At 45.7% G+C, this 1,120,184-nt stretch overlaps 7 protein-coding genes, 3 long non-coding RNA genes and 1 pseudogene across 29 annotated transcripts in view; 4 read left to right on the plus strand and 7 right to left on the minus strand.

Annotated features, from left to right (window-relative positions):
* The window catches only part of LOC122548888 (focal adhesion kinase 1), a 511,554-nt gene extending 334,297 nt beyond the window's left edge, over positions 1–177,257 (plus strand). For 6 of the 15 annotated variants that reach the window (XM_087986664.1, XM_087986658.1, XM_043687803.2 and 3 more), the window contains 20 exons: positions 13,109–13,126; positions 33,323–33,379; positions 37,667–37,687; positions 37,869–37,966; positions 43,489–43,573; positions 54,609–54,709; positions 58,992–59,107; positions 60,766–60,866; positions 65,067–65,156; positions 66,797–67,001; positions 111,654–111,765; positions 124,623–124,709; positions 125,271–125,411; positions 126,098–126,229; positions 140,972–141,034; positions 142,388–142,427; positions 143,792–143,898; positions 162,621–162,776; positions 170,659–170,739; positions 176,233–177,257. In XM_087986664.1, the coding sequence (XP_087842790.1) occupies positions 13,109–13,126; positions 33,323–33,379; positions 37,667–37,687; positions 37,869–37,966; positions 43,489–43,573; positions 54,609–54,709; positions 58,992–59,107; positions 60,766–60,866; positions 65,067–65,156; positions 66,797–67,001; positions 111,654–111,765; positions 124,623–124,709; positions 125,271–125,411; positions 126,098–126,229; positions 140,972–141,034; positions 142,388–142,427; positions 143,792–143,898; positions 162,621–162,776; positions 170,659–170,739; positions 176,233–176,448 (2,027 nt within the window). In that variant the 3' untranslated portion in view covers positions 176,449–177,257. Of the gene's footprint in view, positions 1–13,108; positions 13,127–33,322; positions 33,380–37,666; positions 37,688–37,868; positions 37,967–43,488; positions 43,574–54,608; positions 54,710–58,991; positions 59,108–60,765; positions 60,867–65,066; positions 65,157–66,796; positions 67,002–84,568; positions 84,806–111,653; positions 111,766–124,622; positions 124,710–125,270; positions 125,412–126,097; positions 126,230–140,971; positions 141,035–142,387; positions 142,428–143,791; positions 143,899–162,620; positions 162,777–170,658; positions 170,740–176,232 lie in introns of those variants that run through there. The other 9 variants (XM_087986656.1, XM_087986665.1, XM_087986660.1 and 6 more) reach the window with 8 other exon arrangements.
* On the minus strand, positions 112,646–130,563 carry LOC148150483 (uncharacterized). The gene is made up of 3 exons (XR_015757048.1): positions 130,458–130,563; positions 114,038–114,214; positions 112,646–112,668 (listed from the first exon to the last, which is right to left on the minus strand). It is a non-coding gene; the product is annotated as an uncharacterized LOC148150483 (long non-coding RNA).
* A 23,784-nt stretch (positions 177,258–201,041) lies between the features above and the next one.
* On the minus strand, positions 201,042–203,987 carry rplp1 (ribosomal protein lateral stalk subunit P1). The gene is made up of 4 exons (XM_087986668.1): positions 203,792–203,987; positions 202,759–202,833; positions 201,388–201,487; positions 201,042–201,164 (listed from the first exon to the last, which is right to left on the minus strand). Exons 1-4 carry the CDS (start codon positions 203,861–203,863, stop codon positions 201,085–201,087), a joined length of 327 nt encoding a protein of 108 aa, XP_087842794.1. The 5' UTR covers positions 203,864–203,987; the 3' UTR covers positions 201,042–201,084.
* A 6,561-nt stretch (positions 203,988–210,548) lies between these two features.
* On the minus strand, positions 210,549–225,850 carry LOC122548887 (prostate stem cell antigen-like). The gene is made up of 3 exons (XM_043687793.2): positions 225,766–225,850; positions 220,778–220,903; positions 210,549–212,073 (listed from the first exon to the last, which is right to left on the minus strand). Exons 1-3 carry the CDS (start codon positions 225,815–225,817, stop codon positions 211,865–211,867), a joined length of 387 nt encoding a protein of 128 aa, XP_043543728.2. The 5' UTR covers positions 225,818–225,850; the 3' UTR covers positions 210,549–211,864.
* Positions 225,851–246,012: 20,162 nt separating this feature from the next.
* Positions 246,013–330,885, plus strand: LOC122548886 (protein argonaute-2). Its single transcript, XM_043687792.2, has 19 exons — positions 246,013–246,257; positions 274,852–275,041; positions 278,041–278,161; positions 282,905–283,086; positions 286,704–286,840; positions 292,051–292,185; positions 296,567–296,654; positions 296,917–297,064; positions 298,659–298,778; positions 300,913–301,035; positions 302,473–302,606; positions 303,715–303,899; positions 308,143–308,302; positions 310,574–310,664; positions 311,970–312,164; positions 317,352–317,486; positions 318,292–318,393; positions 323,882–324,081; positions 326,961–330,885. Exons 1-19 carry the CDS (start codon positions 246,236–246,238, stop codon positions 327,067–327,069), a joined length of 2,577 nt encoding a protein of 858 aa, XP_043543727.2. The 5' UTR covers positions 246,013–246,235; the 3' UTR covers positions 327,070–330,885.
* LOC122549628 (U6atac minor spliceosomal RNA) lies at positions 277,795–277,868 on the minus strand (annotated as a pseudogene).
* Positions 330,886–342,030: 11,145 nt separating the features above from the next.
* LOC122548884 (chromatin accessibility complex protein 1) lies at positions 342,031–353,807 on the minus strand. The gene is made up of 3 exons (XM_043687789.2): positions 353,628–353,807; positions 352,276–352,399; positions 342,031–342,570 (listed from the first exon to the last, which is right to left on the minus strand). The coding sequence occupies exons 1-3, from the start codon at positions 353,805–353,807 to the stop codon at positions 342,419–342,421; spliced, it is 456 nt and encodes a 151-aa protein (XP_043543724.2). The 3' UTR covers positions 342,031–342,418.
* Positions 353,808–381,068: 27,261 nt separating this feature from the next.
* LOC122548883 (uncharacterized) lies at positions 381,069–391,628 on the plus strand. The gene is made up of 5 exons (XR_006311354.2): positions 381,069–381,222; positions 385,199–385,351; positions 387,038–387,174; positions 389,919–390,013; positions 390,791–391,628. It is a non-coding gene; the product is annotated as an uncharacterized LOC122548883 (long non-coding RNA).
* A 57,387-nt stretch (positions 391,629–449,015) lies between these two features.
* On the plus strand, positions 449,016–638,835 carry arhgap28 (Rho GTPase activating protein 28). 5 transcript variants are annotated; one of them, XM_087986671.1, is made up of 15 exons: positions 449,016–449,084; positions 570,638–570,834; positions 582,742–582,959; positions 598,836–598,926; positions 604,834–604,997; positions 607,007–607,172; positions 608,611–608,702; positions 611,380–611,457; positions 616,419–616,578; positions 617,820–617,902; positions 620,145–620,342; positions 622,237–622,470; positions 624,755–624,879; positions 630,969–631,033; positions 632,135–638,835. In XM_087986671.1, the coding sequence occupies exons 2-15, from the start codon at positions 570,657–570,659 to the stop codon at positions 632,224–632,226; spliced, it is 1,944 nt and encodes a 647-aa protein (XP_087842797.1). In that variant the 5' UTR covers positions 449,016–449,084; positions 570,638–570,656; the 3' UTR covers positions 632,227–638,835. The 5 variants fall into 5 exon arrangements, with proteins under 5 accessions (XP_087842797.1, XP_043543721.1, XP_087842796.1 ...); XM_043687786.2 differs by lacking the exon at positions 449,016–449,084 and adding an exon at positions 472,754–472,968; XM_087986670.1 differs by lacking the exon at positions 449,016–449,084 and adding an exon at positions 515,615–515,706.
* Positions 541,730–563,686, minus strand: LOC148150484 (uncharacterized). The gene is made up of 3 exons (XR_015757049.1): positions 563,410–563,686; positions 544,846–544,956; positions 541,730–543,076 (listed from the first exon to the last, which is right to left on the minus strand). It is a non-coding gene; the product is annotated as an uncharacterized LOC148150484 (long non-coding RNA).
* Positions 638,836–642,400: 3,565 nt separating the features above from the next.
* On the minus strand, positions 642,401–947,705 carry lama1 (laminin, alpha 1). 2 transcript variants are annotated; one of them, XM_087986673.1, is made up of 63 exons: positions 947,589–947,705; positions 889,316–889,486; positions 888,154–888,266; positions 843,272–843,514; positions 827,082–827,261; positions 826,685–826,774; positions 821,727–821,844; positions 819,381–819,559; positions 818,198–818,303; positions 816,816–816,976; positions 814,276–814,416; positions 811,109–811,282; positions 809,123–809,224; positions 805,715–805,926; positions 801,831–801,942; positions 798,164–798,274; positions 797,458–797,585; positions 795,907–795,993; positions 791,966–792,177; positions 784,879–784,985; positions 780,769–780,949; positions 779,020–779,156; positions 774,988–775,224; positions 773,511–773,654; positions 771,824–772,003; positions 769,591–769,776; positions 762,842–762,969; positions 759,944–760,064; positions 756,656–756,781; positions 753,770–753,891; positions 751,392–751,478; positions 750,792–750,985; positions 746,177–746,319; positions 733,872–733,970; positions 724,732–724,843; positions 720,322–720,484; positions 716,773–716,983; positions 714,783–714,899; positions 713,493–713,656; positions 711,130–711,268; positions 705,560–705,662; positions 703,256–703,372; positions 701,827–702,009; positions 701,408–701,562; positions 698,496–698,639; positions 692,581–692,714; positions 690,588–690,744; positions 690,357–690,481; positions 687,590–687,740; positions 685,670–685,814; positions 683,851–683,992; positions 682,503–682,617; positions 679,349–679,519; positions 675,228–675,379; positions 673,819–674,004; positions 671,835–672,024; positions 669,423–669,529; positions 666,590–666,779; positions 661,935–662,087; positions 659,083–659,236; positions 654,971–655,104; positions 646,346–646,568; positions 642,401–642,892 (listed from the first exon to the last, which is right to left on the minus strand). In XM_087986673.1, exons 1-63 carry the CDS (start codon positions 947,680–947,682, stop codon positions 642,732–642,734), a joined length of 9,324 nt encoding a protein of 3,107 aa, XP_087842799.1. In that variant the 5' UTR covers positions 947,683–947,705; the 3' UTR covers positions 642,401–642,731. The 2 variants fall into 2 exon arrangements, with proteins under 2 accessions (XP_087842799.1, XP_087842800.1); XM_087986674.1 differs by lacking the exons at positions 819,381–819,559; positions 827,082–827,261; positions 843,272–843,514; ... (1 more) ...; positions 889,316–889,486; positions 947,589–947,705.
* Between the last annotated feature and the right edge of the window lie 172,479 nt (positions 947,706–1,120,184).

Raw genomic sequence — 1,120,184 nt, forward strand, 5'->3', positions numbered from 1 at the left:
CCACAGAAATATGACTGACTCAATTGCCCTCTGAAATTATTAGGTACGTCACTCAATTCTGCCAACTAGGGATGGACAGTAAATGCAGTCAGTGACCTAAATCCAGAGAAATTACCCTTCTCTATCAAAGCAAATCTTAGCAGGACTGATACATTTAATGGTAAGGTCCTGAGGAGTGTTGCTGAACAAAGAGACCTTGGAGTACAGGTTCATAGCTCCTTGAAAGTGGAGTTGCAGGTAGTGAAGAAGGCATTTGGTATGCTTTCCTTTATTGGTCTGAGTATTGAGTACAGGACATTGGTTAGGCCACTGTTGGAATATTGCATGCAATTCTGGTCTAGTTTCTATCGGAAAGATGTTGTGAAATTTGAAAGGGTTCAGAAAAGATTTACAAGGGTGTTGCCAGGGTTGGAGGATGAGCTACATGGAGAGGTTGAATAAGCTGGGGCTATTTTCCCTGGAGCGTCGGAGGCTGAGTGGTTGATAAAATCATGAGGATATGGATAGGATAATTAGACAAAGTCTTTTCTTTGGGGTGGGAGAGTCCAGAGGTAGAGGGATAGGTTTAGGGTGATAGGGAAAGATATAAGAGACCTAAGGGGCAACTTTTTCCTGCAGAGGGTGGTACATGTATGGAATGAGCTGTCAGAGGAAGTGGGGGAGGCTGGTACAATTGCAACATTTAAAAGACATCTGGATGGGTATATGATTAGGAAGAATTTGGAGTGATATGGGCCAGGTGCTGGCAGGTGGGATTAGATTGGATTGGGATATCTGTTCGGCATGGACACGTTGGATCGGAGGGTCTGTTTCCGTGCTGTACATCTCCAGGAGTCTATGACTCTAAATTGTTATGTTCAAGGTAATTACTAGTCCCAGTGTTGTCCTGTGAATTGTGAAGTCATCTTAGATGAATACTTAGCAAACTGAAAGTTTGGACTTTTAGTTGTTTACTAATTTGCCAATTACTAACGAAGCATTCATGTTTTGGAAAATTTACAAGCTAAACTGTTTACACCAAGGTAACTGTGGTTATCTTACACTGTTCTATACCATCTTTTAGGAGAGAAAATATATCTGTTTCTGACCCAGTCAGGTATCTCCAAAGCTGCCTTAAAAGTTTTCTAACTCCGATTTCTAAACTAAAATCAATCCTTGATTTTTCTAAACCATCAACAAGGTAATCTTTTTAACGATTGCAATCTATCGTATTTAAGCCTTGAGGGATTTTGCAGTCGTTATACTCTTGACACATGTTGGATTAGGTCACTGTTCCAGAAAGTACTCTCTGACCTTTCTTTTTAAACCCTTCACAAAAGCAACTAGCACCAAAATGCCTCTAGTTGAAATCCAAACTCTCAAAATGATATATATTGCACACTTTTCATCACAACACATAATCGCAATCTCACACCACGGTGCCATTTTAATACCTAATTTGTATCCTCTGAGGCCTTAATATTCACCCACAAAAGTGGATACAATCCTCCAACTGAGGCCTAACTAGTGTTTTATGCAAGTTTAATGTAGCTTACTTGCTTGTGTCCATTACCTTGATCTATAAAGCCAAGGAGCACATGGAATCTCAGAATTATCACAGTATAGAAAGAGGCCATTCAACCCATTGTGTCTTCACCAGCGGGGCAAATGAGTGTTAGTCTCCTATTCTCTTGCTGTAAATCTGTAAGTTCTTCCATTTCAAATGATCATCTCCCTCCCTTTTGTATGCCTCATCTGAACCTGCCTCCACTACACTTTTTGAAAGGGCACTCCACACCCCACACCAAGATTTTTCTGCCAATTTCAAAGTGCTCTTATCTAAAATGGTGGTTGGTTTAACATTCTAATAATATTTCACTTACTTGGTGCTGTTTTGAGCATACTGATATGCTACCAATATGACATAGCAGCCTATCAATTGAACTGAAACTTGTCTGAATATTAATAGACTCACTTAACATTTGCCACAGGATGGCGCCACAGTGGTACACTTCCCAGTGGAGAACTGACATCTTGGTGAAACAAAGTAAAAGCACGTCCATTTTATTCGCCATGCAATCCACGGAAAGTCATCATCTAGTGTTCCCTTTGCTGCTGAATGTGCTGGGAGTTTACTCTTTTACCAGATCCTTCTTTTCAACAGCCAGTATTGCTACCACAGCCGCTGGGACATTCACCCACAATGCTACTCTTTTTGGTAATGCTTCTTTGTCACTGGTCTGTCTGTCTGTTAGATTAGATTCCCTGCAGTGTGGAAACAGGTCCTTCAACCCAACAAGTCCACACCAACCCTCCAAAGAGTAACCCCCTGACTAATGCACCTAACACTATCAGCAATTTAGCATGACCAATTCACCTGACTTGCACACCTTTGGACTGTGGGAGGAAACTGGAGCACCTGGAGGATACCCATGCAGATACGGGGAGAATGTGCAAATTCCACACAGTCACCTGAGGCTGGAATCGAACCTGAATCCCTGGCGCTGTGAGGCAGAAGTACTAACCACTGAGTCACCATGCCACCCTAAAAGCTTACTACTACCAACCTGATCAGACTTATGATGATATGATGAGGTTTGCTAACAGTGGTGATTTGTCTTCTGCCAGCCAAGTGAACCCTAAATGACCACTTAGTTCCCGAACAAAAACCTGTTTCTCCTTGCCAAAGTCCTTAAATCAACTTTCTTGACTGAGGCCTGGCAGCCTATTTTTATGTAATATGACTAATGTTTAAAGATTGTTTTGCGTTATTGACCCCATTTTATCAGCTGTCTCCAAAAGTATTTTGTTTATGTACTGCGCCATCAGCAGTCTTTTACTGAGTGGTGCATCTCCCCTTTCTATGAATAGCAGCAAGAGAGACAGGCCAGTGAAGATACAAATTTGTTTCCTGATTTGTAATAACCTTGGATCAATGTGACTGAATGGATTTTACAAATGCCTTCAATTATTCTCTATTAATAATTGGCCAATACTTCTAAGACTTTAAACCTCTGCAGAAGGATGGTTTGGCTGGTGAAGAGTGAATTACATGTAATCTAGCCCTGATATACATGAGCCCACTGCCACTCTTACACTGATCTTGGTGTGTGAGTGACCACTACAGGTGTGCTCGACATTTATTAACCAACTTGAATTAAGCTTTAAACTAGCTACACGTTTTCCTAAGGGCTTAGAAACTTGACAGCGCAATAGAGGCAGGAGCTACTGCCAACAAAGTGACTCAGTGCATTCATTGTGAATCATGTGAAGCAGGAATGCTTCCCTATCCCCAAGGTCCCTCAAATAACCCTGTGAGCTTTAGCCGCTACCAAACCCCTAGTCCCCACCTTCACCGTTGACAAAACGGAACTTCTTTACTCAAACCTGTACCAAGCTATCTATTGTCTGGAGCAGTCTTCAATGATCCCTGACTATGGCCTCCTACCACCAGCTTGTTTTCTGTCTGCTCTGGCCAGTTGACAGATGAGAAGCCAAATTTCACTATACAGGTAAGGCCATTCAGCTCAGCGCGACCACATACCTGACCTTGCTGAATTCTCAATTATTTCAAGTTTCCAACTGCCTCATAAGCATTGGGGCTGTGATTTTGATTCAGTCTCTGTTCCTTGAGAATGCGGATATTGAGAATAGGACCCAACTAGACATATATTGCCTCTGTTCCCAATGGTTAACCTATCTAGCATGCTCAATATCAAGGCTCATAAACAAACAATGGCCTGATTTTTACCACATGCACACAATTTTAGTTCAGCATAATTCTGTAGTTTGTGTACTGGGGTAGAAAATTGAATGATTATTTTAAATCTGTAGTCGCTTTGTAACACAACTTGAGTATTGTTGAAAAAGGTCACATATTTTCAAATGTTTTCATTCTGATCAGTTCAAGAAAAACAACTTTGACAAAATATACTTTTTCCAGCAATACTTTTAACTTTTCTTTTCAATGAGATTTTACAGTATGAAAAAGATCCTTCAGTCCATATGTCCATGCTGGTCCCAAAACAGCAATCTGTTCTAATCCTATTGCCCAGCACTTGTCCCATAGCTTTGGAAGGATGCTCTGGTATTTCAAGTGTTCATAAATTTTTTGAGAGTTCCTGCCTTTACCATCTTTTTTTAGACAGTGCATTCCAGATACCTCGATTCTCTGATTGAAAAATCTTTTCCTCAAATCCCACCTAAACCTCCTGCTCCTTAATATAAAGCTGTGGCACAAGGCTGTTGACTCCTGGTCCTTCAGAGTTCATATATCTCAGTCAGATCCACCCTTCAGCGTTCTCTAGTCTAAGGAAAACAGCCTCATCCTATCTAGTATCTCTTTGTAGCTGAATTGCTGTTCAGTAAATGGTTCTGCTTCCATTCAACAAGAGTACAGTTGGTGCTTTGCTATGCCATAAAAATGTGCAACAAGTTGGGGCTTTGACTAGCAGTCTGGCCTGACACTGTCACAAATGAATTAGTTTAAATTTTGAGTTGTTGAATCACAGCGTATTTAAAAAGATGGGGTCCAAAATACACTTCAGTTTTCCAACTATGGCAAAAGACATAAAGCAAAATATTGACATATTTGAGGAATTGATGAAATACTTGACATTACGTTGACAGGTCTTTAGTCCTGGGGACTGGCGTATATCTATCCTTCTAGCTGTAAGTATAGAGACCAAAATAGAAGCCATTTATTTTTAAACAGAAACTGGGAGTGGAGAACTTCAATAGACTCAAATGGTTATGATCAAAGTACTGAGAGGTTCTCTTTTGGTTTCAGATTCCAGCATCTGCAGTAATTTGCTTTTATCCAGTGTTTAACCCACTGCCACCTCTCTTCCAGGAATGCCTACCCTTCTCTCCAACAGGATTTTCATTTGTCTCTCCCCCTGTCCACCTTCACTGCTTTCCTTGTCTCTACCTTTGCTTCTGGAGCCATGACTCGCCTTCTCTCAGCCTAGTATAAATACCTCCCTATTTCTCCTCTTTTTTTAGCTTTGATAAAGGGTCAGTTAGACTCGAAACGTCAGCTCTTTTCTCTCCTTACAGATGCTACCAGACCTGCTGAAATTTTCCAGCATTTTCTCTTTTGATTACTGAGAGTTTTACTTGTATTCATTCATGGGTTGTGAGTTTCTGTGGCTGCGCCAGAATAGGAGCAAAAAATTGGTCATTAAGCCTGTTCTGTCATTCAGTGGGATCATATCTGGTCTGTGACCTGGCCCCAGATATTAAGCTGTGCCCTTCAGTACCTTTGTCAGAAATTAGTTCATACTAGAAAATTTTCAAAGTAAAGTTCCAATGTCCTGATTTCTGTGAATACATCGTTGTGTCTTTCTGTGGTGAAAGAGAGAGTGCGAAGTGAAGAAAGTCAGTATTGTATATTATTATAAAACCCACCAATGAGAGCACATCTGTAATAATTTATTTGGACGGACAAAGATTTTTTGTGCCCAACAGTAGTATTATATCGAAACATAGAAATTAGATGCAACAATAGGCCTTTCAGTCCTCTGAACCTGCTCTGCCAATCAATTTCAATGCCATATTCCTGTTTCTCCCCATGCCTTTAAACCCATTCTGGTTTTGTCCAATCCTATTAATGCTTTCCAAATGTTTTACTTCCACATATTTTATAATAGACTTCAGCAACTTCCCCACTACAATGTTAAGCTAACTGCTCTGTAAGTCACCGTTTTTGTTTTCCTCATTTGTCATCCTCCAGTCTGAAATTTTCCAGATTCTATCGAATTTTGAAAGATTACCACTCGTGTTACAATATTTCCAGGGCCATTTTCTTTACTACTGTGAGATGTAAGTTATCAGGCTCTGATGACTTGTCAATCTTTAACCCCATTAATTTCCAAAGCACCATTATTAATATTAATTTCCTTCAATTCTAGACCTGGTTCTCTAATGTTCTGGGAAGTCAATCATGCCTTTTTTTGTGCAGACAACCAAAATAGGAATTCAATTCTTTTGCTATATCTTTGTTCCCCATTATAATTGCTCCAGCTTCTGACTGCAAGGGACCTACTTTTTTTTTCTAGGTACTTTGTTCAAGTTTCTGTAATTTAACTGCTCTTAATCAAACTTTTTGATTTTATTTTTGCTGAATTTTGAAAGCTCCAAGTCATCAGGCTTGGTGCGTTATCTGTCTCCTCTTTGGATCTAGTATTATTCCTAATTTCTTTTGTAAGCCATGGTTGATCAAATTTTCCTTTATTATTTTTGTGCCAGACAGGAAAGAATAATTGTTGTAATTCAGGCACCAGATTCTTTAAATATGAAGCATTGCCTATTAGCTCCTTTAGTAAGGGCCCCAGTCTACCATTGCAAGTCATGTTGCATATCTTTAAAGTTCTCTTTATTTAGACTCAGCACTCTAGTTTCAAATTTGACTTCACTCTGCTTCTTAATGAAGAATGTGATCTTATGATCGCTGTTCCCAAAGGGATCCTGTTGAATAAGATTGTTAATTAATCTTTTCTCTTTGCACAAATCCAGTCTAGAATAGCCTGTGCTCTAGTTAGTTCCTCGATATATCAGTCTAAAAAGCCAATACATATGCACTGTTGGAAGTTCTCCACAATTTAGATTGCCAATCTTTATATAAATTAAGTTCAGCTATGGTTGCAGTTAATACCTATTGCTTGTATCTCTGATTTCTTATTTACTGTTTAGAACATCTAGTCTTATGCCCGTTGGTGTTTCTTTTCTCCAACCAAACAAATTCCAGATCATACTTTTCCTAGCTGATAATCTTCCTCACTATCGAATTAATTTTCTTCTGTTCTAACCATGTTAACCATTTCCTTTTCTTTTTGGTGTGTCCTTCCAGGGGAGAGGTGAGTGGCAGCAGGAGGTTTCCCTGCTCATTTTTGACCTAGTGCCATGACACTTCATTGACTCCAAACCCAATGTTGAAGTCTGAGAGCAGTTTATTCCTGTCCATATCCCATTGTGGCACCATCTTTGCTGGCTCTGTCTTGCCAGTGGGACATGACCTACCCTAGGGATGGTGATGATATTACCAGGAATGTTGTATGTAAGGTATGATTTATGAATATGATTGGGTCAGGCTGATGCTTGACTTATCTGTGAGATTACTCTCCCCGCTTTTGATATTAGCCCCCACATGTTAGTAAGGAGGACTTTGCAGGGCTGGATTTTCATTGTTATTTACGGAGCCTTAGTCCGTAATTTATCCAGTTTCACTTTTTTTTTCTTTTTCACAGTTGATACAACTGAATGGTTGGCTAGGCATTTTCAGAAAGCAGTTCAGAGTAAAGCACATGGTTTTAGAGTCACATGCAAGCCAGGTCCTTCCCTGAAGGAACAAGCACAGCGAATACTGGAGAAAAGCAGGTCTGTTAGCAACTGTGGAGAGAAAGAGTTAGAATTTCAAGTCTGGTATTGCTCTTCTTCCCTAAAGGATGAATGAACCAGATGGGTTTTTACAACAATTGACCAAGGTTTGAGACTTTCAATTCCATTTCTTTTATTTAATTCAAGTTCTACCATCTATCACGGTGTGATTTAAACCATGCCCGCCAGAACATTACTTGAGTCTTACTTGGCCAGTGACAATAGTGCTAAGCTATTACTTTCCCTGATTGTGTCAGCAAACTTAGAAATCCTTATCTAAGTCATCAATATAGATTGAAAATAATTGAGGCTCTAGCAGTGATTGTTACAGTACCCACTAGATGCAACCTACCTGCCCAAATTTGAGCGGCATGGTGGATCAATAGTTAGCACTGTTGCCTCACAGCATCAGGTTGTGGGTGTCGTTGCCTGAGCCAGGGCAGTATAGTGGCTCAGTGGTTAGCAGTGTTGCCTCAGTGCCAGGGACCCGGGTTTGATTCAGTATTTTACCTTCAAACAAAATTTATAGCAGCTAACTGAAAAATAATTGAGGGCAAAAAATGTATTGAAAGATGTGTGACTGAGGTGCCAGTAAGGGATTGATGAAGAAATAACCATTTTGTGTATAGTCATTCAGTTGGATGGCTATTAGTTAAAAGATAGCACTACTGAAGTGAGATATACATCACAATTTCCAGTTCATGAAAGAAAAACTGTATTTTCTTTTGTCTAGTGTCTTTGAAGACATTCTTACAGGCATTTAAAAGTTTTGGTAATTTTATATAAGGTTTGACATTTCTTTATTCATTGAACTTTCGGCTTTCAAATATTTTGTATTTCATCCTGATCTTCAAACTTTCCTTTTTTTTTGTCATCATTGAAGGAATGAATGATTGGCAGCCCAGAGTTATGAAAGCCAGACGCTTTCTCCCCTTCATCCTCTGCTCTCATCAGACAGCCAAGGGTACTGGATTAATGTTTGACTTCATGAAAAATCTAGAGCATTGCCTCGATGAATTTAATTACAGTTTAACACCTTAGCTTTGTGATTGAGATTGCATTCTTCTTTAAACATCACTTCTATTTGTAGTGTTTGTGCAAACTATCATTTGACGTATGCATCTTTATAACATGTTTGATCACTGGAGCTATTCATCCCATGAAATTGAATGCTGACCTTTGTATATAAAGGTGATTTACACAGCTTTTATTTTATTCTGACTGGATTACCCAAACCCTTTAAAACATTCATTTACTGATGTTTATCTAGTTTTCAAGAACTGAACTTTACTGTTACTGTTCACTGACAAATGTTAAGGAGACATCCTAAAATGGGAAAGAAAATATATGTCATCTTGTATTAGAAAATGCGAAGTAAATTATTTGGTCGGTATCATCAGATTGATGAGAATGTAGATTTTCAGAATGCAGGAATGTTAAATCACCTTTGCATAATATAAATTGGCTTGTTTTGTAACCACTTACGGTTCATGCGCTGATAAAGCAACTCTCGACAATGTGAAAGCACAAAATTCTGAAAACGCTCAGCCAGTCTGACAGCATCTGTGGAGTTAGCAACTGAGTTAACATCTTAGGTTGATGTCCGTGAGATGAAATGTTTATCTCCTCCCTTCTCACCACCTTCAGCCCTAAAAACCTTAACCACAAGAAAGAGCCATTTATTTAGACTCTTATAATTTGATATACTATTTTCCTCGATACAAGGGAGACCAAATCCTCTCTGCAGTCATTTTACCTGTCATTTTATTTCTCCATTCCACTGCAATTATGACCTGACTGTCCTCGGCCTCCAATGCTGTTCCAATTACTTAATCCTGAAGAATAGCACCTTAACATGACTACAGCAATTATGTCGATTAGAGAATCTGAGGTTCTAGTATGATTTTATAAGGTCAGCTCTCATTCTTCTAAACTCCAAGTATAGGTCTAACCTACTCAACTGCTCCTAAGACAATCCTTCCAGAGATGGGAGCATTCTAGTCAACCTGCTCTGGACTGCCTCCAATGCTAGCTTTTGTGTTAAAGATGGTACAAAAAATGAGGTGTTTCATGGAGCTTCACAGCAGCATTATATATCAAACTTGACACCACATCACATGAGGTGATATTGAATCAGATGATCAAATCCTTGATCAAAGAAGTAAAGTTTTAAAGAACATCTTTAAAAAAGAAAGTGTGAGAGAGAGGCAGAGAAGTGTAAAGCAACTATTCCAGAACTTGGGACTTCAGCATAGCCACTAGTGATGGAGTGAATTAGTATTGAGTGGCTAGATTAGAGTAGCACAGATATTGTGGGATTGTTGTGGAGCTGGAGAATGTTACAACAATAGGGAGGGGTCAAGCCGTGGAGGACTTTGAAAACACAGATAAGAATTTAAAATTAAGATGTTGCTTGACTGCAAGCCAGTGCAGGTCTCAAGCACATGGATAATAAAGGAATGGGAGTTCAGATACAGGCAGTGTTTTGAATGTCCTCCTATTCAAGGAAGATAGAATGTGGGAGACCAGCCAGCAATGTATTTGAATTGCCAGGTCTAGAGATAAATAAGGCTTGAATGAGGATTTCAGCAACAGATGAGCTGAGCAAACAGTAAAGCTTAGATTGTTGCAGTGGAAATGGGCGGTTTGTATGTTGGCATTTGAGGTTGGGATATCCATAACACCATAAATGATAATCTGTCACTCCATTTTCCTGCCTTTGTCTCATAACCCTTGATTCCCTTACTGTTCAAAAATCTGTCGCTGTCTCAGCCCTATCTCAGCTCTATCTCTCAGTCCCCTTGGGCCACCCCCTCATTCCTGATGAAGAGCTTATGTTCAACACGTTAACTGTCCTGCTTCTCGATGTTGCCTGACCAGCTATGCTTCTCTTCAACTCTCGTCTCCAGCATTTGCAGTTCTCACTTTCTCCTAGTTGATTATAACCTTACTGTGAAGCCTCTTCCAAGGATGCCTACCTTAAAGAGGTTCTTCTCCTTCTACAAGGATCTCAGTGAGTCTATCTCTCAGCCCCTTTGAGTCACCCCCTCATTCCTGATGAAAAGCTTATGCTTGAAATGTTGACTATCCTGCTGCTCAGATGCTGCCTGACCAGCTGTGCTTTTCCAGCACCATACTCTTCAACTCTGATAGTCAGCATCTGTAGTTCTCACTTTCTCCTGTCTCAGGAATATGTCTATCGTTAATATCCTTAATGATCCAGCCTCAATATCCCTCAGGGGCTGAATTCCACAGATTGACTACCTTCTGAGAGAAGAAATTCTCAAGCACTAACAAATCTTTCTGTGCTGCAGTTTTCTGCATTTTCTCTTGATTTAAATATTATGAAAATTTCCTCTATTCTTCCTGCCAAAGTACATAATCTCATATTTTTCCACATTATATTCCATCTGCTGAGTTTTTGCCCACTCACTTAGCCTGTGTATTCGCTGGCTCTCTTTAAAAAAAAATGTTTGCAACTCCAGTCATTCACCATCTACCCTCAAGTCCAGGGAAGACTGAAAGGTTAGATCCATTGCCCCTGCAATTTCTACCCTCACTTCCTTCAAAGTCTTTGGATGACTGTCATCTCATCCTGATTCCTTGTCAACTTTATGGACCAACAGTCTAATGCTTCTTACTTAATAATTTGGAACCTTTAGGTGACAGTTTCCTCCTCTATCACCATGGACTGAGCAGCATCGTACCCAGATGAAAGATTCATTTAATACCTCAGCCATGACTATGCCTCCTTCAGAAAATCCTGCTTTTGCTATCTGGTCCCGCTCCTCTTACAACCACACTTTTACTGTTTATATGCCCATTCAAGATTTTGCGTTTCCCTTTTATGTTAGTTCGAGTCTTTACTTGTAGTTCTTCTTTGTTTCTCTCGTTTGCTTTTCCAGCTTCCCCCCTTAATTCTTCGGTATTCTGCAATATTAATTAGTCTAGCATGTGCTGCCTTAACAAATGTTCTTTGGAAAGCTCCTGTTGTAGTCCAATGTGATACTAGATTGTCAGCAGACTGTCACCAGGAAGAAGGATGAGATCAGTGTAGTTTTTTTAGCTCCTTACAGTCCTCTGGACTCAACATTAAATTCACGACTTAATATCATAACCTTGTGCTCTTGAAAATATTATTTTGTTTGTGTTTTTTGTGTATTTTGATTATTTAGAAAGCAACTGTTAAGGATTCCATGTGCCCTATTTACGCCACCTCAAGACCCACTTCTTCCTTCTTATTCCATTACTATTTCCTTCTGACTTTCACTTTCCACTCCATCACAGACCTATGTTAGTTTCTGCTCCCTCCACCTCTCTCGTGACTGTTTGAAGCCTATCACATCTCTCATCTTTTATAGTAGTGATGAAGCGCATGAATCTGAAACATTAACCTGCTTGCTTGCCCACCAATGCTGACAGACCTGCTGAGTATATCCAGCATTTCCTGCTTTTAGTAAAATATTTTCTGCATTTGCAGTGTTTTTAGTCTAACTTACAATGTGCACTGACTTTGCTTATTTGCTAATGCAACATCTTGCATTTGTACTTCCTGCTTTTTAACTAGAAATTGTTCTGCTCTCACCTTTTTAATTTATTTTTCCTGAAGGAAGTTTGAAAATTTAATACTTAGCAATATAGCCCTGATTGGAAATATGAAATTAGAAATTTTGTTTAATGTCTCTTCCCATTTTAAATTGAAACTAAAATATCATTTTAAAAGAAAGATTTATTACCGTGTTGTCTACAACTGCACTGATGCTTTGCACTCTTTCAGCAATACTTAATCTTAGCATGCACAGTAGACGTTTTGCATTAATACTTGTACTGTACTTTTTTAAATAAAAGCATTTTGGGTACTCAGCTAATTTGATGACTGGTATACCCTTCCACTGAAAGCATTGGACATGATCAACATGAGTAAAGTTTTCTATCTCGAGCTTAAAAACTTTATGGACGTAACTTTGACAGCGCTTTGTAGAGTTTCTCTAATAATTGCAACCAACTAAACACTTGTTTTCCATTTGCCTTCTGTCCTGAGCTGTCTTCCAATGACTCCTCCAACACTGCATTTGTGGTGATTAGATCCTGTATAATCGAAGCCTATGGCAGAATGCAGTCCTATACCTGCTTGAGCCCAGAAAATGCTGCTTTATAGTGCATCATCTTATACCCTAAGGGATCTAGGTCGAATAACCCATGTTATTCAAAGTACTTGTGTCTGAATCCAGCCCAAACTAATTGGGTGGAAGTTTCCTGTTTCTCCTGACTTCTGGATTTCAGTTTTCACCTGATATACGTGAATCCTTAGCTCAAAAGAACATCAAAAGGGGTATGAAATGTTCTAACACAGTGAAATTCATCTTGCTTTAAACATATTGATAGGCAGGAGAGTGATTAATTCTGTATGTGGACAAGTTGTATTTAAAGAGGGAGTTAGTGATTTATGTTGGCAGATACTGCCAAGTGTGACAATCAGTTTATTTCCCAGTATTAATATCTTCAACAATTCATCACAAATATAAGGATGTGCAAATCTAACATTAATTTGGAGTTTTATATGATCTATAAAAATTTATTTTTAAATAAATCCTTAGTTTCCATCTGTTATGAATCATATATTCTTGCATTTTCTGATGCCTTTGTTCCTGAAGATTGTTTTTGTTTCCTGCCTCTAATAATAATGCAATTTTCCACCTTTTCTCCCCTCCTTGTTTTTCTTCTCTTTCTCTCTTGCTGCCTGGATTCACAGATGAAATTAGTGGGGACGGTAATTGTTATGCTTAAAATTACAAAGAATTTGAACTTGCTAACAACATTAATTCATGTTTTAGTAGTTTTTGCTTTTAGTTTATACACCAGGAAAATGTACAGACTGACTTTCACATACATATCTCACAGCAGACTATGTATGCAACAGAAGCATTTTTAAAATTACAGTTCAGTGTCTTTACTATTGAATTTTTCATTCTATGCATGTAATTAATGACTAGAAAATGTACTAACTGCTTTCTTCATATTGATTCTGCTACCCAAACAAAATTTATTATCTAACCGTATTCTTTAAATGTTCCTTACATTAAGTTATGTTATTTACTGTCTGATTTTCTTGCATCATATTTGGATCAGTGGGAAAATCTATGCCAATGTTCTAGCAATGTTACCATTTGATGTTGGTATGAGAGTGACCTAAGGCAGCCATTAATGCTCTTCCTCTTCTGTACAGTATCGAGTCTTGGCTCAATAGCATTCCTTAACGATATAGTTGACACAGGAAGTCATCAAATAGGAACTTGGGTGAACTGTTCCCCTCAATGCTCCTACCAATAACGACTGCGTGCTCTGCCAGTCATGTGGCATTGAACTTTAATCAAGACTTAATACTGGCTATTGTTTTTTTTTAACATTGGTAAATGAGATCTGATCCATTATGTGTAATGTAACTAACATGGGATGGGGTCATAATGCATGCCCCTGGTTTTATTTTCTTTTTAAATATTTACCAATTACTCAACTGAGAGGAAGAATGAAATCTCCCCCAATTTAGATTATTTACTGAGCTGTACTATTGTTTTTTTTTTCAGTTTATTTTCAGAGGTGTTCATTGACAATCTAGATGTGACTCGGTTAAGAGATTGTAATCTAAAAATAATTTATGGTGTTGTCGCTGTAAGTCTGATAACTCAAAGGCAATGAAGGCAACAAACTTTGCATTATTGTATTGAGTAATTCAAAGAAATTTGGGGACAAATTACTTTTGTCATATTTCGATTGTTTTCCAAGTACCACAAAGAAAACCAGTAAATAAGAGGTCCTTGCTGTCATAGTGAATTGCACTTGACCTTTTTACTTAAAATATTTTACTTTCAATCCAACTCAAACTGGTCAGATATGGATTCTTTTGATCTTTTGGCTATTAGTATCATATGCATTTTTTTTTCAAAATAATATATTTGAGCAGCAAGGATGAGTTTAAACAATAGAATAGAATCCCTACAGTGTGGAAACAGGCCATTTTAGCCTCACAAGTCCACACCGAATCTCCAAACAGTATCCAACCCAGACTCATGCCCCTACCTCAACATCTGGGAGACAGGATGCCTACTTGCGGATCATTTCAGAGAACATCTCTGGGACACCGCACCCACCAAACCCAACTCCCCCTCCCACTCCATCAAGGGCGTGCAGGGTCTGGGCCTCCTCTATCGCCAATACCGTTACCACCCGATGCCTGGAGGAATAAAGCCTCATATTCTGCATTGGGACCCTGTAACCACATGGGATAAATGTGGATTTCAGTAGCTTCCTCATTTCCCTTCAGCCCAAATTGTCCCAGTCCCAAGCCTCCAACTCAGCACCACCCTCTGCACCTTTGCCCTCATCTTCATCCACCTATTGCTTTCTCACCATCTTCTCTCTCCCCCCCCCCACAATTAATTTCTCAGCCCTAGCCCACAAGCCTCATTCCTGATGAAGGGCTTATACCCGAAACATGGATTTTCCTGCTCCTCTGATGCTGCCTGACCTGCTGTGCTTTCCAGCAACACACTCTCGACTCTGATCTCCAGCATCTGCAGTCCTCACTTTCTCCCACTCCCCTACAGTTCCTCTAACTAATGCACCTAGCCTGCACATCCCTGAAAACTATGGGCAATTTAGTGTGACCAATTCACCTAAGCTGTGCATCTTTAGACTGTGGGAGGAAACCAGAACATTTGGAGGAAACTCACTTGGACAATGGGAGAATGTGCAAACTCCACGCAGATAGTTGCCTGGTCCCTGGCGCTGTGAGGCAGCAATGCTAGCCACTGAGCCACCGTGCTGTCCTAATCTTGAGTCAGTTCCTCATTAACTGAAGGCAAGCTTATTTTGACATGCAGTTTGACAGTCTTATTAATATCAGTGATATTGCAGATTGTCACAGTAATGCAATGGGCAAATTTTATTCTTTTTTTCGATCAACTTTAGTTTTACTTCATATTCCTCTTTGCTTAACCTAACATATGAGGGTTGTTGCCAACTTAGATGCCTAAATAAAATTCATTCGACCATTTGAAAAAAAACCCAGTGGGAATTATGTGCCTTTTTTTCAACGCCATAATAGTTAGGTACAAGCTGAAAATGTGTTGCTGGAACAGCGCAGCAGGTCAGGCAGCATCCAGGGAACAGGAGAATCGACGTTTCGGGCATAAGCCCTTCTTCAGGCTTCCAGACCTAGTTAGGTACAAACCAATGCTGGCTATGAATCATAGAATCCCTACAGTGTGGAAGCAGACCAGTTGGCTCATTGAGTCCACACTGACCCTCCAAAGAGCATCCCACCCAGACCCATCACAACTACCACCGCATTCCAGCATTTCTTATGGCTAATCCACCTAGCCAGCACGACCCTGGATACTATGAGCAATTTAGCCTGAACAATTCATCTAACCTGAACACCTTTGGACTGCGTGACAATTTGTGTGTGTCAAAAGAGAAATGTGAGTACAGGCTTAGAATGTATTCCATTTATGGATTTGTTAGCGGACATTATTTCACCAAAATGAAAGAAAACGACTTTAATGTATTATTAGCAGTCATTGAATTGAAAAGTGGTTTTCAAACACTGAGGTGCACCAGAAAGCAGGATAGTGAGGTCCCCAGGAGTGACACCTAGCAAATAGTTAAAAGGGCCAGAATACATAATTAACCTTAATGATCCTAGCAAACCTGCATTGACATATTAGCTCCTCCACATTACTTCAGTCCACATTTAAATATTCTGACAATTCTCTTCATTGAGATTAAATTTGATAGATCCCCAAAAATGGGCTAGGAGACCATGATGCATAGTGAACCTGTTCCCATTGAATACAGGGCAAACAGGACACCAATCTTCAATGATTTCCATGTTGTTGATCTATTGATTGGCAAACCACATGAGCCAATATCATAGTGGCTGGCACACCTTAAAGCTAGACTGTTCCCCCTTAAAGGTGAAGTGTATTGTTGCAAGAGGAGATGATGGTAGTTGGGCAGGAAGGATAATCCAAGAACCATTGAAGAATAACACAATGTGGGAAAGAGCAGGCTCCAAGATTTCTAGAGATTCTGGTGGAGGTGCAACTAGGCAGATACTTGATTTCTGCAAAGGCCTAGAAGGCTGCCCAGACACCTGCTCAAGAGGCAGTCAGAGGAGATAGACGTAGAAGGTGTGAGTCAAACACAGACAATCTAGAAGTAATTCTAAAATCAATGACCTCACACAAATGGTCAGGATTAGTAAATGTATCTATGAATGTTATTTCCTACTGAGATCTCAACCTCAGACTCTATGCAATTCATCATTCAACCACCAACAATGCCTCTCAATTACACCTCATATCTAATATTCATCTATTTCACTACAACCGCAACACTCACATCTTACATACATCTTGGCTGAAAGTCAGCCAAGGTAACCACATTACCCAAATTTACTGAAACTCTTCGCTGTCTTTCTTGAGAAACAAAGTAGCACACAACAGGAGGCAGCAGAAGATCTAAGAAGAAAGTAATGCCTGCTTGTCCTAAACCCTATGGAGGAGATTGGCCATGCTTGGAATACCCTTTTTTAAATTGACATATGGGACATGGGTGTCACTGGCTGGCCAGCATTTATTACCTAGTTGCCCTTGTGACAGTGGTAGTGAGCTGCCCTCTTGAATTTTTTGAAGAAAATTAGGAATAGGTAGACCCACAATGCTATTAGGGAGTTCCAAGATTTTAATCCAGTGATACTGAAGGAATGCTGAATTTGAAAAGATAGGGGTTAATTAGAAGTAGTTAGCGTGGCTTTGTGCGTAGGATATTATGCCTCAAATTTGTTAGACTTCTTTGATGAAGTGATTAGAAAGGTTGACTAGGGCAGGGCGGTAGATGCAGTCTACATGGAATTCAGTAAGGCCTTTGATAAGGTTCCACATGGTAGGCTGATCTGGAATATTAGATCGCATGGAATCCAGGGGGAGCTGGCAAATTGGAAAGAGAATTGGCTTGAAGGTAGGAAGCAGAAGGTAATTGAAGGATGCTTTTCAAACTGGAAACCAATGACTAGTGGAGTGCCTCAGAGGTGGATGCTGGGCCATTTACTGTTTGTTATCTATATCAATGATTTGGATGAGAATGTAAAAGGCATGATTAGTAAATTTGCAGATGGCACTAAAATAGGCAGAATTGTGAACAGTGAGAAAGGTTATCAGAAATTACAGCAGGACCTTGATCAGCTGAGGAAGTGGGTCGAGAAATGTCAAATGGAATTTAATATAGATAAAGGTGAGGTTTTACCTTTTGGGAAGTTAAATCAAAGTAGGAGTTTCATGGTGAATTGTAGGGCCTTAACAAGTGTGGTGGAACAGAGCCACCTTGGTTCTCTGAAAGTTCAGTCACAAGTAATTAGGGCAGTGAAGGAGGCTTCATCAGTCAGGGCACTGAGTATAGAAGTTGGTATTTTTGCCATCATCTCCCAGACCATACAGAACCTCATCACCTCAGGAGATCTCTCACCCACAGCTTCCAACCTCATAGTCCGGGAACCCCGCACTGCCCGGTTCTACCTCCTTCCCAACATCCACAAGCCTGACCACCCTGGCCGATCCATTGTCTCAGCATGCTCCTGCCCCACTGATCTCATCTCTACCTACCTCGACACTGTCCTATTCCCCCTCGTCCATACGTTCGGGACACTACCCACGCCCTCCACCTCCTCCAAGACTTCCGTTTCCCTGGCCCCCAATGCCTCATCTTCACCATGGATATCCAATCACTCTACACCTCCATCCGCCATGACCAGGGCCTCCAAGCCCTCCGTTTTGTCCTCTCCAGACGTCCCCATCAGTACCCTTCCACCGACACTCTCATTCGTTTGGCCGAACTGGTCCTCACCCTTAACAATTTCTCCTTTGAATCCTCCCACTTCCTCCAGACCAAAGGGGTAGCCATGGGCACACGTATGGGCCCCAGCTATGCCTGTCTCTTTGTTGGCTACGTAGAACAGTTGATCTTCCGTAATTACACCGGCACCACTCCCCACCTCTTCCTCCGCTACATTGATGACTGCATTGGCGCCACCTCGTGCTCCCGTGAGGAGGTTGAGCAATTCATCAACTTCACCAACACATTCCACCCTGACCTTAAATTTACCTGGACCATCTCTGACACATCCCTTCCCTTCCTGGACCTCTCCATCTCCATTAGTGACGACCGACTTGACACTGACATTTTTTACAAACCCACCGACTCCCACAGCTACCTGGATTACACCTCTTCCCACCCTATCTCTTGCAAAAATACCATCCCATATTCCCAATTCCTCTGCCTCTGCCGTATCTGCTCCCAGGAGGACCAGTTCCACCATAGAACACACCAGATGGCCTCCTTCTTTAGAGACCGCAATTTCCCTTCCCACGTGGTTAAAGATGCCCCCCAACGCATCTCGTCCACATCCCGCACCTCTGCCCTCAGACCCCACCCCTCCAACCGTAACAAGGACAGAATGCCCCTGGTGCTCACCTTCCACCCTACAAATCTTCACATAAACCAAATCATCCGCCGACATTTCCGCCACCTCCAAAAAGACCCCACCACCAGGGATATATTTCCCTCCCCAACCCTTTCCGCCTTCCGCAAAGACCGTTCCCTCTGTGACTACCTGGTCAGGTCCACGCCTCCCTACGACCCACCCTCCCATCCTGGCACTTTCCCCTGCCACCGCAGGAACTGTAAAACCTGTGTCCACACCACCTCCCTCACCTCTATCCAAGGCCCTAAAGGAGCCTTCCCCATCCATCAACGTTTTACCTGCACATCCACTAATATCATTTATTGTATCCGTTGCTCCCGATGCGGTCTCCTCTACATTGCAGAGACTGGGCGCCTCCTAGCAGAGCACTTTAGGGAACATCTCCGGGACACCCGCACCAATCAACCACACCGCCCCGTGGCTCAACATTTCAACTCCCCCTCCCACTCTGCCGAGGACATGGAGGTCCTGGGCCTCCTTCACCGCCGTTCCCTCACCACCAGACGCCTGGAGGAAGAACGCCTCATCTTCCGCCTCGGAACACTTCAACCCCAGGGCATCAATGTGGACTTCAATAGCTTCCTCATTTCCCCTTCCCCCACCTCATCCCAGTTTCAAACTTCCAGCTCAGCACTGTCCCCTTGACTTGTCCGACCTGCCTAGTTCCTTTTCCACCTATCCACTCCACCCTCTCCTCCCTGACCTATCACCTTCATCTCCTCCCCCACTCACCCATTGTACTCTATGCTACTCTCTCCCCACCCCCACCCTCCCCTAGCTTATCTCTCCACGCTTCAGGCTCTCTCCCTTTATTCCTGATGAAGGGCTTTTGCCCGAAACGTCGATTTCGCTGCTCGTTGGATGCTGCCTGAATTGCTGTGCTCTTCCACCACCACTAATCCAGAATCTGGTTTCCAGCATCTGCAGTTATTGTTTTTACCAAGTTATGTTGAAGTTGTACACAATGTTGGTGAGGCCACACTTGAAGTATTATGTTCAGTTTTGGTCACCTTGCGATAGGAAGGATGTTATTAAACTGGAAGGAGTGCAGAAGAAATTCAAAAGGATGATGCGTGTAGGCTTGAGTGTAGGGAGAGGTTGCACAAGCCATGAATTTTTTCTTTAGAGGGTAGTGAACTGAGGGGGCACCTTATAGAAGTGTATAAGATCATGAAAAGCATGGATAGGGTGAATGCACTCGGTCAAGATTGGAATGGTGCTGGAAAAGCACAGCAGGTCAGGCAGCATCTGAGCACCAGGAAAATCTGCGTTTCAGGCAGCCTGATGAAGGGCTTTTGCCCGAAACGTCAATTTTCCTGCTCCTCGGATACTGTTGTGCTTTTCCAGCACCACTCTAATCTTGACTCTAATCTCCATCCTCTGCAGTACCTACTTCTGCCTGAATGCACTCAGTATTTTTCCCAGGGTTGGGGAATCCAGGACTAGCGGGCATCATTTTAAGGTTAGAGGGGAAAGACATTTAGTTCAGTGCAAAGGGCCTAACAGGGAAGGCAGATGAACACAGGGCATGGTTAGGAACATGAGACTGGGATCTCATAGCAATTACAAAAACATGGCTCAGGGATGGACAGGACTGGCAGCTTCATGTTCCAGGATACAAATGCAACAGGAAGGATAGAAAGGGAGGCAAGAAAGGAGGGGAAGTAGCGTTTTTGTTAAGGGATAGCATTACAGCTGTACTGAAGGAGGATATTCCTGGAAATACATCCAGGGAAGTTACTTGGGTGGAACTGAGAAATAAGAAAGGGATGATCACCTTATTGGGATTGTATTATTGACTACCTAATAGTCAATGAGAAATTGAGAAATAAATTTGTAAGGAGATCTCCGTTATCTATCAGAATAATAGGGTGGTTATGGTAGGGGATTTTAACTTTCCAAACACAGACTGGGACTGCCACAGTGTTAAGGGCTTAGATGGAGCGGAATTTGTTATGTGTGTACAAGAACATTTTCCGATTCAATATGTGGATGTACCGATGAGAGAAGGTGCGAAACTTGACCTACTCTTGGGAAATAAGGCAGGGCAGGTGACTGAGGTGTCAGTGGGGGAGCACTTTGGCACCAGCAATCATAGTTCTATTCGTTTTAAAATAGTGATGGAAAAGGATAGACCAGATCTAAAAGTTGAAGTTCTAAATTGGAGGGAGGCCAATTTTGACGGTATTAGGCAAGAAATTTCAAAAGCTGATTGGGGGCAGAAGTTTGCAGGTAAAGGGACGGCTGGAAAATTAGAAGCCTTCAGAAATGAGATAATGAGAGTCTAGAGAAAGTATATTCCTGTTAGGGTGAAAGGAAAGACTGGTAGGTATAGGGAATGCTGGATGACTAAAGAAATTGAGGGTTTGGTTAAGAAAAAGAAGGAAGCATATGTCAGGTACACACAGGATAGATAGAGTGAATCCTTAGAGTATAAAGGCAGTAGGAGTATACTTAAGAGAGAAATCAGGAGGGCAAAAAGAGGACATGAGATAGCTTTGGCAAATAGAGTTAAGGAGAATCCAAAAGGTTTTTACAAATATATTAAGAGCAAAAGTGTAACGAGGGAGAGAATAGGGCTCCTCAAATATCAGCGAGGTAAAAACCATGACTGCAGATGCTGGAAACCAGATTCTGGATTAGTGGTGCTGGAAGAGCCCAGCAGTTCAGGCAGCATCCAAGGAGCAGCGAAATCGACGTTTCAGGCAAAAGCCCTTCATCAGAAATAAAGGCAGAGAGCCTGAAGCGGGAGAGATAAGCTAGAGGAGGGTGGGGGTGGGGAGAAAGTGCATAGAGTACAATGGGTGAGTGGGGGAGGGGATGAAGGTGATAGGTCAGGGAGGAGAGGGTGGAGTGGATAGGTGGAAAAGGAGATAGGCAGATAGGACAAGTCCGGACAAGTCATGGGAACAGTGCTGAACTGGAAATTAGGAACAAGGGTGAGGTGGAGGAAGGGGAAATGAGGAAACTGTTGAAGTCCACATTGATGCCCTGGGGTTGAAGTGTTCCGTGGCGGAAGATGAGGCGTTCTTCCTCTAGGCGTCTGGTGGTGAGGGAGCGGCGGTGAAGGAGGCCCAGGACCTCCATGTCCTCGGCAGAGTGGGAGGGGGAGTTGAAATGTTGGGCCACGGGGCGGTGTGGTTGATTGGTGCGGGTGTCCCGGAGATGTTTCCTAAAGTGCTCTGCTAGGAGGCGCCCAGTCTCTGCAATGTAGAGGAGACCGCATCGGGAGCAACGGATACAATAAATGATATGAGTGTATGTGCAGATAAAACTTTGATAGATGTGGAAGGCTCCTTTAGGGCCTTGGATAGAGGTGAGGGAGGAGGTATGGGCGCAGGTTTTACGGTTCCTGCGGTGGCAGGGAGAGGTGCCAGGATGGGATGCTGGACAAATATCATCAAGGCGGCCTTTTTGTGGAGCTGCAGGAGATGGGGGAGATACTAAACAATATTTTGCATCAGTATTTATTGTGGAAAAGGACATGGAAGATATAGAATGTAGGTAAATAGATGGTGACGTCTTTAAAAATGTCCTTATTACAGAGGAGCAAGTGCTGTATGTCTTGAAACGCATGAAAGTAGATAAATCCCCAGGACCTGATCAGGTGTACCCTGGAACTCTGTGGGAGGCTAGGCCTTTTACTGAGATATTTGTATTATCGATAGTCCTATGTGAGATGCTGGAGGTTGTCTAACGTGGTGCCACTGTTTAAGAAAGGTGATAAGGACAAGCCAGGGAACTATAGACCAGTGAGCCTGACGTCAGTGGTGGGCAAGTTGTTGGAGGGAATCCTGAGGGACAGGATGTACATGTATTTGGAAAGGCAAGGACTGATTACATATAGTCAGCATGGCTTTGTGCATGGGAAATCATGTATTACGAACTTTTCATTGAGTTTTTTGAAGAAGTAACGAAGGAGGATTGAAGAAGACAGAGCGGTAGACATGATATATATGGACTTCAGTAAGGCATTCGACAAGGTTCCCTGTGGGAGACTGGTTAGCAAGGTTAGATCACATGGAAGAGAAAGTGAGGTCTGCAGATGCTGGACATCAAAGTTGAAACTTTATTGCTGGAACAGCACAGCAGGTCAGGCAGCATCCAGGGAACAGGAGATTCGACGTTTCGGGCACAGGCCCTTCTTCAGGAATCTTTCCTGAAGAAGGGCCTGTGCCCGAAACGTCGAATCTCCTGTTCCCTGGATGCTGCCTGACCTGCTGTGCTGTTCCAGCAATAAAGTTTCAACCTAGATCACATGGAATACATGGCCATTTGGATATTAAACTGGCTCAAAGGTAGAAGACAGAGGGTGGTAGTGGAGGGTTGTTTTTTAGACTGGAAGCCTGTCTCCAGTACAGTGTCTCAAGGATCGGTGCTGGGTCCACTACTTTTCATCATTTATATTAATGATTTGCATGTGTGCACAAGAGGTATAGTTAGTAAGTTTGCCGATGACTCTAAAATTGGAAGTGCAGTGTACAGCGAAGAAGATTACCTCAGATTACAATGAGATCATGATCAAATGGGCCAATGAGCTGAGAATTGGCAGTTGGAGTTTAGTTTCGATAAATGTGAGGTGCTTCATTTTGGAAAACCAAATCTTAACAGGACTTATACATTTAATGGTAAGGTCGTCGGGGGTGTTGCTGAAAAAAAAGAGACCTTGGAATGCAGGTTCATAGCTCCTTGAAAGTAGAGTTGCGGGTAGATAGGATAGTGAAGAAGGCATTTGGTATCCTTTATTTTCTTGGTCAGAGTATTGAGTACAGGAGTTGGGCGGTCATGTTGCAGCTGTACAGGACATTGGTTAGGCCACTGATGGAATGTTGCGTGCAATTCTCGTCTCCTTCCTATCAGAAGGATGTTGTGAAACTTGAAAGGGTTCAGAAAATATTTAAAAGAATGTTGCCAGGGTTGGAGGATTTGAGCTATAGGGAGAGGTTGAATAGGCTAGGACTGTTTTCCCCTGGAGCATCGGAGACTGAGGGGTGACCTTTTTGAGGTTTTCAAAATCATGAGGGGCATGAATAGGATAAATAGGCAAAGTCTTTTGCCTGGGGTGCGGGAGTCCTGAACTAGAGGGGGGAAAGATATAAAAGAGACTTAAGAGGCAACGTTTTGATGCAGAGGGTGGTACGTGTATGGAATGAGCTGCCAAAGGAAGTGGTGGAGGCTGATACAATTGCACCATTTAAAAGGAGACAGGCTTCCAGTCTAAAAAACAACCCTCCACTACAACCCTCTGTCTTCTACCTTTGAGCCAGTTTAATATCCAAATGGCTATGTATTCCATGTGATCTAGGTTGAAACTTTATGGGTATATGAATAGGAAAGATTTGGAGAGATATGGGTCAGGTGCTGGCAGATGGTACTGGATTGGATTGGAATATCTGGTCAGCACGGACGAGTTGGACCGAGGGGTCTGTTTCCATGCCGTACATCTCTAGGACTCTATATACTAGCTTCAGAATAGAGAATTATGAAGTAAAAACTTAGCTGATCCAAAGAAATCTGCCAAAGAAAAAAAACTTGCCCAATGTACTCCATCTAGAAAGACAAGGGCAGTAGATACACAGGAACACCTTGCAAATTATGCGCCTTTTGTTTTTTTCAACATGTAGTTGTTAGGTACAGAGCCAATGCATGGCAATTTTGTATCATACATGAACCAAAAGAGAAATGTGCAAAAAAGCTTGATCATATCATGTACGGATTTAGAATACATTACATTTACAGATTTGTTAACAGGACATTATTTCACCAAAATGAAAAACCACTTTCAGGAGCCTTGGTAAATTTCTGCAGTGTACCTTGTAGGTGGTATACTGTGTGTTGGTGTGGAGGGAGTGGATGGTTGTAGATGTCCCAATCAAGCAGGTAGCTTTGTCCTGGATGGTGTCAACCTTCTTAAGTGAATTGCAAATGGAGAGTATTTCATCACATTCTTGATTAGTTAATGCAGAATCCTAGAAGTTAGCAGAAACTTCGTTGGCACTTGCCACACTTCTCCCTGATAATTTTTATAACTTAATAGCACAATACACCTTTTGTAAAGAAAGGATATCATCTTTATGTTGTTGATCCCTATAAATAGTACAGTGAGAGTGTGATGTTATCCATTTTATGAATAGAAAGATGACATACCATCTAAATAAAAAGAGTGCTTTGGTGCAGAGGGATTTGGGTATCCTCATGTATTAATCACAGAAAACTAGTAAGTAGGTATAGCAGGTAATAAAGAAGGCAAAATGAATTTTGGCATTTATTGCTAAAGGTATAAAGTATGAGTGTTGTTGCAACTGTACAAGACTTTAGTAAGATTGCACCTGCAAACAGTTTTGGTCCCCTTACATAGGAAGGGATATAGTTATATTCAGACAGTTCAGAAGAGGTTCGCGAGGTTGATTTAATAAATGAGGAGTTTGTCTTATGAAGAGAGAATGAACACTTCAGAAGTGTTCTATTCTGTACTGTTTTGAAGATTGAGAGGAGTTTGGGGTGTATGAGACACTGAAGCAGATTGACAAACTAGCCATAGAGAGAATGTTGCCTAGAACCTAGAATGAAAGTCATAGTTTTAGGATAAGGGATAGCATACTTAAAACGGAGACAAGGAGAAATTAATTCTCTCAAAGAGTCTTGAATCTGTGGACTTCACTACCCCAAAGAATGATGGGTGCAGGGACATTGAGTAAATTTGAGGAGGAGATAGATGGCTTTTTAATTAGTAATGGGTTGAAGGCTTATGGAGAGTAGAGTAGAGTTGAGGTTGAGGTGAGATCAGCCCTGATCATATTAAATGGAGCAGGCTTGAGGGGTTGAGTTGTCTACTTTTACTCCTCGTTTTTATAAAAGGTCCATTCTGCTACTGAGCCTGTACTTGGGTGTTTAGATCGTGTTGGGCTCCTAAACGTTTCCAGTAATGTCACATTAGTGTTAGATGCTTATAGTCATAGCCTGCATAATTTTTGCAACAGTTAATTGCATGCCTATCAATGCTTTCACTTACATTGTGACTGGTGCCATTTACTCCAAAATTGTGTCTGTGATGTATGCAATAGTTTGAAGCTTTACATAGTCACCCAAACAACAGGTACAGACAATTCCAATTTCTTAAAGTCTTTGTTAACATAAGTGATAAAGTTCAAGAAATAAAGAATCAGTTTAGGTGATAATATATATGTAAATCTTTCTTTAGGAGTCATCCATTTGTTTTTTTTTAAATTGTGTTATTCTATGCTGTTCAAAAATAGTTTAATACCCATTCATATAGGATAATGTCATATCCCATTACCATATATCACCCAGGTACACAGGTTAGGTATGCAGGCATAGTGTCACAAAATGCCATGCACAATGGTCATCAATAACTCTTTCATTGTTATTTTAACTTATCATTTTGTTTAAGTATCAGTGAAATTGTTTCTGAGTGTAGTGTCTTGAATCTAATCATGTAAGAAAATAGAGTTAGCAAGCAGACTGAATATTATCATATTCTATTATTGTGATCTCACTACCTCCCAGATAATCCTCTAATATAAAAATACTAATTGACTCTGTTTGGTTATACAAAATTAAATCCAAAATAACCTGTTCCCTCATGCATTCCTCAACATATAACATATAACATATAATGGGCAGCGCAGTGGTTAGCACTGCTGCCTCACAGCACCAGAGACCCGGGTTCAATTCCTGCCTCAGGCGACTAACTGTGTGGAGTTTGCACATTCTCCCCATGCATGGGTTTCCTCCGGGTGCTCCAGTTTCCTCCCACAGTCCAAAAATGTACAGGTTAGGTGAATTGGCCATGCTAAATTGCCCGTAGTGTTAGGTGAAGGGGTAAACGTAGGGGAATGGGTCTGGGTGCGCTGCGCTTCGGTGGCTCTGTGTGGACTTGTTGGGCCGAAGGGCCTGTTTCCACACTGTAAGTAATCTAATCTAATCTAATCTAAAACAAAATAATGATAAAAATACTCAGTAGGTCTGTCAGAAACTGACGAAACAAATAACCTTGTGAATCCATCAGCTGTCGGCATCTGTATTTTCCACCCTTGGTTATTTCTGAGCTCCATAGATACTCATTTTCCTAATGAAAATTTTTTTATTGTCTTTTTATCATCTTTTATTATCTGGGTTATTCTCCCTCCTTGTCCATTTTATTGATTTTTTTTTCCAAACGTCAAGATTTTTGAAAATATGTTTGCTTCACAGCTTTGATCAACCAGCAACCACATCTCCGTACAAGCTAAAAGATCAAATCTATTTTTTCCATTAACTAATCAATTGTGGTATGAATATTTTGTGCACTAGATTTAACACCTTTAATTTTAACTTTCTGTAACTCTTTTCTGATGTGATCTTAGTCAATGATGCTTTGTTACTATTCTTCAGCTCTGGTCAACATCTGCTCAGTTTACTTTGATAAACAGGCTTAATTTTTCCCTTCAAACTTTGAAGATTTACCTTTGCCTGAAGCTTCCTTCTCCCTTTTTAGTTTGAAGTCTTTCTACTGCCACAGTTACTCCATTCACAGGGTAGCCTTCTCTTTCCCCAGTAATGGTGACGCCCAGTACCTAAGACTAAGCTGAAGTAAAACAAGACAGGCAAGACATGTGGCAAGTGATACTGTGTCAGGGCCAAAAACCTACCCTTGATATTGTGACATTTTCAAAACGTTCATCATAAACATCATGGGGATTGCAAATGGTCAGAATCGCATTTGGACAGTATGAATACATTAAAATGCTGCAAGTGTCAGGTCAGGGTAAGAATTGAAGAAATAAAGTATCAGTGAAGCAAGCGAAGAAAGCTGGCATGAGCGGGTAGCAGTAATGAGACAATAGCAGTGGCAAAATGTGTACACTGTGGTCAAAGGGAATTCAGATTGCAGAAGCATGGCAGATAGAGCATACAAGTAAGGAGCAAAAGTCAGTCACTTGGATCTTTGAGCCTGCTGTGTTATTCAATGCGATCTTGGCTGATCTGATTTTAACCTCAACCCTACACTTCTGCACACAAACTTCTGATAATCTTCCATCCCCTTGGTAATCAAGAAGCTATCTACTTCTGCCTTAAAAATATTTAAAGATGCTGCACTTGAGAAGAGATGTGGAGGAAGGGAGGAAGTGATGATGGCTCTGTAATTTTCTAGTTTTGAAGCTCATTTATTTTGTGCCCAATTGTGTTAACTTGGTATTATAAGTTGTTTTAAACCTGTTCCTTTTATTTGCACAGTAATGGATTAATTAAGTGTAAAAAGTACGGTTAATTGTTTGTTAAATATTTCTGTGTTTAATTGCTGGAAATTGGTCACTGCAGCTGGAAATTGGTCACTGCAGCTGGAATAAACTGCTGAGCAGGTGGAGTTTTGCATTCCTTTAAAAATATTTAACCAACTTCAGATGTATGTTTAACAGTGAACGTCTTCACATGTATCAATGGCGCTCATACACGAAGCTTGACCACACAAATTACTGACGCATACTTAGTAGTTGGCTGGTCTTTCTGTTCCAGCTTTCTGAATTTGTGCATTGTAAATTTTTGGCATTAAAATTGAGCATAAGAGTACCAGGACTTTGTTAGGGGCAGGAGTTTTCAGATGTAGGATTTCTATCCCACCATGCAGTGTGTCAGTGAGGAATGCATCCTCACAAATCACAGTAGCTCTTCTAACCATTTAACACTTCATGTAGTGTTGGTTGAGTGGAGGTTGGACTGTCTCAATCTGGTTGGCTAGGTGCTCTGTTATCCCAGCAGCACCAGCACCAGTGGCAGTTGCGATCAGGACTAGAGCTACAATTAATCCCAGAATCTGCAGTCGAGAACCAGGTATTTGTTTGTGGTTTCATGGAAGAAAACTAGAGAAAATGAGTGAACCAGTGGATAACTGCTGGAGGACAGCCTTTTGTCTGGGAACGGGGGCACTGAGCAGTGAGCATCTGGTGTGAAACAGAAGCCCTCAGGTGCACCTTCACCCCCATCTAAGACTCCGGCAATATGTACTGATCTTCCCAATTCCTTGAATTCCTCCGGCCAGCCTCCAAATTGAAACCCCACAGGTGCAGATACTTGAGAGCCTCAGCTGGGGCAAAGCCAAGCATTAGGTTGAAATTGCAGACAGGTGAGGATAGTTGGAAGAGAGTAGGAGGACCATCTAGGGAATTTTACTGCGCCTTAACCAGCATGCACACCTACTGGAGGACTACAATTCTGCCTCTGTCTGGATTGCTGTGAAGAGAAGGAAGATGATGACTGGAAAGCATTATAAAAATACACCAGAGTTATACATTCACTTAAGTTATTTCCCGCAGTTTCTGAGATTAAGACCATCCCCAGCTATTTTAATGGATTTATTCTCCCCCTACCCAGGCCTGTGATCTGTATTTATCCATCCCTTTGACCTACCCCTGAAATCACCTTGAGTCTTATCCACTATTTTCCTTTGGCTATCACAAAGCGTAGCTCATCTTAGTGACCTCATACAGTCATAGAGATGTACAGCATGGAAACAGACTCTTTGGTCCAACTTGTCCATGCCGACAAGATATCCTAACCTAATCTAGTCCCATTTGCTAGCACTTGCCCCATATCCCTATAATCCCTTCCTAGTCATACACCAATCCAGATGCCTTTTAAGTGCTGTTATTGTACGAGCTTCCACCACTTCCTTTGGCAGCTCATTCCATGCATGCACCATCCTCCGTGTGAAAATGTTGCCCCTTTGGTCCCTCCTATATCTTCCCCTCTCAACCTAAACCAATGCCATCTAGTTCTGGACTTACCTACCCCAGGGAAAATACTTTGTCGTTTTATCCTATCCATGTCCCTCATGACTTTATAAACCTCTATAAGGTCACCCCTCAGCCTCCGACGCTCCAGGGAAAATAGCCCCAGCCTATTCAGCCACCCCCTATAGCTCAAATCCTCCAACCCTGGCAACATCTTTTATAAATCTTCTCTGAGCCTTTTCAAGTTAAACAAAATCCTTCCGGTATTAAGGGGACCAGAATAGCACACAATATTCCAAAAGTGGCCTAACAAGTGTCCTGTACAGCTGCAACATGACCTCCCAACTCCTGCAATCATTACTCTGACCAATAAAGAAAAGCATACCAAACGCCGCCTTCACTATCCTATCTACCTGCGACTCTACTTTCAAGAAGCTCTGAACCTGCACTCCAGCGTCTTTGTTTAGCAACACTCCCCAGGACCTTACTATTAAGTATAGAAGTCCTGCTCTGATTTGCTTTTCCAAAATGCAGCACCTCGCATTTATCTAAATTAAACTCCCATCTGCCACTCCTCAGTGCATTGGTCCATCTGATCAAGATCCCATTGTCATCTGAGTAACCTTCTTTGCTGTCCACTACATCTCAATTTTGGTGTCATCTGCAAACTTACTAGCTACACCTCCTATGTTCAAATCCAAATCTTTTACATAAATAACAAAAAGTAGTGGACCTAGCACCGATCCTTGTGGCACTCCACTGGCCTCCAATCTGAAAAACAACCCTCCACCATCACCCTCTGTCTTCCACCTTCGAGCCAGTTCTATATCCAAATGGATGGTTCTCCCTGTACTCAATGAGATCTAACCTTGCTATCCAGTCTCCCATGAGGAGTCTTGTCGAATGCCTTACTGAAGTCCATATAGATAATGTCTACCGCTCTGCCCTCTTCAATCCTCTTTGTTACTTCTTCAAAAGACTCAATCAAGGTCATGAGACATGATTTCCCAATGCACAAAGCCATGCTGACTATGTGTAATCAGTCCTTGCCTTTCCAAATACATGTAAATCCTGTCCCTCAGGATTCCTTCCAATAACTTGCCTATCACTGATGTCAGGCTCACTGGTCTATAGTTCCCTATTTTTCCTTATCATCTTTCTTAAATAGTGGCACTACATTAGCTAAACTCCAGTCTTTTGGCCCCCATCTTTGACTATCGATGATACAGATATCTCAGCAAGGAGCCCAGCAGTTACTTCCCTAGCTTCCCACGGAGTTCTAGGATGCATCCAATCAGGTCTTGGCGACTTCTAAATGTTTCAAGACATCCAGCACCACTGCCTTTGAAATAGGGATATTGTCAAGGCATCAGCATCTATTTCCCCACATTCTATACCTTCCATGTCCTTCTCCACAGTAAACAATGATGCAAAGTACTTGTTTTGTGTTTCCACATATAGGCCACCTTGCTGATCTTTGAGGGGCCCTATTGGTTCCCTCGTTATCCTTTTGTCCTTAATGTATTTATAGAAACCCTTTGGATTCTTCTTAACTCTATTTGCTAAAGCCATCTCATGTCCCCTTTTTGCTCTCCTTATTTCCCTCTAAAGTATACTCCTACTGCCTTGTACTCTTTCCCTCTTTAGGCTGTGTACCCTCCCCACAAATGTTGTTACCCTACTTTCCTCGAAACACCAATTCTTAATTCCACTGGTCATTCAAATTACTATTTGGTAATCAACTGTAGTATTGTCATTAAAATGCTCAAATGAGTTGTCACCACTCAGTTTATACTTGCATCTCACAACATTCTTTAATTAATTCCCAGCTCCCTTCATTTTGTTTTCTGCTCACAGCTCTCAGGCTATGCTGGCCAAAATGACAAATCTCTGATTTCTCTGGATACAATTAAATGATTTCCACCACCAGCAATCTTTAGATTGCACATCTTGATTCCATTCAGCCTGCCTGGATGGTTTCATCAATGTGCCAAGACTTCAATTTTCCACTTTTCTTTTTATATGCTACCTTTTGGCAACACCATTGATTATCATCTGCAACATGTAGCGTATACTGCACCAGACGGAGTGCAGCTGTTCAGGAAGACCGCTCACCAGCACCTTTTGAGAGCAATTAGGGATGTGCAAATGCTGGCTTTGATAGTGATAAGAACACCTCAGTAATATAAAATGTTCAATTAAATTTTGTGAATGTTTAAAGCTATGCAATGCCGTCCTATTTGGCTGCATAACCAGTATTAAATTCTTGATCAGCAAGAACTTTGTTCAGTGCAGGATCTCTCATCCAAAACTACACATGGAAGCAATTAATTTCCTCCCTCTATATGGCAACGTAAATAGAATGCAATGGTGCACAATCTTGGTGTCTTCTTTTACCCTGCAATGAAGTTTAACCCTCCATCCTGGATGCCATCAATTATGTTTCTCCTTCTGACCTGACTTCATCCCTCCATTGCTCTCCTTGGCATGAACCCAAGTTCTGCCTTTAGAATATTGCCATGTGTTCAAAGCTCCATCACCCACATCCAATCTTGCATTACTATGCTGCCCCTTTCCTCTTGTTTGCTAGCCTCCATTTGATTTTTTTCTTGCTTATAAATTCATTTTTTGGCCAATCTTTTGCCCCATTCCTTATTATCATTGCCACTACTTTCAGATTTTGTTCCTGTACATTTTCTTTCACTCATTGGTGTCCCTTTTCTGTATACTTTTGACTGCAGAAGTAATACCTTTGGTTTTCTATCCTTCTCTTCGCCTTGAATTTCTGCCCCTCCTTTAAAAACTCCCTGAAAATCGATCTCTAACCTGCCATTTTACTCATTTTTTTGACTGAAGTGCTCTGGGATGTTTATTAATTCAAAACAGCTTTGTAAGTGAAAGTTGTTAATTCGCATCAAGTGACAAATTTTGTATTTCAGTTTTTTATGAAGTAAATTAATCTGGTTAAATGTTTCAAACATAATAGGTATTTAAAAAAAAAAGGAACTCTATAAAAATGTTTTGAAATTATATTACATTTAACTCATGTAAATGGTCCAAATGAAATACTCCTTTTTAACCGTAGTTACAAGGCCAATTGCCAGAAATTTCAATTTGTGGGAAGTCATCAGAACTGAATTCTGGGAAAAGACCACCTTTGTTTTCCCTTGTGTTGTACTGCTCAATAATAACCTTGGCCAGATAGAGCCTTGACATTTTATGTAAATCACAGGGGGCCAGCAGAAAGGGTTTTGCCAATTTTGAGCTTGCTGTGGCATACAGATCTTTTATGTTCAGTTTCCTTATTTAAACTTCAAGGCGTGTTTTAAACATAGGTCAGTTCTTTCCTATTTTATTTAGAGATTTGTTCATGTTTTTTCCATCTCATCGGGGTCATCCCCTACTTGCCGTTCTTCCTTTTTCCAAGAGGGAAGGCTGTACTTAAGATTGGATGATGTCATCTGATTCTCCAAGAATAGCTTTGCATTCTGGCTGTCCACAGACGTCACTTTCTGTAATAGCGATTGAGTGAAATCTAAGTAGTTTTTTTTTCAAAAGCGTGGGCTTCAGCCCTGTCTAAAAGGAAAGCAGTCATTTATCTTCTAATGCCTTCCTTATGCTGTGTGTCTAAGTTTAATTAGAAACGTTTTATGCCTTGAGCAAACTCTGTTAAAAATGCGTGGTTCTTCACTTGCAGAAACCGATGACTACGCAGAGATCATAGATGAAGAGGACACATATACCATGCCCTCCAGTAAGTACATTTGCAGTTCTGTAATGGCTATACGTGGCCCATATTTAAACATCTGTTGAATAATAAACGTTTACGTCAGCATCAGGTTTGTACGAGTGTGTGTGAGATCTGAGGCATTCAGAGTAAGTCGATGTCCAAGTTCTAGCTTGATCTAGAGCGAACAAAACAAAACTCTCTACAGTAGGCAACAAAAAACTTAGTTTCTGACATTGTTTAGAAATATTTATAATGCTGTTGCTTAGAACATGGTGTTCAATTTCATAGCCACATTAAAACCCATTTGTTGCTTGTACTGAGTAATTCTTGAAAGTTGTGTGCTTTGAATGAAGTTCTCACAGCAGTTTTGTTAATGCTTAATCCAGCGATGTTTGATAAATTGTTAGCAGTTGTTTCAAAGTCCAAAGTAAATTTAAAGTGCTTGCTATTTGATTCCTTTTTTTTCATATTTTTCTGAGGACACAATTGCTCAAAATATAAAGTATTGTTTTTAATAGCACGGTAGTATTGCAGTCATGCAGGATATTGATTGAGAGAACTGAGCGTGAACCAGTTTCTCCAGTGATTCATCCAAGTTTCACAGAGGTGGCTGGCCATTGATGAATGGATAATTGGAAGTTATTCATAACTAGACTAATTGAGTAGTTGAAGCATGACAGTTGATTTGACTGCAGCTGTTAACTGAATTTTGGTGTGTATTGTTTCCCACGATATATTGGTACTTGAGGTATTATATTAGTGTTGCATCTAATATTAAATTTGTCTGACAGTGAATAGGATATATATCATATTCTGCCAGAGTAAGATAAAAAGCAATACATTATATAGAGTTAAAATCCTATACTTATCTTTTCATGTTGTTAACAAAATTACTCACTGCTTTAATTATTAGTATTAATGAAATTTTGGAAACAGATCAATATCACCACTTATTCTGTTGGAATACTTAAGGTTTTAATGTCTACTGGGCAAAAGACAGTGGAAGGCCAGTCCCTAATATCAGTATATAACAACAATGTAGTTCCCCAGCATATTCATTCATGTAAAATGCCTCAAGGCATTTTTCAGGTAGCTATCAAACAAGTTTGAGGATGAAAAGGACTCAGTTTTAAGGAGTAGCTTAAAGGAAGAAAGAGAGGGCGAGAGATCTGTGGAGGAATCTGCAAAGCTTAGGTCCTCAGCAGCTGGAAGTATAGTCTCCAGTGGTGAACCAATTAAAGTTGAGCATGCTGAATCATCCAGAATTAGAAGAATACAGATATTTTAGAAGGCTGAAGGGCTGCAAAGAATTAGAGATTGGAAGTAGCAAGATCCTACAGAAATTTGAAAACTTTAGATTGCTGTATGTTCATTTCTGCCACAAGCAGTTTCTGTGATTGGTCATTAAAACAGAAAGACTAACCATTCATAATAAACCAGCCAGTGTTTTAATGATGAGGTGAGGTTAACGATTTGGCTAGGTTTGTTGGGCTTTCTCATACTGACTGATCTCCTTTGATCTTTTATTATTTTAAATTTTATTTCAGAATTTTAGCATGCATAATTTAGTTTTCTATAATTATTTAACCTGCTGTGAATCTACCGCATACTCAATTTTTTTTCAGTGAGTGAGTGCAGAAGGATGGTGGAGGCAGAAACCCTCATAAGAAGCATTTAGATGTATACTTGCAGTGCGATGGCCTACAGGGCTATGGGCTAAATGCTGGAAAGTGGCATTAGAATAGATAGATGGTTATTTTTGATCGGCGCAGACTTGATGGATTGAAGGGCCTCATTCTGTCTTACAGACCATGCTATGACTCATAGAAAATCAGTAAATGTGAGAATTTTGGGGTTTATCAAAGTCTCTAATACTGGGAAGATGGTTCCAGCATTTGTGAGCTGATCATGGGCATTGCTTCTGAGACAAAGATCTAAGAAATGAAAGTCACAGCCTGTCAGTTGAAGTTGAAAGTGCTATCATGATCTAATTCAAGATATAGAGGGATCCTGGAATTTGCATAAATTGGAAATGATCTGATATGTGGAAGAGTGTGAGCTTGAATAATGATGATCAGATGTGGGATTATGGGTGGAAGATATTGCTAAGTGTGGTTGAAACTGCAGTGCTCATAAAGTAGGGGAATTAGGAGTTTCACAAGGTAATGTAAAGGGTGAGGGCTGAAAGCTCAATGAAGGTGAGAAGTATGTAAAAAGTGGGACATATTAAAAAATGACTTACGTTTATCTAATACCTTTTGTGACATCAGGGTGTTCCACAGTGTTTTACTATCAGTGAAGCACTTGTAAAGTTTTTTCAAACTTTTTAAAAGGTTCTAGGAAACACAACTGTCAATTTGCCACAAAAAATCATTCTGCTAATGATAGCCACTTTGTGAAACCAGGAATACCCCATGCACTGCACAAAAGTAATAATTGTCTCTACCACCTCTCACATTCAATTTTGAGATGTTGGTGAACCATTGCTGATTATCAGAACTAAGATGTAATGAGAGGCATGCCATAGGCATTGGTTCTGGGATTTCAACCGCTTAAAATTTATATAAATGACTTAGATGAAGGGATGGAGGGTTTGGTTGCTAGCTTTATTGGTACAAAAATAGGTAGGGAGCTAAAGAGGATGTAAGAAGTTTACAAAAAGGTATAGATACGTTAAGTGAGTGGGCCAAGCTTTGGCAAACAAAATATAATGTAGAAAATGTGAAATTTTTAATTTGGCAGGAAGAATAAAAAACATGTACTGGTGAGAAATTGCTGACTCTGAGAGGAGGATTTGGGTGCCCTAGTGTATGAATTGCTAATTGCTAGGTACACCATGTAATATGTAGGTACAGCAAGTCATTTCTTCTATAAGACATGCCTTAAAATCACTTATTTTGCACTGTTAAAAGTGCCATTTTTGGGATGAGATGCTAAACTGCGAATCTATCTGCACATTCAGGTGGATGTGGAAGATGCAATAGCACAGTTTCAAAGAACAAAGGAGTTATTCCAAATGTTCTAACCAACATTTATCCTTCAATCAACAGAAAAACAGATGATGTCATCATTGTCACGCTGCTTTTTGTGGAAGGATGCTGTATGCAAATTGTCTGCTGCATTGGAGGTGTAGTGGACAGCGAAGAGGGTTACTTCAGATTACAACAGGATCAGGCTAATGGGCTGAGAAGTGACAGAGGAAGTTTAATTCAGATAAATGCGTGGTGCTGCATTTTGGGAAAGCAAATCTTAGCAGGACTTACACACTTGATGGTAACGTCCTAGGGAGTATTGCTGAACAAAGAGACTTTGGAGTACAGGTTCATAGCTCCTTGAAAGTAGAATCGCAGGTAAATAGGATAGTGAAGAAGGCACTTGTCTGCTTGCCTTTTATTGGTCAGAGTATTGAGTGCAGGAGTCGGGAGGTCATGTTGCGGCTGTACAGGACATTGGTTAGGCCACTGTTGGAATATTGCGTGCAATTCTGGTCTCCTTCCTATCGGAAAGATGCTGTGAAACTTGAAAGGGTTCAGAAAAGATCTACAAGGATGTTGCCAGGGTTGGAGGATTTGAGCTATAGAGAGAGGCTGAACAGGCTGGGGCTGTATTCCCTGGGCGTCGGAGGCTGAGGGATGACCTTAGAGGTTTACAAAATTATGAGGGGTAAATAGGCAAAGTCTTTTCCCTGGGGTGCGGGAGTCCAGAACTAGCAGGCATAGGTTTAGGGTGAGAGGGGAAAGATATAAAAGAGACCCAAGGGGCAACTTTTTCACGCAGAGGGTGGTACGTGTATGGAATGAGCTGCCAGAGGATGTGGTGGAGGCTGGTACAATTGCAACATTTAAGAGGCATTTGAATGAGTATATGAATAGGAAGGGTTTGGAGGGATATGGGCCAGGTGCTGGCAGGTGGGACTAGATTGGGTTTGGTTATCTGGTCGGTATGGATGGGTTGGACCGAAAGATCTGTTTCCATGCTGTACATCTCTATGGCTCTATTTGCTACATTGTAACAGTTCAGAAGCAATTAATTGACTGTAAAGCACCTTGAGACTTCTTGAGCTGTTAAAAATGATGTGTAAATTTGTCCTACACATTTATAAAAATAGAAACCTGCTGTTTTGTTTGAATTTTTCATATATGAATGGTTTTAAAGTTTTTGTCATTTTTCTGCATGGAAGAATTTAATCTATTATTGAGCATTCATTGCAGTACCGTACTACATAAATTGCATTATTTTATATTTATCAACAAAAACTGTAATGTACACTGCTTTTTGATTCTCTTCCCCCTACTCCCAACTGCAATGCAGAAAGCTATGGCATAGATGAAGGTAATGAAACTGTTTATTAATCGTTGCCTGATTATTCTGCTTGCTGCCTGTTGGATGAATATAATTTTTGCCAAGTTGTGTGTCACTTAAGTACATAACCTTCTATCATTTTTATAAAAAGACTGTGAAAATAATGTTACACTCAAATTGACTTAATAGCTAATTCCTTCACCTTTTACAGCCAGAGATTATGAGATACAGAGGGAGAGAATTGAATTGGGCCGTTGCATTGGAGAGGGCCAGTTCGGTGATGTGCATCAAGGAATTTATATGAGTCCTGTGAGTAATTTAGACATTAAATCTATATGACAAGCTTAAAAGATTTTTGGTTGAACAGAAAATCAGAACCGCCCAGTAGTTTCAGTGTAAGAATGGAATCACATTCGGCAACATCATGTTCAAAAGTTGTTTTGCCCCTCATTCCGTGGAAGAGGCCCTGAACTGCATGTGTAAAATTTTTCTCCTTGTAACCAATGCAAAGACCATCCAATTGCCAAAATATCCTTCATTCAGATAGTTTGAAACCAAACATAAAGGAAATTTGAAAAGGATACCTTTTAACACTCTAGCCCCACTCCTGATACTCCTTATACTTTCCTACTGCCAAAACCTTTATTGCTAAGTGCTATAACAATAAGTGTGGGAAACTTGAACTTTGAAGTATCCCCCACAAAGCATGATTTGTACTCTGGAGTTGTGGGGCAGATTTTCACATTGGGCCAATCTTTGACTCATTTCTGTTACAGGTCCTTAAGCCCTCTGGGTCTCACCTTCATATCCCTAAACCACCTCTCTGCCTCTTCATGCCGCCCAAATCATCTCCATACTCATCCTTGCAACTTAATAGCATTCATGCTCACAGCCATAGCCAATCACCCAGTATCCACTGTTATCAACGCACCAAGCTACCTAGACTACACCACTTCCCATCATCATCCCTCCCAACATGCGCGCGCGCACACACACACACACACACACACACACACACACACACACACACACACACCTGTACAATTTCTACCCTAAAACATCCCAGATGGCCTCCTATTTGCAGAATCACAATTTCCCCTTCCATGTGATCAACAATGCTCTTCAGCACATCTCCTCCACTTCCCATGCCTCTGTCCTTGAACCCCACCCCTCGAATCACATCAAGGATAGAACCCCGACCGTCTACCCCACTAATATTTGGATACAGTGCATTATCTTTCACCACTTGTACCACGTACGGTCAGACCCCATCACCAGAGGTATATTTCCCTCCCCACCCTTATCTGCATTTCACAGAGACCATTCCCTCCATGACTCCCTCTTAAGGCCCACACCCCCAACCAACCCACCCTCCACACCTGGCACCTTCCCTTGCCAGCTCAAGAGGTGTAAAACCTGCGTCCATATCTCCCCCACCTCTCCTCCGCCCAAGATCCCAAAGAATTTTTTCACATCCAGCAGAGACTTTACTGCGCATCCACCTCATCTATTGTGTCCGTTGCTCTCGATATGTTCTCCTCTACATCAGGTAGATACGTTCCCATGTGTCTGCTGCCCATGTCCTTCAAGATGGTAGTGGTCAACAATTTGCAAGGTGTTGTGGTGAAGGCAGTGAATGTCTGTGATTGTAGTGCCAGTTAAGCAGCTTGCTCTGTCCTGGATGATGTCAAGCTACCCGAGTGTTGTTAGAATTGCAGTCATCCTGGCAAGTTTAGAGTATTCCAACATGCTCCTGACTAGATGGTGGACAGGCTTTAGAGAGTCTGGACGTGAGTTATTTGCCAAGGTGTTCCTAGCCTCTGACCTGGTCTTGTCGCTGCTTTATTTATATGGCAAGCCCAGTTCAGTTTTCGGTTGGTGTCAAGTGGCCTATTAGTTATAAAACAAACCAATCATATCAAATCTAACTTATTTTTAGCCTTATAAAACTGAAAAGTAATGTGGATTTTCAGAAGCACAGCCAAAAGTCACAGTTGTCTCGGTCATAAAGCTTTTTTGAAAGGTTTACATTGAAGTCTACTGAAACTGCAAGAGTAGATGGCAATCTTGTTTTTATCAGCAACACCAAATGGCTTGTCAATCACTATAGTGTGTGGGGTTTTTTTTGTCCCTGATGGATAACTTTGGCCTATTATTTTCATGATTAATTAACATCAAATCATGAAACATAAACTCCCTTGTAGGTCATCTAAGTTCAGTTTATGCTTGTTCAATTTGTCATCCTCGTGCTGGGTTGAAACTTTTGGGACGGCCAAAATGTGATCAACCAAAAGTCTGCTGTAATTTCAGAAGGTCCTGACTAGGTCAGGTTAATGCCCTGTCTCCTGCCCCCTGTTGGCACAAATGGTATCTGCTGAAAATGGAGGCTGCAGTCCACATCTAGGTATTGCCTGCCATTTTAAAAAGCTTTCAGAGTTAGCCCAGATGCACAAAATTCTGCCCTTGTTATAGGCAATTATCTTGTCATGATGTCAGAACCCAGACAGTGCAGCATGTTTGTCTTCACCAAATCAATAACTTGAACCTTACAAGGTGTTTAATTTTTGAAAGAAACACGATCAGATATATAATTATATTACTCATTCTGTTGTAACAGTTGAAAGAGAAGACTCTGGTCCATTTCTATTTAATAAAGAGATAGCTGAGTCTAATTAGAATAAATAAAATTGTCTTTCCTTGTTCCCACATTATGTATTCAGAAGCTGTTGTGTCTCTTAGATTGTTTAAAAATGTATTTTCACGAAGAGGTTTGTTGTTTCCACTGGACAGAACATGTGAACCATTTAACTCGTCAGATGAATTCAAATTTACACTTTCAGAAAATTCCAAGTTGTGCTTCAGCTTAGAGTGTATGCTAGTGATATTAATAATAAATATACTGTTTGAAGCTGTCCCTCATGGATAATGCATTATGGTGTCTGTCATCTCCAACATGTCGTCTTTTTTTTAAAAAAGTTTCATATGTCTGTAAACTTATTTTTCAATGTTTTCTATTTTTTTGTTTGAGAAAAAGAGCCTTTGGTTACAGATTGCGTCAATACTTTTTAAAGTTACAATGCCTGGTTGAATGAAATGTCTGAAGAACATACATCTGTAATCTTCAGGAAACCTCTGTTGATTCTTAAAATGAATTTAAATTGAAAACATTAAGCATTTGATGTTATGGATAATTAATTTTCCTTCACATATAGCCACTTATTTTGTTTTTGGACTTTGCATGCCACGTACTTTTCACGTGAAAATCTAGGCAGACTGGTCTGGCATAGCTGCACTCTAGCCATGAATGAATGCCTCAGAAATCTGTCATCCAGAATTTTTCCACCCTGTCTACAGGAGAAGGTCTTGACTTGGATTCATACTCCCAGAAGAGTGCTAAGTAACAGGCACCCTCTTTCAGTCTCAGAATTACAGAGTTTTATTCTGAATGAAATGGATCTTATTGTGTATCCTGTTAGAGCCAAGGCATGCTCAGTGTTCATATAGCACAACTCTCTAAAGTATCTCAAAGCATTTCACATTCTGAGTGCTATTTGGAGATGCAGTGAATGTTGCTAAGTGGACAACAGTGCTACTTGTTTTCTGCACAGGAGAATTCTACGTGTATGCAATAAAGGGAATGACAAGTTGATCTGTTCTGGACCATGCTGATTAAGACAGGATACTGACCAGGGCATACACCTTTGGTGATCTCAAAATGTACCAAAATGCATCAGAACCAACTGCTTTACAAGTGCATCACTATAATTGGAAAACACAATAGCCAGTTGCTGAACAGCTTGGGTTCAATGCAAGAAATAAATGATCAGAGAAAAGCTTGATCAAAGAGATAGATGTTGGGGAGTTAGGTTGCCAAAAAGGAAAGAAAGGTGGGCAGTGGAAAGGTTGAGGAAAGGAATTCCACAATTTTGGGCCTTCACAGCTGAAGCCCACCCACCATATATGTTAAAAATCACACAACACCAGGTTATAGTCCAACAGGTTTAATTGGAAGCACACTAGCTTTCGGACAGTGTCTTCGGATTGAGTCCTCCACTATCACCTGATGAAAGAGCGACGCTCTGAAAGCTTGAGTGCTTCCAATTAAATCTGTTGGACTATAACCTGGTGTTGTGTGATTTTTAACTTTGTACACCCCAGTCCAACACCGTCATCTCCAAATCACCATCATCACATATGGAATAACTAAAATCAGGGATGCTCGAGACTGGAATCGGAGATATACTATGTGTTTGGAGTACCAAAAAGCAGAGGAGATCATTGCAAAGAGTGAGAGAGGCTTCACTATCGAGGAATTTTAAAATCAGTTGCTTCACTGGGAGCCAGTGTAAGAATGATAGTTGAACAGACATATTTTCAAGTTCATACATGGAATTTAAGAACCACAGGTGAGGCTAGCATTCATTGCCCATCACTTGAGAAGGTGATGATGAACTGCCTTCTTGAACTATTGTCGTTCTTGGATTTAGGAACATCCACAGTCTGTTAGGAAGGAGTTCCAGGATCTTGACTCAGTGACAGTGAAAGAATGGCAATTATAATCCTGGGTCAGAATGATGACTGGCTTGGAGGGGAACTTGCAGGTGGTGTCCTCATGCATCACCTCGCCCATCTAGGTGATTAGGATCGTAGCTTTAGAAGATGCTGCTAAAGGAGGCTTGGTGAGCTACTGCAGTGAGTTTTGAAAATGATAAGCACTGCTGCAACTGTGCAGTAGTACACCTTCCATTACTTTACTGATTATTGAGAGTAAACTGATGGAGCAGCAATTGACCATGTTAGATTTGGCTGCTTCTTTGTGTATAGATATGCCTGGGCAACTTTCTACATTGTTGGTAGATGCTGACGTTGTAGTCATGCTGCGGCATGGCAAATTCTGGAGCACAAGTCTTCGAGTACTCTTGCCAGAATATTACAGCATCAAGTGCTTCAACCATTTTTTGATATCACATGGAATTAGTCAAATTGGCTGAAGACTGGTATCTGGAATACCTGAGAAGGCTGAGTTGAATCATCTATTCAACAGTTCTGGTTGAAGATTTTGAAGATTCTTCAGTTTTGTCTTTTGCACTGATGTGCTGTGCTCTCCCATCATTGAGGATGAGAAATTTGATCGGATGTGGCTGGATTTCAGCACATAGATAAAATCCATTGGTTGTGAAATTGCTTAATTCTGTCTGTCATATTGTGCAAATAATGTTTGGCTGGTATTGAGCTATTTATTTACAACAGAGGAGCACACTTCCAGGAAAGTTTCATGCTTCAATGATCTGAGGTAGTATGTAATATGAATCCTTCATACCCTCAGGTCACACACAATGATAATGTGGTGAGATCATGACAGTGTCTCATAGGCATACTGACTGTGAGACATAACATAACAGACAGCTTCGACAATAAAATAAAGAACTGCAAATGCTAGAAATCTGAAACAAAACAAAGTGTTGGGAAATTCAGTAGGTCTGGCAGCATCTGTGGAGAGAAAAACAGAGTTAATGTTTTGAGTCCAGTGACCCAGTTAACTCTGTTCCTCTCTCCACGGATGCTGTCGACCTGAGTTTCTCCAGCACTTTGCCTTTGTTACAGCCAATAACCTATTGGCTTTATTATAAATCAAGAATTAAGACTATTTCTGTCCATGTTCACTGGGAATTTGTAATAGTTTTATTCAGAAATTGTTTGTTTGGATCAACATTTTTAATTTAAGTGGCTCAGTGTGGTTCTGTGCTTTGTGCAGATATTTATTCAGACTACTCCATTGGTTCTGAAAACATTTCTAATTACGTGTTATATCTTTCTCCTTGCTTATACAGGAAAACCCCTCAATGGCTGTTGCCATCAAAACATGCAAAAACTCCACTTCAGATAGTGTGCGAGAAAAGTTCCTACAGGAAGCCTGTAAGTGATGAAAATCCATATTAAGTTGATTTTGTCAAGGGATGTGGAAGTCGTATGCTGAGCTAGAATTAATTGCCCATCCCTAATTGCCCTTGAATTAAAAGGTTAGTTAAGGCATTTCAAAGGCCAGTTAAGGGTCTTTTACTTTGCAATTTAAATATAACACTTGACCTAACTGCTAAGAAAGTGGATTTAATTTAGATAGTTCGAGTTTGAGATAACACAGCAAACCTTCTATGGATGGGGTGGGGGACTGTCTTCTGTTCTGCAAATTTTATTGATTCTTTGAGTAATAGCTAAACTTAATATTTAATGGTACTTTAGCACATGTTGACTAATTTGATTCAGGATGCAACAGAATAATGTCTCAGTGTGATGAAAATCCATATTAATGACTGACTTAAAGGTAAAATCATAAGCTTGTGTTGTTCACAACTTCAAATCCATGAGGTCAACTTTTTAACAATTAATTATTAATAGGAAACGAAGAGAGACCATGGATAAGTATTTAATATCTTTACTCCGAGACGACACATTAGTAACCCAACAATAAAGAGAAAATCAATGCGCAAAAGGGAGGGAGGGACTTGAAGCAATCGTTATCATTGGAGAAAAAGTACAAGAAAAACTGAAGAGGTTGAACCTGATGGCCTGCATTCAAGCATTTTAAGAATGTAGTTGCCGAGATAGTGGAAGCAGTGTTGGTAATTGTCCAAATCCCAGGCTCTGGAATGGTTCCTGCAAATTGGAAAATCAGAAATATAACACCTTCATTCAAGAAAGGAGAGAGACGAGAGCAGGAAACGATAGCTGAATATCTGCTATTGAAAAGATTACTGGAATTCCTAGTCAAAATTATAGCAGAGCATTTTTAAAACAATTGTAGCACAATCAGATTGAGTCAATCTGGCATTGCTGAAGGGCATTCATGTACAACAAGTTTATTAAAGTTCTCTGAGGCTGCAATAATGTAGGATGCAGAAGCATCCAAAAGTTAGAGTGTAGTTGAATTCCCAAAGACATTCTGTGAGATATGCCACAAATAATGGCCTTGCCATTGGCATTCACATCCTAATGAAAATAAGATTTAAAATGTGTCACATAGGTACCACACAAGTTTGTGTGGTAGGGGTAATGTAGCAGCATGGATAGAGGAGTGGCACGATAAAAGGAAACAGGGTCGGGGTATATAGATCATTTCCAGGTTGGCAACTGTAACTAATGGAACGCTGCATGGATTTATAATATGTATCAATGGTTTGAATAGAAGGGCTGAGTGGTGAATAGAATAGACTGAAAGCTGGCATCCATCGGTTAGATGCTCAAGCAGGCCGAGATGGATCATTCATTCGGTGTTTCTGGTTAAATGTGGTTGCAAAAGCTTTGGCTTTGACGAGCTGCATTGTTGAGGATGAAGATGTTCATGGAGCCTACTCCTCCCACTTACTTACTTGTTCCCTGTTAGGACTTTGATGTGAGCCATTCATTAAGCTACCAATAATTGCCCAGAATCTAACTACATTGCTTTGTTACTGACAGAAAAAGTGAACTTCCCCATAAACTCAATAATAATTTGGAAGTTGTACGCTTGCACTAAGCTTTGCACTGCCTTTGCTGAATCCATATCCCACTGTGAGACACTCACACAAGTTGAGATCTTAATATATCAAAATATCTCAACCTGTTTTTCAGGGTTTGGAGATGCCTGTGTTGGACTGGGGTGTACAAAGTTAAAAATCACACAACACCAGGTTATAGTCCAACAGGTTTAATTGGAAGCACACTAGCTTTCGGAGCGACGCTCCTTCATCAGGTGACTGTCACCTGATGAAGGAGCGTCGCTCCGAAAGCTAGTGTGCTTCCAATTAAACCTGTTGGACTATAACCTGGTGTTGTGTGGTTTTTAACTTTGTTTTTCAGGGGGAAGTGTCAGGAAAGAGTTCTAAAATCTTTCTATTGAGTAGCAATTGTTTTATTAAAATTAAAATATAAAAGTGATGGGGCAATCATGCTATTTAATTATTTCAGATGTCTCACTAGATAATCTGCCCACTTACATACATTACTTTGATGTTGCCTTGTCTCCTCTGCTATCAATTTAAATTCATGGTCGTACAACTGAGCATCTTAAAAGTGGATATCACGGGAAATTAAATTTGCTGTCCAAACTAGGCTGCATTCATCTCCATTATTGATCAGGGACCTTTTTAAGTTGATTTTGTCAAGGGATGTGGAAGTCGTATGCTGAGCTAGAATTAATTGCCCATCCCTAATTGCCCTTGAACTAAAAGGTTAGCTAAGGCATTTCAAAGGCCAGTTAAGGGTCAACTGCAGTGCTGTGGGTTCAGAGTCACGTAGGACAGATCAGATAAGGATAGTAGATTTCCCTCCCTAATCTACTGTCGGTAGGCCTTCTAAGTTATGGAATATAACTGTAACCCATCCTTGGAACCTTTAAAGTTAATTTTTTTAATACATAATTTGCCAGAACAGCTTAAATCATGCCCTAGCTAAATTGTATGTAATTGTTCAAAGGGTTCAGTTGTTCATCAGTCGGCATAAAAGAGAGTGAGAGGAAGGACACTAACACAAGTGTATCTGAAGAAAAATAAGCACTTTGCTGCTTTAATAAGCATAAATTGTATAAACAACAACTCGTATGCACATTTTTCCTATGATAATGTAAATTGCAGTTTCACAGCATTGTTACAGTGTAGAAAGAGGCCACTTGGTCTATTGTGCCTGTACCAGTTCTATTACCCAGTGCCAATCTCTGCATACCATTTCTATGCAAATAATCATCCAAAGCCCTCTTAAATGCTCAATTGAATCTCCCTCTATTACATTTCCGAGCAGTGCATTCTATTGTCTAACTAATTGCTATGTGAAAAGGTCTTTTCTTGCCTCAGGGAGGAGAAAGTGAGGACTGCAGATGCTGGAGATCGGAGTCGAGAGTGTGGTGCTGGAAGATGTTTCGGGCATAAGACCTTCATCAGGAAAGAGGCTTGTGGTTCAGGGCTGAGAAATAAATGGAAGTGGGGTGGGCTTGAGGGCGGTGCCGAGTTGGAGACTTGGGACTGGGATAATGTGAGAGGGGAAAAGAGGAAACTGTTGAAATCCACATTTATCCCGTGTGGTTGCAGGGTCACAAGACAGAATATGAGGTGTTCCTCCTCCAGGCAGCAGGTGGCACTGCCCTCCTGACCTGTCCATTACTCCCTCCTCTGACCTATCACCATCTCCCTCACCTTCATTCACCTATTGCTTTCCCAGCTACCTCCCCCCCCGTCCCATTTACCTCTCAGCCCCGACCCACAAGCCTCTTTCCTGATGAAAGGCTTATGCCCGAAATGTCGATTCTCCTTCTCCTCAGATGCTGCCTGACCGGCTGTGCTTTTCCAGCACCACATTCTCGACTTTTTCTTGCATTACCCTTGCTCTGTTTGCCTATCACATTTGCCCTCTTCTTCTTTTTTTTTAATTTCCTGAACTGGAACAGCTTTTCCCTATCTACTTTAGTGAGCCCACTCATAAATTTGAAAACCTCCATTAAACCTCCTTTCAGCTGCCTTCTCTCCAAGGAGAACAGCTCTAACTTGTTCAATCTATCCTCATTTCTGAAGCGATTCTTGTAAATTGCTTCTGCACTCCCTTCAATGCATCCACATCTTTCCTATGATGTAGCGTCCACAGTTATGCACATTAGTCCAGCTGAGGTCTAACAAGTGCCTTGTACATGTTCAGCATCATCTAGCTGCTCTTGTATTCTGTGTTCATAAAGAGGACAACACTGTGTGCTTTATTAACTGCTCTATCCACATGCCCTGCCACCTTCAGTAATCTGTGCACATATACCCCCAGGTCCCTATGTTCCTGCACCCTCTTTGGAGTTATCCCCTTTATTTTACATTCTTCCACCTTTGAGCCTACCCTACCAACTTGTCAATGTCCTTTACAAAGCCTTTTTAATTAAAAGCAATTTGGTTGGATGTGTGTGAAAGGCGTTGTGAACAAGCTGTCATACAGCCTGCAAATAATCATGGAGGTAGTGAAAAGTGGAAAATGTTATTCAGAGCTTGATTATTCTGGCATCCAACATTTCCCCTGACCCCAGTTGTGCCCAAGACAATAATTCCCAACACTTCAACACCCAAAAGCTATTTTTTTCATCATTCTTTGATTAGATACAGGCATTGCTTGCAAAGCCAACATTTGTTGCCCACCTCTATTGGCCTGAGTAGTTAGCTAGGCTATTTTAGAGGGCAGGAGGAGCCAACCACATTCCTGTGAATCTAGAGTAACACAGAAGCCAGACCAGATATGGATGGCAATTTCCTTCCCTAAAACACATTTGTTGACCCGAATGAGTGTTTAACAAAAGTCAACAGTTGTTTCACAGAGACAATCACTGAGACTAGCTTTATATTGAAGATTCATTAACTGAATTTAAATTCCCCCAGCTACTTTATAATTTGAATTTGTCTCCCCAGAGCATTAGATTGAGCCTCTGGGTTATCAACTGCTGATATCACCACAATCTCCCCCTCTTAGATCTGGAATAGCCCTTTCTTGGGCCATTTTAGTCTGATCTCAAGGAGCATCTCCTGTTTCTCGACGACTCATCTCATATATCATACCGTGAGGTATATAAATTCAACCATATTCCTTATTGCATCTTATCTTTGTGCACGTCCTCAGCCTTACAAAGGTAATAGTTACTTTGGTATGTCATAGTAAATTTTAATAGGTTAAGTATTACATGATAAAAATCTCTTGTCACTGGAGAATATTATTAGAAAAGTGACAGATTTTTGTTTTATCTTCTATCTGGGACTCCCTGCCTGTATTGATCAATCATGTTTGTTATGGCATGTTACCTCATTCAGCTGAATATTGAAAAATTTGGATGCAATCTTTACAACTGTCACTGATTCTTCTAAGATTAAACGAACTGTTTGTCACATTAAAAGGTTTGAAATAACATTAGATTCAGCTATCCAACTCTATCTTACTTTTACCATGATGGAAGTTCAAACTTACACTGGTGAAAATAACTGAGAAAGTTGGATTGTTAAGTCAGCGATTGAGCATAGTGAAAGCATTATTCTAAAGCTGGGCACCAGCTCGTTGTAGAGCAAGCCTGCTCTTCAACAAGAGTGTTGAAAATTTTGTGGCTCTTTTTTAATTGAGATTGCTTTTGATGTCATTGAAGCAAAGCTATGGTAAGAGAAAAGTATCATGCAATCTTATAAGGCTTGCTTTTTCCTTCTCCTGGGTGATGGGGTATTTTTTTGATTTGGTGCAGCCCCACACTTCTGGTTTCTAAACAACATAGCCTTCAGCTATGTTGAAGTCTGTGAGATATAAAGATGGAAATATGTTGTGGCATGTCTAAAATTATAATGAAGAACACAGCCATTCACATACTGATGCCAAATATTCTTCTAAGCCTCAGAAGTCTACAATGAATTATATCTAACAATAATTTTTTCCATGTGGATCGTATGCAGAAATCATTTTGCATGGTTGAGATAAAGCTTTATTTTATATGGGTGTGTGTGCCAAGCCCTGCATTTATTGCCTGCCCTAATTGCTCTGAGAAGGCGCAAGTGGGCTGCCGCCTTGAATTGCTGTATAATGTTTTGATATAAGAGAGTGGCTTGCATGGCCACTTCAGGCCAGTTAAGAGTCAGTCACATTTTGATACTGGAGTTATAGATGAGTCAAACCAGATAAACGCAGGAGGTTTCCTTGCCTAACAGGCATGAATGAACCAGTTAGGTTTTTGCAACAATCCAGTAGCCTCAAGCTCATTTTAACTGGTGTCAATTAAATTATCAAAATTACCAAATTGCAGCAGTGTTTGAATTTGTTTTCTCTTAATTATTAAGATAGGTTACAGGATTACTAATCCAGTATATAATAAACTTTGGTGTCTTGTTGAAATTATGGTTTTCTTTCAGTACCTCTCCCATTCAGGTTCCTTACTTATCTAGAAGACTATCCTTTATAGGACCTCTTCCTGTTTTACTACCATGTTTATTCTTATCCAATTATAGCATTCTGATACGCAAATTAAAATGCTAAAGAAATTTCGTGGGTTTGGCAGCATCTGTGAAGTTAATGTTTGATGTCCAACATAACTCTTGTGTGGAACTGATGGGAGGTGGAACTATGACTGGTTATGCTGTTGGAAAAGGTGGGAGGAGGAAGTGGAAAGGAAGGGAAGATCCGGAAAAGGTTAGAGAGTAAGAGAGTTTGGTGATCACATAACAAAAAGTGAAGGGAGTGCTTAGATCCAGGGTAGTCATGATTTGGAGATCCTGGTGTTGGACTGGGTGTACAAAGTTAAAAATCACATGACACCAGATTATAGCCCAATAGGTTTATTTGGAAGCACTAGCTTTCGGACAGGTGCTCCTTCAGGTGGTTAACGAGTTTAAAATCGTAAGACACAGAATTTATAGCAAAAGTTTATAGCGTGATGTAGTTGAAATTATATATTGAAAATGACCTGGATTGTTTGTTAAGTCTCTCATCTTTTAGAATGAACATGTTGGTTTCAGTTCTTTCAAATGTAGATCGTATAACTTTTCTTTAAAAGTTACATTCTCAAGTGAACTTTATCTGGAGCTGACTTGACACCAATTATTAATGCATTTAGGATGCAAGCTGCCCTGTGTGAGACTGTGCCACAATGTTCAGATTGATTCTAATCTAAAAAATGGATTTACAGAATCTTATGTGGATTCATGCAGTTTTTGAGCCAAATAAAATATCATTCTGCAAGTACAAATTCACTGCACAAACGCATATGTGCGTGTGTATGTGGGGTGGGAAGTGTTAGAATCAATCTGAACATTGTGGTACAGACAGTCTTACACAGGGCAGCTCACACCTTAAATGCATTATTTTGGCTGACATGTCACCAATTGTTAAAGTTCATTTGAGAATGTAACTTTTAAAAAAGTTCTGCAATTTACATATGAAAGAAGATGAGAGACTTAACAAACAATCCAGTCTTTTTCAATATATAATTTCAGTTACACCACACTGTAAACTTTTGCTATAAATTCTGTGTCTTACGATCTTATACTCCACAACCACCTGATGAAGGAGCAATGCTCCGAAAACTAGTGCTTCCAAGTAAACCTGTTGGACTATAACCTGGTGAAGTGTGATTTTTAACCTAGATCAGGGTACATGTTAGTAACAGAATAAAAGATCGGCTCTACTGAAAGCAAAGTGAATTCCTAAATATGTTAAAAAAAAATTGATACCCAATTTAGTAGAGCTCATATTGTGTATATTGGAATCTACATATATTAATATACAGTTCTTTGCAGGAAAAAAGAATATGTGTTCTGCGAAGTAGTCTTCCAGTCCGTGTTTGTTTTTCCCACTACGGAGGAGTCCATTTGTAAGCAATGAATACAGTAGGCTTAAATTGAAAGTAGTAAAAGGTAAATTGCTTTGCCACCTGGAAAGAGAATTTGGGGGCTTGGGCAGTAAAGAGCTAACAGGCAAGCATTACACCACCAGAAATTGCCTAAAATGGTGTGATTGGAAGACCATTAGCTTTTGGGGGAAGGGGTTGTGATAGAGTGGATCAGGATGTCCCTTCTGAATGCTGACACTAGAGAGGAACAGGAAGATACTTCTGGTTAATTGTTTGTACATGGAGGCTGGTGGAACTGCAAAGTCAGGAAGAGTTGAATCCCGCCATTATCCTGGGACTTCACCTAACAATGGAGCAGAACTCCGAAAGTTTGTGATTTCAAATAAATCTGTTGGGCTATAACCTTGTTTTGTGTGACTTCTGACCTTGTCCAACACCGGCATCCCTACATCATTGTTCTGGGAGGATGGGGAAAGGGTGATGGCAGACATGCACAAAATGGGTTAGATCCAGCTGAGGTGGCAAGAGACCCTTAGTTGAGGAAAAAGGAAGCACTGTTATGAAAAGAACTTTCAGCAAAACAGATGTAATGATGAAACTGGGAGAAGAGAATGGGGTCCTTAAAGGAAGTAGGGTGTCAGGCGGTATAGTTGAGATAGTAAATAAAATTAATGAACAATTTTGCTGAGAAAAGTGGGGAGTATTTTGGCATAGTTCTGACTCTACCTTGTGGCTTTGATGAATTAGAATGTGAGCCATTGGCCAGACAAGATGCCACCTCTTATCTTAGCAACAGTAATGTCATTTCAAGATAATGAGCATTCTCCACATTTGCCATTTATCAGCCCAAAACTGGATGTTGTCCAGTCTTGGTATATGTGAGCATAGACTGCTTCACTGTGAGAAATTGCGACTGAAGTTCAGCACTGCCAAACTATCAGCAATGCACTCCAATTCTGACCCTGTAATGAATGGAGATCATTGATGGAATAGTTGAAGGTAGTTGGGTCTTAAAGTTGTTAACGTTCTCTTCGGCAGTGGGTATCATATTTCACCATATTAACTGACTTCTAAGTACTAATTAATTACTGCATTGTTACTGTGAGGCATTAAAGCTTGCTGGATATAAAAGATCCCATGATGCTATCTAAAGTGTGTGCTGTCACTGAGCCTTCCAGGGAGCATATTAGTTGTTGCATTAATCTATGTTAACTCATTTCATCTCAAAAATTTTGAACTATCGTAGGTGCTTGGTGATCTCCTAGGAATGTCTTTGGGGCGATGTAGTGGCTCAGTGGTTAGCACTGCTGCCTCGCAGCACCAAGGACCTGGGTTTGATTTAAGCCTCTGCTGACTGTGTGGAGTTTGCACTTTTTCCCAGTGTCTGCGTGAGTTTCCTCTGTGTGCTCCAGTTTCCTGCCACAGTGCAATGATATGCAGCTTAGGTGGATTGGCCATGCTAAATTGTCCATAGTGTCCAGGGATGTGTAGGTTGGATGGAATAGCCATTATATCAGAGTTACAGGGATAGTGTAGGACGGGAGTGAGTTAGGATGGGATGCTCTTCAGAGAGTTGGTGCGGACTTGTTGGGCCAAATGGTCTGGTGCCACAGATAGGGATTCTATATAAAAAAAACACTTGCATAGAAACATTCTATGTGATAGGATCCTGTATAATTGCAATTCATTTTTGTGCAGAGCGAGTGACGAAGGTATCACATCACCTCAGCGATAACTAGTACTCTTTATTCCTAAAGAAAACAAGTATTTTGTGCACTTTTTTTAAAAGTACCTTGCCCCAATCATTTGTTCTGTTTTTCTTCTTTTATTTTCTTTTTTTTTTTCTTTTTTTTTTGCCCCCACACTCCTGCCTAACTGCGGTAGTGCTTATTTTTCCCCAGCACCCATGCTGTGTGTGTGTAGGTGTGAGACACAGTGAAAGACACAAGGTGGACGAATCTTTATTTAAATTTCCACCACCAGGAAGAAAGGAAACACCCGAGTGGCCAGTGACAAGCAGTGCCCTTCACATTAAAGGGCAATGCTGAGTGATCAAACAGTGAAGGGCAGGGCAGGGGTTAAATCAAAATAGAGTTGGAGGGGGAACCCAATCATTTGTTAATTGTATTTCAATTGTGTTTAATTATTAGCAAGTGAGGGACATTAATTGTGGACAAAACAAAAGCAACTGCTTAAAAAACTGGCTGAATTAGGTGGTGCCTGCTTTTAGTGTTTACTCTAACTATATGTCAGACAGGGAGGGACCTCTAATGGTGCAGTGATAATGTCCCTACCCCTGGACAGAAAAGTCTGGGTTCAAGTTCAGGGTTCAAGATGTGTATTAAATCTCTGAACAGGTTGATTAGAAAAATAGGTTAATTACAAAATGTAAGACTGGGTAGAATATTGACTTCTGTACATTCTTCACTACTTGGCTTATTCCTAGACGGGGTACTCTAATTTCACATATTGTTTCCATTTGAAGATGACACACCTTCTGTTTGGCATTTGGATTTGTATTTAACCACTTCATGTCACTAGGTGATAGGTGTATTGCTGTCTTCAGTTGTGGGCAGAGTTACATTATCAGTTGCCACTTCACATGTTAAATCAGAATTTACACTTCTATCCTGGACACAAGGTTGTGGAGATGCCTTTAAATAATAGCGGGATTGTGTCATTTCACTGGAATTTTGTTTTGATTTTGTAATTCAGCTGTGAACAATTGTTTACAAAACAAACTGATTGTTTTGACCATCAGTGCATTCTTCCTAATTGGCCAGTGTTTTGGATTGAAAGGATTAAACAGCCACCAGATGGTTCAAATTAAGTTCATTGGCTTCAGGGTTGCATTACTATTTTGCATATGCATTTAATAATTATACTGATGCTTAGACATTTGACATGCCATTCATGTAGGGGTTCTCTTAACGTTTTTGGTGAAATTTTGTGTTTGCTGTTTAGGTACAGAACAACAATGTTGAGTGATTTGAATGGTGGTTTTTTTTCTACATTGTCTTCAAGGAATAATCAAATGTCTGCCAAACTTTTTCTGATGGCTCAACTGAACATGGAGTTGATGATGGCAAGAACTGCATCAGTGCAAAATAATATTCTGCCGTTATGTTGTATGGTATTTGATGTACAGGTTGATATAATTGATGGAGATGTTTAGACCAATTCGTGTTGGTTAATTTTTAGTTTTATTTCTTGAAATGAAATCAGAAATCTAGCAATCTCTTCGGGAGAATCTGCACATGTTGGTTTATTTTAATCTTTGAAGACAGAAATTTATAGGTTTTTGTTAGATCAAGCTCACAAAAGACATTGTGCAAAGGCAGATAATGGAATTAGTATGTAGATCAGCCTCAGTCTAATTGACTGACTGGTTCAAAGGACTTATACCCGAAACCCAATTCTCCTGCTCCTTGGATGCTGCCTGATCTGCTGTACTTTTCCAGCACCACACTCTAGACTCTGATCTCCAGCATCTGCGGCCTTCACTTTCTCCTGGTTCAAAGAACTGAATGGCTCCTGGATCTGATATTCCCACTGCAGTATTGATTTTCCTCCTTTATTCAGTTAATAAAACATGTCTTTGCCAAAAATAACAAATGCTTATTTCCTTTCTTAAAGTGACAATGCGGCAGTTTGACCATCCTCATATAGTGAAGCTGATTGGCGTAATTACAGAAAATCCAGTCTGGATAATTATGGAACTGTGTACCTTTGGAGAGGTATGATTGTATTCACTGACAGATTTGTTCAGGAACATGTATATATGATGAAAGAGTCTATCTGTTGTTAAAATATATATTAATTTAGAATGACATGGAATAGTTCAGGATTGGAAGCACATATTTGCAAAATAGATATGTATGACAAATTTAATGGAATTCCTGAAAATTAAGAGATTCATCTGAAGAATTAGGAGGAATATTTGGTGGATGATATATACGTAAATTATCAAACTCCATTTAAAAGGATGATAAGATTTAATTAGAGAGTTGTGAACCTCGGGAATTCACTCCCACAAGAAGCTGTTGGGGCCAGTTCATTAAATATATTCGAGAGGGAGCTGGACATGGCCCTTGTGGCCAAATGGATCAATTGATATGGCGAAAGACAGGAATGGGATACTGAGATTGCATGATCAGGCCTGAATGGTAGTGCAGGCTCGAAGGGCCAAATGGCCTACTCCACCTATTTTCTGTGTTTCTATAAAGATAGTTTATTGACTTTTTAAAAGTTGTATTAGAGTTAAAATATTTACCTATTCCGTAGAATATCCATATCCTAACAATCTTATGTGTACAAAAAGTGATTATCTTAAATTTATGCCCATTATTTAGTGAATAGTGTCTGGCAATTCAGTGTAATGTGTCAAGCGTGTGGGTGGAATAAGCTGGCCTGTTTTTGAGTGCTAGTTTGCTTCTCATTTTAATTGGGCCTGTAACAAAAGCAAAGGTGACCAAAGCATTGCAACAACTACTGAGACGTTGCCCTGTTGAACGTCAGAAAACATACTTGCAATCTGACAAGGACAAAACTGGTATCTCTGGCTGAACACATCTACCTTGAATTTCAGTGTGGTTTCAGAACAGGAAAATCCACAAATTACATCATCCTCCCATTATGGCAGATTCAAGAGAAATGCCACAAACTGAAGAGGCTACTGTATGTTACCTTCATTGTTCTCACCTAGACATTTGATCATTGGAACAGAGGCAAGACTCGTGAAGCTTCTGGAAAAAAATCTGTTGCTGCAGGATGTGATCTGCTCTTGAAATAATGGATCAGATCAGTTATGAGGAGGATTATAACAGAATGTTTTGTGATCCTCACTGGAGTCACTGAGAGTTCTTGCACTCTCATTCGCCACCATATTCATCTCCGTTGCTGCCATATATCTTCAGGTCATCTGCAGAGGGTATCCACCAGAATTGACAGAAATCTGTTCAACCTTGCTCACTTTAGATGCAAGACAAGGATATACCAAGTCCTCTCGCAAGAGTTACTCTACATGGCGGACACTCCGCTAGCACTCCACGCTGCAAAACATTTCAGCAAATGAAACACTATTGGGATTGCAAGGCAAATGTCATGGAACAGGATGTTGTCATACTACCATCTGTCAGCTTTGATGATATGAGGTTGTTGACAGCTTCATCTATCTCAGTTCCACAAATACTAGCAATCTGTTACTTGATACTGAAGTTGACATGTGCAAGGTATGAGTTGCAACTGTTACGACAAAGTTTGAGAGTGTAGAATAACAGTGGTCTGACTGAGAACACTACATTGTGAGTTTATACAGTTATAGAGATGTACAGCACGGAAACAGACCCTACAGTCCAACTGGTCCATGCCGACCAGATATCCTAACCTAATCTAGTCCCATTTGCCAGCACTTGGCCCATTTCCCTCTCAACCCTTCCTATTCATATACCCATCTAGATGCCTTTTACATGTTGTAATTGTACCAGCCTCCACCACTTCCTCTGGTAGCTCATTTCATACATGCACCACCCTCTGGGTGAAAATGTAGCCCCTTAGGTCCCTTCTAAATTTTTCCCCTCACCCTAAATATAAACTCCTCCACTCCAGGGAAAAGACTTTGCCTATTTACCCTATCCATGCCCCTCATAATTTTATAAACCTCCATAAAGTTATCCCTCAGCCTCTGATGCACCAGGGAAAACAGCTAGAGCCTATTCAACCTCTCCCTATAGCTCAAATCCTCCAACCCCAGCAACATCTTGGAGATCTTTTCTGAACCCTTTTCAGTTTCACAATTAAGTTTTTATCTTCAGTGCACGGATCTACAGTGGATGACCACTGCAGTTGTTGTGGGTATGTTTGCTGAGCTGGGAATTTGGTGTGCAGACATTTCGTCCCGTTTCTAGGTGACATCCTCCATGCTGTGGAGCCTCCTGTGAAGTGCTGCTGCACTGTGTCGGTTGGGATTTATTTGGTTCAGTTCCTGCTGCTTCCAGTTGTTCATTGCAGTGGTTGGTATATTGGGTCTAGATCAGTGTATTTATTGATGGAGTTTGTGAATGATTATGAAGGACTTTAGCCCGAACTTTCATTTGTCTTGCTCCTCGGATGCTGCCTGACCTGTTGTGAGGTCAGCGCCACACTTTTCAACTCTATGGATGAGTGCCAAACTCCCAAGATTTCTCTGGCTACCCTATGTTTAGCTTGTCCTATTATTGTTGTCTCAGTCAAATTTGTGGTCCTTGTTGTCTGGGTGTATCAATACTAAGGATAGCTGGTTGTGGCATTTAGTGCTAGTTGATGAATGGGGATCGCTAATTGTCTACCTGTTTGACCTGTATAGTGTTTTGTGCAGTCCCTGCATGGAATTTTGTACATCACATTTGTCCTCAACGTGATGGGTATTGGGTCTTTTGTTCTGGTGAGTTGTTGTCTGAGCATGTCTATTGGTGTTGTCGGAGGAGTCTGGCTGTCAGTTCTAAGACGTTTTTTATATAAGTTAGAGTAGTTAGTGTTTTGGATTATGGCATGTCCTCGTTAAGTTGTTTGTCTGCCAGGCATCTGCGGAGGAAATGCTGGACAAATGTGTAGATTCCATGCAGAGACTGCATAAAATACTATCTAAGACAAACAGGCAGACAACTAGCGATCCACGTTCATAAGCATCAACCAGCCACTAAATGCCACAACCGGCTATCCTTAGTATCTATACACACAGACGACAAGGACCACAAATTCATCTGGGACAACACAACAATAATAGGACAAGCCAAACCAAGGGCAGCCAGAGAATCTCTAGAAGCATGGCACTCGTCCATGGTCGCCATCAATAAACATATTGACCTAGAACCAACATACCAGCCACTGCAACTAACATCAGGAACCGGCAAACAGAAGCAGTGGGAATGAAACCAAATAAATTCTAACCGACACAGTACAGCAACACTTCACAGGAGACCCCACAGCACTGAAGATGTCATCTAGAAAGGGGATGAAACGCCAGCAAGCCAAATTCCCAGTTCGACAGACACACCCACAACTACGACAACTGGCACCCAAGCTAAAAGTCTTTGCGTCACTGTATACTCAAAAACCTTGCATGTAGTATGCTGCTAGGTGATGATCTCCAAGTGACTATACCTCCAATGCTAGGATTCCTGCAAGTGAGACGTGAAGATGGCTGACACCAGTGACTTCTGGGGGATGACTGGCAGGGCAGTGAAAGAGGCATGTATAATCTAAAAGCTTGGCTGACTGAGAAGAGGATCCCGACAAAAAATTGCCAGTGAAATGTGCACCTTTTCAACCCATTATCTTGCTTTGCAGCAAATGCAAGAGAGACTGCCATGCAGAATGGGCCTCCTGAGCTGCACCAGATGATGCTTAACACAGAGTTGAACACAAAGGTCAAGACTGTCCGGATTGGAAAGTGCAAACTATTGTTTTATAAAATAGGAGATTAACATAAACCCAAGATACTAATGATTCTCCAATGAATGGAAATTCTTTTCATGGTTTGCTTTATTAAATCTGAAAAAAATGAACATCTCTCAACCTCCTTTGTCCTTATGAAAAGACCACAGTTTTTCTTGACTCTCTTAAATAATGTCTCTTACCCCTAGCATCATCTGTGATGTTCACCCAGCTGCCACATGTTCCCAGAAGTAAGATGTCCCAAATTGGGCTCAATGTCTTAACTGCAATGTAACCAGTTTGTACAATTTAAAATTCGCTACTTTTCTTCAGACATTGTTTTAATAATTTGATTTGGTGAGTTGCTTACAGGTTATAAAGGAACTTAAACACCTGAAATCAAAAGCCATAATGAGAAGAGATGCTTATTTTTTTAAAACTTAATTTGAATTTAAGCCTGTAGAAAACAGATATGTGACTTGACAAAAACTTGGCAATATGGCGCATTTACAATATTTTCTTTGGTCTATTATTCTAAAAGAATAATACTTTTAGAATTGCTTTAACAAAAGAATGACTATTATAATTGAATGTTTTTGCACTTAGTTACGGTCGTTTTTACAAGTAAGAAAATACAACTTGGATTTGGCCTCCTTAATTCTGTATGCTTACCAGCTCAGCACAGCACTATCTTATCTGGAGAGTAAGAGATTTGTACATCGGTGAGTAAGTATGCAGTTTAGTCTGCTGGATGAGAGGAAAGGATGTTATAGAAATGTTGATTTGGATGTTGGCATTACTGACCATTCACTAACTAATGAAAATTGATGTATTGGTGATTGAACTGGAAACAAAGTACCATTAGACTCTAAGGTTTTACGGGGTAAGTGTAGTATTCTGTTGTATAGCATATTTCAAATTACAGGGATTGTTTTCTGCTTGAAGTACTGCATGTATTTTAAGTGCTTCTTTGCTAGCAGAGTTGAACAACATTAAATGTTGCACACAATTTAGCCTTCAGCAGCATTGATAGGTTTGGGTGAAGCCTTCTGCTCATACTACAGCCAGTGTATATATCCAAAAAAAAACTAGAGGAAGATCAAAATGGAAAGAAAATAAACAATATAATTTAACTTATTCTTATATATTCCTACACATACACAAAAACAAATTACCTTTTGGAAACAATGCTAAATAAGTGCCCCCTTCTGGATTTTAGATGAAAGACAGAAAAAAAATCCATGTCTGTTTCTTGGTGACATGTTGCCTCAAATAAGAATGCAACATAAAAATGTACAAAGAATTGTGAGCAAATTTGCAGGAAATTAAAGCCTTAAAGCACTTGCATTAGACATTGAAATGGAGATTAGACTCCGGGAATTACCATTGGAAGAAACTACCCTTCCAACAGATTTCAATCCATCTCAATTTATTTTAACGTCTCTATTGAGACTTCCCAGTTGCCTTGACTTGAAGATCTGAACAACAGTGTTTCTGATCTTTTGCTGTGGATTAGGATTATCTCTGATAATACTTAACTGTTTGCTATTTATTTTTAAACCACATTATTGTTGCACAGAATATAGCTTGTTGTGTTCAATGATTAGAAAGAGACTGTGTTTACCAAACTATAATATTATTCTAGTTTTGTTTCCAACATTAATTACAATAAATGTTAAAGACAAGTGTTTCCAAAAAGCACATTTGTAAGAATTCTTCTGATTATGAAAATTAAAGTAGTGAAATTCATTCACTGAGGCATATTAATAAAGACTATATAGCAAAAGTACACCACTTAGAGCAATTTATTGTTACTAATGCTGGAATTGGATGAATTGTAATCAATTCTTTGGATGGATCACACTACTTTTCTGGTGTATAATCTATTGTAAATAAAATTGTTAATGGATTATTTTGTAATATTCAATGATAAGTAACAAGAAGACATTTAGTGGCGCTGGTAGACACCCATAGCTGTCATAAATGAAAGCGGATAAACTTGACATCATAAAAATGGAAGGCGGAATCTGCCCATGGACTGTGGGATCAGTGGCTTCTGAGCAGTAGGAAAGAATTTAAAGCAAAAATCAAAAATACTTTGCTGAGATTAAGGCTTGTGTTAAATTGAGTGGCATTGCAGCAAATTATATCCAGTAAATTCTGGACGGTTTGGTTGATGAAACACTTTCAAATTTACATACATGAAGAAACTTGTGTATGAAAAGCAATTTAATGGAAAAAATATCATTATTCAGTGAAAATCATAATATGAATGGTCCTTCTATTTGAAAGACTTGAAAAGGATTTATCTGACCAAATCAGCACTTTGTCTTCAAAGGCTTAGTATTAGTATTTTAATCTGTACTTTTTATTCCTACAGGGATATTGCTGCCAGAAATGTCTTAGTGTCGTCATTAGACTGTGTGAAGTTAGGAGACTTTGGTTTATCGAGATACATGGAAGACAGCACTTACTACAAAGGTAGGGATCAGAGTTAATACAAAGCTATAAAATTTGGATAGGCAAACTCTGGAAAATAATGTTCTGATTGTCTGTGCTTGCAAGGAATCCAATATGTGATGTGTTTTGGTATCAGTTGAATTCTTGACATAGCAAATTGTAAAGCTATTGGATTTTATTGTTGGTGCCACAGAATCTGTTCCCATTTATTTGAAATGCCTGAACAATAATCTTACATAGAATACATTTCCCATCCATAGAAAATGAACATTCAACAATGAATATGTCCTGTTGATCGTTAATACAATAGTAATCCACAGCCTTTGCGTGTGATCCTCCTAAGTAATTATTGTCCACTGGAAATGTTAAAAGTAACATTTGAGTGAGTTGTGTTTATAACCATTGTGATGTTCTGCAATCTTTTACATCGATTCAGAAGCTACTCTAAGTAATTGACTGCATCTGCAGGTTGATGTGGCACATTTATGCCAGCTATACCCCTTTGGGGGTATCTGTCACATATGATAAGGATTTAAGGTGCACAAAAAGCTGTGGGCATGTTAATCCATCATTATGACCCTGACCAGTCACTTAAAGCTTTATGCAGGTCTGTTTGTCATATCTGTTTTAAGTGCGTTCAAATTCAGTTAATTGATCATTGGTACATAAGATTTGTCATCAGCAGTCAATTGAAATCTTTGATTATTCTGTTTCTTCTAACTGCACCATTTTTTCAATACTTTTTTCAGTTGTCTTGAATCCTCTTTGGTCATTTTTAAAATTCTTTTGTGAAATGTGAGCATACAGGCTATACCAGCAGTTATTGCACATTCCTATTTGCCCTTCAAAAAATGCTGGTGAGCTATCTTCTTGAATACAGCTGAGTGGCTTGCTGGGCTGTTATCAGAGGATGTTCAACAGTCAAATACAATGCTGTGGGTCTGATATCAGATCTTGGCCAGGCCAGATCAAATAGAATGACTAATCTCCTTTCAGGAAGGAAATCTGTGACCTTGCATACCAGGTATGCAACTGGGGTTGGACAGAGATAAAGGTGAAAAGTGTGTAAGGCTTTAATTGAACAGCTATTACTTTTAGAAATAGTCCACTGAAAACTTGTTATCTCTAAGAATCATATAAAATCTTTGATCTTGTTATGAAGGTTTGAGTTGTGTGCTATTTTCTTGATGTGTACTTCACCCGTGCATGCATGAATAAACTTATAACAAACCTGAGTCTCATCTGGTCTAAGAAGAAATAGAGTGGAATTGACTCCTGATACCATCCACCATGTTGAACAATCACTCCCTTCACTACTGATATACAGTAGCAGTTGTGTGCTATCTACAAAATGCACTGCAACAACTAATCAAGGCTTCTTCGACAGATTCCAGACATCTACAAGGACAAGGGCAGCAGCTGCATAGGAATGTCACAACGTGCAAGTTCCTTTCTAAATCTCACAGCAACATAACTTGGAACTTAATCGTTGTTCCTTGTGTGAAACAGCATCTAAGCCCTGCCACTCTCTTACAAGGGAGTATGTCCCTACACCCCAAGGACTCCAGTGTTTCAAGAAGCCCGGTCATCACCACTTTCTTGAGCAATTAGAATGAACAGTAAATGCTGGTCTAACCAGTGATAGTCACACCCATGAACTTATTTTTAAAAATTATACATTTATTTCAAATCAGGAGGGAAAAACGGGGACATGAGATAGCTTTGGCAAATAGAATTAAGGAGAATCCAAAGGGGTTTTACAAATATATTAAGGACAAAAGGGTAACTAGGGAGAGAATAGGGCCCCTCAAAGATCAGCAAGGCGGCCTTTGTGTGGAACCACAGAAAATGGGGGAGATACTAAATGAATATTTTGCATCAGTATTTACTGTGGAACAGGATATGGAAGATATAGACTGTAGGGAAATAGATGGTGACATCTTGCAAAATGTCCAGATTACAGAGGACGAAGTGCTGGATGTCTTGAAACGCATAAAGGTGGATAAATCCCCAGGACCTGATCAGGTGTACCTGAGAACTCTGTGGGAAGCCAGAGACGTGATTGCTGGGCCCCTTGCTGAGATATTTGTATCATCGATAGTCACAGGTGAGGTGCCAGAAGAGTGGAGGTTGGCAAACGTGGTGCCACTGTTTAAGAACGGTGGTAAGGACAAGCCAGGGAACTATAGACCAATGAGCCTGACCTCGGTGGTGGGCAAGTTGTTGGAGGTAATCCTGAGGGACAGGATATACATGTATTTGGAAAGGCAAGGACTGATTAGGGTTAGTCAGCATGGTTTTGTGCGTGGGAAATCATGTCTCACAAACTTGATTGAGTTTTTTGATGAAGTAACAAAGAGGATTGATGAGGGCAGAGCAGTAGATGTGATCTATATGGACTTCAGTAAGGCGTTCGACAAGGTTCCCCATGGGAAACTGATTAGCAAGGTTAGATCTCATGGAATACAGGGAGAACTAGCCATTTGGATACAGAACTGGCTCAAAGGTAGAGACAGAGTGGTGGTGGAGGGTTGTTTTTCAGACTGGAGGCCTGTGACCAGTGAAGTCTCACAAGGATCGGTGCTGGGTCCTCTACTTTTTGTCATTTACATAAATGATTTGGATGCGAACATAAGAGGTACAGTAAGTAAGTTTGCAGATGACACCAAAATTGGAGGGGTAGTGGACAGCAAAGAGGGTTACCTCCGAATACAACAGGATCTGGACCAGATGGGCCAATGGGCTGAGAAGTGGCAGATGGAGTTTAATTCAGATAAATGCGAGGTGCTGCATTTTGGGAAAGCAAATTTTAGCAGGACTTGTACACTAAATGGTAAGGTCCTAGGGAGTGTTGCTGAACAAAGAGACCTTGGAGTGCAGGTTCATAGCTCCTTGAAAGTGGAGTCGCAGGTAGATAGGATAGTGAAGAAGGCGTTCCTTTACTGGTCAGAGTACAGGAGTTGGGAGGTCATGTTGTGGCTGAACAGGACATTGGTTAGGCCACTGTCTGAATATTGCATGCAATTCTGGTCTCCTTCCTATCGGAAAGATGTTGTGAAACTTGATTGGGTTCAGAAAAGATTTACAAGGATGTTGCCAGGGTTGGATAATCTGAGCTACAGGGAGAAGCTGAACAGACTGGGGCTGTTTTCCCCGGAGCATTGGAGGCTGAGGGGTGACCTTATAGAGGTTTACAAAATTATGAGGGGCATGGAGATGATAAATAGGCAAAGTCTTTTCCCTGGGGTCAGGGAGTCCAGAACTAGAGGGCTTAGGTTTAGGGTGAGAGGGGAAAGGTATAAAAGAGACTTAAGGGGCAATTTTTTCACGCAGAGGGTGGTACGTGTATGGAATGAGCTGCTAGAGGATGTGATGAAGGCTGGTACAATTGCAACATTTAAGAGGCATTTGGATGGGTATATGAATAGGAAGGGTTTGGAGGGATATGGGCAGGGTGTTGGCAGGTGGCACTAGATTGGGTTGGGATATCTGGTCGGCATGGACGGATTGGGCCGAAGGGTCTGTTTCCATGCTGTACATCTCTATGAGGAGAAAGTGAGGTCTGCAGATGCTGGAGATCAAAGTTGAAACTTTATTGCTGGAACAGCACAGCAGGTCAGGCAGCATCCAGGGAACAGGAGATTCGACGTTTCGGGCACAGGCCCTTCTTCATTCCTGAAGAAGGGCCTGTGCCCGAAACGTCGAATCTCCTGTTCCCTGGATGCTGCCTGACCTGCTGTGCTGTTCCAGCAATAAAGTTTCAACGTACATCTCTATGACTCTAATCTAAATTTCCTAATTGCTTTTGTGCAATTGATTTTGAACTCTTGTCTCTGAATTGTTAGTCCAGACTTCTAGATTACTCACCCAGTTAGTAATAAAACTACTATGCTACTTGTACACCTATTCCAGTCAATAATCAATTGCATTCTCTGCTTCTCAGTTACACTTGTTCAGTGTAGATTTTATGTTTTGACTTGTGTGAGCAGAAACAGGCAGCGAACTTAACTTGGCAAAACTGATGTTGTGACCAACTCATTACAAATGCATTTTTACAATTGCACTCTGAGCAGAACCTCATTCCATTTATTGTGCACATGGATTGCACTACCTTGCTTTCTGAGGGCCAGATTCAAAATTGTGTAATTAATGAGCAGGATTGGATACAGAAACTACAGCATAAATGATACAGTTTATGAGCTTTCATCTTTATCTTGACAGCCTCGAAAGGGAAGTTGCCCATCAAATGGATGGCTCCTGAATCGATCAACTTCCGCCGGTTTACCTCAGCTAGTGACGTATGGATGTTTGGTAAGTTTGTTTTAACTCCATTCACGTAAATCATGCTGCTGTTTAAATGAAATACAGTTGCCTCCTTTGAACTCGCTCTTCTTTTGCACGCTCTATTCTAAGATGAAGCGCCAGCAAATCGCAGACTACGTCATCATTAATATTGAGTTGCTTTTTACACTTGTCTCTATGGTTTTGCACTTGATAATAAACTGAATTTAATCCCTTGCCCAGCAAACCTTCCTTAGCATGAATCCTCATTCTAGCCCAAGCCCTGAACTTAAGTGATTTCTTGATTTCACAGTTCATCCCTGTCAGAGCTCATCATCCATTAGATTGAGTACCTACTCACATTGATCCAATCCACATTAAGTAGCTGACCATTCAAAAACACTTTCTAGTTTCCATTCGTTTATTGTTCTAAGGCACTGACCTGTTCCCTTTTAAAATGGACACCTTTATCAAACTCTTCCTTTTCTGTTGAAGATCCACCTGGAAAATCCTCTGTCCTCGCAAACTGTTGTTCTATTAGAAACATTTAGAGGCTGTTCAACCATTTATTTAGTCTGTGGCTGATCAGCACTTCAATTTTGTCCATATTTCCCGCAATTGATATATAACCAAAGTTTAATCATATTAGCTTAAGAGTTTCAATTGACCAGCATCTTCTTTTGGTAGTTACGGATTTTTACAATCTTTCGAGTTTCAAAAAAGTCCCTGATTTCATTCCAGGCCAGTTGATTCCATCCTATATTGGATTAACTCATTCAAAACAGCTGCATGTGTTCATACAGCTCTCGTTGCTGTTTATCTGCCACCCTGTGCATGCTGAATTCCATTGGCCCCTGCTCCTCTGCTGCTCCCAATTTAAAATCACCACAAAATTCTAGAACTCTGACTCTGAGTCGCAGACATTGCAGCATTCCAGCTCACTCTCCTGAATAGTTAATCAGCAATAATTATAGAAATCACAACTGCTGTCACTATAAAACTGGCTTCTTTCCGATTCCCTACTGAGCTCCAGACGCCCAGACACTGCCCTGGCCTGACCCCAATTCCTTGATCTGATAAATACATACACCCTCCATCCTCAGCAAAACTCCATACCTATACCTGCCATGGTCCAACACCTCTTTATTACCCCATCTTCCCCAGCCAACCCAACAACTCCTGATTCTAAACCCAACCTATTCTGCCCTTTCACCACCAGCCACTTGTCACCCTACTTGCTCATTTACATTCTCTCTGCAGCTTCTCACAGAGGTTTGGGATGTTAAAACTTTGGTGTACAGAAGTTACTGCTTTAAAAAAATGGGTGCAGCGTATCCTCCATACTGACTCTGTGCTGCTCTTACATCTAATATACGCTATATTTCTCAGTCCAAATGGGAAATTCGGTCCTGATACGCAGAATTTCTAGGCAAGGCATGTTAAAAGGAGCAAAGTAGCAATCTGACTATGATTGCACCTCCTTGGAAGGTTAAGCCACTGTTATCTGTGGCTAAATAATTAGGTTCAATCCAATCTTGTCAGCTTTAGTTCAGCCACATAAGACATGGGCAGTTTGCCCAATTCTGTAGTCGACCTGATGTAATGAAAGCACTTTTTTAGTATTTAAATTAAAATATTTTCTACTCTTTATGTTTGTTCTAATGTTTTAGGTGTTTGTATGTGGGAAATTCTAATGTATGGAGTGAAACCATTTCAAGGAGTAAAAAATAATGATGTAATTGGTAGAATAGAAAATGGTGAGCGGTTGCCAATGCCTCCAAATTGCCCTCCAACACTCTACAGTCTCATGACGAAATGCTGGGCATATGATCCTAGCAGAAGACCACGTTTCAATGAACTGAAACAACAGCTCAGGTAGGAAGAAATTCTTGTTTTCTTTTGATTAAATTTTTAACAAAACAAAGTTATGATTTGACATCCTTTTGAAATTAAAACCAGTGATCGTGAAGAATCGTTATTGTAATAATGAGGGAGTGCTGCCCTCAGTTACCATTTTACGCCAAGGTCTCATCCACCACCTCAGATTGATGCAAAATCTCCTCTTAACATTTTTCAAAGAACAGCAGGGAGCTTCTCCTGGAGTCTTGTCCATCAATTATTCGCTCACCCAGCATCAATAAATACATATTATTTGGCTGTTGTCACATTCATTTTTTGTTAAAAACTACTGTGAGTAAATGAGCTTTTGCATCTACTTCGGTTACTACAGTGACTTTAAAATGCTCCATTAGTTGTTTAAATGCTTTGGGATGCCCTGAGATAATGAAAGGTATATTGTAAATGCGCATTCTGTATGTTGAAATTCATATAAAATTGCTACTCATTTATTATATGGAGTGAAACACTATGCAATTCAGGCACTAATGAAGCAGTGGGTATTAAAAGTCAGTGGGCCTGATCTTGTTACTGTTCTGTAAATGTTTTTAGCGGTTTCACATTTTGTGCCCTTCTGTAATGAGTGATGCTCTAAAAATTGTACATTGAAGAGGAGCAAGCACTGTGGGTGGCACAGTGGCACAGTGGTTAGCACTGCTGCCTCACAGCGCCAGAGACCCGGGTTCAATTCCCGCCTCAGGTGACTCTCTGTGTGGAGTTTGCACATTCTCCCCGTGTCTGCTCCAGTTTCCTCCCACAGCCCAAAAATGTGCAGGTTAGGTGAATTGGCCACGCTAAATTGCCCGTAGTGTTAGGTGAAGGGGTAAATGTAGGGGAATGGGTCTGGGTAGGTTGCGCTTCGGTGGGTCGGTGTGGACTTGTTGGGCCGAAGGGCCTGTTTCCACACTGTAAGTAATCTAAAAACAAAGTAATCTTAAAAAAAAGAGCAGACACCATGATCTAAATGCAAAAAAACAGAAATTGCTAGAGAAATTCAGCAGGTCTGGCAGCACCTGTGGAGAGAAAAACAAAGTTAACTTTTCAAGACCAGGGAGCCTTAAGACTCAAAATGTTAGCTGTGCTTTCTCTCCACAGATGTTGCCAAATATGCTGAGTTTCTCCAGTAATTTTAATTTTGTTTCAGATTTCCAGGATTCACTGTCCTTCATTTTATTTTGTGGTCTAAATTGAATAAGAGGAACAAAACACATTTCTGTTCAAATCAACTGTTTATATTGTGAATTCCTTTCATTAGAATGTCATTCTCTGTCTTAATATTTGTGTTTAACCAATGAGCTACAAGCTAAATAAGCTAATGGAGACTCAGGAAAAATTTAATGAAAAATTACTTTGTAATGTCGTGCTTCATACCATCAACTTGTAGAACCCGATAAGTTGAAACTTCAAACTTTTATTATTTGGCAAACATACAAATGTAAGTGGTGTAGATTTAAAAATATAACTACAGAGTACAGTCAATTCTGCTACATTGCGGTATTTTCGTTCTCCTTCAATTCCATGTTATAAGAAAATCGCATAATAGCGGCATTATTTAAACTAATGGGACTGGAATCGCATTATATTCAATACATGCTTTAAAACTTTGCACTTTAGAAGCAGTATCCCCAATTCATCAGTCATGTTTCAGTGAATTTGCATTAACGAACTGCACGGTATAGAAGAACGACCTGTATTCGTACTTTAAAGCAATAAACAGATAGCAATCAGTATTTTATTCTTGAAATGTTATCAGGACCTGAAAGTATTCAATTGCTTCTATATAATTAAAGACAAAAAGCACTTATTTACCAATTTTATTATTTAAATATTGTATTTATGGCGCTGTAAGGAGAGCTTGTCACAATTCCAGAAAGACGTTTAAGTTCTATCCTTGTATTGCTTTCATGTTACAGAATAATTAAGTGAGAAACCCATATCCCTAAATGAAATTAGTTTCAGTTGATTATCTTAACAGGTTCTACTCATCATGAAGTGATTATCAAATTAACTTGGGTCATAACTCTGCCTTTCCCCTTCATTTGTTCATTGAATAACATTTTAGTGTAATAATACAGTTACTCTATGTGGATCAGTGTTATTGATAGAATATATTTCCCCTTAAAAAGCATCATTTGAGCCGAAAGTACAATTTATTGTCATACAGCTGCTTTCAAATAAGCAAACAATTGGTAACAATATGTGGCTTGTGAATGGAGTTGGATTTTAATATTGATAAATGGGGGTAATTTGAAGCCAGAAACGAGAATGGAAGTTTAATGGAACAAGTACAAAAGGAAAAGTATCGAGACCATCTGTTGTTAAACCTTCCAATTTCCATCCAATTGAAATCAATGGAAGAACAAAGGGCAAACTCTCAAAGGCTGGTAATGTGGTCTGCCAGGTTTTTATCAGGGCTGCAAAGTTCAAAATTGTTCCCACCGATGATTCAAAGATAGTTTAGACAAGGGCAGTGATCTCTGATCTAATTTATCTTATCTATAAAAAAGGAATCACTGAAATGAGTGGAAAATAATCCAGATTTATTTTTAAAACATTCATAAGCTAATTAACTTGGTCTATGATCACAAAACAAGTTGATGCAAAGACTAGACAGCATTAACTGAGACTTGATCAAAATCTGAAGAGTGATGCATATGTGGAACAGGAATTTAGCAAAAGCGCGCAATGCTGTGTCAGTTAATCATTTTGAGAAGAAGATGGATAAACATCTGAAATGGATGACTCTATACATCTCCTCATTTAACCCTATTGTCACGGTTTTGTCCATTTACTTAATCTATCAACTTTTCTTCGCAACTCTGCTTTTATGTGTACTATTTACTGTGCCACTTCACTTACTGTCATGGCCAACATGAGTAGATGGCTCTCCATAAGTGATTTGAAGGAAGGAATCAATATAAAACATTGAAGTACAGGTTCCTTGGGAACACCAGTAGTCATGTTCTGACAACATCAGCATACTGTCTTCACTCTTGATTCCTAATGGCTTCTCTGCCCATGTCAATAGGTGCCTCCAATTCCATATGTTAACAGTCCCATAATGAATCTCTATGCTGACGTAAATACGTGCAATTAAAAATCTCTGCTGCACTCCACACCTCTACGTTTATAGCTTAAGTATAAATATCTTGAAGTTGTGAAGAGTCAAAAAGTTCTTATTTCAAAAAGCATTAACCATTTAGCTTACTTTGGTTGTTTGGCATTGACCATCACAGAAGAGGGTTGCTTCACATAAACAGAATTTCACACTGTGACAATTGCATTCTTTTAACAAATATTACCTATAATTCTGATTCAGCTTAGCTTCTATAAACCCTGCATCTTAGATTACTTACAGTGTGGAAACAGGCCCTTCGGCCCAACAAGTCCACACCGACCCGCCGAAGCACACACACCCAGACCCATTCCCTACATTTACCCTTGCACCTAACACTACTGGCAATTTAGCATGGCCAATTCACCTAACCTGCACATTTTTGGACTGTGGGAGGAAACTGGAGTACCCGGAGAAAACCTACGCAGACACGGGGAGAATGTGCAAACTCCACACAGACAGTCGCCTGAGGCGGGAATTGAACCCGGGTCTCTGGCGCTGTGAGGCAGCAGTGCTAACCACTGTGCCACCATGCTGCCCTATCTAACCTATAACATTCTGCTCTTCATGTTTGAATGGCCTTTTTTTTGCATGCTCTCAGAATATGCCAAAGCAATTTGATCGCTGACTCACTGGAAAATGTATTCTGTCATATTTATTGAAGTAAATCTTAACTGGCAATCTTCTGTAAAGGAAATTGAACTGAATCAAATCATAGTTTTAGTTATTACTCAGTTAAGATATTACTTTCAATGATTTAGGTTTGCTTGTATGTTGATTATTAATAAACTGCTGCTAGATTTAGTGGTAGATCAGAGAGCAGTATCTTTAAAATGATAGGGTTATTTAGTACTCTCCTGTTTAATTCTTCTTTTGTGCCTTCTGGTTTCCATAGAACCATAAAAAAGTTATAACACAAAGTGCCCTTTCAGCCCATCGCATGTGTGCTGACTACAAAAAAAGATCTAGCCATCCTGCTGCTATTCCACTCAGCTCCGATACTTTTTTCGTATCCTCGAAGGTTACAGCTGCAGATTCAAGTACCTTTTCTGGATGTTGAGGCTTGCTGCGAAAACCATGAAACCAAGTAACAAATTCCAGTCACCCACCACCCTCTGGATGAAAACCATTTTGCTCGTATGTCCCCTGTAACCCTCTTCCTAATCACCTTAAATCTTCATGTCACTAGCTACTCCCACAGCAGATCTTTTATCCATAAAGATCCTGTCAGATATATAAGTAAGCAAGATAAGGTATTGGGGTTCAAACAGAGTGGTCATTGTTCTCTACCTGACTGGAATATACCATGTGTTGTTTTGTGTCATTCTGTTGGTATTTAGAAGGATGTGCTCTCAAGGAATAAACTAACTAGGCATCGATCAGCTGTTGGACATTGTTAAGGCTCTGTCGTGACGATCATTAACCCCTATTGATAGATTATTATAGTTTTTATAAATGTCAAGCAGGTAACAATACATAATTTTCACCATGTGCATCCTCTGGGAAGGAAATGTTCATCCCCATAAGCACCAACTCTGGTCGTTGATGGAGAGTAGATATTTTGCACATAGACTTTGCTTTACCCTTTCCCTGAGGTGGAGTTGCCAGTGTGGATAAAGTCAGAAGTCCCATGACACCAGATTATAGTCCAACAGGTTTATTTGAAATCACCAAGCTTTTGGAGCACTGCTCCTTCATTAGGTGAATGTCGCCTGAAAAAGAAGTAGTGCACCAAAACCTTGTGATTTCACATAAACATATTGGACTATAACCTGGTGGTGTGTGACTTCTGACTCTGTCCCTGAGGGACTAACTGATCAAGCTAAAGTGGAGGTGGTGCATGCATCTTTCCCTTCAGTAGGTAATATGCTAAGCTGATCTCATCTTGTGGTGTGAACTTATCTTTTACATCATATTTATCCCTCTAAGTGATCTTTATAAAAGTGAATGACAAATGTTTCAATGTTTGAAATGAAGTTAACTTTGAACTGTTTTTAGACGTTTGAGCTCTCTGTTTATATTCCTGTCTGGGTAGAGTCAAAACATTGCACTTCCTTTAATCCCACTCTGGTCTGATTATTTGGTTATCCTGGGCCTTTCATTAGGTATACGAATTTCACTGCTGCACATATTTTTGATTTACTCCCTTGCCTGAAAACACACAACTTCCTGGTCAGGAGAGTGAATCCTGTGTCATGATTATCAGTATCAACTATAGATCGAATAAAAGCAAAGTACTGTGGATGCTGAAAACCTGAAACAAACATTGAAAATGCTGGAGAAACTCAGCAGGTCTGCTAGATGCTGCCAGAATCGAGTTGAGTTTCTGCAGCATTCTCTGTCCCTTTCAAGCATAGCTGATTGCTTTGTGCTACCTTGCAGCCTTAGTCTACTCTCTGATAAATAGTCAGGCATTTTGTTTAAAAAGCCCGCATCATTTCCTTATAGATCCTCAAATGGGATGATTGTGGAACTTTCACTCCTTTGTAAATAGCATATTCCAGCCAATGGTATGTTTGGGACCCCTTGAAGCTTGAAGTGCATGAGACTGTGATTGGGTTGAGAAAACTGAAAATTATGAGAATTGCTTTACACATTAAAGGAACAGTAAAGTATTTTATAAGTAAGAAAGTTTGTTAGAAGTGAGGTGAAACCCTTGAGAGGACTGAATGGTGATCAAAAAAAACTGCACAGATATTTCGAAGGAACTTTTGAATAGTTTTGAACTGATGTGAAATGATGGAGTTGCTGAATGCAGTGATGAGCATGAGTTATATTTTAGGTAAATTGTTCAACTAAAAGAGTAAGCTCTAGTGTGTGACCCCACAGGAACAAATTTCAGAATAATTAGAAACTGTATCTCAGGATCTTATTAAGAGTGCCAGTTGAATAGAAAGTGATACAACATATTTTGAAAGAGAAAATGAAGTAATATTATTCCTGGAGAAAGTGAGCACTGCAGATGCTGGGTTTCAGAGTCAAAAAGTGTGGCGCTGGAAAAAGTACAGCAGGTCAGGCAGCATCTGAGGAGCAGGAGAGTCAACATTTCAGGCATACACCCTTCTTCAGGAATGTCATAGAGACTATCACCAAGCCTTGCAAAATAATCAGGGATATAGCCAGCATTCCTGATGAAGAACCTATCCCCGAAGTGTCGACTGTCATGCTCCTCAGATGCTACCTGACTTGCTGTGCTTTTCCAATGTCACACTTTATTCCTGCTTGTGCAAATTCAACTTAGAAAATTTGTTTTAATGAAATTTGGCATTTAGGTAGCTTTAAACTAATTTGACAAGGGAGTACCAATAAAAAAAATAGTAGAGGTTATCACTAAGCCTTGCAAAATACTCAGGGATGTAGCCAGCATTATAAGGTGAAGCCACAGGGTGAAACCAAAAAAAAAATCCGTAACAGAGTTAATGTAAATGCATGGTGTAGAGTAATTAAGACTGGGGAGTTACAGATGCTGAGAGCATTGCCGATATGGAAAAAAAATCTGCAGAGAATTCAAGGACAGAGTCAATTTGGCGAGACCTATGGAATAAAAAGGGTGCATTACATATAGACCACCAACCAATGGAAAGGATATAGATGAACGAATCTGCAAAGAAATGCCAACACTATAGAGAAGTTATAATGAGGGTCTTCATTTAAGCACATATATATTAGGATACTGATACTGGAAAGGGCATTGAGGGGCAAGTGTTCCTGGATTGTATCGGGAGTGTTTCCGACAGCAGGATGTATCTAATCCACCAAGGGAGGATGTATTGTTGGTCCTTGGAAATGAAATGGTCCAAGTGGATCAAGTCTCAGTACAGGAATATTTAGGAGACAGTGATCATTGGATCATAGGTTCAGAATGGAGAATGCCATGCAACAATCCAGAGAAAGAGAACTCATCTGGCAGACAGCTGACGTTAATAGGGCAAGAACAGAGCTGAGCAAGATTGATTGGAACAAGAGTTTGGTGAGAAAAATGCTATCTCCACAATAGACTACCTTCGAAGAGCAGATCGTTTGGGTACAGTTAGGTTTATTCCTTCTAATGGAAAAGGTAAGACGAATAAATCCAGGGTTCCCTGGATGACAAAGAAGATAAAAGTTAACATTGAAAAGGAGAAGTGCTTATGAAGGCTATAAGGCAGAAAATGCAATTAAGAATCAACAGGAACGCCAAAGATTTAGAGGGGAGGTAAAAAGCAAAAAAAGAAAGCAAAGAGGAACAATGAGAAAAGACTAGTATCTAACTTAAAGGGCAGTCTCAAACTCTTCTATGGCCACAGAAACAATAAGAGAATGGTTAAAGGAAGAATAGGGCCGATCAGAGAGTATAAAGGGATTTACTCAAATGGCATGGCTGAGGTGTCAAATGAATACTTCGCCTCTGTCTTCATGAAAGAGGAGGATGTTGCCCAGGCCATAGTGACAGATGTGGAAACTCTAGAAAGGTTCAAATTTAATAAGGAAGATGTCTTGGATAGATTGTTCACACTTAAAGTTGACAGAAGAATTGGGACCAGATGAGATGCATCCAAGGATTTTGACATGATTTGATTTGATTGATTGTTATCACGTACCGAGATACAGTGAAAAGTGTTATTTTGCGTGTTCTACAGGCAGATCGCAGCAGAACAGAGTCCAGAATAGAGTGTTACAGCCATAGAGAAGGTACAGAGAGAGAAATCAGCATTAACACTTGAGGTCTGTTCAAAAGTCTGATAAAAGGGGGGAAGAAGCTGTTCTTGAATCTGTTTATACATGTATTCAAACTTCTATATCTTCTGCCCAGTGCAAGAGAATATAACCAGAGTGGGAGAGGCCTTTGGTTACGTTGGTTACTTTCCCAAGGCAGCGGGAAGTATAGATGAAGTCATTGAATGGAATACTGGTTTACATGATAAAGTGGTTTGTGTTTCTGCCTGTCTCTCGTTTATTGCAGTCTTGGGAAGACCAGTTGCCATACCATGCTTTGATGCATCCAAATAGGATGCTTTCTAAGGTGTATCTGTCAAAACTGGTAGGACATGCCGAATTTCCTTCGTGTCCTGAGGAAGTAAAGGCATCGTTGTGCTTTCTTGACCATCGCGTTGAAGTGGGTGGGCCAGAGCAGACAGTTGGTGATCATCACTCCCAGGAACTTGATGCTCTGGGCCATCTCCACCTCAGCACCATTGATGCAGACTCCTCCTGAAGTCAATGATCAGCTGCTTCATTTTGCTGACCTTGATGGAAAGATTGTTGTCTTTACTAAGCACTGCTGGGCTGAACAGAGTAGATGGGGATAAACTGTCCTGCTCCTAAAAGTAAACAAGAATGAGAGGGTGTAAATTTCAAGTGATGTACAAAAGAAGCAAAGTTGATGTGAGAAAAATACTTTTTCACTGAGTGAATGCTGCCTGGAAATATGGTGGAGGCAGATTCAATTGAGGCATTCAAGGGATAGAAATGGTGAGCAGAAATATGGGGAAAGGCAGGAGATTAATACAAGGTAATAGAACCAATGGAGGCATGATGGGTCAAATGGCCGCCTCCTGTGCGTAGCAATTGTGAACAATTTTATGAGTTTTGAATCTAAAGATTTTATGGAATCATAGAATCCTTCCTGCTCCTAAGAGTAAAAAAAAGAGGCCATTTGCCATCAAGTCTGCATCGACCCTCCGAAGAGGATCCCCACCCTATCTTTGTAACCCTGCATTTCCCATGTCTAGTCCACTCACCCTGGACTGTGGGAGAAAACTAGAGGAATCCCATGGATATGGGAAAATAAGACCAGAAGACGTAGGAGTGGAAGTAAGGCTATTCGGCCCATCGAGTCCACTCTGCCATTTAATCATGACTGATGGGCATTTCAACACCACTTACCCACACTCTCCCCATAGCCCTTAATTCCTTGCGAGATTAAGAATTTATCAATCTCTGCCTTGAAGATATATTACGTCCCAGCCTCCACTGTGCTCCATGGTGATGAATTCCACAGGCCCACCGCTCTCTGGCTGAAGGAATGTCTCCTTATTTCTGTTCTAAATTGACCCCCTCTAATTCTCAGACTGTGCCCATGGTTCCTAGTCTCCCTGTCTAATGGAAACGACTTCCCAGCATTCACCCTTTCTAAGCTATGCATTATCTATACAATCACTGGATCTTCAGCCATTCCAGGGATCATCCGTGTGAATCTCCACTGGACATGCTTCAGTGCCTGTATGTCCTTTCTGAGGTGTGGGGCCCAAAATTGGACACAGTATTCGAAATAGAGCCTAACTAGAGCTTTATAAAGTCTCAGCACATCGCTGCTTTTATATTCCAACCCTCTTTGAGATAAATGACATTACATTTGCTTTCTTAATCACAGACTCAACTTGCAAGTTAACCTTTAGAGAATCCTGGACTAACACTCCCACCTCCCTTTGTACTTCGGCTTTATGAATTTTCTCCTCATTTAGAAAATAGTCCATGCCTGTATTATTTTTTCCAAGACCTCACATTTGCTCACGTTGAATTTCATCAGCCATTTCCTGGACCACTCTCCTAAACTGTCTAAATCTTTCTGCAGCCTCCCCACCTCCTCAGTACTACCTGCCTATCCATCTAACTTTGTGTCATCGGCAAACTTCATCAGAATGCCCCCAGTCCCTTCATCCAGATCATTAATATATAAAGTTGCGGCCCCATCACTGAACACTGCGGGACACCACTAGTCACCGGCTGCCATTCCGAAAAAGAACCTTTTATCCCAACTCTTTGCCTTCTATCAGACAGCTAATCCTCAATACATGCCAATAGCTCATCTTGAACACCATGGGCCTTCATCTCACTTAGCAGCCTCCCATGAGGCACCTTTTCAGAGGCCTTTTGGAGTCTAGATGGATAACATCCACTGGATTTCCCTGGTCTAACCTACTTGCTCCCTCTTCAAAAATTCTAACAGGTTTGTCAGGCACGACCTCCCCTTACTAAATCCATGCTGACTTGTTCTAATCTGACACAGCACTTATAAAAATTTAGAAATCTCATCCTTAATGATGGATTTTGGAATTTTACCAACAACCAAGGTTAGGCTAATGGGCCTATAATTGTCCATCTTTTGTCTCAACCCTTTCTTGAACAAGCGGTAATTAATTTTCTAATTATCTGGGACTTTCCCTGACTCCAGTGACTTTTGAAAGATCACAAACAACACCTCCGCTATTTCCTCAGCCACCTCCCTCAGGACTCTCGGATGTAGCCCATCGGGACCAGGAGATTTATCAATTTTTAGACCTTTTAGTTTTTCTAGCACTTTCTCTTTTGTAATGGCTACCATACTCAACTCTGCCCCCAACTCTCCTTAATTGTTGGGATATTACTCATGTCATCCACTGCGAAGACTGACGCAAAATACTTGTTAAGTTCTTCAGCTATTTCCTTATCTCCCATCACTAGCCTTCCTGCATCAGTTTGGAGTGGCCCAATGTCTACCTTTACCTCTCATTTTTTTCTTATGTATTGAAAGTAACTTTGATTATCATTTCTAGTACTACTGGCAAGCCTGCCTTCATATTTGATCCACTCCTTTCTTATTTCTCTCTTTGTTATCCTCTGTTTATTTTTATAGGCTTCCTAATGTTCTGATTTCCCACTGCTGTTGGCCACTTTATCGGCTGTGTCTTTTTCTTTGATACGTTTCCTGAATACTAATGTCTCTTGAAATGAAATCCCTCTTTCCCACACCAATCTCTTAGCCACATATTTACTTTCCTAATTTTCTTATCCCTATGCTAATTAGCACATGGCTTGGGCAGTAATCCAGAGATTATGATCCCAAAGGATTGGCTCTTCAATTTTCTTCCTAGTGCTTGATATTCCCCAAACAGGTCCTACTTCCTAGCCTTGTCTATGTTGTTAGTGCCAATGTGGACCACAGCTGGATCTTCTCCCTCCTGCTCCAGTATCCTTTCAAGCCGGTCGGGGATATCCTGCACCCTGGCACGGGACAGGCAAGACACCATGCGAGACTCCTGATCCAGCTCGCAAAGGATACTATCTGTCTCCCTAATTATAGAATCTCCTATAACAACGGCTTGTTTTTTTGCTCCCCCCTCTTGAATGGCCTGCACCATGATGCCATGGTCAGCTGGCTTATCCTATCCATACCCCTTTTCCTCATCCATACAGGGAGCAAGAATCTCGTACCTGTTGGACAAGGTCAAGGGCTGAGTGTCTTCCACTCCTGAACCCAGAATCCCCCTACCTGCCTCACTTACAGTCACACCCTGTTGTCCCTGATCACTAACTGAATTTGAATTACTTAATCTATCAGGTGTGATTGCCTCCTGAAACAAAGCGTCCAGGTAACTATCCCCCTACCGGATGTGGCACAATGTTTGAAGCTCAGATACCAGATCATCAATTCTGACCCGGAGTTCTTCCAGCAATCGTTCACAATAGGATCAACCAGCTCCCACATCATAAAACTACAGCACATCACCTGTCCAGCCATCTCTACTTATTTAATTAATTTATACAAATTTGAGTTAAATAATTTCTAGTGCTTCTCTATAGTCTTATTCAACTAACCAGCTAACAGTAAACTTTTAATCAATCACACAATATACAAGAAATATCAATTGAAACGCCTTACCTTAGCAACACACGGAAGTTATTTTTTTTGGTTTGAGGAGGAGAGCGGGTGGGACACTATATGTGTAGCATCTCGGGATTCAGCTGCTGCCTAAATATATACCTGACAGCCTTCTGCTCCTCGCTGTGGCCTCTCCCTCTGCTGCTCCTTTAAAAACGGTTCTTGTGCTCTCCCTTCCTGACAGCCCTCGCTTCTCTCCACCCTCTCTCCTCACCACTCTGTAAAAATGGAGGCCAGGCTCCCGCGGTAAGTCCCTTTTTAAGTGGGAAAACTTACCCTTCCCAGCAGCATTCGCTTCTTTCTGCCCTATATCCTCACCGTTTGTAAAAACGTGCAAATTGCACACAGCCAGTCACCCAAGGATGGAATCAAACCCAGGTCCCTGGTGCTATGAGGCAGCAATACTAACCACTGAGCCACCATGATTTCACCCCTCAATTTGATTGGGCTCAGCGTTTATTGCCCTTCAACATCAGTTTAACCCAATTTCCATTTGCATTTTTTAAACTGTGGTTGAGGAGAAATCTGAATCAAAAATACATTGTGACTTGCTTTAGGAGCAAGTAGATACTTTGAATAGTTTGATTGGATTTGGGATTCAAAAGTTAGTTGTAAAGTATCACAAATCTCTGATTTCTATTAATTTGAAAAGCAAGTCGCACATGTTGAAAGACTGGGCAAATAATGAGGTGTAAGAAATGAAAGCCTGATGACTGTTGTTAATGAAGCACTGATTAGATGGGCTAATCGTAAGAGACGAGGTACCTCTCCATCTCCATCAGTGACGACCGACTTGACACTGACATTTTCCACAAACCCACCGACTCCCACAGCTACCTGGATTACACCTCTTCCCACCCTACCTCTTGCAAAAATGCCATCCCGTATTCCCAATTCCTCCGCCTCCGCCGTATCTGCTCCCAGGAGGAGCAGTTCCACCATAGAACACACCAGATGGCCTCCTTCTTTAGAGACCGCAATTTCCCTTCCCACGTGGTTAAAGATGCCCTCCAACGCATCTCGTCCACATCCCGCACCTTCGCCCTCAGACCCAACCGCAACAAGGACAGAACGCCCCTGGTGCTCACCTTCCACCCGACCAACCTTCGCATAAACCAAATCATCCGCCGACATTTCCGCCACCTCCAAACAGACCCCACCACCAGGGATATATTTCCCTCCCCACCCCTCTCCGCCTTCCGCAAAGACCATTCCCTCCGTGACTACCTGGTCAGGTCCACGCCCCCTACGACACACCCTTCCATCCTGGCACTTTCCCCTGCCACCGCAGGAACTGTAAAGCCTGTGTCCACACCGCCTCCCTCACCTCTATCCAAGGCCCTAAAGAAGCCTTCCACATCCATCAAAGTTTTACCTGCACATCCACTGATATCATTTATTGTATCCATTGCTCCCGATGCGGTCTCCTCTACATTGGGGAGACTGGGCGCCTCCTAGCAGAGCGCTTTAGGGAATATCTCCGAGACACCCGCACCAATCAACCAACTCGCCCCGTGGCTCAACATTTCAACTCCCCCTCCCACTCTGCCGAGGATATGGAGGTCCTGGGCCTCCTTCACCGCCGCTCCCTCACCACCAGACGCATGGAAGAAGAACGCCTCATCTTCCGCCTCGGAACACTTCAACCCCAGGGCATCAATGTGGACTTCAACAGTTTCCTCATTTCCCCTTCCCCCACCTCATCCTAGTTTCTAACCTCCAGCAACACGATCCCCTGACTTGTCCAGACTTGTCCGACCTGCCCAGCTCCTTTTCCACCTATCCACTCCACCCTCTCCTCCCTGACCTATCACCTTCATCTCCTTCCCCACTGACCTATTGTACTCTATGCTACTCTCTCCCCACCCCCACCCTCCTCTAGCTTATCTCTCCATGCTTCAGGCTCTCTGCCTTTATTCCTGATGAAGGGCTTTTGCCCGAAACGTCGATTTTGCCTGTCCTCGGATGCTGCCTGAATTGCTGTGCTCTTCCAGCACCACTGATCGGTAATTGTAAGAGATATCAAATCCTGCTTGGTAACCATCTGTTCAAAGCTAGTGAGCTGACCATAGAGAACTTTGAAACATCAAATGAATTACCATGCTGCTGGAAATTAAGATACAACCTTGATAGTAATGAGCTGTATGGTGAAAATACAGAGTAATAGTGTCACTGGTTTATTATCAGAGCATCTGTTTGAATGTACAGCAATGCGTCTGGACTTTTTCATCATACTATGTCTGATCAACTTCATACACACAAAGGAGGGGAGATGAGCAATGGTAAAAAGAAAAAAAATAGCGCCTTGAGCTGTTGCTTTGGCTATAAAAGGAAAATGCAGACACTCATGGCAACAGAAATGCATAAATTTTGAATTGATGCAAACTGCTTTTGAAAATGTTACGATCCTTGAATGAGAATGTGATACAAGAACGTAGTGTCTTTTATAGTGCTGGTTGCCTTTATTAGCTCTCTCAATGTTTTGTCAAAAGAAACCTCTTTATCCAAAGAGAAACCAAATACTGCAGATGCTGGAGATCTGTAATAAAAGCTGAAAGTAATGGATAAACTCAACAGGCCTGCAGCATCTGTGGAGAGAGTTAACCTTTCGAGGCCAATGTAACTTTTCTTCTGAAGTTTGAGTTCCAAAGTAAAACCATATTTTGGACTCAAAGTCAACTCTGTTTCCTTCTCCACAGATGTTGTCAGACCTGCTGACTTTGTTTTTACTTTAATCCAAAAAATGGCAAGAACGTGAGACTCGGTACCACAAACCATAGCTGAGGCAAACTGCATAGGTACATTTAAGGGAAAGCTTGATAATTGCATCAGGGAGAAAGGAATAATAGGTTATATTGAAATTAAGTGAAGATGGGTGGAAAGAGACTTGTGTAAAATTTAAATGCTGACATAGACCAGTTGGGTGAAATGGTCTTTAGTTGTTAGCTGTCAATTTAATATAACCCATTACACTTATTTTGGTTCAGGAGCTGGAAGATACATTATTCAAAGCATTAAGAAACAAAACAAGAAGCAATTATTCCGCTGAGAAGCAGACACTTCATCGTTTTTGTTTTAAATAATCTCCACTGTGTTAAATGCTATGCACAATTATGATGACAGCTGATGGAAATACTGGATATGCCAGATCCCAGCGTAATAACTGGCTTAATTGAAAATGTTTTATTTTTCTTTTTATTTACCATGAAAGTCAGTCACTTACATATTCGCAAGTGTACTTTTAACGAAAAGAAATTACACAGAAGAAACAGATTTTATTTAGTGAGACAAGAATTAGTGGAGCAATTTCTTTACAAGCATCAAAAAGAAAGATTCATCCCTTTTATCCCAACAATGCCCTTATCAGCACTTGAACCTCACTGAAGAGTCACACCCGTCTCTATACTAAAGCTTCTTGTTCAGCTAGCTTGGCTGTAATCTATTTTCTTCTGGTCGATTTCGATGCATTCACTATTTTCTTTAGGTCATCTCCCAGATACATAAAACAACCTTACTCAACTCTCAATTACTTAACGTGGTTTCCTTAGACTCATCTCTTCAATAGATTTGTAGGAAACCATTACCTCTGATATACCACAGCCTTCACCTTCTCACCGACTTCTAGGCATCTCAGGACTTGTTCTCCAACCTGGACTGCTGGTGGTTGCCCAACTCAAATCAACAAACATCCTAGCAATTGACTCCAAGTGGTCTATTGTTCATTTAGCTGAAAAGGCCTGTGGAAAAAAAAGGTCAGAACTAAAAAAAAATTAAAAGTCCATTTTCGCTCCATTTTATATTATGAACCTTCACAACAAAGTTTGAGCAATAGCTTTAGAATATAATAATCCAGTCACAGTCAAGAAGGGCAGTGACTAGATTCCTGGTATTTGGGTGAGGCAGAATTTGATCTGTATGTTTTGGTGGGTGGTAGCATTGAATTCTGCTAAGATATGACTGATGCAGAAGTCTTCTCTAGAAGTTGTGGAATCAGAGACTGCAGAGCACGTAAATGATGATGTGTCAAAACTGGAAATTCCCTGATTTAGTGAGGTAGATTCTGCTCTGCGTAGTACAGTCTGTTTGATCTTATGTACTAAAAGGGAATATGTGAAGCTTGATGACTTCTGATCTCCAAAAGTAGAAATTGCATTTTTTAATCACTGCAATTAAAAAGCTCACAAGGCAAAATTTGTTTCCATGATTTAGTAAGATGTTTCAACTTAAAATGCATGCTGTTGTGGTACTGCTCCGTTGCAAAAAACAGAAAAAAAGCTTGATGCAAGAAATTTCTGTTTTAAAAAAAACATAGTATATTGAGGATCAAGCAGTTATTGTTATTCATTAACTAAAGTCTTTCGAGAAAGTAGACTCAGTACAACTGAATTTAGATTGATTAATGTAACATTATTTGGGAAGCTTGTCCTTGTTGCTAATTCCAACTGTTTTTATAATATGAGTTTTTTTAATGAATCAAGTTCAAACAGAACTTCTTGCGTCATAGGGACAAAACTGAAATGTTAAAGAACATGCTTTGACACATGCTTTGACACTAGCAACCCAAAGAAAGGCAAGCGTTGTAGAGATCTGAATATCACCTTAGGACATGGAAAGGACTGCTCCCAATCTGTGCAATACATAATCACCTTTGAAAGGTGCAGCCATAATTATCTTATGATAAATGGTCTGGCTGGAAAACATTTGCTCATTGCACACTATATTTTTTCACTAAGAGAATAGAAGGCTGATGAATGGTTCATGGCAATAATGAGATGGTCATTCATACACTATGCCATCATAATTGTTCTACGATCGCTACCTTCCAGAAGAAAAAGAGGGATCATTAGAGGCAAGACACCTTGGAGCTATGCTGATACATATCCTTAATATATACTTCAGTATAGCATTGTGAAAGGTGAATCACATATCACTGGGTCAGCTTGTTCAATACTGAAGAACAGCTAAAAGTGGAATAACAGTAAATGACCATAAAAAATACATTATCTCCATTCTCACACAAAATATTTATACAGTGAGAATTAAGAATAATGTTGTAGCTCCATTACCAAAAATATGGTTTGAATTGAATGAATATGATGGTCATTTTAGAAGTTGAAGTAGCAAAAGGAATCAAGAGTGGGGAGAAAGAGGGTTCTGGTTGGATGATCAGCCTTGATCATATTGAATGGCGGAACAGGCTGAAAGGACCAATTAGCCTACTCCTGCCTGTATAAATTATGAATTTTGTTCTTATCCGCTACCCAGAATGTTACACATCAACCAACATTCTGAACTGTTGTTCTATCTTAAAGTAATTCTTGAAAGCCACTTTGATTCTCAGCAAAAATTGCAAAAAATTTACTAATAGGTTTTGCTAATTCAAAATAGATTATTCATCAGTAGCTCAAGCTGAGTGTTACCTACATATTAAATGAAGAGACTTGACATGAAGTTCATGTGGAATATAAACACTGGCACAGACCAATTGGGTTGAATGGCTTGTTTCTGTGATGTAGTCCATATGTAAATAGTGCAGTTTTGCAACTGTTTTCCACAGTAAAAGAAAAACAATAATTTTATTTGGATGAGCTGTTATTTAGGCATTGCTTGGAGTTAAGATTAGAGTCAGCACTTGGATATGTTTGGGGCTGTTAACTTGCATATCTTTAACAAATAATTTTCCACTAAAATGAGTCATTCTGCCAGCTGCCAGCACATCCTGTTTCATCATAATGGGTTTGGTGAGTAGTAATGCATGTGGCTGTCACTTAACTGCTTACCAGATTTTTTTCTTGCCATCAGCTTATATCATGCAGCAGTGCTGAAAAGCTTTAACTTCCTTGGAAGCATTTTTCAAGTGAGACATTTACTTCTCCAATGACAACATAAAGATTCCCAAAACAACTTCTCTGAAATCCTAAATTGGTTAATTTACTTTGCATTACTTTTCTCGACCTGTGGAATTTTGTTTAAAATGCTGATAATGCAGTGGAAGCGTAAAGTGAAGCAACTCTTCGATAAGCATGAAGCACAGTTCACAAACTCTAAGTAAGTAATTTATTGACATATCTAGATCAGACTATGTAGCATTGTTCAGTCATATTTGTGACCTAAAATGCTTTTAAAAATGTTTTCTTAAAAAACAAAATTGCTGCATTGATTTGAGAAACTTGCTAGCTGAATAGAAATGTTGCTGTTATGTATCTTAAAACTAGACATTAAGCTTAGTTCAGCAGGTAGGATATGTGGGTAAAGATTTGTGTTTTATTTTTTGGAATCAAGTAGGTTTTTTTTAGTATTTTTGCAAGATATTTGTGTCTTCCTGTTGAGAAAATACCACAGATTTGCATTTAGTGTCATCAAAAGTGTTGTGATTGTCAAGTTTGAGGAGTAAAGGTAATCTATTGAAGGGAAAAATCAGAGCTTAAAGATTGGATAATTCAATTTAACTTTTTGGCGAAGTGAAACTTTACAAATTTCAAAGCTGTGCTGATTTTACAGTACATTGCATTTTAGTATTTGTGCAAAAAGTGCAAATTGATCTAATTTGAAATAGCTGAATATTTAGATTTTGCCTTAAATTTTCCCTTAATTTTATCTTGATTAAAACCCCGGTATAGTTGTCCCCCCCCACACCGGTGGGGTATACATTTCCATGACCTACCGCAGATGCCGAAACCGCAGTTAGTAGTGAACCCATTCATTTAGATGGGAAATTTACCTCCCCGGTAGCCCCCTAGTTCCTGGTTCTGGAATGTTCAAATTAATATGTTCGAACCGCGAGTAACTGAAACCGCAGTAACTGGACCCATGGATACGGCGGTCTCCCTGTAATTCAACACCTAATCTCCTCATTTCCCTCAGCTGGTCTCTTGCAGACTCCATTACAAACTTCACAGCCCCATAACCTCATTTTTCCTTTCCCACCTTGCATCTCACTCACTTTCTGATGCTGAAAATTGAGCATTGTATTTTGTGGCTTAGAGGTAGTGCATTACAGGTAGTTCATCTATAACGCGATAGTTGCACTCTTGTGCAACCCTGCATTATAGAAAAATGGCATCTTAGAAACAGCGCTTAATGTGTTAGCAGTATAATCGCGTTACAGGCAACATGCATTAGAAACAGTATCTTCAATTTGTCAATCACGTTACAGTGAATTTGTGTTAATGACACGCAAATTGTAGCATAACAGCCTGTATTGTGAAGTCTGGCTACACTTGTGATGTCTCTTCCTTAAGATGAAGTATACTACTGTCAAGCAACGTTCTATTTATTATTCTACTTGATTAATAAAGCTTTCTCAGTGAGAGCTGGGGTCTCCAAATATAGTGAAGTTTCATGTTCAGACTCAAACTCCCCTTATTAAGAATTCAAGTATTTAAAGTTTCTGCCTGAAATATACTGCGGTCACTTTCAGAATAATTATCCTAAATTGCATTAGGGTGCTATTTAATTATCTTGTGAGATAAATTCAAGATGATTAATGCAATACAAACGCAGAGTCCTCTTAGCACGCTTACTGATCATTTTTGCAGCAATAATGTAAATGAGCAAGTAAGTTTCTGATCAAATATAGATAGAGTTTTAAATGTTTTGATAAGGCAGCTGATTGTTTTAGTTGAATTAACAAATTTTACAGCTTAATTTTGAAATGGCTCCCTTATTTAAATAAATTGTGACTTGATAAATCATCAATTGTCTCATTCAGGAATACATCTCAGTGTGTTCATATGTTGCTGATTTTGGCCATGGTAAGTTGCCAGTAGCAGCAATATCATTTGCAGAGCACTGTTGGAAGGAGACTCGTGCAAAGCAGATATCAGATATCTGACAGTATATTGTCTATTGCTGCCATACTTTAAGCTAAGATTTGATACTGAACATTTTATTGTGTGACGTGTAATTTGGGTGGATAGTTATTTGCAAGCACCATTTGACATCCCAATTGAAAAGAAAATTGATTGGATAAAGTCGGACATTTTTAATGCTGAATATGCAATCTAAACCCCAATGTCTGTTTTGTCCCATTAGATTTGGTGATCTTTATTCTGTGTCAAGGTTACCATGAAGTTGTTACAAGCATAGAAATTAGAAGCAGGAGTAGACAATTTGGCTCCTCATAGTTGATCTGGTTATGGACTTATTCACATTCCTGTCTACCCCCAATGCCGTTTGACTCCATTGTTAGTGAAGAATCTACCTCTGCTTTAAAATTATTCAGTGATTTCATGTCTACCATTCTTTGGAAGGCACTGTTCCAGTGGCACTCAACCATCTGAGAGAACCAAAAGTCCTCCTCATCTCTATCTTAAATTGGCAGCCCTTTAATAAATAGTGTGCCTTAATTCTTCACTCATCCCCAATGAGGACATCCTGCTAACTTATTTGAAATTTTTGAAATTTTTTTTAATGAAATTATATTTTAAATGAGTAAACATTGCAAATTGTAAGTGTTTTTAAGATTTTCTCAATATCTTTCATAACAAACAGAAACAAGAGTAGACCATGTAGGCTGTTGAGCCTGCTCCACTGTTCAGTATGATTATGGCTGATTTGCTGCCTTAATTCCATTTTACCAATCACTTTTGATTACCTGCGAGATTATTCAAGCCTTGAAATATTCAAAAATGGAAAATTCAAAAAATTCGCAATCCTGTCATCTCCTTCTTTACTGATAGGCCCTTTATCCTGAAGTTATGCTTTAAACTCCCCAATAAAAGAAACAACCTCCTATGTCTGCCATGTTGCGCCCCTTCAGAATTTTGAATCTTTCAGTTGGATCATATGTCACATAAACTCAAGATATTATAGACCCAATTTAGTCAGCCACTCATTATAAGACGATTTTCTCATCCTCAGCACCAATCTAGCAAACCCTAGTAAATTGTAGAACTCAAATACAAGTATATCTTTCTTTAAGTATGAATACCGTAACTGTGTACAGTATTCCAGATGTGGTTTCTCCAATGCCTTGTACAATGTAACAAAATTTTCTTGTTTCTGCAATCCATTCTCCTTGCAATCAGGGCCAACATGCCATTTCCTTTGCCAACAGCTTCCTGTATCTGCCTGCTAACTTTTTCTTGATGAATGCACCTAAGTCTCTCTGAACATTAACATTTCTGTGTTCTACAGCTGTTCTGGCAAGGAAGGTAGTGGTCTAGGGGTATTGTCGCAGGGCTAGTAATATAGAGATTCAGGTAATGTTCTAGGGACTGAGTTCAAATCATGTCAAGTCAGATGGTGGAATTTGAACTGAACTTTTAAAATAACCTGGAGTTAAGAGTCTAATGATGACTGTGAAATTATTGTTGGTTGTCAGGAAAAACCTATCTGATTCACTAATGTCCTGTAGGAAAGGAAATTGCCATTTTTCCTGGTCTGGACTACATATCACTTCAGACCACAGCAATGTGGTTGACTTTTAAATGTTAGGGATGAGCAATAAATGTTGGCTGAGCCAGTAATGCCTATATACTGTGAATTTTCAAAAAACCTTTAAAATATTCTCTTTATTTTCAATTCTTATTTCCAAAGTAAGTAACTTCTCACTTCTCCCCATCATACCTTGATGCCCACTTATTTAGGTTGTCTATATCTCTTGCTGGTCTTTTTGTTGTTCTTTGACAACTTACGTTACCAATTAGCTTTATATTGTTAACACACTTAGATATATTGCTATCTATTTCTTCAATTACATGATTAATATAATCTGTAATGAGTCGAGACCCTTGTGGCACTCCACTAGTTATAATCTGCCAACTTGAAATTGTCGCATTTAACTTGTACTCCCTGCTTCTTGTTCTTTAGCAGTTCTTTATCTATGCCCATACTTCATGAGCACTCATCTTGTGTATTAATGTTTTGTGTGGCATAATGAATGCCCTTTAGGAATCTAAATTAATTGGGTTTACAAGCTTCCCTTTACCTATCCTACAATTTATATCCTCAAAAAAAATTCTGTTTTATAAAACCATCTTCTCTCTCTAAGTCATACAATTTAGACAACTTCTCATGATAGTCCCTAAAGATTGAAAATGATTTTCCTCCATTCCATTGTTGTGGGTCTTGAGGTAACTAAATGGCCCAATACAGGATCCACAAACCCTGCTATAGATGGGACGGGTGTGTTTCCTGAAGGGGGTGGTATTGATGCTTGGAGTTATGCATGTTTCTTCAACTATTTGTGCTTGGCCTCCGCCTGGGCCTGTTGGAGATGCTCAAAATTGTTGGCACCTTCACAGATTCTTCTCCAATTTGAATGGTTATGGGCTTGAAATTGCCATGAGTCCCAGTGACGTCTTCATGATGTCTCAAAATGCTTTATAGACAATGAAATATTTTTGAAGTGTACAATTATACTGAGGAAAATATGGCAGCTGGTTTCCACAAGAGACAATGTTGTTGTGGTTCTGTTCGCCGAGCTGGAAGTTTTTGTTGCAAACGTTTCGTCCCCTGGCTAGGCGACATCATCAACAAGCACCCGAGCTACAAATCTTCGCACAGAGACAATGTGATAATGCTCAAGTAATTTTTATTGGGGATACAGATTGAGGGATAAATATTAGCAAAGTAAGTAGGGATAAGCTCTTTGCTTTTTGTAATAGCACCATACAATCTTTTATGTCTTGTTGCAAGGTTTTGGTTCAACCTGTCATCATAAAGACAGCACCTGTATCTATGCAGTACTATACAGAAATATCTGTCTGGATTTTTATGGGTCAAATAGATTAAATTTCTCTGGTAGTTGAATATCATAAAGGGGTGATGTTGGGATAGATGCCTTTATATTTTCAAAACTTTTGAGTTGTGTTAATGTAAATTGTCATGATTTGGAGATGCCAGTGTTGGACAGGAGTGTGCAAAGTTAAAAGTCACACAACACCAAGTTATAGTCCAACAGGTTTATTTGGAAGCAATAGCTTTCGGAGAAGCGCTTGGTGTTGTGTGATTTTTAACAATGTCTATTTTATCTTCTTTTATTTAGTGTAATGAACTTCCACTTTAGTTGAAACCAAATCTGTGGCACAGAATAGTTGTGTTTCAGTGAATGAAATGAAATTTTCTCATGAAATGAAAAAAAATCTGTCAAGTCAAATCTATTCCGGAATCTGACTTGGAATCCGATAATAACATCAGCTGGGATCATAACAACACAACACATACTTACTTTGAATCTACTATATGGTCTTATGGTCGTATTAACTGTGCGACTTCAACCAAATACACTTTCCCAGTTAATTATATTAGACTGAATCCCAGCAAGTAAGCATTTCGGTATACGTCAAAGTTGGAATTAAATTAAATAGATTGGATATAAAATACTGGTACATTTGTCTACTAATGTAAAATTGAAAAGAAACAGCATTGCCATTTGAAGGAGATCTCAGTTGCAGTTTCTTTTGTACCATTTTTGTTATGTAGTTTCCATGTGGGCAAAGTTAAATGATGCATATTAAAATAGTCCCTATTTTAAGTATACTTGTATCCTCAAGCAAATCTAATTTTTAAAATTCTAATTTAAATGTTAGAACTTAGCTGTCAATTAACAGCCACAATGTAATTTATCATATTTCTGTACAGAGGAATGATTCCCTTTATTAGTTTTATTTTATATTATATGAAATCATCTTATCCTTGTCTTAGAGTCATAGAGACGTACAGCATGGAAACAGACCCTTCGGTCCAACCCGTCCATGCCAACCAGATATCCCAACCCAATCTAGTCCCACCTGCCAGCACCCAGCCCATATCCCTCCAAACCCTTCCTATGTTTATACCCGTCCAAATGCTCTTAAATGTTGCAATTGTACCAGCTTCTATCACTTCCTCTGGCAGCTCGTTCTAAACATGTAGCACCCTCTGTGAAAAAGATGCCCCTTAGGTCTCTTTTATATCTTTCCCCTCTGACCCTAAACCTATGCCCTGTAGTTCTGGACTCTCTGACCCCAGGGAAAAGACTTTTCCTATTTACTCTATCCATGCCCCGCATAATTTTGTAAACCTCTATAAGGTTACCCCTCAGCCTCCGACGCTCCAGGGAAAACAGCCCCAGCCTGTTCAGGCACTCCCTGCAGCTCAAATCCTCCAACCCTGGCAACATTGTTGTAAATCTTTTCTGAACCCTTTCAAGTTTTACAACATCTTTCCGATAGGAAGGAGACCAGAATTGCATGCAATATTCCAACAGTGGCCTAACCAATGTTATGTACAACCGCAACATGATCTCCCAACTCGTGTACTCAATACTCTGACCAATAAAGGAAAGCATACCAAACGCCTTCTTCACTATCCTATCTACCTGCGACTCCACTTTCAAGGAGCTATGAATCTGCACTCCAAGGTGTCTCTGTTCAGCAAAACTCCCTAGGACCTTACCATTAAGTGTATAAGTCTTACTAAGATTTGCTTTCCCAAAATGCAGCACTCCGCATTTATCTGAATTAAACTCCATCTGCCACTTCTCAGCCCATCTGATCCAGATCCTGTTAGATTACTTACAGTGTGGAAACAGGCTCTTCGGCCCAACAAGTCCACACCGCCCCGCCGAAGCGCAACCCAACCATACCCCTACATTTACCCCTTACCTAACACTATGGGCAATTTAGCATGGCCAATTCACCTGACCTGCACATCTTTGGACTGTGGGAGGAAACCGGAGCACCCAGAGGAAACTCACGCAGACACGGGGAGAACATGCAAACTCCACACAGTCAGTCGCCTGAGGCGGGAATTGAACCCGGGTCTCTGGCGCTGTGAGGCATCAGTGCTGACCACTGTGCCACCGTGCCGCCCACAGTGCGGAACACTGTGCTACCTGTTGTAATCTGAGGTAACCCTCTTCGCTGTCCACTACACCTCCAATTTTGGTGTCATCTGCAAACTTATTAACTGTACCTCTTATGTAAATGACAAAAAGTAGAGGACCCAGCACCGATCCTTATGGCACTCCACTGCTCACAGGCCTCCAGTCTGAAAAACAACCCTCCAGCACCATCCTCTGTCTTCTACCTTTGAGCCAGTTCTGTATCCAAATGGCTAGTTCTCCCTGTATTCCATGAGATCTAACCTTGCTAATCAGTCTCCCACGGGGAACCTTGTCGAACGCCTTACTGAAGTCCATATAGATCACATCTACTGCTCTGCCCTCATCAATCTTCTTTGTTACTTCATCAAAAAACTTAGTCAAGTTTGTGAGACATGATTTCATACGCACAAAGCCATGTTGACTATCCCTAATCAGTCCTTGCCTTTCCAAATACATGTACATCCTATTCCTCAGGATTCCTTCCAACAACTTGTCCATCACTGAGGTCAGGCTCACCGGTCTATAGTTCCCTGGCTTGTCTTTACCGCCCTTCTTAAACAGTGGCACCACGTTTGCCAACCTCCAGTCTTCTGGCACCTCACCTGTGACTATCAATGATACAAATATCTCAGCAAGAGGCCCAGCAATCACTTCTCTGGCTTCCCACAGAGTTCTCTGGTACACCTGATCAGGTCATGGGGATTTATCCACCTTTATGCATTTCAAGACATCCAGCACTTCTCCTCTGTAATCTGGACATTTTGCAAAATGTCACCATCTATTTCCCTACAGTCTATATCTTCCATATCCTTTTCCACAATAAATACTGATGCAAAATATTCATTTAGTATCTCCCCCATTTTCTGTGGCTCCACACAAAGGCCGCCTCGCTGATCTTTGAGGGGCTCTATTCTCTCCCTAGTTACCCTTTTGTCCTTAATATATTTGTAAAATCCCTTTGGATTCTCCTTAATTCTATTTGCCAAAGCTATCTCATGTCCCCTTTTTGTCCTCCTGATTTCTCTCTTAAGTATACTCCTACTTCCTTTATACTCTTCTAAGGATTCACTCGATCTATCTTATCTATACCTTCATATGCTTCCTTGTTTTTTCTTAACCAAATCCTCAATTTCTTTAGTCATCCAGCATTCCCTATACCTACCAGCCTTCCCTTTCACCCTGACAAGAATATACTTTCCCTGGATTCTTGTTATCTCATTTCTGAAGGCTTCCCATTTCCCACCCGTCCCTTTACCTGCGAACATCTGCCTCCAATCAGCTTTCAAATGTTCTTGCCTAATACTGTCAAAATTGGCCTTTCTCCAATTTAGAACTTCAACTTTTAGATCTGGTCTATCCTTTTCCGTCACTGTTTTAAAATGAATAGAATTATGGTAGCTGCTCCCTCACTGACACCTCAGTCACCTGCCCTGCCTTATTACCCAAGAGTAGGTCAAATTTTGCACCTTCTCTAGTAGGTACATCCACATACTGAATCAGAAAACTGTCTTGTACACACTTCAGAAATTCCTCTCCATCTAAACCTTTAACACTATGGCAGTCCCAGTCGCTGTTTGGAAAGTTAAAATCCCCTACCATAACTACCCTATTATTCTTACAGATAGCTGAGATCTCCTTACAAGTTTGTTTCTCAATTTCCCTCTGACTATTTGGGGTCTTTAATACAATCCCAATAAGGTGATCATCCCTTTCTTATTTCTCAGTTCCACTCAAATAACTTTCCTGGATGTATTTCCAGGAATATCCTCCCTCAGCACAGCTGTAATGCTATCCCTTATCAAAAATGCCACTCCCCCTTCTCTCTTGCCTCCCTTTCTGTCCTTCCTGTAGCATTTGTATCCTGGAACGTTAAGCTGCCAGTCCTGCCCATCCCTGAGCCATGTTTCTGTAATTGCCAAGATATCCCAGTCCCTGAGTTCGTCTGCCTTCCCTGTTAGGCTCCTTGCATTGAAATAAATGCAGTTTAGTTTATTAGCCCTACCTTGTCCCTGCCTGCCCTGACTGTTTGACTCACTTCTGTTCTCAGCTGTACCCGTCTCAGATCGATCCCTTTCCTCACTATCACCCTGGGTCCCACCTCCTACCCCCCCCCCCCCCCCACCTTATTAGTTTAAATCTTCTTAAGCAGTTCTAGCAAATTTCCCTGCCAGTATATTAGTCCCCTTCCAATTTAGGTGCAATCCATCCTCCTTGTACAGGTCACTTCTACCCCAAAAGAGATTCCAATGATCAAAAAATGTGAATCCTTTTTAAATAATTTTTTAAATCAATTTATTTTGAATACATTTTCCTGTGTCTGTCTACATTTTTATGTATCATAAGTTGCCTTGGAAAATTATTACTCAGAGGATTACACAAAATCTACCCTGTTTTGTCATCACTCATCTTGGTCAGAATAACTAGTCTCTACTTATCTTGCATTGCTTCGTCTTTGCAAACTTTACCCCTCCTTTCCTCCTTTAGCTTTATTCTCCATGTTGACTCCTCTCACTGACTCAAATTGAATGCTACACAAAATCCTCCACTTCAAAGGTCAAAAATCGTCAATAAGCTTCTGTTCATTTGTTTATGACCTTCACCATGATGTGGCAGGACAGTAGAAAGCTTAGAAGAACAGCGGGATCTTGGGGTGTTCGTCCATAGATTCCTGAAGGCAGCAGGTTAATAGGTAATTAAGAAGACACTTGCCCTTGTCAGGTAGGTTAAAACAATGACTGCAGATGCTGGAAACCAGATTCTGGAGTAGAGTGGTGCTGGAAAAGCACAACAGTTCAGGCAGCATCCGAGGAGCAGAAAAATCGCCGTTTTGGGCAAAAGCCCTTCATCAGGATTACAGGGAGAGTGCCTGAAGGGTGGCGAGATAAATGAGAGGAGGGTGGGGGTGGAGAGAAAGTAGCATAGAGTATAATAGGTGATTGGGGGTGGGGATGAAGGTGATAGGTCAGGGACAAGGGTGAGGGAAGGTAACAAAGAGCACAATGGTTGGATGGGGGTGGGATGAAGGTGATAGGTCAGAGAGGAGGGTGGAATGGATAGGTGGAAAAGAAGATAGGCCGGTAGGACAGGTCATGGGGACGGTGCTGAGTTGGAAGTTTGGAACTGGGGTGAGGTGGGGGAAGGGAAAATGAGGAAACTGGTGAGTCCACATTGATGTCCTGGGTTTGAAGTGTTCCGAGGCAGAAGATGAGGCATTCAAGGAATTGTGAAGGGCGGAAGTAGCTGTGGAAGTGGCTATGATGGGGGGGCGGAAGTGATGTCATCAGTCACCATGGGGATGGTGGCTACACTAGCCGCATGGCTAATGGCGTCCGAGCGCTTGCCCTTGTCAGTCAAGGAATAGTTTGTAAGAACAGTGAGGTTATGTTAAAGGTTTACAGGACTTTGGATAGGCTACAGCTGAAGTTCTGTGTACAGTTCTTGTCACTGCACTATAGGAAGGATGGGGTTGAACTGAAGGGTTTTGCCTAGAATGAAGGATCTGAGATATGAAGAGAGACTGGGTAAGCTCAGGTTATTTTCTTTGGAGCAGAAATGGTTGAGGAGGAACCCAATAGAGGTGTACAGGTTTGTCAGGGAAATGGACTGGGTGGATAGAAAGCAGCAGTTCTGTTGAAAGTTCAATAATAAGGGATCATAATTTTAAGGTGAAGGGCACAAGGGGATTTGAGAAGTTTTTTTCATTTAGTGGGTGATTGGAATCTAGAATGCACTGTCTGGAAGGATAGTAGACACAAGAAATCTCAGTACTTGAGTGAGCACTGAAATGTCATAACGTTGAAGACTATGGGCCAGGGCTGGAAAATGGCATTAGTATGGATTAATGGGTATAGACTTGATAAGCAGAAGGGCCTATCTTCTGTAGTATATGACTCTGTGATCATTTACATTTGCCGGTGTTTAACACATATTAGAACAGTCCCACCATATACTATCTTGCTTTTGCAATCACATTCACCAAAAGTTAATTGATTAGCAACAAAAACAAACCTTACTAGTACTTAACTGAGTTTAGATCTTCAAGGGCACCCTTAAATCTAACTGAACAGTTTCAACACTACCACTGACACTTGGGAGCACCTCACACAAGGTGGTCTATTTAGTGCAGCCTCAGTAAATCCAAACCCTCTTTATCAACAGAACAGTCACACGAGACAATGGGAAACAAAAGCTTCAATAACGTCTCCTCAGTACCAAGATTACTTGCCCAACCTGCACCAGGTCTTTTCATTCTCAATACCCCAATATTCTGACAGCCCAATATTAGAAAACATATGTTTTACACTGCTCATTAGTAATTTCCATTTGAAGCCCCTGAAGTATATCTCTCACACTGATATAGGAGCAAATTACTGCAGATGCTGGAATCTGTACTGAAAACAACAAACTGAGATCACAGCATATCAGGCAGCATACTTTACAGAGAGAGAGAGAGAGCAAGCCAACGTTTAGATATCTAGGTGACTGTTCATTGGAGCTGAAGTGGTGTGGAGGGAACAGCATTTATGCAGTAGGTTAGGGGATGGTGGTGGTGTGGGGGTGGTGAGGTATAGAGTGCTGGTGGAAAAACATGTTGATTAAGTGATCAGAATGTGAGAATGGCAGAACAATGGTGTGTCCATCTGCCAGATTTGAAAGCACACACTGATGTGGTATGCTCAAAATTGCAGGTTTTTTTAATAGTTTCTGAATTGGTTTTGAAATGAATTTCTCAGTTCAACAATTTTACTTAATTATCATTATTTGATAGAAAATTGAACATAAGATTGTAAGGAACAAGAGTGAGTCGTTCAGCCCCTCTGCAGCTCCTGTATTCAATAGGAACATGGCTGATCTAACACTCCTCAAGTCCACTTTTCTGCCCTTTTCCCATGAGCGTGAACATTGTACAAATGTGTCTTTTCCCATTAATGCACTGGCAGTGACTCCCATCGATCTTAAGGTGAGAAATGTGTGTGGGAATGTTGTTTCATCCACAATTTGAGCTTAAACTTAAAGGCTGAAATAGTGCCATGGTGTACTGTCACTTCCTGTTTGCATTCCTGCAGTTTTTTGTTAAATGAGTTCAGATGCTCCATATTCTCCATCATCAAAGTAAATGTGAAACGACTCATTGTCCTGCAGTTTAGAAGCATCTTTCCCATTCTGATCAATTAAAGCTTGGGCTGTTATCACACAAATGAAAAACTGATCTCAACTTCAGGAGATAGAAGGCTTGGTGTCGTGATGCAATGATAACAACCTCCCTCTCAATGCTGGCAAAACATTGACTTCAGGAAGAAAGGAGGAGGACACACCCTCAACTACATCAACAGAGCTGTAGTGATAGGAATTGGTGGACCTCATTAACCACGTGTTCCTTGATTGGATTTGTTAACCTGGGCCAGTCAGGAAAGTCCTGGCTGACCAATATTAACTAGAGATTTAGAATCTCCTCGGGAATGACTCACCAGTGTACTGTGCACAAGTAAATGAAGGGTCACTTGTTGATGTGACACCAGCCTCCGACAGTTATTTCAGAGCTGAAGTGAAGAAGGTCGAGAGTGTCAAGTTCGTCTGAGTGATGATAGCTGACAACCTGCCCTGGACTTCCCATGTACATACGGCGGTAAAGAGGGCACAATAATGCCTCTTCTTCAGGTGGCTTAGGACATTCAGCATGTCATAAGGACCCTCACCAGCTTTTACAGATGCATCATCGAAAGCATACTATCCCAGTGTTTAGTGGCCTCGTACAGCAACTGCTCTGTCCACGAGCATAAGAAACTACAGAAGGTTGTGTACACAGTCCAGGCCATCACGGACACCAACCTCATCCATGGACTCCATTTATACTCCTTGCCACCACCATCAAACCCCCCCCCCCCCGGTAAGATTCTCCTACTCCCTCCTTTGTGAGGCAGAAGGTACAGAAACTTGAACACACACACCAGCAGGTTCAAGAATAGCTTCTTCCCTGCTATTATTAGAGCAATGAATGGAGTCTCTAACTTCAAATCATGTTGATCTTGCTTTGTACACCTCCTGTGCAATTGTAATCTGTATGCGTCAGTCTTTCTAAACACCCTATGATCTGTATGTTCTTGTTTGCTATGATCTGTCCATTTTTCACATGTACTTAGGTACATGTGATGACAATATATCAAATCAAACCAAACAGTAGCATGGTACAGAATTACAGGGAATTACAATATCTTGTAACACCTGTCTACACTGCAAATAGTTGAGGTGTTAATGTTCAGATATAAATTGGATATTTAGATAAGATGTTAAATCCAGGCTCTGTCTTTGCTGTCAAGTGTCCTGGAAAATCCCACAGTGTTATTTAAAGAGCAAGGTTTATGATAGCCTGACTGACATTCATCCCTCCAGCCCTCCAGTAGACAATGAGCTTAACTATTAATTGACCATAAAATATAGGAGCAGAAATTAGGCCATTCAGCCCATTGGGTCTGTTCCTCCATTCAATCATGGCAGATATGTTTTGCAATGCCATTCGCCCACTTTCTCCCTGTAACCCTTAATTCCCTTGATACATAAGAATCTATCTATCTCAGCCTTAAATGTATTCAGTGACCTGGCCTCCGCAGCCTTCTATGGCAATGAATTCCATAGATTCACCACTCTCTGGCTGAAGAAGTTTCTCCTTATCTTAATTCTAAAAATTCTTTCCTTTAGTCTAAGGCTGTGCCCTTGGGTCCTAGTCTCTCCAACCAATGGAGACAGCTTTCTTACACCTACTCTGTCCAGGTCATTCAGTATGCTGTGTGTTTCAATTAGATTCCCCCCTCATCCTTCTAACTCCATCAAGTTTAGATAATCGACAATAGACAATAGGTGCTGGAGTAGGCCATTCAGCCCTTCGAGCCTGCACCGCCATTCAATATAATCATGGCTGATCATTCCTAATCAGTATCCTGTTCCTGCCTTATCTCCATAACCCTTGATTCCACTATCTTTGAGAGCTCTATCCAACTCCTTCTTAAATGAATCCAGAGATTGGGCCTCCACTGCCCTCTGGGGCAGAGCATTCCACACAGCCACCACTCTCTGGGTGAAGAAGTTTCTCCTGAGCTCTGTCCTAAATGGTCTTCCCCGTATTTTTAAGCTGTGTCCTCTGGTTCGGCACTCACCCATCAGTGGAAATATGTTTCCTACTGCCAGAGTATCCAATCCTTTCATAATCTTATACGTCTCAATCAGATCCCCTCTCAATCTTCGAAACTCAAGGGTATACAAGCCCAGTCACTTCAGTCTTTCAGTGTAAGGTAATCCCGCCATTCCAGTAAGTGACCTCGTGAACCTACGCTGCACTCCCTCAATAGCCAGAATGTCTTTTCTCAAATTTGGAGACCAGAACTGCACACAGTACTCCAGGTGTGGTCTCACCAGGGCCCTGTACAGCTGCAGAAGCACCTCTTTGCTTCTATACTCAATTCCTCTTGTTATGAAGGCCAGCATGCTATTAACCTTCTTCACTACCTGCTGTACCTGCATGCTTGCCTTCATTGACTGGTGTACAAGAACACCCAGATCTCTCTGTACTGCCCCTTTACATAAATTGATTCCATTGAGGTAGTAGTCTGCCTTCCTGCTCTTGCTACCAAAGTGGATAACCATACATTTATCCACATTAAACTGCATCTGCCATCTCACCTAACTTGTCCAGGTCACCCTGTAATCTCCTAACATCCTCATCACTTTTCACCCTGCCACCCAGCTTTGTATCATCAGCAAATTTGCTAATGTTATTGCTGATACCATCTTCTATATCATTAACATATATTATAAAAAGCTGCGGTCCCAGCACGGATCCCTGCGGTACCCCACTGGTCACTGCCTGCCATTCCGAAATGGAGCCGTTTATCACTACCCTTTGTTTCCTATTAGCCAACCAGTTTTCAATCCAATCTAGTACTTTGCCCCCAATACCATGCACCCTAATTTTACTCACTAACCTCCTATGTGGGACTTTATCAAAAGCTTTCTGAAAGTCCAGGTACACTACATCTACTGGATTTCCCTCGTCCAACTTCATAGTTACATCCTCAAAAAATTTGTCTAATGTTGTAATAGTGACTAAACATCAAAATTACATCATCTGATTGTGATGTCCTGCGACCATGAAAGGTCTCATATAATTGATTTTCCTTTCTAGATGGCCAGTGATTTAAATAATGGACACGTTAATCCTCTTTCACCTGCTATTGTTTCAGGTTTAGGTAAAATTCAATATTTTATGGTACAATTCATAATATAACTTGTGTCCTTGTTAATTCAGACAACACATACACAACACATGTTTTTATAAAACTATTAATTAATAATGCTTCAGACCTTAATTTTTTTAAGTGGGCTCTGAGCATCAATAGAATAGCTAGCATGTATTACCCATCCCAAACTGCCTGGACTAGCTGGTGAACAGCCTTATTGGTTTGCTAAATCATTCCAGAGGGCTGTTGACTGACTGTGGTCACATATGGCCTGATTAAGTTTGTGCAACAGATTTCCTTTCCTCAAGGCCATTAGTTAACCAGATGAGTGTTTAAGAAAATCTAGCAATCTTCTGCTTGCCATTGCTTATCCTCCTTTAAATAAGTAAAATATGCTTTAACTAGTTAACGGAATTTAAATTCCCCCAGCTGCCATGGTGGGGTTTGAACTGTGTTACTGGATCATTAGTCCAAGTTTTGAGTTACTGTGTCTTCGCTGTGACTACTAGACCACCATGTCCAGTCTGCCACCAACTTTGCTTCACTCTCAAGGCAAGACTGAGAATGTGTAAGCAAGTGCCAATCAATGCTGGAAATTCTCTCATACACTAGCCGCTAAGTTAATTTTCATTTGTGTATTTGGACTGCTTGTCATTAGGGACGAACTGAGCATTGACCTTAAAGGCCAAGGCTATATTGAGCACAGTTTGGTCAAATCTCAAGATTGTATGTCAGGCCAAATAAATTGGCCAATTATTTTAAAGTGCAACCTCTACTTGGCTCATTGGAAAGAAGGAACTCAGTGAAACAAATGTGACTCTTTGTTTCATATTTATTCCTAATGCATGCAGAATAATTTGTTGTAAGTGAGGCCCCAGTGCTTTGCCTGGTAGTGAGCATGAGCCAAAGTATAAAACTGATGGATTGTGAAATTACCTGTAATTATTGGTTATGTAACCAGAGGTATTAACTTTTAGTTTCTGTGACACAGAACTGCATGACTTTCTCACAAATTATTTGTCATTCTTATTTAAGCATAAAAATGAGATTGCTATCAGCCATACAATAGCATGTTTATATACTTGTGAGTGAAATTAAAACTGCAAAGAGCTCTCTTAATGACTCCATAGATAAAACAAAGATGAAAGTAGGAAATTTGACAAAAAGTTAATCTTGGGGAATTGAGAGTGAACCTAGGGAAGGAAAATGGTGGAGAACACTGGCAGAAAAAGAGAAAGAACAGTGATATATTTAAAATGGTAATCATTTTAAATGGAAATGGTAGAGTTCCAGAGAAAAGTGTTCCTCTAAAAATGAAACAAGAACAAACCAGCCACTATTGACAAATAAACAAATAAAAACAGAAAGCGCTAGAGAAACCCAGCAGCTCAGGCGGCATGTATGGAGACAGAAACAGAGTTAACATTTCAAGTAAGATATAACCGTCCTTCAGAAAGAATCCATGAAAGTAGACAGGCGCAACAAGCAATTGACGAGGCAAATGTGTGTTTTCCTTCATTGCCAGAGGATTTGAATTTAGAAGTAGGGATGTCTTACTGCAGTTATACCAGGCGTTGCTGAGTCCACATCTGCAATATTGTATGCAGTTCTGCTCACCTTCTCTCAGAAGGTACATGCATTGAGGGAGTGTAGCATGGGTTCACTGCGCTGATGCTGGGGGTGACAGAACTTTCCTGTGAGGAGAGGTTGGTGAGACCATGCCTGTATTCGATCAAGTTTAGAAGGATGAGAGGGGGTCTGGTTGAAATGGATGAAGTTCTAATAGGTTGGGAGTTTAGAACCAGAGATCACTGTCTCAGAATATAGGGTAAACTGTTTAGGACTGAGGTGAGGAAACCTTTCTTCACATGAAGAGTAGTGAACCTGTGGAATTCTCTACTGCAGAAGACTGTAGAGACCAATGACTGAATGTATTCAAGAAAGAGATTGATAAATGTTTAGATATTAAAGGCATCAAATGATTTGGTGAGAAAGCATGAATATTGCATTGAGATCGAGGATTAGCCATGATCATATTAAATGGCAAAGTAGGCTTAAAGAACTGAATACGACGTTTCGGGCATAAGCCCTTCTTTAGGAGGCCTTCCTCTTATGCCCGAAACGTCGATTCTCCTGCTCCTCGGATGTTGCCTGGCCTGCTGTGTTTTTCCAGCACCACATTTTTCAACTCTGGTCTCCAGCATCTGCAGTCCTCACTTTCTCCTCCTTAAAGAACTGAATAGCCTACTCTTGCTATTAGTTTCAATGCATATAACACCAAAATTAGAGTGGTGGTGGAAGGGGGAGCGGGGGTGGTGATATTTCGACAACACAAAGGAAGAATGCAACAAAATAAAGGCAAATGGGCCTATTGGCAAATTAATTTCAGTGTTGTGAGATGGTGTGTTTTGTTGGAATGGAGGTCACATGATGCTTGAATAAGAAGGAATATAAATTGTGTAATAGAGCAAAAGGATCATAAGGTATGTTTCACAAATCACACATTTGTGATTTAAATTAATATGGCCATTAAAATATTAAACCAAGTACTAGGAATTCATTCCTAAATTGATTGAATTGAAAAATAGAGATATTGAACCTTGGTAATGCCATGCTTATAATACTTTTATGATTTTCATATTATACAAAGGCTCTAGAGGCAATGGAGAATGGCAAATTAGATTTATCAGAATGTTACCAGAACTGACTGACAAGGTTCACTAATCAGAAAAGACTAATAGAGGCTGTACAGCTTTCTTCAGGGAAAAAAAAAGACATTGAATAATTGATCTGATGGAGTTCTTTAAGATACTAAAAGTTTTCGAGAGGGTGTAAATGGAGAAAATGGTCGCACTGTTCTGATCCTCGTAAAGCTCCAATAAGTTTTTTTTTAAATTGCAGCCTTACCATTAATAGTTAAATGGCTGATATGACGCGATATAACATTTTATGATGTTTCCTGTATCAAACAGACTAAAGGCATGGTTGACTAAACATTAATTTTATGGATAACATATTTTAACTTGCAGAACAGAATTTCTAACACAAGCATAAGAAACCTTATCAGCTATATGTAATATTGTTCTTTAAATAGGCATTCCGACTTCTCAGAAACAGTGTAAAATGATTCTTAGCCCCCAAGGATTTATTTCTGGTCTTTACTTGTCCTGACCTGGAAACTTAACTCCAGAACACACTTTCCTGGTGCCAGTTCTCCTAGAAACTTCCTTTTCTTGCTAAAAATAGGCAAATGTTATTTCTATTATTTCTAGCAATGAATATCTAGTTGACATATTCTTTATAATAGATTGTAACATTTGCAAACTGCTGATGTCAGGCTATAAGGATTGTAATTACTTGATTTCCTCCAATTTTCCAATCTAAGGCACGATTGCAGAACTTTTAGAATTTTAAAAGGATGATCACCAGTACATTCACATCTATGTAGCCATCTTTTCCAAAAGTCTAGGGTGAAAGTCTTCAAGACCCACAGATTTCCCAACTTTCGGTCTTATTAGTTTCTCCAGTTCTATTATTTCGCTAATAATTATTTCAGTTCTACAAATTCAGTAGATCCTTGGATATTGATTATTTCAAGGACACTCTTTGCGTCTTCCTCTGTAAGCACAGACATAAAGTACTTATTAATCTCTGCCATTTCCCTATTTTCTACCATAAAGTCTCATGTCAGATTGTGGATTTCTGGTGGCTATGCAAGCAGCTGCTGTTGCTTTTGCTGCCAACTTGTTCCCTCGGAGTCCATCATGTCATCTCAGTAAGTCTGACTGCACAGACTGTGAATTGAACCATATAATGCCTGGGTTTGCAATGTTAGACCATCTCACTGTGTGTGGTGGGGGGGTAGGGGTGGAGGCGGACAATGCGTAAACACTTGAGACTTAATCGCAGCTGCTACAAACTTTAGATGAATGTGTTTCAACTGTCCTTGAAGGAGAGTCCTTTAAAAGCAAAATGGAAAGGATGATAATGTGGCTTAAAGCAAAGATAGATACATCATCCCAAATATACCCTTATTGTCAAGCCAAATGGCCCCATGCACCTGGGCACTCACTCCAGGACAAGCAGATCTTGAGCACCAGAAATTGTCCACTGTTTTATTGGGAGCACATTTGAGGCTACTGCAGCAAACGGGTGCAGGATTGAATTAGTTTTTAATCATTTTGACTTGATGAAGCAAGTGCAGAGCTAAATTATATTCTATTTAATTATGGTTAGTTGTAAAACTTTGATGAAGAATAGCCATATGGACCAAGTCAAAATTGAGATCATGGATTTAATGGCTATTTTTATGGCTCAAGCTAATGTAAACTGAGGCTAATAAATGTGAGTGAAAAGGCTTTTACTCAAAGACTTGAAAATGGTTTGGTTTGTAATTTAAGAAACGTAACAGACCCATGTATATTCATTTATACAGTTATTTTGAAATTAATTTGTTTCGGGCATCAATAACTTGTGGAGTCACACATGATGCTTTCCATTAAATGCTATTGATAGTAGGTTAAAGAGAAAGCTTAGATGTATAATTGGCACATTTGAAATGATACTAATTACTACGGATGACGCTACATAGTCCAAGCAGACACACAAATTAATCTGCTGGTGCCATGTAATAAAATTAGCAAGTTGATGCAAACAAACTGATACGAAGATTGGTGATTTTTCAAAGTGATTGGCAAAGAATGAACAAGAATACAGTTTGAATGAATATTACTTTTAAAGAAACTGACTAAAAACTAGGCATGGGCAGTTTAGACAGTCTGAGATTAATTGTTTCAATGAAATCGCTTCTCATTCTTCTAAATTCCAATTATTTTTCAAAACTAGAATATTCTGAGATTTGCACTGTTGACATTTTCACAGAGAATGGTGCGTATATGGAATGAGCTGCCAGATGGAAGTGGCAGAGGTGCGTATAATTACAATATTTAAAAGACATTTGGGCAGGAACACAAATAGGGAACACTTATAGGGACACAGGCTAAACACAAGCAAATTGGACTAGTTCAGTTTAGGAAACCTGGTCAGCATGAACAAGTTGGGCTGAAGGGCCTGTTTCCAAACTGTATGTATCCTTGACTCTATAGCTAATAATTGACTTGGGCCTTACAATTAAGATGAACCCAAAATCCTAAGGGGCAGTGCTGCCTGAAACGTGGTCCCCATATGCACGGTTCCCAGGATATGGCTCCACCTGCACACCCATCTCCCTGGCCTTGGTGGCACATGCTGTGGTTCTGAGTCATAGAGACGAGGAACATTCTCAGAAGTTATCCAGAATAAGATGTAATTGATTCTATGTGTTCATGTTGGCCTTATTGCCTTAGTGCTGGAAGAGGGGAATAGGATCAGCTAATGTTCCCGCTATTGGTTGTTGGCTCGTTACTAATGCTTGAAAAATGATTGTGCAACTGTGACATGCTCAAACTTGGTTATGATACCCTCATTGGAGAATAAGTTTCACAAAGAACTGGTGGGCGGTCGAATTATCTCAGAAAGTAACTGCTTTTGGGGGAAAAAAACTGCATTGATGGAAATGCTAACTTGCATTTAAATATCTTGACATTTTTCACATTAATGTATTAAAATAAATTGATTTGGAGATGCCGGTGTTGGACTGGGGTGTACAAAGTTAAAACTCACACAACAACAAAAGCTAGTGCTTCCAAATAAACCTGTTGGGCTATAACTTGGTGTTGTGTAATTTTTAACTTAAAATAAATTTGCATTGAATTTGATACTAAAATTAAATATTACTACAAACCAATTTAAATGTTTCACTTGTTGTATAATATTACAGGTACATATGTTGATGTATTGTGGAACTCTGGTAATCCTAAAGCCATTTCTTGTTCAAATGCTGTGTAACTCATTTGCTGCACACGCAATGTGTCGCCACAACATTAAAGAAAAACTTCACCATCACTCATTTTAATTCAGATCAAAGAATGGGCTGTAATGAAACATGGTTGAAAATTTTGAAATTGATATATGCATGTTTCAGCCTTTTTTGAATAGCAAAGTAAATCCCAATTCCTTGTGTGCAGATGCATGTTTTGGTAACTAATTTCCTGTGAGATAAATACAATGCTTCTTTGACATTTAGCATTTATTGTAATTGCATATTTCTTGGTAAGGTGATTGTCATTTTAGATTTCCAGTAAGCATTAGAGAATGTTATGTAAGTGTGTAGTTTTGGGTAAACTCCATTTGTAACCGGTTGTCTTGAGTTCTGTTTATCACTTGTAATTTGGATAGTTGAATAATCAGCCTATCAAATTAACATAAATGTGTCCTGAAAATTGAATCAGTAGACAGAATGAATGCTATGAATAGATGAGGCTAACTAAATCATGAAGGCTTTTGCAATCAATGACTTCGTTATCAAGGAAGAAAATCAGCCATTAAGGCAACAAGACAAGAGACAGCTCTCTAATGCGTGCTTAAGTCCTATGTGAACTGGACCCAGCCTTTGTGAGAAAAGACCTAAAATGCTTGAAATGAGCAGTCAACTTGGCATGTCCTGATTTATTGAATGAATGGGAGGTTATCAGGATATCACATGACTATGAGTTAATTAATCTCAAAAGCTTGAACATTTCCAATACTTATTTTCATCAAAAGAATCTGAGATTCCTTTGTACATGATGAATACACAAGGTGGTCCTTTCCGATGCTGAATTTTTGAGTTCCCTCTCCTCAGGCCAGCTAATATATTGATTATAAAATGCACTCTGACCTATTCAATATCAATGTGAACATATTTTAAAAGTTTTTATTTTAAAGTTGTATGGAATATCCATTTGAAGCTCTCAAAGTCTGGTCTAGCAGAATCATTGTTTTCGTGTAGTGTTGGCGAGGAGTTCTTTTTCTGTTATGAGTTATTTTAACTCTAAAGTAATAGGGATGTTGCACCAACGAAAGATTTTGCTCTAAATCTCATGCCACAGCTTAGATGAAGTTAGAAAATCTGTGTGGGCCGTTTTTGCAATTAACTGATTACTCTTATGTTGTAACACTTACAGCTTAAGATATGGTATTTTGTGTATAAAGACTTTGCATAATAAATTTTATCATAATATCAGCCCAAAATAATGCAGGTCATGTAAATCACTCGTTATTTATTACGGAGAAAATTATTACATAGAAACAAAGAAGATAGGAATAGAAGGAGGCCATTCAGCCTTTTGAGCCTGCTCCGCCATTCATCACAATCATGGCTGATCATCCAACTCAATAGCCTAATCCTGCTTTCTCCCCATAACCTTTGACCCCATTCATCCCAAGTGCTATATCTAGCCACCTCTTGAAACCATTCAATGTTTTGGTATCAACTACTTTGTGTGGTAATGAATTCAACAGACTTGCCACTCTTTGGGTGAAGTAATGTCTCCTCATCTCCATCCTAAATGGTCTACCCTGAATACTCAGACTGTGACCCCTGGTTCTGGACACACCCACCATCAGGGACATCCTCCCTGCATCCACCCTATCTAGTCCTGTTAGAATTTTATAAGTCTCTGAGATTCCCTCCCCCTCCCCCCCCCACTCTTTATCTGAACTCCAGCAAAAACAGCCATAACTCATACGTCAGTCCCACCATCCCCAGAATCAGTCTGGTAAACCTTCGCTGCACTCCCTTGAGAGCAAGAGCATCCTTCCTCAGAAATGGAGACCTAAACTGCCTCAACAAGGCCCGATATAACTGCAACAATGCATCCCTGCTCCTGTACTCAAAACCTCTCACAATGAAGGTGAACATACTATTGTCTTCTTTACCACCTGCTGCCCTTCAGTAACTGGTGCACAAGGACACCCAGGTTTCACTGCACACTCCCCTCTTCCAATTTACAGCCATTCAGGTAGTAATCTGACTTCCTATTTTTGTTTCCAAGTGAATAAGCTCACATTTATCCATACTATACTGCATTTGCCATTGATTTGCCCAATCCCCTTACTGTCCAGATCATGCTGAAGGATCTCTGCATCCTCATCATAATTCACACTCCCACCCAACTTGATATTATCTGCAAACTTCAGGATGTTACATTTTGTTCCCTCGTCCAAATTATTAATATATATTGTTAATAGCTGGGATCCCAGCACCGATCTCTGTGGCACCCACTAGTTGCTGCCTGCCAATTTGAAAAGGGCCCATTAATTCCTACTGTGTGTTTCCTCTCTGCTGAACAATTTTCTGTCCCATCTCAATATACTTGCCCCAGTCCCATATGCTTTAATCTTGCAAATTAATCTCTTATGTAGGACTTTGTCAAACACTTTCTGAAAGTCCAAATAAACTGCACCAACTGGCTCCCCCTTGACTACTCTACTAGTTATATCTTCATGGAATTAAAACAGATTTGTCAAGCATGATTTCCCCTTCATAAATCCACCCTGACTGTGTCTGATCCTGCCACCACTTTGTAAATACTCCACTCTAAAGTCCTTAATAATGGATTTGAGAATTTTCTACCAATATTAGACTGACTGTCTATAATTCGTTGGCTTCTCTCTACCTCCCTTTTTGTATATTGGAGTGACAATAGCTACTGTCAAATCTGCAGGGATTGCTCCAGAACCTGTAGAATCCTGGAAGATGATCACCAATGCATCCACTATTTCTAGAGCCACTTCCTTAAGTATTCTGGGATGTAGGTTATTAGGACCTGGGGATTTATCCACCTTCAATTCTATTAATATTCGTAGTACCATTTCTCTACAAATATTGATCTCTCTCAGTTCTTCCCTTTCACTAAATCTTACATTGTCCAACATTTCTCGTACCTGATTTATGTTCTTTTTCTGTGAAGGCTGTACCAAAGTATGTATTCATTTACTCATCCTTTTTTTTGTTCTGTTATACATTCTCCCATTTCTGTCCGTAGGAGACCTACATTTGTCTTCACCAATCTCTTTCGTTTCATGTACCTAAAGAAACTCTTAGTGTCAGTCTTTATGTTCCCTGCAAGCTTACATTTGTACTGTACTTTTCCCTCTTTAATCAATCGCTTGGTCCTTTTTTGCTGAATTCTAAGTTCTCATACCTATTATTTTTATTAGCCAATCTGTACATTACCTTGGATTGAATACTATCTCTAATTTCCTTTGTAAGCCATGGATTGGCCCTCTTACCAATTTTGCTTTTGTGCCAGACAGGAATGAACAGTTAGCGGAAGTGAGGACTGCAGATGCTGGAGATCAGAGTCAAGAGTGTGGTGCCGGAAAAGCACAGCAGGTCAAGCAGCATCCGAGGAGCAGGAAAATTGACGTTTCGGGCAAAGCCCTTCATCAGGAAAGTGTTCATTAGAAATGTAGGTCGCCTACAGACAAAAACTGGAGAATGTATAACAGGGGACAAAAAAATGACTGAGCAACTGAACACATACTTTGATTCTGTCTTCACAAAAAAGGACACAAATCAGATACCAGAAATGTTGGACAATGCAAGATTTAGTGAGAGGGAAGAACTGAGAGATCAATATTTGTAGAGAAATGGTGTTGAGAAAATTGATAGAATTGAATGTGGATAAATCCCCAGGTCCTGATAATCCTGATGAAGAGTTTTTGCCTGAAACTTCAATTTTCCTGCTTCTCGGATGCTGCCTGACATGCTGTGCTTTTCCAGCACAACGTTCTCGAAGAATAAACAGTCATTGCAGTTAAGGTTGTATTCTGAGTAAAAGAGTCAAAAGTTAAAAAGTTGCTATTCATACAAGTGCTTAAATGGATAAAAGACATCTCAACATATGCTAACGAAAGCAAACTACTGGAAATCTGAAATAAACATGCTTGGGGAATAGCGTCTGTGGAGAGAGAAACAAAGTTAACGTTTTGAGTCCAATATGATACTTGGTCAAACCTTTGTCACACCAGACTCAAAACGTTAATTCTGTTTCCATTACCCTCACAATATACAAAGACATTCCATTTCTCTTTCCAGTCGCTTCTTGTGTCTGCAGGACCAGGGGTTCCTGTGGATCGCTACCAAGTGGTCATTCGTGGTGTGTCTCACCTCTGGGAACAATCCTTTCTCGAACCTCACTGCTCAAACCCGAGCCATTAACTAACCACACAGAGGCGCCATGTTGGGCTTTACAACTCTGCCCCCTCATCGTTCCCTGCAGATTTTAACTGGTTGTTTTTGTACATGTTGTGAGGTCATAGTGTTAAACTCCCTCTTAGCTTTGGTTGGCTTTCTGCAGCATGGGGGTGACCGATCAGTGATCAATTCTGATGTGTGCTGATTTCTGTTGTCCCCAAGGTTTCCCAGTCATGGGATGCCAGACTGAATCTTACCTTGATTTCTAGTCTTTTCCAATAAATTTTTAATATTAACGTTAGTTAGTTATAGAGGAAAAGTTAGAAAGAACAGATCAGTTATAATATTGGTACCCTCCAGGATGTTGTTAGTGCAGTGTTCAATGATTAACTGTGAAGAGGAGATAGGTAGATTCTTTCTTTTTAAAAATGGTCATTGCCTAGCACTTCATGTGCAAATATTATTTGTTACAAATCAGTCCAAGTTTGGATATTGTCTAGGTCTTTTTACATATGGACACAAACTGCTTCATTGTCTAAGGACTCACAATTGGTGCTGAACATTGTGCAGTGTTCAGAGAGGTGGTATGGTCATTGATGAAGTAGTTAAAGATTATTGGTGTAGGACATTCCAAAGGTGTGAAATAATTACTCTGAAAAGGTTGATTAGAAAATAGCTACCCTGAGCAGCACTAGCATCAGTATCCTGGGATTGAGATGATTACCTTCCAACAATTAAAACCATTCAATGACTCCAATCAATTGAGGGATTTCCTCCTAATTCCCATCAACTTTTGTTAAAGATCCTTGTTGCCACATACTAAATGATGATCTGATGCCAGGGATGGTCACTCTTACCTCACTTTGTAAGTTGTCATGAAATTTGCTCAGTTATGCATTTGACACAAAGCTAAGCTGCAATGTGTCTTGTGAGGAAGATGCAAAATGTTTTCCAGAGGTTTTGAGTAGGGTTAGTGATTGTGCAGGAACATGACAAATGGAATATAATGTGGAAAAATGTGAGTTTATCCATAGTAGTAGGAAGAGCAGATTGCAAAGTATTTCTCAAGTGGCGAGAAATTGGAAAGCATAGACATTCAAAGTAACTTAAGTGTCTGCCAATAAGTAACTGAAGGTTAACATGCAGGTGCACCATGCTATTAGGAAAGTTAACAGAATGTTAGCCTTTACCATGAGAGTCTGAGCACAGGAGTAGTGAGGTTTTTCTTCAATTGTGAAGGAGCTTGGTTAGTCAACACCTGGAGTGCAGTGGTTCAGGCTTAGTCTCCCAATCACAGAAAAAATACTACCATAGTGGGAGTGCACTGAGGTTCACCAGACTTGTTTCTAAAATAGCAGGATTGAGGGATGATCTTCTTGAACCCTACAAAATATTTCAAGGGATAAACAAGTTGGATGCAGATAAGATGTTTCCCCTAGTAGGAGAGTCTATAATTGGTAGACACAAGTTAAAATAAGGGAGGTGCCATTTAGGACTGAGGTGAGAATTTTATTTTATTCAGACGGTGGTGAATCTTCGGAATTCTTTACCCCAGAGGGCTGTGGAAGTTCACCCCCGTGAGTAAGTTTGAAGTGGAGGTTGATGGATATTTGATTACCAGTGGCGTAAAGTGTTATGGCATTGTGTGGGTAAAAGAAATTGAAGTATTCGATCCGTATTAAATGGTGGAGCAGGCTGAGTGAGTTGACCTATTCCTGGTCCTTTATTCCCAGTTATTAGTCAGTTCACTTTGTTTTCTTGAAGATAAACTAAGCATTATTTTCTTTCTTTCAGTACAATATTGGAAGAAGAGAAAGTGCAACAGGAAGAAAGAGTAAGAATGGAGCAGAGAAGGCAAATCACAGTTTCCTGGGATTCAGGAGGATCAGATGAAGCCCCTCCAAAGGTATCGTGAATATCCAATACACCTAGTTTTCTGTACTATTTAAAACCATCTAATATTCATATCATGCTGATCTTTTGGTGTTTGTTCAATTCAATGCTTGGGATAGTGACAACTTGAATCGCTTTAGGTTATACTAAGATATTAAATAACTTGAATGTTTGCTACAAATGTAATTTTTTTAAAAACTGGTGATGTTCATCTAAGTACAGTAACACAATAGTTGGAATTATATTTTATTTAGCACTAGTGGGAGAATGCCTTAAAGTATTTATTTTCAGGCTTGACTGTCATTGGTAGGAAAATCCCAAATGACTTATCTCCAAAGTTTCATTTTATATTTAGGTAGTTTTGCTTTTATGAACTCAATAGCAGCAACAACCTGTATTTATAGAGCACCTCTAAACTATTAAAACCTCCCAAACAAAATGTGACATTGAGTCACAGAAGGGAAATATTACAACAAATAATAAAATGGTTGGTTCAGTGGATTAGTCTTAAGCAACTTCATTAAAACAGGACAGAAATAGAGATGTGCAGAGGCAATTGGGGGGCAAAAAAAACAATCCTAGAACTTGGGACTTAACAGCTGATGACATGCACCTATTAGTAAAGCTGAGAGCCCCTACTTTATATTGTCTTTCAATGTTCTTGTAATGAAAATGCATCATCTTACAATTCTCTGCATTGAACCTCATCTGCCACCTGTCTATCCACTCCTCCAACTCACCAATGTTCTTTGGGAGGTCTGCGCTGTCCTTCTCACAATTCTTTCAAGTTTTGTATCATCTGAAGACTTTCAAATAGTCCCTTGTTCATCAAGATCCATATCATTAATGTATATCAGGAAGAGCAAGGGTTCCAATATTGATCCCTGAAGAACTCCACTCCAAATTTTCCTCCAGCCTGAAAAATATCAATTGGCTATTACTGTCGGTTTCCTATCACTCAAACAATTTTTCAGCCCTCTTATAATGTGACTTAAACTTCCCCTCAAGTATGTTGTATGGGACTGTGTCTAAACCTTAATCCATGTATACTACATCAACAGCTTTCATTCAGCTTTCTAACTGCCTCTTCAAAAATAACTTTAGTAAATCTGCTTTGTGTCTTCAGTAAATTAGTTAAACATGATTTCCACTTTGGAAATCCATGCTGAAATGGTATGGATTGTTCCTGCAGTGTTTTATCAAGTATGTGCTAACTATTAATGAACTCAGTTCAAAGCAAATAAACTAGACTGTCTACTGCAATTTTGAGATACTTCTATAAAGACACAACTTAGTCTTTAAATTAATTTATATTGCCTGGCATTTCCAAAGTGATTATTTAAAATCACAAATCCAAACTGACCAGTGTGTGTGAAGATACAAAGAAGGTTTTTATTTGTCAAAGCTAATTTAACTGAAAGACCATAAGATGTAGAAGCAGAGTTAGGCCATTCAGCGCACCAAATCTGCTTTCCCATTTGATTATGGCTGATATGTTCCTCAACAGCCATTCTCTTTCCTTCCCCCAATAACTCTTCATCCCCTTAATAATCAAGAATCTACCTATTCTCTGTTTTAATACACTCGGTTACTTAATGTAGGTTCATACTATGATATACATTAATGATCTGGATCTTGATATACATGGGGCCATTTCAAACTTTTCAGAAAATACAAAACTTGAAAGAATTGTAAGTTGTGAGAAGGACAGTGTGGAACTCCCAAAGAACATTGGTGAGTTGGAGGAGTGGGTAGACAGGTGGCAGATGAGGTTCAATGCAGAGAAGTGTGAGGATGCACTTCGGTTGGAAGAACATTGACAGGAGGGGGTACAATTCCACATTGTTTTTCTGCAAGCTGTATATTTTGTATACAAATGGTCATACCTTTTATTATATTTGTGATTTATTTGTAGTGTATTTAGGAAATATTTGTTTTATTATTAAAAGGTAGCACATTAAATCCTTTCTCTTCTAGAAATGGTTGATGCTTGTGGTTGTAAATTTTATTTGTGGAACACAGCCTTTATTTAAATTGTACTATGAAATTGAGCTCCATTTTCCATGTTTGACATGCAGCATTGGCTTCAATTTTGGTTTGCATGTTTATTTGTCATTTGTTAGAGTCTCACATTTTTGTTAAACTGATTCATGCTGCTTTTCTGCTTTAATCTGCTTTGTGTCTGTCTGCAGCCAGCCCGTTGGCCATCTTTGCAACACAGTCTTAGCTTGGACAGTCTGTCTTTACCTGAGTTCTCCCAGCGCAACACCAAGTTTTGCTTATACCTAAAACAAACATCAAAAGCTCATGAGCATCCATTCACTACTGCTGCATCTGCTTCTGACAGGCTTCTTCCTATGTGGCCTCGGCGCAGGCCATCTCTATCCCCTTCAGCATATCGCCAGAGTGTTCGTCTGCTTCCCCTTTATTTTGACAGGCTGAATGCAAATCTGCAGCGACAACTGATGTATGGCGAATGGAGAAGAGCACATGAAGAAGCAATGGTTAGGATACACTGTGCAAAGGGGGGCACAAAAGCACAAGCAGTCATGCAGCTAAGAATAGACATTAATGAAATAAACAGTGTTGTTATAGTTGATGCATTTTAACTTTTACATCTAATGCACTCACTGGATAAGATTAATGCAATTTAACAATACCCCTTCCATTTCAATGAAACATTTAATTGTAAAGATGCGTTTTTTTCTTTCTCTTTTAAAGCCCAGATGTCACAAGAATATAACAAAACAGTTGTCCCTCATTTTTCGACAAAGAAACACTTTGCATTTTTAACGCATCCCCAAAATTTGTGAACTGAAATCAAAAGGCCATTACGTGGGTTTTTTTTTTTAAAATTTATTCACAGCTTGTGGGCATCGCTGGTCAGGCCAGTATTTATTGCTTATCCCTAATTGCCCAGAGGGCAATTAAGATTCAGCGATATTTCTGTGGATTTGGAATCCTACGTAGGCCAGATCAAGAAAGGGCAGCACTTCTTCCCTCAACGGCTTCAGTGAACCAGATTTTTTTTTGTTCCCTCAGAATTAACAATAGTTTCATGATTACCATTAGACATGATCCTTAATTCCAGATTTTTATTGAATTCAAATTCCATCATCTGTCCTGGTGGAATTTGAATCTGAGTCCCCAGACGGTTCATTGGATTTCTGGATTAACAAATCAGCAACAATGCCACTTGGCCAATTCTGAGGTGCACATTCATCTGATACCGCTTCATTCATTCAGCTTTCTTTTACTGTTTATGTTTTTGAGATTATGTGAATGAAAATTAGGAGCAAGAGGTGGCCAGACTGCCCCTCAATCCTGCTCCATCACTCAATAAGATTATGGCTAATCTGATCACCACTTCCTGCCTACCCCCATTAACCTTTCACCACTTTGCTTAGCAAGAAATATAATGACAGGATGTTCTCCCAAGTATTAAATATGTCATGAACACTTCTTTGGGAATGACTGGGTGATGCAGTGAGTTTGATACTGATTTTTCATTTCTGAGATTTGAGTGGAAATCCTGACGATTAACAGAATAGATAGGTTCTTGATTAGTAAGGGGATCAAGATTCTCTGTCTGAACACTAAGCACGCTGTGTTAAACAAATTTTGTAAATCTTTGGTGGCAGTAGCTGGCTAACTCCCCATTTATGTGAAATTGGCAAATCACAGAATAACTGATGTAGGATTTATTAATGATTCATACTGTTTTTAAACTAGAGATGAGGTGCACAATCTTGCAGCAGTAACAATAAGTAAAGTCACCATCGTCCCAGAGGACCATAAAGAGAGACAGCTGGTGGTATGTATCACCACACCTCAGCCATGGAATGAGGTTGAAAAGGTGGAATCTTCATGGTGACCTCAATCCATACAGGAAGTGAACCCATGCTGTTTGCATCACTCTGCATTGCAAACCTGCCATCCAGCCAACTGAATTAAACCAACACCCAATAACAATATATATCTTCCAACATCAGAACTGTTTGAGTGCCTTCACTATGTATATTGCAATGACTCAGTGTCCCTCCTTATGACCAATTAGAGATGGGTAATAAATTCTGGCCTTATCATATCCTGTGAATGAATTGAAACTGAAAATACCTCGCTCCACTATTAAATGTGATGTACATAAACTGGGAGAGCTCAAAATAAATCACACATATCCTACATTTTGGAGTACAAAATTCTCTCAGACTTTAATCGGTATGAAGTTGCTTTGGAGAAAATTCTTAAATCACTTCTCAACGCATCATTTTTGTCTGTTGCAATGATGCAGCAAAATATTAACCAATGACCTTTTTTTAATAAAATTTCTGAAAGCTTCCAGTTTGTTTGCTTAATATCCATATCAACTGTTGATTCTTCCTGGATGCAGTGAATGAACAGTGTGTTCAGTCTAACCCAGCATGTCTGTTAAAGCTCTCCTCCTCACAGAGTGTCTGTTCTAAGATTGGTAACTTTTGCTTTCTTTTAATTGCTTGTCCTTTTGTCCATCCATATATCTTTAAATCACTCCTTTCTGTTTTCCAATCAATAAAGCTGATGGCAATAATTTTTCAATTGAAATGGTATTTTCAAATGTGCAATTTGATTTTTTTTAACCACCTACTAACATAAAAAGTTATTTCTATGTCATGATGAATGGTGCTTGTGTGAATTATATATGGTAGGATGGAGATTCTCTATATGTGATTCACACTTGACAACAGCTTGTTGTAGCAGCAAGTGTTTTATGTGGTAGTTACAGAACTGAATGAAAGGCCATGAAGGTTTAAAGGAAAAGCTGAATGCCAAAAATCAACTTTTCTGTACTTCAGTTAGTACTTTTCCTCTTATACCTTTAACAACTTTTTTTTTTATTTTTAGTAATGGATTCAACCTATATGTGCCTTTATGTTTAAACAAGCATGACATTTATTTTTTTGCCTGCTAAAGTTTTCATGGAATCAAATGATCTTAGATGGGAAGATGATTGTAATGTTGGAGTTGATTTCAACATCTGTTCCGTAAGGGGAGAGAAGGGATGAAAATCAATCAAGGTTCTCCTACATCTGTTTGATAGTCACGATATAGAGGATAGTAAACATTTATGGATGTCACGTGAAGACAGGATAAGTTCAATAAAATGTATTTGATTCATCAAATGGCTTTCCATCATTCAGCATTTGGCCTCCAGCCAAAAAGATGATTTGTTAACATGAATGAGGTACTTACTATAGGGCTCTGTTTTAAAATTCCCACAGTGTAGAAGCAGGCCATTTAGCCCATTGAGTCCACATTGACTCTCCAAACAGCATGGTAAAAATAATGACTGCAGATGCTGGAAACCAGATTCTGAATTAGTAGTGCTGGAAGAGCACAGCAGTTCAGGCAGCATCCAAGGAGCAGTAAAATCGATGTATCGGGCAAAAGCCCTTCATCAGGAATAAAGGCAGAGATCCTGAAGGGTGGAGAGATAAGCTAGAGGAGGGTGGGGAGAAAGTAGCATAGAGTACAATAGGTGAGTGGGGGAGGGAATGAAGGTGATAGGTCAGGGAGGAGGGTGGAGTGGATAGGTGGAAAAGAAGATAGGCAGGTAGGACAAGTCATGGGGACAGTGCTGAGCTGGAAGTTTGGAACTCGGGTGAGGTGGGGGAAGGGAAATGAGGAAACTGTTAAAGTCCACATTGATGCCCTGGGGTTGAAGTGTTCCGAGGCGGAAGATGAGGCGTTCTTCCTCCAGGCGTGTGGTGGTGAGGGAGCGGCGGTGAAGGAGGCCCACGACCTCCATGTCGTCGGCAGAGTTGGGGGGGGGGGGGGGGAGTTGAACTGTTGGGCCACAGGGCGGTGTGGTTAATTGGTGCGGGTGTCCCGGAGATGTTCCCTAAAGTGCTCTGCTAGGAGGTGTCCAGTCTCCCCGATGTAGAGGAGACCGCATCGGGAGCAACGGATACAATAAATGATATTGGTGGATGTACAGGTAAAACTTTGATGGATGTGGAAGGTGCCTTTCGGGCCTTGGATGGAGGTGAGGGAGGAGGTGTGGGCGTAGGCTTTGCAATTCCTGCGGTGGCAGGGGAAGGTGCCAGGATGGGAGGGTGGGTTGTAGGGGGGCGTGGACCTGACCAGGTAGTCACGGAGGGAACGGTCTTTGCGGAAGGCGGAAAGGGGTGGGGAGGGAAATATATCCCTGGTGGTGGGGTCTTTTTGGAGGTGGCGGAAATGTTGGCGGATGATTTGGTTTATGCGAAGGTTGGTAAGGTGGAAGGTGAGCACCAGGGGCGTTCTGTCCTTGTTATGGTTGATGGGGTGGGGTCTGAGGGCGGAGGTGCGGGATGTGGACGAGATGCGTTGGAGGGCATCTTTAACCACGTGGGAAGGGAAATTGCGGTCTCTAAAGAAGGAGGAGGCCATCTGGTGTGCTCTGCGGTGGAACTGGTTCTCCTGGGAGCAGATACGGCGGAGGCGGAGGAATTGGGAATACGGGATGGCATTTTTGCAAGAGGTAGGGTGGGAAGAGGTGTAATCCAGGTAGCTGTGGGATTCGGTGGGTTTGTAAAAAATGTCAGTGTCAAGTCGGTGGTCATTAATGGAGATGGAGAGGTCCAGGAAGGGGAGGGAGGTGTCATAGATGGTCCAGGTAAATTTAAGATCAGGGTGGAATGTGTTGGTGAAGTTGATGAATTGCTCAACCTCTTCGCGGGAGCATGAGGTGGCGCCAATGCAGTCATCAATGTAGCGGAGGAAGAGGTGGGGAATGGTGCCGATGTAATTACGGAAGATCGACTGTTCTACGTAGCCAACAAAGAGACAGGCATCGCTAGGGCCCATACGTGTGCCCATGGCTACCCCTTTGGTCTGGAGGAAGTGGGAGGATTCGAAGGAGAAATTATTAAGGGTGAGGACAGTTTGGCCAAACGAATGAGTGTGTCGGTGAAGGGTACTGTTGGGGACGTTGGGAGAGGAAAAAATGGAGGCCTTGGAGGCCCTGGTCGTTGCGGATGGAGGTGTAGAGGGATTGGAAATCCATGGTGAAGATGAAGCATTGGGGGCCGGAGAAACAGAAGTCTTGGAGGAGGTGGAGGGCGTGGGTGGTGTCTCAAACGTATATGGGGAGCCCCTGGACTAGGGGGAATAGGACAGTGTCAAGGTAGGTAGAAATGAATTAGTGGGGCAGGAACATACTGAGACAATGGGTCGGCCAGGGTGGTCAGGCTTGTGGATCTTGGGAAGGACGTCGAACCGGGCCAAGCGGGGTTCCCGCTTGGGAAGGAGTTAGAACCGGGCAGTGCGGTATTAACCGCCTCAACCTGTCAACCCCCACTCCAACCTCTCACCCTCACAATGCGCAGCCCTCCAATCCCGATCTCACCGTCAAGCCAGCAGAAAAGGGGGGGTAGTAGTCTGTCGCACTGACCTCTACCCCTCCAACCGTAACAAGGACAGAATGCCCCTGGTGCTCACCTTCCACCTTACCAACTCAAGGACACCTCTTCCTACTGCTCCCTCGACCATGACCCCACCCCTCATCACCAAACCATCATCTCCCAGACCATACAGAACCTCAAGGAGATCTCATCGTCCGGGAACCCCGCGCTACCTAGTTTTACCTCCTTCCCAAGATCCACAAGCCTGACCACCCTGGCCGACCCATTGTCTCAGCATGCCTCTGCCCCACTGAACTCATTTCTACTTACCTCGACACTGTCCTATCCCCCCTAGTCCAGGAATTCCCCACATAAGTTTGAGACACCACCCACGCCCTCCACCTCCTCCAAGACTTCCGTTTCCCCGGCTCATCTTCACCATAGATATCCAATCCCTCTACACCTCCATCCACCATGACCAGGGCCTCCAAGCCCTCCGTTTTCTCCTCTCCCGACGTCCCCAACAGTACCCTTCCTCCGACACTCCCATTCGTTTGGCCGAACTGGTCCTCACCCTTAACAATTTCTCCTTTGACTCCTCCCACTTCCTCCAGACCATGGGCACACGTATGGGCCCCAGCTATGCCTGTGCCTTTGTTGGCTATGTAGAACAGTTGATCTTCCGTAATTACACTGGCACCACTCCCCACCTCTTCCTCCGCTACATTGATGACTACATTGGCGCCACCTCGTGCTCCCGCGAGGAGGTTGAGCAATTCATCAACTTCACCAACACATTCCACCCTGACCTTAAATTTACCTGGACCATCTCTGACACCTCCCTCCCCTTCCTGGACCTCTCCATCTCCATTAATGACAACCGACTTGACACTGACATTTTTTACAAACCCACCGACTCCCACAGCTACCTGGATTACATCTCTTCCCATCCTACCTCTTGCAAAAATGCCATCCCGTATTCCCAATTCCTCCGCCTCCGCCGTATCTGCTCCCAGGAGAACCAGTTCCACCGCAGAGCACACCAGATGGCCTCCTTCTTTAGAGACCGCAATTTCCCTTCCCACATGGTTAAAGATGCCCTCCAACGCATCTCGTCCACATCCCGCACCTCCGCCCTCAGACCCCACCCCATCAACCATAACAAGGACAGAGCGCCCCTGGTGCTCACCTTCCACCTTACCAACCTTCACATAAACCAAATCATCCGCCAACATTTCTGCCACCTCCAAAAAGACCCCACCACCAGGGATATATTTCCCTCCCCACTCCTTTCCACCTTCCGCAAGACCATTCCCTCCATGACTACCTGGTCAGGTCCACGCCCCCCTACAACCCACCCTCCCATCCTGGCACCTTCCCCTGCCACCGCAGGAATTGCAAATCCTGCGCCCACACCTCCTCCCTCACCTCCATCCAAGGCCCGAAAAGAGCCTTCCACATCCATCAAAGTTTTACCTGTACTTCCACCAATATCATTTATTGTATCCGTTGCTGCCGATGCAGTCTCCTCTACGTTGGGGAGACTGGACGCCTCCTAGCAGAGCACTTTAGGGAACATCTCCGGGACACCCGCACCAATTAACCACACCGCCCCGTGGCCCAACATTTCAATTCCCCCCCCCCCCCCACTCTGCCGAGGACATGGAGGTTCTGGGCCTCCTTCACCGCCGCTCCCTCACCACCACACGCCTGGAGGAAGAACGCCTCATCTTCCCCCTCGGAACACTTCAACCCCAGGGCATCAATGTGGACTCTAACAGTTTCCTCATTTCCCCTTCCCCCACCTCACCCGAGTTCCAAACTTCCAGTTCAGCACTGTCCTCATGACTTGTCCTACCTGCCTATCTTCTTTTCCACCTATCCACTCCACCCTCCTCCCTGGCCTATCACCTTCATTCCCTCCCCCACTCACCTGTTGTACTCTATGCTACTTTCTCCCCACCCCCACCCTCCTCTAGCTTATCTCACCACCCTTCAGGATCTCTGCCTTTATTCCTGATTAAGGGCTTTTGCCCGATACGGCGATTTTACTGCTCCTCGGATGCTGCCTGAACTGTTGTGCTCTTCCAGCACCACTAATCCAGAATCTCCAAACAGCATTCCAGCCAGACCCCATCCCCACACCCATCCCTGTAACCATGCATTCCCATAGCTAAACCACCCAGTCTGCACATCTATGGACACTATGGGCAATTTATCATGACCAATTCACCTAAATTACACATCTTTGGACTGTGTTTCACTTCAAAGCTAGAGCATAAAATAACTGCACCTCATTTACTAGCCATGTAATGTGCAGAAGAATTTCTAGCTCAGTGATTGTTTTATTTGTTTGTGGGAAGTAGATGTCACTGACTAGACCAGCATTTTTGCCATCTGAGTGGAATCAGCCAATCCCTGTGTATGAAGAGTTACATATAGGCCAGAGTAGATAAGAATGGTAGATTTCCATCCTTAATGATCCAAATGTATTTTTACATAAATTGATTAAAAATTGGATGGTCACCATTAGACTAGGTTTTCGTTCTAGATTTTTATTGAATTCAAGTTATCACCATCTAACTGGGATTCAAACCCATGTTGATAGGCTGAAGTTCTAGATTGTTTGTTCAGTGCAGTTGGTTGTAGTTTCTGTTTCCAGAAGCAACTTGACTTTTGTCTGAATCTTCGTTATGTAACCAATAACAATTAAGTTAAATTCATTATATTATACAAATCAGATCTGAAGACATCTGGTTAGCTTTTGTTGTGATTTGAATGTAGCCTGTAACCCACACTAACTTTCCATTGTTCTTTGCTCAAGCCATATCTATGAAAAGAACTGCCCATTATTTAACCCTTCACCTTGTTTTATAAGTCTGCAGACTTGATTGTGTTATATATTTTTAAGGTTTTATCTTGATTGTTATTTTGCTACTTTGCCTACAAGATCCATAAGTGTTCCTGGACCTTGTCATTGGAAATCCAGTTGAGTTTTCAGCATGCGCATATTTTGTTCGAAAGTGAAAGTTAGTTTGTGTGCTGACATGGATGGAGCAGAAAATTGTATAACAATTTTAATCCATTTCATGTAACAAATTTATTACTAGAGTAAAATCTTAAGTCCACACATACATTTTCTTTTACTTTGTACCATTCTAAGTCCTTGAAAATAGCTAATTAAATGTTATATATTGTTATTGGAGTTCTGTCATTGGAGATGTTGATGTAATTACTACTTAACTGGTAGACATAGACACTGAAATATTCAAAGAAGCAGAGAATGCGTTTTTGGAGAACTAAATTCCATCTACCTGCTGTGGCCCAATTATCCCCTTTATCTAAGCTCCTTAAGCTGGAGACTACCTTTACTGTTGATTCTATGGACCAAAAATATAACTTCAGTAGGACCATAAAATGAGTGGGAACTAATAGGATGTCCATTCCCCAACCTGCCTGATTCTCCTCTGAAATCACTCTGTTACCATGGAAGATACATTTGATAATTATCTTTTTAGCCTTGGATAATTAGCATTTTTGTTCATATATCATCATGACTTTGATTCACAGTGCTCAGTTCTCCTGTGATACACGATAAATTCACATGATAGAATGACATTTAACTTCAGGTTAACTGGCTGTTCAAGATTGTCTTATATCTGTTACTGTTTAATGTAAAACTAAACAAAGAAGAAACCAACTCCAGAAACTGCACTGAAACTTGAGCAATACATTTCATGTTTAGGATTGAGATGAGTGGAGCAAATCATCTAATGTTTATTGTTAGCTGTTATTAGTTTAATTGCTGTAATTTGGTATGGGATCATACTTCGAGCAACTTGGCTGGTGCAATTCACTACAATAATAACAGAGTTAAATACAATAAGAGCAGTAACTACGCTTCCAGAATTAGTTGTCCAATGCTTTGGAATGTGTTAAGGATTTATAAGATATTACAAATGTGAGTTTGTTCCTTCCCTCCCCCTTCCTCCTTGGGTTGTGTTGGCAGTTGTCAGATCACAGATTTGACAATACAATGACTAGTTAAGACTTTACTGTGTATGCACTTATTACTAATTTTTAAATGCGCACAGTTACTACTGTTGAAGTTTGGAAAGACCAGACCGTTGCCTTCTGTTTCGGCCAAATTCCCCATGACCCTCACAACTGAATCCATCTCCAACCTGCCCCCTGCTGCTGAAATGACTATTCATAGTCTGTGTTCTTACTTGATTATGAACTATGTTACTGACTTCCATGTCAACTGCTGTCTCCTTCACTTGCATATGTTACCTGCTGCTTTACTCCCCATTGGCATTCCTATTCAATGGTTTTCTCATCTCTACACCAAACTATTCAAAAGCTTTCCTAGCTCATTCTCATTCTCATTCTCCACCCTCTTTAAACCTCAGCTCAACCCAGTCTCTGCTGCCCATATCCCCACCCACACCAAGTTTTCAACACATCACTCCTGTCCTCCATAACACCTCCCTCTCGACCCTGCCTTCTTGTGCATCCTCCCTTTCTTTGTCCTCACCATTATCACCCTTGCATACACTGGCCTTGGCCCAATATCAAGCTGTCTGCCTCTACTTCTTTAAAACCCACATTTTTGGCCAACTGTTTGATCAACCCTCACCATCTCTAGTATGTGGCTTGCCATTTAAGTTTGTTTTCTGTGCCTCACTCAAGGGACTTGGGACAACTGATACATTAAAGGTGCAAGTTATTGTTGTCTTGTTAAATAAATATTCAAAAAATTGTGGTGAAGACTATTTAATGGCACTGCAACAATTAACACATGGCTAGGTGAGAATCCTTTCCTTTGAAAGAAATTTGACAGGTACATTTGGCATTACATATCATTAAAATATAGGCTTCTTTCAAGAAAATTTTTTAGACTATCTCAGTAGTCAATGATATTTTAGCACATTGAAAGAAACCATTCAAAACTTTGCATGATGACATTTTAAAACACATACATTCAAAATGTATGTTTGTTTTAATGAGATTACTTTAAACAGACAGTGATCTTTTCTTGTTATCCTCTGTACGCTTCTAAAGATAAACAAATTAAGGACAGCAAAGTTGAAATATGATCTTTTTTGACCATCATCATTGGTCTTTACTTGGAGCAAGTGAGAATTACTGCAATTAATGGGTAAATTTGCCTCCAGCTACATTGGATAATTGTGATGGATAGTGTCTGTTTTTCTACAATGGCCAATTCTCCACTTTAACTGCATCTGATGAAAATTTGACTTTGGCTAATCGTCAAATTTTCTTGTAAATTGTACAAAGATTACTTACAGAAATTAACCACAAACTTTGTAGGCTAAAATGGAATATTCCAGCCAACTGTCTGAAATGACCAATTTTCTTTCACACTTAGCACATTTTGTACCATCTTCAAATTATCTGATCTGTGCAAGTATTTGGGTCTTTGTGTTCACCTGCAATAGCAGATATAATTTACAGTGTATTTCTTTCCTTTGTTTGACTACAATAGCCCAGTAGACCAGGCTACCCAAGTCCAAGATCCAGTGATGGTTTCTTTCCCAGTCCACAACATATGGTGCAGCATAACCATTATCAGGTAAATAACAGATATCACATTCTCTTAAATGTAAAATACTTGGAGGGGAAAATACCATTGAATTTGTGACACATGGTAACATTATAACTTGAATCAGCTAAATATAAATGTAACAAAGATTAATTTCAGTGAGTGGTGATGACCTTGATACATTTATTCAGGGTTGTGACTGGATCAGTTGGAGAATCTTAACCTAGCCCATAGCAAAGCATGGAGTTTTAAACTTGCCTAAATGAAGCACTTAATACTTGAGAGAGACCATGGACAATTAGTCTGTTATTGCAGCAATAACCATTCTGTTATATCATCATAGTAACATGCATGTGCTTTCTACAGAATACTCATAAAGGAAACATCATCTTGTAGCACTAATTCTACTGTACTTCAAGCAGGTTGATTTGTACAGGAATTTTGTTACAAGCCACTAAGCATAATAACTAATATTGAATTCTGAAATCCATTGGTTTATTCCATGTTCAAAGTGCTGTCTTGACAATGAATTGAACTAATCTGTAGCTGTAGTTACTATAGATCATTTCAGTTAATTGTGTTTATTAACAGGTTTCTGGATATACTGGTTCACATGGAATTTCGCCCATGCCTGGAAGTATATATACTGCACAGGCAAGTGTATTAGATGCTCATGATTCCTGGAATCACCATAGACCTCAGGATATTCCAATTTGGCCACAAAACCTGGAGGTAATATAATTGTGCAGACAAGGCATTCGATTCATTGAAGCTTAATTGGAATAAAGCTGATAGCTTGTCCTTCAAGCAATGCCATAGATATTGACATTTGACGAAAAAAAAACACCATCAAATCATGGTGGTGTGTTTCGAAAAAATTATATGTCCATTGTAATTCAGAAGCTGGAAAAGACATCTCTTGAATTTGACAGAACCACATATTTTTAGATCCTTCTCAAGCAATCAAAACAAAATAAATCATGGTTATTTTTAATTGAATTGTAAAACAGTGATATAACCTCTGAATTTGGATTGTGTCATTACCTCGAGTGTTGTGTTTAATTACCCATTTAAGTTCAGTTGTGATATTACATATAATATGCAACTTTATTAAATAATTTTATTACAGCACGGGCCAAATTTCAATTTTATTTGGTTTATTGGTGTAATAGATTTTCAAGCTATCATGTCATTACAAAGTAAAGAAATGTTACTGATTTTTTTGTTGTAGGATCTGAAGTTACATTGGCTCCAGCTATATTATGTATTTGGGAAAGGGTGAAAACTGCTCACAAATGTAAGAGTTGCCAATGGTTGTACCAGTACTGTTGCAGTTCAGTCAATATCTTAAATAATTTTGTATTGCATGAGTATGAACTAATATAGCATGGCATGTAAGCATTTAATTAAACTTTCAGGATTCTGGCACTTTGGATATGCGTGGAATGGGACAAATGCTCCCAACAAATGTAATAGAAGAGCAGTTGTTAAGGCAGCAGCAGGAAATGGAGGAGGATCAACGATGGCTTGAACAAGAAGAGAAGTTCCTGGTAAGTTCCTTTTATATATTTTTTTTTAAGTCTCTAGCCTACTATACTGTGTATTGACAAATTTTGGAGATCACGGAGGGAAACTTTAAACATTAGCTTGAAGACGTATTGAATCTATATGAGTGCTGATTGTATAGCCTCTAGATGAATCAGTCATTTGTACTTCAAGTTGTTAGTGAAAAGGCTCCAGTGGAAAGAATTTATGAAAGAATAATATCCAGTGTTATTCTGAAGCATTACGTAAAAAATTGTGCAGTTTAGATACTAATGTTAACTTTGATATTTCTGACTTCCTGAAGTGTTTGTATTGGGTTATGTGATTTAATAATAAACGCTTTATTACCCTTGAAATGGGTTCCAATTGACCTAATATAGTTGTCTTAATATAGTGTCTTTAACACGGTGAGCATTATGATAGCCTTTGTGAAGAAATGGTTGTTGAGCAGTAGAAAAAAAGAAATGGAAGAGGTGATCAATAGCAGAAGGTATTGTTAAGGCAGTGAAAATTATGCCAGGACTGGTGGAGTGTAGTGTGCAAAGGAAAGTTGACAGGATGCCATTTATAGAGGATGAGTCCAAGTTTCGGAGAGTCGGAAGGATGACCGCCTTATAACAGGATCTTGGTATCAATACAGATGTCACAGTCATCAAAGACACTCATCTGTAGTTGTCCGAAGGCAGCAGATTGTTTGTGCTGTTGAATCTCTGCACCAGTGTTAGCCTTAGACGAGAGTAGCTTCCCAAGTAAGGAAAATCCTCTACTTTTGGGAGGATTTCTCCATTGATCTTAATGGAGGGATGGACTAAAACCTGACTTGGAATAGATTGGTAAAGGATTTGAATTCTTCTTGAGGTTGAGGCCAAGACCAACATCAACATCCTTGAAGCAACCAGCAGCGCCAGGATCTAGGTCATGATTATCCAAAACCAACTCTGTTGGGCCAGCCATGTGCTTAAGATGCTGAGTTCTGACTACCAAAGCCAATCTTTTTTGCCCAGCTCAAGGAAAGCACTTGAGTGAGAGGAGGCCAGAGGAAACTCTTCAGACTCCCTGAAGGATTCCCTCAAGAAATACAACATAGATATCAAAACATGAGAGACTGTCATTCAGAAGAAACTGACTTAGAGGAAACTCCTTTATGAAAGGACACAATTCTTTGAGAACACATGAAGGCAAGAGGAAGTACAGAAAAGGAACCAGAGAAAGGAATGTTGACAATCCCAAGGCCAAGGATCATTCCCACCTCCTGGTAACACCTGCCAAATGTGTGGTCTGAGATGTGGCTTTGGGATTGGTCTCATTAGCCACACTAATGACCAATGACACGGAATTTCAGAGATGGACAATCTTACCTATTGGTGAGTGATTACCAATGATGAGGGGACTGAAATATTGGGCTTGGGCATATGTTGATAGAAGAGGTTGGAAATATAGTTTGACACAAGGACATGGAGAAATTAAGAAAGAGTATTAAGGATTTTAATTTCAGATTTTTTTAAAGAAAGAATTTGACTGCAACCACTTGAGAGGTTATAAATTGAGAGTGTTTATACAGTGGTTCTTAGGAAGTCAGCAAGAATGAGTGTTAAGGAAAAGTCTGTTGGTAATGAAAATGTAGATATGCTTTTCTCTTACAATGGAAACTGAATCATTGAATTTATTTAAAACGGAATTAGTTAGATTTTTGATTACCAAGACAGTCGTAGGTTTTTGGGGACAGTCAAGAAAGTGAAGTTGAGACCACAATCAGATGAGCCATGATCCTGTTGAATTATGGAACAGACTGGATGGGTTGATTGGCCTACTCCTAAACCTAACCTTATGTTTCTTATGTGAGTTTTAGCAGCTGTGAATTGACACAAAGACAAAGCTAGGTAGTGTTATGGAAATTGGTAATAATTGTATTGATAATGGATAAAATGAGAGATTTGATGATCAGTTCCAGTTGAACAGGATACTAGACTTGAACCTGAGTTTCCTGAATTAGCAGCCTGGGAGAGGAATCAAGACAAGCAATAGTTCGGATTTTTTTACCTTTTGGAATCCAAATGAAAAGCTGTAACATATTATTCTAAAGAGCAGAGTTATCCTAGCCAGTGTCCCAGCCACAATTTATCTCTTTACCAATATCTGCCAACATTATAAATCACTTATCTAGTTATTATTTTATTACTGCTTCATGGTCTTTGCTGTGAGAGTATGCGCTGCCACGTTTCCTACATTACAACAGTGGCTACACTCAAAGTACATAATTGGCTGTAAACTTCTTTGGAAACCCATGATGTTGTGAAAGGTATTATGTAGATCAAATTTATAATTTTCTTAGTTGTGCCCAAGTCTGGGAACATTTTGTCTCACCCTGAGATTTGGAGGATCAGAGTTTAGTGAAACTGTAATATGCTGAGAAGAGTTACATAATGCAGAAATAAGGATGCTCTGTACTTTCAAAATGTCGGTGTCCAAGCTGCTTGCTTTTAATATTTTTGAAGATGTTTTTGTATATTGCATCTTGATCCAATCTTTGAGAAATTAAAACCTAAGTTTCTTGAGCCAATTCTGTTGAATTAATCACTTTCAAGTTCATTCATTACTTCATGGAATCTCTTTGCATCAAGACAGTGTAATGCTCTAACAATGAAGGAAAAGTTTTTTTTGTATGTTTTGTTCGAATATTATTTGAAAACATGAACATCAAGACTATCCTTTTGCCATTGGTGATCTATTCTCAACTTTACTATATTTCCCATGAACTGTGATAATCTTCCAGTTGAGCTTTGTATTTCTTTCATACCCAAAGACAGTTAAAAACTTTATTTTGGCAAATAAGAGCATAGTTAAGCATTCTGAAATTGGCAGGAGAGTTTGTGTCAAAACGATTCAGGCTACTGAAAAGGCACAACATTGTGCTAAATAAAGACTAATGTTCATTCCACCCTTAAGCTACAAATATGGTATGTTTTGTACCCATTTTACATAGTTATATAGACCATCCGGAACAGAGAGAGAGAGACAATTAGATTCAGTTTGTTCATGCTGGCTTTATGCTCTACTTGAACTTACTCCCAGTTAAACTGTCAGCACAGCTGATGTGCTGATTTAGTTGCTGATCAAATACATTTTTGATTGCTCACAATTACTTGTCATAGGATATACTTTGCTTCAGTGTTTTTGTGACTTTTCTGGTCAATTTATTTTCGACTATCTTATAAATACCTACATTTTTCCACATCTACCTCAAAACCCTTTTGATATCTGTCAGATTTCCCCTCAGCTTTCTGTTTTCTAAAGAAAATCGAATGACTTATAGCTGTTTCTGCATGGTTTCCCTGTCTGTCTCCATGTCCCTTGTTTTTCGCAGATGAATGTGGTAGAGAAAATGAACAAGAATTGAATTTGCAATACTGTACTGGAATTAAAAAAGTGGAACGATCATAAAATACTGAAGAAAATGGGAAACTGGCCACATCTCCAATAATAAGTATTGCTAGAAAAAAAACCATTCCATTGACTTGACATTGATCTTTTCATGAATACAGCACTCAAGGAAACCATTGATATTTACATTACAGCACTATAACATGGCAATCTGGACCCTCCCTCTACAGTGTGCATCAATATTTATTGAACTTGTGAACACAACAACTTGCACAGTTGAATTTAGTTTTAGCAATGCCACGGGACAGCAATAGCTTAGCGGTATTGTCACGAGTAATCCAGAGACCCAGGCAAAGTTATGGGGTAATCAGCAAGGGGTTTCCTTGCCTGTGCTTATCTTGATACAGTGAAACCTCATGAATCCAGAGTCAACGTTGAGGTCTTTCAGGATAAGTAACTGTTAAAATTTCAATTCATAAAATCTGGAATGACAAGCTAGTCTAGTGACCATAGCACTATAATTGACTGCTATCCTGCTGTATTGTAGCCTCTGACCTTCTTTCATAGCTACCTTATTTATATGGCTTGTCCACTTCAGTTTCTCATCAATGGTGACCCCCAGGATGTTGATAACGGTGGATTCAGTAATGGTAATGCTATTGAATGTCAGGGGATGACATTTACTTTATCTCTTATCGGAGATGGTCATTGCCCACAATTGTGTGGCGTGAATGTTATTTACCATTTTTCAACCCAACTTAGACATATTATCCATGTCTTTTTGTATTTGGACATGGACTGCAAATGGTACAGAACATTGTGCAACTATCACCAATTATCCCCACTACTGACCTTGTGGTGGAGGATAGATCATTGAAGAAGCAGCTGAAGGCGGTTGGACCTAAGACACTGAGGACTTCCTGCAGAGATATTCTTGAACTGAGAAAACTGATCTCCAACAACTATGTCCATCTTCCTATGTGCTAGGCATGGTTCCAACCAGCAGAGTGTTTTTCTGAGAGTTTTCCCGTTGACTCCAGTTTTACCGGGAACTTTGATGCTATACTACATCAAATATGGCCGTGATGTCAGGTGATGTCACTCACACCTCACTTCTGGAATTCAGCTCTTTTGTCCGTGTTTGAACCAAGGCTGTAATGTGGTCAGGAGCTGAGTAGTCCTGGGGGAACCCAAATGATGCATTAGTGAGCAGGTTATTCCATCACTTTACTGATAAGCAAGGATGGACTGATGGCATGATAATTGGCTGGTTTGACTTATCCTGCTTTTTATGACAAGGACATCTCTGAGCAATTTTCCACATTGTCAGGTAGATCCCAGCATTCTATCTGTATTAGAGCAGCTTGGCTAAGAGTGTGGCACATTCTAGACCATAAGTCTTCAATAGAATTGCTGGAATGTTGTCATGCCACACAACCTTTGTAGTATTCAAGGTGTTTAACCAATTTCTGATATCACGTGGAGCAATTTGAATTAACTGAAGCCTGGCATCTGTGATGCTGGGGCCGTCTAGAGGAAGCCAAGATGTATTATTCACTCAGCATTTCTGGTTGAAGATTGCTGCGAATGTTTCAGCCTTTTCTTTTGTACTGCTGTGCTGGGCAATCCCTCAAAATTCAGCTCTTTTGGAGCTGGGGATATTTATGGAGCTTCCATGACAGTTTTCAGTTGCTCAATCTGTTTGAAGTCTTTCCTATTTAGCACAATGGTAGTACCACACATGATGTACGGCACAGCCCATGAATGTATATTTAAAAAGCCTTTCAGAGCAGATGTACCACAATGCCACCCAGCATGACTTAGTAGCCAAGTTTGTTTTGCTTGAAGCAGAGATGTTTAAGGAGAAATTTTATTGAGGTGCTCAGAATAATGAACGTGGAGAATGTGAGGACTGCAGATGCTGGAGCTCAGAGTCAAGTATGTAGTGCTGGTGGAAAAGGATGCCTGATGAAGGGCTTATGCCCAAAATGTTGATTCTCCTGCTTCTCAGATGCTGCCTGACCTGCTGTGCTTTTCCAGCACTACACATCCCAGAATTATGAACATGTTTGATAAAGTTGAAAGAGTTAACTGTCTCCACTGGCAGGAAGATTAGCCCCCAGAGTTACTTTATTAGTATCTGGACTGTCTTGCCTGAAAAGGTGGTAACAGCATCTACAATCATTTCAAAAGGAAAAAGACTCCCATAACTAAAGAGCAAGAGAGTTGCACTGATTAGTTCATTGTTCAAAGATCCTCGAAAGTCACCTGGTCACCACTCCTGATGTGTGGTCCGACATTATCAGCACAGAGATCACTTTCAGTCAAGGGCAGCGTGACCTAAATTGAATGCATTCTTCAGAGTTTGTTTATCAGAGTACACTTCATTTGTTCATGTGTCAACGATATTAAATTAAATGGTTGATAACTTGATCTAAAGCTGATGGAATGTTTAGATTATCAGTTTTTTTTCTCAGCTCTGATGCTTTGTTTCTCAAAAAGCAAGTGTAGGTTTTCATAGTTTGGCATGGAAGAGATGAATTTCTCTGAAACCAACGATCAAAATAAATTATGATCCTCCCTCAAATGCCATTTTAAAAGATTTAATCAGCTATCTCAATTTTGCTATAATTTTAACCAAACTGACTGGCTACAGGAAACTTAAAAATTTCAAGTCATGCAAACTTGACTTTTGTAATCATGAAAATGGTAGCTTTAATGTGTTTTGAAGAGTTTATGGTTTCAATTAAATGAATAGTTAAGAGTAAAGTCACCAGTGGAATTGTTGACATTGCTTGTATATTTCTTCCCAGAAACCAGAATTGAGATTGGTTGTGTTTTACAATTCATACTATTGCAGAAGCAGATTCAATACCACATTTCCAGACTACTTGTTGCTGACCTCAGCTGCACTGTTAGGAGTTAAAAACAGTGGTGAACAGAGGTTCACCTCTGAAACACCTCTCTCGAACTGGATGATCGCACAGATCTGCTTTTCAAGCCACAAAAGGTCTCCTGAATACTTTTATTAACAGCAACAGCAGCTTATCTGTCTGCTCATAGAACACTAAGTAACCACAATATTGAACGAGAGGGAGAGAGTTTAGGGAGCACTGCAGAAAGCTTGGTGAAAGAAATGGGTCTTGAGAAAATGTATTTGAAAGATAACTTACAGAAGTTTGGAAAGGTTACTTCAATAGCTAGAGGCTCTTCACTAAGAATTGTTCGTATTGTTCTCTGAATGTGGGGTAATGTTGACAAAGCTGGTACTAATACCCAACTCTAGTGATCCTGAGAAGATGCTATTGGGCTTCTTCCTTGAATTGTTGCCCAGCATTCTTTAAATCTGTTAAATGTAGCTAAGTATCTTTCTCAACGGTTAAGGGTTAACCATATTCATGTGGAACTTGAGTCACATATAAGCTGAACCCAGGTGAGTACACCACATTTCCTCCTCAATGGATATTTGCCAACTAGTTTTAGTTTTTAAAATCTGACAACTTCAAGGCAATGTTGTGGAATTGGAACCAATTATGGAATGTTATTCAAGATGGAAAGGATATAAATACTGAAGCTAAACTGAGGTTGAACAGAGTACCAAAGTTGTCTTCAGTTTTAGTTGGTGGGGAAATCAGTGGTAACCGATTGCAGTTTGTGGGAGGAGCTGAAATTGATGGCTTCAGACCTTCAACCAAAAATCTCAAATGTAATGTATCAGAGCTTGGCTGCCAGTCAGTGTGGTGCCACAATTTAAGAAAGGCTGTAATGAAAAGCTAGGGAACTCTAGACCAGTGAGCCTTAGGTCAATAGTGGGCTAGTTGTTGGAGGGGATTCTGAGGGGCAGGATTTACATGCATTTGGAAAGGCAAAGACTGATTAGGGATAGTCAGAATGGCTTTGTACGTGGGAAATAGTGTCTCATAAACTTGATTGAGTTTTTTGAAGAAGTGACAAAGAAGATTGATGAAAGCAGAGCAGAAGAGGTTGTCTATATGGACTTCAGTAAGCATTCAACAAAGTTCTACGTAGAGTCATAGAGATGTACAGCATGGAAACAGACCCTTCAGTCCAACTCGTCCATGCTGACCAGATATCCCAACCCAATCTAGATTAGATTAGATTAGATTCCCTACAAAGTGGAAACAGGCCCTTCAGACCAGCAAGTCCACACCGACTCTCAGAAGAGTAGCCCACCCAGATCCATTCCCCTCCTCTATATTTACCCCAGCTAATGCACCTAACACAATGGGCAAATCACCTGACCTGCATATCTTTGGATTGTGGGAGGAAACGAGAGCATCCGGAGGAAACCACGCAGACACGTGGAGAACGTACAAACTCCACACAGACAGTCACCCAAGGCTGGAATCGAACCCGGGTCCCTGGCACTGTGAGGCAGCAGTGCTAACCACTGAGCCATCATGCCACCCAAACTTTTAGCGGAACGCTTGGTCAGTGCAGGGATTTAACCCACGACCTTGGCGATATTGGCATCACGCTCTAACCATCTGCGCTAACTGACATACCTAGTGCCACCTGCCAGCACCTGGCCCATATCCCTCCAAACCCTTGCTATTCATACCCATCCAGATGCCTTTTAAATATTGCAATTATACCAGCCTCCGCCACTTCCTCTGGCAGCTCATTCTATACACGTACCACCCTCTGAGTGAAAAGGTTGTCTATTAGGTCTCTTTTATATTTTTCCCTCTCATCCTAAACCTATGCCTTCCAGTTCTAGACTCCCCACCCTAGGGAAAATACTTTGTCTATTTATCCTATCAATGCCCCTTATGATTTTATAAGCATCTATCAGGTCACCCTTCAGCCTCCGATGCTCCAGGGAAAACAGCCCTAGCCTATTCAACCTCTCCTTATAGCACAAGTCCTCCAACCCTGGCAACATCCTTGTAAATCTTTTCTGAACCCTTTCAAGTTTCACAACATCCTTCCAATAGGAAGGACACCAGAATTGCATGCAATATTCCAACAGTGGCCTAACCAATGTCCTGTACAGCCGCAACATGACCTCCCAACTCCTGTACTCAATACTCTGACCAATAAAGGAAAGCATACCAAATGCCTTCTTCACTATCCTATCTACCTATGACTCCACTTTCAAGGAGCTATGAATCTGCACTTCAAGATCTCTTTGTTCAGCAATACTCCCAAGACCTTACCATTAAGTGTATAAGTCCTGCTAAGTTTTGCTTTCCCAAAATGCAGCACATCGCATTTATCTAAATTAAACTCCATCTGCCACTTCTCAGCCCATTGACCCATCTGTTCGTATTGTTCTCTGAATGTGGGGTAATGTTGACAAAGCTGGTACTAATACCCAACTCTAGTGATCCTGAGAAGATGCTATTGGGCTTCTTCCTTGAATTGTTGCCCAGCATTCTTTAAATCTGTTAAATGTAGCTAAGTATCTTTCTCAACGGTTAAGGGTTAACCATCTGATCAAGATCCTGTTGTAATCTGAGGTAACTTTCTTCGCTGTCCACTACACTTCCAATTTTGGTGTCATCAGCAAACATACTGACTATACCTCTTATGCTCACATCCAAATCATTTATATAAATGATGAAAAGTAGTTGACCCAGCACCAATCCTTGTGGCACTCCACTGGTCACAGGTCTCCAGTTTGAAAAACAGCCCTCCACCAGCACCCTCTGTTTTCTACCTTTGAGCCAGTTTTGTATCCAAATGGTGAGTTCTCCCTGTATTCCATGAGATCTAACCTTGCTCCCAGTCTCCCATGGGGAACCTTGTCGAATGCCTTACTGAAGTCCATATAGATCACATCTACCACTCTGCCCTCATCAATCCTCTTTGTTACTTCTTCAAATAACTCAATCAAGTTTGTGAAACATGATTTCCCGTGCATTAAGCCATGTTGACTATCCCTAATCAGTCCTTGCCTTTCCAAATATATGTACATCCTGTCCCTCAGGATTCCCTCCAATAACTTGCCCAACACCGACGTTAGGCTCACTGGTCTATAGTTCCCTGGCTTGTCCTTACCACCTTTCTTAAACTGCGGCACCACGTTAGCCAACCTCCAGTCTTCCGGCACCTCACCTGTGACTATCGGTGATACAAATATTTCAGCAAGAGGCCCAGCAATCACTTTCCTAGCTTACCACAGAGTTCTAGAGTACACCTGATCAGGTCCTGGGGAGTTATCCACTTTTATGCATTTCAAGATATCCTCCTCCTCTGTAATATGGACATTTATCAAGATGTCGCCATCTATTTCCCTACATTCTATATCTTCCATGTCCTTTTCCACAGTAAATACTGCTGCAAAATGCTCGTTTAGTATCTGACCCATCTCCTGCTCCACACAAAGGCTGCCTTGCTGATCTTTGAGGGACCCTCTTCTCTCCCTAGTTACCCTTTTGAACTTAATGCATTTGTAAAAACTCTTTGGATTCTCCTTAACTCTATTTGCCAAAGCTATCTCATGTCCCCTTTTTGCCCTCCTGATTTCTCTCTTAAGTATACTCCTACTGCCTTTATACTCTTCTAAGGATTCACCGTTCTACCCTGTCTATACCTGACATATGCTTCCTTCTTTTCCTTAACCAGCCCTCAATTTCTTTAGTCATCCTCTACCTACCAGCCTTTCCTTTCACTCTAACAGAAATATACTTTCTCTGGACTCTCGTTAACTCATTTCTGAAGGCGTCCCATTTTCCAGCTGTCCCTTGACCTGCGAAGATCTGCGCCCAATCAGCTTTTGAAAGTTCTTGCCTAATACCATCAAAATTGGCCTTTCTCCAATTTAGAACTTCAACATTTAGATCTGGTAGACTGGTGAATAAGGTTGGATCATATGGGATCCAGGAGGAGCTAGCCAATTGGATGCAAAATTGGCTTGAAAGTAGGAAACAGAGGGTGGTTGTAAAGGGTTGCTTTTCAGACTGGAGGCTTGTGACCAGCAGTGTGCCACAGGGATCAGTGCTGGGTCCAGATTACAGAAGGCATGGTTAGTAAGATTGCAAATGACACCAACATAGGTGATCTAGTGGACAGTGAAGAAGGTTACCTCAGACTACAATGGAACCTTGATCAGATGGGCTAATGGGCTAGGTGGGGCAGACAATTCAGATATCTGTTGGGTCCCTGAGGAGTGTTGCCAAACAGACCTAGGGGTGCAGGTGCATGTTCCTTGAAAGTGGAATTGCAAGATGGTGGAGAAGGTGTTTAGCATGCTTGCTTTCATTAGTCAGGACATTGAGTTGGGACACTATATTGTTGCTCTGTGGGACATTGGTGAATAGAATACTGCATACAATTCTGGTTACCCTTCTATAAGATTGATGTTAAACTTGAGAGGATGCAGAAAAGATTTACAAGGATGTTGCCACGACTGGAGGGTTTGAGTTTTAGGGATAGGCCGGGGACTTTTTCCCTGGAGCATTGGAGGCTAAAGGGTGACCTTATAGAGGTTCAAAAAAATCATGTGGAGCGTGGATAGGCAAGGTCTTTTTCTGAGGGTGGGGGAGTTCAACTGGAGGGCATAGGTTTAAGGTGAGAAGGGAAAGATTTAAAGACGACCTGATGGGTAACTTTTTCACACCAAAGGTGGTGCGTGTATGGAACGAGCTGCCAGACTAATTGGTAGAGATGGGTATAATTACAACATTTAAAAAGCACCTGGGTGGGTACATGAATAGGAAGGGTTTCGAGGAATATGGGCCAAATGCTGGCAAATGGGACTAGGTCCGATTGGAATGTCTGGTCAGTGCAGACAAGTTGGACCGAATGGTCTGTTCCCATACTGTATGAATCTATGACTCAGTTGGTCAGTCAGCCAATCCAACTGCATAAAGCAGTCGGACATGTAATGTAGAGAAAATAGTGTTATTGGCATACATGTGTAAAGTGAACTTATTCCTGTGAATCATATTCCCAAGCCCTGTTGAGTAGGAATAGAACCTAAGGACATCCTTAAGAAATTCTGAAAAGCGATAATGTGGGAAGGTAAAGGAAAGCATTTCTTGAGATATGCTGACTATATTTAGACTGGTTGGAATGGAACTATGGATAGTCAGCCCCAACAAATAGAGACATAGGAGGAAAATAGCACATTTTGTCAGTAATGCAGAGTGGACAAGAAGGAATAATGCCCTACTATCATTGTTACATCGAGCTCATAGTTTATGCTTGTAGTAAAGTCATATTGTGCTGAGAGGGATGAGAGCCAGACTGGAAAGATTTAAAGGGAGTTATGGGGAGGAGTCAGTGCAGCTGAGCAGTATTGATGCATTCAAGAGAAAGTGAGGCAGTGAATATTGAGGACAACACAATGGAGATCATTTTTGAGAAAGCACTTTTCAGGGAAACTAAATAGGTGAGGAAATTGGATATTGAGGAATTGATTGAAAAAAGGATCAAAGAGTCAATGTTGGGTCTTATAGGAGAATGGTAATAGGGGAGGAACAGCAAAGAGGTCATGATATTTCAGGACTACCTGCATCTAATATGTATAGCCATTAGTAAATCAAATATAAATGTGTTTCAGTTGAATAGGACATAATATATTGACTGAACAGACAAGGGGAAGATATTAAAAAAAATTTCTTCCACAAAAACTCAAATCTTTTCTGTAACTGCCAAACTAAAAATTACACACAGACCTTTTTGGAATTATGCCTGGAAAATATGTTGAGAAATATCTTCAAAATGATCGTCTTTCACAGCATCTGTAGATACTTATTAAAGCACTCCTTCCTTTTGTGGGATTTTCATCCTCTCATTACCTTAAACTAACTTCTCATATATAAAATTGTATTTCTTACCTGCATCACTGCTATTGCAAGTTTAGATGAAATGCCACTATAATAAACAAGTTCAAACTTGATTTTCTTACGACTGTAAATGCAATCCAGAAATGCCATATTGGCAAGGAAAGCTTGAAATATCAACGGAAGAATAATTATGCCCAACCTCTCCCTATTTGGAAATGCTACTGCTAGAAATTCAACTGTGCTGACAAGTTATTTTGGCAGAATAAGATGTTGTCTTAATCTGGAATTTATGATTATATCTGGATAGCAGTGCAATTTGGATTGGAGTCAAGTTTGTTGTTAATGTGTTAAAATAAACAGGTAAGTTTTTGCAGCAGAATTTACACTATCTACAAAAAATGTTGAAAATATCCAACAGGTGAGGCAGGATCTATGGAAAGAAAAAGAGTAATATTTTCGGTCAGTGACAAAAAAAGACTTGTACCATCAGAATTGAATATGGGTAGTGGTGTAATAGCAAGTGCAGGGTCAGTGAAAAGGTGAGAAAAAAGGAAGCGTCTATGGTGGTGTGGAAGGCTGGAGCAATTAACTGAAAGCTGTCCAGTATAGAGACAATCGAAACAGTTAAGAGCCTCATCTAACCTTCACTAGTATTTAGCCAGAGGATGGAGGAGGGATTAAGTGGCTTTGCCATGTGGGTTAGCTGCAAATGCTGGCAAACTGCAGGTGGTACACTCAGTTGTGGCACTCTTTAGCCCACAGAGTGACCCTGGCGCCAATGACTGTGTCTACACAGCAACACACTACCCACTGTTCCTGACCCCACATCACCAGGATCTGTCTGAGTTGCCCTGGTTGTGACGCACATGTCCATCACTGCTACCACTCCTTCCTCCAGATGAACTCTCAGCTCTGACTCATCGGGGTGGACAGCCATCCTTAGTAAGGAATGGCCTCTGTGTTTCCACTGATCAACTGACTGACAGAAGTTAGCAAGCACAAGCCCCTTCTTTCAGGCAGGTCTGCGAGATTCCCACCAATAAAACTATGTTATTATCACTGATTCACCTGGAAGTAATATTAAGGGTACTGACAGTGATAAGGGAGGAGACAAAAGGGCATATGTTCAAGTCCTGCTTTCATAGACAAGTAGGTGGGAAGGGGAGGCAGAGTTGGGGGTGTAAAGTAGCTTAATAGCATCTCCCCAGTAAAATATTTTCATTAAGTTTTTATAAGACAGATAGAGACAAAGGCTACAGAAATTTAACATCATTATGACTATTTTGTCTGCATTAAAACAACAGCAACCTCTTCCGCCTGATCTCCTGGACATGTGTGACAATTCACTTGAAATCCAGTGATTTGTGGCTGTACGAGTCACTCACTTATACTTTAAGCACTAAGTATCTTGTAAATGCAATTCAGAGCCATGACATCATTTCTTGGATCCCAATTAAAATTAGTTTGCAGTTGTGCCACATGTTGTCTATCCAGTGCTAGATAAAGGCACTGTCGAAGAAAATATTATAGTTTGTGGCATCTTGAAGTAGAGGAGTACTCCTATTTCTGTAAAGATAGTGAAACGCCATTTCACTTGGCAGCATCAACCTCAACATGGGATTCACTGAAAGAGGGTTAGATCAAGGTTGGCATCGCAGCTCACTAGTTAAATTCAAACGAGACCCAATTCCCACTTTAAATTGGGCAAAGATCTTTGAACGAACTTTCCACTAATGGCTCAGGTTGAGTTTCTTCCCTGATTTTTCTGCAGAGAGATCCCTGACACGGTTATGAGTTTAGGAGTGTGTCAACCAAGATATGTTGACTTAAAAAGTATGACAATCTGCAGAAAATCTCAATGGAGAGACGACTTATTCTGTTTAAAATCAATTTCAAGTACTAGTTTATGTCCCTCTTAAAACTGTATTCATGTTAGCATAGTTGGGTTAGAGAGGAAAAATAGTTGATCCAAATAAAGACATTGGTCACAAACCAAATATTTAAAGTATGTGTTTAAAGAAGAAGCAAATAATTAATACATCACAAACAAAAAATTCTCATGGGGATGAGGCTTGGGACAAATTGATTACAGACCATGTCAAAAATAAAAAAAAAAGTTTGCAAGTTTGGATTGAGAAACATCCCCATTTCTTTCACTGGTTTTAATCTTTGCTGTTCCCACATTATGAAGTGAAGAGCCATCAGCATGTCTTAAGTAAACAGGAGCAAATTGAATTTAACAAGTTATCGGTTTAATTTTAAATGGTCTTAGTATCGTGTCTGTAAGTTGTAATTGAACACTCTGTATTTCTGCAGCCAAGTACATATAAGCCTTCCTCTGACAGGAAACAGGAATTATTGCATGTTATTCCCATCCTGTGTGTGTAATTTCTGCTGCAAGGGGAAAATAGGCTTCTGTTTCGCTCCCAGACAAATATTATACTATGGAAGTTTTCAGGTCATGTGTTGGAAAATTGGTAAAGTAACCACTTTGAGTTTGAATTGTTTACACTTCTATTTTGCTGAATTGATTCCACTGCAATCTGTGCAGCAGAAAAAGAATAATGATATCTTAATGTTTTAATCTCTGCCTTTTAATTTCCTTTTCAGAAACCCGATCCAAGGTCAATGAGGAACAATGTTGATCGAGATGATGGTGGTCTCCTGGACCCAGTGAGTTTTTGCAGTACACTATTTCTGGTACAAGTAGATTTTCTTACTCTGGTCAAGAGAGCAAAAGATCTCCTTATAATTTTGATAGATGATTTCTACTGATATAATTTAAGAGCTATACTTGAGGTTGCTGTTTTGAATCAGTTTTGTGGAGAAACCCATTTCCCCCATTAAGCTGCTTCTAGCAGAGATCATACAGCATTGTGCACTAACATTTTATGCATAAATTACAAATTTGTGACTCTCTTCATCACAAATTTGCACCCATCAGGATAATTCACAAGAGAACCAATAAAGGGGGAAAAAAATAACATTTATATTTTATAAATGGTGAATGTCAATTTGTTAGCAATTGGATTCTGATTAGTAAAGGTATTGCCATGGAAATGCAGTTGTTAATGACAATTGATAATTTTTAGGCTTTACTTGAATTTGAAACTAGGCAAGTTGATTGATTGGTCAGGATTTGTCGTTTCCTCACAAATAATTCAGCAAATGGCTGTCATCCATTTTTTTTGAGTTGAAACAGGTGCAGTGCTTGTTTATGTTGTTCTTTCTGTCAACATAAAGCAGCTCCCTATGAGTTAGTATGTGGAGATTTCAGTACATCAGTGTCACACTGGGCGCCTGATGTTAATTCTGAATTGATTGTCTGTAGTTCTTCACAAACTTGCGATTATCCAGCAAATGTTGTTTAAGTGTAGAATCACATCTGATGTTGGATACTGTGTTGCGAGTTTTGCAAGCATGAGCTGGTTGGGTACTGCCGTTATCTTATTTATCGTGAACAGCTGAAAGGATAAGCTATTCAGTCCGACCTGCTAATCTTTGGGGCTACAGACTCGCGATGATACCAGCACTGAAATTTCATGTACTAGATTACTAATTTGTGTGACAAATAGAATTTTTTTTGGCTTGACAGCATTGTCTTGTTCATGGCAAACTTATATCACTACTGCACAGTCACAGTGTGAAACTGCTAGCTTCACCTGTACTTCACCTTAGTGATACTTTATCCTTCCAATTGCAACTTTCTCTGTCATCCACTACTTGTATCATCAGAGTGACAAAGGTGAAAAACAGTTGTCCACCTTCAGGATAGTATGTACTGAAAGTAAACCAGATAGAGAGGCAAAAAAGAAAATGACAAGAGTTTAGGTCCTGGGTTGCCTAGTGACCTGAAAGAATAACTTTTAATTTGTTTTTTTTCTCTAAGAGCTTCTATTAAAAACTGACATTAAAAATGTTATTCCATTAAGTAATGCATTTAATTGTCATCATGTCTCTACCAATCAAATATGTAAACTGTATTAAGGCAGTCTTTTATTTTTATACCTTCTCTTTTTTATTTAGACTGGGAATCAGCACATCTATCAGCCTGTAGGTAAACAAGGTAAGAATTGAAATACCTTAAGCTCAAAGTTATTTTTGGTCAATAAATGAGGATGAATTTTAGAATGAAACTTTAATGACCCAGTTTCAGATCTTACATTTGTGATTCTGCCAGAAAACTCATGGTGACGTCGCTATGGCATGCAGTTCAATTTCACTCTTCAGGTGCAACACCAACAGAGCAGACGTATCGATGATCTTAAATAGCAAATTTAAATGTAATTACCATATAAGCAACCTGATCTTTCATCACAAAAAGACATTCTAAATGGTATATCAGAGAGAAAGACTGAACTTGATCAAAAAAGTGTGGGGAAGCTGTCTGGTGTTGTAATTAACATAAAAAATAATAAGTGGTGAAATCATTTGTAGTGTCACAGTCAAGAGCAATAGGAAAACAATTCACTATCAACATATGGAATGAGTAACGATATCCAAAGGAAGCTTGGAAGTGTAGTAACAGAGAGGAAGACTTCAGGACGATCTAGGCTGATAGTGTGGTGAACAGATGAAATTCACTGCAGAGGAGTGTGAGATCATTCTTTCTGATAATTATAAGGAGAGACGATAAAATTTCAGTGGTATAATTTTTAAAAGGTTGCATTAAAGAGTTTGGAGGGGGTTAGACCCAACCTTCGTTAGCAAAGCAGTTAATGAAGCATCTGGAATCCTGAGTTTTGTAAATAGAATCATAGAGTAGAAGTTTTTCTTTAAATTAATTCCTGTGATGTGCATTGTTGGAAACGCCAGCATTTATTGCCCATTCCAAATTACCCTTGAGAAAGTGGTGGTGCGGTGCTTTTGAACTGTGGTCTCAATGGTGAAGGTATTACTGAACAATTAGTTGCAAGGTCTTGGACCAACTGAAATAAAGGAGAGAAAAATTGTCCCAAGTCAAGACAGGATGTAGCTTGCAGCAGAACCTGCCAACGTTGGTGTTCCCATACACTTCCTCCCTCGTCCTTCTAGGCAATAGAACCTATGGGTTTGGGAAATGAATTTGTGCAGATCATTTCGTAAATAAAGTTGCCACAATATGCTGGTGGAGGACAGTGTGAGTATTTAAGATGAGGTTGGGTCCCTATCTAGCAAGGTGTTTTGTTTGAAATGGCGTTAATGCTAATAAGACCAAATCCCTAAAATTTACCAGGTCTCCCACATGGCTATTGAGCAACCAAGCAGTGCATTCTGCAGATCAGACTCTCAAAATGCATTCTGTGAAGAAGTCTACTTCACATTCTTTAGAAGTATCTTTGATTATTGGTTATTATATATTTTGACAGATATGTATTATTTCTAAATTTCCAGCATTATAACAATCAATGAAGTAACAATTTTGTTTTTTTTTCTCTCCTCGTCCAACAGAGCATGCAGCGCCACCAAAGAAGCCTCCTCGACCTGGTGCCCCTAGCCATGGAGGAAGCATTGCCAGCCTAAACAGTCCAATTGACAATTACAATGAAGGAGTGAAGGTTAGTATTTTGATGTAAACTTGCAATACTAATCAATGAGGCATCATATTATTATATGCAGCTTTCAACTGAGACTGTAGTTTGAGTCAGAGCTGGTACTTTTATAAGATTTCAGCTGACGTCTTATAAAAACTTTGGGGATCAAAATGGATTTCTAACATGGCTGTTTGAAGTTTTTTTAATAAAAGAACATGTTCAAATGTACAGGAGGGTAATAAAAACCAGGAACAAGACAATTGATTTAGATAATTACTTCTCAATCCAACATATAATTTATTAAAAACCTGTTGTTTTAAGTCGTATGTAGGAGTCTCCAGTTTTACAAACATCTGACTTATGAATGCTCGCAATTCAGAACATGATCCCATACTGGGCTACAATTTTAAAGATCCAGCATATGAACATTTCCTGTACTTATGAATGGCTATTTTGTGTCCGATCTGTGTCCAAGTCAACTCGCAAAGAGACTCCAGAATGGAACTGGTTTGTAACGAGGGAACTGCCTCTACATATATAGTTTCTGAGTCCTTATGTCTCACTTGGTTTCTACAGAAATCACCAGAATAGAATCATCTAAAGACTAGATTGATCTAGAACCTTTTCTAACCACCAGGGCTTTCAAAGTGCTATATTGCCAATTAAAGATTAATTAATATATTTGTTATTGTAAATGAAATGCAGAGCAAATTTTCTTACAACAAGCTCCCACAAACTGCAATATAATCAGCAAACCAGTTTCTCGTGATGTTGATTTTTGAGGTTAGTATTGGCAAGGACACCTGGGTAATCTCCCAGCTTGGTTTCAAAATTTTGCCATGGTATCTTCTACATTCACCTGAGAGGGCAGGAAGGTCTTTGGTTTAGCCTCTCATTCTAAACTTCATCACCTCCAACTGTACTGCACTCCCTCAGTACTACATGAGAATGTCAACCTGGATTTCAATGCCCAGGTCCCAGTGTGGTCTTAGCCTGCAGAAATCTAGTAAGCAAAGTGTAGATTGATTTCAATGCTTAATTCAACAGAATGCTTACTGTGAGAAGTTGCAAAATAAAGTGGTGCTTTTAGTTTTTGTAAGCAACCCTCAGTAATGTGAAAATAAAGAGGTATTGTATCCATATGAAATCTGAACAGATCTTTACCAATACCTAATGGCGAAAAAGCTTGAGCTTTTTTCTTCTCCAGTATTATCTGACTAAATATAGTGGCATAAACTGTGAACACATCATCTTCTCTTCTGAAGATGCTGATTGCTTGCTGGTATGTCGTTCATGGGTACTAATTGACCTCTGATATTTTACCATTATTCATTTGTGAGCCTTGACATTTGTTAAGCTATTTTTACATCAGGGTACTTCAAGGCTGAGCCTCCTTTGAGATGAACTATTCACTGAATCATCAGGGAGATTTTTATTCTATTTTTAAATCATGTGGTTGATTTTATAGGATCTTAATTCTTTGGTGTTGCACCTTCAGGGTTGTGTTGTCTTGGTTTTCTGCATGTTTTGCAATTTTAATTTATTTAAATAAGGTTTTATGGAACTGCATCGTTCTCCTTCATAATGTTGAGATTTAAGGAGGTTTTTACTAGTGTCTTTTAATTCTTTCAGATATTGTACTGCTGACTAAAGGCAGTCAGGGAGTAAACTCAATAAGCTTGATTGATTGCTTTCCTGCCTGTCACCTACCTTCCACTCACCTCTGCTCTGAATGTATTCTAGTCGTAGTTGGTCATTGTATGGCTTACCTTCTTTTGCACTAGTTAAAGCCCCTTAAATGGGTAGTTCAAGCCTACTTAAAATCCTCATCCCACTAATTAAATAGTGTCAGGCGATACCTGCACCAAGCAGCCAGCCCTAAATGGAAGAGGGACGAGTACATGTTTAACAGCACCCTGGGGCCAATTTGAGGCACAAGCCACAATATATCCAACTTCCTAACCTGGTCACTGACTCCACTCTGCCTTGTCTATGCAGACCTACCCTGATTGAGACCCTTAGTTGAGTCAAACCTTTTCATAGTCCTTGCTGTACTGATAGTATTCTCTGCTCCCACTGCTGTGAGCCTCTGACTTCCTGTTGTTAAGGTGTTGAAGTTTCTTGAGAGCTGTTGAGACTACAGTCTAGATCTTCTCTCCCTCCACTCCCATCTTCCAGATCTTTATGATGAACTAATTAATAATGTAGAAATGGCAGATGAACAAATCTCATATCGAAGAGATTGTTGTGGAAGCAATATTGACTGCAACAATTGCTACAATATACCTGGCATCCACTGGCTATGTAAAGGGCAACTGGTTAATCTTCTGGTTAAAGTCTCCCCTCAACTCAGTTTAATCTGTGTGAGGTAGTGATGGGAATCATTGGCAGGTTGAGGAATAAAGTAACCCCATTAAATCCAGCTCAGTGTAACAGTCCTCCTTGTTTGAAACCATGAAGCTGTGCCCAGCAATCTAGAACAAAGAAAATTTACAGCCCAGGAACAGGCCCTTCGGCCCTCCAAGCCTGAGCCGATCCAAATGTACTGTCTAAACCTGCCAGTCAATTCCTAAGCATTTGTATCCCTCTGCTCCCCACCTACTCATGCATCTGTCCAGACGCATCTTAAATGATTCTACCGTGCCTGCCTGTACCACCTCTGCTGGCAACACGTTCCAAACGCCCACCACCCTCTGTGTGAAGTACTTGCCGCGTGTATCCCCCTTAAACTTTCCATCTCTCATCTTGGAAGCATGACCTCTCATTATTGATTCCTTCACCCTGGGAAAAAGCTTGTCTCTATCCACCCTGTCTATACCCTTCATGATTTTGTAAACCTCAATCAGGTCCCCCCTCAATCTCCTTTTTTCTAGTGAAAATAAACCTAACCTACTGAACCTCTCTTCATAGCTAGCATCTTCCATACCAGGTAACATTCTCGTAAACTTTCTCTGCACCCTCTCCAAAGCGTCCACATCCTTTTGGTAATGTGGCTCCTAGAACTACACAATATTCTAAATGTGGCCGAACCAATGTCGCGTACAATTTTAACATGACTTGCCAGCTCTTATTCTCAATACCCCGTCCAATGAAGGCAAGCATACCGTATGTCTCCTTGACCACTCTATCCACCTGTGCAGCAACCTTCAGGGTACAATGAACCTGTACTCCCAGATCTCTCTGCCCATCAGCTTTTCCCAAGCCTCTTCCATTCATTGTATAATTCGCTCAAGAATTAGACTTGCCTAAATGCATCTAAATTGCTTTAAAAATCTCAAGTTCTAGAAGAAAACAACAAATGTCATTGAAATGTTGAAAGACAAGGGATTTACATCCTTGAAGATTAACCATTTGCCGTTTACACATGACAGTGGATGCCAGGTATATTGTAGCACTTGTTGCTTTTCTAAAAGGCTACAATCTAGATTGACTTCTGGTGTAATGCAGAGTGTTAAATTGTTCAAGGTTCTGTCGTTTGGATAGATGTTATCCGATGGTCCTTATCTGGTAAGATAAAGATGCATGATATGTGAAGACGAGGCAGAACATCTCCCTGAATCCAAGTCAATATTACTTCCACAACAATCTCTTCGATATGTGATTTGTTCATCTGCCATTTCTGCATTATTAATTAATTCATCATAAAGATCTGGATGATGGAAGTGGAGGGAGAGAAGATCTAGACTGTAGTCTCAAGAGAAATCATTAGATCTTGCAATTTGATATCAGAATAAAGTGATGATTTTGATTTTTGAAAAGAGCAATAATAGATTCCCAATGGAAGTAGGCTGATTTTTTTCAAGAACAAAAAGATTTAAGATGACTTGTCACCTCAGGATATTACAGAATGCACCTTGAGTTGATAACACCTTTCAGAAAATAGAATTTTGTAAGTTGCAACTTGAGATAAGGAAGTTAATAGCGAGAGGTAATGATGAACCTGTCTGTTAAAAATAATAAAGTTTCAGTTATGGTGCTCAGCATGATGTCAGGCACCACAGTATGGAAAGAAATTAAACCTTTTGAGGAGACAAAGCAGTTAGACTAGGATGCTGGCCGGTAAAATGAAATACAGAATGAAGAAAGTCTTAAAAATATGGGGCTTTTGTTTTAATTAAAACGACATATGTTATAGGGCAGTATTGTAGATTTAAATAAAATTATGAAAGGATGAGATAAAATGGATAAAAACAGTTTGTTTTCAGTTTTTGAGGGATTTTCACTGAAGGACAGTAAAAATGATTTTAACTGATTAAACAGAGAGCAGGGTATAGAAGGTCAAGAGGCTGTGAGTTCACTTCCAGGATTTGTCATTGAGACAGAAACAAAATCAAAATTCACAGCTAGATTGGAAAGGTAGATCAAGGAAAAAGGGTCAAGATGATGTTAGAATGCAGGGTAAATATAATTAAGACTTTTTGCTTGAAGCCAACACAGACTGATTGATTGAACCAATGCACCAAGTTCGCTGTTGCAATTTTGAAAAAATTAGTGTACTTTGACATGGCAAGCTATGAAAATTGAAATTTTGCTTTCTGACCATTTCAAAACCAAAGTTACATGCTAAATCACAACCCCTTTTCACAAAATCCAAACAATAGAAACCTAAATCATTATGGTCAAATGTTCATTACACAGCTGTGCTGATCATTAAGAGCGATGACCAGGCATTTAGGTTCATGAAAAGTAGAATTAAAAGTATTCGTTTTTAAATCGTGTTCCTTTCTTCCACAAACTCCAAGAAACTGAATCACTGTTTAAAAGCCATCAGTGGTGCCTGAACCAAAGCTTTGGATGCTGACGTTTGTGTGCTAAATTTTGTGCAGCTGGATGGGAAACAAACTGCGATTTTCCTAACCAAATAAATAAAATTGCCTGGTTTCCATGAGGTATATACTGAGTGGAATGCACTTAAAGGCACCATAAGGGAGAAAACGGTAAATGTTTCTTGTTTTGAAAGTGTTGTCTGAAAGAGGCACTTGATTTAAATAACAAGTAACATTTTTTTAATTACAGGCTCTTGTTCCCTACAGAATGTCCCTTTCACCACATTAACTCTTCTGTTTATCCATATTTGCTCCTCAAATATTCCTCGTGAACAAAAGCAATTCCCAGTCCAGTATGAAGTCTTAAAGATCTTATGCTGTCAGACTTTCTTGCAGGTCACTGCTAAGTAAACTTATCCCAGCTGGGCTGGTAGTTGGGACTCATAATTGGCCTCTATCCCATTTGGCTTCAGTGGGTAAAGAAGCAAAGAAATTCAGCAGTGTTCAGATTCTTGGTGAGCAGTTTTCAGCTGAATCCTGGAATACGCTCAACAATGATGCCCTCCAAGATGAGTAGCCTGCCAATACTCACTGATCACTATTTTTGTCTGCCTACTGCCACATTCATGCTCAAACTGAGGACCAAGAATTATCACTCTTGATTTCAGCATCAGTGTACCTGCCCAAAACACCAGCAGCAGTCTTACTTCAATGTTTAAAGTTAAAAATCACAAAACACCAGATTATAGTCCAACAAGTTTAATTGGAAGCTCCAATTAAACCTGTTGGACTATAACCTGGTGTTGTGTGATTTTTAACTTTGTAGGCCCCAGTCCAACACTGACATCTCCAAATCAATGTTTAAGTGGTAGTAACTGGACAAGTTAGTGTATAAGTGATTAGACCATGCGCTATACTTGTTTTTTTGCTATGGCATTGGCTAACAAAAGCTGGGAATGGGCACAGTTGATTTGCCCACTTCTTTTTTATTGGAAGTTATGGAATTGCAGATCATGTTTCCATTGTAACATGCATGAAATTGGAAATAAGATCACTGACTCAAACCGTCCTCTATTCAACTCTTGTCTCCATGTATTAGTTCATTTTAATGTTTTCTGTTTTAAGTTTCAACATTGCTTTACCATTCATTATTATTTTATAAATGCTTGCCAATATGGGACTCCTTTCCAACATCAACACGAAGTTGAAGTGGGTAGTAAGCCACTTGGTTGCATCAATCATTTCAAATGACCCAAATTTTGTGGTCACCACTCATCTTGATAAAAGTAATTCACAGAGATCTAGTGATCGTTTTCTAACATTAGTTTGAATCTGCTACCAAATAAAGAGGATCTCTGATCATCCAGAAACAGTGATGTAATCAGTCAATTATATGAAGGAATTTCCACAGATAGCATGCTAGGAAGTAAAACTTATTTTCATTAATTTTTACAGGGGTGTGATAGAGTTGGACAAGCACATGAGCTGTTGAATTGTGATAATTATTTTAAAAGAAATTTTATTAAAATTGATGAGAATTACAAAAATTATAAAGTTAATTTGCATGGACCAAGAAGTTGTTCAGCAGTGTTTATGACTTAGTAGACTATTACAAACCCAGTTATACCTCATTAACAAAGGGTAATTATTTGTGATTTTACAGCATAAAAGAGGAACTTGTCGTCAGTAAAGTAATTTCTAAAAATTTGTGAGGACTTCAGTGCCACACACACTACAAGATCAGGAGATCACAGCCAGCAACCTTTGGATTCATTTTTAACTACATAATGTGGATGCCAGGTGTTACTGTCAGATTCGTGAGGTGATGATGGTGAAGGTGAAGAATTTCACTATCATCACAACAGTTAACTCTATTCATAGAATGCAGATCACAGCACTTGAAGATAAAAGGCTGACCCTGACATACAGGCAACTAGAATGTAATACATTCTGGCCTTTTCAAGACACCTAAGAATAAATTACAAAGAAAGTCATTCTGAAAATCCCTCGTGTTACCTTGCCCAAATTTTGAAATTCAGTCCAGAGAATTAGTAACTGGCATTACACAGATTTGTTTCCCTTTTGCTTCTATCTATTCCACACTAAACCCAGATTAATGTTTTTCAAAATCAGTGACAGGTTCATGAGCTGGTGCCAGGCAATTTGTTTTTTTGTTTATTCTAATTTGCATCCAATATGCTTGAGTCCAATGATAATGCAAAAATATTCAATGATGTATTTTCTATTTGATCCTTACAGTTGCCAAACAGGGTTTTGTTTAAACAAAAAAAAACTGCAGATGCTGGAAATCTAGAACAAAAACATAAATTGCTGGAAGAATTTGGCAGGAGAAATAGCCCAGTTCTGAGGAAGCCTCACTGGACCTGAAATGTTAACTCTGCTTTCTCTCCACAGACGCTGCAGAATTTCCTTATTTATTTTAGATTTTCATTCTTTGTTTGTAACTTCCAATAAAACCCTTTCCTTTATTGGTCAGTGCATTGAGTATAGGAGTTGGGATGTCATGTTACGACATTGGTGAGGCCCCTTTTTACAATACTATGTTCAATTCTTGTCTGCCTGCTATAGGAAGGATGTTGTTAAACTTGAAAGGGTTCAGAAAAGATTTACAAGAATGTTGCTGGGATTGGAGGGTTTGAGCTATTGGAGAGGCTGAATAAGCTGGGGCTTTTTCCCTGGAGTGTCAAACGCTGAGGAGTGACCTTGTAGAGGGTTTATAAAATCATGAGAGGCATGGTAGGATAAATAGCTGAAAATGTGTTGCTGGAAAAGCGCAGCAGGTCAGGCAGCGTCCAAGGAACAGGAGAATCGACATTTCGGGCATAAGCCCTTCCCGTCGATTCTCCTGTTCCTTGGATGCTGCCTGACCTGCTGCGCTTTTCCAGCAACACATTTTCAGCTCTGATCTCCAGCATCTGCAGTCCTCACTTTCTCCATGGTAGGATAAATAACCAAGGTCTTTTCCCCAGAGTGGGAGAGTCCAAAACTAGAGGGCATAGGTTTGAGGTGAGAGGGGAAAGATTTAAAAAGGATCTGAGGGGCATCTTCTTCATACAGAGGGTGGTATGTGTATGGAACAAGATGCCAGAGGAAGTGGTGGAGTTGGGTATATGAATAGGAAGAGTTTAGATGCATATAGGTCAAATGCTGACAAATTGGACTAGATCAGTTTAGGATATCTGGTTGTCGCAGATGAATTGGACTGAAAGGCTGTATGACTCTGTGGCTCAATCCCATTAACTTTATTATACTAATAATCCTTATGTAGCAGTTTTCATTTTTTAAAATTGATTAAAGCTTAAAATAGATAATTGCAGTAAGTACTTCACAATCAATCTATTAACAATTAAACAGTCACTAAGTTATGACAACTATCTTGTAAAATTGGTGACAGGCATGATTAATCTAATCAGAACAACAAATGAGAATAGGCCATTCAAGCCTACTCCACAATTCAGTTAGACGAGGCTGAATCTGTTTGTAACCTCAACTCTACATTCTTTCATACCCACAATGATCTTTCAACCTTTTGTAATAAAGAATCCTGTCTACCTCTGCCTTAAAAATATTTAAATACTCAACATCCATTGCACTTTGATGAAAGGAATTCCAAAGACACTCAACACTCAGAAAAGAAATGTTTCTTCCTTTCTGCTTTAAATGTGCAATGCCTTATTTCTAAACTATGATCCCTAGTTCTAGATTCCCCCATAAGAAGAAAGGGCAATCTAATGCTCCTTTATTTTGATGTTCTTTTTGTACCAGTGAAGCTAAAATGCATAATTGAAATTATTCAACTAATTGGTAAATCCTCTGTCTGTAAAATCACAAATCAAGAATTCATCTATCTACCTCAAAAAAAAGTAAAACAAACATCAACATCTGCGTGCAAAAATCATGTATCCACAATTTTTAACCTTTTCATTCACAGAGGTTCTGAGGAATGGAACCCTCTCGGATGCAACAGAATGACTGTAATTTGCCTGAATATAAGATTCTCTAAGCAGTCTCTTCATAAATCCAACTGGCCTTCGCTTCTGTATTGTACTTGTAAGAAGGCTAGCTGAATGGAGAAATGTTATGGCTTTTGTTTTTACCCATGCAATCTCTTAGGTTTTTCTTTTTATGATTTCTATTTTGATTTAACTTGTCTGACGGTGATGGTACATGAATATCTGTAACTTACAAATGAATAAGGTAAATGGGCAACTTAGAATTGTGTAGCAATCACTCAATTCAGAAGTCATTACACTGGTTAAATGTCCCATGTCTTCCAGTCCTATGTTCCTTGGAGTAGTATATTATATCCTATTTATATTTTGCACTTTTTATTTTGTTATGTCACAATTTGTTATAATTCAATAATGTACTGTTAGATATTTTCCAAAAAATTTGAAGTTTTTGACTTGGAGGTTAAATTTATTGTTATTACCATAGGTTTAAGTCAATCTTAAAAGTTTTTAAAAAATTCTTCCAAGAATAAAGTTGACTTATACATTGAATATCACACAAGCCAATGGTACAGGCGGTGGTGATTTTGGAATGTAAAAAAAAAAGTCTATTTTGTTCTCCATACTGTCTGCTCTACATAGACATGCCTTAAACTTCGTAGCATCACATTAGCAACATGACTGATCATTTAAGAAAGGTGGTAATGAAAAGCCAGGGAACTATAGACCAGTGAGCCTGACATCGGTGGTAAACAAGTTGTTGGAGGGAATCCTGAGGGACAGAATTTACTTGTATTTGGAAAGGCAAGGACTGATTAAGGATAGTTGACATGGTTTTATTTGTGGGAAATTATGTCTCACAAAATTGATTGTTACTTCTTCAAAAAAAAATCAAAGAAAATTGATGAGGCCAAAGTAGTGGACATGATCTATATGGACTTCAGGAAGACATTCGACAAGGTTCCTCATAGTTGTCTGGTCAGCAGGATTAGATCACAGGGAATACGGAGAGCTAGCCATTTGGATACAGAACTGGCATGGTGATAGAAGGTGGCTGCCTTTCAGACTGTGTGTCCAGTGGTGTGCCACAGGGATTAGTGCTGGATCCACAATTTTTTGTCATTTATATAAATGATTTGGATGTGAACAAAGGAGGTATAGTTAGTAAGTTTGCAGATGGCACCAAAACTGGGGGGGTGAAGTGGACAGTGAAGAAGGCCACCTCAGGTCTTGATCAGATGTGCAAATGGTCTGAGGAGTGGAGAATGGAGTTTCATTTAGATAAATCTGAGGTGCTGCATTTTGGAAAAGCACATCGGGGTAGGACTTATGCACTTAATAATAAGGTCCTGGGGAGTTGCTGAACAAGACACCTTGGAGCGCAGCTTCATATTTCCTTGGAAGTGAAGTCACCGGTCGATAGGATAGTGAAGAAGGCGTTTGGTATGCTTTCCTTTATTGGTCAGAGCATTAAGTATAGGAGTTGGGATGTCATGTTGCAGCTGTGCAAGACATTGGTTAGGCGATTTTTGGAATATTGCATGCACTTCTGGTCTCCTTCTGTCGGAAGGATGTTGTGAAACTTGAAAAGGTTCAGTAAAGGTTTGCTAGGATGTTGCCAGGGTTGGAGGGTTTGAGCTATAGGAAGAGGCTGAACAGGCTGGAGCTGTTTTCCCTGGAGTGTCAGAGGCTGAAGGGTGACCTTAGATATGTCTATAAAATCATGAGGGGCAAGGATAGGGTAAATAGACAAGGTCTTTTCCCTAAGGTGGGGGATTCCAGAACTAGAGGATATAGGTTTAGGGTGAGAGGGAAAAGATTTAAAAGGGACCAAAAGGGGCAACTTTATCACACAGAGGTTGCTGTTTGTATGGAATGAGCTGCTAGAGGAAGTGGTGGAGGTTGGTACATTTACAGCATTTAAAAGGCATCTGATTGGGTATATGAATAGGAAAGGTTTAGAAGGAAATGGGCCAAGTGCTGGCAAGTGGGATTAGATTAGTTTAGGATGTCTGGTCAGCATGGTCAATTGGACCAAAGAGTCTGTTTCCGTGCTGTACTTCTCTGTGACTCTATAACCTGCTTGATCTGAAACACTAACGTATAAAAGGACTCTAGCCTTAAAGATGTTTTATGAGCTGAAAACCTGAGGCCGATTCCGAATGTGAGTATAACCCTCAAGATATGTCTGTTAGCTGAAAAAGAAAGGTGGTGGGATTGGAGGGTCAACTGATAATTGTATTTAGGCCTGAATATATGTTTTGACATCCAAAAACAGGATTTGCCATACATGCCAAGTCAATATATACACCTTGACCTATGGTGGTGAAGCAAACACAATATTATCATTGAATTAAAATAGTAGGAAATTCAATAACTTAAATATAATTCATTATATCGGAGACTTGACAATTTAAACAACTTCATTTCCACAAAAGTAACAGCTCTTACCTAAATTTTTAGGTTGGCACATTTTTATACTCTGTATACTGTTAAGTTGGTATTGAAACATCATGATTCTGAGTCGCAGAGAGTCATCACGCTTCCATTTTTAAAAAGAATTATAAATACATAAGTAAATGCAATAATATAATCATACACTAGCAGCTTATAGAAAACTGTTTTGAACCTCATGTTGAGAAGCCATCTGTCTTTCCTATGTTACTTCAAGCAAAATTTCTCTATTACACATCTCTGATGGCAGATATGAAAAGGAAAGAACTTCTTGGTGTGAATTTAGACATGCCTTTGTGTCATAATAAACATGAGGAGAAAGTAAGGTCTGCAGATGCTGGAGATCAGAGCTGAAAATGTGTTGCTGGAAAAGCGCAGCAGGTCAGGCAGCATCCAAGGAACAGGAGAATCGACGTTTCGGGCATAAGCCCTTCTTCAGGAATGAGGAAAGTTTGTCCAGCAGGCTAAGATAAAAGGTAGGGAGGAGGGACTTGGGGGAGGGGCATCGGAAATGTGATAGGTGGAAAGAGGTCTTCCGTAAAGACCACTCCCTCCGTGACTCCCTCGTCAGATCCACACCCCCCACCAACCCAACCACCACTCCCGGCACCTTCCCCTGCAACCGCAGGAGGTGAAAAGACTTGCGCCCACACCTCCCCCCTCACCTCCCTCCAAGGCCCCAAAGGAAACTTCCATATCCGCCACAGATTCACCTGCACCTCCACACATATCATCTATTGCATCCTCTGCACCCGATGTGGCCTCCTCTATATTGGGGAGACAGGTCGCCTACTTGCGGAGCGTTTCAGAGAACACCTCTGGGGCACCCGGACCAACCAACCCAACCACCCTGTGGCTCAACACTTCAACTCCCCCTCCCACTCCACCAAGGATATGCAGGTCTTTGGACTCCTCCATCGCCAGACCACAACAACACGACGGTTGGAGGAAGAGCGCCTCATCTTCCGCCTAGGAACCCTCCAATCACAAGGGATGAACTCTGATTTCACCAGTTTCCTCATTTCCCCTCCCCCCACCTTGTCTCAGTCAAATCCATCGAATTCAGCACCGCCTTCCTAACCTGCAATCTTCTTCCTGACCTCTCCGCCCCCACCCCAGTCTGACCTATCACCCTCACCTTGACCTCTTTCCTCCTATCACATTTCCGACGCCCCTCCCCCAAGTCCCTCCTCCCTACCTTTTATCTTAGCCTGCTGGACAATCTTTCCTCATTCCTGAAGAAGGGCTTATGCTCGAAACGTCGATTCTCCTGTTCCCTGGATGCTGCCTGACCTGCTGCGCTTTTCCAGCAACACATTTTCAGCTGTCATAATAAACATGTTTGATTGTACAATTGCAAATCTGCATCTACAATTTCTCATTCTATTCTGTTTGAGTTTTTTTTATCATTTGGGTTGCATTGCTAATTGCTGCAATATTTTATTGCTTACATTGGGAAGTTAAATATTTCTGCAGTTTCTTGCTCATATGGTTCTTCCCTGTGCAGTAAAACTATTTAATTTTAATCAAATACCAGACTTTATTACTTGTTTGATATATTCCAGTGATTTGGTTTGCATGTTTTAAAAAGAATGCTTTTAGATTAGCAGAATTACTTTTTAAGGTGAAATATGAACACAGCTTTTAAATTGCACTCTAACACATTTTGATGATGCATGATATTCTTAGACTGCCATTGTTTTCACAGCTTTTAACATAGTTTTGTTAACTGCACATTGCATTTTTGGTTTGCTTGCTGCATTTTTAATAATTGTTTTCCTTTTTTTCTCCTTTTGGTAAATTTCTTTAACTTCCTTCACATTGTGTTCACCACTAGCCATGGAGGGTAAGCAAATAATATGTGTATTTCTTTCTTTTTAAATATTGTCTTGTATTTACCATTCAGTATTTGTTCCTTCAAGGTGACGTGAAAAGGGTTGTTTAATTGCAACATGTTTTGTTGAAAACAGTTAAATATTTAAATTGATTATTATAGCTTAAGTCCCCTTTCTTTCAGATTCTATACTTGACTAAATAAGGATTTAAAAAATAAGTGTTTCAGAAGAGGAAGAGAAAGTTGAGGCTATCATGCCAGCTTGGCCCTTTGAGAGGACCCTCTGCCCATTCCCCAGAGCCCTGTGACTTGTGTTATTTCAGCATAAATCCAATTCCTTTTAGAAAACTATTGTTAAATCTGCTACAGCCACCTTTTCCAGCAGTATATTCCAGATCATTGAAATGCATTATGAGAAATATCCACCTCATTCAGTTTATTGTGTACTTTGGAGTGCTCAATCCCTTTATTTAAAAATTGTTACATTGTGGCTTTGGCCTGTCTGAAAATCAATTTCCCACTTTGAAAATCAACCACATTAGAATTCAAGGTAGCAGAAATAAATTGTCAAATGGTAACCAATGTTAATATGGAAACTTCTATTTAGGATCGTGATCTTATGACTAAAGTTCTGAAATAAAATTTGAGAAATCAGTAGTGTGTACTGGACGCAATCAAGGCAGGAACATCAGTTCAGTACTGTTCATGTTCTGTGAATTGGTAGTTGTCTTGTTTTTATTGATTTTTGCATTTCTACCACAGCTATGTTCATTCCATCTGTGTTTTTTTTCTGGCCCAGTACTTAAGAGTGGATCAAGAAGCTTGCCTCCTTTTAACAATGGACCATTACAGTTGCCATGCAGATTAAATTGGTAGTGTAGGTTGAAGAGGTTTGTCTCAGTTATCATAGACTAAAAAATGGATTAATAATATGAAGACACAAAACAAATTGTTACTTTCATCATCAGCAAAGGCAAGCTTCACCTCAATGGCAGAACAATTCTATTGGACTACTTGCACCCATATTTCCCATTTCAAATAAAATTTTCTACTGATTATAATATTGCCTTTTGACTAAACTTTGCACGTGTCCCATTGTCAGATATTTTGAGAATAGATATGTTTATAACATGCTTTTACATCTTATAAATAGGAGTCTAAAACCTCCATAAAGTAAAACATACATTTTGCTTGGGAATACAGAACTTCAAAGCTGGTGTCTCATTTTTACAAGTATGTTTCTTGTCTCCTAGTCCTGATAAGTGCAAAACAAAAAGCTTGTTTCTTTTTAGCAATGTCTAACTTGTAGTTTTGGAATCCCCAGTGTTTTGCTTTGTTGCAACCTAACACTTTTTTTTGGTCTCTCTTTCATTACTGTTGTTTGGGATGGGTCAATATTTTCACTGAAGTGGAAAAGTCATTCGATTAATTTGAACTGCTTCAAGTGTGAAACAAATAAAGGTCAAGGGGCTCTTGTCTCCTTTACATTTATGTTCAAGCTTAGAACAGTGGACTGGAGAAAGGGAGAGCAACCTAAATGAAGTAAATTGACCAAAAAATAGATTTGAGATTTTCATCAAAATTGACTAGTAATTTCCTTACTTCATGCTATAGATGTATAAACGGACTTACTAGGTGCAATGAAGTTCTGACTGTAATATTTCTCTCAGTGAATACTGCATTGTTATCTTCATTTCCTTGTTGATCAGAAGTGAACTGAAAATTTTGGCAGCAGATTAGCAAGAGGTTACAACTAATGACATTGCCATCTCAAATGAATGTATGATGAAATTTAAATGTAAAGTTGGAATTGACTTCTCCTGGGTGCACTTTTTAAAAAAATTTTAAGAAGTTTGTACAGAGATCTATATTTCCAGTATATCAACATCGTTAAATCTGTGTGATCTTCGCACACCTCTTGTGAAATACAAGTATTACAAAAGGCATAATCATTTCTTAACTAGACCCCTTTTGCAAGCACTTACTTTTTCCTTATCATGGTGTTTGTGTGACTTCTTAATAGTCTGCACTGAAACAAATTTTAATATAAAAATAAGTCAGAATTCCAAACGAGCCATAAGGTTGTATGCCCAACAATAATTTGTAGGACACTACAAACGAGGTGATGTACAAATGTATCCTTTTTACAAGTGAAATAAATAAGGACATTGAGCTTTTAATGAAAGGTTAGAGATCAATTTGAGGCCCATTTTTGCAGAAAATATAAGTTCCCTTTTCTAGTCACCTTCTGATGTTATATTTAAATTATAGCTCTTTGTTGTGTGTCTTAACAACACATATTCAACTTTAATTTCTTGAATGTGGTCGTAATCACCCTTTTTACTAACGTTCAAATTTAAATTAAATCATTTAGGATGTTGACTACTTTTACTAATCTTCCTGTGGCCTTGTTTTAATGAATTGCTGGTAGAATCTGTTATTTGAATGAAATTCATATGTAGTGTACTGAAATGCAAGATGGGAATGAAAGCATGTGTTTGGTAAATGCTTTGCTAGAATTTCATTTGTCCACTGCCAAAGTTTGTGATGCTTGAATTGAACATTTGCAAAGTTACGTAATGGACAGTTCAATTTTTATTCGAAAAATTATATGTAGTTTTTTTTATCCATCATTTGAGATATAAAACCATTTGCTGCACAAAAACATTTGATTATTGATTTTTCTCATGGTGGAGAGAAATGTTTTTTGTTTATTCAGTTTAAGTGTAGCAATATTTTGTTCCCATTTAAACTTTCTTACTGTTTAATCTCTTCATTCACATGGTTGTTATTTTAATAGAAGTTCTAAATCTTTGTAGTCATATGTGATTCTACAAATGGCAGTTGTAAACTGAATCCAATTTATCCATCTACTGAGAGTGCTACATGTCTCCAATAAAGATATGTTGGTCTAGTATATATCACCAGAGGGAAAAAAAAGTTGTTGGTCAGTGAGAAACTGCACTGAGCAGTGAACTAACATATAGTGCTTTAAATTCTGCCCAAACCAGAGATGAAGATTGTGTCAAAGTTTTCATAGTGCTGTATGAAATAAGATTTAGTCAAAAATCACATGACACCAGGTTATATTCCAATAGGTTTATTTGAAATGGCAAGCTTTCGGAGCCCTACTCCTTCCTCAGGCAGTAGTGAGAGAGAATACATCTGACACAATTTATAAGTAAAAGATCAAAGGGTCATACAACTTATGTGAATATTTTGAACAAACCTAGCTGGCTATTAAATCTTTAATCGGTTAGAATGGAGATGCAGATTTCAGTTAATTAATATGGAAATTCCAGAATTTCTTTCAAGTCAGTGTCCCAAGATAACTTCGGGTTTTATCAGTATAAAGGTGACACCTCAGGTGAGACAATCTATTTTAGGTGTGAGTCTGTTTTTGGCTTAACCTGGAGTCACACTTGTTCAAACATATTCTCACACACTCACATGCACACTCTCACACATACATACTCATTCACACTCCCACGCACTCCCTCTCAAGCATGTACATACACACCCACTATATCTCTCTCTCGCTCCTTCTCTCTCTCTCTCACTCTCACTCACACACTCACACTCACACTCACACACACACACACACACACACACACACACACACACACAAATCTATGGGGTGAATTTGCATTTGCAGATACATTCTATTTTGTTCAAAAAGCATAAGATTTGTAGACAGTCATGGTGGTGTTATATAAATTCCTACTTTGGAAATAAAACCAGTCTGACTCCAGGTTGAAACGCAAGTAGACTCGAAACACGGCCTCACACCTAAACTTCTTGTCCAACCTGAGATGTCACCTTTATACTGATAAAATCTGAAGATATCATGGGGCAGTGACTTGAAAGAAATTCTGGGATTTCCATATTAATCAATTGAAAGCTGCATCCCCATTCTGAATGATTAAAGACTTAATAGCCAGCTAGGTTTGTTCAAATCATTTGCATAAGTTGTATGACCCTTTGATCTTTTACTTATAAATTCTGTGTCCGATGTATTCTCTCTCGCTAACTGTCTGAGGAATGAGTGAGGCTCCAAAAGCTGGAGGGTTCAAAGAAACCTTTGAAACCCTGTGTCATGTGACTTTTGACTTTGTCCACCACAGTCCAACACTTGGCACCTCCACATCATGAAATAAGATTGGACAGACCATTTTGTTGCATATTCAGCGCAATAATGCCCATACCTTTAGCACTCGTAGTTAGTAAATTTAGGACGGACTTAGCGCAGCAATAACAATAACTGCGTGGGAAATGCAACTTGACCTTTTAACTGTTTGGAGATTAGGATTGCAGTACAACATTGGTGCGGAGCAGGTGGAATTTTACTCTGCAACTGGCTCTGCTGCCTTTAATTCAAGGATGGTCATTCCAGGCCCTTGGTTCTCAACCTGTCAGAGTTCATCCATATCCATTCCTCACTTCTATGAGCAGAGAATTGGACAGTTAATGCTGTTTGTAAAATAAATCAAGTTTTTACATTGTTATTTGGATGGAAAACATGTCTGTGTTCTTCAATGTTTTAAATTCATGTAACAGAAAATGTATGTGATAATGCCATTAGTATGAGTTGAGGTTCTGTGTAATGAATATTTAACATTAGCAACTTTTTACAAGGCTAGGGTAGGATCATGAGACAAAGAGAGCATTAGTACTCAAGGATTAATGTTTCAAGTGAAATGTTTCCAAATTATTCTGTATGAGGTTCTGGTCAGATCACATTTGGAATATTATGAGCAGTTTTAGGCTCCATATCTAAGAGAGGATGTGCTAGCAGGTTTACAAGACGGATCCTGAGATGAAGGGCTTGTCATTTGAGGAGCAGTTGATGGCTCTGTTTGATGGTGTTTAAAAGTTCCGGAAGCAGGGGGAATCTCATTGAAACTTTGAGAATACAATGGGCCTGGAGAAACTGCTTCCAGTAGGAGGAGAGGCTAGTATCTCAGAGAGAAGGGATGACCCTTTACAACTGAGATGAGGAGGAATTTCTTCAGCCAGAAGTGGTGAATCTGCAGACCTCATTACTGCAGAAGGCTGTAGAGGCCAAGTTGTTGAGGGTATTTAAGATCAAGGGTTATGGGGAGAAGACAGAGGAATGGGATTAAGAAGCATACCAACCATGATCGAGTAGCTCTGGCCAAATTCTGCTCCTGTATCTTATGGTAAGTTGGCAGTGAGAAGTACCAAGTCCATTTCGTGAAGCTTGTTAACATTAATGCATTTTTTGAAATGAACAGATATTTTGGAAATAATAATGTTAATTACAACCTCATTGAGAAGAGTTATGATGTGGGCTAGATGAGCAATACTGGCATGTAATGTGAGGTAGGTAATGATGAATTAAATCCCATAATTAACCGACAGACTTGAAATTATTCCTGTGGTTCCCGATTTTTTTGAGGTCAGCTTTTATTGTTGTGTGATGTAAAGAGTGTAGCTCCGACAAGGGCTGAGTGACATGTCCTTAAAGTGTGAAAACATTCACACAAGAAACTAACTATTGTGACAGTGTTAAAAAATGAGATGCAGTTAACAGCAAAGAATTCTGTTTTTTGTTCTGTATATGCCATGACTCTATAACACTCTGTAGCTCCCCATGGAGCTTCAGACGTTTCTTTACCTAACAATCAGTGATGATGTGTTATCATTTGAAAAAGTAAAATATCATGTGATGCTTTAATCAGCTTGATTCTTGTAATCTAGATTCAACCACAGGAAATCAGTCCCCCACCCACAGCTAACCTGGACCGTTCCAATGACAAAGTGTATGAAAATGTAACTGGATTGGTGAAGGCCGTGATAGAAATGTCTAGTAAAATACAGCCAGCACCTCCAGAAGAATACATACCGATGGTAAAGGTGAGAAGCTCTTTAAAATTTGATACTCTGAATGATTTTACACTTGAGGCCAGTAATAATACTCTGGAAAAAGATTGTAGAAGCATAATTGATGGGCACACAGGATTAGACACAAAATGAGAAATTGCTGGAGAAACCCAGCAGGTCTAGCAGCATCTGTAGAGAGAAAAACAAAGTTAAAATTTCAACTCAACTCCAGTGACCCTCGTTCAGAAGTGATAGCATCTAGGAAAAGGTAGTTTATCTTGATGACAGGAGGTAGGGACAGAATAGGTGGAGCTCGGAGAGAAAGAGAGGGGAAACGTTGGGTAAAGGGATTGTTGATAGTATGCAAGGGAAGTAGAAAAGACAGATAGGTAGTAATGGGGACAATGAGAGGTGAAAATGGGTTGGTTGTGCTGAAACCATCTCGTGTCATGACAGCACTGGAGTACAGGGTTGGGTAAAAGTCATGGAAGGAGATGTTCAGGCTCTAAAATTATTGAGCTCGACATTGAAACCTGAAGATTTGCAAGGTCTCCAAGTGGAAGATGAGGTGTTATTCATCCAGCTTTCATTGAGCTTCGCGGAAGCACTGCAGCAAGCCCGAGATACAAATAGCAGCCAGGGAACATGGTGATGTGTTGAATTGGCAGGCACGTGGAAACTCCGGGTCATGATTATGAAGAGGATGTAAATGTTTTGCAAAGCAGTTACTCAGTCTGTGTTTCGTCTCCCCAGTGTAGAGATTATCTCCCCTTTGTGGGCAGTGAATACATTAGACTATATTGAGTGAGGTACTGGTAATTTGCTTCTAAAACTGGGGTCTTGAATAGTGAATATGGAGGAGGTAAACAGATAGGTGTTACACCTTCTGCAATTGTATGGGCAGATGCTAAGGTAGTGTGGGGAAGTGTTGGGATTGGAGGAGGAGTTGACCAGGATGTCCCAGGAACGCTGAAAAGGTGGGAGGAAATTGTGTGGTATCCCACTGGAGATGGCAGAAATGATCCTTTGGATGCAGAGGCAGGTGGAATAGAAGGTGACTCCATCTTTGTTATGGTTACCCTGGTTATTTTTGCCTCGGAGCCTCCAAGATAATCTTCCGGTCCAGGGTCCGCTCGGGATCACTTCTCAGCCTTTTGATTCGGAATATGTGTAGTTTCTGAGGACCAAAGGAAGAGATTCTGCTCGAGTGCTGCAGGTTCGACACAGCGGACGTGTGCTGGCGGGGGAGAAACCACGGGGATCGTGTTGCGAGTCATTGGAGCTGCTGGAGACCATCGCTGGATCGTGATTGGACGTTGGAGGATCGTTTGGTTGTGCTGACCTGCTCTTGGTGGATCTTTATGCTGGCTTCGGCCTAACGCCAACTCAGGTACCAGCCAACCTCAGAGCTATGGCCTCAGCAGCCGCTCGCAGCATAGGCCAGGGCATTCGCAACACAGTCAGGGTGACTGTGAAGAAGGTGGAGGAGCACACACCAGTCAATCGGACATTGTTCGTGAAGAAGATTTTGCTGGAGTGCTGCGGGTTGGAAGCAGCGGACGTGTACTGCCTGCAGGATTTCCCTGCGGCAGGCTATTTCGACGTGACCTTCAGGAGCGTGAAGAATTGCGAGCAGCTCCTGAAGGTTTTCAATGAGAAGGAAGGGGAACCTCTTCTCCATCTTGTCGGCGGTCTTGTGTGTGCTTCCTGCGCAAAGGAGTCGGGTTGTAACCATCCAGATGTACAACCCCCACGTCCCAGCACCAGATGTCCTGACCTTCCTGAGAAGATACGTCCAGGTCGAGGGAGAGAGTACGGATGTGGTCGATCCTTTCGGGATCTGGATCAGCAAATGACAGGTCAGGGTAACACTGAGGGTCGATGCCAGTGGGAACATCCTCCACCCACCCTCCAGCTTTGCCATCAGAGGAAGCAGAGGTTACCTGACATACGCAAGGCAGCCGAAAGTGTGCCGAACCTGCGGGAGGTCAGGCCACATGGCGGCAGATTGTAAGGTGACCGTCTGCCGAAACTGCAAGCAGGAAGGCCATCTGACCAAGGAATGTTAGGAGGCCAAGAACTGTAATCTGTGCGGAGAGGTGCCCAAGACGAGGAGCCGCCACCTATGCACAGATGGCCAGAGGTGGCAACACAAGCCGTGGGCCACCTAAGACCAGCAAGGTACCACAAAACAGCACGGGAACGGTGTCTGGAGGCACCCAGAAGGAAGGGCAGGTTGTAGCGGAGCAGACGGCAGACAGCGGGGAGGTGCAGCAGTCGATCCAAGCTCCTTCAAGACAGACGGAGGAAATGGAAGAGGAGGGAACAAAGAAGGCAGAGGATTGGATACTGTCAAAAGCAGGAAGAGAAAACCTTACAAGGCCCCCAAAGCCACCCAGCAAAGGAGGAAGCAACACCTACACGACGAGGATACAGGCAGCTCTTCCGACAGTGAGGACGGGCGCAAGGGGGGTCATCACCAGAGGAAGAGACAGAGCGCCGCAGGGAAAAAGGAGGGCAGCATCGCCCAAACAGGGAAAGACGATCCCTCTGAGGGGATGGGTAAAGGCCTCCCCCGACCCGGTGAGAACCAAGAGGTACCCACCAGCCCACAGCTACAGGTAACTGGGAGCAGCGGTCCTGTGACAGCCCCGCTGTCAGATGGAGAACTGGACTGTACGGACCCTGGGCCCGACCCGAAAAGACCAGAGCGGGGAAATGGCCCCAGCGTGGAACCGGACAGCTACCTCAGCCCTGGGAGGGTCCAGCAGTTTGCCGTCACCACGGGGATGCACACAGCTACCCCAGAGAGGCAAGACCAGTAGCAAATGGACACTTGTAACCTCGTAAACTGTTAAAATGGGAATAAGAATTGCCAGCATCAATGTGCGTAGCATCAAATCGGCTGCGCGATGTGTTTCTCCGATGGCCTTCCTGGCCCAACGTTAAAGCCGATGTCCTGTTTCTGCTGGAGTGTGGGATACCGCACCTCAGCAGCTACAGGAGATGATCGAGCTTGTGGGCCCATGGGCCGTCAGTTTGGTCGGGGGCAACGATAGCCGTGCCTCCGGCCTGGGTATCCTGTTGCGAGGAGGCAACATCACCATCTCTGAGGTTAAGGAGGTGGTGGGCGGGCGCCTTCTCGTCACCGACGTCATGTACAGGAATGCTCCCTTGAGACAGATTAATGTGTACACCCCAGTGGATAAGAGTGAATGGTTGGTCATCCTGCAGCAGCTTCCACTGTTGCTGGCTACGTCCAGGCCGGTCATTGATGCAGATGGACGATCCAGTGGGGGGGACAGTAAACTGGACACCACGTCCAGAGCCCTGATGGACACTGTAAAAGATGCCAAGCTGCACGACGTCTTCAGCACCCCTGCAGACGGAGCGCAGCGTAGATACACCGGTCACGGGCAGACGGGTCTATCCGCTCAAGGATAGATTACCTGTTTGTGTCCCGAACGCTCTCGGTCAGATCCACCGACGTCAAGCCGGTGTTCTTCTCTAACCACTGCCTCCTGCTAGCCGACTGTCACCTACAGGACGAGCAGCGGGCTGGTAAGGGAACGTGGAAGCTGAACACAAAGCTGTTGACCCCGGGAAAACCGTTGGAGAACCGTGAAGCCCCTCTTTGAGTCCCCAGCGGACTGGTGGGAAACAGTAAAAGAGAACATCAAGAGGTTCTTCATCCTCAAAGGTGTTCAGGAGGCGAGAGAGAGGCGGGGAAAACTGTCCCAGCTCCAGGCAAGTACGCAGAACCTGCTCCTGCTACAGACGATGGGGGTCCATGTCACAGAGGACCTCAAGGAGGTGAAGAGCCAGCAAGCCTCGCTCTTTGCCTCAGAGGCCTCCAAGATAATCTTCCGGTCCAGGGTCCCCTCGGTGGAGCAGGACGAGACGTGCTCACGTTTCTTCTTCCAGAAGGTGCACAAAGAGAGCTCCGTGCTCAGCAGCCTGAAGGAAGAAGATTGCTCGATAATGTCACCTCAGGCTGATGTCATGAGAATCAGTAAATCCTTCTATGCCAGTCTGTATGACGCGAAGCCGACCGACAGCGGGGCCACCCAGTCATTCCTGTCCTCTATCACGGAGGTCTTAGACGACAGAACACGCGAGAGGCTGGACCAGCTGCTATCTCTGGACGAGCTGACCAAGGCCCTCGAGTCCTTCGAAAAGAATAAAACTCCCAGAAGCGACGGCTTACCAGTCGAGCACTATTCCGCTCCTTGGGACTTGATTGGCCAGGACCTGCTGGAGGTATACGTCAGTATGCTTCGGGCAGGTACCATGAGTGAATCCATGAGGAAAGGCATCATCACCCTCATCTACAAGCGGAAGGGGGAGAGGGAGGAACTCAAAAATTGGAGACCAATCTCACTGTTGAATGCGGATTACAAAATTCTGTCAAAGGTAATCGCTAACCGGGTCAGGCCTGCTCTGGGATCGGTGATTCACCCTGACCAAACCTGTGCTGTACTGGGCAGGAAGATTGCTGAGAGTCTCGCACTCCTCAGGGATATGACCGCCTACGTGCAGGACAGAGGGTTGGACACCTGCCTGATCAGCCTGGACCAGGAGAAAGCCTTTGACAGGATATCACACAGGTAGATGAGAGATGTTCTTTCCAAAATGGGCTTTGGGGAGGGAATCTGCAATTGGATCAGACTGCTCTACACCAACATTGTCAGTGCAGTCTCAATCAATGGGGTGGGATTCAGATAGCTTCCCAGTCAGATCTGGAGTCAGGCAGGGCTGCCCTCTCTCTCTCTCCTGCCTTGTTTGTGTGCTGCATAGAGCCATTTGCCGAGTCCATCAGGAAGGATGCGAGCCTGAGAGGGGTGACTATTCCTGTCAGCGGGGGCCTGCAGGTTAAGGCCTCCCTATACATGGATGACGTTGCCGTTTTCTGCTCTGATCCGCTGTCCGTGCGCAGACTCATGTGCATTTGTGACCAGTTCGAGCGGGCCTCGGGGGCCAAGGCAAACCAAGGCAAGAGCAAGGCCATGCTCTTCGGGAACTGGGCCGACCAATCCTCGATCACCTTCACCGTCAGGACCGACCACCTGAAGGTGCTGGGTATTTGGTTTGGGGGGGCTGGGGCGTGCGCCAAGTCTTGGGAGGAGCGTATCAGCAAAGTGAGGCAGAAACTGGGCAGATGGAAGCTATGGTCGCTCTCCATTGCGGGAAAAAACCTGGTCGTCAGGTGTGAGGCACTGTCATTGCTATTATACGTGGCACAGGTCTGACCTATCCCCAGAACCTGTGCCGCTGCAGTCACCCGGGCCATCTTCCAGTTTATATGGAGGTCAAAGATGGACCGGGTCCAAAGGGACTCGCTGTACAAAGATCTGGGCAACGGGGGAAAAAATATACCCAATGCCACCCTCACCCTGATGGCCACCTTTGTGTGTGGCTGCATCAAGTTGTGCGTGGATCCCCGGTACGCAAACACCAAGTGTCACTACGTATTGAGGTTCTATTTGTCCCCGGTGTTGCGAAGGATGGGCCTGGCCTCGCTGCCGCGGAACGCTCCGAGTAGTTGGACCGTTCCGTATCACCTGTCCTTCGTGGAGAAATTTATGAAGAAAAACACCTTTGACCACAAGTCCATAAGGAAGTGGTCAGCACGTAGTGTCCTCGAGACCCTTTGGGAAAAGGAGAGGGCGGATCCTGTCGAGCGGTTCCCTGAGCAGACTGTCAAAACCATTTGGCAGAATGCCTCATCGCCAGAACTTTCCAACAAGCACCAAGACATGGCTTGGCTGGTGGTGAGAAGGGCTCTGCCTGTGAGATCCTTTATGCACACCCGGACTCTCAGCCGCACCGCACGCTGCCCTGGAAGCGGCTGCGGGGGAGACGAGACTGTCACACACCTCCTCCTTCTGAAATGTGCCTACGCAGAAGAAGTCTGGAGAGGAATGCAGTGGTGTTTGTCGAGGTTTGTCCCGAGCAGCGCCGTGACATGGGACACCGTGCTCTACGGCCTGTTCCCCGGGTCGCACACCAAGACGAACATCAACTGTGCCTGGAGGATCATCACCTCGGTGAAGGACGCTCTCTGGGCGGTCCGAAACCTGTTGATCTTCCAGCTGAAGGAGTTGACCCCGACTGAGTGTTGCAGACTGGCACATTTCAAGGTCCAGGACTACGTGTTGAGGGACGCGCTGAAGCTTGGGGCAGCTGCCGCCAAGGCGCGGTGGGGAAATACCACCGTGTAACGTCTGCCTGCCTAAAGAAGAACAGTGGGCCCGTGCAGTCATTTGGGCCCTGCTAACGCCTCAGCTAAAAATGTAATCGTATAGACCTGTAAATAGGAATGATAACTCTGTTTCGGTATGCAAAGAAATGGAATGTTTACATATGTATGGCATGTCCAACTGTACAGACCATCAAATTATTTTATGAACAAAGTATATTTTTGAAATAAAAAAAAATCTTTGTTATGGGAGGGAAGAGAAAGGCTGGGGATCAGTGTGGAGAGTAGGTTGATCATGGCTAAGGGCCCTGTCAACACAGTAGGACGGAGTCCTCAGTTGAGAAAAAGGTGAACATTTCTGAGGCCCACCTGTGGAAAATGCAATGGAGGCAGAATCTGGGAGGATGTAATAAAAGTCCTTACAGGAAGTGGGGTGTGAGGTGATATAGTTCAATATAGTAACTGTGGAAGTCAGTGATTTTGTAATGGATACCGATGTCCATCCTATTTCCAGGAATGGAAAACTAAGATGTCAAACGAGTTAGAGATGGACTTGGTGAGTTGAGAGCAGAGTGGAAATTGAAAAAGAAATTCATAAATTTTTCACCATGGTGCAGCTTCCTTCTCTCACTTGGAAATGGAAAAATATAATTAAGTTAAACATTACCTCTATTTCTCTCACCACAGATGCTGCCAAACTTGCTGTGTTTTTCCAGCAATTTATTTTTGTTGCAGATTGCCAACATCTGCAGCTCTTTGTTTTACACACAATTAAACGTTGCTGTTCCACCTCTGGAATTACATCAAAAACTATCCATTGAGTAATATTGAAATGGATTCATGCATTCCCAACTGAGCACAAAACTGCATTTAATTAGCACTAAATTGACCTATCTCTCTCAGCTAGACGTGGGAAATCTTTCAAAAGTATACATTTTAATAGCAAGAGGCAAAAATAGCCCAGCCACTCTGATGTGGAATGCTGTAAAATCATTATGAAAAGGGTTAGAATGTTAAAAGCAAAAAATGACAATTATAGATAATTACTGTGCAGTGTTATCCATCTCAATTGCCTGCGAAATGTGCTATTCTCAGACTTTTTCAATTACGCTACTTCTAACCTTATAGCTGTGAGAAGTTAAATCCTATACAGGAATTTCTGATTGATTTCATTTAGCAATAAGCCTAGTTTTTTTGGTCATGTCAAATCTATATTATAAGTATGACTGTAGGTTGAGACAGAACAACATGATTATATGCTCTTCACTTAAATGTGGAGTTTGTATTCTATTATGAAAGTACCATTGTGTACTACAGATTTTTAACTTCCCCAAATAAGGTGATGTTTTCCATAGTACTAAGATAATCTGTTAAAACATTGTCAAACCTTAATGCTGCCCTCAAATGTGATGAAAAACAGCCAACTAAGATCACTTCACTACCCTGACCAGAAAGGGCTTCAAAAGTGTTTCTTCTCAGATCACCATGGTAAAAAAAGACATTCAAAGCAAGATTAGTTAAATAAAATCCTTGAATATGTCACAAATCAATGGTGTTTATACAAACAATAAAAATTAATTGGATCCTGTTCTGCCAACACAGCTCAATTTCTTTAAATTTTAGCAATAGTAAATGAGAATCCCACTGTTCTTGTTCTGCACTAAATTGATCGGTTTATTGTCAGAAGTGCTTTGATTCTGATAAATGTGTTCTCAGGAGGTTGGTTTGGCATTAAGAACTTTATTGGCTACAGTGGATGAAACAATTCCTTCACTTCCAGCAAGCACCCATAGAGAGGTAAGCTAAGACTAAGTTTGGCCTTAGTTGATCAAACTCATTGCCATTTACCATACAGTATTTGCTAGTTAATGAGTAAATCTTTCTGTGTATGTATTTATAAATGCACCTAAACTCGCTTCTTGGCAGCGTGTTCATTATAAATTCCTATGCCCACATTTATCACAGAAGCTACCTGTGTAAACTTGTTAAACCATGCATTTTTGCACATTCCCGTATGTGATGAAAGTTTCTCCTCAAATTTACGCTTAGCTAGCTTCAGTGCTAACTCCCTGTGTGCAACATGATAGGTAATAATTCTAGTAAAATCCCAGCTTTATTTTTTAAAGTTATACAGCTATTATGTAAATTTTAAAAGCCAGGATATGCCTTTTTTTGTGTTTGAACACATTAGACAAATATAGCAGATGTTAAATATAGGGCAGCTATCTGCCATCTGATATTCCAAAGTTCTAAACTGCTGTTTTAAGCTAAACTGCGACTCCTGAACTTGAATAATGGAACTCCCACTAATGGTCGAGGAGAAAGTGAGGTCTGCAGATGCTGGAGATCAGAGCCGGAGATGTGTTGCTGGAAAAGCGCAGCAGGTCAGGCAGCATCCAGGGAACAGGAGAATCGACGTTTCGGGCATAAGCCCTTCTTCAGGAAGAGCTTATGCCCGAAACGTCGATTCTCCTGTTCCCTGGATGCTGCCTGACCTGCTGCGCTTTTCCAGCAACACATCTCCGGCTCCCATTAATGGTCATTAAGCTTATTACATTTTTTAAAACTTCTATCCACATTATACTTGTGTGAAAGAATAATTTCATCACCAATGTTTTTGTAATCTGCTTCAGTAGCCATTAAAGCATTCCAAGCTCTAATAAAAGGAAAAGAAAATCATCATCATAGAACCTCTACCATGTGGAAACAGGCCATATGGCCCAACAAGTCTACACTAATCCTCAGCTGATCACCCTGTTCAGTTTTGCCCATATCCGTTTATCTCTTTAGCCCTCAGACCTCGATCTAGTGCCTTCTTGAAAACATGCAATGGCCTCAATTGTTTTTTGTGGCAGAGAATTCCACAGGCTCAGTACACGCTAGGTGAAGAAATTTCTAAATTCAGTCCTAACTGAGCAGCCCACCCTTAAACTGGGATCCCTAGTTTTGAGCTCTCCCGATCATCAGGAACATCCTTCCTGTGTTTACCATGTCTAGTCTAGTTTGAATTTTCTGGATTTGAGATTCTACCCCCACCCCCGTTTCTTCTAAAGCCCAGTCCTAACTGTTCTGTTATCCCAAGAATCGGTCTGGTAAACTTTTGTTGCACTCCTTCCTCAGGCAGAGTTCAAAATTGCATACAATATTCCCAAGTGTAGTCTTTCTGAAGTCCTACAAAATTGCAGCAAGGCATCCCTGTTTCTTTACTCAAATATGCTCGCTATGACTGCCAACATCCATTTGCCTTCTTCACCAACTGCACGCTCACTTCCACTACTAATGTACAAGGACACCCAGGTCTTGTTGCATCTTCCCCCTTTCCCAATCTATCACCATTCAGATAATCTGTCTTCTGTTTTGCTGCCAAAGTGGTTAACCTCACACTTATGTACATTAAACTTCCTCTGCCATGCATTTGTCAACTCATTCATCTTCTCCACATCACACTGAATTATCTCTTCATCTTCCTCACAGTACATCCTCCCACCCAACTTTGTATTATCTGCAAATTTTTATATTACGTTTTGTTCCCTCATCATTTGATAAGATGCCAAAGAAAAGATAGGATTCACGAGGTCAGGGTCATTTATTAACTTCTCTAACCAACAGAAAACTAGAATTAGAGACTTTGATCCCAACAAGAGCCTTCAGTTTGTTATGGACCAGACCAGACCCCTGAAAATATATTAAGAAGGTAGCCTATACCCTAATGTTCTCTTACATCAAAAGTAAATGATGTCAAAGATGCTGCATTCCAAATGCATTTCAGTTGGTCAAACTATACTTGACGTTAAGCAAAACACAATTCATTCCAATACTATATTTCAAATACAACAAAAGAAAGAGGAACTTGGAATAATTTAACTCTATTGGAAAACTTAACAGAATAAAAGATTATTTTACTACTATAGTAACATCCCATAAGGTGGCAAAAAGGCAAATTAAAAAAAAAAGATAGAATTGCATGTGAGACAATCAGCAAGAAAGAGATACATGCAGCAGCTCCCAAAGAGAGTGTATAGCAGCTGGGAGAGATTCACTGTCTTCCAATCCTGCTGTGAGACCTCAATTAGCTTTCAGCAGTTGTTGCTAAAAACCCTGGATGTGTGAGAGCTTGACCACACCCATTCATGCTGCTTCTATTGTTCCAACTGTTTTTAAAAAAAACCCAAGGAGTCTCAAGTTGTTTATCTTCTCAAATTGCTCCATACCTGCCCCCAATCTCTCGAAAAGAAACCAGGACAAAGGACACTTCTTAAAGCTACAGCACCGTAAAAATTTGTCAAGCATGATATCCCTTTTGTGAATCCTGATACAATTGTAACCAATCCTTCCTATAGAGTCATAGAGATGTACAGCATGGAAACAGACCCTTCGGTTCAACCCATCCATGCCTACCAGATATCCCAACCCAACCTAGACCCACCTGCCAGCATCCTTATCCCTCCAAACCCTTCCTATTCATATACCCTATCTTACAGTGCTGATATCCTTCCTATAATGAATTGCCCAGATCATCATGCATTCTTTCTGCTGTGACCTAAGAAATGCAATATCACTTCCTCCTTTGTGTTGTCAGAAACCTGATGTATAAAACCCAGAGTTGTGTTTGTCTTTCTTTCATCTTTGTACTTCACTCACATCTTTAACAAGCCATGTATTTTACCTTTTACATCTTTGTTCCTCCAATCTACCAATAAGCTTACTAGTTAGGCTATACATGCATTCAATGTTTTTCTCCGACATGTAATGGTACAAAATTTTCTGCATTGAACTTTGCCTGCTAACCCGCTTGTGTCATCTCGTACTCCTTTTCCGCATACAACATATGCTGTAATTTAGTATCGCCACAATTGTGAAAGGGGCACTGTTGAAAAGATTACATCTCTCAATTCCTGTGTTTTTGTGAGTCAAATCTTGCAGAAATGGAGCATTTTACTGCATCTTTCAGCTCAAGTGTAATTTACACTTTCAGCTCACACTTCCAGTAACTTAAACAGCACAGCAAGAGCTCTAGGGTACCTGGGAACATAATGATCAACAGTGTTGTTCCCTTCACCAACTAAATATAAGTTTCAGAAAGAAATAGACGAACAACTAAGAAATAGGGAGAATTCGCCAAGTCAGGTACTGAGAAAATAGAGAGAGAACATTTGGCTTAAAAGGAACAGGAAGACAGCATGGATTTATTTTTAATTTGAATCTTTAAAAGGAAATTGCTTCATTCAAGAATGAAACTCAAGTATTTAGATTGATTCCTTTCTTGACTAAACATTTGTTCTCACCAGTTTAGGAGGATTGAATCAGCTCCCCACTTTGCAGCCTCCCAGGTTGGCCATAATTAGAATTTGTATTCTTTTTTAGCTGCAGGCTATATCTCTCTCTAATAAAACTATATTTATCCAATGTCTGCTATATCAAATCCGAGTTTTCTTGATTTGAAGAGCTATTTTATTGTTTTCTTACCCCAGAGAAATAGTAAGATGCAAGATCACATGTCTATGCACACTGGTTATAACGTTTACACAAGAAAATCCATTACAATAGGAATTGAAAGGAAATTACAGTTTAAAGTCCTTGAGGTGTAGGGTTTGAACTTCAGACTGTGGAGACTTGAACCATCAGCAATGGCAAATCAGCAGCAGTTCTCCTTTGAATTTTCAGCTTGTGGTGTTTCTTCTTTATCAGCTCTGTCACTGTGCACTTTTCCTTCTTGAGAGCATTTGCTCCACCTGGGTCCAGTTTATGGTCAAAATTCTATCTTTCTGCTCTGCCAAAACCAGTTATTGAAATTTAAGCTGATTGTGTATTACCATGTCTAAGTTCATTGTTTCCAAGCTTGATAATTGCAGTTAGTGTCTTTTTGTTAATCTCTAATGTGTGAAACTTCACATCGGTGTAAATCAAAACAGAAAATGTGTTTTTTTTTCCCTGACCCAGTGAATTAGGTTTAGTATCATAAAATGTTAATTTCAGTTCAGACAATTTTGTTTATTCCATGTTGTTTTCATGAAGCTTGGCTTATCTGTGTGAACAGGTGATTGTTATGGCCATTTTAAGTTGATGTTTTGTTCCTCTTTTATAAAACAATTCCTTCCGTGAAAGTCTCCATTATTAAAATCAGATGATGAATTTGAATATCAAAAGCACATATTTCATATCATTACGATAAGGTTCATTGGCATTGACTGAAAATTAAGTAGTTAGAAAGATACCATTGAGTGCAAGCCCTAACTTTCTGTACGACGTATAATCAATTAATATGCAAATCCTGCGATTTCTTTAAGAAACAAATTACGGTGATGGTGTTGAAGGGTGAGCTGGCATTTAAGGCAGAGATTGAAACAGTGATCATCAAAGAGCACGTTCTGTAGATGTTTAGCTCATTGAGACTTACTTTGCCTAAACTTGCTCCCTAACTTATGCATTAGTAAAAGCATGCACTGTGACCACATCAGTGATTTTCCAGCAAATCCTGGCACAGTGCTCTTTTAATTAAAATTAATTTCAAACCAAAAGCCCCAAACGATGTTTGGTGGTCTAATTCAGAGGATATATGGCACAGAAATATATCCGATCAGTGCATCTGCTCCTCTCAATCCTCCTCCTGTCTTTTCTCTACCATCACAACCTTCTCATTCATGAGTGTGACTAGTTTCCCCTCAAATGCATCTGTACTATTTACTTCAACCGCTCCCTTAAGTAGCAAGATCCACATTCTCACCACTGTTTGGGTGCAGATGTTTCTTCAGAATTCTGGGTTTTATGATGATGGTCTTACACCAATGTGCCTCTGGTAATTCTCTTCCCACAAGAGGAAACATTCTGTCCCTTTGTGTCCATTCCAAGAAAACTTTTCATAATCAAGAATTCAATGTTTTTTGACTTGTTTCTTGATAATTCCCTTTTCACAAATGAATTTTCTAATTTGCTTTGTCTGTTTCATATTTTAGTAGCATATCTGCATTAACCCTTATCATCTATACGTCCTCCTTAGCACATGCAATTGGAATAGTTTTATTAAGGAGAAAGTGAGGTCTGCAGATGCTGGAGATCAAAGTTGAAACTTTATTGCTGGAACAGCACAGCAGGTCAGGCAGCATCCAGGGAACAGGAGATTCGACGTTTCGGGCACAGGCCCTTCTTCAGGAATAGTTTTATTAATTCAACCAAATGCTGCTTAATTGTTTGAGATGTTGGTACCTGTTTTTATAATCATCATCATATATCAAATTAATCTTTTACACTTGTTTGACTATGGAAGCCTCTAAACTTATGTTTCCTCTATAGATTGAGATGGCACAGAAGTTACTAAACTCTGACCTAGCAGAATTAATTGGAAAAATGAAGCTGGCCCAACAATATGTGATGACAACTCTTCAGCAGGAATACAAGAAGCAGATGCTGACAGCTGCACATGCATTAGCCGTGGATGCCAAAAATTTGTTGGATGTTATTGACCAAGCCAGACTGAAAATGATAGGAGGTCAATCTCGGCCCCTCTAGCTGCCCGAAGCTTGCTCTGGGGGTTTTTGAAATGATTGTGTGATCAAGTCTACCACCAGCATGTGGAATCACAAAGAGCCAAAAAAAGACCTTATCTATCTACATATGTATAAAAAGCAGAAAAAGTACTGTCAAGTCGAGGATTCCGGGACACCTGAGGGCTGAGAATTCTTGCTGTACAGTACAGGAACTCCAGACTGGAACTCTAATCACTGAATAGAAATAGACCAATATTTAGCTGCAGTACGTCGACAGGATTTGAACAAAGATGTTATATTTTCAGACTGAAGTCATTTAAGGTAACAAAAATAAAATCTTTCTTCGTCACTCCACCTCAGTGTGGTGAATGGAGGTTCTCCTGTATTTTAGCAACACTCTGAAGTGTTAATTAAAAAACTAGCATGTAGAAAAGACCTGAGACTGTATCGTGCTTCAAGCAGAAATACATGCTAGTTGTGTAGAAAAAACCTGGAACAGATTGTGCTGCATTTGCAGATGCAGCAAACTTGAGTGCTGTGTATTAATATTTCTTCTGCTATTGTTTAACTTCATTTTTTAATTATTTAAAACAAAAGCCACGATCACAATTAAAAACAAACTAGTTACTAACCATCTTGTTTCTGGCTTGTCTAAGAGTTTGTGGGAACAGTGTAGTATGCAGGCGTGGTACTTTTTTTTCTATTTTCCATATGTATTACCTGTTCTCTGGAACTCCCTCCTTCATTTTGGGGTATAAATTATTCTCAGGAAGAATATAATGAACTGTACAGTTATTTGACCTATTAAAAAGGTGTTAATAAAAAGCAAAACCTTGTAATGTTTTGTACATATTACCTGACATACATCTGCACTTTGTCTCAGTTAAGCATCGGACTGGGCAACAACTCCAGAATTGTAAATGATTTATGAGCTGGTACCAAAAGTACCAGTCACAAGAGTATACAAATCCAATTAGTTTACAAATATTCTCATGCTGTACAGGAAAGGGAAGCTGGCCTGGGTAGCTCTGGTGCAAATTTGTGGTTCATAGCTAATGCTGTCTGGGAAATAAAGGTGGTTTTGCCAAATCCGTCCACATGTCCTAGAAATAAAGATATTTAAGTATCCTCAAATATCTTTTAATATACAAACATATTTGTCCATTTCATCTTGTGTTTCTCTGTATCTGGAGAGTAGGTGAGATCTCTCCGATTTTGTCCAACTCTGTTCTTCCATGGATTTGTCTTCTGGAGCTTGTATAATTGAACATGATGTCCTTCTAAGTGTCATTATAGTAATTCTATCTGAATCATGTTGCTGCTTTTAAGCAGTATATCTTTGGGAAGTAATTTCCTGAGCAGACTGGATGCTGTTAGAAAAACAGTGATGTAATTTTCCAGAATTTCAGAAGTATTTCAAAAATTATCAATAAACTTCAGGTGTTAGCAAATTATTGTCCTCATTTTCTTCTGTAGCTGTACTTTAGCTGAAGATGAGAAAGAGTAGGCTATTCTGTCATTCATTTAGATCATAACTGATCTGTACCACAATTCCAGTTTGCCTGTCTTTGCTCATATATCTTAATAACCTTAATTAATAAAATTGTATTAATCTCAGTCTTGAAATGTAAATTGATGCAGTATCTACAGCCTTTTGGAACTAAAAGGTTATAAATCTCCTTTGTGTGAGAGATGTATTTACTGATTTCATTCCTAAATGGTCTGATTCCAATTTTAAGAAATGCCCTTTGATTGGAAAATCCAAGTCAACAGGGAACAATTTCTCTGAAATACTCCATGAAATTCATGTTATTTTAAACACCTCCATTAGACCAGCCTTTAAAACTCAAATGAAACCATGAGTTATTAATTTAATTCTAGAACCTGTGTCTCAGTTCATCTATTTATCAATCCCTCTGAATCCCTCAATTAGATTCCAGTCTGTAACTCACTCCTGGTTACCTGTTATTCTAAACATAAACATCATTAGCACCTGATTAGATTCCAGACCATTCCCAAGTATATGTCCTTCTATATATGAACGCCCTGAACCCCTCAATTAGATTCCAATCTGTACCTCATTTCCAGACATACATTTATATATAGAACCATTGATTAGATTCCGGTCTGTAACTCACTCTTGAGTATCTGTTTTCAGAATATAAAACACCACAAACTAAAAACAAGTTTATGTCAAACACTGAGTGATCACACACATGCACACACTGGTACAGCCAGCAATGAGGAGGGTCAATAGTGAGCTGCTCTGTTTTGTGGTCTTGCAGTAGGGAGGTGTTTTGAAAAGCATTAAGATAGTCAAGTCCGAGGCAGGTGAGGAATTTATATGAAATCTTTGTATCCTCTTTAGTCCGTTACGGTCAAGACCAGACCATTCAAGCATTCTTAAGTAGGCAGCCCAGACCGTAACTTTACTATTTGTTTTAGTAAGTATACAGTGAAAATTGCCCAGAGTAAGCAAGCTAGGTTGACTACCAGGTTTTAAAACAGACAAAAATTACAGAATGAAACAAAGGACAGAATATAAAATGCTCACAGAACACAAGTCTATCCAAACTAGACTTAATTATGCTGTTCCAAAAAAATACATGCAACATCCCAGTAAACAGATCCCTTAAATGCAGAGCAAAACAAAATAAAGGCTTACAGGTTGAAGTTAGAAGGGCAGAAGGAGAGAGTCTAGCAGCCTGTTTCCACACAACCCACTGCTGAACTGCCTCAAATAAGACTTCAGCTTTTAGGACTGACCGCTCCCCTTTCATTATACAGGTTACTTCTAAAACATGAAAACTTTGGCCTAAAGTCTCATCTGTTTATGTATAAACAAAAAAGCCTCCCAATACCCTTTTCATTCTCTATACCAAACCAGTCATTTCGGAGCACGGAAGAAGAAACTATGGGCACAGTATCCTTGAGAAAAGGAACAGCTTTTAGCAAAAAGGAACAGCTTTATGACAAGACACAGGAGAAGTCCCAGAGTACTGGGGAACAGCCAACGTTGTTCAGGTAACAGCAAGGGAACCTACTGGCCAGTGAGCCCTGCAACCGTAGGAGAGAAACTATTAGAGAAGATTCCCAGGGTTTACTCTTATTTGGGAAAAGTATGGACTTACTAGTGGTAGATGGCTTTATGCAGGAAAGGTGGTGTCTCACAAACCTGACTGAATTTTTTTCAGGAAATCACAAAGTGATTGATGACAGCAGGACATTGATGTTTTCTGTGTGGAATTTAGCAAGGCCTTAGGCAAGATATCTAATGGCAGGCCTATTCCGAGTATTACTACAAGGGGGTCAGGGCATTCCTGTCAGTGAGAGGGGAAAGGACAAAATCAGGTGATAAGATGATTTTCCAACTTTTCCTTATCAAGTAACATAAAAACATGGAAGACCTACAGTACAGTAGGAGTCTTTAAATCACCTTGTGTCTCTGGCTTGTGAGGTAGTCATTTATAATATGACTTCATTTTCTAGAATAATAGCTACCAAATAAGCTGTTCTTATACAACATTTGCTTATATAGGACAGTTCAAGAGTGAATCAACTTTGATGTTATGCATATAAATCTGAATACTTTATTCTCACAGGTTTTTCTGAATCACCTCCACCATTCTTCATGTGACTATTTAGAGTCATAGAGATGTACAGCATGGAAACAGACCCTTCGATCCAACCTGTTCACGCCGACCAGATATCCAACCTAATCTAGTCCCACCTGCCAGCACCCGGCCCATATCCCTCCAAACCCTTCCTATTTTTATACCCATCCAAATGTCTCTTAAACGTTGCAATTGTACCAGCCTCCACCACTTCCTCTGGCAGCTCATTCCATACATGCACCACCCTCTGCGTGATAAAGTTGCCCCTTAGGTCCCTTTTATATTTTTCCCCTCTCACCCTAAACTTATGCCCTCTAGTTCTGGACTCCCTGACCCCAGGGAAAAGACTTTGTCTATTTACCCTATCCATGCCCCTCGTAATTTTGTAAACCTCTATAAGGTCACCCCTTAGCCTCCGATGCTCCAGGGTAAACAGCTCCAGCCTGTTCAGCCTCTCCCTATAGCTCAAATCCTCCAACCCTGGCAACATCCTTGTCAATCTTTTCTGAACCCTTTCAAGTTTCACAACATCTTTCTGATAGGAGACCAGAATTGCACACAATATTCCGACAGTGGCTAACCAATGTCCTGTACAGCCGCAACATGACTTCCCAACTCATGTACTCAATACTCTGACCAATAAAGGATGATGATCTTTTAGCAGGGGCAGGATTGTGGCAATTGGGATGGGGAAACTAGCTCTATTTTATTATTGAAACGTAGAAGTGCTGAGACCATACACAGACAAGCACATAAAACTCAGTAATGTAAACTTCTCTCACACACAGAAAAACATGTCAGTCAATGATTTACTCTGTCACAGGCACAAATACACAGGCGAACACACGTCACTCAGTGATGAATACTTACACAAGCACTAACAGAGAAAAACACATATACAAGCAAGCTGACACACTGAAATCCCTCCCAAAATCCCTGGATCAGACTGCAGCCTGTAACTGCCTCTCAAGTATAATAAATACAGAACCCTGAGCTATTGATTTGATACTAGACCGTACTCACTCCTGGTATCTCTTATTCTGTCATGGATGAAGGTGCCATGGTGAGGCAACGTATAAAACTTCACTGATTTTTTTTTATGTAGAGGTACATGTGACAATAAATTTCTATTCTATTCTATTCTGTTCTGATATATAGGTGAATCTGCACTATACTCTTTCAACACAGTGATCCAGGTGGGTCTGTCAAAAATTCTGTTCGTTGTGTATTTAGCTCCTTTTGAGATTATGATCAATACTCTGTTGGTCATCTTGATCACTTTTTCTATCTGTGCAGTAGGTTTTTTTTCTTCGTGATTTTTCTACCTAAACATCTAAATTACCTTTTTCCTACACACACTTTCTGTTCTGTCACCAGTAAGAAAATTTGTAATTTATCTTCTTAAATTTAAAGTGGATGCAAGTTCCCTTTCAAGCCACAAACCATCCCAACTTGAAACTATATTGCTACTTTATTGTGGCTGGCTATTATTACCCTTCTAATAGCACTTTCAGTGTATATACAATCCAAGGACTAGGGAAGTTCAAGAAGATAGCATATCACCACTTTCTCCAGGGTATTTTAGAGTTGGACAATAAATGCTGGCTTAGCCAGCAATACCCACATCAGATGAATGAATAATAAAAAAGGCACATTCAACTCCATCAGCCACAATTTCTGTCTACTCACATATTCTGTCTGTGAAAGAACTGTATGAAGTTCTGTCAATTTCCTAACAATGTAAGAAATATTTGCAGGAGTCTGTCAATTTTTAGGTCTAACCTGCCATTGAATTAGATCTTGCCTGATCCTCAACCTAGATCTGCACACCCTTTGATTCCCATAGGGTTCAAAGATCTGTTCATCTTTGCTTGAATCCCAACAACTGAGCATCCACATGTCTCTTATGTAGAGAATTCCAAAATATTTACAACTCTAAGGCTCCAAATATCAGCTCAAAATGGCCTTTCCCTTATACTGAGTCTATATTCCAAATTCTAGATGCACTAACCAGGAAGCAAATTCGTAATGTCTATTCTGTTAACCCCTCAGAATCTTACATCTCAACATGATCACCTCACCTAATTTCCTGCTGTAACTGCATGTTTACGTTCTTACAGAAAGATGCTCACATCTGTCTGAACAGCAACAATTAATGATTTCTCACCAATTACAAGATATACTGTTTCTATGTTAGTTGACCAAGCTTTTAACCATTTACAATAATGCCTTTTACATGAATTTGTGTCATATTTTGTTTGAATGGGCTATTGAGTCGAAGGTGTGAAATAATTTCAAGCTTTTGTTGGGCATGCGTTTCTGAATTTAACCTTGGAATCAAAGCCTGCACAAATTGGTGTGGGCTGATCCAATGCTAAATTGGAGTGGCTTACGTCCAGTTTACATCCAATAAGTGAATTCACTAATTTCTAAATCTGTCTCCTACGTCCCAGCCAGTTATAAACCCAGGTCACAATATTTACTTCCAACTGCATTAGGTGTTGATGGTAATTTCTTGGTCAAGAGATTTCAGATATCTTCTGGAGGTCCGTGTAGATAAAACAGCCCCATCCACCCAGTGTTCCGAAAAGAAAAAATGCATTTTTCAGACATGAGGTATTTCTCTCAAAACCATGCTGACTGTTTGTGAAACAGCTCATACTTGTCCAAGTGCTCAGTCATGCTGATTCTCATGAATTCCACGTCTCCACAACAGATGTCCCAGTTAATAGGCTTCTCCCCTTCTTCCTTTCTTAAATAACTAAATGACAGTTGCTATTTTCTATTCCAAAGGCACAATTCTTGAATCTAGAGAACTTCAGAAAATGGTGACTAATGCATCAGTGATTTCTTCAATTCCTTATTTTAATCCTTGACTGGAAAACATCAGTTCCTGGAAAATTGCTTATTTTTGTCGCGACAAGCTGCATCACCGTATCCAGAAAAGTGAACCAGAGGAGCCTATGTTCAGAATGGGATGACTTCAAAAATCAATGTGTGAAGAAATAGTCACAAAATGAGGCCATTTAGCCCATTGAGCTCAACCCACTGTTTAATAGAATTGTGGCTGATCAACATTTCAATGTCTTTACCTCATACAATGTCTCTGCACCATTAATAATCAGAAATCGTTTGGTCCCTACTTTTAAATATACTCAAAGACTGAACTTCCACATCCCTCTGGAATAAAGAATTTAAAAGAATCGCAGCCCTCATCTCAGTCCTAAATGGTATTCCCATTATTTTCAAGTTATGCCCTGGTATTTGACTCCCCAGCTAGAGGAATTGTCTTACCGGGGGTGTGTCTAACCTGTCCATTCCTTTTAAGTACTTTGTAGGTTTCAATGAGATCACTGCTTACTTTCAAAACTTTAGAGAATACAGTCCCAGTTTTCGAATCTCTCTTCAGAGGATGGTCCTGCCATCCTGGAAACAAGTCAGGTGTACTATTGTTAAACTCCCTCCTCGGCAATAATGTTTTCCTGAGGTAAGACAACCAAACCTGGATACTGTATTCCAGGTGCAGTCCAACCAAGTTTCTACATTTATTGAAAGAGAACATCTCTACTCCTGTCTCATTGTCAGGCTAATAAGGCAGTGTGTTATTACTGCAGTGTGGACTTTTTCTTTGCTGGTCGATGAATTTTAGTCAGAGGGACACGCAATCTTAACCCTCCCCATCACTATTTTTAACCTTTTGTTTCAGTGGGTGGTTAAAAAAATCTATGGGAGTTAGTTGAAGACTGTGTTATTGCAGACCTGAGTGGCAAATTCTTCACACAAAGGGTGGTTCTATTGTGGAATTAACTGCCAGAGGATGTAGTAGATGCAGGTACAGTTACAATGTTTAAGAGACACTTGGACAGGTACATAAATAGGAAAGATTTTTTTAGAGGGTATGGGCCAAATGCAGGCAAGTGAGACTAGTTTATTTTGGGAAAATTGGTTGGCATGGACGAGTTGGACAGAAGGGTCTGTTTCTGTACTCTATGACTATGGGGTGGCACGTTGGCTCAGTGGTTATCACTGCTGCCTCTCAGCACCTGGGTTCAATTCCCGCCTGTCTGGGTGGAGTTTGCACATTCTCCCCGTGTCTGCGTGGGTTTCTTCCGGGTGCTCCGGTTTCCTCCCACAATTCAAAGATGTGCAGGTCAGGTGAATTGGCCATGCTAAATTGCCCACAGTATTAGTCAGGGGTAAATATAGGGTAGGGGACTGGGTTTGGATGGGTTTCTCTTCGGAGGGGCGGTGTGGACTTGTTGGGCTGAAGGGCCTGTTTCCACACTATAGAGAATCTAATCTTAAAAAAAAACCTTATTAGAATATAGTATATGAATAATATCTAGTTTAGTGCTGCACCTCTGGGAGAGACAGGTCACTCTGGACCTATGGTTCCTAAAGCTTTGTAAAATGACATAATATTATCACCTCATGTCTGGGTCATTTGTAGATTGATACAAATTGGTGGCTCTAGTTAATCATTGATTGCAAAGTTACGATAAAGTGAAATGGAATGTTGCACCATTATGCACCTGCAGTGTGTTTCAAGTATTTCTACTTAATTGAAATTTATTGTGATTCTTATTTATAATGCAGGAACTTGTGTGCAAATGAACATTCAGATGGACACTTGGAGCATGCAAACTATCATCACCAAATAGGTCAGACAGTATCTATGGAGACAGATGCAAATGTTGGGGTCTGTAAACTTTGATCAGAATTGGGAAATCTAAGAGATGTAATTCGAAACCCCCAATATATTTTCTTTGTGTTACTTTTGTCCAGTTGTTTCAGGAGATATGTCTCAGTAGATGTGTGCTGTTCAGTTCAGAATGTCAATTTCTTTTTTCAGAAATAATTCAATAATAATTAAGCATAAAACCATATTTACTTAGAAAACAAAACTTAACAACATAGTTGTTCAGCATTCACATTTGCAATATGTTTTGCACTACATCAACATCATTTAAAATGGTTGATCAAATCTCTAAAGCTGTAATGCAACAGATAAACCTGGGACCAAAAATAATTGGTAGGATTGTTTTTCTTAAAAGAACAAAAATTCCAGGGAAGTCCTGAGTAACTTTGACATTGGCATACTGATAAACACACATTATGTACTGGAAGTAGGTTTGCTTGCTGAGCTGGAAAGTTCTCAGACCTTTCATCACCATACTAGGTAACATGAATGACCCTCAGGATGAAGCACTGGTGGTATGACCCTCTTTTTATTTATGTGTTTAGGTTTCCTTGGGTTGGCGGCATCATTTCCTGTGGAGATGTCAGTTTCTGTGGTGATGTCATTTCCTGTACTTTTTCTCAGGGGGTGGTAAATGGGACCCAAGTCAGTGTGTTTGTTGATAGAGTTCCAGTTGGAATGCCATGCTTCTACACAATGCCTCGCTAACACAACATGTAGTTGACTCTTGGATGACCTAGCAAGCGACTCATTTGCACTAAACTGCTAAAAGGTCTTATAGGAACAAAACCAGATAGATAGCCTAACATCGACCGAGGTACCAAGAAAGACAACAGCAAATTCATCCTGTAAGGGTGACAAGGGCGCAGAACCTATTTCAGGTGGGACACTTCAACATCCATCAACATAAATGACACAACAGCAGCATGACTGACCGTGTGGTCATGTACCAAAGAATGTAGCTGATGGACTGAGTCTGTAGCAAGCTCAGAGGGAACCAACAAAATAGAAAGACTTGAACTCAACTTCACCAGTTTGCCTGCTGCAGATGCCTCCATCCCTGACAGTGTCAGTAAGAGTGAGTACCGCACAATCCTTATGGAGAGAAAAGCTTGCCTTCACCATGCTACACAGGAGAGACTTTGAACAGATCTAGCAACTCAAGACAGGGCATCTATGTGGCGTTGTGGGCCATCAGCAGCATCAGAATTGTACTCCACTGTAATCAGCAAACTCATGGTCTGTCATATCTCTCACTTTACCACTACCATCAACGCTGATTCAATGAAGAGGCAGAAAATGGCAGGAGGGCATTCTTGGAGCAGCACCAAACATACCTAAAAGTGAGATGCCTTGTGAAACTACAATACAGGACCACTTGCTTGCCAAATAGCATAAGCAGAAAGTAATTAAGCTAAGCAATTCCACAAACAATGGATCCGATCTAAGCTCTTCAGTCCTGCCACATCCAGTTGTCAATGGTGGTGATCAATTAAACAACTAACTCCACAAATATCACTATCCTCAATGATGGAAGAGCCCAGTACATTAGTGCAAAAGCTGAGGCTGAAGCATCCGCAAAGGTCTCCAGCCAGAAGTGTTGAGTGGATGATCCATCTCACCATTCAGTGCTCCCCAATATCGCAGATACCAGTATTCAACCAATTCGGTTCACTCTATGTGATAACAAGAAACAACCACAGGCATTGAATGCTGTAAAGACTATAGGCCTTTGCAATATTTCAGCATTAATACTGAAGACTTGTGCTCCAGAACTAGCCAAACTGTTCCAATAAAGCTACAACACTGGCAGCTATCTAACAATGTGGGAAATTTAAAAGATATGTCCTACACAGAAAAAAAAGGACAAATCCAACCCACCAACTAAAGACCCATTGGCCTACTGTTAGTTACTAACTACTTATCAACTACTTATTGGCAACCTGTTTGTGTTGTATCAGGCCCACTCAGCTCCTGACTCCAGTACAGCTGTGGTTCAAACATGGACAAAAGAGCTGCAAGTCCAGAGCTGAGGTGAGAGTTTTAGACATCAAAGCTGCATTTGGATCTGGCATCATGGAGCCCAAGCAAAATTGGGGAAATGTCCCTTTTGATTGAAATCATTGCCTGTACGAAGTAAATAGTTGTGATTGTTGAAGATCAGTCATCTCAGCTCAAGGACACTTCTGTAAGAGTTCCTCAAAGGTCTGTCTTTGCCAAAACATCTTCAGCTGCTTGACCAATGAGCTTCCCTCCATCATAAGGTTAGAAGTGGCGATGTTCGCCAATGATAAAAAGTCTCATTCACAGCTCCTCAGATACTGAAGCAGTCCATATCCAAATGCAGCAAGACCTGGTCAATTTTCAGACTTGAACTGACAAGTGGCAAATGATATTTGTGTAACACAAGTGACAGACAATGACCATATCTAACAAGAGAGAATTTAACCATCAGCCCTTGACATTCAATGGAACCACTGAATCAGCCACTATCAACATCCTGGGGGTTACCATTGACAAGAATTTCAACTGGAGTGGGCATATAAACACAGTGGCTACAAGAGCAAATTAAAGGAATACTACAGTGAGAAACCCGCCCCACTGACTCCCCAAAGCCTGTCCACCATCTACAAGGCACAAGTCAGGAGTCTGATGAAACACTCTCCAGTTGCCTAGATGGGTGCAGCTCCAATGACACTCAAGAAGCTTGACACCATCCAAGCCAAAGTATTGGCATCATATTTGCAAATATTCACTCCCTCCAACACATGTATATTAGCAGCATTGTGTTCCTGTTTGCATTCCAATTATTTATTTATTGTGCCAAAGGTCACACAGCACCAGGTTATAGTCCAACAGGTTTATTTGGAAATAATAGCTTTCGGAGTGCTGCTCCTTCATCATCTCATGGAGTGGTGCTCCAAAAGCTAGTACTTCTAAATAAACCTGTTTGACTATAACCTGGCGTTGTGTGATTTTTAACTTTTTAGCTTAAAAATGTGTTGCTGGAAAAGCACAGCAGGTCAGGCAGCATCAAAGGAGAAGGGGAATCGACGTTTCGGGCATAAGCCTGAAGAAGGGCTTATGCCCGATAAGTCGATTCCCCTTCCCCTTTGATGCTGCCTGACCTGCTGCGCTTTTCTAGCAACATATTTTTAAGGTCTGATCCCCAGCATCTGCAGTCATCACTTTCTCCTAGTTGATTTTTAACTTTGTCCACCCCAGTCCAACAATGGCACCTCCACATCATTACTTATTATGGCACATGTTGAGTGGGGTCAAAATGGAGAACAGCCTTGTCTTCTTGTCCTTTGCCTTTCCAACAGCAAACTTAATGTGTTTAAACTAGAGTGTAGGCAATGGCTAGCCATTGCCCTGCAGTCTCCTACAAGGACTGAAACAGATATAGCTATTAATAAAGACTAGGCCTTTAGGACATTGACTGTTTCATGCAGTCAATGGTTTTCAAGGTGACTTTGGCATGTTGAATGAGTGGGCAAAAAACATGCTAGATGCAGTGTTATGTGGATAAGTGTGAAAGTTTGGCAGGAAAAAACAGAATGGCACAATATTATTTAAATGATAGATTGGGAAATGTTGATGTATAAGGGGACCCAGCTGTTCTTGTACACCAGTCACTGAAAACAAGCATTCAGTAAGCAGTAAGGAAGGCAAATGGTGTGCTGGCCTTCATTGTAAGGGGATCTGAGTAGAGGAGCAAGGATGTTTTATTACAGTGTTGGTGAGATCACGCCCTGTCCATTTTGTGAAGTTGTGGTCTCCTGCCTTAGAAACGATGTACTTGCTATAGAGGGAGTGCAGCAAAGGTTCACCAGACTGACCCCTGGGACAGGAAGTATGAGGAGAGCCTGAGTTAACTAGGCCTGGATTAATTGGAGTTCGGAAGAATGAGAGGGAGCATCATTAAAATGTATACCATTCTGTCAAGATCAGACAGACGGGATACAGCAGTGGTGTTTCTACCGACAGGGATGTCCAGAACAAGGTTTCACAGTTCACCGAGCTGGAAGTTTTGTTGCAAACGTTTCTCCCCTGTCTAGGTGACATCCTCAGTGCTTGGGAGCCTCCTGTGAAGCGCTTCTGTGGTGTTTCCTCCGGCATTTATAGTGGCCTGTCCCTACCGCTTCCGGTTGTCAGTTTCAGCTGTCCGCTGTAGTGGCCGGTATATTGGGTCCAGGTCTATGTGTTTGTTGATGGAGTTTGTGGATGAGTGCCATGCTTCTAGGAATTCCCTGACTGTTCTTTGTTTCGCTTGCCCTATAATGGTAATGTTGCTTGTCGTCTGCGTGTGTGGCTACTAGGTATAGCTGGTGTGTCGTTTCGTGGCTAGTTGATGTTCATGGATGCAGATCATTAGCTGTCTTCCTGTTTGTCCTATATAGTGTTTTGTGCAGTCCTTGCATGGGATTTTGTACACTACATTAGTTTTGCTCATGCTGGGTATCGGGTCCTTCGTTCTGGTGAGTTGTTGTCTGAGAGTGGCTGTTGGTTTGTGTGCTGTTATAAGTCCTAGTGGTCGCAGTAGTCTGGCTGTCATTCCAGAGATGTTCTTGATGTATGGTAGTGTGGCTAGTCCTTTGGGTTGCGGCATGTCCTCGTTCTGTTGTCTTTCCCTTAGGCATCTGTTCTTGAAATTGCGAGGATATCCGTTTTTGGCGAATACATTGTATAGGTGTTCCTCTTCCTCTTTTTGCAGTTCTGGTGTACTGCAGTGTGTTGTGGCCCTTTTGAATAGTGTCTTGATGCAACTTCGTTGTATGTACTGGGGTGGTTGCTTTCATAGTTCAGGACTTGGTCTGTGTGTGTGGCTTTCCTGTATACCTTTGTGGTGAATTCTCCGGTCGGTGTTCTCTGTACCATCACGTCTAGGAATGGGAGTTGGTTGTCCTTTTCTTCTTCTCTAGTGAATCGGATTCCTGTGAGTGTGGCGTTGATGATCCGGTGTGTTTTCTCTATTTCCGTGCTTTTAATGATTACAAAGGTGTCATCAACGTATCTGACCCAGAGTTTGGGTTGAATTTGTGGTAAGACTGTTTGTTCTAACCTTTGCATTACTGCTTCTGCTATGAGTCCCGAGATCAGTGAGCCCATGGGTGTTCCGTTGATTTGTTCGTATATCTGGTTGTTGAATGTGAAGTGTGTTGTGAGGCACAAGTCCAGTAGTTTAAGTATGCCGTCTTTGTTGATAGGTTCAATGTCCTGTTATCTGTTATGTCTGTTCAGCAGTTTGGCTATTGTTTCTCTGGCTAGGGCTTTGTCAATAGAGGTGAACAGTGCTGTTACGTCGAATGAGACCATGGTTTCTTCCTTGTCTATGTGTATATTTCTGATGATGTCCAAGAATTCCTGTGTTGATTGTATAGAGTGTCTGGATCCGCTGATCAGGTGTTTCAGTTTCTGCTGTAGTTCTTTAGCCAGTTTGTGTGATGGTGTCCCTGGTAGTGATACTTTGGGTCTGAATGGGATGTCTGGTTTATGCACTTTAGGTAGTCCATAGAATCTGGGGGTGTTGTTGCTTTCAGGTTTCATTCTTTGTACGTCACACCTGGTTATCTGTCCGTTTTTTTGTAGGTTCCTCAGTGTGTTGTTTATCCTATTGGTGAGCTGTGGGGTGGGGTCAAACTCCCGCTTCTAGTAGGTGTTGGTATCTGCAAGTAGTTGTTGTGCTTTTTGGATGTACTCTGCTTTGTCCAGGATGACCATCATTCTGCCTTTGTCTGCTGGTAGTATGATTATGTTCTTATCGTTTCTTAGTGATTTTAGTGCTTCCCTCTCCTTGGTGTTGAGGTTATGTGTTTGTCTTTTCCTTGTTATCAGGGGTACGATACTTTGTCTCACTGTTTGTTGTGTCTCTTCTGTCAGTCCATTGTTCCTGAGTGTGCATTCTAGTGCTGCTAGGAAGTCTGCTGTCTTGGCATCCCTGTGGTTGTAGTTGAGTCCCTTGGCCAGTATTGTTCTTTCCGTGTCTGTGAGCTGTCTGTGGGAGAGGTTTTTAACCCACCGGCCACTACAGCGGACAGCTGAAACTGACAACCGGAAGCGGCAGGGACAGGCCACTATAAATGCCGGAGGAAACACCACAGAAGCGCTTCACAGGAGGCTCCCAAGCACTGAGGATGTCACCTAGACAGGGGACGAAACGTTTGCAACAAAAACTTCCAGCTCGGCGAACAGAACCACAGCAACGAGCACCCGAGCTACAAATCTTCTCACTAACTTTGAAGGTTTCACAGTCTTTGGTTACAGGGAAGGCTATTTCAGACTGAGAAGAATGGTCTTCAACCCCAGCAAGTGATGAACTTATGGAAATCTCTGCCACAGAGATTATAAAATTTAAAAGATGTTTGGACAGGAAAATTAATAGAAAAGGTTTAAAGAAGTTACCACACAATACACTTTAGGAGTGGGACTTAATTATTAATTTAAGGGAGAGCAACTGAATACCGGAAAACATTGAGCGATAGCTGTACTGTTGTCAGCATGAGTCAAATGGAGGCAGTTGTAACGATGAAGTTAATGATGTGAAGTCTTAGCTTTGGGCAGTAACTAGCCAGTAAGCTGGCATTGGTTGAAAGAAAGAACTTGCATTTGTATAGTGCCTATCACAGCCTTAGGCAGCCCCAAAGCTCGGTTCAGCCAATTAATTTTGTACTTCTACAATTTTGAAGTGTAAACATTGGTATTCTGTTGATAATGGTTGGCAGCCAATTTGTATAAACAACATGCTGCAAAAAGCATGATGCAATTGACCAGATAATCTTGTTTTTAGAAGTTGCCATTGGGATAAATATCAGGCAGGAATTTAGGCCGAACTCCCCAGCTTCCTTTAATCACAATGATATTGTGGGATCTTTTATGTCCATCCAGGATGACTATTAATCTCATAACCAAATGAACTGAATTGTGTTTAAGTCAAAGGATAACGACATAACTTCAAAATCTTTTTAAAGGGGGTTGAAAGTTAACACCAGCAGCATAACTGTAGTAAACAATCTTAATTTTCAAGATTTGGAGATGCTGGTGTTGGACTGGGGTGTACAAAGTTAAAATTTACACAACACCAGGTTATAGTCCAACAGGTTTAATTGGAGGCACACTAGCTTTTGGAGCGACGCTCCTTCATCAGGTGGTAGTGAAGGGCTCAATCCTAATACAGAATTTATAGCAAAAATTTACAGTGTGATATATCTGAAATTATACATTGAAAAATTGATTGTCTGTTAAGCCTTTCATCTGTTAGAATACAGTGATAGTTTCACTTCTTTCATGTGTAAATCATGTGATGTATAATTTCAGTTATATCACACTGTAAATGTTTGCTATAAATTCTGTGTGTTAGGATTGAGCCCTCCGTTACCACCTGATGAAGGAGTGTCGCTTCCGAAAGCTAGTGTGCTTCCAATTAAATCTGTTGGACTATAACCTGGTGTTGTGTGATCTTTAACTTAACTTTCAAGAGTATTAGCACCATCTAGTGGAGGTTATTTGGGATATTAGGATTTGTTTTATGTGTTATGTATTTTCTATATACTTTACAATCTCCCTAAACAAAGCCTTCCTACATGATTGTACCTCCCTCCCTTTCACTTCTGACTTTCTCTTCCTTCCAGCATCTCACCTTCTTCCACTTCAGTTGAAAGCAATCATTCTGTAGACCCACAGAAATACAGCACTATCTCATTGAGCTGTCTTCACTACCATCCCCACGCCCCACCATCAACTGTCTCGGCTTCTACACCAAATGACCTATGATCCTCGGTGATTTCAGTCTCCATCTCATCACATTCTCTCTCCTGTATTCAATTGCCTGGTTATGTTTCTCCTTGTAAACTCCCTGAGCCACATTAACCACCACAGTCGATAAAATATGGGGCTGGAAAAAGCACAGCATGTCAAGCAGCATCAGAAGAGCAGGGAGAGTCATCCTGATGAAGGGTCTTGCCCGAAACGTTGACTCTCCCTACTCTTTCGATGCTACTCGACCTGCTGTGCTTTTTCCAACTCCACATTTTATCAGCTCTGACTTTCCAGCATCTGCAGTCCTCACTATCTCCATATTAACCACCTCATACTTGTTATCTCATGTGGTGTTGCTACTCCCAATCACAGAAGGATCCCGAAGTATTTCCTTGGATCACACTCCACGTACAGCCATCCATATCTGAATCTGACCTTTTTCTGAAACTGCCCAAAGTACCTTTCCCACTTCACCACAATTGTACCTTCAAAATCTCAACTATCTACCCTAATTGTCTCATTTCTGCCATGACTAATTTGCTTAACTACGCCTGCTCTTATGGTTTTAATGGTCCCAGTCCCCATTACTCTCCCTGATATACCTTTCATCTTTGGCCCTTTATGTCCAAGGAACAACAATTGGTTTACCCTTCCTCTGTCAAATGTAGCTGGTCATATGACAGGGCGTGCGATCATCTGCTCAAATTCCTGACAATGGAGGGAGTACACTGGATTGAAAATTCAACCACAGTTTCTTTTCTGATATGCAAGCCTTCTTCTTCCAACATTTTGATCTTCTCAGTGTCCATTTAGAATTACAATTAGCTGTATTGTCAAATGAAGAACTGGTGCAGACAGAGTCAACTGAGTGGCCTTCTCTGGACCCTAACACTTCTGGGATTCCTCTGCAAATACCTCAAAATAAATACGAGATGTTCATGGACTTCTTTGTCACTCAGATCAAGACTCAGATCAGATGCCTCTCCCACTCCGTCCCCACTAACAGACCGGATCAGACTTCCTCTAAATCTCTTCTTTCCCCCCACCTCATATCTTTCTCTAGTTTCTCTCCATCTCCTTTTCCAAGTTAATTTTCTCCATAACACACTTCCTGCTGTCGAGCCCCATTTCAACTAAACTGCTGGCTACAATTTTTTTCTGTTCTCTGTGTAAACTTATGTTCTACACAGTTCTCTTCACAAATGTTGCCCATTCCTCCTTCAATTATACCATATCATCCCTTCATAACAATACTAACAGCCCTTCATGTCCAATACTGCTGCATGTCCAGCTTCTCTTTCCTCTCTGTAAATCTTCAGTGTTTTGATGCATTCATACTATATATTGAAATAAAACAGAACATGCTGGGGAAACGCAGGAGATCTGGTCTCATCTGATAAACAGAACTAATGTTTTGAATCTGATATGAATTATAGAGTCATAGAGATGTACAGCACGGAAATGGACCCTTCGGGCCAACCTGTCCATGCCGACCAGATATCCCAACCCAATCTAGTCCCACCTGCCAGCACCCGGCCCATATCCCTCCAAACCCTTCTTAGTCGTATACCCATCCAGATGCCTTTTAAATGTTGCAATGTACCAGCCTCCACCACTTCCTCTGGCAGCTCATTCCATACACGTACCACCCTCTGCATGAAAATGTTGCCCCTTAGGTCTCTTTTATATCTTTCCCTTCTCACCCTAAACCTATGCCGTCTAGTTCTGGACTCCCCCACCCCAGGAAAAGACTTTGCCTATTTACCCTATCCATGCCCTTCATAATTTTGTAAACCTCCATAAGATCACCCCTCAGCCTCTGACGCTCCAGGGAAAACAACCCCAGCCTGTTCAGCCTCTCCCTGTAGCTCAAATCCTTCAATCCAGGCAACATCCTTGTAAATCTTTTCTGAACCCTTTCAAGTTTCACAACATCCTTCCAATAGGAAGGAGACCAGAATTGCATGCAATATTCCAACAGTGGCCTAACCAATGTCCTGTACAGCCGCAACATGACCTCCCAACTCATGTACGCATTACTCTGACCAATAAAAGAAAGCATACCAAACGCCTTTTTCACTATCCTATAGGCCTGGGACTCCGCTTTCAAGGAGCTATGAACCTGCACTCCAAGGTCTCTTTGTTCAGCAACACTCCCTAGGACCTTACATTAAGTGTATAAGTCTGCTAAGATTTGCTTTCCCAAAATGCAGCACCTCGCATTTATCTGAATTAAACTCCATCTGCCACTTCTCAGCCCATTAGCCCATCTGGTCAAGATCCCGTTGTAATCTGAGGTAACCTTCTTCGCTGTCCACTGCACTTCCAATTTTGATGTCATCTGCAAACTTACTAACTGTATGCTCACATCCAAATAATTTATATAAATGATGAAAAGTAGTGGACCCAGCACCAATCCTTGTGACACTCCACTGGTCACAGGCCTCCAGTCTGAAAAACAACCCTCCACCACAACCCTCTATCTTCTACCTTCGAGCCAGTTCTGTATCCAAATGGTTAGTTCTCCCTGTATTCCATGAGATCTAACCTTGCTCTCCAGTCTCCCATAGGGAATCTTGTTGAACACCTTACTAAAGTCCATATAGATCACATCTACCGCTCTGCCCTCATCAATCCTCTTTGTTACTTACTTTCCCATGCACAAAGCCACGTTGACTGTCCCTAATCAGTCCTTGCCTTTCCAAATACATATACATCCTGTCCCTCAGGATTCCCTCCAACAACTTGCCCACCACTGACATCAGGCTCACTGGTCTATAGTTCCCTAGCTTGTCCTTACTACCTTCCTTAAACAGTGGCACCACGTTAGCCAACCTACAGTCTTCCGGCACCTCACCTGTGACTATCGATAATACAAATATCTCAGTAAGAGGCCAAGCAATCATTTCTCTAGCTTCCCTCAGAGTTCTAGGGTATAGCTGATCAGGTCCTGGGGATTTATCCACCTTTACGTGTTTCAAGACATCCAGCACTTCCTCCTGTGTAATATGGACAGTTTTCAAGATGTTACCATCTATTTCCTGACATTTTGTATCTTGCATGTGCTTTTCCACTGTAAATACTGATGCAAAATATTCGTTTAGAATCTGCCCCATCTCCTGCAGCCCCACACAAAGGCAACCACGCTGATCTTTGAGGGGCCCCATTCTACAAAGAACATTACAGCGCAGTACAGGCCCTCGATGTTGCGCCGACCTGTCATATCAATCTGAAGCCCATCTGACCTACACTATTCCATGTACATCCATATGCTTGTCCAATGACGACTTAAATGTACTTAAAGTTGGCGAATCTACTACCATTGCAGGCAAAGCATTCCATACCCTTACTACTCTCTGAGTAAAGAAACTACCTCTGACATCTGTCCTATACCTATCACCCTGAAAATGTGTTGCTGGAAAAGCCCAGCAGGTCAGGCAGCATCCAAGGAACAGGAGAATCGACGTTTTGGGCATAAGCCCTTCTTCAGGATATAGGAAATCTGTCCTATATCTATCACCCCTCAATTTAAAGCTATGCCCCCTCGTGCTCACTGTCACCATTCTTGGAAAAAGGCTCTCCCTGTCCACCCTATCTAACCCTCTGATTATATTTCTCTATTAAGTCACCTCTCAACCTTCTTCTCTCTAACGAAAACAACCTCAAGTCCCTCAGCCTTTCCTCATAAGACCTTTCCTCCATACCAGGCAATATCCTAGTAAATCTCCTCTGCACCCTTTCCAAAGCTTCCACATCCTTCTTATAATGCGGTGACCAGAATTGTACACAATACTCCAAGTGTGACCGAGTTTTGTACAGCTGCAGCATAACCTCATGGTTCCAGAACTCGATCCCTCTGTTAATAAAAGCTAAAACACTGTGCCTTCTTAACAACCCTGTCAATTTTCAAGGATCTTGTGTACCTGGACACCGAGATCTCTCTGCTCATCTACACTATCAAGAATGGTAGGGTTCTCTCCTAGTTACTGGAAAAGCGCAGCTGGTCAGGCAGCATCCAATGAGCAGGAGAATCGACGTTTCGGGCATGAGCCCTTGTTCAGGAAGGGCTCATGCCCAAATCGTCGATTCTCCTGCTCATTGGATGCTGCCTGACCTGCTGCGCTTTTCCAGCAACACATTTTCAGCTCTGATCTCCAGCATCTGCAGTCCTCACTTTCTCCTCCTTCTCTCCCTAGTTACCCTTTTGTCCTTAATGTATTTATAAAAACCCTTTGGATTCTCCTTAAATCTATTTGCCAAAGCTATCTCATGTCCCCTTTTTGCCCTCCTGATTTCTCTCTAAGTATACATTCTTCAGAGCAGTATGCTGTTTTTGGTCTCGCATTTAATTCACTGCCAATTCTCTTTTATGAATACCTATGCTTGCCTTTATTAACCAAGCCATACATTTTAAGAGTAGAGAAATTATGAACCATATAAAACATAAGTTAGACCTCAATTAAAGTATTATGAGCACTGGTAAGGGGGCAGAGAGATTTACCAAGATGTTGCCTGGGCTGAAGAGAAATCATATTGGAGTAGACGAGACTGACAAGGGACATGACTGAGATGTGCAAAGTTATGAGGGCATAGTAAAGGTAGACAGAAAGCAACTTTTCTCCTTGGTGGAGAAATCAATGACAGTGAATATAGATTTGAGGTTAAGTGCAGGAGGTATGAGAGGAAAGAAGTTTTCACCCAGAGGAATCTGGAACTGTAGTTGTAATTGTAGTGGAGGCAGAAACCCTCACAACATCTAAGTATACTTACTGATGCAAGTACGTATCTAGAATCTGGCTTCCAGCATCTGCAGTCATTGTTTTTAACCAAGTATGTATCTATGTCTAACTGCTTGAAAAGGAGATTTGAATAGTTTCGCTGGCGCAAATGTAATGGGCCAAAGGGTCTTTTTGTATGCCATGGACCCCTATGTTTCTATCTTTGACATGGGAATGCACTGCCACTACTACTCCATTCGACCATATGGCTTCAAGATCAGTGGGGTATTCTCCATTGTCACAGTTAATTAATTTAGTTAATTTCCTAATAAACAGCTGCTTCTTAACAAATCCAATAAACTGTCAGAAAGTTGCTACAAACCTTAGACAGCTTATATTAAATAATAGTTTTAGATTACTTACGGTGTGGAAATAGGTCCTTGGGCCCAACAAGTCCACACTGACCCATTCCCCTACATTTATCCCTTCACCTAACACTGCGGGCAATTTAGCAGGGCAAATTCACCTAACCTGCACATTTTTGGACTGTGGGAGGAAACCCATGCAGACACGGGGAGAATGTGCAAACTCCACAGTCAGTCGCCTAATGCGGAAATTTAACCCAGGTCTTTGGTGCTGCGAGGCAGCAGTGCTCACCACTGTGTTTATCAGCACTGAACAGATGGTGGAAATCTTTGAAGAGAAAATGAGGTCTGCAGATGCTGGAGATCAGAGATGGAAATGTGTTGCTGGAGAAGCGCAGCAGGTCAGGCAGCATCTAGGGAACAGGAGAATCGACGTTTCGGGCATTAGCCCTTCTTCAGGAATGAGGAAAGTTTGTCCAGCAGGCTAAGATAAAAGATAGGGAGGAGGGACTTGGGGGAGGGGCGTCGGAAATGTGATAGGTGGAAAAAGGTCAAGGTGAGGGTGATAGGACAGATTGGGGTGGGGGCGGAGAGGTCGGGAAGAAGATTGCAGGTTAGGGAGGCGGTGCTGAATTTGATGGATTTGACTGAGACAGGCTGGGGGGAGGGGAAATGAGGAAACTGGTGAAATCCGAGTTCATCCCTTGTGGTTGGAGGGTTCCTAGCCGGAAGATGAGGCGTTCTTCCTCCAACCGTCGTTTCGCTGTGGTCTGACGATGGAGGAGTCCAAAGACCTGCATATCCTTGGTGGAGTGGGAGGGGGAATTGAAATGTTGAGCTGGTTGGGTTGGTTGGTCCGGGTGTCCCAGAGGTGTTCTCTGAAACGCTCCGCAAGTAGGCGGCCTGTCTCCCCAATATAGAGGAGGCCACATCGGGTACACCAACCCAACCTCCACTCCCGGCACCTTCCCCTGCAACCGCAGGAGGTGCAAGGCTTGCGCCCACACCTCCCCTCTCACCTCCCTCCAAGGCCCCAAAGGAAACTTCCATATCCGCCACAGATTCACCTGTACCTCCACACATATCATCTATTGCATCCTCTGTACCCGATGTGGCCTCAAATTCAGCACCGCCTCCCTAACCTGCAATCTTCTTCCCGACCTCTCCGCCCCCACCCCAATCTGTCCTATCACCCTCACCATGACCTTTTTCCACCTATCACATTTCCGACACCCCTCCCCCAAGTCCCTCCTCCCTATCTTTTAGCCTGCTGGACAAACTTTCCCCATTCCTGAAGAAGGGCTAATGCCCGAAACGTCGATTCTCCTCTTCCCTAGATGCTGCCTGACCTGCTACGCTTCTCCAGCAACACATTTCCATCACTGAACAGATGGTGTCAAGTTTCTTGAGTCTTGGCACAACACCTATCCAGGTGTAGTATAATCTATCGCACTCCTGATGTGTGGTTTGTAGATGGTGGATAACCTTGAAGAGTCGGGTGAGTTACCATGTTATTCTGAGAGGTAGAGGTTGCAGGTTTGGAAGGCACTAACTTTGTAGATGGTACACACCATTGCCACTATGCACCAACAGTGAAGGAAGTGACTGTTGAAGTTGGATGATGTGGTACCAATTAAGTAGCATTGTCCTGGATGGTGTTGAGCTTCTTCAGTATTATCTGAAACGCATTAATCAAGGTAAGTGGGCATTATTCCATTATATTCCAGACTTGTGCCTTGAAGATAGTGACAGACTGAAGTGTTAGTGATGCATTACCACAAAAATTATTAGTCCCTGACCTGCTGTTGCAGTTACAATATTTATATGGTTGTTCCAGAACAGTCAATAGTAACATCCAGGGTATTAGTAATAGGAATTCAGTGATGGCAATCTCACTGATGGCAAAAAGCGTATGCTTTCATCCGCTCTTGCTGGAGATAGTCATTACCTGACACTTGTCCCAAATGCTGCTTATGCTGAATAGTGCTAATTGAGCTCCAACCACCACAACCACTTGATTGGTGGCATGGTGGCTCAGTGGTCAGCACTGCTACCTCACAGCACCAGGGTCCCAGGTTCAATTCCAGCCTTGGGCGACTGCCTGTGTGGAGTTTGCAGATTCTCCCTGTATCTGTGTGGGTTTCCTCTGAGTGCTCCAGTTTCCTCCCACAGTCCAAACATATGCAGGCCAGGTGAATTGGTCATGCTAAATTGCCCATAGTGATTGGTGCATTAGTCAGAGGGAAATGGGACTGGGTGAGTTACTCTTGGGGTCAGTGTGGACTAGTTGGGCCAAAGGGCCTGTTTCTACATTGTAGGGAATCTAATCTAGTTGCAGGTATGACATCCAACCAGCAGAGAATTCTTTTCTGTCCCTCCCCATTCCAACTTCCATGTTTGTTTGCTCAGAGTTCTGGCTGCCATACTCGTTAAGTGTGACATTGATGTCAGATTCATAGTTCCTTGAAAGTGCTGTTGCAGGTAGGCAGGATAGCAAAGACAGCATTTGGTACATTTAACATCAAGTATAAGAGTTGGGATGTCAAGTTGCAGGATACTGGTTAGGCCACTTTTGGAATCTTGCGTTTAATTTTGGTCTCTCTTTGAAGGAAATATGTTGTTAAACTTGAAATGGTTCAGTAATGATTTATAAGGACGTTGCTGTGGTTGGAGGGTTTGAGCTATAGGAAGAGGCTGAAACCGTTTTCCCTGGAGCGTCAGAGGCTTGACCTTAGAGGTTTATAAAATCACGAGGGACATGGATAGGGCAAATAGCAATGGTTTTCCCCCCCCCCCCCTCCGGGGAGGGTTTCCAAGAAGGGACTTAAGGGGCAATGTTTTCACACACACTGGTGGGTACATGGAATGAGCTGCCAAAGCAAGTTGCAGAGGTTGCTACAATTTCAACATTTAAACCCTTCCTATTTATATCTCCATCCAGATGCCTTTTAAAAGGATAAGGGCCAAATGCTTGTAAAGGGACAGCACGAACTGAACGGTCTGTTTCCGTTCTGCACATCTCTGTGACAGTCACTTGCAGTCTACAAGTTTAATTCTTTCTCCAAGACTTTAATTAGATCAGCACTGTGGCCCTGGTCATCAGTGGAATTGATTGAGAAGGATAGATTTTTGATTGGTTTGGGAATCCAGGGTTACAACGATTTGGCAGTAATAATTATTTGGATGGTAATGCAATTTCAATGGATTGAATGGTCTACTCTGCTCCCATGTGTCACAGGTAAGTTAGGAGACCAGGAAGGTCATTTCTTAACAAGCCAGAGTGATTTCAGATCCCTTTATTTTCAATTCCAGATTTAGTAATGGAGTTCAAATTTCATCAGCTACGGCATCAAGTCCGCAGTAGAGAACATTAACCAGAGCATCCAGACTACCACACCACCTCCTCTATATCTGTGCAAATTACTTATCCTTTAGGCGTTCATGACAACTCAAAGCAAATGTGTATTTTTTTCTTTTTAATTCTAACAATGTTGCATGTTACATTTAATCAAAAAGACCAAAGCCCATGTCATCATCAGACTCTTCTGACTCTTCCTGTTTCTTCTCTTCCTTTTTCTCTTCAGCTGCAGGATAGAAAAATGACATCTTTTATTGACAAGAAACCCACATTCACAGAGCTACCACTACATTCTCAAATGTCAAAAGCTGGATACCTTTAAACGCACAGTAGTGAGGCAACTGAAAGTTAACAAAATCTCAGCCACACATTTCACAAACCCCAAACAATGAACAAATCTGGTTAATTTAAAGTAACGTGTCAACACTTTTTGAAAAAAAGCAACTCACCAGCAACAGGGGCAGCAGTGGAGACAGCTGCTGCAGCTGGGGCACTACCACCAGCACCAACACTGCAGATCAGGCTGTTGATATCAATATTAGCCAAAGCCTAAAAAAAATTTCATAAGTTAGTGAAGTTTTCCTGAAACATACGGTGTATAAATTTACTACAGACACTCATTTCAACATATCTGACAGTACTGAACAAAGACTGAATTCATTATTTTGCTTCTCACTCCAAACTAATCCCCGGCAGCACTCAGATTAACCCAAACTGTTCACAAACTGGATAGCACATTCAGCAACAAGCCAAACTCCTCTTTTCAATTCTCCCAGACTGCCTCTTTCACCATCCAGAACAGCTCATCTGCCAGTGCAGCCCTTAGATTTAATTATTCTTACACTCAACTTCTGTCCATAATATACAGGCTGCCAAAGTCTCTCGGCAATTCACAAACATGGAATGATGTTATATCTGTTCTAAGGACACCCAAATCTTGATGTACCTCACCTTTTCTCAATCTATTGCCATTCAGATGATCTATCTTCTTATTTTTACTAGTAGAGAGGATAACCTTACATTTATCCACATTAAACGTCATCCACCCCACTTTTGTCCAAATCACACAAGTATTTTGACATTGTCTCCATAGTCTACTTTCCCAAGTAGCTGTGATCCCTGGAGATATTACATTAGTTCCGTCATCTAAAATTATAGATTTGTGAATAATTGGGTTCGAAACACTAATTCCTACAGGACCCCACTAGTCACTACCTGCCTTTGGTAGGTTATTTATTCATAAGGCAAAAGTGAGGACTGCAGATGCTGGAAACCAGAGTTTAGATCTAAGGCTGGAAAAGCACAGCATGTCAGGCAGCATCCGAGGAGCAGGAAAATCAACGTTTCGGGCAAAAGCCCTTCATACTCCGATTTCCCCACATGTTAATCAATTCTCTGTCCATGTCAGTAGACTACCCAACCAGTACCTACTTTTAACCTACCCATAATATTATGTGCATTTTCAAAAAAAAAGGGCAATTCTTCATATAGGGCCTTGAGAGCTTTCAGAGTCTAAATAAACCACATCCATGCAGATAAAAGGTTGGAATCATAGAGTTAAACAAGTATAACGACAATCAACATCAAGACCAAACATAGATCGCCTGCATATGACATCAGTTTCTAAACTCAATAGTGAAAAAGGCTAGATAATTTCTAATACTCTGTTCAGATGATCACAGGAGCAGGTGAGACACTGCCCACTGCATTACAACAGCAACTTCTTCCCCCTCCCCCTATGGAAGGTTGTCCTGGGCAAATTACCCAACTAGGATGGTCAACAACAGTTAATGCAGACAAACTATGACTCTGGACATTACCTTGGCAAATAGACTAGGCCAGAAAGGCTCAACAGTTACTCCAGCTGTTTTGATCAGAGCATTGAGTTTGTCTTCCTAGGAAAGAAAACAAATGAATGTTATATATTCAGGAGAAAGAGTACTATCTTGGTCCAGTTTGAAGATTCAGAACAATAACTACACTTGCAATGTCATCACAGTAATCTCACAAATCAAAACAACAAGTGGCATAACTTTGAAGCAAGATGGCAAAGGAACACTCAACACATGGAGTGGGGCTGAAGTGAGACGGGTATGATAGGAATCAACTTCAAAAAGACATAGATAGGTTAATGCAAAGTGCACAGGTAACATCGACTGAAAACCATAACTACAAAACTGTTTCCAGAAGAAACTGCTCCCACTCATTAAAGCCTGAAGGACGACAGTACAGATTTAAAATAATGCAGCAAAGAGTAATAAAGCTACACACTGATGTTATGAACGAGTGGATAGGATGTGATATTCTACAGAATTGAACAATATTATGTTCAAACAGGGAACAGCAAACTGGAGGCAGATGTGGAGGAATGAGTCAGGTCAGTCTGTGCAGACACAGAGCGAGTGTAAAAGTAGGTGATGAATAATAGGAATTCAATACAAAAACATCAGGGACATGAGCACATGGTGCCGGGCTCAGCGAGGGGCGGTGAGAACAACCGGCAAGTGACAGAAATCACGGCCTGAGTGAACTACACAGAGAGAGAGAGAGAGAGAGGCGGAGGTTCCGGGGGCTGACGGTGGGAATTGGCTTCTCTCCGCCTGAGGGACCGCGGGGGGGGGCTGAGGGCACCCCCCAGCCCCAGCCCCAGCCCCAGGCCTCCCCCCCCCACCCCCCCTGCCCGGGCCCGGGGCCTCCGCACGTGCGGGGCTCTCCGGCCCAAAGCCCAGGGCCTGGGGGGGGAGCCGCTTCTCCAGCGGGGCCCCGGGGCCTGAACACGGCGGCGGTGTGGGCGGTGGGGGAGGGGAGGGGGGGGTGTCCCTGTGAGACGGCGCCGGGGGCACGGACACTCACGGTGACGGTGACCTCGTCGTCGTGCAGGATGAGCGCGCTGTAGATACAGGCGAGTTCCGAGGTGGAGGCCATGGCTGTCTGACAGAGACGGTGCTGGGTGTGGGGGTGGCGGGGGTCCAACAGTGCTAGTCGCCGGGAGGAACTCGGCCTTAGCTTCGATACGAAGAACCGAGCACTTCAGGACCGGGGCAGCGCGTGAAGAGGAAGTGCAGGCCCCGGGGCGGACCTTTATGTAGTCGGTGGGGTGGGGCCGAGGAAGATCAGACGTCATTTCCTGGTTACCGCACGGCATCTTCCGGGTCAGTAGCATGTTGACGTCCGGGTCAGCGACGCGGCGCGTACTGGGGCGGATCGGGGCTGGGCGACGGGGCGGGGCTGGGCGACGCGGCGCGGTAAGGCGGCGGGGCTGGGCGACGGGGCGGGGCTAGGCGACGGGGCGGGGTCAGGGACGGGGCGGGGTAAGAGGCGGGGCGGGGTAGTAGGCGGGTCGGGGCGTGGCAGGAGCCGGGGCTGGCGAGGGGGCGGGGCGAGGGGGCGGGGCGAGGGGGCGGGGTAAGGGACGGGGCTGGGCTGAGAGAGTGTGTGCTCTTGGGTTTGGGTGGGTGGGGTCGGGTGGAGAGTGTGGCGCCGCTCAGGCAGCAGCAGCAGCACCCGCGGAGCGGGAGAGTCGGTGTCTCGGGCAAAAGCCCTTCATCAGGAATGAGGGGGAGGCCCCAAGGAGGCTGGGAGGGAGAATGGGGAAGGTAGCTGAGAGTGTGATAGGTGGATGGTGGTGGGGGTAAAGGTGATAGGTCAGAGGGGAGATGGACAACTCATGAGGGTGGTGCTGAGCTGGAAGGTTGGGATTGGGGTGAGGTGGGAGAAGGGGAAATGAGGAAATCCCTGTGGTTGGAGGGTCCCTAGTTGGAAGGTGAGGTGTTCTTCCTCCAGGCGCCGGGTGTTTACGGTAAGGTGATAGAGGAGGCCCAGGGGTTAGAGTGTGGTGATGAAGTCACACTCTCATCTACCTTCTCCCCAGCCCCACCCCGTCCCATTTATTTCTCAGCCCCAACCCACAAGTCTCATTCCTGATGAAGGGCTCTTGCCCGAAACTTCAACTCTCCTGCCCCTTGGATGTTGCCTGACCTGCTGTGATTTTCCTGCACCACACTCTCGACTCTGATCTCCAGCAACTGCAGTCCTCACTTTCTCCTGGTGGAGGATTCAGACCTTAACAGGAGAAGCTGGGCTGGCCACAGGTAAACAAAGTCTGACAGGGCCCCTCTCTTCAACACTTAGAGACAAAGAGAAACTGCAGATACTGGAATCCAAAGTAGATAACAGGAGGCAGCATGAGGAGATGGAGAAGTCAATGTTTTGGGTGTAGTATAACCACAAAAATTATACTTAATGTCACTGGCCAGTCTGAAACTTTCTGTCCCTTGTTGTTTTCACTGCCCCATGAGGAGTGGAAGTACATTATTATAAGATACAATGGTCCAGTATATATCATAGATTCCCCACAGTGTGGAAGCAAGCCCTTCTGCCCAACAAGATCACGTGACCCTCCAAAGAGTATCCCACCCAAACACATTCCTCTTACTCTACATTTATCCCTAACTAACACATCCCTGAACACTATGGGCAATTTAGCATGGCCAATTCACCTAACCTGCACATCTTTGGACTATGGGAGGAAACCCACGCAGACACAAGGAGAATGTGCAAACTCCGCACACACAGTCGCCTGAGGGTGAAACCAAACCTGGGTCCCTGGTGCAGTGAGGCAGCAGTGCTAACCAATGTGCCACCATATTCCACTAACTGGATTTAATCATTCTTATAACCTTGGAACTCTGAGCAGCAGTAAAGATTTTCAAATAAAGTAACACCTTCCTGGATCATAGATTGATTAGCATAGAATGAACCATTCGCCTGTTGTGCATCTCCTGGCCCTCTGAAGGAGCAATTTTTCTCTCGCCATCTCTTCTGCCCTTTAGCAAATAACATGGATAGAGCCACAGGGTGTGTTCTGAGCCATATTGTCTCAGAATAACGGTAGTCTATTTAAGACTGAGAAAAGGAGCAAGTGAGGACTGCAGATGCTGGAGATCAGAGCCTAAAAATGGGTTGCTGGAAAAGCTTAGCAGGTCAGGCAGCATCAAAGGAGCAGGAGAATCGACATTTCGGGCATAAGCCCTTCTCTCTTGCTCCTTTGAGACAAGGAGCAACTTCTTTACACAGAGGTTGATGAATCTTTGGAATTCTACAGATGACGGTGGAAGCTCAATCGTTGAGAAGACAGAGATCCATGCATATATAATGAGAGTGTGGAAATATGGCATTCAGGCAAATGATCAGCTATGATTTAAATGAATGACAGAACAGGTTTGCCAAGCTAAATGGACTATAGGCAGACCATGGATTGCAAATGAATTCTGTTCTTGAGTCCATTTGCAAGTCAACTTGTGCGCAAGTCTGAACACAATGCAGGACAATACGAAATAATCATTCTTAAGTGCAGGGATATGTTCATATTTTGGATCTTTGAAATTATTTTTAATACACCCTTGTATGGGTCTGAATTTGTAAGTCACTCAAATTGAAGACCCCCCCCATACTCCTGCTCCTATGTTCCTAATAAAAGATACCAGTCAATACAACTTTTATTATTCTTATGGAAATGCATTATGTGCATAATTACTTCTGCGTAAGAAAGACCTTGAGTATTGCTGAAATGATTAATTTTTTTTATAAATAAATGACGCATTCTAATAAACAATGCTGCAGCTGTTCAGAGTCCACTAGACAACCAATTGACACCCTCCATACATAAAGTGTAAATGTTCTTTCGCTTCACATAAATATTTCTTGCAAATTATTCTGAGGAGAACCAGGTGAAACAACATGCATCTTTTTTTCAGCAGTACTCAAGTTCAGTAATACAAAACAAGGAAGAATTTCATCAGCAATATAACAACCAGTGTTGTTATAATGCAGCGTCAATATTACAGCCAAATGTCCCAAAAAGAAGAGGAAAAAGATAAAATTCGCAAGTAACGTCAAGATGGACAGCAAGATCTTCTTTAAATATTTAAAAAGGAAGAGAGATGCCAAAGTGAGCATGGTCCTCAAAGAATGAAGATGCAGAAATAATCATGGGAACCAGGAAATGGCAAATGAGTTATATATTCCTTTCTTGTCTAGTGCTTATTATTGACAGATGCAAGAATGAGAGATTTCAAAGTAAGGAACAATTCAGACTCTCTGTTAAAAAGCATGCTGATTACCTGATGGGCTTGCAGAGTGTCTCACTTGAACCTCCTGGAAGCTACATATTGTCATGCACAGGGACTGTCCTCTGCAGGAAATTCGAACACTCTAGGTATCACATTTTCCTTCATTCTACTGTGTGCAGGACAATAGTTCCCTGGTGCATTCTTGATGGCAATGCCTCAACTAATCAGAATTGACTTGCTAACCAGTCGACATCCTTGTGCAGTCTAAAATATTGTTCCCTTTAAAATTTGGTATGCTTGTCCTAATGAGTGCCGGCACCAGTAGTGTGTCTGTCTTCAGCCACATTCCAATTCTGTGATACCAAACAACAATTTTATTCCCTTCTCCCTCAGCTACTTGTGTAGCATTCTCTTAAATTCATCTGTCCCGTTCACTTCGTATACTCCCAGTGGCAGCAAGTTCCATTTTCTCACCAATCTTAATTATCTTATTGGATTTCTCCGTAGCATATTCCTGATGAAGGGCTTTTGCCCGAAACGTCGATTTTGAAGCTCCTTGGATGCTGCCTGAACTGCTGTGCTCTTCCAGCACCATTAATCCAGAATCTGGTTTCCAGCATCTGCAGCCATTGTTTTTACCTATGTTAATGGCTTCCAGTTATGCTCTTCCCCTGTCAGAGAATGTATTTTTCTGTATTCATTCTGAGCAAAACCTTTCATAATTTCATATACATCTGTAAGTCATCCTTCAGCCTTTTATCCTATGAAAGATGACACCCAGCTAGTGTAAGACAGATGACAAAGTAGGAGAGTTGACATCTTACTGTTTATTTGATACACTTACATTTCAGTGACTTAGTTGCTTCAGGATCATCTTGAAGGTTTTACCAGGCTTGAAACCTGTGATTTGTAGAGAGTCAAAAAATCATATTGGTGTATATTTGTCAATTAAGAAATGTGGCTTTCTTTCAACAAGATGTGATTACTTTCCTAGCTATACTAAAATGTATAACTTGTCTCCTCAGCACAATTACATTGTATTACTACAATTTCAGATCCTACAGTACTTTCCCACACCTCTCACAGATGTTTATTTTTCACATGTGAACCTCAACATACTTCATTGGAAGTCTATTTGACTGCATGAAGATGTACGTCAATAATAAGATGAGAAACTGCACTTTTGGCAGTGATTATTGAACTACAATGGGTTAATTCCTTCTGTTTCGATTACTTTTGAGATCATTTGGCATTTATTGGGAGTGCATGAGTGTAAACATTAACACAGAACAGTCCAGAAATGTGAATTTGAAACTTCCTGGTCTCTATAACTCATTTAAACACTGCCTTTGAAAAGTGAACCACTGGAAGGTCTAGGTTCATATATGTACTCTGGAGGGGCAGTTCTGTAATTCTAATATGTAAATGAAGCTTCATTCCCAATCCTTTTTAGCACAGGTATGAATTTAATGATTGAGAGATCCAGTAGCTATAGAGAGGTGTGATCAACTGGGATCACGCAAGTAGTGAAAAAAACAACTTGCATATATGTCATAACTTTTACAATTATTGAACTTCTTAAGGCACTGCACAGCCAATGAAGTACAGTCGGTTCTGCTGTAACGCATGTTTCTTCAACACGAATTGGCTTTACACAATTGAAGAATTTAGACTGTCATTTGTAGAATGTGAACTGTCCATACCTGTATTGGCTATAACATGATTAGTTTAAATGGTGTGGCGATTGCATGATTTTTCTATAATGCAATGTCACACGAGAACGGATCTATCGCGTTATATCAGAACCAACTGTACTTTTGAAATATAATCTCTATTGTAATGTAGGAATTGGATCAGCCAATCTGTGCACAGCAAACTCCAACAAGCACTAATGTGATAATAACAAGATGATCTGTTTTGGTATTCTGATAATGTTGGCCCAAATCACTCGTGATAACTCCTGTACTCACCTTCAAAATAATGTTATGGGACCCTTTACATCCACCCGACTAGGCAGGTGGGTGTTTTATATCCCAACAGTCCAACATTTTCCCACAATACTGCACTAGCATTTCAGCTTTAGTTTGTGTGCTCAAATACTGGAGTGGGACTTGAGCCTTGGTCCCTTTGACTCAAGAAGTATGGGTGCTAATGTGTTACAGCTAACACACACAAGTGGTAGATGGAGCAGTAATTGTAGGTAGAGGGACTTATGTGCCATAGTGATAATGTCTTTCCCTCTGATCCAAGAGTTCAAGTCTCACTTGCTCTACATGGATATCATAACATCTCAGTGTAGGTTGGCAGGAAAATATCTGGAACAGAGATGGGTTAAGTGTTTTTGCAGTGCAGTGGTAGTGTACCTACCTTGCGCCAGGAGGCCCAGGTTCTTGTCCCAGCTGCTGCAGAGGTGCATGATAACATGCCTGAACCGGTTGATTAAAAAATATCTGGAACAGAGATGGCATTCACCATGGTCTTCCTTCAAAAGGGAGGTTACTACTTCCCCATTCCAAACTTCCAATCTCACAAATCTAATTGTATTTTTAAATTAATTAATAAGAGGAAAAAACCCCAGCCTATTCAGCCTCTCTCTATGGCTCAAATCTTACAGTCCTGACAACATCCTCATAAATCTTTTCTGCGCCATACAGTCATCGAGATGTACAGCATGGAAACGGACCCTTCAGTCCAACCCGTCCATGCCGACCAGATATCCCAACCCAATCTAGTCCCACCTGCCAGCACCCGGATCATATCCCTCCAAACCCTTCTTATTCCCATACTCATCCAAATGCCTTTTAAATGTTGCAATTGTACCAGCCTCCACCACTTCCGCTGGCAGCTCTTTCCATACATGTGCGTGAAAAAGTTGCCCCTTAGGTCTCACCCTAAACCTATGCCCTGTAGTTTTGAACTCCCCCACCCCAGGGAAAAGGCTTTGTCTATTTATCCTATCCTTGCCCCTCAACAATATGGGTGTCCGGAATTGTATGCAGCAATTCTTGGTTAGTCCGAACAAAATGCAATACTTCACATTTATCTAAATTAAACTCTATCATTCCCCTAGTCCTTTTTCCTATTAAGGATATCGAACTAACAGACTTACATTTATCTGGGTCCTCTTGTCTCTTATTTGATTGATGGAAAGTGCATCAGACCACATAAATTATTTTGGAGGTTAATGAACTGTAATTGAAAAAGGGGCCCTCAGGTGGATATCATCTGGACTAGTTGTTCTATCTGTTATCAAGTTCTTAATTCTATTTAAAATTATGTGTGCATTTAATTTAATATTATTATTTTTACCATAAATCCTATTCAAATCCGATTGTCAATCATCATGTTCAGGAGTGATGACCACTGAAAGGTATTCATCTATTATTTTCACCACACCGAGTGAGTAGCCTTTGCGACCTATACATGAACCATCTTGTTGGTCAGATGTATTCACCTTAGGAAACGTTGTGTGTAGTTGATGTAGGGAATGTAGTTGATGTAGCCTCTTTCAAATGCTGCAGTAACAAAATCACTCAAAGTTCATATTATACATTTATTCATTACTGCCACAATAAAAAGCTTGTATTGATATATCACCTTCAACAAAATACATCATTCAAGGTGCTTCGCAAGAATGTTATCAAGCAAAATTTGAAACCAAGCCATTGTTATGAAGGGACTTTGGGGGAGATAATCAAAGCTACATAAGCAAACAAATGGAAAGGTAAGCAAGGGAATGACAGAGCTCAGGGTCTCGGCAGCCTAAAGTACAACTGTCAATCATGCATTGATTCAATTTGGGAAATTAGAGCAATTCAGAAATCTCAGAGAATTGTCACGTTAGACAAGATTACAGAGGTAGGGGTGGGCAAGACTTTTACATCAGCATAACCAATTCTATCTCACATCATTAGAAGCACAAATTATATATGGTAAAATTAGTTAAATAGATTCTTCACAAACATGAATCCAATTACAGTTCTAATAATTACATAAATGCATGACAGATATTTTTAACCTTACAATTGAATGCAATTGTGTGACTATAGTAACATGAGGACAACTAATTGTGCCAATGATTCATATAATCCCTATGAGGAAGCAAGCCATTTGGCCCATCGAGTCCACACTGACTCTCCAAAGAGCATCCACCCAGACCCAGACCCTACCCTGTCCCTGTAACCCATTATTTATCATGACCAATCCAACTAGCCTGCACATCCCTGGACACTATGGGCAAATTAGCATCGCCAATCCACTTAACTTGCACACCTTTGGATTGTGGGAGGAAACCCATGCAGACATGGTATGAATGTGCAAACCCCACACAGACAGTTGCCCAAAGGTGGAATCAAACCCAGGTCCTTGGTGCTGTGAGGCAGCAGTGCTGGCCACTGTGCTACCCTTTTTGTTATTGTTGTACAACTACTTTTAGCAATTTTATCTCTATGCTATGGAGGTCACATTAATGGAGGTCACATTAATCCTATGGAACAGTTTTGCTTTAATCTTATGGAATAGTTGCAAATGGAGTAAAATTGGCCATAATCATTGGTTACATTGTTCATGAAGTCGGTAAGTGTTCATTTGATACTTAAGTATCTTTAAGTTATTTTATTAATTTGGTTTGCCTATTTTTTGAGTGACAGGATAGTAAGCATGTGGTATCATTTGATTGCATTTTGATCAATATGGGATCACTATAGTAAATCATGGCATGAATGCAAAGTTAGAAACTTCAAAATGCATCAGCTAACTTTTGTTCGTGGATTTTTGTTCTAAGTAAAATTAGTAAGCTGGTTTGTAATTAGATCAGTGTAAGCAAAAGCTGCATTCTACATGTTAAAAGCCCAAACTAGTTTATCAGCTTGAGGATTAGCCAAATGAGACTTGCACAAGCTGTAAGCATCAATTTGTTTTCATGGAAAGTAACTGAACCATTCACATTGCATAGGTCCTTATCACAGCAGTTAGTCCCAGCACTGACGATTACGACACTGACGGTTCCAGTACACTTCGAATTTTCAATGCAGCCCTTTGTCAAAGTAGTTACTTCTTTTCCCACTAGAATGATGAGAGCAAAGATAATTTAAGCTCATTAATTTTCAAGCATCAGTTATATTAATATTTTAATCAGTATTGTGACTTTACTGAACACTCTTCTGTGATTCCAGGAAGGAGTTACAAAACACCAGCAGGAGACATGTGATTCTTACAAATTGTTATTGATCTTAGCCTTGTCATTTGGAGAATAATTAAGAGCCTGCTGGTTGTATAGCCACAGTGATAGATATGGCTGCTTTCTCACATTGGTAGCCAATGGAAATCATCATTAACAAGGGCACGAGTAGGTTATTTGGTTGACCTTCCTTCCATCTGCCAAGAAGATATTGATAGAGGCAAAACATCTTTTGATAGTTTGTGTCATAATGTAATTTAGGATTATAATCTCTTGATGTTCTTTGAATATTACATATCAGCGGATTAGATAGGGTGGACAATGAGAGTCTTTTTCCGAGGATGATGATGTCTGCTTGTACGAGGGGGCATAGCTGCATATTGAGGGGTGATAGATTTAAGACAGATGTCAGAGGCAGGTTCTTTATTCAGAGAGTAGTAAAGGCATGGAATGCCCTGCCTGCCATTGTAGTTTACTCAGCCACATTAGGGGCATTTAAACAGTCCTTAGACAAGCAAATGGATGATGATGGGATAGTGTTGGATGATGGGATTAGTTTACAGATCAGCGCAACATCGATGGCTGAAGGGCCTGTTCTGCTCTGAATTGTTCTACATTCTATGTTGTCCAAAGGGAATAGAAATTCATACACTGGAGCAAATCAGTTTGAGATTGGCTGTCCATTCTAAACAGTAACTGACATTCAGGGTTTTTGCAGCATATAGCACTATACAGCATAACAACAATATAGCCAATCTCTCACAAACAAATACTGAAGCAGGAGTAGGCCATTTGGTTCCTTGAGCCTGATGAAATCATGTCTGAACCGATTGCTCAAATTCATTTTTTGTCTGCCCAACTCTCTTGTGGATCAAATATATACTTAGCTTATCATAGCATCCCTATAAGCCATTTAGCCCAATATGTCTGAGGCAAGCCTCCCCCCCCCCCCCCCCCCACTCACGAAGAGACCCCACGCAGACCCAATCTCCCACCCAAGCATTTTTTCCATGCCTCACCCATTTAACCTGCACATGGGGCAATTTTGCATGGCCAGTCAAACTAACCTGCACACTCCTGGACACAATGAGCAATCATGGCTAATCCACCTAACCTACACATCTTTGGATTGGAGGAGAAAACCAAAGCATCCTGTGGAATCTTGCGCAGACACAGGGAAAACATGCAAACTCCACACAGACAGTCACCCCAGGTGGGATTGAACCTGGGTCTGTGAGACACCAGTGCCAACCATTGTGTCACAGTGCCACCCTTGAACTATCCTCGAACATATTCAATGACCCAGTTTCCATTAGTCTCTGGAGGAGAGAATTCCACACACCAAACACCCTATGGCAGATCAAAATTCTTCTTACCTAAATCCTAAATGAAGATTCTTTACTTTGGAACAGTGTCCCCCTGGTTCTAGACTGTTCACAAAGGGAAATGTTCTGTCAATATTCACCCTGCCAAAGCCCCTCAGGAACTTGCATGATTCAATCAGATGACTGCTCATTTTTCAAAATTGCAATGGGTATAGCCCCAACTTACTCATCACAAGTGAACCTTCTCTGAATTATTTCCTGTTGAATTATATTCTTAAGTAAGGAGATCAGAAGTGTACACGGTACTCCAGATGTGGTCTTGCTAACATTCTATAAAACTGTAGCATAGTTTCCTTACTTTCATTTTCAGTTACCCCGGCAAAAAAAGATCACCATTCAATTTGCCTTTTTAATCCTCTGCTGCACAATCTTTTATTCTTTATTTATTAGGACACCCAGATCCCTCTTAGCTAATCAGTTGTGCAGTCTCTCTGCATTCAAATATTATGCAGTTGTTTTGTATTGTTAACATGGACAAAATAACATTTTCCTATGTTATACGCATCTGCTAATTCTTTTTTGTTCAATCACTTAACCTATATAAATTCCTTTATGGACTAATTTTATGTCATCTTGACAACTTAGTTGCTTATGGAACTTTGTGACATCAGCAAATTCAGTCGCTATTCATCCAGTCCCTTCAAGTCCATTGATGTTGATTATAAGTAGTTGAGGCCCCAACACTGATTCCTCACTGGTACTCAGTTCGTAACAGCTTGCCAATCTAAAAATTACTGTACTTTTTCTCCTTCCTGTTAGCTAATTAATCTTCTCTCCATGTTAAAATGATACTCCCTACATCATAAGCTCTTAGTTTGTAAAGTAACTTTTGATGTTACATCAAATGCCTTTTGGAAATCCAAGAACACTACATCTAAAGGTTCCCTTTTATAGTTACTTCAAAAAAACCCCAATACATTACTGAAACATGATTTTGTTTTCACAAAACTCTGCCTGATTACACTATGACTTTCTAAGAATCTTGCTATTACCTCCTTAATAATGGAGATAATAATCTAGCATTTTCCCTAAGACAGATATGCTAACTTGCTTATAGTTTTCTGCTTGAACTATCCCTCCTGTCGTGAGATGTTACATTTGTGATTTCCCAGTCTGCTGGGACCTTTGCAGAATCTGATGAATTTTGGAGGATTACAATTATGAATCAACTACCTCTATAGGAATTTTTTAAAGAGACTACAATGAAGGCCATCAGGTCCAGGGAATGTTAACCTTTAGTTCTAATAGTTTTCTCAGTACATTTTTCCTGAGTGATTGAGATTGTTTTTAGTTCCTCCCTCCCATTTGCTTCTTAATTTCCAAGTATAGTTTGAATGATTTTTGTACCTTCCACAGTGACGACAGATACAAATACTTATTCAACATTCTTCCATTTCCTCATTTCCCATTGTTAACTAATCAGTCTCTCTCTTCAAGGTTAAAATAATCACACAACATCAGGTTATAGTCCAACAGGTTTAATTGAAAGCACTAGCTTTTGGAGCGACGCTCCTTCATCAGATGGTTGTGGCTCTTTCATCAGGTGTCACAACTACCTGATGAAGGAGCAGTGCTCTGAAAGCTATTGCTTCCAATTAAACCTGTTGGACTAAAACCTGGTGTTGTGTGATTTTTAACTTTGTACACCCCAGCCCAACACTGGCACCTTCACATCTTCTCTCTTCAAGGGTTTGCTTTTCCTTTTAAATACTAGAAACTCCCAGATTTTTGTTTGCATTTCTAGCCAGCATAATTCTTTCCTTGTTTTCCTGTAATTCTCTACTGATTTCTAAGCTCTTTCCAATCTTCTGACCTACCTCTAGTCTCCATGGTTTGCTTTTTATTTCAATTTCACACTATCCTTAACTTCCTTCGTGAGCCACAAGTACTGCATGCTTCTTCTAGAGTTTTTTTCAGTGGAATATATATTTGCTGGGCACAGTGAAATAAATGTCCTACCATTTTACCTTTTTATAATTCATTCATTCTAATTATCCCTAAGTGCCCAGAGGGTAGTTAAGAATCAATTACATTGCAGTGGCTGTTGGGTCACATGTAGGCCAGACCAGGTAAGGACAGCAGTTTCCTTCCCTGAAGGACATTAGTAAACCAAAGGTTTTTACAATGTCAGCATTAGTTTAGCTTTTATTTCATAATTTTAATTAATTCAAACATCACCATTATCATAGCTGAATTCAAATCCACATCCTCAAAACATTAGTCTGGAGTTCCAGATTAATAGTCCAGAGATATTAACAGTACACCCTTATTCTCTCAGTTCATTTTGGCTAACTCTGACCTCATACTCTTTATTTAAATTTGAAACACCACTTGCCCTCTCTCCCTCAAATATAATGCAAAATTCAATCACATTATGATCATTGCTACCTAGAGATTTCTTCACTTGCACGCATACAAGTCTAGAATAGCCTCCTGCCTAGTTGTCTCTAGAATGTGCTGCTCTAAGAACTGTTCTAAAATCCTAAAACTCATCTTTCAGGCTACTTTTGCTGATATAATTGTCTGAACTATGCTCAGAATAAAATCACCCATGATTATTGATGTAACTTCCTTACAAATCCCTGTTATTTCTTTTTGAGCTCTGTCTTACAATACACTGTTATGAGACCCGAGATCTAATGCATGATTCTCAACTAATGCATTGCTATTTCTCACCTCTATCCAAACTTCTGGCACATTCTTAAGCTTGTACACTCTGTTCCTTCTTGCCAATCTTTAATGAATATTAACTTGTTCTCTTGCATGGATCTAGCCCTTTAACTTACAGCATATTTCCTCATGTGACCTATTTCCCCAACTATTTACTTTAAAGTCCTCTTTGCTGCCCCAGTTACACACAGGTTCAGGTGAAGAACATCCACCAATACCATTCCCAACTCCGTTAGTACTCCTGCTAGTGCGTTATGAATCAAAAGTTGTTTCTCTCACTAATCCTTGAGCCATGTAATTAACTCTCTAATTACAGGTCATTCTGCTATAATGCAACAGTTCCTCTGCAACCCCACACTATGAAAAACCTCTATAGAGGTTATCGAAAGTGCACAAACCAGACATCCCACTCAGACCCATAGTATCACTACCAGGGACACCATCACACAAACTGGCTAAAGAACTACAGCAGAAACTGAAACACCTGATCAGCGGATCCAGCCACTCTATACAGTCAACACAGGAATTCTTGGACATCATCAGAAATATACACATAGACAAGAAGAAACTATGGTCTCATTCGATGTAACGGCACTGTTCACCTCTATCGACAAAACCCTCGCCAGAGAAACAATAGCCAACCTGCTGGACATACAGAACAGACAACAGGACATTGAACCTATCAACAAAGACTGCATACTCAAACTACTGGACTTGTGCCTCACAACACACTTCACATTCAACAACCAAATATATGAACAAATCAATGGCACACCCATGGGCTCACCCATCTCTGGACTCATAGCAAAGCGGTAATGCAAAGGTTAGAGCGAACAGTCTTACCGCAAATTCAACCCAAACTCTGGGTCAGATATGTAGATGATACCTTTGTAATCATTAAAAACACAGAAATAGAGAAAACACACCGGATCATCAACGCCACACTCACAGGAATCAGATTCACTAGAGAGGAAGAAAAGGACAACCAACTCCCATTCCTAGACGTGATGGTACAGAGAACACCGAACGGAGATTTCACCACCAAGGTATACAGGAAAGCCACACACACAGACCAAGTCCTAAACTACGAAAGCAACCACCCCAACACACACAAAAGAAGTTGCATCCAGACACTGTTCAAAAAGGCCACAACACACTGCAGTACACCAGAACTGCAAAAAGAGGAAGAAGAACACCTATACAATGTATTCGCCAAAAATGGATACCCGCGCAATTTCATCAACAGATGCCTAAGGGAAAGACAACGGAATGAGGACATACCGCAACCCAAAGGACTAGCCACACTACCATACATCAAAAACATTTCTGAACTGACAGCCAGACTACTGCGACCACTAGGACTCATAACAGCACACAAACCAACAGCCACTCTCAGACAACAACTCACCAGGATGAAGGACCCAATACCCAGCATGAGCAAAACCAATGTAGTGTACAAAATCCCATGCACAAAACACTACATAGGACAATCAGGAAGACCAACTAGCCACAAAACGACATGACTAGCTATCCTTAGTAGCCACACACTCAGATGACAAGCAACATGAGTTCAACTGGGACAACACTACTTTTATAGGACAAGCCAAACAGAGAACAGCCAGGGAATTCCTAGAGGCATGGCACTCATCCACTGATTCAATCAACAAGCACATCGACCTGGACCCAATATACCGGCCACTGCAGCGGACAGCTGGAACTGACAACCGGAAGCGGCAGATACAAACCACTATAAATGCCGGAGGAAACATCACAGAAGCGCTTCACAGGAGGCTCCCAAGCACTGAGGATGTCACCTAGACAGGGGACGAAACGTCTGCAACACAAATTCCCAGCTCGGCGAACAGAACCACAACAACAAACCTCTATAGAGAACCGCTCTGTCGAAGATTGCTATGGAAAATCAGTACACCCATTCAGTAAAAAGTTTGCGTTATCCAAACAGCATCCACAACTTATCAATCACGTTATAGCCAATTTGCATTGACGAAATGTGTGTTATACCAGAACAACCTATATGTTTATCCCATTTTGGTTGTGATTCAGGTAATAAAGTAGAGATTATTGTACTTAATTGCGGAGAGCTTTCAAGGTGGCTTTTAACTTCACACCAGGTTGCTCATACTCCCTAAGCAGAAGCTCTTTTTCAGTTCCACCCAGGTCATTGGTGTCGATGTGGATCACTAAGACTGGATCCTGCACATTATTTTGAAGGATCCACTCAGCTTCAAGCAGAGATCCTGAAACTTGGCTGTCTACAGCTGTCTGGATCTTTGCTCATGGCTACTGGGAACTCTGTCTATTTCCGTTACTGTACTGTATCTTAATATCACTGCATTCTTAAGTATTCCCACTTAGAGTCATAGAGTCATAGAAACGTACAGCATGGAAACAGACCCTTCGGGCCAACCCGTCCATGCCGACCAGATATCCCAGCCCAATCTAGTCCCACCTGCCAGCACCCAGCCCATATCCCTCCAAACCTTTCCTATTAATATACCCAACCAAATGTCTTTTAACTGTTGCAATTGTACCAGCCTCCACCACTTCCTCTGGCTGCTCATTCCATACACGTACCAGCCTCTGCATGATAAAGTTGCCCTTTACGTCCCTTTTATATCTTTCCTCTCTCACCCTAGACCTATGCCCTCTAGTTCTGGACTCCCCCACCACAGGGAAAAGACTTTGTCTATTTATCCTATCCATGCCCCTCATAATTTTGTAAACCTCTATAAGGTCACCCCTCAGCCTCCGATGCTCTAGGGAAAACAGCCCCAGCCTGTTCAACCTCTCCCTATAGCTCAAATCCTCCAACCCTGGCAACATCCTTGTAAATCTTTTCTGAACCCTTTCAAGTTTCACAACATCTTTCTGATAGGAAGGAGACCAGAATTGCACACAATATTCCAATAGTGGCCTAACCAATGTCCTGTACAGCCGCAATATGATGTCCTAACTGCTGTACTCAATACTCTGACCAATAAAAGAAAGCATACCAAACGCCTTCTTCACTATCCTATCTACCTGCACCTCCACTTTCAGGGTGCTATGAAAATGAACTCCAAGGTCTCTTTGTTCAGCAACATTCTTTAGAATCTTATGATTAAGTGTATAAGTCCTGCCAAGATTTGCTTTCCCAAAATGCAACACATCGCATTTATCTAAATTAAACCCCATCTGCTATTTCTAGGTCCATTGGACCATCTGATCAAGATCCTCTTGTAATCTGAGGTAACCCTCTTCGCTGTCCACTACACCTCCAATTTTGGTGTCATCTGCAAACTTACTAACTGTACATCTTATGCTCGCAACCAAATCATTTATGTAAATGACAAAAAGTAGAGGACCCAGCACCGATCCTTGTGGCACTCCACTGGTCACAGGCCACCAGTCTGAAAAACAATCCTCCACCATCACCCTCTGTCTTCTACCTTTGAGCCAGGGTATCCAATTGGCTAGTTCTCCCTTTATTCCATGAGATCTAACCTTGCTAACCAGTCTCCCATAGGGAACCTTGTCGAATGCCTTACTGCAGTCCATAAAGATCACATCTACCGCTCTGCCCTCATCAATCCTCTTTGTTACTTTTTTAAAAACTCAATCAAGTTTGTGAGACATGATTTCCCCCGCACAAAGCCATGTTGACTATCCCTAACTAGTCCTTGCCTTTCCAAATACACGTACGTCCTGTCCCTCAGGATTCCCTCCAACAACTTGCCCACCACCGACGTCAGGCTCACTGGTCTATAGTTCCCTGGCTTTCCTTACTACCCTTCTTAAAGAGTGGCATCCCATTAGCCAAATTCCAGTCTTCCGCCACCTCACCTGTGACTATCAATGAAACAAATATCTCAGCAAAAGGCCCAGCAATCACTTCTCTAGCTTCTCACAGAGTTCTAGGGTACATCTGATCAGGCCCTGGGGATTTATCCACCTTTATGCGTTTCAGGACATCCAGCACTTCCTCCTCTGTAATATGGACATTTTGCAACGTGTCACCATCTATTTCGCTACTTCCTATATCTTCCATATCCTTTTCCACTTGAATGATTTATTTTTCCAAGGTGCCGTTGTCAATTTGTTGATCTGTATGAGATGCCAGAATGTTGAACTTGTTAGGTGATTACAAGAACCTAGATAGCTATGATTCTATTTTCTTCGTCTCCATGCCTGAAACACTTGTCATCACACCTTCCTGCTCTACCTGTTCCACACCTTGGTGCAAGACAAATTTCCCTGAATATATTGCACAGTCAACAGTGGTGAAGATGAGGATGTGGTTTGTTTCCTTGCATTCCACCAATTCATGTTTCAGAAAGTTCTCCGATAACATCCCATTTCTGTTCTGCACTTCTGGATATTCTAGCAGGAATGAAAACGTTTCTTTTTCTATATGTTTGATGGATTCATTGAAAGCCTCAAAAAGGTACAACATTGATGAATGTCTAATACTGTATAGTTTAACTTATGATCTCAAATTGCAGCTTTTATAAGATAATTAGAAATGAAAACTTACGTATAGTTGCGCTGACCTTGGATACCATGCATCTGTCCTGACTACCTGTACAATTTACCGGTGAGTTCTGGTTGCAGATTTCATTGCTTTGAGCATTAGTGCAGCTGTAGCATTGCAAGGGGACAACTGCAAATAGAGTAAACACAGCAACAACCTTAGCACTGTGCAGTTTTACCCTTAGTAGCAAAGATACAAGCTAAGAATTTGTTATTTCTTAACAGAATTACATATTTTAGTGTTTTTGAGATCCGCTATCTTTTTTTTATACTTTATATTGGCTGTCCTCCCAACTGGATCACACATTCATTATGCATTCTGAGTACTTTCTTTGATTCCCTCCCTAAGATTGTGTGGAATTAAGAGAAGGTTGCTAGATGTTATGACTTTAGATTTCCAGATGTTAGAAATAATCAAATATGTTGACAAAGCTTAGAGCTATTCAACTTTAATCCATTTTGACCTGCTGTCAGTGTTGTGTTGTACCTGACAGTGCTGCTGTGAATGTGCCCCGTTATGCCAGAGCAGCTTCATGCATACAACTGGTTCCTGATTAATTAGCTCTTTGCTCTTTACCATATAGCCAACTGAGCTAACCAACCCCCTTTCCTGACAATACAACAATATATAATACTGGCCCTAGTGCCTGACAACAAAGGAATCAGCCTGTTCTTGGGGTCCTGCTAAAACCCTTGTTAGTTGGCTGCCAAAGTTTTGTGAGAGCAGTTTTTGGCAATATTCCTTGGATAACAGCAGTGTTGGCACCTGGCTTCTGTTTGGGACTGCCTTCAAGATTTAGAATTCAGCATGATGCACTGTTGACTTCATAATGTTTTCACTTAATCAATGTTTTTCAAGTATAGAGTAAAAATACATTGGTATGTTTTTAACAGTATTTGAGCGATCTTCTGTGTATCTCTCCTTTGAAAGTCTAAACTAGAACAGAAAATCAACACTGAAAGCCTCTTAGGAAGAAACTATGGTCATTAGGAGGGACAACATGTAAAGAGAGAAGAAACTACCCTGTCCATCAAATCGAGCTGCAACTGGATGGCTAAAGAAATTGAGGGTTTGGCTAAGAAAAAGAAGGAAGCATATGTCAGGTCAAGTGAATCCTTAGAAGAGTATGAAGACAGTAGGAGTATACTTAAGAGGGAAATCAGGAGAGCGGAAAGGGGACATGAAATAGTTTTGGCAAATAGAATTAAGGAGAATCCAAAGGGTTTTTATAAATATATTAATGACAAAAGGGTAACCAGGGAGAGAATAGGTCCCCTCAAAGATCAGCAAGGCGGCCTTTGTGTGCAGCCACAGCAAATGGGGGAGATACTAAACAAGTATTTTGCATCAGTATTTACTGTGGAAAAGGATATGGAAGATATAGATTGTGGGGGAAATAGATGGTGACATCTTGAAAAATGTCCACATTACAGAGGAGGAAGTGCTGGATGTCTTGAAACGCATAAAGGTGGATAAATCCCCAGGAGCTGATCAGGTGTACCCTAGAACTCTGTGGAAAACTAGAGAAGTGATTGCTGGGCCTCTTGCTGAGATATGTGTATCATCGATAGTCACAGGTGAGGTGCCAGAAGACTGGGGTTGGCTAATGTGGTGCCACTCTTTAAGAAGGGTGGTAAGGACAAGCCAGGGAACTATAGACCAGTGAGCCTGACGTCAGTGGTGGGAAGTTGTTAGAGGGAATCCTGAGGGATAGGATGTACATGTATTTGGAAAGGCAAGGACTGATTAGGGATAACAACATGGCTTTGTGTGGGGGAAATCATGTCTCACAAACTTAATTGAGTTTTTTGAAGAAGTAACAAAGAGGATTGATGAGGGCAGAGCAGTAGATGTGATCTATATGGACTTCAGTAAGGTGTTCAACAAGGTTCCCCATGGGAGACTGATTAGCAAGGTTAGGTCTCACGGAATACAGGGAGAACTAGCCATTTGGATACAGAACTGGCTCAAAGGTAGAAGACAGAGGGTGGTGAAGGGTTGTTTTTCAGACTGGAGGCCTGTGACCAGTGGAGTGCCAAGGATTGGTGCTGGCTCCTCTACTTTTTGTCATTTACATAAATGATTTGGATGCGAGCATAAGAGGTATAGTTAGTAAGTTTGCAGATGACACCAAAATTGGAGGTGTAGTGGACAGCAAAGAAAGTTACCTCAAATTACAACAGGATCTCGATCAGGTGGGCAAATAGGTTGAGAGGTGGCAGATGGAGTTTAATTCAAATAAATGAGAGGTGCTGCATTTTGGGAAAACAAACCATAGCAGGACTTATATACTTAATGGTAAGGTTCTAGGGAGTGTTGCTGAACAAGGAGACCTTGGAGTGCAGATTCATAGTTCCTTGAAAGTGGAGGCACAGATAGATAGGACAGTGAAGAAGACATTTGGTATGCTTTCCTTTATTGGTCAGAGTATTGAATACAGGTGTTGGGAGGTCCTGTTGCGGCTATACAGGACATTGGTTAGGCCACTGTTGGAATATTGCATGCAGTTCTGGTCTCCTTCCTATCAGAATGATGTAGTGAAATTTGAAAGGGTTCAAAAAAGATTTACAAGGATATTGCCAGGGTTGGAGGATCTGAGCTACAGGGAGAGGCTGAACAGGCTGGGGCTGTTTTCCCTGCCGCGTTGGAGGCTGAGGGGTGACCTTATGGAGGTTTACAAAATTATGAGGAGCATGGATAGGATAAATAGACAAAGTATTTTCCCTGGGGTGGAGGAGTCCAAAACTAGAGGGCATAGGTTTAGGGTGAGAGGGGAAAGATATAAGAGAGACCTAAGGGGCAAGTTTTTCATGCAGAGGGTGGTATGTGTATGGAATGAGCTGCCAGAGGATGTGGTGGAGGCTGGTACAATTGCAACATTTAAGAGGCATTTGAATGAGTATATGAATAGGAAGGGTTTGGAGGGATATGGGCTGGGTGCTGGCAGGTGGGACTAGATTGGGTTGGGATATCTGGTCGGCATGGACGGGGTTAGACCGAACGGTCTGTTGCCATGCTGTACATCTCTATGACTCTATGATCTGTGGTAGGGGAAGGACGTCTTCTAGCCACACAATAAAAAGACAGTGGGAACACCTAGCCATGAAGGTGTCAGAAAAAGCTCAATGTTTAAGGGCAATGAATGCATTTCTAAGTGCATTTATAACAATCTTACCACTAGTCTCAGCAGCTGCCATACACTATTTCCATACACTATTACAATGGCTTACATCACTGGACACCTGTGACTAGTCGTGTGCCACAAGGATCAGTGCTGGGTCCACTGCTTTTCATCATTTATATAAAGGATTTGAATGTGTATGTAGGAGGTATGATTAGTAAGTTTGTAGACGACACCAAAATTGGTGGATAGCGAAGGAGGTTATGTCAGAGTCCAGCAGTATCTTGATTAGATGGGCCAATGGGCCAAGGAGTAGCAGGTGGAGTTTAATTGCGATAAATGTAAGCTGCTGCATTTTGGAAAGGCATATCAGTGCAGAACTTACACGCAATGGTAAGGTCTTGGAGAGTGTTGCTGAACAAAGAAACCTTGGAGCGCAGGTTCATAGTTCTTTGAAAGTGGAGTTTCAGGGAGACAGGATAATGAAAAGGCATTTGGTATGCTTCCCTTTATTAGTCAGTGCATTCACTATAGGAATTGGGTGGTCATGTTGTGTCAGTACAGGACATTGTCGAGAGTGTGGTGCTGGAAAAGCACTGCAGGTGAGGCAGCATCCGAGGATCAGGAGAATCGACATTTCGGGCATAAGCCCTTCATCAGGAAATTGTACAGGACATTTGTTCAGCCCCTTTTGGAATAATGTGTTCCATTCTGGTCTCCATGCTATAGAAGAATGTTGTGAAACTTGAAAGAGTTCAGAAAAGCTTTCCAAGGATGTTGCCAGGGTTGGAGGGTTTGAACTATAGGGAGAAGCTGAATAGGCTGTGGCTATTTTCCCTGAAGTGTCAGAGACTGAGGGGTGACCTTATCGAGTTTTATAAAATCATGAGGGGCATGGATAGGGTGAATAGACAAGGTCTTTTCCCTGGGGTGGAGGAATCCAAAGTAGAGGACATAAGTTTAAGATGAGGGGGACAAGATTTAAAAGGGACCCAGGGTTGGAGGGGGGCAGTTTTTTCATGCAGAGGGCGGTGCGTGTATGGAAGGAGCTACCACAGAGAGTGGTGGAGACTGGTACAATTATGATATTTAAGAGGTATCTGGATGGGTATATAAATAGGAAGGGTTTAGAGGGTTATGGGCCAAATAGGACTAGATTTATCTAGCATATCTGGTCGGCATGGATGAGTTGGGCCGGACGGTCCGTTTCGATGTTGTACGTCTCTATGACTATCATGTGATTAATCCTCAGCGCTTCACAGGAACAAAGCATAAAATACTAACCTCCAGAAGGAGATAATTAAGTTTGCAGGAGTTTCTTATAGAAGGAAATTGAGGTAAAGAAATGTAGAGGTGTAGAGAAAGTAGTCCAGAGTTGAGGGCCATGTAAACTGAATGAGCAGCCGCCTGAGGAAGCAGAAATTAATTCAAAGGGGGTGGGTGAGCCTAAATGCGATTGTATGTAGAAAATCAAATGGCCTGCTTTACTGTTACGCACCTTCCCGGCTTGATTTTCCGCATTATGTTGTGTCAGCGCCACAGCACAAAAATCTACCCCCCCAAACTACCATACGTCATTGAGAAAGTTAAATTCAGTTACATTGACTTCTGCTAACAATTAATCACTTATGTTCCCAACATAACAGAAAGTTTAATTAAAAACAAAAGTGCTGGAGAAAGTCGGTCTGATAGCATCTATTTTCTTTCAGACCTTCAGTCTTTTGATTCTATTTCAGAAGAAGCTTGTTCAATCATCCTTTACATTGAGCCCAAAATAAACTTGTAAAGCAACAGAAGATTTTTTTTTAATTTTTTTGAATAATGAGATATATAACATTAAATTTAAGTCTGTGTTTGTTAAAAAAAATACCTGATGGAATAAAGAAGTAACTCATAAGCAGGATGAATAAAACAGTCTTCATCTTGATCCGTAGTTTGCTTGAATGCTCTCTCAATTGTGCTTTATAAGTGTAAGGGGAAATGTTGTTAGCAATTGTTGTCATGTGTTTAGAAACACAACACTCTCGATGAAATGTTAAGTACTAAATCCTACAGATATAATTAATTGTACATCTTTTATGCACAGCATTAAATTTCACACATATTATTTAAATGTGAATCAATTGAATATGAAAAGATTTTTAAATCTCCAATCCTATTACTATTATGTTGTCATTGTCTAGAAATTAATTTGTACCATTGCATAGTATTGATATTCTAAAATGTCACCATTGCGAACTTTGATATGTTGTATCTTGAATTTTATAAATCTAGATGCCAGCATGTATGTAAGAAATGCACATTGCCTCAGCAACTCAGATTACCTGAGTGAACTATAACCGCCAGGGTCTTAACAAACATCAAGTTTGTCACTGGTTTAGTAAGCTGGAACACAGGCTAATGTCCTGGAAACATGACTTCAAATCCCACCGTGGCAGGTGGTGAATTGGAACTAGAAGCTATTCAAATCGTTCTAAAATCCCAACAGGCAGGGAATTGTCTGGCCTACTGTGCATCCAGACCAATAACTGTTGGCCTAGATGACAGTTTACCCCCCAGTCTCTTTGGATGAGTAAACTGGTCTTGGAAACAAGCTGAAATGTGATTTAGTGTTTGTGAAATGTTAACCAAGATTTGTTACATTTATGTCTCAAAATACAGAGCTGAAAATGTGTTGCTGGAAAAGCGCAGCAGGTCAGGCAGCATCCAAGGAGCAGGAGAATCGACGTTTCGGGCATAAGCTTTTCTTCAGGAATGAGCTGTCTCAAAATACAGTCAGCAATCTGACATGACAATAGATACAGCTTGAGAATCTTTGGGACCCAACTGGTTTTTGGATAAAAAACATTTTCATTAATGGATTGACTATAGTCCACCTGGGTCTTTACAGGTCCTTTCCGGCCCTTCACAAAATGTGTTTCACTTTTAAACACATTCAGGTTAAGTGAAGGTCTCAGCTTGTTTACAGGTCCATTTGGGTCCACTTCTGAAAAGACCTTTGGATTTTAGGTCTTTTTGGTTTTCAGATGTATAGATGAAAAATACCTGACATGTAATGAAGTCAGACACCATGGGTTGACTGGCTTCCTACACCAAAATAATTCTGTGACGCAGACATTCCAGAAACAAATTTTGAAATAACTTTCCCATTCGTATGCTCTGTGATTCCAGCCACCCTGCAATTGCACTTCTTGGGGTGAAGTACATGTTGTTTTCCTGTACCCAAAAAGTGACCATAATATGTACGTACAGATTCTACATGCACACAAATGATATAAAGATGGAAGGTCATGAAGGGAATGCAATTTTTATTTCCCATCCACATAATACTTTAAGTGATTTAATTGTTCTGAAGTATGAATAATTAGCATCCCATCAATGAGAGTATAATGGGTGTCTGCACAGGAGCTGGCTCTCCACCTGTGCCAGACAGAGGGCACAGGGTCCTTGCTCATCTGTACTAATGTGGGAGGTGCTGTTCTCATGAGTTTCATGGTTCGATGTAGCTCTGCTGCGATGAAAAGCAAGCAAGAAAGTTCGCTTTTTCTTTTTATTTGAAAGAGAGAAAAGGAATTCTAGCATGTATTTGGGGGAGTGGTGGGAGGTGATAATAGGAAAGAAGATGTGAAGAGGAATAATCTTATGTAGTGAGAACTAAAGATCTAGAACCCATTGCAAGATGAAGGTGATGGATTTAGGAGTAAATTGATTTCAAAAAGAAATTGGCTGGATACAACTTCCATGGCAACAGGGTTGAAGTGGGGGAATGACACCCTACTGCACCACAATGACTCTGATTTGCTGTAGAAAATTAATTGTTGATGATTTTTTGCTAAGCAAAATATGGATCATTTTGGGAAATAAATTTCCACTGATACATGTGATATTTTGCAAAGTAGTTAGTAATTTATCTACCCATTTATTAGTTTCTGTTGTAGTTACAGCAAATTCATCTCATTAATAATAAATAGCAAATTAAAAGGTAATTTAATATTTGCATTAATTTACCATATCCCTCGCAACCAATGTTTCTCCCTTCATTCAGGCACAGAGCTGCCCTTGTTTCCATATGAAACCAGATCATTAGTATTGTGTTTTAGAGCAAAACAATCCAACAATACACAAATAACCTGCACATTGTTTGGCTGAACTTTGTTTGTTGTTTGTTTGGTCTAAATTTCCATGCCAAATATAGGCACACTCAAAACCGTCTTCCTAAAGAAATCAGAGTTGTTTGAAAATCAACCATTTAGAATGTATATATTTTTGCAAAATTTTACTCAATTGAAGTCAACTTCAAATAGGCTCTGCACAGCACTGGACTTGTTACCTTTCTCACCTCTGACATGCCAGTCTATTTTAGCATCTCAAATGACCCTTGACCCCATCTGATTCAGATCACTCACTGTCCCAAACACTCAACCTAAAATCGGGTAGAATCCAAAATATGGCACAGTCTCAGTCCTGATTTGAGTGAGTGTATCAGTTATTTTCCTACTCGAGATTTAGAAAACATTTCACACCAGTCACAAGGGTTCTGAAAAGATTTACAAGGATGTTGCCAGGGTTGGAGGATCTGAGGGGCATGGATAGGATAAATAGACAAAGTCTTTTCCGTGGGGTCGGGGAGTCCAGAACTAGAGGGCATAGGTTTAGGGTGAGACGGGAAAGATATAAAAGAGACCTAAGGGGCAACTTTTTCATGCAGAGGGTGGTACGTGTATGGAATGAGCTACAAAAGGATGTGGTGGAGGCTGGTACAATTGGAACATTTAAGAGGCATTTGGATGGGTATATGATTAGGAAGGGTTTGGAGGGATATGGGCTGGGTGCTGGCAGGTGGGACTAGATTGGGTTGGGATATCTGGTTGGCATGAACAGGTTGGACTGAAGGGTCTATTTCCATGCTGTACATCTCTATGACTATGACTCTATCTGTGCTTAATTAAAGGAGTGATGACAATTTTAAGGTGCTGGTGTTGGACTTGGGTGGACAAAGTTAAAATCACACAAAGGAGGATTAAAAGTTTAATTGGTTGAGGACTAAAAGGACGTGAATATAGGAGGTATGGTTAATAAGTTTGCAGACCATACCAAAATTGGTGGTGTAGTGGACAGTGAAGGAAGTTACCTCAGAATTCAAAAGGACCTTGATCAGATGGGCTAAAGTGCCAAGGAGTGGCAGATGGAGTTTAATTTCCATAAATGTGAGGTTCTCCATTTTGGAAAGGCAATCAGGGCAGGACTTATACACTTAACAGTAAGATCCTGGGAGTGTTGCTGAGACCTTGGAATGCAGGTTTAGTTCCTTGAAAGTGTAATCACAGGCAAATAGGACAGTGAAGAAGGCATTTGGTTTGCTTGTCTTTATTGGTCAGTGCACTGACTATAGGAGTTGGGAGGTCATGTTGCAGATTGGTTAGGCCACTTTTGGAATACTGCGTTCAATTTTGGTCACCCTACTGAGCTTTAGCGAGAGGCTTAATAGATTGGGCTATTTTCCCTGAAGTATCAGAGACTGAAGGGTGACCTTATAAAGGTTTATAAAATCATGATGGGCATGGATAGGGTGAATAGCCAAGGTCTTTTCCGAGTCCAGAATTAGAGGGCAGAGGTTTAAGGTGAGAGATAAAAGATTTAAAAGGAACCTAAGGGGCAACTTTTTCATACAGAGGGTAGTGTGTATATGGAATGAGCTGCCAGAGTAAGTGATGGAGGCTGGTACAATTACAACATTTAAAAGGCACCTGGATGGGTATATGAATAGGAAGGGATTAGAGGGATATGGGCGAAGTGCTGGCAAATGGGACTAGATTCATTTAGCATATCTGGGCAGCATTGATAAGTTAGATTGCAGGGTCTGTTTCCATGCTGTACAGTTCTATGACTCTATATCAATCCTCAGGTTAATGGTTGTATATACAGACTGCAAAAGTGCAATGGATTTTAAGGTTCAATCAGTTTCCTGCTGCTTATGGAGCTAATGCATTTAAAAATTACCTTGGGACTTTAAAAAATTACCTTGGGACTTTAAAAAATTAACTTGGGACTTTAAAAAATAAAGTAAATAAAAAAGTGTTTACAACAGGTTGTTGACCTCAAACTTTCAACTGCTTGTCATTTCAATATGTTATCTTACTCTTATGCTAACATTATCATCTAAGACCTGCCGCAGTGTTCCAGCAGAGCACAATGCGAGTTGGAAGAAAAGCTCTTCATTTTCTGCTGAGACACTTCACAGCATCAGGACTCAATATTGAGATTAATTTTAGAGTATGAATAATATCTTCAATTTTGATTATACATCCTCTTCCCCAAGTTTCTTGTTTGAATGGGTTTGTTCCAATCAAAACCAAACTATTTTTGACTATCCACACCTATTATTCACACCTATTTCACATCAAGATCAATCCTTTACGACCATTATCACTCCCTTTGCCTGATACTCTGGGCACCTTCACTATCTGTTCCACCTGCTCCCCCTCAACTTTGTCAAGAACACAAAAACAATAATTTTCTAGCTCTATTCAGTTCTGAAGAAAAGTAATGGGACTCGAAATGTTAACTCTGTTTTCTTTTCTCCACAGATGCTGTCAAATGTCCTGAGTTTATCCTGCACGTGCTGTTTTTATTTCAGATTTCCAGCATCTACAGTGCTTTGCTTTTATTTATTGTTGCCACAAAACTTTCTGTATTCAGATATTTGGAATTATAAGTGTGCCTCAGGACACACTGCCACAACCTGCCCAAAGCAAACAGGATTATGATTCACACAATGGTGTTTTTAGGATTAGCACCACCTGCAAGTTCTCACCCAAGTCACACACCATCCTCACCATTCCTTCAGTGTTGCTAGGACACAATCCTGGAATTCCCTTCCTAAGAGCACTGTGGAAATACCTGCACCAGATAGACTACAGCGGTTCTGGGAGGTGGTTCACCATCACCTTTAAGGATAATTAGAGATGGGCAATTTTTTTCACTCTCCTATATACCAAAACAACTTGTATTTGTGTATTGCTTTTAGTTGGAAAAACGTCTCATGATACCACAATATTCAATCAATGTTTGACACTGGCAAGACACTTTTAAGAATAAGAGGTTTTCAGTATTGTCTTAAATGAGAAAGAGACAGGCAGAGAGTTTTTTTGAGAGAATTCCAAAATTTGAGGGTTTGTCTGCTAAAGGCATGGCTACCACTGGTGGAGCAATAAAAATGAGGAATCTTTCAGATGACAGAATTTGAGGAGTACAGATATTTGGAATGTTATGGCACACAAAAATACAGTGCGGCAAAGCCATGGAGGAATTAGAAAACAGGGATGAATGTTTTAAATTCAAGACATTGCTTAAACCAATCAACAAAGCAGGTTAGTGAGTGCTAGGGTAATAGGGGAACAGAATTTGTTGAACTGGAACATGGGTTAGAGAAATTTGAATAGCTTCAAATTTATGCTGGGGCTGGCTCAGAATACACAGGAATAGTCAAGTCTAGTGGTAACAAAGACATGAATGAGGATATCAGTAGGTGTGTTGAGGCATGCACAAAGTAGGGTGATGTTACAAAAGTGTAACTACGTATTCCTAGGGATAACACAGTTATGTGGTTGAACAACAATATCGGGATCAAAGGTGACAGTAAAATTGTGAACAATCTGATTTAGCATCAAACAGTTGTCAAGGAGATGAAATTACTCTATTTAGGAGACAAAATTTGTAACAGGAACTAAAGGCAATGGCTTTGGATACCAATATGTAATTTGGGGAAATTTCTATGCATCCAGTACTGGTTATTTGGCAAACAGGTGAGTGGAAATTACAGCAAATGCTGGAAGCCGGAACCAACACAAAGAATGCTAGAGAAACCCAACAGGTCTGGCAGCATCTGTGGAGAGAGAGAAACAGAATTAACATTTCGATTTCAGTATCAGTCTTCTTCAGAACAAAGTTTCTCCCTCCACAGATGCTGTCAGATCTGCTAAGTGTTTCTTCAGCACTCTCTGTGTTTATTGAAAAGCACTGTGTTTAGTGACAGTCCACAGATTGAGAGAGAGGCAGAGGTGCTTCATACTGCAACATACTGTTGTGGTTCTGTTCGCCGAGCTGGGAATTTGTGTTGCAGACGTTTCGTCCCCTATCTAGGTGACATCCTCAGCGCTTGGGAGCCTCCCGTGAAGCGCTTCTGTGATGTTTTCTCCGGCATTTATAGTGGTTTGTCTCTGCCGCTTCTGGTTGTCAGTTCCAGCTGTCCGTTGCAGTGGTCGGTATATTGGGTCCAGGTCGATATGCTTATTGATTGAATCTGTGGATGAGTGCCATGCCTCTAGGAATTCCCTGGCTGTTCTCGGTTTGGCTTGTCCTATAATAATAGTGTTGTCCCAGTCGAACTCATGTTGCTTGTCATCTGCGTGTGTGGCTACTAAGGGTAGCTGGTCCTTAGTAAACCAATGTAGCAAAACCAATGTAGTGTACAAAATCCCATGCAAGGACTGCACAAAACACTACATAGGACAAACAGGAAGACAGCTAACGATCTGCATCCATGAACACCAACTAGCCACGAAACGACACGACCAGCTATCCTTAGTAGCCACACACGCAGATGACAAGCAACATGAGTTTGACTGGGACAACACTACTATTATAGGTCAAGCCAAACCGAGGACAGCCAGGGAATTCCTAGAGGCATGGCACTCATCCACAGATTCAATCAATAAGCACATCGACCTGGACCCAATGTACCGACCACTGCAGCGGACAGCTGAAACTGACAACCGGAAGCGGCAGATACAAACCACTATAAATGCCGGAGGAAACATCACAGAAGTGCTTCACAGGAGGCTCCCAAGCACTGAGGATGTCACCTAGACAGGGGACAAAACGTCTGCAACACAAATTCCCAGCTTGGCGAACAGAACCACAACAACGAGCACCCGAGCTACAAATTTTCTCACAAACTTTGAACTGCAACATACTATTTAACAAGCATGTTAGTCAATAGTCGGGTTTATCCCTGGGTTATTCTCTACCTATTCGTTGTGCAATCAGTTCTCGGTATTTCCCCTGATGGACAGACCAACTCTAACTTCAAACAGAAGGAAACTCAAGGCAGAGGAAAATTGAGATATGATTTGAGCTGCAGTGGAGGATGGAAAGTTCTGAGGAAGTTTTGGAAGGCTGCAAATGATGAAACCACATGGAAGGGCACAGGGAGGGAATTCCAGAATGTAGGACTACATTAGTTAAAGGAAATTTTCTGAGGAAGGCAGGGACAATTTATTGGAATTGCTGGTGTGGCAACAACTGTGGAGAGAAATCAGAGTTAACATTTCGTGTTCATTGACCCTTCCTCAGGACTGAGGAGGGTCACTCAACCTGAAATGCTAACTCTGATTTCTCTCCACTGATGCTGCCAGACATGCTGAGCTTTACAGCATCCTCAGTTTCTTTCTGTTTTACAATTTATTTGAATATGAGCTTGCTAGATTTCAACAAAATTATTTTCAATCTTTTTTCATGCTAAGGTTCAAAGAGAAACATCAATCTATCCAATTAAATAAATAAAACAAGAAGAAATGCAGTCTCTATTTTGTTATGTCTTGGTCAGTACTTAATAATACCCTTAAAAGACATGCTTATGATGTCATCACTGTCTTATAATATGTGACCTGAGGGTATAAGGTCTCACATGGGATCACTTAAAGCATGACATGCCATGTGAATGCATGCTGCTCAGTTGTGACCAAAATAGTTTAACACTGACCCAGACACTAATAAGCCTGTGAATGTAATAGTTCTATATATTTGTGAGCTTTAATAAATGTTTGTTAGATCCTTCAATACCACATTATCATACCTAATTTCTTGTGATGCATTGCTGCATCAGGCAAAGATACTTGCTGGAGGCAAAATCCATGTTAAGGTTAGTAGTTGTGGTCACCCGTAAGGAAAAAGACTCCCAGGTAATGGTGGAAGATACTTGGAAAACTAATTAAAAATCATTACAACAGGTTCAGGCATAATGGAATTCAAACAATCAGCCGCATCAGCTAAGGTGAGTACAGCAACTATACAGATCTATCGGTAGACCATTGACCAAACAGAGCTCATCTTCTTTTGATTAAAATCTAAATTCTTTCAATATACCAGGAATATCTAAATGCGTTAAAAATAAAAGAAAATCCGAAGTACCAATACAATCAAGACCAAAGGCTAAGAGTTGTACCAGTGAGTTATTTGCCTTTCTTTTTTAAAAGAAACAATAGCCCATTGTTCTAATTTTTAAATGAACCAAAAGTTTCAATATATTGAAGAAAGTACAGCTTTTAAAACACAAAATGCACTATTTTATTTTTATATACCTAGGCTTATCTCTGTCCAAACTTCAGTTGGTCTTTCTTCAAATCCATGTCAAAACCTTGTGTAATGCACAGTAATCTGTCCGTATTTGGAATGACTGCCACCTAGAGGCAGCAATATGCAATTACAAACCTTTGCTTTTTAAACTTTACTAGGTAAAAACACGGACTGCAGATGCTGGAAACCAGAGTCTAGATTAGAGTGGTGCTGGAAAAGCACAGCAGGTCAGGCAGCATCTGAGGAACAGGAAAATTGACGTTTCAGGCAAAATTTACATCTGTAGTTCTTAAAGTAATATTTTTAAAAGGACCAAGGCCAGTAAAGAAGCAGCAGTGAGAAATAGAGGGGAAAAGAAAAAGGAAAATTAGAGAGAGAAGCAAAACAGACAAAATAAATAAATACCAGTGCATTCTACTTCTGAGAAAAGATCAAGATATGGAAGGCTAATATTTACTTATGAACTAGGTATCCTGTGATACCATAACTTCATTACATCTGTGCAAATACGGAAGTAGTACTATTTTTCAGATCAAATAATAGACAATCCCAAGAAGAGAGTGATAAAAACCTTGTTTAACTTTCCAGGGACAGTCAGAAAGATCCAGAAAAAAATCTAGAAAATTTTCAAAGACCAATCCAAGGCAAGAATTAATTTCAGGATTAACAGACTCCCAGCTCTTCTCATACATATAGTCTATTGAGGAGTTTGTCTAAAGATGCTGCAGCATATGGGAATAAGTATTGGTTCCAAAGAGGTTCTTCGACATAATGATTGTGTCCACACTTTTAAGAAAGATCATTTGGGCAAGAAAGAGGGTCATACCATACTATACAGTCAATTGGGCCATAGTGGCAGCTCAGTGGCAAATAGATGCTTTCAGTGCAGCTAACACTATTGCTACAGTCAGAAAAGTTCACCAATCTTACAAAATCACTAACAGTTGCCATTCATTGCACTAACTCATATGTTGTCTCACTTTTCTGGATATTTGTAAAGCATGTGGCACCAAGGGACATTGGAAAGCATGTGCATGAAATATAGTTTCTAAGGCCAAGACAATACCCAGGAAAATAAGGTGACCAACAAGACTGTGCAACACTACAACACTGTAGCTTGAAGAATTATGGTCCAGAACTGGTTCCAACTGCTACAACACTGAAATCCACAATGGGGAAATTCTCCACATTCTGTACTCAAAATCCAACCTCGCCAATTATGCCCCATCAATCTACTTTTGATCATTAATAAAGTGACATTAATAATATTATTAAGCAGCACTTACTTAGCAATAGCCGACTCATTGATGCTCCACAAGGGCCATTCAGCTCCTAACCTCATTACAATCTCATTTAAAACTTGGACAAAAGAGCTGAACTCCAGAGGAGAGATGAGATATTGGCCAGATCACAACTGCATGTGACTAAGAATACTAGCAAAACTGGAGTCAATGGAATCCTAGAATAGCCCTCTGCTGGTTAGGGATATACCTAGCACAAAGGAAGATGGTTATTTGTGTTGGAAGCGAGATATTTCAGCTCCAAGCCACTTTTGTCTGAGTTCCTCAGGGCCTCATCATCTTCAACTGCTTCATCATTGACCTGCCATAATCATAAGGACTGAATTGGAGGGTGCTTGCTGATGATTGCATAATATTTAGGATGATTCCTCAGGTATCAAAGCAATCCATGCTAGGATGTAGAAGATCTGGAAAATATGGACTGACAAGTGGAAAGTAATATTTGCATCTCATAAGTGACAAACGTTGACCACCTCCAACGAGACAGAATCTAAACATTCAATGACATTACCAACCTGAATCCCTCATAAACAACTCTCTGACATTGATCAGTATCACAATGTTGGTCTTTTTACAAGGTTACTATATCCATGAGTTCTTTTCCAGAGAGGGGATAATTGACCAGGCTCCAACTAGCCTGGATTTGAAAGGTTTATTGGGGCCCTTTTTGTCTACCCCGAACAGATAATGCCTCCGGCCTAAGCCTTTCATGTCTTAAACAAAACTGGTATAATCAAAGGGGAGTGACCAGCTCATTGTGCAGCTAGCCTTCTTTTAGATTAGAATTTTGGATTCAGTTCAGCAGCAATGTATGTGAAGAAAGGCTGCTGGCACAAGTCCAGCTGGGTACACTTTCTCTTTCTCTCTCTCTAACCTCAAGCCTGTAAGCCCTGGTTTGTCTCATTTTTACTCTTTGTGCTAAGGGATGTGTTTATTGGGACTATTGCAAGTATTTTCGCAACAGCATCATTAAGTCCTGACAGGCTGTCGGGTTTTTGGATAGGATAAGTTATCCTGTGTTCTATTTTCTGTTCTTTGTGTTTCATTCTGTAATTTTGCAAATAAATTCTGTTTGTTTAAAAACTTGGCAGTTGGATCAGCTAATTCACTCCAGGAATAGCCACTATACACTTACCTAAAACAGATAGCAAAGTTACAGTCTGGGCTACCTGCTTAAAAACGTTTTGAGGGTTCGTGCCTGATCCAGAACAGATTGGGGGATCCTTGCGGGATTTAAACAGCGAGTGGTAGGTGTTAGTGTCTTTTATTTCGGGTGTGGATTTGGTTGGTTTAAACAGAGCTTGGACAGCAATGGCTCTTTCAGTCAGCAAGGAGGTTCTGGAGGTGGAGGAAGTGACTTTGGGGGTTTGACAAAAGTCAAATAAGAGCAAGCTGTGGGAATTTGTGGGCAAGCTGGAGTTGAAGTTATCTCCTAATGTGAGGAAAGATTAGATGATCGCAGCAATAGCTCAGCATTTAAATTTGCTGGAAATCCTATCAGGATCTGTAAAGATAGCTGAACCTCATTTGCAAATGAAGAAGCTTCAGTTAGAAGCAGAAATGAAACAGTTTCAGTTATGATTAAAATTGGAAGAGAAAGAGAAAATTGAAGGGCTTTAGCAGAAGAGAAAGAAAATGAAGGGTTTTAGCAGAAGAGAAGTAAAACAGAGTTTGAACGTCAGAAAATGACACTTAGAAAAGAAAGTCAGCTTAAAAGATGAAGGCTGAAGGTAGGCTTGGTGAAGAGAGTGAGGGTGAGCAAGCCCTTGATAACAACAGTGAGAAACTGTTTAAGTATGTTCACGCATTGCCTAGATTTGATGAGAAGTGTGTGGAAGTCTTTTTTATCTCAGTTGAAAAAATGGCTAAACAAATGCAGTGGCCACTGACCATGTGGGTTTCGTTGATCCAAACCAGACTTGCAGGTAGAGCTAGTGAGGTATCGGAGGAGGTATCTGGGGAGCATATGAGCTTATAACAGATAATGTTTCAGGAATCTAAGGAGGGACCCTGGTCAAACCTATATTGAGTTTGAAAGGATCAAGCAAAGTAATTTTGATAGGTGGATAAGAGCTTTAAAAATAGAGCAAACTTACAGTACTCAGAGAGATAATTATTTTGGAGGACTTCAAAAATTCACTGCCTGACGTAGTGTGAACTCGTGAAGAGCAGAGAGTTAAAATGGCAAGTTTAGCAGCTGAAGTGACTGATAATTATGCGTTGGTCCATAAAACAAGGTTTGACTTCCAGAATCAATTTCAGTTCATGAGGGATAGAAACTGGGGCAAAGAGAAATCCTCACTTGGAAAGGGAAAGGTAGATCTTGGTGAAGATTATAAGGACAACTCACCACAGGGTAATAAGGAAACCCTTGAAGGAAAAAAGAAGGTAAAAAGCTCTGGTGTTTCATTGCAATAAAGTAGGCCACATGAAACCACAGTTATGGTGGGCTAGGAAAAAGCCAGATGTAGGAAACAGGACAAGTCAGGAATTTTGTTTGAATAGTAACAGAATGCACAGAGGAAGCTAGAAAACTGCATTCGAGTGTACAAGCTGATCAGAGGTTGGTTAAGGAGGAAGTAACAGATCTGCTTAGAAAATATATCTGCAAAGGTAAAGTTTATTCACATAGGCCAGGAGTAGCAGGTAAAGAGGTTACAATATTACGGGACACAGGATCCTCTCACTTTGTGATGCTGAAGGATAAGGTGATGTGTACTCCTGAAAAGGTACTGGTAATGGGAATTCATGGTGAGACAAAAAGTGCTCAATTATGTAAAGTGAGCCTAGAGTGTCCAGAAAAGTGTGGAGAATCTATGGTAGGAGTACTGGACAAACCCTCAGCTCCAGGAATACAATTTGTCTTTGCGAATGATACAGCTGATGTGATAGCGTGCTGCCTACTGTGAAAAGCCAGTGGAGACTCAGGCAACTGAGACAATGCAGGATTTTTACCCTGGAATCGTCCCTGATTGTGTAGTAATGAGGTCACAGATTCACTGGTTGAAACAAGAGAGATCAAAGGGTAGTTGAAGTGGCATTAGCAAAGACTGTGTTCGATCAGATGGTTGAGACAAAATAAGAGCAAATAGGTAATCATGCAAGTATCTTTAGCTCTGCAAAACTCACTGAGTTACGGTAGAAAGATGAAAATTTAAAGCAGTTGCATCAAAAGGCATACACAGAGAAGGAAACTGGATGTTTCCCTGAATGTTATTACTGAAAAATGATGTCTTCATGAGGAAATGGAGACCATTGCATATTCAAGCAGATGAGAAATGGGCAGAAATTCAACAAATTGTCTTGCCAGTGGGATTTAGAAGGGAGTTGTTGCAACTGGTACATGAGTTACCACTTGGAGGTCATTTAGGACTGAGGAAAACACAGGCTAAAATACAAAGACATTTTTACTCGCTTGGACTGCCCAAGGATGTAGTTGAATTTTGCCAGACATGTCATATAGGCCAATTAATTGGAAAACCACAGGTGGAATTAAAACCTGCATCTTTAATACCTATTCCAGCACTTGAGGAACTTTTTAAAAGAGTCTTAATGATTGCATAGGTCCCCTACCTCAAACAAAAAGTGGGAATCGGTATTTGTTAACAATAATGGATGTATCGACTAGATTTTCAGGGGCTGTCCCATTACGCAATATCACAGCTAAAAGGAATGTAGAGGAATTACCCAAATCTTTTACTAGATACTGCCTACCAATAGAGATACAGTTGGATCAAGGGTCAAACTTGACATCCAAACTAATCAAGGAAGTTATGGACAGCTTAGAAAGTAAACAATTCAAATCTACTGCATACCATCCAGATCACGAGAAAGGTGGCATCAAACACTAAAGACCATGTTGAGGGCTTATAGTCAAGACTATCCAGCTGATTGAGATAAAGGAATTCAGTTTGTGATTTTGGCAATCAGAGATGGACCACATGTATCGAGCAAATTCAGTTTGAATTAGTTTTTGTGCATGAAGTGAGAGGACCATTAAAATTGATTAAGGAGAAGTTAGAAGTCAGAATTCAGACACCGCGTGTTTGGACTATGTGTCAAATTAGAGAATGATTAAATATTGCTGGGGAGTTGGCTAGACAGCATTTAAAAATATTGCTGCATGTATTGAAAGCAGACATGAAATCAAAAATTTGCAATTTTGCAATCGGGGAAAAGATATTAGTGTTAATTCCAGGAATAGGTAAACCTTTAAAAGCAAGGTTTAGTGGACCTTATCAAATCGAAAGGAAATTGAGTGAGGTGAACTTCTTGATAGGGACTCCAGACAGGAAGAAATCTCACAGAGTGTACTCAAAAGATATTTTGACAGAGAAGGAAAGCAGGAAGAGATGGTGGTGATGATTACAACACAGGGGTAAGAACCAAGTCCAGGGGATTCTGAATTGGACATTGCTCAAATTAAATTGGACAATGAGGAAGTTGTCAAAAATTGGGATAAATTATTGAATTAATTCCGGAGAAAAATCAAAATCAATGCAGTTACAAAGACTGCTGCACATATAATTCCGCGATAGTAAGAATGTGTTGAAAAGGTGCGACAAGCAATTTACATTTTTAAGTTGGACTTGTTCAGAGGCTACTGGCAAGTACCTTTGTCAAAAAAAGCAAAGGCAATTTTGGCTTTCGTAACACCAAATGGACTGTATCAGTTTAAAGTCAGGCTATTTGGGATGGAAAACAGTCTGGTTACGCTTCAGAGACAGACCAATAAGGTCATTGCCAGATTATCCAACTGTGTTGTGTCCATCAATGACCAGGTGATTTTTAGTCACATAAGGAAGGAACATTTATACAATTTATCGGACTTGTTCGATCAACTTCGGAAGGCAGGCTTGGTGATAAACCTGGCTAAAAGTTAATTTGCCAAAGCCCAAGTCACCTTCCTGGGCCATGTTATTGGACATGAACAAATGGCCCCACGGGATACGAAAACAAAAGCAATTGGGGAATTTCCCACATCGTTGATGAGAAAAGCAGTATTACAGTTCCTGTGATTGAGTGGATTTTATCAAAAGTTTGTGCCTAGTTTTAGTAGTGTGGCTGCTCCACTCACCGAATTGCTAAAAAGAGGGAAAGAAGTTTCAGTGGACAGCGGACTGTCAGAAGGCATTTGACAGCCTGAAGACTGTGTTAACCAGTGCCCCAGTATTAGCCACACCTGATTACGCAAAGCCTTTCAAGGTGGCTATCAATACAAGTGATGCGGGTGTCGGTGCTGTGCTCCTGCAGGAAAACAATGGGAAGATAGAAAGACCTATCAGGTATTCCTCCAGGAAGCTGAATGTTCATCAGAAGAAATATTTGACAGTTGAAAAAGAGACTTTGAGCTTGGTGTTATCACTCCAACATTTCAGTGTTTATATTACTAGCAATGCATCTGAGATAATCGTATTCGTTGATCATAACCCATTGAAATATGTGGAGAAATTTAAGGACAAAAATGCCAGACTGTTTTGATGAAGCCTGTTGTTACAACCATTCAATTTGAAAATTGTGCATGTGGCAGGTTGGGAAGGCTGATGCATTATCGAGACTCAAACGAGACATGGAGGCATTTGGTGGTGGGAGAGCCAGACTGAATCTGGATGTAGTTTTGCATGAATGTGTATGTATGTTTTAGGGTACTAAACATTACTTTTGGTGTTTTGAAAAATGAAGCTATATTTGGATATTACTGGTTCATTTTCCTGAAGGGAGGAGGTATCACAATGTTGCTCTTTTTACTATTCCCATTAGTTCTTTTCCAGGGAGGGGATAATTGACCAGGCTCCTAACTAAGCTTGGTTTGAAAGGTTTATTGGGGCCCTTGTTTACCCCTAACAGCTAATGCCTCCAGCCTAAGGCTAACAATGTCTTTAAAAAAACTTATATAATCAAAGGGGAGTGACCAGCTCGTTGTGTAACTGGCTTCGTTTAGATTAGAGTTTTGATTCAGTTCAGCAGCAGTGTATGTGAAGGCAGGCTGCTGGGGCAAGTCCAGCTGAGTACACTCTCTCTAATGTCAAGCCTGTAAGCTCTGATTAGTTTCATTTTTTCTCTTTGTCCTAAGGGATGTGTTTATTGGGACTGTTGCAAGTATTTTTGCAACAACATCATTAAGTTGGGACAGCCCATCAGGTCTTTGGATAAGTTATCTGGTATTCTATTTTCTATTCTTTGTTTTATTTCATAAATTTGTAAATAAGCTCTGTTTGTTTAAAACGTGGCGGTCAGATCAGCTAATTCACTCCAGGAACATCCATTACAGAGGAACCTCAATTATTCGAAGGAGATGGGTGGGCATTATTGCGTTCAGATAATTGATTATTCAGTTAATTAATTTCCTCTGGGACTCAGAGTTTTCTGTGAAGTCTGCTCTCTTTCCAGGAGACTAAGCAGCAGCACACTGCCTAGTGAGCCCCCACCCCCCCGTCTACCCCCACTAGGTTCCCCCGACCCTGCCCGGCTCCACCCTGCATCCCCCAACCCTGCCCCCAAAACCAGTCCGCCCCACTCCACCCATCAACCCTGTTTGCCCCAACTCCGGCCCCCACCCCCTTCAACCCATCCATCCCGCTCCTGTCCAAATAACATGCGTGCGCACACAAACACCTTTTGACTGCAACTTTTTGACAAGTTCCACCTCTGCCCTGGACTGGACAATGTTAGAGCGGTTATCTGGGGAAGGGGGTTTAGGATACACCCGTGTCGAGAACTCCAGGGAAAGTGTGTTTGGAGGTGTGGGGAGGAGGAGGAGGATGAGAGTGTGAGAGAGTGTGAGAGTGAGAGAGATCTCATTCATTTGGAGACGGTGCCTGGACAGTTCAGGACTCTTCTCGGCACCCAGGGGGTGGGGGGTGGAGTGGGGTGGCTGGGGTGGGTGGGTGGAGGAATTGGACGGTGAGGTTGGGATAGGTGAATCCGGTTGGTAGCTGTTAGGAAGGGTCATTCAAAGGAATAGAAGGGAAGGGAAGGGGAGAGGCTGGGAAGGGAGGTTATTTGAAATTGGAGAACAAACCTTTTACAATCATTAGCATCATATGTCCTGAAAAGGCAGGACAACACACACTAAAACTGATAATATGTTAGTGCCAAAATTTTAATACTGCACATCATCTGAAGAGTATATACACAGATTAAGTGGAACTCCTTGGTACAACCTTTGAGAGACTGCTCCATAGCATTTAATGAATATAATTCTCTGCATTTGCAGAATCACACTGCAGAGCCAATATGAAACTCATCTTGACTTTCTGCTAATTTCTACCTAGTGGAAGCCAATCGTCCAGCAGTGGCACGTAAGCCACAAAATGCATAAAAGCACAAACATTTGCTCACACAGTCACAAAGTTCTATGAGCCAATTGTAACAAGTCTAATTGGAGGAGAATGCAGGTAATCAAGTTCCATTACAACATGAGTTATATCACGAGTGAATACTTTATTTAATCAACAAAATGGTCAAACTGAATTTTTTAAAAGTTACCCAAAATAAGAGGTTTTCACACAATTTTTTCAATAAACTCAAACACGTTTGTCATCAATAAAACTTATACTTAAAAGTGTCATAACTGGTTACCAACTAGGTTACCATTTATAATTAAATGATATTCCCTTAATCCCAAACAAAATCATATTGGGATGGTACCGCAGCTCAGTGGTCAGCACTGCTGCCTCAGCACCAGGGACCCAGATTCAATTCCACTGTCTGGGTAACTGTCCGTGTGGAGTTTGCATGTTCTCCCTGTGTTTGCATGGCTTTTTGCCAGGTGATCTGGTTTCCTCCCACAATCCAAAAATGTGCAGGTTAGGTGGATTGTCTATGCTAAGTTGTCTTTAGTGTCCAGAGATGTGCAGGCTAGGTGGATTAACTACGGAACTAACGAGGGATAGGGTGGTGTATCTGGATAGGATGCCCTTTGGAGGCTCTCCCGCTTAATAATGCCCTTCCTAAAACAGGATGACAAGAACTGGACACAGTACTCCAGAAGGGGCCTCACCTATACAACCTCAACATAATATCCCAATTCTATATTCAAAGGTCTGAAGAAGGAAGTCAAATGTGCTAATTGCCTTCTTAACTACCCTATGTGATGCAAACTTCAAAGAATTATGTACCTGGACCCCTGGGTCTCTCTGTTCTACAACGCTGCCCATGGCCCTACTTTTAATTATCTAAGTCTTGTCTTTGTTTATTTTACTAAATGTAATATGGCGTCCAGTATTTATCCAAATGAAATGGTTCAGTTATCATATCCTCTCTTTGCCTCAAAATGTGTGTAAATGTTTTTCTGCCATGAATAGAAAATGTTTTTGCTTTGCAACTGCAAGCAAGCTCCTGATGAAGGGCTTTTGCCCGAAACATCGATCCTCCTGCTGTGCTTTTCCAGCACAACATCCTTGACTCTGATCTCAGTCCTCACTTTCTCCTAAGCTCTGAGGAAGGTCAAATTCCAATGTGTATCTTCTCTGCAAAGACTCTACTGAACTTTCATATGAGGAGATGAGGATGAGGAGGAACGTGATGGACACCTGGAAGTACTCAGGGATGCCCTCACAAGAACGGGGTACGATGCCCAACTCATCGACTGCCAGTTCCGACGTGTCACAGCTAGGAACCGTAATGACCTCCTCAGGAGACAGACATGTGCTGCAACCGACAGGGTACCCTTCGTTGTTCAGTATTTCCCAGGAGCTGAAAAACTACGCCATGTTCTTCGTGACCTGTAACACATTATCAATGAGGATGAGCACCTCACCAAGACCTTCCCCACACCTCCACTACTTGCCTTTAAACAACCACCAAACCTCAAACAGATCATTGTTCGTAGCAAGCTGCCCGGCTCTCAGGTCAACACCATACAAACCAGCCACGGTAGGCGCTGCAAGATGTGTCAGAGTGTGGACATAGATACCACCATTACACGTGGGGACACCTCCCACCTTGTACATGGCAGGTACTCATGTGACTCAGCCAACATTGTCTATCTTGTACGTTACAGGCAAGGATGTGCTGAGGCATGGTATATTGGGGAAACCGAGCAATGGTGACCATCCTCCAAGGCGGACTTCGGGACAGGCAGCAGCGAAAAGTGGCCAAGCAGAGGCTGATAGCTAAGTTCAATACCCATAGGGAGGGCCTCAACCGGGACCTTGGGTTCATGTCACATTACAGGTGACCACTATTGCAGTATATACACACACACTCTCTCAAACACACAAACACATACACACACAGGCACTCCTATACACACAGACACACACATATACACAGACGTACACACAGACACTCCCACACACTCCCACATGCACCCCCCCACAGACTTAAGACACTCTACACTCACTACACACATACACTTTCTCACACTCACAGCCCCCAACCCAGACAGACAGACAAAGACCCACATGCACACATATATTTTATGGGGTGAATTTGTACTTTCAGGGTTACATTGTACTTTGCTCAAAAACTGCATGCATTCATGTAGAACTCCGTGATCTCACTTTTTAGATTAGAATCGATCTAAACATCATGGCATAGACAGAGAACACAGGGGGCCAACACCTTCAACATATTGTCTAGCAATCACCATTGTTAACAGCTAACCAGAGAATGCAACTTTTTAAAAAAAGATTTTGTGATTTACACATGAAAGAAGTGAAACTATATGATATTCAAACAGATGAAAGACTTAACAATCAATTTCTCAGTGTATAATTTCAGTTACATCACACTGTAAATTTTTGCTATAAATTCTGTGTTAGGATTGAGCCCTCCACAATCACCTGACGAAGGAGCGACGCTCCAAAAGCTAGTGTGCTTCCAATTAAACCTGTTGGACTATAACCTGGTGTTGTGTGAATTTTTAACTTTGTACACCCCAGTCCAACACTGACATCTCCAAATCAGAACTTTCATATGTACTTAGAGATGCTTTTGTGAATAAAGTATACTTTTGCAATGAGAACAAAAATCAGAAGTATTTAACTGGTTGCAAAAATAATCCTGCAGCGCTTAAATAACGCGCAGCCCCTCCAGCCTGTTTTGCCATTTAATAGGACCATGCCCAATCGGACATTGCGCACATTCACTTTCTTGCTGTTTCCCCTCCAATGTAACCCAAAGGCTCTGCCTCCACAGCTCTCTGTTTGCCTGCAGGTGCACTCACATTCATCCTCCCAGTTATTATCCCGCTGCAGAGCCCACAGACGCACGCACAGCACTGCCGCGCGGCGCTTGGGTACGCCGGCCCAGCAGCACGCGCCAGCGACCTCCCTGCGCCGGAGGGCAACATCCATCCAACCGACGCGAGGCGCACGCGCACCACCCGTTGGCGCCCTCGGCTGGTTCGAATGGCGGGCGCGCGCGCGGGAGGCGCGGGGCGGCGGGTGGTGACGTCAGGACGGACGGCACCCCCCGCGACGGGGGCTGCCTCCTGCGCATGCGCGTATGCTTGTCCGTCAAGTGTCTGGCCCGGGGTTTTCTGTCCTGGTCTCTCCATCTCTCCTCGTATGTTCCCCCATCCCTCCATCGGGAATTATTAATGTTTTTCTTCCTGTTTCCTCCTCATGAGTGCTCTTTTGTTCCTGTTTCTACTATAATTTTACATAAACACGGGGGGAGGGAAGAGAAGCTCTCCATCTCTTCTCAGCCAACTGCTTCCCTCCCCTTTAAACGAGGATGTATTCCGCAGGCGAACCCGGTAAGTTATTGTTTCACTTTTTTTTGTTGTTTAAAACGTTTTTCATGTTTTGAAGCGGCGCATTACAAAGGTCTGAGGAGTTTGATGTTGCTTGCGGCCACCCCTTGGTTCTGTCTGCATTCAGGCCTCATCCAAGCCTGGGACTCGGGTACGAGCAATGCGCCGGGTTGAAGTTGAAAGGGCGACTTTCTTGCTGTAATCTGGGTCGAGTTCTAGCTGCCAGCTTTGCTGTGCAGTGGGTTCACCTCGCGTTTGGAAAGTTTCTGTCTTTAGTTCCCTTCCCCTCCACCTTCCACGCCCCCCATGAATTTAAATATAACCATAAAGGTGGTGCTTTGCTCTTTTCATAAATATAATAAATGAGGACTGTGTGGGCTTACCACGGTTCCTGTGGTTCAGCTTCGAATGGGCATAATGTCTCTGTGCTACTTTCCCATTAGGATTTTAACTAGCAACATTCAAGATCTGAGGAGACAGGGCAATTGTTCGCCATTCACTGTTAAACTAAAGTAAACTAGATTGGATGGCTTGACAAAGTTAGCAAGTGAAAGATAACAAATACGAAAAAGCGTTAGTGTGTGTGAGAGAGAAAGGAGCGTTGTACTAGAATTGGATATCTACTATGCTTTTCAGCTTAATGCATGGCAAAAGAAAACGTCACTTTTGTTTAAAAGAAGGAAATGCGCATTATTAAATACATAAGATCAAGTGTGGACTTTATCTTAGGTGAAAGTGAGCACTGCAGATGCTGCAGATTAGATTCTAGATTAGAGTGGTGCTGGAAAAGCACAGCAGGTCAGGCAGCATCCGAGGAGCAGGAGAGCCAACGTATCGGGCAAAAGCTCTTCAGGAATCAGGACTTTATTCTAGAGTGGTCTATGACTCTTGTTTTTGATTTTGTTTACTGTTTTCAGAATCCTACAGGATCACTGGTGAATTTGACCATCTGTGGACTTTATGAAAGAATTATCCACTTACCCTTGTACCCTGTCAAGTTTTAATTAAATTGTTTATCCACTTTTCTTTCTCAATGTAATTATGCATAATCTGCTTATATCAACTGTATAAGGTATCTTAAATCCATGGCCATTACTTATTGACTCACAGCACTTGAAATAGTTTACTTTTATTTACCCCTTAAAATGGTGTAAATTTAAGAACCTAGTCAATACTCTAACATTAGTGCTTGTGGAAATCGTTAAGTACTGTCCCTTCACATATAAACACTTGTTATCGTCTTAGTAAATCTGACACTTAACAATATAGAAGATAAGGGTTCATGGATTTAGAGGTGATGTATTGGCATAGATTGGTCAAGTTGACCTAGATTGGTTTGTAGAATCCCAGTAAGAGGCCATTTGGCCCATCTTGTATGCACTGGATCTTCAAATGAGCGTCATGACTGTCATTCACTTACCTTTTCTTCATACCCCTGCATATTGTATCTATTTAAATAATCATCTAATGTCTTCTTGAATACCTCATTAAACTTGTCTCCACCACACTTCCAGGCAGTGTATTCTGACTGACCCACTTGCATGAATATGTTTTTTTCTCACATCACATTTTCTTGCAATTCACCCTGAATCAGTGGCCCTGTGTTCTTGATTCTTTTGAGTGGAGTACCTTCTCCCTATCTATACTATTCAGCACCCCTCATGAATTTGAAAACTGTGACCGCTTAGCTTTATTCCCTCCAAGGGGAACATTCCCACTCTGTCCTTGTAACCGAAGTCTCATTCTTAAAGCCATTCTTGTAAATTTCTTGTCCGCTTTCTCCAATGTGGCACCCGGAACTTACTGCAGCTGAGGTCTTTGAGTGTCCTTTATAAATTCAGCATCTCCCTACCTTTGTACTCTATTCCCCTAGTATAAAGCTCAGGCTACTGTATGCTTTATTAATGCTCTCTCCACCTGAACTGCCAACTTTAATTATCTACCGACATAAAAACCAGGTCCTTCTGCACATCCTTTCGACTTATACCTATTGCGTAACTATGTCCTTCTTATCAAAATGCATCACCTGTCACCAATTCGCCCATTCCATGAATATGTCTGATTTCTCACAGTTCCTCTCAGTTTAGAATGCTTCCAAGTTTTGTATCATATACAAGTTTAAATTATTCCCAGTACATCAAGGTCTAGATCATTAATACATATCAGGAAAAGCAGGGGTCCCAATATTGAATCCAGGGAACTGCACTACAAGCTTTTCTTCCAGAAGATATTCATTGACTATTGCTATTTATTTTCTATTACTCAGCAACTTTTTTTAATCAGTAACAGACTGTAAGCTGAGAGTAGGGGTAAATGGGCGTTTCCACTAGTCGCAAACTTGAGTGGCACAAGGATCAGTGCTGGAGTTTTGGCTATTTCCAATATATACTCGGATGACAAGACAGGGAGTAATGTACCAAGGTTGTATCATCTGTCAAAAGTAGGTGAATGCAAGCTGTGAGGCAGATTCGGAATAAAGTAAAATCAACACGTAAATGAAGTAAGCAACAAAGCGGCAGAGGAGTATATTGTGGACTGGGCGCTATCCAGTTATCTGAAACCAGTCTTCCTGGCCAGGTACTGTTTTCTCAAACCTTGAATGGCCAGTATCCCAAAGGAGGAAAACAGTGAATCAGAAGTACTGTGAAGTTCTCCTTGAAGTGTGGCAGCATTGATATTCATGGTGGGGACTACTTCGCTATCAGGAGACAGTGAGGTCTATAGAAGCTGGAGATCAGAGTTGAGTGTGTTGCTGGAAAAGCACAGCAAGTCAGGCAGCATCTGAGGAGCAGGAAAATTGATGTTTCAGGCTGGAAGCTTCATCAGGAAGCTTCGCGATCAGTCTTGCAAAATGATGCCAGCTGCTCCATTAAGCTTTGAGTCCAAAATTGAATTGAATTTATTGTCACATGTACCGAAGCATAGTGAAAAGCTTTGTCTTGCGAGCAATACAGGCAGATCGCATAGTTAAGTAGCATAATAGTAAATAATAGGTAAACAGCAAAAACAAAAACACAGGTACAGGCAAATATTAAGAGTTTGAGAGTCCATTCAGCATTCTAACAACAGTAGGGAAGAAACTGTTACGAAACCGGCTGGTGTGTGTGTTCAGGCTTCCATATCTTCTCCCTGACAGTAGAGGTTGTATAAAAACATTTCCAGGGTGGAATGGATCTTTAAGAATGCTGGCAGTCTTTCGTTAACAGCGGGCCTGGTAGATGGATTTTATACAAGGGAGGTTTGCCTTTGTAATTGTCCGGGCCGAGTTCACCACTTGCTGTAACTGTCTCCGATCTTGAATGATACAGTTGCCATACCAGGTAGTGATACATGCAGCCAGAAGCCTTAATGATGAAGCAGAGCAGTTGCAAAGAATGTGAATGGAAGCAATTCCTGTACTCTGGATTCTAGTACCTCTTGGGACATCCTGTTGCATGTTGTTAGAGATCCACAGGTAGACAATTGGCCTGTTCAGTCACATGAAGATCTGCAGCAGAAACTCACGACTGTGACCAGATGACATCCTCAAATTGAAGGACAGTTGTCTGTGATGATGATATCATGGGGTGAGCTTATTCACTTGATCATAAGAATAGAAAATAAATTCTTTTACCAATAGGTGTGAAACTTGAGAATTGATATTCTGAGAGACGTACGTGTACCCATGCAAGGAACACACAACTTAGAATGCAGGACAACAAGCAATTAGGAAAATAAATGGTATGTAGACTTGTATTGAAAGGGGACTGGACTACAGGAATAAAGAGCTCTTGTTACAGTTGAACAGGGCTTTGATGAGAACATGTCTGAAATATTGGGGCTAGTTTGTTTTCCATATATAAGAAAGGATTGACTTGCATTGGAGGCAGTACAGTGGATATTCACTAGGTTGGTTCCTGAGGTGAGTGCATTCTACTTTTGAGCGGCTGAGTAAATTGGAACCTGTGTTCTCTGAAATTTAGAATGTTAGATTTAATTGAAACATAAGATTTTTAAGGGGCTTGATTAGGATGGGCAATGAGGGATTGCTTCCCCCAGTTGTGAAATCTAGAACATGGGTCACAGTCTCAAAACAGGACCATTATCTAGCACTGAGATGAGACATTTCCTCATTTAGCAATTGAGAGTCTTTGGAATTCATACTCCAGAGGGATGTAGGTGTATCACGGTTGAATATATTTAATACAAGAGGTGGACAATTATTTGGTGCTGCAGGGAATTGTGTTATGAGAGTGGGCAGGAAAGTGAATTTGAAACCTAAGGTCAACATGCACATTTTGAATGATGGATCAGGCTTGACAAGCTTTCTCCTCCTATGTTTTGTCATGTTCTTATCCCTCAGTGGCTGTGGCAGCTTTACAGCTTTGGGCAGCTCACTTGAGAAAAAGTAAATACAGTAATCCCCTTGTACCCGTGGGGGATACGTTCCAAGACCTACCATGGAAGTCCGAAATCGGGGATTGTAGTGAACCCCTTCATTTAAATGGGAAATTTACCTTCCTGGCAGCCCCCTGGTTCCAGGTTCTGGAAGGTTCCCCATAATATGTTCGGGCTGCGGTAAAACGTGGATAACTGAATCTGCGGAAAACACTTCCGCGGATACGGGAGTCGCCCTGTACACCTTTCTAACTAGCTTCATTTCTATAGGTTTAGCATTTTCTGCTTGCTTTTGTAGTTTACCATCATTTCTAAATCCTAGGATTTTACATACTGCTTGCTAAGAGATTTCTAAGCTTGCTGTTTTAGTGATGCAGATGTGTATGTCTTTAAATTTCTGTTCTTTAAAAGTGTTAGTATTAGTTTTTTTTGTCTCCTTGTTCTTTGACAATGTATCCCTGCAAGTTCTCTGCAATAAAAATTTTATCAATCAGCTATCTTTTACTTCCTCTTTTCCTTGAATTTGATCAAAATTATCATGTCTATTTTCAATAGTCATAAATTGAGATTGCAGTCCTCACTTTCTCCCCATAAATTGAGATTGTGCTTACCATATCCATCTTCAAGTTGTATGCTGCATATGACAGAGAACTTGCATTTGTAAAACACTTTTTCCACAGACTCAATGTCCTATAAGTATCACAGTCATAAACTATTTTAAGAATACTGTAACTACTGTTAGGAACATCCTGTCCTGTTTTCCCATCATCCTAGTACTCATTGACTCTTGGTCCACCAGTATGACGATTTTAAAACCTCACCCCAAGTTTAAATCTCGGAGTTTTGTCCTTCTGTATTTCTGCATCCTCCAGTCCTCAACGCTCTTACCTTTTCATATCTCCAACCTCGTTTAGAAACTCCCATTTTCTTTGCCCCTTAATTGCCCACTTTTCTTCCTGCTGCCTAAGTCTGAATGTCCTGATTCCCCTTCACAAACTGCTTTGTCTTTCCCCTTCAATTAAGATTCTGCTTAAAACTTACCCCTTTGATTATGTATATATCCTTAAATATCATTCCTTGGTTCGGGGTGCATTTTCTTTGATTATTATCCTTGTTGCTCACTGGAATGTTTAATAAACAATTCAAAATTTAATTGTATTTTAATTAAGACACTTGATGAACTTAGGTGATGTTGTCCAATGCAGCATCCATTTTATGAACTGGAAGACACTGCTGTTTACATCCCACTCACAAGAAGCATGTCGACCACTTCCACTTTCAAGCCAGTTGCCTTCGCAATGCTAAATTTCCTTTACCTTAACTTTGTCAGGCCTCCAATTGAAGGCTTTGGGAGCCTTTATACATACAGTACAGTACCCAATGATTCTGTTGCTGTTTCAGAGAGCTAACATTTGTCAGTTTTTTTTCCACATATGATGTGGGCATTGGTGGCTGGGCCAGCAATTATTGTTCATTAGCAAGTTTGAGAAGGTTTGTAGCTCAGGTTGAAGTTCTGGGTATAGATTTGCTCGCTGAGCTGGAAAGTTCACTTTCAAATGTTTCGTCACCATACTTGGTAACATTTGCAGTGAGCCTCCAGACAAAGCACTGCTGTGTTTCCTGCTTTCTATTTATATGTTTGGGTTTCCTTGGGGTGGTGTTGTCATTTGCTGTTCTTTTTCTCAGGGGGTGGTAAATGGGGTCCAAGTCAATGTGTTTGCTGATACTCTCCCCTACATCAAAGACATCTCAGAAATGACTGCCAGACTGCTCAGATCCCATGGCATCATGGTAGCCCACAAACCTACCAACACACTAAAACAGCAGCTAATGAACTTTAAAGACCCTATACAGACAATAAGCAAAACTAATGTCATTTACAAAATACCATGCAAGAACTGTAACAAACACTACATTGGGCACACAGGCAGAAAACTAGCCACCAAGATACAAGAACATCAATTAGCCACAAAACAACATGACCCTCTCTCACTAGTATCCTTACATACAGATAAGGAAGGACACCAAGTCGACTGGGACAACACATCATCCTAGGATAAGCCAAACAGAGACATGCACGAGAATTCTTAGAAGCATGGCATTCCAACCGGAACTCTATCAACAAACACATTGACTTGGACCCTATTTACCACTCCCTGCGAAAAAGAACAGGAAATGACATCACCACAGGAAATCACCAACCCAAGGAAACCCAAACCTATAAATAGAAAGCAGGAAACACCAGCGATGTTGCCTAGTATGGTGACGAAATGTCTGAAAATGAACCTTCCAGCTCAGCGAGCAAACCTACCTCCAGAAATATTGTTAGTCCCTAGTTGCCCTTGGGAAGGTAATGATGAACCATTGCAGTCCATGTGCTGTAGGTAGACCCACAATATTATGGACAGACTTCCAGGATTTGACCCAGTGACAGTGAAGGAATGGTGAGACATTTCCATGTTGGGAATTTGAGTGGCTTGAAGGGGAACTTGTTGGTGGTTGTGGGTTTATAAGATACTGTCTTGGGGTCTTTGAATTTCAGGAGAGTATCTTGTAGATAGTACACATTGCTGCTACTGAGTGTGGATGTGGTGCCAATCAAGTGGGCTGCTTTGACCTGGATGGTGACAAGCTTCCTGAGTGGTGTTGGAATTGCACTTGTCCAGGAAAGTGGGGAATATTCCATCATGTTCCTGACTTATTTCTTGTAGATAGTGGTCAGGCTTTGGGGAGTCAGGAGGTGAGTTACTTAGTGCAATATTCCTAGCTTCAGGCCTGATTTTGCAGCCACTGAATATTTATATGATGAGTCCAGTTCAATTTTTGATCAATGGTTACCCTTCTCAGATGTTGATCATAGTGGATTCAGTGATGGTTACTCGATTGAATTTCGAGAAGCAATGGGTAGATTGTCTCTTATTGGATATTATTGTCACCTGGTATTTGTATGATATGAACAACATTACTTGAGACTTTCCAGATCGTGCTGCACTTGAACATGACTATGCTTGAAGGTGGAAAACAGAGGGTGGTGGTGGAGGGTTCAGACTGGAGACCTGTGACTAATGGTGTGCCACAAGGATTGGTCCACTACTTTTCATTATTTATGTAAATGATTTGAATGTGAACTTAGGAGGTATAGTTAGTAAGTTTGCAGATGACAGCAAAATTGGAAGTGTAGTCAACAGTGAAGAAGGATACCTCAGAATACAATGGGATCTTGATCAGATGGGCCAAGGGGCCGAGGAGTAGCAGATGGAGTTTAATTTAGTCAAACGTGAGGTGGTGCTGCATTTTGGAAAGGCAAATCAGACCTTACCATCCGACACTTAATCCGGCACGCTGGCACAGTGGTTAGCACTGCTGCCTCACAGCGCCAGAGACCCGGGTTCAATTCCCGACAGGCGACTGACTGTGTGGAGTTTGCACATTCTCCCCGTGTCTGTGTGGGTTTCCTCCGGGTGCTCCGGTTTCCTCCCACAGTCCAAAGATGTGCGGGGCAGGTGAATTGGCCATGCTAAATTGCCCGTAGTGTTAGGTTAAAGGGGTATTTGTAGGGGTATGGGTGGGTTGCGCTTCAGCGTGGACTTGTTGGGCTGAAGGGCCTGTTTCCACACTGTAAGTAATCTAATCTAATCTAATCTAATCAGACCTTACCATCCGACACTTAATGGTAAGGTCCGAGGGAGTGTTTGAGGAGTTGTGAATGGTGCTGAGCATTGTGCAGTCATTGGTGAATATCCCCACTTCTGACCTTATGATGGTGGGAAGGTCACTGATAAAGCAGCTGAATATGGTTATGCCTAGGCAATACCCTTAGGAATTCTTGCAGAGGTGTCCTGGAGCTGAGATGACCAACCTCCAACAACTATAATGCCAGATATGACTCCAACCAGCTGAGTGTAAGGAATATGCTCTCTCATCTTAATTAACCATGCATTTCTAAGAGTCAGAGTTGGCCACTGGAAACTCAGTACCTTGATTCTATATTGGATTGACTGATCTGTACATAATTGCTCTATCCTTTGCTTTTTTTTGAACAGTGGTGTTAGATCATTTGCCCTCTGGTCATGATAATGCTGACACATTGAAGATTATTTGAAAGTTTATTGTTAGGGCTTCTGCTGTTTCACTTCTCTTAGCATTCTCGGATGCAGACATCAACTTTTGCCTTTTCCATGTTTGAGTTTGTGTTGTTTATAATTTTTTTTCATTATTAATCACCTCACCTCTTGTATCTTTTCATTTCCATCCTTAGTTTTCATTTTAAAAAGGCAAACTATTCAATGGTGTCTGTTTCCACCTTTTTAACAAGGTGGCTCAAATTTAATTGATTAAAATGTAAGACTAACATATTTTGGATCTTTAACAAAGTGTTGATACATTCAGTAGCTGATGACACTTTTATTCTAGCCTGGAGGATTGATTCTCTATGGTGGAATTTAAAGTATGAAAGAAGAATGACTTGTTTGACAGTGGAATATTTGTTATACTTGCTTTGGTCTAAGTCCATTTGTGTCGATAGAAAATGGTTGAGTCCATCCCCCAATTGTGGCTCTCCTGTCACAACCACAAATGTGCGATAGAATTAAGAAAATGCCCTTTACATAAGTAAGATTAGAAGGAATATGTACAAAACAGCCCAATCCCTTGTTTTATAAAACTGATAAACCGTATATGAATGATTGAGAATTTAACGGCCTCAAACTGATAGTACATGATTTATGAACTTTAAAGCAAAATGCAGAGTGCAGTAGTTTCTGAAAATTTGGGAAACCTAGATTTTGCAAAGTATTGTGAATGTGTACTGTTCATAATTGTGCACTCTTTTTATAATTTTATTATTGCAGTGAATATGGTTGTTCTATTTGTATTTTGAATCTGTTTGGATATGTTGAGAGACATTTGATTGTCTCTGATCGTGTTTTTGGGATCCTTGAGGGGGACCAGCCCCAAGTTGCCGTCCACATAGGCACCAACAACCTAGGTAGGAAGAAAGGTGTGGCTCTAAGACAGAAATTCAGGGAGCAAGGGTGGAAGCTTAGAGCTAGAACAAGCAGGATTGTTATCTCTGGTTCGTTGCCTGTGCCACGCGCTAGTGAAGCAAGGAACTGGACGACTGCAGAGCTGAGTACATGCATGCAGGGATGGTGTAGGAGGGAGGGTTTTGGATTATTGCATAGTTGGAGCTCTTTCTGGAAAGGTGGGAGCTCTATAAACAGGAGGTCTTCACCTGAACCAGACAGGTACCAATATCCTTGGGGGGGGAAATTTGCGAATGCTCTTTGGGAGGTTTAAACTAATGCAGCAGGGGGGGGGGGGTGGGAACCTGAATTGTAGTTCCAGTGTACAGGTTGAGGGTTGTGAGGTCAGGGATAGGTTTACAAGGTCGCAAGAGGGCACCAGCAATCAGAATGTTGGTTTGAAATGTGTGTACTTCAATGCCAGGCGCATCTGGAATAAGGTGGGTGAACTTGCAGCATGGGTTGGTACCTGGGATTTCGATGTTGTGGCCATTTCAGAGGAGGGACAGGAATGGTTGTTGCAGATTTAAATGTTTCAGCAAGAAAACAGATGATGGTTAAAGGTGGGGTGTGGCATTTAGTCAAGGGTAGTATTGCAGCAGCTGAGATAACTTTTGAGGACTCATCCACTGAGGTAGTTTGGGCTGAGGTTAGAAACAAGAAAGGAGAGGTCACCCTGTTGGGACTTTTCTATAGACCTCTGACTTGTCCCAGGGATGTAGAGGAAAGGATTGGATTCCCTACAGTATGGATACAGGCCCTTCAGTCCAACAAGTCCACACTGACCCTCCGAAAGAGTAATCTACCCAGACCCATTCCCCTACCCTATATTTACCCCGACTAACTCACCTAACACTATGGGCAATTTAGCATGGTCAATTTCAGCTAACCTGCACGTCTTTGGATTGTGGGAGGAAACCCGTGGCGACACAGGGAGAATGTGCAAACTCCACACAGACAGTCGCCCAAGGTGGGACCCGAACCCAGTTCCCTGGCGCTGTGAGGCAGCAGTGCTAACCACTGAGCCACCGTGCCATTCCCTGCAGTTTCCTTCTTCATCCTATGCATCCTAAATCTTGCCTATTCGCATCATAATTGCCTTTCCCCAAAGATGATTCTCACTAGCACCAAGAGTAACAAACAGGATAGTTGTTATGGGGGACTTCAATATGACTGGGAATATGATAGTTCAAGTAGTTTAGGTATGTTGGTTTTTGTTCAATGTGTGGAGGAGGGTTTTCTGACACAGTATTGCAGACAGGTCAACAAGGGGCAATGCTATATTGGATTTGGTACTGGGGAATGAGCATGGCCAGGTGTTGGATTTGGAGGTCGATGACACTTTGATGATAGTGACCATAATTCAGTTATGTTTACAATAGCAATTGGCAGGGATAGGTATATACCTCAGGGAAAGAGGTAGAACTGGGGGAACAAAATGTAGATTGATTCAAATAAAAAAGCAACTTTTTTCAAGAGGTATATTTTGGGACGCACTGTGTAGGTAAATTGACATTGTGGTAACTGCAGAGTGTGTAATGGGTGTCTTTGGACTACTGGCACCTAAAGTGTTCCATTACTGGTGGGCTTTCGTGTTCTTATGTCTGTTGCCAATTTTTTTTTTTATTCAATTTCCACCACTACATTCCTGTTCTTTTTTTTCCTCCTCTTTTTTGTCTGTTGCCAATTATATGGATTGCAATGATTAGTCATTAATAGACTGCAAACTATCTACATATGTTCATCATAGGACATAGAGTGAAGATAACAAGCAGGAATCCTAATTGACAAGGCATAACCAGCAACGTACCTCAAGGATGTACACTGAAGTATCAACCGTTCATTGTATTAATTGACAACTTTAGACCAGAACGCCATAGAATTCAAATTTTCTGACGACAAAGCTCCTTAGCAGTGTAGGTAGAAGCATAATTTATCAGTACTTTGGTAATTTTAAGAGAATGGACAAAACTGTGGCAAATGGATGTCAGTGTAGATAAATGTGATGTCATCAACTTTGGACTACAAGATAATGGAACAGTGTGCTTTGTAAATGGTGAAAAGCTGGAAGCAGCAAAGTCCAAAGAAACTTTGGGAGGTGGGTTAGATGTGTGGATGATTAAAATGCTATGGACAGGTACAGAAAGCAATCAAAAAGGTGAATAGAATGCTGCTTTTTTCTTTAAATGACAAGAGTGCAAAGAGTTCAGAAGTCATTCTTCAGCTATACGACACCCTTGTTACATTTCATCTGGAGTACTGTAAACAATCTGGACACCACATCTTAGGAATGGTGGCTTGTCGTCGAAGGAACTGTAAGGTTAATTGGCCTGAATAAAGAGAGTATTTCCACTAGTTCAGGCGTCTAACTGAATTGAGGCAACACTTTTACATTTAAAGAGTTCACTTTTTGAGCCGTCTTCTGCAAAGAATGATCATGGCATTAATTGCTAAATTTATAGTTGAGATCGTTGCATTGTTAACCAGTGCCAGTAAGGGATGTGTGACAAAGGCAGTGCATGCATTTGGGCAAGCAGATAAGCTACAATCTCATGAGCCTCTTCCACCTTTCCAAGGAGTGAAATAGTATACAGTAGTGGATTCCCATGTTCCTACCCTTGAAGAATTTTAATCACTTGTCCTCTAGTCTGCTGTTTTGATGAAAGGAGTTCTTAATTTTTCATTTTTTATATAATTGTAGTTCACGATAACTGTTCTATAACAATTATCAAACAACACCTTATTGACTTAACATTGTGCTCTTTTTAAAGCAATGGTGTTCCCATATAGTCTGGCAATCCAATATTGTCAATAGAACCGTAGCTGGGGTTTTCTTAAGATTTTTTTTGCAAGGCCCCTTTTTATATTCAGAGTATCTTCAAATGGAATTGAGAACCATTTTATTTTAAATTTTTTTGGCTGGTGGTTTTGCTTAGTCCCTTTGACCAGGTTATTTCCAAGCCCTATCTTCTTTAACCCTCATTTTCCTTAAACCCAACAGATTTTTTAACGAGAATGCATCATCTTGGGCTTAAAGACATGAAGTCCATCTCCAAATGGGACCATATCCTATTTATCAATTTCTTGTCATCCATTTGCAGGTCTCTTGCAAGAAATAAATTGCAATTAATATTGCACTGTTATGTGCAGTTATTTGGTACCATTCCCCACAGATATATTCAAGTCATTCATATAGACAGTGAATGCAGGTTAACTGTCTCAAGTTTGGTTATCCAAAGGTTGTGTTGTCTGAAAACTGAATTTTTTGTGAGCTTTCCTCGTTTTTATACCATTGATGGAGAGAAGTGAGGGAGGGATTCAATAATTTATTCAATCCAATGCTGAATTTGAATTAATATCAGCAGTGACATGATCATTAACCTGAAACGTAAACGTAGATTGCTAGAAAAACTCAATAGGTTTGCCAGAACTGGAGGAGTTCTGAACAAGAGTCACTGGATCTGAAATGTTAACTCTGCTTTCTCTGCACAGAATCTGCCACCTTCAGAGTTTTTTCAGCAATCTTTGTTTTGTTTTTGATTTCCAGCATCCACGGTTATTTTTTTTTTGACCATTAATTTGATGTGCAATCATATCAGTTGGTTTCGTGAATTCCCTATTCATCAATGTAGGCATTCCAGTTTGAATTAAGGTGTTTGGTTTTAAGAGAAAAAAACAAGATCCTTCTTTCCTAACGAATTTGTAGATGTGTTCGGACAGGATGTCATTTGGTGCAGGTGGGACCTGAACCCTGGTGTTCTAATCTAGAGAGAGGGACACTACCACTGCACCATATGGCTAACCAATTTGTAATCTGTATTTCTACTCTTCCATATGTTAAATCTTGCTCTGTTTGGTGCATTAAGGAAGACTTTCCTAAAATGACCTTTCACTTGAGTTCCCTCTTCTATTAACTCAAAAAAAACTTGAAGCATGCCAATCAAATTGCTCCTTTAGAAGTCTTAGTACTTCTACGGATTTTCTTAAATATGTGGTAATTCCTTCCTTTAATTGAAAGCCTTAACATTTATCCGTACACGAAACTGACCTGTATTTACTGTTGATTATCTTTGTTTCACCATCTGGAAGTGGATACTTGTTGGCCACTGTCATTCCTCTGGTACAAAACTGCATCTCACAAGATCCCTGAAATATGATTTCCTGGACACCTGCTATGTCCTCCTTCAGGATTGTAGAGGCTACTCCATTGGTCTCAAATATGTCTTCCAGTTATCCTAACTAAATTTAAGAAGACTTCCCTTTGTCAAAATATCACTTGAAACTTTATTGCTGGAACAGCACAGCAGGTCAGGCAGCATCCAGGGAACAGGAGATTCTATCTGTTCTATCTGTATCTAGAATCTCCTGTTCCCTGGATGCTGCCTGACCTGCTGTGCTGTTCCAGCAATAAAGTTTCAACTTTGATCTCCAGCATCTGCAGACCTCACTTTCTCCTCAAAATATCACTTGCCTTGCTCCAAAGCATTTCAGGTTTTGTATCCTCTAAGCTGTCCTTTTCTTTATTATAGACTGTGTAAACTGTTTTTAAAGTTCCTTAAATATGATTAAATACAGCATAAATGGACATTTCTGTTGAGAATCTGACCTTTTTAATTTTAAAAGCAAAATACCGTGAATTCTGGAGATCTGCTTTATTTTTGCTTTTGAGAATTTTTTTGCTTATGAATATATTAATGTTCTCTTCAAATTTTTAACTAGTTTCTTTTAACCATCCTTATCCTGCTTATTAACTTTCTTTTTTGCATTCCCTTCATTATTTCTGTTCTATTTCTTCTAAGCTCTCAGCTTCAATTTTAATTGGCTTGTAAACGCTATTTATCAATGGAATCCTGTAATTACGAATAATTTGCTTTTAATGAATACTTACAGCAGCTGTAAAAATGAAAAATTTCTTCCAAAAATTAGAGTAGAATATTTTATCTTTGTTGTTGCTCTGTTAACCCTGATGAAAATTAGCTATATTTTCAAAGGAAGAGTATGCACCTGAAGTGCCTGCGGTGAGAGCTTGGGTTTCTTGGTGCCAATATGGAACAGGGAAAAAAAAATTAAAGCAGAGTGCATTGCTATTCATTGTCTTTCATCAGTACCACCCAGACCAGCTCTACTGCAGCTGCTTCAAAATGGTAGATAACTTTTGAGGGGGGGGGGGAAAGAACCTTTTCCTCTTGTGACCCTCAACTTAAAGGACAAAGCCTGTTGTTGTCAAGATAGGTGTTTAAAAGTGCTGTTATGTGAAAGTTTTATGCACACTGTTAGACTTGGCTGAAATCTTGCTCATTAACCTTGTGTGGCTGAATGTTGCAGATGAACATGGGGTTTCTATGTTCAGTTATGGCTATCATAAAATAAATTCTACTTGTGTTTCTTTCTCTCCCTTCCCATTATGACATCAAATTATTAAAAGCTATAAAAAGTTAGTAAAATATTTCTAATGCAGGGTACAAGTCATGTATCCTTTATATGCACATGGAAAAAACCGAAGAGACCTAAAATCAGAAGATCTTTTGAAATCAGACCTGTAGACTGGCTGAGTTTGGGCCTTTTGGGAAAACAAACTTTATTTTCCCTCTTTTAGGCTCATTCAGGTCCTTTAGAAAAAAGCTTTAAATGGACTTATAATTGCAAGTGTATGTGAAAATTGAAAACTGAAAACATCCTTTATCTGAAAACCAGTTGGTCCTGAGGTTTTTGGATAAAGGATTCCCAAACTGTAATAGAGTTAAAGAAATCCACCAAATGAGATATTAAGACTTCACACTTTGGCAGATAGGATAATGCTCTGCAACGGTTTTAATCTGTTTAATTTGGTCAGTTATTATTTTATCTACTTTATTAGATCTATAAAAGCCATGCAGACCATTTTCAGAGAAAAAAAATTCTTGGCAGGACTTTTTAACATTCAATTCTGAGAGATGTTTCCTGATTCATTTGGGTCATAATTTTCTATAATCAGTGAACTCAGTATGTTACCACCCTCTTCCCTTTCACCCAATTTGCGCATAAGTAATGAGCATCATTAACTTGTCGGTTTTACTTGTAAATTCTAGCCTAAGAATAACTGCGAACTGTAAATTTATTTTATCAGAAATTTCTTTTCCATGGTATTTTTCATGATTACTTAAAATAAGAGCATTCAGAACAATTACTTTAGTAGAAACTATCCAGGTTTAATGTATTTTATACTCACTCATACTGGACAGAGATGTCTGAGTGGAAACTGTTTTTGATGGCCCATAAGTTTTACTTTTTCATTTTATTTCTTGTGGCGATTAATCACCGAATATACACAAATGAGGCTTCTGATGTACCTTTAACAAAAAAACATAACATTTATGCAGAAAGCCAATGTACAAAAATCACGTTACAAATAGCAAATATTTTATCCCTTTTACCCCAGCAGTAATCTTTTGGGCATTCGAACCTCACTTAAGTTACCCGTATTTCCACACTAAAGCTTCTTGCTCAGCAGGCATGGCTGTAATTGGCTTCTTTTGACAATCATTTTATGCTATTTTCTCTTTTTAATGTCTCTCTCAGACCCTTAAGCTGCTGACTAGGCTTAGTTGTTGCTCACTCCTTCACTTGAAATGCAGGCAGAAAGTGCAAGAATAATTTATCAGGTTTGGCATCATCTGTAGATAAAGAAGCAGAATTGATGTTTCCAAGTCCAGTGACCTGTCATCAGAACTGGTACTGCCAGATTGCTGAGTTTCTCCAGCAGTTTCTGTTTGCGTTTGAGTTCCAGCATCTGCAGTTGTTTTTTTCGTTACTTAACCTGGCTTCCTTAAACTCCTGTCTTTAACAGGATGTCTCCCTCTCTGACATCGCTACAATCTTCTGCTTTTGACTCTGACATTCTTCCCTAACCCCGAGTGCATGGAAATTGTTGCTCACAGCATTTTCAGTATTAAGGACTGCTCTTAGAATGAATCTGCTTTCCTCTGCCACCTCCTTGAGGTTGTGAAACTCATGTCAGCATCAACTAGTTTCAGTGAAAACAAGATAGATAAAATTTTTAACATTCAACCCAAGTTCTATAACAACAATATCTTGTGATTTCTGGTGATTTTTCTGATATGAGTGTTTGAAATTGGGCTATTGAATGGATACTTAAGTGGCAGTTTTCTGTTGATGGTGTCTTTGTGAAACATTTAACAATTCCCCCCTTTTTGTTAAAGCAATAAAGTGCGAGTTTGAGATGACTTGCTAAGAGATTAAAGCCATAATATTCCAATGGTTTGAACAAGTAACAATAAACTTTACAGCTTTAATAATCCACAATGCAAGTAAACTTATTTCTAACTTGCAAAATTTAGTGGCAATAATAGGTAAATGACTTAAATAGTGCACATCAGATGCAATGAAGACACATGCCACAGGTTTCAGCAACTCACCCAGGTGTTTATGCCAAGGTTGGTTTATCAAATCTCATTAAAACTCAAGGGATCAAAGTTCTTCTCTTTTATAATTCCATCTTTGAAACGCTCTCTCCTTCTCTTTGTTGCAGTCTCTTGCCCTCTCTTTTCTCTTGTCTCTCTTTTTTTGCCTTTGTGTCTCTGTCTCTCTCTCTCTCTCTCTCTCACTCGTGCATGCGTACGCATACTTTAAAAAGCTGCTCCACCATGGACTGTTTCAATGACTGTTGTGTTTCAAGTTGTTCAGTCTCCTTCACTAGATCGATTATCCCCTCGACTCCAAAATTGTACTCTGGTACTTATTACAGTATAACTTCAGCTCTTCATCAAGTGGTTGCCTCACCAAGCTTGATTGTAAAAAAAATACATGGGGGTGCTGAAAACAGAAGCACAAGTGGGCTACTCAGCCCATAGACCTTGTCGCTCTATTCAACATGATCATGGCTTATGCTTTGATTTCTAAGCCTTACTCCTACTCTCTCCTCAAAAACAGCTTTATCTTGTGAAAATCTGTTTCTTTCTTAAATATATTCGGTGAATTCACCTCCACAGATGCAGTAGAGCATTTCACAGGTTCACCACTTTTGAGTGGAAAATTCCACCTCATCACAGTCCAAAATGGCCTAATATCCTGAGACCCCCATGACTTCTGTTCTGAATTTCCCCAGCGAGGGGAAATTCTATCTCTGCATCAAATCTGAAAGTAGCGTTCTCTCTTTCTTTTTCTGGCTGCATTGACCTCCAAAATCTCTGAGTGATAGTGACTTCCAGAAGTGGAAGTTAATGTTGTGATCCACGTTGGTATGATGAATGTTGCCTGTCAGTATTTTATATGTTTCAGTGAGATCCCTCCTTTTATTCTGAATGCTGGTGAATGCAGTTTGAGTTCCAATCTTCCTCCATTGCAATAAACAAACACTGCTTAAGATTTTCATTTCCCACTCTCCTTCAGCTGTACTGAATTCTCTATTCTTGCAGGCTCCTTGAGTGCCTTGCATTTTCTTCCACTTTCTCAGCTCCCCCAGGATGACTACTGAGTCCTGATTCTAACATTTAACTATTGATTATTTCAAGAACACTTACAGCAGCCACATTTGATTTATCACTGTGTCCCATACATAGGATCTTTGTAGTTAAAGTGCCAATCCAGCAGCACAGCACTCCTAATATGGAATGTCTTTCTGTCTTTTTCTCACATCCTCTTTCACTGCCCATAGTACTTGAACTCCTCTGCAGTAACTCTGAGTTGTCCTGAGTGACAAAATCAAAATCTTATTATAAGCCTGTCTCCTATTGCGGGGCTGAATCGGGTAGTACTTATGTTTTGAAACAATCGAATGTCGCAGCCTTGGAGACGAATGTATCTTGAAAATTGCATTGTCACAACGCTGCAAATGGATTTCATCACAAAATAATTAATTATATTCTATTTCAACTATGAGCTGTTGTCCTGTATCTGAAGCTTGACTATTGTTTATGCTCTGACTGGCAAACTGCATTGCCTCATGCTAACTATGGATATGCAGCAGCCTAGTTAGATAATTCGTAATCTAACAAGGCTTGGAGTCTTCTGATGCAGTGGTAATGTTCCTACCTCTGAGCTAGAAGGCCTGGTTTCAATGTCCCACCTGCTCCAAAGATGTGTCAGAACATCTCTGAGCAGGATGATTTAAATATATCTGATTCATAGACCACTGTGACTTAGCTCTGCATTATGCTCTAACTGCATGAGTTTGCTTTACCATTTCATACTGGGTCTTGGACGGAACATGAAACTTAATTTTTGCTATGGACACTGACTGAGCAAATCAAAATTTATAGTTGCTTTTATAAACTTCTAAACTGGTTCTGTGGGAATGGCAAACAAGTTTTTGTCTTTCTAGGAAAGTAGCACAATTAATCCAGAGTTTATAGTGTACATATTGATATTATATCAGAATTTGATAATTCATCCAAAAATAAGTACCTATAGTTCAGAAAAATTGAAATGAACCTCTGCTATTATCGAAGGATCAACTAGCTGTACAAAAGTCTGAAATGTCAACTATAATCAAAAATCTATAGCAGTTAGATATTGTCTTTGAAAACCATTTGTCTGCCTGACATAGTTAAAAAGGTTTGTGTATAACATACTTCAGACATTATCAAAATTGTTTGAGCAAACAGTTATAATTACAGAAACATCTTGCATATTATAATATAAATTGATAATCTTATGTTGGCCTTCCGTGTCTTATGAATTCACAACTTTGGTCTGGTAGATGTATTGTGTGGTTTTGCCCCTCTTCCACTTCGAAGAAATGCTGCATGATGTAAAGAGATTTCATTAATGCAAAGACTGAACTGGTTATTTTCACCAGTGCTATTGAGGTCAAAAATGTGTGATTTAGTGAATTAGACTTTTAATGGCGTTACTCCTTTAACAAGGTTATGTTGTCCTTTTTTTCAGAGAGGTCATAAAAGCAGCGATTCTGAAATGTCTGCCTTGGATGAGTTTTAGTGCCAATTTGATTATAGCTAACAGATACTGCCTCATGCAAAGGGCTTTCAAGTTTTAAAAAAATGATGAAGGGGGAATGGCCAGTTCTCCCAGTTTAGCTTTTCTCTAATTTGAGTTTGTTTTTGGAAGTCTGGCTATTTGCTGAAAGTAGTCAAGCAGTTTGAGGCTGCTGGTCCAAGAAACAGCTACATGGAAGAGGGTGTTCTATGCTGCCACCCCTCTCTCTGACATCTCTCCTGTAAGACTGTTTGAGGTGTTTATGGGGGGTTGTTGCACGTATTTGGAACAGCATCATTAAACTGGGATAATCTGTTGGGTTTTTGGATGGGTTAAGTTCTTCTGTATTCTCTTTTGTTTGTGTTTCATTTGGTAATCTTGTAAATATAAATTCTGTTTTGTTTAAATCTAAATGGTTTGACTACCTGCATCTCTCCTGGAATATCCATTCTACACCTGCTTCAAACAACTAGCAAATTTAGAGTCTGGGCTACTTTCTTGAAATGTTTTGAGGGGGCCTGGCCTGGTCCATAACAGGTTTTAGAATCTGTATGAAGTTATGAAGCCTCAGTGCTGAATTGTAATAGCTGTTGACAAGAATTGATCAAGTGGGTCAATGGGCTGAAAAATGGCAGTGGGGTTTAATCTGGATAAATGTGAGGTATTGCATTTTGGTAATAAACCAGGATAGGACTTATACAATTGATAGCAGGGCCTTGGGTAGTGCTGTAGAACAGAGGAACCTAGGGCTGCAAGTACATAATTCTTTGAAGTTTGCATTACATATCGACAAAAGGTTAAGAAGGCATTTGGCATGCTTGCCTTCATTGCTCAGTCCTTTGAGTATAGGAGCTGGAAAGTCTAGTTGAGATTGGTGATGCCTCTTAAGGAATACTGTGCTCAATTCTGATCCGGTTCAGTTTTAGGAAGGATGTTATTATTATTATGCTGGAGAGGGTTCAGAAGAGATTTAACAGGATGTTACCAGGTTTGTGTTATTTAAAAAAACACAAAAAAAAGGCTGGGACTTTTTTCACTGGAGCATAGGAGGTTGAGAGGTGACCTGATAGAAGTTTGTAAAATAATGAGCGGTATAGATAATGTTACTAGTCTTTCCCCAGGGTAGGGGATTTCAAGACTAGGGGACACATTTTTAAGGTGAGAGGAGAGAGATTTTATAAAAAGACATGAAGCAAATTTTTTTACGCAGGGTGGTTCGTGTGTGGAACAGTCTTCCTGAGGAAATGGTGAATGCATTTAGAACATTTTAAATGACATTTGGATACAGACATGAATAGGAAAGGTTTGGAGGGATATGGACCAAGAGCAGGCAGATGGGGCTAGTTTAGCTTGGGATTATGTTCGGAATGGACTGGTTGGATCAGTTTCCGTGCTGTATTACTCTGACTCTATAAGTGGGAGCTCTGCCATTTTCGAGCATGAATTTTTTTCCATTTATGATGCAGACACACACTTTTCACCCACCATCCTTACTACGCTGGATATTTTAATATAAATGCTTGGAAAATTACAGTTGTTCACCAAGACAATGGTTGGGCCGCAATAGTTGGCTGGGCGAGGCCAAAGAAATTAAATTTCCAATTCTTGATTCACATATTGACCCTGATGGAAATACTTGGGAGTTGGTTGTACAAAAATATGAGATTGATCCTGGTTGTGACTTTCTAACCTACTTGGTGAACAATTGGATTGCAAACTAGCAAGAACAGCCTGTGTCTATCTTATCAAATTGGGTTTGGCATGACAAGCTTGGGAAACAATATTATCAGTATTTAAAAAAGCACACCACCAGTTCAGTGAATATTTTCTGTGGCACAAGTCCCCATCAACAGTTGCTTCTTCTATTGCTTGGATCAGCACTCACTATTCTTGCATCAAGTTGATTTTTACTGTAGATTAAATTAGGACTTTAACATATCAGCAAGCAACCAATAGAGCTGCTATAAATACAGAATGTCAAAATGTTCCTTCAATGCTGAATGATACATTTCCCTTTTTTTTACTTTATTTCTCTCAGACACAGTATCTAGCTTTGGAACAAAGATGATTGTTTAAATAAATGTAGAAAATTGAATAGTACTACATTGCCTGCTTGTTATTAAACATAAAACCACTTATTAAAGAAAAGAAATGAAGATAATAGAATCCCAAAAGCACTTCTGTACAACTTATTAGTTCAAATCACTAGTTTTAAAGTTGAAGAATGTTAACTGAGAATGTTTTGAAAACTGTCTTTATGTAATTTAATGGATTTTCAGTCTGTTTCATGCATTCCTATTTTTACTTTGAGAAACTGTTTTGAAATATATTTGTAAAAGCATGTTTTGGAAGGATTCTTTTTTTATATCCGACCTAAACATCTGTTGTTTCATTTGTTTTCCTTAATTACCTCAATAGAATTAAAATGCAGAGTTCCTGCACACTGGAAATGTCACATAATGGAATGTTGTGTCTGATTGGATAGTTTTTCATGACTCTCTTTCCCAGCTTTCACCGATTTCATTATGAATTACAATTTTGAGCTAATTTTTGTCTCTACTGTAAATTTGTATTTATATAAACTTGCTTGAAAAACACAAAAAATATTACATCTTTATTGTTTCCGCCTCAGTATGCATATGCATTTTGCAATATTGTACTTGGCAAATAATTCCCTACTTTATTTTGTATTGAAGTACTGATGAAGTATTCCAGCTTGCAATTGTGAATTTACCAATGTTGCATGTTTGATTCATTGTGCCTCATTCAAGTTAAACATTTCTGATAATGCTATGATATAAGCACCAGTGGAAATTACAGTAGTGGCAAAGGAGTTGGGTAAAATATAAAAACTGCTGAACCCATCTTTGAAATATTGTACTTCGTGCATGTTGCTCAGTTGGCTGGATAACTGGTTTGTGTTACACAGTAATACCAACTGTATAGGTTCAATTCTTGCACAGAATGGGGTTGCCACAAGTGACTATCCTTCTCATCTCCTCCCCTTGTCTGAGGTGTGGTGACCCTCGGGTTAAACCACCAAAAGTTCTCTCTTTATTATAGCAACCCAAAATGTGGTAAGACTATAATGCCTTTTACTTAGTGCATGGAAGATTGACCTTGTGCATTTGTTTTTCAATTGCTGTTTAGTACTTTTGAAATCTGCTCTGCAGATAGACTAAACTAGTGATGTAGCTAGTTCTGCAGTATTAGTTTGTGCTGTTGATTTACTTCTGCTTTTTCCATCCCACAATGGAAGTTTGATCAGAGATTAATTTTTTTCTTATAAGGAACACATAGAGAGTGAATGTTCTAGATTTCTATTGGCTACCATCTCCCTGTTAATATTCAAAGTTTGGACATGGGAATTGGCCACCATCAAGATGAATGAATAACATTGTGCATAATGTCATGCGATAAAGAAGAAAGAATATAAATAGTTTAATGGCTAGACACTGCTGTATGCAGTGGTGCCTGGTAACAACACCAATTTAATCCCTTAGCTCAAAACAAATAACGGCAATGTTGGAGACCTGAAACAAAAAGAGAAAGTGCTGGAAAAAACCAAGCAGGACTGGCAGCTTGGAGAGAGAAGCAGAGTTTATGTTTTGAGACTGGTGAGTTCTGAAGGGTCACTGAATTCGAAGCATTAAGTCTGTTTTTCTATCCATAGATGCTGCTGGACCTGCTTCGTTTCTCCAGCACTTTATGATTCATTAACTTCCTTGATTAGACTTGTTAGTTTATCATTGTATACAAAGCAGGACTTTGCTAGGAGGAGCATGTCTTTTTAAGTTAGATAAGGACCAGTGAAGAGTACTGTTGAAGTTGATAATCACCATTTGCAGTAGGGGCCCACTAATTGCATGATGTACAATTTATAGAGGGATATTTTTGTTTTTTACACTATACTGTTCTAGCGTTCTTCATTTTTAGTAGCTGGTAGGTATTACTTTGGTCAAAAAAATGCAGATAGATTTTATGATTTTAGCCAGGAATAATGGTAAGTCTTGAAAATTATTTATATAACTAAATTCTAGATGTTTTTCAAATGAGAATTGAGGAAAGTGCAATGTTTAGCTTCTAATTTTCATAATCACTTGAACTGCAAAAGTTGTCATAGACTGCAGGCTTTACTTTTCTTTTAAATTCTTCATGTTCCAGTCCCAATTCACATGTCAGTAGATGTTGTTTCTTCATAGATACTCCCTTGGTTTCTACACTAGTGGGTTCTGTGGTGGCTGATGAATCCGATAGCAAGCTACAGACATTACTGCGGCATGGTGGCTGTGGTTAGTACTGCTGTCTCATGGCACCTGGGACCCAGGTTCTGATCCACCCATGGGCTGCTGTATTTGTGAAGTTTGTGCATTCTCCCCATGTCTGCAAGGGTTTCCTCCAGGTGCTCTGCCTTCCTCGCACAGACCAAAGATATGCAGGTGGATTGGCCATGCTACATTGCTCCGTAGTGTCCAGGTATGAGCAGACTAGGTGGATTAGCCATGGGAAAATGCAGGGTTACAAGGATAAGATAGAGAGGTGGGATGGGTTGGCTGTTCTTCGGCAGGTTGGTGTGGATGCGATAGGCTGAATGGCCTGCTTCTACTGAGAATGTGTGTAGGGAAAGTGTTAAGTTTTGAGTTTTGTGAAACAAGGGGTTCAGCTGAGCATGACTTAGATCAGGTAAGAACTTAGAGTCAACAATGGGATGCTGGAGGCATGGGTAATGGGTTAACAAAGTGGAAAGGCATTCCTTATGTAGAGCCATTAAACAATATTGGAAACATTCAGTAAGGTCAATTTAACAAGGTGAAATGTATTCATTATGTGAAGCCCGTTAAGGTTAAGAACATTCATTGTGTAACACCAAATTACTTAATCTTTTCTATTGACACTCGCTGATTGTAATGTCGCCCAATCAACATGTATGTTACCTTATCTGGATGTTCCTCCCTGTAAAATGACTATGTAAGTCATTAAGAAACTGCTGTTCGAGAGAGAAGAGCTAATGTCCCTGTGCCCATGGGCGATCATTCTCTCTCCTTCCAGGGCCCAGAATAAAGATGGAGGAGGTAAAACTACTGTCTCTCTGAGCGTTTTGCTTTGTCTGAGGGGGGGAAAATGGGGCAATGCTACTTTTTAGGTATCCTATGATTCTATGTCACGTGCAGTGATACGTTGAGAGGTTTGTGCGCTCTTTGCGTTGACTTTGCCTCTGCATGATTCTAAGTTTCAAAATGCATTTGTGCCTTCTCAAATAAAATCTCTACATCTGTCGGTCCCAAGTCAGGGGCTTCCACTGATCAGTGACGTGTTTGATTTCTACACTGTTGCTTTTAAGGGCATCCAAAAATCATTTCTGTCATCCTACTGGGAGTCACTTATGATTGAATTTTGAGTACAACAGTTGGTTTGGGAACCTGATAGCAGGCACATGACCCACATTCCGCCCAGTGGAGCTGGTGTACTGGACAAATTGGCTTGCATTTGTTGTTATACGGCCTTGCCCCATAATGAAAATAAAAAAAAAATGCAAGGAATAACACTAACTGCTATGTGTTGCCTTTTTGGGAACCTCATAAATCTTTATTTCTGCCTGCGATGTAGGCTTATGGAATATAAATTTGGGCACCATTCTCCGCCTACTTGACAATGATGTATAAGCTATGATCCTCGCCAACAGGACCACCACAGTCTGGCCCCATTGAAAACTAAATTCAGACAAGGCTGTGCCTTTGTACAAACTCTATTCTCCATCCTTTCTCATTACATTACTGCATCTCATCTTCAGCAAAATAGCCACAGATAGACATTATCTTCATAATAGATGGAAAAGTGCTCAAACAACCCTACCTTTAATCCAAAACTGAAGTCCAACCTCTATCGTTGAGCATCAGTGTGCAGATGATGTCATTATGGCCACTTACTGAGCTCTGGGCCATCGCAAACAATTCCTCTGAAACTTACAAGAAAATTGACAGTGCGTGCAATATGCTAAAAAGTGTGGACCGTCTTTTCATTCTCATCTTCTCATCAAAGGCTACCAGCTGATGAATTTTCCACATGCAGTGTGCCAGTTAACCTTCAGTCAAGTGAGGAATAGGATCTCAAAGTCATGTTTCCAGGCAATAGTAATCCCTGTTCTCCTGTGTTCTTCGGATCCGTGGATACGTATAACAAGCATCTCAAAGCAGTTGAGACATATCATTCTATCTGCATTTGCCAGATCCTTTGACAGGGAATATTGTATGTAGATCTGGTGATGGTAAAATCACCCGTAGGTGATCAGTTAGAATTGCAGAAGAAGTATAATTTTAGTACTGTATTAAGGCTCATGATATGACTATTAGTTGGTTTCCTGAGAAATAAAGCTAAAATAATTTAGTTTTAGATGTTTGTGTAGTCCTAAAACTCCTAAGGGTTTATAATTACAAATCCTTGAAGACCACAGAAAACCAAATTGATGAAGGCAGTAGAATATATGAGATTTGTGATTTTTAAATTGCGGCGTGGGATGCAAAGCAGTTATGTTAAACATTGATGAAAACACTCATTAGGCTGCAACTGGAGTTTTATGCTCAGTTATGTGCACTGTGTTTTAAGGATTTCAGGTTCCTATAGACAAGATTTACAAGAAGAATGCTAGAAATGAGAGACTTCCAATATGTAGACAGAAGCTAGATATCTATTCCTTGGAGCAGCTAAGAGTTTTAAATATCAAATGTTAATTTTCATATGAGAGATTTTGAGTAAATGAGAAACTGTCTTCACTGGCAGGAGAGTTGCTATTACATCCTTTCTAATAACATTTGACATTAGGGAAGTGTTATGCTAACTGGCAGATTGATACTGGTTTTCTTTGTTTCCTTACATCTTGAAATCCTTATTCAATAAGGCAAGGAGACAGTTTTTTAAGAAAAAGACCAGTCAGCTGTTAGAGAAGATGTAATATCAGAACATTTAGAAAAACATAATATAATTAAGTAGAGACAGCAACACTTGGTGAAAGAGAAATGCCTGACAAATTTGTTAAATTCTTTGAGGAAGTAGCAGGATAGGTTGACGAGCCAGTAGATGTAATATATTTGGATCTCCAAAAGGCATTTACTAAGGTACTACAAGTAAGGCTAAGAGACCTTGAATTGTCTGGAGAGCTATATTGAAGGAATAGAGGATTGACTTTCTAATAGAACACAGAGCTAGGATAAAGGAGGTATTGTCACCAGTAGAGTGCTACAGGAATTAGTGTTCCACAATTATTTACAACATATATTTATGATTGGATGAGGATTGTAAATGCGCTATTAAGGATGACACAAAATAGGTGGGAAGGTAAGTGATGAGGATGATGCAAAGAATTTAGAGGTATATAGACAGATTAAGCAAGTGAGCAAAAACTTTGCAGGTGGAATATAATGTGCGAAAATGTGAGATTATGCACTTTGGCAGGAAGAATAGAAGAGCTCATTGGGGTCCTTTAAGTAAATCTCAAAAAGCTAACATACAAGTTCAGCAGGTAACAGGGAAGGAAATAGACTGTTGGTCTTTATTTGAAGGGGAAAAGACTGCTTAAAAAAAGGAACAGAAACCGTGCTGGAGAAACTAAATGGAAACTATAAATCAGAAACATAAATAGAAATTGCTGGAAAAGCTCAGCAGGTCTGGCAGCATCTATAGAGAGAAATTAGTGTCCTCAGAAAAGGGTCACTCAACCTGAAAAGTTAACTCTGATTTCTCTCCACAGGTGCCAGACCTGCTGAGCTTTTCCAGCAATTTGATTTTTTTATTGCGGCGACACAGTGGCTCAGTGGTTGGCACTGCTGCCTCACAGTGCCAGGGACCCGAGTTCAATTCCAGCCTCGGGCGACTGTCTGCGTGGAGTTTGCACATTCTCCCCGTGTCTGTGTAGGTTTTCTCTGGGTGCTCTGGTTTCATCCCGCAATCCAAAGATGTGCAAGTCAGCTGAATTGACCGTGCTAAATTGCCCATAGTGTTAGGTGTGTTAGTCAGAGGTAAATATAGGGTAAGGGAACGGGTCTGAGTGGGAGTTACTCTTCGGAGGGTCGGTGTGGACGTGTTGGGCTCAAGGGCCTGTTTCCACACTGTAGGGAATCTAATCTAATCTAATAAAATTACACAGGGCTAGCAGCACCAATAGAAAGAGGAAGAGAGTTAATGTTCTGAGCCCAGTGACCCTTTATCACTGTATTATTTTGTTAACTCTGTTTCTCTTTCTACAAATACCATCAGACTTGCTTAGAAACTACTTTCTAATGGTGGTGCCAGACCTGCTTTGTTTTGTTTTTGTTTCAGATCTCCAACATCTGCAGTTCTTTGTTTTATAAAAATAGGGACATCTTGCTAAAACTATAAAATGTCCTAGTTGACTACATCTACAATATTGTGAACAGTTTTGGTTATCTTTATCTAAGGAAAGCCAGATTGGCATTTTGAGGGATTTTGCAGAAGGTTCAGTGGATTGATTCTGGGTATGGTGGAATTTTTTTATGAGGAGAGGATGACCATGCTGGGCCTGTACCATTGGAACTTAGAAGACTGATGGAAACTTTTATTGAAATATATAAGCCTATTTGGGGTAAGAGAGGTTGTTTCCCCTTGGGAGAGTCTAGGACCAAAACACAGTCTGATTAAGAGGTTGCCTAGTTAGGGCAGAGATGAGGAGGGTGAAGGGGGTGAATCTGTGAAATTCTTTATCACAGAGGACTGTCGAGACTCTAATCAAGGCTGAGACATATGTTTAATCAGTAGACATGAAAGTGGTTTGAGGATTGTCTGATGAGTCATGATCTCATTGAACCATGGAGCAGTCTTGATGAACTGAATGACCTACTTCTGTTTCTATATTTTATGGTCTTGTTGTCAAAATGTAGATATTCAATAATTGACATCAGCACTAGGAGAGTGATGTTTTTACACAGATTTATGATTAGGGATGCACTGCTTAGAAGCAGATTCACCAGTAAATTTTTATAGTTTAATGGATATATACTTGAAAAGACAAATTTGCGAGGCTGTGGGGAAAGAGCAGTGGAATGAGACACTTGGTTCTTATGAAATGCTGGCACAAGCATAAGTGGGCTAAATGAGTATTATTTTCTGCTTAGCTCTGAATTATTTATTTGATTAGAATTATTCACGTTTTGTTTATCTTGTTATAGATGCCAGCAAGCTTATGATGACTATCATTACAGTTTTGTGCTCAATCTATTTTTAACTCTACTACAAATACTTTTATCTTCTAGATGTACCTTCCCCAACACAACCTGTGCAGACGTTGTCAACTTTCAAACCACCTGTGAGACCTGATTTTGGTACTATGGGTCGACCAATCAAGTTACAGGCCAACTTCTTTGAAGTGGACATTCCAAAAATTGAAATCTACCATTATGATATAGACATAAAACCAGACAAATGCCCAAGAAGAGTAAACAGGTAATGTGAAATAATTAGTTTCCTTTTGTAAAGGCACTTATGTCTTAATACAGTTTCTCTGAAATGGTCCTTCAAATGTTTCACACAACTGTCAATAGCTCCATTTTAGTATTAAAAGATTTCTGAGTGGATTCTCCACAGATATAGTCTGTTCACCAGTTGAAATTAAAATTTGTTTCAGTTCTTACCACCAGGAATAAAAGAAATGTGATGTATGAAGTCAATATCTGCAGTGTGACCAACTCTTTGAAATAAAGTAGATTTTGACTGAGTAGTGGTGCTGCTCATCTCCATGGGAGTGGGATGAGGCACTTGTGACTGAGAATGGAGTTTGTCAACGGGATAAGGGTATTAAAGTAAGATTCAGTTGCTGCTCTCAATTGCAATAGTGCAGTACCTCTTATAAATATGAAAGTTAGTTTGCAAAATTATTTCATATACCTATTTTGATTTCAGTCAAGTTCTCCATACTCCCTGTTCAGGGAAGGCTCACTGAAACTTCTTTGTCCAAGTTGTCTGCACAGAGATTGGAGCAGTTCACGCTTCCTTTTTAGTTTCATTACTCCACTGGTTACAACATTAATTTAAATGTTTTGTTCAACTGTGTGTTTTATCAGTGTTAAGTTTAGAATAATATTCTTCAATCAGGTTTCTTTAATAAACAACAAAATTACTGACTTTTTTTTTAAGTCAAAGAAGATTGACAGACAGTTTGAAACATGAAGGTATATATATATATATATATATATATATATTTACCCTTCTAAATAAATCCCACAGATATACAAGTGTACACACCATTTAAAAAAAAAGTCTGCAGAGATCTTTGGAAATAAAAAAGCACTTTGGCCAATAATTAATTTTTGAAGAATAAAGGAAAAGGTAAGAGATGTTCAAGTGACTTTTAGTTGACATCCTGGCACACAGGCAGGTGTCACTAACACAAATAGTTGTCACTTGGATCTTTGCCACTGCAGTTTGTTCAGAGACTTCAGAGGCTTTTCAAGAGAAAAGCTGGATCAGGCATTTCTGTTAGCAAACTGAATGTTTCATAAGGGTTTTCTCAGAAAGGCAAATGATGAACTGGGTAGCTTCTTTGCCAGCAGACTAGCCTATCTGAAGTTCAGATGAATTTGGACAAAGTTTAACCTCTGACAAGGAGAAACCCAGACATGTGAATCCGAGCAATTACATTAAACCTGACTTGTAAGACGTATCTTTTTTAAAAGGTTTTTTTAAAGTGACTCCTTAAGTGATTTTTAAGTGAATGATTCACAACTCTTTTAAGCATGAATTGTTTAAAGAAATATTAATGAAGCATCTTCACAGTAAAATGCACTGTGCTGTACATTACTCCCTATAAAGATGGCAACCGTGGTACTCCAGGGGCTACAAGCCAATGCCATCTTGCAGCTGGGTGGGAGTACAGTTACATAATGAGATGTGGTTCAGTGAGCGAAATTATAGGACACTTATGAGTCCCTTTTAAAAAAAAAAGGGAATAGTTGGTTACTCGGGTGCAATAACTCAAGTGGTAGTGGATTAGTTTGCATAAAAGGGATAGCAGTGTAAAAGTAATAACCAGAATAATGCTTATTTTAAGATTAACATCACCTTGCATGATGGGAACTTGCAAATGGGATGAGTGTGTTTGCGTGGGTATTAACCACATTGTGAGTAAAGAAAGAGAAAAATGGTGGAAGTATGGGTTTGGTGCTGCTTAGCATTGTGGCAGGCAAGTCTGGCGCTGTATGGCTTCCATAAATTACTGTCTGGTCAGAGTCATAGAGGTGTACAGCACGGAAACAGACCCTACGGTCCAACTTGTTCATACCAACCAGATATTCCTAACCTAATCTAGTCCCATTTGTCAGCACTTTGGCCCATATCCCTCTGAACCCTCCCTATTCACATACCCATCCAGATGCCTTTTAAATGCTGTAATTGTACTAGCCTCCTCCACTTTCTCTGGCATCTCATTCCATACATGCACCATCCTCTGCCCCTTAGGTCTTCTTTATATCTTTTCCGTCTCACCCTAAACCTATGCCCTCTAGTTCTGGACTTCCCCACCCCAGGGAAAAGACTTTGTCTTTTATCCTATCCATGCCTCATGATTTTATAAACCTCTATAAGGTCACCCCCTCAGCCTCCGACGCTCCAGTGAAAACAGCCCAAGCCTATTCAGCCTCTCCCTAAAGCTCAAACCCTCCAACCCTGGCAACATCCTTCTAAATCTTGTCTGAAACCTTTCAAGATTCACCACATCCTTCCTATAGGAGGGAGACCAGAATTCTACACAAAAGTGGCCTAACCAATGTCCTGTCTAGCCGCAACCTGACTTCGGAACTCCTATACTCAGTGCTTTAATCAATAAAGGAAAGTGTACGAACTGTCTTCTTCACTATCTAATCTACCTGCGACTCCACTTTCAAGGAACTTGATCAAATAATGTGACCTCTAAGCTGGAATTTTTTTTTCAATATTATGAACAGATGGAAACAAAACTTAAATCTAGGTACCTATGATTCTTAAGCCATTGTTTAGCTTGATGGGTCATTACTTTTCAATAGTAATTTGTTGTGTAAAGTTGTTTTGTGATGTATGTACAATATGGAATTATACATTATACATGACTCTGAAAAATGCATAAGTCTCTTTTTCTAATCAACTTATGCAGCGATGTTATTACACACCTCTGGAGCCAATGGGACTTGAACTATTCAGGGTAGGGATGCTCCCACTGTGCTTCAAGAAGATCCTTTTATAAGGCCACTAGGACCCCTTCCATCCTTATCAACGAGAGTGCTGACCTGTCATACAACACCAAGTGCATTTCAGTGAATTTAAAAAAAATACACTGACTGGGAAGACATTTTAATTAAGCTTTTATAATAGAAGTAAACTGAAACAGCTTGAAAAGTATCATTTTGAATGCATAGATAAGTAATGTCTTTATCCAGTCAGCTGTGAAATGAAATAATTATTTTGTTTTTTAGAGAAATTGTTGAACACATGGTTCAGCATTTTAAAAATCAGATCTTTGGTGATCGGAAGCCAGTGTTTGATGGAAGGAAGAATCTCTATACAGCAATGCCTCTTCCAATAGGGCGAGACAGGGTGAGTAGGGTTATTTCATGTAATTAACAGTTGAATTAATTTGGTCAGCCCGAACATTGCGTTTAATATATACAATTGTGGGAAAAGTTAGTGTTGCTTTTCTATTGTCATAGTTCCAAAATATAAACATTGGTGGTTTCTATTCAAAAAGTTCCATATCCTCTAAATTTGAACAATATTGCGTGAAGATTGTGTACCAACACTGTTAGAGGGGAGGGAGGTGATTGCTACTAGGAGCTGAGGTAAATTATTACCTTGTACAGATTTTAGCGTTTCTCCTATTAGATTATCAGCTGCTACAATTGAGATTAATAAATTGTCATATTTTGGAGAAGTCTTTAAGATGAAATGAAAGGGGGAATGTAACTTGTTTTGAAGTCTGCCTTGTCAGCAAGCCTGGTGGTTTACTGTTACAAAATGTATGGACCGTAGATGTTTCATTGGGAAGAAGGTACAAGATTGTAATACAAAAATATGAATTAGGAATAAGCCATTTGGTCCTTGAGTTTGCTCCTCCAACCAATACTTCTAAGATGAGAGAGAGTTGGGGTCTGAAGGGTAACTAATCAGAATTTCAACTGGAGACAATGATCATATTATTTTAGGCTGCAATTCAATATGATGCTGAGAGGGGAAGGATTTCTAAGATATCCTTCAGCTTTCAGACAAGGTTTGCCTGCCAACATCTGGTGGTGAGAGTAAGAAAATACATGCAGTATGACCTTGTAGGAATATGTGTGGGAGCTCACACTCAGATTGGAAAGACAAAATTTATGTTAGATTGAAGTTGAATGATTTGCTTAGCTTTAGTTCGATGTGCAACTTTGCCTGGAGATTTTACCAATGAAAGACAGTTCTGGAGTTAAGTTTCCAACCTGGGAAAAGAAAAGATGGGAAGCAGACTGTTAGAGCCAAACTTCATTTTGGATTGCTTCTGCGTAAATTGAATGTAAACTTAGAGGACAGCAGAATGTAATTCTGATAGTTATTTTGATTGTGTTATTAATGCTATTCTGGAAGTTAAAGTATTGAATTTTCAACAAAAGTAGTGTTTAGTCAATAATGCGTTTAGCCTGTCACAGCAAGCATCTTAAAATATGAAATCATGTCATCAGTTCAGCTATCAACTTTAAGTCTGAATTTATTTTTTAAAATCAGTCTTTATACCGATTATGATACAAGGTGAAGATATTGAGAATTTTAAGTGCCAGTTGTTGCTCAGTGGCTGTACTGAAACTAACTGCTTTTATACAGCACCTTTTGATATAGTCAGACATCTCAAGGTTCTTGACAGGAGTGTCTCTGAAATAACGTAGCAATCACATGGAATATTAAAACATGTGGACTTGGTTAAAGATGGAGGTTGTGGTGTCTTAAGAGGGTGAAGAGTGAGTGAGAGAGAAATAGAGAGGATTGAGGGAACTCTAAAGCATGAGGTGTAGGCAGCTGAAATCATGATTGCTAGTCGTAAAGCCAACAAAAATAGTTGTGCATAAGTCTCTGTGGGATTTGAAATGGAGCCAAGGATTTCTGGCCAGCTTCCCACTTTAACCTTAAACAGTGGGCAGCACGGTGGCTCAGTGGTTAGCACTGCTGCCTCACAGCACCAGGGTCCCAGGTTCGATTCCAGCCTCGGGTGACTTTGTGGAGTTTGCACATTCTCCCTGTGTCTGTGTGGGTTTCCTCTGGGTGCTCCAGTTTCCTCCCACAATCCAAAGTTGTGCAGGTCAGGTGAATTGGCCATGCTAAAATTGTCTATGGTGTTAGGTGCATTATTCAGAGGAAAATGGGTCTGGGTGGGTTACTCTTTGGAGGGTCAGTGTGGACTGGTTGGACTGAAGGGCCTGTTTCCACATTGTAGGGAATCTAATCTAATCTAAAAAAGCAAAATACTGTTAGTGCTGAAAATCTGAAACAAAAGCAGAATACTTGAGAAACACAGCATGTGTAGAGAGAAAAACAGTGAACATTTTGAATCCAGTATGACTCTTCAGGAATTCTGAAGGAGTTACATAACATTTGAAATGTTAACTCTGTTTCTGTCTCCACAGCTGTTGCCAGACCTGAGTTTCTCCAGCATTCTGTCCCACTTTGCAATCTTTCAAAAATAGATGCTTACATTTACGTAGAGCTTTTATATATACTTGAAGTATTGCAGAGTTTAAGTTTGAATTGTAACATGGTAACAGGAAACTCTCATGAATAGCAGCATGATAGCTGAAAAAATAGGATTTCTGGGCTATCCCCTGCATTTTGGCCTTCAATCCATATTGCTGGGGAAAGCATCTTTTTTTTATTTTAAGTTGCTGTAAAATTTCCATCCTTGTTTTCAGATCCCTCCATGACATTGTCCCCCTCCACCCCTGTAATCTGCTCTCCAACATCCGTGCTTGTCTAATTCTAGCTTCTTAAACATCTCCAATTTTAATTATTCCGCTATTGGTGGCTGTGCCTTTAGTCTACAATACCCAGTGACCAACTACAGGATCACATCGAAGGATTTCCCTTTGTTAAACTTGTAAAGTAAGAAAGCAGACTCAATCAGTATCAACTAAACATTGCATCATAGGCAGTTAATACAACAATACAGAAAAGGTAACCCTCCTTAAACATGTAAACATGATTGAAAGCCTTACATAACATTTATGCTTTTACATCTCGTGTGTTGTAGACTGTAGGAGCTAGCCCAAATCTGCTTCCAAATTTGAATGGACTTTCATCTCCCTTGTGAAGGTGTAACATTAGATGTCTGTTCTCTCCATTTTCTCAGAATTATCCAATCGATTTCTGGTAGCACATTCTGACGGTTCCTTTTCAAGACGATGTGGGGATGAATTTTCCATATCCTTAACTTTCTGCAGGCCCCATCTCTTCAGCTTGGGAGGAATGAGCTTCCGTTTTTCCTGCTGAAACATCTGTTAACAAAAGCATCTGTATTTCCTATTGTGCAGAATACGTATTATTCTGTTTTACCTTGAATTAAGCAGGATAGTTTAAAACATAAACAATATGTAAAAACCATGCAGTCATAACACATCCCTAAATCTGTCCCTTTCTCTACCTCTGCTTACTCGCTTTAAAGAAGTTATTAAATCGTGCATCTACCAGACTTTTGGTCACCTGACTTAACATCCTCTTCTAAATGGGCTGATCAGCCTTTCAGAGTGAAAGTGGGCTAATACTGTTCATGTGTAGCACTTTCTCTGCTTTTATCGCATAATACTGAAATAAGTAGTGACCATACTTTGGTGCCCTTCTTTTCAAAGTTGATCCCTCAACAAGACCTGAGAAGCTATGCGCTGTGGATATAAACAAATCAAACAACGTCTACCTGCTGCCCATTTTCTGCCTGCTCATCCTGAAGTGATTTGTTACACGTTATCCAGAAATGCAGCATCATGCTGTAGGACAGGGCAGCATGTTGCATTGACTATAGGGCAAGACCCAGAACCAAGTTTATGTGCTCAAACCTAAATTCAATTAGATCTCATTTCACTTTAAAAATAAATGTGAAAGCTCAAAAAACTTTGTGGTGTTTCAAATATTTTGAGGAAATTTTCCAGACTCACAAGGTTTAATGAAAATCCAGAACACCAAGCAAAACTGGAATCTTTGATCACTACATACGAGCCTTGGTCTAGATTTTAAAAATTCCAATGATATGCCTCATGGTGATCTATTATGTTAAACACACAGTATAATTATAATTACCTTTGGAAAGTTATATAATCTACTTTCTCTACACTCAGTGTACTCAGGCTAGCACAACACCAAGGCTAGTACTCAGGCTAGTTCAAGTTAGCACAACACCAAGTTAAAATAAAATAACCCCATCTGCTCCTCACTTGCCCAATAAATTTGTGCTGTTGTTTCCCAACACACCAGCAAGTAGCAGCTAGCTGAATTTTGTATGGACTGGAGCAGTTCCAGAAGACTGACCATTGCCTCCTTGAGGGCAAGTAGAAACTGGAAATGAGTTCTCGCCCAGTCAGCGAACTGACATGCGGCACGGTGGCACAGTGGTTAGCACTGCTGCCTCACAGCGCCTGAGACCCGGGTTCAATTCCCGCCTCAGGCGACTGACTGTGTGGAGTTTGCACGTTCTCCCCGTGTCTGCGTGGGTTTCCTCCGGGTGCTCCGGTTTCCTCCCACAGTCCAAAAGATGTGCAGGGTCAGGTGAATTGGCCATGCTAAATTGCCCGTAGTGTTAGGTAAGGGGTAAATGTAGGGGTATGGGTGGGTTTCGCTTCGGCGGGTCGGTGTGGACTTGTTGGGCCGAAGGGCCTGTTTCCACACTGTAATGTAATCTAATCTAATCTAATCTAATCATGCCCTAAGTAAATAAACAAAAGAAAATGCCCATTGCACTATCCTTTTAATCCTATTAAATACATTTTTATAAGTAGCTTAGCATGATTAATATGACTGATGTATTGCATTAATCATTTGCCTGAATAAGTGAAAGTTTGTTAATCAAGGTTTGATACAAAATACAATGAATTAAGTGCAAAGTTGGACCCCCTTCAATTCCCATTGTGACTAATCTACTGAAGATTATTAATCATAATTTGTTTTTATTATAACCTCAGTACTTGCTACTTAAAGTTGATTACTGTTGTTATTATTTTAATATGGGTTCTGGTGATGTGCCTTATGAATAGATATTTTTGCACCTAGATTTGTTGTAGTTTTTATTGTCTTGTTCATCCATGTTCAGCATTTGATTTTTTTTCTTTTAAATAGGTGGAGCTAGAGGTAACTCTGCCAGGGGAAGGAAAGGACAGAATCTTTAAGGTGGTGATAAAGTGGGTGGCATGTGTCAGTCTCCAAGCCCTGCATGATGCACTTTCAGGTCGTCTCCCAGCTATTCCTTTTGAATCTATTCAAGCACTAGATGTAGTGATGAGACATCTGCCCTCCATGAGGTGAGAAGAGCCATCTAGTGACTAAATGTGGCATTTAGTAGATAAACTTTGCATGTGACTTTTTGGATGTGTAGTAAAAGGAAACCAGTATCTCTGTTACAAAATCACGAATGATGTATCTTACTGGTGCATCATTCCACAAACGAATCTCTTTCTTAATGTTCTATTACCAACTTTAACAGGTAATTATGGTTCTTTCAAGGATTACTGACTAAAGAAAATTATTTTCACTTGTTCACCACTGCCTGGGAATTTCACGAATTCTGTTATATAGCATTTAACCATATGTTTGCAGTCACTCAATTTAGACCTCCGATGGAAATGAGATATTCCATCTGCCATTGACTTCAGCTTTGAGAATCTGGATTGTCTCTGGATTCTCATCTTTCTTGACTATCTATTCCAGCAATTTATCCCATTCGACATAAAGTAATACTTCCTGATATCTGTCCCAGATTTTCAACAACACCAGTTTTCCTTCTTTTAAAAATACTAGGGGGTTCCATGTTTTGGGTTGTTTTTCTGCTATTCTGAGGTTCTCAATGATGCATGCCTCTTTGCCAACTTGATCAACTCATTCCTTATCATCCTTTGCTCTTGCAGCAAGGATCAACCTTGTGATACAGTCTACATTTCTTGTAGGATGTGTGTAAGCCTCCCATTGTGTTTGTGACTGTAATTATACTTCAGGTGTGGTGTGACCATGACGTGATGCAGTCAGTGGATTTTATGATATAGCCACCCCACACTGGTGAGTGACAAGTCAATTAGTGCCAGCAGCTTTCCTTCAAATGGAGATAATTGATCAAGGTCAACGAATAATTGTCCTGAAAAGGGTGGTATTCAGCAAAGACCAAGAGTATGCCATATGCACTATCTCCCACAGTAGCTATTGATATATTCAGAAATATTCTAACCTTCCTTGACCCAGCTAGTTGCCCTTGATTACTCACTGACTAATTCCTGAAGGAATGCATCAGAACTTGGCAAATGCCTTCTAGACGTTTGTCACTTCCGAAAATCAGTTTTAAGGACAGGACCATATTTCTAAATACTAATTCCTGATTAAACTACCTTCAGGCATATCTTGGCATTCATATACTAAAATGATTGATTATTCTTAACCTTAACATGCTGTATCTTGCATTTGTCCTTAGTCCGAGTCCAAGTTCCTTTGTAGGAACTTTGCTGCGTCCTGCACCCCCAAGCCATTCTACCTTGGCATCTTCTGCAAATTCAATTTCCTTGAATTGTTATTGTGGTTAACATTTATGTATCCCTGGTTAACTCTCACTCCTACTTCTTCCTTCATTATTTTCACTAGTTACCCACTTCATTAAGTTATTATTTGTTAAACTCTGACATTTGGATAACCCAAGAAGTTAAATATTTTGAGTATACTTGTCATTGTATGTGTTTGTAGCAATGGTACATGTGTCGAGGAAGAAATGTAGGACCCATAAGTAAGTTTGTCAGGGAAGGGTATCCAGTACTCAATGCTGTTGGTCATAGTGTAGCTCAATGAGGTGAGTGAACCTGTTGGATCAGTCCTGCTGTTGTTTTTTAGGGTCTGCATCACTTGTTTCCTGCTCAGCTTTCCTTAGCTTCCTGTTTGTCCGCAGTCAGTTCCAATCTTCAGTCGTGCTGGTGTTTAGATTTATAGTGTACATTGAAGCTAAAGGTGGAGGTGGTGAACGGAGAGTGTATGCTCAGAAGTTTCATAAAACAGCTCCTCAGAAGTCGTAGTTTGTTTTTATACCCTGACATATTTTCTGTTTATTATATTACAGCACACCAGTGAACTTGGGAAGTAGAAACTAGAGTTGTAGGGACACGGATCGGTAGGGATCAGGTACTTATTACGATGTGAACTTACACGAGCAGAAGTGAGCCTTTCAGCTGCATGAGTCTCCACCATCATTCAATTAGGTCATATATGATTATATACCTCAACTTTTACCATATCTATTGAAGACATTAGTATCCAGGCATCTATCAATTTCTATTGTAAACATACTCAAAGATTAAGTTTCCACAGTTTTCTAGGATAGAGATTTCCAAAATGTTATTATCCTGAGTAAAGAAATTCCTCCTTATCTCAGTTTTAAATAACCTTTCCCTTATCCCTTAGTTATGGACTTACCAGCTATGGGAAACATCTAATCTCAATCCTTCACCTTTGTGAATACCTTTGTTAAGCATTTCATCTCTTTCCTCAAGTTCCACACATAAATTCCCTTTTTTCTTCCTCGAGTGGACCTACCTTTTCCCTAGCTACCCTCTTGTTCCTTATATACATATAAGATGCCTTGGGATTTTCCTTAATCTTGTTTGCTAAGGATGTTTCATAGCCCCTTTTAGCCTTCCTAAGTCTTTGTTAAAGTTTAATGGCTAGTACATCGGGGATCTAGCTTTTTAATCTTGAGACATTTTATGTTTACCTGTAACGTCTCATGCACCCACTGATTAACATTACTTAGCAAATCACTGTCAATGGAAGATGCTGCACTGTACCCCCAGTAATTCATTTAGCTGCCAGCCTTGATTTTGATGTTCCAGTCCTGGACTGGAATTTGAACTCAGACTCTGCTGGTTCTGAGATAGAAAATGCTACCAGCTGAACTTAAGAAGGAAATTAGATTAGATTAGATTAGATTAGATTACAGTGTGGAAACAGGCCCTTCGGCCCAACAAGTCCACACCGACCCGCCGAAGCGCAACCCACCCAGACCCATTCCCCTACATTTACCCCATCACCTAACACTATGGGCAATTTAGCATGGCCAATTCACCTAACCTGCACATTTTAGGACTGTGGGAGGAAACCGGAGCACCCCCACGCAGACACGGGGAGAATGTGCAAACTCCATAAGTCAGTCGCCTGAGGTGGGAATTGAACCCGTGTCTCTGGCGCTGTGAGGCAGCAGTGCTGATCACTGTGCCACCGTGCCACCCAATGTTCTGGATCGCCGTGTTTATAGCTAGGTGTGCAGGGATGATTGAAATTCCATGGTTGCCAGCCCACTGCCTTCCTGCTTACCCCAAAACTGTGTGCATAATAGTGGTGGGTAAGGCATTCAGCAAGTTTGTAAACTCTGCTTCTGCTAGAACCACTTCCCCTAAAATCATACCTCCCCTCTAGCTTCCAAAATCTGAAACCCTGCCTCTCCTAATGATTATGACCTCTCCCTGTGTCTTGCATTTTAAATCTTAGATCTGATCGTAATTCCAGCAATGCCCACTACTGAGTTGTGATATTATTGGAGCTACTTGTTGATTGGCTAACAGCTGTTGGGTGGAACGCCATTACTGCGGGATAGATGCCTACATTTTGCCTTGCAAAGGTTGCCTCCACATATTAATGCTGCAGGCAACTATTTTTAAAGTCAATTGACTTGGCTCATGACTGACTTTCCTGTGAGGGTTTGGAGATGGGTGGGTGGGCAGTGAGGCTAAAATTCAGCGCCTTGGCAATTGGGCTCCCGCTGCCAGGCAGAGAAATGAAAACGTTGTTCCTGCTTTTCAGTTAGTTGTTGTAGTGGGAATTTTAATGTCATGGCAATCAATTAATTAGTGATTGTACTCTTTAAGTAAAGTACATTCTGTTTTCTTTGCAGGTACACTCCTGTAGGCCGTTCATTCTTCACACCATCTGAGGGGTGCTCTAATCCCTTGGGAGGGGGCAGGGAAGTGTGGTTTGGATTTCATCAGTCAGTCAGACCTTCATTGTGGAAAATGATGCTTAATATTGATGGTAGGTTTCAGAGTTTAATGTATTGAACGAATTTATTCTTGTTTTTCAGATAGAATTCTTACTGCTTTCATTTGATCTAATTTTGAGGTGCCTGTATAATGTGTTTGGTTATTTAATTACATTGATTAATGAGTTTAGTGCTACATGTTTGAGAATTCTAGTAAATGTAACCATGGGGCTACATTGACTAGTGTTCACCAGTTTAATTTTGGTAATGGGCAGAATCAACAGCCATGTGATTGTATTGCGCATCGGACAAACTTTTGGTTTTTCCAAAGTACTTTACAGTCAATCAAGTATTTTTTCAAGTGTAGTGACTCTTGCAATATTGGGGCACACAGTATCCAATTTATGCAGAGGGAATTACCTCCAACAAATACTTTGGTTGGTGAGGCAGTCTTTTTTATTATAGCAGTTTTAATTGAGGGAAATAATGGCCCAAGATGTCGAATGCTATCTTTTTTTCAAATTCAGTTTTATTTTAGATATAAATGTTCACTTGAGACTTGACTCAAAATAGCACTGAAATTTACACTCAATGCAAATTCGTTGAAGCTAAAGTTCTAAACAGTTATGCGCAGTGATTTCTGCATTTGATGGATGTTGACCTGTGTGAATGTGCTAGAGTGACTAATGGCAATTTTATAGTTCCATATCTGAGTTAATGTGTGTGTATATATATTTATATATAAAATCTTGTGGACCTTCTGTCTTTAACTGTGACTTTGACAAAGAAAGAGGTCATTAATACTCGCTCAGAAACCAAACTAAAAGTCAAGTATGCACTGACATGCATGAGTTATGTTAAAAAAAATTATGACAACATAAAATGATGATTTTTTTGTGCAGTTGGTATGGTATATTTGGGTATTCAAACCATGGTTAAACTTCTGATCTAATTTTGATGACAAACTAAAATTTCATCCATTTTAACCCAAACTTAGGAGCTGCTGGAATCAGGTAAAGCTTTTGCATTAACTTCATGATTTCATAATTATAACCCTGTTTGTGGTAAAGAATGGTTAATTATACAAAGCATTTTGAAGGTCAGGATGGTATCCTTTCAAAACTGTGTACCCCAGTATCCTTTCAAAATTAGTGTCAAAATTACACCGTTCTGTCGGCGTGTTTGTTAATGATCTTTGCAAGATTAGCGTAATTTGAGCAAATCTGTCAAGAAAATACACCTATTTACTTGATATACCTCTTTCCTAACATTTTCCAAATAACTAGATAATTTATGGTGAATAATAGCATCCAAATCATTTCCATTATATCTGATGGATACCTCTTCAACTCATTGTACATGTTTCATATTTTCCCTTTCAGTATGTCGTACCATTGTATTGCCCATATGGGAATAAACCTTAATTTTTTTTTTCATTTCTACTCTCCTTTATTGAGGCATAACAGAAGACCTAAAAAGTTCCAGTGTGAAATATTGTATTTTTCGTACACAGCTATTGTCTGATCTTAGTTTTTCCAAGCATTATCTAGTTTCATTTCAGATTTCTAGTATCTGCAGCATTTTATTATTTTGTACTTACATGATGCGTCACTTTGGCGATCGGTTAGCTCAGTTGGTCAGGTGGCTGGTTAGTGATGCAGAGTGGTGCAAAAGCATGAGTTGATTCCTGCACCAATTCAGGTTATCATGAAGGACTGTCCTCACTGTCTCCAGTCACCTGAGGTGAGTTGACCTTACGATTAAATCACCATCAGTCACATCTCTAGAGAGCAGCTCTGTGTTCCTCTGGGACTATAGCAACGTTACCCTTTCGCTTCACATCACTGCAGCAACCATCCACCAACTCAATTCCTTAAGATTAAGTAACAGACCTTAAGTATTGAATACATCTGAAGTGAACCTTAGTTGAAAGAAATGTGAAAACCATTTCATGTTCAGATGCTGAGCTTTCATCAAATAGACGTAGCACATCTATTGTTAACCACGTGAATATTACTTGTGTGAAGTGATCCTTTTACAATGGGTACAGGTTTAGCAATCCAATCAGTTGACAAACTGCTTCTGCCAAAACTAAGCATGACGACAAAATACCCAGGCATGATTAGCGATTTATCCACATGGTTTCTTTAGCTCGATATTTCTGCTTTTATGACTTAGTATGCTAACTGCCGTGTGCCTTCCAGTTTTTCACTTGCTCTTTCTAGCTATAGATTGTAATTGCCCAAACTATTGTTCTAACCCATGTTTAAACTCATGAAATAACACCACAAATTAGAATACTTAAATATCTGAATGTGTTGCTGACTTGGCCAACATTTATTGCCCATCTGTTATTGCCCTTGAGAAGAAATTGATTTCTGGCTACCCTCTAGAATCTCCTTTAGACCTCCTGATTTTTTTATAGTGAGATAAGGCTTTGCTTCATACATTGGTAGATCAGAAGTTTAACCATGGCTTGAGTACCCAAATATACCATACCAACTGCACACACAAAATCATCATTTTATGTTGTCATAATTTTTTTTAACATAACTCATGCATGTCAGTGCATACTGGACTTTTAGTTTGGTTTCTGAGCGAGTATTAATGACCTCTTTCTTTGTCAAAGTCACAGTACAAACTGTTAAAGACAGAAGGTCCACAAGATTTTATATATAAATATATATATACACACACATTAACTCAGATATGGAACAATAAAATTGCCTGTAGGTTTGCTTTTTACAGGTTAGGATTATAGTATCTATCAGGGCAGAGAAGATGGAGCTTTATTCTGCTTGCAACTACTACAGTTGACCTGTACTTTGAGTTCCAAAGAAGAGTCATAGAGATGTACAGCACAGAAACAGACCCTTCGGTCCAACCCGTCCATGCCGACCAGATATACAAACCTAATCTAGTCCCATTTGCCATTGGCCCATATCCTTCTAAACCTTTCCTATTCATATGCACATCCAGATGCCTTTTAAGTGTAGTAATTGTACCAATCTCCTCCACTTCCATTGGCAGCTCATTCCATACATGCACCACCCTCTGCGTGAAAAAGTTGCCCCTTAGATCCCTTTTATATCTTTCCTTTCTCACCATGAATCTATGCCTTCTAGTTCTGGACTCACCCAACTCAGGGAAGAGACCGTGTCTGTTTATCCTATCCATGCCTCATGATTTTTGAAAACCTCTATAAGGTCACCCCTCAGCTTCCAATGCTCCAGGGAAAACAGCCCCAGTCTATTCAGCCTCTCCCTATAGCTCAAACCCTCCCACCCTGGTAACATTCTTGTAAATCTTTTCTGAACCCTTTCAAGTTTCACAACAGGAAGGAGACCAGAATTGCACACAATGTTCCAAAAATGGCTTAACCAATGTCCTGTGCAGCTGCAACGTGACCTCCCAACTCCTGTACTCAATACTCTGACCAATAAAGGAAAGCATACCAAACACCTTCACTATCCTATCTACCTGCAACTCTACTTATAAGGAACTATAAACCTGTACTCCAAGGTCTCTGTTCAGCAACACTGCCTAGGTTTTTACCATTAAGTGTATAAGTCCTGCTCTGATTTGCTTTTCCAAAATGCAGTACCTCGCATCTGCCACTCCTCAGCCCATTGGCCCATCTGATCAAGATTCCTTTGTAGTCTGAGGTAACCTCCTTCACTGTCCACTAGACCTCCAATTTTGGTGTCATCTTCAAACTTACTAACTGTACCTCCTATGTTCACATCCAAATCATTTACATTAATTGACGAAAAGTAATGGACCCAGCACGGATCATTGTGGCACATCACTGGTCACAGGCCTCCACTCTGAAAAACAACCCTCTACCACCACCACCTGTCTTCTACCTTCAAGCCAGTTCTGTATCCAAATGGCTAGATTTCCCTGTATTCATGAGATCTGACCTTGCGAACCAGTCTCCCATGGGGAACCTTGTCGAATGCCTTACTGAAGTCCTTACAGATCACGTCTATCACTCTGCCCTCATCAATCCATGTTGTTACTTCTTCAGAAAACTCAATCAAGTTTGTTAGAAATGAAGTCCCATACTTAAAGCCATGTTGACTATCTCTAACCAGTCCTTGCCTTTCCAAATACATGTAAATCCTGTTCCTCATAATTCCCTCCAACAACTTGCCCACCACTGATGTCAGGCTCACCAGTCTATAGTTCCCTGGCTTTTCCTTACCATCTTTCTTAAATAGTGGCACCACGTTAGCCACCCTCCAGTCTTCTGGCACCTCACCTGTGACTATCGATGATACAGATATCTTAGCAAGGGGCCCAGCAATCACAGCTATCTCATGTCCCCTGTTTGCTCTTCTGATTTCCCTCTTTAGTATACTCCTACTGTCTTTATACTCTTCTAAGGATTCACTTGCTCTCTCCTGTATATACTTGTCACATGCTTCCTCCTTTTTTAATGAAAGCCTCAATTTCTCTAGTCATCCAGCATTCCCTACACCTACCAGCCTTTTCTTTCAGAATATACTGTCTCTGGACTCTCATTATCTCATTTTTGAAGGCTTCCCATTTTCCAGACATCCCTTTACCTGCAAACATCTGCCCCTAGTTAGCTTTTGAAAGATCTTGCCTAATACCGTCAAAATTAGCCTTCCTCCAATATAGAATTTTAACTTTTAGATCCAATCTACCCTTTTCCATCACTATTTTAAAGCTAATAGAATTATGGTTGCTAGCCCCAAAGTGCTCCCCCACTGACCCCTCAGTCACCTGCCCTGCCTTATTTCCCAAGAGTACATCGAGTTTTGCACCTTTTCTATTAGGTAAATCCTCATACTGAATCAGAAAATTTTCTTGTACATTGTTAACAAATTCCTCTCCATCTAAATCCTGAACACTATGGTAGTCCCAGTCTATGTTTGGAAAGTTAAAATCCCCTACCATTACACCCTATTATTCTAACTGAAATCTCCTTACAAATTGGTTTCTCAATTTCCTGCTGACTATTAGGGGATACATAATACAAACCCAATAAAGTGATTTCTATTGGACTTAAAGCAATATGACTCTATGTGCTGAGTTTATCCAGAGCTTTGTTTTTATTCAAAATCTCCAGCATCTGTAGAATTTTCTTTGCTGCAATTGGTCCTTGAGTGTCACAGCATGGAAATATTGCATTTGTTCATCATATATGGCAATGTGGCATATTTTGAGAACAGATATTTGCTTCAGAGGAAAAGAGAGAGAGTGTGAGTTTATATTTTTTTCCTTCGGTTTTCAGTATCTGCTACAGCGTTTTATAAAGCCCAACCAGTGATTGAATTCATGTGTGAAGTTTTGGATTTTAAAAATATTGAAGAGCAGCAGAAACCATTAACTGACTCCCAGAGAGTGAAGTTCACCAAGGAGATCAAAGGTGAGTATAGGAACCAAATGCAACTGCATTTTATTTTTAATATGCTAGTGTGTAATATATATTTAGGGTTTTGTTTATTATAGTAGACTAAGCAGTTCTCAATATTATTTGAGAGCTTATGGTATTAAAAGGCCATTTGGGATGTGGTATTCTAATGGTACTGGATATTTAGCCCAGTGGTTGAAAACTGTCAAGAGTTTTGCAGTGGAATACAATAAATTTAGTAATTTATGAACTGACAGCAAAAACATGATGTTATCAGATTGTTGCTATGTATCACTTGCTGCGGTGATGCTCTTCAGAAAAAGAAACTGGCTAGTTAGGCTTACACATGACTGAAGTCTAACCCTGACTTAGGGATGCACAACAAATGCTACCTTGCTAGTGCCACCCAAATTCTAAGTCTGCATATTATAAGAAAGAACACATGGGTTTCACTTCTACTGGAAAGTTTTTCATGTTATAAACTGATTGGGTGACTAGGAGTGATTAGATTAGAATCCCTACAGTGCGGAAACAGGCCCTTTTGGCCCAACAAATCCACACCAACCCTCCGAAGAGTAACCCACCCAAACCCATTTCCCTGCTCCCTAAATAATGCAACTATCATTATGGGCAATTTAGCATGACCAATTCACCTGACCTGCACATCTTGGGACTGTGGGAGGAACCCGGAGAAAACCCATGCAGACATGCAGAGAATGTGCAAACTCCACGCAGGCAGTCAGCCGCGGCTGGAATCCAACCCGGGTCCCTGGCGCTGCGAGGCAGCAGTGATAGCCACCGTGCCGCCCCTGCATAGGACTATGGATTCATCAAGATGAGTTCATAAGCTATTTTGAAATTATTTTGCAAAGGTTACTTTTGGAAATGGAATCATTGTGTTACAGCTTAGAGGAGACCATTTAACCCATACTATCTGTTGGGTAGTTAAGTAAAATTATCTAACAACTCTGTTGTTTCCTTATAATACTGAAAATCTTTTCCCCTTTCAGGTAATTATCCTGCCTGTCTTTGAAAGTTACTATCAAGTCTGCTTCCCCAACAGTTTTGCCACTTTGTAAATCATTATGACATACTGTGTTTGTGAATGGTTGTCAAGTGAACTGCTCTGTCCTGCGTGGTTGAGCTTCTTGAGTATTGTTTAAGTTGCACTCATCTAGGCACATGGAGAGTATTCCTTCACCTTCCTGACCAGTGCCTTATAGTTGATGGACCGGGCATTGGGGACATGGAGGACGAAGTTGAGTTATTTTCGGCAGAGAGTTCCAAGCCTCTATTTATATGGCTGGCGCAGTTCAGTTTCTGGTCAGTGGTAACCCCAGAATGTTATTGGAAGATTCAACAATGATTGAATGATTCCAGTTGCAGATATTTTGGTGCATAGAGTGGATGTGGAGACAATGCTTCTGCTACTAGGAGAGACTAAGACCCAAGAGCACAACCTTCAAGTGAAGGGACAACTCTTTAGGACTGAGAGGCACAATTTCTTCAGCCTAAAGGTAGTTAATCTGTGGAGTTCATTACAGCAGAGGGCTGTGTAGGCCAAGTCATTGAGTATATTTAAGACCAAGATGGGTTCTTGATTGGTAAGGGATTTGAGGTTTATGGGAAAAAGTCAGAAGAATGGAGTGCAGAAGCATATCAGCCATGATTAAATGGTGGAGCAGACTTAATGGGCCGAATGGCCTAATTCTACTCCTGTATCTTCTGGTTGTGTGGAGTGAATCAAATTGGCTGAAGATTGGCATCTGTGATGATCCGGACCTCAGGAGAAGACTAAGATGGATTATCCATCTAACACTCCTAGCTGAATATAGTTGCAAATGCTTCAGCCTTGAATTTTGTGCTGGACTCCACTGTCATTGATGTTGCGAGTGTTTGTGGAGCCACCTTCTGTTGCTTTAATTGTCCACCACCATTTATGTCTGGATATAGCAGGGCTGCAGAGCTTCAAACTGATTTGTTGGTTAAGAGGTTGCTTAGCTTTCTCTGTTACAAGCTGCTTCTGTTGTTTGGCAAGCAAGATGTCCTGTGTTGTCACTTCACCAGGTTGACATTAACTTTGGGTATGTTTGTTCCTGGCATGTCCTCCTGCACTCTTTTTTGAACGAGGGTTGATCTCTTGACTTAATGGCAGTGAGGGACTGGGGGATATGCTAGACCATGAGGTTACAGATGATTGTTAAATCTAGTTCTGCTGATGTTGAAACCCAGCTGGATGTCTAATTTTGGTCGTGGTTCTATTCGCCGAGTTGGGAATTTGTGTTGCAGACGTTTGGTCCCCTGTCTAGGTGACATCCTCAGTGCTTGGGAGCCACCTGTGAAGCGCTTCTGTGATGTTTTCTCTGGCATTTATAGTGATTTGTATCTGCTGCTTCCAGTTGTCAGTTCCAGCTGTCCGCTGCAGTGGCCGGTATATTGGGTCCAGGTCGATGTGCTTATTGATTGAATCTGTGGATGAGTGCCAATGCCTCTAGGAATTCCCTTGCTGTTCTCTGTTTGGCTTGTCCTATAATAGTAGTGTTGTCCCAGTCGAACTCATGTTGCTTGTCATCTGAGTGTGTGGCTACTAAGGATAGCTGGTCGTGTCGTTTCGTGGCAAGTTGGTGTTCATGGATGCGGATCGTTAGCTGTCTTCCTGTTTGACCTGTGTAGTGTTTTGTGCAGTCCTTGCATGGGATTTTGTACACTATATTGGTTTTGCTCATGCTGGGTATCGGGTCCTTCGTCTTGGTGAGTTTCCTTGTTATCAGGGGTACGATACTTTGTCTCACTGTTTGTTGTGTCTCTTCTGTCAGTCCATTGTTTCTGAGTGTGCATTCTAGTGCTGCTAGAAAGTCTGCTGTCTTGGCGTCCCTGTGGTTGTAGTTGAGTCCCTTGGCCAGTATTGTTCTTTCCGTGTCTGTGAGCTGTCTGTGGGAGAGGTTTCTAACCCAGGAGTGTGTTGTGGTGTCCTCTCTGTTGTGTGTTAGTTTGGCTATTTTTTTCTTTTAGTGCCGTTTTTTTTTGCAGTGTGTGGTCCTGTTCTATGGTCCGGGCCAAGATGAAGGACCCGATACCCAGCATGAGCAAAACCAATATAGTGTACAAAATTCTTCATTCCTGAAGAAGGGCTTATGCCCGAAACGTCGATTCTCCTGTTCCCCGGATGCTGCCTGACCTGCTGTGCTTTTCCAGCAACACATTTTCAGCTCTGATCTCCAGCATCTGCAGCCCTCACTTTCTTCTAGTGTACAAAATCCCATGCAAGGACTGCACAAAACACTACATAGGACAAACAGGAAGACAGCTAACGATCCGCATCCATGAACACCAACTAGCCACGAAACGACACGACCAGCTATCCTTAGTAGCCACACACTCCGATGACAAGCAACACGAGTTCGACTGGGACAACACTACTATTGTAGGACAAGCCAAACAGAGAACAGCCAGGGAATTCCTAGAGGCATAGCACTCATCCACAGATTCAATCAATAAGCACATCGACCTGGACCCAATATACCGACCACTGCAGCGGACAGCTGGAACTGACAACCGGAAGCAGCAGATACAAATCACTATAAATGCTGGAGGAAAGATCACAGAAGCGCTTCACAGGAGGCTCCCAAGCACTGAGGATGTCACCTAGACAGGGGACGAAACGTCTGCAAAACAAATTCCCAGCTCGGCGAACAGAACCACAACAACGAGCACCCGAGCTACAAACCTTCTCCCAAACTTTGTCTAATTTTGGGTTGTTAAATCTGTGCAAAATATGTTCATCTCGACCTGTTCAAAAAAGAATTGGTATTATGAACAAGTGGTTGAGTACAAAAGCAGTGAGTCTCAACAAAAGTGTTCTGAGCAGTTCTGTGCAAAACCTGAATTATATTGAGGCTTGAAGGACATTGAAAAAGGAATTTACTCCAATGATTGTAGTGATGAGGGACTTTAGTGATGTCAAGAGACTGGAGAAGCTAGAATTGTTCTCTTTGAAGCAGAGATGTTTAAGGGTCGTTTTAGTAGTGTTCAAAGTCAAGTGGTTTTGATTAAGCAGTTCAACAAAATTTTTTTCAGTTGTAGGTGATTTGATAGCCAGAGGTTGCTGGTTTCAAATGATTTGCAGAGAAGCCTAAGATGACAAGAAGATTTTTTTTATATATGCAGTGATTGATCTGCACTGCACTGCCTGCAGTTGTGCTGGAAGCAGATTCAAATGCTGACTTGGATAAATACATGAAGGGTAAGAATTTGGTGGGCTGTGGGAACGCATACCCTTAATAGGCTGAGTGGTGATGTACTTTTTATTTTATGGTTCTGCACTGTCTTTGCAGTTAGTGCAGTAACAATATTAGCATTTGGTGGGTTGTTAAAATTTGGATTTAACTTTCTGCAGGACTCAAAGTGGAGATCACTCATTGTGGACAAATGAAAAGAAAGTATAGAGTGTGCAATGTTACCAGAAGACCAGCAAGCCATCAAACGTAAGGCATTTCAGCTTGGAAACATCATCTATGTTGCAATAAATATTTACACTTAACAGATATAATTTGGCTATTATAATTCCTTGAATTGAGTTTAATTTAAAGGTAATTTTTAATTAAAATGTTGTTCATTCTTGAAATACTTTCTTCTCTGACCCCTTCAAGTGTTTTTCTTTAAAAAGGGTTAAAATAGTTTTGTTTTGCAAGTTTTGATGTCTGAGTAAAATTTTCTGATATTGTTTTACCATTTGAATGTATTTAGATTTCCACTTCAGCAGGAGAATGGGCAGACTGTTGAATGCACGGTAGCACAATATTTCAAGGACAAGCACAAACTAAATCTTCGCTATCCTCATTTACCATGTCTACAAGTTGGACAGGAGCAAAAACATACGTATCTTCCTCTTGAGGCATGTCAGTTTTGTAATCTCTTATTAAAAATATGAAATAAAATAATTGCTTTTGCACCAGGTCTGTTGGTTGAAGATTTTCTACTGTTTTCCCCCTTTTCCCATGTTTCCTTCCTATTTTGGTTTCTTCCAACCTTCCCCATCTAGTTTCACATTGCCAGACAACATTGTGAGAGTACATACACCTGCCACTATTGCCTGCAACTGGAGTTGTCAGAGACCTTGCACAACTCTCTCATTTGATTTTCCCTCATCACAGATGCTAGATTGACCACGATTCCTATTCAGTTTGAGTTTTCCCCCTTAAATATCACTGATAAGATTGGGAATTGGATAGAAAAGGACGTTTGCCTTTTTGTCTTCTAATCCCTTAAATAAACATTCACACTTTTAATATAAGTTTTCTACACTAATTGTGAATTATTTCTGTCAGTGTGATACATATACAATCCTATATAAACTTTCATGCCCTTTACAAAGGTGAATAGGAACACAATGCGGTTTACAGAAATTTATATTGAGATGCTTCACTATTTAACCAATCACTTTCTCCACTCCACTTATGTGATGTAGTACTTTTATCCAATGATAATTTTTGATCACTTTATATTATGTAGAATTACACAGATATAGAAAAAGGTTGTTGAGCCAAACTAGTCAGTTTTATTAATTTCCACATGAGTAGTACCCCATATCCCATGTACCCCTATTTTTACAAAATCTTTGTTCCCAAAAATTGGTAAATTTGTAAAATATTTGTGTGATCCCTTTAATAACTCAAAAGCCTTGTGAGTGTTTCTGTTTAAAGAAAAAAATACTATATTGAGTGTTAGGAAAGCAGACTTTTTGTTTTCTGGTTGAACATTAGGCATTAAAGGTTGTTGAGGAATTAAGAGATAGCAAATCTGATGCATCAGAATGAGTAGGAGCAAATTACTGCAGATGATGAAAACAACAAATGCTGGAGACCACATCAAGGCAGACAGCATCCATGGAGAGACAGCAACATTCAAATCTAGATAACCATTGTTCTGCCATTCTCTCATTCTGATCACTTAATCTGAACTATCAACATCTTTTCTCCACCAGCACTATACACCCCACCACTGCCACATCCCTCCACCCCACTGTAGCATAAATTCTGTCCCCCCTGCACATTTCACTTCAGCTTTGATGAAGAGTTATCTAGACTCAAAGCATTAGCTATCTGACTTGCTGTGATCTCGAGCATATATTGTACTCAGTGCATCAAAGTGAGTGATTGATTAGGATAAACTTGAAATATTGATGCAATATTTGGATAAGAAATGTAACATTTACTCCTGAGAGTGAGAGAGAAGAGTGCACCTTTGTAATTCATTATCAAACCATTTATTTATTTTGTAAATGTCATAAATCTAGAAGTGAAACCTCTTATGTTGGAAGTATGAACTAAAAATACTTATTAGTATCAATGGAAAGTTTTAGATTTTTTTCAAATTTTGTGTAATTAAAAAACAATTCCTGAATGGAACCATGATTTTAAAGTGATACTTGAGATTTGTACAATTCAATTAAATTGGACTTTATTGATGTTTAATTGATCTCTTCCCAGGTGTGTAACATTGTAGCTGGGCAGAGATGTATAAAAAAACTGACCGACAATCAAACCTCAACAATGATTAGAGCCACTGCCAGGTCTGCACCAGACAGACAAGATGAGATCAGCAAACTGGTGAGTAATAAAGGAATAGCAGGAGGCCATCTAGCAGCTCTAACCTTTTCTGCCATTCAGTTCTGGGGTCCACGTACCTAACTTTACCAGTATTCCTTATGCCTTTGCCCAGCAGAAATCTATGGATCTCAAATTTAGAGTTAGAAATTTACAAACTAGTTTCAAATATTTGCCATATTGTTTTACAATATCTTTGTAAATTTCTCGTAATCTGAAATGAGAACCAGAATTTTTGTACCTGAATCCTAGACTCCCAGCTGCGACATACTTCGTCTGAATATTTGCATCCCTTATACCTTGAGTACTTTGATCAAATTACCCCTAAACCTGCTGAATTTCATTCACTGCAGCCCTAGTTTGCTTAAATTTTTCCTGGAGACAAAGCTTTGAGAACTCCGATATTATTTTGTTAACTGCTGCATGTGCAGCCAGGAGCCCTGGTAAAATTGGAATTGGGGAGAAAGCTGTCTACTAGTTGGAAGTCGTACCTAGTGCAAAAGATAGTTGTCGTTGTTGAAACCTGATTATCTCAAGCATAGGACAGCATTGTCGGAGATCCTCACAGTAGTGTCCTTCAGCCAACCATCTTTAGTTGCTTCATCAATGACCTTCCCACCAATGAAGGCAGAACGTTCATTGGTGATTGTGCAATGTTCAGCACCATTCCCAAATCATCAGGTACCATAGTGCTCCATGCCCATATACAGTAAGACCTGGAAGACATCCAAACTTGGGCTAATAACTGACAAGTAGCATTTGTGCCACACAAGTGCTATTCAGTGGCAATCTTCAAGACATCTGAGCCATCGCCCCTTGATGTTCAAAGGCATTAGTAATGCTGAAGTCCTCTTGTCAACTTGCAAGGATTTTCCATTCACCAGAAACTGAACTGGATCAGCTGTATCAGTACTGGTGCGAAAAGAGTAGAGATTAAGAATTCTGCAGTGATTAACTGTGCTTTAATGCCTGCCCACTATCTTCCAGGCACAAGTCGGAAGTGTTGCATTACTCTCCATTTGCCAAGTGCAATTCCAGCAACACTCAAATTTGATACATCCAGGACAAAACTACCTTTACTATCCACTCTTTTGAGCAAAAGCAGCAGGATTTAATATCTACAAAATTCATTGCAGTAATTCACCGAGGCTTCTTTAACAACACCTTCCAAACCTGTGATCTCTACAAGCAGACCAGGGAATCCAAAGGAACCCGCCACTGCAAGTTGCTTTTCAAGTTGTGCACTATTCTGACTTGGAACTGCAATTGCTTTTCTTTCATTGTGGCTGGGTCAACATTTTGGAACATGCTGTCTAACAGCAAGGTAATATTACTTCCACTCCCAAGATTGAAACAATTCAAGAAGGAAGCACAGACAGCTTTATTGATTGATTGATTGATTTCATTACCTGTTATGATATTTTAGTGATGTGTACCTGTGACCTCTATTGTTTCTAGCTTTTCACAATTAAATTAATTTCATTGAATTTTATTGTCTTAATTTTGTCCATTTAATTAATGCATTAATCTCCCTCCCTTCATAATTTTACGCATGCATCAATACTGCTTTTAATATTGCTTATATTTGGCTTGCTATGGAAGTATCTTCCTGATGTGTAGGTATACAATGCATGCCCGATAGTGTAAGATTGTTTTTGGAACTCTCATTTCTATTGTTTCAGGTTTCTTTTTTGACTTCACAACACTACTGAAAGTTGTAATCACAGCGAACAGAATGGTGATTAATTTGGTGAATGCATTCTGGTGAAATAATTGTAATTGTTTTCTTCACTAAACAAAAAAAAACTGCGGATGCTAGAAATCAGGAACAAAAACAAAAATGGCTGGAAAAACTCAGGAGGTCTGGCAGCATCTGTGGAGAGAAAGCAGAGTTATCATTTCTGAAAAAAGGTCACTGGACCCAAAATGTAACTCAGCTTTCTCTTCAAGATGTTGCTAGACCTCCTGAGTTTTCCCCGCAATTTCAATTTTTATTTCTGCAGTTATTTTCTTTATGGCTTAAGGTTGCTTCGTGCGCCAATAGATGCTGTACCGAATATTATAATAGTGTGAACCAAGTTATTTTCTGTGTGCAGATGTGTGCTTCAATTATTCAAAGAAGGCTCTTCCCTTGCAGATGAAAAGTGCGAGTTTTAATGCTGACCCCTATGTTCAGGAATTTGGGATAGGAGTGAGAGATGACATGACAGATGTACCAGGTCGTGTTCTTCAGGCACCTTCCTTGTTGTACGGTGGTCGGGTAAGGACTTTCATATTGCTAAATGAGCAGACAAACCATTAATCAATAGTTGGAACTTTGCTATATTTGAAACCTGCTTAAATTAATTTATTTTCTGAAATCTTGAAGCATTAACCCAGCTTCAGTGCAGTCTCTATAATGCTGAGGCATTTTATTTAAAGGTTACAAAACTGATTGATTGATTGTACTATAGTTAGCTTGCTAATTCCTCATTTCTTTAAGAATCATAGAATCCCTGCAGTGTGGAAACATGCTGTTCGGCCCAACAAGTGCACACCGGACCTCCGATGAAAACCCACCCAGACTCATTCCCCTACCCTATTACTCTACATTTCCCCCTAGCTTATGCACCTAACCTGCACATCCCTGAACACTACGGACAATTTAGCTTGGCCAATTCACCTAACCTGCACATCTTTGGACTGTGGGAGGAAACCGGAGTTACCAGCGGAAACCCATGCAGATATGGGGAGAATATGCAAACTCCAATCAGACAGTTGCCAGAGGCTGGAATCAAACCCGGGTCCCTGGCAGGGAGGTAGCAGTACTAACCCCTGAGCCACCTTGCCACCCAGTGGAATTTTTTTTGTCCTTCTGCCCTCAAGTGTTTGTCAAGTTTGTTGGAATATTGAGCTTTGCTAAAATCTACATGTTTGAAAAGTTAAGCAGCACCTCAAATAAAAATAGAAAACGCTGAAAAAGCAGAACAGGTCAGGAAGCATCTGAGTGAAACAAAATTACCATTCAGTCCAATTCTCTCTGCAGATATTGCCTGGCCTGTGTGTTTCTGTTTTTCTTTCAGATTTACATTTGCACTGTCTTGCTTTTATATCACAGCTTATTAATTTTCTTGAAGTTTCCTAAGTTCTCATAAATTATCAATGCTTTTAAAAAGGTTTCCTCTTTGGCTGATCTGTTGAACAGAATGATCCCAGTCAGTTCAATCAGGGTGCTGCCACAGTTTAGAAGGCAGCTCATCGGAACTAGAGGGACAGTAAATGCTGGCTCGTCCCAAGATGCCCGCATCCTATGAATGAATAAACAAAAATATTGGCAACAGTTAGTGAAGCTCATAAACTGGAAACTTGCTTTTTTTTTTACGAAGTCTATGAATCACTCAGGCAAAGATTAAATTTTGAATTGCTTAGATTGGAAAAAAAATCCTGTGACAGTTAAGTTTTTGTGACAATTGCTCATTGAGAAAAATGCCGAGAGTGTAAGATAAATTTTACTTTGGAGATTTGGAACAGACCTGTGTAGCATAGATGTTTAATTGAAGTTAACTACTGTACCTCTGAACATACATAAATGGTTTAGAAAGTAAATAGCACTCAACAGTATTCTGAAATTCATGAAAGCCATTCCAGCTAGTTGGTAATTAAGTGTGTGACATTGACATGTTCCAGCTTTCATGCTATTTTTTATTTTTTGTTGCAGAACAAGACAATTGCTACCCCAATTCAGGGTGTGTGGGATATGCGGGGAAAACAGTTTCATACAGGCATTGAAGTGAAAGTCTGGGCAATTGCCTGTTTTGCTCCACAGAGGCAATGCAGAGAAGATACACTCAAGTAAGCAGTATATTTTATCCAGTGTTTCCAAACTTGTACGCAAGAAATTCAACAGATGTGAAACGCAAGAGCTTGGTGGTGCACAAAAATCTCCTCTAAGTAGAAAGATAAGAAGTGATAGATCGAAACGTACATAATCATGAGGTGTCTTGACAGTGTAGTTGTGGAGATATTGTTATAGAAGTCTTATGGCACAAAGGCTCTTTAGCCCTTCAAATCTATGCTGATCAAAAAGAAGCAACTAGCTATTCTAATCATATTTTTCAGCACTTGGCCAAAAGCCTCATAAGCCTTGGCATTGCAAGTGAACATCTAAATACTAGGAAAACGTTGAGCATGATGAATTATCTAACTTTTTGGAGAAAAAAAGAGTGGAGAACTTTATATAAATAATTACTAAACCATACAGCCAAAAGGGTCCATGTTTAATTCCTCATGGATGCTGAGTTTGTTAATCTCAGCTCCCTTATAATATGCCAGTTAGAATTAGCCTCTGATTTAGGCTCCGATATCTGTCATCCCAGTAGATGTGCGTGTGTGGATGTTGGGCAAAGATCACATTCAACATTACTCTGAGATACTGAAGGATCCTTATGCTTTACGGATGGGCAAATTTGAGAATCTTCCAGCACCATCTCTTATCATTTTTATGTTTCTAGCATGGTAGCTCAGTGGTTAGCACTGCTGCCTCACAACACCAAGGTTCTGGGCAACTGTCTGTGTGGAGGTTGCAGGTTCTCCCAGTGTCTGTGTGGGTTTCATCCAGGTGCTCCCATTTCCTCTCACAACCCAAAAAATTAGATTAGGCACTCAGGCAGTGCTGGATCTGGTTGAGATGCTCTTCATAGGGTCAGTACAAGACTTGATGGGTCAAATGACCCCTTTTTGCACTGTAGGGTGTCCTATAATTCCATAACCTTGAAATAATATGAAAAAGTTTTTTGTTTCAAGTTTGAATTATATCAACCATTAATGCCAAGTACTAAAAAGAAACTGAGATAATTCGAACCCTATTACTTCTACTGCTCCCCACCAGATTGTTTATTATTAGCTTTTTAAAATTGTAATCAAAAAGCTTTTACTCACCAATTATATTGCTTCTGTCCAGAGCATTCACAGACCAATTAAGGAAGATATCCAGAGATGCAGGAATGCCAATACAAGGCCAACCTTGTTTTTGTAAATATGCTCAAGGTGCAGATAGTGTGGAACCTATGTTCAGGCACTTGAAGAATACCTACGCAGGACTTCAGCTGGTAGTGGTGGTGCTTCCTGGTAAAACGCCAGTTTATGGTCAGTGTTTTGAGTATTTTATGGTTTCCAAAGTTATTTTTTTCCCCGTGAGCATGCATTGAAAAATGTTTGTAATATAACTATCAAGATATTCGCAATGTTAGTGATCTGTGTGCATTTTATTTTTGAAAAAGAAGAAATGCAAAAGTAGATGTGACCTAATTCCTAGTCATTTGGTTAGATTATTTATTCTCCAGTGCACTATGGATAAGTCATTTGCTGTTCTTTGAAGTGATGCAGTGGTCACCTTGGGGAACAGATGAGACATTGGCTTAAAGCCTCATTTAAAAGATGACACTTCAAAGTCTGTGAGAAGATTTGTAGCTCGGGTGCTCGTTGTTGTGGTTCTGTTCGCCGAGCTGGGAATTTGTGATGCAGACGTTTCGTCCCCTGTCTAGGTGACATCCTCAGTGCTTGGGAGCCTCCTGTGAAGCGCTTCTGTGATCTTTCCTCCGGCACTTGTAGTGGTTTGAATCTACCGCTTCGGTTGTCAGTTCCAGCTGTCCGCTGCAGTGGTCAATATATTGGGTCCAGATCGATGTGCTTATTGATTGAATCTGTGGATGAGTGCCATGCCTCTAGGAATTCCCTGGCTGTTCTCTGTTTGGCTTGTCCTATAATAGTAGTGTTGTCCCAGTCAAACTCACGTTGCTTGTCATTTGCGTGTGTGGCTACTAAGGAGAGCTGGTCATGTCGTTTCTTGGCTAGTTGGTGTTCATGGATGCAGATCGTTAGCTGTCTTCCTGTTTGTCCTATGTAGTGTTTTGTGCAGTCCTTGCATGGGATTTTGTACACTACATTGGTTTTGCTCATGCTGGGTATCGGGTCCTTCGTCTTGGTGAGTTGTTGTCTGAGAGTGGCTGTTGGTTTGTGGGCTGTTATGAGTCCTAGTTGCCGCAGTAGTCTGGCTGTCAGTTCGGAAATGCTCTTGATGTATGGTAGTGTGGCTAGTCCTTTGGGTTGCGGTATGTCCTCATTCTGTTGTCTTTCCCTTTGGCATCTGTTGATGAAATTGCGCGGGTGTCCGTTTTTGGCGAATACATTGTATAGGTGTTCTTCTTCCTCTTTTTGCAGTTCTGGTGTACTGCAGTGTGTTGTCCTTTTGAATAGTGTCTTGATGCAACTTATTTTGTGTGTTGGGGTGGTTGCTTTCGTAGTTTAGGACTTGGTCTTTGTGTGTGGCTTTCCTGTGTACCTTTGTGGTGAATTCTCCGTTCGGTGTTCTCTGTACCATCACGTCTAGGAATGGGAGTTGGTTGTCCTTTCCTTCCTCTCCAGTGAATCTGATTCCTGTGAGTGTGGCGTTGATGATCCGGTGTGTTCTCTATTTCTGTGTTTTTAATGATTACAAAGGTGTCATCCACATATCTGACCCAGAGTTTGGGTTGAATTTGCGGTAAGACTGTTTGTTCTAATCTTTGCATTACCGCTTCTGCTATGAGTCCAGAGATGGGCGCGTCCATGGGTGTGCCATTGATTTGTTCATATATTTAGTTGTTGAATGTGAAGTGTGTTGTGAGGCACAAGTCCAGTAGTTTGAGTATGCCGTCTTTGTTGATAGGTTCAATGTCCTGTTGTCTGTTCTGTATGTCCAGCAGGTTGGCTATTGTTTCTATGGCTAGGATTTTGTCGATAGAGGTGAACAGTGCCGTTACATCGAATGAGACCATGGTTTCTTCCTTGTCTATGTGTATATTTCTGATGATGTCCAAGAATTCCTGTGTTGATTGTATAGGGTGTCTGGATCCGCTGATCAGGTGTTTCAGTTCCTGCTGTAGTTCTTTAGCCAGTTTGTGTGGTGGTGACCCTGATAGTGATACTATTGGTCTGAGTGGGATGTCTGGTTTGTGCACTATAGGTAGTCCATAGAATCTGGGGGTGTTGTTGCTTTCAGGTTTCATTCTCTGTAGGTCACACCTGGTTATCTGTCCGTTTTTTTTGTAGGTTCCTCAGTGTGTTGTTTATCCTATTGGTGAGCTGTGGGGTGGGGTCAAACTCCCTCTTTTGGTAGGTGTTGGTATCTGCAAGTAGTTGCACTTTTTGTATGTAGTCTGCTTTGTCCAGGATGACTGTCATTCTGCCTTTGTCTGCTGGTAGTATGATTATGTTCTTATCGTTTCTTAGTGATTTTAGTGCTTCTCTCTCCTTGGTGTTGAGGTTATGTGTTTGTCTTTTCCTTGTTATCAGAGGTATGATACTTTGTCTCACTGTTTGTTGTGTCTCTTCTGTCGGTCCATTGTTCCTGAGTGTGCATTCTAGTGCTGCTAGGAAGTCTTGGCTTCCCTGTGGTTGTACAAATTCCCAGCTCGGCGAACAGAACCCACAACAAAAAGGTGACACTTCCTATAGTGCTGCATTGTCCTGGCACTGGATCTTATGCTCCAGTCTATGGATGGACTTGCACTAACAAGCTTCTGACTCGGGGTGAGAATTCTTTTTACTTTTTAAATGATATGGACATCACTGGCTCGGCCAGCATTTCACTGTCCATTCTGATACCAGAAAGTGATGACTCACTGCCGCCTCCTTCTATTGCGTACTTGGGGCATAGGAACACCTACAGTGCTGTTAGAAGGCAAGTTCCAAGGATTTGTCAAAGTGTCATCACTGAAGCAACAGTGATACAGTTACAGGTCAGAATGGTCTGTGGCTTGGACAGCTCTTGCTTGCGGTGGTGTTCCCATGTATATCCTCCTCTTGCTCTTCTAGATTGGTAGAAGTCACTAGTTTGGAAAGTGCTGTCAAATGAGCATTGGTGAGTTAATATAACATACCTTGTAGATGTTGCACACTGCTGCCACTGTGCATTGGTAGGGGAGGAAATGAATGTTGAAGGTAATGATGAGGTGCTATTTGAGTGGATTGCTTTGTCCTGGATAGTGTCAAGCTTCATGAGTGTTGTCGGTGCTGCAACCATCCAAGCGAGTGGAGAATATTCCATCACCATCTTATGCCTGGGACAGATGTTGGGGAGACAACAGGTGAGTTACTCATCTGACTTTGAGCCATTGCAATATGTGATAGCTTATCCAGTTCAGTTAAACTGAGAATGCTACCACAGCTGACCCATCTTGCTCAGAAAACCTTAGGGTGGTACTGTAGGCACACTTGGTGGTGGGTAGTTCACTTTGAACCTAATTGGTTGACATCTGATCTGGGAGATTGTGAGTGGCCACCTCAGCTAAGAAACATGTCTATTTCCCAATAATTCCCAGCATTCCTTGTGATGAGTTTGTAATTATAGTGCAGAACTCAGTGTGAGGATGAAGGATATGACTGATAGAGCTTCCTAAAATTCAAGCATTTCACCCGATAGAATCAATGACTTGGCGAGGGAGCAGAGAATTGTATCACTAATTTGCAAATGACCATTGATTGAGTCATTAAAGGGTGTGTAGTTGGGAACTGGAGGGCTCAAAGGAATATGAGGCACATTGTGAGTGAATGAAATTCTTGCAGAAGAATGTTACCTAGTCTGTAACATAAAAAGATAATTCAGTTTTACTTTGTGTTTTAAGTGAAAATATTTTGTCGTCCATATATTCAAATGCTAAATACTAGTGCTCTGATATAAAATGTTTGTTTAAACAGAGGGACATCAGTTATGATCATTTTTAAAATGCCTTGGTCGGAATCCATCTGAAGTGTTGTGTCTGTCTTCGGATCCCACAATTCAAGAATATATTAACTTTTGTTTATACGGAAGGGAGATGAAAATGCAGTGTGGATTGGTCTGACTGAGATCTAAGAGATTAAATTATGGAGGCTGATTATATAACCTGCATGTCTTTTCATTTGGAATGCTGAAGTGGTCTAATTTAGTTGCTTAAAGATGGTAGGATAGAGGGAGAAACTAATTCCTGATGGAGAAATTTGGAACAAGCTGGAGCACAATTTTCAAATGTGTCATTCAGGAGTTAGCCACAAAATACTTTTATCATAAACAATAGTAGGAATCTGTGATTCTATCTGACAAGATTGTGGGTGCTGCATCCAATGAAATTTGAGAAAAAGAATCTCTTTTAGATAAGGATATCAATAAATATGAATAAAATGTTAAATTAAATTTAGGAACAGAACAGTCATAATTTTGAACTAGTTTAAATCATTGAAGTAGTTGAATGTGATATTTTTGCTATGTCTCACCATCTATATTATTTTAATCGTGTATTTAAATATTGAATAAGAATGAACTGTAATTCAATTAATAGTTTTAGTAATAAGTGGCATGTTTCATTGACAGCGGAAGTTAAGCGTGTGGGTGACACATTACTTGGCATGGCAACGCAATGCGTGCAGGTGAAAAATGTGCTGAAAACCTCTCCTCAAACACTTTCCAATCTCTGTCTGAAGATCAATGTTAAACTAGGTGGTGTCAACAACATCTTGGTGCCACAAGGAAGGTCAGTTGAACTTCTGTCCCTGCTAATTGACTTGATTTCTAGAAGTTTTATTTCCAAAATGTCAGGCTTTTTCTCAAGGCAAGGTTTCATAAAGTTACATTTCCTTAATGGATTACATTATCTTTTGAGACCAAAGTTGTGGAGCAGAGCCCATGACGAGTTTGTGTCATCTTGTCAGCCAAAACTTTGCACTCTGTTCAGATTCTTTGTTTCTCTATTTGCTTGTTGTAATCATCTTACTGCCAACATCCTGATTCTTTCTTGTTTCCCCACTTGTTCTTTACACCATTTTGATAATTTTGGTTTATAATCGTTCCTGTGTAAAGTGAGAAAAGTTTTTTAAAAGTTGCTTTAATTTAGCTTTTGATCGCATCTGTGGTTTGGGGAAAATAAAGCATTTTCACTCAGCAAATTACTAGAATATGAAATGCACTGACTGGAAATATGGTGAAAGCAGATTCAATTGAGGTATTCAGGAGATCTTTGGATAGTTTTTTGGGGTAGTAATGGAATATGGGGAAAAGGCAGGAGATCAGCACTAGCTAATTATTGACGCAGGCACAAATGTGGGAATGGCCTCCTGTGCAACAATAATTCTTTGATTTATGCTTACTGGTTCCTGTTTTATCCTATTTGTACCTGTATTGAATATCTGATACTCCTGACACCTGCCCATGTTGTACTCCAGTATTGCACGATTTAGCATATATGAAATCTGCTCCAGATATAGTAAGCAAGTATGGTTGACTCAACATATCTAACTGGAGGAGAAAGTGAGGTCTGCAGATGCTGGAGATCAGAGCTGAAAATGTGTTGCTGGAAAAGCGCAGCAGGTCAGGCAGCATCCAGGGAACAGGAGAATCGACGTTTCGGGCATAAGCTCTTCTTCAGGAATGAGGAAAGTTTGTCCAGCAGGCTAAGAGGCAGGTGCTGAGGAAGGAGATATGGCTGTGGTAGCGAGTCTGTTTGAGAATGTGGCTGAAGAGCTTCTGTGCAGAGGAGATGACCTGGGGGGGTGCAGTGAGAGAGGGACTCACTGAAATCTTTGTAGAGCGAGGAAGAGAGCTTCTTCAAGGAAGGCATCCTTGTAAGAGGATTCGCAGTAGGTTGAAATCTTTGAGGAGAAAGTGAGGTCTGCAGATGCTGGAGATCAGAGCTGAAAATGTGTTGCTGGAAAAGCGCAGCAGGTCAGGCAGCATCCAGGGAACAGGAGAATCGACGTTTCGGGCATAAGCCCTTCTTCAGGAATGAGGAAAGTTTGTCCAGCAGGCTAAGAGGCAGGTGCTGAGGAAGGAGATATGGCTGTGGTAGCGAGTCTCTTTGAGAATGTGGCTCTGAAAGGACTTGCACATTATGTAGCACTCTCTGTGACCTCCGATCATCCAAGTGCTTTACAGCTAATGAAATAGTTTGTGTAGTTGTGTAGTAATGTAGGAAAACCCAATAACTAATTAATAATGTGACTTTTATTTTTGTTGAGCAATAAATGTAAACCAGAAAACCAGGTAGGTTACTCTAGCTGTCCTATGAAATAGCGCTGTAGAATGTTTTGTCAAGGTGAGGGAGAGACCTTCACCTGACAGACGGTCCCTTCGACAGTGTATCGTATTTTCATAGTAAAATTACTTTTAATCGTGGTTTACATACACCACTTTTGATAGGATTTAGGCTTGTACCACGAATTAGGTTAGTATGCTACAGCCAAATTGAGGCAGTCACCTGCTGCTACTGCTGAACAGTTGAGGCCAAGTATGAAGACTAATGTAAATCTATACATGTTCAATATTTAAATAACATATTTTAAAAAGAAATGCGGTAAATAGATTCAATATTGCTTTTTTTAAAAAATATTTTGTATAATATGCCAAAACTAAATGAATGCTTCCTGCAGTTGTTAATTCCGTGACAATAGATTGTGAGGCTTAACTTGGCACCTGTGTCTATCTAAGGAAAAGTATACAAGTTTCTTGTGTTGCAACCAATATGCCAAGTTCCACTGGTGACAACTGTTTTAAAATATTGTATGTTGAAAGTCTAAAGAATGTTTGTAGCAGAAATTCAATGGAGATACTGAAAACAGAATTTTACGGTACATTCATACACTGTCGAGTTGGTCTTCTAAGTCATATGATGCTGAACGTATGTTTAGGAAATGGGAGTTTGTGTTTAATATTCAGTTTTCACATTAAATTGACTGACCTATTGAGGAAAACTATTGGAAAGTGCTTCCATTATGGAAATTATTGGAGCTATCCCTATGTATTTTTCCAGACCTGCAGTATTTCAGCAGCCAGTGATATTTCTGGGTGCAGATGTAACACATCCACCAGCTGGAGATGGGAAGAAACCTTCCATTGCTGCAGTGAGTACCGGTGTTTCTAGTTACATTCTGTTTATTGCTTCACAATTTTTAATTTGAAATAGTGTGATTTGTATATGAATGTAAGGTCAATCTGCCAAGTGTCAATCTGAAGTGAGATTCCTAACCTCTTCGATGGTTTATTTTATTCTTTGCAAGCAGTGTGGTCTTCTGAATATCTTCCAAAACCACTTCATCTTCCCATTATACCGTTGTTTTAAAAGGCATCCTAAAAATCTGTATGTATACAATATCTCCATCCCTTAGGTTCAACCTTATCAGATTTGGATAGTTTCTATTTCTCAATTATTCAATTACTTTAGGTTGTGTTTTGGCTTTGTCCATAGAAATCTCTGTTGAAGCATTGTTTTAGTGGTTCTTTTACTTCAAAGATGATGATTTACACTAGTTTTACCTAATCTAACTAGTTTATGTTCAGGTTATAAAAATGTTTTACCTTGCTGGTAAACTCAACTTATTTTTTTGTTCACCAATGCTTAATTTGCATTTGAAGTGTACTCAAATAGAATATACTTCGAACTAATTTAAAAATTTTTTTTAAACTTCTGAAATGTCAATTGTCATGATTTTTAAAAATCTTTCCTAACCTGAATTTCTGTTGCTTTTTTAAAATGTTCTCCAATAGAGTACGGTTGGTGGTTAGAAAATGTATGCTTTCCATTTAGGCTGAGAAGCCGAAAGAGAATTAATGTCCTTTTATTGGTGGTAAATATTCAAGAACCAATTGCAAAATGCTAAAATCAGTTTGTGAAGACTCTGAGAAAATATATAGCCAAACTGGAGCCTTCATTTTACATTCCTGCTCTGCTGTTAGATTCTAAGAATCCATCAAAGACTGAAACACTATATTCTATACCCAAATCCATTCAAATGATTAATTATTTCACACAAGTCTTGATAAATTATTTTTTGATTTAGATGCATAGAACATAGGTTAGCCGCATGCTAAAAATGCCAATACTTAGTGCAATGGCAATTTGGATTATCAATTCTGAAGCACGTTTTGTGTGATGTTTTATAATGATCCACAAATGTAAGGACCTGCTCAGCATTGTTTGCTGAGCATGCTCATTATTTTAAAAACAATCTTTCTGCATTTCTCCCTTGCAAGTGTAAATATTTTGTTTAGTTCAAGTCTGTTTTTATTATTTAGCAGTTTCACTGAAGCATTACTTCTAAAACTTCCTGACATGCTTGTGTGCTATATTTCTATAGGAATGTAATTTGGTTAAATACTGAAGCTTACCTTAGGCTTGTTTCTCCTTCATCCTCCATCATTTTTCTTAGGTGGTCGGTAGTATGGATGCTCATCCAAGTCGTTACTGTGCCACAGTCCGTGTACAGCAGCATCGGCAGGAGATCATTCAGGACCTTGCTTTCATGGTCAGAGAACTCCTCATTCAATTTTACAAATCTACTCGCTTCAAACCGACACGCATTATATTCTATAGAGATGGAGTTTCAGAAGGACAGTTTCAACAGGTAAGCAACAGTTTAGGTGACTCTGCTCAGTCGTTCAACTGAGTTTTATTAGCTAGTTGAGGTTAAAGAGGCTGCTGAATCTATAAATGTACTAACCTAATGGAAGTGGTACCTTACTTTACTTAAGAGCTGCACATTTACAAGCCAATTGCAGCTAAAGATTGTGCATAGTTGTTACCAATTGAGTGGATTATCATTCATGATTTTTAAAGAAAAAAAAATCACCTCTCCTTGCATAATCTGATATTAGCCTGACTGATGAATCAAAAATGGAGTTGATGTTTTATGTAGATTTTATGGAGTCATGTAATTTTTCTGCATGGAAAATGCTTGTCTGCTGACAAGCTAACTGAATTATAGAGGAGGGGTTTTTAAAATCTCAGGCAGTGCTACCTGCAAAATTAATTGAGAAGCGGGACAAAGAGTTTTCAGTATAACAAAGATCCAATTTGGAAAAATAAATTTTACATTAGCTGCAAGTTCTAATACTTTGCTGTGAACAGTTTTGGTCCACCTATCTAAGAAAAAGTACTGGCATTGCAGGCACTCATGAGTGGGTTCACTAGGCTGATACCTGCTACGAGAGACTGCCTTATGAGGAGAGTTTGAGTAGGTTGGCCTGTACTCAGTGGAGTTCAGAAGAGTGAGAGACAATCTTATTGAAACTTAGAAAATTCTTAGGGGCTTTGACAGGGTAGATGCAGAAAGCTTGTTGCCCCTTGTGGGAAAATCTAGGAGCAGAGGGCATAATGTTAGAATAAAGGATTCCATATTTAAGACTGCGATGAAGGTCTCGCAGAAGGTAGTGAATCTGTGGAATTCTTTACCACAAAGGGCTGTCATTAAGTAAATTTCAGGCAGAGTAGACTTGAAATCAGTAAGGGAATCAAAGGCTATGGAGAAAAGACAGGAAAGTGGAGTTGAGGGTTATCAGATCAGTCATGATCTCATTGAATGATGGGCCATACCCAATGGGCTGAATGGCCCACTGCTGCTGGTTACACCCCTCAAGTCTGATAAATATAAGAACTACTGCTTCATTGGTTAGCAGGAGCAAGAGTAGATCACTTGGCCTGACCCCCTCAAAGAATTTATGAATGAGGTAATGGCAGGTATGTGGAGATTGTTCACAGATCATGATCTGAAGATCTGACAGAACAGGTCAATTACAAGAACAAGAGCTATAATCCTTTGTGAGGAATCATACAGTATAGAAGAAGTTCTTCAGCCCATTGCGTCTGAATTGCCAAAAATACACTTTCCTGCACTAGGCCCATAATGTTCAAGACTATGACACCTTGAAATGTTTATCCAAGTAATTTTAAAGGTTGTCAAGTCACCTGCCTACCCACTACTCTTCCAAGCCGTGCATTCCACATTCCCACCACACTCTGGGTGAAAAATATTTTCCTCCGATCCTCTCTAAACCATCTGCCTTTCACTTTAAAAGTGTACCCCTTTGTCATTGACCCTTTGGCTAAGGGGAACAATTATTTTCTGTTCACCTTGTACCTCATTATCTATATACCCCTATCGAGTATCACTTTCTCCTTCTCTGCTCCAAAAAAAACACCCTCAGCTATACAATTATTTTTTCCTCATAGCTGAGTTGCTTCATCCCAGATGACATCCTGGTGAACCTGCTGTCCAGTTGCATCCTTCTTATAGTGTGGTGACTAGAACCAAGCACAGTACTCCTGTGTCCTGAGCAAATGTCTGTACAATTCCAAAATCACCGTCCTGCTTTTACATTCTTTGCTTCGACTGATAAAGGTAATCATCCTGTATGCCTCCTTAACTACCAAGTTAACCCATCCTGCGACCTTCTGGGATCTGTGGACAAGCACCCCCAAGATCCTCCTCCTTCTGAGCTTCCTATTCATTGAGTAGTTTCTTGTCTCATTATTTCTTCCGAAGCGCAACATCTCTCACTTATCACTGTTAGATTCCATCTGCCACTGTAACCTAAGACCTCCTTCCTCATTGTCACCAGCCCAGCTAATCTATATTGTCTGTATTTATCATCTACATCACTTATAAAGATCACAAACAGTAAGAAATCCAGTACTGATCCCTTTGGTTCACAACTGCACACTGGGCTTCAATCACACAAAGAGCCTTCTGTCACCACCCCATGTCTCATGGTACTAAGCCAATTTTGGATCTAACTTTCCCAGTTACCCTGAATCCCACTAGCCTTTAACTGTTTATCAGTTTCCCATGTGTGACCTTGCCAAAGGCCATACTGGCATCCATGTAAACAATTTAAGTGCCCCACCATCATCATACACACTTGGTCAACTCAAAAAATTCATCCAGATTTGTTAGACATGACCTCCCACTGACAAAGCTATGCTGACTATTCCTGATCAAACCTTACTTCACTCTGAATGGAGTTTAATTTTCTCCTTCACTATTTTCTCTGATATTTTCCCTACTACCACTGATGTGAGACTTGCTGGTCTCCCTGGTCTATTTCTACAACCCCTCTTGGATTGTGGAATCACATTAGCTGTCCTTCAGTCCTCTGGCCCTTATCTTGTGGCCAGAGACCATTTTAAAAATATATGTCAGAGCCCTTGTTATTTCCTCCCTTAGCTCCTGCAGCAGCGTGGGATACATCTCATCCGGAGCTGGGACTTTGACATTTTTAAACCTGCTCAAACTTTCAGTACCTTCCATCTTTTTGTATCAATCTGCTCAAGAACTTCACAGTTCATCTTCTTGAATTCTGTGCTTGCAACTTCCTTGTCCAGTCTTTACCAATTCCTCCAACTTAATGCACAGATGTCCCTGTCTCCGAATGGGCCCAACTCTTGCCCTGGTTATTCTCTTCCCCCTTGATATGCTTGTAGAATGGTGGGATTCTTCCTAATCTTGCCTGTCTTCTTTCTTCATGCATCCTCTTTGATCTCCTACTTGCTTTCCTGAGTTTCCCCCTGCACTTTCTATACTCCACTAGGGCTTCTGATGATTTTCACCCTTGGTACCTGTTTAAAGCTTCTCTTTTCCTCCTTGTCTAAATATTCCTAGACATCCAAGGTTCTTTGGGCATGTTGCTTTGACATTTCACTCTAAAGTGAACATGGATGTGTACTCTCCCCATACCTTTGTTTGAATGCCTCTTATTGTCTGCTCTCTGTATAACCTCAAATAACTGTTGCCAGTCTGTTTTGGCCAGATCCTGTCCTGTTTTAATTAAATCTGTCTTACCTCAATCTAAAATGCTTTTTTGCAGACCCGTCTTCCTCCTTTTCTGTGGTATTGAAGCCGTTATCAATAAAATGTTCTCCGATTGTCACCTTGAATACCTGTCTGGCTTTGTTCCCCAGAATTAGATTCAGCTCTGAACCATCCACATGTTGCTATATAAAGTTCTTCTGTATACATTTCAAGAATTTTGCCTCTCTAAACCTTTTTTATGTCACGTTTATCACAGTTAATGTTGGGGTAGTTGAAATCCCCAATATATTACCATATTATTGTTTTTACATGATTTAGTGAATTGGCTACATCTGTTTCTGAATTGCCTGCTGACTGTTTGGGGCCTACAATATACTACTAACAGTGTCACTGTCTCCTTTTATTCCTAAAATTTACCCACAAAGCCTCATTTGACAACCCTTGCACGATATCATCTCTCCTTGCTGTTGTGACTGACTCCATAATTAATAAAGTGACACCACTTCCACTTTTGAATGTCATATGTTTCACTTCTTTAAATTTACTGTTTTTCTGTTAATTAGCTCTTGGCACCAGTAATAAACATGAGTGTTCTACTTCCGTGGGAAAATGTACAAAAAAAGATGAAGGGAATGATCTTGTTATAGTGGATTATTGGCCTCTCTTTTTAGGATCCTTTGTTTATTTCTTCCGATCTCATTTGTTCTAAAGTAAAATATAACTTCCAATGCCAGTGTTAGTGATGGGTTCTATAAATTTGAGAAGTATTGCCGAAGAAGCAATTGCAAGTTCCTGGATGTAGATAGTTCACACTGCAACCACAGTATGTCAGTGGTGGAGTAAATGTATATTTGAATGAATAGATGAGGTGCTGAGCAAGTAAACCATTTTGAATAGACAGTTGAATTAAGGTTTGCTTGCTGAGCTGGCAGGTTTGTTTTCAGATGTTTAGTCACCATGCTAGGTAACATCATCAGTGAGTCTCTAATGAAGCGTTGGAGTTCTGGCCTGCTTTCTATTTGTGTTTTGGTCTCTTAGGGTGGGTGATACATTTCCGATTCTTTTTCTCAGAGGTTGGTAAATGGGCTGAAAACAAACCTGCCAGCTCAGTGAGCAAACTTACAAACTGAACCTCTGCCTGAGCTACAAATCTTTTCAAAAATTGCAAACAGTGTCAACCTCACATTTGTATTCATACACCAACCCCATTAGTGGCATGTAGTGGCTTTTATGTAGTGGAGAGGCTTTAGAAGATTGAAAGGAGCCAATCTACAAAATATATCCAGCCTCTGCCCTTTCTCTGGTTGTCCTGGTTATGTTTCTGGTCAATGGTGACCAGTCCCCAGGCTGTCATTTGTGGGATACATGATGATACATACTTGGATGTGAGGCTGTCTTTGAGTTTTTCACTGCTTTTAAATATTACTTGTCCCAAATAGATGTGATCAAAAGACAAAATTCAATTTTAAAAGCTGAAGAAAAATGGAACGGAAATGAACATAGGGCAGAAAATGTGGGAAAGAGAACAATCAAATTAAGTAGTTATTCTTTGTGTTTACACTGCCGTGAGTCAATTTCTGTGTAAAATGAAAAATTTATAAAGATTCCTTTAATGGAGCTTTTTCTCTTGGAATGTTGAACCAGATAATTAAAGCCTCAAAAATAAAACCAAATTATTTATGTTGATAGACTGCTAAATGTACTTTATGCAAAGGTCAGTTTTCTAACCTACTGTAAAATAGTATGTGCTTGAAAGCTTTGTAATTTAAACAGAATTAGATTGGTATTGGAAAATTGTTTGATTTGAAAAGAGTAACTATTGGTGGCATCATCCACATAGTTTTGCTCACATATAAATTTTATACTTGAATTCTGTTTTTGTGTTCAAAAGAAATTATTTGAATTTATGTTTATCTGTATGTCCTGTATCGATGTATTTTGTTCCAAAGTTTTTATTGCAGTTTCTCCAAATAACCCTAACGTGATTGTGCACTCCTTCCATAGGTGCTTCATCATGAGTTGCTAGCTATTCGAGAGGCCTGTATTAAGCTTGAAAAGGACTACCAACCTGGCATTACTTTTATTGTAGTTCAAAAACGGCATCACACCAGACTCTTCTGTACTGACAAGAATGAAAGGGTTTGTTTGTTTTAATATCTTAATATGAATTGGATTCATGGTGGTATGCAGTCAAATGTTGTCTTGTAACCAATCAATTTGGAACTGTGATCTAAATATGTTTTCTGAACTTGCGTTTAAAAAAAACAAATGAATTGTCCAAAATCTCTCTGCCTTTATTCTTAATCCAAATCCCTAAAATGATCACCACAAGTTCTAAGGAAGCTTAGATCTTTAGAAGCTTCAAGTGAAGTTGAATAGGAGGCTGTGGATTGTTCTCAAAATGATCAGTTTGATCCACCCTGAACCAGTGGCAAGAAGGGAAATAGAATCCCTGGGACCCTGTGACAAGAAGAGTTTGATTTTAGCAAGGTGAAAAAAAATCTAGATTTTCGTGCAGATAATTGAGAGTAATTTATAATTCAATATGGTCTTAAATGTACATTCAATGTGCTCGTGACGGGCTGTGAAATTTAACTGGGCCATATATCTCTCAGAGATCTGCATTAGTATTTCTCTGTGTGGGACAGACATCATTTAAAAATTCAGCAAGATTTCATCCAGGAGTCTTGAAGACTAGTAACCTTTTATTAAATATTGCAGTAACATTCAGTTAATAGAAAGGGGGGAATGCAATCCTTGGTCTCTGGAAAGAAGGGATGATATCCCAGTTATTTAATCTTGTATCCTCAATCCACAGAATTCTCTGGAAAAGGTAGAAGTTGTATATGAATAGTTTAAATTCAACCATCTTTGGGCTTGGCTTTTTCCATTGTACCCTGTGCTGATTTGTATTAATCACCCAAGTTTTGCTTTTTGTTTATAGGTTGGTAAAAGTGGCAATATTCCAGCAGGCACAACAGTGGATACAAAAATAACGCACCCATCAGAATTTGACTTTTACCTTTGCAGCCATGCTGGCATTCAGGTAGGTTTTCAAAAAACAAAAATCCCAAAGGCAATTAGCCAACAATCCAAGTTTTGTTAGCTACAAATTTGAGTATGCTCCTAGCTCACTTCCTCTTATATTCTGTAAACTTTAGGTGATCCAAAATGCTGTCTGTGTCTGAACATAGTTAAAGTTCATTAATTCTTCACTCCTCTGCCTGTAGACCTGCATTTTGATCTGGAAACATTTCACTTCCATGCTTATGCAAGTAATTGATTGTTTCCTTTTCTGAAATCATGTAGGATACGCCAGAATGTTCACAAGTGCCACATCAATCATATTTAGAAATAATAATCATTTTGCACTTCTCAATTATCTCTTTAATTTGAAAAGAAAACAAGGTGCAAAAGCAGTGCTGAGCCAAGCTTGAGACTTACAAGCTTGATCAAGATGATTGTGTAGAAGGTGGTTACAGCAGGTAGAGAGCTTGTTTAAGTAAGGAATACTGACATGTGGGATTGTCATAACTTCCATTTATTAGACAAAGGGAGTGACGAATGCACCATATGCCAAAGTTTAAAGAAATTGAATTGATGCAATTATAATAGTGGGGAAGCAGAACCATGAAAAAATTTAATCAGAAGAAACTTAAAGGTTTTGGGAGAGTTAATTTGGGATGGGGATAAAATTGATGGGTGATTGGTACACCATAGAATATGGGTAACAGAATTTTTGGATAAATTGAGGGTTAGAGCATGTGGAGTAGAAGAGCTGTGGAAAGGTCAGTATAGCTGAAGGTTTCAGTCGTGAATGGTCTAAGACAGGTAGTGAACAATGATGTGCAGCTTGGTGCAGAAAGCCTTAAGTGTAATGTGATCTCGACGGATGTATTACTGTACAAGTCAGATCCCAGAATGGAACCTGGCTTATTTTTAAATTTTGTAATTCGTTTACGTGGTTGCTCACTGAAACATATTGACATGACACTGCAGGTGTTCTTTTTCAATAGAACAATTGTGGGTGGCACTGGCTCAGTGGTTAGCACTGCTGCCTCACAGCGCCAGGGACCCGGCTTCAACTCTAACCTCAGGCGATTGTCCATGTGGAGTTTGCACATTCTCCCCGTGTCTGCATGGGTTTCCTCCGGGTGCTCTGGTTTCTGCCCACAATCCAAAGATGCAAGCCAGGTGAATTGGCCATGCTAAATTGCCCATAGTGTTAAGTCAGGGGTAAATATAGGGTAGGGGAATGGGTCTGGGTGGGTTACTCTTCAGAGAGTCGGTGTAGACTTGGGCCAAAGGGCTTGTTTCCATACTGTAGAGTATCTAATCTAAAACATAACTTTACTGCACTAAAGGAGAGAAAACCGCAGCTAGATAATAAACCATTAACACAAACACCAATACAAATTTTCAGTCTGTTTTCCAGCACTACCTTATTATAGAAACTCAATAGCCAGGGAAATATTACTTCTTTTGCAGCTTTAAATATTTATTTATCTGATACTTTTCAGTTTGTTTCTCTTTGAGACTTTTTACAATTAGTTTGCAATCTGTTGGAATGAACCTTTCACATTGTGATGGCCTAAACTTTCTCAGTTCTAACAATTTTAAGATTGAACTTGAACTTGATAAGTATATACCTATCAGGCAGGGAGGTAGTTGTCGAGAGAAGGAGCCATGGTTCACTAAAGACGCTGAAGCTCTTGTCGAGAGGAAAAAGAAGGCTTATGTGAAGATAAGGTGTGAAGGCTCAGGGAGCTTGAGAGTTATAGGTTAGCCAGAATAGATCTTAAAGAGAGAGCTAAGAAGAGCCAGGAAGGGACATGAGAAGTTGTTGGTGAATAGAATCAAGGAAAACCCTAAGGCCTTTTATAGGTATATCAAGAATAAAAGTATGACTAGGGTAAGATTAGAGCCAATCAAAGGTAGTGGAAAGTTGTATGTGGACTCTGAGAACATAGGGGAAGTGCTTAACGAATATTTTCATTAGTATTCACATTGGAAAAGGGCAATGTTAGTGAGAATACGGAAATACAGGCTACAAGGTTAGATGGGATTGAGGTTGGCAAAGAGGAGATTTTAGCAATTTTGGAATACCTGAAAATAGGTAAGACCCCTGAGCCAGATGGGATTTATCCTCTGATTCTCTGGGAAGCCAGGGAGGAGATTGCAGAGCCTTTGGCTTCAATCTTTGTCATCATTGTCAACAGAAGTCGTGCCAGAAAACTGGAGGATAGCAAATGTTGTTCCCTTGTTTAAGAAAGAGAGTCGGGACAACTCTGGTAATTGTAGGCGAGTGAGCCTTGCTTCACTTTTGGGTAAGGTGTTGGAAAAGGTTATAAGAGATATGATTTATAATCATCTGGAAAGGAATAATTTTATTAGGGATAGTCAACACGGTTTTGTCAAGGGTAGATTGTGCTTTCACTAACCTTGTTGAGTTATAGAGTCATAGAGATGTACAGCATGGAAACAGACCCTTTGGTCCAACCCATCCATGCTGACCAGATATCCCAACCCGATCTAGTCCCATCTGCCAGCACCTGGTCCATGTCCCTCCAAACCCTTCCTGTTCTTCGAGAAGGTGACAAAACAAGTGGATGAAGGTAAGACGGTTGATGGGATGTATATGGACTTCAGTAGGGCATTGATAAAATTCCACACGGTATGCTATTACACAAAATACAAAGTTTCAGGATTGAAGGTGATTTAGCGGTTTGGATCAGAAATTGACTAGCTGAAAGAAGACTGAGGCTGGTGGTTGATGTTCATCCTGGAGCTCAGTTACCAGTGGTGTGCCACAATGATCTAGAGGTGGGTGTAGAAGGTTGGGTTAGTAAATTTGCAGATGACACTAAGGTTACAGAGTTGTGGATAATGCCAAAGAATGTTGTGGGTTACAGAGGGACATAGGTAAGATGCAGAGCTGGGCTGAGAAGTGGCAAATGGAATTTCATGGGGAAAAGTGAGAGGTAGTTCACTTCGGAAGAAATAACAGGAATGCAAAGTACTGTGCTAATGGTAAAACTCTTATCAGTGTGTATGACCAGAGAGATCTTGGTATCATAATGCATAAATCCCTGAAAGTTGCCGCCCAGGTTGATTGGGTTGTTAAGAATGCATATGGTGTGTTAGCCTTTATTGGTAGGGGGATTGTGTTTCAGAACCACAAGGTCATGTTGCAGCTGTACAAGACATTGGTAAGGTACCACCTGGAGTATTCCATGCAGTTCTGGTCACTGCATTATAGGAAGAATATGGAAGCTTTGGAAAGGGTTCAGAGGAGATTTACTGGGATGTTGCCTGATATGGAAGGAAGATCTTAAAAGGAAAGGCTGAGGGAACTGAGGCTGTTCTCATTGGAGAGAAGAAGGTTGAGAGGGTAACTTATTTGAGACGTATAAGATAATCAGAGGGTTAGATAAGGTGGACAGTGAGAGCCTTTTTTCCTCGGATGGTGAAGGCTGACACGAGGGAACATAGTTTTAAATTGAGGGGTGGTAGATTTAGGACAGAGGTAGTTTCTTTACTCAAAGTAGTAGGGGTGTGGAACAGTCTGCCTGCAACAGTAGTAGACCCACCAATGTTAAGGGCATTTAAATGGGCATTGGATATATATATATGGATAATAATGGAATGGTGTAGGTTAGATGAGCATCAGATTAATTTCACCAGTCGGTGCAATATCGAGGGCCAAAGGGCCTGTACTGCGATGTAACATTCTATGTTCTATTTTTATTCAAACTTTTCTGTTTTGGAAGTTTCAGGCGAGGTACCACTTCTAAGATGACTGGTTCCCCTGAATTGAACTGTGAATCTATGCTGTGTTAGGAGAGAACTGTTCGCTTCTGAGCAGAACTGAGTTCTTCCGAACTAACTTTGAACCTTCTATTCTAAAGTCAAAACTAAAACAATTGCCATAAAACTAAAAAAAACTTTGCCTGTCAGAAACTCAGCAGTATAAACATCTGATCCTTTAACACCATAGGGATTCTCCCAAGCATATGCAGTCACATGTTGTCTTGTAACTGATCAATTTGGAACAGCGATTTAAACATGTTTTCTAACCTTTCTTTCAAAAAACAAATAGAATTGTCCAAAATCTCTCTACCTCTAGTTTTAGTCCAAATCCCAAAAATGATTACCACAAGTTCTAAAGAAGCTTCGAAGCTTCAATGAAATTGAATAGGAGGATGTGGATGCAAAATGATTGTTTTTAAAATGATTAAACAGTTTGATCCATCCTGCATCAGTAGCAGGAAGGGAAATAGAATCTGTGGCAAAGATATGAAGTCTCCAGAATGGACCAAATTTTCCTTAATGAAAAGGGTTGAAAGAGCTAAATTTCTAGCTTTGACTACGCAGTTTTTTCACATTACTTTTATGGGATGTGGATATAGCCAACATTTGCCGATCCTGAAATGTTCTTGAACTGACTTGCTAGGCCAATTCAGAGTAAAGTTACAGGTCAACCACATGCTGTGGATCTGGAATCATGTGTAGATCATGGCAGATTTCTTTCTCTGAAAGTGATTGGTAGACCAAAGGAGTCTTTATTCCAATTGTTCATAGCTTTATGGATGCTATGATTGAGTGAATTTTGTATTCCATATTTTATTTATTTAGTTTCAGTTCTACCAGGAGCCCTGAACATGATCCCTCAAGCGTTAACCTCAACCTCTGGATTACTAATCCAGTGACATTACTGTTTATTCTACTGACTCTGGGTCAATGCATCATTTAAGTGGTGTAATATTGCAAAGAAAATATTAATCAAGAAGATCAGTTTGTCTCTGTGGACTTCAGACATCAAGCTAGTTTGAGTACAATAGCTGATTAACAGCAACAATGTTTTAAAAGTATAAATGACTAACCAATCTCTTCAGTGACATTTGTTGAGCAGAAATGTTGGTCAAGATATCAAGAGAAAACTCTGCTCTACAATGTTTACATATTTAACGTCAACCTGAACAGGCAATTTGATTTAAAGGGTGCTCTGTTTCCTAGAGTGCAAACACGGTGGAGTTCTGGAAGACAAAAGTAGCTTGAAAAGTCCTCTAATAGAATTTTGAGAGTTTTGAATGGATAACAAGAGAAATCTAACCAATTGCCAAACCTGTCAAATTTTAAATTTGTGCATGGTTAGACCAGTCACTGAAAGCCTTGATCCAACCTATTTTGAATTTGCAAATAGAGTCAGAGATGTGTAATTTTATCCCAGTATTTGTCCATCTACTGAAGTATCGACGGCTATACAGCTGTCAGATGCTGTTTGATTCATGTGATTGTGTATGAAAACATGCTATTGTGCTTTTTTTTTCATCCTTTGAAGACATTAATAAAACATCATTATCAGAATCCCAAATTTGACATTTCCGAATAGGTGCAAATATTCTGGTTGGGATTCCAACATAATACGTAAGATAATGCATCAGCAGATTGTTTTCTAACCGTTGTATTTCTACATTATTTAAGAAATAAATTGAAAATAATTATAAATGAGTGTAAATAATTGTATTTTCTAGGGGACAAGCAGACCATCTCACTACCATGTTCTTTGGGATGATAATCGCTTCAATGCAGATGAACTTCAGATCCTCACATATCAACTTTGTCACACGTATGTCAGATGTACGCGGTCAGTATCCATCCCAGCTCCAGCCTATTACGCTCATTTGGTAGCTTTCCGTGCCAGATACCATTTGGTGGACAAGGAGCATGACAGGTATGAAAACACTTTTGAGACTTTGACTGTTTTGTTTCATCTGTGAATTTTGTGCTTCAGAAGCTGATCTGTTAGAGTTGAGGGTCTAAACTCCAAGAAAAGGCTGGAAAAACTTGAATGTGCTTGCCTTGGAACAACATCGCTGAGAAACTACTTTAGAGAGCACATAAATTAGTGTCATGAGTGGAAATGATAAATCTGGAATATCACCAGATTAAACTAGGACCATGTGACGTAGAGATTCTAATTGTTGTTCCTTGATGTTCAGTGGCATTACCATCACTAATTCCCTCGCTGTCAATATCCTGGCGCTTACCATTGACCAGAAACTGAATTGGACCAGCCATATGAATTCTTTGGCTACAAAAACACATCAGAAGCTATGAATTCTGCAGTGAGTAAATCCTGTTGTGTCTCCCAAAGCTTACCCACCCCATCTACAAGGTACACTTCAGAGTGTGATGCAATACGGTGAACTTACTCAACGGGAATGCAGCTGCAGGATAAAGCAGCTCGCTTGGTTGGCACCCTATCCACCACTTTCAACATTCACTTGCTTCACTGCTGTGTTCCCCATCTATATGATGGGCAATAATAACTCACCAATGCTTTGTGGCCTCTATCACCTACATGTTCAAAAGCAGAAGATGCGAGACCACCACTTGTAACTTCCCCTCCAAACCACTGACTATTCTGACTTACACCTGTGTCGCCATTCTTCCACTATCACTGGGTCACCATCCTGGATCTCCGTTCCTAACAACGCTGGGTGTCCATCGAATTGAGGAGATCTAAGAAACATGCCACCACTTTCTCCAGGGCAACACACCCCCTGTCTCATGAGCAAATTTTTGAAAAAAGGTTTAAACAGTTAAATTTGGGATGGATCTGAAGAGGTTCTTCAGAGCATTTGACACCTGGACAAAAGCAAAATGCAGAGTATACTGAAAAATTGAAATAAAAACAGAAAATGCTGAAAATACTCAGCAAGTCTAGTAGCATGTGTAGAGAAATAACATTGACATTTCAGGCCCATGATCTTTCATCATGGAAATGACTGCTGGCAGAGATTGAAGAAGTCCCATCATGCCTTTCTGGGTGAATTATCATGGTCTCACAACAAGCAAAGACAGAAATGTGAATAAGGGTAGTTCAATAAACATGGTGCCAGAATCAATAGGTTTAATGTTCATTGGAGAAACTGAACTGACTGGACCTCTGTTCTCTACAATCAGGAAGGGTGACTCAGGGTTTGGAAGGGCTCTGAATTAGAAAGGGGTTTACATAGGGTAGTTGCTTCCACTTGGGGCAACAAATTTTTAAAAAATGCTAATCATCCATTTTTAGAAACCTCTTCACCCAGCAAGTGATGGGAATGTGGAACTCAACCATAGAGTTTAGTTTAGGCGAATCATATAGATTCATTTAAGGAGAAGCTAGGTAAATACAGAAAGGAGAAAGGAAGAGAAAGAAATGCTGATAGACTGAGCAAATACAGAGATCAGAGGATCTTTGAATGGAACATGAATACTGGCATGGACCAGCTGAGCTGAATATCTGCCTCCTGTGCTGTTCTGTGAAACCAAGGAAATTACATGCTTTCCTTACTGCTCTCTTTACCTGTCCAATCGCTTTCAATGATCTGTAGACCCGAAGTCCCTCTGCTCCCATATCCCACCCCCCACCCTTAGAATTGTATGTCTAATGTTATATTGTCTTTCAATATTCTTCCAACCAAAAAACACTTCACACTTTACTGCATTGAAATCCATCTGCCATCTGTCTGCCTAATCCACCAACTCGTCTGTGTCCTTCTACAGTTTACACAGTCCTCTTCACAGTTTTCACTTCCTAGTTTTATGTCATCTGTGAACTTTGAAGTTGCCCCGAAACACCAAGATCCAGATCATTAACAAAAATCAGGAAAAGCATGTGTCAAAGTATCGACCCTGACGAAACTCCTCTACCAGTCTACTTCCTGAAAAAAATGTTTCCTATCACTCAGCCAGTTTTTGTTTTTATCCAAGTTGGTACTGATTTATTAATTTAATGACATACAACTTTGCTCAATTCTGTTGAGTGACACTGTATCAAATGCTGTCTGAAAATCTACATACACCATATCAACAGCATTGCTCTCATTAAACTTTTCTATTACCTCTTCAAAATACACCATTTCCCTTTTAGAAATCAATGTTCTTTCTAACCAACCCAACTTCCCACCACTGAAATTGAACTGGTCTGTAATTGCTGGGCTTGTACTTGAACCTTTCTTGAACAAGGCCATAATGTTTATGATTCTGAAGTCAACTGGTACCTCTCCTGAGTCTAGGGAAGATTGAAAGATTGTGACCAGTATCCCTGCAAATTCCACTTTCACTTCCTTCAAAGTCCTTGGTGCCTTGTTAACTTTATAGTCTATCCGACATTTCTGCCCTATCAATTTTAAATCTTCCTGTTATGTCACCATGGCCTGGATTGCACCTCTGTCTTTGGTAAAGAAACCTCAGCTATTTTCCTGATTCCTGGTATAAATACCCTTTTTAGATCCTCCTTCCCTTACCATCAAATGATGGTTACTAAAAAATTTTGAAAGTAATTCAGAATATTTTTCTTTGTCCCAGACAGCAGTTATAATACAAAACTTACTCCATGCAATTGAGATAAAAAGCACTGAAGCATTAAGAGGAGAAGCTGGAAAAGTAAATAAGGCCAAAAAAAGTACAAGGTTGTGCTCGATGCAGTTTGATGAAGTAAGGTGTCAGATTTGTCAAGTGCATGAACTAGTTTTGAACAGTGTCCCGTTTCTGTGCTGTAAATTTTATGTAAAGCATAGAATGACAAGTTAAACTAATCTTGCACTTTTCTATCCTTTTCAGCGCTGAAGGGAGTCACACATCTGGCCAGAGTAACGGCCGGGATCAGCAGGCTTTGGCTAAAGCAGTACAGGTTCACCAGGACACTCTGCGTACTATGTATTTTGCTTGACAGGTGTCCTCAGTTGGGATTTCTGAACAGAGCCGGGCTAAGACCAGACCGGCTGCATTTTCCAGGCAGTGTAGTGACGAACGTGCAGTTAATGTGTTTCTGTTGCTGTGTACATTGCGGTACCTTGCAGGTCTCTTTCAGCTATGAGGTAACATGTGACCTGGCTGTTAATGTATGAATCAAATCACCTGTAAATCTTTCTTTGAACAGCAACAACAGGAAATATTAGGAGGCTTGTAATAGATGTCTTGATATATATAGTCACGAATTGAAGTTAAATAACTGCAACCTAATCTTGTTAGTTAAAACTAGACTGGAGGCTGTTGTAGGTAGAACAAGAAAATATATATTTGGTGGAAACATTATAATATGCTGCAGCAGCATATTTAATGGTGGTTGTTTAGGACTGCAAAATTGTGGAAGAATTTTAAGGATGGTTTGAGTATTTAAAGACATAGTAATCCCGACTGTTGGCTTCAAATGGCAGAATTTTGAAACTCGGAATTGAACATCAACAGCATTCCTTTTATTATATCTGGAGTTTTATCCAGTGAATTCAGTGAAGACTACTGTAATACAGTACTGTGAAGCACGGCCATCTTGAGTGGGTATGGGGAAAAAGTCTTTTAACACTGAAAGCAAGTTTATGAAGAACTAGTGCTTTTCCTTTTTGTGCAGGCAATATATTGTATCGGTTTGACTTTCTCAGTTCTGAGATGTCATCTATGACTATTAACAGAAGGAATGCAGTCTCTTTTTAAGATGTGTTTAGTAGAAAATATTGGTGTGTGCGTTTGAAGCAATTAATCTTTGGAGACAATCTATAAAACATAACAAGAACAGATGGGCACTACTATTTTATATATTGAGCTCTTAATATTTTTGTAAGATGCTGCAATTGTTTAGTTCTCAGATCGCGAGACGATACATCAGTGATGCAAAAGTGACATTTTTATGCTGTGGTTGTCTGGTCAGCCACTACTGTGGCTTGGCATCATGTCAATATAAGGGTTATCATGACTATCACTTCATCAATTTGAATTCAGTTAGTACGGTCAGTCAGATGAGAACTATCGAAATTGAAACTTTTTAGCATGAAGTAAATTTTAACTACCTCGTGGTTATTCTCGTGCAGCAAAAACAGAATGAGGACATGCCGCTGTTATGTTGGCAAAGCAGTTCAAAGATGGTGCTAGATTTTTGCCACGAGGCAAGCATTTTTGTAATGGTAGTCATTTAATTAATGTAAATTAATTCCTGGATTAAAATCCATCCCGAGATTGAAGCCAAACCTTTTTATGATTATATACAACATCTTTTCAGTGGCCTATATGCACTTCTGACTCAAAGCATTGTATAAAGTATCCAGTTTTATATACCTCAACCCTTCAAATGTTCAAATCTCTTGGAAGGCATAACCAGCATAAATTACAGTGTTAACAACTTACATATGTGGCCATGAATAAAAACCATATTTTACATAGATCTTCAGGATAAACTTTTGCGTTTGAAGTTAAGTAATAACATGATATAGATATAGGTAAGTCTATTGCAGAAATGTTTGATAAATTGTTTTCAACTGTTTCTGTATTTGGCTACATGGTATGTTTGTATACAAGGATGGTAATGTTGCAAATTGCATTACAAAAAATGGGCATATTTTGCCAAACAAGTCTTCAATATTTTTAAAAAATCTTTTATTTATGAAATGTCTACTGAAAAAGTAATGAGCTATGCTTCTAAAAAAAATGGCAAGTTACATGTTCTCCTAATGCTTCTTATGGAATCATATAATTCTTTTCTACTTATTCTAAAACAGTTTAAGGAATGGAAGTAGCAAAGGACACAGTAAGTGTATCAATTTTCAGTTCTGAAATAGTTCTAATGAGACTTCTGAATAATTGTGAAAAATCTGTGCAAGTGCAGTAATGTCTTTGTGACATTCATTAGTTACAACACTAACGCATTCAATTTTCCTACTTGGGATACCCACATTCAAGGCTGAGTCTCAACTGACATATCTATTTAGGTTTCCTGCCAATTAACAGTTGTGTGAATTGGCTGATAAAGGAGAGGGGATCCTTTTCAAAAAGATTGAATATAGCTAATTAGTTCATTGGCCAAAGAACATGTATTAATGTCCATGAAAATCCCCATGGTGGATTGCAATGTAATTTCAAATATGCAGGGCTACCAATCTGGCAATTAAAATAAGTGACAATATAGTAAGTAGTAACAGCATGACGAATACTCAGGGCTTTAAAGACTGCACTTCTTTTACAATGATGAAATACTATGTCAGAATTAGGAAGGTTGTTTATAAAAACTTAATCATGGAAATAAGGGATTATTTAATTGAAATAGAGGTGGGGGTGAGCTGATGTTAGAACTTAATCCCTTCTAAGCATACTAAAATCAGCATGATAATCTGATGAAGCAGTAGTTGACATTCATTTAATTTTGTTTTTAAGTGGATGATTGAACTTCAAATTTATAGACCAGAAAGAAGCTCTGAACCAAAGGTTTATCTTATTTGAGCTGCTCTGTTTATTGATTGAGTTCAAGAAAAGGTTTTATTGAAAAATCTTCAATAACAATGTTCTATTGTATTTCAAATTGTTTCATTGCACCTAATGGGCAGCACAGTAGTTCAGTGGTTAGCACTGCTGCCTCTCAGCACCAGGAATGTGTGTTCAATTCCACCTTGGGTGACTGTTTGTGTGGAGTTTGCACACTCTCCCCACGTCTGCATGGGTTTCCTCTGGGTGCTGCAGTTTTCTCCCACAGTCCAAAGATGTGCAGGTCAGGTGGATTAGCCATGTTAAATTGCCCATAGCGTCGAGGGATGTGCAAACTGGGTGGATTAGCCATGGAAAATGTGGGGTTACAGGGATAGGGTAGGGGATGGTCTGGGTGGGATGCTATGTGGAGAGTTGGTGTGGACTCAATGGGCCAAATGACCAGCTTCCACATTGTAGTGATTCTATCTGTTCTGCTTTTTATTGACACATTGACTAATGCACTTATTTGGTGACTTCCAACTCAGCTTATTTTGTAATCTGTTTTAAAAAAATAAATTCACAAGCAAATTATGGCAGCTTTACAAATTACATAGCCATACATAGTTATACATAGCCATAAATCATTATTTCTTTTTGCGTTTTTTTCATCATTGCCTACAGTTGGACGAGTAGGTTGGGCTGTTTATTTAGAACTGGACAATCCTTAGATACGTATCTCTGTTCCGCTTTTTGGGGCAGATTTGGTTATTAAAGTGTCCTTAGCTATTAAGCAATCTCTAACCAGCACTACAAAAAGTTTACACCTTGCTTCAAAGTTATGGGTGCTACTGTGAACTGGCCCCTATATTCTCTATTCTTGTGCTATACATTGACAGTCATAATGACAATAAATCTGAGACAATGAATAACAATAAAATGCTGTGATCAATGGATAGCAGCAGCTCTTTGTGAAAATGTATTGCAGTCACTGCCATTTGAGAAATAATTGGTGCTGCAATTGGCTGATTAAATCTGCCTTATTAGTTACTGCCATTGGTGGCCAACATTCAACTGGGATAATTATTCTGGTAATCTGTTTTTAAAAAAAATTGTAGAGAAGCAGCTAGAGTGTAAAACAGTGTAGTATTTTAAGCATGTAGCAGAATTCACCATGGGAATTTTAAAAACTATTAGCATTTTTATTGTAAATGTACTTGTGCATAATTGAGAAATATTAATGCTTGTAAATAATTTTGTAAACTTCAATGTAAACAACCCAGTAAACTAAAAAAAACTAATGACAAAGTTAAAATGATATCAGTTCACTGCAGAATTTTCTTTTGTATTTCTTTCTTGTAAGATGCTTGCCAGCTCTTGGCTGTGACAGTTAAGAAGCATAGTGACCTCTGAGGTACATTAAATAAGCACCTGTAAGTTAGTGAGGTTACTGTCTTTGTGAACACTATGTACTGTCTCTCTTTTGAGAGTCTTTATACGAAGGACAATATCCAGCCTGCGTGGCCTTTCTTCAAAACAAAAATCATCTTTTCTCAAAATGCCCATGCTTGTTTTGTAAAGGATATCTTTATAGATTGCAATTTCTAGCTTCAGTAGCTCCACTGCATGACATATTTGTAATTTCAAACACTGATCAAGCAATGTGTGAAACATACTTATAGCGCACTTTTCACAAGGTTTGCTGAGGTGCTAAAAATAAGCTGCATCTTGTATGTGGTTGCAAGAGAATTTTTGTGCTTTGTTTTCTAGTCTTATCCACCAAACTAATGCGTACTAATATACTAGAAATACATAATAGTGAATGCCCAGGAAATGTACTCTTATTTCACAAGATTTAACTTATCTATAGCCGAAATCCACTGTCAACAATGAAAACACCCACGGATATTAGCAATAAAGGCCTTTCTTTTGTATTTTCAAAGGTTTAAACTTTTAGATTAACATATTGAAGTCGCTGTAATTCTAAGTGAAAAGTTGACAGCATCTAAATTATAAACTTGGAAATCTGACTTTTATTTATCTGACCAATCTTGTTGTTTGTTCTACATGATGCTTCAGTAAAAAATAGTCAAACCCCTTACTTTCCAATAGAGTAAGTACAAAGCTTGAATATTGCTGACGGGAGAGGCAGGTTGTCAGAACCTCTTTTCGTGTTGTCATCGGGGCAGATGCTAGAATGTCTACTTCAAACAATCACAATTTGCAGGAAGAAGGAATGTTGATTGGTTGACTTTAATTAGTCAATGCGTTGTCATTGAGAAAGCAACAGGGGACTATAGACCTATAAAGCTCCCAGGAAATTTAGAAGGTGCAAGACGTAAAATATTTCTTTAGTATGAAGATAACTGGGATATAGTCAGTCAAGCTGATAATGTGTTTAACTTTAAATTGTTAAAACTAACATACATTCACTCGTTCTCTGCAAACGAAAGTCAATTGGCGAATCAATCAGTGTTTTCCTAAATATTTTAAATTATGCATTCTTACATTTCTCTGAATGAGTGTAGATGAAAACTTTCAGAAACATATCCGTATTTTAAATAAAAGGTAAATTATTCTGAGCATTATCAGTGGAAATAAACTGTAGTGCTAATTTTGGCTCATCCTAATGGCATTCTTTAATTTTGAGAAGCAATGGCAACAAATCTTTTCTGAAATGTAGAGAAATAGAGGAGTCCATTTATGATCCTGGGATAAGAGCTGAAAATGTGTTGCTGGAAAAGCGCAGCAGGTCAGGCAGCATCCAAGGAACAGGAGAATCGACGTTTCGGGCACAAGCCCTTCTTGAAGGGCTTGTGCCCGAAACATCGATTCTCCTGTTCCTTGGATGCTGCCTGACCTGCTGCGCTTTTCCAGCAACACATTTTCAGCTCTGATCTCCAGCATTTGCAGTCCTCACTTTCTCCTCTATGATCCTGGGATAAGTCCACTTGAAAATCCCAAAGCTATACTATGTAGAATGTATACAGCCTTGTGTTATATTACTAATGTTAACATATAAGATGACATCATCTTTGACCTTGCTGTGATTTCTATTCTTTGTAGTTGAATAATTTTGCATTGGGGTTTTTGCTGGTTGTCATTTATGAGAAACTGGTAGTCTTGCAGGTAGGTCTAGATCTTGTGCTTTCTGCTCTGTTCAGAACCATCGTGCTGCCAGTTTTGTTTTGGTTTGTGAGCTTAAGCATTGAGTTATTGATCTGTCATTTCCTCCTAAAAGCTTTAAAGTTTCTTACGTTGATGCAAGACAAATCAGATTGTGTAGTAGCAGAGTCATCATCTAAAACCTCCAATCTGTTTGTTTAGAAAATACTATTTTTTAAGAAGGTTTGAGCAGCCAAACCATGTTAAGCAGATTGTCCATAACTTGTCACTGTACACTTAAAGAAGAAAAACTAATGCAAAAGACATATCCTCAATCAAGCTATCATGCAAAAACGAAAAGGTGCTTTGGAAATATCCAAAATTCAGAAATAATCTGAAATGTGTCAACTGTCTTCTGTTTGCCTCTGATGAAAATGAACCTACCAAAACATTGGAAAACAAACTGTAAGGCCACTTAAGGAATTAATGATGTTTCACAGACTGTTATTTGTTTAAATGATCACTTTAAATCTTGAAGTAAAACTACAATTTGTGATATTTCATAGATTTATTACTTCTGTGAGGGAATAGAAAGTGAACTTGGTGCCAAGATGGCTGTGCAACATTGTGTAGACTTTGGCCTCCCTTTTATTACTTTGGCCTCTACTTTCATAGAAATGTGGATCAAATTTCTGTATTAATGCTTGGTAAACTGCTTTAATATAAGTTATTATCATACTGCACAAGAAGGAGACAAAAGACATTTAGATTTTTCATCTGTATTGAGGTCACCTTGACCTACTTCTTCTGCCTCAAAACCACATACACCATTCCCAGCCACGCCATTCCCAGCCAAACCTTCCCGCTGGCAGATTGAGTGATTTATATTTTCAAGTTTGAGGAAAAGGCACTGACAGCTGGGAAAAAAAACTGGCTGTTGTTTGTATTTTTCTTTTGTTTCCCAATCCTGACCCATGCTCTTGAATCTGGACCTACCTCAATACATTCGTTGGTTGCTGCAACTTTAATTAAGAAATGGCATATTTCCCTGGCTCAAAAAAATGAAGACCAAAAGAACATTTCAAAACGTACATCCTAGTTTTTAAAAATTAATTTTAAAGTGGTGCAAAGTTAGGCAGACAGTTCTGTTTTCCTCGAAAGTTGATGATAGTGCTTTATTTTGTTCTTTGTGCCTTGTGTAATCATCCCATTGCATGTCAAAATCTGCTGGCAGGCTTAAATAGCAGTGTATGACTATACTGTACGTAAACTGCTTAAATGAACAAAATAGGTTGAAAACTTAATATATTTTGAGAAAATGTAAAGCATCGTTATTTATGCTGCATAGAATGATCAGTATTGTTGCACTTTCTCAGCAGTCACTTATGCCATATGACGGCTGTTTGCAGGAAAAACGAGGTGATCGGGACAATGGTTTTGAAGAGAGAAAAAATGCTACTTGTAAATCCTTAATACAAAAGAGGATTTAAAATATTTTCAAGTACCTCAAAAGCCTGACATATGCTGCATTGATAAAGTTTTGAGTATTCTTTGTTTTGCTTTTTTTTGTTTTGAATTGCACAAACTCATCTACCTTCTGTAACTACTGCATTTTAAGATGTTGGCTTATTTCCTTTTTTTGGGCACTGGTAGAATTGGGCACAAAGTGGACTTCCAGTAAATTTTTTTTCATGCTTTCATGTTTTAATCTAGGGTGGTTTTGATCCTGAATGCAAATCGTTTTTTAAATATTTTTAACCAGCACAAGTGAGGTTTGTTACCTAACCTAGTGTTTGTGGTCCATTTGCGCTTGAATGAGCAGTTTACACTCCTGTGGCAATGAGGATTTGCATTGCTTGCAGTTTGTTTTACTAATGCTGTGTTAATAATTCCTGTAGGTTAAATTTGTCCATTCCTTTTTCAGTCAATATTTTTAATGAGGTGAATAACTATGCTGTAAACATTTGACGAAATATGATGTACAAGTATCATTATATGAGTTTGTGAATCTAAGATATCAATTTTTTTGACTAGCAGTATGGTATGATCATTTTCTTAACAAATAAATTTCTGTATCTTTAACTACTTGCCAACAAGTGGTAAATTAGTTTTAGTTATACTGTCTTCTGTTTTCCCAGCCCTCACTCATAAGTACTGCAACTATACAATCTCACCAAGAAAACTGCTGCATATCATGCACCATGTTACAAACTCAGTTTTGTGTAAAATAAAAAAATTGCCGTTTCCTGAAAGTGTCCTTCTATCTAACTCATACTATGCATTAGTTTTTGTTTGTTCTAAAATATAAATTCCTCAAACATTCCTTATGCAGCCAACAGCGTGGTTTTAATTCCTGCTGAGATTATCATGAATGGCCCTCCTTCTCAACCTCTCCCCTCACTCTGGTTAAACCACTACTAGTCACGTCAGTCCTCTAGGACTATGGTAACTTTACAATGACTTTTTTTTTTAAACATACCATGTACTGTAATGGAGTTTTTAATTTGGTGAAGATGGGTACGGTCTGCAGCGATTGAATGTTTGCATTGTCATTTTTCATTTGTTCATCTGGAATAAAATTAGAGAGCTAGCCTAATGATAGTACTACAACTCCTGTTTGTCATAAAAACCTATCTTGTTCACTCATGTCATTTCAGGGAGAGTATTCCAGACCCACAGCAATGTGACCATCTCTTCACTGTCCTCTGAGCAATTAGGGTTGGGCAGTAAATGCTGGCCTAACCACTGCTGTCCACATTCCATGAACAAATTTAAAAATCATAAATGAAACTCCATATGTTTATGATCTGAATTTGTGCTATTTGTAATGGCAGTTATATGACGTTTTAAAGTGCTTAAAGCAGCATTTCTACAGAAAAGGAATCCACCATTTGGCCTATGATATCTGCACTAGCTCTTTAAATAAATAATTTTCCAAATGCTATTTCTCCATCTTCGCTCCATAGCCATACATGTTCTTTCTGTTTAGATAATAATCTAATTCCCTCTTGAATTCCTTGATCGTAAACACTCACAGCATGAAACATGTTTCTCCTCTTGTCTCTGTAACTTCTTTTGACAGTTACCTTAAATATGTGCCCTCTCGTTAAAGATCATTCGACCAACAGGAACAGGTTCTTTACCTTACTCTGACCAGACCATTCATGATTTTGAATGCCTCAGTCAAACTTCTCAACCTTCTCCAAGAAAACAGCCCTACCTTAAATAGCAGGAAGGCCATCCATCATCTGAAGCCTGCTCTGCCAACCAGTGAGATCATGGCTGATTTATCTCAACACCATTTTCTGTCCTATCCTTGATTTTTTTTGAAAAAATGTAGAAATCTAGTTATCTCAGTCTTGAATGTACTCAACAACTGACCTTCTCAAGACTTCTGGGGCAGCCAATGTCAAAGATTCATCATGCTTTGAATAAAGACATTTTTCTCACTCTAAGTGGCCTGTTCCTTACTCTTGAGACTGTGCGGTTCTAGACACCAAAACAGAAGGAAACATCCTGTATCTGTCCTGTAGATTCCAGCAAAAAATTTGTATATTTGAATGAGAACTTTTGATTCAGCCCAAGAATTCACTTTAATTTCTCTTCCATGTTCTGGTTAATCTGAACTATGCTATTTCATGGGGATCCTTACAACAGCTTTTGGTTAAGCAATCTTTCAACCTTTTTTTAAAAGCCTAACAACTGCTGTTTGCAGCTCAGGCTTAGACTTCTTCAAGTTAATTGCTTATTTTCACTGAAGATTATGTAAATTTCTTCTGTCTCCAAACTTGGCAAATTGTCTAGCCTGTCTCCTTGTGATACCTCTCTCCTTGTGATACCTCTCTCAGCTGAACTCCTGCTCCCTCACCAGTGCTATGCAGTGAATGATAGTATTTTCTCTGCTTAAAGTGCAATTCATGCTAACATTGTCTCTTTTACTCCTTTGGCTCAATGGGTTGCAACTATCTATGTTCCTAAACTGAACTACTGGCTGCCTGCTTCTGTGAGCCAATGTACAAAATAAAGGAAGCTCTCTCTCACTCGCAGCTTTTCATTGTAACGTGTCATAACTGGCATCTTTGAAACAAAGTTACATTAACTTTTAGCTTAAATCCACACCCACGTGAATGATTCAAATCTCCAAAGAACTCATGGCCATTCTCAGGTTTACTTGTGCCAGCAAGAGACATTTATGGGGAAGTGATAGCTAGTGGTATTATCGCTGGACTGTTACTCGAAAGATCCAGGTAATGTTCTGGGGACCCAGGTTAGAATCCTGCCATGGTGGAATTTGGATACAATAAAATCCAGAATTCCAAGTCTAATGATGATCATGAATCCATTGTCAATTGTCAAAAATGTATCTGGTTCACTGTCTTCTGAAAAGCCAACTGTCATCCTTACCTGGTCTGGCCTACATGTGACTCCAGACACACAACAATGATTGACTCCTAACTGCCCTCAACAAATGCCCTCATCGCATGAATGAATAAAAACAACCTTCCATCCTTCTTTATAAGGGTGCTTTTAACTTCTTTAATCTGCAAACTACATGACTAATTTAAACCCCTTTATGTAACAACTGTTGACATGTTATCTGTATGAAGAAAACACAAAGCTTTATTCATTTCTACTGATACAGCCAACCCTAATCAAGTTGTATCAAGGTCTCTCAGCTGTAGGATCTCAACGTTGACTGGAATCTGCAATGTCTTTGAAGTAGACAGCCATGTTCCTATATTACAGAAAACTACAAAAGTTTTTCAACTTCTACAGCAAAGCTGATTAAATCAACTCTGTAACCTAGTAGTTATGCACAGCTTCACATTAGAAGAGAGCTTGCAGTATTTTGTCACTGGGCCAGTAATCCAAAGACTCGCTAATTCTCTGGGAATATAGGTTTGAACATGGGATGTAAGTAGGTGGTAAAATTTGAGTTCAATTAATGAATCTGGAATTAAAAACTAGTCTAATAGTGATCATAAAACCATTTGTTGATTGGTGAAGCAAATAGGCTTTTACTAAACCATTCTTTTGAGAAAGAAAATGCTGCTTTCCTTAGCTGGGTCAGGCCTACATGTAATTCCAAATACACGGCAATGTGGATGACTCTTCACTGTTCACTGAAATGGCTGAGTAGGCTACTCAGTTTCTGGATCAGTGGTGCTGGAAGAGCACAGCAATTCAGGCAGCATCCGAGGACAGGCAAAATCCTGATGAAGGGCTTTTGCCCGAAACGTCGATTTTGCCTGTCCTCGGATGCTGCCTGAATTGCTGTGCTCTTCCAGCACCACTGATCCAGAATCTGGTTTCCAGCATCTGCAGTCATTGTTTTTACCTAGGCTACTCAGTTGCAGGGGCAGCAGTCAAAAACCTGATGAGTTCCTGGCACAGGCCCTGGTTATTCGACCTCTGTCCCAAGTCCTGCTCAGTTATTTCTGAATGCTGCAAAGCCTTAAAAAGGGAATGTAGCAGGACCAACTGGATATCAGTGATTAACCAAGAAACCAGCAATGCCAACAGCATGCACACCTTTGTAGACTCTGCATAACCACCTTATTAACAGCTGGCGGCTGTGCTAGAATTGAGTTAAGCTGCCCCAACAGACTGGTAAAGCAACCCCTCTCACGGAAATACATCTTACAGACAATATTCCAAACATCGTTACTGCCGTAATGTACCATCAAGAGGTGAGACGCACCAGAGATGGTTGTGCAGTGGAATACAGTTCAACGTCCTTAATTTTGACTCCAGACTCCATGAAGCCTCATGGCGTGAGATCAAACATGGGCAGGAATGGACTCTCAGGAGGAGAATGTGTTGCTGGAAAAGCGCAGCAGGTCAGGTAGCATCCAAGGAGCAGGACAATCGACGTTTCGGGCATGAGCCCTTCTTCCTGAAGAAGGGCTCGTGCCCGAAACATCGATTCTCCTGCTCCTTGAATGTTGGCTGACCTGCTGCGCTTTTCCAGCAACACATTTTCAGCTCTGATCTCCAGCATCTGCAGTCCTCACTTTCTCTCAGGAGGAGAAGGCTCCTCAAGTAGCCCCATTCTTAGTAATGCTCAAGGTAATGTCCTAGACACCAACAATCTTGCATTGCTTCATGAATGATTTCTCCAGTGTTTGCTGATAATTGCACAATGTTCAGCAAGACGACTTAGCCTCTAGCGAATTGTATAAGTGGGGGTGTAGATAGAACTTTAAAATAATTGGGCTGATGTCAAATAAAAGGTTTAAAGAATCAAAAAGAAAAGATAGCAATGGAGCAGAGTGGCCAGAAGTGATTGATAATAAAAGTGTGACAGGAAAGAGTATAAAATATACATAGAAGAGACAGCAGATATTAGAACCAGAATAATCAGTAACAAGACAAAACATAATACACTTAATGGCGAGGTCCTCAGGAGTTTTGCTGAACAAAGATGTTAGAGTGCAGGTTCATAGCTCTTTGAAAGTGGATTTGCAGATAGATGGGATAGTGAAGGCGGCATTGGGTCTGCTTTCCTTTATTGGTCAGAATATTGAGTACAGGAGTTGAGAGGTCATGTTGCGGCTGTACCGGACAATGGTTAGGCCACTGTTGGAATATTGGGTGCAATTCTGGTGTCCTTCCTATCGGAAGGATGTTGTGAAACTTGAAAGGGTTCAGAAAAGATTACAAGGATGTTGCTAGGGTTGGAGGGTCTGAGCTACAGGGAGAGGCTAAACAGGCTGGGGCTGTTTTCCCTGGAGCATCTGAGGCTGAGGGGGTAACCTTATAGAGGTTTATAAAATTATGAGGGGCATGGATAGGATGAATAGACAAAGTCTTTTCCCTGGGATTGGGGAGTCCAGAACTAGAGGGCATAGGTTTAGGGTGAGAGGGGAAAGATATAAAAGAGACCTAAGGGGCAACTTTTTCACGCAGAGGGGGTACATATATGGAATGAGCTGCCAGAGGATGTGGTGGAGGCTGGTAGGTGGGTTGGGATATCTGGTCAGCATGGACGAGTTGGACCGAAGGGACTGTTTCTGTGTTGTACGTCTCTGACTAAATCTCCACACACCATTTGTAACAATATAAATGAGTTGAACACTCTGGAGGTAAGAAGCATGTTTCTGCTGATGGGTGAGTTTAGAACCAGAGGGCACAGTAGGAGAAGGCCATTTAGAACAGAGTTGAAGAGAAACCTTTTCACCTAGAGAGTGGTGGATATATGGAATGCCCTGCTCCAGAAGGCAGTGGAAGCCAAGTCTCTGGATACTTTCAAGAAAGAGATGGATAGAGCTCGTAAACATAGTGGAATCAAGGGTTATGGGGATAAGGCAGGATCAGGATACAGATTGTGGATGATCATAATGAATGGTGGTGCTGGCTTGAAGGGTCAAATGGCCAACTCCTGCACCTATTGTCATCCTTGGAGGATGCAACTGGAGAATTAAAAATGGAGAGGAACTTAGTGTTTTATTCATTAGAGTTTAGAAGAATGGAGAATGATCTTATAGAAACATACAAGGTTCTGAAGGGGCTTGATAGTGAGAAGAAATTTTGGAATTTTAGGATGGGGGTGAGGATAGGAGTCACAAAGTGAGGGAACATAGTTAAAACTGAGATGTGAAGCAATTTATTTTCCCAGAGTACTGAATATCTGAAATTCTCTACCCCAGAAAGTTGCAGATGCCAGTTAACTGGAAATATTTAAAGAGGAGGTAGATTTATATTCATTTGTTAATACCTCAAATACTTGAGCAGTCTGTATCCAAAGACAAGAAGAACTGGCAAGTTTCAGGTGTATATTGACAAGTAGCATTAATACAAGTGCCAGACAATAACCATCTCAAACAAGAGAGAAACCAATCATCATCCCTTGATGTTCACTGGCATAATTATCACTGAATTCCCACATTATCTACAGGTTAAGAGGTTACCATTGATCTCGAGAGCCACAGAAATAAATCAGAGGCTGGAATGTGAAGAGTAACTCCACTTCCTGACTCCTCAAAGCCTGTCCACAATCTACAAGGCACAGGTGAGAAGAGGATGGATGCAGTTCCAACAAAACTCAATAAGCTTGACATCAAAGTAAGCAGCCCAATTGATTCATAGAATCACACAGGACAGAAGAGGTCCTTCAGCCCATCAAGTCTGTACGGCCAAAATATTTGACTACATACACTAGTCACACTTTCCTGTAATAACCCCATAGCTTTGAATGTCATCCAAGTATTTCTTAAAGGTTGTGAAGTGTTGTGCCTCAACTATCCTCTGAGGCAGTACATTCCCAACCTCCAACGTCTAGGTGAAAAAGCTTTAAGTCACCAGATGGACTTCAAACAGTTCAAGGCAGCAGCTCATCACCACCTTTTCAAAAGCAACTTGGGAGAAGCAATAAATGATTAGATTGGATTCCCATCGGCCCAACAAGTCCACACTTACCCTCCAAAGGGTAATCCACCCAGACCCATTCCCCTACATTTACCCCTGACTAATGCACCTAACATTATGGGCAATTTAGCATAGCCCATTCACCTAACCTGCACATCTTTGGGTTGTGGGAGGAAACCCATGCAGACATGGACAGTTGCCCGAGGCAGGAATCAAACCCAGGTCCCTGGCACTGTGAGGCAGTAGTGGTGATCACCGAGCCACCATACCACCTAGCCCAGACAACGAAACCCACAACCTGTAAGAGAATTTTTAAAAATTCAGTTGTCTGCATATGTGCGTAGCCAGTGTGGGATGATTTGGTGCAAACCCAAGTCCAGAACATGTCATTTCCACATTTTTCACAGCATTGTGATTCTTGTGCAGGAAGATGCAGTCCTCTAATGTTTTCCTGACAAAGTACAGCAGTTAGATCAAGAGAACCAAGTCTAAGTGGAATGGCTGAGTTGGATCAAGTGTGATTAAATTAGATACCCACAAAATGCTAATTTTAAGCTAGGGAACATTGAGTGAGGCACTCTGTCCAGACAGATTGGCTATCGCCACCAAGGACTGTTAAGTTTGTACAGCAGCTTTTCTAACGCAATGACACACATCCAAAGGAACAAGTTCTAGCCACGAGGGATTTTTTTCACTGCTTGACAATCAGAATCACTACAACACATACTGTACAGTGCAGCTGCCTACTCTTACATTTTGAGACATTAGTAAAACGGCTTAGTACAAATTCTGAATATCTACTTGGAATTTGCTCTCAAACAAATTTTTTTATACAAATGTTAAAAACTGGGGATCTTGCACCCCCAGTGGAAAGTTTCATTTGGAGGATAAAGTAAGAGCACTCAATTCACTCCACTAAAAGTTAAAAAATATAAAATTGAGCATTTCTACAAAATAAATATCTAATTCAGTCAGTATTAAATGATCTCAATCCAATAATACATTTGTCTCTTTATTTTTCCAAACATACAAAAGTATATTTCACATATTTACACAATATCATACCAAATTTGTCCTGTTATTTACCAATAACACAACTAGGAAGACAAAAAACTCGTCTTTTCAAAACGAAAAACAGCAGTTTCCTATCATTGAACTGAAGGAACTGTTAACGTTAACTCCAGACTTCCTATTTGATCATTACTCACTTCTTCACAGTTACCTATACTTTGGAATTTACAAGTTTTGCATATGCAGGTTTGTGTCGAATAATCCCAAAGTACACATTAGTCTTGGCAATGAGATTTGCTATATATTGCAGCTTTTGTACAATCGCCAGTTAGATGCTGGTATAGTGAAAAGGCACTTTGCAACTTCCTTTAGGACTCATTTTCCTCTTCATCCTCATCTTCATCCTCCTCGTCATCCTCGTCATTTTCATCATTGCCTTCTGCATCATCACCTCCTCCTTCTTTCTCCTCCTCGAGCATCTTGAGGTATTCGCTTGCTAAGATCTTCTTTGGTAAGATATCTGTAACAGTATTATCACCTTGTTAAAGCAGATATCCATCAAATTATTGCTTCAGTATATGACTGATTAGTCATACTTCCAATAACTATAACCAAGCATATCCTTTTCTCCCCCCATAAAACACCTCTCTAATAAGTACCTACTGATGCCTGTGCTTTAGCCAATTTCTTATCCACTTCCAAATTTTAGGTCTTTTCTGCAGTCCATTCCAAAGTATACAGGATATGAGATGCAGAAGCAGGCCACTCAAATCAACAACCACACTGCACCCCTCCCCCTCCCCAAACACAGGTGATTTGCTTCGAGTTTCTTCCCACCTTGCCCGATCAAAATCTACCATTGCAACTCTCTATTCCCTTCTCCCTCGCATTTGTACATTTTCCCGTTAAATGCACCTATCCTGTTCATGGTCAATATTTTCATCATTCACTGGGTAAAGACATCTCTCCTGAACACCGCATTGAATTTCCTGAGAGACTCTCCAATATTGATAGCCTCTAGAAATACTCTGCCCCACAAAAGGGACAGTTCTTTGCTAACCAAACAATGCCTTACATCATTTTAAAGATCCCTATTAAACTACAGATGATGGCATAATGTCACTGGGCTAGTAACCCAGGCTGAAGAAAATGGGTTATATAGTCATAGAGATGTACAGCACGGAAACAGACCCTTTGGTTCAACTCATCCATGCCGACCAGATATCCTAACCTAATCTAGTCCCATTTGCCAGCACTTGGCCCATATCCCTCTAAACTCTTCCTATTTATATACCAATTCAGTTGCCTTTTGTATGTTGTTAATGTACCAGCCTCCAGCACTCCCTCTGGCAGCTCATTCCATGCACGCAGTACCCTCTGTGAAAAAGGTGCCCCTTAGGTCTCATATCTTTCCTCTCTCACCCTAAACCTATGTGCTCAAGTTCTGGACTCCCCCACCCCAGGAAAAAGACCTTGTCTATTTACCCTACCCATGCCCCTCATGATTTTATAAACCTCTCACAGATATCATAGAATCCCTGCAATTCAGAAACAGGCTATTTGGCTCAACAAGTCCACACCAACTCTCTGAAGTGCATCCCACCAAGACTCACCTATAACAGACTCACTTCCAGATCTATTTACAACAATTTCCTTCCTTAAGAGACATTACCCTGCAGGACATTTGTGAAAGAAGTGGGAATTTTCCAACAATCATTTCAGTATTTTTATGAATCACTAAAAAGCAAGGGAGGTGAGGCACCTGTGACAGGCAGTTACAGACTCACCCTCTAACACTGCATTTCCCATGGCTAATCCACCTAATTTAAACATCCCTGCATACTATGGGCAATTTAGCATGGCCAATCCACCTAACCTGCACATCTTTGGACTGTGGGAAAGGAACCCACACAGACACGGAGAATGTGCAAACTCCACACAGACAGTCGTCCGAGACTGGAATTGAACCCGGGTCCCTGACGCTGTGAGACAGCAGTGCCAACCACTGAGCCACTGTGCCATCCCATTCTTGCAGGTTGTGTAATTTAAATTCAATTAATCAATTTGGATTAAAAAGCAATCTTTACTGATTTATAAAAATACTGAAGTGATTGTTGGAAAATTCCCACTTGTTTCACAAGTGTCCTGTAGGGTAATGTCTCCTAGGAAGGGAAATTGTTATAAATGGAACTGCAAGGATCTAATGAGTTAATACTAGATTGAATCCAATAAACAGCACCCACTATGATGCATGAGGACTTTGTGGGAGAGTAAGGTAAGATTCTGAGAGAGAGACCAAAGATTGTCTTTCCAGAGGGAGCAAGCAAGGGAGGTGACAGGCAGTCAGCATTATATAAAAGATATGGGATTACAGCACACCCAACATGGTGAATGGTGAGAGATCTGAAGGTTTAATTAAGCAGCACTAATCCCAACATGGCAAATAGGTCAGTAACCCAGAAGACTTCAAGAAACATTGATATTATTGATTGCCAATCCCTGCAAACCACAAAAAGACCTATGGAAACAACACTGAAAAATACTTCAGAGAGAAGGAGACAGAAAGCATTCTAGACCAGAAAAGAGGAGTGCTGGAACTGAAGAAATCTGCAGATCCAAGAAAGAGGTTCAGGCTGCATCACAAACTGGAGGCCAAGTTGAACCAGTGAGTGGATGGACTTGGAAAATGTATGCGTCAAAACTAAAAAAATCTCTGGTACAAAGAGGGAAACTTTAAATAGTACAGTAATTCAGGCTGAAGGTACAAGAATCCAAATAAATAAATTGTAGTTCAGATCAAATAATGCCACCATGACATACAGATACGACTCAGTACAGAGGTGGAGCCAATAGGCCCAAGACAGAATTTTGCAAAATCCAGGAATGAACTTTTTGGGGAAATAAAAAAATCAAACGTTTAATGCAGACAAATGTTGGTATTTTAAAATTAGTAAGTGATTCTGGTGTAAATCTTATTCAGGATACTCCCCAAAGCTGTGAATCTCAATCACAGCTGCAAACAGCAGAAAAATCCTCCATAGCAAAATGAGGAAGAACCACCATTATTGCAAACCAAATCCTCCATATAGAGTACACAATCACAATAGGAAATAGTGTTAGCATAAAGATTCAGTTTCAAAGATGGGCCTAATAGAACATACAATTGGACATTCTGTGGAAAAATATTCTTAAGGCATAAAATAGCTTTGAAACTGGATACCAAGTTCAGAAACTACATAAGTAAATACACTTCTGTACACAGTTAGGAGTAAAATAGATTATTTTAATAATAAAATAATCTTTCAAGTAATAATAAAAGCAAAAGAGACATTTGAAAAGATACTGAAAGCCTGTGACAAATATTTAAATCTATAATAAAATGCTTGAAAGATCAGGATTTAAACAGATGAATATAGAATATAACATCCATGGGAATCTCTAAGGACAGGTGAACAAATATGACTCTGGTGGTTTCAAGAGACTGGACTATTGCTGGCATGACAGACAAATCTTTGCCTTTTATTTCCTTAACTCACTTGTGATACATATGCATTGATGATTCAAATGTACTGCAGTCCAAAGACAACATGACACTAGAGAGTCATTCAGATGATAAATGAAGCAGAAGACCAGAGGTAACACCAATCTTAACAGAGAAACTTAGCAGGAAGGATCTTTAAAACCATTCAGTTCTGAAGTACAATAATCACGAAAGAGACAAATGATAAGCCAATGTAATAGGACAGAAAAACTTTGCCAACATTGTGGAGCAAAGAGATCTCAGGAGGGGTGCCCAGCTATCAAAAGCAAAAGGTCATTTCCAGAAAATGTGCTGAAGCTATACACAGCCATATAAAAAACAAATTAAAACAAGAGATAATTGAGGTACAAGTCTCCAGTTCTAAAGCTCTCTTTGGGGAAACTTAACTCAGATTAAACAAATTGAAAAGTAGACATTTGTGTCAATAAATATCTCATAAATTTTAAGCTAGACATGGGAACAAGTGACACAATATTATCAAATACTGAACCTTCATTAACAAATTACTGCTTACAGCAGACAGAAATTCAACTACATGCTTCAGAGGCATTGTACTTGATATTAAACATGTGCTGCAAGAAAAACTCCAATACAGGAGAATTCAAGTAGCAGAAAATCAATAACGTACTTCATAACCAGGAATTCTTACTTCTGAGTAAAAGGGTATTAAACCTCAATCTCATTCAAAAGTTAAGCAGAAGTCAAGAACAGCTGGTAGATGATTTTACAGGGCTTAATGAGCTCATGCAGAACCGGAACAAAAGGCATAATCCCAAGGTCAGTTACAGTGGAATTACAAATGTGTTTCATAGAGTCATAGAGATGTACAGCATGGAAACAGACCCTTCGGTCCAACCCGTCCATGCCGACCAGATATCCCAACCCAATCTAGTCCCACTGGCCAGCACCCGGCCCATATCCCTCCAAACCCTTCCTATTCATATACCCAACCAAATGCCTCTTAAATGTTGCAATTGTACCAGCCTCCACCACTTCCTCTGGCAGCTCATTCCATATATGTACCACCCTCTGCGTGAAAAAGTTGCCCCTTAGGTCTCTTTTATATCTTACCCTTCTCACCCTAAACCTATGCCCTCTAGTTCTGGACTCCCCGACCCCAGGGAAAAGACTTTGTCTATTTATCCTATCCATGCCCCTCATAACTTTGTAAACCTCTATAAGGTCACCCCCTCAGCCTCCGACTCTCCAGGGAAAACAGCCCCAGCCTGTTCAGCCTCTCCCTGTAGCTCAGACCCTCCAACCCTGGCAACATCCTTGTAAATCTTTTCTGAACCCTTTCAAGTTTCACAACATCCTTCCGATAGGAAGGACACCAGAATTGCACGCAATATTCCAACAGTGGCCTAGCCAATGTCCTGTACAGCCGCAACATGACCTCCCAACTCATGTACGCATTACTCTGACCAATAAAGGAAAGCATACCAAACGCCTTCTTCACTATCCTATCTACCTGCGACTCCACTTTCAAGGAGCTATGAACCTGCACTCCAAGGTCTCTTTGTTCAGCAACACTCCCTGGGACCTTACCATTAAGTGTATAAGTCCTGCTAAGATTAGATTATTAGATTAGATTACATTACAGTGTGGAAACAGGCCCTTTGGCCCAACAAGTCCACACCGACCCGTCGAAGCGCAACCCACCCATACCCCTACATTTACCCCTTACCTAACACTATGGGCAATTTAGCATGGCCAATTCACCTGACCTGCACATCTTTAGACTGTGGGAGGAAACCGGAGCACCCGGAGGAAACCCACGCAGACACGGGGAGAACGTGCAAACTCCACACAGTCAGTCGCCTGAGGTGGGAATTGAACCCAGTGGTTACACTGTGCCGCTAAGATTTGCTTTCCCAAAATGCAGCACCTCGCATTTATCTGAATTAAACTCCATCTGCCACTTCTCGGCCCATTGGCCCATCTGGTCCAGATCCTATCGTAATCGGAGGTAACCCTCTTCGCTGTCCACTTCACCTCCAATTTTGATGTCATCTGCAAACTTACTAACTGTACCTCTTATGCTCACATCCAAATCATTTATGTAAATGACAAAAAGTAGAGGGCCCAGCACCGATCCTTGTGGCACTCCACTGGTCACAGGTCTCCAGTCTGAAAAACAACCCTCCACCACTATCCTCTATCCTCGACCTTTGAGCCAGTTCTGTATCCAAATGGCTAGTTCTCCCTGTATTCCATGCAATCTAACCTTGCTAATCAGTCTCCCATGGGGAACCTTCTCGAATGCCTTACTGAAGTCCATATAGATCACATCTACTGCTCTGTCCTCATCAATATTCTTTGATACTTCTTCAAAAAACTCAATCAAGTTTGTGAGACATGATTTCCCACGCACAAAGTCATGTTGACTATCCCGAATCAGTCCTTGCCTTTCCAAATACATGTATATCCTATCCCTCAGTATTCCCTCCAACGACTTGCCCACCACCGAGGTCAGGCTCACCGGTCTATAGTTCCCTGGCTTGTCTTTTCCGCCCTTCTTAAACAGTGGCACCACGTTTGCCAACCTCCAGTCATCTGGCACCTCACGTGTGACTATCGATGATTCAAATATCTCAGCAAGAGGCCCAGCAATCACTTCTCTAGCTTCCCACAGAGTTTTAGGGTACACCTGATCAGGTCCTGGGGATTTATCCACCTTTAACCGTTTCAAGACATCCAGCACTTCTCCTCTGTAATCTGGACATTTTGCAAGATGTCACCATCTATACCCTTACAGTCTACATCTTCCATATCCTTTTCCACAGTAAACACTGATGCAAAATATTCATTTAGTATCTCCCCCATTTTCTGTGGCTCCACACAAAGGCCGCCTTGCTGATCTTTGAGGGGCCCTATTCTCTCCCTAGTTACCCTTTTGTCCTTAATATATTTGTAAAAGCCCTTTGGATTCTCCTTAATTCTATTTGCCAAAGCTATCTCATGTCCCCGTTTTGCCCTCCTGATTTCCCTCTTAAGTATACTCCTACTTCCTTTATACTCTCCTAAAGGATTCACTCGATCTATCCTGTCTGTACCTGACATATGCTTCCTTCTTATTCTTAACCAAACCCTCAAATTCTTTAGTCATCCAGCATTCCCTATACGTACCAGCCTTCCCTGACAGGAATATACTTTCTCTCCATTCTTGTTATCTCATTTCTGAAGGCTTCCCATTTTCCAGCCATCCCTTTACCTGCGAACATCTGCCTCCAATCAGCTTTCAAAAGTTCTTGCCTAATAACGTCAAAATTGGCTTTTCTCCAATTTAGAATTTCAACTTTTAGATCTGGTCCATCCTTTTCCAGCACTATTTTAAAACAAATAGAATTATGGTCGCTGGCCCCAAAGTGCTCCCCCATTGACACCTCAGTCACCTGCCCTGCCTTATTTCCCAAGAGTAGGTCAAGTTTTGCACCTTTTCTAGAAGGTACATCCACATACTGAATCAGAAAATTGTCTTGTATACACTTAAGAAATTCCTCTCCATCTAAACCTTTAACACTATGGTAGTCCCAGTCGATGTTTGGAAAGTTAAAATCCCCTACCATAACTACCCTATTATTCTTACAGATAGCTGAGATCTCCTTACAAGTTTGTTTCTCAATTTCCCTCTGACTATTGGGGCATCTATAATACAATCCCAATAATGTGATCATTCCTTTCTTATTTCTCAGTTCCAACCAAATAACTTCCCTAGATGTATTTCCGGGAATATCCTCCCTCAGTACAGCTGTAATGCCATCCCTTATCAAAAACGCCACTCCCCCTCCTCTCTTGCCTCCCTTTCTATCCTTCCTGTAGCATTTGTATCCTGGAACATTAAGCTGCCAGTCCTGCCCATCCCTGAGCCATGTTTCCGTCATTGCTATGATATCTCAGTCCCATGTTCCTAACCATGCCTGGAGTTCATCTGCCTTCTCTGTTAGGCCCCTTGCATTGAAATAAATGCAGTTTAATTTATTAGTCCTACCTGTCCCTGACTGTTTGACTCACTTCTGTTCTCAGCTCAGATCCGTCTCAGACCGATCTCTTTCCTCACTATCTCCCTGGGTCCCACCCCCCCACCTTACTAGTTTAAATCCTCCCTAGCAGTTCTAGCAAATTTCCCTGCCAGTATATTAGTTCCCTTCCAATTTAGGTGCAATCCATCTTTCTTGTACAGGTCACTTCGACTCCAAAAGAGATTCCAATGATACAAAAATGTGAATCCTTCTCCCACACACCAGTTCCTCAGCCATGCATTCATCTGCTCTATCCTCCTATTCCTGCCCTCACTAGCTTATAGCACTGAGAATAATCCAGATATTACTACCCTTGAGGACCTCCTTTTTAAATTTCTGCCTAACTCTCTGTAATCTCCCTTCAGAATCTCAACCTTTTCCCTTCCAATGTTGGTTCCAATGTGGACAATGACCTCCTACTGGCCCCTCTCCCCCGTGAGAACATTCTGCACCCTCTCTGAGACATCCTTGATCCTGGCACCAGGGAAACAACACACCATTCTGCTTTTTCTCTGCTGGCCACAGAAATGTCTGTCTGTACTTCTGCTTTCATGTAGACAATGAGATGGAAGTGAGTACATTGGTTTTGTAGAAATAGTATCCACCATTATCAAAGATTCCAAGTGCCAACAAGCTTCAAAAATAAAAGGTCAATAAAGAAACAACTGAACAATTTCCTCATGAGAAGCAAATGTAGCATCTGCAACTGAACTGAGCCAAACTACTGAATACAGAATGGTGAACAACCAGTTATGACAAATCTAAGTCACACGTTAGATGTGAAGGTGACTTGGAAAGGAATAAGTGGAAGTTGACCTCCCTACCGCCCAAAGACTAATCTTCACGTAGCACAATTGAAGAAATGAGCAAGTTTATTTCCCTATTAACTCAACCATGGAGGGTAAATGAGAAATTGAAAACTAATCAATTAATTGAAGTAAGACAAAATTTAGTTAGGGGGAGTTTGAGACCAAACATCCATGGAAACAAACAAACTTTGGTGCATACAATTCAGAGAAATAAGCAATTATTTAAGATTACGCAAAGATAAAAAAGTGTTTGCTCTAGTAGGGTTAACATCCTATATGAAAGAAACACAAGGGATTAAAAATTCAGAACAGAAGCTCAGACCACCAGGAAAACAGGTCAAGACAATTACTTTTTACACATCAAAGAAAATTATTGCAAGTCTGAAAATAACTTGTTTAGGAAACACTAATAACCTACAGCTGTCTGAATTTGTAATGTCAAGACTGGGAAAATGCTGTATGTGGAACTGTGATTTCTGAAAAGGTTCCTACTTGATTGAGCATAATAAGCATGACACTTTGTGATGATATCACAAAGACTTGGTGACATAGTAAAGTAGGATTTTGTGGGAGGTGGATGCAACTTCAGGCTTTTCGAATAAAATCTAGGAACACATTACTGCAGATGCTGGAATCTATGCTGAAACAACAAATGCTGGCGATCACAGCAGGTCATGCTTAAACACTTGCTCACTCTCCATGGATGCTGACTGACCCGCTGCGATTGCCAGCATTTGTGGTTTTCAGTGCAATAAAATACATCTGTTTATGCTACAAAGCTCTTCTAATTAGGCCAGAAGATGTCTACCGTTGCTTGCACAAGACAACGTAAGCCCCTAAAGAACTCATCATATTTGTACACAACAGAAAGGTGCGGTCCTTTCCCAGTCTGGCCTACAGTCAACTCCAAACACAGCAATGCAATTGACTCTTAAACTGCTCTCTAAAATGGCTTAACAGTGCACTCAGTTGTAGTGGAATTAGGGATGAGCAACAAATGTTGACCTTGCCATTAATGTCCACATCCCATACAACAATAAAGGGGGAGAAAAACAAATCCCCCTCAAGTCTTTTTTTTCAAAGAAAGAGACCCAGTCTGTCAATCCTTTCCTGATGTGTATAGTCACACACTTCTGGTATTAGCCTTGTCAATCTTCTCTGCACCCCCTCCATTTCTTTTTTATTCTTTTTATAATTCGGCAACCAGATTACTCTAACGTTGTTTGGCATAAGTTCACACGTGGTTATCACTCTAGGCTAATTCTGCAATGTTTTACAACTTGCGTTTTTACTCAGATTTCTTTGTTCCTCCCACTTAAAGACTTGCACCTTCTAAGACATGTGACCTTCCTATTCTTTCTTTCCACTAAAACATACGACATCAGATTTATCTGTTCGGAACTTTATTTGCCAAGTTCTTCTGCAAGTTTATTTATGTTCTTTTGAGATTTGTCAAACTAGTTTCAAAAGTAAAAGGAGGAGCAAATTAGTGCAGATGCTGGAATCTGTACTGAAAACAAAAAAAAAACTGGAAATCACAGCAGGTCAAGCTGCATCCTTGGAGAGAGAGCAAGCTAATGTTTCAAGTCTAGATGACTCTTCATCAGAGCTCTGCTTCAGCTTAGATGACAAAAAGTCATCTAGACTTGAAACATTAGCTTGCTCTGTCTTCACAGATGTTGCCTGACCTGTGATTCCCAGAATTTTTTGTTTCCAGTTTGAAAAAGTAAATGATGTAATTCAAATGTTCTCTACTTGATGTCATTCATTGTACTTAATGACCTTTCCATCACCTAAATGTCTCAGTGAAAGTCGTTTTAACCTGTTCATAATAGTTATTGAGATATACACACCAGCCAGAAACTGGAATGTTTCAGAGTTCTCCACACAGTCAGCCAGGTGATTGTATGTTAATTCCTTCTTTTCTGAACTGCTGCTTTTGTATGCACATGTGGCTAGGTGCTGCACAAATAATTCCTGAAATATAATAACAAGGAGTTCAACAGAAGCAAACTATTCAGATGCAGGAAATCTGAAATATAAGCAGTAAGTGCAGGAGAAATTCAGTAGATCTGATAGCAAACATGGAGAGAAAAACAGAGTTATGTTTCAAGTCTAACCACTGTTCTTTGGAAAAGTTTCCAGGGTTGAAGTGTTACAGTGCAGAAGGAAGCCATGCAGCCCATTATGTCTCCACCAGCTCACTAAATGAGAATTATTACAGATATAGAGTCACTTGACTCAAAACATTAATTGTTTCTCTCTCTGCCAAGACCTGCTGAGATTTTCCAGTACACTAACTTTATATCACCAAACAATATAACATGTACAACACCTTAGCAGGTCGCATACACTTAATGGTAAGGTCCTAGGGAGTGTTGCTGAACAAAGAGACCTTGGAGTGCAGTTTCATAGTTCATTGAAAGTGAAGTCACAGGCCGATAGGATAGTGAAGATGATGTTTGGTCTGCTTTCCTTTATTGGTCAGAATATGGAGTTCAGGAATTGGGAGGTCATCTTGTGGCTGTACAAGACATTGGTTAGGCCACTGTTGGTATATTGCGTGGAATTCTGGTCTCCTTCCTATCGGTAAGATGTTGTGAAACTTGAAAGGGTTCAGAAAAGATTTACAAGGATGTTGCCAGGGTTGGAGGATCTGAGCTACAGGGAGAGGCTGAACAGGCTGGGGCTGTTTTCCCTGGAACATCGGAGGCTGAGGGGTGACCCTATAGAGGTTTACAAAATTATGAGAGGCATGGATAGGGTAAATAGGCAAAGTCTTTTCCCTGGTATCGGGGAGTCCAGAACTAGAGGGCATAGGTTTAGGGTGAGAGGGGAAAGATATAAAAGAGACCCAAGGGGCAACTTTTTCACGCAGAGGGTGGTACGTGTATGGAATGAGCTGCCAGAGGATGTGGTGGAGGTTGGTACAATTGCAACATTTAAGAGGCATCTGGATGGGTATATGAATAAGAAGGGTTTGGAGGGATATGGGCCGGGTGCTGGCAGGTGGGACTAGATTGGGTTGGGATATCTGGTCGGCATGGACAGGTTGGACCGAAGGGTCTGTTTCCATGCTGTACATCTCTATGACTGTGCACTCCCCATTATCTCGCCACCACACTCCCTCTCCTCCACCTCACCCCCTTCTCCCCTATTCCTCCCCGCTCCCCCCCCCCCCAATCCCGGGCCGGGCCCCGCTCACCGTGGCCTTGGCAGTGAGGAACAAGGCGTCCTGGTTGATACTCGAGACGTCGGGGCAACTCTTCATGATGAGTTTGACCCGGGAGAGGGGCAGTGCAGCGGGGGCGGAAGCCGAGCCCGGGGCGGGGAGGCTGGGCCGAGCCGGGAACCTCAGGCCCTCACGCCGCTTCACCGCCGCCATCTTACTCAGCACACACCACTGCCGGCAGTTTGGAGAGGGGAGTCACGGTGGAATGGGGGAAGCTGGACAGAGGTTCTTCACAACCTAAACCGGTTCTCATTAACATAATGTACAAATTATCGTCAAATATATAAAGATGTAGGCAATTCACTTCCAGAAATACCCCTCTACTGGCAAAGAAAATTATAACTTAGACAAAAATCCCCTCCTGCTGAGACAAACTTGGTCTCAACCATCCTGGATCATTCCACATGAAAAGGGGGGAGATGTGAAACACTGATTAAATATTTTCACGTAAATCTTGCTTTCTACAGGATATTTATCAGAATCGAATAGAGAATAAATGATCTATTTAATATAAAATGTTTTAAATCTGATGTTATGTGCTCCTTTGGATGTTATGTGTTTCACTGTTGACATCCACCCCCTCCTTCTGTTGATGTAGGTTTCCTCACAGATGGGATCAGACCCTCTTTCAGGGACATGTGGCTGGTGCTTATTGTTATCAATACATTAGTGTTATATTATTAGTAACAGTGAATCTTGCAAACTGTTTGAATTGTGTCGGACTTTGGCTCAATCTACCAACTTACTTTCTTCTATGTGTGAGCCCAGTCCTGCGTGTTCTTTAAATGAAGCAATAGGAGAAGATATTTGGTCTCATACTCTTAATTTATTTTAAACAGTAAGTGGATAAAGCATTCAGAGCTCTGGGTCTAAACCTTTTTGTCTCTGACAAACTACAAAGTGTGCCAGTTCAAAAAGTAAGACCCCGTTTTGTCCCTGACCCAGTCTTTTTATATAATAAAAAACGTCATACAATCACGGAGGTGGAATTATCTTCTGATTGGCTGTTAATCTGACTCCATTCTCCGTCTCCTCGCATTACCGGATGTCCGACCCCAAGTGACCTTCTTTTGCCCACGAAACGGAGCATCACGTGACCTCCTCGCACTCTTCCGGGGCGCGAAATGGAACGTCACGTGACCCCCCTTCTGCGCGCGTTAAACAGCATCACCACAGACCTCCGAATGCTGAATACATTTACACTCGCAGCCAGCCTTCTATTTTACAAGTAAGCCATATTTTTACAAGTCCCCCTTTTGGTCTCATAAAAATGAGACCAACCAGTTCTATACATCACATTCACTCTCCGATGCATAGTCTTCCCTTCTTGCCAAAGCCATGGTTTCCGTCTCCATCTGTGAAGGCGGGGGAGCCTTCCCTTCAATTGCTGTGATAATTACCCCCTGCAGTCTGACCACATGGGATGTCCCCTCCACCCCCTTATAAGGTCCTGTCCACCTTGGCTCCGACCATTTCCGTTTGATCACTTTCAGCAGGACCCAGTCTGTGGTAGATGGCAGCTGGCTCTGTAGGGCCTCCTTTTCCGATCCAACCTGTTTGGAGAAAGCTGACACCAAAGCTGTTAGTTGATCATAGTAAGGTTTGTACCTTAGAGAGGCTCCTCCTCCCTCTAAGATCTGTATTCCAGCTCCCGGTCCCGGGAACTGCTGCCCTGTTGTTAGCTCGTACGGGGTAAACCCTGTGATAGAGTTTACTGAGCTTCTAATGGACAGTAAGGCTAAGGATAGGGCATCTACCCAGCTTAACTTTGTTTGTGCACACTCTTTTCCTATTTTTCCTTTTATGGACTGATTCATTCTTTCCAATTTTCCCTGTGACTGAGGATGATACACTGAGGATGATGTTCCAAACGCATGTTTCAGTCCTAAAGCTGCTTCAACTTCTTGCAGGTCTTTGTTCTTGAACTGTGTACCATTATCTGACCTGACTCTCTTTGGAAACCCATGCATTGGAATGTAATGGTTTATCAAAAATTTTTTGCTATCAAAGCTGGTCTTCCTTTTTTGCCAGTATCGCTTCTGGCCAACAAGTGTATGCATCCACTGTTACCAAAAGGTACCGGTATCCGTTTACTCTCTCTATCATGTCAGTGTAGTCAATCACTATTTTCTGACCTGGCATTCTTGGAAGAGGGAATTTTCCCTCGTGTGGTTTCACTGTTGGTCTCACATTGTATTCTGTACACGTTCTACATTCCCTGATATAATTTTCAATCATTGCTGGCAAGAACGGATGCCACCATGTGTCAGATACCTCTGCATCTGTGTTTTTCCACAATATGTGAGCCCATAAGCTTCCTGGAGCATGGAAGCTATCAAAGCTGGTCTACCGTCCGGTGACCTCCAAATCCCTTCTGACTCTGTGGCCCCTCTCTCTCTCCATACTGTCAGTTCATGAAGAGAGGCTTTCTGCTGCTCTTTTATTAACACATTCGCATCGCACGCAGGCAGCGGTTCATAGACTGTTCTCTCTGTTTGCATCATTATATACTGTGCTGTATACCCTGTATAATCTGCTTCCTGATTGCCCTTCGCTACTACTGTGTCTGCTTTATCATGTCCTCTACACTTGACCACCGCCACTTCTGCAGGTTTCATTAGGGCCTCCGCTAATCTTTTCATATCTTTTTCATGTTTAATTGGGGTTTTTGCTGCTGTTAAGAATCCTGCCCTGATCCATTGACTTAAGTTCTACCTGTATAGCCCCTGCCACATATGCAGAGTCGATGTAGATATTTACTCTTTTTCCCTCTGACCATTCTAACGCAGCTATCATTGCCTGTAGTTCAGCCAACTGGGCTGATTCTTTGCCTGTCACTTTTTCTTTCAAGACTTCCTCAAATCCCTCACTTGTCTGTCGCACCACTGCATAAGCTGCTTTAAGTCCTTCAGTTGGATGTCTGTAACAGCAACCATCTGTGAACAGCACTTCTTCTGGGTCTACTAATGGAATTGCCTGTAAATCTGCCCTAACTTTAGTATCTCTCTGTACCCTTTCCTCACGCATGTGTGGCTCTCCTTCTCCCATGTTGTCAGCCATGTTGATTCCTTCGTGTGTGACAGTTGTATGTGGTGTATTCAAGATTTTCTCTAACCTGGTTTGCTGCAGTGACGTCGTTGTAAAGGCTGTTGAGTTCACATAGGCCACTACACTATGTGTCATCAGTACTGTTAGTGAATGGCCCATGACTATATGTGCTACTTTTTGCCTGTCCTCGGATGCTGCCTGAATTGCTGTGCTCTTCCAGCACCACTGATCCAGAATCTGGTTTCCAGCATCTGCAGTCATTGTTTTTACCTCAGTATATATCTGCCCACTGTCCTTCTGCCATTGGTGATGTATCCGGTGATAGCATCATTTGGGATCCAGAGTGAATCATTGTCATAGAACAGTTGACGGAATGGCCATTTGGAAAGGTCACTACCAGGTGTGTCTCCGTCTCATAGATCCTCCATTCTGCATCATACCAAACCAGTCACTGTAAAAGACATGCTCTCATTTCTTGGGTTGGCAGGGTACAGTAGACAATTAGTTGCATTATATGGGGAGCTCACTTTCCCTCTGAGGGCCATGAGCAAGACATGAGAAATTTGTCGGCCCATTTGCAGTGGACCACGGAGGCAGACGAAAGTTTCATATCTCTTAAACAGGCCCTATCGCGGGCTGCTGATTTAGCGGTCCCTGATTACAAAGAGCCATTTTTCCTCGATATTTCTGAAAAATTACACACAGTAAATGGTGTTCTTTTTCAGAAAAAAGGGGGAGGCAGGCAGGTTCTCATGTATGTAAGTGTTACCCTTGACCCAGTAGAGGACAGACACCCGCCATGTAAAAGACATGCAGCAGGGGTAGCAAATATTCTTCAAAAAGTAGCACATATAGTCATGGGCCATTCACTAACAGTACTGATGACACATAGTGTAGTGGCCTATGTGAACTCAACAGCCTTTACAACGACGTCACTGCAGCAAACCAGGTTAGAGAAAATCTTGAATACACCACATACAACTGTCACACACGAAGGAATCAACATGGCTGACAACATGGGAGAAGGAGAGCCACACATGCGTGAGGAAAGGGTACAGAGAGATACTAAAGTTAGGGCAGATTTACAGGCAATTCCATTAGTAGACCCAGAAGAAGTGCTGTTCACAGATGGTTGCTGTTACAGACATCCAACTGAAGGACTTAAAGCAGCTTATGCAGTGGTGCGACAGACAAGTGAGGGATTTGAGGAAGTCTTGAAAGAAAAAGTGACAGGCAAAGAATCAGCCCAGTTGGCTGAACTACAGGCAATGATAGCTGCGTTAGAATGGTCAGAGGGAAAAAGAGTAAATATCTACATCGACTCTGCATATGTGGCAGGGGCTATACAGGTAGAACTTAAGTCAATGGATCAGGGCAGGATTCTTAACAGCAGCAAAAACCCCAATTAAACATGAAAAAGATATGAAAAGATTAGCGGAGGCCCTAATGAAACCTGCAGAAGTGGCGGTGGTCAAGTGTAGAGGACATGATAAAGCAGACACAGTAGTAGCGAAGGGCAATCAGGAAGCAGATTATACAGGGTATACAGCACAGTATATAATGATGCAAACAGAGAGAACAGTCTATGAACCGCTGCCTGCGTGCGATGCGAATGTGTTAATAAAAGAGCAGCAGAAAGCCCCTCTTCATGAACTGACAGTATGGAGAGAGAGGGGCCACAGAGTCAGAAGGGATTTGGAGGTCACCGGACGGTAGACCAGCTTTGATAGCTTCCATGCTCCAGGAAGCTTATGGGCTCACATATTGTGGAAAAACACAGATGCAGAGGTATCTGACACATTGGTGGCATCCGTTCTGGCCAGCAATGATTGAAAATTATATCAGGGAATGTAGAACGTGTACAGAATACAATGTGAGACCAACAGTGAAACCACACGAGGGAAAATTCCCTCTCCCAAGAATGCCAGGTCAGAAAATAGTGATTGACTACACTGACATGATAGAGAGAGTAAACGGATACCGGTACCTTTTGGTAACAGTGGATGCATACACTGGTTGGCCAGAAGCGATACTGGCAAAAAAGGAAGACCAGCTTTGATAGCAAAAAATTTTTGATAAACCATTACATTCCAATGCATGGGTTTCCAAAGAGAGTCAGGTCAGATAATGGTACACAGTTCAAGAACAAAGACCTGCAAGAAGTTGAAGCAGCTTTAGGACTGAAACATGCATTTGGAACATCATCCTCAGTGTATCATCCTCAGTCACAGGGAAAATTGGAAAGAATGAATCAGTCCATAAAAGGAAAAATAGGAAAAGTGTGTGCACAAACAAAGTTAAGCTGGGTGGATGCCCTATCCTTAGCCTTACTGTCCATTAGAAGCTCAGTAAACTCTATCACAGGGTTTACCCCGTACGAGCTAACAACAGGGCAGCAGTTCCCGGGACCGGGAGCTGGAATACAGATCTTAGAGGGAGGAGGAGCCTCTCTAAGGTACAAACCTTACTATGATCAACTAACAGCTTTGGTGTCAGCTTTCTCCAAACAGGTTGGATCGGAAAAGAGGGCCCTACAGAGCCAGCTGCCATCTACCACAGACTGGGTCCTGCTGAAAGTGATCAAACGGAAATGGTCGGAGCCAAGGTGGACAGGACCTTATAAGGGGGTGGAGGGGACATCCCATGTGGTCAGACTGCAGGGGGTAATTATCACAGCAATTGAAGGGAAGGCTCCCCCGCCTTCACAGATGGAGACGGAAACCATGGCTTTGGCAAGAAGGGAAGACTATGCATCGGAGAGTGAATGTGATGTATAGAACTGGTTGGTCTCATTTTTATGAGACCAAAAGGGGGACTTGTAAAAATATGGCTTACTTGTAAAATAGAAGGCTGGCTGCGAGTGTAAATGTATTCGGCATTCGGAGGTCTGTGGTGATGCTGTTTAACGCGCGCAGAAGGGGGGTCACGTGACGTTCCATTTCGCGCCCCGGCAAATTGGTGACCCCAACGTGATGAAGACGGAGAAGTGACGGAAAAGAGAAAAAAATAGAAACAACGGACAACTGACATCTGATGACAACAACAAGCGGCACCGCATAGAAAGGTGAGCAGACACCTGTTTATATCGAAGTTCTGCAATTGGAGATACCAAATTGATTGTTGTCATTATACTGCAAGTGTCCTAGTAATAGTAAGTGGATAAAGTATTGATATAGTATGAACAGGTTTAAAGTCCCTTGGGGTTAGAGTCCCCATAAAAGCAACAAGGTACATAAATGTGAGGAGGTTTAAAATCCATTGAGCAGGATCTCAGAAAAGCAACGCTCACAAATTGTGATGTATGATTGTGTTGTATGTTTTAAAACTTATATTGGGGAATGTACGGAGGGTGGCAGACAAGCCAGTAGTGTCTTGAAGACAGAGACGGTGGTGTCTCAGCGAAGAGAGTCGGCAGTGGAAACCTGTCGGTGATAACAACGACACTGCTGATAAATCTCACTGAAAGGGTCAGTTGCTCGGGTGTACTCCATACAAACTGACTGGCCACCGGATTTATCTCTGATTGGGTTAGTTGCTCGGTTATATTATATCCAAACCAATTGACTGCTAGATGGGAGGATTAAAACAAAATATGTAAAATGGAAGGGGGATTTGATAAAGAGTGTGAGGAATACGGGGGATGTTCTTTCGACTTAATGTTGCCCGTAAAACAGCAGTGGGCTAAAGCTGGAATTCAGTTAGTTAGTGGGGTTGCGAAGGACAAACAAAAAACAATGATGGAGAAATATGATAAGATTTGGGAGGAATTACAGAAACAGGACAAAGTCCCTAAAGATGAGGGGAGGAAGAAATTGTCACTGTTTTTAGGAAAAGCAGAACAGCAAGCTAAACTAGAAGTAGAAGAACACATGAAGGGAAAGAAAGGGTCAATATTAGTTAGAAGAAAGTGGACAAAAGAAGGTGGGGAGAAAGAAGAGATGAGGATTCATTTGCATAACATTGGCCTGTATGGCAGTAGAAACATTACAAAAGAGAGTAGGTGGTACCTCTAAAACAGAACTGGTAAAGGAGACAGAAAAGGCAGGACCATCCGCGCCATTATATCCTAAATTGCCTGGGGCACAATCACCGCCCCCATATCCTGTAACACAAATGCCACTTATGTATGTTCAAGAAGGGGTGTTAGATGTGCAAGAAGTAGGAACGAGAGAGTATGAAGCAGTAAAACAGAGACTGGCAGAAGCAGTAGAAGAAAGCATCAGAAAAGTAGAAAAACTAAGACTAGAAGCCGAACAGAGAGTTAAGGAGGCGGAAGAGGCAAGCAGGGTGATAATGACACACAGCAGAAACAAAGAACAGCCAAAACAGGGGAGACATTCATCAGTGCAAGAGCCAGATGCTCACTCGACACCGTATAGTGCTGAGGGCGAAAGGAAGGGAAGATTACGTAGTTCAGGTCAGTTACTAGATGACGGGTTATAGAACATAGAACATAGAAGAATACAGCGCAGTACAGGCCCTTTGGCCCTCGATGTTGCGCCGATCCAAGCCCACCTAACCTATACTAACCCACTATCCTCCATATACCTATCCAATGCCCGCTTAAATGCCCATAAAGAGGGAGAGTCCACCACTGCTACTGGCAGGGCATTCCATGAACTTACGACTCGCTGAGTGAAGAACCTACCCCTAACTTCAGTCCTATATCTACCCCCCCTTAATTTAAAGCTATGCCCCCTTGTAATACCCGACTCCATACGCGGGAAAAGGTTCACACTGTCAACCCTATCTAACCCCCTAATCATCTTGTACACCTCAATCAAGTCACCCCTAAACCGTCTTTTCTCTAATGAAAACAGCCCCAAGTGTCTCAGTCTTTCCTCATACGATCTTCCTTCCATACCAGGCAACATCCTGGTAAACCTCCTCTACACCCGTTCCAGTGCCTCCACGTCCTTCCTATAGTATGGCGACCAAAACTGCACACAATATTCCAGATGCGGCCGCACCAGAGTCTTATACAACTGCATCATGACCTCAGGACTCCGGAACTCAATTCCTCTACCAATAAAAGCCAGTACGCCATATGCCTTCCTCACCGCACTATTTACCTGGGTGGCAACTTTCAGAGATCTGTGTACATGGACACCAAGATCCCTCTGCTCATCCACACTACCAAGTATCCGACCATTAGCCCAGTACCCCATCTTTTTGTTATTCTTCCCAAAGTGAATCACCTCACACTTAGCTACATTGAATTCCATTTGCCACCTTTCTGCCCAGCTCTGCAGCTTCTCTATATCCTGCTGTAACCTGCCACATCCTTCCTCACTGTCAACAACTCCTCCGACTTTCGTATCATCCGCAAACTTGCTCACCCAACCTTCTAACCCCTCTTCCAGGTCATTTATAAAAATGACAAACAGCAATGGTCCCAAAACAGATCCTTGCGGAACACCACTAGTGACGGCACTCCATGAAGAAACTTTGCCATCAACTACTACCCTCTGTCTTCTTCCATCCAGCCATTTCCAGTGTGAGCAGCAGCGAAGGTAAGACCGTTTGGTTTTAAAAGTGCTTACCGGTAGCGGGCAGCGATGTTTTTTTTTTCTCTTTCACTCTCTCTTCACAGAAAGAGCGGGAGCACCAGGGGGAAGTGACGACGACCAGAGGGGCAGCCGAGACCCGGAAGCAGTTAGTGTAAGCTTACCTGGGTAGGTTTTTTCCCCCTTTAAAAGCGCGAAGGAGAGGAACCCGAGGCACTACACGGGTAGTGCCTCCCACCCGCCCTCCTCCTCTAACCTAATAATAACACCTGTTGTGGTAAGTAGGTAAGTGCTGAATTTTGCTTGTTGTATTCTTTAGACCCAGTTTTTTTAAAATAAAAGTTAACTTTAGAGGGATGGCAGTGAAGGCAGTGCAATGTTCCTCCTGCAACATGTATGAGGTGAGGGATGCCATCGACATCCCTGCCGATTACACTTGCAGGAAGTGCACCCATCTCCAGCTCCTCCAAGACCGTGTTAGGGAACTGGAGCTGGAGTTGGATGAACTTCGGATCATTCGGGAGGCAGAGGGGGTCATAGATCAGAGTTATAGGGAAGTAGTAACTCCAAAGATGGCAGATAGATGGGTGACAGTGAGGGGTACTGGGAGGAAGCAGCCAGTGCAGGGACCCCCTGCGGCCGTTCCCCTCAAGAACAAGTATACCGTTTTGGATACTTGTGGGGGGGACGACTTACCAGGGGTAAGTAACGGGGCTCAGGTCTCTGGCACGGAGCCTGTCCCCGTTACTCAGAAGGGAAGGGTGAAGAAGAGCAGAGCAGTAGTAATTGGGGACTCGATAGTTCGGGGCACAGATAGGCGGTTTTGTGGGAACGAGAGAGACTCACGTTTGGTATGTTGCCTCCCAGGTGCAAGGGTACGTGATGTCTCTGATCGTGTTTTCCGGGTCCTGGAGGGGGAGGGGGAGCAGCCCGAAGTCGTGGTCCATATTGGCACCAACGACATAGGTAGGAGGAGTGCCGAGGATGTTAGACAGGCTTTCAGGGAGCTAGGTTGGAAGCTCAGAGTTAGAACGAACAGAGTTGTTGTCTCTGGTTTGTTACCCGTGCCACGTGATAGAGATTCGAGGAATAGGGAAAGAGAACACTTAAATGCGTGGCTACAGGGATGGTGCAGGAGGGAGGGATTCCGGTTTTTGGATAACTGGGGTTCTTTCTGGGGACGGTGGGACCTCTATAAACAGGATGGTCTACACCTGAACCTGAGGGGCACCAGTATCCTTGGGGGGAGGTTTGCTAGTGCTCTTGGGGGGGGTTTAAACTAACTCTGCAGGGGCATGGGAACCCAGATTGTAGCTTCAGGGTGCAGGGCCTGGAGTGTAGGGAGGTTAGGAACATGGCATCAATTTCCAAGGAGGGTGCCTGTAAACAGGAAAGTGGCTTGAAGTGTGTATACTTCAATGCAAGAAGTATACGAAATAAGGTAGGTGAACTTGCAGCGTGGGTTGGTACCTGGGACTTCGATGTTGTGGCTATTACGGAGACATGGCTAGAACAGGGACAGGATTGGCTGTTGCAGGTTCCAGGATTTAAATGTTTTAGTAGGGTCAGAGGTGGGGGTAAAAGAGGGGGAGGTGTGGCATTGCTTGTCAAAGATAGTATTACAGTGGTGGAAAGGACGATGGATGAGGACATGCCATCTGAGGTAGTTTGGGCTGAGGTTAGGAATAGGAAAGGTGAGGTCACCCTGTTAGGAGTCTTTTACAGGCCTCCTAATAGTCCTAGAATCATTGAAGAAAGGATAGGGAAGGTGATTCAGGAGATGAGTGACAGTAATAGGGTGGTTGTTATGGGGGACTTTAACTTTCCTGATATTGATTGGGAAAGCTATAGCTCAAGTTCGTTAGATGGGTCAGTGTTTGTTCAATGTGTGCAGGAGAGTTTCCTGACACAATATGTAGACAGGCCAACAAGAGGTGAGGCCATACTGGATTTGGTTCTGGGTAACGAACCAGGCCAGGTGTTAGAATTAGAGGTAGGTGAGCACTTTGGGGATAGTGACCATAATTCGGTGATTTTTACTCTCGTGATGGAGAGGGATAAGTGTGTACTACAGGGCAAGAGTTATAGCTGGGGTCAGGGAAATTATGATGCGGTGAGGCATGACTTAGGATGTGTGGCTTGGAAAAGTAGACTCCAAGGCAAGAGTGTAAATGATATGTGGAGCTTGTTCAAGGAGCAACTATTGAGTGTCCTTGATAATTATGTACCTGTCAGGCAGGGAGGAAAGGGTCGTGCGAGGGAGCCGTGGTTTAATAAGGAATTGGAATCCCTTGTTAAATGGAAGAGGGCGGCCTATCTCAAGATGAGACGTGAAGGTTCAATTGGGGCGATTGAGAGTTATAGGGTAGCCAGGAAGGACCTGAAGAGAGAGCTAAGAGCAGCAAGGAGGGGACATGAAAGGTCCTTAGTCGGTAGGATTAGGGAAAACCCTAAGGCTTTCTATAGGTATGTTAGGAATAAAAGAATGACTAGGGTAGGAATAGGTCCAGTCAAGGATAGTAGTGGGAAGTTGCGTGTGGAGGCGGAAGAGATTGGGGAGACACTGAATGAATACTTTTCTTCAGTATTTACTCAGGAACAGGGCATTGTCGTCGATGCGAATACTGAGTCACAAATAAGTAGAATGGATGGCTTTGAGGTATGTAGAGAAGAGGTGTTGGAAATCCTGGAAAAGGTGAAAATAGATAAGTCCCCTGGGCCTGATGGCATTTATCCTAGGATTCTCTGGGAAGCAAGGGAGGAGATTGCAGAGCCATTGGCCTTGATTTTTATGTCCTCTTTGTCTACAGGAGTAGTGCCAGAAGACTGGAGGATAGCAAATGTGGTTCCCTTGTTCAAAAAGGGGAGTAGGGATAACCCTAGTAACTATAGGCCGGTGAGTCTCACTTCTGTTGTGGGCAAAGTCTTAGAGAGAATTGTAAGGGATAGGATTTATGCACATCTGGATAGGAATAATGTGATCAAGGATAGTCAGCATGGTTTTGTGAAGTGCAGGTCGTGCCTCACAAACCTTATTGAATTCTTTGAAAAGGTGACGAAGGAGGTTGATGAGGGGAAAGCGGTAGATGTGGTATATATGGATTTTAGTAAGGCGTTTGATAAGGTTCCCCATGGTAGGCTACTGCAGAAAATACGGAGATATGGCATTGAGGGTGAGTTGGAGGTTTGGATTAGGAATTGGCTGGATGGAAGAAGACAGAGGGTAGTAGTTGATGGCAAAGTTTCTTCATGGAGTGCCGTCACTAGCGGTGTTCCGCAAGGATCTGTTTTGGGACCATTGCTGTTTGTCATTTTTATAAATGACCTGGAAGAGGGGTTAGAAGGTTGGGTGAGCAAGTTTGCGGATCATACAAAAGTCGGAGGAGTTGTTGACAGTGAGGAAGGATGTGGCAGGTTACAGCAGGATATAGAGAAGCTGCAGAGCTGGGCAGAAAGGTGGCAAATGGAATTCAATGTAGCTAAGTGTGAGGTGATTCACTTTGGGAAGAATAACAAAAAGATGGGGTACTGGGCTAATGGTCGGATACTTGGTAGTGTGGATGAGCAGAGGGATCTTGGTGTCCATGTACACAGATCTCTGAAAGTTGCCACCCAGGTAAATAGTGCGGTGAGGAAGGCATATGGCGTACTGGCTTTTATTGGTAGAGGAATTGAGTTCCGGAGTCCTGAGGTCATGATGCAGTTGTATAAGACTCTGGTGCGGCCGCATCTGGAATATTGTGTGCAGTTTTGGTCGCCATACTATAGGAAGGACGTGGAGGCACTGGAACGGGTGTAGAGGAGGTTTACCAGGATGTTGCCTGGTATGGAAGGAAGATCGTATGAGGAAAGACTGAGACACTTGGGGCTGTTTTCATTAGAGAAAAGACGGTTTAGGGGTGACTTGATTGAGGTGTACAAGATGATTAGGGGGTTAGATAGGGTTGACAGTGTGAACCTTTTCCCGCGTATGGAGTCGGGTATTACAAGGGGGCATAGCTTTAAATTAAGGGGGGGTAGATATAGGACTGAAGTTAGGGGTAGGTTCTTCACTCAGCGAGTCGTAAGTTCATGGAATGCCCTGCCAGTAGCAGTGGTGGACTCTCCCTCTTTATGGGCATTTAAGCGGGCATTGGATAGGTATATGGAGGATAGTGGGTTAGTATAGGTTAGGTGGGCTTGGATCGGCGCAACATCGAGGGCCAAAGGGCCTGTACTGCGCTGTATTCTTCTATGTTCTATGTTCTATAACCCGTCATCTAGTAACTGACCTGAACTACGTAATCTTCCCTTCCTTTCGCCCTCAGCACTATACGGTGTCGAGTGAGCATCTGGCTCTTGCACTGATGAATGTCTCCCCTGTTTTGGCTGTTCTTTGTTTCTGCTGTGTGTCATTATCACCCTGCTTGCCTCTTCCGCCTCCTTAACTCTCTGTTCGGCTTCTAGTCTTAGTTTTTCTACTTTTCTGATGCTTTCTTCTACTGCTTCTGCCAGTCTCTGTTTTACTGCTTCATACTCTCTCGTTCCTACTTCTTGCACATCTAACACCCCTTCTTGAACATACATAAGTGGCATTTGTATTACAGGATATGGGGGCGGTGATTGTGCCCCAGGCAATTTAGGATATAATGGCGCGGATGGTCCTGCCTTTTCTGTCTCCTTTACCAGTTCTGTTTTAGAGGTACCACCTACTCTCTTTTGTAATGTTTCTACCGCCATACAGGCCAATGTTATGCAAATGAATCCTCATCTCTTCTTTCTCCCCACCTTCTTTTGTCCACTTTCTTCTAACTAATATTGACCCTTTCTTTCCCTTCATGTGTTCTTCTACTTCTAGTTTAGCTTGCTGTTCTGCTTTTCCTAAAAACAGTGACAATTTCTTCCTCCCCTCATCTTTAGGGACTTTGTCCTGTTTCTGTAATTCCTCCCAAATCTTATCATATTTCTCCATCATTGTTTTTTGTTTGTCCTTCACAACCCCACTAACTAACTGAATTCCAGCTTTAGCCCACTGCTGTTTTACGGGCAACATTAAGTCGAAAGAACATCCCCCGTATTCCTCACACTCTTTATCAAATCCCCCTTCCATTTTACATATTTTGTTTTAATCCTCCCATCTAGCAGTCAATTGGTTTGGATATAATATAACCGAGCAACTAACCCAATCAGAGATAAATCCGGTGGCCAGTCAGTTTGTATGGAGTACACCCGAGCAACTGACCCTTTCAGAGAGATTTATCAGCAGTGTCGTTGTTATCACCGACAGGTTTCCACTGCCGACTCTCTTCGCTGAGACACCACCGTCTCTGTCTTCAAGACACTACTGGCTTGTCTGCCACCCTCCGTACATTCCCCAATATAAGTTTTAAAACATACAACACAATCATACATCACAATTTGTGAGCGTTGCTTTTCTGAGATCCTGCTCAATGGATTTTAAACCTCCTCACATTTACGTACCTTGTTGCTTTTATGGGGACTCTAACCCCAAGGGACTTTAAACCTGTTCATACTATATCAATACTTTATCCACTTACTATTACTAGGACACTTGCAGTATAATGACAACAATCAATTTGGTATCTCCAATTGCAGAACTTCGATATAAACAGGTGTCTGCTCACCTTTCTATGCGGTGCCGCTTGTTGTTGTCATCAGATGTCAGTTGTCCGTTGTTTCTATTTTTCTCTCTTTTCCGTCACTTCTCCGTCTTCATCACGTTGGGGTCACCAATTTGCCGGCCTTTGGCTCAATCTACCAACTTACTTTCTTCTATGTGTGAGCCCAGTCCTGCGTGTTCTTTTAAATGAAGCAATAGGAGAAGATATTCGGTCTCACACTCTTAATTTATTTTAAACAGTAAGTGGATGAAGCATTCAGAGCTCTGGGTCTAAACCTTTTTGTCTCTGACAAACTACAAAGTGTGCCAGATCAAAAAGTAAGACCCCGTTCTGTCCCTGACCCAGTCTTTTTATATAATAAAAAACGTCATACAATCACTGAGGTGGAATTATCTTCTGATTGGCTGTTAATCTGACTCCATTCTCCGCCTCCTCGCATTCCCGGATGTCCGACCCCACTTGACCTTCTTTTGCCCACGAAACGGAGCATCACGTGACCTCCTCGCACTCTTCCGGGGCGCGAAACGGAATGTCACGTGACCCCCTTCTGCATGCGTTAAACAGCATCACCACAGACCTCCGAATGCCGAATACATTTACACTCGCAGCCAGCCTTCTATTTTACAAGTAAGCCATATTTTTACAATTGCTATCTCAGATTTGTTAAGATGCAAACTGGAGAAACATATGGAATCACTGCATGAATTAGGCGACCATTCAACCCCTGCTTTACAAGAACATTAACTGATCTGATTGAAATCTGCATTCCTGCCTATCCCTGTTAGCAAAGAAAAACAACGAACAACACAGCACAGTTACAGGCCCTTCTGCCCTCCAAGTCTGCGCCAATACCTTTTGCCCTTCCATCGTAAAACTGTCTTCACTTACAGGATCCATATCCCTTTATTCCCTTCCTATTCATGTATTTATCCAGGTGCTTCTTGAATACTGATATTGTGTCTGCTTCCACCATCTCATCTGGTAGCACATTCCAGGCACTCACCACCCTTTGTGTGAAAAACCTGCCTCGTACATCTCTTCCAAACCAACGCCTCCCCCTCCTACCTTGCACAATGAACCTATGTTCCGTAGTAATTGACCCCACCACCCTGTGAAAAAAGCCTCATACTTTCCACTGTATCCATGCCATTCACAGTCTTATAGATTTCTATCAGGTTACCCCTCAACCACCTGCATTCCAGTGAAAACAAACCCAGTCTATTTAACCTTCCTTCATAGCTAAAATCCCACAATTAGCTGTCTATTGCAGTAAGTCCATTTGCTTCAAAATGCATATAGATCTTGTCACTGAGAACTTTTTCCAATAATTTCCATGCCACCACCATAAGACTCACAGGTCTGAAATTTCCAGGATTATCCCTGCTACCTCACTTAAACAACGGAACAACATTGGCTATTCTCCCGTCCTCTGGGACCTCACCTGTGGCCAAAGAGGATACAAAGATGTCTATCAATGTTCCAGCAATTTGTTCTCTTGCCTCCCTCTGGGATAGATCCCATCAGGACCCAGGGACTCAACTACTTCAATTCTCCTGTATGCTAATGACTTTTCATCACCACTTTTTGCCCTTCTAATTCCTTATTTAAGTTCTTTCCTACTTTGCTTACATACTTCAAGGGCTTTGTCAGTTCCCATCCTCCTAGTTCTTACATATGCTTGCATCCTTTTATGCCATTGCTTAACAAGAATCTTAACAAGACGGAAGAATCTGCCTTAAAAATATTCAAGGGCTCTACTTCTACCACCTTTTCAGGAAGAGTGTTCCAAAGATTTACAAACCTTCTGAGAGAAAAGGTTTCAGCTTATCTCAGTTTTAACTGGGCGATCCCCTGAATTTTAAGCTGTGATGACCTAGTTTTGGATTTTACCCTGTCAAGAGCTGTCAGGATCTCATATGTTTCAATCAAATTGTCCCCTAAACTTCGAAACTCCAGTGGCCGTAAGCCTAGTCTCTCCAATGTTTCCTCAAAAGACAACCTACTCATTTTATATACGAGTCCACTATAGATTCTCTGAACTTCCTCCAACACATTTACAGTCTTCCTCAAATAAGGTGACTAATACTGCGGAGAAAGTGAGGGCTGCAGATGCTGGAGATCAGAGATGAAAAATGTGTTCCTGGAAAAGCGCAGCAGGTCAGGCAGCATCCAAGGAGTAGGAGAATTGATGTTTCGGGCATAAGCCCTTCTTCAGGAATGAGGAGGGCGTGCCAAGCAGGCTAAGATAAAAGGTAGGGAGGAGGGACTTGGGGGAGGGGCGTTGGGAATGCGATAGGTGGAAGGAGGTTAAGGTGAGAGTGATAGGCCAGGGAGGGGGTGGGGGCGGAGAGGTCAGGAAGAAGATTGCAGGTCAAGAAGGTGGTGCTGAGTCCGAGGGTTGGGACTGAGATAAGGTGGGGGGAGGGGAAATGAGGAAGCTGGAGAAATCTGCATTCATCCCTTGTGGCTGGAGGGTTCCTAGGCGGAAGATGAGGTGCTCTTCCTCCAGGTGTTGTGTTGTCATGGTCTGGCGATGGAGGAGGCCAAGGACCTGCATGTCCTTGGCGAAGTGCGAGGGGGAGTTAAAGTGTTCAGCCACGGGGCGGTTGGGTTGGTTGGTGCGGGTGTCCCAGAGGTGTTCTCTGAAATGTTCCGCAAGTAGGCAGGCTGTCTCCCCAATGTAGAGGAGGCCACATCGGGTGCAGCGGATGCAGTAAATGATGTGTGTGGAGGTGCAGGTGAATTTGTGACAGATATGGAAGGATCCCTTGGGGCCTTGGAGGGAAGTGAGGGGGGAGGCGTGGGTGCAAGTTTTGCATTTCTTGTGGTTGCAGGGGAAGGTGCCGGGAATGGAGGTTGGGTTGGTGGGGGGTGTGGACCTGATGAGGGAGTAGTCTTTCCGGAACGCTGATAGGGGAGGGAAGGGAAATATATCCTTGGTGGTGGGGTCTGTTTGGAGGTGGCGGAAATGACGAAGGATGATATGATGTATCTGGAGGTTGGTGGGGTGGTAGGTGAGGACCAGTGGGGTTCTGTCCTGGTGGCGATTGGAGGGGCAGGGTTCAAGGGCGGAGGAGCAGGAAGTGGAGGAGATGCAGTGGAGAGCATCGTTAACCACGTCTGGGGGGAAATTGCGGTCCTTGAAGAAGGAGGCCATCTGGGTTGTTCGGTATTGGAATTGGTCCTCCTGGGAGCAGATGCAGCGGAGGCGAAGGAATTGGGAATATGGGATGGTGTTTTTACAGGGGGAGGGTGGGAGGAGGTGTAATCTAGGTAGCTGTGGGAGTCGGTCGGTTTATAATAAATGTCCGTGTTGAGTCGGTCGCCCGAGATAGAAATGGAGAGGTCTAGGAAGGGGAGGGAGGAGTCTGAGACAGTCCAGGTAAATTTGAGGTCGGGGTGGAAGGTGTTAGTAAAGTGGATGAACTGTTCAACATCCTCTTGGGAGCACGAGGTAGCACCGATACTGTTATTGATGTAGCGGAGGAAAAGGTGGGGGGTGGTGCCAGTGTAGCTGCGGAAGATGGACTGTTCCACATATCCGACGAAGAGGTAGGCATAGCTGGGGCCCATGTGGGTGCCCATGGCTACTCCTTTGGTTTGGAGGAAGTGAGAGGATTGGAAAGAGAAGTTGTTCTCCGCCCCCACTCCCTCTCCGGCCTATCACCCTCACCTTAACCTCCTCCCAATGCCCCTCCCCCAAGTTCCTCCTCCCTACCTTTTATCTTAGCCTGCTTGGCACACCTTCCTCATTCCTGAAGAAGGGCTTATGCCCGAAACATCGATTCTCCTGCTCCTTGGATGCTGCCTGACCTGACTAATACTGTGCACAATACTCCAAGTATGGCCTCACCAGCACCCTAATTTTTTGAAGCATAACCTCACTTTGCAATAAATGGTAACTTTCTATTAGCTTTTTTACCTACTTGCTGTACCTGCGTTCTAATGTTTTGTGATTCATGTATGAGTATGCCCAGATCCCTCTGCATTTCAGACCCCTGCAGTTCCTTACCATTTAGATAATATGCTTTTTTCCTTACAAAATAAACAGAATGCAAATTACTTTTACATTTGACATCTCTTTATTTTTTATTATTCATTTTATAGACTCACTTTCTAACAGACCAATGCTCAGTTACTAACTTACTTGATTATATTTTTCATCTTCTGTCCGTATTTGACAACAATGTACAACACAGTTGTAATAGCCAAGAATGGGTTCAGCCGAGAGCAAAACAGTTTATAACTATCTCAACATCATTATCTTTGTATTGAGGTGGATAAAATTACTGCAACTATTGTTATGATCCTAGCTGAAGTAACTACTGGACATGTTAGATCCTTTCCCATGTTTGACCTGGTGCTGTGTGACTTCACGGGGTCTGGAGTCAATGTTAAGTGCCGCCAGGGAAATTCCATCCTCATTGTGCCTGCACCTCTGCTGGGCCTGTCCTGCTGATGGATAATAGCTGTGTCTAAGACATTATGTGTGAGGAATCACACCTTGAGTATGACTACTTCAGGCTGTTGCTTGACTAGTCTGTGAGACTGATCTCGAAACTTTGGCACTAGTCCCCAGATACTTGACAGCTGAGTTTGCTGTTGTCGTTTCTGGTGCCTGTTTCGATATCAGATTCTATTGCTTTTTTGAGACTTCTTGGTGGTTGATACAATTGAATTTGAGGGCAGCTATGAGGCAACATGTGGAAGCACATGACCAAGCAAAGATGGCAGTTTTCCCTTCCTAAAGGTCATGAGTGAACCAGATGAGTTTTCATGACAATCAGCTCATGGTCATCATTACACATTTAATTTTACCAAATGCAAATTTCACCCTCTGTCTGCGTTTCTGGATTGCATACCTTGTGACAACCCTGCTATGCCATTTCTTCCTCTTGTATGCCACCTTTTCAATTTAGCCTCTCACCTGACACGTTGTGACCTTGAGTTTGAACTCACCACAAGTGATCTCTCTCTCTCTCTAATGAGAGTGCACCCCTTGCGTCCTGTCAGAGTATGACAACTGTACTTGTAAATGATATAATACTATAAGCAGTAGAAATTGAGATAGAACATCTTATCTGGAAGCTTACAGATCTTTCTATGTGATCTAATGCCACTGTCCTAACTATTAACCTTAACATCGTAATTTGTTCCTAATTATTCACCTTCACATGATAATCTCCCTTTCACAGAGCCTCCTTTGGGTCTATAGTTTCCTCTGAAGTCTTCAAGTAGGTCACCCAATTTTTACTTAAACTGTTCATAAATATGAAGTAAAAATTATTGGGACAGAGTGGGTCTAAATAATGACATTGTTGACTGTCAATATTGAAAACTGAAGAATTTTTAGAGATGTTCATAGTTGTTTAATCCATTGCGAATCGGTGGTTAATGTCAGCTGAATACTGTAGAGTCATAGAGTCATAGAGATGTACAGCATGGAAACAAACCCTTTAGTCCAACTCGTCCATGCCGACCAGATATCCTAACCTAATCTAGTCCCATTTGCCAGTACTTGGACCATTTCTCTAAACCCTTCCTATTCATATACCCATCTGGATGCCTTTTAAATGCTGCAATTGTACCAGCCTCCACCACTTCCTCTGCCAGCTCATTCCATACATGCACCACCTTCTTCGTGAAAAAGTTGCCTCTTAGGACCCTTTTATATCTTTCCCCTCTCACCTAAACCTACACCTACTAGTTCTGGACTCCCCCACCCCAGGGAAAAGACTTTGTCTATTTATCCTATCCATGACCCTCATGATTTTATAAACCTCTATAAGGTCACCCCTCAGCCTCAGATGCTCCAGGGAAACCAGCCCCAGCCTATTCAACCTCTCCCTGTAGCTCAAATCCTCCAACCCTGGCAACATCCTTGTAAATCTTTTCTGAACCCTTTCAAGTTTCACAACATCCTTCCAAAAGGAAGGACACCAGAATTGCACGCAATATTCCAAAAGTGGCCTAACCAACGTCCTGTACAGCTGCAACATGACCTCCCAACTCCTGTACTCAATTTTCTGACCAATAAAGTCAAGCAGACCAAGTGCCTTCTTCACTATCCTATTTACCTGTGACTCTACTTTCAAGGAACTATGAACCTGCTCTTTAAGGTCTCTTTGTTCAGCAACTCTCCCCACCATTAAGTGTATAGGTCCTGCTAAAATTTGCTTTCCCAAAATGCAGCACCTCGCATTTATAATATTTCTTATTGAATACCTTTCATATTTAAATATTGGAATATGATGTTCAGGATGTTAAATCATTTCAAAACAAAGAGAAAGTTAAACTGCCTCATCAGTACCTTTAGCACATCTGCTATTTCATTGATTATCATTTTTCCTTCAAGACATTTTGATGGTAACCCATGGTTACACCAGCTTTAATTGAATAAATGAGAAAGAATCTTGTCTTCAAGTTCCCTTGTTCTTTGTTTCTTTTTGTCTCATGAGTTTTCAAGTTGTCAAGTTTGTTGCTCTGGGGCAATTATTATATAATAGATCTTTGTTTATTATGAATGTAGCTGTAATTTCAAAGTTTCCTGTAATAGTCTTGTTCAAGTTGAGGCAATAAATGTAATTTATGCTCTCAGCACCCATCAAATCTCTGTTCATGTTTCCTCACTAGGCCTTTGAGATATTTTTAACTCAGGAGTTCAACAGGGCTCTGTCTTCCCTTGCACTGGTACTAATTGACTGCCTCTAATCACTTCCACCTTTCACCTATGACATGCCACTAGATTAGGGACAAATTTAGAGTCTTCCTCATGTTCTTAACCAAAGATTATCTGTTACCAATTCCGATCAGTCCTGAAGTACTTGTTTCTACCTAGCCCCAGTTTTTTGCTACCTTAATTCTATTATTACTCATTTACCCAATCACTTGCTTACACCAGTAATTCTCCTGATTGTTCTTCTGTTAATGTTCTTAAGATTTAAGCTTGAATAACCTTTTATCATTTCGGAAAGGGCTTGAAGGAAGCAGCTAAGAGGAGAAGTTATACAAATTATTTGGAATTTGGAAGGTTAAGGTATGATATCACGGAGCTAGTCAAGATACTATGGGGAACAGCTAATGACGGAGAAACTATTTCTGTTGGTTAGGAAGTCTAGGACCAGAAGTATGTTAAAAAAATAAGGCAACACGTGAAATCAGGAACATTTCTTCATGCAAAAGTTTAAACTCTCTTCTTCCTGTGGGAATTAACACAATATTAATTGTTCATTTTGAAGCTAATTGATCATTTTCTTCAACTAAAGGGATGTGGAATCAAGGTGCATATGGAATTAGATTATAGATCAGATGTATTTTGTTGACTGATGGAACAGGATTAAAGGCTAATTCCCATTCCGAAGTTCTTATAATCCTGAATTCTTTTCAAACCTGGTTCTTTGCATCTCTTATATCTTTGTTCTTCATTATAATAGCCTCAGGGCTCTCTGTTTTCTCTGAAGCTACATCCAATGTGACACTAGACTCCAATTCTGCTGAATTTGGCTTTATCTTCAGCACTCTATCTCCAAACGTTAGGTGGATTCCCAGTATATTTGGCTTTTTCTGAAAGATCTGAAAATGTGTTGCTGGAAAAGCGCAGCAGGTCAGGCAGCATCCAAGGAGCAGGAGAATCGACATTTCGGGCATGAGCCCTTCTTCAGGAATGAAGAAAGTGTGCCAAGCAGGCTAAGATAAAAGGTAGGAAGGAGGGACTTAGGGGAGGGGCCCAACAAATCCGAAGCCTCCAGCCAGGACAACCAGTACCTACAACAAATCCGAAGCCTCCAGCAACAGACCTCCCTCCGGGTCCTCCGCTCCTCTGCCTAGAAGCTCTTCAGCCACGTTCTCAAACAGACTCGCTACCACAGCCACATCTCCTTCCTCAGCACCTGCCTACGGAACCGACTGACCCCGCACAGACTCCGGACTACGTTCAGACTAACAAAATTTGGACCCAACCAGGACAACCAGTACCTACAACAAATTTGAAGCCTCCAGCAACAGACCTCCCTCCGCTCCGCTCTCCCCCAAGTCCCTCCTCCCTACCTTTTATCTTAGCCTGCTTGGCACACTTTCCTCATTCCTGAAGAAGGGCTTATGCCCGAAACGTCGATTCTCCTGCTGCTTGGATGCTGCCTGACTTGCTGCGCTTTTCCAGTGACACATTTTCAGCTCTGATCTCCAGCATCTGCAGTCCTCACTTTTTTCTGAAAGATGCAAAACACAGTTTATATTAACTTGAATTAAGCTTAATCCTTGTTTTGCCTCCAATATACAGTTACGACTATTTATGCACAGATTTAGAGTTAATTGAATATTTTGTTTTTGGATGTAACACCTCTGAGTCACTTCTTTTGTTTTCCTAATAACTGTTGATAAATTTCAATGACAGGCTCACAATTACTTGGATTATGTTTACTTCCAGCTCCTTTTTTTTATATTTCCATTGTAGCTCCTCTGATCAGTCTGTTTTTCTCTTCACTGTGTTGATGGTTCCCTGAGCTGTGTTCATTAAAATCTGCCACCACTCGAAATCCTACTGTGTCCCTTCATAAAAACCATCAATCTTACCTCCTCGATCAACACCAATATGGTTTATATTGTGATTGTCTTGCCAATTATTTCTTCTTTGCCATTTACATTTACTTTTAATGATGAATTGCGTGCAGTACCCAAACTAATTTACCATCAATCGCTGGATTTGTTGCACGAGACTTTTCATTGAATCCCTACAGTGTGGAAATAGGCCATTTGGCCCAACAAGTCCACACTGACCCTCTGAAGAGTATCCCACCCACAGACCCGTTCACCTACTCTATTACTCTACATTTCCCCTGACTAATGCACCTAGCCTACATATCCCTGAACACTAAGGGCAATTTAGCTTGGCCAATTCACCTAACCTGCATATCTTTTGACTGTGGGAGGAAACCGGAGCTCCTGGAGGAAACCCACACAGACACAAGGAGAATGTGCAAACTCCACACAGACAGTTACCTGAGTCTGGAATCGAATCCTGGTCCCAAGTGCTGTGAGGCAGCAGTACTAACCACTGAGACACTGTGCCGCCCTTCTGGGACTGATTGGGTGCACTCCCTGAACTGTAATGATACACAACATATGGTCCTTACTGTCCTGAGGGATCAACTGACTACGTCCAAGCACCTACACTGACATCCAACATTGCCCATGATTGATTGTGTCTGGATCTCCAACTGATGGGAGAGCGTCTTATGTTAACATGAAAAAGGCCCAACATGGATAGTTCAGAACCTTTCTTTTATTCATTTGTGCATTTATTGCCCATCCCTAATTACCCAGAGAGCTTTTAAGAGTCACTATATCATTGTGTATCTGGAATCACGTGTATGGCAGACCAGGTAAGGATTGTAGTTTCCTTCCCGAAAGGACACTAGTGAGTCAGACAGGTTTTTCCAACAAGTAACAATGGATTCATTGTCAATATTAGTCTCTTAATTCCATGTGCATTCAAATTTCACCATCTGCCATGGCAGGATTTGAACCCAGGTCACGAGAACATTACCAAGGTCTCTGGATTAACAGTCCAGTGATAAGGCCACGAGACCATCACCTCTCCTAGCTCTGGGGAATGAAGCTGGACAGGTTTTCAGGGTCAAGATTAGAGTGGTGCTGGAAAAGCACAGTGGGTAAGGCAGCATCCAGGAAAATCGACGTTACAGGCAAAAGCCCTTCATCAGATTGGTCCACTGAGCCTGCACCAACCCTCCAAAAGGCATCTCACCCAGACCCACTCTATCCCATAACCCTTCATTTACCAGAGCTAATCCACCTCGCCTGCACAGCCCTGGAAACTACACAGCAATTTAGCCTGGCCAATTCACCTAATTTGCACATTTTTGCACTGCGGGAGGAAACCAGAGAAGCAGTAGGAAACCCACACAAACGGCATGGGTGGCACAGTGGCTCAGTGGTTAGTACTGCTGCCTCACAGCATCAAGTAACCCGGGTTCGATTCCCACCTTGGGCAACTGTCTGTGTGAAGTTTGCACATTCTTCCCGTGTCTATGTGGGTTTCCTCCCACAATCCAAAGATGTGCAGGCCAGGTGAATTGACCAAGCTAAATTGCCCATCGTGTTAAGTGCATTAGTCAGGAATATATATAGGGTAGGGAAATGGGTCTAGGTGGGTTACTCTTCAGAGGGTCAGTGTGGACTTGTTGGGCCAAAGGGCCTGTTCCCATACTGTAGGGAATCTAATCTCAGACATAGGGGGAACATGCAATCTCTGCACAGACAATCACCCAAGGTTCGAATCGAACCCAGTCCATGGTGCTATGAGGCAATAGTGCTGACCATAAGCCACTGCACTGCTCTTCTGTAAGTGCATCAAGGGGAAGAGGATAACCAGGGAAAGAATAGGGAGGCAATCTGATTTGATTTAGTTTGAGTTGCATGGAGCCAAAGACAATTGGTAAGGTGTTAAGTGGTTCTTCCCTTTGGAGGAGGAGCATGTAGGTACAGAATTTGGGAAGAGGGACTCTGAGGTTCTTGAGCATTTGACATAGGAAGGTATTGGAATTTTCCCCAGTCTGGATGAGTTGTATCCCATCATGCTCTAGGAGACGTGTGAGGAAATTAAAGGGGCTTTGACCAAAATGTATAATTTCTTTTCGGCCATAGGGGCAGTGCCAGAGGACCGGAGGACAGCTAATGCAATTCCACTATTCAAGAAGGGTGGTAGAGATAGCACGGAAACAGACCCTCTGGTCCAACCCGCCCATCTCGTCCATGCTGACCAGAGTTGTAGAGGCAAGGTTTCGTCAGGGATAATGAAACATGGATTTGTCAGAAGGAGGTCATGACCGACAAATTTTATTGAATTGTTTGAGGAGATGACCAGACGTGCAGATAAAGTTAATACAGTTTCTGTATTCTTATTCTTTATTCACTCATGGGATGTGGGTGTCACTGGCTGGGTCAGCATATATTACCTATCCCAAGTTACTTTTGGGATAATGGTCATGAGCTGTCTTCTTGAACCACTACCAAACCATGTGCTGTAAACCGCAATGTCTTGAGGGAGGGAATTCCAGGAGTTTGACCCTGTTGTAGTGAAGGAACAGCAATACATTTCCAAGTCGGGATAGAGAGTGGCTTGGAGGAGAACTTGCAGCTGTTGATGTTCCCATGTATATGCTGTCCTTGTCCTTCTGGATGGAAGTGGTCGTGGATTTGGAAGTTGCTGTTTATGGATCTTTAGTGAATTTCTACAGTTCACCTTGTAGCTAGTACATAGTGCTACTACTGAGCATTGGCAGTGGATGGATTTCTGCAAAATCTTTGACAAGTTCTCACTTGGGAGATTGATAAAGAAGATCATGCAATAAAGAAAGCACCTGTGATCCAGAATAACTTAGCAAGTTGGATCCAAAATTGGTTTGGTGGTTGGAGAGAGAGGGTGGTGGTAGAAGGTTATTAGTGTGATTGGAGCCCAGTGTCCATGGCATATCACAGCGGTCAATGCTGGGTTCCTTGTTATTTGTGACATAGAGTATATAAATGATATAGAAGTAAAATATGTTTGGGGGAAGAATGAATAATTTTGTGGATGACACAAAGATTAGCTGGGTGGTTGACAGTGAGGAAGCTGGTTACAGGCAGATATCGCTCAGATGGACAGATCAGAGACAGTTAGATTTTAACCCTGATACGTGTGAGGTGATGCACTTCTAACAAGTAACAAGACAATGGGGTGACCAATTCATGTCAGGACACTGGGAAGCTCAGAGGAACCGTGAAGGAATAGTAAGCACTTGATAAGATCACTGTGAGTATTGCCCCCACAGATTGGTTAAATTAAATTAAAATGAAAATCCACCAGGTGGCAGTAGTCCCTTTTTAAAAGTTCCTAAGCTGCAGTTGTAGACGGTATTAATACTAACAGCAGAATGTTTAAAGCTAAAGGCGCATGTGGTCTCTGCTACTGGTACCTGTGGGGTTTCCTCTGATCATGATGTGCCAGTGATGGAGCACAGACTCACAGCATTCTTCTTTCTAATATGTGTGAAGTGTTTGTTCCATTGTTTATCAGTCAAGTGGTTGACAACAACAGATCCTTCCTTACCAGGGCAGAAACTTAAATGTAATTTGCGCACCATATTGACACGTATCACCCCAACATTTAGAATTGATGGAGGGAAGTTATATAATCAATAATAGGAGCACACATCTGGGTGGGCAGCCTGCTTTGGCACGGACTGGAGGTGAGGTCCAAGTGTGGTTTGGATGCGAGGCCCAGCACGGTCTCGAGGCGAAGTCCAGCATAGTCTGGAGATGAGGCATGATGCGGTCTGAAGGTGAGGTCCGTCACAGTCTGGAGGTGAGTCCCGACACGGTGTGGAGGAGATGCCCAGTGCAGTTTGGAGGTGAGATCCAACACAGTCTGGAGGTGAGACCCAACGCCATCTGGAGGTGAGACCCGACGCAGTCTGGAGGAGCAGCCTAGCGTGGTCTGGAGGTGAGGCCTAGTGCAGTTTGGAGGTGAGGCCTGGTGCGGTCTGGAGATGAGGCCTGGTGTGGCCTGGGGGTGAGGCCTGGTGCTGTCTGGGCGTAAGGCCCAACACAGTCTGGAGTTGAGACCCAACACGGTCTGGAGACGAGGCCTAGCATGGTCTGGATACAAGATCTGGCGCAGTCTGGAGGCAAGGCCCGACATGGTCTGGAGGAGAGGGCCAGTGCAGTCTGGAGGTGAGGTCTGGTGCTGTCTGAGGGTCAGGCCCAACCCGGTCTAGAGGTGAGGCACACTGTGTCTGGAGCTGAGGTCTGGCGCAGTCTGGAGGAGAGGCCCGACACGGTTTGGAGATGAAGCCCGATGCGGTCTGGAGGTGAAGCCCAACATGGTCGGGAGGTGAAGCCCGAAGCTATCTGGAGGGGAGGCCCAACGTGATCTGGAGGTGAGGCCCAGTGTGGTCTGGAAATGAGGCCTGCTGCTGTCTGGAGATGAATCCCAACGCAATCTGTAGGTGAGGCCTTTTGCCATTTGGAGGTGAGATCCAACGCGGTCTGGAGGAGAGGCCTAGCGTGGTCTGGAGGTGAGGCCTGGTGCAGTCTGGAGGCGAGGCCTGGTGAAGTCTGAAGGTAAGGCCTGATGTGGTCTGGAGGCTTTGTACCCAAGATGGCATCTTTGTAAATTGTTCACTGCACTTATGTGACATTATACCTAATTCTAATTCTAAAATTCTTTATCTTCCAGAAGATGATGGAGTGACCAGCTATAAAAGAAGACTAATCCTTAATTCTTGGAAGACTTGCATTTGTCTCAAACTGTGATGTGGGAATTTTCTTTTGGTCCCATTCTTTGTTTAAATTACCATTGACCTAAAGCCACATACCCATTGTGTTCAAATACAGGTAAATGTGCTGTACTCTGTCCTCGCAAATCTCGTAAGTAATCCTCTTTTATTTTATACTTTAGAGTGAGAGAAGTTATAAATTATATAGGTTATTTGAAACCTTTGCCATATGCTGTAATATGTTGCATAAGTAAATTTTAGTCTTTTTCCAACCATTAATCTATATTTGGGAGTAATATACGAACAAGGACAGAAGATTAGTTAATGGAAAGGAAGTAAACACTAGGTGTAAACGGAACATTTTCAGGTTGACAGATCATGGCTAATGGGGTACTACAAGGATCAGTGCTAGGGCCTCAGCTATTTACAATCAATATTAATGACAAAGGTGAAGAGACAGAGAATAATATGTCTCTGTTTGCTGATGATACAAATCTTAGGGGAGAATTCTGGAATGATACCACACAGAGGTTACAAAGAGTCATAGACAAGAGATTGGACAACTAATTGGTAGATGGAGCATTGTGTAGGGAAGTGTGACATTATTCCTTTTGGATTAAAGAATAGAAAAAGAGAACCATTTAGAAAGGATACAAAAATTGTGAATGTTGATGTTCAAACAGACTTGGCTGTACTTGTTCATACAAGGAACTCAGAACGTTAACCTGCAGGTACAGCAAGCAATTAAGAAAATAAATGGTCAACTCTGTAATAAGAAAGTTTTGCTACCGACCTACAGGGCATTGGTGTGACCACTGCCTGGAATGATGTTTCTATATTTGAGGACAGATGTACTTGTATTGGAGATGGTCCAATGGAAGTCACTACATTTGTGCGGTGGATGATAGTGTAAACCTATCTGAAAGTCGAAGGTTTGTTCAGGACAGATCAATCACAATAGTGTTGTTGCGCCTGCCACACAGTGTGTTTGAATTCTTATACCCAGCAAAGGAACTGTGAGTTGATGCTTAATCATAGTAAAATAATAATGTTCATTTATTTGACACAATTAATATTAGAATAACAAATACACCACGAACTAACAATAAACACTACAAATCTTTAACTTGACTTTGGATGATCATATACCACTGGACTAAAACTTGGCCAGGCTTCATGTGGTGATGTCATCTGGTCACCTTCTGATGGTTTCCGAGGTGTCTTCACTTTCGGTAGTTATTCTCGAGTTACCGCTCAAGTTAACACTCCTGAGGGAGGTATTGTAGTGATTCCTAACTCCGAAGTCTCCGCACACTTTTGGGAGAGTCTTGAGTATCTTTCAATGGATCGATCAGCTTCGATCACCCTGATCGATTGGACCCATCAGGTGTTGGCGTACTGACGGCAGGGTAGTCCTTAAGTGTTCATTACTGGAGGTGCCGAGTGCATGTAGGGCCTCCTTCAAATAAGGGTGTGAGGCGCCTAAATGTCCTCAATGGCTCCGATTGTCCTGGGGACGACATTCAGTTGTCCCATTCAAACCCAAATCCAGGTGTGCGGTATTGCAGGGTCTGCAGCTTCCACATTTGTTTGCAAACTGTCTGTTGGTAGCTGCAGCCTGTTTGGATTCTGGATGAGCACAGTCCCCTAGGTCAAGGCTGGTTCCCATTTCCCAGCATGCTTTAATCATTGTCCATCTTTTGTAACTTCATAATAAGATCATTGTTTTCCATCAGAAGTTCATTATTTTGATGGCCCATCCGGCCACTGTTTGTTCATGAGTGGTCAGTATTAATGGTTCATTCGGAATTGATAATAGGATTATGAGACCAGTCAGCCCTTCTCACCTCCTCTGCCGTTCAGTAGGATCATGGTGATCCAAAACTCCTGTGTTTTTGCCAATTTTCCTGTGTTTTCCCCATAATCCTTTATTCTCCTATTATTCAAGAATCTATCTATTTCAGCCTTAAATATACACAAGGACTCTGTCCCCACAGCTGCCTGTGGCAAAGATTTCCAAAGATTCATAACCTTCTGAGAGAAGAAATTCCTTCTTATCACAATCTTAAGTTGGCGCCCCTTTATTCTGAGACTATACCCTCTTGGCCTAGATTCTCCCATGAGGGGAAACATCCTCACAGCATTTACCCTGTCAAGCCCCTTAAGAAGCCTTTCTGTTTCAATGAGATCAACTAATCTTCTTCAAAAATCTAGTGAGTAGAATCCCAACCTGTTATTTTTGCACATAAGGTAATTGCTCCTTACCAGGATCATATTTGTGAACCTTTTCTGAACTGTCTCCAATGAAATGGTATCTTTCCTAAAATAAGGGGACCAAAACTGCTCATAATACTCCAGATGTGGTCTGACTGGCACCTTGTACAGGTATAGTAAGACTTCCCTATTCTTGTACGCCAACCTCCCTTGAAATAAAGGCCTTTCTGATTACCTGCTGCATCTGTGTGCTAGCTTTCCATGTTCTGGGCACAAGTACCCTCTTTGTCTTGAAGTTTTCCACATTTTGTCTCCATTTAAATAAAACTCGTTCTTTTGTTGTCCCTTTCAAAATGAGCAACATTACATTTTCTCAAATTATACTCTGTTTGCAAGCTTTTTCCCTCATTTACTTAAACTATCAATATCTCTCTGTAAAGTGTTTGCATCCCTCTCGCAACTTGCCTTTCCACCTATGTTTGTGTCATCTGCAATTTGTCTGTGATATATTCATTTCCTTTCTCAGGAATACATATTGCAAACAGTTGTGGTCCCAGCACTGAGCCCTGTGGGACCCCACTGGTCATGGGTCGCCAATCTGAACCCTTTTTCCCATTCACTGTTTCCTATCACTCACCTGATTATCTGTCCATCAGTAATAAGGGTTTGTTCCTGACTGATTAATAGTAATGATTATGAGTCAGAATTCAGTTTTTGTCTTGGAAATCAGGAATAACATGATGAAAAGTGTGATTTATATATATTAACATTATGTTATGAGAGTTTCAATACAAACTAGTGGTATATCAGGGATTTAGATTAGATTAGATTCCGTACAGTGTGGAAACAGGCCCTTCGGCCCAAGCAGTCCACACCAACCCTCCGAAGAGTAACCCACCCAGACCCATTTCCCTCTGACTTATGCACCCAACATGGCCAATTCACCTGGCCTGCACATCTTTGGACTGTGGAAGGAAACCGGAGCAAAACCACGCAGACACAGGGAGAAAGTGCAAACTCCACACAGACAGTCATCCAAGGCTGGAATTGAACCTAGGACCCTGGTGCTGTGAGGCAGCAGTGCTAACCACTGAACCACCATGCTGCCCTTTTATTTTGTGAAAGAGTTTAGTCATTACCTACTTTTATTGGAACCTGAGTAACAAAGGGAGTTTGTTTAAATTGTGTACATTTACAACAGACAAGAAATAAAAAAAATACTCTTGAAAGACATTAGCTTGATTTTGGGAATGGAATAATCAAGAATTGATTTGCGCTTAGGTGATCCCAGAGATGGCAATATTTGTTTGGCAATTTGAAGAAGACCTGACTGAGGTCTTTGCAAGAATAGTTTTTCCTAGAAAGTGAGATTGTTTCGAGAAACAGAGAGAATGAATTGCTTTGGTATAAGGGTTGCAGGTTGTGAAAATGTCCAGACCAAGTTGAAATAACTCCACAAGGGAGGACAGGAGGCTCGGAAAGGATGGAGGGGTAGCTCTGTTAAATAAAGATGTAATTATCACAACTTAGAGAGGTATGTACTTAATTCAGGATGAAATAACTCCATGAAGACTGGTGCATAGTACATAACACTAACCCAGTTAGCTCAGTGCTGGCTACTAGAATGGGCAGAACCCCTAACAATCCTGTTTATCCTTTTTACAATTTTTTTTACTCTTCTTTCTTTTTTTCTTTCTTTATCCTTTTCTTTTTTACCCCAACATTCCTGTTTCTTGTTTTCCTTTATATTTCTCCCCCGCACTACTGCCTAACAGCGGTAGTGCTTATTTTTCCCCCAGCATCCATGTTGTGTGTGTGCAGGTGTAGGACACAGTGAACAACAACAAGTGTGTAAATCTTTATTTATGTTCCACCACCAGGATGAAAGGAAACACCAGAGTGGCCAGTGACAAGCAGTGCCCTTCTCAAGAGAGGGCAATGCTGTGTGAACAACCCTGTTTATATCTGTCAGCCAAGGATCCCTGATTGGACCAAGTTAACAGCCTCAATCAGAGAACTCATATTCTTTTGAGGTACACCTAGCTGACCTCATTACAATCACTACATAAGTGTGTGTTGGTTATAACTCTGCCGATTATAAATGACTGAAGAAATCTGGGATCTCAGTGTGAGTAACCAAGGGAAAAGTCCACGCAATTCATGGGACTGAAACTGAGAAGAAACAATTTAGTCAAATACATAGGTATTATTGGGAAGGAAAGTGATAGTTCTGAAGAAGGGTCACCGGACCTGAAATTTTAACTCTGCTTTCTCTCCACAGATGCTGCCAGTCCTGCTGAGTTCTTCCAGCAATTTCTGGTTTCCTTTCTGATTTCCAACATTTTTGTTTGGGTTTTTGTTCAGTAACGAGATGGTGCTGGGAATGGATGGGATTTTGTTTTGTCATGTGTTTCAAAGTCTATCCAACTGTATAATTTATAACTAGCTTGGATTTTTTTGGACAATAAATTTCTGTTTTATTGTTAAAACAATTTTGTAACTTGCAGCAAATGTTTTAGTGAGAGACCACCATGTTAAAAGAAAAACATCACAACAATCTATCAAGCCAGATTTCATTCTGGGATCTGACTTATCCAGTAGTAACATCAGCTGGGATCATAACCCTTGGTTTTAGACATGAACAATGATTGGTTAATGTAACAGCAATGGATAGCTCAATAATTATATGTCTGCTAACGCAAAAGTCTAAGCAATGGTGTTTGAATAAGAGACGGCTTCAGTTGTGTTTTCTGTTCTGTTCATTCTGTTTGGCTACAGAAGTCAGGACTGAAAATGTGTTGCTGGAAAAGCGCAGCAGGTCAGGCAGCATCCAGGGAACAGGAGAATCGACGTTTCAGGCATAAGCCCTTCCTCAGGGTTTCCTGAGGAAGGGCTTATGCCCGAAATGTCAATTCTCCTGTTCCCTGGATGCTGCCTGACCTGCTGCGCTTTTCCAGCAACACATTTTCAGCTCTGATCTCCACAATCTGCAGACCTCACTTTCTCCCACAGAAGTCAGGAGTTTGCTAACAAATCTAAACAATCTTAATCTGGAAATGAGGAGTGCAATTCATTGATTTAGATCTATAATTGTATTTATTATCATGGAGAATATTGCTTCTAACAAAAAAGAAATCCTAGTACAAATTCCATAGAGACACCTTCAGGGTTAATGCCCCAATCAGCATTCACAATAAGATGCCTGTCTTCATTTGTCTTCTTTTCTGACCTTGGGACTATATTTATGCGAGATTGTTTTCTATGTCCTTGGGGCTAAACTGAAGTAGTTCAGTTGCAAATTTAATCACGTTTATAGTTTGTGTTGAGTTACTCTCTGAAAGTCATGTTACAGAATAGAGCTTAGTATTTTACTTACAAATTACTTTCATTTCAGTGCACGTACGGTGGTTTTTGGTGTGTAGCTGATATCTATGTCCTTGTCTTTTTACTGCACATGTGATTAACCACTGAATTCTGTCAAGAACAAGTGTGTTTGATTATTCGTTCCTATAGAAAAGCTGAGAGAGGGTGGAGAATCCCTGGTTACCAGACTTACATTGATTCGAGTTATCAACTGCATTGAATTGTTAAAAAAAAATAAAGCATTATTTCCTGTAAACTGTCTTGAAAAGTAGGACTTATTATGGTGACTCTATTGGTGGACAATTTATACTTGGATCTCCTGTAATTGTTTTTCTTTATTCTTTCATGAGATGTAGTGTCCCAGGCAAGGCCATCATTTATTGCCCATACCGAATGGCCTTCGAACTGAGTGGGTTGGTGGGGACCATTTCAGAAGGCAGTTATGAGTCAGCCACATTGTTCTGGGTCTGGAGTCACATGGAGACCAGACCAGGTAAGGACATCCTTTACTAAAGAACATGCATGAACCAGATCGTTTCTGAAGAGGAATCATGTTATACTCAACTCTGTTTCTTTCTTACAGATGCTGCCAGACCTGCTGAGTTTCTCCAGGACTTTCTGGTTCTTCAGTTTCCTGTGGTCACCATTACTGAAACTAGTTTTATTTATTTTGCATTTCTGTCATTAATTGAATTTAAATTCCACTAGCTGCTATAATGGAATTTGAACCTATTGTCTCAGGGTATTAATCTTGGATTACTAGTCTATTAGAATGACGCCACTTGCTCCACTCCCCACTTCCCGACCCCCCCCAAAAAAAACTGAAAGTAATTGCAAACAACTGTAGTGCAAAATCTGAGAAATATGTGGTGTGGGTTTTCCGATTATTATTGATGTTGATTTGGAGATCTTGGCTTTTTTCCTTTTGGCCACCAGATGGCTCTCGAACTCCTAGCGTTATGTTTGTGATTATGGTCAATCCCTAACCTTGTCCAAACCTGTTACTTAGTAAACCAAGTGAGGGGAACAACTAAATGGCACAGATGTAGAAATGACTTTGGTAACAGATGCGTTGTCTATACTGTGCTGTGCATTTCCAGTATTCTTCATGTCAGATCCCCAGTATCCGCTGTTTTTTCGTTTTACTGTTACTGCTGTCGTCACTTTTGGAGGCATTTCATTGCCTGATGCTCATGCCACATTTAGATATATGGGAAAAGCTATCCTCATCCTTGGGTTGTCTCCAGGTCAGTTCGTTGCCCAGTTCAGTCACTCCATCCATAATGGCCAGCCCCCTAGTGACCTCAGGTCAGAAAGTCATGGCTGGGAGGTAAGGTCTCTGGGATGTTGGAGGAGGGAGTGGAATTGAAGGCAGGAAGCAAACCAGTTGAGGTATTATCGAAGCTGAGGAGATTGTCTTCTCATCAATAATGTGGCCCAACGGGAACCTACTAAAGAAATTTTCTCATCCCCAACTCCTGGGGATGCCAGGAGTTGCCTCCTGGAATAAATCAATCACACTCAATGTCAGTGGAAAGCATCATCTCCTGAAGACAGTTATTTACAAAAGGCAAAAAGAACACAGTTTGAAACCAAAATGAGATATTAAAGACAGAAGTAGAGAAACAGTTGCTGACAAAAAAAAAATTAAAGCTGCAATGGACTCAACTGGCAGCAGGCCTAAGAGTTACCAAATGCCAGCTGAAGTTGTTGAGCAGTCATACATCACATTTTGTTTTAATTCATTCATTTGATCTGGGTATTGCTGGCTGGGTCAGCATTTATTGCCCATCCCTAATTACCAATAGGCAGTTAAGAGTCAACCACATTGCTGTGGGTCCGGAGTCACATGTAGGCCAGACTAGGTAAGGACATGACAATCAGCAACAGTTTCATGGTCATCATTAGATCCTTAATTCCAGATTTATGTTTTATTAAATTCAAATTCCACAATCTGCTAAGGTAGAATTACCAAAACATTACCTCGGTTTCAGGGTTAATATTTGCATGATAATACCACTAGGTCATCACCTCTCCCTGCCAAAGAGCATGCTGGAGTATTCCTTCGGTCAAAGTTGTAAAGGTTGGCGTGGGACCTCCTGTGACTAATGTCGGCTAGTGATTTACAGGATTGGGCTGGTTTGGTTGCTGCATTGTGACTAGCCACAGGGCTGGGAAGATCTAGGCTACAGGGTGTATTGATGAAAAGAAGATGGTTGCTGTCTCCACGACACAGGCTGTGTGTGGTTGATCATTATTGTGCTTTATCACTAAGTTTGTAACATACGACCGCACAACATTCAAATGCCCAAATAGATTTCTCAGTACTCCCAGCACTGGGAGAGTTTTATTGTGTTGCTCAACTTTACTGCAACCAAAGTCTCCACTGATAGTGTTACTCAAATTCGCCTGGCACCTGTGCGTCTGGTGTACATACAGGGGCATTGCCGACTATTTACTCAACCAAAACAGGGACTGTGCAATATTTTTAGTCCAATACTTAATTAGAACTAGCACAACCAATGATTCTGTCAACAAATAATTTGTAAAAGAAAATAGAGCTTGACCATACGTTGCACCTTTAACCATTTTAGGGCAATTGGATCTGCTTCCCAGTCAAAGGCCTACTTTGGAAGCATGGTTTTTATTGTTTGTCCCTCAATTCGAGGATGAGGTGCACTCAGGGTTTCTTCTGTGGCTTTTCATGTGATTTAACAGATTAATTCTTGGCCACAGATCTTTGAACTCATGGACCAGGACACCCCAGAAGATAGGTGGGATGCAGGATTCCATTTCAAATTCGCTCTTGGATTATGGGCGACACTGACTAGGCCTAATTCATTGCCTAAACCTAGTTGCCCTTGAAAAGGTGACACAGAGCTGCCTTCTTGAACAGCTGCAGTCCATTTGCTGTAGGTTGAGCCACAATGCCATTATGGAGGGAATTCCAGAATTTTTACCCAGCCACGGTGAAGAAACAATGATATGTTTCCAAGTCTGAGTGGCTTGCAGTTAGTAGTTTTCCCATGTATCTGCTACCCTTTACCTTCTAGATAATTGCAGTCATGGGTTTGGAAGGTGCTATTAAGGAGCATCCGTGAATTTTTGCATTACATCTTAAGGGGTAAATGTAGGGGAATGGGTGGGTTGCACGGGGGGTGTGGACTTGTTGGGCCGAAGGGCCTGTTTCCACACTGTAAGTAATCTAATCTAATCTAATCTAATCTAATCTTGTAGATGGTACCCACTGCTGTTATTGAGCATTGTGGTGGACAGAGTGGATGTTTGTGGATGTCGTGCCAGTCAAGCAGACTGCTTTGTCCTGGATGGTGGTAAGCGTTTTAAGTGCTGTTGGAACTGGAATTACTAGGGAAATTTTTCTCGTGATCTTATGAATTACTGATAGACTTTAGAGCAGGAAATGAAGTCACTACTGCATTATGGGAAACATGAAAAGTAATCAAACTGAAATAAATAAATTAATTCTTATTTAAAGAGCATAACCATTGAAAATAAAACATTTTACATATTAATCAAAAGACTTGCATTTATGTAGAATTTTTCATGACTATTTTGAAGTCACAAAGCAAACTCCCACAATCAGGAACGTGATAAGGACCAGATAATCTTTTTTTGTGTGATGCTGCTTGGGAGATTAAGATTGTCCAGGGCACTGGAAATAAGTACAGTGTGCTTCACATAAGTGAGGCCTTGGGACTTAGAAGAATGAGGGGGGGATTCTTATGGAAACACTAAATTATGAAGGGAATAGATAAGATATAAGCAAGGGATGTTGTTTCCACTGGCAGGTGAAACTAGAACTAGGGGCATAGCCTCAAAATAAGGGGGAGCAGATTTACGACTAAGTTGAGGAGGAACAAAGGGTTGTGCATTGGTGGAATTCTATGCCAGTGAAGCAGGTGAGGCTGCCTCGTTAAATGTTTTTAAGGTAAAGATAGATAGATTTTTGAACAGTAATCATTAAGGATTATGGTGAGCAGGGAGATAAATGGAGCTGAAAACACCAGCCATGATCTTATTGAATGGTGGAACAGTCTCGATGGGCCAGATGACCTACTCCTGCTCCTATTTCTTATGTCCTTATGTAGCTCTTACAGCCACTGAGCACACAGACGGGCACTCGGATTAATGTCTCATCTAAAACACAGTTGTGGATGCAGCTGCAGCTCTGCTAGGACTTTGACCCAGCGATGATGAAGGAAAGGTTAGTGTATTTCCACATTTGAATGATGTGTGAGTTGGAGAGGAACCTGCATTTCCATGTACCAGCTTCTCCTTGGTTTGGAAGAGACAGTTAAACCACATGAGATGCATATTTAAAGTGCTGCAACCTCGAGGACTACAGAACAGAGCTGAAAAACGCAGTGAGGCAGCAGGGTGTCTGTTTTGCTTGATACAAGTCTCACTGGTCATAACTTGTCCACGTTTCTAAGACATTTCTTTGGGATGTCCACTACAATCTATAGAAGAAGTTACTTGAAGAGATGAGCAGACCCGATCAAAGTGATGTGGATCCGGAAAAACATCCTTTGAAAAACATTACATACATCTTGGTTCCTGCAATTACAACCACTTTCAAAGCTACACTGCCTTTAGTTCTTGGTGAACATATGTTCATGAAGAGATTTCTCTTCACCTCCCACAATCACACACACTTGCTCCTGGAATAAAATGTTTATTTATGTTTCAACGACTTGTAAATCCCATAATAGCTGCTCATTAGCTCAGTGTCTGGAGATGAGATCACAGCTGCGATCCACATTTACAGCACCACAATTCAAGTTTCAAACACAATCAGTTCTACCCAGTGGAGATGGGATGTTATCACATGGTCTACCATTCGTGGCTCAACAGATGGCTCTGCACACTCTTTGGCACAAAGAGACTGGTATATTTTTGAGATTTTAAAATCCAAATGCTCCTTGAATTCAACACTATCCCAGTACGTATCACAAGGTTCAAGGGTTGAACAGAGGTTTGTTCTTTCACGGTCTTCACTGACAAAGTCAGCATGTGTTGTCCATCTCTAACTGCTCTTGAACTCTATAGTGTACTGAACCATTTCAGAGGGCAGCTAGGAGTCAACCACATTGCAGTGGGTCTGGAGTCACATGTGGTGGAGAGTGTGTTGCTGGAAAAGCACAGCAGGTCAGGCACATCCAAGGAGCAGGAGAATCGACGTTTCAGGCCAGAGCTCTTCATCAGAAATGCTCCTTGAATTCAACACTATCCAGGTAAGTATCGCAGGGTTCGAGGGTTGAACAGAGGTTTGTTCTTTCATGGTCTTCACTGACAAAGCCAGCATGTGTTGTCCATCTCTAACTGCACTTGAACTGAATAGTGTGGGCTGCTGGCCTGAAACATTGATTCTCCTGCTCCTTGGAGCTGCCTGACCTGCTGTGCTTTTCCAGCACCACACTCTCAACTCTGATCTCCAGCATCTGCAGACCTCACTTTCTCCTGGAGTCACATGTAGTCACATCAGGTATGGATGGCAGATTTCCTCCCTCAGAGTGAACCAGTTAGTTTGTTTTTGCAACAATCGATGATAGTTTCATGGTCATTTCCATATTTTTATTAATTGTACAGGAATTCCATCAAATGTAAGAGGATTAGCTTGGATTTTTAGATTACTAGTTCTTGCTGTATCATCATCTTTGGAAAATATTTTCTCTGAACTGAATCTGGTAAAGAGGTAGCAGGAGAGCTATGGTTATCTTGTCCACTAGGCACAGACAGCAGTGACGGGGGCGGGGGAGGGGGGGGGGGGGGGGAGGGGTCAGCTCTCAAATGGGCACTGAGGACTTGGATACAGTACAGAAGCTGTTTCAATGGCCTCACCAGTCTAGCAGAGGTAGAAGGTGTGGAGCTGGAAAAGCAAGCAGGTCGGGCAGCATCCAAGGAGCAGGAGAGTTGACATTTCCTGCTCCTCGGATGCTGCCTGACCTGCTGTGCTTTTCCAATGCCACACGTTTTGGCTCTGATCTCCAGCATCTGCAGTCCTCACTTTCTCCTAGCAGAAGTAAGTATTGCTCTTTCTTTATCCCACTCTTTGTGTCATACCACTAAGTCCCTCCTCCCTACCTTTTATCTTAGCCTGCTTGGCACACCTTCCTCATTCCTGAAGAAGGGCTTATGCCCGAAACGTCGATTCTCCTGCTCCTTGGATGCTGCCTGACCTGCTGCACTTTTCCAGCAACACATTTTTCAAGCCAAGTTAATAGATTTATTAAGAAGGCATATAGTGTGTTGGTTTTCATTAGCAAGGGTTGAGTTTAAGAGCCGTGAGGTTATGTTGCAGCTCATAAAGCCCTAGTTAGACCACACTTGGAATATTGTGTTCAGTTCTGGCCGCCTCATCATAGGAAAGATGTGGAAGCTTTAGAGAGGATGCAAAGGAGATTTACCAGGATGCTGCCTGGACTGGAGGCATGCCTGATGAAGAAAGGTTGAGGGAGCGAGGGCGTTTCTCATTGGAACGAAGAGGATGAGAGGTGACTTGATAGAGGTATACGAGATGATGAGAAGCTTAGGCAGAGTGGATAGCTAGACACTTTTTCCCGGACAAAAATGGCTGTCAGGAGGAGCATAATTTTAAGTTGATTGGAGGAAGGTTTAGGGGACATGTCAAAGGTAGGTTCTTTACACAGAGAATGGTGGGTGCATGGAATGCATTTCTCGCAGTGGTAATAGAGTGAGATACATTAGGGACATTTAAACGGCTCTTGGATAGGCACAAGGATGATAGTAAAATGATCTCAGAACAGTGCAGCACAGTACAGGCCCTCGATGTTGTGCTGACCTCTTATCCTACTCTATGCTCTATATGACAATAATAAATGAAATAAAATAAAATCATAGCATTGCAAGTGATTCTCTAATCCCTATTCACTTCCAGGCTTTGAGAACTCATGATCCAGACTTGCAGTTTCAGTGAAACATGAACAAACTGTTCCTGAATAGATTGCTGTTGGTCCCTTTCCTGCACAGTGCATCTTACTTTAGTTGTTTGATTTAATGCTGACTCGATGGCCTCAGCTCCATTTGCCTGAGTGAATAGATTCTGACAGTCTGGCGTTTTCTGGAGAATTATCATCTGCTCTTTATTGGTGTCTGGAGGACACTATGCTCTTACATTATGAGATCAAGTAGCAAAAAAGAGAAATTCCCAATGGTGCTGCAGAAAGAAAAAGAATCAGTAGTAAGTTCTTGTTCAACCTGAGAAAAGTGTAGGTGTTGTCATCAAGTGCATTAAGTAGCTATAAAGTAGTCATTATTTATAATCTGAAAGCTCTTCTTCCTAATTGTTCATCTTGTTGATACAAAAGGATCAATTTTACAAAAGACTGTTGTTAGCAGGGCCCTATTTCATTCGAGGTTCATTAATGGTCAGATAGTTGCGACCAGTATACTCATCATTTGCTGATCGACATGTTTGAGAAGTGAGGCTTGTCACTGGTAAATCATATAAGTAAATCTAAGCTATTCTGATGGGTCTAACCGGGAAAAAAAATGATACTTTTTTTCTGTGAATCAATAAGCAGCTCATATGCTCACTCTCCTCCCTCCGTGGTTGGTGGACATGTTAGAAAAGTAAAGCAAAACTCTCCAACCTTTCAGCTTTTGTCAACATTTCCCTTTCCATTTCTATTCAACTCGCGTGTTAACACCTGATGTTTTTTTTTGTCACTTTTCTCAGTTCCTGTAATTAGCTTCTCCTCAATATCAAAGATGTGAGCAATGTGTGGCAATGGTTTGAGACTAATGAGAAATTGATCTAAAACTCTGCAAGTTAACCACTTATAGAATATCTTGGAAATTCTAGACTAAATATTGCTGAAGTTTATCATCTTGTGCTCCTTAGGATGAACACAGGGATAGATAAGTGTGAGGTCTTGAATTTTGTAAAGTCAAATTAAGGTAGGAGTTTCATGGTGAATGGTAGGGACTGACGGAGTGTAGTGGAACAGAGGGACCTTGGAGTTCAGGTGCACGATTCTCTGAAACTGGAGTCCCAGGTAAACAGGGCAGTGAAGAAGGCTTTTGGCACACTGGCCTTCATCAGTCAGGGCATTAAGTATAGAAGTTGGGGAGTTATGTTGAAGTTGTAGAGGACATTGGTGAAGCCGCACTCAGAGTATTGTGTTCAGTTTTGGTCACCTTGCTATAGGAAGGATGTTATTAAACGGGAAAGAGTGCAGAGGAAACTTACAAGGATGTTGCCAGGACTCAACGGTCTGAGTTATAGGGAGAGATTTGACAAGCTCGGACTTTTTCTTTAGAGCGTAGGAGACTAATGGGGGATCTGATAGACGTGTATAAGGTGGCATGGATAGGGTGAATGCACTCAGTCTTTTTCCCAGGGTTGGGAAGTTGAGGACTAGAGAGCATCAGTTTAAGGTTAGAGAGGAAAGAATAAAAGGGAACTTGAGAGGCAACCTTTTTACACAGAGGGTGGTACTCATATGGAATGAGCTACCGGCAGAAGTGGTTGAGGTGGGTATGTTAACATTTAAAAGGCATTTGGACAAACACATGGATAGGAGAGATTTAGAAGGATATGGGCCAAGTGCAGGGAAATGGGGTTAGCGTGGATGGACATTTTGGTCAGCATGGACCAGTTTGGGCCAAAGGGCCTGACTCTATCCTGTAGGACTCTATGAATCTATGACAGCAAACTTCAAACTTTCATGACAATTTATACTCCAGCAGTAGGTATTTTCTGAATCGACCTGTTCAAAGATGTTGTTATGACACACCTCTGGAGTAGATGAGACTTAAAACCTAGGCTTTCTGATTCAGAGGTAGGAATACTGCAACACAAGAGGTCCCACAGTCCAGGGGTAACATTAAAGGCCTTACATTCCTCTACATTATATTTCAAACTGATAGTCATCTCAGAAGCAATCAACGCCCCCAAACCACTGGCTGCAAGTTGTTTTTCACCAATCTACATTCAGAGATGTTTGCTTATCTCACTGAGAACACCTACCTCTGGAATGTCAACAATGTCTTTCGAGTTTTCTTTGAGAGCTCTATGTTACAGGCAAGTTTACATTCTGAAGCACAAATGCATCCTCGTCATCCAACAGCTAACTGTAATTCTAGAGGGGAAAGGCACCGAATTAATGCAGAGAAGCAACACTAAAGGGTGCACTGTTTTTGGTCAGATTGTATCAACAGTAAAGGCATCTCAATTCTTTGACTGCACTTAACCCACTAATACTCCCAAATATATTCATCGTCAATAGCCTTGCCTATTTGATCCTTTCTTTCAAAGGTTACTTTTTCATAACATTTGTGAAGGTATATTCCAAAACGTTTCCAATTGCAGGTTACAAATAATTCAACTTTTCGGCATTTGGCATGTTGCGCTCTAAGCTGCCTCAATGAAATTAGAATATGTTTGATATTTACAATGCAGTTCCCTCTTTTGCCATGTTACCTTCAAGTTAGGAGGTGGCATCTTCATATTTTGCTGTAGTTTATGAGACACCCAGTCTTGGACATAATTTCTAAACACACATCTCTCAAATTTGTATTTGTGGCCTCTAATTTCTCTCCACCTTGATGTCCAGTTGTAAAGTCTTCGTAAAGTTGTCAAAATTTTTTAAGCCTTGATATAAAAATATGTGCAAAAGGTCAAGAAAATCCCATGTGCCGAGTGATGTATTGTGTACCTGATTTAAGTAAGAAGTTATTATCAATGGTACATTGTGTGTACAATTGTATCATAGCTGAGGGGGATGCAGGGGCAGTAATGATGGCCTGTTGATGCTGGCAGTCGGAATGGTTTGTAATATTTTTCTGTTGGAGAGGTAGCTGTAGGTAACGGGCTTTATGGCAGATACTGGGTGACAGTAAGTGAGTTCACTTCTGTTATTTTTGATGGTTAAATGTCGTGTAACTCATAATAATTAGATTGAAAGAAAATCGTGATGTACAATTATTTTTAGAGCTCTGTCTCCATCTTATTTAATAGGTAACATTATATTTTCCATTTATGCAAATCAATTCCTCATTAAAGCATTCATGAGCTTAATGTCTGCCTGATGGACGGCCTTGTATGCACAATGATTACCATTAGCTTCTTCAATTATATCTCCATTAATGTTGTACTTGTGGCAATTTGTTCATGTATTTACACAGACACATTTATTGTTGTTTCTGCAACCCATCTTAGGGTGAGTACATGTATTGACTTTAATAAGTACAATATATGGAAGATATTGAAACATGCTCGCATTTTAGGAATGATGGGCCGATTTGCCAAGGAGTGGCAATCACACACAAATTCCCATTTCCTTTTTTTTTTAAGAAAGCAAGGTGCTCTGTATTTCTGAGAGGAGATTCTCTCAGCTCTCCTTCAGAAATGCAGAACCAAACTTGCATTCTGATGGCTCCCTTGCAGTGCAGAACTGTCAGAGGAAGGCAAACCTGACCCCCCTTTCACAGTAGTAAGGTGCAGTATTCTGAAATGTAAAGACCCTGACAGCCACTTTGACAGCTGCCATTAAACTGTAACTGCATGAGGTTAGGATGGAAGGGTAGGTTGCCAGATGGGTAAGTGGGAGTGGGGTATCAAGTAAGTAGACTTCCAGGTAGCTAGGATACCAAGTAGGAAGGGTGCCATCTAGGGAGTGGGTAGGTTTTGGGAGTGGGATGCCAGGCGTAGGGGTGTAGGTGACAGGGCTGTAGGGTGGGAAGGTGCCAGTTAAGTAGGTGCCAAGTGACAGGCTTTGGGTGCCAGAGGGCAAGATAGCAAGGTAAGTGATGCAGTGGTCAAAGTGATCAAATGAAAGAGAGAAGCATATATATAAAATGCCAGTCATGGCCTCAGCATGACCTCAAAGTTCTTTATATCTCATGAATTAAAGGTGTTGCGATAACGTCAGAAGGTAATTGGGGCACAGCAGGCTGATAATAAATGAATAATCCATTTTAAGGATCTTAGCTGAGAGACAAATGTTGACCAGAACATTGGCAGAGCCCCTACCCCCCCCCCCCCCCCCCCCCCCCCACCCCCACTCGATCTTCTCTCAATAGAGCTGTGGGAGCTGTGATGTCTGCCCAAGGGCGGATGGTTTAACATCTCATTGGAAAGATGGGGATTCGGAAGTCATTGAGTAAGCAACTGTGGCTTTTTGCCAGGATGGAATTATTTCTTTCTTACTCTGGCTCTCAAGTTTTGGAAGACTGGTTTTCGGCTGAACAACATAGAATATGATTTAAGGAGCCACATGGCCACATCTCACAAATCACCGGATTTCCTTGAGAAAATGGCCCTAAATTAATGGATGAGGTTTCTCTGATGGTTATAATTTACTTACTTGGTTTGTCAGATGTCCTTGCTAACTTTTTGCATGTCAGCTTTAAGCGCAGGGTTAATTGTAACTTAATTGGCTGAAATAGAGATTGGTTTGGCAAGGGAATGTGATGCTGAATGGAAAATGGGACAATGGGGTTGGCTAAGACTGGGGGTTGTCTGTAAGCAGTGGCACTCCACAAGGATCTGTTAAATTCTCCAGTAAGATTCACAAACAGCTCAGATGAGAATCCTTCTAGTAGTATGATCATGTTATTGGAAAGATTCTCATCTGAGCTGTTTATTGCAATAGTCAGTGGCCAAGTAGCAAGTCTGGTGAGTATTGGTAACGTTCTGAAGGGATTTAATGGATAAGATAGTAGAATGGTTAAGTTACTGGACCAATAGTCCAAAGAATATGGGCAGAACCTTGTTTTTATTGAGACTAAGTGTGGGCGGTGGGCCCACAAGCAGGAGGGATTTCCACTCAGAGGAGGGTGTTCTCATGTAATTACATGGCTCATTCCAGGATAAGGTGCTGAATTTCATGGGTGGGCAAGCATTAAGTTCCAATGTCCACCAGGAAATTCCAAGCTTGAAGTTCCTGGTACCCCATATATAAACCAGTTTCCTCCAGTTTCACCAGTTTCCTCATTTCCCCTTCCCCCACGTCACCCCAGCTCCAACCTTCCAGCTCAACACCGCCCTCATGACCTGTCCTACCTGCCTATCCACTCCACCCTCCTCTCTGACCTATCACCTTCATCCCCATTCACCTATTGTACTCTATACTATCTTCCCCCACCCTCCTCTCTGACCTATCACCTCCATCCCCACTCACCTATTGTACTCTATGCTACCTTCTCCCCACCCCCACCCCCACCCCCCCCCCCCTCTCATTAATCTCTCCACTCTGCAGGCACCCTGCCTCTATTCCTGATGAAGGGCTTTTGCCCGAAACGTCGATGCTGCCTGACCTGCTGTGCTTTTCCAGCACCACTCTAATCTCGAGCTCATATATAAAGGTCACTGACACGACACGTCACTGTCTGCAGACCAGGATCATCAGAAAATCAGCACTCAGCTCCCCCTCTCTCAAAAATAAAGTTAAAACAGCGACACCAGAGAGACTACTCTGTTGGGTATGTGCAAGGGACATCACTGTCTGCTGGGTATGTACAGGAGTGTCACTCTCTGCTGGGGATGTACAGGAATGTCACTCTCTGCTGGGAATGTACAGGGGATTCACTCTTTGCTGGGAATGTACAGGGGCTTCACTCTCTTGGGGATGTACAGGAGCTTCATTCTCTGCTATGAATGCACAGGGTCTTCACACTCTGCTGGGAATGTACAGGGGCTTCACTCTTTTCTGGGGATGTACAGGGGCTTCATTTTCTGCTATGAATGCACGGGGGCTTCACGCTCTGCTGGGAATGTACATGGGCTTCACTCTCTGCTGGGGATATACAGGGGCTTCACTCTCTGCTGGGAATGTACAGGGGCTTCACTCTTTTCTGGGGATGTACAAGGGCTTCATTCTCTGCTGGGAATGCACAGGGGCTTCACTCTCTGCTGGGAATGTACAGGAGCTTCACTCTCTGCTGGGGATGTACAGGGGCTTCACTCTCTGCTGGGGATGTACAGGGGCTTCATTCTCTGCTATGAATGCACACGGTCTTCACACTCTGCTGGGAATGTACAGGGGCTTCACTCTTTTCTGGGGATGTACAGGGGCTTCATTTTCTGCTATGAATGCACAGGGGCTTCACGCTCTGCTGGGAATGTACATGGGCTTCACTCTCTGCTGGGGATATACAGGGGCTTCACTCTTTTCTGGGAATGTACAGGGGCTTCACTCTCTGCTGGGAATGTACAGGGGCTTCACTCTCTGCTGGGAATGTACAGGGGCTTCACTCTCTGCTGGGGATGTACAGGGGCTTCACTCTCTGCTGGGGATGTATAGGGGCTTCACTCTCTGCTGGGGATGTACAGGGGCTTCACTCTCTGTTGGGGATGTACAGGGGCTAGACTCCTACAACCTGAGCAATGGATACATTCATTTACTGGCCAGGTCAGGTTTGGGGGTGTGTAAGGACATTTGATCTCCCTCCAGGTGCCCCACCCCTTCAAGGGGTGAGGAAGGTTCCATTTTGCCCTGACTGGGAGGAAGACAGGTACCTGGGAAGTGTGAGCTAGAAGATCGATCGCCTTGCGAATGTAAGAAGTCATAGCCCACAAAAGACTATAGGTATCTCTCTCCATTAGAAAGAGAGAGAGCATTGGTTTGGTACAGCTATAAGGTAAGCACTGCACACAACATGGGACAGGGGGAAATTACAGGAGCTCCTAGAATTGCCATAGTCAATATGAGGATTAAAGCTGTGCTGTTGCCTTTATTCTGTACCATGCTCTAATTCTCTGGCCTGGGCGGCACGGTGGCTCAGTGGCTAGCCTCACAGCGCTAGGGACCCGGATTCAATTCCAGCCTTGGGTGACTGTCTGTGTGGAGTTTGCACGTTCTCTCTGTGTCTCTGTGGGTTTCTTCCCACAATCCAAAAATGTGCAGGCTAGTGAATTAGTCATTCAAAATTGCCTATAGTGTTTCAGAATGTGTAGGTTAGGAGCATTAGTTAGGGGTAAACGTAGAGTAATAGGTTCTGGTTAGTTTACTAAAGCATCAGCTTTAGTTTTCCATCAACATTCTTGAAGAAGTTGAAAGCTTCTTGCCTCAGGCTGCCCTCATGCCCTGAGCATGGGCAAACTCTAATAAACGTTGAGGGCAATCTGGCCTTGATCAAATGTCTACACTTTACAACCGGGGTCACTGGAAGGTGTTGCGCACCAAAAATCCCAATGGATCTCCTTCTTCCTAACTCTAGGCTCTGCGCACACCTTCCTACTAGTCTGCCTGAGAGCAGTGAGTTTGTAACAGACTGAGTGAGGGAATGCTCTGACTCTGAGGGGCTCAGCTATTTACTGAACCAAGGAAGATGGCAAGGAGTGGGAGGAAAGTATTTTAATGTATCACTCAGAAACTTTCGTGCTGTTCTGCCGCAGTGCAAAGTACAACAGACCAGTATCTTTGGCACTTGAAATTCCTAATTTATTTTCAAGGAAAAACCCACAAATCAGCTCAGGTGACTATGATGCTGAATAATTTCGCAGTTTTAATCGTCAAAGCTGCTGTCAGCATCTAAAACTCATTAAAAAAAAGTAAGAATTTACCAGGAGATTGGAATACCCCTTATCACACATTTCAAAAGTCCCCAGGCTATATGAGGACTTCTGGATCTTTCATGAATATAGGAAGTAGAAACATTATTGAAGACATGTTGTCCTGTGTGTATAGCCATCTGGTTTCAAATTTATTCAGAAATTCTGACTTCATGGGGAAATCAGAGCTTAAAAATGTACCGATTTAATTCTTCCAATCTTCAGGCTCTCCCTTTCTGAAGGTTCTGTCTCAGACTAACACAGTCTTGCTATGTTCTTTCAAAACATTTCTTTATGTGGGAATCTAGAAAGTAGGATCACTTTAATTTTAAACAGCCTCATTTCTCTATCATGTAATCTCAGTCATGTGAGAAGCAATGGGTGCCTATAGAATTTACAGGGACCAGCTGACCTCAGCTGGTACTCTGTGCCTAGTTGATGTGGCTGGTGCTAATCACAACACTGGCTCCTCATACTTTCCTTTTTAAATCCCCCTTTCCTCCGGTCTCTCTTAGTTTCTGCTCTTTCTCTGCCATCGCTGTACCTCTCCACTCCTCCATTTATCCCTTCCTCTCTCATAGCTGCTCCTTGGTCAATGGCTGATTTTTTTATTTTTGTTGGTAGATATTATGAAGCAATATTTTCAGAGTTGTTATGATACACTTCTGGGGCAGGTGTGACCTGAACCCAAGCCTTCTGGCTTAGAGGTAGGGATGCTACCACTGCACTATAAGAGTCTTATTTTGGTGTATATTCTCCCCAAGACTTCTTTCTTTGCTCGGTGTCCCTTACATTCTCCTCTCTGAGCTCTGCCTGTCACAACTCCTTTCATAACCTCCACTTTTTCCAGCTTCTTGTCATGGCCTGGTGTGACAACACTGAAGAAGTTCAACATCATCCAGGATGGAGCAGGCCACTTTATTGGCAGCACATCCACCATCTTCATCATTCACTTCTTCCTTCTATAAGAACACATGAATTAGGAGCAGGAGTAGCATGTTTAGTCCCTCTGCCTCATTCAGTGAGATGATGGCTGATCTGATTGTAATCCTATTCCCACCTATCCTTGATAACCTTTCACCTCTTTGCTTAATAAGCATATATCTATGTCTGCCTTAAAAATATTCAAGGACTCTTCAGGTAGAGAATTTGAATGACTTGAAACTGTCTGAGAGGTTCCCATATCCCATGAGTGAATTAAGATGCAATCTCACCAGTGCCCTTTATAATTGAAACATAACCTCCCTACTTCAATATTTAATTCTGTTCATGATATATGTTAGAAATCTACTAGCTTTATATTTGCATATTAACCATTAGCAATTCATACACAAGGATACCCAAATCCCTCTGCATCTCAGAGCTCTGCAAGCTCTCACCATTTAGGTAATAAGCTTCATTTTTATTCTTCTTATCAAAATGTACAATTGCACAGTTTCCCACATTGTACTCCCATTTGTCACATCTTACCATTTGTATGTTTTGGAGCTTCCCTATATCCTCCTCGCAACTTCGTTTTCCACTTGCTTTGTGTTATCAGTAAATTTGATGTGGCATCCAGATCTCATCTAAGTCACTTACTTAAATTGTAAGCAGTTGAGGCCCAATTCCAATCCCTGAGGCATACCATACATTATATCTTCACAAAGCAGACCAGTGCCTCTACTTCCTCAGATGGCGAAGGAAATTCAGCAGGTCCACAATGACTCTTACCCATTTTTATTGACATACCATAGAAAGCATTCGGATACACAGCTTGGTATGGCAACTGCTGTGCTCAAGACAACAAGAAATTACAGAGAGTTGTGAATGTAGCCCAGTTCATCATGAAAATAGCCTTCATCCATTGTCTCCATTGATATTTCTCACTGCCTCAGGAAAGCATCAAGCATAGTCAAAGACCCCTCCCACCCCAGTTATGCTCTCTTCCACCCTCTTCTGTTGGGCAGAAGATACAGAAGCTTGAAAACATACACCAACAGATTCAAGAACAGCTTCTTCCTCACTGTTATCAGACTTTTGAACGTACCTCTTATATATTAAAATCAATTTTTCACTGCACCTTCTCTGTAGCTATAGCACTATGTTTTCCATTCTGTTCTATTACCCTGATGTACTTATGTATGGTATGATTTGTCTGGATAGTGCAATAAAGAATACATTTTACTGTATCTCAGGACATGTGACGATAATAAACCAAATCAAATCTTTGCCTCCTGTTAAGCAGAGATTCTTTTGTCCAAATATGTTACATCTCTCCAACCCCCCACCCCTCATACCATGAGGATTTATTTTCTGTGATAAACTTTGATGTGACACTTTTTCAAATGCTTTCTGGAAATCTAAGTATAATGCCTCCTCCAATTCTCCTTTACCCATTTGTGATATCTCCCCAAAAACCTCCAATTTTGATTTCCCTTTCACAAACCATGTTGACGTTTCGGGCATAAGCCCTTCCTGAAGAAGGGCTTATGCCCAAAACGTCGATTCTCCTGTTCCCTGGATGCTGCCTGACCTGCTGCGCTTTTCCAGCAACACATTTTCAGCTCTGCAGACCTCACTTTCTCCACAAACCATGTTGACTCTGCCTGATTGCCTTGAACTTAACCCTGGTGCCCTGTTATAAACATCTTTAATCATAGCTTCGGACATCATCTGTATGACGGTTGTTAGGCTTAATTAGCCTGTAGTTTCCTGCTTTCTGTCTCTCTCCCTTTGAGAATAAAGGGATTGCATTCGCTATCTTCTGATCAAATGGGACTGTCCCTGAATCGAGGATGTTTTGGAAATTAAAGCCAAGACATAAACTATGTCACTTGCCATTTCTTTTAAAACCCAAGCATAAAGTCCATCGGGACTTGGGCACTTGTCAGCCTGCAGTTCAAACAATTTGCTTAGAATACTTCTCTTGTGACTGTGATTTGCCTGAGCTCCTGACTTATCACTATTTCTGCAACGTTACTTGTATCCTTTATAGTAAAGAATAATGCAAAGTACCTGTTTGGTTCATCTGCTCTCTCTTTATTTCCCATTATTAATTTTCCAGTCTCAATTTCAATAGGACCAACACTCATTTTGTTAATTCTTTTTCTTCTTTAAATATTTGTAGAGATTTCTTTTTATATTTATGGCTTCCTTTCTCTTGCACTGTAATGTTTCCCTCATTAATATTTTGGTCACCCCTGACAGACAATGGGACAGCACCAACAAGATGCACTGCAGTAACTCACCAGCGCTCCTCCAACAGCACCTTCCAGACCTGCGACCTCTACCACCTAGAAGCTATGGACAGCAGATGTTTGGGAACACCACCACCTTCCAGTTCCCCTTTAAATTACACACCATCCGGACTTGGAACCTGCCATTCCTTTCTTGTTGTTGGGTCAAAGTCCTGGAACTCACTTCTTAACACATGAAGTGTCCCTACAAACTGATATCTGCAGCAATTCAAGGCAACTTAACTTCATTTCCTTCTCGGTAGTTGGAATTGATCATAAAGACTAGCCTAGCCAGGCCAATCACATCCTATGAATGAATAAAACAGGGTTTTTGTTTTTTATTGGTTTACTATGGCATAATAGAGCTGAAGGGCAATGCCTAAATTTAATGTTAATGAAAATGCTGACTGGTACAAAGTTTGCAATTCACCATAGAAACTGCTGACAGATGCCCAGGGAAACTAGGGCAAGGAATATATTTGTCCTCAGATGGGTGGTGGATACTACCGCACCCAGAGAATCATGACCTAAACTTGAGCTAATGGTCTGTCCTCATGAAATTGGACACAAACAACATGCTTGCATTGGAATCTGTTTGAAGCCTCCAATGACAGTTCTCTTTACTGCAACCAGGGGAACCAGGCTGAGGGGAGAGACTTTATACCTATAGCTGAATGGAAATGTTGGAGGAGGATTGGCTTATAAAATTAAGTGAAATATTGTGAATATTCCTTGCAATCAGTGCTTTGAGGAATGTGATCTTCACAAACAGATCACATACAAATTTGCATGTTAATTGAGTAGTGCCCATTTCCTTCTAGATACAGCATGTAGATCACAGAACAAGTGTGAACACACAATTATAAGGGTTGGTCTTGACATTACCCAGCTGGCTGTAAGCAGCGTTAAAAATCAGCAGTTTAAACTGACAGTTTGTGATAGCTAATAAGCAGGGATTTGCGGTCAGGAGAAGTGCCCACCTAAAGCAAATGGGAATCGCGTCAATTTATACAGAGGGAGGTTTGAAGACAACACAGCATTCCCATGAGGCTACAGCTAGTTTGGTGGCAGAAGAGATTAACAGTCCATCTGCTAGTTCTTCACTTTAAATCTGTGATTGGCTCATCCCCTACTTCAAAATCACCACTGGTGACATCTTAGACTTTAGCTGTCCCTTCTGTTACCAGAGTGATTTGGGCTACCCGTTCTAGTTAGATGTATTGCAGGATCCTTCATCACATGATCTCTCCCCCATGGCTCCTTCTTAACTGCAAGGCTATAGCCCAGAGATAACCAGATCCAGTTGTGTACAAGTTGGACTCTGACTAAAAGGATTGTGGACACCACACAACTGCCAAAAATAACTAGAGAATGTGTCACTCGTGTTATCATCCTCACTGCCTATTCAGACAAGTAATTTTGAATCAAATAACTAAACATTCAACGAGAATGAAAACAATGTACAATTCTGTTAACATCCTTCTGATGGATCTTTCAGGTTGCTTGACATAAATAATTTTTGACTGCTGGAGATTTCAGGGCAATTCTGGGCTCTTGGCAATGCTGTCTGTAGCTGTTTCCCGTCATTAAGGTATGTGTCTATGGCAACATGTGTATCCAATTACCTCAAAGCTGCTGTGTGCAGAGAAGTGATTTCAGAGCTGTTTCCTTCAGTGATCTTGTGTTGAAATTGATGGAAGTGGAAACAATGCACCCCACCCATCCATCTTTGACACGGATGTCAGTATCCCGGGCCTGTCTTTGGTTATTTGTTCAAAATCAGTGTGCATTACCCCGAATACTGATGCTGCGTTTGTACCTTTTGACACTCTAGCTGTAAAGTGCTCCTAGGATAGAGGATTCTGGCGAGAATGGGAATTCCTTCCCACAACATGCACAATACCAGAAGGTTAGCTCTTAGGTCCTGGGGAAGGGAGAAACGCTGTGATGGTCCTGTGCGGCTGCTGAGAATGGGAAGGAAGTGAAGGCGTTGCTTCTGTGACCAGGAAAGGTCAGGACTGAGCTTTCAGGAGCAAGAAAGGAGAAGATAAAAGCTGGGGCTGGTTTGAAAACAACAATTTATATTTATATAGCAACTTTAGCATAATAAAACATTACAAGGTGTCTCACAGAAGGGTGACGAAACAGATTATGGCACTGTTGTAATATGGGTTCCTCTATTCTTCATACAAGTTCAGGCCAGACCTCAAAGTTTCTTTCCAACAATCTTCATTAACAACATATACATGATGACAAAGGCATTAGGGTTCCCTGCTTTGAGCTGCAACTTCTAATCTGTAATACGTGACCACTGAGGGCATTGTTACATTGGAGCATACCTCAGAAACTCATCTACATGTTCCTTATGGGTATCAAGCCACATAAGGAGGCATTAGGTCAAATGAGCAAAAGCTTGACCGTAGAAGTTGGCTCTAATACATGTCTTAAAGAAGGAACGGGAGGTCAGAGTTGAAATGGTGCAGTGAGTGAATTACAGGGCATGGGCAATGAAAATTGCATTCACCAATGGTCAGGCACTTTTAATTAGAAATGCACACCAGGCAAGAATTAGGGGAGCGCCAATTCCTTAGAGGGGTGTTTCCGGGCTGCAGGAGATTACAGAATTAGGGAGTGGCGAGGCCACTGATGGACTTGCATACAGGGAGGAGACATTACTAGACCAGGAAACAAGACATGGCTTGCCCGGGAGTCGAAAAGCATGGCACTGGAAAAGCACAGCAGATCAGGCAGTATCCGAGGAGCAGAAGAGTTGATGTTTTGGACATAAGCCCTGCTCCTTGGATGCTGCCTGACCTGCTGTGCTTTTCCAGCGACACACTTTTCGACTCTGACTCTCCAGCATCTGCAGTCCTCACTTTCTTCCATGGCTTGGCCAGGAGCCAGTAAAGATTATTGAGCTCCAGGGACGATAAGGAATGGGATTTTCTATAAGTTTTTTTATATATATATATTCATTTGGGGGATGTGGGAACATCTAGCTGGCCAGCATGTTTAGCCAGTTCTTAGTTGCTCATGAGAAGGTGGTGGTAGGCTGCCCTCTTGAACCAATATAGTCCACATGCTGTAGGTAGACCCCTTATGCCATAGGGAGAGAATTCTAGGTTTTGACCTAGGACCCAAGTAAGATATGGGCAGCAGTGTTTTGGATGATTTCAAGTGCTGAATTTGAGAGACTTGCAACCAGAAGTGCATTGGAATAGATGGTAGTCATGATTTGGAGATGTTGGTGTTGGACTGGGGTGTACAAAGTTAAAAATCACACAACACCAGGTTATAGTCCAACAGGTTTAATTGGAAGCACTAGCTTTCGGAGCGACGCTCCTTCATCAACCACCCGATGAAGGAGCAGCGCTCCGAAAGCTAGTGCTTCCAATTAAACCTGTTGGACTATAACCTGGTGTTGCGTGGCTTTTAACTTTGCATTGGAATAGTTGAGTTTAATGGTATTAAAAGCATGGATGAAGATTTCAGCACCGGATGAGTTGAGACAGGTGTGAAATCGGACTATGTTACTGTCACAACAATAGTTTATAACCCTACAACCCAAACTAGAGACCCGGACAGACACCTGGCGACTATGGTAAGGACTGAATGACATCACAGGTCCTAAAAAGAGACAGTGCAAGATAGCAGACGATGACACACCCCTCCCAGATCGTCTCAACGTCTTCTATGCTCGCTTTGAGCAGAATCTCAGCAGAAAGGTAACACCTATTCCGACAAGTCCTATCCCAACAGTCACTGCATCAGAGGTCAGATCAGTTTTCCTTCATGTGAATCCAAGGAAAATGATAGGACCAGATGGAGTACCAGACCGTGCACTCAGAGCATGTGCAGATCAACTGGCAGAGGTCTTCTCGGACATCTTCAACCTCTCCCTGCAGCAGGCCCCTGTCCCTGTCTGCTTCAAGAGGACCAACATTATCCCTGTGCCTAAGAAGGCTCATGCAGCATGTCTCAATGACTACCGCCCGGTGGTCCTAACTTCGGTAGTCATGAAGTGCTTTGAAAGGCTGGTCATGACATTAATCAACTTTGGCATGACAGCGAATACCTTTGCCAACTTTTATAGGTGCGCCATCGAGAGCATTATGTCTGGATGTATCACTACCTGGTCTGGCAACTGTACCATTCAAGATCAGAGACAGTTGCAGAAAGTAATGAACTCAGCCTGGACAATCCCAAAGGCCAACCTCCCATCTATAGAATCCAACTACCAGGCCCGTTGTCAATGAAAGGCCGCCAGCATTCTCAAATATCCATCCTACCCTGACCATGATTTTCTACAATGTGAACACACGCACCAGCCGGTTTCGGAACAGTTTCTACCCTACTGTTGTGAGAATACTGAATGGACTCACAAACTCTTAACATTCGCCTGTACCTGTGTTTTTGTTTTTGCCGCTGTTTACCTATTATTTACTTTTCTATGCTACGTAACTCTGTGATCTGCCTGTATTGCTCACAAGACAAAGCTTTTCACTGTGCCTCGTGACAATAAATTCAATTCACAATTCACTACCTATGGATAGATTACCCTTTTATGTAAGACAGGTTTTTTTCTGCTGAGAATGAAACTCATTGACCATTTGGAAAAATTCCCATGTGCATTGTACTCAGCCTTGAGAGAAACCCTGGAATATCGTAACACCCTAGAAGGATGTTAAGGAATTTCAGAGGAACTTTAAAGAAAGTGATACAATGCAAAATCCTGCCCAATCGCCTGTGAGTTACATCCAAAGTCTGTGGATGTGGTGTAATACAATATAATAGTCTGGGTGAAAGATATGTCTGTGTTTCCCCTGCAGGAATACACAAGAGAAATAGTTAGAAACTGAACACACTTCTCTGTTTGCTGGAACCAAGCTGCCAGTTAAAAGCCACAGTCAGACAGGAAACTGAAAAGTTCTACTCAGCAAATCTGCAGAACTCAGAATTTTCAAACTAACTGCTCAAAAACGAGAGTCAATGTCACCAGAATTAATAAACTTAAACTCTTGCGCGTTTTATCGCCTTGTCCACATGGACAAACCAAAGCCTGATTTGTATATCTTCTCTACCCATGATGTTTTTACTTGCTTCTATGGACGCCCTGTGTCCATGGGTATTGCATTTTATTTTACCTCACATTTTAGTGACTATCAAACTCACTCTCTCTTGAACTCAACAAAACCTTGTTACATTTGAAACATAACTACATAGGAACCTGAAAAGGTATGCATGAGGGAAGGGCTTCTTTGTTTTAAGTTAAGAGACCAACAGAACAGGGCAATGGGGTATGAGTAAAGAAGAAAGCCAGTTCCTCCCTCTTCTCCTAGGATCATGCTGAAATGGGAATTCTCATCGGGGACTGGCCTTAACATTACAAAAGTGGAAATAGGTGGTCTCAGCGATGGAATGAAATTGGAAGGTGTTTCCAAATCAAATACAACACCGGACAGGGCTAATCCCAGGCTGTTGCCAGGGAGAGGGCTGGAGTCAGTCACTAGCGAACAGCGTTCAGGGAAAGGAAGTGAAGTTTAGTTGTTTTGTGGGAGGAAGACAAGATCAAAGGTCAGAGTGCACTTTGGGAATGGGGTAAGAAATGTTCAGCAGAGGGTAGGAAGTGTGAGTAGAAAGTGCCGGGGGGTTGTTGGAATGAATTTGAAGCAAGAACAGAAGCCCAGAGCAGCTTTATTGTTTAAAAAAAAGGCACATACTCAGATGCAGGACATATTAGATGTCTGACGCTGATACAACTTACATAGCAAGACGTTTAAAAACACTTTTTATTTTTCAATATCCTGCAGTGGGGAGGGGTCTAGTCAGAGACAATTGGTGGGTGGGATTAGGGGAAACAGTAAATTGGGTGGAATACGTCAGTGATTGCCAACCTGCAAGGATCTGGGCTACGAGGCTGTTGTCAGCTTATACTGGCAGGTGTCCATGTTGACATTGTTGAATAAGACCCATTCCAGAACCTCCTGTAAATTAATCTATGACAATTATACTGATAATGATGATGAAAGACATGTTGTTGTACAATAGCCTGGCCCAGTTAGGCAGCTGAGCCAAAACAAAGGTATTAAAATGTACGTTTCTATGTTAAAACATTGAAAATATTTGACTGTGTAACCCACGGCTTTTCAATACCTGACAAAATTGAGTTAAAAATGTAGGACTGCAGGAGATGGGGGTGTAATTGGCAGGCCTTGGAACCCCCTCCCCATCACCAAGCACGAATGGTAAAGTCTGAGGAGACTCCTCCTCCCACCCTTTTAGAGACTTGTGCCTCATTTCCATGATGCAGGAGCATCTTTGGAAAACAATGAGCACCTTGCCCAGTAAAAGTAGTATTGAACTACAATCCACTGTAAATCTGGAAGCAGCCTCACGAGAAGAGGGGGGCAGTAGGCTTACTGTGGGTGAGTTAATCTGTGCTTAGTCACTGGGGCGGGCCGGGTGGATTGGTTGGGGTGGGAGAGGATATTTGTGTCCAATGTCGAGGAGGTTTTGAAGGGAGAAAATGGAATCTTGGGAAATGGAAGCTGGAAGGCACTAGGATGCCAACCTGCACGATTTTGATGTGAGGAATGCGATAAACAAAGAACCAAAAAAAATTGTTGATCTCAAGCTGCTGAGAGACTTCACTCCAATCTTAGAAGGCATGGATTCTCCAAATGCACAGGCACAAACAGAGGGCACCTCAGAAAGGAATGAGGTCCTCTCAACAGAATAACAAAAAAAAAATCAGTGGATTCTGGAAATCTGAAACAAGAACTGAAATTGCTGGAGAACTCAGCAGGTCTTTTTATTCATCATCACGAAAATTCGATTCAATACAGTGCATAATATGGATTCAATACATTGTACTCTGACAGAAACCCCCTTTCCTAATACCTTTGTAGAGTGACCTCTTTTGTGTTGGAAAGGCCCACAATCTCCCCGTGTCAGCGTGGGTTTCCTCCGGCTGCTCCAGTTTCCTCTCACAGTCCAAAGATGTGCAGGTCAGGTGGATTGGCCATGTTAAATTGCCTGTAGTGTTAGGTGCATTAGTGAGAGGGAAATGGGTCTGGGTGGGTTACTCTTCGGAGGGTGTGGTGTGGACTTGTTGGGCCGAAGGGCCTGTTTCCACACTGTAGGGAATCTAATCTAACCACGAATCTAATCTAATCAGGTCCGGCAGCAGCTGTGGAGGGAAAGCAGAGTTAACATTTTGATTTCAGTGACCCGTCTTCAGAACCGATTGTAGCCAGGAAAAAGTTGGTATATATGCTGAAGGTGGAGTCAGGGGAGGAGGGAGGAGTAAACGATAGGTGGAGATTTAGCTCAGAGAGAGCGAACAGTAGTCGGGCAGACAAAGGAATGGGTAATGATTAGCTTGGGAGAATCAGTAGCTGCCAGTGGGGACCATGAGTGGGTGATGGGAGAGTTGAGTGTGGTAGCAACCCATGTGATGATTGGTGTGTGGTGGTTGGGAGAGGGACATGGAAGAAGGTGGTCAGGCCCTAAAATTATTGGATTTGGTATTGAGTCCTGAAGGCTGCAGGGTCCCCAAGTGGAAAATGATATGTTTTTCTTCCAGCTTGTGTTGAGTTTCACTGAAGCACTGCAGCAAACCTGAGACAGAGATATTGGCCTGGGAATAGGGTGGCATGTTGAAGTGGCAGGCAACTGGAAGCTCAGGGTTATTTTTGTGGACAGAATGTAGGTGTTTCATAAAATGGTTGCCCAATCTGCATTTCATCTCCCGAGTATAAAGGAGACCACATTGTGAGCAGTGAATATTTTAGACTAGGTCAAGTGAAGTGAAGGTAAATCGCTGGAAGGTATGTCTGGGACCTTGGATAGTGAGGAGGGAGGAGGTAAATGGACAGGTGTCACTCAGGATCACTCAATTGTATATGCAAATAGCCTTTTCAGTCAGGCACACTTCACAATCAGGTTCTGACCTTTGTCAAATGGGACCTTTCCAGTCATATTAAAGCACGTGTACCAACATAGCTTTAATTCATGAAATGTGTGTAAATCTGGCTGGGGCAGCTCTTACTGCCCATTCCTAATTGCCCCTCAACTGGATGGCTTGCTAGGCCATTACTGAGGGAGTTAGGAGTTAACGACATTGCTGTGGAATAGGAGTTAGATGTAGGCCAGACTGATAAGAAAGATGCTAGTGACCAAGATGGGTTTTCACAACAATGTCTTCCTTCATGCGAGCTTTTAATTCCAGTTGTTTAGTTAAGTTAAATTTTCACAATCTGTTATGGTGGGAAATGAACCCATGTCCCCACAGTATCTGGATTGCTTGTTCTGTGACATTATCACGACAACACTGCTTTCCTTTCCACTCTGGTTTGCTGTTTGCCTCCTCAGCACGAGGTGATAGAACCAGAACTATTTGAACATCTCACCAAGGATCCTTAGGCAGTACCTTCCAAACGCATCACCTTGAGAAGGACAAGGGTAGCTGTTTCATGGGAACACTCTCTTAACAGCATTGTGGGTGTCCTCCCAACCCGCAGGCCTGCAACAGTTCAAGAAGGCATCTCAGCACCACCTACTTCTGAGCAAATAGATATGGGTAATGAATGCTAGCCCAGCCAGTGACACCTCTGTGCTATGTGTGGTTTAATAAAAGGTTATTTTAACCCTCAAAATGAAGACTGGAAGGCCAAATGAGACATAAGAATTATAAAATCTCCCATGCGACCCCAACCTTGTACTAACCTTCTGAGTTGTGATGGAGGTTGGCTCAGGATAGAAAGTTAAGCTGCTCCCAGCAGGTCAGTTGGCAATGTAAAAATAATTGTGTCTCACATTGAACCTGCTCTGCCAGTGTAACCAGGACCCAGGAGTCTGGCTCAGCTGGGCAGGAATAGTAAGTGGCTTCTTTGCAAAGCTGGTGGGCCAGCTGGAGGCCCCAGAGTTTTCCCCTGGGGAGGTGGTGACATCATGGCAACATCACTGGATGAGTAACCCAGAGACCCAGGCCAATCTCGCAGTTGCCCACTAATTAGAGCAGATTAAGGGACTGCCTAACCCGACCCTCCAAACTGACAGCCTGTCTGCCTTGGCCAACCAGTCCAGGCAGGCCCGATATCCTGCCTGGAGCTGAACTAATTACATCTCAGGCAAGCTGAGACCTTGTGTCATCGTTAATTGACCTTTCAAATAACTTAGGTGACAGGACAGGAAGGTTTTGAATTTGAGCCTTCCAAGAGAGCTCAATTGGGACAGAGATGGGAACATAGAGTCATAGAGATGTACAGCACGGAAACAGAACTTTTGATCCAACTCGTCCATGCCAATCAGATATCCTAACCTAATCTAGTCCCACTTGCCAGCACATGGCCATATCCCTCTAAACCCTTCCTATTCATATACCCATCTAGATGTCTTTTAAATGTTGCAATTGTACCAGCCTCCACCATTTCCTCTGGCAGCTCATTCCATACATGCACCAACCTCTGTGTGAAAAAGTTGCCCCTTAGGTCCCTTTTATATCTTTCTCCTCTCACCCTAAACCTATGCTCTCTAGTTCTGGACTCCCCCACCCCAGGGAAAAGATTTTGTCTATTTATTCTATCCATGCCCTTCATGATTTTATAAACCTCTATGAGGTCACCCCTCAGCCTCCGACGCTCCAGGGAAAACAGCCCCAGCCTATTCAGCCTCTCCCTGTAGCTCAAATCTCATCTGCCACCATCTTGCCTAATTAAATTCACTTTCTGTCTCCAAGCACACCAGAAGATTCCATGCACTGCGCAATCAGTTGAGGACAACTTTTTGACAACAGAGGTTAAATTGGAATCTTTCTTTCAGAAACAGAACTTTAACATCCACCTCTAGCACGGGGTGGGGTTGGGGGGCTGGTACTCTGCAGCCAAACCTACCAACTGCTCTGTTGGTCCACTATAGATCTATGTGCTCACATCTGCATTTCACATCATTTTTTGTAGTATCTTGTTTCTTTCGGCCTTGTACAGTTTGACCCCCACCAAGTCTATTATTTGAGGAAACCTTAAATATAACTTTAATTAAAAGACAGTACTTTATAATTTGGAGCACGCTTGATAATTATTATTGCCATGTACTTTGTTCGAGACTAACTAAATTGAGTAAGAGGACATTAGTCACAGAAACAATGTATACTGAGTGCATTATTGTGTATCAGAGAATAGTGCAGTAGGGGAAGAGGCTGTGGAGCTATTGTAACCATTTGGCTTATTGAATTTGCATTGACATTATAAGGTCACCTGAAGGGTACCTGCTTAATTAATGTCCCGTCAGTGCTTGCTGTGTCTTTAATCTCTGGACATAAATTCATTTCATTAATGGAATTGCATTGCTTTTGCACATAGGTATTGTGATTGTTTCTACTGCATGTTGAGCAGATGAAATCATTCACTGCAGGAAATTACCCATTTGGATGAATGGGAGGGAGTGATGGCTGTTCAATTGATCAGATTTGTACTACATTATAACTTATGGAGCTTAGAGAAGAAAAATAATTGAGCTAATATGTGCTCTAGCCCAGCTATCAAATGTGACAGATTGATAGCACATCTCCTGAGAATATCAAGATTGATATTGCCAGAATAACATTCAGGCTTTTTGCATCATTGATGGCCATGAACGTTTAGATACAGAGTGAAGCAGAATATGACGTAATATTCAGCCTATGGACTGTCACCTTCTCTGGCTTTATGGCATGAAGTATACACAGAGATTGCAGCATAGAAACAGGCCATTCAGTCTAAAGGGTCCATACCAGCATTAATGCTCCATCCAATCCTCCTCCCACATTATTTACTCTGATTCCCATTGGCAATAAGCTTCTCATCCTTTCTTCCTTAAGTGATGATGATGATGTGTTACAGTTCACACAAGGAGTCTGAGTTGCTGTGGTAACATACACCTTTATATGTGTGCTGTAGCTTTGAGCTATGAGTTGCAATTGTTGAAATATAGATCATAGCAGGAGTAGGCCACTTGGCCCTTCAAGCCTGCTATGCCTTTCAATGTGATTGTGGCTGATCCTCCATCTCAAAGCCAGACACTTCCACTTTCCTCATTCCCCTTGATGCCTTTAGTGTGTAAGCACATGAATAAAGAATAACAGTGGGCCACTCAGCCCCTTGACCTTGATCTGCCATTCAGTAAGACCATGGCTGATCTGATTTTAACCTCAACTCTGCAATCCTGCATATTGCCAATAATCTTTCATCCGCTTGGTAATTAGGAATCTATCTACCTCTGCATTAAAAATATTTAAAGATTCTCCATCCACTGTCTTTTGAGGAAAGGAACTCCAAAGACTCACAACCCTCAGAGAGACAAAAAACACTGACCCCTTATTTTTAAACTATAACTGCTAGTTTAAAAAATCTATACATGGACATGTACACCATTTATTTCTCTCTTAAGTATATTCAGTTACTTGATCTCCATGGAAACAGACCAACTCATCCATGCTGACCAAGTTTCCTAAACTAAACTAATCACACTTGCCTGTATTTGGCCCACATCCTTATAGACTTTGCCTATTCATATAACTGGAAAATATTTTTAAAATGTTGAAATTGTACCTGCGTCTACCACCTCTCTGGCAGTTCATCCCACATACAAACCACCTTCTGCATAAAAGGTTGCCCTTTTACAGGTGTTCCCCGCTATCCAAAAGTAGAGCGTTCCTATGTAACCTTTCGTAATCTGAAATGGCGTAAAGCTAAGAAGCATTAAATTTATATGGGAAAAATTTCACATTTTTTTTATAAAAGTGAAAATCCTCTTCGGATTTCTTTCAGTTAGCATAAACAGGTACTAATGTAGGACTTTCGGAAAAGCGTAAACCGAACTTTCGAAAAGCGGGGAATACCTGTAAATCTTTCTCCCCTCATCTTAAAGATCTGCCCCTAATTTTGAACTTCCCAACCATAGGTTGCTTTTCACTTTTCTATGCTCCTCATGATTTTATAAATCTCTCTAAGGTCACCTCTCAACCTCCTATGGTCCAGTGAAAAAAGTCCCAGCTTACCCAGCCTCTTCTTATAACTCAAACCCTCCATTGCCAGCAGCGTCCTAGTAAATCTCATCTGAACCCTCTGCAGCTTAATCATATCTTTTCTATGGCAGGGTGACCCAGAACTGTACACAGTACTGCAGAAGTAGCCCCACCATGTTCTGTAAAACCTCAACAGTTTTAGTGTTGTTAACTGAGAAATACAACTGGCCGTGGTATTATGAGGAGTAAGACTCCTCTGATTTTCTTTGAAATAGAGCCAGAGGATGTGTTACGCACCACTGTTTGACAGATGGAACCAACACCTCATTAAAAATACAGCATCTTCAACAATGGAACACTTCATTCATCAGGAGTCTCTGTCTCGCGAATTGATCTCACAACATTCTGACTCAGAGGCATTGGACTGAGCCACAGCTGACTGCTGTTTGTTGGACTGTCTCCATTTATTTTCACAGTGAAGTTGAAATGCAAGCACAAAGATTTAAAATAACAGCTTACACTCAGTTACAGCCTTCCGTCCTTTTGAGTTAGAACACTTCAGAACTTAACGTCAAAATGTTAGTCTAGTATTCTGGTGCAGTACAGATAGGTTGCTGCATTATTGGTGGTGCTGTCTTTTGGATGTGACATCAAATGGAGGCTCTGTATTTTCTCTCAGGCGGAAGCAAGAGATGTGGAACAGGGAATTATCCCTTGTGTACTGGCCAATATTTTCCACTCAATCAACATCAATTGAACAGGGTCATTATCACATTGCTGTTAGTGGGATCTCGTTGTACACAAATTAGCTGCTGTGATTTTTCATCATAACAACCACTACAGTTCAATAATGTGTCATTGGCTTTAAAAGATCATGAAAGGTGCTACATAAATAAAACTGTTTTATCTAACCCGGTGCTTCTGTGTCTTCACACAGCTTGGATGTGTAAGTTGTCTCATGATTATTGATTGGCAATATCAAACATTGATGGTCGCTAATGTTCCCTATAGCTTCACGACACACATCAGGTTTGTTTCTGCATGGGGTCCTTTAAGATTGCCATGCAGCATTGCAAGTGTTCATCTTAAAGAGACCACTGCTCTTGTGCGGTCTGTTTGATACCTGTGTGTTCCATCCTTATCACTACAGATCTGCATAGATAGAAGGAATGTTGCTAGACACCTTCCCTAAAGCCATCAGTAAAGTACCCCTGCTGCCAAATGAGCGCGTGAGCAGCATTAAATCATACAGCACAGACACAGGCCCTTCAGCCCAACCCATCTATGCTGACCCAAACTGAACTAGCCCCATTTGCCTGCATTTAGCCTAAATCCTTTTCAACCCTTCCTATCCATGTACCTATCCAAAAATATTTTAAATGTTGTAAATCATACTCACCTCTACCACTTCCTCTGGCAAGTCGTTCCATACTTCACCACCCTAGAGTAAAAACGTTGCCCCTCAGATCCCTTTTAAATCTTTCCCCTCTCACCTTAAACTGTGCCCTCTAGGTTTTGACTCTCAAAGAGTGGGGAAAGACCTTGGCTATTCACCGTATCTATGCCTCTCATGATTTTATAAACCCGACACAGACTGGGGTTTATACTGGAGCGGAAACCCTCATCCCTACCTTGGCATACAAAGAGACAGACCTCACTTGGCCAATGTGCGCCACTGATGGGCGGGAGGGTGCATGCGTTATGTAGCTTAAGGTGAATCTTCTGCCCGCACCTGGGGAAAGATCACTCAGTCTTGAAGAGCTATTGACTAATCAAGTTGTCGCTAGCTCCCTGGTGGCAACCTGTCCCAGATTGGGGTAAAATGTTCAACATATGGAGATATGTATGGCACAGAGGAGACCATTCTCTGTCATGAAGCTAACTCAGAGTTGCTAAAGGATAGCCTAATAGCCTAGAAATGTTTTTTTAATGATAATATAAAATTCATAAAACATTTCCTGTTGTTCTATTGTTCATCCATTTAGCCCATCATCTGCTAAACCAACAGCAGTATCTTCTAGCTGATTATTTTTGACAATGTAGAGGAGACCGCATCGGGAGCAAGGATGGATATCCGTTGCACATCCACTAATATCATTTATTGTATCCGTTGCTCCCGATGCGGTCTCCTCTACATTGGGGAGACTGGCTGCCTCCGAGCAGAGCGCTTTAGGGAACATCTCTGGGACACCCGCACCAATCAACCACACCGCCCCGTGGCCCAACATTTCAACTCCCCCTCCTACTCTGCCGAGGACATGGAGGTCCTGGGCCTCCTTCACCGCCGCTCCCTCACCACCACATGCGTGGAGGAAGAATGCCTCATCTTCCGCCTTGGAACACTTCAACCCCAGAGCATCAATGTGGACTTCAACAGTTTCCTCATTTTCCCTTCCCCCACCTCACCTTAGTTCTAAACTTGCAGCTCAGCACTGTCCCCATGACTTGTCTGGATTTGTCCTACCTCCTATCTCCTTTTCCACCTATCCACTCCACCCTCTCCTCCCTGACCTATTACCTTCATCCCCTCACCCACTCACCCATTGTACTCTATGCTACTTTCTCCCCATCCCCATCCTCCTCTAGCTTATCTCTGCACGCTTCAGGCTCACTGCCTTTATTCCTGTTGAAGGCTTTTGCCCGAAACATCGATTTCGAAGCTCCTTGGATGCTGCCTGAACTGCTGGGCTCTTCCAGCACCACTGATCCAGAATCTGGTTTCCAGCATCTGCAGTCATTGTTTTTACCTCGTTGATTTTTAACCCTACTGCGAATCCTCTTGCAAGGATGCCTGCCTTGAAGAAGTTTTCCTCCTCTCTCTACAAGAATCTCAGGGAGTCCCTCTCCCACTGCAACTCCCAGGTCATTTTCTCTGCCCTGAAGCTCTTCAACCATGTCGTGAAACAAACTCGCTACCACAACCACATTTGCTTCCTCAGTGCCTGCCTCCGTAACCAACTCATCCCACACGGACTCCAGACCACCTTTAAACCAGCAGAGTTCGGACCCGAACAGGACAAACAGTACAGACTACAGATTCAAAAACACCAGCAACAGTTCTCCTTCAAGATCCTCCGCTCCACGCTCGCAGCAATGCGCCGGCACCTAACCTCTCTACAGTCAGCCCTGCCTCAGCTGAGGGTCACACTCTCTCAGAATTGCAAAGGACCCACTCTGTACTACATCCTCAGGAGAATTCATACTCTCAACAAACAGTATTTCAATTCCATCTCAAACATCAAAAACTGTAAGCACAACAAACTTTTATCCACCCACCTCCATAACCAGCGTTCCTCAAACATTCCAGAAGATTCCGCTGGCATCGGAATCTATTCCACCATTAGCCATGCGGCCGATGCAGCTGCCACCCCCACGCTGATGTCACTTCCGCCCCATCATGGCCACTTCCACAACCACTTCCACCCCTCAGAATTCCTCATGCATCACACGTGACATCACTTCCGCTCTTCACTTCATCGCTGATGCCACATGCTCAGTGACTTCCGCCACTCCTACTGCCGTGGTCACCACCACTTCCACCCCCACCAGCGCCACTCACCTGCATTCTGTTGACATGCCTCCCACAGACCCCACTGTCACTATCCCCACCCCCCAGAACCTCGGAGGGGAACACTACCCCTGCTCATGACTCCACCCCCATTCCCCCCACCATTACACCCACTCCAGTTACAGGTTCCGCCCCCACTCCCAGCTCTACACCCACACCAGATCCCAGCTCCCAACCCTGCCGGGTTTTCACCATCCCCCCAGACCTCCCCCTCACTGAGGACGAACGATCAGTCCTCAGCAAAGGACTCACCTTCATCCCCATCCGTCCACGCTTCAATGAATTTAATACACGCCGTGACGTCGAACAATTCTTCCGTCGCCTCCGCCTCCGAGCTTATTTTCACAATCAGGACTCCTGCCCACCTTCCGAGGACCCCTTCGCCCACCTCCAACACACTGCATCCACCTGGACACCCCGCGCTGGCCTATTTCCTGCCCTCGACCTCTTCATTTCCAACTGCCGCCGGGACATTAACCGCCTCAACCTGTCTACCCCCCTCCCCCACTCCAACCTCTCACCCTCACAACACGCAGCACTCCAATCCCTCTGCTCCAATCCCAACCTCACCATCAAGCCAGCGGATAAAGGAGCGCAGTGGTAGTCTGGCGCACTGACCTCTACACCGCTGAAACCAAATGTCAACTCGAGGACACCTCTTCCTCCTGCCCACTCGACCATGACCCCACCCTGCATCACCAAACCATCATCTCCCAGACAATACAGAACCTCATCACCTCAGGAGATCTCCCACCCACAGCTTCCAACCTCATAGTCCGGGAACCCCGCACTGCACGGTTCTACCTCCTTCCCAATATCCACAAGCCTGACCACCCTGGCCGACCCATTGTCTCAGCATGCTCCTGCACCACTGAACTCATCTCTACCTACCTCGACACTGTCCTATCTCCCCTAGTCCAGGAACTCCCCACATACGTTCGAGACACCACCCACGCCCTCCACCTCCTCCAAGACCTCCATTTCCCAGGCCCCCAATGCCTCATCTTCACCATGGATATCCAATCCCTCTACACCTCCATCCGCCATGACGAAGGCCTCCAAGCCCTCCGTTTTTTCCTCTCCAGACGCCCCTAACACTACCCTTCCACCGACACTCTCATTCGTTTGGCCGAACTGGTCCTCACCCTTAACAATTTCTCCTTTGAATCCTCCACTTCCTCCAGACCAAAGGGGTAGCCATGGGCGCACGTATGGCCCCCAGCTATGCCTGTGCCTTTGTTGGCTATGTAGAGCAGCTGATCTTCCGTAATTACACCGGCACCACTCCCCACCTCTTCCTCCGCTACATTGATGACCTCATTGGCGCCACCTCGTGCTCCCGCGAGGAGGTTGAGCAATTCATCAACTTCACCAACACATTCCACCCTGACCTTAAATTTACCTGGACCATCTCTGACACCTCCCTCCCCTTCCTGGACCTCTCCATCTCCATTAATGACGACCGACTTGACACTGACATTTTTTACAAACCCACCTACTCCCACAGCTACCTGGATTACACCTCTTCCCACCCTACATCTTGCAAAAATGCCATCCCGTATTCCCAATTCCTCCACCTCCGCCGGATCTGCTCCCAGGAGGACCAGTTCCACCACAGAACACATCAGATGGCCTCCTTCTTTAGAGACCCCAATTTCTCTTCCCATGTGGTTAAAGATGCCCTCCAATGGGTCTCGTCTACATCCCGCACCTCTGCCCTCAGACCCCATCCCTCCAACTGTAACAAGGACAGAACGCCCCTGGTGCTCACCTTCCACCCTACCAACCTTCGCATAAACCAAATCATCCACAGATATTTCCGCCACCTCCAAACAGACCCCACCACCAGGGATATATTTCCCTCCCCACCCCTTTCCGCCTTCCGCAAAGACCGTTCCCTCCGTGACTACCTGGTCAGGTCCATGCCCCCCTACAACCCACCCTCCCATCCTTGCACTTTCCCCTGCCACCGCAGGAGCTGTAAAACCTGTGCCCACACCTCCTCCCTCACCTCCATCCAAGGCCCTAAAGGAGCCTTCCACATCCATCAAAGTTTTACTTGCAGATCCACTAATATCATTTATTGTATCCGTTGCTCCCGATGCGGTCTCCTCTACATTGGGGAGACTGGCTGCCTCCGAGCAGAGCGCTTTAGGGAACATCTCCAGGACACCCGCACCAATCAACCACACCGCCCCGTGGCCCAACATTTCAACTCCCCCTCCCACTCTGCCGAGGACATGGAGGTCCTGAGCCTCCTTCACCGCTGCTCCCTCACCACCAGACGCCTGGAGGAAGAACGCCTCATCTTCCGCCTCGGAACACTTCAATCCCAGGGCATCAATGTGGACTTCAACAGTTTCCTCATTTCCCCTTCCCCCACCTCACCCTAGTTCTAAACTTGCAGCTCAGCATTGTCCCCATGTCTTGTCCTGACTTGTCCTACCTGCCTATCTCCTTTTCCACCTATCCATTCCACCCTCTCCTCCCTGACCTATTACCTTCATCCCCTCCCCCACTCACCCATTGTACTCTATGCTACTTTCTCCCCACCCCCACCCTCCTCTAGCTTATCTCTCCACGCTCCAGGCTCACTGCCTTTATTCCTGTTGAAGGGCTTTTGCCCGAAACGTCGATTTCGAAGCTCCTTGGATGCTGCCTGAACTGCTGTGCTCTTCCAGCACCACTGATCCAGAATCTGATTTCTAGCATCTGCAGTCATTGTTTTTACCACCCTTGATTATTTTTGACTGCTTTGTTAGACAGTTTATTTCTTGGATGACCTCTCAAGTTCCGTCTGATTCTAAGTGAATAATAAACACATGGCTTTGCTTATGATTTGGTCTTTTTTTTCTTTAAGTTTACAAATTCTTCGGCTATTCTGAAAAGCTGCTTTAACCTCCCCCTCTCCCTCACATGTGACCTATACTGGTCCAGGATCCAGTGCCAACCCCAGTCCTTCACTCAGAGTTCAAATGGGACTCCTGATGTTGTTTCAAAAGTGGCCAGCTTCCTGACCGGAGAGGAAAGGAAATCTGTTGTTTAACCCTGAGAAGGAAAATGGTTGACTGGCGTAGCATCTGGTGACTAGACAGAGAACCAGGATGTGACAGTCTGAAATAAAACACTACGTCCAAAAAAAAAGTCCTTCTAAACTTCAAGTCCCAAAGAGGTATTTAGACTGCAGAAAAAGAATTACGACTGAGAAAGCTGGCTTGCATCGCTAGAAGAGAATATAGGGACCTGCTGTGCTTCTCCAGCACCACTCTAATCCAGACTCTGATTTCCTGCATCTGCAGTCCTCACTTTTACCTAAATTACAGGCCAGTCAGTCTAGCCTTGGCAATATAGAAGTCATCAATAAGAATCCTGAGGGACACAATATATCTGTTCATGGAGAGACCAGGAATAGTCAGTACAGATTTGTTAAAGGAAGGTCTTGTTTTACAAATTTAATCAAATTTTTTTGAGGAGATAACTAGGAGTGCTGATGAGGTAATATATTTGCTGCTCTATGTGGACTTTAGCAAGAGGACATGGAGGTCCTGGGCTGACTGGTGAATAAAGTGAGACCCCATGGACCTGTTGGATTTACAATTGTTTGAGAGTTAAGAAGCAGAGGATGATAGTAGAGAAATGTCACTGTGACTGGAAGTCTACTTTTAGTGAGGTTCCACAAGACGTGGTGCTCAGCTCCTTGCTGTTTGAGGTGTGCATTAATGATTCGGACTTCAATGTAGGGGTATGATCAAGAAGTTCAGAGCCCTATTTCGCTCCTTTTGGGCCTACCCATTGTATTTCCTGCAGACTCGCCTAAGGCGAAACTTTTCAATATTCTTACATTCTGTGCAAGGAAGAATATCTTGCTAGGTTGGATGTCAGAAACCCCCCCCCCCCCAGGCCTGTTGGGTTGATGGAAGATTGTTATGGAGCATATTCCCCTGCATTTTCTCACAAATATAGTACACCACAAAACTGAGAATTTTTACAAGACATGGCAACCCTTTTTGAAATACCTGGACACGGATTTATCAGCCACACTAACAAGGGCTTTTATATAGCCGCAACGATTGTGTTTCATGAGTCCAATATCCAGGGAGGAGGAACTGTGAATGTATGAGTGTTTGGTTTGGCTGGGCTGAGTTATTACTATTTTATTGTTAGGTATTGTTAGGTATTTATTTAGTTAGTTAAATAGCTAGTTTAGGCTTTTTAAAAATGTTATACTTCTCTATATGTGTTTATACATTCGCATAGGAGGGTGGGCCAGGGAGTTTTTTTATTATTTGGGTTTAGTTTTGAACTATTTTTGTACTGTTTTGAGTTGCATTGTTTTGTATTTGTTATAATATTTAAAAATCTATTTTTCCTTAATAAAAATATATTATATAAAAAAAGAAGTTCAGAGAAGTTAGTTGGTAAGGTGTTGAATAGTGAGGAAGATAGCCATAGATTGTAGAAGATGTAAATTATCTGGCCGGCTGGCTAGAGCAGTGGCAAATGGAAATCAAGCCAGAAAAATGTGAGGTAACGCACTTGTAGAGAGGTTACAAGGAAAGGGAGTACACTATGAATAGTAGGACCCTGGAAGATCAGAGGGACCTTGATATGCATATTCCAATGTGTACTTTGGCTGGGGTTGTTTTCCTTGGAGCAGACTAGTTTGAGAGGGGTTAAAAATGTGTTGCTGGAAAAGCGCAGCAGGTCAGGCAGCATCAAAGGAGAAGGAGAATCGACGTTTCGGGCATAAGCCCTTCTTCAGGAATGAGGAGGGTGTGCCAAGCAGGCTAAGATAAAAGGTAGCTGAAAATGTGTTGCTGGAAAAGCGCAGCAGGTCAGGCAGCATCCAGGGAACAGGAGAATTGACGTTTCGGGCATAAGCCCTTCTTCAGGAATGAGGAAAGTTTGTCCAGCAGGCTAAGATAAAAGGTAGGGAGGAGGGACTTGGGGGAGGGGCGTCGGAAATGTGATAGGTGGAAAGAGGTCAAGGTGAGGGTGATAGGTCAGACTGGGGTGGGGGCGGAGAGGTCGGGAAGAAGATTACAGGTTAGGAAGGCGGTGCTGAATTCGATGGATTTGACTGAGACAAGGTGGGGGGAGGGGAAATGAGGAAACTGGTGAAATCCGAGTTCATCCCTTGTGGTTGGAGGGTTCCTAGGCGGAAGATGAGGCGCTCTTCCTCCAACCGTCGTTTTGTTGTGGTCTGGCGATGGAGGAGTCCAAAGACCTGCATATCCTTGGTGGAGTGGGAGGGAGAATTGAAATGTTGAGCCACAGGGTGGTTGGGTTGGTTGGTCCGGGTGTCCCAGAGGTGTTCTCTGAAACGCTCCGCAAGTAGCCAGCCTGTCTCCCCAATATAGAGGAGGCCACATTGGGTGCAGAGGATGCAATAGATGATGTGTGTGGAGGTGCAGGTGAATCTGTGGCGGATATGGAAGTTTCCTTTGGGGCCTTGGAGGGAGGTGAGGGGGGAGGTGTGGGCGCAAGTCTTGCACCTCCTGCGGTTGCAGGGGAAGGTGCCGGGAGTGGAGGTTGGGTTGGTGGGGGGTTTGGATCTGACGAGGGAGTCACGGAGGGAGTGGTCTTTACAGAATGCTGATAGGGGAGGGGAGGGAAATATATCCTTGGTGGTGGGGTCTGTTTTGAGGTGGCGGAAATGACGGCGGATGATGCGCTGTACATGGAGATTGGTGGGGTGGTAGGTGAGGACCAATGGGGTTCTGTCGGAATGCGCAGCCCTCCACTCCCTCCATTGCAACCCCAACCTCACTATCAAACCAGCAGACAAGGGAGGCGCGGTAGTAGTTTGGCGCACCGACCTCTACACTGCTGAGGCTAAACGCCAGCTCGCAGATACCTCCTCCTACTGCCCCCGTGACCATGACCCCACCCCCCACCACCAAACCATCATCTCCCAGACCGTCCATAACCTCATCACCTCAGGGGATCTCCCATCCACCGCCTCCAACCTCATAGTCCCACAACCCTGCACCACCCGCTTCTACCTCCTGCCCAAAATCCACATACGTGACTGCCCCGGCCGACCCATTGCCTCCGCCTGCTCCTGCCCCACCGAACTCATCTCCGCATACCTTGACATCGTCCTGTCCCCCTTAGTCCAAGAACTCCCCACCTACGTTCGGGACACCACCCATGCCCTCCACCTGCTCCATGATTTTCGCTTCCCCGGTCCCCAACGCCTTATTTTCACCATGGACATTCAGTCCCTGCACAGGTCCATCCCCCATCACGAAGAACTCAAAGCCCTCCGCTTCTTTCTTTCCCGCCGTACCGACCAGTACCCTTCTACTGGCACCCTCCTTCGACTGACTGAACTGGTCCTCACCCTGAACAACTTCTCTTTCCAATCTTCCCACTTCCTCCAAACGAAAGGAGTAGCCATGGGAACCCGCATGGACCCCAGCTATGCCTGCCTCTTCGTAGGATATGTGGAATAATCCATCTTCCGCAACTACACTGGCCCCACCTCCCACCTTTTCCTCCGCTACATCGATGACTGTATCGGCGCCGCCTCGTGCTCCTACGAGGAGGTTGAACAGTTCATCCACTTCACCAACACCTTCCACCCCGACCTCAAATTCACCTGGACAGTCTCAGATTCCTTCCTCCCCTTCCTCGACCTTTCTATTTCTATCTCAGGCGACCGAATCAACACGGACATCTACTACAAACCGACCGACTCCCACAGCTACCTGGACTACACCTCCTCCCATCCTGCCCCCTGTAAAAACGTCATCCCATTCTCCCAATTCCTTCGACTCCGCCGCATCTGCTCCCAGGAGGACCAGTTCCAAAAACGCACAACCCAGATGGCCTCCTTCTTCAAGGACCGCAATTTTCCCCCCCAACGTGGTCGACGATGCCCTCCACCGCATCTCCTCTGCCCTTGAGCCCCGCCCCTCCAACCGCCACCAGGACAGAACCCCACTGGTCCTCACCTACCACCCCACCAATCTCCATGTACAGCGCATCATCCGCCGTCATTTCCACCACCTCCAAATGGACCCCACCACCAAGGATATATTTCCCTCCCCTCCCCTATCAGCATTCCGTAAAGACCACTCCCTCCGTGACTCCCTTGTCAGATCCAAACCCCCCACCAACCCAACCTCCACTCCCGGCACCTTCCCCTGCAACCGCAGGAGGTGCAAGACTTGCGCCCACACCTCCCCCCTCACCTCCCTCCAAGGCCCCAAAGGAAACTTCCATATCCGCCACAGATTCACCTGCACCTCCACACACATCATCTATTGCATCCTCTGCACCCGATGTGGCCTCCTCTATATTGGGGAGACAGGCCGGCTACTTGCGGAGCGTTTCAGAGAACACCTCTGGGACACCCGGACCAACCAACCCAACCACCCTGTGGCTCAACATTTCAATTCTCCCTCCCACTCCACCAAGGATATGCAGGTCTTTGGACTCCTCCATCGCCAGACCACAACAACATGATGGTTGGAGGAAGAGCGCCTCATCTTCCGCCGAGGAACCCTCCAACCACAAGGGATGAACTCGGATTTCACCAGTTTCCTCATTTCCCCTCCCCCCACCTTGTTTCAGTCAAATCCATCGAATTCAGCACCACCTTCCTAACCTGCAATCTTCTTCCCAACCTCTCCGCCCCCACCCCAGTCTGACCTATCACCCTCACCTTGACCTCTTTCCACCTATCACATTTCCGACGCCCCTCCCCCAAGTCCCTCCTCCCTACCTTTTATCTTAGCCTGCTGGACAAACTTTCCTCATTCCTGAAGAAGGGCTTATGCCCGAAACGTCGATTCTCCTGTTCCCTGGATGCTGCCTGACCTGCTGCGCTTTTCCAGCATCACATTTTCAGCTCTGATCTCCAGCATCTGCAGACCTCACTTTCTCCTCTAAGATAAAAGGTAGGGAGGAGAGTATTGGGGGAGGGGTGTTGGGAATCCGATAGGTGGAAGGAGGTTAAGGTGAGGGTGATAGGCTGGAGAGGGGGTGGGGGCAGAGAGGTCGGGAAGGTGATTGCAGGTCAAGAAGGCGGTGCTGATTCTGAGGGTTTGGACTGAGAAAAGGTGGGGGGAGGGGAAATGAGAAAGTTGGAGAAATCTGCATTCATCCCTTGTGGTTGGAGGGTTCCTAGGCGGAAGATGAGGCGCTCTTCCTCCAGGCGTCCATGGTCTGGCGATGGAGGAGGCCAATGATCCTTGGCGGAGTGGGAGGGGGAGTTAAAGTATTCAGCCATGGGGCAGTTGGGTTGATTGGTGCGGGTGTCCCAGAGGTGTTCTCTGAAACCTTCCGCAAGTAGGCAGCCTGTCTCCCCAATGTATAGGAGGTCCCTCCACCCCTCTCACCCACTCCAACCTCTCACCCTCGGAACGTGCAGCCTTCCACTCCCTCCACTCCAACCCCAACCTCACCATCAAACCAGCAGACAAGGGAGGCGCGGTGGTAGTTTGGCGCACCAATCTTTATATTGCTGAGGCTAAACGCCAGCTCGCGGACACCTCCTCCTACTGCCCCCTTGACCATGACCCCACCCCTCACCACTAACCCATCATCTCCCAGACCGTCCATAACCTCATCACCTCAGGGGATCTCCCATCCACCGCCTCCAACCTCATAGTCCCACAACCCCGCACCGCCCGTTTCTACCTCCTGCCCAACATCCACAAACCCGACTGCCCCGGCCGACCCATTGTCTCAGCCTGCTCCTGCCCAACCGAACTCATCTCGGCATACCTTGACACGGTCCTGTCCCCCTTAGTCCAAGAACTCCCCACCTGCGTTCGGGACACCACCCATGCCCTCCACCTCCTCCATGATTTTCGCTTCCCTGGCCCCCAACGCCTTCTCTTCACCATGGACATCCAGTCCCTATACACCTCCATCCCCCACCACGAAGGCCTCAAAGCCCTCCGCTTCTTCCTTTCCCACCGAACCAACCAGTACCCTTCCACTGACACCCTCCTTCGACTGACTGAACTGGTCCTCACTCTTAACAACTTCTCCTTCCAATCCTCCCACTTCCTCCAAACCAAAGGAGTAGCCATGGGCACCCGCATGGGCCCTAGCTATGCCTGCCTCTTCGTTGGAAATGTGGAACAGTCCATCTTCCGCAACTACACTGGCACCACCTCCCACCTTTTCCTCCACTACATTGATGACTGTATTTGCGCTACCTCGTGCTCCCACGAGGAGGTTGAACAGTTCATCCACTTTACTAACAGCTTCCACCCCGACCTCAAATTTATCTGGACCATCTCAGACTCCTCCCTCCCCTTCCTAGACCTCTCCATCTCTATCTTGGACGACCGACTCAACACGGACGTATACTATAAACTGACTGACTCCCACAGCTACCTAGATTACACCTCTTCCCACCCTGCCCCCTGTAAAAACGCCACCCCATATTCCCAGTTCCTTCGACTTCGCCGCATCTGCTCCCAAGAGGACCAATTCCAATACCAAACAACCCAGATGGCCTCCTTCTTCAAAGACAGTAATTTCCCCTCAGACATGGTTGACGATGATCTCCATCGCATCTCCTCCCCTTTCCGCTCCTCCCTTGAACCCCACCCCTCCAATCGCCATCGGGACAGAACCCCACTAGTCCTAACGTACCACCCCACCAACCTCCAGCTACATCAGATCATGCTTCGTCATTTCTGCCACTTCCAAACAGACCCCACCACGAAGGATATATTTCCCTCCCCACCCCTATCAGCGTTCCGGAAAGACCACTCCCTCCGTGACTCCCTTGTCTGATTCACACCCCCCACTACCCAACCTCCACTCCCGGCACCTTCCCCTGCAACCGCAAAAATGCAAGACTTGCACCCACACCTCCCCACTCACTTCCCTCCAAGGCCCTTCAATATCCATCAAAAATTCACCTGCACCTCCACACACATCATTTACTGCATCCGCTGCACCCGATGTGGCCTCCTATACATTGGGGAGACAGGCCACCTACTTGCGGAATGTTTCAGAGAACACCTCTGGGACACCCGCACCAACCAACCCAACCGCCCCATGGCTGAACACTTTAACTCCCCCTCGCACTCCACCAAGGACATGCAGGTCCTTGGCCTCCTCCATCGCCAGACCATGGCAACACGACGCCTGGAGGAAGAGCGCCTCATCTTCCGCCTAGGAACCCTCCAACCACAAGGGATGAATACAGATTTCTCCAGCTTCCTCATTTCCCCTCCCCCCACCTATTCTCAGTCCCAACCCTCAAACTCAGCACTGCCTTCTTGACCTGCAATCTTCTTCCCGACTTCTCCTCTCCCAACCCCTCTCCAGCCTATCACCCTCACCTTAACCTCCTTCCACCTATCGCATTCCCAATGCCCCTCCCCCAAGTCCCTCCTCCCTATCTTTTATCTTAGCCTGCTTGGCACACCCTCCTCATTCCTGAAGAAGGGCTTATGCCCGAAACGGCGATTCTCCTTCTCCTTTGATGCTGCATGACCTGCGCTTTTCCAGCAACACATTTTTAAGCTCTGATCCCCAGCATCTGCAGTCCTCACTTTCTCCTAGTTTGAGAGGGGACTTATAGAGATTAGATTAGATTAGATTACTTACAGTGTGGAAACAGGCCCTTCGGCCCAACAAGTCCACACCGACCCGCCGAAGCGTAACTCACCCATACCCCTACATTTACCCCTTTACTTAACACTACGGGCAATTTAGCATGGCCAATTCACCTGACCTGCACATCTTTGGACTGTGGGAGGAAACCGGAGTCCCCGGAGAAAACCCACGCAGACACGGGGAGAACGTGCAAACTCCACACAGTCAGTCGCCTGAGTCGGGAATTGAACCCGGGTCTCTGGCGCTGCGAGGCAGCAGTGCTAACCACTGTGCCACCGTGCCGCCCACAAATGTATCAGAGTCTGAGGTACATAGAAAGGGTTAATAGAAGATAACATTTCCACAATAGGGGGGCCAATAATTGGGGGTGGGGCCTAGATTTAAGCTAAGAGGAGAGTTGAGGAGAATGTTTTTCACCCAGAGGATGGTGGAAGTCTGGAGCTCACCACCTGAAGGTTTGGTTGAATCATAAACACTGAACATTTAAGGAATATTCAGATAATCACTTAGAGTCATAGAGATTCAATGTTTTTGAGAAGATTTGTAGCTCGGATGCTCGTTGTTGTGGTTCTGTTCGCTGAGCTGGGAATTTGTGTTGCAGACGTTTCGTCCCCTGTCTAGGTGACATCCTCAGTGCTTGGGAGCCTCCTGTGAAGCGCTTCTGTGATCTTTCCTCCAGCATAATGCTGGAGGAAACATCACAGAAGCGCTTCACAGGAGGCTCCCAAGCACTGAGGATGTCACCTAGACAGGGGACAAAACGTCTGCAACACAAATTCCCAGCTCGGCGAACAGAACCACAACAGTCATAGAGATGTACAGCATGGAAACAAACCCTTGGGTCCAACCCGTCCATGCTGACCAGATATCCCAACCCAATCTAATCCCACCTGCCAGCACCCGGTCCATATCCCTCCAAACCCTTCCTATTCATATATCCATCCAAATGCCTCTTAAAAATGTTGCAATTGTACCAGCCTCCACCACTTTCTCATTCCATACACGTACCACCCTCTGTGTGAAAAAGTTGCCCCTTAGGTCTCTTTTGTATCTTTCTCCTCTCACCCTAAACCTATGCCCTCTAGTTCTGGACTTTGTCTATTTATTCTATCCATGCCCCTCATAATTTTGTAAACCTCTATAAGGTTGCCCCTCAGCCTCCGACGCTCCAGGGAAAACAGCCCCAGCCTCTCCCTATAGCTCAAATCCTCCAACCCTGGCAACATCCTTGTAAATCTTTTCTGAACCCTTTCAAGTTTCACAACATCTTGAGACCAGAATTGCACGCAATATTCCAACAGTGGCCTAACCAATTTCCTGTACAGCCGCAACATGACCTCCCAACTCCTGTACTCAATACTCTGACCAATAAAGAAAAGCATACCAAATGCCTTCTTCACTATCCTGTCTACCTGCGACCCCACTTTCAAGGATTGTGCTGCTGTAGACTCCAATTGCTGGAAAATGGGGTTAGTGTAGTCAGATCTTTGTTGGCTAGTGCAGATACAACAGGCCAAATGACTACCATTAAGAGAATTGCTACCCTCTGATTGCCCTTGTAGTCACAGTAGTTATATAGCTGGTCCAGTACAGTTTCTGGTCAATGGTAAGCCCGAGGATGTTGATAGTGAGGCTTTCAATGTTTCTTTCTTGATTATTTTCAGTGAATTGGTCTCTATAGCCTTCTGTGGTAGAAAATTCCATAGCTTCCGTCGGGTATATGAATATGATGTCCTTGTCTTTCCAAATTATGGAGGTCATGGATTTGGAAGGTGCTGTCACAGCTTCTCAACTTCTGACTGTAACAGATCTCCATTTGCGTTTTCTAATATTTTTCTCTTCACATATTTCTTCATCATGGTAATATCATTGAACATCAAGTGTTGGATGGGTGATGGTTGGATTCTCTCTTGTTGGAGATAGTCATTGCCTGCTACTCATGTGGCACAAGTGATCCTTATCATTTCAACTCTATACGTTGTCAGGTCTTTCAGCATATGGACACATTCTCACTTCTGATATTATGATGGAGAAAAGATCATTGATGAAGCAGCTGAAGATGGTTCCACCTAAGACATTTCCCTGTGTTTCAAGGACGCCAGGAGAAACTTAGCTATTTTCTAATCAACCTGTTCAGAGATGTTATTGCACATCTCTGGAGCAGGTGGCATTTGAACCTCCTGGCTCTGAGGTAGGGTTGCTACCACTGTGCCACAAGAAACTTATCCACTGTTGAAGAATTGATAACAGAGGATGTTAATATACAGGGATTGGCAAAAGAAGCAGATGTGACGAGAGGAAATCTTGTTGTGATCAAGAATGAACAGTGTGTAATCATTTGAACCTTTTGAGGAAGTTGAATAAAGGCTTGAAAGATGTTTTCTCTAGGGCTAGAGTACAAGAACGGAACTAATTAGAATTATCTAGCAAAGACCCAGCACAGATATGATGTTTCAAAGTGCCGTCGTATGTTCTTTATGATTGTATGAATTTACAATAAAAACCCTGATGCAATAATATGGACTAGAGGATTGGGCACAACTTTTAGAATTGGCCAGCCAAACGATGAATACTCAATAACTTTACCCAGATGGTAGTTTCATAGGGCGTTCTGATGTTTTTGTGCAGCATAAATTGTTTGGGAGAGGGAGGTGGAGGGGGGAAGGGTTGTTGGATGGAGTCTTTATGAAGTGAATTGGGAAAGGTAAGGTTAGGGAAGAAGGCTCTTCATTATAATGGGCACTGGCAGCCATGGATGTGGGGGAGGAGGAAGAACGAGATTCAGGGCACTCTGCCAACATTAACAAAAGGCATTCCTTTACATTTGTTCAGCAGGTTTCCTGCTCAACAGTCAGTCCGATTGAAAGGTATGGCTGATCGCCAGGCAGGAAAGCTTGTGGCAAGGCCATCTCTGAGGCAGGGAAGGAAGGGAAGGAAGGGAAGGAGTGGGTGAGCTATCACCGACAGCATAGGGGCACATCACTGGAGGAGGTGGGGTGGGGTGCACGGTCACAGAGACTTTAAACTTGAGCTATTCATTTTGGATGGTGTGTTGCTCACATGCCAAGATTGTGAGGGTGTATGTTACAATCATGAGGATCACAGGAAATGTAGGGGATTCAGGGCAGGATGATTTGGACAAGGGAGGAAGGTTGTGAGATGGGGAAGTGGGATTAGGGAGTTGGAGATTAGAAGGCAGGAACGTCAGAGATCAGGGAGGATTGTCTATGATTGTGCAGTATGTTAAGGGATAAACTTTGCTGGATGTGGAGGAAAGGTTTCTCTCCCTCCTAGTCCACAAGCAGAGCTTTAGAATCAATAACCTCACTTGTTGAACTCCTCTTGCTCCCTTTTCTTTAGTGCACTCCCCCAAATCCTGAAATCCCAGGCTCCTTAAAAGCTTTTACTGATTGTCCTGCCACATGCAAATACATAAACGTATAAATTAAAAGCAAGAGTAGACTATTCACTCCCTCTGATCTGATCTGCCATTCAGTACAATCATGGCTGATCTTATTGTGGTCTCTACTCTGCTAACTGCCCTCTAGTTCAGAGCAGGCACCTGCTGAATCCAGGCCTTAGTCTTGGTCAGCAGGCACCAACATCATTGGGCGTGCTCTAAGGGCAGTCACCCCTGGACATAACATTGGCAATGGACATGCACCAGACCCAAAATTACCCTCTAGGTGCATTTCTGACTCTCTTACAACATGCTTCTGCATTTTAATGTTGGACTTTGGAATGCACCAGCACCTTTTCTTGGAATGCTGCTGCCAGGCCATTTTGTTCAGATGGACAGGCAGTCAGTTCACGGATTCACAGAAGGAGAATCTCAATGATCCTCGCTTATAATCTTAGCGTTCGTTCACTTTGCCCCGACTTGGATGTGCACTGCATCTCAGCTTTCCTCTGCCTTGCCTTTTTTTCCTTTGCTTCGACAGCCAGAGCTTAAACACTCAAGAGTACTTCTTTCTTGCTTTGCCATTAACACCGACTCAAAGCCAGGCAGTTTGTTAGAGTTGTCAGCAGTGAGCAGTCAAGGGAAGGGTGGGAACATGTGGTTGTGCAGCATCAATCTTACAGCTTCTCTACTGTCAGCAGATTCTGCAGCAAATACACTGCATGTGCTTCAACCAAATGGTCATATCTCAAGTCCAGGGGGTGAAGTCTTCAGTCAGGCTAAAGAAAACACCCAGGAGCCCAGGTACAGTAGGAAAAGGGCAGCTTCTGATATCAGTCAGCCTAGGGGCTTTGACATGATTAATCGGTAGCTTGAGTTGCAGGGTCCATATCACTCCAGGCCCATAGCCAGGCCATTGTCAGTGCTGCAGCTCCAGTGGAACCAGTCCAGGGAGCTGTGCTAAGTCAGTCAGCCCGACCAGTAATGCCAGCATTCTGTGAATGAATAAAATGATACAGGAAGTGTGTGGTTTGGAGGGTCAGTGCGGTCTGCTTTGAAAACTTTTTATAAATTGCAACATCCCATTTGTCCCCAACTCAATCATTGTCGGAAGCTCAAATTATCCCCACTGTTTCAGAGTGTTTCTTTAAATGACAATAATGCACCCGGAGTCCTCCAAATGATAAAAGTCTTCGGAATGCACTTAACATTTTTATATAAATAGTCTCGGGACTATATTATTACTGGTTATGCAAAGAAGGTCTCATGCCCGAAACGTCTATTCTTCTGCTCCTTGGATGCTGCCTGACCTGCTGCGCTTTTCCAGCAACACATTTTCAGCTCTGATCTCCAGCATCTGCAGTCCTCACTTTCTCCTGGTTATGCAAAGGCCAAACTACAGATGGGACTCAGTGCCTTTGTGCAAAATGCCTTTTATTTGCTTAGAAAGGGGAGCGCAGTACGTATAATCAATGCAAATTGCTTGCAGTTGATGGTACGAGAAAGAACAAGCACTCATGTAGCACCTTATCGTTCCTCCTTACAGCTGGAAACACTTCACATTCAAATTATTTATGTCTTGAAGTGTAGTCACTGTTGTTAAGCAAGCAAAGGCAGCTGCCAATGGTGCTCCAAACAACATTCTGTAAACATTGAGTGGATAAATTACTGACTGCTCTGTTTCTGGCATTTTTTTATCTTGAAGAAGGAATATAAGCCAAGATACTGAGTGAACTCATGCTCCCTTTCCACTGAAACCTTTTCAATACTTAGGTGATTGTGGGTTGGGAGCTAACTGTTCAGTATTTTAACTGAATGATACCACCTCAGAAAATGCAGCACTGTGTCAGTAGTGCACTGGGACATGTATGCAAGGTAATTGGGTATACACATTGTACTAAGGCAAGGTACAATTCTTTGTGTGTTACAAGGCAAATTTTCCAGAACTTTATAGCAAACCTTTCATCATTAACCTGACCTTGCATGACCTCTGCATATTCCTTTCTTTCTTAAGCAAAAATGGATCGTATCGCTCCCCAAACAACTTTTTTAGATCTGAGTCTAATTGGAATGATATTCTCCATCCTCAATAATATTAAGGATTTAAAGAATTCAGAATATATTGCCACTGTTCTCAGTGCGGAAGACAGCATGATTCTATATTTCGGGTTCAATGTTTCTGTCGATTTCTTTTGGGAGATGTGGGTCCAAAAGGATGGTTGGTAAAACTTACTAATTCAACAAATCTTGCTAAACTCAGCAGTCATTCACTGATCAGCTGGTTTATTTCAAACACGCTTGGCCTGGCAATGCTTTTGGAATGGTGTTGTCATGTTTCATTGCAAATAAAACACTGGTTTTCCATTTTAAAAGTATGCAGATCTTTGGCTGTAACTATACCCTGCTAATACTCAGTAATAACAAATCATGCTTACAGCTGGAAGTTTTAAAGAAGATTTATTAGAAATAATCACTTGATGATACATAACTTGCTGAGAAAACAGTCATGCTGTCAAAATGTTTTGTCTTGCACTCATCAGGACAGAATTGCAAGAACACCAAATCCCAAAGGGAATTTCTAATACATGAGAAGAGAGTGCTGTTTGGTTGGCAGGTCAACGCTGATTGGTTGAGCTGTTGCCATGGAAGATGCATCAGGGAACAGTTAGCTGCCAAACTACCATTTAAGTTCAAATTTACCAAGTTGTCTCGAATTCATCAAGGCATTGACATGGGCAACAGTTGTATAAGATACAATATGTGGGCATGTTCTTTCCCTTTGCAAATACTGAGGGGCTAAGCTAATGCCTGATAACTTCCAAAAAGTGTACATGTTATACTGTCTGCAGTTTATCAGCTGCAGCTTACTATAGGCATTTATGTTGTGTAAATTCGCCATAGCCAGTATGCACTTGAAAAAATTCACACCCAACATCTGCCTGTGTGTCTTTCATGGATAAAGAAAGACTTGTGGGACTAGTGTAGATCTAGAATACTTTTTTGTTGGTGTACACTTTATGGGCCAAAGGTCCTCTTCTACACTGTATGATTATCTGATTGTGTTTGTATGGTGTTTCTCACTGTCTAGGGGAGGCCCAAATGCTTTAGAGTCAATGAACAGGTCACTGTTGTAATGTGGAGAACACAACAGCCAAGTTATGCACAGTAAGCCCTTGTAAATATTAATGTAACAAAGAACAGATTTTAAAAAAAATTTATCAGTCTTGTGATGTTGTTTAATAGCTGCATGTTGGTCATATTTCACTGTCAATAACTCAACTGTTCTTCTGCACAATAGTGCCATGGGACTGTTTATATCCACTTGTGCAGAGTGGACAAGGCCTTATCTGAAATACGGCATCTCCCACAGTACAGCACTCCTTTGCTATCACACTCGGTTGTTAAGAGAGACTTTTTGGGCTGAGCACTCTGGAATGGGAGGTTGAGTTTCTAAACATCTGAATCAGAGACGGGGGCTGCTTCACTCCTCTGTGCTTAAAGATTGCAACATCCGTCCTCTAACTGTTGCCGGCCCCCGGTTGTATATTTACATAGAACCCCTACAGAATCACATGAAAAAAAGTGTTTGAGGTCCTTGCGCATGTAGAATATTGCATCAGGCAAGCCTTGACCATCTGAAATAAAAACAGAAAATGCTGGAGAACCTCATCTGGTCTGGCAGCGTCTGTGTAGGAAGAAATTGACTTAATGTTTCAAGTCTGATTTGACTCTATTTCGGAACTCCACTGGGGCAGCCAGAAGTCTCCATATTTCTTGGTTTTGAACCGCCACTATCGGTGAACAATAGGTTTAAATCTCAGTTCAACTGGATGGTAAATATTGTCATTTATTTGGTGGCTGTAAGGGTACTGAAATATCTCCACACAGGCTGGTATCCCATCACCAAGTCACCATTTATTTACTTGTGGAGAATTCTTGACTCTAGTAATACTCTCTTCAGAATCACCCAGAACCTCCGACATGCCGATTTTTAAATCTGTCATCCAGTGCTCCCCGATTAGCCCAGGCTAACAGCCCCAGTCAGGGAACTCTTATTCCATGAGATCCATCTGGCAATCACTGCAGGGTACAAGAATGAATACTGAGTTCATGTCATTCAGTGTGGAAACCGTATACATTGCCACACTAGTCCATTATGGTGGTATTGAGTCAGACACATCGCTGAGGCAAAATACTGACCCAGGAACACTTGATGCTGACACTGGAGGGAGTTAACAAACCATGACTGCTCTGTGCATCAGTCTGTATCTTCATGAGGCCCTGTGTCAAATACAGGGCCTTCCTGAAATGTAAGCAGTGATATACAGACATTGCCTGTCACCCTGGCATTTACCAATCTGAGTTGGTTGAGTTAACAATAACAGGGGTCCACAATTAGTTCCTTGGCTGAGCCAGTAAAGATATCGACACACTCAGGCTAGGATCTGTGGGAGCATTTCCTTCATTTCAAATAGTGGGGACTTCATATACCATCTTTCAAACCCAAAATATCAGCATGTCTGCACTCCCCCAAGCATTATTTTAGCAGTTTTTGTTATTCTGTACAGGAATCATATACACACAAAAACAGGCACAATAGTTCATGCCAGTTCTGAGAAATCTATTTTTCCTTTCTGCTGGCTGATCCTCAATGTATTTCCAGCACTTGTAGCTTTGCTTTTTCAGATTTACGGTAATTGACTGTTTACCTTCAAAACAATGAAAAATACTCACTATGGCCCTAAAATATGACCAACTGTGAGGGGAGATTTCTCCATTGTTCATGGATCAGTGAAATTTCTAGCCAGTGCTTCTACCTTCCCTTTCAGTCTCTCAGCTATCGATGATCCTTCAGTGTGGCAGGGTCAACATTGTGGAAGCAGCCCTCCCAAGTGGCAGTGTGATCGCACCTATATCAATAAGGCAGCTAACATAGAACATAGAAAATAGAACATAGAAGAATACAGCGCAGTACAGGCCCTTTGGCCCTCGATGTTGTGCTGATCCAAGCCCACCTAACCTACACTAGCCCACTATCCTCCATATGCCTATCCAATGCCCGTTTAAATGCCCATAAAGAGGGAGAGTCCACCACTGCTACTGGCAGGGTATTCCATGAACTCACGACTCGCTGAGTAAAGAATCTACCCCTAACATCTGTCCTATACCTACCATCCCTTAATTTAAAGCTATGCCCCCTTGTAATAGCTGACTCCATACGTGGAAAAAGGTTCTCATGGTCAACCCTATCTAAACCCCTAATCATCTTGTACACCTCTATCAAGTTACCCCTAAACCTTCTTTTCTCCAATGAAAACAGCCCCAAGTGCCTTAGCTTTTCCTCATACGATCTCCTACCATACCAGGCAACATCCTGGTAAACCTCCTCTGCACCCCTTCCAGTGCCTCCACATCCTTCCTACAGTATGGCGACCAAAACTGCACACAATACTCCAGATGTGGCCGCACCAGAGTCTTATACAACTGCAACATGACCTCAGGGCTCCGGAACGCATTCCTCTACCAATAAAAGCCAGTACGCCATATGCCTTCTTCACCGCACTATTTACCTGGGTGGCAACTTTCAGAGATCTGTGTACATGGACACCAAGATCTCTCTGCTCATCCACACTACCAAGTATCCGACCATTAGCCCAGTACTCCGTCTTTTTGTTACTCTTACCAAAGTGAATCACCTCACACTTACCTACATTGAACTCCATTTGCCACCTTTCTGCCCAGCTCTGCAACTTATCTATATCCCGCTGTAACCTGACACATCCTTCCTCACTGTCAACAACTCCACCGACTTTCGTATGATCCGCAAACTTGCTCACCCAACCTTCTAGCCCCTCCTCCAGGTCATTTATAAAAATGACAAACAGCAATGGTCCCAAAACAGATCCTTGCGGAACACCGCTAGTAACTGCACTCCAAGATGAACCTTTACCATCAATTACTACCCACTGTCTTCTTCCAGCCAGCCAACTCCTAATCCAAACCTCCAACTCACCCTCAATGCAAAACCTCCGTATTTTTTGCGGTAGCCTACCATGGGGAACCTTATCAAACGCCTTACTAAAATCCATATACACCACATCTACCGCTTTACCCTCGTCTACCTCCTTAGTCACCTTCTCAAAGAATTCAATAAGGTTTCTGAGGCACGACCTGCCCTTCACAAAACCATGCTGACTATCCTTGATCACATTATTCCCATCCAGATGTTCATAAATCCTATCCCTTACAATTCTCTCTAAGACTTTGCCCACAACAGAAGTGAGACTCACTAACCATTACCTTCTCATGGGCATTTAGGAATGGGCAATAAATACTGGTCCAACAATTGACGCCCACATTACCTGAATGAATTTAAAGACAAACTGAGTCCACAAACCGACTGTGGGCAGTATTTCCCCAGCCCTTAAACAATGCGGGCTATGATGGGAAATTCAGGAGAATGGGGCGAGAAGTTGTATGAGACCTTTCTTAACATTGGGAACAAGAGTCGCATTATCCAACCAGATCTCTGATGTCAATATCAGATTCTTGCTAATGAGCATCAGGAGGCCTATTAACAGGGGTTATTACTCATCATTACCATCAGTAATTAATTTTGCCTTCAGCGTCAATGCAAATTTAGCCACTGTGCCCTCCACCTTCGAATCCACTGGCATTCCAGAGCCAAGTGCCAAGGTAGCATGCTTAATACTACTTTCCAGCAAACTTGATGCCTCTGCTAGCATTCTTTCACTCACTGCCTTAGTTGGAGCAGCCTGGAGATCCAATTGCAGAATCTGGTAAGTGAGATCACAAAGGGTGCTTCAGAGCTAGTGGCAGAGCGAATAGGGCAAGGAAAATGAGAGAATTAAGTTCTTAAGCTGAGGGTCAGTAGACACCTGACTCGGAGTTACTGTTGAATGTGATATAGTGACTGTGATGGGGATTTTCCACTTTTGTTTGATGATATATAATAAATTACTTAGGGTCACACAGTGCAGAAAAGGCCCTTCGGTCCATCGAGTCTGCACTGACATAACTACCACAAAAGGCATGCGAATCCCAATTTCCTGCACTTGTCCCAATTAATGCAAGTGTCAATTGTAAATATGGAAGAGCAAAACCACAAATGCTGAAAATACATGGAGGATCAATGAGCGGAAAGATAGAGTAAGCAGATATCTGATTTGGGTTACAGCTCTGTGAACCTTGATGTGGTGGTTCTTCCTTTTGTCTGAAGACTGAGCATTAGATTGATTGAAGGCACTTTACAATTACACTCAAAAGGAGTCATTTGTGAATGGCCAATTCAGCAATATGGCACAGAAAATAAACATGGTCATTCCAGAAAGAGCCACAGCACTTGTCCTAAATAGGGGCAGCAGCAATCCTTGGGGTAGATTACATTTCCCCTTTGTAACCCTGACTGCTGACAAGAGCTGATTGAATGATCAGTTTGAGAGGGCTTTCTCTTCCTGCATGGACAGAATTGGTGACTCGGTGGTGTCATTAATTGTCAATTAAGTCCAACTGGAATCAGTATTTCCCACAAAGCATGACTGATCTGTTATATCACACAGCATCTTACACTGTGCAATCACCTCGATGTGGCATTTCTAACAGTCCTCAGAACCCACACAGGATTTGATTGTTTCATTCTGTAACTGATCTTATGAATTGCAGTTGTTGTCCCAAACAAATTCATCCAGTTCTTTTATAAAAGGTGTCATAAACCACTTGACCTTCAGATTCCATTCCACATATCCATTAGACTGTGAGAGTAATGGTTTATTGCTGGCTGCTCAAAGAGTTCTCTCTTTTTATGAATTACCCTTATTGACCTAATTAAGCACATTAACTATCTCTTGGCGTCCAGTAAAGGCTATTTCCCAACATGGTAACTGCATGACTGAACTTTGTGTACTTCCAAACCATGGGCTTTTACATTCCTGACATTATGAGGGATAGTCAAGGATTCAAATTCTCAGATTAAGAGGATGCACATATAATACAGAGATAAGGAAGACTTCCTTCTCTGGAGGGTAGTGAATTTATGGAACACTTTACTGCTGAAGACTGTCAAGACTGGATCATTAATTATTTTGAAGGCCGAAATAGGAAGATTTTGAATTATTCAGGGAATCGAGTATTACGGGTATAAGTGGAGTTGAGGACTATGAAATCAGCAAAAAAAAGATTTGATGGCTTGTTTCAGCTCTGAACATCTTATAGTCTTATGATGGAGAACTTTAACTATTTTAATTACCCTCAAGTGATTTTCCTCTTTTTTGAGGAAGGTAAATTATCTATTGGTATTGGATTGATAGAGGTTTAGAAGTAAGCCAAACCCTCATGCCAGGCTTATTAAGCAAATAGCTGGAATAGGATGGTCTGCAACACTGCAGGAATTGCCTGGTCATTGCCTGGAATCTGTCAATTGGGATTGCTAGTTTTCCCATTCCAGTTGGCCATTCCTTACTGTGTTGAACAGGACAGACAGTGTAAAGTGTAAATGTCCTTTGTTCTGGTTACTAGTATACCTTTAGCTAGTTAAACTGTGGCAGTACAGACTGGGGCCTCCAAAACTTGGCTCTGTGTACTCGTGCCTCAGTTTTCAAGTTGGTGTGGCACTGATAAGCGTTGTGAATGGGAGAGTATATAAGGCAGCAATGTATTAAATGTTTCTTTCAATTTAGGGTAAATTGATTTGGTTGCCATGGGGCCTAAAGTAGAAACCCACAGAATCTCAGGTACTAGCTTTCATAACACAAAAGAGGTCCTTCTAGGTACAGATTCTCAGTCCGAGATCCTGAAGATCGAGAGTGATTGAAAGTGGGTGTTCTGAGAATTAAAGAGAAAAAGGTTTGTCTCAAGCAACTAGGAAATGGTTCTCAGTTCGCAGAGATGCAATTTGTGGAGATTTAAGAACAAGGGAGCTGTCAGAGGGCATCTTGCTGCTTGCAAGTGCTGGAAGACTGAGTAAAGCTACTTTTGAAAGAACTCATCTTGACACGACAGGGAGCAGGGAGACTGCTGCAGAGATTAGAAGGGGTTTGGACTTGAAAGTGTGGCATAATGTTGAATCATTTTTGTTTGTGTTAATTGTTATGATTAGATTAGATTCCCTACAGCGTGGAAACAGGTCCTTTGGTCCAACAAGTCCACACTAACCCTCCGAAGAGTAACCCACCCAAAACCATTTCCCTCTGACTGATGCACCTAACACAATGGACAAGTTGCATGGCCAATTCACCAGACCTGCACATCTTTGGACTGTGGGAGGAAACCGGAACACGCAGACACAGGGAGAACGTGCAAACTCCAAACAGACAGTCACCCAAGGCTGGAATTGAACCTGGGACCCTGGTGCTATGAGGCAGCAGTGCTAGCCACTGAGCCACCGTATCTGCCTCTGTTATGAAGTTGAACCTTTTCTGTATGTTTGTCGCCTATTGACTAATGTTTAGTCTTATATTGATTTCAGTATATTTGTTACAGTAAAAGTCCAAAGACATGAACTCTTATCCAATACTTTCCATTGCAAAACTCATATCTCTATTTAAACTTTCTTGGTCTCTCGAGGGATTTTAAGCGTCACAGCCTTTAAGAAGTATTTAGATGACAGCTTGAAACATCATAGCATACAAAGTTACAGACCAAGTGCTGGAAATTGGGATTAGAGTAGATAGGTGCTTGAGAACTGGTGCAGACACAATGGGCCAAAGTGCCTGTTTACGTGTTGCAGAATTCTACAAATCTATAAGGAAGCCCAGACTTGATCGCTGGTCTATGATGAATTAGCTGAACTTAGCTAGGAAGCAAATACAACATATGGTGTGGCATACAATCAGGTTCAATCTCCTTGGTCTGGCAAAATGATAAATCATCTATCATTTCTGAGCTTCATTTCTACACTATTATCCTTGCTGGAGCTGGTGGATTTCATGTGGATGACAATGTGAATTAAAGTGGTTATGCCTTTGCACAGTTGAATGTGCAATGGTTAAACTTTACAAAGCCTGAGTGGGAACTTGCTACAAATATTTTGTTTTTTAAGTTCAATCTTTTTTTTAAATCTGCATTCGATCAATGTCTAAGTGAGATAAGCACTTAATGAAAACATTCTGCTTGAGTTTGGTTGCTCAGGTAAACATTTTTGTATAACTATTTCAATCCATTTGACGTTTATTAATTCCAGTGTGCCACTGGCATATCCAATAGCACACCAAAACTGTTTTCTTTAGGTCAAGTTAGGGCTGAACGACTGTACAGGAAAGCTCTCTCAGGATCATGTATTATCAAATTCCATTACCAGACTGCTTGCAAGAAAGGGCCATGTTGTTTAAATCTCCGGCTTTAATTCTCTACCCTTTGACACTTCAAAGCAACTTGCTTCAAACTTGATTTCAAAGAATGTTCAGCAATATGAACAAGTAGTCCAGGTTGAATTGTTGAAATGCCTCTCTGTTTTGAATGAATGAGCTTAGTGAAAATTAGCACAGTAGTTGCAGAAGAACAATCATTATTAAGGGCAATATAGAATATTGCAGCCCATCATGTGCAATTGATGGTCTAATTGTGTATTTTCTATTTTTATATTATCACATTTAACTGTAACAAAGGTTGTTCGAGACTAATTTAGCTACCTCACCCATTTAATGATTAATGGCTAATGGCTTTATTGCTGACCTCTCCACTGTGCATTGGAGTCAAAATGTCAGTGTTCCTTGATACTATAACTGCAGGACTATCATGAGAGATGGTAGTGTTTAAGCCAAACCTGCATGTTTACATTAAAAAATCATAAGGATAGCACTGCAATAAACTTGCTCTCTCTTTCAGTAGCACTCTTGATGTCCAAAGGCTGAAATCATGACTTATGGCATGATATCAATATTGGCTTTTACTTTATTCTTTATTCATGGAATGTCGACAAAGTAAAGAGAATGGGCTAGCCCTCAGCTAGTATTGAACCGATATTGGGGTTAGTCTACATCACACTCTAACTATCGAGACAACTGACCAGGCCCTGCGATAAACTTTCTCAGTGTAAAATGTTGATTTTGAGTACTTGATGGTAGTCGAAGGATGATTTTCCACACTCCTGGTGGGGTGCATTGCTCACGGGGAGGAGAGGTGAGTGCTGGGGATGAGGGTGGGAGACAGAAATTTGGTGGAAATGCACCAAGCTGTGCTAATAGAGCAGGGAGCTTGTGCTGTTCCTTCACACAAGTCCTATTGTAAAATACACAAAACATTAAGATGAGAATGAACTCCCTGCCAAATCTTTCCAAATGTATCACTGGCTGGGCAATATGAGGTGCCTTGTGAAGGAGGTGCAATTCAAACTCTGATGAACACCAACCACATTCATAGAGATATGTTGTAAGATATACAAAGTAAGTATTGTAAGGAAGAGAGTGCTTGTGATATTGAGAGTTAATTATTCTTGTCTCAATACACTTTTCTTTGAGAGTCAGGTTAGTTGTTAGTTAATTGCTGATTCTGACTTATTTTTGAGAACTCTTCATTTGTTTTTCAGGTGAGTTAGCATCTGCCTGGCATTATCTTCTCTGTCTTTCTCTCCCTTCATAGGACTTGTCCTTGGGAAGCGAGAGGATGGAGACGGATATTATTGATATAAATGGCACATATATGTCTGTACCAACCACCAATGCAAATACTGAACCGGGGAAACTAATTCAAACCGTATCTTGCTGCAGGGTTTATGTGCTCAGATCACAAGTTACTTTTGCTAACCATTTTGCCAGTCTGATTATATTATTCCCTGTAGGCAGTAGAGAATAAATATGGTACAGGCCGGTCGAGCCTAGTAGATTGAATTTGTGGCATGGAACAATGTAAGGAAAAGGAATATATTTGGCAAAGTAATGCATCAACTTGTCAGATGGTACTGCACTAGTAATCTAGAACATCAGGCTAATGGTTTGAATCCCATCATGACTGATGATAAGATTTAAATTCAATAAACATGTGGAAATTAAAAAAGCTATGTCTAATGACACCATGTAACCATTGTTGATTGTCATAAAAGCCAACCTGGTTCACTAATATTGGAGGAAATGTCTCATTTTTACCTGGTCTGGCTTACATGTGACTTTACACCTACAGCAACGTGGTTGACTCTTATCTGCCTTCTGAAATAGCCTAACAAGACACTTGTAGGGGCAGCACGGTGGCTGAGTGGTTAGTACTGCTGCTTCCCAGCACCAGACACTCAGGTTTAATTCCAACCTCGGGCAACTGTCTGTGGTGTTTGCACATTCTCCCTGCATCTGCATGGTCTCCAGTTTCCTCCCACAGTCCAAAGATATGCTGGTTAGGTGGACTGGCCGTGCTAAAATTGTCCATAATGTGCAGGCTAAGTGGGAAATGCAGGGTTATAGGGAAGGGGTGGATCTGGATGGGATGGCCTTCAGAAGGTCAGCAAGGACTTGATGGGCTGAATGGCCTGCTCCCGTACTGTAGGGATTCTGTGACTCTATTATTTTAGTTCTATCAAACCATCTGTCACAAGGCACTGGAAAAGATGATGGCGAACACAGCCCTTTTGACCCTGCAAATTCCTTTTATTCAATCTTGGGCCTCATGCCAAAATCAAGAGAGCTGTCTCAGACACTAGTCAAACAACAATCAGACAATATCCCAGACACCACCACCATCAGCATCCCTGGATATGTCCTGTCCGACTGGCAGGCCAACCCTAGCAGAGGTAGCAGCACAGTGGTATACAGTCAGGAAGAAGTTCCCCTGAGAGTCCTCAGCATTGACTACAGGCCCCATGAAGTCTTACGATATCAGGTCAAACATGGGCAAAGAAAGCTTCTGCTGATTCTCCCTCAGCTGATGAATCAGTACTCCTCCATGTTGAACAACACTTGGAGGCAGCATTTAACGTGGCAAGGGCACAGAAGGTAATCTGGATGGGGTTTCAATGTCCACTGACAAGAGTGGTTTGGCAACATTATTACTGGATGAGTTCTGGAGGACAATAACCACTAGACAGGGTCGAGGACAGGTGATGAGGGAAGTACCGAGGGGGAGAAATGTACTTGACCTCATCCTCACTAACCTATGTATTGCAGATGCACTGTCCTCGATAGTATCGGTAGGAGTGATCATTGCACAATTCTTTTAGAGATGAATTCCCAACCTCACGTTGAAGATACCATCCATCATATTGTGTAGCACCATCACCATGCTAACTGGCATTAACTTTGAACAGATCAGCAAATCAAGACTGTGCTGCAGACCATCAGTAGCAACAGAACTAAGTTTAAACAAAGTCGTGGCCCAGCATGTCCCCCATTGAGCCATTACCATTAAGCCAGGGACCAATTTTGGTTCAGTGAAGAGTGAAGGTGGGCATGCCAGTAGTGGCACCGGGCATACCTAAAAATGAGGTGTTAACCTGATGAAGCGACAAAACAGGGCTACTTGTGTACCATACTGTGCAAGCAGCACACAGCTTTAGTGATCCCACAACCAATGAATCAGATCTGAGCTCTACCATCAGTCAAGGGTACTGCTGCAGTCATTTGTGGGACTTACCCTGTTCCAGTTCAGGATGTTGGTAATAGGAAGTCTTGTTAGATGAGTACAAGCAGTCTGAGGATTACAGGTAAATCAATCAGGGGGCTGTTCAGATGTCAGTCTCGGGGAGGGGCTGTATATGAGATAAAGAGAGAGACAGTGCATGTTGGAAATGGATGGGAGAGCAGTTAGTGGTGACGTATAAGTAATAGAGGTGGTGAGGTGCTCCAGGGAGTGAATAGGAACCACAGATGACAGGAAAGATTAGTTCTTTGCAGGCTGAGAGGTTTGAGAACCCTTGAGTACTGTGAAGCATGCAAGCCTGGGGGTTGTACTTCATTAGCCTTGGTGAAATGTAATAGCTGGACAGCTGGTTTATGATGCAAAGTGACGTCAAAGGGTGGGTTTAATTCCCGCACTGACAGAGGTGACCATGAAGGTTCTGCCTTCTCACTCTCATCATTTGCCTGAAGTGTAGTGACTCTCGGGTTAAACTCAGTATTGTTAATGACAGAACAGGACTGTGGCAACTCTATCTTAATACCGATCAACAAGAGTCGGTTAGCTCAGCTGACCGGATGGCTGGTTTGCAATACAGTGTGACACCAACAGCATGGGTTCAATTCCCACACTGTCTGAGGTTACCATGAAGGACCAGTCCTGTCTCTCTCTAATGAGAGTGCAGCCAGTGGGACAATGGTGACTTTTATCTTTCTTTTGATCAACTAATACGTACTGTCACTGTTGAACCAGCAGATAGAAGAATGGTGAAAGGACAAGAACATTCATTCGAAGACATGAAAAAAATGCCAAGAAATGAAATGAAAGCAGTTAATTTTGGGACACTAGCACAGATAGATCAGCACTCTGCAGTGTAATGTTGCTCCGCTGCAACAATAACCATACAGGAAAGAGAAAGTGTTAACATTTTTGAGCGTGTGATGGAATGCGAGGTCAAGTTCCTTTCTGTACAACTTGCTCCTAAAATTGCAAATTAAAAATATTTTTTCTCTGACTCGAGTCATTGCAGAACATTTTAATGATCTGTCGGCCCGAGTTGCTTCGAGCTATCACTGCCAAAGTCATAAAGCAACTCTGAACAAGCACCCTAAAAAGACCTCAGCTTCGGAATGGATGCTTTCAAGATTTTTAATATCGGGCCTGAACTGTACAAGGCATTAGTGAGACCACAGCTAGTGTGGAATGTAAATGCCCCCCTGCATAGGGGACCAGTAATCAGGTAAGAAGGTAACGGCCTCCCAGCCTATCAGTCCAGTTGCGACAGGAATGTACAAAATCTGGTTGACCTTCCTCACAAGCTAATGTTTAACCTTAGGGGGAAGAAAAAAAGACATTTGAACGTCTGCAAATCAATCTACCTTTCACCACATGTGGGACTAGTTATGGAAGAAATGGAAAGAAGGAAAATGCTGTGTAATTACATCAGAACAATGCGACGGGAGATGGGAATGAGTTCAAAGACGGAGTGCTGCATTCCTGACCACCGAATCCAAAACGTACACAATTGTGAGGCAGTTTGATTTCAACCTGTTAAATTAAAGGCACCCTTTCCTCCTGAATTGTCCACCATTCAATGAGATCATGGCTGATTCAAACTTGTCCTCAATTTAAATTGCCTGAAGAAGGGCTCATGCCCGAAACGTCGATTCTCCTGCTCCTTGGATGCTGCCTGACCTGCTGCGCTTTTCCAGCAACACATTTTCAGCTCAATTCCAATTTCCTGACTGCTCTCCAGAACCCGTGATATTCCTGTAATTCAGAGTCTGTCTTGTTCATTAACCCTTTTCTGCCATCACTTGCCTGTGGTTTAGGATGTAGCAGCAATACTAGGCTTTGGCTTGGTATTGTGCTGATAGCTGCCACCATCTCCCAGGTGGGTCTGCATTCAAAACAGCTACTGTCATCCCATTAGCTACTAGTTCTGGTCCTAGGGAAGGCCTGCTGCTGCTGCCTATTTGTAATCTCCAATTACTAACATCCTGTTGTGGGGGTTATCATTGACCAGAAACTGAACTGGACTGGACCATCCAAATATTTAGAGGCTTTGATCTTGCTGTGAGCAACTCACCAAAACCTGTCCACTATCTCCATGGCACAAGTCAGGAGTGTGGTGGAAAACTTTCCACTTGTCTGGATGAGTGCTGCACTCAAGAAGCCTGACACCATCCAGAACAAAGTGGTTGTTTTGATTGACACCACATCCACAAGGATTAACTCGCTCCACCACTGATGTTCAGTAGCAGCAGTGTGTAGTATTGACAAGATGCACTGCGCAAATTACTGAAGGTTTACCCCACATCCATAGATAGTTCTGGACTCCCCAGTCACTGGGAACCTCCTCCCTGCATTTATCCTGTCTAGACATGTTAGAATTTTATCAGTTTCTGTGAGACCACCCTTTATTCTTTTGAACTCCAGCAAATATTATATGTTAACTGATTCAATGTCTCCTCATATGTTAATCCCAAATTAATAAACCAAATATTCAGGCTAATGCTTTGGGGACGGGGGTCCAATTCCAATCTAGCAATTGCAAAATTTTCAGGCTCTAGGGATTCTGTGCCAAATTAGTTGCATTTTCTTTCATCCAGCTGTTGACTCCTATTTGTGCTTGGTATGACTGTTGGTCCTCCATTATGCTGCCACCACTCTTTGGTGATAGACTCCATCATGGCCACCATCTGGATTTGCCAATTGGGCTGTGTAAACAGCTCCCTAGAGATGCTGAGCATCACTGATTGGACACCAAGCTTGCCTTTGACAAAATTAGAGGGCAATCATATTCCAAAATAGCGGATGCAGCGATGGCGTGAGCCTGAAATATATGGACATCAAGTTCTTTACCCAGAAATGAAAATTGACGTTGCAAGTCTGAGTCCTTTCCTTAAGAATGGAAAATATTACAGATATAACAGGTCTTAAATTAGAGAACAAACAAGGAAAAGGAAGATGAGGAAAATTGCCACTCAGAAAACTGTATAGTTGTTCACACTTTGCTTTCCACCAACACCTCTTTACCTATTCATAGGACTGTACAGGACTGTACAGATAAAGCTATAAGATTTAAGAACAGATTTGTCTCCTTGAATTGGCCCTGATATTCAACATCATACTTGAACTTTTATATTAGCCCGATGTTCTTGCTTTATCCCTGTATCTCTGTATCCAACCATCCATCAACCTCAGTCTTTAGTATCCTCATTGAATGAGCAGCCTCAGCTGTCCTAAGTACAGAATTACAAGAAGTGCAGCACTCTGTGTGAACATATTTCTCCTCACCTTGGTCCAAATGGCTGACCTCTTAACCTGAGACTGTGTCCCATCACTCTTGACTCTCCAGTCAGGAGAAACAGCCTACCGGAAGTTTTGAAAGAGTTTTAGATGTTTCAGTGTGATGGAAGAGCAAATCAGAGGACCTGGAGATGCAGGAATATAGGAGCAGGAGTAGGCCATTCAACTTCTTGAGCCTGCTCCCCTGATCTATTAGACTCTGGCTGATTTTCACCCTCAGTGCCACTTTCCTACACTGTTCCCCACATCCTTTGGTATCTTTAATATCTAGAAATCCATTGATCTCTGCCTCGAACTCAAGGATTGAGCTTCCACAGCCCAGAGGGGTAGAGAATTCAGAGACTGCACCATTGTCTGAGTGAAGACACTTCTCCTTATCTCAGTCCAACGTGACCTATCGCTGATTGTGAAACTGTGCACCTGTTTCCTGACCTCACTAGAGGAAACCTCCTTCCGGCAGCAGGACAGCCTTATCACCAGCATTCCATGTTCCTAGGCTTTCTCGATCCCTGGCCAGGACCTGAGGGACAGGCTGGAGGAATTTGGAGGCCAAAGTGAGAGATCCATGAAAATTGATCCCAGCAGTCAGATGGAAGCTTGGGAATTGGGAATATGCTTTTCTGGGAGATCCCGCTGGCAGAGACGGAAATTTTAAAATGAGCATTTTACTTGCCTTGCCTTGCCCTCTTCTGAGGAGAAAGTGAGGTCTGCAGATGCTGGAGATCAGAGCTGGAAATGTGTTGCTGGAAAAGCGCAGCAGGTCAGGCAGCATCCAGGGAACAGGAGAATCGATGTTTCGGGCATAAGCCCTTCTTCAGGAATGGGGAAAGTTTGTCCAGCAGGCTAAGATAAAAGGTAGGGAGGAGGGACTTGGGAGAGGGGCGTCGGAAATGTGATAGGTGGAAAGAGGTCAAGGTGAGGGTGATAGGTCAGACTGGGGTGGGGGCGGAGAGGTCGGGAAGAAGATCTCAGGTTAGGAAGGCGGTGCTGAATTTGATGGATTTGACTGAGACAGGCTGGGGGGAGGGGAAATGAGGAAACTGGTGAAATCCGAGTTCATCCCTTGTGGTTGGAGGGTTCCTAGCCGGAAGATGAGGCGTTCTTCCTCCAACCGTCGTTTTGTTGTGGTCTGACGATGGAGGAGTCCAAAGACCTGCATATCCTTGGTGGAGTGGGAGGGGGAATTGAAATGTTGAGCTACAGGGTGGTTGGGTTGGTTGGTCCGGGTGTCCCAGAGGTGTTCTCTGAAACGCTCCGCAAGTAGCCGGCCTGTCTCCCCAATATAGAGGAGGCCACATCGGGTGCAGAGGATGCAATAGATGATATGTGTGGAGGTGCAGGTGAATCTGTGGCGGATATGGAAGTTTCCTTTGGGGCCTTGGAGGGAGGTGAGGGGGGAGGTGTGAGCGCAAGTCTTGCACCTCCTGCGGTTGCAGGGGAAGGTGCCGGGAGTGGAGGTTGGGTTGGTGGGGGGTGTGGATCTGACGAGGGAGTCACGGAGGGAGTGGTTCCTCGTCAGATCCCTCGTCAGATCCACACCCCCCACCAACCCAACCTCCACTCCCGGCACCTTCCCCTGCAACCGCAGGAGGTGCAAGACTTGCGCCCACACCTCCCCCCTCACCTCCCTCCAAGGCCCCAAAGGAAACTTCCATATCCGCCACAGATTCACCTGCACCTCCACACATATCATTTATTGCATCCTCTGCACCCGATGTGGCCTCCTCTATATTGGGGAGACAGGCCGGCTACTTGCGGAGCGTTTCAGAGAACACCTCTGGGACACCCGGACCAACCAACCCAACCACCCTGAGGCTCAACATTTCAATTCCCCCTCCCACTCCACCAAGGATATGCAGATCTTTGGACTCCTCCATCGTCAGACCACAACAAAACGACGGTTGGAGGAAGAACGCCTCATCTTCCAGCTAGGAACCCTCCAACCACAAGGGATGAACTCGGATTTCACCAGTTTCCTCATTTCCCCTCCCCCCAGCCTGTCTTAGTCAAATCCATTAAATTCAGCACCGCCTTCCTAACCTGAGATCTTCTTCCCGACCTCTCCGCCCCCACCCCAGTCTGACCTATCACCCTCACCTTGACCTCTTTCCACCTATCACATTTCCGACGCCCCTCTCCCAAGTCCCTCCTCCCTACCTTTTATCTTAGCCTGCTGGACAAACTTTCCCCATTCCTGAAGAAGGGCTTATGCCCGAAACGTCGATTCTCCTGTTCCCTGGATGCTGCCTGACCTGCTGCGCTTTTCCAGCAACACATTTCCAGCTCTTGCCCTCTTCTGACCCAGGCCATGAGAGTTCTGACTTCCCAACTTAGATCTTCACTAACATTGACGGTCAGGTCCCTCAGATGATCCAAAGAGCAGATTAAAGTTCAGAGGAGACAGGAGGTAGTGGGATGAGAAGAGTAAGCAAAACTTGTGTTTAATGATGGAATTCTCATACCGGCAGGGAGAGTGTTAAATTGGGCTCTCAATATTTCTCATTTTGCATCATTTTGTCTCCTTCTTAATCGACAAAACAACCCCTTCTTTTTCCACCACCTAAACATTTAATCAGTTTTACGTGCAGCAGGCACATGGAGAAAGTGAGCACTTTTTGTATATGTGTCCAGCCAGCCAAATATCCAGCCATGTATGCAACAAAGCCGAGTCTGATTTTATTCTCAACCCATGTCTAGATCTGAACGCTCCTCGACATGGTCACTGCACAGCGAACAATGGGAAACCTGGCTGATTTCTCTCTGCACAACCTGAGGTAAATGAAGGCCAATTGTAACAGTCAGACTGAGATCAGCTAACAGAGAAAGCAAGTTGGGAGATCGTCATCTTATACAATGGGAAAGCAGTAAACTGAAACTCCACAGTAAACGGACATAGTAAACTACGAATTGTGTCTGCTCCAGCAAAAGTTTAAGTGACAGTCACCATGTATGAAGCTACTGGAGATTGTTGTAGGATCACAGAATCCCTACAGTGTGGAAACAGGCCCTTCGACCCAACAAGTCCACACTGACCCTCTGAAGTGTATCCCACGCTATTACTCTACATTTACTCCTAATTAACACATCCCTGAATACTATAGGCAATTTAGCATAATCAGCACATCTTTGGATTGTGGGAGGAAACCAGAGCACCCGATGGAAGCAGACATGGGGAGAATGTGCAAACTCCATACAGACAATCACCCGAGGCTGGAATTGAACCCGGGTCCCTGGTGCTGTGAGGCAGCATTGCTAACCACTGAGCCACCGTGCCATCCCAAGGCAGTTCCACAGATTAGTCCTGACAGGAAAGTCCTAAATATAGTGACTTGGGATGGAATATAAGGACAGAAGTAAGCCATTCAGTCCCTTGAGCTGGTCTGCTATCTAGCCAGGTTAATTCTGGTTAGCACCTCAATGCCAATTTTTCTACCTTTTCTACTTCAAATCCCTTGATACACTTATCCAACCAAAAAGCAATCCCAGACATGAAAGCTCTCTGGGAGGCCAGACTGTCGATGACCCCCCCCCCCCCCCCCCCCCCCATATTACCCCTTGCCCTCCCATTTTTCTATCATCTCAGCTCCTCCCACAAGGAAAATTTCATTTCTATGTTTTTGTAACAATTGTTAACACAGAGTTACAGAATGGTTACACAAAGAGAGTCCTTTGTCTCTGGCTGTCCCTTCCTTCTCCCTGAAGCCCTTTGAGATAATCTGATTCCCATTTGAAGGCTTCAACTGAACCTGCCTTGGCCACATTTTTCCTCTTGTCACCATCGCTTCTTCAGCCAATTCCCTTAAATTTGTGGTTCCTTGTTCATGATCTTTCTGCTAATTGAAACAGCTTTCCTCTCCCTACTCTGTTCAGACTCTTCATGATTGCCTATACCTCTACCATCTCCCAAACTCCTATTCTCGAAGGAAAACAATCCCAATCTAAAATCTATTTACCCAACTGAGGTCACAAATTTCTCACCATAACTATTATGATAACTCTGAGTGGTGACAAATGGTCAGTGTTACGAACTGAGAAAATGAGCTCCCTTTTGAGATTAATGCAATGCATTCATTATTAAAGATAAAGAGAGAAACAAGGCTGTGCACTTCAGACGGGGAACATCACCAAATAGGATCAGATCAAAAGGCCTTTCAGCTCCTTTTTGCTAGTTTTTGATATGCTCTATTGCTCAAAAATATTTGGAGGGAGGAAATTACTTTAAATATAAAATGGGTGATTGCACATAGAATGAAGTTTTTGATTTTGAGGATGAGTATATTGCAAACCAAGGTGAGACTTCAGTCTCAGTTCAATGACAGCATTATTGTAGTTGTCTCAAAATCATGGGTTAACTTGATTTATTATTTATTTTTGTCACATGTACCTAGGTACAGTGAGTAGTTTTGTTTAGCATGCAGTACAGGCAGATCATACCATACAAAGTTCTTAGAACAGGGCAAGGAATACAATGTTATAGCTGCAGGCAAGATGCACAAAGCAAGATCAACATTAGATTTGAAATTTGAGAGGTCCATTCAGAAATCTAACAACCGCAGGGAAGAAGCTGTTCTTGAACCTGTTGGTACGTGCGTTTAAGCTTTTGTATCTTCAGCTTGGCCGAAGAGATTGGAAGAGATCAGGTACTAACCGAGAGGCTCAATCACACAACCTACTTCAATGGAGCAAGAATGTAACTTTGTTGAAGGAGCTATTTTCTAGATGCGATGATGAATTCTCTATGCCTTTTCAAGTGGAATCTAAGAGCAGACTGTAGTTTGAAATTGTTGGACCTTACTGTAAAAAGAGATGACAATCCTACCTTGCACAACTATGAAGTGGTTGTACCAACGTGACCAGCAAGATACAAAAGAAACTGGTTGATGTATTGCGGCTGCTCTGCCAAACAACCATGACGAGAGTTTAGCAGATCATCAAGAGGCAATGGCTGATGGTCAACTGTATATCCTTTAAACAACAGGATAGCATATGCAGCAGATCAGCATTTCAGGAAATGGTGAGATCAGGAAATGGATTTATGCTTCGTTTGAATGCAGTTCTCTCGGTTCTACTTTGTGTTCTTGTCCAGTACGTGAGTTAAATCCAATCATAGATGTCCAGACATTTCTCACCTGATCAAGTCTTCCTGATCTATCTTATAGTTTTCAAGAGTTCAAAGTAATCACGCATTTAGACACAAATGCTGATGCTTACGCCAAGTATATTTCGGCTTTCCCTGCAATGTACTATGAAATGATATGCTCTCGTTTTGCTACATTAACCATACTGCAACAGCAAGTGATGTGGCACTGTGGCTGCATGCTTAAAGATTACAATATAGTTCCTAAATCATTTGGAATGATATAACAAGATAACTTGTACTTTGGATAGTCACTTTTAAATTATTTTGGGCTCACATATGTGAAAACGCACAGCTGAATGCCCTTTTTATACTCAGAGTATGGTTGCCAATTTATATTGGTCGTGATGAGGAGTTCAGCACTAAAATTGTAGATACAAAATGCAGATGACACAGAATTCACAACACAGAAACAGGCCGTTTAGCCTAAATGGTGTATGTGGCTGTTCATATTCCACATGAGCCTTATCCTGTTATAGTTTATCTTAGCATATCCCCTTGTTGCCCTCTTCCTCCTGTACTTACACAGCTAACCATTCAGAGAATGGAGTTTTATTAACTATTTTGTGGACAGACAGTGGATGCAGTGTAATTCATTCAATCCCGACATCAGGAAGAGGAAATGTCTTACACTCCAATACAATGCGTGATTGTGGAAGTAGCAGATGGGAAGGAGGTTACAAAACGCCAAGTCCCCAAAATAAAAATGTTGGAAAGAATAAATAAGAGGACTGCTTTAAGGTCTATTATCTGGAATTCAGTCGGTTTGAATATTGAACAAAATAGAAAGGCAAAAAATCCTGGTCGCCAATTTCTGGGAGACATATGAAAGTAATTTACAACTTGGGAAATAAAAACCCCATGCATCTGAAACAAATCACCGAAGCAATTACTCACATATACAGCAAAAGCATTTTCTAGCCATTCATCTTGTGTTGGTTCATTGAAGTAATTGTTTCACTGTACAAGATTTGTGGTTACAGATGCTTGTACCATTGCCAAAAACATTGTCTGAGATAATGGCATAACCATATCATAACTGATTTATTTTGGCTTCATATGAATGCTACATATGTTTAACCACCCATGTTGAGGTCACCTTATCTACTGCAGTGAAAAAAACAACAGGTACTTAGTACTAAGAATGCACTGAATAACGACTGTGCACATTTGGTCACAATTCTGATTCAGAGATTTACTGATTCCTGGTTCAATGCAGGTTAGTTAACTGCTCAGTCAGAACCTGGGCTGTCATTAATGACAAGCTGTAGGAAGTAACATTCTTTAACCTACTTTGGTCATGAGCTGTGTTATGTGTCATATTACATTTGCTTAATTTTTTTCCTACTTTTCTTTCAAGTTCTCCCTCTGAGTTCTTCCTTAACCTTCATCCCTTTAAGTCAACATGTTATCTGGATGTAGGTCACCGGGGCAATGAAATTTCAACCAGTCAACATTACTGCTTCTGTATATTGTATATTATACTTCCATGGTTTTCAGGAAAAAAACCCAACTTTTTTCCTCGGATGCTATTATCTTATATTTGAAGTATTTGGGAGTCATGCAATTGGCTGCTTTTCGTGGACAGGACATACTTGGCTATTTTTCATGTTGTCAGATGGATGCCAGTGTTGTAGTTATACTGGAACAGCTCGGCTAGGGGAGTGGCAAGTTCTGAAGCACAAGAATTCTGCACTTTTGTTGGAATGCTTTGAAGGTCCATAGCCTTTGTAGTATCCAGTGCCTTGAGGCATTTCTTGACATCACATGGACTGAATTGAATTAGCCAGTCTGTGATGATGGGGGCCTTGAGAAGAGGTAGAGACCGACCATCCATTCAGCACTTTGAATGAAGATTGCTGTGCATGCTTAAGCCTTTTCTTTTGCACTCACGTGCTGGGTTTCCCAACGAGGATGGGGAATTTTGTGGAACCGCCTTCACTCATTAGTTATAGAGTCAATGTTATAGAGTAGATCATGGAAACAGACCCCTCGGTCAAACTCATCCATGCCAACCAGATATCCTAAATTAATCTAGTCCCAGTATTTGGCCCTATCCCTCTAAACCCTTCCTATTTATATACCCATCCAGATACCTTTTAAATGTTGCTATTGTACCAGCGTCCTCCACCTTCTCTGGGAGCTTGTTTCATACATGCACCACTCTCTGAATGAAAACATTGCTCCTTAGGTCTCTTTTAAATCTTTCCCTTCTCACTTTAAACCTATGGCCTATAATTTTGGATTCCCCGACTCTTGGGGAAAAGACCTTATCTATTCACCCTATCCATGCCCATCATGATTTTATAAACCTCAAACAGGTCACCCCAAAGTCTCCAATGCTCCAGGGAAAACAGCCCCAGCTGATTCAGCTCTCGCTAAAGCTCAAATCCTCCAACCCTGGCAACACCTTTGTGAATCTTTTCTGAATCCTTTCAAGTTTCACGACATCCTTCCTATTGCAGAATTTCATGCAATATTCCAAAAGTGGCCTAACCAATGTCTTGTAGAGTCACAACATGATCTCCCAACTCCTAAACTCAATGCACTGATGAATAAAGGAAAGATACCAACACTGCTTTCACTATCCTATCTCCCTGCGACTCCACTTTCAAAGAAGTATGAACCTGCAGTCCAAGGTCTCTTTGTTCAACAACACTCCCCTGCTCCTTACCATTAAGTTATAAGTCCTGTCCTGATTTGCCTTTCCAAAATGTAGCATTTCATATTTATCTAAATTAAACTCCATCAATTGTTTAATTGTGCATCACCATTCATGACTGGACTGCAGAATTGCAGGGCTTAGAATTCATTAATTGGTTCTAGGATTATTGGGCTCTCTCTATTGCAGCTTCCACTGTTTGACTTGCAAACAGTCTTGTTTTGTGGCTTCTTTGGGTTGATATTTCATTTTTAGGTATGTTTGGCATTACTCTTGGTTGTGTCCTCCTGCAATCATCATTGAAACAGGGATGAGCCCCTAGCATGATCACAATTCTATGGTGGGAAATATGGGGCCCATGAGCGTTGCATAAAGTAAAGAGGTTAATATTCATGTTACACTGGCTCCATCCATTCTATTAATGTCTCTCTCAGTCTGTGGGTGGAATCAAAGAATTTCACTTGAGCTTTCAGAGATGTATCTGTACCAGCTCCCTAATGTCCTCGTATTAAACCTCATCAAAATGTTGTACTTACTACTTTCCTTCTTGTTTCCTGAGAATAGTGCTTCTTCCATAGATTCTTTATGGAGGTGTATCCTCTACCATGGATCATTACTCTGTTCAAGGCAAAGCAAAGTCAAAGGAGCATTGACCCAATGAACTATTTCAAACAACGTTACCCTCTGCCAGGATTGGTCACCGGGGGAAATACCACAGTGAGGTCACAGATTGTGGTTTCACACAATTTTTCAGATGGTCCAGGATCAAATTCCTGGAGCTCCCTTTCTAATAGAACTTGTGAGTGCACACACTCACCATGGACTTTAAGAAGCCAACTTGCCACCTCCTTCCAATGGGCAATTAGGGATGGGCAATAAATGCTGGTTCTGTGAATAAACAGAAAATGTGGTGAACATTTGTCAGTTTAGTTTTTATAACCTACTGGTTCTTAATGGGAATCCTCTGCTGAAGAGCACAGACCTGTAGTAAAGTCATCTTCTAAAGGAGGACAGGTCGCGGTTTCTCGGTGGAACTAAAATTGTGCTGCACAGAATATGATGATTGTAAAGGGCACAGAGTACATTGTGGGAAAGCAATTGGAGATAGGACACTATTATCTGTAAAAATAAAACAAAGATTAGATGAAAGGATTTGGAAGTAGACTTTGATTAACTTAGATAGGAAAATGAGAAATATTTATGAACAGCAAAGGCTGATACACTCTTTTTGAAAAATTTGACCTATTGCCTCAAACTGATTGTGGTCATACGACTTTAGACTTTTTAAGTCCAAATTGAATATTATGAAAATATAAGCAGCTGATGGGAATGTATAATTTTATCAAACTTTTGCTCAACTTTTTCTTTGCAAAGATCACAGTTTCTTTTTGAATGATTGCCCATGTTGGCTTTCTCAGGAATTGAAAACTAATAGCTCACATTCACACAGTCTCAACACCCAAAACATCTTGTTACTCTCTATATTAAGTAATATTCAGGACATATAGTTACTGTGTTCTTTGAACTCCAGGGCAAAGGCCAGCGTTTGAAGTTAATGAGATCAAGGGAAATGTTAGTCCACATTTTACCTTACAAAACATGAGAAAATGTACAAAACAAAAGACCTGGCAGGTAATTGAAGCATATCTGAATTTACTGTTGTAAACTCTCCTTGATAAACTTAATTTGTGTTTACCCAGATGAGTACAAAGGTTTGAATTTTTGTGCAGATAGAGAGGATACCTGGTATAGCCAAAACAGTGGTGACCCAAATTGCAGACCTAACCTCTGAACTCAGCACTGACGTTTTTGCAGGGGTAGCGAATACAGGCAAGTTGTAGTTTATACATAAGAAACTACTGCACATTTTTAAAGTGTTGTTACCTTCAATCAAACCCCATTTTCATCAATGGTTGTCTAAAACACAACTAGTGCACCTCATCACTATCAAGTGACTGTATAACTTACTTAAAGTTTATTGGAGAGGTTCTTTTTTAATTCATTCTGAGTCTGGCCAGCATTTACTGCCCATCTCTAGTTGCCTTTGAGACGGTGGCATTGAGCTGCCTTCTTGAACTGCTATGGCCCATGTGCTGTCGGTCGACCCATAATGCCATGAGGGAGGAAACCACTGGGATCGTGCCAGCAACAATGAAGGAATGATAATATTTACAAGTCTGGATAGTGAATAGCTTGGAAGGGAACTTATATTTTCCTATAAATCTGCTACTCTTGAGCTCCCAGATGATAGTATTGTGGTTTTGGAAGCTGGTGTGTAATGAGTCTCAGTGAATTTCTGCAGTACATCTTTTCGGTGGTACACACTGCTGCTAGTGTGCACCAGTGATGGAGGGAGCGAATGGGGATGTGGTGCCAACCAAGCAGAGCTGTCAATTCTCACCTCACCTCTGGAATTCAGCTCTTTTGTCCATTTTTGAACTGAGGCTGTCGTAAGGTCAGGTCCTGGCAGAATCCAAACTGGATGTCACTGAGCAGGCTATTGCTTAGCAGGTGCTGTTTGGTAATACTGTTGAAACCTTCAATTACTTTACTGATGATCAAGAATAGACTGATGGGTAGTAATTGGCTGGTTTAGATTTGTCTAGCTTTTTATGTACAGAACATAGCTGGGCAATTTTCCATTGTTGGGTTGATGCCAGTGTTGTATTTGTACTGGAAGAGCTTGGCTTGGGAAACGGCAAGCTCTATAGCACAAATCTTGAATGCTATTGCCAGAATGTTGTCAGGGCCCATTGGTTTTTCCCCAACATGTCTAAATTACTCTGCAGCCTCCTCACCATTCACATTCCCCCTAATTTTGCATCATCAGAAAATTTATAATTCCATTTAATTCCCACATTCAAATTGTCTATATATATTGCGAATAGTTGGGTCCTAAGCACTGATCCATATGCTACCCCACTTATCATTGCCTTCTACACCCCAAATGGGACATCCATTCCTAATCTCTGTTTATGTAGGCCAACCAATCCTTGCCAATATATAACTCCCAATACTGTGTTCTTTAATATTACATGCTAACCTCCTATGTGGCATTGTATCAAACACTTTCAGAAAATCCAAATATATCACATCCACTGGTTCTCCCTTAACTTTTTCAGTAAGAATTGACTGTCTTTTAGTATTTTATCTGGTTTTACACATCAATCTTGTTATGAATGACACCATCTGTTCGTAAAATTGGATTAGTCAGATCCTAGAATTAAATTTGATTTGATATATTTAACATTGCAGTTGGTTAACATGGTGGATAATAACTGAAACAGAGTCACATCAATCTGCTAATGATCTTTAACAAGAGAAAATAAGTTCATTATACAAAAGAAAAAGGAAACAAAAAAAAGGCAATTGAAAAGCACTGAACAGAAATATCAAAAAGAAATTTCCAGTTGTTTCTGAAGATTGTCTGTTACAAAGACTCAATCACAGAGAAATATCCTATAAATCTGCTACTCTTGAGCTTCTGGATGATGGCTTTGTGGTTTTAGAAGGTGGAGTCTTATGAGGCTTGGTGAATTTCTGCAGCACATCTTGTAGGTGGTACACAGTGCTGCGCTGACATTTTCAGTTTCTTAAATCTGAGCTGACACTTTCCAGTTTCTTTTCCTTGGACTGTTGGGACTGTTTTCTGTCATTCCTTTTTGAGTCTGATGGCCAAAATTCTATCAGTTTTAACAACTTGAAAACTCCAATACAAACTCTCTTGACATGGAAGCTCCTCAAATTAGAACAGATCCTTTGGTCCAACGTATCCATGCCAACCAGATATCCCAAGCGAAAGTGAGGAATGAAGGTGCTGGAGATCAGAGTCAAGAGTGTGTCTGGAAAAGCACAGCAAGTCAGTTAGCATGAAACGTCGATTTTCCTATACTCGGATGTTGTCTGACATGCTGTGCTTTTCCAGCACCACACTCTTGGAATCAGGTATCCTAACCTAATCTAGTGCCATTTACCAGCACTTGGCCCGTATCCCTCCAAATCCTTATTATTCATATACCCATCCAGATGCCTTTTAAATGTTGTAATTGTACCAGCCTGTCATCCTTTCTGCTGAAGTAACTGGCTCCCCTGAACTGATCTGAAAGCTAAAATTGTTTTCTTCTGAATTAAGACTTTGAACCTTCTGTTCTGAAGCAAAAACTAAAGTCATTACCTAAATGCGTCTACTCTGAACTCCAATTATATCATAAGCTCAACAGTATAAATAGTCTATCCATTACCATTGCAGGTTTTCTGACCAACACATGACTGAAGTCACATGCTTTCTGAAAAATGATAAATTTATGTCATTGGCTAAATGATTTTCTAAGCTTATTTTTTGAAAAGATCTTCACTGGACAAGCCAAAATCCAACTGCCTCTATATTTTTAACCCAATTTCCAAAAAAAAGGTCACATATTATACTTGTTTATTCTAACCCAGGTCAGGTTGCATCACCAGGCTATTTCACTGTAGTAGGCATGACATTCAAGCAGAGAACAGACAAAGTCTCTGAGAAATCGAAATCAGGAACCTGGCTGACATTCACTTTACACATCCCAGGAATGCTGGGGTCTATTTTATTACCTGAATTGGTGATGTGTTTGCTCAAAAGAACATGAGAGCATAATAAATGGGAGCAGGAGTAGATCACACAGTCATTCCCAGCTCCAGCCCTACACCATGCCCCAGCCACCAGCCCTGCCATGTTTTCACCATCCCCCCTGACTGAGGACGAATGATCAGTCCTCAGCAAAGGCCTTACCTTCACCCCACTCCGCTCCCGCATTAATGAATTCATTATGACATTGAATACTCCGTCCGCCGCCTCTGCCTCCGGGCTTACCTTTTGCCCCAAAACTCCTGCCTACCCTCTGAGGACCCCTTCTCCCACCTCATAGTCCGGGAAACCCCCACCCGGCTCTATCTTCTCCCCAAGATCCACAAGCCTGACTGCCCTGGCAGACCTATCGTCTTGGCTGCTCCTGCCTCACTGAACTCATCTCCACGTATCTTGACAGTGCTTTATTCCCCCCCCCCCCCCCCCCGGTACAGGAACTCTGACCTATGTTCAGGACATCACTCACACCCTCCACCTCCTCCAAGACTTTCATTTCCCTGACTCTTCTATAAACACACCTACTCCCACAGCTATCTGGACTATACCTCCTCCCACCCTGCTTCCTGTAAAAATGCTAGCCCTAATTCCCAATTCCTCTGTCTCCGCTGCATCTGCTTCCAGGAGGACCAGTTCTGCCATAGAGCACATCAGATGGCCTCCTTCTTCAAAGACGACAATTTCTCTCTCCCGCCCCCCCCGCCTCCCCACATGGTTAATGATGCCCTCCAGCACATCTCAACCACCTCCTGCACCTCCACCCTCGAACTCCACCCTTCCAACCACAACAAGGACAGAACCCCCCTGGTCCGCACCTTCCACCCCACCAACCTCTGTATACATCGCATCATCCACCGTCATTTCTGTCACCTACAAACAAACCCCACCACCAGAGATATTCTTCCCTCCCCACTCCTATCCGCCTTGCGTAAAGACCATTCCTTCCACCACTCTCTTGTAAGGTGCATACCCCCCCCACCAAACCACCCTCTACTTCTGGCACCTTCCCTGCCACCCCAGGAATTGCAAAACGTGCGCCCACCTCCCCCCTCATCTCTATCCAAGGCCCCAAAGGAGTCTTCCACATCCATCAGAGTTTTACCTGCACTTCTACACGTCATTTACTGTATCTGTAGCTCTTGATGTGGTCTGCTCTACGTTGGGGAGACGCCTACTTGCCGAGTGCTTCAGAGAACATCTCTGGGACACCTGCACCAACCAACCCCACTGCCCCATGGCCGATCATGACCTGTCCATCTTCCTTCCTTCCTATCTATCCGCTCCACCCATCTCTCCAACCTATCGCCATTACCCCCACCTTCATCTACCTATTGCACTCTCAGCTACCTTCCCCCCAACCTTAACCCCCCCCTTCCCATTTATCTCTCCATCCCCTTGGCCCACAAGCCTCATTCCTGATGAAGGGCTTTTGCCCGAAACATCGATTCTCCTGCTCCTTGCATGCTGCCTGACCTGCTGTGCTTTTCCAGCACCACACTCTCGACTCTGATCTCCAGCATCTGCAGTCCTCACCTTCTCCACATAGTCATTCAAGCCTGTTTCACCATTCGAGGGACATAGGAACAGGAGTAGGCCATTCAGCCCCTTGAACCTGTCCCACCATTCAATGAGATCATGGCTGATCTATGACCTAACTCCATATACCTGCCTTTGGCCTATAACCATTAATATCTTTCCTTAACAAAAGATTATCAATCTCAGATTCAAAATCAACAACTGATCTAGCATTCACTACCATTTGTGGTAGAGTGTGTGTTGAAATGCTTCCTAACATCTCTCCTGGATTGTCTGGTCCTAATTCTCAGACTATGACACTTAGTTTTAGAATCCCCAACCTGTGGAAACAGCTTGTCTTTTCCTGTTAATATCTTGAAGATCAGATCACCCCTTAACTTCCTAAATTCTAGGAAAAAAACGTGTGTAATCTCTCCTCATAACTTAACCCCTGAAGTCCAGGTATCAATACAGACATATGTTGTACTCCTTCCAAGTGAGGTCTAACCAGGGTTTTATATAACTGCAGCATTACCTTCTGCAACCTTGTACAGCAGTCCTCCGGATAAAAGGCCAGCATTGCATTAGCTTTCTTGACTATTTTCAACAATCACTGCCAAACCTCTCCCTCAGTTTTGCTTTCCAACCTGATCCCTAATTCCTCTACAGTCTAAACTTCAATCTATTGCAAACTTGAATCAAATCTGGGACATTCCATTTGCCTACGTGGGTTATTAAAGAACAAACTCATCTATTTTTCTCATTTGGCTGTTGCTGTTAAATTCATGGGAGACAAATCAGTGAAGTCACACTGAAATGACACTAACTAACAGAAAAATGGAATTAGGACAGCGGCAAATTTTCCTTAAAAGGTTTGTTGTAGCACTGTCATAGCCAGAGGATGAGAGGAGACAGAATACAGATATTGGAGCTAGCAGTAGAGATGAAAAATGTGGGAAAACTGAAGGCAAAAATTAAGACATTATGGTCCATTTGTATTTGTGTGTGTCTGTTTGTGTGTGTGGGGTCTGAGAGCCCAAGTACAAATTGGCATCAATATTAAGACAGTGAACAATAGAAAATATAAAGACTTTAAGTCTATTATTAAGCCCACCATGTCAAGTCCATACAAGGCTTCCTGTGGTGCAGTGGTAGTGTCCCTTCCTCTGAGCCAGAAGGCCAAGTTCAAATCCCACTGCTTCAGCAGTGTGCAATAACATCTGTGAACAAGACAGTATCTATCAAATATATACAGCAGTGGCAGAGCAGAGGCTAGCAATAGCATTGATACACTTCTGTTTTGTAATGCTGCCTACGTCTACCCGAATGTTTTCATATGACTGTATACATTTACATATGGCTGGCTATATTTATCTGTATGCATCACTCACCATCTGACCTGGAACCATATCATCGTTCATTCAGTGTCACTGAGTCAAACTCCTGGTACTCTCTTCCTAATGTGAGTCTACCTACAGCACATGGATGGCAGCAGTTTACCACTGCAGATGGCACACCACCATCTTCTCAAGAGTAACTAGTGATTGACAATAAATGCTGGCCCAGCCAGTGACACGTACATGCCGTGGATGAATGAGAAAAGGTCCAGCAATAACTCTCACCTCCATGACATTTTAATGTTTCATTACAAAGTGTTTCACATTGGATAGTCATGGAATAAACAGGACAGGATTAATCTGAGTTAGCTGTAGTTCTACGAAATAGAATGGTTTGGAAGCTGTTTTAAAGGATGAGCTGGATATAGTGGTGTGTGTGTGTGCGTGTGTGTATATTCATTTGCACATCAATAACTCTATGTAAATGTATTTCTCTGAAAATGAAAATGCTTTGTATTTTTAGCTGGAAAACATTATTATGCACAGGGACCAGGGTACTGAAGGAGGTGGCTCGAGAAATCGTGGATGCGTTGGTGATTATTTTCCAGAGTTCGATAGATTTGGGATCAGTTCCTGCGGATTGGAGGGTGGCTAATGTTGTACCACTTTTTAAGAAAGGTGGGAGAGAGAAAGCAGGAAATTATAGACCAGTTAGTCTGACCTCAGCGGTGGGAAAGACGCTGGAGTCCATTATAAAGGATGAAATTACGACACATCTGGATAGTAGTAACAGGATAGGTCAGAGTCAGCATGGATTTATGGAGGGGAAATCATGCTTGACTAACCTTCTGGAATTTTTTGAGATGTAACTCTGAAGATGGATGAGGGAGATCCAGTAGATGTAGTGTACCTGGACTTTCAGAAAGCTTTTGATATAGTCCCACATAGGAGGTTAGTGAGCAAAATTAGGGCGCATGGTATTGGGGGCAAAGTACCAACTTGGATTGATAGTTGCTTGGCTGACAGGAAACAAAGAGCAGTGATAAACGGCTCCATTTCGGAATGGCAGGCAGTGACCAGTGGGGTATCGCAGGGATCAGTGCTGGGACCGCAGCTTTTTACAATATATATTAATGATATAGAAGATGGTATTAGTAATAACATTAGCAAATTTGCTGATGATACTATGCTGGGTGGCAGGGTGAAATGTGAGGAGGATGTTAGGAGATTACAGGGTGACCTGGACAGGTTAGGTGAGTGGTCAGATGCAGTTTAATGTGGATAAATGTATGGTTATCCACTTTGGTGGCAAGAACAGGAAGGCAAATGGAATCAAGTTAGGTAAAGGGGCAGTACAGCGAGATCTGGGTGTTCTTGTACACCAGTCAATGAAGGTAAGCATGCAGGTACAGCAGGTAGTGAAGAAGGCTAATAGCATGTTGGCCTTCATAACAAGAGGGATTGAGTATTCTTCTGCAGCTGTACAGGGCCCTGGTGAGACCGCACCTGGAGTACTATGTGCAGTTCTGGTCTCCAAATTTGAGGAAAGACATTCTGGCTATTGAGGGAGTGCAGCATAGGTTCACGAGGTCAATTCCTGGAATGGCGGGATTACCTTACGCTGAAAGACTGGAGCGACTGGGCTTGTATACCCTTGAGTTTAGAAGACTGAGAGGGGATCTGATTGAGTCATATAGATTATTAAAGGATTGGATACTCTGGAGGCAGGAAACATGTTTCCGATGATGGGTGAGTGCCGAACCAGAGGACACAGCTTAAAAATATGGGGTAGACCATTTAGGATAGAGATGAGGAGAAACTTCTTCACCCAGAGAGTGGTGGCTGTGTGGAATGCTCTTCCCCAGAGGGCAGTGGAGGCCCAGTCTCTGGATTCATTTAAGAAAGAGTTGGATAGAGCTCTCAAGAATAGTGGGATCAAGGGTTATGGAGATAAGGTAGGAACAGGATACTGATTAAGGATGATCAGCCATGATCATATTGAATGGTGGTGCAGGCTTGAAGGGCAGAATGGCCTACTCCTGCACCTATTGTCTATTGACTTCTGGTCTTTTTTAAAAGGGTATAAGAAGTATTTTATAAGTCAAAGTGAAGGGAATCATTGTAAAACCTTGTTATCAAAAATGATAACTCAACACATAACGTTCCTTTCAATAGATTTATGGCTAAGAAGTTGGCTGAAGTATTCCATGCATTTATACTCGCTCCAGCCTCTTCCATTCTTTCATTTAAATCTATTAACTTAACACTCTCATTCCCTTTCCCTCATATACTTGCTTAGATTATTCTGATCCATGCTATAGCATCAAGCACACCCTGTGGTAGTGAATTCCACAATCTGAATCATTTCGAATCATTATCATTTTCTCTGCCTCTCTCCCAGGAGATGACACAGCAGTGGGGAACATGGGACAGAGTCCTGGTGGACAAGCTGCATTCTTACACCTACGTATTTAATATATTTGTGAACCAATACGGTCTAGACAATGATTAATATGATGATTGGTTATCTGATACCATTTACAATGCAGTGTGGTGAAGCCAGCAACCTTGAGGAAACTCTTCCAAAGCCTTTATTTCCAATTTAACACTTGTGCCTTCTTGCACATCCACATAGCTATACACTTTGACTGTACTTCCTTTGTGCTGAATGTGGAAGAAAGAAAGACTTGTTTCTATAATGCCTTTGATAATCTCAATAGAGAAAATTGAATGAAAATTTTAATTGGAGAAGTGTAACAATAACCTAGTCTATCACATCCGAATGCAAATTTTCAGCATTGCCCTGGAGTAACTTAACTGCTGGTTGTAGCTGAAGGGATACAGCATTTGTATCACATTGAGATATGTTCAGGTGACCTATGTTCCTGGAGGTGTCCATTACACTTAAAGACATAGGAGCAGAAGTTGACCATTCAGTCCATCAGTTCTGCTCTGCCACTGAATGAGGTCACAGCTGGTCTGATAATCCTTAACTCTACTTTCCTGCATTATCACTTTAATCTTCGATCCATTAACTGATTAAAAATCTGTCTATCTCAAACTTGAATATACTTAATGACCCAGTCTCTACAGCCCTCTGCCATAACGAAATCCAAAGATTCACCACCTGGAAAAATAAGTTCATCCTCAGATCTGCCATAAATGGGTGAGCCCTTCCTCTGAGGTCATGACCTCTGCTGCTAGACTGTGTCACAAGGGGAAGCAACCTTTCCATATCTCCCTTGTTAAATCCTCATAGCATCTTATATATTTCAACAAGGTCGCCTATCATTCTTCTGAACCTCAATGATTACAAGGCAACCTATTCAACCTCTCCTGATAAGAAAATCCCTCCATACTTGGAATCAACCTTGGAACTTTCGCTGGATTGCCTCTAATTACATCTTTTGTGAAATAAAAGGAGTCATGACTGAGGAATATTGAAGGTTCATAGGGGAGATGAAAAAGCAAGTCAGAGAAGCAAGTGGGAATTATGAGAAAAGTCTGGCAACAAACATAAAGGGGTGTCCCAAAACCTTCTACAGGCATCAAAGCAATAAAACGGAGGGAACAGGAGTAGGCCGTTTAGGGACTAAAAAGAGGATTTATATCAGGAGTCGGGGGCATAGCTGAGATCTCTTTACCAAAGGGAGATGTAACCTAGGTCGTAGTGGCAGAAGAGAGAACTCAGTCATTAGACGGATTCAAAATAGATACGGCTGAAGTGTTGGATAAGCTGTTGATACTTAAAGTTAGCAAGGCACCAAGGATCGGATGAGATGCATCAAAGATTTTGGAGGAAGTGAAAGTGGAATTTGCAGCGATGCTGGCCACAATCTTTCAGTTTTCCCTAGACTCGGGAGAGTCACAGTCATAGAGTCATAGGGATGAACAGCACGGAAACAGACCCTTCGATCCAACTCGTCCATGCTGACCAGATATTCTAACCTAATCTAGCCCCATTTGCCAGCATTTTGCCCATATCCCTCTAAACCCTTCCTATTCATTTACCCATCCAGATGCCTCTCGCCCTAAATCTATGCCCTCTAGTTCTGGACTCCCCCACCCCAGGGAGAAGACATTGTCTATTTATCCTATCTCTGCCCCTCATGATTTTATAAACCTCTATTAGGTCACCCTTCAGTCTTCGACACTCTAGAGAAAACAGCCCCAGTCTATTCAGCCTCTCCCTGTAGCTCAAATCTTCCAACCCTGGCAACATCCTTGTAAATCTTTTCTGAACCCTTTCAAGTTTCACAAAATCCATCCGATAGGAAGGAGACCAGAATTCCACGCAATATTCCAACTGGCCTTTGATCCAATTAAATGACTTTTCAGTCTCCTTGGGGGGAGGGGGCAATTAAAAATTAATTGCATAGGTATGGAACCAACGTCATGTAGAGGTTAGACTGGACATAGTCAATTGACAACTGCCCTAAAGGATGTTAGTTAACCGACTGAATAGGACTCTGTATACAGCTGCACCACACTGTAAACCTGACTAACAATCTTAAATTAGGTTGTCAAAATAATTCTTAACATACTCAATTATTAAACAAGTGTTGTCCAATCATGAAACCAGATATAATGTTGGATAATGTATTCAGAGTTGTTTGGGTTCAGTCAGTACCTTGCTTGTTGCAAACAGTTGAAGGGATATGTGGTTTAATACAATCCATCAGACTATGGGATATATCTACATCCCTAGCATCATTTTGACAATGAACTTCACAGATAACTTTACAGACTTGTGAGAAAAGCAGAATGTCTTTCTGACTTGACGGCAGCACCCTGCTAGTTGGAAATGCTTAATAACAGCTCAAACCGCAGGGAAAACATGCTGGGCACTTTTCAGGACTGAAAGTGGTGAGCTTAGTCCTTTCCATGAGCATGCTTACTGTACATCAAGCAATGAACTGGTTCGTGTAACCATTACCCTACAATATGGCTTCAATGTGCTACATATTCTCTAAGCAACCTGTTCAGCGATGTTATGACATTTGGAGTAGTGAAGTGGACCTCCAGATCCAGAGGTAGGAACACTACCACAATGAGCAAATGACTCAGACTCCATTTACAAGATTTCTGATAAGGCCAATTCATAGTGAACAGAACAAAGACAGAAATTGCTGGAGAAACTTAGCAGGTCTTGCAGCATCTGTGGAAAGAAAGTAGAATTAACATCTCAGTGACCGAAGAGTCTGGTGACTCTTCATTGGAGTTCTGATAAAAATTCGCTGCTCTTGAAACCTTAACTCTGCTTTCTTCCCATAGATGCAGTAAGACCTGCTGAGTTTCTCCAGCAATTTGTTTTTGTTTCCGATCTGCAGTTCTTTTTATGTTATAGTGAGTAGAACCGTCCATGAAATCTCAGTGTATACATTAACCGGTGAAAGCAGTTCTGGACTCGGGCTTTGCAAGGGCCAAAAAAAGTATCAGGTGGTTTGGGGTGGGAAAGCACTGGGGCAGGGGAATGGTTGAGGGATCAGCTATTGGCTCATTTCCCCAGCAAAGGATTTTACTTGCCCGGAAACCAAATGAGAGCTGTAACACATTCAGGGAATTAAATGTGCAGCGGTTTAGAAGCTTCTGACATCTTACATATGACAGGCATCGTGAGACATTTCCCCCACAAGTACTTTTGACTAGATAAGCAATTGGGCCAACTTTTCCGTCCAGTCTAGCCGCATTTTGCCTATAAAATGCTAAAGTGAAAATTACAAGGATCTACGCATGTGACTGGCTATGCCTGGCACTTAAGTGGGTCTTTATTTTAATCATTGGCTGAGATTCTACTTAAACCACTATTTTCCAAATAACTTCGAGTCAAGTGATGATTGGAGCAGCATGCGAGCAATTATAATGTGTTGGCAGGCACCTTAAACAAAGCAGCGTTCACCCAGTGTTTTAACACAAAACTTTAACTAACCATTGCTATTCTTTGAAGTTTACATAGAGAGTTACCACCTTGTCTGCGGTAACCATTATAGTTCGCCCTCCCAAGCGTACAGGGCACTGACTGAGATTAATTTGCATTAAAGGGTTACATTTTCCTCAGCTTAGTTGAGAAACATCAAATATTTCGCCTGCCAGTAACCTTGACTGTGCGAGCGCCCTGAGGCTCGGTAGGGTTTACCTCGACTGTTCAAACAGCCATGCAATTCCACTTCCTGAATTTTTCATGGAGACACTTTGATAGCGCGCTGGTTTTCTTGGCTCCGGCTTACAAAGGTTTCATTTTACAACAGGAACATCTCTCGGCTGCATGTAACTGAACGGCAGTGTTTCTTTCCCCCCCCCCTCTTTTTTTGGACAAAAGACAGGTTAACTTCAGTTTCAGACATTGTACTGACGAGACATATCCACAAGCTAACGTGAAAATTAAATAATTTGCGGTCCATCTATTTCCCCCAATTAGTTTAGAGTGGTTAATGAAAGCTTAGCTCTGGCTTGCTTGTGGTGTCCAGAAACACTGGTGTATAGGATACCTCCCTAGATGCTGGTGACTGGCCACTGGTGTCTGGGGAGGCGTTCTTATGCTAATCCTGTTTCGTCGCCTGGCTTTCACAGTATAGAGAGAGAGAGAGAGACAGAACTGTCGCCTTTAAGAACATTTTGCAGTCTGCATCTCTCACAGTACATGACGAGTGAATATTTCCAGCGCTAGCTGTCACTCAGAGTATAGAGAAGCATGCGCCTCGGAGAATGGAGTTAAATGATTCAGGCAGTGTGGTTTTAACAGCTTACCACTCCTATTCTCCATCAAGAATACCAATCATGGATCAAAGCTGTGTAACTGAACTTCCTTCAAGTCTTGGTCCCACACACAGGTAAACGTTCAAATCTGCCGTGAGACTGATGTATTATGTATAAGTCAATATTCTCTGTCATTAGAATCTTTTGTTTTTATCAGATGCTGGACGTGTACTACCTGCATTAGATTACCCTACCTGATGGTTAATTTCTTTTTATTGTGAGGGAAGAATTGCATTGGAGGGGTGAAGCTTTATGTGTGCTAAACACTGAACAACGGAGATGCTTCATGAAGTTTATAAGCAAAACAAGTTAAAAATCTGAGATTTTCTGCGTTGATCTTTCAGTAACCAGTTGGGTGGCTCCAAAGTTATTGTGTTCCACATTCTGTTTTACACAACTTGTGTTATTCAATATTTGTTTCACCATTTCTCTTTTTTTCCCATTCCCATTCCCATTCCCATTTCCTTTCCTCTCTCAGCTCTCTGGGTTCTTCCTCCTTTGTCGCCCAACTCTCTCAACCTCCCCCCCCCCTCTCCTTTCCCCTCTTCTTTTCTCTTTCCCACTTTTCCCCCTTTCTTTCTCTCTCTTCATTGTTTTTTTTTTAATTTTGCTTTCTTACTTTCTGCCATTTTCAGACTTCTGCATCAAGCCTCACATGGTTATGAGTATACCTGTCAGTGCTGAAATCAGTTGTGCCTGCTGTACTTGCTCACCTTGGGTTTTCTCACAACTCCTTTTGAATGTTAATAATCTGAGGGTTAATCCTTCAGGGACTAACACCTCTATCAAAATCTCAAAAATCCAGTACAATGAGATCCTTGTGCATTTAGAGATCAACGTTTCAGTAGGTGCCAATCATTCTACCTCATGACCCCCTTCAGGATATGGAAAACTAAATCTCTTAAGTGTGAAAGGAAGTGATGAAAACCATTTTTAAATAGTAGGCTATCTGAGAAAAGAAACTTGCGGATATTTCAATGTGGTGGCTGTTCGTTGGGTTTACTAAGCACCTAGTTTGGCAGTCATGAAGCCATTCAATATTTTGGCCCAAGACAAATTGCTTGGGATATTTGGAAGGAAAGAAAGAAAGGAGGAATCCAGGGTCCATATTTAGAGTGCAGTTGTGTTTCCCTTGGCCCATGTTGAAACACTATGTGTAGTTAACCCCCACTTTCATGTTCACTTCTCGTGCCTGATCTCTTACCTATGTCTTTGCAGCCTCCAATCGATTAACTTTGAACCTGCCATTCCTAACCTCCAGTTTTGCTTTCCTCCTCCGGTCCACAAATGTCATTTATCCAAAGACAGCTGTGGTCTGCTCCTGGTTTCCTTTCCAGGCAACTTTACACTAAGCTGGGTCCATTGAAAGACCCAACATTGACCTGGGCCAAGTCTCACTGTTCAGGCACTGGATTGGGGGTATGGGATAGTGTCTCCATATACCCAAAAAAAGCTCAATCTGTTTCCTACCCCCAACCAACGTGAGGGTAAATTACTCAATTTATTCAGTGTTTGTGACATGGATGCTTCCATTTTCATTACCATCTTAATAATACACAATGGTATTTTTAGGAAACTAGGGTTCAACAAATATTTGCCTTTCCTCAGGTAATATTTAGGGGATATTCTCTGCAACTGCGTAGAAAAGTGTGATGCTGGAAAAGCTCAGCAGGTCAGGCAGCATCTGAGGAGCAGGAGAGTCGACGTTTCGGGCATAAGCCCTTCATCACGCTTGGATGTGTGAACTGATTTAGTGTGGGATGAGTTGATTACAGCCAGTGTGTCAGTAGTTGTGTTACCGTTGACCTCAATGACTCTGAATAGCGTGCGGAGGATGTAGCTATGGTCTCTAACCCTTTATTGTTACTCAGTGGTCTTGTAATGGTCAGAACAACTTGATAAATAAAAACTGAAAGAACTGCAAATGCTGTGAATCAGAAACATAAACAAATTGTTGGAAAATCTCAGCAGGTCTGGCAGTGTCTGTGGAGAGAAATCAAAGTTAATGTTTCAGGTCTAGTGACCCTTCCTCTGGACAATTGAGATTCTCCTGCTCCTCGGATGTTGTCTGACCTGGTGTGCTTTTCCAGCACCACACTCTTGACTCTGATCTCCAGAATCTGCAGTCTTCACTTTCTCCCACAATTGGGTAGATGTTGGGAGAGAGAAGGATCAAGCTTGAATGTAATGAATCACATAGAAAGCTGAGTTGGGAGTTTAAGTACAACCAGTGGTCACTTTGATGAGGAACAACAACATCTCTTCACTCATGGGACCATACCGTAGCTTCAACTAATTCTCCTGAGAGAAGAAGGAGGAAAATAAAAATCAACTTCTTTTGAAGGCAACACAAATGTGATTTACACTTCTTTTTTCCCTTTGAGTTCCGCAAACCTTATTATGGCCAGTGACAAATCTATTCTGACAGCACCTCATGTTCGTTGACTGAATAATAGATGTATCGGACCTCAGTGACCCTTTTAACCCTGGCTAGCTTTTGACCTTTGCCAGCTGTCATGTTACCACATTGTTCCATTAGTGCCTGGTGATGTTGAATGGGGATAATGTAAGTAATCTCATTCAAGTTCCGCATGGTGACCCTGCAGGGATTTATTTTAAATTAACCTGTTAAGATGTGTTCTGATGCCCCTCCATGGCCATCATATGTGGATGTGGGACTTCAACCTGGACCTTATTGGCCAGAGGTAGGGACACAGCCACTATGCCACCAGACCCTATAAACTGGACTGATACAACTTTCCACTAACATTTAGAGAGTAATCTTTGATAATGTTCCTGAATGGTTAATTAGCAGGAACTCTTTTTGCCACTATTTTCTTTCCTTGTCAAATGAAGTTCCTTGATTCATTCTGGAGTGTCATTCTACAACAATGTGAATTTATATAGCATCTTTTAGTCCAAGAAAATGCTTCTAAGTTACTGCCTGTTAGTAATTCAGCCAAATATTCATTGTTTTAAATGGAAGTCCATGCAGTGAATTCCAACACAAATGGCACCACAGCTAATCCCAATTCTATCCTATCTCATTAGTTTACCTCGGCATATTTTCCACAGGTTTACTCAAAAGTAGTCCAGAAGCACCCTGACATTCTTCCAACCTTGGCCCCGGGTTGCTGAGGTTCACCGTGCTTTTTACAGCTGTGATCAACTAGCTTAGCACAGACCAGGAATTTAATGTGGGATCTTTGTGGTTTGCATTGCTCAATATCATAGAAGGCAATTATGTTTACGTAAGATGCCACTGGGGGAATCTGTGTTACCATACTCTTGTAGGAAGTGGAATTTCAGCAGTAAACCTCAATAACTTTTTTCGAAAACTTCCTTAGTAACGACAGAAAGCAATTGCGTCAAGTGAGATCCAGCACTTGGCAATGATATCTTGTGCTACTGCGGTCTTACTATTCGCTAACAAGAAAATAATTACCAAGAATGCTAAGAAGATTGTCCATTTTGATCTTTACATTAAGCTTGAGTATGGTTTATGCAATTCAAACATATTGTATGCTTTCAAATTATGATCAGCCTTTTTTTCCCATTGTAAGTTCAATTGCAGATCTGATTATATCACACTGGAAAGTAGATTTAAGAACAATGAATTCAGCAACAAGTGAAGATAGATTTATCCTGAGCTCCCCTATACTGTGGGCCAGGATCTTTTGTTTGCAGCCCCAGTTGTTGAGAATCGGGTGGCTGCTGGTGTAAGTTTTATGGGCAGTGGGGAGAGACTTCTACAGGTCTAAAGTCAGGGAAACACAGACACCAAATGACTTGTGGAGACACAATAGGATGTGAAACCAGTGCCTGAAAAAAATAAAATCAGACTCACAAGAATTTCAAACAATATTGACAAAAAATGTATATAAAGCATATGTGGCTGGAGGGCAATGTAGGAACAGTGATTGGAAACTAACAGAATTGCAACTTTTAACCTCTACCCCTTTCAAATCTAAGTCTAAACTTTTCTTTCAAATTAGAGGCTGCTCCCTTTAGCAGTTTGGCATTAAAATAACAAGAACCAAAATTTTCAGAAATATTGTTTTTTTTTTAATGTATCTTCACTGTTGCCATTTATGCTCATAGAAGGTAGGCTTTGCAAGTATGATTGTATGTATTGCCTATCCTTTTTAGTCTCAGGTCAAAAGTATACAACCTTCCTGAATAGGAAGAGATCCAACTCCATCAATGTGTGGCAATTCAGTGACCAGGAGAATACCATTACATTTGCAACGTCAGAGTGACCTTCCCTTTTGAAATAAACCAGTTGAGTTGGTTTAACATCTTAATCTAAGCACCTTGTACGGTGCACCTTGTATAATGCTGTGGAATGGGACTTGACTCCATAATCATTAGAGCTGAAAATGTGTTGCTGGAAAAGCGCAGCAGGTCAGGCAGCATCCAAGGAACAGGAGAATCGACGTTTCGGGCATAAGCCCTTCATTCCTGAAGAAGGGCTTATGCCCGAAACGTCGATTCTCCTGTTCCTTGGATGCTGCCTAACCTGCTGCGCTTTTCCAGCAACACATTTTCAGCTCTGATCTCCAGCATCTGCAGCCCTCACTTTCTCTCCATAATCCTTAGAGGCAGAAGTACTCCCAATTGAGAGAAAACTGACATGTCAGTACAGGGAAGAGTTTTGTGCCTTATTTATGACTCATGGTACATGCCTATTACTCAAAGAGTGAACAAAGAACAATACAACGCAGGATCAGGCCCTTTGTCCCTCCAAGCCTGCACTGACGCATTTTGTCAAAGAGTGTAACTCACTACCACAGGGAACATTTGAAGTAAATGGTGTAGACACTTTTAAGGGCATGCTGGACAAACATTATGGAGAAGGGAACAGAATGTTACACTGATTTATTTTAGCTGAGGAATGATGGGAAGCAGCTAAAGTGACGAATGAACTTGTTGGAACAAATGACCTATGTAATTGATAAACCATGTGTTATGATGTGGGTTTGGCTCTCTATCCACTTGAATGGTTAGAGATGATGACCAGTTCACCGCTTGTGACTTCACCCTCCCACACATACTCTGTGTTCTTCATATCAGTGACTATTGCCTATGAGATCTCCTTGAATAATGTCAACAGTCAGAAGTTTCAAGGTTCTACTTCAATGTGGACCAGCTCTCTGCCCTCACAAACTATCATGCCTTGTGAGTGCTCAAGTACTTTTGATATTATGGAAATGTGGAGGACATGTACAGCAGCATCTAAACAAACATGCATAATTTTATTTCTTCTCCTTAGAATAAGTTTTGCAGTGAGGATGGAAGCTTCTCTTGGAGACTGCATTATGAATATGTCTATTGCTTTCAGCTGTTCATTCGTGTTGAGCATTCAGAGAATTGATGGGTTGCCCTGACTACATTGCGTGAGATAGTAGTAAATGTATAACAGGTAGAGATAACAATGCTTTATGGCATTATGGCAAGTACACTTGGATGAAAGTCTAGAAATAAGGAACCGTTAAGGGATAATTCTTTTGTTATTTTATCTCCCTTTGTACTGAAGACAACATAATACTCATGGGCATTATTTCCCAGGTGTCAGTCTGTATTGGTCTCCTTTCTTGTGGGGAGGTTGGTTGATGGTATTTCTTCATTCACCTATATCGTGTGGCACTGTTATCAGTCCTACAGCTGCAGTGGCTCAGTGCCACTGAGTCAAAAGATTGTGGATTCATCATCTCATTTCAGCGGTCTGAGCACCCACTTGAGGATGAGAACCTCAAGCCAGATTTATTCCCTTGGCTGGATGTAAAAGATTCCATGAGACTATCCAAGATGGTGAATGGGAATTGGTCCCTGTGTTTGGGTCAGTACTTAGCTCCCAGTTAACACACAGAGAATATTTGGTCATTATCTCATTGTTTGTGGGATCTTGCATTGATAAAACTGCCTCATTTCTGACATTACAATTACAGTTCAAAAACATTGTGTGGCATAAAGTGCTCTGGGACATCCTAAACTCATAAAAAGCTGCTGTGTAAATATAAATGATTTTACTTTTTAAACCTGGAAGCTATAGGCTGTTTACTTGCAAATTCCTTTGAACACAGCCTGCCCTGCACTCCATTTTGAAAACAATAAAATTCCAAAGTTCTGATCCTCTACAGGTGATGAACACCTGCAGACAGTCAATTGGGAAGAGATTGATGTGTTAAATAACTCCAGATTTGTCTATTCAGCAGACAACAGCCACATGTAATAATTCAGCTGGATTACCTACTGTGCACTGTTTCTACCTACAATCGGTCTATAACGGAATTTCTAACTCTCATATGAAAGCCAAGTGAGTCCAAGATGATTAGTGCAAGTATTTTGAGGCTTGTAAAACCCAGGTATACAACAACATGATTGATCAGTTAATGAATGTCCTCAGGTGTTTTGGAAGTACTGCTATTGATGGTAAAGAACTCAGGGAAACACCCTTGCTCTCATTACCATTGTAATGTACTGAGGACACCACAGCTGTCTGAAAGCATGCAGAGCTTCTGTCAGAGTCAACATGAATTTTCAGAACTGAAACCAGCTGCCTGCCGAATTTTCCATTTGAAGGGATTTTCTTTCTGAGATGGGACTAATCCAGTAACCTTTATTGCTCCAGGGATGTTTGAATCTGTTAGTTGATATGGGGCTGTTGGTTGTCAGAGGCATATGGACCAAGAATGAGTGTGTAAATCCATTTGATTGATTATTCAGCATATGATGTAGTAATAGTGTGAGGCATGTCAAATAAGCAGGGTCTGAACTGAATAGGAATTAACACCAAGAAAGTATCATGTTTGTGCGTCAGTATCTTATTCCAAATTATGTCCTGCAATTTTCTTCTGTCTTTTCCTTATTGATGCCATTAATTAATGGTTGAATATGCCTCCATGTTTGTGATTTGTTCTCTGGTACCTTATCACAGTGCAAATTTTGTATATATGAGCCTAGACAATGAGTGTTGGCATTCTGTTTAACTTCATGGTAGAATCACAGCTTCATCTCAATGTTGCATGTGGTCAAGTGCTTCAACTAGTTTTGAGGTTGGGTTACTCTTGTGTACAAAATGGCTGCTGTTTAACAGCAAGATATCCATAACCTCCCATCATCCTGCTCCAAATAAGTTGAATTATTAGTGTTGACTGAGGGAACACTCTCTAAAATGTTTGGAACATTTTAACTGCATTCTAAACTAGTGGGCGGCACGGTGGCACAGCGGTTAGCACTGCTGCCTCACAGCGCCAGAGACCCGGGTTCAATTCCCGCCTCAGGCGACTGACTGTGTGGAGGTTACACGTTCTCCCCGAGTCTGCGTGGGTTTCCTCCGGGTGCTCCGGTTTCCTCCCACAGTCCAAAGATGTGCAGGTCAGGTGAATTGGCCATGCTAAATTGCCTGTAGTGTTAGGTTAGGGGTATGGGTGGGTGGCGGTTCGGTGTGGACTTGTTGGGCCGAAGGGCCTGTTTCCACACTGTAATGTAATCTAATCCTAATGTCATTTGGTTAGCACCATCTGAAATGCTAGACAAGGGGATCAGATCCTTTGTTTTTACACTGCACCTTTTGATATAGAGAACTTGTATTTATTTCTTGCCTTTTAAGGATCCAACCTATCACATCGAGCTTTGCTGCCAAAGAAGAGATGTTAAGCTTGAGTTTTACCAGAAGAAGCATTATCTGAAGGGACTGTTTCTGTGCTGTATGATTGTATGACTCTATCTCTAATGCTTCATGGTTAAGTGGTATAATCTGTTTCAGTAATGCTGGTTGAAAGGTAGATATTGGGCAGAGCACAAGGGGACATTGTCTAGGTTTCTTTGAATGGTGGGTTAGATTATATTACCCTAATCCAAGAAAAGAGTTTAATTTAACATCTCAACCTGACAACATCAGATCTGACAGGTTACCATGCCCTCAGTGCTGTGAGAAAGCATCAGTCTGCATCAGGGCTGAGCCAATAACATTGTGATTTGGAAGAGGAAATGCTACCACTGAATTACGGTTCACTTCACTCCACATAATATCATGAAATGGCTGAAGACAGTGAATAATGTGTTCAGTGTTTGCACTAAGTCACTAGACACTACTCTCGATCATCAGTAAAGTGATGGAAGGTGTCATTGGCAGGCCCACATCAATAACCTACTCACTGCCCAATTTGGCTTCTGTCGGGGCCATGTAGCTCCTGACCTCACTTCAGACTTGGTTCAAACATGGACAAAACTGCTGAATTCTAGAGGTGAGGTCATGGTAGCATTGAAGAGTCCCAGCAAAAATGGAGTCAGTGGGGATTGTGGGAAAACTCACCACTGGATGGAGTCATACCTGACGCACAGGAAGATGGTTGCGGTTGTTGGAGATCAATCATCTCCGGTCCAGAACATTTCTGAAGGATGGTGTTGTAGGCCCAACCATCTCCAGCTGCTCCATTTAATAACTTTTCCTCCATAAGGTCAGAAGTGGGAATATGCAAACATTGACAAGCAATATTCAGCAGCATTTGCAACTCCTCAGATATTGAAAGCAGCCTGAATTAAAATGCAGTAAGACCTGGACAATATCCAGATTTGGGCTGGCAATTAATTTGTGATAAGTATACTATACAAATGTCAGGCAATAAGCATCTCCAACAATAGAGACTTTAACCATGGCTCTTTGACATTGAATGACATTACCAATGCTGAACCCTCCAGGATCAACAACCTGGTGTTACCGTTAATCAGAATCTGAACTGGTCAAGCCATATTCATAGTCTTTCTATAACAGCAGATCAGAAGCATTTTGCAGTGAATAATTCATCACCTGAATTCACAAAGCATGTCCACCATTGGTAAGGCACAAGTTCAGGATGCGATACAATTCTCTCTATTTGCCGGTATGGATACAGCTTATAGAACTCTAAAGAAGCACAATTCGACCCGAGAGAAAGCCACCCACTTGACTGGAATCTCTTCAATGTTCAGTCCCTCCATCGCCAACACTCAGCAGCAACAATGTGCACCATCTGGAAGATGCAGTGCAGAAACTCACCAAAGCTCATTTGATAGCATCTTCCAGACCAGTATCTACTACCATTCTAGAAGGACAGCAGATACATGGAAACACTACCACCCGCAAATTGCCCTCTAAGCCACTCAACATTCCGACTGGGAAATATATTACAGCTTGTTCAGTGTCACTGGGTCAAAATCCTGGAACTCCCTTCCTTCCTGTGAGCATGGGTGGGTGTACCTACATTCCAAGGACTGCAGAAATTCAAGAAGGCAGCTCACCACCACCTTCTCATGGATAAGTTAATGGCTGGCTAAAATTGACTGCCTAGCCAGAGGTGCGACATCCCATCAATGCATTTTTAACGTATGTAAAATTCAGTTCAACTTCTGCATTGACATCATAACCTTAACTGTGCTTATCATCTTGTGCAGGAAGTAGGAGGCTATGTTCTAAGGTCATTGTGTTCAACATTAATGACGTTTATTGTTATTCCCCTCTGATAAGTTGATGATGTGAAGGCAAAGTGTCAAATCTGCAAGCTGCTTTGTCTGACAAGCTCATGATTTCACACCTGGGAATATGTCTGAACCGAAAAGTCACTTTTTGAAAAACACTAGAAATGGCCACAATAGCATTGGGCTTGAATTGGATTGTGGGAGGAATGCAGCACTTGCTTTAACAGACCAGTGACGGTCTGTGGTGCTAGTGTCATCCACTTGTTATTGGCTTGCTGGCTACTGTGCCCCGGAGGTAGCTCACTATTGTGGAGATAAGGGAGATTGCAATGTCAGGAGTGATCTAGTAGTCATTCTTATGGAGCTAATTGATCTTAATTTTTTACATTGAGTGGCAACCTTCAATAATCTCTCAAAGGAAGGAGAATTTAGCTGCTGTGTACCTGGGGAAACTGACCAGAATGCACACTGTGAATGCTGTAGACAGTTGCCAACCAGTCAAAGGAGACTTAAGCATGTGTATAGGTAAGTGAGCCTAATACTGACCGAATACAGGGTGTCCTAGCCAATTACATAAGGTACATGGCACAAGTACGGTATTTGGCCCAACCAGTCCATTGCTAGTGTTTATGCTGCACTCCAGCCTCCTCCCATCTTTAGTTATTTAAATCTATCACTGTAACCCTTTATTGCTTTCTCCCTGTTTCACTTGTCTAGTTTCCCCTTAAGTGTATCCTTACTATTCACTTCCTGTGCTAGCAAGTTCCACTTTTTTGTCACTTTTTTTTGGGTGAAGAATTTTCTTTTGAATTCCCTATTGAATTTCTTTATCACTTTTCCAGTTTTGCTCTTCCCCACAATACAAACATTTTTTTCTGTGTGTCTCTCTTTCTGTCTGTCTGTCTGTCTGTCTGTGTCTCTCTCTCTCTCTCTCTGCATCCACTCTGTCAAAATGTTGTGCAAGTTTAATATGATGTGAGACGATCTTGATTATTTGAAATCAACTATTTACATGAGGTACATGGTTGGCTTGGATTGCAACTGCTTCATGACAGAATGGAAGATTATTGTCAAAGTAAGTTTGGTTCTGGTGTAACATGCTTCCATTTATCTTGCTGGCAGTAGATTTCTCTGTTCATTAAGAATAGAAAAGTCAGTTTCCATATTCTGACTTGAAGAACAAAGAATTAAAGTTTGGAGAGGATTTTGTTTTAATGTTTTGGGTGACTGTTATACACTCGGTGTAAAATAAAAATGAGCAACTAGTGTTGGATAAATCAACCAGATGCTAAATCATCTAGTTAGTTGATCTTGTAGTGCAACCCTTCAGTTGGTATCTGTATTTCTGAACAAGGGAAACATTTATCACTATCCATTAAGTCCATTCCCCAAAAGCCTCGCAATATTCAATATGTAAGATTCCCAATAAAGAATGTTTACCTGAGTGAGGTGCCAGAGGCATGTACAAACCCCTTAGAGAATATTTGTATGATGACCCCTGTCATGAAAGGTGAATAAGAGGAGGGTAAAGTTACTGCGCTCTGCTCTTGTAAGTTTTTTGAATTGAAAGGAGACTTTTATAGGAGTTCTTCTCTCAGGTTGCTTGTAGACAAAGGGAAAGTCAAATCCTGATGAGATCAGTTCTGACTGAAGGCGCAATGGAAGGTAACACATAGTGCCACTGAAAACTCCATCTGACTGACTTACACAGACTCACATGTACACGCGCACACGCACGTACACAATCACTCTCACTCATTCTCACATACACTCACACACACACATACATGCACTCATACACATGCTCATGCTGTCTCTCATATACTTACCCTCACTCTTCCCTCACTTAGACACGCAACTCTCTCTGCTAATGGAAGAATAAACATACAATGTGGCCTTTACATTTTGAATTTTGTTTCTCTAGAATGGAGCCTCTGCTGTGATGTAAAATGTGTGCTTTATTTATATTTTGATTATCGTTTATTTTTGAGTTTGGATTTTTAATGCATGATATGTGGGATTAGTCTGAAGGGATTTAATAATGAACATGTAAGTATTTCTGTACCCATGGTGATTTAAAAAAAAAAATCTGAGTGTGCATTCATTCATCTGAGCATGGGTTTTGTTTGCACTGGGAAAGTCTTTACCAGCAAAGAAAGTAAGCAACTATTCATTGTGCCTTCAGTTTAGAAATGTCTTTTTGTTTTTGATTTAGGGAAAACACCCACACCTTGGAAAAAAGCTTTTAGATTTCAGTTTGGGAACCTTTGTTCTTGTCTTTACTGAAGCTGGATATGTAAAACAGGTGCTCCTAAAAAAAGGATCATAATTTAGAGCTGTTAGGAAATAGGTTACCTCAGTATAAGAAGTGCAATATTCAAGTGCCAGACCAGAAGTGTTTCGTTAAAAGCCTGAAGAGGTTATTTGAAGCTGAGAAAGTCTAAGCTCAGTTGTATCAAGGCTCAGGGAAGAGGTGAATGGATTTTCCAAACCAGGAATTAAAGCCACAGGTAAATCACACCTTCTGTATGACAGAGAAGCAAATTCTATCTTGTATTTGAGTATTGTACTTGGATGCTGTTGGGATTATATTTCCTTGAATGTTTTGAAATTTTCAATCAGGCACTATTTATAAATAGTTTGGTTTATTTTATTTTCTATTCATTTTTTTCCATAATAAACTTCTATTCTATTGTTGAAACCAAATCTGCCACATTACATGCTTACGTTTCAGTGATAAAACCCAAAAAAAAAAGAGCAAGGCAGATTTCAGTCGGGGATTTGACTTGTCCAGTCATAACATCAGCTGGGATCAGAACAGTGTTTTTTTTCCCTAATGTTATTTTTCTTTGTTAGTACAGGTTTATAATTTTGACCCCCTAATTACTGAACTGCAGTAATTCCATGTTCTAAGCATAATTGAAAGACAGAGGTTAAAAAGTTGCTGTAGAAATGTGTTCAGTGATCTTGATAAGTAAAGAAATGAGGGTGGGCAAAACTCATTGGAGACTAGTTTGTGCAGGCATTTTTAGTGATGTCCCACTGAAATGCCTGCACACAGATAGACCTGTTGATTGCTGCAGTGTGTGGCATGCAATCTAAGTGGGTCAGTGCTATAGTTACAACTGACCATGTTAGTACAGTTAAGTGATGTGGTGTATGCCTCTCTGTAGTTAAGGCAAGCCTAGAGCATCTGGTATGTGACTTGTGTTTATTGTTATGGTTGAAATCAGAGTTGGCTTCTCAAGTTTCCCCTGTTCATTCTTGCTCCCCCGGTGGGTTCGGCATGCGTAGCTGATTGGAACCATCTGGCCCTTTGATCACACTGGCCTGATTGTTTGGCCAGTCCCCCGATCAATTATAAAGCTGGCCAGATCACTTAGCTTTGATTTAAAGGAATTGCCCAGTCAAAAAAAAAATAGTATTTGGGCAGGAATCTACAGAGCTTTTTAAGCATCTTTAGGGCTTATTGGCTATCTCCAGGTGGATAGGCAGGCCATGGGAAAAGATCTCTTTTTGTATGCCGTTAATGTTACCACTTGTGATTATAATCAGTAACTGAGAAATATGAATGAGAGCATCTCAGTGTACACTTACATACTTGGTGATTTACTCTTTCTGATTCTGTTCAACTTGTCATTGACTCTGATTTTTAGGCACCATCGGGCGTGCTATGACCAGTAGCATTGGAGACATTGATTTGCAGTCTAGAGTTGAACAGCACAGAACTACAAATCAGCTGCAGTAATCCCCAGGCCCACTTCTCCTGTGACCTGTGTTGCATAGTGCAGTTCTGTACCAGGCCAGAGCCCTGCAATTTCAAAGATTATATCTAATTGTCAACATGAGCTTGATGCAAACATAATTCCTTGAAATAAATAAACAAGTACATATCTCATAATGTTAACCCCTTGCCACTGAGAGCAAAAATGTAAGTATGAATCTGAAAGCGTTTTCAAAATATTTTGTTCAATAAAGTCAGAGCTTTTGTCACACTCAAGTTGTCATTCATTGTTGAACACTGCAAAATTGTTGCTGAACAACTGTCTTTATAAAAAGATCTAAAGAGAAGGTGACTTGTTGTTCCTATAATTTTGTTGATTTAAAATAACGCTTACGGTAATGAGAGGTCCTGAGTATTTAGCAATCTTTGAAATTCTCCCTGGATAATAATTAACCTCCAAGACCTATTTAGAACTTTTTTCAATGCAAAGTACCTGAGCAGTCACCCTTAAGGGACAGACCAGGAGGACATAAACTCGTGCAGAGGCATTCGTGTGCACATCAATCACTGCTTCTCAGAAACTGTGCAGCAATCTGGAATGTTTCAGAGCTGAGAGCAACAAATATAAATCCAAGGGAGCATTGATGTACCTATATCTGCAGCTCAGTGCACACTTTGTTTTTCATCTTTACTTTCCTAACCATGACTTTGGTATCATATTCAACTGTTGGCATTTGGAGAATTGATTATGTGTAACATTAATTACAAATAGCTAGATGTCACTCTACTTCTGTAAAATCTCTTTGCTCTTCGAAAATGTCTAAATCTATCATAAAACCAAAATACCGGAAGTAGGCCATTTAGCCCATTGAGTCTCCTCTGCTACTCAACAAGATTGTGGCTGATCTGATAATCCTCAACACCACTTTCTTTGCCAAATCTCTCTGAAAATCCCGATTCCCGTAACGATTAGCAATCTCTCTCAATCTTGAATACATGTATCAATTTAGTCTTGACAGCACCTTTCAGTAAACAATTCCACAGAAATTACCATCCTCCTCATTGCTGTCTGATATGGGCGAGTCCTTTTTCTAAAATTATTTCCTCTGGTCCTAGACTCTGTCTCACAAGGGGAAACGGCGTCTCCACATCCATCCTGTTGAAATCCTAAAATTGTGCTTCAACAAGGTCTCCTTTCGATGTTCTAAACTCTAATGAGTAAATGTCCAACATAGTGAACTTGGTCCTCATAAGAAAATCCTTCATACCCGGGATCAACCTTGTGAACCTTTTTCTGGTCTGCCTTCAATGCCAGTGTATGTTTCTCTGGATATGGGACAAAAATTATATACTGTGTTACAGCTGTATTCTAACTAGTGTCTTGTCATTTTAGCAAGACCTCTCTATTTTTATACTCCATTCCCTTTGGAATAAAGACTAATCTTCCATTTGCCTTCCGTATTACCTACTGAACTCAGATGTTAGCTTTTTGTGATTCATGTGCTAGGGCCATCAAAGTCCTCTGTGCTGCAGCTTTCCCATTTAAATAATATTCAGCTGCTGTATTCTTCCTGCCAAGGTGCATAACTCCATTTTCCCACATTACATTCCATCTGCTAAATTTTTGCAAGCTCACTTAATCTGTATATAGCCCACTTTAGACTCCTTGTGGAGTCAGCCTCACTACTTGCCTTGCCACTAATTTTTGTGTCATCCACAAACTTGGTTATAATATATTCACTTCCATCATCCAAGTTATTAATATATAATGTAAATAATTGTGGCCCAGAGCTTATCTCTGTGGCACTGCACTAGTTACAGGGTGCCACCTTTAAAATGCCCTCTTTATCCCAACATTCTGAGTTCTTTTATTTTGGCATGCTAATATATAAAAATCCCAATACGCATGGGCACTTATGTGTGACACGTTACTGAATACCTTTGGAAATCTAGACACATTACATCTACTAATTCCCCTTTATTAAACTTGTTCATTACTTCCTCGAAGAACTATTATTTATTTGTCGGGCATGACTTCCCCTTCACGACTCTGCTTGATGATGTTATGTGTTACTGCATCCTTTATAATTAGACCCTAACATTTTCCCAATGACAGATGTTAAGCTACCTGGCCCATAATTACCCATATTTTATACTTAAGGATGTGTTACATTGGCAAGTTTCCAAACCTCTGGGACTTCTTCAGAATCTGAGGGTTCTTGGTGGATTACTCTCAGTGCCTATCCATCATCACTGCAGATACTTACTTTTAAAATACTAGGATGCATCCCATCAAGTCCAAGGGACTCATTGATCTTCAGCCCCATTAGTTTCCCTAATACTTATTTTCTAGTGATAATTATATATTTTTTCCCTCTGAAGTGCCTCATTACAGATTACCAGAACCAAAGTAATCTGACCCCTGGATGGATCCACAACATGTTGTTCTTGCAAACTATTCCACATATACTCAATGAATTCTTTTTCATGGCTACCTCTGCCACTTTGAGTTTTCCAATTTACGTGAAGTTTAAGGTCATCCATGTAATAATGTACTAACTTTTTTACTTGCTCTTATTTCCTGATTTATTCTCTGCTTTACAAAACAGTTACTGTTAAGGATGTACCGGCACAGAGTTAGCAAGCCACTTTAGCCTTACTATCACTGGATTCGCAATACTGTGAAATTAAAATATTCAATGACCCACCAAAATTTCCCCGTTGTTCCTAACCAGACTTTATGAATAACAGATCTTGGGCACCAAGTTTATAACTTAAACACAAATTGTCAATTTATTGTTAATACTGAAATTTTAGCAGGGCAACAAGATAATCTAATTAATATCTATGATTTCAACCCAATTTTCTTTGATCATTATCACCACTCTCTCAGACAAAGACATGCAAATAAGTTAAAAAGAGAATAAAAGAAAGATAATTTACTATTGAATTACACTCTTTCAGACAATAGTTACGAAGCATTCATGCAATTCTTGTGTAGTGAGTTGGTTGTAGGTATGTATATCTAATTAAAAAGGCACCACTGAGTGCAAACAATTTCAGTCTATCTTCAGCAGCATTTACTTATTTCCTCCAGAATAAGATTATTTTCTCAGAACATTCAACAATACAATAACTGGAAGGAAAACGAGAGAGAGTGAAAAATAACAGCCAGTCCCAAAGCTTCCAAAATCAGATTGCATCTGCCAAAACCAGTAAAAACTGGTATTCTCTTTTCTCTTTTTTTAATCAATTTTCTCTATGGGCTAGCTGCTTAGCCACGGTCCTCCATTGATTGACCAACTGAACATCCAACCAGCTGCCAGTCCTAACACAGCAATGACCAGTGCTGAATCACCTCCAGTATTCTTTAGGTCAGTAATTAAGTTACGTTAGCGTTCAGGCCAGTCACCAACAGCAAACATCTGCACTTGTTTTTCTCCTTTAAAACACGCAGCTGGTCAAAATTCAACTAATCCTAACCTCAACTCTCAGTTCCACCAAAAAAAAGGAACGTAGTGAGGGCTTCTACAGTGTTGTCTTATTTTTCTATTTCACGCCTCCACCCATAAGGGTTCTATCATATCCCATCCAAGATTATTTTTTACTATAGCACTTATCCTATATCATACCAAAAATACAGCCCCACCACCTATTCCTTCCTGTCAATCCTTTCAAAAGGAGAAAGTGAGGACTGCAGATGCTGGAAATCAGAGTCGAGAGTGTGGTGCTGGAAAAGCACAGCAGGTCAGGCAGCATCTGAAGAGCAGAAGAATCGCCGTTTTGGGCATAAGCCCTTCATCAGAAATGACTGATCAGGAATGCTTCCTAATGAAGGGCTTATGCCTGAAATGTCGACTCTTCTGCTGTTCGGATGCTGCCTGACTTGTCGTGCTTTTCCAGCAACACACTCTTGAGTCCTTTTGAAAGGTCACATCCCGGATTTGATCTCCTTGTAACCACGTCACTGTAATGGCTACAAGATCATCTCCATTAACCTGTATTTGCATGGTTATTTAAATTTACTTTGTTCCAAATACTACGTGCATTCAACTAAAGAGCCATTATTTTGCGTTTTTACCTTTTATGTTCCTCTTTTGTCCCTAATTGCTGCTTTTTGCGTGCTTCTAGACTCTGTCCCTTCATGCCCCACTCTAGTATCATAATCAAAGTTGTTGCCCTGCAGTCCCACCATACCTTTTTAGGTTTTATAAGCCTACATTTTGCCAATCCCAAACCCTCCACCCTCAAACTAATTTAAAGTCCTCTTGACAGCCTGAGTTACTCAGTTCACCAGGATGAGTGAAGCCTGACCGACCGGAACACTCCCTTCTATCCCTGGGGCCTCCTGAAGTGAAACCCATTCCTCCCACACCAAACTTTGAGTCAATCATTTGACTTCTTGACTTTATTTACTCTCTGCCAATTTGCACATGGCTCAGATAGTAATCCTTAGATTTGTACCTTGAGGTTTTGCTTTTTAATTTAGCCACTAACTGTTCAAAATCTTTCTTTCAGTGGAATATCCTTTCCAAACCCATCAGTATCTTTGGTATGAACTTGGATGACAATAACTCGATCCCTCCCCTCCCTCTCCGAGTTTGTCTCCAGCCCCAAGGAGATGTCCTTAATCTTGTCACCTGGCTGACAGCCTTTGGCACTCATGCTCACTGCTGCAGTGAACTATATTTATTCCCCTAATTATATGACGCCCTACCAGTACCATCTTATTATTTCCTAACACCATCACTTGAGTGGCTTGTTGTGCCATAGAACCATGATCAGTTCATTCCTCCTCCCTACGGGCTCCACGCTCATGCACGCAGCTTGCAAGTACCTTGTTACTTTTGGACAATTCCAGGGACTGAGGCTTCTTGAGATCTTCCCCTTGGGTCCCCACCATACCTGCTTCACCTCCAATCTTACCCTCTTGTTCTTGATTAGATTGATTACTTTAAATTAGATTAGATTACTTACAGTGTGGAAACAGGCCCTTCGGCCCAACAAGTCCACACCGACCCGCCAAAACGCAACCCACCCAGACCCCTGCACCTAACACTACAGGCAATTTAGCATGGCCAATTCACTTAACCTGCACATTTTTGGACTGTGGGAGGAAACTGGAGCACCTGGAGGAAACCCACACAGACATGGGGAGAATGTGCAAGCTCCACACAGTCAGTCGCCTGAGGCGGGAATTGAACTCGGGTCTCTGGTGCTGTGAGGCAGCAGTACTAACCACTGTGCCACCGTGCCGCCCAAATCACAGACTAAGTTTCAATGACCTCATTTAAGAACTGTGTCTCCTGGAGCAGAGTGCCCAGCTGGCTTTCCCCCATTCCCTGGCATGATTACTGTCTGCAACTCTGACTCCAGCTTCAACTCTTCAAATATTCAACCGAGGACCCAAAGTTGCTCAACTTGCAAATTCCTACAGCTAGATATGTTCAGTCTCTCATGCTGCACTGCATAAATTCCAAATCTTCAGTGCAGTGCACAGCTTCTGGAATAGTGGGTGTAGCTGTCGGTGAATTGAGGTCACCTTTGGTATTCCACTGCACTCCCTCTATGCGACGCGGTGGCTCAGTAATTAGCATTGCTGCCTCACAGTGCCAAGGACCCAGGTTTGATTCCACCCTCTGGCAACTGTCTGTGTAGAGTTTGCACATTCTCCCCGTGTCTCTGTGGGTTTACACTGGGTGCTCCAGTTTCCTCCCGCAGTCCAAAGATGTGCGGGTTAAGTGGATTGGCCATGCTAAATTAGCCATAGTATCCAGATATGTACAGGCAATGTGGATTAGCCATGGGAAATGCAGGGTTATAGGGATGGGTGGGATGCTCTTCCGAGGGTCAGTGTGGACCCAATTGGCTGAATGCCTGCTTCCACACTGTAGCAATCCAATAATTCTTTGCTGTTTTGAGAGCAGTGTATTTTGGAATTTCTCGTCACTAATAAAGTGCTTAAAAAAAATCAATTTATTCCTGTCCTGTGAAGCAATAACTTGACAGATTTATGGCAGTTTTCAAATTGTATATTGTTTTGAAAGACGCCAGCTTTTTCTTTGGGCCAACAGTTGTCTCAAATTGTCTGCCTGCTTTTTAAGTTCTGTCTTTGCAATGAAACCCGAAGACAATCGACGATAATGCTTCATTTGTGTTGTAAGATACATTTTCTAGAGAAAAAAAAACATTTTCTACCATTGCTGTAGGCTAAGTTATTTATTCTTGTTTTACAGAATTGATTTTGTGACTCAGAACCTCATTAGCTATTTTGGTTGGAAAAATACAAAGGGGAAGATCTGCTTGACAAGATCCGTTTGTTTCTGGAGGATGCCTAAATTGTGTTTCTGCTGCACGTATTGTTTTATTTGAGTTATGTTTGAAATGGAATTCAGACTATTACACAAACGATAGAAATAGAAGAGTATACTAATTAGTTAGGGTCATTAACCCATTTTACTTTAGTATTTGAGCCTTCATTTCAGAAGCTGCACTTGAACCTCCCGCATCCTTGTCACAACCTTCTGCCAAGCACACATCTCTCCGCTTGCTGGTTCGAAGTTGATCCTTACCTGTGTTTATTTTTTGATCTTTCAGCCAAGTGGTTATGTAAGAAGCCCTTAATACACGTAAGGCACGATTGAGCTTTACAGCAAGTCAGGCTGCTGCAGTTTAACTATGCAAATCGGCTTCTATTAATCATCTGTAGTGAAGGCTTCGAATACCCAGACTTTTACAGGTTTTAGGTATAACCATGAAATATGCATGCCGTACTGGGTCAGTAAAGAAGCAAGGAGCTTTCATCTAACTTTTTAAAAAATACTAAATATGTTCCTATAGAATGAAGACTTCAATCAGTCAACTGAGACTGTAATGATTGGTCCTTATTTCCCAGAGGACCTCGAGCAACCTGTGCTAAGAGCTCATTTCCAGTCTAACAGCTATAATCCTCTGGCATTTCCCTAAGGTTCTGCTTTCTTTAATTTCAAAGGGACACAGTTTGTAATGGTGTGTGCACATCTGTCTGCACATTCCTGATGAAGGGATTTTCCCTGAAATGTTGACTGTCCTGCTCCTCAGGTGCTGCCTGACCTGCTATGCTCTTGCAGCACCATTCTCTCGACACACGTCTGGCTGCGGCCACTGTCCTTCTCAGCATATCAACAGATTCCCCTTGCGTGAAAAGCTGGCTTAGCCATTAGTGTACCTGCAAGAAAATGGTGAGTGTTTCAAGTAACAAAATGCCAAGTAACAGGAGCTGCAATCGATCTCAGTGCCCTCTACGAAAGGGGGAAATATAAAAAAACAAGTTTCCCATTGCTGATCTCCATCGAGTGACTTTCATTAAAGAAAGCACATCTGATAAAACAATAAGTAAGGACAATATTAATTAATCTCAGTGAGACTCGCAGTCATCCCAATAAAACTGTTTTGATATCATCTGGAAATGACACTAAAACGTGTCCATTTGGGTGAGGCACTGAAAGATGACAGGCATTCATGCAAGTTGACAGGAAACCTGTGATGAAGGCTGAAAACATTTCAAGGCTGTGAAGGCGTTATGGGTTGTGAATTTTCTTTATTCATTCGTGCGACATGGGCATCACTGGTTGGGCCAACATTTATTGCTTATCCTTTGTTACCCTTATCAAGGTGGTGGTGAACTGCCTTTTTGAACCACTGCAATCCATTTGGTGTAGGAACCCTCATGTATTGGTATGGAGGGAGTTCCAAGGTTTTGACCCAGGGACACTGAAGAATGGTGATGTATTTCCAATTCGGGATGGTGAGGCCTTGAAGGGGAACTTGCAGGTGGTAGTGCTGTCATGTTTCTGCTGCCCTTGTCCCTCTAGATAATATTAGTTTTGGGTTTGAAAGGTGCCCGCTAAGGTTCCTTAGTGAATTTCTGCAGTGCATCTTGTAGAGAGTACACATTGAGTGCTGGTTTGGGGCCAGTCAATGGATGTGGATGTGATGTGTACCAAGCGGGCTGCTGTGATCGAGATGTTGTCAGGATTCTTGTGTTGTTGGAGCTGCGCTCATCCAGGCAAGTGAGGAATATTCCATCACACTCCTCACTTTTGTGCCTTGTAAATAAGACCTTAGTAGCAGGAGAAGACCATTTGGCTCCACCATTCAAAAAAGTCATGGCTGATTCTTTCATCGACTCAGCTCCACCCACCCACCCACCCACCATAACCCTTAATTCCTTTACTGTTCAAAAATCTGTCTATCTTTGCCTTAACAACATTTAGTGGGTAGCCTCATCTGCTTCACTGGGCAGGGAATTCTACAGATGTGCAACCCTTTGGTGAAGAAGTTCCTCCTCAAATCAGTCCTAAATCAGCTCCTTTAGATTGAGGCTATGCCCCCCAGTTTTAGTTTCACCTGCCAAAGGAAGGAATCTCCCTGCTTCTATCTTATCCATTCCCTTCATAATTTTATGTTTCTTTAATATTCCCCCTCCCCCCAGTCTACTAAATTCTATTGACTATAGTCCCAGTTTACTCAATATCTCCTCATAAACCAACCCTCTCTACTCCAGAATCATCCTAGTGAACCTCCTCTGCACCCTCTCCAGTGCCAGTATATCTTTTCTCAAGTAAGGAGATGAAAACCCTACAAAGTATCCTGGTGTGGCCTCACCAGCACCCGAGACAGTACAACTGCAGCATAACCTCCCTATTTTTAAACTCCATCTATCTAAGGTAAATGGTGGGTAGGCTGTGCCGAGTCAGGAAGTGAGTTACTTGCTGCAGGATTCCCGGCATTACAGCTACTCTAGTGGCCACTGTGTTTATGTGGTTAGTTTGAAGAATCTCATTTTAAAGTTCAGCATATTTGGATTCGCAACCACAATGGTACATTACATGTAAAAGTAAATATTTTCATTTATGTAATTCCTTTCAAAATCTCCCAAACATTTCTCAGCCAATGAAGTACATTATTGCACAGGAAACTCCGAGGAACAGCGATGTGATAACGATCTGTTAATGTGGCTGAGTGATCTTGATTTGGCAGTAAGGATATCTGGGAGAGTTTAAGAGGATTGATCTTCATGCAGTGATTTAAAAGTTCAGTGTTCCTTAATCCAAATCTTTGGATAATTGAATGTTTTAAGTGCAAATACAATTACTTTAAATGATCAGAAGTATAGATAATTATAGGATTGAATCCTAATAAATCTGTAGCTAATCTGGCAGAAATATTTTACTTTGGATGAGAATTTCAGAAGATTACATACTAGTGCTTAATCAGTTATTCATCATCTGTAAATAAAACCGATAACAAACACTTAACATCAGGGCAATTAGACTAATCAATCATTCTTGTGTCCCTGACCAAAATTTGGCGGTGCACTTAGTTTTGCAATACATGGAATCTCTGAGGTAATTATAAATAATACAGTGCTGGGATCATCAGATATTTTGAACAATGGGAGTGAAAGGAAATAGTTGAGTGCCCTGGAATTTGGGATCTGGATTGTGGAATGTGTTTTTTTCCAATGGACTTTTATGTGATCTCAATTTTTAATACCAAAAAAAATTTGAAAGATTGTGCTTGAGATCGACACGCTTTCGGGTCTACTGTTACGTTAAAGCCTAGAATGTTATGTTAAAAATCACACCACACCAAGTTATAGTCCAACACGTTTATTTGGAAGCACTAGCTTTCAGAACACCACTCCTTCATCAGGTGGTTTTGGAGTAGCGCTCTGAAAGCTAGTGCTTCCAAATAAACCTGTTGGACTATAACCTGGTGTTGTGTGATTTTTAACTTTGTCCGCCTCAGTCCAACACCGGCACCTCCATGTCATTGAATATTATGAATGGCTTTGGTCCGCTTATCTAAGGAAAGATGCTCTGGCATTGGAGGCAGCCCAGAGAAATTTCACCAGGTTGATCCCAGGTATGGTGAAGAAGTTGAGTAGGTTGAACTTAGACTCAATGGAGTTGAGAAGATTTAGAGAAGACCTTATTGAAACATACAAGATTCTTAGGAGGTTTGATAGGGTAGACGTGGAAAGGTTATTTCTCCTTGTGGAAGGGTCAAGGACCTGACTGAGTGTAAAAGGTCATTGGTTAAAGCAGAGATGAGGAATTTATTTTCTCAGAGAGTAATAAACCTCTGGAATCCTTAACAGCAGAGGCTGTCGAGACTGGTTTGTTAAGTATTTTCAAGCCTGCAATGGATAGATTTTTAATTAGTAAAGGAATCAAGGACTACAGGGGATAGGCAGAAAAAGGAGTTGAGGATTATCAGGTCAGCCATAATCGAATTGAATAATGGAGCAGACTTGATGGGCTGAATGGCCTATTTCTGATCCTTCCTTGTACAAACATTTATTGATATTGTTTCGTCCTTTCTTCCAAATGTTTTAATTCTGTTGTAAAGTAGCGCTGCTATGATTCAAGATCCATACTTAGAATTTAGATATCACTGTGGGAGCACCTTGTCTTAATCAATACAGAATCTCATGGTACGTTAATTAAGACAGTAACCTGACAGGACAGAAAATTAGTCAGCTTTTCAATCTTCTTGAGATCATTTCTGTGTAAATGCTACTCCTTTCCATTAATAGAGATGCAAACACCAGGTGCCATCTTGGTTGGCACTGTCATCGTTAATAGTCATTTAGATTGTCACATTAGATTACATTAGATTACTTTTCAGTGTGGAAACAGGCCCTTCGGCCCAACAAGTCCACACCGACCCACCGAAGCGCAACCCACCCATACCCGTACATTTACCACTTACCTAACACTACGGACAATTTTAGCATGGCCAATTCACCTGACCTGCACATCTTTGGACTGTGGGAGGAAACCAGAGCACCCGGAGGAAACCCACGCAGACACGGGGAGAATGTGCAAACTCCACACAGTCAGTCGCCTGAGGCGGGAATTGAACCCGGGTCTCTGGCGCTGTGAGGCAGCAGTGCTAACCACTGTGCCACCGTGCTGCCACAATGTGCCATCCAGGATTTTCTCACCACCCCATGTGCCCCTGAGCAACTTTGAATCTTAACACTTGCTCTTAATACTTTACTGCAAAGATCGTATTTGCACTGTGATCTGTAATGTTACATTCACAACTCTGAAAAAGCTGAAGTGCGTAAATAGAGTCAAACCCTTAAGAAGCAAGAGGAACCATCCACACGGGGAACTGTTTTTGACTTGATACTTGGGATGTCATCATCCTTTATTTCTTCACTCCAATGCTAAGTAATAAAAGCAGATGATTATTCCTGAATAAGGGTGAATTGAAAGTCCTGTTTTCTATTCCATCAGGATTATGCTGAGCCATTTGCATGAATATGATGAGGCATTCTAATCTATTGTGTGCTGTGCAATATGAAATTATAGACAGTGAATTATTGAAGTATGATTAAGCAGTGATTATAATATCATGTTGTAGCACAGAAATTATTGCATTTTGCAGTTCCTTTGATCTGTACTTCAATCTTGTGAAACATTCAGCCTGTTGACCCTATTCTTCCCCAATCCATGATAGCTGACATTCTGACCCCCACCTACTCTACTGTGCCCAACCCAAAGTTTCTGCCCCAGTTGAAAAAAATGGAGCCACAATGATATGGATACATGGGGTTGCAACAGCTTGCATGCAGGACAAATATCAAAGGATTCATGTAATAATCTAATAAATGAATGCTGTTAGAATATTCTTCTTCATGAAATGTGAACAACTTTCTTTTGGCCAGCCTCTACTGATTCACTCTGTATAATCTTCAGCTGATCCAAAATTCCGCTGTGTGTTTCCCATCTTGTACTGAGTTAGTCTTGTCCATCAAATCTTGCTGCTGTAGATTAGTCCATCATGCCCCAGCGCTTCAAGTTCAGTGCTCTGTATGTGTTTAAATTTTTCGATGATGTGATCTTTCGATGATGTGATCTTCCTCTTATCTCTGAAACCTTTAGCTCTATATTGCACTTGTTCCCATTACATACTCTGACCCTGTCCTCTGTGTACCTCTTTCTCTTCACCACACCATTAGTGGTATTCCTTCTTCTGTCCAGATTCCATCCCTTCGAATTCCCAACCTTAATTCCTTTATATCTGCGTCTCCCTGCTTATAGTATTTCCACCGTTCCCTTGGCCACTTATTGTAAATGATCTTTAACCTAATGACTTTTTTCCTCATGTTTCTGTGAAGTATCTTGGGCTATTTTTCCCACATTAATTGTTTTATAAATCTAAGGTTTCTTTTTAGAAGTGAAGCACAATTAATTTCAGCAAAAAGAATTGGGTATTTGGGTTAAGGTATTGTACTAATGATGCTGAGGTGGTGAATTCAAATTTCACCCATTGCAAGTTGTAAAATTAAATTCAAAGGCATTTATTGGTTTGTTAGTTGGCACCAGCAAACAAACTTGTAAACTACTATTCAGTAACACTAGTTGGGTATTCATAACAAAAAAAAACCTTCAGGGGAGGAAACTTGCCACACTCATCCAGTCAGAATTTACAGTTGTCTCCAGTGAAACTAGTGATGAACAACATGTACACATCCCAAAATTATCATTGAAGTGATAAAGGATCACATTAATGTAATTTTTTGTTGTTGTGTTTGAGAAGACAGGGTTTAATTAGATGGCAAGAGCACGGAGTGAGTTCCTTTCTTTTCCTTGTAGTGTCATTTAATCTTTAATACCATCCTGAACAAAGAGAGAAAATACCAAAAACAAGTTCGAATTCTTGTGCCTTTATAAATGTAGCAAAGCAACCCTCAGAGCTTTGGTTAAGTTTCACATTTGGAATTGTTAGAGAGGCTGATTTAAAAAAATTAAATTGCAAGGAGTATTTGATGGCAAAGACTAGGAAGATTAGGATGAGTTTAAATTCTGGAGACTCCCATTAATGCCCTTGATAGGATGGGGCTATCCAATAGTTTGAGGTTACAAGAAAGTGAGCTTGAGATGTTGCTGAGGTAGGAAGGCAAAAAGGGATCTTTATTTGAAGAGATCTTTTATTCTATACAGTGCAGCAGAGATCCACTGCAGCTCCGTATTGGTTTAGATTTGAATCGATCTATTATTGTCACATGTACCTAGGTACACTGAAAAGTTGTGTTTAGCCTGCAATACAGGCAGATCATATTGTAAAAAGCGCATTAGGATAATAGAACAGAACAAGGAATACAAACAGCCAGATACCAGGGGAAGAGGGATTTTATATGGGATAGGATGAGACATGAGAGTTCTGGATGGGTTGGAATTTATGAAGAGCAGTTTTGAGCAGGGCAAGGGTTGAAGCCAGAGGCAACAAAAAAGTTGGATTCCACGCAAGGGAGAGCTTGGAGTTGGGTAACCATTTGGGATTGACTGAGTCCAGTTAATAAAGAAGGGGCCTGTTTAGGAGTTACACTCTGGAGTCTTCAGTGGAGGTCAGACGTGTTGGAGAGAAAAGTACTACTATGTAAACACAACTGATGTCCGTGGCCCATTTTCTGTATTATTTCTCTCTTCACTCATGGCCTGTCGGAGCAATTATTACTACTCCCATTAAAAATCATTGGATAACCTTCTGGAGTATAATGCCAGGCCAGAATTCCTTTCTCTGGTCAAGAGTCCTGGGCTCAAGTTAATTCCAGTACAGTCAAACCAATAGAATGCAGTGAAACTCACTGAAATGGAAACTCCTAGTTTGTATTATTCACTTAGTCTCAGCATTAGCTGTCAGTGATGGAGCTAAACATTATTCTTTCAACCCAATGATTTGGTTTAAATCTGGCTACAGTTGTTAATCTCTCAAAATACTTCACTCTTAGAGTTTCTTTGAAGTTTATTCATTTGTTTTTAGAATGGGAATATACATCTTGGAGCATTTGTCAAACATCCTCAACTGGAAGTTCAAGGTTTACAGTAAAGGGCTTTAATATGTATCATATGTCCAGATTTAATCAATCAAAGAGGAATTTAAATGGGATTTTACTATGTTATTGTCTGATAGATTTGGAGAGAACTAAATTGCACAGCCACCGTGAGGTGCACAGTGTGATTAACCCTTGTCTATTGATTGAAACACTGGCACCAAGCCAAGTTTATGCTGCCTGCTTATTTAGAAAGCTTCCTGTTCAACCAGCACTAGCTGTGTATCATTAGGACCCAACATTCATTAAAGTTCCAGCACCACACAGTCTGCACCTCTTCTGTGAGAAGTGCATTGTGGCTGAAGTCAGTGCAGGGAGATGGGTAAGAAGTGAATTTGACTCACCTGGCAAACGGTGAAGTGGCACAAGATGGGAGAGGTTGGCCTCCTGGGCTTTTCAGCACTGTGCTGGAGGTCTGAGTGTTGGATGTGGAAAAGAGAGGAGTTGTCTTATATACCTGGGGCAGGGAGATATGGGCTGTGACTTTAGACTTACAGTAAAACGATGATGGGAAAAGTAGTCTTGAAAGTCAATGGCTGAAGGGAAGCCTCAAAGCTGGATATGGTGCTGAAAGAAGATCAAGGAGCTCTTATGAGCTGTTAGGATCAGTGAGCGCATCTTCGAATGCTGTACATCGGCAACTGCATTCCCAGCCTTAGATGCTATTCAAATTACCACATCCCATCTCCCATTTTCTGAGTGATCTTAATCAGGAGGCAATGGCACAGTGGTATTGTTCTTGGACTAGTAATCCAGAGAACTGGGTAGTAATCTAGGGGCAGAGGTTAGAATTTGTTTCAAATAGTTTGGCCACAGTTATGTATCTAATTCCATTGTTGATTGGTGCAATTTGGGAAGGAAACCTGCCATCCATATCTAGTCTGATCTATGTGACTCCAGACCTATTGCAATGTGGTTGGCTCTTTTGAAATCATAGAGCAAACTGCTCAGTTGTATCAAGCTATCACAAACTCGCAAAAAAGGATTGGCCCCAGACATACAACATGGCCTAGGCACCAGAAATGACAATAGCAAACAGTCCTGTTGACCCTACATAATCCTTCTCATCTACATCTAGGGGCCAGTGTCTAGATTAGGAAAACGGTCTCACAGACTTGTTATGCAACAGCCTGACGGTGTCATACTCACAGAATCATACCTAGCAGACAATGTCCCAGACACCACCATCCCCAGCCCTGGATATGTACTGTTCCACTGACAGAACAAGGCCAGCAGAGGTGGTGGCACCATGGTACACAGCTGAGTATATAGTCGGAGTTGCGTGCCAATCAGCCAATAATAGACAGAGCTAAGAAATTTCACAGCTACTGGATTAGATCTAAGTTCTACAGCCCTTTCAGGAATGGTGAAGGACAATTAAACAACTCACTGGAGGAGGGGGCTCCACAAATATCCCCATCCTCAATGACAGGGGAGCACTGCACATCAGTGTACAAGATAAGGCTGAAGCATTAGCAACAATCTTCAGCCAGAAGTGTCAAGTACATGATCCATCTAGGTCTCCTCCAGAGGTCTCCAGCATTATAGACACTAGTCTTCAGCCAATTTACTTCACTGCATGTGATATGGCTAAAGGCATGTGATAAGACAAAGATTATAGGCCCTGACGACCTTCCAGCAATAGTACAGAACCTGCTGCACCCCCAACCGAGCAGTTTAAGTACAGCTACAACACTGGCATTTACCCTACGATGCAAAGACTTGCCTAGGTATGTTCTATATACACAGAGCAGCACAAATCCCACCCAGCCAATGACAATCCCATCATCTACTCTCGATCATTGCTAAAATGATGGAGGATGTCATCAGTGGTGAGATCAAGCAGCACCTGCTCAGTGATGGGCCACTCTGCTCCTGACCTTATTACAGCCCTGCTTCAAATATGGACAAAAGAGTTGAGTTCCAGAGAGCAGGGTAGGGGTGAGATGTTGCGCTAGTTTGAGATATACCCAGCACAGAGGAAGATGGTTATGGTTATTGAAGGACGTTCCAGGACATCTCAGTAGTTAGCTTCTTAGGTACGACCATCCATATTAAGGAAAAACCTCTTTCCATATTAAGGTTGAAAGTGGAGATATTCATTGATAATTACATAACATTCATTTCTAACTTCTCAGATACTGAAGCAATCCATGTCCAAATGCAACAAGATCTGGGCAATTATCCAGGCTTGAGCTGACAAGTGACATGTTAAATTTGTTTTGCCCAAATGCCAGACAATGACAATTCTCCAACAAGAGAGAATCTAACCATTGCCCTTTGACATTAAATGCTATTGCCATCACTGAATCCCCCACCATCAACATTCTGGGGTTAACGTTGAATAGAAACACACTGGACTGGTCACACAAACACTGTGGCTACAAAAGAAGGTCAGAGGCTAGGAATACTGCAGTGAGTAACTCACCTCCTGACGCCCTCAAGCCTGTTCACCATCTGCAAGCTGCAAGTCAGGAGTGTGATGGAAAATCCCTCTTGTCTGGATGAATGCAGCTCCAATAACACTCAGACTTGTTACTATCCAGGACAAAGCAGCTGCGTTGATTGATGCACAGTAACAGCAGTGTGAACAATCAACGAGATGCGCTGTAGAAATTTATCAAGAGTTCTAGGCATCACCCACAAAACCTTTTGAGATTTGACCCAAAGTTGAACAATCGTGTATTATGTGACAGCTTACTGCACACTTCATTACTTGATTTAAGGGAAGTGGTGATTTCAAGCATCAGATCAATAAATCTTTACAGAACCTTACCTTGTCTTAACAACCTCATGTCAGTGTGACAAATTAGCTCCCCACAGGCAGCAGTATCGAGTTTGGGTAAGGATGAATAAAATTTGTGCAGAAGGGCTCTTGTTTGAATTGAGTTTACAATTTTAATTCCAACTTACATTTTATGAAAAATATCCATAATTTTACTCATTAATGCTTGCTGGTGGATTGTACAGTGATAATTGATACAAAGGAGAAATCAAGATCATTCTGAAAAATGCAGCAAAGTCTGCAAGTCTGTATTTGTGCCAGGCATGGTAGGTGCAGTAGTGGTTGTGATAAAAATCAGTTTCTTGATTGAAATATTTTTCTCAAGCATGTACCTTTTTGACCTCGTTGTAGGTAATCCTTCTGAAGAAGTCATACCATTCAAAACATTCATGGTTTTTCTCTCCACAGACACCACCAGAGCGAGTGAGTTTCTCCAGCATTTTCTGTGTTTGTTTCAGATTTCCGGCATCTGCAGTATTTTGCCTTTATTCAGTATGTGGACGTGGTCTGACTTGGCTAGCTACTGTCACAATTTGAGCTGTTCCTTATGTTCCTCACAGAAGCACGCCAAAGAATTGGTCTCAGCCAAGAAGACTTGTGTCCTTTAGCAACCTATCACAGAGCAAGTTCTGGTCCATTCCTCCATGAAGGAGCCACCTCTCGCCCTAAGGCTGAAGTTGATCCTACTTTGTAATCAATCTGTGAGCACCCCTTCACATACCCAAGGATGAATGTCTTTGTGATATCTGTGCTAATACAAACATCCTTGTGTATGAGACAGAGTCATACAGATGTACAGCACAGAAACAGACCCTTCAGTCCAACTCATCCATGCCGATCAGATATCTTAAACTAATCTAGTCCTATTTTCTAGCACTTGGCCCATATTCCGCTACACATTTCCTATTCATATACCCATCCAGATGCCTTTTAAATGTTGTAATTGTACCAGCCTCCACCACCACCTCTGGCAGCTCATTCCATCCACGCACCACCCTCTATGGGGAAAGGTTGCCCCTGAGGACCCTTTTAAATGTTTCCCCTCCCACCCTAAACCTATGCTGTTTAGTTCTGGACTCCCCGACCCCAGGGAAAAGACCTTGTCTGCTTACCTGATCACCCCTCAGTCTCCGATGTTCCAAACCTTGGACTACATATAGACCTGATGTCAAGTCCAGTATGGGAGGCAATGACCTAATAGTACTATCCATAGACTGCTAATCCAGAGACCCAGATAATGTTCTGGGAGTTGGGTTCGAATCTTACCATGGCAAATAGTGAAATTTGAATTCAATAAAAATCTGGAACTGAGACACTAATGGTGACCATGAATCTATTGTTGAAAAATCCATGTCGTTCACAAATGTCCTTTTGGGAAGGAAACTGCCATCCTTACCTGGTCTGGCCTACATGTGACTCCAGACCCACAGCAATGTGGTTGATTTTGACTGCTGCTTGAGTAATTAAGGATGAGTAGTAAATGTTAGTAGCCAGTATGCCCACATCCCATGAATGATTTTTTAAAAATGCTGTTTGAGACAGAATCTCCACATCAGCTGGGAGGACATGCACATGTTTTATTAGCTTTGAAGTCTAACAATGTAACCACTGGTGATTGGTGTAAAAACCCATCTGGTTCACTGATGTCCTTTTTAGGGAAGGAAATCTGCTGACCTTACCCAGTCTGATCCCAAGGCTCACAGTGTGACTCCAGACCCACAGTGATGTGGTTGACTCTGAACTGCCCTTTTGGCAATTTGAGACGGGCAATAAATCCTGGCCCAGCCCGCAAGGCCTGCATCCTATGAATGGAGAGAAAGCATTAGGAAATCTCCTGAGTATGTGACAAGTATTATATAAATGCAAGATCTGTTACCTTTCTTGAGATCATTTTGATTGGTTTCCTCCATGCAGTGTTGTTGGTTCCCCATCATGGATATCTCCGAGTACTGTTCATTAGAATAGAAATGGGTGCTAAGTCTGTCAATCCTGTTGAGGATTTGACAGTGGACAATTCAGTTTGCAGTTAGACCAAAGACTCTGATCTCTTGCCTATTGTACAGATTTATCTAGTTTGCTTTGTAAGGCAATGTGACTCCTTCCACTTCAATGAGATGATGTAACTCTCACATGGCCTTCATCACATGAGATTCATTTTTAATTTCCATTTGCGATTTTTGGAAGGAAGCAGAACTTTCATTTTAACTTCAGATGTTTTGAATACTATGTGAAATAAAAACTAAAATGTCCTTCTTTTTTAATGGATTTTAGTTTCTCAATGAGGGTGCTATTACATCACACATAGGGAAATTCTGACTGTACGGAGAAGCCTTGCATATTGGAGATTTGAATGTATTCCCCAAAATGTTCCCCTAGTAGTATCATGTATTTTAGTGTGATTTTTGACCTACAAGTAAGTTATATGTAAATCTGTTTTTGTTGTATCTCCTGTAATGCTGTAGTTTAATTCACTAATAGCTCCTTTTTATGCTGTACAAATTACTAAAGATTTGTATCTAGGTGCAGCAGAGTCCATTATGACTCCTTCACCTGGGGTTAATGTAAGTGACGTGGCCAACTGCATTTTAAGAAGACTTTACCAGACATGACACATGTGCAACAGCAAGAAACCCTTTTATGATATACAACATTGGATGTTGTATTGTAAGTAGGTTCTATTTTCATCAGAACTGTTAGGAGTTTGTGCAGATCCACATGGTTGGAACCGAGCAAGGCCACTAACTGTAAAGGTTGAATAATTTTTGTTTGCACCAGAATTCTTAACCTTTGCCCTCCATGATCATGGCTGCCTCCTGACTCCTGCCTTGATAGTGAATGTCCACCCTGCGATTGGAGCAAAAGAGCACCCATGATGGAGATTGTGAGGAGAGGGGACCAAGGGTAGAAGTTGCAGGATGATTTGGGTCTAGATTGGGTGATGATTGAAGAGGGGAAGGGAATGTGTGGTCCATGTGGAGATAGGTGGAGAGTGTGCCCAGGAAGGGAGGAACTAAGCTCCTCCTCGAGGCCAATATTTTCAACCTCCCTTTCACTGCTGAGTTTTCCAAACCCTGCAAAGCTTATGTATGAACAGCAAATGTTAAAACAGTGGGAGAGCTAGCCCTGGTTGCATTGCAGGTGCCCACTCTTAAATCTCCTAATTTCTGTCTCTCCACAGCAGCGCACTTTAACTTGTGCGGGTTGGGGTCAGAAGCCTCTCTCAGACTCTGTCTCCCACCTGACTTGGAGGCGATAAAATGAAGCAAAAGCAGAAATTGCTGTAAAAGCTCAGCAGGTCTGGCAGCGTCTGTGGAGAAAAATCAGAGTTAATGTTTTGGCTCCAATGACCCCTCTTCAGAACTGATGGTTTTTATACAGAAGATGGATGGGGGAAGTGGGGAGTAGGCGATAGGAGGAAACAGAGTCCAAAATGAGAGCGAGGCAGTTGGACAGACAAAGGAGTGGTGAAATGCCAGTCTGGGGGAATGAATAGCTGATAATGGGGGCTATTAGTGGCTCACAATGCGTAGTGTGTGGTAGCAAGTCATGTAATAACAAGGCCTGGTGTGTGGGAATGGGGGAAGGCTAGGCGGGGTGGGGGGTGGTGTAATCCGACCCTAGAATTGTTGAAATCAATATCCAGTCTAGAAGGCTGCAGGATCCCCAAGCATAAAATGAGGTGCTGTTCTTCCAGCTTCCGCTGAGCTTCACTGGAGCACTGCAGCAAGCCTGAGACACAGATGTTGGCCAGGGAACAGGGTGGTGTGTTGAAGTGGCAGGCAACAGGAAGCTCAGGGTCTGTTCTGTGAAGCGGTCACCTAGTCTGCACTTCGTTTTCCCAATGTAGAGGAGAACACCTTGTGAGCAGAGAATGCAGTAGACTGAATTGTGTGAAGTGCAGGTAAAGACAGTTTCTTCTGGAAGATAAGTTTGAGTAGTGAGGAGGGAGGAAGTAAATGGACCGATGTTATACCTTCAGCAGCTGCAGGGAAAGGTGCCATGGGGCTGTGGGAGTGAAGGAGGATTAGATTAGATTCCCTACAGTGTGGAACCAGGACATTTGGCCCAACAAGTCCACACCGACCGTCCGAAAAGCAACCCACTCCCCCCCCCCCCCCCCGTGACTAATGCACCTAACACTATGGGCAAGTTAGCATAGCCAATCCACCTAACCACACATCTTTGGATTGTGGGAGGAAAGCGGAGCACCCGGAGGAAACCCACGCAGACACTGGAAGAATGTGCAAACTCCACACAGGCAGTCACCCGAGGCAGGAATTGAACCTGGGTCCCTGGTGCTATGAGGCTGCAGTGCTCGCCACTGAGCCACCATGCTGCCCTGTGGATCAGGGTGTCCTGAAGGGAACAGTCCCTGCCGAACGCTGACAAGGGAGTGGAGGGAACTGTTGTTCTGTCTTTTGGGCTCTATCTCTACCTACCGTTTACTATCACACACCCCCACCCAACCATCGTCTGTATAAAAACATCCTTGTCCTGGCTACGAAATGTTCTGAAGGAAGGCCACTGCACCTGAAAGATTAACTCTGATTTCTCCCCACGGATGCTGCCAGACCTGCTGAGAGTTTCCTAGCAATTTCTGTTTTTGTTTTTGTTTTTCTTTTGTTTCAGATTCCAAGCATCTGCAGGTCTTTCGGTGTTTTGGGGGGATAAAATGGGAGATATTTGATGTCATCTGCATTCAGTACTGTAAAACATTCTGTGATTACAGCACTTGGGCAACTGAGACTTCCTGTCATCAGCGGAGTCCCCACCAGTTGAATAATTTGGGGGGTTTTCCTTATGCAGAAAAGCTTGCAAAGTATTGCAGTAATCTGCTTTCACAATATTCATTTCCTAAACTAACTTTGACTGGGTTAAGCAGGTGTAGTAGTGCTGAAACTGTCTGTACTTGCTGTTGCTACTTCAGTGAAATTGACGGCAACTTTTGTAATTTGTGAATGTCCACTTAACTGTGAAAATCAAAGAGCTGCAGGGAATCAGAATGACTCCCTGATTCTCCCCAAGTTAGTCCCGTGGTTAAAAACCCTGAAAAATTCCACTTTCTTAGAATGATGTGTAACTGGATTTTAATTTTAATAGAACTGGAGAAAATAGGAGCAGGCCTAGTCCATTCAGCCCTTCAAACTGCTATGCCATTCAGTTAGATCATGGTTGATCATCCAATTTGGTACACTGATCCTGCTTTCTCACCATACCTTTAGCTGTAAGAGCTTTATCTAACTCCTTCTTGAAGACATTCAATGTCTTAGCCTCGACCACTTGCTGTGGGAGAGAATTCTGCAGAGTCGCCATAGTTACTACAAACTCTAGCCCTGAGTTTGTGGACTGTCAAGTGTCTCCATTATCTTGTTTCCATTAGTTTTTACAATCTTTTCTTTAGAATTTGAGATCTGGGTCAGGGAGTTGGACAACTGAATTGCCCAAATAGATGATTTGCAGCCTGAGTGACTGTGGAAGTTCAATTCCTACATTGGCTGCAGTCACCATGAAAACCTTGCCATCTCAAATGTTCCCCCCACCTGAGGTGTTGAGTCTCTCTTTCTCTATCTTTCTTTTTCACTTCTTTCTTTCTTTCTTTTTCACTTCTTTCTTTCTCTTTCTCTTTTTCTCTTTTTCTCTTTTTCTCTTTCTCTTTCTCTTTCTCTTTCTCTTTCTCCTTCTCCTTCTCCTTCTCCTTCTCCTTCTCCTTCTCCTTCTCCTTCTCCTTCTCCTTCTCCTTCTCCTTCTCCTTCTCCTTCTCCTTCTCCTTTTCTCTTTCTCTTTCTCTTTCTCTTTCTCTTTCTCTTTCTCTTTCTCCTTCTCCTTCTCCTTCTCCTTCTCCTTCTCCTTCTCCTTCTCCTTCTCCTTCTCCTTCTCCTTCTCCTTCTCCTTCTCCTTCTCCTTCTCCTTCTCCTTCTCCTTCTCCTTCTCCTTCTCCTTCTCCTTCTTCTCCTTCTCCTTCTCCTTCTCCTTCTCCTTCTCCTTCTCCTTCTCCTTCTCCTTCTCCTTCTCCTTCTCCTTCTCCTTCTCCTTCTCCTTCTCCTTCTCCTTCTCTTTCTCTTTCTCTTTCTCCTTCTCTCTATCTATCTCTCTCTTTCTCTCTCTTTCTATCTCTCTCTCTTTCTCTCTCTTTCTCCTTCTCTCTATCTCTCTCTTTCTCTCTCTTTCTATCTCTCTCTCTTTCTCTCTCTTTCTCCTTCTCTCTATCTCTCTCTTTCTCTCTCTTTCTATCTCTCTCTTTCTTTCTTTCTCTCTCTCTCTCTTTTCCTCTTTCCTTTTCTCTCTCTCTCTCACACTCACACACACTCATAGTGCCTACGATTATGGCAATTTTCGCTGTTCATTTCACAATATCTCAACATCAATAAATGCCCCAAACATTGTTTTGCAATTTCTAAATTGATTTTATAAGTCTGAAGGACATCAAGTGCTCTGTAGCTTCTGCATCTCTTTCTGAGAATTTCTTAGTGTGATGAGATGCATTAATGTGAAACCAGGGCATGTGAGTCCTTGCACTAATGGATTTCTGGCTGCTCATTGTCTCTCTAGAAGCCATCAGTTTGGGAAGTTGCAATTCACGAATGTGATTTAAAGTTTAAATATTTGTGTGAAAAGGAACTAGGCCCTGCTTCCCTTTTTTAAAGAAAACAATCTGACCGTATATCCTCAAAACTATTATTAGTAGTAAGAAAGGGGCTTCTTTTGTTGAACAGCTTCCTGGTTATTCTTAAAATTACACATGTCAACATTCCATATCTTTTCTCTACATGAGTTCCAGGAGCACTGGCAATGTTCTGAAATAAAGCTATTCACTTGACGATGAATTCTTCAATGAGAAAAGTAACGCAGATTTCCTGATAACTGAGGTAACCATGTCAGTTGTTTGATTTTGGTATTCTTTCAAATTAATGGAGTTTTTGCTCGAAATTCTGGTCGTCGGAGACTGAACTTTGTTTCCTCATTGTGGTTCTGTATTGTCAACATCCTGTTAGTGACAACATACAGTGCTCCCGCTGTTAAGCAATGTCTGACAACCTGTAGCGTTGAACAAGATTATGGATTTCATTGCTCCTGAGAATTGGCCTCCATCATAATGCAACAAGGCCTGAGCCAGTAGTGTTATGAAAACTAAACCTGGAGAGAGTGTGTAGGTCCTATGTTACTGCCTCATTTTTCTCAATAACAAAGTGACCTGTGAATGTTGTCTTGCACTTTTTGCGGTACCAAAATGAGGAGACATCATCAAACTGATCTCTTGTACCTGTATCTGTTGTATTTATATTGGGGGAGGGGAGGGGGGCTGAAGGCTTTGTGGTCATGAGCCAGGATTTCTAAAATTGGGCTGCAATGCCAATGTGGTAAATAGTGAGGTTACGAACACAGTGTGCTGGAGAAACTCAGCAGGTCTGCTAGCATCTGTGAAGAGAGAAAACACGTTGATGTATCTGATTTGATGATTGTTCATCGTTAAATTCTGAGGTTGAATTCAGGCTAATATTACCTTGTATTGCTTAGTATCAAGAGGGTGGGAGCCACTTACTCATCCAGTTTGTTCTTTCATGTTGATGACAATCCGCTGATCTTCGCAGCGAAGGATAACTGGCTAATTCACTCTCAGCTTTGTATGAACGTGGTGAGAAAAGCTCAAATAACTGAAATGGCCTGGGTCAATACCAATAATTTACAAAGAAAAGAAAGCTGCTGCATTGCTATAAAAGTATGAATGGGCCACTGATGTCCTTCATTGGTGAAGACCTGCCTTCCCTGCCTGTCCACCTTCCAAGTAACTCCAGTCACCCACTATATGTTTGTTTAGTCTTGTGTTCTCAGCTGGATCACGAGCAAGAAAGCTCAGTACCATTACTTCCTTCGCAACCTGTGACAGAAAATAAAGGCAGCGTTGGCCATATCTTGAGATTAAATAACAAAAAAAAATCAAGTCCACTATGAATCTTGAGCAATTCTAAGTGTACGTACAGAAAATTATTTCTTTCCTGAACTTTGTTTTAGAATGATTTTTATTTTGGATTCAGGATATTCTCAATTAAATGTCTGCTTGGTTTATCGTTTATGGAGAAATGTATGATCCAATCAGAAATCATAGCTGCAACAGCTGTTTCAAAATATAGCAATTTTAAACAAAGAACTGCAGATGCTGAGGATCTGAAACAAAGATAAATCGCTGGAGAAACTCAACCGACAGTAGCTCGGAAAAGGGTGTGTGTATGTGCGCACGCACACACGTGTATGTACCGAAAACAGTTGGTTCGAGGAAGGAATAAGCAGATAAGTTCAGAAAGTGACAGTTAGGCAGACAAAGGGATGGATGATAATATGCCAGGGAAAATGGAAAGCTGATAATGGGGACTATTAGGAGGTGAAAAAGGCTTGGCTGTGCTAAACATAGCCCACAGGGCCTGGGGTATGGGGATGGGTAAAGGACATAGAATATGGTGTTCTGGTTCTAAAATTATTGAACTCGATATTGAGTCCTAAAGGCTGAGAGTCCCCAAGTGGAAAATGAGGTGCTTGCACCGAACTTAGCTGGAGCACTGTAGCACATCCGAGACAGAGATATTGGCCAGAGAACACAGTGATGTGTTGAAGTGGCAGGTAACTGGAAGGTCAGGGGCATTTTGTTTGTTCTGACTTATAGTCTGCATTATTAGCTTGTCTTTCTCCCAGTTCTGAAGACTAGTCACTGGACCCGAAACGTTAACTCTGTCCCTCTTTCCACAGATGCTGCCAGACCTGGTGAGTTTCTCCAGCAACCTCTATTTCTGTAACCAGCTTTTTCTTAGTTTGTGTTTATTTTTCCCTCTGCTAAGTAGGCTCTGTGCCGAGCATTTGGAACTTTTTCTCCCAAACATCTGCAGTTGGTTTTTTCATGGATATCCCTTGCCAGATGTGGTTTTAGTTGCAGAATGGACGAGCAACTAAAGGAAACCAGTCAAAGGAATGCAAAATACAGACTGTCTAACCACCTCACAGATTCCCAGGACCCAGGCTTATGAGCAGAGCTACTCTCAACCTGGATATAGAAAATCTGAGCTCATGAACAAGAAAACCAGAGCAAGACTTGCATTTAGATTGCACCTTTTAGTATAGTAAAAGTATGGTGTTTGTCTCTAGGCTCTTCACAGGAATGTTATCAGTAAAAGTAAGATAAACAGACAATTAATCAGTAAGGGAATTGGGGATTATAAGGAAAAGGTTGGAAAATGGAGTTAAGAATTCAGATTAGCTGTAATCTCCCTGAAGTTGGTGTAGACTTGATGGGCCAAATGGCCTACTTCTGCTCCTATGTCTGAAGGTCTTTAAACTTCTCATCTCGAGGGTAAATAGCCAGAGCTTCTTAAAACAATCCAAATAAAGGAAATCCCTCTTCACTGGAACCATTCTTGTAAATATATTCTACACCGTGATCCTTTTTTTAAAGTTTAATGCTCAGAATTGGGCACAATTCCCCAGTGGAGGCAAAAGATGTTTTTTTTTTTCCAAAGGTTTACTGTAGGTTCCCTGATTTTATTTTCTATCACTCTATTTACAGAGCCCAGTCTTCTGTATGACTTAGTAACCACTTTCTCAACCTCCTCTGACACCTCCAATTAGTGCGTATCCAAGTGCTGGTCCCTCTGCTTCTGCACCTGATTTAGAATCACTGTTTAATATTGCTTCACTTCCTCTAAAAATGTATTTTTCTGTTTTACAACTGTGTCTACCAGTTCTACTATATAGTCACCTTTTGCAGTTAAATGGTTTTTCACAACCTATACTAAGCGATAAAATATTAGAAACTTAGAAAGATGAGCTATGTTGTTGTCTTCATCTGTGCTATCCACCCTTTACTGAGACAAGGACACATTTCTTCACTCAGAATGTGGTGAGCCTGTGGAATTTGCTATTACAGAAAGCAGCAGAGACCCAAACATTGTATGATTTCAAGAAGGAGTTGGCTATAGCATTTGGGGCTAAAGGGACCAAAGGATATGTGGGGGTGGGGGAACGGGCTCTTTAATTGGATGATCAGCCATGACTATGATGAAGGAGCGATGCTCCGAAAGCTAGTGCTTCCAGTTAAACCTGTTGGACTATAACCTGGTGTTGTGTGATTTTTAAATCTGGATCAAGGCAGCATTAGCAGTCTGCTTAGACCCAAAATGCTCAATTGCAAAATAGGCTCTAGCCTGTGAAACTTCAGAGCAGTTTTATAAATTACAGCTATGTCTAGACAGCTAAGAGTACAAATTGCATCAGTAATGGAACTAATTGGATCGATCTTGTAGAGCTGATACAGAACATAGGCTGCATAGCCCCAACTGTGATATAAATTACTGATTGCATATTTTTACATTGGGATCCATTCTAAATGAATCCAAAGAATCTAGTCTGTTCCTTATACAGCAAGGTGTGGCCATGAGGGTGTTCCTCTGGGTTTGAATTCAGCTGTTCGACATGGACAGGTGGCTTCCAATCAGAAGTTTAAATTTAATATAGATATATATTTTTAGGATTGACATTATATTGAAACTATATAGACGGGTGGCTGTTGGGACAATTTTCACTTAATGGTACGCTGGTGAAACTATTTTGATGATGTTCGGATATAAATTGTGAGCTCAGTGTGTTTTGATTTGTCATTAATAGACATGTTAAAGCCACGTGGGATTTCGGGCTGTTAAAAGCACCTTTGAGACGAGTTTCAGACAGTAACACGACTTTCTAGACTCCATTTTAATTCCTGTCTCTCATCAGTTGAGTGTATAATGGGTGAATTAGAAAGTCATAAACTACTCCCGGGGTGGCTCATTGGTTAGCACTACTGCCTCTCAGCGCCAGGGACCCGGGTTCGATTCCAGCTTCGGGTAACTGGCTGTGTGGTATTTGCACGTCCTTCCCGTGTCTGCGCGAGTTTCCTCTGGGTGCTCTGATTTCATCCCATAGTCCAAAGATGGGCAGGTTAGGTGAATTGGCCACGTGAAATTGCCCACAGTGTCCAGGCTGGGTGGGTTAACAGTGGGAAATGCAGGGTTACGGGGGGGGGGGGAGGGAGTGGTGCGTCTGGGTAGGGTGCTCTTCAGAGGACTGGTGTGGATTCAATGGGCTGAATGGCCTGCTTCCACACTGAGGGGTTGGGGTTCTATGATTCTATGAAACAAAGCCTCATTATAGTCTTTGTTTCAATGCTGATTGTTGAAATAAAATACAGGGACAGACTATTTACGAAACGGTGAGAAAATTCATAAAGCCGAAGTACAAAGGGAGCTGTGAGTGCTACTCCAGGATTCTCTTGCAGGTTGAGTCTGTGATTAAGAAAGCAAATGTAATGTTATCATTTATCTCTAGAGGTATGGAATAGAAAAGCAGTGATATGCTACTGAGACTTTATAAAGCTCTTGTTAGGCCCCATTTAGAATACTGTGTCCAATTCTGGGCCCCACACCTCAGGATGGATGTACTGGCACTGGAGCATGTCCAGCGGAGATTCACACGGATGATCCCTGGAATGGTAGGCCTAACATATGAACAGCTGTGGATCCTGGGATTGTATTCATTAGAGTTTAGAAGGTTGAGGGAGATCTAATAGAAAGTTACAAGATAATGCATGGCTTAGAAAAGGTGGATGCTGGGAATTTGTTTCCGTCAGGTGGGGGTGCCAGGACCCGTGGGCACAGCCTTAGAATTAGAGGGGGTCAATTTAGAACAGAAATGAGGAGATGTTTCTTCAGCCAGAGAGCGATGGGATTGTGGAATTCACTGTCACAGAGCACAGTGGAGGCCTTGGAAATGTTTTAAGGCAGAGATTGATAAATCCTTAATCTTGCAAGGAATTAAGGGCTACGGGGAGAGTGCGGGTAAGTGGTGTTGAAATGCCCATCAGCCATGATTGAATGGTGGAGTGGACTCAATGAGCCAAATGGCCTTACTTCCGCTCCTATGTCTTATGGCCTGGATTTCTGGAACATTTCAGCTCTGAGGGAATCATCAGGCATTGAGGGAAACTGCACGACCCAAAGGCTACTCACTGATGCTTGTGATTGACTGCATCAGTTGTGGTGGTTGTCCTGCAGGGGGTGTACAGCTCAGTGAGTGAAGTGGTTTAATGAGTTAAGTCTCTCTTCAGTAAAGATCGCTTTGATCACATGTGGCCGAACATCAGATTGGGAGGGATTTGCCCTGAGTGTTTTACAGCATTTAGTTTGTACAAAGCTTAAAGAACTGGTGGAAATTTAAAGAAATAAAAGTTCTTTTAAGAAAGGAAACAAATGCACAGAATTAAGTAGTTTACACCCTTTGCAAAATGATGCATGACCTCCTCTTTAAGCAAAAGCTTTCCAGAACACACTTTTTTGCGAAGTTCTTGTCATTGCTTCAGTTTCCACAGCACATTTATCGATTTACAAATGCTGAATATCCCAGAAGACTCTAAATACAAAGTGGCATCATTATTTGTACAATCTGAAGAAAATGGAATGTCTCAAATGCTGTGTGAGGTACAAATCGTAGAGCAGCTCTAGAATTAACATGAACTGGGCGTAAACATGACTTTTCAACTGAAAAGGAACAGTGTAATAATTTTTAATCTTGTTTGCTACAGAGCACAATCCTCCTGTGTTTAAAGTGAAGAAGCTGTGCTCAGCTAAACAGCTATTTCGACGGATTGATTTGTTGCAAAAATGGAAAAGATAAATGGCTGCATGCTGTCGGCAAAAGTGATCTAAAGAATTTGTCCTCCAACTATCTGTTCTTTAAATAGTAGCTGTGTCATATGTGATTTAATTCCCAAGACAGGAAACTTAATATCTCTTTGTTTTGCTGGCTCAGAGAAATGTCATGAAGCAAGATTGTCTTGTTCTATTGTGACACTACAGAGCTATCAGTGTAGGATTAGTATCCTCGAGCGTTTTGTGAAGTAGATGCATAAAGCATGCTGTTAAAGTTCTGTGGACCAAGTAAGTCTTTTTTTTAAGAAATTTTAGAAGCTTCAATTAACCCAGATTGAGCTTTTCTTTTCTTATTTGCTTTTCGCAAATGATTTTTTTCCTTGAGGTAAGGATGTAACATGTATTCTTGTCTAATAATTTATTGTAAAAATACAAAGGCTCATTGTTAACTGGCGTTTAGAGGAGGTTGGAATTGCCTCTTTATATTTTTATGAAACTTTCGTGTCATGACAGAAACTTCAAAGCTACAAAGAGTTATCGCTATGGCCCTTATTTGATTTCACTTGGGATCTCAGTTCTCAAAAATGTTTCTGGGCATTATTTGGACAGCTTCTGATAAAGGTTAGTATAATTCTAGCCCACCAGAATTACTTCAGTCAGGCTTGACTCCAATAGTGTACAAACTATTTTTTCATTCATGGGATAACAGCCACGGACTCATTTAAAAATTCACTCACGGGATGTGGCATCGCTGGCTAGACCAGCATTTATTGACGGTCCCGAATTGCTCTTGAGCAAATAGTGAGCTACCATCTTGAACTGTTACAGAGCATGTGGTGTAGGTTCCCCACACTGCAGTTCGTGAGGGAGCTCCAAAGTTTTGACCCAGCAACATTGGAGGAACGGCGATATATTTCCAAGTTAGGATTGTGAGGTGGCTTGGAGGCTGATGTCCCCATGTATCTGCTACTTTTCATCTTCCAGGTGATAACCGTCATGAGTTTGGAACGTGCTGTCTAATGAGCTTTGGTGGGTTGCTTCAATGTGTCTTGTGGAGGGTCTACTGCTATTTATGGTCAGTGGTGGATATGGATATGTCGCTGCTCAAATAGACTGCTTTGCCCCAAATGGCTTTGAGCTCCATGAGTGTTGTTGGAGCTGCACTCATCCAGGCAAGCGGGGAGTATTCCATCACACTCCTAACTTGTGCCTTGGAGATGGTGGAGAGGCTTTGGGGACTCAGGAGGTGAATTACCTGAATTTTCAGTCATTTATGTATTTGAGTGTTACTGAGAAATTCTGTTTTGTCTTTGCAGTAGTGTATTTTTCTCGGTCTTTGTTTTGCTCCTTTGTTCTTTCACTTATATTTATGATCAGAGATTGGTCTGAATGAACCCTTGATTATTTCAGCATCTGTCAAGGTCATTTCTCCTCACTTTCATTTCAAATGGGTCTTGATCCATTTAGAGTTGTTTAGCCTGGACCTGCTGTAAATAAGTATGTACTAGTCCTACATGGGCAGCATTTATTTATTGAAGGTTTTTGTCTGTAATTTTCAACATAGAAATATTTTCCACCAGTTAAGATTTGAACCCAAGCAGGGCTGTGGAGTTGGGCTGAAGACATGTTCCAATTTCAGGCCTTGGTCATTTCTAAATTCCTGATGAAGGGATTTTGCCCGAAATGTCGATTTTCCTGCGCCCCGGTTGCTGCCTGACCTGCTGTGCTTTTCCAGCACCACTCTAACCTAGACTCTAATCTCCAGCATCCCCAGTACCCACTTTTGTGGCCCTGTTTTCTGATCAGAGGATCTAGAGTGGCTGCTAGTTTCTTGAGAAAAGGGTGCTTTTCACAATCATTGGACATTGCAAATTGCTTTGCACCCAAATAAATATTTTCAAAGTATTATCACTGTAATGTAGAAATGTCCAGTAAATAGACACATCATACAAACAGCAATGTGATAGTATCTAGATGATCTGTTTTTGCAATGTTATAAATATTGGCCGGCACACTTGGGGAATCTCTCCTCTGCATCTTTGGGATAATGTAATGAGATCTTTCTTATTTAGCCAAGCCTCGGTTTGATGTCTCACCTGAAAGATGGCACCCCTGACAGTGTAGCACACCCTCTGTATGGAATTAGAGATTTTAATCTTGCTTTTGGTGCTCAATGAGCCCTGGATGGGACTTGAACCTTGTGATTTGAAGGCATGAATGCCACCAGCTGAATGAGGCTGGCATGCAAGAGTTTGGGAAGCTTTCATTAAAAGGAGGAGAGGCTTGGGGGTGGAGATAAGGAGCCCTGGCAGAGGAGCTGGTTTGCAAAGGATATTCATGAACATGTACATAGAAGGTCCCTTTGCCTTTTTCCACCAACTGTGGAACCATGCCAGCTGGCAGGGAAATCAGAGCTTGGTCAAAATGTCATTGGGGTTCTCCTGATGTAACGCAGTTGGCAGTTGCATAAACTCATGAAACTGTTGCCTATTTTAAGGATCTTACCCACTTGTTGGACCTTGTCAGGTTGTGATAAAGACTTTGGAGAAGAGTCAACATCTATGTCCCTCAATAATCTTCTCTTCCTTTGTGGAAATTTCAATATTGAGCTCAATGTAGGTGATTTTGTTATCTTTAGTCTGAATGACCGTGTACATGTGTGTGTATGTGCATGTCTTCGGCAACTCTGTTTTAGAGAAGCTTTGACTAGCCTTTCAATGTGAGTGTGGAGATGGAGATCTGTCATGTGAATGTTGGCTGGAGTAAGATTAAAATGTGTTTATTCCAAGCAAGGATTCCATATCAGGCATGTTCGATGAGCAAGTGATACTCATGATCATGTTTTGCCACAAGGCAGAAGTGCTATTCTTTTGGTATATGTCAATTTCACTTGTGATAAGTGATGTCATTTCATCTGGAGAGCCCAAGCTGGGGTCACTGCTTTGATGTCTTTGGAGAGCTGGTGGGTGGAATTAATGATCTTGCTTGCTAAAAGCATGTGTGGTGATGAAAGGTTGTTTTCCCTCTTTTTTTTAAATCAGTATTTCATTTCCTTGAGTGAGTTTTCCAGTACTTTTCCATTGTGGTTGTGAATTGATGTGGAATGAAGATGCAGGCTTAAATGTTTGTTCACGTGGCCTGTACCGAGTTGTATATATTCAAGGACTTTTCGCTATTCCTTGATTTTTGTGGTGTGCGTCTCTGCTACTTTTCAAAAGTTAACTTCGTAATATACTCGGGTGTATGTTTTTCGAATTTGCAGATCCGTTATAGATTTTTATTTATAGATTAGACTGGATTCCCTACAGTGTGGAAACAGGTCCTTCGGCCCAACTAGTCCACACTGACCCTCCGAAGAGTAACCCATCCAGACCTATTTCCCTCTGACTAATGCACCTAACACTATGGGCAATTTAACATGGCCAATGCTTTTGGACTGTAGGAGAAAACCGGAGCACTCTGAGGAAACCTATGCAGACATGGGGAGCATGTGCAAACTCCACACAGACAGTTGCTCGTGGCTGGAATTGAACCCGGGTCCCTGACGCTGTGAGGCTACAGTGCTAACCACCGAGCCATCATGCCAGCCCATTTAGGCATTCTAAACTTTATTTGTTCTTGATGGTTGGGGATTCAGTTGGGTTGATTCAGCCTACGCTGTCATGCTTTTCAGATCATTCGGGTTCCCTATATATGGTCTCAACAGCAGCATCAGGTGAAAAGGCTGGGATGAGGGCGGCTAAAGAGGAGACATGATGGGATTGATGGACAGGGCCCAAAAAGGTGACTGTCCCTCCCCGCTTCTTCCTCCCCACATGTAATTTACCTGGCTACCTCCCAGGTTTTATGGGGTGTGCACTGGATACTCAGTACTGGTCTACCCTTTCCATGGCTAAAAAGCCCATGGCAGCAAACTGGGGCTCTGAAATGATCATTAATTGGCCACCTAAGGGCTTCAATTGTTCCATGGGTGAGCAAACCTCCTGAAGCCTCCCCTTTTACAGGTAAAGTTGTATTAGAGTGGTGTTGTGTAGTGGTGCCCAATTTTACAATTCCCACCCCACTGTCTCCAGATTCCCTGCTATCCTGCCTTCAAGTGGGTCATAAATGAACAGTCCTCATTTCCTACGCACAGCTCCCAATGTTTATTGTAAGCCTGGATAATAAAGACAGACATTTTTTTTTTGTTTGGCAATTACTAGTTCAGAATATACTTCACAGCTTCCATTTTGGAAAAATTGGTATGCCATTTTGTGGTCAAAATATTTCATGCCTAAATTTCTCATCTAATGCCTTTAGCACAAAGGAGTGTAACAAAAGGAGGGAAATAGCATGATTATATGGAATGTCAGTAGATTATAAAGAATTCTGTGTTTTTTAAAAAAATAGCTTTAGTTTCTACAGGCTTCACTTCTTGTCGTTTTGCATGACTAAGAATCATTGCTGTGTAGCATTTTCTGTTTATATTTACAATGGAAGATTAACCAGTTGAATTGTCAGCATCTGTATGGAGTGAAACACCACAATGAGTCATCTCAATGAAATGGAAACCTTTGAGTACTTTGGCTATCATTTCAACTTGTACTTATTTACTAATGTTCCTGTGCAAATTTCAGTAGAGGCATTTTGCAAAAGAATATAGTATTCATACAATGAACTAAGCAAAGGATAATGGTTTTGAAGAGAATATTGCTCTGATGGAGGAATGGAGTAGGATTCCAAATATATTCCAAACCACAGGAATGGTGTTCAAGTGACTTGTTTTCATGTGGATTTTGATGATTTTTACAGTCATCACTTTAATACACTTATTGTTTTCTGGAATAGATGGAGCTTTGCATTCAATATGAGTTTCTCTCTGCAGATGATTTCAACGTATTGATGCAGGATGAATAGTACGTGGCAGCGACAAGATATAATGGCTTCAAAGGCTATACTGCTCTCATGAGCTACTCTTGTTAAGGTGTTGAAAAGCTAAATACAAAAACAATTTCTTACATTGAATATTAATCTTAAGTCCTTTCGACATTCCATTACAAGCTTCCTCCCTTTGGCCTTTGTTACTTCAACTATGTTCCTGTTTTCCTCAGAGTGTTCTTAAGGACCAGTGGATCTTTGAGTGTCAGGCCTATTTCTGTGGTTCCCCAAGTCATTCAGGAAGTTTATGGCTCAATTGTTGACTTACTACAGAGTAGGAAGGACTTGATGCTGATTTCATCTTGTTTACAGGAAGAGCTGTATAATTGGTTCTGTGGAAGGGTCACTTGACCCGAAACATTAACTCTGATTTTCTCTCCCCGGATGCTGCCTGAACTGCTGAGCTTTTCCAGCATTTCTGCTTTTGTTGTTGTATAACTGGTCTCAGTTTGGGCTAAGATAAGATATTGTAGCTCTTGGGTTTATTGTTGATCACAATCCAATGCCTTTTGGGTGGCTATTGGTTGTTTTCCAGCCTCTATGGACACAGCACTCTACCCAATAGCAACTGGGAAAGGAAGAGCAGTAGGAAACCAAGCCTGAATATTCTGCAGGGCTGTTAACAGGGAACTAGATTGAGACCCTTCCTGATCTGAATAATAAAAGACCGTAATAAGTTGTGCTTTTTGACACTGAGTCACCAGGGAGCTTTATTCTGAATCCTGTTCTTGTTTTGGATTTGACATGTGGATTAATGTGTCAACTGACATATTCAATAAAAACTAGATACTTGTAATCCATTCACGTTTCCATTCTGATAATTTCTGTTTGCTTTTGAACATTTAGCCAGAAAGTACATCAAAGGGAAAATGCAGGAACTGGGACATTGGTCATCCAATCCTGATCAAAATTTACCTGCCATGCAAGCAAACAATCCTATACATGTCTTTTGTATTTGTGGAGTAGAGTTGAAAGATAAAGGGGAGGACCTAATTTGGAAATTTAAGTTTTTAACTCCCACTAACCTTGAATAAAAGTTTGTAGCCTCTCAACCTTTGCTAAAGAATTTCACTTGCTTATTTGAAAAGGGCTTGTTCTTGTATCTGCAACCGTTGGTGTTAAACAGTGTTAAAACAAGTTGTAAATCTTAATTACATCCATCTTGTGATTCTGAACAGCTCTAGTTATTTCATTTCTAACACCTTCAAACTTGCAAGCATGAAAAAAAACTAAATGTTTCTGGGTTTCTAAGAAAGATACCGATCCCATCGGGATGACTGGAAAATTTGTTTGTATATTTGACTCATTTCAGAGGAAGTTAATTAACTTTGCTTCGAAATTAATATCCCAACCCAAGACTCATACTGGGGACTTGAAACATTTGGCTTTGTTTCTTCGTCGACAGATATTGCCACACCTGCTGAGTTTCTCCAGCATACCTTGTCTTATTGTCCTCAATTAATTAACAACTTCTAACTTAGTCAGAATGAAATGACAGGGCCTAGCAAGAGAGCAATGCTGAAATTGATCTGGATTTGAGTTGGTTGTTATTTAGTGAAGTCTGCACTCTCATCATGTGTGGGTGTATTATCCCTCTGTCCCTGAACTTCAGTTACAAAACTCATTTCCTGTCCATCAAGTTTGTTGATTTTTCACTCCTGCGATATAGTTGACCTCTGACACAATGGGCTGAATCTTGTGGAGATGGCTGTGAAAGCTGAGAGAAGGCAGGGTGAAGGAGGGAGATTGGTATACAGCAGTGGCGTTCTGCCCATGTAGTGGTAGGTAGCCAAATAATTAAGGACCCAGTTAGAGGAACGTTTGGATGCCAACGTTATCTGATCAATCTCAGATCAGCTACTTTTAAAAAAAAATAAATCATGGGATATGGGAAGCCTGGCTCGGCTGGCATTTATTGCTCATCCTTAATTGCCCCGTGAGAATTTAAGAATCAATCACATTGCTGTGGGGCTGAAATCACCTGTAGGCCAGACCAGGTAATGTTCCTTAAAGAACATTAGTGAATCAGATGGGCTTTTCTGACAGTTGACATTGATTTCATAATCACCATTGGACATTTTAAAATTTTTATTAATTTCTATTTCATTGAGTTCAAACTTCACCACGGCAAGATTCAAACATGGGTCCCAGCACATTGCCTGGGTTTCTGGATTACCAGACCAGTGACAATGCCACTAAACCATTGCTTCCCTCAGGCCTGGCTGCTGGTAGCACACTAGAGTCAACCTATCAGCAGTAGGTGAGGTGGACATGGGTGACTCCTCCCATTGGTCTAATGGAAAGACTGCAACCTTGATCATCATCCTTTCTGCAGAAGATGTTCCCTCCACAATGATGGCCCCAAGAGCTGTGGGCATTTCTTATTTTTAATATTTTATGAGCGCCTCAATTTTTGAAGGGTCTGAGCATCTGGAGACTGCCACCTCTCCCAATGTCTATTGATTGCTTCGAGCCATTCAACTGGGCCTCCTGACTTGGAAATGTGCCTGCTGTCCTTAACTGGACAACAAATTCTGAGACATCTTCTTACTTGGTCATGTCCTGTGATTGTTCCTTTTAGAACGCTGTCACCCCTGTAGAATGCGGACAAGTGAATGGTCACGACCAGCGATTGTAAACTCTATCTATATGATTCCATTTAACCTGTCTCGATAGCTAATGAACAATTCATTCATAAATCCCTCAGCTGTAGACTTGTCTTTTCTGCTGTTCTCCTTTGCTGGTCTCCTGATTGGATGTTCATGGAGAATGGCGATCATCTGGGACTTCTCTGTTCGCATCCTATCCCTACCCAGCCTTCACCTATTACCCCATGGGCTTGCTGATCTCCTTTGCCTGCCATCATTTCAAGGTCTTAGCCATCAGTTTTCCCTCTCCCCACCTCTGTACCATTGTCCAGTCCTCCATGCCAGCACATAACCGAAAACAAGGCAACAAGAGATCAAATTGCCAGGAATCCTGAGGAAATGGTTTAAAAGTGCAGCTTGCTGAATCAATGCTATGGTAAAAGACTTGGTTGGGATTGGAGGAGGTGGGGTAGATGAGGAGGATAGGCCGGGGATTCATATGGTCAAGGGTAGCCTGTCAAGATAATTGTCCCTGTTTTGTGCTAACCTCTTATAGGAGTGTCTGTCCACGAGATTTCAACATGATTCATTCTAATACTCAATATAAAATATCATTTATAGTTTTAAATGTTTAAATTTTTTTAAGGGAACTTTATACTTGGTACCCTGCTGCCAACAGTAAATGCTTGACCATTCTTGTCTCTGCCTTCCTCTGTCCTAAGTATTATTGTGCCAAAGGTGGAGTGAGGTCTCAATGGCCCATTGGAGCTGCCTGATTGTCTCCTCCATCCTGACCAAATAGATGACAGGTTGGGAGTGTAAGTGGGTGGAGGCTGTGGGAAAGCAATTGTTTTATTTTGAGCCCCCTGCTCTCAGATATACTGGTGTGGGGCCAAAAAAACTCAGTTCCTCATCTGGCACTTCTGTCAATTACCATTCGCCATCTGGTCACCAACGCTTTTGCCAATGGAACCATATTTTCTCCTTATTTACTTGCTTAAAGACATGTAAGGCTTTGATAATCACTCTTAAATCTCCTCTGAGAACAATTCCAGCTTCAATAGTCTCTCCAAAAACGGAAGTCCCTCACCCCAGGACCGTTTTAACAAATCCCCTCTGCACCCTCTCCAAGGCTTTGACATCCTTCCTGAATTGTGAAGCCTAGAATTGGAGACAATACTCCAGCTGAGGCCTAACCAGAGACTTATGAAAAATTACCATAACTTCCTTGCTTTCGTACTCTGATACTATTAATAAAACCCAAGGACGCAGGCTTTTTTTTTTTAAACAACAGGCTTGTCACCCTGTTGTCAGTATAAAAGCACGTGAACATTAACTATAATACACAAAGGCACACATTGATCACAGGAGATAAAATCTCCCTAAGGAACTTCTCCTGATACCACAACTAGTAAGTATTGCTCAGTGTTGAGGGGTTAGGTTACCTAAGATATCAGATTGTCAAATGAGTTGGCAAGGTGCCATAACATACTTGCATTGGTTTGAGTACATTGCTACTGCCATCCATCTCTTAACTGTGTACTGTTTGTCTGCAGCTCCACAGCGTCTCAGTTAGCGATCCTTAGTCATCTGAAAGGCTGGTCAGGTTCGAATATGGCAATCTTGACACTTTGTTCATTGGATGATTCAGTGATGATGCCTTCCGTTAAACCGTACTCAAAAATATATCACTTTGGAAAATGAGCAATAATAATTAGAGAATTGGTTATTCATTTACAGAAATGGTGTGTGATTGATTTTGTATTTTGCCTTGTTGGGAGTAAGATGTTCTTTTCACCATATGTACACCCTTACTTGACTTTCTCAAAAGGAAGATTGCTAAAATTGAGAATGGAAACAAACTGAAGGACACCTGCTGTACATTGGCCTTGTGCCCGACACATTGTGAAAAGGTCTGCCAAATGCGTTTTACCTTTTCCTGAGTTATCATTTCCCTGGTGTTTAGAATTCTGACAGATTTAAGGAAAGATTTTTCTGAGTTAGCCATTTTATGAAGCACTTGGGTCAGGCATTAGTAATGATAAACAATAATATTATAGAACAAAAGCTCTCTGATACCATGAGAAGCTTTGTTATGACAAGATTAAACGTCAATTAAATAATCCCATGTGAATTTTGGATATTTATTACTACTTCTGTTTTCCCTTGCACCACCCCCTCCTGCTGTACAGGCAAATTCTATCTTGATTAAATATTCATGTGTAGGATGAGGGTGTCATTTATGGCCGGAATTTATGGCCCAATCTTAATATCTCTTCAGGAACCCTTCTCAAAAATAATTGAGTGGCTTGGTGGACCATTTTAGAGGGCAGCTCTTAAGTGAATCGTAATACTGTGGGATTGGAGCCACAAGTAGGCCAATCAGCTAAAGACATCGGGTCATAAGACCATAAAGAGGAGCAGGTGTAGGCCATCTGGCCTGTCGAGCCTGCTCTGCCATTCAGTAAGACCATGGCTGATCTTTTTGTGGACTCAACTCCACTTACCCGCCCACTCATCATAACCCTCAATTCCTTTACTGTTCAAAAATCTGTTTATCTTTGCCTTAAAAAAACATTCAATGAGGTAGCCTCAACTGCTTCACTAGGTCTCCTTCTCCAAAATGATGTTTGTGAACTGGATGGGCTTTTGAGAAAGTAATTACATGGTCACCATTATTCATCTTTTTTTTTAAACTCCACATTTATTTAATTAACCGAATGTAACTCCCCCAGCTGCCCTTGGTGGGATTTGACTTTGTGTTGCTAATTTAAGACTCCTGCCACACCATCAACAACAATGTTAATGTTACCTGGTGGGGCATAGAACAGTACAGGCCCTTCGGCCCTCGATGTTGTGCTGACTTTTTATTCTACTCTAAGATCAAACTAACCTACATAGCCTACATTACGCAATCATCCATGTGCCTATCCAGGAGTCGTTTAAATGTCCCTAATGTATCAGAGGCGATGGTGAGGACTGCAGATGCTGGAGATTAGAGTCAAGAGTGTGGTACTGGAAAAGTACAGCAGGTCAGGCAGCATCCGAAGAGCAGGAAAATCGACGTTTTGGGCAAAAGCCCTTCTTCAGGAATTTTGCCCAAAACATCGATTTTCCTACTCTTCGGATGCTGCCTGACCTGCTGTGCTTTTCCAGCACCACACTCTGGACCCTAATGTGTCTGTCTGTACTACCACTGCTAGCAGTGCATTCCACGCACCCACCACTCTCTGTGTAAAGAACCTACCTCTGACATCTACACTCAACTTTCCTCCAGACATCTTAAAGTTATGCCCCCTTGTGATAGCTGTTTTTGCCATGGGGAAAAGACTCTGGCTATCCACTCTATCTGTGCCTCTCATCATCTTGTACATCTCTATCAAGTCACCACTCATCCTTCTTCACTCCAATGAGAAAAGCCCTCGCTCCTTCAACCTTTCTTCATCAGACATCCTCTTCAATCCAGGCAGCATCCTGGTAAATCTCCTCTGCAACCTCTCTAAAGCTTCCATATCCTTCCTATAATGAGGCAACGAGCACTGAACACAATATTCCAAGTGTGGTCTAACCAAGGCTCTATAGAGCTGCAGCATAACCTCGCGGCTCTTAAACTTAATCCCCCGCTAATGAAAACCAACTGACTATCTGCCCTCTTAACGACCCTATCAACTTGGGTGGCAATTTTGAGGGATCTACTGACGTGGTCCCGAAGATCCCTTTGTTCCTCCACACTGCCAAGAATCCTGTCTTTAACCCTGTATTCTGCATTCAAATTCGACCTTCCAAAATGAATTCATTTTACACTTTTCCAGGTTGAATTCCATCTGCCACTTATCAGCCTTGCATCCTGTCAATGTTCTTTTGCAACCTACAACAGGCCTCCCACACTACCCAAAACTCTGCCAATCTTTGTATCATTGGCAAACTTACCAACCCAGCCTTCCACTTCCTCATCCAAGTAATTTATAAAAATCATCAAGAGTAGAGGTTCCCAAACCGATCCCTGCGGAACACCACTGATCACAGAGCTCCAGGCTGAATGCTTTCCATCTACTACCACCCTCTGTCTTCTACGAGCCGGCCAATTCTGTATCCAGTGAGCCAAATTTCCCTGTGTCCCTTGCCTCCTTGCTTTCTGAATGATCGTCTGTTAATGATGATTGTTGGGGCTAATAACACTCACTATATCATGTAGTGGCATAAGTAATAGTAACTGCAGGTGAGCACAGAGAACATGGAAGTCTAAGAGTTGCAGTCCATGATCTGTTGATCTGAGAAAATGACATCTATGTTTCTGGCGAATCTTTGAATGGGTGGCATGAAGTTTCTGTATTGTCACAAGATATTCCTTTTCTCTCTCTGACCAAACTTTCTTTCTATAGCTGATTAGACATTGAAGTCACCCCCTCTAATTTATCCTTCCTCTCAACCCTGGTTAATACAGGAGATGTTCATTATTTGTCCTTCACTTGGCTGTTGGGTTGCTTGGTTTCTCTCACTATGACCGCTACATCCAGCAACTTGTACCCTACAAGATCTTCACTCAAACAGGCAGTCTAATTACCAGCAGACAGCATTAGATTGATGCTTTCAGCAAATTAAATGCTTCTCCACCCACTTAGCTGTCATATCTTTTCTGTCTTTTAAAACCTATAACTTTGGAGAAAAAGTAAGTATTTCAGATGGGACAATAGCTGAAATATGCAACTCGAGTGAAACAAATCCCCGTCTGAGGTGAGGTTTTCAGCTGGTTGAATGTTCAGTAGAAAAACACAGTTACGTCGCAAACCACCAGCATGCATTTCACAGCATTGTGTTCCGAAAAGGCTGCATTGCATTCCAGCATCCTGCATGCTTTGCTAGCTGCATGATTGTGACTCAAGGGAAGGACTCCCAGGCATGACCAGAGTTCATGCTGGCTTGTAGAAAAGGGCTTATCGTGTGGCAGTAGATGACAAAAATCATTCTGCAGAGCATGTTTTCACTGTCATATGTAACACTGCTTTGAAGTAAACTTCACGTGATACCTGTCCCCGAATTCTAATCGTTTCCTGCCAGCATATTAGAAAACATAGTACTAAAGTCAGGGTGTAGTTGGACAAGTCAAGAAACCTCTGCCTGGGCTGAGACAACAAGATGGTCAACGTACCAAACACCTGAAGGATGTGTTGCAAGAAATGTTGCAGGCACCAGCCACATATTGTTACCCAATACAAGAGGGAAAGGATTCCTTCTACGCACAGGGTAGGAGAAGTTATGACAGGAAGCAGAGTGGTTATAGTGGACAGACAAAGCCCATATTTTAAAAAAAAGCTGAGACCACAAAGAAGATTGGAATGTGTGGAGTCTGTCCTGACACTATCTGCAGACCAAAGAGAATGCTGGCCATCAAGAGGTGCTGCGAGGAGACAAGAAGAGGAATGGCTAAGTCTATGTGACTTCGGTAAGGTGTTCGACAAGGTTCCTCATGGTCAACTGGTTAGCAAGGTTAGATCATACAGAATAGAGGGAGAACTAGCCATTTGGATACAGAACTGGCTTGAAGGGAGAAGACAGAGGGTGGTGATGGAGTGTTGTTTTTCAGACTGGAGGCCTGTGACCAGCAGTATGCCACAAGGATCAGTGCTGTATCAACTGCTTTTTGTCATTTATATAAATGATTTGGATGTGAACATAGGGGATATGGTTAGTAAGTTTGCAGATGTCACCAAAGTTGAAAGTGTAGTGGACAGCACAGAAGGTGACTTCAGAGTCCTGTGGGATCTTGATCAGGTGGGACCATGGGCCGAGGTGTAGCAGATGGAGTTTAATTTAGATAAATGCAAGGTGCTGCATTTTGGCAAGGCCAATCATGGCAGGACGTATACACTTAATGGTAAGGTCCTGAGGAGTGTTGCTGAACAAAGAGACCTTGGAGTACAGGTTCATAGTTCCTTGAAAGTGAAGTCACAGGTAGATAGGACAGTGAAGGCAGCGTTTGGTATGCTTCCCTTTATTGGATCGTGCATTGAGTATAGGAGTTGTGACGTCATGTTGTGGCTGTACAGGACATTGGTTAGACCACTTTTGGAAAACTGTGTGCAATTCCGGTCTCCCTGCTATAGGAAGGATGTTGTGAAACTTGAAAGGGTTCAGAAAAGATTTACAAGTATGTTGCCAGGGTTGGAGGATTTGAGCTATTGGAAGAGGCTGAGTAGGCTGGGGCTGCTTTCCGTGGAGCGTCAGAGGCTGAGGATGACCTTATAGAAGTTTATAAAATCATAGGGGCATGGATAGGATAAATAGACAAAATCTTTTCCCCGGAGTGGGGGAGTCCAAAAATAGAGGGCATAGGTTTAAGGTAAGAGGAAAGATATAAAAGGGACCTAAGGGGCAACCTTTTCACACAGAGGGTGGTGCATGGAATGAGCTGCCAGAGGAAGTGGTGGAGGCTGGTACAATTGCAAGATTTAAAAGGCATCTGGATGGGTATATGAATAGGAAGGGTTTAGAAGAGTATGGGCCAAATACTGGCAAATGGGACTATATTGATTTAAGATATGGAGGAGTTGGACTCAATGGCCTGTTTCCATGCTGTATATATCAATGACTCTTAAGTCATTCTGTTCTAAGCCACGGCCATGGTGTTCTTTGGAGCAGAAGTTCACAAAAAATATTTGGATCTGCTTGAAGAATTTGAAAGGGCATATTTGAAAGTGAGGGGAAAACAGAAAATGCTAGAAATACACAGTTGTTCAAGTTTAGCCTGTCCCAGGATGGATGTGTTGTCCCAATCAAAGTTGTGTCCTCCTTCATCTGTGTGTAAGGATACTAGTGATGGTTGGTCATGTCTTTTGGTGGCTAGTTGGTGTTTGTGTATCCTGGTGGCTAGCTTCCTGCCCTGTCTGTCTGGTGTAGTGTTTGTTGCAGTCATTGCAGGGTATTTTGTAAATGACATTCATTTTGCTGATTGTTGGCACAGGATCGTTTGTGTTCATCAGTAGCTGTTGCAGTGTGTAGGTAGGTTTGTGGGCTACCATGATGCCAAGGGGTTGGAGTAGTCTGGTAGTCACCTCCGAGATGTCTTTGATGTATGGCTCGAGTCTCTGGGTGTGTTGTGTCTTCTTGTTTGGGTTTGTTGTTTACGAATCGGCGGACTGTGTTAATTGGGTCAAGATTAGAGTGGTGCTGGAAATGCACAGCAGGTTAGGCAGCATCTGAAGAGCAGGAAAATCGACATTTTGGGCAAAAGCCCTGTATTAGGAATAAGGCTGGGAGCCTCGGGGGTGGAGAGATAAATGGGAGGGGCCCCACCAAGACTCCCAGCCTCGGGGAGGCTGGGAGCCTCGGGGGTGGAGAGATAAATGGGAGGGGCCCCACCAAGACTCCCAGCCTCATTCCTGATGAAGGGCATTTGCTCGAAACGTCTATTTTCATGATCCTCGGATGCTGCCTGACCTGCTGTGCTTTTCCAGTACCACTCTAATCATGTCTCTGATCTCCAGCATCTGCAGTACCCACTTTTGCCTGTGTTTATCGGGTACCCTTTGTTCTTGAATACGCTGGATAGGTATTTTACTTCTGCTCGTGGTTCCTGGGTGCTGCAGTGTGTTCTGGCCCATTTAAATAATGTCCTGATGCAGCTCCGTTTGTGGGTGTCAGGATGACTGCTCCTGTAGTTGAGTATCTGGTCAGTGTGTGTTGCTTTCCTGTAGACGCTGGTCTGCAGTTCGCTATTAACTGTTCGTTCCACTGTGTCATCCAGGAAGGGGAGACTGTTGTTCTGTTCCTCTTTGGCGAACTTTATGCCAGTAAGGATGTTGTTAATGAGATTGTAGGTTTCTGCTAATTTGTTCTGTTTTGTGATGTCAAAGGTGTAATCCATATAGTGGATCCAAAGCTTGGGTTGGACTGTGGGATGCTGGAAATACTCAGTGGCTTGAGTAGCCTCTGTGGAGAAAGAAACAATTAATGCATTTGACTGATGACATTTTATCAGGATAACTGGGAGCAATATCTATTTCTGAAGCACTAAAGTTACAGGCTCTGATAGAAATTCATATTACAAGTGTACACAAGTGAATTGGTAGTGCCTGGTCTGGTTATGGTACCAAACTGAAGGGTCATTCTGTGCAACAATACCCTAGTTAACAGCAGCCAGAAAATTTGGCAGTGAGCTATCTTAAACAACCTTTACCTGATGCCAGTAGGGATGGTAAAGACCACACAGAACCAGGAGTGTTCATCTGGGAAAACAGCACAACTGTAAAACTTCTGGAGCAGGCAGAAGTGAAGTTGAGGTGTCAGAAGAAATGCACAAATCACCAAAACCTATCTCTCATTTCTTTCAATTCCCACTTGCCCTGCAGATGGCAGAGTCTTCGACCAAGCACTGAAAATATCATCCAATGAACTGAAGTGAAAGTAAGGTAACTTTGATCCTTGGGAGTCATGATTTGGAGATGCTGGTGCTGAAATGGGGGTTACAAAGTTAAAAATCACACACCAGGTTATAGTCCAACAGGTTTATTTGGAAGCACTCGCTTTTGGAGCCAATGCTTCCAATTAAACCTATTGGACTATAACCCGGTGTTGTGTGATTTTTAACTTTGATCCTTGGGGACTGTCTAGGAGAAGGCATGCCAATTCAGCAAGGACTCCATAATGATCCAAAAAGTTCAAATTCTTGCAGTTTGCAGCAATATTCTAACCTTGCAACACTTGAAAGTACAAACAGAATTGTGGGATTCTCAAAATCCCCATTTAAGAAATTAAATTTCATGCATTTTTGTCAATTTTCCACCTCTTCATTGAATCTTAGAACCTCTAGTAGAGTCGTAAAGTCATAAAGTTATACAGCATGGAAACACATGCATTGGACCAACTTGTCCATGCTGACCAGATATCCTAAAATAACCAGTCTTTGGCCCATATCCCTTGAAGTCCTTCCTATCCATATACCCATCCAGATATTTTTTAACTGTTATAATTGTGCCAGCCTCCACCACTTGCTCTGGCAACTTGTTCCATACATGCACCACCCTCCTGCATGTAAAGTTTCCCTTTAGGTCCCTTTTAAATCTTTCCCTACTCACCTTAAGCCTATGTCTGTTAGCTTTGGATTCCCCTACCCTGCGAAAAAGGCTTTGGCTATTCACTCTATTCATGCCCTCACGATTTTATAAACATCTATAAGGTCACACCTCAGCCTTCAATACTCTGAGGATAAAAGACCCAGCCTATTTACCTTTACTGTAGAGCTCAAACTCTCCAATCCCAGCAACATCCTTTTCAATATTTTCTGAACAAGTTGGGCGGCACGGTGGCACAGCGGTTAGCACTGCTGCCTCACAGCACCAGAGACCCGGGTTCGGTTCTCGCCTCAGGCGAAAGACCGTGTGGAGTTTGCACATTCTCCCCGTGTCTGCGTGGGTTTCCTCTCGGTGCTCCAGTTTCCTCCCACAGTCCAAAAATGTGCAGGTTAGGTGAATTGGCCATCCTAAATTTCCCGTAGTTTTAGGTGAAAGGATAAATGTAGGGGAGGGGGTCTGGGTGGGATGCGCTTCGGCGGGTCGGTGTGGACTTGTGCCGAAGGGCCTGTTTGCACACTGTAAGTAATCTAAAAATAGCTTTCCTATAGCAAGGAGACTAGGATTGAATGCAATATTCTAAAAGTGGTCTCCCCAATGTCCTGTACAGCTGCAACATAACCTCCCAACTCATATATTCAATGCGTTGACCAATAAAGGCAAGCATACCAAAATGCTGCCATCACTACCACGTCTACCTGCCACTCCACTTTCAAGGAATTATACACCAGCATCCCTAGGTCTCTGTGTTCGGCACCACTCCCAGTGCCATACCATTAAGTGTGTAAACCTGGTTTGCCTTCCCAAAATGCAATACCTCATACTTATCTAAATTAAACTCTATCTGCCACTTCTCTGCCCTTTGGCCAATCTGGTCAAGTTCCTGTTGTGTTCTGAGGTAATCTTCTTTACTGTCCACTACATCTCCAATTTTTGTGTCATCGGCAAACTTATTAACCATACCTCCTATATTCGCATCCAAATTATTTATATAAATGACAAAAAGCAGTGGCCCCAGCACTGATCCTTGCAGAACACAGCTGGACATAGGCCTCCAGCCCAGAAACGAACTCTCCACCATCACCCTCTGACTCCTGCCTTCAAGCCAATTTTGAATCTTGTGTTCTTGTGCTCTAACCTTACTAATCAGTCTACCGTGTGGAACCTTGTTGAGCACTTTGCTGAATTCTGTCTACCACTCTGCCTTCAATCATCTTTGTCATATCATCATAAAAACTCAATCAAGTTAGTGAGATATGACTTCCCATGCGCAAAACCATGTTGACTATCCCTAACCAGTCCTTATCTTTCCAAATCCATGTCAATCCTGTCCCTCAGCATCCCTTCCAACAACTCACCAGTTCCCTGATTTTCCTTGTAAACTTTCTTAAATTATGGTACCATATTAGCCACCTTCCAGTCTTCTGGCACTTGACATGTGGCTGTCGATAGGACAAAGATCTCAGCAAGGGGCCCTGCAATCTCTTCCCTACTTTCTCTCACAGTTCAGGGATGCATCTGATCAGGTACTGGGGATTTATCTACATTTATGCATTTTAAGAGCTCCCAGCACCTGCTCTTCTGTAATATGGACACTTTTCAAGACATCATTATTTATTTACCCAAGTTTCCTAGCTTCCATGTTCTTCTCCACATTAAATACTATTGCATAATATTGAGTTTAGTGCCTCACCCATCTTATGTGGTTCTAAACATAGATGCCTTGCTGATCATCAACGGACATTATTCTCTCCTTAGTTACTCTTTTGTCCTTAATGTATTTAGCACTGTATCTATCTGCTTGTGGGCCAACTCAAATAGTCCCCAGCCTCTCCCTTTTACATCATGGATATTGGAAACTAGCAGTGGGCTTAATACCTAGTGCTGTTAAGTTATTGTTTAAGGGAAATATATTGAATGAATTTCCTTCAAAACATTCCCTTTGAGCATTCCCACCCATATTTGGGTGGGTTATTCAGTGTTTGCTGTCACTTCCAGCAGTAAAAAGGGAGGAAAACTTTACTCTAATGTCAACAGACTATTTGGCAGCTAATCCCAAAATCATGATTCAACAAATGCCTTATTGAGTGTTACCTGTGAGAAGGGACCTATGATGTAGAAGTGGGAACCCAGGCTTGTTTCTTTTCTCAATGCAGTTAACAGCCCATGGGCAAGGAAATCAAAGGTTGGGCAAGGAAATCAAAGGTTGTTGGGAGTAAATGGAAACCTGGAATCTCAAATGCAAACATGATTGTGTTAAATAATGGAACAGGGTCAAGGGGCTAAATGGCTTACTACTGTTCCTAATTTGTTCATTCATAAATGCTGACATTGTTAACGATGACAAAACCCAGGAAAGAATACATGTTACAAAATTCTGTTAATGGCTTCTATCTATTTCTGTTACATCTTTTCAGATTAGACTGTTGCTTCTCACTTTTGTAATTGACCAATCTAACTAATTATAAGTTAGTTCTTCCACTTCCTATCCAATTACTAGTTAAGTCTGACTTTATGGTTTATTTACATGACAACTTAAGTTTAAGCACAGATGAGTTACAATTCACCTACTGTGCAAATGCTGTTTAAATCCTGTGTCAAGACCCAATATGACAATAAAAAAAAATGCAAGAGGGAGAGGCAGCCTTCTCTTTGCTCCAGGTTAACTCATATGCTTAGTGTTTCTCATGTTTAATCTTGATACAGCCAGCCTACTGGGGTTTATCATTGATCAGAAACTGGTCATTTAAAAACTCTGGCTTGAGGAGCTCATCAGAAGCTAGGAATTCTATGACAAATAATTTGCCTTCTATCTCCCAATGCCTGTCCACCATTTACCAGGCAAGTGAAGAGTATTCAACCACACTCCTAACTTGTGCCTTGATGGGTTAAGCTCCAACAACACTGCAGAGGCTTGAAGTATTCCAGGATAAAGCAACTAAATTCAGTGGCACCCCATCCACCATGTTGGACATTCATTCCTTTAACATCGCTACACAGCAGCAGTGGTGTGTACTATTGACAAGATGCAGTGTAGAAACTCACCAAGGCTCTTTAGACAGCATCTTCCAAACTGCAGCCTCTCTCAGGTCAAGACTGCCACTGACCACCAGTGTCTCGATGAGATGGGCAATAACAGCGAAGCTCACAACTCACATTTGGATAATAAAATCTCCAATTAATTTATTTGGACAAGCCACAAAAATATTTTGGGAAAATAAATAATTCTCCTGGATATATTGCTAAATGGCTTTATGTCTGTCAACCAAGACTAACTTATATTTGTACAGCACCTTCAACTAATAAACTTCTCAATGCACTTCATAGAGGGATTCAGATAAAAATTGTTATGTAATGTTAGGAGAAGTCATCAAACATTTTGTGAAACACGCAAGGGATTCCTAAAGTGGAACAGAGAGAGGCTGAAAGGTGTAGGCAGGGAATTCCAGAACCTAGAACTTTGGCAGTGATGGCAACATTTAACTTCAAGGATGTACAGTGAGAAATGCAGAAATCTAAGGATTGTTGGACTTTTAAAAGAGGTGACTTTGAAAACTCAACTAATGAATTCATCACCAATTTATTTGCATGAGAGAGAGCCTGCAAATGGTCTTCAGCAATCTGTCTGGTATATTCTATTTGCTTTCACCTTTAATTTTAGCCAATTCAGTTGTTGTCAAATGAAAGAATGTATGGTTACAAGCAATTGTTTCCTGGAACTAATTGCAATTGCATTCTCTCTAAATAGGATTAATTTGCTCTTAATCTTTTTTGTTGTGGCAGTTTACTAACTTTCTGCAACTTATCTATTGATGTGTTTGAAAATGATCATTGGGAAATAATTCTGCTCAGATTAGATGTTTCTTGTGAGGTACAGGTGCCCGTTCCTCAATTACTTCAGCTATGGGATTTAGCGACAGTTATGTTTTCTGATACTGACACTGCATGCTATGTGCTGCTCTAAATCGTGCATGCGCAGCGATGGGAAAGGGACAGGATGGGATGGGGAGAGTGCAGGGAGATTGGGACAGATAGGGAGAGAGACTGGGATGTGATTGGGGAGAGTTTGGGACAGAGAGGCAGAGACAGTAACGCCTCTGCACATGCATTTCCCTGTGAGCGTGCATGCGTAGTTACGAACAGTTACAGGTGTCAGTAAACACTGCTTCCTCCAACACTCGGATGTAATTTCCATCTTTATAGAAAGCCCTATATTCCATTGCTATTTATTTTAGCCAGCATAAGAACATTACAAGTTGGTGCTGCAGGATTGTTCACCCAATGCTGTCCACACTTCAGAACCTAGCAGTTTTATTTGATTTATGGCAACTGATTTGAATGTGCTCTGCCTATCAAGAATAACTGAAAATATATGCCATGTGATTCAATCAACTAAACACTATCAAGTATGGCTTACATATCTGGTATGCAGTGGCTCTGAAATTCATATGTAACATAGCTAAGTTGCGTGGTAGGCAGAATATATTTTTGGACTGCTGACTGAATAACCTGGACTGCAGTATAGCTATACCAACAACCAATTTATGATAATCCATCAAGATCGTAACATGGCTCATTGCTTACCAGATAGGATATACTTGTACACAGGAGCCCCTTCTCTGAAAGCTAAAGGAATATATTTGCAACTTTAATCTTTTTTGAATTATCTAGGAACTTGAGGAGCTGTGAGTTCTCCATTGCTTTCTCGACGGCGATGTCTTTGCCATTCAGAGTTGGCTTACTGGGTTATTAGCACACTTTTTATCTCCTGTAACTTAAGTTATGATCATTTGAAATTTGACATTATTACATGTGTCCTGATGTGTGCTCGATGGAAAATGTCACAAATATGTCTCTTTTTTTTTCTCAAGATGTTTGAAGGTTGTTTGGGAATTCAATATGGAAAATGGGCCTTTGGGTGATGAAGTCAGGTTAAGAATCTCAGGAGGTGAGTGGGTGATGAAGCTAAAAACAGTCAGTTTTGGATGGGAAAGTTTTGTCTTTGCTCTCCAGCCGGCTGCAGGACCAAATAGGATACAAGAGTGGAGCATCATGGCATTTAACCAGAGTGAACTGCCAAAAATGGCCTTGGAACTGGGGTCAAAAATGCAGAATTGCTGGAGTGAAATTGGATGGCTTCAGTCCAGTCACTGCAAGTTCTGGAATGATGAAGCTGGATTTTTTACAGACTGGAGACAGGGTTCAGGAGCTGAGACTGACGGTAAAATTGGTAAGTGCACGAGGGCAGGTACTGAATGTACTTCAGCTCCAAGTGATCTTACCAGAGGAAGGATGAAGGAAGCAAAGGCTGTCTGCCTCCCAGCAGCAACCCCAGTAAGGGGACAAATGGGTCAGGAGAAATGCAGCTGCTGATGGGACCTCCCCCAGTCGTGGACCTTCCCTCTGCTGAGACCTGAGTAAGGCCTGGGGACCATTGCTGCCTGCTCTTCAAATCCACCCTACCCACCCCCACCCCACCTCCATACATACCACTGGCATATTATAGCCACTGCTATGACCATGGACCAGTCTGTGGAATGGACTGAGCTCCACATTGGTTTGACAACTGTGGCCATGAGAAATCTTTTACCCTTTCCACAGCTCTGCAGGATATGCCTGCAATTGAAGATGCCCTCATGGTCATGTGCCCGTGCCCTCCTGACAGGGGTTACTCGCTTTTGGTTATGGCTTTGTAAGAAAGCATCTTGAGAAGATCAGGAGCAACGTCCTGCCATGGGTATTTCCAGCTTCCTGATCTGGAATTCCCATCAGCTGTGCAACTGTCCCTTCCAAGTCCCACCCCATGGGTCAGTTGTCATGGGGTCAGGTGTAATAGAGAATCATGGATGGATGTTGAGATAGTTCATGTTTGTATGTAACATTAGCAAGTTGAATCACAAAAACTTGGGAAGTGAGGTCATGCAGCATAGGTTCTGGTGGCACCTAGACGTATACTTTGTGCGAACTGTCCATCCATTTCCCAAATTCCACTGAATGCTGGAAGCTATGGCCCAAGATAAAAGCTACTGTGGTGATAGGTCACTGCATTGAGAAGTGTGAATTCGTGTAAAGGGCTATCAAGTGAATCCAGACAATTTGATTAGAGTTCGTGCCATCATTGTAGCAGGCAGCCTAAGGATGCTGGAGTCTGAAACTCTCCAAATGGACTTAGAGGACCTGGGAGCCTGCAATACTCCATTCAAATGTAAAATAATTGTTGTTTAAAAATTACTTTTTAAAGTGTAACTGGTATGGCTTAAAGTGTAGGGTGTCCCCAACAGCATGGGATCAATTCCCATACTGGGAAAAAGGACTCCTCAATCTCTCCCCTGGCCTGAGGTGTGGTGACCCTCAGGTTAAACCACCACCAGTCATCACTCTCTCTAATTTGAAAGCAGCCCTATGGTCTGGTAAGACTGTGGCGGCTTTACCTTTTATATACATGACATAAGAGACAACTCAGGATTAATGTCACTTGTCACCCTGACTTCCTGATGCCGCAATGTTTCTCATGCTTTTCCCTGTTGAGATTAGAAACTGATTATATGTTTGAAGGTTTGCAAATAAGAGATGATTTACAATTTTTGTAAATGAAGTTATAACTGGGGTGTAAATACATCCTGTCAAATTCCTGAACAATATTCATCACTGTTTCAGAAAGTCCTTTCCAGTGACCATACTGAAGGCAGATTATATTGTCTTACAAATGAACACACCTTTCTATGCTGTACTGGTCTGAATCGGTGTAAGAGGCCAGTGACACGTCTTATAGACCTCCCTCCTTGAACAAGTTTTTTGTCACCCTGGCAAATATTCATGCCATGATGTCATACTTTGTTTCATAATACTCCTATGAATTGGAACATTTTATTCTGTTAAAGATGCTCCATTAAATATTGGTTGTTATGGTTGACCAAGATAACTTTTAATTTTTCCTTGTCATTTTTAAAAAATGATATTGTATAAAAATAAGCAGGTTCAACTTTGTACTTGTGAGAAGTTCATGAAAATTGCTCAAACCAAATAATGTCAGTGTAGGCTGGGGAGCTGAGCTCAGGAAGCTGTTCTGTTGTTAGTTGCTCTGTCATGTGTAGTGCCATTTTACCATCTGCAGTAAGTGACTAACAGGAATAGATTCTGTCCACAGCTGGGTCTTCCTATATGTGTTATCCCAGCGACAAATATTTCCGTTGTTTTGAAACAATTATCTTACTGGCTTCCCTGAGAATCTGGCCTCAAGAGTTTGACCATCCTTGTTGCCTGGTGCAGTGACAATGTTTGATTTGTCTGTTGGCCTACCATTGACCCCTTTTCCTCTCTTTGCTTTTTCCAGGTGGCATGGTGGCTCAGTGGTTAGCTCTGTTGCCTCACAATGCCAGGGTCCTGGGTTCGATTCTAGCCTTGGGATGGCTGTCTGGAGTTTACATGGGTTTCTTCCAGTTGCTCTGGTTTCCTCCCACAGTCCAAAGATGTGCAGGCTAGGTAGATTAGCAATGGGAAATGCAGGGTTATGGGGATAGGGTAAGGAGGGCTTCTCTTCAGAGGATCAGTGTGGACTTGACTGACTGAATGGCCTGCTTCCACACTCTAGAGTTCGATGATTCTTTAAGTGGATTTGAACATCAATAGCAAGGTTAGCTTGTCTAACTGACTGTAAATTGAGTAGCTTGCAAGACCATGTCCCAGGGCAGCTAAGAGTCAATCTCATTGCTTGAGCAGACCAAGTAAGGATGGCAGATTTCCTTCCCTGGAGGGCATTAGGGAACCAGATGGGTTTGATTACATATTTCGCGACACAATTACTGAGGCTAACTTTATATTTAATTTAAATTCCACCAGGTGCCTTGTTGGGATCTGAACATTAGCAAGTTGAATCACAAAAGGGATTGGGAAGGAAAGGGGAGGAGACCTGTTGGAGGAGGTCCGGAAGAGATGTCCTGTTCTGTCAGCAGCCCCTTGGAACGGCAGGGTTGTGTCCCTGGCCTTTGCCCCTCTCCCAAATCCTTCCGTAAACAAGTTGATGCTCTCTCTGTGACTTCCACACATTGTCGAGCTTCCCTATTAAGTGAAGATCGCAGAGAATTTCTAGAATAAATGTTAATTAGTGTGTCAATGACAAAGTGTCCCAGTAAGTGTTCTGTTACATTTCAACACATCTCTTTGAACCTCCAGCAGCAGTGAAAGGTGATATAGGCGCTCCCTGATTTACGAACACTTAAACGGAATCTCATACAGGCGTGTATTAATATTAATTTTAAACATCGGACCCGTGAACTCGTACTTATGCACTGCTATTTATTATGCAGTGTGACTTGTGTGCGGCTGCGGGACTCTTTATAATCTGGGAATTGCCTGTGTACCCTTCAGTGTGCAGCAGCTTTGTAATTTACTCCCACTGCGCACTGGTGGTCATTTAGAGAGGACTAGGTCAAGTGCTATTCTACAAAATGCTGTATTGCCTCTTTAATGCTGGCTCTGTTGCAATCAGCTGCTCACGTGCTGACTGAATGTTGATGAGAAGTATTTGTTGGACCATTGGGACCTAGCCAGCGTGTACAGGCTCCTTACGTTCTGTCTGCATTTAGCATTCAATGCGATTGAAAGCAGAACTTAAATGCAAGCTGCTTTTCCCCTTACAACTCTCTGCCTTGGGACTTCCCAAGTTATTAAACCTGTGATTGTTTTTCTTTGTTAAAAGTGTAGTCACTCTTGGACTGCAACATCATCAGTGGCCACTAGCTGGAGTTTCTGATGCTTGCGTCCGGGATCGAAATTAAGTCGAGCTTTTTACTTGTTTTTCCTGGGGGTGGGTGTCTCTGGCTGGGCCAGCATTTATTCCCCCCCCCCCGCCTAGTTACCTTTGAGGAAGTGGTGGTGAGTTGCCTCCTTTTAAACCGCTGCCGTCCCTTTGATGTAGGTATCCTCACAATGCTGGGAGGGAGGGAGCTCCAGGATTTTGACCTGATGGAATAGAATTATAGAAACCCTACAGGGTGGAAACGGGCCATTTGGCCCAACGAGTCCACACTGATCCTCCAAAGGGAAATCCACCCAGACGCATTCCCCTACCCTATTGCTCTAGATTTATCCCTGACTAATGCACCTAACCTACATATCCCTGAATACGAATGGCAATTTAATATGGCCAATTCACTGAACCTGCACATCTTTGGATATAGTTTCATGTCTGGATGGTGAATGCCTTGCAGGGGAGTTTGCAGATGGTCGTGTTCTCGTTTAACGGCTGCCTTTGTCCTTTTGGGGAGGTAGACTTTGACAGTTTGGAAGGTGATGTTAAAGGAACCTTGCTGAATTTTAGCCAGTATACACTGCTGCTGCTGGTGTTGAAATGAGTGAGGTTTTGAGTATGTGGTACCAATCAAGTTGGGCTGTTTTGTCTTGGATGGTGTCGAGCTTCTCGAGTGTTGTTGGAGCTGCACCCATCCAGGCAAGTGGGAGTGTTCCATCAAACCCCTGACGTGTGCCTTCAAACTATCTGTCCAGTAAAGAGTAATGAAGAGTAAAGGCCTAGGATTCAGGAAACCCAGGGTGTAAAGAATTTGAGAGAGGGGGAGTTAAGTCAACAAGTCATGAGGATATGGCACTGAGATTGGGTTTGAAAATGTTTATGGATTGGAAGACTTGGTAGGAAGGATTTCCAGGATTCTAAAGTCTTGTTAGGAATGGAAGAATCTGTTGAAGGAAAGGCTACTAAACTACACATGAAGTCTCAGCAAATTTTATTAGGCAAGAATGCAATTCAATTTCTTTCAGTTGTTAAACATTCACCAAACTTCTTTTTAAAAAGTACTTGCAAGCTCTCTTTTTTTGTAGCAAAATATGTCCTGGGCAGTGTTCCCTCGTCACGACGCTTCCTACATCCAATACATTATTTCCAGCTCCATACATGGGTACAAAATATTAAATCAACTTATGGAAACAATGAAACAGCTTCTGTACTTTCCACACCATCAGCTGAATCATTGTGTAATTTGGCAGATATTGATCCAAGGTTGTCATGTGCCCATCTGTATCACTTTTTGTCCATTTATAATCATTGTATTTCATCTGTTCAAATTCTACTTGGCCCTTGATATTTCCCTTGCACTTGCCTGGTCCAACAGTGTGTTTTGCCTGGTGAAACAAGCTGTGAACATTATGGTATTGAAGAAAACAGACATTTCTCACAACTATTGTGTACAATTGTTATCTTCCTCAGACGTAAGAGTGTCTGGACCAATAGTAAGCTATTAGGTTACAACAGAGGATCATGCTTCAGGTAGTGTCATGCCTCAAGTGTTATGACTTAAAATGGAGTCTGAGATCTTTTTACACTCAGGTCACATGTGACTGTTGCTGTCATGAAAATGCCTGCCTCTTAAGGGAGCATTGGCTGTGAACTCTGTACATAGTTCTGATACAACCTGTGAAATTCAGAATAAAATTTCAGTCATTTTCTTCTCAATGTGTCATTTCTTCTGAATTTGCAGTGCTGATGTTGTAATGCTCACTTCAGCATTTAGAGATGTTCAAGTGGGCAACTGACAGATGGCAAAATGGGCACCATGATAACAGTGGTGTGCCCATTGCCTACCTGCCTCCTTCGAAAGACATTCTGCTTGGCCATGGGCCAGTTGAAGCCTTTGAGTAACCAAATGATGGGCCGCACAAAGGGATTTATCGCACACAAGCTGGAATTTCACCTGCAGTCGGGGTGGGGGAAGCAATAAAGCATCCAACTGCTGGGTGAAATGTGATATCCTCCAATTGGGGTAAATGACTCCTGTTTGTCTGCTGTGCCCATTGGAAGTGTTGCAACCAAGGTATCCCCATCCTAACCCTAACCCTAACCCAACCTTTACTGGCTCTGATGCTGCAGCCACCCTCATGGTGTCTGCTAGCCTGCCCTGTAAGACCTTGGACTTGTCTCCATCCGAATACCTAGCTCTTGCCCTAATCCCTGTGATGCTGCTGAAATAAGAGACCTCCAAGCATTTCTTCATCAGCAGCTTTCGGAAACTGAAATTCTCCAAGGCACCCGTCGGAGAGGAGGCCAAACTCCAGTCAGGGGAATAGATTTCTGTGCTGAAAGAGCGAGAGTAAACCAAATGAGTTTTCATGACAGTCTAACAGTTTCAAGGTCAGCATTACAGACATTTTTTTTTTAAATTTCAGTTTTCATTCGCTTCGATTTAAATTTCCCAGCTGCTTTGGGATTTAAACTTGGCTCTCCAGATCATTAATCCAGGTCTACTAGCTTTATTAATACAATAATATAATTACTGTGTTACTGTACTTTGTGAGTAATGCAATACATTTTGAGTAATGGGAATGCTGTAACATCTGGCAATGTTACCTACATGCTTCTTTTCAAATCTGGAAGGTTACTTTAGTGCATACATTGGAGTTAGTGTTTATTTCAGCAAAGTTGCATGGATTCTTTTTGTTGGAGCATGATCTGTTCTGAGCACGCTTAACTGTTTCAATGCATATTCTTTTGTGGGTTTTCCAAATGCCTTTCTACATAGTTATATCCATAAGCTGAATGGAATTAGCCAACAAAAGCCACTACTAAAAGCAAATTGAGTGACTCAGAGTTGGCTACGATCTCCAGCAGATTTTTTTTTTTGCCAGCACCCTTAGCTGATGAGAGCGAATTTTCCCCTCCTGGTGATTGTTACTGTGTTGATGAACACCAGACTGTTGGGAGACTGCAGCTTATTTGAATCAGTTAAGGTTTCACATTGAATGCTGACACATACACTGCCTTTTCTCTTGCTGGCAAAGAGTAGAGGGAGAGAGAGCCTTTCTCGCTGTGCTGAACATATACTTTATTTTGTTCAGTAGCTTCTAGTATTGTACTTCTGGGCTGCCTCTGGTGTTCCTTGAGGACTACATAGGCTCCTCTGTGCAAATAGCACAGAATCAAATTGTTAACTTGAGACTTGAGAGAGTCTATTAACTTCCCTTGGAATTGATCTTAACACTGAGCGATGATTGAGAGCTACGAGCAGAGGCAGCTTTTCGACTGTGAACGGAGGAGACTGTAAGAAGACTTTTTATCAGAGGTACAGTATGTAAGAAAAAAAAAGTGGAGTGTGCCATTGAATTCAAGTAATGCCTAAGAGGTACATTGATACGTCGATTTAAAATAATGAAGTGTTAATTCAGGACCGTCCGGAAGACACTGAACCCCTGATGTTTTGAGAAATCTCTTGCATTAGACGGTATAGGCAAGGGGAAGTCTCCAATTCATTCAGGGAGCAGTAGACGGGCATAATGTTGAAGCTGGGTTTTTGGTAAATGTGTTTGAGTTAATGTGGTTAAGATGATTTATGTATAGTTGTGTGATGTTACAAACTATATGGGGGTTATTTTGGTCCAAGGCCAAAAGTGGTTGCTAAATTACTACAGTGCTTGGAAGACAAACCTGTTTGAGAGTCTGATTTCTATAATGTGAACTTGCCGAGAGGTGTGAACCAGAAATTTGCAGTTATCACAATTGCATGCTGACCAATGCAGTTTTTGTGGTGCTGTAAAAGGCGTGTTCCATATGCACTTCCCCTGGTTCTGTGCAGGGTGACGACAGTAAATACAGCCTCTTGTTGCCATGCTGGAGGTTGGTGGCAGCAGAGATGCCCTTTGTTCAGCAGGGCAGGGGAAGTTTATCACCCCATTCACCTACCCCTCTTTCTTGTTTTTCTAGCAGCAGTTATTCATGCTCTGCCTGGTCTAATGTTTGTCCTTCCATTCCTGGCCCAATACAAGGGAGGGATCACTAGCAAGATGCCCGTCACTAAATTCCCTTGACTCCTGGTGGCTCCATTTGTAAAGTTTTGATAAGAATTCATTACCTTTATGTGGCTATCACAGAATTTCTGGGCTCAAAGCTGCTAATGTTGATATCTTAACGGATTCCCAGAAAGCCTCCAGACATGTTTCACAGGTTACTTGCAGGGTTGCAGCTGCAATGAATGTGAAATGATCAGTACCTCTTCATCGTTATCTTTGAAATCAACATAAGCATTGAAGTGCTATCTACCAGGATGCTGTGCACACTCTCTCCTTAAGTAGTGCTAGCAGGCATTGTGAGTAGCTATAGGCTCTTCAACAAGCTTTCATGCAGCATTCCTGACACTGGCTTTACCCCCTTTACTGAGGTTATGTCCTACGCTAAGCATAAACTGACATTTCAAGTATTAAATGAAAATTGTGCCCCCCACCCACCCCATAGTTTTTAAAAATTTACTCCTGGGCATTCCTGGCTGACCAGAGTTTATACCTGTCTCTAGTTGCCCTTGGAGAAAGTGGTGGTGAGCTGCCTTCTTTAACCAATGCAGCTCCTGTGCTGCAGGTAGACCCATGATGCTTTTAGAGGGAAATTTCAGGATTTTGACCTAGCAACACCTGAAGGAACAGCATTATATTTCAGAGTCAGGATGATGAGTGGCTTGGAGGGGAACTAGCAAGTGGTGGTGTTCCATGCATGAGCCGGCCCTGTCCTTCTAGATGGAAATGGTTGTGGATCAGGAAGATGCTGTCTAACGAACCTTGGTGAATTTCTAAGTGCATCTTGAAGGTGATACACATTGCTGCTACTGAGCATTGGTGGTGGAGTGACTGAATTGATGTGGTACCAATCAAGTAAGCTGTATGTTGCATGATTTTGGGTTAGTGTAGGGGGATAAACTGAGAATAGGTCACAGGTCAGCGCAACATCAAGGGCTGAAGGGCCTGTTCTGCGCTGTATTGTTCTATGTTCTATGTCCTGGATAATATCAAGAATCCTTGAACTGCACTCACCGAGACACGTGGGAAGTATTCCACCACACACCTGATTTGTGCCTTGCGGGTGGTGGACAGGCTTTGGGGAGTTTGGAGGTGAATTATTCACTGCAGTATTCCTAACTTTTGACCTGATATTGTAGCCACTGTATGTATCAAGATTAGAGTGGTGCTGGAAAAGCACAGAAAGTCAGGCAGCATCCAAGGAGCAAGAAAATCGATATTTTGGGCAAAAGCCCTTCATCAGGCATGAAGGTCTTTTGCCTGAAACGTCGATTCTCCTGCTCCTCGATGCTGCCTGACCTGCTGTGCTTTTCCAGCACCATTCTAATCTTGACTCTAATCTCCAGCATCTGCAGTCCTCACTTTCACTCCTGTATGTATGTTATTTGTTAGTTGGTGGTAACTCACAGGATGATGATAGTGGGGGATTCAGTGATGGTGACACCATTGAATACCAAGGGACGCTGACTAGATTCCAACTTATTGGAGATGATCATTGCTTGGCTTTATGTATTGCAAATGTTACTCACTTAGACAAGCACACACTGCTAAAGCCAGTGTTTAGGAATAATGAGACAATGTCTAAGCTGTTAGTGCAAAAATACTAATTGCTCTATTCTATCCATTGTTTTATCTCTGATCAACAGCGGTTCCGCCCTGTAGTGGGGTCTTGGAGTTATGATGTGTTCTGGGATACCTGATTCTGATTCACCCCCTCTTCTAAAAATATACACCAGTTTCTGATTGCCAGATTCTCTTTAATTAATCTGCACAATCTGAACATTTTTGGTGTAAAGGAGCATGCCATATCATGCAGTGGTGCAGAGCACGGTGGCACAGTGGTGAGCACTGCTGCCTAACAGCGCCAGAGACCAGGGTTCAATTCCCACCCCAGGCAACTGTCTGTGTGGAGTTTGCACATTCTCCCCGTGTCTGCGTGGGTTTCCTCCGGGTGCTCCGGTTTCTTCCAACAGTCCAAAAATGTGCAGGTTAGGTGAATTGGCCGTGCTAAATTGCCCGTAGTGTTAGGTGAAGGGGTAAATGTAGGGGAATGGGTCAATGTAGGGGAATGGGTCTGGGTGGGTTGCTCTTCAGAGGGCCAGTGTGGACTTGTTGGGCTGAAGGGCCTGTTTCCACACTGTAAGTAATCTAATCTAATCAAGTATTGGAGTGCTGGCAGAACATCAATTTTATAAATTAAGTAAGTTCCCAAAATTTGCAAAGTATGTAAGTATCTGCACAGAGTGTGATAAGTGTTCACGTGAAAACTAAATTATTTTGATGAACTAAACAAAAGTATTGGTGTAGATCTCATTGTGTCACTTGTACCTTGCTCAGTAGCATTGAGTTTAACTCCCAGTTTGGCGAATCCAGTGTAGGATGTGAGCTGTCTTTTCAGACGTGCAGCATGGATGAGATGTTTCGGCCTGGATGGATGATAAAAGATTGGATGTGCATTACTCTGGAGGAATAGAGAGAAATTCTCTCTGGCCAATGTTTATCCCTTACGTTCCTTTTTGGTGATCTCATCTGTTCTTTTAGTATGCTGTTTGTGGTCCTATGTAAAGTAGAAGTTGACTTGCATTTCTGACAGTGACTGCACCTTAAAACTACATCTTTGGCTATGAGACACCTTGATGCGTCCTCAGGCTCAAAAGACGTTGTATAAGTGCAAGTCTGTCCTTATAATAGGACTATTAGACAGCAGTACCTTTTACTACACCCATCGGGGTTTGATTGCTCTGTTTAATTAGCTCGATCTAAGTATTCTCCTCTTCCATCCTAGATTGAGTGAGGAACTAAAGTGCACTAGAACTGACTGATGGGTATCTTGGGGCATGATGTGACATTTTTGTTAATGAAACAGTTGCAGGTCAGTACAGCATCTTCCTACAGTTTTATAGCTTGTAGAGGATTATTGGAACATCATTATTATATTGGCTGAGGCAGCAGGTATTAAAAGCTTGCATTTGTAAAGTGGCTGCCAGAACCAATAAAATGGCACGTCATGAGTAATTTATAATACAATATCAACGACCACTTTAACACTGAAAGTATACAGCTTTATAGGCACTTGAGTGGATACCTTTCAAAGTATTCATCAATCAGTTTGTTATTTCTTCTCTTATTAAAAAAAATTGATGCTCGGAATTGCACAACATTCCCAAACAATGGTCCTGAAATGCAGCTCTGTAACTGTAATTTGTCTGAATAAAGTTCCCCAGATTTTGCAGGGGGTGGTGGACTGAATGCGCTCTCCACTGATCTCAGGAAGTTGGCCACAGATCTTTTGTTGTGTGGGTTTCCTGTGAATTGACTGTGATTGTATGAATGTGATTCCAAATCGAGAGATTTCCCATCATCCAACAGCAGTGACAACTACAAGTGGCCAAATAATTAGAAAGATTCTCACTGACAGCAAAGCAGGAAGTAAAATGTTATTTTTCCATAAATTTTACAAAAATAATGGTATGGAATATCAAACTACTTAAACTTATGTTAAACTTGGCTGTTTTATCACAACTAAAAGTAAAATTGGGTTCCCAGGCTAGAAGGATTCTTCAACATTGATAGCACTTGACAAGGCTTTACTCTCTTGGAGCATTTTTAAAAGCAACATTACAACATAAAGCGCAAGCTGTCCTCAGTCCTGTGATTTCTAAAGGATAATCTTTTGTAGAGAATTCACTGCATTGGCGAAGAGCAAAGAATCACTGACTACAGCTTCTGGTTGTCAATGTTTAGCACATTTATGTGCAGACAGTGGACATTGCTGTAACAAATAAAATGTAGGGTTTTGATTTCATTGCAAACAATAAAATCTTGGCTATTGTGTCCTTTTGTCTCTCTCCTCCCCTCTGAGTGACATTGGAATCATAGGGTCATTGAGTCATCAAGATGTACAGCGCGGAAACAGACCCTTTGGTCCAATTTATCTATTGCCAACCATATACTCGAAATTAATCTAGTCCCATTTGACAGCACTTGGCCCATAAGACTCAAAATTCTTCCTATTCATCTACCCTTCCTTTTAAATAGTGTAATTGTGCCAGCCCCTACTACCACCTCTGGCAGCTCATTCCATAGAGTCACCACTGTTTGCATGAAAATGTTGCCCATTGTTCCCTTTTAAACATTCCGCCCCCCCTCCCCCCCTCCACCACCACCACCACCTTAAACCTATACCCTCTAGTTTTGGACTCTGCTATCCTGGGGAAAAGACCCTGACTAATCACCCTATCCAAGCTCCTCGTGATTTTATAAAACTCTACAAGGTCATCTCTCAGACTCTGATGCTCCAGGGAAAACAGCTCCAGCCTATGCAGCCTCTCCCTGTAGCTCAAACGCTCCAACCCTGGCAACATCCTCGTAAATCTTTTCTGAACCCTTTCAAGTTTCGCAACATCTTTGCTATAGCAGGGAGACCTGAGTTGAGTACTATATTTCAAAAGTGGCCTAACCAATGTTCTGTACAGCTGCAACACGACCTCCCAACACCTGTACTCAATGCTCGTAAATGTTCCAGTCTTATTGTTAGCCATTGTAGCTTTATTTGCAGCATATGAATCACTTTGTTTTCAAAGTCTATTTTACTATTGCTTTTCAACTAATACTTTAGAAGATAATCTCAGCTCTTGGTTCCCCTGAATACTAAATTCAACGGGTAGATTAAATTTCATGGTGGAATAGTAAATCACATGGATCAATGCGTGCTTGAGAATTCATCTTTGGTTTATACTGAGGATGGTAACTGATCCCTGAGGAATGATCTGATCAATAACCTATGATCACCTAAGTAACTCTACTCATTGAAAACCAGAAAAATACGTTCTGACAGCACTTGGAGTGCAGTGGTTCAAGAAAGCAGTTCACCACCACCTTCCCGAGGGCAACTAGAGATGGGTGATAAATACTCGCCTATCCAGTGCCACCCAGGACCGAATAAAAGCTTGTGTTAGGTATAGGTGCTCAAATTGCTAGAGTTTGTGGCACAGGCTATAGGGAGCAAGGGAACAAGAGTGGACAAGGTCTGAGTAAGCTCAAGCATCTCAGTGTCTGTGGTATTACTGGTCAAAGCAGCATGTTCGAAGCAGGCTGTGGGTTAAGTCCAACAGCAGAGTGAAGAAATATCACAGTCCACCAAGAAATAGAAATAGATAACAGAGGGAAAACCCAGTCGGAATATTGGGGCAGGGGTGAATGGGAGTGTAATACAAGGTAAAACCTGGATTAAAAAGTAAATATAAAGGCAGGAGGATAGCTGAGATCTGACCCACTGATTATTTCAACATGCAGTCGGATATTCTGAAAGCGCAATGCTGATTGAATTTTTTTGTTTAAATTTATTGCTGCTAACTTTTTTCAGACAAGCCACTGAACAAAGAGAAGAATCAAATCCATTAGTGAATTGTAAAACAATGATGTCATTGGCAGGCTCTTAATTTATGTTTCTGGGCGAAAGGATTGGAATGGAGAGAAATACTTTTTCTCTAGGGGAGACCAGAACAAAGGACAATAACTTCTAAAATTAAGAGCCAGGTCATTCAAGGTGAAGATGGAAAGCAAAAGGATAATAGAAATTGGGAACGTAATTTGAAAAAAGCTGGGTTAATTGGAAATGTCAAAATTGGGGCTTTATCATGAGGTGAATGATGGTGATGTAGGGTGTGATATTGTGCCCCCTCCATATCTGTGGCGATGGAGCCTCATGTGGAGGTGCAGGGAACTCTGTCACCTTCCAGCCTCTTCTCCAGTTAGGTCTGGGATGGGACAGCCTGTGGATAGCCTTCCTGCTGCACACTCCATTGAGATTTGAGGCGCTAATGAGGCGGAAAAATGCCAACCCAAGTGCCTCACCCTGTCACCTCTGGTATGAACCCAGTGAGAAATGGATCACTTGCCATCCAGGGAGCACCGTTACCAAGCCCTGACATGTTTGCTTATGGGCTTCCAGGGTAGAAGGGGGGAATATTGTTGGAGGGATCCCTTGGGCAGAGACTGGAGGAGTGCAGGCTAAAATCAAACCCCTGCCCTTGATGCAGAGCCCACTTCCTGTAGCACCTTGCCCTACTTTAGTGACACTTGGCTTCGGGATTGAACAACTACTGTACAGTGTCGGTAGTAGAGCTCAATTCTGACATCTTGGGGACTCATAATGAGTGAAGGAACAGCGATATATTTCCAAGTCAGGATGCTGGGTGGCTTCAAGGGGAACTTGGAAGTGGTGGTGTTCCCATGTATCTGCTGCCCTTGTCCTTCTAGGTGCAAGTGGTCATCGGTTTGGATGGTGCTGTCTGAGGATCGTTGTGAATTTCTACTGTCTCTCTTGTAGATAATATACATTGCTGCAATTCTCACTGCAGTCAGAGGAAGGAGCTGGCAGTCCAGCTGTGATAGTGACCAGTGAACACCAGCAAGAAGTTGGAAGAAGACAGGTCGACAGTGTAGGGAACAATAGTGAGTGTGTAATTGGTGGACAGGGCAACATCACTGATCTGCAATTCAAGAGGAAATGGTAGCAATCACATTTTCTATCTAAAAGAAGTTGTTTTAAGGTCATTACCTAATACAGTGTCATCATTTTACATTGCTGGACCAAGTACTCCACTTACACTTTAAGCAGCACTCTCACAGCACCAGGTCCCAGGTTTGATTCCAGCCTCGGGCGACTGTCTGTGTGGAGTTTGCACATTCTCCTTGTGTCTGCGTGGGTTTCCTCTGGGTGCTCTGGTTTTCCCCCCACAGTCCAAAGATGTGCAGGTCAGGTGAATTGGCTATGCTAAATTGCCCATAGTGTTAGGTGCATTTGTCAGGGGGAAATGGATCTGGGTGGGTTACTCTTTGGAGGGTCGGTGTGGACTTGTTGGGCCAAAGGGCCTGTTTCCACACTGTAGGGAATCTAATCTAATCACTCTCATTCATATGTCTGTGCAATATTATTTACATTTTTAGTAAGAATTGCCATAACTTCCAAATGTGGGTTGGTTTTCATTAATCTTCAACCAGGTCAACTTTACACTTTTGGAGTAGACAAAATGATTGAGGAATGAGGAATTAGGAATTGAGGTATGGTTGGTCAGAGATTGTTGAGGCAGATGCTACTTTAATCAGTAGTTTATTTTATCCCCATTTCTTTACTAGTTTACCTGAAAACATGTAAAGTGACTAATTACCAACAGATAATGCCATCGGCAATGGATACGGTTGATGTAATCTGGTAAATTCAAATGAATGTCAAGTTTCATTCTTTTAGGTTTGGCCACCAAGTGTTTTTTGCGCTCTGATCTTGGACAAAAAGAAATTTCAAATTAGCTGTTATTTCTCTTTGTATGGATCAAACTCACAGATGATTGTGGGATAACTAAAAAAATCTGAAGGCACATGAGTGTGCCATGAAAAGCTGACTGCTAATAAATGGTGAATATTTACCAGTTGTCGGATTAGGTAAGAAATTAATGTTTCTTGAAGTAAACATCAACTGGTAAAGTGGATGAAGTTTCACGGTGGTCTGTCGGCAAGTGTAATTATTTGAACAGGAGAACTGTTTATCGCGTTGAATTTTACTTTTCCTGCATCATAGAAGTTAGATAATAAGTTGATGAATCTTTTGTTTTGTTGAAGAAGCAGTTGCTTTTTAATTCACTCAGTGTCACAATCAGGGTCAACATTTATTGAACATCGATAACTATCATTGACAGTGTGGTTATGATGGCCTTGAATGGCTTGTTGTCTATATGCATTGGAGGTACTTAGTCTACCCACAGTGTTGATATCTCGGGGGCTTCAGGACTTTACCCAGTGACTATGAAGGCAGGGTAGTATATTTTCAAGACAAGATTGTTCGGAACTTGGAAGTGTTTAGTTTGTGTCTGCTACCCTGGTTAATGGCATTTGGAAGGTGTGTTGAAAGAGCCTTCATCAGTTATAGTCATAGTCATACAGCATGGTAACAGACCCTTTGGTCCAAACTAATTGCTCCCACCTGCCTGCTCCTGACCCATATCCCTCCAAACCTTTCCCATTCATATACTTATCCAAATGTCTTTTAAATGTTGTAATTATACCCACATCCATTACCTTCCTCAGGCAGTTCATGCCACATGCAAACCACCCTCTGTGCAAAAAAACGTTACGCTTCATGTCTTTTTAAAATCTCTCTCTCCTTTCACCTTAAAAAATGTGCCCCGGAGCCTTAAAATCCCCCCCCCTCCATACTAGAGAAAAATGATTTCTATCTATACCTCTCATTATTTTATAAGTTTCTATAAAGTCGCCTTTCACCCTCCTACACTCCAGTGAAAAGAAGTCCCAGCCTTTCTTTATAACTCAAACTTTCCATACCCAGCAACATTCTGGTAAATCTCTTTTAAACCCTTTCCAGCTTAATAATATCCTTCCATTACTGGTCCAGAACTGGACACACATTCCAGAAGAGACCTCACTAATGTCCTGTACAACCTCAACATAGAATTCCTACAGTGTGGAAACAGGCCATTCAGCCCAACAGGTCCACACCGACCCTCTGAAGAGTTTCCCACCCAGACTCATTACCTTCCTTATTTCTTGACATTTTCCCTGACTAATGCACCTAACCTACACATTCTTGAACACTATGGACAATTTAGCTTGGCCAATTCACCTAACCTGTACATCTTTGGACTGTGGGAGGAAACTGGAGCACTGGAGGAAACCCACGCAGACACAGGGTTGTAATCTCCACACAGACAGCCGCCCCAGGCTGGAATCGAACTCAGGTGCCTGACGCTGGGAGGCCGCAGTGCTAACCACTGAGCCACTGTGCCGCCCCGTGATTTCCCAATTCCTATACTCAAAGGACTGCACAATGAAGGCCAGCGTGCCAAATGTCTTTTTAACCTCCTTCTATATGTGAACTATGTACCTGTACCACCAAGTCCCTCTGTTCTACAGTACTATCCAAGGCCCTACCATTAATTATATAAGCCCTACCCTTGTTTGTTGTACCAAAATGCAATACCACACATTTATCCAGATTCAACTCCATCTGCCATTTTTAAGCCCATTGACCCTTTGCAATCTTAGAAACTTCTTCACTGTCTACTATGCCACCAATTTTGGTGTTGTTGCAAACTCACTAACCACGCATTCTATATTCTCATCCAAATAATCTTTCAAAGTTGTAGCAGTGCATCTTGTAGATTGTAAACATTGGAGCCATGGCGTACTGGTGATGGATGGAATGAATGTGGAAAGTAATGGCTACTGCTCAAGCAGGGATAGTGCCCAGCTCCTTGTGTTGGACCAGGACTCGTTCAGGGGACTGGCAAGTTAGAGCTGACTTGGTGCTTTGCAGATCTTGGAAGAGTCTTGAGCGATTTCTTTGTTCAAAAGGTGAAAGGCGAGAAAACAAATGTTGAAACTACAGGCTAGTTGGTTTAACGTCTGACATACGAAAAATGGAAGTGGCTGTTATTAAAAATGTTTGTAGAAGAACACCTAGAAAAATTCAATGTAATCAGACAGTGTAAACGTGACTTTGTCAAAGGGAAATTATATTTTAATCAAATTATTGAAGTTCTTTGAAGAAGTAGCATCTGCTGGGGAACTGGTGGACACACTCGCATTTAGATCTTTAGAAGACATTTGATAATGTGTCACATCAAATACAATTGTCAAAAGGAAAAGCTCATGGTGAAGGAAGTAACATATTGGTATGGATGCAAGATTACCAGCTGAAAGGAAACAGCGAGTATATATTTTTTTCTGATTGGCAAAGTGGAACAAGGCTGTGCCACAGCAATCCATACTGTCGCCTGAACCTGTTAGAATTTATATAAATGAGTCAGATGAAAAGATTGAGGTTTGGGAAACCAGGAAGGAATATAGATAAGTTAAGTGAGTTAGACATACCGAGAGTTTAAACATTTGTTTTCTCGCCTTTCGATAGTCACAGGTGAGGTGCCAGAAGTTTGGAGGTTGGCAAATGTGGTGCCACTGTTTAAGAAGGGCGGTAAGGACAAGCCAGGGAACTATAGACCAGTGAGCCTGACCTTGGTGGGCAAGTTGTTGGAGGGAATCCTGAGGGACAGGATGTACATGTATTTGGAAAGGCAAGAACTGATTCGGGATAGTCAACATGGCTTTGTGGGTGGGAAATCATGTCTTACAAACTTGATTGAGTTTTTTGAAGAAGTAACAAAGAAGATTGATGAGGGCAGAGCAGTAGATGTGATCTATATGGACTTCATTAAGGCGTTCGACAAGGGACTGATTAGCAAGGTTAGATCTCATGGAATACAGGGAGAACTAGCCATTTGGATACAGAACTGGCTCAAAGGTAGAAGACAGAGGGTGGTGGTGGAGGGTTGTTTTTCAGACTGGAGGCCTGTGACCAGTGGATCAGTGCTGGGTCCTCAACTTTTTGTCATTTACATAAATGATTTGGATGCGAGCATAAGAGGTACAGTTAGTAAGTTTGCAGATGACACCAAAATTGGAGGTGTAATGGACAGCGAAGAGGGTTACCTCGGATTACAACAGGATCTGGACCAGATGGGCCAATGGGCTGAGAAGTGGCAGATGGAGTTTAATTCAGATAAATGCGAGGTGTTGCATGTTGGGAAAGCAAATCTTAGCAGGATTTATACACTTCATGGTAAGGTCCTAGGGAGTGTTGCTGAACAAAGAGACATTGGTGTGCAGGTTCATAGCTCCTTGAAAGTGGAGTCACAGGTAGATAGTGAAGAAGGCATTTGGTATGCTTTCCTTTATCGGTCAGAGTATTGAGTACAGGAGTTGGGAGATCATGTTGCGGCTATACAGGACATTGGTTAGGCCACTGTTGGAATATTGCATGCAATTCTGGTCTCCTTCCTATCGGAAAGATGTTGTGAAACTTGAAAGGGTTCAGAAAAGATTACAAGGATGTTGCTAGGGTTGGAGGATTTGAGCTATAGGGAGAGGCTGAACAGGCTCGGGCTGTTTTTTCTGGAGCGTCGGAGGCTGAGGGGTGACCTTACAGGTTTACAGAATTAAGAGGGGCATGGATAGGATAAATAGACCAAGTCTTTTCCCTGGGGTCAGGGAGTCCAGAACTAGAGAACATAGGTTTAGAGTGAGAGGGGAAAGATATAAAAGAGACCTAAGGGGCAACTTTTTCATGCAGAGGGTGGTATATGTATGGAATGAACTGCCAGAGGATGTGATGGAGGCTGGTACAGTTGGAACATTTAAGAGGCATTTGGATGGGTATATGAATAGGAAGGGTTTGGAGGGATATGGGCTGGATGCTGGCAGGTGGGGCTAGATTGGGTTGGGATATCTGGTCGGCATGGACAGTTTCAACTGAAGGGTCTGTTTCTGTGCTGTACATCTCTATGACTCTGTGAAATTGTCCACCTTCACAGGACAGGTGGAAAAAAATGCACATTATCCACATGGTGACCGGTTGCAGAGCTGTAAGATACAGCGGGATCTGAGTCCAAGTGCATTTCTTTCCTATTCTTGTGAGAGTGTGGCCATCACTGACAAGGCTGGCTCTTGAAATGATTGATTCTCTAAGCCATTTCAGAGGGAGGTTAAGAGTTTGAAGTCACATGTAGGCCAGATCAAGCAATGATGGCAGATTTCTTTCCTTGAAGGGCATTGTGTTTTTTTTCTGGCAATCATATTTTTTTTCCCAGATTCTATTGAAATCAAATCCCATTCAGTCGGTTACAGTTGGATTCAAACCTGTGTCTCCAGAACTTCAGCCTCTGCATTACAAGTCCCAGTATAATTATCAAAACATGGGATATTTTGTTCCCTGATCAGTTGGACAATTAAAAGTCTGAGTACCTGTAGATGTTCACGTGGAATATTTTACTGTTAAAGCATGGTTTTATGTTGGGGATAACAGTAATTGTGTAGCAGGATACAGGAAGGGAAAGCAAAGTTATTGCTGTTAGCTCTGCATTGCTCTATGCTAATTGAAAATAAAAGCTCTCTGCATTGGTAAAGGGACCACATGTCCTTTTTTAACTCATTCAGGGAATGTGGCCTTTTCTGGCCTGGACCAACATTTATTGCCCCATCTTATTTGCCCTGAGAAGGTGGTGGCAAGTTGCTGCCTGGAACCACTACAATCCATTTTGTGTCGGTATATACAATCTTGCTGGTGAACGAGTTCCAGGATTTTGTCTCAGCAACAGCGAAGAAACCGTGATGTACTTCCAACTCAGGATGGTGAGGAACTGGGGAATTGTTTTAAACTTTCACAGCCAGATTCTGAGAAGCTGGAAGAGTGCAAAACCAGGGTAATCTCCAACCGCTAAATGATAGCGTAGAGAAATTGTAATGAACCATTGGCGTCAGTGCAAAGCTGACCCTATTCTCCACTGACTGAGATGCTTCATAAATGAGCCTCTTATTTTATTTGGTTTGAACACCCTGAAGCTATGAACTTCCTACAAAATTAGACAATGACCAACTATTAATAGGAATCTGCAACATGACTACTTTGGGAAAATTTCATCTGACTAAATTCCAGATGAAGATATCATTCACTTGGGGTCTGAAACAGATAGCAAGGCTAAAATATGATTAAATGAGCTGTGAAAAGGTCAGTTCCATATTTTTGTTCCCATGACTTGCGTGACAATTGAAAGAATGGGCCCAGCTAAAGTTAGTAGAAGCCCAAAGGGAGCTCAAAATATCACTCTAGATTTCCCCAGTATAGTGTTTGAAGAACAATCAAAGTGCATTAAGAGTGTAGGTTTGTGACGAGGTGATGTTTAATTAGGGGAAGGGTATAAATAAAATAGAAACTTAAGAGAGACATAAGTAGACCATTCAGCCCTGTAGTCTGCTACGCACACAAAAAAATGAGGATATAAAAGACTCACTGCGATAAAACCTTACACAGAAAGAGAAAATAAACTCAGTCATTGGTCTGAAAAACAATTGTGATGTTTTGGAGTGGGCCTTCCATGAAAGATTTACACACAAAACATGAACCTGTTTTCTTTCTTTGCACAATGCCCTTCAGTCCCTGCATTCTGTCTGTATTTCACTACGACACTGAACACGGATCGTCTAAAGGAAATAAAACTGACAAAAAAAAACAGTTCAACTGAAACCTTCACCGAGTGAAGCTGAGAAGCGTGAAATTCCTCCTGAACCCAGCCCCAAATCGGTTTGCTGCGCCTGATTTTATTTCACGATCCTCTCGGATATCGTGAGAGAGTCGAGGGAGAGAGTCTTAGAGCTGCCAGCCATTAAGACCTGAATGAAAACCACTTAGAAAATCAGAAGGTGCAGCAGTGGTTAAAAAAAAACTAAACTAAGTAAGTATGCAGCAGGATCGACGCCTGGTCTTGACTTTAGCAGCATTTTAATGTAATGAACTGAGGACTGGCCCCTGCATTCTAATACTTTTGTTTTCCTGAGGTATGGCAGATCTCATTTAATTTGCTTATGCTGTGTATGAAGGACAAAGGCGGTACAGACGGAGCCTAAAGGGCCAGTGATTCTGATGAAGTGCTCTCTTATGTTGAGGAAACAGTTTAGTGGAGCCCATGGGAGCAGTGGCTGAATCTGCTTGATTTAAAGCCCCAGGTCTATCGGTGCATGAAGTGTGCTTTGCAAAAGCAGCCCAAATGCTCCCTCGAAGCGAGAAGATACTCTGATTCACAGCAACTCCACTGCTGGTTTGCAAGGAAGGTTTGTGCTTCTGTCTGTTTTTGTTTGCAGTTTCTTTTTTCACAAGGAAACTAAGAACAATTTTTGTATTTGAATTGTATGAATTTTAGGAATTAATTCAGTATTAACTAGTGATTGTGTTGCTTACTGTATTCTAGCTGTCTCCTTAAAGCAGTCCATATAAGTGACCTTCTTAGTAGGTTTCTCTCTTATCTACAGTCAGAATGGTGCCTAAAGCTCTGAAACCAATATTAGCACTGAGATATTTAAGTTAAGGGGGAGGGGTGAGTGGAAAATCTAAAATTTGTTATTGGAATTTTACTGTTTTGTTAATAATATGGGATGGACTTCCAAGCAAGTATTAAAGGTATTGAAAGATTTGCAACAGGGCAGTAGGAAATGTTTTGGAGTGTATGTTCACTGTCAGCTCCTACTTCACTGCAACCAGAGATTTCCATTGAATTATGCAAAGTTTACCAAAGGGTGCAAAAATTAACTTTCTTTTTTTAAAAAAGTGATCTCAGCTGTGGATGCTGCATAATTGCCAGGTCCAGAAATGTTAGCTCATGTATGCACGCCCTTGTCTGCTTCACTATGTGGAAATTGGTTCAGTTCATCTTATTAGGGAAGCAATATCAAATCTGTGCACAGCAAGACCTCAGATATAATAAAGGTGGATGTGTACCAGCTTGGAGCAGACTTTGCTCTATGAGAATCGACGTTGTACATTGGCTTGCACAGAACATGATCATTCAGCGATGCAGTCAGATGTGGTAGGTAGGAATGGGACGTAGGTGGCTATGTTGACAAAATTGGGACTGTGCCAAGAGCTTTTAAGCTGCATGCATTTACCTACTCAGCAGGAAACAAAGTAACAAAGCAGATAAAAGGTACCATTCATTTCCACTTCTCTGAAATATTCACTCATCAGTTATCCAGTTAGTTTGTTGGCTAAAGTTTCCAGGACGCTTGCTCCTACTCTAAGCGCTTCTGAAATCATGTCAGTTGGGGAGATCATGCTGCCAGATTCAGATTATATTGTCTTTACTGCAGCATCAATGTTTCTCTCAGTCTTTTGTTAGAGATTTTGGTGTCCCCTTGCTTGACTGTCCACATTTTCCAATCAAATGCCTGTTGTGTGCAGCCCATGATATTTAATTGCCTTGTTTTAGATGGAATATTGGCTACTGCGTAGAACAGACAAGCAATCTGACCCCATTTTGTGCATCTGGGATGGATTTATTTCCCCAGAATGCCACTCAATTGTACTAAGATTGGAGTCACCGTGTGTGCAGTTGCTGAGGACAAATCTGTATCTTCTAGGAGAAAGTGAGGACTGCAGATGCTGGAGATCAGAGCTGAAAATGTGTTGCTGGAAAAGCGCAGCAGGTCAGGCAGCATCCAAGGAGCAGGAGAATCGACGTTTCGGGCATGAGCCCTTCTTCAGGAATCCTGAAGAAGGGCTCATGCCCGAAACGTCGATTCTCCTGCTCCTTGGATGCTGCCTGACCTGCTGCGCTTTTCTAGCAGCACATTTTCAAATCTATATCTTGCCAACTTGGACTAATCCAGCACAGTTGCTTTTCTATTGGTTGATTGTGAAATTTCATGTGGCCACTATTTCACAAAAGAGCAGTTTTCCTGGCTAATGATTATCCTGCAATGTTACAAAAAAAATGTTGACTATCTGGTCACTTATTACTTGCAGGAGCTTGCTGTGTGCAAATTGGTTACTGAATTTCCCACGTTCCAACAGTGACTATACTTCAGATGGACTTCAGTGCCTGGAAAGTGCTTTGAGATGTCCTGAAATCATTAAAAGTACCATCATTTTGAACCTTTGCCTTTTACTTAAATATTCTTCCTTCCTGTGAAGACTTGAGTCCAGCAGGAATTACCTTATTGCTATCATCTTTCTCATCTTGACAAGGGCTTCAGGTATTAATCTATACCATGAGTGTAGTTAAACTATTCCATCAGGGATGCTCTGTTTTTGAACTTTTGTGTGTTGTCGAGCTCATGCAATCACTTTTTCCAGCAAGGAAAGATCATGTGAGTGATCCCAATTTTTGATTGACTTTTGGCTTTTGCTTAACTCTAGAGCTTTTACATTTCAAGCATTTGTAATCGCTTGTCATTAAACAATTTGGTCTCTGCTCTCCTACTGTAGCTCACTTTCGAAGACGGTTTGTTGAGACAGGAATTGCTCTAACTGAAGGCAGATAGGACACTGGATAGCACGAGGCTGGCAGCGTGAAAAATCAATTCCTGTTTTCAAACACTAATGTCGCTGTATGACAGTGCATCCTTGTCGCAATTAGATTTGTTCAAGCTTTAAGGCAGAAGTCAAATGACCCATTTTCTAGCTCGGCTTTGATCCCATGGCTGTGAGGGGGTAATGAAAGTCGAGAATAACTGTGGCTAAAAGGAGCAATGTGGTCCCAGTTGCTTGTTTGATCTTGATTTAAATTAGTGCTCCAGGCAAAATAAAACCCCATCTCTGGAAAGGCCAACAATGCTGAATTGAGAACTTGTCCTTCAAAGATATATTATAATGTTCTAACTCACTGCAAGATAAAGGGACACAAAAAAAGATCAGTGACACTATCTCAATGTCACCAAACATCATTTTTGTTTCATCATTTCAATAGGAATGCATCATTAACAAAGTTTAAAAGTTAAACCAGTGTTTGAATTTTTTTTTGGACGAATGAGTTAGCTTGCTGGGGAGTTGACACAGTAATGATGAGGCAGCAGGACTAATAATGCAGAGGGTCAACCAAAAGCTGTGGGGATCAGAGTTATAATTGCATCACAACAGCTGATGGCATCCAAATGGGATTGTTGAGTTTGGAATTGAAATCTCAGCAATGAACATGAAGCTGTCACTGAATGTTGTAAAAGAAATGATTTGTTTTAGTAACATCCTTCAGGGAAGGAAACTGCCATCCTCACCTGGCCTGGTCAACCTGTGACTCCAGTCCCACAGTGTTGAGGCTGACTGTTAACTTCCCTCTGAAATGGTCTAATTAATCAGCCCAGTGGGAACTGGGCGGTGGGGGAGAAACAAATGCTGACCTTGTTAATGATGATTACATTCGTGAAAGGTAATGAGGTGGAATTAAGATTCAATTAACTATAAAACTGGACTTGCAAGCGAATGTCCATACTGTAGCCATGAAAGTATTAATCTGATTCATTAATGTCTTTTAAGGAAAAAAAGACCCTGCTGTTCTTATCTGGTCTGACTTTCACAGCAATGTGTTTGATTCATATATCCCAAGATTAAACAGTCACACAAAAAAGAATAATCTCTTTTCCTGATCCACATTTTCCAGGTTGGGAGCACACAGAGTTGGAATAGTTCTGGGCTTTTCCAACCCGACCTAGGAGAAAGAGCCTGGAAGTGTTTGGATTTTTCCCTTCAGGAGTGGGGGAAGGCTATTTGGGAGGATGATGGGGGTAGTTGGGTTGATTGATCCCAGACAGAGATTATTGGCAGCTAAAGGGGCTGGCCTCAATGCAACAGCACACTGCCACTGCTGTGGGTGGATAAACAGCAGTACAGTTTTCACTTCCCCTCCCCCCTCACACAAACCTTGTCCTATTCATGGCAAGCAATGCCATCTTTGCTCCCCCACCCCCCACACCTTCCCCCTCCAATCTATGGTAAATCATTCCAATGGTTCATTACCCTCGAAGAGAAATTTCTCTGAGTTTATGCCCTATTGTCCTGGACAGTTTCACTAGGGGAAATGATCTTTCTGCATCTACCCTGTCAAAGCAAAGTAAGAATCTGTTTCCTGTCATTGTACTGAACACCAATGAGCGCCAGCCCAACTATTCAACCTCTCCTTATAAATTCCCCATATCCAAAATTAATCCAATGAACACTTTCTGAACTACCTCTAATGCCAGTATAGTTCCCCTTGGTAAGGGGAAGAAAACTATTTACAGTTCAATAAATAAGAATAACAAGCATTGATTTATGTTAACATTTCAGACAGATTTTCAACTATTTAAAGGGCAGGAGATTTAAATGCCTTGACAGTTCCCCGTTAGTTCAAAATAGATTATCCATTTTTGACAGACATTCACATTTGCTTCTAACAATCCAACAGGCTCCTAAGAAGTTGTTTTGGGGTCATATCTGAAAGAGTAACTTACCTGTGCAAAAGGATATTCTTCCATGCTAAAGGAATCTGGTAAGTTTAGATATTCCTCTACTGGGTCTAATGTGCACAGTTTGCATTTTCCTGTCTGTCCCTCTGAATATTGAAAGTGACTGAAGGCTGTGGCAGCAATATCTATGAAACTCAATGTCTTGACCAAACTTTCAGCTGTGCCTGTCCTCCTCAACCCAGTTCCCTACTCCTTCACAAAAGTGGGAGTTTATGGTTTGGGCCACCATTTGAGCCACCATTCTGGCTAAGCTGGGGTCCATGTCAGTCAGTGCAAATATTCAGTCTTTGAGGGAGAGAGGGGTTCCCTTTTCTTTGCAATTTTCTCAAGAACTAAGGAGGATTATCGTCTTGGCTCTTTTGTATCACAATACTCAAAGTCCAAGCAGTCGAGGGTGTGGTGCTGGAAAAGCACAGCAGCTCAAGTGGTATCCGAGGAGCAGGAGAATTGATGTTTCGGGCATAAGCCCTTCATCAAGATTCCTGCTCCTTGGATGCTGATTGGAGACTGCTGCGGACTACAGGCCTCAGGCAGTTGGGTTGAATTGCTTGCTGTCTGCTGTCAACTCAATGTAACTTTGTATTTTGACAGTGTCATAAAATTAAATTTAAAAGCCCTTAAGTTACACTGTGCTTACAAATATTGAGTTTCAATTCTGGTTGCAATTTGGCAGAAGCATTAACCAGGGTCCCCCATTGAATATGGATTTAAAAAAAAATATATTAATCCTGTAAGCATCTGGAAGCCAAGATTTGAATGATTTAATGTTCGAGGTGTTTTAAAACATTTACCTCGCCATTCTCCGATCCCCACAGAACACATCATGGTGTCATAGGCCTGGATTTATTTTCTGTCTTCCATTCAATACTTTCCTTTCTTGAAGTTGCATTGGAATAGCGTCCTGTGGAGGAGAGAAGTGTGCTTCTAGCATCTCCCTCTGGCCCTTAGCGACCCAACGGGAACCTGGACAATTGGGGTTAGAGGAGCAGTGATCTGCAGTAATCCTGTTTTGACTTCTACGAGGTCTTGGGATCGTGATCAGGAGAGAGAACCGGAGGTGATGTTTATGAAAACTTCCACGCCTGGAGATACTGAAATCAATTTCGTGCTCTTGCCAATGGTCTGACTGAAGTCATTATTCTATTTTTAAATCACTGGGGATCAAACTAGATGCCAGACCACTAGCTTTTCTATCTGTTGAGGATAGTGGACTTGGGTGTGTTTATGTTTGTTGAACAGTTGGCAGGCTGGCTTATCAATGTGATGGTGAATAGCATACTTTGAAGGTGCGACGGAGGGAGGGGAGAAAGGAGTGACACATTTTGCAGCTGCCCGTGTGCCTAAAATAGATGCTCCATTTCCTCACCAGCCGTTCTACTATATCCTACATTATAACAGACATGAGACTGGAGGAGTTGCCCTTCTGAGCCAATGCCATACGTCACTGCTTCTCTTGCTGATCTCTTGCTTTTCATGAAGTTCAGTACCTAAAACAGGGACATGGGTTTCATGTACACCCTGGGATAATCCCAACACACGGCTATGTTGTAAAGGTGGGGTGAAATAAAAGATAGGACAGCCATTTTTATATATAAATAAACCGTTGAATTTTGTTGGAGTTAAACATACATGCTGTGTTTGTTGGCCTGGCTGAGCATACTATGAAAGCATTCGAGTTCTCAGCTGGGAATCGAAAGGAGGGACTTTTGCCATCTATGTGTGCGTGATTGTGACTGTCAAAACTAACAAGAGTCTTGGAGGATAAGAATTATACCTTTTCCATGCCAAAAGACTAACTTCTGATGGATATACTTTAATGTCAAAATTTAAATATTTTTCTGACTCTCAGCATTACACTTCTCATCGTCTGCCAAAAAATGGCAGCAAAGTTCATACACAATCAAAGGGAACAGGAATTTTCCCACAGTTTGAGGCATATATTTGTACATATTTTAGACATCGATAGTAGCATTGCACCTCTCCCAGTTGCCTCTTCTAATCTGCCACTGGCTTGAACATATATATTTGAATCAAGAGCAGAATTTGGCCCTTGAACCTACTCCTTAATAAAAATCTCTGATTAAAGAATCTTTAATCTTTCATAAGATCATGGTTGATCTGACTGTAACCTCAAATCCACGTTCCTGCCTCCCCTTGACCACCGCCCAATCGCTTGCTTAACAAAAATCTTATCCATCTTTGTTTTAAAGATATTCGGCAACTCTTCCAGAAAAGGTGACAGGAGTAGAGTTCCGAAGATTGGGAGCTAAGAAATTTTACATCATCTCTAAATGCGTGATCCTCGATTTTTAAACCGTCACCCTTACTTCTAGATTGTCCTATAGGGAGAGGCATCTTTTCCACATTCACCCTCTCAAGACCCTTTTAGGATTTTGTATGTTTCAATAAATCATCTCTTATTCTCAGAAACTCCGGCAAATAACACAAAGATGGGCTTTGGTTGAGTACAATTTGTACTGTTACTTGCTCTGCTTTGTCCGAACTGGGAACAGAGAGACACAGGAACAGGAGTAGACCATTCAGCCCGTCGAGCCTGTTCTATCATTCACTGATCTGTGGCCTAAGTCTGCAGCCCGTTTCCTTTCACACCTTTGCTTATGAAAAGAAATCTACCTATGATTTAAAATTAATAAGTAATCCAGCATCCACTGCTATTGTGGAAAAGAGTTTTTAATACACAAGACCTTTCAGGGAAAGAAGTGAAATCATACAACCGTCTCTTGCTGGGATATAGTTCCACAGACATTATTCTTCAGTAGTCAAGTGGCCATTCCTTGACTGTGAGCACAAAGCAGAACAGTGTGCTTGCTGACTGTTAGACCCTGGTGTGCAAAAGGTGGGGCATCAATGATGAAGGCAATCTTACCTTCAGCTCATGTCACCATTTTTGAACCTCACAGCATGAGTTAGTATTTAGTGGTGAGGAGTGACCCTGAGACTAACTGCTTTATGCCTGAAAGAAACTTCACATTCAAAGCATTGTGGACTCACAGCTGATTTCACTTTTTGATGCATGGTTTCAAGCAAACAAGATGGAGGAAGATTTTGAGACCCTGCCATTAGCTTTTGGTTGAAAGTGTATTGATAATCAGAACCCAGATAAATCTTTTTCACCATCTTCTTTCAAATTATCGCTTGTGTTGAGCTCCATCTCCCACTTTCTCACCTTTCTACAGCATCTGGAATATTGCCTTCCAGCTTTCATTTAATGTTTTTCATAATTGATAAGCTTGAGTAATGGTTGATCTCATTTGAATGCCTCCTCATTTCTGCACAGAATACCTGAATATACCGTTTTTGGATTATTTTGCATGATAATTAGGGGTGATGGTGGGAACAGTCTCTGACTTGAAAACTCTGTGATAGTGAGCTGGAGGAAGAGGGTGGATTTTACTTGCGTGTAAGTTGACCAACCCCAACATTTTTGGCTTGTGGTTTAATATTCAATGCAAATTTTGGATGCCACTCCCTCTGGCCTGAATATCAGATCATTGTCAGAGCCAAGCCCCGAGTACACTTCCTGAAGAAGGGCTTATGCCCGAAACGTCGATGCTCCTGTTCCCTGGATGCTGCCTGACCTGCTGCGCTTTTCCAGCAACACATTTCCAGCTCCGAGTACACTTAACCATTTCCAATTGTTCTGAGAAAATGGCTTGAAAGATACAGTGAAAAGTTTTAGAAGTTGCCTCACTCTGGTGTCTACATCAATGACAGAAGTCATATATCATTTAAAAAAAAGTTAAGACAAAGTCCATCACAAATTTAGTGGGCTCCTAGGCTCTGGGAAAGCCAATGTAAGGAATTATGGAATGTGCTGAAGATGCAGCTGGGCTGAGACTTCCTTCCGGACTATTGGATAGTAAGCCAGACCCCTCCATTGAAGGCGACTGCCAAGCCATGCCGAGACTGCCACTCCTGGGCAAGACTGTCTTCTGGACTTCAGCTGGACTTCAAAGACAAAGAAGACCGCCACACAACCTCTACACAGGAAGACCACCAGGCCCAGCTGAAACTGCCTTTCAGGTGCCCAGATCCTAGCTGTGGACCTGGGGCCTCAGCTTAGCCTGCGTGTCTGGGGCAACTGGGGAAAGGACTGAAGATTTCGATTTTGCTCAGTGGTCGGTGTGAGTGAAACAGATTATTTTTGCCAGTGGCCACTGAGGTTATGGACTTGATAGTGTTTGGCCATTGTAAGATTTGAGGGAAGTTCTGGCTCAGTTGTCTGTCTGGGCAAAGACATGAGGGAGTGCAGTGGAGCACCAATGTTGGACACGGAATGATGGGATGTTGCGGTGTTGCCAGTCATTGAGTCACCCTAAGTGCAGCTGCATTGCAGTGGGGACCACACTCCCGATCATTAAGTGGTTACTGTAAAGTGTGTGTGCATATGCATGCCAGGGGCATAATGTGGCCTAGGTTTTGCTGTAATAATGATAGCAAAACTCAGTGGTCACTATTCCTCCTCAGAACCTGACAGCAACATCCACTGTCTGATCATATTGAGGTGATGGCATAGTCGACTAGTAATCCAGAATCCTGGGTTAATGTTCTGTGGACAAGAGTTCAAATCTCACCATGGTAGATGGCGAAATATGAATTCAATAAACAAAAATTAAATCTGGAATAAACAGCTAGTCTAATTATGACCATGTAACCATCATTGATTGTTGTTAACGGCCTATCTGCTTCACTACTTTAGGGAATTTAAGAAATCTCCTGCCCTTAGCAGGTCTGGCCTACATGTGACTCCAGGACCCAAAGCAATGTGGTTGCATTTAACTGCCTTCTGGGAAGTTTGAGATAGGCAATAAACTGACTGTGATGCTCACATCTCTTGAACAAATGAAATAAAAACCAAAACCTTTTGACCCTGTGCTTCCTTGTTGGGTGAACTGTTAATACTCTAATTGAAAATAGGATAAAAATCATGGAATTACAAAATTTTCCAACTTTCATGATGCTGGTCTCACTGTAAATAAAACCTTTAATGTTACACCTTGTTTAATGGGATATAACTGTCTTTAATGGTATACAAAGTTCATACTTATTAAAAAAAACTTCCTGCTGCTGAAAAATGTAATTACATATCTGAGGATTGTCACATTGCTGATTTAAACAAAAAACAACTTTGTTATCGCAATTTAAGTTTGTGTGCATTTCAGTCCCTACCTTAATCCTATACGTGTAATTAGTGGTACCGTGCATGTTTCAATTTCAGTGGAAAGGCAGGAAGGTAATTGGTGTATTTTACTGCCTGAGATTATTTCAGTATAATTCACTGTTGGCCCTCCTTAACCAGGCAGGGTGCCTGGTTAAAGCCTTTACATGACTGTGGATTCAAACAGTCAGGAGGGTAGAGGTCTATGCTGGAGATCATTAGTTGCTTTCGTTAAGGTCACAAGTGAGTCCTATTGCTTTGTTTCTCACTGCAGACTCTCATGGGTTGGGGGTGTTTCTGACTGGGCTCGTATTTATTGCCTACCCCTAATTGCAGTTAAGAGACAACCACATTGCCCTGGGTCTGAACCACATGTAAAACAGGTCAGGCTGACAGATTTCCTTCCCAAGGAATATTAGTGAACCAGATGAGTGTTTCTGACAATTGACAATGGTTTCATGGTCATCATTAGATTCCAGATTCTCTATTGGATTCCAATTCAATGGGTGACATGGTGGCTCAGTGGTCAGCACTGCTGTCTCACAGTGCCAGGGACCTGGTTTCGATTCCAGCCTCGGGCGACTGTCTGTGTGGAGTTTGCGCATTCTCCTTGTGTCAGTGTGGGTTTCCTCTGGGTGCTCCGGTTTCCTTCCACCGTCCAAAGATGTGCAAGTCAGGTGAATTGGTCATGCTAATTTACCCATAGTGTTCAGGGAATGTGTAGGTTAGGTGGATTAGCCATGGCAGGGATAAGGTAGGGGGATGGGTCTAGGTGGAATGCTGTTTGGAGGGTTGGTGTGGATTTGTTGGGCCAAATGCTCGGTTTCCACACAGTGGGGATTCTATTAAAAATGAATTCCACCATCTGCCCAGGTTCCCTGAACATTAGCTGAGTTTCTGAATGATCCAAATAGTTAAACTGTCAATACGTCGTGAATTAATATTTCAACAAAGGCAGCTGTTCTCTGTTGAACTGTACCACAGTAGGAATGATTGCATTCAAGAAAGTAGGGGAGCGATACCAAACATCGGGGTGTTCCCTCATGCCTACACTACACATGTCCATTACATGTGCCAAATGGGGGACCATTGTATAAGTCAGAGTTTCATTGTTTTGAGCTATTTGGCATTAATGAAGGAAGGTGCAGGATGTGGTTATTGGATTGCAGGGGCTTGATTTGTAACACATGTCTCTGTAAATAAAAGCTTGTTACGTGTATGAAGACCACATTCCAGCTCTATCCTCTACCACTTTGAGTTGTAAGCTAAAGTGCTGATGTGAGGTTCAGTGGGTTTTGCTGTAGCTGCCTAACTACAGAAAAACCTCGGTTATCCGAACGTCAATTATCCGAATTTCAGATTAACCGAACAAGATCTCAAGGTCCCGTAAAAACATTATCCGTTATCTGAACAATCAGCTATTCAAACAAAATACTCCCCGCCTGTCTCGTTTCGATAATCCAGGTTGTTCTCTAACAGTCTATCTCCATTTATTCGATATTTTATTACAACTGAGAATCAACCAGTGCCTTTTAATCCTGAATTATTCTGTCAATTGTGAATAACATTATTGTGAATTGTAAGTTGGTGTTCCCCCACTCCACCATGTACTGTTGTGGAGTTCAGTTCTCAGTGAGACCACGCATCACACAAATGTTTTACAATTCTTCTGCTGTTCCAGAAGCTCAATCCCACAGTGTGCAGCACAATGAAGGAGAAGCAAAATGATTAACTTTAACCGGATTTTAACTGCAACTATAATGTAACCATCTCCCTCATCAACACAAAACCAAATGAACACTTTTCTAATGATGAGCACACATCAGTACATTATACTAAGATACTGAATTTTTTTAAATGCCACAGTCACTTTGATGGATTTATAAATGGCATCCTCAGCTGTTGTCATCCAAAACTATAAATACTGCAGTGAGACATTTCAGTCAGTACATGAAATATTACTCTTGGGAGGAGGAGAACTAAAGAGATACTACATTTTGATGGATTTCAGAGGCAAGTATTTCTCTCTCTCTTTCTTTTCCAAAACAAAGTTGGGTTTTTCATTGTTCTGATAGACAATTTCTCTCCTCTGCCTTTTATCCTAGTTTCTTGTCTCCTGACTGTTGGTAGGTTTGAAGACTGGGTTAACACAGTGAAATCTTCTTTGTGAAGCTGCCTCTGCTCTTTGTTAAAGGAAGCTGACTGGGGGTGACTCCCCAGCACTGAGATAAGCTAACAGGATTTGATAAGCTGATGAACCAACCAGGACCACTGCCAAGATCTGAACTCCTCATTGTCTGAAGAAACTCCTGTAATGTGTGTGTGTTGTATGCTCTTGTCAGTGGGCAGTTGCCCAGACTTGGTGAAAACCAAGTCAACAAATCTTTCAACATATGCATGTTTTTTTCCCCCAATATTTCTTTGGCTTACGTGATTAGTTATTACTTTCCTTTTTCGTTTTATGTACTATCCAAGCAGTTTACCCCCTGCTGATTGAAGGACAGTCAGACTGCAGCTTCAAGGGGTTAAGCAGGTTACAGGCAGGGAGTGATTTATTTTGACTTGATTGTTATCTGCTCAAGGGAGCACTTTCACAATCACCCAGAACTCAGCAGTGTGGGGAATTGAGGAGCTAAAGGGAAGCAAAAAAAAAGGTAAGAAGTTTCTTCACGTGAAATTAAACAGGCTGCCTCCTACCCTGCTAAGCCAGGAATCTGATATTGACAGCAATGTGTGCATTTTGACCCTGTGGCAGGCAGCAGCTGTGTGATATTCTCTGCAGTGCTGTGTATGAAGCCAAAGCTCTCAGTTAAAAGCCCCCCTCCATTTATTCTCTGCAGGAAGCTACATTTCAGAAGGATGAGCTCATCTGTTTCACGAGAGCTGCAGTGCCCACAGGTATTTGGCCGGTCCATATCACAGGATTCTGTGGAGAGCTCCTCGATGGAGGACTATTGGAGAGAAGTGAGGAGCATTAAGGAGAGCAGTCAGAATGGACAAGAAGAACAGAACCTAGTGGAGGTCAAGACACCTGATGGTGAGTGATAGCAAGTCTCAGTGAGATGTGCCATTTAACCCCTGAGCAATAAAGCCTGATAATTTACAAAGCCAAACCCCTCGCTCACTATATGCGTGGCCCTTTTGTAACTACCACGAGCTTTGCACAAACATGGACTTGCTTGCCATATAGATAAGGGTGATAAAATATCAAGGTCTTTAAAATTGCATCTCTAACAGCATGATTTGAACATTTGATTTGATGTGAGCTATGCAACACATTACTGCTGTAATTAGAAACATAGAAAAACATAGAAAGTAGGTGCAGTGATAGGCTATTCTGTTTTATTACTGAATATATCGTAGTGTTACTAAGTTGACGAGCATCAGGCAGGCAATACTATCTCATTTTTACAATGCTGTTACGTTGTACCATGCAACTATTATCATTGTGAAACTATATTTATTGCTGTCATGTTCTGCACTTTATTTTCATTTGCAGATGCTTCTCCCACAATTTTACAGCTATTATACAAATTCATAGAATCCCAATTTGCCACTCGGCCCATCAAATCCACACCGACCTTCCGAAGAGCATCCGACCCAGACCTACCATTCCAACCCATTCACATAACCCTGCATTCACCATGGTTAATCACCTCGCCAACGCATCCCAGGGGTGTTTTAACATGGCCAACCCACTTAACCTGCACATCTTTGAACTGTGGGAGGAAACCAGAGCATCTGATGGAAACCTGTGCAGACATGGCGAGAATGTGCAAACAACCACACAGACAGTCACCCAAGGTTGGAGTCGAATCCAGGTCCCTGCTGCCCTAGTGTGAGGCAGCAGTGCTAACCACTGAGCCACTGTACTGCCCCATAATGGGGAAAATGACCAGGGGATGGAAGAAATCCCCGAAATTATAATATGTAATTGTGAATGAAAGTTCTGGATGTAGGTTTGCTTGCTGAACTGGAAGGTTTGTTTTCAGATGTTTCATTATCATACTGGGTAACATCTTCAGTGAGCCTCTGGATGAAGCACTGGTGGTGTAGCCCACTTTTTATTTATATGTTTGGATTCCCTTGGGTTGGTGATGTCATTTCCTGTGGTGACATCATTTCCTATGGTGATGTCATTTCCTTGTTTTTTTCTCAGTGGGTGTTAAATGAGATCTAGGGCAATGTGTTTGAAGTTCCGGTCGGAATGCCATGCTTCTAGGAATTCTTGTGCATGTCTCTGTTTGGCTTGTCCTAGGATGGATGTGTTGTCCCAGTCGAAGTGATGTACTTCTTCATCCATATGTAAGGATACTAGTGAGAGATGGGCATGTCGTTTTGTGTCTAGTTGATGTTCATGTATCCTGTTGGCTAGTTTTCTGCCTGTTAGTCCAATGTAATGTTTGTTACAATCCTTGCATGGTATTTTCTAAATGACATTAGTTTTGTTGTTGTGCGTACAGGATCTTTCAAGTTCATTAGCTTTTGTTTTAGTGTGTTGGTAGGATTGCGGGCTACCATGATGCCAAGGGGTCTGAATAGTCAGTCTATCATTTCCGAGATGTCTTTGATGTGGAGGAGAGTGGTTAGGGTTTCTGGACGTGTTTTGTCTGCTTGTTTGCGTTTGTTGCTGAGAAATCGGCGGACTGTGTTCATTGGGTACCCATTCTTTCTGAATACACTGTACAGGTGATTTTCCTCTGCTCTTGATCCACTCTCACTAGTATCCTTACATATGGCTGAAGAAGGACATCACTTCGACTGGGACAATGCATCCATCCGAGGACAAGCCAAGCAGAGACATGCATGAGAATTCCGAGAAGCATGGCATTCCAACCAGAACTCTTATCAACAAACACATCAACTTAGATCCCATTTACCACCCCTGAAAATGAACAGCACCACAGACAATGATATCACTCTGGAAATGACCCCACCAACCCAAAGAACCCCAAACACATAAATAGAATGTGGGCTACACTACCAGTGCTTCATCCAGAGGCTCACTGATGATATTATCTAGTATGGTGATGAAATGTGTGAAAACAAACCTTTTAGCTCATGGAGAAAACCTACATCCAGAACCTCAACCTGAGTTACAAATCTTTTCAAAACTCACTGTGAATGAAAGTGGTGTATCAATGAACTCGTGCACCACTGTAAATATTTTAGAATTTTGCCCTCTCAGGAACTGATTGATGCTGCATGCACACATTGACACAGTGAGGGAGAAGGGAAGTGACATTAGGGTTTGCGAGAGGGTGAGCAGGTTGGGCCGAATGACTTGTTTCTATACAATACACTCTGTAATGGTAGGGCCTGCGAAATTGGCCCAAGGAGCAAGAGTATTTTGATCAGTCACACAGTTTGGTTGCCATCTACCCTAAATTCTGGTGGAAACAGAGTGTGGAATGCCAGGTAAGTCTTCAATGACATTTATAAACACTGCTGATCATTGGTAAAAGGCTGCTTGAACTCACTGATTGTACAGCTATTTGCATCTGTAGTGGTACACTTCAGGAGAAGAGGAGAATTCTGCAATTTGAATAGCTTTATGATAATCTACATAAAAGCAGGCCGAAGTTTAAACATTAGCCAATGCTATTTCTAGAAAGAATCAACCATCCTTATTGGCTGTGGGTCGAAGTTAATATTTTGCAAGAAGTTGTTGCCTAATACAGCAATCCGTGAAATACCTGTTTAAACTCAGTGGGCGGTTTGGTTGTACCAGTTTAGTTGCAATATCTCAGATTGTAGAGATTACAAGTTGTTGGCATTAATTATACAAGGTCAGTGGGATTCATTCATATAAACTGTAGAAATATTTGGGGACAGCAAAGGCCTACAAGCTAATTGTGAGAAGTGTTTTCCCAGATACCAGTTAACATTTCAGTTCCCTCTTTTTAAATAAGAGTTTATTTACTTACCATGTACTGAGACCCGAAAATAAAGTATGAATTCAAGGAAGAGCAAGGCACAATCGTTCACCACCACACCCCCCCCCCCCCCCACACCCCCCGCCCACCTGATGTATAAACAGACATTCACTCATATCAGCACATATGCCATGGGTGCGGTGAATCCAGGGCCAGTGTGTTGTTTGTAAGATGAATTCTCATCACTGCTATTTGGTAGATTGGCTGACCACCATGACCTTCCGAGATTAGGGTCTACAGATCCCATGAAGTAAAGGAACTCCCATCTTCAACAAGATTATTGAGTGATGGCTAATGGGTAAAGGTAAGTAAAGTCACCACAGTCCTACTGCACTACAGAGCTGTTCTCTTGTAGAGAGAGAAGATGTGGTGATTAACCTGAGGGTCACCATGCCTCAGGTGACATAAGAGGTTGAGAAGGACAGTCTTTCATGGTAACCTCAGCTGGTGTGGGAATTGAACCCATTCTGCATTGCAAACCAACCATCCAGCCAACTGAGCTAACTGCCCCACGACTAATAGTTGCATGTTATGTGAATAGCATAGATTCTGGTCGACTGCTGTGATGGTTGGTCTTACTCCTATGAGACCTTAAGCTGTTCTGTTTTCAGGTCTCTGTGGGCATCATTATGGTGGCATTTAACATACACTTAGCACTTAGACACCCTTATCAATAGAATCCAGGAAGCCACAGCTATCCGTTTTGGTGTGCTAGCACTGGTACCATGGCACAGTATCAAAGTCAGAGTAAAGAGACTTGTGGCTTTATGATAAGCAACTCAGCAGCTGCAATAAAGGATGAGCAACGTCAGTAGATGCCTGGGGACACAGCACTATGATGTTTGACTTCTACCTACCTTTCTTCACTTTCTGTTCTCTCTCCCTCTGTGCTGCCCACCCTCTCTTCACCTAGAGTTCTCTGCCAGGCGACAGCAGTGATCACTTTTCTCTGCCCCACCTTGCTCCTGCATATTTGAAACTAAAGTTTCCCTCTGGTATGGACCAGACCGATCCCCTTGAAACATCTCAAAGAGATAGCCTTGATCCGAACTGATATTCTTATTTCAAAGGCAAGTTCCAGGTGTTGCATTCCAGATTCAACTTGATTGGTCAAACTACCAGCTTGAAGCAAACCATACTTTATTCTTACACTATATTTAAAATGCAAACAAAAGAAAGAATGATTAGAATAACTTGACTCTATTAGAAAACTTAACAGAATGTTAGATTATTTAACTACTAAACAGCAACCATTCTGCTATAGTAACATCCCATAAAAATGCCCTTAGCAAAGGCAAATTCAGCAAAATGACGTCTCACGTGCAATTTTAGCAGCAGGAAGAGAACCCCAGATTTTAGCTTTCACAAAGAGAGACAGAAAGATGTAGCAGCTTTCACAACTCCAAAGGTTACTGAAAGACAAACTAAAATCCTTTTTTTTGGGAGCTTGGCCCCACCCATTCAGGCTGCTTCTATTGTTCCAACATTTAAAACAAAAATCTACAATCTGTTTGCTTTATTGGACTGCTCAACATCTCTGTCTCAACCTTTCTTCATAAGAAAAAACATCTCTTAAACCCATAATATTGTCACCCCTTCACATGGAAAGTGCATGTGCTTAGTGCTGATCCGATTCCTGTTCTCCGCACTCTCTCACATGCGCATGCACACACATATATGTGAACTCCATACAGACATACGCGTATGTACACACACACACACACATATATATGCTCTCACATGGGCATGCATAAGCTCTCATACAGCTACACGTGCTGACACCTAGCCATACATGCTCTCTAACAGACAGGCATGCTCTCACATATGCGCACACGTTCTCGCATACTCTGACACGCACACATGCTCTGACACACTCACGAGCACACACAGACCTACTACATCACACATGTTTGAACACGTTCACGTGAACACACAAACCACTGATCTGTGAAAATCCTGAGCCTGTACCTTCAGTTCAGTTACAGATCATGCTTTGTCACTCCTCTTGTTTTGATGTGACTTTGACTCAGCTACTCATGGCTGCCCTTCAGCCGATTTGTATCAGCTGCTGCCCAGTCTGAGCATGTGTGGGGCTCCCCCTCTCCAGTGAGCAGTTCCCTGCCCCCTTTGCTGGCACATGAGCTCATGTTTTTTAAAAAATCTGTTTAAGTCAAATTGACTGGACACAAGCAGGCGTCATTTAGACTCAGTTGTCCTCCCTTGCCTAAGTGATGGCAATGGGAGGACCTCTTGTTTCTGTGCACAGCTTGAAGTCAATAGGCATGACCATTTGGAGATCTCCGAATTAATGAAAGGTGGATGATAAAAGGGAAATAGAAGGTTTACTTGACAGGCAGGGCAGACTGTGCACACTCCGTATGTGATGTGAGAGCAATACACACTTTTAGTCCCAGGGTGTGAGCTTTCTTCTTATCTATAGTTTTAAAGAGGAAAGAAAAATGTGAAGGTTAGGTTCACAATCACGAAAAGGGCTGCAGTAACTATTGCACAGATAAACATATTCCCAAAGGGCAGACATTGAGAGGAAGCTGGAGCTCACTACAGTAGACAGACCAAACCCAGGGAAAGCTAAGGTCACACTGATACAGCTCCTGGTAGACACAAATAGAAAAGAATAGTCTGCAGCAAAATATTGTAAACTGAAAGCTGAAAAGGCGGAAGAGTGGAGCAGCGGGCGTGTTCCTTTCTGACATATTATCCGGGGTGGCTGACAAAGGAAGTCAGGAAAGGTATCAAAGAAAAAGAGAGTCTATAAAGTGGCCAAGAGCACTGGGAAATCAGAACATTGGGAAGATTACAAAAACAAACAGAGGATAACAAAGAGAGAAATATGGAAGGAGAGGATCATATATGAAGGTAAAGTAGCCAATAATATTGGAAATGATAGTAAAAGTTTCTTTCAATGCATTAGAAACAAATGAGAGGCAAAAATTAGACATTGGGCCGCTCCAATTTGATGCAGGAAGGTGAGTGCTGGGAGATAAGGAAATAGCTGAAGAACTTAATAAGTACTTTGTGTCAGTCTTCACTGTGGAAGACATGAGCAATATCCCAACAATTCAGGAGAGTCAGGGGGCTGAGTTGAATATGGTAGCCATTACAAAAGAGAAAGTGCTAGAAAAACTAAAAGGTCTAAAAATTGATAAATCTCCTGGCCCCGATGGGCGACATCCTAGAGTTCTGAGGGAAGTGGCTGAGGAAAAGGCGGAGGCATTGTTTGTTATCTTTCAAAAGTCACTAGAGTCAGGGAAAGTCCCAGATGATTGGAAAATTGCTGTTGTAATCCCCTTGTTCAAGAAATTTCAAGACAAAATATGGAAATTTATAGGCCGATTAGCCTAACCTCGGTTGTTGGTAAAATTCTAGAATCCATCATTAAGGATGAGATTTCTAAATTCTTGGAAGTGCAGGTTCGGATTAGAACCAGTCAGCACGGATTTAGCAAAGGGAGGTTGTGCTTCACAAACCAGTTAGAATTTTTTGAAGAGGTAACAAGTAGGTTAGACGAGGGAAACCCAGTGGGTGTTATCTACCTAGACTTCCAAAAGGCCTTTGATAAGGTGCCTCATGGGAGGCTGCTGAGTAAGGTGAGGGCCCATGGTGTTCGAGGTAAGCTACTGGCATGGATTGAGGATTGGCTGTCTGACAGAAGGCAGAAAGTTGGGATAAAAGGTTCTTTTTCGGAATGGCAGCTAGGGACAAGTGCTGTCCCACAGTGTTCAGTGTTGGGGCTACAGCTGTTCACTTCATATATAAATGATCTGGATGAAGGGACTGGGGACGTTCGGACGAAGTTTGCCAATGATACAAAGTTAGATGGATAGGCAGGTAGTACTGAGGAGGTGGGGAGGCTGCAGAAAGATTTAGGAGAGTGGTCCAGGAAGTGGCTGATGAAATTCAACGTGAGCAAATGTGAGGCCTTGCACTTTGAGAAAAAGAATACAGGCATGGACTATTTTCTAAATGGTGAGAACATTCATAAAGCCAAAGTACAAAGAGTTCTGGGAGTGCTAGTCCAGGATTCTCTGAAGGTTAACTTGAAGGTTGAGTCCGTGATTAAGAAAGTGAATGTAATGTTGTCATTTATCTCAAGAGGGTTGGAATATAAAAGCAGCGATGTGCTACTGAGATTTTATAAAGCTCTGGTTAGGCCCCATTTAGAGTACTGTGTCCAGTTTTGAGCCCCACACCTCAGGAAGGACATACTAGCACTGGAGCGTGTCCAGCAGCGATTCACATGGATGATCCCTGGAATGGTCGGCCTAACATACGATGAACGGCTGAGGATCCTGGGACTGTATTCATTAGAGTTGAGAAGATTGAGGGGGGATCTAATAGAAACTTACAAGATAATACATGGCTTAGAAAGGGTGGACGCTGGGAAGTTGTTTCCGTTAGACGGGAAGACTAGGACACATGGGCACAACCTTAGAATTAGAGAGGGTCAATTTAGAATGTAAATGAGGAATGATTTCTTCAGCCAGAGAGTGGTGGGCCTGTGGAATTCATCACCATGGAGTGCAGTGGAGCCCGGAACGTTAAATGTCTTCAAGGCAGAGATTGATAAATTCTTGATCTCGCAAGGTATTAAGGGATGTGGGGAGAGTGCGGGTAAGTGGAATTGAAATGCCCTTCGGCCATGATTAAATGGCGGGATGGACTCAATGGGCCGAATGGCCTTACATCCACTCCTATGTCTTATGGTGTTATGGAGCACAGCCTCAGGAAGGGGAAGAAAATAATTCACTGGAGAGCAACGTTGGGGTGACAGCCTTGTCTCTGATCTCGTTAAAGTTGAGGTTGATTTTGAAGAGGAATGGAGAAGCTGAACCAAATGAAGAAGTCCCCAGGATGAAGAGTCAAAAGGATCGGGACCTGCCGCATGTGTGGTCAGTTTGAACTATGGTGACCCTGCAACTTGGCCAACACATGATAATCATGTGTGACAGGAACATGGGCCAGAACGAGTTCAGTAATTCAGTTTCCTGCGAGATTGTAATCGAAAAAAATTTTCAACAAATCATTACGGGATGCTTGCCAATTGGAGAAGAAATGCATTGTCAATGCTGCAAAGAGCTTGGCATTTTGCTTCTGCTGCAAGCTGTTTACTGGTGGTGGGGCGTCCTTTCTTTCTTTTAGGGTAAAGGTTCAGAACTTTAAAATAGAAAAACCTGTCCGCAGTTCCAGCAGCACGGGAGAGGAGCAGTGGACATTTTGGAAAGTTTTCAATAGTGGAAAGAACTTGGATTGCGATTGAGAAACCAAACGAAAAGTATTGGCAGCAGAGCCAATGATGACTGGTTTAATGAGTTCTTGGTTTGAGAATGCTGCTTTTTGGAAAACACACAAATGACCCTGCCATACTTCTGATAATGGGAACGTCTTGAAATTTGTGGGATATCTAGCTTTGTTTGACCAGGTTGTGATTGAGTGCCTTCTTAAAATACAATGTGACATGATCGCACCAACCGGGAAAAGATGTGTGGAAAGAACAGATTCCACTCTTGTGCGAGGGAAGTCAAACTATTGTACAAGATAGTTGGTCTGGAAGTGTTAACTCTGAGGCCTTGGTATAGCTCCACTCACTGAGAGACTGGCTCTCAGGGAGGACCTAGTTAGTTCTAGCTGTCTCTTAATCTTATGTGCACTTTGGCAAGAGACATCTGTATCTCTTAAGAGATACCAGGCTAACTTAAGTGTGAGATATTTAATAGGTTACATTAGCTTAGGGCTGGTTATCTTTATTAGTGTATGCCAAATCAAAGGAAATCAAGAGGAAAAGTAGGAAGGCTTTTGCTGAAACTATAAATGGCTCTAGTCAGGCCACAGCTGGAATACTGTGAACAGTTTTGGGTTCCTTCTCTGAGGAAAAATATATCGGTATTGGAGGCAGTCCAGAGAAGGTTCATCAGGTTGTTACCAGGTATGGAGGGCTTGTTTGAGAAGGTTGAGCAGGTTGGGCCTGTAATCAATGGAATTTAGAAGAATGACTGGCAGCTTTATTGAAACATATGAAGTTCTTTGGGCACTTGACAAGGCAGATGCAGAAAGGCTGTTTCCCAGTGTTGGACAGACTAGGACCAGAGGGCACGAAGGGATTGCCTTTTTAAGACACAGATATGGAGGAATTTCTTCTCAAAGAGGTTAATGAATCTGTGGAATTCTTTACTGCTCAGGGCTGTGAGACTAAGTATATTCCAGGCTGAGAGGGACAGATTTTTAATCCGTAAAAGAATCAAAGGCTTTTTTGGGAAAAGGCGGGAAGTTAGGTTGAGGATTATCAGATCAGCAGTGATCTTATTGAATGACAGAACAGACTTTGATGGGCTGAATGGCCTACTTCTGCTCCTACATTTCAACAATACCATTCAATCAAGCGCATGCATAGTCTGCTGAAGACTAGAAGCCATACAATGCAGATAAGGCCATTCAGCCCATTAAGTCTGCATCAGCCCTCCAAAGAGGGTTCCATCCTTCCATCGTAACCCCACATTTACCCTAGCTAACCCACCTAGACTGCACATTACAGGGCAGCTTAGCACGGTCAACACATCTAACCCACACATCTTTGGACCATGGGAGGAAGCTGGACTACCCAAAGGAAACCCACAGGAGAACATGCAAACTCTACACAGACAGACAGTCACCTGAGGCTGGAATTGAACCCAGGTCCTGTGAGGCAGCAGTGCTAACCATTGAACCGTTGTGTTGTCACAAGTTAGCTGTTGGTTCTGCTGGAGGCTAGCCTGGTGGACATGTATTACAAGGAAACATTGATGGCAGGAATGCTATCTAAACAAGTTCCTAGCAGGGCCACATGCCGGTTGTGGGTACTAAGTAAAGCAGTAACATCAGCTCCCTCCACAACCCAACCCCTGCTCTGGCTGTTGCTGTTGAAAGAATGGATGAGTAATCCAGAAGCCTGAAGCGATGAGTCCACTTCCCATCAATCTGGCGAGGGAAATAAAATTCACTTAATAAATCCAGGAGGATAAGCTAACCCAGTAATCATGCCCACAAAACCACAAGACTGATTCACTGATGTCCTTTCAGACAAGGGAAACCTCACCCAGTTTTGGCCGATATGTGACTCCAGGTCCACGCAAGTGTAGTTGACTCTTAACTGCTCCCTGAATTGGCATAGCGATCCATACAGTTATGTACAGGAGGACAACTTGCTACCACCCTCTGCAGGGTAATTGAGAATGAGCAAGATACACTGAGCTTCATCGGTGACACCCACATCCCATGAATGTTTTTATTTTAGGCTTTCATTGAAGTCCAAAGAGCCGTAGATGCTGAAAACCTGAGACAAAAACAGAAAGTGCTGGAGAAACTCTGCTGGTCTGGCAGCATCTGTGGAGAGAAAGCCAAAGTTAATGTAAATGTCCCTTCGTGAGAATGACACAGACATAAAACATTAGCTCCGTTTTCTCCATACAGGCCTGCTGGGTTTCTCCAGTACTTGCTGTTCTTCTTCAAGAAGAACCTGTTTGGCACTTCCTTGCCAGATTTCAGAGAGACTGCGGCCTGAATCACTGACCCTCTCCACTTCCAGAACCATCAATACACACAGCTGACCAATCGCTGACAAGGCGTCATCTTTGCTTCATTGTGTGATGAGGTTTAACATCACACAGCATACAGTTTTCATCCCCTTACTTGAGGAAGGATGTAATTGCATTGGAAACAATTCATAGACTGTTCACTCAATTAATTCCAGAGAGAAAAGGCTTATGTTTTCCTGATGCCTGGGGATTTAAGAACCAGGAGTCACAGTCTAAAGATACAGGGTCAGCCATTTTGGACTGAGATGTGGAGGAATTCCTTCCTCCAGATAATGGTGCACCTGTGGAATTTGCTACCACAGAAAGTGGTCGAGGCCAAAGCCTCGAGAAGGAATTGGATGTAGAATTTGGGGCTAAAGGGACCAAAAGATCGGTGGGAAAAGGTTGTTGAATTGGATAATCAGCCATGATCATGATGAACAGACTCAAAGGGCCAAATGGCCTACTCCTGCTCCTATTTGGCAAGTTTCTATGTCTTATGAAGAGAGGTTGAGCAATTTAGGCCTATGTTCACTAGAGTTTAGAAGTTTAAGAGGAGATATAATAGAAGTATATAAGATGGGATTGACAAAGTAGAGTGGATGTTTCTGCTTGTGGGACAGTCTAGAACAAGAGGTCATAGTTTTAGGCTAAAGGAGTGGCAGATTTGAAAGAGATGAGGGGAAATTGCTTCTTTCAAAGGAATTAACTCCCCTGGAGTGTGGTGGAGGCCGGAACACGGAATACATTTAAGGTGATAGACAGATTATTAATTAGCAATGGGTTAAAGGGTTATTGGGAGTGGGTAGGAAAGTAGAGTTGAGGCTGAGATGGGATCAGCCATGATCATATATTATGGCAGATCACACTCAAGGGTGAATTACCTAATGCTGCTTCTAGTTCTTATGTTCTTAACTGAATAATATAAAAAATATTGAGAAGGGACTGGGAAATACTCTCAAGCACTATCGTTGCATAGAGAGAGAGGCTTAGTCAATTAGTGAAAGGTCCCATCCTCCCTGAAGGATAGCCATTGTTTCCTCTCCCATGTACTTTGACAATCTCACAGGTCTGGCAGTGTCTACGGGAAGAAAGCAGAGTTGACGTTTCAAGTCTGGTGACTCTTCATCAGAAGCTTTCCCTCCACTGATGTTGTCTGACCTGCTGAGTTTCTCCAGCAATTTCTCTTTTTTGTTTCAGGTCTCCAGCATCCACAGTTCGTTGTTTAACTCTAATAATCTGATCGCTTAAAGTGAAGAGGAGTGGGAAAAGGCCAATGAAGAACATAACTGACCCAGGCTGAAAGGCCTGTACCTATGCTGTCAATCTGTACACCACAGACACTGCCTACATTGTTTTCTTTTTTTCTTTTTAAAGCTTCCTGCTTTAGATTATTGGATTTTTGAACTTTAATAAGTGTGACCTTGTGTTGCTTTGCAGAGGGGGAGATGGAAGCTGAGTGGTTGCAGGAGGTAGGCCTCTCAACCTTGGTCTCAGGCTCGGCAGGAGAGGATGGCATGGCTTTGTTGTCCACATTGACCCGAGCGCAGGCTGAAGCTGTCCAGCGCCGACTGGACACCTACACCCAGACCACCCGGAGGAAGAACAAGCAGCCAGTCCGGGATGTTCGAGACGTGTTCGGTCTCACTGACACTCCAGTAAGTACAGCAAGCGGCCTTTATAAGGCCAGTTTTGTTTCACAATCTCTTTAAAGCAACTTGCAGCCAATAGCATACATTTAATTAAAGTGTTGTCATAGTGTAGCAATCTGGGAGATGTGTGACGTAGCAAGTTAGGCATAACAAGCTGACCAGGCATTGAAAATATTCTCATGCTCATGCAGTGACTAAGTGTCTGAATGAGATGCTCATTGAAGATTGGAATCTGCTTGTGACTGTGGAACTATGTCCTGAAAACACAGGCCCTTCGAGGAAGATGCAATGAAACAGCATCAAACTGGGCTGTGCTCTAAGGTTGTGGCCAGGGCTTCAGTGCATGGGATGTAACTTCTTAGGATCTGAATGACATAATACATAGGAATGTAGTAAACCCAGAGAGAAGTAATAAACTTTAGATGACGCAATCTGAAGCATACAGGAGGTACTTAATACATGAAATGTTATTGCTGAGATGTACACTGTGAGGTATAAATAATTCTAAGGCAGTGTAAATGGAATGGGTTTAAAGGTGGCGCAAGAACAGAGAGGGAGAGCGAGAGGACTGCAGGTGCTGGAGATCAGGGTCAAGAAGAGAGAGGTCTCAGACGGTACAGGATAAATTGACAGATCCCTACGACCAGAGAGAGTGGTTTCAATTGGACTCCCAAAAGGATGTGTGCAAAGGTCGTGTCATAGGCTTTGTTTATGTCATTCATTCGGGAGCAGCATTTATTGCCCATATCTAAAGGCTAAGAAGAAAAGCCTTTCTGATAGAGAGTCACTGGATTTGAAGCATTGATTGCCTCTTTCTCCTCGCTGATGCTGCCAGATCTGCTGAGTTTCTCCAGCATTTTCTATTTTTTGTTTCATCTGTTTTCCTGGAGTGGTTTGATTGTTCTCCCCTATCCCTCATCTTCATTAAAACCAGAACGTCACAGGATCCAGTCGCTTTGGATTCCTGTTTCAGCTTTTACTTTGTAGCCTGAGGGATAGGCAGTAAATGCTGGTCTGGGTTTCAGAGCTTCTGCACTGGCAACTCTTTATTTTATTCCAGGGAGGCAGATGGTCATTTTCTCATGAGAATGTCTGCTTTCACTTGGATGTAATACAATTCCCTGGTCTTTGCAAGCAGGTGCAAGTTGCTGAATCCTTAAAGTAAAGGCCTTTAGCGGAATGACCAGGAATGTGCACGATGGATCTAAAGGCCTCCTTCAATACTTGTTCCTACTCTTGAAAGATTCTCACAACTAGTCCCTGAGATTTGACGAATATACAGTGAGGATGTGATTGTGTTCTATAAATCTCTCCTCTGTGGACTGAGGTCATATGGTCTAGGTTCCTCAATCAAAAACTCAAAAAGTGTTTCGCAGACTGGAGATTGGATATTTTGTGACTGTGATGACAACATCAGACCCTGCTTTTTTTTATGTCCTTATTTTTCAAGCTGGTAACTGGGTCATCCTGCTTGTGACAACAAACCAATTAAGCAACAGTAGAATCCTAGAAACCCTCCATTGTGGAAGCAGGCCATTCAGCCCATCGAGCCCACACTGACCCTCCAAAGAGCATCCCACCCAAACCCATCCTATTCTGTAACCCTACATTTCCCATGGCTAATCCATTCCACCTGCATATCTTTGGACTGTGGCAGGGAACTGAAGCATCCGGAGGAAACCCACAGGGAGAATATGTTAAACTCCACACAGTCGCCTAAGGCTGGAATTGAACCCAGGTCCCTGGTTCTGAGAGGCAGCAGTGCTAACCACTGAGCCACCGTACCATCCACTTGGCATATAAATGCATCTTGGGCAAAACAGGATTCAAGATGAGAGATACCTGATGGGAGTGTGAGAATGACTCCTGACCTCCAACCTGTGCAAGTTTCTCTTTCTCCCATTTTGTGTTTTTATAAGTTTGTGGAGGGGGAGGGTTTGGGGGCATCTAGTGAAAATTGAATTGTTTCGGGGGTGGGAGGTGGGAGAGGAAAAGAAAGAACTTGCATTTACGTAGCACCTTTCACGACCTTGGCATGCGTCAAAGTGTTTTATAGCCAATGGAATACTTCCGAAAATGGTGCAGGAAATGTTGACAATGTAACTGATCCTGTTGGGAATTGATTCCTGATTCTGCCACAATGCTGACACATCGAGTTCAAGAAAATCACAAGAGTGTCTGTTCATCATTGTAAATAATTTGTCAAATTCCCCAACACTGAAGTACAGTAACGGGATCTCTTTTGAGCAGGATCATGGGAAGTAGAATAATTCCGGATGGCAGCCTTCATTAGGTTTCCGGAAATGACCTGTCTGGGTCATTTTGACAATGTTTTCCCATTGAGTTGGTGACCAGAAACCTCAGGAGCTCAATACTGTTTACAGAAGGAACAGAAGCAGCAGTGCATTAAGACTGAATAGACTAATAATGCAAATGTTATTCTGCAGTGTTCATAATCTCAATGCAAACCAGCATGATATTCTTATTCCATATTTATAGTTTGCTGATATGCAGGAAATGAACCTGGAGATTAGTGTAGTAAACTTTGCAGCCAGTCAAATGTTTTTGACTTGGAAATTGGCTGGAAGTTCTTTCTATCCCATTTCTCTTTGCAGTTTTGCCCTATTTAGTGCCTTGCTTCTCCAGGAATCAGCTGTCTCTTTTTCTTTTATCCCATCGAGAAAAACCACCTTGTACTTTGCTGTTTTGAACGTAAGAGGAGTTGTTTGCTCCACTCTAAGTTTGTTTGTCGTCTTATATTCTGGTGCAAACCTCCACACCCACAAACTGTATCCTGTCAATTGACACCATCTGCAAACTTTGACCCCAACCTCCGATGCCTGAATTTATATTGTTTATGAATATGGAAAGTCTTCAACTTCAGCTAGATGTCTTTCTATTTCTGGGGAAACTCCGTTCATTTCCTTCACTATTTTTGATGACAAATGTTTCCCAAACTCAAGACTTGAGCAGCGATGCTTTCTGTGTGGTGGAGACTAAAGGAGAGAAAGACTTGCATTTCATTGGTGTTTTTCACAATTCCACACATCTCAAAGCACTTTATAGCCAATGGGATACATTTTGAAACACAATCCCTGTTACCTTTAATGAAGTTTAATCTGCAATCTGTCAGATGAGGCTTTTGACACAACCTTGTATGAATCCGACTCTACTCCTCGAATAAGTCAGGTAACTTATTACTTAATTTATCTGTTGCTGACACACAGGGCTGTTTAGGTTTATAGTGCAGGAGACTTTTCTAAGACTAAGCACCACTGAGTGGGGGTGAAGCTTGGACATTATCAAGGATCCTTTTTTTTAGATTCTGGAAACAGGCCATTTGGCCCAACAAGTCCACACCGACCCTCCAAAGAGTAATCCACCCAGACTCATTCCCCTACCCCATATTTACTCCTGACTAATGTACCTAACACTATGGTCAATTTAGCATGGCCAATTCACCTGACCTGCACACTTTTGGATTGTGGGAGGAAACTGGAGCACCCAGAGGAAACCCACATTGACAGGGGGAGAATGTGCAACTCCACACAGACAGTCGCCTGAGGTGGGAATCGAACCTGGGTCCCTGGCGCTGTGAGGCAGCAGTGCTAAACACTGAGCCACCGTGCTGTCCATTTGTTCGGGAAAAGCAATCGAAGAGAATGAATAAAAGATTGAAGGAGATGAGGGACAGTACGTGAAATAGAAGAGAAGATGGCAACAAGAGAGCTAGTTTGGCAAGGAAACATAACAAACTGAATCAGTGAGCTGTAGTGATGATGTGTAACGTTGGTTTAGTGTTGGAGGAAATATGCATGTCTTACATCTCTAAGATACCGTCCTCACTGGGGGAATGAATGGAAACTGTATTCCCTGTGAATTCCTTTTGTTGCTGATCATACTCTTACGAATGCTCTGTTTGATATCTGGAAACTTGCAGGCCTTTCATTCCTAAGCCTTTGATTGTACTGTCCTGGACATTGAACAATTGTGATCTTGAAATAATTGATTGTGAATTGTGTGGGTGGAAGAGTGAGATAACATTTCCTATTTTAACTGTCCTCGTCATGGAATGCACCTTCCTTCCATTTGCCATGACGGTGGTCATCATTCCAACATAGAGGATCAGTGAGTGTCTTGCTCAGCCACTTCACGAGTTTGCCAGCAAATGTGACCTCCTGGGTACTAGGAGTTGGTACTCGCCAGACATTGCTGGAACAGAAATTTGAGGGATGGGTAAATGGGTTTTAAATTTCATCAGTGAGCCAGTTTGGTTTTTATGACCATTAATGTTGGGAGAGCCTGTTCGGGTAAAGAACATGGTAGTTATTTAACTGCTAGCTGGCCCCAAATAGACTGGAGGTGGCATTTTAACCTTCAGTAGCAGGAAGTTCTCTGAGGAGCTGACCATTTAGGGACTGAGTAGTGCCAATTCAGAGTGGTGGCTGCTGGTACTCCTGAACTCGGGCTGCGCAGGATTGCATTGTAAACAGTGGGCAGGCTGCCCCTTCATTTTACATTTACACTGGTTTCAAAACCTGCTTAAAAATCACACAACACCAGGTTATAGTCCAACAGGTTTATTTGGAAGCACTAGCTTTCGGAGCGCTGCTCCATCATCAGGTAGACAACCACCTGTTCTATTCTGTTGTGATTTCTAATTTTGTCCACTGCAGTCCAACACCAGCATTTCCAAATCGTTCAAATCTGTTGGCAAGGCCATTATGTCTCACCCTATTTCCATTGCTTGTATTGTAATGAAAATTGCATCCATTTTTGTGACGTGGGCCTATTCCTCTTCTAGATGTCCATTTGATTGGCTAAACAATCCTAACAGAAGAGTTGAACATCTAACCCTCCATAGGTTGCGTTCAGAAGTGAAACAACAGGAGCTGAGCACTGTATCCCTGGTTATCGTTGGCCGCTATTGCACACTTTCTCCCAGTGTTTAAACGTCATGTTGGCAGCAGTTTCCAGGCTGGGCAGTAACAAAACGCTGCCTCCCTAAAGTAAAACAAATTCAAATTCAAAATTAAGCTGCTAAAACCTAATTGGAACCATTGTCCAGTGATCTTTCGTTCGAATCAAGCCATAAACTGTTCATGATGGGAAACTCTGCTTATTGTTTCCTTGTAATATGAAAGTTACTGACAACTTGGCGTTTGAATAGAACTTGAACTTAGTAACAATTGTTATTAGTTTATTTCCGGTCTGAAAACATGGTCCAAATTTGTTTTCTGAAGATTTCATCTGCAGAATGGGATGGTTCAAATCATCCCAATTCCGTTGCATGCTTTTGCCAGGTCTGTGAACTCACAGGCTGAACGTTTCCTTCAAACAGAAGACTAGAGGTGCCCCATATACTTTTTTTTAAATTCAAGCACAATAACACACCGCAGAGATGCATATAATCGAGTGAAGCACAGAGGATCTGAGTAGACTCTTCCATTTCTTTGAGTTAACAAAGAATGAAAGATGGCTTTTTAATTGGATCTTTTTCTAACTCACAAAAATCATCCCAGAGTACTTCAGGGTTATGATCTGAAATGAATGAATGCAGAGTTATTTATAATGAGTGACCAAACGTCCTGGTTGAAGAAGAGAATTGTTATAGACTGAAAGCTTTAGCCTTCCCATTGTATAAGCGGTCGTCAGTTGTGTAAATGGATAAATGCAGTGCTTGATGTGGTAAAGGATCATGCACACCACAATGCTTCAAGCTTCATTTACCCACCCACAACATTAGCTAATTCCACTGCAGGGCAATAGCGTAAGGCACCGTCACACTCACTATTTGAACAAAGGAGACAGTGTTCTCTCTCCCACTTTTTTTTCACCAGTGATTTCATTTGGGGGTGGCTCAGTGGTTAGCACTGCTACCTCACAGTGCCAGGGATCTGGACTCCACTCTACCTCAGGTGACTGTGTGGAGTTTGAGCATTCTTCCCGTGTCTGCGTGGGGTTCCTCCCACAGTCCAAAGATGTGCAGGTAACAGTGGATTGACCATGCTAAATTTCCCAGTGTCCAGGAATGTGTAGGTCAGTTGGGATGACCATGGGAAAAGTAGGCTTTCGAGGATGGGGTAAGGGGAGTGGGTCTGGGCGAGATGCCCTTTGAAGGGTCTCTGTGGACTTGATGGGCTGAATGGCCTGCATACATACTGCGGGGATTCTACGATTCCTCCAAAATGTGTATGAGTTTTGGGAAAGGACAGTATTTTCCCATAAAGCTGAGTATTTGGGATTGTGTTTGGGTAAGATATTGAAGGGCTATTGATGCTCATAACACATTATAATTCACTGCTGTAGAGCCTGAATGAAGCACAAAAGTGAGCTGTCCGCAGCACTCTGACAAAGTTGCTGAAGATTGACAAAACAGCATTTTGTACTGAGCAGCAACGCATCCAGGCTGGAACAGGCCTCACAGCAGAGAACCTAGAGCAGGGATACCATGAGTATGAAAATAACATCCATTGTGGCCTGCCAGCTTTCTTTCACATCTCCAGCTGCCTTGTCCCTGACTCCATTTAGTCTGCTGGGGATAACTGTTGTAAGCTCACAGCGTAGGTGATTTTAGCTTCCTGTGACAGGACATTACATCCACGGCTGAGGAAAAAGCTGCTATTGTAAATTCAATTCACCACAAACTCTCCCACCACATGATTCTTGCAAGATTAAATACAAATCTGCTGTACAGATGATCTCACAGTCCAAAGTCGGGCTGGTAGACAGCAAAGTTTAATAAAAACACAAATTTAAACCTAAGTTGTATTTGTCCAAATTAATTTTATCAGCTGATAACATGGAGTCAGAGAGATGTACAGCACAGAAACAGACCCTTCGGTCCAATTCATCCATACTGACCAGATATCCTAAATTAATTTAGTCCCATTTGCCAGTATTTGGCCTGTATCCTTCTAAACCCTTCCTCTTTATATACCATCCAGGTACCGTTTAAATGCTGTAATTGTACCAGCCTCCATCTCTTCCATTGGCAGCTCATTCCACACACGCACCACCCACTGCATGAAAACGTTGCCCCTTGGGTCCCTTTTAAATATTTCCCCCCTCACCTTAAACCTATGCCCTCTAGTTTTGGACTCCCCTACCCTGGGGAAAAGACCCTGGCTATTCACCCGACACATGCCCCTCATGATGTTATAGACCGATACACCTTAGCCTGTAATACTTCAGGGAAAATAGCTCCAGCCTACTCAGCCTCTCATTGTGGTGCGGAGAAGACCAATCAAGAGCAAAGACCTCCGAGAGTAGAAATCACATTTGGCTTGGCAGAATGAGAAGGGGCAATAGAAAAGAAAGGATGCCACTCTAAAGGGGATGTAGGAACGAAGTCACGGGGAGGCGTATGTGCATGGATTATTGAAAGTAGCAGCACAGTATTTGTTTTAATTTGTTCATGGGATGTGCTCGTTGCTGGTTGGGCCAGTATTTATTTCCCACCGACTCCCACAGCTACCTGGACTACACCTCCTCCCATCCTGCCCCCTGTAAAAACGCCATCCCATTCTCCCAATTCCTTCGACTCCGCCGCATCTGCTCCCAGGAGGACCAGTTCCAAAAACGCACAACCCAGATGGCCTCCTTCTTCAAGGACTGCAATTTCCCCCCCGATGTGGTCGACGATGCCCTCCACCGCATCTCTTCCACTTCCCGCTCCTCCGCCCTTGAACCCCGCCCCTCCAACCGCCACCAGGACAGAACCCCACTGGTCCTCACCTACCACCCCACCAATCTCCATGTACAGCGCATCATCCGCCGTCATTTCCGCTACCTCCAAACGGACCCCACCACCAAGGATATATTTCCTTCCCCTCCCCTATCAGCATTCTGTAAAGATCACTCCCTCCATGACTCCCTCGTCAGATCCACACCCCCCACCAACCCAACCTCCACTCCCGGCACCTTCCCCTGCAACCGCAGGAGGTGCAAGACTTGCGCCCACACTTCCCCCCTCACCTCCCTCCAAGGCCCCAAAGGAAACTTCCATATCCGCCACAGATTCACCTGCACCTCCACACATATCATCTATTGCATCCTCTGCACCTGATGTGGCCTCCTCTATATTGGGGAGACAGGCCGGCTACTTGCGGAGCGTTTCAGAGAACACCTCTGGGACACCCGGACCAACCAACCCAACCACCCTGTAGCTCAACATTTCAATTCCCCCTCCCACTCCACCAAGGATATGCAGGTCTTTGGACTCCTCCATCGTCAGACCACAACAAAACGACGGTTGGAGGAAGAACGCCTCATCTTCCGGCTAGGAACCCTCCAACCACAAGGGATGAACTCGGATTTCACCAGTTTCCTCATTTCCCCTCCCCCCACCCTGTCTCAGTCAAATCCATCAAATTCAGCACCGCCTTCCTAACCTGAGATCTTCTTCCCGACCTCTCCGCCCCCACCCCAGTCTGACCTATCACCCTCACCTTGACCTCTTTCCACCTATCACATTTCCGACGCCCCTCCCCCAAGTCCCTCCTCCCTACCTTTTATCTTAGCCTGCTGGACAAACTTTCCCCATTCCTGAGGAAGGGCATAAGCCGATTCTCCTGTTCCCTGGATGCTGTCTGACCTGCTGCGCTTTTCCAGCAACACATTTCCAGCTCTGATCTCCAGCATCTGCACACCTCACTTTCTCCTATCACCTTCATCCCCTCCCCCACTCACCCATTGTACTCTATGCTACTTTCTCCCCACCCCCACCCTCCTCTAGCTTATCTCTCCACACTTCAGGCTCACTGCCTTTATTCCTGATGAAGGGCTTTTGCCCGAAACGTCGATTCTCCTGTTCCCTGGATGCTGTCTGACCTGCTGCGCTTTTCCAGCAACACATTTCCAGCTTTATTTCCCACCCCCCCATTGTCCTGGAGAAAGGGGTTAATGTGTCACCATCTTGAATTGCTGCACGTAGAGAGCTGGAGGGGAGTTCCGAGATTTTGACCTAGCAAAGGAATGCTGATATGGTTCCACGTCGGGATGGACACTTACAGCTGGTGGTGTCCACATGGATCTGCAGGCCTCCTCCTTCTTAGTTGTGGGAGGTTGCAGCTTTGAAAGGTGTTGTCAGAGGAGCCTTGGTGAGGTGTTGCAGTGCATCCTGTAGATAATGCACACTGCTGCTACTGAGCATTGGTGGTGGATGTTGTCCCAGTCAAGCTGCTTTGTCCTAGATGCTCTCAAACTTCTTGAGTGTTGTTGGAGCTGTACCCATCCAGGCAAGTGGTAGGTATTCCATCACACTGCTGAGCTGTGACTTATAGATGGTGGGCAGACTCTGTGGAGGCAGGAGATGAGTTACTTAATGCAGAATGTCAAGCCCCTGACCTGCATTTGTAGACACAGTGTTCATATGGCAAGTCCAGTCAGATTCTGGTTGATGAAGCGTTTAATGCCACCTATGGAAGCCTGGGGAGAGGTGGGAGGTGGGGGGTGGGGGACGGTTTATAAATGAAGACAGGAAATATAAGTTATGATGGACTTTTCTAACATTCCAGTAACAATACCAATATTGTATGTGAGTCTCTGCAGCCAACTATTCAAGGGATATAAAACTTTATTGAGTTTGCAGAAAACATTTATGGGAACGATTCCAGGAATTAGGAACACCAGATATATGGATACAATGGCAAAATTGTGATTGTTCTCCTTAGGGAAGAGAATGGTGAGAGGAACGTTGTCAGATCAGTTCATAGCCAGGAGGGGTCTCGGTGGCTGAAGAGAAACTATTCCCATTGGTGGAAAATCTGAGAACGAGAGGTTGCCAGTTTTTAAGGTGGTTGGTTAAAGAATCGACGCTGGGAACATACACAATGAGTGGTTAGGATCTGTAGTATGCTGCCTGACAATAAGGTGAAGGAAGTTTCAAGAGAGGACGTCTAATTGAGGTATCTAAGATGCTAAAGGGTATTGACAAGGTAGACATCAAGGGAATGTTCCCTCGTGGGACAATGTAGAACGAGAGGTCATAGTTTTAGGATAAGGGGCAACAGAATAAAAACAGAGCTGAGGAGAAATTACTACTCTCAAAGGCTCGTGAATTCACTCCCCTAGAATACGGCGGACACTGGGATGTTGAGTAAATTTTAAGAGATAAGCAGATTTTTAATGGATGTCGTTTGAAGAGTTATGAGGAGCAGGCAGGAGAGTGGAGCTAAAGCTGAGATGAGATCAGCCATGATCGTATTGAATGGCAGAGCAGGCTTGAGGAGCTGAATGGCCTACGCCTGTCCTAGATCTTATCTATAATCAAGGTTTTTAAAAGGGAAATTGGATGAGCACCTGAGCAGAGAAACCATTTACAGAGGTGTGTGGAAAGGAAGAGAGTCACCTGGGGTTAAATGCGTGCTATATCTCTGCTAGGCCAGCATTTATTGTTCATTGTTAGGTGCTCTGGTGGTGAGTTGCCCTCTTGAATTGATGCAGCTTTTGAGGTTAAGGTGCACCTGCAGTGCTATTTGGAAATGGCAGAGAGCAACTGGTCTCGAATGGAACTGGTAAAACATAATGACGGTATGGCTTCCTATAGCCCTGTAACCATTCTATGATTCTTAATAAAGATGCATCTGATTTTTGTTATTCTAACGCTGAATAAGAAAATAGGTCTTTTTCCTCTCTGATAGTAATGATTGTAACATATGTAGTTAATGGTTAATTTGATTACTTATTCGAGAAGCCAATGCTTCCCAAGATACCACAACTTAATCCTTTGTTTCTGGTGCTATAAAGATCAGCATGAGCAACATGGGAAACACCCACAGAAAGAGATTAACAATGTCTAATACAATTAGTGCAGCTTTGTGAAGCAATGATCTGAAAGGATGACGAGTCAGTTGTCTTGCTTACTTTAATCTTTAAAACCATTTTGACTTAACGGTTTTAGAAAGGAAATATGGGATTTGAACGAAAAGCTGCAAAAGTAGGCAAGGGAGTTTTTTTTTTAAACAAAGCCAATAAGTGATAGAAATTGGACACAAAAACAGGAAGTGCTGGGAATACATGAAAGCTGCTGGATTGATGTTTCAGGTGAGAGCACGCATTGAAGTCACAAAAGCGACAACAGCCTTTCTTTTTCAGAGGCTGATTGATGTCTGTAATTCCAAATGTTTTCTTTTTATATCTTTTTGGTAAATATCATAGAATCCCTACAGTGTGGAAACAGGCCATTTGGCCCAACAAGTCCATACGGACCCTCCGAATAGTATCCAACCCTGACCCATTCCCCTGCTATATTACTCTACATTTACCCCTGACTAATGCACTTAACCTACATGTCCCTGAACACTATAGGCAATTTAGCATGTCCAATTCCTCTAACCTGCACATTCTTGGATTGTGGGAGGAAGCTGATGCAGACACAGGGAGAACGTGCAAACTCCACACAGTCACCCAAGTCTGGAATTGAACCCAGGTCCCTAGCGCTGTGAGGCAGCAGTGCTAACCACTGAGCCACTGTGCTGTCCCTACCACTGAGCCACTGTGCTTGACCCTCTGTTTCATTGAAATAGACCTTTTTTAAAATTTGCCACTCATCCAAATCAGTTGAACAGTGTGAAACAGTGTGATGAGATTCCCTTGCAATGTCTATGTTCCAGTATGGAGTGCAGGTTCATAGTACTTTCAAAGTAGAGTCGCAGGTAGAGAGGATAGTGAAGAAAGCATTTGATATGTTTCTCTTTATGGGTCAGAGTACTGAGTACAGGAGTTGGGAGGTCATGTTGTGGCTGTACAGGACATTGGTTAGGCCGCTGTTGGAATATTACGTGCAATTCTGGTCTCCTTCCTATAGGGAGGATGTTGTGAAACTTGAAACGGTTCAGAAAAGATTTACAAGGATGTTGCCAGGGTTGGAGGATTTGAGCTACAGGGAGAAGCTGAATAGGCTGGGGCTTGTTTTTCCTGGAGCATCAGAGGCTGAGGGGGTAACCTTATAGAGGTTTATAAAATCATGAGGAGCATGGATACTATAATTGACAAAGTCTTTTTCCCTGGGGTCAGGGAGTCCATAACTAGAGGGCATGGGTTTAGGGTGAGAAGAGAAAAATATAAAAGGGACCTAAGGGACAACTTTTTCACAGAGGGTGGTACATGTATGGAATGAGCTGCCACAGGATGTGGTGGAGGCTGGTAAAATTGCAACATTTAAAAGGCATCTGGATGGGTATATGAATAGGACAGATTCTCTTCCTCATCCTCTCCCTCTCCCTGGTAGATGCTAATGGGTGCCAAGGCAACCTCTTCAGTTGAAAGGCCGAGATCATATCAGTTGTGTTTCCCGTACACCTAAAGAGCTGTAATGAGTCAGATGTGCCTATATTGTAATGATACCTCTCACTTTTCCTGATTCTGGGAAGTAAAATATTATGATGCGACGTAATGCATCAACTTGGAGCCCTGGGAAAGCAGAGGTAAAGTAACCAGCAGGAAGCTTAGCGCACAAGTGTGTTTGTCAGATGATTAGCCTCAGTATTATAAGCTGACCTGCGATCTCTTGGATTGTCAAGTAAGTCAATGAAGGAACAAATAATACATGTATCAATCAAGACGTGTGTCGCACAATAATGTCCAGGGAAAATAAAACTGTTGGAAATTGTGGTACTACAGTATGTGGCTCTTCGTTAGGTGCTAAAATATTACAGGTCTTGAACTTTGTTGCTACAAAATAGATACCTCAATAGCTAACTACACTGGACTAACCACTAGTCATTGGTGTTGTTGTTTATGGTTGCTAGGATCTTTGCATCTATTTTCCTAGCTTGTGAGTAGGCTGACTGATTACAATCTGCACACAACCACATGCATTTTTAGATGTTCCACCTAATTTCTAGATTCCAGTTGCGAAGAGCTTCACTTCAAGTTTGAGATCCTGTCTCACACGAGAAAGGTAAGCGTTGTCTTGGAAAAAATTTCTCTCAAGGGGCCATTGCACACTACAACCTTTCTCCGGAGTTCCCAGCACAAAATTGATTGAGATCGAAGAATGGTTCCATATTTCCATTAATATGCAAATCCATGTACATGGAATTTGATTTGACTAAAATAGAAAGAAACAATAGAACTTCATAAGCTGGCTAGTTAGATTACAGGGATTAGTTTGCTGGTGGATTGTGTGGCATAGCATTGGAACTGCACTTCCAAGATGCCTGGCAGATACTTTGGACATGATGGGTCCTTCTTGGTGTGCGACTGTGAAGTTGAACCTGTGGTGAGCATCCACCTATATCCTGACCAGGAGCCAAGCATTGTAAGTAATATTTAACAGAATACATATTGCTTCTTGCCCATAAAATGGGTTGTCTTTTCGATCTGCACTTAAATGTTTTTTTTCTTGGTAATTGACGAGATTAGCTAATGGCTTAAAGCTTTAATTGGAGCCTTTTTGCTACATTTTGAAGGCAATATATTATTTGTTTTTTTCTTTTTCAGTTTTCGTTTTAATTGTGTGTTTTGTTAATAACTTTCTTTTCTGATTTGGTTTCTCTTTTTGTTTGTTCCGTAAGTCTACCTTTTCTTTCAACTGGTAGTATGAGTAGGTTATCAGCACCCTTGCCTTGCTGTGCTACTGAGTAAGGTCATGTCTGCACTGAGCTTTGACCACTCCACCCAAACTACACTCTCTGGCCTTGATTCTAATTGCAATTTCATAAACTGAGGCTCAACACGAAAGATTTTTTTTGATTTGACATAAAGGCCAAAAGAACTGCAGATGCTGTAAATTTGAGACAAAAATAGAAATTGCTGGAAAAACTCAGCCAGTCTGGCAGCACCTGTGGAGAGAAATCAGAGTTAATGTTTTGGGTCAAGGGATCACAGAGGAAGGGTCACTTGATCCAAAACATTAACTGATTTCTGTCCACATATGTGGCCAGACCTGCTGAGCTTTTCCAGCAATTTCTATTTTTAATTTGACATGGTGGTAAATGAGTGAACACAATTCATGAATCCCTTCAGTTTCTGATCCAACATTAACAGCTCCCAGTGCCACTCTCACCTCATTACATACTACAGTGTCCTTGCTTGGCTACTTGTAATGGGTATGCTATCAGTTTTAAACTTGATAAGGACCTAGGACCAGATGAAGTACCTCCAAGGATATTGAAGGAAGCGAGTGGAAAGTGTACCTTCTGTGATCCTGGGGGCCTCTGGAGGAGGCCAAGATAGATCATCCACTCAGGACTTCTGGCTGAAGATTGTCGTAAAACTTCTAACCTTGCCTTTTGCATGGCTGTGCTGGGCTCCCCCATCATTAAGAATGGTGCCATTTGTGGCACCACTTTTCCAGTGAATTCTTTAGGACTGGATGTAGCAGGACTGGAACCGTTTAGGACTGGATGTAGCAGGAGTGCAGAGCTTTAGATCTGATCCGTTGGTTGTGGGATTGCATAGCCTCATCTGCCACATGCTTCCACTATTGAGCATATGAGTGGTCCTGTTTGATAGCTTCACGGTTTTTCTTGATATGGTTGGTGCTGCTCTTGGCAGGTCCTCCTGCACTTTTCCACAAACCAGGGTTAATTCCTTGGCTTGATGGTGGTGGTGGAGTTGGGACCTTCCTGGTCCGTAAGAGGGCAGAATGAGTTGTTCACAATTCTGTAGATGCTGCACCTCATGCTATCTCGGTTCTGAGCTGTTCTGAACCTCTCACGTTGTGCATAATGACAGTGACACAATGGAGGGGATCTTCAATGGGACTTTCCAAGAACTGTGCAAAGGTAACTCCTACCAATAAAGTGGATATCACTGTATTATCTGTGACAGACTTGTGAGGATGAGATCAAGTATGGTTTTTTTTTCCCCCCACTTGTTGGTTGTCTCTCACATCCCTGCCACAAACCCAGTCAAGCAGCACAATCCTTGAGGACTGGGTCACCCCAGTGAGTAGTGGTATTGCTAAGGCACTTTTGATGATGGACATTGAAACTCTCCAACCAGAGTATATTCTGTATTCTTGTCACCTTTAGTGCTTCATCCAAGTGCTGTTGAATGTGAAAGTGGACTGATTCAAATAGCAACCCAGGTACTGCGACTGGTGTGAATCCAGCCTCCAGAAGCAACTACTGCATTACAGATGCTGTTATGTTATTGTGCAATCAGTTAAAAAAAGGAATAAATATTTGCATGAAGTAGAATAATTGGCCCAAAACACAGTATGCTGTGTAAATGAGGAAGGAGCCATGTACCTGGGTGGAGTGAGTCAGTGGTACTTGGTATTGGACCTTGGGTTTCAGTATTATCGCCCTGCGGTTTACAGCGGTCTGTGTGATTTGAATGCAGAGTTTGGAGCAGCTTGTTCTCTCTGACTGGCTGCATACTGTTGCTGGCTGGTTTTTCGCTTATTGCAGAGAAGGCTCCTCAAACACCTCCTCAATTTGAAAAAGCCAAGGGCCTAATAGTTGTTACAGTTGTGTGTCCTGCATATTTGCTGTTTTACCCAGCACTGTGAGGACAGTAGTCCTCCTCCAGCTTGTAATGGACCTGAGCCTTCCTGCTAACATATTGAAGACTTATCAGGTCAATTATTTGCCTGATAGATGGGCATGGCTCAGGCGGGTATTCCGGCTAATTGAAACTTTATTGCTGGAACAGCACAGCAGGTCAGGCAGCATCCAGGGAACAGGAGATTCGACGTTTCGGGCACAGGCCCTTCTTCAGGAAACCCAGGGATTCCTGAAGAAGGGCCTGTGCCCGAAACGTCGAATCTCCTGTTCCCTGGATGCTGCCTGACCTGCTGTGCTGTTCCAGCAATAAAGTTTCAACTTTGATCTCCAGCATCTGCAGACTCACTTTCTCCTCCCATTCCGGCTAATTGACTCAAAGTTTGCTTTTTTTTTGGTTTTTGATTAATCGTCTTTCTGTTCACAGGCCAGAATTGAGTTTATGACCCCAGAGCCATCACCTACACCTAATGGGGTACAGCAGTCTGAGGAAACAACTTTGTGGGATCAGTCAAAAGGTAAATGCTGCTCAGGTTGGAAGCTATAATAGGGTAAGACGGTGGGTGTTGGCAGGGGAGTGGGCTTGGGAGGGGAGGTTAAAAGCTACTAAAGACTGCCTCAGCAGCCCTGGTCTGAGGATTGTAAAACTAAGCTCCCATTGATATGGGTGAACAGAGGTTTGGGTTTAACTATTCAGTCCGTAAAACTGAGTAGATATGAATCTGTAGTTGAAGATTTGGTCACGTGAATGAGAACGTGAAAAACAACGTGCCCTTGATGCTGACTGCAGCTTCTGTAAAGGAAAGATCATTGTTAGAGAAAGAAAGACTCTAAAACAACTAGGCCAATATGATTAACAAAGCATCAGATGAAAAGCATCATTTATCCAACACACACATAAGTAAAGACTTTGATAAGCAAAGCTGAATTGTAAGTTATTTGGCATCAGTGCACTGTGAATGAAAGTCAAATTAACATCTTCGCAGTTTGAATAACAAATGAGGAAACAAATTTGCTATTGTCACTCTTTAGTCTGATAATCTTATCCCCGGATGTAACTTCCTACTCTGTATTTCCCAGAATGTATGCACCTTGCATGCATGCACCATTTGTTAAACATTATTCAAAGTTTGGTTATTTAACATGTGATCTTTTCACAAATGAAATTATGGAATAGGTTTCCTGATATTATTTGAAAAGTGTTCCCAGCAATGTCAGAAAAGCACAGAGTATTGCTGTATTAGGTGTTCAATCTTCTTTGGAAAATATAACCCCTTCAGTCCTTTTAAAGAACACTGTTATATCAAGAATGTATTGTGGCCATGATCTCTAATGCATTTATTCTGTGATCGGACTCCCCACTGTGAACCTGCACAATCTTTCCTTCCGATTAACTCTCCTACACGTCACCCAGCCCCACACTACCACTACTTTATAGTGCTAATGCAGGTTTTGTATACCCAACAAAATAAAACATCCTGTGGACTTTGAGTAGTCTTTGGAGGAATTGGGAACATTCTGACAAGTCAAAATGTCTCTGTGGCTGAAATGTTATCATTAAACGAAGTATTATAGTGTGGACACATTTTAACTGCAATGATTCATCATAAGGGTCTGTCCTAAAGGAGCAAGTTGACCTTTTAGTTGAGCAGTACTGTTTGTGCATTGAGAAGTATTCGAGTTTATTTCACATTGGAGAAGGAGATATATATAGGATTCAAGACTACAGGAAAGTATGCTGGGAAAATACATGTCATCAATAAATCACAGAAAAAGCATCGGGAGACCATTAACTTTGAAAAATATTGCTGTGACATTCAAAGTTTTGAAAAAAAACTCAGGACCTGAACGATTCCATTGACAATCTTCTTTAAAATGGAAATGGACACCGTTAGCAGCTTTAAAGGCCATTTTATTTCCAATTTCCTTTTGTTTCGTTACCCCAGAGTGTGATAGGTGAAGCTATAATGAATGCTTAGTTATGATTTAAAGGGAGAGCATTTTAGATGGGTAGGATTTATACGCCTCCCACTGAAAGAGTTGACAAGTAATGCTTCATCTCTGATCGTGGCAACTGCTAGTCATCTGATTGTTTAAGGCTTGATGAAGAAGGGATTTATGCACCTTGCCTGGTGCTAAGGATCTGCCTAAGAGCTGATGGCCAGTCACATTGGCTGACAGCTGTATAGCCCCAGCAGCACTAGTGGCCAGGATTAGGACTTCCTGTAGTTTCTAGATTCTAAGTCCAAGAGTCAAGGTCCAGGTAATTACAGGAGGAAGAAGTGGGAAATCAGTGGGAAGAGGGAGTGTTCTTGATAGAGAAGTCCTGGGGAGATCTTTAGAAAAGACTAACCTTGCTAGAAGAAGATGCTTCCCTTCTCATTTGAGGCCTGGGGTGATCACCTGCCAGGAATTCCCAATTCGCACTCTTCCCCACCCCCAAACCCCAGCTGTCAACTTCAAAACTCAGGCGAGGAAGGAAGAAGCCTTTTATTGATTGATTGATCATGGCCACTTGATGGCCTCAATTAGGATGAGGGCAGGTGGCCTGCCCCAGGCCTTGCATCGCCCTTTAAAATTACTGGGGTGCCCAATTTACAAATGTCCGACTTACTGAGGAACGTGATCCCATACAGGGATATGATTATAAAGATCGGACATATGAACGTTCCCATTGCATACAAATGGCTGCTTTGTATTGTTTGGGATTGTGTTCTAACTTGCATACAAATCGACTTGCCAAACGACTGAAGAATAGAAGCTGTTCACAACCAGGGTACTGCCTGTTGCTGGGTGTTGGAGGGGACATAGAATTGGGGGAGGTGGTAGGATGGATACCCGGGGGTTTGGGGACACTCATCTGTAAAACTGCTGGCAAGGTGTTGTAAGCGTTTGCTCAAAACCTCTATCTCCAGGCGTGGGTCACAGTTTCATTATCAACTTTAGGATGTTATTAAACCTGTCTTTAACGTGATGCATAGATAAATGTTTGTTTTTTTTTTCAATAGATTGATGGTTTAGGCAGTTTACATTTTTGAATGGCTTTTACGAATGTTTTTCTGTGTGAAATGTGTTAGAATGTTTGATTGTTAGAAGTTTCTTATTTTTAGTGCTCATTGCAAAGACATCTTGCTATCGTAATTTTGGGTAAGTGGCTATATTGGATACCTGAAAGTATTAGGGAACTATTAGGTGACATTTGAGGGGCATAAGGGGTATAAATAGATGTGGTAGAGGTTGCATGAGTTGGTATTAAGAACGTGTATATGATGGGCAGTGGATGGGAAATGGTATGGAATGGGCAGACGATAATTGTGGTGAGTATGTGGTGGTATAAAATAACACCTAGGTAGTGATGGGCTGTGGGGAGTGAGATTGAGCATTGAGACTGACTGAGAAGGGGTATGAGGAGTGTGCTTGTAAGCCCAGGTTTCAGAAAAGCTCCTGAAAGTCCACAGAATGCAGGTGTCACCTGGACTGAGACACAAATCCAGGTCTGTCACATTTAAAGTCTAACAAAATAATGACTGCATTATTATGTAATCTATGTTATCTAGTGATATGCATTCATTAGCTGTGCTTAATGATGATGTGCCTTATGTTAAGAATTCCAGCTGATACACTCTTGACTTATAAATAATAAATGACGAGTGAGAATCTATTGGGCTATTTGTAATCATCAAACTGATTCCCAGCATATGTTGCCACTTGCAAGGGAGCAAAATGGTAGGTCAGGATGAATTACAGAAAGAAAATAACATCGGTATCTCATTTGGAGAAATAAATGTAATACAGCATGCTTCAAACATTGCCTACTTATCGATGAAACAAACTGACGCACATTGAGCTAATGGGTTTTTGTTTTCAATTAGATAGTTATCTCAGTTGGCATCCGTTATTAATCTTTGCCATTTTTGAACATTTCAAAGTGTCGCAAAAATTGATTTTGGAATTGTGTCTTGACTTAAAGTTATGAAGTCATGTCTGGTCCACTCCTGATTCTAATTTGCGTATCCCATTCACTCAAACTGTACCGACAAAATGTAAGTGGTACAAGAGAAATGATAATGATCAAGATTAAACAAACACTGTAGCAGCCAGCTAAGAGTTATCATTCATTGACAGCCTGTTTAGAATGTTATTCTTTGTGTAATATGCCCTATTGTTGGAACCCTCCTGCAGTAGGATTATTTATGGCAATCATTATTAACCCAACATAAAGCCAAAGTTTCACAATTGTGTTCCACCATTGACCTATCAGAATCAAACTTCAGTATTATAGCACTGTTGGAGATTTTAAAAACATCAACTTGTTTAATCGGATCGATCTGTGAAATATTTAGATCTGTTCCTGGTTGTATTCTAGTGATGAGCAGTTCAGAAGAACTAGCACAGGTAGAAAGGACCAAATGGCCTTTTCCTGCATTGTATGATTCTATAAACTAATCCAGCCATTGATTCAAGGAACTGGGAATGGTTTTCCGACATGATTTGAAGGTAATGACCCATCCTTCCTTTTCCTATGGGTTTGTTTTTGATGCTTCCACCAGTTCACCACCTGGGAGAAAAGGATCATCTGTCAGTTACTCACGCTGCCTGCTCTCTTGGGTTGGGTGATGAGCTTTACTGATTTCCTGTTCAGACAGCAAAGGACAAAAGTACCCTGATATGGGCAGCTTGATTTCAGTACACCTGGTCACTATCTCATCTACAAACGGAGAATGAAAACACTCAGCCATAGCATTGAGTCTGGACTTCAGGCCAGTTTCCAATCTCATCAGGTGACTGTTAGGGCTAAAATAAAAATTGTTTAGAAATGAATCATCAAACGTTTCTTTTCCTACTATCCTACTTATAAAATCCAGCCTATTCCCGTTTATCTGAATGCATTATTAAGCCTTGAAGCACAAGTGGAGAATCTTCTCAAGTACCGGACGGAAAGCAGTCTAACATTTAAAATGGAACCTTTTGTTCTGGGATGAACTTGCACAGAATCAGATAAAAAGAATAATCTGGCCACTTGTGATAGAACAAATGCTGCTTTCTGAAGGTCAGTTGAGTAGCTCTGAGAGTGATATTATTTCTGGCTTGTTTTCAGAGTGTCTCAAAATCTTGTTCTCCCTGTTGATAACATCCATCCTGTTTGATCAGATGAAAAATCTAACCTAGGCTAGAATGGCAAGTTTGACCATTGTACTATTTGAATAATGGAGCAATTATTCTTTTTCATGAATTATGAAAAATACCAGTCAGGCCAGTACATCACCTGTCTTTTTAAGGATATTAATAATTGACCAAATCAGGACTTCCTGATACCTGCTGAACTAAAGATATTAAAATCTGACCTTGGGAAACTGTTTTAAATTTAACCTGCAAACTGCTAATATAAAATTGGGGGGATTTCCAAATCATTAAACATTAAATCACTTCAACAGTTTTTCCTCAAGCTACAATTACAATATTTGAAAGGCATCTGGATGGTTATATGAATTTGAAGGGTTGAGAGGGGTATGGGTCAAATGCTGGCAAATGGGGCTAGATAAAGTTAAGATATCTGGTCAGTGTGGACAAGTTGGACCAAAGAGTCTGTTTTCAAGCTGTACATCTCTATGATGCTGTGACTCTGTGTAATTAATGTATTATACTAGGCTGTTGTAGTATTCTGGCTATGAAGCTCAGCTAATGATATAGAGATAGATGCTCATATCCAGTAACAACAATTTAGTTCACTTATTAAAAATGTTCTATCAATATAAGCCAATATCTTTAAAGATGATGGTAAGACAACTGGACCATCATCAGGTTCATGAGGACTCCCTTGAGGAAGGAAGACTGTTGTCCTCCTTTAGTCAGGCCTTTATGTGACTCCAGACCCACAACTATATGGATGACTCTTAATTGTCCTCTACCAGGGAAGAGGTAACCCATTCAGTCCATCTAGTCTGCACTGCTATTCAATGAGATCATGGCTGATCTGATAATCCTCATCTCCACTCTCCTGTCTTTTCTTCAAATCTGCCTGTCTCAGGTTTGAATATACTTAATGCTCCAGCCTCAATAGCCCTCTGTGATAAAGAAATCCACAGATTCACAATGTCCTGAGAGAAGTAATTCCTCTTCATCTCTGTCCGTAACTGGCATCGTGCCTATGCAGAACCCACAAAGCCTAGCAGAGGAGAGGTACCATGCCACCTGTACTTCAGTAAGGGTGACAGGAACATACCAAGGACTGCTGCAGAGGTTCTCCACCCAAATTAAAGTGGAAAGAATTCTTGCAACTGCAGTGGTACATAATGTCTGTGAATCAATTCTGTTCCATACTTTGTAATTCGGAATAGACTACCAATCTAAACAGGTAAATATTTCACACAGTTTGTGACTAAGTTTTATGCATTGTTAATACCAACACATTATTGTTCCCTCAGAGAATAATAAGAGTGGTGAGAAAATAGAAACCCAGCAAAACAGCCCAGAAATAACGGAGGATCTGAACTGGGACATCCCGTACTCTGAGTCTCTAACAGCAGCTCAGAAAGAACAACAATGTAGAAACACCTTTCCAAAGCGGCCCAGCAGTGCAATATTACCAGTAAGTGAGAAGGGTGACTGTGTGTTTGAAGTGTTTAATGCAGCAAATTTATCACTAGCTATGTGGTTTCTCAGGATTTAAACATGGTGTGGGTGTGCTGGGGTTAGTTGAGTGCAAAGCAAGCCTCGACCTCAAATATTCCATTCAAATACTCAAATCAGATTTTGAACAAAAATGGACAACTCTGGAGGTACTTTCCTCCTGCACTTTGTTAAGGCAATGATAGTTGCTGAAACATTTCTCAAGCTCTACATATTTTAACGGAACACCATATTATTTGCAGGAAGCAATTTTGATATTTTCTGCCTTTTCTATTGAAGAAAGTAAGTCTTTCATTTGTGTAATTTTTTTCAAGACCACTTGGACATCTCAACTCACTTTGCAGCTACTAAAGTGGAGTTGCTATTGCCGCTGTATTAAATTGCTCAGTGTTTGAGTGAGCGAGTCTGATAACTGATCAATGCGCACTGTGCTTGATTGGTCAAGCCTGGTTGCAGACAGAGAAAAATGAAAAGAAGACCATAAGACATAGGAGTGGAAGTAAGGCCATTCGGCCCATTGAGTCCACTTCACCATTCAATCATGGGCATTTCAATGCCACTTACCCGCACTGTCCTTGTATCCCTTAATTCCTTGTGAGATTAAGAATTTACCAATCAAAATTGTCACATAAGAAGCTATTTGAAGCTGAGAAATGAAACTTCACATAAAATCTTGTTAATAAAGCCTCTGCTCGCTTACAGCTAATTTCACTGCCCAGATACGATAGATCCAAGATATAAAATATTAGCAATACCACCACTGGAAGTGTCAGAGTCTGCATGAGTGAAAAATGAAAGTGTTGTACCTTACTATGCAAAGATCAGCTGTACCTGTTCCAATTGGGACACACACAACCAGGATAAAAACAATTTCTTATACATAAAGAATGGCCTAGACCTGAATATGTTAATGATTTTTCCTCTTTATGAAGTGATTTTGATCCTGTCTTGTTTTAAATTGATAACAAGAAGCTGCATTTCTATGGGCTGCCCACATCTGATGGGTCGGCCCATTTGTTTTTAAAAGTTCTTTCACTTGATGTGGCTGTCACCCAGCATTAATTACTGCTGGAACTGAATGGCTTGTGAGGCCATTTCAGAGAAAGGTTTAGAGTCAACCACGTTGCTGTGGTTCTGGAGTCCATGTAGGCCAGATCAGGTAAAGATGTGAAATTTTGTTCTGTACAAGACATCAGTGAACCAGATGGGTTTTTACAACATTTGGCTAACTTTTAATTCCAGATTTTGATTGATTCAAATTTCACCATCTACCTTGGTGGGATTTGGACCCATGTTCTTGGAGCATTATCCCAACCGTCTGGGTTACTAGTTCATTACTAATACGCTGCCTCCCCATTTTAGTGCACTGTGCCATTGGTGTACCTGTTGATGGTTCAGTGGCCCTTGCCCCCTGCTGTGATTTCACCAGAAAGGTTTCATTAGAATCATGAAGACTTGAATGGGCATCAATTCTATTGATGCTGTGATATAGTGGACAGCAGGACAGACTTGAGCCCAATGAGAGGACCTGGTGTGTTGAAACCTGAATGTCTGTTTCTGCTGGTCAGTAGTACCTGGAGTACTGGCAGTGACCGCCATGTTGTCTGGCAGGACACCTCGGAGCTGGATGGAAATCTTTTCTCGTGCTAATTAAAAGGGCTATCACTCAACAGATTAAAATCTGGCAAGCTGGTTGAGAGGCAGGCTCACTTCCAGAATTTACACTGGAGTGTGGCGGAGCCCATTGCTAGCCTGAGGTACAGCCCATGGTGTCTGGGGATGGCAGTCAAGAACATTTGGCACACCATTCCATGCACACATGTGCCTGTAGCAATGGTCTACATTTTATGCCATGTGCTAGCTCATCACTTCAATCCCAGTGTAAAACAGGTGAATTTATCAAAAAAGAAATTGTGTTTTTCCACATGGGAAGTTGGCTAATGATTTTGACTCTGATTGCAATTTCAGAAATTTACCATTCGGGAGGATAGGCTGGGGCTAACACGCATTGGAGATCTATCCTCTCAGGATATGAAAAAAATCCATAATCTCTCTCTGATAGAGATCACCACTTTCTACGATGCACTTGGAATAGAATTGAAGAGGAACAGGACTGTGAAGGTGAAAGCAAAGGGTGAGTTTTCCTCGATACTATCCATAACTTTTCATTATGCTGCAAGAAGGCACAAAGTACATCCAGGATTATAAGTCTCAAGGCTTGTGCTGCTTTTAACCATTTGTGCTTATTTAGCATTCCTTTTAATCTGGTTGGTTGAGTGCCATTTGCTAATGGAGCAGATAAATAGTAGTATGAGTCCTCTAAAGGCCTTGGGAAAGGGATATACTAAAATAACTGGGGACTATAAGAAATGACAAAAGACCAACAGCTTTGATATCACTACTGTCTTGTTTTACATCCAGTTATGTTTTCTTTTCTAATATCTTTTGCCTTTGCAACTCTATTTGAGTGGTTGAAATGACAAGAGCAGGAATATTGCCTATTGAGCCTGCTCTGCCACTCAATGTGATTATGGCTGATTGTTGAGCTCAATCCCATTTCCGTGCCCAATCGCCACACTCCTTGAATGGTCAAAAATTTACAGGAGTCTCAAGTAGAGGTATAAAGGTATACAACCCAGAAACAAATCTTTCGGCCCAACTCCATGTGACCAGGTTTCCTAAACTAAACGAGTCTCATTTGCCTGTGTTTGGCCCATATCCCTCTAAACCATTTCTATCCATGCACCTACCCAAATGTTTTTAAATGTTGTAATTGTACTCATCTCGACCACTTCCTCTGGCAGCTTGTTCCATACATGCACTACCCTCTGTGTGAAAGAGTTGTCCCTCAGGTCCCTCTCACCTGTACTCAACAACTCACTGTGCATAACTTCTTGAGGAAATGATATCTTCTGAGATCTGCTTTAAATTTATTTTCATTGGTTTTACTTACTTTGTGACCAGCGGCACAAAGAATAAATTAACATCTCTATCTAGTGCCAATTCTCAAATGAATGAGACAGCCACGAGTGAGAGGTGGTAGAGCAGTGACGATTGAGAAGGGGAACCCCTGATGGAGATGGATCAGATTATGAGGGACAGAGGTAGGGTGGATAGGAAGGCACTGTTTTCCATTAAGAGAGAAGTCGATCACCAGTGGGGAATAGCTTTAAGATAAGAGATAAAACAGTAAGAGGAGAGTTGAGGAGAATTCATTTTCACTCAAAGCATGGTGAGAGTCTGGAACACAGAATACTTAAGCAGTATTTAGATATCCACTTGCATTGCCATATCCTCCGGAGCTAGAAAAACTGGAAAATAGGATTAGTGTAACCAGCTCTTTGTTGGCCGGCAATGACATGTTGGGCTGAATGGAAACCTCCTGAACTAGAGACTGTCTGTCTGGGATTGTTTACACAGAGCGGTTGAAGGCTGTCCCAAGACCTTTCACTCGAGGCCGTTGCATTTTCATGGGACTGCATGACATTACCCTCGAAACCTATGTTACTGCTGCTGCTGGTTTTGGAGAAGTGAGGCGATATGTGTTTTAATAAGCTCTTTGTTCGTTACAGAAACGGGTCCCTTTGGTGTTCCCCTCACAACATTGCTTGAAAACGATCAAAAGAAGGTTCCAGGGACAAAAATTCCTCTCATTTTTCAAAAAGTAAGTACAATACGTTGAGCAGGGATGCTCGATTTTAAATGGTGGATTAACGTGGGCTGGGATAATTCCCAGTGTTGTGGAGGGTGATAGTGAGAGGATCCAGCTATGCATAGAGCACACACGCAAGACTTGAGTGCAGAGAGTTTCAATAAATCACACAAACCATTGAAAATCACAAATGTTGACATCTGCATTGAAGAATAATATGCATTCTGTAAAACTGTAAGAGAGGATTAAATGTGATGACTTGCCTTTTAGGGTGCACGTTACAGTTAACGGTATTCTCTGTGCTTGAAATGAAACAGACTCTGTAGAATGCAGTAGTTTAATCCCCTCCCGAGTGATCTTCTTGGCTGTGATCCAGCTGCTATTTCCCCTCCCCAGCTGGGCCGGTGTTGTGCGCAGGACTATCTTTAACTTTAAGAATTATGAGGCAGTCATTCAGTACCCAATCTGTGTTTTCTTAATCTCTCACTGATTCAGATTGAACGATCAGAAAATTGTTTGCTATTGTATCCTCCCGACTTTACCTCCTGCCAAACTGGTCTCTTTTTATATTTTATTGATAGATGTTGTCCTTTTCAAAGAACTACTTTTGGATGAATTGAAATCGGAGTATTAGTTCTTCACATTGAATCACCGTATAATGTAGTGTGGAATTCAGGCATGTTCAAGGAGGGGGTGCCCTGTCACAAGATATTAACGAATATGTGCAGACTTTCACGTTGTCGATTCTTATTTTATTGAAGTGAAAGACCCACATTTTGGTTTAAGCATGTGATCTTGGACACATTTTATGCTTCTTCCGGGCTGTAAACTGAGTTGATTTGTTTTTGAGTCATTTCTGTTTGATTTCATAGCTCCATTTGTTCCATAACATTTGAAAGTGAACTCTCAACAAAACTGTGCATTAAAAAAACTTCATTATCCTTTAATTTGCTCTCTGTAATGTGCCCCAGTTAATATTCTGGTTAAAACTATTTTAGTTTGGAGTTTTTAAAAAAATTTAACCCATTTTTCAAATCAACTTGTTCAGAGATGTTACTAAACACTTCTGGAGCAAGCGGGACTTGAACCCAAGCCTCCCATTCCAGAGGTAGGGATACTACCACGGCGACACTTAGCTTAGAGTTATCCGATGGTCACTATGTCCATTTCCTGTCTTTAGTGACATCACCATTAAATTGATCCAGGCATTGCATTGAAAGTAAGGAATGCATGTACCCAATGGATTACCTAATGAGCACAGAAGGGACAATATGATTAGATTCCCTACAATGTGGAAACAGGCCCTTCGGCCCAACCAGTCTACACCGACATTTCAAAGTATAACCCAGCCAGACCCATTTCCCTCTGATTAATGCACCTAACACTGTGGGCATTTTAGCAAGGCCAATTCACTTGACCTGCACATCTTTGGACTGTGGGAGGAAACCCATGCAGACACTGGTAGAATGTGCAAACTCCACATAGACAGTCACCCGAGGTTGGAATCAAACCTGGGACCCTGGTGCTGTGAGGCAGCAGTGCTAATCACTGAGCCACTGTGCCGCCCCATATATCACCTAAGATTTGCAGCATCCTCGAAAATGGAATGCTGACCTCGTCTCCCATGAGGGTCTGAATCTGCGAGTCAGGATGAGTACAGGCGCCTCAGTTGTCCAGGCCTCAGTCCAATCGTTGGAGCACAGCAGTCAGTTTAGGCACCAGTCTTTAGGTAGTGCATTGTGAAGGGAACTGTGCAAACCATAAACTGCAAAATTGCTGATACCTTTTGGAAAGAGAGTGCCTTGTAAGTGTGCAGGCAGCTGGCAGTTCAGCTGTTAGAGTGAGTGTTGGGGTGCAAGCAGAGAATGCAAGCTTTTAAGCAATTAAGTCACAAAGCATTATCCCTGGCTTGGACCCAGCGGAGAAGCACTTAGTGGGCTGCAGCACGTCATCGTCCTTAGTGTTTTGTGTGGGTCCCTTTGTTAAATGTAAAGCTGTCAGGTGGGGGAGTAGGGGATTGGCAAAAGCGGAGTTAACTGATGTGGATATTCTGTGAGGACTTGACTTGTTCAGGATCATTAACACAAGAAAGCACAAGGCCTATCGCATGAGTCACTCGGGTCGAGTTTTATTTTACAGAAGCAATGACCTTTCTTAGTCTATGTGTTAAACAGATGAAGATTTTTATTTCCTCCATCCCGTTGAGAATTCTTATCTGGAGGATGTAAGAGAGATGTTTACTAAAGCAAGGTATTTATAAAGTTCCAAGTAGGCCTAGAGAGAGAGAGAGAGAGAGAGAAGGAGTAAAACCATGATGAGATTTAAAAACATGTGCATTTTTTAAAATCTGTAATAAGTTGCCAATGTCTGTAAGTGAGTAGTAGTCAACCTGACATAGTGCAAGTTAGCATAAAGGCAACAGAGATCTGGGTGAGCTTAAATTTTGAAGGTAGGAGGTCTGCTAGGAGAGCATTAAAATAGTCAGTAGGTAACAAAAGCATTAGAGGTTTAGCAGTAGGTGAGGACTATGTTATGGTAGAGGGAGGAAGTGGACCTGGTGATGGAGATAACCACACAGACTTGGGATTGGGTCTGGGGGCTGATGGGGTGATTTAATGGCTTGTGACTTCGGCTTAACTAGGTTGCCATCATGAAAGTTGATTAAATATGTAATAATTCCTTGTCCTAGCTTTTGTCAAGAATGGAACAAACTGGTTTGGATGCTGAAGGAATTCTCCGGGTTCCAGGGTCTGCCTCTCGAGTGAAGGTAGGATTCACTTCTCATTCATCACCTTGTGGGTAATCTCCCCTTCTGAAGGAAAAGCTTGTTGTTTGGATAAGAGTTGATTCCAGTGGATTCCAATTGCTGAAAGATTATGGGGAAAAGGCAAGAAAGTGGAGATAAACATTTTCAGGTCAGCTACACACTTGCCAATTCCATACATGCCATCTTATCTACCACTTTCTATACCTATTTGTCCTCCTAATGTCCCCCCTCTTGTAGACCCTCATGGTCCTATAGCCATTCACTCACTATATACCACATAGACATGGTGAACTCTAGCAACAGTTCTGTATTTAAAAGAAGTCATTCAGTGATAGGTTTTCACTAGTATTTAAAAAATGTTCTTACTGCTGATCAATAAGAGTGTCAATAGTACAGATAATTAAAATTTTCTAAAGCTCAAACTGCAACACACTTGGAGCTGTTGTACCTGGTGTAAACAAACCTTGCTGGAATTGCAGCCACAGCTGTCAACCAAGTAGCGGCTTGTGTTTCAAGAGACTAATTGTGGCCAGAGAATTCAGCCAAGCCCCATTACCTATTCCTGCTTTGATCCCCCCCTCCCCCGCCACCTCTGCTCCCCACCCACCCACTCCCTCTCTGCTCCTCCCCTCCCCCTCCCCCTCTGCTCCCCACCCCCCCGCTCCCTCTCTGACCCCCACCCTCCCCCTCGCTCTCTGCTCCCCACCCTCCCCCTCCCGCTCCCCTCTGCTCCCCACCCTCCCGCTCCCTCTCTGCTCCCCACCCTGCCCCTCCCTCTCTGCTCCCCACCCTGTCCCTCCCTCTCTGATCCCCATCCCCACCCTCCCCCTCCCTTCCCTCTCTGCTCCCCACCCTGTCCCTCCCTCTCTGATCCCCATCCTCCCTCTCCCTCTCTGCTCCCCATCCTCCTGCTCCCTCTCTGCTCCCCATCCACTCCCTCCCCCTCTGCTCCCCATCACTACCCTCCCCCTCCCCTCCCTCTCTGCTCCCCATCCTGTCCCTCCCTCTCCCCATCCTTCAGTACCCTCTCTGATCCCCACCCCACCCTCCCCCTCCCCCCTCCCTCACTGATCCCCACCCCCCTCGCCCTCCCTCTCTGATCCCCATCCTGCCCCTCCCTCTCTGATCTCCACCTTGCCCCTCCCCCTCTGCTCCGCACCCTCCCGCTCCCTCTCTGCTCCCTACCCTGTCCCTCCCGTCCTGATTCCCATCCTCTCCCTCTCTCTCTGCTCCCCACCCCTACCCCTCCCCCTCCCCTCCACTCTGCTCCCCAACCCCCCCTCTCCCTCTCTGCTCCCCATCCTCCCACTCCCTCTCTGATCCCCACCCTCCCCCTCCCCTCCCCTCTCTGATCCCCATCCTGCACCTCCCTCTCGGATCCCCACCCCCACTCCCCCTCTCTGATCTCCATCTCTGCTCACCACCCTTCCCCTCCCCCTCTGCTCCCCACCCTCCCCCTTGCTCTTTGCTCCCCGTCCCTGCCCCTCCCCCTCCCATTCTGCTTCCTACCCTGCCCCTCCCGTCCTGATCCCCATCCTCCCCTTCCCTCTCTGCCCCCCACCCCTGCCCCTCCCCCACCTCTCTGCTCCCCACCCTGCCCCTCCCGACCTGATCTCCATCCTCCCCCTCCCTCTCTGCTCCCCACACATACCCCTCCCCTCCCACTCTACTTGCCACTCTGACCCTACCTCTGTTCGCCTCAGACCCCTGCTTTCAGCTTTGAGAATAACTAACAAAGATCCTTCAATGTGGGATAGGGATTTGAATCTGACAAAAGTCTGGAATAAGAAGCTAGTCTGATGGTGACAGTGCAACCCCTTCAATTGCTGAAGAACTCTGTCTGGTTCACTAATGTCCTATAGGCAAGTAAGTCTGCCATCCTTATCTAGTCCAAACGTGACTCCAGACTCACAACCATGTGGTTGATTCTTAACTGCCCTTTGGGCAATTAGGGATGGGAAATGAATGCTGGACCAGCCAGTGGCACCAACATCCAATGAATGAATTAAGAAAGTAAAAAAAAAGCCCAATATTGATGCAAATGTCATGACATTAATTGAAGTATACTTGAATGTACATTGTTTACTTGATCCCTACAATAACATGAATAACTATTTAGTTACTAACTCTGTTTTGTTGTATGCCAATGCTATAGCACCCCAAGACCCTACATATCCATAGAGAAATTGTTACTCGCTTTAAACCCCATTGTTTGGTCAATGACGTGGGGAAGTATCAAGATTAGTCTTCTAGAGGTGTCTCCTTCTTTAACTGAAGTATGCCGTTTTCTTTTCTGTTGCTTTGTAAAAAAAAATGAAGCTGTTTAGAGAAGTGGAAGACACTGATGAGTGACTAATCCACCAAGTATTTCCTTTAGCTGTCTGTTTATGACTCCCCTGCTGCCTTATAAGTGCATTGGAAGATTACAAATTGTGTGTGCACTGTTTAGGAGACCAGTTCCGTCGAAAAACAGATGAATTAATAGGATTTGGAAAACTCCTACTCCACACTAGCCCACCAACATTCCACATTCATACATTCCCTGTGCTTTGACATCTCTCTTGTGATAGAGGGGATCCTAACCTTGCCTCAAGTATCACAGGGAAATAAATCCCTTTTATCAAGGACTGGACGTTGTCGTGTGGCGAGTCACATTTAAAATCTCACGCAGAGACTGCCACTGGTTGGCAGACTGAAAGGATGAAGGCTGTGTATCCTTGTGACTTGGGAGTGAGTATGGCACAATCTGACTAAGGGCTCAAAAGGAATATTCCAATCTGTTAAGTAGGGTCTTAACCTTTAGAAAAATGTTTTTGGCTGCACACCAGAAATGAGGAATCTTGTTCTTGGAAAATTAGGCAATTTTCTACCATTTTCCAAGGATTAGTGAGGTTCCTTAGCACCAGAGTGCAGTTGGAAAAGTTCAAGATTTACATAACCCATTTGTCAAAAGTACATTTTTGGAGCACTATTAAGGAGTGCAATATTAACCCTGTTGCCCTAGTTACATACAGCCCTAGTTTTTCAGGCAGCATGTATACACTGTTTAAAATGGTTTAATTGTCCTTGAACTGAGTGGCTTGCTTGACTATTTCAGAGGGTAGTTAAGGGTCAAGCGCATTGCTGTGAGGCAGCAGTCACACGGAGGTAACGATGGCAGAGTTAATTTCCTAAAAGAGGTTAGCGAACCAGATGAGGGTTTACGACAATCATGGTCACCTCACTGAGACTACCATTTCATTCCGCATTTATTCAACAAATACGACCTTTACTAGCTGCTATGGTGGGACTTGAACCCATGTTGCTGGAGCATTAGCCTGGGTCTCTGGATGACTAGCCCAGTGACGTCACCACAATGTGCCAAAAAAACCTGTCTTAATGGAAAGCAAAATAATTTTCCTCACTATTTGCTTTGCCCACTTTGGTTTTGTTTTTAATTCATTCACGGGATGAGGGTGGTTAGTTCAGCATACATTGCCAATCTCAGAGGGTGGTCAAGAGTCAACCATATTACTGTGGGTCCAGAGTCACATGTAGTCCAGACCAGGTTAGGATGGCGGTTTCCTTTGCTAAATGACTTAGTGAACCGTCTGCCATGGAGGGATTCAACCTGGGTCCCCAGAACATTGCCGAGGTCTCTGGATTAACAGTCTAGCGATAATACAACTAGGCATCACCTCTCTGACGTAAAGCTGTTTCCAATCAAACAAATCCTCATTATCACCACATGGACTTCCTCTCTCAAACTGGATTTTAAAAATTCTGGTTCCACAAATAGTGAAAAAGTTTATGATTAAACTCCCACAAACACACAGACCGAAGCCCACATGCCACTAGTTCAAAATGCAAACTGTAAAATAAATCATACATTTACTTAAATCATACACCTTGCACGAAATGCAAAGGTGAAATGCAAGTGAGTGAATGCTCAATGCACGCTCAGTCCTAAAGCAGATCAGCCCTGCTATAGGCAGAATATTATTAAATTGTAGAGGGTTCTGAACAGATAGACCAACGTATTGCTGGACTGGAGAATTTGAGTTATAAGGACAGGCTGGGATGTTTTTTACTGGAGCGTAGGAGTTTGAGGAGTGACGTTGTAGAGGTTTATAAAATAAAGAGAGGCATAGATAAGATCAATAATGAAAATATTTTCCCTGAGGTGGGGGGAGTTCAAAATCTGAGGGCATATTTTTAGAGAAGACAAATTTAAAACAGACCTAAGGGTTCATATGTGAAATGAACTGCCAGAGGAAGTGGTAGATGCAGGTACAGTTACACCATTTTTAAAAAAAATTGGACAGGTACATGAATAGGAAAGGTTTAGAAGGATATGGGCCAAATGCAGCCAATTGGGAATAGTTTAAATTGGGAAACTTGGTTGACATGAATGAATTGGACCGAAATGTCTGTTTCCGTGCTGAATGACTCTATGGATGTTCAAAGTGGAATTTATTAAGTGGGTTATTCTGTCTGCCTTCAATGACGAGGAATGCAAATGATTTGCTGTTAAATATTTAGTGTAAAATTATATTTCATGAACTGAAGGAGAAGTATTACTGAAGAAAAGGGAATTGAAATTAAAATAATAATGTTCCTTAACACCAATCTTTCTCCATTGCTATACGGGAATTTTAAAAAGATGTTTAAAATAATTATATATGATAGCAGATATTGCAGAAGAACATTAGCAACATGGATAGGCCATTCTGCCCCTCAGATCAGTTCAGTTATAGTTCATTCATTTAAGGACCCAAACTCATTCTGGTTCAGTTTAATTATGGGTAGGAAACATGTACATCTTCTTCCTATATGATATCCTTCACCAAAGGTAGGATTTACTTTGTGGCCATCCTCTGTAGCATTCAATATTAAGTTCCGGCAACCTTGGCTACGCGTTTAACATGCTGTTAAACCCACAAGATGAGTTGGATTCAAACTGATGTAACTTTCATTTACAGAATTATCGACAAGAGTTGGAGGCAAAATTTTACAATGACACCTTTGACTGGGACCAAATCCATCACAATGATGTCGCCTGCCTGCTGAAGACCTTCATCCGAGAACTGCCTTACCCTTTACTGACTGCGGAATACCTTCCAGCATTTGTCGCGGTGCAAAGTAGGACTTTGTTAACTTCAGTATATTTGTATCATTTTTTCATCTTTGTGACGTGTATTTATCCTTGCAGACGTGTTCACACATAAGTATTCTTCCTCCCCCGTCCCACATTCAACGATACAGGTAGTTCTTCTTTAACGCGATGGTTGTATTCTTGTGCAAACCATCATTACAGAAAAATCACGCTTTAAAAAAAGCACTTAAAATGTTAGCAATGTAATCAGGTTACAGCCAAGACACTTTTTACAAGTTGGTGCATTTGAAACAGTGTCCCCAGTTCATCAATTGCGTTACAGCAAATTTGCTTTAACGAAGCACGCATTATAGCAGAACAATCTGTATATTGATGTTTGAAACTTGGACAAGTTTGCATTTCACCCTACTTTGTGCTTTTTTTTCCTGTCTGCCAGTTACAGACATCATTGCCAGGACTTTGGTGGAATATTAACTGTCATTACTATTGCAAAGTGTTACTCCTCCATAGCCGATTACTTTAGGAACCTGTCTATATATGATTACATGTACAAAGTTGCTTGTGATTCTGTGTGATCACATTGTGTGCCCCGTTGAAACCCCCACAGTGTGCTATCAATTGGAAACGACTGAAATACCAAAACTGTGCGTTTTAAGGCTGATGATCCCAGTCATTGAAAACGTTGTGACTTGTTGAATGATGTGTACAGTAATTTAATTTTAATCAGATGCTAATCTCATAATTAATGTTGAGTGACAATTTAGCCAGTCCACATACACTACACATCTTTGGACTGGCTAAATTCTCCCATGTAGACAGGGGGAGAATGTGGAAACTCCGCACAGACAGTCGCCCGAGGGGATAAGAATTGCTAGGACACTGGAAAGTGTTTCTTTGAAACAGTAACATAGTTGGTTAGCTCAGTTAGCTGGATGGCTGTCTTGCAATGAAGAGTGATGCCAACAGCGTGGGTTCAATTCCCACAATGTCTGAGGTTATCAAGGAGGACACTCCTTCTCAACCCTTCCCTTGCCTGAAGGTGTATGACATCATGTTGAACACCACTGGTTATCTCTCGCGAATGAGAGAGTAGCCCTATGGTCTGGTAAGACTATGGTGACTTTACCTTGACTTAGCGTGGGATTTTTTACACCCTGTGGGAGATAGTTGGGACATTAACTTCATTCTTAAATAACAAGTTTTCCTTTCTGTTTATGCATAAAATGATGTTTTGCATCTGAACAATCATCTTTTGTTTTGGTTTCAGATATCTCACCAATCAAGTTGCAGATACAAGCTCTGCATCTTATTATCATGTTACTGCCTGATCCCAATAGAGACACTATCAAGGTATGCATGACTGAAAGGGGAAGAGTTTGACCTTAGTTGATGCTCAGCTGAAGAGGATGAACAGCAGAATATATCAGTAGTTGACTTAACTATCCAGCAGGATACTCCACTTAAGGGCAATGGGGGATGGGCATCCCATTAACAGATTTTAGAAAAAAAAGTCACAATATTCAGTAGTGGTTGTGTTACTGGGCCAGTAATCCAGAGTCTGGGGAGTAATGATCAAATCAGGAATTCATATCCCACCACAGCACACTGGACAACTTAAATTCAGTTCATTAGATAAAATGTTGGTCTCAATCCCTTGCAGCTTTGTGCCATGCAGTTGATCTGAGGGCCCAAACACACCAATTACAGCACTAACTCCCTGTTCTAGAAAAACAGTGGGAACGTTGTCAGAAATGTCCCTGTGAAGCTTTTGGACTGTCATTCAAAACTCTGCCTTATGCGTGACTCCAGGCCCACAGCAACATGGTTGACTGAAGAGCTCAAAGTCACTCAGTTTGCACCAAGGATTAAGAAGGTGGCTTACCGTCATCTCCTCAAGAATATGGATCAGTGGTGTAGAGTGGTATTGTCACTGGATCAGTAATCCATTGGACCCAGACTAATACCAAGGATGTAGATTCAAATACCACCATGGTATTTGGTGAAATTTGAATTCAGTGTCAGTCTAGAATCAGAAGTTAGCCTAATCACTGTTGGATGTTGTAACAAGCCAGGCTCAACTTGGTAAGGACCAGATGCAGTAATATGGGTAACTCCCTTCTGAATGGATTTAACAAACCACTGTGTTTAAACAACAATTAGGGATAGGCTATAAATGTTCACTCAGCCAGTGGTTACTGAGTTGAAGCAAGTTATTCCAATCTCAGTTGTCTCAAAACATCATATGCATCTAATTTCTCACTTTGATTCAGTTATTAGCTACAACTTGATCCATGCCCTTTTCAGTGACAACATGTTCTGTGGTTAGTAAAAATATCACTCACCACATAGTGAGCAGCAATTGCACTGTGCAGTTCTCACACTTCAAGTAATCCAGCACCCACTGAGAATTGATGACCCTCTTGTATTTTGAATATAATTCTTGGCAGCAACGTAACAATATAGAATCATAGAATCCCTACAGTGTGGAAACAGACCCTTTGGCCCAACAAGTCCACACTGACACTCTGAAGAGTAACCCACCCAAACCCATTCCCCTACCCAATTACTCTATATTCACCCCTAACTAACACATCCCTGAACACTATGGGGAATTTAGCACAGCCAGTTCACCTGACCCGCACATCTTTGGATTGCGGGAGGAAACTGGAACACTCAGAGGAAACCTGCACAGACACAGGGAGAACGTGCAAACTCCACACAGTCTCCTGAGGCTGGAATTGAACACAGGTCCCTGACGCTATGAGGCAGCAGTGCTAACCACTGAGCCACCGTGCCGCCCCACGTCCCATACCTGTTAGTAGGGTGGAGAACGGGAGAGTGGGACTAATTGGGTCACTCACAGAACTGCACAGGCTTGGACTCTGTCCTCTGCGATGTGAGCAGCCCAACGCGATACCAGCAAAGTGAAGGTCTCGTTAGTTGGCAGGATTGAAAAGTAGCTTGGTATTAGAAAGTGAGCATGGTGGCTTGGTGGTTAGCACTGCTGCCTCATAGTGGCAGGGACCCGGGTTCAATTCCAGCCTCGGATGACTGTCACCTTCCCCCTGTGTCTGCGTGGGTTTCCTCCGGGCACTCTGGTTTCCTCCCACAGTCCAAAGATGTGCAGGTCAGGTGGATTGGCCATGCTAAATTGTCCATTGTGTAAGATGCATTATTCAGGAGTAAGTGTAAGGAAATGAGTCTGAGTGGGTTATTCTTCAGAGGGTTCGTGTGGACTTGTGGGCCGAAGGGCCTGTTTCCCTGTTAGGGAATCTAATCTGAAAGAAAATTTCAGTTAATATTCCTTTGCTGTTCCACAGTTCATTCACAGTTGGTCCAAAATTCCTTAATCAGAGAGTTATAATTTCATTTCATAAGCCAAGAGTATGTCGTACAAAATATATTCCCAGTACACTGTTTATAAATGTTGAAAGCAGTATGGCACCCAGATCCTCTGAAAATAGTGTAAAACTAGGAACGCAAATTTATATTTATTTTATATAAATCAAAAAGTGGCAAATTCCAAGAGGAATGTTCATTACCATTGAATTGAACCCCTTCTCTATCCCAACCCCCACTCCCCCTCCTCCAGGCTTTCTTGGAATATCTCAGCAAGGTCGTAGCGAACGAAGCCAAAAACCGAATGAGCCTCTGGAATGTCTCCATGATTGTCGCCCCGAATCTCTTCATGTGCAAAGGGAGGAGTGGAAACCACCTAGAGGCAGAGGCCGCTACCAAAGCTGCCAACATCGTGCAGCTTCTCATCAAATACCAGGACATCCTGTGGACTGTGAGTGAACCGACAGCACTCTTCACTACTTCTTTTCAGTCTCTTTCAAGTCAGCCAGGAATTCACATGCAAGTCGAAATCCCGGTTGGGTTTTGCCAATGCTGGGGCAATGCCCTAGAACATCCAGGAAATAAACACTAATTTTCAGGATACTGGTGTGATCAAACCAGGAGAAACTTAATAGGGGCAAAAAATAATTGCGTTTTCAAGACTTCTTTTAAACCTTATTTTTACGACCAGCAAGCAAAACAAAAAGTGGGACCCAGGAATAAAGATTATTCACTGGCAGTGAAGTATTGGGTAAAGGAAAGTTTCCATTGTCCCATAGGGCAGCTCTCTCGTAAGAGAGAGAGAGAGACAGAGGATTGGTGGTGAGTTTAACCTAAGGGTCACCATTCCTCAGATGAGAGGTGAGGTTGAAAGGAAAGGATCTTTGTGGCGACCTCAGTCAGCGTGGGATTTGAACCTGCTCTGTTGGCATCATTCTGTATCACAAACCAGCTGTCTAGCCAACCAACCCAATCAATGCCCATTGAACAGGGATAATGAAGTGGCAGTTCACTTTCTGACTGATGTAGGCAGGTGCGGATAAATGTCCAAATAACGTGGGGAGAAACACAGCTAATTATGTTCAAACACCTGTGATTCTCCTCCTGGTTTGCTGGGTGTGATATTCTGGATGTTCATATTTCATTCCTGCAAACCTAAGGGCAATATCGGAGAATTATCAATTTAGTAACAATTGAATAATTTAATCTGATTGCTGTACAAAATTATATAGCTTCTTTGACTTGAAAGTGCATTTTTACTGCTGGATTGGGTGAATCCAAGAGCGAACGAAATAGGACTTTTGGTCCATTAATCTGGTTATGTCACTCAGCAAAATGGTTTTGTTATTTATTTGTTTGTGGATATCACTGGCTGGGCCAACACATATTTCTTTTCTCTAATTGTCCTTGTAGATGAGGTGTCACTTTAAACACTGCAGTCTTTGGAGTGTAGACGCATCTGTGGTGCTGTTAGAGAGGGCGTTCTAGGATTTTGACCTAGCGACCCTGAAAGAGCAGCCATTTATTTCCATGTCAAGATGGTTAGTTGGTTGTTGGAGAGCTTACCAGCCATTGTTCCTCTTGGTGGTAGGGATTGTGGATTTGGAAAGTGCTATCCTGGGAGTCTTGCTACTGCTGTGCATCCTGCAGATGGTACACACAACTGTCACTCTGACTCAGTGGTGGGTATTGAATGTGATGGATGGGGTGCTGATCAAACAGGCTGCTTTGTCCTGGATCATGTCAAGTAGTTGGGATGTCATGCTGAGGTTTTACTGGACGTTGGTGAGGCCTATTCTAAAGTACTGTGTGCAGTTCTGGCAGCCCTGTTGTAGGAAGGATATTGTTAAAGTGGAGAGGGTTCAGAAAAGATTTACCAGGATGATTCTGGGAATGGAGGGTTTGAGTTATACAAATAGGCATTGGATGCTTATTTGAAAGGAAATTGTTTGCAAGGGTATGGGGGCAAAAGCAGGAGATGGGCACTAGATAATAACTCGTCAACTCGATAATGACAAAGCTTTTCACTGTGCCTCGGTACACGTGACAACAAATTCAATTCAATTCAATTCACTTTTGAAGGGCTGTTAACAGGCACAATTGTCCAAATAGCCACCTCCTGTGCTGTAAAACAGTTCTGTGGTTCTGAGTGTGGTGCCTCTGACAATGAAGTTTGGAAATTTAAGTTTAGCTGCACCTCAGTCCTTCATCTGAAATCATTGTTCCATTTGCTAGTTTCAAAATGACTGAGCATCACTGGCCTCATTGCTACTTTGAGAGAAATCACTCTGGGCCATTATGTCTTCCAGCAATAATGACTGCAGTTTTATACTTGTCTTTTGCAGATCCCGCCCTTTATGATCGCCCAGGTGCGGAAGATGAATGAAAGTGAGAATCGAAGACGGACCAGAGTGACGTGGTTGAACACATCTTCATTTTTTTTCCCTCCAACCTTCAGGGGAAATGGCTCACCGTCACCTGGTTCCTCACCCCGAGGACGCAACCGAAACCAGGAGCCGGCCTTGTGGGAGGTCCCAGGTGTGAACTCCTGTTCATCTACTTTGGGACTCTGTTTGAAGGTACATTCCTGTGCCTTGCCATTGGCTTGGCAATATTCCTTTCTCTTCTTTCATAAAATGATCAAACCTTACAGTATGGAAGGAAGCCATTCTACCATTGTGCCTCTGTCGGCTCTTTGAAAGGGCAGGCCTCAACCCTCGAGATGTTTTGTCAATGGTTTGAAATCTGTGGTTATTGACTCATTCATCTTCTTTGTCAAAACTGTCAACTTGAATATATCTATTAGGTACCTCTTAACCTTTGTCCTTTGCCTGGTAACATCCTGGTGTATCTTCTTTTAAAAGACGTTGTTTTTCCTTGTATATGATGACCAGAGATGTCCACGGTGCTCAAGCTATGATCTTACGAACGTGATATTTTTACTTTTCTTTCTATGTATCTATTAGTACCAGGTCGATTTGGCACATAGTAATTAGGTAATTTTGTTTTCTTAATTCTTTCATACGGGTTCACAGGTAAGGTCAGCATTTCTTAGAATCATAGATCATATAGTATGGACATGGCCCTTCAGTCCTTCGGTCTATACCGTCAAAGATATACCAATTCTACAGTAGTCCCACTAGGCCCATTAGTTATGACACTTCAAGTACTTTTGTAAAGGTTGTGAGGTTACCCACATCAACCACCCACCCAGACAGTGCAGTCCACACCCCTATAACTCATTGGGTGAAAAGGTGTTCCTCAAGACCACTCTAAGCCTTCTGCCTTAAAAGTGTGTTCTCTTGATATTGCCTTTCTAACTTAGGGGGAAGAGCTGCCTTTTATTTACCCTTTCCATCTCTCTCATAATCTTATACACTTCTATCTGGTCCCCACTCAGCTTTCTCTGCTCCAAAGAAAACAACTCGAGCCTGTCCAGCCTCTCTCCATTTTGAAGTTCTCCATCCCAAGCAATGTCCTGGTGAATCTCCTCTGCAGCCTCTCCAGTTCAGTCACATCCTTCCTGTAGTGTGGTGACCAGAATTACGAACAATACTCCAACCAAAGTTTTGTACAGTCCTAACATAACTTTTCTGCTCCTTTATTCTATGTCTCAATGGATAAAGACAAGCCTACGACTACCCTATTAACCTATTGTACCACCTTCGGCAAGTTGTGGACAAACCCCACCTCAAAGTCCTCTGAGCATCCTTGTCTCCTTCCATTCATTAAGTACTCCCATGTTTTGTTACTTCTTCCAAAGTACATCACCTCACCTGTACCAGAGTTACATTCCATCTGCCTGTAACCTAAGACCATCTTCCTCACTGTCAGCCACCTGGCCAATCTCTGTCATCTGGAAAATTATTTACCATCCTCCCCATACGTTCTCACCTGCATCATTTATATATATCGCAAACAATATATCACTGGTCCCTGTGGTACACCTCTGCACACCAGTCACACAAACACACTTCTACCACTATCCTTGGCCTCCTGCCACAAAGTCAATTTTGGATCTAATTTGCCAACTTATGCTGGATCCCATGTGTTTTTACCTTTGATATCAGTCTTCCATATGGGTGCTTGTCAAAGGCTGTGCTGAAATCCACATGAACTACATTAACTGAACTCCCTTATCTACATACAGCTGCCCTTGAACTGATTCCTGAGGATAGGTAAGAATCGTATTGTATTTAGAGTCACATGTGAGTCATGCCAGGTAGGGTTGGCAACAAGGATTTCCAGGACAATCAGTGGTAGTTGCCATAGTTCCTATTACAAAGACCAGCTTCATTTCAATTTATAAATTGAGGCAGCACGGTGGCTTAGTGGTTAGCACTGCTGCCTCACAGCACCAGGGTCCCAGGTTCAATACCAGCCTCGGGTGACTGTCTGTGTGGAGTTTGCACATTCTTCCTGTGTCTGCGTGGGTTTCCTTCAGGTGCTCTGAGTTCCTCCCACAGTCCAAAGATGTGCAGGGCAGGTGAAATGTCCATGCTAAAATTGCCCCTAGTGTTAGGTGCATTAGTCAGAGGGAAATGGGTCTGGGGTGGCTAACTCTTCGGAGGGTCGGTGTGGACTTGTTGGGCCAAAGGGCCTGTTTCCACACTGTAGAGAATCTAATCTAAATTGAATTTAAAATTCCACCAGCTGCCATGGTGGGATTTGAACCCATTTCTACAGGACACTATGTGGGTCTCTGGATTACTTTTCCACATTGCCACAATGCCACCATCTCCTCCGCCTTATAACCAGCTTACAACACCTGAATGAATGTTGTCTGTTTACATAAAGGATATTGCAGGAGCATGGGAAAATAATTACATGGCTTTGAAAATGATTTTCTCTTTTACGTTGCAGTCAGACATACCTGAGGGAGTCATCCGTGTTTATGCCACCCAGCTGTCAAAGGTTTCCATGGCCATTCAGCTGGACAGTGAGACCAAAGCAAGTGACATTCTTGCTCGGTTTCATTGTGAAAACAGGTGAGCTCAGCAAAAGCTATGTCAACGTGAACGATGTTTGGGAGATTTTAAATAACTCAATTACAGGAGTGTTATGGCGTAGAAGGAGGCCATTTGGCCCGTTAAGCTTGCACTGGTTGGTTAAATGGGCATCGTTGCCTATTGCCTATCTACTGCCTTTACCTCATGTCCCTGCACCATATCTCTATCCGAATAATCATCCAATGTCCTGCGGAATGCCTCAATTAAACCTGCCTCCACCACACTTGCAGGCACTGACCTGTCTACTCGTTGAGTGACAACAGGGTTTCCTCAATTCATCCTTGTTTCTTTCACAGATTGCTTTAAATCTGTGCCTTTTTGTTATTGCTCATTTTGAAAATGGGAACAGTTTCTCCTGATCTACTCTATCTAGCCTGCTCATGATTCCCCTTTTAGCTGGCTTTTCTTCAAGGAATGTCTTCAATCTGCCCTCAGAACTGAAATTCCTCATCCATGGAACCATTCTTGTCAACCACGTCTGCAATATCCCCAGCGTGTTCACGTCCTTCCCATAATATGGTGCTCTGACAAAATATGCCTTTAAGAGGGATTTGTTCAGTCCTGGTTCTCTTGGAGAGGTATTGCAAACCTGGTGCCAAGGTGTCTGCTCCATGGGAAAGCAGAATAAATAGCTTCGGGATTTTTAAAAAATTGGACAAAAGAAGCATGAGTGGGTGGAGTCAGGTTCACACAGACCAAGGGTTTTAGTTTTGATTTCAGTTGTTAAACTTGGCTTTTTGAAGTTGGAGCTGCTCGATATAGATCTCTCTCTGCTGCTAGATTCATTGTCAATGTTCCTTCTCATGGACTGGAGGAGATAGCAAATGAGCAAATATGTTTTGCTGAATTTGCCTTTGCCAAGGATGTGTTCATGGAATACTGCTATACTGGAACAGTTGATGAGTAGTAGTTAAAATATATATTATTTTGTTAAGTATTTCGATAGAGCTAAAGCTGTGTCAATTATTTTTATTTTTGTTTGTCTTTTATCTGTGGTGTAAGAATTAAGTGTGCTTTGCTTAAAGCCTTGTAATTTGACCAATCGAATCATATCTGGAACGCAGTGCCTTACACTTGCCTTTAAATAAGATAAAAGCTAGGTTCTAGGCTATCTCCTTGATAATGTTTTGAGGGAGTTTAGTCTGCACCATAACAGATGCCCACACTATACACAATACTCAGGCTAAGCTCTAATTGATAGAAACTATTTTCCCGTTTGTGTGCCATGATTGGTCTAAACCAGATAAAGATTAACCCACAATATTTGTATAGTCAGAAATAGTAAGGTTGTGAATAAAGCACACATTGTTATGACTTCAGTTCATCGAATGCAGATAGAGTATTTTACTCAAACAGTCATCTGTTGCACAAGGAGGAAATTGTACAAATTGCTTTTTTTTCCCCTGGAGAGGAGTGAAATGAAAGGCCATTATTGTATGACAGTCATCAAGAAATATAAGCCAGAATTTGAGAAAAAAAAGCTCTTTACTCACAAGAGGTGCGACTACATAACTTGCTGGCACAGGGAGTAGTTGAGATGAATGGTCTACATGCTAAGGAAGGAGAGATATGCTGATAGAGTTAAGACAGGAGGATGTTTGAGTTGAACGTTATACAGACGTGCAGGGGAGAGGCTGACTGGCCTGTTTCTGTGCTGCATACCCTATCGAGTTCAAAACAACTTCTATACTGATTATTCAGTGAATGTCACTCGTATTGATTATCCTGATTACACAGCTATAATCTCTAACTAACTGACCTCAGTGACAGTGGCAAACTAGACACTCTGATTAATCTCAGTTAGCAGGATTAGCCACTGCAGAGGTTCCTCATAGGTTTTACTGATTGCTGTCCATTGATTCGATAGTTACCAAGCCAACATTGTTTCATTGTGATATGAAGTACGGCCACATGGATAAGATAGAAGAGAATTATAGGAACATAGAAACAGGAGTAGGCCATTCAGCCCCTCGAGCTTGTTCCACCAATTAATGAGAGCATGGCTGATCTCTGGCCCAATTCCAAATTCCTGCCTTTGGCCCATATCCCTTAATAACATTGCTTAACCACGATTTATCTCTCTCAGACCTGGAATTAACAACTGATCCTGCATCTACTGGCTCCTGTGGAAGAACATTCCAAACATCTATCACCCTTTGTGTGTGGAAGAGCTTTCTATCATCTCTCCTGAATGAGTTTGTTGAGCTCCTCATTCTTCAGGAAGAGTGAGGGTCCTTGAGATTGGAAAGGATATCAATTCCACAGGGTAAAAGAAAATGATGTTTCAGGAATGTAAAAACTCTTGGGGCAGAAAGCAATGAGTACCTTATTTTTTTTTTTGTAAAAATGTATTTGATGGGCTGAATGGCCTACACGTGTGGTGTAACGGCTCCATGCATGAATGGTGACTTTTCATGGGATGTGGATGTCGGCAAGGCCAGCATTAAATCGCCCGTCCCTCATTGCCCTCTAACTCAGTAGCTTGCTCAGCCATTCAAGGGGCCAGTTATGAGCCAACTTTTGTTTGATTCATTATGGAATGTGGGCATTGCCAGCTGGGCCAGTATTTATTGCCCTTCCCTACTTGCCCTCAAGATGGTGGTGTTGACGGAGGGTCACGTGTAGGCCGGAGCAGATAGTGCTGGCAGCCTTCCTTCCTTAAGGTCACTAGTGAACCAGATCAGTTTTTTAAAAACATAACGGTAGCTTCATGGCATCATGACAGAGTCCAGATTCTTCAATTTAATTTAAAGTTCACCTGCTGTTGTGGTGGACTGGCAAAGTGGGATTTGAACCTTTGTCCCTGGATCTTTTGGCTTAGGCCTCTGGATTGAATACTCAAAAAAAAAGGAGATCCCATAGAGATTTGGAAGTTACAGGTACTAGTGACATTATCAGCATGCCACCATCTCAATCTAAAAGTGAGTCTTAATTTGTAGCTCATTGGTAAAACATAAGCATGCACATTAGGAGCAGGAAGAGACCATTTGTCCCCTTGAGCCTTCTGTTTCCTCACTCAATGAGCTCTTGGCTGATCTAATCCCTCCTAACCTTTCACCTACTTTTTTCCTTCTTCAGGAGAGAAATACTGAATGTCCCAAAAATGCATAAGTGGCACGTTCAGCGTGAAGTCTGGACCAAATGACAAATGTTTAGGAAACCTCTGAGTAGGAGGATAAAGGCCGTGTTTCACTGCAATTGAATTCATATTGACTTACAGTCTGAAACTGAGAATAAATTAATCTCTTTAGGTGATGCCAAATGAGAAATGCTTTTTGACCCAAAGCAGTAGGAGAGCTCCCTACTCATTATCAAAAAAATACGGCTTAGGAGACCATTCAGTGTATCGTGCTCTGTTTCAAATTTCTTTATTCCACATCCTGACCTGCACCCAAGTCTCATTCATACAAGGCTCCCTGTCACAAATGGATTCTCAGTTAAGCAACACCTCAATTTTTAAAATTCCCATTCTTTTTAGCAAATCCCCCATGGCCTCACCCCTCTCTGTTTCTGTATTTTCACCCGGAATCACAACCCATCATGATATCTGAGCTCTTCCAATTCCTGTCTGTTTGAGTGTCATCACCATTTTGCCTTGAGCCGCCAAGACCCTAAACTTTGGAATTCCCTGCCTAACCCTGTCCTCTTTCTACATTTCTCTCCTCCGTTATGTGACCCTTGGAAACCTGTCTCTTCAACTAAACTTGTGATCCATCATCTGCCCGACTATCTCTTCCTACGGCTTGGTTTCAAATTTTGTTTTACACCACTCCTGTGAGTCACCTCAGGGTGTTTTATTCCATTAACGGTGCTCTATAAACACAATATTGCTGGGATCTTCTATGTCTACCAGAACAGGCAGGCAGGAGCTGTTGCAATGTATCGTCTGAAAGACATGAGCTCTGAGAATGCAGCACTTTATAATTAATTCAGACTTCCAGCTATATCAAACTGACACATATACCTACACATATGATAGGACAAAGTGGATTTCTAATTCAGGTTGATTGAGGTGAGGTTATCCGTAAAGAGTAGGAATCCTTATGAAGAATGTATAGGATAGCAATAGACCATTTAGTCCAATCTGGTTCATACTACAATTCATACTCCACTTGAGTCTTTCCCCACCCTTCATCTCTCCTCATCATCACATCCTCTCTTCCCTTCCGTCTGCTGTGTTTGTCTAGCTTCACCTTAAATGCATCTTTGGTGAGTTGCCTGAACTACTCCCAGTGTTAGCAGGTTCTATGGTCTGTCAACTCACGGACTAAATTGTTTTATTTCTGAATTTCTTATTGGACTTATGACTCCTATTTCTGATCATATTTGGAAGTCGAAACATCTTTTTCTGTGTTTATGCAATTCAACTCTTCCATCACCTTGACGATGGGTCATCCCTCAGTCTTTTTTCTAGAATAAAGAATTAGTCTGTTTGAAATCTTTCCTGGTGGGTGTAACATCTCAGTTCTGGCATTCTTAAAGAAAATCTATTTTTTTCAAGGCGTCTACGTCTTGTTATCAAAAGAAATGACTTTATTACTGAGTTGGTTGAACCATTGGATTAGGTTTAAAGCAATGGACGGAGCAGTATCCTCAAGTGACCTGAACAGCAGCTTCTAAAATGGCCGCATGTTGCATAACTCCACCTTGCAATTTATGAAGTTGTCAGAAAGAAAGTAGCCCACCAGGACATTCAGCTGAAATAAGTGTGAATAGCCTGTCACTTTGTTCGCACAGACAGCCAGACATAATCTGCCCATTCAGGTGGGGCAGATGAGCTGTTGAACTTAATCCCTTTGGGTAATGGATTCTGTTTGAGCACAGGGCTCTAAAGACCATTCAATCTAATCACTGACCCGGAACGAAGGTTCCCCAGTTTGCTGTGACCTTACTTAGTAACTGGTTAGTTTGTGAATGGAGGTTCTGTGATAGCAAGCTAACCCTTTTATCTTTAAAGTAGACCATGTTTCTTTTCCCTAGAGAATCAGACAGACCACACATGGGTAACAGCAAGAAAAGAAACTTATGGTTCCTTTCTCTCGCACACTGTCCAGCTATTGTGCAAGTGTGCGACTTACCTGTTTGTCGCCAGCCAAACACTACAAGCAGCATCTTCAACGTAATCCACACAGCTACTGACTTCAGAGGAAAACCAGAAGTGATACCATTTAAACTCCCTCCCCTCTTGTAGCCTATTTCTGAATGCATGTGTGAGAAGGAACATTTCTTAATTACATTATTTAATCTATCGACTGCAAAGAACAATAGGGGTCATTTCCTTTTCAAACTTAGATAAAACTTATCTATCTGTATTGTGAACAGCCACTGTACTTGAAACTGTTAAAATGCATATGAGCTTGATAAATAAATGTTTAAAATGCCTATTTGGTCAACTGAGAAGGAGACCGCTCCACCTCTTTTGACCAGATTGTGACAATCCTTTTGATTATGTGGAAGCTAGCACTGTCCGGAATTACTCCGGAGTGCAATCTAACCACAGTCCAGTGTTGCTTATTGTATCCTCTCCAGCCAATAGTTTGCTGCATAAAATGCAACTGTTAATGTTCGAGGGGACATTCTTGTGTTCTTTCCTCTGCTCTGTAATGACAAAGAAAGTGAAGTTTAAATGAAAGGAAAAATAAATTCAAATGGTTTTGAAATTATGTTAAAAAGGTAATATTTTTCATATTCTCGTAAACCGAACTGAAATGATCTACAGTCGAGAGTGTGGTGCTGGAAAAGCACAGCAGGTCAGGCAGCATATAAGGAGCAGGAGAATCAACTTTTCAGGTATAAGCTCTTCATCAGGAATCTTGATTGATGAAGGTCTTAGGCCCGAAACGTTGACTCTCCTGCTCCTCGGATACTGCCTGACCTGCTGTGCTTTTCCAGCACCACACTCTTGACTCTAATCTCCAGCATCTGCAGTCCCCACTTTCTCCTCCCTGAAATGATCTGCAGCAAACATTGTATTGGGTTGATATATGTAATGAGTATGGTTAATTATTTGGTAGTTCACACCTCAACAAATTCTAAATTAAGCTTGGCTTTTTATCAAATCTTCACAGTACGAATTCTGCAGTACCTGTTAATGGACAGAGCCATCACTTGTTTGAAATTGGTGGAAATATAGGTAGGTTGTTTTAAAGTTGCTGTCACGTGAAGGGTGTGGGAGGAATGTAATGTCTAATTTTTTGCTTGTGTCAATCAATGTCAATGCCATTTCTCTCTTCCAACCCTGCTCCACTCATTTAAAACAAACAGCCTGTTGCACCACCCTTGGAATATTAGCTTCAGAATCTGGTTTCAAACAACAGCAACTTAAGTAATGTCAAAATAAGAATTTCAGATGCTGAAGATTGAAACAAAGTAGTAAATTGCTGAAGAAACTCAGCAGTGTCTGTGGAGAGAAAGCAACGTTTTGAGTCCAGTGACCCTTCTTCAGATTATTGTATACGCCCCTTCCTGCTCAGTAGAATGAAAAAGGCCATTTGACCCATTGTGTCGATGCTGTTGTCTTATTCTGCCGGAAATGCTGCACTGCTGTGCCTCACAATCAGAAGGCTCTAAGTTTGATCTAAGCCACAGTGGTTCGTGCAGCTGTTAGCTTTATTGTTCCCAGGTTGGGCAGCAGGAAGAGCCCAGATATGCCATTGTTCAGAGACTCTTGCCACCCATGTAGGTGCGCCAATGGAGAGCAGCTGTACCCCATTGAGTAAAATCCCGCTGACACTCACTATCAGAAATCTTCAGCAGAAGCATACTGAGCAAGAAAGAAATTACATTTACATTGTACTATTCACAGCCACAGGCCAAAAGGGTTTTTTGTAGCCAGAGATGTGTTATAATGCAGGGGACCCAACTTATACGCAGCAAAAAATCCACACACAGCAATTTGATAATCCGTTCCTCATGCATTTAATTTGACAGATAAATAATTCCCAGGATACTGGGGATAACTTTCCCAGCTCAGTCAAGGCCTAAGGTCACAGGTTACTGAAGAGTCATGAGTAGGAGAAGTGTCTGTCAAAAAGGAAGTCAGCACTCACTAGTCTTGAAGTTTTATTTTCCTCCGGTAGAGTGAAACAGAAGTTAAAATCCTGAACTGGCTCATCAGAGAGGAAGTTACCCTGATGGATATGACCAACAAATTGGAAATGCTGGCACTGTCGAGCAACATTCTCTGTGGCTGTTTATATTTCATGATTTACATTTTGTGTTTTCATCTTTGCAGGAGAACGCTGCCTGGACCTCAACACGTACATTCTGGACTTGTACCATTTAAATCCAAACGCAACATGGGTCATCAAACCCAGAACATTGTGAGATTACTTGTTGCAGAGTGATGGGCCGTTTAATAATCCAGACACAGTCTTGGTGAATGTGACTACAGGGACCCCCTGAGAATACTAGCTATTTTTACAGTGGTGCCTCTATGTCTAAGGCTACGAGCTGTTGATAATCGTTACCTGCAGAACACTGCCTTCACAGGTGACCCTTTCCGAGGTCTCAATCCTACTGGACTGGCTAAGCATGTTGCCACTCAATGGGACACCCTCAGCACCAATGGGAGTTTTCACCATTGTGAAGGCTTTCTTTTCTCTGTCAGCCACCTCTGAAGACTGGAGTCAGTACGAAGTTGTTGCAAATAAAACAGCTCGCAATAAACTCATCTGGTGGTGATTAAGAACTAAGTTGATCCGCCAGTCACAACCATTAAAAATGCAGCCTTGAAGGAATGTGCATTTTTAAACAGTTATGTCTTTTTGACCAGACCACACAACTGTGGAAGCAAAAGATATACCAACTACGTCTTATTTTCTGTGTTTTTTTTAGTTGATGGGGGTGCATGTAAGGGTTTGCTCGGAGCGATGGTGTCTGCTGAGGACAGCCAAAGAATAAACAGGACAGATGTTGTGTTTTTTTCCCTCTGATAATAAAAAAGAAACAGCCATTTCTAGCGCCTGGAACCGGTGCCAAATTCCATCCATCCTATCAAGCAGGAAGTTTTTACATAAGGAGAGTTTGATAGCTGCACCTGCACTAGCAAGGAATTCCTGCCGGAACGTGACTCCAGGACTCAGTTACATATCTGACTGGAATTTTGTTTTGCAGCAAAGTAAAGGTTTGACTTTTGTATTGTGTCCTTTACAGATTCTGTGTATGCACAGAATGATGGATTGCAGCCACTGCTTTTCAATTCAGAGATTCAGATCTGTTGGAAACAAAACCCTACGCTTTTAAAACAGACAGGAAGCTGATTGAGAGTGGAAGAAGGAATGAGCCATTTTTGCTTTGAAACTTGCCCTCCATGGGACACTGCAATGAATTAATCTTTGTTACAATTCAGAATCTCCTCGGCACAGGAGATTCTCTTGTGGTATTTGCCTTATGAGTGGAAATGGCATTAACATGAAAATTGCAATATTACCCTAATCTTCTACACTTATTGTATTTAAGTCACAGAATTGGGCATGATTTAATTGACCACAGTGGAATAGGCTCAAAGAGCAAAATGGTTTAGTCTTGTTCCTGCGCTTAGTCTGTGTGTGAGTACCATGGATTGTTTTGTCTCACTCGATATGTGCTTTAGTACACTAACTAGGGAGTTAACCGGCATTGCAACCAGCATTCAAAACTCAAGTCTTTTTGCAAGAGAGGAGGTTGGAAGAATTTGAAATCCTGCTGTGTTGTGCAGATTGATAACTTTTAAGGGGTGTGGGTGGGGAGAAGAAGCTCCAATTACTTTAATGGTTTTGTTTTGCCTTTTACGCTTGGTTGCCCCAGGGGAAATGTGGGCTTGTTTACTGTTTATTCAGGTCCAAGGTAGCAGTAAGAGTTTGATGGCCCCATTTGGTTTGTTGGTCAACATACATCAATCAGGTAAGAATGTATACATTATATGACCCTGCCTTTCTACAGGAGAGGTTACAACAGAGGTATTTTCTACTGTCCATTGTCAGAAAGTGAATTAGACCATAGCCCTGTAATAAACTCATCTACTGATGGAACTTAGAAATATGGGCTATTTTACCAAGTTTGCTCAGGGCAATGCTGTGCTTATGGTTAAATATAGTAGGTGTACAGGACATATGTAGAGCTTATCACCACATCCTTTTGTTTGATCTGTGTTATCCATGTTATGACTCTATGGTTCTAAACAGTCTAGTCACACTAACAGAGTATTGCACACATAGTGGAGAATTTTCTGAAATTGTTCCTGGAACCTCAAAGGACAGAGCTGGTTGAATTTTCAAGGGTTTTATATATTACAACTACCACTTTCCGAATGATTATTTATGAAGAGGGGGCGTATAGACACAAATTTTGCTGTTATTTTCTATATTGATGCTTGATGATGAAAATTAGAATTCTATATGCTAATTAAATTTATTAACACACCGTGTGGGCGGCACGGTGGCACAGTGGTTAGCACTGCTGCCTCACAGCGCCAGAGACCCGGGTTCAATTTCCGCCTCAGGCGACTGACTGTGTGGAGTTTGCACGTTCTCCCCGTGTCTGCGTGGGTTTCCTCCGGGTGCTCCGGTTTCCTCCCACAGTCCAAAGATGTGCAGGTCAGGTGAATTGACCATGCTAAATTGCCCATAGTGTTAGGTAAGGGGTAAATGTAGGGGTATGGGTGAGTTGTGCTTCGGCGGGTCGGTGTGGACTTGTTGGGCCGAAGGGCCTGTTTCCACACTGTAATGTAATCTAAAGACTTGTTGGATGGTTAGTCCCTGCTGAGAGTGGAAAGACTCTTACTGAATGGTCTGTTAAGAATTCCAAATTGTAAAGGAGATGTGAAGGTGGTCTGACAGCATTTGTCTAAATTTGATTCAAGTCCTTTCATATCCAAGTTCCATTCTTAAATGCGTATTCCTTCATGTGGCACAACTTATCAACTGAAAGGGTTGGGTCTTCCTCCATTAAACTATCTGAAATTGGGTGATAGGAAGATTGAGCAAAGAGCTTTATTGATGCCTTACTGTTGACAGCATAGTGAACCCCCCCTCTTCTCAATCCCTCTCCCAAACTCAGTGACCCCATGACCCCTTTGCCACATGTAAATGATGTTAGGAAGGCTGATCTTGATAATCCTGTCTATCAAAGTTCCCTGCATTCCGTTGCTGCAACCTCTGACCCCAGGGATAGTCAGGAGCAGGGTAACGAGTTTAAAAAACAGGATGCCACTGACAGATTGACTGAAGGGAGGGAGCGCTCCAGGGTTTAGTTCTCTCTGTTTTGCACCAGGGTCAAAAATGGTACCTTATTTTAAGCCTTTGCTTAAACTAAAGCACATTATTCTTTGCCAGTGGATTTTTGAAGCTTATCTAACTCGATTAATTTGGGCTCTTCCTCGTTTGATGCCGTATCTGGATCTCTTTGGTCCTGGATTATCTCTTGATGGTGATGATCCATTGACAGCATGGTTCCAATCATGCAATCCTTGACCAACTAGTTCAGGGTCCCAGTAGGACTACCATCTTATGGGCCAGATACATGTTATGGACAAGTCCAGAGACACTCCTGTCCCCATGATACTAACTGCACAAGAAGCAAAAGCAGAGTTCCACCCTCCAAACTTTGAATCTCCAAACTGGAGAATTGCAGCCAGAAGGAGCCCTGGAAAGAGGGTAGACGATACATGGAGGGCGCAGGGTGTTTGCAGAGGGACTGACAACATGCGAGATGATGAAATATTCAAAAATGCCTTTTTATTAAGTGGCCTCTTTTAAGGATTGCTTATCTACCTTTTTGATTTGCAGTAGTTTGCCAGTGAAAGACTAAAATTATTGCCTTACCACCCGAATTGTCTCTCGGCGCCCCAGTTTAAATCCAAATGTGTGACTCCTGTTTTGAGCCAGGAAGCCTCTGGCCAGCTGCTTAAAGCAAACTTGAGTCAAGTATAAAGATGGCACCTTGTGGTAACTTCTTGTGTTTATTACCACCTTATTCCCACTGATGAACAGTGATATTGAAATGAAAATGGATTCTCGATACAGCATTCTGAGATATCTCGTGTGCCTCTTTGTTGTTGGCCCCACTATCACAGGATGTGGATAAATGTTTCATATCAATTGCCTTTTATATGTTATAGCTATTATTAGGGCTTCAGTAGATTGTGGGTTCTCCAACATTGAAAAACTGGCAACAGTAACAGAGGCTCAAAATCAATTGGTTTTCAGTTGAGGATGCTTTTGGGATGATTTCATTGCTGGTTTTGGAAAATAATTTGCAGGAGCCACAAACCAACGGTTAAGGTTGTGGAACTTCTATCTTATATTGCTGAGTCGAATCACAGAACATGATGAACAGTGTCTTTAATTCTCAGTGTAAACTGTAATGTGAGCTACTGAACTGTGAGGGGAGGAGGGTGGGACAAACAGTTAGAATATTAACAGTTCACATCATACTAGACATGCATTGCAGTGGGTGAGGGAAGAATGGCAGTGAATTAAGTGTGTTACTGTTTTGCCCTTATTCCTTGGTTTTGAACTAACTTCTAAGCTCTAGTTGAAATGTATTGATCCCTGGAATCAGTAGGCACAGGTGTGCAGCCCGTAATCCAGTAATACTTTTGACAATGCCACCAGAGGTTATGAGGACGGTTGTTGTGAACTATCAGGACAGTTACCATAGCAATGACTACCCACTGGAGCTATGGGCTAAGGCATGTTGGAGGAGAGGATGACCATTCTCTATCTCAGGCCAAATGCTGTGTGAGGATCTTCTATTCATTTCCATAAACAGCATTGCTTGACCTAAGGAAGAAATGATTTTACAAAAGTAAATTATTAGAGGAAAGGCCACTTGACAGGACAAAATAAAAGGCCTGATAAATTAGTGGAAATTGCCTTTTTAATGATACTCCAGTTTATCTCCAGAAATTCATAATATAGCTTTAATTTTTAACACTAAAATGTTTTTTTAATAATCCCTCATTTGTAAGTGGTTTCTACTGCCAAGTGTGCAGTAGAAACTGTAATGTATATAAAGCAGTGTGTTTTTGTGTATGTCAGAACATTAACCACTTTATATATGTTTATTGATGATTAATTTTTTACATTGTGTTTTCTGACATGTCTGTGCAACGCTACCTCTGTTCAGTTACTTATTGCTGATGTTAACAGTTGAGATTGATTGATTGATTGAGAGGAATACGAGCCTTCTTTCCAATGTGATTGTACTGATTTTCTAATAACGGTCTGTGTATTCATTAAATATGGAGCTCACGCGATATAGAGTTCTCATCATGCAACAGCATTCAATGTGCATGAACAAAGTGGCAGCATTAGTAGAATTTTAGGAAATTTTAGTTCCAGAAGGCATGCTCATTGTATGAATGGATATCTGGGTTACTTAATGAGATGTAACCTTTCATTAGTCTAATTAGATGACAATTTTTTCTATTACCTGTGAGGAACTCTATCTAATTTTTTAACAAAAATCTCAATTTAACTCTTCGAGATAATACAACTGATGAGATTGTAGTTTAACAGTAATTGACAATTTTAGCCAATTAATGGTAATTGGACTTTATGCCTTCTGCATTCAATTGCCCTAATTTACTTGCATTGTTTAACTATGTAAATGCATTTTTTATTCAGCTGAAGGAAGTGAATTACATTCCAACAACATGAAGTTAACATTCACCTTCAGTGCTTGGGTGGTAATCTAGTTGATGTGGATAACCAGCCTGATTTTAGTAACAGTGACGAGAACGGATTCCACTCAGACTGGTGATACACTGTACAGGCTTAATACTTAGGTGACCGAAGCTCTTGGGCTCAATTCTCAGCTGCAGACTACACTTACATGTGTCACCGATGGGGGAAGGAAAAATGGTTTGGTTTTTGATCTTCAGGGGCTGGGAATGTCAGTGCAGTCAGTTGGAACAAATTCCCAAGTTTCAGATATCTACTTTGGAGGTTGGACAAAAATTGTCAGTGTATTCGATGACACCTTCAGTGGAACTATTGCTTCTGGAGATTGAGACCCCTGTGAAAACTCTCTCATCCCCTCTCTAATTTCAGCACAATGAAGTACACTTAACCTGAGTGCAACACAGTTATTGTGGAGGAAAGTTGAATTAAAAACATGAACATTGTCTCTGAGATTGACCATTAATACTAATTGAAGGACAATTCTGAGTTGTAGGCCTATCTCATTCAAAGTCACTTCACATAGTACACAGCTATGTGCTATAGATGAAAGGTCACTGTGTAACCTACTGCGTTATTTTCAAGAAACCCTTTCTAAATCAAGTTCCTAGTCCTGTCGATCATCTTAAAAACTCTTCTGATTTTAAAACACAGTGGATATTTTTAAAAGTCTAATTAAGATCGCTATTATAAAAAAATGTTCTGCCTTACATGTGAAGTAATCTTACTGACACTGCCACTTTGGCAATTGTATATACATGAAACCATTACTCTACAATGTGATAAATGACATCTGATCTAGTACTTTTTCATTCCTGTTATTTATTCACACACCTCCCCTTCCGTACAATGTTATATGATTCCATGCAATGGATGATTCAGTCTTACCTTTTACTTCCAACAAATCCGTGGTTAAAATAGTGGATCAGGGTGCTAACTCTTTCGGAATGGTACCCGTGGCAGAGTCCTATGTAGAACCACCTGTCCCTCTTAAAGCACCATTCCTTTAGTCGCTGTTTCAGTGGTAACAAACTGAGGAGGACACCCCGCAGGGATGTTAATGCTCAGTGCGTGTAATGAACAGCCAAAATGTTTAGAGGTGCACTTGACCCATGTGCATAGTATGTCAAATGGTTCAATAGAAGGAATGACAAGATTCCTAGAAAGTTCCAATACTACTGACTATGCACAAAAACGTTATGAATGTGTACAAATGTATATTGTAATTTACTACGTTCATACCACATACCAATAAAATAATTTTAAAAATACACTTTACATTTTAAGTGTCGATTTTTGCATTATGGTTATATAATATTTTAGGAGAAAAGACATTTTGGAACCTTGAAGTTGTCTCTCTAATAGTCTTGAAATCAGAATTTAATATTTTTGTGGGGTAACTTTACGAGAACAGTTAGAATATGATACTTACTACAACATGGAGTGACTATGGTGAATATTATGAGATATATTGAAGGGGACGTTAGATAAGTCAATGAGGGAGAAAGGAATACACCATGGAGCACTCTGCTCAAATGCGAGCCATAGATCACTACATTGTGGCCATTCAGCCCATTGCATCCACACTGTCCCTTCAAAGAGCATTCTATCCAGACCCCCGCCCCCCCGACCCTAACCCTGTAACCTTACATTTCCCATGGCTAACCACTGAGCCTGCTTCTCCCTGGACACTATAGGCAATTTACTTTGGCCAATCCAACTAACCTGTATTTTGGACTGTGGGAGAAAACTGGAGCACCCAGAGGAAACCCACACAGACACAGGGAGAATGTGCAAACTCCACACAGATGGTTGCCCAAGGATGGAATCAAGCCTGAGTCCATGGTGCTGTGAGGCAGCAGTGCTAAACACTGTTCCGCCCCTTGTCAGCGGATTCCTTGTAATACACTGTCAGGAATAAATAGGCAAATTTGAGGCATCAGAAGGAGCACACAAACCTGCAAATAACCTATGTAACCAACTCTATAACCACGACTCGTCACATGTGGCTGAGTCTGGCCACTGGACCTATCAACCATCCCTGAACCCATTGACCCCAGTATGGAAACCAGTGATTCTCAATCTGAAGGTCTGTCTAAAGAGGAGGAATCCATCTGCTTCATCAATATTGTGTGTCTGAATTGCTCTGTTCTCAGATCTTGTAGCTTTGCACTTTCATTGTTCCCATCTTCACAAAGCTTGCTAACAGAAGACATGGTAAGTTGTGCAAGATTCTTTACCTGGCCACAGGTGAATAATTGTTCTCTGACTTTCCTTGGAGACCACGTCCTCAGTAGGAACTCACATAGCACCGTTAGAGCCTTTTTTATCTTACACTCGTCTGGCCAATTCTCAAGCATACCAATAAAGGGGAAAACAAACAAACATTTAAACTGTGTAGCAGGGACTGCTTATTGGTTGGCAAGTGGATTCTAATTGGTAGAAGCTTTGCAATTGCGAGTACCACAGTGACAGAGTCATACAACATGGTGAGCCAAAGGGCCTATTTCTGTGTCTATGCTGACCAACGAACACCGAACTACACTAATTGCATTCACCTGCACTTGATCCATAGTCTACTATGCCCAGGCATTTTGACTGCACATCCAAATGGTTCTTAAATGTTAGGAGGGTAGCTGCCTCCACCACCACCTCAACCAGCATGTTCCATACTTCTACCAGCCTCCAGGTGGAAATATTATCCTCCTGATCACCTCTAAGCCCATCTACTCCTCACCTTAAACTCATCCCCTCTAGTCTTTAGGTCCATCTGCCATGGGGAAAAACTTCTCACTATCTACCCTCCCTATGCCATTCATAATTTTGTATGTCTCAATCAGATTCCCCCTCTGCTCCAGGGAAAACAAACCCAAGCCGATCCAGCCTCTCCTCATAACTGAGACTTTTCAGCCCAGGCAATAGCTTAGTGTATCTCCTCCGCACTCTCTCCAGTACAAACACGTCCTTCCAATAGTATGGCAACCAGAATTATGCCCAGTATTCTATCTAATTTTTTACCCTGGTTGAGGCATAGGGACACTACCATTGCACCATAAGAGGGCCCCTTAAATGTTTGGTGCAGGTGGGATTTGAGCCTGGGTCTTCCAGCTCGGGAAAGGATGCTACCACTGTATCCCAAGCACCCCCACCTCCAGAGTTCCATCTATGACCTAATCAATGCTCTGTAAAGTTGCACTAATGATGATTGACTGTTAACTGCCAATCTTTATTTTGATTTCAAACCAAGTAGGTTTGCTAAGATTGGTCAAGACATTACCTGGGAAATCAACCAGCAAATGGTCATCACCTATATTTGCTGGAATAGTCACATATGTTCTTTGGAAAAATCCAGGTCCTCATACGGAGATATATAATTTGAGCACAATCTAAATCGGTTGTCAGTGTAATTCTTTGCACATTCAGGGTCATCCAGCATAAGTCCGTGAATATATCCAACTGGCTAAACTCTCAAGAATTTTAGATCTGATTCTGTTAGATTCTGGGGCTTTATGACCAGTTAACTGTATAGAAAGTTATAAAAAGTTTATTAAGTTTGATAAGAGGTGGTAGGTTGCATATGATGCAGTGGTTTATCAGACAAAAGACGTTTATAACCTGTGACAATTAGGATAAATCGCAGATGCCAGAGGATAAAGTTGGTTGGGCATAGACTGTGGTGCTCACATTAAGGTTATGAATCCTCCTCCCCAGCCAAAATGTTGGGAAAGTCTTCCCTGGGTCTTCCCTCAGCCCCTTCGGTCTGAAACAGACATCTGCCTGATAAGAACTGCCATCTACACAGATTTCTTGATCAAACTGGTTACTGCAGTAGTAGCCATTATGTGAGATTTCCTGCTACACATGAAATACTAGAAAAATTCAGTTTTAATGGGACTCCAATTTCCAACAATTCCTCATATGGACAACATGGGTGATAGCCAGAGTCCACTTGCCAACCCATCAGCACCTTCCTGCCCTACAATAACATGGAAAAGCAGCACTTGCACTGTTATTCTTGCAAATTGTCCTGAACAGTGAAAGCCCAAAAAAAGTTGCCAAAATGTGTGTTTTTGTTCAGTGAAACTGTCAAATAATTATTTGACTAATTGGTAATTAACTTGGAATATTCATATATTTGCCTGATTTGTACATGTGGTAAATGGCATTACATCAATTTCTTATCAATATATAGCTGCACCGTGCTGGTTCATTCACACTGAAATAGACATGACACAAATATGTGTGCTATTCAGTCCATGTGTTCTGTGCTAGTCACTAGGTATCTGTGACCTTCTGAACTTGTGACCAAATTCCAGTTTAAGAAAGTCTGAACTTCTACTTGTAGCTTTTACCTTTCGGAAGATGGAAGGCAAAGATAACTACTTAAACATAATATTAACACAGATCTGCAGTCAGTTCTGCTATAATGCAGTTCTTGTACAATCTTGTGTTATAAGAAAATTGCGTAATAGCAGCAAACTAATGGGGCCAGAATCACGTTATAACTAATACACACTTGAAAAGTTTATGCTTTAGAAACAGTGTCCCCAAACCTTCAATTGTGTTATAGCAAATTCGCATTAATGAAACACACGTTATAGCAGAACGATCTGTACCTTCTTTTGACTCGATGGATTAATTCAGTCATTCACATCTTGAACGATCTCATAACAGGCATTAAGGACTTATTGTCATGTCAGCATTGTTTCATGGAAAAGCATTAGAATTAAGCAGTCGGTTTTGAAGAAAATGTGGTTAGCAACAAGGAGAACAATGTCCTTAAAGTTTTTGTAATTTGTGCAATTACATAGTAACTCAAAAGCTGCACGGTGTTTCAAATCATGTTTACACTTTATTTGCAAAATGATAACATATTCAAAACAAACACAGATTAACATTTCAGGAAATACTGTCGGGGGAAAAAAACAATTGTAAACATTAAAAAAAATTAAAATATTCCATCCTGATGTTGTTAATGGTTTTGTTTATGGATGTACTTGTTGCATAGTACAAAACGCTTTTAGTTAAGCATCTGTCAGAAACAAGTGATATATCGTCTTAAAATGCATTTTTATCCTGAGTAAAGAAGGGCAATTAATACAATTGTGAAAGGAGTTTGGAGCAGTCGTTTTGATGAAATTCTCTCGGCTGGGAGGACATTCCTGAAGTCTACTGTTCGATGCCGGGGCAAGAATGAGGAAAGACGCCTCGGAGGTCAAAGGCTTTGCTGAAATCAAAGGCCTGGATCTGTTGGTTTTTTGTCAGCTTGAGGTTCCTTATGCAGCCCTGGAATGGCTCTTGAAGGGTCAGGCAATTTTGTTTCACATTAGCTGTGTGAAAGGACAAATATGCATCTATCAACATGAGTTAACTGAAATACTCACAATACATTCAATGGGTGGCAAATTCTAACTTGAGAATCAGGTAAAATTCAACTGTAAGTAATTAAAGTTTAAAAATAAACTCAATACTTGAATAATGATTGACCTTGCATTTTGTATATTGATTAATCTAGATCTGGAAAAGGGGCTGGCTAGCTCAGTTGGCTAGATGGTTAGTTTGTGAATGCGATTCGTGCACCAAAGAAACTTTGAGACCCATTCCCCGTGAGTATAGTTTACTGAACAGGCATACCAGAGCACAGGTAGGCCACTGAGCCCATCAAATCTGCTCTGCAATTCAATGAGGTTATGGCTCACATGCTAAATCCTCAACTTCACTTCCCTGCTGCTTTCCCTTAACACATGATTCCCTTGAGGATTAAAAATTCTATCTAGCTCAGCCTTGAATATAAATAATGACTCGAGATCAGATCTAAATCAGAAGGTTGCGAGTTCATATCATGTGATGACTGTAGTTCAATTCCCTGGATTTTACATCAGGACAGAGTTTTAAGGGCAGATGGTGGTTAGCACTGCTGCCTCACAGTACCAGGGACCCAGTTCAATTCACGCGGCGGGTGACTGTCTGTGTAGAGTTGACACATTCTTCCCGTGTCCTCTGGGTGTTCCAGTTTCTTCCCACAGTCCAAAGATGTGCAGGTGAGGTGGATTGGTCATGCTAAAATCCCCATGCAGGGGCATAGGAATTGGTTGTGGGGGAGGAGGGGTTTTGGGAGGGTATAAGTGGGACGGTCTTCAGAGGGTAGGTGCTGATTCGATAGGCTGAATGGCCTCTGTGTAGGTATGCCATGATTCTATGACCCAGTCTCTGCAGCAAAGAAAATTATAGATTTACCACCCTCTGAGAGAAGGAATTCTGTGTAACCTCTACCTAAAATTGGTAACCCTTTATTCTGCCCTCAGGTCCTAGACTCTCCCACGAGGGAAACAGCCATTCTGCATTTACCCTGTCGGGTCCCCTAAGAGTTCTTTCTGTTTCAATAAGATTGTCTCTCATTCATTTAAACTCCAATTAGTACAGGCCCAACCTACTCTGCTTCTCTTCATAGCAAATCCCTCCATACCTGGCATCAGCCTAGAGAACCTTCTCTAGAGTGCCTCCAATGTCAGTACATCTTTCCTTAGATATGGGGACCAAACCTGTTCACAGTATTCCAGCTGTGGTCTGACTAATGGCATGTATAGGTCGTTCTGCTATAATGCACATTTCGTTAACACGAATTGGCTATAACTCCACTGACAAATTGTGGGCGCTATTTGGATAATGCAAACTTTCTACTGAAGGGGTATAGTGATTTTCAGTAGCGCTCTTGTACAGTGCGATTCTCTATAGCGCAGGGTTGCAGAGGAACGTAACTATCACATCGTAGCAGAATGACCTGTATAGGTGTATCAAGACTTCCTTACTTGTATATTCCATTCTCCTGGAAATAAAGACCAACACTCCATTTGCCTTCCCTATTACCTGCTAAACAGTGTATGTTAATGAGATAATGATGTCTAAGGTAATGTAGCATTGACATCAGCAGTCACATGCTATTAGGCAGTACAGACTTGATGGGCTGAAGGGCCTCTCTCTACTCCATAATACTATAAGATTCACAGTACAGGCCAACCATTCTGGAAAGCTGAAAGAAAAAGATCAATATTCGATTTATTAGTAAGGGTTTGGGGGAATTTCAGAGAGTCAGACAACAGGCACTCTGTGGTAAGGCAAAAAAACAGATACAGTGCACAGCATGATCTGAGGAACAACCTCTCAGTTGGACAGGACTCATTCCCAACACTCAACTCTCAAGGTTGGCTGAATCCACGATAATAAATCAATCAGAAGTTGTTTCTGTGGAGTCCATCAATCAACACTGTCACCTGAAACTACCGAGATCGGGCCTGGTTGTCTGCTATTGTTCTGTCATTAATTCCCAAGAGCCTGATTTAGGTAGAGAATTTCAGAGCATCAGAAATAGGTGCTGACTCTGCTCACACAGTAGGACAAGTGTCTCAATTGACTTCGAGCTCGGAATGTGTGCATCAACCAGAGGGGCTGCTGCTGATTATTACTGAGTGATGGATAAAATGCATTCCCAGACACTGGGTGAAGATTGAAGTCTTACTGGCCTATACTTCCAATCAACATTTGAAGAGCCTGTCATAATTTACTGCTTATATTCCACACAGGAGTGATGTATTATCTTGTTGCTACAGCACTGTCTCTTAGATATGAGGGGGGAGAGAGAAACCTAGATAAGAAATTAACCAGGTTTTTATACCTTAGACAAAAGCCAAGAAAATATCAGTTTTGATTTGCTAACTAAATATATTTTTTGCAGATGAATTAAATTTAGTTGGAAGCACAATCAAATCAAGATTTACACTTTAAGGCTGCAGTTGGATTAATGATGACTAACTGCTAAGTGACCATATAAAACCTTTGAGTTGATACAATGGAGTGGAAGGGGTTAAAAAGGAAAGAGTAATAAAATTGCTATTCATAATTTGCTTCTTTTGCCAATTTCTGTCCCGACCTCTAGAGACTTCTATCAAATCTCCTTGAAACCTTCTTTTCTCCACGAGTTGTCTTCAATCCACCTTCATAGCTGAAGTTCTTCATTCTTGGAAACATTTTCATGGATCTTTTCTGAATTCTCTCTAATACCTTTAATATTTACTTTGGAGTGCAACCCTGGAAAACCCAGACAAGGTGAAGTGGTGGTGCCATGGTGCTATGGATCAGCCAAAGATGTGGAAAGCATCTGCTTACTTTTGCATCATTCTGTTGTGAAGCCTACTCCCATTGAGGCTCCAGCCAACTGGAACTGCCTCCAATCTCACCAGAAACGCAAATGACAATGCAATGGGCTTTACTTATCTCCTACCCTTTTGCTCTAGTGCCCCATAAACAGAGTGCAGTCAACACAAAACTTTGATACACCACATTGGGAATCAGACTCAATTAATTTTAGTTTAGTCTGTCGTGGTGTATACCGCTCCAAAAGCTAAATGTGCATCTTATTTATTACATTGGATTGTGATCTGTCTCTAGCTCTTCAATTTGCAGTTTCATTCCTAATATTTTTCTGATGTTGACATTGATGATGCAAAGTAAAGTCCAAAGATGTGCAGGTTAGGTGAATTGGTCATACTCAATTGTCCATAGAGTTAGGTGCAGTAGTCAAGGGTAATATGGGGAATGGGTCTGGGTGGGTTACTCTTCAGAGGGTCAGTGTGGACTATTTGGGCCGAAGGGCCTGTTTCTGCACTGTAGGAAATTTAATCTAAAACAGCAGAAAACAGAATTAGACAGCGTGAAGGGATAATGTGCCAATTTTAAGTTCTATTCTGCTATTGACGCAGAAGTTAAACTCTAATAACAATACATACCAGGATAGCCTCCTACATAAATTGGATCATTAGTGTCTGCTGAGGTTGACTGAATATGAGGATTGTCAGCTTGCACAGTAACTCCATCCACAGTCAGTGTAATACGATGCTTGCTCTTATTGGCTCGAAGTTTATGCCACTTCCCATTGCACAGCTGGTTTGAATCCTTGGGTTCATATCTGGCTGTAATTCTTCCAGCTCCATTATTTACATGGAACAGAACCTGAAAGAAAAGTAGCTTTATCATTAAAAGAATACTCTATACCAAATACTAACAAGCAAGGATGGACGAAACTGCCTTCTTCCAAATGTACCTGATATAACCAAGGCAGCACAACATTAGTAACACACTTCATCCAGCAAAATGCTACCCATGTTTCTCAACAGGGTAAACCCTTAGTTTCCAATGGGACACAAAAGCATGGAATTACAGAATTGTGACAGTGCAGGAAACCATTTGGCCCGTCATGTTTATGCCAGCTCTCTGAATGATCAATTCACTCACTGCTGGACACCACTTTCTGTCCATGTGACCCAAACGTTCTTCTTTTACAGAGAGCATTCGAAGTCCCATCTGAATGATTCAAATGAAGCTGCCTCTACCATCCTGTCAGGCAGGGCAGCTTTCTCTCATAAAAACCAAAAGAACTAGAGACACTGTAAATCACTCGACCCGAAACATTAACTCTGATTTCTCTCCACAGATGACCTGCTGAGCTTCTCCAGCTATTTCAGATTCTGTTTCAGCTTTCTCTCATGTTGCTTTTGCCTATTTTGCCCACTTACTTTGACTTCCTCCTCCCGACTCTTGCATGAGTGGAAACAATTCCTCCATAATACTCTGTCCCGACCACTGATGGTTTTAGAGACTTCAATTAAGTCTCCTTACAACCTTATTTTCTCCAAGATTGTCTCCAATTTATCTTCATAGTTGAAGATTTTTTTTATTCTTGGAAACACTTTCATGAGTCTTTTCTGAATTCTCTCTAAAGCTTTTAAAATTCTTTCTAAACGACGGTACCCAAAACTGGACACATTACTCCAGTTTAGGTAAAACTGTCTTATACAATTTCAACATAGTTTCTTTGTGTGATAAATGTGTATAACATTTTATTCAAATTTGGATGTTTAAAATACTGGCAGATGGACTTTGGTTGCAGATCTATGAAGGTAACTGTTTTCTTTCAAGAGGTCAAAGTAATTTGGAACAAGGGGCTGATTACCCTTAAGTAGAGGCGTGACAAAATGCTAAACATGCTGACTCTGAGGGAGTTCTTAAACCCGTGGATGTGTTGCAATAATCTCAGCTGTTAACCCCCAAGTTTTTTTTAATTGATTCACTGGGTGCACTATTTATTGTCCATTCCTAGTTGCCCTTGAGAAGGTGTTGGGGAGCTGCTTTCTTGAACCACTGAAGCCCATTTGGTGTAGGGAGACTCACAATGCCCTTAGAGGAGGGAATTCCAGGAGTTTGACCCAGGTGTCAGTGAAGGAACGGTGATACTGTTCCAAGTCAGGATGGGGAGTGGCTTGGAGAGAAACTTGCAATTGGTGGTTTTTTCAGTGTATCTGCTGCCCTTGTCCTTCTAGCTGATAGTGACCATGGGTTCGGAAGCTGCTGCCTAAGGAACCTTGGTGAATTTCTGCAGTACATGTTGCAGATGGTACATACTGCTGAGTGTTGGTGGTGGAGGGAGTGAATGTTTGTGGATGTGGAGCCAAACAAGCGGGCTGCTTTGTCCTGGATGGTGTCGAGCTTCTCTAGTGTTGTTGGAAGTGCACCCATCCAGGCAAGTGGAGAATATCCCATCAGACTCCTGACTTGTGCCTTGTAGATGTTGGACAGGCTTTGGGGAGTCAGGAGGTGAGTTACTCCCTGTAGGATTCCCTAGCCTCTAACTACTCTTGGAGCCCAAAGTATTTGTAAAGCTAATCCAGTTCAGTTTCTGGTCAATGTTAATCCTCGGGATATTGATCGTGGGGCAGTCAGTCAGTGATGGTAATGCCATTGGATGTCAAAGAGCAATAGCCAGATTCTCCTGGAAAGTCTTTTGGATTTTCCACACGGCACAGGATGTGTAGTTTAGAAGTTGAAGCAACTCTTCCATTAATTATTTTATTATTTAACTATGCCACTATAACCTTAACCGTAACCATATAATAAACTCTACCAATACTAACAATCTTTAATGCTATTAGTAAACCCTACCAATACTGATAAATCCTGCTAATATCTAACACGTCTTGCTGGCAATTATATCGCCAGTACCAGCTTAACCTACTGCCCCATTTATTGAGGGAAACAGAAACTTAGTGATTAATTACTCACCTCAATGTTTCTAGGCTTTGGCTCTCACGTCCTGTTCTCTGGCTTCCTCTCTTTGACCACTACTTTTTATGGAATGTCTACTCTATCACTGCAGCAAATTCCCCCGCTCATCACATTCCCAAGCTTGTATTCAGTATCAAAATGTGCTGTGGTGAGTTGCTCTCTTCATCCAAAATGGAGGGATTAGCAATCAATGAATGAACCAAAGTTGCTTACATTTATCTCCAGAAACTGGCGAGAAAGCAAACCTTGTTGAAGTTTGGAGCATATCACCCCTCTGTAATCACACACTCCAACAGGAATGCCTTTGGGTAGATGGTGTTGGTGAGGGGGAAGCAATGTAGGAGTCACCCCAATCACAACACATCACATTTACTTCTGAAATGTTGATTTCTCTTTTAACAGAATAAAGGAGGAAAGAAAGAGTTAAGTAAAGGAAATAAGATGAATTTAATTCTTTGGGAAAAAGCCTGTGTAACTGAACTGAATTTTTAAATACTTCCACATGGTTAAACATTAGACTAGGCACATAATATGGAAAGAAATCAAAATGTCTGTGTAGACATTAAATACATGTTTTTGATAAACAAAACACAGTCTTAAATAGGGATTAAAAGGACAATGTTTACATTATATCTAGGCTGAGTATGATATTATTTAAAACAGATTAAGACTTGGCACTAAAGAAGCAGCAAAATGGGAAAATATCCCACAAAGGTCAAGTGCTAGTTGGAAAGCAACTTTTCAATCCTCAAAAGGTCATTTTCCATGATTTCCAATTCCACAATTTCTTTTGAGCTCCCAATGTACTTCCATGAGGGACATGACAGAGGTATTCTCTGTACTGAACATCTGGCCAGAAGCATATACAGTCATTGGGTCATACCGCAAGGAAACACACCCTTTGGTCCTACTTGTCCATGCCAACCAAGTTTCCCAAACTAATCCAGTCCCACTTGTCTGAGTTTGGCCCATATCCCTCTTAAACTTTCTTATTCATGTACCTATCAAATGTCTTTTGATCTCTTGTTTCTGCTCCAAAGTCACCTCCATGATTATAGCTCACATTTCAAGGCCTTTAAAAGTCACCCTTTATTACAAAAGGAGGGGCCTAACCAGCATAGTAAACACCAAAGTATAAACGCAAAATCATACAATAGATATACGTTAAATAAATAATATACCCAGATTCTATTTTATTTTGATAAGCCTATATTGTGAGGGTAGATTTTCACTTGGAAACTTGGTAGCTTGGAAGGCTAAACAAAATGACCTGTCTTCCGAATGTACATTACAGGTCATGGTCACTGTCTCTCTAATCTACAACTGATCCTGGTCTCAAGCGGTCAGGAATCTTCAGTCTACACATAAGCTCAATACACCGTGATAATCCAGTGGGAAAGAATTAGATTCCAGACTGCTGGAACCAGTGTAAAACTGGTGACCCCTGTCCCCTCCTTCCCAAATTCTCTTGCCTCCTCTGAGATGGAGAGGTTGGGTTGAAAGAGGCTTATTATTTGCATTGAGAATTGAGCCAATCTCTCCCACCTGAAACAATGGGAAACCACAACGGTCAAAACAAGCTTCACCTGGAGCTGGGAATTACCAAGATGTGTGGTCAGCCTTTTCATTGAAGGAAGCTACAGAATGAGAAGAGCCATCAATATTCTAGTATCCCAACTCAGAAACTCACCTTCTCACTACCTCGATGTATCACCTTTATGTAACAAAAGAGGCATTTAAATTGGAATGGTGGCAGGAGTTTGGGCAGATGTCCCAATAACAATTGATCTCTAGTTAGTTAAACTATAGGTTCTTTGAAGGACAATTTTCTGAGAGTTACCTGCTTCCCATGACTAAAAGCAATCAACTATGGTTTCAAGGTTATCATTAGATCTTAATTCCATATTCAGTCACGATAGGATTTGAACCCAGCACCCCAGGGCATTACCTCGGTTCCTGGACAGGCAAGTGTATAGCTTGCTTCTTAAATAGCAAAACATTTACAAATGTGCACTTATGTTTGCAGTGAAGTATCTATCAACTGTGTTACTGCATAAGTGTTTGTTTTTGTTCCCCTCCTACCAGGTGTCTGATGAATGGCAACTCTGGGCTGCCAGCACTAAAATGGCTGACACTGGGAATCCTGGAAAGTCCCGGCAGTGCCAAGTGCTTCTGCTATTACTGAGCGGAGGATAGTGTGTGTGAGGCATGGTAGATAGTTAATGAGGTGAACTGTGGAAAACACCATGAGGAAATATTCTCAGGTCCATTGAGAGAAACGCCTCCATGAAACTCACCAAAATCCATACTTAGCCGTTTTCAATCCAGTGAGTATGACAGTCCGTGGATTTCGAGTTTTATTAAATCCAGAAGTAATTGAAGGTGTGAACAGGGAATAGATTTTGGATGTATAAAAATAAGCTATCAATGTATGCAAAAATGGCTTTAGAATATGGAGAGAATATTGCATTGCAATTCTGCATGTCCTTTTATGGACAAAAAATTTAAATTTAGCACGTGAGACGTATGTTCACAAATATAATTTGGAGGAGTTTTGGTCGAACTTAAAAACCCCTATAATATTCTACACAATGTCCCTCTGGGAAACACTGTCCAAAGCTCTTTCACTGGGGATCCAGTGACGGTAATGCTGAGGGTCATAGGGAGGAGATCATCACCTGGCAATTGTGTGACATGAATGTTACTTGTCATTTATCAACCCAAGAATGAAAATCAGGAACATCCCGTTGCATAAGGGCATGAATTGCTCCAAATTGTGCCATTTGCTGCTAACAGCCCCACTCTGATGGAGAGGTTACTGAGGGATGAATAGTTGGCCCGAACACCAATCCCTGTCTCACGTGCTGAAGATGTGAACATTGACCCTCAACAGAAAGAACTCACCTTTAGAGACATACAGTCATACAACAAGGAAATGGATGCTTTGGTCCAACCCGTCCATGCCGACCAGACAACCCAATCTGATCTCGCCCCATTTGCCAGCAGTTGGCCATATTCCTCTAAACCCTTCCTATTCATGTATGTATCCAGATGCTTTTTAAATGTTGTAATTGTACCCGCCCCCGCCACTTCATCTGGTAGCTCGATCCATACACGCACTACCTGCTGCACAAAAACGTTGCCCCTCATGTCCTTTCTAAATCTTACCCCTCTCACCTTAAACCTATGCCCTCCTGTTTTGGACTCCCTCACCCTGGGATAAAGACCATGGCTCTTCACTCTATACATACAGCACATGATTTTATAAACCTCTATAAAGATCACCCCTCAGCCTCCAACAATCCAGGAGAAAAAGCCCCAGCCTATTCAGCCTCTTGCTATAACTCATACCTTGCAGTCCTGGCAAGATCCTCGTAAGTCTCTTCTGTACCTTCTCAAGTCTAACAACATCCTTCCTATAGAAGGGCGACCAGGATTGTACACAGTATTCGAAAAGTGGCCTCACCAACGTCCCGTACAGTTGTAAAATGACATTGCAACTCCTATACTCAATGTTCTGATCAATGAAGGCAAGCGTGCCAAATGGCTTCTTCACCACCCTGTCTACCTGTGACTCCACTTTCAAAGAACTATGCTGGACCCCTAGGTCTCTTTGTATGGCAACAATCCCCAGGGTCCCATCATTAACTGCATAAGTCCTGCCCTGGTTTGCCTGGACAAAATGTAACACCTCACATTTATCTAAATTAAACTACATCTGCTACTCCTCGGCCCATTGGTGTATCTGACCAAGGTCCCATTGTACTCGGAGATAATCGCCTTTACTGTCCTCTATACTACCTACTTTGGTGCCATCTACAAACTGAATCTGTCAAAGACCCAGTAACAATTCCAGGGATGTTGTAGAAGAAGCACAACACGGTTCGAGGTGGTAAATCAGAAACAGAAACACAGACCGCTGGAAAAAACCAAACAGGTCTGGCAGCATCGAGGGAGAGAAATCAGAGTTAACGTTTCGAGTCCAGTGACCCTTCTTCAGAACCTGCTGCCAGACCTGCTGAGTTTCTCCAGCAATTTCTGTCCTTGTCTCCGTTTCCTATTTCCAGCATCCCCAGTTCTTTCAGTTTTATGTTGGTAAAGTTTTGTGTGTGTAAGAATTGCAGAAAACACATGAAGACTGATGAGTCTCCCTCAGGAAAACCAAAGGAACAAATCTTCCAGATGGTACAAGATAATTGCACACAAATATCATAAGACAGTTTCCAATTGAATTTCTTTCTTTACGTAATGTATGTGTTATTGTTTAGCCTTAATGAGAGCTTTAATTCAAGTTCAGTGCTTCCAGACTCAATTCAGTTTACTGCATATACACTAAAGGAATTAAGTTTATTTCAGAAACTATAAGCAATTCAATAAATTTCACTCTCCAAACAGTAATATTAATCAATCTGACATAATACTGTAATTGAAATTGATGCAGCTTTGACACGTTCTCTTTAAAACTTTCTCTCAACTCCAAATAATCTACTTTATTATAATTACGATTTAAGATTCCAAGATGTTTAACCTTAACGTCTGCATTGCATCCAATGCTGTTGATTGTGCCGAAAGTTATGTTAGATGAAAGAAGCTTTTCCCAAATGAAACTGATCAAACTACTAAAAGAATCAGAACCATACAGCAATGGAAACAGACCCTTCGGTCCAAATATTCCACACTGACCATGTTCCCAAACTAAACTTGTCCCACCTGCCTGTGTTTCGCACATATCCCTCTACACCTTTCCCATTCATGTACTTATTCAAAAGTCTTTCAAACATTGTAACTTTACCTGCATCCACCACTTCCTGTAGCAGTTCATCGTACACACTAATTATACTGTGTAAAAAAAGTTGCCTGTTGTGTCCTTTCGAAATCTTTCTTCTCTCACCTTAAAAAATAAGGACCTTAGTTTTGAATCTTTGCTATTCAGAGTTAAAAATCACACAACACCAGGTTACAGTCCAACAGGTTTATTTGGAATCACTAGCTTTCAGAGCACTGCTCCTTCATCGGGTCGCTGTGGAGCAGGATTATAACACACAGAATTTAGAACATAGAACATAGAACAATACAGCACAGAACAGGCCCTTCGGCCCACGATGTTGTGCCGAACATTTGTCCTAGCAATCCAGCAGGATTTATAGCAAAAGATTGCAGTGTCATGCAAGTAAAATGATATATTTAACAGCAATCTAGGTTTGTTAAATATATTGTTTTACTTCCATGAGACTGTAATCTCTTGCTATAAATTCTGTGTTTTATGGTCAGGCTTCACAACCACCTGATGAAGGAGCAGCGTTCCGCAAGCTGGTGTTTCCAATTAAACCTGCTGGACTATAACCTGGTGTCGTGTGATTTTTAACTTTGTCCACCTCAGTCCAACACCGGCATCTCCAAGTCTTTGCTATTCACCTTATCCATGCCTCTCATGATTCTATAAACCTCTATATGTTAACCCATCAACCTCCTCCACTCCAATAGAAGTCCCAGCTTATTTTTATAACTCAAACCCTCCATTCCCAGCAACATCCTGATAAATCTTTTCTGAATCTTTCTTTGCATTAGCTATGACTTGAACCAGTGGAGAGTTTTCTCTCTGATCTACGTATAACTTCAGTTGTAGTAGATTTCTTCTCTGTTGGCAAACGCTGTCCAAAGTTTCTTATTTTCCATCTGACACCATTCCCTTTGAGCAGTGTCCTCTGGCTCTCGAAGCCTTGCTTGAGAAAAGGATTTAATTTTGTAATCTTGAAAATTTTCTGAAGACCTTTACCAAATGCACCCTAGTCACCCCTTTAGCATGAAAGTCCTAGGCTAGGTAATCACTTCTTTTAACCCCTACATACACCACTTCGAATTTCAGGAGGCAGACTCATAGCCAACCTCTAGACTCTCTCTCTAATGATTGCTCCGTAATGTCATCGATTGGCTGCCATTCTGGGAGCTTCCCAATTTATCAATGAATTTAAGACATGACCATTGGTTAATAAGGCCACTAACAGACACTGGAAATATAGTTTGATTTGATGGTAGATGCTTCTTCATTTTGGTGGACATAATTGTAATTAATACTGGCTGTATTTGTACAGCCGTCTGCTAGTTTATTATGTATGGAAGTCCTACATGAGCACAAGAAACATTTAGCCACGGATCCAGCAGGTTTTAGTGCCAAACATTTCCAATTTGCCATTTGACTATCTGAATGTAATAGCCACAGGTCTCAGTTGCCTACATGGTTTACACAGCCTATTGGATTAAACAAGATCAGGAAAGCATGTATTCCCTCTCACCTTGCCATTTACAATCTCCAGTCCAATTGCATCCACCTTAGCACTGCTGATGCCAAGCAGTACCGCGTTTCGGGTCGTACTGCGGAACTCAAATGTAACAATTACATCTGACCTCACTTTGTAACCTTCTTTCACTGCAAGTAAAACAGAAAAAAACAGGTTTCATTCACATTCAGGCTCTTCAACGGAGAGATTTTATCCTGCAACAAGAAGAAAGTTTTTAGTAAGAAATGTTCTCATTTTCACACAAACAGTCCAATTTTGTGTCTAACAACGGGCAGTCGCCCAGATGAAAGGATATTCTACAGATCCTACTCAGACTGAATTGCTCTGAAGAGAGCCAGCATGAGTCCAGTGGGCCAAATGGCCTCCCTGTGTGCAGTGATGACTCTATAAACCCCTTGGAGCAGGCAGTTGCTGGAGCATCAGGTACGGTGAGGCAGTTGATCCTGGATGGGTACTTGAGGGGAATGAGTTTGCTGGGCTACCCAGGAAAACAGCGAGGGACTGACTGAATTACTGTACAAAGTGCTCTTGGGAACATAGGACAGGGGGTAGGCTGTTTGGCCCTTCGACTGTGCTCCACAATTCAATAAGATCATGACTGATCTGGGTGTGGGCTCAGCTCCATTGTCCTGTCTGCTCCTTATAACCCTGGACTCCCCCGTCTGTCGTAAATGAAACAAATTTAAAGATTCAGCCTCCAATATTTACTGGGGAAGAGAATTTCATGGACAAAAGAACTTGCAACAGAATAAATTCATTCTCTTCTGCATCTTAATTATCCTTATTAATCTTACTCTTAAACTGCATCCCCTATTTCTATTTCCCACAAAAGGAAACATTCTCCACCTTCACCAGTCTCCTCAAAACCTTTACATATTTCAATAAGATCACCTCATCAGTTTCTCAACTCCAATGGGTAAAGGATTAACTTGTTCACCCTTTGTTCATAAGATGAGCCTTTTCTCCCAGGAATGAATTCAGTGAAGTTTTCCTAATTATTTCCTCTGTCAAGCCATACACAGAAACTCCAGATGTGGTCTCACCAACATCCTATACAGTGCAATAAAACATTCCATCCCCATTGCCATAAACAGCAACATTGCATTTGCCTTCCTAATCATTTGTTATAACTCCATACGAATATTTTGTGATTCATGTGCCAGGATCCCATAGCTCCCCCCGCCCCCTTCAGAGTATGGAAACTCCCCCCAGTTGAATAGTATACTTCTCTTCTACTCTTCCTGCCAAAGTGGACAAATCCACATTTTCCCACATCACAGTCTATCTGCCAAACATTTTGCCATTTGTTTAATATTTGTATACACTGTACTTTCTCTCAAAAACTTTGTTTCTTACCCAACATGGTGCCCAGAAAACCCAGCCGTCGAGATGCTCACGTAGCACTTAACGTGTTGATCCAGTTGAGTTTCTGGTCAATGGTCTTGGATCCAGTGATGGTGCTGAATGTCATAGGGAGGAGATCAGCCTCTCTCTTGTTGGAGGTGATCATCACTTGACACAGCTTAAAAATACGGGGTAGACCATTTAGGACAGAGGTGAGGAGAAACTTCTTCACCCAGAGAGTGGTGGCTTGTGGAATGCTCTGCCCCAGAGGGCAGTGGAGGCCCAGTCTCTGGATTCATTTAATGCTGTAACCTTGTCATTTATCAGCCCAAGAATGGAAATCTGGAACATCTTGTTGCAAAATGGCATGAATTGCTCCATAGTCTGAGGAATAATGAACATTGTGCCATTTGCTGCTAACAGCCCCACTCTGATGGAGAGGTTACTGAGGGATGAATAGTTGGCCTTAACACTGAGCCCAATGTCATGTGCTGAAGCTGTGAATGTTGACTTTCAACAGAAACACTCATCTTTCTTTTCATTAGCCATGACTTCAGCTAATGGAGAATTTACTCTCTGATCCACATTGAGTTCAATTGTAGTAGAGTTGGAATGTTTTGAGGATGTAACTCTGAAGATGGACGAGGGAGATCCAGTGGATGTAGTGTACCTGGACTTTCAGAAAGCTTTTGATAAAGTCCCACATAGGAGGTTAGTGAGCAAAATTAGGGCGCATGGTATTGGGGGCAAAGTACTAACTTGGATTGAAAGTTGGTTGGCTGATAGGAAACAGAGTAGTGATAAACGGCTCCATTTTGGAATGGCAGACAGTGACCAGTGGGGTACCGCAGGGATCAGTACTAGGACTGCAGCTTTTTACAATATATGTTAATGATATAGAAGATGGTATTAGCAATAACATTAGCAAATTTGCTGATGATACTAAGCTGGGTGGCAGGGTGAAATGTGATGAGGATGTTAGGAGACTACAGGGTGACCTGGACAAGTTAGGTGAGTGGTCAGATGCATGGCAGATGCAGTTTAATGTGGATAAATGTATGGTTATCCACTTTGGTGGCAAGAACAGGAAGGCAGATTACTACCTAAATGGAATCAATTTAGGTAAAGGGGCAGTACAGAGAGATCTGGGTGTTCTTGTACACCAGTCAATGAAGGTAAGCATGCAGGTACAGCAGGTAGCGAAGAAGGCTAATAGCATGCTGGTCTTCATAACAAGAGGGATTGAGTATAGAAGCAAAGAGGTTCTTCTGCAGCTATACAGGGCCCTGGTGAGACCACACCTGGAGTACTGTGTGCAGTTCTGGTCTCCAAAGTTGAGGAAAGACATTCTGGCTATTGAGGGAGTGCAGCGTAGGTTCACGAGGTCAATTCCTGGAATGGCGGGATTACCTTACACTGAAAGACTGGAGCGACTGGGCTTGTATACCCTTGTGTTTAGAAGACTGAGAGGGGATCTGATTGAGACATATAAGATTATTAAAGGATTGGACACTCTGGAGGCAGGAAACATGTTTTCGCTGGTGGGTGACTGCTGAACCAGAGGACACAGCTTAAAAATACGGGGTAGACCATTTAGGACAGAGATGAGGAGAAACCTCTTCACCCAGAGAGTGGTGGCTTGTGGAATCTCTGCCACAGAGGGCAGTGGAGACCCAGTCTCTGGATTCATTTAAGAAAGAGTTGGATAGAGCTCTCAAGGATAGTGGAATCAAGGGTTATGGAGATAAGGCAGGAACAGGATACTGATTAAGGATGATCAGCCATGATCATATTGAATGGTGGTGCAGGCTCGAAGGGCAGAATGGCCTACTCCTGCACCTATTGTCTATTGTCTTTCGATGAAGGGTTTATGCCAGAAATGCCCATTCTCCTGTTCCTCGGCTGCTGCCTGACCTGCTGTGCTTTCCCAGCACCACATTTTGACTTTGATCTCCAGACCTCACTTTTCCTCCTAGTTGCTGTAACCTTAATGCAAAGCCTCTTCTAAGGATGTCCACCTTGAAGAAGTTCTCTTCCTTCCACAAGGATTTCAGTGAGTCTCTCTCTCTCTCTCTCACAGAGTCGTTGCCTCTTCCCTGAAGCTCTTCAGCCACGTCCTGAAGACCTATCATCTTCCCAGCCTCACACCCCCCTCCTACTTATCTCTCAGCCCCTATTGCCCCCACATTCCTGATGAAGGGTTTATGCCTGAAACATTGACTCTCCTGCTCCTTGGATGCTGCCTGACCTTCTGTGCTCTTCCAGCGCTACACTTTTCGACCCTGACTCCCCAGCATCTGCAGTCCTCACGTCCTCCTAGTTCTTCTCTCTTGTCTGCTTTTAATTGCGATCTGAATCTGACTGTGCTGAACTAAAAATGTTGAAGGCGGACTCTGTCTTCAATGTTATCCAACGGTTTTGTAAGAATGGAGAGCAGAGATGGGGAAACCCATCTCTCTCTTGATTGAACCTCCAATAGATGCTGGAAGCTCATCAAAAAGAGGAATGTAGAGGTGAGATAACTACTGTTGTTCTCTCAGACACTGAAGTTACTCATACAGTTTGACTGCAGAAAATATGAGGGAAACATGATACTCATTTAATTGCAATATACAGAATCTTTCCAAATTTTGCAACAACACTAATACTATATTGAGGGGATGAAGGTGGAATGACTTGCTGTTTGGTTTTCAGGACATTCACAATTACATTCAAGTGAAAAGTGGGTACTGCATTAAACACTGACATTTAACCTGGCTTACCCAGCGCAGCAAATCCAGTGCCATCGAAGAAAGTGCCCTCCTGGACAGCCAAGTAACACCTGCTCACAGTAAGGATGGAAACTGGCCTCTCCAGGTCCAGGGGCTTGTTATTCAATGCCACATTGCCAATACAAGCAGGGATACTGTGCGTCGCCTGAGGAAAATAACTCTTAATGAGTTGCAAGTACAATAATTCACAACAGATTACAATTGTTTTTGCTGTTCCTTGTTTAATTTGATCTAATGCTTTCCATGATGTTTTCTCCCCCTTGCATACTATGCGGTATAACTTGGATCAGACAGACAACTGCAATGAGGTTGATGTGCGTATTTTTCAATTGCTGAGTTTCAAGCAGTAATAAGGAACAGGTTCATACTGCATTCCTCAGTCTGTTATATTTAGGAGGATTGTGGGCCATTTAAAATAAGTGGGTAAATGCTGCTCAAAAATGGTTTAATATGACTGCTCAGCATTTTTACCTTATCGTTACCAAGTGGAAAATATTACCATTTAAGCGTCTTCGAATTTTAACCCAGATTTACTGTCTGAAGGCAACCTGAAAGAATGAATCAGTCACAGATCCAATTCCTAATACTCTGTCAGTAAGCCTGGTTTAGCAGCTTTTCAACTTCTGATGAGATGAAGCACTCCTGGGTGCATGAGTGCAACAAGGAGATGAACTAGTCCATGGATCTGTGACTCTCGCATTTAGTGTGGGACTTTTATAGAATCATACAGTAATACAGCAAGGAAACAGTCCGTTTGGTCCAACCAGTCGATGCTGACCATAATCTCAAACTAAACTAATCCCACAAGCCTGCACTTGGCTCTTATTCCTCCAAACATTTCTTATTTTCCCAGCTATAGACTGCTTATATAGATATGTGAAAGAATGGCAGTAATTCAACAGGGGCTGCTTGAATATTTAGGCTCGTATATCAAAAGCACTTTTGGGACATCCTTTGGAAAGAATCAGTACTTTAAGAAAAGGACGGGTAAAATCTAAAAAGGAGGAGCTTTCAAAATAAATTTAACACTGATCGAATCCAAACAACATGCTAATCAAAAGTAGAATATTTTAATGGTATGACAAGGAAGAACTATTATCTGGTGCCTCTGCATGTGGGGATCCCTCTTCAAACGGTTCCCTCTTTTGGGCGGCACGGTGGCACAGTGGTTAGTGACCCGGGTTCAATTCCCGCCTCGGGCAACTGTCTGTGTGGAGTTTGCACATTCTCTCCGTGTCTGCGTGGGTTTCCTCCGGGTGCTCTGGTTTCCTCCCACAGTCCAAAGATGTGCAGGTTAGGTGAATTGGCCATGCTAAATTGCCCGTAGTGTTAAGTGAAGGAGTAAATGTAGGGGAATGGGTCTGGGTGGGTTGATCTTTGGAGGATCAGTGTGGACTTGTTGGGCCGAAGAGCCTGTTTCCAAACTGTAAGTAATGTAATCTAATCTAATCTCTTTTCACAGGTCACCTCCTGCGTTCAACGAAATAGTAGGTATGCATTTGTTTGTTCTGCTGCATCACTTGAATTCTTGGAACTGACACTGAAATCTGCTTTCAGTATTGAATAGTGCTCCATCTGCCAGAGATTAATAATCTGTTGCTGCATCCATCATAACATCTAAGACTAGGTCACTAGGCTTTATGCTGTTTGAATGCCTTGTGTGGGAAATCAAAACTGGGGTTTTCTCTGCAGTTACCAACAGGTGGCAAGATGGAACCTTTCGAGGGGCTGAATGGCCTACCTCCCCTTTTGTTCCAATCCTGACCTCCAATGAGATGTCAGCTGGGAGATGGTTAAGGCTGCAAATTCCTACAGGGGGAAGCAGCGAGCACCAGACCCTGCACCCGCTTGCCTCCACAGTGTAATGTGATGGACGTGAGGTGAGCGGGGAACAGAGCAATGGGTTAGTCTTGACAGGACATCATTCACACCTCCTTGATACGGGGAGACCCAAGCCAGGATTCCGGCCCACAGAACACGGTGAAAAAAATTGTTTTTTAAAAATCTTTTGGGAGTTTAGGGACAGTGTTTCCAGCTTCCAGGACTGAATATTAGATATTCTCACAGCACCACCACCACGGTCACGAACAATCCACTGGCTTGGGGCTGACTTTTCCGATGTCAGTTTGCAAGTTGTTTTCCATGTGAAGGTGAGCATAACATTTCAGTCTGGGAAGAATCATCGTTGTACTGCTACTTACAGATACTATTTACTTCAATTTAATATCTCGATGTTAAACACCATAATGTTATTTAAAATAAACAGACTGGGATTCAAGGACTGCCATTTATCTTATGATTGAAGAAATGACTCAACAGTCATCTCCACTCCTTATTCGTTGATGTATCGCTCATATAAAATATGAGGATTTTTTTTTTCTGAAGATCATTTATTTTTATGTAATCATGTATCCATTTCCTTTGTAGCTCTACAACATCCTTTTTCAGTAAGGAGAGGACGGGACAGGATGGAGACAGTGTTTGCTGATAATGCCGTTTCCTATCTGTTAATGTTTTACTCTCTTTCCTTCCTCTGCTCCCTTTCCCATCCCTGAGTGACGCAGATATCTCAAGCCACCAATACCTTCATGTAGCTGGGACCTGGATAATGTAGTTAATCAGCCCATCTGAAAATTGTCTCTTGTTCTAATGTTGCGGCCACACCTTCAGTGACTAACACAGGTAAGTTCACTCCCATGTGCTCAATGATAAATGTTACTGATATATGTCCGTTCAAATATACATGATTCATCACCAGTGATATTGACACACAAAAATAGTATGTTAGTGAGAGACAGAGAGAGAGAGAGACTTTGCTGGTCTGACACCGGAGTTATGCTTACATTTCCTATTTTCCTGGCAGTGTAATCTAAAGGCAAACCTCCAAGATACAGCCTTCCTTCAACATCCAGTGAATTACCATCTCCCAAAGCCGGATTGGATTCCTTCCCATCGACGGTAATCAGACCTCTTCGCTTTACATATTCTGTTTTCACCTTTGAGAGAGAGTGATGAAGGGGAAAAAGCATGAGAGATAGAATTAAGAAGATCTAATTCCCCATTAAGTATACTAGAGCTAATACAATGTTTATCTGTTAATAGTTCACATTCCCAGAAATGTGCCAAATCTCAACCATTGAAACACTTGATTTTTCTCATCGATCTACATCCACGTTTCTTCCAGAAAATTACTTTTTGAAGAATGGTTCATTACTGCTTTGAATATAATTACAGCTGTCTCACTCCAGAATCAATACCCACGCTGTCTGTTAAACATTGTGATGATTGACAAATAGCAAGAACAACTTGTATTTATGTAGCCCTCCCACAACACTGTAAAACATCCCAGTCACTTTAAAGATGCATCATCAAACAATATTTGAGACGGTGAAATTTGAGCCCAATGTTAGAAGAGCCAGTAAGGGTTCAGTCAAAGAAGTAGGTCTCGAGAGCATCCCAATGGAGGACAGATGGGGGCTTTGGAAGAGAATTAGGAGAATTTAGGACATAGGCAGTTTACATATTTCTTGCTGATTAAAGAGCATTGTGAGGGTGAAATCCTACAGGGGGGTCATCACTTGTTTGTTGTAAACGAATTGGTTGAGCTATTAAAAATCTGGAAATGTAATGCATTTCCATAAGGTTTTCATAAGGTATTAGGGCAGAAATAAGCCATTCGGCCCATCAAGTCTGCTCTGCTATTTTATGATGGCTGATATGTTTCTCAACCCCATTTTCCTGCTTTCTTCCCATAACCTTTGATCCTCTGAAATAGCAGTAGGCAAGTAGGGAAACCTCTTGTGGGAATGCACCACTTAGGACTGTTGCAATTCATCAACAATAATAGTTGGAAAAATTAGATTGCATTAAAATATGTTAAAAGCAAAATTGCAATCTGTGTCCCCCCCCCCCACCCCACCCCACCCCACCATCCTCTCCTTTATACCAGGCTTCTTCCAGCCATGCACTGTTCTCGTTGGTAATCTAAGACCACTGCTGACCTGAATAATTGCCAACAAGTAGTAAACAGAGGTGGGTTTTCTTTGGCAAAGCTCCTGGTTTTGCTGCCACCCTGTTGGTCCAGGGTTACCCTGTGGAAATCATGCTCTAGAATTTGGGCCTGTGGGCACTCACTTGCCAGGTAGGAAATTGACACAACGAAGCCCAAATTCAGGGTGCAATGTTCTGTGTCCTACAGATACCTAAAAAAACAAGTCACACTCATTATTTCTCATGGGCCCACCTTGGTAGAACACCTGAGAATGGCCCAACCTTCCAGTTGACTGGTTGACTGCCATCCTAACACGCCATCTTGCTCCCATGCTAACACTTCCACCCTGGCCCTGCTGCAGTGTTCAATGAAGCTCAACACCCCGTTTCCTGCTCAGGCACTTTCCAGGCTCCGGGACTCAATGGTGAACTCCACAGTTTCAGAGCATGACCCTTGAACTCTACGTTCTACAACAGGTCTCGCTGCTCAAAGGTGGGGCCCGGGCAAATACTGACCGCCAATGCATGTCAGACCAACTCACTGACCCATGGGGCTCACGGAACAGGTGGCAGGTTGACAGGGCATGTGAAAATTGTATTCATACGCTAACCCTAGTGTTTGGTGGTTCCAATATGGAAACTGAAATGAATTTGCCAACGTGTCTGTGCCAGAATTTCCATATGGCTCACTGTCAGCATTAGACAACTATGAAAGACATCAAGGAGTATGGGAAAAAGGGAGAATATGGCTTTATGATGGAAGATTTGCCATGGTCATACTATACAGCAGAACTGGTTCGAAGGGCTGAATAGCCTTCTTCTGCTCCCTGTTGCTTTGTTACTCAAGCTGCGGTGAAGGGTGTGGAGAGTCAGTGGGACTTAGATATACTGAGAATCGATTCAATCCCCGATTCTCCAGGTCAGGCTGTTTGGTGTAAAGATGGCCCACAGTAAGGGAAGGAGTTGCACTATCACAAACCTTTTGTGAGGCTTCTTTAGGATATTCTTTACAGAGTCACAGAGATGTACAGCATGGAAACAGACCCTTCGGTCCAACTCGTCCATGCTGAGCAGGTAATCCTAAATTAATCGAGTCCCATTTGCCAGCACTTGGTCCATATCCCTCTAAACCCTTCCTATTCATATACCCAAGAAGACGCCTTTAAAATGTTACAACGTTACCAGCCTCCACCACTTCCTCCGGCAGCTCAGAATTATTAGTTTGAATAAAGGCAATAGTCAAATGAAAGTTTCTTTTGCAGCCCAAAAAGAAAATTCATGGGGAGTAGGTACGGGAACATAGCGACTGATAATTGTCCTGGTCACGGCAGAAGTGAACTTCTCATTTCATACAACGGAGAGACTGAGTTGGCTGCTTCATGCCAGCCGTTTAAGACTGGGCTGCATTGCTGTGGGACTGGATTTACATATAGGCCAAATTGAGCAGCAATGATAGAATTCCCTAAGGGACATCATTCTAGTAGTTTTGTAATCACCATCACTGAAATTTCAGATTACAGTAGCACTCCCAAGTCGGTCAAGTAAAGATACCACATTTTGACAACAAGATAGAATTGCTACCTGGACAAATCTGGATTGGTTGAGCTTCCAGCAATATCAGTAGACAAACTGCATGTTTTTATTTTGCTGAGAAATATTTAAAAGTCCGATTTCCAATGACCTGAACAATAACTGGTGTCACCCCTTCAAGATTTTCTATAACTGGCTTACTGCTTATGGATTTCCAGAGAAAACTGTCTGGAAATGGAACTCTCTTCGGTTCGGGAGAGATTTCAAATTTCACGAGAGCGAACAGGGTAAAACAAAAGGGGATCTGACAAAGAACTGTCTCTGACTCAAAACATTAATTTTCTCTCTTTCTGCTGAGGTCCCCTAGCACTTTCTATTCTTACAGCACTTTTTCAGCTTTCACAGTATTCCGCCTTTACTCAGGCAAATTACAGTCCCAATTTAAACAGAGCCACAGAACAAATTGTTAAGCGTTCTCTTGTTAAACAAATGCTGGATATAATTGGGAAGAAATGATCACCGCGATTGAATCACAAATCGGCAATTTTTTTGTTTAATTATTGTAATAACAGAGAAACAAAGAAGATGGGAGCAGGAGTAGGCCATTCGACCCTTCAAGCCTGCTGAACTATTCAATATGATCATGGCTGAACCTCAAACCCAATGCATTAACCTTGCCCTCTCCCCTTAGCCGCCAGAGCTATGAATATCCTCCTCTTGGAAACACAATGTTTTGGCCTTTACCACTTTCTGTGGTAGTGGATTCCACACCTCATACCATCACCAGTAAAAGACCAGCTGTAGACAGGCTAGAATGAGGTTTATTAACACTGAGGCCACACTTAGCACACAGTCTGTGGAAGACAAACACTCCAGACATGTTGGCGGTTGTGTGAGCGAAAGAATTCTGAAGTTGGATCAGAAGATTAAGGTGAAAGAAGTGGCTATTTGTAAAAATATGTGGCCATTGCATGGAGTTTCATCAAGGTGTTTAGCAGTGGAAGGGCTGGGCTTGTCCATCTTAGTTGATCATGCTTTACCTTCAGAGATTCAAGGAGGAGGGAATTGGGGAAGGCCAAATAAATCTGATGAATCAGGTTATTTGGAAAGTTGATTTAACATGAGCTATGCTTAAAACCAGTTCAGATTCAGTTCTGAGTCAGAGAGACATGTCCTAATGAAACTGAAAATGCAACTGAAAGTCAAGGACCAAATCAGCTGACACAGGTTCAAGTACTGGAGGTTTGTGTCAAGGAAGGAGGTATCCTCTTTAGAATGGAAAACTAGAGGTTAAGTTCCATTTGTAAATAAATGGAAAACGAGATGTTTATAGATGTCAAATGGCTTTTTGAACATTGTGCAAAATATTCATTAAGGAGGGAAGTGTGTGATAGCACCCTCTTGTAGCCACTTTATATATATGTGTATACCAGAATAAACTAGGTAAGTTAGGCATTGACTTTCCACATACAGCACATTGCTTTTAGCGTGTCCTGCAAATGTCAGAGGTCGACAGCACAGATCAAGGCCCTTTAGTCCATTGGTTATGTGCCAGTATAAAATGTATCTCTTAACTCAACCACATTTAATTCTCTAGCTATTGTAGTCAAACTTGAACATATATGTACAAAATGAATACATGAACTCGGAACAGAATTCAGCCCCTCAAGCCTGCTGCACCACTCAATAAGTGCATAGCTAATCTAATCCTATGTGCTCCGGATAATCTTCCATCCCTTACTCATCAAACGTCTATATACCTCTGTTTTAGAAGTATTCAGACTCTGCTTTTTAGGAAGAGAGTTCCAAAGATTCATGATTGTCTGTGTGAATAAAATTCTCCTTAAATGGTGAAACCCCCCTATCTCCAGACCACTGTCTGAAATATGAGTTCAGAAACAGTCATCAAACTATCATCTCCTGTGTGGGGAAGAACGAGACAAATCAGTTAAGCACAAGATCTAAGACCTGGACTTACTGTATGCCATTTGCCATCATTAATAGGAGTGGGCATGATGGACGTTGCTGTGCCTTTCCCGAGGTTAAACAGGAAATGTAACTGCCCCTTCCATAGTTGAAGGGTGGCGTAGTCAATCTGGTTTTGATGGGCCATATAATATATTAGGCCATTGGAGGCATAAGTTCTAATATTCAGCTGAATGACAAATCTGAGGGAAACAGGAAGCATAGTCATCAATTCTTCAAGTGACCATCATCTTTCAATTAGACACTGATCCAGTTAGTCAATATCTTTTGATTTACATATTGATCTTTATAAAAGCAAGATTCATATGTGCGCTGTCTCTGTAAATTATGTTTAAGCTGCTTTTCATTTGGAGCATTTTATTGCAAAGCACAATTCTGGAAAACTCTTCAATACAAGTCATTAACATGTGATTTTTCAATGTGTAGACTAAATTAAACATGTTTTTGCTGGAGGGGAAAAGCAAACCTCTCCTCTTTCATTCACATTCATTTTCACTTCCCCCCTCCATCCAAAGCTACAAATACTGGTGCCAGCCTTGGATTGGGGGGGCACATAGGCCACTGACCCAGATCCGCTTCAGAGGGGATTCAGTAGGACACATGGTCCGTGGGCATTCAGTGTCTGTGTTTGTCGTTCACCTGAACCCGAGCCCACCTTTCCCCATTAGAACCTCAAACTGTGGCTCTCGATCCGCCAGGAGCTCACCAGGCCTAAGACAGCAATGGTGGTCATGGACCAGAAGTTCTAGAGGGATGGTCAGGGAATCAGGCTCCAGGTTATCTATGCGTATGATACTTAGCTTTGAACGATGCCAGTCCTCAAAACAGTTGCAGACAAAATCACTGGCCCCAGCTCTCCTTACTCCTTCAGTCTATAATTCCCTATCTTTGGCCCTCACTCTGGGATCACATGAACTTTCAAACATTAACACAGGGTCACAGCAGGGAAACGTTTGGGAAATCCTGCTCTACTTCCTTCTCTGCCCCATGCCTGACCAGCTTTCCCTGAAATGTTTCAACACTACTGGCTTCAGTCTTTCCAGGGAATTTCACATTCTCAACATTCTCTTGGTGAAGAAATTCCTTCCCAACTCCCTGTTGGATTTCTTGGTTACTAACTCTTTATATTCATGGCCTCAAAGTTATGGAGCTCTACATCTGCCCCGTATCCACTCTATCCAAACATCTTATAATTTTAAAGACCTCTATTAGGTCAGCGCTCAGCCTTCTTTCGCATTCCAAGTCCTATTTGTCAATCCTTTCCCAATATCTCTGCCTGTGCACTAATGGGCATAACCTTTCTAAGTCCTTGAGCACATTATCTACGTTAATGTCTCAGCGACATACCAAGTATGTGCCACAGTGTCAGAGGTGCTGACTTTCACGAGTTGTTAATGCTGAAGTATCAGTGATTTCAGACGATGTTTGGGATAATTCAAAGGGCAGCAAGTTTCTCGCACTAAACCTACTTCTTAAAAAAAAAATCACTGACGTCCGTGATACTTATCTCATCGTGGTGTTTGTGGCTTCTTGCTATAGCTGACTGCTATATTTTTGTTCAGTGACGAGTTTACAAAATTAGTTTACTGGCGGTTTAGCATTGCGGACATCCTGATAATGAGAGAGATGCAACAGAGGTTTCTTCCCTCATTATCTCTCTCTCTCTGTTACTGTCATAATCAGTACACCACAACCACCCTGACTTGTTAGAATGCCATTGACCACCAAACAACAGACTGCACAGACCTTCCTGTGTGAGACTGGCTGCCTTTAGTGCCTACAAACTGTACCTCAGCAATAATTTTTCCCCACCTGGAGTTCAGTTGACTGCAGCCTAACTTATGTGGCCTTTCAATGTTCCAGGTTCAGAGGGCATTACCTCAGAATAAGGGGTTCACAAATTTAAAACTGAGATGGGAGGAATGTGTTCTCCCAGTAGGTAGCGAATTGGTGCAATTCTTTATAGCAAACGGCTTTCGTTAAACATATTCAAGGCTGAGACAAACAGTAAGGTGATCCAGGGTCAAAGGGAAGAGGCAGGAAAGTGGATTTGAGGATGATCAGATGAGCCATGTCACACTGAATGACAAAGCAGACTCAACGGGCTGAATGGCCTACTTCTGCTGCCCTGACTGAGGCAAACAAATATCCATCTTCTGTTGGAAACGTTAATCCAAACTTAAGTTTCAAAGATGAACAAATTCTCTCATCACCACTGTACAATTTTGTCATGTTTGTTGGGAGTTGCAGAAACAGAGTGCCATTTCATAACTATTCATGTATGGGACAAGGGCACCCTCTACTGGTGAAAGGTAGAAAACAGTTTTAATTTGCTTTTTAGGAGGTGGAATTCTGCGGCTCATTCAGGCTTTTAAAACAGAATAGCAGCTCAAATGACCTTGTTTGCAGAGTTTTACATGTAAAGCTGATTTCTGATAAATGTCATAATTAATTAAGAACGCCAGAAGGACCTCAGAGTGCTCAGGATGTCTGGCAGCCTCTGAGAGAACAGAAATCAGAGTTCACGTTCATTCGACCCGAAACAGTAACTCTGATTTCTCTCCGCAGATGCTGCCAGATCTGCTGTGCTTTTGCAGCAATTTCTGTTTCTGTTTCTGATTTACAGCATCTGCAGTTCTCTTGGTTTTTAACGTTACGGGTTGATGGTCTCTTAGTGGAGCCAGTGCTCTCTCCGCAGATGCTGACAACTTTTGCGCACGTTCTGCTTTTATTTCAAGAGTTTCCAGAACCTGCAGTACCTCACTTTTCCAATAGAGGGTGACTGGCACCCCCTTCACAACTACTGACCGATTGAACGCACTTACTTCCTCTTAACTGTGGTTTCATCAAGGGACAGAATCATGTGACTGCCTTTGGAGAGTCCAAACTGATGAGCATTGGCAACGTAGCCTGGCAATTTGTCCACTGTACACTGATCAAAGACAAAAAGCACAACAAAACATTCAATACAGAAGTTTCTTTGAGATCATCACCAGTTATCTCCTGCCCCAGTTTTGTCTGACTCCCTCACAACTCCACTCAGGTTAACAGGCAGGAGATTTGGCCCAGACTTGGGTCCTTACTGATCCCTTTCCTATTCCTGATCCTTTAGATCAGTTCTGCGCTGGATAGATTCCGGGACAGGGGCCTGCTGTTAGAAAGTAGCAGACACCTGTCCGGGAAATGTTGGAATTAGGAGAGGAAGAACAATGGTGGAAGGCAGCAAACCCACTTTTAGCTGCATTCAATGAGCCACGTTCTCATGTTTAAACAGCCAGCCACTTTAACAGCTCCTGGGGAAGGCTGAGTATGTCAGTGTGGAGATAGGGTGAGTATTTGTGTGGGGAGAGAGAGTGGGATTGTGCAAGGGGGTAGGGTGCCAGACAGTGGGTGACGGGGCAAGGGCAGTAGGTGGGCGAGAAGCTTGGCAGGTTACTCGAATTGTTGAGTTGTGAAGGGAGGGAAGAGACCACTGGGTTTGGCTGGGGACAAGGGCAGTGGTGGAGAGAGGTGTGTCTGTGTGTGTGTTTGTGGCTGTGTAGGTGTGTGGGTGTATTTGTGTCTGTGGGTCTGTGTGAGTCTGTGGGTGTGTATGTGTGTGCCTGTAAGCCTGTGTGTGCTGGTGTGTGTGTCTGTAGGCCTGTGTTTACGTTTGTGTCTGTGTGTTCTGTGTGTTTATATGTGTGCATGTCTGTGGGTGTGCATGTGTGTGTGTCTGTAGGTCTGTGTGTGTGTGTGTGTGTGTGTGCACGCGTGTGCTCAAGTGAGCTGTAGTTTGGGGGTGGGAGTGGCCAATATTGAGTTGGTGATTCAAGTTTAACGGTTACCCAGCGGTTAGAAGAGGTGTTGAACCCTGTAACCTTTCCCCAATAACTATTAAGTGACTCAGAATCTTCTTCAGTTTCTAATTTTAAGGGGTTTTTTCAGAGGGTTGCAGAAACAATTTTCAATGTTCCCGGGTGTTTCCATTTGGAATCAGCTGCATTGGGGTATCCTGAGGTGTAGTTCCAGCCCATTCCTGGCATACCCATGATCTGGCCTTCAGATTTTCTGACCTATTATTTAAACCAACTTCCTGGAGGCTGCCGTGGGAACATTCTCCTCCTGCCGACATCATCCCTGCAGCAGTCTGGAAATTTCCCCGTCCCGGGAATCTCTGAGATGAGGGAAATGCCCTTTCATAGGGGGCTTCTGCTTCGATCGGCAGAAGTGGTTTTAGAGTGAGTCAGAGGTAATATGAGGAAACATGTTTTTACACAGCAAGTGGCCTTATACTGGTTGGTGGAAGTAACAGGAACAGAACTGGCTAATGACTTGAAGGGAATTACAGAGCATTGGAGAAACAAATTATCAGCAAAGGAGTGAGACTAACTGGATAGCTACAACAAGGACCTGACACATATACCTTGGGCTGAATGGCCTCTACGTTTTAATATTCTAAGGTTTTAGGGGATGAGGCAATTTGAGGCCTCTCAGAATTGTAAGGCCATTTGGCCCATCATGTCTGTACTGGCTCTCCAAATGAGCAACGTGAGTTGGTGCCATTCTCCTGCCACTTCCTCAGACTTTTGCACACTGGCTGTATCGCTCCACTCTCTGCTGAACTACTGAAAACATTTCGAAAGCTGCAACTGATCAACACTTGACACAGGAATAATAATAGGGCTCATGTAAGATTAAAATTTCTCAACAACGAGAAAAACCCACAGGTTGCCATTTTATGAGCTGAACTTTGAGACCAGTATCTGCCAGTGTTTTAGATATGATCAGACCCTGACTACACACTGCATTTCCACAGTCAGGGAAGAGTCCTTCAAAGAGCTTCTGTTCTGGGTGGTTAATGTTTAATATCACGACCACACAGACTGGCTTTTCGGTTTTCATTTCGGGCCATAAAGACTCGACACTGGGTTTGAAAAACTCCCAGCGCTTTCCCCAATCACTGTTTTTCCCCTGGGGGCAAAGGTCTAATGACTCTCAACTTCACAGAGGTATTCGCAAAACCTTTCCTGCAGTTCAGTCAGGAACACTGAACCGATGCGTATGTTAACCCGACACGTCAAAGTACAGGCAGAACTATACCAGATTGACAAGGGACAAGAAGCAAAATGGCCGCCCTGGAGTGAAGCAGTCTCATTGATATTTCATCCAAATGGAAAAATCTTCCACACAGAAACAAAAGTGGAATGTTTCTATTCTGACTGAATGTGGTGGGGGCGACGTGACAGTGTCCTTACAGTTTTCTTGTTGGAGGAGGAGCTATATGGCGAGTGGGTGGGGCTGGTGTTTCTCACGGGCGGTTGGATGGGTTTTGCAGTCGGCTGAAGCACCAGCTCCAAGTCTCTCTTGTCCGGCTCAGGGGCTGAAAGCAGGCAGCTGTCCAGGTCGATATTCTGGTACCTCAAAACGCCGCTGAAGTCCAACAACCTGGGATTAAAATAAGATTTCCTCTTTTTAAAATCGTGCGGCGGCAAAACACACCAGAAACAAGTGAACCATTACCAATGATAGTGCAGTGAAGCTCAGAATATGGCTAAGGGGCCATCGGTGACACCGGTCCCACTTTGTGTGTGGCCTCTTTCTGCTCTCTCCAAACCTGCAGGATCAGGCAGCCATTTTAAGGTCCAATTACAATGTAGAAGAGGTCACTGGGATGTGCCTGGTGTTCTCTCTGAAGCCAGCAACAGTTGAAGGCAGCCTCGCTGGATTAGGCTACTCTCACTAGGCCCCATTTCTGAGTGTAAAAGCTGCATTTAGCGATGAGGGGGGAGGTCCATCTCTCACTGATTGCCTGATGAGGCAATGGGCCTTCCTTGTAGCTAACTCTCTAGCCTGGGCCTCCATCAGGAGACACTCCTTAACCAGCTCTGGCAGCACCCAGGGGAGCTGTCACCCACTGGGTGCTGCGGGCCTTCCTGCTGAGCTCCCGCTTCCTTTCGTCCTGAGTTCTGAGGAAGGGTCACCGGACCCGAACCGTTAATTCTGATTTCTCTTCACAGATGCTGCCAGACCTGCTGAGCTTTTCCAGCAGCTCCTGTTTTTGTTTCTGATTTCCAGCATCCGCAGTTCTTTCAGTTTCCTGACCTGGACTGTGAACCCGGAGGTAGCCGCTTGGTAGATTCCCTGGGCCAGTACAACGCTGGGTCGTGTGGAGGGATCACACATGATCCAGAAATGATCCCGTTACCTGCCATTTGTCAAACGGCAGAAAGCACGGCCTTACCTCTTGCAGGTTTGGTTTTGATATTGCTGGAACGTGGGATTTGGGCAGAGCTCGAATCCCGGATGGATTTCTCGCTGTGGGGCTGACAGTTCAATGGAATTCTATCGAGGCCACCTGTCAATGCTCTAATGTCTGAGCAATCTGACGGATATCTATTTGATTAAACTTTGCTGACCCGTCAGTCATTTCACCGAGACAGTGACCGAGGATCATGAACCCATTTCCCATCTGGCTTGATGCAGTCATGATATTAAGGTAAAACCAAAGGTCACTCACTCACTCTGGTGTACAGTCAGTCAGAATATGGAGGGGGCTGTCAATGCAAAAGTGCAGCCTCTGCTCCCTCCAGCCCAGGAAGGTGGGTGCTCTTTAAATGTACAGATGGGGCATCTGAGGGATTGTCAGGAATCTGAGGGATCACTGGGTATCTGAGGGATCCCAGATATCTGAGGGATCCCTGGGTTTTTGAGAGATCACCAGGTATCTGAGGGATCTGTGGGTATCTGAGGCATTACCGGATATTTTAACCCGCTAGAGGAGTGGGTGCTGGCTCTCTCTTTGGGGTCAAACCCGTCCATTTTCCTGCTCCTCTGATGCTGCCTGACCTGCTGTGCTTTTCCAGCACCACACTAATCTAGACTCTGGAGAGGATCAGCACAGTAAGAGTTAAACAAAGGACGTTGTGAGATGTGACTGAGCCTGCTCCCATTGCTTTCCATTTTTATACTTGGATTTACGTGAAGTAGAAGGCTCTTTTGTTTTTAAAGTTAAAAGCTAGAACACGATTCAAATAGGTAGCTTTATGTTACAGATTATAACCCCTGAAAACCCTAAGTAATTTTACATTAATTTTACACACTGCAAGAAGACCTCAACTTTGAACTGTGTTTGAAGTGTGTTTCTCCACGTAGAAACTTCTTCCAAATAAATTACGCTTGCTTTTAACTTCAGGCAGTAGAGGAACATAGTTCTGATTGGTATATACCATGTAAACTTACTCTGTATTCAGGACCAGGTTCTTAATGCAGCCTGTGAAGGAGCTTGTGATCTTAAGGACAATAGCGCCCTCTCCAGTTGGAACCCCGCCAACATAGAATCTGGTTATATTCAATGGACTGGTATCTGCTGAGGCCCCGAGTCTCATTTCAAGGCGGTTTCCTTCATCAATCTGCAACGTCATAATCCTGGAAAAAATCAATAGGAGTTTAACACACAGATAGACACACACTCTCAGACAGACAGACACACACTCTGACACACACACAGACAGACACGCACACAAACTTACACTCTCTCTCTCTCACACATACACACAGAGACACACCAAACACACTCACAGACACACACAGATAAACACAGAGACACAGACACTGTCACACAGACACTTTCTCTCACACACACACACACAGACAGACACACACACCCATGGACACACAAAGACAGACACAGACACACAGACACAGACAGACAGACACTCTCTCTCACACACACACATTCAGACAGACACAGACACACACACACAGACACAGACAGACAGACACTCTCTCTCACACACACACCCACACATTCAGACAGACACATACACACACATGCGCAAGAGGTGGAGATGTCAGAAGTTGAGAATCCAGTCAGCAACCTCCCATACAATACGACCAACTAATTGTAAGGTTCATGGGAAGAACAACGGTTGTAGAAACTGAAATGTGCAGTGTCCATCTTACAGATCAAAGGCAAAAGGGTTCACTCTGGTATAAGTCTGCATCGAAAAGTGTCATGTTTTGCCAAAGTGTTTAGGGAACCCTGGTGTCATCCTTTGCAAATTAAGTGCCTGACCCCTGCCTCAGATGCCTTTGGGAAACTGGACTGTGACCAGTGTCCTGTGTAACTGTCGACCAGAAAGCTCCATGGTATAATCTCTGGGAGTTTAATACTGTGCAAACCACCTGCTCTCGGGAAACCGGTCATCTGAGAAGATTAATTCGTTCCCCTTAAACAGCTATTGCTGCATTTATCTGTGTTCTGTCACTGACTTCCTGCATTTTTCATGGGGTGACAGTGGTGTAGTGGTTATTGCGCTGGATTCATAATCCTGATGACCAGGTCAAAGTCCTGGTGCTGTGGGTTTGAATGCCACCATGGTACCTGGTAACCTGGTTACCAGCCCCTTAGCGATGTGATTGACTCATAATTAGCCCATGAAATGGTGTCCTTGGCCATAGGGTTCAAAATCCATTAGAAATGGCTGCATCACATCCATGAATTTTGAAAAATTTGGTGAGTTAGTGATAAAAGCACACACCTAATGAAACTCAGTAATCAGCACCCATTATCTTTCCTTCATTTCATTTATACCCATTTCATTGTAAGAACTCTCATCTTGATCAGCTCTGTGCACGTTAACACACACCTCTTACTTCTCGACAGTATGATCGAATGTTCCTGCCCGTCACTGAAGGTTCCTGAAGGAGACTTGGCAATGACTCTCCTGGTATGGACTCCATCACCGGTGTTGACATGAGCTTCCACACGGCCATCAATCATCATCACAGCAAAGAACGCCTGCAGATATCAAAGAGGAGCTCATCAAATTAGGAATACTGCGTGCAATTCTGGTCTCCTTCCTATCGGAAAGATGTTCTGAAACTTGAAAGGGTTCAGAAAAGATTTACAAGGATGTTGCCAGGGTTGGAGGGTCTGAGCTATAGGGAGAGGCTGAACAGGCTGGGGCTGCTTTCCCTGGAGCGTTGGAGGCTGAGGGGTGACCTTATAGAGGTTTACAAAATTATGAGGGGCATGGATAGGATAAATAGACAAAGTCTTTTCCCTGGGGTCGGGGAGTCCAGAACTTTGTGGGCAGCACGGTGGCACAGTGGTTAGCACTGCTGCCTCACAGCGCCTGAGACCCGGGTTCAATTCCCGCCTCAGGCGACTGACTGTGTGGGTTTCCTCCGGGTGCTCCGGTTTCCTGCCACAGTCCAAAGATGTGCAGGTCAGGTGAATTGGCCATGCTAAATTGCCCGTAGTGTTAGGTAAGGGGTAAATGTAGGAGTATGGGTGGGTTGCGCTTCGGCGGGTCGGTGTGGACTTGTTGGGCTGAAGGGCCTGTTTCCACACTGTAATGTAATCTAATCTAAAAAAAAATCCTCAATCACATGCAAGGTACACAGCACAGGGCACTGGCTGAAAGGCAATCTCTTTGAGAAATACTCCCTGTAACCCAATGCCTTGTTATTCAATGCTGCTCAGATGCAGTCAGCATTTACCAACTCCCAAACGTTTATGTGAATGCTTTCCAAGGCGGACTTGGGGATATGCAACAATCCAGAATGGCCGAGCAGAATCTGATAGTCATGAGGATGGCCTCAACTGGAACCTGCATTCATGTCACACTACAGGTGACCCCACTACACTGTACACACACTCACAAGCACACATACATACACACTCTTACATACTCACATAGACCCCTCTCATACACGCTCTCTTTCAGACATACAAATACTCTCCCCACACTCACGCATGCACACACTCTCTCACAGGCTTATACTTTGTCAGACTCACACACACACACTCAACAAGTACACACACACACACAAACACACACTCTCACCCACACACACTCAGACTCTCTGTCTCTCTGTCCCTCCCTCACATACACACACATACACACACACACACATATAAGTCTATGGGGTGAATATGCATTTGCAGAATTGTATTTGCAGATACATTCTATCTTTGCTCGAAAAGCACACAACCTATGGGCAGTCAATCCGTGTGACATATTATACATTCCAAGTTTGGAAACAGAACCAGTCTGATTCAAGACTGGGATACAGACAGACTCTAACCTCAGAGGAGAAAGTGAGGTCTGCAGATTCCTGAAGAAGGCCTTATGCCCGAAACGTCGATTCTCCTGTTCCCTGGATGCTGCCTGACCTGCTGCGCTTTTCCAGCAACACATTTTCAGACTCTAACCTCACACCTTTATTGCATTTTCTGAGTTGAGATGTCACCTTTTTTTATAAAACCATGTTATCTCGAGAATGTGACTTAAAAGAAGTTCTGGGATTTACATATTAATGAACCAAAACCTGCAACCTATTCTAAAAGATGAAGGATTTAGCAACAATCCAGTTTTGTTCAGGATAGTGTTTTAATTGCATTACAGTGTGATATTTTGCTATAAATTCTGTGCCTTATGATCCTGCCCCACTAGTTACCTGATGAAGGAGCAGTGCTCCGAAAGCTAGTGCTTCCAAATAAACCTGTTGGACTATAACCTGTGTTGTACGATTTTTAACTTATTCCAGAATGACAGTCCTGCTGAAAAGGAAGTAAGCAACCCAATTTAATCAATCCTGATAACTGCCTTTTAATGATCATATCACAATGGGGCCTGCAGGAAGACAGACACAGAGGCACCGAGTGTTTTCAGATGTAAGGCTGGGAACAGACAGACAGAATGTTGGAGAAACTCAGCAGGTCCTGCACTACCTTGTGGAGAGAGACACAAGTGTGGACATGTTGAGTCCAATTTGACATCCTTCAGAGAACGGGCCAGGGAATGCTACAGAAACCAGTGAGCAGATGAGGCAATGGAAAGAGTTGAACACAAGGATGAGAATCTTTAAAACGAAGATGGTGCCAGACTGGAAGCAAATGTAGATTAGTCGGGGGTCAAGCAGATTTGGTTCAAGTTCAATTTTAGTCTCAAGTTTCAGCTCATATTCTGAGAGTTTATTAGCAATACTAGCCACAGCGCAGGGGTAACGTTTGGTCTCCTCTCTGACTCCAGCTCCAGGGAGTGGCAGAAGTGAAACGTGCAATGGAAATGGAGTTACTCTCGGTGCAACAGTGAGAAGTACTCCAACAAAATGCCCCAGCCCCTCAAGGACAATTGGAGATGTACAGCCACAGTCACTGGCCCAGCCAATGATATCCACAGGTCCCGAAAGGAAAAAAGTTTTCCCTTCACTGGAGTGCTCTGGTTCCTCTACAGGTGCAGAGTTACCTCAAGCAACTGGGCTAGGACGAGAAAATGAAAAACAGAAGCAGAATGAGGAATGGAAGAAATATAAGGATGAATTTCAGGAAGAGGTATCAGAGCACTGAAGAGTTTATGACGTGAAATTACCACTGGTATTAGCGGACAATTTATTATAAATGTGCTAATGCCCTCATTAAAACAGGAAAATGTAAGTTCTTAGATTAGATTAGATTAGATTACTTATAGTGTGGAAACAGGCCCTTCGGCCCAACAAGTCCACACCGACCTGCTGAAGCGCAACCCACCCAGACCCATTCCCCTACATTTACCCCGGCACCTAACACTACGGGCAATTTAGCATGGCCAATTCACCTAACATGCACATCTTTGGACTGTGGGAGGAAACCGGAGCACCCGGAGGAAACCCACACAGACACGGGGAATGTGTAAACTCCACACAGTCAGTCGCCTGAGGCGGGAATTGAACCCGGGTCTCTGGCGCTGTGAGGCAACAGTGCTAACCACTGTGCCACTGTGCCACCCACATTCTTGTGACTGAATTAAATATTCCATCAGAATGGGGACTTCTGACAAATAGAACTTGATACTTCTAACCGCTTTCTCTCTCTGATTGTCAGGTAACACCTCAGCTGTATACCCCAAGACTGAATGTCGTCCACCTATAATATGTAAAAAGCAGCCTTTAATCAGGTAGAACTCTCAATACGGACATACACCAACATTTCAGCATTTTTAATAAAGAGATAATAGTCAAATGGAAGTGCAGAAACCATGACGTGGTATAGTGGCATATCCTTCAAACCATATCAAACACTTGTCCATCTCAAATATTAAATTTGGCCTATGCAACTTGTGGACAAGGTGCAGTGACACCAATATCTAATTGGATCTTTTGTATAAAGTTGCTGCTGGGGTGATCTACTTTTGATTTCAATAGTTTAAAAGTTGTTTAATTTAGAATTTCAAGCCTTAAAAATAAAGGAAATTGGTTTTCCTTTCTTTACAGATGAGTTAAATGGGAAATAATCATAATTAAATATAGAAGAGAACAGTGCAACATGGTCTGCAGTTCAAAGTAATTGATTGTGAGCCAAGTGCATTCGGATGTTCCTCAGAGATGCGAGAAAGCATTTGATCAGCTTAAGCTGTTGTTTCACATTAAGACCTTTTAGTTTGTGGTAAAGTGATTGAGAATGTGACTTCAGTCTATGCTTGGCCTCTTGTTCCCTATTACCTAATTGACAAGATTCTGGAATGTTCTTATGCTTCATTTGCCTTACTCCATTTGGCCCATCGAACTTGTGATAGCTCTTTGGAAGAGACATCCTATTAATCTCTTTCCCTCTGGATCTGCAGCAAGTTTGAGCATTTATCGAATTCTCTTTTGACAGCTCTGTTTCCACCAGGCAGGGAATTCCAGATCAAAGTAACTCACTTCATTTTGGGAAGAAAAACCCCTTCTTTCCTCTGCATCTTTCTTGCCGAATATTAGACTGGGTCTGTACCCCTTGACTCACCATCTTTGTCTGCCGACGATTGCGGTTCCTCGTTGATTTGCCAAACCCGGCTAAAATGATCCCAGTGTCATTCTGCGTACTAAAGGTTGTCATTAACCTGGCTTCCACTGGAAGGACTTGTGGCTGTAACTGAATGTAGCCATCATTCCAAACTGTCACACTACGGATAGGCTGGTAAAGAAAAGGTAATCAAAAGTTACATACAGCATTTCCATTTATAACTTACCTCTTGCCAATGCAGAGTCGAGAGTGTGTTGCTGGAAAAGCACAGCAGGTCAGGCAGCATCCGAGAAGCAAGAGAGTCAACGTTTCGGAAACATCGACTCTCCTGCTCCTCGGATGCTGCCTGACCTGCTGTGCTTTTCCAGCACCACACCCTCGACTGCTCTTGTCAATGCAGCAATGGAATCAAACAATCGATTAATAAGACTACAAGACATTGGAGCAGAGATTAGGCCATTCAGCCCACTGAGTCTGCTCCACCATTCAATCATGACAAGTTTCTCAACCCCATTCTCCCACTTCCTCCCCCATAACCCTTGATACACAAGAACCTCAGGTTGTAAGTTTGCTCGCTGAGCTGGAAGGTTTGTTTCCAGATGTTTCGTCACCAAGCTAGGCAACATCATCAATGAGCCACTGGTGAAGCACTGGTGTTAGTGACCCACTTTCTATCTGTGTGTCTTGGCTTGTTAAGGTGGGTGATATCATTTGCGGTTCTTTTTCTCAGACGTTGGTAAATGAGGTCCAAATCAATGTGATTACTGATGGAGTTCCAGTTTGAATGTCCGGTGTGTAGGAATTCCTGTGCATGTCTCTCTCAGCCTTAAATATACTCAATGACCTGGTCTCCACCCTGGAGGGATGCGGTGAAGAAACTGGCTGTCTGCAAGAAAGTAGTGAAGGTGAGGCTAATACCTCAAACTGACTTATTTAATTACAGGGCAAGATTACAGAAGAGAACAGGCACCAACTGGATAGCTCTGAAACAGAACTCGTCCCAGATTGTTCCAAGGAGAGCTGTCTGAATATAAAACAAAAACTAACTACAGCAAGGGAGTTTGGGGCCGGTAGCATCAGATGTCTGCTACACCTTGTTCATAACAAAGGGATGTCCACCAAAAACATCCGACACAAAATGATACTCCAGCAAAAGCCTCGTTTGAAGGTCATACTGCAAGCTGAGTTTGGTTTGTTTTCTAAAGACTGACGGACAGACTCAAGGCCAGTGTCTCCGAGCAAGCAAGCATCTTGTGACTTTCCATGGGTCTTTGTAACACAGCAGCACAGTTAAAGCATCAAGTAAGACCATAAAATTCGGAGATTGCATTTGTTCAGTCACAGTATACTGACAAGGGAAGCTAGTGAAGACCACGGGCCTACTCCCCAAGGACTCACGTAGCAGTGACTAGAGATTCAACCATCTAGCTGTATTAGCCTCCTCACTGGGTGTGCTGTTCTGTCAGAAGGTTGGGCCAGTTTATCAACTATCATGATGCCTGCTAACAAAAAGAGTCATTGAGCCATCAAGCATGGAAACAAAGCCTTCAGTCCAACTAGCTCATGCCAACCAAGTTTCCAAACTAAACAACCCCACCTACCTGTGTTTGGCCCATATCCCTCCAAACCTTTCCTATTCATGTACTTATGCAAATGTTTTTAAACACTGTAACCATGTATACATTCACCACTTCGACTGGCAGTTCATTCCACACACTCACCATCTGTGGAAAAGAAGTCGCCCCTCATGTCCTTTTAACACCCTCGCCTCTCACCTTAAACATATGATCCTTAGCTTTGAACTCCCCCACCTTAGGGAACAGACCTTGGCTATTCACCTTATCTATGCCCCTCATGATTTTATAAACCTTTGTAAGGCCACCCCTCAACCTCCAATGTTCTAGTGAAGAAAGTCCCATCCTATCATTATAACTTAAGTCCTCCATTCCTGATAACATCCTGAAAGCATAATCTCTATTACAGCATCAGTCCCTTTCCACAGACTAACAGGCTAGTCCACAGACTTCCTGCTGTAACCCAATCCCTCAGGAGAGAGAGGAGCAATCAAATTATTTCTTCAGTTGAAGTCTTCTTGTTCCAAAAAACTCCAATAATGCAGAGAGCTACATAAATTCCTCAACATTCCTCGGGTGGTCTTATTCTACTTCTCAGTATTTTCCAGGCCACCAAGTGTTCTCAGTGCCTTCAACATCCAGGCATGCCTTCCTCAGATACAACCAACTGCCAGTTACAAATCATAGCTAATGCTCCTGAACAGACGTTCCTCAACGCCTCGAGGGGAGGCAATTTATCCTTAGAATTCCTACAGTGTGGAAACAGGCCAGTTGGCCCAATGAGTCCACATCAACCCTCTGAATAGTATCCCACCCACACCCATTCTCCCCTACCCTACAAACCTGCATTTTCCATGGCTAATGCACCTAACCCACACCTCCCTGAACACTATGGGTAATTTAGCATGGCCAATGTACCTAACCTGCACATATTTGGACTGTGGGAGGAAACTGGAGCACCTAGCAGAAGCCCACACAGACACGTGGAAAATGTGTAAAGTCCGCACAGATAGCTGCCTAAGGGAAGAATCGAACCACTTAGCCACTGCGCAGTCAATTTGAACATTAGGATTTAAGACAAATGTTAACACAATTGCGATTTGACAGTCAATTTCATAAGTGCAAATGCATTTAATAAAGCTGTCTGAATCCCACTACGTTTAACAGAGCCTTTCTGCTAAGAGGAGGAAAATCTGACCGCCTTGCTGGTAATGAAATGGTCAACATCAGTATATGTCAAACAAACTTGTAACTATCTTTGTATCCTCTGTGGGATGTGGGTGTCTCTGAGTGGCCAGCGTTTGTTACCTGTCCCTAGCTGCCCTTGGCAGTGAGCTGCCTTCTTGACCCACTGCAGTCCATGTGCTATAGGTAGACCCACAATGCCCTGAGGGAGGGAATTCCAAGATTGTTGAGCCAGCGACCCTGAAGGAACAGTGATTTATTTCCAAGTCAGGATGGTGAGTGGCTTGGAGGGGAACTTGCCGGTGGTGGCTTTTAACATTAAGCTTTTCTCTCCTGGTAAGAGAGAAGAAAAAAGTCCTCACTCTTGCTTAATTTACATCGCTGTTCCTCTTTACCTCAAGCAAACAACCTTTCCTCACACCCAAGGAATTCCTCAGCAGGTCGAAAGTTGAACGGTAAATCTCCAATTTCTTCAAGCAACCCACAAACGATTTGCTGAGAACTTCTTTCCTGCAAAAAGACGAGATCGTTTTGAGGATCAAACCCTGGCCTTTGAAACCTCACGAGCAGGGAAATAGGTGCAACAGAAAGTTTAACTTTGCGGAAACAGGAAGAGACGGTGGTGCACTGGGAATGGATTAAACTAGACTAGGTGCCAGTGTGGACTGGGTTGGAAGGACACTTAGTCTGAACTTTTTATTTCATTATTTCTCTAATGATTGGATTCCCTACAGTGTGGAAACAGGCCCTTCGGCCCAACAATCCACACCGACCCTCTGAAGAGCAACCCACCCAGACCCATTCCCCTACATTCACCCCTGACTAATGCACCTAACACTACAGGCAATTTCGCATGACCAATCCACCTGACCTGCACATCTTTGGACTGTGGGAGGAAACTGGAGCACCCGGAGGAAACCCACGCAGACACGGGGAGAATGTGCAAACTCCACACAGACAGTTGCCCAAGGCAGGAACTGAACCCGGGTGCCTGGCGCTGTGAGGCAGCAGTGCTAACCACTGAGCCACTGTGCCATGTATTCCTATAATCGGTATAGCTTGACCTTTTATTTATTTATTTTTCTAATTATTTTACCCCTAAGCATTTGTACGTAAGAATCTGTACCAGGATACCTTTGTGGTGCTGTGAGTCTAAATTTTTCAGTGCATTCATTTGAGTATGTGACGGAAAAAGCTAATGCTAATTCTAAATGGCACAGACCTCATAAGCCGTTGAGCTGAAAACGTGTTGCTGGAAAAGCGCAGCAGGTCAGGCAGCATCCAAGAAGCTGATTCTGAAATGGGCCACTCAGTCAAATACCACAAATACTCGTGAAAGGAAACAGTGAACCAGCTTTCAGTGAAAAGAATACTTTTCAGTCAAAACTGATTTAGTGATGTGCATTAGGTTTTCTGAAGGGTCGGCTTGGGATGGACATTTGGATCAATCGCTGCCAATTAAAATAAAATTCCGATGAAACACAATCTACACCATGTGGCTTCTGCTTATTTTAATCCCTGAGTTACAAACATCAAGAAGATTCAGAATCATTTTAGTGCTGCGTGTGACAAAAATAACAATTTGAACAAACTCCGACGGGTGGAATGAGTGCATGACAGCCGAACCTTTCAAGGCTAAAAACGTGAGGCTTTAACTCTGGGAACTTTTATTCCTACCGTTGGTTGGAACCAGTGAGACGACAGCAGCACTGTACTCTTGACCACGGGAACACATTAAACTACCTGTAGCTTCTGGAGCGCGGCAATCCTCCGACATAGATTGGATCTTTGTTCCCACGATTGAGATCTGAAGCAGTTCCTGGTGATTCTCCTTGCTTGGTTTCTCGATCCGTTGAATTAAATGGGTCCATGACAGCCAAAATACCTGTGAATGTTCAGTGTAATCTGTTAGTAAAAACAATCCTGGAGATGTGTCACTTGAGATCTCTAGGTTTATGTCTCTAACGTTAGTGGTCAGGGTGCTATCCTTCGTGCCTGTAAACATATCCTGTACTGACCGGACAGTGAATGATATCAGGAAATGTGACTATTAAGTTCTAATGGTCAGGTGATAGGCTAATGGTATTACCACTAGACTATTAATCCAGTGGCCCAGGTAATGTCCCAGGTAATCAGGTTCAAATCCCACCATCATAAACAGAAAAACAGAAGTTTCTGGAATAGCCCAGTATGTCTGGCAGCACCTGTGAAGAGAAATCAGAGTTAACGTTTCGGGTCCTGCGACCCTTCCTCAAATCCCGCCATATTGGAATTCAATTAAAAAAATCTGGAACTCAGAGGCTAATGATGATCAGAAGACCACTGCTAATTGCTAGGGGAAACTCAGTCTAGTTCACTAATACCCTTTAGGGAAGGAAATCTGCCACCCTTCTCTGGTCTGGCCGCCTAGCCATGTGGTTAACTGTCCTCTGAGGAAATGCCCACATTCTGTGAATCAATTTTTTTTTAAAAATGGTATTGTAACCAGCAATTATGGTCCTTATAGCTACTGATAATTAGTGTCTGGACTCATACACACCGACTAAAAACATCTTTGATGCTGGAGTATGACCGTGGGTTTATTTACTCGGTAAATAACTTGTGGGAAATTTGAAACAAACAGAATATACCACTGGTTGTTTGGTAGCACAGAACTTGAGTACTGGGCTCATCAGGACAATTTGCAAGAATACCAACTGAAGGAGGTAGATTAGATTAGATTCAATTCCCTGCAGTGTGGCCCAACAAGTTCCCACCGACCCTCAGAAGAGTAACCCAACCAGACCCATTTCCCTTTGACTAATGCACCTAACACTATGGGCAATTTAGCATGGCCAATTCAACTGGCCTGCACATTTTTGCATTGTGGGAGGAAACCCACACAGACAAGGGGAGAATGTGCAAACTCCACACAGTTGCCTGAGGCTAGAATCAAACCTGGGTCCCTGGCTTATGAGGCAGCAGTACTAACCACTGTGCTGCCCCATTAATAAACTATTGATTGGTTAACCATTGATACTGAATGAGAGGGAAGTGCTGATTGTTAGAAGCATCATCATATCTCACTGTCACTACAAGATTGGGCTCTATGATTCATGAAGAAAGGCCTGATCCTGTCCTGTACTGGTCTCTGTTCTTTGAGTAGCGTGCTAGGACCATTTCAAAGAGCAGTTAAGAATCAACCACAGTGCTGTAGGTCGGGAGTCATATGTAGGCCAGACCAAATAAGGATGGCAGAATTCCTTCTTCAAAATAATTGATAATGGTCACCATTTGGCTATTTTATTTCTATTTATTGAAAGAAAATTTCACCATCTGCTATGGTATGACTCGAACCCATGTTGTGAGTGCATTAGCCCTGGATGACTAGGTGAGTGAGATTGCAACATGTCACTGCCTGTCCTTATCAGGGAATCCAGCTGAAACAACAGAATGGACTAGGTTAGCTACTCATTTGAAGTCCCATTACTAAGCATTCTCCAGAAAGGGGAATTTATAAAACTTTATGAAACCTAATGAGAAACACAAGCTCATTGGCTGATTAAGAAATCTCTTTTCTTACCTAGCTTCCGGTTGCGCTGAAATGCAATTTTAAACCATGTTCCATTGTTGTATCTTTTCTCTGACATAAGGGTTAGAACTCCAGACCCTAGGTCAAAGGTCACTCGCACTTTCCCGTCTGCCAGCTCTACTGCTAAGAAATCTCTCTGGTGAAGGGTAAAAAGGAAGAAGGTTACTGTGATGGTACTATGGCTTTAAGAGATGTATTACATCCTGGCATTTTTTATGAAGAAAGCTTGAGATACAGGAGATGAGCAGTTTGTTCAAACAAACAAAGTAAACATCTTGTGAGCCTTTTTTTAAGTTGGAACAATAGCAGCAGCCTGAATGGGTGGGGCCAAGCTCCCTTAGAACCAGAATGTTTGGTTTTAGTTTTTCAGTAGCAGTTGCTGCTGGGATCTTGAAGCTGGATGTGGAAGCTCTTATTCCTCTCTCTGTTAAAGCTAAAAGCTTGGATTCTCTTCCCGCTGCTGGAATTGCATGTGAGACAATCTACTTTGCTGAACTTGCCCTTGCCAAGGATGTGTTTATGGGATGTTACTACATTGGACCAGTTGCTGTTTAGCAATTAAATAATCTATTGTTCTGTTACATTTTCCAATAAAGTTGTTGTTCCAATTTTATGTTTCTCTTGTTTGTATTTTAACTATAGTACATGAATAAAGGGTGTTTTGCTTCAAGACTGACCAATGGGATTGCACCTGTAATGCAACACTTGTAACTTGCCTTTAAAATTAGGGTAAGTTTGGGTCTAAATTATTTTCTTTATACATTTTGAGGAGGTTTGGCCTTGCCCCTAACAGTAAAGGTCTCTGATCTTTCTGCAAGACAGCAATAAAATGAACATTCTTGAACCCCGCTTCCACAATTCTCCCTCATGATTTGGACATTCTGCGGCTGTCTCATTTTTTTGTTTTGTTTTATGGAGGAAACATGGCAGGAAGCAGATAAATCTACAGAACAATTTCTCATAAGCACGACCCAGTTCACCCTCTCCACTCCTCGAGAAACAAACTCCGCCTGCTACTCAGAAACTAACTTCCCCGTCAAGGGTGGATACAGGAGTGCAGTCCTTTTCAATGTTTCACAGCCAGACACAGGTTTCGGTGTGTGGAGGGGCCGGTTATAGAGAATCTGAGCAGAACTGATCTGCCTCAGATAGTGTTACAATGCTCATGATTAAAGGAGCACTCCACACTTACGGTGTGTTCACCAGGCTGCCTGCGAACACACTAGTACGCATCATTGTTCAGATTACACAAAGATAAAGTCACCTTAATCTTTGCTCTTTTTTCAGAGTGTGACTGGTGGTGGTTTAGCCTGAGAGTCTCCACACTTCAGGTAAGGGGAGAGGCTAAGAAGGGCAGTCCGACATGGTAACCTCAGCCGGTTGGTGAATACACACTGGTGGTGGCACTCTTCATCACCAACTGGCTACCCAGCCAACTGACACCTTACATAATCCATACCCACCCACCAAACTGTCAAATTGCTTCGGAAATTCACATAAGAGGTGACCAACCAGAGAAAAGTCATCTTCTTGAGTTGAAAGGAAGGAGCTGCTCCTCCAATCAGAGTCTGCTTCTCTCCTGTCATGTGACAGGCCAAGAAACAAGCTTTAACTGTAGAGGACAATGCAAGGGGGAAGGAAGTGTCAGCTGGTGGGTGCTGGGAGAGACCAGGGCCAGTTGGGGAGCTTTAGACTCAGGGTCCCAGGGCTGGGAGAGGGGGCTCCACAGCAGGGTGTCCAGGGACGTGCAGGCTTGGTGGATGAGCCATGGGAAATGCAAGGTCACAGGGATAGGGTGTGGAGGTGGGTCTGGGTGTGATGCTCTTCGGACGGTTGGTCGGGATTCAATGGGCCAAATGGCCTGCTTCCCCATTGTAGAGATTCTATTAAAGAAAACTGATGGATGCTTACGGTGCCATTTGAAGCGAGGTAGAGGAGCAAGCCATTTGGTGAGAATGTGCTGAACTGCATCACCAGCTGGGTTGTTGTGGAACGTAACACTTTCTCGACAGCTGAATAGCCACTACCATCAAAGTGGAAAGCAATGTCTTCGTTCTGTGACCTGCAGAGTACGTACAATGTAATTCCACAATAAATCCTTTCCACCTGATGTACATCACAGATTGACATCGTCACACAGAAACGGCAAGGTAGGCCTGCGGTAAAATGTGTGCTTATACTTTTTGACAAGAGGAATAAAGGAGCTGAATATTATTTAAACAGAGAAAGACTGCAGAAAGCTGGATGTGGAGGTCCTCCTGCATTAATCATAAAATACTAGCATCAGACATTAGGGATTGGCATGTTAAATAGAATGTTAGCCTTTATTTGAAAGGAAATGGAATATAAAAATAGTGAAGACGTGCTAAAGCTACACAAGGTCATAAGGCCATAAGGTCATAAGGTCATAAGAAATAGGAACACGAGGAGGCCATTCAGCCTCTCATGCATGCTCCATCATTCAATAGGAACGTGGCTGATCCAACATTCCTCCTTTTCTGACACTTTCCTGTCTTATTCCTGTAACCCTGATTCTCCTACTAATCAAGCATTGATTTATCTCCGCCTTAAACATACACAAGCTGTCCATAGCAAGGAGGTCCAAACACTCTCAACCCTCCAAGAATAAATCCCTCCTATCTCAGTCTTAAATTTGTACCTGTTCATTCTGAGATGATGCCTCTGCTCCTATACTCTCCCATAAAGAGAAACATCCTCTCAGCATTTACTCTGTCAAGTCCCTTAAGAATTCGACATGTTTCAATGAGATCACCTCTCATTTTTCCAAACTCAATTAAGCAGAGACCCAACGTATTTAACCTTTGCTGTTCAGTCAATCTGGAGATCTTCCTATTAAGTAATACCTATCCTTAAATATAGGGACCAAACACTTCACAGGCCTCAAGATGTGGTCTTACCAGCATCTTCTTGGCTGGTGCAGCAGCAAGGTCGAGGACATGGCTGAATAGTTGCAGTTGTCAGTGACTATGTGGGTTTTGTGAATCCAAACAAAGCAATTATATAGAGGTAGTGAGGTATTTTTGTTGGAGGACAAGTCTGAATATGGTCAGGGTCCACAGCCTTTGCAGTATCTCATGCCTGCATATGTTTCTGGACTGCACATTGAATGAATCAAACTGGACGCAGCCTGACATTTGAGATGCTGGGGGACTCTGGAGGACGCCACAATTCACAAGATTCTTTTCATGTAGAAAGAAACATTCAAATGTGGTTTGGCAGGTAGAGAAAAAAATAAATTCCAGAAATCTGAGATCGAAATAAAAACTGGCTGAAGTTTACAGCAGTTCAAGGAGCAGGTGGAGGTGAAAGTCAGATGAATGTTTGAAGCATGATCCATTTCGACATCCTGATCTTTAAAGAATTGTTAAAATGATTGTGTAAACTAATAGTAATGTCACTGGTTTAAACAACACCTTTTTATCACGGTGTGCAGCCTTTTATGAACAGACATAAAATATATGAAATTCAACAAAAGGAGAACAGATAATGAGATTGCATATCCACATACTAATGGACTGAGCATTCACAGCATGTCGTGATTCTAAAAGCTATGAACAATTATCTTGAGTCCCATTTGCTTGAAATGAAGTTGACTGTGTTAGCTCCTACTGTAATTTTTGAGGGTGGGCAATAGACTTTAAGTAGAATGGACCATACACATTAATAACATGGTGTGGTGGTTCACCACTGCTTCCTGATCGATGATAGACCAGGAAACTCCTTTGCTCTTATCATCTACTATCAGATGTATTGAGAAGATTTACAGTCTCAACAGTCAACTATTTGCCCAGGACCAATGGGTCCTGGCATGGAACTTAAACCAGGAACTTCTGCCTGGGGCGGGGGGGGACGGGGGTAGAGATGCTGCCCACTGTGCTACAAGAGCCTGTCTAAATAACAATTAGAAAGGTGATACTTAACTGCAATAATTTGTACTGACAATCGCAACGAATTCCATCTCCCAGATGATGTACAAAAGCCTCTTAATAATGTCAACTTCTCTCAGAAAGTGGTAAAGTAAGGTTTCAGCTTGGAATGTTTGGTGTCACCACCAATCAATCACAAATTCAAAAATGAGTTCTGAAGGAAGGTTACTGAACCCCAAGCGTTAACTCTCTTTCTCTCTCCACAGATGCTGCCAGACCTGCTGAGTTTCTCCAGCAATTGCTGTTTTTGTTATGGATAGTTGTATGAATAATAAAAGGAGAACATAAACCATGTGACCTAATATTTACTGGCATAATTGGAAACATCGCTGGTTTAAACAAGACATTTTTCCAATGGTACAGCCTTTCACGAACAGCTACAGAGGAAAGAACTAGAAATAAAAAGAGAAAAGGCTGGAGAAACTCAACACATCTGGCAGCAGTTCTGGTTTCAAAATATTCTCTGCTTCTCTCTCCACAGGCGCTGCCAGAGCTGCTGAGTTCCTCCACCACTTTTGGTTTTTATTTCAGATTTCCAGCAGCTTACTCCTCTTTTTTTAAATTAAAATGGGAAAGGACAAGCTGAGGTTGTTGTTGCAGTGGGCCAGCATGGATACAACAGAGCGAATGGCCACCTGTGCTGTATCGATTCTGTAATACTATGAACCTTTGAAGGTGGAAATGCTCACCAAAGTGATTTTAAACAGCAAGAGTGATAGGGCCTGTTTTACCTCGCAAAGCAGCCACTACAACTCCCTTCTCTTCCTCGGAAGTTCCACAAGCCGATGGATTTCCCATCCAGGAAGGCTTCACCCAAGCAACCTTTGAAGTGGGTAATCCTCACAGCCGCTACTTTCTGTTGCAAAGGCAAATGATGTTATTTCAAAAAGACAATAAAAGCGCAGGCGTTAGACAAGAGGAGGCCAGCTGTAAGCAGTACAAATCAGAGAAGATGCACTGACCTTCATTTGTTTCGAGAGACCCCCAACAAACACGAGTGTGGTATTGTCCACATCCAATACAGTGGAGGTTCCAGGAGATGAGGCTGTCTTTACCACTGGCTTGTCTAAACTGGACGCACCAACTTCTTGAACAGATAAGGTACCCATACGGCCAAACCTACCAAACACATTTTGTTCAGCCAAACAAATAAAGGATTTTAAAACTCAACATAATTAGTGTTACATGTTTATTTTCCAGCTAGGAAAAGGCAATTTTCATTTACATTGCAATTACACATACCTCACAATTACCTTGTAAAATCTAATTCCAGTTTAGTCTCAGCCACAGAATTGAAACTCTTGCAGCAATATGCTCAGTTGCAGTGTACCGTGTTTCAGTTAGTTAACATGTAAGCAGTTAGTAGCATCTCAGTTCCTGATTTTAAATTAGAACATAAGGCACAGCAGAATATGTGTGAAAGATCAGGGGCTGAATCACCCTCCAGGGAAATAGGTTAACTCAGGACTCCTGACCCCTGCCCTGTCACCGCCCGTCCACTGCCCTGACCTCTGCCCTCTGCCCTGACCTCCACCCTGCCCCCGCCCTCTACCCTGACTCCCCCCGCCCTCTGCCCTGACCCCTGTCTACTGCCCTGACCCCTCCCGTTCACTGCCCTGACCCCTGCCCTGAGCCCCACCCTCTGCGCTGACCCCTGTCCACTGACCTGACCCCTGCCCTAACCCCCACCCTTGGCCCTGACCCCCGCCCTCAGACCTGACTCCTGCCCTCGGTCTCTGCCCTTACCACCACCCTCTGCCTAGACCCCCGCCCACTGCCCAGACCCCCCCTGACCCTTGCCCTCTGCCTTGACCCTCGTCCTCTGCCCTGACCCTCCGCCTCTGCCCTGACCCCCGTCCTCTGCCCTGACCCTCCCCCTCTGCCCTGACCCTCGCCCTCTGCCCTGACCCTCCCTCTCTGCCCTGACCCCCGTCCTCTGCCCTGATCCTCCCCTCCTGCCCTGAGCCCCGTCCTCTGCCCTGACCCTCGCCCTCTGCCCCGAACCTCGCCCTCTGCTCCGACCCCCATCCTCTGCCCCGATCCCCGCCCTCTGCCCCGACCCCCGCCCTCTGCCCTGACCTGACCCCTGCCCTGACCTGACCCCAGCCCACTGCCCTGACCTCACCCTCGTCCTCTGTCCTGACCCCCACCCACTGCCCTGACCCCAGCCCTCTGCCCTGACCCCCGTCCTGTGCCCTGACTCCCTGTCCTCTGCCCTGACCGCCCCATCCACTGCCCTGAGCTTCACCTTTGAGTCTGACTGATTGAATCGCGCTGTAGAGAGATGGGAGCCTACTGCTATTGCCCAGGAACGGTGCTCCAAGATGAGAGGCAACGCACTGCCACAAAGTGGAGAGTTTCCTGAGGGAGGGTTGAAAATTACGATGGCTTGATTTAGCAGGGAGAAGGTGCCATCGAGTGATCAGAACTGAGAGAACGACTGACTGTCATCCAATCGATCTAAGAAATAGACTCCAGAACAGCCTACTCCTGTCCCTCCGTAAGTGACCCAAAATTACTTTCATAAATAATAATGAAGGCATTGGGTATAGGTAAGGGGCCTTATAGTGTCCTGTAATTAAGCCTGTCACCCCACTGCTGCCAATCCTGGGTCAGCAGCAGTGCAGGGCAGGAAGGGGTAATTGGCTGGCTTCCACAACCCCTCCCCAAACCATCACTTGATCCCGACAAGTCCCTAGTTCAGGACACATGCAGGAAGATTCCTGACAGCCCTGGCAGGGTCTCTCAGGGAATCAAGAAATATAAGAAGCAGGCAGCAATGAAGAGCTGAAAGCCACCATAGTCAAAAAGCCATAATTGTACTGAATGGTGGAGCAGGCTTGACATGGTCTCACCCTGCTCTTATTCCTGATAAGTTACCAACACTTCAGGATAATCTAGAGGTGACCGACAGCCTGCATCAGGCAGGGAGATGACGAAGGAATGCCCACTTGCCTGGCAGCGTGAATCCTGTACCACTTGTTGTTGTTAATTTGAAGATCGGGGTATTCCAGTCTCGTTGTGCCAGAGCCCACATCCCATAGGAAGACAACCCTGCCATGTCTCATCTCCACAGCCAGGAATTCAGTCTGAGGAACAGGCAGAGACTTAGCACAACCTCGTTTCTTTCTGAAAATGATTAAAGCTATACAGGTGCCACTTTTTGGGTTCAGAAAAGATTTACAAGGATGTTGCCAGGGTTGGAGGATTTGAGCTATAGGGAGAGGCTGAACAGGTTGAGGCTGCATTCTCTGGAGCGTTGGAGGCTGAGGGGTGACCTTATAGAGATTTACAAAATTATGAGGGGCATGGATAAGATAAATAGACCAAGTCTTTTCCCTGGGGTCGGGGAGTCCAGAACTAGAGGGCATAGGTTTAGGGTGAGAGGGGAAAGATATAAAAGAGACCTAAGTGGCAACTTTTTCACACTGAGGGTGGTACGTGTATGGAATGAGCTGCCAGAGGAAGTGGTGGCGGTTAGTACAATTGCAACATTTAAGAGGCATTTGGATGGGGATATGAGTAGGAAGGGTTTGGAGGGATATGGACTGGGTGCTGGCAGGTGGAACTAGATTAGGTTGGGATATCTGGTCGGCATGGACGGGTTGGATCGAAGGGTCTGTTTCCATGTTGTACATCTCTATGACGCTATGAGATCTAAATGGAACAATGCATTTTTAATCTTGTTTTATCTGAAGCAGAACGAGAAAAATACCACAAGCTGCAGTATTCAAGACAAAAGATCTGACTCAAAAATCAGTGTAAAAATTGGTAAAGGGTTTCCTAGACCTTGAAGAACTTCTGGACACACTAATTTAAGAACATTATTAAAAGGAACACATTAAGAGTATTACAAAGTGTGATTAAAAAAATGCATTGTTAAATGTTGATATTCTAAATATGGTGCGTGCCTGCAGAAGGAAATGGTTCACAGCATCTGGTAAGACATGATCTGCCCCTGTCACACTGTGATTCCACTGTTCGTTCCTGGAACGTAAGGGTGAGACATGAGTAATGTCATACTGAAGAATGTGATAAACGTTTATTATAACATTTGGTATCCACAATCACAGGCACGTGCATCTCTGGAGTGTACTGAAGTACACTTCTCCCAGCATGTCGTGCTGCAAGAAGACAGAGTTCAGTAAGAGGGAGACTGTGAGCGTTATATCATTAGGTTACATATGGTGAAAGTGGCATGTAAAGTTCTATATCGTCTATTAGCTGTAAAACATCACACAAATGCTGCAAAAAAACCAAAAAAAACCTGTGCAAACTAATAGCATGTTGGGAGGTCTAAATGGAAAAACATTTTAAAAACTTTGCTCCATTGCAACCAGTCCATTGGTATATTCCCAGTGTTGCTTTTGGAGTTTGCATCATGTACAGCCATGGTTGAGGTGCCAGACGATTAGGGGGTGGCTAATGTCGAGCCTTTATTTTAGAAGGATTGTAAGGAGAAGCCTGGGAACTGTAGACCTGTAAGTCTGACATCAGTGGTGGCGAAGTTGTTGGAGGGGATTATGAGAAATTGAATTACAAGCATTTGAAGAGGCAAGGACTGATTAGTGGATACAAAGCTGGCCTGACGGTAGGAGACGGTAGGATGCTGGTACATGGTTGTTTTTCTGACTGGAGACCTGTGATGACTATCGATGCTGGGTCCACTTTTGCTCGTCATTTATTTAAATGATTTGGATGAGAAAGTAGGAGGCATGGTCAGTCAGTTTGCGGATGACACCAGAATTGGTGGCACAGTCAACAGTGAAAGTTACTTAAGATTACAAATGGAACTCGATCAACTCTTACTGAACTCTGTCTTCTTGCAGCACGACATGCTGGGATAAGTGTACTTCAGTACACTCCAGAGATGCACGTGCCTGTGATTGTGGATACCGCCTGGGTCAATGGGCAGATGGAGTTGAACTTGGATAAATGTGTGTTATTGTATTTTGGTAAAACCAACAAGGGCAGGACTTATACAGTTAATGGTAAGGCCCTGGATAGTGTTGTTGAACAGAGAGATCTAAGAGTTCAGGTATATAGTTCTTTGAAAGTTGCGTCACAGGTAGACAGTGTGGTTAAGAAGGCGTTTAGCGCGCTTGCCTTCATTGCTCAGAACTCTGAGTTGGAATGTCATGTTGAGGCTGTACAGAACATTGGTGAGGCCTATTCTGGAGTACTGTGTGCAGTTCTGGTCATCCTGCTATAGGAAGGATATTATTAACTTGGAGAGGGTTTAGAAAAGATTTATCAGGATGTTGCCAGGGCTGGAAGGTTTGACTTATAAGGATAGGCTGGGACTTTTTTCCCTGGGGTGTAGAAGGTTGAGGGGTGACTTTACAGAGTTTTATAAAATCATGAGGGGTATGGATAAGGTGAATAGCAAAGGTATTTTCTCGAAGGTGGGAGTGGTCATAAGTATTTTTAAGGTGAGAGGAGAAAGGTTTAATAAGGACCTGAGGGGCAATGTTTTCACACAGAGGGTGGTTTGTATGTGGAATAAACTGCCAGAGAAAATGATAGATGCAGGTACAGATTCAACAGTTAAAAGACACTTGGACAGGTACATGAATAGGAAAGGTTTAGAGGGATATGGGCCAAAAGCAGGCAAATGGGACTAATTTGGTTTGGAAAACTTGGTTGGTGTGGTTCAGTTGGACCAAAGGTCTGTTTCTGTGCTGTATGAAGATACATTCAAAGTTTGTGAGAAGATTTGTAGCTCGGATGCTCGTTGCTGTGGTTCTGTTCGCCGAGCTGGAAGTTTTTGTTGCAAACGTTTCGTCCCCTGTCTAGGTGACATCCTCAGTTCTTGGGAGCCTCCTGTGAAGCGCTTCTGTGGTGTTTCCTCCGGCATTTATAGTGGCCTGTCCCTGCCGCTTCCGGTTGTCAGTTTCAGCTGTCCGCTGTAGTGGCCGGTATATTGGCTCCAGGTCGATGTGTTTGTTGATGGAGTTTGTGGATGAGTGCCATGCTTCTAGGAATTCCCTGGCTGTTCTTTGTTTCGCTTGCCCTATAATGGTAGTGTTGTTCCAGTCAAATTCATGTTGCTTGTCATCTGCGTGTGTGGCTTTTAGGGATAGCTGATCGTGTTGTTTCGTGGCTAGTTGATGTTCGTGGATGCGGATCGTTAGCTGTCTTCCTGTTTGTCCTATATAGTGTTTTGTGCAGTCCTTGCATGGGATTTTGTACATTACATTAGTTTTGCTCATGCTGGGTATCGGGTCCTTCGTTCTGGTGAGTTGTTGTCTGAGGGTGGCTGTTGGTTTGTGTGCTGTTATAAGTCCTAGTGGTCGCAGTAGTCTGGCTGTCATTTCAGAGATGTTCTTGATTTATGGTAGTGTGGCTAGTCCTTTGGGTTGCGGCATGTCCTTGTCCCGTTGTCTTTCCCTTAGACATCTGTTGATGAAATTGCGAGGATATCCGTTTTTGGCAAATACATTGTATAGGTGTTCCTCTTCCTCTTTTTGCAGTTCTGGTGTGCTGCAGTGTGTTGTGGCCCTTTTGAATAGTGTCTTGATGCAACTTCGTTTGTGTGTGTTGGGGTGGTTGCTTTCATAGTTCAGGACTTGGTCTGTGTGTGTGGCTTTCCTGTATACCTTGGTGGTGAATCTCCGTTTGGTGTTCTCTGTACCATCACGTCTAGGAATGGGAGTTAAAGTGCACAAACCAGACATCCCACTCAGACCCATAGTATCACTACCAGGGACACCATCACACAAACTGGCTAAAAAACTACAGCAGAAACTGAAACACCTGATCAGCGGATCCAGACACTCGATACAATCAACACAGGAATTCTTGGACATCATCAGCAATATACACATAGACAAGGAAGAAACCATGGTCTCATTCGACGTAACGGCACTGTTCACCTCTATCGACAAAACCCTAGCCAGAGAAACAATAGCCAACCTGCTGAACAGACATAACAGACAACAGGACGTTGAACCTATCAACAAAGACGGCATACTCAAACTACTGGACTTGTGCCTCACAACACACTTCACATTCAACAACCAGATATACGAACAAATCAACGGAACACCCATGGGCTCACGATCTCGGGACTCATAGCAGAAGCAGTAATGCAAAGGTTAGAACAAACAGTCTTACCGCAAATTCAACCCAAACTCTTGGTCAGATACGTTGATGACACCTTTGTAATAATTAAAAACACGGAAATAGAGAAAACACACCGGATCATCAACTCCACACTCACATGAATCCGATTCACGAGAGAGGAAGAAAAGAACAACCAACTCCCATTCCTAGACGTGAGGGTACAGAGAACACCTAACGGAGAATTCACCACAAAGGTATACAGGAAAGCCACACACACAGACCAAGTCCTGAACTACGAAAGCAACCACCCCAACACACACAAACGAAGTTGCATCAAGACACTATTCAAAAGGGCCACAACACACTGCAGCACACCAGAACTGCAAAAAGAGGAAGAGGAACACCTATACAATGTATTTGCCAAAAACGGATATCCTCGCAATTTCATCAACAGATGTCTAAGGGAAAGACAACGGGACAAGGACATGCCGCAACCCAAAGGACTAGCCACACTACCATACATCAAGAACATCTCTGAAATGATAGCCAGACTACTGCGACCACTAGGACTTATAACAGCACACAAACCAACAGCCACACTCAGACAACAACTCACCAGAACGAAGGACCCGATACCCAGCATGAGCAAAACTAATGTAGTGTACAAAATCCCATGCAAGGACTGCACAAAACACTATATAGGACAAACAGGAAGACAGCTAACGATCCGCATCCACGAACATCAACTAGCCACGAAACGATACGACCAGCTATCCCTAGTAGCCACACACGCAGACGACAAGCAACATGAATTTGACTGGGACAACACCAGCATTATAGGGCAAGCGAAACAAAGAACAGCCAGGGAATTCCTAGAAGCATGGCACTCATCCACAAACTCCATCAACAAACACATAGACCTGGAGCCAATATACCGGCCACTGCAGCGGACAGCTGAAACTAACAACCGGAAGCGGCAGGGACAGGCCACTATAAATGCCGGAGGAAACACCACAGAAGCGCTTCACAGGAGGCTCCCAAGCACTGAGGATGTCACCTAGACAGGGGACGAAACGTTTGCAACAAAAACTTCCAGCTCGGCGAACAGAACCACAGCATGAAGATACATCATTATTTACGGAATTATTTTCACTTGACACATTTGTACAATGCCTCATAACAAAAACTACAGTTAGCAAAAGATGGGAAATGCTGCCTTCCTGAAGTAGTCCTACAAATCATGAGAAGTTAGTTGTTACCTAAACACTACTGCTGTTCTCACACAAGAGAAATGGAACTCCTGATCTGGAAGGGAATAGTTTCATTTCATTTACATGGCAACCTACACTCATTGTACCAAAGCATTTGAAGCATAAGTAAACCTCAATGGGCGTACACCACTGCAGGTGCGTCGATTGGTTCACTGGTTTGACTATTTTAATGGTCTGACAGTCCTGTGGCACAGTAGCTCGGTGGTTAGCATTGCTGCCTCGCAGCGCCAAGGACCAGATTCAATTCCAGCCTCGGGCGACTGTCTGTGTGGAGTTTGCACATTTTCCCCGTGTCTATGTGGGTTTCCTCCCACAGTCACAAAGATGTGCCGGTCAGGTGAATTGGCCATGCTAAATTGCCCATAGTGTAAGGGGCATGAGTAGGGGAATGGTTCTGGGTGGGTTACTCTTCGGATGGTCAGTGGGGACTTGTTGGGCCGAAGGGTCTGTTTCCACACTGTAGGGCATCTAATCTTTAATGGTCAGTCCAGGCCACTCCACAGTTTGTAACAACAGATACATCAGGTTACTCACACTGGTGCTGCTGCCGAGGTAGAACAGCAAGTTTTCTGATTCGGAGGTTTTCACATTCAGTGTCAGAGTGTTGTAGTTGCTGCTTGTCACTGCTGGTTGGTAGGCACGGACACAATCATGGTTGGCTGATACTGCCACTTTAATCTGGGGAAAAATATCAAATTCATGATCAGTATCAAAATGGCTGGATTTGATATTGGCACAAGGGTGACCAGCCAAGACACAAGCACGGAGGTTTAGTAAGTTCTCCTCAGGAGAGTTCACCTCATCCATTCTCAGTCAGTTAGATCGTCCTCACAGAATAAAGCTCCTACTCCACAGGAATACACCAGCCCTGAGTGCTCACAGCTAACATGATCCTGACAAATAAAAGATACTGCAGCTTACTGGCCCATCCCCATTCTTATAATCGATTGTGCTCAAGCCTCAGTCCCTCTGTGCCTGAACCCACCTCAATCAAACACTCTATCCCGTTGCCTGTCTGTGTGTCCTTCTATCACCAACTTGCCCATCCCAACAAATACCCAGCATCCTCTGCTGGCTCCAAGCAGCCAAGCCTTCTCTCCGCACCTGCCCCCAACAACACTGCTTGAGCTGGGCAGCCCATTGCACAGCATTCCTCTGCCTTTGTTTTCTCCATTCAGGAGATGTAGGCTTTGCTGGCTACATCAGTAATTACTGCCATCTCTAACCTGTTTGAGAAGGAGATGGTGAACTGTCTCCTTGATTCACTGCAATCCTTGTGGTGTAGGGACAGCCATAATATCATTACGGAGGGATTATGACCTAGTGACAGGGAGTGCATGGGGATATAGTTCAAAGTCAGGATGGTAAATGGCTGGCAGGGAAACCTGCACACAATCCTATGTATTTGACACCCTTGTCCTTCTTTGTGGTTGAAGCAAATCTTAGCAGGACTTATACACTTAATGGTAAGGTCCTCGAGAGTGTTGCTGAACAAAGAGACCTTGGAGTGCAGGTTCATAGCTCCTTGAAAGTGGAGTCGCAAGCAGATAGGATAGTGAAGGCGGCGTTTGGTATGCTTTCCTTTATTGGTCAGAGTATTGAGTACAGGAGTTGGGAGGTCATATTGCGGCTGTACAGGACATTGGTTAGACCATTTTTGAAATACAGCTTGCAATTCTGGTCTCCTTTCTTTTGGAGAGATGTCGTGAAACTTAAAGGGGTTCAGAAAAGATTTACAAGGATGTTGCCAGGGTTGGAGGATTTGAGATATAGGGAGAGGTTGAATAGGATAGGGCTGTTTGCCCTGGAGCGTTGGAGGCTGACAAGTGACCTTATAGAGGTTTATAAAATCATGAGGGGCATGGATAAGATAAATGGTAAAAGTTTTTTCCCTGGGGTCGGGGAGTCCAGAACTAGAGGGCATAGGTTTAGGGTGAGAGGGGAAAGATATAAAAGAGACCTTTTCTCTCAGAGGGTGGTACGTGTATGGAATGAGGCTGCCAGAGGAAATGGTGGAGGCTGGTACAATTGCAACATTTAAAAGGCATCTGGATGGGTATATGAATAGGAAGGGTTTGGAGGGATGTGGGCCGGATGCTGGAGGTGGGACTAGATTGGGTTGGGATATCTGGTCGGTATGGATGAGTTGGACTAAAAGGTCTGTTTCCATGCTGTACATTTCTACGATTCGTTGAGGTCATGGGTTTGGAAGGTGCCGTTGGTGGCATTTTGAGAAGCTATTACAGCGTATCTTGCAAATGATACACATTGTTGGCAGTGTGTATCAGTGCTTCAGGGAGTGAATGTTTGTGGATGTGGTACCAATCAAGTGGGCAGCTTTGTCCTGGATGGTGTTAATCTTCTTGATTGTTATTAGAGCTGCACCCATCCAGCTAAGTGGGGAGTATTCCATTACACTCCTGACTTGGGCTTTGTGGATGATGGACAGACTTTGGGGAATAGGATGTGACTAACTCACTGTAGGATTCCCAGCCTCTGCCCTGCTCATGTAGTCACAGTATTTTCATGGTTGGTCCAGCTAGATTTCTGGTAACTGTGTTGTTGGTAGACAGTGGGGCGTTTGGCGAGGGTAATGCCGTTGAATGTCAAGGGGAAATATTGGATTGTCTCTTGTTGGAGATGTTCAATGCCTGTCACTTATGTCATGTGAATATTACTTACCACTGGTCAACCCAAACCTGAATATTATCCAGGTCTTGTTACATATGGGCATGAATGAATTCTATATCTGAAAAGTCGCAAATGTTGATGAACATCATCAGCGGCCATCCCTCTTTCTGACCTTATGATGGAGGGAACGTAATTGATGAAGAAAATGATGGAAGTCATTGGGCCTAGGACACTGCCTTGGGGAACTCCTCAGCAAATAAAACTAGTCCTTAAGATGTTGAACTAAAACTTTAATCTGTCTCTTATTTCCTGGTAAGACTAAGGACAGATTGCAGTTTTAAACAATGTTTTTAACTAGGCACAAGTTGAAGAGTAAGGCTGATACAAGAACACAACCAATGCCGTGAAAACAAGGGTTATGAGGCACGTTAGCAAGTAGCAATGAGGTTTTACTTGTTGTTACTGGGTTGAAAGCCTATAGATCATAGAGTTCAGGAAACCTCAGCATCACAGCAGTGTCTCTAAGCAAGAGCAAGAATTGAGTTGAAGTATGAGATGGTGCCATGAGTGACTTTAGCAGAATATAAAAGGTAGAAGAACATAATAAACACGGGTAGGAAGAGTCCATTCGGTCCTTTGGGCCTGCTATTACCAATCATGGCCAGTAGCGTCAACTCCAATTCCCTGCCCACTCCCCATCGCTGCTACAAACAAAACAACATCCCACCCCCACCACCACTTCTGGGGGCCAAAGCAAGTGACCACTGCCGTTAATCTTTCCTGCACCATCAATGCATCCCTGGCTGGCTACTCACCGAAGCAGCTTGCTTCCGCGCCTGACTGATCAATTCCTTTATCTCTGATAAGTTTCTGTTCAGGTTCTCCTCCAGAACTTTCAGCGGCTTCAGCTTCTCCAGCAGGTAGTTGGCTTGAACTTCAACCTCCTGCACCTTTTTACCAGCGGCCGCCGCTAAACGGGAAAGAGCAGAAATTTAAATACAGGCGGAACTGAACGTCACTGCACTGTGCATGTTACGGCTGGAAGCAAGATTTCCATTATTCTGGGATGAGACAGCAAAGTAGCAGAACATTTGACAGCATGGTTTTGACTTTCTTTCTTTTAAAAAAAAAGTAAATGTGTGATTGTTTGTTTTGGCTCTGCACATGTCCAGTCATGTAAAATAAGTACATTCGTCAAAAATGACCTTTAATCAATTTCTCACTGCAAACTTACCAGTCTTCGCTGAATCACTGATGAGGTCATTTGTTTCTCTGACGGTTTTATTGACTCTCGCCACGGAGCCAGATGTGCTCAGCAGCTGCTGACTGAACTGCTGAATTTCAGCAAGAGTTGCAGCTGCTGTCAGGTTTGCCGAGACTGCACGATCCTTCGCCTCTTGGAATCGAGCATCTGTCCCTGCAAGAAACAAATGAAGATGCTGCTGTTCAGAACCATCTCACATTTGGCGATCACCACTGTGTTCAAATGCCTCCAAGGCACTGACTCTTGGCACGGTGACTCAGTGGGTAGCACTGCTGCCTCACAGCGCCTGGGACCCCGGGTTTACATCCACCCTCAGGTAAAAAAGAAACAAAGTAAATTTAGCCCAGGAACAGGTTATCCGGCTCTCCAAGCCTAAGCCGATCCAAATCTACTGTCTTAACCTGTCGCCCAGTTCCCAAGCATCTGTATCCTTCTGCTCCCCACCTACTCATGCATTTGTCCAGATGCACCTACCATGCCTGCCTCTAACCACCTCTGCTGGCAATGCGTTCCAGACACCCACCACTCACAGGGTGACTGCCTGTATGGAGTTTGCTCGGGTGCTCTGGTTTCCTCCCACAGTCCATGTATCAATTGGCCATGCTAAATTACCCCACTGTGTCCAGAAATGTGCAGGCTAGGTGAATTGGCCTTTATAAATGCAGGGTTACAGAGACAGAGTTGGGGATGAGGGTAGTTATTCAGGGGGTCGATGTAGACCTGATCGGCTGAATGGCCTCTATCTACACTGTAGAGATTCTATCCACCTCTGTAACCTTCTCCAGCCCTGCAACTCTTCAAGATCTCTCTGTCTCTCATCCTTAATTTCCTTCCTTTCTCTCCTGGCCATTGCGTCTTTTGCTGACTTCGCCCCAAATCTGATTTCCCTCTGTAACATTTACCTTTACAAGACTTTCTGATCCCTCGAAGTCGCTTCTCTTGCTCAAATTATATCTGATGCACCACAGGGAAGTTTACAATAGTAAAGACACTGTATAAAGGTACATTACTACTGCTGTTGCATTTTGTGTCACCCAGAGCAGAGCACAGTGAAGCTCAGCTCCCTGAGGAAGTCCTCCCATTTCTCATCTGTACATCGTATCCAAGAGATCCAAATGAGCTCTATCACCCTTGAGTGGGAAAATCTAAATTTCCTGCACTGCGATTGTTTCTAAACCAGATTTCACAAAACTCCAATGACAATGGGATGGAGGGGAGGGAGGATTGCTGGTGACTGGATAGTTACATGTTTCTCTGAGTGGAAGACAAACACTCAAGACACGTTCTCCAGAGAGTTGCATAAATAATCTGAAACTTTCTTAGTGGATATTGTCCAACTTATTGTCCAAGAAGTTCCTACTTGGTTTTGTGGCCTGTTTCAATGACTAACTTCACTTACCATTTGGCAACTGTGCCAGAATGCGCCAGGGCTTGTTGAGGTGCCTGCTCACATTACCCACGCCCTTCTGAATCTGGTCCACCTTCCCCTTCAATCCATTCAGCTGATTCACAAGCCCTAAACATTTCAGAAGACGAAATAAAGAAACTGTTCAGATACCAGGTACATTCATTCTGGAGTCATCAAATGGTTACAATGCAGAAAGAGGCCATTTGGCTCATCACCACACTGTAAATTTCTGCAACAATAATTTAGAGCGTCTCACTTGTCTTGTCTTTTTCCCTGTAACCCAAGAATGTCATTTACACTTCAGCTGCTGATCCAGTGCCCCTCTGAATGCCATGACTGAATCTGCCTCCACTACGCCTCTCTAGTAATATGTTCCAGACCCTAATCAGCCAACATGTGAAAAGATTTCTCTTCATTCCAGCTTTGGCCCTTTGGTTAGTTGCTAAACTCTGTACCTGGTGATTGCCAACCCAATGGGAGCAGCTGCTCCTGATCTACTTCAACTTTGTATGATGTTTAAAACTTCCCATCATAGCTCCTCGCAATGCTCTCCTTTCTAAGGTGAACAATCTCAGTTTCTCCAACCTATCCAGGTCACCAAAGTCCCTGGAAGCCCTCTTGTAAACCTTTGACATCCTGGGCTGGGACCGTAGCCCGGTGATTAGCACTGCACCAGAGACCTGGATTCAATTCCAGCTTCAGGTGACTGTCTGTGTGGAGCTTGCATGTTTTCCCCAAATCTGCTTGGGTTTCCTCCAGGTGCTCCGGTTTCCTCCCACAGTGATGACAGCGAGAGGCCAGTAACTGGCACTGCCAAAATAGCACCAGATTTTACCACCACTCAGCAAAGATGTAAACGAGACGGTGTGGAAAATCGGTGGGAGATCCACCAATTTCTGTCCTGCATCGCTACCAACTCCGACCTGACTGCAGATACAAAACAACTAAAGGTACATCAGGTGAATGAAGTTCCAAGGAATATCGTCCCTACTCCAAGAAAACTCAGTGATTTGCAGAGTACTGACCATTAGCAATGGCTACTTGTTCTCCATAAAAGACAACTTGGGGGTGTGAACTACCCCTCCCAAATCCCCCTGCACTTCAACACGATGGCTGGCAGACAAACTGTGAGATGTTTCTCCAGTCCTGCTGCCTTCAAGTAACTCCCAACAGTATTGTGCATATTTGTTTTAAGGTCGGCTGGGACTTTTTTACTGAAGCGTAGGAGGTTGAGAGGCAACTTGATGGAAGGTCATACATTAATGAGGGGTATAAATAGAGTTAATGGTTAGTGGCTTTTCCCTCGGATGGGGGATTTCAAGACGAGGGGGCAGATTTTTAAGGGGAGAGGTGAGAGATTTTAAAAAGACATGAGGGGCAATTGTTTACACTGAGGGTGGTTTGTGTGTGGAACGAACTTCCTGAGGATGTGGTGCTTGTGGGTACAATTACAACACTTAAAAGACATCTGGCTAAGTACATAAATAGAAAAGGTTCGGGGGAATATGGGCCAGGAGCAGGTAGGTGGGACTAGTTTAGTTTGGGATTATGTTCGTCATGGACTGATTGGTGTGTTTCTATGCTCTGTGAGTCTATGACAAGTGAGGCCCAGGCAGACAGGGAGGCTTTGAGTTTTCGCCATGTGGCAGTGAGGAGTAGGAGCCAGAAAGTCCAAAGAGGTAAGTTGGCATTGAATTCCTCTCAGGTTGGTTGTGACCTAACAAGAACAGGCCTGGTCCACCAGATCCTACACTAGGATTATGTGCCATTGAAACCTCTCCTCCCCCCCCAATCTTGCAATGCTGTCAAACCCCTCCCTTCTCCTTTGTGCTCACCTCAGTGCCAACAACTCTTCCATTTGGTCCCTACCAATGACCTGATTACACTGAAGATCCTATTGCTGCCCAACAGCCCTTTCCATTGGGTTTGGGTGTAAGGCTGATGATGAACATTTAATTAAGGCCTCAGAATTAAGAGCTTCCCCAGTCTTACACAGTGGAGGGTCAGGGATTATCTATCTATTCCTCATCGTTATTAAAGTTGTCCCTAGGTTTTCTGCAGAATACTTTTTAAAAAGGTCTAGAATGTGTGTTTTCAACTTAGGTCAGAAAAGTCACCAGATTTTTGGATGCAATCATAGAATGATAAAGCATAGAATGAGGCTATGGATCTCAGTGCACCTCTAACCAGTTAGTCCCATTCCTAGCTCATTCGTTGTAGCCCATTGACTTCACTGGTTTCCATTAAGAAGTGCTGAGATTAATACTGAATGCACAAATCAGTCGAGTTACTCACCAGCAGTTCTGTTTTTCAAATCATTTGCATCGCTTAGGATCTCTGAACTGCGCTGGGCTGACTTCCTGCCAAACTCCTCCAGTGGTTTTTGTGGACTAATGGCCTTAGTAAAGAGCAAAATGAATAGAAGCATTAGATCGAGGCAGCAGAGTCAGACAGAGAACTGACATTAGGATGTGGCAGCCAATAAATACAAATAATGGACCAGTCCAATAAGCATGGTTGGCATTCCACACTGCTTTTTGGTGAGTGCATTTTTAAAGTGTTTTGCAATCAGATAATTCCACCTAATAATGTGGTTGATCTTCAGCATTTGTTGCTTGCAGTACAGATTCCAGCATCTGCCATAATTTGCTCTGACAATGTGCTTGATCTAGTTCTTCACACTTGATAACAGACTCCAGGAGTGTGAAAGCCAGGTACAGAGTTAATGATGACAGTATGCAGGGATTTAGATTTAGATTTATTTAATATTGTCACTCCTACCTAGGTACAGTGGAAAGTGCATAATGTCGCCATGTTCCACTGCCATCTTGGATTACAGAATAAATTACTGATTAAATTATACATAAGGTAAAATACTAAATAAATTATTATTAAATGGACATTACTACAACTTGTCTTATGAGCAAAGGCTAAGAGATTGGGACTCTACTCACTGGAGTTTAAAAGAATGAGAGGGGATCTCATTGAAACATCGAGGTTTCGCAAGGGGTTTGACAGGGTGAATGCTGAGAACATATCCCCTCATGGGAGACACTCGGACTGGACAACATCATCTCAGAATTCAATCGTGAAAACTTAAGACTGAGGTATGGAGGGATTTCTTCTCTCCAAGGGTTGAGTGTCTTCGGAATTCCTTTATGAGGGGCATGGATAGGAAAAATAGATAAAGTCTCTTCCCTGGGGTCGGGGAGACCAGAACTAGAGGGCATAGGTTTAGGGTGAGAGGGGAAAGATATAAAAGAGACCTAAGGGGCAACCTTTTCACACAGAGGGTGGTACGTGTATGGAATGAGCTGCCAGAGGAAGTACAATTGCAACATTTAAGAGGCATTTGGATGGGTATACGAATAGGAAGGGTTTGGAGGGATATGGGCTGGGTGCTAGCAGTTGGGACTAGATTGGGTTGGGATATCTGATCAGCATGGACGGGTTGGACCGAAGTGTCTATTTCTGTGCTGTACATCTCTATGACTCTATCTGTAGGGGCAGAGTCCTTCTGTGTGTTTAAGGTTGAGATACAAAGGTTGTGGGGAAATGGCAGGAAAGTGGACGTGAGGAATGTCAGATTAGCAATGGGTTGGACTGAATGGTGGAGCAGGCTGGAGGGGCTGAATGGCCTACTCCTGTTTCTATTTCTTAAGATCTTACGGAAACTTGTTTGTAAGAAAATGTGCAAGAAAGGACATTGAGGAGGGCAGTGCAATCAAAATTTAGTGAAAAGAGTTTCCAGTGAGAGGAGGGAATAAGGAATTTGGTTGTTTACATGGCTGAGATCTATTGAACAGGAGACAGACTTGATGATTATTGTGGATTTTATCCACTCCAAAAATCATTTATGTTCCTAAGTATGATTAAATGATTCCAGGTAAAAATGCAGATTTCTTACTGCCGGTATTGTGCACCTGAGTGCTGCAGTGTTCCACAGAAACAAGCCTTTATTTAGTTCAGTAACTGTACTAAGATCAGGTCTGCACATGAATTAGTGAAGACTGACAGGCTTAACTAAACATAACAATGTCAAAGACCAGGAACCAGCTGGTTAGAGAAGCTGCCATCTGTCTGGTAGACATTATCTTTCTAGACTTTAGTAAAGCCTTTGACATTATTCCACGTGGTAGACTGATCAGTAAAGTTAGATCACATGGGATTCAGGGAGAGCTTGCCAATTGGACACAAAATTGGTTAACAGAAAGAGACAGAGGGTGGTGGTGGAGGGCTTTTTTTTGGAGGTCTGTGGCCAATGGTGTTCTGCAGGAATCGGTGCTGGGTCCACTGTCATTTGTCATTTAGATAAATGATTTGGATGGGATTTAGCAGGCTTTGTTAGTAAGTTTGCCGATGACGCCAAAACTGGTGGTATAATCGACACTGAAAACGTTATCTAAAATTACAAAAGGATCTTGATCAATGGGGCTAAACCGCCGAGGAATGGTAGATGATGTTTAATTCAGATAAATGCGAGGTTTGTGTTTTGTTAAAATGAACAAGGCAGGACTTATACAGTTAATGAAAGGGTCCTGGGTAGTGTTGTTGAACAGAGAGACCCAGGGGTTCTGGTACATAGTTCTTTGAAAGTTGCATCACAGGTAGACAGGTTGGTTGAGAAGGCATTTAACAAAGGCTTGCCTTTGTTGCTCAGATCATTGAGTATAGAGCATCATGTTGAGGTTGTGCAAGATGTTGGTGAGGCCACTTGTGGAGTACTGTGTACAGTTCTGGTTGCCCTGCTTTACGAAGGACATTATTAAGTTGAAGACGATTCAGAAAGTATTTACCAGGACGTTGCCAGGACAGGGGGGGTTTGAGTTATAAGGATTATAAGGTTATGGGAGTTTTTTTCCCTGGAGTGTAGGAGGTTGAGGGGTGATCTTATCGAAGTTTATAAAATCATGAGGCGCATGGATATGGTGAATGCCAAAGGTCTTTTCCCCAAGGTGGGGAGTTTAAAACTAGGAGGAGAAAGATTTAAAAGGGACCTGACGGGCAACATTTACACACAGAGGGTGTGTGGAATGAACTCCCAGAGGAATTGGGACATACAGGTACAGTTACAACATCCAAAAGACGTTTGGAAAGGTGCATGAATAGGAAGGATATGCAGGGACAGTGGCCAAACACAGGCATGTGGGAATAGTTTAATTTGGGAAACTTGTTTGGCATGGCTGAGTTGCACAGAAGGGTCTGTTTCCATTGTGTCTGGAAGAAATCAATACAGGAACAAATACGTTTTCCAAGAGTTCTGAGAATACTGTTGCAGATTGATGTCTCAGGCAAAAGTGACTTGGAAAGAGGGTGGCATGAAGTGAGGATGATGGGGGGATGTAGCAGGAGTTGAATTTGTGGGAGTTTTTTTGCAGTAAAGTGTTCATTGTACCTTTATAATAATGGCTACTGAGCCTGTGTGGAAGGAATTATGTCAAAACAGCATCAAATCACATGGAACTGGGAAATGAGCGTGTTGAGTTCTAGGGATGTCCCTTCTTATTATCTCCTAAAGGCAGCTAATACTGTGTAAAAGTACACTGCCATCAGTGTGGACTGCTTTTTGTTAACAACCCAGACTTGATCTTACCACAGCAACAAAGGAAAACATGAACTATCAATGAGCAACTTTCATTAGCAAAAGATAAAATGCAATGAATCTAAATATAGCAATGACTAATCCAGTGTGAGAGTTAAAAGGAAAGGTGGATTTGAATACTTCTGGTGTTTTTCACAACCAACAGATGTCTCAAAGAGTGTTTTATAGCCTATGCAGCACCTTGTGGAGTGTGGGCAGTGTTTTAATGTAGGAAACATGCCGGTTAATTTCTACACAGCAAATGGCCACAAATAGGAATGTGATATTCATCAGATCATCTGTTTTTTTTTGTGACGTTGATTGATGGATAAAAATTGGCCAGGACATGGGAATAACTCACTTGCTCCTCTTTTATGTCTACCTTAAAAAGCAGAGAATGCCTTTACTTAACATCTCTTTCAAAAACCAGCATGATCGACTGTGCAGCTCTTCTTCAGTACTGCATTGGACTGAAATGTTCACCTAGATTTTCACACTTCAGTTTCGAGATTGCGGCTTGAATCTTCAGTCTAAGAAAGAAGATGCTACGCACTGAACCATAGCTGGCAATGGGACGGTGTGAGAGACTTTAAGCTTCAGTTTGCTTTTTGTCCAAAGTCATAAACATGTTCTCTGCACTCTTCATGACCAATTCTCTACAAATAGGAGAAAAATGTCTCAGAAATTGATCTTGAGTGGTGAGATAGGTTGTAGCTCGGTTTAGCTATTACCAGTAAGAAAGTGGAATATTGGACGAGACAGTTAGCACTAGAATAGAGAACACTAAGTTAGAAGGTGGAACAGGAATGAAAGGTAAATGAAAACTTTCCGAACCAACATTACATGGCTTGCACGTGAATGGTTAAAGTAAATAAGATGGAAGAGTCACAAGCATAGATTACTAAGTGAAATTCAAATTCTAATTCAGTTAAAGTAACAAATATTCAACTGGATTCAGAGAAAAAAAAATACAAATACTGTCCAGTGTAGTAGAACAATAGCATGTACTTTTTCAGATGCACTAAAACTTCTTTATTATTGAAGTAACTACACAGAGGCCGGTATCCCGTCACCAAATCACCCTTTATTACATCCTGGACTCTGTACAGCCTCATCAGAGCCACCTCCCAGACTGAGCAGCATATCTGCTCACTCCTCTTTTTATCTGTGAGCCAGGGGTCCCTGACTGGATCAGATTAACAGCCCCAATCAGAGACTCATACTCTATGATGTCCAGCCGGCTGACCTCAATTCAATCACGACAATCACATTTTCAATGTTAAGAATATTAAGGTAGCTTCAAATATTTAGAAAAAGAATGCATTTATTCTAAACATTTGGGTGCATGCAGGCAAATTTATACTTGAATGGTTAGGCTCAAACATTCAGTGATGACTGCAGGTTTTGTTTCCAACAACAGTGTGGAAGAATTTCTTAATCCATAATATAAACTCTGCTATACTGATAAGAGTTCATCTAATGAAATAAAATGACACTTGTAAATGGAAAAAAAAAGAGTTATATAGCATTTAGTAGCAACTTCTTGTGGCTATGTTCATAGCTATGTATAAACCAGTTTAACTTGGTGTTGACTCCTCCTGCACTGCACATTTTTTAAACAGCAAAGGTGTTGTATTTGGTGATGAGGTGGGATTGTGCATGCTACTACCTGAATCAGGTTGTGGCTTTAGCAGAGACTCGGCTTAAGGATGAGCAAGACTCTTGTGTGAAATATCCCTGGGACTAAGTGCAATTCGAGAAAACACTCTCTCACAAGCAGCAGCTAGAAATTATAGAATCCTTACAGCATGGAAGCAGGCCATTCATTCCATCGAGTTCACAATGACCCTGCACAGAGCACCCCACCCAGACTCACCCACCCCACGCCCCCAAACTATCCCTGTAATCCTGCATTTCCAATGGCTAATCTACCTAGCCTGCACATCCTCATACACGATGAGCAATTTAGCATGGCCAACCCAGCTGAACTGCACATTTTTGGACTGTCGGAGGAAACCCTCGCAGATATGGGGAGAATGTGCAAACTCACACAGACAGTTGCCCAAGGCTGGAATCAAACCCGAGTCCCTGACGCTGTGAGGAAGCAGTGCTAACCACTGAGATATTCAAGAGGGCATTGGATGACCATTTAAACAGAAACACATTTATGGCTGGAGGATGGCACTCTGTCATAGAGCTCATACAGAGAGCTGGTGCAGATACAATGGACCAGATGCCCCCCATGTGTATCATAAAGAATCTGTGACCCTGTGAAAATACTCACCAACTTCAATGCAGCATCAGCTTTGTTCCTAGCTTCCAATGCAATGCTTGCAGCTTCATCAATGAGTGCTTTGATATTGGAGTGTGTGTTGATGGCCACTGTGGCATTCAGAGACATGTTTCTTACAGCTGCAAGGGAACTAATAACAGGAAATGGTTCAGTTAAGTGGCTCAATGAGTGTTACACAGGTGTGCTACTATAACCAAAAATTGCACTTCTCCGTGTATGATATCAGTGCTTACTTTCTTCACTCTGCCTTCCCCTACTCTGGATGAAAAGGATGAGACAATCTGGCTCCCAGATATTTATTTCTGAATGAGAACCAAATTCTCCTTTCATTGTAGGCTACAGCTGTTGCACTAAGGCTGAGATAGCTGACTGAATAAACCTGGAGCTTCTGCTATACAACATGTAATCTTTCGATATCAAGTTATCCGCCTTGCCTTCAGGCGGGTCTCTTTGTAAAGGGGTCAGCCAACCGTGTGTGTAAGGGACAGTAACAGCAGTTTGTGCTGTTTGTGCAAGGTTGTAGCTGTGAAATAGTTAGTGATGTTAATAAACTTCATGACACCTGTCTCAAGAAGAACATGGCGGTATATGTTCTGAAGTTTAACATATAGAAACCGTAACATATAGAAACTGATGAAGCACATTCTGCAGATAGAAGACATTCTATTCATTCAGTGGCCTGTGCAAGAGCTAACTTGCCAGTATGGTCTGCATTTTGGTCAAACTAACAAATATTCACCTGGAATCCAAGAAAAACACAAATATCGTCAAATGAAATAGAACTTTTCCCAGATGCATTAAATCTGAAGGACCACTTATTTGACAATAACTATTTTCACAGAATCCTTACAATGTGGAAGCAGGCCATTCAGCCCATTTAACCCACATAGACACATGAAGGCCATCCCACCCACATCCATCCCCACCACCCCTTTCTTATCCCTGTAACCCTGCATTCCTCATGGCTAATCCACTGCACATTTCTGGACTTCCACACAGACACGGGGAGAACATGCCTACTCCACACAGTCACCCGAGGCTGGAGTTGAATCTGGGTCCCTGGCGCTGAGAGGCAGCAGTGCTAACCACTGAGCCACTGTGCTGCCCTAAGTATTAATGCTGCGTCAACATTTAGAAAATGGTGGCCTTTTATTTCAAGATTTGGGTGCATACAATCAACCTTGTATTTGAATGGTTAGGCCTGTGAGATGGCTGTAGGTTTAGTTGGAAGACCAGCCATGATCATACTGAATAATAGAGCAGGCTTGAAGAGCCGAGTAGCCTTCTCTTATTTTTATTTTCCATGTTTCAATGACAGCCTTTATTTTTAGCTCAAGTCCGACAATGGACTTGAACCCACAAACCTCTCACCTGGAGACAAAAACAATGCTAGTTTACTTAAGGCTCAGAGCTGAAAATGTGTTGCTGGAAAAGCGCAGCAGGTCAGGCAGCATCCAGGGAACAGGAGAATCGACGTTTTGGGCATAAGCCCTTCTTCAGGGCTTCTTCAGGGCCTGAAGAAGGGCTTATGCCCGCAACGTCGATTCTCCTGTTCCCTGGATGCTGCCTGACCTGCTGCGCTTTTCCAGCAACACATTTTCAGCTCTGATCTCCAGCATCTGCAGACCTCACTTTCTCCTACTTAAGGCTCACACAAGTAACTGATCTGAACTGGTTTTATGACCACAAAACAAAATGATCAAAGAAAAAGACTCAAAATTATATCATGACCAACAAACATCCCAACGGACTTCACAGCCCATGAAATACTATGGAAATGTTGTAAAGTAGGAAATGCTGCTGCTAATTGTTCACACAGCAAACAAACATGAGCAGGTAATCAGTTTTTCTCACATTATTTGGGTGATGTATGAAGACTAACCTTCCTGATTTTCTCCAAAACAGTACCATGGGATCTGAAAGGCTTATGCTTGAAATGTAAATTGTCTTTCTCCTCGGATGCTGCCTGACCTGCTGTGCTTTTCCAGCGCCACACTTTTCAACTCTAATCTCCAGCATCTGCAGTCCTCACTTTCTCCTAGCTACCAGAGAAGGCAGATAGAGGCTTTAGTTTGAGATTTCATCTGAAAGATAGCATCTGCCATAGTACACACTCTGCTCAGCATCACACTTGTGCGTTCAAGTCTGAGAATGGAACAAGAGCCCAAAACCTGAGTGAGTGACTCAGAGGTGAGAGTGCTACCAAACTGCCTCACAGCTGGCACATGTATATGTGGTCACTCTAACTTTGTTTTCTTGATGGCCATGAATTGTGAAGGGGGAGGTGGCTTACTGGTCACACTGGGACCGAACAGACTATGACTGCTACAGAGGAACCAGTTACATAGACCGACCTGTTCAGCAGATTCGCAATCTCACTGAGTTCTTCAGCATGGTCTTCTGCCTTATAGACGAGGCTGAGCACACTCTTTTGAGTCATCTCCATTACCAACTTGTCAAGGTGCATCCTCATCTTAGTATTCCACAAATCCAGCTGGTCGCTGTATTGCTCCAGAAACTGCGGTCAACAATACAGCGCAACAATTTTAACAAAACGCAGAAGATACACAAAGATGTTTTTTTTGAAGACTTCTATAGGATATGAGCATCATTGATAGGCCAACATTTATTGCCTTTTTCTAATTTCCTCAGCACGGTGATGGTGAGCATCCTTCTTGAATTGCTACAGTCCATGGTATGTAACAGTACTCATGGTGCTATTAATGAACGAGTTCCAAACTTTGGACCCAGTGAAAATGAAGGAATGGGTATCTAGTTCCAACAGATGATGTTGAGGTGCCAGTGTTGGACTGGGGTGGACAAAGTCAGAAGTCACAAGACACCAGGTTAAAGTCCAACAGGTTTATTTGAAATCACAAGCTTTTGGAATGCTGCCCATTCGTCAGGTCATGTGATGAACCACTTCACCAGGCAAAGGAGCAGCGCTCCGAAAGCTTGTGATATCAAATAAATCTATAGGGCTATAACCTGGTGTCATGTAACTTCTGACTAGTTCCAAGTCAGGATGACATGTGGCTTGTGACTGTGCCATGACTGTACCAGCACTTTCTCAAGGGGAACAAGGGACATGCAATAAATGTTGGTTCAGCCATTGATGCCCACATTGCATGAGTGAATTAAAAAAAACGTTAAATAATTTATTTGAAATGATTTGCACAAATCCAATCCAAATTGAAAATTTGGCTCTTGCAGCTAAGTTTTGTTCATCGGAACAGCAGTAGTTCAGTTAGCTCCTCAACCAAAACTAATGTCACTGTATCAAATAACTGAGGCAACGTCACCTCGAGTGACACAACACAATCAATTAAAATACAAATTTATGGCAGGTTAATTATTAACTGGATGAATGTCGAATTAAAATTAAAATTTTAATTCATCGTGTGGTATATACAACGCTGAAACTATTCAATGTTGTCACAAAGACGTAGGGTGCAGAACAGCTCCTGATTTCCAGGTCATGGGGACAGTCTCCACAGCCCACATTCTCACATTACCTGATGATTTGCTGTAGAGGGGCACTGGTAGGAAGCCAGAAGCCAAATGGCATGCTTGCTGCCTTAGTTGGCAACATTGGCTGGAAGAGTAACATGAAAACCAAAGTCAGCAACTGCAATGAAACTTACAGCTGTGTTGTTCACAATGTCTTGTGTCATATTTGCTGCAGTGTTCAGCATCTCTCGCCCATCTTTGATCAGGCTTGTTGTCAGTGTCTTGATATTCCTCACAGTCTGCTGTTTTTCCTGTGGATGGTTGAATTTGACATGAGTTAGCAATTTGACCAAAACATGGTCTTTTCCAACAAAGACTTACTAGTATTAACCAAACCTGAATGACAGGGGCTTGATATGCTGAAGGACCTCATTTTCTGTCAATTAATGAACCCCCAAGTGTGTTAGTATTTGCAGGGTAATTCCATTGGATGAGAAATCTAGAATTTAAAAATTAAGGTTCTCGGGGCGTGAGTTCAAATCCCATCAATGGCAGATGTTGAAATTTGAATTCAATAATACTCTAGAATAAACAATTCGCCAAATATCAACCATGGAACAATCTGCCATAATTAAAAACCCATCCGTTACACAATGCTCTCCTGGGAAGGAAATCTGCCACCTTTACCTGGTTTGGTCTACATACCTGCAGCAACAGGATCACACTTAATAGTGCTCTGGGCAATTAAAGAGGGGCGGTAAACGTTGACCTAGTCAGCAATGCCTCATCCCACGAGGCAAATGAGAGAAAAAAGTAATGCTGTATTTTTATGGGCAGGGATATAAGTGCAAGTTTTCAGAGGCTTTACTCCGAGAGATTTCTGTGAATGAGCTATGAATTAGGAATATTTATTACTGAGTCGCCCTACACCCTCTGCTGTTTCTAACTTGTTGCTATATCTAGAGTAAAGTCTACATGGATACTTATCCCTTGAACTGAGAACTTTTGCTGGACATCTCTGCTCTTGAAATCTCTCAAATTTCGGCAATGACTGTTCATGGCTGGGAAGGTCTCGAGTTCAATGTTAAAGAATTAACCCTTGTGATGGTGCTATGGCTTTAAGAGATGTATTTTGTCCTTTTTTTTAAATGAAGTTGAGACAGAAGTGAAGAGCAGTCTGCTTCAAAATCAATAAAGCAACCAGCTTGTGAGGCCTTGGATTTTTAAGTTGGAACAATAGAACTAGCCTGAATGGGTGGGGTCAAGCTCCCACAGAATTAGGATTTTCAGTTTTAGCTTTCTACTGTTGCTGGGGTCTTGCATATGGATGTGGAAGCTCTTACAAGTTAGGAGTCTTTTCCTGTAGACAATCTGTTTTACTGAATTTGCCTTTGCCAAGGTTGTGTTTACTACATTGGAACAGTTAATTAGTAATAGTTAATATCTATATTATTTTGTTAAGAATTTCAACAGAGTTACAGTTAAGCTAATTCTTCTTTTATTTTGTCTGTATTTTAATTATAGTATATGAACAAAGTGTGTTTTGTTTCAAGCCTGGTAGTTTGACCAATTGAATTGCATCTGGAATGCAACGCCTTACACTTACCTTTAAAATAAGAAAATGTTAGGGTCTAAACTATCACCTTCATATATTTTGAGGGGGTTTGGTCTGGTTCATAACACCCTTCAGACTCAGTTGTGATGCAGGGCAACACATTATATTTTAAGATGTTTGCTTTATGAAAAGTTAAGTTATGAGGATAGATCAAACAAATTAGGCCTGATTTCTCTAGAACTGTGAAGGTTAAGGGATGATGCAAGATATTAGCATGAAAATATAATGTAGATAGAGATAAACTATTCCCAGTAGTTGAAGATTCCAGAATAGTCTATAAAGCATGGTCTAAAATTTACAGCCAGAATAATGAGGAGAGATGTTAGGAAGCATTTCTACACATAGCAGGTGGGACAGGTTGAGAGCTCTTTTCCACAAATGGCAGTTGACGTTAGATCCGTTGTTCATTTTAAATCTGAGGTAGATAATATTTAGTTAAGCAAAAGCATTAAGATATATGAGCCAAAGGCAGGTATATGAAATTAGGCCACAGATCAGCAATTGTTGAAGAGTGGAACAGGCTTGAGGAGCTAAATGGCTGACTCCTGCTCTTATATTTTCCCTTTTACCTGGAGCTCTCGCAGGCCGCTGGTGATGCTGAGGAGCATCCTGCTGCTTTCATTGGTGTTTGAACGTGCTTCATTCACTAGCTTTTGAGCTTCCTGCAACCCATTCGCACGTTGGACTAACATATCCTTGACCCTAATTTTCAAGTCCTTCAGTTCCTTATGGGGTTTCAGAAACTCCTTCTGCACGCTGGCCAACAGATCTTGTGCCGCTCTGATTTATGAAAGAAAAATATAAAGATATCAGGATTTACATACAACTGTCCATAGATTTGTAAGTACAGCCCTACCTGAACACTCCACTATCAGTGCCACCCAGTTCTATCATCCCAAGAATCAGCTTTGTAACAACTTCACTGCAGAATGTGCCCTGCCAACACCAACCGGTCTGTCTTGGTCAAAGCCAACGATAATAGCTTGTCAACAATCATCACCCTGTCTTCAGCGATCATTGCCTGGCTTCTACAACACACTTAGACACTCCATTCAGCCCCAGTATTCCTCCTCTTTACCTACATGGGAGGAAGGTTCTCCCTACAATTCTTCTGACTGACTCAAGCAGCTCATCCTCAGAAATGGCTTCTTATCGTACTTTTGCATTGACAACTCTAAAGTGCCACAAAATGTAATTTTTGTACTTTTTTTTTCTCATCTTCCTGCTGCCCCTCAAAAGACCAAGGTCTCTCTGGTCAGTTTACATTTCTGGTGGATCTTTGCCCATATGGAGGTGCCTTAGTCACCATGATTGAATTCTCAGCATTAGCACCATTATTGTGGGACAGGTAGACTCAATGGCATGCCAACAGGACAAACACAGCAGTGCCCACTCATATCATGTGTTTCTCAGTTATAGAAAAGAGGAGCAGTCGGCTATTCAGCCCGTTGAGCTAGCTCTGTCACTGGATCATTCCTGATTGTCTATCTTCACAACATGCTCTCCGTTTAGATGCACCATTAATTTCTCAGATATCTATTTCTTTCTTAACTGCATGGAGTTACATTATCTCCCTACTCCTCTCATGATAGAGAATTCCACAGGATCACCACCTTTCAAATGAAGAAATCTCTCCTCATCTCAGTTCAAAATGGCCGACCCAATATCTTAACACCATAGCTCTTCAGGGTGAAAAAAATAACATATGGATGAATATGGGTTAATTAAGGAGAGCCAATGTGGATTTAGTAGCAAAAACATCATATTTAACTAGGAGACAGGAGCTTTTTAATGAGATAATGGAGAGGGTTGATCAGGGCATGCTATTGATGTAGGATACATATAATTGCAAAAAACATTTGACACAGTGTGATACAACAGACTGAGGAGCAAAGTTAGAGGTTGTGGAATAAAAGGGATGGTAACAATATGAGTACAAAATGGGCTGTGCGATAGTAGAGTAATATTTAATGAATGTATTTTGTTTAGTCTGGGGAAGGTTGGTAGAGAAGTTGCCCAGAGGTCAGTGTTGGGATCCTTGCATTTCCTGATATTTATCTCCATAGTTTAAAGCTTGGTACACAAAGCATAGTTTTAAAATTTGCAGATGATGTGAAACTTAGAATCATTATAAACCGTAAGTTTATAATAGATTTATTAGGATAGTGTCGAACTGCAAAAGGACATTGACAAGCTAGTGGAGTAGGTAGGTAGGTGCCAGATGAGGTTTCATGTGGAAAAGTGAAAGGTGCTACATTTGGAAGGAGGAACATGGAGAGACGATACAAATTAAACGATACTATTCAAAAATGGATGCAGGAGCGGTGGGACCTCGTGTATCTCTGCATAACTCATTAAAGAGTGATAGCATAGATTTAGATTGAGAAAGCAGTTAATAAAGTATACTTTATCCTAGGCTTTATTAATGGTAGCATAGAGCATAAGGGCAATGAGATTAGAGTTGAACTTGTACATGACATTAGTTTAGCCTTGGCTCAATTCTCACTAGATTCTGGGAGGTTACTGTGGCTTAGAAAACCATTAAGGTGACACACTCATTCAAGAAGAGAGGAAGACAGGAAACAGGAAACTTTAAGTCAGTTGGGTGAACATCTGTCCTTGGGAAAATACAAGCATCCATTATTAAGGAAGAAATAGCAGGTCATTTAGCAATGCTAAAGGCAATCAAACAGGAGCAGTAGGGTTTTGTAAAAGGTTTTGGTTTTTGTGAAAATTAAATCCATGTTTGACAGAAAGGTGCTAAAATTCTTTGAGGATATTCTAAGCAAAAACCAAATGAAATAATGTATTTGAATTTTCAGAAGGCATTCAACAAGGTGCCATATTAAAGCTAAGTGCACAAGATAGGAGTTTGAAACAATGGAAATATAGGACTAACATAGACTAAGGATTGGTTAACACACAGAAGGCAGAAATTTGGGATGAATACATCTTTTTTCAGGTTGGAAAGATGTTGTGAGTGGAGTGAGACAAAAATCAGTCCTGAGGAATCAATTATTTACTATCTACATTAATGACATGGAGAAGGGGGCACTGTATATGTATCCAAATTTACTAACATTTCAAAAAATAAGTGGGACAAAAGTGATGAGACAAATAGGAATCTGCAAGGTAATATAGATAGGTTGTATGAATAGGCAGTAATTTGGCAGATGGAGTTTAATCCAGGAAAATGTGAGGCCATCTCGTTTGGTAGGAAGAATCAAAAAGCAGTCTTTCATTTAGAACAGGCAGAAGTGGGTACTGCAGATGCTGGCGATTACAGTCAAGATTAGAGTGGTGCTGAAAAAGCACAACAGGTCAGGCAGCATCTGAGGAGCAGGAAAATCCACGTTTCCGGCAAAAGCCCAGGGTTCCTGATGAATGGCTTTTGCCCGAAACGTGGATTTTCCTGCTCCTCGGATGCTGCCTGACTTGCTGTACTTTTCCAGCATCACTCTAATCGTGACAATCATTTAGAACACTAAGCAAAGTGCAGCACAAAGGGATCTGGGTGTTCTTGTGCATGGGAAACGAAAAGTGTTAGCTTAGAAGACATTTATGAGAATAATTCCAGGGATGAGAATTTATTTTAAGAGGGTAGACTGGAGATGGTGACATTAAGCGAAGGCTGACAAGAAATCTAACTGAAATATTCAAAGTTATGAGAGATGTGAAAAGATCAAGAATGTGAGGGCACAGGGCTTTGTAAAGAAAACAACAGTATTAGGAGGAAAATATTTTCATACGGTGAGTGGTTGACATCTGGAATGCACTCCCTGAGATGGAAACAAGTTCAATTGAGGCAAAAAAGGGAATTTGAAACCTTTTCGACAAGAACCAATATGCCGTATCAAAGGGACAAGACAAGAGAAAGGCACTCAGTGAGATGTTCATTTAGTGAGATGTTCATTTGGAGAGCCGGTGCTGACATGATGGGATGACAGCCTCCTTTATTGCTATGATAATTCTATGACTCTAATATTTTAATCACATATCAAGCACAATGGTCATATATGTTCAGCTGCATGTTTTAGTATTTACAAACTGTGTTGAAACAGCACTCTTGCGCGATTTAGCAGCTCTGGCTCTTTACACAACCACGCACCAGGACTCACTTTAGTTCCATTTCGGAAATTTCTTTTGAATGATTAAACACTCTATTCCGCATGGATTCCAGCATATTCAGGATCTCGTGCTGGAGTTGCTGCAATTTGGTGTCTGAAAGATTCAGGTCAGTGCCCAGTGTTTCATTTAGGTGATTTGCCATGTCAACGAGAGCTAACAAGAACAAGTCAGGACAAGTTAGTGAAGATAAACAGAAGAAAACAGAGGCCGTGACCAGCAACAATCTATCAAGTGAACACGGTCCGCACTGGTTGGCAAGACCACAACAAAGATTCAATTGTGGAATAGGACTGATGGATGCTATTAAAATTAGGCATTCCATCGATCTATTTCACATACCCAGTTGTTCATCTGGTGGGTAAAGACCATATCATTCATTTTAGTTTGCTCTGGGTCAAGGAACTTTGTAATTTGGAAACTAGCTTGCTTTAGAACTACAGGTTAGAACTTACCTCTACACTCTAGATGATAGTCTCTTTGTTATTTATTTATTTATTTTTTAAAAATTTCAAAGTAAGAGGGCAATATCTACCTTCATTAGACATGTTTCTAACTTTTGGATCTCCCATGGCGTTGTTCACAGTTAATGGGATGATACGGTGCTTTATACCAATGCAATGTTTTAACAATCTAATGCGCAATGTCTCATTCTGCCACAAAGGTTTAACCAGAATTAAGAAGACTTTTCCATTTAAGGCTAGTTAAACATAGAAAACCGTTAAGGAAGTCATTCTAAGGTCAATTGCCCAACTGTTAAGGGAATATAATTATTGGTGTCCAGTCCAGTTTGAGACTAGGAGCACTTCAGGAGAACACTCATATTGGGTTTGAAATGTTAGCTTTGTTTCTCTCTCCACAGACTCTGCTCCTCCTGCTGGGTTTCTCTCATACTTTCAGTTTTTATTTCAGATTTCTGCTATCTGCAACACTTTGCTTTTGTTTCTGTTTCAGTTGTTTGCCCCAATCACTTAGGGTTTAACTGTCTGTTTTACTTTCACTCCTGCTGTTGTGTGAGTGTGTCTGAAAAGGTTAATAATGAGGACTGCCAAAACTATAGTCATGTTATATAGAATTGTGGGTAGGACAGCTTAATTGTCGAATCATGGAATCCTGCAGCATGGAATCAGGCCATTCAGCCCATCGAGTTCACACTGACCCTCTGAAGTGGGTCGACTGACCAGTTAACCTCCTCACCTTATCCCTGTGACCCTGCACTTCCCATAGCTAATTCACTTAGCCTCCACATCTAAAGTAATTTAGCACAGCCATCCACATCTTTGGACTGTGGGAAGAAACCAGAACACCTGCAGGAAACCCACGCAGGGGCTGAAAGTCCAAACTCCACACGGGCACTCACCCAAGGGTGGAATTGAACACAGATCCCTGGTGCTGTAAGGCAGCAGTGCTAACCACTGAACAACCGTTAAGATCACAAAGGAGTGAGACATAATGCGAGTCATTGTCATAGTGTCTGTAATGATGTCTATCATTATTAGTGCAACTTGTAGCTAATTGCTAACATGAACTAAACTACATCTTGTTCACCACAGGAGTCTCTTCTTGTTAGACTAAGACGTGAGTTTCCTGTACCGCACTACAAGTGTTGTTCCCTATAGTTAAAGATGAAGATGGCATAACCTTCAATATGATCAGCAGCTGATCCTGCATCATGAGCTGGCATGCTTTAACGTTAGCTACTGCCCAGTTTCTACAGTCAACAAGGAAACTGGCCACAAATGATGGCAGATTGTATTAGCCACAGCAAATTACAGCCATTATTTCAGCATTGTTTAACAGCTTTGAGAAAGCCTTATGGCAGCCAGATAAAATCCAGTGGTTCACACTAGCATGTGTTAGAGGAGCAGTTTAAAGTCATATATATTAAAGCAAAAACACTGGTTCTGACTCATTAATTGCATGCATCCAATGTCTCTCGAATCTGGCCAGATTCTTCAAAGTATAGGGAAACATGGTGGTCTGCAGAAATTCGAGCTTGTTAATTATTTTGTGAGGCAGATTTTCAGAATAGGAGTGTGGTGCTGGAAAAGCACAGAAGGCCAGGCAGCATCCAAGGAGCAGGAGAATCGATGTTTCAGGCATAAGGATGAAGGGCTTATGTCCGAAACATCGATTTTCCTGCTACTCGGATGCTGCCTGACCTGCTGTGCTTTTCCAGCATCACACTCGTGACTCTGATCTCCAGCATCTGCAGTCCTCACTTTCTCCTAGATTTTCAGAGTATCCCTTTCTGTCAATCCCCTTCCACACCTAAATAACGAAAGTCCTGATTTCTGGAGCAACCGAAGCAGATATTTCACTGTTTGGGAAGTTGTAGAAATTAACTTCACTTACCCCTCCACAACAGCAACATTTTTAATTTCTGCATTGCACAGTCATTTTTGTTCATGTAAATCATATTGGCATCCTTTGCTTTCCTCCCAGTCTTTCATAGAAACTATTTTATATAACAGTCAGGTCATGGTCCCATATCTGAATGACTAGTGGAGCTCTCATTGCACATGCATAAAACACACAGGCAACTTCCATGCTACATGAATGCTTTTTCATATATTTCTTCACAATTCTGAAACTAAGAGGTTCTTACATTTCGAACATAAATCATCTTGCAGAATAGATGGGATTAGATTAGATTACAGTGTGGAAACAGGCCCTTCGGCCCAACAAGTCCACACCGACCCTCCAAAGAGCAACCCACCCAGACCCATTCCCCTACATTTACCCCTTCACCTAACACTACGGGCAATTTAGCATGGCCAATTCACCTAACCTCCACATCTTTGGACTGTGGGAGGAAACCGGAGCACCCGGAGGAAACCCACGCAGACACGGGGAGAATATGCAAACTCCACACAGTCAGTTGCCCGAGGCGGGAATTGAACCCAGGTACCAGGCGCTGTGAGGCAGCAGTGCTAACCACTGTGCCACCATACTCTTCTCTTGGAGGTTTGTGAAGTCAGAAAAATGCACAGCAACCATCCCATTCCCAGTCGGGAGAGTGGCATCTGGAAGAAGCTTGGAGCATTGCCAAGGGCACTGCCAAAAAACAATGGGAATAAAGAGACCAGCCACCTTCTGGTTACTCTCAACATTTGGCAAATGGCTCAAAGGAGGTGACTGATTCACAGTCTACCACTCACAGGGAAATTACACTTTTAAAAAAAATCACCTGGATACTAAATATTCAAGGATCTTTTCTTGGATTGTTGGAGGGAAGTTTTTAACCCCCTTGAATGCTAGACTACCTCAGCCTTACTGCTGTGCAAAACCTGCAAACTGTCCTTGAGAGAGAGTCTTCAAAACTTGTGATGCTGCACAGGACCCCTCACAATGCAGGATAGCTGTTGCTTTCTCAACTGAAAGCATGGTTTTATATGAGGCAATTCGAAACCAGCTATAGATCAGAAACTCCACAAAGCAAATACCATGATTCCTTTGCAATGTTAGTCATGTTGAGTCTTAATACGGTTCCTAAACAACTGGACACACAGCAGCATGTATCAATGATTAGAAAATTTACTTTCAGCTTAAAAATGCTATCGAGTCATAGAGATGTACAGCATGGAAACAGACCCTTCGGTCCAAATCGTCCATGCTGACCAGATACCCAACCCAATCTAGTCCCACCTGCCAGCACCCGGCCCATATCCCTCCAAACCCTTCCTATTCATATACCCATCCAAATGCCTCTTAAAAGTTGCCATTGTACCAGCCTCCACCACATCCTCTGGCAGCTCATTCCATATACGTACCACCCTCAGTGTGAAAATGTTGCCCCTTAGGTCTCTTTTACATCTTTCCCCTCTCACCCTAAACCTATGCCCTCTAGTTTTGGACTCCCTGACCCCAGGGAAAAAACTTTGCCTATTTACCCTATCTATGCCCCTCATAATTTTGTAAACCTCTATAAGGTCACCCCTCAGCCTCAGACGCTCCAGGGAAAACAACCCCAGCCTATTCAGCGTCTCCCTATAGCTCAAATTATAAAAGGGACATTCAATGTATTTTGTACAACGCAGTTTTATGCTGGTCTTTATTTAGTTCATTGTTTTGTTTCACAATTATAACAATAAAGGACAGTAAGGTTCTGACAGGAGATAATTAACCCACTTTAAAAACTGCATAATATGCTTCTGGTTCTAAATAGTTATTTAATGAATTGTTGAATTGAAACTACCTGAGACAGATGATTATTGCCTATTTTAAAACCCACCTTTAACACTGCTCTGCAGATGATTGTCCAGCAGATGGCAATTTACCACCTGATATCGCTGCTACATTTACCAAAAGCAGTCACTGGTTTTATAATTCTGCTTTGATTAAAATACAATCTTAGTGCTCATCAAATGACAAGACTTATATAGTGATTGCCATATACATACCATTTATTGTCTTGGTTGTTTTATTTACAAAAACTGCAAGTTCCAAACCCCTGGTTAGTGTTCTCCCAACAGCTTCATCCAGATTGTGTCCATCAGCCAATTTCAGAGCGACCTGGGACAGGAATATTTAGCAAGATTTACACAGAGGTTCAGCTATTCTCCCCCTGGCTTTTATCAGCAGCCATGATGAGGTCTGATGTGAGAATGTGGGCTTGTGGTCACCTCATGGTAACCTCTGGGCCAGCTGCACTGTGATGTCACCAGCAACATGCAGTCAATGAGACCCTGCACCGTAGCACAACACCAGAGAACGTTCAGCAGTGACTGGACATATTCCAGAGACTGGAGAGAACATATGAGCTGGCAAAAGCGGACTTAAAGAACCCTGCCACACACCCTTTTCCAGCTTTTATTATTTGCTACAAAGGGAGAGAATCAAAATGGCAAAAACACAAGGATTTGATTATTGTCATATTTACTGAGATACAGTGAAAAGTATTATTTAGCGTGTTATCCAGGCAATTTCATACCTTACATGAGTATATCAGGGTAATAGAACAGAATGCAGATTATAGTGTTGCAGCTGCAGAGAAGGTGCAGTGAAAGATCAATTTTAATATATAGGCCGCCTGTTCAAAAGTCTGACAACAGCAGGGAAGAAGCTGTTCTTACGGGAATGAAAGAACAAACTTGCATTTGTATAGCACCACATGTGTATGCACCAGTGAATACACTGTTGGAATCTGCCATTGGATCTACGAGGAACCTCGATTATTCGAACATCTATTATCCGAATTTCAGATTATCCGAAGAAGATCTCAAGGTCCCAAGAGAAACATTATATTAAAGAAGTGTTTCCAACACTGATTGTGCCTTTTGTTTACAGTGAATTCGGCTTACTGAAATGCTGCTGAGAACAGTCCTGGACATTGATGGGAGCCCAGGCACCGTCTCCAAAGGACTGACAACCCGCCCTCCCTCTCTCTTTCCACACTTTCCCTGGAGTTCAACACAGGGGTTTACCCCAAAACTCCCTTCCCTAGATAATCTCTCCAATACTGACCTGAGGGCAAGGGTGGAACTTGTCAAAAAGTTGTCAAGTGGTGGAGCTGACAGGAGCGAGGGTGGATGTGGGAGGGGGCTGTTGGGCTGAGAGGGAGCGGGGGCGGACAAGAGGGGGTGTGTAAACCCGATGCGTCGGACCATGGCTGGGCAGCTGGGTCGGGGGGTGTGGCTGAATTGGACAGGGTTGGGGGGCAGGTGAAGGGCAGGGTTGGGGCAGATGGGAGGCGGGGGCGGGTGGCGGAGTTGGGTGGGGGGCGGGTGGGGAGCGGAGTTGGGGCAGATGGGGTGGGCTGTGGGCGCGGTTGCGGTGGGGTTGGATGGGGTAGGGGGTGGGCAGGGAGCAGACGGTGGTGGGACAGACAGGGGGCATGGGTAGGGTGGGGGGCAGATGGAGGGGTGGGGCTGGATGGCATTGGGGCGGCGGAGACGGCAGCAGGGTTGGGTGGGCAGGCGGGGGCGGGGTTGGACGGGAGTGGGGTGGTGGACAGGTTCAGACGAGGAGTGGGGGTGGCGGTGTCTCACACGCGTATGCTGCTGCCTAGTCTCCTGAATGGGGAGCGGTTGTACCAAGTGCTCGCTGTCTGAATCCCATTGAACTGATTGGGGGGAGGGGGTGCGGGGTGGGGGGGCTCCAGCAATGCTGCAGGTCCCTTATACTCAAGGGTGTGTCTGCTCAGAAACAAACCCTGAGATAGAGAGAGGGAGCAAGTCAGAAAGAGCAAGGAGAAAGGAAACTTCAGAAAATTCTGAGCCCCAGAGTAAAGGCATTGAATCAATTAACCGAGTAATCCATTATCCGAACAAAATAGTGCCCGCCCATCTCATTCGGAGAATCGAGGTTCCTCTATATATCGTGTACCTTTAATAAGCAGCAAGTCAGCTGAATGCAATGTGCAGCCTAGAAACGTCAACTCTATTCCACTCTATATCCAAAGCCTAACTTGCTTAGAGTTTCCAGAATGTTTCTGTTTCTGTGTGAGAACTGACCCTTCTCACAAAGTAGTGTGCACCACTTCCTGCATATGTCACTGATAAGTCTGGGGAACACACTGTGCAGAGCCACCAATGTCTCCTTAGCTGCATTTAACCTTGCCCTCTGAACTGCTGGTGGGATCAGGTCAAATGGATGAAACGTCTTGGGAAGCATTTAATGTCTGGAAATCGACAGACAGTCCAGTCGTGAAACTGGCTCAGCAGTTCCAGTGTCAACTTGATTAGGTTAAATTCTCTACACTATGGAAAAGGCCCTTCGGCACAACAAGTCCACACCGACCCTCCAAAGAGTAGCCCACCCAAACCCAGTCCCCGTCCCTATATTTATCCCTGACCTCATGCTATAGCCAATTTACTCAACCTGCACATCTTTGGATTGTGGGAAGAAAGCAGAGCACCCAGAGGAAACCCATGAAGACATGGGGAGAATGTACAAACTCCACACAGATAGACAGTCGCCCAAAGCTGGAATTGAACCCAGGTCCCTAGCGCTGTAAGGCAGCGGTGCTAACCACGAAGCCACCATGCTGCCCCTAACAATGGGTCTACCTCCAAGCATGTTCAATGTCTGGAAAGATCATGAACTACCTCTAGGTGAATTTTCGATAAATTCTCTACAAAACAAACTGAGGTAATAATGTAGGGCATAGCATCCCAGATGCCTGCAGAACAGCCAGCAATGGAAACAGCATTTCTGGCATGCACACAATGGACCGAACAGTTTCCATCTATGTTCTAAACTTATCGAATTTTCTAGGGCGCTGCATGTCAAGTTGAATTTCTTCAAAGGCCATCCCTGTCAAAGCACATACCTTCGAAAAAAACTTTTTTCTCAGAGTATTCCTGGCGTTACTTTTGCCTATCCACACAAAATATCTTTCCTGCCAAGAGGTAATTGTAGTAACTGTTGCTATTGCTCCCCTAGGAGTACTACTGAATGCAATTACATCAGTCTGCCAAACAATATCATCGAAAGCCATAGATCTTGCTGCCAACCTGGAACCAGTACAAATGAGCCGGTGACAACGTGTTAAATATTTAGTTCCTAGTCATTGACAATGAAAACTGGAGTAATCTGCCACTATTTCTTCGGTTATAGAAGCTACATCAATCACCACAGTTTCCTGGCTTCACTCAATTAATTAATTGACTAGGAAGGAATTGCTTTAGAGTTCGTTTCAATTTTTCATAATGATGTTCGCCCCTTGTGAACGTCTCTCCCATGAGAATGCAATAACGGTCATGCTTTGGGAGGAGGTTGTGCCCTGTTGGAAAGTAAGGGGTTTGACCAGGGTTTGATCTCTTCCTTTCCTGTTTCGTACATTCCTGTCTTTTACCTCATTCAGCCCTTAAGTACCCAGCAATGATGGCAGTCCTGTTTTCTTGTGAGCTGAATCTGTTGTGCATCTGGGCCTTTCAGTTACAGTGAGGCTTGAAATGTGTGACTTTAAGTGAATCATGCATTCCCATGGAAATCAATGATAACACTGGAGTTAGATTCATTTGGACATTTCTTACATGAGAAAACAATGTACAAATACTGTACCTGATGTGGACAGTTTTCCAAGCTGAAAAAACTTGTAAAAATAAAATACGTCACTCGATATAAATTAAACTATTAAATTATTTTTGGCCTATCTCAGCTTAAGAACTAAGTTGGAATCGTGCAGATTCCAAAATAAAAATTGTTCCTAATCAACTTGGGATATCATACACACTTCTTAGAATCAGAGAATCCCTATAGTGTGGAAGCAGGCCATTCAGCCCACTGAGTACACACCAACCCTCTGAAGAAGATCCCACCCACATCCACACCATCCCTTTAACCCTATATTTCCCATGGCCAATCCACTTAATCTGCACATTTCTGGACCGTGGGAGGAAACCCATGCAGACACAGGGAGAACTTGCAAACTCCACACAGATGGTCGCCCAAGGGTGGAATCGAACCCAGGTCCCTGATGCTGTGAGGCAGCTCTGCTAGCTACTGAGCCACCATGCCACCTTAAGAAGATAGGATTTGAACCTATGTCTCCTAGTTCAGAAGTAGGGATGCTACCAGTGTACCTCAAGAGCCCTCTACTCCTAAATGAAAATTACATGTTGATATTTCACTCACCCCATGATTTCTTTTGAGTGCGAGCAGCAGCTGAGTTTAAACGAACCCGGAAGACTACAGCTAAGGTGAGACAGTTTGTTTTAAAATTACTTACCGGTAGCGGGCAGCGGTGTTTTTTTTTTCTCTTCACAGAAAGAGCGGGAGCAGCAGGGGAAAGTGACGACGACCAGAGGGGCAGCCGGAAGCTGGTGTAGCGCAAGCTTACCTGGGTAGGTTTTTTTTTCCCTATAAAAGTGCGGAGGAGAGGAACCCGAGGCACTACAGAGGTAGTGCCTTCTACCCGCCCTCCTCCTCTAACCTAATAATAAGACCCGTTGTGGTAAGTAGGTAAGTACTGCATTTTGCTTGTTCCATTCTTTAGACCTAGTTTTTTTTTTAAAAGGTTACTTTTAGAGGGATGGCAGTGAAGGCAGTGCAATGTTCCTCTTGCAACATGTTTGAGGTGAGACGTCCCTGCTGATTACACTTGCAGGAAGTGCACCCATCTCCAGCTCCTCCAAGACCGTGTTAGGGAACTGGAGCTGGAGTTGGATGAACTTAGGATCATTCGGGAGGCAGAGGGGGTCATAGATCGGAGCTTTAGGGAAGTAGTAACTCCAAAGATTGCAGACAGATGGGTGACAGTGAGGGGGACTGGGAGGAAGCAGCCAGTGCAGGGACCCCCTGCGGCCGTTCCCCTCAAGAACAAGTATACCGTTTTGGATACTTGTGGGGGGGACGACTTACCAGGGGTAAGCAATGGGGTTCAGGCCTCTGGCACGGAGCCTGTCCCCGTTGCTCAGAAGGGAAGGGTGGAGAAGAGCAGAGCAATAGTAATTGGGGACTCGATAGTTCGGGGCACAGATAGCGGTTCTGTGGGGGCGAGAGAGACTCACGTTTGGTATGTTGCCTCCCAGGTGCAAGGGTACGTGACGTCTCTGATCGTGTTTTCTGGGTCCTTAAGGGGAGGGGGAGCAGCCCGAAGTTGTGGTCCACATTGGCACCAACGACATAGGTAGGAAGAGGGCTGAGGATGTTAGGCAGGCTTTCAGGGAGCTAGGTTGGAAGCTCAGAGTTAGAACAAACAGAGTTGTTGTCTCTGGTTTGTTGCCTGTGCCACGTGAGAGAGAGTCGAGGAATAGGGAGAGAGAACAGTTAAATGCGTGGCTACAGGGATGGTGCAGGAGGGAGGGATTCCGGTATCTGGATAACTGGGGTTCTTTCTGGGAAGATGGGACCTCTATAAACAGGATGGTCTACACCTGAACCTGAGGGGCACCAGTATCCTTGGGGGGAGGTTTGCCAGTGCTCTTGGGGGGGGGTTTAAACTAACTCTGCAGGGGCATGGGAACCCAGACTGTCGCTTTAGGGTGCAGGACCTGGAGTGTAGGGAGGTTAGGAACATGGCATCAATCTCAAAGGAGGGTGCCTGTAAACAGGAAAGTGGCTTGAAGTGTGTATACTTCAATGCAAGAAGTATACGAAATAAGCTGAGTGAACCTGCAGCGTGGGTTGGTACCTGGGATTTCGATGTTGTGGCTATTACAGAGACATGGGTAGAACAGGGACAGGATTGGCTGTTGCAGGTTCCAGGGTTTAAATGTTTTAGTCGGGTCAGAGGTGGGGGTAAAAGAGGGGGAGGTGTGGCATTGCTTGTCAAAGATAGTATTACAGCGGTGGAAAGGACGATGGATGAAGACTCGCCATTTGAGGTAGTTTGGGCTGAGATTAGGAATAGGAAAGGTGAGGTCACCCTGTTAGGAGTTTTTTACAGGCCTCCTAATAGTCCTAGAGATGTAGAAGAAAGGATTGCGAGGATGATTCAGGAGAAGAGTGAAATAGGGTGGTTGTTATGGGGACTTTAACCTTCCAGATATTGACTGGGAAAGCTATAGCTCGAGTTCATTATATGGGTCGGTGTTTGTCCAATGTGTGCAGGATGGTTTCTTGACACAATATGTAGACAGGCCAACAAGAGGTGAGGCCATACTGGATTTGGTTCTGGGTAACGAACCAGGCCAGGTGTTAGAATTGGAGGTAGGTGAGCACTTTGGGGACAGTGACCACAATTCGGTGACTTTTACTCTAGTGATGGAAAGGGATAAGTGTGCACTGCAGGGCAAGAATTATAGCTGGGGGCAGGGAAATTATGATGCGGTGAGGCATGACTTAGGATGTGTGGCATGGAAAAGTAGGCTTCAAGGCAAGGGCGTAATTGATATGTGGAGCTGGTTCAAGGAGCAACTATTGAGTGTCCTTGATAAGTATGTACCCGTCAGGCAGGGAGGAAAGGGTCGTGTGAGGGAGCCGTGGTTTAATAAGGAATTGGAATCCCTTGTTAAATGGAAGAGGGCGGCCTATGTAAAGATGAGACGTGAAAGTTCAATTGGGGCAATTGAGAGTTATAAGGTAGCCAGGAAGGATCTGAAGAGAGAGCTAAGAGCAGCAAGGACGGGACATGAAAAGTCCTTAGTTGGTAGGATTAGGGAAAACCCTAAGGCTTTCTATAGGTATGTCAGGAATAAAAGAATGACTAGGGTAGGAATAGGTCCAGTCAAGGATAGTAGTGGGAAGTTGCGTGTGGAGGCTGAAGAGATTGGGGAGACACTGAATGAATACTTTTCGTCAGTATTCACTCAGGAACAGGACATTGTTGCCGATGTGAATATTGAGTCACAATTAATTAGAATGGACGGCTTTGAGGAATGTAGGGAAGAGGTGTTGGAAATTCTGGAAAGGGTGAAAATAGATAAGTCCCCTGGGCCTGATGGCATTTATCCTAGGATTCTCTGGGAAGCAAGGGAGGAGATTGCAGAGCCATTGGCCTTGATTTTTATGTCCTCGTTGTCTACAGGAATAGTGCCAGTAGACTGGAGGATAGCAAATGTGGTTCCCTTGTTCAAGAAGGGGAGTAGGGATAACCCTAGTAACTATAGGCCGGTGAGTCTCACTTCTGTTGTGGGCAAAGTTTTAGAGAGAATTGTAAGGGATAGGATTTATGAACATCTGGATAGGAATAATGTGATCAAGGATAGTCAGCATGGTTTTGTGAAGGGCAGGTCGTGCCTCACAAACCTTATTGAATTCTTTGAGAAGGTGACTAAGGAGGTAGACGAGGGTAAAGCGGTAGATGTGGTGTATATGGATTTTAGTAAGGCATTTGATACGATTCCCCATGGTAGGCTACTGCAAAAAATACGGAGGTATGGCATTGAGGGTGAGTTGGAGGTTTGGATTAGGAATTGGCTGGCTGGAAGAAGACAGAGGGTAGTAGTTGATGGTAAAGGTTCATCTTGGAGTGCAGTTACTAGTGGTGTTCCGCAAGGATCTGTTTTGGGACCATTGCTGTTTGTCATTTTTATAAATGACCTGGAGGAGGGGCGAGAAGGTTGGGTGAGCAAGTTTGCGGATGATACAAAAGTCGGTGGAGTTGTTGACAGTGAGAAAGGATGTGTCAGGTTATAGCGGGATATAGATAAGTTGCAGAGCTGGGCAGAAAGGTGGCAAATGGAGTTCAATGTAGGTAAGTGTGAGGTGATTCACTTTGGTAAGAATAACAAAAAGACGGGGTACTGGGCTAATGGTCGGATACTTGGTAGTGTGGATGAGCAGAGGGATCTTGGTGTCCATGTACACAGATCTCTGAAAGTTGCCACCCAGGTAAATAGTGCGGTGAAGAAGGCATATGGCGTACTGGCTTTTATTGGTAGAGGAATTGAGTTCCGGAGTCCTGAGGTCATGTTGCAGTTGTATAAGACTCTGGTGCAGCCGCATCTGGAGTATTGTGTGCAGTTTTGGTCACCATACTATAGGAAGGATGTGGAGGCACTGGAACGGGTGCAGAGGAGGTTTACCAGGATGTTGCCTGGTATGGTAGGAAGATCGTATGAGGAAAGGCTGAGGCACTTGGGGCTGTTTTCATTAGAGAAAAGAAGGTTTTGGAGTGACTTGATAGAGGTGTACAATATGATTAGGGGTTTAGATAGGGTTGACCATAAGAACTTTTTTCCACGTATGGAGTCAGCTATTACGAGGGGGCATAGCTTTAAATTAAGGGGTGGTAGGTATAGGACAGGTGTTAGGGGTACATTCTTTACTCAGCGAGTCGTGAGTTCATGGAATGCCCTGCCAGTAGCAGTGGTGGACTCTCCCTCTTTATGGGCATATAAACGGTCATTGGATAGGCATATGGAGGGTCTCTATGCTACTCTCTCCCCACCCCCACCCTCCCCTAGCTTATCTCTCCACGCTTCAGGCTCTCTGCCTTTATTCCTGATGAAGGGCTTTTGCCCGAAACGTCGATTTTGCTGAAGCTCCTCGGATGCTGCCTGAATTGCTGTGCTCTTCCAGCACCATTGATCCAGAATCTGGTTTCCAGCATCTGTAGTTATTGTTTTTACCATATGGAGGATAGTGGGCTAGTGTAGGTTAGGTGGGCTTGGATCGGCGCAACATTGAGGGCCAAAGGGCCTGTACTGCGCTGTATTTTTCTATGTTCTATGTTTCATTAGACTATGCTCCATTAAGTTGCGGAACTCCCTGCACTGACAAACTGTTGCCACTAGCTGGAGTTAAGGACTTCAGTGCAAGCTCGGAATGGTAGCTGGGGCAGAGCATGGGATATCAGGCCTGGAAAGGAACGTCTGGGAAGTTCAAGGGATCATAGAGTGGGAGCAAAAGAATGGTCCTTGATATTTTCTAATTACCCTGTTTGGAGATGTTATTACACCTCTCTGAAACAGTTGGCACATTACAGGAGGGCTGGAGCAAATAGTGTTAAACTGAAATCTACAAACTAAACAAATAGATTATCACTACCTTATTCACAGCTTGAAAGTGAAACAATATTAAGCAAGCAATGTTTAAATGGCATTTACTATACACACCTCTAAACTGCCTGGGCCTTTCCACCTCTGGTCAGAAAGTCACCAGCCCAATTAAGCATTTCCACTCGAACTAAGAATTAGACAAGGATTTATTTTACCTTCTGCTGTAAGTGGCTGATCCCCAAGGTCAAGCCTGCCACCTGTTCTTCCACCTTTACAACGAGAGCACTTGTGTTCCTTTCTGTCGACAGAGTAGTCTGTGAGAAAAGCAATAAATAAAATCATCCTTGTCAAAGTCACCGAGGCTTACTCACTAAATAAAGCCTTACTTCTTGTCATTTACTATAGTAAGCCCATCTGTGGAACAGAATGCAATTACAGGGTTCTGTTCTCTCTGCAGACCGGCAGTTAGTCAAGAGATAGAGAAGGAAATGAACAACAAAGAGTTCCTTAAACCAGTTATGTAACCTGTTGTTCTCAATCTTATGGGTCGAAATAACTGCTTAAGTACCATGCAATCTCAAGGGGGTGTCCTCGGAAGGTGGGCGGGAGTCCTGATTGTAAAAGTAAGCTCGGAGGCGGCGGAAGAAGTGTTCGACGTCACGGCGTGTATTAAATTCATTGATGGGTGGGCGGAGGGGGATGAAGGTCCGAGGACGAACAATCAGTCCTCAGCAAAGGACTCACCTTCATCTCCCTCCGCCCACCCATCAATGAATTTAATACACGCCGTGACGTCGAACACTTCTTCCTCCACTTCCGCCTCCGAGCTTACTTTTACAATCAGGACTCCCACCCACCTTCCGAGGACCCCTTCACCCGCCTCCAACACACTCCATCTACCTGGACACCCCATCCTGGCCTATTACCCACCCTCGACCTCTTCATTTCCAACTGCCGCTGGGACATTAACCGCCTCAACCTGTCTATTCGCCTCCCCCACTCCAACCGCTCACCCTCAAATGCGCAGCCCTCCAATCCCTCTGCTCCAATCCCGACCTCACCATCAAGCCAGCGGACAAAGGGGGCGCAGTGGTAGTCTGGCGCACTGACCTCTACACCGCTGAAGCCAGACGCCAACTCGAGGACACCTCTTCCTCCTGCCCCCTCGACCATGACCCCACCTCCCATCACCAAACCATCATCTCCCAGACCATACAGACCCTCATCACCTCAGGAGATCTCCCACCCACAGCTTCCAACCTCATAGTTTGGGAACCCCGCACTGCCCGGTTCTACCTCCTTCCCAAGATCCACAAGCCTGACCACCCTGGCCGACCCATTGTCTCAACATGCTCCTGCCCCACTGAACTCATCTCTACCTACCTCGACACTGTCCTATCCCCCCTAGTCCAGGAACTCCCCACATACGTTCGAGACACCACCCACGCCCTCCACCTCCTCCAAGACTTCCGTTTCCCCGGCCCCCAATGCCCCATCTTCACCATGGATATCCAGTCCCTCTACACCTCCATCCGCCATGACCAGGGCCTCCAAGCCCTCCGTTTTTTCCTCTCCCAACGTCCCCAACAGTACCCTTCCACCGACACTCTCATTCATTTGGCCGAACTGGTCCTCACCCTTAACAATTTCTCCTTCGAATCCTCCCACTTCCTCCTGACCAAAGGGGTAGCCATGGGCACCGAATGGGCCCCAGCTATGCCTGTCTCTTTGTTGGCTACGTAAAACAGTCCATCTTCCGCAATTATAGTGGCACCACTCCCCACCTCTTCCTCCGCTACGTTGATGACTGCATTGTGCTCCCGCGAGGAGGTTGAGCAATTCATTAACTTCACCAACACATTCCACCCTGACCAACTTCACCAACACATTCCACCCTGACCTTAAATTTACCTGGACCATCTCTGACACCTCCCTCCCCTTCCTGGACCTCTCCATCTCCATTAGTGACGACTGACTTGACATTGACATTTTTTACAAACCCACCGACTCCCACAGCTACCTGGATTACACCTCTTCCCACCCTATCTCTTGCAAAAATGGCATACCGTATTCCCAATTCCTCCGCCTCCGCCGTATCTGCTCCCAGGAGGACCAGTTCCACCATAGAACACACCAGATGGCCTCCTTCTTTAGAGACCGCAATTTCCCTTCCCACGTGGTTAAAGATGCCCTCCAACGCATCTCATCCACATCCCGCACCTCTGCCCTCAGACCCCACCCCTCCAACCGTAACAAGGACAGAACGCCCCTGGTGCTCACCTTCCACCCTACAAACCTTCGCATAAACCAAATCATCCGGCGACATTTCCGCCACCTCCAAAAAGACCCCACCCCCAGGAATATATTTCCCTCCCCACCCCTTTCCGCCTTCCACAAAGACTGTTCCCTCTGTGACTACCTGGTCAGGTCCACACCCCCCCACGACCCACCCTCCCATCCTGGCACTTTCCCCTGCCACCGCAGGAACTGTAAAACCTGTGCCCACACCTCCTCCCTCACCTCTATCCAAGGCCCTAAAGGAGCCTTCCACATCCATCAAAGTTTTACCTGCACATCCACTAATATCATTTATTGTATCTGTTGCTCCCGATGCGGTCTCCTCTACATTGGGGAGACTGGGCGCCGCCTAGCAGAGCGCTTTAGGGAACATCTCCGAGACACCCGCACCAATCAACCACATCGCCCCGTGGCCCAACATTTCAACTCCCCCTCCCACTCTGCCGAGGACATGGAGGCCCTGGGCCTCCTTCCCCGCCGCTCTCTCACCACCAGACGCCTGGAGGAAGAACACCTCATCTTCCGCCTCGGAACACTTCAACCCCAGGGCATCAATGTGGACTTAAACAGTTTCCTCATTTCCCCTTCCCCCACCTCACCCTAGTTCTAAACTTCCAGCTCAGCACTGTCCCCATGACTTGTCCGGACTTGTCTGACCTGCCTAGCTCCTTTTCCACCTATCCACTCCACCCTCTCCTCCCTGACCTATCACCTTCATCTCCTCCCCCACTCACCCATTGTACTCTATGCTACTCTCTCCCCACCCCCACCCTCCCCTAGCTTATCTCTCCACTCTTCAGGCTCACTGCCTTTATTCCTGATGAAGGGCTTTTGCCCGAAACGTCGATTTCGAAGCTCCTTGGATGCTGCCTGAACTGCTGTGCTCTTCCAGCACCACTGATCCAGAATCCTTAAATTTACCTGGACCATGTCTGACACCTCCCTCCCCTTCCTGGACCTCTCCATCTCCATTAATGACGACCGACTTGACACCGACATATTTACAAACCCACTGACTCCCACAGCTACCTGGGTTAAACCTCTTTCAACCCTACCTCCTACAAAAATGCCATCCCATATTCCCAATTCCTTTGCCTCCACCGTATCTGCTCCCAGGAGGACCAGTTCCACCATAGAACACACCAGTTGGCCTCCTTCTTTAGAGACCGCAATTTCCCTTCCCACGTGGTTAAAAGACGCCCTCCAACGCATCTCGTCCACGTCCCGCACCTCCGCCCTCAGACCCCACCCCTCGAACCGTAACAAGGACAGAACCCCATGGTGCTCACCTTCCACCCTACCAACCTTTGCATAAACCAAATCATCCACCGACATTTCCACCAACTGCAAATGGACCCCATCACCAGGGACATATTTCCCTCCCCACCCCTTTCCGCAAAGACCATTCCCTCCGTGACTACCTGGTCAGGTCCACGCCCCCCTACAACTGACCCTCCTGTCCTGGCACCTTCACCTGCCACCCCAGGAATTACAACTCCTGCGCCCACATCTCCTCCCTTACCTCCAAGGCCCTAAAGGAACCTTCCACATCCAAAGTTTTACCTGCACATCCACCAATATCATTTATTGTATCCGTTGCTCCCGATGTGGGAGCCTTCTAGCAGAACGCTTTAGGGAATGTTTCGGGACACCCAAACCAATCAACCACACCGCCCTGTGGCCCAACATTTCAACTCTCCCTCCCACTCTGCCGAGGACATGGAGGTCCTGGGCCTCCTTCACCGCCGCTCCCTCACCACCAGACGCCTGGAGGAAGAACGCCTCATCTTCCGCCTCGGAACACTTCAACCCCAGGGTATCAATGTGGACTTCAACAGTTTCCTCATTTCCCCTTCCCCCACCTCACCCTAGTTCCAAACTTCCAGCTCAGCACTGTCCCCATGACTTGTCCGACCTGCCTATCTTCTTTTCCACCGATTCACTCCACTCTCCTCCCTGTTCTATCACCTCCATCCCCACCCCCATTCATCTATTGTACTCTATGCAACTTTCTCCCTACCCTCACCCTCCTCTCAGTTATCTCCCCACCCTGCAAGCACTCTGCCTCTATTCCTGATGAAGGGCTTTTATCCGAAATGTCAATTTTACTGCTCCTCGGATGCTGCCTGAATTGCTGTGCTTTTCCAGCACCACTCTAATCCAGAATCCATGCACTCTCAGTCAATGGCTGATCTCACCATGATTAACATGTACTTTGATTTCTGTGTGTTCATTCTGGAACATACCACATGGCAATCAACAGGGCAGGTACAACAAAGGAAAGTTCGTTTTGAATCCTACAGTCACCTCCCCTCCTCCAGTGGAGGTGCCGGTGTTGGACTGGGTGGACAGAGAACTATCAGAGAACTATCTCCCAGACCATCCATAACCTCATCACCTCAGGGGATCTCCCATCCACCGCCTCCAACCTCATAGTCCCACAACTCCTGCCCAAAATCGACAAACCTGACTGCCCCGGCCGACCCATTGTCTCAGCCTGCTCCTGCCCCACCGAACTCATCTCTGCATACCTTGACACGGTCCTGTCCCCCTTAGTCCAAGAACTCCCCACCTACGTTCGGGACACCACCCACGCCCTCCACCTCCTCCATGATTTTGCTTCCCCAGTCCCCAATGCCTTATCTTCACCATGGACATCCAGTCCTTGTACATCTCCATCCCCCATCACGAAGGACTCAAAGCCCTCCGCTTCTTTCTTTCCCGCCGTACCAACCAGTACCCTTCCACTGAGACCCTCCTTCGACTGACTGAACTGGTCCTCACCCTGAACATCTTCGCTTTCCAATCCTCCCACTTCCTCCAAACCAAAGGAGTAGCCATGGGCACCCGCATGGGCCCCAGCTATGCCTGCCTCTTCGTAGGATATGTGGAACAGTCCATCTTCCGCAGCTACACTGGCACCACCCCCCACCTTTTCCTCCGCTACATCGATGACTGTATCGGCGCTGCCTCGTGCTCCCACGAGGAGGTTGAACAGTTCATCCACTTTACCAACACCTTCCACCTCGACCTCAAATTCACCTGGACCGTCTCAGACTCCTCCCTCCCCTTCCTAGACCTTTCCATTTCTATCTCGGGCGACCGAATTAACACGGACATTTACTATAAACTGACCGACTCCCACAGCTACCTAGACTACACCTCCTCCCACCCTGCCCCCTGTAAAAACGCCATCCCATATTCCCAATTCCTTCATCTCCGCCGCATCTGCTCCCAGGAGGACCAGTTCCAAATCCGTACAACCCAGATGGCCTCCTTCTTCAAGGACCGCAATTTCCCCCCAGACGTGGTCGATGATGCCCTCCACCGCATCTCTTCCACTTCCCGCTCTTCCACCCTTGAGCCCCGCCCCTCCAACCGCCACCAGGACAGAACCCCACTGGTCCTCACCTACCACCCCACCAACCTCCATGTACAGCGTATCATCCGCCGTCATTTCCGCCACCTCCAAACGGACCCCACCACCAGGGATATATTTCCCTCCCCTCCCCTATCAGCGTTCCGAAAAGACCACTCCCTCCGTGACTCCCTCGTCAGGTCCACACCCCCCAGCAACCCAACCTCCACTCCCGGCACCTTCCCCTGCAACCGCAAGAAATGCAAAGCTTGCGCCCACACCTCCCCCCCCTTACTTCCCTCCGAGGCCCCAAGGGATACTTCCATATCCGCCACAAATTCACCTGCACCTCCACACATATCATCTATTGTATCCGCTGCACCCGATGTGGCCTCCTCTATATTGGGGAGACAGGCCGCCTACTTGCGGAACGTTTCAGAGAACACCTCTGGGACACCCGGACCAACCAACCTAACCACCCCATGGCTCAACACTTCAACTCCCCCTCCCACTCCACCAAGGACATGCAGGTCCTTGGACTCCTCCATTGCCAGACCATAGCAACATGACGGTTAGAGGAAGAACGCCTCATCTTCTGCCTAGGAACCCTCCAAACACAAGGGATGAACTCAGATTTCTCCAGTTTCCTCATTTCCCCTCTCCCCACCTTGTCTCAGTCAAATCCCTCGAACTCAGCACCGCCTTCCTAACCTGCAATCTTCTTCCTGACCTCTCCGCCCCCACCCCACTCCGGCCTATCACCCTCACCTTGACCTCCCTCCACCTATCGAATTTCCAATGCCCCTCCCCCAAGTCCCTCCTCCCTACCTTTTATCTTAGCCTGCTGGACACACTTTCCTCATTCCTGAAGAAGGGCTTATGCCCGAAACGTCGATTCTCCTATTCCTTGGATGCTGCCTGACCTGCTGCGCTTTTCCAGCAACACATTTTCAGCTCCGGACAGAGAACTATGCCATGTTCTTCACAGCCTTCAGCATTTCATCGATGACAATGAGCATCTTGCCAAGATCATCCCTACACCTACCCTTCTTGCCTTCAAACAACCACCACATCTTAAGCAGACCATCATTTGCAGCAAACTGCCCAGCCTTCAGGATAACATCAACCACACAACACCACACAACCCTGGCATGGACACCATTACAGACAAATCAGATCATCGACATGGATACATCACGTGTGGGAACACTACCCATCACATACATGGCAGATACTCATGTGACTCGGCCAATGCTGTCCATCCCATGTGCTGCAGGAAAGGATGCCCCGAGGCGTAGTACATTGGCGAGACCATGCAGATGCTACGGCAACGGATGAATGGACACTGCGCAACAATCGCCAGACAGGAATGTTCCCTCCCAGTCGGGGAACTCTTCAGGGGTCAAGGACATTCAGCTTCCGATCTTCCAGTAAGCATCCTCCAAGATGGTCTTCACGGTACACAACAACACACAATCGCTGAGCAGAAACGACTAACTAAGTTCTGCAAACATGAAGATGGTCTCAACCATGATCGTGGGTTCATGTTATGCCACATGTGACCTCATCAAACTGTTCTGTCGTTGTAAAATCTTCCTTACTTTCCTGTTTTGACACCATCACCTTGATAAATTGCTACCATAATTAGTTTGTACAGTTTTGGATTTCTTATTCCTTTGGTTAGACCCTCAGCATGCGACTCTTATACCTAACATTATTCCAGTCATTTTTTTGTGTATCTGTCTGCCTCATTTAATCGGATTATTGATCATCTTTTCGCTTGTTATTCAGCTGTTGACACTTTACTCACACTGTCTGACGCTCTTGATCACCTGCAGAGACTTATTATTTGACACTCCGTTTACACTATTTATATGATCTTTTGATCTCTCTGCCCTTGATCTCTCTCTACCTGTAAATTCTGTGCCTGTGTGCTTCTCTTTCATTCGCCGGACGAAGGAGCAGTGCTCTGAAAGCTTGTGATTTCAAATAAGTCTCTTACACAATAACCTGATGTCATTTGCCTTCTTAAACCACTGCAGTCCATGTGCTGCAGGTAAATCTACAAAGTGGTTAGAAAGGGAGCACCAGGATTTTGACCCAGCAACACTGAAGGAACGGCGATTAATTTCCCAATCAGGATGATGAGTGGCTTGGAGGAGAGCTTACAGGCGATGGGGATGTTTCCATGTACCTACTGCCTTTGTCCTTCTTGGTTTAGAGACATTGTGTGTTTGGAAAGTGCTGTTTGAGGAGCATTGGTGAGTTACTGCAGAGCATCTTGTAGATAGCACAAAGCACTGCTACTGAGTGTCGGTGGTGGAGAGAGTGGATGCTTGTGGATGTGGTGACAATCAAGCAGGCTGGTTTGCCCAGGATAGTGCCAAGCTTCTTGAGTGTTGTTGCTCTCATCCAGGTTAGTGGGAAACTTTCCATTACACTCCTGACTTGTGTCTTGTAGAGAGTGGAGAGGAAATACTTTGACTCAGAAACAGGGAGTCCACCAGTGAGCTGTAGAGTTGCGTTATTATTGCCCCTCTGTTCAGACAGCTAATGTCTGGAGCACCATGACCGCACAGATTGTATTGAAGTCTAAAAAGGAGCACAGGTTTCAGTAATAGTGGAAAGCTTCCTCCATAGGATAGTAGCATTGCAGAACAGCAGCGAAGATTGGATTAGATTCCCTACAGTGCAGAAACAGGCCCTCCAAAGAGTAATCCACTCAGACCCATTTCCTTACTAATGCACCTATCACTATGGGCAATTTAGCATGGCCAACTCACCTAAGCTGCACATCTTTGGACTGTGGGAGGAAACCCATGCAGACACTGGGAGAATGTGCAAACTCCACACAGACAGTCGCCCGAGGTTGGAATCAAACCCAGGTCCCTGGCATTGCAAGGCAGCAGTGCTAACCACTGAGCCACCACGCAGGTTGCCAGAAGTGTTCAAGCTGATTTCCAGTCATGTGCTCCGAACTGGTAATCAATTATTCTAATTAAACACTTGTAACTGAGGGATTCTAAGTCAGGTGCATCGAATCGATTCGGAGACAAAGTTCACACCCACTCTACATTTCCAAAACGTGTGGGGAGGAAAATCTTGCTGCGGGCAAAACAAACTCCTGGCAGTTGTAAATGTTACGCCAAGTTGCGTTCAATTATCTTAGTAAAAAGTTGAAAGTTCAAGCACATTGAGGACAAGATGAGGCTTCGTTAGCAAATCTCTTGCTGAGAACTCTTCACACTGTTTGTATTCAACATTCTAGCACACAAGAGCTCCAGCTGTTCCACATTACACTGATCTCAGCATTTAAGACATGTATTTCGAGTGAAAATTGCTGCTCCTGTTGTTAGTCCCAGAGAACATCTGTCTTCATTTTACACAAACTCTCACAGACTAACAACATATGGTCTGATCTATCGGTAGGATTTACCATCCCCTCTGCACTACAGTTGTGAGTGAAAATTTTCCAGAGCAAAGACTGTATTCTTTCTTTCATTCCTTTCTCTTTACAGATCATGTTTTACAGCAATTACAATTGGTAAACTGATCACTGAAATACTAACAAAATTACACTGAAAGCAATAAGGGGAATACTTTCTAATCTCATTATGCAAAAAATGACCATGCATTCAATTCAGCATCCAATCACTGCAATAAAATCAGGAAGTGCAGGAGAAACTCAGCAAGTCTGCTGGTGATGGAGGAGCGAGAAAGTCATCATTTCGAGGGCAAAGGAGAACAGTGAAAAATAGTCTTTGGACTCAAAATGTTAACTGTTTCGCTATTCACAGAAACTTCCAGGGTGGCATGGTGGCTAGCACTGCTGCCTCACAGCGTCAGGGACCTGGGTTCAATTCCAACCTTGGGCAACTATCTGTGTGGAGTTTGCACGTTCTCCCTGTGTCTGTGTGGGTTTCCTCCGGGTGCTCAGGTTTCCTCCCGCAGTCCAAAGATGTGCAGGTCAGGTGAATTGGCCATGCTAAATTGCCCGTAGTGTTAGGTGCATTCGTCGGGGTGAATGTAGGGGAATGGGTCTGGGTGGGTTGCTCTTCGGAGAGTCGGTGTGGACTTGTTGGGCCGAAGGGCCTGTTTCCACACTGTAGAGAATCTAAGTTGCAGAGTTCCTCTGGCATGTTCTGTGCTTTATTTCAGATCTTCTGCTTCCACTTTCAGTTACTAGACTTTGATTTACATGAAGAAATTCTGACTATTGCTAGATCTTCTGAAAATCCTTTCAGTCTGACTGACCTAATATAAAATAGTCAGCGAAGTTCACTTTATAAGTGAGGAGATATCGCAGAAATGTTCAGCCTTGTTACTGCTACATGTTGGGGGAAGATGGTGGTGAAGTGGTATTGTCACTGGGCTAGTGTTTCAGGTCAGTTCAAATCCCACTGTGGTTATTGGCAGGATTTAAACCCCATTAAAAAGGAATTTGTAACTGACAGCTAGACTACTGATAGTTGTTTAAAAATGCATCCGTTTCCAGAAGGAAATCTGCCCTTTGTACCTGGCATAGACGAGATGTAACCCCAGGCCCGCAGCTACATAGTTTACTCATCTCTGCCTTTTATAAGCTACTCAGTACAAGACCAAAAATAGGGGAGGGCAATAAATTGCCAGCGATAGCCACATCCCATCGCAGAGAATAAACTAGTTACAGAAACACGTAAAAATCTATCAGTTTCAGATTCTTGATCATCATTAAGGGATAAACCAGGAACTCTGTATCAGTTACAGATATATTGCAATTCCATAGCAAGTGTTGGGGGTCTACAATTCTTAGCAAACAACTGTTGCTGGTTTTAGGTTTATTTACTCATAAATATTTCTTTTACATCATTAATAAAGATTCCCTTCACCTCAATAACCTTAAATTTAGTCAGGGTGAGAGTCGACTACTGTTTACAGGTGGTCACAAACCAGATCCTTTACAATATACGTGATGTTACAGCCATGTTATACACCTCCATTATGTTTCACCATATAAAGCATGCCATGCTCCATTATCAATCAGTCAGTCACTCTGGCCACAAATGTTTCATTTAATGTGGCAGCAACTGTGACAAAATTGACACTGACATCAATACCTTATTAAAAGCCATAAAATGACAGCATTACTGCCTTAGGGACTATCTCACCCAAAGTTTCCATATTTGCACAAGGTAATAGTTCTGAAAGAGTTCCTGTTAGCGACTGCGTTTAGTTCCACCCAATCTGATGATGCATAGGTTGGGATAAAAAAGGACACGAATACCCATAGATCTCCTCACCATCTTTGTAACCATGTTTTATCTTGTAACTTGTAGCGGTTTGTCATCAAGAAATAAACTCCACCAGGGCTTCCCAAGGTTAGGGTCGGGACCCCAAGGTTAGAGTCGGGACCCCAAGGTTAGGGTCGGGACCCCATGGGAGGTCACATGATGAAATTTTGTGGTTATGAGACAGCAATGGCTATACACCCCGCAATAACTTCCACAATCCCATATTTCTTCACCTCTTCCAACCAACACCAACCTCCCTCCCCTCCACCAGCTCACTGAGGGGGGCAGGGGTCACACTTTTCATCTCAAAATTGACTCACAGCAAGGCAACATTTGGGTAGCACTGAATCACATCTTACTGAGTCTAAAAGCCTTCTCTTTAAGGCCCAGGTGACAGCAAGCTAGCCCCTGCAAGCTGCCAGCGGTCAGTATCCCAAAACAAAAGCCAACATTTACATTTCTCACCTGGGCTGGGAGTTTTCACATGGTTTCCCATTCCACATCTTCACCAGTGCTGGCTGCCCCACACTGGTTTAATGCTCCAAGGAGTGACCATTGCTCAGTGATGGAACCTCCACCAATGGCTGCTGACCGTTTGATTGGCCAATAGCTCCCAGACCCAGAAACAGCAGTGGTCATGTCTGGAACTACAAGGCCTCGAATGGATGTGTGTGTCTGTGCCCATCTGTGTCTGCGAGTGTGTATATGCCTGTATGTTTGTGTCTCCATGCATGTCTGGATGGGCACATCTGTGTATCTGTCTACGTGTGTTTGCATGCATGTCTACGTGACTGTGTGTCTGCTTGTGCATGTCTGTGCATCTGTGTGTGTTTGCGCATGTCTGTGTAAGTGCCTGTGTGCGTGTCTGTGAGTGCATGCCTGTGCGTATGCATCTGCATGTGTGTGTCAGTGTGTTGGTTCTGTGTATGTATGTGTGTCTATATATGGGTCTGTATGTGGGTGTATACGTGTCTGTGTGTATATGTCTGTGTATGGGCAAGGTGGGCTACATCTGTGTGTGTCTATCACATCTCAGGCTGAGGAGAGAAGCTGAGTGGGATTGGTGTGGATGGAGAGGAAAGTGGAGAAGGAGCATCCACAGGGATTGGCCTGAATTCATGGCTTGTTGCTGGGGAGGGACTGGGGGGACAAATGATGCTGAAAGGAGGGTGTGTCTCTCTCTCTCTCACATTCCTTCCCCCCCCTCCCCACCATCCTGGGTTTTCCCACTGACCTCGGACTCCTGCCAACAAACTGGGTGGGTGGTCAAATAGCCCTCATCAACAGGACCTGATTTAGGCAGGAATAGGTGGGCTAACTGAGGTTACACTCACCACACTGGAACAGGATGGAGATGTGGGGAGGTCAGGATCCCAGTGCTAAGGCAAATCATGGTCATTTACAGTACCCCACACTCGCTTGTAAACCGACTGGTGAGTTCTGTCCTGGTCTCTTTGGAAAGACTGAAAGCTGTCATTAATGGGCAAAAACCTGAACGAGCTAACTCTGTAACCCATTCTGATCTCTGTGTTAAATGTGTTGACAGTTTATCTCACCCGAGTCACCAATATGGAAGCATACTAAAGCGCCTCACCTTGTATTGTTCTGTCCTGTTTTCTATGTCAGTAAAGAGATTATAGGGAGCTGGATCAAAGCCTGTCACGTTTAATGACATCAAAATGGTTTCCAAGTTGCTAAGATCAGATAGCAGGAGTCCTGTGCAATCATCATCACAAGCTGGGGGAGAAAGTGAGAGAAATGTCAGGAACAGAAAAGCAAGGATTGTCAGAAAATTCAAAAATCCGTCACAGCCATCTGATGATTTCGTTACTTGAATGGAAAAATATGGGAGAGTAAAAGGTGAGATTTGTCAGAAATACAAAATTTGCGAGAGAAATTTAGCAGCTCTGACAGCCTCCATGGAGAGAGAAATGTCCAGTGTGACTCTTAAAGGACACTGATATTTGGTTTGAAACATTTACTCTGCTTCTTTCGCTACAGATGCTTCACCAGCACACTCTGTCCTTGTTTCAGATTTCCAGCATCCACAGTGAGATTTTACAGCTTAGTTTGTAAACTGTGGTAAAAATTTCTTTTAAAATTCCCATGTGTAAAACTGCATCCTCATCTTACTGTGGAATGCCAAGTGTGAATTTTAGGAACATTTGGGACATCCATGAGGTTGGGAGATGTACCTCTCACAAGCACTGTTCCTCAGTGGGAGAGCTGAGTGGGGAACAACAGAGGAATGTGAGAAATGGCGGCACGGTGGCACAGTGGTTAGCACTGCTGCCTCGCAGCGCCAGAGACCCGGGTTCAATTCCCGACTCAGGCGACTGACTGTGTGGAGTTTGCACGTTCTCCCCGTGTCTGCGTGGGTTTCCTCCGGGGGCTCCGGTTTCCTCCCACAGTCCAAAAGATGTGCAAGTCAGGTGAATTGGCCATGCTAAATTGCCCGTAGTGTTAGGTAAAGGGGTAAATGTAGGGGTATGGGTGGTTTACGCTTCGGCGGGTCGGTGTGGACTTGTTGGGCCGAAGGGCCTGTTTCCACACTGTAAGTAATCTAATCTAATAAAAAAATGGGAACAGGTGGAGGACATTCAGCCCTTCCTGTCTGTACGCCCATTCAATGAGATATTGGCTTATCTTCGACTTCAACATCACTGTCCTGCACTGTCCCTGATAAACTTAATATGTAGAAATCCACCAACATCAGACTCACATAGCTAGCTACAGATAGCTTCTGAAAATAAAGAAGTGATGGTAATTCTGATATTGGCCAATTGCGTGTTGTGAGTATATGTTTCAATTTTCATTCTCTCTTCGGTCGAAGTTAAAATTATTGAGGATTTAATCTGATATTGCCTGTTATAAAACATTGACTAAAATTAAGTTGACCTTCATGGGATTTCTGACTGAATTGAAACGGAACTTCGAGAAACAAGAACAACTCAGGGCTGCTTCATTTATCAGCACAGATTGGCAACTTAAGAATAGTAGACAAAGTAACATGGTGTTCGTGCATTAAAATCAAGGTTGTCTAAAATAATTTCTAAGCTATTGCTTCTGACAAAGATTCTCCTGCCTAGAGGGTGCAATTGCAGTTGCTCCAAGTCTATTAGAGTCATACAGCATGAAAGTAGACCCTTCGGTCCAACCAGTCCACGCCTACCACAGTTCCAAACTAAACTAGTTTCACTTGCCTACTTTTGGCTCATGTCCTTCCAAACTTTTCCTATTTATGTATTTATCCAAATGTCTTTTAAGTGTTGCAACTGTACCTGCATCCACCACTTCCTCTGACAGGAAGCACATTCTACACAGGAAGTAATCTGTGTGGAAAAAACGTTGCCCCACATTTCCCTTTTAAAACGTTCTCTTCTCACCTTAACTATATCTGGGTTTTGAATTCCCCCACTCTAGATAAAAGACCCTTGCCATTCACCTTATCTATGCCCATCATGATTTTATAAACCGCTATAAGGTCACCTGTCAATCTCCTACCCTCCAGTGAAAAAAGTTTCAGCCTATCCAGCCTATTTTTATAACTCAAACCATCTATTCCTGGGAACATCCTGACAAATCTTTTCTGAACATTCTACAATTTAATAATATCCTTCCTATAGCAAGGTGACCAGAACTGTACACAGTACTCCAGAAGAGGCCTCACCAATGTCCTGTACAAGCTCAATATGACGTCCCAACCCCTACACTCAAAGGTCTGAGCAAGGAAGGCAAGCATGCTATACTCCTTCTTAACCACCCTGTCTACTTGTGACACAAATTTCAAAGAATAATCTACCTGCACCTCTAGGTGTCTCTGTTCTACAACACTATCCACAGTTGAGAATGTGGCACTGGGAAAGCACAGCAGGTCAGGCAGTATCCAAGGAGCAGGAGAATTGACGTTTCTGGCATGAGCCCTTCATCAATTCTCTTGCTCCTCGGATGCCGCCTGACTGGCTGTGCTTTTCCAGCACCACACTGTTGACTCTGATCTCCAGCATCTGCAGTCCTCACTTTCTCCTAACACTACCCAGGGCCCTACCTTAAATTATGTAAGTCCTGCCCTTGTTTGTTTTACCAAAATGTAATAACTCGCATTTATCCAAATTAAACTCCATTTGCTACTCCTCAGCCTATTGACTCAACTAATCAATAATTTCTTTATAATCTTAGGAAACCTTCTTCACTGTCCACTGTACCACCAACTTTGGTGTCATCCGCAAACTTACTTTCCATGCCTTCTGTATTCTCATCCTAAGTATTTATATAAATGACAAACAAAAATGGATCCAGTACCAATCCCTGAGCAACACCACTGGTCACAGGCCTCCAGTCTGAAAAACAACCATCTACCACTACTCTCTGTCTCCTACCATCAAGCTAACTTTGCATCCAAATGGCACGCTCATCCTGAATCCCATGTGATCTAACTTTACTAATTAGTCTACCAAACAGAACCTTGCCAAAGGCTATCTGTAACAACAGAGAGAAAAGCTACAACACCACGTGTCTAGCCTGAATGTCTGTACATGCAAGTGTCTCACTCTCGTGCACAAACATGTGTGTGCACAAAACACTTTAGAACAAGGCACTTGCGATTTTTAATATCATGCCTTTAATATGTCTCTTGATATCAGTAATCTCATCCCAGCATTTTCTCTGCAACCTCTTTTCCCAGTGAGTGCATTCAAAGCAAACCATAAAGAATGGCAGATCATGTCCAGTTGGTCATGAAACATGATGTTCAACACTAATGTTACAGAGTGTCTTCCCTGAAGCACAGGCAAATTGAAAATCTGCTGTGCGATAATTTGTAATGCCTTGGCACCTGAATAACATTTGTTTACTTTTTAAACAAAATTGGTGATGTGCTTGCTCTGAACAAGATGACAGCCCTGTTAAAGTGAAGAACTTTGTATAAATTCATTAACCAAGGTGCTATAAACATTGCTCTGTGGAATTTTAACTCCGAGCAGCAGTGAGACTCAAAAGCTGGAAGTAATGAATTTTACTACACACAGCTGGTGAAGACTTGCCAGTTACTGAGCAAGGTAAGCAAATTTTTGTATGATACCACATGTCACACAGTGTTCGATCATAATCAGACTACTCAGTGACAATTACATTTCAAGTCTGTTGGTTGGGATTGCAAATGACTCCTAATGTTACAACACAGTCAGAGCCATTTGACCCATTGTGTCTGTGCTGGCACTTCAGAAGAACTCTTCCAGTTGTCAATTAATCATTGCCGGATTAGTTCAACACCACCATGCTTTTCTTAGAGCTTCACAAATGTTTTCTCTCAGTCTGGTTATTTGATTTGATTTCACTTGGGAGAGCTCATCGGTACAGTGGCTCAGAGGTTAACACTGCTGCCTCACAGTACCAGGGTCTGGGTTCGATTCCAGCCTCGGGCGACTGTCTGTGTGGAGTTTGCACATTCTCCCAGTGTCTGCGCGGGTTTCCTCCCATAATCCGAAGATGTGCAGGTTAGGTGGATTAGCCACGCTAAATTGCCCATAGTGTGCTGGCATGTACAGGTTAAGTGGGTTAGCCATTAGAAATGCAGAGTTATAGGGTCAGGGTGGGATGCTGTTTGGAGGGTCGGTGTGGACTCAATGGGCCAAATGGCCTGTTTGCACATGATTCTATCTCAGGGATATCAGAGAGATGGTGCATTTCATCGGACTAGTAATCCAGAGGCCTGGCCTAATGCTCTGGGGCCACTGGTCGAAATTCTACAATGGCTGTTGGTGGAATTGGAAGCTAGTCTCAATAATCATGACCATGATATCCATTGTCAGTTGCTGTAAACACCCAGCTTGTTCATTAATGTCCTTTCAAGTGGGTATCGTGCGATCCTTTATTTGGTTTAGCACACACATGATTCCAGGCCCCAGGCCATGTGCTTGTCTCTTAGATGCCCTCTGAAATAGCCCAGCCAGCCACTCAGCTCATGGACTATGAGGGATGGCCAACAAATGCTGGCCTTGCCAACAACATCACATCCTACGAATGAGTAAAGAGAAAAAAGAAATCAGGAAACGAAGACTTGGAAGCCAGAAATAAATTTCCTTCACAACGAATCAGGGACACATTACCAAAACCTATTCTGAAGGAAACAGGAGAATCTACAGAAAACTTCATCCTATGTTATCTGTTTAAGACTTTTTGGAAGTATAAAAAAATGTAAATATACATACATATGCATTCACTTTCCACCAGCACATGCTTAGCTTCACATTGATTACAGAGTCGACCCGTTACACCTGGTTTGCAAACACAATGGCCCATTAAAGGATGACAGTTGATGTGCACAGAACCATTCGGGTTACATTCACACCTTTGACATCTACCGCCTGGTACGCGTGGGCTACCATAGTAACCAGGAGCACATCTAAAGGCACAAGACAGGAAGAAACAGAAAATAAATCAGTGTTTAACGTTAGTGCTCTGATTCTGTGTACAAAACTCTCAAGTGGGATGACACACGTCTGAGAAAGGATGAATTTATTTCACAAGATCATGCTAACTGTTCCTCTGTATAGCGCAATCCTCATTACACTTTACATGAACAGCATAAGATTTGATTGCTCTGGGTACAATGAATGAGATTCAGCCATTAAATTATATGGCGAGACGGCAAACAATGAAAATGTCATGCATTAAGAAGTGTAAAATTACAATAAGATTAGTGTTGATTTATATAACAGATAAATCCGCCACACAAAGGCTGCATAGGGTTCCAAGCCACATGGGAAAGAAGCAATAATGACAGTGTTCTGTTTAATAAAGAAACCGACCTCTCACAGTACTGTCCTTCATAGCCAATCAGACAGGAATTACAACGGAAATCACTCACGCCCTCCAATACACATGTGGGGCTAAAGCTGGTGAGAAAAAGGGGGAACAGTTGGAAGGCAACGCAAAACAATTGGTCAGACATGTATTTACAGGAGTTTGAAACAATTGGTAATTTACTCCCTCAAAAATTGAAAATAAAACAGTTTGGTTACAAACCAATTTGCAATAAGTGACAATAAAGGATATTTAGACCATGGGCATACGTGTTCACAATTTCTCCAAAGCATACTGATGACATATTAATCTGCATTTATTTATTACATATCTGAATTTATTTCCATTGCAAGGTATAATTGTCTATCAATGGGTTCTTGAACAATTAGGGGTAACTTGCTCTTTGATCACTGGTGTGAAAAGGACAGTATTGATTTTCCCCAACCTTATACAACCCACCTAATTCTTTTTTTCAATGGAATCTGGGTGCACAAATCTCTGCCTCTCCTTTTCATATTGTCCATCAAAGCTAAACTTATTTCCATTAAATGTAAAATTAAGCAGTATTACCACCTCAATACTATTTATAGTGAAGGAATGAAATGCTCATTTGGAACTGTTTGCCTATATCAGAGGTGGGAGGTCATATTGCAGCTTCACAGGGCATTGGTAAGGCTAGTTTTGGAATACTACGTTCAATTCTGGTCTCCTCATTAGAGGAAAGATTTTTTTAAACTTCAAAGGGTTCAGAAAAAAAATTACAAGAATGTTGCCAGGCTGGAGGGTTTGAGCTATAGGGAAAGGCTGAATAGGCTGGGGCTATTTTCACTGGAGGCTGAGGGGTGACCTTAGAGAGGTTTATAAAATCATGAGAGACATGGATAGGGTGAAAAACAAGGTCCTATCCCCAAGATACAGGAGTCCAAAAGAAGAGGGCGTAGGTTTAAGGTGAGAGGGGAAAGATTTGAAAGGGACCTAAGGGGCATCTTTTTCACGCAGAGGGTGGTGTGTGTATGGAATGAGCTGCCAGAGGAAGTGGTGAAGGCTGGTACAATTACAACATTTAAAAGGTATCTGGATAGGTATATGAATAGGAAGGGTTTAGAGGGAAATGGCCAAATGCTGACAAATGGGCCTAGGTTAATCTAAGATATCTGGTTGGCATGGACAAGTTGGACCAAAGGATCTATTTCCGTGCTGTACATCTCTATGGCTCTATGATGCTGATAATGAGAGGTTGAAATAACACAAGTGACCTTACTTTACCAAGTATTTGAGATGCAAACGCCCAAACCACCGATATCTCTCAGCTTCATCAGCACAAAAAATTGCCAGAGTTAAGGGGAAAACACGAATTGATTAACCTCAGTAGAATTACTGAGATGTGACAATGGTCTGAATCCAACTTTCTGTTTTCTTCATTGTCAGAAATCCTTTTCTTAACAAGAAAGTAAATATGCAACTTTCTCAAATCCCTGTATATATTCAGAATTTCCAGAAGTAAAAATAAGATGGATTCCTGTTAGTGATGGGTCGAGCTTAGAGTGGTGCTGGAAAAGCACAGCAGGTCAGGCAGCATCTGAGGAGCAGGAAAATCGCGTTTCGGGCAAAAGCCCTTCATCGGGAACACAGGCAGGATGCAGTGTCCGAAGCTAAGGTTTATAAAATCATGAGGGGCATGGATAGGGTAAATAGACAGTCTTTTCCCTGGGGTGGAGGAGTTCAGAACTTGAGGACATAGGTTTATGGTGAGCGGGGAAAGATATAAAAGAGACCAAGGGGCAACCTATTCACACAGTGGGTGGTGCATGTATGGAATGAGCTGCCAGAGGAAGTGGAGGAAGCTGGTACTATTGTAATATTTAAAGGCATCTGAATGGTATATGAATAGGAAGGGTTTAGAGGGATATTGGCCAAATGGGGCGAGATTTATTTAGGATATCTGATCGGCATGAACGAGTTGGACTGAAGGAGCTGTATATAGGCACAGAATCTCTATAATAGGGAAGCAGGCCGTTCGGTTCATCAAGTCCACACCAATCCTCTAAACAGCATCACACCCAAACCTCTACCCTTTCTCCATAATCCTACACTTCCCATGGCTGACCCCACCTAACCCATGCATCCCTGGGCACTATGGGCAATTTAGCATGGCAAATCTACCTAACCTGCTCATCTCTGAATTGAGCAAAAAACTGGAGCACCCAGCGGAAACCCACACAGACACGGGGAGAATGTGCAAACTCCAAACAGTCACCCAAGGCTGGAATTGAAGCTGGGTCCCTGGCACTATGAGGCAGCAGTGCTAACCACTGAGAAACTGTGCCATCTAAGTATATCTTAAGTGACTCAATAACAACAGATGCCTCTGGTCATACATTACCTGCCAGAATGGGATCTGGGACAGGCACAAAGGGAGCAGTCCGTGATAGATCCACCGACTCTGCCATAGTATCCCGAAGCACACAGCTCACAGTGATCACCCGTTGTGTTGTCACGACAAGCCTGATTTTCAGAGATAGAAAATCATAATTAGATTATTCACTGGAAGGAAAGGCGAGACTAATGCATTATAAGCCACATAAACATGGTGTAGGTTAATTAAACCTATATTTAGATTGCTGTCACCTCTCTGTGAAAGTCGGCTGCCTAGTGAGGTGGCATCCAAAGTAGCCAAGATGTGAACAATAGTCTTGGAATAGAGTCAGAAATTTAACTTCAGAGACAGGCTAAAAATTCTGTCTCACATACATTCAGCAGCTGAAATAAATGAAATGTTGTGTGTTTATTACCTGCAAAACCACAAATCTTGACATCCTCAACATACCAAACATATGCAGCAGACAATCTGCAGGAGCTTACTAATAGGATGTGGCCTCTGATCTCGTGAAGCTATTTTAAGGCAGAATTGCTATTGCTATTTATAAAAGTCAAAGATTGGCTGATTGTAAGATCAGCATCAGCAAAGGTGATCATGACTGCAGAATATTTAATTCTAATAGTTTAATTCAAGCATTGGGTCTAATCACATATAGTCATCATCTTCCTAATCAAGGTATTATTTTCCAATGTTCACCGATGAAAGAAAGAGTTCAGCTACTTCCAATGCCTTCTGAAAACCTTGTGGTTGAGTTAATTGTCATGCTTTGAGAGTTTTTCATTAGGGAAGACGGAGGACTATTATACCACAGCTTTATTGCACTGTTTGGGCTTAATAGTGATCAATACAATGTTAACAAGTGGGAATCTAACGCGCACAATATTAAATGAGAAATTGTTCCCATTTCCAGCTAAAATTGCTATTCTAAATCAAAGTTAATAGTGAATCTCGGCACCCAGAAGGGTAGTTGCTGCCTTATATCTGGAGAGTAATCATGGATTCTACAGCTTTTAAATTTCCCTTCACAAAAAAGCAAAAAGAGTAGTTGCTTCAGATCGATCTACAATTTTAAATGAGAACTATTCTGGCTATACCTCTGGGGTGTCAGAACATCTACAAAGTATATCAGTGAAATAGGTTGCAAGGAGCATGAGGTTTTTTTTATATGATGCAGCCTTTTTTAATTTGTTCATGCAATACGGGTTCACTGCCCATCCCTAAATGCCCCTTGAATTGAATGGGTTGTTAAGATTTTATGTAATTGTTGAAAATTATTATTGTGATGTTTCCACCCAAATTACTGAGCACAAAATAAAAACAAAACTAAATGGTATTGGGGGCTTCGTGGGATGAGGTCTCAATGATCCTTACATTTTACAGAACCCACTGTGATAAAAAGAAGTGAGGCAGCAAAGTCCAGGTTTACAGGTTACCTCTGCGCTGGTCTCCCAGGGGACGGCTGCTGGGTTAGATAGAATTCCTAATCTCAAAACCCTCAGCAGGGAACCCAATTTGGATCTCTAGGACTTGAATCCGCTTTGATGGTTTCTCCACACTGATTTCTTTTCTGATTGACAAAGGTCAAATAATTTCTTGAGAGCAAAGTCCGTACCCCTTAGTTGGTTGACCTCTCACATCTGGAGCCAGGAAGCTACCTGACTTCAGCACAAAGCTCAGGCCTGACAGTCGACTGAAGTGCTGTATGGAGCTAGTCCCTCACTGTCAGAGATGCTGACCCTGTCTGTCTCTGGACCATTGGAAAGTTGGGAGACAGCATGCTGCGATTCTGCAAGGGTCCAGGCGCGCATGCGTACACCAAGATTGCCCAGGCAATTTAAACTTCCATAAGGCTGATTTCTACTTCCAATGGACCTCTGCAAACATCTCCAGGCTGAATTTTATCAAAATTGACGCTGAGGTCAGAGTCATGTAAGACACATAAACATATCTATCCTTGAAATGTTACACTGTTGAATGATATTAATTCCTACTTAAAACGTCATCTTGCTATTTACATATTCAACCAGTGACAAATACATAATGAGGCTTGGCAGGAAGCCCAGACAACCATTATTCTCCTGAAACCTCTGAGCCCCTGGGTCATTGCCAGGTCGTGTCATATCTTCACTGTTCACAGCAGGTTCAGTGAGTGGAAACGTTTCAGATTTCAGCTGCTAAAACTTTAAAAGAATTGATACTTTTCTTAGGCTGCAAATTAATAGTGTTGTTTAAAATACACTGGGTTTAACGCTGTGACAAGTTATCAAACACAGAGAATGCTGAGGAAACCCAACAGATCTGGCAGCATCTGTGGAGAAAAGCAGTTAATGTTTCAAATCTGGTCGGACTTTTCTTCAGAACTCATTTATCAAGAAATGACTGTTCCTTTTAAGTATTTTTTACACATTCCTTTGTCACGATAGAGTCCATTGCACCTCAACAGGATAATGGGGGCATGGAAGGGGAATCTTGATATGGCAAAGTGGGAGGTGGGGCATATCTTGGTGATGGGGCCGTGAGGTGTTTGGGGATATAAGGGTGGGGAGTGTGTGGGGACGAGAGGGTCCTGCTCGTTCTTTTAGAGAAGTAGATGAGACAAATGTTGACCTTCAAACAGTAGCCTGGACTCCACTGGCCTGACTGCAACTAGCAACAGCCTCTGACATTGAAAATCCTGCCTCCAGAACCAGCATCTTTTGATTTCCACTACCCGTCTCCAGGCTGAAAATCTATCCTGTAATTCTCCCCTATGTATCTGCAAACAGTGAATGATTGCTCGAACCTAATCCGGTGTTGAATTCTATGAATGACACAGTGTTACTGATCAATCTGGTGACAGCATCTTGTGAATCTTTGCATGGATTGCATTAATCGATAGATGGCACTTACTTGACATTTGCCTGTATCAAGGTCACAGATGTTACTGTGGTTGTTGCACTTGCATGAGACACACACGGTATTGAGTGACTGTAGGCCATCAGTCATCTTTTGTCTGTAGAACCCAGGAGCACATTCCTTTAAAATACAAAGACAACAGAAGTAAAGATTTCTCACTGATGGATGACTTACCACTGACCCGTTTTACACTTTATCCACATTTATTTTATACTATCTTCATTGGCAAATGGTTTAAAATAGAGCAACATTTAAAAGGCATTTGGATGGGTATATGAATAGGAAGGGTTTGGAGGGATATGGGCCGGGTGCTGGCAGGTGGGACTAGATTGGGTTGGGATATCTAGTCAGCATGGACGGGTTGGACCGAAGGGTCTGTTTCTGTGCTTTATGACTCCATGTGACGGTAGATCCAGCCAGAATGTATTTGTGCTGATCAATTTTTCACTTAATCTGGCAGCATGAATCAACCAGAGTTATAGACATAGACATAGAGATGTACAGCATGGAAACAGACCCTTCGGTCCAACCAGTCCATGCCGACCATAATCCCAAACTAAGCTAGTCCCACCCACCTGCACTTGGCCCATATCCCTCCAAACATTTCTTATTTGTGTACTTATCTTTTAAATGTTGTAACTATAACCACATCCACCACTTCCTTTGGAAGTTCATTCCACACATGAACCACTCTCTATGTAAAAATGTTGCCCCCTCAGATTTGAAATAGACCTTTCTCCTCTCACCTTAAAAATATGCCCTCTAGCCTTGAAATCACTAACCCCAGGGAAATGACACCTGCCATTCACCCTATACAAACCCCTCATGGTTTTATAAACTTCTACAAGGTCACCCTTTAACCTCCTCTGTTCCCTTGTATTCTGTCATCACTGAATCACTGTGCTATTTGGTACTTGCATTGATTTCTTTTTAGTTTGACTTTGAATTTGCTGAGCTCTATACCAGTTTTCCTCCTTCAATCAACAGTCTGTTAAAATCCAGACTTGATCACACCCAAACCCCATCTACAGTGTCAAAGTATTGCCGGTGCGGGACATCTAAATTATGAGCAGAAAATATTGGAGGGACTCCACAGGCCAGGCAGCATGACTGAAGAAAAAGACTTTCTCCAAAGATGCTGCATAACTAGCTCAGTTATTCCAGAATTTTCTGTTTATAAACCCAACTCCCACTTCCTGATGTATTTTTTTCGGTCTCTGTGGTGTGCATTATGGGACTGATGCTTTCGTCTACATTTCTTCGTTTAAAGAAAAAGCTCAAAATTTATTCCAGCTACAAGTTCTTTTTTTTTTCCCTAAGGGAGTTTTAACAAATAGACCAACTTACCAGCATCTAATACATACACAGCAAAGGTCACCTTAAATAAAAATTGAGAGAATACCTTAATAGTGTTCCCATCTGATCGATCAAAGGAAAACAATCATGACAGCGAGGGGTGATAATTGTTGTGTTCACGATCCAATTATTAAACAGTCATCATTGCAAATGGATTTGGCAAGGGACCCAGAATAAAGGGGTTCCAATTTATGACTGAGACTGAGAAGGAATTTCTTCTCTCAGAGGGTCATGAGTCTTTGAAACACCTTACCACAGACAGCTCTGGGGGGCAGAGTCCTTGTGTGCATTTAAAGCTGAGATAGATCGATTCCTGATCAGTTGGGGAATTAAGGGAAAGAGCAGGAAAGTGGATGTGAGGAATGTCAGATCAGCACAATTCGACTGAATGGCAGAGCAGGAACAAGGGGCCGAATGGCCTACTCCTGTTCCTACTTCTTATGGTCTTATGGGACTCCAGTTTGTATATTTAAAGAACTGTACATACACTTTAGGCTGCTTGCCCACTGACAGGCCCAGTTGAGGGCAGAGCAATGACTGAGGTATCTAAACTATCACACTTGCTGTTGCCAGGCATTTTTCCCAAACGAGGAATGGAGTGGCGGAGTTGGAATCCATCCCTCTCCAAGACCGTATGTCACATAAATGTGAGATCCATCCATTTTGGTAGGAACAACGGCAAAATGGACTATTGTTTAAATGTAGAAAAACTGCAGCAAGCTGCTGTGCAGAGGGACCTGGGCATGACTTAGAAAAAATTGGTTTGCAGGTGCAACAGGTAATTAAGGCGGCAAACGGGATATTGTACTTCATTGCTAGAGGGTTGGACTTTATAAATAGCGAGGTTACGCTGCAATTGTACAGGGTACTGGTGAGGTCACACCTGGAGCACACCTGGGGGCCACACCTGGAACATAAATGTTTGAGATTTCAGCTGCTGAAACTTTAAAGGATTGATACATTTATTCCTAACTTGGAAAAGAAGGTACTGGCACTGAAGGGGACGCAGAGGAGGTTCACAGAGGTGAGAGGGTTGGCTTATGAGGAGAGATCGAGCAGATTGGGACCACACACATTGGAAGTTAGAAGAATGAGGGGGGACCTTATAGAAACACGTGAAGGGAATAGATAAGGTGGAAGCAAGGAGGTTATTTTCACTGGAGATTGAAATTAGAACTAGGGGGCCCAGCCTCAAAGTAAGGCAGAGCAGATTTAGGGCTGAGTTGAGGAGGAACTTTGTCATCCAAAGGGTTGTGAATCTGTGGAATTCCTTGCCCAGTGAAGCTACCTTGTTGAATGTTTTTAAGGCAAGATAAATGGATTTTTGAGCAGTGAAGGAATTAAGGGTTATGGTGAGAGGGTGAGTAAGTGGAGCTGAGGCCATGAAAAGATCAGCCATGACCGTATTGAATGGTGGAACAGTCTCGATAGGCCAAATGGCTCCTAGTTCATACGTTCTTATGAATAATGTGAGCATCTCGGAGGTTAAATCATCTTGAGCCAGCCTCACCACCCACAAGAATGTGACTGAACTGAGTCTCAGCTCTATTTTCCTGCTTTTGCTCACAAACATACCTAACAAAGTTCCACTTACCCCCGTTTTGAAAGATCCAAATTCCCTCGCAGCCATAAACTTTCACAAGGAGTGTTCCAAAGTTGTACCATGCTAATACTTGGATCTACAGTTCACTACTCCTGCACCAAAGACCCAATTACACTGTAGAGTTTTGAACTGACTGAACACAACATCTAGTTAGCATCTAAATTATAATCTGCTCCTGGTTTTCAAAGGTTTTTAGATCCAGCCAGCTTCATGCATTTGGCTGCAGTGTCATCCTAACTGGGTGAAAGTTACTAATCAATACACACAGCTCTTTTCAGTTGCTGAAAACACAGGTTAGAATTTATCACCCAGCTCATAAATACCTGGCAGGAGAGGCCTGCGTATCCAGGGGGGCAGTCACAGATCTCAATCTGACGTGCACGATCTCTCAATGCATGAGTTCCATCATCCTCCATCGCAATCTCCATGGAGATATTAGAAATCCTGACAAGGTGAGCACAGGTATACAATGTGAACAGACTTCTTTAATACAAGAAGCAAACAGGTGGTTATTTTCTTTTGTTTATCGAATATGATATTCACCTCCTTTCTCTAACATAGTAAATAAGAACCATTCAACACTTTGCTGCTGCACTATTTGTGTTTTTTTTAAACATTCTTCCAGAGCTGGGACACCATTTGTTACCCATCCCTAGCTGCCCCTTGTGAAGGTGGTGCCTGATATGAACAGGAGTCAGAATGGGTCCGACAGAAGGAATCTGGGTCACTCTCACCCACTTCCTCATGGTCTAATCTCACAAATGAATCTCCCTCTGCAGCTTGCTGATGGCAAGTCCCCAACCTAATCATGATGCCTGGGTCCAGTGAGCTACCTGGCAGCATCCAAGGAGCTTCAAAATCGACGTTTCGGGCAAAAGCCCTTCATCAGGAATAAGGGCTTTTGCCCGAAACGTCGATTTCGAAGCTCCTTGGATGCTGCCTGAACTGCTGTGCTCTTCCAGCACCACTAATCCAGAATCTGGTTTCCAGCATCTGCAGTCATTGTTTTTACCCCAGTGAGTTACCTGTTTATGACTCACAGCTCACCTGCTTTATTGTAAGGGAAGGTAAACTCACAATGTGCCAGAGGGCCATGCTCTCATTAGAGAGAGAGAGAGAGGTGACTGGTGGTGGTTTAACCGGAGGGTCACTGCACCTCAGGTGAGGGGAGTGTTTGAGAAGGAGTCCTTCCTGGTCACCTCAGCCAGCGTGGGAATTGAACCCACACTGTAGGCATTACTCTGCATCACAATCTAGCTATCCAGTTAATTGAGCTAACTGACCCCCTATATTGTAATGAAGTTGGAGACCTCAAAATAACAAAATGGTGGTGTGACTCCCCCCTGAAATGAGAGGCTGAGCAATACATTCTTCCAGTCCCCCGCTCCAGGAATCAGACTCACCCTGAACCATTGATGCACAGTGACAACGGTGTGTATAATCTACAAAAGCACACTGCAACAACTCATCAAAGCTACACCAAAAGCCCTTTCCAAACCTTCAAACCAGGGAACACCAACACCTTCAGTTTTCACTCCCAGCCAAGGACCATCCTGACTTGGAACTATATAATGATTCTTCTACTGGCGCTAGGCCAATATCCTAGAACTCCCTTCCTAACCTCACTATAGGTATACCTAGACATCAAGGACAGCAGCGATTCAAGAATGCAACTCTCTAACACCTTCTGAAGGGCAATTAGGGATGGATAACAAATGCTTGTCCAGCCAGTGACACCCACATCCCATGAAAGAATAGAAAAAGGACACATTTTACAAACAATAATCCTCGGGATACTGAGATACAAAAATACTTTACAGCATGCGCACTGTGACGTTAAGGGCAAAGTGATTAGCATTGTCAGGACCTTGTTCCAACAGCTCTTCCTGAGTAGGCATCCTTAATGAGAACATATAGAACATAGAACATTACAGCACAGTACAGGCCCTTCGGCCCTCGATGTTGCGCCGCCAAGAAACTGAGTGACTTGCTGAGTATTTGCGATTACACTTTGGAATTTGTAAAGTGTTCCTGCAGCACGGTTTGGTCGACTCACTTGTTACAAACCATTAGGGTCTTCTCAGGCCAAACGTTTGATCAGCTGAAATAGCCATTAGCCTTGAGAGGAATTACATTGCCAACACAGCCAATGAGCAAGGTATTTCTTATATAAATGCGAGCTTTCTGAATTGTAACTATTCACTCACGTCCTGCAATTTTGATCTCCAGACCTTTCTGTATGATTCTGGTAAAACGAGCTTTTTTTATGGATGCGATGGTAACAATGAACTGAGTCTTCTACAATGGCAGTGCCCAGTAGGGTCAGGGCCCACTTGGCTGCTCCAATGGCGTGTTCCCGTTGGCCCTCACTGAGCATGCCCAGAATCCATAAATGGAAAGGGCCTTCCAGAGGTGGCCTCCGCGAAAATCTCTTCCGGAGTTTCCCTCGGCCGGAATTCGATGGGATTGAGGCGCTGGAACTCATACATTCTAAAGCCACAAACGCAGCAATTTGTGTTTTTGTTCACTCGTGACAGTATCTATAATTTTACACTGAAGTCCATTGCCTTGGGGGGGGCGGGGGGGGGGGGGTGTTGGGGGTGAATGTATCCCCACCAACAGAGGTCTGTTAACTGGCAGAAGGTGGGGATTTGGCCACTCACTTGAGATCACCTGCCACCCTGGGGACCTTCTGGCCAGCCACTCTGAGGCTCTCTAGCCATCCCCAGGGTCCCATTGTGAGTAGCATGAATCTCAGGCTGGAGTGGGAGAAGGGAGGTGAAACCCAGCAGTTTGAGCAGAGCAAGTTTGCGGGTGATGACAGAGAGGCCGGGTGAGAGGGAGCTGCCAAAAGGGACAGCCTGTGAAGGGCACCTAATGGTTAAAAGGTAGCCATTGATGGAGAAGTCCCAGTCTCTTTCAGATCCTCAAAGCTTGACCTGGATCATCTTCTGGGTTTGAACTCCTCCGACTCGCCTCAAAATTGAGACTGGGTGGGAAACGGCCCTTAAGCAGTCATCAATTACCCACATAAGGGTTCATTAGGCCTTGACCGTCTCATAGTAATATAGCAGAGAGGTCTAGGTGGCGAGGAGAATGATGGGAAATGTCTCCTGGAGGATCGTGTTGGCCCTTTGATCTGTGATCCCTACAGCCCTGTGTCCAAAGCCCTGTAGGTTTATTTATGCTTGAATTCAGTGTCACATCATAACATTGCTTACCTGCTTTGCTGGAGTCCAGTGCCATAGGAAGCTTTAATCAGGAAATATTCAACGTTGCTGAGGACTGACATGAAGTCAGGGCGGGTGACGGGTTGGTCAGATACTGAATTGAAATACTTCCATTCATGCTTTCAAAATACAAAGGGAATTACAGAACATCAAACACCGTAACAACAGAAAGAGAGCAAATAACAGCCAGAGCTCACCCCAGCAATTGCTGGGGGAAGAGTTCGATTCTAGGGACGTTGACTTTTCTTTAGAAGGTTGCTCTGGTTAGAACATCAATTCCTCGACAAAGGACGAAGTTTACGACTGCATTTAAATACAGCAACATTCATAAAAAGTAACATGTAACACCTTTCTTTTAAACATTTCCTCCCCTCGCAACTCTCTTAAAATTGAGTGTAACAGGTTTAGGGGCGATTCTTATTTCCAGCACAGGCCAGAAAACTGCAAAACAGAAGGGCTGCTACACTCCATGGATTTCCTTTCCGCCATTGGGGGAGTGGGGGTGGGGTAGGGGTGGTTCAGTCTACTCGTTAGGTTTATAATGGAAGCTTCTGCAATACTCCAGTCTTGTCTCTAACCCTAACCCTATCCTCTCTCTGAAACTGGATAGAGCAGGCTAGTCTGCTGGGGGAAACAACTTAATTAGATTTATTATTGTCACATGTATCTAAATACAGTGATAAGTTTTGTTTTGCCTGCAATGCATGCAGATCATATCGATGAAGATTGCAGGGTGATTGAACAGAGCGAGGAATACATTGTTGCAGCAGCAAAGAAGGTGCATGAAAAGTAAGATCAACTTTAAATTTGAATTGGAGAGGTCCATTCAGGAGTCTAATAACAGCGGAGAAGAAGCTGTTCTTGAATCTGTTAGTACTTATGTTTAGGCTTTCATATTGTCTGCCTGACGAAAGGGGTTAGAAGAGTTTATAACCAGAGTGGGAGGAGTCTTTGATGATATTGGCTGCCTTTCCGCAGCAGCGGGAAATGTAGATGGCCACTTCTGCACCTCCCTACTCCCATCACGTCCTGTAAATAAACACATTGCTCATTTCAATAGAGTTAAGAGTGACCCAGAAAAGGTTTTCTGCTCCACTTCCACATGTATTGCCCTCTCTGACATAGCAGATGACTCAACACAGACTAAGATCAAAACAATCGAAAGAATGGCAGATGCTGGAAATCAGAAACACAAACAGAAATTGCTGGAAAAACTCAGCCGGGCTGGCAGGGTCTGTGGAGAGAAAGCAGAGTTAACGTTTTGGCTCCAGTGACCCTTCTCCAGAACACGATCAAACCCTATCGCTTCCCACTACATGTAGCATCAGGGCAAGTACTGACAGGCTTGGATTAAATCCAAGCAGAATTCAGCCATTCGGGACTAGAAAAACTATACTAAAAACTACTATATCACAAACAATGTCACATTTCCATGAAGTATTTACTCTATTTTGGGGATGATGTGACAAAAAAGGCAATCAAATGGCACTGTGAGGAGAGAACATTCTCCGGCAACGTCAATGAAATAAAGTGATAATTTGAAAACTCTTGCTTTAACGATCAATGTTTGACAAACTGGATCCATTGACTTTATTACACCCAGTAGTTACACTCCTCATAGTCTGTATTTAATAGAGTATTGAAGCAAGTATTCACAGACCAACACTTGCAACATTTACAAAATTTTTCTTGCAGCAATTAAATTTCATATTGCACATTTTTTTTTGACATCTTAAATCCATATTACGGCCATTAATTTTGCTCCATCTAAAATATTCGATGCGACTCAAATACTCCCTTGAATAAAGGAAAGAATGCAACATTTAATGCAATGATAAACCACAGGAAAGGAGCCAAGCTGTTCCATGCTCATTAATCTGTGGACGTAAATGTCAGTTTTTTTCCCACAGAGTGACTGTAACATGTCAAAGCAGAGAATGCAGCCACCAACGTACGCTGAGATTCTCTGCAGTATGGACATAAATGGATACAATCCATTTGTATGCTATGGACGCCATTTTTTCAGTGCATAACTTTGAAACTGTGGGCAAAGTCTTTGTAGAAAATAAAGTGAAAGTGACAAATTAACAGACGTTGTTCTTCTGAAGGTATCCAAATGTGCAAGAGCAATCTTATTTTGTTTAAGAGAAAGTGCAAGCAATGAAAAACATCAAAGCCACATGGGTATTTCATTGTTTGGAAAATCCAAAGGTCTAACGGACTGGACTAGGCACTGATTGGTCGCACAATTAACAATCCCAATCACAGAGAATGTGGCAGGTCCAAATGTAGAGACCATAAGGGATAGCAGTAGAATTAGGCTATTCAGCCCATCAAATTAGATTAGATTAGATTAGATTACTTACAGTGTGGAAACAGGCCCTTCGGCCCAACAGGTCCACACCGCCCCGCCGAAGCGCAACCCACCCATACCCCTACATTTACCCCTTTACCTAACACTACGGGCAATTTAACATGGCCAATTCACCTGACCTGCACATCTTTGGACTGTGGGAGGAAACCAGAGCACACGGAGGAAATCCGCGCAGACACGGGGAGAACATGCAAACTCCACACAGTCAGTTGCCTGAGGCGGGAATTGAACCCGGGTCTCTGGCGCTGTGAGGCTGCTAACCACTGTGCCTCCGTGCCGCCCACCATTCAATCATGGCTGATAGGTTTTTCCAACCCACTCTCCTGCCTTCTCTCCATAACCCTGGCTCCCCTTACTAATGAAGAACCTATCTATCCTCATCTTAAATACACTCAATGACTTGGTCTCCACAGCCTTTTGTGACAACGCGTGCCACAGGTTTACCATCTCCTGGCTGAAGAAATTTCTCCTCATCTCAGTCCTAAAGGGCCATGCCTTCACTCCAGAAATGTGCCCTCGGGTTCTAGTCCCTCCTACTAATGGAAACATCTTCTATCCAGGCATCCCAGTTACCTGTAAGTTTCAACCAGATCCCTCCCTCATCCTTCTAAGCTCTGGCTGTAGTGATTGTAACAAGGTCAGCCTGATGGACTTCACAGAGTTTAAGTTCCTTGATTGGGGCTGTGAAACTGGTCCAATCAGGGATTCCTGGCTGAGCGATAGAAACAGGAGTGTCAGAGAGCTGGCTCTGAGGAAGCCATACAGTGCCAAGTACTATGTACATGTAAATAAAGGGTGACTTGGTGATGGGATATCGGCCTCTGGGAAGTTAGTTCATATGGAGTATAGATTCAGAGTTCTCAACCGCTCCTCATAGAACAAGCCCTTCATCCTCAGGATTGTTCTTGTAACCTCTTCTGGACCCCCTCCAATGCCAGCAGCTTCCTTTGATACAGGGTCCAAAACTGCTCACAATATTCCAAATGCAGTCTGACCAGAGCCTTATACAGCCTCAGCAGTACATCACTGCTGTTGTATTCTAGCCCTCTCGAAATGAATTCGAAGACTGCATTTGTCTTCCATATGCCAAGTGAACCTGAAATTGACCATTGTATTCACAGAGTCATAGAGATGTACAGCACGGAAACAGACCCTTCGGTCTAACCCATCCATGCCGACCAGATATCCCAACCAACCCGTTTCACCATATTCACCTAGTGCTTTCATTTTTTTAGGCTTAATTGTACTTGTTGAGCTAAACAAATGCAACAGGCAAGAACGAAACAAGGTAAGCATGTGTAAGTATTACTAAAAACGAAAACTCACAAAAGAACTTACTTTCCAAACTGTAAACATTGCAGTGAGTTTGAGGATATACCATTTTAAAATGACAGTGATCTTATCCAATGTTAAATGTACAATCAGGGTCATTCATCTACAACAATTGAATATGCTAAATTATATTCTGACTACAAGGCTTTCTGGTATACTTGAAGCTCAAATACCACACCTTCATTCAGATTTTTAGGAAAAGTATAAACCAATGGCCTTGTTTATTAATTTATGACCCTTTATTGCTGTAACTGATCTTTACTTTTTAACCTTACGTTAAGCACTCGATAAATGTAATTTTTCTGAGGTGAATACCTTGAATATAGAAACATTAATCAGTTCAGTAATCCTGAGCATTGGGAATAGTGGGCTGTGAACAGGGAATCTATGGAACTGAAGTGAAGGGTCAGAGTTTCTGCAGACTACAGGAGGGTTTTGTGACTTGCTGGCATTGAGAGTGAATTCTTAAGATTAGATTAGATAACATTACATTACAATGTGGAAACAGGCCCTTCGGCCCAACAAGTCCACACCGAACCGCCGAAGTGCAACCCACCCATACCCCTTACCTAACACTACGGGCAATTTAGCATGGCCAATTCACCTTACCTGCACATCTTTGGACTGTGGGAGGAAACCGGAGCACCCGGAGGAAACCCACGCAGACACGGGGAGAACGTGCAAACTCCACACAGACAGTCGCCTGAGGCGGGAATTGAACCCGGGTCTCTGGCGCTGTGAGGCAACAGTGCTAACCACTGTGCCACCGTGCCGCCCACGGTGGTACAGATTAACAGATATCTTAAGAAAAATTGATAGCGTCAAGAAATTATTTGCATTGGCTGTGATGGATTGGGAATGTATTTGCATTTTGTCAAAATTCAGAATTGTTTATGTAAGAACTTGTTCCAATGCTGTTGTATCTGCTGCCTTTTTGAACTGGTTCCAGCAAATAGCCTACTCTAGACGGCCACATCACAAAGGCAGCTAACTGAAGTAAACCTGCAGCCAACCTGCCTAATGGGCAGCATGATGGCTCAATAGTTAGCACTGCTGCCTCACAGCACCAGGGTGCCAGGTTCAATTCCAGCCTCGGGCAGCCATCTGTGTGGAGTTTGCACATCCTCCCCGTGTCTGCGTGGGTTTCCTCTGGTGTTCCGGTTTCCTCTCACATTCCAAAGATGTGCAGGTCAGGCGAATTGGCCATGGCGTTAGGTGCATCAATCGGAGGGAAATGGATCTGGGTGGGTTACTCTTCGGAGGGTTATTGTGGACATGTTGGCCGAAGGGCCTGTTTCTATACTGCAGGGAATCTAATCAAAACTCACACCAAATTTTACAATGTTTATCCTTGTTTGCAAATTCCTCCTTGACCTCACCCTTCCCCGGCTCTGTAGTCCCTTCCTGCTCGACATTTTGTGAACTCTGCGCCATTTAATTCTGGTGTCTTGAATGTTTCCGATTTCAACTGCTCCATTAGTGGTGGAGTCCATATCCACTTTAGGGTCACTTGTGCTGAGGACCATAAACACCAGTAATTTACTGTTGGCTCAATATATTAATCATCCCTTGACCCATTAGTCAGGGCCAATTCCTGCACCAAATGCTATTACTGTTATGTGAACCTTCAGGCCCGAATTCCAATTGTCCAAGCTTTTTACCGGGACTTCAATTTTACAAAGTAAGCGTGGAAACAAACTAGTCTGAAAGGATTCCCAGAAGGAGTGGGAGCAAAGGCGTGGGGAGATTTGTGGGAAGGGACTGAGTTCGGCTGGGGTGGGTGGGTTTTGGGTATGGGCATGAAAGTTGTACAATGGGGTAGGGTGATCAGAACAGGTCAAATTTGGCTTGAAAATGAATCGAAACAGTTTGAAAATAGTACACAGTGGCTTAGAATGGACTACACACCTGAACTAACATTGAGATCAGGCATCAGCATTCAAAACACTTCAGAATTTCATTTCTGAAATATTTTTGGATGTTCCTTATGCCTTGAATGTTTTACTTGTTGAGACAGAGACAGAGAAAACTGACAGGCAACTTTCAGGCATTTTGAGCTATTGGACAGGCTCACCTTTCTAAGAAATTTGCATAGAGCCAGACTTCAATTAAATTTTGTATCACAATGTTGAGATGGGCACATTAGCCAGTCAGGCAAAAGATGTTTTAATTGAATTTCAATTCCAATAAAAAAAATTTGCATATTAGCAAATCAGGTGGAAAAAAAATTGAATTGAAATGAGGATTTTGGTCCTATAGAAATTACCACCAATTATAGAACATTACTAAAGCATTCCCCTTGAGTAGGACTGGTGAAGGTCAGCAGGAAAACTCAGTGGGAACTTGGGAGAAATTCCTTTACAGACAAATATGGGATACCTTACTACACTGAATGTTTGAGACAAAGACCACTGTGTCTCTCAGGGAAAATTGGATAAAGGTTTGAAGTGGCAGAAGATTCAGACTTCAGAGAAACTGAAACAGAACATTCTGGAAAAAAGCTTGGCAGGTGAGACAGAGGGAGTAGCCGTCTCTGTGTGCAAAGAAGCTGCCCAATCTGCTGAGTTTATTCCAGCATCCACGGTTCCTGATTTCTGGGAAATAGGGATCCATTTTGAATTGGTATTAGATTAACGCCGTAAAAATGATAAACAAAGAGCCGACATAGGGCATAAAGGGGATTAGATCAGAGATGGGCAGGAGCGTCAAACAGACAGAACTGTATCAGTCACCTAATACAAGACCAGACTGACATTGAGCTTCACTGAAGTCAATGGTGTGACTATCTAGAGTCCATAACCAGTGCTACTTCAGCCCTGACTATGTCACACACAGTAATGCGCTCCTTCTGTGCTGTGAAATCCAAAGGGAATGTTTACAGTATAATGCTCACAATATTAAAGTAAGCAACATGTAGATAGATTCTAAAAGACTCAGGTGTTAAAAGGCATCTTAATTTTCTCCTATTAAATAATAACACAAGCAATGGTGATGGGAAAAGAAATTCCGACAACTGTGTTGGAACCAGACTCACCTCAGTCAGGTCTATCATGTGCCTGATTTGTTCTCCATTTGCAGGAGTTGGCATGTTCCTGTAAATTACCATTTTGCTGTTGTGGTATCCTTTCAGTAGGATCTGGGGCTCCAGGTTTAAGCTTCCAGAGTCTTCCAAGGCATAAAATGCAACCACATATCTCAGTTTCCCTCCATAGGCCAACAGCTGTTGAGAAAGGATCAGAACATTTCAAGGTCACGCAAGATTGAAGCTTGTTATGTTTGTAATCACAATCACTGCGGTAATTCATTGAGGGGTTCCTCCTGACCTTACCTTATGATGGCCCCCAAGCTCCATATAATTCAGTATCACTCTCTAACAGACAGAGATGTGTCTGACCCTTGAGGACAATGGATCATTCCTGACCACTATACACAACAGACACATCGTTGAAAGGCACGCACATACACCACACAAACAAACACACCATACACACAGACACACCACACACAGACACCATACACACAGACACACCACACACACAATCAGACACATATAAACCACACAGACCACACACACATATACCACACACATATACCACACACCTGTTCTGAGAATCACACCTTCACACAGAAGGATGGTCAAAGAGAAAAACACTCTGTCACCACAACAGCCAACAAATACCAGCTCAATTAATCAATGGAGCCCGGTGGATTTTTGCCAATGAGCAACAATGAAGAGTAAAATAGGAGTCAGGGTGGGGACGTGTGAAGCAACTGGGGAGCGGTGGGGACTGAGCTGGGGGAATGACAGGGAGCAGGATCATTGGGAATGAGTTGGGGAATGACATGGAATGGAATCATTGGGAGTGAGCTGGGGGAATGAGAGGGAGCGGGATCATTGGGAGTGAGATGGGGGAATGAGAGGGAGCAGGATCGTTGGGAGTGAGGCTGGGGGAATGAGAGGGAGCAGGATCATTGGGAATGACATGGAACGGAATCATTGGGAATGAGCTGGGGGAATGAGAGGGAGCAGGATCATTGGGAGTGAGCTGGGGGAATGAGAGGTAGCGGGATCATTGGGAGTGGGCTGGGGGAATGAGAGGGAGCAGGATCGTTGGGAGTGAGCTGGGGGAATGAGAGGGAGCGGGATCATTGGGAGTGAGCTGGGGGAATGAGAAGGAGCAGGATCGTTGAGGTTGTGAGCTGGGTTTTGGGAAAGGGGAGTTGCTCGGGGCTTGTATAGGTCTCTGAGACAGCAGTCAGTAAAGTAGATCTCCTTTTCACCCACAGCTCTACATTCAACCAACATTTCAAGAACTTTTCTGTTTTGGTGATGGTGCCCATTACTATCCTATTCACTGGGTAGAATTTCCAGCTGGCATAAAGACAGTAATGGCAGGGGCAGCCTGCAAACTCTTCCAATCATTGCCATTATTTTCCGAAACAAGCAGGAGAACACTCAAAAATAATGCCTCTTCTAGAATTACAAAAACAAGATGGGTTATTTTTCATTGTTTATTTTTGTAATTGTGTTGTTTGAGATTACGGCTCTGCTCAGGGCTAGATTTCTCTTCGCAAAATAACCCATCAAACTGTAACAACTTTGTATTTTACATCAATCTGAATGAACAGTAAATGTCCACGAGAGAAACCTGCTGGAAAGGATGCTCCTGAAGAAGCCATATCCCCCCAACTTCCAAATTAACAGTTTATTCCTCTTGATGGGAAACATACTGAATGTCACCTGTCTGTTCATAGCCGTGTAATCTGCTCTGTCAGCCTGCTCCATAGATATTGATGATACCAATGTATAGCTCCCAGTGTCAGAGCTCTGACCCTCTGACCCTGAGAGAGAGGACGGGAGAGGCGTCAAAGTCAGTTTGTTAACTTTATAGCATTTCTTCCAGAATTAATAAAAAAATACAATGGAAGGTCAGTGATTCAGTATGTTTATAGCAGAGATTGATTGATTTCTAAATGTCAATTATGTCAAAGAATATGGGGATAACGTGGAAGAAAGACATTGATGTCAATGGTCAGCCATCATAGTATCGAATGGCAAAACATGCTGAAAGGATTGAATGGCGTGTTTCTGCTGATATGTCCTAAAGGTAGATGTATAAAATATCTGTAAATGTATAAAATAGGAGTCTTGTTATTATTTCCTATGTGTTTCATTAATTCACTGACTTTATTCGTACAGTAGATTTCAGAAACGTAATGCCCAGTGTTGTTCAGTGCTGTGGTTTGTTTGCACCCGTTTCTCTCACCTTAGTGCCTGTGAACTGGGCAGGTAGTGACCAATAGTACGGCTCTGTTTGCAGATGCCTCTGTACTAGTGCAGCATCCAGCAACGTCTCTGGGGGCTGAGCGAAGACCCCCTCTCTGGTACCAGTCAGGTTGCCTTGGGTGACAACACGCATTCTCAGCTGGTCAGGTGTCAGGGTCAGCTACACAGATACGAAATAATACTGTTATCCAACACTGAGCGCAACTCATTACCAGCCCTGCTAGTCATCAACGCATTTTTCATGTGTCATCTGCAGCTACAACAAAAGTGATGAACCAGACTTACTCACTTCAATCTAAATTATATTCTCCATATTGAAGCATCAATCATTTGATTCACAATGTCATGGTTAATCTGACTTTGCAGCATCTTATTCCACTAAACTATTAGCAGCAATATAAAAATTTAGCGAACTTTTCAAAAACTAAACTATTCCTTGCTAAAAATACAAACAATTTATATCTGTAAATACAAGCTGCAGAATTATTCTTGAAAAGTATCATTTACATTTCATGGCCAAGAAATGATCAATACAGCTCACTGGTTTGTTATCCATATTTACCCTGAATGATAAGAATCTGTTTCACAGCTTCACAAACATTGGGATTTTTAAAAGTTTTTTATTGAAATGAGATCAAGACTGGCATTTATTGCCAATCCCCAACAACCCACAAGGCAGCAATGGATAGCTGCTTCATGGAAACGCTAGTCTGGGTGCACCTACAATATTTACTTTTTTGCAGCAGCTTGATACAACTGACTGGCTTGCTCTGCCATTTCAGAGGACAGGGGAGAGTTGCTGTAGATCTGGGGTCACATGCAGGGCACACCAGGTAAGGTTATAGAATCTATACAGACTGGAAGTAGGCCATTTGGCCCCATCGGATCCACGCTGACCCTCCAAAAAGCATCCCACCCAGACGCACATCCCCTACACTGTCCTTGTAACCCCACATTTCCTATGGGTAACCCACCTAGCCTGCATATTGCTGGATACCATGGGCAATTTGGCATGGCGAATCCACCTGACCTGGCATCTTTGGACTGTGGGACGAAACCCATGCAGACGTGGGGAGAATGAGCAAGCTCCACACAGCCAGTCGCCCAAGGATGGAACTGAACCTGGGTCTCCTAACCACTAAATCCCCATGCCCTATCGTTGGCAGATTTCCTGCCCTCAAAGACATTCCCAAATCGGATGAACTTTGATCACAATTCAAAAGATTTCACAGACATTATTAATGAATCTAGCATTTTATGCAGTTTTATTATTTCAATTTAATTGAATTTAAGTTCTTCCAGTCCCCATGATAGTATCCTTTATGAATATTCGCCTGACCTTCCAGCCTAGTACTCTTGTAATATGACCACAGTGCTACACAACACCAAGACTCCAATGACTTTGTATTACCAGGTCATCAACTGAACCCCACTGAATATGTAGCATTTCACAATTAATATGTTTAGATTATTTATAGGAATAAAATGTACTAATATAATGACTTATTTCATTGTTTGATTATTCAATAATTACTACGTATTTAATGCTAATGTTTAATTTTTATTTATGCATAATTATATTATAAAATATAACATGCTTTTCTCATTCAGTGAGAGATACAACTAAAGACAGCCCAGTACAATGTAAGTTATGCAGGTTTTCTTACTGGAATCCTGACCAGTCCTTGGAGCTCGGAGCAGGAATTTGACACTCCAGAACAGTAACAACGGCTGCACCCCCCCGGGTGCTGGAGACTGAGAGCAAACGATCCAGGTCTGCATTCATCGCAATGAACACCAGAAACACTGTCCTGAAAGGAGGGTACATGGTTTCACATTTTGCAGCAATACTCAGGATTACATCATGACAGAAGAAAGGGACTTTTTCTTTTAATAAAGCATCATTGCAAACTTAGTTTCCACACCCTGTCAACTAAATCAACAAATCTAGATTAGGATTAACATTGAGGATTGAAAAAAACCTGAGTAAAAGCCCAAATATTTTAAAAATGCCAGTTGTAAGTGGAAGACACAGTCAGCAGAGGTGGTCTGACAGTGTAAAATGAAGGAGGAGGGGAGCATAAATGTCAACAGGGCTGAATGGCCTGTTTCTGAACCGAATGATAAATAAATCTTAAGGCTCATTTGGTGATGGTGTGATGAGGCATGATTTTCAGTAAGGAAGCAGGAAAGAGATTATCCAAATGAAGCAATTAGACTACATTAGCAGTGTCATTACTTTGGAAAGCTCCTCTGAAACTGGTGATTTAAGAAGCACTTTTAAAAGGCATCAACTGGCTTTTCAATAAGTTCCAACCTCAGTCACACTTTTTAAATGTATCAAATTGCTGACTTCCTAATCTTGCCAGTTGGCACATCCTTGTGTCAGGAAGAGCAGACCCTTACATCTGAACCAGCAAAGCACAATTTGGGACTTTAAATGGCAGAGCATTGACGTTCCCTTCACTTTCAAGGAGTACTTCAGATACTCAAGTAACAGACAATCTTGTGTTATAGTCGACCCTGGACCTCTGTCCCCAAAATGCTACGTTTCGTTAATTCTTCTGCTAGGTTTGGGAGCAGAGTTGGTGGGAATGGTCTACTGAGTCTTTTTCACAATGAGCTCTTTGGTTGTTTAAATATTGAAAATAAATAACTTGTGACAACCACTTCCTGCTCATTCAGCACCATGGCCAGCAACCCCTTCCACCAACATTTCCAGGAACCCAGTGGAGATTTCAACCCGTCAAAAGCATTACTCGTACCCCCAGACATTTAGCCTAAAAACTTGTTCTCAAAGCCTCCGATTTTACATGGATATACAGGAAGGTGGGATAATTCAAATCCTCACCAATAACTGCTGAGATGCCATCTCAGCTCAGCATCTTACACAGTTCTCCATTGCTGAGGGAAAATAAAAATCAGAAGTCAATTTATTCTGCACCCACCCTGCAGAGGAAGAGGAGGGGGCTAAATATATAAAACAGATCATCTTAAATGGAGACAAGCTACTGGCTGCCACTCTTGACAACAACACATGAATGCAAATGAACATGAGAAAAATAGTAATGTGAAACAAGGCGTGATAGAAAGAGAAACAAGTTAACAATTCCCAAGGATCCAGTGAAGTAAATGATGATGTACCTTACAGGGACAAAGCCCAGTGTGTTCCTCACAGCTGCACACTCCTTTGGTCAGGTCACATTTTTCAGGTCTGGTACCACTGAGATTGCACTTGCAAGCAGTGCATTGTGGGTAGCCTCGATGGCCAACGGTGCACTTGCTGCATTTTTCTCCACCGAACTCTTCTTTGCAAGAGCACTGACCGCTCACTCTGTCACACTGAAGACCAACGGAACCGACTACACTGCAGTTACAAAACTGTGCAAAAATTAAAATGAACAGATGTAAGTATTTGGAGTTCTGGGAGCAGTTTTGGATACCACACCTTAGTTACGTACTGGCCTTGGGAAGGGTGCAGAGCCGAATTACAGAGATGGTACCTGGGATTAGGTTTTCCCAGAGTTGAAAAATGTGGTGCTGGAAAAACACAGCAGGCCAGGCAGCATCCGAGGAGCACGAGAGTCGACGTTTCGGGAATAAGCCCTTCTTCAGGTTTTCCCATCCTGAATCAGGACAGAACTGTGGCGAGGCAGGCGGCTGGGAGACAGGAAGAGCTGAGGGGGTTGGTGGAAATCTTTTCAACCTCCTTGATTGACTGTATGGAGGTCATGAGGGAGTTTGGACTGCCTGAGACTTTCATGGGAGCAGGAAGCCATTACAGAATCACAGGATTGTAACAGTGCAGGAGGAGGCTGATTGGCCCCTTGTTTCTGCACCAGCTCTCTGAATGAGCGCTATGACTTAGTGTGAATCCCTTGCTTTTTCAGCAGAACATTGGATCTTGTTTCTATTTATATAATCATCTAAAGTCCTCTTCAACTGAGCCTGCCTCCATCACTTCTAGGCAGCGCCTTCCAAACCTGGATAATGCACTTGTGTGAAGGAATCTTTTCTCATATCACATCTGCTCGTTTTGAAATTACCTTGTAGCACTGCCCTCTTGCTCTTGATCTTTAATGAGAGAGAACAGTTTTTCCCTATTTATCCTGTCCAGCCACCTCATTGTTTTGAAACATCCATCGAGTCTCCTGTTAGCTTTCTCCTTTGTCAAGTAAAAGATTCATGACCTGTCTGACCTTTCCTCAAAACTGAAGGTTCTCATCCCTGGAAACCTCCTCATAAACCTCTCCCACACTCTCTCCAATTATCCCGAGAGTGTGACACTCAGAACTCAGTGTACACAGCCCTCCGGATGAGACCTTATACAACTTCAGCACAGCCTTAAAAAAAAACACAAAGAACTGTGGATGCTGGAAATCGGAAACAAAAAAAAACATTAAATGCTGTCGAACATCTGGGAGCATCTGTCAAGGCAAAATAACTGAACATTTCAGAATTGGCCTCTGTTCTTTGTTAGTTCTGAACTCAAAACATTATCTCCCCACAGATGCTACCAGGCATGCTGTGTTTGTCCAGCACTGTTTTTGCTTTAACATAACCATCCTGTCCCTGTACTCCATATCCCTCTAAATACAGCTTAGAGTCTTATACTGTATACTTACTGCCTGCTCGACCTATCCTGCTACTTTCAGAGACTTGTGGACAGACACAATCAGATCCCTCTGCTCCTGCACACCCTTTAAGATAGTGCCTGTTTTACACTGTCTCCCCAAGTTCTTTCTAAAAAAATGTCATTTCACACTTCTCTGCGTTGAATTTCATCAAGCCACCTCTCTGCCCACTCCACCAACTTGTCAATGTCCTTTTACACGGATTACCTCACAGTTTAAAATGTTTCCCAAGTTTTGAGGTCATCAGCAAACTTGGAAGTTGTCCACTGCTCACCAAAATCTGATCAATTAATATCCACCATGAAAAGCAAATATCGACCCCTGGGGAACCCCACTCTAAATACTCCTCTGCCCAAAGAATATCCACAGACGATTGTTCTTTGTTTCCATCCCTCCGTCATTTTTGTATCCATATTCTTCCAGTCTGGTGCTCTCTGAAACTGACCAGCTGCCTGAAACAGGCAGTGATGTAATAGTTTTATTGAATGCAGGAAGTGAACGTTTGGACAAAGAAAGTGAACACCAACGACATTTAATAACCATCTTTCCCCTCACCTATTGCTAGTCCCAGAATATGGTCCAGTATCCTGTTGCTCCGACCCATACCTGCTGCCCTCACTCTCCAGTGACATACTGACAGCAGAATCATCTTTGGGGTGACAAAGACCCCCTTCCTATAAAAATCACCCTTCACAGTTTGCTGGTGTTGGGGGTGGACTTGCGACACCAAGAGTTAATCTGCCAGGAAGGGGTGGATTCTGTAAGATTCAAAAGTGATTTGCTTGAATTTCTCAAGACCTTAAGGGAAACAGATAGAATAGATTGAGAGAAGCTATTTTAGTTCTAAGTTTGGAAGTCTTAGACTGGGGGCATAGTCAACAAAATTACAGAGAGACCTTTCAGTATGGAACTTTATTCCGTAAGTGATGAGCTGTATTCATTCAGTTGTCAAATGTAATACTCAGATTGATAGACTGTTGATAACCAACAAGATTAAGGGGATATGGGGCAGAAGTGGGTATATGGAGTTAAGTGGCATATCACCCACAGGATAGGCTCAAGTAGGAAATAGCTTCCTCTAGTTCCTATCAATTGAGATAATGGTGACAAATGTGCTTTCATTATATTCTTATAGCGTACATTTGTTTGCTTTATTTTTATTGAGGAGCAGCTACATAACTCTTGGGAATATCTGCTAATTAAAGGCAAATTTCTCATTTGATACAAGTGATATTGGCAGAATTCCCAGTCAAAAAGCTCTTGATTTCTGATCGTCATCCTTTGATCCAATTTGGACTGTGTGTTTTCCTTTTGTTCAAAAACTTTTCATATTTCAGCTGACCTTTTATTCTACAGAGGAAAATATTTCTTAAGAGGTGTAAGTAATATTTCTGTTGTGATAATTACTGTGGAACAGATAGACTTCTTGTGAGAAAAAGTAAGCAACTTAAATTGCTTTAACTTGCAGTTCAGTAATTCTTGTCTTACTACATCATGATTTTTTTTTAAAGTTTTGGCAGTCATAGAATCCTAGTGTAGAAGCAGACCATTCAGCCCATTGAGTCCACACCAACCCTCCAAAGAGCATCCCACCCAGACCCATTCCCCTACGCTATCCCTGTAACCCTGCAATTCCCACAACTAACCCACCTAGCCTGCACGCTACAGGCAATTTCTCATGGCTAATCCACCTAACCTGCACATTTTTGGATTGTGGGAGGAAACTGGAGCACCCGGAGGAAACCCACGCAGACACGGAGAACGTGCAAACACCACACAGACAGTTATCCAAGGCTGGAATCGAACCTGGATCCCTGGCGCTGTGATGCACCAGTGCTAACCACCGTGCTGCCCATCAATTTATGAAACTGTTTGGGCCTATTTCAAAGCAATCTAACCAGCGTAAATGAAACAGCATTGGCAGTCTTCATGCGACATTATTTGCAGTGTTCCAGTTCTATTGTTGATGGATACAATAGCCTGCTTCACTTAGTGGGGCGTGCTTTAAAAGAAAAATCAAGGCCTCATAATAAACTAAGATCCTTGTTGCCATTATGGAGGGTAACTGTGTGAAATGTGGTTCTAACACATGGTCTGATCTGTTGCCTATCTCTGTCTCAAACTCTCACCTATTTAACAGCAATAAGTCCACAAGGGTTCACAAAGAGCTTGGCATTTTCACATTAAACTAACTTTGGCTCATAACGCTGCTGAAAGTGGCGCAATGCTCAATACAGCATATCGTCAGCATTTAGGCTGTCAAAGAGGAAGTTAAATGGGGCAAATGGAAGTCTGCCATGTGTGAAATTGTTGTCAATGTAAACATGATGGTTGCAGTCTAGCTTTGAATCATCATTGGCTTCTTCAATCTGAGCAGTTAGAGGTACCTACAATTGATTCTAAATCGACTGTTTCATTTAATTGCTCACTTGTGCCTGAGGGGAGTAATATTTGATAACAACTACTAGATCAGATTTGATCATAAGGGTGGTACTGATGAAAAAAGAATCATGAGAGTTGTAAGTGGAGCTGCTTACTATACCTTGCACCCACTTTCAGGGTCATGACCCCAGTAGTTGGTTTCACAGTGTTCACATTTGTCTCCATAAGTGTGTGCTGGGCAGATGCACTGGCCTGAATCCTCTGCACAGTTATTCCGAGTGTGGGCACAGTCACAAGCTGCAGGAATAACACACATTGAGACTTTGTTCCACTCTGCCATTATCAAAAATATTCATTAAACATATTATACTTTAACAATCAGCACAAAATTCTGAGTGACCACTTATTTTCCAGTGAATATTACTATCCAATGTAACAATATTCAGCCCTATTAGGCTATAAATTAAGCTGTACGATATTATTGTATGAATTTTTAATGTGTGCAAATCAAATTTTGTCTCATATTGCAATATGGCAGTAGCGTCTTTATTTGAAAAGCTATTAACCAGCTCAATTTAAAATGATTTAATGTCTCTGTTAATATAGAGAAATTTGATATAACATGCTAAGCGTTTGTACAATAATACTGTGCAGCTAGTTTCAGGGGGTTACGTGTTGAGAGAAAATAAACCAAACTCTTGGAGAAACTCAGCAGGTTTGGCAGCATCTGTGGACAATGTTTCAACTCATCAAAACAGAGGGTCACTGGACCTAAAATATTAACTCTGCTTTCTCTCCACGGATACTGCCAGACCAGCTGTGTTTCTCCAGCAATTTCAGGTTTTGCTTCAGATTTCCAGCATCTGCATTTCTTGGTTTTATTCAACTGCCGTTGCAATGGACCTTCCAGGTTTCAGGACTAGCGAGTTTAAATCCCGAAAGAGAAACACCAGCATTTATAAAAAGCATCTTTCACAGTTACTGGGGGGCTCAAAGCGCTTTGTAGGCAAAACAATAGTACTGCTGTGATGTAGGAAAACTGCAGCCAGTTAGTGCCCACTAAACTCCCACAAACAGCAACATGATAAAGACCAGACAGTCTTAGTGATGTTGGATACATTTTGACAAGGATCATTCCTACACTCTACTTCAGAATAGCATCATGGGATGGTTAATGTTCAGTCAAGAGGGCAGATGGTTTAATGCCCCCTTTGAAAGATAGGCTCTCTGCCTGTGTGACACTGCCGTGGTACTGCACTGGAGTTATCAGAGTTATTGGAGTTACTCGATTTCTGTGCTCAAGTCCTGCAGTTCAAGCCACAACATTCCGACTCAGACTGACAACTGAAAGACAGCCAGCACTAAACCCAAGGCTGCGTGGCATTAGGGAAGGTTCAATGTTCCTTTGACCCGAGGTCAGACGGTGTGCGAGTTCCTGGTCACTCTCCTGTAGCATTATTGGTTGGCTCTTGCATTTAAATGTCAGGCAAGGATGCACTCTAGGGTACAACAGTATGATGGACCCCATGCTCTGAGAGATAAACCACTGCGGGATACTAGAGTGAAACCAGCTGCTATGGAAATGCACTTCAGTAACAGAGAAGGACAACATTTTAAAGAAGACAAGAAAATTCGATCAATTGGCTTTCAATTATCTGACTCTCCTTTCTGCGAGAATCTATCCTGTCTTGCAGATTGGAATTACACATTCCCACAACCCCGTGGATTTGATGGGCACTTACTTTCAGAGTCTATTCAGTGGCTGCTACTCTATGCTGTCATATGTTTACAACCTCACGGTGGCTTTTGTTTTCAGTTTAATGATGCAAAATAGCAGCTACTCCTCTAAAAGTCGGTCTCAAAGCATTGCTTTGCAGACAGTAGTTGTGAAAGGAGGATAAAGACTTACGTGTGCAGCCACCATCCTGGAATCCATAAAAGCCATGTGCGCAGCGGTCACACTTCTCTCCACTCACCCCTGGCACACAGCGACAGAGCCCATCATCGCTACAGTCCTCAGAGAGTGAGCCAAATTGGCTGCAGTTGCAGGGAACACAGCCCAGTCCAGTGCTCAAGCCAAAATACCCATGCTGTTAGGCACAGTAAAAGCTTTGGTTAGGCATCAGTGCAGCGGCTAAAGCAAATCTGAACAATTCCCTTAAAATATGCAGTTTAGGCAAACGAGTCAGCAAGTTTAGAGTGGCAAGCATTAGCCAGGTTAGCCAGGTCACTAAAGCTATACATCATTGTGGTTGATATAAAAACACAATTTTCCAATAGACTTTATTTTGGGCTTCACAAAATTCAGGGAACTTCTTTTGTTCTGAAAAGTACACTCCGGGAAATTCAGATAAATTGAGACGAGAAAGAAAATCTTTGGTACATTAACATTGTAACCCACATAATGTCATTTTAACATAACTAAGTGATACGCAGGAAACAATAATAAACACCAAGAACATGCTTAGTGGTTACATAAAACAGTTGAAACCAATGAATAATATTCACAAATCCACAGAATGTTACTGCACAACAGAAGACTACTCCAATAGCTGTGTCAGTACTGATGGGAATAATTTAAAACACATCTCTTTACTCCTCTCTACTGGAATCTTCCTCTGCTTCAAATATTTGTCTGTTTTTTGGAAGACTGAAAGTACTCTCCCACAAACAACAGATCCACATCATCTATTCCAGCTCCCTTTCCCCATCAACCACAAACTCATACCTTGAGTTGAGGAAGGCTGCTAACTTAGATGTTTTGTTCCACTTGTACACCAGCATCTAACTCCAGCCCTGCCTTTATCCATTTCCAGGAGGAACCATCATCTATGCCTTTGCAAGCCATGGCCAGAAGTGACATGACACCAAACTCCACCTGACAAAGGAGCAGCATTCTGAAAACATGTGATTTCAAATAAACCTATTGAACAATAACCTGCTGTCATATGACTTCTGACCTTATCCACCCCAATCCAACACTAGTACCTCTGTATCTTTGCAAGCTGTAGACTTGACTATTGCAATGCCTTCCCCACCCAGTGTCTCATTCTCTACACTCTATCAACGGCAGCTCTCACTTCTGTATCTCAACCTGAACAAAGTATGACTTACTGATCAATCTTTAGATTAGAGTGGTGCTGGAAAAGCACAGCAGGCCAGGCAGCATCCAAGGAGCAGGAACATTCCTGAAGAAAGGCTTTTGCCCGAAAGATCGATTTTCCTGCTCCTCAGATGCTGCCTGACCTGCTGTGCTTTTCCAGCACCACTCTAATCTAAACTCTGGTTTCCAGCATCAGCAATCCTCACTCTTGCCTTCCTGATCAATCTTGTCTTCACTACATACTGTGGCAATGCTATCAATGCGTCAAAATTAAAAATATTCATCTTCATATTTAAAATCTTCAATCACCCTTTTTATCACTTCCTTGATTTCCTTACCATCCAAAACTTTGTATAATGGCATTTCTGGGAACAGCCGGTCATGTTGCTCTACATTAAAGTGCTCTAAGTTCCGACAAGATGTTTGTAACTCATGATCATCTATCCAGCTATTGACAGGTATTCGTTTTTTAACAAGTTAAAATAAGCACTTTACGTTTTTTCCATCTGAGAGATTACTCTTTTGCTTTGAGAGAGGTTACTATCATTAATGCCTGGCTGACTGTCAAGTACTAACTGTTTACAGGATAGTACATGTTCCATTCAGCTGAATTTACAGTGTCTTTGATGTATTTGCTAACATAGAGTCATCGAGATGTACAGCACAGAAACAGACCCTTTGGTCCAACCCGTCCATGCCGACCAGATATCCCAATCCAATCTAGTCCCACCTGCCAGCACCTGGCCCATATCCCTCCAAACCCTTCCTATTCATATACCCATCCAAATGCCTCTTAAATGTTGCAATTGTACCAGCCTCCACCACTTCCTCTGGCAGCTCATTCCATACACATTCCACCCTCTGCATGATAAAAATTGCCCCTTAGGTCTCTTTTATATCTTTCCCCTTTCACCCTAAACCTCTTGTTCTGGACTCTTCCACCCTAGGGAAGAGACTTTGTCTATTAATCCTATCCATGCCCCTCATGATTTTCTAAACTTCTATAAGGTCAACCCTCAACCTCTGACGTTCCAGGGAAAACAGCCCTAGCCTATTCAACCTCTCCCTATAGCTCAAATCCTCCAACCATCCAACATCCTTGTAAATCTTTTCTGAACCTTTTCAAGATTCACAACATCTTTCCGATAGGAAGGAGACCAGATTTGCACGCAGTATTCCAAAAGTGGCCTAACCAATGTCCTGTACAGCCACAACATGACCTCCCAACTCCTGTACTCAATACTCTGACCAATAAAGGAAAGCATACCAAACGCCTTCTTCACCATCCTATCTATCTGCGACTCCACTTTCAAGGAGCTATGAACCTGCACTCTAAGGTCTCTTTGTTCAGCAACACTCCCCAGGACCTTACCATTAGTGTACAGAATAACAGGACCAGAAATATTAAGGTTTTCATCACATGGTTGAATGCATTCTTTTCCCAATAAGACACCATCTCACTACTGTACACAATTAAAAAAGCAATGATGTATGAGAATGATTACCAGATATTATTGAGGATGAGAATAAGTGAATTAGTTGCTGAGCTTTGCTTTCTAGCTTTTGTTAAATTGAGAGAGGTTTATCTTTTTCCTCTAAGAAATATAAGATATTCTCCACTGATATTGTATTGAATGTGAAGACTGTACAGTGTGCATACTGGGTGACTGACCGTGGAGGCTACATGAAGGGGCCATAATGGAGCAGCACGGTGGAATGGGTGACTGGGTAGGTGGAAAGTGAGATTAGAAAGTGGTGATGTCAATGGGGCCTCTAAACATTATTCAGAGCCATGCAGTTGTCACTGAAGTCAGGCCAGACCTTCCCAACGCTTCCCAGCTCGAAGCTGCACTACAAATCCAAAACCTGTGGGAAATGGTGGGCAAAGGCCTGGGCAATGGATGCATTAGTCAGGAGTACAGTTTGTGAGCCATGCAATGACCCCCACTCCCAAAATGCATTTCAAAGAGAAAGATCAGCTCCGGGATTCCACTTTGTGGAAAATTCCCCAAATGTAACTGTCTCATCAGTCCACGATACAGCATTTCCATCCCGTGTTTGAGGTGATCAAGAGGATTAGGCACTTCAATACAATGTCAGCCACTCTCCCTTAGTCATGACATAATTACTATTCAATAAAGGCAAAATAATTATACAACAGATAGCAATCCTTCACTCTCAATTATTTCTGGCCATCTGGAAATGTCAAAAACAATTTTTAAAAGAGGGAGAAAAAGCAAAAATAAAAATGTCATCTCCCTGCTGAACAATGTTAGAGAGCACTGGACGTGTCAAAATGATAACCAGGTATTACGAAGCTTGGAAAAGAGCCAATTAGATGCTGAGCATGGCTTTCAGAATGATCACATCTAAACTCCTCAATAAGATTACAGCCATAGCATCCCTCTGTTTTCTCTGTATTTGAATACTTCAGATGAATAAAAGCCTTACAACCGTGTCTGATGAGCCTTACTTAAGCTGTCTGAAGACAAGTCAAAATGTCTCATTACTGAATCAGATCAGTGCCACGATTAGAAATTAAATTGAAAAAAAATCCAAATCTCAGGGCAGTGTTAATGTGGTTCAGCAGTTGCTTCAGGCTGTGAATTAGATTCTTTTGTTGTGATGTAAAGGTTTGGGCATCTGGCTTTTATTTAAGTAATACAGATATTATCCTATATTGAAAACTTGCTTGTGAATTTAAACTTGCACTGTGCCATCAGGTAAAGCTAAATGATCACACAGCAAGAAACTTGCTGTTTCCTATCAACTACTGAGGGTATTATGATAAATATTGAGGTAATTCTTTGGTGATTTCATCATCAAATCTCATTTCTTATTCTGTGTGTTGTATTGGGACACAAGGTTCAGTGTGACTGGTTGTTTAAACAGTGCACAGGAACTGTAAGTACATACCAAACAGTGGTCACACTTCTGCCCCAGAACATTGGATTTGCACTGGCAATGGCCGGTCTTGGGGTCACATGCCTCACCGTAGGAACCATTCACATTGCAGTCACAAGCTGAAACACAAAGGGTCAAAAGCTATGAACAAACCTGGTACTGACCCAGAGGAAAGAGCTTCATGCAGCTTACTTTCTTTGCCTGTAGGTGGCACTAGACATCAACAGGCCATTTGAGTTGAGAAACTGTGTAGTTTTGTTCTTGCAAATTGTCAAATCTAGTTTTATACCGATAAATCCCGGCAAACAGATCAGGCTAACAGGCAGCTGGTTTTCTGTTCAGTCAACAGACTTTGACAAAATAGTTGTCAAATTGCCATTACTCCTCACACAAAACGCTGAGCTCCTTGAAAGAGTCTGAAATTGGGTTGTTAGCATTTCGATTAGAGCCGTACAATGGTTTATCTTTCAATCTTCAAATCTGGTGAGCATGCCGGCTGTCCTTTTATTCCACTTCTTTTCCACAGATTCCCACTGATAACAATGTGACTGGCCAGAGGTATTGTTTCCCCCCCCCCCCCCGCCCAAGGCGATGAGGACAAATAGACATTCGCTGAGTAAGGAAGGATATCAGAGCTTTCAAGCATTTAATACATCTTACTGACAAACGGATTCTCGTCAAGAATAATCAAAATTAAAAGCAACATTTGAAGCATTAACTCTGTTTTTCTCTCTCTCTTCACAAATGCTGCCAGATCTGCTGAGTTTCTCCAGCACCATAGAAACACAGAAAACAGGAGAATTCCACTCAGCCCTTCATGTGTGCTCCACCAAATGATATGATCACCCAACTCAGCACCAAATTCCCACTTTTTCCCTCACTCTTTAATCCCTTTAGCAAAATCTCCTTTTTGAAAATATTCAATGTTTTGATCTCAATCACTTTCTGTGGTAGAGAATTCCACTCCCTGGGTGAGAAGGAAATTCTCCTCATCTCAGTCTGACATGGCCTACCCCATACCCTTAGACTATGACCTTGGTTAGGTTTCTATTTCAGATTTCTAGCTCCCACCCTGGTTTAGTTTTGAACTTTGGTACAGTGAGGTTCTAATGGTGTGGAATATTAAATGAGGTTGTGTAACACCCATTTAATCTTAAATCTATGGTGCTGAATGACATAGCGTCGGATGATGTGGAGTCTGTGTGGGTGGAATTGAGGAACCACAAAGGCAAAAAAACCATAGTGGGAGTTATGTACAGACCTCCTAACAGTGGTCAGGACCAGGGGCGCAACATGTACCGGGAAATAGAGAAGGCATGTCAGAAAGGCAAGGTCACAGTGATCATGGGAGACTTCAATATGCAGGTGGACTGGGTAAATAATGTTGCCAGTGGATCCAAAGAAAGGGAATTCATGGAATGCTTACAGGATGCTTTTTGGAACAGCCTGTCATGGAGCCCACAAGGGAGCAGGCTATTCTGGACCTAGTGTTATGTAATGAACCAGACTTTATAAAAAATCTTAAAGTAAGGGAACACTTAGGAAGCAGCAATCATAATATGGTAGAGTTCAGTCTGCAGTTTGAAACAGAGAAGGCAAAATCGGATGTAATGGTGTTACAGTTAAATAAAGGTAATTATGAGGGCATGAGAGAGGAACTGATGAAAATAGACTGGAAGCAGAGCCTAGCAGGGAAGACAGTAGAGCAAAAATGGCAGGAGTTTGTGGGTAAAATTGAGGACACTGTACAGAGGTTCATCCCCAAGAAGAGAAAGATTATCCGGGGAGGGATTAGACAGCCATGGCTGACAAAGGAAGTCAGGAAATCTATCAAAGAAAAAGAGAGAGCTTATAAAGTGGCCAAGAGCACTGGGAAATCAGAAGATTGGGAAGGCTACAAAAACAAACAGAGGATAACAAAGAGAGAAATAAGGAAGGAGAGGATCAAATATGAAGGTAAGCTAGCCAGTAATATTAGAAATTATAGTAAAAGTTTCTTTCAATACATAAAAAACAAACGACAGGCAAAAGTAGACATTGGGCCACTTCAAACTAATGCTGGAAGCCTAGTGATGGGAGATAAGGAAATAGCAGGAGAACTTAATAAGTACTTTGCATCAGTCTTCACAGTGGAAGACATGAGTAATATCCCAACAATTAAAGGGAGTCAGGGGGCTCGGTTGAGTATGGTTGCCATTACAAAAGAGAAAGTGCTAGAAAAGCTAAAAGGTCTTAAAATTGATAAATCTCCTGGACCTGATGGGTTACATCCTAGAGTTCTGAGAGAGGTGGCTGAGGAAATAGCGGAGGCGTTGGTTGAGATCTTTCAAAAGTCGCTGGAGTCAGGGAAAGTCCCGGATGATTGGAAGATCGCTGTTGTAACCCCCTTGTTCAAGAAAGGATCAAGGCAAAAGATGGAAAATTATAGGCCAATTAGCCTAACCTCGGTTGTTGGTAAAATTCTAGAATCCATCATTAAGGATGAGGTTTCTAAATTCTTGGAAGAGCAGGGTCGGATTAGAACAAGTCAACATGGATTTAGTAAGGGGAGGTCGTGCCTGACAAACCTGTTGGAGTTCTTTGAAGAGGTGACAAGTAGGTTAGACCGGGGAAACCCAGTGGATGTGGTCTACCTAGACTTCCAAAAGGCCTTTGATAAGGTGCCACACGGGAGGCTGCTGAGCAAGGTGAGGGCCCATTGTGTTCGAGGTGAGCTACTGGTATGGATTGAGGATTGGCTGTCTGACAGAAGGCAGAGAGTTGGGATAAAAGGTTCTTTTTCAGAATGGCAGCCGGTGACAAGCGGTGTCCCGCAGGGTTCAGTGTTGGGTCCGCAGCTGTTCACATTATATATTAATGATCTGGATGAAGGTACTGGGGGCATTCTAGCGAAGTTTGCCGATGATACAAAGTTAGGTGGACAGGCAGGTAGTACTGAGGAAGTGGGAAGGCTGCAGAAGGATCTAGAGATGGAAATGTGTTGCTGGAAAGACAGTTTGGAGGAGTGGTCCAGGAAATGGTTGATGAAATTCAATGTGAGCAAATGCGAGGTCTTGCACTTTGGGAAAAAGAATACAAGCATGGATTACTTTCTAAACGGTGAGAAAATTCGTAAAGCCAAAGTACAGAGGGATCTGGGAGTGCTAGTTGAGGATTCTCTAAAGGTAAACATGCAGGTTGAGTCCGTGATTAAGAAAGCGAATGCAATGTTGTCAATTATCTCAAGAGGGTTGGAATATAAAAGCACTGTTGTGCTACTGAGAATTTATAAAGCTCTGGTTAGGCCCCATTTGGAGTACAGTGTCCAGTTTTGGTCCCCACACCTCAGGAAGGACATACTAGGACTGGAGCGTGTCCAGCAGAGATTTACACGGATGATCCCTGGAATGGTAGGTCTAACATATGAGGAACGGCTGAGGATCCTGGGATTGTATTCATTGGAGTTTAGAAGATTAAGGGGCGATCTAATAGAAACTTACAAGATAATACATGGCTTGGAGAGGGTGGACGCTAGGAAATTGTTTCCGTTAGGCGAGGAGACTAGGACCCGTGGACACAGCCTTAGAATTAGAGGGGGTAAATTCAGAACAGAAATGCGGAGACATTTCTTCAGCCAGAGAGTGGTGGGCCTGTGGAATTCATTGCCACAGAGTGCAGTGGAGGCTGGGACGCTAAATGTCTTCAAGGCAGAAATTGATAAATTCTTGACGTCACAAGGAATTAAGGGCTACGGGGAGAATGCGGGTAAGTGGAGTTGAAATGCCCATCAGCCATGATTGAATGGCGGAGTGGACTCGATGGGCCGAATGGCCTTACTTCCGCTCCTATGTCTTATGGTCTTATTTAGTGAGGTGCTAAACAAAAATTTGAAAATGAGATCTCTAGAGAGTCGATGGCATTGTGGTCAGGTCACTGGATTATTAATCCAGAGGCCAAGATACTCTGGGGATACAGGTTCAAAGATTAATTTCAATAAATGATTAAAAATTGGAATTGGAAGCTAGTCTGACTATGGACCTATGGCAGAATGATGTAAAACCCCACCTACTTCACTCGACGGACATTTAGGGAAGAACATCTGCCATTTAAAAATCCAAAATTCCAGCAGATGCTGGAAATCACAAACAGAAATTGCTGGAAAAGCTCAGCAGTTCTGGCAGCATCTGTGGAGAGAAATCAGAGTTAACGTTTCAGGTTCAGTGACCCTTCCTCAGTTATGTGGATCTGAAACGCAAACTCCGACTTCTCTCCACAGATGCCGCCTGGAAATCTGCCATCCTCACCTCGTCTGGCCTACATGTGACTCCATACCCACAGCAATGTGGCTGACACTTATCTACCCTCTGAAATGGCCGAACCAAAGTAGTTAGTGATGGGCAACACATGTCAGAGAGGCCCAGACCCTATGAACGACCTGAAGGCTCATTGATCACCATCAAAAAGGCAGACAATGTCATCTTGGTGAAAGAGCATGTGCATTCATGCCTGATGACTGCTTGCAGCATGAAGGACAGGCTGGGGTAACCAGGCATTGACATGAGTGACTTTGCATTGCTGTGATGACGTCAGTACTGGAGTTTTGGGTTAACCATGCACAGCTGAAGCAACATTAAAGGGAACAAAGATTCTCCACCAGTGCTACTTCATGTGACCCACTGGATCACTTATGGTGGCCTCCATGTGCATCTGTGGTTTCACGTTCTTGCATTTTCAAATGTTCTTCATTTTTCCCTGGTATGTATATTACCTTGTTCACCTCAATGACCTATTTCAGTTTGCATTGCTCCTGTGAAGTGGCTTGCACCACTCTGCATTAAAAGGTGCTATACAAATGCAAGCTGTGTTCCTTTTTGCTCTTGTTATGAAAACTTCACAAAGGAAGCCACAACACATCTTCCCATTTAAGTGGATAGAGTCAATAGCCAGAGACTTTTCCCCAGGGCAGGATTGACTGGCACGAGGGGTCATAGTTTGAAAATATCAGGAGGAAGGTATAAAGGAGACATCAGAGGTGGGTTCTTTACAGAGAGTTGTGAATGCATGAATTGCGTTGCCAGCGGTGGTGGTGGAAGCAGAGTCATTAGGGACATTTAAGCAACTGCTGGACATGCACATGGATAGCAGTGAATTGAGGGGTGCGTAGGTTAAGTTATTTTATTTTACATTAGGATTAATCCTCGGCACAACATCATGGGCCAAAGGGCTTGTTCTGTGCTGTACTATTCTATGTTCTACTCTGTCATATCTACCTCGGGTGTCTGTGTGAGAGACCACTAACTAGCAGCAACACAATGCAGCGCTCCTAAAACACCAGACAGCAGCACTTTCACATGAACCAGGGTTGAGTCTATCCACAGCCCTCCTGAATTTGGAGGGGTGGGATCAGCGCCTAATCTTACGCTAATTGGGAAAACAGGAACCAGCTCCTTAAAGAGCCTACAAACCTATTTCAGAGATCTCACAAAATGTACTTCTTGGACAGACATGTGGCTAACTGCGAGTATCAAAATGCACACAAGATACCACAGAGAGCAAATGAAATGAATTTGCAGTAATCAGTTTGTGGTGATGTTGGGCAGGGGCAATACTAACTGATCGTTATAGAGTGCCATGGGATCTTTCTGTGCACTTGAACAGGCAGACATGGTCTCAGTTAAACATTACACCCCTGACAACACAGCACACTCTCATTCCAACACTGATACGAGTCCTCGAATTAAGCCAATGTTTGCCGTCAATGTACCTCTGCCACCATAGGGTGCTGGGGAGTGCTGTGCAGCCAGGTGTAGGAGAGTCTGGTTTTCAAAACTTTACTGAAGAGGTGGGGAAGCAAGGTTGGCACATCATTTTGGGGTTGATGCTCTGTTCTCTGGGGGCTCTCCTGCAAGATACTGCTCTCCATTCTTCATCCCAACAGGCCTCCAAAACTCATCCATCGCCTCAGCCAGGTGTTTGGTCACTCCATCTGAAATTTATGTTGCATTCTTCCTGGAGACAGCTTACTGTTTACTGCTCTCCCTCCCTGCTTAATGTCAACACACAGGCGCACGCACACACACACATGCCACGCACGCGCACACACACAAAATATCTTCCCATCATTGACAAAAAGAGACTTTTTCCTTTTACTTGTTCTGCTGACAGCCCCCATTTGTCTTAAAGGAAAATGCCTCCAATCATTTTCAACGCTCTGACAGACCATTCAACCACAGGCCTCATTTCGTTCCCTCTTCCCCTCAGCTCTGATACTCCCTTGGAAGTGAGAAAGCTCCAACATTTTCCTATTTGGCTCAATGCTGATTAACATGGAGCATTCAGGTGGAAAGAAAACGCCCACAGCAGGACAGCTTCATTGATGTTTACATGACGTCCCCATAATTATCGAGGTTGCTTTAAATTTTCAAATCAGCCAAGTTTGGGTCACAAGGGCAGGATGTCAGAGTTTGGGTGAACAGCCAGAAACATCAAGGTGGAGTGGGGATGGCATGGTGGTTCAGCAGTTAACACTGCAGTCTCATAGCACCAGTGACCCGGGTTCAATCCCAGCCTTGGGTGACTGTCTGCGTGGAGCTTGCATATTCTCCCTGTGCCTGCGTGGGTTTCCTGCCAACAGTCCAAACACATACTGACTTAGTGGACTAGCCATGAGAGATGCAGGGTTACAGGGGTAAGATAGGGTAGGGGGGGTGGATCTGTATGGGATGCTCTGTGGAGGGGCAGTGTGGATGTGATAGGCTGAATTGCTTACTTCCACATTGCAGGGATTCTATTAATATACCACTCACCTCCCCCTCCCCAGCTGCGATGGAAGGTAGGGGCCCCACTGCCTAACCATCGCTGATCTCTGCCTCTCCCTGTCCCAGAAACAGGTCACAGAGCTGTCACCTTTCACCCTGAAGTGTTGACAGCAAGCATCTTCCCCACAGTTGTAGTGTGTGGGGTCACAGGCAGGTTTCCTGATGGCCAGGTGTCTTCCATTTTATATAACGTTCTTCCTCCAAAAAGCTTCGAGAAAAGATATTGCAACCGGGCTTTTTTTTAAAAATAAAAACCATTCTTCTCTGTATCCCTCCTGCCTCACATTTTGCTTTTTACTCACTGCGGCAGTTCTTGGCGACAACTGCATCACCGAAAAATCCCTCCGCACACTGCTCGCACCGTATTCCTGCCGTGTTCCCAATACATTTCAGACACTCTCCTGTCACCGTGTCACAGTTTCCTGGCACTGACACCTCAACGTTGCCATTACAGTCACACGGCACACAGGACTCTCCGGGTGTTGTTGGGTTTCCATAGTAACCATCAGCACACCTACGCAGAGAGAATTTACAAATGAGTTTCGCGACCTTTGTGACTGAACATGGTTCAGCATGACCTTTGCAGAAAGACTCAGACAGAAGGTCACCATGTCAGTGTTAAAACCCACCTGGTGGAATTGCTGACTAATTATAAAACTCAAAACTAAAACCACAAAGGTACTATTTTCATTCAATTACCTGCAATTGTTCTTGAATTAAACATTTGGAATTGGAGTGTCTAATTGAGTGGTATGTGCAAAGTTCGATCCCAGCCTCAGGTGACTGTCTGTGTGGACACATTCTCCCTGTGCCTGCATGGGTTTCCCTCCCACAGTCACAAAGATGTGCAGATGCAAAATTGCCTGCACTGTCCAGTGGTGTGTAGGTTAGGTGGATTATCCATGGGAAAGGTGGGGATGGGCTGCTCTTCAGAGAGTTGGTGTGCCCTTGATGGGCTGAATGGCCTGCTTCCACACTGTGGGGCTTCGATAGGTTTTAGTGAAGAGCACAAATTATTGATTACATTTTAAATCAGCAGTTAGCTTACAAGTGTCAGATCATTACTGAATCTTCACTCCAGGGCCTGAGCACAGGAATCAATGCTGACACTCCACTGTGGGGCTGAGGCGAGGTGCTGTCTTTCAATTGACAGATGAACTAAGGGCCCATCTGCCTGTTCCAGTTCAAAATCACCGGTGGAATTATTTCCAGCAGCCTGGGCAATATTCATCCCTCAACTCAAGGTGCAATAATACAGACTATACGGTCATTTCCATATTGCTATTTGGAGGATCTTAGAAAATAGAACATAGAACAATACAGCACAGAACAGGCCCTTCGGCCCACGAACATTTGTCCTAGCTTAAGCACCTATCTATGTACCTATCCAATTGCCGCTTAAAGGTCACCAATGATTCTGACTCTGCCACTCCCACAGGCAGCGCATTCCACGCCCTCACCACTCTCTGGGTAAAGAACCTACCCCTGACATCCCCCCCTATACCTTCCACCCTTCACCTTAAATTTATGTCCCCTTGTAACACTCTGTTGTACCCAGGGAAAAAGTCTCTGACTGTCTACTCTATCTATTCCCCTGATCATCTTATAAACTTCTATCAAGTCACCCCTCATCCTTCGCCGTTCCAATGAAAAAAGGCCATGCACTCTCAACCTATCCTCGTACGACCTATTCTCCATTCCAGGCAACATCCTGGTAAATCTCCTCTGCACCCTCTCCAAAGCTTCCACAAAATAACCCCTTTCCTAAAATGAGGCGACCAGAACTGCACTTAGTACTCCAAATGTGGCCTTACCAAGGTCCTATACAGCTGCAACATCACCTCACGACTCTTGAATTCAATCCCTCTGCTAATGAACGCTAATACACCATAGGCCTTCTTACAAGCTCTATCCACCTGAGTGGCAACTTTCAAAGATCTATGAACATAGACCCCAAGATCCCTCTGCTCCTCCACCTTACTAAGAACCCTACCATTAACCCTGTATTCCGCATTCTTATTTGTCCTTCCAAAATGGACAACCTCACACTTGACAGGGTTGAACTCCATCTGCCACTCCTCAGCCCAGCTCTGCATCATATCTAAGTCCCTTTGCAGCCGACAACAGCCCTCCTCACTATCCACAACTCCACCAATCTTCGTATCGTCTGCAAATTTACTGACCCACCCTTCGACTCCCTCTTCCAAGTCATTAATAAAAATTACAAACAGCAGAGGACCCAGAACTGATCCCTGCGGATCTCCACTTGTAACTGGGCTCCAGGCTGAATATTTACCATCTACCACCACTCTCTGACTTTGACCGGTTAGCCAGTTCTCTATCCAACTGGCCAAACTTCCCACTATCCCATGCCTTCTGACTTTCCGCATAAGCCTACCATGGGGAACCTTATCAAATGCCTTACTAAAATCCATGTACACTACATCCACTGCTCTACCCTCATCCACATGGTTGGTCACCTCCTCAAAGAATTCAATAAGACTTGTAAGGCAAGACCTACCCCTCACAAATCCGTGCTGGCTGTCCCTAATCAAGCAGTGTCTTTCCAGATACTCATAAATCCTATCCCTCAGTACCCTTTCCATTACTTTGCCTACCACCGAAGTAAGACTAACTGGCCTGTAATTCCCGGGGTTATCCCTACTCCCTTTTTTGAACAGGGGCACAACATTCGCCACTCTCCAGTCCCCTGGCACCACCCCCATTGACAGTGAAGACAAAAAGATCATTGCCAACGGTTCTGCAATTTCCTCTCTTGCTTCCCACATAATCCTAGGATATATACCATCAGGCCTGGGGGACTTGTCTATCCTCAAGTTTTTCAAAATGCCCAACACATCTTCCTTCCTAACAAGTATCTCCTCTAGCTTACCAGTCCGTTTCATACTCAACTCTTCAACAATATGGTCCCTCTCATTTGTAAATACTTAAGAAAAGTACTCATTCAAGACCTCTCCTATCTCTTCGGACTCAATACACAGTCTCCCACTACTGTCCTTGATCGGACCTACCCTTGTTCTCGTCATTCTCATGTTTCTCACATACGCATAAAAGGCCTTGGGGTTATCCTTGATCCTACCCGCCAAAGATTTTTCATGCCCTCTCTTAGCTCTCCTAATCCCTTTCTTCAGCTCCCTCCTGGCTATCCTGTATCCCTCCAATGCTCTGTCTGAACCTTGTTTCCTCAACCTTATGTAAGCCTCCTTGTAGTGTTCAAATTAGTTTCCATTACAGTAGTGACACACTTTAAAAGGTTCTTCAATGAATGTAACAGCTTTGAGGTATCAGGTCGTGTCCAAATATCAATGCAAGTCCTGCTCCTTTATAGGATGGATGTCCCTAATGACTGGGGAGCCCATCACAAGGGTAACACTCTAAGGATATAAACTGGGCCACTTAGGACTGAGATAAGGAGAAATTTCTGCACCCAGAGAGCCTGTGGAATTCTCTGCTACACAACACTATTGAAGACAAAACCTGCATTGATACAAGAAGGAGTTAATTTTAAGTCTTAGGACTAAAGGAATCAAAGGGTTTTGAGGTGGATGATTGACCATGATGACAAACAATGGCAGAGCAAGCTTCAAGGGCTGAATGCTTCCATGCTGCATGTGACTCTGACTCCATCTGTGGGAAACTGGTCTTTGATGGAACCAATTACCCTCAGACAAACTATATGAGAGATTTCATGTCTGATTTCACAGGAACTGAGGTTTCATGGTCAGGGAGGGGATTGTAGGGTAAATAGGAACAAGGAGAAGGGGGCTGAAGTGGGTTCACTTTCCCTCCTGATGTCCAATCTCTTGATCAGCCATTGAGTGTCTTTGAGGGTCCCCTCCACCAACCCACTCTCCTCAGGCTCCTCCCCTTCCCCACCCCTGGAAGAGGAGGGTTGGCAGGTAGTGACAAGAAAGTCCCAACGTTTTAGCTTCAGTGTGAGTCGCATGGCAGTAGGCACGTCTGCAAATGGCGGAGGTGGTGAATTCTTAAATGGCCACTGTACAGTCACCTCAGTCCTTCAATTGGCAGCAGGGTTGGAAGCTCAGCCCTAGGCCTCCCCACCCAGAACGTCAATTTGGCAACGGGGTGAGGGGCAGGAACGTCAGAATAATGCTGTAATCCATGCCCCTCCCACCTCTGAGCTCACCAATCAGAAGGAGCAGAGGTTTCCCCCCTTTAACTGAAAACCATTGATCAACATTCCAACATTGTTATCAATTACCTGTTGCATCTGGTCCCTGTGTAGCCTGGCTGGCACTGGTCACATATGATGCTTCCTGTTTTGTTTAAGTAGCAGGTTGGGCTGAAGCTAGAGAAATAATAAACACCATGACAAAAGTGCATTCAAATGTGACCAAATGGGTTGCTTGGCAATCTGCAATGGCAGGCAGTAAGAGCGGGAGAGATCCCCAGTCAGTCACGTGCTGAAAAAAACATTGGTGATCCCACTAAAACAAAATACAGCCGAGGCTGGAGACCTGAAACAAAACTGGAACATGTCAAAGAGAGTCCGCAGGTCTGGCAGCCTCGGAGGAGAGGGAAATAGAGTTAATGTTTCAAATCTGATACGACTCTTCTTCAGAACTGGAGAAGTGCAGGCTTGTGGTGCAACGGTGTCTGACTCCAGATCAGAAGGTTGCCTGTTTGAATCACGTCAGGCTCACTGAAGCTCAATTTCTGGGTGGCATGGTGGCTCAGTGGTTAGCGCTGCTGCCTCATAGTACCAGGGTCCCAGGCTCGATTCCAACCTCGGGTGACTGTCTGTGTGGAGTTTGCACATTCTGTCTGTGTCTGTGTGGGTTTCCTCCCACAATCCAAAGATGTGCAGGTTAGGTGAATTGGCCATGCTAAATTGCGCATCGCGTTCAGGAACGTGTAGGTTAGGTGCGTTAGTCAGGGGTAAATATAGGATAATAGAGTTGGGGAATGGATTTGGATGGGTTACTTTTCAAGAGGGTCGGTGTGGACTTATTGGGCCAAAGGGCCTGTTTCCACACTGTAGAGACTCGAAGCTCTCGAAGTTCTGAATAAAGAGTCATTCAGGACCTGGTATGTTAACTCTTGCCTCTCTCTCCACAGATGCTGCCAGACCTGCTGAGCTTCTCCAATGCTCTGATTTTAGTGGAGCTTCTAGAATCACTAATCATAGCTCCAGGACCCCAACACACGCACTTTACCACAACAAATCAAACTCCATCAGTGAACTGTAACATAGCATTACTTCAAACACAATGTTAAATCAAATGGTAAAAATGTTCATCTCTCTTAAATAACAAATGCTAGTTAGGTTTAAATAAATTGTCCAATCGAGTGATTACTCCAACTTGCTTTCACTTCTATCATTCCGAAAGGGTGCCAACTTTAGTACCAAAACAGAGAGGTTACTTTCAATAAACATTATTTTATTGATGAACTAAGTATCCAAATAATAATAGAAGCTCAAACATCTTCTTCTGTATCCAATAATTTAACATAAAAATCTTGGTCATCAGTCTGGTGGTTATATTTGCAAACTGGACAATGGATTTAAGCGTATCTCAATATTTGACGGTGAACTTCAAGAATATATTGAGTGTAATTTATTCTACATTGTGAGATGTCATTATATCTCTGTGGGAGACCATGCTACTTTCAAGTACGCAAAATAAATGTACCGAGAGGATCTCCTAATTGTCAATTTCGGAGTGAATTTTCTCTTTATTGCCATGATTAGAGTTACTAAGGCAACAGTGTTTATTAACTTCCCTTGCAAAACAAAGCACAGTAGGCTTACTTGTTGGAGGAAATGTTCAGTGGGCAAGCACACGGCTGACAATCTTCACTCGTCCCTCTGCTGGCATCACCGTACAATCCAAGGGAGCACTGGTCACAATTGCGGCCGGTCGTATTGTGCTGACAGCCCTGGGAGTAGGTGGAAAAAGAGCAGACATACATTTAGAGATAACTGCATCCGAAAGTGCTTAGCGGCCAGTAAAATAGTTCAGACATGAACCGCACAGGGGGGACATGGTGGCTCAGTGGTTAGCACTGCTGCCTCACATTGACCAGCGACTTGGGTTTGATTCCCGGCTCAGGTGACTGTCTCCCCACGTCTGTATGGGTTTCCTCTGGGTGCTCTGGTTTCCAAAGGATGTGCAGGTTAGCTGCAGTGTCAGGGGAAGATGGATCTGGGTGGATTACTCTTCGGTGTGGACTTGCTGGGCTGAAGGGCCCGTTTCCACACTTGTAGGGTATCTAATCTAGACTGTATGCAGCCTGCACTGTAGGGGCAGCCAATACATACACAGCATGCCCACATGAAAAGCAATGTGTTAAAGACCAGACAAATGCCATCCCGACAAGTTCTCATTTGTTGATACCGTCTTTATTTAAGCAGCATTTTAAAAAGAAATATGAAATTGTCCAAGAATCAATTTCTGTGTGCCATGAGGTTCCGCTTTATTAGGATTTCACCTCACATTGTAGACCATTGAACTTACCAAGCAAGTGCCATTCGTGTCACATTCTATGGCGTGGCCATTACATTCACACTGCTGGCAGATTCCTCCAAACAAGATTCCATCGACACGATAAAAACCTGGGGAACAAGACTGGTGAAAAGAATAAAATTCCCATTGTGAGGCATTTCTATTGGGTCACAACATACTCCACTGTAATTTATAAGATATTGCAAACAGATTCCTTCCTTTTATTCAGATTTGGTTCAGCTGAAACGTGAGGAATTTCCAGAGTGCACATTGATTTAAGCAAGGTGTGGGTGGGGTAAGTGACTGAAGAAAGATCTATGGTAGGCTGATGACAGAAGACAGAAGAGTTACTCTTCCAGGACCAAAGAGAGTGAAGATGGATTATGATCATATAGCCAAATGTCTGAGCACATTACAGTCAATCCTTTCCAACCACTGCAGTAGCTGATGTTTGAGCTTCATGTGCAGAAGCAGAGCTTAAGCTGGTCTAGATATTTTCTAATCAATCTGGTCAGAGATGTCATTACACACCTCTGGAGCAGGTTGGAATTGAACTTGTATCTCTTGGCTCAGATCTACCAGGTTTGTTGGTGACAGTTTGTTACGTCCAATGGCGAGAGTGTGATGTTAATAAAATTGAGGTTTAGTTCTGACCAAAATCCCATCTTTCCAAACTCACGCCCTCACTCTGTTATACCATGCAGCAAGCAGGAAACAGGCCCAACGTTAAAATCCACCATCCTTCTCCAGTTGACAAACTATTGATCGTCACTGGCATTGCAGGATCACAGGGAGAGTGTGGGTAAAGCGTTCAATCCGTTCAATCCAGGCTGGACAGGCTGAATGGCCTATTCCTTTTCCAATGAAGATGCAGCAAGTTTAAAAAAAATGCAAACAATTTGTCAAGTGTGGGGTGTGCCACTGGGTGGCACGGTGGCACAGTGGTTAGCACTGCTGCCTCACAGCGCCAGAGACCAGGGTTCAATTCCAGCCTCAGGTGACTGTGTGGAGTTTGCACATTCTCCCTGTGTCTGTGTGGGTTTCCTCCGGGTGCTCCAGTTTCCTCCCACAGTCCAAAAATGTGCAGGTTAGGTGAATTGACCATGCTAAATTGTCCGTAGTGTTAGGCGAAGGGGTAAATGTGGGGGAATGGGTCTGGGTGGGTTGCGCTTCGGCAGGTCGGTGTGGACTTGTTGGGCCAAAGGGCCTGTTTCCACACTGTAAGTAAGTAATCTAAGAGAAACTCAGGAAAGTACATGAATAGGGAAACACAATTGGGAGCAGAGATTACAATCGCAAATAGGCACACATGTCTGAAATTATTTTACATGTGCAAATTTGCATTACTGAACTGGCGGATTAAATAGAAACATGGCACCTCATGATGTGCCAACTTGTTGAACTTGTTCCATCGGTTCTAACAGTTTCTATTGTGAGGCCAATGGGATATCTATCAAACATGATGAACAATGGAACCAACAGGTATCTCCTAATGAGAGTTAAGAATTGAGAAATAAACTGAGGAAGGACTCGGTATGTGAAGACTCAGGAATGTGGCTAACTGACTGCCCTGTGTGATTATGAGTTTGAGCAGTCGGCTTAAGGACCGGCAGGTCTGGGTGTTAAACATTGCTGGTTACAAGTGGTTCAAGACAAGATAGGAAAGGAGGCAAAAAAGGAGCAGAGTGGCATTTTTTGTTGAAGGAGAGCGTTGCAGTACTGGAGAAATAGGATGCTTCAGAGGATCCAAGGACTGAATCGATTTGATTACAGCTAAGGAGTATGAAGACTACAATTTGATTTCTCGATAAAATCTATAGACCACCAGCTTGTGGGAAAGATACACAGAAACAAATCTGCAAGGAAATTACATTGAAATCTAAACATCACAGAGTTATTATAAGTAGGACTTCAATTACTGGCGTATCGACTGGGATAATGGCACTGTGAGGGGCAGTGAGCATGAAGCATTCTTCAATTGTGTTCAGCAGAATATCCTACAGCAGTACCTATCCAGTCCAACAGGAAAGGAGTCACTTCTAGACCTGGTTCTTGGGAATGAGGCTGGCCAAGTAGATCAAATGTCAGTGAGGAAACATTTACAGGACAGCAATCAGAAGGTGCAGGATGATGGCAAAAAGGTGACCTTGGTCAATGTACAGGAAGAATAATCAAACAGCAGAGAGGGGACATAGGGTAAGGACATAGCTGGGCTGGACAGACTGGAACCAAAGGTTAGCAGGTCAAACACCAGCTGAATAAGGGGCTACCCTCAACGAGTTGGTTTGGGTACAGTCAAAGAATATACACTCAAAACGGAAAGATAGGACAAACAATCGAAACTCCCTGAATGACAAAGGAAATAGAAATTAAGTTAAACGGTGCTCTGAACAAGTGTCAGAGAGCACATACAGCTGAGAACCAAGCTGGGTACAGAAGAGAGGTGAGCATATAAGAAGCTGAGAGGGATTATAAAATATAACTGGCCACTAACATAAAATGACATCCTAAAGTCTTCGATAAGCTTGGCAACTGTAAAAGGGTGATAAAAAGGAGGAAAACGGGAATTTACACTTCAAGGCAAGAGACATGGTGAAGGAGTTAACTGAATCTGTCTTTACCTATGAGGTAAACACTAATGATGACAGAGGGGGGGAATCAGTCATTTGACAGGTTTAAAACTGATACAGAGGGGATATTGGATAAGCAGTTGATAATTACATTGAAAAGATACCAGGATGGGATGATATACATCCAAGGGTATTGAACAAAGTGAGAGTGACAATTATCTTTTGATTTGCCCTGAATTTAAGGGTGGTGCCAGAGGATGGGAGAATTGCAAATCAGACCAGGAAGTACAGACAAATAAAGTCAACTCTGGTGGTGGGGTGCGATGATACACAAGGTGAAATGACAAACTTAAAGCAGAAAGATGGTGCCCATTAGTTCAGAACCAGACAAGGGAATTTAACACAAAAATTTGAAATATTTTTAAAAAGAGATTATTGCAACTGGATGACAAACTCATACAAAACATTGGGTAAAGTCAGTGAAATGGATGCATAAAGGGAACAGGGGTTGAGAAGCATTTTCACACAATGAGTTACTTGAATAAGAAATGTTTTAATTACCTGAACTATGAAGCTAAATCTATCAGAGAATCATAGCCCATACACTTTCTCCCAAAGTCCTGCAATTTATTTCCCCTTACATGTATTTATCCAATTTCATTTGCATAGTTATGACAGACTCTACTTCCGTTGTACACTATGACTATATAATGGAAAGGAACGTAAACACAGAAGAAAATGGAGGTGGAATATTAACAAAGTACATAGATTGGCAACAGCACATTTAATGAGATCTGGTTTGGCAAAACAGAGATCACACTAGGGTTGTTCTGGATCACTCTGAAAGTTGCGTTTACTTTTCAAATAATATTAAAGTGCACGTCACTTCTAGTTGCTTAAGATAAACCTCTGAATATTTTAGGGTCTATAATTTTCGCAGTTCAATTGCGCAGAGGTAATGAACAGCTCTTCACAACTGAAAGATAATGAAGCCACTCTTGCATCAAGTTGTCTGCAGCAAGACGGCCAACTTTCCTTTAATGTCCTTCACCTACCACTAACCACACTGGTAAAGGACACAAGCAGAGGACAAGAGTTTTCTGCATTACCTCACAGGAAATGCCAGAGTAGTCTGGTGGGCATTCACAGTGTTCAACATCCACAGCAGGAAGAATATCGATGGCATTGGGGTTCGCAACATCCAGCGTGACCGAACTCAGCCTGAAATACAACAAACCATTTTACAAAGTGAGGTGGGTCAGTTGGGGGGGGGGGGGTTCAGGGCACGTATAACCATTCACTACTTACACGAGAAGAAAAACAAACACAATTAAATAGATAATGCTTCTGGCACTGGAAGCTCAACCACATACGTAAAATAACCCTGACTGTATTCCATCGGGATAACAGGAATATTAAACATACCCTGTGAGTGACCCTCTGCTGCAGCGCTGTGAGACCCATGTCAAAAAGTGAAACTCAGTCACTCTAACACTTCAATAGCCTCCTACAGAAATATACAAGCCAGAGTAGGCCATTCAGCTCACTGAGCCCATTCTGTCTTCAACATGATTATGTATGATCCTCCATTTCAATACTATCTCTCCATATCCTTTGGTGCCTTTAGTATCCACAAAACCATTTCCTTCTTAAATATATTCAGTGATTGGCATCCAAGGTCTTATGTGATAGGGAATGTTACAGGATCAGCACCCTCAGTGAAGAAATTTCTCACCTCAGTCCAAAATGGCCGACACTTTATTCTGAGATTGTGACCTCTTCTTCTAGACCCTCAGCCAAAGGGCGCATCCTTCCTGTATCCACTCTGTCAGAATTCCATATGTATCAATGAAATTCCCTCTTGTCCTACTAAACTCCAGTGAATATAAGTAGAATCTCTCCTCATTCCAGGAATCATTCCAGTGAACATTTGCTGGGCTTCCAACTTGGAAAATATTATCCTACTTTAGATAAAGAGACCAAACTGCGCACGATGCTCCTGGTGTCATCTCAGCAAGGCCCTGTATCGCTGCTGTATGACTTCCTCAGCCCTTTCAATGAAGGCTACAGCCATTTTCCCTCCAAACTGCTTCCTGTACCTTTGTGCATGCTCACAGTGACCAATGTACAAGGAGATCCAGGTCCTTTTGTACATGAACATTTCCCAATCCACTCCCTTTAAACAATACCTTGCCATCTGCAGTTATGTGGTTTAACCACAGATATGTAAAATTATAACTGGTGCACTGCATTAGTTATAATTCTATAATCAACCTACAGCTTTAAGGAAAATTAAATGACGGTGATGATCCAAATCATTGCAAATAAACTATTCATTTCTCCCCAAACCTGCCCCATTCTGCTCCCTTCAAGAAAGAATATTGAACAATTTCTACTTCCCCATTACACTGATGGCCAGGTCCGGTGACTCCAAGACAGCCTGGTGGCTAGAGTACTGGACAGTTTCTACGTCCCCGTTACACTGATGGTCAGGTAAGGTGACTCCAATACAGTCTAGTGGTTAGAGTACTGGACAGTTTCTACGTCCTCATTACACTGATGGCCAGATTTGCTGGGTCCATTGGTAATTGGCCTGAACTCCTGGACTTGCAAAACTGCGAGCTACTGCACACAGAGGCGGAAAACCCGGCCAAGGTGAGGAATGGTGAGACCTATTGGAATGTTGCTCCCTGGATTTGGGAAGGGGTCAGAGAGGGAAATGAATATTAAGGGACAGAACGTCTGGCAATAGGTAGAGAAAGAAAAGAAAGACTAACAGTGCAATTCACAGGGGAGGGTGGGAGAACATTATGAAGAGGCTAGACTGTATGGGGATGTAGCCAGAGGGTCTAGAATGTGTGGTGAGGACTGACAACATGGAAAGGGACAAGGGATAAAGTCTATGAGAAGAGAAAAACAGATTGGGATGGGTTTGGGGAATGAAAAGCAAACAGATGACTGTCAAGGGAAGAAAGAAGGAGACAGAAGTTAGGAATGACACTTTGCAATGGAGAAAGACAGAGAATGTCAGTGTGAACTGAGAGTGGGTAGTGTGAAAAAGAGGATCTGAATAAACTGACGAAACGGGAGAATAAAAAAAACTGAGTGAACAGACTGACAGCATTTTCACCCTCAGTCTGAGAAGCTGCAAATGGATCCTGTACTGGCGAAATGATTGCTTCTTCAATATTATGTCACGCTGAGCCATTTCAGAAGCCATTAAGAGTTATAGTTTGGGATTATGCCTTGTGTAGACCAAATTGAGAAGGAGTGAGAGCTTTAATAAACCAGTTAGTTTTTCACACCAATACGGCAGTTGCCATAAACATTTTTCCTCGTGTAATCCCTCAAGTGAGCTGAGTGATTAAACTGATTTTCACAAGGTACTACGGTGAGATTTGATCTCACAGGCTCTGATTGCAACTTAAAATACTACAGCCACTGCATTGCATTGAAATATCGTTTCAAATACAACGTGATACTTTGAAGATAGTATTGCCTTTGACAATTTTTCAGTGAATTGTTCAGTAACTCTCAGTTCCCCTGGCAATGATAACAATTTGTTACACGTCAGTCAAATCTCAAAACTTTGAATTTTTTGAATGCTATTTCACAGAAGAATTTGGAGAAAAATAACGATTTTTAAAAATGTCCACGTTTTTGAAATGAAGATAAATTGAAAAGAACATAGCTACAATGGGTGGCACAGTGGTTAGTACTGCTGCCTCACAGCGCCAGAGACCCGAGTTCAATTCCCACCTCGGGCAACTGTCTGCGTGGAGTTTGCACATTCTCCGTGTCTGCGTGGGTTTCCTCCGGGTGCTCTGGTTTCCTCCCACAGTCCAAAGAATTGCAGGTTGGGTGAATTGGCTATGCTAAATTGCCCTTAGTGTTAGGTGAAGGGGTAAATGTAGGAGAATGGGTCTGGGTGGGTTGCTCTTTGGAGGGTCGGTGTGGACTTGTTGGGCCGAAGGGCCTGTTTCCACACTAAGTAATCTAATCTAAACCTAATCATACAATAGGCAATAGAACTGTTAATGAGATCAGCTTTGATGTTGTTTCCCCACATTATAACATTACAAAAATAAATTGTTCCCTTACACTTTGTGTTGGAAAGATCCTGTTTATTTTCTGGTTGTGATCAAAGGAAGATTAAAATAAAAAACAAAGACTGGCGTTTAGTCAGGTCTAGCGAAGCTCTTGTAGACAGAGACTTTGTGAAATCTGAAGCTGCAAGAACATGGTCAGAAGAGAGCATACAGGAGGCTGGTTGGAAACTGTTTGATTTACATCAAGCAGAATAGACCACTGTTATGGAACATGCAGCGTGGCTAGTATCTTTATAATTTTTCAAATCATAATCGTTGTTGTCCACATACACTTGTCATGAAGTAGACTCGCATCTATCACATCTCAGCAATACCACTTTGTCTTTGAAATGCGAAAGGATTTGATCAACCAGTTTAAATCACAAGGATCATTGCAACCTTGGCTGTGCAAACTCACACCTCGATGTCTGCAGTCTGAGTATGCCGCTACATTATACTGCTTACTGGTGTGACTTATCTCCCAAGCAACCTGGAACAATTCTCATCCCATTGCTTTTAACACTGTGTCGTCTTTTTTTAAAATTCTTTCATGGAATGTAGCAGTCTCAGGTAAGACTGGCATTTCTTGCCCATCCCCAATTGCCCCTGAACTGTGTGGTTTGCTAGGGCCATTTCAGGGGGCAGTTAAGAGTCAGCCACATTGTTGTGGCTTTGGAGTCGCATATAGGCCAGACCAGGTAACGGCAGCAGATTTCCTTCTGTAAAACAGCAGTGAACCCAATGGATCTTTAGAACAATCAACAACAGTTGCCATGGTAACCATGAGTGAGATTTGCTTCTAATGCCAGATTTATTTCTAAAATATAAACTCCATCAGATGTTGTGGTGGGATTTGAACCAGTGTCTCTGGTGTACCTTTACACCAGTAGAACGTGCATACTCACCTGTACACAGCCTGTTTGGCGACGTTGTACATGATCCTGATCTGCAGCCGTGTTACATTCACTAGAACAGTCATGAGGCGATCTCGGTCAATTGCATTATTTGTATTAAGGTCCACAAAGTTCTCGGGTAAGAGTCGAACTGAAACCAGCTTTTCATCATATGGTTGGAGCAGGAGGCCCTCAGACCCTGTACTCAGTGTTCGACCATTGCCCTAAACAATCAAAACATACAAAAGGTCATCTTAAAAATGAAGGAGAACATTTTCTTCTTCAGAGAGCATTCTCTGCCTGAAGGCAAGTCTGACCCAGGTCCTCCACCATGCGTGGGGCTAAAGAGACAGGTTCCAAATCCATTCCAGCTTGAATGGGGATCTAACAGTGTATTGTTGGCACCAATCTGATCCATACTGCCGATACAGTCAACTGAGCCATCTCCCTCCCTAAAAGAACCCAAGTTACTGGGGCAAATTACAACTTTTACCAGCTTAAAAATCAAACAAAAGACCGCAAACGGTGGAAAACAGAAACTCAGCAGGTCTGGCAGCATTTGTGAAGAGAAACCAGAGTTAATGTTTCAGGTTCAGCACACCTACATCAGAACGTTTACAAGCATGTTAAGGTCTGAGGCTATTGACACTGATGGTAATACCCTTAGTATGATTTCCATCACACTGTGGATCAAGAATCTCTCCCGCTCTTACCTCCCGCCGTCTGAACGCTCTGGAAGGGTTTACAAGTCAATATACAACTTGCTGGTCCTTATTATGAAGGACCTCCTTTGGCCATCAGGTCCTGAAGTGGGGCCTGAACCCAGAACTTCAAGGGAATGCTGATCAGGGATTCTATCAGTTTATCACAACATCTCCCATTTTCTACGTAGCATTGGGAAAATACTGCAGTCCAGTCAGAACAATGTAATTAAATGTCTCATTACACAGGAATGTTTCAGTGTACTCGTGATTAGTGGAGGAATATGACAGTTATCCTGCATACAACAAAAGTCCATAAGCAGCGCAGAGTTGAATGAACAGTTAATTTCTCCTGAGTATTACTATGTGAAGAAGCAAAATTGGACCAGAGACTGGAAGAAATATTTTAATGGGAACTTTTGTGTTGATATGAACCACCGGTGCCTTCAGTTTAATGCATCTTCAAGAAGGATGGCAGCTTTGACAATGCAACACCTCCTTAATATTGCAATAAAGCATAAAAGGCTAGATTAAGTATGCAAGTCTTATAATGAAAAATGAACACTGACTGTTTGAGCTGGAGGTGAGACTTAGCCTTACCAAACTGACAAATAAAAGGAAAAGGTTCATAGCTTTTGCAACATGGCCTGCTCATCAAATCTGTAAATGGTAACTTCACATAGATACAATGATGACGCTGAATTTCAATGTTATTGTGTCACTGGATGAATATTTATCGTCCCTTGTGAACTGAAGCTAGTAAGTCAGGGTGAGTATACAAGAATACTTTAATGGTAACAAATGAAGCAAAATCTGCCCCAGGAAGAAATGAAGAACGTAGCTAAATGATATCCAATCAAATGTTATTCTTTATTTTTCTCCATTTTCAATCAATGCCAATTGGATAAAATTGCAAAGCCCTCAACTATTATCAGTAAGAGGACAGCATCCAAATTTAGGGGAGCATTGGGTGAAACATGATGTTGTAGCTTTTTGCCTTCTACTCATCAGGACAGATGCAAGAACACCACACCTCAAAGGGAACAACAATTTTTTCAGCATGAAGAAAAGGGTGCTGATTGGTTGTTTTCCCCCATGTAACAAAATGTGTGTTCCCTTTGAAACGTGGTATTCTTGTATCCACCCCCATGAATGAAAGACAAACAGCTTTAAAGGGATATGTTCTTTTCAGCAATACTCTTGGAACTGAGTTCTTTCAGTATGGCACATACTTCTTAACAAAAAGGAAAGGGGAGCAACTAGAAATAAGGCAGGGGGAGACAAATCAGCAGCACCCACAGTTCAACAAAAGGCGAATTATTTTTCAATCAACCTTTCCACAGGTCAGAATGAGAGAGATTGAAAGCAGAGGTGGTGCTATTGTATCTTCTACAGTCACCTGAAGAATGATCACAAAGCGATCTTATGGAACAACAGTACCTCTGCGCCTGCGACAGAAGCTCCTTATCCATGTCCCACTCTAGGAGTTGTTGCCCATGAGAAGTGCCATTATGATATGGCTTAGACATGTTAGTTACTGACCAGTAAATCCTTGCAATAAGTCAGTGGAAGATGTCCTAGTCAGAAATGATTGTCGTGGAGTGGAACCCCTCAAACTATAGCCTTTGGTACCAGGCCAGTGACCTGTTTCAGGAATAAATATCTATGGAAGCTTTTATGCTTGGTGCACTGCCAGGCATGGGAAGAGAGAAGAAAGTAGCAGAGTAAGAAAACAGAGCCTCAGTTTAATCATTTAGCCAAAGGATAGTGTATTGGACAATACAGAAGCTATTCAATATTGTAATACAGTGCCAGTCTAGGCTATGCATTGAAATCTTGATGTGGGAGCTTGAACCCTTACGTTTCTAACTCTGAAACGTACATCACAGAAAAATGAGCATGTGTAAGCGGCTACAATTAAAGCAATTACATTTTGTATTTGGGTGACAAATCAAATTGCTTTCCTCACTAATGTCATCATTTGAACCTCTTGATGAGACTGTGCTCTTGTAATTACTCCTGTTTAGCCAGCATGCTTGACGTAATCGAATCAAGGACTTCAGTTCAATAAATCGCAAGAGGGAATTTAATCAATTTACAGCAATTAATCCCAGAGATTAGATTACAGCCTTGCAATTCACCAATGTTTGTGTTATTTTGCTAATTCTGATGTTTAGGCAGTTTTTTTGGTGTCCCTGCCAGCTATCAATATGCTCTAAGTATTTGATGCTCACTAATATTTACGAAAGGACATTAAAGCCTTCCGGCATCAACAAAGGGGGCTTTAATGAGATTCACCACATGAGAGTTTACCAGGATTAAGTAGGCTTTTATTGTAAATGATTAACTGTGTAAATCCTTTGGGTTCACTTTTGCTTAATAGCATAATTCTGTATATGAATTACTGTGACAATAAAAATGATACTTCAAACTGTGTCCAATTTACTTTCTGCATGCAGTACTGCCTTACACTCTATCAATATAAAATCTCTGGGGAAGTCATGTGTGGCTCAGATCCCTGGGGTTACATTATAGCTTTATCACCAACCTGGGCTCATTCAATGCAACTACTCCACTCTGAATCACCCTTTAATTGTATGCCACCTACAATAATTGTGCCCACAGAGAATGCGTGCAGTGTGAACAGACCTCTAGCCTCACAGTTGTCTTGCTCTGTAATAAGTTCCTTTAAGTTTGGAATTGGTTCCAGCATCCTTACCTCAATGATGACATCAATATTGGAGATCGCCTCATTAACACTGCTTTCCATTGGAAAATCATACAACACAGTGAACTTCAGGTAGCCTCCATACGCAGTCAACTGGATTAAGGAAAAGACAGACAGACATGCATTTACATCTTTCACAACCTCAAGCGAAGAACTTTGGAAGTGCAGTCACTATGACCCTGTAGGACAAGGGAGAGATGGTGAAGTAGTAGTAGTCTCACTGGAGTTGCAACTCAGTGTAACCCTTCCTGATGAAGAGCTTCCTACCTGAACCTGTTGATCTTCCAGCTGAAGGAGTTGACCCCAACTGAGTGTTGCAGACTGGCATACGCCAAGGTCCAGGACTACATGTTGAGGGATGCGCTGAAGCTTGGGGCAGCTGCCGCCAAGGTGCAGTGGGGAAAGACCACTGTGTAACATCTGCCTGCCTAAGAAGAACAGGGGGCCCACGCAGTCATTTGGGCTCTGCTGACGCCTCGGCTAAATATATGGATATCTGATTGATAAATGTACAGGCCTGTATATACAAATGATAACTTCATTTGTATGAGATTCACCACATGAATGCAAAGGAATGGAATGTTTACATATGTATGGCATGACCAACTGTACAGACCATCAAAATATTTTATGAATCAAGTATATTTTTGAAATTAAGAAAAATGTCCATTTTCCTGCTCTTTGGATACTGCCTGACCTGCTGTGCTTTTCCAGCACCACTTTAATCTTTACTCTAATCTGCAGTCCTCACTTTTGCCTTGTAATCCAGTGGCCCAGGCTGATGCTGTAGGATCCCATCTGGTTCATTAGAAAGGAAATCTATTGCCCTTACCTGGTCTGGCCTATATGTGTCTCCTGGACCACAGCACTGTGGCTGATTATTAACTGCTCTCTGAAAAGGCCTGGGAAACCTCTCAATGGCTCAGAACAAAATTCTGAATTCAGAACAAACTTGAGACTTCCCACAGTTTGGATCTAAAGCTCTGATTTGACAACAGCTTTGCTGATGACGAGGAGCCTCATGAGAAGCGATCAAGGGTGAGTTGATTAGACTCCTGACCCTGTGTGACTCATAGCAGTCTAGGTCTGGATTTTCTCAGATACCATTTGCATTGAAGTTGATGAAGCCTTGCTACAGTAGGCCTGAACCTCCCTGAAATGATTCTACGCTGGATCCCTCATCATCTACAAAGGAATGAGGAATTTTCTAATCTTCAGATAGCTTGGACCCTATCTATTAAACTTGCGAAAATCCATATTCCTGAGGTATTGCCTACTCAACCATTGATATTTTGTCTTCAGCATATTAGAATACAAATGATGGGAAGTCATTTCAATAAAACACTGGGAATAGACTGAAATTTAGAGTGCGGCATTCAGGACTGGGCACTGCAGCCATGGAGTGACACATTGGCTTTGGAGGTCGTAAAGATTAGCAGGAAGCACCTACACTCACAGAAGAGAGATAACTGATGGCAGGAGAATATGGGAGAATGGGGGTCATGGGGCTGCAAAAGGTGGAGGAGTGGGTGGGAGAGAGGGAAGATACACCCCACATCCGAACACCTTTAAGTGGTCATTAATTAAGGGCCTCAGTTGGTGGTAAAGTGGGATGGTTGTATAGGGCCCAAGGATTCAGTTAACCAAGGAGTCTGCAGATACACCCAATTACATGCCCTTTTCATCCTCAATCCCATTTTCTTTAAATCGTGTAGTTGCTGTTTAATTTCCTTGGTTACGAAATGATGGTAACTATTTTGTAAGTAAATGGACACATGATGAACATGTCATAATATTTTAACTAAATTCAATAATATGCCAATATCCAATCTTGATATAATTATGTCCTACTTTTAATAATAGAAGTTGTAATGGAATTTTTCTCATGGGCCTATCATGGAAATAATTTCAAAGCATGTTTATTATTGAGAAATGAGAAATTCAAGTTGAATGATTTTTTGAAACAGGTTAGTTTACCTTATTACCCAAATACAATTCTGGCGCTGTCCAATAATACAAAGCAGGCAGAGACTTTGTGGCCTCAGTGCTGTTAACGTTCATTCGGATAGGGCCTCCATACAGATCCTGATAAGACTGGATCCTTTTAATACCTTGACGGTCAGTCACTTGCCATCCATTAACATCTGTGACCTTCAAAATAAAAATGTGAGTTGTGTGACATTTGTCATCGCATTTCAGATTATAAGATTCTGCACAGAACAAATATATTAATGCCATTCATTAGTTGGTCAACAATGTTGATGAAAACTAAATTAAATGATAATCCAAACCGAACTGCAACTGTGATATTCCTTATATAAAAAGTGCTTAAATGCTGTACAACATTGTGCATTAAAAAGAAACTTGGAAAAGGTAATTACTTTGTTTGCAGAAACAAATATTCAAAATTGGAAAATGCTCGAATCACACCTCGTTCTTTCTGACATATTGTAACCTTGTTCAGTGTGCAGATTTGGGGGGGGGGGGAACGGGGGGGACTGACTCACCCAAACATTAATGCAATTAATTTAGTGGTCCCTGACTTGTTTCATGAGACATTTAATGCAAGTGGAACATTTGATTAGCTTGATGTGATTCTTCTCATTAACTTCAAGGCACTGGAGAAGTGTTTGAATGAAACAGGCAATGCTCCAGAAGGGTTCAGACATGTCCAACTTAGTTCAAAGCAATCTAGAAACAGGAGCAGGAGTAGGCCATTTGGCCCTTCAAGCTTGCTTTGCCATTCAGTATGTCTATGACTAATAATACCCTAGTCTCACTTTCTCCCTATACCCTTTGATCCATTTAGCCCTAACAACGCTATGTAACGCCTTCTTGAAAATATTCAACGTTTGGCTTTAACTGCTTTCTGTGGCAGAGTACCATTCATTTACCACTCTCTGGGTGGAGAAGTTTCTCATGATCTCAGTCCTAAATGGTCAGCTGGTATTGACCATTGGCTTCCCAGTCATTGGGAACATACTTCCTGCATTCACCCTGTCTTGTGCTTCTAAACTCCAGTGAACACAGTCCTAACTGATCCAGTCTCTCTTGATATGTCATAGATTGGATTTCCCTGGAAGGTGCACAGAGACAGTAGAATTCCTGGCTCCACCCTGACATCTTTGATCTGGTGAGCATGGAATCTGTTAGAATGTGAGATAGGGAAACCCAGCCATCATCCCCATATACTCCCCAGCAATATCCATGTTAACACGGCTAAGCAGGTTAGGTCTTTATTCATTAGCATTTAGAAGAATGAGGGTGGTCTTACTGAAACATAAGATTCTGAGGGGTGCTGGACACGGTAAATGTTGAGAAAATGTGAGGGAATCTCAAACTAGGAGACATAGTTACAAGAGAAGGGGACAACCTAAAACTAAGAATGCAAAGGAATTTCTGCTCTCAGAATGTTTGGAACTTTCCACTCCAGACAGCTATGGAGGTTAGATCACTGAAAGTATTTGAAGATAAAAATTATAAGTTGATTGGCTGTCTTTTTGAAAAGTCAATACGATGCAGGTCAAAGTCCACAGTGTGTACCGCAATATAATGTGTGCTAATACTAAAGAGGTGTAGAAAATCAATTACATCGGATTGGATAGCGTAAATGAGACTGAAATAGGCCATTCGACCCAAACAGTCCATGCTGGTGTTAATGTTCCACTTGAATTCCTTGCCAGTTTTTTCCCATTTAAGTCTAAGATGGGAACCACCTGTTGTCTTCTCCCTCAGATGCTTGTCTCATTTCCCGTCAATGACATCTATCCTATTCCCTTGAACCACTTGCTATGAGAGTGAACTTAACTTCTCTTTAGCTGAGAAGTATCTTCTGATTTCCTTAAGGGATTTCTTCTGTACACTGATGACTTCTGATTGAACTCTCTCCCAGAAGGTGAACGTTCCCCCTGTACCCAAAATCTTTCATCCATTTGAAGACCTCTAACAGGTCACACATCAAGGGAAGACAGGACAAGACTATCATTTTCTTCAAGCTCATGACAGCTGTTTAAATTGGAAGGTACTTTTTTAGGGTTGGAGTTAACCCTAACCTCACAGATTGGATGTTTGAAATGCAGAAATATTGAAGGATGGACTGAGCAAGTTAAAAGCTCCATTGTCTTGTGAAAAAAACAATACGTCAGATTGGGAGATGCTGTGATGAGTTTTACTGAACCAGTGAAACCAAATTCACATTTACATCATCAATTAAGATTTACAAATTCTAGTTTGAGAGAAATTATTCATTCATATTAAAGGTCTAAGTTTCAAAATAAACATGCTGCTCAACCACTGCATTGGTAAACTGGAACCAATATCTGTGGGGTAAAGAGTTAATTATTATCTTTAACTCTAATACCTTCTATACATAAACAGTTATGTCATAGCAACAATCACTCATATGGAACTTGAGCCCAAGTCTGTGGGGTTCCACAAGATCTCCACTCTTGTCAAAAATTATGCTTAATAAAGATTGTTCATATTCAATCACGAGACAGAAGACCACACCTTACTACAATATCCACCCAGATTAAATTAAATTTGAACTTGCTGCTCAGTTAAAAATGAAAACTGTTTCCTCCTGATGCCTGCTTTCACAGGAACTAATTCTGCTCTACTGGGAATAGCGATTTGCTGAAAGCTTAATGACCAAATCCTGGGTCTACAAGAAATAAAACAAATCCCCACTTATGAAGTCCAAGACACCCAATACAACAATTCAGGAGCGTACCAGGCAATTTATAGACATGAAATTGTTATAAAAGCCATGCAATTTTCTTCTGTGCCGTTTCAAGGTTTAAACAGAGATTTAATAGACTGTGTAACCTTGCACAACAATTTTACAATGGAGCAACTGACAACTCGAAGCACAGAGCTGGCTTACTGAAATATAGCATAGTGACTATTTACAAATCCATGCCAGTGGCATGTTAAAAATCCTTTCAAATGCAGAGTAGAGTTAAATTGCCCCTTGCACTATTTTCCTGATGCTTGGTACAACACACTGTGCTGGACTCGTAATGGCTCCTAAAACAGCCAGCTTCATCTGCTTCCAATGAAATGAAAACTATCCCACAAGGAGAGGTATTTGCGAAATGTAAATAAAACCCACGCAGGCACATCATGAACCAGTCACCACTCACCTGTGTAATGGACCAGGAAATGCTTTCGCAAACACCGGAGAGCCCAAAGCAGAAGCACTCTGTGCATCCTTCGGGATTCCTCTCCTGCAAGTTGTAGAACCCTGGCTTGCACTGGTTACAGTTCTCCCCCTCCACGTTTCTCTGTAATTTAGATTTGTTCAGGTCTGAGCATGAATTAATGAAGGCAGTGCATTTTATGACTTATACCCCACACTTATAAATAACCACCATCATTTGCAATCTTAACATGCACCAGTGAAAGCATGGCATCAGACATTGTTATCACAGTCAAATGCAACTGGGGGACAACTCATTAAAGCATCGGACAGAGATGTTCTGAGAAAACTCAGTGTCTCTACACTCAGATTGTAGGCAGTAACTTCCAAATTGCCACCAAGGTTTGGGCCTTCTCTCCAGCGATGTTTTTAATACCTAAAACTGCATAGCTCCCATAACAGACAGTTAGGCATGGGTAACACAGTATTGAATGATTCAACAAGCATTTGTTACAGCTCTGCATGGATTCAGGTTTTATACTCACAAGCTCTTCAGTGTATGGGCTAATATGAAGTTATTTGGTTACCGAGTGCCGTATGCTTTCATCAGCTTGTTGTGTTTCAAATAGGGCCTGGTTAAAATGGAGTCTGAGACATTTATACCCTCAGGTCAAATACTACGATGATATCACGGGAATGTCTCTTATAGGCAGACTGCATATCAACTGTGAGACATAACGCAACATCTATACTTTGGAGAGTATGGGGTAAACATAATTATCCAGTTGTCAATCTGTGCTCAAAGCAAGATACTGGAGACTCGGTAGAAACTAGGCCTCAGGCTTTATCCGGGTGACGAGGTGGGTGTTGTTGCATGCCCCTGACTGCTCTCATTAGGGAAGAACCAAGTTGTAGCATCTATTTTCCCAGCAGCAACCCTGTGGCAAAGAAAGAACTGGATAGAACCATGTAGTAGCACCCCAGGGCAACCCAACTCACTTGACAACCAATTAGGTGAAGCTGCAGTTGTAATGCAGAAAAATGCTGCAGCAATTATTGTACAGCAAGCTCCCATAAATAGCCAGAAAGTAGTGACTGGTAGTTTTTCAATCTGTTGGTTCAGGAATAAATATTGGTCACAACCTCAGGAATATCTCCTCTGTTTCTCAACCACAGGAGCAGGTGGGACATCAGTTCAGTGTTTCGTTCAAATGATAGTGCAGCACTCCCTCAGTACTGCACACAAAGTGTTTTGAGTCTAAAATGTTTGCCTTATGTTACTGAACCTGCAACCTGTGAGGGACACTGAGCTAAGGCTGGTCCAGCATGTCTCTGGAAGGCTTTGGGGTAGACTGATCCACAGGATGGCTTTTATCATTTACAAAACCTGACTATGACCTTTTAGGTGGGGGCTGCTGAAACAGCCTGAGAAAACTCTGTGCCTCTCTATGGGACAAAAAAAAATGAGTGATGCACAAAGAGGAGGATTTCAGAGGAGGGGTCAACATTCATGCAGACAGGCCAAAAGCAGTCCTTCTACTAAAATGGTATTCTGTGCAGGAGTTTCATCAGTGAATAAATAACCCTTTATTTCTCTTTACTTTACAACATGGTAAGATATAATTAAATTGTGGCAGGATAGCACTGGTGGGCATATCTGACATTTTCTGATTTCTTGCACATTGCCCTGAGAGTGATGACATTCTGGAAACATTTGTTTACAAGTAAATCTAATCCTGTGACATTAACCGAGGCAGCCATTGAATAGTGAGCATTTTAATCCTTTTAATGCCCAGGCGTTCAGTAGTGAACACTGACTTTACTGAATAGTTCCAAACTGCTTTCTTTCAATCCGGGCCCCAGCATCCTTGCAACTGCACAGGAAGTAAATAAACATTACGGGGTTGGGGAAAGATGAGGTTGTGATACAGGAATAAATCAGAATTTTCACCTCAACCTTGACTTTGTGGTTGGGGAGGAAGTGTGTGGGGAATAAAGATGGATCTTCCAACCAGTCCAACTCCCTGACATTGTTTTTACCTTGAAATTCTGCAGGAAATTCCTTCCTTTACACCTTTTAATTGGGATAGTGGAATTGAAAAGGAAAATGGTTAAACTTGCTATTTGGCCCTGCTCCTTCTACCTCCCTCTTCCTCCCTCCTCTTCTCTCCCTCCCCCCTCTCTCTCTCTCTCTCTTTCTCTACAAATAGCAAACTGCAGCTCCTACAATGCTTGTGATCATCCATTAGCTCTGAGACCCTTCCCACCATCCAATAATTGGATGGCAAGCAAATCAAGCCAAAAAAACACCGCGCAAGGGTCAGGACGTGCATTAGATTTCCAATTTCCCAGTCCAAAACACAAACCTGTAGCACTGCATTCTCATGTAGATCCGTATTGGGTCTTTACAAAACTTACAGACTTTCCCTTTCTCTGAAAGGGACTGGAAAGAAGAGCTTTTCACTGTGCCTCGGTACACGTGACAATAAATTCAATTCAATTCAATTCAAGAAGTTGTGCCATTGTCAGATGGCATCGACAAACCTTGCATTGGCACGGCTCAGCGCAAGGGTCATCATTGATGCTACCAGCTACACTACAGTTACAGCGTGCACAACTGGGAAAGCCTTTGAAGCCCGGAGCACAATGGCTGCATGTCTTCCCTGTGTAACCGTCTTGGCAATGGCACTGACCAGGGAACAGGCCTAGGACAAAATAAAATTAGAAAGCAAATCAACATGAGAGAAAACTGGTGCAGATCCATTCGAAATTCAATTAATTTATGCAGTGCCTGACAAACAAGTGGAATGGAAGTCATAAGCCCAGGTCGTGTGAAATAAAGTACAAAAGGTTTGGGGAGATATTTGAGAGCTTGAGCCATTGACACCCACCAATGAGCATCAGTCAAATAACATTGCAGTTTGCTATTTCCTGGTCTTCTACCTACTCCTATTATTCAGCGTGTACTGTAGCATTAGGTCTTTTACAAAGTCTCTCCAAATACAATGGTTGATCAATGAATATATGCTGTTTGGGTAAGGCCACTTCATCGGCATTCTTCAATGTTTGCTTCTTCCACCACCGACAGTCAGTAGCAGCAGTATGTATCATCTACAAGATATACTGCAGCAAATCACCAAGTCCCCTTCAACTGCACTTTTCAAACTTGACCTTTACCATAGAGTCATAGAGTTATATAGAGATGTACAGTACGGAAACCAATCTTTTGGTCCAACTCGTCCGAGCCGACCAGATATCCTAAATTAATCTAGTCCCATTTGCCAGCATTTGGCCCATATTCATGTACACTACTAGATGCCTTTTAAATGTTGTCATTATTCCATCCTCCACCACTTCCTCTGGCAGCATATTCCATACACGCACCACTCTCTGTGTGAAAAACGTTGCCCCTCAAGTCCTTTTTAAATCTTTCCCTTCTCATCTTAAACCTACGCTCTCTAATTTTGAACTCCCCTACCCTGGGAAAAAGACCTTGGTCATTCACCCTATCTATGCCCCTCGTGATTTTATGAACCTCTATAAGGGCACCCCTCAGCCTCTGACGCTCCAAGGAAAATAGCCCTAGCCTATTCAGCCTCTCCCCATAGCTCAAACCCTTCAATCATCTAGGAGAGGATAATGAATGTATGAGAGCACCATCACCTTCAAAATATTCCCTTCTAAATAATGCACCCATCTTGACTCAGAATTATATCACCACATCTTTACTGTAGCTCGGTCAAAATTCCAGCATGTCCTCCCTCAGTGTACTTGTGGGTGTTCCTGTGCCGAATGAACTGTAGCAGTGCGTGTTAGTGGCTCATCATAAATTATGCATGGACAATCAGGAATAAACAATGCCAGCAATAGTTTCATCCCATGAAAGATTAAAGAGAGCAAATAAGACCCATTTAAGATCAACTCACCACGTTCTATAAGCGCGTGATTATCATCCTTCACACAAGTAGCATTTATAGATCCTGCTGGGTTACAGTCACATGGCAAGCAAGGATCATGGTCAAAAGGAGAGACCTATAAATAGAACAACATTATCAGCTCTTTCAGCTCTCCACTGTTGAATGCCACCTTGAACGCCATCCTAATCTTAAAAACAATTTTCATCAATACATTTAAAAATTGTAAGTCAACATATTTTAAATAGAATGCAAGGAAGATATCAATTTGCAATAGGACCCATGCTTTACAGTTGAAGATTCTCCACAGGGTCCACTTAGCCCCAGACCATTTGTCAAAATTTAAACCAGGGGTATCTTCAGCATGTCCCAAGTGCAAGGTCTGTACGGGTACTCTTACCCATTGTCTTTGGTCTTGTGACAGGTTTTAAACATATTGGAGCGTTGTGGTGGGTGAAATGGAGAGGAGTTTAGGTGTAGGGGTGGAGAAGGATCCTATTTCTCTCCTTTTGGGCCTACCCATTGCATTTCCTGCAGACGCGCATAAGAAAAAACTTTTCAATATTCTTACATTCTGTGCAAGGAAGAATATCTTGCTAGGTTGGATATCAGTAAACCCCCCCAGGCCTGTTGGGTTGGCGGAAGATTGTTATGGTTCATATTCCCCTGGATTTTCTCACAAAAATGGAACACCACAAAACTGAGAAGTTTTACAAGACGTGGCAATCCTTTTTGAAATACCTGGACACAGATTTAACTAACAAGGGCTTTTATATAGCCGTAATGATTGTGTTTCATGAGTCCAATATCCAGGGAGGAGGAACTGTGAATGTATGAGTATTTGGTTTGGCTGGGCTGAGTTATTACTATTTTATTGTTTGCTGTTAGGTATTTATTTAGTTAGTTAAATGGCTAGTTTAGGTTTGTATAGCAGGGTGGGTTGGGATTTTTTTATTATTTGGGTTTAGTTTTGTACTATTTTTGTACTGTTTTGAATTGCATTGTTTTGTATTTGTTGTAGTATTTAAAAATCTATTTTTTCTTAATAAAAATAGATTATTAAAAAATATATTTTTAATGATGTCATCTGAAATGCATTGTTTTAATATCGCAACATTGTTGGAAGAATGGAGAGCGAGTTGGCTAAATGAGGAAATGAGTGAGACTAAAGAATTCTATTTCACGTAATAGTTACCTTGTGAGGTCTGTAGAAGCCATCAATACAGGTCTCACAGTTGATGCCTGCAGTGTTGTTGGTACAATTAATACAGACACCCCCACCATTGTACTGACCATGTATGTTCAAACTCAGCTTGCGATCAGCTACACTCTGGTCATAGTAACAGTCTTCTGCTTTGTCATGGCAGTTACACTCTATTTAAAAAACAATTGAGGTAAATGTTTTCAATATCTGACTCAAATCAGACTGATAGCTATTTTACTAATTAATGATGTCTACTAAAACCTTCATGTATCCATCAAAGCTGTACAAATATGAAAGATGCACCAGAAACTCTTGAGAACTGCTACCATAATCTTTACATCGCTTCAAGCTACATTTCAGTCATGCAATTGAAATGTTTGACGTTTTGGTGGATCAAACATGGCATTATTATTTTACATTCAACTTAAAATGACCATGGTACAGTTAATTTTATTGCAAAGTAAAGGAAAATAGTAGTTTTTGTTTGGAGAGGGAAGGCAGATCAGAGAGAGGTCAGCAATGATATGGATCTTCATGCTGCATCGAACGGGAGAGTTCAGTCCAATCGTTGCCAGAAGGTTTGAGAACCTGAGAACACCATTTCATAGTGAATGAGAAAAGAACAAAAGGTGACATGTGGAAGATCCATTAGATTAGGATCAGAGATGCTAATCCTGAGCGTGCAGGGGGCAGGACATTTTTTAAAAGTCCATTCATGGGATGTAGATGTTGCTGGCTAGTTGCCCTTGAGAAGGTGGGTTCTTGAATTACTGCATTGTGGCTTTAGGTAGGGAACTGGCACATTGTCTGAGGAGGAGCGGTTTGCTGCAGAAAAGTGGGGCTTGCTGAGTCAACAATCACAAGGAATGGGAGGGAAGTGGACAACAGGAGGTTGGTGCAGGCCAGGAGGCCATAACAACAGCAACAATCAGGCCTTTTAATCATGGAGTGGTAAGTGGGGAAGAGATGTTAGGCAGGTCGGTGATGCTAGTGAGGTGGGGAAAATGGGCTAGCATCAGTCTTAAATCACTTCTCTTTACTTAAAAGGACAAAACTCCTTTGAGGAAAGAGCACTGTCTGATGATTCTTCAACCATTACTGAGTTGGTGAATAGCACATATCTGACCCAGAATGAGTGTGTGGACTGCCATACTAGAGGGCTACTATAGAGACAGAGTCATACAGCACGGAAACAGAGCCTTCAGTCCAACTCATCCATGCCAATCAGATATCCCAATCTGCCCTCGTCCCATTTGCCAGCATTTGGCCCCTATCCCACTAAACCCTTCCTGTTCACATACCCATCCAGATATCTTTTAAATGCTGTAATTGTACGAGCCTCCACCACTTCCTCTGGCAGCTCATTCCATACACGCACCACCCACTGTGTGGAAAGTTTACCCCTTAGGTACCTTTTATATCTTTCCCCTCTCGCCTTAAATATATATTCTCTAGTTTTAGACTCCCTCTCCCTTGGAAAAAGAACTTGGTTATTCACCCTATCCATGCCCCTCATGGCTTCATAAACCTCTATAAGGTTACCTCTCAGCCTCCAACGCTCCAGGAAAAACAGCCCCAGCCTATTCAGCCTCTCCCTGTAGCTCCAGCCCCAGCAACATCCTTGCAAATCTTTGTGGCACCCTCTCAAATTTAACAACATCCTTCCGAAAGAAGGGCAACCAGAACTGTACAGTGTTTTAAAAGCGGCCTCACCAATGTCCTGTACAGCCACAACATGACATCCTAACTCCTAAGACCATAAGACATAGGAGTGGAAGTAAGGCCATTTGGCCCATCGAGTCCACTCTGCCATTCAATCACGGCTGATGGGCATTTCAACTCCACTTACCCGCATTCTCCCCTATGCTCAATGTTCTGATCAATGAAGGCAAGTGTGCCAAACGTTATTTTCACCACCTTGTCTATCTGCAACTCTACTTTCAAGGAACAATGCACCTGTACCCTTAGGTCTCTGTGTTCAGCACCTCTCCCCATACAGTTAACGGCCTTACCGTTAACTGTATGTATTCTGAGCTGATTTGCCCTACTAAAATGCAACACCTCACATTTATCTAAATTAAACTTCATCTGCTACTCCTCAGCTCATTGGTCCATCTGATCAAGGTCCCATTGTACCCTGACATAGCCTTCTTCACTGTCCACTACAGCACCAATTGGTATCATCTGCAAACTTACTAACCGTATCTCCTATGTTAACATCCAAATCATTTATATAAACGACAAAAAGCAGTGAACCCAGCACTGACCCTTGAAATGGCAGCTGTGTCACCCATCTTCTCTGCCTTCTACTAAATGTGTTGAGAAATATTTACTCACTCTCACAAGTGTTGTCAGAAGCAAAGGTTCCAGACTGCCATGGTTTCTGATGGTAACCAGGGCAACACTCATTGCAGCTCTCCCCACAGGTATTGTGTTCACATTGGCACTGCAATCTCTATTTTTAAAAAATTTAGGAAAAAAAAGAAAATGTTACTTTCCTTGATTTTAGTAGTATTCTCAATTTCAAACAACCCAGGAGAAAAAAAGGTGTTCAGAATTAAATATTAAGGCAGGATCTAAACTGGAAGCTGTAATTGAAAAACTGCTGAGCAGGTATTCGTTTACTTGCTCCTCAGTCCAGCACTTTGTCTTTTCAACTTGTTAAAAAAAATTGATTCCATGCATTGAGTCTAAATGCAGTGATTTTACTGAGATCAACCGGTGTCAAAGTTCAGCTCCGCAAACACTTAGTAATCAACAGCACTTGATTGAAGAAGTTTGTGCTAGACAGATGGTTCTGGTTTGTTTGAGTCCAAGCTCAGTTCTCTGAATAGGGATGAGAAAAGAAACAGATTTCTGTGATGTTTAAACAGCCCAGAAAGCAAAGCTTTCTCAAGGTTATTTCAATGGCCAAAAGAGGCAAGATCAAAATGGAGCAGAGATCAGATATCAGGTCTGTGGCTAAATTCAAGGAAAATTAGAATTTTAAAGCACTGTCAGCTTTGCCCAATTCAAAAGCACTTTGGACTGTTTATATTTCTTTAAGCGCCTCACTTCCTCATTGGAGATTTCTTTGAAAGTCAGGCTACGTATTTTTTATTTTTGCTTCATGTACTGGGATTTGGGCTGGCGAAATCTAATCCAGACGAAGTGGGAATATTGAGGGAGGGCTTGGAATGGTATTTCATTCTGTCATATTGCAACATCAATCAAAATTTCTCATTAGGCAAATCTTCGATATGTAGCTAATCATTACTTCCCCACATCGCAAGAGCACCTAATGATGTGGAAGACTGTTGACACTACAAAACTGTGTACTGATTGTCAACAACCACAGTTTCTCCGCTAGTCAAAATGATAATATAGTATTTTCTGCCTGTGAGAATTGTGGAGCCACTTTGCTTGATAACTTTCTAGTAAATGTAGAAAGGTGTCTGCTCTAGTCTCTATTTAGCCTGTAAAGTGAACCATTTGAAGTAAAATAACTCACTGTCCAACACTGCTTCTATTTTCAGGAACCCAGCAACCCAGCCTAAACGCCAAGTAGCCAAAACACGCTGTTGTTCCAGTGCATCAGGGCTGGTCTATGACCCAAGCTTGAAGATTGCATTGCCCAAGGTCCAGGACAGAATGCTAATGGCGCTGAAAAGGCACAGTGGAGAAAGACCACTGTCTAAGGCTCTTTAGCCACAGAAAACCCAGGGGATGGAAACGGTGAGAAACTCCTTCAGGCCAAATGTTCAACATGTAGTACAGCAAATCTTTTATTAACTACATCTGTGCTGGTTGATCAAATATTCTGGATAATCAAGAGGTGGACATAATCAATATAAAAACACACACTAAATAGTAATAGAAATGGAATGCAGTGGGTATACACATCACTGTTATATGTTATTTACACCATAAGTCATTTAAATAATAATGCAACTTTGCCTTTTCAGTCACACCCTTTCAGCTGACTACTCGGGCATCACGGAGATCGTGATAATATAATAAACTTTGCGTATGAGGTATATAAATTTTGCCGGTTTATCAAGAGTGCCAGTTCATAAGTTGCTAAAGTTTGCTAAAAATATGATCAATTCTTCAATTGTAACTGTAGTCATGTACAGCATTAGAGGAAACAATTTAGTTTATGCCTTATGTTCAGTCTGCATGGTATTTTATTACATTAATTTTATGGATAAATTTTAGTTTGGAACAAAAGCAAACCTAGAACAAATAATCTTTTCATTAGCATCAGAGAGTTGATTAGAGGCTCAAACAAAATTATTGGAAGAAGGGGTTTGGATTCATTAGGTATAAGCTCAGTGCTGGGAAAATGGGAGCTGTCTCGCAAGTTATTTAACTTGGAGGTAGAGAGAGTTATTAACGAAACAGTGGGAGGGGAGGATCATATGACAGAAGATCTGGTAGGTTAAATGGAAAGGCCAAAGGAATATAGAAAGGAAAATAAGGAAACTGCTACTAAGGAAGTCGCAAAAGGGGACAGAGGATACAAATTTAACACTAGTCCAGCAAATTAGACCAGATTTGGCAAAAACAGTAAAATGACACAAGTAAATTCTGTATTTAAATATGTGCAGCATTTGTAACCAAGCAGGTAAACCAATAGCTCAAATAGATATAAATATGTCTGACTTGTTTGCAATTACAGAGGTCTGGCTGCAAGGTGACTAGAACTGAGACTTGCATTTTCAAGAATATTAGAGAACTCAGAAGAACAAAAATGTAGGACAAGATGATGAGGTCGCTCTGTTCATTAAGGATGGCATTAGTACAATAAGGAGAGATAACTTTAGTTTTAAACACCAAGCTGTAAAATCAGTTCGAATAGAGATAAATATCAAATGTAAGAATCTGAGCAGAGTCTGTGTATCCTAACAGCAGGATGGAGTATCCAGGAAGAAATGGCGGGCACTTATAAGAAAGGTGTAGCATTAATCATGGGAGGTTTTAATCCACAAATAGATTGGACAAATCAGATTGGCAAATGGCAAATTGGCACCTGGAAAGTGAGTTCATGGAGTCTTTTTTTAGCAGAAATTTCTTTTAGCAACACATTCTACAGCCAATCAGTGGGCTAGTCTAGATCTGGGCACATGCCGTGATTCAGGATGTATTAATGACCCCACAGTGAAGAAGCCTCCGAGTATCAGGGATGAGATGGCTGATTAGCTTAAATTAGTATTTTAAACTTAAATAAGGGTGTCAAGCGTGAAGACTGAGCTAGATAAGATGATTCCCTACAGTGTGGAAACAAGTCCTTTAGCCCAACAAGTCCACACCAGCCTTCCGAAGAGTAACCCACCCAGACCTATTCCCCTATCCTATATTTACCCATGACTAATGTACCTAACTATGGGCAATTTAGCATGGCCAATTCATCTGACCTGCACATTTTTGGACTGTGGGAGGAAACCAGAGCACCCAGAGGATGCCCACGCAGACACGGGGAGAATGTGCAAATTCCACACAGACAGTTGCCCAAATCAGGAATGGAACCCAGGCCCCTGGCGCTGTTAGGCAGCAGTGCTAACCACTGAGCCACCATGCCACCCCGAGCTAAATTGAACTGAGAAGGAGATATTTCATAACTCCCTGCAGTGATACATTTTGGTGAGAAAGGACAACTCTTTGAGAAGAATCTGTTGCCAAATAAGAAAGTTGATTATAGGATATAAGGAAATGGCTGGAACATTAAACAGCCTCTCTCTTCAAAGCAGAAGACATTTAAAAGCCTTCCAGAAATACATGTAAATTAAAAATAAGTAAAAGGAAGAAACTTAAAACAATTACAATCACTATAGAAAGGTTGTCAAGGAAGCTACTGAAACTAAAATCTGACAAGTCCCCAGGACCTGTTAACCTGCATCTTCCAGGTCTTAAAAAAAGTAACAAACTGGTTGTAATTTTCCCCAGATTCCCAAGATTGTGAAAAGGTCCCATCAGATTGGAAACTATTGAACGCACCTCCTCTTTTCAAGAATCACAGGAAACTGCAGGTCAGTTAGCCTAATATCCGACAGAGAGAAATGCTGCTATTATTATGAAGTTGGCAGCTTCATAAAGAGTGATCGTGACATGCTTGAATTTTAATTCAGTCAGAGGGACTGAATGACAGAACAGACTCAAATAGCAGAAAAGCCTACTCCTGTTCTTAGGCTGCATGCGCGTACGTAAATTTAATAGCGGGTGGTTTAAACAGCAGCTCACTATTTTAAAATTCCATGGCATGATGTGTAACAATGTTAGAGAAGCATCTTGAGTGAGTAACATTTCCTTTAGGTTAAACTGACAACCTGAGGTACTTTAAGTAGATTACTCTGATCAATAACAACTTACATTTATAAGCAACACTAATGAAGCAAGAAGAGAAAGGAAGTTGATACCAGCAACTCCTTGTCACCATTCCCTTAATCAATGTTAATTTCTTCAAAAGAAATTAAAACTGGGTTTTTTTTCTACAGTTTTGCCTGAAATGAAGATGTGGGAAGGCCTGACATCACATTCCGCCCCCATTGTGTCAACTTCACCTCCCACAACAGCAGGGAAGATGGGATTTAAATGCCCTATAGCAAGGATGTTGTGAAACTTGAAAGGGTTCAGAAAAGATTTACAAGGATGTTGCCAGGGTTGGAGGGTTTGAGCTATAGGGAGAGGTTGAATACGCTGAGGCTGTTTTCCCTGGAGCGTTGGAGGCTGAGGGGTGACCTTATAGAGGTTTACAAAATCATGAGGAGCATGGTAGGGTGAATGACTGGAATGGGATGGATTTTGGGAAAGTGACATTTTTGCTCCCGATATCTGACACTGCCCCCCTCCAGGGGCTGCCATTATTTTAGACACTGACACTACTTCTGCCCCTTTTGAAATTAGTTTCTCTACTGTAGTCAGTGTAGGTGTAATTCTGCCATCTTTGCCTAGGGCAGGTAAAGATGGCAGAATTACTTTCAATGCATTCTGCACGAGGAGGAATCCAAACACATTGGGTCATATTGGAATGATGGGATTAACTCTAATCACCTTAACTGGTGCAGGCATGATATCTCTGTGCCATAACTTTTCTGTGGTTTTACAACTATCTTTATTACACTGCTTGCAGAGGAATAACTACAGATATAAAGGAGGAGTTTGGGTAGTAATTTGACCAAGATGTGCCAGATCAAAAATGCCACCCACTTGACACAAGTATTCACAATCCGATCAGATCTTGGTTTGTGGCCAGTTTTGATGACTGCACAATGCTACACATGCACTAATTTTTTGACGGAATTAAATCAGCTACGAACCATTAGTGTTTCATCCCACGGACAGCTGCGTGCATGACCATAACAGATACACATGCCTCCAACAGAGATGTCCTTGATGGAATAATAATACTGTGCAAGAGAACAAACCAGATGTATATTTAAACGTTTTACTATTCAACGTGAGTCACCACGTTCAGTTTCTCAATCCACAGAACGTACAAATATGAGCTTTACATTTATCCCGGATAGACATTTGAAAATTAAGTTTTCTTAAACACCGCAAAACAATGAAGGAGGATGATTCTTTCCCCAAAAGTTAAAACATTGTGTCCTCTTTATTCACAAGAATAAAAGTACTGGCAACAGACAGAAAAAAACAACAACAAAAAAAATCACAAATGCCTGAAATGGTCTCGAACACATCAATTGTCCTTACTCTGCGAGTGACAATTGGATCAACTTCCCGAGGGTCACGGAAGCCAAGGGTCATGAGGTCAGCGTTGAGTGTTCTGATGCGCTGAAGGAGGAGACGGATATAACGGGCCGAGGTAAACGCCAACAAAGTGAGGGAAGGATCATCAGCACTCGGCCTGCCATTGATTAGGGACGTATGAATCTGTGGACAGAGACAGTGGTATGGTGACTGTGAATACACAGAGCTGGATTTAACATGTTTTTAATTGAAACAAAAAACACCTTGCTCTTCACTCTCTCCCTCTCAGAAGAAAGATGTCCCAGTGTACCCTCTACACTTTCACAGAGTCTCTATCTTTGACTTTCAGACTGGGGAATGGAGCAAGAATCATTCCAGCCTTTTTAAAGAAATGAAAAGGCAAGTTTGGAAGTAGTCATTACGTGGCGTCAACCAGTGTTTTAAACGCCATGGGCAAGACTGAATGATAAGAAAAGAAAAATATGAGAAATAACATAATTCACACATGTCCACTCACCAAAGTACTCTTTCTGCCAACCTGGAAGAATTAGCTTTATGGTCACATGTACTCACATGAGTACAATGCAAAGTTTTCAAGTTGCCAGATATGGCACCATCTTAAGAATCTGTATAGAACCTTGATACCTAAGTACAAACCTCAACAGTCATTCAGAAATGCATAAACTGTACAGATAGGACACCAATAGTGAAAGGCATATGGAATATCCTTTGTCTGGGGGTGCTTGTCATCTGGCATGAATGGTTATGGTGCACTGACCATCTTCAGACTCCCCCCTCTGAATACGGGTACCATTCCTAACTATATATCCTTAAGGAGTGTTATTGAGATTCTGTTAAGTCCACATTCGACTCAAAATCTCTGGATTTATTATTCTGGGCCCAAACTCCAGGGGCCTGGATTGGGTTGGAATGGAGGTAGGCAGCCAGAAAAATGAATGCCTCCAGTTTTCCTGATGGAGGGGGGCAACAGTGGTGCCAAACACGCCCTCGCTCCTAAACAGACAAACAAATGAAGGCAAGGGCTCGCTAAAAGCCCATCTCTCCAATGTTTGGACCCTTCCTGGGGGCAGCCATTCGCTCAGCTGCTTTGTGTTCCAGGGCAACAGGTGAGGACCATGCTGGGATTGATGATGGATGTAGGATAATGAGAATGTACGTATTAATAATGCGATGGTTTATAAAATGCTGTGTATCGGACACGAACAGTCACGTTATAGACTACAAGAAGGGAGCATGCAAAAAGTGAACTAGAGATCAGAGATACACAGATTAGTATTTGGTGCATTTATATGTAAATAAGACAGCTTGCTGGAAATTCAGAAGGTAAGACCATCTTCACTGATGGATAAGACAGAGACAGAGATGCAGTAAACTCAGTGTAAAGACAGTATGGGCTACAAAGGCCACGTCTCAGTACAAAGTGCAGGACCTAACGTGACTTTCTGGCCTCCTGCTAGGCTGAACCCATGAGGAATGAGCGACGTCAGGGTGTATCTATCGGAAATGACCATTCCATACAATACCAGCTCAAATCACTAAAGGCCAGAACAGTTGAACAAGGCACATATTTGTACGTTTTCTGGGGGTCAGTTAGCTCAGATGGCTGGACAGCTGGCTTGTGATGCTAACAGTATGGGCTTAATTCCCGTACTGGCTGAGGTTACTGTGAAGAGCCCTCCTTCTCAACTCTGGCCCTCACCTGAGCCACCAGCAGTCATCTTTCTCTCTCTCTCTAATGAGATAACAGTCCCACCGTTCTCTAGGATTATGGCAACTTTACCTTTAACATCTTGCATTGCCTTCCTTTTTAAAGTTAAAATTGCAGGAGCCCATCACAGACTAGGAGAAGAGTCAGTGTTATTGTCTGTGTGTGTGTGTGCGTATGTATCTGTGTCTATGCATGTCTGTGTCTGTGTAGTGTGTATGTCTGTACCTGTGTGTGTCTGTGTTCATGTGTGTTTGTGCACACGTGCGTGCAATTGTGCATGTGTGTGGTCACCCCTCTGGAATTACATAGGCACCTTGGACTCCACCAGGAGGGGTGGAGATAAGACTGGAAGCTGCAATCTCAGAAATTGAGGCCATTGGAGATGGGAAGTAGAAGTGACCTGCACAGGAAGGTCACAGCACTGGACATTAGGGAACTGGAGGAGGAGATCAAAGGGCATTATGGAGAAGGAGGCCCTGCTCTACGAGAAGAATCTATGGGCAGAGGGAGAGATGACTGCAGATCACTGAGAGCCAATGTTGAAGGAGATTGTGACATCCTAGAGGAATGGTTATAGATATCTGTGCCCTTCACAATGCAGACCTCTGTGCCACCTCACAGGTGGCTGCAGCCTGCTGCAACATCAAGGTGACAGGTACCCTCTTTGCTGAGGTTAGATAATACCTCAGATTAGAGTCATAGAGTCCTACAGCATGGAGACAGGCCCTTTGGTCCAAACTAGTCCATGCCAACCAAAATGTTCATCTACGTTAACTCCATTTCCCTGCACTTGGCCCATATCCTTCTAATCCTTTCCTATGCATGCATTTATCCAAATGCCTTTTAATGTTGTTAATGTCCCCACCTCAGCTACTTCCACTGGCAACTCATTCCATATGTGTACCACCCTCTGTGTAAAAGCATTGCCCCTCAGTTTCCCTTTCATTCTTCCCCTTCTAACCTTAAACTGATGCCCTCTAGTCCTCAATTCCTTGGAAAAAGACCGAGTGCCTACACCCTATCCATGCCTCTCATGATCTTATACACTATAAGATTCTCCCCTCAGTCTCCTACACTCCAAAGAAAAAGTCCAAGCTTGTCCAACCTCTCTCTCTAACTCAGAGTATTGAGTCCTGGCACGAGCCTTGTAAATTCTTTCTGCATTCTTTCCAGTTTAATAACACCTGTCCTATAACAAGGTGTCCAAAACAGAACACAGATTCATGCTTGACAGGTCAATGGGTCAGCTACTTGACATCATCCTGTGCTTTCTTCCCATAATCCCATTCATTGTGGTGGTCACTCTCCATGATCAGGCCCTCCAGAGAGGTGTATCTCTGAGAGGACAATGAGGCCTGGGAGGAGGCAGCTTATCAGGGGAGGTGCAGCAATTAAGAGATAAGGAATTGGAGGCAGAGGCAGAGAGGTGACCAAAACAGAGAGATGCTCCTACTGTATGACCAGGTGGCTTCCTCCTACCAGCCCTCAGAAGAGGACTTCCCTCCTCTTCTTCACAGGTGCCAGATCCCCCTTTGACATCTTTCTTCCCTGCAGTGCAGTGGCAGGCTTTGACATTTGTCTTGGGGCTGTTGCAGCTTCAGTAAAGGCTATGTAGAGGTATCTGAGACAGCTCTCTACTCCTGCCCCATCAGCTGTAAGTAAACAGGAAACTGGTCTCCATGTCAACTTAAGGCCCACCACCCCTGGGAAATCCGAAACTCAATCAGATTCCCACTGGAGGTAGGGTTCTGCCATAAAAACAGATGTGGCTCCTGTTTCTAATCTCTTTGGTGATAATCAGCTCCAGATGTGAAGGCAGCTCCAAAAAAATGGAGGAACCAGTTTGTGACTGAAATGTTTGAAATGAGTTGAATAGATTTTGCCTGAATAAAAATGAACACTGGCTGATCCTGAATCCCTAAATGCTGGGTCAGAAAACTGAAATGATTCAGGAAGGCTTCCATTCTCTATATATTGTCAATGCGTTAACATGGAGAATCCAAAAGGTTCACTCAAGCAATTCTACCTTGATATTTCTTGCACCAGGTACCTACTTCCATTTCAGTATCAGTGTCTATCTTGGTGCCCATTTCATCCTATTCATCCATGAACTCATCACCTGTGTAAAGGTCAGATCAGTTCTTAATCTTGTCTTGCCCAAATTTTGTTCACCAGTTACTCTATTTCTCCTATCCAAGTAGTTCCCTTTGTATTTAAACCCCTGCACATTCTCTCTCATTCACCCATGTCAGAAACATGTCCATCCCTAAAATCCTCCCATAAACCACCCAGCCCTGCTACTCATATGTCTAACGTTGGTCCCTCATCTACCTAGCCTTCCATTTGTTCCACTGCAGCCATGCTTTCAGCCATCCACATTTTGGCCTCTGGAACTCCCTCGCTTAATGTACCTGACTCTCTTCCTCACAGACTGGATAGCAAACCAGTTCTTTCACTCGATTCCACACCCAATTCGTTATGCTTTTGGCTTGACATTCACTCAACTAATGACTTTGTGAAATGTTTTGTAATTGTTTTTCCTCCTCAACTGCACAAAATGTAGAGCAGAGAATGCAGACTCTCAATGGGTGAGGGCTACAACACTACACAGTCTCAATTTCCTGTTTTTCCCCTCCAGACTAATCCAAACTCCCATAATTCCTTCTGTACATATTAGATTAGATTCCCTACACAGTGTGGAAACAGGCCTTTTGGCCCAATCAGCCCACACCAACCCTCCGAAGAGTAACCCACCCAGACTAATGCACTTAACACTATTTAGCACGGCCAATTCACCTGACCTCCACATCTTTGGGTTGTGGGAGGAAACCGGAGCACCCAGAGGAAACCCACACAGACACAGGGAGAATGTGCAAACCTGAGGCTGGAATTGAACTGAGGACACTGGTGCTGTGAGGCAGCAGTGCTAACCAGTGAGCCACAGTGCTGCCCCACAATTATATCTGCTGTCTTTAAAAAATCTTTCTGCATGTACCTTTATGAATACTATAACCAATTTAGCACTGATCATCACTTGTGCAAAGCAATTCACACAGTATAATGGCATGAAAATGCTTCGTTATTTTTCATTCACTCCCTGTGACATGGGCACTGTCATTTATTGCCCATTCCTAGTTGCCCTTGGGGTACCTTTATAAATCGCTGTGGTCCACCTGTTGTGGGTTGACCCACAACGCTATTAGGTTTGGAATTCCAGGATTTTTACCCAGCCAGAGTAAAGGAATGGAGAAATATTTCCAAGTCAGAATGGTGGTGTTGCCATGTATCTGCTGTCCTTGTCCTTTTCGGTGGAAGTGGCTATGGGTTTGGAAGGTGCTGTCTAAGGAGCTTTGGTGAATTTCTGCAGTTCATCTTGCAGATAGTACATACTGCTGCTACTGAGCTTCGGTGGTGGAGGGAATGGCTACTTATTGATGTGGTCAAGACTGTGACATTGGAAAGGCACAGCAGGTCAGGCAGCATCTGAGAAGCAGGAGAATTGACGTTTCAGGCATAAGCCCTTCATCAAGAGAGCCCTTCATCAGGTTGATGCCTGAAATGTTGATTCTCCTGCTCCTCAGATGCTGCCTGACCTGCTGTGCTTTTCCAGGACCACACTCTCAGCTCTGATCTCCATCAACTGCAGTCCTCACTTTCTCCTACTTATTGATGTGGTGCCAATCAAGCGGGTTGCTTTGTCGTGGATGGGATCAACGTCTTGGGTGTTGTTGTAATTGTACCCATCCATGTAAGTGGAGAGTATTCCATCACGTTCCTGACTTGTGCTTTATAGATTTTTTTTATTTCAAAAATATACTTTATTCATAAATACTTTGATCTATACAACTGGACATGTCATACATATGTACACATTCCATTTCTTTGCGTATCGAAACAGAGTAATCATTCTTATTTACAGGTTGGTGCGATTACATTGAGCTGAGGTGCCAGCAGAGCCCAAATGACTGCGCGGGCCCCCTGTTCTTCTTTAGGCAGGCAGACGTTACACGGTGGTATTTCCCCACCGCGCCTTGGCGGCAGCTGCCCCAAGCTTCAGCGCGTCCCTCAACACGTAGTCCTGGACCTTGGAATGTGCCAGTCTGCAACACTCAGTCGGGGTCAACTCCTTCAGCTGGAAGATCAGCAGGTTTCGGACCATCCAGAGAGCGTCCTTCACCGAGGTGATGATCCTCCAGGCACAGTTGATGTTCGTCTCGGTGTGCATCCCGGGGAACAGGCCGTAGAGCACGGAGTCCCGTGTCACGGCCCTGCTCGGGACAAACCTCGACAAACACCACTGCATTCCTCTCCAGACTTCCTCTGCGTAGGCACATTCCAGAAGGAGGTGTGTGACAGTCTCGTCTCCCCCGCAGCCGCTTCAAGGGCAGTGTGCGGTGCGGCAGAGAATCCGGGCGTGCATAAAGGATCTCACAGGCAGAGCCCTTCCCACCACCAGCCAAGCCATGTCTTGGTGCTTGTTGGAAAGTTCCGGCGATGAGGCATTTTGCCAAATGGCTTTGGCAGTCTGCTCAGGGAACCGCTCGATAGGATCCGCCCTCTCCTTTTCCCGAAGGGTCTCAAGGACACTACGTGCTGACCACTTCCTGATGGACTTGTGGTCAAAGGTGCTTTTCTTCATAAATTTCTCCACGAAGGACAGGTAATACGGAACAGTCCAACTACTCGGAGCGTTCCGCGGCAGCGAGGCCAGGCCCATCCTTCGCAACACCGGGGACAGATAGAACCTCAGTATGTAGTGACACTTGGTGTTTGCGTACCGGGGATCCACGCACAGCTTGATGCAGCCACACACAAAGGTGGCCATCAGGGTGAGGGTGGCATTGGGCGTGTTTTGTCCCCCATTGCATCGGTCTTTGTACATTATGTCTCTTCGGACCCAGTCCATCTTTGATCTCCACATGAAGTGGAAGATGGCCCGGGTGACTGCGGCAGCAGAGGTTCTGGGGATAGGCCAGACCTGTGCCACGTATAACAATACTGAGAGTACCTCACACCTGATGACCAGGTTTTTACCCGCGATGGAGAGCGACCGTTGCTCCCATCTGCCTAGTTTCTGTCTCACCTTCCTGATCCGCTCCTCCCAGGTCTTGGCGCACGCCCCAGCCCCCCCGAACCAAATACCCAGCACCTTCAGGTGGTCAGTGCTGACGGTGAAGGGGATAGAGGATTGGTCGGCCCAGTTCCCGAAGAGCATGGCCTCACTCTTGCCTCGGTTTACCTTGGCCCCCGAGGCCCGTTCGAACTCGTCACAGATGCACGAGTCTGCGCACGGACAGTGGATCCGAGCAGAAAACGGCAACGTCATCCATGTACAGGGAGGCCTTAACCTGCAGGCCCCCGCTGACAGGAATAGTCACCCCTCTCAGGCTCGCATCCTTCCTGATGGACTCTATGCAGCACACAAACAAGGCAGGAGAGAGAGGGCAGCCCTGCCTGACTCCAGATCTGACTGGGAAGCTATCTGATTCCCACCCATTGATTGAGACTGCACTGACAATGTTGGTGTAGAGCAGTCTGATCCAATTGCAGATTCCCTCCCCGAAGCCCATTTTGGAGAGGACATCCCTCATATATGTATGCGATATCCTGTCAAAGGCTTTCTCCTGGTCCAGGCTGATCAGGCAGGTGTCCAACCCTCTGTCCTGCACGTAGGCGATCGTATCTCTGAGGAGTGCGAGACTCTCAGCGATCTTCCTGCCCGGCACAGCACAGGTTTGGTCAGGGTGAATCACCGATCCCAGAGCAGGCCTGACCCGGTTAGCGATGACCTTTGACAAGATTTTGTAGTCTGTGTTTAACAGCGAGATTGGTCTTCAATTTCTAATTTCCTCCCTCTCCCCCTTCCGCTTGTAGATGAGGGTGATGATGCCTTTCCTCATGGATTCACTCATGGTACCTGCCAGAAGCATACTGACATACACCTCCAGCAGGTCCTGGCCAATCAAGTCTGAAAGAGCAGAATAGATCTTGACCGGTAAGCCGTCGCTTCCGGGAGTTTTATTCTTTTCGAAGGACTTGAGGGCCTTGGTCTGCTCATCCAGAGATAGTGGCTGGTCCAGCCTCTCTCATGTTCTGTCGTCTAAGACCTCCGTGATAGAGGACAGGAATGACTGGGTGGCCGCGCTGTCGGTCGGCTCGCGTCATACAGACTGGCATAGTAGGATTTACTGATCCTCATGACGTCAGCCTGAGATGACATTATCGAGCCATCTTCTTCCTTCAGGCTGCTGAGCACGGAGCTCTCTTTGTGCACCTCCTGGAAGAAGAAACGTGAGCACGTCTCGTCCTGCTCCACCGAGGGGACCCTGGACCGGAAGATTATCTTGGAGGCCTCCGAGGCAAAGAGCGAGGCTTGCTGGCTCTTCACCTCCTTGAGGTCCTCCGTGACATCCACCCCCATCGTCTGCAGCAGGAGCAGGTTCTGCATACTTGCCTGGAGCTGGGACAGTTTTCCCCGCCTCTCTCTCGCCTCATGAACACCTTTGAGGATGAAGAACCTCTTGATGTTCCCTTTTACTGTTTCCCACCAGTCTGCTGGGGACTCAAAGAGGGGCTTCACGGTTCTCCAACCTGCGTAGTCCCTCTTGAGCTCCTCAATGTTTCCTGGGGTCAACAGTTTTGTGTTCAGCTTCTACGTTTCCTTACCAGCCCGCTGCTCGTCCTGTAGGTGACAGTCAGCCAGCAGGAGGCAGTGGTCAGAGAAGAACACCGGCTTGACGTCGGTGGATCTGACCAAGAGCGTTCGGGACACAAACAGGTAATCTATCCTTGAGCGTCGTGCAGCTTGGCATCTTTGACCGTGTCCATCAGGGCTCTGGACGTGGTGTCCAGTTTACTGTCCCCCCCACTGGATCGTCCATCTGCATCAATGATACAGTTGAAGTCTCCGGCCAGAATGACCGGCCTGGACGTAGCCAGCAACAGTGGAAGCTGCTGCAGGACAGCCAACCGTTCCCTCTTACCCACTGGGGCGTACATATTAATTAGTCTCACGGGAGAGTTTCTGTATGTAACATCAGCAACGAGGAGGCGCCCGCCCACCACCTCCTTAACCTCGGAGATGGTGAAGTTGCCTCCCCGTAACAGAATACCCAGGCCTGAGGAGCGGTTATCGTTACCCCCCGACCACACTGACGGCCCATGGGCCCACAAGCTCGACCATCTCCTGTAACTGCTGAGGTGCGGTATCCCACACTCCTGCAGAAACAGGACATCGGCTTTCACGTTGGCCAGGAAGGCCAGTGTTGAAACACATCGCGCAGCAGATTTTATGCTGCACACATTAATAGTTGCAATTTTTAACCCCATTTTGTTAACAAGTTGTAAGGTTGCCCATGTCCGATTGCCGCTGGTCCTGCCCCTCTGGGGTAGCTGTCTGCATCCCCGTGCAGAACACGAACTGCTGGACCCTCGCAGGGCTGAGGTAGCTGTCCAGCTCCTTACTCGGCCCATTTGCCCACTTCGGTGTCATCGGGCCGAGACCAGGGTCCACGCTGTCTGTTTATATATCTGACAGCGGGGCTGTCAGAGAGTCGCTGCTCCCAGTGACCTGGAGCTGTGTGGCGGTGGGGCCCTCCTGGCTTTCACCTGGTGGGGGGTGGTGGTTTCCCATTTCCTCAGGAGATTCGTCCCTTGATTGGCAGTTGCTGCTCTCCTTTCTCCTCGCAGCGCTCTGCCTCTTCTTTTGGTGACGACCCTCCTTACGCCCGTCCTCACCCTCCGAAGAGCTGTCCATGTCTTCCCCATGCAGCTGCCTTTTCCCCTTTTTCTGGGAGGTCTTGGTGGCGGGTGGGTTTTCCTCCTCTTGTTTTGCACCACGGTCCATTCCTCTGCCTCCTTCTTTCCCTTCTCCATCTCCTCCTCCTCCGCCTGTCCTGTCGGAGCTTCGCTCGGCAGCTGTCCCTCTCCGGTAGCTGTCATCTGCTCTGCTCCGGCCTGTCCTTCCTTTTGCGTGCCCCCAGACACCATTCCCTTGCCGGTTTGCGGTGCCTTGCCTTTCTTTTGTGGCCCACCTCCGGCCATCTGTGCTTAGGTGGCGGCCCCTCGTCTTGGGCAGGCCCTGTACACGTGGCCCGCCTCCCTGCACAGATTGCAGTTCTTTTCCTCCTTGCATTCTTTGGTCGGGTGACCCTCCTTCTTGCAGTTCCGACAGATCGTGACCTTGCAGTCCGCCGCCATGTGGCCTGACCTCCCACAGGTTCGCTTTATAGCTGGTGAACAAGGCTCTGGGCAGTCAGGAGGTGAGTTACTCGCTGAAGTATTCCTAGCCACTGTGTTAATGTGGTGAGTCCAGTTACATTTCTGGTCAACGGTAACCCCCAAGGTGTTGATAGTGGGGGAATCTAATGATAGTAACACCACTGAATGTAAAGGGAAGGTGGTTGGCTTGTCCCTTATTGATGATATCATAACCTGGCATTGGTATGGTGCAAATGCCACTTGCTCCTTGTCAGCCTGGGTATTGTTGCAACTGAACCTGGACTGCTGCAGTATCTGAGGAGACACAAATGATGCTGAATATACTGTCGAACTTATAGTTTATATTCTTGCTTGGCAGTAGCTTTCTGAGCTGAAAATGCGTTGTTTATGCCCGAAACGTCGATTCTCCTGTTCCTTGGATGCTGCCTGACCTGCTGCGCTTTTCCAGCAACACATTTTCAGCTCTGATCTCCAACATCGACAGTCCTCACTTTCTCCTAGTAGCTTTCTGAGCCTTTGCTTGAGTAGATTTTGGGTTGGGGTGAACATTTCATTGTGATTCAATCTATTGAGTGACTCTGCTGTTCTGTGCAGGTTCTTTCAACATATGGATGAGCTGAGTATTGCAATGTCTTCCAGCCCTTTGTGGCCAGGAGATCTATGATGGCGGAGACCGTGAAGGGTTGCAGCATTTTAAAGTGCCATTTCTCAGTCCACATCCAAAGGTGCTTCAAGCTGGAGGAATATGAATGGTCTACTTTTCATTCCAGACAAAGCAAAAGAGAGAGAGAGAGAGAGACTAGAAACTGTTGAGGTATGAAGGCCACTAAAAGCCAGCTCATAGCTGTGGAATAAAAATCAAAACCTGACTGAAATGTTCATGATTTGGAGATGCCGGTGTTGGACTGGGGTGGACAAAGTTAAAAATCACACAGCACCAGGTTATACTCCAACAGGTTTAACTGGAAGCATTGGCTTACGGAGCAACGCTCCTTCATCAGGTAGTTGTAAAGTTTAGTGAAGTAAGGCTGGAATTTGAATGACAGGAAGCAATGAAAATCCTTAAATTATGAGAAACAAATTGCAAAAGCTGCTGTTGTATTCACATGATACGGAAGGTTGAGTGGTTTAAACACAGAAACATAGAAAATAGATGCAGGATGAGGTTATTCGGCCCTTCGAGCCCGCACAGCCATGCAATCTGATCATGCAATGTCAGTATCCCATTCCGCTTTCTCTCCATACCCCTTGATTCCTTTAGCCACAAAGGCCATGTCTGGCTCACTCTTGAATATATCTAACAAATTGGCCCCAACAGCTTTCTGCAATCAAGAATTCCACAAGTTCACAACTCTGAGTGAAGAAAATTCTTCCTCATCTCAGTCCTGAATGGCTTATCCTTATTCTTCGACTGGACCCTTAGTTCTGGAAATCCCCAACATCAGGAACGTTCTTCCTGCATCTAACCTGTCTAGGACTTTATATGGTTCTATGAAAACCCCCGAATTCTTCTAAATTCTAATGAGTACAAGCCCAGTCAATCCAGTCTATCTTCATAGTCAGTCCTGCCATTCTGGGAGTCAGTCTGGCAAACCTTCACTGGACTCCCTCAGTAGTAAAAATGTCCTTCCTCAGACTGGGTGATGTAACTGAAATGTTTAAAACTATAAAGAGATACAAACAGCCATTCGGCATGACAGAAGTTGAAGATTGCTGAGAAAAGATACATTTTGTTGAAACGATTCATCCCGCACTCTCAGAATCCCCAACTGCAGGCCATTCAGTCCATCAAGTCCATGCCAACCCTCCAAAGAGCACCCCACCCATCCCTGTAACCCTGGATTTCCTATGGCTTATCCATCTAACGTGCATATCCCTGGACACTATGGGCAATTTTGCATGGCCAATCGACCTAACCTGCATACCTTTGGACTGGACTCATCAGGACAATTTGCAAGAATTCCAACTTGAGGGGAAGTCAATATTGATACTGTATGAGAGGAGAGTGCTGATCTCTTGGCAAGGCTCCCTCAGTCCATTTTTCCAAAGAGATCCCTTGGCCAGATCCGTAGGGGGGGGACCCCAAGACTCCAAAAGGATGCTCTTGCTATCCAAGAGAAATGGACTGAGAGCAGATCAGCTCTTATCGACTGTAACCTCCACATTCAGAGTTCCACAGTGTGGGGATTTCAGCATCTCACTTCAGCTTTAGAAGATGGTGATTGAAATTACTATAGATGGGAACACGCACGTGTGTAATAAAGCTCACCTCAAGAAAAACGAAAGGTGACAGGTTCAGGTTCAGGATTCATGACATCCAGTATTGTCACCACAGTAGAGACACTCTGCTCCAGTGACCAATCGGGGCCAGGGAGAGCGCTTGTGAGATTGCAAGAAATTGTTTATGCAGGAATCATGTTTGATGTCAGATTCAAATATTCTGACATGGAGTAGATTCAGAGAAGGTGCTTCTCCAAGTGGGGAAATCCAGAACAAGGGACAAACAAAACCTCCCAGTTATCCACTTTGGTGGCAAGAACAGGAAGGCAGACTGCTACCTAAATGGAATCAAATTAGGTAAAGGGGAAGTACAATGAGATCTAGGTGTTCTTGTGCATCAGTCAATGAAAGCAAGCATGCAGGTACAGCAGGCAGTGAAGAAAGCTAATGGTATGCTGGCCTTCATAACAAGAGGAATTGAGTATAGGAGCAAATAAGCCCTTCTGCAGCTGTACAGAGCCCTGGTGAGACTGCACCTGGAGTATTGTGTGCAGTTTTGGTTTCCAAATTTGAGGAAAGACATTCTGGCTATTGAGGGAGTGCAGCAAAGGTTCATGAGGTCAATTTCCGGAATGGCGGGACTATCATATGTTGAAAGATTGGAGCGACTGGGCTTGTATACACTTGAGTTTAGAAGGATGAGAGGGGATCTGATTGAGATGTATAAGATTATTAAAGGATTGGATACTCTGGAGGCAGGAAGCATGTTTCTGTTGATGGGTGAGTCCCGAACCAGAGGACACAGTTTAAAAATAAGGGGTTGGCCAATTAGAACAGAGTTGAGGAGAAACTTCCTCACCCAGAGTAGTGATTTATGGAATGCTCTGCCCCAAAAGGCAATGGAGGCCAAGTCTCTGGATACTTTCAAGAAAGAGATGGATAAAGCTCTTCAAGATAGCAGAATCAAGGGTTATGGGGATAAGGCAGGAACAGGATACTGATTGTGGAAGATCAGCCATGATCATAATGAATGGTGGTGCTGGCTTGCAGGGCCAAATGGCCTACTCCTGCACCTATTGTCTACTGAAGCTAGACCAAGGACACGAACAGTGGAAATTTCAAAACATCTCTCCTCTGGCGCTGAGGCACTGGTTTAATTGTATTTTTGTGACAGCTTTAAAGATGTTTTTTGAGGTAGACGTTATGGATTAACAGAAATATATGGAGCAGAAGTAAACAAATAATCAAGCACTGACTGGATGGTCTACTCCTCTTCCTATTTCCTGAATGATAAGGCTTTAGGGTGTCAGGTCCAACTCAAATGAGGGTCCAATACCTGTTCCTGATCGCTGCAACAACTTTACAGAAATGTCATGGAGACAGAAAGTCAGACAGCATAGAAACAGGCTCTTCCGCCCAGTTCATCCATGCCGACCAGTTTCCTCAAACTAGTCTCATTTTCCTGCGTTTGGCCCATATTCCTCTAAATGCTTGAGGAATGCTGTTTCTACACAGTTCCTGTGAAAGTTATGATTGAACGTTGAGGGAATTCCCTTGAAGTTACACTCCAAAGAGTACATTCTCCTCTGATTCCTGAGTTTTGAAGGTATAAGGTAACATTTCACACTTTATAATCAAATTTCCTGTTTTTCAGTGAAATTAGTGAAATGTAGCAAACAAACCTCGAAATCCGCCTTTGTCAATTCTGGAGGGAATGCAAATTATCTCTTTCTTAGCTACTAATTTAGGTGCCGATTTATTCAACTTCAATTTTTACCACGCACAGAAGCAGTTGGAAAACATAGGGTCAATTTACATGGTGGGAATAATCACTTGTATTTATAAAAGACAGGCTGGTATTACATTCAGGCCCATGGTAATTTTAATAAAGCACTGCATTATGCATCTGCCTTTCACAGGCAAGTAAGAAGCAACATGAATAGACTCAGTTAAACAAGGAACAATCAACTGGGAATGCAGGCGATGTATAGTTTAATTACAGATCTGAACTGTAACAATGCCAAAAAAATGATCTCCTCAGAATTCCAGCCGTGAACAGTCCTTTTTGTTAACATTCCTGGCTTTGTGCAGCTGAGTTTGCTGTTTTACATCATGATCGACAGAGAAATGGAAACATGGACATGAGGTTTTAACTCCAAGTTTGTTCTGGGTGAGTGTGCGGTGGTGAGAGTTGAAAACTGAACTTGGGCTGTATTTCACAGGGACGTGGAGATTTCTCACCACCCCCGAGAGGTCATTCGGAAGCCAACTGGCACACGAGAAAAGCCTTCCCTGTAGCGATAACACTTTGTGGTTGGTGCTAATGGGATGTTTGCCCCTCGATGCAGGAGCTCGCAGCCTCAGCAGTGCTCGGAGCTTGGTAGTGGGCATTGCCAGTACTGCAGGTAGGTCAACAAGGAAGGCAGCCATGGATCCAGTGACCAAGTGGATTTGGGGATATTGGCAATGAGAGCTTAGGAGAAAGTGAGGACTGCAGATGCTGGAGATCAGAGCTGAAAATGTGTTGCTGAAAAAGCGCAACAGGTCAGGCAGCATCCAAGGAGTAGGAGAATCGACGTTTCGGGCATGAGCCCGAAGAAGGGCTCATGCCCGAAACGTCAATTCTCCTGCTCCTTGGATGCTGCCTGACCTGCTGCGCTTTTCCAGCAACACATTTTCAGCAATGAGAGCTTATCCAAACTAAGGAAGGGGTAGGCAAGCTGTTGGGATGGTGTGCTTGGATAGGAACTGAGTAGGAAAGGAGGGGATTGGATCTATTCCAGGAAAGGGGTGATGCCAATATGTATCCCATCCAAAGACATTAACCCACTTTCCTTCTGCTATTTCACACTTTATTTAAAAAAAAAGTTCACCCAGTCCTGTTGGGAAGGTATTATGGTGCAGGCAATGACCCCCTTCAGAAAGGGGTGCCATTCTGTTCATTGCAGTACTCAACCAACCTCCATATTAAGGAGAGGAAATGGTGGCTGGGTTAGCTGGTCATGATCTGCACACCCATCCTATTTTATCAACAATCCTCCCACCAAACATATCAGCAATGGGGAGCGGGAGAGGCCTGAGGCATTTTAATCTCTCAACCTTATTGAAATGCTGCCAACTGACTTGCTACTCAGGCAGCCATCTTGACAACAGGCAAGTGCTGGGACTGGGATTACAGACCAAACTGAGAAAGTAGGGGAGAAAGAGCTTTACGATTGGTGGGAGAGCATTCCTCGAAAAGAGCTGCAGAGGAGATTTCTCCTAACACAATAGGAAAAGCCGAAAAATTAAAAAAAACAACTTACCCTGTTTGAATTTCCTCCAGCCTCGTTCCTCTGAGCTGGGAACACAAAATTGATGTTTCCCACTCCGGCTGCCAAGTTAAAACTGCATTTGGATTCCAGCAAAAGCATCAGGAATCAATATGCGGATATTATAGAGTGAGGACCCCTCCTGTTTTCAGTGTGATTTCAAAACCATTTCCAGGTGGCTCCTGGGCAGATAACAACCTCAGCAATTTTCACTGCCCGAGTTTCCACTGGGTAGACTGGGTTAGAGTTTTCCCTTGACTTCTTTTAATGCCGTTATTGTTAACTTGCAGCTAATTTTCACACAGACCAAACAACAGTTCATTTTTTTTCAAAATTGTAAAATCACAGCAACGTAATATCCATTATTGATCAGGTCTGTTTGGTGATAAAATTCAAAGGGGTTCACATAAGTGCCTATCATTTTACTTGCATTTGGAATCAAGTGTGGGGGGAATCCAAAAAGTAGCAGCTGAACCGTGCAAGTAAGAAAATTGCCATTTTAAAAGAGCAAAATGCAGATTTAAATAAAGATTTACATTCTTCAGCACTCATGATATATCCTTGCTAAAAGCAAATTCACAGATCACTGAACTGTGTTATAACACACTCCTACTGAAGCTTGATTTTCTTTCTCATATACACTATTCAAATGCAGTGGAACTGGGATACTTTTTTAATAGAAAATGTCAGACGCTCCTTGAAGATGAATTTACCTCTCCGTGCTCTAGCGGGACGAGTCTGGAATAGTAAGATGTGCAGATCACTTCATCATCCCTCTTGTAGGTTGGTGGTCCGATCCGAGGTGCGATGTTGTAACGGGTCAGGCACTCGGTATCACTTGTGGCGTAGTACTGCCAGGGTGTGAACTCCACACCATCAATGGAGCGTTCCAACACCCAGTTCCCAGGCCGAGGAGAGTTTGCTGCCTTAATGATGACATAGGCTACTTGAAATACCTGAAGAAAACAAGGCGACAGAGCTGGACATTAAACACACCAAGGCTCTCATTTATAAATGCCTGCAAAACACCTGGTTGCCCAGTAATTTTGTTTTAAAAATGCAAAAATATTTGAAAAGTTGCATTATTTGGAAAATGCGCAGCTTTATCATTTGTTGGCCGCATCTGCAATGGCAGAAGTTATTTATCCAACAATTTTAACATTAAAAAGCAGCCACAAAGTGAACATGATGGAATCAAGAAGAGATATCAATCCGTAATTAAGGTAAAGAACGATCAGACAAGGAAACTCATTCCCCCATTTTATAAAACTCTTAAACAGTACGTAAATGATTGACAGTTTAAGGAACTCAAGCTGACAACACAGGATCCTTGGATTTTAATAATAAATGCACAGTGGTGTAGCTTTATTCTAGAAATTAAACAGACCTGCATTTTGCTAATGTTGTGCTCACTTTTATATTGAAATGTTCTGTTTTCTATTCTTTCTTATTTTTATTTCACTGATTGGCTATAACTCGGATATGAATTATAAGACCCTGCTAACAATATCATCATTGACCAGAAACGGAATTGGACTATTAATATATGGATTACAAGAGCAGGTCACAGACTGGTTCGATGTAACAAACAGTAGTAGCCTTTCTCATTAGAGAAAGAGGGAGCTGGTGATGAGTATAACCTGATGACCACCACACCTCACACAAGGTTGAGAAGGTGGGATCTTCATGATAACCTCACTGTTGGCAATGCTTTATTTTCCAAACCAGCCATCCATCCAAACATGTGCAGGTCAGGTGAATTGGCCATGATAAACTGCCCATAGTGTTAGGTGCATTAGTCAGGGGTAAACTTAGGGTAGGGGAATGGGTCTGGGTGGGTTATTCTTTGGAGGTTCGGTGTGGACTTGTTGGCTGAAGGGCCTGTTTTCATAATGTTGGGAATATAAACTAATCTAATCTAATCCAACTGAGATAAGCAACTCTTTAACTCAGCTCCTGACTCCCGCAAAGCCTGCCCACCATCTACAAAGCACAAGTCAGCAGTGTGATGGAATATTCTCAACTTGCTGCGTGAGTGCAGCTCCAATAACACTCAACAAACTCAGCATCATCTAGGATAAAGTAGCCTGCGTGGTTTTTACCACATCTACCACCTTCATTGTTCAATCCCTTCACAAAGAATTCAGGGTGCCATAACACCATCAACAAAACACATTGCGGCAGCTCATGAAGGTTCCTCTGATAGCACTTTTCAAACCCATGACCTGTACCACTAAGAGGAACAGGGGCAGCAGACACATAGGAATACCTGCACCTGCAAGTTCCCCTCCACTCACCACCCTGACTTGAAAACATATCACTGACTCTTCAGTGTTGCTGAGTCAAAATCCCAAAACCCCTTTCGTAACAGCACTGTGGGTGTACCAACAGCACATGGACTGCTGCAGTTCAAGAGGGTGGCTCACCATTACCTTCTCGAGGGCAATTAAAGGTGGTTAACAAATGTTGGCAGAGTCCCTGGTGCCCATATCCCACAGGCAGGAAAAGATTACTTGTTTATTGTTTCGTCATCACAATTTTGTATCTTTCACCCTGGAACTTTTTCAATGAGCTAGGTTTCTACCAATCTAAATGCACATTCACATCATACTGGGCAGTACTGTGAAATAACTATTACACATGAGATGCATATGGCATAGGGTACACTAACGCTGAACTAATGCTTGATTGAAATTAGCTCCTGCCTTTCTGTTAGTGCAGACTGTATACTCATGACTGCGTCGCTAAATACCAGACTAATGCCACTTACAAGTTTGCTGATGACACCACCATAGTCGGTTAAATCTCAGATGGCGACAAAACAGACTACAGACGGGAGGTGGAAGACCTGGAATAATGCTGCACTGAGAACAACCTAGCTCTCAATGCCAGCAAAACCAAGGAACTCATTATTGACTTTTGGTGGGATGTTACTCATGCCCCCCTACACATTAACAGCCCAGAGGTGGAACGAGTGGAGAGTGTCAAGCGCCTGGGAGTGGTCATCAACAATAAGCTTTCTTGGACTCTTCATGTGGATGCACTGGTTTATAAAGGCCCAACAACATCTTTTCTTCTTCAGGGAGCTGAGAAAATTTGGCATGATGGTGAATACCCTTGCCAACTTTTATAGATGCACCATCGAGAGCATTCTGTCGGATGTATCACTACCTGGTATGGTACATTCAAGATCAGAGACGGTTACAGAGAGTGGTGAAATCGGCCCGGACAATCACAAAGGCCAACCTCCCGTCTATAGAATCCATCTACCAGGCCCACTGTCAAGGAAAGGCCGCCAGCATTCTCAAAGATCCATCCCACCCTGGCAATGTTTTTCTACAACCTCTACCATCGGGGAGAAGGTACAGAAGCTTGAACACATGCACCAGTCAGTTTCAAAACAGTTTCCAACCTACTGTTGTTAGAATACTGAATGGACTCACAAACTCTTAACATTCACCTGTACCTGTGTTTTTGTTTTTGCCGCTGTTTACCTATTACTTACTATCTATGCTACTTAACTCTGTGATCTGCCTGTATTGCTCACAAGACAAAGCTTTTCACTGTGTCTCAGTGCACGTTTACAGGAGGGAAATCTCCTGTAAATACAAGAAAAAAATGACAATAGGTGAATACAGTAATGCGACATCTGCAAAATGTGTAATGATGATATTTAATGATTTAATAGTCATGTCAGTGACACATTGATCAGGAAGCTCAACTAGAAACTGACAAAATGCCTGTTTTTACCACACTGTAAACAAAAGAATTTTAATGGAGTTTAGACTCAAGATTGAAACTTTATTGCTGGAACAGCACAGCAGGTCAGGCAGCATCCAGGGAACAGGAGATTCGACGTTTCGGGCACAGGCCCTTCTTCAGGAATGAGCAGAGAGTGTTCAGCAGGAGAAGATAAAAGGTAGGGAGGAGGGACTTGGAGGAGGGGCGTTGGAAATGTGATAGGTGGAAAGAGGGTCAAGGTGAGGGTGATAGGTCGGAGTAGGATGGAGGCGGGGAGGTCAAGAAGAAGACTGCAGGTCAGGAAGGCGGTGCCGGGCTGGAGGGATTCGGCTGAGACAAGGTGGGGGGAGGGGGGATGAAGAAACTGGTGAAGTCCAAGTTCATCCCCTGTGGTTGGAGGGTTCCCAGTCGGAAGATAAGACGCTCCTCCTCCGACCGTCGCGTTGTTGTGGTTTGGCGGTGGATGAGTCCAATGACCTGCATATCCTCGGAGGAGTGGGAGGGGGAGTTGAAATGCTGTGCTACAGGGTGGTTGGGTTGGTTCGTCGGGGTGGCCCAGAGGTGCTCTCTGAATCGCTCCGCAAGTAGGCGGCCTGTCTCCCCAATATAGAGGAGACCACACCGGCTGCAGCGGATGCAGTAGATGATGTGGGTGGAGGTGCAGGTGAATCTGTGGCGGATATGGAAGTTTCCTTTGGGGCCTTGGAGAGAAGTGAGGGGGGAGGTGTGGGCGCAAGTGTTGCACCTCCTGCGGTTGCAAGGGAAGGTGCCGGGAGTGGAGGTTGGGTCGGTGGGGAGTGTGGATCTGACAAGGGAGTCGCGGAGGGAGTGGTCTCTACGGAAAGCTGATAGGGGAGGGGAGGGAAATATATCCTTGGTGCTGGGGTCTGTTTGGAGGTGGCGGAAGTGACGGCGGATGATGCGCTGTACATGGAGATTGGTGGGGTGGTAGGTGAGGACCAGTGGGGTTCTGTCCTGGTGGCGGTTGGAGGGGCGGGGCTCAAGGGCGGAGGAGCGGGAAGTGGAGGAGATGCGGTGGAGGGCACCGTCGACCACGTCGGGGGGGGAAATTGCGGTCCTTGAAGAAGGAGGCCATCTGTGTTGTACGTATTTTGAACTGGTCCTCCTGGGAGCAGATGCGGCGGAGACGAAGGAATTGGGAGAATGGGATGGCGTTTTTACAGGGGGCAGGATGGGAGGAGGTGTAGTCCAGGTAGCTGTGGGAGTCGGTTGGTTTGTAGTAGATGTCCGTGTTGATTCGGTCGCCTGAGATAGAAACAGAAAGGTCTAGGAAGGGGAGGGAGGAGTCCGAGACTGTCCAGGTGAATTTGAGGTCGGGGTGGAAGGTGTTAGTGTAGTGGATGAACTGTTCAACCTCCTCGTGGGAGCACGAGGGAGCGCCGATACAGTCATCAATGTAACGAAGGAAAAGATGGGGGGTGGGGCCAGTGTAGATCCGCAACTACACTGGCCCCACCCCCCATCTTTTCCTTCGCTACATTGATGACTGTATCGGCGCTACCTCGTGCTCCCACGAGGAGGTTGAACAGTTCATCCACTACACTAACACCTTCCACCCCGACCTCAAATTCACCTGGACAGTCTCGGACTCCTCCCTCCCCTTCCTAGACCTTTCTGTTTCTATCTCAGGCGACCGAATCAACACGGACATCTACTACAAACCAACCGACTCCCACAGCTACCTGGACTACACCTCCTCCCATCCTGCCCCCTGTAAAAACGCCATCCCATTCTCCCAATTCCTTCGTCTCCGCCGCATCTGCTCCCAGGAGGACCAGTTCAAAATACGTACAACACAGATGGCCTCCTTCTTCAAGGACCGCAATTTCCCCCCCGACGTGGTCGACGGTGCCCTCCACCGCATCTCCTCCACTTCCCGCTCCTCCGCCCTTGAGCCCCGCCCCTCCAACCACCACCAGGACAGAACCCCACTGGTCCTCACCTACCACCCCACCAATCTCCATGTACAGCGCATCATCCGCCGTCACTTCCGCCACCTCCAAACAGACCCCAGCACCAAGGATATATTTCCCTCCCCTCCCCATCAGCTTTCCGTAGAGACCACTCCCTCCGCGACTCCCTTGTCAGATCCACACCCCCCACCGACCCAACCTCCACTCCCGGCACCTTCCCTTGCAACCGCAGGAGGTGCAACACTTGCGCCCACACCTCCCCCCTCACTTCTCTCCAAGGCCCCAAAGGAAACTTCCATATCTGCCACAGATTCACCTGCACCTCCACCCACATCATCTACTGCATCCGCTGCAGCCGCCTCTATATTGGGGAGACAGGCCGCCTACTTGCGGAGCGATTCAGAGAGCACCTCTGGGCCACCCGGACGAACCAACCCAACCACCCTGTAGCACAGCATTTCAACTCCCCCTCCCACTCCACCGAGGATATGCAGGTCATTGGACTCATCCACCGCCAAACCACAACAACGCGACGGTCGGAGGAGGAGCGTCTTATCTTCCGACTGGGAACCCTCCAACCACAGGGGATGAACTTGGACTTCACCAGTTTCTTCATCCCCCCTCCCCCCACCTTGTCTCAGCCGAATCCCTCCAGCCCGGCACCGCCTTCCTGACCTGCAGTCTTCTTCTTGACCTCTCCGCCTCCATCCTACTCCGACCTATCACCCTCACCTTGACCTCTTTCCACCTATCACATTTCCAACGCCCCTCCTCCAAGTCCCTCCTCCCTACCTTTTATCTTCTCCTGCTGAACACTCTCTGCTCATTCCTGAAGAAGGGCCTGTGCCCGAAACGTCGAATCTCCTGTTCCCTGGATGCTGCCTGACCTGCTGTGCTGTTCCAGCAATAAAGTTTCAACTTTGATCTCCAGCATCTGCAGACCTCACTTTCTCCTTTAGACTCAAGATGCATTTCTGAGGAAATTAAAGTTAATGAGGCCTCCGCACACAATAAAACATGGTGATGGTGGAAAAGACAGCAGGATTCTGATAGAGGTGGAGATGGAAAGTATATGAAGAATGCATCCAGGGAAGGAAATGCTGTTTGAAAGGCTAGCCAAAATAATGGTAGCACTCAGAGTTGTATTGATATCTTACTGTTATCAATGAGTTACCAGTCTTCAAACAGAGATTAGCAACAGTGGGCTCTTACACTTGAAATTCTTCAGACACTTCACCCTAATTATGTTGAGCATTAGCAAGTGTCATGCACAGGCTTGACTGTCAATAATGTGGTCAAGGATCTCAAACTGCATGCAAGAAATGATGGACAATTACATTTATTATCAGATTAATGGCCAAGAGAAGGAAGAGCCACTATTATCATCATTGTTGTGGTTTTGTTCGCCGAGCTGGGAATGTGTGTTGCAGACGTTTCGTCCCCTGTCTAGGTGACATCCTCAGTGCTGGGGAGCCTCCTGTGAAGCGCTTCTGTGATGTTTCCTCTGGCAGGTACAAATCACTATGAAATCCATTATAAAAGGAAACATCACAGAAGCGGCATGGTGGCCCAGTGGTTAGCACTGCTGCCTCACAGCGCCAGAGACCCGGGTTCAATTCCCGCCTCAGGCGACTGACTGTGTGGAGTTTGCACATTCTCCCCGTGTCTGCGTGGGTTTCCTCCGGGTGCTCCGGTTTCCTCCCACAGTCACAAAGATGTGCAGGTCAGGTGAATTGCCCGTAGTGTTAGGTAAGGGGTAAATGTAGGGGTATGGGTCGGTTTCGCTTCGGCGGGTCGGTGTGGACTTGTTGGGCCGAAGGGCCTGTTTCCACACTGTAATGTAATGTAATCTAATCTAAAAAAAAACTCAGAAAAGTCTTCTTATGTGAGCGCATTTCAGATACAGTAGCCTCAGACAATTGGTGCTGGGTCCACTGCTTTTTGTCACTCATGTAAATGATTTGGATGTGAACATAGGAGATATAGTTAGTAAGTTTGCAGATGACACCAAAATTGGAAAGTGAAGAAGGTTACCTCAGAGTACAACGGGATCTTGATCAGGCCGGATCGGGATTGGGCCGAGGAGTGGCAGATGGAATTTAATTTAGACAAATGTGAGGTGTTGCATTTTAGGAAGGCAGCTCAGGACAGGACTTATACACTTAATGGTAAGGTCCTGGGGAATGTTGCTGAACAAAGAGACCTTGGAGCACAGGTTCATATTTCCTTGGAAATGGAGTCGTAGGTAGATAGGATAGTGAAGAAGGCGTTTGGTATGCTTCCCTTTATTGGTTGGTACAGGAATACAGGAGTTGGGAGGACATGTTGCAACTGTACAGGACATTGGTTAGGTCACTTTTGGAATACTGCTACTGCTATAAGAACAACGTTGTGAAACTTGAAATGGTTCAAAAAAGATTCACAAGGATGTTGCCAGGGTTGGAGGATTTGAGCTATAGGGAATGGCTGAATAGACTGGGGTTATTTTCCCTGGAGCGTCAGAGGCTGAGGGGTGACCTCATAGAAGTTTATAAAATCATGAGGAGTATGGATAGGGTAAATGGACAAGGTCTTTTCCCTGGGGTGGGGGTGTCCAAAACTAGAGGGCATACGTTTAAGATGATAGGGGAAAGATTTAAAAAGGACATAAGGGGGAACTTTTTCACGCAAAGGGTGGTGTGCGTATGGAATGAGCTGCCAGAGGAAGTGCTAAAGACTGGCACAATCACAACATTTAAAAGGATAGGAAGGGTTTAAAGGGATATGGGCCAAATGTTGGTACTTGTGAGTGGATTCATTTCGGACATGTGGTCAGCATGGATGAGTTGGACCGAAGGGTCTGTTTCCGTACTGTAAATGCTGGTACAATTGCAACATTTAAGAGGCATTGGGATGGGTATATGAATAGGAAGGGTTTGGAGGGATATGGACCGGGTGCTGGCAGGTGGGACTAGATTGGGTTGGGATATCTGGTCGGCATGGATGGGTTGGACTGAAGGGTTTGTTTCCATGCTGTACATCTCTATGACTATGACTCTGTGACTCTAACGATGTGCAATTTGCTAATGTGCTGGTCAAGAAGTTTGCATGCAAATGTGATTCTGTTCAGGTCACATGTTCACCCTACCACCCTTAAACAAATGGAGAAGCTGAGCACACAGTTTGTACAATCAAGACATTATTGAAAAGGTTCAAAGACTTTGATCTTGCATTATTAAGCTACAGAGTATTGCCATGACAGAACAGATTAGCAGTGGTGCCCAGGATTAAGAACAATTTGCACCTCAGTCTCAGATCCGACACCCAAACATCACTGAGAATGAAAAACAACATGTGTGGGCTTTAGCATCTGAATGTTCCTTTCAATAGATCTGTTGCTTTTTCAAACAAAATAAAACAAACTCTCAGAAGAGGCATGGAATGGATTTTTAAAAAATCTATGACTTGAAAGGTGAAAAACGATTGAATGCAATAAAAGGATTACAAATCCTTCCTGACTGAAGTTTGTTGAAAGAATGATACTCGGGACCCCTCCACGCAGACAGTGGGAGAGCACTGGGACGGTGGGGTGAGGGGTTGGGCTCCCATGTTTATCCTGGCCCAGGAGCATTGGCATTTCCTGTCGCTGGGTCGTGTTCCGAGAGGCAGGTTGGGGAACAGGAGCCACTGACAATGGGAACTATTGAGTGCTGCAGCTGAGGCCATGACCTCTGAACATTATCCTGGGGAAGGGGAAACACAAGAATGTTTTAACTTGCAGCGCACCTCTATCTGAACAGTACCAAACTGTCTGGTTGGCAATGAGCCTAAAACTAGCAACTCGTTTCTTCATGCTCCTCAACTGATCATTTCAGTTCGCAACTAGATTTCTCCACTGTCTTGCTGTCAATAGGCAAATCGAGACTCACACTTTAAGTTTAAAACCTTACCTAACAAGAGCTAAACAGGTAAATTACCACAGGAAATGTACTTATGTATTGACAAAAGTAGAAATTTTTTGTCTTAACTTCTTCAAAAGAGAACGATGAAAGCACCACAAACTCAATACTAAACTAATTGTGTGCATATACTCATTGATGTTACGTAGAAGTTTTTCCAGCAGCACATTAATTTGAATTGTCTCGTACTGGTTTTAAAGAAACTAATTCCATTTCAAAGACATATTTTAAATTGCCCGCTTCCTACCCTCTAACATCTAACCACAATGAGTTTTTTGCCATATTCCAGAAAATTGGAATTTCCCTGGTCAGCTGTTCAGAATCCAGGAATGCATTATGAGGAATTGATGATTATGGAGGTGCCAGTGTTGGACTGGGGTGGAGAAAGTTAAAAATCACACGACACCAGGTTATAGTCCAACAGGTTTATTTGGAAGCACTAGCTTTTAGTTAACTGAAAGGAGCAGTGCTCCGAAAGCTAGTGCTTCCAAATAAACCTGTTGGACTGTAACCTGGTGTTGCGTGATTTTTAACTTTGTAAGGAATTGCTAGTTATATACAAAGTTAATCAACTGCACATCTTTCTTTACCTCAAACAGATGCTTAACCAAGGTAAAAATGTTACTTCTTATGGAAGTGGTATAAATGCACTCGATCGAAAACTGACTCAGACTCTCTTTTTCTCTCAGGTCACCAACGCATTTACGGAAAACAACTAACTTCATCGTATGGGCTGCCTCTGAAGGCTGCAATGTCATTCGAAATTCGATCCATTTCTGATTGAACGTGTTTGATGGATAAGCTGAAATCCTGAAACGGGAGCTTTGTTTACAAATGCCAATGACCTCTGACCTGCAGCACCATTTGCCAGCAAAAGCCAAGAAAAACCAGCAGCGAAGAGCAGCAGTCAGTATTGCTTTATAAACAGAAAACTGAGCATCCAGGAAATCTACATGCCTGGTATTCTCCCCTCCCTCCTTTAATTATTCATAAAGTGCACGAGCTGTACAGAGTGTAGTTTGATATATTGGATTCATCTGTGAATACTGCAATAGAACTGACTATTAATATGTGAGCTCAACTTGAGACTGATGCTCCATTGCATGGGACATCAAATCTCTGTTCGCTCCAAAAGCTAGTGCTTCCAAATAATCCTGTCCGACTATAACCCAGTGTTGTGTGATTCCACCCCCGTCCAACACCGCTCCTCCACATCATTATCCCCCAGTGCCACACCAGAAACCGGGCACACAGCATGCACAGGGTACTGGCTTAAACCCTGTACCTCACCAATCCAATGCACACAATGCTCCCCGCCTCCAATAGGGTCATCAATCTGCTGCAAAACGCCATTTGAAAATCTATTTAAAACGTAATTGTGCAGAGCACTCCGAAGTCAAATCTGATCAAATAAGAGGCTTTCTGAATGATTGACATTGAATGAACATGGCCCAGTCATCACGGTTTATTGTTAACAAACGCTGAGGGAAGTGCAAATCTCAGCTGCCCATGTTTTAGTTACAGCAAGTCCAGTTCACCTATCTCCCCTGCACTTGCTGATCTACACTGGCTCCTGGTTAAGTTACATTTAGATTTTTTTAAAAACTCTCATCCATGTTTTCAAACCCCTACAATGCATCATCTCTCCCCATTCCTGTAATCTCCTTCAGCATCATAACCTTCCAGGACACATGCACTGCTCTTGTGCATCCCTGTCATACTGTCCCACAACTGGTTAGAATGTCTTCAGATACCTCAGCCCCAAACCCTGAAAGCCCCTCTCTTTGGGTCTCTGTCCTTCTTTACAATGCGTCTTAAAACCTAACTCGTTGAACGAGCGTTTGGTCATCTGACCTAATATCTCCTCATGCAGCTTAATGTCAAACTTTGTTTTCAAATATGTTGAATTGAATTTATTGTCACGTGTACCGGGCACAGTGAAAAGCTTTTGCCTTGCGAGCAATACATGTTTAAGTCGCATAGATAAGTAAATAATAGGTAAACAGCGGCAAAAACAAAAACACAAGTACAGGCAAATGTTAAAGAGTTTGTCAGTCTATTCAGTATTCTAACAGGGAAGGTCTTGGGTTGATTCATTGTGTTAAAGGTGCCAAATAAATGTAGGTTGTCAGTACTGTTGTCATAATCAGTAGGACCGTTGTAAATCTGAGGACCTTTTAATACATGAAACACTGAGTTGTGTGTCCAACCAGAGACCCAGCCCAGCCCAAGTGTGAAAAGATGATGGTAGCTGACGATAGACTATTCTCCTGTTAGTAAGTCCCCCTGTGCATTATCTACTGCCTGGCAATGTGGAAACATCGATAAACCCCCATTCCTTCAGAGTCCTCCATCACCCTGCTGCCAACGAGGAAACTATCGTCATTGGCTTACCGCCTCTTGACGAGTGAGGTGGGGTAAATGTTAGACAGCATATAACATACGAAGTGGAATAAAAGAAGTTAATCTTAAACACTATTTCATGATTGGAAGCTGAAAGATAGTAACCGAGAGTTACACAGCGACTATCGTGTTTTAACTCTACCTCTGCCCTTCATAACATGAGTGAAACTTTCTCATTGCCAGGAGAAGACCATTGAATTACCCTGCAAGGTCAGCCTAGGCAGCACCAACACTGGCATCCATAAGCACTTCTTCCCATAACTAATGGAAGCAAATTCACTCATGATACAGTGAGATACTGAGATAGGGTTCTTTGGCTCAAATCAAATCTGCAGCATTCACTCCTCGAGTTGGAGTCAGAAGATAGTCTCAATCTGCCAACATCCCAAAAGAGAAGCCCCCAAGGTTATCAGTACAGCCATGACATACAGGTCAAACATGACCTGTCCTCAGTTGCCATCTATAACATCACAGCAACACATTGTGTCACGCCCTCGGGAAAGGTGTTCCCCATCAGATTTCTGTCTCAGTAGTGAATGGTGGGCCTTTTTGGTGATTTACAGAAGCTGTAAAGACTGGGCTGGCCAGCAGGTTCCTCCTAGCTGATGGTCCTGTTAACTGGGGGAGCAGTCAGGAGACCTATCCACATCACCAGATTGCAACCTGAAAGGACCTGTGTCAATGGGTTGCAACGGTGGTGTAACCCGATCCCACTACCCCCACCACACAGTACCTGGACCCTCTTCCCTCTCCAGAAAGCCTGAGGCCTAGATTTCTAAAATAGGTTGATGGAGAGGAGAAGATGTGGATGTCAAGTTTCAAAATGGCAGTGTCTGGAGTTGAAAACATTGCCTATGATCACCGTCATAGAGTCATAGGGATGTACAGCATGGAAACAGACCCTTCACTCCAACTTGTCCATGCCGACCAGATATCCTAAATTAGCATAATTCCATTGCCAGCATTAGGCCAATATCCTTCTAAAACCTTCCTATTCATATACATATCCACATGCCTTTTAAAGGTTGTAATTGTACCAGCCTCCACCACCTCCTCTAGCAGCTCATTCCACACATGCACCATCCTCTGCATGAAGTAATTGCTCCTTAGGTCCCTTTTAAATCTTTTCCCTCTCACCTTAAACTTATGCCCTCTAGTGTTGGACTCCCTACCCTTGGGAAAAAATCTTGACTATTTACCCTATCTATGCCCCTCATTATAGAGGGTTGGGGAATGGATATGGGTGGGTTACTTTTCGGTGAGTTGGTGTGGACTTGTTAGGCCAAAGGGCCTGTTTCCACAGTGTATGGATTCTAATTCTGTCGGGATTCTAATTATAAACCTATATAAGGTCACCCCTCAGCCTCTGATGCTTCAGGGGAAACAGCCACAGTTTATTAAGCCTGTAGCTCAAACCTTTCAACCTTAGCAATATTCTTGTAAGTCTTTTCTGGACCCTTTCAAGTTTCATTACATCCTTCCTAAAGCAGAATTGTCCTGGTAAAGTTACGAAAGATCAGACCAGATGCTGGGCTCATTCAAGACCTTGACTGATGGAAGTTGCTTTCCACTGGGGACAGGGTGGGGAGAAACTCATCGAAGAACTGCACTGTAAGAAAATGGCTGCTGATTACGCCCCTCTCGTGAGATGGGGCTGGTGTCAGAGAGCTGCTGTGACTTACAAGACTGCACAAGTCAGCACCTTCAACAGAGGAGAGACTGAGGAGAAACACATTTTGATGACGAGGACTGTTTTCACAGACATTGTTTCACTCGTGGGATGGAACAACTTCCACACGAGTCTGGTGTAAACAGAAAGCAGCTGTCTTGAGTTAGTGGTATCACTGCTGAAAGCCAGCAGACAAAGAGTAGATTTCAAGAACAACAGCACTAGCTTATACCATAGGCATTCTGTAGGCAAAAGTAAACTTCAGCCGGCTACTTAACAAATGTAAATGCAAATACGTTCAGGCCGAGATAAGCCTTCACTCAAGGACACGAGATCCATTCATACAGCAATCAGCTACTGGAACACAGTAGAAACTGGAACACACTGTACGTTCCTGTCAGCATGCTGTCAGTCAATAGAATCATGTCTGATCTACTGGCTTTAACACTGTTTGCCTGGAATAGCTCGATCCCAATACCCTTGATCTAATAAGTCGTTATCCAAGGACACAGTCTCCACAACCTGAGGTAAGAAATTCCAGAATGAAGAGTTTTTTTCCTCATCTCCTTTCAAGGGTATTTTGGGATGGGCAATGAAACAGTCAGTGATAGACCACAAGCTGAGTTTTTAAAAATCCTAAATGATTTCCCCCTTATCTTAGAATCAGAGTTCCTATGACGTGGAAGGAGGCCATTCAGCCCATTGAGTTTCCAAAGAGCATTCCACCCAGGCCCACTTCCCTACCCGATCCCTGTCACCCTGCATTTCTTACAGCTAACACACCTAGCCTGCACATCCCTGGACACTATGGGAAATTTAACATGGCGAATCCACCTAACCTGCGCATCTTTGGACTGTAGGAGGAAACTGGAGCACCCAGAGGAAACCCATGCAGACAATATGCAAACACCAGACAGATAGTTCCCAATGCTGGAATTGAACCCAGGCCCCTGGCGTGCTGAGAGAGCAGTGCTGACCACTGAGCCACTGTGTCACCTTAATCTTGTGCCCCCATATTCTAGATTCTCCAAACCCCTTCAGGATCTTACTGATTTCAAACTCTACAGAAAACAGGCCCAATGTGATTAGCCGCTCATCAAAGTACAATCCTATGAGTTGCGTTATGTGTCCTGATTGTCAGACCTTGCACTTTAGGCCCAGGGCACTCTTTTGAACACTTGGTTTTCAGGGAACTGTTAATGAATGGTTCCATTCAAACAAATATTTGCACGTGATTTCTCTGCTGTCACGGTGGGGCAGAATCGTGATTTGGCCACAGGTTGCTTTAGTGCTGCCTCAGTCACCCTTTCTCCCTCTGTTCTCCTTTTCCTCCTTCCCCTTCTCTGGAATAACAGATGCCGGGAAAACTACTCATGTTTCCCAGTGCAGATCAAAGACACCCCTCACTCAAATTAGGACCCAGTTAATCATGCAAATGCAAAAGGCAGAAACGTTTCCAGTGTTGTAAATACTTTGAAAGGATTCACTCACACCAGCGGTTGCAAAGTTTGTACAGCAATTCCTGAACTAGCTCTGGGTGAAAATGATGTGTGATAGGGTTGTATGTTGTACGCAGGCTGAAGGCGCGGGCAACGAAGGGACCAGAATGAGAGAGATGGTAAAGTGGAGACGGGAAATGGTGGAGGAGTAGTGCTGCTCAGATTGGAAGCTTTGCACAGTCACAATTTAGGCAGAAAACTGGACGTCAACATTTACAAGCTTCCAAGTTGTGCCTCACTGACAATGCACTCTAACCTTTCCACTGTTGATGTGGATTATAGGGCCCCCGTTAGTTGTACGTGCAAGACTTGGTGAAAAGATTTTCTCTTAATGAAACCAGTTGCGAGAATATCAATTTCAAAAGAGAACAACTTGCGCTGAACAAGAAACGGTCTGAAAACCGTAAGAACTGTGGATGCTGTAAACCAGAAACAAAAGCAGAAAAGCCCAGTGGATCTGGCAGCATCTGTGGAGAGAAATCAGAGTTCACGTTTCGGGTCTGGAGACCCTCAGAACTCTGGCAAAGAAAAGGGTATTGCTCAGTTGGTCAGTCAACTCTCATTGGTCAAGGCATTGCCATGGACAAGGCTGTGGGGGAGCCATTGTTATTTAAAAGCTGCAATGCCTGGACATGTCCTTCTAGCTTGCAGAGGGCAGGACACTGTGTATGACTACATTCAAGGATGCTTCATTTTCAACCCAGACTTTGGTTCTTTGTTCAAAATGTCAAGGAAGGAAAGAAATAAAAGATCTCAAATCAACAAAAATAAAAACCTGCGTTTATATAGTGCCTTCAATAGTGAAACCTGACAAGGCTCTACATAAGGGTACTATCAAAATCTTTTGACATTGAGCTACATAAGGAGATATTAGAACTGGCGAGCAAAATCTTGTTCACAAAGCGAGGGTTTAGGAAGCATTTTGAAGAAGTAAGAGAGGTAGAGAAATGGGGAAGCAGTGAAGGGAACACCTGAGTTGCGAGTCAAGGTGCGGTTGCCAATAGTAGTGATAAAAGTTGTGGATCTTCAAGGGGAACGCAGAATTTGGCAGAGTTGGGTTTGAAGGGATTACAGAAAATAGGAAAAAGCTACGGAAGGGTGTGAAAACAAGGATGAAGATGTGATACCAGAGGAGGAACCATGGCAAGTCAGCAGACACACGAGTGTTGTATAAACAAGTCTTGGCATGAATTGGGAAACAGTCAGTAAAGATTGGATAAGATAAAGTTTATGAAGTGCAGAAAGGGAGTTGGTCAGGAGAACTATTGAGCCTATCCCCACATGTATCTCTGGAATGATCTGTCCACATCAGTAATCCTGGTGAAAATATTTAGAGTGAGCATAAAGCAGAAAAGCACATTGCACACTTCAATGTTTTCAATAATTGTATAAAAGGACCCACCTCAGGCTTTTTGCGAAATTCTAGATATAATTTCTTTCATGAAAACATACATTTTTCAAAAAATGAGTTTTCAAAGCATCTCAAGAGCAGAATTTTCATGGACCAGGGAACAGACCAATCTCACAGTTGTTGAAGTGATTCATGGAAAATGAAACACAGATGTACTGCGTCATGGAGTTAGAGTGAAGCAGCAAGTCAGAAATGCTCACACACTGTGGAAAATAAGCTAAACCCTTCAATAGTGAAATACTCTGCAATGGTAAATATGCAGGTAGGATAGGGCAAAGCTCAGAAGTCTCTCCTCCCTACAGACCGCCCACCGAACTCTAGGCATGGCTGCTAAACATCCAAATAGAAATGGCGTGTGTTATGAACCTTCCATTCACTATGCATGAAGAAATTCCTCATGAAATTTTGAACAGAAACAGCCGTGACTGATGTCCTCGACACAATACAGTGGTAAGAATCTTTGTGTACCATCTGGTTAGAGGATTAGATCCCCCAGCTTCTGAATGTGATAATAAACCAAGCTCCTATCTCTCCATTTCATTCACTGATCCATTCAAGTTGTCCTTAAAAAAGGTCATGCACCATTAGTGAAGGAGCAGGGAGTTCTCTTGTTATTCTGACCAACATTGCTCACTTTAGCAGTGTCATCAGTTAAGCAGATCAATTTGTCTCACTATTGTTTGGGGGGTCATAGTTGCTGAGCCACCTCCATTTTGTGTATGCAGCAATTACTTGGGGCAGAATATTCTCTTACCTGAGGGTGTCCTGAAGGGGAAAGAGTTGGACGAGTTGGTACTATCAAAACACAGTCCCCTTCTCCCCAGTTGTTAATTAAGTTTTGGAAGAAACGGTCCATTGGGTACAATCTCAACTTGCCACTAGAATCACAGAGATCTACAGCATGCAAACAGACCCTTCGGTTCAACTCGTATATGCTGACCAGATATCCTAAAATAAATCTAGTCCCATTTTCCAGCATTTGGCCAATATTTCTCTAAACCCTTCCTAATCATGTACCCATCCGGATGCCTTTTAAATGTTGTAATTGTACCAGTCTACACCACTTCCTCCGGCAGTTCATTCCATATCCATACCACCCTCTGTGTGAATAGGTTGCCCCTTAAATCCTTTTTATATCTTTCCCCTCTCACCTTAAAACTATGCCCTCTAGTTTTGGACTCCCCTACCCTGGGGAAAAGACCTTGACCATTCACCCTATCTATGTCCCTCATAATTTTATAAACCTCTATAAGGTCACCCCTCAGCCTCCGGTGCTCCATGGAAAACAGCCCCAGTCTATTCAGTCTCTCCCTATAGCTTCAAAGTCTCTAATCCTGGCAGCATCCTTGTGTAGCTTTTCTGAACCTTTTAAAGTTTCACAACATCCTTCCTATAGCAGGGAGACCAGACTTGAAAGCAGTATTCCAAAAGTGCTCTAACCAATGTCCTATACAGCCGCAATGTGACCTCTCAACTCTTATACTCAATGCACTGGCCAATGAAGGCAAAGATACCAAACACTTTCTTCACTATCCTATCTACCTGCGACTCCACTTTCAAGTAATAATGAACCTGCACTCCAAGGTCCCTCTGTTTAGCATCACTCCTCAGGACCTTACCATTAAGTGTATAAGTCCTGCCCTGATTTGCCTTTCCAAAATATAGAACCTCACATTTTGCTAAATAATTAAGGCCTTCAGGTGGTCAGCTAATGAGCACTTAAGGACCTCAATTTACAACCTAAAATCAAAAGAACTGCAGATGCTGGAAATCAGAAGCAAAAATAAAAATAGAAATTGCAGGAAAAAAATATCTTAGCAAGTCTGACAGCATTTGTGGAGAGAAAGTACAGTTAACATTTCGGGTCATTTCTGAAGAAGGGTCACTGGACCCGAAACGTTAACTCTGATTTCTCTCCATAGATGCTGCCAGACCTGCTGAGTTTTTTTCCAGAAATTCCTGTTTTTGTTTTGGGTTTCAACTCACTACCTCCCTGGTTATCCAACTCCCTGAAAGGTGGCTAGCGTCCTGAATGGGAAACCAAGGCAACACGCCAGCCCAGTTGTGGGAGGTCCTCCAATTATCCGAATCTGAGGGCAATCAGGTACATGATTAGGAAAAGAAGTCCGCCTCTGGGAAACCACCTGAGTCCTTTCCTTCAACCCCTTTGCCCCAGACCATGTCCACTCTCTTCCTGGTCAAGAAGTCAAAAAGATCTACCTTCTAGAGTTGTGTACAAATGGTGGTCTTTAGGACCCAGGAGCTTCTGATTGGCAGCTTGTGGTGACCCAGTCTTACAGCCTGTGATTCGCCAAGAAACTGACCTATGTGCTGCCTTGATGTGTTCATTGGCACATGATAGGACAATTGATCTCAGCAGTGAGGGGTGGCATGTTAGTCACCATCTAATACCCTTGCTTCCACAATTCTGTGGAAATAGTTAGGAATGAAAGGCATGATTTTTCCAATGTTGTTTTGAAACCCTTTTGAAATGCAAAGTATGCACAATTCATCAACAAGTGCTTGATTTAACATTTCCTTAGAAACCCCGGGGTTTATGTTATGTTGAAAGACCATTCGCTCCATCAAGTATGTGCCAGCTCATTCTAAGAGCTATCCACAAATAATCGCACTGCCCATGCTTTAAAAAGTATATTCATCTTCCTCTGCTTCAAACAACTATCCAATTTTCTCTTAATAATTACAGTGGTCTTTGCATCAAACACTTCTGCAGGAAAACTGCTTGCGTTTAAATTATCCCCTGCACAAACAAATTTCTCCTAAATCTCTCTCCTCACTTTTGTGAGAATTTCAAATAGGTGAACCCTTCACAGCAATTCACCAAAAAAAAAGTCCTTTCTTGTCAATTAAACAAAATAACACAAATGTTAACACCTTATGAATTCCTGGCTTTGCCGAACAGCAGAGATTCTTCCACTTTTACACATTGTCCCTTACAAATAACATTACCCTCCCCCACACCATCTCCACTGCATAGTCTTTTATGACTATAATAACCTTTCTCTAATTGAGCACCAAAGCATTCCAAAGGGTGCTCTGTGTATGGAAGCACTTCTTAACATCTCTCCCGAACAATTTTAGCCCTGATATTTAGACTAATCCCCTTAGTTGTAGAATCCCCAACCAGTGGAAATAGGTTGACTTCATCTATCCAGTCTTGTCCTGTTAATATCTTGAAGATTTTAATCCAGATCTCAATGTGGGTCAGTGAGCCCAGGGATGAGGAGTAAGAGGTCTGGGCCTGGATTTGTACACCTAGATCAGAAACGCAGAGACAGCTCTGCAAATCCCAGCTGGGGAGAACTGGGAGGGTCTGGATTTTGTTCAGGGTGGTCAAATACTCTGGGCAAAGGCTGGGTGAGGGTGGAGGGGCTAGGTAAGGAGGCAAGGTGTGTGAAGGTGTGTTCCAGCACACTGCCAAAGTTTAAAATATAAACAGTAAAACATAAAACATCCCTCAAGCGCCATCTCCCACTCCCACACACTTTCCATTTGTCAATGTACGCTACTCATCCTGTGCAGGACAAACGTGGTGACAAGATTCCATGCAGGGACTGCATAAAACACTATATAGGACAAACAGGCAGACAACTAGCGATCCACATTCATCAACACCAACTAGCCACTAAACCCCACGACTAGCTGTCCCTAGTAGCTATACACACAGATGACAAGGACCACAAATTCGACTGGGACAACACAACAATAATAGGACAAGCCAAACAGAGGACGGCCATAGAATTCTTAGAAGCATGGCACTCATCCATACGTTCCATCAATAAATATATTGACCTCGATCAAATATACCGACCACTGCAATGAACATCTGGAACCGGCAACCAGAAGCAGTGGGAATGAAACCAAATAAATTCTAACCGACACAGTACAGCAACACTTCACAGGAGGCCCCACACAGCACTGACGATGTCATCAAGAAAGGGGACAAAACATCCGCATACCCACGTCCCAGCTCGGCAAACATACCCACAACAACTGCAGTGTATGCTCTTAGCTAACCCATGCCCACTTCCAATTCTTTCACCCACTTCCCATTCGCTTTGTGCTAAGATATGGCCTCCAAATAGCCCCAATGGGTTCTTATATAACAAATGCCAAACTATATCCAGCCCCCTGACCGTCAAACAACAACATGGTGCTTCACTAAGACCACAGATTTCTACCCTGGTAAAAAAAAATCACTTATGTTTATAACCATCTTTTTCAGACCTCCACATCTCTGGAGCAGGTGGGACTTGAACTCAGGCCTTTTGGTCTAGGGGTACAGGCACCTCGGTAATCATTGCACAATTGTGCCCTGCGTCAGCTCTTCCGAACCAGACTGACTCCTGGATGGCGAGGCTGCTGTATGGAGACAGGCTGGAACAGTTAGGCCAATATTCACTAGAACTTAGAACAATGAAGAGACCGAGAAAATAATCTAACAGGATTGCACAAGGTTGATCCAGGAAGAAAGTTCTTGACAGCAGAGGTCTCAGTTGTAATATACAGGATAGGCCTTTTAGGACTGAGACGAGGAGAAATGTCTCCACCAGAGAGTGAGAAGTGTGTGGAATTCTCTGCCACAGGAAGTGGCTGATCCCAAAATATCAAAGGTTTTCAAGAAGGAGATAGATATACTTATTGGGGCTAAAGGAATCAAAAGATGTGAGAAGAAAGTGGGAACAGGGGACAAGTTTGATAATCAGCCATGACCATATTGAATGATGGAGCATGAAGGCTCGAAGGGTCAATTGGCCTACTCCTACTCTTATATTCTATGTTTCTTTGAAAGATTTATGTTCCTTCACTGTCGCTGGGTTAAAATTTTGGGAACTCCCTGCCCAATAACATTGGAAGTGTCACTTTCTTTTTCTTATATCCATTCATAGCATGTAGCTAGACCAGAATTTATTGCCCATTCATAATGACCCTGGAAGAAGGCGATGGTGAGCTCCTAAAGCCCTTGGGTGTGGGAAGCTTGCTGTTGGTGGTCTTCCATTTCTCTTGCTGCCCTTGTACTTCTAAATGTTGGAAGCCATGGGTTTGGAGGGTGCTGTTGAAGAAACCTTTGTGAGTTGATGCTGTGCCCATTTCAGATGGCCCACACTACTGCACGTGTGTTGGTGGTCAAGTGAGTGGAGCGTATCAGTGGACAGTCACTGGGAAGGCAGGAGGTGAATTACTTACTGCAGGAGTCCACGCCTCTGCCTGCATTTGTAGCCAATTTATATAGCGAGTTCAGTTCAGTTTCTGATCAATGGTAACCCCAGTATGATAATCGTTGGAAATTTAGCAATGGTAACACCATTGAATGCCAAAGAGAGATGATTAGCTTTTCTTTTGATTGAGATGAACACTGACCTGGCACTTGTGAGACACGAATGTTACTTCGCAATTATCAGCCCTCACCTAAATGTAATCTGCTTTTATATGGGTCTTAAAGGATTAATAGTGCGTACCACCAACTGTGGTGATGTCACATGGACTTTTAAGTAGAACAGAGCTTGGGATCTTGAAAGAGTGAGATCTAACATCTGGGTTCTCCTCAAACTCTCTGTAATGCATCAGTCACATCAATGCAACCTGTAACTAGCTGCTAACACATTATCACCATGTCCTTGTTAACTGCAAGAGACTCTTCTAGTTTGACCAGGAAGTGGCTCTCCTATACCAGACGAGAGCACACAGGGACTGCAGGTTCCTACACTTTCAAAAAAAAAAGGATGATGGCAGTAGCCCTGATCTTTGAGCAGAAACACATACAGTGTTTCCACCCCCACACGCCAATGTTCAGGTCTTGCTGTATGTGGGCACTAACTGCTTCAGTATCAACCCAAGGTGAAGTGCCAAAGACCAAGAGAGAAACTCACCACCTTTTCAAAGGGAATTAGGGATGAGCAGCTAATTCCAGCCTTCCTGACAGTGCATACATTGCCTGAAGAGATTCAAAAATCTAGCCTATCCTATAGGTTGTGAACAAATTGTTCAGGGACAATTCATCTAAAGCTTACACAGTGGAGTGCAGTAGAAAGTCTGATAGGAAATCTAGTGTTTTCTGGCTACAAAACCTGTTGTTGCATCAGCCGACAGTGAGGGAGGGAGAATGGTGGCACCATTTACCCTTTGTTGGCCATGGCATGTTAAACTGCCTTTGTGCTCATTACACAGTTGACCGCGTTGGGGATGAAACATTTCTGACTGCGCTGACATGGTTTTTTTTTTGTTCATTCCTTCTCCCTGTTACTACAGCTGTACGATCACAGCATGGAGACTGCAGCTGACGCAGCTCATTTTAAATCCTACTTCAGCAATCAGTCAAAGCAAATGATTCTTTTAAGCGTCTACTCACTTCAATCAGTACAATGCAGTGAAGAGACCTCAAGCTTGGCTCCTCAGTAATTTGAAGTTATCCCCGGTATGCAACACTGCACACCCAGCTCGCTATTCAACCAGCTATCAGTGGGCTGTTTCTTCCCCACGTCAAAGGCAAGTTATTTGCTTCCTTCCTGATTTTCTCTGTTTCATGAACCGATTACTTCCCCATTTTACCCTTTCCAATATGTGACGGGGTAGCAGCAAAGTGTGGGGTGGTACTGTGGCCACCTTTACAGGCCCTCCTCCTCCCCCTAAATCAATAATAATGCAAGTTAACATCCATATGACATTGCTGACCTGTCATATCCCCGACAGAAACTGGGGCTCATTGAAAGCACAGTTGCCCACATCTGAAATCTTGCCAAGACCCACTCACCCGTCACACGACACTGTCTCCTGCTGCGTAACATTGCAATTCTCAAATTCCCTCTTTCAAGTCTCTCCCTGGCCTCATCCCTCCCCATCTTTGCATTTGCCTTCAGCCCCCCAATTCTCCAAATTATCTTCACTCCTCTAACTATGCTGGCCTCAGGGTTATCCCTGAATTCAGTTGCTCCACTGCTGGGAGCTCTGCCCATGTTGTTGAAACTTCAAATTAAATAATTCACTCTTGAGATCTCTCCACCTCCGTTATGCAGCTGCATGAAACTCCTGAATACTTTGTCTTTGACCATCCGTCCAAATACCTCCTTACGTGTCCTTACATGTTATCCTTCATAACATATATAACCAGGGTAATGTGGTATCAGCTCAGTGATACTTTCAAACATTACATTCATGGAACATCAGAGTCCGGGCTACCATTACATTATTGAGTTACAAACAGCCAATTGCTTTCATCATTGTGTCATGCATCAAATGATCCAAACAAAAATGGAGTCTTAGACCTCAGGTCACATGCTAGGATACGATGATGGCTTCATGAGCAATTCTCCTGAAGGTATACTGACATACTAGCCACAAGTTGTAACAAGGAGTCATCAACAGTGCTCTCAAGCAACACATGCTTAGCAATAACCTGCTCCCTTGTGCTCAGCTTGGGGTCCGCCAGGGTTACTCACTTCTTGACCTCTAAGCAGCCTTGGTTCAAACAATGACAAATGATCGGAACTCCAGAGGTAAGGGGACTGCCCTTGACATCAAGGTTTCACTTAATTGACTGCGGCATCGAACACTCCCAGCAAAACCCAAGGCAATGGGAATCAGGTGAAAATTCTTCACTTGCTGGAGTCATACATGACACCAAGGAAGATGGTTGAAGTTGTTGTTTTTTAGATTAGATTAGATTACTTACAGTGTGGAAACAGGCCCTTCGGCCCAACAAGTCCACACCGACCCGCCGAAGAGCAACCCACCCATTCCCCTACATTTGCCCCTTTACCTAACACTACGGGCAATTTAGCATGGCCAATTCACCTGACCTGCACATCTTTGTGACTGTGGGAGGAAACTGGAGCACCCGGAGCAAACCCACGCAGATACGGGGAGAATGTGCAAACTCCACACAGTCAGTCGCCCGAGTCGGGAATTGAACCTGGGTCTCTGGCGCTGTGAGGCAGCAGTGCTAACCACTGTGCCACCGTGCCGCCAACAAAGTCAGTGATTTCAGCTCCAGCTCATCTCTCTGCAGAAGTTCCTTCACATCATGTCCTAGACTTCACTTCATCTTCAGCTGCTTCATCAATGACCTTCTCTCCAAGATAAGAGTGGAGTGGTATTTTTCGACAGTAACTGCACCATGTTCAGAACTGTTCACAATTCCTCAGATCCTGAAGCGGCCCATGTTCAAATGCAGCAAGACCAGGGCACCATCAAGGCTTGGACAGCTAAGTAGCAAATAGTATCCATGTGTCACAAGTGCCAGGCCATGACCATCTCCAACAGGAGAATCTAACCATGATGTTCAATGCCATTACCATTGCTGAATACCTCACCTGTCTTGAGATTTGGCAGTGACAAGAAACTGAAGTAGACCAGCCATATAAACACTATTCCTACAAGAGCAGGTCAGAGACCAGGAATCCTGCAGTGTCCTACTCAACTTCTGACTCTCTAAAGCCTGTCCACCATTTACAAAGCACACGTCAGGGCACCTGAGTGAGTGCAGCTCCAACAATACTCAAGCAGACCGACGCCATCCAGGACAAACATCCTCCACTTTCCACATTCACTCACTTCATCCCTTCACTATTAGTGTACAATACCAACACCCTGTCTAGAGAATGCACTACAATAGCTCTGCAAGGCACCTCTGACAGCACTGTCCAAACCCATGACCTTTATTCCATAGAAAGGCAAGGTCAGCAGATACATCTGTACATCACGCATACTCCTGTCCATGCCACTCAGCATACTTTCTTGGAATCACACACTGGCCTTTCACTAACCTTAGGCCGAATTGTGGAACTCGCTCCCTAGCTACACTGTTGGTCTATATACAACCCAAGGGAGTGTAACACTTCAAAAAGGCAGCTCACCACCACCTTCTCCAGGACATTTCGGATTGGGCCATTTGGCTGAGTCAGTAAATTCCACATCCTAGGAGAGAACAGAAAAAGATGGAGGCATGGAAACACATTGGAACAGGAGGCCATTTGGCCCTTTGAGTCTGTTTGCCACCATTCAATGGGATGGTAGTGCCTTTACAACTTGACTCCCTATGTCACCTTTGCCCACATTAATGTTCCATCTTGGCTGTGAGTGTGTAGCCACGCAGGAACTGGGAATTTGTAACGCTGGCTGTGCACAAGCAACATTCTCTTGGATATGAGGGTGATCACAATTCAATCAGTTCAACAACCAGCCAGCCATGTTGAGCAAAGAACAGCTCTCATGTTCAATGCCCCCTGTCCCTTGATACTTTTTATGAACTAATCTTTGCAATCTCAGACTGAAAACTAATGATTGACCTTATCACAACCATCGGAGTGTTCCAAACTTTGACTGCACTTTTGCAAAAGTGTTTTCTGGAAGGTCTACTACACCACCGCTGGAAGGATACTTGCAGAAGAAGTGACCGATTTGATGAAGTTAAGGTGATAATTAAATTCAAAGAATTAATGAAAACAAATGCATTCAGCAGCATTTTAATGAGTGTCAAAAAGCTAATGAGGAAACATGGCAACAAGTTACAGGACTCTGAAGGAGACCGTTAAAAACGTGCCTGTTGAACTTCAAGCAAATATAAGAAGTCGGTTGTTTCAACAAATGACTAAATTTATTTTCAGAAAGTGTTTTTCTGGGTATACAGTGAACAAGTAAGTTATGTTCAATAACCACAGAGAAAAACCGAAGCTCTCAAAAGCAATGCCACAGAGATATTAGTTCAGAAGTCAAAAGGGTCAGCTTTATCACCAATTTCCCTTAAAAGTTAAGACTAAAAACATGTAAAAGACATTATAGTGGATTGAGAGTATAGTTTCCTAGTTGTTTGAATACCTAAAATTTCAAGGTGAATTGAAATATTGTGTATAACCTTAACGTATCATGCATAATTATCTCACAACATAATTAACATTTAACCATGTTAGGTGAAGGTGAGGACTGCAGATGCTGGAGATTAGAGTCGAGAGTGTGGTGCTAGAAAAGCACAGCAGGTCAGGTAGGAGCAAGACAGTTGACATTTCGGGCAAAAGCCCTTCATCAGGAATGAAGCTGGGAGCCTCGGGGAGGGGTGGAGAGAAAAATGGGTGGTGGGGCTGTGTGGGGGAGGGGGGGAAAGGAGGTAGCTTAGAGTGCAATAGCTGGATGGAGGTGGGGGTAAAGGTGATAGGTCAGAGGGGAGGGTGGTGCGGATACGTGGAAAGGAAGATGGACAGATGGGACAGGCCATGAGGGTGGTGCTGAGCTGGAAGGTTGGAACTGGGGTAAGGTGGGGGGAGGGGAAATGAGGAAACTGGTGAAATACACATTGATGCCCTGGGGTTGGAGGGTCCTTCATCCAGGCATCAGGTGATTAGGGTTTAGTGATGGAGGTGGCCCAGGACCTGCATGTCCTTGATGCAGTGGGACGGGGAGTTAAAGTGTTCAGCCACAGGGTGGTGGGGTTGGTTGGTGCGGGTGTCCCAGAGATGTTCTCTGAAGCGCTCTGCGAGTAGGTGTTCTTTCTCCCCAATGCAGAGGAGACCACATTGGGAGCAACAGATACAGTAAATGACATGTTGGTAGTGCAGGTAAAACTCTGATGGATGTGGAAGGTTCCTTTGGGGCCTTGGACGGAGGTGGGGTGGGGAGGTGGGGGGGGGGGGGGGCGAGGTGTGGGCGCAGGTTTTGCAATTCCTGCTGTGGCAGGAGAAGATGCCAGGAGGGGACGGTGGGTTTGTTGGAGGCATGGACCTGACGAGGTAGTCGCGGAGAGAATGGTCTTTACGGAAAGCAGACAGGGATGCGGAGGGAAATATATCTCTGGTGGTGGGATCCATTTGTAGGTGGTGGCAATGGCGGTGGATGATGCGATGTATACGGAGGTTTGTGTGGTGGAAGGTGAGGACTGAGGGATTCTGTCCTTGTTGTGGTTGGAGGTGTGGAGTTTGAGGGCGGAGGTGCGGGAAGTGGATAAAATGCACTGGAGGGTGTCGTCTACCACGTGGGAGGGGAAATTGTGGACTTTGAAGAAGGAGGCCATCTGGTGTGTCCTATGGTGGAATTGATCCTCCTGGGAGCAGATGCAATGAAGGCGGAGAAATTGGGAATAAAGAATACCATTTTTACAGAAGGCTGGGTGGGAGGATGTGTGATCCAGGTGGCTGTGGGAGTCGGTGGGTTCATAGAAGATGACAGTGTTGAGTGAGTCACCGTTGATGAGATGGAGAGGTCCAGGAAGGGGAGGAAGGTGTCTGAGATGGGCCTATAGCCATGCTATAACTATCTTGATTGAATTTATATCTAACACTCATTATTAATGGAATATAACATTGAACATCTATGTTGTGGAGCCTTAACTGTATAAGTGAAGTGATTGTCTTAATATATATTGTATTGTAGTCCATTATTGTTCTAATGCAATCGAGAAGTGATTTGTGCAATAAACATTCATCAGCAATTCTGAGGGCTGTGTCACAAAGCTAGTCCTTTTTGTTCTCAAAGCTGTTCCATGCTCAAGGAGACTCTGTCCTTGATTTTTTTAAGAAATAAACCAGGCCAGGCTCCGATCAGTCTGGATTGGTACCGAGATGAAAAGGACTTTGAGATGCCTTTTTGTTTATCTGTAAACAGATGAGACTTTAGGCCAAAGTGGTCAATGTTTTCAAAGTGACCTATAGAACAAAAGGGGAGTGGTCAGCTCTCTAGCTGAGCAGTTCGATCCAGAACTGCTTGGGAGTTCAACAGTGAGCTGTGTGGAAACTCTCTCTTCTGCCCTTATAGAACACTCCAGTGCAGTACAGGCCCTTCGGCCCTCGATGTTGCCCCGCCCTGTCATACTAATCTGAAGCCCACCCCACCTACACTATTCCATGTACGTCCATATGCCTGTCCAATGACAACTTAAATGCACTTAAACTTGGCGAATCTACTACCGTTGCAGGCAAAGCATTCCATACCCTTACTCCTCTCTGAGTAAAGAAACTACCTCTGACTTCTGTCTTATACCTATCTCCCCTCACTTTAAAGTTGTGTTCCCTCATGTTTGCCGTCCCATACTTGGAAAAAGGCTCTCCCTGTCCACCCTAACTCTCTGATTATCTTGTATGTCTCTACTAAGTCACCTCTCAACCTTCTTCTCTCTAACCTTGCCTTCTATAACTTCAACTTGTAAACATCTGACCCTTTCTTGTACTGTATTTTAAAGGGGGTTTGCTTATTGGGACTGCTGTGCATATTCAGAACAACATAATTAAATCTAGTTTGGATAGACCAAGGTCTGTAGACATTCTTTATTCCGTTCTTCGTGTTTCATTGTGTAATTTTGTGAATAATTTTTTTTGTCTGTTTTAAACCTGGTAGTCAACCTCGTTAACTTAACCTGGTTAATTTTCACTGTACACTTACTGAATCAAATTCCAAAGTTATGGTCTGGGCTGCCTGCTTACGATTTTTTGAGTGGTCTGACCTAGTCCACAACAGCTACAGTCTCATATTTATATCCTCAGAAGTCCAACTCTAAATTTATAACATCCTAGCGTTTTACATTAGTATTGTTTTTGCTCATATTCTAAAAAATATGTCTGTTATTACTTACCTAAAATCATTTTATTGGCTCAAAAATGCCTACAGGAGTTCATATTTCAATTTGGAACACAGTTTATAACTGGTACAAGGTAAAAACAATGATTGAAGATGCTGGAAACCAGATTCTGGATCAGTGGTGCTGGAAGAGCACAGCAATTCAGGCAGCATCCGACGAGCAGCAAAATCGACGTTTCGGGCAAAAGCCCTATAGCTGAGTATGTTCCATGATGACATGAAATTTCTCTTGGTTGAGGTTTTGACCTGACAATTAAGTTTTCCTGAGTAGGTTTACAAGGGAGGTGTGTTAGCAGAACACTGCATACACTGAGGAGCAGGGTGCACTTTCAAGGTTATTAAGAAGCTGAAAAATGAGTCTAATTTTCTCACAATTCACTTAGCGAAAAGTTAGTCACACGCTCTTAAGCTCTAGCAAGCACTGTTGTCCTGAAAACCCATTGTATTATTGGCTCTTGCTTTTCTTTGGTGTGTTATTACTGTCAATCACAACAAGCCACTAATGTAAGGCCAGGTGGGAGCAGAATAACCTAACTCAAGTAGGCTCAAGGTAAAAAATCCAAGCCTTTCATCACAGGGATCTGAGTTCAAGCGTAGCTCAGAAATATAAAACAAAGTCTTAACAGCCACTGGTAATTGCTATAGCTTTAACCCTAAAGCAATTTGCAACCATTTTAACCAGTTGCTTGTGATTAAGAGTTCACGGACTCAGTCTATCTCACAAATGAAAAAAAGCACATGAAGATATTTGAAATGAAAATACACAAGGCTATTACCATTGGCCATTCCGTTATGGCAAAAGCAGATTGCACCCTTTCTGAAGTATTTTGATGGAGAGCACTCCAGCGATATAAAAGGATGCAGACTCAACAACCATATTGCAATATTTTCAGACAAGCTAGTGAAGACCTAGAGCCTCCCTGACCTTCAGCCAAGCAGCACATTGACTGATTCAACGTGCAAAACAAAAAGGAACAGAAAAGCAGTAATAGATGCATCAGGAAAATCCAAACTGGAGAAGGGCAAGTGCATTAACTAGAAGTTAATCTGGATTTATCCTTTGGCCCAGACTCAGTTCTTTTGAGAGAGAGGGCTGATAGTAGGCATCAGTCCCCCTCCAGCCCACCCAATAAGTTGCTGGCAGAGACAGCACACCTTGGGAAGACCATGCCTTTCACAACGTGCCAAAGGTGCTTCTGGGTAAAATTCCAGAAGGGAAAGAATGGACAAGTTTGGGTGGAGTGGAGGTGAGTGGGTTGTGAGAGAGAGTCAGTCAGTCAGGGTGGACCCTACTGGCAACTGGAATTGGGTAAAGCACTCTTGCCTTTTCAGCCATACAGGAAGGTGCTTTCATTCTAAAGGAAAGTAAGTTAGCACCCCCCCTTTCACTGAAGGTCATGGGAGCAACTGGAAAAACCCTGGGCCAAGCAGGCCTGCTCATCTGCCTGAAGCAGCCATTAAACAATCATCCACTAGACCTTTGACTGATATATTCTAGGAACCTGATTCTAATCTACGTCTGGGGTGTTCAAAACACAGCCCCACAGGTTTTGCAGTGGGACCAATTTCTGTTGAGATTCTCAGCACAAATGTGTATTCCTCACATCATTTTATGCCTCTACCCCTTAAGTATCTCAACTTGTCTGCAACCAGCTGTGTGCCTATTATTCATGGTCTTTTAAAATGCAGTAACACTTGAGCTGACAAAAATTTTAATAATGAAAACAGGCCCATGGGCAAAACTTTCCTTCCTAATTGAGTGCATACTGGTGCGCCCTAGTGAAGATTCATTGGTTCACAGACACTGAAAGAGAAAGCACACAGCCTAAAACAGCAATATTTCTTCACCCACTTCATTTTAACGTTTTCAAATTCTCAATTTCACACAATGGCAAGAGCTGTTCTGCTACGCTCCCAGATAAACAATTTGTCTTGAGCTGTACCATGAGTGTAGGAATAAATGAACTTTTCTGACAATGAGCTCGTATGGACTTCACAGACTGAACTGCTTCTTTCCGGTCTGTAATCATTGTGTAATTCTATTCTATGATTCTAAATCCCTGAATGAACCAATCCCCTGCGCTACATTAGCCAGTATTTGTCAGAATGGCGACAAGAGAGCTATAATTAACTCAGACAAGATAGGATGAGGGATAGGAGCCATTATAATGCTCTTGGCCAGGTATGTAATGTGCGATTATAGAGGAGAGCTGAATTTGGGCTTGGTGACGATTATCTTGAAGACAAAGGGCTCAAGATTCACGGAGAATATAATACTTAATATGGTTCAGACTCCATACTGCTTCTGAGGATTCCTGCTGTTTCCAAATATGGATCTTGCAGATGACTTGAGTAACGTTTGATTGTAATGTCAGCTGTCAGCGCCTTCAGTCCTGGAAGGTCATTTGTTCCAGAAGAGAGTCCATGATGACAGCTCTTTATAATTGCTTTAGAATGACACTATTGATTAATTGAGACAGGCTGCAAAGGATGTGGTCCATATTATCCTGATCTGCCAACAACTTGCATTGATATACTGGAGACTGAGCAGTGACCTTATGTTAAAGTTCATAAAATCATGAGGCACATGGATTGGGTGAATAGCCGAGGACTTTTCCTCAGACAAGTCCAAAAGTTGAGGGCATAGGTTTAAGGTGAGAGGGGAAACATTTAAAATCTGAGGGGCAACTTTTTCACGCAGAGGGTGGTGCATGTATGGAACGAGCTGGCAGAGGAAGTGGTGGAGGCTGGTATCATTACAGCATTTAAAAGGCATCTGGATGGGTACATGAACTGGAAGGGTTTGGAGGGATATCAGCCAAATGCTGACAAATGGGACTAGATTAGGTTAGGATATCTGGTCGGCATGGACACGTTGGACCAAAGTATCTGTTTCTATGCTGTACATCTGTATGACTCTATAATCCATAAGTCAGCAAATTGTTCCAAGGTATTTCTGAGTTTGTAGGTCAGAATTGAAAGAATTTGTAATGAAAGTGTAACACATGAAATGGATGTTGTAAAGGTTAACGACCAAGACAGGTGACATCCTGGAATCTGGTGCATTAGTCAAAATCAAACACCTTGTTAACAGCTACTTATAAATTAAACACTTCCCACAGTACTCCACGTTATCAAACAAAGTGTGCCACCAAGCCCAAAGCAAAATAGAGATGACTGACAAAAGGTTTTGCCAAAGAAAGGTTTTAAGGCATGGTTTAAAGGAGGAGAGAGGAAGGTGAAGAAGCTGAGACATTAATGAAGATAAGTCTAATGTTTAAAGCGTGGTCAACTGAAGGGGTTACCTCCACAATCAGGATTTTGGAAGGTTGAAAGGCTGGAAGAGGCTACCAAGATAGGGAGGGCTGAGACCATGGAAATGAGAGAAAGAATTCAGAAAGTGCAGTTTTGTTGAACTTGGAGTCAATATTGGTCAACTGATGGTAGAACAGCGCTTTGAGAAAACAGAATATTCACACCAGCCTTGCAGAATGGATATAGGTTCTCCAAAAGCAATGCAAGCCCACAGTAATTTCTTTCTTTTGACTCAAGGTACTGATTTGACTTGAAGTACTGATGCTAACCCATTGAGATTTGTTAACTCAGCTCGAGCAGAAATTCAACTCAACCGTCTTGCTCTAATGACTACATACCAAACCAACTTGTCTACCAATGATAAATGCACTCCAAATTTAGGCTTCATTGCTTGCTTTCACATCAGATCTAAACATTTTACAGCAAATACAATGGGAAGCACTTACAAGTCAATGTAACTCATTGAGAGGACTCAGTCTAGAAGTCACAATTCTGTATCCTGCACTATTTCCAGTTTTACAGTAGGGTATTTGAAGAAAATATGGAGGACTTGTTTTCAGTTTGTTGACTGTCGCTGTTTTATTGCAGAATATGCATTCTGAATAGAAGTTTAATTGTTTTTAACTGCCTGATGGAGTATAAAGCTGCTTTGGACGAACTATAGCAATGATTACAAGTGAGTGTGGGAAGTGTTTAATTTGTAAGTCGTTGTTAATAAGGTGTTTAATTTTGACTAATGCACCAGATTCCAGGATATCACCTGTCTTTGTAGTTAACCTTAACAATGTCCATTACGTGTTACACTTTCATTACAAATTATTTCAATGTTCAGCTACAAACTCAGAATATTGATATTAAAATTAAAACGAGCTCCTAACACAAAGTGGATTAAAATAGTGCGCTTGAAGATGTAATGAAAGATATACTGGCATGCGCAAAAAGGTTCCCCTCAGTTGATTTGGATAAGGAGATACTGTTTTATAAGGAAAGCTTGGGCTTATATACATTGGAATTTACAAGAATGAGAAGTGTCATTATTGAAATACAAGATTCCTAGGGGGCTGGACAAGGCAAATTTGAAGAGGTTGGTTCCTTTTTTGGACAATCAGGAACCGGAGAGCATAATCGCAGAGTAAGGAGTTGCCCAATTAAGACAGAGATGAGTTTTTCTTTCAGACCATAGGGAATCTGTGGAATTCTTTACTGCAGTCTGCTGTCGAGTTGTGTCTGGAGGTACGTTCAAAACTGAGATCAATTTTTAATCAGTAAAGGAATCAAGGATTATGGAGATAAGGAAAATGGAGTTGAGATTTATCAGCTTAACCATAATCTCACTGAATGGTCAATCAGACTCGATGGGCTGATTGGCCTGCTTCTGCCCCTATGTCTTATGATCGGATATAAAAGGCTTGCAAATTGTAAGGTGCTGCATATGTTACAAGGCCTTACATCTTTCATGAAATGAACAGTTATTTCAGCAACAGGCTAAAGCTGAAACTGAACCTTGAATAGAAGCACATTTTTATTCTGCAAGTGCTCATCGTTCGCACAAAAGTGGCCAACCTTTCGAAGCTCAGGAGGAGAAACTTTATATATTTCTAAAGTTTGCATTTAGAAGAATCATGGAATCCATCGATTCTGCACCCATAGAATGATAGGATTTGATTTTCATCAGTTTACAGTAACCCAAGAAAGTAAGAAAACTGTTTCCAATGATAACATATCTTTCCTCGACTCTCAAAGTGGTAGTGTCTATATCTCTGAGCCAGGAGCCCCAGGTTCAAATCCCACCTGCTTCGCCATTGTATAATATATATATATAATGAGATTGTTGTGTGGAAGGAGCTTTAAGAGTGACTGGTTAAGAAACTCTGTCTGCAAAGAAAGCTACTTTGGCTTCTGTTTAGAGTTCCCGTGGTGCAGTGGTAATATTCCTGTGGGCCAGGACATCTGGGTTCAAGACTCACCTGATCGAGAGGTGTGTCATAACATTGCTCTGACCAGGTTGATTTTCCTAGATTCAAAGAGAGATCTTGTAGCACAGAGGTAGGGACTCCACCTTTGGACTAGGTAACCTTGTTTTTTTTGTTTGCTGAAACAGGTTGATTAGGATCACTGTCAGGAAGCAAGGACTGTCAGAAAATAACTTAGCAGATTCTTCAGTAGCTGTAGTAATGTCCCTCCTGTTGGCTAGGAGGTCCTGGCTCATATCCCACCTGCTCCAGAGGTGTGTAATAAAATCTTTGAGCAGGTTGATTGGAAAATATTTTTTTCCTCTAGACTTGAGGTGGCTCTTGTAGCACAGTGGTAGTGTACCCAGAATCAGGAGATCCAGGTTCAAGTCCCATCTGCTCCAGATGTATGTATTGCTGAACAGGTTAATTCAAAAATATCTTCCTAGACTCATGTTTCAAATAATGATCCTCATAAGACCTTCCTTCCATACCAGGGAACATCCGAATAAATGCTATTTGTAAAGACCTTTGCAATATTTTGAGATTGTGAGAAGCACTATATTAATGCAAACTTCTCTTTTCATTCTTCTTCTGACAAGCAACACAAAAATAAAATCTTATTTTGGGGAGTTCAATGAGTAGATTAATTTTAATATCCCAATAATCTTTAATAGTCTATCAAACAGTGAGTCACTTAATAGCCTCATCAACAATAGTTATTTTTAAACTACTTTCAAAGCACAAAAACCGACAATCCACCCACTCTGATTAGGCACACCAGTTTAACAGCAAAACCTTATAGGGATAAGGAAAATGGAGTTGAGGTTTATCAGTTTAACCATAATCTCACTGAATGGTCAATCAGACTCAATGGGCTGATTGGCCTGCTTCTGCCCCCATGTCTTATGATCGGATATAAAAGGCTTGCAAATTGTAAGGTGCTGCATATGTTACAAGGCCGTACATCTTTCATGAAATGAACAGTTATTTCAGCAACAGGCTAAAGCTGAAACTGAACCTTGAATAGAAGCACATTTTTATTCTGCAAGTGCTCATCATTCGCACTTTTAGCTCTGTTCATTAACCTATCCACAGCCTTTGATCATAGCTTCTGAATCCAAACATAATGCTGAAGACAATTTGATAGGAAGACACACTCACCCTTGTGTACAAATTGCACAGGAAACTAATAATCTCATCAGAAGAAGAGACAGTACAGATAACTAATTGTGTGTCGATGTTTTCTGACACAGGTGTAAAAACAAAGAACTGCGGGTGCTGGAGATATGAAACGTAAACAGAGCGTGCTGGAGAAATTCACCATGTCTGGTAGCATCTGTGGAGGGAGAAGCAGAGTAAATGTTTTGAGTGCTTTTGTCAGAACTGGCGAAAATTCTTTCCACTTGAAACATTAACCTTGTTTCTCTCTCAATAGATGCTGCCAGACCTGCCGAGTTTCTCCAACATTTTCTGTTTGTGAGAGATACCCACATCGTTTGAAGAAACTTTTTTAAAAATGGTTTCATCCAAAAGTTCATCCCTTGTACTGCACTGAACATAGGACATAGAACGTTACAGCGCAGTACAGGCCCTTCGGCCCTCGATGTTGCGCTGACCTGCAAAATTAATCTGATGCCCATCTAATCTACACTGTTCCATTATTATCCATATGTCCAATGCCCGTTTAAATGCCCTTAACGTCAGCGGGTCTACTACTGATGCAGGCAGGCTGTTCCATGCCCCTACTACTCTCGAATTAAAGAAACTACCCCTAATATCTGTCCTAAATCTATCACCCCTCAATTTAAAGCTACATCCTCTCGTGTTAGCCTTCACCATCCGAGGAAAAAGGCTCTCACTATCTAACCCTCTGATTATCTTATATGTCTCAATTAAGTCACCTCTCAACTTTTGTCTCTTCAATGAAAACAGCCCCAGTTCCCTCAACCTTTCCTCGTTAAGACCTTCCTTCCATACCAAGGAACATCCGAATAAATCTCCTCTGAACCCTTTCCAAAGCTTCCACATCCTTCCCATGAAGTGTCAGCTTCATTTATTTGAAATCCCTGGAGTGGGATTTGAACCAACAAAACTGTGACTAAGAGTTCAGAGTCCTACCAACATGTACCAAGTCATTGAGTATATTTAAGACAGAGATATAGATCGGTTCTTGATTAGTTCCAAGGAAGGGTCACTCAACCTGAAATATTAACGCTGATTTCTCTCCACAAATGCTGCCAGACCTGCTGAGTTTTCCCAGAAATTTCGGTTTTTGTTCTTGATTAGTAATGGAATCAAGAGTTACAGGGAGAAGGCAGGAGAAGGATGTTGAGAAACATATCATGATTTGGAGATGCCGGTGTTGGACTGGGGTGTACAAAGTTAAAAATCAAATGGCAGAGCAAAATTGATGAGCAGAATGGCCTAATTCTGTTTCTATATCTTACGGTCTTATGGTCAACTAAACTAAAGTTGGTATACAGCAGTTGTGAACTATTCTAATGCAGTGCCATATCTAACGACAAAGTAGAAGATATTTAGAAGCTCTCCACAATTCCCTTAAAAAAGGGAGAGAATTTTACCCCGTTAAATGCTGACGGAACTTTCTGGTGATCAACAGAGCTCTTGCTGCCTCCCCCAACATAAAACAACAACAAGCCAATCATTTCTGTTTCAAAGCTGTGGTTGCTTTAACACCAATGACAACTGAGTTTGCATTGCTGTGTACGGAACCTCTAATCCAATATTAACATGCTGTGCACACTCAACACCAGCACAGCAATATGTCATTCAACTGTTTCTTAACCCCGGCAACCTCTGTTAACCTAAACCTGGGTTCAGAGAAAATGAATTTGCAATTAGATTTCACATCTAAACAGCTTCTTTCACAGACTCGACAGAAAGCAGCAATGCGGAAAGCCATTCTGGGCTGGCTAGGGCAATTAGAAAACAGGCCAAGTGTAAACAAAAGGAGCGAGATGACAGCCTTGCAGCTCAGGAACCTGTGAAGAAACAGTTGGGGGTGAAGAGGAAACTGTGCATTTGTGACAGGAAAGGAGTCGTCAAATGTGCAAATAGTTTCAAGGGAGAACCCATTTGACTAATTACCGTGGGAAATCAAGAATCAAAGTTTCCTTTCCCTGGATTCTTTCTTGCTCACGCACTTACTAGCGAACATGTTTTAAACAGTGTCAACAGCTTTGTGTACCTTGTCAATGACAATGACTCTCCACCACATTCCCATTAAAATCTGTACCACCACTTTTGTTTCACCAATGATACAAGGCATGGTGAGTCACAAGCTGTTGAGAGGTTGATTTCCATCAAGACAATACCGGTTTCTTCAGGTAGACCTTAGTGTGTAGATGCAATGAGGCTCAGAAACTCAATGGTTACTTGGAATATGTATCCAAGTGAAATCAAAGTGAGTTTGCCCCTATTTCCCAATATATTACAGACATTGCACAATTAATCTTTTATATTCTTGGAAACTGGGCATCACTGGAAATGCCAGTAAATTTTGCCATCGCTAAAGGCCCTATGAACTGAAAAACTTGCTAGGACACCTGAGAGGGCAGTTAAGAGTCGTCATATTAAGAAGCACATGCAAACCTGAATCTTAACTTCAGCATATCTGAGGTACAAAGGTAACTTAGAAATATTTCGTCAATTGTTATAAGGAGAATATTATTAAGCGAGGGAGGGTTCAGATGAGATTTACCAGAATATGTTTGAGTTATGGAGAAAGGCTGGATAGGCTGGGACGTTTTTTCCCTGGAGCACAGGAAGTTGAGAGGTGACCTTATAGAAGCTTATACGGTGGCACGGTGCACAGTGGTTAGCACTGCTGCCTCACAGTGCCAGAGACCCGGGTTCAATTCCCACCTCGGGCACAGGGCACATTCTCCCTGTGTCTGCGTGGGTTTCCTCCGGGTGCTCCGGTTTCCTCCCACAGTCCAAAGACATGCAGGGTAGGTGAATTAGCCATGCTAAATTGCCCGTAGTGTTAGGTAAAGGGGTAAATGTAGGGGAATGGGTCTGGGTGGGTTGCTCTTCGGAGGGTCGGTGTGGACTTGTTGGGCCGAAGGGTCTGTTTCCACACTGTAATCTAATCTAATCTAATTTTAAAAATCATGAAGAGTATAGATAGGGTCAATGGTGGATGTCCTTTCCCCAGGATGAGGGATTTTCAAAACTAAGGGGCACATTTTTAAAGTGAGAACAGAAGATTTAAAAGAGTCATGAAGGGCAATTTTCTTTACACAAAGGATGGTTCATGTGTCGGAAGAACTTCCTGAGGAAATGGTGGTTGTGGGTAGGGTTACAACATTGAAAAGACACTCAAGTAAGCACATGAATAGGAAAGGTTTGGAGGGATATGGGCCAGGAGCAGGCAGGAGGGATTCGTGGAGTTTGGGATTATGGTCAGCATGGACTGGTTGGATCTGGTTCTGTGCTGGATGACTCTATGGAATGGGGGTATATCATACAAAATAATGTACTCAGCTGAGGAGCATGTCACATTGCCCAAGGGTTAGTGGCCTCACCACATCTCAAGTTTGTACTGCAAAGATGACACTTTACAGATAATTATGTAAATATGTATAAACACAGGATTGAAACAGGTGAGCACAGACATGTTTCTATGATTGGGTCATTAAGGCATATGAAGATACGAAATAGGAGCCCCTCAGTCTGCTTCAGCATTCGATAGGTTTATAACTTTTCTAATTATTCTCTGTTCCCATCTATCCTGATAACCTTGCTCATCGAGAATCTATCCACCTTGAAATATTCAAAAACTCTGCTTCCACTGCCTTTTGAGGATGAGACGTCCAAAGACTGAAGACGCTCCAGATTTATTAGCTGATGTTAAATCCCTCCGGCTGCAGTGGGATGTGAAGCTGCATTAGTCTGGGCCTCGAGATTGCTAGTTTAGTGACTACACCATCATCATTGTGCACCCCCGCCCTCCAAACTATTCAGCTGTAGCACATAACTATCTCCTTCTTTCTGAAGAACCTAATTGAGAACGATTATACAGTGATGGAAGGATAAAGGTCAGACTCGCAGTCGAGATATTCCTCACTAGTTGGCCGGGAATGCTGCTTTGATCCGCTTGGTGGTAGGAGTCTCTATCCAATGACTGTTCCATTTTAATAACTAAGTGACTAACATGGATACACATCAAAGGCCACATGTAATTGGACACGTAACCCATTCTTGACAAAGCCTTCAGGCATCCTCATCAGTTCTGTTATTTTCGTAGCCACTCAAAACCTTTTGAAGGACCATCTGAAGGGCCATCAGCATTTGAGGCAAGACAAAGCGAGCCAAACCCTCCCATCAGGATTGTTGTGCACTCTAGCTTTCCATATCACTGACAGTATTCTCTTCAAATGTCCCCAGTTGAAAGCATTTTTACAATATTACAGTGTCCAGCTCTGTGAGTGCACAATTTGGGTGCAGTGGACATATCCATCAAATGAGACAGCCAGAAAAGCTCACACTGAGGACTGAACTGAATGATAGCAGCAACGAGAAATTATCATCGTGAGAAAAAGGCACAAACGATAGAATTCTTTCTCAATACCAAAAGCTCAAGAAGGTCAATGGGGATTTAAGAGAGGCTTTCAGAGTGAATCTTGTAAGACGGCTTCTGTCGGTTGGCAAATTCATAACAGAAGGTACCACGGAAGAACTCCGAATTATCAATGAGAGGTTGACGGCAAAAATTCTTTCCACGTAAAATCATTCACACAAGAATGAGCTACTGCAGTCGACTACTGTTCTCATTTTAAAGGAGATCTGAATGAGTGTCTACAAAGGAATTGTTTCCAAATATCTTGGTACAAGGCAGGAAACTTATCGACAAGAGGAAAACACTGATCGAGGGGCTAGTAGCAGCACACTTGGCCAAATGGCTCCTTGCTAAACTACAAACGTTTTAGCCACAATCTGACCATATGAAATAAAGCTGCAGAATGAAAGAATGACAAAAGCACAGAAGGAGGCCATTCTCCTGGTGACTCTGCACTGGACCTCTGCAAAAGTAATCTATCCTACTCCCATTACCCCGCCTGATCCCTGTACCCTGTACTCGTTCCATTTGGGTGACAATCAGCCGGTCATTCCTGGCTGCAATCACTCGCTGTCCAGACAATGTTTTCCTCTGTCACCGTTGTTTCCTTTGCAATCTGTCTTAAATCTGTGGCCTCTGGTTCTCAGCTTATCTGTCAGTGGGAACTGTTTCCATTCTTGACTTTGTTTAGACCCCCAATGATTTTGAACACTTCCATCAAATCTCCTCTTAACCTCTGTGCTTTAAGGAGGCACTCAGAGAAGCCTCATTAGATCAACACCGTATACAGTAGATGGACTGTCTTCTGAGGAGATGTTGAGTAGATTGGGCCTGTACTTGTTAGATTATAGAAGGATGAGAGGTGACCTTAATGAAACATGCAAGATGTGAGCGGCACGGTGGCACAGTGGTTAGCACTGCTGCCTCACAGCGTCAGAGACACGGGTTCAATTCCCGCCTCAGGCGATTGATTGACTGTGTGGAGTTTGCACATTCTCCCCGTGTCTGCGTGGGTTTCCTCCGGGTGCTCCGGTTTCCTCCCACAGTCCAAAGATGTGCAGGTCAGGTGAATTGGCCATGCTAAATTGCCCGTAGTGTTAGGTAAGGGGTAGATGTAGGGGTATGGGTGGGTTGCGCTTCGGCGGGTCGGTGTGGACTTGTTGGGCCGAAGGGCCTGTTTCCACACTGTAAGTAATCTAATCTAATCTAATCTAATTCTTACAGGGATTTGACAGAGTAGATGCTGAAAAAGAAGGAATTTCCTCTTTCAGAGGATAGTGAATACAGGGGAATTCTTTACTTCAGAGGGCTGCTGAGTTTGGGTTGTTAAGCATATTCAAGGCTGTGACAGAGTTTTAAATCAGTAACGAAATCAAGGGTTATGGGGTAAAGGCAGCATAGGGGAGTTGAGGATTTTCAGATTAACTCAAATCTCATCGGAAGGCATAGCAGACTAGATGGGCTGAATGGTCTAGTTTTTTTTATTAGATTACCTACAGCGTGGAAACAGGCCCTTCGGCCCAACAAGTCCACACCAACCCTCCGAAGAGCAACCCACCCAGACCCATTCCCCTACATTCACCCCTGACTAATGCACCTAACACTATGGGAAATTTAGCATGGCCAATTCACCTAACCTGCACGTCTTTGGACTGTGGGAGGAAACTGGAACACCCGGAGGAAACCCACGCAGACACGGGGAGAACGTGCAAACTCCACACAGGCAGCTGCGGAAAAGAAACACAGAGAATTAGTATTCCACTAATACTGTTGAAGTCTCTGATAACTTTTGAGTCGGAGGCATACTCACAGAATAAACAACGCCACACAATGGAAATAAAGTGTTGTTTTTCATTTGTCTGTGGGACGTGGGGGGAATTATTCGCCAGGCCAGCATTACGCTACAGGGCAGCATGGTGGCTCAGTGCTTAGTGCCAGGGACTCGGGTTCAATTCCAGCCTTAGGCGACTGTCTGTATGGAGTTTGCACATTCTCCCTGTGTCTGTGCTGGGTTGCTCCGGTTTCTTCCCACAGTCCAAAGATGTGCAGGTTAAGTGGATTGGCCATGCTAAATTGTCCATAGTGTCCAACTATGTGCAGGCTACACGGATTAGTCATGGGAAATGCAGGGTGATAGGGAAAGGGTTATCGGGGGAGGCTCTTCAGAGGGTTAGTATGGACTTAATGGGCTGAATGTCCAGCTTCCGCACTGAAGGGATTCTATGATTGCCCTGATGATGCAGTAACTCCACCAATACTGTGGTAGAAATGACTCTTCAATATGAATCAGATGATTGAAGGCTAGAATACTATCAGCTGCAGAGTGCTAGCTGGACGATGAGGTGAGGGTGGTGTTGTGGGAATGCCTCTTGGCAGGAAATCCAGAAATCCAGGCAAATACTTCGGGTCTGTACATTTAAATCCCACCACGGCACCAAATGATAATCAAAATCAATTAATACATTTGCCGTTATAAAAGCTCATCTCAGCAGTCAATCATTGCTTCAAAACCCATCTAATGCCCCTTTGGGAAAGATATTCAACACCCTTACCCGGCCTATGTATTCTGCAGCAAAATCGACTGTCTCCTGAAATGGCCGAGCAAGTTCAAGGACAATTAGCAACAAGCAGCAAACCCCATCAAAGGGCAGGATAAAACAAAGTGTTGGGAGGCCCCAGCGAGCAGAGCTGACTGATGTGGATAGTTTCACTTGGTTTAAAATTCGGTGACAAATCATGTGGAGATCTGCTCTTTCCTATCAAATAGAAAAAATTCCATTCTCAGCCTGAAAAGTTGATGTTGCAATTTTAAAATGGGGCTTTGCATCTGCTTGGAGTCATAAAACGTGCAAAGTTTAACTGATGGGGGAGTCTGATAGCCTCCTGACTCTCATTACATTGCACATTCAACGCTACTTTGCATAGACACAAAGTGTTCACCTAACAGCATTGTGAAGCACTGCCTACAACCCAGCCAGCCAGTGGTGAATGCACATTTGTAACAGTTGCCTGCAAAGGCATCCCTTTCTGCTTATTGTTAAAGGCATTAGTTCTACATATCTGTCATTGGACAATATAATATTGTCAGCTTGTTGACCAGTGAAGCTTAACCAGGAAATGCCGCAGTATAGTAAGACTACTTTGAATTTTAATTTGGAGATGCCGGTGTTGGACTGGAGTGTACAAGCTAAAAAATCACACAACACCAGGTTATAGTCCAACAGGTTTAATTGGAAGCACTAGCTTTCGGAGTGGTGCTCCTTCATCAGGTGATTATGGAGGACACAATTGTAAGACAACCACCTGATGAAGGAGCAGCGCTCCAAAAGCTAGTGCTTCCAATTAAACCTGTTGGACTATAGCCTGGTGTGTGATTTTTAACTTTGAATTTTAAAACTATTTAAACTTTTCAATTTTGAAGAATTTTTTTCTATAGCAGTTAATATTAACTGCGCTGCTACGTCAAACCCATAATGTTCTCCCTGAGCTTCATACTTGGCAAAGCCCTGACTTGTATTTGCTGACCCTGACTTGTATTTGTTGACCCTGACCTATTTCCCAGCAAAAATGCTTTTTAATGTTCGTTGACCTCTCTTTATCCGATTTGACTCCAGCTGGTATGCAGTGCTGCAGCTATACACTGCCTCTCTAACACCTCTCACCTCACTTTACTTACTTATTCAGCTTAACGTCTATTCCCAATCTTCACTGTCAGGTAACGAGAAACCTAGCAGTTTCTGCCGCAAATGTCTTGACAGTCTATCCCCTTTTAGTTTCTCTGTCACTTTTGTATTTTGCCAATTAATTAGCTTATCTCCATTGGGAGGGAATTTATCTTTGCTTCTGGATATCAGGAGCAAGTAATTACTCTGAGTATTTATTATTTTCTGCTCTGCCTGTTTCAAGTTTCACAATATGATTGTTCCTTCCCAGAATGCCCTCCTGTTGTCAACTTGAACTGTTTTTCCTGTTAGCATTTAGCTTCTGCTACTTTGTTTCAAATAGGTCTCTCTTTGCCCCACTGGGCACCTCTTTAAAGAATTTATAAGTTAACTTATATTCATCTCAGTGACCCTTTCCCCCTTCATCCTGCAGTATCTGTCGAGTTAGTTTTCTTTCTGTTTATATCCTTTTATATTGTCTCGTTAACATGGCCAGCATTCTATTGTACCTGGATGAGACCTGAGGGAATTGTTAATGCATTGGTTATCCATAGTTCATCAATCAAACAATAAACGTACAAGCGATTGGTCCCCTCCATGCTGACAGTCAGTGCTAAACACGGTGACAAATTGAAGTGCTGGCCAATTTCAGGAACGTCACTGAAAACGTGTCATAATAATGAAAAATCTAAAAGTTACAAGAACGTTGGAACACAGATTTCAATCCCATCATTACCGAGGCTGGGCACACGTTCTGTGAAACAGCAACCTTGCCATTTGGGGAAAATGTCAGTGATGGTGTGCTCAAGTCAGAATCAGCCCCACTCCTGATCCTGAGCCACTAAACTAGGCTGACTCTTCAATGCAGAGCTGAAGCAGTGTTACACACTCCTTCAAATAAACACTTTGGAAAGTTCCGGCAATACCGAAGGAACTTGGTTCTTTGTAATCTGAACACAAGCTTCGATAGCGTCATTTTAATACATGTCAGCTTTTGTTGTTAAACAGGGTCAGAAGTCACAACACCAGGTTATGGTCCAACAGATTTATTTGCAATCACAAACTTTCGGAATGCTGCTCCATTGTCAGGCGAAGTCACTTAATGGAGCAGCGCTCTGAAATCTCGAGATTTCAAATAAACCCATTGGACTATAGCCTAGTGTCGTATGACCTCTGACCTCGTCCACCCCAGTGCAAGACTGGCACCTCCACACCTCGTTAAACCGGATCACAGAGTGTTTCTGGTCTCCTTCTGTACCAGCTGTATTCACTCGCACCAAATCTCCTGCCTTTTCCCCTTATCCCTGCACATCATTGCGAACCAAATGATTATCCAATGCCTACATGAATGGATTGAACCAACCGCAACACATTTCATTCCATCTGCAAAAGACTCACTGTATAAAAAAAGCTTTTTCTCACATTATCCTTGCTTCATTTGCACATAGCTTTAACTCTAAGCACTCTCATTCTTGTTTCTTTTACAAGGAGGAACAGTTTAATCCTATCTATTCTGTCCAGCCTATTCATGGTTTTGAAAATGTCAATCAGATCTCCACACAGCCTCCCCCTCTCCAGGAAGAAGTCTCAACTCCTTCAATCTATCCTCACAGCTGAACCTTCTCATACCTGGAACCAGACTTAGAAACTGCTTCTGCACTCTTTCCAACACATCAGAATTTTTCCTATAACATGGCGCCCACAGCTGTATACAATATTCCACTTGAGGTCAAATGAGACCAACAATGAGACTGATCTCTTTATTACCATTAACATTTGCCCTAGAAACTGATGGTCTTAAGAATTGATTGAAATGTCAGTGTTCACAAGGCTCATTTAAGGAACTGTGTAGTAAGAAGAAATTATATCAAAGTCGATAAGAAGTTTATTTTACTCATTTTCCCTCACCTGTCTCAGGTCCAGGGTAATTGTCACCCAGTGATACTTCCTCCCATTCTGGATGCTGGGACTCTGCCACCAGTTGTTGGTACCATCTATAGCACTCACGATAGGATGTCGCTCTAAACATACCGTACAAAACAAAAAGAGAAAGATTTGTTCTTTGTGTGAACTGTCCTACAGACTGTCTTGTCTTCTTCCATCTTTTGCTTCTTTGGCTCATTCCAATTTGAAAGCACACTACTATTCAGCTAAGAGAGCTGCCTATTAAGGGGCAAATTAGCACCCTTGTGTAGTGGTTACTGTGCTGGAAGGGAGGGCCAGCTGAAAAATTTTATAACCCCGTTTATGTCTTGCCCAGCCAAATCTGGCATTAACAGGAAATGGGCCAAATGACCACGGACAAAGACTGGACACACTCACCCTCAGATACTGTGAGTGGAGAACTCTTAACAGGGGAGAAGTTCAAAGAATCCAGGATGAGGTGAGATCCAGACAATTCCTTATTTAGTCAGGAGAACCACACATGCTCCAACAGGCCTATAAGTAAGGTTTCAGCCTTTGTATTAAACCCCTTACCAAAGACAGGAGAAGGCTGGGGATGGAGCATCATGGAGGTGTTGAAACCTAACAATTCCTTCACCTTCCACCCTCTTCCAACCCAATGCACATGTATCAATTACCATTTTTACTGTGCTAGATAGCTGGTGGGCAAGTCTCCAAAGTTTGGAAACATTTCTTTGGCACTTCCACCACGCCTTAAACATTCATTGGCTCCCCCAGTAATGAGCAGTGACAGCAGTGTGTATATCTAAAAGGTACCTTGCAGCAACTCACTCCCTCAACAGCACCTTTCAAATTCACATCCTCTTCCATCTAGAAGGAGAAGACCAGTGGATACATGGGCACACTACGACCTGCATACTTCCTTCTAAAGCACACAACCTCGAAGGTGCTGTGAAAATTGCAGAGAATTACTCATCCAGGTTGGGGCCACAGGGTGTTAGTTCACAAACTGAACTAGCTCACACTTTTCAAGGGAATGCAATAAACAGGGTTGAGAATCTTGGAATTGGAACCTACATGCTATGGTTTTTAAAAGAGCTCCTACATCAATTCAGCGAACATCAAGGCCTATATCATAAACAGACATTGACAAGTAGTTAGTTACCTTTGCGATTTGCACTGTTCGAGTCACAAATACGACATTGTGGGTTGCGTATTGGTCGCCCGGGAACATGCTCCACCAGCTTACAGTACATCTCAGGACCATTTTCACCACACGTTGCATTGGTGGAGATCACCGCATTACTGGCAAGATTCAGGATTGCCGGGAATAGACCTGGTACAAACAAAGACAGTAAATCTTGAGAAAGTCTGCAGCTGATACCAAACCACAGCTATGAACTGTCATATAGGCTTGACAAAAAGGAGACTGAGCTAAGAACCGCTCTCCTCACTGTGTATAGGAATGATCATTTTGTTAGGAATACTTAGCAGGAGGATTTCAGCATTCCCTTATGGCACATGGGCTTGGCTGGCTGGCCAGCAATTGTGGCTCCTGTTGAGTTACTCATTATCTGTTCACAGTTATACTGAATGACCAAAGTCATCTCATGCCACTTAGGGAAGGAATTCTGCCATTCTGAACCGGTCTCCAGACCCCAGCAACGTGGTCGACTCTAACTACCCCCTGAGCATGTAGGGAGGGCAATAAATACTGGCCTTGTCAATGATGCCCTCATTCCATGAGCATTTTTTAAATTTAGAAGTCATCTTGTTAGAAAGATTGCAGTTACTTGACCTAATGTGGTCGACAGTCTTCTACAGGCTAGACAGGAAAGTCTAGATTCACGTCAGATGCCCTTCATTCCTCCCTGGAACATCTTGACACCAAGAACAGCTACTTGAGAATCCTAGTCATTGACTACAGTTCAGCCTTCAACACTATCATCCCTTCCAGACTGATTACTAAAATTTGTGATCTCGGACTAAGCCCACTCTCTACAACTGGATCCTCAGTTTCCTGACTCACAGGCCACAATCAGTGAAGACTGGGGACAATATTTCATCCTCACTAACACTCAACACTGGAGCCCCCCGGGGGTGCGTACTCAGCCCCCTACTGTACTCACTGTATACCCATGACTGCGTCGCCAAATACCAGACTAATGCCATTTACAAGTTCGCTGATGACATCACCGTAGTCAGTTGAATCTCAGATGTCAACGAAACAGACTACAGACAGAGGTGGAACACCTGGAAAAATGGTGCACTGAGAACAAACTAGTTCTCAATGCCAGCAAAATTCATTATTGACTTCCGGTGGGATGTTATTCATGCTACCCTACACATCAACAGCACAGAGGTGGAACAAGTGGAGAGTGTCAAACTCCTGGGAGTGGTCATCTACAATAAGCTTTCTTGGACTCTTCATATGGAAGCGCTGGTTACAAATGCCCAACGTCTCTTCTTTTTCAGGCAGCTGAGGGAATTTGGCATGACGGCGAATACCTTTGCCAGCTTTTATAGATGCACCATCGAGACCATTCTGTCTGGATGTATCACTACCTGGTATGGCAACTGTACCATTCAAGATCGGAGACGGTTACAGAGAGTGGTGAACCCGGCCTGGACAAGCACAAAGGCCAACCTCCCATCTATAGAATCCATCTACCAGGCCCACTGTCAAGGAAAGCCGCAAGCATTCTCAAAGATCCATCCCACCCTGGCAATGTTTTTCTACAACCTCTACCATCATGGAGAAGGTACCGAAGCCTGGACACATGCACCAGCTGGTTTTGCAACAGTTTCTAACCTACTGTTGTTAGAATACTGAATGGACTCACAATCTTTTAACATTCACCTGTACCTGTGTTTTTTGTTTTTGCCATTGTTTACCTATTATTTACTATCTATGCTACTTAACTCTGTGATCTGTCTGCATTGCTCACAAGACAAAGCTTTTCACTGTGCCTCGGGACACGTGACAATAAATTCAACTCAATTCAATTCAAGTCCCTTCCAGGGCAAAGATAAGAAACATGTTAAACTCTTCGCTCCTTTATCTCTCCAAATTTCTCGAGTCTTCTCCTGTAAGTGCTGGTACAAACAAATATTTTCTACAGGGACAGTTGTACAGTCAGACACAGGGCCATGGCCCAGTTCGAAGGATATCATCGACTTTTCTCTTCACGTATCACATTTCTTTTAGCATGCAGTTGAAATCACCATTATACTCGATCAAGGTGTTTATCACAGATATTTCAGTCTTCCTGCAACTGTCATATTCACATACGACACTTTTTATTCATTCATGGCAGCATTTATTACTCATTTATTACTCATGCTAGACGGCAGTTAAGAGTCAACCACAAGTCTGGAGTCACATGTAATCCAGATTGGGTGAGGACAGCAGCTTCCTTCCCTAAAGGGGATCAGTGAACCAGATGGGTTTCCTCCAATAATTGGCAATGGTCATCATTAGACTCTCAATTCTAGATTTAAAAAAAAATTATTGAATTCAAATTCCATCACATACCACATTGGGATTTGAACCCAGGTCCCCTGAACATTACCCAAATCCCTGGATTAATAGCACAGCAATAACACCACAAGGCCATTACCTCTCCCAGTGCCATACTGAATAATGAGAGGAGTGGGAACCTGACTGGATCAAGGACATTGTGGTCAATTGTAACAAGTTCCAGTGGCTTTCAAGCCAAAACACAACGACCCCATTACAGAGCAGAAGTTAAACCTCAACACCTCCTGGTCCCGATTACTCAGTTCCACACTGGACCATACCATAAACAGCGGATGTATGTTGGGAATGTATTACTTCTATTTACTTTTTCCGAAAAAAAACTTAAAATGAAGTGTTCTGAGTGCAGATTTTTTTCCAATGGTGCAAACATATTGTGATCCAGGAGGTGAAAAGCTATACACTCAATTATAAGCACAAGGTGGAGAGTTATCCCTTCCATTCGGAATTCATTCGACTCAAAAAGTAATGAAATGCTGAATAACGTTGCTTCAGAATTTTTGGAGTGAAGCTTTAACCATCGCTCACTTTCTCAATCAGACCCCATCAGCAGTTTCAATTGTCTTATTCAAGGCTTCAGACTTTAACCCACTCCAGATTTCTCTCCGGGAAACTAGTTACTCTCCCCTGCAACCTAAATCTGAAGGGAACACTCACTGGAATGTGACCATTCTAACCATCAACCAAAGGAGGAATGCAGTTCTAGTAATTAAACAATCACAAACTGCAATCTGGCCATTGTACTCAGCTGTTCCATGGAATTCACAAGAAATAAAGCATCAATGGTTCTGGTTTAGCAAACTTCCTCTGGGGTCCTGACTGGGAGATTGCTTATCTACCAATGTATATCTCAGAAACAAAGTAAATGAGATCTAAGTTGCAAAAGTTTCCATGCTTGATTGGAAGTGTTTTAAACTGTTGAACCATAATTGATTTAGTAAATAGACTGTCACTAATGTTTTCATGTTAACGAGGCATGGCGATTAAGTAAGTCGCATTTGCAAGCACCTACAGATGGAAAGTACTAGATCTACTCAAGCTACATTAACTGGTTTCATCTAATCTTACTGCCTGACTGTTAACCTTACTGCTGGGGCAGTATGGTGGCTCAGTGGTTAGCACTGTGGAGAAAGTGAGGTCTGCAGATGCTGGAGAGTCAAGAGAGTGTTGCTGGAAAAGCACAGCAGGTCAGGCAGCATCTGAGAAGCAGGAGAATTGATGTTTTGGGCCCAGCGCCCTTCAACAGGAATGAGCTGCCTCATAGCGCCAGGGACCTGGTTCAATTCCAGCCTCGGATGACTGTGCAAACTCCACACAGACGTTCTCCCCATGTCTGTGCGTATTTCCTCCGGATGCTCTGGTTTCCTCCTACAATCCAAGGATGTGCAGTCAAGTGAATTGGCTATGCTATAGTGTTAGATGTATTAGTCAGAAGAAGTTGGGTCTGGGTGGGTTGCTCTTCAGAGAGTCAGTGTGGACTTGTTGGGCCAAATGGCCTGTTTCCGCACTGTAGGGAATCTAGTCTAATCTTTACACTTGACTACTTAACTCTTTCTGAGGGCTGTATCAATACATACCAGTTCGCAGAGTCAACGACAGTGAGTAGAAATGCAACTCTTCGAGAAGATTGCATAGTTAGTAAGACGACAGGCTTTTTGTTTAATCGCAGCTACATCAGGAGTTGCTTTAGACATGCTTCCGAATGCCAGGGTAAAAGATATCATGGCAAAGGGGCAGAATATTCTGCAGGGGCAAAAGGGAGTGTGTCAGAAGTTGTGAGATGTTGAGGAGAATCAACCTCATTGGAGGGACCTTGTTCATAAACTGGACCTTCAAGTTACTGCCCTCCTCGGAACTCAGTCCTGGCAGGAAACTCCCAGACGGAGAGTGGAAATACTTCAGGCATTTCCTCAAAGCAATCCCGAATAGATCATGCCTTGGAGTTGGTGGTGTTGGACTGGGGTGGACAAAGTTAAAAATCACACCAGGTTATAGTCCAACAGGTTTATTTGGAAGCACTAGCTTTCAGAGTGACGCTCCTTCATCAGGTGGTTGTGGAGTATAAGATTGTAAGACATCGAATTTATAGCAAAAGTTTACAGTGTGGTGCAACTGAAATTATGTATTAAAAAAGACCTGGTTTGTTAGTTAACTCTCTCATCTTTTAGCATGACCATGTTGGTTTCAGTTCTTTCAAATATAAATCCCAGAACTTTTTTAAAGTTATATTGTCAAGTGAATTTTAACAGTAGGTGCCATGTCAGCTCAGATAATGCATTGAAGGTGTGAGGTTAAAGTCTGTTTGTGCCACAATGTTCAGACTGATTCTATTTATAAAAAAGGGAATTACAGAATCTTACATGGATTCATGTAATTTTTGAGCAAAGTAAAATATAATTCTGCAAGTACTTGCACCACACTGTAAACTTTTGCTATAAATTCTGTGCCTTACAATCTTACACTCCACAACCATCTGAAGAATAAGCAGCGCTCTGAAAGCTAGTGCTTCCAAATAAACCTGTTGGACTATAACCTAGTGTTGTGTGATTTTTAACAGAATAGATCAGACATCCCTGCGGACTCATGGGAGACTGACCATAATGGAGGTGGCACATTCAAAAGGCCACCGAACACACCAAGCGATTTCTTTTGGAATTTGCAGAGATAAAGATATGGAGTTGGAGAGAGGGCACAAACAACCCAGCTACCTCAGCCTTCCAGTATGTTCTGTCCACACGTGAGAAAGCATGTAGATTGTGCAATGGACTGTGTCATCTTGGAGTCCATCAAAACAGGTCATCCTCAATCCTGACAGAGATGTGCGGTACACATCAATACAAGCAATATTGAGATCCTACAGTCAGATTTTCATGAGCTAGGAAGAAGTTAAAAAGTATTGCCTTGAAGGAAGTAATCTCTGGATTATTGTTAAGTGCTACTTACTAGAGGGAGTAGGAACAGAGGACAGGTAAGATCAATGTGTGGTGCAGAAGGTAACGCTTCAGATTCTTGGGACACTGGCTAGATCTGGGAAAGGAGACATCTATTCAGAATGGACAGGTCGTGCCTCAGTAAGACTGGGTCCAATGTTCTCACAAAGAGGTTAGAAAGAATCTAAGCTAAATCAGCAGGAGATGGGGATCACCATATCAAAGTAGAAAAGAGGAATTTGTGCATGAAGTCAGAGGGATTTATAGTGGCTCCCGGCAGGTCCAACCACCTCCACCCTCCAACACCTCTCTGCCAGTGTCCAAACCCTCCGTCAGGCTCTGGCTGCCTTTGATCAAAATATTCCCAGTTGAGGAGACAAGCTGGTTGCAGGGTAACAACTATCAGAAATGTAACATGGTGACAAGATCAAGCACTGGCAGGTGGGCCTAAGGGTTGAGAGTGGTCTTTAGCTGATCACTTAAGGACCTCAACTGGTGGTGAGGCAGGATGGTTGACCTCCACATCCAGAAAGCTAACTCCACTGGAAGGAAGGAGGCAGGATCTGTGTACACCAGCAACTTGTTTAATAGAGTGCTTTCCTTCTCCGAGCTCACTACCCCCACAGGACATAAGATTCTGAGTAATGACCAAAATGAGAATCATAGAATCACTACAGTGCAGAAAGAGGCCATTTAGCCCACTGAGACTGCAAAGACCCTCCAAAGAGCATCCCAACTCAGGTCCACCATGCCCCCACCCTTTCCCCCGTAAATCCCAGATTTTCCATGGATAATCCACCTAGCCTGCACATCCCTGAATACTATGGGCAATAGGCATGGCCAATTCATCTGACCTGCACATCTTTGGACTGTGGGAGGAAAGGGGAGCACCCAGAGGAAACCCATTCAGGGAGAATGTACAAATAGAGAGAATGGGTGGCACGGTGGCTCAGTGGTTAGCACTGCAACCTCACAGCACCAAGGACCTGGGTTCGATTCTGGCCTTGGGTGACTGTCTGTGTGGAGTTTGCATGTTCTCCCCGTACCTGTGTGGGTTTCCTCCCACAGTCCAAAGATGTGCAGATGAGGTGGATTGGCCATGCTAAATTGTTCATCGTGTTAAGTGCATTAGTCAGAGGGAAATGGGTCTGGGTGGGTTGCACTTCGGAGGGTCAGTGTGGACTTGTTGGGCTGAAGGGCCCGTTTCCAGACTGTAAGTGACCTAATCAAATCCACAAAGGCAATTGCTCAAGGCTGGAATTGAATGTGGGTCCCTGGTACTGTGAGGCAGCAGTGCTGACACCTGGGGCCTCACCTAGCCCACAAATGCTGAATGGAATGGCGTTGTTACTACTGTTATGGCAGAGCCAACTCAAACCAAGAACTGAACCTCATTTTCGAATTCACTGAGACTCAGTTTCATGCTAGGTTCACAAATTAGCTTTTAGTACTGTATTTACTTTACTTGAAGAAAATCTGAGCATTATGTATTAATAGATTGTACCAAATGTTTTAACTTGAACCTTGACAAGCTTTAACTTTGACACAAATTTGAAAGTTGTATCTGGAAAGCAATAGATCACTGAGTTTAACTAAACTTATTCATGTTAAGTATTATGTCTTGAATTTATTTTTTCTGAGGCATTTTAGTGCTAGATGCAACTGAGTGACTTGTGAGTCAAGATTAGAGTGGTGCTGGAAAAGCACAGCAGGTCAGGCAGCACCCGAGGAGCAGGAAAATCGACGTTTCAGGCAAAAGCCCTTCATCAGGAATGGAGGCAGGGAGCCTCCAGGGTGGAGAGAAAAATGGGAGGGGGGGTGTGGTGTTGGGGAAAAGGTAGCCAAGAGTACAATAGGTGAATGGGGGTGGGGTTGAAGGTGATAGGTCAGAGAGGAGGGTGGAGTGGATAGGTGGGAAGGGAGAATGACAGGTAGAACAGGTCATGAGGATGGTGCTGAGCTGGAAGGTTGGAACTGGGGTAAGATGGGGGAGGGGAAATGTGGAAACTGGTGAAGTCCACATTGATGCCCTGGGGTTGAAGTGTTCTGAGGCAGAAGATGAGGCGTTCTTCCTCCAGGCGTCTGGTGGTGAGGGAGCAACGGTGGAGGAGGCCCAGGACCTGCATGTCCTCAGCAGAGTGGGAGGGGAAATTGAAATGTTGGGGCGGTGGGGTTGATTGGTGTGGGTGTCCCAGAAATGTTCCCTAAAGCGCTCTGTGCGAAGGCGTCCAGTCTCCCCAGTGTAAAGGAGACTGCATCGGGAGCAACGGATACAATAAATGACACTGGTGGATGTGCAGGTGAAGTTGTTGGGCAGCGTGGACCCGACCAGGTCGTCACAGAGGGAACGGTCTTTGCGGAAAACGAATAGGACTGGGGAGGGGGAAATATATCCCTGGTGGTGGTGTCTGTTTGTAGGTGGCGGAAGATGCGGTTTATGCAGAGAAATTGGTGGGGTGGAAGGTGAGGACCAGGGGGCTTGTGATACCATTTCAGAGAGCATTTGCAAGTAAACCACGTTGCTGTAGGCCAGACCAGGTAAATTTCCTGAAGGAAAATCATGAGCAAGATCAGTTTTTATGACAATTGACAGTGCTTTCCTGGTCAGCATTAGAATTCAAATTACAAATTTTAAAAAAAATTCAAATTCCACCATCTGATATGGGTGGATTTAAATGCAGGTGCCCAGCTAATTATCTCATGGGTTCCTGAATTACTGGTCCATTACTGCTCATTGGTTCTACAGGAATCCACCAGACCATCATAAAAAGGAACGAGTCCATTGCTTCCAGGACCGTGATTTCTCAGTATGTCTCACAGAAGGCAGACTTTTTGTCTGCACTTTGCAAGGCAAATGTCACTAATGTTATAGCTTAGACCACCCTCTCAAAAGTATTGTAAGGAGATAGCCTAGGCACTAACTTTTACATTTATTTAAAGACAAAGGTATGGATTTTGTGTCTTATTCTTTTTTCTCTTGCTTCACAACCACCTGATGAAGGAGCAGCGCTCCAAAAGTTCGTGCTTCCAAATAAACCTGTTGGACTATAGCCTGGTGTTGTGTGATTTTTTTTAAACTTTTGTCTGCTCTTGATTCATTTGACTCATTTAAAACAAAACACCCAGGGAGAACTCTAAAGCTGTTCACCAAGTGTCTGTCTGAAGGAGATATTTCAGCACCACTGTGGTAATACCTCTCTGCAAGAAAACCGGCACAGAATGCAAATCTCTTAAAAGGCCAGTACCATCACACGGAGACTTTAGAGCCAGTGGGCAGTGTTGCCAGCACCTAATGATCTCATGCAAATAAAGATCTCACTCATCTACCCTCAAATCCCCTTAAGAACAACACTGGACTGCATCAGTGGATAAGATGTGACGTCCAGGACTGTGGCCCAGCCTGTTCCTGATTATGTCCTCTAGCTGTCGACCAGAAGAAAGAAAATCCATTAGCACCAGTTTACTGTGAGACTAACTGCAGTGTGTAAAAAAAATGCTTTTATTTAATATGCAAAGACAGATTCAGAATGTACATGGAGATCAAAATTAACCAACTCCGCAGGCTAAAGAAAATGCATTAAAATAATCCTGATGTTTCTTGAAAACTATGGTTTTCAAAGAGCTTTTCATTTGAATGCACTTCCTACACCTTTTCCTGAAGGCGTTAACTCTGCCTGGGTTGGGGCTGCAAGAGTGTTTTGCATGTGATAACATTTCACACAATGCATACTATGTGCATATCTAGTCAGAGAGCACAGTAGTAGGTTGTTTGATTCGGAGGGAACTGGGGGGAGGGGGAAATGAGAGGGCCAAAGCTGAGATATATTGTGTGTGATTTAGTAGTTAGGAAGTACATGGTCAGAAAACATTTTAACTAAGTCCGAGTACTAAACCACTGAAGGTGGGAGGAAGGTTTATCTGCACATATGCAATAAATGAAAATTACTTCATAACTTCAATGAAACAATGCTGTACCTTTCAATCTTATTTTCATTCAATCAGATAATGTTGTTACCTTACCCTGCAGTGGACAGCTCACTCATATCGGGCAAGCTAACCCCTGATTACTTTGATGTAAAATGTTAATTGCTTTCTACTTTTTTATTTGGATTAAGTTAGTGAACCTATTATTAAATTGGCTATGGTATAGATTTTCTTTTTACAAAAATGAGGCTGCTTTTGATTTGTTGCAGCAGACCCCGATGTAAAGTTCACCATTCCTCAAAATTCAGCTGGATTGCTATTGACTGTGTGAAAATCCATTTCGTGCAGGGGTAAAGTGGCAATGTTGTCTTTCGTGATTAATAACCTGAACGAAAGCTACTAGGTTTCAGTCACTTCCTAAAAGAATTAAACCAAACAGCTGAATCCATACTAAAGCTCTCAAAAAAGATTTAAAACGTCAAAGGATACCAATGCAATGCAACTGAATTAAACATGACACCAGGAAATCTTTATGCGGGATAATGCGAAGAGGTGTGAGGCACACTGTAGACAGCTATTCAAATGTTCCAAAATGACTCAAATGAAAATACTCAATGGGCAACAAGTTTGTTTTTATTTGAAAAGGCATGATCTAGCTTTATTGCTATAACAGCCCAAGAGATGCTACCATTTTCGGTGAAAGATTTTACACTTTCAGCATTCTCCAGCCATTTCTCATGATTTTCAGATCTCGCAACGATTTTGTTTGAAGCTCTGAAAATATTGCACAATCAGTCCCTTTCTTTATAATCAGTATTTAAATGCATGTAACTACTTTCATAGCAATAGGATTACGTTAGAAAGACATGAAAAAATAATTGCCATTGAATATGATTGCTTCAGGTGTGGCCTAATCTCCATGTGAAATGAAATTGAAACATGTCCGTGCACCAACGTTTCAATGTTAAAACCAGTTGCTGACATTCAATAACTTAATCATCCAAATTAAACTCAACAATGTAGAAAGAGAACAATACGGACTTGAAACATTAACTCAGTTTCTCTTTCCACAAATGCTGCCAGACAGAGTCATAGAGAAGTAGAGCACGGAAACAGACCCTTTGGTTCAACCCGTCCATGCCGACCAGATATCCCAACCCAATCTAGTCCCACCTGCCAGCACCTGGCCCATATCCCTCCAAACCCTTCCTATTCATATACCCATCCAGATGCCTTTAAAAATGTTGCAATTGTACCAGCCTCCACCATTTCCTCTGGCAGCTCATTCCATACACATAACATGCTCAGTGTGAAAAAGTTGCCCCTTAGGTCTCTCTTATATCTTTCCCCTCTCACCCTAAAACTATGCCCTCTAGTTCTGGACTCCCCCAACCTAGGGAAAAGACTTTGTCTATTTATCCTATCCATGCCCCTCATGATTTTATAAACCTCTATAAGGTGACCCCTCAGCCTTCGACATTCCAGGGAAAACAGCCCCAGCCTGTTCAGCCTCTCCCTAAAGCTTAAATCCTCCAAGCCTGGCAACATCCTTGTGAATCCTTTCTGGACCCTTTCAAGTTTGACAGGAAGGAGACCAGAATTGCACACAATATTCCAAAAGTGGCCTAACCAATGTCTTGTATAGCCACAACTTGGCCTCTCAGCTCCTGTACTCAATACTCTGACCAGTAAAGGAAAGCATACCAAACACCTTCTTCACGATCCTATCAAGACTTGCTGAGTTTTTCCAGCATCTGCAGTATTTTGCTTTTATTTGAGTGCAGAGACCCCCAAGCTGTCACGTGCTGATATAGCAATTAGGCATGGGGAAGGCCACCAGTGGATCTTTGCTCAGAATTTAGATCTGGGCGATAGAGGATAATCAGCGCCTGGCCACCCTTGTACTCAACAGTGTCATGAAACACACAGTGGATGTTTCCAGAATGACACCAGGACCACAGAAGACCCATGCAATGTAATTCGTCATTCAAGGCTCTCAACTGGCAGTGAAGCAGCAACGTCAATGATGAGCCTTCCCATTCTATTCTGATGCAGGAGGGGTTCAGATATATCACCACTCACTCAACTAAGCCCACCTCCAGAAGTTCAAAATTCCACCCAATTTCCATTCAAACCCTTGATCCAGTTCACACTGTCACTTAGATCATACCTGCTTGATTGTACAAACACAATTTACTCACACCCCTGGATTTCTAAGTGACTAGAAACTATCACACTCTGTGCTGGATTTCACCCATCAGAGGAAATAGATTTTAGCAAAATCCTTTGCTGCATTTTGTGAAACAACTTTTTACTGAAATGTGATGAGCAAGACAACGACAAGCTGCTGACTGGACACCACAGAAACGCAGAGTTATAATATACTGGATGGGAGACCACTTGGGATGAACGTAGTGCAAAACCCAGACTGACAACCTGTCTGCTCCGCCAGTCCACGTTTTCCAGTCTATTAAAATGAAAGTGGATAAGCCATAACTTAGCAAATTTACAAAATCCGGCTACATAAGATACATCACTGCTTCTCTTCCAGGGCTCCATGACCTCTGCATATGTTTACCATTTCCACCTGGATATCAAGTTTCCTCAAGAATGCTCAGATTCTGAACAAAGGATCTCGGACTAGCAACATTAAATAGCAACCCTCTTCATCCTACAGTTCCATCATTCAGGTTACTGGCCTTCCGTAATTATGGTTACAGGTTTCAATTTAAGCTTGGGAGAATATGGTGTCCAACTGAAATGATTAAACTGTGATTCGTGTTCTATTTTGCCATGTGCATCTGACTGTGCTGTCTTCACTTTGCTGCTGCATAATACCATACTTCAGCTCCAAAAGAGGAAAAAAAGGAACAGGAATAGTTTCTGTTAGCAACGGATGGGGTAATTTGCCACTTTTGATGACTATTAATGCTATTCTGATGTGGCACCCACTACTCTTATGACTGGTAGAGCTAAGAAGCTGCCTTAGTATCTATTTTCTCCACCAATTTTTCTCCTTCACCTCCTTGTACTGTCATCTGCTCCTGTGGATCCTCCACACCTCCTGCTAATCGGCCAAAGTGACTTATTTCAGTCAAATAGTTTGAGGAGGATGCATGGTCTTACTGCTTTTAGTGAATACAATGCCAACTGCAACAGCATCACTAAAACCCCAGCTAAGAACAGCCAGCTCACCACAGGCCATTGAGTGGAGATCAAATTGACTGGAGTCTATCCAATCTTTCTGACTCACTGGTTAACCTTAAATCAGTCATCAGACCTCATTTCTCCTGTAACTCACTTTACGCTGTCCCAGGGCCTGAGACAGCAAATGGATATTTACTCCATTGATTTTGTGCTCCATATAATGCCCCTGGCTTCTAGCCAAGAGAATTTGTTCCCAGGACAGTCAGCTATACGCTCCGGCGAAAAGCAATCAGAGGTCTGGAGTCAGCTTTCACCTGTGACGCAACTCAAATCGTTTAATTGAAAAATCAAAAGCGCTAGATCAATGCAAGTTGTTAACACAGCGTGCAAGTTGGAATTGGGTCTCATGCTGTAGTGCTCAGTGACAATTAAACACAACTAATTGCAGTATTTCAGTGTACCTGCTACCATCCCCTAATGCCAAATCAGAACTGGCAGCCATTAATGAGGAGACTTTGATTGGAGACATTGGTTTCATTAAGAGTACCTAGGAGTACCTTCCAGACATCAGTACTGATTACTTTGCTTAATTGAGGATCATTACAAGATTATAAAACTGATATGGATAAGAAAGCCCACTCTAATGCACTTGTCGGGAGAATTTGCAGCTCCGTTGTTCACTTCCATTTGACTGCAGAAATGTGGCCTCTATCATCCTATTAACACATCCATTCTTCATACTGATAACTGGCTTGAAGGTATGTCTATCAGATGCTGGCATGTAAATTCATTAAGACTATGTATGGAATTCACTTGTTACATGAGAACAGTGATCAAACCTGTAAGAAATAACTTCAAAGGCAGTAACTCACTGTGGAACATTCTGAGGTTGACAGCTGTGCTACGTAAATGAGATAATTCCTTCTCTGATCTTTTAATATGTGCACTGACAAACTTATTAACAACACGAAAACATCCTTGCTGCATGCAGTAACGGTTCAGAAAGGGTTAATGTTACTGCGTGCAATATGATTCACCCGATCTGATTGAAATGCCTTTACAGAGGCTGATATCCTGCCACCAAGTCACCGTTCATTTATACGTGGCACGTTCTTGAAGCTGATCCAGCTCCATCAGAGATGGAAATGTGTTGCTGGAGAAGCGCAGCAGGTCAGGCAGCATCTAGGGAACAGGAGAATCGACGTTTCGGGCATTAGCCCTTCTTCAGGAATGAGGAAAGTTTGTCCAGCAGGCTAAGATAAAAGATAGGGAGGAGGGACTTGGGGGAGGGGCGTCGGAAATGTGATAGGTGGAAAAAGGTCAAGGTGAGGGTGATAGGACAGATTGGGGTGGGGGCGGAGAGGTCGGGAAGAAGATTGCAGGTTAGGGAGGCGGTGCTGAATTTGATGGATTTGACTGAGACAGGCTGGGGGGAGGGGAAATGAGGAAACTGGTGAAATCCGAGTTCATCCCTTGTGGTTGGAGGGTTCCTAGCCGGAAGATGAGGCGTTCTTCCTCCAACCGTCGTTTCGCTGTGGTCTGACGATGGAGGAGTCCAAAGACCTGCATATCGTTGGTGGAGTGGGAGGGGGAATTGAAATGTTGAGCTACAGGGTGGTTGGGTTGGTTCCATCAGAACCAACTCTCAGAGTAAACAGCTTGTCCTTCTGTCAGCCAGGGCTCCCTGATTGGAGCAGGTTAACAGCCCCAATTTGGGATCTCATATTCTAAGAGGTCCACCAGACAGACCTTGTCACAATCAGTACACTGATAATGCCAATCAGTCTTAGGTAGAGAACAGGCTGTTCAGGTCCTTAAGGATCATCCATGGTTCCTGATAGTCATGGTAGTTATGTCTAACTAAGTAATGCTGTAATTTAATAAAGTACATGTTGTTGTGAAGGTAAGTGCCTCTTCTTGTCAAGACTCACTAGTGGTTCCTCCTCTATCACTGTTAACTAATCAAGCCCTGAGACTGGTTGGTACAGAAAGGAGAACTGCTGGTAGTATTCTACCAGAAGCATGAGCTGCTAGTTCATTGTTATTTCTTCATACAACAGGAAATAGTATCATTTCATAACCCACTGCTGAGTTTGCATTTTGCTGGTGTCTGGAGTAGAAATTGGGCTTTTAAAATTCATTCATGGGACATGGGCATCTCTGGCTCAGCCAGCATTCCCTAGTCTATCCCTAGTTGCCTTTCAGAAAGTGGTGGTTAGCTTCCCTCTTAAATCACTGCAACGTACGGACACCCAAAGGGATCAAACTTCTCTAATTCCCAGTTCTGTGGAATTATTTACCGTACAGGGCTGTTGAGGGTGGGTCATTACGTATGTTCAAAGCTGAGACAGATACATGTTTAATTAGTAAGGCATGCAAGGTTTATGGGGAAAAATGCAGGAAAGTGAAGTTTTGAGGGTTATCAGGCCAGCCATGATTTCACTGAGTGGTCACTCACATGTGCCAACGTCATCTCAGCAAGCTCTTTTCAAACTCTTCTGAAGCAGAAACCACGTAGTATAACCCCAAAGCGATAACATCCACATACTTGGGATGAAAAATACAGAATCTCACAACTTATTGTTAATGTAAATATGCTAAACACACAGTTACTGATAGACAGCTTAGCTGGAATATTTTAATTCCAAATATTGCATCAGAATAGGTATTGAAAGTAACTGACAATATTAAGAGACCTTTGTTGATCGAATAGGAAATAGATGGGTTGTCCTATTCTTCTTGCCCAGTGACTTAGTATTCAGAGATTGCTGACTTTCTTCATGAACAAAAAAGGGAATATAGAAGACCTATAGTGCAGAAAGAGGCCATTGGGCCCATCGAGTCTACACTGACCCCAATCTAGATACACCCTCACCTCAATAACCCCACATGGGGTTTTTATCATGGCTAATGCACCTAATCTGTACATTCCTGGATACTTTGGGACATTTTTATTTTGGCACAGCCATTCCACCTCCACTGGAAACCAGAGCACCCAGAGGAAATTATCACGATCACAGGAAGAATGTGCAAACTCCACATAGACAGCTTGAACCGAATCCAGGTTCCTTGTGCTGTGAGGCAGCAGTGCCAACCACTGTGCCACCCTAGATGTATTCCTTTTCAAAACATCTATATTGCTTGTCAAAAGGTGTTACACTGAATGCACAAGTCTACCACTGTATCTGCATACAGCTCAGTTGGCTGGATGGTTTGCCTGTGATACAGAACAATGCCTAATGTAGGTTCAAATCTCAGACTGTTGAATGTCCCTTCTCAACCTCTCCCTTTGCCTGAGGTGTGGTCTCCCTCAGGTTAAACCACCACTATCTCTCTCTCTCTCTCACACAAAAGAGTTTCCTGGGACTATGGTTACTTTATGCAAACACTCATGGGAACAAAAATCATACAGAACATCTTCCAGGATTTGCAAGCACTTTACACAACAGAATAACAAAAAAAAAACACAAATTTTAAATGCATGACAAAACCAAAAAGTGAGCTTCAGTTTCGACTGAGCAAAAACAGCTACCATTGTGTCACTGTAAAGCAGTTTCATAAAATGGAGAGTGCGTGGTCTATTATGCTAATACTTGTAATCAATGCCATAGAAATGTCTTGAGGGTAGATCTTTATCACACATTGGACAAAAGAAAATCCACAAAGGCTTTTCATTAGCTGAGCCAAGTTTGAAAACAAGAGACTAAATTTAAAAAGAATTTGCTGGAAAAATTTAACAGGTCAGTCAGCATCCACAGAGACATCATCTTCACAGCAAATTGTTTTTAGATTAGATTCCCTACAGTGTGGAAACAGGCCCTTCAACCCAACAAGTCCACACTGAACCTCCAAAGAGTAACCCACCCGGACCCATCCCCTACATTTCCCTCTGACTACTGCACCTAACACCATGGTCAATTTAACATGGCGAATTCACCTGGCCTGCACATCTTTGGGAGGAAACCGGAGCAAACCCACTCAGACACATTGAGAATGTCTGTGTGGGGTTTGCACAGTCGCCTGAGGCTGGGATCGAACCTGGGCCCCCGGTGCTGTGAGGCAACAGTGCTAACCACTGAACCACGATGCCACCCTGGTTAATGGTTTTATGTGATTTTTTCAAACTCTCAAAAACTTCTGGATTAGAACGGGAAGTGCTTAAAAAAAGTTGTTGGCTTGCATTAATTCTTTAAATATGTTGTTAATTTTCTGGAGGGAATAGAAGTTTTGACAGTCCTCTGAGGAGTTGGTGAGAACCATATCTTGTCTCCTTTTTGAGAAGATTTTTTTTGCCACGTAATAGGCCAATGGTGAGCCCGCTCGGGGAGCACGGAAACCAGCCCAGCCCCCGGCCCAAGATGGAAGCCCTATCCTTCGAGAACTACATTCAGAGGTCGGCAGCCCTCTGAACTCAGCAGCGCCACCAAGGAGGCAGTGGCTGCAGTCAACATGACATCCAGTGGAGGCCTCAGAGAGATGGACTTAGGTAGATAAAAGCCGAGAGATGTACAGCATAGAAACAGACCCTTCGGTCCAATTCGTCCATGCTGACCAGATATCCTAAATTAATCTAGTCCCATTTGCCAGCACTTGGCCCATATCCCTATAAACCCTTCCTATTCATTTACCCATTCAGATGCTTTTTAAATGCTGTAATGGGACCAGCCTCCGCTACTTCTCTGGCAGCTCATTCTGTACACGCACCATCCTTGGTGTGAAAAAGTTGCCCCCTAGGTCTCTTAAATTTTTCCCCTCGCACCCTAAACCTATGCCCTCTAGTTCTGGACTCCTCCATCCCAGAGAAAAAACCTTGTCTATTTATCCTTCCCATACCCCTCATGATCTTGTAAACCTCTATATGGCCACCTCTCAGCCTCCGCCTCTGATGCTCCAGGGAGGGTTTTGGAGTGGGAATACAGCAGCATGGGCAAGATGGTGACTCTCAGTGAGCAACACTCCCACTCACCCATCACCCACCCTGCCCTCTCCAGGTACCTTGATCAGCAACTGGGTCTAACTGAATCAGGGCACCCCACTTTCCCTACAAAACACCAGTTGGTTTAGCGGTTCACTTGCTGTTCTCCCCACATGGACTAATACCAGGGATAACAGGAATCAGTTCTTCAAATGGGCATTAGTTCTGCACTGGATTTAATTGAGGTAAAAGCAGAAAAGTGGCTAGGTCACCACCCAAATCTTTCCCACCCCTGCCGAAATGCCCCTTGATGCCTAAACTCACCACGTTGAAGGGCAGAAGATTTCACCCATGCCATGCGGCATGTTTATTTATTTGATTTGTGGTTATATTTCACTCACGATACAAAATGCTGGTACTGCTAGTATTATTCCAAGGAAATAATCAATATCGACATGAGGTGAGAAATTGATTTTACACCCCATTAACTGGGAGAAACTTTTACCTATCACCCTGGTTGTGAAACTGACAGTGTTGGGTAAAATATTGGGGGTGCATGCTCCCAAAGTAATACTGAGTGTGTGTTAAATCGATGCTGCACCTCAGCATTGCCACCTCACTAATACTTCTGTGTTGGTCTGCTACAGTGCTCCAATGAAGGTCATTTTTCAAACTTGAGGAACAACATCTCATTTCCTGTTTAGGCACCTTACAGCCTGTTGGACTCAACACTGAGTTCCACAAGTCCAAAGTACAACTTTTATACTCAATGTCTCTTACATCACTTCACCCTCGGACAACCAAGTTTCTGACTTGTTGGCTTTTTGTTTAGTGGGGCGGACCCACCTAACCAATTCACATCTAATATTTGCACCAATTTTACATCACCATCACTCCTTTACCACTAATAACACTTGCTCTGTCCTTTTCTCTGTCATTCTCACAATCTGTTCCTCTCCCTCTGTCACAAGTATGAAAAAACGCGATGTTCCAGCCCCTTGCGGTTCTGAAGAAGTCATACCAGACTTAAAACATATTTGTTTCTCTCTCTGCCAGACCTACTGGATTCCTTCAAACACTTTCTGTTCTTATTCCACCTCGTCCCCGAATTCCTCAGCATTCAGTTGGCTTAAAATTGTCCTCAAAAAGATTTCAATTTTATTCCAACTTTAATACCAATACTGGATTATTCAAGCGGAGTTTGTGATTTTACGTAAGCGAAGTGATTCATATCAATCTGGAATCTGAAACACCAGAGGCATTTTAATTGGATCTAGCCAACAGCTAATTTGTTTCACGTCTATCCCTCTTCATTTGAACTGTCCAATATTGCTGCTGAGCTAAGTAACTAAGCAGCACTCCCACCAACAATCATCAAGTCAGACACCTGCCTGCTCTTCCTCATTTACGTAGCCTTCTCGCTTGACTTGAAATCATCCATAAACAAAGTACTGGGTTTTTATTCAAATCTAAACAACTAAATACTTTGAGTTTTTCTTCCCCAACTGAAGAACAGCTTTGAATTAACAGAATTAGACTTCTATCTGACTCTTAAACACAGCTGAATCGATCCTAACGGCAAAGAGATTAACAATTTAAATGGACCAGACAATGAGCACCACAGCTTGGGAAAACATCTGAGGGTCTATCAATGAGCCACCAGTTCTCACAGGAAAATCAATAGGAATACAATACCACTCTTATTTATTGCCCCTCCCACTCCCCAGTCCTGTTTTTGCCCTCAATGCTTCCTATTACTAACCACCCACTTCTTTCGCTTGGGAGATGAAGACCATAGGGACTTGATGTCATCGATGTCATTGAGCAGATGGTAGATGACACATTTCCGCAGTGTCATGTGCATATTCCTATCCTTTGTTTCTAACAAAAAGCATGCAAAAACCAAAAACAAAAGACGGCATTTGATAGAGACATACAAGATGATCAGAGGATTAGATAGGGTAGGCAGTAAAAGTCTTTTTCCGAGGATAATGATGTCAGTTTGTATGAGTGGGCAAAACTACAAATTGAGGGGCGATAGATTTAGGACAGATATCAGAGGCTGGTTCGTTACTCAGAGAGTGGCAAAGGTGTGGAATGTCCTCCCTGCCAATGTCGTTAACTCAGCCACATTAGGGAGATTTAAACAATCTTGGATAAGCACATGGATGATGATGGGATGGGGGGGGGGGGGGGGGGGGGGGAGGCGGCAAGCTGAGAATAGTTCACAACATTGAGGGCCGAAGGGCCTGTTCTGTGCTGTGTTGTTCTGTGTTCTAAACCTGAGCTAGTGTGGATCCCTGTTGAAGCTCGAGTCAGTACGGTTTCACTCCGAGTTCAGATGGCTGCCTTGCTTCCAGCCCTGCCCTTTCACTGAGGAATGAAGAGAGAGTGGAATAAAATGGTACCAGTGATGAGGCATCCAACCCCTGAACACTTACAGTTCATTTCAGCTTCCAGGATACCCAGGCACCAATGTCTCCCCCTCAGGAAATGGTGGAGTCAGGTGACACCAGACAAAAACCTCGCTGGCAGAGAGGCACTGGGGTCCTTGATTTCTTTATAATTCCACTCAGCCAGAACTTGCAGGAGGGTTTCTCCATGGTTCATCAGAAAACATTAGATGTAACTGGGCGCTGGGCTCATGCCCCATTGTTACAGTGGGGTCCAGCCCCAGTTCCCATTCTATACCCCAGCCCCAGCACAAAGTCCAAACTCACTGGCAAAGAAGTAAAAAGACAGTGAAAAACCCCGCTTCAATTGGGGTCCTTTTTAACAAAATGCTTTCAGCTAGACGTGGCGGCTGACGTGAACAAGTCATGAACAGGCCAGATTCGAAACAGCATGATCTCCAGTGACCAAATCCACCTTTGCATAATCCCGCCGTCACTGCCAAGATACAGACAGATATGAAGCAGATAATGAGGAAATGCAAACCAATCAACCGTCTAACCATGTAATAGTAGCCAGACTGTCAGTTTAAAAAAAAAGGTACATTCTTCAAAACTCTCAAGGTCAAAGATTCCTTGTAAAGCAATCATTGGTACCAATTGTGTACACTAGATGATTAAAAGTACCACATGATGATAGACCAATTCTGTAAGTCCTATTACAAACATTAACCAGGTAATAACTTAAATCAAATAAAAGGGAGACATTGAATAACAACCTGGTATTTTAGATTTGGCCAAATAAACAGGGATTTTTTTTTTTCTCTTATTCATTCACATCACTAACTAGGCCAGCATTTATTGCCCATCTCGAACTGGACATGAGTGAACCAGATGGGTTAGATTCGATGAGATTCCCTACAGCGTGGAAGCAGGCCCTTCGGCCCAACCAGTCCACACCGACCCTCTGAAGAGTAACTCACCCAGACCCATTTCCCTCTGACTAATGCACCTAACATTATGGGCAATTTAGCATGGCCAATTCACCTGACCTGCACATCTTTGGATTGTGGGAGGAAACCGGAGCACCCAGGGGAAACCCACACAGGCACAGGGAGAATGTGCAAACTCCACACAGGCAGTCGCCGGAGGCTGGAATCAAACCTGGGACCCTGGAACCATAAGACAGCAGTGCTAACCACTAAGCCACCATGCCAGTGGGCTCTCCCCCCCACTGACCATTAGCAATGGCTTCATAGTCATCATCCGACTCTTAATTCCAAATCTTTTTGATGAACTTTTACTGAACTCGGGTCCCCAGGGCATGAGCTGGGTCCCTGGCCAGGCACCGTGCAAGACTTTGATACTCCTCTTGTGCAAGATAAGCTTTAATTTCAAAAATATATTTTATTCATGAAAAATACAAACAATCATTAAAGCAATTTGGTTTTGTCTATTCTTTGCATAGGAAGAATATGGAATGCACTGCCTGCAAAAGTAGTAGATTCGCCAACTTTAAGGGCATGTAAGTGGTTATCGGATAGGCGCATGGACAAGAATGGAATGATGTAGGCTAGATGGCCTTCAGATTGGTTCCACAGGTCAGCACAACATCGAGGGCCGATGGGCCTGTACTGCGCTGTAACGTTCTATGTTCTAAACAAAAACCCATAGCATCTCTTACTTATGCAAGATACTCTTTACATTTATCTGAGGCACTCGGAGGGTCCAATAACTGAACAGATCCCCATTTAACTTGGGCAGAAATACCTCAGTGGTCTTTCCCCACTGCTTTCTTGGCAGCAGCCCCAAGCTTTAGTGCGCCCCTCAGCATGTAGTCCTGGACTTTGGGATGTGCCAGTCTGCAACACTTGGTCAAAGTCAACTCCTTCCTCTAGAAGACCAATAGGTTTCAGGCAGACCAGAGAGCGTCCTTCAGCGAATTAATGGTTCTCCAGGCGCAGTCGATGTTTGTTTCCATGTGCGTCTCGGGAACAACCCGTGAAACACAGAGTCAAGATTAGAGTGGTGCTGGAAAAGCACAGGTCAGGCAGGATCCGAGGAGTAGGAAAATCAACGTTTTGGGCAAAAGCCCTTCATCAGGGCAGAAGGCAGGGAGCCTCCAGGGTGGAGAGATAACTGGGAGGGGGGTGGGGATGCCAAGAGTACAATAGGTGGATGGCGGTGGGGATGAAGGTGGTAGGTCAGAGAGGAGGGTGGAGTGGATAGGTGGGGAGGGAGATTAGCAAGTAGGACAGGTCATGAGGATGATGCTGAGCTGGAAGGTTGGAACTGGGGTAAGGTGCGGGGGGGAGGGTAAATGAGGAAACTGGTGAAGTCCACATTGATGCCCTGGGGTTGAAGTGTTCCGAGGCAAATCAAACAGTGAAACACAGAGTCCTGCTTCACAGAGCTGCTCAGGATGAACTTGGACAAAACCCAGTGCATTTCTCTCCAGACTTCCTTTGCAAAGGCACTTTCCAGCAGATGTGTGACAGTCTCAGCTCCACCCCTCAGACAGCTGCTCTGAGGGCAGTGTGAGACGGTGCCAACCAACCAGGTGTATATGACGGATTGGATGGATGGTGCCCTTTCACCACCAGTCAAGCGACTTCTTGGCTCTTGCTGGAAAGTTCTGGTGATGTGGCGATCTTCCAAATGACTGACAGCCTGCTCAGGGAACAACCCAGTAAGGTCCACCCTCTCCTTTTCCTGCAGGGTCTCGAGGACGTTATACGCTGACCACTTCTTGATGGACTGGTGGTCAAAGGTGCTTTACTTTGTAAAGTTCTCCATGAGGTCTAACTACTTGAAGTGTTCCCATGACAACGAAGCCAATCCCACCCCTTGCAACACCGGGGACAGTCCCATCCTATGGGGTGGCACAGTGGTTAGCACTGCTGCCTCATAGCACCAGGGTCCCAGGTTCAATTCCAGCCTCGAGCGACTGTGTGGAGTTTGCTCATTCTCCCTGTGTCTGTGTGGGCTTGCTCCAGGTGCTCTGGTTTCCTCGCACAATCCAAAGATGTGCAGGTCAGGTGAATCGGCCATTCTAAATTGCCCATAGGCTAGGTGCGTTAGTCAGAGGGAAATGGATCTGGGTGGATTTCTCTTCGGAGGGTCGGTGTGGACCTTTTGGGCTGAATAGCCTATTTCCACACTGTAGGGAATCAAATCTAATCTAATCCCTTGCAACACTGGGGACAGGTAGAACCTCAGTACATAGTGACAGATTCCTCTCTCAGACAAGATGCTCCTGCTTGCAGGTAACTGGACTCCCGAATCCAGAGAGGAATAAAACAGCCTGGCTTTTCTCTCAGGCTGAAGAGTGGAGAGACAATAAATATATTAACTGAAACTACATTTTGTCATTTTGTGCTCATTTTTTGTCTTCATCCTGTAGAGAAGGAAGTGTGACATTTACTATCAAAGTTTAAAGCTTTGCAACATAGCTGAACAGAGAAAGCAGCTTGCAGTTCCCAGATTGTCACAGAGTCCAGTAGAAGTGGGAATTTTGTCAGACTCCCTGCAAACCATGAAATCTGAGCAGCACTCGCACCTTTCACCCTGGTCTCAATGGCTCATTCCTGTTGGCATCCGCATGCCATCTTCACCCACTGCTGGTCCCCTTGCCAGCTCACTGTCAGGGTCCTACAAATGCCAGCAATGGACCTGTTATACACACTAAAAAAAATTCACCATATTCCTCAGCATCTCCAAATGATTTGATTTGATGAGGTTTGGATTTATTGCTGCATGTTTGTAAAAGTACAGTGAAAAGTGTTTTTTTGTGTGCAAAATGCAAAGTGTTGCCATGCTACCGTGCCATCTTGAAACACTGAGTAAAATGCAAGATTCTGCTGCAATAGAGTTCATCTTTCCCTCCTCCTCCATTTGCTGTCTGACATCAGCCAGGGTGTCTTGTAAAGGGCTCCGGGGTTTCGGTAACAGGCCCTCCTCTTCCATTGCTGCCACTCCCACATCTGGGCTGGAGCCTTGGGCCTGGTGTCCTCCCACTCTCCTCCTGAAGCTGCCACTGGGATCCTATCTCTGGGCTTCTCCACAGCCAACGCTGAAGCCTTTGTGACTTCATGCGCCTGAGCCAGAGCCAGGTAAGGATCCGGGGCTGGGCAGGGCCCCGCCCCAAGTGACTCCCCCACGGGGAAAAGAAACGCAGAAAGACCAATGGCCTTTGCCGCCGCTGCTGCAGCCTCCGAATGCCGGGAGAAGCTGACTCTGTTGCCGCCGCCGCACACTCAGGAGTTCAGGTCCACACCCTTGCACATTGCCATGGTCTGTTGTTCCCCTTCTGTTCTGCTGCTGCAACTCCAAAATGGCACTCACGGCCTTCACTAACAGTGGATAGGTCTAGCTCTTGGGAGTGCAGTCATTTAAATAGTGTTGACCATGGTGCCCTGGACCATCGCATACTTCGTGTTGATGAACGTTTAGTATTGTTGCCATCTTCAACTCTAATACTATGTCTAATTTACTGCAATGTTTTATTCACTGTCGCCAATTGATGTCCCTTGCAGCTTTCCATGTTTCTTGCTGTGTGCCGGCCCCATGACTGGTCAGCTTCGGACAGCTTGGATGCCTTCCCTCTCTATATCTGGTGCCTCAGTAAACCTTAAAGTAGCTCACCTGATGTTCAGCTCCTCTTCAGATTTTTTCCCCCACTCCCTTTCTGCTCTGTGTGCACTCACAGACTATCTTCTGCTCCTGTCGATTATCAACCTCACTCAAAAACTGGTAATTAACGACAGATAGAAATTAATCTCTTTTAAAAAGGCCACAAAAATGAACCACAATTTAGAGTCATTGTATCAAAATTATAATGCAGGCATGTATTTTACAATGTATTTTTGTAGGTATTTTACAATGTTGATTTAAGCTTTATTGTCACATATACTCAAGTAAAGAATTATGTATAATGTATTTTCACACAAACAAGTGCTGAACACTCAGGCTTAAAGAAGTCGTTTTTGGAGCCAAGTTCCTGAGGGTTTTCTCCATCTGGGGAAACTGCTGATTGTCAGCCACGTGTTTTCCTGGGAGATCTGCTCTCAGTGCGCAGGCGGCCCACAGGTTATCTGGTTGGAGTACGTTCAGTCCAGCTTCAATTGCAATGCAAGGCTGCTCCCACTGACAGAGAGTGATGGCCTTGCTCCTTTGTTCCAAGGAACCTGACCCTTCTTGGGAAGATCCTGGGAGGAAATGAAGGGCCTCTTTGAGAAAACGCTGCCTTATTCATCTCATTGTATAAGTGGGTATCAAAGTACCATCACAGCCAGCTGGGCAGCTGGATGACTGAATAAATTTCCTCTGGAGGAGTACAGCCCTTCAAATGTAATTCAACATTGTAAAGCAATGTTTAGTACTTTACATTCAGAACATTAGACTTCAAAATGTCCATAAAAGCAAGATCAGACCTCACAGCAACAAACTTCATAAAAACTTCTCACCTAGTTATTGAAATCTGATCTTCAAACTGCATACCTCATTAACCAAGAGCTGACACTTGGCAGTTCAAGCTGAATTCGCACTTCATAAAAGTCTGCAAGTGCACTATACAACACTGTCATTAGTTCCATCTGTATCTCCAGTCTACAACTTCACCTGAATTCTTGTCCAATTGTGGGCTGCTGAGCATTTTTAAAATCAATAATATGAACAAACTAGCTTCTTTCTTTTAAAAAAAAGACTTTTGCACAAAAGGTCAGATTTAAAGTTAAACACAACTTTCTTCTTTAAGCGAACTTTTCTCTCAATGTAACCAACAGAACTACATGCAAATATAGTTTAAGCGAGACACAAAATAGTATTTTTAAAGCATCAGAAGGTAGTTCAAGGGTTAAGGGTACGAAAGTATAAGCAACAATAGGATAACTGGAATCGGAAACAATTCAGGCATCAAATGAAACATAGGGCAGTCACCTCATCCAGCCTTGACTGGCTAACTTGGAAAGGCACTTTGCAACAGTGTAACCTTATAAATACATCATCAAGGTCATAGATGATTTGATTGATGAAACATTTTGGCGGGAAGAATGCAGAGAGACAAAACAGAAGTACAGTATATAAATCTGGACGCAGGAACAGCAGAGACCTGTGTGCTTATGTGTGCATATCATTGAAAGCAAGGTCGACAGTTGGTACAACATACGTTGTCCCAGCTTTATGAACACAGGCATAGAGGAGAAAAGCAAGAAAGCTGTGTGGAACGTATATAGAACACAGGCTCGGCCTCAATTTGAATACTGTGCCCAGTTTCAGACACGACACTTCAGATAAAAACGTGAAAGCATTAGGAACACAGCATAAAGAATTCATGAGAATGGTTTCAGGGATGAAGTACGACAGTTAAGTGGAGAGATTGCATTGTTTCCATGGAGAAGGGAAGGTTGTGAGGGGATTTGATATTTGAGATTTGATGGACATAATCAAAATCTTGAACGGTCTGCTTAAATTCCCATTGATAGAAAGATCGAGAAGAAGAGGGCACAGATTTAGGATAATCCGTCCGGAGTGGTGACATGGGGAAATTCTTTTTTCAGGTTTGAAAGTATTCAGATTGCTCTGAGTGACAGCATAGTTGAGGCAGGCTGAACTGAGGAATGCAAGGATTTGGATTGTTATCCGAAAAAGGAAGAACGTATGAGGCTATGGAGAGAACGTGGGAAAATGGCATTGAGGTAATTTGCTCCAACTGAGATTCGGAGCAGATATGGTCGGCGAAATAGTCTCCTCCTGTGCTGTAACAATTTAGTGCTGTTTCAGAGCAGTGGAGCTCATCTAGAAATCCAATCCATTCAGGAGGGGGTTAACAGCAAAGCCTCAAACACCTTGCACACACAGCACCTGAAAGCCTTCAGGACACACTTAACGAGCTGAGCTGATAATTACAGAGTTGTGCTGCTCAGGACTAGGTTGGAACTCTTTATTTAAACCCAGGAAGTAAGTAGTTTACACTTAGCAATCATCAAAAAAAAAAGTGCAGAATTTATATAGAATCATAATTTGTTCCACATCTGAAAGTCTGGATTTGGAATTCCTTTAAGCAGGGTTTGCAACCAGCAGCATGTGACTCGATTGATCAAAAAAATCAGGACAGGACCAAAGCATTCATTCTGAATATCTTTGCAAATAAAGAAGTTGTAATCCCAAACAAGTATGGTTAACATCTCACACAAAACTATAACAGATTATAAAAGCAATATCAAAAATAACAGAATGAGTGAGATTGTTAAAATGAAAAGATATCCAGTCAGCCCATCATGTCTGTGTCAGCTCTCCAACTGAGCATTTCAGTGAGCACCATTCTCCTGATTTCTCTCCTTAACCCTTGCACGTCGTTCCTTTTCACAAGGAAGATCTAAATTTCCTTTTGTATGCCTCGAATAATCTGCCCCCACCACACTACCAGGCAGTGCGTTTCAGAGCCTAACCACCCGCTGCGTGAAAAAGTTTGTTCTTATATCAATTTTACTTTTCTCTATTTTCTCTATTTCTTTTACTTTTCTCTATTTACTCTGCCATGATTTTCAATAATTCAATAGGTGAATCAGCCCTTAAAAAAAGCCAATTAAATGCTACCAATAATCAGCCATTAAAGTATACAAAACACCAGCATTGGTCAGTAAACTATAGACTTACTATCCCATTCTCAGATACTTGAAGTATCAGAACATTGCTTTTTCCACGTTAAAAAAAAATACAAGGGCAATCCAACTTTTTTAATACAGATAATCAAGCTCTGTATTCTTGTGCAAGTTTCCACACATGTAAGAAACTGCAAGTCTTCAGAGGAAATTTCCTCTTCTATATGGCAGAGCAACATGAGGAAGATTATAAAGCAGCAGTGACCCAACTCTGAATGTTGTCCAGTGTCTTTTTCTGGAGTTTCCAGGAAAGTGCAACATGGTGGTGAAACAAGATGGCTGAGATATCCATAATCAGAGGGCAGGTTAGGTCAGGGACAACGAGGTGTTCTAGAAGAGTGTTGAACACATTTTCAAGCACAAATGGCCAGCAGAAGTCTAAATGCAGTTGTTGAGCAGGGAAGACCGCATAGATAAATCTCTTACCACAATCTCAGCATTGAGGTAAGAAAGACAACTTATGAACAAACTAGGCCTCAGAAATGTCAAGATTTTTGTCTCTCCTCTGGATATTAGGTTGAGGTACGTGTACAGATCCTGGGAAAGTTTAAACATCCCAAAACCATGCCGGACGCTGCACAGAAAACAAAGAAAAGGAAGGTAGAGTTGTCCAACTTGGCAGCTAGAGTGTCAGGAATACATGCTCTGGCATGAACAATGACCCAAAGTCCACAGCAAGTGTACATAAGACAATGCAGGCTGACAGTCACCTTCAAATTTGATGTTAGCATTGATGTTCTACAAGAAACCAGATTAACAATACCGGCTCTTTTCGGTGATACTGGCACAGCAGGTACAATGAAGACCATCACTGAATATAGAGTACACAAAATCTACCCACCTCACTTTAAAAATAGTCAATGATACCTTGTTCACTAGAAGAGAGTTACAAAGACTCAGGACCCTAAGATTTAAAAAATTCCTGTTTTTCAACTATGGCCCCCAGTTCTAATCTCTGCCATTCGGTGAAACATCCTTTCACCATTTGCCTCATCAGGTCCCCTCTGGATCACCCTTCATTCTTCTAAACCCTCATGAATCAAGCCCAGCCTGTCCAATTTTTCTTCATATGTTAATCCCCATTTTCCCAGAACCTTCTCCGAACTGTGTCTAACATATTTACATCCTTCCTTAAACAAGGAAACCAAATATACCATATTCCAGATGTGCCCTGACCAATATTTGATATATGTAGCAGCACCTCCTTACTTTTATATCCCATTTCCCTTGCAAAAACCTTGTTTGCCTTTCGATTCACTGATGGGTCCTGCATACTAACCTGGTGTGATTCAAGGACCAGAACACCAGGTCCCTCGGTAACTCAGTTCTGCAGCCATTTTTCATGTCAACAATATGCAGCTTTTCATTCTTCCTGCCAAAATGGACCAGTTCACATTCTCCCCCAGTATATTCTGCCTGCCATGTTTTTCTCATTGATGTGAACTTATGCAGATTCCTCATGTCTTGTTCAAAACATTCTTTCCTTCATATCATCATCAGTGGGCGGCACGGTGGCACAGTGGTTAGCACTGTTGCCTCACAGCGCCAGAGACCCGGGTTCAATTCCCGCCTCAGGCGACTGACTGTGTGGAGGTTGCACATTCTCCCAGTGTGTGCGTGAGTTTCCTCTGGGTGCTCCGGTTTCCTCCCACAGTCCAAAGATGTGCAGGTCAGGTGAACTGGCCATGCTAAATTGCCCGTAGTGTTAGGTAAGGGGTACATGTAGGGGCATGGGTGGGTTGCGCTTCGGCGGGTCGGTGTGGACTTGTTGGGCCGTAGGGCCTGTTTCCACACTGTAAAGTAATCTAATCTAATCTAATCTAATCAGTAAATTTAGCAAGCATACATTCAGTCTGTTCATTCAATTAATTTATACAGATTCTAAATTATCAAAGCCCCCAACACTGATCCATATGACATGCCCCTCATCACATCCTGCCAGACTGTCAGATTACCCTTGTATGCCCACTCTCTGCCTTCTATCACCCATCCAATCCTCTACCTATGTTAAAATGAGTAAGAGATTGGCAGGCAGTGATTCATTTCATTTTATTATCTCAAGGAGCAACAGTAGATGTTCACACCAAATAGGAATTTTCACACCAATTTGCAATAGCAAACGACTTCTGCTTTTCTAGCCTGCCAGAGGCAGTTTGAAACCCAGATATTTACAACCTCTACGCTTCACTTTTTAAATTCAGTATTTACTGCCCCATCCCCAGTTCGTAAGGGTCAATCACAATGCTGCAGATGAGCAGACTCATGTGGGCCAGACCAGATTTCCTTCCTTAAAAGGACATTAGCTGTTTTACAACAATTGACAGTGATTATAAGCTCATCGTTAGGCCAGCCTTTCATCCCAGCTTTATACCAAATTCAACTTTCACCATCTGCCGTGATGAGATTCAAAGTCACATCCCCAGAACTTTCTGAAATGCTAGTCTAGTTACATTACAATCAAACCATATACAAGGTACTGTTGAGGCCATAGCTGGATTAAAGTGTGCAGAACTGGTCACATTACACCAAGGATGTAATTGCTCTGGAGAGAGTGCAGAGAAGATTTGAGAATTAGAGAGGTTGGCGTTGTTTTCCTTGGAACAGAGAAGGCTGTGGGATGACATGATTGAGGTGTACAAAACTGAGGGGAGTGATAGACAGGAGGAGCCTGTTTCCCTTGGCAGACAGTTCAAAAACCAGGGGTCATAGATTCAAGCTAAGTGGCAGAAGAAGTAGAGGGGACATGAGGAAAACCTTTCTTATGCAGAGAGTGGTGTAACGTGGAACTCCCTACTATGGTTCATTTCTATGGTTCTATACGATTGCTCACCCTCTCCCTACCCCCGCCCCAAATAGCAGTGGTCCATTCTGGGCAAGAGGAGACAGTACTGGGCTACCCGCCAGCTTCCAGGTAAGTACTCGGCTGGAGGTTTTAGGAGCGGGGGAAATGGGGAGAAGAGAAGAAGGTGAAGATGTAGATGAAGGGGGCGAAGTCCAACAATGCAGCAGAGGGTACGAGACCCTGTTAGGACCTTAGCTGCACTCCCAGGCCTCCTGACCACTGACTTAGCGACAGAAGCTCTTTGGACTTCCCACCGGTTCCCAATCTGGTCCTCATCGGTGAGAGAGCTGTCCACTTTGTACACTGTCTGTAATTCAAGGTACGCAATAGAATCAAGACCTCCATAAGTCCTTGACATTTCTGTCTGTTTTAAGAAGGTGTACCACACAGAACTGAGCCCTCACAGATTAATAAGCAGAGAGACAGTGAATAATAGTTCAATGGGTCAGCAATCTCCAACAAAGAGGCTCATAGGAACAGGAGGAGTAGGCCATTCAGTCCATCAAACCTGCCCCATTATTCAATTTGATCATGGCTGACTGAAATCTTCAATGCCTTTTACTCAACAAGTCTCCATATTCTTGGATGTCACTGGTCATTATAAATCTGAATCTTTACCTTAAATATACTCAAGGACTAAGCCTCCAATGACCTCTGTGGTAAAGAATTCCAAAAGGTGCACAACTTACTGATTAAAAAGAAGTTCTCATCTTAGACCGAAGTGGCATCCCTCGAAGTGTTGTTTCACCAAACTCCTATATAAATGAAACATGCCCTCACTACTCTTGTACTCAAATCCTCTTGCAATAAAGGCGATTATATAAACCTTCCTAATAGCTTACAGCATCTGCATGTTAACCTTCAGTGACTGGTTGACAAAGGAATCTAGGTCCCGTTGTACTTCTACAGTTTCCAACCTCTCACCATTTAAGAAGTACTCTGCACATCCTCACAAAGTGGATAAACTCACATTTTGTCCACATTGTGCTGCATCTTGCCCATTCACGAAGCCTGTCCAAATCCTCCGAAACCTAATTTGCATCTACTTGACAACATCCATTCCCACTTAATGAGCAAGACAGACAATTTCATAAGATTAAAAGCGACTCCCCATCTCCAAAAATGCTGCTCTCCTTCGATAATTGAAGTATCGATCGAGACGGTGGGCTCAATTTAGGAGTGTGGCTTGGCACAGTAGACTGTGAGACTAGATTAGATTAGAGTGTGGAAACAGGCCTTCGGCCCAACAAGTCCACACCGACCCGCCGAAGCGTAACCCACCCATACCCTTACATTTACCCCTTACCTAACACTACGGGCAATTTAGCATGGCCAATTCACCTGACCTGCACATCTTTGGACTGTGGGAGGAAACCGGAGCACCCGGAGGAAACCCACGCAGACACGGGGAGAACGTGCAAACTCCACACAGTCAGTCGCCTGAGGCGGGAATTGAACCCGGGTCTCTGGCGCTGTGAGGCAGCAGTGCTAACCACTGTGCCACCGTGCCGCCCGTGGAACAACAGGAATGAATATGACCATTCAATCAAGCTCATCCTCAAGGATGGTTCCCCACTGCAGCTAAGTCTTGAAATAACAAAGTTGCCAACTTCCCCTCATCCCAGCAGGGTTGCCAGTGGATAATTTTTCTGGTCACATTTGCTGGGACAGCAGATTCAAAGACAAATATTTACACAGAAACCAGTGATTGCCCAAGCACTTTTAGATGCTGTTACAATGAGGGGAATAAAGGGAAAGCCTCAACAATTTATATCTGCCAGTCATTCTTCAATACAATAATGTTTGCAATTCATTAATATCAGATGGTTCCTTCTACACGATACTTTTCGCAAATTACCAGACAGCTCAAACATTTTACACCCAATGAAATGCTTCGAAAGTGCAATCATTAGAAACATTGAAGATAGGTGCCAGAGTAAGCCATCGTAGTATGTTATTGAGCTGTTGTTTCTTTCAGATTCTCACTGAGAATTCCTAGTTTTTGTCAAACGACATATTGATTGCACATTCACATAAAAAAAGGCAGAGCATACAACTTGCTTGGGAATCTCAGATACATTTTTCAAAGGTTAATTGTACCAAAAGATACTCTTCAAAAGATGATGTTTCATTAATTCAGCCAAATGCACAGCTTGCATGGTTCACACAGACAAATGTATGATATTCTCTCAACCCCTTTCAAATTCCAGTGCTAAAAACAACACACTACAGATCAAAATAAAAGTGGTCAATTTGTCAGCAATTCATGAAAGCATAAAAAATAAAAAAATAAACTAAACTTCCTCCACTCATGATTTCTAATCATTTTTAATTACACTTTGCATATTTCTCATGCAGGATATGGCACGTCTAATTGAAGTCCATTTTACATTTATCAGAGAGTAATTTTCATTGTCTTGACTTGTGCTTTCAAATTCCGTGGAGCGTAATCAGTCAAACACAATTAGGGGATACTCTAACAGGCTTTCCCACATTCAACAGAGTTGCCAACTTCCCCTCATCCCTAGCAGTGTTGCTGGTGGCAATGGATAATTTTTCTGGTCACATTTGCTGGGACAGCAGATTCAAAAACACATATTTACACAGATACCAGTGTCCTTAGATGCTGTTACAACGACATTGTCATCCTTTGAGGGGAACAAAGGGAAAGCCTCAACAACTTAAATCTGCCAGTCATTCTTCATTCTCCAATACAATAATGTTTGCAATTCATTAATATCAGATGGTTCTTTCTATACGATACTTTTCGCAAATTACCAGACAGCTCAAGGCATTTTACAGCCAATGAAATGCTTTGAAAGTGTAATCATTAGAAACACTGAAGATGGGTGCCCGACTGAGCCATTCGGCCCTTCAAGCTTACTCTGCCATTCAATATGATCATGCCTCATCGCCCAACTCAATCCCCCGTCCCCACTTTCTTCCTATACACTTTGATCCCTTTAGCCCTAAGAATTATATCTAACTCCTCCTTAAAAACATTGAATGTTTTGCCCTCAAACTATGTCTTGAAGCAGAGAATTGCACAGGTCATTGTTCCACCATTGTGATGCAGGAAATACAACAGCCAAAAAAGTGCATGCAATCAGCCCCCACAAACAGCAACACGATAATGACCTGATAACTTGTGGTGCAGGGTCAGCCTTTATCATTGCATTCAAACTCTGGAGCAGGACGTGAGCAAAGATCCTGGTGACAAATCCAAAAACAGCTGAAATCCTCGACCATATCTTGCACACAAGTAATTGGTGGCATCAGTGTACTCTACCCAACGAATAACTGCTAATCACTCAACGCTCACGGCATTTGTATGCTCTACTTGAAACTTGTTCGTGGCTCCCAGGAGGGTAGCAGAAATGTGTAAGAGATGTCACTGAAGCATCTCTAAAGACTTCAACCCATGGCAGCCCCTGGCTTGTGATCGACCAAACCGAAGCAGGTCCATTTCGGATGAGAGAATATCAGGAATACCGAGGGGCAAAGTCAAGGCCTCGGAGGGAATGCACAATCCTTCAAACACTTAATGGTAAGGTCCTAGTGAGTGTTGCTGAACAATGAGACTTTGGAGCGCAGGTTCATAACTCCTTGAAATTGGAGTCTCAGGTAGATAGGATAGTGAAGAAGGCGTTTGGTATGCTTTCCTTTATTGGTCAGAGTACTGAGTACAGGAGTTGGGAGGTCATGTTGCGGCTGTACAGGACATTGGTTAGGTCACTGTTGGAATATTGCGTGCAATTCTGGTCTCCTTCCTATTGGAAAGATGTTGTGAAACTTGAAAGGGTTCAGAAAAGATTTACAAGGATGTTGCCAGGGTTGGAGAGTTTGAGCTGTATGGAGAAATTGAACAGGCCCCTGGGGCTGTTTTCCCTGGAGAGTTAGAGGCTGAGGTTAAAATATCATGAGGGGCATGGATAGGATAAATAGACAATGTATTTTCCCTGGGTGGGGGAGAACTAGGTTTAGGGTGAGAGGGGAAAGATATAAAAATGTCCTAAGGAGCAACTTTTTCCACACAGAGGGTGGTGCGTGTATGGAATGAACTGCCAGAGAAAGCGGTGGATGCTGGTACAATTGCAACATTTAAAAGACATTTGGATGGGCATATGGGTAGATTAGATTAGCTTTCCTACAGTGTGAAAACAGGCCCTTCGGCCCAACAAGCCCACACCGACCCTCCGAAGAGTAACCCACCCAGACCCATTTCCCTCACTTAGAGCGATATGGGCCAAATGATGGCAAATAGGACTAGATTGGTTTGGGATATCTGGTCAGCATGGACGAGTTAGACCAAAAGGTCTGTTTCTGTGCTGTAAATCTCTATGACTCTAAGTCATCTGCCCAGCCCTCCAAGCACAGCCTGCCTGCATTTGGCTGAGGATAGTGATGGTTCACTGGATTTATCAGCCATCATGGAACTCATCAAACTGAAACAGAAGAACGTCATCTCTGATCACAAGTAGCAGCCGAAGAATGTTATATCCTCAGACAACAATATCAGTTTCCCAATTTTCAAAATGCCAAATCTAAAACCATAATCCATATATCCTTGGACGTTCTCTCCCTGCCTCTGGCCTCTAGCCCTCTGATGCATAATCTTGTGCACAGCTCTCTTCCTGTCAGCCATGAAATATAAATTGGCCCAGCCCCTTGAATCCACCACCCGCCCCTTCTTATCCATCCCTTCTCCCATTGTTTTTCTCTGTGTGTTCCTTTTAGAACACCTTCAAAGTGGACAAAATGCCGGGATGCAAATGCAAGGCTGGCCCACAGAGCTTGTGGTGTCCTTCCCCTCATGGCTCCTTAAGGAAGTAGAAAACAATGTGGTATCTGCCTGATGGCAGAAGAACAACACAGGAGGCCAACCATCCTGGTCAAAGGGGCCTAAGATTGTTTGGTAGGTGCCTGTTTTGCAGATGCCAATAGCCCAATCCCTACTTCAAATGTGTACACCCTGCTGCCTGTTTGTTACTATGGGCAACTGGTATTCTGTGTGGAAGAAGAGCCTGCTGTAATGGACTCCCATGCATCCGTTAGTTTCTGAACAACACATCATCCAGGCCAATTGACTAATTCTTATCTTCAGGTCCTCAGGATTGTGGATTACTTACTTCCATCCAATGGCTACTAAATCTATTGCATGATTTGTATGCAAAGGGAAGGTTATAAAGTGTTGGCCAACTGTTTTGGTTGTATGCACATACCCTCAAATTCCTCGATTTCACATCTGCTTACTTCTGACAGTCTCTCAATTTATTTAATGCCTGATAGTCTTCCAGTTCAGCGAATCACATTTGACCTGCTCAGGGACGTGTACACCAGCTGGGCTGAGAGTTTAGTATCAGGTCTAAGACTGACATGACTTGCCCAATGGAGCTGGTTTGGAGTGATTTGCGTTTCAGTGTCGGGCAGGTTGGATTGGGAGACACCAATTTGCCACAGTCTTACCAGACTGTAAGGCTGCTCTTTTACTTAAAAAGAGAGCCAACCAGCACCATTTAACCTGAGAGTTACCACACATGAGGTGAGGGGAGAGTTTGATGTGGTAACCTCAGCTGGTGCAGGAAGTGACCCTGCACACGTGGCATCATGCAGCTCCATAAGCTAACAATCCAAGCTAACCAACCTCTTATTGGGAGAGGGTGGGAATGTCAGTAATAAATTGCTGGAGGAATTCAGCAGCTATCATTTTTGAATCAGTTTTCTTGCCACCAGATTTGAAGGATCCTGTCCCCAAAGGCATCAGAGCTGCCACGTCGCCAGTGCTTTGAGATGCCCGCTGTAGGTGGCCCACATAATTGCTGATTTATATCGTACAGGAATGCGTTATACCGTCCAACATATTCAACTGTAGGTACCTTCGTCAGAATTACTGGAATCCATTTGTAATATATTTCACTGCTTTCATTGTCAGGCTGTCACACAACTCTGGCAGGAGACCATTCTAACAGGCGATTCTCTAACTACTTTGCTACAATCATTCACATACAAAGTCAAACAATGGCATCATTCTGTGTTGTGTCTCCAGGCTGTGAAAATCTTCTCAGAATGTGGGTGACCCTCGCACTCAGTCACTCAGCCAAGCTTTCTCTCTCACCCCATAGCGAAAAACTGGCTCACTTCACCCAAATTACAAAACGTGACGCCAATGTAACAAATAGTCTCATTATGACAAAAAAGTGAGAAAATTAACTCTCAACGTGGAACCAAAAGGTAAGAGCACACATCAGTGGAGGGAATTATAATATGAATCCGTAGCTGAGAGACCAAGATTTTCAGAACTGCAAAACATCCCAGTAATTTGGAAAGTTTTGCATTTCTATACAGACACCGTCTTTTCAAGACTGCATACACACTGGAGGAATTATTATTCTAATTACAAAGTGGCAGATATTAACGCACGTGAACACGAGATTAATTCCAGTCACAAAAACCCCCGAGGAGTCAGAACTCTTATCTTTTCTTTCCAGGAGTCTCACTTGTGGGTTTTATGTAAATACAGTGAGCGAAAGCTGGACCTATACTCGCACAAACAATGAGAAGGATCACAGATCAAACCAGTCTGACTTGCAGCACAGTCAACAGGGGCAGATAAGCAAATCCCAAACTCTTCAATTCATTAAAGGAATCATTTTTGAAACGCTGTCAGGTTTAAAATGTTGCCTTCAACTAACATTTCGTTTGGGAGCCTTTGGATCCAATGAAGTTGGTAACAAGGGACATTTGACACTCCAGGTTATTGAGTCAAGAATACAACAAAGTGTCTAGCTTTTAAGATCTTTCTTTTCCGATTTCCTAACATTCACTGGCTCTCTTGAAGGCACAGTCTTTCGCTGGGGTAAAATTTCAGTCATCAGCCACTTTCCGATACTCTGTTCATGTGGCAAACGCATTAGTATAACAACAAGCACCTCTAATATTACTCAGCCAGTGAGACTGAATGTTTAAAGACGCATAGATTCCCCAGAAGCATGAAAGCAGTGAATGCACACAGTTAGTGCCATCTTTGAATCATATAAAAATGATTTGAATGCAAATAGCGGAGGTATGGTTAGTAAGTTTGCAGATGGTACCAAAATTGGTGGCATAGTGGACAGTGAAGGAGGTATACTCAGAGTACAGCAGGATCTTGATTGGATGGGTCAATGGGCTGAGGAGTGGCAGATGGAGTTTAATTTAGATAACTGTGAGATGCTGCACTTTAGTAAGGCAAACCAGTGCGGAACTTATACACTTAACAGTATGGCCGCACTGAACAGAGACCAAAGGGCACAGGTGCATAGTTCCTTGAAAGTGGAGTTGCACGTAGACAGGGTGGTAAAGGTGGTGTTTGGCATGCTTACTTTCATTGGTCAGTGCACGGACTATAGGAGTTGGATGTCATGTTGCAGCTGTACAGGACATTGGTGGGGCCACTTTTACAGTACAGCATGCAATAGGAAGGATGTTGTTAAACTTGAAAGGGTGCTTAATAGATTAACGAGGATGTTGCCATGATTGGAGGGTGTGAGCTATAGGGAGAGGCTGGAGACGTTGAATAGGCTGGGGATTTCTTTGCTCTGGAGCTTCAGAGGCTGAGGTGTGACCTTACAGAGGTGTATAAAATCATGGGGGGGCATGGATAGTGTAAATAGCCAAGGTCTTTTACCCAGGATAGGGGGAGTCCAAAGGTTTAAGATGAGAGGGGAAAGATTTAAAAGGGACCTAAGGGACAACGTTTTCACGCAGAGGGTGGTACATGTATGGAATGAGCTGCCAGAGGAAGTGGTGGATGCTGGTACAGTTACAACATTGAAAACATATCTGGATGTGTATAGGAATAGGGAGGGTTTAGAGGGATATGGGCCAAACGTTGGGAAAAGGGACCAAGTCAGATTGGGATGTCTGGTCAGCACGGACTGAAGGGTCTGTTTCTGTGCTGTATAACCCTATGAATGGTTAATTCAAAAATTAGATTCCTTTAGATTAGATTATTTAGTGTGGAAACAGGCCCTTCAGCCCAACAAGTCCACACTGACCCTCCGAAGAGCAACCCACCCAGACCCATTCCCCTACATTTTCACTTAACACTACAGGCAATTTAGCAAGGCCAATTCACCTAACCTGCACATTTTTGGACTGTGGGAGGAAACCGGAGCACCCGGAGGAAACCCACGCAGACACAGGGAGAATGTGCAAACTCCACACAGTCAGTTGCCTGAGGCGGGAATTGAACCTGGGTCTCCGGCGCTGTGAGGCAGCAGTGCTAACCACTGTAAAAATATACTTCATTCACAAAAGTATCTTTATATATACATACGCAGTCCCTAAAGCAGTTCTGGTCTGTACAGTAGCATATGATGAAACAAACTGGAGTTTGACTCAGTCCAGCAAACTAACCCGAAGCGTTTCTTGCTTGTATAAGACTATATTTCAATAATTTAATGTTAAGCAGTGATTCGAAGGCCTTCAGCGCCGTCTTTGAAGCTTCACTGCTCCTGTAGTCCCTTTAGCAAAGGCTTCTTGTGGCACAGTGGTATTGTCCCTACCTGTGAGCCAGGAGGCCTGAGCTCAAGTCCCACCTGTTTCAGCGGTGTGTAGTAATAATAATAATAATAATAATAATAATAATAATAATAATATACAGCCACTGCTCCAACTCTACCTTCACCTCCGTATTCAGATGAGCTCGCTGTATTGTGAGAAGGATAGGTGGTACAATTAACCTGGTAGTTTAGAATAAGGAAATTATTCTAAAGCTCACACAGCAGCAGATGAGGATGTCAATAAATTGATGAAATAGCTGCGGGGGTGGGTGCAAGCAAAAACTCCCTGGCTTAAAACCCAACATCTAATCACTAAAGCACACAAGCCAAAACCTACTTAAGCTTCTGTAATGCTCATTAGTAACATTCAGCATGTAAAAAAAATTATCCAAGTTTTTCTTTTTATTTTGGCATTCCACAGATTATGCAATGCATAATGTGCACTCAAACAGATATTGATGGACACACACCTGCTCATACACAGGCAGCCACACACTCAAACACACGCACACTGATGCACGCATTCATACACACAGAAACATCAAAAACAGGAGCAGGAGTAGACTGTTCAGCCCTTTGAGCCTGCACCATTATTAAAATGATCCCAACTGATCAACCAATTCAATACCCTGTTTCCGCTTTCTCCCCATACCCTTTGGATTAGTGGTGCTGGAAAAGCACAGCAGTTCAGGCAGCATCCGAGGAGCAGTAAAATCCACGTTTCGGGCAAAAGCCCTTCATCAGGAATACAAGCAGAGTGCCTGCAGGGTGGAGAGATAAATGAGAGGAGGGTGGAGGTGGGGAGAAAGTAGCATAGAGTACAATAGGTGAATGGGGGTGGGGATGAAGGTGATAGGTCAGGGAGATGGGTGGAGTGGATAGGTGGAAAGGAAAATAGGCAGTTAGGAAAGGTCATGGGGACAGTGCTGAGCTGGAAGTTTGGAACTGAGGTGAGGTGGGGGAAGGGGAAACGAGGAAACTATTGAAGTCCACATTGATGTCCTGGGGTTGAAGTGTTCCGTGGCGGAAGATGAGGCGTTCTTCCTCCAGGCATCAGCAGAGTGGGAGGGGGAGTTGAAATGTTGGGTCAGAGAGCTATGTGGTTGATTGGTGCAGGTGTCCTGGAGATGTTCCCTAAAGCGCTCTGCTAGGAGGCATCCAGTCTCCCCGATGTACAGGAGACCGCAGAAGGAACAACGGATACAATAAATGATATTGGTGGATGTGCAGGTAAAACTTTGATGGATGTGGAAGGCTCCTTTAGGGCCTTGGATGGAGGTGAGGGAGGAGGTGTGGGCGCAGGTTTTGCAATTCCTGGGGTGGCAGGGGAAGGTGCCAGGATGGGAGGGTGGGTTGTAGGGGTGCGTGGGCCTGACCACGTAGTCACGGAGGGAATGGTCTTCGCGGAAGGCAGAAAGGGGTGGGGAGGGAAATATATCCCTGGTGGTGGGGTCTGTTTGGAGGTGGCGGAAATGTCTGTGGATGATTTGGTTTATGCGAAGGTTGGCAAGGTGGAAGGTGAGCACCAGGGGCGTTCTGTCCATGTTACAGTTAGAGGGGTGGGGTCTGAGGGTGGAAGTTCAGGATGTGGACGAGATGCGTTGGAGGGCATCTTTAACCATGTAGGGAAGGAAATTGTGGTCTCTAAAGAAGGAAGCTATTTGGTGTGTTCTGTGGTGGAACTGGTCCTTCTGGGAGCAGATACGGTGGAGAGGGAGGAGGAATTGGGAATACTGGATGGCATTTTTGCAAGAGGTAGGGTGGGAAGAGGTGTAATCCAGGTAGCTGTGGGAGTCGGTGGGTTTGTAAAAAATGTCGGTGTCAAGTCAGTCGTCATTAGTGGAGATGGAGAGGTCCTGGAAGGGGAGGGAGGTGTCAGAGATGGTCCAGGTAAATTTAAGGTCAGGGTGTAATGTGTTGGTGAAGTTGATGAATTACTCAATCTCTTGCGGGATCACGAGGTGGCGCCAATGCTGTCATCAATGTAGCAGAGGAAGAAGTGGGGAGTGGTGCCGGTGTAATTATGGAAGATGGACTGTTCTACATAGCCAACAAAGAGGCAGACATAGCTGGGGCCCATACGTGTGCCCATGGCTACCCCTTTGGTTTGGAGGAAGTGGGAGGATTCGAAGGAGAAATTGTTAAGGGAGAGGACCAGCTCTGCCAAACGAATGAGTGTGTCGGTGGAAGGGTACTGTTGGGAACGTCGGGAGAGGAAAAAACGGAGGGCTTGGAGGCCCTGGTCATGGTGGATGGAGGTGTAGAGGGACTGGATATCCATGGTGAAGATGAGGCATTGGGGGCCAGGGAAACGGAAGTCTTGGAGGAGGTAGAGGGCATGGGTGGTGTCTCAAACGTATGTGGGGAGTTCCTGGACTAGGGGGGATAGGACAGTGTCGAGGTAGGTAGAAATGAGTTCAGTGGGGGAGGAGCATGCTGAGACAATGGGTCGGCTGGGGTGGTCAGGCTTGTGGATCTTGGGAAGGAGGTAGAACTGGGCAATGCGGGGGTTCCTGGACTAGGAGGTTGGAGATCTCCTGAGGTGATGAGGTTCTGTGTAGTCTGGGAGATGACGGTTTGGCGATGGGGTGGGGGGGGGGTGTGGGTGGGGCGGGTGGGTTCATGGTCGAGAATCTACATCTAACTCTTTCTTCAAAACATTCCACGTTTTAACTGCAGCTATTTTGTGTGCTAGAGAATTTCACACGATGAAGAAATTGCTCATCTCAGTCTGAAATGGCCTCCCCTCTATCTACCGACACTAACTTCTGGTTCCACTCATGGGGTCTGGTCATGGGGAACAGCCTTCCTTCATTCCTCAGAGAAGGAGAACAATCTACACATAATACTTCTTCTATGGTCTCACCAAGACCCTGAACAATTACAGCAAGATATCCCTGCTCCTGTCCTCAAATCCTCTTGCTAAGAAAGCCAACATACCTTTTAGCCTTCTTCACCATGTGCCGTACCTTAATGCTTACTTTTAGAATCTGGTATATGATTGGTGCAATCTCATTGGTGCAAACCACTATTCCCAATCTATCGTCATTCAGATTTGACTTCCTGTTTTTGCTCCCAAAGCAGTTAACATCACATTTATCCACATTATACTTCATCTGCATGCATTGCCTACTCACTCAACTTGGAGAAAGTGAGGTCTGCAGATGCTGGAGATCAGCGTTGAGAGTGTGTTGCTGGAAAAGTACAGCTGGTCAGGCAGCATCCGAGGAGCAGGAGAGTCGACGTTTCAGGCATAAGCCCTTCATCAGGAATCAAGGGCTCTGGCCAGAAACGTCGACTCTCCTGCTCCTCGGATGCTGCCTGACCAGCTGTGCTTTTCCAGCAACACGCTCTCCACTCAGCTTGTCAAAATCACACTGAAGTATCTCTGCATTCGACTCACAGTTTAGCCTCCCACCCAACTTTGTGTCATCTCAAATGTGGAGCTAATACATTTAGTTCCATTTAATATATCTAGATCATTAATATAGATCACGTGAATAGGTAAGTTCCAAACACTGATCCCTGCGTCTCCCACTGGTCACACGTTTGTACCTACTCTTTGCTTTCTGTCTACCAACCAAATCCCAATCCATGTCAACACATCATTGCCAATCCCATAAGCTTCACTTTTACATGCTACATCTCTTATATGAGATCTTATTGAAAGCCTTCTGAGAGTCCAAATAAACCACATCCACTAGCTCCCACTCATCAACTCTACCCATTATATCCTCGAAAAATTCCAGTAGATTTGAAAAGCATGATTTCTCTTTTTAAGTCCATAATCGTCGATAGCACAGCTGGGAGAGAATTAGCATTTTCCAGTCCTAGTCCACGTCAAGAAGACAGCAGAAAGTGGGAAAAGCAATTACCCGGCCGCTCAACAGGCAAGTCACAAACCATCGACTCCAGACCGGTTCCATTTTTATGATTTGATTCTCTGTGAGAAAGCACCCTCACATGACAGGACAGGCTCGTTTTTAGGATCAAGAAATCAGAAAATGGAATAGGTAAAACAGTGAAGACAATTCATTTACAATGCCACCAAAATTTAATGGGAAGTAAACTTCACCAAAAATATGCAATTATGACCAAATGAAAATTGTGAGCAGACCATTTCATCCTTCAAGCTTGTTCCTCCATTTTATAAAATCTTGACAGACATGTGTGTCAAATTTCACATTCGCCTTTAACCCCTGGTAATAGTTAATTCCCTTGCCTAACAAAACTGTATCCTCTGCCATCTTAAAAATGTCAATGACACTGCCTCCTCTGAGGCAGAAGGCTGTATCATACATTTTTTTTTGGTTTAAGTGTGAATTGCGTCAAGATCTTTGGCGGGCTTTCTCATCGTATCTTGCCAAACGTGCCTCATCAATTAGGAGAAGGTGAGGACTGCAGATGCTAGAGATCAGAGTCAAAAAGTGTGACGCTGGAAAAGCACAGCAGGTCAGGCAGCATCTGAGGAGCAGGAGACTCGATGTTTAAGGTGAATGGTCTTTCTGATGAAGGGTTGATGCCCGAAACATCGACTCTCCTGTCCTTGAATGCTGCCTGACATACTGTTTTCCCAGCACTGTACTTGTTGACTGTGCCTCATCAATGACCTATCCTGACCCTCCTGTCCAATTGCAGCCCAACCTTACCACACACCATTTTCGGAACGACTCGGCTATCCCGGAATTCACCAGCATCCCTTCCACCCGTGCCATCTATGAAAGCCAGACTCTTGCCCAGGTACAGTCTGAAAGTGCACCCAGGCAAGCACTACCAATCTAGCGTTGCCCTGCATGGTTCCTGATATTTGTCCCAGGCATAATAGACCAGGGGGAAGTTGGCAGCCCATTTCGCAAGCAGGGACTTAGATGTCCTGCTGAATGGAGGGTGGGACTTTGCCCTCCTCCAGGTCCTTTAGTAGAGGCCACGACACCTGACCATGGTCAGAGGGTGCCACGCAGCGTAGAGCTGTCGCAGCCACCTGTAGAAATGCCCGGCACTGTAGGAAAAAGATCAGAGATAATTTAGCAGTACCCCTACATATAAACCTTCCTACAGGGAAACACACTAAAGTTCACCCATGAAGGTACCTGCGAGCAGTACTGGCCATCTTCAGAAGAATATATTAGCCAGGGAGGAACTGCAGTACAAAACGATGGGGTGGTGCAGCTCCAGTAATACCAAATACATTCAACATCGTTCAGGACAAAGTAGCCCGCTTGAATGGTACCACATCCACAAATATCCATTCCCCTCCACCACTGACAGTCAGTAGCAGCAGAGTGGGCCAGCTACAAAACAGACTGCAGAAATTCACCAAGGCTCCTCAGAGAGCACAGCATCTTCCAAACTCATAATCACTCCCTTCTACAAGGGAAAGGGCAGAAAATACATGCGAATACCACCACTTGCAAGTTTCCTTCCAAGCTGACTTGGAAACATATCGCTGTTTCTTCACTGTCACTGGCTCAGATTCCAGAAGTCTAGCCCTAAGGCATGGTGAGACTACCTACAGCACATGGACTGCAGCTGTTTAAGAAGGCAGCTCACCACCACCTTCTCAAGGGCAGCTGATGATCAGTAACAAATGCTAGTCTATCAGTAACCCCCACACCCCCTGAGTGAATAAAAAGTGCCTCTGATAAGCATTTCCTACTCCAATTAAATATCAACATTGAATTTGGCTTACATTTGAAAGTACAAAAAGAAAAGAAAGTATGGTATCCATTAATGGTTCCCTATTGATTAAATGGTAGCCTACCCAATCACTGGCAAAGTTCACTTCTTGGGAAGGGGAGCAAAGAACAAACTAATTTTAGTGTAGCTTTTGGGAGATTCTCCTAAACACAACCAATTGTGCAAACTTCAAGGATTGTGTTTACCCAGACTAGTTAATGTCAAAGTAATCACTCTGTCCGACAATGTGTTACAATGTTCTCAAGAAAGCCAGACTCTTGCCCAGGTACAGTCTGAAAGTGCACCCAGGCAAGCACTACCAATCTAGGGTTGCCCTGCATGGTTCCTGATATTTGTCCCAGGCATAATAGACCAGGGGGAAGTTGGCAGCCCATTTCGCGAGCAGGGACCTAGATGTCCTGCTGAACATGGGGAGGGAGCTAACATTTTTAGCCATCACAAAAGGCCAATCACTTTACACATTCTACAATTCCTGTAAACTTTTCGTTCATCCTATCTTAAACAAAACAAATTCACTACTCTGTATAATAATCCCTGCTTCCACTGCCCTGCACTCTACCCATTGACTGACATATTTCTCTCTCCACAGATGCTGCCAGACCTGCGGAGTTTCAGACCTTTCTGCTGGTATTTTACTATCCTATACATGTCTAGTGACTGTCTCTTGTCCAAGCTCAAATTCATGATCTTGTCCTTTGCTTGTGTCTTTCTTGATCTAATGTCTTTCTTGATCTAATTTACCCACTCTCTTGAGGAATTTGTTTTGAAAACTATCAATCATGTACAACATTAACATCCTGAATACCTGCAGTGTCTCCTTGCATCATAAATTTCCAATTCTACTCTTCGTAACTCCTAAAAGTGCAGAACTGCACAAGGCACACCAGGTCAATGTGTTTCTCAAAAATAATGTTTGCCATTTTACGGATGAGGTGCAACGCTCTATCAGTTCATGTCCTTTTCTCGCTAACATCTCAAATCCCTGTCCTGGGTTATTTCCTGTAACTTATGCTCCCACTATTTGTTTCCCCTTTTCCAGCTTTGCGACTTTCCGATTCACAAACTGGAATCTGATTTCGGGTTTATTTAACGTCTCATTTTATTTGCAATAGTTAGAAAATCCAAATTTAGCTGTGATGCAGCCTGAAAGACATGCATTTCAGTGAGAAATCATCCGAAATAGTGCACACCTGGATCATACTTATCCAACATGAATAATAATTAGAAGCTTTAAGGTAGAGCAGACTGAACCTTTTAGGTATAAATGTCAATACTAACTGGACAACTTTCTGTCAAAAATCTTAACTCCCTCTCAAGTCACAAAGCTAGTTACTAATGACTAGCATTTACATGCTGAAAGTTACTGAGTGAATTATATTGATGTAATCATCAAATCAAGTTATAAACTTTGAAAAGTAGGACAGTTATCCACCAAGTATTTTTCCTCAAAATATTTACATATCCTTTCAAATATTCAAAGATCAGTGAATATTACTCAGTACCAACTATACAGAGTAATAGAGGTTTACAATACAGAAAAAGGCCATTCAGCCCATCAAATGAATGCCTATCTCAAACACTGAACTATTGTAGCTTAAAAATGTGTTGCTGGAAAAGCGCAGCAGGTCAGGCAGCATCAAAGGAGCAGGAGAATCGACGTTTCGGGCATAAGCCCTTCTTCAGGAATGAGGAGGGTGCGCCAAGCAGGCTAAGATAAAAGGTAGGGGGGAGGGACTTGAGGGAGGGGCGTTGGGAATACGATAGGTGGAAGGAGGTTAAGGTGAGGGTGATAGGCCGGAGAGGGGGTGGGGATGCAGAGGACGGGAAGAAGATTGCAGGTCAAGAAGGCGGTGCTGAGTCTGAGGGTTGGCACTGAGAAAAGGTGGGGGGAGGGGAAATGAGAAAGCTGGAGAAATCTGCATTCATCCCTTGTGGTTGGAGGGTTCCTAGGGGGAAAAGGAGGCGCTCTTCCTCCAGGCGTCGTGTTGCTATGGTCTGGCGATGGAGGAGGCCAAGGACCTGCATGTCTTTGGCGGAGTGGGAGTGGAAGTGGGAGTTAAAGTGTTCAGCCACGGGGTGGTTGGGTTGGTTGGTGCGGGTGTCCCAGAGGTGTTCTCTGAAACGTTCCGCAAGTAGGCGGCCTGTCTCCCCAATGTATAGGAGGCTACATCGGGTGCAGCGGATGCAGTAAATGATGTGTGCGGAGGTGCAGGTGAATTTGTGACAGATATGGAAGAATCCCTTGGGGCCTTGGAGGGAAGTGAGTGGGGAGGTGTGGGCGCAAGTTTGCATTTCTTGCGGTTGCAGGGGAAGGTGCCGGGAGTGGAGGTTGGGTTGATGGGGGGGGGGGGGGTGGATCTGACAAGGGAGTCGCGGAGGAAGTGGTCTTTCCGGAACGCTGATAGGGGTGGGGAGGGAAATATATCCTTGGTGGTGGGGTCTGTTTGGAGGTGGCGGAAATGACGAAGGATGATACGATGTATCTGGAGGTTGGTGGGGTGGTAGGTGAGGACCAGTGGGGTTCTGAGTTGGTGGCGATTGGAGGGGCGGGGTTCAAGGGCGGAGGAGCGGGAAGTGGTGGAGATGTGGTGGAGAGCATCGTCAACAACGTCTGAGGGGAAATTACGGTCTTTGATGAAGGAGGTCATCTGGGTTGTTTGATTTTAACCCACTGAACTATTGTAGTCTGATTTCCCAGCACTTGACCCATAGCCTTGTATGTTTTGGCACTACAAGTGCACAGCTAGGGTTTCTGCCTCTCCCACCCTTACAGGCAGTGAGTCCCAGATTCCCACCATTATCTGGGTGAAAATCTTTTCCTCGCATTCCCTTTAAATCTCGTGTCCCTTACCTTAAATCTACATCTGCCTGATCCCTCCATCAAGAGGAAAAGCTCTTTTCTGTCTACCATATCTAAAGCCCTCATAACGTTATACATCTCACTCAAGTTCTCCTTTACTGTCCTCTGCTACAAAGGAAACAACCCCAGTCCAAGGCTGATACACATTAGCTCTCCAAGGGCTTCTGGCTTTCCACCTGAGATGTTGATTGGTGTCGACCACTGCTCTCCCTTGTTTGTTCACTTTGTGGGGGTCAATTAAAAGGAGTTTGGAGGTCTTTATACATCCAGGGCCATCAGGCCTTGAAACATTTACATTGCAACAGAGACAAGCAATAGACTTCATCCTTGGTTTTGTTGCTAATAGGATAGCATTCCCACTACTGTCAAAGGAACACCATTAATAGAAACTGGCGTTTGATCCTCACAATATTTTTTCAATAATAAAAGTCAGTATTACACGTTGTTAATTCTTAATGCAGATGACACCAAAATTGGATGTGTAGTGGACAGCGAAGAGGGTTACCTCAGATTACAACAGGATCTGGACCAGATGGGCTGATAAGTGGCAGATGGAGTTTAATTCAGATAAATGTGAGGTGCTGCATTTTGGGAAAGGAAATCTTAGCAGGATTTATACACTTAATGGTAAGGTCCTAGAGAGTATTGCTGAACAAAGAGACCTTGGAGTGCAGGTTCATAGCTCCTTGAAAGTGGAGTCGCAGGTAGATAGGATAGTGAAGGCGGCGTTTGGTATGCTTTCCTTTATTGGTCAGAGTACTGAGTACAGGAGTTGGGAGGTCATGTTTTGACTGTACAGGACATTGGTTAGGCCACTGTTGGAATACTGCATGCAATTCTGGTCTCCTTCCTATCGGAAAGATGTTGTGAAACTTGAAAGGGTTCAGAAAAGATTTACAAGGATGTTGCCAGGGTTGGAGGATCTGAGCTATAGGGAGAGGCTGAACAGGCTGCGGCTGTTTTTCCTGGAACATCGGAGGCTGAGGGGTGACCTTAGAGATTTATAAAATTATGAGGGGCATGGATAGGATAAATAGGCAAAGTCTTTTCCCTGAGGTCAGGGAGTCCAGAACTAGAAGGCATAGGTTTAGAGTGAGGGGAAAGATATAAAAGAGACCTAAGAGGCAACCTTTTCACGCAGAGGGTGGTACGTGTATGGAATGAATTGCCAGAGGAGGCTGGGTGGAGGCTGGTATAATTGCAACATTTAAGAGGCATTTGGATGGGTATATGAATAGGAAGGATTTGGAGGGATATGGGCTGGGTGCTGACAGGTGGGACTAGTTTGGGTTGGGATATCTGGTCGGCATGGACGGGTCGGACCGAAGGGTCTGTTTCCATGCTGTACATCTCTATGACTCTAAATCAAGGGGGAGATGTTGGTAATGTCATTAGATCAGAAATCCAGAGGCCCAAATTTGTGCACTGTGAGCACCAGTTCAAATCCCCACCATGGTATTTGCTGAAAATTTAAACAAAACCAATTGAACAAAATCCAGAACTAAAATCCAGTTTCAGTCATGGTGCCCACAAAACTATTCGTGATTATTGTAACAAACCATCTAGCCCAGCAATGTCCTTTACGGAAGGAAATCCTTACGTAAATGTGGTTGACTCTAAACTGCCTCTGAAACGGCCAACCGAGCCACTCATTTCAAGGGCAGTTGAGGAGAGTAGGCAGTACACACTAGCTATTGCCCATGACACCCACCTTTCACAAAAGAATAAAAACTGTAAATGGTGATTTTTATAATCGGTCTATCCTTTCAATTCTGCTTTGACATCACTTAACACAGAAAAGTCCAAATTAAGATGTACCAGAAAAAGTTGAGAGACGATGGCTAAGGTAGATTGGAATCAAAGATTGGCAGGCAAAGTGAACAAAGAGCTGCCTTCAAAGAGAAGATTACTCGAGTACACTTCAACACATCACCATAAACGATGACAGCAACAGAGAATAAAGAGAATGGAATAATCAGGCTGCCTATCAAATGTTCAGGAGAGATTCCTTGACTTCACAAGCTAAAGTTGTTTTACACAGGTACAAAATCACATTTGTTTGAGGACCAATATGAAACAATTCAGTCAGTTTTTAAGGAGATGTACTGTACATAACTTTCCCCTTATGCAGAAAAGCAGTCACAGTAAAAAAATAGTTGGGATTAAATTGTTAAAATCTGAAGAAAGTTTTATATTCGTTCAATACTGGAATGTATCTAAGGGCTGACATTTCACGACCAGCATATTCCCATGTGCGCCACAGCCTGATGTATAAGGCCATTAATCTGAAACATTGGGCAAGTTCTGCTTCAGAAGATGGTGGTCTTGCCTGCCAGTGAGAGACCCTACGGGAATGTCCACTGCCTGTTTTCAGTTTGGCCCTCTGAACCACAGACCAATCAAGCAGTGGTGAGGCCAGCCACAATTCTCCCTGATGGAATTGGAGCCTCACGGGGTGGAAGTATCCTCAGGTAGAGCTGCCGGACTCTTGTCTTTAGTAGTAACACGGGGGCAGGAGGATCATGAGTTCATAATCCCAGGATCACAGAGACCCAGGCCAGAAGTAACTAATGGCGTTAAGGGTCTTTTTTTTTTAAAATGGGAAGGGGAGTTATAGGGAGCATGATGCAGGGACTCAGCAGTAAGGATACAGCAGGGGTTCTGAGTGGGTTCCCTTTCACTCTCCATGCCAGATCTCTCAATACATCACGGAGTTTCTTCGATCAAGACAAAGCCTTCTCTCACCCATCTCCCCACCCTTCCTGAAGGCTACTCAAGATAGCTGCAGAGTATGTCATGAGATGCCCACCTACAGAGGGTTAACGTATTGTAGATATCTTTTGAAACAACCTGTTCAGAGATATTATGACCCATCTGAATCTGGGCATCCTGGCTCAGAGACAGGGACACTACCACCGCACCACAAGGGGCCCCTTGCAACCAGATTATTATTAACAGCAGATGAGTCCTTGAAATGGCCATTAAGCAGTTATTTAAGGTTCATTAACTGCAGTAAGAGAAGTTCAACTATGGGCCTTCCCACACTAAACCTAATTCTAGTGGAGATGAAAAGGTGGGGGCTGGTGAAGGTTTTGGTGCCATCCTGAATTTCCTCATCCATATGTAACCATCAAAACATCCTCCTTACTCTATCCGAAACAAACAACCACATTTTCCAAACAGCTTCCTGCCCCGCACTGTTCCAGATCAATCTGCGTTTGGTGGCCCCCATTGAATCACAGCCCCCTCTCTCAGTACTTATTCTTCAATCCTGCCACTCTAGGCCTCTGTGCTACTCACAGGCCTTGTGTTTTTCAATTCTGGTTTAAACCAACCCCTTCTATCCCCTCTTCTAACTCTTTCAGGACACTCACTATTTATTTCAAACACTTTTTAAAAAATTCATTCTCAGGATGTGGGCATCTCTGGCTAGGTCAGCATTCATTAGTCATCCTTAACTGCCCATAGGGCAGCTAAGAGTTATACATTGCTATGCATCTAGAATCACATACAGGCCCAGATCAGGTAAGGACGACATAAAGGACATTAATTAACCAGATAGGGTTTCCCCAACAATCGACAATGTTTTCTTAATTCCAGATATTTTTGGTGAATTCAATTCAATCCCACCATTTGCCATGGTGGAATTCAAACCCCTAGTCCCCAGAATATTACCTAGGTCACGAGATTAATAGTTTAGTATAATACCACTAGGCCATCAGCTCCACTTATGGGATGTTTTATGAACTAAAGATGTCAGACAAAAGTGAATCAATACATGAAGGTGTTATTTGCTGGGGCACTGCAAACCATCTGGCTCAAAGTGACATTGTTTTCCTAATAGTTGGTTTTTCTATAACACAATGGTTGTGTTCTTGTGCAACCCCACATTATAGAAAAACCATGCTTCAGAAACAGCGCTTAAAGTGTTGGCAATGTAATCATGTTACAACCAATGCACATTTTTAAGAGTGTGCGCTTTAGAAACAGTGTCCCCAGTTCATCAATCGCCTTATGCTGCCCTGTTGCACACCCAAGCCATGCACCATCCCAATGGGATCCCAAGCTTAACGTAACCTTGGAATCATTTTAGATCTTCTGGTTGACTTGCAACACAAAACAGCAAACAAATGTTTTGTTGTCTGTGGATTCACTGACTGTGACTATCCAACGATCCAAAGGATATCAATGGATCCAAACATTAGGGCTTACGTCCTGCATTGTTTTGAATTCCAAGGTGTAAAATAATAGGACGTTTAAGTTATGGATGCATTTGATTCTGGCTGAGATGGCAATTTTGGAAAGAATTATTTTCTCCCAGGTTTCCACACTAACTCATCTACATCTTGCCAATCCTAAGACATGCCATGAACCAACACCATTGGGCAATGTTTTAAAACCTCATTCTTCACAGAAGTTCTGTTTTTAATGTTCCTTGACGTATGTAAAAGTGGAAAGTTAGGGTGGTTTGATTAAGATAGCTAGAAATGCGCTTACCACAAAAAGGTGAGCATTTTTAAATCACAGTATCAAGACAGCACCAGTGAGTAATTCAATTTTAGCATGACTTGTAAGGATTGTGGAAACCCACGTTGCACTGAACCCAATTTTTCACTTGAAGTTTGCAGTCTTGCTCACCAGTTGCACAATGTGGCAAATGATGCTGAACACAACAGTGCAACTGAGCAGAAACACCAGGCCTGAATTTTTCACTTAGATTCAGCTCCCAAAATCTCTCACTTTTTAAATGGAAACACAATGAATTTAAAAAAAAATGTCAAAGCAAATGTTTGTTTCATTTATTCGTATGGACAACCACTATGCCATGAATTTAAAACAAGTAATTCTCCACTTAAAACATTATTTAAATGCAGGGCTATTTCTCAACTCGATGCTCAACAATAAACCCATTCATTTTTAGGTCCAGATTATTTATTTAAAGACTTAGAGAAAATTAATCTTCCAGATGTCCGAGAGCAAGACTGTGAATTTGTCAAGCAGGAAATGGCACTCACAATGTAAAAGGTTAACAGTTCAAATCCACAACCTATCTTCCAGACTTTTCACTGAAATAGTCACCAATCTGATTACCACAGAAGGGAAGACAGACATTCTTAAAATTTTAATAAAAGTATGGAACTAAAAGCAATTTTTTGGGTCTGCACGGTTAGTCAGAGGCTGCTGTCCCTGGCAGTGTATATTGAAAGGTCAAAGTGAAAAGGGATAAAGGTTGCCAGGGAGGTAAGTATGCATAGGCGGATGATAAAAATGTTCCAAGACCCCAAATGATAATGCAGATCTCTAAGACTTTGAAGATTTTTATGAAAAGGCCACACGTGTAGAAGGTAAAATTTATCATGGTAAGACACAGACAGAAATCAGAGATGAAGTCGCCACTGTCCTATCATTAGAGAGAAGTGGCTGGTCATGGTTTAACCTGTGGGTTGCCACACCTCGGGCAATGGGAGAGGTTGAGAGGAGAAACTTCCATGGCAATGTCAGCCAGTGCAGGAATTGAACCCATGCTGTTGGCATCGCCCTGCATCACAAACCAGCCATCCAGCCAGCTTATCTTTACTGAAGTCCACACAGACAACATCTACCACTCTTCCCTCATCTGTCTTCTTAGAATGCCACCGAGAATAGCCTGGATACTGTATAATGACTTTATCCTGATTGATGAGACCTATTCCACACATTGCCGATGATGTCCAATCTTACTTCCTCTTTCTCTGCTTTCAAAGACTTGTGTATCTCAGAAATAAGAACAGATGTAGGCCATTCAGCCCTTTCCTGATGAAGGGCTTTTGTCCCAAACGTTGATTTTCCTGCTCCTTGGATGCTGCCTGACCTGCTGTGCTGTTCCAGCACCACTCTAAATCTTGACACATTCAGCCCATCAAGTCTGTTCCAATCATGGATGATCTGAACAAAGAACAATACAGCACAGGAATAGGCCTTTCAGCCCAATGGGATTGTGCCAAGATGTAATGCCTTTCTAAATTAAAAACATTATGTCCGTATCCCTCTGTTGCCTGCCTATACATCGATCGGTCAAGATACTGTTGCTATTGTATCCACCTCGACCACCTCCTCTGGCAGTGCATCCTAGGCACTTACCTGCCCTTGTGTAAACAACTTGCCTGTCACATCTCTTTAACTTAACCCCTTTTACCATAAACCTATGTCCCCTAGTAATTAACATTTATAACCTGGGAAAACAACTTTGACTATCCATTTTATCCATCCCTCCCATAATTTTGGGAATGTCACTCATCCTTCGATGTTCAATTGAAAAAAAACCCAACTTTGTCCAATCTCTCCTCGTAGCTAATACCCTTCAATTACATGATTATCCTCAACTCCACTTTCCTGCCTTTTCCTCACAACCCTCCATTCCGCTGCACATTAAAACTGTCCATCTCACTCTTGAACTTACTTAATGATCCAGCCTCTGTGGTAAAGATTCACAAGTCTCAGTGAAGAAATTCCTCCTCTTCTCTGTCTTGAATGTGTGACTCCTCATTCTAAGATTACACCTTCTGGTCTATGGAATACTTTTCTCTTCAATCATTCTGCTTTCAATGGGACTCTATCCTTTCCCTGACTCATGAGGTGCATTCATTTATAACTCAAAGCAATCTGAGACACAAGGTGTGTTTGAGAACTGTGGATATAACACTTTCTGTACAGTTCATTGCAATTTAATCACTTTCTTGCATTTTATTCACTGCCCTCTGCATACTTTAGGAATATTTAAAGAATTGTAGCATTTCTTTTGAAAGGTGGGTCATTCGAGCAAGTTTAATGCAACTGTATTGAGGCCAGATGTCTCAGGAATGTAACAAACGCTAGTTGCTGGAAGTACTAAAGGACTTGGAGAAACTCTATTTGGGGATTAAGAAGCAAATGTATTTCCCCATCACTTGATTCAAATCCAAAATCACGTTCTCGTATATCAGATAGTGCAAGATAATATTCTGTGATTAGATTTTCCCTTCTTTCTTGCTTTTGTGGGATGTGGGAATCGTTCTCATCCCTAACTGGCCTTGAACTGAATAGCTTGTTCAGTCATTTCAGAGGGAAGGTTAACCACATTGTTATTGGTCTCGAGTCACGTGCACAGCAGATCAGGTAAGGATGGCAGATTTCATTCCCTAAAGGGAGTTAGTGAACCAGACAGATTCTAAAAATAACTTGTAACATTTTCATAGTTAACCACTTCCAATACTAAATGTTACATTCCAAACTGTATTAACTAAAGGCAAGGTTCACCAGCTGCCCCTGGTGGGATTTGAACTATTGCCACCACTGCATAGGCTTACCTCTCTAGCGCAGAGACATAACCACCCTGCCACCATATAGGTGTTGCATTTGTTACCCACTCCCAACTCATCTGAAACCAAGAGGGTCACTGAGATACTGCAGAGTTAGAGTTCACCACATTGCTGTGTTTCGGGAGTCACCTGGAACCTGAGCATAGTAAGGGTAACAGAGTTCCTTCCACACAAGGGATCAGGGAAACTGGCATTTTTGCAACCACCCCAATTATTTCCTGTTCATGACGAATAAACTAGCTCCCAATTCCAGACTTATTCATATTTATATTCCTGCTTCAATGATAATTCAGCATTGGACCATCAGTCTGGATGCTGGATAACGAAGCCAGTGATGTTTGGAATACAGCAACCTGTCATGTGGTACGGTGGCTCAGTGGTTGGCTGTGTTGCCTCACAGCACCAGGGGCCAGGGTTCAATTCCAGCCTCAGGCAACTAGCTGTGTGCAGTTTGCACATTTTCCCTGTGTCTGCATGGGCTTCCTCCCACAGTCCAAAGAATTGTGAGCCTGGGTAGCTTAGTCATGGGGAAATATGGGGTGAGAGAGGGGGTGGGATGCTCTTTGGAGAGTCAGTGAGGACTTGATGGGCTGAATGGCCTGTTTCTACACTGTAGGGATTCTACGACCTCCCCAGATACTGGGCTGCAATGCACGAAAACCAAAGGCCTATTCCCAGAGTACTTTAATCAGCCACGGGGACATAAAACATGTCCAATGTCTTCAATTTCTACCTATGAAAACCTCAACATCATCAGCTTACACAATCTCTAATCAGCAACTGAGACCCAAAAGCCCATTTGGTTTGAGCTATGAGGAGAGGTTGAACAGCCTAGGGTTATATTCCCTGGCGAGTCAGAGGCTAAAGGGGGACCTTATTTAGGTTTATAGCATCATGAGGTGCGTGGATAGGGTGAACAACTAAGGTCTTTTCCCCAGGATAGTGGAGCCCAAAACTAGAGAGCATAGCTTTAAGGTGAGAGGGGAAAGTTTTAAAAGAGAACTAAGGGGCACCTTTTTCGCGCAGTGGGTGGTGTGAGTATGCAATGAGCTGCCAGAGGAAATGGTGGAGGCTGGTACAATTACAACATTTAAATGGCATCTGGATGGGTACATGAATAGGAAGGGTTTAGAGGGATGTGGGCAAATGCTGGCAAATGGGACTCGATTGGTTTGGGATGTCGCGTCAGCATGGACGAGCTGGACCGAAGGGTCTGTTTCCGTGCTGTATACCTCAATGGCTCTATAAAATCGCTTATTTTTTTCCTTCACCCAGAAAGTGGTGAGCCTGTGGAATTTGTTACCACAGCAAGCAGTTGAGGCCAAAATATTGTATGCTTTCAAGAAGGAGCTGGATATAGCACTTGAAGCGAAAGGGATCAAAGGATATGAGGGGAAAAATGGGAATAGTTCTCAAGTTGGATGATCAGCCATGATCACAATGAATGGAGCAAACTCGAAGGGCCAAATGGCCTACTTCTGCTCTACTATCTTCCTGCAAAATCACAATTCTCCATTACTGAACCTGAGGTAAAATCCAGCTCCCAGTTCTAAACCAAAACATAAACTGCTGGAGAAACTCAGGAGGGTTGGCAGAATTACCAGAGAGAGAAAAAAAAGATAACATTTGGAGTCCAGTCACTCTTTTCAGGACTGGACTGAAGCCAGAAAACTGCTTTCTCTCCACAGATGATGTGAGTTTCTCCAGCTATTTCTGCTTTTATTTCAGATCTTCAGCACCTGCAATTCTGTGTTTTACTTTATCCCAATTATAAAATTATGTCACTTATTTGGCAACAAATAGACTTCTCCCCCGGGGTAAAATGTCAAATACAGTACCACGGGGCACAGGTATCAAGGAGAAAGTGAGGACTGCAGATGCTGGAGAAAAAAGGGTGGTGCTGGAAAAGCACAGCAAGTCACGCAGCATCCAAGGAGCAGGAGAGTCGACATTTTGGGCGTAAATTTAAGGTGGGGGGGGGGGTGGAATCTTTAAAAGAGATGGGTGAGGCAAGATTTTTTGACAGAGGATGTTACATGCCTGGAACACGCTGCCAGGGGAGACAGTAGAAGCAGATACAATAGCAGTATTTAAGAGGCAGTTAGACAGACACACGAACAGGCAGGGAATAGAGGGATACGGACCATGTGCAGGAAGATGAGATTAGTTTACACGTAGATCATGGTCAGCACAGACATGGTGGGCTGAATGGCCTGATCCAGTGGTACCGTTCTACGCTCAGTGATTGAAAATTGTGGAAGCTTGAGGTGCTTCTGTGAAACTTCAGACAATAAGTAAACCAATTTGCCAAACTATATCGAGAAAGCCAGTGCAGTGACCAGCTGCAATCATACTGGCAGAATAAAAGGATCTATGGGAAGATGATGGAATAACGTGGCCCGGTGGGAACGGGCAGAGGGCTGTTTAAAACATTGGTTCATGAGGAACTCAGAACACACAGGTTAGCGCTGCAAATGATGTTGGCCTTTGTTAAAAATAAACAACAGCGGGAGTAACGGGATTGTAAATGAAATTGTCTTCAGTTCTCCTGGACAGGAAGACAAGTGGGAATGAGTGCGGGAGAGTAACCTGTCTGCATGGCCTTCCCTGATCACTGCAGATGTCAAAACAACTAAACAAAACCTTTGCACAGAGACAGAAGTAATCAAATGCAAGAAAATATTTTGTTACAAAACGCACAATTAATTTGCCTCGTTATCCAAGGGAAGTTTAAATAAAACAATCCAGCTGACTTTATTTTTTAAATTGGGAAGTTCCTCAAAATAGGTGTTTGGAAAAAAAAAAGGATCATATAAGAATGGACCAGTCTCAAAATGTTACCCCTGTTTCTTGGTCTTCAGATGCTGCCAGACCTACTGAGTCCGGACAATCAAAACAGGCAAAGGGAAAAATGGTTTATTTTCACGATAATTTCCGTCCAGAAATGGAGGGAAGGTGTGTGGCAATCGAGTTTTTTTTTGTCATAGTTAGCACATGAATCTGTATATTAACTGACACCCTTTCCCCCCTACCTCACACACACACACACAGATATATTAGCACACACAAATCTTACAGCCACACATGGCTCAAGGATGTTCTTACTGCAACTCTCAGGAGATAAGAGATTTCTCTCAAAAAGAACTGCCAGCAATGTTTAATTATCAACCCCTCAGCAAACTCTGCAACCCCCAACCCCCACAGACTATTCCCGAGGCTGCAAATCATAGAATCACAGAGTAGGGGGAAAAATGTTAAGAATGCTGAAATAAAGAACTCAGAAAGAGTTAGAACTCCTGGCCATCAGCAATCGGAGCGAGAGTTCAGCCACATCACTGAAGAGCAAACACTGCTTTTTGTTTCCTTCACTCCAAATGGGTTACTTTCTCCGGATTGTATTAGCCTTCCTGCCCACGGACGCTCCTGAATTGATCTCACGTAGACTTTTTATTCGAACCTCACGTATTTAAAAGTCAACTTCTTTTAGGGGGAAGAGATTGAGAGTTTATTCCCCCGCACGCACCCCCCCCCCTTTTCTCTCTCTCTCTCTCTCTCTCTGTTCTCACCTTCTGACCTTACTGCTCGGACACTGTGACCCAGCAGTTAGCTCAAAGGGATGTGTGTGTGTGTTTTTGGTCTGATCTGTGCACTTACCTCTCTGCTGAGATTCCGCAGGGACACAAAGGAGTAACAGGAGCACCGTCAGCGGCCACATTCCCTGCAGCTCTCCCACTCTCCTGGGCTGCATCTCCCCGAGGTGCTGTCTGACACCTCCACAATTCACCAGCTCCTTGCAGCCTCTCTCTCTCTCTCTGCACCGTTCCTACTGCAATGTCCCAGCAACTTCTGTCTCTGTTACTCGACCGTCTGAAAAAAAGTTACACTTTTGGACCCACGCCACTTGAGTTCGAGGGGGTGCGTCAAGAGTGCTGCCTGGGGTTTTACCTCCTTGTTTTGCGCTTGCTAATCCTGAAAACAAACAAAAACTGTACGCAGGTTTTTCACATATATAAACAACCATTTGCACATTTTTTTATTTCTTTTTAGCCGAGGTGTCAGATATTGCCAACTGGCTTGTCCCCATCCACTCCCACTCCCCCTTCCCATCTGGATGTATGGTACACTCTGCTTGGAGCCCTCACTCTAAGAGAGGACTTTTAAAAAGTTTAGACAATAACGATTCGTGATCGGTTGTGCATTCCTTTACTCCTTCCTCTCATCGCTTATAAAGTCTGTAATTGATTTTTCAATTGAATAAATGGCATTAAAGCCTTCCAAACGAGACAAAGGCAGAAACAATCATGTAAACTAACTCAACTCCCTGCCTATGCTCATAGTTCAGAATTATTTGCCTTATCATTCCGTTTCCCCCCCTCTAATTAAAAGTACTTAACTGTCAATGACATTATCAGATCCCTGGCATGACACTGTGCTCTCTGACATCAGAAGGAGAATCCAGAAGTACAAACCTATGCGAACACAATCAATAGTTACACATTTCGACCATTGGGATAAAGTGCTGTAGAGTTTCTCGTATTGCAACTTTGCTAATGTTACATCGTGCAATTTTTATTCCGTTTTGCCTCAAACTGAGCCAGTTCAGTCGAGCCATTATCCAATAGATGAAATTACTTAAAATATGAATGAGCATTTATGGCTAAGCCGTCAGCACAATTTTATTTTAAAAATATTAATGTCTAAATAGTTAGGGAAACGAGAGGTGCCCAAATGGCTCAGAGATAGCATCCATGATTGTAACTCAGAAGGCTGTGTTCATAAATTGACATCTTATTAATCTGGGAGCAGAAAATTGGGATGGGATGGGATGGGGTGGGCAAATATAAAAGTTTGGAAATAATACTTTAAAAGGCTTTCATTCAGAGCCTTCAAAGGAGGTTTAGTTAATTATCTGAAGCGAACGAGTTTGTAGGTCTGCGCAGAAAAGGCAGGGGAATGGAACAAGGTGAATTGCTCTCCCAGAGAGCTGGCAGAGACAATAAGGGCTGAAGGGCCTCCTTCTGCAAGATAATTGTTCAAAGCTTTTTATAAAATGATGTGTGGTGTGGATATCTGGAATTAAAACAAGAGGCATGTTAAAGCATGCACTGTACTGAATTTTCAGCACATATATATAATGTAAAAACTACTTTTAAATAATCGACTGCCTTTAGAAAATCACCCACGACCCCACTGAGCTCAACTATCGTCCTTTCCTTTAGTCCTACCAATCTGGAATAAAAACTCATCTAATGGCATCCAAAAACCCCATCTAATTCACTAACAGGGAAGGAAACTGCCATCCTTACCTGGTCTACAGGTCCACAACAATGTGGCTGACTCTTAACTAGGGATGGGCAATAAGTACTGGTTTAATCAGTGACACATCCAACTTGCAGGGGGGAGAAAAAGTTGTCTAGTCATCTGGAAAAAAAAGTTGATTTCTGTAACACCCCCCCACACCATCCTTTAGCACTCCAGCAAACTGTGAAAAGTCATGTACCTCCATCAGTTGGGAAAGTACCCCTCAGCAGAATGAAGCATTCCCAGCATCCCTTCCTAATGAGTAATGGATTTTATAGTTGCCAAACCTGATTGCTCATCTTCATCCTCACGTTCCTCACAAAGAAATACCAAAGTGGAATAAAAATAGTGCAAAAAGTAAGAGAAAAATGAAATAACAAAGCAGAGAAAGGGCAGAATAAACTTAGGTTGGGGAGGAGAGAGATAAAGATAGGGCAAGAATTACAAATGAGTTAGTACTGCTGCCTTACAGCGTGAGGGACCCGGATTTGATTCCACCCTCGGCTGACTGTCTGTTGGAATTTGTACATTCTCCCTGTGTCTGCATGGGTTTCCTCCGGGTGCTCCAGCTTCCTCCCACAGTCCAAAGATGTGCAGGTTAGGTGGATTTGCCATGCTAAATTGCACTAGTATTCAGGGATGTGCAGGTTAGGTTGGTTGGCCATGGGAAATGCAAGGTTACAGGAATAGGGTAAGGAGATGGGTCTGGGTGGGATGCCTCTCGGAGGGTCAGTGTGGACCCGTTGGGATGAACAGCCTGTTTCCACACTGTAGTGATTCTATTCTAAGCTGATAAAGGGAATTGGATAAAAGGGATATACCTCACTGTAATCCCACTTTCACATTAGGGAGAGAGAAAGAGACAACTAGTGATGATTTAACTGGTGGGTGACCACACCTTAGGAAGGAGGGTCCTTCATTGTAACCTCCGCTGACATGGGAGCTGTGCTGCAAACCATCAATCCAGCCAACTGAGATAGCAAAAGGCAGACAGGAATAACAGTCAGATAAGAGTAACCTAGAGGATAAGATCATAGACATGATTTGAGATAGTTTCTTACAGCAGTAAGGCCTGAGACTTGGCAGGAAACAGGTTCTTTTATGACTGTCATGTGTCATGTCACAGGATTAACAAATTACTTCATAATAACTAGATGCCCTGGTTTCCTCCCACAGTCCAAAGATATGCAGGTCAGTTGAATTGGCCATGCTTAATTGTGCTACGTGCATTAGTCAGAGGGAAACGGGTCTGGTTGGGTTATTCTTCAGAGGGTCAGTGTGGACTGGTTGGGCCGAAGGGCCTGTTTCTGCACTGTAGGGAATCTAATCTAAAAAAATAAGTCATCCTCGAGGTAAGAATGATCATAACATAGACTTACACATTCTGTTTTAGAGTGAATAATTTGGGCCAGAGACTTATGTCTTAAATAAAACTAATTGCAAGATATGAAGTCAGAATTGGCTAAACAGGACTGGGGAATGAGGTTACAAGTTAACATTCATGGGTTCAAGCAGATGTCTTCCTGATAAAGAGCTTATGCTTGAAACATCGACTCTCTTACTCCTCAGATGCTGCCTGACCAGCTGTGCTTTTCCAGCACCACACTTTTTGACTCTGATCTCCAGTATCTGCAGTCCTCACTTTCTCCTAGTCTTATGAGGGGAGGTTGAGCAGGTTGGGCCTGTACTCATTGGAGCTTAAAAAATTGCACAACACCAAGTTATAGTCCAACACATTTATTTAGAAGCTCTAGCTTTCGGAGCGCTGCTTCTTTGTGGGGTGGTTGTCAACCTCCTGATGAAGGAGCAGCACTCTGAAAGCTAGTGCTTCCAAACAAACCTGTTGGACTATAACCTGGTGTTGTGTGATTTTTAACTTTGTACACCCCAGTCCAACACTGGCATCTCCAAATTATAAGCTCAAAAGAATGAGAGGTGATCTTACTGAAGCACAAGTAATTGTGAGTGGGCTTCACAGGATAGGTGCTGAAGGAGTGTTTCCCACATCTAGGAACCTCGAACTAGGAGCACAATTTAAAAAGAAGGGGTCCCCATTTACAGTGACAAAGAGGAGGAACTTTATTCTCTCAGAGTGCTGTTGGGCAGATTTTTGATCAACAAGGCAATTAAGGTGATGGGGAGAGGCAGGAAAGTGGAATAAAGTATACAAGTTGGTCAGTCATGATCTTGTGGAATGGCCTATGCCTGCTCCGACTTCTAATAATATTATTCACAGAGACAGAGTGTTCATTTAGACAGTGTGTTCATTTAGAAAGTGTGTCCATTTAGACAGGGCGTTCATTTAGACAGGGTGTCCATTTAGACAGGGTGTCCATTTAGACAGGGTGTCCATTTAGACAGGGTGTCCATTTAGACAGGGCGTTCATTTAGACAGGGTGTCCATTTAGACAGTGTGTCCATTTAGACAGTGTGTCCATTTAGACAGGGTGTCCATTTAGACAGGGTGTTCATTTAGACAGGGTGTTGATTTAGACAGGGTGTTGATTTAGACAGGGTGTCCATTTAGACAGTGTGTCCATTTAGACAGGGTGTTCATTTAGACAGGGTGTCCATTTAGACAGGGTGTTCATTTAGACAGGGTGTTGATTTAGACAGGGTGTCCATTTAGACAGTGTGTCCATTTAGACAGGGTGTTCATTTAGACAGGACGTTCATTTAGACAGTGTGTCCATTTAGACAGGGTGTTGATTTAGACAGGGTGTCCATTTAGACAGTGTGTCCATTTAGACAGGGTGTTCATTTAGACAGGACGTTCATTTAGACAGTGTGTCCATTTAGACAGGGTGTCCATTTAGACAGTGTGTCCATTTAGACAGGGTGTTCATTTAGACAGGACGTTCATTTAGACAGTGTGTCCATTTAGACAGGGTGTTCATTTAGACAGTGTGTCCATTTAGACAGTGTGTCCATTTAGACAGTGTGTCCATTTAGACAGGGTGTTCATTTAGACAGGGTGTCCATTTAGACAGGGCGTTCATTTAGACAGGACGTTCATTTAGACAGTGTGTCCATTTAGACAGGGTGTTCATTTAGACAGGGTGTCCATTTAGACAGTGTGTCCATTTAGACAGTGTGTCCATTTAGACAGTGTGTCCATTTAGACAGGGTGTTCATTTAGACAGGGTGTCCATTTAGACAGGGTGTCCATTTAGACAGGGTGTCCATTTAGACAGGGCGTTCATTTAGACAGTGTGTCCATTTAGACAGGGTGTTCATTTAGACAGGGTGTCCATTTAGACAGTGTGTCCATTTAGACAGTGTGTCCATTTAGACAGTGTGTCCATTTAGACAGGGTGTTCATTTAGACAGGGTGTCCATTTAGACAGTGTGTCCATTTAGACAGTGTGTCCATTTAGACAGGGTGTCCATTTAGACAGGGTGTCCATTTAGACAGGGTGTCCATTTAGACAGGGTGTCCATTTAGACAGGGTGTTCATTTAGACAGGGTGTCCATTTAGACAGTGTGTCCATTTAGACAGTGTGTCCATTTAGACAGGGTGTTCATTTAGACAGGGCGTTCATTTAGACAGTGTGTCCATTTAGACAGGGTGTCCATTTAGACAGGGTGTTCATTTAGACAGGGTGTTCATTTAGACAGGGTGTCCATTTAGACAGTGTGTCCATTTAGACAGGGCGTTCATTTAGACAGGGTGTTCATTTAGACAGGGTGTCCATTTAGACAGGGTGTTCATTTAGACAGGGTGTTCATTTAGACAGGGTGTCCATTTAGACAGGGTGTCCATTTAGACAGGGTGTCCATTTAGACAGGGCGTTCATTTAGACAGTGTGTCCATTTAGACAGTGTGTCCATTTAGACAGGGCGTTCATTTAGACAGGGTGTTCATTTAGACAGGGTGTCCATTTAGACAGGGTGTCCATTTAGACAGGGTGTCCATTTAGACAGGGCGTTCATTTAGACAGTGTGTCCATTTAGACAGTGTGTCCATTTAGACAGGGCGTTCATTTAGACAGGGTGTTCATTTAGACAGGGTGTCCATTTAGACAGGGTGTTCATTTAGACAGTGTGTCCATTTAGACAGGGTGTCCATTTAGACAGTGTGTCCATTTAGACAGGGTGTCCATTTAGACAGTGTGTCCATTTAGACAGGGTGTTCATTTAGACAGGGTGTCCATTTAGACAGGGTGTCCATTTAGACAGGGTGTCCATTTAGACAGTGTGTCCATTTAGACAGGGTGTTCATTTAGACAGGGTGTCCATTTAGACAGTGTGTCCATTTAGACAGTGTGTCCATTTAGACAGGGTGTTCATTTAGACAGGGTGTCCATTTAGACAGGGTGTCCATTTAGACAGTGTGTCCATTTAGACAGTGTGTCCATTTAGACAGGGTGTTCATTTAGACAGGGTGTCCATTTAGACAGGGCGTTCATTTAGACAGGGTGTCCATTTAGACAGTGTGTCCATTTAGACAGTGTGTCCATTTAGACAGGGTGTTCATTTAGACAGGGTGTCCATTTAGACAGTGTGTCCATTTAGACAGTGTGTCCATTTAGACAGGGTGTCCATTTAGACAGGGTGTTCATTTAGACAGGGTGTCCATTTAGACAGTGTGTCCATTTAGACAGGGTGTTCATTTAGACAGTGTGTCCATTTAGACAGGGTGTTCATTTAGACAGTGTGTCCATTTAGACAGTGTGTCCATTTAGACAGGGTGTCCATTTAGACAGGGTGTTCATTTAGACAGGGTGTCCATTTAGACAGTGTGTCCATTTAGACAGGGTGTCCATTTAGACAGTGTGTCCATTTAGACAGGGTGTCCATTTAGACAGTGTGTCCATTTAGACAGGGTGTTCATTTAGACAGGGTGTCCATTTAGACAGGGTGTCCATTTAGACAGGGTGTCCATTTAGACAGGGTGTTCATTTAGACAGGGTGTCCATTTAGACAGTGTGTCCATTTAGACAGGGCGTTCATTTAGACAGTGTGTCCATTTAGACAGGGTGTCCATTTAGACAGGGTGTCCATTTAGACAGTGTGTCCATTTAGACAGTGTGTCCATTTAGACAGGGTGTCCATTTAGACAGTGTGTCCATTTAGACAGTGTGTCCATTTAGACAGGGTGTTCATTTAGACAGGGTGTCCATTTAGACAGTGTGTCCATTTAGACAGTGTGTCCATTTAGACAGGGCGTTCATTTAGACAGGGTGTTCATTTAGACAGGGTGTCCATTTAGACAGGGTGTTCATTTAGACAGGGTGTCCATTTAGACAGTGTGTCCATTTAGACAGGGTGTTCATTTAGACAGGGTGTCCATTTAGACAGTGTGTCCATTTAGACAGGACGTTCATTTAGACAGTGTGTCCATTTAGACAGGGTGTTCATTTAGACAGGACGTTCATTTAGACAGTGTGTCCATTTAGACAGGGTGTCCATTTAGACAGTGTGTCCATTTAGACAGGGTGTTCATTTAGACAGGACGTTCATTTAGACAGTGTGTCCATTTAGACAGGGTGTTCATCTAGACAGGGTGTCCATTTAGACAGGGTGTTCATTTAGACAGGGTGTTCATTTAGACAGTGTGTCCATTTAGACAGGGCGTTCATTTAGACAGGGTGTCCATTTAGACAGGGTGTCCATTTAGACAGGGTGTCCATTTAGACAGTGTGTCCATTTAGACAGGGCGTTCATTTAGACAGGGTGTCCATTTAGACAGGGCGTTCATTTAGACAGTGCGTTCATTTAGATAGTGTGTCCATTTAGACAGGGCGTTCATTTAGACAGGGTGTCCATTTAGACAGGGCGTTCATTTAGACAGGGCGTTCATTTAGATAGTGTGTCCATTTAGACAGGGTGTTCATTTAGACAGTGTGTCCATTTAGACAGGGTGTCCATTTAGACAGGGTGTTCATTTAGACAGTGTGTCCATTTAGACTAGAGTAGTGCTGGAAAAGCACAGCAGGTCAGGCAGCATCTGAGGAGCAGGGAAATCGACGTTTCGGGCAAAAGCGCTTTATTCCTGATGAAGGGTTTTTGCCCAAAACATTGATTTTCCTGCTCCTGGGATGCTGCCTGACCTGCTGTGCTTTTCCAGCACCACTCTAATCTAGACTCATTGTATCGATACGTCATGCGGAGAGAAGTGGGTTTTTTTGCTTGGTTAGACTGATTTTGTTACTTCATCAGCTCAAACCTAGAGTAACCCAGAAAAAGACCACAGAATTCTAACTGCAAAGTACATTCAACACAAATCAAGGCTTCTGTGATTTCTTTTTGAGCTAGTTTCGAAAGCAGCAAATTTAGAAGCAAATATGTCCCATCTCAGGGTGAATTAATCACCATTAAGTATTTCTCTTGATTGCAAGTCATTGAAGAAGTTCAAAAATTTAAACTATATCTGAGAACCAGGAAATTTCTAAAAGTTTCCAAATATGATTTATTTCATTTGTTAAGAAACTGACTTCTGCATCCCAGTGTGACTGGCGTAATGTTCTGTTGATATTTTAGAAGCAATTTGTAGTAATTTGAATCTGGTAACTCACAGGTGGTGGATTAACACTGTAATAAATCCATGTTTAATTGTATTAATCCAACTCGACAAAGTTAATGCTTTTAAATAAATCAAGAAATATTTTTAAAATAAAATATGTTGGCAATACATAAACAAGCTCAGGTAAAAACTCAAGGAAAATGACACTTCTAGATGCCACTTTGAGAACAATTTTTGTCACTTTGCCAATTGTGTCCAAAAAGATAACGCCACACCCCAAAATATTTAAGAACAAACTTTGAGGTGGCTAAGTATATATTTTTGTTTTATGATAAAGTACAGCTTTGTCATTCTATTTTGTTACAAAAATAAACAAAATCAAATAGATCTGTTCCTGAATATTCAAGGGAACAATTCAATTTATAAGTATATTAATTTAAATGCATCCTATTTCATTTAGTCCCACACATCCAAATACTTTCAAGTGAATTGATCGCATTTAATGGTGTTGATTGCTTTAATTCTTCAGTCTGTAAGTTTTCCTTCCTATTTAAGTATCCTCCTTTATATTCTGGAATCTTTGCACACTATCTGATGCTGTCATGTTGCTTAGAATCTATTTCATTTTGTAGAAGTTGGTCTAACTTTGTCCATATGTTTCTTGCTCTGACTCTTATTCCCCACATTAATCTGCTTCATTTTAACACTGTTTATTTTCTTTTCCTTTTTGTCACATTCACGTGCTTCCACCGTCTGCTCATGTTCCTTCAGTTTTTTTCCATGTCTGTCGCATTTATTTGCTTTACCTGATCTCTGTTTAATCTAGTTCCAAAAACCCTTTTGCCTCACAGTGAGATTTTTAAAGTTGCTTCCTTTGTTTTGTCTCCATGCTCTTCCCTTCTTAATGTTTCAGTTATATCTGTAATAATACTTTTATTTTAAAGATCTGAGCTCCTCAAACTACTCAAACTTGCAAGGATAATTTCCAGTTTGACACTGCACCATTAACTTATCCAAGTGAATGTTTATCAGATGTGAGCATAGACAGTGTGGTCAAATGGCTACTGTACTGTAGGTTTTAAAACAGTGAGGTTGATTCTGCCTTTGGCTGGCACGCACACGCACACACACACTCATACACATACACACACACTCTCTAAAGACACTCATAACCCTCCCCACCTCCCTTGCCTCCACAGCACACCCACATACACACACACATACACGCACGCACACATATAAGTTTGTGGGGTGAATTTGTATTTGCAGAACTACATTTTATTTTGCTCAAAAAGTGCATGAATCCATGTAAGATTCTGTGAATCAATTTTTTAGATTAGAATCAGTCTGACCATTGTGGCACAGACAGTCTCACACAGGGCACCTCACACCTTACACGCATCATCTGGGCCGACATGACATCAATTGTTAAAGTTCACTTGAGAATGTAACTTTAAAAAAGTTCTGCAATTTGCATATGAAAGAACTGAAACTAATATGGTCTTTCTAAAAGATGAGAGATTTAGCAAACAATCCAGGTCTTTTTCAATATATAATTTCAGTTACACAGATTGTAAACTTTTGCTATAAATTCTGTGTCTTACAATCTTATACTCCACAACACCTGATGAAGGAGCAGTGGTCCGAAAGCTAGTGCTTTCAAATTAACCTGTTGGGCTATAACCTGGTGTTGTGTGATTTTTAACTTTGTCCGCCCCAGTCTAACACCAGCATCTCCAAATCATGATTAACACCTCTGTGTGAGATTGTAATCTCGTTAATGCTGGAAACTCTTGGCTGATTCTCTCCATTCAGATTGCGTGCACACTGATATCCCTCCACTGTAAGCTGGAGCGAAGAGAGATCTGTCACATATCTTTGTCTTTTCTTTTCCCCCCATCTGCTTCTGTTTAATGCCCCCTCCTCAAAATTTTGAAACCTTCCTGAGGTTATAGAAAAGGTTCTTTGACAAGCTGTCCAATCCAGGCCACAAGTGAGGGATAGCAAGTAACAAACACAAGGAAATGCTGAAGAGGTTGGTGCATTTATGGAATGAGTTGCCAAAGGAAGTGGTAGATACTGGTACAGGTTCAACATTTTAAAGACATCTGGATAGGTAAATGAATAGAAACCAGTTAGAAAGATATGGGCTAAACACAGGCAAATGGGGCTAACTTAGGTTGGGAAACTGTTCGGCATGGATGAGTCAGACCGGAGGGTCTGTTTCCATGCTGTAATGACTCTATCTATGGAGGGAGAAACAGTGTTAATGTGTGAGTCTGACATGACTCATCCTCAAAGAAGATGCTATCCAGTATTCCCAATTCCTCCACCTCCGTCGTATCTGCTCCCAGGAGGACCAGTTCCACCACAGAACACAACAGTTGGCCTCCTTCTTTAAAGACCACAATTTCCCCTCCCACATGGTTGAAGATGCCCTCCAGCGTATCTCATCCACTTCCCGTACCTCCACCCTCGAACCCCACCCATCGCAACAAGGATAGCACCCCCCCCCCCCGATCCACACCTTCCACCACACCAATCGCCATATACATCGCATCATCCTTCACCATTTCTGCCACCTACAAATGGACCCCATCACCAGAGACATGTTTCCCTCCCCACCCCTATTTGCCTTCCGTAAAGACTGTTCCCTCTTTGACTACCTGGTCAGGTCCCCTTGCCTCCCTTGCCTCCCGGCACCTTCCCCTGACACCGCAGGAATTGCAAAACCTGTGCCCACAGCTTCCCCCTCACCTCCATCCAAGGCCCCAAAGGACCTTCCACATCCATCATGCACTTCCACAAATGACATTCATTGTATCTGTTGCTCCCGACGTGGTCTCCTTTACATTGGGGAGACAGGACGCCTACTCGCAGAGCACTTCAGGGAACATCTCTGGGACACCTGCACCAACCAACCTCACCGCCCCATGACCGCACACTTCAACTCCCCCTCCCACTCCACCAAGGACATGCAAGTCCTGGGTCTCCTCCACCGCCACTCCCTCAACACTCAACGCCTGGAGGAAGAACACCTTATCTTCCGCCTTGTGACCCTCCAACCCCATGGCATCAATGTAGACTTCACCAGTTTCCTCATTTCCCCTCCCCCCCACTTTACCCCAGTTCCAACCTTACAGCTCAGCACCACCCTCATGACCCATCCCACCTGTCCATCTTCCCTCCCACCCATCAGCTCCACCCTCCTCTCCAACTTATCACCATTACCCTCACCTCCATTCACCTAATGCACTCTCAACTACCTTGCCCCCAGCCCCACCCCCCCCCCCCCAAACTTCCTCCCCCACATTTATCTCTTCATCCCCTTGGCTCACAAGCCTCATTCCTGATGAAGGGCTCTTGCCCAAAATGTGAATTCTTCTGCTCCTCAGATGTTGCCTGACCTGCTGTGCTTTTCCAGCGCCCCACTCTCGACTCTGATCAATCCAGCATCTGCAGTCCTCACTTTCTCCTAACTTTACATTGGGAGTCTGTCCTTGATGAGGACTTGGTACATGCGTGTGCAAAGCAGCCATCACCTCTGGTTGACTTCCTCAACATGCATGGAATAACATCAAACTGACTCTCAGGGCCAAGATGCTGGTTTATGATGCCTGTGTTTTTACAGCACCTTATTGTATGGCTGCGAAACATGAGTACTTACCGATATTAAGGGAGCATGCAGTGAATTCTGGGCATCCCGTGATAGTTTAAGTACATCATTCCTCTCAAAGTCAAATCTTCAAGTATATTAGCACACATCACACATGGTGACTTCATTGCATCAGACATGACCACGGAATAGGAGATGGTTGCATGCCCAAGGATTTTTGGATGTTGGGATAGCTAGGGCCAGCACTCAAAGCTCTGCCTCGAGGATGTTTGCTAATTTACACACGATTCTTGCACATTTCCAATTTTAGTCACAACAGCTGAAAATTGCAATATCACAATGGGCCCACACTAGTCACTATGATGGTCAGTGGCCACATTGTCTTGGCCACAGGCACCAACTCAGAAAGTAACAATCACAGTAACACTGGATAGCCACTTCATTTGTAATGGTTCCTTTGGCAGAACCTGCCTCACACAGGCTTGTCTCTTCAGTCAACTGTGCAAGTGCATTAGAAGCTAATCCGGCACGGTGGCACAGTGGTTAGCACTGCTGCCTCACAGCGCTGGAGACCCGGGTTCAATTCCCGCCTCAGGCGACTGACTGTGTGGAGTTTGCACGTTCTCCCCGTGTCTGCGTGGGTTTCCTCCGGGTGCTCCGGTTTCCTCCCACAGTCCAAAGATGTGCAGGTCAGGTGAATTGGCCATGCTAAATTGCCCGTAATGTTAGGTAAGGGATAAATGTAGGGGTATGGGTGGGTTGCGCTTCGGCGGGGCGGTGTGGACTTGTTGGGCTGAAGGGCCTGTTTCCACACTGTAAGTAATCTAATCTAAAACAGGTTGGATTTGCTGCATAACCATCATTTTACTGAACCTCTGGGATGCTGCCAACATATTTCCACTGAATCACATGGATTCTATATCTGAATGACAGTTCCCTGAGCTTATATGCTGGAACCAGCCTTCTTATTGTGTTCACAGAGTTACAGTGCCCCATTTATGTGGAATTATGATCTTAGCACAAGAATGAAGATCATCATTTAAGATGGTAGTTGCCATGGTGAAAATTGCATCTTTAAGTGAAACATGTTTTCCCATTAAAGTCAATGTTAAAGGTGAACTTTAGTTCCTGTGGACATATTTGGCTCGAAAGAAAAACAATGTATAATTTGAAATACTGCAACATAAATGTGTAAGTACACTGTGTTCCTAGCTGAAATAGTCTGCAAAATAATTCACTAAATATAAATGATTTTGGTACAGTTAGGTTCTTTAGGACTTTTCTCAGCAGCAACCAACTTCATAACATTGTCATGTTGAAATGGTGTACATCACCGAATCCCTACAGTGTGAAAGTAGGCTGTTTGGTCCATCGAGTCCATACCAACTCTCCAAAGAGCATCCTACCTATCCCTTTAACCCTGCATTTTACCTGACTAATCAACTTAGCCTACACACTCCTGGGCACTATGGGCAATTTAGCATGGCCAACCTACCTAACCTGGACATCTTTGGACTGTGGGAGGAAACTGGAGCACCCGGAGAAAATCCACATAGACACGGGGAGAACGTGCAAACTCCATGCAGACAATTGCCCAAGGCTGGAATTGAACCTGGGTTCCATGGCACTGTGAGGCAGCAGTGCTAACCACTGGGCCACCATACCACCCCATGTATGTTTGGAATGCCAACAATTACGAATAAAATGATTTTGACCAGAAATTTGAAAGTATAGAAGAAACACAATGCAGTACAACAGTATGAGCTGGTGCACATACACCAGATTTATCTAAATTGTTGACTTCTCCCAGTGTCTCTGGAATCTTTTGCCTAACCATACAATGCTTTTCAATCATTGACAGGTTTTGAGTTTTCACAACCATCAAGGAAAGTTTAATCTCACAATCCAAACCAAACAAGTACTAACGTGAAAGCCCTTAAGGCTAATCCATAAACAAAATTCACAGAACCATGCACAGAATCCTCTGGCCATGCCCTCAGAGGTCAATGATGGAATTGGACAGGATTTGCAGCCGAATTGAGCTCGTGGATTTCTCGTTTAATATATTCCATAGATGTTGCAAAATAGTTGGATCTGGTTTATTTCAAAATTAGGAATTGCCTAAGAAGATTGCCTACAAATACAGATGATAAACTGCCTGGTACATGAGTGCAAATTGGCTGCTGAGCATGTCATTGGTTATAATTCAGAAGTATTTCATTGGCTGCAATGAACTCTGGGACATCCTGTGAAATTTACGTACAACGTAAATAACGCTAAGTTTCTCCAACTGGACATATCAACAGAAAAGGGTATGATGAAGGGCTTTTGCCCGAAACGTGGATTTCGCTGCTCCTTGGATGCTGCCTGAACTGCTGTGCTCTTCCAGCACCACTAATCCAGATATCAACAGAAAAGAAATGTGCATTGAAATAGCATTCACTGACGATTCTCAGAAATGCCTTAATTATGCTGAAGCATTGCTGGCAAACACCACATCACATTTAAAGAGACTCAGAATGTGAGCAATGTAAACTACAGGATGGGGATTGGTTCATCTGTAGCTACATGACAATGGTCAATCAGCATCACTCGAAACAACAATTTGGGTGACAAAGGGTTGTGACTCGATGGATCTTCACCCTGAGGGTTGTGACTCCTTGGAATTCCCTGCCCAGTGAAATAGTTGAGGCTTCCTCATTGCATGTTTGTAAAGCTAAGGTAGATAACTTTCTGAACAGTGAAGGAATTAAGGGTTATGGTGAGGGGGTGGGTTGGCGGAGCTGAGGCTATGAAAAGATCTTATTGAGTGGAGGTGCAGGTTCATAGGGGCCAGGTGGCCTAGTCCTGGTTCTGGTTCTTGTGTTCTTCTGTTCAATGATATCATTGTCTTTTGTTTAATGCATTCGTGGGATGTGGGCATCAATCTCTGCGCCAGCATTTATTGCCTGTCCCTCATTGCCCTTGTGAAGGTGGTAGAGAGTTACCTTCGTGCACCGCTGCAGTCCATGTGCTGTAGGTAGACCCATGGTGATGTGAGGGCAGGAATCCTAGGATTTTGATCCAACAATACTGAAGGAATGGTGAATGTAATTCCAAGTCAGGATGGTGAGTGACTTGGAGGGGATCCTGCAGGTAGTGTTGCTCCCATATATCTTGTCCTTGTAGATGGGATTGGTCATACTTTGTTGAATTTCTGCAGTGCATCTTGTAGATAGTACTCACTGCTGCTACTGAGTGTCGATAGTGGAGGGAATGTATGGTTTTGGATGTGGTTCCAATCAAGTGGGCTGTTTAGTCTGGATGTTGTAAAATTTCTTAAATCTTGCTGGAGTTGTACTCAGCCAAGCAGTGGTGTATTCCATCAAGCTCCTGACTTGTTCCTTGTAGATGGTGGACAGGTGTTAGGGAGTCATAAGTTGAGTTATTAACTAGCCTCTGATCTGTCCTTGTAGTCACAATGTTTAGATTGCCAGTCTAGTTCTGTTTTTGGTCAATAGTAAACTCCAGGATGTTGATAGTGGGGGATTTAATGATTAGCGAAAGTGAGGACTGCAGATGTTGGCGATTAGAGTCAAAAGTGTGGTGCTGGAAAAGCACGGCAGATCAGGCAGCATCCGAGGGGATTTCGTGATGGCAATGCCATTTAACATGAAGTCATGATGTTTAGACTTCCTGTTATCGGAGATGGTCATTTTTCAGCCCAAGCCTGGATATGGTCCAGATCTTGTTCTGTCTGGGCGTCGACTGCTTCACTATCTGAGGAATTGCTGATGGCGCTATATGTTTTGCAGCTGTCAGAGTTTGCTCATATTTGTTATTTACAAATATGACCACAACCGCAACAATATAGGAGCAGGACAGCAGATACATGGGAACACCACCACATGAAAATTCCCCTCCAAGCCACTCAACATCTTGACTCAGAATTATAACACTGTCATTGGGTCAAGATCCTGGAACTGCCTCCCTGATGCCATTGTGGGTGTGGGGCTGTAATGGTACAGGAGAGAGCTCACCACCACCTTCTACAGAGCAACTGGGAATGGGCCCGTGTCACATGAGTTAGAACATTGTTAAGAATGGAATATGGGGGTCAATTCCATGGAGAAGCTAGGGATAAGGTGTTCCTGTTGCTGATCTCCTGGGATCTTCCCTCGGCTTTGGTGAAAGATAGGTGGTCACAATTTGCATCCTTACTATCCTCTTGTTCATTAATTACTGATATGTGTTATCTGGCGTCTGTCTCCTCTGCTTATCTGTTGCCATTGATGTTGTAGATTCCAGTCTGGAATGTAAATTAGCCAGATTCCACAGTATTAGTAATCCTGGAACATGAGAGAAACATTCCTGCTTTTAAAACAAAGGAGACAAAAGAATCATATCCCTTTAATGTTTAAAATTATTAATGTACAGACTAGTCTGTGGTTTCTTCAACTGGAAGGGAATGAGACAGGACTGGGAAAATAAACTTGTGACAGGTCAGTTACCCCCTGACTTGCCCTATCTGTCTGTCTGAGCAGAAGTGTCTTTCTGGGATTTCTCTTCAGGTGTCTACAGTTTTTTTTCAGATCAGATTCCCTACAGTGTGGAAACAGGCCCTTCGGCCCAACCAGTTCACGCCGACCCTACCGAAGAGTAACGCACCCAGACCCATTTCCCTCTGACTAATGCACTTAGCACTATGGGCAATTTAGCATGGCCAATTCACCTGACCCTGCACATCTTTGGACTGTGGGAGGAAACCAGTGCACCAGGAGAAAACCCATGCAGACACGGGGAGAATGTGCAAACTCCACACAGTCAGTCACCCGAGGCTGGAATCGAACCCTGGTGCTGTGAGGCAGCAGTGCTAACCACTGAGCCACCGTGCCGCCCACTTCTAAACTCCCACTTCTAAAGCGGAGTTGAGAATAATGTGAAAAATAACTTAAAACCTCAGAATTAAAACTGCAAGATGACTTACGAAGCAGAAACAGTGATGTTCCTGAACCTACAGCCAGACTTCAGAAAGTTCTGTAGCATGAGCCATATCAATGAACTTGAGACAATTTGAACAGAGTGGGTCGCTAAGCTCTTTGTACCTGCTCCACCATTCAGTAAGGTTGCGCCTGATCTGATTTTAACCTCAACTCTACATTCATCCATATCCCTGAAAATCTTTCATCCCCATGGTATTCAAAGATTTATCCACCCCTGCCGTAAAAAAATTCAAAGATTCCGCATCCACTGCCTTTTAAAAAAGGGAATTCCAAAGATTCTCAACCCTCTGAGAGAAAAACATATTTCCTCATCTCTGTCTTAACTGGGCGACGCTTTATTTTTAAACAGAGATCCCCCTCGTTCTAGATTCTCCCACAGGAAGAAGCATTCTTTCACCTGGTCAAGTCCCCTCAGGATTTTACATGTTTCAATGAAGTCACCCCTGACTCTTCTAAACTCCAGAGGATAGAGGCTTGGCCTGTCCAGCCTTTCCTCATTTGGCAAGCTGCTCATTCCAGGGGTGAAGAATGTTTTCAGAAGGTTCTCAGCTTTCCACCAGCTCCAGCCTCGAGGATAATTACTCGGAACAGCAATTGACATGTTAAACATGTAACTTTGGTTGATTTATTTGCTTGATAGGGAGAGACTGTTTAGTTCCTCCAGTCTGCTCTGCCACATAGTTCATCAGTGACCTAATACCATAACCTGCCTTTGCCCAAATCCCTTTGCTTTACAACAATCTGTCAAATCCAGATTTAAAATGAAGAATTGCTTTAGCATCAATTTCCATTTGCAGGAGGGAATTCCAAACTTTCATTGCGTGCAGAAGTGTTTATTTAATTTCACTCTTGAAATGTCAATTCTAACATTTTGACTGTACTTTTTCCCCCAGAAATAATTTCTCTTTATCTCGTCTCTCTGTTCCTCTTAATATCTTGAATCCATCCTTCAAATCACCAGAATCTTCCAGATTCCAGGGAACAAAAACCCAAAGTGATTAGTCTCTCTTGGAGACCCAGTAACGCGATCCTTTTAACTGCTTACAGAATGTAAGCATGACTGGCTGGAACAGCATTTATTACCAGTCTATAGTTGCCCTCATGATGGTGGTGGTGAGCTGCCTCCTTGAGCCACTCGAGTCCTTGGGGTGTAGGGACTTCCACAGTGCTGTGAGGGAGGAACTTCAACCATTGCTCCCCTTTCAGGGTGGGCTTAGGGGAAGGAGACATAAAGTTGCGATACTTGTCAGAGAGTTTGACTGACAGGATGTTACTAATGGTGTCCTCTAGGAGACTGTGTAGGCATCTGAACCATTCACAGTATTTATTACTGATTGAAATGTTAGCGGAGATAATTCAGTTCCAGCACTTCTGATCCTGCAGAGTGATGGACCAACGATATTTTCAAAGTCAGGATGGTGTGTGGCTTGGAGGGGAACTTACAAGTGGGAGCGTCCCATATACAGTATCTGCTGCCCTTGCTCACCAGGTCGAGGTCTCGGTTTGAAAGGTGCTGTTAAAGAAGTCTTTCGCAGTGTATCTTTTAGATTGTGCTGCCACTGTGTATCGTTGGTGGATGTGATAGGGGATGTTGAAGGCAGGACCTGGGTGCCAATCTTGGCTGCTACTGTATTTCTTTACTGTTGTTGGAGCTACACCCTCAACCAATTCTTCCAAGACCATTCTTTCAAAGGCATGGTGGCCAGGATTACTCACAATTACCTCCACTGGTCAACTTTAATGTTGCCCTGTTGGAGGGTTTGTAGGCAAGAGGACTGTTAAATTACCAGAGGGACCTTTCTGAATTCTCAAAATTCTCAATTTCATAGGGGCCAAGGGAGACTAGGCCTGTCGTCTCTCTGTCTGTCTCTCTGTCTGTCTCTCTGTCTCTGTCTCTCTCTCTCTCTCACACACACACACATGCACATACACTCTCACTCTCTCTGTCTCACTTATACACACACACAAAACGCACACGCGCACACACACTCTCTCTCTTATACATGCATACACTGTCACGTATACACTCACATATGCACACACAAATGTATACACACACAAAACCTTGCACAAACCTTAGTGGGAAAAGAGGGCAGAATCTCCCTCAACATAACACTCCTTTTTTTTATATTGAGAGGCACCTTCACTCAGCTTCTCCCAGGCTTTAGACTCTCCATAAAACCTATATTCCTATTTCTCTCCTGAGCAGCCGACCCCTGCCTGGCTTCCTCACACCTCCCCACCATGAGAAACCCACGCCTACCTGGTGATGACCTTGGGGGTTAGATTCTGGGGATTATTTGTAGTCCCAGTCCAGGCTACTGCTTCCAGTGACACTGCTGGAATGACAGAGCTACAGTCAGTTTCACTACCAGTCAATTAGCACTTCATGGTAGACAGGCCAGGGGCTGGAAGAGCACAGCAAGCCGGGCAGCATCAGGAGGGGGAGAAATCAATACTTCAGGTGTAATCCTTCTTCAGAACTGAGGGTGGGTGTAGGGGGAGGTGCGGATAAAGGGGATGGTGGGTTCAGGGTGGTGAAGTGGGGATAGGCGAAGTCAAGAGAGGGTACGAGCTGGTTGGTCAATGGGAGGAATGAATCCACTGGTGGCTGGGAGGAAGTGTCAATGGGGGGAATGGAAGGGAGGGGGAGACGCTGGGAACAGAGTCGGGGAATGGGAAGAGAGGTTATTTGAAATTGGAGAACTCAGTGTTGAGTCCTCTGGGCTGGAGGCTGCCCAGACAGAAGGTGAGGTGTTGTTCCTCCAATTTGCAGTTTGATTCATTGTAGCAATGGAGGAGGTCAAGGATGGTCAAGTCAGAGAGGAAATGGGAAGGGGAATCAGCCTCCTGCTGGCCCTTGCTGTGTTCTTCCAGCCTCCTGTTTGACTACCTTGGATTCCAGCATCTGCAGTGTTGTTTTGTCTCTAACTGGTATCCCTCATAACAGAAAAATGTTATGAAACTTGAAAGGGTTTAGAAACGATTTACAAGGATGTTGCCAGGCTTGGAGGATTTGAGCTATAGGGAGAGGCTGAACAGGCTGGGGTTGTTTTCCCTGGAGCATCGGAGGCTGAAGGGTGACCTTATAGAGGTTTATAAAATAATGAAGGGCATGGATAGGATAAATAGACAAAGTCTTTTCCCTGGGGTCGAGGAGTCCAGAACTAGAGCGCATAGGTTTAGGGTGAGAGGGGAAAGATATAAAAGAGACCTAAGGGACAACTTTTTCACTCAGAGGAGCTACATGTATGGAATGAGCTACCAGAGGAAGTGGTGGAGGCTGGTACAATTACAGCATTTAAAAGGCGTCTGGATGGATATATGAATAGGAGGGTTTGGAGGGGTATGGGCTGGGTGCTGGCAGGTGGGACTAGATTGGGTTGGGATATCTGGTCAGCATGGACGGGTTGGACCAAAGGGTCTGTTTCCATGCTGTACATCTGTATGACTCTACAAATAAATTAACACTTCATACCAGTCAAACGTTGGACATGCAATTGACTTTGCCTTTAATGTGTTCTCCGCCAAATCTTAGTAAACTACATGAACCCTGTGGCCTGTGGCTGGACTAAGCCAGACGTTGTAAAGCTCTAATGTAACTTCCCCTTGGAGCCTGACCCTGTTGATATAACATCTTTAGACCTAAAATGGATTAAGTCACACTTGCCTTAATCGACTTGTTGCAGTATCACCCAGTCACTTAATCTATCAATAGCTTTGTTATCTTACGCTGCCATCTACACTGTTCACATTGGCACCTATCTTTGATTTCTCAATAAACGTAATTATGTGGTTTTCTACCCCTTCACCAAAGTCATTAATAAATAGTGAATGTGTCACGTGTCAGCACAGTCTCCTATGGGATGCCATTAGTAACATTCTGCCAGTTGGACCCCTGACAATGATCACAACTTCCTTTCTCCTTCCTCTGAGCCTACACTAAAAAGGGGAGCAGTGGTTCAAAAAGGCAGCTCACCACCACCTTCTGAAGGTCAACCAGACATGGGGAATAAATGGTAACCCAACTAGCGAAGCCTGCATCCTATCAATGAAAACAAAAACTTCGCTTGGTAAATAATTTGACTTCATTTCCCTGAGCTTTAACTTTAGCTAACTGAGGAGCTTGCAACTCTGAATGGAACTCTTTTGTTTTAAGATCGGTGCGTTTCTAGAGTTGGAACCTAGTTAGCAGTAAAGATGTTCGGAGATATTTCAGATACGTGGAATTCAATATGCTAGCAGGTTATCACCTTACCCTCCTGCTAATCTATGTTATGGTTACTTCAGCTTAATTCAGAAAACTTATGGAAGCAAAAATAGACCCAATGAAGTTTGCTCACTTAAAGAATTGTTTATATGTAATTTTCTCATTACACTACAACTCTTGGATATCCTCATCTCTATCAATTGAATGAGACTTGCGTATTTCACCTCAGGCATCCCAAAGTGCTTTACGACCAATGAAATACTTACGCGTTGTAGCCACTATTGTTGCAATCTTTAAAAACCAGAGATGGAGAGCTCCGTGAGCTATCTCTTAGAAGATGAAGAAACCATTTACTAGAATGTTGCCAGGGTTGGAAGGTTTGAGCTGTAGGGAGAGGCTGAGTAGGCTGAGGCTATTTTCCCTGGAGCATCGGAGGCTGAGGAGTGACCTTACAGAGGTTTAGAAAATCGTGAGAGGCATGGATAGGATAAATAAACAAGGTCTTTTTCCCAGGGCAGGGGAGTCCAAAACTAGAGGGTATAGGTTTAAGGTGAGAGGGTAACGATCTAAAAGGGTGCTGTGTGTATCAAATGAGCCACCAGAGGAAGTTGAGGAGGTGGGTACAACATTTAAAAGGAATCCAGATGGGAATGAGAATAGGAATGATTTAGAGGGATAAGGGCCAAATGCTGACTAACTAATTCAGCAGTTGTAAAGCTGTTGAAAGTGTAAATAATCTCCTCAGAATGAGCATGTCAACCTTAATACAGAAGCCAGGCATACGTGGGCAATTATACTTTTGCCTTGTTCCTAACGTCCTATTGGAAATCCTTTACAATGTTTTTATTTCAATTGACTGTTTTGAGCAGATTGGTTTGGCTTCTGGCAGTAAATGTAGTTAACTAAGATTTCTTTCGTACATAGGAACATAGGAAGTGGGCCATTCAGCCCCTTGAACCTGTTTTGATGTTTAATGAGGTCATAGTTGATCTAGGGCTTAACTCCACTTACCTGCCTTTGGCCCATGTCCCTTAATAACTTTGCTGAGCAGCAAGTTATCTGTCTGAGATTTATTATGAACACTGATCAATCATCTGCTGCTGTGGTGGAAGAGAGTTCCACTCATCAAACATTCGTAAAACAAACTTCTGAGAATGCTGAAATATCCAGAAATACTTGCACCTAAGAAGCAGAAGGAAGGTTCATTCAGACCCACAGTGAAAGAGAAAGCTTTTTAGAATGCATTTCCTCAAGATTGGAGCAAGTAGATTCCAAGCCACCTGGAATTCCAACTGGGAATTGGCAATATTTAAAGGGAAAATAATTGTAGTGTTTAGAAAAATCGAGTGGCAGCACAGTGGCACAGTGGTTAGCACTGCTGCCTTACAGCACCAGAGACCTGGGTTCAGTTCCCGCCTCAGGCGACTGACTGTGTGGAGTTTGCACGTTCTCCCCGTGTCTGCGTGGGTTTCCTCCGGGTGCTCCGGTTTCCTCCCACAGTCCAAAAATGTGCAGGTAAGGTGAACTGGCCATGCTAAATTGTCAGTAATGTTAGGTGAAGGGGTAAATGTAGGGGTATGGGTCTAGGTGGGTTGATCTTCGGAGGGTCGGTGTGGACTTGTTGGGCTGAAGGGCCTGTTTCCACACTGCAAGTAATCTAATCTAAGAACTAGCACTGACGCAATGGGCCAAAAGGTCTTCTCGTAGACAGTAATATTCAAGGATTCTAAAAACATGCAAGTCCTGCAGCACAGCAGCAGCCCGAAGCGACTGAGCACATACTGGGAAATGAACCAGAGAACTTCCTATCCTGTACACTTACACGTGCACTTTGCCCACAAGGGCGGGTTTTACATGGCAACTTGGCTAGACAGCTTCATTGATCTCTGTCGGGAAGAGTCAAAGTCAGGAAGTCAAAATGTCTTGGAAAGATTTCAACGCCGCACTCACTTGAAATGAAGCGAAATCCCCAGGATAATCCTCACTGCGTTGTGAGATTCCATCTCGACCGGAACGCAAGGCCTGGACATCTGGTCAACTCATTGAAAGATCTGTAGACAAGGTTAAAAATGTCGATTATCCAGCTGGAGGCAGGGGGATGTGTCTGGCACATTACTGTGCCTTGTTTAAAGTAACAATGTCTTGGTGGACATAACATTACAAATCAGACTTTAGAGAATGGAAACGGAGTCATTTGCAAAGAACTTAATTTTCACATTCTTTTCATTGCATCTAACTGTGACGGAATTAGTGCTGGAAAGGACATTAAAATATTCTGAACAGTGCTTGCTCAAACTATTGTTATCTCTGACTAATTATTGCTAAAATAAATATAAATGAGTAACTGACTCGAGCCACCATGCAATTTGGAAAATCCAAGCAAATACAAGTGAATACATCCATGATAACTCAAGTTGCACTTTTGTTTGTCTTTAGTGGTTTTTGTTGTTCTTTTGGGATGTTGGAGGAATGAAGGAAAGGATTGCAGGGAAAGAAATTAAAAGTTATTTGCCTCAAATTGTTGAACTTATTGGAGGTGCCACTGTGCTAAATTCTTCCTTTGTTAACCCCTGTAGAGGGTGAAGGTGACCATGCTCAGTGAGGTAGGGCTCCAGTGACTATCTCGGTGATTTCTCAAATCGACTTGCATCTGGAATGTTCTGATGTAGATGGGACAGGGTACCATAGCCGGTTTAGTTTTGGATGAGCTGCTAAAACAGGATTTCCTCTCTTGTGTTTGCTCTCTCCGTCTAATATACACTTTCCTTTGAAGAAAGCTGCACTACTTTTCATTTGGTTGTACCAGCTGGGACAAGTTTCTCCCAGGGCCCAATATCCATATCAACATTCGTAAGGGAAACCTCCTAGTGTCCTTTCATCCTTTGCTTTGACCACCATGAGAGCTCTTCTTTGAAGATTCAGAATAGAATATCCTTTATTGTAGGAATACAGTGAAATGTTTTTACAATGGCTGCCTCTTATTGCACCATCTTAGGGACAAGTATCCAGGTACAAATCTAAGACACAACAGAGGAAAACAAAATAGTTTAAAAGTAAGTTAGAAAGAAGACATTGTTGACTCCCTCAAATTGGTCTCCACCTGGGACTCGCTGGCCACACTGTGCTCCGGGACTCACAACCCGCAATTCATTCCAGCCCACACTCATTTCCCGTACTCACATCCCGCACTCCGTTCCAGGACTCACATCCCGCACTCTTTTCCCGTACTCTCATCCCGCACTCCGTCCCGGGAGACGCATGCCGCACTCCGTCCCGGCACCCGCATCCCGCACTCCGTCCCGGCACCAGCATCCTGCACTACGTCCCGGGACTCGCATCCCGCACTCCGTCCCGGGACCCGCATCCCGCACTCCGTCCCGGCACCCGCATCCTGCACTACGTCCCGGGACCCGCATCCCGCACTACGTCCCGGGACCCGCATCCCGCACTCCGTCCCGGGACCCGCATCCCGCACTCCGTCCCAGGACTCTCATCCCGCACTCCGTCCCGGGACTCTCATCCCGCACTCCGTCCTGGGACTCTCATCCCGCACTCCGTCCCGGGACCCGCATCCCGCACTCCGTTACAGGACTCTCATCCCGCACTCCGTCCATGGACCTACATCCCGCACTCCGTTCCAGGACTCTCATTAGATTACATTACAGTGTAGAAACAGGCCCTTCGGCCCAACAAGTCCACACCGACCCGCCGAAGCGAAACCCACCCATACCCCTACATTTACCCCTTACCTAACATGGCCAATTCACCTGACCCTGCACATCTTTTGGACTGTGGGAGGAAACCGGAGCACCCGGAGGAAACCCACGCAGACACGGGGAGAACGTGCAAACTCCACACAGTCAGTCGCCTGAGGCGGGAATTGAACATGGGTCTCAGGCGCTGTGAGGCAGCAGTGCTAACCACTGTGCCACCGTGCCACCCACATCCCGCACTCCGTTCCGGAATCCGCATCCCGCACTCCGTCCCGGGACTCTCATCCCGCACTCCGTCCCGGCACCTGCAACCCGCACTCCATCCCGGGACTCTCATCCCGCACTCCGTCCCGGCACCTGCATCCCGCACTCCGTCCCGGGACTCTCATCCCGCACTCCGTCCCGGCACCTGCATCCCACATTCCGTTCCGGGACTCTCATCCCGCACTCCGTCCCGGGACTCTCATCCCGCACTCCGTCCCGGTACCTGCATCCCGCACTCCGTTCCGGGACTGTCATCCCACACGCTGTCCCGGGACCCGCATCCCGCACTCCGTCCCGGGACTCTCATCCCCCACCCCGTCCGGGACTCTCATCCCGCACTCCGTCCCGGGACCCGCATCCCGCACTCCGTCCCGGGACTCTCATCCCACACTCCGTCCCGGGACCCGCATCCTGCACTCCGTTCCAGCACCCGCATCCCGCACTCCGTCCCGGGACTCTCATCCCGCACTCCGTCCCGGAACTCTCATCCTGCACTTCGTTCTGGGACTCTCATCCCGCACTCCGTCCCGGGACCCGCATCCCGCACTCCGTTCCAGCACCTACATCCCGCACTCCGTCCCGGGACTCTCATCCCGCACTCCGTCCCGGGGCCCGCATCCCGCACTCCGTTCCAGCACCCGCATCCCGCACTCCGTCCCGGGACTCTCATCCCGCACTCCGTCCCGGGACTCTCATCCCGCACTCTGTCCCGGGACCCGCATCCTGCACTCCGTTCCAGCAACCGCATCCCACACTCCGTCCCGGGACTCTCATCCCGCACTCCGTCCCGGAACTCTCATCCCACACTCCGTCCCGGCACCCGCATCCCGCACTCCGTCCCGGGACTCTCATCCCGCACTCCGTCCCGGCACCCGCATCCCGCACTCCGTTCCGGCACCTGCATCCCTCATTCCGTTCCTGCACCCGAATCCCGCACTCCGTTCCGGGACTCTCATCCCGCACGCCGTCCCGGGACCCGCATCCCGCACTCCGTCCCGGGACTCACATCCCGCACTCCGTCCTGGGACCCGCATCCCGCACTCCGTTCCAGCACCTACATCCCGCACTCCGTCCCGGGACTCTCATCCCGCACTCCGTCCCGGGACCCGCATCCCGCACTCCGTCCCGGGACTCTCATCCCGCACTCTGTCCCGGGACCGCATCCTGCACTCCGTTCCAGCACCCGCATCCCGCACTCCGTCCCGGGACTCTCATCCCGCACTCCGTCCCGGGACTCTCATCCTGCACTCCATTCCGGGACCCGCATCCCGCACTCCATCCCGGGACTCTCATCCCGCACTCCGTCCCGGGAGTCTCATCCCGCACTCCCTCCCGGCACCCGCATCCCGTACTCCGTCCTGGCACCCACATCCCACACTCCGTCCCGGCACCCGCATCCCGCACTCCGTTCCGGCACCTGCATCCCTCATTCCGTTCCAGCACCCGAATCCCGCACTCCGTTCCGGGACTCTCATCCCGCACTCCGTTCCGGCACCTGCATCCCTCATTCCGTTCCGGGAACCGCAACCCGCACTCCGTTCCTGCACCCGAATCCCGCACTCCGTTCCGGCACCCGCATCCCGCACTCCGTCCCGGGATATGCATCCCGCAATCCGTCCCGGGACTTTCATTCCGCGCTCCGTCCTGGGACTCTTATCCCGCACTCCGTCCCGGGACTCGCATCCCGCACTCCGTCCCGGGACTCGCATCCCGCACTCCGTCCCGGCACCCGCATCCCGCACTCCGTCCTGGGACATGCACTCCGTCCCGGCACCCGCATCCCGCACTCCGTTCCGGGACTCTCATCCCGTACTCCATTCCGGGACCCGCATTCCGCACTCCATCCCGGGAGTATCATCCCGCACTCCCTCCCGGCACCCGCATCCCGTACTCCGTCCTGGCACCCACATCCCACACTCCGTCCCGGCACCCGCATCCCGCACTCCGTTCCGGCACCCGCACCCTCACGCCGTCCCGGCACCCGCATCCCGCACTCCGTCCTGGGACATGCATCCCGCACTCCGTTCCGGGACCCGCATCCCGCACTCCATTATGTGACTCGCATCCCGCACTCCGTCCCGGGACTCTCATCCCGCACTCCGTCCCAGGACCCGCATCCCGCACTCCGTTCCAGCACCCGCATCCCGCACTCCGTCCCGGGACTCTCATCCCACACTCCGTCCTGGAACTCTCGTCCTGCACTCCGTTCTGGGACCCGCATCCTGCACTCCGTCCTGGGACCCGCATCCCGCACTCCGTCCCGGCACCCGCATCCCGCACTCCGTCCCGGGACTCTCATCCTGCACTCCGTTCCTGCACCTGCATCCCTCATTCCGTTCCGGGAACCGCAACCCGCACTCCGTTCCTGCACCCGAATCCCGCACTCCGTTCCGGCACCCGCATCCCGCACTCCGTCCCGGGACTTTCATTCCGCGCTCCGTCCTGGGACTATTATCCCGCACTCCGTCCCGGGACTCGCATCCCACACTCCGTCCCGGGACTCGCATCCCGCACTCCGTCCCGGCACCCGCATCCCGCACTCCGTCGCGGCACCCGCATCCCGCAGTCCGTCCCGGGACTCTCATCCCGCACTCCGTCCCGGCACCCGCATCCCGCACTCCGTCCCGGCACCCGCATCCCGCACTCCGTCCCGGCATCCGCATCCCGCACGCCGTCCCGGCACCCGCATCCCATACTCCGTCCCGGCACCCGCACCCGCACGCCGTCCCGGCACCCGCATCCCGCACTCCGTCCTGGGACATGCATCCCGCATTCCGTCCCGGCACCCGCATCCTGCACTCCGTCCCGGCACCCGCATCCCGCACTCTGTTCCGGGACTCTCATCCCGCACTCCGTCCCGGCACCCGCATCCCGCACTCCGTCCCGGCACCCGCATCCCACACTCCGTCCCGGCACCCGCACCCGCACGCCGTCCCGGCACCCGCATCCCGCACTCCGTCCTGGGACATGCATCCCGCACTCCGTTCCGGGACCCGCATCCCGCACTCCATTATGTGACTCGCATCCCGCACTCCGTCCCGGGACTCTCATCCCGCACTCCGTCCCAGGACCCGCATCCCGCACTCCGTTCCAGCACCCGCATCCCGCACTCCGTCCCGGGACTCTCATCCCACACTCCGTCCCGGAACTCTCGTCCTGCACTCCGTTCTGGGACCCGCATCCCGCACTCCGTCCTGGGACCCGCATCCCGCACTCCGTCCCGGGACTCTCATCCCGCACTCCGTCCCGGCACCCGCATCCCGCACTCCGTTCCGGCACCTGCATCCCTCATTCCGTTCCTGCACCCGAATCCCGCACTCCGTTCCGGGACTCTCATCCCGCACGCCGTCCCGGGACCCGCATCCCGCACTCCGTCCCGGGACTCTCATCCCGCACTCCGTCCCAGGACCCGCATCCCGCACTCCGTTCCAGCACCCGCATCCCGCACTCCGTCCCGGGACTCTCATCCCACACTCCGTCCCGGAACTCTCATCCTGCACTCCGTTCTGGGACCCGCATCCCGCACTCCGTCCTGGGATCCGCATCCCGCACTCCGTCGCGGCACCCGCATCCCGCACTCCGTCCCGGGACTCTCATCCCGCACTCCGTCCCGGCACCCGCATCCCGCACTCCGTTCCGGCACCCGCATCCCGCACTCCGTTCCAGCACCCGCATCCCGCACTCCGTCCCGGGACTCTCATCCCGCACTCCGTCCCGGGACCCGCATCCCGCACTCCATCCCGGGACTCTTATCCCGCACTGCGTCCCGGGACTCGCATCCCGCACTCCGTCCCGGGACTCTCATCCCGCACTCCATCCCGGGACCCGCATCCTGCACTCCGTTCCAGCACCCGCATCCCGCACTCCGTCCCGGGACTCTCATCCCGCACTCCGTCCCGGAACTCTCATCCTGCACTCCGTTCTGGGACCCGCATCCAGCACTCCGTCCCGGCACCCGCTTCCCGCACTCCGTCCCGGGACTCTCATCCCGCACTCCGTTTCGGCACCCGCTTCCTGCACTCCGTCCCGGGACTCTCATCCTGCACTCCGTTCCGGGACCCGCATCCCGCACTCCGTTCCAGCACCTACATCCCGCACTCCGTCCCGGGACTCTCATCCTGCACTCCGTTCTGGGACCCGCATCCCGCACTCCGTCCTGGGACCCGCATCCCGCACTCCGTCCCGGCACCCGCATCCCGCACTCCGTCCCGGGACTCTCATCCCGCACTCCGTCCCGGCACCCGCATCCCGCACTCCGTCCCGGCACCTGCATCCCACACTCCGTCCCGGCACCCGCACCCGCACGCCGTCCCGGCACCCGCATCCCGCACTCCGTCCTGGGACATGCATCCCGCACTCCGTTCCGGGACCCGCATCCCGCACTCCATTATGTGACTCGCATCCCGCACTCCGTCCCAGGACCCGCATCCCGCACTCCGTCCTGGAACTCTCGTCCTGCACTCCGTTCTGGGACCCGCACCCGCACTCCGTCCTGGGACCCACATCCCGCACTCCGTCCCGGCACCCGCATCCCGCAGTCCGTCCCGGGACTCTCATCCCGCACTCCGTCCCGGCACCCGCATCCCGCACTCCGTCCCGGCACCCGCATCCCGCACTCCGTCCCGGCACCCGCATCCCGCACGCCGTCCCGGCACCCGCATCCCATACTCCGTCCCGGCACCCGCACCCGCACCCTGTCCCGGCACCCGCATCCCGCACTCCGTCCTGGGACATGCATCCCGCATTCCGTCCCGGCACCCGCATCCTGCACTCCGTCCCGGCACCCGCATCCCGCACTCTGTTCCGGGACTCTCATCCCGCACTCCGTCCCGGCACCCGCATCCTGCACTCCGTCCCGGCACCCGCATCCCACACTCCGTCCCGGCACCCGCACCCGCACGCCGTCCCGGCACCCGCATCCCGCACTCCATTATGTGACTCGCATCCTGCACTCCGTCCCGGGACTCTCATCCCGCACTCCGTCCCAGGACCCGCATCCCGCACTCCGTTCCAGCACCCGCATCCCGCACTCCGTCCCGGGACTCTCATCCCACACTCCGTCCCGGAACTCTCATCCTGCACTCCGTTCTGGGACCCGCATCTCGCACTCCGTCCAGGGACCCGCATCCCGCACTCCGTCCCGGCACCCGCATCCCGCACTCCGTCCCGGGACTCTCATCCCGCACTCCGTCCCAGGACCCGCATCCCGCACTCCGTTCCAGCACCCGCATCCCGCACTCCGTCCCGGGACTCTCATCCCACACTCCGTCCCGGAACTCTCATCCCGCACTCCGTTCTGGGACCCGCATCTCGCACTCCGTCCAGGGACCCGCATCCCGCACTCCGTCCCGGCACCCGCATCCCGCACTCCGTCCCGGGACTCTCATCCCGCACTCCGTCCCGGGACTCTCATCCCGCACTCCGTCCCGGGACTCTCATCCCGCACTCTGTCCCGGGACCCGCATCCTGCACTCCGTTCCAGCACCCGCATCCCGCACTCCGTCCCGGGACTCTCATCCCGCACTCCGTCCCGGGACCCGCATCCCGCACTCCATCCCGGGACTCGCATCCCGCACTCCGTCCCGGGACTCTCATCCCGCACTCCGTCCCGGGACCCGCATCCTGCACTCCGTTCCAGCACCCGCATCCCGCACTCCGTCCCGGGACTCTCATCCCGCACTCCGTCCCGGAACTCTCATCCTGCACTCCGTTCTGGGACCCGCATCCAGCACTCCGTCCCGGCACCCGCTTCCCACACTCCGTTCCGGGACCCGCATCCCGCACTCCGTCCCGGGACTCTCATCCTCCACTCCGTTCTGGGACCCACATCCCGCACTCCGTCCTGGGACCCGCATCCCGCACTCCGTCCCGGAACCCGCATCCCGCACTCCGTTCCGGAACTCTCATCCCGCACACCGTCCCGGGAACCGCATCCCGCACTCCGTCCCGGGACTCTCATCCCGCACTCCGTCCCAGGACCCGCATCCCGCACTCCGTTCCAGCACCCGCATCCCGCACTCCGTCCCGGGACTTCATCCTACACTCCGTCCCGGAACACTCGTCCTGCACTCCGTTCTGGGACCCGCATCCCGCACTCCGTCCTGGGACCCGCATCCCGCACTCCGTCCCGGCACCCGCATCCCGCAGTCCGTCCCGGGACTCTCATCCCGCACTCCGTCCCGGCACCCGCATCCCGCACTCCGTTCCGGCACCCGCATCCCGCACTCCGTTCCAGCACCCGCATCCCGCACTCCGTCCCGGGACTCTCATCCCGCACTCCGTCCCGGGACTCTCATCCCGTACTCTGTCCCGGGACCCGCATCCTGCACTCCGTTCCAGCACCCGCATCCCGCACTCCGTCCCGGGACTCTCATCCCGCACTCCGTCCCGGGACTCTCATCCTGCACTCCATTCCGGGACCCGCATCCCGCACTCCATCCCGGGACTCTTATCCCGCACTCCGTCCCGGGACTCTCATCCCACACTCCGTCCCGGGACCCGCATCCTGCACTCCGTTCCAGCACCCGCATCCCGCACTCCGTCCCGGGACTCTCATCCCGCACTCCGTTCCGGAACTCTCATCCTGCACTCCGTTCTGGGACCCGCATCCAGCACTCCGTCCCGGCACCCGAATCCCGCACTCCGTTCCGGGACTCTCATCCCGCACGCCGTCCCGGCACCCGAATCCCGCACTCCGTTCCGGGACTCTCATCCCGCACGCCGTCCCGGGACCCGCATCCCGCACTCCGTCCCGGGACTCACATCCCGCACTCCGTCCCGGGACCCGCATCCCGCACTCCGTTCCAGCACCTACATCCCGCACTCCGTCCCGGGACTCTCATCCCGCACTCCGTCCCGGGACCCGCATCCCGCACTCCATCCCGGGACTCTCATCCCGCACTCTGTCCCGGGACCGCATCCTGCACTCCGTTCCAGCACCCGCATCCCGCACTCCGTCCCGGGACTCTCATCCCGCACTCCGTCCCGGGACTCTCATCCTGCACTCCATTCCGGGACCCGCATCCCGCACTCCATCCCGGGACTCTCATCCCGCACTCCGTCCCGGGAGTCTCATCCCGCACTCCCTCCCGGCACCCGCATCCCGTACTCCGTCCTGGCACCCACATCCCACACTCCGTCCCGGCACCCGCATCCCGCACTCCGTTCCGGCACCTGCATCCCTCATTCCGTTCCAGCACCCGAATCCCGCACTCCGTTCCGGGACTCTCATCCCGCACTCCGTTCCGGCACCTGCATCCCTCATTCCGTTCCGGGAACCGCAACCCGCACTCCGTTCCTGCACCCGAATCCCGCACTCCGTTCCGGCACCCGCATCCCGCACTCCGTCCCGGGATATGCATCCCGCAATCCGTCCCGGGACTTTCATTCCGCGCTCCGTCCTGGGACTCTTATCCCGCACTCCGTCCCGGGACTCGCATCCCGCACTCCGTCCCGGGACTCGCATCCCGCACTCCGTCCCGGCACCCGCATCCCGCACTCCGTCCTGGGACATGCACTCCGTCCCGGCACCCGCATCCCGCACTCCGTTCCGGGACTCTCATCCCGTACTCCATTCCGGGACCCGCATTCCGCACTCCATCCCGGGAGTATCATCCCGCACTCCCTCCCGGCACCCGCATCCCGTACTCCGTCCTGGCACCCACATCCCACACTCCGTCCCGGCACCCGCATCCCGCACTCCGTTCCGGCACCCGCACCCTCACGCCGTCCCGGCACCCGCATCCCGCACTCCGTCCTGGGACATGCATCCCGCACTCCGTTCCGGGACCCGCATCCCGCACTCCATTATGTGACTCGCATCCCGCACTCCGTCCCGGGACTCTCATCCCGCACTCCGTCCCAGGACCCACATCCCGCACTCCGTTCCAGCACCCGCATCCCGCACTCCGTCCCGGGACTCTCATCCCACACTCCGTCCTGGAACTCTCGTCCTGCACTCCGTTCTGGGACCCGCATCCTGCACTCCGTCCTGGGACCCGCATCCCGCACTCCGTCCCGGCACCCGCATCCCGCACTCCGTCCCGGGACTCTCATCCTGCACTCCGTCCCGGCACCCGCATCCCGCACTCCGTTCCGGCACCTGCATCCCTCATTCCGTTCCTGCACCCGAATCCCGCACTCCGTTCCGGGACTCTCATCCCGCACGCCGTCCCGGGACCCGCATCCCGCACTCCGTCCCGGGACTCTCATCCCGCTTTCCGTTCCGGAACTCTCATCCTGCACTCCGTTCTGGGACCCGCATCCAGCACTCCGTCCCGGCACCCGCATCCCGCACTCCGTCCCGGGACTCTCATCCCGCACTCCGTCCCGGCACCCGCATCCCACACTCCGTTCCGGAACCTGCATCCCTCATTCCGTTCCTGCACCCGAATCCCGCACTCCGTTCCGGGACTCTCATCCCGCACGCCGTCCCGGGACCCGCATCCCGCACTCCGTCCCGGGACTCACATCCCGCACTCCGTCCCAGGACCTGCATCCCGCACTCCGTTCCAGCACCTACATCCCGCACTCCGTCCCGGGACTCTCATCCCGCACTCTGTCCCGGGACCCGCATCCCGCACTCCGTCCCGGGACTCTCATCCCGCACTCCGTCCCGGGACTCTCATCCTGCACTCCATTCCGGGACCCGCATCCCGCACTCCATCCCGGGACTCTAATCCCGCACTCCGTCCCGGGAGTCTCATCCCGCACTCCCTCCCGGCACCCGCATCCCGTACTCCGTCCTGGCACCCACATCCCACACTCCGTCCCGGCACCCGCATCCCGCACTCCGTTCCGGCACCTGCATCCCTCATTCCGTTCCAGCACCCGAATCCCGCACTCCGTTCCGGGACTCTCATCCCGCACTCCGTTCCGGCACCTGCATCCCTCATTCCGTTCCGGGAACCGCAACCCGCACTCCGTTCCTGCACCCGAATCCCGCACTCCGTTCCGGCACCTGCATCCCGCACTCCGTCCCGGGATATGCATCCCGCAATCCGTCCCGGGACTTTCATTCCGCGCTCCGTCCTGGGACTCTTATCCCGCACTCCGTCCCGGGACTCGCATCCCGCACTCCGTCCCGGGACTCGCATCCCGCACTCCGTCCCGGCACCCGCATCCCGCACTCCGTCCTGGGACATGCATTCCGTCCCGGCACCCGCATCCTGCACTCCGTCCCGGCACCCGCATCCCGCACTCCGTTCCGGGACTCTCATCCCGTACTCCATTCCGGGACCCGCATCCCGCACTCCATCCCGGGAGTATCATCCCGCACTCCCTCCCGGCACCCGCATCCCGTACTCCGTCCTGGCACCCACATCCCACACTCCGTCCCGGCACCCGCATCCCGCACTCCGTTCCGGCACCCGCACCCGCACGCCGTCCCGGCACCCGCATCCCGCACTCCGTCCTGGGACATGCATCCCGCACTCCGTTCCGGGACCCGCATCCCGCCCTCCATTATGTGACTCGCATCCCGCACTCCGTCCCGGGACTCTCATCCCGCACTCCGTCCCAGGACCCGCATCCCGCACTCCGTTCCAGCACCCGCATCCCGCACTCCGTCCCGGGACTCTCATCCCACACTCCGTCCTGGAACTCTCGTCCTGCACTCCGTTCTGGGACCCGCAATCCGCACTCCGTCCTGGGACCCGCATCCCGCACTCCGTCCCGGCACCCGCATCCCGCACTCCGTCCCGGGACTCTCATCCCGCACTCCGTCCCGGCACCCGCATCCCGCACTCCATTCCGGCACCTGCATCCCTCATTCCGTTCCTGCACCCGAATCCCGCACTCCGTTCCGGGACTCTCATCCCGCACGCCGTCCCGGGACCTGCATCCCGCACTCCGTCCCGGGATATGCATCCCGCAATCCGTCCCGGGACTTTCATTCCGCGCTCCGTCCTGGGACTCTTATCCCGCACTCCGTCCCGGGACTCTTATCCCGCACTCCGTCCCGGGACTCGCATCCCGCACTCCGTCCCGGCACCCGCATCCCGCACTCCGTCCTGGGACATGCACTCCGTCCCGGCACCCGCATCCCGCACTCCGTTCCGGGACTCTCATCCCGTACTCCATTCCGGGACCCGCATTCCGCACTCCATCCCGGGAGTATCATCCCGCACTCCCTCCCGGCACCCGCATCCCGTACTCCGTCCTGGCACCCACATCCCACACTCCGTCCCGGCACCCGCATCCCGCACTCCGTTCCGGCACCCGCACCCGCACGCCGTCCCGGCACCCGCATCCCGCACTCCGTCCTGGGACATGCATCCCGCACTCCATTATGTGACTCGCATCCCGCACTCCGTCCCGGGACTCTCATCCCGCACTCCGTCCCAGGACCCGCATCCCGCACTCCGTTCCAGCACCCGCATCCCGCACTCCGTCCCGGGACTCTCATCCCACACTCCGTCCTGGAACTCTCGTCCCGCACTCCGTCCTGGGACCCGCATCCCGCACTCCGTCCCGGCACCCGCATCCCGCACTCCGTCCCGGGACTCTCATCCTGCACTCCGTCCCGGCACCCGCATCCCGCACTCCGTTCCGGCACCTGCATCCCTCATTCCGTTCCTGCACCCGAATCCCGCACTCCGTTCCGGGACTCTCATCCCGCACGCCGTCCCGGGACCCGCATCACGCACTCCGTCCCGGGACTCGCATCCCGCACTCCGTTCCGGGACTCGCATCCCGCACTCCGTTCCGGACTCTCATCCCGCACTCCATCTCGGCACCCGCATCCCGGACTCCGTCCCGGCACCCGCATCCCGCACTCCGTCCCGGGACTCTCATTCCGCACTCCGTCCCGGCACCCACATCCCGCACTCCGTCCCGGGACTCGCATCCCGCACTCCGTTCCGGCACCCGCATCCCGCACTCCGTCCCGGGGTATGCATCCCGCACTCCGTCCCGGGACTCTCATTCCGCACTCCGTCCCGGCACCCGCATCCCGCACTCCGTCCCGGGGTATGCATCCCGCACTCTCTCCCGGGACTCTCATTCCGCACTCCGTCCCGGCACCCGCATCCCGCACTCCGTTCCGGCACCCGCATCCCGCACTCCGTCCCGGGACATGCATCACGCACTCCGTCCCGGCACCCGCATCCCGCACTCCGTCCCGGCACCCGCATCCCGCCCTCCGTCCCGGGACTCGCATCCCGCACTCCGTTCCGGCACCCGCATCCCGGACTCCGTCCCGGGACTCGCATCCCGCACTCCATCTCGGCACCCGCATCCCGGACTCCGTCACGGCACCCGCATCGCGCACTCCGTCCTGGCACCCGCATCCCGCACTCCGTTCCGTGACTCTCATCCTGCACTCCGTCCCGGCACCCGCATCCCACACTCCGTCCCGGCACCCGCATCCCGCACTCCGTTCTGGGACATGCATCCCGCACTCCGGTCCGTGACTCTCATCCCGCACTCCCTCCCGGCACCCGCATCCTGCACTCCGTCCCGGCACCCGCATCCCGCACTCCGTTCCGGGACTCTCATCCCGCACTCCGTCCCGGGACCCGCATCCCAAACTACGTCCCGGCACCCGCATCCCACACTCCGTCCCGGCACCCGCATCCCGCACTCCGTTCCGGGACTCTCATCCCGCACTCCGTCCCGGGACTCGCATCCCGCACTCCGTGCCGGCACCCGCATCCCACACTCCGTCCCGGCACCCGCACCAGCACGCCGTCCCGTCACCCGCATCCCGCACTCCGTCCTGGGACATACATCCCGCACTCCGTTCTCGGACCCGCATCCCGCACTCCGTTATGTGACTCGCATCCCGCACTCCGTCACGGGACTCGCATCCCGCACTCCGTCCCGGGACTCGCATCCCGCACTCCATTCCGGCACCCGCATCCCGCACCCGTTCCGGCACCCGCATCCCGCACTCCGTCCCGGGACTCGCATCCCGCACTCTGTCCCGGGACTCGCATCCCGCACTCCGTCCCGGCACCCGCATCCCGCACTCCGTCCCGGCACCCGCATCCCGCACTCCGTCCCGGGACTCTCATCCCGCACTCTGTCCCGGGACCCGCATCCCGCACTCTGTCCCGGGACCCGCATCCCGCACTCCGTCCCGGGACTCTCATCCCGCACTCCGTCCCGGGACCCGCATCCCGCACTCCGTCCCGGGACTCTCATCCCGCACTCTGTCCCGGGACCCGCATCCCGCACTCCGTTCCGGACTCTCATCCCGCACTCCATCTCGGCACCCGCATCCCGGACTCCGTCACCCGCATCCCGCACTCCGTCCTGGCACCCGCATCCCGCACTCCGTTCCGTGACTCTCATCCCACACTCCGTCCCGGCACCCGCACCCGCACGCCGTCCCGGCACCCGCATCCCGCACTCTGTCCTGGGACATGCATCCCGCACTCCGTTCTCGGACCCGCACTCCGTTATGTGACTCGCAAATCGCACTCCGTTCCGGCACCCGCATCCCGCACTCCGTCCCGGGACTCTCATTCCGCACTCCGTCCCGGCACCCGCATCCCGCACTCCGTTCCGGCACCCGCATCCCGCACTCCGTCCCGGGATATGCATCACGCACTCCGTCCCGGCACCCGCATCCCGCACTCCGTCCCGGCACCCGCATCCCGCACTCCGTCCCGGGATATGCATCCCGCACTCCGTCCCGAACTCTCATCCTGCACTCCATCCCGGCACCCGCATCCCGCACTCCGTCACGGCACCCGCATCCCGCACTCCGTCCCGGCACTCGCATCCCGCACTCCGTTCCGGGACTCTCATCCCGCACTCCGTCCCGGCACCCACATCCCGCATTCCATTCCGGGACTCTCATCCCGCACTCCGTCCCGGGACTCTCATCCCGCATCCGTCCCAGCACCCGCATCCCGCACTCCGTCCCGGCACCCGCATCCCGCACTCTGTCCTGGGACATGCATCCCGCATTCCGTCCCGGCACCCGCATCCTGCACTCCGTCCCGGCACCCGCATCCCCCACTCCGTTCCGGGACTCTCATCCCGCACTCCGTCCCGGCACCTGCATCCCGCACTCCGTGCCGGCACCCGCATCCCACACTCCGTCCCGGCACCCGCACCCGCACGCCGTCCCGGCACCCGCATCCCGCACTCCGTCCTGGGACATACACCCGCACTCCGTTCTCGGACCCGCATCCCGCACTCCGTTATGTGACTCGCATCCCGCACTCCGTCCCGGGACTCGCATCCCGCACTCCGTTCCGGGACTCGCATCCCGCACTCCGTCCCGGGACTCGCATCCCGCACTCCAATCCGGCACCCGCATCCCGCACTCCGTTCCGGCACCCGCATCCCGCACTCTGTCCCGGGACTCGCATCCCGCACTCTGTCCCGGGACTCGCATCCCGCACTCTGTCCCGGGACTCGCATCCCGCACTCCGTCCCGGCACCCGCATCCCGCACTCTGTCCCGGGACCCGCATCCCGCACTCCGTCCCGGGACTCTCATCCCGCACTCTGTCCCGGGACCCGCATCCCGCACTCTGTTCCGGACTCTCATCCCGCACTCCATCTCGGCACCCGCATCCCGGACTCCGTCACGGCACCCGCATCCCGCACTCCGTCCTGGCACCCGCATCCCGCACTCCGTTCCGTGACTCTCATCCCGCACTCTGTCCCGGGGTATGCATCCCGCACTCCGTCCCGGGACTCTCATCCCACACTCCGTCCCGGCACCCGCACCCGCACTCCGTTCCGGCACCCGCATCCCACACTCCGTCCCGGGGTATGCATCCCGCACTCCGTCCCGGGACTCTCATTCCGCACTCCGTCCCGGCACCCGCATCCCGCACTCCGTTCCGGCACCCGCATCCCGCACTCCGTCCCGGGATATGCATCACGCACTCCGTCCCGGCACCCGCATCCCGCACTCCGTCCCGGCACCCGCATCCCGCACTCCGTCCCGAGATATGCATCCCGCACTCCGTCCCGAACTCTCATCCTGCACTCCATCCCGGCACCCGCATCCCGCACTCCGTCCCGGCACTCGCATCCCGCACTCCGTTCCGGGACTCTCATCCTGCACTCCGTCCCGGCACCCACATCCCGCATTCCATTCCGGGACTCTCATCCCGCACTCCGTCCCGGGACTCTCATCCCGCATCCGTCCCGGCACCCGCATCCCGCACTCCGTCCCGGCACCCGCATCCCGCACTCTGTCCTGGGACATGCATCCCGCATTCCGTCCCGGCACCCGCATCCTGCACTCCGTCCCGGCACCCGCATCCCCCACTCCGTTCCGGGACTCTCATTCCGCACTCCGTCCCGGCACCCGCATCCCGCACACCGTGCCGGCACCCGCATCCCACACTCCGTCCCGGCATCCGCACCCGCACGCCGTCCCGGCACCCGCATCCCGCACTCCGTCCTGGGACATACATCCCGCACGCCGTTCTCGGACCCGCATCCCGCACTCCGTTATGTGACTCGCATCCCGCACTCCGTCCCGGGACTCGCATCCCGCACTCCGTTCCGGGACTCGCATCCCGCACTCCGTCCCGGGACTCGCATCCCGCACTCCATTCCGGCACCCGCATCCCGCACTCCGTTCCGGCACCCGCATCCCGCACTCCGTTCCGGGACTCGCATCCCGCACTCCGTCCCGGGACTCGCATCCCGCACTCCATTCCGGCACCCGCATCCCGCACTCCGTTCCGGCGCCCGCATCCCGCACTCCGTTCCGGCACCCGCATCCCGCACTCTGTCCCGGGACTCGCATCCCGCACTCCGTCCCGGCACCCGCATCCCGCACTCCGTCCCGGGACTCTCATCCCGCACTCTGTCCCGGGACCAGCATCCCGCACTCCGTCCCGGGACTCTCATCCCGCACTCCGTCCCGGGACCCGCATCCCGCACTCCGTCCCGGCACCCGCATCCCGCACTCCGTCCCGGGACTCTCATCCCGCACTCTGTCCCGGGACCCGCATCCCGCACTCCGTCCCGGGACTCTCATCCCGCACTCCGTCCCGGGACCCGCATCCCGCACTCCGTCCCGGGACTCTCATCCCGCACTCTGTCCCGGGACCCGCATCCCGCACTCCGTTCCGGACTCTCATCCCGCACTCCATCTCGGCACCCGCATCCCGGACTCCGTCCCGGGATATGCATCACGCACTCCGTCCCGGCACCCGCATCCCGCACTCCGTCCCGGGATATGCATCCCGCACTCCGTCCCGAACTCTCATCCTGCACTCCATCCCGGCACCCGCATCCCGCACTCCGTCACGGGATATGCATCACGCACTCCGTCCCGGCACCCGCATCCCGCACTCCGTCCCGGGATATGCATCCCGCACTCCGTCCCGAACTCTCATCCTGCACTCCATCCCGGCACCCGCATCCCGCACTCCGTCACGGCACCCGCATCCCGCACTCCGTCCCGGCACTCGCATCCCGCACTCCGTTCCGGGACTCTCATCCCGCACTCCGTCCCGGCACCCACATCCCGCATTCCATTCCGGGACTCTCATCCCGCACCCCGTCCCGGGACTCTCATCCCGCATCCGTCCCGGCACCCGCATCCCGCACTCTGTCCTGGGACATGCATCCCGCATTCCGTCCCGGCACCCGCATCCTGCACTCCGTCCCGGCACCCGCATCCCCCACTCCGTTCCGGGACTCTCATCCCGCACTCCGTCCCGGCACCCGCATCCCGCACTCCGTGCCGGCACCCGCATCCCACACTCCGTCCCGGCACCCGCACCCGCACGCCGTCCCGGCACCCGCATCCCGCACTCCGTCCTGGGACATACATCCCGCACTCCGTTCTCGGACCCGCATCCCGCACTCTGTTATGTGACTCGCATCCCGCACTCCGTCCCGGGACTCGCATCCCGCACTCCGTTCCGGCACCTGCATCCCTCATTCCGTTCCGGGACCCGCATCCCGCACTCCGTCCCGGGACTCGCATCCCGCACTCCGTTCCGGGACTCGCATCCCGCACTCCGTCCCGGGACTCGCATCCCGCACTCCATTCCGGCACCCGCATCCCGCACTCCGTTCCGGCACCCGCATCCCGCACTCCGTCCCGGGACTCGCATCCCGCACTCTGTCCCGGGACTCGCATCCCGCACTCCGTCCCGGCACCCGCATCCCGCACTCCGTCCCGGCACCCGTATCCCGCACTCCGTCCCGGGACTCTCATCCCGCACTCTGTCCCGGGACCCGCATCCCGCACTCCGTCCCGGGACTCTCATCCCGCACTCTGTCCCGGGACCCGCATCCCGCACTCCGTCCCGGCACCCGCATCCCGGACTCCGTCACGGCACCCGCATCCCGCACTCCGTTCCGTGACTCTCATCCCGCACTCCGTCCCGGGGTATGCATCCCGCACTCCGTCCCGGGACTCTCATTCCGCACTCCGTCCCGGCACCCGCATCCCGCACTCCGTTCCGGCACCCGCATCCCGCACTCCGTCCCGGCACCCGCATCCCGCACTCCGTCCCGGCACCCGTATCCCGCACTCCGTCCCGGGACTCTCATCCCGCACTCTGTCCCGGGACCCGCATCCCGCACTCCGTCCCGGGACTCTCATCCCGCACTCTGTCCCGGGACCCGCATCCCGCACTCCGTCCCGGCACCCGCATCCCGGACTCCGTCACGGCACCCGCATCCCGCACTCCGTTCCGTGACTCTCATCCCGCACTCCGTCCCGGGGTATGCATCCCGCACTCCGTCCCGGGACTCACATTCCGCACTCCGTCCCGGCACCCGCATCCCGCACTCCGTTCCGGCACCCGCATCCCGCACTCCGTCCCGGGATATGCATCACGCACTCCGTCCCGGCACCCGCATCCCGCACTCCGTCCCGGCACTCGCATCCCGCACTCCGTCCCGGGATATGCATCCCGCACTCCGTCCCGAACTCTCATCCTGCACTCCATCCCGGCACCCGCATCCCGCACTCCGTCCCGGCACTCGCATCCCGCACTCCGTTCCGGGACTCTCATCCTGCACTCCGTCCCGGCACCCACATCCCGCATTCCATTCCGGGACTCTCATCCCGCACTCCGTCCCGGGACTCTCATCCTGCATCCGTCCCGGCACCCGCATCCCGCACTCCGTCCCGGCACCCGCATCCCGCACTCTGTCCTGGGACATGCATCCCGCATTCCGTCCCGGCACCCGCATCCTGCACTCCGTCCCGGCACCCGCATCCCCCACTCCGTTCCGGGACTCTCATCCCGCACTCCGTCCCAGCACCCGCATCCCGCACACCGTGCCGGCACCCGCATCCCACACTCCGTCCCGGCATCCGCACCCGCACGCCGTCCCGGCACCCGCATCCCGCACTCCGTCCTGGGACATACATCCCGCACTCCGTCCCGGCACCCGCATCCCGCACTCCGTTCTGGCACCCGCATCCCGCACTCCGTCCCGGGATATGCATCACGCACTCCGTCCCGGCACCCGCATCCCGCACTCCGTCCCGGGATATGCATCCCGCACTCCGTCCCGAACTCTCATACTGCACTCCATCCCGGCACCCGCATTCCGCACTCCGTCACGGCACCCGCATCCTGCACTCCGTCCCGGCACTCGCATCCCGCACTCCGTTCCGGGACTCTCATCCTGCACTCCGTCCCGGCACCCACATCCCGCATTCCATTCCGGGACTCTCATCCCGCACCCCGTCCCGGGACTCTCATCCCGCATCCGTCCCGGCACCCGCATCCCGCACTCTGTCCTGGGACATGCATCCCGCATTCCGTCCCGGCACCCGCATCCTGCACTCCGTCCCGGCACCCGCATCCCCCACTCCGTTCCGGGACTCTCATCCCGCACTCCGTCCCGGCACCCGCATCCCGCACTCCGTGCCGGCACCCGCATCCCAAACTCCGTCCCGGCACCCGCACCCGCACGCCGTCCCGGCACCCGCATCCCGCACTCCGTCCTGGGACATACATCCCGCACTCCGTTCTCGGACCCGCATCCCGCACTCTGTTATGTGACTCGCATCCCGCACTCCGTCCCGGGACTCGCATCCCGCACTCCGTTCCGGCACCTGCATCCCTCATTCCGTTCCGGGACCCGCATCCCGCACTCCGTCCCGGGACTCGCATCCCGCACTCCGTTCCGGGACTCGCATCCCGCACTCCGTCCCGGGACTCGCATCCCGCACTCCATTCCGGCACCCGCATCCCGCACTCCGTTCCGGCACCCGCATCCCGCACTCCGTCCCGGGACTCGCATCCCGCACTCTGTCCCGGGACTCGCATCCCGCACTCCGTCCCGGCACCCGCATCCCGCACTCCGTCCCGGCACCCGTATCCCGCACTCCGTCCCGGGACTCTCATCCCGCACTCTGTCCCGGGACCCGCATCCCGCACTCCGTCCCGGGACTCTCATCCCGCACTCTGTCCCGAGACCCGCATCCCGCACTCCGTCCCGGCACCCGCATCCCGGACTCCGTCACGGCACCCGCATCCCGCACTCCGTTCCGTGACTCTCATCCCGCACTCCGTCCCGGGGTATGCATCCCGCACTCCGTCCCGGGACTCTCATTCCGCACTCCGTCCCGGCACCCGCATCCCGCACTCCGTTCCGGCACCCGCATCCCGCACTCCGTCCCGGGGTATGCATCCCGCACTCCGTCCCGGGACTCTCATCCCGCACTCCGTCCTGGGACTCGCATCCCGCACTCTGTCCCGGGACTCGCATCCCGCACTCCGTCCCGGCACCCGCATCCCGCACTCCGTCCCGGCACCCATTTCCCGCACTCCGTCCCGGGACTCTCATCCCGCACTCTGTCCCGGGACCCGCATCCCGCACTCCGTCCCGGGACTCTCATCCCGCACTCTGTCCCGGGACCCGCATCCCGCACTCCGTCCCGGCACCCGCATCCCGGACTCCGTCACGGCACCCGCATCCCGCACTCCGTTCCGTGACTCTCATCCCGCACTCCGTCCCGGGGTATGCATCCCGCACTCCGTCCCGGGACTCACATTCCGCACTCCGTCCCGGCACCCGCATCCCGCACTCCGTTCCGGCACCCGCATCCCGCACTCCGTCCCGGGATATGCATCACGCACTCCGTCCCGGCACCCGCATCCCGCACTCCGTCCCGGCACTCGCATCCCGCACTCCGTCCCGGGATATGCATCCCGCACTCCGTCCCGAACTCTCATCCTGCACTCCATCCCGGCACCCGCATCCCGCACTCCGTCCCGGCACTCGCATCCCGCACTCCGTTCCGGGACTCTCATCCTGCACTCCGTCCCGGCACCCACATCCCGCATTCCATTCCGGGACTCTCATCCCGCACTCCGTCCCGGGACTCTCATCCTGCATCCGTCCCGGCACCCGCATCCCGCACTCCGTCCCGGCACCCGCATCCCGCACTCTGTCCTGGGACATGCATCCCGCATTCCGTCCCGGCACCCGCATCCTGCACTCCGTCCCGGCACCCGCATCCCCCACTCCGTTCCGGGACTCTCATCCCGCACTCCGTCCCGGCACCCGCATCCCGCACACCGTGCCGGCACCCGCATCCCACACTCCGTCCCGGCATCCGCACCCGCACGCCGTCCCGGCACCCGCATCCCGCACTCCGTCCTGGGACATACATCCCGCACTCCGTTCTCGGACCCGCATCCCGCACTCCGTTATGTGACTCGCATCCCGCACTCCGTCCCGGGACTCGCATCCCGCACTCCGTTCCGGGACTCGCATCCCGCACTCCGTCCCGGGACTCGCATCCCGCACTCCATTCCGGCACCCGCATCCCGCACTCCGTTCCGGCACCCGCATCCCGCACTCCGTTCCGGGACTCGCATCCCGCACTCCGTCCCGGGACTCGCATCCCGCACTCCATTCCGGCACCCGCATCCCGCACTCCGTTCCGGCACCCGCATCCCGCACTCCGTTCCGGCACCCGCATCCCGCACTCTGTCCCGGGACTCGCATCCCGCACTCCGTCCCGGCACCCGCATCCCGCACTCCGTCCCGGGACTCTCATCCCGCACTCTGTCCCGGGACCCGCATCCCGCACTCCGTCCCGGGACTCTCATCCCGCACTCTGTCCCGGGACCCGCATCCCGCACTCCGTCCCGGCACTCGCATCCCGGACTCCGTCACGGCACCCGCATCCCGCACTCCGTTCCGTGACTCTCATCCCGCACTCCGTCCCGGGGTGTGCATCCCGCACTCCGTCCCGGGACTCTCATTCCGCACTCCGTCCCGGCACCCGCATCCCGCACTCCGTTCCGGCACCCGCATCCCGCACTCCGTCCCGGGATATGCATCACGCACTCCGTCCCGGCACCCGCATCCCGCACTCCGTCCCGGCACTCGCATCCCGCACTCCGTCCCGGGATATGCATCCCGCACTCCGTCCCGAACTCTCATCCTGCACTCCATCCCGGCACCCGCATCCCGCACTCCGTCACGGCACCCGCATCCCGCACTCCGTCCCGGCACTCGCATCCCGCACTCCGTTCCGGGACTCTCATCCTGCACTCCGTCCCGGCACCCACATCCCGCATTCCATTCCGGGACTCTCATCCCGCACCCCGTCCCGGGACTCTCATCCCGCATCCGTCCCGGCACCCGCATCCCGCACTCTGTCCTGGGACATGCATCCCGCATTCCGTCCCGGCACCCGCATCCTGCACTCCGTCCCGGAACCCGCATCCCCCACTCCGTTCCGGGACTCTCATCCCGCACTCCGTCCCGGCACCCGCATCCCGCACTCCGTGCCGGCACCCGCATCCCACACTCCGTCCCGGCACCCGCACCCGCACGCCGTCCCGGCACCCGCATCCCGCACTCCGTCCTGGGACATACATCCCGCACTCCGTTCTCGGACCCGCATCCCGCACTCTGTTATGTGACTCGCATCCCGCACTCCGTCCCGGGACTCGCATCCCGCACTCCGTTCCGGCACCTGCATCCCTCATTCCGTTCCGGGACCCGCATCCCGCACTCCGTCCCGGGACTCGCATCCCGCACTCCGTTCCGGCACCCGCACCCGCACGCCGTCCCGGCACCCGCATCCCGCACTCCGTCCTGGGACATACATCCCGCACTCCGTTCTCGGACCCGCATCCCGCACTCTGTTATGTGACTCGCATCCCGCACTCCGTCCCGGGACTCGCATCCCACACTCCGTCCCGGCACCCGCACCCGCACGCCGTCCCGGCACCCGCATCCCGCACTCCGTCCTGGGACATACATCCCGCACTCCGTTCTCGGACCCGCATCCCGCACTCTGTTATGTGACTCGCATCCCGCACTCCGTCCCGGGACTCGCATCCCGCACTCCGTTCCGGCACCTGCATCCCTCATTCCGTTCCGGGACCCGCATCCCGCACTCCGTCCCGGGACTCGCATCCCGCACTCCGTTCCGGGACTCGCATCCCGCACTCCGTCCCGGGACTCGCATCCCGCACTCCATTCCGGCACCCGCATCCCGCACTCCATTCCGGCACCCGCATTCCGCACTCCGTCCCGGGACTCGCATCCCGCACTCTGTCCCGGGACTCGCATCCCGCACTCCGTCCCGGCACCCGCATCCCGCACTCCGTCCCGGCACCCGCATCCCGCACTCCGTCCCGGGACTCTCATCCCGCACTCTGTCCCGGGACCCGCATCCCGCACTCCGTCCCGGGACTCTCATCCCGCACTCTGTCCCGGGACTCGCATCCCGCACTCCGTTCCGGCACCTGCATCCCTCATTCCGTTCCGGGACCCGCATCCCGTACTCCGTCCCGGGACTCGCATCCCGCACTCCGTTCCGGCACCCGCACCCGCACGCCGTCCCGGCACCCGCATCCCGCACTCCGTCCTGGGACATACATCCCGCACTCCGTTCTCGGACCCGCATCCCGCACTCTGTTATGTGACTCGCATCCCGCACTCCGTCCCGGGACTCGCATCCCACACTCCGTCCCGGCACCCGCACCCGCACGCCGTCCCGGCACCCGCATCCCGCACTCCGTCCTGGGACATACATCCCGCACTCCGTTCTCGGACCCGCATCCCGCACTCTGTTATGTGACTCGCATCCCGCACTCCGTCCCGGGACTCGCATCCCGCACTCCGTTCCGGCACCTGCATCCCTCATTCCGTTCCGGGACCCGCATCCCGCACTCCGTCCCGGGACTCGCATCCCGCACTCCGTTCCGGGACTCGCATCCCGCACTCCGTCCCGGGACTCGCATCCCGCACTCCATTCCGGCACCCGCATCCCGCACTCCGTTCCGGCACCCGCATCCCGCACTCCGTCCCGGGACTCGCATCCCGCACTCTGTCCCGGGACTCGCATCCCGCACTCCGTCCCGGCACCCGCATCCCGCACTCCGTCCCGGCACCCGCATCCCGCACTCCGTCCCGGGACTCTCATCCCGCACTCTGTCCCGGGACCCGCATCCCGCACTCCGTCCCGGGACTCTCATCCCGCACTCTGTCCCGGGACCCGCATCCCACACTCCGTCCCGGCACCCGCACCCGCACGCCGTCCCGGCACCCGCATCCCGCACTCCGTCCTGGGACATACATCCCGCACTCCGTTCTCGGACCCGCATCCCGCACTCTGTTATGTGACTCGCATCCCGCACTCCGTCCCGGGACTCGCATCCCGCACTCCGTTCCGGCACCTGCATCCCTCATTCCGTTCCGGGACCCGCATCCCGCACTCCGTCCCGGGACTCGCATCCCGCACTCCGTTCCGGGACTCGCATCCCGCACTCCGTCCCGGGACTCGCATCCCGCACTCCATTCCGGCACCCGCATCCCGCACTCCGTTCCGGCACCCGCATCCCGCACTCCGTTCCGGGACTCGCATCCCGCACTCCGTCCCGGGACTCGCATCCCGCACTCCATTCCGGCACCCGCATCCCGCACTCCGTTCCGGCGCCCGCATCCCGCACTCCGTTCCGGCACCCGCATCCCGCACTCTGTCCCGGGACTCGCATCCCGCACTCCGTTCCGGCACCTGCATCCCTCATTCCGTTCCGGGACCCGCATCCCGCACTCCGTCCCGGGACTCGCATCCCGCACTCCGTTCCGGCACCCGCACCCGCACGCCGTCCCGGCACCCGCATCCCGCACTCCGTCCTGGGACATACATCCCGCACTCCGTTCTCGGACCCGCATCCCGCACTCTGTTATGTGACTCGCATCCCGCACTCCGTCCCGGGACTCGCATCCCACACTCCGTCCCGGCACCCGCACCCGCACGCCGTCCCGGCACCCGCATCCCGCACTCCGTCCTGGGACATACATCCCGCACTCCGTCCCGGGACTCGCATCCCGCACTCCGTTCCGGCACCTGCATCCCTCATTCCGTTCCGGGACCCGCATCCCGCACTCCGTCCCGGGACTCGCATCCCGCACTCCGTTCCGGGACTCGCATCCCGCACTCCGTCCCGGGACTCGCATCCCGCACTCCATTCCGGCACCCGCATCCCGCACTCCATTCCGGCACCCGCATCCCGCACTCCGTCCCGGGACTCGCATCCCGCACTCTGTCCCGGGACTCGCATCCCGCAGTCCGTCCCGGCACCCGCATCCCGCACTCCGTCCCGGCACCCGCATCCCGCACTCCGTCCCGGGACTCTCATCCCGCACTCTGTCCCGGGACCCGCATCCCGCACTCCGTCCCGGGACTCTCATCCCGCACTCTGTCCCGGGACTCGCATCCCGCACTCCGTTCCGGCACCTGCATCCCTCATTCCGTTCCGGGACCCGCATCCCGCACTCCGTCCCGGGACTCGCATCCCGCACTCCGTTCCGGCACCCGCACCCGCACGCCGTCCCGGCACCCGCATCCCGCACTCCGTCCTGGGACATACATCCCGCACTCCGTTCTCGGACCCGCATCCCGCACTCTGTTATGTGACTCGCATCCCGCACTCCGTCCCGGGACTCGCATCCCACACTCCGTCCCGGCACCCGCACCCGCACGCCGTCCCGGCACCCGCATCCCGCACTCCGTCCTGGGACATACATCCCGCACTCCGTTCTCGGACCCGCATCCCGCACTCTGTTATGTGACTCGCATCCCGCACTCCGTCCCGGGACTCGCATCCCGCACTCCGTTCCGGCACCTGCATCCCTCATTCCGTTCCGGGACCCGCATCCCGCACTCCGTCCCGGGACTCGCATCCCGCACTCCGTTCCGGGACTCGCATCCCGCACTCCGTCCCGGGACTCGCATCCCGCACTCCATTCCGGCACCCGCATCCCGCACTCCGTTCCGGCACCCGCATCCCGCACTCCGTCCCGGGACTCGCATCCCGCACTCTGTCCCGGGACTCGCATCCCGCACTCCGTCCCGGCACCCGCATCCCGCACTCCGTCCCGGCACCCGCATCCCGCACTCCGTCCCGGGACTCTCATCCCGCACTCTGTCCCGGGACCCGCATCCCGCACTCCGTCCCGGGACTCTCATCCCGCACTCTGTCCCGGGACCCGCATCCCACACTCCGTCCCGGCACCCGCACCCGCACGCCGTCCCGGCACCCGCATCCCGCACTCCGTCCTGGGACATACATCCCGCACTCCGTTCTCGGACCCGCATCCCGCACTCTGTTATGTGACTCGCATCCCGCACTCCGTCCCGGGACTCGCATCCCGCACTCCGTTCCGGCACCTGCATCCCTCATTCCGTTCCGGGACCCGCATCCCGCACTCCGTCCCGGGACTCGCATCCCGCACTCCGTTCCGGGACTCGCATCCCGCACTCCGTCCCGGGACTCGCATCCCGCACTCCATTCCGGCACCCGCCTCCCGCACTCCGTTCCGGCACCCGCATCCCGCACTCCGTCCCGGGACTCGCATCCCGCACTCTGTCCCGGGACTCGCATCCCGCACTCCGTCCCGGCACCCGCATCCCGCACTCCGTCCCGGCACCCGCATCCCGCACTCCGTCCCGGGACTCTCATCCCGCACTCTGTCCCGGGACCCGCATCCCGCACTCCGTCCCGGGACTCTCATCCCGCACTCTGTCCCGGGACCCGCATCCCGCACTCCGTCCCGGCACCCGCATCCCGCACTCCGTCCCGGGACTCTCATCCCGCACTCTGTCCCGGGACCCGCATCCCGCACTCCGTCCCGGGACTCTCATCCCGCACTCCGTCCCGGGGTGTGCATCCCGCACTCCGTCCCGGGACTCTCATTCCGCACTCCGTCCCGGCACCCGCATCCCGCACTCCGTTCCGGCACCCGCATCCCGCACTCCGTTCCGGGTATGCATCACGCACTCCGTCCCGGCACCCGCATCCCGCACTCCGTCCCGGCACTCGCATCCCGCACTCCGTCCCGGGATATGCATCCCGCACTCCGTCCCGAACTCTCATCCTGCACTCCATCCCGGCACCCGCATCCCGCACTCCGTCACGGCACCCGCATCCCGCACTCCGTCCCGGCACTCGCATCCCGCACTCCGTTCCGGGACTCTCATCCTGCACTCCGTCCCGGCACCCACATCCCGCATTCCATTCCGGGACTCTCATCCCGCACCCCGTCCCGGGACTCTCATCCCGCATCCGTCCCGGCACCCGCATCCCGCACTCTGTCCTGGGACATGCATCCCGCACTCCGTCACGGCACCCGCATCCTGCACTCCGTCCCGGCACCCGCATCCCCCACTCCGTTCCGGGACTCTCATCCCGCACTCCGTCCCGGCACCCGCATCCCGCACTCCGTGCCGGCACCCGCATCCCACACTCCGTCCCGGCACCCGCACCCGCACGCCGTCCCGGCACCCGCATCCCGCACTCCGTCCTGGGACATACATCCCGCACTCCGTTCTCGGACCCGCATCCCGCACTCTGTTATGTGACTCGCATCCCGCACTCCGTCCCGGGACTCGCATCCCGCACTCCGTTCCGGCACCTGCATCCCTCATTCCGTTCCGGGACCCGCATCCCGCACTCCGTCCCGGGACTCGCATCCCGCACTCCGTTCCGGCACCCGCACCCGCACGCCGTCCCGGCACCCGCATCCCGCACTCCGTCCTGGGACATACATCCCGCACTCCGTTCTCGGACCCGCATCCCGCACTCTGTTATGTGACTCGCATCCCGCACTCCGTCCCGGGACTCGCATCCCACACTCCGTCCCGGCACCCGCACCCGCACGCCGTCCCGGCACCCGCATCCCGCACTCCGTCCTGGGACATACATCCCGCACTCCGTTCTCGGACCCGCATCCCGCACTCTGTTATGTGACTCGCATCCCGCACTCCGTCCCGGGACTCGCATCCCGCACTCCGTTCCGGCACCTGCATCCCTCATTCCGTTCCGGGACCCGCATCCCGCACTCCGTCCCGGGACTCGCATCCCGCACTCCGTTCCGGGACTCGCATCCCGCACTCCGTCCCGGGACTCGCATCCCGCACTCCATTCCGGCACCCGCATCCCGCACTCCGTTCCGGCACCCGCATCCCGCACTCCGTCCCGGGACTCGCATCCCGCACTCTGTCCCGGGACTCGCATCCCGCACTCCGTCCCGGCACCCGCATCCCGCACTCCGTCCCGGCACCCGCATCCCGCACTCCGTCCCGGGACTCTCATCCCGCACTCTGTCCCGGGACCCGCATCCCGCACTCCGTCCCGGGACTCTCATCCCGCACTCTGTCCCGGGACCCGCATCCCACACTCCGTCCCGGCACCCGCACCCGCACGCCGTCCCGGCACCCGCATCCCGCACTCCGTCCTCGGACCCGCATCCCGCACTCCGTTCTCGGACCCGCATCCCGCACTCTGTTATGTGACTCGCATCCCGCACTCCGTCCCGGGACTCGCATCCCGCACTCCGTTCCGGCACCTGCATCCCTCATTCCGTTCCGGGACCCGCATCCCGCACTCCGTCCCGGGACTCGCATCCCGCACTCCGTTCCGGGACTCGCATCCCGCACTCCATTCCGGCACCCGCATCCCGCACTCCGTTCCGGCACCCGCATCCCGCACTCCGTCCCGGGACTCGCATCCCGCACTCTGTCCCGGGACTCGCATCCCGCACTCCGTCCCGGCACCCGCATCCCGCACTCCGTCCCGGCACCCGCATCCCGCACTCCGTCCCGGGACTCTCATCCCGCACTCTGTCCCGGGACCCGCATCCCGCACTCCGTCCCGGGACTCTCATCCCGAACTCTGTCCCGGGACCCGCATCCCGCACTCCGTCCCGGCACCCGCATCCCGCACTCCGTCCCGGGACTCTCATCCCGCACTCTGTCCCGGGACCCGCATCCCGCACTCCGTCCCGGGACTCTCATCCCGCACTCCGTCCCGGGACCCGCATCCCGCACTCCGTCCCGGGACTCTCATCCCGCACTCTGTCCCGGGACCCGCATCCCGCACTCCGTTCCGGACTCTCATCCCGCACTCCATCTCGGCACCCGCATCCCGGACTCCGTCACGGCACCCGCATCCCGCACTCCGTCCTGGCACCCGCATCCCGCACTCCGTTCCGTGACTCTCATCCCACACTCCGTCCCGGCACCCGCACCCGCACGCCGTCCCGGCACCCGCATCCCGCACTCTGTCCTGGGACAGGCATCCCGCACTCCGTTCTCGGACCCGCACTCCGTTATGTGACTCGCATCCAGCACTCCGTTCCGGCATCCGCATCCCGCACTCCGTCCCGGGACTCTCATTCCGCACTTCGTCCCGGCACCCGCATCCCGCACTCCGTCCCGGGATATGCATCACGCACTCCGTCCCGGCACCCGCATCCCGCACTTCGTCCCGGCACCCGCATCCCGCACTCCGTCCCGGGACTCGCATCCCGCACAACGTCCCGGGAGTCGCATCCCGCACTCCGTCCCGGGACTCGCATCCCGCACTCCGTTCCGGGACTCTCCTCCCGCACTCCGTCCCGGGACTCTCATTCCGCACTCCGTCCCGGCACCCGCATCCCGCACTCCGTTCCGGCACCCGCATCCCGCACTCCGTCCCGGGATATGCATCACGCACTCCGTCCCGGCACCCGCATCCCGCACTCCGTCCCGGCACCCGCATCCTGCACTCCGTCCCGGGATATGCATCCCGCACTCCGTCCCGAACTCTCATCCTGCACTCCATCCCGGCACCCGCATCCCGCACTCCGTCACGGCACCCGCATCCCGCACTCCGTCCCGGCACTCGCATCCCGCACTCCGTTCCGGGACTCTCATCCTGCACTCCGTCCCGGCACCCACATCCCGCATTCCATTCCGGGACTCTCATCCCGCACTCCGTCCCGGGACTCTCATCCCGCATCCGTCCCGGCACCCGCATCCCGCACTCTGTCCTGGGACATGCATCCCGCATTCCGTCCCGGCACCCGCATCCTGCACTCCGTCCCGGCACCCGCATCCCCCACTCCGTTCCGGGACTCTCATCCCGCACTCCGTCCCGGCACCCGCATCCCGCACTCCGTGCCGGCACCCGCATCCCACACTCCGTCCCGGCACCCGCACCCGCACGCCGTCCCGGCACCCGCATCCCGCACTCCGTCCTGGGACATACATCCCGCACTCCGTTCTCGGACCCGCATCCCGCACTCTGTTATGTGACTCGCATCCCGCACTCCGTCCCGGCACCCGCATCCCGCACTCCGTTCCGGCACCCGCATCCCGCACTCCGTCCCGGGATATGCATCACGCACTCCGTCCCGGCACCCGCATCCCGCACTCCGTCCCGGCACCCGCATCCCGCCCTCCGTCCCGGGACTCGCATCCCGCACTCCGTCCCGGCACCCGCATCCCGCACTCCGTCCCGGCACCCGCATCCCACACTCCGTCCCGGCACCCGCATCATGCACTCCGTCCCGGCACCCGCATCCCGCACTCCGTCCTGGGACATGCATCCCGCACTCCGTTCCGTGACTCTCATCTGCACTCCGTCCCGGGACTCTCATCCCGCACTCCGTCCCGGGACTCTGATCCCGCACTCCCTCCCGGCACCCGCATCCTGCACTCCGTCCCGGCACCCGCATCCCGCACTCCGTTCCGGGACTCTCATCCCGCACTCCGTCCCGGGACCCGCATCCCACACTCCGTCCCGGCACCCGCATCCCACACTCCGTCCCGGCACCCGCATCCCGCACTCCGTTCCGGGACTCTCATCCCGCACTCCGTCCCGGGACCCGCATCCCGCACTCCGTCCCGGCACCCGCATCCCACACTCCGTCCCGGCACCCGCATCCCACACTCCGTCCCGGCACCCGCACCCGCACGCCGTCCTGTCACCCGCATCCCGCACTCCGTCCTGGGACATACATCCCGCACTCCGTTCTCGGACCCGCATCCCGCACTCCGTTATGTGACTCGCATCCCGCACTCCGTCCCGGGACTCGCATCCCGCACTCCGTTCCGGGACTCGCATCCCGCACTCCGTCCCGGACTCTCATCCCGCACTCCATTCCGGCACCCGCATCCCGCACTCCGTTCCGGCACCCGCATCCTGCACTCCGTCCCGGGGTATGCATCCCGCACTCCATCCCGGGACTCTCATTCCGCACTCCGTCCCGGCACCCGCATCCCGCACTCCGTTCCGGCACCCGCATCCCGCACTCCGTCCCGGGACTCGCATCCCGCACTCTGTCCCGGGACTCGCATCCCGCACTCCGTCCCGGCACCCGCATCCCGCACTCCGTCCCGGGACTCTCATCCCGCACTCTGTCCCGGGACCCGCATCCCGCACTCCGTCCCGGGACTCTCATCCCGCACTTCGTCCCGGGACCCGCATCCCGCACTCCGTCCCGGGACTCTCATCCCGCACTCTGTCCCGGGACCCGCATCCCGCACTCCGTTCCGGCACTCTCCTCCCGCACTCCGTTCCGGACTCTCATCCCGCACTCCATTTCGGCACCCGCATCCCGGACTCCGTCACGGCACCCGCATCCCGCACTCCGTCCTGGCACCCGCTTCCCGCACTCCGTTCCGTGACTCTCATCTTGCACTCCGTCCCGGCACCCGCATCCCACACTCCGTCCCGGCACCTGCACCCGCACGCCGTCCCGGCACCCGCATCCCGCACTCTGTCCTGGGACATGCATCCCGCACTCCGTTCTCGGACCCGCACTCCGTTATGTGACTCGCAAACCGCACTCCGTCCCGGGACTCGCATCCCGCACTCCGTCCCGGGACTCGCATCCCGCACTCCGTTCCGGACTCTCATCCCGCACTCCATCCCGGCACCCGCATCCCGGACTCTGTCACAGCACCCGCATCCCGCACTCCGTCCCGGGACTCGCATCCCGCACTCCGTTCCGGGACTCTCCTCCCGCACTCCGTTCCGGACTCTCATCCCGCACTCCATCTCGGCACCCGCATCCCGGACTCCGTCACGGCACCCGCATCCCGCACTCCGTCCTGGCACCCGCATCCCGCACTCCGTTCCGTGACACTCATTCTGCACTCCGTCCCGGCACCCGCATCCCACACTCCGTACCGGCACCCGCATCCCGCACTCTGTCCTGGGACATGCATCCCGCATTCCGTCCCGGCACCCGCATCCCGCACTCCGTCCCGGCACCTTCATCCCGCATTCCGTCCCGGGACCCGCATCCTGCACTCCGTTCCGTGACTCTCATCTGCACTCCGTTCCGGGACTCTCATCCCGCACTCCGTTCCGTGACTCTCATCTGCACTCCGTTCCGGGACTCTCATCCTGCACTCCGTTCCGGCACCCGCATCCCGCACTCCGTCCCGGGATATGCATCCCGCACTCCGTCCCGGACTCTCATCCCGCACTCCATCCCGGCACCCGCATCCTGCACTCCGTCACGGCACCTTCATCCCGCATTCCGTCCCGGGACCCGCATCCTGCACTCCGTTCCGGGACTCTCATCCCGCACTCCGTTCCGTGACTCTCATCTGCACTCCGTTCCGGGACTCTCATCCCGCACTCCGTTCCGTGACTCTCATCTGCACTCCGTTCCGGGACTCTCATCCTGCACTCCGTTCCGGCACCCGCATCCCGCACTCCGTCCCGGCACCCGCATCCCGCACTCCGTCCCGGGACTCGCATTCCGCACTCCGTCCCGGACTCTCATCCCGCACTCCATCCCGGCACACGCATCCCGCACTCCGTCACGGCACCCGCATCCCGCACTCCGTCCCGGCACCCGCATCCCTCACTCCGTCCCGGCACCCGCATCCCACACTCCGTCCCGGCACCCACACCCGCACACCGTCCCGGCACCCGCATCCCGCACTCCGTCCTGGGACATGCATCCCGCATTCCGTCCCGGCACCCGCATCCTGCACTCCGTCCCGGCACCCGCATCCCGCACTCCGTTCCGGGACTCTCATCCCGCACTCCGTCCCGGCACCCGCATCCCGCACTCCGTCCCGGCACCCGCATCCCACACTCCGTCCCGGCACCCGCATCCCGCACTCCGCCCCGGGACTCGCATCCCGCACTCCGTCCCGGCACCCGCATCCCGCACTCCGTCCCGGGATATGCATCACGCACTCCGTCCCGGCTCCCGCATCCCGCACTCCGTTCCGGCACCCGCATCCCGCACTCCGTCCCGGGACTCGCATCCCGCACTCCGTTCCGGGACTCGCATCCCGCACTCCGTCCCGGACTCTCATCCCGCACTCCATCCCGGCACCCGCATCCCGCACTCCGTCACGGCATCCGCATCCCGCACTCCGTCCCGGCCCTCGCATCCCGCACTCCGTTCCGGGACTCTCATCCTGCACTCCGTCCCGGCACCCACATCCCGCATTCCGTTCCGGGACTCTCATCCCGCACTCCGTCCCGGGACTCTCATCCCGCATCCGTCCCGGCACCCGCATCCTGCACTCCGTCCTGGGACATACATCCCGCACTCCGTCCCGGGACTCGCATCCCGCACTCCGTTCCGGCACCCGCATCCCGCACTCCGTCCCGGGGTATGCATCCCGCACTCCGTCCCGGGACACTCATTCCGCACTCCGTCCCGGCACCCGCATCCCGCACTCCGTTCAGGCACCCGCATCCCGCACTCCATCCCGGGATATGCATCCCGCACTCCGTCCCGGCACCCGCATCCCGCACTCCGTCCCGGCACCCGCATCCCGCACTCCGTCCCGGGATATGCATCCCGCACTCCGTCCCGGACTCTCATCCCGCACTCCATCCCGGCACCCGCATTCCGCACTCCGTCACGGCACCCGCATCCCGCACTCCGTCCCGGCACCCGCATCCCGCACTCCGTCCCGGGATATGCATCACGCACTCCGTCCCGGCACCCGCATCCCGCACTCCGTCCTGGGACATGCATCCCGCATTCCGTCCCGGCACCCGCATCCTGCACTCCGTCCCGGCACCCGCATCCCGCACTCCGTTCCGGGACTCTCATCCCGCACTCCGTCCCGGCACCCGCATCCCGCACTCCGTCCCGGCACCCGCATCCCGCACTCCGTCCCGGCACCCGCATCCCACACTCCGTCCCGGCACCCGCATCCCGCACTCCGCCCCGGGACTCGCATCCCGCACTCCGTCCCGGCACCCGCATCCCGCACTCCGTCCCGGGATATGCATCACGCACTCCGTCCCGGCTCCCGCATCCCGCACTCCGTTCCGGCACCCGCATCCCGCACTCCGTCCCGGGACTCGCATCCCGCACTCCGTTCCGGGACTCGCATCCCGCACTCCGTCCCGGACTCTCATCCCGCACTCCATCCCGGCACCCGCATCCCGCACTCCGTCACGGCATCCGCATCCCGCACTCCGTCCCGGCCCTCGCATCCCGCACTCCGTTCCGGGACTCTCATCCTGCACTCCGTCCCGGCACCCACATCCCGCATTCCGTTCCGGGACTCTCATCCCGCACTCCGTCCCGGGACTCTCATCCCGCATCCGTCCCGGCACCCGCATCCTGCACTCCGTCCTGGGACATACATCCCGCACTCCGTCCCGGGACTCGCATCCCGCACTCCGTTCCGGCACCCGCATCCCGCACTCCGTCCCGGGATATGCATCCCGCACTCCGTCCCGGACTCTCATCCCGCACTCCATCCCGGCACCCGCATTCCGCACTCCGTCACGGCACCCGCATCCCGCACTCCGTCCCGGCACCCGCATCCCGCACTCCGTTCCGGGACTCTCATCCTGCACTCCGTCCCGGGACTCGCATCCCGCACTCCGTCCCGGGACTCGCATCCCGCACTCCGTCCCGGGACTCGCATCCCGCACTCCATTCCGGGACTCGCATCCCGCACTCCGTCCCGGGATATGCATCATGCACTCCGTCCCGGCACCCGCATCCCGCACTCCGTCCCGGGACTCGCATCCCGCACTCCGTCCCGGGACTCGCATCCCGCACTCCGTCCCGGGACTCGCATCCCGCACTCCATTCCGGGACTCTCCTCCCGCACTCCGTTCCGTGACACTCATTCTGCACTCCGTCCCGGCACCCGCATCCCACACTCCGTCCCGGCACCCGCATCCCGCACTCTGTCCTGACACATGCATCCCGCATTCCGTCCCGGCACCCGCATCCCGCACTCCGTCCCGGCACCTTCATCCCGCATTCCGTCCCGGGACCCGCATCCTGCACTCCGTTCCGGGACACTCATCCCGCACTCCGTTCCGTGACTCTCATCTGCACTCCGGTCCGGGACTCTCATCCCGCACTCCGTTCCGTGACTCTCATCTGCACTCCGTTCCGGGACTCTCATCCTGCACTCCATTCCGGCACCCGCATCCCGCACTCCGTTCCGTGACTCTCATCCCGCACTCCGTTCCGGCACCCGCATCCCGCACTCCGTTCCGTGACTCACATCCCGCACTTCCTCCCGGCACCCGCATACCGCACTCCGTCCCGGGACTCTCATCCCGCACTCCGTTCCGGGACCCGCATCCCGCACTGCGTCCCGGCACCCGCCTCTCAACTCTGTCCCGGGACATGCATCCCGCACTCCGTCCCGGCACCCACATCCCGCACTCCGTTCTGTGACTCTCATCCCACACACCGTTCCGGGACCCGCATCCCGCACTCCGTTCCGACACCCACATCCTGCACTCCGTCCCGACACCCGCATCCCGCATTCCGTCCCGGCACTCGCATCCCGCACTCCGTCCCAGCACCTTCATCCCGCATTCCGTCCCGGCACTCGCATCCCGCACTCCGTTCCGGCACCCGCATCCCGCACACCGTCCCGGGACTCTCATCCCGCACTCCGTTCCGTGACTCTCATCCTGCACTCCGTTCCGGGACTCTCATCCCGCACTCCGTCCCGGGACTCTCATCCCGCACTCCTTACCGGCACCCGCATCCCGCACTCCATTCCGTGACTCTCATCCCGCACACCGTTCCGGGACCCGCATCCCGCACTCCGTTCCGACACCCACATCCTGCACTCCGTCCCGACACCCGCATCACGCACTCCGTCCCGGGACCTTCATCCCGCATTCCGTCCCGGGACCCGCATCCCGCACTCCGTCCCGGCACCCGCATCCGGTCCCAGCACCCGCATCCCGCACTCCGTTCTGGCACCCGCATCCCGCACTCCGTCCCGGGACTCTCATCCCGCACTCCGTATCCAAGACTCTCATCCCGCACTCCGTTCCGGCACCCGCATCCCGCACTCCGTTCTGTGACTCTCATCCCGCACTCCGTTCCAAGACTCTCATCCCGCACTCCGTTCCGGCACCCGCATCCCGCACTCCGTTCCGGGACTCGCATCCCGCACTCCGTTCCGTGACTCTCATCCTGCACTCCGTCCCGGGACTGTCATCCCGCACTCCGTTCCGGCACCCGCATCCTGCACTCCGTCCCGGGACTCTCATCCCGCACTCCTTCCCGGCACCCGCATCCTGCACTCCGTTCCTGGACTCTCATCCCGCACTCCATTCCGTGACTCTCATCCCGCACTCCGTTCCGGGACTCTCATCCCGCACTCCGTTCCAAGACTCTCATCCCGCACTCCGTTCCGGCACCCGCATCCCGCACTCCGTTCCGTGACTCTCATCCCGCACTCCATTCCGTGACTCTCATCCCGCACTCCGTTCCGGCACCCGCATCCCGCACTCCGTTCCGGGACTCGCATCCCGCACTCCGTTCCGTGACTCTCATCCTGCACTCCATCCCGGGACTCTCATCCCGCACTCCGTCCCGGGACTCTCATCCCGCACTCCGTTCCGGCACCCGCATCCTGCACTCCGTCCCGGGAATCTCATCCTGCACTCCGTTCCGGCACCTGCATCCCTCATTCCGTTCCGGGACCCGCATCCCGCACTCCGTTATGTGACTCGCATCCCGCACTCCGTTCCGGCACCCGCATCCCGCACTCCGTCCCGGGACTCTCATCCCGCACTCCGTTCCGTGACTCTCATCCCGCACTCCGTCCCGGCACCCGCATCCCACACTCCGTCCCGGGATATGCATCCCGCACTCCGTCCCGGCACCCGCACCCGCACGCCGTCCCGAACCCGCATCCCGCACTCCGTCCTGGGACATGCATCCCGCATTCCGTCCCGGCACCTTCATCCCGCATTCCGACCCAGGACCCGCATCCTGCACTCCGTCCCGGGACTCGCATCTCGCACTCCATTCCGGCACCCGCATCCCGCACTCCGTTCCGGCACCTGCATCCCGCACTCCGTCCCGGGGTATGCATCCCGCACTCCGTCCCGGGACTCTAATCCCACACTCCCACCCGGCACCCGCATCCTGCACTCCGTTCCGGGACTCTCATCCCGCACTCCGTTCCGTGACTCTCATCCTGCACTCCGTCCCGGGACTCTCATCCCGCACTCCGTTCCGGCACTCGCATCCTGCACTCCGTCCCGGGACTCTCATCCCGCACTCCGTTCCGGCACCTGCATCCCTCATTCCGTTCTGGGACCCGCATCCCGCACTCCGTTATGTGACTTGCATCCCGCACTCCGTCCCGGGACTCACATCCCGCACTCCGTCCCGGCACCCGCATCCCGCACTCCATTCCGGCACCCGCATCCCGCACTCCATGCCGGGATATGCATCCCGCACTCCGTCCCGGGACTCTCATCCCGCACTCCCTCCCGGCACCCGCATCGTGCACTCCGTTCCGGGACTCTCATCCCGCACTCCGTTCCGTGACTCTCATCTGCACTCCGTTCCAGGACTCTCATCCCGCACTCCGTTCCGGGACTCTCATCCTGCACTCCGTTCCGGCACCCGCATCCCGCACTCCGTTCCGTGACTCTTATCCCGCACTCCGTTCCGGCACCCGCATTCCGCACTCCGTTCCGTGACTCACATCCCGCACTCCGTTCCGGCACCCGCATCCCGCACTCCGTCCCGGGATATGCATCCCGCACTCCGTCCCGGGATATGCATCCCGCACTCCGTTCCGGCACCCGCATCCCGCACACCGTACCGGGATATGCATCCCGCACTCCGTCCCGGGGTATGCATCCCGCACTCCGTCCCGGGACTCTCATCCCACACTCCCACCCGGCACCCGCATCCTGCACTCCGTTCCGGGACTCTCATCCCGCACTCCGTTCCGTGACTCTCATCCTGCACTCCGTCCCGGGACTCTCATCCCGCACTCCGTTCCGGCACTCGCATCCTGCACTCCGTCCCGGGACTCTCATCCCGCACTCCGTTCCGGCACCTGCATCCCTCATTCCGTTCTGGGACCCGCATCCCGCACTCCGTTATGTGACTTGCATCCCGCACTCCGTCCCGGGACTCGCATCCCGCACTCCGTCCCGGCACCCGCATCCCGCACTCCGTTCCGGCACCCGCATCCCGCACTCCATGCCGGGATATGCATCCCGCACTCCGTCCCGGGACTCTCATCCCGCACTCCCTCCCGGCACCCGCATCGTGCACTCCGTTCCGGGACTCTCATCCCGCACTCCGTTCCGTGACTCTCATCTGCACTCCGTTCCGGGACTCTCATCCCGCACTCCGTTCCGGGACTCTCATCCTGCACTCCGTTCCGGCACCCGCATTCCGCACTCCGTTCCGTGACTCTCATCCTGCACTCCGTTCCGGCACCAGCATCCCGCACTCCGTTCCGGGACTCACATCCCGCACTCCGTTCCGGCACCCGCATCCCGCACTCCGTCCCGGGATATGCATCCCGCACTCCGTCCCGGGATATGCATCCCGCACTCCGTTCCGGCACCCGCATCCCGCACTCCGTACCGGGATATGCATCCCGCACTCCGTCCCGGCACCCGCATCCCCCTCTCTGTTCCGGGACTCGCATCCCGCACTCCGTTCCGGGATTCTCTTCCCGCACTCCATTCCGTGACTCTCATCCCGCACTCCGTTCCGGCACCTGCATCCCTCATTCCGTTCCGGGACTCGCATCCCGCACTCCGTTATGTGACTTGCATCCTGCACTCCGTCCCGGGACTCGCATCCCGCACTCCGTTCCGGGACCCGCATCCCGCACTCCGTTATGTGACTTGCATCCTGCACTCCGTCTCGGCACCCGCATCCTGCACTCCGTCCCAGCACCCGCATCCCGCACTCCGTCCCGGGATTTGCATCCCGCACTCCGTTCCGGCACCCGCATCCCGCACTCCGTGCCGGGATATGCATCCCGCACTCCGTCCCGGCACCCGCATCCCCCTCTCCGTTCCGGGACTCGCATCCCGCACTCCGTTCCGGGATTCTCATCCCGCACTCCATTCCGTGACTCTCATCCCGCACTCCGTTCCGGCACCTGCATCCCTCATTCCGTCCCGGGACTCGCATCCCGCACTCCGTCCCGGGACTCGCATCACGCACTCCGTCCCGGAACCCGCATCCCGCACTCCGTTCCGGCACCCGCATCCCGCACTCCGTCCTGGGATATGCATCCCGCACTCCTTCCCGGGACTCTCATTCCGCACTCCGTCCCGGGACCCGCATCCCGCACTCCGTTCTGGCACCCGCATCCCGCACTCCGTCCCGGGATATGCATTCCGCCCTCCGTCCCGGCACCCGCATCCCGCACTCCGTTCCGGCACCCGCATCCTGCACTCCGTTCCGGCACCCGCATCCCGCACCCCGTTCCGTGACTCTCATCCCGCACTCCGTTCCGGCACCCGCATTCCGCACTCCGTTCCGTGACTTTCATCCCGCACTCCGTTCCGGCACCTGCATCCATCATTCCATTCCGGGGCCCGCATCCCGCACTCCGTTCCGGGACTCGCATCCCGCACTCCGTTCCGTGACTCTCTTCCTGCACTCCGTTCCGGGACTCTCATCCCGCACTCCGTCCCGGGACTCTCATCCCGCACTCCGTTCCGTGACTCTCATCCTGCACTCCGTCCCGGGACTCTCATCCCGCACTCCGTTCCGGCACCCGCATCCTGCACTCCGTCCCGGGACTCTCATCCCGCACTCCGTTCCAGCACCTGCATCCCTCATTCCGTTCCGGGACCCGCATCCCGCACTCCGTTCCGGGACTCGCATCCCGCACTCCGTCCCGGGACTCTCATCCCGCACTCCGTCCCGGGACTCTCATCCCGCACTCCGTTCCGGCACCCGCATCCTGCACTCCGTCCCGGGACTCTCATCCCGCACTCCGTTCCGGCACCCGCATCCTGCACTCCGTCCCGGGAATCTCATCCCGCACTCCGTTCCGGCACCTGCATCCCTCATTCCGTTCCGTGACCCGCATCCCGCACTCCGTTATGTGACTCGCATCCCGCACTCCGTTCCGGCACCCGCATCCCGCACTCCGTCCCGGGACTCTCATCCCGCACTCCGTTCCGTGACTCTCATCCCGCACGCCGTCCCGAACCCGCATCCCGCACTCCGTCCTGGGACATGCATCCCGCATTCCGTCCCGGCACCTTCATCCCGCATTCCGTCCCAGGACCCGCATCCTGCACTCCGTCCCGGGACTCGCATCTCGCACTCCATTCCGGCACCCGCATCCCGCACTCCGTCCCGGGTATGCATCCCGCACTCCGTCCCGGGACTCTCATCCCACACTCCCACCCGGCACCCGCATCCTGCACTCCGTTCCGGGACTCTCATCCCGCACTCCGTTCCGTGACTCTCATCCCGCACTCCGTTCCGGGATTCTCTTCCCGCACTCCATTCCGTGACTCTCATCCCGCACTCCGTTCCGGCACCTGCATCCCTCATTCCGTTCCGGGACCCGCATCCCGCACTCCGTTATGTGACTTGCATCCTGCACTCCGTCCCGGAACCCGCATCCCGCACTCCGTTCCGGTACCCGCATCCCGCACTCCGTCCCAGGATATGCATCCCGCACACCTTCCCGGGACTCTCATTCCGCACTCCGTCCCGGGACCCGCATCCCGCACTCCGTTCTGGCACCCGCATTCCGCACTCCGTCCCGGGATATGCATTCCGCCCTCCGTCCCGGCACCCTCATCCCGCACTCCGTTCCGGCACCCGCATCCCGCACTCCGTCCCGGGATATGCATCCCGCACTCCGTTCCGGCACCCGCATCCCGCACCCCGTTCCGTGACTCTCATCCCGCACTCCGTTCCGGCACCCGCATTCCGCACTCCGTTCCGGCACCCGCATCCCGCACTCCGTTCCGGGACTCACATCCCGCACTCCGTTCCGGCACCCGCATCCCGCACTCCGTCCCGGGACATGCATCCCGCACTCCGTCCCGGGATATGCATCCCGCACTCCGTTCCGGCAGCCGCATCCCGCACTCCGTACCGGGATATGCATCCCGCACTCCGTCCCGGCACCCGCATCCTGCACTCCGTCCCGGCACCCGCATCCCGCACTCCGTCCCGGGATTTGCATCCTGCACTCCGTTCCGGCACCCGCATCCCGCACTCCGTGCCGGGATATGCATCCCGCACTCCGTCCCGGCACCCGCATCCCCCTCTCCGTTCCGGGACTCGCATCCCGCACTCCGTTCCGGGATTCTCATCCCGCACTCCATTCCGTGACTCTCATCCCGCACTCCGTTCCGGCACCTGCATCCCTCATTCCGTCCCGGGACTCGCATCCCGCACTCTGTCCCGGGACTCGCATCCCGCACTCCGTCCCGGAACCCGCATCCCGCACTCCGTTCCGGCACCCGCATCCCGCACTCCGTCCCGGGATATGCATCCCGCACTCCTTCCCGGGACTCTCATTCCGCACTCCGTCCCGGGACCCGCATCCCGCACTCCGTTCTGGCACCCGCATCCCGCACTCCGTCCCGGGATATGCATTCCGCCCTCCGTCCCGGCACCCGCATCCCGCACTCCGTTCCGGCACCCGCATCCTGCACTCCGTTCCGGCACCCGCATCCCGCACCCCGTTCCGTGACTCTCATCCCGCACTCCGTTCCGGCACCCGCATTCCGCACTCCGTTCCGTGACTTTCATCCCGCACTCCGTTCCGGCACCTGCATCCCTCATTCCATTCCGGGGCCCGCATCCCGCACTCCGTTCCGGGACTCGCATCCCGCACTCCGTTCCGTGACTCTCATCCTGCACTCCGTTCCGGGACTCTCATCCCGCACTCCGTCCCGGGACTCTCATCCCGCACTCCGTTCCGTGACTCTCATCCTGCACTCCGTCCCGGGACTCTCATCCCGCACTCCGTTCCGGCACCCGCATCCTGCACTCCGTCCCGGGACTCTCATCCCGCACTCCGTTCCAGCACCTGCATCCCTCATTCCGTTCCGGGACCCGCATCCCGCACTCCGTTCCGGGACTCGCATCCCGCACTCCGTCCCGGGACTCTCATCCCGCACTCCGTCCCGGGACTCTCATCCCGCACTCCGTTCCGGCACCCGCATCCTGCACTCCGTCCCGTGACTCTCATCCCGCACTCCGTTCCGGCACCTGCATCCCTCATTCCATTCCGGGGCCCGCATCCCGCACTCCGTTCCGGGACTCGCATCCCGCACTCCGTTCCGTGACTCTCATCCTGCACTCCGTTCCGGCACCCGCATCCTGCACTCCGTCCCGGGACTCTCATCCCGCACTCCGTTCCGGCACCCGCATCCTGCACTCCGTCCCGGGAATCTCATCCCGCACTCCGTTCCGGCACCTGCATCCCTCATTCCGTTCCGTGACCCGCATCCCGCACTCCGTTATGTGACTCGCATCCCGCACTCCGTTCCGGCACCCGCATCCCGCACTCCGTCCCGGGACTCTCATCCCGCACTCCGTTCCGTGACTCTCATCCCGCACGCCGTCCCGAACCCGCATCCCGCACTCCGTCCTGGGACATGCATCCCGCATTCCGTCCCGGCACCTTCATCCCGCATTCCGTCCCAGGACCCGCATCCTGCACTCCGTCCCGGGACTCGCATCTCGCACTCCATTCCGGCACCCGCATCCCGCACTCCGTTCCGGCACCTGCATCCCGCACTCCGTCCCGGGACTCTCATCCCACACTCCCACCCGGCACCCGCATCCTGCACTCCGTTCCGGGACTCTCATCCCGCACTCCGTTCCGTGACTCTCATCCTGCACTCCGTCCCGGGACTCTCATCCCGCACTCCGTTCCGGCACCCGCATCCCGCACTCCATGCCGGGATATGCATCCCGCACTCCGTCCCGGGACTCTCATCCCGCACTCGCTCCCGGCACCCGCATCGTGCACTCCGTTCCGGGACTCTCATCCCGCACTCCGTTCCGTGACTCTCATCTGCACTCCGTTCCGGGACTGTCATCCCGCACTCCGTTCCGGGACTCTCATCCTGCACTCCGTTCCGGCACCTGCATCCCGCACTCCGTTCCGTGACTCTTATCCCGCACTCCGTTCCGGCACCCGCATTCCGCACTCCGTTCCGTGACTCTCATCCTGCACTCCGTTCCGGCACCAGCATCCCGCACTCCGTTCCGGGACTCACATCCCGCACTCCGTTCCGGCACCCGCATCCCGCACTCCGTCCCGGGATATGCATCCCGCACTCCGTCCCGGGATATGCATCCCGCACTCCGTTCCGGCACCCGCATCCCGCACTCCGTACCGGGATATGCATCCCGCACTCCGTCCCGGCACCCGCATCCCCCTCTCTGTTCCGGGACTCGCATCCCGCACTCCGTTCCGGGATTCTCTTCCCGCACTCCATTCCGTGACTCTCATCCCGCACTCCGTTCCGGCACCTGCATCCCTCATTCCGTTCCGGGACCCGCATCCCGCACTCCGTTATGTGACTTGCATCCTGCACTCCGTCCCGGGACTCGCATCCCGCACTCCGTCCCGGGACTCGCATCCTGCACTCCGTCCCGGAACCCGCATCCCGCACTCCGTTCCGGCACCCGCATCCCGCACTCCGTCCCGGGATATGCATCCCGCACACCTTCCCGGGACTCTCATTCCACACTCCGTCCCGGGACCCGCATCCCGCACTCCGTTCTGGCACCCGCATCCCGTACTCCGTCCCGGGATCTGCATTCCGCCCTCCGTCCTGGCACCCGCATCCCGCACTCCGTTCCGGCACCCGCATCCCGCACTCCGTCCCGGGATATGCATCCCGCACTCCGTCCCGGGATATGCATCCCGCACTCCGTTCCGGCACCCGCATCCCGCACTCCGTACCGGGATATGCATCCCGCACTCCGTCCCGGCACCCGCATCCCCCTCTCTGTTCCGGGACTCGCATCCCGCACTCCGTTCCGGGATTCTCTTCCCGCACTCCATTCCGTGACTCTCATCCCGCACTCCGTTCCGGCACCCGCATTCCGCACTCCGTTCCGTGACTCTCATCCTGCACTCCGTTCCGGGATATGCATTCCGCCCTCCGTCCTGGCACCCGCATCCCGCACTCCGTTCCGGCACCCGCATCCCGCACTCCGTCCCGGGATATGCATCCCGCACTCCGTTCCGGCACCCGCATCCCGCACCCCGTTCCGTGACTCTCATCCCGCACTCCGTTCCGGCACCCGCATTCCGCACTCCGTTCCGGCACCCGCATCCCGCACTCCGTTCCGGGACTCACATCCCGCACTCCGTTCCGGCACCCGCATCCCGCACTCCGTCCCGGGATATGCATTCCGCCCTCCGTCCCGGCACCCGCATCCCGCACTCCGTTCTGGCACCCGCATTCCGCACTCCGTCCCGGGATATGCATTCCGCCCTCCGTCCCGGCACCCGCATCCAGCACTCCGTTCCGGCACCCGCATCCCGCACTCCGTCCCGGGACTCTCATCCCGCACTCCGTTCCGGCACCCGCATCCCGCACTCCGTCCCGGGACTCTCATCCCGCACTCCGTTCCGGCACCCGCATCCCGCACCCCGTTCCGTGACTCTCATCCCGCACTCCGTTCCGGCACCCGCATTCCGCACTCCGTTCCGGCACCCGCATCCCGCACTCCGTTCCGGGACTCACATCCCGCACTCCGTTCCGGCACCCGCATCCCGCACTCCGTCCCGGGACATGCATCCCGCACTCCGTCCCGGGACTCGCATCCCGCACTCCGTTCCGGCAGCCGCATCCCGCACTCCGTACCGGGATATGCATCCCGCACTCCGTCCCGGCACCCGCATCCTGCACTCCGTCCCGGCACCCGCATCCCGCACTCCGTCCCAGGATATGCATCCCGCACACCTTCCCGGGACTCTCATTCCGCACTCCGTCCCGGGACCCGCATCCCGCACTCCGTTCTGGCACCCGCATTCCGCACTCCGTCCCGGGATATGCATTCCGCCCTCCGTCCCGGCACCCTCATCCCGCACTCCGTTCCGGCACCCGCATCCCGCACTCCGTCCCGGGATATGCATCCCGCACTCCGTTCCGGCACCCGCATCCCGCACCCCGTTCCGTGACTCTCATCCCGCACTCCGTTCCGGCACCCGCATTCCGCACTCCGTTCCGGCACCCGCATCCCGCACTCCGTTCCGGGACTCACATCCCGCACTCCGTTCCGGCACCCGCATCCCGCACTCCGTCCCGGGACATGCATCCCGCACTCCGTCCCGGGATATGCATCCCGCACTCCGTTCCGGCAGCCGCATCCCGCACTCCGTACCGGGATATGCATCCCGCACTCCGTCCCGGCACCCGCATCCTGCACTCCGTCCCGGCACCCGCATCCCGCACTCCGTCCCGGGATTTGCAACCCGCACTCCGTTCCGGCACCCGCATCCCGCACTCCGTGCCGGGATATGCATCCCGCACTCCGTCCCGGCACCCGCATCCCCCTCTCCGTTCCGGGACTCGCATCCCGCACTCCGTTCCGGGATTCTCATCCCGCACTCCATTCCGTGACTCTCATCCCGCACTCCGTTCCGGCACCTGCATCCCTCATTCCGTCCCGGGACTCGCATCCCGCACTCTGTCCCGGGACTCGCATCACGCACTCCGTCCCGGAACCCGCATCCCGCACTCCGTTCCGGCACCCGCATCCCGCACTCCGTCCCGGGATATGCATCCCGCACTCCTTCCCGGGACTCTCATTCCGCACTCCGTCCCGGGACCCGCATCCCGCACTCCGTTCTGGCACCCGCATCCCGCACTCCGTCCCGGGATATGCATTCCGCCCTCCGTCCCGGCACCCGCATCCCGCACTCCGTTCCGGCACCCGCATCCTGCACTCCGTTCCGGCACCCGCATCCCGCACCCCGTTCCGTGACTCTCATCCCGCACTCCGTTCCGGCACCCGCATTCCGCACTCCGTTCCGTGACTTTCATCCCGCACTCCGTTCCGGCACCTGCATCCCTCATTCCATTCCGGGGCCCGCATCCCGCACTCCGTTCCGGGACTCGCATCCCGCACTCCGTTCCGTGACTCTCATCCTGCACTCCGTTCCGGGACTCTCATCCCGCACTCCGTCCCGGGACTCTCATCCCGCACTCCGTTCCGTGACTCTCATCCTGCACTCCGTCCCGGGACTCTCATCCCGCACTCCGTTCCGGCACCCGCATCCTGCACTCCGTCCCGGGACTCTCATCCCGCACTCCGTTCCAGCACCTGCATCCCTCATTCCGTTCCGGGACCCGCATCCCGCACTCCGTTCCGGGACTCGCATCCCGCACTCCGTCCCGGGACTCTCATCCCGCACTCCGTCCCGGGACTCTCATCCCGCACTCCGTTCCGGCACCCGCATCCTGCACTCCGTCCCGTGACTCTCATCCCGCACTCCGTTCCGGCACCTGCATCCCTCATTCCATTCCGGGGCTCGCATCCCGCACTCCGTTCCGGGACTCGCATCCCGCACTCCGTTCCGTGACTCTCATCCTGCACTCCGTTCCGGCACCCGCATCCTGCACTCCGTCCCGGGACTCTCATCCCGCACTCCGTTCCGGCACCCGCATCCTGCACTCCGTCCCGGGAATCTCATCCCGCACTCCGTTCCGGCACCTGCATCCCTCATTCCGTTCCGTGACCCGCATCCCGCACTCCGTTCCGTGACTCTCATCCTGCACTCCGTTCCGGCACCCGCATCCCGCACTCCGTCCCGGGACTCTCATCCCGCACTCCGTTCCGTGACTCTCATCCCGCACGCCGTCCCGAACCCGCATCCCGCACTCCGTCCTGGGACATGCATCCCGCATTCCGTCCCGGCACCTTCATCCCGCATTCCGTCCCAGGACCCGCATCCTGCACTCCGTCCCGGGACTCGCATCTCGCACTCCATTCCGGCACCCGCATCCCGCACTCCGTTCCGGCACCTGCATCCCGCACTCCGTCCCGGGTCTGCATCCCGCACTCCGTTCCGGCACCTGCATCCCGCACTCCGTCCCGGGTCTGCATCCCGCACTCCGTCCCGGGACTCTCATCCCACACTCCCACCCGGCACCCGCATCCTGCACTCCGTTCCGGGACTCTCATCCCGCACTCCGTTCCGTGACTCTCATCCTGCACTCCGTCCCGGGACTCTCATCCCGCACTCCGTCCCGGCACCCGCATCCCGCACTCCGTTCCGGCACCCGCATCCCGCACTCCATGCCGGGATATGCATCCCGCACTCCGTCCCGGGACTCTCATCCCGCACTCCCTCCCGGCACCCGCATCATGCACTCCGTTCCGGGACTCTCATCCCGCACTCCGTTCCGTGACTCTCATCTGCACTCCGTTCCGGGACTCTCATCCCGCACTCCGTTCCGGGACTCTCATCCTGCACTCCGTTCCGGCACCTGCATCCCGCACTCCGTTCCGTGACTCTTATCCCGCACTCCGTTCCGGCACCCGCATTCCGCACTCCGTTCCGTGACTCTCATCCTGCACTCCGTTCCGGCACCAGCATCCCGCACTCCGTTCCGGGACTCACATCCCGCACTCCGTTCCGGCACCCGCATCCCGCACTCCGTCCCGGGATATGCATCCCGCACTCCGTCCCGGGATATGCATCCCGCACTCCGTTCCGGCACCCGCATCCCGCACTCCGTACCGGGATATGCATCCCGCACTCCGTCCCGGCACCCGCATCCCCCTCTCTGTTCCGGGACTCGCATCCCGCACTCCGTTCCGGGATTCTCTTCCCGCACTCCATTCCGTGACTCTCATCCCGCACTCCGTTCTGGCACCCGCATCCCGCACTCCTTCCCGGGATATGCATTCCGCCCTCCGTCCCGGCACCCGCATCCTGCACTCCGTTCCGGCACCCGCATCCCGCACCCCGTTCCGTGACTCTCATCCCGCACTCCGTTCCGGCACCCGCATTCCGCACTCCGTTCCGTGACTTTCATCCCGCACTCCGTTCCGGCACCTGCATCCCTCATTCCATTCCGGGGCCCGCATCCCGCACTCCGTTCCGGGACTCGCATCCCGCACTCCGTCCCGGGATATGCATTCCGCCCTCCGTCCCGGCACCCGCATCCCGCACTCCGTTCCGGTACCCGCATCCTGCACTCCGTTCCGGCACCCGCATCCCGCACCCCGTTCCGTGACTCTCATCCCGCACTCCGTTCCGGCACCCGCATTCCGCACTCCGTTCCGTGACTTTCATCCCGCACTCCGTTCCGGCACCTGCATCCCTCATTCCATTCCGGGGCCCGCATCCTGCACTCCGTTCCGGGACTCTCATCCCGCACTCCGTCCCGGGACTCTCATCCCGCACTCCGTTCCGTGACTCTCATCCTGCACTCCGTCCCGGGACTCTCATCCCGCACTCCGTTCCGGCACCCGCATCCTGCACTCCGTCCCGGGACTCTCATCCCGCACTCCGTTCCAGCACCTGCATCCCTCATTCCGTTCCGGGACCCGCATCCCGCACTCCGTTCCGGGACTCGCATCCCGCACTCCGTCCTGGGACTCTCATCCCGCACTCCGTCCCGGGACTCTCATCCCGCACTCCGTTCCGGCACCCGCATCCTGCACTCCGTCCCGTGACTCTCATCCCGCACTCCGTTCCGGCACCTGCATCCCTCATTCCATTCCGGGGCCCGCATCCCGCACTCCGTTCCGGGACTCGCATCCCGCACTCCGTTCCGTGACTCTCATCCTGCACTCCGTTCCGGCACCCGCATCCTGCACTCCGTCCCGGGACTCTCATCCCGCACTCCGTTCCGGCACCCGCATCCTGCACTCCGTCCCGGGAATCTCATCCCGCACTCCGTTCCGGCACCTGCATCCCTCATTCCGTTCCGTGACCCGCATCCCGCACTCCGTTATGTGACTCGCATCCCGCACTCCGTTCCGGCACCCGCATCCCGCACTCCGTCCCGGGACTCTCATCCCGCACTCCGTTCCGTGACTCTCATCCCGCACGCCGTCCCGAACCCGCATCCCGCACTCCGTCCTGGGACATGCATCCCGCATTCCGTCCCGGCACCTTCATCCCGCATTCCATTCCGGGGCCCGCATCCCGCACTCCGTTCCGGGACTTTCATCCCGCACTCCGTTCCGGCACCTGCATCCCTCATTCCGTTCCGGGACCCGCATCCCGCACTCCGTTCCGGGACTCTCATCCCGCACTCCGTTCCGTGACTCTCATCCTGCACTCCGTCCCGGGACTCTCATCCCGCACTCCGTTCCGGCACCCGCATCCCGCACTCCGTTCCGGCACCCGCATCCCGCACTCCGTCCCGGGATATGCATCCCGCACTCCGTCCCGGGATATGCATCCCGCACTCCGTTCCGGCACCCGCATCCCGCACTCCGTACCGGGATATGCATCCCGCACTCCGTCCCGGCACCCGCATCCCCCTCTCTGTTCCGGGACTCGCATCCCGCACTCCGTTCCGGGATTCTCTTCCCGCACTCCATTCCGTGACTCTCATCCCGCACTCCGTTCCGGCACCTGCATCCCTCATTCCGTTCCGGGACCCGCATCCCGCACTCCGTTATGTGACTTGCATCCTGCACTCCGTCCCGGGACACGCATCCCGCACTCCGTCCCGGGACTCGCATCCCGCACTCCGTCCCGGAACCCGCATCCCGCACTCCGTTCCGGCACCCGCATCCCGCACTCCGTCCCGGGATATGCATCCCGCACACCTTCCCGGGACTCTCATTCCACACTCCGTCCCGGGACCCGCATCCCGCACTCCGTTCTGGCACCCGCATCCCGCACTCCGTCCCGGGATATGCATTCCGCCCTCCGTCCTGGCACCCGCATCCCGCACTCCGTTCCGGCACCCGCATCCCGCACTCCGTCCCGGGATATGCATCCCGCACTCCGTTCCGGCACCCGCATCCCGCACCCCGTTCCGTGACTCTCATCCCGCCCTCCGTTCCGGCACCCGCATTCCGCACTCCGTTCCGGCACCCGCATTCCGCACTCCGTTCCGGGACTCACATCCCGCACTCCGTTCCGGCACCCGCATCCCGCACTCCGTCCCGGGACATGCATCCCGCACTCCGTCCCGGGACATGCATCCCGCACTCCGTCCCGGGATATGCATCCCGCACTCCGTTCCGGCAGCCGCATCCCGCACTCCGTACCGGGATATGCATCCCGCACTCCGTCCCGGCACCCGCATCCTGCACTCCGTCCCGGCACCCGCATCCCGCACTCCGTCCCGGGATTTGCATCCCGCACTCCGTTCCGGCACCCGCATCCCGCACTCCGTGCCGGGATATGCATCCCGCACTCCGTCCCGGCACCCGCATCCCCCTCTCCGTTCCGGGACTCGCATCCCGCACTCCGTTCCGGGATTCTCATCCCGCACTCCATTCCGTGACTCTCATCCCGCACTCCGTTCCGGCACCTGCATCCCTCATTCCGTCCCGGGACTCGCATCCCGCACTCCGTCCCGGGACTCGCATCACGCACTCCGTCCCGGAACCCGCATCCCGCACTCCGTTCCGGCACCCGCATCCCGCACTCCGTCCCGGGATATGCATCCCGCACTCCTTCCCGGGACTCTCATTCCGCACTCCGTCCCGGGACCCGCATCCCGCAGTCCGTTCTGGCACCCGCATCCCGCACTCCGTCCCGGGATATGCATTCCGCCCTCCGTCCCGGCACCCGCATCCCGCACTCCGTTCCGGCACCCGCATCCTGCACTCCGTTCCGGCACCCGCATAACGCACCCCGTTCCGTGACTCTCATCCCGCACTCCGTTCCGGCACCCGCATTCCGCACTCCGTTCCGTGACTTTCATCCCGCACTCCGTTCCGGCACCTGCATCCCTCATTCCATTCCGGGGCCCGCATCCCGCACTCCGTTCCGGGACTCGCAACCCGCACTCCGTTCCGTGACTCTCATCCTGCACTCCGTTCCGGGACTCTCATCCCGCACTCCGTCCCGGGACTCTCATCCCGCACTCCGTTCCGTGACTCTCATCCTGCACTCCGTCCCGGGACTCTCATCCCGCACTCCGTTCCGGCACCCGCATCCTGCACTCCGTCCCGGGACTCTCATCCCGCACTCCGTTCCAGCACCTGCATCCCTCATTCCGTTCCGGGACCCGCATCCCGCACTCCGTTCCGGGACTCGCATCCCGCACTCCGTCCCGGGACTCTCATCCCGCACTCCGTCCCGGGACTCTCATCCCGCACTCCGTTCCGGCACCCGCATCCTGCACTCCGTCCCGTGACTCTCATCCCGCACTCCGTTCCGGCACCTGCATCCCTCATTCCATTCCGGGGCCCGCATCCCGCACTCCGTTCCGGGACTCGCATCCCGCACTCCGTTCCGTGACTCTCATCCTGCACTCCGTTCCGGCACCCGCATCCTGCACTCCGTCCCGGGACTCTCATCCCGCACTCCGTTCCGGCACCCGCATCCTGCACTCCGTCCCGGGAATCTCATCCCGCACTCCGTTCTGGCACCTGCATCCCTCATTCCGTTCCGTGACCCGCATCCCGCACTCCGTTATGTGACTCACATCCCGCACTCCGTTCCGGCACCCGCATCCCGCACTCCGTCCCGGGACTCTCATCCCGCACTCCGTTCCGTGACTCTCATCCCGCACGCCGTCCCGAACCCGCATCCCGCACTCCGTCCTGGGACATGCATCCCGCATTCCGTCCCGGCACCTTCATCCCGCATTCCATTCCGGGGCCCGCATCCCGCACTCCGTTCCGGGACTTTCCTCCCGCACTCCGTTCCGGCACCTGCATCCCTCATTCCATTCCGGGGCCCGCATCCCGCACTCCGTTCCGGGACTCGCATCCCGCACTCCGTTCCGTGACTCTCATCCTGCACTCCGTTCCGGGACTCTCATCCCGCACTCCGTCCCGGGACTCTCATCCCGCACTCCGTTCCGTGACTCTCATCCTGCACTCCGTCCTGGGACTCTCATCCCGCACTCCGTTCCGGCACCCGCATCCTGCACTCCGTCCCGGGACTCTCATCCCGCACTCCGTTCCAGCACCTGCATCCCTCATTCCGTTCCGGGACCCGCATCCCGCACTCCGTTCCGGGACTCGCATCCCGCACTCCGTCCCAAAACTCTCATCCCGCACTCCGTCCCGGGACTCTCATCCCGCACTCCGTTCCGGCACCCGCATCCTGCACTCCGTCCCGTGACTCTCATCCTGCACTCCGTTCCGGCACATGCATCCCTCATTCCATTCCGGGGCCCGCATCCCGCACTCCGTGCCGGGACTCGCATCCCGCACTCCGTTCCGTGACTCTCATCCTGCACTCCGTTCCGGCACCCGCATCCTGCACTCCGTCCCGGGACTCTCATCCCCCACTCCGTTCCGGCACCTGCATCCCTCATTCCGTTCCGGGACCCGCATCCCGCACTCCGTTCCGTGACTCTCATCCTGCACTCCGTCCCGGGACTCTCATCCCGCACTCCGTTCCGGCACCCGCATCCTGCACTCCGTCCCGTGACTCTCATCCCGCACTCCGTTCCGGCACCTGCATCCCTCATTCCATTCCGGGGCCCGCATCCCGCACTCCGTTCCGGGACTCGCATCCCGCACTCCGTTCCGTGACTCTCATCCTGCACTCCGTCCCGGGACTCTCATCCCGCACTCCGTTCCGGCACCCGCATCCTGCACTCCGTCCCGGGACTCTCATCCCGCACTCCGTTCCGCCACCCGCATCCCGCACTCCGTTCCGGCACCCGCATCCTGCACTCCGTCCCGGGATATGCATCACGTACTCCGTCCCAGCTCCCGCATCCCGCACTCCGTTCCGGCACCCGCATCCTGCACTCCGTCCCGTGACTCTCATCCCGCACTCCGTTCCGGCACCTGCATCCCTCATTCCATTCCGGGGCCCGCATCCCGCACTCCGTTCCGGGACTCGCATCCCGCACTCCGTTCCGTGACTCTCATCCTGCACTCCGTCCCGTGACTCTCATCCCGCACTCCGTTCCGGCACCCGCATCCTGCACTCCGTTCCGGGACTCGCATCCCGCACTCCGTTCCGTGACTCTCATCCTGCACTCCGTTCCGGGACTCTCATTCCGCACTCCGTTCCGGGACTCTCATCCCGCACTCCGTTCCGTGACTCTCATCTGCACTCCGTTTCGGGACTCTCATCCCGCACTCCGTTCCGTGACTCTCATCCTGCACTCCGTTCCGGCACCCGCATCCCGCACTCCGTTCCGTGACTCTCATCCCGCACTCCGTTCCGGCACCCGCATTCCGCACTCCGTTCCGTGACTCTCATCCCGCACACCGTTCCGGCACCCGCATCCCGCACTCCGTTCCGGCACCCGCATCCCGCACTCCGTCCCGGGATATGCATCCCGCACTCCTTCCCGGGACTCTCATTCCGCTCTCCGTCCCGGGACCCGCATCCCGCACTCCGTTCTGGCACCCGCATCCCGCACTCCGTCCCGGGATATGCATTCCGCCCTCCGTCCCGGCACCCGCATCCCGCACTCCGTTCCGGCACCCGCATCCCGCACTCCATCCCGGGATATGCATCACGCACTCCGTCCCAGCTCCCGCATCCCGCACTCCGTCCCGGCACACGCATCCCGCACTCCGTTCCGTGACTCTCATCCCGCACTCCGTTCCGTGACTCTCATCCCGCACTCCGTTCCGGCACCCGCATCCTGCACTCCGTTCCGGGACTCGCATCCCGCACTCCGTTCCGTGACTCTCATCCTGCACTCCGTTCCGGGACTCTCATTCCGCACTCCGTTCCGGGACTCTCATCCCGCACTCCGTTCCGTGACTCTCATCTGCACTCCGTTTCGGGACTCTCATCCCGCACTCCGTTCCGTGACTCTCATCCTGCACTCCGTTCCGGCACCCGCATCCCGCACTCCGTTCCGTGACTCTCATCCCGCACTCCGTTCCGGCACCCGCATTCCGCACTCCGTTCCGTGACTCTCATCCCGCACACCGTTCCGGCACCCGCATCCCGCACTCCGTTCCGGCACCCGCATCCCGCACTCCGTCCCGGGATATGCATCCCGCACTCCTTCCCGGGACTCTCATTCCGCTCTCTGTCCCGGGACCCGCATCCCGCACTCCGTTCTGGCACCCGCATCCCGCACTCCGTCCCGGGATATGCATTCCGCCCTCCGTCCTGGCACCCGCATCCCGCACTCCGTTCCGGCACCCGCATCCCGCACTCCATCCCGGGATATGCATCCTGCACTCCGTTCCGGCACCCGCATCCCGCACCCCGTTCCGTGACTCTCATCCCGCCCTCCGTTCCGGCACCCGCATTCCGCACTCCGTTCCGTGACTTTCATCCCGCACTCCGTTCCGGCACCCGCATCCCGCACTCCGTTCCGGGACTCACATCCCGCACTCCGTTCCGGCACCCGATCCCGCACTCCGTCCCGGGATATGCATCCCGCACTCCGTTCCGGCAGCCGCATCCCGCACTCCGTACCGGGATATGCATCCCGCACTCCGTCCCGGCACCCGCATCCCCCTCTCCGTTCCGGGACTCGCATCCTGCACTCCGTCCCGACACCCGCATCCCGTCCCAGCACCTTCATCCCGCATTCCGTCCCGGCACCCGCATCCCGCACTCCGTCCCGGCACCCGCATCCCGTCCCAGCACCTTCATCCCGCATTCCGTCCCGGCACCCGCATCCCGCACTCCGTTCCGGCACCCGCATCCCGCACTCCGTCCCGGGACTCTCATCCCGCACTCCGTTCCGTGACTCTCATCCTGCACTCCATTCCGGGACTCTCATCCCGCACTCCGTCCCGGGACTCTCATCCCGCACTCCGTCCCGGGACTCTCATCCCGCACTCCGTTCCGTGACTCTCATCCCGCACTCCATTCCGTGACTCTCATCCCGCACTCCGTTCCGGGACCTGCATCCCTCATTCCATTCCGGGGCCCGCATCCCGCACTCCGTTCCGGGACTCGCAACCCGCACTCCGTTCCGTGACTCTCATCCTGCACTCCGTCCCGGGACTCTCATCCCGCACTCCGTTCCGTGACTCTCATCCTGCACTCCGTTCCGTGACTCTCATCCTGCACTCCGTCCCGGGACTCTCATCCCGCACTCCGTTCCGGCACCCGCATCCTGCACTCCGTTCCGGGACTCTCATCCCGCACTCCGTTCCGTGACTCTCATCCTGCACTCCGTCCCGGGACTCTCATCCCGCACTCCGTTCCGGCACCTGCATCCCTCATTCCATTCCGGGGCCCGCATCCCGCACTCCGTTCCGGGACTCGCAACCCGCACTCCGTTCCGTGACTCTCATCCTGCACTCCGTCCCGGGACTCTCATCCCGCACTCCGTTCCGTGACTCTCATCCTGCACTCCGTCCCGGGACTCTCATCCCGCACTCCGTTCCGGCACCTGCATCCCTCATTCCATTCCGGGGCCCGCATCCCGCACTCCGTTCCGGGACTCGCATCCCGCACTCCGTTCCGTGACTCTCATCCTGCACTCCGTTCCGGCACCCGCATCCTGCACTCCGGCCCGGGACTCTCATCCCGCACTCCGTTCCGGCACCTGCATCCCTCATTCCGTTCCGGGACCCGCATCCCGCACTCCGTTCCGGGACCCGCATCCTGCACTCCGTCCCGTGACTCTCATCCCGCACTCCGTTCCGCCACCCGCATCCCGCACTCCGTTCCGGCACCCGCATCCTGCACTCCGTCCCGGGATATGCATCACGCACTCCGTCCCAGCTCCCGCATCCCGCACTCCGTCCCGGCACACGCATCCCGCACTCCGTTCCGTGACTCTCATCCCTCACTCCGTGCCGTGACTCTCATCCCGCACTCCGTTCCGGCACCCGCATCCTGCACTCCGTTCCGGGACTCGCATCCCGCACTCCGTTCCGTGACTCTCATCCTGCACTCCGTTCCGGGACTCTCATTCCGCACTCCGTTCCGGGACTCTCATCCCGCACTCCGTTCCGTGACTCTCATCTGCACTCCGTTTCGGGACTCTCATCCCGCACTCCGTTCCGTGACTCTCATCCTGCACTCCGTTCCGGCACCCGCATCCCGCACTCCGTTCCGTGACTCTCATCCCGCACTCCGTTCCGGCACCCGCATTCCGCACTCCGTTCCGTGACTCTCATCCCGCACACCGTTCCGGCACCCGCATCCCGCACTCCGTTCCGGCACCCGCATCCCGCACTCCGTCCCGGGATATGTATCCCGCACTCCTTCCCGGGACTCTCATTCCGCTCTCCGTCCCGGGACCCGCATCCCGCACTCCGTTCTGGCACCCGCATCCCGCACTCCGTCCCGGGATATGCATTCCGCCCTCCGTCCCGGCACCCGCATCCCGCACTCCGTTCCGGCACCCGCATCCCGCACTCCATCCCGGGATATGCATCACGCACTCCGTCCCAGCTCCCGCATCCCGCACTCCGTCCCGGCACACGCATCCCGCACTCCGTTCCGTGACTCTCATCCCGCACTCCGTTCCGTGACTCTCATCCCGCACTCCGTTCCGGCACCCGCATCCTGCACTCCGTTCCGGGACTCGCATCCCGCACTCCGTTCCGTGACTCTCATCCTGCACTCCGTTCCGGGACTCTCATTCCGCACTCCGTTCCGGGATTCTCATCCCGCACTCCGTTCCGTGACTCTCATCTGCACTCCGTTTCGGGACTCTCATCCCGCACTCCGTTCCGTGACTCTCATCCTGCACTTCGTTCCGGCACCCGCATCCCGCACTCCGTTCCGTGACTCTCATCCCGCACTCCGTTCCGGCACCCGCATTCCGCACTCCGTTCCGTGACTCTCATCCCGCACACCGTTCCGGCACCCGCATCCCGCACTCCGTTCCGGCACCCGCATCCCGCACTCCGTCCCGGGATATGCATCCCGCACTCCTTCCCGGGACTCTCATTCCGCTCTCCGTCCCGGGACCCGCATCCCGCACTCCGTTCTGGCACCCGCATCCCGCACTCCGTCCCGGGATATGCATTCCGCCCTCCGTCCTGGCACCCGCATCCCGCACTCCGTTCCGGCACCCGCATCCCGCACTCCATCCCGGGATATGCATCCTGCACTCCGTTCCGGCACCCGCATCCCGCACCCCGTTCCGTGACTCTCATCCCGCCCTCCGTTCCGGCACCCGCATTCCGCACTCCGTTCCGTGACTTTCATCCCGCACTCCGTTCCGGCACCCGCATCCCGCACTCCGTTCCGGGACTCACATCCCGCACTCCGTTCCGGCACCCGATCCCGCACTCCGTCCCGGGATATGCATCCCGCACTCCGTTCCGGCAGCCGCATCCCGCACTCCGTACCGGGATATGCATCCCGCACTCCGTCCCGGCACCCGCATCCCCCTCTCCGTTCCGGGACTCGCATCCTGCACTCCGTCCCGACACCCGCATCCCGTCCCAGCACCTTCATCCCGCATTCCGTCCCGGCACCCGCATCCCGCACTCCGTCCCGGCACCCGCATCCCGTCCCAGCACCTTCATCCCGCATTCCGTCCCGGCACCCGCATCCCGCACTCCGTTCCGGCACCCGCATCCCGCACTCCGTCCCGGGACTCTCATCCCGCACTCCGTTCCGTGACTCTCATCCTGCACTCCATTCCGGGACTCTCATCCCGCACTCCGTCCCGGGACTCTCATCCCGCACTCCGTCCCGGGACTCTCATCCCGCACTCCGTTCCGTGACTCTCATCCCGCACTCCATTCCGTGACTCTCATCCCGCACTCCGTTCCGGGACCTGCATCCCTCATTCCATTCCGGGGCCCGCATCCCGCACTCCGTTCCGGGACTCGCAACCCGCACTCCGTTCCGTGACTCTCATCCTGCACTCCGTCCCGGGACTCTCATCCCGCACTCCGTTCCGTGACTCTCATCCTGCACTCCGTTCCGTGACTCTCATCCTGCACTCCGTCCCGGGACTCTCATCCCGCACTCCGTTCCGGCACCCGCATCCTGCACTCCGTTCCGGGACTCTCATCCCGCACTCCGTTCCGTGACTCTCATCCTGCACTCCGTCCCGGGACTCTCATCCCGCACTCCGTTCCGGCACCTGCATCCCTCATTCCATTCCGGGGCCCGCATCCCGCACTCCGTTCCGGGACTCGCAACCCGCACTCCGTTCCGTGACTCTCATCCTGCACTCCGTCCCGGGACTCTCATCCCGCACTCCGTTCCGTGACTCTCATCCTGCACTCCGTCCCGGGACTCTCATCCCGCACTCCGTTCCGGCACCTGCATCCCTCATTCCATTCCGGGGCCCGCATCCCGCACTCCGTTCCGGGACTCGCATCCCGCACTCCGTTCCGTGACTCTCATCCTGCACTCCGTTCCGGCACCCGCAACCTGCACTCCGGCCCGGGACTCTCATCCCGCACTCCGTTCCGGCACCTGCATCCCTCATTCCGTTCCGGGACCCGCATCCCGCACTCCGTTCCGGGACCCGCATCCTGCACTCCGTCCCGTGACTCTCATCCCGCACTCCGTTCCGGCACCTGCATCCCTCATTCCATTCCGGGGCCCGCATCCCGCACTCCGTTCCGGGACTCGCATCCCGCACTCCGTTCCGTGACTCTCATCCTGCACTCCGTTCCGGCACCCGCATCCTGCACTCCGTCCCGGGACTCTCATCCCGCACTCCGTTCCGGCACCCGCATCCTGCACTCCGTCCCGGGACTCTCATCCCGCACTCCGTTCCGGCACCTGCATCCCTCATTCCGTTCCGGGACCCGCATCCCGCACTCCGTTATGTGACTTGCATCCCGCACTCCGTCCCGGCACCCGCATCCCGCACTCCGTTCCGGCACCCGCATCCTGCACTCCGTCCCGGGATATGCATCACGCACTCCGTCCCAGCTCCCGCATCCCGCACTCCGTCCCGGCACACGCATCCCGCACTCCGTTCCGTGACTCTCATCCCGCACTCCGTTCCGGCACCCGCATCCTGCACTCCGTTCCGGGACTCGCATCCCGCACTCCGTTCCGTGACTCTCATCCTGCACTCCGTTCCGGGACTCTCATTCCGCACTCCGTTCCGGGACTCTCATCCCGCACTCCGTTCCGTGACTCTCATCTGCACTCCGTTTCGGGACTCTCATCCCGCACTCCGTTCCGTGACTCTCATCCTGCACTCCGTTCCGGCACCCGCATCCCGCACTCCGTTCCGTGACTCTCATCCCGCACTCCGTTCCGGCACCCGCATTCCGCACTCCGTTCCGTGACTCTCATCCCGCACACCGTTCCGGCACTCGCATCCCGCACTCCGTTCCGGGACTCACATCCCGCACTCTGTTCCGGCACCCGCATCCCGCACTCCGTCCCGGGATATGCATCCCGCACTCCGTCCCGGGATATGCATCCCGCACTCCGTTCCTGCACCCGCATCCCGCACTCCGTACCGGAATATGCATCCCGCACTCCGTCCCGGCACCCGCATCCCCCTCTCCGTTCCGGGACTTGCATCCCGCACTCCGTTCCGGCATTCTCATCCCGCACTCCGTTCCTGGACTCTCATCCCGCACTCCGTTCCGGCACCCGCATCCCGCACTCCGTTCCGGGACTCGCATCCTGCACTCCGTTACGTGACTCTCATCCTGCACTCCGTCCCGGGACTCTCATCCCGCACTCCGTTCCGGCACCCGCATCCTGCACTCCGTCCCGGGACTCTCACCCCGCACACCGTTCCGGCACCTGCATCCCTCATTCCGTTCCGGGACCCGCATCCCGCACTCCGTTATGTGACTTGCATCCCGCACTCCGTCCCGGGACTCGCATCCCGCACTCCGTCCCGGGACTCGCATCCCGCACTCCGTCCCGGCACCCGCATCCCGCACTCCGTTCCGGCACCCGCATCCCGCACTCCGTCCCGGGACTCTCATTCCGCACTCCGTCCCGGCACCCGCATCCCGCACTCCGTCCCGGGATATGCATCCCGCACTTCGTTCCGGCACCCGCATCCCGCACCCCATTCCGTGACTCTCATCCCGCACTCCGTTCCGGCACCCGCATCCCGCATTCCGTTCTGGGACTCTCATCCTGCACTCTGTCCCGGCACCCGCATCCCGCACTCCGTCCCGGGACTCTCATCCTGCACTCCGTCCCGGCACCCGCATCCCGCATTCCGTTCCGGGACACTCATCCCGCACTCCGTGCCGGCACCCGCATCCCGCACTCCGTCCCGGCACCCGCATCCTGCACTCCGTCCCGGGACTCTCATCCCGCACTCCGTCCCGGCACCTTCATTCCGCACTCCGTCCCGGCACCCGCATCCCGCACTCCGTCCTGGGACATGCATCCCGCACTCCGTCCCGGCACCCGTATCCCGCACTCCATCCCGGCACCCGCATCCCGCACTCCATCCTGGGACATGCATCCCGCACTCCGTCCCGGCACCCGTATCCCGCACTCCGTCTCGGCACCTGCATCCCGCACTCCGTCCCGGCACCCGCATCCCGCACTCCGTCCCGGCACCCGCATCCCGCACTCCGTTCCGGGACTCTCATCCCGCACTCCGTTCCGGGACTCTCATCCCGCACTCCGTCCGGGGACTCTCATCCCGCACTCCGTTCCGGGACCCGCATCCCGCACTCCGTTATGTGACTCGCATCCCGCACACCGTCCCGGCACCCGCATCCCGCACTCCGTCCCGGGATATGCATCCCGCACTCCGTCCCGGGACTCTCATTCCGCACTCCGTCCCGGCACCCGCATCCCGCACTCCGTTCCGGCACCCGCATCCCGCACTCCGTCCCGGGATATGCATCCCGCACTCCGTCCCGGGACTCTCATTCCGCACTCCGTCCTGGAACTCTGATCCCACACTCCGTCCCGGCACCCGCATCCCGTTCCGGGACTCTCATCCTGCACTCCGTCACGGCACCCGCATCCAGCACTCCGTCCCGGCACCCGCATCCCGCACTCCGTTCCGGGACTCTCATCCTGCACTCCGTCCCGGGACTCTCATCCCGCACTCCGTTCCGTGACACTCATCCTGCACTCCGTTCCGGGACTCTCATCCCGCACTCCGTCCCGGGACTCTCATCCCGCACTCCGTTTCGTGACTCTCATCCCGCACTCCGTTCCGGCACCTGCATCCCGCACTCCGTTCCGGGACTCGCATCCCGCACTCCGTTACGTGACTCTCATCCTGCACTCCGTCCCGGGACTCTCATCCCGCACTCCGTTCCGGCACCCGCATCCTGCACTCCGTCCCGGGACTCTCATCCCGCACTCCGTTCCGGCACCTGCATCCCTCATTCCGTTCCGGGACCCGCATCCCGCACTCCGTTATGTGACTTGCATCCCGCACTCCGTCCCGGGACTCGCATCCCGCACTCCGTCCCGGGACTCGCATCCCGCACTCCGTCCCGGCACCCGCATCCCGCACTCCGTTCCGGCACCCGCATCCCGCACTCCGTCCCGGGATATGCATCCCGCACTCCGTCCCGGGACTCTCATTCCGCACTCCGTCCCGGCACCCGCATCCCGCACTCCGTCCCGGGATATGCATCCCGCACTTCGTTCCGGCACCCGCATCCCGCACCCCATTCCGTGACTCTCATCCCGCACTCCGTTCCGGCACCCGCATCCCGCATTCTGTTCTGGGACTCTCATCCTGCACTCTGTCCCGGCACCCGCATCCCGCACTCCGTCCCGGGACTCTCATCCTGCACTCCGTCCCGGCACCCGCATCCCGCACTCCGTCCCGGGACTCTCATCCCGCACTCCGTGCCGGCACCCGCATCCCGCACTCCGTCCCGGCACCCGCATCCTGCACTCCGTCCCGGGACTCTCATCCCGCACTCCGTCCCGGCACCTTCATTCCGCACTCCGTCCCGGCACCCGCATCCCGCACTCCGTCCTGGGACATGCATCCCGCACTCCATCCCGGCACCCGTATCCCGCACTCCATCCCGGCACCCGCATCCCGCACTCCATCCTGGGACATGCATCCTGCACTCCGTCTCGGCACCTGCATCCCGCACTCCGTCCCGGCACCCGCATCCCGCACTCCGTCCCGGCACCCGCATCCCGCACTCCGTCCCGAACTCTCATCCCGCTCTCCGTTCCGGGACTCTCATCCCGCACTCCGTTCCGGGACTCTCATCCCGCACTCCGTCCGGGGACTCTCATCCCGCACTCCGTTCCGGGACCCGCATCCCGCACTCCGTTATGTGACTCGCATCCCGCACACCGTCCCGGCACCTGCATACCGCACTCCGTCCCGGGATATGCATCCCGCACTCCGTCCCGGGACTCTCATTCCGCACTCCGTCCCGGCACCCGCATCCCGCACTCCGTTCCGGCACCCGCATCCCGCACTCCGTCCCGGGATATGCATCCCGCACTCCGTCCCGGGACTCTCATTCCGCACTCCGTCCTGGGACTCTGATCCCACACTCCGTCCCGGCACCCGCATCCCGTTCCGGGACTCTCATCCTGCACACCGTCCCGGCACCCGCATCCCGCACTCCGTCCCGGGATATGCATCCCGCACTCCGTCCCGGGACTCTCATTCCGCACTCCGTCCCGGCACCCGCATCCCGCACTCCGTTCCGGCACCCGCATCCCGCACTCCGTCCCGGGATATGCATCCCGCACTCCGTCCCGGGACTCTCATTCCGCACTCCGTCCTGGAACTCTGATCCCACACTCCGTCCCGGCACCCGCATCCCGTTCCGGGACTCTCATCCTGCACTCCGTCACGGCACCCGCATCCAGCACTCCGTCCCGGCACCCGCATCCCGCACTCCGTTCCGGGACTCTCATCCTGCACTCCGTCCCGGGACTCTCATCCCGCACTCCGTTCCGTGACACTCATCCTGCACTCCGTTCCGGGACTCTCATCCCGCACTCCGTCCCGGGACTCTCATCCCGCACTCCGTTTCGTGACTCTCATCCCGCACTCCGTTCCGGGACTCGCATCCCGCACTCCGTTACGTGACTCTCATCCTGCACTCCGTCCCGGGACTCTCATCCCGCACTCCGTTCCGGCACCCGCATCCTGCACTCCGTCCCGGGACTCTCATCCCGCACTCCGTTCCGGCACCTGCATCCCTCATTCCGTTCCGGGACCCGCATCCCGCACTCCGTTATGTGACTTGCATCCCGCACTCCGTCCCGGGACTCGCATCCCGCACTCCGTCCCGGGACTCGCATCCCGCACTCCGTCCCGGCACCCGCATCCCGCACTCCGTTCCGGCACCCGCATCCCGCACTCCGTCCCGGGATATGCATCCCGCACTCCGTCCCGGGACTCTCATTCCGCACTCCGTCCCGGCACCCGCATCCCGCACTCCGTCCCGGGATATGCATCCCGCACTTCGTTCCGGCACCCGCATCCCGCACCCCATTCCGTGACTCTCATCCCGCACTCCGTTCCGGCACCCGCATCCCGCATTCTGTTCTGGGACTCTCATCCTGCACTCTGTCCCGGCACCCGCATCCCGCACTCCGTCCCGGGACTCTCATCCTGCACTCCGTCCCGGCACCCGCATCCCGCACTCCGTCCCGGGACTCTCATCCCGCACTCCGTGCCGGCACCCGCATCCCGCACTCCGTCCCGGCACCCGCATCCTGCACTCCGTCCCGGGACTCTCATCCCGCACTCCGTCCCGGCACCTTCATTCCGCACTCCGTCCCGGCACCCGCATCCCGCACTCCGTCCTGGGACATGCATCCCGCACTCCATCCCGGCACCCGTATCCCGCACTCCATCCCGGCACCCGCATCCCGCACTCCATCCTGGGACATGCATCCTGCACTCCGTCTCGGCACCTGCATCCCGCACTCCGTCCCGGCACCCGCATCCCGCACTCCGTCCCGGCACCCGCATCCCGCACTCCGTCCCGAACTCTCATCCCGCACTCCGTTCCGGGACTCTCATCCCGCACTCCGTTCCGGGACTCTCATCCCGCACTCCGTTCCGGGACTCTCATCCCGCACTCCGTCCGGGGACTCTCATCCCGCACTCCGTTCCGGGACCCGCATCCCGCACTCCGTTATGTGACTCGCATCCCGCACACCGTCCCGGCACCTGCATACCGCACTCCGTCCCGGGATATGCATCCCGCACTCCGTCCCGGGACTCTCATTCCGCACTCCGTCCCGGCACCCGCATCCCGCACTCCGTTCCGGCACCCGCATCCCGCACTCCGTCCCGGGATATGCATCCCGCACTCCGTCCCGGGACTCTCATTCCGCACTCCGTCCTGGGACTCTGATCCCACACTCCGTCCCGGCACCCGCATCCCGTTCCGGGACTCTCATCCTGCACTCCGTCACGGCACCCGCATCCAGCACTCCGTCCCGGCACCCGCATCCCGCACACCGTTCCGGGACTCTCATCCTGCACTCCGTCCCGGGACTCTCATCCCGCAATCCGTTCCGGCACCCGCATCCCGCACTCCGTTCCGTGACTCTCATCCCGCACTCCGTTCCGGGACTCTCATCCCGCAATCCGTTCCGGCACCCGCATCCCGCACTCTCTCCCGGGACTCTCATCCTTCACTCCGTCACGGCACCCGCATCCCGCACTCCGTTCCGGCACCCGCATCCCGCACTCCGTTCCGTGACTCTCATCCTGCACTCCATCCCGGGACTCTCATCCCGCAATCCGTTCCGGCACCCACATCCCGCACTCCGTCCCGGGACTCTCATCCTGCACTCCATCCCGGCACCTGCATCCCGCATTCTGTTCTGGGACTCTCATCCTGCACTCTGTCCCGGCACCCGCATCCCGCACTCCGTTCCGTGACTCTCATCCCGCACACCGTTCCGGGACCCGCATCCCGCACTCCGTTCCGACACCCGCATCTCGCACTCCGTCCCGGGACCTTCATCCCGCACTCCGTTCCGGAACTCTCATCCCGCACTCCGTCCCGGGACTCTCATCCCGCACTCCTTACCGGCACCCGCATCCCGCACTCCGTTCCGTGACTCTCATCCCGCACTCCGTTCCGTGACTCTCATCCCGCACTCCGTTTCGTGACTCTCATCCCGCACTCCGTTCCGGCACCCGCATCCCGCACCCCATTCCGTGACTCTCATCCCGCACTCCGTTCCGGCACCCGCATCCCGCATTCCGTTCTGGGACTCTCATCCTGCACTCTGTCCCGGCACCCGCATCCCGCATTCCGTTCCGGGACTCTCATCCCGCACTCCGTGCCGGCACCCGCATCCCGCACTCCGTCCCGGCACCCGCATCCTGCACTCCGTCCCGGGACTCTCACCCGCACTCCGTCCCGGCACCTTCATTCCGCACTCCGTCCCGGCACCCGCATCCCGCACTCCGTCCTGGGACATGCATCCCGCACTCCATCCCGGCACCCGTATCCCGCACTCCGTCACGGAACCCACATCCCGCACGCCGTCCCGGCACCCGCATCCCGCACTCCGTTCCGGGACTCTCATTCCGCACTCCGTCCCGGCACCCGCATCCCGCATTCCATTCCGGCACCCGCATCCCGCACTCCATCCCGGGATATGCATCCCGCACTCCGTTCCGGCACCCGCATCCCGCACTCCGTTCCGGGACTCTCATCCCGCACTCCGTCCCGGCACCTGCATCCTGCACTCCGTCCCGGGTCTCTCATCCCGCACTCCGTCCCGGCACCCGCATCCTGCACTCCGTCCCGGGACTCTCATCCCGCACTCCCTCCTGGCACCCGCATCCTGCACTCCGTTCCGGGACTCTCATCCCGCACTCCGTTCCGTGACTCTCATCCTGCACTCCGTCCCGGGACTCTCATCCCGCAATCCGTTCCGGCACCCGCATCCCGCACTCCGTCCCGGGACTCTCATCCTGCACTCCGTCAGGGCACCCGCATCCTGCACTCCGTCCCGGCACCCGCATCCCGCACTCCGTCCCGGGACTCTCATCCTGCACTCCGTCCCGGCACCCGCATCCCGCATTCTGTTCCGGGACTCTCATCCCGCACTCCGTCCCGGCACCCGCATCCCGCACTCCGTCCCGGGACTCTCATCCTGCACTCCGTACCGGCACCCGCATCCCGCATTCTGTTCCGGGACTCTCATCCCGCACTCCGTCCCGGCACCCGCATCCTGCACTCCGTCCCGGCACCCGCATCCCACATTCCGTCCCGGCACCCGCATCCCACACTCCGTCCCGGCACCCGCATCCCGCACTCCGTCCTGGGACATGCATCCCGCACTCCGTCCCGGCACCCGCATCCCGCACTCCATCCCGGCACCCGCATCCCGCACTCCGTCCTGGGACATGCATCCCGCACTCCGTCTCGGCACCCGCATCCCGCACTCCGTCCCAGCACCCGCATCCCGCACTCTGTTCCGGGACTCTCATCCTGCACTCTGTTCCGGGACTCTCATCCCGCACTCTGTTCCGGGACCCTCATCCCGCACTCTGTTCCGGGACCCTCATCCCGCACTCTGTTCCGGGACCCTCATCCCGCACTCCGTCCGGGGACTCTCATCCCGCACTCCGTTCCGGGACCCGCATCCCGCACTCCGTTATGTGACTCGCATCCCGCACTCCGTCCCGGGACTCGCATCCCGCAATCCGTTCCGGCACCCGCATCCCGCAGTCCGTTCCGGCACCAGCATCCCGCACTCCATCCCGGGACTCTCATCCCGCACTCCCTCCCGGCACCCGCATCCTGCACTCCGTTCCGGGACTCTCATCCCGCACTCCGTTCCGTGACTCTCATCCTGCACTCCGTCCCGGGACTCTCATCCTGCACTCCGTCCCGGGACTCTCATCCCGCACTCCCTCCCGGCACCCGCATCCCGCACTCCGTTCCGGGACCCGCATCCCCCACTCCGTCCCGGGACATGCATCCCGCACTCCCTCCCGGCACCCGCATCCTGCACTCCGTTCCGGGACTCTCATCCCGCACTCCGTTCCGTGACTCTCATCCTGCACTCCGTTCCGGGACTCTCATCCCGCACTCCGTTCCGTGACTCTCATCCCGCACTCCCTCCCGGGACTCTCATCCCGCACTCCGTCCCGGCACCCACATCCTGCACTCCGTTCCGTGACTCTCATCCTGCACTCCGTTCCAGGACTCTCATCCCGCACTCCGTCCCGGGACTCTCATCCCGCACTCCCTCCCGGCACCCGCATCCTGCACTCCGTTCCGGCAGTCGCATCCCGTACTCCGTTCCGGGACTCTCATCCCGCACTCCCTCCCGGCACCCGCATCCCGCACTCCGTCCCGGGACTCTCATCCCGCACTCCGTTCCGGGACCCGCATCCCCCACTCCGTCCCGGGACATGCATCCCGCACTCCGTCCCGGCACCCGCATCCCGCACTCCGTCCCGGGACCCGCATCCTGCACTCCGTTCCAGGACTCTCATCCCGCACTGCGTTCTGGGACTCTCATCCCGCACTCCGTCCCGGCACCCGCATTCCGCACTCCGTTCCGGGATTCTCATCCCGCCCTCCGTTCCGTGACTCTCATCCCGCACTCCGTCCCGGGACTCTCAGCCCGCACTCCGTCCCGGGACTTGCATCCCGCACTCCGTCCCGACACCCGCACCCCTTACTCCGTCCCGGGACCCGCATCCCGCACTCCGTCCCGGGACTCTCATCCCGCACTCCGTTCCGTGACTCTCATCCCGCACTCCGTCCCGGGACTCTCATTCCGCACTCCGTTCCGTGACTCTCATCCCGCACTCCGTCGCGGGACTTGCATCCCGCACTCCGTTCCGGCACCCGCATCCCGCACTCCGTCCCGGCACCCGCATCCCGCACTCCGTCCCGGGACTTGCATCCCGCACTCTGTCCCGGCACCCGCATCCCGCACTCCGTCTCGGGACCCACATCCCGCACTCCGTCCCGGTACCCGCATCCCGTCCCGGCACCTTCATCCTGCATTCTGTCCCGGCACCCGCATCCCGTCCCGGCACCTTCATCCCGCACTCCGTCCCGGGACCCGCATCCCGCACTCCGTCCCGGGACTCGCATCCCGCACTCCGTCCCGGGACTCGCATCCCGCACTCCGTCCCGGGACTCTCATCCTGCACTCCGTCCCGGCACCCGCATCCCGCACTCCGTCCCGGGACTCGCATCCCGCACTCCGTCCCGGGACTCTCATCCTGCACTCCGTCCCGGACTCTCATCCCGCACTCCGTCCCGGCACCTGCATCCCGCACTCCGTCCCGGGACTCTCATCCTGCACTCCGTCCCGGACTCTCATCCCGCACTCCGTCCCGGCACCCGCATCCCGCACTCCGTCCCGGACTCTCATCCCGCACTCCGTCCCGGCACCCGCATCCCGCACTCCGTTCCCGGACTCTCATCCCGCACTCCGTCCCGGCACCCGCATCCCGCACTCCGTTCCCGGACTCTCATCCCGCACTCCGTCCCGGCACCCGCATCCCGCACTCCGTTCCAGGACTCTCATCCCGCACTCCGTCCCGGCACCCGCATCCCGCACTCCGTTCCGGGACTCGCATCCCGCACTCCGTCCCGGGACTCTCATCCTGCACTCCGTCCCGGGTCTCTCATCCCGCACTCCGTCCCGGCACCCGCATCCCGCACTCCGTTCCGGGACTCGCATCCCGCACTCCGTCCCGGGACTCTCATCCTGCACTCCGTCCCGGGTCTCTCATCCCGCACTCCGTCCCGGCACCCGCATCCCGCACTCCGTTCCGGGACTCGCATCCCGCACTCCGTCCCGGGACTCGCATCCTGCACTCCGTCCCGGGACTCTCATCCCGCACTCCGTTCCGTGACTCTCATCCCGCACTCCGTTCCGGCACCTGCATCCCTCATTCCGTTCCGGGACCCGCATCCCGCACTCCGTTATGTGACTTGCATCCCGCACTCCGTCCCGGGACTCGCATCCCGCACTCCGTCCCGGGACTCGCATCCCGCACTCCGTCCCGGCACCCGCATCCCGCACTCCGTTCCGGCACCCGCATCCCGCACTCCGTCCCGGGATATGCATCCCGCACTCCGTCCCGGGACTCTCATTCCACACTCCGTCCCGGCACCCGCATCCCGCACTCCGTCCCGGGATATGCATCCCGCACTTCGTTCCGGCACCCGCATCCCACACCCCATTCCGTGACTCTCATCCCGCACTCCGTTCCGGCACCCGCATCCCGCATTCCGTTCTGGGACTCTCATCCTGCACTCTGTCCCGGCACCCGCATCCCGCACTCCGTCCCGGGACTCTCATCCTGCACTCCGTCCCGGCACCCGCATCCCGCACTCCGTTCCGGCACCCGCATCCCGCACTCCGTCCCGGCACCCGCATCCCGCACTCCGTCCCGGGACTTGCATCCCGCACTCTGTCCCGGCACCCGCATCCCGCACTCCGTCTCGGGACCCACATCCCGCACTCCGTCCCGGCACCCGCATCCCGTCCCGGCACCTTCATCCTGCATTCTGTCCCGGCACCCGCATCCCGTCCCGGCACCTTCATCCCGCACTCCGTCCCGGCACCCGCATCCCGCACTCCGTCTCGGGACCCGCATCCCGCACTCCGTCCCGGCACCCGCATCCCGTCCCGGCACCTTCATCCTGCATTCTGTCCCGGCACCCGCATCCCGTCCCGGCACCTTCATCCCGCACTCCGTCCCGGGACCCGCATCCCGCACTCCGTCCCGGGACTCGCATCCCGCACTCCGTCCCGGGACTCTCATCCTGCACTCCGTCCCGGCACCCGCATCCCGCACTCCGTCCCGGGACTCGCATCCCGCACTCCGTCCCGGGACTCTCATCCTGCACTCCGTCCCGGCACCCGCATCCCGCACTCCGTTCCGGCACCCGCATCCCGCACTCCGTCCCGGCACCCGCATCCCGCACTCCGTCCCGGGACTTGCATCCCGCACTCTGTCCCGGCACCCGCATCCCGCACTCCGTCTCGGGACCCACATCCCGCACTCCGTCCCGGCACCCGCATCCCGTCCCGGCACCTTCATCCTGCATTCTGTCCCGGCACCCGCATCCCGTCCCGGCACCTTCATCCCGCACTCCGTCCCGGCACCCGCATCCCGCACTCCGTCTCGGGACCCGCATCCCGCACTCCGTCCCGGCACCCGCATCCCGTCCCGGCACCTTCATCCTGCATTCTGTCCCGGCACCCGCATCCCGTCCCGGCACCTTCATCCCGCACTCCGTCCCGGGACCCGCATCCCGCACTCCGTCCCGGGACTCGCATCCCGCACTCCGTCCCGGGACTCTCATCCTGCACTCCGTCCCGGCACCCGCATCCCGCACTCCGTCCCGGGACTCGCATCCCGCACTCCGTCCCGGGACTCTCATCCTGCACTCCGTCCCGGCACCCGCATCCCGCACTCCGTTCCGGCACCCGCATCCCGCACTCCGTCCCGGCACCCGCATCCCGCACTCCGTCCCGGGACTTGCATCCCGCACTCTGTCCCGGCACCCGCATCCCGCACTCCGTCTCGGGACCCACATCCCGCACTCCGTCCCGGCACCCGCATCCCGTCCCGGCACCTTCATCCTGCATTCTGTCCCGGCACCCGCATCCCGTCCCGGCACCTTCATCCCGCACTCCGTCCCGGCACCCGCATCCCGCACTCCGTCTCGGGACCCGCATCCCGCACTCCGTCCCGGCACCCGCATCCCGTCCCGGCACCTTCATCCTGCATTCTGTCCCGGCACCCGCATCCCGTCCCGGCACCTTCATCCCGCACTCCGTCCCGGGACCCGCATCCCGCACTCCGTCCCGGGACTCGCATCCCGCACTCCGTCCCGGGACTCGCATCCCGCACTCCGTCCCGGGACTCTCATCCTGCACTCCGTCCCGGCACCCGCATCCCGCACTCCGTCCCGGGACTCGCATCCCGCACTCCGTCCCGGGACTCTCATCCTGCACTCCGTCCCGGGACTCTCATCCTGCACTCCGTCCCGGACTCTCATCCCGCACTCCGTCCCGGCACCTGCATCCCGCACTCCGTCCCGGGACTCTCATCCTGCACTCCGTCCCGGACTCTCATCCCGCACTCCGTCCCGGCACCCGCATCCCGCACTCCGTCCCGGACTCTCATCCCGCACTCCGTCCCGGCACCCGCATCCCGCACTCCGTTCCCGGACTCTCATCCCGCACTCCGTCCCGGCACCCGCATCCCGCACTCCGTTCCCGGACTCTCATCCCGCACTCCGTCCCGGCACCCGCATCCCGCACTCCGTTCCAGGACTCTCATCCCGCACTCCGTCCCGGCACCCGCATCCCGCACTCCGTTCCGGGACTCGCATCCCGCACTCCGTTCCGTGACTCTCATCCCGCACTCCGTTCCGGCACCTGCATCCCTCATTCCGTTCCGGGACCCGCATCCCGCACTCCGTTATGTGACTTGCATCCCGCACTCCGTCCCGGGACTCGCATCCCGCACTCCGTCCCGGGACTCGCATCCCGCACTCCGTCCCGGCACCCGCATCCCGCACTCCGTTCCGGCACCCGCATCCCGCACTCCGTCCCGGGATATGCATCCCGCACTCCGTCCCGGGACTCTCATTCCGCACTCCGTCCCGGCACCCGCATCCCGCACTCCGTCCCGGGATATGCATCCCGCACTTCGTTCCGGCACCCGCATCCCACACCCCATTCCGTGACTCTCATCCCGCACTCCGTTCCGGCACCCGCATCCCGCATTCCGTTCTGGGACTCTCATCCTGCACTCTGTCCCGGCACCCGCATCCCGCACTCCGTCCCGGGACTCTCATCCTGCACTCCGTCCCGGCACCCGCATCCCGCATTCCGTTCCGGGACTCTCATCCCGCACTCCGTGCCGGCACCCGCATCCCGCACTCCGTCCCGGCACCCGCATCCTGCACTCCGTCCCGGGACTCTCATCCCGCACTCCGTCCCGGCACCTTCATTCCGCACTCCGTCCCGGCACCCGCATCCCGCACTCCGTCCTGGGACATGCATCCCGCACTCCATCCCGGCACCCGTATCCCGCACTCCATCCCGGCACCCGCATCCCGCACTCCATCCTGGGACATGCATCCTGCACTCCGTCTCGGCACCTGCATCCCGCACTCCGTCCCGGCACCCGCATCCCGCACTCCGTCCCGGCACCCGCATCCCGCACTCCGTCCCGTCACCCGCATCCCGCACTCCGTTCCGGGACTCTCATCCCGCACTCCGTTCCGGGACTCTCATCCCGCACTCCGTCCGGGGACTCTCATCCCGCACTCCGTTCCGGGACCCGCATCCCGCACTCCGTTATGTGACTCGCATCCCGCACACCGTCCCGGCACCCGCATCCCGCACTCCATCCCGGCACCCGCATCCCGCACTCCATCCCGGCACCCGCATCCCGCACTCCATCCTGGGACATGCATCCTGCACTCCGTCTCGGCACCTGCATCCCGCACTCCGTCCCGGCACCCGCATCCCGCACTCCGTTCCGGGACTCTTATCCCGCACTCCGTTCCGGGACTCTCATCCCGCACTCCGTCCGGGGACTCTCATCCCGCACTCCGTTCCGGGACCCGCATCCCGCACTCCGTTATGTGACTCGCATCCCGCACACCGTCCCGGCACCCGCATCCCGCACTCCGTCCCGGGATATGCATCCTGCACTCCGTCCCGGGACTCTCATTCCGCACTCCGTCCCGGCACCCGCATCCCGCACTCCGTTCCGGCACCCGCATCCCGCACTCCGTCCCGGGATATGCATCCCGCACTCCGTCCCGGCACCCGCATCCTGCACTCCGTCCTGGGACTCGCATCCCACACTCCGTCCCGGGACTATCATCCCGCACTCCGTCCCGGCACCCGCATCCCGCACTCCGTTCCGGCACCCGCATCCCGCACTCCGTCCCGGGATATGCATCCCGCACTCCGTCCCGGGACTCTCATTCCGCACTCCGTCCCGGCACCCGCATCCCGCACTCCGTCCCGGGATATGCATCCCGCACTTCGTTCCGGCACCCGCATCCCACACCCCATTCCGTGACTCTCATCCCGCACTCCGTTCCGGCACCCGCATCCCGCATTCCGTTCTGGGACTCTCATCCTGCACTCTGTCCCGGCACCCGCATCCCGCACTCCGTCCCGGGACTCTCATCCTGCACTCCGTCCCGGCACCCGCATCCCGCATTCCGTTCCGGGACTCTCATCCCGCACTCCGTGCCGGCACCCGCATCCCGCACTCCGTCCCGGCACCCGCATCCTGCACTCCGTCCCGGGACTCTCATCCCGCACTCCGTCCCGGCACCTTCATTCCGCACTCCGTCCCGGCACCCGCATCCCGCACTCCGTCCTGGGACATGCATCCCGCACTCCATCCCGGCACCCGTATCCCGCACTCCATCCCGGCACCCGCATCCCGCACTCCATCCTGGGACATGCATCCTGCACTCCGTCTCGGCACCTGCATCCCGCACTCCGTCCCGGCACCCGCATCCCGCACTCCGTCCCGGCACCCGCATCCCGCACTCCGTCCCGTCACCCGCATCCCGCACTCCGTTCCGGGACTCTCATCCCGCACTCCGTTCCGGGACTCTCATCCCGCACTCCGTCCGGGGACTCTCATCCCGCACTCCGTTCCGGGACCCGCATCCCGCACTCCGTTATGTGACTCGCATCCCGCACACCGTCCCGGCACCCGCATCCCGCACTTCATCCCGGCACCCGCATCCCGCACTCCATCCCGGCACCCGCATCCCGCACTCCATCCTGGGACATGCATCCTGCACTCCGTCTCGGCACCTGCATCCCGCACTCCGTCCCGGCACCCGCATCCCGCACTCCGTTCCGGGACTCTTATCCCGCACTCCGTTCCGGGACTCTCATCCCGCACTCCGTCCGGGGACTCTCATCCCGCACTCCGTTCCGGGACCCGCATCCCGCACTCCGTTATGTGACTCGCATCCCGCACACCGTCCCGGCACCCGCATCCCGCACTCCGTCCCGGGATATGCATCCTGCACTCCGTCCCGGGACTCTCATTCCGCACTCCGTCCCGGCACCCGCATCCCGCACTCCGTTCCGGCACCCGCATCCCGCACTCCGTCCCGGGATATGCATCCCGCACTCCGTCCCGGCACCCGCATCCTGCACTCCGTCCTGGGACTCGCATCCCACACTCCGTCCCGGGACTATCATCCTGCGCTCCGTCCCGGCACCCGCATCCCGCACTCCGTCCCGGGACCCGCATCCCGCACTCCGTTCCGGACTCTGATCCCGCACTCCGTCCCGGGACTCTCATCCTGCACTCCGTCCCGGGTCTCTCAGCCCGCACTCCGTCCCGGCACCCGCATCCTGCACTCCGTCCCGGGACTCTCATCCCGCACTCCGTTCCGTGACTCTCATCCTGCACTCCGTTCCGGGACTCTCATCCCGCAATCCGTTCCGAGACTCTCATCCCGCACTCCGTCCCGGGACTCGCATCCCGCACTCCGTCCCGGGACTCTCATCCCGCAATCCGTTCCGAGACTCTCATCCCGCACTCCGTCCCGGGACTCGCATCCCGCACTCCGTCCCGGGACTATCATCCCGCACTCCGTCCCGGCACCCGCAACCCCCACTCCGTCCCGGCACCCGCATCCCGTACTCCGTCCCGGGACTCGCATCCCGCACTCAGTCCTGGGACTCGCATCCCGCACTCCGTCCCGGGACTATCATCCCGCGCTCCGTCCCGGCACCCGCATCCCGCACTCCGTCCCGGCACCCGCATCCCGCACTCCGTCCTGGGACCCGCATCCCGCACTCCGTTCCGTGACTCTCATCCCGCACTCCGTTCCGTGACTCTTATCCCGCACGCCGTGCCGGCACCCGCATCCCGCACTCCATCCCGGGACTCTCATCCCACACTCCGTCCCGGCACCTTCATCCCGCACTCCGTCCCGGCACCCGCATCCCGCACTCCGTCCTGGGACATGCATCCCGCACTCCGTCCCGGCACCCGCATCCCGCACTCCATCCCGGCACCCGCATCCCGCACTCCATCCCGGCACCCGCATCCCGCACTCCATCCTGGGACATGCATCCTGCACTCCGTCTCGGCACCTGCATCCCGCACTCCGTCCCGGCACCCGCATCCCGCACTCCGTTCCGGGACTCTCATCCCGCACTCCGTTCCGGGACTCTCATCCCGCACTCCGTCCGGGGACTCTCATCCCGCACTCCGTTCCGGGACCCGCATCCCGCACTCCGTTATGTGACTCGCATCCCGCACACCGTCCCGGCACCCGCATCCCGCACTCCGTCCCGGGATATGCATCCTGCACTCCGTCCCGGGACTCTCATTCCGCACTCCGTCCCGGCACCGGCATCCCGCACTCCGTTCCGGCACCCGCATCCCGCGCACCGTCCCGGCACCCGCATCCCGCACTCCGTTCCGGCACCCGCATCCCGCACTCCGTCCCGGGATATGCATCCCGCACTCCGTCCCGGCACCCGCATCCTGCACTCCGTCCTGGGACTCGCATCCCACACTCCGTCCCGGGACTATCATCCTGCGTTCCGTCCCGGCACCCGCATCCCGCACTCCGTCCCGGGACTCGCATCCCGCACTCCGTCCCGGACTCTGATCCCGCACTCCGTCACGGCACCCGCATCCCGCACTCCGTCCCGGCACCCGCATCCTGCACTCCGTCCCGGAACTCTCATCCCGCACTCCCTCCCGGCACCCGCATCCTGCACTCCGTTCCGGGACTCTCATCCCGCACTCCGTTCCGGCACCCGCATCCCGCACTCCGTTCCGGCACCCGCATCCCGCACTCCGTCCCGGGACTTGCATCCCGCACTCCGTCCCGGCACCCGCAACCCCCACTCCGTCCCGGCACCCGCATCCCGTACTCCGTCCCGGGACTCGCATCCCGCACTCAGTCCTGGGACTCGCATCCCGCACTCCGTCCCGGGACTATCATCCCGCGCTCCGTCCCGGCACCCGCATCCCGCACTCCGTCCCGGCACCCGCATCCCGCACTCCGTCCAGGGACCCGCATCCCGCACTCCGTTCCGTGACTCTCATCCCGCACTCTGTTCCGTGACTCTCATCCTGCACGCCGTGCCGGCACCCGCATCCCGCACTCCATCCCGGGACTCTCATCCCACACTCCGTCCCGGCAACTTCATCCCGCACTCCGTCCCGGCACCCGCATCCCGCACTCCGTCCTGGGACATGCATCCCGCACTCCGTCCCGGCACCCGCATCCCGCACTCCATCCCGGCACCCGCATCCCGCACTCCATCCCGGCACCCGCATCCCGCACTCCATCCTGGGACCCGCATCCCGCATCCCGTTCCAGAACTCTCATCCTGCACTCCGTCACGGCAACCGCATCCCGCACTCCGTCCCGGCACCCGCATCCTGCACTCCGTCCCGGGACTCTCATCCCGCACTCCCTCCCGGCACCCGCATCCTGCACTCCGTTCTGGGACTCTCATCCTGCACTCCGTCCCGGGACTCTCATCCCGCAATCCGTTCCGGCACCCGCATCCCGCACTCCGTTCCGTGACTCTCATCCCGCACTCCGTTCCGGGACTCTCATCCCGCAATCCGTTCCGGCACCCGCATCCCGCACTCTCTCCCGGGACTCTCATCCTGCACTCCATCCCGGCACCCGCATCCCGCATTCCGTTCTGGGACTCTCATCCTGCACTCTGTCCCGGCACCCGCATCCCGCACTCCGTTCCGGGACTCTCATCCCGCAATCCGTTCCGGCACCCGCATCCCGCACTCTCTCCCGGGACTCTCATCCTGCACTCCATCCCGGCACCCGCATCCCGCATTCCGTTCTGGGACTCTCATCCTGCACTCTGTCCCGGCACCCGCATCCCGCTCTCCGTCCCGGGACTCTCATCCTGCACTCCGTCCCGGCACCCGCATCCCGCATTCCGTTCCGGGACTCTCATCCCGCACTCCGTCCCGGCACCCGCATCCCGCACTCCATCCCGGCACCCGCATCCCGCACTCCATCCTGGGACACGCATCCTGCACTCCGTCTCGGCACCTGCATCCCGCACTCCGTCCCGGCACCCACATCCCGCACTCCATTCCGGCACTCTCATCCCGCACTCCGTCCGGGGACTCTCATCCCGCACTCCGTTCCGGGACCCGCATCCCGCACTCCGTTATGTGACTCGCATCCCGCACTCCGTCCCGGGACTCTCATCCCGCACTCCGTCCCGGCACCCGCATCCCGCACTCAGTTCCCGGACTCTCATCCCGCACTCCGTCCTGGCACCCGCATCCCGCACTCCGTCCCGGGACTCTCATCCTGCACTCCGTCCCGGGTCTCTCAGCCCGCACTCCGTCCCGGCACCCGCATCCTGCACTCCGTCCCGGGACTCTCATCCCGCACTCCGTTCCGTGACTCTCATCCTGCACTCCGTTCCGGGACTCTCATCCCGCAATCCGTTCCGAGACTCTCATCCCGCACTCCGTCCCGGGACTCGCATCCCGCACTCCGTCCCGGGACTCTCATCCCGCAATCCGTTCCGAGACTCTCATCCCGCACTCCGTCCCGGGACTCGCATCCCGCACTCCGTCCCGGGACTATCATCCCGCACTCCGTCCCGGCACCCGCAACCCCCACTCCGTCCCGGCACCCGCATCCCGTACTCCGTCCCGGGACTCGCATCCCGCACTCAGTCCTGGGACTCGCATCCCGCACTCCGTCCCGGGACTATCATCCCGCGCTCCGTCCCGGCACCCGCATCCCGCACTCCGTCCCGGCACCCGCATCCCGCACTCCGTCCTGGGACCCGCATCCCGCACTCCGTTCCGTGACTCTCATCCCGCACTCCGTTCCGTGACTCTTATCCCGCACGCCGTGCCGGCACCCGCATCCCGCACTTCATCCCGGGACTCTCATCCCACACTCCGTCCCGGCACCTTCATCCCGCACTCCGTCCCGGCACCCGCATCCCGCACTCCGTCCTGGGACATGCATCCCGCACTCCGTCCCGGCACCCGCATCCCGCACTCCATCCCGGCACCCGCATCCCGCACTCCATCCCGGCACCCGCATCCCGCACTCCATCCTGGGACATGCATCCTGCACTCCGTCTCGGCACCTGCATCCCGCACTCCGTCCCGGCACCCGCATCCCGCACTCCGTTCCGGGACTCTCATCCCGCACTCCGTTCCGGGACTCTCATCCCGCACTCCGTCCGGGGACTCTCATCCCGCACTCCGTTCCGGGACCCGCATCCCGCACTCCGTTATGTGACTCGCATCCCGCACACCGTCCCGGCACCCGCATCCCGCACTCCGTCCCGGGATATGCATCCTGCACTCCGTCCCGGGACTCTCATTCCGCACTCCGTCCCGGCACCGGCATCCCGCACTCCGTTCCGGCACCCGCATCCCGCGCTCCGTCCCGGCACCCGCATCCCGCACTCCGTTCCGGCACCCGCATCCCGCACTCCGTCCCGGGATATGCATCCCGCACTCCGTCCCGGCACCCGCATCCTGCACTCCGTCCTGGGACTCGCATCCCACACTCCGTCCCGGGACTATCATCCTGCGTTCCGTCCCGGCACCCGCATCCCGCACTCCGTCCCGGGACTCGCATCCCGCACTCCGTCCCGGACTCTGATCCCGCACTCCGTCACGGCACCCGCATCCCGCACTCCGTCCCGGCACCCGCATCCTGCACTCCGTCCCGGAACTCTCATCCAGCACTCCCTCCCGGCACCCGCATCCTGCACTCCGTTCCGGGACTCTCATCCCGCACTCCGTTCCGGCACCCGCATCCCGCACTCCGTTCCGGCACCCGCATCCCGCACTCCGTCCCGGGACTTGCATCCCGCACTCCGTCCCGGCACCCGCAACCCCCACTCCGTCCCGGCACCCGCATCCCGTACTCCGTCCCGGGACTCGCATCCCGCACTCAGTCCTGGGACTCGCATCCCGCACTCCGTCCCGGGACTATCATCCCGCGCTCCGTCCCGGCACCCGCATCCCGCACTCCGTCCCGGCACCCGCATCCCGCACTCCGTCCAGGGACCCGCATCCCGCACTCCGTTCCGTGACTCTCATCCCGCACTCCGTTCCGTGACTCTCATCCCGCACGCCGTGCCGGCACCCGCATCCCGCACTCCATCCCGGGACTCTCATCCCACACTCCGTCCCGGCAACTTCATCCCGCACTCCGTCCCGGCACCCGCATCCCGCACTCCGTCCTGGGACATGCATCCCGCACTCCGTCCCGGCACCCGCATCCCGCACTCCATCCCGGCACCCGCATCCCGCACTCCATCCCGGCACCCGCATCCCGCACTCCATCCTGGGACCCGCATCCCGCATCCCGTTCCGGAACTCTCATCCTGCACTCCGTCACGGCAACCGCATCCCGCACTCCGTCCCGGCACCCGCATCCTGCACTCCGTCCCGGGACTCTCATCCCGCACTCCCTCCCGGCACCCGCATCCTGCACTCCGTTCTGGGACTCTCATCCTGCACTCCGTCCCGGGACTCTCATCCCGCAATCCGTTCCGGCACCCGCATCCCGCACTCCGTTCCGTGACTCTCATCCCGCACTCCGTTCCGGGACTCTCATCCCGCAATCCGTTCCGGCACCCGCATCCCGCACTCTCTCCCGGGACTCTCATCCTGCACTCCATCCCGGCACCCGCATCCCGCATTCCGTTCTGGGACTCTCATCCTGCACTCTGTCCCGGCACCCGCATCCCGCACTCCGTTCCGGGACTCTCATCCCGCAATCCGTTCCGGCACCCGCATCCCGCACTCTCTCCCGGGACTCTCATCCTGCACTCCATCCCGGCACCCGCATCCCGCATTCCGTTCTGGGACTCTCATCCTGCACTCTGTCCCGGCACCCGCATCCCGCTCTCCGTCCCGGGACTCTCATCCTGCACTCCGTCCCGGCACCCGCATCCCGCATTCCGTTCCGGGACTCTCATCCCGCACTCCGTCCCGGCACCCGCATCCCGCACTCCATCCCGGCACCCGCATCCCGCACTCCATCCTGGGACACGCATCCTGCACTCCGTCTCGGCACCTGCATCCCGCACTCCGTCCCGGCACCCACATCCCGCACTCCATTCCGGCACTCTCATCCCGCACTCCGTCCGGGGACTCTCATCCCGCACTCCGTTCCGGGACCCGCATTCCGCACTCCGTTATGTGACTCGCATCCCGCACTCCGTCCCGGGACTCTCATCCCGCACTCCGTCCCGGCACCTGCATCCCGCTCTCCGTCCCGGGACTCTCATTCCGCACTCCGTCCCGGCACCCGCATCCCGCACTCCGTCCCGGGATATGCAGCCCGCACTCCGTCCCGGGACTCTCATTCCGCACTCCGTCCCGGCACCGGCATCCCGCACTCCGTCCCGGCACCCGCATCCTGCACTCCGTCCCGGGACTCTCATCCCGCACTCCCTCCCGGCACCCGCATCCTGCACTCCGTTCTGGGACTCTCATCCTGCACTCCGTCCCGGGACTCTCATCCCGCAATCCGTTCCGGCACCCGCATCCCGCACTCTGTTCCGTGACTCTCATCCCGCACTCCGTTCCGGGACTCTCATCCCGCAATCCGTTCCGGCACCCGCATCCCGCACTCTCTCCCGGGACTCTCATCCTGCACTCCATCCCGGCACCCGCATCCCGCATTCCGTTCTGGGACTCTCATCCTGCACTCTGTCCCGGCACCCGCATCCCGCACTCCGTTCCGGGACTCTCATCCCGCAATCCGTTCCGGCACCCGCATCCCGCACTCTCTCCCGGGACTCTCATCCTGCACTCCATCCCGGCACCCGCATCCCGCATTCCGTTCTGGGACTCTCATCCTGCACTCTGTCCCGGCACCCGCATCCCGCTCTCCGTCCCGGGACTCTCATCCTGCACTCCGTCCCGGCACCCGCATCCCGCATTCCGTTCCGGGACTCTCATCCCGCACTCCGTCCCGGCACCCGCATCCCGCACTCCATCCCGGCACCCGCATCCCGCACTCCATCCTGGGACATGCATCCTGCACTCCGTCTCGGCACCTGCATCCCGCACTCCATCCCGGCACCCACATCCCGCACTCCATTCCGGCACTCTCATCCCGCACTCCGTCCGGGACTCTCATCCCGCACTCCGTTCCGGGACCCGCATCCCGCACTCCGTTATGTGACTCGCATCCCGCACTCCGTCCCGGGACTCTCATCCCGCACTCCGTCCCGGCACCCGCATCCCGCACTCCGTCCCGGGATATGCAGCCCGCACTCCGTCCCGGGACTCTCATTCCGCACTCCGTCCCGGCACCGGCATCCCGCACTCCGTTCCGGCACCCGCATCCCGCGCTCCGTCCCAGCACCCGCATCCCGCACTCCGTCCCGGCACCTTCATTCCGCACTCCGCCCCGGCACCCGCATCCCGCACTCCGTCCTGGCACCCGCATCCTGCACTCCGTCCCGGGACTCGCATCCCGCACTCCGTCCCGGGACTCGCATCCCGCACTCCGTCCCGGCACCCGCATCCCGCACTCCGTTCCGGCACCCGCATCCCGCACTCCGTCCCGGGACTCGCATCCCGCACTCCGTCCCAGGACTCGCATCCCGCACTCCGTCCCGGGACTCGCATCCCGCACTCCGTCCCGGGACTATCATCCTGCGCTCCGTCCCGGCACCCGCATCCCGCACTCCGTCCTGGGACTCGCATCCCGCACTCCGTCCCGGACTCTGATCCCGCACTCCGTCCCGGCACCCGCATCCCGTTCCGGGACTCTCATCCTGCACTCCGTCACGGCACCCGCATCCTGCACTCCGTCCCGGGACTCTCATCCCACACTCCCTCCCGGCACCCGCATCCTGCACTCCGTTCCGGGACTCTCATCCTGCACTCCGTCCCGGGACTTTCATCCCGCAATCCGTTCCGGCACCCGCATCCCGCACTCCGTTCCGTGACTCTCATCCCGCACTCCGTTCCGGGACTCTCATCCCGCAATCCGTTCCGGCACCCGCATCCCGCACTCTCTCCCGGGACTCTCATCCCGCAATCCGTTCCGGCACCCGCATCCCGCACTCCGTTCCGGGACTCTCATCCCGCAATCCGTTTCGGCACCCGCATCCCGCACTCCGTCCCGGGACTCTCATCCTGCACTCCATCCCGGCACCCGCATCCCGCATTCCGTTCTGGGACTCTCATCCTGCACTCCGTCCCGGCACCCGCATCCCGCACTCCGTTCCGGCACCCGCATCCCGCACTCTGTCCCGGCACCCGCATCCCGCACTCCGTCCCGGCACCCACATCCTGCACTCCGTCCCGGGACTCTCATCCCGCACTCCGTCCCGGCACCCGCATCCCGCACTCAGTCCTGGGACATGCATCCCGCACTCCATCCCGGCACCCGTATCCCGCACTCCATCCCGGCACCCGCATCCTGCACTCCATCCTGGGACATGCATCCTGCACTCCGTCTCGGCACCTGCATCCCGCACTCCGTCCCGGCACCCACATCCCGCACTCCATTCCGGGACTCTCATCCCGCACTCCGTTCCGGGACTCTCATCCCGCACTCCGTTCCGGCACCCGCATCCCGCACTCTCTCCCGGGACTCTCATCCTGCACTCCATCCCGGCACCCGCATCCCGCATTCCGTTCTGGGACTCTCATCCTGCACTCTGTCCCGGCACCCGCATCCCGCTCTCCGTCCCGGGACTCTCATCCTGCACTCCGTCCCGGCACCCGCATCCCGCATTCCGTTCCGGGACTCTCATCCCGCACTCCGTCCCGGCACCCGCATCCCGCACTCCATCCCGGCACCCGCATCCCGCACTCCATCCTGGGACACGCATCCTGCACTCCGTCTCGGCACCTGCATCCCGCACTCCGTCCCGGCACCCACATCCCGCACTCCATTCCGGCACTCTCATCCCGCACTCCGTCCGGGGACTCTCATCCCGCACTCCGTTCCGGGACCCGCATTCCGCACTCCGTTATGTGACTCGCATCCCGCACTCCGTCCCGGGACTCTCATCCCGCACTCCGTCCCGGCACCTGCATCCCGCTCTCCGTCCCGGGACTCTCATTCCGCACTCCGTCCCGGCACCCGCATCCCGCACTCCGTCCCGGGATATGCAGCCCGCACTCCGTCCCGGGACTCTCATTCCGCACTCCGTCCCGGCACCGGCATCCCGCACTCCGTCCCGGCACCCGCATCCTGCACTCCGTCCCGGGACTCTCATCCCGCACTCCCTCCCGGCACCCGCATCCTGCACTCCGTTCTGGGACTCTCATCCTGCACTCCGTCCCGGGACTCTCATCCCGCAATCCGTTCCGGCACCCGCATCCCGCACTCTGTTCCGTGACTCTCATCCCGCACTCCGTTCCGGGACTCTCATCCCGCAATCCGTTCCGGCACCCGCATCCCGCACTCTCTCCCGGGACTCTCATCCTGCACTCCATCCCGGCACCCGCATCCCGCATTCCGTTCTGGGACTCTCATCCTGCACTCTGTCCCGGCACCCGCATCCCGCACTCCGTTCCGGGACTCTCATCCCGCAATCCGTTCCGGCACCCGCATCCCGCACTCTCTCCCGGGACTCTCATCCTGCACTCCATCCCGGCACCCGCATCCCGCATTCCGTTCTGGGACTCTCATCCTGCACTCTGTCCCGGCACCCGCATCCCGCTCTCCGTCCCGGGACTCTCATCCTGCACTCCGTCCCGGCACCCGCATCCCGCATTCCGTTCCGGGACTCTCATCCCGCACTCCGTCCCGGCACCCGCATCCCGCACTCCATCCCGGCACCCGCATCCCGCACTCCATCCTGGGACATGCATCCTGCACTCCGTCTCGGCACCTGCATCCCGCACTCCATCCCGGCACCCACATCCCGCACTCCATTCCGGCACTCTCATCCCGCACTCCGTCCGGGGACTCTCATCCCGCACTCCGTTCCGGGACCCGCATCCCGCACTCCGTTATGTGACTCGCATCCCGCACTCCGTCCCGGGACTCTCATCCCGCACTCCGTCCCGGCACCCGCATCCCGCACTCCGTCCCGGGATATGCAGCCCGCACTCCGTCCCGGGACTCTCATTCCGCACTCCGTCCCGGCACCGGCATCCCGCACTCCGTTCCGGCACCCGCATCCCGCGCTCCGTCCCAGCACCCGCATCCCGCACTCCGTCCCGGCACCTTCATTCCGCACTCCGCCCCGGCACCCGCATCCCGCACTCCGTCCTGGCACCCGCATCCTGCACTCCGTCCCGGGACTCGCATCCCGCACTCCGTCCCGGGACTCGCATCCCGCACTCCGTCCCGGCACCCGCATCCCGCACTCCGTTCCGGCACCCGCATCCCGCACTCCGTCCCGGGACTCGCATCCCGCACTCCGTCCCAGGACTCGCATCCCGCACTCCGTCCCGGGACTCGCATCCCGCACTCCGTCCCGGGACTATCATCCTGCGCTCCGTCCCGGCACCCGCATCCCGCACTCCGTCCTGGGACTCGCATCCCGCACTCCGTCCCGGACTCTGATCCCGCACTCCGTCCCGGCACCCGCATCCCGTTCCGGGACTCTCATCCTGCACTCCGTCACGGCACCCGCATCCTGCACTCCGTCCCGGGACTCTCATCCCACACTCCCTCCCGGCACCCGCATCCTGCACTCCGTTCCGGGACTCTCATCCTGCACTCCGTCCCGGGACTTTCATCCCGCAATCCGTTCCGGCACCCGCATCCCGCACTCCGTTCCGTGACTCTCATCCCGCACTCCGTTCCGGGACTCTCATCCCGCAATCCGTTCCGGCACCCGCATCCCGCACTCTCTCCCGGGACTCTCATCCCGCAATCCGTTCCGGCACCCGCATCCCGCACTCCGTTCCGGGACTCTCATCCCGCAATCCGTTTCGGCACCCGCATCCCGCACTCCGTCCCGGGACTCTCATCCTGCACTCCATCCCGGCACCCGCATCCCGCATTCCGTTCTGGGACTCTCATCCTGCACTCCGTCCCGGCACCCGCATCCCGCACTCCGTTCCGGCACCCGCATCCCGCACTCTGTCCCGGCACCCGCATCCCGCACTCCGTCCCGGCACCCACATCCTGCACTCCGTCCCGGGACTCTCATCCCGCACTCCGTCCCGGCACCCGCATCCCGCACTCAGTCCTGGGACATGCATCCCGCACTCCATCCCGGCACCCGTATCCCGCACTCCATCCCGGCACCCGCATCCTGCACTCCATCCTGGGACATGCATCCTGCACTCCGTCTCGGCACCTGCATCCCGCACTCCGTCCCGGCACCCACATCCCGCACTCCATTCCGGGACTCTCATCCCGCACTCCGTTCCGGGACTCTCATCCCGCACTCCGTCTGGGGACTCTCATCCCGCACTCCGTTCCGGGACTCGCATCCCGCACTCCGTTATGTGACTCGCATCCCGCACACCGTCCCGGCACCCGCATCCCGCACTCCGTCCCGGGATATGCATCCCGCACTCCGTCCCGGGACTCTCATTCCACACTCCGTCCCGGCACCCGCATCCCGCACTCCGTCCCGGGATATGCATCCCGCACTCCGTCCCGGGACTCTCATTCCGCACTCCGTCCCGGCACCCGCATCCCGCACTCCGTCCCGGTACTCGCATCCCGCACTCCGTCCCGGGACTCGCATCCCGCACTCCGTCCCGGGACTATCATCCCGCACTCCGTCCCGGCACCCGCATCCCGCACTCCGTCCCGGCACCCGCATCCTGCACTCCGTCCTGGGACTCTCATCCCACACTCCGTCCCGGGACTATCATCCCGCACTCCGTTCCGGGACTCTCATCCCGCAATCCGTTCCGGCACCTGCATCCCGCACTCTGTCCCGGGACTGTCATCCCGCAATCCGTTCTGGCACCCGCATCCCGCACTCCGTTCCGTGACTCTCATCCCGCACTCCGTTCCGGGACTCTCATCCCGCAATCCGTTCCGGCACCCGCATCCCGCACTCCGTCCCGGGACTCTCATCCTGCACTCCATCCCGGCACTCGCATCCCGCATTCCGTTCTGGGACTCTCATCCTGCACTCTGTCCCGGCACCCGCATCCCGCACTCCGTCCCGGGACTCTCATCCTGCACTCCGTCCCGGCACCCGCATCCCGCATTCCGTTCCGGGACTCTCATCCCGCACTCCGTCCCGGCACCCGCATCCCGCACTCCGTCCCGGCACCCGCATCCTGCACTCCGTCCCGGGACTCTCATCCCGCACTCCGTCCCGGGACTCTCATCCTGCACTCCGTTCCGGCACCCGCATCCCGCACTCCGTTCCGGGACTCGCATCCCGCACTCCGTTCCGGGACTCTCATCCTGCACTCCGTCCCGGCACCCGCATCCTGCACTCCGTCCCGGGACTCTCATCCTGCAATCCGTTCCGGCACCCGCATCTCGCACTCCGTTCCGTGACTCTCATCCCGCACTCCGTTCCGGCACCCGCATCCCGCACTCCGTTCCGGGACTCGCATCCCGCACTCCGTTCTGTGACTCGCATCCCGCACTCCGTCCCGGGACTATCATCCTGCGCTCCGTCCCGGCACCCGCATCCCGCACTCCGTCCCGGGACTCGCATCCCGCACTCCGTCCCGGACTCTGATCCCGCACTCCGTCCCGGCACCCGCATCCCGTTCCGGGACTCTCATCCTGCACTTCGTCACGGCACCCGCATCCCGCACTCCGTCCCGGCACCCGCATCCTGCACTCCGTCCCGGGACTCTCATCCCGCACTCCCTCCCGGCACCCGCATCCTGCACTCCGTTCCGGGACTCTCATCCTGCACTCCGTCCCGGGACTCTCATCCCGCAATCCGTTCTGGCACCCGCATCCCGCACTCCGTTCCGTGACTCTCATCCCGCACTCCGTTCCGGGACTCTCATCCCGCAATCCGTTCCGGCACCCGCATCCCGCACTCTCTCCCGGGACTCTCATCCTGCACTCCGTCACGGCACCCGCATCCCGCACTCCGTTCCGGCACCCGCATCCCGCACTCCGTCCCGGCTCCCGCATCCCGCACTCCGTCCCGGGACTCTCATCCCGCACTCCGTCCTGGGACTCTCATCCCGCACTCCGTCCCGGGACTCTCATCCCGCAATCCGTTCCGGCACCCGCATCCCGCACTCCGTTCCGTGACTCTCATCCCGCACTCCGTTCCGGGACTCTCATCCCGCAATCCGTTCCGGCACCCGCATCCCGCACTCCGTCCCGGTACTCTCATCCTGCACTCCATCCCGGCACCCGCATCCCGCATTCCGTTCTGGAACTCTCATCCTGCACTCTGTCCCGGCACCCGCATCCCGCACTCCGTCCCGGGACTCTCATCCTGCACTCCGTCCCGGCACCCGCATTCCGTTCCGGGACTCTAATCCCGCACTCCGTCCCGGCACCCGCATCCCGCACTCCGTCCCGGCACCCGCATCCTGCACTCCGTCCCGGGACTCTCATCCCGCACTCCGTCCCGGGACTCTCATCCTGCAATCCGTCCCGGCACCCGCATTCCGTTCCGGGACTCTAATCCCGCACTCCGTCCCGGCACCCGCATCCCGCACTCCGTCCCGGCACCCGCATCCTGCACTCCGTCCCGGGACTCTCATCCCGCACTCCGTCCCGGGACTCTCATCCTGCACTCCGTCCCGGCACCCGCATTCCGTTCCGGGACTCTCATCCTGCACTCCGTCCCGGGACTCTCATCCTGCAATCCGTCCCGGCACCCGCATTCCGTTCCGGGATTCTAATCCCGCACTCCGTCCCGGCACCCGCATCCCGCACTCCGTCCCGGCACCCGCATCCTGCACTCCGTCCCGGGACTCTCATCCCGCACTCCGTCCCGGGACTCTCATCCCGCACTCCGTCCCGGGACTCTCATCCTGCAATCCGTCCCGGCACCCGCATTCCGTTCCGGGACTCTAATCCCGCACTCCGTCCCGGCACCCGCATCCCGCACTCCGTCCCGGCACCCGCATCCTGCACTCCGTCCCGGAACTCTCATCCCGCACTCCGTCCCGGGACTCTCATCCCGCACTCCGTCCCGGCACCCGCATCCCGCACTCCGTCCCGGCACCCGCATCCTGCACTCCGTCCCGGGACTCTCATCCCGCACTCCGTTCCGGGACTCTCATCCTGCAATCCGTTCCGGCACCCGCATCCCGCACTCCGTTCCGGGACTCGCATCCCGCACTCCGTTCCGTGACTCGCATCTCGCACTCCGTCCCGGGACTATCATCCTGCGCTCCGTTCCGGCACCCGCATCCCGCACTCCGTCCCGGGACTCGCATCCCGCACTCCGTCCCGGACTCTGATCCCGCACTCCGTCCCTGCACCCGCATCCCGTTCCGGGACTCTCATCCTGCACTCCGTCACGGCACCCGCATCCCGCACTCCGTCCCGGCACCCGCATCCGGCACTCCGTCCCGGACTCTCATCCCGCACTCCGTCCCGGACTCTCATCCCGCACTCCGTTCCAGGACTCTCATCCCGCACTCCGTTCCAGGACTCTCATCCCGCACTCCCTCCCGGCACCCGCATCCCGCACTCCGTCCCGGGACCCGCATCCCGCACTCCGTCCCGGCACCCGCATCCCGCACTCCGTCCCGGCACCCGCATCCCGCACTCCGTCCCGGGACCCGCATTCCGCACTCCGTTCCAGGACTCTCATCCAACACTCCGTTCCGTGACTCTCATCCCGTACACCGTTCCGACACCCACATCCCGCACTCCGTCCCGACACCCACATCCCGCACTCCGTCCCGGGACTCTCATCCCGCACTCCCTCCCGGCACCCGCATCCTGCACTCCGTTCCGGGACTCTCATCCTGCACTCCGTCCCGGGACTCTCATCCCGCAATCCGTTCCGGCACCCGCATCCCGCACTCTCTCCCGGGACTCTCATCCTGCACTCCGTCACGGCACCCGCATCCCGCACTCCGTTCCGGCACCCGCATCCCGCACTCCGTCCCGGGACTCTCATCCTGCACTCCGTCACGGCACCCGCATCCCGCACTCCGTTCCGGCACCCGCATCCCGCATTCCGTTCTGGGACTCTCATCCTGCACTCTGTCCCGGCACCCGCATCCCGCACTCCGTCCCGGGACTCTCATCCCGCAATCCGTTCCGGCACCCGCATCCCGCACTCTCTCCCGGGACTCTCATCCTGCACTCCGTCACGGCACCCGCATCCCGCACTCCGTTCCGGCACCCGCATCCCGCACTCCGTCCCGGGACCCTCATCCTGCACTCCGTCCCGGCACCCACATCCTGCACTCCGTCCCGGGACTCTCATCCCGCACTCCGTCCCGGCACCCGCATCCCGCACTCAGTCCTGGGACATGCATCCCGCACTCCATCCCGGCACCCGTATCCCGCACTCCATCCCGGCACCCGCATCCTGCACTCCATCCTGGGACATGCATCCTGCACTCCGTCTCGGCACCTGCATCCCGCACTCCGTCCCGGCACCCACATCCCGCACTCCATTCCGGCACCCGCATCCCGCACTCCGTTCCGTGACTCTCATCCCGCACTCCGTTCCGGGACTCTAATCCCGCACTCCGTCCCGGCACCCGCATCCCGCACTCCGTCCCGGCACCCGCATCCTGCACTCCGTCCCGGGACTCTCATCCCGCACTCCGTCCCGGGACTCTCATCCCGCACTCCGTCCCGGGACTCTCATCCTGCAATCCGTCCCGGCACCCGCATTCCGTTCCGGGACTCTAATCCCGCACTCCGTCCCGGCACCCGCATCCCGCACTCCGTCCCGGCACCCGCATCCTGCACTCCGTCCCGGAACTCTCATCCCGCACTCCGTCCCGGGACTCTCATCCCGCACTCCGTCCCGGCACCCGCATCCCGCACTCCGTCCCGGCACCCGCATCCTGCACTCCGTCCCGGGACTCTCATCCCGCACTCCGTTCCGGGACTCTCATCCTGCAATCCGTTCCGGCACCCGCATCCCGCACTCCGTTCCGGGACTCGCATCCCGCACTCCGTTCCGTGACTCGCATCTCGCACTCCGTCCCGGGACTATCATCCTGCGCTCCGTTCCGGCACCCGCATCCCGCACTCCGTCCCGGGACTCGCATCCCGCACTCCGTCCCGGACTCTGATCCCGCACTCCGTCCCTGCACCCGCATCCCGTTCCGGGACTCTCATCCTGCACTCCGTCACGGCACCCGCATCCCGCACTCCGTCCCGGCACCCGCATCCGGCACTCCGTCCCGGACTCTCATCCCGCACTCCGTCCCGGACTCTCATCCCGCACTCCGTTCCAGGACTCTCATCCCGCACTCCGTTCCAGGACTCTCATCCCGCACTCCCTCCCGGCACCCGCATCCCGCACTCCGTCCCGGGACCCGCATCCCGCACTCCGTCCCGGCACCCGCATCCCGCACTCCGTCCCGGCACCCGCATCCCGCACTCCGTCCCGGGACCCGCATTCCGCACTCCGTTCCGGGACTCTCATCCCGCAATCCGTTCCGGCACCCGCATCCCGCACTCCGTCCCGGGACTCTCATCCTGCACTCCATCCCGGCACTCGCATCCCGCATTCCGTTCTGGGACTCTCATCCTGCACTCTGTCCCGGCACCCGCATCCCGCACTCCGTCCCGGGACTCTCATCCTGCACTCCGTCCCGGCACCCGCATCCCGCATTCCGTTCCGGGACTCTCATCCCGCACTCCGTCCCGGCACCCGCATCCCGCACTCCGTCCCGGCACCCGCATCCTGCACTCCGTCCCGGGACTCTCATCCCGCACTCCGTCCCGGGACTCTCATCCTGCACTCCGTTCCGGCACCCGCATCCCGCACTCCGTTCCGGGACTCGCATCCCGCACTCCGTTCCGGGACTCTCATCCTGCACTCCGTCCCGGCACCCGCATCCTGCACTCCGTCCCGGGACTCTCATCCTGCAATCCGTTCCGGCACCCGCATCTCGCACTCCGTTCCGTGACTCTCATCCCGCACTCCGTTCCGGCACCCGCATCCCGCACTCCGTTCCGGGACTCGCATCCCGCACTCCGTTCTGTGACTCGCATCCCGCACTCCGTCCCGGGACTATCATCCTGCGCTCCGTCCCGGCACCCGCATCCCGCACTCCGTCCCGGGACTCTCATCCTGCACTCCGTCCCGGCACCCGCATTCCGTTCCGGGACTCTAATCCCGCACTCCGTCCCGGCACCCGCATCCCGCACTCCGTCCCGGCACCCGCATCCTGCACTCCGTCCCGGGACTCTCATCCCGCACTCCGTCCCGGGACTCTCATCCTGCAATCCGTCCCGGCACCCGCATTCCGTTCCGGGACTCTAATCCCGCACTCCGTCCCGGCACCCGCATCCCGCACTCCGTCCCGGCACCCGCATCCTGCACTCCGTCCCGGGACTCTCATCCCGCACTCCGTCCCGGGACTCTCATCCTGCACTCCGTCCCGGCACCCGCATTCCGTTCCGGGACTCTCATCCTGCACTCCGTCCCGGGACTCTCATCCTGCAATCCGTCCCGGCACCCGCATTCCGTTCCGGGATTCTAATCCCGCACTCCGTCCCGGCACCCGCATCCCGCACTCCGTCCCGGCACCCGCATCCTGCACTCCGTCCCGGGACTCTCATCTCGCACTCCGTTCCGTGACTCTCATCCCGCACTCCGTCCCGGGACTCTCATCCTGCAATCCGTCCCGGCACCCGCATTCCGTTCCGGGACTCTAATCCCGCACTCCGTCCCGGCACCCGCATCCCGCACTCCGTCCCGGCACCCGCATCCTGCACTCCGTCCCGGAACTCTCATCCCGCACTCCGTTCCGGGACTCGCATCCCGCACTCCGTTCCGTGACTCGCATCTCGCACTCCGTCCCGGGACTATCATCCTGCGCTCCGTTCCGGCACCCGCATCCCGCACTCCGTCCCGGGACTCGCATCCCGCACTCCGTCCCGGACTCTGATCCCGCACTCCGTCCCTGCACCCGCATCCCGTTCCGGGACTCTCATCCTGCACTCCGTCACGGCACCCGCATCCCGCACTCCGTCCCGGCACCCGCATCCGGCACTCCGTCCCGGACTCTCATCCCGCACTCCGTCCCGGACTCTCATCCCGCACTCCGTTCCAGGACTCTCATCCCGCACTCCGTTCCAGGACTCTCATCCCGCACTCCCTCCCGGCACCCGCATCCCGCACTCCGTCCCGGGACCCGCATCCCGCACTCCGTCCCGGCACCCGCATCCCGCACTCCGTCCCGGCACCCGCATCCTGCACTCCGTTCCGGGACTCTCATCCTGCACTCCGTCCCGGGACTCTCATCCCGCAATCCGTTCCGGCACCCGCATCCCGCACTCTCTCCCGGGACTCTCATCCTGCACTCCGTCACGGCACCCGCATCCCGCACTCCGTTCCGGCACCCGCATCCCGCACTCCGTCCCGGGACTCTCATCCTGCACTCCGTCACGGCACCCGCATCCCGCACTCCGTTCCGGCACCCGCATCCCGCATTCCGTTCTGGGACTCTCATCCTGCACTCTGTCCCGGCACCCGCATCCCGCACTCCGTCCCGGGACTCTCATCCCGCAATCCGTTCCGGCACCCGCATCCCGCACTCTCTCCCGGGACTCTCATCCTGCACTCCGTCACGGCACCCGCATCCCGCACTCCGTTCCGGCACCCGCATCCCGCACTCCGTCCCGGGACCCTCATCCTGCACTCCGTCCCGGCACCCACATCCTGCACTCCGTCCCGGGACTCTCATCCCGCACTCCGTCCCGGCACCCGCATCCCGCACTCAGTCCTGGGACATGCATCCCGCACTCCATCCCGGCACCCGTATCCCGCACTCCATCCCGGCACCCGCATCCTGCACTCCATCCTGGGACATGCATCCTGCACTCCGTCTCGGCACCTGCATCCCGCACTCCGTCCCGGCACCCACATCCCGCACTCCATTCCGGCACCCGCATCCCGCACTCCGTTCCGTGACTCTCATCCCGCACTCCGTTCCGGGACTCTAATCCCGCACTCCGTCCCGGCACCCGCATCCCGCACTCCGTCCCGGCACCCGCATCCTGCACTCCGTCCCGGGACTCTCATCCCGCACTCCGTCCCGGGACTCTCATCCCGCACTCCGTCCCGGGACTCTCATCCTGCAATCCGTCCCGGCACCCGCATTCCGTTCCGGGACTCTAATCCCGCACTCCGTCCCGGCACCCGCATCCCGCACTCCGTCCCGGCACCCGCATCCTGCACTCCGTCCCGGAACTCTCATCCCGCACTCCGTCCCGGGACTCTCATCCCGCACTCCGTCCCGGCACCCGCATCCCGCACTCCGTCCCGGCACCCGCATCCTGCACTCCGTCCCGGGACTCTCATCCCGCACTCCGTTCCGGGACTCTCATCCTGCAATCCGTTCCGGCACCCGCATCCCGCACTCCGTTCCGGGACTCGCATCCCGCACTCCGTTCCGTGACTCGCATCTCGCACTCCGTCCCGGGACTATCATCCTGCGCTCCGTTCCGGCACCCGCATCCCGCACTCCGTCCCGGGACTCGCATCCCGCACTCCGTCCCGGACTCTGATCCCGCACTCCGTCCCTGCACCCGCATCCCGTTCCGGGACTCTCATCCTGCACTCCGTCACGGCACCCGCATCCCGCACTCCGTCCCGGCACCCGCATCCGGCACTCCGTCCCGGACTCTCATCCCGCACTCCGTCCCGGACTCTCATCCCGCACTCCGTTCCAGGACTCTCATCCCGCACTCCGTTCCAGGACTCTCATCCCGCACTCCCTCCCGGCACCCGCATCCCGCACTCCGTCCCGGGACCCGCATCCCGCACTCCGTCCCGGCACCCGCATCCCGCACTCCGTCCCGGCACCCGCATCCCGCACTCCGTCCCGGGACCCGCATTCCGCACTCCGTTCCGGGACTCTCATCCCGCAATCCGTTCCGGCACCCGCATCCCGCACTCCGTCCCGGGACTCTCATCCTGCACTCCATCCCGGCACTCGCATCCCGCATTCCGTTCTGGGACTCTCATCCTGCACTCTGTCCCGGCACCCGCATCCCGCACTCCGTCCCGGGACTCTCATCCTGCACTCCGTCCCGGCACCCGCATCCCGCATTCCGTTCCGGGACTCTCATCCCGCACTCCGTCCCGGCACCCGCATCCCGCACTCCGTCCCGGCACCCGCATCCTGCACTCCGTCCCGGGACTCTCATCCCGCACTCCGTCCCGGGACTCTCATCCTGCACTCCGTTCCGGCACCCGCATCCCGCACTCCGTTCCGGGACTCGCATCCCGCACTCCGTTCCGGGACTCTCATCCTGCACTCCGTCCCGGCACCCGCATCCTGCACTCCGTCCCGGGACTCTCATCCTGCAATCCGTTCCGGCACCCGCATCTCGCACTCCGTTCCGTGACTCTCATCCCGCACTCCGTTCCGGCACCCGCATCCCGCACTCCGTTCCGGGACTCGCATCCCGCACTCCGTTCTGTGACTCGCATCCCGCACTCCGTCCCGGGACTATCATCCTGCGCTCCGTCCCGGCACCCGCATCCCGCACTCCGTCCCGGGACTCTCATCCTGCACTCCGTCCCGGCACCCGCATTCCGTTCCGGGACTCTAATCCCGCACTCCGTCCCGGCACCCGCATCCCGCACTCCGTCCCGGCACCCGCATCCTGCACTCCGTCCCGGGACTCTCATCCCGCACTCCGTCCCGGGACTCTCATCCTGCAATCCGTCCCGGCACCCGCATTCCGTTCCGGGACTCTAATCCCGCACTCCGTCCCGGCACCCGCATCCCGCACTCCGTCCCGGCACCCGCATCCTGCACTCCGTCCCGGGACTCTCATCCCGCACTCCGTCCCGGGACTCTCATCCTGCACTCCGTCCCGGCACCCGCATTCCGTTCCGGGACTCTCATCCTGCACTCCGTCCCGGGACTCTCATCCTGCAATCCGTCCCGGCACCCGCATTCCGTTCCGGGATTCTAATCCCGCACTCCGTCCCGGCACCCGCATCCCGCACTCCGTCCCGGCACCCGCATCCTGCACTCCGTCCCGGGACTCTCATCTCGCACTCCGTTCCGTGACTCTCATCCCGCACTCCGTCCCGGGACTCTCATCCTGCAATCCGTCCCGGCACCCGCATTCCGTTCCGGGACTCTAATCCCGCACTCCGTCCCGGCACCCGCATCCCGCACTCCGTCCCGGCACCCGCATCCTGCACTCCGTCCCGGAACTCTCATCCCGCACTCCGTTCCGGGACTCGCATCCCGCACTCCGTTCCGTGACTCGCATCTCGCACTCCGTCCCGGGACTATCATCCTGCGCTCCGTTCCGGCACCCGCATCCCGCACTCCGTCCCGGGACTCGCATCCCGCACTCCGTCCCGGACTCTGATCCCGCACTCCGTCCCTGCACCCGCATCCCGTTCCGGGACTCTCATCCTGCACTCCGTCACGGCACCCGCATCCCGCACTCCGTCCCGGCACCCGCATCCGGCACTCCGTCCCGGACTCTCATCCCGCACTCCGTCCCGGACTCTCATCCCGCACTCCGTTCCAGGACTCTCATCCCGCACTCCGTTCCAGGACTCTCATCCCGCACTCCCTCCCGGCACCCGCATCCCGCACTCCGTCCCGGGACCCGCATCCCGCACTCCGTCCCGGCACCCGCATCCCGCACTCCGTCCCGGCACCCGCATCCTGCACTCCGTTCCGGGACTCTCATCCTGCACTCCGTCCCGGGACTCTCATCCCGCAATCCGTTCCGGCACCCGCATCCCGCACTCTCTCCCGGGACTCTCATCCTGCACTCCGTCACGGCACCCGCATCCCGCACTCCGTTCCGGCACCCGCATCCCGCACTCCGTCCCGGGACTCTCATCCTGCACTCCGTCACGGCACCCGCATCCCGCACTCCGTTCCGGCACCCGCATCCCGCACTCCGTCCCGGCACCCGCATCCCGCACTCCGTCCCGGCACCCGCATCCCGCACTCCGTCCCGGGACCCGCATTCCGCACTCCGTTCCAGGACTCTCATCCAACACTCCGTTCCGTGACTCTCATCCCGTACACCGTTCCGACACCCACATCCCGCACTCCGTCCCGACACCCACATCCCGCACTCCGTCCCGGGACTCTCATCCCGCACTCCCTCCCGGCACCCGCATCCTGCACTCCGTTCCGGGACTCTCATCCTGCACTCCGTCCCGGGACTCTCATCCCGCAATCCGTTCCGGCACCCGCATCCCACACTCCGTTCCGTGACTCTCATCCCGCACTCCGTTCCGGGACTCTCATCCCGCAATCCGTTCCGGCACGCGCATCCCGCACTCTCTCCCGGGACTCTCATCCTGCACTCCGTCACGGCACCCGCATCCCGCACTCCGTTCCGGCACCCGCATCCCGCACTCCGTCCCGGGACTCTCATCCTGCACTCCGTCACGGCACCCGCATCCCGCACTCCGTTCCGGCACCCGCATCCCGCATTCCGTTCTGGGACTCTCATCCTGCACTCTGTCCCGGCACCCGCATCCCGCACTCCGTCCCGGGACTCTCATCCCGCAATCCGTTCCGGCACCCGCATCCCGCACTCTCTCCCGGGACTCTCATCCTGCACTCCGTCACGGCACCCGCATCCCGCACTCCGTTCCGGCACCCGCATCCCGCACTCCGTCCCGGGACCCTCATCCTGCACTCCGTCCCGGCACCCACATCCTGCACTCCGTCCCGGGACTCTCATCCCGCACTCCGTCCCGGCACCCGCATCCCGCACTCAGTCCTGGGACATGCATCCCGCACTCCATCCCGGCACCCGTATCCCGCACTCCATCCCGGCACCCGCATCCTGCACTCCATCCTGGGACATGCATCCTGCACTCCGTCTCGGCACCTGCATCCCGCACTCCGTCCCGGCACCCACATCCCGCACTCCATTCCGGGACTCTCATCCCGCACTCCGTTCCGGGACTCTCATCCCGCACTCCGTCTGGGGACTCTCATCCCGCACTCCGTTCCGGGACCCGCATCCCGCACTCCGTTATGTGACTCGCAACCCGCACACCGTCCCGGCACCCGCATCCCGCACTCCGTCCCGGGATATGCATCCCGCACTCCGTCCCGGGACTCTCATTCCACACTCCGTCCCGGCACCCGCATCCCGCACTCCGTCCCGGGATATGCATCCCGCACTCCGTCCCGGGACTCTCATTCCGCACTCCGTCCCGGCACCCGCATCCCGCACACCGTCCCGGTACTCGCATCCCGCACTCCGTCCCGGGACTCGCATCCCGCACTCCGTCCCGGGACTATCATCCCGCACTCCGTCCCGGCACCCGCATCCCGCACTCCGTCCCGGCACCCGCATCCTGCACTCCGTCCTGGGACTCGCATCCTGCACTCCGTCCTGGGACTCTCATCCCACACTCCGTCCCGGGACTATCATCCCGCACTCCGTTCCGGGACTCTCATCCCGCAATCCGTTCCGGCACCCGCATCCCGCACTCTGTCCCGGGACTGTCATCCCGCAATCCGTTCTGGCACCCGCATCCCGCACTCCGTTCCGTGACTCTCATCCCGCACTCCGTTCCGGGACTCTCATCCCGCAATCCGTTCCGGCACCCGCATCCCGCACTCCGTCCCGGGACTCTCATCCTGCACTCCATCCCGGCACTCGCATCCCGCATTCCGTTCTGGGACTCTCATCCTGCACTCTGTCCCGGCACCCGCATCCCGCACTCCGTCCCGGGACTCTCATCCTGCACTCCGTCCCGGCACCCGCATCCCGCATTCCGTTCCGGGACTCTCATCCCGCACTCCGTCCCGGCACCCGCATCCCGCACTCCGTCCTGGCACCCGCATCCTGCACTCCGTCCCGGGACTCTCATCCCGCACTCCGTCCCGGGACTCTCATCCTGCAATCCGTTCCGGCACCCGCATCTCGCACTCCGTTCCGTGACTCTCATCCCGCACTCCGTCCCGGGACTCTCATCCTGCAATCCGTCCCGGCACCCGCATTCCGTTCCGGGACTCTAATCCCGCACTCCGTCCCGGCACCCGCATCCCGCACTCCGTCCCGGCACCCGCATCCTGCACTCCGTCCCGGAACTCTCATCCCGCACTCCGTCCCGGGACTCTCATCCCGCACTCCGTCCCGGCACCCGCATCCCGCACTCCGTCCCGGCACCCGCATCCTGCACTCCGTCCCGGGACTCTCATCCCGCACTCCGTTCCGGGACTCTCATCCTGCAATCCGTTCCGGCACCCGCATCCCGCACTCCGTTCCGGGACTCGCATCCCGCACTCCGTTCCGTGACTCGCATCTCGCACTCCGTCCCGGGACTATCATCCTGCGCTCCGTTCCGGCACCCGCATCCCGCACTCCGTCCCGGGACTCGCATCCCGCACTCCGTCCCGGACTCTGATCCCGCACTCCGTCCCTGCACCCGCATCCCGTTCCGGGACTCTCATCCTGCACTCCGTCACGGCACCCGCATCCCGCACTCCGTCCCGGCACCCGCATCCGGCACTCCGTCCCGGACTCTCATCCCGCACTCCGTCCCGGACTCTCATCCTGCACTCCGTTCCAGGACTCTCATCCCGTACTCCGTTCCAGGACTCTCATCCCGCACTCCCTCCCGGCACCCGCATCCCGCACTCCGTCCCGGGACCCGCATCCCGCACTCCGTCCCGGCACCCGCATCCCGCACTCCGTCCCGGCACCCGCATCCCGCACTCCGTCCCGGGACCCGCATTCCGCACTCCGTTCCAGGACTCTCATCCAACACTCCGTTCCGTGACTCTCATCCCGTACACCGTTCCGACACCCACATATCGCACTCCGTCCCGACACCCACATCCCGCACTCCGTCCCGGGACTCTCATCCCGCACTCCCTCCCGGCACCCGCATCCTGCACTCCGTTCCGGGACTCTCATCCTGCACTCCGTCCCGGGACTCTCATCCCGCAATCCGTTCCGGCACCCGCATCCCACACTCCGTTCCGTGACTCTCATCCCGCACTCCGTTCCGGGACTCTCATCCCGCAATCCGTTCCGGCACCCGCATCCCGCACTCTCTCCCGGGACTCTCATCCTGCACTCCGTCACGGCACCCGCATCCCGCACTCCGTTCCGGCACCCGCATCCCGCACTCCGTCCCGGGACTCTCATCCTGCACTCCGTCACGGCACCCGCATCCCGCACTCCGTCCCGGGACTCTCATCCCGCAATCCGTTCCGGCACCCGCATCCCGCACTCTCTCCCGGGACTCTCATCCTGCACTCCGTCACGGCACCCGCATCCCGCACTCCGTTCCGGCACCCGCATCCCGCACTCCGTCCCGGGACCCTCATCCTGCACTCCGTCCCGGCACCCACATCCTGCACTCCGTCCCGGGACTCTCATCCCGCACTCCGTCCCGGCACCCGCATCCCGCACTCAGTCCTGGGACATGCATCCCGCACTCCATCCCGGCACCCGTATCCCGCACTCCATCCCGGCACCCGCATCCTGCACTCCATCCTGGGACATGCATCCTGCACTCCGTCTCGGCACCTGCATCCCGCACTCCGTCCCGGCACCCACATCCCGCACTCCATTCCGGGACTCTCATCCCGCACTCCGTTCCGGGACTCTCATCCCGCACTCCGTCTGGGGACTCTCATCCCGCACTCCGTTCCGGGACCCGCATCCCGCACTCCGTTATGTGACTCGCATCCCGCACACCGTCCCGGCACCCGCATCCCGCACTCCGTCCCGGGATATGCATCCCGCACTCCGTCCCGGGACTCTCATTCCACACTCCGTCCCGGCACCCGCATCCCGCACTCCGTCCCGGGATATGCATCCCGCACTCCGTCCCGGGACTCTCATTCCGCACTCCGTCCCGGCACCCGCATCCCGCACTCCGTCCCGGTACTCGCATCCCGCACTCCGTCCCGGGACTCGCATCCCGCACTCCGTCCCGGGACTATCATCCCGCACTCCGTCCCGGCACCCGCATCCCGCACTCCGTCCCGGCACCCGCATCCTGCACTCCGTCCTGGGACTCGCATCCTGCACTCCGTCCTGGGACTCTCATCCCACACTCCGTCCCGGGACTATCATCCCGCACTCCGTTCCGGGACTCTCATCCCGCAATCCGTTCCGGCACCCGCATCCCGCACTCTGTCCCGGGACTGTCATCCCGCAATCCGTTCTGGCACCCGCATCCCGCACTCCGTTCCGTGACTCTCATCCCGCACTCCGTTCCGGGACTCTCATCCCGCAATCCGTTCCGGCACCCGCATCCCGCACTCCGTCCCGGGACTCTCATCCTGCACTCCATCCCGGCACTCGCATCCCGCATTCCGTTCTGGGACTCTCATCCTGCACTCTGTCCCGGCACCCGCATCCCGCACTCCGTCCCGGGACTCTCATCCTGCACTCCGTCCCGGCACCCGCATCCCGCATTCCGTTCCGGGACTCTCATCCCGCACTCCGTCCCGGCACCCGCATCCCGCACTCCGTCCTGGCACCCGCATCCTGCACTCCGTCCCGGGACTCTCATCCCGCACTCCGTCCCGGGACTCTCATCCTGCAATCCGTTCCGGCACCCGCATCTCGCACTCCGTTCCGTGACTCTCATCCCGCACTCCGTTCCGGCACCCGCATCCCGCACTCCGTTCCGGGACTCGCATCCCGCACTCCGTTCCGTGACTCGCATCCCGCACTCCGTCCCGGGACTATCATCCTGCGCTCCGTCCCGGCACCCGCATCCCGCACTCCGTCCCGGGACTCGCATCCCGCACTCCGTCCCGGACTCTGATCCCGCACTCCGTCCCGGCACCCGCATCCCGTTCCGGGACTCTCATCCTGCACTTCGTCACGGCACCCGCATCCCGCACTCCGTCCCGGCACCCGCATCCTGCACTCCGTCCCGGGACTCTCATCCCGCACTCCCTCCCGGCACCCGCATCCTGCACTCCGTTCCGGGACTCTCATCCTGCACTCCGTCCCGGGACTCTCATCCCGCAATCCGTTCTGGCACCCGCATCCCGCACTCCGTTCCGTGACTCTCATCCCGCACTCCGTTCCGGGACTCTCATCCCGCAATCCGTTCCGGCACCCGCATCCCGCACTCTCTCCCGGGACTCTCATCCCGCAATCCGTCACGGCACCCGCATCCCGCACTCCGTTCCGGCACCCGCATCCCGCACTCCGTCCCGGCTCCCGCATCCCGCACTCCGTCCCGGGACTCTCATCCCGCACTCCGTCCTGGGACTCTCATCCCGCACTCCGTCCCGGGACTCTCATCCCGCAATCCGTTCCGGCACCCGCATCCCGCACTCCGTTCCGTGACTCTCATCCCGCACTCCGTTCCGGGACTCTCATCCCGCAATCCGTTCCGGCACCCGCATCCCGCACTCCGTCCCGGTACTCTCATCCTGCACTCCATCCCGGCACCCGCATCCTGCATTCCGTTCTGGAACTCTCATCCTGCACTCTGTCCCGGCACCCGCATCCCGCACTCCGTCCCGGGACTCTCATCCTGCACTCCGTCCCGGCACCCGCATTCCGTTCCGGGACTCTAATCCCGCACTCCGTCCCGGCACCCGCATCCCGCACTCCGTCCCGGCACCCGCATCCTGCACTCCGTCCCGGGACTCTCATCCCGCACTCCGTCCCGGGACTCTCATCCTGCAATCCGTCCCGGCACCCGCATTCCGTTCCGGGACTCTAATCCCGCACTCCGTCCCGGCACCCGCATCCCGCACTCCGTCCCGGCACCCGCATCCTGCACTCCGTCCCGGGACTCTCATCCCGCACTCTGTCCCGGGACTCTCATCCTGCACTCCGTCCCGGCACCCGCATTCCGTTCCGGGACTCTCATCCTGCACTCCGTCCCGGGACTCTCATCCTGCAATCCGTCCCGGCACCCGCATTCCGTTCCGGGATTCTAATCCCGCACTCCGTCCCGGCACCCGCATCCCGCACTCCGTCCCGGCACCCGCATCCTGCACTCCGTCCCGGGACTCTCATCCCGCACTCCGTCCCGGGACTCTCATCCCGCACTCCGTCCCGGGACTCTCATCCTGCAATCCGTCCCGGCACCCGCATTCCGTTCCGGGACTCTAATCCCGCACTCCGTCCCGGCACCCGCATCCCGCACTCCGTCCCGGCACCCGCATCCTGCACTCCGTCCCGGAACTCTCATCCCGCACTCCGTCCCGGGACTCTCATCCCGCACTCCGTCCCGGCACCCGCATCCCGCACTCCGTCCCGGCACCCGCATCCTGCACTCCGTCCCGGGACTCTCATCCCGCACTCCGTCCCGGGACTCTCATCCCGCACTCCGTTCCGGCACCCGCATCCTGCACTCCGTTCCGGGACTCGCATCCCGCACTCCGTTCCGTGACTCGCATCTCGCACTCCGTCCCGGGACTATCATCCTGCGCTCCGTTCCGGCACCCGCATCCCGCACTCCGTCCCGGGACTCGCATCCCGCACTCCGTCCCGGACTCTGATCCCGCACTCCGTCCCTGCACCCGCATCCCGTTCCGGGACTCTCATCCTGCACTCCGTCACGGCACCCGCATCCCGCACTCCGTCCCGGCACCCGCATCCGGCACTCCGTCCCGGACTCTCATCCCGCACTCCGTCCCGGACTCTCATCCCGCACTCCGTTCCAGGACTCTCATCCCGCACTCCGTTCCAGGACTCTCATCCCGCACTCCCTCCCGGCACCCGCATCCCGCACTCCGTTCCGGCACCCGCATCCCGCACTCCGTCCCGGCACCCGCATCCCGCACTCCGTCCCGGGACCCGCATTCCGCACTCCGTTCCAGGACTCTCATCCAACACTCCGTTCCGTGACTCTCATCCCGTACACCGTTCCGACACCCACATCCCGCACTCCGTCCCGACACCCACATCCCGCACTCCGTCCCGGGACTCTCATCCCGCACTCCCTCCCGGCACCCGCATCCTGCACTCCGTTCCGGGACTCTCATCCTGCACTCCGTCCCGGGACTCTCATCCCGCAATCCGTTCCGGCACCCGCATCCCACACTCCGTTCCGTGACTCTCATCCCGCACTCCGTTCCGGGACTCTCATCCCGCAATCCGTTCCGGCACCCGCATCCCGCACTCTCTCCCGGGACTCTCATCCTGCACTCCGTCACGGCACCCGCATCCCGCACTCCGTTCCGGCACCCGCATCCCGCACTCCGTCCCGGGACTCTCATCCTGCACTCTGTCCCGGCACCCGCATCCCGCACTCCGTCCCGGGACTCTCATCCCGCAATCCGTTCCGGCACCCGCATCCCGCACTCTCTCCCGGGACTCTCATCCTGCACTCCGTCACGGCACCCGCATCCCGCACTCCGTTCCGGCACCCGCATCCCGCACTCCGTCCCGGGACCCTCATCCTGCACTCCGTCCCGGCACCCGCATCCCGCACTCCGTTCCGGCACCCGCATCCCGCACTCCGTCCCGGGACTCTCATCCTGCACTCCGTCACGGCACCCGTATCCCGCACTCCGTTCCGGCACCCGCATCCCGCATTCCGTCCCGGGACTCTCATCCTGCACTCCGTCCCGGCACCCGCATCCCGCATTCCGTTCTGGGACTCTCATACCGCACTCCGTCCCGGCACCCGCATCCTGCAATCCGTTCCGGCACCCGCATCTCGCACTCCGTTCCGGGACCCGCATTCCGCACTCCGTTCCGGGACTCTCATCCAGCACTCCGTTCCGTGACTCTCATCCCGTACACCGTTCCGGGACCCGCATCCCGCACTCCGTCCCGACACCCGCATACCGCACTCCGTCCCGTGACTCTCATCCCGCACTCCGTCCCGGGACCCGCATTCCGGACTCCGTTCCGGGATTCTCATCCCGCACTCCGTTCCGTGACTCTCATCCCGCACTCCGTCGCGGGACTTGCATCCCGCACTCCGTCCCGACACCCGCATCCCTCACTCCGTCTCGGGACCCGCATCCCGCACTCCGTCCCGGCACCCGCATCCCGTCCCGGCACCTTCATCCCGCATTCCGTCCTGGGACCCGCATCCCGCACTCCGTCCCGGCACCTTCATCCCGCACTCCGTCCCGGCACCCGCATCCCGCACTCCGTTCCGTGACTCTCATCCCGCACTCCGTCCCGGGACTCTCATCCCGCACTCCGTCCCGACACCCGCATCCCTCACTCCGTCTCGGGACCCGCATCCCTCACTCCGTCCCGGCAGCCGCATCCCGTCCCGGCACCTTCATCCCACATTCCGTCCTGGGACCCGCATCCCGCACTCCGTCCCGGCACCTTCATCCCGCACTCCGTCCCGGCACCCGCATCCCGCACTCCGTCCCGGCACCCGCATCCCGTCCCGGCACCTTCATCCCGCACTCCGTCCCGGCACCCGCATCCCGCACTCCGTCACGGCACCCGCATCCCGCACTCCGTCCCTAAACCCGCATCCCGCACTCCGTCCCGGCACCTTCATCCCGCACTCCGTCCCGGCACCTTCATCCCGCACTCCGTCCCGGCACCTTCATCCCGCACTCCTTCCCGGGACCCACATTCCGAATTCCGTTCCGGAATTCTCATCCCGCACTCCGTTCCGTGATTCTCATCCCGCACTCCGTTCCGGCACCCGCATCCCGCATTCTGTTCCGGGACTCACATCCCGCACTCCGTTCCGTGACTCTCATCCCGCACTCCGTTCCGGCACCCGCATCCCGCACTCCGTTCCGGGACTCGCATCCCGCACTCCGTTCCGGCACCCGCATCCCGCATTCCGTTCCGTGACTCTCATCCCGCACTCCGTTCCGGCACCCTCATCCCGCACTCCGTTCCGTGACTCTCATCCTGCACTCCGTCCCGGGACTCTCATCCCGCACTCCGTCCCGGCACCCGCATCCTGCACTCCCTCCCGGCACCTTCATCCCGCATTCCGGCCCGGGACCCGCATCCCGCACTCCGTACCAGCACCCGCATCCCGTCCCGGCACCTTCATCCCGCATTCCATCCTGGGACCCGCATCCCGCACTCCGTCCCGGCACCTTCATCCCGCACTCCGTCCCGGCACCCGCATCCCGTCCCGGCACCTTCATCCCGCACTCCGTCCCGGGACCCGCATCCCGCACTCCGTCCCGGGACCCGCATACCGCATTCCATTCCGGGATTCTCATCCCGCACTCCGTTCCAGGATTCTCATCCCGCACTCCGTCCCGGCACCCGCATCCCGCACTCCGTCCCGGGACTCGCATCCCGCACAACGTTCTGGGACTGTCATCCCGCACTCCGTTCCGGGATTCTCATCCCGCACTCCGTTCCGGGACTCGCATCCCGCACTCCGTCCCGGGACTCGCATCCCGCACTCCGTCCCGACACCCGCATCCCGCACTCCGTCCCGGGACTCGCATCCCGCACTCCGTCCCGGCACCCGCATCCCGCACTCCGTCCCGGCACCCGCATCCCGCACACCGTTCCGGGATTGTCATCCCGCTCTCCGTCCCGGGACTCTCCTCCCGCACTCCGTCCCGGCACCTGCATCCCGCACTCCGTCCCGACACCCGCATCCTGCACTCCGTCCCGACACCCGCATCCCGCACTCCGTCCCGACACCCGCATCCCGCACTCCGTCCCGACACCCGCATCCCGCACTCCGTCCCGACACCCGCATCCCGCACTCCGTCCTGGGACTCTCCTCCCGCACTCCGTCCCGGCACCCGCATCCCGCACTCCGTCCCGACACCCGCATCCCGCACTCCGTCCCGACACCCGCATCCCGCACACCGTTCCGGGATTGTCATCCCGCACTCCGTCCCGGGACTCTCATCCCGCAATCCGTTCCGGCACCCGCATCCCGCACTCTCTCCCGGGACTCTCATCCTGCACTCCGTCACGGCACCCGCATCCCGCACTCCGTTCCGGCACCCGCATCCCGCACTCCGTCCCGGGACTCTCATCCTGCACTCCGTCACGGCACCCGCATCCCGCACTCCGTTCCGGCACCCGCATCCCGCATTCCGTCCCGGGACTCTCATCCTGCACTCCGTCCCGGCACCCGCATCCCGCATTCCGTTCTGGGACTCTCATCCCGCACTCCGTCCCGGCACCCGCATCCTGCAATCCGTTCCGGCACCCGCATCTCGCACTCCGTTCCGTGACTCGCATCCCGCACTCCGTTCCGGCACCCGCATCCCGCACTCCGTTCCGGGACCCGCATTCCGCACTCCGTTCCGGGACTCTCATCCAGCACTCCGTTCCGTGACTCTCATCCCGTACACCGTTCCGGGACCCGCATCCCGCACTCCGTCCCGACACCCGCATACCGCACTCCGTCCCGTGACTCTCATCCCGCACTCCGTCCCGGGACCCGCATTCCGCACTCCGTTCCAGGATTCTCATCCCGCACTCCGTTCCGTGACTCTCATCCCGCACTCCGTCGCGGGACTTGCATCCCGCACTCCGTCCCGACACCCGCATCCCTCACTCCGTCTCGGGACCCGCATCCCGCACTCCGTCCCGGCACCCGCATCCCGTCCCGGCACCTTCATCCCGCATTCCGTCCTGGGACCCGCATCCCGCACTCCGTCCCGGCACCTTCATCCCGCACTCCGTCCCGGCACCCGCATCCCGCACTCCGTTCCGTGACTCTCATCCCGCACTCCGTCCCGGGACTCTCATCCCGCACTCCGTCCCGACACCCGCATCCCTCACTCCGTCTCGGGACCCGCATCCCTCACTCCGTCCCGGCAGCCGCATCCCGTCCCGGCACCTTCATCCCACATTCCGTCCTGGGACCCGCATCCCGCACTCCGTCCCGGCACCTTCATCCCGCACTCCGTCCCGGCACCCGCATCCCGCACTCCGTCCCGGCACCCGCATCCCGTCCCGGCACCTTCATCCCGCACTCCGTCCCGGCACCCGCATCCCGCACTCCGTCCCGGCACCCGCATCCCGCACTCCGTCCCTAAACCCGCATCCCGCACTCCGTCCCGGCACCTTCATCCCGCACTCCGTCCCGGCACCTTCATCCCGCACTCCGTCCCGGGACCCACATTCCGAATTCCGTTCCGGGATTCTCATCCCGCACTCCGTTCCGTGATTCTCATCCCGCACTCCGTTCCGGCACCCGCATCCCGCATTCTGTTCCGGGACTCGCATCCCGCACTCCGTTCCGTGACTCTCATCCCGCACTCCGTACCGGCACCCGCATCCCGCACTCCGTTCCGGGACTCGCATCCCGCACTCCGTTCCGGCACCCGCATCCCGCACTCCGTTCCGTGACTCTCATCCCGCACTCCGTTCCAGCACCCGCATCCCGCACTCCGTTCCGTGACTCTCATCCTGCACTCCGTCCCGGGACTCTCATCCCGCACTCCGTCCCGGCACCCGCATCCTGCACTCCGTTCCAGGACTCTCATCCCGCACTCCCTCCCGGCACCCGCATCCCGCACTCCCTCCCGGCACCTTCATCCCGCATTCCGGCCCGGGACCCGCATCCCGCACTCCGTACCAGCACCCGCATCCCGTCCCGGCACCTTCATCCCGCATTCCATCCTGGGACCCGCATCCCGCACTCCGTCCCGGCACCTTCATCCCGCACTCCGTCCCGGCACCCGCATCCCGTCCCGGCACCTTCATCCCGCACTCCGTCCCGGGACCCGCATCCCGCACTCCGTCCCGGGACCCGCATACCACATTCCATTCCGGGATTCTCATCCCGCACTCCGTTCCAGGATTCTCATCCCGCACTCCGTCCCGGCACCCGCATCCCGCACTCCGTCCCGGGACTCGCATCCCGCACAACGTTCTGGGACTGTCATCCCGCACTCCGTTCCGGGATTCTCATCCCGCACTCCGTTCCGGGACTCGCATCCCGCACTCCGTCCCGGGACTCGCATCCCGCACTCCGTCCCGGCACCCGCATCCCGCACTCCGTCCCGGGACCCGCATCCTGCACTCCGTCCCGGCACCCGCATCCCGCACTCCGTCCCGGCACCCGCATCCCGCACACCGTTCCGGGATTGTCATCCCGCTCTCCGTCCCGGGACTCTCCTCCCGCACTCCGTCCCGGCACCTGCATCCCACACTCCGTCCCGGGACTCGCATCCCGCACTCCGTCCCGACACCCGCATCCCGCACTCCGTCCCGACACCCGCATCCCGCACTCCGTCCCGACACCCGCATCCCGCACTCCGTCCCGGGACTCGCATCCCGCACTCCGTCCCGACACCCGCATCCCGCACTCCGTCCCGACACCCGCATCCCGCACTCCGTCCTGGGACTCTCCTCCCGCACTCCGTCCCGGCACCCGCATCCCGCACTCCGTCCCGACACCCGCATCCCGCACACCGTTCCGGGATTGTCATCCCGCACTCCGTCCCGGGACTCGCATCCCGCATTCCGTCCCGGCACCCGCATCCCGCACTCCGTCCCGGCACCCGCATCCCGCACTCCGTCCCGGCACCCGCATCCCGCACTCCGTCCCGGGACTCGAATCCCGCACTCCGTCCCGACACCCGCATCCCGCACTCCGTCCCGGGACTCGCATCCCGCACTCCGTCCCGGGACTCGAATCCCGCACTCCGTCCCGACACCCGCATCCCGCACTCCGTCCCGGGACTCGCATCCCGCACTCCGTCCCGGGACTCGCATCCCGCACTCCGTCCCGACACCCGCATCCCGCACTCCGTCCCGACACCCGCATCCCGCACTCCGTCCCGACACCCGCATGCCGGCACACCGTTCCAGGACTGTCATCCCGCACTCCGTCCCGGGACTGTCATCCCGCACTCCGTCCCGGCACCCGCATCCCGCACTCCGTACCCGGCACCCGCATCCCGCACTCCGTCCCGGGATTCTCATCCCGCACTCCGTCCCGGGACCCGCATCCCGCACTCCATCCCGGGACCCGCATCCCGCACTCCGTTCCGAGACTCTCATCCCGCAGTCCATCCCGGCACCCGCATCCCGCACTCCGTCCCGGGACCCGCATCCCGCAATCCGTCCCGGGACCCGCATCCCGCACTCCGTCCCGGCACCCGCATCCCGCACTCCGTCCCGGCACCCGCATCCCGCACTCCGTCCCGGGACTCGCATCCCGCACTCCGTCCCGGGACTCGCATCCCGCACTCCGTCCCGACACCCGCATCCCGCACTCCGTCCCGACACCCGCATCCCGCACTCCGTCCCGACACCCGCATCCCGCACTCCGTCCCGACACCCGCATCCTGCACTCCGTCCTGGGACTCTCCTCCCGCACTCCGTCCCGGCACCCGCATCCCGCACTCCGTCCCGACACCCGCATCCCGCACACCGTTCCGGGATTGTCATCCCGCACTCCGTCCCGGGACTCGCATCCCGCATTCCGTCCCGGCACCCGCATCCCGCACTCCGTCCCGGCACCCGCATCCCGCACTCCGTCCCGGCACCCGCATCCCGCACTCCGTCCCGGGACTCGAATCCCGCACTCCGTCCCGACACCCGCATCCCGCACTCCGTCCCGGGACTCGCATCCCGCACTCCGTCCCGGGACTCGCATCCCGCACTCCGTCCCGGGACCCGCACCCCGCACTCCGTCCCGGGACTCACATCCCGCACTCCGTCCCGACACCCGCATCCCGCACTCCGTCCCGACACCCGCATCCCGCACTCCGTCCCGACACCCGCATCCCGCACACCGTTCCAGGACTGTCATCCCGCACTCCGTCCCGGGACTGTCATCCCGCACTCCGTCCCGGCACCCGCATCCCGCACTCCGTACCCGGCACCCGCATCCCGCACTCCGTCCCGGGATTCTCATCCCGCACTCCGTCCCGGGATTCTCATCCCGCACTCCATCCCGGGACCCGCATCCCGCACTCCATCCCGGGACCCGCATCTCGCACTCCATCCCGGGACCCGCATCCCGAACTCCGTTCCGAGACTCTCATCCCGCAGTCCATCCCGGCACCCGCATCCCGCAATCCGTCCCGGGACCCGCATCCCGCACTCCGTCCCGGCACCCGCATCCCGCACTCCGCCCCGGGACCCGCATCCCGCACTCCGCCCCGGGACCCGCATCCCGCACTCCGTTCCGGGACTCGCATCCCGCACTCCGTACCGGACTCTCATCCCGCACTCCGTCCCGGCACCCGCATCCCGCACTCCGTCCCGGCACCCGCATCCCGCACTCCGTCCCGGCACCCGCATCCCGCACACCGCCCCGACACCCGCATCCCGCACTCCGTCCCGGCACCCGCATCCCACACTCCGTCCCGACACCCGCATCCCGCACACCGTTCCGGGATTGTCATCCCGCACTCCGTCCCGGGACTCTCATCCCGCATTCCGTCCCGGCACCCGCATCCCGCACTCCGTCCCGGGACTCTCATCCCGTACTCCGTCCCGGCACCCTCATCCCGCACTCCGTCCCGGGACTCTCATCCCGCACTCCGTCCCGGGACTCTCATCCCGCACTCCGTCCCGGCACCCGCATCCCGCACTCCGTCCCGGCACCCGCATCCCGCACTCCGTCCCGGGACCCGCATCCCGCACTCCGTCCCGACACCCGCATCCCGCACTCCGTCCCGGGACTCGCATCCCGCACTCCGTCCCGGCACCTGCATCCCACACTCCGTCCCGGGACTCGCATCCCGCACTCCGTCCCGACACCCGCATCCCGCACTCAGTCCCGACACCCGCATCCCGCACTCCGTCCCGACACCCGCATCCCGCACTCCGTCCTGGGACTCTCCTCCCGCACTCCGTCCCGGCACCCGCATCCCGCACTCCGTCCCGACACCCGCATCCCGCACTCCGTCCCGACACCCGCATCCCGCACACCGTTCCGGGATTGTCATCCCGCACTCCGTCCCGGGACTCTCATCCCGCAATCCGTTCCGGCACCCGCATCCCGCACTCTCTTCCGGGACTCTCATCCTGCACTCCGTCACGGCACCCGCATCCCGCACTCCGTTCCGGCACCCGCATCCCGCACTCCGTCCCGGGACTCTCATCCTGCACTCCGTCACGGCACCCGCATCCCGCACTCCGTTCCGGCACCCGCATCCCGCATTCCGTCCTGGGACTCTCATCCTGCACTCCGTCACGGCACCCGCATCCCGCACTCCGTTCCGGCACCCGCATCCCGCATTCCGTCCTGGGACTCTCATCCTGCACTCCGTCACGGCACCCGCATCCCGCACTCCGTTCCGGCACCCGCATCCCGCATTCCGTCCCGGGACTCTCATCCTGCACTCCGTCCCGGCACCCGCATCCCGCATTCCGTTCTGGGACTCTCATCCCGCACTCCGTCCCGGCACCCGCATCCTGCAATCCGTTCCGGCACCCGCATCTCGCACTCCGTTCCGTGACTCGCATCCCGCACTCCGTTCCGGCACCCGCATCCCGCACTCCGTTCCGGGACCCGCATTCCGCACTCCGTTCCGGGACTCTCATCCAGCACTCCGTTCCGTGACTCTCATCCCGTACACCGTTCCGGGACCCGCATCCCGCACTCCGTCCCGACACCCGCATACCGCACTCCGTCCCGTGACTCTCATCCCGCACTCCGTCCCGGGACCCGCATTCCGCACTCCGTTCCGGGATTCTCATCCCACACTCCGTTCCGTGACTCTCATCCCGCACTCCGTCGCGGGACTTGCATCCCGCACTCCGTCCCGACACCCGCATCCCTCACTCCGTCTCGGGACCCGCATCCCGCACTCCGTCCCGGCACCCGCATCCCGTCCCGGCACCTTCATCCCGCATTCCGTCCTGGGACCCGCATCCCGCACTCCGTCCCGGCACCTTCATCCCGCACTCCGTCCCGGCACCCGCATCCCGCACTCCGTTCCGTGACTCTCATCCCGCACTCCGTCCCGGGACTCTCATCCCGCACTCCGTCCCGACACCCGCATCCCTCACTCCGTCTCGGGACCCGCATCCCTCACTCCGTCCCGGCAGCCGCATCCCGTCCCGGCACCTTCATCCCACATTCCGTCCTGGGACCCGCATCCCGCACTCCGTCCCGGCACCTTCATCCCGCACTCCGTCCCGGCACCCGCATCCCGCACTCCGTCCCGGCACCCGCATCCCGTCCCGGCACCTTCATCCCGCACTCCGTCCCGGCACCCGCATCCCGCACTCCGTCCCGGCACCCGCATCCCGCACTCCGTCCCTAAACCCGCATCCCGCACTCCGTCCCGGCACCTTCATCCCGCACTCCGTCCCGGCACCTTCATCCCGCACTCCGTCCCGGGACCCACATTCCGAATTCCGTTCCGGGATTCTCATCCCGCACTCCGTTCCGTGATTCTCATCCCGCACTCCGTTCCGGCACCCGCATCCCGCATTCTGTTCCGGGACTCACATCCCGCACTCCGTCCCGACACCCGCATCCCGCACTCCGTCCCGACACCCGCATCCCGCACACCGTTCCAGGACTGTCATCCCGCACTCCGTCCCGGGACTGTCATCCCGCACTCCGTCCCGGCACCCGCATCCCGCACTCCGTACCCGGCACCCGCATCCCGCACTCCGTCCCGGGATTCTCATCCCGCACTCCGTCCCGGGATTCTCATCCCGCACTCCATCCCGGGACCCGCATCCCGCACTCCATCCCGGGACCCGCATCCCGCACTCCATCCCGGGACCCGCATCCCGCACTCCGTTCCGAGACTCTCATCCCGCAGTCCATCCCGGCACCCGCATCCCGCAATCCGTCCCGGGACCCGCATCCCGCAATCCGTCCCGGGACCCGCATCCCGCACTCCGTCCCGGCACCCGCATCCCGCACTCCGTTCCGGGACTCGCATCCCGCACTCCGTACCGGACTCTCATCCCGCACTCCGTCCCGGCACCCGCATCCCGCACTCCGTCCCGGCACCCGCATCCCGCACTCCGTCCCGGCACCCGCATCCCGCACACCGCCCCGGCACCCGCATCCCGCACTCCGTTCCGTGACTCTCATCCTGCACTCCGTCCCGGGACTCTCATCCCGCACTCCGTCCCGGCACCCGCATCCTGCACTCCGTTCCAGGACTCTCATCCCGCACTCCCTCCCGGCACCCGCATCCCGCACTCCCTCCCGGCACCTTCATCCCGCATTCCGGCCCGGGACCCGCATCCCGCACTCCGTACCAGCACCCGCATCCCGTCCCGGCACCTTCATCCCGCATTCCATCCTGGGACCCGCATCCCGCACTCCGTCCCGGCACCTTCATCCCGCACTCCGTCCCGGCACCCGCATCCCGTCCCGGCACCTTCATCCCGCACTCCGTCCCGGGACCCGCATCCCGCACTCCGTCCCGGGACCCGCATACCGCATTCCATTCCGGGATTCTCATCCCGCACTCCGTTCCAGGATTCTCATCCCGCACTCCGTCCCGGCACCCACATCCCGCACTCCGTCCCGGGACTCGCATCCCGCACAACGTTCTGGGACTGTCATCCCGCACTCCGTTCCGGGATTCTCATCCCGCACTCCGTTCCGGGACTCACATCCCGCACTCCGTCCCGGGACTCGCATCCCGCACTCCGTCCCGGGACTCGCATCCCGCACTCCGTCCCGGCATCCGCATCCCGCACTCCGTCCCGGGACCCGCATCCCGCACTCCGTCCCGGGACCCGCATCCCGCACTCCGTCCCGGCACCCGCATCCCGCACACCGTTCCGGGATTGTCATCCCGCTCTCCGTCCCGGGACTCTCCTCCCGCACTCCGTCCCGGCACCTGCATCCCACACTCCGTCCCGGGACTCGCATCCCGCACTCCGTCCCGACACCCGCATCCCGCACTCCGTCCCGACACCCGCATCCCGCACTCCGTCCCGGGACTCGCATCCCGCACTCCGTCCCGACACCCGCATCCCGCACTCCGTCCCGACACCCGCATCCCGCACTCCGTCCCGACACCCGCATCCCGCACTCCGTCCTGGGACTCTCCTCCCGCACTCCGTCCCGGCACCCGCATCCCGCACTCCGTCCCGACACCCGCATCCCGCACACCGTTCCGGGATTGTCATCCCGCATTCCGTCCCGGGACTCGCATCCCGCATTCCGTCCCGGCACCCGCATCCCGCACTCCGTCCCGGGACTCGAATCCCGCACTCCGTCCCGACACCCGCATCCCGCACTCCGTCCCGGGACTCGCATCCCGCACTCCGTCCCGGGACTCGCATCCCGCACTCCGTCCCGGGACTCGAATCCCGCACTCCGTCCCGACACCCGCATCCCGCACTCCGTCCCGGGACTCGCATCCCGCACTCCGTCCCGACACCCGCATCCCGCACTCCGTCCCGACACCCGCATCCCGCACTCCGTTCCGAGACTCTCATCCCGCAGTCCATCCCGGCACCCGCATCCCGCAATCCGTCCCGGGACCCGCATCCCGCACTCCGCCCCGGGACCCGCATCCCGCACTCCGCCCCGGGACCCGCATCCCGCACTCCGCCCCGGGACCGGCATCCCGCACTCCGCCCCGGGACCGGCATCCCGCACTCCGTTCCGGGACTCGCATCCCGCACTCCGTACCGGACTCTCATCCCGCACTCCGTCCCGGCACCCGCATCCCGCACTCCGTCCCGGCACCCGCATCCCGCACTCCGTCCCGGCACCCGCATCCCGCACACCGCCCCGACACCCGCATCCCGCACTCCGTCCCGGCACCCGCATCCCACACTCCGTCCCGACACCCGCATCCCGCACACCGTTCCGGGATTGTCATCCCGCACTCCGTCCCGGGACTCTCATCCCGCATTCCGTCTCGGCACCCGCATCCCGCACTCCGTCCCGGGACTCTCATCCCGCACTCCGTCCCGGGACTCTCATCCCGCACTCCGTCCCGGCACCCGCATCCCGCACTCCGTCCCGGCACCCGCATCCCGCACTCCGTCCCGGGACTCGCATCCTGCACTCCGTCCCGGGACCCGCATCCCGCACTCCGTCCCGACACCCGCATCCCGCACTCCGTCCCGGGACTCGCATCCCGCACTCCGTCCCGGCACCTGCATCCCACACTCCGTCCCGGGACTCGCATCCCGCACTCCGTCCCGACACCCGCATCCCGCACTCCGTCCCGACACCCGCATCCCGCACTCCGTCCCGACACCCGCATCCCGCACTCCGTCCTGGGACTCTCCTCCCGCACTCCGTCCCGGCACCCGCATCCCGCACTCCGTCCCGACACCCGCATCCCGCACTCCGTCCCGACACCCGCATCCCGCACACCGTTCCGGGATTGTCATCCCGCACTCCGTCCCGGGACTCTCATCCCGCAATCCGTTCCGGCACCCGCATCCCGCACTCTCTTCCGGGACTCTCATCCTGCACTCCGTCACGGCACCCGCATCCCGCACTCCGTTCCGGCACCCGCATCCCGCACTCCGTCCCGGGACTCTCATCCTGCACTCCGTCACGGCACCCGCATCCCGCACTCCGTTCCGGCACCCGCATCCCGCATTCCGTCCTGGGACTCTCATCCTGCACTCCGTCACGGCACCCGCATCCCGCACTCCGTTCCGGCACCCGCATCCCGCATTCCGTCCTGGGACTCTCATCCTGCACTCCGTCACGGCACCCGCATCCCGCACTCCGTTCCGGCACCCGCATCCCGCATTCCGTCCCGGGACTCTCATCCTGCACTCCGTCCCGGCACCCGCATCCCGCATTCCGTTCTGGGACTCTCATCCCGCACTCCGTCCCGGCACCCGCATCCTGCAATCCGTTCCGGCACCCGCATCTCGCACTCCGTTCCGTGACTCGCATCCCGCACTCCGTTCCGGCACCCGCATCCCGCACTCCGTTCCGGGACCCGCATTCCGCACTCCGTTCCGGGACTCTCATCCAGCACTCCGTTCCGTGACTCTCATCCCGTACACCGTTCCGGGACCCGCATCCCGCACTCCGTCCCGACACCCGCATACCGCACTCCGTCCCGTGACTCTCATCCCGCACTCCGTCCCGGGACCCGCATTCCGCACTCCGTTCCGGGATTCTCATCCCACACTCCGTTCCGTGACTCTCATCCCGCACTCCGTCGCGGGACTTGCATCCCGCACTCCGTCCCGACACCCGCATCCCTCACTCCGTCTCGGGACCCGCATCCCGCACTCCGTCCCGGCACCCGCATCCCGTCCCGGCACCTTCATCCCGCATTCCGTCCTGGGACCCGCATCCCGCACTCCGTCCCGGCACCTTCATCCCGCACTCCGTCCCGGCACCCGCATCCCGCACTCCGTTCCGTGACTCTCATCCCGCACTCCGTCCCGGGACTCTCATCCCGCACTCCGTCCCGACACCCGCATCCCTCACTCCGTCTCGGGACCCGCATCCCTCACTCCGTCCCGGCAGCCGCATCCCGTCCCGGCACCTTCATCCCACATTCCGTCCTGGGACCCGCATCCCGCACTCCGTCCCGGCACCTTCATCCCGCACTCCGTCCCGGCACCCGCATCCCGCACTCCGTCCCGGCACCCGCATCCCGTCCCGGCACCTTCATCCCGCACTCCGTCCCGGCACCCGCATCCCGCACTCCGTCCCGGCACCCGCATCCCGCACTCCGTCCCTAAACCCGCATCCCGCACTCCGTCCCGGCACCTTCATCCCGCACTCCGTCCCGGCACCTTCATCCCGCACTCCGTCCCGGCACCTTCATCCCGCACTCCGTCCCGGGACCCACATTCCGAATTCCGTTCCGGGATTCTCATCCCGCACTCCGTTCCGTGATTCTCATCCCGCACTCCGTTCCGGCACCCGCATCCCGCATTCTGTTCCGGGACTCACATCCCGCACTCCGTCCCGACACCCGCATCCCGCACTCCGTCCCGACACCCGCATCCCGCACACCGTTCCAGGACTGTCATCCCGCACTCCGTCCCGGGACTGTCATCCCGCACTCCGTCCCGGCACCCGCATCCCGCACTCCGTACCCGGCACCCGCATCCCGCACTCCGTCCCGGGATTCTCATCCCGCACTCCGTCCCGGGATTCTCATCCCGCACTCCATCCCGGGACCCGCATCCCGCACTCCATCCCGGGACCCGCATCCCGCACTCCATCCCGGGACCCGCATCCCGCACTCCGTTCCGAGACTCTCATCCCGCAGTCCATCCCGGCACCCGCATCCCGCAATCCGTCCCGGGACCCGCATCCCGCACTCCGTCCCGGCACCCGCATCCCGCACTCCGTTCCGGGACTCGCATCCCGCACTCCGTACCGGACTCTCATCCCGCACTCCGTCCCGGCACCCGCATCCCGCACTCCGTCCCGGCACCCGCATCCCGCACTCCGTCCCGGCACCCGCATCCCGCACACCGCCCCGGCACCCGCATCCCGCACTCCGTTCCGTGACTCTCATCCTGCACTCCGTCCCGGGACTCTCATCCCGCACTCCGTCCCGGCACCCGCATCCTGCACTCCGTTCCAGGACTCTCATCCCGCACTCCCTCCCGGCACCCGCATCCCGCACTCCCTCCCGGCACCTTCATCCCGCATTCCGGCCCGGGACCCGCATCCCGCACTCCGTACCAGCACCCGCATCCCGTCCCGGCACCTTCATCCCGCATTCCATCCTGGGACCCGCATCCCGCACTCCGTCCCGGCACCTTCATCCCGCACTCCGTCCCGGCACCCGCATCCCGTCCCGGCACCTTCATCCCGCACTCCGTCCCGGGACCCGCATCCCGCACTCCGTCCCGGGACCCGCATACCGCATTCCATTCCGGGATTCTCATCCCGCACTCCGTTCCGGGATTCTCATCCCGCACTCCGTCCCGGCACCCGCATCCCGCACTCCGTCCCGGGACTCGCATCCCGCACAACGTTCTGGGACTGTCATCCCGCACTCCGTTCCGGGATTCTCATCCCGCACTCCGTTCCGGGACTCACATCCCGCACTCCGTCCCGGGACTCGCATCCCGCACTCCGTCCCGGCATCCGCATCCCGCACTCCGTCCCGGGACCCGCATCCCGCACTCCGTCCCGGGACCCGCATCCCGCACTCCGTCCCGGCACCCGCATCCCGCACACCGTTCCGGGATTGTCATCCCGCTCTCCGTCCCGGGACTCTCCTCCCGCACTCCGTCCCGGCACCTGCATCCCACACTCCGTCCCGGGACTCGCATCCCGCACTCCGTCCCGACACCCGCATCCCGCACTCCGTCCCGACACCCGCATCCCGCACTCCGTCCCGGGACTCGCATCCCGCACTCCGTCCCGACACCCGCATCCCGCACTCCGTCCCGACACCCGCATCCCGCACACCGTTCCGGGATTGTCATCCCGCACTCCGTCCCGGGACTCGCATCCCGCATTCCGTCCCGGCACCCGCATCCCGCACTCCGTCCCGGGACTCGAATCCCGCACTCCGTCCCGACACCCGCATCCCGCACTCCGTCCCGGGACTCGCATCCCGCACTCCGTCCCGGGACTCGCATCCCGCACTCCGTCCCGGGACTCGCATCCCGCACTCCGTCCCGGGACCCGCATCCCGCACACCGTTCCGGGATTGTCATCCCGCACTCCGTCCCGGGACTCGCATCCCGCATTCCGTCCCGGCACCCGCATCCCGCACTCCGTCCCGGGACTCGAATCCCGCACTCCGTCCCGACACCCGCATCCCGCACTCCGTCCCGGGACTCGCATCCCGCACTCCGTCCCGGGACTCGCATCCCGCACTCCGTCCCGGGACTCTCATCCCGCACTCCGTCCCGACACCCGCATCCCGCACTCCGTCCCGACACCCGCATCCCGCACTCCGTCCCGACACCCGCATGCCGGCACACCGTTCCAGGACTGTCATCCCGCACTCCGTCCCGGGACTGTCATCCCGCACTCCGTCCCGGCACCCGCATCCCGCACTCCGTACCCGGCACCCGCATCCCGCACTCCGTCCCGGGATTCTCATCCCGCACTCCGTCCCGGGACCCGCATCCCGCACTCCATCCCGGGACCCGCATCCCGCACTCCATCCCGGGACCCGCATCCCGCACTCCGTTCCGAGACTCTCATCCCGCAGTCCATCCCGGCACCCGCATCCCGCACTCCGCCCCGGGACCCGCATCCCGCACTCCGCCCCGGGACCCGCATCCCGCACTCCGCCCCGGGACCCGCATCCCGCACTCCGCCCCGGGACCCGCATCCCGCACTCCGTACCGGACTCTCATCCCGCACTCCGTCCCGGCACCCGCATCCCGCACTCCGTCCCGGCACCCGCATCCCGCACTCCGTCCCGGCACCCGCAACCCGCACACCGCCCCGACACCCGCATCCCGCACTCCGTCCCGGCACCCGCATCCCACACTCCGTCCCGACACCCGCATCCCGCACACCGTTCCGGGATTGTCATCCCGCACTCCGTCCCGGGACTCTCATCCCGCATTCCGTCCCGGCACCCGCATCCCGCACTCCGTCCCGGGACTCTCATCCCGTACTCCGTCCCGGCACCCGCATCCCGCACTCCGTCCCGGGACTCTCATCCCGCACTCCGTCCCGGGACTCTCATCCCGCACTCCGTCCCGGCACCCGCATCCCGCACTCCGTCCCGGGACTCTCATCCCGTACTCCGTCCCGGGACTCGCATCCCGCACTCCGTCCCGGCACCCGCATCCCGCACTCCGTCCCGGGACTCGCATCCTGCACTCCGTCCCGGGACCCGCATCCCGCACTCCGTCCCGACACCCGCATCCCGCACTCCGTCCCGGGACTCGCATCCCGCACTCCGTCCCGGCACCTGCATCCCACACTCCGTCCCGGGACTCGCATCCCGCACTCCGTCCCGACACCCGCATCCCGCACTCCGTCCCGACACCCGCATCCCGCACTCCGTCCCGACACCCGCATCCCGCACTCCGTCCTGGGACTCTCCTCCCGCACTCCGTCCCGGCACCCGCATCCCGCACTCCGTCCCGACACCCGCATCCCGCACTCCGTCCCGACACCCGCATCCCGCACACCGTTCCGGGATTGTCATCCCGCACTCCGTCCCGGGACTCTCATCCCGCAATCCGTTCCGGCACCCGCATCCCGCACTCTCTTCCGGGACTCTCATCCTGCACTCCGTCACGGCACCCGCATCCCGCACTCCGTTCCGGCACCCGCATCCCGCACTCCGTCCCGGGACTCTCATCCTGCACTCCGTCACGGCACCCGCATCCCACACTCCGTTCCGGCACCCGCATCCCGCATTCCGTCCTGGGACTCTCATCCTGCACTCCGTCACGGCACCCGCATCCCGCACTCCGTTCCGGCACCCGCATCCCGCATTCCGTCCTGGGACTCTCATCCTGCACTCCGTCACGGCACCCGCATCCCGCACTCCGTTCCGGCACCCGCATCCCGCATTCCGTCCCGGGACTCTCATCCTGCACTCCGTCCCGGCACCCGCATCCCGCATTCCGTTCTGGGACTCTCATCCCGCACTCCGTCCCGGCACCCGCATCCTGCAATCCGTTCCGGCACCCGCATCTCGCACTCCGTTCCGTGACTCGCATCCCGCACTCCGTTCCGGCACCCGCATCCCGCACTCCGTTCCGGGACCCGCATTCCGCACTCCGTTCCGGGACTCTCATCCAGCACTCCGTTCCGTGACTCTCATCCCGTACACCGTTCCGGGACCCGCATCCCGCACTCCGTCCCGACACCCGCATACCGCACTCCGTCCCGTGACTCTCATCCCGCACTCCGTCCCGGGACCCGCATTCCGCACTCCGTTCCGGGATTCTCATCCCACACTCCGTTCCGTGACTCTCATCCCGCACTCCGTCGCGGGACTTGCATCCCGCACTCCGTCCCGACACCCGCATCCCTCACTCCGTCTCGGGACCCGCATCCCGCACTCCGTCCCGGCACCCGCATCCCGTCCCGGCACCTTCATCCCGCATTCCGTCCTGGGACCCGCATCCCGCACTCCGTCCCGGCACCTTCATCCCGCACTCCGTCCCGGCACCCGCATCCCGCACTCCGTTCCGTGACTCTCATCCCGCACTCCGTCCCGGGACTCTCATCCCGCACTCCGTCCCGACACCCGCATCCCTCACTCCGTCTCGGGACCCGCATCCCTCACTCCGTCCCGGCAGCCGCATCCCGTCCCGGCACCTTCATCCCACATTCCGTCCTGGGACCCGCATCCCGCACTCCGTCCCGGCACCTTCATCCCGCACTCCGTCCCGGCACCCGCATCCCGCACTCCGTCCCGGCACCCGCATCCCGTCCCGGCACCTTCATCCCGCACTCCGTCCCGGCACCCGCATCCCGCACTCCGTCCCGGCACCCGCATCCCGCACTCCGTCCCTAAACCCGCATCCCGCACTCCGTCCCGGCACCTTCATCCCGCACTCCGTCCCGGCACCTTCATCCCGCACTCCGTCCCGGGACCCACATTCCGAATTCCGTTCCGGGATTCTCATCCCGCACTCCGTTCCGTGATTCTCATCCCGCACTCCGTTCCGGCACCCGCATCCCGCATTCTGTTCCGGGACTCACATCCCGCACTCCGTCCCGACACCCGCATCCCGCACTCCGTCCCGACACCCGCATCCCGCACACCGTTCCAGGACTGTCATCCCGCACTCCGTCCCGGGACTGTCATCCCGCACTCCGTCCCGGCACCCGCATCCCGCACTCCGTACCCGGCACCCGCATCCCGCACTCCGTCCCGGGATTCTCATCCCGCACTCCGTCCCGGGATTCTCATCCCGCACTCCGTCCCGGGACCCGCATCCCGCACTCCGTCCCGGGACCCGCATCCCGCACTCCATCCCGGGACCCGCATCCCGCACTCCGTTCCGAGACTCTCATCCCGCAGTCCATCCCGGCACCCGCATCCCGCAATCCGTCCCGGGACCCGCATCCCGCAATCCGTCCCGGGACCCGCATCCCGCACTCCGCCCCGGGACCCGCATCCCGCACTCCGCCCCGGGACCCGCATCCCGCACTCCGTTCCGGGACTCGCATCCCGCACTCCGTACCGGACTCTCATCCCGCACTCCGTCCCGGCACCCGCATCCCGCACTCCGTCCCGGCACCCGCATCCCGCACTCCGTCCCGGCACCCGCATCCCGCACACCGCCCCGGCACCCGCATCCCGCACTCCGTTCCGTGACTCTCATCCTGCACTCCGTCCCGGGACTCTCATCCCGCACTCCGTCCCGGCACCCGCATCCTGCACTCCGTTCCAGGACTCTCATCCCGCACTCCCTCCCGGCACCCGCATCCCGCACTCCCTCCCGGCACCTTCATCCCGCATTCCGGCCCGGGACCCGCATCCCGCACTCCGTACCAGCACCCGCATCCCGTCCCGGCACCTTCATCCCGCATTCCATCCTGGGACCCGCATCCCGCACTCCGTCCCGGCACCTTCATCCCGCACTCCGTCCCGGCACCCGCATCCCGTCCCGGCACCTTCATCCCGCACTCCGTCCCGGGACCCGCATCCCGCACTCCGTCCCGGGACCCGCATACCGCATTCCATTCCGGGATTCTCATCCCGCACTCCGTTCCAGGATTCTCATCCCGCACTCCGTCCCGGCACCCGCATCCCGCACTCCGTCCCGGGACTCGCATCCCGCACAACGTTCTGGGACTGTCATCCCGCACTCCGTTCCGGGATTCTCATCCCGCACTCCGTTCCGGGACTCGCATCCCGCACTCCGTCCCGGGACTCGCATCCCGCACTCCGTCCCGGCACCCGCATCCCGCACTCCGTCCCGGGACCCGCATCCCGCACTCCGTCCCGGGACCCGCATCCCGCACTCCGTCCCGGCACCCGCATCCCGCACACCGTTCCGGGATTGTCATCCCGCTCTCCGTCCCGGGACTCTCCTCCCGCACTCCGTCCCGGCACCTGCATCCCGCACTCCGTCCCGGGACTCGCATCCCGCACTCCGTCCCGACACCCGCATCCCGCACTCCGTCCCGACACCCGCATCCCGCACTCCGTCCCGGGACTCGCATCCCGCACTCCGTCCCGACACCCGCATCCCGCACTCCGTCCCGACACCCGCATCCCGCACTCCGTCCTGGGACTCTCCTCCCGCACTCCGTCCCGGCACCCGCATCCCGCACTCCGTCCCGACACCCGCTACCCGCACACCGTTCCGGGATTGTCATCCCGCACTCCGTCCCGGGACTCGCATCCCGCATTCCGTCCCGGCACCCGCATCCCGCACACCGTTCCGGGATTGTCATCCCGCTCTCCGTCCCGGGACTCTCCTCCCGCACTCCGTCCCGGCATCTGCATCCCACACTCCGTCCCGGGACTCGCATCCCGCACTCCGTCCCGACACCCGCATCCCGCACTCCGTCCCGACACCCGCATCCCGCACTCCGTCCCGGGACTCGCATCCCGCACTCCGTCCCGACACCCGCATCCCGCACTCCGTCCCGACACCCGCATCCCGCACACCGTTCCGGGATTGTCATCCCGCACTCCGTCCCGGGACTCGCATCCCGCATTCCGTCCCGGCACCCGCATCCCGCACTCCGTCCCGGGACTCGAATCCCGCACTCCGTCCCGACACCCGCATCCCGCACTCCGTCCCGGGACTCGCATCCCGCACTCCGTCCCGGGACTCGCATCCCGCACTCCGTCCCGGGACTCGCATCCCGCACTCCGTCCCGGGACCCGCATCCCGCACACCGTTCCGGGATTGTCATCCCGCACTCCGTCCCGGGACTCGCATCCCGCATTCCGTCCCGGCACCCGCATCCCGCACTCCGTCCCGGGACTCGAATCCCGCACTCCGTCCCGACACCCGCATCCCGCACTCCGTCCCGGGACTCGCATCCCGCACTCCGTCCCGGGACTCGCATCCCGCACTCCGTCCCGGGACTCGAATCCCGCACTCCGTCCCGACACCCGCATCCCGCACTCCGTCCCGACACCCGCATCCCGCACTCCGTCCCGACACCCGCATCCCGCACTCCGTCCCGACACCCGCATCCCGCACTCCGTCCCGACACCCGCATGCCGGCACACCGTTCCAGGACTGTCATCCCGCACTCCGTCCCGGGACTGTCATCCCGCACTCCGTCCCGGCACCCGCATCCCGCACTCCGTACCCGGCACCCGCATCCCGCACTCCGTCCCGGGATTCTCATCCCGCACTCCGTCCCGGGACCCGCATCCCGCACTCCATCCCGGGACCCGCATCCCGCACTCCATCCCGGGACCCGCATCCCGCACTCCGTTCCGAGACTCTCATCCCGCAGCCCATCCCGGCACCCGCATCCCGCACTCCGCCCCGGGACCCGCATCCCGCACTCCGCCCCGGGACCCGCATCCCGCACTCCGCCCCGGGACCCGCATCCCGCACTCCGCCCCGGGACCCGCATCCCGCACTCCGTACCGGACTCTCATCCCGCACTCCGTCCCGGCACCCGCATCCCGCACTCCGTCCCGGCACCCGCATCCCGCACTCCGTCCCGGCACCCGCATCCCGCACACCGCCCCGACACCCGCATCCCGCACTCCGTCCCGGCACCCGCACCCACACTCCGTCCCGACACCCGCATCCCGCACACCGTTCCGGGATTGTCATCCCGCACTCCGTCCCGGGACTCTCATCCCGCATTCCGTCCCGGCACCCGCATCCCGCACTCCGTCCCGGGACTCTCATCCCGTACTCCGTCCCGGCACCCGCATCCCGCACTCCGTCCCGGGACTCTCATCCCGCACTCCGTCCCGGGACTCTCATCCCGCACTCCGTCCCGGCACCCGCATCCCGCACTCCGTCCCGGGACTCTCATCCCGTACTCCGTCCCGGGACTCGCATCCCGCACTCCGTCCCGGCACCCGCATCCCGCACTCCGTCCCGGGACTCGCATCCTGCACTCCGTCCCGGGACCCGCATCCCGCACTCCGTCCCGACACCCGCATCCCGCACTCCGTCCCGGGACTCGCATCCCGCACTCCGTCCCGGCACCTGCATCCCACACTCCGTCCCGGGACTCGCATCCCGCACTCCGTCCCGACACCCGCATCCCGCACTCCGTCCCGACACCCGCATCCCGCACTCCGTCCCGACACCCGCATCCCGCACACCGTTCCGGGATTGTCATCCCGCACTCCGTCCCGGGACTCTCATCCCGCAATCCGTTCCGGCACCCGCATCCCGCACTCTCTTCCGGGACTCTCATCCTGCACTCCGTCACGGCACCCGCATCCCGCACTCCGTTCCGGCACCCGCATCCCGCACTCCGTCCCGGGACTCTCATCCTGCACTCCGTCACGGCACCCGCATCCCACACTCCGTTCCGGCACCCGCATCCCGCATTCCGTCCTGGGACTCTCATCCTGCACTCCGTCACGGCACCCGCATCCCGCACTCCGTTCCGGCACCCGCATCCCGCATTCCGTCCTGGGACTCTCATCCTGCACTCCGTCACGGCACCCGCATCCCGCACTCCGTTCCGGCACCCGCATCCCGCATTCCGTCCCGGGACTCTCATCCTGCACTCCGTCCCGGCACCCGCATCCCGCATTCCGTTCTGGGACTCTCATCCCGCACTCCGTCCCGGCACCCGCATCCTGCAATCCGTTCCGGCACCCGCATCTCGCACTCCGTTCCGTGACTCGCATCCCGCACTCCGTTCCGGCACCCGCATCCCGCACTCCGTTCCGGGACCCGCATTCCGCACTCCGTTCCGGGACTCTCATCCAGCACTCCGTTCCGTGACTCTCATCCCGTACACCGTTCCGGGACCCGCATCCCGCACTCCGTCCCGACACCCGCATACCGCACTCCGTCCCGTGACTCTCATCCCGCACTCCGTCCCGGGACCCGCATCCCGCACTCCGTTCCGGGACCCGCATCCCGCACTCCGTCCCGGCACCCGCATCCCGTCCCGGCACCTTCATCCCGCATTCCGTCCTGGGACCCGCATCCCGCACTCCGTCCCGGCACCTTCATCCCGCACTCCGTCCCGGCACCCGCATCCCGCACTCCGTTCCGTGACTCTCATCCCGCACTCCGTCCCGGGACTCTCATCCCGCACTCCGTCCCGACACCCGCATCCCTCACTCCGTCTCGGGACCCGCATCCCTCACTCCGTCCCGGCAGCCGCATCCCGTCCCGGCACCTTCATCCCACATTCCGTCCTGGGACCCGCATCCCGCACTCCGTCCCGGCACCTTCATCCCGCACTCCGTCCCGGCACCCGCATCCCGCACTCCGTCCCGGCACCCGCATCCCGTCCCGGCACCTTCATCCCGCACTCCGTCCCGGCACCCGCATCCCGCACTCCGTCCCGGCACCCGCATCCCGCACTCCGTCCCTAAACCCGCATCCCGCACTCCGTCCCGGCACCTTCATCCCGCACTCCGTCCCGGCACCTTCATCCCGCACTCCCTCCCGGCACCTTCATCCCGCATTCCGGCCCGGGACCCGCATCCCGCACTCCGTACCAGCACCCGCATCCCGTCCCGGCACCTTCATCCCGCATTCCATCCTGGGACCCGCATCCCGCACTCCGTCCCGGCACCTTCATCCCGCACTCCGTCCCGGCACCCGCATCCCGTCCCGGCACCTTCATCCCGCACTCCGTCCCGGGACCCGCATCCCGCACTCCGTCCCGGGACCCGCATACCGCATTCCATTCCGGGATTCTCATCCCGCACTCCGTTCCAGGATTCTCATCCCGCACTCCGTCCCGGCACCCGCATCCCGCACTCCGTCCCGGGACTCGCATCCCGCACAACGTTCTGGGACTGTCATCCCGCACTCCGTTCCGGGATTCTCATCCCGCACTCCGTTCCGGGACTCGCATCCCGCACTCCGTCCCGGGACTCGCATCCCGCACTCCGTCCCGGCACCCGCATCCCGCACTCCGTCCCGGGACCCGCATCCCGCACTCCGTCCCGGGACCCGCATCCCGCACTCCGTCCCGGCACCCGCATCCCGCACACCGTTCCGGGATTGTCATCCCGCTCTCCGTCCCGGGACTCTCCTCCCGCACTCCGTCCCGGCACCTGCATCCCGCACTCCGTCCCGGGACTCGCATCCCGCACTCCGTCCCGACACCCGCATCCCGCACTCCGTCCCGACACCCGCATCCCGCACTCCGTCCCGGGACTCGCATCCCGCACTCCGTCCCGACACCCGCATCCCGCACTCCGTCCCGACACCCGCATCCCGCACTCCGTCCTGGGACTCTCCTCCCGCACTCCGTCCCGGCACCCGCATCCCGCACTCCGTCCCGACACCCGCTACCCGCACACCGTTCCGGGATTGTCATCCCGCACTCCGTCCCGGGACTCGCATCCCGCATTCCGTCCCGGCACCCGCATCCCGCACACCGTTCCGGGATTGTCATCCCGCTCTCCGTCCCGGGACTCTCCTCCCGCACTCCGTCCCGGCATCTGCATCCCACACTCCGTCCCGGGACTCGCATCCCGCACTCCGTCCCGACACCCGCATCCCGCACTCCGTCCCGACACCCGCATCCCGCACTCCGTCCCGGGACTCGCATCCCGCACTCCGTCCCGACACCCGCATCCCGCACTCCGTCCCGACACCCGCATCCCGCACACCGTTCCGGGATTGTCATCCCGCACTCCGTCCCGGGACTCGCATCCCGCATTCCGTCCCGGCACCCGCATCCCGCACTCCGTCCCGGGACTCGAATCCCGCACTCCGTCCCGACACCCGCATCCCGCACTCCGTCCCGGGACTCGCATCCCGCACTCCGTCCCGGGACTCGCATCCCGCACTCCGTCCCGGGACCCGCATCCCGCACACCGTTCCGGGATTGTCATCCCGCACTCCGTCCCGGGACTCGCATCCCGCATTCCGTCCCGGCACCCGCATCCCGCACTCCGTCCCGGGACTCGAATCCCGCACTCCGTCCCGACACCCGCATCCCGCACTCCGTCCCGGGACTCGCATCCCGCACTCCGTCCCGGGACTCGCATCCCGCACTCCGTCCCGGGACTCGAATCCCGCACTCCGTCCCGACACCCGCATCCCGCACTCCGTCCCGACACCCGCATCCCGCACTCCGTCCCGACACCCGCATCCCGCACTCCGTCCCGACACCCGCATGCCGGCACACCGTTCCAGGACTGTCATCCCGCACTCCGTCCCGGGACTGTCATCCCGCACTCCGTCCCGGCACCCGCATCCCGCACTCCGTACCCGGCACCCGCATCCCGCACTCCGTCCCGGGATTCTCATCCCGCACTCCGTCCCGGGACCCGCATCCCGCACTCCATCCCGGGACCCGCATCCCGCACTCCATCCCGGGACCCGCATCCCGCACTCCGTTCCGAGACTCTCATCCCGCAGCCCATCCCGGCACCCGCATCCCGCACTCCGCCCCGGGACCCGCATCCCGCACTCCGCCCCGGGACCCGCATCCCGCACTCCGCCCCGGGACCCGCATCCCGCACTCCGCCCCGGGACCCGCATCCCGCACTCCGTACCGGACTCTCATCCCGCACTCCGTCCCGGCACCCGCATCCCGCACTCCGTCCCGGCACCCGCATCCCGCACTCCGTCCCGGCACCCGCATCCCGCACACCGCCCCGACACCCGCATCCCGCACTCCGTCCCGGCACCCGCACCCACACTCCGTCCCGACACCCGCATCCCGCACACCGTTCCGGGATTGTCATCCCGCACTCCGTCCCGGGACTCTCATCCCGCATTCCGTCCCGGCACCCGCATCCCGCACTCCGTCCCGGGACTCTCATCCCGTACTCCGTCCCGGCACCCGCATCCCGCACTCCGTCCCGGGACTCTCATCCCGCACTCCGTCCCGGGACTCTCATCCCGCACTCCGTCCCGGCACCCGCATCCCGCACTCCGTCCCGGGACTCTCATCCCGTACTCCGTCCCGGGACTCGCATCCCGCACTCCGTCCCGGCACCCGCATCCCGCACTCCGTCCCGGGACTCGCATCCTGCACTCCGTCCCGGGACCCGCATCCCGCACTCCGTCCCGACACCCGCATCCCGCACTCCGTCCCGGGACTCGCATCCCGCACTCCGTCCCGGCACCTGCATCCCACACTCCGTCCCGGGACTCGCATCCCGCACTCCGTCCCGACACCCGCATCCCACACTCCGTCCCGACACCCGCATCCCGCACTCCGTCCCGACACCCGCATCCCGCACTCCGTCCCGACACCCGCATCCCGCACACCGTTCCGGGATTGTCATCCCGCACTCCGTCCCGGGACTCTCATCCCGCAATCCGTTCCGGCACCCGCATCCCGCACTCTCTTCCGGGACTCTCATCCTGCACTCCGTCACGGCACCCGCATCCCGCACTCCGTTCCGGCACCCGCATCCCGCACTCCGTCCCGGGACTCTCATCCTGCACTCCGTCACGGCACCCGCATCCCACACTCCGTTCCGGCACCCGCATCCCGCATTCCGTCCTGGGACTCTCATCCTGCACTCCGTCACGGCACCCGCATCCCGCACTCCGTTCCGGCACCCGCATCCCGCATTCCGTCCTGGGACTCTCATCCTGCACTCCGTCACGGCACCCGCATCCCGCACTCCGTTCCGGCACCCGCATCCCGCATTCCGTCCCGGGACTCTCATCCTGCACTCCGTCCCGGCACCCGCATCCCGCATTCCGTTCTGGGACTCTCATCCCGCACTCCGTCCCGGCACCCGCATCCTGCAATCCGTTCCGGCACCCGCATCTCGCACTCCGTTCCGTGACTCGCATCCCGCACTCCGTTCCGGCACCCGCATCCCGCACTCCGTTCCGGGACCCGCATTCCGCACTCCGTTCCGGGACTCTCATCCAGCACTCCGTTCCGTGACTCTCATCCCGTACACCGTTCCGGGACCCGCATCCCGCACTCCGTCCCGACACCCGCATACCGCACTCCGTCCCGTGACTCTCATCCCGCACTCCGTCCCGGGACCCGCATCCCGCACTCCGTTCCGGGACCCGCATCCCGCACTCCGTCCCGGCACCCGCATCCCGTCCCGGCACCTTCATCCCGCATTCCGTCCTGGGACCCGCATCCCGCACTCCGTCCCGGCACCTTCATCCCGCACTCCGTCCCGGCACCCGCATCCCGCACTCCGTTCCGTGACTCTCATCCCGCACTCCGTCCCGGGACTCTCATCCCGCACTCCGTCCCGACACCCGCATCCCTCACTCCGTCTCGGGACCCGCATCCCTCACTCCGTCCCGGCAGCCGCATCCCGTCCCGGCACCTTCATCCCACATTCCGTCCTGGGACCCGCATCCCGCACTCCGTCCCGGCACCTTCATCCCGCACTCCGTCCCGGCACCCGCATCCCGCACTCCGTCCCGGCACCCGCATCCCGTCCCGGCACCTTCATCCCGCACTCCGTCCCGGCACCCGCATCCCGCACTCCGTCCCGGCACCCGCATCCCGCACTCCGTCCCTAAACCCGCATCCCGCACTCCGTCCCGGCACCTTCATCCCGCACTCCGTCCCGGCACCTTCATCCCGCACTCCGTCCCGGCACCTTCATCCCGCACTCCGTCCCGGGACCCACATTCCGAATTCCGTTCCGGGATTCTCATCCCGCACTCCGTTCCGTGATTCTCATCCCGCACTCCGTTCCGGCACCCGCATCCCGCATTCTGTTCCGGGACTCACATCCCGCACTCCGTCCCGACACCCGCATCCCGCACTCCGTCCCGACACCCGCATCCCGCACACCGTTCCAGGACTGTCATCCCGCACTCCGTCCCGGGACTGTCATCCCGCACTCCGTCCCGGCACCCGCATCCCGCACTCCGTACCCGGCACCCGCATCCCGCACTCCGTCCCGGGATTCTCATCCCGCACTCCGTCCCGGGATTCTCATCCCGCACTCCGTCCCGGGACCCGCATCCCGCACTCCATCCCGGGACCCGCATCCCGCACTCCATCCCGGGACCCGCATCCCGCACTCCGTTCCGAGACTCTCATCCCGCAGTCCATCCCGGCACCCGCATCCCGCAATCCGTCCCGGGACCCGCATCCCGCAATCCGTCCCGGGACCCGCATCCCGCACTCCGCCCCGGGACCCGCATCCCGCACTCCGCCCCGGGACCCGCATCCCGCACTCCGCCCCGGGACCCGCATCCCGCACTCCGTTCCGGGACTCGCATCCCGCACTCCGTACCGGACTCTCATCCCGCACTCCGTCCCGGCACCCGCATCCCGCACTCCGTCCCGGCACCCGCATCCCGCACTCCGTCCCGGCACCCGCATCCCGCACACCGCCCCGGCACCCGCATCCCGCACTCCGTTCCGTGACTCTCATCCTGCACTCCGTCCCGGGACTCTCATCCCGCACTCCGTCCCGGCACCCGCATCCTGCACTCCGTTCCAGGACTCTCATCCCGCACTCCCTCCCGGCACCCGCATCCCGCACTCCCTCCCGGCACCTTCATCCCGCATTCCGGCCCGGGACCCGCATCCCGCACTCCGTACCAGCACCCGCATCCCGTCCCGGCACCTTCATCCCGCATTCCATCCTGGGACCCGCATCCCGCACTCCGTCCCGGCACCTTCATCCCGCACTCCGTCCCGGCACCCGCATCCCGTCCCGGCACCTTCATCCCGCACTCCGTCCCGGGACCCGCATCCCGCACTCCGTCCCGGGACCCGCATACCGCATTCCATTCCGGGATTCTCATCCCGCACTCCGTTCCAGGATTCTCATCCCGCACTCCGTCCCGGCACCCGCATCCCGCACTCCGTCCCGGGACTCGCATCCCGCACAACGTTCTGGGACTGTCATCCCGCACTCCGTTCCGGGATTCTCATCCCGCACTCCGTTCCGGGACTCGCATCCCGCACTCCGTCCCGGGACTCGCATCCCGCACTCCGTCCCGGGACTCGCATCCCGCACTCCGTCCCGGGACTCGCATCCCGCACTCCGTCCCGGCACCCGCATCCCGCACTCCGTCCCGGGACCCGCATCCCGCACTCCGTCCCGGGACCCGCATCCCGCACTCCGTCCCGGGACCCGCATCCCGCACTCCGTCCCGGCACCCGCATCCCGCACACCGTTCCGGGATTGTCATCCCCCTCTCCGTCCCGGGACTCTCCTCCCGCACTCCGTCCCGGCACCTGCATCCCACACTCCGTCCCGGGACTCGCATCCCGCACTCCGTCCCGACACCCGCATCCCGCACTCCGTCCCGACACCCGCATCCCGCACTCCGTCCCGGGACTCGCATCCCGCACTCCGTCCCGACACCCGCATCCCGCACTCCGTCCCGACACCCGCATCCCGCACTCCGTCCCGGGACTCGCATCCCGCACTCCGTCCCGACACCCGCATCCCGCACTCCGTCCCGACACCCGCATCCCGCACTCCGTCCTGGGACTCTCCTCCCGCACTCCGTCCCGGCACCCGCATCCCGCACTCCGTCCCGACACCCGCTACCCGCACACCGTTCCGGGATTGTCATCCCGCACTCCGTCCCGGGACTCGCATCCCGCATTCCGTCCCGGCACCCGCATCCCGCACTCCGTCCCGGCACCCGCATCCCGCACTCCGTCCCGGCACCCGCATCCCGCACTCCGTCCCGGGACTCGAATCCCGCACTCCGTCCCGACACCCGCATCCCGCACTCCGTCCCGGGACTCGCATCCCGCACTCCGTCCCGGGACTCGAATCCCGCACTCCGTCCCGACACCCGCATCCCGCACTCCGTCCCGACACCCGCATCCCGCACTCCGTCCCGGGACTCGCATCCCGCACTCCGTCCCGACACCCGCATCCCGCACTCCGTCCCGACACCTGCATCCCGCACTCCGTCCCGGCACCCGCATGCCGGCACACCGTTCCAGGACTGTCATCCCGCACTCCGTCCCGGGACTGTCATCCCGCACTCCGTCCCGGCACCCGCATCCCGCACTCCGTACCCGGCACCCGCATCCCGCACTCCGTCCCGGGATTCTCATCCCGCACTCCGTCCCGGGACCCGCATCCCGCACTCCATCCCGGGACCCGCATCCCGCACTCCGTTCCGAGACTCTCATCCCGCAGTCCGTCCCGGCACCCGCATCCCGCACTCCGTCCCGGGACCCGCATCCCGCAATCCGTCCCGGGACCCGCATCCCGCACTCCGTCCCGGCACCCTCATCCCGCACTCCGTCCCGACACCCGCATCCCGCACTCCGTCCCGACACCCGCATCCTGCACTCCGTCCTGGGACTCTCCTCCCGCACTCCGTCCCGGCACCCGCATCCCGCACTCCGTCCCGACACCCGCATCCCGCACACCGTTCCGGGATTGTCATCCCGCACTCCGTCCCGGGACTCGCATCCCGCATTCCGTCCCGGCACCCGCATCCCGCACTCCGTCCCGGCACCCGCATCCCGCACTCCGTCCCGGGACCCGCATCCCGCACTCCGTCCCGGGACCCGCATCCCGCACTCCGTCCCGGGACCCGCATCCCGCACTCCGTCCCGGGACTCGCATCCCGCACTCCGTCCCGGGACTCGCATCCCGCACTCCGTCCCGGGACCCGCACCCCGCACTCCGTCCCGGGACCCGCACCCCGCACTCCGTCCCGGGACTCACATCCCGCACTCCGTCCCGGGACTCACATCCCGCACTCCGTCCCGACACCCGCATTCCGCACTCCGTCCCGACACCCGCATCCCGCACACCGTTCCAGGACTGTCATCCCGCACTCCGTCCCGGGACTGTCATCCCGCACTCCGTCCCGGCACCCGCATCCCGCACTCCGTACCCGGCACCCGCATCCCGCACTCCGTCCCGGGATTCTCATCCCGCACTCCGTCCCGGGATTCTCATCCCGCACTCCATCCCGGGACCCGCATCCCGCACTCCATCCCGGGACCCGCATCCCGCACTCCATCCCGGGACCCGCATCCCGCACTCCGTTCCGAGACTCTCATCCCGCAGTCCGTCCCGGCACCCGCATCCCGCAATCCGTCCCGGGACCCGCATCCCGCACTCCGTCCCGGGACCCGCATCCCGCACTCCGTCCCGGGACCCGCATCCCGCACTCCGTCCCGGCACCCGCATCCCGCACTCCGTCCCGGCACCCGCATCCCGCACTCCGCCCCGGGACCCGCATCCCGCACTCCGTTCCGGGACTCGCATCCCGCACTCCGTTCCGGGACTCGCATCCCGCACTCCGTACCGGACTCTCATCCCGCACTCCGTCCCGGCACCCGCATCCCGCACTCCGTCCCGGCACCCGCATCCCGCACTCCGTCCCGGCACCCGCATCCCGCACACCGCCCCGACACCCGCATCCCGCACTCCGTCCCGGCACCCGCATCCCACACTCCGTCCCGACACCCGCATCCCGCACACCGTTCCGGGATTGTCATCCCGCACTCCGTTCCGGGACTCTCATCCCGTACTCCGTCCCGGCACCCGCATCCCGCACTCCGTCCCGGGACTCTCATCCCGCACTCCGTCCCGGGACTCTCATCCCGCACTCCGTCCCGGCACCCGCATCCCGCACTCCGTCCCGGCACCCGCATCCCGCACTCCGTCCCGGGACTCGCATCCCGCACTCCGTCCCGGCACCCGCATCCCGCACTCCGTCCCGGCACCCGCATCCCGCACTCCGTCCCGGGACTCGCATCCCGCACTCCGTCCCTGCACCCGCATCCCGCACTCCGTCCCGGCACCCGCATCCCGCACTCCGTCCCGGCACCCGCATCCCGCACTCCGTCCCGGCACCCGCATCCCGCACTCCGTCCCGGCACCCGCATCCCGCACTCCGTCCCAGCACCCGCATCCCGCACTCCGTCCCGGGACTCGCATCCCGCACTCCGTCCCGGGACTCTCATCCCGCACTCCGTCCCGGGACTCTCATCCCGCACTCCGTCCCGGCACCCGCATCCCGCACTCCGTCCCGGGACTCGCATCCCGCACTCCGTCCCGGGACTCGCATCCCGCACTCCGTCCCGGGACTCGCATCCCGCACTCCGTCCCGGCACCCGCATCCCGCACTCCGTCCCGGGACTCGCATCCCGCACTCCGTCCCGGGACCCGCATCCCGCTCTCCGTCCCGGGACTCTCATCCCGCTCTCCGTCCCGGCACCCGCATCCCGCACTCCGTCCCGGGACTCGCATCCCGCACTCCGTCCCTACACCCGCATCCCGCACTCCGTCCCGGGACTCGCATCCCGCACTCCGTCCCGGGACTCTCATCCCGCACTCCGTCCCGGCACCCGCATCCCGCACTCCGTCCCGGGACTCGCATCCCGCACTCCGTCCCGGGACTCGCATCCCGCTCTCCGTCCCGGGACCCGCATCCCGCTCTCCGTCCCGGGACCCGCATCCCGCTCTCCGTCCCGGGACCCGCATCCCGCACTCCGTCCCGGGACCCGCATCCCGCACTCCGTCCCGGGACCCGCATCCCGCACTCCGTCCCGGGACTCTCATCCCGCACTCCGTCCCGGGACTCTCATCCCGCACTCCGTCCCGGGACTCTCATCCCGCTCTCCGTCCCGGGACCCGCATCCCGCTCTCCGTCCCGGGACCCGCATCCCGCTCTCCGTCCCGGGACTCGCATCCCGCACTCCGTCCCGGGACCCGCATCCCGCACTCCGTCCCGGGACCCGCATCCCGCACTCCGTTCCGGCACTCTCATCCCGCACTCCGTCCCGGGACTCTCATCCCACACTCCGTCCCGGGACCCGCAGCCTCATGCTGCTGCCTCAGGGGCTACGAGGAGAGAACAAGGTAAAAGACAGACCGAAGGCAAAAAGGACAGATGGAGCAGGGGGACTCCTGCTGCCCTCTTGCTGGACAGTCTGAGACCACCCGCAGAATGGAGAAGGAGCATCTCTGAAGATAGCAACAATCCCAATCATCAATTATTCCCCATGGGCACACAGGGTAAAATCAACCAAATCTCCTCAGGAGCTATTGCAGACTCACTATCAGGGAAATGAAGTCTCATTCATGAAAAACCTGTAATGACATTTACATTCTTGCAGTGAACTACAGCCTGTAACAACAAGCAATGAATTTACATCTACCATTCCTTCCAACAACAGGCATCAGATTAATTTATCATCCCATTTCAAAGCCTTTGGGAGTTTTCAATCAAGATGACAGGATGAAGGGCTGGTCACGTGAGGAGTGGTTGAGGACTCTGTGGAGTCTATACTCAGTGGAGTTCAGGAGGGATCTCATTGGAATGGAGAGCCCTGGATGGGATAGACATGAAGAAGGTGTTGCCACGAGTAAGAGAGATTGGGACCTGAGGTTACAGCCTCAGAGCAAAGGGACAATTCTGTAATATGGTGATGAGGAAGAATTTCTTCAGTCAGAGGGTGGGGAATGTGTGGAACTCATTGTCACAGAGAGGCCAGACCACTGAGGGTACTGGAGGCAGAGCTAGGTTCTTGATTAGTAAGGGGATGAAGGCAGGAGGAGGGGGTTGAGAAGCAGATCAGCCATGACAGAATTGTGGAACGGACGTAATGGGCTGAATAGCCTAACTCTACTCCTACGTTTTATGGTCTTATGTGAAATGGCAGGTACTCAGTTGTGATAATGGATGACTGTGAAATTAATCATGTATTCAAAAATCTGTCAGGCACATGTCAACAGAGTGAAATAGCAAAGTTTTTGTTGAACGTGGTCAAGAGTGTGGTGCTGGAAAAGCACAGAAGGTCAGGCAGCATCCAAGGAGCAGGAGAATCGATGTTTCAGCCCTAAGTCCTTCATCAGGAGTCATACCAGACTTTATTTTCAAAGATTGAAAGACTACAGTTTTTAAAGTTAAAAATCCCACAATGCAAGGCTATAGTCTAACAGGGCCGTTTGGAAGCACGAGATAATATTTGCAAATAAACCAGTTGGACTATGATGAGGAGAAGCCGGTGTTGGAACTGGGGTGGACAAAGTTAAAAATCACACGACACCAGGTTATAGTCCAACAGGTTTAATTGGAAGCACTAGCTTGAGGAGTGCTGCTCACAACCTCCTGATGAAGGAGCAGCGCTCCAAAAGCTAGTGCTTCCAGATAAACCTGTTGGACTATAACCTGGTGTTGTGTGATTCTTAACTTTGTAAACCCCAATTCAACACTGGCATCTCCGAATGAAGATTTTTAAATACTTGACAGCTCCACTGACAGTTCCTCTTGACGCTTTTAATAGCTCAGTGCTGTCGGTCCGTTTGATATGTTAGACAGTTCCTTTCAACATTTCTCTGAACAGCTTTCACAGTTGTTTTTAAACAGGTCTCCTCATCTTGACCATTCATGAGGTTCTGCAGTTTTCACACGTATTCATGCCGACTTGTATCAATGTCAATTATCACCTTACCTCCCACAAAGGGCACCTGGCCACCGCCTAGTGGTGTACATACTGAAAAGGTTATGTTCTCTCTCGAAAGGACTAACCTGCCTTTCCAAATGGATGCACTAAATTCTGACCCTGCATTGTCAGATTTATTCTGAAGTCTTCGGGTTTCACACTCTGAAGCTACCAAAATCAGACCTGAGCGGCGGGGCGAGCTGCAGATTTCTATCGGCGAAAGTGAGGACTGCAGATGCTGGAGATCAGAGTCGAGAGTATGGTGCTTGAAAAGCACAGCAGGTCAGGCAGCACCCGAGGAGCAGGAGAGTCGACGTTTCAGGCAAAAGCCCTTCATTGGGAATGAAGCAGGAAGCCTCTGGGGTGGAGCGATAAATGGGAGGAGGGTGGGGCTGGGGGGGGGGGGGGGGGGAGACAGTGGGTGAGAGTGCAATAGGTGGATGGAGGTGGAGGTAAAGGTGATAGGTCAGAGAGGTGGGTGGAGCGGATAGGTGGGAAGGAAGATAGGTCATGAAGATGGTGCTGGGGTAAGGTGGGGGGAATGGAAATGAGAAAACTGGTGAAATCCACATTAATGCCATGGGGTTGGAGGGTTCCAAGGCAGAAGATCTTCCTCCAAGTGTCGTGTGGTGAGGGAGTGGTGATGAAGGACACCCAGGACCTGCATTACCTTGGCAGAGTGGGAGGGGGAGTTGAAGTGTTTGGCCATGGGGTGGTGGGGTTGATTGGTGCAGGTGTCCCAGAGATGTTCTCTGAAGCACTCGGCAAGTAGGCATCCTGTCTCCCCAATGTAGAGGAGACTGCATCGGGAGCAACGGATGCAATGAATGACGTGTGGAAGTGCAGGTAAAACTTTGATGGATGTGGAAGGCTCCTTCAGGGCCTTGGATGGAGGTGAGGGAGAGGTGTGGGCGCAGGCTTTGCAATTCCTGCAGTGGCAGGGGAAGGTGCCAGGAGGGGGGGGGGGGGGGGGGGGGGGTGGGTTGGTGGGGGGCATGGACCTGACCAGGTAGTCACTGAGGGAACGGTCTTTGCGGAAGGCGGAAAGGGGTGGGGAGGGAAATATATCCCTGGTGGTGGGGTACGTTTGGAGGTGGCAGAAATGGTGGAGGATGATGTGATGTATACGGAGGTTGGTGGGGTGGAAGATGAGGACCAGGAGGGTTCTGTCCTTTTTGCGGTTGAAGGGATGGGGTTTGAGAGCAGAGGTGCGGGATGTGGACGAGATGCATTGGAGGGCATCTTCAACCACGTGGGAGGGAAATTGCGGTCTCTAAAGAAGGAGGCCATCTGGTGCGTTCTGTGGTGGAACTGGTCCTCCTGGGAATAGATACGGCGGAGGAATTGGGAATATGGGCTGGCATTTTTGCAGCAGGCAGGTTGGGAGGAGGTGTAATCCAGGTAGGTGTGGGAGTCGGTGTGTTTATAAAAAAAATCAGTGTCAAGTTGGTTGTCATTAATGGAGATGGAGAGGTCCAGGAAGTGGAGGGAGGCGTCAGAGATGGTCCAGGTGAATTTAAGGTCGGGGTGGAATGTGTTGGTGAAGTTGATGAACTGTTCAACCTCCTCACAGGAGCATGCAGTGGCGCTGATGCAGTCATCAATGTAGTGCAGGAAAAGGTGGAGAGTGGTGCTGATTGTGTAGGTGGTGGAAATGGCGGAGGATGATGCAATGTATCTGAAGGTTGGTCAGGTGGAAGGTGAGGACCAGGGGTGTTCTGTCCCTGTTGCGGATGGAGAGGTGGGATGCAGATTTCTATGTCCGGATACCTCCCTGAAACTCCCACATGTGAAATGTGACCCGCGCCTATGGAAGTGGCAAATGCCACGTTTGGGAAACTGGGTTTGCTATTTCCAGGCTCACCCACCATGTTTGCAATGATGACAACTCCCTTTATCCATGCCAAAGGCTTTAGCATTCTGAGCTTATGTGCTTCATAGCAGAAAGTAATCTTAAATTCTGACAGCACATATCAGCAAATCATAACTCAGACAAAAGCAATATTTTTAGAATTGATGGCATAAATTAATTTGGGAGAATTGTACAACTCGTTTCAATAATTGTACATTTCCTTAGACTCCTACAAGACAAAATTGGTTATCCTTGATTATGAAATCGCGTGGGTTTAAAAAATTACATTATGAGGCATCTTTACGAAGCAGTAAAAGGACTTAAATTTAAACATTACAGTGGCAATAGGAGCACAGATGTAGAGGTAAAGGGAAAAAGACAAAAAGCACAAGTGACAATGATTCATTAAAACAAACTGCCTTGGGGGATAATGGATATATATTGGAAGCACTGAATGGAGTGGAGATGATTTTTGTTTTGCTCTATTCTTTGGTTTTATTGAAAAGACACTGCCAGTGTTATGCCGGAATATTTTCATTCTGCTTTTTGGATCAGAGATGTTGCAGACTGGACACAGTCTTATCTTGTTTTAGTGCTTCTGAATTAAATAAAATGTTTTTCAATGAAGAGAAGCATTGGCTATGGTTTAGAAATCAACATCCTTTAGTCTATTACACCAAATTCCCAATCGCTAATGAATGTCCTTGCTCCATTTACGTGGACATATCATTATCACCTGGGGACAATATTCGATGAACAATATACTGGGGCAGAACGAGGATGTCTACACCCAAGTGCTGAAAACTAACACCATTTAATATACTCACAAGAACTGAGCTTTTTCCAGCTATTTGAAGCATACATATTCGATACCCTTCTCCAACTGAGAGAGATATTAAATCATTAGTTCTATTTTACTACCTACTATCATGGAGGGTGTTTCAAAAGGCAATACAGTGAAATCCTACACTTCTTTAAATCATGTAGCTGTTACTAAAATGTTACTGTAAGTTACAATGCCCTATCCACAGACATATTAGGTCTGAATGCAGACATATTCTTTGAATAGTAGTTTCCATTTGGCTCAGAGAGTGATGGTATTTACTGCTGGCTGGTGTTAATTGTTAATGTTATGAGTCTGACATTCGGGTTGAGAGTGAAGCACAAGTGGGTCATGCTGCTCCCTCTAGTGGCCACAGACAATACACGCAGAGTGATGCATGACTGAACTAAAGAACTGTGGATGCTGGAAATCTGAAACCAAAAACAGAAATTGTTGGAGAAATTCAACAGGTCTGGCAGCATCTGTGGAGAGAAAAACAGAGTTAATGTTTTGCAACTAGTGATCCTGCTACAGCAGCGAGAAAAATGTGGGATGTATTCTGATGATATGAGGTGGGTAGAGACGTGGAGAGCAGAGAGAGAAAGGGGAAAGTTAGACGATAGTATGCCAGGTAAGAAGAAAAGTTAGATAATCATAATGGGGACAATGAGAGAGTGAAAATGGGTTGGCTGTGCTTAAAGTAACCCAAGTCGTGATAGCACTGAGGTATGAGGGTGGTTCATAGACATGGAAGGAGGTGTTCAGACTCTAAAATTATGGAACTCCATACTGAGACCTGAAGGCTGCAAGGCCCCCAAGTGGACAGTCCTTTGAGTACTGGAGTTGGGAAGACATGTCGATGTTGTACAGGACATTGGTGAGGCCTTTTCTGGAATACTGTGTCCAGTTCAGGTTGTCCTGTTGTAGGAAAGACATTATTAAAATAGCGAAGGTTCAGAAGAGATTTACCAGGACGTTGCCGGGTACGGAAGGTTTGAGTTATAAATAAGGTTGGATAGGCTGGGACATTTTTCACTGGAACGCAGGAGGTTGAGAGAGATGACCTTATGTAGGTTTATAAAATCATTAGGGGTCTAGATATGGTTAATGGTCTTTTTCTTTGGGTGGGGGATTTCAAGTCGAGGGTATTATTTTTAAGATGACAGATTTAGAGAAGACATGGGGGCAATTCTTTTACACATTCACACATGGAATGAACTTCCTGAGGAAGTGGTGGATGTGGGCACAGTTACAATAACAGACACTCGAGAGTGTGGGGGGGCTGGAAAAGCACAGCAGGTCGGGCAGCATCCGAGGAGAATCGATGTTTCGGGCAAAAGCCCTTCATCAAGAATCCTTCCAGGTCAGGCAGCATCCTGGTAAATCTTCTCTGCACCTTTTCCAATGCTTCCACATCCTTCCTGTAATGGGGCGACCAGTAAGCTACACAATACTCCAAGTGCAGCCGCACTAGCATTTTGTACAGTAGCAACATGACATCACAGCTCCAGAACTCAATCCCTCTACCAATAAAACCTAACACACCGTAATGGACACTAAGATCCCTCTGCAAGTCCATACTACCAAGAAACTTATTCTTCCCAAATTGCGTCACCTCAAATTTAGCTGCATTGAACTCCATTTGCTACCTCTCAGCCCAATTCTGCAGTTTATCCAAGTCCTCCTGCAACATTCTTCCACACTGTCCACTATTCCACTGACTTTAGTGTCATCTGCAAACTTACTAACTCATCCACCTATGCCTGTGTCCAAGTCATTTATAAAAATGACAAACAGCAGTGGTCCCAAAACAGATCCTTGTGGCACACCACTAGTAACTGGATTCCAGGTTGAATCTTTTCCATCAACCACCACTCGCTGCCTTCTTACAGAAAGCCAGCTTCTAATCCAAACTACTAAATCACCCTCAATCCCATGCTCGGCATTTTCTCCAATAGCATACCATGTGGAACCTTAATCAAAGTTTATACTGAAGTCCACAACACCATGTCAACTGCCCTACCCATATCCACATGTTTAGTCACTTTCTCAAAAAACTCAATGAGGTTTGTGAGGCATGACCTGCCCTTGACAGAACCATGTTGACTATCTCCAATCAAATTGTTGCTTGCGAGACGATTATAAATCCTATCTCTATAATCCTTTCCAAAACCTTTCCGACAACAGACATAGGCCTCACTGGTCTATAATTATCTGGGTCATCTCTGCTGCCTCCTTGAACAAGGGCACATTTGCAATCCTCCAGTCCTCTGGTACTAAACCTGTAGACAATGACGACTCAAAGATCAAGGCCAAAGCATCGGCCATCTCCTCTCTAGCATCCCAGAGAATCCTTGGATAGATCCCATCCAGCCCAGGGAACTTATCTACTTTCACACCTTCTAGAATTGATAACATCTCCTCCTTACTAACCTCAATCCTTTCAAGTCTAATAGCCCATATCTCAGTCTTCTCCTCTACAATATTCTCCTTTTCCTGAGTGAAAACAGATGAGAAATATTCATTTAGCACCTCTACAATCTCCACAGGGTCCACATACAACTTCCCACTTCTGTCTTTTAGTCATCCTTTTATTCCTCACACACCTATAGAAAACTTTAGGGTTCTCCTTTATTATACGTACTAAAGACTGCTCATGTCCCCTCTTTGCTCTTCTTAACTCGCTCTTTAAATCCTTCCTAGTTAATCTGTCACTTTCCATCACCTCATCTGAACCATGTCGTCTCAACATCACATAAGCCTCCCTCTTCCGGTATCATGGATGGGATAGGTATGCAGGGAAATGGACCAAATGTAGGCATATGGGACTAGGTTAGTATAAACTGGGCAGCAAGAATAATTTGGGCTGAAGGGCCTGTGTCTATGCTGTAAACTCTTTGACTCTCTAACTCATTGCTGTTGGAGGAGGTTCAGAGTATGAATTGGTGTCATGATTCCATAATAATAGTGACTACGGTTCAATTTCGAAGGGTTTAATCGATGTCTGACCTTTCTTTATTCACTCATGTGCCCTTCCCATTCTGTTTGCCACCTTCTCAGACATAGTCAATTAGTGAGGCATGCCTTGCCCTTTGCAGGTACCTGCTGATCCTCTCTGATTAACTGGTGCTCATCCACATGCTCAGCCTCTATCTCCCTGATAATGGATTCGAATAAGTTCCCTACAACCAATGTCAAAATTCCATGTCCATGATTTCCCACTGCTTCCCTTCCATTTCTCTGACATGAGAAAGTAACATAAGTCATTTTGAAAGGAAAAGAAAAAAAAAGTACAATTCCGGATCACTGGAAACCCATGAGCAATGCATCTGTAATTTCCTCTTTTATTTGTGACCTTGTGGTTGAAACTGTCAGGGGTTTGGAGATTTGTCTGTCTAAACTCCCATTATTTTCTGCACTACCAATTTTTAAAACTGTACACTAAATCCAAAACAAATTCTCACCTTGACTTAGTTTGAAGTTCCCCTTTTCTGCTGCTGAGTTTTTTGTCTTCTTTGTCTGCCACAGACAAATTTTATCAGTTTTACTGTTGCTTATTGTCCAATGTCAGCTTACCCAGGCATCATGATATAGCTGCTCGTTGGGAGCTTGTTCCATGCAATTTGGCTTCTGCGTTTCTGACATTAGAGCAGTGACTATATTTCTGAACAACTGCTTCATCAGCTGCAGAGTGCCTTTGTGACTTGCTCTACAAATAACCAAGTACAAATCTTTCTTTCTCATTGCTGTCTGACCAATAAATGCCTTTAGATTCCCTACAGTGTGGAAACAGGCCCTTTGGCCCAACAAGTCCACACCGACCCTCTGAAGAGTAACCCACCCAGACTCATTTCCCTCTGACTAATGCACCTAACACTATGGGTAACTTAGCATGGCCAATTCACCAGACCTGCACATCTTTGGACTGTGGGAGGAAACCAGAGCACCCGGAGGAAACCCACGCAGACAGGGGGAAAATGTGCAAACTCCACACAGACATTTTCCCCAAGGCTGGAATCGAACATAGGACCCTGGTGCTGTGAGGCAGAAGTGCTAACCACTGTGCCGCCCATTAATGCTTTCATATTTCTCCTTACCACTCTTTCCCCTAATATATTTATACAAGGATTTTGCTGTTCACCTTGATGTTCCTGACTTTTCCTTTTTATTTTCCCTTTTATTCCTCGTTCTTCCTTGCAGCCATGGAGACGGTAAGGTCATCATTCAGATCGTGAGCCCAGGTGTCAGCTACAACGATACAACCTTGCATTTATGTTGCATCTTTAACACAGTTAAACATTCCAAAGCACTTCCGTGGAGACTTAGCAAACAAAATTTAACAACCAGAGTTATCTGGAATTGTTGTGTTTTCTTTCAAAACGACTTATGTTACTTTCTCATGTCAGAGAAACGGAAGGGAAGCAGTGGGAAATCATGGACATAGAATTTTGACATTGGTTGTAGGGAACTTAGAGTCATAGAAGTGTACAGCACGGAACAGACCCTTCGGTCCAACCCGTCCATGCCGACCATATATCCCAAGCCAATCTAGTCCAACCTGCCAGCACCTGGCCCATATCCCTCCAAACCCTTCCTATTTATTTAAGCATCCAAATGAACCATTTTCAGGGAGATAGAGGCTGAGCATGTGGATGAGCACCAGTTAATCAGAGGATCAGCAGGTACCTGCAAAGGGCAAGGCATGCCTCACTAATTGACTATGTCTGAGAAGGTGGCAAACAGATAGAAAGGGAAAGGCACACAAGTGAAGAAAGAAATGTCAGACATCGATAAACCCTTCGATATTGAACCGTAGTTACGAGGTACAAGCAAACACTAGCTCAGTTTAAAGAGGTAGGGTTTTAGGAGTGCTTAGGAGAAGGGAGGGGAAGTTGGATGAAGAGGTTTAGGGCGGGATTTCTGGGGTAAAAGTGTGTCTACCAATGGTGGAGTGGTTAACATTAGGAACATTCAGAGATCAGTATTGGAGATGTGCATGCCTCTTCCAGAGTTGGAGAATGTCCCAGCGACATTTGAAAGGATGTTTAAATCGAGACTTTATTTAACCTGGGCATTAAGGTCATTAGCAAGGATAATGAGTCAAACAGTCATGGGTGTAGGTTAAGACATGGGTAGCAGTGTTGTTGAAATTTTGACAAGTTTCTGAAGAGCAGGATGTGGGAAGCCAGGCAAATATCCTTTGGAATTGTTAGGTCTAAGAAAGGCATTGAGGACCGTTTTGCATCAGATAATCAGAGGCAGAGATAAAGCTGAGCAAAGGTATACAAGTGAAAACAGATGTTTTTAGAGATAGAGCAGACAGGAGCTTGAAGCATCAAATATGGCCACAAAATTGCAATTAGCCTCATTGAGCCTCCCATGGTTGCCAGGGAAGAGGATGATTCTGGATCAGTGGTGCTGGAAGAGCACAGCAATCGCAACCCTACTGCGAATCCTCTTGCAAGGATGCCTGCCTTGAAAAAGTTTTCCTCCTCTCTCTACAAGAATCTCAGGGAGTCCCTCTCCCACTGCAACTCTATGCTACTCTCTCCCCACCCCCACCCTCCCCTAGCTTATCTCTCCACGCTTCAGGCTCTCTGCCTTTATTCCTGATGAAGGGCTTTTGCCCGAAACGTCGATTTTGCTGCTCGTCGGATGCTGCCTGAATTGCTGTGCTCTTCCAGCACCACTGATCCAGAATCTGGTTTCCAGCATCTGCAGTTATTGTTTTTACCCCAGGGAAGAGGATGAGGCCAGTCGCTATGGAATGAGTTTGCAGTGGCAATTGAAGACACTGACTGTGTGCTTCCCAGGGTTTGGTTGGAAAGAGTTTCTTCTCAGTCAGTGGTTTAATGTCAGATCTGCAGTTGAAAACTTTCACAACAGTGAGAATAGAAGCTGGTGAATTGAATTGAATTAGCTTTATTATCACATGTACTCAACAGAGCAACTTAAAAGTTTGTAAGTTGTCACTTGCAGTAGCATCTTAGGTACAACGGTGCCGAGATACAATCCTTAGTTACTGAATTGAGAAATGAAGAAAAAAAAACGTACGTTACAGCCATACATGGTATAACCATAGGTCAAAAAACCAGGAGCAAACTTAAAAAGACAAACATCACACTCACTTTCCGAAGGCTCTCCACAGCAGACCAATGCTGGGGGCCTCCACATGGTCTCACCACTAGCTGCTGTGACTGGGCCGCTGCCCCCGCTCCAGTCCCTCTGTATGAAAACAGACACCAACTCTGAGGGGCAGCACATTGATGGGGAATAGGCAGTGACCGAGAGTCAATCTTTGGCAGAAGCCGCGGTATGGAAGTGTGAGGAGAGGTGAGGCAAGAAGCAGGGTGGCACAGCGGCTCAGTGATTAGCACTGCTGCCTCACAGTGCCAGGGACACAGGTCCATTCTAACCTCAGGTGACTGTCTGTGTGGAGTCTGCACATTCTCCCTGTGCATTTCCTCCGGGTGCTCCGCTTTCCTCCCACAGTCCAAAAGATGTGCAGCTTAGGTGAATTGGCCATGCTAAATTGCCCATAGTGTTGAGGGATGTGTAGGTTAGGTACATTAGTCAGGGGTAAATGTTGAGTAATAGGGTAGGGGAATGGGTTACTCCCTCAGAGAGTCGGTATGGACTTGTTGGGCCAAATGGCCTGTTTCCACACAGTAGGGATTCTACTCTGTTATCAGGAGGTGACTCCCTGGCTGGTAGGATGAAGATTCAAATAGAAACATCCAAGTGTAATTTCCACTGGGTGGAGAAGGGTGGGGTAACTAAGAGAGGGATGGTGTGGTCACTCATGCTAAAGGATAAAAGGCATGGTTTACCTTTGCCACAGTCACTTAGGATGGTATTTGTGACTTTGATATATGCCAATTTGGTCTATGGAAAACCTGATTGTGAAGGGATTACATCAGGAAAGACAGGCGATAATTTGGGATTCCAGGAAGTTGGAGAGAAAGGGGAAGTCGAAAGGATGGCAGTGGAGATTTCACATCAGGCCTACAGTGGATTAGACTCCCTACAGTGTGAAACAGGCCCTTCGGTGAACTCCTAGTCATTAAGGTCACCATGACACTTCAGTAAAGAGTGCCATATCATAAAATGGGCAGGTCCCATAGGCACTCCCAAGTCCCAAAATCATTCCTCCCACTTATCTTTATGGTAAAAAGAATGTTTGGTTGGAAGTGTGGATCTTATAATTCAAGAGAAGAGGGGAACAGAGAGCAAGAAACTAAACTAATCAGACATCTGTCACAGGGAAGAAAGTTGGCATCTATTAAGGATGTTCTCGCAAGGCTCTTAAAACACCATAGTACAATGAGGCAGAATCAGCACAGTTTTGTGAAAGGGAGCTCATGTTTGATGAACTTGTCAGAGTTCTTTGGGGAAGTAACGAGCATTGTGGATAATGACAAACCTGTGGATGAAGTGCTCTTAAGATTAGATTAGATTACATTAGAGTGTGGAAACAGGCCCTTCGGCCCAACAAGTCCACACCGACCCGCCAAAGCGCAATCCACCCATACCCCTACATGTACCCCTTACCTAACACTACGGGCAATTTAGCATGGCCAATTCACCTGACCTGCACATTTTTGGACTGTGGGAGGAAACCGGAGCACCCAGAGGAAACCCACGCAGACACGGGGAGAACGTGCAAACTCCACACAGTCAGTCGCCTGAGGCGGGAATTGAACCCGGGTCTCTGGCGCTGTGAGGCAGCAGTGCTAACCACTGTGCCACCGTGCTGCCCACAAGTTTCCAGAAGGCATTTGACAAGGTGCCACATCAAAGGCTGATGCACAATAAAAGGTTCATGGTGTACAGGGTAGCATTTTCGCATGGATAGAGTATTAGAAGAGAGAAGAAATGGCTTATGGGGAGCATAGTTTGGGCATAACTGGGTCATTTTCAGGTTGACAGGATGGAACAAGTCAAGTACCACAGGGATGGTTGTTGGAGCCGGAATTGTTTCGAATTTATATAAATGAGTTGGCTGAATGGCCCAAATGCATGGTTGCTAGAATTACTGGTGATACAAAGATTGGCAAGAAAATAAATTGTGACAAGGATATAAGGTTAGGTTAAGCGAAATGGCAAAGCAAATTGTCAGGGGATGTACAATGTGGGAACATATGAACTTGACCACTTTGGCAAGAAGAATAAGGATAGTGAGACTTTGGGACTCTGTCCTCCCAGATAGCCGTAGACATCAGGTCACCGATTATGTTAAAGGCAGGGATAAATAGATTTATAACTAACAAAGGAGTCATTGGTTATCAGGAGTAGGTGGAAGTGTAGATCAGGCAAAAGTGACGACTGCAGATGCTCGAAATCAGAGTCTAGATTAGAGTGGTGCTGGAAAAGCACAGCAGGTCAGGCAGCATCCAAGGAGCAGGAAAATAGATTTTTCAGGATTCCTGGTGAAGGGTTTTTGCCTGAAACATCAATTTTCCAGGAAATGTAGATCAGTTGTGGTCTTCCTGAATACAGCAGTGGGCTGAATGGTCTACGCATGCTCCTATTAGCTTTATTTCTGTGATTGGTCCTGTGCTGTCAAAATATGATACTCTGAAATTCTGTAGCAGTGAAATGTATTAAAGAAGCATGTATCAGATAGGACAGAGGAAAGTGAAGAGACGACACACGCATTGTCACATTATTTCGTGTTAAAGTAAAGGCACCAGTTCATAGGGCTGCTTTCTTATTGGAGAGACAATTGCTGGTGTGTGAATCTGAGGGTCACCTTGGCTGAGGTGAGCAGAGAGGTTGAGAAGGAGAGTCCTTAATGGTAACCTGAAATGGTGCAGGAATTGAACCGTACTGTCAGCATCATTCCACATTGCAAAGCAACCTTCAAGCCCAAGTCAGCATATAAGACAATGATGTCAAGGTGAACTGAAAATAAAAAGAAAACGCTGGAAATCACAACGGGCCAGGTAGCATCCATGGAGAGAAAGCAAGCTAACATTTCCAGTCTGGATGACTCTTCATCAGAGCTGCCCTGACTGAGTATGAAATAATGGCTATTAGGGGTTATCTTTTCAACTAACACAGACATTGCAAGGACATTTTAGCTGATGCTGCATTTCATTTGACTCAAACCTTCACAGCAAGACAACAAAATGTCTCAGAGTAGGAGTAAGATGTGACTAGAGTAAGACTCTGATAAGGCAACTGAGATGGAAACCATCTGATCTGAGATTTCAGACTTTATACGAACTTAAAAGAGAAAGTTTGACCTACCTGGGATGAAGCTTTTTAAATAATTATAATTCCATATTAGAGTAGACACATATTCACACAAGGATAGAAGTTTAATATCGGAGAATTAAATTTCTGAAGGCAGTTAATACCTCCGTCATCAAGATGAGAACAATAAAAAAAAAGGTATAAACAAG

Source organism: Chiloscyllium plagiosum, unplaced genomic scaffold (assembly GCF_037043375.1).
Source record: "Chiloscyllium plagiosum isolate Xiang-an unplaced genomic scaffold, Cpla_swu_hap1 HiC_scaffold_4, whole genome shotgun sequence".
NCBI classification, from domain to species: Eukaryota; Metazoa; Chordata; class Chondrichthyes; order Orectolobiformes; family Hemiscylliidae; genus Chiloscyllium; species Chiloscyllium plagiosum.

What these genes read in the sequence shown, in the direction of transcription:
- LOC122548886 (XM_043687792.2), top strand. Translation starts at nt 246,236, where the DNA reads ATGTATTCCGCAGGCGAACCCG. An exon ending in TGGTAAAACGCCAGTTTATG is followed by an intron (nt 303,900 to 308,142) that starts GTCAGTGTTTTG and finishes TTTCATTGACAG; the next exon opens with CGGAAGTTAAGCGTGTGGGT. An exon ending in GTGGACAAGGAGCATGACAG is followed by an intron (nt 324,082 to 326,960) that starts GTATGAAAACAC and finishes TATCCTTTTCAG; the next exon opens with CGCTGAAGGGAGTCACACAT.
- LOC122548884 (XM_043687789.2), bottom strand. Translation starts at nt 353,807, where the DNA reads ATGGCGGCGGTGAAGCGGCGTGAGGGCCTGAGGTTCCCGGCTCGGCCC. An exon ending in TCCTCACTGCCAAGGCCACG is followed by an intron (nt 352,400 to 353,627) that starts GTGAGCGGGGCC and finishes ATTATATTTCAG; the next exon opens with GAATTATTTGTGCAGCACCT. An exon ending in AACATTCCAGTTTCTGGCTG is followed by an intron (nt 342,571 to 352,275) that starts GTGTGTATATCT and finishes ATACTGTTACAG; the next exon opens with ATATCTTACCAAAGAAGATC.
- lama1 (XM_087986673.1), bottom strand. Translation starts at nt 947,682, where the DNA reads ATGCAGCCCAGGAGAGTGGGAGAGCTGCAGGGAATGTGGCCGCTGACG. An exon ending in GCTTCTACAGACCTCACAAG is followed by an intron (nt 818,304 to 819,380) that starts GTAACTATTACG and finishes TTCTATTTATAG; the next exon opens with GTCTCTCCTTTTGACCATGA. An exon ending in GCCAAACAGGCTGTGTACAG is followed by an intron (nt 801,943 to 805,714) that starts GTGAGTATGCAC and finishes GTTGTATTTCAG; the next exon opens with GCTGAGTTCGGTCACGCTGG.
- arhgap28 (XM_043687786.2), top strand. Translation starts at nt 472,844, where the DNA reads ATGGAGTTAAATGATTCAGGCAGTGTGGTTTTAACAGCTTACCACTCC. An exon ending in TGTGAAGGTGAAAGCAAAGG is followed by an intron (nt 607,173 to 608,610) that starts GTGAGTTTTCCT and finishes TGTTCGTTACAG; the next exon opens with AAACGGGTCCCTTTGGTGTT. An exon ending in TGAAATTGGTGGAAATATAG is followed by an intron (nt 631,034 to 632,134) that starts GTAGGTTGTTTT and finishes TCATCTTTGCAG; the next exon opens with GAGAACGCTGCCTGGACCTC.
- rplp1 (XM_087986668.1), bottom strand. Translation starts at nt 203,863, where the DNA reads ATGGCCTCCACCTCGGAACTCGCCTGTATCTACAGCGCGCTCATCCTG. An exon ending in GGCCTAGTCTATTTGCCAAG is followed by an intron (nt 201,488 to 202,758) that starts GTAATGTCCAGA and finishes AATTTTTTTTAG; the next exon opens with GCTTTGGCTAATATTGATAT. An exon ending in CACTGCTGCCCCTGTTGCTG is followed by an intron (nt 201,165 to 201,387) that starts GTGAGTTGCTTT and finishes TCTATCCTGCAG; the next exon opens with CTGAAGAGAAAAAGGAAGAG.
- LOC122548887 (XM_043687793.2), bottom strand. Translation starts at nt 225,817, where the DNA reads ATGAAGACTGTTTTATTCATCCTGCTTATGAGTTACTTCTTTATTCCA. An exon ending in TTACTTCTTTATTCCATCAG is followed by an intron (nt 220,904 to 225,765) that starts GTATTTTTTTTA and finishes CTCTATTTGCAG; the next exon opens with TTGTCCCCTTGCAATGCTAC. An exon ending in CAAGGTCAGCGCAACTATAC is followed by an intron (nt 212,074 to 220,777) that starts GTAAGTTTTCAT and finishes TCATCATTCTAG; the next exon opens with TGGGAAAAGAAGTAACTACT.